At 42.4% G+C, this 904,844-nt stretch overlaps 17 protein-coding genes and 6 long non-coding RNA genes across 60 annotated transcripts; 9 read left to right on the forward strand and 14 right to left on the reverse strand.

Annotated features, from left to right (window-relative positions):
* Positions 1 to 3,002: 3,002 nt before the first annotated feature.
* Positions 3,003 to 50,172, reverse strand: OGFOD3 (2-oxoglutarate and iron dependent oxygenase domain containing 3). Of its 2 annotated transcripts, none has more exons than XM_081850899.1 (9): positions 50,055 to 50,172; positions 45,975 to 46,192; positions 36,991 to 37,066; positions 33,722 to 33,764; positions 27,410 to 27,474; positions 26,810 to 26,866; positions 19,598 to 19,751; positions 14,485 to 14,608; positions 3,003 to 3,974 (listed from the first exon to the last, which is right to left on the reverse strand). In XM_081850899.1, exons 2-9 carry the CDS (start codon positions 46,117 to 46,119, stop codon positions 3,838 to 3,840), a joined length of 801 nt encoding a protein of 266 aa, XP_081707025.1. In that variant the 5' UTR covers positions 46,120 to 46,192; positions 50,055 to 50,172; the 3' UTR covers positions 3,003 to 3,837. The 2 variants fall into 2 exon arrangements, with proteins under 2 accessions (XP_081707025.1, XP_081707024.1); XM_081850898.1 differs by lacking the exon at positions 50,055 to 50,172 and adding an exon at positions 49,162 to 49,341.
* HEXD (hexosaminidase D) lies at positions 49,439 to 62,862 on the forward strand. Its single transcript, XM_081850824.1, has 13 exons — positions 49,439 to 49,552; positions 51,421 to 51,555; positions 52,232 to 52,341; positions 52,893 to 52,980; positions 53,293 to 53,457; positions 54,749 to 54,932; positions 57,247 to 57,318; positions 58,594 to 58,789; positions 59,393 to 59,475; positions 60,551 to 60,629; positions 60,787 to 60,888; positions 61,522 to 61,611; positions 62,335 to 62,862. The coding sequence occupies exons 2-13, from the start codon at positions 51,457 to 51,459 to the stop codon at positions 62,501 to 62,503; spliced, it is 1,437 nt and encodes a 478-aa protein (XP_081706950.1). The 5' UTR covers positions 49,439 to 49,552; positions 51,421 to 51,456; the 3' UTR covers positions 62,504 to 62,862.
* A 1,334-nt stretch (positions 62,863 to 64,196) lies between these two features.
* On the reverse strand, positions 64,197 to 73,212 carry CYBC1 (cytochrome b-245 chaperone 1). 3 transcript variants are annotated; one of them, XM_081850943.1, is made up of 7 exons: positions 72,827 to 73,212; positions 72,049 to 72,185; positions 70,741 to 70,782; positions 69,608 to 69,681; positions 69,076 to 69,172; positions 68,118 to 68,262; positions 64,197 to 66,322 (listed from the first exon to the last, which is right to left on the reverse strand). In XM_081850943.1, the coding sequence occupies exons 2-7, from the start codon at positions 72,131 to 72,133 to the stop codon at positions 66,151 to 66,153; spliced, it is 615 nt and encodes a 204-aa protein (XP_081707069.1). In that variant the 5' UTR covers positions 72,134 to 72,185; positions 72,827 to 73,212; the 3' UTR covers positions 64,197 to 66,150. The 3 variants fall into 3 exon arrangements, with proteins under 3 accessions (XP_081707069.1, XP_081707070.1, XP_081707068.1); XM_081850944.1 differs by lacking the exon at positions 72,827 to 73,212 and adding an exon at positions 72,566 to 72,817; XM_081850942.1 differs by lacking the exon at positions 72,827 to 73,212 and having other exon boundaries at positions 72,049 to 72,535.
* A 6,450-nt stretch (positions 73,213 to 79,662) lies between these two features.
* Positions 79,663 to 103,191, forward strand: NARF (nuclear prelamin A recognition factor). Of its 3 annotated transcripts, none has more exons than XM_081850839.1 (12): positions 79,663 to 79,941; positions 81,891 to 82,064; positions 83,923 to 84,003; positions 85,345 to 85,488; positions 89,107 to 89,239; positions 90,595 to 90,729; positions 95,544 to 95,662; positions 97,193 to 97,322; positions 97,727 to 97,799; positions 98,269 to 98,406; positions 99,143 to 99,300; positions 100,914 to 103,191. In XM_081850839.1, exons 2-12 carry the CDS (start codon positions 82,038 to 82,040, stop codon positions 101,153 to 101,155), a joined length of 1,380 nt encoding a protein of 459 aa, XP_081706965.1. In that variant the 5' UTR covers positions 79,663 to 79,941; positions 81,891 to 82,037; the 3' UTR covers positions 101,156 to 103,191. The 3 variants fall into 3 exon arrangements, with proteins under 3 accessions (XP_081706965.1, XP_081706967.1, XP_081706966.1); XM_081850841.1 differs by having other exon boundaries at positions 79,663 to 79,924; XM_081850840.1 differs by lacking the exon at positions 79,663 to 79,941 and adding an exon at positions 80,083 to 80,437.
* A 13,917-nt stretch (positions 103,192 to 117,108) lies between these two features.
* On the reverse strand, positions 117,109 to 127,436 carry DHRS7C (dehydrogenase/reductase 7C). Its single transcript, XM_081850904.1, has 7 exons — positions 127,274 to 127,436; positions 126,573 to 126,732; positions 124,267 to 124,379; positions 122,967 to 123,177; positions 121,884 to 121,976; positions 120,856 to 121,011; positions 117,109 to 119,462 (listed from the first exon to the last, which is right to left on the reverse strand). The coding sequence occupies exons 2-7, from the start codon at positions 126,724 to 126,726 to the stop codon at positions 119,254 to 119,256; spliced, it is 936 nt and encodes a 311-aa protein (XP_081707030.1). The 5' UTR covers positions 126,727 to 126,732; positions 127,274 to 127,436; the 3' UTR covers positions 117,109 to 119,253.
* A 6,490-nt stretch (positions 127,437 to 133,926) lies between these two features.
* On the forward strand, positions 133,927 to 136,823 carry LOC309335665 (olfactory receptor 2D2-like). Its single transcript, XM_081850901.1, has one exon. The coding sequence runs from the start codon at positions 134,311 to 134,313 to the stop codon at positions 135,256 to 135,258; it is 948 nt and encodes a 315-aa protein (XP_081707027.1). The 5' UTR covers positions 133,927 to 134,310; the 3' UTR covers positions 135,259 to 136,823.
* Positions 136,824 to 142,087: 5,264 nt separating this feature from the next.
* GSG1L2 (GSG1 like 2) lies at positions 142,088 to 154,143 on the reverse strand. Its single transcript, XM_081850905.1, has 5 exons — positions 153,428 to 154,143; positions 147,101 to 147,148; positions 145,467 to 145,619; positions 144,323 to 144,434; positions 142,088 to 142,824 (listed from the first exon to the last, which is right to left on the reverse strand). The coding sequence occupies exons 1-5, from the start codon at positions 153,723 to 153,725 to the stop codon at positions 142,533 to 142,535; spliced, it is 903 nt and encodes a 300-aa protein (XP_081707031.1). The 5' UTR covers positions 153,726 to 154,143; the 3' UTR covers positions 142,088 to 142,532.
* GLP2R (glucagon like peptide 2 receptor) lies at positions 152,339 to 192,448 on the forward strand. 5 transcript variants are annotated; one of them, XM_081850797.1, is made up of 14 exons: positions 152,339 to 152,631; positions 160,961 to 161,297; positions 175,258 to 175,348; positions 177,936 to 178,040; positions 178,819 to 178,940; positions 181,009 to 181,115; positions 182,358 to 182,532; positions 183,543 to 183,702; positions 184,402 to 184,462; positions 185,309 to 185,378; positions 186,614 to 186,702; positions 187,815 to 187,953; positions 189,302 to 189,343; positions 190,695 to 192,448. In XM_081850797.1, exons 2-14 carry the CDS (start codon positions 161,229 to 161,231, stop codon positions 191,031 to 191,033), a joined length of 1,569 nt encoding a protein of 522 aa, XP_081706923.1. In that variant the 5' UTR covers positions 152,339 to 152,631; positions 160,961 to 161,228; the 3' UTR covers positions 191,034 to 192,448. The 5 variants fall into 5 exon arrangements, with proteins under 5 accessions (XP_081706923.1, XP_081706926.1, XP_081706922.1 ...); XM_081850796.1 differs by lacking the exon at positions 152,339 to 152,631 and adding an exon at positions 154,197 to 155,115; XM_081850800.1 differs by lacking the exon at positions 160,961 to 161,297 and having other exon boundaries at positions 152,341 to 152,631.
* Positions 167,182 to 182,350, reverse strand: LOC309335737. Of its 2 annotated transcripts, XR_014153687.1 has the most exons (4): positions 181,306 to 182,350; positions 179,036 to 179,151; positions 168,317 to 169,959; positions 167,182 to 167,806 (listed from the first exon to the last, which is right to left on the reverse strand). It is a non-coding gene; the product is annotated as an uncharacterized lncRNA (long non-coding RNA). The 2 variants fall into 2 exon arrangements; XR_014153688.1 differs by lacking the exon at positions 181,306 to 182,350 and having other exon boundaries at positions 179,036 to 180,057.
* An 8,050-nt stretch (positions 192,449 to 200,498) lies between the features above and the next one.
* Positions 200,499 to 336,740, reverse strand: GAS7 (growth arrest specific 7). 5 transcript variants are annotated; one of them, XM_081850813.1, is made up of 14 exons: positions 336,424 to 336,740; positions 276,379 to 276,499; positions 241,597 to 241,674; positions 238,408 to 238,493; positions 232,253 to 232,306; positions 225,205 to 225,294; positions 223,260 to 223,375; positions 219,054 to 219,128; positions 216,632 to 216,710; positions 213,298 to 213,426; positions 212,640 to 212,763; positions 210,792 to 210,871; positions 210,177 to 210,275; positions 200,499 to 209,787 (listed from the first exon to the last, which is right to left on the reverse strand). In XM_081850813.1, the coding sequence occupies exons 1-14, from the start codon at positions 336,640 to 336,642 to the stop codon at positions 209,674 to 209,676; spliced, it is 1,464 nt and encodes a 487-aa protein (XP_081706939.1). In that variant the 5' UTR covers positions 336,643 to 336,740; the 3' UTR covers positions 200,499 to 209,673. The 5 variants fall into 5 exon arrangements, with proteins under 5 accessions (XP_081706939.1, XP_081706940.1, XP_081706941.1 ...); XM_081850814.1 differs by lacking the exon at positions 336,424 to 336,740 and adding an exon at positions 332,250 to 332,391; XM_081850815.1 differs by lacking the exon at positions 336,424 to 336,740 and adding an exon at positions 323,461 to 323,499.
* On the reverse strand, positions 289,505 to 297,421 carry LOC309335755. Its single transcript, XR_014153712.1, has 3 exons — positions 296,347 to 297,421; positions 291,154 to 291,330; positions 289,505 to 289,629 (listed from the first exon to the last, which is right to left on the reverse strand). It is a non-coding gene; the product is annotated as an uncharacterized lncRNA (long non-coding RNA).
* A 169-nt stretch (positions 336,741 to 336,909) lies between the features above and the next one.
* Positions 336,910 to 385,368, forward strand: LOC309335753. The gene is made up of 3 exons (XR_014153710.1): positions 336,910 to 337,073; positions 375,384 to 375,426; positions 384,967 to 385,368. It is a non-coding gene; the product is annotated as an uncharacterized lncRNA (long non-coding RNA).
* On the reverse strand, positions 352,962 to 390,042 carry LOC309335560 (myosin-4-like). Its single transcript, XM_081850649.1, has 40 exons — positions 390,008 to 390,042; positions 389,415 to 389,634; positions 388,625 to 388,768; positions 388,378 to 388,534; positions 387,242 to 387,269; positions 386,907 to 387,018; positions 386,508 to 386,600; positions 386,293 to 386,356; positions 386,096 to 386,194; positions 385,866 to 385,969; positions 384,262 to 384,400; positions 383,391 to 383,509; positions 382,632 to 382,781; positions 382,364 to 382,534; positions 381,083 to 381,392; positions 380,069 to 380,142; positions 379,882 to 379,969; positions 379,248 to 379,365; positions 377,130 to 377,253; positions 375,277 to 375,413; positions 374,206 to 374,461; positions 373,700 to 373,942; positions 371,654 to 371,830; positions 370,820 to 370,965; positions 370,636 to 370,726; positions 369,131 to 369,520; positions 368,913 to 369,039; positions 367,486 to 367,604; positions 366,719 to 366,915; positions 365,757 to 365,940; positions 364,307 to 364,472; positions 363,213 to 363,337; positions 362,121 to 362,429; positions 360,218 to 360,421; positions 359,665 to 359,790; positions 357,731 to 357,901; positions 357,398 to 357,502; positions 356,247 to 356,342; positions 354,822 to 354,956; positions 352,962 to 353,078 (listed from the first exon to the last, which is right to left on the reverse strand). Exons 2-40 carry the CDS (start codon positions 389,619 to 389,621, stop codon positions 353,064 to 353,066), a joined length of 5,820 nt encoding a protein of 1,939 aa, XP_081706775.1. The 5' UTR covers positions 389,622 to 389,634; positions 390,008 to 390,042; the 3' UTR covers positions 352,962 to 353,063.
* Positions 390,043 to 396,901: 6,859 nt separating this feature from the next.
* Positions 396,902 to 486,268, reverse strand: LOC309335559 (myosin-1B). Of its 5 annotated transcripts, none has more exons than XM_081850647.1 (40): positions 420,882 to 420,945; positions 420,634 to 420,681; positions 418,801 to 419,042; positions 418,528 to 418,671; positions 416,748 to 416,904; positions 415,819 to 415,846; positions 414,403 to 414,520; positions 414,227 to 414,319; positions 414,024 to 414,087; positions 413,831 to 413,929; positions 413,635 to 413,738; positions 413,407 to 413,545; positions 411,605 to 411,723; positions 411,366 to 411,515; positions 410,357 to 410,527; positions 409,325 to 409,628; positions 409,100 to 409,170; positions 408,697 to 408,784; positions 408,497 to 408,614; positions 407,806 to 407,929; positions 407,585 to 407,721; positions 406,385 to 406,640; positions 405,502 to 405,744; positions 405,222 to 405,398; positions 404,991 to 405,136; positions 404,799 to 404,889; positions 404,325 to 404,714; positions 403,480 to 403,606; positions 402,805 to 402,923; positions 402,038 to 402,234; positions 401,090 to 401,273; positions 400,836 to 401,001; positions 400,385 to 400,509; positions 399,819 to 400,127; positions 399,522 to 399,725; positions 398,987 to 399,112; positions 398,725 to 398,895; positions 398,526 to 398,630; positions 397,936 to 398,031; positions 396,902 to 397,192 (listed from the first exon to the last, which is right to left on the reverse strand). In XM_081850647.1, exons 3-40 carry the CDS (start codon positions 419,002 to 419,004, stop codon positions 397,040 to 397,042), a joined length of 5,817 nt encoding a protein of 1,938 aa, XP_081706773.1. In that variant the 5' UTR covers positions 419,005 to 419,042; positions 420,634 to 420,681; positions 420,882 to 420,945; the 3' UTR covers positions 396,902 to 397,039. The 5 variants fall into 5 exon arrangements, with proteins under 5 accessions (XP_081706773.1, XP_081706774.1, XP_081706770.1 ...); XM_081850648.1 differs by lacking the exons at positions 396,902 to 397,192; positions 397,936 to 398,031; positions 398,526 to 398,630; ... (35 more) ...; positions 420,634 to 420,681; positions 420,882 to 420,945 and adding exons at positions 430,270 to 430,704; positions 432,077 to 432,172; positions 432,292 to 432,396; ... (35 more) ...; positions 455,195 to 455,235; positions 455,453 to 455,546; XM_081850644.1 differs by lacking the exons at positions 396,902 to 397,192; positions 397,936 to 398,031; positions 398,526 to 398,630; ... (35 more) ...; positions 420,634 to 420,681; positions 420,882 to 420,945 and adding exons at positions 460,085 to 460,370; positions 460,788 to 460,883; positions 461,216 to 461,320; ... (35 more) ...; positions 485,979 to 486,026; positions 486,248 to 486,268.
* Positions 397,982 to 562,145, forward strand: LOC309335720. Of its 2 annotated transcripts, XR_014153658.1 has the most exons (15): positions 397,982 to 398,052; positions 510,219 to 510,388; positions 510,934 to 511,039; positions 512,193 to 512,228; positions 512,641 to 512,864; positions 514,647 to 514,805; positions 529,906 to 530,006; positions 530,392 to 530,565; positions 543,540 to 543,708; positions 546,145 to 546,343; positions 546,936 to 547,068; positions 548,502 to 548,634; positions 549,290 to 549,395; positions 550,925 to 551,052; positions 558,919 to 562,145. It is a non-coding gene; the product is annotated as an uncharacterized lncRNA (long non-coding RNA). The 2 variants fall into 2 exon arrangements; XR_014153659.1 differs by lacking the exons at positions 512,193 to 512,228; positions 512,641 to 512,864; positions 549,290 to 549,395; positions 550,925 to 551,052.
* LOC309335558 (myosin-3) lies at positions 523,241 to 558,966 on the reverse strand. Its single transcript, XM_081850643.1, has 40 exons — positions 558,895 to 558,966; positions 555,023 to 555,234; positions 554,415 to 554,558; positions 554,177 to 554,333; positions 553,950 to 553,977; positions 553,722 to 553,836; positions 552,100 to 552,192; positions 550,923 to 550,986; positions 550,746 to 550,844; positions 550,432 to 550,535; positions 550,218 to 550,356; positions 549,791 to 549,909; positions 548,977 to 549,126; positions 548,409 to 548,579; positions 547,602 to 547,911; positions 546,975 to 547,054; positions 546,298 to 546,385; positions 546,094 to 546,211; positions 545,573 to 545,696; positions 545,356 to 545,492; positions 543,908 to 544,163; positions 542,290 to 542,532; positions 541,820 to 541,996; positions 541,100 to 541,245; positions 540,922 to 541,012; positions 539,307 to 539,696; positions 538,813 to 538,939; positions 537,289 to 537,407; positions 536,070 to 536,266; positions 535,365 to 535,548; positions 534,088 to 534,253; positions 533,170 to 533,294; positions 532,444 to 532,752; positions 532,014 to 532,217; positions 531,664 to 531,789; positions 530,272 to 530,442; positions 530,060 to 530,164; positions 529,881 to 529,976; positions 529,622 to 529,759; positions 523,241 to 523,399 (listed from the first exon to the last, which is right to left on the reverse strand). Exons 2-40 carry the CDS (start codon positions 555,224 to 555,226, stop codon positions 523,376 to 523,378), a joined length of 5,838 nt encoding a protein of 1,945 aa, XP_081706769.1. The 5' UTR covers positions 555,227 to 555,234; positions 558,895 to 558,966; the 3' UTR covers positions 523,241 to 523,375.
* An 863-nt stretch (positions 562,146 to 563,008) lies between the features above and the next one.
* On the forward strand, positions 563,009 to 581,947 carry LOC309335751. The gene is made up of 3 exons (XR_014153708.1): positions 563,009 to 565,784; positions 567,101 to 567,208; positions 581,816 to 581,947. It is a non-coding gene; the product is annotated as an uncharacterized lncRNA (long non-coding RNA).
* Positions 576,269 to 587,227, reverse strand: SCO1 (synthesis of cytochrome C oxidase 1). Its single transcript, XM_081850974.1, has 7 exons — positions 587,111 to 587,227; positions 586,513 to 586,719; positions 585,170 to 585,260; positions 583,486 to 583,683; positions 580,507 to 580,599; positions 580,240 to 580,355; positions 576,269 to 577,108 (listed from the first exon to the last, which is right to left on the reverse strand). Exons 2-7 carry the CDS (start codon positions 586,669 to 586,671, stop codon positions 576,977 to 576,979), a joined length of 789 nt encoding a protein of 262 aa, XP_081707100.1. The 5' UTR covers positions 586,672 to 586,719; positions 587,111 to 587,227; the 3' UTR covers positions 576,269 to 576,976.
* Positions 587,228 to 587,239: 12 nt separating this feature from the next.
* ADPRM (ADP-ribose/CDP-alcohol diphosphatase, manganese dependent) lies at positions 587,240 to 592,712 on the forward strand. The gene is made up of 4 exons (XM_081850880.1): positions 587,240 to 587,703; positions 588,187 to 588,826; positions 590,282 to 590,398; positions 592,067 to 592,712. The coding sequence occupies exons 2-4, from the start codon at positions 588,202 to 588,204 to the stop codon at positions 592,375 to 592,377; spliced, it is 1,053 nt and encodes a 350-aa protein (XP_081707006.1). The 5' UTR covers positions 587,240 to 587,703; positions 588,187 to 588,201; the 3' UTR covers positions 592,378 to 592,712.
* A 351-nt stretch (positions 592,713 to 593,063) lies between these two features.
* On the reverse strand, positions 593,064 to 599,399 carry TMEM220 (transmembrane protein 220). Of its 2 annotated transcripts, XM_081850953.1 has the most exons (7): positions 599,198 to 599,399; positions 597,578 to 597,607; positions 596,070 to 596,130; positions 594,931 to 595,054; positions 594,274 to 594,333; positions 593,836 to 593,903; positions 593,064 to 593,644 (listed from the first exon to the last, which is right to left on the reverse strand). In XM_081850953.1, the coding sequence occupies exons 1-7, from the start codon at positions 599,339 to 599,341 to the stop codon at positions 593,583 to 593,585; spliced, it is 549 nt and encodes a 182-aa protein (XP_081707079.1). In that variant the 5' UTR covers positions 599,342 to 599,399; the 3' UTR covers positions 593,064 to 593,582. The 2 variants fall into 2 exon arrangements, with proteins under 2 accessions (XP_081707079.1, XP_081707078.1); XM_081850952.1 differs by lacking the exon at positions 593,836 to 593,903 and having other exon boundaries at positions 599,198 to 599,388.
* Positions 599,400 to 602,396: 2,997 nt separating this feature from the next.
* Positions 602,397 to 647,853, forward strand: MAP2K4 (mitogen-activated protein kinase kinase 4). Of its 10 annotated transcripts, none has more exons than XM_081848739.1 (14): positions 602,403 to 602,872; positions 612,035 to 612,067; positions 619,314 to 619,337; positions 620,318 to 620,417; positions 627,054 to 627,149; positions 634,362 to 634,536; positions 637,850 to 637,969; positions 639,274 to 639,393; positions 640,003 to 640,054; positions 640,727 to 640,854; positions 642,406 to 642,483; positions 644,087 to 644,235; positions 646,107 to 646,152; positions 646,846 to 647,853. In XM_081848739.1, the coding sequence occupies exons 1-14, from the start codon at positions 602,794 to 602,796 to the stop codon at positions 646,957 to 646,959; spliced, it is 1,314 nt and encodes a 437-aa protein (XP_081704865.1). In that variant the 5' UTR covers positions 602,403 to 602,793; the 3' UTR covers positions 646,960 to 647,853. The 10 variants fall into 10 exon arrangements, with proteins under 10 accessions (XP_081704871.1, XP_081704872.1, XP_081704873.1 ...); XM_081848743.1 differs by lacking the exon at positions 602,403 to 602,872 and adding an exon at positions 609,584 to 610,017; XM_081848745.1 differs by lacking the exon at positions 627,054 to 627,149 and having other exon boundaries at positions 602,397 to 602,872.
* Positions 613,955 to 617,740, reverse strand: LOC309334478. Its single transcript, XR_014153112.1, has 2 exons — positions 615,641 to 617,740; positions 613,955 to 615,609 (listed from the first exon to the last, which is right to left on the reverse strand). It is a non-coding gene; the product is annotated as an uncharacterized lncRNA (long non-coding RNA).
* Positions 647,854 to 650,675: 2,822 nt separating the features above from the next.
* On the reverse strand, positions 650,676 to 881,133 carry MYOCD (myocardin). Of its 9 annotated transcripts, XM_081848661.1 has the most exons (16): positions 880,312 to 881,133; positions 870,248 to 870,323; positions 839,883 to 840,033; positions 745,969 to 746,209; positions 681,619 to 681,684; positions 675,630 to 675,685; positions 671,500 to 671,575; positions 669,426 to 669,587; positions 667,253 to 667,428; positions 665,749 to 665,874; positions 663,103 to 663,359; positions 661,349 to 661,502; positions 659,155 to 660,105; positions 658,345 to 658,458; positions 657,422 to 657,479; positions 650,676 to 655,846 (listed from the first exon to the last, which is right to left on the reverse strand). In XM_081848661.1, the coding sequence occupies exons 4-16, from the start codon at positions 746,120 to 746,122 to the stop codon at positions 655,281 to 655,283; spliced, it is 2,916 nt and encodes a 971-aa protein (XP_081704787.1). In that variant the 5' UTR covers positions 746,123 to 746,209; positions 839,883 to 840,033; positions 870,248 to 870,323; positions 880,312 to 881,133; the 3' UTR covers positions 650,676 to 655,280. The 9 variants fall into 9 exon arrangements, with proteins under 9 accessions (XP_081704787.1, XP_081704786.1, XP_081704788.1 ...); XM_081848660.1 differs by lacking the exon at positions 839,883 to 840,033; XM_081848662.1 differs by lacking the exons at positions 839,883 to 840,033; positions 880,312 to 881,133 and adding an exon at positions 873,783 to 873,897.
* Between the last annotated feature and the right edge of the window lie 23,711 nt (positions 881,134 to 904,844).

Below are 904,844 nucleotides of genomic sequence, written 5' to 3' on the forward strand. Positions count from 1 at the left end.
ATGTCTCCCATTGCTTCAGACTTTTCTTCCAAGCCTGGCTCACTGCTGTTCTGTACCAGGAGAAAACTCCCTACGGTGAAAAGGGACAGGGGCGAAAGAGAGAGAGAAAGTGAAGCTTCGCTCACCCATGCATACCTTCTGTTACAAAAATTAGGCAACCCACCCTTCTCACATTTGTACAGTGGTACCTCGGGTTAAGTACTTAATTTGTTCCGGAGGTCCGTTCTTAACCTGAAACTGTCCTTAACCTGAAGCACCACTTTAGCAAATGGGGCCTCCTGCTGCTGCTGTGCCGCCAGAGCACGATTTCTGTTCTCATCCTGAAGCAAAGTTCTTAACCCGAGGTACTATTTCTGGGTTATCGGAGTCTGTAACCTGAAGTGTATGTAACCCGAGGTACCACTATATATGAACAGAACAGAAACATAAATGTGCAATGTTTTATTTACATTTCCACCCTGCAACAGGTTCCTAGGGTGGCTTACAAAATGCTTTTAAAAATGCCTCTCGGTTCTAGGTTGCCCTCAACTTCCCTGCTGCTTTTGGCCCTCAGGTATTCCCTATTGTACTTGGAAGTACAGTGGGCAAAATGCTCAGTTTGGACATGTTAAGCTTCTATAGCTGGGCTCCCCTGGTGGGTGGGTAGGTGGGTATTTCCTTCGATGGGTTTCCTGTAATGAATTAGCTTGGCATGAAAAGTTTGGCTTTGCTAACTTGCTGCAGTTTTGTAGCTGGGAGGTTTGGCTGCTTGCAACAAGAAAAGCCTCTTGGGCTACAGCGGAAGATGCTGGCCTGGCATAGCGACATCAATAAAAAATGGATTTCAGCTTCCTTCAACCAAAATAAGCAATCAAGCCGGCTGCTTTCACAAGCGGAATTAGAGTGAGTTCAAGTGTCACCCACGAAATCATTATTGCCAGCTAGCTGCCATGTTTAGCCAGTTCTTAAAATAAATAGCTTGAGACATCAGCATTTCTTGCACTTTTATTCCAAAGCTGAACTTACATTCCGCTGCGATACAGCCACCACTAGCCTGCAGGGATTCTGGCATAAATTAAGTTATCCTCTTACTGTTGCACTCTGTATATGTTAACATGCCATCATAAATGGCCCAGCAGCAGGCTTGGGTCCTCCCCCCTAACTTCAATATCAGTCTTAAGGGTTACAAAGCATTAGTTAGATCATGCTATTAAAAGCAGTTCTAATCATCAGTGTTTCATTTCACTGTTGTTGTTTTTTGTGACCCACTCAAGTTAAGCCATTTTTAATCTACATGAAAACAGAACCTCTTTAATGCTAAAAAGAACCCTCCTCTTAATTTCAAGGAACAAATTGGTTGGTGAGGAAGAAACACGTTTGTTTCCTCCACTGGGTCTGTGTGCTGTGAAGCATCAGTTAAGTGTTAAGAGGAACATCTAAACGGCACACAAATTTTGAGCAAGTTGATTATGATTTTTATGTGTGCCCATGGAATTTATACCATCTGGAATAGATAATGGTAATGACACGACACCAGTGTTTGCTGTTGTTGTTGAAGCAAATTAAAATCTATTTAGAAAACAATTTTATAATATAGGGCACATGGGTATATGAAAAGCTAAGTCCTGAACCCAGTAGAAAATGAGAAGCATTCAGCTCAAAATAGTAAATATTTCGCTGGTACTTGGGTGTCTTGCTGAAAGGCAACTTAGAGCAGGAGGTAAATATTCCAAAGAATGCCAAAGAAGACTTGATTTTAAATTTAGAAGCCTATCCAACATGTTTCAGGATTATTACACTCTTCTCCTCTTCTTCCCCAGTTAAGTTTCTTTTCTGATGCTTTTCACTGAAAAGAGGTTCTTCTCTCTTTCTTTTCTGCTGCAAACAGAACACACTGAGTAACTTGCTACAAGTCTCCTACAAGCACATTGAAAAGTTTCCCTACTTCCGCACCCTGTATACTGGTGAATCGCATTTTCATTTTTCAAAAGAAAGTTATTCAGATGACGAATAACAAATCTTAATGTACATTTTACCTCTGTGAATACTTAAAATGCAGTTTTACACAGAACCATGACAAAGACTACCACATGGGTTGTATTGTGGATTATTTTATGTGAAATGCCTGGCAAAACATACCCCACATTCTAGAGCCCTTTCTGGCAATAGCACCCTTTATTAATGCCTATCTTGAGCTTGGAGTTCAAGGAAATTCTGGGTGGGAGAGTGCTGGTGGAAAATATTGTGTATCATTGTATGATCACCATAGTTTGCTGGTCAAAGGGGGGTTCGGCAACAGGAGGATGCCTATCTGTCATCACTCTATGCCCTCCCCAGGCTTGACAGGAGATGGGTCACTCCAAGTCAGTGAACCTAAAAACCGCTTCCCCATCTCTTTTATTCACCCCAGTAGTTCTTTTAGATGAAAGCCTTGTGCTTATCCAAGGAGGCGGTTATGATTTCAGGTCTCTTAGAACATCTATTCTTCAACACTTAGGACAGGTGCTTTATGTGCTGTTATTTCTGACTGGGCACAGAGTTGGTTATACTGCTCCCTTTTTCATCCATCTTGTAGAAGATGAATGGAATGTAGCCCACTAGGGCTTGCTACTTCATTACTTGGAAATCTGTGTGATGTAAGAAGTTTGTGTCCTCTGTGCTAAAACGGCATGCAAAGTGACTGGTTACCCAGTGATGTTTCCAACTTAACATTTTCTTACACAATTTGATTAAAGTACATTTTCACAATTGTACAAAACTCTTGAATCAATTTTTTTTTTGCCTATCCTAGATAGAGTTTTCCTAAAGTTCATCCAATTTCAATTTTACCTAAAGAAAACATGGCTCATTATTTTTGAAGCCCTGCAGGATTTCTTAAACTTGGATCTCCAGCTATTATTAGACAACAACTATCATCCCTGACCATGGGTCCTGCTAGCTAGGGATGACAGCCCTAGATTAGCTATGAAATTATTTCAGACTCACTTTGGTAGGTGAATAACTAGTACGACAAAGGCAAAGAGTTCATAACAAAGCAAACTTTAATGGATCCTGAGATCACTTGAGTATTCTCCTCCTATCTGACCATTTGAAGCCATCTCTCAGTTCACATACAGTTTTGCACAGAACAGTCCATTCCAGTAGTCAAAGCACATGTTTTGTTTCCAAGGAGAAACATTGCAGTAACATTAAAGAAAAACAACACTTGACACATGGATAATGTCCATAAAATTCTGTAGTTCTGGGTTATATGTACATAGAATTTGAAGCATGGTACTCTAGTGTGTATAAATGTGTGAATGCTCAAGACTGTATATTGAATGCCTCACTTATTTTCCAGAATTTACATATAACAGAAGAAAGGAGGGGTGGGGGATAGGTGGGGAGGGCAACAAAGCTCAACAGGTTTATTAGAAAAGTCTTCCTTCACAACATGTTCCTGAGTGTTTATCTGCCCACAAACTATTCCACGGGACTCCCCAAATAGTGCTTTTGAGAGCAACAACCGAAGGGAATATTTGAAGTGACTACATTTTGATCTTCGGTGTTAGAGGAATGACAGTGCATGTGGCATGTTCTGCAGTCTCTGAATTCTGACGTGCCCTTAAATGTGTGGGGTGAGGGGGGGCAGTTTATGACTATTACCTTGCAAAAAGCAAAATGGTTACAGGAGACTTAGAAAGGTGATCCCTAAGGCACTGTTTGCAACACTTAAGAGGGAGATGAGTGTGAGAAAACGGCTCACATTAAATAAAGTTTAGAAGGATCTGTGGAGGGGAATTTACAGGTGAAGTTAAAACTCCCCCCCCATCTTCTGCACAGGGCTTTTGTTGTCAATCCATCTAGCCACTTGTCCCATTATGTTAAAACAGGATCCCCGATACCGTGGTCCGGATTGCAGGTGAAGGAAATGGTGATGGCGTAACGGGTGCCCCAGTGGACCTTTTCCACATGATGGAGGTTCTCGGAGCCAGAAGTGAAGAAGGAAACCCGGCCTGCAAAGAGAAGAACGTACAGTCAGGAGAGCGAAAGGATGCATGCTGTTTGCCCAGTGGCCAGTACTTAGGATACTGCTATCCCATGCCTACCCTGGGACATCTACAGATTCAAGATTTGAATGCTATCCGAAAGCATGGTACCTGGTCCCCAAAGAACAAGATCATGCTACTTAAGATGCACATAGACAGACCGCAATATGAAAGACTGCTTTATTTAATGGATTTATTTATTTCCATATAACCATACTTTGTTCTAGAGGGCAGAGGCATGCAGTAACACAGCTGCCATGGAGCACAAGGTCTAGTGGATGCTGCTGCTATGCAGATTACTAGTAACAGTCAAACCCCGGCTGTCAGAAAATGAGATTTTTGGCTTGGCTATTTTCGATCATTCTTGAGTTCTACAGACCAAAGCTGTTTGACAGCCGTTTCGGTAAGAAATACCACCCCTCTCTACCAAATGAGTGACCAAGCTTGCAGTAAGAAAACCCAGAAGTGTGCACTATACGGTATGTCTAAAGAGCTTGTTTATTTGATCAAAGGGCCCAGTAAAATAAAGAATCTGCCCTAGCCTACTGCATAGCTCACAGTCATGGCGAGGCAGACAAAAGGCCCCATTGCTATGGGATGCACCCCACCCCTCTTGTGTGTCATCTCATGAGAGCACGAACATCATCCTAAAAGGGAAGCGCAGAAAGATAAAGGCTGCTGCCAGCACTGGTGCACCAGCCACAACTCAAGCCAGCTACTGAACTGACGACACATTGTGAGAAAACCCAGAGGAGCTTGCTCTGCACGAGTTCCCCCATTAGCTCCTCCGCTGAGCAACCCAACACTTTTAAAGACTGAAATATAAATAAACAGGAAAGCTGTCGTGAGTGCTGAGGCCATAATTAGGTTTATACACCAAATTCCCCCTGAGCTGAAAACATTTCTGCACGTAGGCAAGCGAGCACAGAGCACATGCACTTTCATAGCAGAACCTTCTCAGGTGCCCAATTTTGCCAATTAAAATGCACAGTGTTTGAGTTTCTTTTAAAAATTGCGGAAGTGCACAGCCAACATCTGAAAGTGGATTTCACACCTGGCTGTTTAAGCAAAGTTAACTGTTCAGAGTCAGTAGGGCCAAATCTTTCTGTACAACATGTTGCTAATACAGTGAATTTTTGAATGCACATTCAAGGATTTTAGTTCCATCTACTATTTGGAAAAACCCAGCAACCACAAAAAATAAAGAGCTGGCATGTTTGAACTCAGGATGTTGTTGCCATTTTTGGTTTCAGACAATCAACCCACAAGAAACAAATGCCTGAACGGTGACAGAATTTGTAATTTCAGAAGAATTGCAGGTTTCTAAATTATCTGTTAGTTTACTTTCTTCACCAACGGATACAAACATTGCCAACTGGGAAGGAGGACTATATGGGTGAGGTAGGTGGAACAAGGCATATTGGGCTTTCCAGGTACTTAAGAGTGGCATAAGCATTTGCCCAAATGAATGTTGTGCTGAGTAGTGGCCAGCTTTTTACTGACTCTTAGAACAAGGGCAGATGTCTGGAGCTGCTTAAGCAAGGAAAATCTCTTTCCTAGGCAACAAAGGGCTGGGGGAACTCTCATATGGCTGAAGTTGCATGACTGCAGCACGAGTATCTGGTTTTAAGAAGTGCTCTCTGCCATGCTACTTGTAAAATGTCCAGCTATTCTTTCATTGCTTCAAAACAGTTTATGCCAGGGCTTTATTAACTACACTCTTAAGGTCTTATTCACATTCCAAAATAACAATTCCCTAACTATAAAATGCTTACTAACACACAAAGTATAATGCCTATATTATACTAAACAAGATTTCAGTGCAATACTTCAATTTATTTATTTTTTTAAAATGTGTTTATTCAAGAACAGCAGCTTTTATACGGAACATGAGTTATTATTATTATTATTATTATTATTATTATTATTATTATTATTACTATTATTACCCACAGGTCTCAGGGCGGTTCACATGATAAAATCAGAATATAAACCCACAAATGGTTTATGAATGTTCCTTGTCTTTGGGGAAGGTGCGACAAGCAAGCAGCTTTACTTTCTGCTAATTCATACTTTAAGATACATTAAAGTTTGGAAGATTTTCGGCATATGGCTCGGATCCCATTTTTGCAGGGTCAGAAACGAAAGGATCCACCAACACCTCAAGCAGGCCAAAATGAATATTTACAATCACTATAGAAACTGAATGATTGCTTGAGGACAAAAGTGTGTTGCTAATGTGTAAGAAAAGGCAATTTGGCTTCAAACTTGGTAGCTGATACAGAAACCCCACAGGACTCCTGTAGCTCCTTAAAACATAATTGCAAACACAATTAGCAGTGAGGTGCCTTATTCCCTTTCTCTCTATCACGCCATTTATTATAGCAGAGGTCTCCAACCTTTTTTGGGCCTCGGGGCCACATCTGGAGAACTGCCATAGACAACACAAATAACCCATTTTAACAACAAAAAACGCTGGTGATGCTCAGAACCACTATCACCCTGCCTCTGGACAGGTAAGAATGCACCAAAACAAATAAGAAGCACCAAAACAAATACACCAAACAAATACACCAAATACACCAAAACAAATAAGAAGCAGGCAACCTCCAAAGAACCCCCCAATGTCTTGCCTCTAGCCCAATAAAAGCCTCATTATTTTGAAATTACCAGGACAACACAAATGGGTGCAATTTGTTGTTGCAAATGGAATTAGTAAGCTCCCCACCCCACACACCACCTCTAAGCATGCAGCTTATTTTGAATCTTGGACATTGTGATGTTTCAGCTGGTAAGCCTTGGTTATTTTTTGATTAATGAGGCAGATAATCAAATTGTGCATTCCAATATTCAGATAACCCATGTTCTTGGGCTCCAGCTTCCATCAGCCCCAGTCAGCTGATGGGAGGGAAGATGAAGGCTCCCTCCCCCAGACTTTCTCCTTAACCATTTTTCATTACAAAAGCAAGCTTTCCTGTCACTCCACAGTAATGGCAGGAGGAAGCACACCCACTAACATTGACCCTGCTACATCCCTATTAAAAGGCCCAAGGGCCTCCCTTATACATGGAGTTGAATTTCAGATACTTTGATAGCAAGCCTGTGCAGCATACTTAAAAAAAGATCCTCCATAATGAAGCAATCAAAGGTTTGTTTTTAAGACCAAAATTCCAAAGCTAATCAAATTTAATAAAATATGCAATGAAATCATGCATCTGGTCATAATTGGGTGGTCGCAAACAGAAATGACAGAGTGCAAAACTAGATTCTGCAGCCACCATTTTCATTTTTGCCTGTAGCTGTGAAGGATTATACAGGCAGTCCTAAAAAAAATAATATCAAAACAAGCTGAAGGTCTTCTTGTCACTTCTGGCTGATAAATATTTACCAAGAAAGCTACTAGATCATTATCACTCTGGAGAATTCATCATAATATGTGGTTGCTTCAAAGCACAACAAAGCTACAAACTTGAAAAGGGTAAGATATACTGTTGTTTATTATTATGAGTTTACCTATAATATAACTTAATGGATTTTGCATGAAGCAGTGCTAAGATGTGGCTTTCCTAAGATGTGAGCTTGAAAGGCAAAAATGCTGCTTTATTATCAAACATCCTAAGGAGAATTATCAGTTGGTGCTTTGAAACCACAAGCATTAAAGAAGGGAAACTGAACAGCTGGAGGAAGGCCACTTTGTCAGATCTATACACAGTTCTTCCTCCCAGGATAACAACATCTAATTCAACTATAATGATAACTTTAGCACATACACACACACTGTAACAGCCATAGCTTCTCCATAACCATGGGAAATGTCTTATTTGATCAAGTGCTGATAATAAGTAATGTCTATCGTCTTACAAAACTACAATGCCCTGCTGAGAAGGATGACTGTAAAACTAGTTTAGGACTACAGTGTGTAGACACTTCACAGCATGCTACGGTATCTGTGGTAAAATACACATTGGACTTCTCTAAACATGCTGGTATGGTTTGTAATCTTCTACTCCCTTCTAGTGACTAAAGTTTTGTAAAAGATGCTGGATTCAATAAGGCTGGCACTGTTATGGGGGAAAAACTGCGCAATAAGGCTGGCACTGTTATGGGGAAAAAACCGTTGCGTCCCACGCAACGCAGCTGGTTAGTAAAACATGCAGCTACCTTTCTGGCAAACTGAATTTCAAAGTGGTAAAAGTGCTTCTTGTATTGGTATCAGCAACAGGCCAGTGTGAAGTATTGTACAAGTCCGGAATAGCTTTTAGCAGATTAATACAAAGGCTTCCGAGTTCCTCACTTGACTGCATTTACAAGCTGTAGGCTAACTGTCAATGGTGCCAAAGTACCGACAAAAAGCAACACTAATGCCTATCCATGGTAATTAACAAAAGTTAGTTGCACATAAATCCCACTGAAATCAATGGGTCAAATTAGTAGCAACAAACTTTAGTTCTATAAAGCATAACTAACTTAATCAGATTGAGTCCAGTGTCTGCTACAAAACCCTTCCAAACACCCTTCTGAGAGAGAGGCCATTATTGTGTTCTTTCCCATATTGCCAAATCTTTACAAATAATTCCTGGCCATTGCACTTTGACACAATAGTACCTGCTTTTTATTTTAGAAAGTGTATTTTTGCTTTCAAGGAAGAGAATACAGGAAAATGTGTGTAACAAAATATAGACACATTCAGGGTTCATATTAGTTCACGTATATCCATTTCGGAGTATTCACCAGAAGCTTTTGAGCTAACAAACTCCAAACATCACATTCAGGTTAACACGCAGCCCCCAGTTCTTTCAATTTTAAATCCACAGGGTATTCCAGAGAACTTGAATGCAAACCACTACTCAAAGATCTTACTTTTTTAAAATAACAGCAGAAACGTCTGCAGAAGAAAATGTTGCAACTGCAGATTGCTTGAGAGAACAGTGAAGTAAGAATACCTTGTGTATTATTCTGAACTAGACACCTGTCTTTGTAACAAAATGTTCAAATCCTACACCCAAGGAAAGTATCAGAAATTAAGGATAAGTGAAAGCTTATGAAGCAATTCACAAACAAAAAACATACACACCGTTCTGTATACAATTGCTACAATATACAAATATCCAGGTTTTTTCAATACTCCTAATTGCCCACATCACATGCAAGTGGAATTGGTGCTGATGCCAGATATCTAAAATCACTGATTAATCCAAGTCTCTTCAATTCATCACTTCCCAAATTTTGCATGTGCTTGCTTACTCCTGCCCTTCACCAGTCAATTATGAAATAGTTAAAAGTACAAATACTATAAAACCTATTAACACAAACCACAAAATAGCATAGTATAAGTACCGTATCTAATTAACTCACAGCAACTTAAAATAATTCAAAACAACAAAGTGGGTACCAGAAGAGCTTCTTTTAATAGGAATATGTGAATATTCAATATGCGAAGTACATCTTCATTCCACCAGGTTCTTATAATATTCCTAGAGCTGGGCTTTTAAGTAACTATTACATTGTCCTAATTTCAATGTATTTTAATTAGAGATCTCTTAAAAGTTTAAGAAATGTGTCATCCACATGAATACTGCTAATGCCCATAAAAGAACTAAATCAGTTGTATTATTAAAAATAATTAGTTTTTAATTTGCATGGTTCTTTTATTGCCTATAATTATTCTAAAACATGTTTTTAACCTTCTAATGAATCAATCACAACTGAACTGAAAAAAATATCAAGACAATGAACCACAATTTCACAAATTTGCACCTAGCTCCAAGCCCTGTATATTAGGGTCAAGCGGGTTTCAAAAAAATATTACCAACTTCCCAAGAACTACATTCCACAATGGTTGGTTTGGTTTACTGAAAGCCACAAATACATATCATGGTAGTTATTTTGCAACCACTCAAATGTATCTACTAAGGAAATCCCTTGCCTTTTTGTTTGTAAAGTCATCCACCAAAGTAATTCCATCTGCACAAAGAATTCCATCTGTGCAAAAAACCTTTCTTTCCCATCTCTCCCTGCATCCCACCCACCAGCTTCAGGGGTTGGGGGAACCCCAGAACTGTTTGGTGAGGCACAGGGAGAGGAAGTCTCATTGCACAGATGCAAGTTCTTCAGCTAACAGGATGGATTTATTGGATACAGCCTATTATTACAACAAGCAGGTAAAGTTCTATATTTGATAAAATGTATATAGTTCACTCTCAAAAACATGTCAGTCAAAAGTAACACTGGTGTCTATCAGAGGGAAGCCTACTGATTTCATCAGCAGTAATATAGCAGATGTAAACAATGGATATGTACATATCCCTGAAATTCAAAGCCGATAAACATATGTAAGACATGTGTATTTACAGATACTTCTTCATAAGCCACAAGCTAACTCAAAACTATTATTCACACTACTGGGAGAAAGAGTATTGAAACATATCCAATATGTACTATGCAGGACGAGTTTAATTAATCCAATTATACAGTGGTGCCTCGCAAGACGAAAAGAATCCGTTCCGCAATTCTCTTCGTCTAGCGGTTTTTTCGTCTTGCGAAGCAAGCCCATTGACAGCTTAGCGGATTAGCGCTATTAGCGGTCTAGCGGCTTTTAGCAATCAGCTGAGAAGCGGCTTATCAGCGGAACAGCTGATAAGCGGCTTAGCGCTTAGGGAAAGGGCAAAAAAAAAGCGGGGGGGAAACCGCGGGAACTCGCAAGATTTTTTCGTCTTGCGAAGCAACCCCATAGAGAAATTCGTTTAGCGAAGCGCCTCCAAAACAGAAAATCCTTTCGTCTAGCGGGTTTTCCGTCTTGCGAGGCGTTCGTCTTGCGGGGCACCACTGTATTTGCATAAGTACTTTCTATTCCTGAAAAAATAATTCAATAAATCTTGCACCACATAAGACAATGAATCAAACTCTACTTCTGTGTTCTTAAACTAATTTTAAACTGTCTATAGAGAACCCAACAACAACAAGAGGTCACAGTCACTGAACTTTAGAATGTTGAAGCTGGATTCAGACCCAGAAATTAGCTCCATGGGTTCAGAAGTGCTCAGCTGAAAGGAGCACTGGAAGCTGCTGAAGTCTGCTCCAGCTTGGATTAAAATTCAAACCGGAGAAAATTTCTCAGTTTGTGCCCTAGTTTAAATGGCTGCACCTGACAAAACTGCTGGGCAGCAAAACTCCTGGGCAGCAAAAGCCCATTATTTCAGTAGACCACCTTGCCACAAGAATCTCTTTTGACTAACTGGCATTTCAGTAATCCTATTTTAGTATTCCTTCCGAAGAAACAGAACAAATCCTGAAGATCATTAGGGAAGCACCATTGTGATTTTACTCAACTCCCACACTGGCATGTTATCCTGGTGGAAAAGCAGTGAAAGAACTATTTACATCGTTTAAAAAACTGTTCTGAATCCAAAGACCTAATTACCGTATTTTTCACTCTATAAGACGCACCAGACCATAAGACGCACCTAGTTTTTGGAGGAGGGAAACAAGAAAAAAAATATATTCTGAATCTCAGAAGCCAGAACAACAAGAGGGATCGCTGTGCAGTGAAAGCAGCAATCCCTCTTGCTGTTCTGGCTTCTGGGATAGCTGCGCAGCCTGCATTTGCTCCATAAGATGCACACACATTTCCCCTTATTTTTTAGGAGGGAAAAATAGAGCAAAAATTATAGAGCAAAAAATTTATAGAGCAAAAAATATAGAGCAAAAAATACGGTAATCAGAAGCAAGTTTCTATTTCTATAGGAACCATAATCACTGACAGAAGTAGTTGTATCCAGCAAAGGTCAGGGTGTCAAAAGATCAGACTAATTACCCAAAGTCTCTTCACTCCCATGCCGCAGAAAAAAAATTAAGAGTCCTCCACCTTGTCTTCTTCCTTGCAGCCTCCCCTTCCCATTTCATTTCCCCCACTTCAGATAACAACCTCATCCTAGTTACAGGCTCATTCTACTGCCATCGATGGGCAGCCTCCGCAGTGCTGTTAACCTAAGTATGCATGGCTGAGCTCTTCAATACATTAAGGTATGTCTCCCTTGAAATGCCTTGCAGAAAATTAATTTGAGAGTACAGCCATCTGGAATGGTTTTGCAAGAATGCCCTTTTGCTGCATATCTAGGTGTGCAAGAACCACCTGCAAGAAAAAGGATTCAAATTTGCAGCCCATAAGGTCATTGCCCTACTTGGAACATCTTGGCCAGGCAAAACACAGAAGGTTTAGAAAATCCTGTGGTGTTTGGAAAAAAAGGCAGAGTTTCCTTTCATTTGTATAGCAGCTTGGAGAACCAAAGGGTAGGCTGCTGGACCCATCTAATTCAGCATTGTGCTCTCACAGTAGCCAACCATACGAATGCGGGAAACCCAGCAAGCAAAATATGAGCACAAGAGCATTATTCCCTCCTGTGGTTTCAAGCAACTGGTATTCAGAAGCATTGCTGCTTCCAATTGTGAAGGTAAAGCATAGCCATCATGGTTAGACTTCTGTTTCTTGCCTTCTCCTTAAAGGTAAAGGTAAAGGACCCCTGACAGTTAAGTCCAGTCATGAACGACTCTGGGGTTGCGGCGCTCATCTCGCTTTACTGGCCAAGGAAGCTGGTGTTTGTCCGCAGACAGTTTTTCTGGGTCATGTGGCCAGCATGACTAAGCCGCTTCTGGTGAAACCATAGCAGCACACGGAAACGCCATTTACCTTCCCACCGGAGCGGCACCTATTTATCTACTTGCATTTGATGTGCTTTCAGACAGCTAGGTTGGCAGGAGCAGGGACCGAGCAACAGGAGCTCACCCCGTCGCGGGGATTCAAACTGCCGACCTTCTGATCGGCAAGCACTAGGCTCAGTGGTTTAGACCACAGTGCCACCTTCTCCTTAACAGAGTGCAAATAAAGAAAAATCTCTGCCCTGGTGCTCCCTCAAGCCCGCCACACAAGCCAGGGGACTTAGAAAAGCCCAGTGGTTGGCAGTGAGGACAAAAAGGCTTAGCTAGTAAGCCAGGTTGAGATTTGGGGACCTCTGTTAAAGCCCACTGACTTCAGCATTAAATATTCCCTGTAGATCATGAGGAACAGCACTACAGGATCCAGTTTACTTTGAACAAGTGAGCACTAGAGACTTATGGGGCTGGTTCAGATGTATTGTTAAACCATAAAAAAGAATTTGCTTTAAAATGATAGAAAGTGCTTTAGAAACAAATCTCATTTTGTTCAACTGCTATTTTAATCAAGACAGAAGTTGGTTCAATTTACTTTTCTATTTTCCATTTCTATAGTACCTTTCAAAAGACTACACAAAATATGTGATGTTGGGATTGTCTTACCTATATAGAATCGCAGAATTGTAGAGATGGAAGGAACCCTGAGGATCATCTAGTCCACCCCCCTGCAATGCAGGAATAGGCAGCTGTCCCATACGGGGATCAAACCTGCAACCTTAGCAGTATCGGCACCAAGCTTTAACCAACAGTCAATGCACCAGTTTTTGCGTGTTGACATAGCCTTTTCCAGTTTTCCTTCCAACAGCGGAGAAGAACTTGTTATTACTGTAAGTTTAAATAACTATTTAAACATGTAGACTAAAAGGACAAAATGAAGTGAATGAGCAGAAGCATTCAGCTTACAAAAGCGATTAAACTCACCAAGGACAGAAGCTTTGCTGGTGGAATGAATAGCGAAATGTGCAGATAAAAGATTAGTGTTAATGTCTGTCTATACAAGAACACTTACAGATAACCTCTGAAACAGAAAAATGTGCTATATAAACATGAGTCATCAATGGGATGAACAGGACACAAAAGCTGGTGCTCTTGAAGGATGTGAGTATTGTTTCCAGGGGACTAGAGGGAACAGCAGTATTCTTTGGAAAGACCTTGTGTGTACTTAGGCAACAGCTTTCACAAAATAGTTTGGCCAGCTCATGGGATCGCCAACACAATCCTGGAAGCAGGCATGTGCCTGCAGAGTTCCATCCATTACCACCTCACCCCACCCACCCACCCACCCACCCTGCCTGTACACAACACCCTTCACTGGCATTAGACAAAGCTTTTTGAGGGGTTTAACAGCTGGGAAGGAGTCAACATTTTCCTCCACAGCTGCACATTCAGCAATCACACTTGATGTACAATATTTCTTGGAATACCATCTTCATAAATTTTCTGTAGCATCTTAGACTGCTTCTCTTCCACTACCACTCTCAATGGCATTTTACAAAAAGTAGCAATTGATGAGATAACCGCCCCACATTTACCCTTGCAAAGACAAAAAATAAGGACTTGAGCCTCCTATCACCAAATTAGCGCCATATTTCTAAAGAGTGAACCATAATCAAAGGCACCAAAACAGATGCTCAGCAGATATTGCTGGTGAAATCCTTGGATAAACAGCTCAGAGCGGAAACAACCAAATATATAGGTTATGTGAGTGTAACATATGTAAGATTCAAGTATGAACTACTGGTAGTTATACAGTGAAGATAACTCTAACCTGCTCGGGGTTCTACAGTCCTGTTTGCCCCTTCATCCATAAAGACAAACCGTCCTCCTCCAAAGTCTTCTGTGTAGTCTGAGAGGTAAAGCAACGACGTGTAGTCAAAAGAGCCGTAGGTCACCTAGGAAATAAAACCATCAAATAAAAATATCCAGTCCCATAGGGGTTTCTCTGTGCAAGTTTGAGGATCTTGGGAGTTATCATCATCACCACTGATTTATTAATTGCCTTTTAACAACCAGGCAATTTACTCTTATTAAAAAGTGTTTAAATTGGGGGGGGGGGACCACACAAATAAATTTAAAACAAGACTAAAACGCTTGCAAAACAGACAAAAGTTCTTCTAGGGATATTATACTTAAACAACAACTTAAGGCGAAGAACATCTCAAACTGGTTTGTAATTGTATTTGTAAATAAATAAATATTTGTAGATATCTATTTCTTGAGAACCAATCTTGTCCAACTCTGTTGGACTGCATCTCTCAGAAGAAATGGATACGACTTTGAGCTCTCACACCCCTGTGGAGACATATCTAGAATCCTAGAACTGTGCAGCTATATAGCAGGGTCTCAGACTGTTATCTAGCCAAATCACTTACGCTATGTGGAATTTTCTGCATCATGCTGGCCCCATGTCAATACCTCAGCCAAACAGAACTAAAATAAACGCAACTAGGAAATGTACCTTCGTATAGCAGATATAGATCCAAAAGGTACCTAATTTTCACTTCCTTTTTCCAATATTTTAAATCAGAAAGTTTCATTTTGTGACATTTCTTTTACAAGTATTGGGATATCAGCAACACTCAATTCCCCTGGTCCCCACAAAGAATTTGTGCATTCCTGTCCTTTTACTACTTCATTTTTGCAACATTGCTTATTATTCTTTTGATCTGATAAACACTTTCCCCATTTGACAAGCATTTACTAACTGCAACAGAGTGGGCGAACTGTATTTACAATTACTGTTAAAGCAAGCTTGAAATCGTCCCAAGGAAGAAAATCCATTCATTGTGCCATCTGAAATGACGCCTTTCAAATCCCCTGCAACATTTTCCCTATAGGTCATGGTTGGCAACCTCTTATAAAATGCTGTATTATTCAATGTTATTGGAGCACTTTAAATGGAATTCTGAGCAAACAACAGAATGTTTCCCTTAGAAATTGATTTTTACTTCAGCATAGGTCACAGTTTCATATTTCAGATATGAGAGGACCTTTTGAACGTGGCTGATGCAATGTAAAATAATGTTTTGTTAATTTGCTAGAGCAGGCATAGGCAAACTCGGCCCTCCAGATGTTTTAGGACTACAACTCCCATCATCCCTAGCTAACAGGACCAGTGGTCAGGGATGATGGGAATTGTAGTCTCAAAACATCTGGAGGGCTGAGTTTGCCTATGCCTGTGCTAGAGCCTCACCCACAAAATAAACAAGAATTTTCATTCATGTCAGGATTTAGAATTCTATACCAAAACCCCCAATTCCCCGAGTCCTAACCCTAACCTTTAAAAACAAATACCAGGAAATATATTTAGCGTTGCCAAGATACCACCACACAATTCTGGGAGGGAAACACAGAAGAAATAAGTTCCTCAGGTGAAAATCAAGGGAGATTTGAAAGGCTAACTTGAAAATTCATGGGGGGGGGTGGATTCCATAAACCAGCATATGCTTTTTGGGATTACTCTGCTATGTTATTTATTTGGTGGAGCAAAGGGACAGACAGCGTGGGGAGGAAAAACAGGAAAAGTGGGAGACACATTTTCTATCTGTCTAGGGCTCCAACAGATGGAAAAGTGACTCAACAAAATATTTTGAAGGAAAAGGACATTCCGGAAACGTGGAAAGAAGCCTTTATTACATTTATTTCCAAGCAAGATTCCGATTTAACACTAGTTAAGAATTACAAGCCGATTTCATTGTTGAATACTGATTATAAAATCTTTACGGGAATATTAGCAAAAAGATTGAAAAAGATATTGCAAGAATTTATTCATGAAGATCAAGCAGGTTTTCTTCCTGGCAGACAGATGAAAGATAATGTGAGAAATATAATTAATACTTTGGAATATCTGACTGCTAGGAATGAGAAGCAAGCTATATTGATGTTTGTAGATGCAGAAAAGGCCTTTGATAACATATCTTGGGAATTTATGTTAAAGAATTTAGAATATATGGAGGTAGGAAAAGATTTTTATAATGGAATAAGAGCGATTTATACAGAACAGAGAGCAAAACTGATAGTGAACAATGTAATTACGGAAGAAGTGAAGATATTGAAAGGTACAAGACAGGGATGTCCTCTTTCTCCACTACTATTTATAATGGTCCTGGAAGTCCTTCTGAGTTCAATTAGACAAAATGAATTAATAAAAGGGGTGACAGTAGGTCAGAATGAATATAAAGTTAAAGCCTTTGCTGATGATCTGGTAATAACGATAGAAGATCCATTAAAAAGTTTAAATGAAGTGCTGGAGGAGATTGATCAATTTGGTAAGGTGGCTGGGTTTATATTAAATAAGAAAAAAACTAAAGCAATTGTAAAAAATGTGGACCATAATGTAAAAGAAATAATGCAACAAGAAACAGGAATTGAAGTGGCAAAGAAGGTAAAATACTTGGGAATATGGTTGACTTCAAAAAATATTGATTTATTCCAAAATAATTATATACCGGTGTGGAATGGAATTAAAAATGATCTGGAGCTATGGGGAAGGATGAAACTCTCTTTTTGGGGTAGAATCTCAACGATCAAGATGAGTGTACTCCCAAATATGTTATTCTTATTTCAAATTATTCCTATAATCAAAGGGACTATGATTTTTAAAGAGTGGAAGAGTAATTTCAAGATATATCTGGCAGGGTAAAAAGCCAAGAATACAATTTAAGTTATTAACAGATGCGAAGGAAAGAGGAGGCTTTGCCCTGCCAGACTTGAAATTATATTATGAAGCATCTTGTCTCTGTTGGTTGAAGGCATGGATAAAATTAAAAAATAACAAATTGTTAGATCTAGAAGGATTTGATAACAGATTTGGATGGCACTCGTATTTATGGCTGGAGAAGAAGAAAAGTCATAAGGGTTTTGAGAATCATATCTTCCGGAGATCTTTAATTGAAATATGGGATAGGTATAAAAATGTATTAGAACCTAAAGTCCCACACTGGTTGTCTCCATTAGAGGTTATGAGTGTAAAGAAAATTAATATGAGAGAGAATTGGATCACATAATTAATAATAATTAATTAATTATTATGTAAAGAAAAAGAAGGATCATTTTATCATATGTGGTGGGAGTGTAAGAAAGTGAAGGGTTTCTGGGAAATGATATATAATGAGTTGAAGAAGATGTTGAAATATACATTTGTAAAGAAACCAGAAGCCTTTCTGTTAGGAATAACAGGAAGAGGGATAAATAGAAGTGATTATAAACTTTTCCAATACGCAGTAACAGCAGCAAGAATGGCCCAAAAATGGAAACAGGAGGAACTACAGACTCTTGAAGAATGGAGGATGAAACTCATAGACTATGCAGAACTGGATAAACTAACCGGGAAGATAAGATATCAACGGGACCACAAGTTCATCAAGGATTGGGGAAAATTTGCAGAATATCTGAAAAGTATATGTGACGAACAAATAACGCTAGTGGGATTTAAAGAGGCTTTGTGAAAGTGAGAGGAGTATTGTCAAACAGAAATAGGACAGTAAGGGTAATTTAAAAATGCAATATTAAATTTAGAAAATGTGTAAAAATGGAAAAATATGGGTGATTGGCAGAGAAGCTGATGGAAGTCCAAAAAGTCAAAATTTGTGAAAATTATTTGATAAGGCAAATTTGTATAATGGAAAATTTAATAAAAACTATTTTTAAAAAAGGAAAGGTGACTCAACAACACGCAGTGACTGCATCATTCAAAAGAAAAACAGAGATACGCCAGTCACTAAATTTCTGCTGCTAGACTGTCTAACACAACTATTGTGCTAAAAAAAGCAGGAATGGGGAACTCTTGGCTCCCCAAAGGTTGTTTGGCTCCAACACACATCAGTCCCAGCTAATGTGGCCAACCGTCAAGGATTATGGAAGTCATTGTCCAAAAAGCATCTGGAAAGCCAAAGGTTCACCATCACTGTGTTAAAGTGATGCACCCTGATTAATTTTTCACAACATGAAAAAAAAAATTCAGGAGAGAAAATCCAGTACCTGTAGAAACAGTTAACTTTTCTAAGGATTTAACACTGCTTAGAAAGATACTTTCACACAGTTGTAAAATATAAACCCAATAAAATCACTTTAAAGACAAGGAAGTTTATAAACACTGGTGTTATTCAAAGGAGGAGCAACATTTTGCAAATACTAAATCGGGGTGCATGTTCTGTACACAAACATACATGCCTAAGTTTCAAGATTTCTTGTAGCTGTAATTTATTTTCCTGGAAGTTCTTACATAAGTACAAAACAGTTCGACTGTTGGCCTGTTATCTTTCAGTTTCTGTTTTGGCCCTTTTGCTTGCTTGTTTTTACAGCTACAGCCACAGACGACCAAGTATGGTAAGCCTTAACTGCTCATGTATTACACAAATTTACAGTCCCCACTATACAGAAACATAAAAAGCTAAAAAGGGGTTTTTCCCCCAATCTTACTGCTAATGGAGGACAAAGAGTTACAAATGTTGAAATCCATGTGATACAGCAATCTGAGTTTATCTAGTAGATTCTATTCTGGAAGGATTATGAAAATCCAGCAAAATGTATGAAACAAACCAGACAAGCAAGACCAATGTGGGCAGGAAGAATATATGATTTGGACAAGGAACACTTGGGTTCAAATCTCTGCTAAAGAATTAATTTGCTAAGTTTATCAACTGGAAAATGGAATTAACAATTTAGCAATTTAGATCCTATACACATTTACTCAGGAGTTAAACTCAGTGAGACTTATTTCTATGTAAACATACTTGGAACTGAAGTATTAATCACAATAACTTGCTGTAGTAATGCAGTAATTACTGTTCTAGTGTCTACATTTACTAAGACAATAGCACACTATAATTAAAGAACAGATATGAAGGGTTATTGGAGTAGAAGGGGAAAAACCCACTTACCTTATCAATATGTGGGTGCCAGTATTCATCATGAGCTGTCTTGGCTTCTGAGTTGTTTATTCTAGAGAAGAAGGTTGGCTTCGTCAAATACATGGAAGAGGAGCTGATACCAAAAGTGAGAGCTATTTTTTGTTGGATTCTCTGCCTCACATCACTGCAAAGGAGAAAACAGCATCTTAAGTGACTGGGAGGCTGTACAATGGCATAGGACTCAACAGTATTTTCTTTCTATAATAATGCTTAAGCATTTATACAGCGTTTTCAAAATGCTTCACGTAAATATTTTCAGGAATCCTTAAAAAAAACCACAACTCTGTGTGATGCAGTCCACTAATATTATGTATTGCAAATGGTGAGCTGAGAGTGTGTGGCCTGCACAAAATCACCTAGTGAGTCCTCAGCAGAGGCAAGATCAGAATCGGACTTTCTGATTAGTACTCAGCCATCAAACAACATTATTGTCTATACTGACATGAGGACTCCTGAGAAAAGTGAAGCTGGGTCCTGCAACAAAATATCTGACTAGGTTGCCCCAGCCACTCTGGGCAGCTTCCAGCGCATACAAAAACATAATAAAACATTAAACATTAAAAACTTCCCTATACACGGCTGCCTTCAGATGTCTTCTAAAGGTTGTATATTTACTGATCTCCCTGACTTCTGATGGGAGGGCACTCCACAGGGATTGCTGACCTGCTCTCAGCTATGCTACAGAACCACCACTCTATGGCCAAACAGTGATACTACAAATTCCAGCCCACCCAGCATCAGGTGACGCAAGGAACCAAGAGGCTCCCATCTGGCCCTAACAAAGCAGCAGACTCTGGTTGAGATCCTCTGACTGAGCAACTCATCACTCAGAAACAGACTAAACTGCTTTTCTAGCTGCACTGTCACTTGCTCAGCCACCTTTGGAAATATTCTCTGGCCTTCCTGACCTGATTGCACATGTGGCAGTTCATCTGCGTGCCTACATTAAATCACTCTGCACTGGATAAGCTAGTAGAAGAGTTTCATTCAAAATAGGTAGAGAAGTTGCTCTACATTAAAGAGCTCAGGTTGCAAAAAGAATACCTCTTCCTAATGCCTGCATAGATAGATAGATAGATAGATAGATAGATAGATAGATAGATAGATAGATAATACTTTATTCGGCTATAAGCTCACAAGGTAAAACAAATCAATAGATAAAATAGCATTTTACAATCTAAAATATCAACTAAAATATTTCAACGCATAATCTCCATCACACTACTTACAATCTCTAGATGTACCGTATTATGGCCTTGAAGATAAAGATGGTGACTTCCTAATGCCTATTACTGGGATAACATTAGATTCAGCAGATCAAAGGAAAGAAGAATATACTGCCTTTTAATAGACTTAAGCCCAGCAAGGCTCTGTACCTGGTTATCTGGCAAGCTGTCTCTTTACTGGAAAAAAGATAAGCAAAAATGCTGCTTCTGACTGTCCTAAATTTCCATCAGTGAGAAATTTAGAAGCAAATAGCCAGTGCAGTAGACCCACATATTTGCACATGCGCAGCTTGCTATACCTGCTGTACAGGTACCCTGATGTGATGACCTTCAGAAAAGTGCAAGGCTCATCTTATTGAGCTGGTTTATGCTGGTACTACTTAGCTTGCATATTTTTTCGAAGCAAGACAGAAAGACTTCCTGAAGATATTTTCGGCCAGCATACCTGGTGGGAATAACAGGACCTAGCAGGAAATATGGCCAGCTTCCAAGCTGCACATGAGTTATTATAGTAATACGGTTTCCATCTGTCACCAAAATGCCACTTTCCTATTTCTTAGGTCTACCAGCCAAGGAAAATGGAAGTTCATTCAGAAGGAAAGCTATTTTTACCCAAGCAAATCAGTTTTTTAAAGTCTCAGGCATTTTATTTCAATAAGTGTTGCAGCTCATTTTGAAATCTTGCTCGGTGACGACAGCTTCTGTGTGCACTGTCTGTCTCTGAAAAATCAATCCAGCCATTCAGGTAGACAACAAGCCTCTTTTGCTGCTGTTCCCTTGAGCTATCATTCTGCAGACCAATCCACCGGCTGTATTGTATTGAGAACTCCTTTTTAGAATTTATCCTGCGCTCTATGCAATACTTCTCATTATATCTATAATGAAATGGCACTCCTTAATGCAAACCATTTTCATTTGATATGATGAAAATGTATTTTAATATCAACCCATGATTTTGATGTTATGATTTTTCCAGCTATTCAAAGTATAAACCTTTTATTGCATCAGATATACTAAAATGTAGCTTTTGATAATGTAAAAAAAAAAACCAAACCATGCGCTGCAAGCAAAGGGTGGTATTCAACAACATTTCAAGTAGTCTCATTGAAATTAAGGTATCTAATAGCATTGTCTTCATTTATTTCAATGGATCTACTCTGAATAAAACTTAGCTGAGTAACGCCCTAAATAATTACACTGAATTCATTAAAGTGGTTGATTTTAAACCAAAAGCATCCCTCCTCCTTACTATGTGAAGCAGCACAATACTATAACCAGTGCAAGCATTACCCACCTTGAGCATAACACAAGAGAGAAGTCAAACTATATTTCATCACCACAAGCAGCTGCTGTTTTAACAGAGTTTAAAATACACATTCACTAGTTCGGAATGTCAGCACTACTTTGCTGCCAGAAAATGCCTGGAATGCTCAGCAGTGCTGCTTCTTAATGAGCCCTCAACAAGGTGTTATTTTTGTGAGTTTGTTTTTTTAAGTCCTTCATAGCTTAACACAAGTAAGTCATGATGAAGAGTGTGTTTAGCATAAACCTTAAGGTATGCAAGACACTGGGAGAAAAGTGTTGCCATTGGGAAAAGAAGATTCAGCAGAGAAAGCCTGCAGGTTTTCTCTGGCAGACAAACATTTTCTCTGCTACAGAGTCTAGATCAGGCATAGGCAAACTCGGCCCTCCAGATGTTTTAGGACTACAACCCCCATCATCCCTAGCTAACAGGACCAGTGGTCAGGGATGATGGGAGTTGTAGTCCCAAAACATCTGGAGGGCTGAGTTTGCCTATGCCTGGTCTAGATTCAATAATGGTAGTTTTGTTTCTGTTAAATATCACACCACCACCACAAAATACACAAGTCCCATGAAACACAAAGGCAGAGGTCCAAGCTGGATAACTAGAATGAGCAGAGACAGTGGCTGTCTACAGTAAACAGGAAGGGCTGGTGAAGATAGGTTTCTGGCTTTCTGCTAACCACAGCAATTTAACTGGGAACTAGTCTAGGAAACCTCTGCTCTGTCATCTGCCCTCACCCCCCCCCCCCGGAGTAAAACTTTTTTTTTTAATGAATATTTATTAGGATTTTCAATAACAAAACAAAAACAAAAGTAAACAAAAAAAATGACAAAAATACAAAACTTAAAAACAATTAAAAACACATAGAATTTCAATTGCTTATTTCCCTTTAACTTGTTTCTCAGACCTCCTCACACCTCCCCTTCTTGTATTCCAATTTAAATTATTAGCTCAGCAAATCCTTATTACTTATTTCTCAACTTTACTTAATAATTTATTTTAACATGTTATTATTTTACTTTTTCTCTTTCTTCCATTTCCTTAATTTATTTTTGCAAACCTTATCTTCATTTAATTTAGACCATTTTAGAGACCAGTTTTAACTTGTCCAAACTTAAACATCAATACTTATACATCAGTACTCATTCTTAAGCATTTTTCCTAATGTCGACCAAACTTCCCTTCCACGACTTTCCCAATTTTCATACCAATAGCAAAACAATATAAAAACAGAACGAATTATAATTGTATACCCTTTGGATTCCCAAATTCCACCCACCCCTTTCCCGGTTTCAGTCCCCAGCAAGTGTCCATCAGTCTCAATATAGTATTAGCCTGGAGATCTCACATCCGAGGCTCTTAAATCTCTCTCAGTTCCTCTCTGCCAGTCTTTTTGATAGTCCTTAATGTTAAACCCCAAATCTCGAAGAGGCTCCGGCCCAACAGGATCTATGTTTCTTCCAGCCAGACCTCCATACTTAAAAATAAAGCCTATGGGGTATTCCAAATCTTGTTTCATACTCCTTTCAAGTCCAAATGTCCCCAAAGCTCCAACTTCCGCCTTAATCAAATTTGTAATCCTTCGGTCTTCAGATCTCCACATAAGGAGATCTCTCAATTTTCCAGTCTCCAATTCAGGCCAGGCTTTCCACATCAAGTTTTTATTTTGCTTTGTTGCCATCATGTCAGCCTCAAATTACAGCTCTCCTTTAACATCTGCAAAATTACAGCTCCTCCTTCCTTTTCTTCAGGGGCAACATATGTTTCCTTCTCCATATTTTCAAAGCTCTTAGGTTTCTCTATTTGTCCAATTGAATAGGCTTCCTGTTTCAAATCCTTGTAACTTTCCCAAGAGAACAAATACTCTGTCCAATTCCGCCTGGATTTTCCCTCCTCCAGCCATTCTTGTAATGTCCCTAAACCCCCTCTAGGGGGATTTTGTTTCTTTAATGTTCCTTTCAGCTCAAATCCAAAAATCAAGTTAGTTTGTATCAGCCCTTCCTTATTTTCAACAAATTGTAACAAATATAACCAGCAGAATCAACAGCAACAAAGTTCTCTTTTTCCCTCTTGACAGCTAACTTGACAGCTGTCAAACTCTTCAGTATTTCATCAACAGGCTCTCTTGCGGAACTCTCCCGGGTCCGGGGGGGTGACACTTCAGCTCCCAAAATTAGTTCTTTATCCTCCAGTAAGATTTCTTGTAAAGTCAAACCGTGAAGTTAAAATCTTTTACAAAAAAAAAAGAAAAGATTCTCTCGACCTTAGTTAGCAGGTCCTTTGCTTTGAATTATTTACAAAGGGGGGGGCGGACTTCCTTTTTAAACCTTCCCCGCTCGTTCCTAATTCATCAAAAATTTCTTTTAAATTCCAATTTCCATACTACTCACGGGTTGTTGCTTTAGAGTCCAATTTTTCAAAGAAAAAAGTCAGCGCTCTCCGACAATGGCTTGCGGCTTCACTCCGCAGAAGAAGCAGTCTACTCTCAGCACCGCGCCGCACCCCGTCCCCGTTCCGGAGCCTTTAAAAAGGCTCCTTCGCAGATCAGGGGGGCGCAAATGGTGCCCGCCGAGTCACCACGCTCACAGGCTTCTGCGCCTGTGATTTTTAAGGGTCCCCGCGTCGCCGCCGCGGCAAGACCCGATCCTGCGGAGCCGATTCCCTCCGGAGCTCGGAGGGAATCCACCATTAGTCAATGGCGCTAACCCGGAAGTCTCCCCCCCCCCGGAGTAAAACTGCCACTCTCCCACCTCAGTATGAAAGACCATGAATAGTGCTGACCCTCACTCCTGATTTTTTATTCTAAATTCTTAAATACATTGGACAAATCCACAATAAATTCTCTCGACCTTAGTTAGCAGGTCCTTTGCTTTGAATTATTTACAAAGGGGGGGGCGGACTTCCTTTTTAAACCTTCCCCGCTCGTTCCTAATTCATCATAAATTTCTTTTAAATTCCAATTTCCATACTACTCACGGGTTGTTGCTTTAGAGTCCAATTTTTCAAAGAAAAAAGTCAGCGCTCTCCGACAATGGCTTGCGGCTTCACTCCGCAGAAGAAGCAGTCTACTCTCAGCACCGCGCCGCACCCCGTCCCTGTTCCGGAGCCTTTAAAAAGGCTCCTTCGCAGATCGGGGGGGCGCAAATGGTGCCCACCGAGTCACCACGCTCACAGGCTTCTGCGCCTGTGATTTTTAAGGGTCCCCGCGTCGCCGCTGCGGCAAGACCCGATCCTGCGGAGCCGATTCCCTCCGCAGGACCCGAGGACCCGCAAGACCCGATCCTGCGGAGCTCGGAGGGAATCCGCCATTAGTCGATGGCGCTAACCCGGAAGTCTCTCCCCCCCCCCGGAGTAAAACTGCCACTCTCCCACCTCAGTATGAAAGACCATGAATAGTGCTGACCCTCACTCCTGATTTTTTATTCTAAATTCTTAAATCCATTGGACAAATCCACAATAAATTTAACATTGCTAGCTTCTTCTTTTTAATGGCACCCTGTAGATGTCAAGAGTGGTTGAATTGTCTCCGTCCTTTGTCAATGAACAGAGCTAATATGATAGGGTAGAGAAGTACAGATACCGTTGTACAATGCAGAAGGCATTCCAGTGAGCTCACATTTAGAATAAAACATCCTATTTTGGTCACATATGCCTGAGAAGGGTTAATGCATGTAGAACTAAGAACTAGACTGCTGAAAGGAGTAGAACAATTTTTCTTGCAAGCAGAGTTCTTAAGAAAGTTGGGGCCTTTCCACTTGTTTTAGAAGTGGTACCACAAATGAGGGAGGCAGGAGAAAGGCAGCTACGAGTAAAATATGACAATATATTAACATGATTTTGGTTAGGAAATAGAAGAAAGTGCCTAAATCTTAGAGATGTGATCTGGATTGCATAGTTCCAGTTACAGATAGGTAGCCGTGTTGGTCTGCCATAGTCAAAACAAAATAAAAAAAATTCTTCCAGTAGCACCTTAAAGACCAACTAAGTTAGTTCTTGGTATGAGCTTTCGTGTGCATGCACACTTCTTCAGATACGCTCATACCAAGAACTAACTTAGTTGGTCTTTAAGGTGCTACTGGAAGAAATTTTTTTATTTTGGATTGCATAGGTTAATGGGAGTTTAACCTTTGATTTAATAAAGGCTGAGCTACCAATTTCTATGAAATGCAGCCAGTGCCACATGCCTCTTTTTCCTACACTATTGAAGGGTATGTTTGACTGTTAAGCAGTCTTCTTAGCCATCTAACAAGCAATATATCTCATCAGCAGTTCAAGTATCATGCTGCATTTAGACACACCTCTTCTAAGAGACACATTACAAATTGTTCTCATCCACACAATTAAAGTTGTACAGTGGTACCTCTGGTTACGAACTTAATTCGTTCTCAAGGTCCGTTCTTAACCTGAAATCGTTCTTTACCTGAGGTACCACTTTAGCTAATGGGGCCTTCCGCTGCTGCTATGCTAACGGCACACAATTTCTGTTCTCATCCTGAGGTAAAGTTCTTAATCCAAGGTACTACTTCCGGGCTAGCAGAGTCTGTAACCCGAAGTGTTTGTAACCTGAGGTGTTTGTAACCCGAGGAACCACTGTATTTGACAGCAGTTTGGAAGAAAATAAATACCCTTAATGGTGTTTTCTTTTCTTACCGATATAAATGAAAATCTTCTTCCGTAAAGGTATCATGGACTTTATCACTGAAGTATCTGTGGAGGAAGACAATTCAAAGACTGAAATAAATAATACAAAGTGCAAGTTAAATCCCTGCAGCAGCTGGTGCTTAACTTTTCTTTGCAAATTAATTTACTCAAACCAACTTTATCCCAAGCAGTTATTAAAGATTAGTAAACAAGAAGCACTCTGATGACTTAAAGGATGCTATGGTGATAGGAAAACTATTAATTCTGCAGGAAAACTGATCACCACTTGAGGGCACAAATTATTTTGCTTTCTGCATTACATTACAAATCTAAACTGTGGTGGGAGAAACTCTTACATCCAGCATCTACTGAGACAGCAAATATTTATATCTCTCCTACAGGCCCAGCTTAACACCACTTGCTAACAACACTTAGTATCACAGCTTTTTGCAAAGGCCAGCAAACTGCTGAAGAATCCATTAATTAACCTGCAGCATCGGAGCTTTTTCTCTTCCCCCACCCAAATGTCTATTCCATCCTGAAGAACCTAAGAGCACTAAAATCACCTGTATCCAAGGCACTGAATGCCAAGGTGCAACTCTACATTACCTGTACATGTTAACAAAATGCTTCCCCAAAGAAAGAGCTCCAGAGTGCAAGTCCAGAATTGAAGCCTGGGAGGGGGGGGAAATCCAAACAAGAAGAAACAAATCAGCAAAAGGAAGACTATTAAAAGGAGACTAAGTCTCTGTTCTGTGCAATCTCAGATGGTGGGTTGTATCCAACGCTCCACACAAACTGCTTGGCTGATACAACAGGACTTCTGTTTCCTCCCCCCACCGTGTACTCCCACAATCTGCTCCAGGGGACAGGAGATACAGCACTCTTGGTTTAAAGTCATGCTAGTTTATATATATATAAGAGTCAGAAATCAAGGCACAATAGACTTATCCAGTGTTAACTTTCCCTCTTCAGCTATATCTTCCCCTAGAATTCAGTGGTGTATATTCATGTTTCAGGACCTGGCATGCAAATATTCGAATATTATCCATAACATGTTTTTCCTGCATTGATTCCTATATAGTTCTAAAGCAATTCAATTTACCACTAAGGCTGGGAGAGGAGGGAAAGATGAATCTCTTATGCTCATGCATGACCAAGAGGTCATTTTCAAGGTTCTTCTTTTGACCTGCAGAAAAACTGCTGGCCTTTTTAAACCGCAGTCATTACAAAAGGCCATACACTTCACACTATCCTGTGACTTGGCCAGTCCCACATTTCCACTGTTTTAGCAGCTAAAGAAGTGACCTTTCTGCTTTCTGAAGCAGCACAAGTTTGGAGCACTGCAGGGGAAAGAAAATTATTAAGGCAATTATACTGGAAGGGTAGTTAATGGGACTTCAGGAGCTTGTTTTTTAAAAAAACAAACAGCAGCAAAACCACACAGACAGGAAGATACTCTGCAATAATGTAGGCCTAAAGGGTAAATGCTTAAGATTTAAATGTGCTGGAAAATGAGAGGTTCAACTTCAGAATAGGGGAACTAATTAAATGTCAGGTGCTGAATGGACCACAGTAACAAGAGACTGTACAGTGGTACCTTGGGTTAAAAACTTAATTTGTTGTGGAGGTCCATTCTTAACCTGAAACTGTTCTTAACCTGAAGCACCACTTTAGCTAATGGGGCCTCCCGCTGCCGCTGCACCGCCACCACACTATTTCTGTTCTCATCCTGAAGCAAAGTTCTTAACCTGAGGTACTATTTCTGGGTTAGCAGAGTCTGTAACCTGAAGCGTCTGTAATCTGAAGCGTATGTAACCCGAGGTACCACTGTATTTGCTAAATAGCTGTGCTGAAAAGAAATAAACAGCAGTTGCTTTTGCACCAAAAAATAAAAAATCTCACAGCAGATATTTTTGGGTCCATGTTCTATTCCTTGGTAATGTGGACCAAAGGATGACAAATTCACAAAAGCCTCAATTTTCGAATCAGGATTTGTGAACTGTCACAACTGCTTAGAGTTCTTGATGCTAAAGTTTTTTAATAACAAAATATGTCCAGTGAGGCTACCAGCTACCCAAACTGGACCTTCGTAGATGGAATGAAATTCAGCATCACAAAACAGGAATGTGCTTCCTTGACCCTTGTAATTGGTAGGCTCTAGATCAGGGATGGGGACCACAATACCCATAATTCCTGACAATTGGCCATGTTGGCTGGGATGGATGAGAGTTGGAATCTAGCAACAACTGGGGTAGGGGGCATTTCTGTTTTGGATTATTCTGGTCAAACACTAGGGCATTGATCTTCTGCTCTGCCTGGTCAAGGGAGCAGTACTTAGTGCCTTCTGCTTGTTATGATTTACCCTGCAACTTCTACTTTAATGACCTCAAGTATCTTTAACTGTAGATAGTTTAGACCTAGATTTGGGTAAAGATGCTCCCAGATGGCCTTGGCAACAGGACAGGATATTGGGCAAGCCACAGCTATTCACTTGGGAAGAAAGCCCTTGGATGCAGAGAGAGAAACCCTCCACCCCTGGATTTCATCATCAGATGCAACAGTAAGCTATGGTTTAGCATTATGTGCATAGTTGGATTCCAGTTTTAGGACAAACTATGGTTTGCAAACCAGTTTCTGAAGCTGAGATGCAATGGCAAACGTCATCCCTCTTCATTCTTGATGCCATTGTCACAAGCCCACCCAGCCCTGCACTTGAGGCAAAGGTCTGCAGGGGGAGTGATTGCATGAGAAAGTAATGCTATGACTGTGCTGTACTTTCGAGAATGGGGGGGGGGGGGAGGACACCCTAGACTGCTGCAGGTGAACTTTCCTCTTTCCAGGACCAACTACCACTAACAGTCCATTGGAAGGACTCCCAAGAAAGTGCAGCTGAAGACATCAGGACCTGTTCCAACCATCTATTGTGAGCTGCCCTGCAGGAAGGTTCCTGTTGACTTGCTACATGTTGATATTGCTTATTGTGTTCATATTTAAATGCACATTGAAGTTACTTGTCAGTATCAGTATCCTGAAAGGTGGATCTAAGCCACTGTAATAAATAAATGTTTGCCTTCTGACTTTTGAGCCTACAGTTACTGTCAACTTTTTCCTCTGAAACCTAAGGGCTTAATCCTAACTTTTTTCTTTAAAGTTGAGATTGTCAAGATTATTTCCTTGGCTCTGTTCACTGCACATTACAAGCCACAAACCATACACCTATTCTCTATAGCCCATTGGTTTCCCAAAGGCAACACATGACTCACTACTAGGGCTTGGAAAATTGCAGCCATGACCATTTTTATCCCATTGTCTCTTGAAATCACCCCAGCACATAAACTGTGCGACCGCTGGTAATTTCTTTGAGGCAGAAAATCTACATAAAGATTGTGAATCTGTCTCTGAAAAGCAGTTGCCTCTCTATTATGGTGGAAGGAACCTACCTGTGTTGAATGAACCCCCAAATTTAAGCCTATGATAATCCCCCATGGTGGACTAATGTTGTAGCAAGAGAAGATTTTGAAATAGACTGAAGAATGCATAGCCTTGACAAATTGCTTGCCATCAGATTTAGTCAAGGCACATTTGCATCTGAATCAAGTGCAGAGAATCAAGGACCGTTATCTTGTTTTGACTCCTACCCTTTGCTCGCTGCAATGAAGTCCTTCGTGAATTATTCAGAATGGAGATGTACAATAACAAGAAAACAGAGAACAAAAGCCTCATTCATTTGATTTCTTGAAGTGCTATTAGGAGCAGTAGCATCCTCCATCATCATCCTGATCAAAATATACAGGTGCCATTTAGGTAGCTGCTAAGGTTAATTTTGAAAAGCACAGGCGAGACAGCCAGTTGTGAATAAACTAATTCCATTAAGGTGAAACTCTTAGACTCTGCAGAAACAAAGTACAAGTGACTCATAGCAGAGGGAACACGAGCAGCAAGAAACAATACAAATGTCAGAAACCGCATTCACTCAGTCCTTACACCTCTCATAAGTAGGATCATGCTGGATAGCATCAATATGGAAAGAACACAATTTGCATATGGAAGAGCTGGAAAAGGTAATGGAAGACAAGCCCTGGATTGAATGGCTTCACATGGTTTGCCCCTTTTAGATAGAGATGACTTGGCCACAGTACTCCATGCTCTAGCAACTCCCAGACTGAAGTATTTCAATGCACTTTGCATGGGACTGCCCTTGAAGATGACTCAGAAACTTCAAGTGGTCCAAACTATAACAGTCAGATTACTGGCTGGAGTTCCATTTTAAACCCTCATTTTAAAACAGCTTCACTGGTAGCAGGTTTGTAGCAATGCCATTCACTTTCTTCTCATGTTCCAAAAGTATATTCACTGTTAGCAAAGTCAGTAAGATAATGTAGACGGAGTCCAGAGAGAAAAGTTCTGATAACACTTTACTGAGGAAACTGAGCAAAACAGTGTATATTTTGAACAGAAATACACAGAGGCTTTGTCTCTTAGTTCAGGTCTTGTACAAAGCAGGGAGACCTTCAACCAAACATGCAGAAGAACAACTCCCATAGAACTACACAGCCAATCAGAGCACATGCTACCTCAGGAAAGTTCATGCCATTCTGACTGGTTGCTAAGTAATACCACCACAAGCCCCTTGGGCCATTGACTAGCACTAATAACACCACCGTTAAATAGCATGCAGAACGATTTCTGCTGTTGCATTTCCAACACTCACAAGAGTCAATGAATTAAAATAAGCTCCCCTCCTGTTAGCCCCAATCAGAAACTCCATATCTTCCCAATTTTGGCTCTACCATCATGGAAGGGGGAGCTTTAGAAACAAACTTTTCTATGGATCCTTGGTGCGCAATTATTTTACCACCTGTACTTACTCAGAAGGTAAATGGAATTTTAGCTCCTTATATTACAAAAGTAAAGCAACATAAAAGGATAGAAACTGAACGGAAAATTGTAAAACTTGCATTCAAAGGCTAAATGCAATTATGAGCATTTATGATTTCAAAGCCGGTCTGATGCATTTGGGGGCTAAATTTTGGAAAGTCATTTTCATTGCACCTTTGCAAACCATAAATCAAAACTTCAGTTCTTCAACAGACTAGCATTTTAAATCTACTTTTGATTTCTCTGCATCTGGCAAATGGTCCCAAGACATCAACACGATTTACGTCACGAACAGTCCATGGCCAATTGCAGAGACACCTGTCAATCGAGCTGATTGGATTGCACTCAAAGCAATTACATTCCATATTGAACAAAGAGCCGCTTCAGCTCTCAGTAGGCTACAGAATGCAATGAAATACAGGAATAGTAAAAAGAACGTCCTTCTATTGAACAGTCGTTTACTGTGAAAGACTGCTGCCTGTCTCTGTGGGTAGAATGGAAAGGTAGCTCACTTTGTATTGGTGGGCTACAGGAGTGCCAACTTGGTCCTGCAGCCGTGGGTGTCCGGGGCTGTGGGTGCCATGCAGCATGCATCGACCTGGCACCGAATTTTGTGGGTGCCCAGCCTCTTCATGGGGAATTTTGTGGGTGCTCGGGCACCCAGGGCCCAGGGAGTTGGCACCTATGGAGGCTGCGAGAGTGTTTGAAAGAGTGTTCACTGGGACACACAGCACTGAGAGGCCCTGGGGCACTGCAAGTACAACAGGGCACCCTGATTTCTGGTTGGGTATGCTGCAGCTGAAGAAACACTGAAGCTGGAGCATTTACCTTTAAGGTTATTGAGACCTTGGTCTCAAACCCTTTTACTTGAAAGTGCCATAGAAAGCAAGGGTGTTTTCTCCCAAGCAAATGTATTTAGGATTAAGGGATGACACAACTGAGATGGCATATAGTCTGTAACACAACTTTTAAAAGCTTAGATACAAAAATATTCTCTCTTTTTTTTTTAAGTATACCACCTTCACTTATTTGACAATTAACTATGCAAAGTCTGGTGATGCTTCACATTCTACTGAAGGATGGTCACATTGATCTTCCATCCCATACTCCTTCTACATTAGGCATCTTTCCTCAAACTCTTTTTTTTTTTTCCTCTGGAGGATGCAGATTTTTCCTCTGATTGCTCAGGCATCTTCCACGATCCCTCTCCAAAAGGTCAAGAGAGATAGATTAGACTGAGTGGCAATGTCTTGCCAATGACTACCAGTTGAAGGTTATGGCCAAGCTGGGATTCAGGCCCATGGGAGAAATTCACCATTGTTCTAAGGCAAATGTTCCACCAGCACAAGATTTTCGGCTTGTCAGATGGAACAATCCCTCCTCTCCTACCTGCACTCCACTGCACTGTTTTGGGGCTTCTTCCTCCCCTTCCAGCAATTTCAGGGGGGCATGAGGGGGGAACCACTTTGCGCAAGTGGAAGTCCACATGCAGGGTTCTGTGTATGGAATTAGGTGAATCCTTCCCCATGTTTCCCTAGACGTCCAACACCCAATCCCATTAGGATACACAAAATGGGAGGCCTTGTTGGCGTAAAGGGGGGGGGTAAGGAAAACACAGGATCAGAAACTACATGAGGATACTTTCCCTTGTGAGCAAGTGGAAAAGGTTCTTTTTTGCTCTGCATGCTTCCTTTTCCCTGACCCAAGCTGCTGCCCAACTCATTCACCACCCACCATAGTACAAATGCCTGCCCCTCACTCTCAAAGCACCATGTATTAGTTCCTCCTCTTCAAGCTCAGCCTTGCCCAAAACAATCTTAATTTGCAGTTAGGAGCAATCAACATTGGAGCAGTTGAAGGGAAGTCTAGAATAACTATAGACAAGCAAAATGTATATTTTGCCACACGGGGATGAGGGCAGAGTCCTACATTTCTTCCCCATTCCTGACACTCCTCCCCAAAACCCATTTAAAAAACAAAAATCTAAAGAATCTTGCCTGGATACCAGAAGAATGTAAAAGGTAACAGGACACTGCTCACCCCTCCGTCTGATCCTCCAAGGGAGAGTCCCTTCTCTGCTATTCTGTGGACGACACAACAATTTCAAATCAGAACTGCAGCACAGCCTTTTACCGTTTAATGCCACTTGTCAAACCAGACCTGTCACAGTTGACACAGGAGGAACAGAAAGGTCAACTTACACTGGCATAACAGTGGGCAAATCAGAATTCTTCACACACAGAACCCAGCTGGGGGGGGGGACAAGGGCAGAGCATTTCCTAGCAGAAAAAAAGTAGTCATATTGCAAAGCAGAGGTGGCTGACCTGTAGTCAGTGAGCTAAATCTGGTTCCCTCAGATCTGTAATTTTTAAAAATGCTACATCCACTTTGACACTTTCTGGTGGGTTGACCATTGCTCAGTGCAGCCCTGTGCCCTTAAAAGGTTAGCTGCCTCAGTGCCTAGGCGTGGCAGACAATACAAAGCCCAGATTTATCCCAATCATTTCCAGGCAATGGGAAGAAGTGAAAGCAAATGCTATTTTTCTTAGTCCAGAAGTCTGGGAATTTTTGCTAATGACAAATGACCAAAGTTAAGACCATTTACTCTAGTTGCAATGAAATACTGCTCTTTCAGGATGCAAAACCCTGCATGCAGAATGAAAGAGTTTAATGACTCAGTTGAGGTGAAAGAAGATTCCCCACCTTACTGCAGAAACTGCTGCAAAGTGGGAACACATTGAATTAAAGTAACCCCACTTCTTCCTATTGCTAACTGCAGAATATTTACACAATGCCCTGGTTCAGATGCACATTTCCCAGCTTTCTGAACCATAGTTTAGCAGCCAGGAACAAGCACTTTTACAGTCCGTTCCCCCCACCCCACCCGCCTCCACAGGATGCCAGTCCCAGTTAGCTTAAACTTCTGGTCCCCACTGTGTTTAAAATTAGGCGCTGTGATTTAATGTCAGTTTACTAACCAGAATCTTAAAATTGGAGTTTACACATAGCTTAACATCCTGGTAAGTAAACTAACACTTAAGGAATTTCAGGAATAGCAGGTAACAATAGCTTTAGCTAATCAAATCACTATGTCAAGGTTGGATGTGAGCAGAAGGGGTGAGAGAACATACTAAACGGCTATTCTTGGTCATGGCAAATACTTGGCCTAGAGTGAAGGCAAGCACAACACCATACAGAAGCTTCCTAGCCTGTGTATTTGCAGTAAACACTTGTAAAGCAAATGCATATTTTGGTGGAAAACAGGCTTCTAGAGACCTGGGTTCCAGGCTCTCAATTGCTTAACATTTGGGAGTGGGATGCAAAATTTGGAGCCTTGGTTTAAAACTCTGAGTAGACTTAACCACTCATAATGCTGCTGCCAACATACCACTTAACTGTAATTAAGGCAATTGGTAAGAATTCACAGTCCAAAAGCAAGCGTTAATTCCATGGCCCACACATAAATTGCTTATCCATGATTAGGCTGCTGGGAGCCTTACATCTCCAAAATCCCAATTTGCAAATGTTCCATGGACTCCTTGATCAACTTGTTCTCTCACCCTCAGCCCCCAATTTATAAATGGGAACAATGACCCCTCTCACAATTGCATTGAATGCAAGCTCACAATAAAAGCATGAAACATCTTTCCTATTAAAAAGCTCTACAGAAGTGCTCACTAATAATTAAGAGATGCATGAACTGTAGGAAACTTGCCTCAGATTAACTGAGATATTACCGGAAGTCCCTCCCCCCCGCCGAAAAAAATGGGGGGAAACCTAGGTAACTCCAAACCAATGAAAGCCTTAAACAATTACCTTTCCCAACCTGCCCTTGCACCTGTCCTTGCAGCATCTTTCCCACCTCACAAACTAATGGAGCATAGCAAAGTACTGTATGTGGGTAAAAGGTAGAAAAAGGCTGCAGGTCAAAAACCAGGAGGGCAGGAAGGGAGCTGAAGTCCCTTTGTGTTGGGGACTAGACTCTTATGATCTCTGAATTGCAGGGGGTTGGACCAGATGTCTCTTTGGGTCCCTTCCAACTCTGCAATTTCCCACCCCCTAAATTTGATGCTGCAGCCTCCTCCTACTTCCCACCTCCACTAGAAGCTATTTCACTAATTTCTATGGGGACTGCAAGGAAGCTCCCAGAGCAGATTCAGAAGGCATGTATCCCCTTTCTAACCTTCCCCACAGAGCCAAATGGCAGAGGTGGATGGCATTATCCTTCAGGTTGGATCAAGTTCCAAGTGGGATGGGAGTTTGCCCCTAAATTTAGTTTGAGCCTGACTCAGGCGACTTTCACCTACTGTATACCATCATCATAAACTTTATTGCACTAGCCAAAGGCCATGGCATCATTCACAAAGGAAACAAACAAAACAAAACAACAACAACAATAACCATAAAAACATCAGGCACTGCAAATACAATAAACCACGGTCACGTCTCCTAGAAATTATTTGTTGAATACGATAGAATAGCAGGGGGTTCTCAGATAGAATGTGCCAGCTTAAATGTCCGAATCACCTTTGCAATTGACCGCTATTTTATCTAGTTCTTTTCTCCTGATCTTCTCAGCTGGCCACGCATATAGTGCTACTTTATAAGTCATCAGTATCACTCAGCAGCCATTTCACCCTTTCCACCCTATTCGAGTGTGTTCCATTCGTAAGCAGGAGTTTTATAAATCGGTCTCTTGGTTCTATATATAGCGGGCATTGCAACAAATAGTGGTACAGGTCCTCTACGCAAGGTTGCCCACACAGACAAAGTCTCTCCTTGTACTGTACTTTGCCGTACCACCCACCCACCACCACCAAGGGCATCAATTGGAATCGTAATTCTGTAAAAGTGATTCTTAGTAAGGCAAGTGGGAGCTTTGTCAGATAACTAGCTCAGATGTGCTCCGTTTTGATAAGTGGGAACCATGGTGAACTTTTGGTAGAGGCAATCATGGTTAAATCTCTTTCTGCATCGGACCTGAGGAGACCACCCCTAAGTGCCTCTTATCCATCTTCATGATCACCTGAAGATCTTGTAATTGATATTGGGTCAAGAGGTGTTGGATGCACTTACTATATACAGGCACCCCTAACCATTATCCTGCACAGAAGCAGTGTCCACACTGGCTGTGAACCCCTGAAATATAATATGGCAGAGAAAAGAAAGGACCCTGCCGGGATATAAACACCCATCCTTTCTTCCCGTCTGAAAGGCACAAAAATAGCAACAATGGTGTCAACTTTCAAAAAGGAAAACAAAAGCATTATCCTAAAGCCTTTAAGACGATTTCTGAAAAGAAAATTTACCTACGGATTCTCTCAGCTTCCTCCCTGCTGATTATGGCATCTGTTATCCCTCTTCCACACTTCCGAGGAGTGCAGCCTAGAACAGACATATAAGGAGAGAGACAGAAAAGAAAGTCCAAACATCCATCACCTTCTTCATCTGCTTTTACATGTGCCATAACAACAACAACAACTTCTACTCTCTCAGGAAATTTACTAAGATTGTAGTGCAAAGCATGGGATCTGCTGTAGTTTGTAGAACATCAGTGATTTAAGCTACCAATGATAAACATGTTTCTAATCCTCATGGCTGGAGAGTAAACCTTGAATCAAGCCACTGGAAATGACCCACAAACCTGAGCCACAAATATGGGACTTTTGCATTCTATAATTCTTCACATCACCATAACCCTGAATTCACGTTTCCTTATAACCAATAGTTAATGATATGTTCTTTGTTTCTCTCCTTGCCTTCTTTCAACAAAGAACTTTACCCCCCCAAAAAACCCCAGAAGTGAACGTTACCTGATTGCAAATGCTGAATTTTTGGTTGATGAAAAAGTTTCAGTATGAAACTTCTGACACCCACCCATGTCATTACAGTTAATATATTCACTTAATTCGCCCAGTGGTTCTTATATGTCATGGAAAGCAACATTACTTCTTTTTTGAGTTGCTTTATTGTCTTCTGGCTGTTATACTTAAGCAAGAGACTGTGGCATTCTAAGTCCACGGTTGGAGAAAGAATGGCCTTGCAGATGGTGTTGGATTCCAGCTCCCATCACCTTTGATCCTTAGCTATCCTGACTGGGGCAGATGGAAGTTGGTGTCCCGACAGCTTTTGGGGAGCAAAAGTTCTCATCAGACATACTACAGGGAAGCCTGTACACTTTGAAATGATTAAGTTTCAAAAGCAAGCATGCAAATTCTTACATATATATATTCCTTGCTTTCCATGAAACAAATCTATTATCTAATCCATCAAAAGAAATAGACTTGATACACTTGGGGGAATGTGCAGCTTGCTACAGATGTTTGCATACAGAATCTCTGGAAGAATTTTGGATTACTTAAGACCTCTAGCAGATTGGAGGTTCTTGCCCATAACAGAGTTTAAACTGACTTTGAAAATGATAAAGACGGTTTGAAACCAATTTACTCATCTTTAATCATTCCCTCAATCCTGGAGAAAATAAAATGTACGAAACACCCAGAAATCCACAGTAGAATCATAGAATTGGAAGAGACCACAAGGGCCATCGAGTCCAACCCCCTGCCAAGCAGGAAACACCATCAGAGCACTCCTGACATATGGTTGTCAAGCCTCTGCTTAAAGACCTCCAAAGAAGGAGACTCCACCACACTCCTTGGCAGCAAATTCCACTGTCGAACAGCTCTTACTGTCAGGAAGTTCTTCTTAATGTTTAGGTGGAATCTTTTTTCTTGTGGTTTGGAACCATTGCTCCGTGTCCGCTTCTCTGGAGCAGCAGAAAACAACCTTTCTCCCTCCTCTATGTGACATCCTTTTATATATTTGAACATGGCTATCATATCACCCCTTAACCTCCTCTTCTCCAGGCTAAACATGCCCAGCTCCCTTAGCCGTTCCTCATAAGGCATCGTTTCCAGGCCTTTGACCATTTTGGTTGCCCTCCTCTGGACACGTTCCAGTTTGTCAGTGTCCTTCTTGAACTGTGGTGCCCAGAACTGGACACAGTACTCCAGGTGAGGTCTGACCAGAGCAGAATACAGTGGCACTATTACTTCCCTTGATCTAGATGCTATACTCCTATTGATGCAGCCCAGAATTGCATTGGCTTTTTTAGCTGCCGCGTCACACTGTTGGCTCATGTCAAGTTTGTGGTCAACCAAGACTTCTAGATCCTTTTCACATGTACTGCTCTCAAGCCAGGTGTCACCCATCTTGTATTTGTGCCTCTCATTTTTTTTGCCCAAGTGCAATACTTTACATTTCTCCCTATTAAAATTCATCTTGTTTGTTTTGGCCCAGTTCTCTAATCTGTCAAGGTCGTTTTGAAGTGTGATCCTGTCCTCTGGGGTGTTAGCCACCCCTCCCAGTTTGGTGTCATCTGCAAATTTGATCAGGATGCCCTTGAGTCCATCATCCAAGTCGTTGATAAAGATGTTGAATAAGACCGGGCCCAAGACAGAACCCTGTGGCACCCCACTAGTCACTCTTCTCCAGGATGAAGAGGAACCATTGATGAGCACCCTTTGGGTTCGGTCAGTCAGCCAGTTACAAATCCACTGAGTGGTAGCATAGTCAAGTCTGCATTTTACCAGCTTCTTTACAAGAATATCATGGGGCACCTTGTCAAATGCCTTGCTGAAATCAAGGTAGGCTACATCCACTGCATTCCCTTCATCTACCAGGCTTGTAATTCTGTCAAAAAATGAGATCAGGTTAGTCTGACATGACTTATTTTTCAGAAATCCATGCTGACTATTGGTGATCACAGTATTCCTTTCTAGGTGCTCACAGACTGTTTGCTTAATGATCTGCTCCAGAATCTTCCCTGGTATTGATGTCAGACTGACTGGGCGGTAATTATTTGGGTCCTCTCTTTTCCCCTTTTTGAAAATAGGGACATTTGCCCTCCTCCAGTCTGCCGGGGCTTCGCCTGTTCTCCAGGAATTCTCAAAGATGACTGCCAGTGCTTCTGAGATCACATCTGCCAGTTCTTTTAATACTCTTGGATGCAGTTCATCTGGCCCTGGAGACTTGAATACATCTAAACTAGCCAAGTATTCTTGTACCATCTCCTTAGTTATTCTGGGCTGTGTTTCCTCTGCTGAATCATTTGCTCCAAATTATTCAGGTCGGGCATTGGTTTTTTTATCGGAGAAGACTGAGGCAAAGAAGGCATTGAGGAGTTCAGCCCTTTCTGTGTCCCCTGTTTGCATTTCACCATCTTCTCCTCTGAGTGACCCCACTGTTTCTTTGTTCTTCCTTTTGCTACGAACATACCCATAAAAGCCTTTTTTGTTGCTTTTAACCTCTCTAGCAAGCCTGAGTTCATTCTGTGCTTTAGCTTTTCTGACTTTGTGTCTACACGTGCTGGCTATTTGTTTGAATTCCTCTTTGGTGGTTTCCCCCCTTTTCCATTTTTTGTACATATCCTTTTTTAATCTTAACTCAATTAAAAGTTCTTTAGATAGCCACCCTGGCTTCTTTAGGCACCTTCCATGTTTCCGTCTCATTGGTATTGCCTGAAGTTGTGCTTTTACTATCTCCCTCTTAACAAACTCCCAGCCATCATGAACTCCCTTTCCTTTTAGTATTACTGTCCATGGGATCTCACCCAGCACTTCCCTAAGTTTTATGAAGTCGGCTTTCTTAAAGTCAAGAAATTGAGTCCTAGTCTGCTTGGCTGCTCCTTTCCGCTGTATAGTAAACTTCAGAAGAGCATGATCACTCGTGCCTAATGATCCTTCCACTTCTACCCCACTAACCAGGTCATCAACATTGGTTAGGACCAGATCTAAAATGGCTGTTCCTCTTGTTGCTTCTCCACTTTCTGGACAATGAAGTTGTCTGCAAGGCCAGTGAGGAATCTGTTTGACCTTATGCTCTTGGCTGAGTTTGACATCCAGCAAATATCCGGGTAATTGAAGTCCCCCATTACTACTATCTCCCTTCCTTTTGCATGCTTGGCCATCTGTTCCAGGAAGGCATCATCTATGTCCTCCGTTTGGCTTGGGGATCTATAGTAAACTCCCACAATGAGGTCCCTGTTATTCTTCTCTCCCTTAATTTTGACCCAAATGCTCTCACTTTGGCTTTGAGGTTCTAAATCTTGGATCTCTTCACAGGTATACACATCCCTGACATATAACGCCACTCCTCCTCCTTTCTTGTCTGGTCTGTTTCTCTGAAATAGATTGTATCCCTCCATTATTACATTCCAGTCGTGGGACTGATCCCACCAGGTTTCAGTGATGCCTATTATGTCATATTTAGTTTGCTGTACCAAGAGCTCAAGCTCATCTTGTTTATTACCCATGCTTTGCGCATTAGTGTACAGACATTGAAGTCCATTAATCATTCCCCCGTGTCTCTTATTTAAGGATTTTTTCCTCCCACCACTAGGTCTGCGTGCTGTTTGCTCCATTTGGTCTATGACATTTGGATGATCATCTTCATCAATTGATAGACTCCTACCTTCAGGAGCACTGTCTCCCTCCCCCACATTAGTCAGTTTAAAGCCCTCCTGATGAGGTTTCTGAGATTTTTGGCAAAAACATTCCTCCCAACCGTTGTGAGGTGCAGCCCATCGCTTGCCAGAAGTCCATCTTCAAGAAACTGCAGTCCATGATCTAAGAATCCAAACCATTCCTGTTTACACCATTTGCGAAGCCAGCTGTTCACTTCCACTATTTTTCCCTCTCTCCCTGGGCCACGTCATTCAACTGGGAGGACAGATGAGATGACAATTTGTGCATTTAATTGCTTCAATTTCCTGCCCAGAAATTTCCTGCTTGCAGTGTCATTGGTTCCCACATGAACCAAGAGGAAGGGGTATTTGTCAGTGGGTTTTATGATTCCTTGCAGTCGTTCAGTTACATCTTGGATCTTAGCCCCGGAGAGACAGCACACTTCCCGAGACATCTTGTCAGGCCCAAAGATCACTGCTTCTGTTCCCCTCAGTAGGGAATCCCCTATCACCACTACACGCCTCCTCTTAGGTTTGGTCGGGGTTCTTCCGTGATCTGTCCGTTCCAAGGTCGCCTGCACATTCCCTGAGGACTGACTTTGCTGCTCGTCTTCATATACCTGATCGACTGTAACGAGGGAGAGATCCTCAAATGGAGTCTGCTCTTCGTCTTCCATGCTAGGGGAGAGGACCTCAAAGCAATTGTGTATTTCTAAACAATCAGAGCGAACCCTGGGCCTCCTACTTCTTTGAGTCACGTTTCTCCATATATCTGGCTCCTGTGTTGGTGAACTAGCCTCCTTCTCAGGGGAGTCCCCTGTCTCCTCCTTGGTGGAGACAGTGTGCTCTGTTGCTTCCAAGAAGAGCTCCAGCTCTCTAATTCCTTGGAGCGTAGTCACACGTTCCTCCAGTTGCTGGACTTTGTCTTTTAAGAGGGCAATCAACATGCAATTGCTGCAGGTAAAGCTGCCTGCAACCTTTGGCAAGATGGCAAACATTGTGCAGGAACCGCAGCTGTTCCCTCACTCTCCATCTTGAGAACGTGTCGTTGGGGCTGGCTACAGTGGTCCTCCATCATAAGAAGCGTGCAGACAGGACAAATAACTCCCCCCCAAAAAACCCTAGGTCTCCCCCAACAAACGTTTGAGACTAGCTCCCCTAAATCTAAAGATGGATCAAACTGCCCTCAACATGTACATAATATGTACATAAATACCCTGTCTGAAATATTCCAATCAACTGAACAATCAAGACAATCATCTTTAACTTAACAAGTTTTCTTATTCTGTGCAAGTACTGCAAACAGCTCATATTAGTAATCTGTTCTGCCTACTTATTTTTACATCTTTGACATCTACAACACCATCTCAACATTTCAGACAGAAGCAGGGGAATAAATATTGATTAAACTTCAAATGAAGTAAGCAACAAATACTGAGTTATGAGGTTGATATTTGGGAATAAATAAGACCTCTGAGAATTAAGGAACCTTCAGGCTGAGGAAAAAGTTAAGTGTAAGAATGACATGCTGAGATAAGATGGCGCCCGGCACACTTCCCCTGTGCCGATGGACGCCTGTGCCGATAGAAAAAACTTGAGCTCTCTTAGCAGAGTCCTTAGCAGAGTTCTGCAGCGGTAGAAAGTGTTGCCTTGTGTGTGGATAATAAATCAGACTGAACGCAGGCTTCTTGCTAATCTCCAACAGCCTTTAATGAGAAAAAAACATCATAAATCAGCCCGGCGAGAGAGCGGACATCCTTTCGTCTCTCAGCCAAAAACGAAAGGAAACTCACACACAAAGAAAGATTCCCGTATGTGAACCAAACCATGCCTCAGAATGTGAGACGTCACACAGAACTATTTAACCCTGTAAGTTCTGATTCTCCTCACATGACAGAAGGAAAAAATAAAAAGGAATATACTATTAAAACAGAAAACCATGAGTTCTATTTTGTTTAAGTAAAAAGTGACTCTTAACTTTGTAGGACCATTTATTACCATTCAAACATTAGGCAAGAGTTAGAAGTGACTTCTCCCCTTCAAATTGAGGGAGGGGGCTTTTTCTGGGTGCATGTGAAGCGGTTGACCCTCTGCACCCTCTTATCTGCTTGCCAATTGCCACTAGGGAGCCAATACATTAAAAAAGCAATGGCAGAAAACTCCGCATCCCCATCATTCAGGAACAAAAAACCCTTCAGGTGTTCAGGCTGGGATGGAGAAATGAAATAAAGTTATGCTTATGACTGGGCAAAAGGTACATTCTGATGTTAATTGGAGGGAATGGTTGGGGGAGGGAGAGAAATGGGGTAAAGAAAGATGCCAACTGCTAAAATATTGGGGGAGAAAGAAGGAATCCTTTTCTGCTTCTTAAGTTGGAACCATGATACCAGTAAGGTGACAGGGAGATGTATATTTCTTGCCATAAAATGTGAAATAGCCTCCCAATAGCTGTTGGTCTGTCCCTTCGCCTTTGGCCATTTTAAAGCAGGCATATAAGATTCTATGATTCCAGCAGGCATTTTCTAGCCAAATAAAATGATGGTATGGTCCATATGGTGCTGTTTTTACTTCTCCATGTATCTTTTATTTTATTGAGAGGTTCATTTAAAATTTCATGGTGACTTGTGTTTTTAATTTCTAAGCCACCTTGATTTGGATTTTAATCATGTCAAAATCAATGAATAATCTCAAAACAGTGTGCTAACTAGCTTGCACCAGTGTGGTAATCTCATCAAACAGCTGCACTAGACACGACTACACTGTGACACCAGGCAAGAGATAGGAAGCAGCACTGATCCAACAATTACAGCAATGGATCAACTCTGAAACAGGCAGGATATAAACTACAACTGCCATGCCTCTCCTCAAGAACACCATACTGGATTAGATCTGGGCAATCACCAAGTTGGACACAAAACATTTATCTAGAGAGATAATCAGAAGCTTCCTGAAAGTGCAGAAAGCTCTCACTTCCAAGAGCAGGATACATACAGAATAGAACATCATAAAGCATCTCAAGTGTGCCCTCAAGTGGGAACTTGGTAACACAGGACAGAGAAAAGCAGCAGAAATGAAAAGCAAGGACAGAAGAGTCCTGCTGGATCAGACTGAAAACCTACTTAGTCCAGCATCCTGTTTCCAACAGTGGTCAACCAGATGACTCTAAGAATCCCGTATGCAGAAGATGAGGGCACTCTCTTGCTTTCATTCCCCAGGGACACCAATTCAAAGCAATGGTGCAATTGATCTACATACTACCTCCAAGATGCATGCCATATAGTAGTCAATTGTAAGGCTTATCCTCCATGAATCTGTCTCATCCCCTTTTAAAGCCATCCAAGTTGGTGGCCAGCACTACATCTTGTGACAGTTAAACTATGGAATTTTCTCTATGTGCTGTGTGAAGCAGCATTTCTGTTTGCATGTCCCAAAACACCCACCATTCTATATGCCTGATAATCGTACCTTTAACAATGCTTTCCACCAGTTTACCCAGAGATGTAAATTTGACCAGCCCATAATTTCATGGATTTCCACTTGTCCCTTTAAAAAAGCCTGGTCAGTTTCCAGTCCTCAAGTATGGAGGCCAACTGTGAAGGTCGAGTTTATGTTATAACACCAGCAATCTCCCATTTCAGTCCTTCATGAACCACCTGAACTGTTTGAACCACCTAAATTTGTTAATTTTTTAATTTGCTGGTAAACTGGAATTTAATCTCGTCTAAGTATTTGCCTCAACACTCCTAACCCCTTCTTGGAAATCTCTGTTCAAGCACAGGTTATCTACTGGCAAAAGTATCCACCCACCTTACATCTTACACTGTGAAAACGGATGCAGATAATTCATTAAGCTTCTTTGTAAACTTTTTATTTTCCTTTAGGACAGCTTCAACCTCCTTGTTGTCTAGAAGTCCCACCTACCCACAAACTGATTTCCTGTTTCTGAAGTATGAAAAAGATTGGGGGGGATATATTTTTAGGAATATGTTCCTAAAATTGCTACCCTCTGATTATTATTGGCTGCTTTCATTTCCTTTGCTAGTGTTTTGTTTGTTTGTTTGTTTGTTTACTTTTTGTTTCCCTCATTTATTTGTGCAAAGCTTTCATTTTTTTTTGTAGGAAGTTTTCATTTTCTGGCTTCCTTGACTCTACTCATGAACCATGCAGACATCCTCTTTGATTTGGTAGTAGCTTTCCTGACTCATGGTATACATTTTAGCTGAGAATCCATTTCTATGGTTTTGAGCAACACCGAAGCATTGTGCAGTTTTTTCACCCTACTGACTTTCCCTTTCAGTTGCCTTTTTACCAGCCCCTCATTTTTCTGATGTTTCCCCCTTTGAAACCAAATGTGATCAGTTTGGATTTCCATGGCAACTGTCCACTTAGAAATATGTTGAATTTGATAGTACAATGACCACCCATTTCTCATTGACGCAACAACACTGCCAGATCTTATGTGTCACTTGGGATTACGTCCAGGGTTTGCCTCCCCTCTGGTCGGTTCGATTTTGACATTCTTAATTATGATCTCTCTAACCATCTCCTCATGTGCAATAGAAACCTCAGAAAAAGAGGCAAAATCTAGTCCAATTGAGGGGACATCAATGCAGGCAGGAGAAGAAAGCATAAGATTTATCCAGAATTGTGTCTTTCCTTCATTGCTCAAGTAGAAGGGGGCAGATGTACAGTGATATTACAGCAAAGAGCCTGTGACAGCTATTGCTTCTGAGGTGACAGGAGACCTGTGACAGTTTAGAGTTACACTTCGCTGTTTTTTGGCAAGACTTCTGCAGCACTGCACTAGCACAAGTCATGATGCACAAATACCTTCAAAACGTTTGTGGCTGTCATAGTCCTCTGAGCAGGGTACTTCAATGAATTTGTATTGTAGGCTTTCACCTTGATGGGCCAGTACTTCGGTAACTCCATCTTCACCAAGCAAGTAGCTGCCACTCAGGAGGTAGCCGAGCATGGCAGATGACAGGAGGAATGCCACTTTCAGCCACTTCCGGCGTGAGTCTTTCTGGACACTGCCTTTCACGCCACTGAAAATGAAAAAACAAAACAAAATCCCCTTGTAAGAGAACAGCAACTCCAACCACGGTGTTGCATTTTAATAAAGAGGTATTATTTGGGGAGCAAGTCCATGCTTAATCCTCAGCTGCAGAAATGAAGGCTATTGGAGCAAGTGAAATGGGCACTAGCAAGAGGAACATGCCAGTGATCTGACTTAAGAGTGTAGACAGAGAGCTAGATTCGACTAACCCAGGGTCTAGCAGAAGCCAGCACAAGACTCTTGCTAGTGTAATGGGGATTCTCCCCACACAGACATGGCCTCCCACAAATCCAGTATGGAGGATCAGAAGAAACCCCAGAACAGTGCATGATGGGGGAGGAGGGACACCTTTCCATCCTGCAAGCAAACATTCTTGCACTGACAAAATGGTCAATTTAGTATGACAAATTCCATTCCAAGCATCTATAAATCTGATTTGCAACATGTTCTTTATAAATGAAGGACTGAAAATCTTACTTTGTGGGTCACCTCTGCAGTCTATTAAACAGACTGTGCACATTAAACAAAAGCCAGGCAAAAGGAGTTCAGAATTCATAGTATTTAGAAGTTGGTACTTACTACAAGATTACCTAGGAGAGTACTGGCATGTCATCATTTCAGCCATTTACAGATCTTCACCCTCGAAAACAGCAGTGGAGAACCTCTGGCCCTTATTAGGCCTGCCATGCCTCACTACTTGGTCCATGCAGTCATTTCTGCCAAGCTACACTCACCTAACCTATACCTCATGCCATATATAATGTCAGGTGTAGGGCAAGTAAAGATGCAGCTGGGCCAAAAGAGCTGATGAATGATACCTACAAGTGCAAAGACCTGTGCAAGCCACTGTATACCCGACTCTCCATCCATTAGCTGATTGGCATGTTTTGTGGTGTGCTATGCACCAGGCTTTGGAAGCACTGACAGTCAGACTTTGAATTCAAATTGCATGTGCCAAAGTTGGTCACCTGACATCAGGTGATTGACAGGAAGGTGACCTGTTAGGATCTCTCCCCCCCCTCTGCCCGACCACTGCCACATCCCCACCCTTGTTCTAAACACACATGGGCACAGAAAGAACCAGATGCCATGGGCCAAGTACATGTGAACTCCAGCACAAGCCTATCAAAGTACAGTGGTACCTCGGGTTAAGTACTTAATTCGTTCCGGAGGTCCGTTCTTAACCTGAAACTGTTCTTAACCTGAAGCACCACTTTAGCTAATGGGGGCCTCCTGCTGCCGCTGCGCCGCCGGAGCATGATTTCTGTTCTCATCCTAAAGCAAAGTTCTTAACCCGAGGTAATATTTATGGGTTAGCGGAGTCTGTCACCTGAAGCATATGTAACCCGAGGTACCAATGTATACCTTTGACTCAAAAGCCTTGTTCAGATGGAGCTCCAAATCCATCATCCAATCTCAGCTGTGAGGAAAACAGCCTGAAGCTGCTGAAAAATTCATCCCAAACAATTCACTCTTCATTAATAAGACATGCTTTACTATAAATATCTGCTCCTCTGAATTCCATAGAGACTCTGAACACCTGTGCTCCAACTGTTCTCTCTGAATCAACATAATCAGTAGTGGAGACGGAAAGGGTGTTTTTATATGAAATGCTGCATACCCTCAATGCTTTATTGTGCCGTCCTTCCCCTTGAATATGGGGTTGAATCCAATATTAGTTATACTCAGAGCAGATCCACTGAAATAGATGGACATGCCTAATTTGTGTAATTGCAATGGGTCTATTCTGAATAGAGCTTAGTTAGATGCAACCCATGGTCTTCTCTTCTTTCCTCACAACAACTTGCAAGACAGATTAGGATGAACATCTGTGACTGGTCCACAATTACCCAGTGAGCTTCAGGCTTCTCCCTTGGTCTAAAGCCAACACTGCAACTGCTGCTACTAGGCAATAATTGAGTGTGTGTTAAAGAAAAGGAACATAATGACCCTAAAGTAATGCAATGAGTCAATGCTAGCAAGCTTGCTACAGGGGTGTCAAGTCCAGGAAAGTACTATGTGAAGAATACTCAAGAAAATAATTAACACTCAGCAAAAAGGGGGGGAGGGTTAGTTCTATAGAAACTTCACATTCAGTGTACTACTAGTTACACACTTTCCCCCCAATGTATCCATCTGTAATCTTCACCCATCACACTGAACAGAAGTACAAGGTATCATTTCACTACAAGTGCTTGTGTGAAAGTGTGTACATTTGCTGGTTTTTACTGCTCTATTATTATACACAGACCCTACACTCATTGAACTTTACATATGGACATGTATGGCCCTGTAGTGTTTTCTACATGTGGCAGGCAACTGAAGGCCACGCCTTCTAAGATTCAGGCATCAACTGGGGGAAAAGCCAACATTCCTGACCCCACGCAGCAAGGAATAAGCAAGCTCCACCGAGCTCAATGGATCTTTCTCCAGTGAGTGTCATAGGTAAAAAAAAGGTAAAGGACCCCTGGACAGCTAAGTCCAGTCAAAGGCGACTATGGGGTTGGGCGCTCATATGGGATTACAACGTAGTAGTAGAAGCCGTATTTCCTGCTTACTGTCCCCTGCCTGGGCCTGAGACCACAACTTAGGATGGATTTCCCCGCGCCAACACGCAACTCACACCCCAACCCCATGCACACAGGGTTACTTGAAAAGCAGCCCCATTGAATTCATCTGAAGATTGCTCCTAGATTAGCACGCTAGGATCGCAGTCACACACTCCGAAGCCAAACCAACTGGTAAAAGTGCCTCCCTACCATCACATCAGATTACTGATATACGGGCCGGATGCTGGCATTGATGAGGACCAAGCGTTTAGCATGGTTTGAGGGCGCTCTCCCGGGAGGGAGAGGAGGACAAAAGACGCGCGCAACCCTCCTGACTCTGCTTGCAACTCGCAACCCCCGGTCCCCTCCGGCCGTGGCCACGCGGCGCTCGCCGGACAAAAGGAGGTACCTGCTGAGACGGCGGCGCTCCTCCGCCCGAGCCCCTGCGCCAGCCCCGCCGCTCTCCGGAGTGCGGGAACCCGCTCGCCGCTGCGGAGCCATCGCGCGGGAACTGAGCAGCTGCGCACGGGGCGCGAGGATGTGTCAGCCTCAGAGCTTCCACTCCAAGCAGCCGGGAGCAGAAGGCGGCGGGGGGGGGCGGGGGAGGGAGCGCGCGAGAGCGAGACACCGAGGAGAGGGGGAAAGGTGGCGACCAATCGGCATCCTCCTTTCCCGGAGCGGAAGCTACAGAGGGAAGAATGTGCAGGCAGGAGCAGCCGATGACGGAAAGAGAGAGCAGCGCGGAAGGGCAGGGAAGCTTAATCGAGGCTGCAGGAGGAATGGAGCGCGAAGGAGCGGAGGTGAGAAGGAGCGGAGTTGTTGTTGTTGTTGTGGAAGAAGGTGGGCTGGCGCGCGCGGCGAAGAGGGGCAGCTCCCCGGGGGAGGAGAGGGAACCCGAGCCGAAGGATGGTGGGGCCTGAGCGACCTGCGGCAGGATTTACGTATAAGCTAAACAAGCTATAGCTTAGGGCCCCACTCTCTTGGGGGCACCCCAAAAAATTAAAGAAAAAAGAACTGGATGTACATTTCCAAAATAGGATAAAAAATAAAATAAAACCTACACACAGCAGCAGTGTTTTGTGTTGTGTAGGCTCCTATGATGTAAGTAATGGGCCTTACCTGCTCCCTAAAACATCACTGGTTTGCTCTTTTCTATGTATAGGGTGCCTACATTCTGCATGTGCAAATGGCTTTAGATACTTATTAGGTCCATCAATTACCACATAGCATATATTCAACACAAAAACCAGCAACAGTTTGTTGTTGACAAAGGACAGCTGGACATATAAAGGGCCCCATTACCTTCAGTAGCTTAGGGCCTCATCAAACCTAAATCCGTCACCTGCCCCAGAAGCAGCGACTATTGCTGTGGTTGCCGTTTCCCATGACGTGTCTCGTGGCTACTGGGCCACATCTGGGAAGGAGAGGGGGGGTCACGTGTGTGGCAGCTGGGAGGGTTTGGCATTTTTGGTGGAAACTTGTTTTGCTGCCAGGGTGTTTAGCCAGTAAATTGATGGGTGGTGGGGCAAGGGGTCTTTTCAGTCCCATGTGCTGAAATTGACCCCCAAACGGAACGGGCAGATGCCACACTGTCTTGGCCCCTGCATCTTGAATGAATGCTCGCTTGTCATCCTGCAGTCAAAATTAGCAGTTTCATAGATGGATACTTAAGTTAAGGGTACATTTAAACACAGTATCTACCTGCATCATCATACATGGACTTGGATTTATTGGTGACCTTCTTGTTGCCTGTGCATTGTTTTAAATATTTCCTCTTTTGAGGATGAGCCATAGCTTAGTGCTAATGTAGATGCTTTGCATGCAGAAAGCCCCAGGTTCAGTTTCTGGTATCTCCAGGTAGGGACAAACCCTCTCTGAAATTTTGAAGGATCACTGATAGTCAGTAGAGACAATGCTGAAGAGTGTGTGTGTGTGTGTGTGTGTGTGAAGGAGCGTCTCCACCCCCATCGTTCTACCCAGACACTGAGATCTAGCGCCAAGGGCCTTCTCGGTAGTGGCACCCACCACTCGGTAGTGGCACCCTCCCATCAGATGTCAAAGAAATAAACAACTATCTAACATTTAGAAGACATCTGAAGGCAGCCCTGTTTAGGGAAGTTTTTAATGACTGATGTTTAAATGTATTTTTAATCTTTTGTTGGAAGCTGCCCAGAGTGGCTGGGTAAACCCAGCCAGATGGGCAGGGTATAAATAATTTATTATTATTATTATTGTGATGATGATGTGTGTGGTACAGTGAAAAGCTATGGGACCTTCCTTCCTTCCTTAAATGTCAGTTTGCAGCTCAGATTATTTTGACATGTAGGGATCACTCAGAAAGGCTGAGGTAAGAGAAAGTGCATATGCACCTCTCTTTCATGGAAATGAACAACATCCATTAGAGTGAATAGGGAAGGATGAAATGGTGCGGAAGCCATGTGCACTGCCTTGAACTCATTGGAAGAAAGGTACAGTATACATGTAATGAATAACTGTGTGTATATCACAGTAGTGATTATTGCCTATATGAAAATAAAGAATATGCAATTTATAAGGAACCAGATTTTCATCTTGATTCCAATTATTCCATGGGAGGCTTCCATTTTTTTATATTCTTGTTCGGTTATGTGAGTAAATAAGTATCTTCACGATTTTCCTTCTTCTCCAGGTATAAGCACTTGGATTTGCTACTCACATCTGGAACATGGAAGAAAACAGAGTGGTGGTTTCTTCTCCATTTGAACTGCACCTGGTACACTTAGATCTCAAGGGAGCCCCACCAAAGGTCTCATACATGGCAGAGGTAACACAATGTTGGTCTATGTAAATCAGAGAGTTGAACCTCTTCTGATGTTGATTTGGTTGAAGTTAGTTGCATCCAGTGAGTTTAATTTTTCCACTGCCTTGTGCCATGTAGTCTGAGTTGTAGGTTTAATTGCATTTCCGTCTTGTTCTCCAGCATGAAAAGATTCAATTGCTTCACCCCCTAAAGCAGGGGTATTTATAACTGCCACTTCCTGATAATGCCTGCTGTGAAAACTAAGGTGTCTTACTGCATAATTTAAAAAAAAAATTAAAAATAAATATTTAAGGATGAGCAGTAACAGGTTTTAGTGGACTACCCTAAGGAGGCCTACAAAGAAAGGGCTCTATTCTATGTCATACAGATTCTAGTGTTTCAGATACGGCAAAAGGATTGCATTTATTGAAGCATTTTTACCCCAGCCAAAAAAAAATAGGTTCCAAGAATGGCTTACAAATGTCAATGCTAAAGCAGTCCCTGCCCTCAGGCCTGTAATCTAAAAGACATGACAGGAAAGAAAAAGGGATTGGAGCAGTGGAGTACGCTTGGAGCAGGGCTATCTCTCACGCACGAGAGCAGGAAATAACAATATAATCATTCCCTAAGATGTGTTAATGTTTTACAAAACTAAATTCCACACTAGCTGGATATTTCACATGTTTTGTGCAACCAACAGATCTTCCCATTGTTCCATGCCCTGGGTGCAAATGGCATTCTCCTTGAATATGAGGATATGTTCCCCTATGATGGGGAACTGAAACCACTTCAAGCAAATGATGCATACAGGTAAGGTAGATAGTAAGGTTTTCTAATTGCAGTTGGCTGGCCAGAATAAAAACTGCCCTGCACATAAACCCATGAACATATTTGCCTGTAATTTGGAATGTTTAACCTGTGCTGGGACTGCTACTGTGCCTGTAAATTTCACCCATACCTCCCTCAAGCAGGGGGCGAGGATCCATAGCCATTTTTTAAATTTCCCAATTTTGGGGTGGGGATAATAAAGCAGATTTCAATATGCTAAACCTCATCAGTCAGTTGGACCAAGTTGGGCTGTGTTCCAAATTGGGATCTTAACTGGATCTTGTGGTTAGTGCACATCCTAGATGTGTGTGTTTGTGTAGGTGGCGACCATTTTGCACACAGCAGATTGATGTGCAGCCTCTGACACACATGTCATTTTTTGCCATGGAACAGGGCAGAATGGGCTTATGTGCATAATGACCCAGAACGGAACCCTCGCACAAACAGGGAGTTGCCTGTGTGTATAAATAGTGAAATTTTTAACATGTTGAAATATAGCATTGATAACAAAGTTGTTTTTTATTGTTTTCTAGTTCCTCTGAGATTAAAGAGATTTTAAAGCTGGCAAAGTTACATGAGCTAGAGGTTGTCCCTCTGGTCCAGACCTTTGGACATATGGAGGTAAATGCCAGGATGTCAAATGTCACACACACTTGAATTTGAGGGGGGTTGCTTTGGGTAAGGGGGGAGCTGTTTGTTTTGCTGCCTGTAGTGCAATAGCAACCAATGTAGTGGGGCAGAGTTGTGGGACACAATCTGACTTCAGGTCGTGTGATGGTACAGTAAAGGGCTTTTATAATTCACCCTACTTGGCCCTAGCTTATTCAGCTGGGGCATCTGTAAACACTTGCAGAAGTCCTTTGCTTATGTCTTTGGTCACCCTTTTTGCTTCAGTTTAGTGACCACACCCATTACGTCTTGCTTCTCCTGCAGTTTGTCCTGAAGCACAAAGAATTCTGTCACCTACGGGAAATGGCAATGTTCCCCAACAGTGTGAATCCCCATAAAGAGGAATCCCTGAAGCTGGTCAGCACAATGATAGAACAAGTGGTAGCACTGCATGATGATCTTCGATGGTTTCACATCGGCTGTGATGAGGTATAGTATGGGACCTGGGGCTGGAATCATTTCCAATGCAGTCATGATGTCTTCCTTGACCCTGGGCATGCTGGGCTGTCAAATTCTCTTAATCACGAGATAAACATCATCATTGCATGATCCACACTGGCTTATTCAGATGCACAGAGGTTGAAATTCTTTGGTTCTTAAGTGTTTGTGTTTAAATCCTTACTATGAGTTTTTAATGTATCAGGCCTTTATAGCTCTGCATACTGGACATTTTTTTTTAGTAATTACTATAGTTAAAAGATAACCTTTCTACTTGTGTGACTGCTTCCTGATGTTTTAATGATAGGGAAATAAACACAGATGTCTTACAAGGGCTCCCCTATGCGTTCTTCAGCCATCACTGGCCACTGAAAGGAAAAGAGAATTTGGCTGACTAGAGTACAGAGCAATGAGTGAATCTTTGGATTCATGATCTGATTTTAGCTCATTTGTACTTCCTAGCTTTGGGCAGTTGTTTTATATTGTCAGGTGTTTCTATGGGAATACAACGCAAAATGGCTCCCCTGGGGTGATTGATCCCCACCCAGTGCTTTGAAGCACATAGCCCTCATTCCACTTGCCTAGCAGGCATGAAGACTTTCAGCAGGGATGGCTGAATGCACAGTAAGTGCTTCTAAATAGTATGGAGTGGGCAGTTTTCATTGACATAACTTTAGTAACTGCTTTGTGTGCTCCAGGCCAAAGTCTGTGATAGCCATCATTGGAGCAGGAATATCCTTGTGAGAGAACTGCCTGTATTTCTACTTCATATTAAGCCATAGATCAAAACAAACTGCAAACGAGCAGTGTGGTGGTTCACATTGTTGTGCAGTACTCAATATACAGTGCTCTGCTCTTTATTTTACGGTGCCACCATGAAACAAGCCAGAGTCTGGCTTGTTGTGACGTCCACACCAAGGGCCATGGTTTGTTTCTCTCCAAACAAACCACAAGTGGTAACCAGGGCTTTGTGTGTGTGCTTTGAGGGAAACAAATCACAAGCTCAGGTTTGGACAACATGACCAGTCAGACTCCTGCTTGCTTCCTCCATGGCACAGTAGGAACTGGAAATGGGAAAGGTCCAAGAGGGAACTTGACAACAGCATAAACCATCATGCTGCTTGTTGACATCAAACCATAGTTTGTTTTAAACTATAGCTTAATGCGACACGTGAATCAGGCCAGTAACTAGTATGTTGTTGGTGCTGAAAAATAAATGAATTGCTAAATGGCACTTATCAGAATAGCAGTAAACGAAGAATGCATTGGTTGGTGTCTCCAGGTGTATTATCTGGGTGAAGGAGAAGAGTCCAAACAGTGGCTGCAGGAAGAAGAAAATACGATAGAAAAACTGTGCCTGTCCCACATGAAAGCCGTGGCCAGCCATGTAGTCTCAGCCTACCCTACAGTGAAACCTATTGTGTGGGATGACATGCTGAGGGGAATGAGCGAAAAAACACTGAGAGGTATGTTGTCACCAGAAAGGGAAAACAAAACAAATTCCTTCCAGTAGCACCTTAAAGACCAACTAAGTCAGTTCTTGGTATGAGCTTTCGTGTGCATGCACACTTCTTCAGATACACTGAAACAGAAGTTTCCAGACCCTTCTATATAGTAAGAAGGTGGGGAGGGGTATTACTCAGAAGGGTGGTGGGAATGGGTGATTGGCAGATAGCTGTGATGAGCCTGTTGACGACTCTTAACGACTGCAATAGGTCTTACAGGAAAAAGCAAGGGGTGAAAAGGTGAAAAATGGCTTTGTCATGTATAATGAGATAAGAATCCAAGGTCTTTGTTCAGACCAGGTTTCTCCATGGTTTTAAGTTTGGTGATAAGTTGTAATTCAGCAGCTTCTCTTTCCAGTCTATTTCTGAAATTGAAGTGTTCTCCTACTGGTTTCTCTGTCTTGTGATTCCTGATGTCTGATTTATGTCCGTTTATTCTTTGGCGTAAGGTCTGGCCTGTTTGTCCAATATAGAGAGCTGAAGGACACTGTTGGCATTTTATGGCATACACAATGTTAGACGATGAGCAATTAAATAGTCCCGAGATGGTATGTGTGATGTTGTTGGGGCCAGTAATGGTGTTGTCCGGGTGTATGTGGCAGCAAAGTTGGCATCTGGGTTTATTGCAGGCTCTGGTGCCAGTGTCTGTGTTAGGTGTCCGTGTTATTGGACAAACAGGCCAGACCTTATGCCAAAGAATAAACGGACATAAATCGGACATCAGGAATCACAAGACAGAGAAACCAGTAGGAGAACACTTCAATCTCCCAGGACATTCTATACAAGATCTCAAAGTAGCTGTTTTACTACAAAGGAATTTCAGAAATAGACTGGAAAGAGAAGCTGCTGAATTACAACTTATCACCAAACTTAAAACCATGGAGAAACCTGGTCTGAACAAAGACCTTGGATTCTTATCTCATTATACATGACAAAGCCATTTTTCACCTTTTCACCCCTTGCTTTTTCCTGTAAGACCTATTGCAGTCGTTAAGAGTCGTCAACAGGCTCATCACAGCTATCTGCCAATCACCCATTCCCACCACCCTTCTGAGTAATACCCCTCCCCACCTTCTTACTATATAGAAGGGTCTGGAAACTTCTGTTTCAGTATATCTGAAGAAGTGTGCATGCACACGAAAGCTCATACCAAGAACTGACTTAGTTGGTCTTTAAGGTGCTACTGGAAGGAATTTGTTTTGTTTTGACTATGGCAGACCAACACGACTACCTATCTGTAACCAGAAAGGGAGTCTCACAGAAAAATTGAGCAACATAATTCATTTCTGGCAGGTCAGAATTCATTGTGGTTTCAGAGTTAGTTTCAGATGTATTGAAAGGTAGACACCTTTATTGGGGAGCGGATGCTTTTAAATGCCTCAAAGAAGCACTTTGAGCATTTAAAATAAAACACTCTATAACCAGGGCTTTTCTTCAGCTGAAACTCACCAGAACTGAGTTACGGCACCACTTTGGTGCATACTGGCAACCCTTAAGGTTGGGGCTGTGTGGTGGGAGTGAAGAAGAGAAGGTGGGTGCTCCCCTAAAATTTCAGAGCTCAATAACATTGGGTGGGTGCTCAGCAAGGATATACTTGCTGCAATATCCTCATCCAGTATGTCCACACAGAACTGTGCTGTATTTTGGGGGATCGAGATCCTCAGACAAAATTAATAGGTTAAAAAAACTAAGTGCAAATACTAATTTTAAAAAGCCGTGCCAGGTCAAATTTCTGTGGTTTGAACTTTAATTATTCGGGGGAAATGAAAAATTCAAAAAGATATAGAACTTGTTTGCATTAAAATTATAGGATGTAAACCTGTTAATGGTTATAACCAACAATGGAAAGATTGTTTGATGTTGATGTTAATTAATTATTTTCCAAATATATACATATTAAAGTACTCCAGTTTAAAATGGCAAGGAAGAAAAGGAAAATTTACAATAGAAGCTTAGCGTAGCCTAATTAAATATATCTGAATAAGATATAAATGTACCAATGTTTCCAGTTTTTGTGTTGAATCACAGGGAAAGTTATGTGCCAGGTTAATAATGAACTGTGGGATTGGACCTCATTTAAGGTCTTATTAGTGTACTGCTTGTTCTGGGCTTTATCATTGGCCCACTACATTAGGAGGGACTGGGAATTTGATACATATTTTTTCTTAAGTCTTTGGGTGTTGTTTGAAATTATCACCAACCAATTTCCTTTATACATATCTCTACACAAATACAACTGAGAAATACAATCAGTTATATTTCTGTTTCTTTCCAGAGTCTGGGATAGCACAGCTTGCGGAGCTGATGATCTGGGACTACTCCCCGGACCTTGATGTGGATAGTAAAGGTTTGCATTGCTTTGTGACTTTGCTTGAAAAGGGGAAATGTGTTCAGTCATTGTCTGAAGTATAGAATAACTCCTCTTCTCACAGCGACCAGCCAGATGCCTATGGCAAGTCTGCAAGCAGAATCAGAGCAGAATCCAGCGGTCTTCCCACTTGCGATTCGCAGCAACTGGTACACAGAGGCATATGGCCTTTGACAGTGGAGGTAGAATATAACTAATGTACATAGCTGTCAACTTTCAGATTTGAAAATAAGGGATCAGCAGCCTCGAAAATAAGGGATCAGCCTCACCAGCAGTCTACGGGATATCTACCAATCCAGGATAGCAGCGGGAAACAGCACTGGAATAAGGAAATTTCCCGCAAAAAAAGGGAAGGTTGACAGCTATGCTAATGTGGCTAGTGGCAAAGTTTAGGAGAACGTAACAGCAGACACTGGAAACAGGAAATAAGCAATGTTGAGTCTTTTAGTAAATTGTAAAGGAATGAGAGTGAACCTGTCTTCTTATCTGAGGAGCAGCCATCTTGATTTAAATGTCAAGACCATACCAAAGTTGGGGTACTTGGGGGGGGGAGGAGTAAGGAGTGTTGATTGGACATTCTTATGGGTACTTTGAAAAAATGATAGCTATGTGGCATGAAGTCACTCCAGTTTGGTCATGTGGAATGTACTTATCACAAGCTATTTTTATTCATATTCCGAACACACAATTTTGACATCCAGCCAAGTGATGTTTGACTTTCCTCCTCACTGGCTTATTTCTTATCCTGAAGACAAAGGAGCTTCGACAGTGCTAGCAGATATTCTTCAGCGCCCAAAGAAGGAATTGGGGGGGGGGGGGTAATAACAAAGCAGAATTCTCCCATTGAGACAATAGCATAGGACATTTTTATCATTTTTAATTTAGGTCATTTGATTTATCTGTTTTAAACATGAGCACACCAGATAAAGTAATGTGTGGACAATTATCCATGTATTACTTTCTCCAATGTAATTGAAATCTGAGACTGGTTCAGCATTACCTCACAATAAATAGGTTGTGAGTAGTTTTAACTTTTCTAGCTAATGAGGCTGACCCTACGAAACGTACATTATCCTTATGTGAGTCTTACTAGCAAATATAGTTGCGTTTAGGAACATTGTCTTTTTTTCATCACGAGTCTGCCAGTCTCTTCTTTCCACTTGGTACAAGTTGGACCCAGTCCTGTATCAGCAGAAAATTGTTTATACACTGCCATTGAACTGTGGACTTTCCTGTCTCTCCCTTTACTTCTAGCAACTCTCATAAAAAAGTACCAGAAGTGTAACTTCTCAAAGCTGTGGTTTGCTAGTGCTTTTAAAGGGGCCACAGGAGTCAACCAGTGTCTGACCCTCATTGGACACCACCTTAAAAACCATGAGCAGTGGTTGAAAGTGGCTGAAAGCAGTCCTGCCGGTATCATCCAAGGAATCATCCTGACTGGTTGGCAAAGGTAATGAAACTTTACACAAGGGGATTAAGAGAGCGGTAGCATTATGAATACATTGAACACTACAGAATCTCTCCTCTTAAGAAGGATTCTGAAGTCAAGAGTTGAACTTGGACAGCACACACTTTTTTTGAGACCAAATAAATTCTGAGGCGAAACCTTTAAAATGCAGAAATTTCAGAAACAGGAGGAGACTCATCAGCTTGTGGAGGAACTTTTCCTCTCACCATTGGCTTCTGTTGTTTCTGCTTCCCACCCCATTGTGGATCCTGCCTTACATTTTCTTTTCTATGTTTTCCCAACTCCTTCCCCACCTTCTTCAAATTAACTAAAGTCCCAGACTTCCTTTTTCATTTCATCCTAAAAGAATGAACGGTTCTGCAAGAGGAACAGATCATATGACTCAAATTCAGTTTATATACAGGTGCATAATTTACTCAAACTGTAGATGTTTTCCATGCAGCTATATTCATTACATTCTGTAGGCTCCATAGATTGGTCTTAATAAAGTTCCTAAAGTCTCTGGGGCGACTGCAGATGCCTGCACTGCTTCAGTCCCTTGCTTATATTGCCTCTCACTGAATCGCTCTGCATTTTCTTCTCTAGGTATGACCACTTCTCTGTTCTGTGCGAGCTTCTGCCTGTAGGAATCCCATCATTAGCCGTATGTCTCCAGGCACTAAAGAACGGTATAGAATTACTCTCTCCTCAGTCAGATCTAAACCATGTGCACGGGATCCTGAAAACACTGCAAGATTATTAGCATCAGAATTTGTACATTCCTTTGGAATAGCTGCTTAACTTAAATTCCCCCTAATTGCCCACGAATGTATTAGAGCTATACTCTAGAATGGATAGCCAAGTTCCTTTACTTCATACATTGTCTCATGTCGTGATTAACAAGAACCTGTGAGGTATTCTTTTTTCAGTGGCCAAAGTGATTCGCCCTGAAGGAGTCCAGGACTCTTCATGACCTTCAGCCTTTCACATCTGATATCAATACTGGTTTCTAGATAATAATAGTTGCTAAGACCAGTCAAGCATACTTCATGACTAATGCCCATACATAACAGAATTAAATAGTTAAAACAGTTCTTTATACTTGTGTCCATTCCCTACCTACCCACCCACCCACCTCTGCAAGCTATAATCTCTCTGTCTATTAGAGATTCCATTAAACATGGCTGGTTCACCTAAGGCAGAGGTGGGAAATGTCAGGCTTGCAGACTAACTTGTCAGGAGTTTCCTCTGAGAAAACTTTTTGAGTCACAAGCACCAGGCTATGAGTGAGTTGCCACAAGGTGGCAACATTGAATAGTACAGGCCAAAGGAAAAGCTTCAGAAGGTGCGATGCTGGGCGGAAGCTTTTTGTTCCCCAGTTCCATCAGCTTTATTGCAACTTGATTTCAAAAAAAGTATGCTCAGGATCACACCCTAAATCAAAACCCACCTATCTATATAAAACTAGGCTGCCTTTTCTCCATTCTAAATAGCTGGCTGGGTTCTGAGCCATCATTAACTTATGAAACCTATTACAATGATTTCCATCCCACCCTTCATGACACAAATCCTTCTAAGACCGCTAGGAATCGCACTGTGTTTTTTAAACTTGGGTGACCTAGGGTCATAATTTCCTCCTTTAATAGCGGTGGGTTTTATACATGCAGGAACACACACACACATCACTAGGCCAGTTTTGTGTCCCGTTTAAGGTTTTACACTTAAAACAAAAGCAGCAATTCCTCTCTCTTTGGTCCTCCCAAGGTGGCTATTCAGAAAAGGTGAAAGAAGATGTAGAAAAATCCCTGGGGATCTCCAGTTTGGAAATAGACACTTATATGAGGTAATAGCCCCAACTTCTAGATTGCAACAGCATTTCTGGAAGCAATATTATGGGGAGTGGGGAATGTGCAAGCCCCTTTTGCTTTCAGGCCCCATGGGTATCAGGCCCAATGGGTTAGGGACAAAGTTCACTCTTGCCCAATTCTCTTCTTGAACAGTGACATCTCGGGGACATTCCCTGGAAGTGAAATTCTCTCGCTGGTGACCCAAATTACATTCTACCTCAAGCCCTCAGTGGATGAACTTCTGGAAAACAACAGGTGAGGAACAAAGAGGAGGAGCTGACACTCCATCATGTAGAGCTATAATCGATCTTATTGCCACATAAAATGTTTTATCTTTTTACTGTGTATTAACTTAAGGCAGTGTTTCCCAACCTTGGGTCTCCAGCTGTTTTTGGACTACAACTCCCATCATCCCTTGCTAGCAAGACCAATGGTCAGGGATGATGGGAATTGTAGTCCAACAGCAGCTGGAGACCCAACGTTGGGAAACACTGACTTAAGGACTTAAAAGTTATTTTTCCTTGCATAAGCAAGAACTGGGAGGGGGGGGGATTCTACCATATCATTTTAACCATCCTAACTGCACTTGTTACTAGATGCTTACATGGTGTTAAAGAGTATACTACTCTTATGTTCAATCTTACAGTTGGATTTACAGTATGTGATATCTCAGTCTGCCCTGTAGCTTTTCAGTTCCATTCACGCCCACATGTTCTTTAATTATTTTTGTATTATTATTTATTAAATTTGTATACTGCCCTTCATCTGAATATCACAGGGCAGTTCACAACATAAAAAAATACAAAACGAGAACACAAGATACGTAATAAAAATGAAAACAAACCAATACTCGCCCTCCCACATCTATTTATGGCTTATCACTTTTAGGTATGTCACAGGCTGGTTCAGCCCCTACCACAGAAAGAGGAAGAAGATCCATCCTATAATGATTCATCACTTTCAGCCAGATGCACTAAGGTAACAAAAATCTCTGATTCCTTGCAAAGTTTGTGTTTTGAAGATTATCTTAGGACAGGGAGATTAAAAGTTCATGATCTTATTCTCAACCATTGGCGTCAGAAATTTCTATGTTGAGGATGCCGTTTTGGACAGTGCATTTAAGTACCTCGCTCACTCAAATTCACAAACGGTCAAATATTCAATCATTACTTTATTAGAACACCAACAGCACCAAAGCAAGGAAATAGATCTGAAACCTTATTGTTTTCCTGCCACTCCAGCCATTGGCTGAACTGCTGTGAAGTAATCTACGGCTGGTGTGTTGCATGTAGACCATAAAATTAACCTGATTTTATGATCACAAAAGGTGCTATGGTTTTAGCTGCTGGTGACTTTGGCTAATTTGGCTGTAGGTTTTTGTATTTGCAAAAAAAAAGAAAAATTAAATACAGCAACTATGGGCAATAGTAGGCTCTTATTATACGTGTCTCAAAAATACACACACACACACACACACACACACACACACACACGTATGTATTCAAGTAGTTTTCCTTACTGGATTTTACCCACTAGCTCTCTGCAGTATTGTGAAAGCCTCCCTCTTCCCACAGGATGTAGAAGTTTTAAATGTAGTCTTCAGTAACTTTTAACATCTCTTAAGAATCAACCTGATCTTTGGTTTAGTTAGGTCTACATCACATGGCAATATATTAAATTCTGCTGCCGATTTCTTTTTAGACTTTTGACGAAGTGGACTACTGTGACGCAGGAGCTCCAAACAGCAATGGAAAAGACATTCTTTCTATCTGCTGCAGAAGAATGGATGGAGGAGAATGTCCAACCCAGCCTGCAAAGACTTCAGGGAACAGTCGATGATCTGGACAGAGCAATACAGGAATTATCCTAATACTCTTACAGACAGCTTTGCAGATTTGAAGCCCAGCATGGTACAGCTAGCATCATGCAGCTAGATTAGCATGTGTAAGCCGGGGAGATGCTCTTCAGGTGCAGAGATGAGTCTGTTGCGCTAACAGGCTTGGAATTAATCTTAAAAAGAAATTTTGAAGAGATACAGACTGCCTCGGGTCTTTCCCTTTCTTCTGAAAATGAACCAGCAATCACACTGTGTGCATAGGGTCACACTGGGTAGAAGTGAGAGCGGGCTCCAAGATTTCTCGTGGATTTGTTAAGATTGATTGCAGACTTTTACAATTTAAAAACCTGTGCACAGACACTTTAAATAAATCAAAAAAGTTGCACAATCCATTTATTAGTGTGCTTTGAACATCTCCACTGGTATGTTGGGGAAGCCTCATTATGCCCTCAAACAGATTTCTCAAGAAGGAAACAGGAATAAGTTGCCCAAAGCAGATAAGAAGCAAATGTTTTTAGTTTCTTCATTCTGGCCCCAACACCTGCTGCTGCCATGAGAGCTGGGCTGCAGATGGTGTTGGCTCTGCACAGCCCCTGCTGCTGGATGGTTGTTTTGCACACTTAAACTAATGATCCCACAGGTACCCAGTGTAAGGTGGGAACACAAGTGAAACCACAAGAGGACATCTAAGCTCTTGTCTAAAAGTAGCCAGGAGTTAGATAAAAGCATCTTTTTGCTGCTAAGAAACAATCTCAGATTTCATCAGATGAAACACCTTATCCCTCACATTTAATATTTTACATGCTACCAAAACATTCATTGGTCTAATTAATGGTTTAAAGCTTGCCGACAGAATCAAGAGGAATGGATCAGATCGTAAACAGTGCACTTTGCAAGCCAGAACATTAAACACAGTTCAGCAAAGGTATTTGCACTGCAATCCTATGCACCTCTCATCAGAAGGAAACCCCACTCAGTTCAGTGGAATTTACTCCCAGGTAAATACATGTAAGCTTGCTGCTGCTTTGGTCGGTGGCATGGTAAAATAAATCAATTCCCTCTGGAATGTCATATGTACAGTGGTGCCTTTGGATGCAAACAGGATCCGTTCTGGAGCCCCGTTCGCATCATGAGCAGAACGCAACCCACGTCTGCGCGGGTCGCGATTCGCCATGCCTGCGCATGCCAGCATTCTGAGCATCTGTACATGCACGAGCGGCAAAACCCGGAAGTAACCCGTTTCGTTACTTCCAGGTCGCCGCAGGATGCAACCTGAAGATTCAACCTGAAGCAAACGTAACAAGAGGTAAGACTGTATTTCTATATTTCTACACAGGCACATGGTGAAGAGTAAAAGGCTTCCTATGAGAAAGTGGTCCTTGGGAGTTCAAATAGGATTGCTTATTTATTTAAAACTGCACTTCTAGGGCTGGAATGTCAGAACTCAAAGCCTCAGACTTTAGGTTGTCTCCAGCAGCATCTTCTGAAGGAAGCGCATACCTACACAGAGTGCCTAGTAGTAGGAAAGCCTTCAGCTGAGTGTCGGCATCCAGGGGTCGAACGGCCAGCTGGCTAGCCCCCGGCTGGATCATCTTCTTCCAGCCGTCACGCTGCGAAGATCCCTCAACCTCTGGTTCCGACATTTATCAGTGACCAAGGTCTGCTGACATGGGCACTTTACTTAGCGGAGCAAACTGCACAAACAGAAGAGGCTTGAGGCTGTGGATACATACTATAACTACGGGTTTATTAAACATAAATCAGGACAAAGAAACATGTCGTCTCTCCTTGCTGTCTTCTCGGAGAGAGAGTCAAAAGCAAAGAAAAAGACAGCGGAAGTTCCGCTTATGCCAGCAAACACTGCTGGAATGTAAACAGACATGTGACACGTAACAGTTCCATGTCTGAACCAAAAGGTGGAATGGAATCTCCAACAGAGAAATGAGGACCAGAATTGGTGGAATTGCTTGCTCCAGATACTACCATTACAACCTTAATTTCCAGATGCAACTGAGGCTCCATCATCACCCAAAGACCATGAATCAAGTGTTTGGTGAGACACCACTTAATAGTGAAACATGACATTATAATTGATTTAAATTAAAATTCCTTCTATCTACTGTAATGATAAAATTGCAATACAACTGAATATAGCCTCTCAAATTTTATAGAATACTTACAATTACACGTATTATTTTAAGAGTTACAAGCTTTGTATACTTAAATGATGCATTCTTTTTCTCCATTCATTGTGCCCTATGTGAAATGTACAAGTACCTGCAGGAAGCTTTTTTTTAGCTTCATACAACCTTTGTTAATTTAAAAGCCAAATATACATATACATGTTATAGTTAAAAGGAAATATAAAAGAAGAAAGTTCCATAAGAATCAAGGATCCAATAAGAAATATTAACACTGATATCCAAACAGTACAGGAAGCTTTACAAAAAATTGTATAAAGGCTGAAACGCCACTTTATAAAACAGTTTTACTGTTGCAATTGACACCTGAAGAATACTTAAGAGTAGCGGGAGTGATCAGAAGTAAAATTTCTGCTTGACGAGCGTTTACAATCTTCTACCCTTAGCTGCTCATAAATTATCTACCATGAACAGGAAAACAAAAGGATACATGTAAATCAATACATTTAAAAGATCTTATAAAATGAGGTATATATTTTTGAAAAAAACTTAAAACCAATGGCAGATCAGGGAATCCTCTGAATGTTCCTGGACTCCCAAGCTCCTAACAGCCCCAGCCAGCATGGCCTTGCTGGCAAAGGTTTGTTGGACCTGGAGTCCTGGAAGATCCAGATGGGCACAAAATCCCCACCCTGGCATAGATCTTAATACTTTTTCATAATAAAAAAAATCTTACTGTCTAAATCACTTTGAAATTTCCCATCTTCCATTTTTTTTAAAAAAGTAACCTCTTGAAAGGCTGGACTCGTACCTACAGCCCAAAATGCAAAAAGCTCTTCCATTGTTGTGTGGGGTTTCTTAAATTAAAAAAATCCATAGTTTGTATATCTTATTACTACACTGGAAATTTCCTTTGAAAAACAGTAAAAAAAAAGTTTAAAATGTTCACACATAAAAACCATACTTCTACAGCAGTAATAGAAAGTTCATCTGCTGTCACCAAACTCGTGGCAAAATATAAAAATGAAGATACTAGTCTCTCACCAATGAGCTAACAAGTCTTCTGAAGACATATGTGTAAGGCAACATAAAGGTCTGGGTTCGAGAGATCATCTAAACCATGGTTTAAATTATCAGGAACAAACTGCGGTGTACCTTGGGCTCCTCTTGTCCCTCTTCTCCTTCACACCCAAGAGGAGAGTGAAAGCTTACACTTAAAACCACAGGTCAACATTATTTATGAACAGTGCTTTGTTCTAAAAAAAAACAAACCAACACCAACAATCCGGCTCAAACCATAGTTTCAGAACAGGTCACAATTCCCAATGCAATTCAAAACTTTGGTTTGTTCTAACATGAAAACAAAAGCTTTCACTCCTCTCTCGCACACAGAGGTAAAGTGGAAGTGCTCAAATTCAAGGCTGTCCTAGGTGATCATCTAAACCAGGCCAATAGCTTTGCTCAGTTTTGTTTCTCTAAAACCACATGTAAGGAAATTCTAATAAAAAGATTCATTTCACTGGGGATGAAAGGAAGGCTTTAAAAATCAGGTTCTTCTGGTCCCTCTAAACAGCTGCTACCGTAGATTTCTGAAAAGGGTTCCTCTTCATCACTGACATCTGTTTCACTGCTGTTCTCAATATACTTGTCTGCTGGAACTTTGTTCAGCTCCAGAAAGCCAGTAATGAGCTTGGCCACAGCTTCTACATCACTGTTGAAAAGGCACAAGCAAAAGTTAGCAATTCATGTGCCCACTTGAGGTGGTCACAAAAGTGCACAAAATATACAAAATATCACGGGGTGGTGGAGGCAGCAAAATTAAAAGTACTCCTTAAGTATCCCTTCCACTCAGGCCCGACCACAGAGCAGGAGAGATGCTGGGCTCAGGGCAATTCACACTGTGTTCCCCATTAGCTTCATTACTCCCCTGGCGATGGTGGCGGTGGTCCTGATGGTGTTTATTAAGCTCTCAGACTGGGGTGCGTACTCAAAATGTGCAAGGCTTTTGTGTTCTAATCACATAGTGGCTGCATGCAGACAAGCATATCTCCCTTAGTAAGCGAAGACATGAGCATGCCTTGTTCCCCCACATGCAGCTGCTTCACTCCTCCCTTCACACAAGCAACCAAACAAGCCGGGAAGTCTCAGTTAGTTTCCCTATTATGTTTGAACCAGCAAATTGTGATTAATGGCTTTCAAACCAGCCAGGATAATTAAGCCAACATTAAAGCATGGCTTCTTATCCTGCCTTGTTTGGAAGCCATAAGCATGCTTTCCTAGTTTGGATGTTTTAGTTAACAGACACCCTGCCTTGTTTCTTAGCTCATGCTAAGGGAGCAGTGAAGGAGCTGTGGGTGCACAAGGCTTAAAAGGCATTTAATATGTATGGTGCTTTCAATGGTAGCTACTTATGTGGCTCCATAGCTCTTAGAATGATAACTTCTATCCAGAGAGAATCTTGTCCTTGTATACAAAGTTCAATAACAAGACAACATAATAAAACATCCAAATTATTTTTGATGTTAGAAGATTTAGGACAAAAGAAAATATTTGTTCAAACAGCATACAGTTGAACTATGGAATTCACTACCTGGATGGCTTTAAAATGGACTTGGACAAATTCAAAAAGGATAAAGCTATCAAGGGCCATTGCAGGCTTCCCATCAGCATCTGGTTGGCCACTGTGGGAATGGGACGCTGGCGTGATTCAGCAGGGCTCTTAAGTTTTCTTTTTTAAACTCAGATTTTGAAGAACTGTCTCAATTTATTTTTTTACATGTCAGCTTCAATGTTATCCACACCTAGGGTTCATAGTGCCAGAACAGTATGCATGCAACATGTTCATCAACTGTAGTTTAGGTTAGAATGTACTACAATCATGAAAATATACCCCAGCTTGTTAAATACCAACCAAAATATACAAGTTAGTAGCTTCGTGGCATATTTCAACAGTGAGGAATTGGTGCAGAAGAAGTTGCATGCCCCAGCTACAACTGAGGCCATCGTATACAACTCAAGAAAAGGTAAAAGTAAAGGATCCCTGGACTGTTCAGTTCAGTCGAGGCGACTATGGGGTGCGGTGCTCATCTCGCTTTCAGGCCACAGACAGCTTTCCAGGTCATATGGCCAGCATGACTAAACCACTTCCGGCGCAACAGAACACAGTGACAGAAGCCAGGGCACACAGAAATGCCGTTTACCATCCCGCTGCAGCAGTACCTATTTATCTACTTGCACTGGTGTGCTTTCGAACTGCTAGGTTGGAAGCAGCTGGGACAGAGTAGTGGGAGCTTACCCCGTCATGGGTATTCGAACCGCCAACCTTCTGATCAGCAAGCCCAAAAGGCTCGGTGGTTTAGACCACAGCACCACCCGCATCTCACAACTCAAGAACTGTAAGTGGCACAAGGTCAACTAATTATTGAAAGTCATATTGTCTGCCTAAGGTTCACTGATGCTTTCTCACAAATCCTGAACCATCACAGAAGAGAAAATTCATACTGTACCTCCTGCAGCCCATCACTGCACTCTGCGTCAAAGGGTGTGAAAACCCAGTGACAAATCTCAGGACAACTAGGTAGCCCTTCCCAAAGTAGCGTACTTTCTCCTCTTCCACATTCACAGCCCGAATTTCATCCAATGGAACCACCACTATTTGACAAAGAATCAGATTATTGTTAGCACTGTGATTCCAAGCAACACTTGCTGTGTTCTCTGAAACATTACACTCCCATATCCTACACTTACAGTAGTAAAAACAGTCCAGCCTTCCTTTTATGCTACTGCCAACTGCCTATCATTATTTTAAGGACCAACAGAACTAAATGAAAATGCAGGCAATGGAAAGTTAGGTTTTCCAAATCCTTCACCAATAATTAGTGGCACAGAATGTTTTTTTCTTACCACCTCAGTCTCAACATCCATTAAAAACAATAAACCCAACGTTTAACCCTTATGGCAGTAAAAATTGTTTGTTCAGAATAATATATATATAAACCATTCATTAAAAAACCCTCTAAACAATGTACATAAAATATAAAACACTAATCAGTGATACAAAGTTAGAAGCAGCAAATATTAAAAAGTGTGTAAAACTCAATTATGAATCTGGATAGACTTGCTGAAATAAAAATCATTTTTATCATGAGTCTAAAATGGTCTAGTCAGGGTGCCTGCCGAACGTTAAAAGGCAGTTCTAAAGCATTATGCATGTGCTGTGACACTGAAAAATTGGCTCCACAACGGGTTGTGAAAGGGTGGTGCTTCAGAAGCTGAATGAGACACTGAGCTTAGATTCCCAACATCCTGGTGCTAGCTTCTTCATTATCCAGGATAAACTCGTCACCCTTCCCCATAACTAACAGATTTTCATTAGTACAGTGTACACACAGTCCTGGACTCGAGACGGTATATATTTGGTTGCTGCACAACACATGTGTCATACAGCTACATTTGTGGCATTACCTTGTTCGTGACCTGCCCTTGACAGAGTCAGCAGCTTCTTGTAAAGGTTGAATGTCTTTAGGAAAACTTTTCCTGAATCCTTTTGAAATATAGCTTCCTATGCAGAAAAAAAAACAACAACCACCATATCACAGCATAGAATCAACTGTGGGAGTGTGGGAAAATAATTGCTTTTTTGAAAGGCAAAGATAAGGGCAAGGATAAGTATCCTACCATTAACATCAATTATTGTAGCAGTTAAGTAATAATGACAGATGTTCACTGCTGTCCCATTATTGGATTACACCACATAAGCTTGTTCCCAGGTCCTTCTCCCAAAGTGAAACCTACCAAATCTCACATTTTTCACAGGAAGGCTTAAGATGCTTTTGCTTTCTCTCACGGCATATACTCTGGTAGATTAACTGAGAATTTGCTTTGGCCCTTTTCTGGGATACTGACAAGCAACATTAACAAAGCATTATGGACAAAGCAATCTGAGCAAGCATTTGGCTAAGGCAACCAAGGCCCCTATTCCTAGCACGCTGCTTACCTCCCACTCCTCCAGATTTTGCACAGCTACGAAGAGACAGCCGGCAAGATAAAAGAGTTTCCATCCCAAGCTGTCTGAACAGAAAATATTTCAAATTAGTTGCAAACATCTAATCCACACCCACCCTTAGAACTGGTATCTTATTTCAACAATCCTTCTAAATCGAGCTCTTTATCTCATCTAGTATCTGTATTGAATATTTGTGTGCTATTGTTTTAAACCAGTTGAACCTTGGAAGTCGAATGGAATCCGTTCTGGAAGTTCGATTGACTTCCAAAACATTCGGAAACCAAAGGGCAGCTTCTGATTGGCTGCAGGAAGCTCCTGCAGCCAATCAGAAGCCACAGAAGCCCCATCAGACATTTGGCTTCCAAAAAAATGTTCGAAAACCGGATCATTCGCTTCCGGGTTTCTATCGTTCAGGAGCCAAGACGCACAAGTTCCAATGTGTTCAACAACCAAGGTACGGCTGTATAGCATTGTTTTTAATTGTTGTATATATGCATTTGTTCTAAGTGTTGCTGTATATGTATATTTGTACATATATTTTTACTATTTTGTAAATTGCTTTGTGACACCTCCATAGGAACAGATTCATAAATAAACTCAAGAACAGTAAAAGCAAACACATTTTGTAAACTATAGAGGTCACCTGTTTGGTAATGAAACAATTATTTCAGTACGTTACACACACTGTGCCAGGCAGAGGAATTCAACTGTCAGCTACAGCTTTGCAGCAAATGCAGATATCCCCCTTTTAAGCAAGATCCTGCTTTTTACAGGCTTTCAAAGCCTTAATGTTGGAGTGCTCTGAAGCTAAGTGCAAAGAGACATAGCCTTTTTCAGCTGTGATCCTGCCCCCTCCCATCTCCCCACGACAGAAGGCCCTCCCCATGAGACTTACCCAGGACCGAAGTAGATGTCCTTTCAGCCCCAGGCAAATATTTTATTTAACCAACTTTATTTTCCAATCTGACATATAAACTGTTCTTTTAACTACAATTATTTTTATTAGCTACTGCTAGGTTTAATCATGATGCTTGGGATTTTACTGTTCAGCTGTTTTCATTGTTTTCCTCGGTTAATTAAGTAAGATCCAGCTATAAGCTTCTAGCAAAATTATTAAGCTTTACCTTCACTATAGTAAGCAGCAGCCAGACCTACAGAGGAGATCCCTAGAAAGAGAAAGGAGATATATGAATTTAGAATTTACTTTCAGCTACTTAAATATTCTTAGCACTTTGCTCTTAGAAAAACAAGTTTTATGCATGTGCTGATAGGCCTTTTAAATTTCAGTGTTATTTTTCGTAAATAATAATAGCAATACATTTGAGTTAACTATTCCACTGAACGCTATAACAATGCTCCATTTAGGCAAGTGAGAATAAAATCTTACTTGAAATCCGAATAAGGAGCCAGATATCAAATTAGGCCAGTTGTGTGACATCACTAATGACTCTAAGTCTGTTATATCATCATGAAACTTTCAGAACGCCTTCAGAGTTTTTCCAGTTGTGTATTACAACTTGTTATATGTCTGATCCCCCTGTGGTCTTTTGGAAGACCATTGCAATCTGTCTTGATTAGGCTTAGAGGACTTTCTCAAAGATTACAATGTGTTTAACATGGAAAGACAGCTGGAAATATAGTGTGATGCCAATAGCAAACCAAATGCATTCATCTGCAACAACTGCATTATCTTACTGGCTACTGAGGATTTCCAGAATCAATTGCAATTACTGTTGGTGGGAGTGGAGCAGAAAAATACTGTGGGGGGAAAATAGGGTTGTATTCAAATAACGTTTCTTCAGGGTAGAACCACTGGAATCCAAGGGCCTGAGATAGCCATGATAATTAATTCTCATTGGTTCTACTCTGAATAAAGGATGGGTGGATACAACCTTAGGTTACTGAGCTTTGGACCCCCTTTACATTATGAAATATTGGCTTGCAACCAAAGTAATATTCCAATCAATATGTAAAATCTAATCCCACCTGTTAAAAGTTCCTGCCCATCACATGAAATCGAAGCCTCACTCTCTATATTCACCACAGATTTCCCTGACCTAAGAGGCCATAAAGGCAAAAGTAAAATGTCCTCTCCAGCAGTAGTGGCCAGTGCAGCGGCAAAGGAGGGGCACTGCTATTCTCCCGGCTTCCAAACAGAGCACATTACTAGTGCTTACTGGCCTAACTAGTAATGGTTGGTGGCGGATTGGCTCCGGCACACTGAATCTGGATCCTGACACCTCTCCCTTCAGTAAGTGCTGGGAACAGACTGTGTTTGGAAGCCAGGAGGGCAGCAATGTCCCACCTATGTCACCACACCGGACACTATTGCTATTCAGCAAGCTTTTAATCTGGATTTGTTTTAGTAGAGGTTTGTTTTAACTCATTTTTTAAAAAAGGGAGTATCAGCCTATACAAAACTGAAGACTTACCTACAAGGAGAGACCAAGATCTGATACCAGGTGATCTCGTCAAATGAAGAACAGAGTCTGAGTGGTCTTCAACCAACATATACATCTTGGGAAGTGGGGGCAAATCTACAGAGCTCCTGAAAACTCACAGAAGCCACCTACAGAATGACAGGGAACAAAACCAATTGAGACACTGTTTACAGACCCTTGCCCTTCATACTTTGAGGCGTACCTCGGTCCCGTGTTAAATTTATGTGGTGTTTTATTATCAAGTGCAGAAATTCTGTGAAAAGTACAAATGCATATACCTAGTAATAGGCCAATCAAATTTGTGTACTTTAAAGCAGAATGTGCACTCTCAACATCTGAATAGGTGAAGTCAGTGGTAGCTTTTTCAGTCATATGCTTATTTTAACTTTAACAAACAGAACCTACATTCAATTTTCCAAATTTTAAAACCAAAGTTTAAACTTTTGTTTTATACCTTTCTCAATATCTAAGCCCTAAGAAAGTCGGACAAGTGAAGGGTTATTCTTACATGTGGAGTTAGGAGGAGGTCCACCACACACTAGTTTCTCAGGTCTATATTCAGACAACGCTATGGCATGTAGTATCACAAATGAAGTGGGTGCGTGGGTAAAGGAAGCAACTAGCAAGTAGTCATCCATCTTTATCATCTATAATACCCCCAAAACAAAAACACATCCACCAGAACCAATGTAAGATCACACTGTGGCAAAAACAGGAAGCGTACGGCAATATTATAAAACAGAGGCAAATTGCGACTTGGCAACCGCACCTTCTACTTATAACACAAGCAGGAGACCAGAAAGAGAGCTTTCCAGTTTCGTCAACTTCATTAAATGCAAAAGCACTTTGTGACTTTTTTTTTTCTTTTCTTTTTTACAAAAACCCACCCCACCAAAGCACTTAAGAAATCTAAAGTTCGCTTTCTGCCTTGTGCATAATTGCATCGCTGCGAGTATCACTACTGAGCAGCGCGCACATGATTTTAAAAGTGGAAGGGACAAAAAGGGAAGTGTGCGTAGGCATTTACCCCCCTCCACTGACCATTTGTGTGTGTGTGCTATGCAGTCAGAAAACAGTTCTGGGAACTGGACCACACCAGGTCCCCCCTGCCCAGCCTCCTCCTCCTCCTATGCAAGAGACGTTCCCCCCTCTCTCTCCCCCGTTAACAAGCCCGTTAGCGGTCTCCGGTCCCGCTCCCCCGCCCCCGCCCCCATCTCGCCCTCTCGCTCCCACTAACTGCCACCCCCTTTCAGTCTTCGGCCCCCTCCTTTTCCGCCCCACTCCCGATGCTCCCACCGCGCAGCCGCTTCCACCCTCCCTCTCTCTGGCTCACCTGCTAAGACGTCGCTTCCCAATTTCTTTTCGGGCGGGAAATGCTCCAGTACCATAGACGTAAACCAGAGAGTCCTACACAGTCAACCATAGAGAGGACAGGGAAAGAGAGAGATAGAGCGTATCCCTTGAACACCATAGATCTATATCTATTAGAAAGCTCTCACGGAGGAGAATCTTCTTCCTCTTTTTAGGGTAGATGTGCGATTGTTTCGCAGCACCGCAATGAAAAGCAGCCTGTGCCTCGCCCCCCCCCCACCTCACTGTTGTTGCATATGAGGTTTTTGCATGGGCTCCTATGTCTCCTTGTCCCACACGAGAACACGCACAAGAGAAAACTACGGAGGCGGCGTAGCTCCTTGCTCGTCTCGAGGAGGCGTTTCCCCCTTGAATCATCGTTGGTTAGTTCATTTGAAGTTGGGCATAAATACAGTATTAAAAAAATCATCATCATGTAGTTTCTGTACTGAAGAGTTTTTGTTTTAATTAAATTTGAATTCTCAGAATGACAGAACAAAGTACTGTACCTAATTACCTTTTAGCATGCATTTCCAGGAGACAATATGAAGACAAGCTGTGTCCGCTAGAGCAACTATAAATGTGCTCAGGAAGCTATTTGCGGCACACAGCTTGCCAGACACACTGGTGAGTGATAATGGGACTGCTTTTACTTAGGCAGAATTCAAAAAAATTGTAACCAAGAATGGAATCCGCCACATTCGTTCCGTTCCTTTTCACCTGGCCGCTAATGGCCAAGCTGAATGCATGGTCCGTACTACCAAAGATGTGCTTAGGCGCATAGTGCATGGAGACTGGACTCTCCGTTTAGCAGAGTTCTTATTGGCCCATCACTCCAAGAGCAGTGGCTGGTGGGAGCCCTGCGGAGTTGCTTATGGGGAGGAGGCTCACTACCCTCCTTGATCATATGCACCTGACCGGGCTCTTGAGCAACAGCCATCCACTGTGGTGTGGGGGACTCCAAGAGGGTTCTCCCCGGGGGACACTGTATGTCTGAAACTATGGGCCCAGACAGGGTTGGTTCCCTGGTATCCTTACCCGTTTGTACAGGTCCAGTTTCCTATGAGGTAGGGTTGGAGGGGGGACTGGTTTGGAAGAGACACCTCGACCAGATCATAGCCAGGGCACCTTCGAACACGGAACTTCAAGCGGAACCAGAGGGCAGAGAAATGGGTACTTTGGGAGATTCTGTGCCCAGGCCAGGGTGGGAACCAGACGGGTTGCCGGTGACTGAGTTATCCCAACAGAAGACGATTTCAGGCTGGAATCCTCAGTGGCTCCATCAGCAGTGACGCCTTCGGAGCCGGCCTCGCTGACCGTACCGGAGGAACTTCCTGGGTCACCTACTTGGGCACAGGAACGGTCCCAGCAGGAGTGGAAAAGGCTGACACACCTTGATGACTATGTTTGTTCCTTTTGTTAGGAAGGTGGGGGGAAGGAGTGTTATGTATTTTGGTTTAACACATTTTATGTTACAAGGTGGGTTCTAACCAATCGTATAAGCGTTGGTAGACGAACATTCTAATGGCAAGTAAGCGCATGCACTTTCAACTGTCAATAGTCAGTTCATGCTCGGCATTGTGTTGTCCAGTCAGTTCAGTTCTTGTTTTCCTATGAGTGAGCTGTTGTCACTCCCAAATGTTGAATAAACGTAGTTGAGGAACTTATACTGCCTTGGGCTTCTGACTTTTTCTGAACATTTAACAAATTAAATTTGAATTCTCAGAATGACAGAACAAAGTACATAATTACCTTTTAGCATGCATTTCCAGGAGACAATATGAAGACAAATACTCAAGTAGCACACTTGAGTTCAAGCCATTGCATGGAATAAGAGCAGCACCGGATTTAGATGAAGAGGCCCTAGGCTATTCCACTTGTGAGGCCCCTCCACATCCCCCACCCTCACAACTAGAAGAAAATGGAAGAGTGTTATAAACAAAATTGAGTGAAGCCAAGGATGATGACGGGTATTTAAAATTCTACAATTCACCTATACATAAATCCGGCACTGAATAAGAGGCATCAATTTATATAATTAGCCAAGGCATAATGCTTTTATCCTTTTATTTAGGGGATTTCTAACATCAAGTACTGGAATCCAGAAATGCGTGGTGGTTCACTCCATTGTAATCATGTAGTATTCTAGCCCTTTCCAGAGAGAGAATAATGAGTCAAACATAGGTAACAGTAAGGGGGGAATCTAAGCTACATTTCAAAACTTTAATAAAGCAAATTGTGTCATGATCCACAAATTACAAATTCATGGGGATAGCTAAGCAGGCAAGCTAGGAAAGTTGTTCAGGCTGCCATTGATCTTACTTGCCACAGGTCAACAGACAAGTCTAGCCCCTTACAGGGATGCTGTGCTAATTACTGCAGGAATGCAATGGAAGTGTTTTGATTTCATTTGCATGCCTGAGATAAGACAACATTATCATCCTTGTATTCCAGTAGCCTCCCCTCATTTAACACTATTGCTGTACAATTAGGAAACCAATTAACCCATCATCTGTTTCCCCAGCATGCACTAAGGCTGAACAGAGAGTGCCTTGCACCCAGCAAGGTTAATGACTGAGGTGAGATTTGAACCAGGGACTTATCATAACACTCACTAGTTATATTCTTGGCAGTAAACTTCAACAGCTTGGTCCAGATTACAGTGGTGCCCCGCAAGACGAATGCCTTGCAAGACGAAAAACTCGCTAGACGAAAGGGTTTTCTGTTTTTCGAGGTGCTTCGCAAGACGAATTTCCCTATGGGCTTGCTTCGCAAGACGAAAACGTCTTGCGAGTTCTTGCAAGTTGTTTCCCTTTTTTTCCCTTTTTCTAAGCCGCTAAGCCGCTAATAGCCATGCTTCGCAAGACGAAAAAACCGCAAGACGAAGAGACTCGCGGAACGAATTAATTTCGTCTTGTAATGCACCACTGTATCTCAAGGAGCATCTTTCCTCCATAGCAGAGGGTGAAGTAGGCTGCTTCCGATAACACTGGATGGGGGAATAGATGACGGCACTAATTGGCTTCTAAATGATGCAGCAACAGTTTTAAAAGTGTTGCCTTGTAGCAAGTGAGGGCACTGGAATCTGTTTCTGGTAGTAAAGTGCCTTGGGCTGGCATTGCTTTTCCATTTACACCCTCCTTCCCATTAAGGTCTGCTGTCTTGAGACCAAAATTGTTCCTTTAAAGTAAACATTCATTGCCTTTAAAGCGGATGCTTCTTTTTGCAATCTGCATGCAATCTAGGAATGGTAGGGCTGCCAGGGCTCAACATCCTACAGGCCACAGCCACACATTGCTTACAGATGTATCTGTACAATGGAAATATTGGCATGTGATCAACCAGACTGTTGTTCAGCATGCCATAAGGCAGCCAGAGAACACGTGAGTCCAAAGTGCACCTGCCTAGAAGTGCCTGTTGAGCAAAGGTTACATTTAACAACACTCCCAGCCCGTTTAAGCAGGTGAACCAGAAGACATCAGGAAAGAAAGAAAGAAAGAAAGAAAGAAAGAAAGAAAGAAAGAAAGAAAGAAAGATCACCAACAAATCTAACTTGGAGAAAGTGATTCCCCCCCCCCAAGCATTTCTTAAATTAGATCACAACTACTCTAATGGAGAGCTTGATGCAAATATGAACTTTATATAGCATCTCGGAAGGGCTTCTTCACATACAGCCGATTAGAACATAACAGGATTGTTATAATGTTGTACAGGGTTTCACTAGCTCATTTAATAGCTCTACAATTATGCACAATGAACAAGCAATTCCAATTGAATTTCCCTAAGTGTTCCTATTGATGAGACAGAAAAAAGTAAACATTCCTATTTTTGATGTTTTATATCAGCCTCAACTTAGCCTCTCCGTGTCAGAGCAGCTCAAGGTTGTTCAGAAGCTATTAATCTGGGGTTGCTATCCTAAGTCAACAACCCTTGTTTACACTTGGAAATCCAGGATGTTTTAGCTACTCTCCCTTGTCCAGCTCCTTTGCACTCCTTGGATGGTTGTGTTCTTGCAGAAAATTCCTCAATCCCTATATAACATTTTATAGGATACTTCAAGAGATATTCTACCTTTTAGGACTCCTTACTTTCAACTCACTTGAGTCTCTGATTAAATTCTTACCCATGTAATAAAGTACAGCATGCACTACATGAAAAGGTTATCTCAGGGTCACTGGTCATATAACCAAAGGAAATGAAGTCCTGGAAGTCAAATAAAGAAATGCAAAACATCTCTGTATATATGTAGGATGGCAAATGCCCATTAATACCTACTGATCACTTTGTGAATTTAAAACATGAAATCTCAAAACAGTAGTTCTCAATAGGTTTACTGAAAACGATGTTTTGACTCAATGCTATGAAGAACAAATGCGCACGCTTACATTTTATTTATTTATTTAACAAAATTTATCTACCGCTTGTTTGTAAAAATGAAACAAAATACCTCCAGACAGTTTACAAAAGTTGTATCATTACTAGTGAACAAAATCCAATGTCAAATTTTCAATCTGCTTTCCTATCAGTTTTGTTTTGTTTTGTTTTACTTTATTTTATCAAATACAGTACTCATGAACCCAATTCCAAGGAACACAGAAGTTCCTCTGCCCAGTTCTGTGTTGGGAAACAGCATTAAGCAAGGGCAAGATGACAATTAAATGATGGATAGGTGGATTCTTCTAATGGCATCAATCTTCCTGATTGCCATTCCTGCTTTGTGTTCATTGAATTTCAACTACACATGTAAAGATGAGGATCAGCAGAACTTGGTTTAGGCTGCTGTTTTACCACTTCTAAGTATGTTGTTTGCATGTTTCAACTGTATTTTGATTCTTTGGAGGTTGCCCTGGCAACATCTTAGGAGACAGGATAAGCCTATTGCAGAGGATGAGGCTTTTAATGGTTACTAGCCAGGATGGCTATCACCCCTGTCAGAGGAAGCATCAGAATATCAGTTGCTGGAAACGCACTTGTGGGGAGAGTGCTATTATGCTCATATCCTTCATGTGGTCTTTCCATAGGCATCTGGTCAGCCACTGTGAGAACAGGATACTGGACTATGTGGGCCTTTGGCCTGGTCCAGCAGGACTTTTATGTGTTCTTGTGATAAAAAAGGTAAAGGGACCCCTGACCATTAGGTCCAGTCGTGACTGACTCTGGGGTTGCGGTGCTCATCTCGCTTTATTGGCCAAGGGAGCCGGCATACAGCTTCCGGGTCATGTGGCCAGCATGACTAAGCTGCTTCTGGTGAACCAGAGCAGCGCACGGAAACGCCGTTTACCTTCCCGCCGGAGCGGTACCTATTTATCTACTTGCACTTTGACATGCTTTTGAACTGCTAGGTTGGCAGGAGCAGGGACCGAGCAACGGGAGCACACCCTGTCGTGGAGATTTGAACCGCCGACCGTCTGATCTAAAATGTATGCATGGGGGACATGCATATTTCCAAGTAATTTCTTCCACCATGTACACCTAGACCTGCATCAGATAAGTGCCAATAAGAAATAATACCCTTAAAAAAAGGAGCCTTTCTAAAGAGCACAACAGCTTTGATGCTCAAATGTTAGGCTAAAAGGTAAGGATGTTTGGGGTGGAGTGGGGATAGTCAGAATCTAATCCTGGATTGTCTCCAGAAGAAATTAAGAAACTCAAGCTTTCAGGCCTCTGGCATTGCCATAGGAACTGACTCCTAGGCGCAAGGTCCCTTTGCCCTCCCAAATAAAATAGCCCCCCTCCCAAGTTGATGGGCATTGTCATTCAAATGGTGTGCATGTGCCACTTCTTGTGATGGATTATGCAGGGTATATTTTTTTCAAGTTGGTACCTCTGGGCATTTGCTATTGGTTGGCAACAGCAAGCAGAGGAAAAGACGGAGCATCACAAGCATATGAGAGATGGTAAAGCCATCTGGGCAAATTCCTTGAGCTCAGCAGACAGGAATATTCTGCACCTGAAGCATCCTTGGCGGCTGGCAGTCTAAAATAGATTAGTTTGATTAAAATAAAAAAAAAGCACAGGAGAAGCCGACAGCAGAATGCCAGAACGGAATTTAATGGTCGGGGGGTGGGGGGAGAGAGAGATCAAAGTCGGGCGTGAGACACAGCTGCTGTTGTTGGCATCATACCGTAATCCTCGGATGGACCACCCTCCTGGCGTTGCCAGCTAGGGAGAAAAAATACCATAGCACGGTGCATGAGGACATATTGAAATTGCACCTTTCTGCCGCACGGGGGCGTCGCCCCCTCCCGCGTTTCCACCCAAATGCTTGGGACTACGTGACAGCTCTCAAGTCTACAATGAACGCTTGCAAACGGCGGGGGAGGAGGAGGGAGGACAAACAGGACTATCCCAAAAACAGGAAGAAAGAAGAAGAGCTCTTTGCACCTTACTTAGGAACCGTTCAGGACCCCGCGCTTGTGTCCTGGGCCTCATGCACCAGCCTTTTGCCTAGCCTCATGCACCAGCCTTTTGCCCTGGCGAGGTTTCCTTTCTCCTAGGGATGCCCTTTGTGACTTAAGTGAGTTTTGCAACAAGGTACGGTGCCTCTGCTTTTCTCCCTCTCCCCCCCCGCCCTCATTCCTTTGCATGGTGGTCGTCCTGCTGTTGCAGCGAAGCGCGGCTCCTGCTCATGTTTTAAGGGGTTTCTCCCCCCCCCCCCGGTTCTTCTGCATCTGCAGCCGCGAGAAGCAGTGCCTGTCTGCCGGTTGCTTAAGATGTTATAATTGCTGGTTTTTATGCGGAATTTGCCATGATGACGATAATGATAAGGAGTAGATTGCTCTGAATTTGTGCCAGTCTCCATTAAGGAGGATCAGAACCCGGGACTCCCACAAACTGCCACACACGCAGCCAGTCTCGTTATGTAATCCCTGAGATCAACTGTTAACCAGGCTTGGCTATTCTTTTGAGGCAGCTATTAAATGCTTAAACCGAAAAGGAGACCTCCCCAGAACGCAGGAGATCTGGTTTGATCATGGGAGGCCCGTTAAGCTGGGATCCAAAGCATGGTTTAACGGCTCTTTACTTGCAGGTAAACGTGTTTAGGGTTGGGCTGCTGAAGGCAGGGTTGCTTTGTCGTGCAGACAGACTGACGTGTCTTATGCATGCATGTGGGTAAACCCCGCTGGTTCCCATGAGGACATGTGGCATAAATAGCCCTCGTTATTAAGGGAACCAGGGCAGGTTATTCTGCTCCATATTTCCGAACGTATGATGAGTTTGTGCACCAAATTATGTTTGCATTACGGATGGGTTTTCCCCAGAGGTATCCATTGCATCTACCGCTCAGTTGGTCCAGGTATCTCTTAACCTTGGCTATTGCTGGCCAGAGGTAAAAGAGACTTGGCCAGGGAACAGCAGATGATATTGGTTGTAGCAAACAGGCAGGTACCAGCAGCCCTGGTACCCTGGGAACGTTTATATTCCAGTGGGGGTGGGTGTAATTCTTCACTTAGGTACCTCCCACGTGCTAAATAAATGCCGGCAAGCAATGAGTTGTCATAAATGACTCTTACCACCAACCAACGTTCCAAGATGATGGAGACTGCTGAACTGTACTAGATCTTCCCCCTTCGTAAGGTGGGGGGGGGGGTGTGAGATTCTGAAATTAAGGGCATCAGACATTTTCTGTGGCAGAAGGGATACCTGGGAATTGTAGCCATTGGTAGCATCAGCTCGAAACGCACATAATAGAGAACCCTTTTAAAGGCAGACGTGAAGCGCAATTACTAGCCTGGTGCTCTGAACCCTTGGGAGAGAAAGCAGCTGCTGTAAAAACATGCCAAACTGAGTGGCGGGCATTTAGTGAACTCCCAGAGATGTCTTCTTGATTTGCATTTTTCACATCCTACATTTCGAAAGGAAGCTGTGCTATCCATATGGGAGAGGGTTTGCCAAGTTCCTTATAGTCCCTGAGCAAGGCAAAGTTGTATATATCTGAGGTGGTGTGCACACACAAACTTGTGCATCTTCCTGACTCACCTGTGTCACCCTGTGTCTCATCCATGCAGTGCTCCTGCCACGATGTCTGAAAACCATCTCCTTTCTCTCTCCCTCTCTCTCAGCTCCAGAGAGACATATTATGGCTATCCAATTAAATATTTGTCTTGGTTTCATGGCAAGAGAAGCACGTTGTTGCCATTGTCTATATCGTACAATAAAAACATGCCACGCTGGAGCTAATCACTGATAGGACACGAAACATATTGTGTTGTGATCGCCTTTCCATGTCAGATAAGTTGACTGCAAGCACTTAGTGCCCTTTAGTCAGTTCTGCAGTATTGAAGGACCAAAAACTTCCCCCTTTCAAAAGCGAAAGAGGTAGGGCTGTCAGCTGAGCAGTCAAGACGTCCCTCTTTCTCGTTTCTCATTGGTTCCAGGAAGCCTTGTTCAAAAAGAAGTATTGTTTATAAGAGGGCTGGAAGGCAGTGTAAAGTAAAGGGCAACCACCATCTCGCTTCTTCTCATGCTTTTTTCTGTTTCAGGCAGGTGAAAAGCAGAGGCATCTGCCTCCTCTTCTGCATCTCTTGGATGCAAATATAAGAAAGCGATCCAGCAACATTTGGCGTGAGGCTCGGCTTAGCAGCATATAAACCACACACCAAAGAAAATCGACACAAAGAGACCTACAAATGAAGTGTGAAAATTGCACCAAAAAGGTGAGTCGGTCATTTCCTTATATAATTCTAAGGTTGCACATGTGCAGAGAAGTAGGTGCCCTTGAACTGTGTGTGACTTGTTCCTGAGTAAACATGCCTAGTGCTGGGCTTTGCAGTTGTAATCCTGTGTACTCTTAACTTGGGGAAAGCCCCACAGAACCCAGTGAGACATATTTCCAAGTGTGCAGTCAAAGGATTCCAGCAAGTTTCACAGACTACTTGGATGTAAGGGTTTTGTTTTGGATTCCTCACCTTTTGCTTTATCTAAAAAGCAAAACCTTATTACTAGGCTGCGATGAGGAGTGCTATCACGTCAACACTCAAATAAATTAAGATTCCCTTCTAAATTAAGGCAGTCCTTCTACATACAAAGGGAGTTTGGGAAAGTCACAATATTTTTATTTTTTTTAAAGTATCAGTACTATTGAAAATACAAAAACAGGTATATATCGTTACTGTTGACATGTTCTAGTAAGAAATAAGAGTCCATTTTTCAATCAAGTTGTTTGCCTCACAATTTCAATGAAATATGTCAGTTATGTCTGTCCATTTCAGAATTTTAAGCAATCACCCTCTTATCTGCAGGAGAAAAGGTGTTTCCGGTGTCAGTCCTACACTATCTTAGCAGCCAGCCGTGCTCTATTATAACAAGTTTTTAACAGTATTTTAGGCTATTTCATTACTATTTCTGTGCCCATTTTGCTGATTCTTTCCAAATCACCTTCTTAGTTACTTTATTATCAGTTAGCTTTGACAGGGCTGAGTGTTCAGATTCCTAGATATACACTTATGTGCTGGCTTTGCATTTTGTGCCTTTGCATTTTGCCCCGGGGCCTCTCGAGAACCAAACTTGCTCACAAACAGTACCTCTGTGTATGTATGGCTTAACTTTGAAAATATGTACTGTGCACGCAGGAGCTCAATAGGGCAGCCTACTTTGCACCACCTTCCTCATCTTGTCCAGCCACCTTAGGAGGACAAATACCCCTTTTCGGAAAGCTATGCCTTAAGTGTTTAGAGTGTTTTTATCACCCAGGAATAATAACTTATACTTTGCAGAGGGGGTAACTATATTGGTTTGTTGCAGCAAAACAAACAAAAATGCACATTAAAGATTTGCATTTATTATGGACTGGAGAAGATTGTCATAATAATAATTTTGCTGGCTTAAAGTACACCAAGAGTCTTTTCTCTTTCAACACAGAATTTGTTACTATTATTATTCAGGACTGTCAACCATGAATGTCTGAGTTCTCTGCTTCTCTGTTTTCACTCATTTCCACTTTGACTTGCACCTAGACTTCTAATTAGACTGGTCTTTTTTCCTCTGTCTTTTCTCCCTTCCCTCCCCCGCTCCCCCTCTCTGTTGAGATTAGGGGCACAAGCTTATCTTTTTTCTTTTCTTTTTTACTTATGTAAAGCACCCTAAATAACCACAACAATGATCAGACATGTCAACTTCTACCTGTCATTTGGTCTAAGCATACAGTGGAACCTCAGTTGTCGAATGTAATCTGTTCCGGAAGACGGTTCAAGTTCCGAAATGTTTGACAACCAAGGCGCTAAGGGAGAATGTCAATTTCAATAGTGAAAATTCAAAAACATGTTGCGGAAGCCATTCTACTTCTGAGGCACGTTCGAAAACCAAAGCAATTACTTCTGGGTTTTTTGCATTTGAAAACTGAAACATTTGGCTTCCGAGACACTCGAAAACCGAGGTTCCGCTGTACTGGGAAAATGTAGCTCCCACAAGATGAGGGTAGGCGTAGCAATGTTCCATCCCATCTTGTTCTGGGCAGCTGTTTTGATAAGTGATTTTGTTTGTTCGTTCCCAACTAAAGTCTATGATTTGTTTCAGGAATGTAGTAATAAACAGAGGAATGAAGACCGGCAAAATACACCAGCTGATGTTCTCAACTCAAATGATGAAAATGAAGAGGTAACACTTTTGGTTTAATTTTTAGCAATATAATCTAAATGTACATGTCTATTCAGAAGTGAGCACCTTTGGGTTTAATGGGCCTCACTCTCAAGTGTGTGAGGATAGGATCCAATATCATGTTGTTCCCAATCCTCTTAAACTTAGACATGATGAGTTTTGTTGTCTTGGAGCTATTGTGGGTCCCCCCTGTTTCCTTGCACACTGCTGGTTTCTGGAAAACATTGTGTTTTTTTGGTTAGATTGTGTGCTTATTAGAGTGTGCTTTACACTGTTGAAATGTTGCAACTGTTAACATCCCAATGATGAGATGATCCATAAGGCAAATGCACATTCCAAAATGTTTAGAGGATTTACGATTAAGGTTCCACATTTTGAGTTCCCTGAATAACACTTATGCTAGTTCGGGTTGATGGGAGTTGTAGTGCAAAACATCTGGATGGCACCAGGTTGGCAAAGGCTCACCTAAACCATCTAAGATGTCATTTCCTCAGCTCCTCGCACTAAATTAATTTGGAGAGCTTCATTGACAACAGTACTTGCTATTTTAATAATAATAATAATAATTGAAACATTTCTCTATGTACAAAACAATCTGTTACATAAAGGAGGAGCTGCCATTCTTATCATCACAGGGTTACAAGCTATCCTTAATGCCAGCGGTGCCTCACTTCTGTATTCTTGAGGGCCAGCCGAACCCCACGCATTTGTCTAGGGGCTAGGAGTGTATTTTGCTGAGCAACTTGCCCCCGTCCCCGTATCTGCCACTTAGCTGTAAGGGCCTCACAGGTGTAGAGAAATCTGTACTTGGGCACATAATGGTATTACTGACAAATACAAGAGCTATATAAAAATGCTAAGTATGGCTGCCTTGTATCTCTTGAAAATAGTATTATTTTACTTATGGGTAATATGCTTGAGTGACAGTGTGATGTGGAGATTCAAACCCTCACTTAGCCACAAAGCTTACTGAGTTATTTTGGACTGATCACTAAATCTAGGCCTAACCTACCTCACAGGGTTGTTGTGAAGGTTAAAGAGAAGAAAAAAACACAGTAACCTGAATTACAGGGCAGAGGGGACTCTGCCTTCTTCCTTTTTGTCCTGGCCTCATAGCAACTATTTTCAGAGAACCTTTTCAGAAGCCATGACTGACGGTGAGGACGGGAGTGTCAAGAAGAGGGGCTGGTTATGGATTTTATTATGGGCTCCTTTACCTTTTCTACCACAATTCAAGCATCACCCTCTAAGCTCCTACATATGTTGGCAAAGCCTTCCTTACCATTTTGAGAATAATTAAGCTAGCTCTGTCTTTGACTTACTGCTGTTTTTCCTTTTCAGAAAAGTGAATTCCATAAGTTGGCTAACGCTAAAATATTCCTTAGCGATTGCTTAGCTTGTGACAACTGCATAACATCCGATGAAGCAGTCCGAGTGTTCCAGCAGAATCAGAAAGAGCTCTTCCATGTACTGAACCTCAATAAGGTAAAAGGAATGGTGCTTGCAGGTACATGCGTATAAAGAAAACATGCTATCTTAACATGGAAGATGGGAACAATTTCTTGTTCCCATGAATCCCCCCTTCCTGTTCCCAAGTTCTCTTGCTCCATGTCTTCTGCCTTTATTTCAAGACATTTTAATCCTCTGAGTTCTTTATTCCCAACTTTAAAGGTCTTCTCACGTCTTCTCTACTTAACAGCCTCTCCTTTTACCTATTTACAAAACATCTCCTGCCTGTCTTCTCCTGTTTTAGTCCCCCCCCCCCCAAAGTGTTGGTCCCAACTAGATTACCGACTTCCTTTTTAAGTCTTAGAAATAGTATAATCCCTTCCTTTCCCCAGGCACATGGTCTGGGTGGCATTTTTCATTCTCTCCTTTTTCCTACCATAGATCCAGCTTGTTGCTCAGTCTCATTGGCTTCCATTTTCTAACCATCCCAACACCCACCTTTTTATCTGACTACTACAGTTCTTGTTAATTCTCTATTTCTCATCTGGGTTATTGGGACATTATTGGTCTCAACCGTCTCTGATCTAAAATCTTTGGCTTCCATCATAAGTTCTGATGCCTTTCTGGTTTTTATTGTTCATTTCCTTCAGGTCTTGACACTGCTTCCCTCTCTCTTCTGGCATTCAGCTGCAGATAACTTAATATCCAGATATTTTCATTAATTGCGCCACCCAGTGCTTTTTCCCTAGAAAAAATGGTGCCGGAACTCACCATGAACACCTTCCTCATTCTCTTAGAATGGCAATAGCGCCCACCTGAGAGGTGCCGGAACTGAGTTCCTGTGAGTTCTAGCTGGAAAAAAATGTCCTGGCTCTGCCTTACCTATCCTCTGCATAGTGGAACTTGCCCTCCCTCTCCTTGCCCTGTCCCGTCCCCTCGCTACATCCCCTACATCTGTTCTAGATGTTCCCTCAACCCTTTGGAGCAGATTTGGTGAGGGTACATGCAGGGAGAGGAGGGGAAAGTAGAAATACTTGTGCTAATTGATTCCGGAGCAAGTGTATTAGATATTGCCCGATGTTCACCACCACCACCACCTCCACTCCTTGCATTTTTTGCTTTGACTGCTCTTTAACTTTGGTACTTGTTCCTTTCTGACATCCAGACAGCTCTCCCTTGGTTATCATTTTTAAAAGGCCTATTCTCCTTCTCCATCTTCTCTGCTTGATCTTCTTTTTCTCCTTTTCTCTCCACGATCTCCTATTGTTTCTTATCCTTAAATGAAAGTCTGTGGCAAGGATTGCTTCATACCTTAGGCTTTGTAGGTGTACGCTTCAGATACTCTAAGTGTATACCTAAAAATAACAAATGTGTATACTTGAAAATATATGAACTATGCAAACACAACCAACACATTTTGCAGGCGCAGGTGTCATACAGGTGCCGTATTGACTACGCCTTTCAATTAAATGTACCCCAAAAGTGCTATCATTTTAAAAATGATAATAATAATGAAGAATTAAATGCCCTATATATTTTGAGCAGACTGCAAACTTCAAGAGATTTTCTTATTCAGTTAAGACATGTGACAGATTAGATCCTTCCCCTTATTAAAAGCTCTGTTCTATGTAAGAGGGCAGCAATTTTTTAATAGATTCCTGAGACAGCACTTGTGACTTCTGTTCTCTGGCTGGTATTCTTTCCTGCTGCAGCAATAGTCCTCTTTATTTTAGTGTGATTTCATTTCCTAACGAGTTGTGGTTGGAGGAAGCACCATGCGGCTTTCCAGCCACAAAACTCACAGCTCTGTCTAGCTGTTTGCCTTTAGCTCTCTTAAGGTCAGAAGACAGAGGGGGCTTCCAGACAGGTGTTTATTATGGGATTAGCGCTGCTCATGCGTTCAAGGTTTTCGCAGCATCCGCATGATGATGTTGGCATCAAAATACTAGCCAAGATCCTTCACGCTGGAGAGTGACGTATCTAGAGGGAAAGAGGGCATCATCAGTTCCATCACCAGGCCACTGCACTGTGTCTCCTCAGCTGTGTGAACTTGACTGCTGTGTGCCCATTTCAGGTTTTAAGGCAAAGGGAGAGAGCCAGTTCTGAAGGGGTCCTTCAGCAGAGTAGCCTCTTCTAGGCCCCCTTCTACTTTGGTAGGCCTCTGGCTGCAGGCTTAACTGGTGGTGGTAGGAGCAGTAGCAACAGCAGACCTTCCGAGTGTCCCTTTTTCCTTCTCTGATTTAGAGAAGCCACCGCTGTTTCTGATTTGATCCCGGAATGTCCCGCTTTTCCTTAGGATTTCCCTATATTCATTGGATATATATTGGAGGGTATGGAGTTATCCAACCCCCAAGCTGTCTGAAGGGAATCCTGTATAGCAGTGGTTTTCAACCAGTGTGCAGTGGCACCCTGGAGAGCCTTGAATGATGGTCAGGGGTGCCACTAGCCTCTGTCCCTCTTTTTCCCCCTCCCTCCTCTAATGCCCTCTCATGTCCCTGCCTCCCAAAAACTTGTGTAGCTGTTTGTTGTAGCAGCCCTGCTGCCGTCACTGCTGCCTCCCAAGGTAAGGTCTCACATTCACCTTTGGTAAAGCTAGGGGCATCCTCTGCCCAGATCCCTGTGGGGCAGCGTGAGGAGGTACCTGTCGTTGCGGTGTGGTGTGGTGGGGACCTCAGAGATCAGGGGCGGCTGCAGCGGCTGTCCAGGGGACTCCCAAGGAGAGGGGAGAGGAGAAGAGGCTGAGGGAACACTCCACAAGGGAGGGTGTTCAAAAAAGCATGAGAGACTGCCAAATCGGCAGGCAAGGGGTGACATAACTGGGCTCCTGAGCTCCACAGGGGTGCCATAGAAAGAAGGCAGTTGGTCAAGGGAGCCGTGGATTCAAAAAGGTTGAAAACCTCTGCATATAGGGAAGGTTTTTTTAAAAAAAGTTTAATGTTTTATAATGTTTTTATATATGTTGGAAGCTGCCCAGAGTGGCTGGGGAAACCTGATAAAATGTGCAGGATATAAATAGTAAAATTATTATTATGGAATGGGACATCCCTATTTTCATCGGAGAAATGTTGGAGGTTATGCAACGGTGAGGCTTACCTGGTGGTAGCTGGCTATTTGAACTTACCTGCAGTGCCTCCAATATAGCAGTGCTCCAGAGGCACCATGGGAAATCAAAATATCAGCCCACAGTGGGGATACGCCATTTGAATCTCACACAGTGCCCCAAAGCAACATTCTATTGGGGCATTATGGGAAATGAAAATGGCCGCTCACTGCTACCACCAGCAGTTTGGGAGATAGACCAGTTGCTACTGTAACATTTGCACTGTTTCCCTGTGTGAAGAAACAATTTGCTATATTGTAGTAATTGCCAGTTAAGGTGTTCTTCCTCTTTTCTCCCCTTTCCTTAATATTGGAGGTGGGCGAAAGTAGTGCTTCTTCAGCACAATACTCCATTTCCCACAAAGCAGGGTGTGGGTGGGAGAGGGAGACATGAGATGGAAAATTGCCCACTTCCTTGAAAGCTTTTTTGAGAAGCTGGATTAACCTGTGTCAGAGAGCAACTAATACAATGCAAGGGAGTCATCTGATGCAAAAACTATATCCTGAACTGTTGCTGTAATGCACCTGTATGTTTTGTTGTGTATTGTTTTCCAGAAATGTGATACCTCAAAACACAAAGTGTTGGCAGTGTCTATATGTCCTCAGTCCTTGCCTTATTTTGCTGCAAAATTCAGTCTTACTGTTACCGAAGCAGCCCAGAGGCTATGTGGTTTCCTCAAAAGTCTTGGTAGGTTTGTTATGGTGAGAAAAAAACAAAAAAAAAAAAAGCCAAACACAGCGTTTTTCATTTATTTTTGCATTTTGCTTCCTTGGCAAACTTTTACAGCATGTGTCAGCTTGGTAAAATATAGGATTGTGAAACAATTGAGCAAGGGATTCGTGGATGGGTGTGTGACCTCAGTCATTAACACACTGTGATATAACAGGGCACTTAGGAGAGTGAAGAAAGGGTGAGAACAGAACATAGCAAGTTTTTTGTGGGTATTGCTTATAAACAGGGAATGTAAAAGTCTGCTATGTTGCAACTGAGTGAGGGATGTGGAAAGAAGCTATCTCTAGTGTGGAATTTAGAATCCGCACGAGATTCCTGTGCAGATCATCAACTAGTGCAGGGATGTACATTCAAGAACACAGGAAGCTGCCTTATATTGGGACAGACTATTGGTCTATCTAGTTCAGTATTTGGCTGCAGTTCTAAAGGGTTCCAGACAGGAGACATTGCCAGCCATGCCTGGCGATGCCAAAGATTGAACCTGGGACCTTCTGTGTGCAAAGCAAATCATCTACCATTAAGCTATGGCTCTTCTCCTAGAGGGAGAAAGATCAGGATGGTATCTGCTGCCTCCACCCAACCACCTCATCAAACCTCCCTCAGTTCAAGGAGACATCTGCAAGGGGGCCTTGTATGCCTTTCTGTGAGATGCAGTCCTCCTCTGCTGCTGTGTTATAATTCTCCAGCACTGGTGCTTCAAACACCAGAAGGAGAGGGATTCCAGAGGTCAGGAATGAGCTTCTGCCTCTCATGCACCTTTGTGTTCTTGTGCATTATTCCCATGCCAACTCAGTATTTAAGGACCAGATCTCAGTAGTGGAGCAAGGGCTCTGTGTGCAGAAGGTCCCAGGTTCAGTGCCTTGCATCTCTGGTTGAATAGGTTCTCAGACCACAAATTATGGGAAAGAGCTATACAGTGGTACCTCTGGTTGCGAACGGGATCCATTCTGGAGGCCCGTTCGCAACATGAAAAGAGCACAACCTGAAGCGCTGTATCTGCCAGGTGCGCGGCGTGATTTGGCGCTTGTGTGCATGCACGAGTGGCGAAACCTGGAAGTAACCCTTTCTGGTACTTCCGGGTTGCCGCGGGACGTAACCTGAAAGAACATAACATGAAGCAAACGTAACATGAGGTATGACTGTAACTCTTTATTTTTAAATATGATAAAAAGGCTGGAGAACGTATAGAATTTATGCAAGGCAACAACATATCTATTTCAAAATGAATTGTTTTTTTTAAACAGTAACATGTTCTGAAAATTAATCTGGTGATGTTTTATTGTTTGCCTTTCTTACCCGTTTCCCTCTAGGAGTGCATTATGTCTTTGACACTACAATAGCTGCTGATTTTAGTATTCTGGAGAGCCAGAAGGAGTTTGTGCAACGGTACCGCCATCAGAACCAAGAAGAGCACGCCATACCCATGTTTGCTTCAGCTTGCCCAGGTGAGAAAGGCCATCTTAGGCACATTGTTAAGTGTTACAGAACAGTGAATCCACCATCTGTCCCTAACCCTGTCAGGTTGAACTGGCCAGAGCAGAAAATGGGCTTGTTTGTTGGATAGGGTGGGAGTTCTTCCTTCTTTTTCACTATGCAGCTGCTCCACCTCCACAATGACTCATTTGAGGCCTTTTTGCTTGCTGCTGCTGGCCTGAAAAACACCACCACTATTACTATTATTGACATTTGTGTACCAGCCTAGTTCACGTTCCCATTTCATCTTCACAACAAACTTGCAGCGAAGGTTAGGCTAAGTGTAAGTGACTGGCCCAAGGTCACCCAGTGAGTTTCATGGCTGAGTGGGGATTTGAACCCTGCTCTCCCAGATCCTAGTCTGATACTCTAACCTGTCTTCCAGCCAGGTGCTCAGCCAGCCATTGGTAGCATTCTGCCAGCCAGAATATTCCTGGGGTCTCCACTATGGTAGAGCCCACTGGCTAAAACTCCATGTTAACTTGTGCCAACCTCCCATCATCAATATGGGGCTAGAGGGTAGGGCTGAGCTCTTTTCAAGGGGTCACAGTTCAGATGGATGTTGTTTGGCTCATTTAGGCATGCTGAAGACACGGAGGTCTTGAAGCTTCATTTCTGCTTTTTTGAATCTACTGCCTTCTGTGTTCTGGGTCCCTGGATTATACTGTGGCCAGGAAAATCCCCTGCCTTTCCATTACGAAGCATGGGGCCAGTTTCACTTCTGCAGCCAGGTGGTGTGCAGCCCCAAACTCGTGACTGATAGAAAGTCTTTTGCTGCTGCTCCACTGTGCTTACGGTGCAATATATATCTCACCATCACCCCCACCCAAAAGCATATCTATTACTTGCATGTGTTGGTTTTACTGCAAGACAATCAGGGAGCATGACTATGTGTTCTGGTTTCCTGTCATCTTCCTAGGGCCTTCTTTTTTAAAAAAATAAAAATCTAAATTAGAAAGACTAGCACGATCTTGTCAACCCCCGATCAACACATATATACCATATCCGTGATGTTGACATTGGCTCCTTGATTGCCATGGCAGCTCAACAAACAAATGTGCCATTATACAACACCGTAATAAAGACATCATTTTGTAAACACGCCAGAAATCTAGTTCATCTGGAAGGAGGTTTGCATGTTAAAATGTTCCTTAATTCCGTCCGGGTCTCACTCTCCAGATGCAGATGAAATGTACTAATTTTCAGCAACGTATATTTGCCTGTCATGCCACAGGAAGCACCACACAGAAGGAAATACATTGACTCTACTCCACTCTAGGTATATTTTGAAATAAGGGGGAGCAGATAAAGGAATGAAAGGCAAAGACTGTAAATTACATCCTAATTTGCAGATCTGTCTATGCATATATTTTTTCTTTTATGGTTCTGCATTAAGTTGCGGCTGGTGAGTGAAAACCACTTGCCTACTTTGGGGCAGATAAACGGCAGTGTTTCAAGCACTGCTAAGAAATCCTGGTCATTTGAACGGGACCTATGCAGAAACCGCAAGTGAGTGATTGCCTGGAATAGTCAAAGCTTTATCATCCACATCACAAAAAGAAGTGGGTGATTCCTAAAAATCTGAGTGTCTTTGGGGGAAGATCCCACTCCTGCATGCATAGTACTGCTGTCATTATTGTTAAGAATCCCTCTGAGTTAGTTAATATTTCCTTGTTACACAAAAACTGAGGTCACATCCACACCATGCAGAGCACTTCTATGCCATTCCAGCAGTCATGGCTTCCCCCAAAGAATCCTGGGAACTGTACAGTGGTACCTTGGGTTAAGTACTTAATTCATTCCAGAGGTCTGTTCTTAACCTGAAACTGTTCTTAACCTGAAGCACCACTTTAGCTAATGGGGCCTCCTGCTGCTGCCGCGCTGCCGGAGCACGATTTCTGTTCTCATCCTGAAGCAAAGTTCTTAACCCGAGGTACTATTTCTGGGTTAGCGGAGTCTGTAACCTGAAGCGTATGTAACCCGAGGTACCCCAGTAGTTTGTTGGGGATGCTGATAGTTGTTCAGAGACCTCTACAGAGCTGTATTTCCCAGCACCCTTAAGAAACTGCAGTTCCCAGGAATCTTTGGGCAAAGCCATGACTGTTAAAGAGGTATAACAGTGCTTCGAATGAATGGATTGTGGTCTTAGATTGCGACTTCCATGCTGAATCTCCCCTCTCCTCTTTCACTCCCAGTTTGTCTGTGTGTGACTGTGCCTATAGCAGCAGTGTGGGGCTATGGGCAAAAGCAGGAGGGCTCTGGTTCCAGCAAGTCCTCTGCACTCCAGCTTCCCTGCAACTGGATTTTTCAAGTTCAGCTCTTTAGTCAATGACTGTGCAGAAAGGGCCTATGCTAGGCGTTTGTGTGGGGAGCAGATAAAAGTCTCCTGGGGCCCCCCGTGGCTCATGCTCCAAGTCTATTTGCATATCTAAACAATGACTAAGGCAGACTGCGAGGCTGGAGTTAATTGACTGAACTCTGTCTGTTTTTCTTCCTGAAAAATAGATACGTGGAGGTCAACCAACCTATGAAATGACTCACGCTATAAACAGGAAAGCTTAGCTTTGGCTCATTAAACTCCACCAAGGTTTGTTAGATTATAACACACGTTATAATAAGGCACAGAGGGTTTTTTAAAGAAAAAAAGAAAGAACCCAGCTTCATTGGCACAGCACCAAGATGAGTTGTGCTGCAAATGGCAGGACCTGATAGTGCACTAATGGAGACCTGTGGTCTAAAATGACACCAGCCAGAAAACAATTGTCTGAATTCATCTCACCCTTGTTCAGGGGTTTCTGTGCGTCTTAACATACAGCTATATATCCGGACATGTCAGAGGTCAAGGAATTCATTTGCCTGTAGATATGGGAGGCTGCAGCCAAAAAGGACTAGGATGAGGGATAAGGAAAGCAGAGTGTGGTGCTCAGATAAGCTGCTGCTGACTGTTAATCGTAGCTTTCACAGCAGCCATCTCTGACCTGGTCTCCTCCCGATGTTCTGGATTTCAGCTCCCATCAGATCCAGCCAGTGCTGTCACATGAGGGGGATGGCTCCATTGGTGGATAGATTCTCCCTTCCACAAAATGTTAATGTTCAATAATCCAGCAGTGAACAGGTTCCAGCTGCCATGTTAGCCTTGCCATGAGTTCCCAGAAGTTAAGCCATTCTGGAGCTGGGTGGGAGGTGGCTGCACCATAGAAACACAGCTGAAACCACTCAGCTGTGCCACTTTTTAAAGGTACAAAATTGTTTGTTTGTTTTTTAAAGTAAATCCTGGGCAGTTATCATGGTGGGTCCTTCTGGGGCACTGGAGCCCCATCATCTACCTGACCCTACTTTGCTGTGTTCTGGTAATAGGAGATGCCACCATTAATGAGACAACCAAACCTGCACTCTCTGTTCCATCATGGTGTCCTGCGGCAATGGCAGCAACAGACTGCAGAGAGACAAGATAGGAAAATGTTAGCCTGGCTCTTGTGCAATAGGGACAAATGCTTTCCACCCACTTTTCAGATAGAGAGCAATGCAACTGATAGATCTGATTGGCTATGTCACGCTGTTGCATCATGTTCACTATGTGGTCCCTGATTATGTGGGATCTTGCAGTGAAGGAAGAAGAGGCCCTAAGAATTGGTACCAAAGGAGCAGTGGATCAAATCTATAAACAGGCATGGGGGAAATGTGAAAGATCACATTTCTGGGGGACTTGCCACTCCCCTTGTAAACAATTTTTTCACTCCAGAGTGTTTGCAGATAAAATTTAGCACAGCCCTAATCCTGTCACTCTGTGGCCATTGAGGATAAAAGGCCACTAGAGGCTAGGAAAGACCATGTAGTTTACACATCCTCCAGAAGCAGGTGGGGCACAGGGGCAAAGGCTGGGGCACTTAAGAGGAGGAACCAGAGGACTGCTGCCGCCGCCCCCCAAATATCTGCTGCCTGACGCTTTTGGCTCACTTTGTCCAATGATAGAGCAAAACATAGCAGCTCTTTTGCTTGGGATGTACTCCAAGAATAGCTGGTACAATCCACACCTCACCCCAGTAGTGTACAGTGGTACCTCTAGTTACAAACGCTTCTGGTTACAAACGCTTCTGGTTACGAACTCTGCTAACCCAGAAGTAGCTGTTCCTGGTTGTGAACTTTGCCCCAGGCAAAGGATGCGAATGGAAATCGTGCACCAGAGGCCCCATTAGCAAAAGTGCACCTCAGGATAAGAACGGTTTCAGCTTAAGAACGGACCTCCGGAATGAATTAAGTTCGTAACCAGAGGTACCACTGTACCTCAATAAGCATCCACAATTGATTTGTGGTGGAGGCATACCTCATTTCCTCCCACAATAGTCCTTGCTTATGTAGGAAAGCACTTCTGCCCTTGCAGTTTTTTTGTCCCGAAGGTTCAAATTGGGCAAACCGGATGCACTTAACACTGTACTTCAAACGTTGACATTTGTACATGTTTTTATATACTGAGGTTCTATCATGGGGTGGGTGGGGAGTGAGATTTGAAGTCCTTCTTAAAAGTGAACAAGGCTATGTAATGACATTGGAGATAAAAAGTTATGGAAAGCAAAAAAAGATTACATTCCACGAACCTCATTATCAGGTCAGCATAATAAAGTGAGTCAAGTGAGGAATTTTCTAAAGCACTGGCTAAATGTTTAGTCAATAAGGGAGCTCATGTTATCATTCCTCCATTTTTCATTATTTATCCTGCTTTGACTGATGAAGTTTCTGCTATAATTCTTAACCTTTCCTTCTTTTGGTTCTGCTCCCTTAATTCTAGGCTGGATCCAGTATGCCGAGAGAGTCCTCTCCAGTCTAGTGACGCCACACATTTGTACTGCAAAGTCACCACAGCAGATCATGGGCTCCCTTGTCAAAGGTTATTTTGCCAGGCAGCAGGTAACTTAACTATTCCTGGTATTCTCTGGACTGATAGGTGTGGCATTGCATGTGTTGTGTGACGGGTGTCACAGCTTCAGCAGCTGGCTCCTGCAGAGTGCTTGGCCTCCTCCAAACTCTGCAACATACTCCAGGCCCCCTCAGTCTTGGGGGCCTCCTGGCGCCCCTGGTTGTGGCACCCACACTATGTTCTCTGAACTAGCCCTCTGTTGTTGAGCAGGTGAGAACCTTATAGGAGAAGGTGTTGTTAGTTCCTGTTTTGCCACTGAGCAGCTGCTTGGAGTCACAGGACTCTGTTTACATTCCTGGGATTCCATACTATTGGAAGTCTCACGGGAAGGGAGACGGGATGTGATGTTAGTGGTTTCCGGTTTCCTTTGTTCCTTTGTTCAGTTGCTCTCTGCTTTCATAGAGAGAGGATGTGTTTTCTGTCTGCGTAGCTTAGAAATAAAACTCTTTGCAATGTAGCCCAAACCTCTTGTCTCTTTCCTGTGCTGGAAACTCTGCTGACTTGGGGAACATGCCTTGGAGCCTCATCAAAGGCTCAGGTCGTTAAACACGTCGGGAGGCGATTCTGAAGGCTCGGCTCAGAGGAAGATGAGGCTTTATCAGCTAGGCCAAGCGGAGATTCCGACAGGTGTTTCCCCAGGCATCCCAGACCATGTGCGGCCTTCAAGGTCAAAACCAGCACCATGGATTTAGCCTGCAAACTGACTGGAAAAGCAAAGGAACTGACATAAAACTGGGTTATAAGTGTCCTATGAGCAACCTTATGCAAAAGCGGTGCCACTGCATTCCGGATCAGCTGACTTTTCTAGAGGTGCTTTGATACAGTTTTGCCAGTTTCACTTCCACTAGCAAAAGCAGGCTTTTTATTATAAAAAAATCCAGTTTGAGGAAGTTGTGCTCTGAAGTGTTAATCTGTGAAATGCATGGGATATTTGCTTGATTCTGGTTTTTTAAAAAGGCAATGTTGCACTTCAAAGAAAAAGATAAAATAACCTTTGGTTAACCTACAAAATAAGGGAAAGGAGAGTGTGTTAATAATCCTCATCAGTTACATCACTGAGGCCACAGATACAAAAACCAAATATCTATACCAAGATGGTCCAGATTCTGTACTAAGAAGTCAGCAATCAACTTGTGACATACCACTGTACATTCACACAGCCCTGCTATAGGTGCCTGTGAATACCCCCTTAACCAGTTGAAACATGGTTATGGCAAGAGTCTCAGATAAGTTAGTGAGGAGGCAGAATTGCATTTTCCCACTGATAAATTGTTTTATTAATGGGAGCATGTGATTTCTCCACAACAGATATGCTGGCTGAGAGAAAAGACAGTTGGGGTACTCCTATAGCAGCTGAGTAACAGCTGTATGAGGAAACAGTACTCTGGGAAGGCACACAAAGTTCCAATCTAATATGTCCAAACTGTGTGAATAGCATCCTGGAAAGGTGTTTTTAATCCAGTGTGTCCCCAAATGCTTTTTGCTTTTCTTTCAATATGTTTGTTTTCTTCATCCATCAGAATCTGACCCCTGATAAAATTTTCCACATAATTGTGGCACCTTGCTATGACAAGAAGCTAGAAGCCTTGCGAGAAGATTTCCACACCCCTCTGTACAATTCTCAAGATGTTGATTGTGTTTTGACGTCAGGTAGGCATCTTGCATCCAACATGCTCCTGTTGCTATTTTATTCAGGTTTTTTCCTCTCTCTTTTTTTTTTTACACAGGCAATGAAATTAAAACCAAACATGGCAACAGAGCCACCTCCACAGCTGGAGCAGGGTGTTTGGGGAGGAAGCTGAGAGGCACCAGGGGAAATATGGGGAGGAATGCCCCTGTTGTGGAAAAAATGTGGTAGATCTTTGTAGAAAACGAGATGCTGGACTAGATGGGCTTTTGGTCAGATCCAGTTGAGTTCTTCTTATGTCCTTAGCTAATATATCAGAGCAGATCTAGAATGTCTGGAGTGTCACATTTACTGCCTCTAGAAAACTGATTCTCCCCCACATTCCTGGTTGTATCTCTGTGGGCTTAAGCATATTTCCCCTCTACAGGTGAAGTGTTCCAGATAATGGAGCAGAGCAAAGTATCTTTGAGAGAAATAGCTGAGGTGGCCTTTGATACCCTGTAAGTAGCATTTGTGAGATGCTTTTGTTTTGCTGAAAACATCTTTACATTAGTTTAAATATATATGCATACATAAAATCATGACCACTTATCACATTTTTTGACAGGCTATAATTTTGTGATCTTGGAAGGAGGAACATGGCAAAGTGGTTTTCTTCAGCCTGTTATTGTAAAACGGCTGTGTATCCACAGAGCCAGCTCCAGGTTTTTTTTGTGGCCCTGGTCACGTTGACTTGGGTGACTCTGTCTCCCACTGCCAACCACCCCCTGTCATTTGGGCTCCCCACCTACAGTGCTGCAGCAATTCTATTCCCTCTCTGTGGTTTAGTAATATACTTAAATGGTTTTAGTTCTTGGCTGGTAACCACTAGAGCACAGATATACACCCATTAAGCTCTGTTGCGTGATCTCCATTTCTTCAAGGTGAGCCTGCTCTTCACCTTCTTGCTTTCCTCCCTTATTTTATGAGGTTTGATGGGGTAAAGGAGGCCGAGTTAATCCGTCATGATGGAAGGAAGTCTGATGGTTACCTGGAGCACATATTTAAATATGCTGCCAAGGAGCTCTTTGATACCGAAGTGAAGGATGTCGTATACAAAGCGTTAAAGTAAGTTGCACATCTGAATTAAGTTTATCAGAAAAGCTGATTCAGAAAATTGGCACACTTGGCCTCTGCACATGTTGCATTGCAACAAAGGTAGCTTTTTACAACTTTTACACATGGCAGAAAATGATGTCCTGTCCTGGTGCGTGGACCACTAAGGGTGTATCACATGTCAGGGGAAGACCTTCCTATTTAACCTAGGCATTTAAACACTTATATATACAGTGGTACCTCGGGTTAAGTACTTAATTCATTCCGGAGGTCCATACTTAACCTGAAACTGTTCTTAACCTGAAGACCACTTTAGCTAATGGGGCCTCCTGCTGCTGCCGTGCCGCACAGAGCACAATTTCTGTTCTCATCCTGAAGCAAAGTTCTTAACCTGAAGCACTATTTCTGGGTTAGCGGAGTCTGTAACCTGAAGCGTATGTAACCCAAGGTACCACCGTACTGTTGAACCATCAGTGGTGTCAGCCATCAGTGGGCAACCCTGTTATCAAGGGCCCTGCAGTCCAATCGTGGCTATGTTCCAGGCCGGACAAAGGCAGCCTTTTCCCCAGATAAAAAGTATTCCTGACCATCAAGGCCAGACGCAGCTATGTGAAGTCCACCCTTTTCATCCACGTACCTGCGGCGACCCCCCTCTCTGTGTGGAAGACCCAGCCAAGAATTTCCAGCCGTCCCCCAAACTAATGCTGCAGACAGTAGCATTGAGCATCTTCTCTGTGTGCCTTTTCAGAAACAAAGACTTCCAGGAGGTCACATTGGAAAAGGATGGCGAGACGGTGCTACGCTTTGCAGCTGCGTATGGCTTTCGAAACATTCAGAATATGGTCCTGAAGTTGAAAAAGGGGAAGTGCTCCTACCACTTCATAGAAGTTTTGGCCTGTCCTGGAGGTAACAACAAATCTTAAGAGATTAACCGCCCCCCCCCATCCCTGCAGGTGTACAATAGACAGGTTAAGGTTCTAGCTTCTGTCCTTGGTTTTGGATGGATTGCAGGTTTTTCAAAGACCCTGCTCAAAGTCAAAACGCTGCATTCTATCTTCAGCTGGGACCTGTAACAAAGCGTTGCAGTGTGGAGTGTTCCTGTCCAGCCAGCCAGCTGAACCCTTTCTCAAGATACTCCAATGTCCCCCTCTCCAATTCTTAATATTCTATAGTCACTGAGCATGCTCAGTCCTGGTTGGACCCTTTGCAGCTTTGTTTTGTTTTTTGAACCCTTAGGGTTTCCTCCCCCCTAAATATTTTTGGGCAAACTTTGGACTCCCCACCCCCTCTCATTTCTCAGTAGCCCTGGTTTGGCCACAGAGCACTCTTAACTGAGCACCAGATTTTGCTATTCACATATATTATGATTCCTTTGCTACATGTTTTGTTGTTGTTCATTTTTAAAAAATACCTAGAATTCTATTTTACTCAGCGTTTGGGCTGCTGTGTGCAGTGCCACTAAGTGGACACAGCGTTGTGTGGTGGCCTCATTTATGGCAAAGCAATAAAAGAACAGCATCTGATATACTCCAATACTAAATTTCCACTGGGTTTTGGTGCTGGAAAATGTAGAAAGGTGGTTGATCAGTGTTCCCCATTTGTAATGGTAGATGATTTGTGGCAGCTGGTTTGGCATGATTTTAATACTGGACTTCTTACATTGTGCTTTGTAGGATTTTATCATTATAACAATAAGTTTAAGTGTGTGAACAGTCCTGAGGGTTATTTACTGTGAAGGGTGGTACAGAAATGTATTGAATAAATAAATAAATTTATAATAAATACTGTATTTACTTGAATCTAATGCTCAACTTTTTTGGCCAAATTACATTGTGAAAATTAAGGTGTGCATTAGATTCTATGGCACATTTACACTCACCAGCAAATATTTTTTTGGTTTCAAGGTTCTGAAAACTGAGGTGCGCATTAGATTCAAGTAAATACGGTAAATGGGAAGAGATGGAAAAGAGGAGAAGAGGGAAACTGCTTTAGGGAAACCTAACCATTGTCATTATTAAATCAGTAAAGCTTAGTTTCTCCAAAAAGTGTGCTAAAGGTATAAAAGGCTGGAATGAACGATGTCTGCTGCTGGTTTGTAGACATGATGGGAAGTGAGACCCTGCCTTCCTTCCTCACCCATCTATTACACCTGCCTCGCCTGCGACATCATTAGACACCCACCCAAGGGTGTCATGCTCAAATAAAGGCCTATGTGCATAAAGTCCAATATACATGGGCTCGGATCATATGGTCGATTCCTGAATTTTATTTGGGCTATACAGCACAATCTGAGACTGTTCATATTGGATCTTGGGTGCAAACCCCCTTTGAACATGACACCCTCATGTGGACATTCAGGGATGCCAGAAGTGCAGGTAGACCTAATGCATGGCCAAGGAAGGAACCCTCTTGCTCCCCACCATGCCAGACCAGAGACGGCTGTTGTCTGATCCAGGCCGATGTGTTTCTCTACCTAAGCAAATCAATTCTCTCTCCCGGCTTTGGCCTTCCACTCTTAGGGTGCTTAAATGGAAAGGGTCAGGCTCAGACTGAAGACGGAAAACCAGACAAAGCCCTGCTCAGGCAGATGGAAGATGTCTACGCCGCAGTTCCTGTCCGACTTCCTGAAACCAATAGGAAGGTGCAGAAGCTCTACCAGGAATGGCTGGATGGAATGGACTCCATGAAGGTCCAGGAATCATTACATACAAAATATAGCACGGAAAAGCCAGCTGCCAACAATTTGGATATCAAATGGTGACCAATCAAAGGACAAGACTTGCAGTAGGTTTGTTGTACATAGAGCACCGGCAGCTATTCTATGCAACTGGAGACAGAGGTACTGCTTAAATATGTGAACATTACAAAGAACTGGAACTGCCTTTGTTCTCCACTGGAATTGTGTAGAGTTCAATTGTTGCTTGAGTCTGTGTATATTTGGAATGTCTTTATTTAATCGGAGCCCGATACTGCCTGTGTGTGCGTCTGAGGACCTTTTAAGAGGCACAGCGAGTCTCTAAACTCCCAACAGAGGTACATAGGTATAGAATAAATTTACCAGAATCAGGGCATGTTGCAATGTGCTTTGATCCTGACACTTAGTACGCAAATCTCTATGCCAAGAATCCAGTGCCATGGATTTTACTGCTCTCAGAAAGGTGTTGTGTTAGGTTTACAGTTTATCTAAGGCTTTTTATCATTACCAAACATCATATGCTACCAAAATATGACAAAACAAACTAACCAGTGATGCCATTTCCTACCGCATCACCTCTGTTAACATTTACTACTTTGATGCCAGTCAGATTGGGTGGCAAAAAGAAAGAAACTTTGCCCCCTACCAGTAATTAATTTCCTTTTCATCAGCTTTAATGTTCTCTTGTGTGATTCCTTTGAAAAAGTAGAAACTGCTTCCTGTTCTCTCATTTAATTGCCTTGCTTCTGTGGATATTTCTGGTCTGCTTTGGAGATAAAATAGGGATCCTGGTCATCTAGAAAGAGCAAGGCACATGGGTGGCTGAAGATGGTAGCAGTCATGGGGGAAATTATCAATCCAGGTGGTCAAAAGGTAAGGCAGCAGGTTCATATAGGATCACTGGGCCAAAGTTGCAGAGGTGAGCAAGTCTAATCCAGTGGAACTAGAGATTAAGTTATTCAGACACAAAGGCAGCCAAGTCCAGTCCAGGAAGTTAATAAACTTTTTGGCACTCAAGCCTGCCTAATAGCAAAGTCCTATGTGACACCTAAGGCAAGGATGTTTCAGCAACTTCTTACACTGGTATTAAACCCACTCATTGGCAGATTCTGCTTAGGTCAGACCCTGATATCTGTCAAGACTAATCGGATTACACCTATGAGATTTCTTGATGAGTGACTAAGGCTGCCCTTCTTTGGGATTCTCATTGAACTCAGTGTGACTTACTTCCTAGTAGACACGCATAGAATTGTGCTGTAAGTAACTACATAACTACCAAGCACTGCCAAAGTACAGCCTTTGAATAAATGGGGGAGACCAATGCATGATCACTGAAATATATGGAGGCTGTACACCAGCAGTACTTGACAGATCATGCCACAAAACTGTAATTCTAAACAGTATCCTTATTCTGCTCTGGGATACAATTTCCTCTCTTCCTGCAATATTATCCCACTTGGTTGCACTGTTCAAAAACAAAACAAAAGATGAGGTCTTTGTCTGTACTTCCATTATTTCTTTTATTTTATCAAATATTTCAACACTGATCGTCCCCCCACCCGTCTCTTAAGTTTTTGCTATAGCTTTGGCTTCTTCCATAGCTCCTCCTTTGTTTAGTTTTCCAATCTTAATACACAAAAATACGGGTATGCTTTGTTGTAATTTTTACAGAGAAATGCAAATCTTTAATGACCATCATGCAAAAAACCCACACAAGCAAGATGAGACCTTAAGGCTCTGATCTGTGCATGGTAAAAATATAAACCTCTGATTAGAGGACATTGGTGCTTCACTCCTCTCAAAGTGTCTGTCTGAATTCTCAGCCTGCCTCCCAGGAAAAGCAATGAAATCCTTGAGCCTGGGAGACGCTGACTAGTAGAGAGGTGTGAGATATGTTGTCACGATAAATGGACTCAATATCTGACATGGGGCAGTCCTATGATTTGGACATTTGGGTCTCATCTCCTTTTGCAGCATAGAAGAGGTGTAATCTGTGTTCCGTGTGCATGGATTTGAATACATACACAAAATAAGATTGTATATATCTCAATCATCTTATAGTTGCGTCTGTATAAAAAGAATAAAATGAAGCTTAAAACTGGTGCAGAAGTAAAACACTTCTTGAAACCTACCTCTGTGCTAGGAAAGGCGCTCAGAATGGCCGAGGGATCCTGGGCATGCTACTGCATTAAAATAGAAAAGGTGTGTCCACATGGCACATTCTCAGGGCATCAGATGCCTTATTGCAGTTTGTTCCCTTCAGTATCTCTACACACACACACACATACACAATATTTCTGCCTATTGTGATATCAGGGTGGGCATGCAGGATGCACAACTAGCTTCCAGTTTCATCATGAGGGCATCCTGGAGGGGGATAGATAGTGGCCTTTCCTAGGGATATTTTTCTACATACCCTGTTGTGGTCTGCCATGCTGAACAGAAGCAAGAGAAACTTCCATGTGGATGTACGCACAATGTCCAAATTCCTGTAGTGAGGCATAAGCACAGCCTTCAGTGTCTTCAAGTTACGCTGACAATGTAATTTATTTTAATTTTGCTTCATTCATTAGGATGCCCTCAAAATGCGCTGAGCGCAATTCTAGCCTTACAAGTCCACTGTATAGTTTTTATTTGTAAATACACATGGAGGATATCTTGTGTTAAAATCCTTTATCTTTTAAAAAAAAATTCTTTTCCCTGCAGTTTTGTATACAGTCATACCTTGTGTTGCCTTTTGCTCTTCTTACGGACTTTCAGCTTACACTTCCGGGTTCACCACCTGCGCATGTACAGAAGCAATCTGCGTGCTTCACAGAAGCACTAGATTGCACATGCGCAGAAGAAGCGCTCTAGTTGCAGACTTTTCAGGTGCGAAACGGCACCCCGAAACAGATTAAGTCTGCAACTAGAGGTACCACTGTATAGGTTTTAAGTTGTTTGTGAGCAATGTGTATATGTGACAGACCTTGAGAAATATCATGCTACTTGGTATAGGTTTTGAATTTACTTTTACAAGCCCTGTGTTGCCTCCCCTTTAGGAAAGAAGCTAATTTTCTGTGCCAAAATGGAAGCTTCCAAGTGTGTATGTAGTGGTTAGAGAAAAGTTCCACCTATGTTCCCAAGCAACCTTTTGCAACTGGTTAAAACTCTGCATTCTGGCAGCGATACCCATGCTGATCAATAGTCACAGGAACAAGATGTTAAAAGATTCTAATATACAAAAATGCACTCTCCTACTTTTATAGTGGAACACAATTGGATAGGTATTTTTTTTAAAAAACACACACAACACTTCTCGCCATTTAAACCATTTGGTGTGGCCTTTGTGCTGATAACACAGAACATGGCCCTGTCTGGAGACCAAACAATGAGAAGGATTCTTCAGGAACTTCAGGCTCAAAGCTCTAATTTGACAGCCCCTTGGCAGATAGTAGAAGCTTTAGTTGGCCTTCGCTCCACACACTGTGGGGATGACCTAAATGTAGAAGGACCATGCCACTAGTTTCACTTATCTAGTCTCATAGAGCTGACAAAGAGCTTTTCCATTATACACACACACACACACCTCATTTTGGGGTATATTAATAATGAAGCTGCAGAACTTAACAAATTTCCAATGGCAGACTCCAAATTCTGCACAGACCCATGTGTCTTGTGGCATCAGCACTCATGAAAAAGGTGGGAAGTCTGTCAAGGACTGAAGCCCTGAATAACCTTATGGTCCACCTAGGTTAGAGGCATGGGAAGCACACACTCATCTGAAGGTGGACCCATGTGGGACCCAAGCCACTTACCGTACTTGAAAGCAGCTCCCTTTGTGGTCATTATAGTACTACCAGGTACTTGATTACATGATTGCAATGTACTGCAGAAGGCTCCCACTTGCCAGCTACGGATGCAATTCATTGTGACAGGGTGTTTATGGAAGCGCTGAATGCTCAACAGTCACAAGTAGGTATAATCTGGTGTTTTTTTGGAAAGTAGTTGTCCCGTGATTGTAGTAACTTAATATGCTTCCCATCTTGTAGCTACTGCTTGCTGTTTCGCATCCTGTTACAGCCACTGTGGAAATCCAGCCATAGTGATTTGCTTCTCATTTGAATGTTGTTTTGGTACAGTTCCTTTCTGGACACACAGAATGTGAAGAGTATGTGGATGGGCTCATGTACATGAGCTTTTTTAAAAAAGAGGTTTTCTTAGATATCAAAGAGATTAAAACTCAGTCTAGATGTTTTGGTGTCTATGATGCCCTAAAATATGCTGTCATTGTAAATGCCAATCCTAGGCATGCTCACTTGAGAAACCCATTCCAGATTTAGGGGGACCTTGCTCAGTCTGTCCATGGTCCCACTCCACTTTGACCCCCTGATAACCGCAGGACTGCAAAATCGCCTTTGTGCATTAGGCAAGTGGGCTACTCAACTCCCCAGCCCATTGTAACACCACTGCTGTGTAAGCCCAGGAGGGTAGAGAAACTGCCATCTTCTCCTTCATGCATGGGGCTACATTACTGCTGCCCCATTATCACTGGGTAAGCCACAAGCATGGCACCAGAGCAGTGCCACAGCTGCAGCTCAGTGGTAGAGCAGTGGGTACAGCAATAGCTCAGTGGTGAATTTTGCATGTCTGAAATCCTGGAGAGCTGTTACCAGTCATTGTAGACAGACTTCAGCTAGATGTCCCAATGATCTGACTCCATATAAGGCAGCTTCCTGTGTACGAAGAGGGAGGTCAAATAACAATGGGTACTGGAGCGAGCAGGTAAGGTGTCTGCCCAGTATGGTGGGTGTTGACTGCAGGCCTGTTACTCACAAGGTAACTCTCCCTGAACTTAATGGGATTTACTTCCTGAGAAACATGCATCCATGAAAATCAACAGGATTTATAGGAATTTATTACGAGGTTAGGAATGAGGCCTGGTATAAAGTGAATAATATGCTCTGAATGATGGTACATGCATCCTATTCTAGAAGTTTAGTATGGAGAATATCCAGACTATGTATTTATCCACTTGGGGTCTTTAAAAAGGGAACAATAAATATTACAGAAATTTTCTGATAGGACCTCAGAGCCAAAGGATATTGTAAAATTTTAACATAAGATGTTTGCATTGATCTCTGCCTTTTCAACATGATTGTACCTGGACAATATTCAATAATCTAATAGAGTATGAATTTGAATGGCTGAAATAAAATGAAATGCAACAGTATTTTATATTAAGTATGCTTATTGCATTTGTTTATTTCCATTTGTGAGTTGCTTCCTGTGAAACATATTGAAACAATTTAACAGTAAAACTTCCAACAATAAAAACTTATGTAGAGTCATATTTAAAATCAAAGCTATTTCATATATAAAAACAATTTCAAATCCTTTGCAAATACAAACTGTGATAAAAAACACCCTCCACCTGAAAGGCTTGTTGAAGGAGGAAGGTGTTCAATAAGATGCTAAAAGGCCAAAGAGGCAGCCTGTGTCGGATGGGTAACAGAAGTTAGTCCCAAAGAGTAAAAGCTGGCACACTAAACACTAGATTCCTACATGGAATGAAATAATGCCCCTCCTGATGTTCCTGCAGAACACAGTGGTAGGTGATGCAATATTTATTGTTGAATACCAGAGACAGAAGTACTTCTATAACAAATAGTCTGATCCTAACAGTGGTTATTCAAAAGTAAGTTCTAGTGTTTTCAGTCAGGCTTCTTTCAGCATCCATGATTGACAGTTTGCTCTCTTTCATGGTGCCCCAAAATTTGCTGCCTGTGCAAGGCTACTAATGGTGGGACCAACTCATCGCTTGTTACATCTAGGCTGCCTCATTCCTCAGCTCCTCATCGTTTAAGAGCTTCTTTCACTTACAAAGGCACTAAGGCTCCAACACTGGACCTGGGAGAAGTACCATTAAATTCAGCAAGTGTGTCTAGGATTCCATTGTAAGCCACAGGGGTAGCAGAGTGCCCACCAGAAAATGTTGGACTCAAACTCCCATCAGCCCTAGCCACTATAGCCAATGATCAAGGATGATGGGAACTGTAATCCAACATTTTCTGGAGTGCACCACAGCTAACTCATTTGAAAGGGCTAAATTGTACTAAAAGACACCAGTCAGGCCAATTAGACTGGTGCTAATGTTGCCACCTCCTTTGGGACAATTCTTATAACTTTTGACTACAAGTGAGACACTCAGAGGATGCAGCACTCTTCCTCCATCTCACTCCCCTGCCTTATGTGGATCAACATTATAAGAGCCCTGCTGGCACTGCAGATTCTCATAGCGGCCAAGAGCATGTCAAGATATAGGTTTGACCCAGCACAATGCATGTGACCTTTGCTTAAAAAGCTAAAAACTAAAATCCCCACAAATTGTGTGGTGGAGCAGGATTTCAAGTTTTAAACTCCCAGATCAAGTACCTGCTACCTCAGAGGGAGCGCAACCCCATCCAGAGACACACAAATCCACGCCCTGCCCACATCTGTGATTAGCTGTGCTTCCTGCATTGCAGAGGGTTGGACTAGATGACACTTAAGGTCCCTTCCAACTCTACAACTCTATGGTCTTCCCCATTTGAGGATTATTCGGGCGATAATTCGGATTATTAAGCAGAGAAAGGGACTCCTGCATAGCTTTTGCTCGTCCCATTTCACCACGTGGCCTTTGAGGTGAGGAAATAAATATGAAACTAAAAGGCTCTGGAATCGGCAAGACGGATGTTTCTCCTTATATACTACAGAGAAGCGTCCTGTGAAAGGAAACTACGCCTCTTCGGATTGATTGGGCAGGAAGCAAAAAAGAGGAATGGTTTCGCACAGGCATTAATTTTGTTTTCCCTTTGGAGTCCATCTTTCTGCTTCTACCCATCCATGCACTCCTGACGAAATACGGGGCGGGCAGTTTGCTCCCTGGAGACACTCATTTTCTGTCTGACAGCGTAGATTTTTGTATATTTTATTTTTACTCAAGGCAAGGGAAAGCGCATTTAATCAAAACCGGCGACCAGCTCTTTTAAATCCTACCCGAACAACGTGGTTCCCCCCACCCCCATTCCTCAAAACAAACTGCACCTTTCAACCACTCCAAATATTATTATTTTTTCAATAGAGAAGCAAAAATAAATAAATAAGGGGAGGGAGGTTTTTTTTAAAAAATATATATGTTAGAAAAAGCTAGGCGTCTCTAAAATGTCACCTGGGACACACACACACAGGTTCTACCGAGATTTGAACTCGGATCGCTGGATTCAAAGTCCAGAGTGCTAACCATTACACCATAGAACCACACGGCAGCCCTGCTGGCTGAAAAGTTCTCTACTAGCACGTTCCCAAGGTTCTCTTACGTTCACATTAACGCGTATGGATTTCTGCTTCATAATTATTATATATATTATTGTACGGGGGACGACGACTGTGAACCTGTCATCCGATAGCTCCTAAATGCCCTTTTGTAAGACCGACAAGCTTCCGATTACATATATAATGGATAATCATACATTCTGAAATTATAGACGTTTTAAGCCCCTCACCCCCAGCAAAACGTTACCATTATGTAAAAGCATAAGCCTCAACATAAAGAGAAAATAATGGCGCATTCCCCTTTCTTCCTCGTTCCCCCTCCCCGCAAAATATGTTTCCCGTATTTTTTATTTATTTAAGAAACCTTTGAGTCTCTTCCGCCCACCACCGCCGCCGCCAAAATACTAGGAGATCCGCAGGTTCCACCGAGATTTGAACTCGGATCGCTGGATTCAGAGTCCAGAGTGCTAACCATTACACCATGGAACCAGTCGTCCCGAACTGGCGCTCGTTCAATACTTATTCACACTAGCCTACCAAGACCCTCTCTTAACCAACTGAGTCGTTTTGCTCTTTCGAAAAGATTTGAAGGAATAAGTCTTACTTACTGTAAGGAGAGGGCGGGGGGGGGGGGACACAAGGCTCCAGTACCAGAATAACTATGATCATTTTAAAACCGCGGCGGCGGCGAATAGTCTTGATTTATGCCCCCCCCCCGAAAAAAACACGTTAGCCGATTAGCGACCACCTATCTCTTATCCACTTATTCCACCGTCTCCCCAGAAATCAGCCTCCTCACGGTGTTACCACGGGGCTTCCTGCCCAGATAACGGGATACACAGAATCGAGATATATATATCGATTCTGTGTAGCCCCTTATCGTTTTATAATATATAATATATAATTTATTTATATATATAATAAATACGAAGGTCGGACGCTGGAGGGAGCGCTCGGCTGACAGATCCTTCGCACTTACGAAGAAAGCCCAGCAGTTGGGCAGAAAAAGGCGCCGTTATTTGGATAAGGGGAGGTGGGGTGTAAAACAAGAGCGCCTCGTTTCGCTGGCAGAGAGGAAAAACTTCTTTGAAATTTGCGTTTTGCCCGAGAGGGGCGACCTTTCAGGCAACCTTCTAAGCCCGGAGCTCCGTCAGGGAGCAGGAGCATGAGCAGACGCCGCCGTCTTTGAAACAGGCGTATTAGAGCGGCGGCCATTTTGAGGCAAAGGAGACCTAGCGCTGAGGGAGGAGCCGACGGAATCTTCCCGCCCAAACGGGACTGGCAGGCTTCAATTCCTAAATGGGCCACAGATTATAAAGGAAAAGACTATATAGAAAAGAGGGGGAACACATCCAGAGTGAGAGAGAGGCTTTCTCTCCCTCCCCTTTGTGTGCCGGAGAAAAAAAATGAGCAGCCTCTTTGCATGAGAAAGACTCTTGACATTACATATTTAGTACTGCAAAAGCTCTTAATGCACCTAGGCCTTCTTAATTATATGCCAGCCTCCATTAACGCCCATCGGTAGGGAAGGTGGTAGCCCATTGTGACTCTGAGAAGCACTGGACACCAGCCTGTTTTCTGGGCTTGCCGGTCAGAAGGTCTGTGGTTCGAATCCCTGCCACGGGTGATCGCCAGGTTCTCTGTCCCAGCTCCTGCCAACCTAGCAGTTCAAAAGCACACAAGTGCAAGCAGAAACCGTAATTTTTTGTGTATAAGACGGCCCCATGTATAAGATGACCCCCATTTTTTCTAACCCAAAATAAAGAAAATGCACTATGCACTATCTGTGTGTAAGATGACCCCTTATTTTAAACTTCAAAAATTTAGGGAATTATACATGGAAAAATACGGTAAATAGGTACTGCTGCGGTAGGAAGGTAAACGGCATTTCTGTGCGCTCTGGCTTCTGTCAAGTTGCTCCAGAAGCAGTTTAGTCATGCTGGCCACATGACCCAGAAAGCTGTCTGTGGATAAATGCTGACTCCCTCGGCCTGCAAAGCGAGATGAGCGCCGCAACCCCATAGTCACCTTTGACTGGATGTAACCGTCCAGGGGTCCTTTACCTTGTTTTTACCTTACTTACGAGGAAGACTACCCCATGTCGCAAAAGAGGGGAGTTGCAAAGAATTCCAGAAGACAAACTCCACCCTCCTTTGCAACTGGTGTCCCCCAAACAGGAAAACCGAACAGAGGAGGGCAGGGCAGGCTTCAGGGTCGCAGGACCTGAATTGCATTTTCCTGGAACCCCCAAGAGCCACCATCTGGATCTAGGTGCAGACACTTAAAACTAAAGAACAGGGTGTCCTCTGAGCAGGTGCTAAGGACAGGAATTTGCTTTGAGTATCCCTGAGGTCACAGTCCTTCCACGCAGCAACCCTTCCTGTGATTTATTTCAACCATGTAATTTATAAGAGGAGGGGAATTGCGTTCCTCTCCTGTTTCTGCATACACAGACACAAAATGAAGCTCTCTCGGGAAGGTTTATATGGGTGGGTGAGCAAAGATATTTCCATTATGGTGAGGAGAAAGGCAAATACTAACAGTGGATAGGGCACCAGTTGCCCCTTGCCTTCATCTTTGCTTCATGTGGGCCTCATGATTACATGGCATCAGAATACAAATCCATAGCAAAGGTACACAAAGGTACACAAAAGATGGCCACTCTGATGAGAAGAAGCCTCTGTGCTTCTCTGTGGCCAAGTTCCTCCCCACAACTCTCGTATGCAGCCAAAAAGGCAATGGGTAGGATTCAAACCCACACATGCAAAGCACAATGGATTTCAGTTCCATCACATTCTTCTCTTGGCCACACCAAGAGCAGCTTTTCATGTTCCCCAAACAGCCCATGCTGGACAGGAGTTCCAGACATGGAGGAGCAGATGACTCACAGTCCCTTCTCAGTAGTAAAAACACAAACAAGGGTGATACTGGAACCCACTGTGCGGAGTCCAGTGTATTTCCAATCCCTTGCCTTCATTGCTCGTCTACATCATAACCACAGCCAGCCACGATATCAGGATCGAATTGAGCCCATTACCTGTGGTGGTATTTGTGTTTCCTAAAGGATTTTGGAGCACATAACAAAGCAGGACAGTGTGTGGTCTTATCTGTGTTAGATCGATTTGTGAAACACTTTCCCAGAACAGGACAGATTTTAAGGAACAACATCCTGCTGTCTGGCAGCAAGGAGCCCTAGAGGACTCTGTTTCAGACCTGAGACACATCTGAGAGGTTCTAGGCACAAATAAGCTCTCTGAATAAGCTCTTTATCCCTCAGCTGATGTTTCCCACTTGGCAGCAAAGCATCAAAATAAGTTTTTAAATATATGAAACACTTCACAAATTTGTGTGCTATTTAATATAAGAAATATAATATAATATATAATATAAATATAATATAAGTCATGCTGGCCACATGACCCGGAAGTTGTATGTCAGTAAAGCGAGATGAATACCGCAAACCCAGAGTCATCCGCGACTGGACCTAATGGTCAGGGGTCCCTTTTACCTTTAATATAAGAAACAAGGCTCCTTGGAAGAGTTTAAATAAGAGTTTAAATATTGGAAGAGTTTAAATAAGAGTTTAAATATTTTTCCCTTTCAGTGAGAAGGAATGGGAAATAGAAACTGTGGAGGGGGACTGCCCCTGTCTCACACCAGGCTCTCGACTGCATCTTTATTTCATCTGGGCCCTGCACTTGTAACTCCTTCCTCTGATGGATGATGGATGGAGCGGAGCATGCACAGCACAGAGGAGTTCAGTACAGGACAACGGACAAGGCCTCCATGATGTGCCAGTTAAGTTCTCACCCGGGAAACTCTTATGTGAAACCAAAAGGTCAACAAGGATGGGATTCGAACCCATGCATGCACAGCACAATGGATTTCGAGTCCATCGCCTTCACCTCTCAGCCACCTTGTCCACACTGGTGGCTTTTCACAACTCCCCAATAGGCCATGTTGGGCAGGGGCTTCCAGAAAGAAGGGGCAACAGACAATTACCGGTAGTCCTTCCTTCTTGCCAGTAAAAACACGAGGTTGGGATTTGAACCAACTTGCTCAGAGCATAATGGATTTCTAGTCCTTGGCAATCACCTCACAGCCACCTCTAACTGTCTGCCCAATGGCAGGATCTCTTTGCAGCAGTGAAGGGGTTCGGGGGCTGTCCCTTAGGAATCTGTTATAGAAGACCAAAAGTCTGATGAGTGAAGGATTCGAACCCATGCGTACAGAGCACAATGGATTTCTAGTCCATCACCTTTACCTCTCGGCCAACTCATCCACACCAGCAGCTTTTCATGAGTTTCAGATAGGACGTTTTGGGCTAGGACTTGCAGAAATGGGGAGCAGCAGATGACGGAGTGGTGCACAACTTTCTCTGTACTTGTGCAGGGACCACGCTCATTTTCTGTGTGTTCTTTCAGTTTTAGTGTCACTGAAGTCGGCCCAAGAACAAGCCTTCTTGGGTAGGGCCATCACCAAAAGAAATTTCACCTTTTTATGAGGAAAGGGAACAACAACCATAGACAACCTACACCCTGACCTCTCCCAAATCTCTCCCTCCCCTTCCCCACACATAACCAACAAAAATCTGTGTGATGCCAAAAGACCGACAAGGGTGGGATTCGAACTCACACATGCACAGCACAATGGATTTCAAGTCCATTGCCTTCACCTTTCAGCCACCTCGTCCATGCTTTTCATGATTTCCAAACAGGCCATGCTGGATCAGGAGTCCCAGACATGCAGACTATCAGCCCTCCCTCGTCAGCAGCAAAACACCATGAGGGTGGAATCTGAACCTATGCAATCAGAGAAAGCGCAAAGGATTTCTAGTTGATTGCCTTCATCACTTGGCCACCTTAGACAACAGGTGACCATAGCAGCAAGTCCTCTTACGCCTTTCTGGTCTTTCCTGGATGCTCTGCAGTTGTTTGTGCATTTCATAAACAATGTTGGAACATTTGCTTCCTCCATCACAAGACAGAAGGGTCGTAAGAGGAAGAATCTTGGGGAAGTTTTTTGTTTTTGTTTTTAAATCAGATTGAGGAAAATTCTAAAGATACGTTGACCCACTCTCCTCTGGCAGTGAGAAGCTCCAGGGGACTCAAATCCAATACAGCAGACCAATGCTTCATGACAGCAGCTGTCAGGGTTTTAGGGAGAGAGGAGACAGAGAGCGAGGGCGAGGAGGAAGAGGACGACAACGAGCCGAGGTTGTCCCAAAGTCCGTCTAGCGAATCAGAGGATTCCCAGAAAGGAGCCCCCCTGGTCAGGCCAAGGGGCAATAGAGAGGGAATCAGTCAGAGAGAGGGGAACGAAGAGGGAATCCCCAGTGGGAGTGGCAAAGCGGGACCAGCTCCCCCGTCGGAACGGAGTAGAGGGGGGGGAGTTGCCAGTGTGTCAGAAAGAGCAGGACAGGAAGGAGGAAGGGGGAGGAGTTCGGAGCAAGACGTCCTGCCTGAAAGGGAGGAGTGTAGTACCGAGAGCAGCGTAACTGTAGAAAGGAAGGTCAGAGGCAACGTACGCGCGCCAAGTTCAAATATAGAGGTGCGCGGAAATGAGGAGAGCTCTGAGGAGGAGCCTGGTGCCAAAGCACGAAGGAGGGGGGAGCAGGCGGGAGAAGACTCAGCCTCTGGGGAGTCCCGGAAAGAGGGAAGACAGGGGGGCAGGAAGACCCTGCGGAAAAGGAAAGAGAGGAAAAGGTGGAGCAGTACAAGCCTCTTAAATTGGTGCAGGGGAGGGACGGACTCAGAGGGGACTTCTAACATCTAAGGGTAACAGATGCGGAGCCACGGAGTTTGGATGTAATGACGACAATGATCTTCAATAAAACCTTTTGTATATAGCTTGGACTGGACTTTGGTCTCTTGTGAGCTGGGACCCAGGGTGGCTCTGACAGCAGCCATGAAAAAAGGTTTACAAGCTCCTATTTGCTCAGCAGGTTTGTCCAACCCTGCAGTGAGATTTCAAAGAATGGTTATACATGAACATGCACACATATATGGCACATTTCATGAATTTCCATGTCATCCTTGTGCAAGGCCATGTTAATCTCTGTATCATTCCAACTCCCGTATATTCAGTGGCGTAGCGTGGGTTGTCAGCACCCGGGGCAAGGCAAGTAATTTGCGCCCCCTAACCTGTGGATTTGCGCCCCCTAACCCGTGGATTTGCGCCCCCTAACCTGTGGATTTGCCCTAACCCCAGATGTTGCGCCCGGTGCGGCCGGCCCCCCCTGCACCCCCCACGCTACGCCACTGCGTATATTACCAAAGTGAGCACAAAAAGCAGCCCTCTAGGAAAGGCATAAATGGGAGGTTACTCAAGGGTATTTCATCTAACAGAAAGAAAGTAGATAGCAACTATGGATAGGGCCCATCTCTAGGTTCCTGTTAGACCCCTTCCATTGCCTTTGTTTCATTTGGACCACATGCCAGTAATTCCTTCCTTTGATAGTATTACACTGGAATACAAGTTACAGCAAAGAATGATGGGGGAGAGGTGCACTGCACAGAGCAGCAGTGGAGGTGTCAGTGCTCCGATGGCTAAGTGCCCCTCCATTCTATTCTATAGGGCCAAAAGACCGATGAGGGTGGGATTCGAACCCACGCGTGCAGAGCACAATGGATTTCAAGTCCATCGCCTTCACCTCTCGGCCACCTCATCGTGTGTTGTAATGAGACTTCAAAGAAATATGGATATTCTTCCTTGCACAGGAACCACCCTAATATTTTGTGCCCTGTACACCACAAGGCGATCGCTGAGATAATCAGGGAGAGCACTATTAGTGGTTTCCCTTGGGCAAGAAGCACAACTAATGTCAACAGGGAGTTGTGCCTTCAGTGTTGTGGGTCCAGGGGAGGAACAGACTTAGGGAACTGTGGGAATTGGGGAACTTCAGTCCCCATAACTGCCTCACTGCCTCTTGTCCCCCTCCTCTCCAGCCTCTGATTCTGGACTGCTCTCTGCCACAGACTCTTCCTGCTCACTAAACCTTGTTACCTCTTCAGCTTCCGACATCTGCTTCTCTCAGACTGCTCCCTCTGACCACTTATTGTCATCTCACCACCAATCCCCTGGCTCTGAGCCTTCTTCACCTGGGGATTCTCCAGCTGGTGCCTCCCAGCATTCTTCTGTGTCCAGCCAGTCCACGGCCCCTTCTTTCTTCTAACAAAGAGTTAACATCACATCTATGTGATTTATTATTGACCAGTTCCTACACCTGCTCCTGTCATGGGGATGGTGGATTTGCATGGCACAAAATTGTAGTGCATGAGGCTGGAGACTAGGCCTTTCTAATGGGCCAGCCATTACTCTTCCCCAGGACTCAGCTTTGTGAGGCCAAAAGGCCAATAAGGATGGGATTTGAAGCCACACATACAGAACACAATGTATTTCTAGTCCATAGCCATCACCACTCGGCCACCTCACCTGTAATAGTGGAAGAACCTGTCACTCTTATAGGACTTTCGTATTCCAGTCAGCACCTGCTTGTTCATTACCTGAAGGATGATAGAGTGGTTGTGTTCTGCATCACAATAGTTGTGATAGGATAGGCCAAGCTGTGGAACATTTTCTTCCCCCAAAGTTTATGGAATTTCTAAAGGGTCACCTTTCCCTAGCAGCATGGAGCCCCAGGAGTGACAAACTCCAGACTCCATGAGCACCTAATAGGCAGCTTAGGCAGAAACCATGAAGCAGCTTTCTCAGCTCACCTTTACCCAACAGCTTTGTCTCACATGGCAAAACAGCTTCATGGAAAGGAACACTTCACAAAGTTCAGTATCATCCTTCAGCAGGGCCATGCTGATCTTCTCTATTTCATTCCATTTTCATCCTTTTTGTCACTGAACTCCACACAACAACCAGCCCTCTTGGGAGAGTTTAAATGAGAAGCTACACAAGGACATGTCACCTCACAATGAGGAGGAAAATAGGCAGCAACTATAGCCAAGACCCATTTCCCCAGGTTTCTTCCAGGCCCCTGCTCTCTTCGTCTATTTCATCTGGACCCCATGCCAGTAATTCCCCACCCCCACCCCCCAGCATGGCATCAGATAGCAAGTTGAAACAAAGGATGATGGATAGAATTTGCATGGCACAGAACTGTAGTGTAGAGCATGGGGTAGGATCTGACGCCTCTGTGCTGCGCCAGCTATGTTCTCCAGGAATCTGCTATGGGAGGCCAAAAGGCCGACGAGGGTGGGATTCGAACCCACGCGTGCAGAGCACAATGGATTTCTAGTCCATCGCCTTCACCACTCAGCCACCTTGTCTGCTGAAGCCATAGGGTCTCTTACTGCTCCAGGGCCTTTCTTATCCATTCTGAGATTTCTTGTTCATTTCCTAAAGGATGTCAGAGTGCTAGGTCACAAAAAAGGAGGAAGGATTCAAATGACCTATTGGAAAGGTCCAAACAAGTGCTTACCCAAACATATTTCACCCTGCAGTTAGGAGGAAAGCAGCAACAGTGATTGAGCAATGGACCCACTGGGCAGCACCACACCCCAGCAATCTCCCTCTTTCTTTGCCTTTGTTTCACCTGAGTCTCATGCTGGCAACGTCTCCCTCTGACTGTGTAGCATTGGAATGCAAATCTCATGAAAGGATGGTTCCATTTTGGAATTTAGTCCTAATATTTTGTCACTGCTATAGCTTTTTTTTTTTTTTTAGTAATCATTATTTCCAACCTCTAGCGAAAGGTAGACAAGAAATCAATGAACAAAGTTGAAACAAGGACTTTATTTATATCACTTCTGGGTAGGGTTGCTTGATCTGAAACCTAGAAATTTGGGAAATGCAAATACATATCCTTTTCAAATATTCCTAATTTCATTTGTCATATGTTTTTCCTATTGTGTACACCTAGGAAGGTGTTTTGAGGAAGTGGATTCTCTTTTTGAAGGGAGCACATGTGCTATAAATTTAAGCTGGTGGGCCAATAAAGGAAGAGGCAGTGGAGTCAGGGAAGACCTTGTAGGGCTTGTCTCCCATCCCTACACTGGGACAGGGAAGAGGAGACAAGCACACCTCCATTATGTGCACTGTTTGGGCCCCAACAGCTGAAAGTTCTACAGCAAATGCAAGCCTAACAGCAGCCATTCTTCAGTTCGGCCCCCTCCCCTCGTTCACATGCACACACTATGTTTTCAGAATGGATGCATTCACCTCAGTTTCCTTCAAGCAGTACGTGAGGCATGCCTGTTGCTCAAACAATCTAAGAACCTCCACACACTCCCGCTACAACCAATACAAATGCAATGATATTATCCCCCTGTGCAGACATTGCTCTTGCAACCATACAGATAGTGTTTGCTCTGCTGGCATTGCAAACATGCAGGGCTAGGGCCACGATGTAGCACAGTGTGTACTGCAAGAGATATTACATATACAGACCTAAGCCCAAAATCAGTGCAAGTGCAACCATGCTCGTAACTGACCGCCTCTCGTTTTTCCTTCCAACATTGTCCTCTAATAATTACCCCAGCTCTGCTACAGCTGAACTTTATGAAAAGTCTCACCTTTTTAAATGCATCACAGGCTAACACAAACATGAGCTAACATGTTTTTGACCTTGCTATGCTCATTTTTAAATATTTACTATCCATTTAAGTTATTATTACATTAGTACCCCACCTTTCCTCCAAGGAGCTCAAAGTTGTGTAAATGGTTCTCCCCCTTCCCATTTTATCCTTACAAATTAGGTAAAGGTAAAGGTAAAGGGACCCCTGACCATTAGGTCCAGTCGTGACTTTCTCTGGGGTTGCGGCGCTCATCTTGCTTTATTGGCTGAGGGAGCCGGCGTACAGCTTCCAGGTCATGTGGCCAGCATGACAAAGCGGCTTCTGGTGAACCAGAGCAGTGCACGGAAACACCGTTTACCTTCCCGCCAGAGCGGTACCTATTTATCTACTTGCACTTTGACATGCTTTCGAACTGCTAGGTTGGCAGGAGCAGGGACCGAGCAACGGGAGCTCACCCCGTTGCGGGGATTTGAACTGCTGACCTTCTGATCAGCAAGTCCTAGGCTCTGTGGTTTAACCCACAGCGCCACCCGCGTTCCTACAAATTAAGTAGTTTCTCATTAAACTGCAAACAAAATTGAATTCTCCCTCATCCCTATTTGGGGCTTCAAAAATCATCTGGTTGCCCTAAAACCTGGAGATGTACAGATTTCTCTATTTCGAAACACAGAATGCTTCCCTGCTTACCCAGTGTTTCCATAATTCTTTACAGTTACAAGTTATCAGAATCAACCCTACTTGAACCTATTGAAATAATCTTGGGGTTTTGAAGTTGGGAGAGGGATAATTCTTGTGCAAACATTGGCAAGGCACTTCACTTTTGCTTCCCGAGGATTTCCTCTTCACTAAATCGAGTTTGCTTCCTACCAGCTCAACACTTTGTTAACAAACACATAAACTCACCCCAACTATTTCTCCAGTTACCCCTGGTGCCTGAACCTCCTCATTTTCTCTGTTTCTGTCTATTTAGGTCTCCCTACTTCCACGACTCCTCTCTGACTACAAGAGCCAACATGCAGAGCATAGCCTCTTCCTCCGTTTTATTAACTTTCTTGTGTAACTGCAATTCCCAGGAGACAAAGCACAGGTGTTTCCGAAGGCTCACAAAGCACCCTGGGGATTGTAGTTCCAGAGCCCGGGAGTGCACCTTTAATGGTAGTTGAAAAGACTACCATTCCCAACTCCACTGCCTCCAAATCCTCAAACCAGAAACATTTCATTGTTTCATTTTTGAGTTGCATGATCTTCTGCTAACATCCCTGCTTTTAGCTTCCCAATGGATCAGCCCATATAATAGAGAGCTTCTGGCAACCCTACGGCCAACTTAGATGAGCAGGATACAAATCATTTTTCATCTTCTATTTTCTGTTTGTCTTTCACTCCAGCGGCCACAACAGCAAAAAACAACTCTGGGAAGAACGTGCGAATGTAAACAGCTGCCTTTGCAATGGGATTTGCCATGAACACTTCTTGCTTCTTCCTGCTCACTGTACGGAGAATTTCATCCGCTACCTCCACAGGGTGGACACCATTGGCCAGTTTTCTGAAAAAGACTGAAAGAGGGAAACAATGTTTCTCTTCAAGTGGCAAGATGAGACACACTGACCCTGCTCTGAAATTAGTTACCTATTACAGTAGTACCTCGGGTTACATACGCTTCAGGTTACATACGCTTCAGGTTACAGACTCCGCTAACCCAGAAATAGTGCTTCAAGTTAAGAACTTTGCTTCAGGATGAGAACAGAAATCTGGCAGAATCCGAGACCAGGGAGAAGAGTCGGTGGGAGAAGACTGGAAAAAGTTTAAAGACTATTTACGGAAATACTGTAAAATTAATGAATGTTAGGAAAATGTTGGAATGAAGTTATATGGCTTTAGTAGAAATGTTATAAGGAATTAAGGATAAATAGATTAATAGAGTATTAAAGGGAAAATAAGGTTAGAATGTGTTAAGATAATTATAGGATTAAAAATAGAGGAAGATGGAAAGGAATTGCTGGAAAAATTAATAGAAGTGGAATACAAAAAGGGAGGTGTGAGGAGGTCGCGGAAATAAGTGAATGAAAGATAAGATATTGAAATTATTTGATGTGTTTTAAACTGTGTTTGTTTTGTTTTGTTAGTTTAATGTTAGTGTTTTGTTAGTGTAATGTAGTGTTTTTTTGTTGTTTTATTGTATTGTATTGTATTGTATTGTATTGTATTGTATTGTTTTTATTTTTTGTAGTGTTTAAATTGTTGAAAAAGGTAATAATTTTTTATTTTTTTTTTAAAGAGAACAGAAATCTTGCTCCGGTGGCGCGGCAGCAGCAGGAGGCCCCATTAGCTAAAGTGGTGCTTCAGGTTAAGAACAGTTTCAGGTTAAGTACGGACCTCCAGAATGAATTAAGTACTTAAGCTGAGGTACCACTGTACTTCAGATCAGGGCCAGCACATCCCGTAAGCATCTGGTTGTTGTTGTTGTTTAGTCATTTAGTTGTGTCCTACTCTTTGTGACCCCATGGACCAGAGCACGCCAGGCACTTCTGTCTTCAAGCATCTGGTAGGTGGGCTCAGAAATGATTTCCTAGATGCGGACCACAAACCATCTCATACCACTGTCACATCAGAGTTAGATGATACAGAATGCTTAAACCAGTTCAGGACTCCTACTGGAATAATACTCCTCCTCCTCAATCTTTTGCTGTTCCTAGAAAGCGAGCGTTTAAAAAATGTTGACAGCAAGAAGATGCATGCCTCAGTCCCCTTTGTTGAAATGTGGATATATATATGTATTCCTCTAAATTTGTCTAAACTCCCTCCATGCCCCATTTCACACACTATTAGTATGCAATTCATATTGCATCTTATTTCAGGTTCCCACCACACTGGCCTGCTCCACTCTTCTCTTCTTCCACCTTTCATTCCGGCTCCCCCATCCCCACCCCCAATTTAGGTTAATCTTACATTTCCACACAGAGGCTTCCCAGTTGCTAGCCTGTGGTTGAACATGGGATGCACGTATGAAACTTGGAGTCACGGTACTGACACAAACACCAAATTCCTGCAGTTCTGCCCTCAGGCAATCAAAGAAGCCCAGAGCTGCATGCTTGGAAGCAGCATCTAGGAGGAAAAAAAGAGATGACCTCATATAATAAACAAATAAACTATCTAACCCCGCTCCCCATAGTATATTATTCTCTCAGTTCTAAGAAACTTGGGTTCCTAGAAACCCAGTTCCTGGTCATTTCAGCACCAAACAATAGCACAGATCCAGTTTCACAGTGAGCCTTTTATTTTAAATATTGGCTTTTCAACTCTTCCAGAAACCCAAAGAAGAAGCAAATTGTGTTGACTGAAAGGACAGTTTTTGCTGAAATACTCAGAGTTGTCGTTGGGCTTATGGGTGGGATCCTCACGTCAGTTTCTTACTTCTGAAAATATGGAGAAATGGAATGGCACCGGGCAGATTTGACACCTGCTTTTTCTCAATGGGTTGAAAACTCTCAGGGTTAGTGGTCAGCTGGAAGCCTGATAGTAACATATTTAACAGTCCATGCAATAAGAATTAAATTCCTTGTTCATCAGTTAATTGAACTGATGTGTGGTCAGTGAGCAATTTGCACAGTGCTGGGCTGAGTGGAGAGCTTGAAACTTCTCTTAAAATTGCCCCTTTCTGTTCATCAGATCAATTATCTGATGAGCAAAGAGTGGGTAATTTGATTCTTCATCATGTTACTGGGCCGGACAGAGAGCTTGAAATATCTCTGTCTAGCCCAGCACTATGATGAGGATTAAAACTGTTCAGTCTCTGATGGTGTTCTGAACTTATTCCTCCCTCACGGACAGTGCTGCTGCTGCCACCACCACCACCAGAAAATTAGGTTGGGAATTGATGGGCCACTTAGAAAGGCTCAGCTTGCTGGATCAGGCCCGCTGGGCAGTACTTCAGCACCGTTGCAACAAATGGTTATTTTCTCAATCTGTAAACTTACAGGCTCCACGAAAAGGCACTCCTACTTTCCCCTGGATGTTATTGACTAGCACAACTTGCCCAGTTCTTCTGGAGATCATGTTGGGAATAAGGGCTGCAAGGGTGAAAAGATGGCAGAAAATGAATGATTTTAGAGAAATGTAATTACCAGGGCAGTGATCCTTATCTAAATACATGTCCAACATTTCTTTTCCATGCCTGTGTAATAGTTAAGGCTATATGAATCAGTGAAAAACAAGTTCAAAGAACGGTATCCCAATACCATGAAAATTCCTACTATTGGCAGCCAATATTGAAAGAGAAAATTCCTATTCTCAATCTCTTAAAAAAATAAACTCTTAAACTGCACAACTAAGGCGCAGCCACCTAGTTCCTATGCCCTACTGTGCAGGTAGCCAACATGGTGCCCTCCCAGTATTGTTGGACTCCAGATCCCATCAGTATTGGCTGAGTACAATGGGAACTGTAGTCAACATCATCATTCAACAAGTGAGCTCATATATGGAGAACTAGTAGTCACCAACATCAAACTCAGATGTCATTGTGCTCTGCATCAGTTTCTGCTAGTTGAAAAGATGGCCATGCAACTTTATTCATCTACTAGGATGATTGTGTTAGCTGCAATTGTGTCTATACAGTGGGTAGCGGACTGTTGTAGCTGTTAAGACAGCTGAGTATGAATGAGTACAGGAAATATTAAGCATTTCAGTGGGAGATAAGTACATGTGCACGGATGGGATTATATGTGATTACATTTGGTCAGATCATGTCCAGGAGTACTAATGGGAGTCATTAAACATTAAGGTTATATTGCACTACAGATATCATTAGCTTCCCCCAGGGAATCTTGGGAATGGTAGTGTTGCAAGGAGACTATAGTTCTTGAACAGATAATATTCCACAGTATCATCAAGTTCCTGGATTCTTTGAAGGCAGCACAAAACTGATGCAAGTTTGTAATGCAGAGATGCCATGAGTGTGATCAGCCTCTCCAAGAAGAGAAATGCTTCCAAAGTGTGTCCCACCCGATGCCCCACCTCTAAAGGGAGATACAAGGGTCGTAAGGAGGCAGAGTTCCAAATACCTTTGGTGAGCGTTATAGGCCCAAAATAGTTGGCATCCATAACCTTTTTGTCAATTTCCAGTGATATGTTCTGCACGGTTCCCTTCACCTTTGTGCTAGCATTGTTGATAAGTATATCCACACATCCATAGCAATCCAGAATTTCTTTAGCTACATCTTGGATGCAGTTTACATCAGACAGATCTAGGAGGACAAGCTTCGGCGTAAATGTCTGAAAAGAAGCAAACAATTGTTACTGCCCTTTCTTGAAGGGCATTTTTAAAATATAGAAATATGGGACAACTTCCATAAGCTTTAGATGGTCGGATTAGTTCACGGATCATTTAGGGAAACAGATAGGAGCATCCAGTTGGATATCCTTACACACAACAGAATAACTAGAGTTCCCCAGATGAGATGAATGCAAAGCAAACTGGGGATTATTGCTGTGGAAACTGACCCCCAAACTGAGGGATTCACTCCTGTGGATGCAACTGAATGAATCAAGGAATTATGAATATAATTAGTAGCAATTTATTGCTTTATCCAGTTCAGAGGTTGTTGGTATTGCTACTGACTGATTGTCCAGTAACCACTTTGTATATCCACCTGAGCTGATACACAGAGATGATTGGGATTGCTTGCATGGTCAAAATGGGCCCATTTCAGAAGACAGTGGGGGAAAACATATGTACACTGTTGTCATAGAAAACTTGTTTTCAATTGCAATGTGATAGCCATACCAAACATTGCTTAACCCTCTGCTCCATAATGTATAGTACGTTGACATGCTTCAGCCACCAGGCATTCAACTGAAGCTAACCCTTTTCTAGTCACACCTTTGATCTCATGCATGCTTTCTGCTTATGGCACACCGTATCACCTGGAATGTAATAAGTTCTATTTAAATCTATTTGTTTACATATGGGTTTTATTTGGGGGACAAGGTAGGCTCACTGCTACCTTCAGTGTGGTGGGTTTGCCTTGTTGACCTTAATACCTCTTCTTCGCATCTACAAGTCTTCAATAATTAGATTCTTAATGGGAATTACATGTGTCATCTCAAAGTGAGCTAAATCCCTCAACTTCCTGTTAGGTGTAGGCAGAGAACTTCCTGCTAGGTGTAGCCAATTTTGCTGCACAATTGCTTTTACAGAAGCTAATCCACCACCTGAGATCATTGCTTCGCCATGGCCCTGCATAGCAGACAGCAAAGCCTAATTCAAAAGTAATGAGAAAAAGGTACAAGCTTATATCTTCTGTTTCTCTTGTTTCATAGGGAAAAATCCTGCTGTTACACAGTCCCTTACAGGGTACTTACTGCTCTAGGATCAGCCACACTGTTTAAAGCATCATAGAGAGCTTCTAACTTGTCCAGGTGTTTACCACACAGAACTAGCCTTGCTCCACCTGTGTGAAATACTCGTGAGCATTCTGAAAGATAAACCAGTGAATAATGCAGGTTAGATGAAGATGATGATGATGATGATGATTTTATTATTTATACCCTGGCCACCTGGCTGGGTTTCCCCAGCCACTCTGGGTGGCTTAAAGCAGGCATAGGCAAACTGGTCCTGTTAGCTAGGGATGATGGGAGTTGTAGTCCCAAAACATCTAGCGGGCCAAGTTTGCCCATTCCTGGCTTAAAGAATATATAAAGCATGTACCTGTATTCTTGTTAATTTGAAATAAACAAGGGGGAGATGTTCTGTTAACACTGCAGCACACACATACACAGGGCATTGGTTATATTTTAAATACTGGATCTTCAGAGAGTTGAGAAATTGCACCACATATATTGTCTGAAACCCATAAACTGTGCAAACAAACAGAAATGCACCCAAGTTTTCTTAGAAAAATGCAGTCTCACCAGTTGTGAAGTTGTTCTGAAGATGTAAGAAAATCATGATGTTTCAATTAGCAAACCTTCCACCTCCCACTGCAGTGGAAGCTGTTAATGTCAGACAGAAATGGACACGCTGGACGCATGCTATGGAACAAACTGTCAGATGAGAGAACTCACCTATGCACTGTCTTAAACAGGGATCGAGAAGCTGTGGCCTTCCAGATAAAGCTGAGCCTCCCCTGCTAACATGGCTAATGGTCAGAGATGATGGGAGTTAAGAGTCCAGACTCCAGCAACATCTTTGTGAACTTCCCCAAGTGCATCTGCCAAATGGTGCATATGAGCCCCTGATGATTTCTCAACTGACATATCCTGTTTCCACAGCCTGGCAGGCAGCAGAGCAACAAGCTGATCAGAGAACCCCATGTAGCTGAAACGGATCACTTTCCAGCCCTCTGATACCTTCTTTTGCTATGAGCCCATCCGTTAACTGGACGGCTGCTGTGGTGGCTGCCTGCTCAAGGCTTTAGTGCCCCAAAGCCTGTAAGCAGTTTCACTTCAAGAGAGCCTTCTGCATGCCTTCTTACTGGTCTCAAACCTTAAAGCTCAGCACTGGTGCATAACTTATGGATTATAGAAATAATCTATTTATACCACCCTGCTGCCACCTGATAGTTACTGTATGTGCAATTAGATCGCACTGCAACAGCACAGCCGCCCGGCTATAAATAGACCCATTTATTTCATCTAAGACTTAGTGTTTGTAGGAAAGCAGCTTTTCAACTAATTCTGGATCCACCTGACTGTCATTCTTCCTAGCCCACATTTCTCTAGTTTTATGATGAGAATGCTATGTGGACATTGATTCTCTAAATAAATACAGTGCAGCTGCTTTTATTGCTAATTCATTTTGGTGTATATAAAGCCATCAACTGGGATTCCAGAAGTCAGCACCAAAAGCAAACCTAAGTTTTGCAAGGAAGAAAGACCCAGTTTCTGTTGCAGAACCAATTAGGCAAAAAGGGTGGTGGTGGTTAATTTACCTATCAATACCTATAATTTGTTTATGCACTTTTTTGCCCTGCTCCACACCACAAGGGTTAGTAAAATGCAAACAGTAACAAAATTAGCTATCTTACTTAGCTTTACTAAATCGGTTCAATTGCAGTGTTTTGATTTCTGAAGAACTGTGAATTTGTTTCAGGGTGCTGTTGAGGGGAAAGAATACAAAGGCCACAGGGTACTCTGTGAAATGGATCATGCAGTTTAGGAAAGAACAGGAAAGAATGTGGACACAGGTGGATTATAGAATAATAGAATCATAGAATTGTAGAGTTGGAAGGTACCCTAAGGGTCATCTAGTCCAACGATACAGGAATCTCAGCTAAAGCATCCATGGTGGGAATGAACTGGGCCATTTGAAGGATTTCCTCCATTAATATCACCACTGAGAGGTTCCATTCTGCTCAAATACACATAGATTTTATGTCTCTCGCAGTGCTGAAGCCCTGACTCTTGTCCAATTGGTTTCTGAGCCAATTGCTCGCCATATTTTCAAGCTTTCATTGACAACCAAAAGGTCTAGAAATTATGTTTCTTTTTAATGGCAGCTGGATTCTTTAAGATTCTGAATGTTCCTCAAGGTGCACATGCCAGAGAACTGGATGGCACAATGCAATCACAGCAACCCAGATTTCTATTAACGTGTGTGTGTGTGTGTGTGTGTGTGTGTGTGTGTGTGTGACACAACAGGCTATTAGTCATTTGCTGCACCTGCTTACCCTTGCCCACACCGGAGAGAGCATCAGTGATCACTACAACTTTGCTCCGCACTGCAGATTTTGACATCAGATGAGTAACTGTCCGATAAATATATACAATTCCGCTGATTCCAACCACCAGCAGTGGGAGAATTAGCACAGCTAGGACACCCATCTTCACCTGGCAGAAAGGAGAACAAATTTAGGCAACAGAGGAGATTGTCAATATCTTTTACAGCAAACATGGCCAAAGGTCCCCCTCCATTAACAAAATGCAATCAAGCAGAACCTGTAGCATGTAAGGTGTTCCCAGCCATTATTTGAATTATATTATTATTTATTCAGCATCTATCAATGCACAGAGAGATTTAGCAAAGTGTACACAAAGCAATTTTCTGCTTTTAAATAACTCCACACAAAGCAATTTTGAATTGCAAAATCAAACATAATATGACAAAACCCATTAAGAATTGTTTGGGGGGTTCATTTCTTTACTGACTGTTAGATATTATGGACAGATTTGTGGGCAGTGCTGTTCCACACCAGTGTTTGCAACAGTCAATTCTATTTCCCTGATGCAAGAAGAAAAAGAAGAAAGGGGGGGGGGGGAATGAATTGTGACATATTTCTTACTGAAAGGAAAGAGACTAAAGCAAAGCTTCTGAAGAAATAGTGCCGATTTAACATCCAACAGAAGTTCTATAATAAAGACAATAACTTACTTGGAATTGCAAGCCGTCAACAAGTTGATAAGGTGGTATCTCCCGCCAGCTGGTTTATACTTGAAGTTTAATTAAACTCATAGGCATTTTTGGAAAGGAAAAAGCACTCCATCCGCCGAAGCCTTTTGCCTTGAGCAAAGGCAGCTATGTATAGAGCTCAGCTGTATGACAGAGTTTTAAAAAGTAAATATAGTATCCATGGTCCCAGCCACATACCTGACCTATTTAGTTTCACAGGGCTTCAAAGTCCTTCTACAGCCTGCAAGAGTGGACAAACTCAGTCATAAAGAGACATTGCTCATTTCTTTATTTTTATGGGGAAATGTAGGTGACAGCTCACTTTGCTCCGAAAAGGCTCTAGATGTTACAAGACTGAAATAATGTGTTTCTTTTTTTTCAATGTGCAACGACTTCTGCAATCACTAAGAGAGCAACCCTTGCAGCTCTGCTCAGAAGTCTCAATAAATTGAACATGATTCTCAGATAAGTGTGGATACAGGATTGCAGCCTTAGTGATGGAAATCCAGTCTAAATGGTCAATAGCATTTCTATATGTGATAAGACTGTTTCTTTTAAAAATACTGGTATGATTTCAGTTACAATTTACCAGCTACTCTGCATGTGCTTTATTCTTATAAGCAGGGCTTATTCCCCAGAATTTTTGGTGTGTGGGTGTGTGTGCTTTGAATGCACTTTAAAGTATGTTTACCAGATGTCCCCGTTTCCCGAGGACAGTCCCCGGATTCACAAATCTGTCCCCGGACAAAATCCGTCCCAGGAATGTCCCCAGATTTCATTTAATGTCCCCGGATTTATATTTTAAGTGTTGTAGATTTATTAGTAGGGAATGAATGTTGCGTGATTGGTTCAACAGCACAAGATACATCATATGGGGACTTCTGGCGAGGCAAAAAGGCGGGCGCCATGGCAGCGAGCAGCTCTTGAAGCCAGCCAGAGCCAACTGCACTACCAGGCTGGCTCCAGGCTGCTGAGACTGCCGCTGCCGCTACCGAGGGGGAACCAGGGACGCCCGGTGCGTCAAATGGGGGAATTGCTGACCCCCCAACCCAAATCGAGCCAGGAGCGAGAGTGCCTGGCCACCTGGCCGACTACCCAGCGGCGCTCTGGGACCAGGAAAACCCCAGAGCTGATGCAGGGATAAGGAAGAGAGGAGAAGGAGAAGGAAGAGAGAGAAAGAGGAAGGAGAAAAAAGAGAGGAGCCCCAACCTTGCCGTGCTGCCATCGCTACTGCCGCTGAGGAAGCATCGGGATGGCAAGGACACGTGGCTGAGCCCTGGCCTGACCTGAGCCTACTCCACAGCAGCTAGCGCTCCAAGAGAGCAGGCCGGGGCCCAGAGGAAGGCTGAATGACAGAGGAGACCACAGAAGAGAAGAAATTACTTTTTTTTAATAACTTTTTTTTCTCTTTTCAAAAAAAAAAGTGTCCCTGTATTCTTTGAAAAAAATCTGGTAACCATACTTTAAAGGTCTTGTGTGTGTGCAGCTTTAGAAGAACCTTTAAAATCAATGACACTTGAGCATCTCCCTTTTGTATTGATAAAGATGAGCCAGATAAAGGGGGGGGGGAGAGAGATTACTTGCCATTTCTGTTACTTCCATGCTTTGCTTCCAGGGACTGCGTAACACTTTATATGTGAGACTGTCATTGAAGATCATTCAAAACCTTCAACTAATTCAGCAGTCAGGTTGCTAAAAGGGAGTCACCACAACAAATGCATATCACCAGTCCTGAAACAGCTTTCAGTTTGTTCCTGGAGTAGTTATCTATGGTTGATGCCTGGAGGGAAGATCACCCAGAAAACCCATATGCACTGCCCAGAGTTCCATTACGGAAGAAAGACAGGATAGACATTTACTACAATAAATTCTTAGAACTTCTTAGAACCTGTGCAAGGAACCTCACCTTCAGAGACTAGGATGGTAACAACTGAGGAAAAGGCTTTTTTCTGGGGGGGACACCATCCTTGTAACACCCTCCCCAGATATGCCTCTTTGGCACCTGCACTATTATAATCTAGGTTCCAGGTGAAAACTATTTTTATGTTCATTAATAACAGCATGGTGCTGCGGCTTGTCTTGGTGTTTTGAGTGGCAGGGTTGGCAACTGATTCTACGTGTTTGGCTCATTAAACTTTTCCCCATTTGTTGGTTACTTAACTGATTACTTAATTGATTTGCTTTAAATTGCTTATTTCCGTGGTTGCAAGTGGTCTGCAAGAAAACAGTCCCACCATTTGTGTGCATCAACATGAAAGGAGGTTAAGACAAAACAATGGAGTGGAACCCTTCCCCAGAAGTCTTACAGAATGATTCCATCAGGGAAACTGCCAATTGCCAGCAGCAGCAGTCTCTCTTTCCCACTATATACATTTCCAGGAAATGGGAAGAGCCCACAATAGTTCTGCACATGTTTCCATAAGCACCTCCACCACAGTCCCAAAGTCCATATACACCAATCAGACTTTCCTGTTATTGAGTTCAAAACAGATGCAAATCCCTCTTTAGCTTTTGTTGCCTCCAGCAGGACAAAAATCAGAAGTTGTTTGTGTCTATGGCTCCCAAGAGATGTGTCAGCCCTTCCGTTCACTGGGCTTTGGGACCTCCTGCCTAGCACCTTAGCTTTTAACAGGCTCCGCCTGACATTGGGAGACTCCCTGCTCCATGGAAGCCTTTGCCACTCCATTCGCTTTTAATGCACGGCAGATTAAACTTCTTTGACAGGAAAATCATTTGGTTTCACCAAGGCTGTGTACCCGGAAGGTGACAAAACGGCAGGTAAACAACAGTTATTTTTGTTTATGGAGGACACCCTTTGCTCTGTTAATGTTCCACCTTTCATTCTGTATATACTGGTTATGTTGGTAATATTTGAAAAATAAGGGATGTCAGGGAGTTGTGAGGGCTGTTCACATGTTATGCTGCACACAGGTACAATGGGTTTGTGTACATGTACAGATGTTTGTGTGAACGATTGTACATGTGGTGAATTTAAAAGTAAATGCATGGATTAAACTCCTGAGAAATGCAGAGCACAGACTGGGTGTACAGTTGCCCGAAAGCTCATACCAAGAACTGACTTAGTTGGTCTTTAAGGTGCTACTGGAAGGAATTTGTTTTGTTTTGACTATGGCAGACCAACACGGCTACCTATCTGTAACTAGTTGCCCATATGTTGAGTTTACCAATGATCAATTGTGTGCAGTGCTCCATTGTATCTATTAAATGGAAGGGATATACTTTGAAGGGGGAAATGGAACCCTATTATTGAAATAGAAAGGATTATCATTTTCTGGCCTAAGCAGCACACATACTGTCGCAGACAAAGCTTATCAGCGGAGGGGGGGGGGGAATTAATTCAGTTCACATATAAAGACCGATCTATCAAACTCTCATTTTCCAAAGCAATATGAGAACCAAAAAACAGACTTCCTTCAAAGTTCACCCTTATCTGAATTATTGAAAGTAATTTTTTAAGTAATTTTTTAATGAAATGATTTTAAAATGTTGTCTTATTTTATTGTTGTTAGCCGCCCTGAGCCCGGCTTCGGCTGGGGAGGGCGGGATATAAATAAAAATTTATTATTATTAGTATTACTATGCAATGCAGTTTTCCAAGCAAACAATGTTTACAAGAATGCATATATTAGGGGAAAGTGTGCATAGAATGCATATATTAGTGAAAATGCTTGCAAAAAATGAGTACATTAGTAAAAACTGCATACGAAAAGGTTCTAATTAGGAAAAAATAGCAAAAAAGATTCTGAAGAATTTTCATGAGGATTACAAATAAATCCAAAAATTGATGCAGAAATGTGCAGCACAACAAAATGAAAAACAAAGAACTAAAATGCTCAGATCCTTCTGTCCCTGCTAGTCAGACTGGACTGAACTGGACTGCCTGAGAGTTCCTTGTTGGAAATCAGGCATTCTCTGCTGCAATTAACAGCATCTCTGTTCATAGTTGGCTCAGCTCCATATGTGAATCTTCATCCCATATCTCTATATGTAATCTTTATCTCAGCTGCTCTGACTTTGAGATGAATGTGGGGCATCTGCTTGTATAGCAATGTCCATATTCGAGCACCCACAGAACTTTGGATCACATATATTCGCTTACCAAGGCTATTCAATAGATCCACAAATAAGATGGATTGGGACCTCAACAATCCTCATTTCAATGCATCTAAAAAGAAATTATTCTGACCACAACTATACCACTGTTCCACATACACACAAACAGGGGCTAAAGTGGTGCAGGTTATGGGCCAAAAATTCCTTTTTTCATGGGAATTCAGTCAACTGCCCCCCCCCTTTTAAAAATGAGGGGCAGGCAATTTGGATCAGGGCTACATGATGGGGGATGGGGAGTCTAAGCTTCTCCTCCTCCACCATTAAATCCCTGTCTCAAATCACCCCGTGAAGTAGCTTTAATAAACCACAGAAGGAAGAAATGTACAGGCATAATTTTTGTTCCCCCAGCCCCCAGGCAGTTAATAGGAGCATGGCAATAATGACAAGGAGAAGACACTCAGCTAGTTTACCATTCTAGGAATTACTAGGAATGGGGTTGCAAATATCATGGAAAATATCACCACATCTTTATATGAAGCTATGGTGCATCTGCTTTCAAAATATACTTCTCACTATTTGGGGCACCCCATCTCAAAAAATCTGTGGTAGACCAGAAGAAGCTGTAGAAAGGAGCAAGCAAAATGACCGGTCCATGTGCCCTGGGAAGCTGGAACAATATGGCCTAGTACAACCTAAGCTAACAGCACTGATGAACTATGGGGACTAATGCAACAAACTCCAATGTGGTCATAGCATTGCAATCATCTAGTCCTCTCTCACGTATGTATGTATGTATGTATGTATGTATGTATGTATGTATCTGTATGCACATACAACATTTAATTAAGGTCATGCAGAAATCAGAATATACTGTGCATCCCCCCCCATTGACCGTTAGTGCAAGAAACTGTCTAACAAACAGTCCAGCTGCAGGTACTTGCATGCCCTTGGGTGAAAATTTTAAATCACCAATATTTGGTTTTGCAATACATTGCAGTACATTGACACACCTTTAGATGTCTCTCCATGTACATTCTTCTGTGCCAAACTGTCAGCTAAGCTTTGGTTCTGGAAGGGGTTGTTTTACCTGCCTGCAGCTGTTTCCTTAAGTAAACAACCTTGTTACTCAGGTAGTGACAGAAATCAATAAGCCACAAGCAGTCCAGTCCACAGACTTCTCTGCTACAGGAGGACCATGCAGAAAGGTAGCATACCCAAGGCAGAGGGAGATGCCTTATGGTTGCAAAGCTGTGAAAAGCATTCCTTCTGTGGAGCCATAGAAATGACATTCCCCTAACAGCTACCATTGTGCCATTCCTGACCCCCTTGGGGTAGTTTGAAAATTTTAGGAAGTTCATGGTGATGAAGTGCCCCCAGATGTGGAGAAAGGTTGGTTCACTACTTTTCCCCAATGGTAGCATTTGCCCTCAATCAATGCAATAAGGAGATTTACCATAAAAGAATTATAAGCAACTACTGTTCTAGTCAATCACTCTCTAAGAGGAAGTGTTCTTAATGGGTGAAATTGCTGGGAAAGCCTTGTGCTGATTTTATTTAAATATAATATGCACCCATCCTCCCATGTACTTAAAATCTACATGGTAACTTGTGCGGTATGGAGTGTTAGAGGAGGGGTAGTACCTTTGGTGGGGGAAACGTCTTGTTGCTCCTGGGGTAGTTTGTCCACCTTTGGTCCCTACCCTGAACTCAGCTCTCACCTGTGGCTCCTAGAAGCTGTCAGCATGCAGCAGTGGCCACACCCTGGAAACAGCGTCAACTGGCCGGCTAAACCAGGTGAGGGTAGCTGATGGGCTCAAACCCTCGGTGAATTAGGGACTTCTCCTGCATGCAGAGACAGGCTCCAGTGGATTGAATAGACAAGACCAGTAGTGGGTCCAATGGTCAAGAAGGCCAAATATTTTATGATGAAGGCAGACAATAGCACAAGGGCTAAAGAGAGGGCCATTATGACTGAGTGCTCAAGTACCTGAGTGGTTGTGTAATCATTCCCATCTTTGGACATGATGATATGCACAATTTAAAAAAAAAATTAAATAGGCTGGGGAAGGTGACACTGATCTGGACTGGGACTCTACATAGGGGAGTGGAACATTAACCTTTTGCTCCTGGCTTCTTGCTGATCAGAGTGATGCCCTGCTACAAACTTAGTGCCTGCTTTTCACAATGGGAGGGTTATATGTATGATCACATCAAAATTGTTTCTGTGCTCATCTGTATTGGTAAATCACCAAATAATAACTATCATAGTTATGGTCCAGAGCATGAAAATTAATTTTTAAAGGGAACATGTTCTAGCTCAAGTTCAACGTGTCCAAAAGGCACATTCATCCATTTACAAAATGAGCCAGTTAGCTTCACATTCAGTTCACAGTTCAGTGGGAGTTCATCCAAATGTCTCTCAGCAAATTTCTTTCAGCATTCAGACTGTTGCAAGCTGCTGTGCTGAAGCATAGAATATACTTAAGAAGAATACAGCAGAATGCACATGTAGTAGAATGTAACAACAACAACAATGTGAATTGTTTATTGTCCCCCAACAATTATAATATTTAAGCTTACAGGACCAACTTCAGAAACAAGACCAGGCAATTAAGAAATCTGAAATCCAAGGGGAATTTGAATGTAAAAGCATTTCAGAAGCATCCCTAGCTTTTTATTGCCCATGTGAAGATGTTTCCCTATTTCATTAAAATCCATCTTTATTTGGATGGTTGCCACTTCCAAAAATAACCAGATAATGTATTCAATAATATACAGATGGCCCTCTAAAGTTATTGAGAGCAATACTGTCAGAGTGAAATGAGATTTAATTGTACAAAACTACAGTTGCCTTTGTGAGCATTGATATCGCCAGCCTCTTGTCATTTCCATTCACTTGCCCTCCCTCCCTTAGTGCTACAGGGGCCGCCTGGCTGGCATGTTGGATGGAGCAGTGGAACCAGAGCTCAGTGGCTGAGTTTATCCTCCTGGGCCTTGCAGAGGGGGTGCAGGCAGAAACTGCGCTTTTCGTTCTCTTCTTGGCCACTTACCTGGTGACCCTGGTGGGGAACTGCATGATGGTCATGCTGATTGCAACTGAGCCTTGCCTGCACACCCCCATGTACTTCTTCCTTCTCCATTTGTCTCTGCTGGACCTGTGCTACTCTTCAGTCACCGTCCCACAGATGCTGGCCCACCTCCTCTCCAGGCAGAAGGCCATGCCCTTCGCCCGATGCGCCTTTCAGATGTACATCTTCCTGGTTTTCGGCATGGCAGAGTGTGTGCTGTTGGGCATCATGGCCTATGACCGCTACGTGGCCATCTGCCACCCTTTGCACTACACCTCCATCATGAGCTGGCGATTCTGCAGCTGGATGGCAGGGGCTGCCTGGGCTAGTGGCTTCATCAACTCCCTGATAGTCAATATCTTCGCTCTGCGTCTGCCTTACCGCGGCCAAAACCGTATCAACCAGTTCTTCTGTGAGGTGCCTGCTGTCATCAAGTTGGCGTCCGCCGACTACACAGAGGCAGAGGTGGTTGTGTTTGTCTTTGGCTCCCTCCTACTCCTCCTGCCTTTCATCCTCATTGCCGCCTCTTATGCCCGCATCGGGGTGGCCATTTTGCGGATACGTTCTGCTGAGGGCCGGCGCAGGGCTGCCTCAACCTGCGCCTCGCATCTTGTGGTGGTGAGCCTTTTCTATGGCACAGCTCTCTTTGCTTACATGAGGCCCAGTTCTGTCAGCTCAGCCTCAGGCCAGGATAAGGCAGTGTCTGTTTTCTACACTGTGGTAACGCCCATGATGAATCCTCTCATCTACAGCCTTCGAAACAAGGAGGTGAAGGGTGCTTTGAAAAAACTATTGAGTAGGAAAATATTCTCACCCACAACATGACTCTCACTACAGGCTTCCATTTCCATGCCTCTCTTGCACCCACAAACACAAACTCTACTCTGAGTCAAAAGCCAAAGCCACTCTAGCAGTATCCTCTTATATAGCTTTAACATTTTATTGGTAGGTTAGAGGAACTTGGGAAGTCTTCTTCAGAGCTTTTCTGCTTAGGCTTTTACTAAAAGTGGGCTTAGAGTACTTTTGCTTGAGGGATGGCCCTGTTCTGTGTATGTCTATGGAGACACTTGGCGAAAGTTTACTAGCTGCTCCCTGTCTCCCAGCACCAGACCCTACCAATACGGGCTTTCTGTGCCATACCTATTGCAAAACACCTGGCCAGGAAGGTCATGAGGGAAGAAGAAAGAGAATTGATAGTCAGAAATAAAGGGGGAGCCTCTAGTGCAGGCTTCTACATTTTTTGCTTGCCGGAATTGTGTCTGAATAGGCTATCATCTCCCAGGAGAGTGTAACCAAATGGCCAGCTTTGAAGAGGCAGAGGTGGGTTGGAATTATCTTGACAACTGTGTGGAGATATTCATCCTCTCACTAGTTCCAATGTTGGTAGAGGTGTACTCGACTACACAATGACTGAAGGCCAAGCTTTCTAGAGGCCAAGCTGGAAGTGAAGGGGCAGAAACCAGGTGACCACCATTTTTGGTTACCAAAGCCAGCCAAAAACTATAGATCACTGCGCTTGAAATGATTTAAGCAGTTCATTTCAAGTTGCAATATTCTTCTCTAGGGCAAGCAAGGATAAAACAAATATACAACCCCATTGCTTAGCACATCACATGTCCCCTAAGTCTAAAAATGCACAAACTCTTTCAAAACCAACATGACATTAAATGTGCTTGGAGATAAGCACGACATATTTTACTACGTTTGTGACAGAATTGGTGTTTTCAATGGGAAATAAGATTAAAATAATGTTATTGTTCTGCTATAACTGTGTGCCATTTTATAGGCTTTGATACATTATTCTTTTGCTGTTGACTTTTATGTCGTTTTCATGTTTCAAAGATGTGGATTTTTTCTCTCAAAAAAATGATGCAGTTCTCACTATATGGATTGTACATCAGCTTTATACATTCCTCTGAAGAACCTGAAATGTGTGCAGCCTTAAATAAACTATTTGAAGTGCACCTTTGAGGTTTTCCATTCTCTTCACTCCTGGCAGGTGCATGGATGAAGAAAGCATCTGCAGGGATTGTCTGACCATGAAAGCCCTTCCGGTCCTCACACACATTTATCTTTGTTTTATATCACCCCTTCTGGCATCAAATTCAGGTGGACCATGCTGATAAAAGTGGAGCTGAATAGGGTTATTGAGGTACAAGAAGTATCAAGGTACTTGGGGAAACTCTGAGGTCTGCAGAAGTAATAGCTATATTTCTTTAAAAAACACCTATGGGGACAAAAAAACTAAACAAAAACACAGCCTAGTGACTGAGTATACTCAGTAGCCACATAATATTATCGGGGGTGTGGGTGGGCGTGCAGAGAACAGCAGAAATCAGGAGAGTGGGGAGATAATGGAATGGAATATCAAGGAGAAGGGCAGGACGGATTGGCTAGGGGTCTGCAACCCGCGGCTCCGGAGCCGCATGTGGCTCTTTTACACCTTTGCCGCGGCTCCGGGGCGGATACTAGCGAGGGGAGGAGGCGCATTGTGCGCTCCAACACTCCCCACTGTGGCGGGCGCTGTACTGGCTCTGACGTCGCATGGGGGCGGTGCGTGCGTTAGTCACGCACCGTCCCGACGTCACCTTCCCACCCGCCCGCCCGCTACATTGTAAGGGGCATGTACGCTGGTCACTGCATTGAAAGGGGGCATGTACGCTGGTCACTGTTTTGAAGAGGAGTGAAGAACACACACACACACAAAAGGTAACTTGTTAATTTAACGTTTATTTCTATGAGGAGGAGTAATTCTGAGGAGTCAAACAAAGAAATAATAAAAAAGTAACAAAAAAGTTATTTTTATAATGACGAGTTTTGCGGCTCCCAGGTTTTTTTTCTTCGGAAACGGGTCCAAGTGGCTCTTTTTGTCTTAAAGGTTGCAGACCCCTGGGCTAGGACCTTGGACAAGAGCACTCATGGTTGGAGGTGAGGATACCATATAACACTTTGTTGCATGCGTCACAAGTTTAAACTAGTATCAGTCTAGCAATCTAGCACCTGGAGATCCACAGGAGGGCTGCCAGGGATAGACAGACTGCATTTACACGTCCCAGATGTGACTGAGTACAAGATACACAACAAATGCTACAGAGCTTTATGGCATTTTGTAAATCAATATTTTTTTTATTTTTTATTTTTTTGTATGCTGTTGCCTGGGGGAAAAAACCCCTGCAGCCAGACCTAAAGCTTGCTCCGATTAAACAACAAAAAAGGAACTTAAATAAAAGCATCACAAAGTCCCTCTCCCCAAGCCATGACCCCTCTCCCCAACCAGCCCCTCTCCACTGCCCCTCCTCTCTGAGTGCTATTTGCTTGGATTGAATATGTCTACACTCTGGATGGAGATCTCTCTATTTCTTATTTGCAAAGCTGGAAAGTAGCTTACAGTCACATCCCTTGTACTGCCCACTTTCTTCCTCTGGCCTCACCCATCCTGGGACGTGGCCCCTGGATTGTGGCCCTTTGGGGAATGTGGCCCTAGGGCTGAAAAAGTTCCCCCACCCATCATAAGCAAAGCGACACCAGCTGTGGCTATCGGGAAGACTTAGCCGCGGTGCCGAAACCCAAAGCTTGGCTTAGGCAATTCACACTGCATTGAACCCGTTGAATACATTAAAACACAGAATACATTTCATTGGTATAGAACATTCAGTCCTTATCTGCAAATGTTCTCTGCTAGAGACGAAGTGTACAAATTGCTTTAGAAACGCCATCCCAGCCATTCAGTGATTATGGCAAACAGCAGAGGCAAGGGCAGCATCTCTGATGCATTCATTGCTATTGCGGCTCGCTTTCCTATGTGAATGTCCACCCCACATGACCTGAAATGAATGGAGGGATACTTGCTTGCATTGCAGTTGTAGGTTGTTGATATTAGAACACCCACAGAGTTTTGGGTCACATGCATTCAGTTTTATGCGTTTTCTCTGTGTCTGAAAACTGGAAGAATGGCATAAATGACAGCCCGAGCCACCCAATTCCTTTTTTGAAAACTACCCCGAGTTTCTAATCCATGTGGTTGTAAGGGTGGGCAGGGTGCACAGAGAGATGATGGGATCACATAGTATGTGCTGTAGCTTCAGAAAGCAAAAATAGGTTTGTTCAGAGTTTCAGGACATTTAGTTCCTGCATTGCAGGGGTTGCACTCAATGACCCTTGAGGTGCCTTCCAGCTCTATCAAAAGGTAAGATCTTTTTATTCTGAGGAACCCTCTAACCGCCCCCCCCCCGCAAACACATTGCTACCAGTCACTTATTGGGTTCTTTTCCTTTAACTGTAGTAAATTCCAGATTATGCAAAACCCCAGATTTTGCAGTTGAATAAAGGAGCTAAATTAAGTACATTTTTATCCATTAGTATTCCTGTTGTAAGCTGCCTTGGAGATCATTTGATTGAAAAAAGGTGCTGAGAATGGTAAAACGAATAAAGGGGCGGGGGGAGATAATGAAACACAGTTTTTGGAATGTGGAATTTTCTTAGGGTTAAAATAAAGACCTGTGTATAAATGAAAAGCTTTGCAATGTGATCTTAACTGCCAAAATTAAGATACCCTGCTTTCAGTGGGATGTGCTCCCAAGTCATTCTGTTAAGGATTATAGCCAAAGGCAACACACACAGAGACACACATCTGGGAATAAGCCCAACAGAACTTACTATTTGCAAATAAACACATATAATGTCAGACTGCCATCCATCAAAGCTGAAACGGCAACTGTTCTTTCCGCGGAAGCCATGCTACTCCCATGACCTGTCAACACACACACAAAAAGAAGACCATGGCTTGCTGCTCTAGTGTGAGCTGCAGTGTCTGCACCAGGGAACCTGTGGACATCCAGATGTTGGTGGGCTACAGCTTCCACCATCCCTGACCACTGGCCAGACTAGCTGGGGCAGATGGCAGTTGGAGTCCAATGTCATCTAGAAGTCTACAGGTCAGCCACCCCTCATCTCCATGGGCATGACAAATAATGACATGTCACCACTAGGTTCTCCCTTGGCACACTGTATCATTTGGGGGACCTTCCCCCAAACTTCTAGACTGGAGTTCTCACAGGGGTAAGAATTAACAGATAGAAATCAGAAAGAACATGAGATGAGCTATTTAATAGGCATGGTTCTCCCCTTCCCGCCTTCCAATACTAGATTTATAGTGTGGGGGGAAAGTATGTATAAACAATGACATCAAGTAGTCTCTTCTGGCTTTCACTCCATCAGATTGGCTCAGGCCAGTGCATCATCTGCTGCAGAGTAACAGATGCTTCAAAGGAAACACAGCACAGTTGTGCATTGCCTCATTTCTTGTTAACACTCATGTCCTAAAAGTTTGCCCTCTCTAGGGCCATCTGGGATGACAAGCATGACCATCTTAGCAACTAGCCTTGCTCCAGAACAGGGGTAGCCAATGTGGAGACTTCCAGGTGTCAGCCTCCAACTCCTAGAAAGCCAGCCAGCCTGGCCAATGGTCAGCTCCCACCATTGCTGGAGTCCAACATCATCACTTGGAAGGCACCACATTGACTACTCTTCCCTACTGTGGAATATCTACACTGTTGCCATTTCCAAGATCTACCTGTGCTACCACACTTTGCCTTTTTCTGCAACCCATATTTTGGTATAGCAATGACTTGCCAGGGGAGCTCCCTGCTATACATCCATGAGTGCTTTCGCCTGGAAAATATAAAGAGTAGTGCCCAAAGGGCTTCACCAGCACTTTGGCATAAGCTATAAGACCTATATAATGGGTTATATTAAATTATATTGAATTAAATAATGGGTGGGTTTGCTTCATGGTTAAAAACAGACTATCAGGGCATCCTCACGCTGTGCTCACCCTTCTCACCATTACTGCTTTGACAGAGTAGGAGGGGTTTAAATATGCACATGCACATGTCTTGCTTAGAACCAGAATGCAGCATGTCCCCCTAATTAACCCTTGGTCTACAGCTGTCTGCTGAATAGTATGGACATGATAGATGATAGATAGATGATAGTTAGATAGATGATAGATAGATAGATAGATAGATGATAGATAGATAGATAGATAGATAGATAGATAGATAGATAGATGATAGATAGATAGATAGATAGATAGATAGATAGATAGATGATAGATAGATAGATGATAGATAGATGATACCTAGATATAACAGAAAAACTCACATATTCTTCTTTGCAATTCATGAAGCCATATTTAGACATCTCTCCATGCACAAAATTCTGGGAAAAGTTTGTTTGTTTGCCTACAGCAATTTCCTTAAGTACACAACCTTGCTGCTCAGGTTGCAAGAGAATTCAATAACCAGCAAGCAATGTGATGAACAGACTAGCACAAGGTCACTGGCCAAGAGCTGAGGGAGAGGGTTATTGGAGTTGTAAGGCTACTCTCCATGTTGCTAGGACCTCGGACAGCAGCTAAGATCACCACTCTCAACATCTAAGCAACTTTAACATCAGCTATGGTACTCCTATCTCTGATTACCTGGTAGGGCTCTGTTTATAAATCAGCTTTGGGACTAGGTTGCCTGGTACACATCCCATCTAATTTTATTATTTGTCGCCAAGAAACAAAAATCCAGTATAAGCAGTAGTTATGCCAAGTCATCAGCAAAATAAGGATGATAATACTAGCCTCCCTTAAAGACCTGTTGTGGAGATGACTGAGATGAATAAATGTGAAGTGTGTGGACCACTTTCTAAGCATAAATAGGCTCCCTTCCCATGTGTGACATTCTGGAGCTTACTTGCTGGTCCAGGTCCAGAGAAGGTAGCATATAGTTTTGTGCCTGAGGAAGAAAGCCCAAATGGTGCTCTACATATTAGCAAAAATATAATTACTTAAATAACTGCCAATGTGATGTCCTTGAAATGATGACCCAGCTGCTGCCACCTGAAGCAGGTTGCCTTAGTCTAAAACAGGGGTGGTCTAAAATGTGGCCCTCCAGATGTTGTTGGATGCCAGTTCTCATTATACTTGACCACTGGCCAGGCTGGCTGGGGCTGATGGAAGCCTGTGTCCTACAACATCAGAAGGGCACTAGGTTCCCCTATCTCTGGTCTAATAGAAGGACCATCCTTGTAAGTAGCCAAGATCAGAAGCACTTCTCCTGGGTGGATGTTATCTTGTGAGGAGGAGACTTTGGAGATACATGGCCAGGTTTGGCATCTTTGTCCTACCTGCCATGTGATGGCTGCTGTCACACAGTCACCTAGCATAAGCTCCTAGGCTATTCATGCAAGGCCAAGAAATGCTGTCCTTACAACAGGGCTGTTGAATCCTCCCAAATGTAGAGTTGCTTCCTTTGTTTACTTCACTTTTGCCTGAAGCCAAAAGTATAAACCCCAGTTGGCAAGGTTTACCAGTCAGATAATAATTACCTGCTCATGGGATTGCTTGGCACCAGGAAGTTAGAATGCAAAATGAAGTTTCCTTAATGATCTCACTCTAAGAACTTTTTCAGGCGTCTCAAAGGATGTTATTAAAAAGTGCATGGGAGTTTACCAGGTGAAACTGTTTTCAGAGTTTATCAAACTTAGTCCTAACAACAGGCTTATGCAAAAACCCCTAAAGGCATCTTAAAGCAAAGAGGTACAACCACTTAATGGATAAAATAGAAATGTTTGTCTCAAAAAAAAGGAAAAGAAAACCCCTCTGCAGAGTTCAGCTTCACTGTTCGTTGTTCTTATGAACAATCACATTAATAATTTCCCCATTTACATTCCAAAAAAGTACAAAAGTTGGTCTTTGTGTAGTAACAACAACAACAACACATTCAAAATGCACTAGGTACAAACTTACAATTTTAGAGCATGATTTCAAGAGGAATGTTAAGCATGTGCTTAAATCAGCCCACACTGAAATCAGTGGAACTTTAGTGCTTTCTGGAAGTTACTCTCAATCAAGACAGAAGCAAAGGAAATTGAAAATGAAAAGGAAGAAGGTTTTTCTTCTTGGCTTTCTCTTGGCAAGTCACCAAAATGTCCTGCAGTTAGAACTTCAATCCTTGACATACAGAAGAATGCATCAAGTAAACACTGGTTACTTTCAAAAAAAGAAAAAATGGAAAAAAATAAGAAGGGGGAACCCTCTGTCACATAGTTTAGCAATATTCTTCACAATGTGCCATGGGGATATTATTTAATTCTGCAAATGTTGTAGGAGTAGTCGGACTGTGAATGTCTGTCAGGTGATGCATCAAGTCCCCAGTTGTGCTGTGGATGGTGTTGATGTACATTGTCCAAGCCTTTTCTGGATCGGAAGACTTGGATTTAGCCTTTAAACTTCTCTCCAGTTTTTTCTGTTTATATTTAAATTCCAGAATAGTTTTTGTGTATCTGTTCATTGTGGTCACTGAGGAAGCCATACAGCAGGCAAACGAGCCCCAGGCAAGACTGTCAAGAATACAACAAGATCATGAATAAAATGGCAGTGCTCCCACCCCTGGTTTGTAAAGCCCCAATGTTAACCACAACCCACACCTATAGTTTCTTGAGAAATGTTCTGTTTTGGTATGCTTTCCCCCAAACCAAGCTTCTATCTGATTTGAAAACACATAAGCCATGTGAAGACTTCCATGCCCCCACTCCATCTGCTGCTGTGGACAGTCAATAGGCAACTTGGGTTGCGCCGATGTGTGCAATGACATGCAAATGGAAACACAGAGAAAAGACAACCTTCCTGTGTTTGAAGCTGGTAATGTGTACATGCCCATTGCACACCTTGTTTGCTTTTAAAAGTGCTTCTGCACTACACACACGTAGCTGTGTAACTGTTTTTGTGCAGCTTGTAGCTGACAATGGAGCTTCCATTTAAAAACATCACCACCAGTGCAAAACTTGTTGCTGGGTATGGTGAGCATTTTCAAAAGAGCAGACACAAGAAGCCGCCTTATACTGAGTCAGCACACTGGGTCTATCTAGGCCAGCTCAGTACGGTGGACACTGACTGGCAGTAGCTCTCCATGGTTTCAGGCAGGGGGTCTCTCCCTGACCTACCTGGAGATGCCAAAGATCGAACCCGAGACCTTCTGCATGCAAAGCAGATGCTCTACCACTGAGCCCTTTCCCAAGGACCATGCAGAAGCACTGCACTAATTATGCTTTTGTAGTGTAATACTTTCTAGTCCACCCATCAACATTTCAATGTGAAAGATATGCTTCTGAGAAGGGAGGCTGAACCTGCAACCCCTACTACAGACACCTCTACCCTTCCATAGTGTCAGCTTTTTTTAATGCCGTTTCCTTTGCTGCCATTTCTATTGCTTAGAGCTTCTTTCTAATCCACTGCAGGATCCCACCTAATCAGAGAACACACAATGGATGTGGCTATTTTCTGCTACATAGCCAATCAGAATGCAAGTTGAACTAAGGGCAATGCTTTCTGCGCTGGTCACATGGGTGATTCCCAACCAGTTATATTACTGGCTGCACTCTTCCTCTAAAGTGACTGCACAGGCAAATATTCACACTGGCCCAAGGTACTTTGGGATACCCTTGGAAGTTTGAAACCTCCCCAGGCCTGTGTCAAACTCTATTGTGTGCTGCCTCTTTACAAACTGAAGAAGATTTCATCTGGAGGACCACAGTGGTCATTTTCTTCTGTGCTTCCCTGGTCACTAACGCCTCATCGACTAAGCAGAAAGGGAACCATAGGTGTCTGGACTAGGAAACTGACTAGACAGTTTCCTCATGATACTTGGCTCTTTCTACATAACTACTTCTGTTAGCTGGTTCCATATTTATTTGGTACTTGAAAAGCAAATGTGTGGAGGCCCTTTTCTTTTCTCTTTTGCACAACTAGCCCCTAATTTAACCAAACAATCAGAGTGATTGGCGGGTCATGTTCATCCATTTGTTGTTATGTTTTCCCCCATTGCCCCCCCTAGCTTACCAGTAGGACCAGCCATAATCCCAGGTCTGTGGGCGCCAGTCCTCTGGACCAAGATTGACGGTCATTTGAAATACAGTTGTATACATCATGTGAGCCACCATTCCCAGGAGACCTGAAATATTTCACAATGCTTTGTTAGCAGGAACCTCTTTTTAATTCACGTTTGCAGATCCATCAGGTTGATTTCCTCCTCTCCCCTCCCAAAGCAGCCCAAGGGAACAAACAGCAAACAGTTAAAACACACACACCATGCAATAAAAATAAAACAAATACAATCAAGAACATCTAAAAACATTTTAAAAACTCAAACGTATACCCAGGCTTGTAAAAGCACTAGGTGAAATTCCAGGGGCGGGCGGGGGGGGGGGGTTGACAGAACATTTCAAAGGCAGTAATCTCTTCAGCTGCTCAATACCAAATGAATTCTGTTGTCATTAGATAGAGATTTGTGACAAATAATGTTGAGGCTTCACCTTTTTCTTCAGACCTTAAGCCTGTCTGCCTGAAAAGGCTTAGCTCCTGATGGTTCATACTTGACTGAATAAGGACGATAAAGATAAAGCCCCTCTCATACGGAGGCAGGTGAGGGGCACACAACTAATCCACCCAACTGGATTTATTTGGTATGAGGCTATTGCACAAACTGAATGACACCATGAGAAGTGGACCAAAAGGACTGCAGAATTCAAGCCCAAAGTCGCAGCTGCTGCGTGGGGCATATTCCAGGAAGTGACATACTTAGATGTCTTAGATACATAGTGACATACTTAGATTTTGACACAGGCAGCTGCCTCACACCATTTCGACTATTCACCCATTTAGCCTAGTTTTGTCTCCTCTGACTGGCAGCAGCTCTCCAAGGTCTTAGGTGCATCTGCCTACTTCATCATTAACTTTTAGGAAGAGTCTAAAAACATTCTTGTTTACTCTGACCGAAAGATCTGTTTCCTATCATCCCTGAAATTATTAGCTGTGACATTCAATGATTGTTACTTAGAAGTTCTAAACCAATCTTTAGAGGGTTGTTTCTGAACTGTTTTTAAGAGTTTTGATTGTATACTGTTGTTGATGTTTTCAATGATAGATGTGGGCTCCTTCGGGAGGAAGGCTGCTTATATAAATTTAATAAATAATAATAAAATACCTGCCAAGACGGTGAAGATCGCAGCAAACGCATTGAGCTTCAGCCCATCTAGCATGCTGATGGAATAGCAAACTTCAATCAACATGAGTGCGACGCCCATCAGAAGCAAAGCAATGTAGAGGAGCTCTGCTGCAATGGAGAGCCACAGGACCCCTGGAACAACAAAGGTCAGCAGCTCTGAGAATCCTAGATGCCCCAAGACCTCTCCCCACCATTCTGTACCCATTAAGCTGCCAATATATGCACATAAAGTTAAAACAGTTGCGGCCCTGCCCTTTATTGTGGCTTCAACTGCTTTTTATTGGAGCTGGTTATCTCTGAGTTTTCACAGATGGTGCAGGAGAAGTTCATCTTGAATCCTTAAACCCTAGTCCATAGGTATGTGCCAGGATATGTGCAATGGAACAGAGCAACTTACTCCAGTACAGTTACAGCTGCATTATGAGCCTAGTGGGGCTGAGTATGTCAGATCCTCTATTTGCCTCCCAACCTACCTTAAGCAGGAAGTCTAGCTGCAAGCACCAATCAACAAATGTTATTGTTTATAGCCAATGACCATCACAATACAGTATGAGCACAAATCACATCCAGCTGCACGCACACTCCTGGTTACTCTTCATCCAGGGTGCTCTCACTACCACCTTGGGAATCACGTGACATTAGCCACAATTCATATCTATCTCGTCGTTTCTGATGAAATGCTGTGTTTTGATGAGTTTCCTCCCAAAACAAACTTCAGTCTGAATAGAGAAAAAGAAGGACCTAGCTGCACTTTACCTAGCTGGTAATGTGTACACAGCCTCAGTCTCCTGAGCTGTACACTAACTTGAGGAAGGCTGTGGGGAGCAGCCAGGCTTGCCCCCCCGTCCCCCACTGTAGATTCCCTTAGCCAAGTGAGCCAGATCTGCAGAAGAAAGAATTTCAACAGGTGTAGTTTGTCATGCCAGCTCCTCTCGCTGAAATCCCCATGCCTACAAAATTTGGCTACTTTAAACTCAGCCTGGAGACACAACTTCTTGTCCAAGACAGAGGCTGCTTACACAGTCCCTGCTTAAAATAGAGTGGGGTTGCTCTTTTTCTCACTTTGAATTGAAGCTGGTTTGGAGAAAAACAGATCAAAACATAGCATTTCCTAAGAAACGACAGGATAGGCACAGGATAAACAAGGATTGCAGCTAATGTTGTGTGTACTGTATATCTCTTTCAAAACCAGCAGTGGGAGCATACTGGACACAGAGAAGACAGGAGCATGCACACAGCTAGAGTCATTTTCCAGAAGGATGAATGGAAGCAAAAGGTGCTAGCTTTCCCAAAACTATTCCCCACCACCCTGTGGAGGATGCCACCATTTCCCAAACCTTTTCAAGCACCTTGGGCTTCAGCTTCTAAACTGAGTTCGGGTTTCTTTGGGAATTATCCAAGGTAATATGCACTAGAGCTAGAATAAATAATCCCACCACAAATACGCGCAGATACCAAATTTGGCAAACATTCAGAATACGTGGATTTGAGCCACTGTTTGTCCCATAGAAACGGGGATATATTTATTCTAGGGTTGTGTTTCCCATGACTCAGAACACCGAACATAAAGATAGAAAGAGCAGAAACTTGAATTAGTGACAGCATATAATTACCTCGATCCGCCGGGGGTGTCAGGCTGATAAAACTTCTACATTTCTCACCTATAAGGCATATAAAATGTACACTTTCAAATTATAGTTTGGAAGGGGGAAAAAACCTGAGCATCTCATCAGCCAGCTTAGCCTTCCCACCTTCCCAAGGCTTATAGGAACACAGCCTCCCACAAGCAACAAGAAGGGAGCTGTAAGCAGATGGCAGGGGAAGCCAGCGCGCTGAGCTAAAATGCTGCAGTGTTATTTGGAATGCAACCCCCCCAGGGGGGAATTAAAAGAACAGGCATCCCACTTTGTGCCTATAAAACAAAGCAAAGGCAGGGCTGCTTCTTGCATGATATTTTCGTATTTGTGCATGCTCCACAAGCTGTGCCTTCTAGGAAAATAGGAAGCTGCCAGACCATTGGTCTATCCAGCTCTTGCAGAGGCTCTCAGGGGTTTCAAACAGGAGGAATTCCCTACCTGGAGATGCTGGGGATTGAACCTGGGACCTTGTGCATGCAAAGCAGATGCTCTGCCACTGAGCCATGGCCCATCTCCACCTTTTTTTTTTTTCATTTTTACCACTTGTCCCTTTAAAATGCACACGGGCAGGGACATAGTCAGCCTCTCCATCACTGTTCACGTGCATCTTAAAAAGAGATACACTTTGAATTATAGAATCATAGAACTATAGAGTTGGGAGGGACCATGAGGGTTACCTGGTCCAATCCATTGCAATGCAGGAAGCTTCTGCCCAATGTGATGCTCAGACCCACAAACCTAAGACTAAAGGTTTCCTACACTACCAGCTGAGCCACATCTCTTGCACTGTTCAAATACTGGGGGAGTCAATATGAAATCCAACAGTTTTCGATTTCTCAGTCTAGCTGATTACCTCCCAGTCTATGTAACACAAGTTATACACAAAAACTTCAGGAGCACTATTAAATAGGCCAACACCTGGCAACATTTGCAGAGCTTTTTTATCCACTCTAAATGTTCTTATAAATGCCGTTCAAGTGATTCCCAAATGTTATTTTTCACCACTAACACTTCACCTTATTCCAACCCAAAATGTCTCGTTTTGTCTCTGACTACCATCCTAGATCCCCAACACTCCCTACCAAACCTGACTGCCAGAGACAAGTTCTGCTTCCTTCTACACCCCTTCCTTCTCTTCTAACTTCAAATGGCTGTTGCCAAATCTTACTGTATTTCCCACCAGAATTTCTGAGTTCCGCTTTCCCCTCCTGCTAAAACTCCGGCCCATGTGTCAGTCATATTTTGCCCATTTATCCCTCTGAGGAGTTCTCTCTTGGTGGCCATCTCTATGATTGTGTCATTGCACTGGCCCAGTTTGTGCAGTTAGTTATCCACGTAGGCGGATGCTGGAAATGGAACAGTGTGGGTAGAGTACCATGTGACAAATTAATTGTGCAAGTGGCACGCCACACAATTTGGGCAATTCTAATCCTTCCGAATTCAACTCCACCACTACACATGGCTCTGAACATTTACCCCCTCCCACCCCATCACTGTCACTGTTAATGCTTAGGCAGTAAGCTTCTCAGGGCACCTCGACTTCTAGCATCATGTGAAACATCTTCTAGATTGAAGGTGTTGTATAAATGCATCCAAACTTAAGTCTAGCTGCAAGCCCAGGAAAGAAACAAAAAGTGCTTACTTGAAGAAGTACCTATAATTATGTGAGGTCATATCCACACCATCCATTTAAAGCACTCTTGTTCCACTTTAACATAATAATCATGGGAACTGTAGTTTGTGAAGGGTGTTTGGAATTGTGGCTCTGGGAGGGGTAAACTACATTTCTGAGGATTGTTTGGGGGAAGTGTTACATGCCAGTCGCAGAAGGTTGTTTGGAATTGGCCTGAGTTCTTAAATAGAAGAATTCACTGGAAGCAGAGCTGGTGACAAAGGTCAGCAAAGCTGGGGATTTGCTAGGATCCATGCGCCACCCAAAATGGTTGCCAAAGCACAGCAACATTTCGACCACATTTTAGATAAGTTTCAGTGCAAAACACTGAGAAATAGAGGGCAACTCTAAAGCTATGCATAGCTGTACACAGAGAACAGTGCTACTTAAAACCAGTGACAGAAGTTTATAATAGCACAAATCAGACTAAAAACAAAGGTGGGGGAGAGGACTACACATTTTTGCCAACCCTAGTAATGTTGGCAAATATTGGTAATGTGCATTGGGTTAAGATATCCCTGCCCTGTCTCCACCCACTGGTGTGTACATGGAGCAAGAGGTTTCAATACACATCAAACTATGCCACTATATATAGCAGCATGCAGTTCAATCTGAAACACAGTGAGAGAGAAAACAGCCTCACTGTGTTTTAAGGCAGCAACGCATACATGACTTAATTCTTGGCTGGTGGGAGTGGCTGAATTGGTTCTGGCAACTTCCACCTTCACCTCAGGTAGGGAGAGTGGCTCTGTGGATAAAAATAAAGAAATTGTTCTACATTTCCTGATCTTTGCTGTTGAGGCTGAATGGTCAGCCACTTCATTTTGCGTGTGTTATTTTTAAGTGTGCACGTACTCAGCAGCACAGCTGTGAATAAAGCTGCGTGGATTGTTTGGTTTTAAATTTTCTGCAAAAAGTACATCCACATTATATGTGCACAGCTGTCCATAACATTGGCTCTACTAAACAAAAACAAAACAAAAAAGATCCCTTTGAATTTCCATTATTTTTACAAGGGACCACTCCTCTGAAACATCATTAAATCACAGATCACGTCTATGGCTACAGATTGCACTGCAAAATTCACAGATCATACTGTAAAAATCGTGGATCTTGTGCTTCCCAGCATTGCCATGGCACAAAAACATGGGTCTTAAGCATGGACCCTCATAATTTTTAGGCAGAATGCTACTGCAAATGCCATCAACTTACACATCACATCCAAACCCACTCACGGAACAATAAAAACCATGTTTCCATCATCAGGTGGAAATATGTATCTGAACCACAGGTATCCTATGAAAAAGATAGTGTGAATTCAAGAGGATCTATTGTTGCTCAGCTGAATCCAACTCTTATCCCACAGCTTTGCTGTAATATCCAAGGTAAAGTTAAGCATTGTTTCTCTCCCCAACCCATTTCTCCTTTGAAGGTAATAATGTTGTGTCCAGTCTTCCCAGTTGACCTCCCTTCTCTCTTTCATTCCCCTCCCCACTAAAACTACTAGGAGAAGCTAAAAGCACGTGGACTCTCAGAAGAAAGCCCCATTGACTTCAGTTGGGGTTTCTCTTGGGTACAGACTTGCAAACTAAGAGTGTCATGGGGGACACTTATTTAACAACAACTATTAATTTATATTAAGGGAGAATAAGGCAAGAAGATGGTGCCAAGGAAGAAAACAGGAACCATAGAATTGTAGCATTGGAAGGGGACCAGAAGAGTCATTCAACATAGGAATCTTTTGCCCAGTGACTTTGGGATAAAGAGTCTCATGCTCTACTGAATGAGCCATCTTTCTGTTTGAATCATGACAATGGGGATTTCACTGGAGACGGGGGTGTCTTTGACTTTCTTGTTGGTTTAGGGTAGAAGACTGGAGAATGCTTTCCTGGGTGCTTCTCTGTGATGCACGACCCTTTTGGTAGGAAAGGGAGTTCACTGATGGACACAAGCAGCCCTGTTCAGTTAACTGGCTGATCTTACTCATGAGAGTCCCATGGACTGCAAGAAGATCAAACCTCTCCATTCTTAAGGAAATCAGCCCTGAGTGCTCACTGGAAGGACAGATCGTGAAGCTGAGGCTCCAATACTTTGGCCACCTCATGAGAAGAGAAGACTCCCTGGAAAAGACCCTGATGTTGGGAAAGATGGAGGGCACAAGGAGAAGGGGATGACAGAGGACGAGATGGTTGGACAGTGTTCTTGAAGCTACCAGCATGAGTTTGACCAAACTGCGGGAGGACGTGGAAGACAGAAGTGCCTGGCATACTCTGGTCCATGGGGTCACGAAGAGTTGGACACAACTAAACGACTAAACAACAACAAACACACAGTCCTGTCTCCATGGGGAGCACACATTGTGCTTTGGTTCTTTCCCCATATAGGAAGATGAAACAGAGACTCAGGAAAGCATAACAACCCACAAAATGCTGTGCACACATTCACCTGGGAGGATGAGGGAGAGAGAAGGGTTTGTCTCTAGAAGGGTTTGTCTCTTGAACAGCCCATTTTATCTAAAACCACCAGCCACTCCTCATACACTCTAAACACAGGTGTGCAACACAGAATCTCAGAATAAATACAGCAGGTGTTTATTTATTGTCCTGTGAACACAGAAGGGCCCTGCTGGATCTGGCCAAAGCTCCAACTAGCCCAGCATCCTGTCTTCACAACAGCCAACCAGATTCCTATGGGAAGCCCACATGCAAGACTTGATAACCCTCCTCACTTGTGATTCTCAGTGACTGAGAAGCACCATGACTAGTAGCCATTAATTCCTTTTAAGTAGAATAACAGCACAGTGATGCCTTGGAAATTAAAGATGCTTCAGTGTGGATGTGGTCCGCTACAGGAGATGATCCTTCACTTTTCCTCTCCGCATCTTCTTCTTGATAGAGAGATGCTGCTCTCCCCCCCCCTCCCCTGCTTCTTTCTGAAGCCTCAATTTGGTTTCTGGAGTAGCTGTCAAGAGCTGCTGTTCTCTTCATCATTTCAAGCAAATTAAACAAAGAACAAAAAACAAGATTACACTGGTGGTGTTTCTGAAGATGAATGTCATTGTACAAATGCCATCTCGACAGATGTCTAAGGGGGATTGATGGCATGCACAAGGTGCTTACTATCGCTTCTATGCAACAAATCAAGTTATTGTCCCACAGGAAAGAATCTGTTCTCCCACAGGAAAGGTGTCATCATGAGAACAAGTAAACTGAGTGGACTTCCTGTGGCTGGAGGAAGCGCTATTAAAAAAATGGCACACAGCTAACAAATATGTTAGCTTTTACCATCAGACCTCAAAAAAACAAGCTTCCTGTAAATAGTCTTCCTCCTCCTTTTCTTTTGGAAATAAGGGATATCACTCAAATTTATACAACCTTACCCCTAGAAGTTTGACATCTTCCCACAAATCAGCTTTGCCTCTCGCTCAGGAAAAATGATTACAACAACCAGGTGAGGGGGTCATTTTTGGGGGGAGAATTAGGGTTAAACACCCCCTCCTTGTCTACTCCTGCAGTTGAAAAAAAAAACCATGGGGTTGGAAATCCCACACTTCACTTGTAAATTTTAATTCCACCCTAGGACAATATGCAGTTCTGGTGAAATGCTCCTTCTAGTAATGTTTTGGTGAGGTATGTGGAGTTTAAAGAGGCAGTTTTTCATCAAGACAGACTTAGTTGGATCAGCCGTTATATTTACATAGGGGGGGAAATAACTAGGAGTAATATATTTTCCCACTCTGTTGCAAACTTTTGATTTCCTAGCGCAGCCAAGAAGCCACGATGCCGATCCTTTGCTGCTGTACCAGCACTGATTTTCCACACTGAAACTCTTCTGAGTAAGTAAAACGTTTTCTCCTTTATCTGTGTCATGTCTTAAGACTCCATTTTGCTCCATAATACTACTGTGTGCGTGTTAATGAGTTTACCATTATTTATCCCAGAATCATTTATTACTACTACTTTTAAAAACCTATTCCCACTGACTTTTTAAAAAGGGAGCAGAGTTAATGCCACATGAGTTCTGCTTAACTATTTCTCCTGCACACTTTAAATATCGTGTTCCTCCTACTATTGGCTCCAAATACCTCGGTCTGTGTTATATTGTTGGGGTAACCTTTCCTATATGAGCCAGTGCTGGGGGGGGGGGTCATCCCTCATCCCACCCCTTCGGAATTGGAGGAGAATTGTGATAAGCGAGCTTAAGACAGAAATGTGAAATGCGGGGGGGCGGGGGCGGGATAACATCTCAACAAAGAATGCCATACCACTACAAGGATCGTCTCCTCCCTATTAACCCACAAAGAAGCCTTTGACGATTACACTTCATTAGTAGCCATTTCTTTTAAAGCAAATTGTGCTTCAGAAGCAACATAGCTTGTTTGCGCTCCAATACCCAAGGGCGCGTAAGCTCTTGCTCCCGTTTTACAGATGGGAAAAGTGAGGCTCAAAGTGACTTGCCGGTGGCCGCGCGGGATGTCATTGAAAGACCCCCATTCCCCCTCCCCCGGCGCAGTCCCGTCTCGGGAAGGAGCCTCCGCTCCCTTGAGACCCACCAGACGGTCCTCCTCTCCAGCTGCCCCCCCCCGGCTCACCACTAGTCCCTGCTGCCCCGACGGGGAGGTCGCCACTCACCGTCTCCGAGGAGCAACTCCTCGCAAGAGTACCAGATGCCGGCGTGAAATTTCCGGTCGACGAACTTGTCGTCTCCGGTCTCCCAGATGTACTGGACCACGTTGCTGTCGTTGGGGCCCCCGGAGGTGTTGAAGCGGATGCAGTGGGTGCCCCCTCGGAGCTCGCTGCACATGGGCTTGGCCACTTTGCGGGTCCCTTCGCACCAGTAGCTGCTGCTGAAGGCGGTGATGGAGAAGGTGAGCGACAGGCAGCTGAGCGAGAGCGCCGCCGAGGCTCGCTGCCGCCGGTCCACCCCCATCGCGCTGAGGACTGCCGCCTTGCAGAGGCTGCATCCAACGACGCCGAGCGAGGACAGGACGGGGCGCACGGCAGGGAGGCGGGAGAGAGAGGCACCCTCGGGCTGCCCCCGCGCGCCTCTTGGCTAAGCCCCTGCTGGTGGAAAAACCCCCGCTCTCAAATTGCCGATCCCCCCCCCCCCGCAGCATCCAGCCAGTCACCAGGCTGCCTCTGGCCGTTTCTGAAGGTGAGGCGAGCAGGTGGGCAGAGCTGCCAAGACGCCTCCTCCCCCCCCCCCCCCAGCGCAGGATGGGAGCCGGGGATGAACAGGGCTGAGCCTCAAAAGCCTGCCGCCTCTGCCAGAGCTCAGCACGAGGAGCCTCTCCAAGAATGCCTCTGAGCATACAGAGTGCATTTCTTTCCCCGCGGAACAATGGGAACCCAGCCACCCTCCCCCGAAAAAAAGCACGGGGGGGGGATAAGGAGTCAGGTGAAAAGCTGCAAACAGGCGTCAGCCCCAGGAGTGATCACTTTTATCAAGTCACGCCCACAGCGCTGGAAAGCTGAGACCCAAAACCACACAGAGGCAGGGATTAGGCTAGGGAAAGGTGAGGAAGGAAATGCGGGCAAGGGGAGCAAAGAATGAAAACACAGACACACTCCTCTCTTGATACTTAGGAATTAGATTAAGTGCAAAGTAAACACAGGGGGACTTGCTTTCCTGACTATCTTGGGAAAGGTGCCAATGCTTTGTTTGTTTGGAAAGTCAAGTTTCGCACCCTCTGCATAAGTCCTGGTGCTGCTGCACACCTTGGAGCCCAGGGAAGTAGCATGGGAAAGAGCCAGTGCGATGTAGGAGTTAGAGTGTGGACATCCAGCGCACATTTAAAGTGTGCAGTTTCACTCAAAGAATCCAGGGAGCTGTAGATTGTTAAGGTTACTAGGAAGTGTAGCTCTGTGAGGGGAAAACTACAGTTCCCGAGTGAGGGGGAACCATGTAATTTCAATGTGTTCTGGGTGTTCTTTTTAAATGTATGGTGTGGATCTGCCCTCAGTTAAGCCTTGCTGCACAATTTCTGAGAAGCGAGCCCCATTGAATTTCATGGACTGTACCTCTTGAGTAAACACACATAAAATTGCGCAGTCAGAGCACTTGGATTTTAGAACTACAGGGGGAGATGGCACTTCCATTTGATTAAACCCTCAAACATCAGTTTAAGATTGTGGGCCAAGTTAATTATTGCAGGCATTCCAATAACATTTCTATTCCCATTTTATAAATCTGGAGCTGAGAGACACTGATTTGTTCAAGGTCACCTCAAGTAATGGACGATCAGGGATGCTTCATAACAGATTCATTTCCTTGGGATTTTTGTTTAATCCCCTTTTCCTTCTGCACTTATCCATTTAGTGTAAGTATTACATCACGGCTTGAACAAACCAAACACTGTTTTTCTCCCTGCTCCAGTAGTAATGTACAGTGCCCATGTTTTTGCCGTGGCATTATATTTTTAAACATGATGTTTTCTTGTTATATACGGCCTAAACTTGGAGGTGGTGTGGGAGTGAGTACAGGCACTGGGGAAAACAAAAAACTGCTGTAATTTGCAAGTGAGGCAAACATTAGGAAGACTCCAAAAGAAAAGGGGAAAAGGAGCTCAAATTAAATGCCAAGCCAATAAACTTTTCTTTTTTGCTGTTTTAGCTAATTTAGGCAGTGTAGTGTGTTGAACTTTGGTTTAGCCTCCACATACTTGCTTTAGTAACTTAGTTGATTTGGGGGCAGTCAATCTCCCTGAATTGACCTGTTTGGCCACAAAGTGTCTGTGTACTTTTTGTGTCAAATGGAAGGGATGGGGCAGTAAAATCTGACTCCCTCCCAATCTGACCTTTCTACTCTGGGATGCGTTTAGCCGTTTCCCCCCAAGGAAGGCCACTCCTCCACTTTAGGCAAAATGAGGCAGCTGCCTCAGGCATCAGATGTGGGTGGTGGTGATGGTGCTGCCATTGAGGTGTTGGAGAACAGGGTTGTGTATGCTAAACAGCCTATCCTTTCCTCCACTAACTTAACCAGCTGTCCTCCTGGCAAACGAGAATGTCCCATTCCCAGTGCTCAAGTAAGATTCAATGCTCATGCCAATCAATTTCTGCGTGTGGAACTGAGGGAGGGGCATGTTTGTCCTTTGCCTCAAGCAGCAAAATATCTTGGGCCTGCCCCTAGGCCACTTCACTTTCATTATTGGAGTGGGGCTAAGGGGAAATGGCTGCTCGGTGATTTTGCTCCCCTCTCCATGTGCTCCATTTGACATTAAAGGTCAGCCCTCCGACCTCTCCAGCTTATGGTTTGTATGGCCCATTTAGCCCTTTAAAAGGTTATATTCAGTTTCTTGGCAGAGCTTTTAACACAGGTCTGCAGCAGGGGGTGCAATTAATTCAGTGTGCCTCCGTGTAATGCATTGCAAACAAAGCCACAAAAGTAACCCAGGCATATATTTGTTAACCATGAGTGGCTAATTACTCCAATTAGGACAAACCCCCCAAAACTTTGCCCCTCCCCCACTTGGTCACCTGGAATTTATTTTTACTCACCACTGATGAGCAGGAAGTGGCTATATAGAAGCCTGAATTACTGGTATGTTCACGTGACAATTCTACTCAGGTCTGGGATCACTTGATTTTCTCACAATGCTGAAGCTGGGCAACCTGTGTAAAGGTGAGAATATACTTTAAAAAAAAAAAATAATGACAGATTATTATCCATGACTGTTGCAGCAAAAGCGACAGGTTTGTGGAACCTTAAAGCCAGTGGCGTAGCGTGGGGGGTGCAGGGGGGGCCGGCCGCACCGGGCGCAACTTCTGGGGTTAGGGCAAATCCACGGGTTAGGGGGCGCAAATCCACGGGTTAGGGGGCGCAAATCACTTGCCTTGCCCCGGGTGCTGACAACCCACGCTACACCACTGCTTAAAGCTACAACAGATTCTATTCATTTTTAAGATGCCGCAAGATTTTTTTGTGGTTTTCAGATGAAGAGGTCGCTGCAGTATGGGTGATCTTCAGTTGACAAAGAAAGATAAATCAAGGAAGATAGTGAGCCATTGCCTTGGTTAGAAAAAGAGATTGTATCACACTTCTGTTTCTGTATGACTACATGGTACTTGAAAGAAGTATGTGAGATCTTGCATACCCTTGATGTTCTTAGGCAGGGACCAGTGGCCTCCCAGCTGGTGTTGGGCTCTAACATCCATCATTCCCAGCTGGCATGGCCAGTGGTTAGGATGTGGTCCAACAACACCTGGAGGGTCACAGGTTCCCATCCCTGATCTTAGCCATCTGTGCAGAGAGCATTTAGCATCGTGGAAGTGCTATTAAGGTCTAGAGCATCTCACCCAAGCTATTGTGTTGTGTGTGGGGGGGGAATTGTGTGCCTTTCTCTGTGTGTCCTAGAGAAGTTGGACTGGCTTCCTCCTTGCTGTCCTTTTTCTATTCCAGCAGGCCTTTGGGAACCAAATGTTTCTGAGGAAAGACCTGGTGCTGTGATGTTTTTATTGTGGATCTTTTAATATTACTTTAATTCTGTTGGGGTTCAATGACATTTTGATTGTCTTTTCTACAGTTTTAGCTTGTTTAATTTGTGTAAGCCACATTGAATCCCAAACTGGGGGGAAAGGAGGGATATAAATAAATACTAGAATAATAACAATCTCACTGTAGATCTATTTCCAATGCCGATCACACGAATACCCTTGCCTCCCTGTGGGTTATGCAGATTACACAGCAACCGGCTTCGTTTGGCTGCTGCCTTCCCCTTCCCCTTCGCCAAACCAAGGAAAACATGTCCCAGACCTGTGGAACATATGAATTCAACGCTCAATATAGAGGCTTGCAGCAGTGTACAGCATGAGATAAATGACACTCCTGTTCTCTGTACTGATTTACCAAACACATATTCCAGAACATTTGAGAAATGAGGCACAGGCATATCTGATACAATTCCCCTGCACCCAATTCTTCAGCCTCCTTTAATGTGCCTTTAAAAATCCTCCTTCCTAATGCTAACAACTCTTTCTAATTGCAGTTCGTTTTATGCCTGTGCTTCTCTGTGTCTTCCCTGAGATTCCTTATCGTTACAAAACTCCTGGTGGTGCCACATTAGTCTCTTTCTACCCCCCCTTCCCTTCCTTTCACTGCACAAAAGCATGCTCACTTTTGCATCTTTAACATAGACTCATTAAGACAATGCTTTCCGTGGGTGCTTTTTCATTTAGTTTTCCTAACCATCAGCCAGGCTGGCAACCCTACAAGACATAAAGTACCTCTGCCCTGGTTACACCTTGTAGAACGTGTCCACCAACCAAGTGGCAAGTGACAAGATGGATCTCCTTATGCTGATTTCCAGTTACTCCCAAATTAAGTCAGGAAAAGATGTGAGCATAAGCACCCATGTTACTTTTCCTGCCTCAGGCCAAGATGTCTTTCCAGTAAGACATTTTAAGATAGAGAAAAGGAAGTGGGTAGCTGGGTTTTAGGTGCTCTTCCTGGTCACCCTCAGGGGCATACCTAGGGGTTGGTTAGGTTGGCCCCTGCCCAAGGGTGCAGGCCGAGGGGCATGCAAAAATCATGCCTCTCCCATCTGGCTCATTAGGTTGAGAGCTGCAGGTTGCCTACAGATGCCTAGATTGTCTTCCTTCACTGTCCTTATTTAAGTAATGAGATGAAAGTGGGAGCTTCCAGTTCTAAACCACAGGACCATCCATGGCCTGGCCTGACCTACCCCACATGGCTTTTTGTGAAGATACAGAAGGACATATAAATCAGCTGGAATAGGGAAATGGAGTGCTTCCTACAAATTTGTTAGTTTTTATTAAAATATTATTCTTTTGTTGTATTTTACTTTGGGTGTTCCTTTTTGGAGAAGGGGGACCTTATTTGGGGGAACTGCTCCATCCCCCCCCCCCCCGACCACCTTAATCTGGCTGAAATTCAAATGCTGCTCATTTAAAGACTTTGTTCATGTCCGCTTTCCTTATTACATTGTTCCCACGCCTTCCCTTTCTTTTGAAAACTCGTGTAATGAATGTTTTCTCCCCATTTGCCAATCAGCCTCCATTTTCAACCAATTCCACCCTATTAGTCAAGATCAGTGAAAAAATAGCTGCTACCTAATTATTTCCCCCACCTTTTGGAGTCAGGAGTTAAGGCTGTGACACATATCAAGAGCTTACAGAACATACTGTGCTTCATTAGACTTCCCACAGATATAGGGGGACTAATTCGTAGGGCAGAGTTCTCTACTGAACTTTCTACACTTTGTTGCACTCACCAAAACCCAAATCTCATCAGACTACATTATACAAATTACCCAACGTTTGCATAGATACACTTGATTTGCAAAATATAAGAGTACTTAAATGTTATTTTTGGAAACTAGCAATGTTTATTCAGCAGGGTTCTATACACCTGCCTGGCAGGGCTTCTTAACGAAGGCTTGCAGCTGGGCTTTCTGCTAATGGTCCAAGGAAAGTGGTGTGTGCAGCAGTTCGATGGTGGGGAGCAATTCAGTTGCTGGGTGCTATTAAGGCTGGAGTGAGGAAGACAGGACCTCTGATTCTGATCATACTTGGGATCATGCTGGTCTAAACTGGAATAATCTGATAGAAAACAGTCAATATGCACTGGATGATGGACTTGTGCTGAAGGCCAGACTCTACTTCAGCAACTTTAGGATGGGGCAACTTTGAGCAGAGAAGCAATGGGATGAGTTCTTTTGGACAATATTCTAAATCTTCAAAAAAACAAAAAAACAAAAAACAAACAAACCAAAAAAAAACCCCACCAGCTCCCCACTTCAAGTTCCATGTTCAGGTTTGCAGCAAAGTTTGCTGGTCTGGAACACAGCATGAACGACAGCACCTTTAATGAGCATGATTTGGAGCTGAAAATTGGCCTGTGGGTATAATCTCTCCCCCCCCCCCAAAAAAAAACCTTCTATGCTCTAAATCACTCCCTCCTGAAGCTACTTTTCAATAAGCAAAGTGGCCATCAAGCTTCAAACACACACGTGTTGTATGTCTAGTTTGACTCTTGGGTTATCTTCTTTGACAGCCTCTAGCAGATCATGCAAGCGTCTTTGAGAACTGGTAATTATACTGTCCTTTAGACTCATCTCTATAGATGAACCCATGTCAGATTTCTTAAATGTGCTGGAAGACCACAGTGGCAAATGCAGATTTCACTCGGACACCAACAGCTCTGCATCTGTGAGCAATCAGTGTATGGGTTGGGTGCCCACTGCATTGTGTGGATTTGTTTGTGCTCTGAAGTGCAGCCAGTAAGTGGTAAATTGAACTGCAGACCCATGCTAATGCAAAAAAGAGCTCAGGGGTGGGAAACCATTGGACACACTGGCTTAGGGCTGATGGAAGTTGGAGTCTAATAACCCCTGGAGGGTCAAAGGTCTCTTAGTTCTGCCCAAAGTCTTTCGGATTTGCAAGTCTTACACACAAGTGTAAACCCAACAATCCAAATCACAGCATTGTGATCAAAGAGTATTTTCTGCAAGGTTATCCATCGTGAACTCAGATCCTTTTCTTTGTCACTACTTTCCAGGATATATATTGTAAATATATTTTAAAAATAACTATAATAAGCTTCCTGGTTTCCAGTTAGTATACATTGATGGCCATAAATCCTTGCCTGCTGCATTCAGGTCCTTCAACCAGGATGTTTAATCACCTTCAGCATTCTTGGGACAAGCCAATTGTAAACAATCAGATGTAGGAAAAAGGTCCCTGTAGACTGAGCTGCTCGAATGCAAAAAAATTAACAAGTCCACAGGATTGATTCCTATATATTCTTCTCATTCAGCCCCAAGCTGACATATTTCAAGTCTCTGTCCAGTCACCTTGGGGCGGCAGTGGGGGGGGGCAGAGCTAAAGAATATCGCTCAGCTGCCTGCATATTGGCAGCTGTTCAGGAAATGGCCTGTCAGATTGCTGCAGAAATAGGCTTTCCATGCTCATATTTGCTCCAGGACCACCTTTTCATCAACCGTCTTCCAGATAAAGTTTCCCAGTGACACAAGTCCTTTCCAAATCAGTGGGCACTTAGGAGTGTCATGAGAACAGAACTCCAATCCTGAGTCCTTCGTGATGCTTTTCTTATTCCTCATTGGCTGAGAGGATCGGCAACAAAAAGCAGATGTGCTTGTAAAGTTTATACTAAATTCTCACTGCCCCCCTTTTTTTCTTTCAACACAGAAGAAGCAAAAGGAAACCCGATTCTAAGAACTCTGCAGGTTGGAGCAGATTGATTATCTGTTGCTTTTTGCTGACATTCAGGAACTTATTCTAATGGGTAAAGAGTCACTCTTTGAAAGTGGAGATATTTTCAAAGGAACACAGCGGGTGTGACGGAGATTGCTAAAGGAGATCACAAGCTAACTGGGTTGCAAGAGTCAGTGACTTGCTTGAGTATACAAATTTGCCACCCTGGATCACACTGGAACACCCAGTATTCTTCTGCACCATGAAGCTCTACTCTGGGACTTGTCCCACACCCGTCTTTGCAATCACAATGCTGTTTCTGATCAAACAGGTAAGAAAATCTGCCGTTTTAGCAATGATACATTTTAAAACATAAATGTTCCATTGGGCTGACATCTCTGCATATGCAAAACAGTGCGGCATGTTCACAAGCGGAGCTTATTTAACGGTATGTTGTGCAGCATGTAACTTCTTGTTTTTATAAGGCTTTGCACAACAAGTTCTTTACCTCTTCCCTGCCGGCTATTGCTTTTCCTGTACAATTGCTATTGGAGACACTATATGTGTGATTTCAGATTTTCCAGACCAGGCTTCATTTATTTCAGCACAGGTTTATTTTTTAAATGTTGTCCATTTCCAACTTGTTCATTTCACTTTTGCTATCCTCCCCGCCCCCCTTCTACCACCTATACATCTTGGGCTTCACAGAGGAGACATGAGAAACAGTGTCTATAAACATATATTTTTGTGTCCACCGCTAAAACCTTCATAGGTGCTCTAAAAACCTATTAAAAGTCTGCTGTATTCCATAGCTTCAACAAATGCATAGCATCAGCATATGCGTGCGGAACATTTAACTGTTGGCTTATTTTACCACTTAATCAGACCTCTATTCTCCCTCTAGATGCACATTTTCCATTCACGTTGCTGCTTAAGTGTAATGCCTTAAACCACCTTCTGGATAGCAGTCTCATTCAGATAACTTTGTGCCTCCAGCCTGCAAATTTTGAAAAGCCATATTTTCATGGAGAACCAAGTGAATTCGTCACCCGTTGACTCAAAAGGCTAGATTTCAGTCAGCTCTGTTGCCTTTTGAAAGACTTTCAGCATGGATGATGTAATTACAAAACATCTCTTGGTTTATGCAAGGTGCTTTAAGAGAGAGAGAGAGAGAGAGAGAGAGAGAGAGAGAGAGAGAGAGAAAGAGAGAGAGATTGTCAATTAGTGTTCCTAGGTAGAGAAGGACCATCATATTTATATCATTTGTTCTGTTGAGCTACCAGCTGATTAGAAGCAAGGCAGACAACAGGCTTAACAAAGAGGTGAGTTCTGTGAGTCATAGTCCTGGCAAATGTGGCATTTGTGATCTGAGATAGGGTGTAATGGCTGCCATGCCAATCCAAGATTACCTGTAGATGCTCCCTGGTGTCACAAGTTAACCCAAGGTGTTTATTCTGATGCAGCAGCATGGGCACTGCTACACAGGCAAAACAAGAGCCACTATAACCCGACTTCCACATATTGACTGGAACATCCATGCAGTGCCGGCTTCACCATGAGGCAGAGTGAGGCAGCCGCCTTAGGTGGCAGATGATAGTGGCAGGAAAGTGGATAGAGTTTGTCATCGCATGAAGCCTCCATTGTAAGAGCCCCATAAGCTAGTCTGCTGCCCACAGGTGCAGTGGAGGATGCTCTCCTGTTGTTGCCCGTGTCAAAGTAAGATTCAGCTGCCAGTCTGCTCAGCTTTTGTATCTAGAATGTTACGTTGGTGGGGAGTGTCATGTTGTCCTTTGCCTCAGGCAGTAAAATGTAATGTGCAGGCCCCTGACCCCAGCATGGATGTATGCGAAAATGGAGGGTATGCACAGTATGCTTAGAAACTGCACATGTTTGAACACATAAATTATGAGCTGTGGGTGAAGACTGGGCATGGCCAGCAAGCACAGTTCTTGATCCATCATGCTCTGTGCATATATTGCCCCTACTTTGACCACCTGCACAGGGCTAATGAGTCTTCTCAAGTTTTAGCGGGCAGCTAACAATGCCAACTAAAACATAGAAGTGATCAGAAGTAAGTGATCAGTAGTTGTCAGAAGAGTTAATTCCTCCTCCTCCTCTTCTCCTTCTCCTCCTTCTCCTCCTTCTTTTAAAAAAGCAATTTATCCCCAGGTAATAACACCTTCATATTAGCTGTGAATTTGTGTTTTGTGCTCACAAGAGAACCCCTTGGCTCAAGTGGATAGATCTGGACTCAGAAAGCACTGAATGACCCAAGCCAGACTCACTGCAATAGATGTACTCATGTTATATGGGGAAGGGAGGACAACAATATGGGGAGGGAAATGCCAGCCAGGACCGACAGCCTTTGGTTGCTGCTGTTTCAGCATTGCCCCATCACTTTGTGACACTTTTCCTCATCCTTTTTTTTTTTTTTTAAGAAGTGTAGCTGGAGGCTGTGCTAGAGTACTCATATACTCTCTCTCTGTGTGTGTGTGATGCTCTGAGCAGCCAAGACCCCTGCAGCCTAGTTCTTATGCCGTACAGGAAGAAGAACCTGACCACATCTCTTGCAAGGGTACCGAAGAGCGCACTGCTTCTCAGGGTCAGGCTAGGGTTGCTCTAGTGCTAAGAATAGCATGAGCAGCAGTGCTATTTACTTTTGTCGCCCAGAAAGGCCCCTTGAATATTCTGAAGTCACTATTCTGGATTGGGATTCAATCACACAGTGTTAAATTGAGGTCATGCAGATTGTGCAGCAAACCTGCTTTGGGGGGGGGGAGGAGTCAGACTTTTTGCAGCAAGGAAGGTGACAAGAAAATGCAACGGAAAGTGTGGAGTGACACTTGCTTTGGTGCAACGTCATCTGGTGTCCCAGCAACCAAATAGGGATGCATGTTCAGTAAGCAGTTCATCTGGAAGTGCCCTCAGTACTTGTTCTTCTCTGTCTTTGACCTCAAGAAATCTTTACTGTGAATCACATTGAGATGGTTGTTTAGAAGGTGATTCATAAATCAGTGGTGGTGGTGATAGTCATAATCACAATAATTAATATAAGAGAAATTGCTTCCTTGCCAGCAGGCTCCTTCTGCACCCCCAGGCTATAGCACTAGACATTTAACTGAAGCTTCAGAGCTGGGCCATAGTCAGGACTGAAAATACTGCTGTAGGGAGGATGGCTGGTGGAGAAACTAGCCTCTGTAGGCAGCAGAGCCAGAGGAACAAGAAGACGGAAGAGAAAAGGCTGCATGTTATTGCGTAAAAATCTTTTAAAATGAAGTGAATGGGTTCCCCCTCCTGCGAGATTTTTGTTTCCCATTCTTACGGTGTGTTTTTTGTTAATACAGAAACCCTCTTGAAGCTGGCGTGGAATTGCCAGATTGTGATGTGGAGAGCCCTCCTTTATTTTGGATTTGCTTCAGAATTGGAAGCCTAGGGCAGTAACCATTTCCCCTTTATCTCTGCTGTCGAGACCCCTATCTTTCTGCAGGGTGGTACATATAGATGGAGCAGAAATTTGATGCCATTCGCATTTGCACCACCTGATTTGCACTTTTTTGGGGGGCGGGGAATCGCTCTTCTCTGAATTTTGCAATGCATTTCCCCAACCAAGTGATGTGTACAAAACAGATGTACTAGGGTATAAAAATGCACAAAAATGCAAAGATAACAAACAAAAATGTGCTGTGTTCAGAAAAAAAATTGCTTCACAAAAATGTGTATATCGGGAGAAAGTGGCACTAAAATGCTGATGAATTTTTAAAAGGGTTTTATTTTTTTTTAAAAAAAGAAAATCAGAAACTGATGTGGAAATGTGCAGAGCTGAACTTAAGATTGGAAAATGAGAGAATGAGAAATGGGCACGTTCTCCTATCCCTCGTGGCACATGTGGACAGGTGAGAGAAGCGGATAACAGCACCAAGGGAGGGAGGAGTAGAATTCAGCAACACATTTCAAAAGTTAAAAGGAGAATCTCCAGGTTGCAACCTGGCAAGTAAGGACATTTCTCTGTGTTAAAAATAAAACAAAGGAATAGAGAGCAGCCATGTTTTAAAAGGCAGGGAAAGCAATTAACGGGGAAGAATGTTTAGCACAGTGATGGGGAATCTCCAGATGTTTCTGGACTAGTTTTAAAATGAAATATTATATTTAACATATATTGAGTATGAAGAAACTTAGCATGAGTGATAAACTATATGTGGATAAAGCTGTTACCCGTCATTTTCCACCTAACCTTTTTTGACAAATGATTACCTAAACATTCAATTTATAAATGTGTAATGCCTGATTTTTGATGTTCTGGTCTTATGCAAGTCTTTTAAATAATTCCATAGGCACAAAGGGGGTGGGGACTTCATATTTGAAGGTCTTGGTGAGAACAGCATTACTATTTGCCATATCTGAAGGGCCAAGAGTTTCCCAGCCCTGGTTTAAAATGTAAAATGGAAGAGGGGAGAAGGTTAAGGAGCCTACCCCCACCCAATGTTTGTTTGTTTGTTTGATGCAAACTGCTTCAAACTGGAGTCTCCACAGCATGGGCATCCACAAGGGGGAGGGGAAAATTTGCCCCACTGAATAACCCCCAGATTCCCAGCTTTAAAAAGCCCACATGGTAAATTTTAAACATACTTAGAACCTGAGATATGAGGCAAAATGGGCAGATGATTGCCCAGTTTCAGCTAACCAGTTCTGCTACTAGAAGCCCATGCAAGGACTTATGTTATTACAACTGGGCTTTCCCCCCCTCCCCATCCCCATGCACCCCCAAATTGGCTTAGGGGGGAGTGGGAGAAACTACAGAACAGCACATGAGGGGAGGGGAGGTTGTTCCATTAGCCAAGCAAAAATGTTTGTGTTGACAGAGCAATCTCCCTAGTGCTACATCAAATTATCCCCGCCATTCTTCCAATTATTTGGAGGAATTAACCTGTTCCTTGCGTCCAGTGGAAAAATTCTTGCCAGTGCCCATTTGCACTGGTGGGATAGAGTTAAGGAGCCTCTCCCTCCCCCCCACCCACAGAAGGGCCTCTACAGCCACATTTTCCAAAAAAATTAATTGTTTGCACTTTGTGAACACCCACGCACAGACACCGTCATGGAGAACGCTACACATGGCCAATGAACATCCCATGCATCTTGACACTAAGCCCAAGGAGATGAAGAGCACCTGTAGGCTCACTCTTGATTTGCCCTTTCAAGGCTGCTTGCTATCCCCCTTGTTCATTTGAAAGCCAAACTGTTTTCGGAGCCCAGCGAGCTTTCCACAAAACAACTGCGTCATCCCCATTCCATGCCTCTTAAGACAAGGTTCATTGACCAACAAACCTCCTCTCATCGCTTACATTTGGGGAGGGGCGGGGAAGCAGAGAGGGGGAAAGAGTAGGTGGGAAAAATCCATTTGGTTCCTGTCCCTAAAGGAGAATTCCTCTCTCGTGATTTTTTTGTAAATAGTTTTATCTTGAATGATCATCAAGTGACTCTTTGTGCTCTCGACACTGGGCTCATTAATCGACCCTCTGCGTTATCGGTTTTCCTCTCTGATCAGTTCTCAAGATTTATAAGCTGCCTGTTTTGGTGCAAGAGAGATTTATTTCTCTCCTTCAAATCTGGAGGTGCTGTGGCTTTTCTGACCCAGATGATGTGGCAGAAGACTTAAAACTGAAACAGCAGTGGGGGTTGTGGCTAGAAAATAGAGAAGCAGCCAGACTAGAGAATGGGAAACTGCGAAGCTTGTAGCACGTAGCAGAGACATAGGCTGCAAACACACAGTACATTAAAGCACATTACTTTCCCACAGGATCCTGGGACCTGCAGTTTGTTAAGGGTCCTGGGGATTGTAGCTCTGGGAGGGGTAAACAAGACCTCCCAGGATTTTTGGGGGAAAGCCATGTGCTTTAAATGAATGGTTTGTATGCAGCCATATTCAAGCTGACCTTTTTGGCTACAACATCCAGACTAGTTTTTTTTTTTTTTATAATGGGGGTATTTTCCCTAGTCCTCCATTCCTACCACCCACTATTTCATCTTGCCTGGTGAAGGCTTTCAGAGAACTCAAAAGCTTGCTGCTGTTTTGTGACAGTTTGGTGTGTCCTAATGCAGGCCTTGCCCAGCTGTGGGTTTTGATGTTCGGGAAAGGATGGCTTTGGTTCAGAGAGTCTGGGAGAAGGAAGAGAGTCAGAAAGAGTGTTGGGACATGATGAAGGATGGAGACAGAAAGCTGCTGAGGGTTGGCTCGTTTTAATGCCTGAGGAAGATCATTTAAATTGAATGCACACGCCCACTCATTCACACAGGGCACAAACTGCCAGACACTTTTTCTGCGCAAATCCCACTGGACTGCACAAGAGCATGGCAGGAGAGTGTGTTTCTGCCAAACGGAGGGCACAGAATGATCAAGTTGCAGACAGTTGGCCAAAGAGGTCAAAAGTTCACAGTGCGAAGCTCAGGGAATTGTTGGAAGGAAAACAGGAAAAGATAACTCTATTCATATTCTGTGCTTCTCTTGAAGAATTTAGCAACCAATCCTGGAACGAAGTTTCTTCCTCACTGAAGCTTAAGGGAAGCATTTTGTTCAGTGTCTCCCTGCCAGCCCAGGGACATTTGCCAAGCTGTTAACAGCTCGAGACATCGCACACATGTGGGAAGGGCATTAATTCAGCTCTGTGACAAACATCTTTTCCCCTGGAACACTTCTCTGTATGGGCAGTCACTTTCAAGGGAGATTGCAAGGGTGGGCATCTGTTCAAAACGCTGACCCGGCCATTTGGGCAATTGTCCAAAAGTAACTCATCTTCCATTTTTGGTTAAGATCATCCCAAAGGTTCTCTTGGATACTTCCAATTCCTATATGGATGTAAAAAAAAATATGTTTAGTATGAAAAAAATTAAATGACACATGCAATCAACACTGGCGACGTACTCCAGATCCCAGTTAAACCAAAGAATCAAAGGCCTTGTGTACGTCAACAGAAATAGCGGCACACCTGCCGTATAAACTGGCATGGTTGAACAGTCAATGCTAATCCTCAAAGGAACTTGAGTGCTTGAAGATCCTTTTCTTTTTATGGAGTTCTGGGGCCACTCCATGCTCCTAACCATGATTGCTATGCTCTGCCTCCACACTTGGAAGGAGTAATGCTTCTGAATACTGAATACTTGTGTTCAGGTCCCAGAGGCATCTGACTGGCCACTATGAGAACAGGATGATGGACTATGTGGACCATTGGCCAGATCTAGCAGGGCTTTCTCACCTTCCCATGACTCCCCCTCCGCTCCAGACGTGTACACGTACGTGTGTGTGTGTGTGTGTGTGTGTGTGTGTGTTGGAGGGTGTCAGCTGTGAAGAGGCCATACCTGTATAATAGGGAACGGTAGTTCTTTGGGCAGGCAGACTAAGGATCTTTAACAACTTCACTCAGCTGAAAATCTGCAGAATATTGTAGAGGAAAGCGAAAGCAGTTAAATTGGTTTAAAGAAGTAAATTGCATTAGATTGCAGACATCCCTTCCATCATCTTCAACTCAAGTACTTTTCCTTAACTGGGTTGCAACTCAGGCGGCTGCCCTCAAGCCAATTAATGACAATCAGTCATATTTCATTGTTTAAAACCAGAGGTTATGACACTTGGAGTCAGTATGACAACAGAACGCTAATGGACCATTTTAACCAAAAACATCACTCATCCACCCTGCAGGACCGTTGCTGCCGCAAGATACAATTACATATTATATGGATGATAAATGACCAATTTCCATTCACTTTATTAAGTGGGGCCTTCTACCATCAAATTTGCGTCACGTCCTGACCATGCCAGTTTCAGGAAGTGTCAGTTGGTAGGCAGACGTATCGTCACTCAAGTCAATCAATTTGATTTCCTTTTGATGCAGGAGAATTCAGCCCTTAAAACTGGATATCTTCCAACAATTTATAAGCATGCCTACTCAACAACATTAAAGTCTCACATCGAACATAACCAATCTATAGAAAGCACTTTATGATAATAGAAGTAGGAACAATGTTTGTAGTATTGTAACCTAAGAAAATCCTCAATAATTGGTCTGTTTTTTTTTAAAGCATGCCTACTCCTCACATTTAAGTCTGTGCTTAACAGCAGTGGACGCTATCAGGGATGTCTGGGGGGTGGGAAATTTTGTAAGTTTATGAAAAATTGTTTATGTAGGATCCCTAGACTAAAATTCCAAAATTCTTTGAGGGGAAGCTGTGGCAGCTAAACCAGTTTATATTGATGATAAATATATGGCCTCAGAGTGCATGAGGCTTTTCTGCACTTTCACAAATCTACATTTCCCAACTTTGTCCACTTCAACAGACTAGAAAGTTGGGAAATAAGTACCCATTTAAATATAAATCAGCTAGCATGGTACCAAATGAGGTTATATTGTTCTAGCTTGCAGTTTTAGAGGGTAGGCAAAAATGGGATGGTGACTCTAATTTTGCAATTATCAAGTTACATAAATATCAAAATATTGCCTTTGGCTTTAGAACCACTTTTTAGCATCACTTACAGCACACCTATGAATGATTACCTAGTCATATGTTCCATTGATCTCAAAGGGGCTTACTGCCTTGTAAGTTTGTTTAGGATTACAGCTTTAATCAACACTCCTGCATTTGTAAATTTTGGTTTACTGTTCTGGGAAGGGCTCCCATTCTGAACATGAGATTACTGTGAGTTCAAGTGGACAGACTTACTAAGGGACAAACATCAGCAGGAGAGGGGAGGCACCAGTTGTTGAGAAAGAGGAATGTATATGTCTGAGGTCTCTGAATATTCTACCTTGCAACGGCAGTGGAGCTGCCAGTAGAGAAGAGTTTCTATTATACGCCTGTCATTTCAGTAGACAGCAATGCCTCAGCAATAAGATAAAACCTGTCAACACACCAAAACTGCTTTGATCAGGAACAGAAGATGTCAAGTGCGTAACAGAAAAGATTCTGTCTCCCCCAAAGAAGTCAGCAGTTAGCTTGGCTCTGCGCTGAAAAATAGAAGGGGAATGAAAGATAGAAAAGGTAAAACATGGGAGGAGGGCCAATATGAGAGAAAGAAGGAAAGAAAAATGTAAGTGGGAAGTTGTAGAGTTTGTGTGTGTGTGTTGATGTTTCACAGACATTAAAGTTTATTGCCAAGGTCAGCATTTCTGTTTCACGTCATATTGAGGAAGGCGGTGCATATATTGCGTTTCTGCATGCTCAAGTGGTGGAAGGGACTTATATCAGGAATAGCAGTTTGTGAAACTAGTAAATTTCAAGTCAAAGTTGATCAAAACTCCCTTGTCTGTCTTATGAGAGCAGTGGAGAGAATGTCAGTTTCCCCCCGTGACACAGAATCACATTCAGATGTGTCACATTTACATTTGTTTTTTTAAAATATTTTTTATTAAAGATTTTCCTCGTTTACAAAAGCACATGCATTGTCTCTTTCTTCAGGTTGTGTTTTCTACAGATCAGTTACATTTGTTGTAAGACATTGGTGTTATATGCAGTATAGAGTTGGGGAAAAGGAAGAGGGATGGGAGAGAGGGGGTGGTAAAGCTTATGTTCTTTTACTTAGTGTATGTGTGGGGCTTTGTGTCAGCGTCACTTGAGTAGGTTCTCTTTCAATTAGCTTGTTATGTTTCCTTGGTGGTGAGAGAGATTGGGGTGGCCTAAGGTATGGTTGATTTGTTTGTGCGTGGGCAGGGGGTTGTTAAGTTAGCCATATTGAATTGTATGCTGTCGGTGGGTTCGTGTTGTTGTCTTGTTGGGCTGTGTATGTGATAAAGGGGAGCGTCTTCTTCTACAGTGGTACCTCGGGTTAAAAACTTAATTTGTTCTGGAGGTCTGTTCTTAATCTGAAACTGTTCTTAACCTGAGGTACTGCACAATTTCTGTTCTCATCCTGAAGCAAAGTTCTTAACCTGAGGTACTATTTCTGGGTTAGTAGAGTCTGTAACCTGAAGCGTCTGTAACTCGAGGTACCACTGTATTTGTGTCAGTTTCAGTCTATTGGTTAGCTGTTTAAGTCTGTTTCCCATACTACTTGATACCAGGGTTCCATGTTTAATCCTGACAGGTCCCTCCATTGTCTGGCTATGATGTCTCTGTCTGCTGAGAGTAGATGGGTTATGAGCTCTTTATAGTGTGAGTGGGCATTGTTATTTTGGAAAATGTTCAGTAGGGTCAATTCTGGGATGTCTTCTAGTACCTGTTTAGTTATTTTGCTTATTTCTTGTATGACTGCTGTCCAGAAGAGTTGGGTTTGGGGGCATTCCCACCACATGTGGAGGTATGTGCCTGTGGAGGTGCATCCTCTCCAGCATTTTAGTGAGGTTCCTAGGCGTATCAGCGCCAGTTTCCATGGTGTTAGGTACCATCTGTAAGTGAGTTTCAGAGTTCTTTTCTTTTCGCGATATGGATTTAAAGGTAGGTTTAGACTACATTCTAGTCCATTGGGTGGAGTTAATTTCGTAGTCTAGGTCGTCCTCCCATTGTTTTTTGATTGCATCTAGGGGTTTTGTGGGGCTTTGGAGCAGTGTTTTGTATATTGTGGATACCATCCTCTTGCCATGGCCTGCTGTTGTTATGAGATGATTTTAGAAGGTGGTCAAGGGCCTAGTGGCTGTTGATTTTACTACTGGATTGTTTAGGAAGGCGTGCAGTTGGTGGTGTGTTAGCCAGCGTATTTGGGTGTCCCCTAGTTTGTTTTGAATTTCTTGTGTCACTATGGGTTTGTTATTTTTGTAGAGGTCTGCTAGGCCATATAGGCCTTTGGCTTGCCAGGTTTTTATCTGGAGATTTTGTGCTGTGTGGTGGATAAGTGGGTGGTGAGCTAGTGGGATTAGTTGGGATGGGGTTGGGGTTGAGGACAGTTTGCCTGCTTCTTCCTTCCATGCTTTAAGCATGGTCTGTGTCTCTCCAAGTGCATCCATTGTTTTATCTCGTTTTCTAGAATGTATGGGATTAAGTGGTGCACTTGGTTGGAGATGCAGTAGGAAATTGCTTTTCTCAGATTTCCCCCTTACAGAAAAATACAAGAATTGGAGTGATGTGAAAGAGAAGACTATAGGAGTGTATGCACAGACTAATTTTTTTGTAGCATTTAAACTGGAGAAAATCGGTAGTGTTCAATTGCTGTTCTATATCTATGCTATACTAACAATACAATTCTGCACACGCTTTGTTGTTGTTATTGTTGTTTAGTCGTTTAGTAATTTCCGACTCTTCATGACCCCATGGACCAGAGCACGCCAGGCACTCCTGTCTTCCACTACCTCCCGCAGTTTGGTTAAACTCATGTTCATAGCTTCGAGAACACTGTCCAACCATCTCGTCCTCTGCCGTCCCCTTCTCCTTGTGCCCTCCATCTTTCCCAACATCAGGGTCTTTTCCAGGGAGTCTTCTCTTCTCATGAGGTGGCCAATGTATTGGAGCCTTAGCTTCAGGATCTGTCCTTCCAGGGAGAAGTCAGGGCACAGTTTTTGTGGTGTAATAAGACTTCATGGTATGCCAATACTGCCAGAGGTCTAAAAGTAGGCTCCACTTATACCTGACATTTTGGCTTAGGTCTGGTGAATTACCTCTAGTTAGTATTTAGAGGATGATTTCAACTATCTAAATACAGCAGTTAGCAAAGTCACAGCGGATGCAATTATTTACAGTTGAGTTTGGGAGATCTTAGAAAACTGGATTTATATTAAGTGTCCTTAAAAATGTTCATTTTTCTTCTTCTTTTATGTTATTAAAATAGATAATCAAGAATAAAACAAAACCATCACAGAAAACAGCTATGAAATATTGAAGCAGAAACAAAAAGGAGGCCAAAGACATCAGTAATACATTCCAGTCTTTCAATACATTCCAGAAATTATAACAAGTCTATAAACACCATTAATATGGATATCCCTTATGCTAATTCCATCTTCTGTCCTCTTCCACAGCATCCCTCACAATGAGAATCAGCCGTCACTTTCAGCTACTCTGACCTTCCCTCAACTTAGTGCCCTCCAGATGTTTTGTACTACAACTCCCATCTGCTTCAGCCAACATGGCAAATGGTCAGGGATGATGGGAATTGTACTCCAAAATTATTTGGAGGTTACTAAGTTGGGCAAGGCTGAGTAGGTGGCTCTCAAAGGCAACTGGACTTGCCCTCCATGAATCTGCCTGTCAGTGGCCCCTTGAATTTCCAGCTACAGATGAGCACAAGTGGGAGAAGACTCCTGCTTGTAGGATTTCTATAAACATGTGGTTCGCCACTGTGTGAAGCATGATGCTGGGCTAGATCAGTGTTTGATCTGATTGAGCATGCCTCTTCTTATGTTCCCACCACACCAGAACCCATTCTCAGTATGGAGGTATGCAAGAACCTGAAGGAATGATTGAAGAGTGCAGGGTGCATAGAAGCCACTCCTAGGGGCCAAAGTACATTTGGCCCTCCCAGTAACATATTTGAGGTGGTGGTGGTGGGGAGTTGATGGGCATTGCCATTCAAATGGTGTGTGCACACTGTGTCTTGTGATCGATTATGTAGGGTGGGGCTTACCTGCCGGGGGGGGGCATATTTTATTCAGGGTGTAATTAAATAAAGAAAACTAAAGAACATTTGCTAGGGAATAAAAACGGGGTAAGAAGAGAGCATGGAGGTGCCAGTATGAACTTGCGTCCTTCGGACTGCTTGGCCACTGGTAAACTGACAATGTGTCACCTCAAATACTAAGGGAAGGGTTATTATATTTGACTGGATGCAACTCCTGAAGACAACCTCTCATTTAAGTTTAGCCTCTCCACTTTAGCTGTCTCAATCTGTCATCCGGTAACATTTTGTTTCGTGTCCAATGTTAAAAATCAGCCATTCACTAAGCTGCCACAGTGCCTAAGAGCTGACATGTCAAACATTGTGTAACTGGCAATTAACATGTCCTATTTACTTTGTTGAGGGAAACGTGTTGGAAGAAATGTTTCCCCAAGAGAATAGCTTAGTGGGAGAAGTGTGGGTTGTTACTGTGTGGTGTTGGGGCACTCAAAACCAAATTGGGCGAGCTGTTGCCAGAATACAGATATAAAATGCTGACCTCGTTCTCTTAACACACCCTTTAAAAAAAAAAAAAGTTTATTACTTTTAAACACTACAAAAAAGAAAGAAAAAAGAAAAAAGACAAACAAAAAAAACCAATACAATACAATATAAAAACATTACACAGCACTGACACCATAAACTAAACAAAACAAAAACAAAAACACTTTAACACACATCATACAATTTCAATGTCATATCTTTCATTTACTTGTTTCGACCTCCTCACACCTCCCTTTTTGTATTCCACTTCTGTTGATTGTTTCAGCAATTCCTTTCCATCTTCCTCTGTTTTCTATCCTATAATTATCTTAACATATTCTAACCTTATTTTTCCCTAATACTCTAATAATCTATTTAAACTTAATTCCTTATAACATTTCTACTAAAGCCATATAACTTCATTCCAACATTTTTCTAACATTCATTAATTTTACAATATTTCTATAAATAGTCTTTAAACTTTTTCCAGTCTTCTTCCACCGACTCTTCTCCCTGGTCTCGGATTCTGCCAGTCATTTCCGCCAGTTTCATATAGTCCATCAACCTGGTGATCTTCTGTCCGATGCTCTTAGCTCTTTTCCAAGTCCCTTCTGCAGATCTTCTTCATATTTATACAAAAACTTTACTTTGTCTTCTACTGATCTTATTTTTATTTTCCTTTTATTTTCCTTCTTTTGAAGCTGAAGAGTAGACCTCCCACCTGAAGATGATTTTATTCCTTCTCAGCAAGGCAGCCAAATCTCTGTAGTTAGACCTAAGATCCAAAAGGTATTTCGGGGCGTCTTTAAAAATTTCCACTCTTGGCTGTTGTACCTCCAGGCTCCTCCAGGAGTGCCAACAGTCTCCCACTCTGTTCCTCTCCCTTTTCCCTCCTCTTCCAAGTCTGAAGGCCCTCACAGTTTTAATCTCTTCTTGACCCAAGTCCAAGTCCCAAAAATCAGCAAATTCCTGTGTGAGGAAATCTATCATACTTTCCTTCTCCAACTCAGGTAGGGCTCTGATCCTCAAATTCGTTTGTTTTTCTTTAAGCTCAATCATAGCAAGCGTTGACCTATGGTCATCCAGTTGCCTCTGCAAGGCTGGGACTCTCTCTCTCTCCAATTGTGTTACATTACATTCAGCAACAACGGCTTTCTCCCTAGCCTCTTAACACACCTTTTGGGAAGCAACTAACTTCCATATTCAAATGGCTCATATGCAATGTTTTCTTTGCTTGCAGGCTGAAGGATCTTATGAGAAAATAAGAGTGAATTTGCTTAACTATAAAGAAGCATGCTTGAAAATGTTGCACGAGTCTGCGATCAGCCCAGGTAAGAAAGCAACCTTCACCATCATCAACGCACAAATAATAGTTTGCGAAGCTTGTAGAAATGTGTTGTATCCAAATCAGCAGTACATGACCCTAACGTCAATGCAAAGATTTCTGCTTGTGCAGTGGAGCATTCACTCTCCCTCTTTCCCTGCAATCTATTCTAGGGGCTCCCTCAACCCTGTGAAGCAGATTTGGGGAAGAGAGAAATGAAAGTCCCATTTGCAAGTGAAAATCCTTGCATTGGTGGGATGTATTAGCTGAATACTGCCCTGTGGTAGCTAAAAGATCATGCGTAGTAGGGCTTCTCACCAAAATGGATGCAAGTATAAAGAGCAAGAAATGGTCAAAATTTGGTGAGCAGGATAGGGAGAAGAATGGGCTGTATTTTATTGAATATGCTAAGACGGCATATTGCGGGATCAGAACAGCTTTTGGATCCTTTGGTGTCAAGTCACTTTCTCAGTCTCCTTCCACACCCCTGAACCACCCCCAGTGGCGTAGCGTGGGGGGTGCCAGGGGTGCCGGCCGCACCGGGCGCAACTTCTGGGGGGGCGCGAGTCCAGAGGGAAGGGACAAGTTCCTTCCTCCGCCGGGCTCCCCGCCGCCACCGCCAGCCTTGCGCCCTAGTGCGCGCGCGCCCCCCGCCGCCGCCGCTGCGGCTGCGCTCCACTCACTGCTCGCAGGAGGAGCAGCCGCTGCAGCAGCGCCGCCGCCGCCACCAACGCCTGGCCGGCACGGGCAGCCTCCGCACCCCGCCGCCGCCGCCATCCCCTCGGCCCAGCCACAGGCGGCGGCTGCTTCTGCCGACTGGGGGGGAGGAGAGCTCCGAGGGGCCTCGCCGCGCCCTGCGCTCCCCAACACCCTCCGAGAGGAAGCCGGCGGGCGGGCAAGGGTCTCCCGGCTGAAGGGGGCGCCGCTGGCTCCGGCTCTCAGCGCAACTCTCAGCTGGGGGGGGGGTCGGGCGAGGACGGAGCGCGGCTGGAAGCCCCCGGTCCAGGCCGGGGGGAGGAGAGGCGCTCGCCAAGCCCCGATCTGGAGCGCCTCGGAGCGCGGGCTCCACCTACAGCCCAAGGAGAGGAGGGGGCGGGGAAGCGCCCGAGGGGAGGGGGCTTCGGCTGCCTCGGCCCGCGGGGGCGCCGCAAATAATAAATTTAATAAATTCCTGCTGAGCCTTAAGGGGGGGTCCTTGGCTCCTTCGCTCGCCCCCAGCCCCAGTGGCGTAGCATGGGGGGTGCAGGGGGGCCGGCCGCAACATCTGGGGGGGCGCGCTCGCACTCGAGTGCTAAAATCCAGGGGTTAGGGGGCGCAAATTACTTGCCTTGCCCCGGGTGCTGACAACCCACGCTACGCCACTGACCACCCCTGAAAGGCCCCCATTTGGCATCTACCATCAGTTGGGTCAGGGCAATGAATGCTTCATTGGCAGTGGGGATGGGAATATTGGATATGTTGCCCTGAGAATATCCTTCTCAGGGCCTAAGGATTAAACCCTTGGTATCCTCAGTCTCTCAGAGGGAGAGGGATTTGTTATGACATGTTCTTGTTTGTTTGACAGTCAACAGTATTGTCAAAGCTGGTGCAGTGCAGACTGGGAGTGTGAGCTGGAACAGAAGTAGTTTAAATATAATCTCAAACAAGTACTTGCATAGACAAGCCACTGTTCCTTCAGCCTCAGTCTTTCATTTTTAATACAGTTGTGATAATAGTACTTTTCTACTACTACCTTAAGGTGGCTGTTTACTGAGATAATTTATGCAACTGTCTGTTTGTTGTTGTTAATATTTACTGAACCTCCTTGGGAACATCTTGTTTCATTTTCTGTCAGTCATCTTAATTCATTTCCTGCTGACATTTGGTATGAGGATGCGATCTGGCCAAGATAATAATATTTATATGTTTTCATAAAAATTACTGAGGTATTCTGTATGAATGCTATCACCATTATTTTGTTGATTATTCATTTCTAATCCTTTCAACTAACCATTTGGCCTCTTGGGAACATCTTGTTATATTTGTTCTCACTCACCTACATTCATTTCCTGTTGATATATGTGGTCATGATGTAGTCAAAATGATAATCAGCCAGCTTCGTGCTTGCTTTGGTTGCTCGCTTCAGTAATTTTGATGCCTTGGTTCCATTCATGCCCCCGTCGCCAAAGTTTGATTGATAAATGTTCTTGAGAACTTTGCTTGAAATCTAAATCACCATCTATATCTAGCTGAAATGCTTATCTAAGTAGCACAAGTAGCAGCTTAGCACAAGGGTGGCTGCTGGTATGCTTCACTGTAAGTCTTACGTTCAGTGCTCAAAGTGGCAGAAAAAGGAACGTAAGAGGGTTTCATTTCAAGTTTGGTCAGATTCTGTTATGTCTGTTGCAAAGAAGTGGAACTGCATCCCCTCCTGCTTTTGAGCCCTGCTTATGATCAAACTGTAAACTTCATTTAGAGGTATTAATTTAAATGCTACAAGATGTGCAAGAGTTATGTATCTTATCAGTGTGGCTTGGTTTGAACACACTGCATTCCTTGGTGATCAGCTGCCTGCATCCTTTAGTGAATGTTAAAAGACTCTTCCTCTCTCTCAGGAATATACTGCAATGGGAGTTTTGATGAATTTGTTTGCTGGCCTCATTCACCTCCAGGAATAGTGTCGGTTCCCTGCCCACATTATTTACCATGGATAGAAAATGGTAAGGCAAGACTTGGAAATATATGCACATTGCAAAGCTGTAATATATATGAGAACATTTTTCTTTCCTTCTAGAGTTCTGTACTGGGTATCCTAGTCGTGCAAAGAAACTGCTAACTGAAACGCTTCAACATTGATGGCGTAGGGTAGCTTCTTAAAGAAATACTTGAATCAAATCTCTCCTGACACATACTCAGAAATCCAGTTCTGCCACACTCCATAAATAGTATGATGTATGGATTATGATGTACAGCCAAGGTAGAAACATGATTTCGTCAGCAGACTCCTATAGTAGTAAGGAGGAGACAATATGGGGAGGAAAGCAAGCAAGCAAGCAAGCTTTAAAGGAGCCAATGAGATCACACAAGAACGAAAGAGGGAAAGTGGCCAGATTTACTTAATCCCCCTTTGGAATCTGCAGTCCTGAATTGGTTAATTATACAATATCAATGACTGCTTCTCAACCCCAAGCACAAATAATCGAAAGCATGTAAGATGGAATTAAGTGAAATACAATCTTATCCCCTGGGTTTAAGCACTGACAGGGGCTTTAGAAACAAGGAATTAGGAGAATTTGACAGTGTAAATCCATTGATAAATATTAAGCTTTCTACAGTTACCTCCCAAATAAACAGACATTACAAAGAGCCACATACATCCAGCCAAGTCTCCATTTTCAGGGGTCTCTAGGCAAGTGATGAAAGGATGACGGCACTAAACCATGTCTGAAAAATGAAATGTGTAGCTTGACCTTTGAGCCTGCGTCTGTTTACATTTAGGAAGTGCAAGAAACGTATACAGAATCTGCTTGGACCAAGGGATTTGGAAAAAAGTTGAAAACTCCACTGTGGTCTGGGATAACCGCACTGAATGTTCTGGGGACAGCCACTACCAGAGAAAAGTGAGTAGAGATGCCTTTTTATGGTTTAATACAGTAACCTGCTTAATCCCCTCTGGAAATCCTCTTGATCAAATTGTTTCCACTGAGTACTTCACCTGAAAATGGGTAGTCTGTGTGTTTATTTAGAAGAGAGAATTGGGTCAACTCAGGCTGGATGCTTAGGTTGAGCACATTCTTCCCCCCAACATTTCTTAGATTTCTGACTGCTGAGCTGGTTCTAAAAGATATGAGGAGAATGAGTCAAGCCACTAGAAAAGACAGGCACTATATAAATATAATGAGCAATAAGTTTCACTTTCACCTTTTCTTCCATATGGTACATACAAATTCATACGGGAATCTGCACCTATAACTATTCCAGCCACATAAAACTACTCTGAGATGTAATGAACTCTCATGAGGATTTTAGCTTTTTTTAAACACACACACACACACACACACACACACACACACACTTTCCACCTACTAGTTACATATGGATAGGAGTTACATGCACATAATATGGAACTCTGCAAAACAATGAGTATAACCTTTAATCTAGGTCACAGATAGAGCACATCTGGGACATTTTCCAAAATGATTCACAGAATGTAAGTGTGGAATGTGGGATGTAATCCACTGGGAGCAGTCAAATATAACATTCCTTGTTTTCCTAGAGTGGACATGCAAGGGGATGTTGGTCCAGCCAGTTGAACTTCCTGTTACACCTGGCTGGAGCATCCTTCCTTGCATGTGACTAGTGGGTGGGCTTGATCTTTCCAGAACTGGAAAAAGGCCAAGGCATGCTGCCACCCTCCCTCTTTTCCATCTTCCTTTCATCCTGTGAACTTCCTGGACTGAACTGCTGGCTGCCAGCCAAGCAGTCCTCCAGATCATCTCCCTTATGGGATAAACCTGTTTGCATATGTTTGTAATTTTAAGTCTACAGCCTGGCTTCAGGGATCACACTGATCGTAAGTAAAACTACTTTTTGTTACTTATGAATAAGACTGTGGTGTCTTTATTCTTTTAGGAGGGATTTAAAAGGGGATCTTACCAGGAACCTACAATTCAATCTGAGGCAGACTGAATTGCATAATAGTAAGAGGTTCTAACGAGCCTGCAACCAGCTTTCTGCTATGAGTAAGAAGGGGAATGTAAACTCTACTAAGTAAAGAAGGATATTAATAAACAATATATCCTCTCCTGCCACCCTCAACATTCCCACATGGAAGTCCATTCAGGAAGAGGGAAAACAAAATGGGCAGATCATCTCTCTCTCTCTCTTTCCTGGCTGTACAAGCAGAATGCACTTCCATATGTACAAGAGAAGGGGGATTTCCTTTCACTGGCAGCACCTTAAGGTGTGGTGCTCTGGTCCTGGGAATTTTGAGGGAATGGGGACTACCACTGGAGAGGAGACTATCAAGCCTAGCATACCTAGGTACCTTTGTAAAACAGCATAAAGGAGATCATAATTTTGTCATATGGATTGCCCTCAGCAGCAGGTAACCAGAGGTTCCATTTAAGTAATGACTAATAATAGGTCATCACAAATGTCTGATAAACACATCTGGTTTCCAAAACAGTGAGGGCTTGTAGGAATGTTTAGAAAAATAGGAGAGGAGATGTTAATTAGGTATGAATCAAGACAAACAGCAATCCATGGAAAGCCCAACTGCCGATTGGCTCTAATTCAGCAGTAAAATGCAGGTTTTCCTGGGGAAAGCACCAAGACAAACAAAAAACAAAAAACACACACACCATGCTTAGACACAGAGCTTTAAAACTTGGACCTGTGCCTAAAAACATGGCACAAAATGAAGTCTGAATGAGCCCTGAGTTATGTGCTAGAGTGATCTTCTACAGATGAGATGAGAAACCTGTAGTCCTCCAGATGTTTTTCAATTACAACACCCATCATCCCTGGCCACTGAACATAGGACTGGGGCTGATTGAAGTTGATGTCCAACAAAACTGGGAGGACCACAAATTTCTCATTGCTGTTCTTCAGAATTTTCTCTCCTGGCATGATCTCTTTTCCAAACTTTACATCAATTTAACTCCTTTGCTTCTCTGCTGTTCTTAGGATGAAGAACAAACATTGTGGATCTCCACCCTGTACATTTATACTGTGGGATATACTTTTTCTCTTGTTTCCCTTGTCTTAGCGCTTTTCATACTGATGCTGCTCAGGTCAGTATAATCTACCTTTCAGTAAAACATGGTGTTCTGGAATTACCCAGTGGTACATTTTCCAGTTGCCAGGAGCTGGGATTTAGACCTGGGTTTGCATTATAATGTAACGTTAAATGATGGCTGGTGTCATCCTGGACAAAGTGAGAGAAACTTCCCTCTTCCCAGATCAATCAAAGGATCTGCTCACCTAATAATAATGCTGAAGTTGCCCTGGTCATACCACACCTATGAGACCATGAAATCTGTACAGTTTTAATTGCATTGTGTATCATGGCAGCTGAGAGTGATAGAGTGGTGATCAGATATTATCAGTGGGTCACCTGTTACCTGAGCATTATAAAAGAAGGCAAAAGATTGCATAATGTAAGTAGGCTCTTGTGCAAGGAATAAACTAGATGTTGACTAACAAGCTTCCAAATCTAATGTTTCCTTCACAAAAGTATTGCAACAAATGAGCAATGCCCACAGGAGAGAATAAATTAATTGGACATGATTCCTATTAATGCTTGCCTGCCTACTGATTCTCCCCTGAAAATGTTCACACAAGCAGTTTCTAACCCTCCCCAGAGAAGCAGTTGTGCTCCAAAACTGGAGATGAACCCAGCTAGTGTGGAAATGGCAGAGGTGGGTGGGAATCTTTGTAGCCAGCATGAGTTAAGCATCCCCCTTCTGCTGATCTTCTCCTGTAAGTGTTCCACTAGTCTCAGCACTCCTATTCTTAGCAAATTATTGGCTGAGATGAGAGATGTCGTTCCACCCTAAGCAGTGTTTGTCTTTTTCTGCTGCAACATGAGGACATCTAATAGCAATGGCAGCAGTGAGGTCCTCTTGCTCATCAGCCCTATAGGAGGGACACACACACACACATTTTTATTTAGGAGCAGGCATCCCTGGCTCTGCAGTTCTCTGCAGAGAGTATATGTTGTAAACCACACCTACCACACCAACTTTCCCACTGCCTCTTTTCCTTTCTTGCTTCACAGAAAATGAGCAACAGAGATGGGAACTCCTATACTCTTGGTTGTCAGGTGTGCTCAGCCCAGTGTGGGATAAGACAGAAATTATGCTACTGGCACAACGTGCAGGCCTAGCTGACCCAAGTGTCCTTAGCACCCATAGCCACTAAGCCCCCACTAGGAAGGAAGAACATTTACAGCAGGGCAAGAACATACGGTTATTCAGATCAGAATAAAACCAGCTTCAGTGGATTCTTAGGAGGATGCTTCTCTTCTTCCACAGGAAACTGCACTGCACAAGGAACTACATCCATATGAATCTGTTCGTTGCGTTCATCTTACGAGCCGCAGGAGTTCTCATCAAAGACAGAACAACCCACAGCACTTATGTATTTCTTTATGTGGACTCTGAAAAGCCAAGTGATCTAAATGGATGGATATCATTCTCAAGTCCAGAGGTACGGCATTGTTAAAAGCAAGTGGGTGGAAGAAAGAGCATCTAATGATACCTGGAGTTTCTATGTGTTCATGGCTGAATTCTGTAGCTGCAAAGCTTGCTAGAAAACTGTTGTTGATTGAACTCATTCAAAGTGTTGCATTTCATGCTGAGCATCCTTTGCTAGCAAGTTTCAAGCTCTGCATACTTTCCTTTGTACGACGGTAACTGGCACACAAGTATGAAAATAGCTAGAAAATTCATTCGTTTATTTATTTATTCATAAAGCTTATAGACTGATTATTATTTTTACAAAAAAAACCCAAAAACTAAAGTGGCATGCCAGTTAAAAACCAGATAAAACAAGATATCTAATAACAAGATAAATGGCAAGTTAAAACAACTGGAGGAGCAAAAGATGGATATGTCCGGAAGATTTACACAGGTGTATGCTGTCTTCCTCAGATGGCCCGCAGCCAGCACATACCACTCGCAATACAGATGCATTTAAGGCACAATTATACCACTTTGACAGCCATGGATTGCAGGTAGTTTTTAGGAGAGCCCTTTATGCTCCTCGCAGAGCTACAATTGCTAGAGTAGTTTAACAATCAAGCCTTCTTCCCATAGAATTCTGAGAACTTTGAGATTGTACTTTGGCTAATTTGACCCTGTTGGACTCTTGGGCCTTTGCATTGCTCATGCAGCAGAGACCAAGTTAGCAGCTTGTTTCGTTTGAAGGCTAGCTTGGCAGTGCAGAAGGAAGGTATCTGGGCCCTGCTGCTAGTGTCCTCCATTTGAGAACCACCCAGCCACAGAGCTTTGTAGTCATTAACATTTAACAAAACTGCTTTAGAAGAATAGAGCTTTTCAAATATTCATTTTGACTGACAAGTATCTGACTTGCTTAACAAAAATTCCACATATCTGTATGTACCAAGCTGTATTTTGATAATTGGTAGTACCAAGTTTTACTTTGCTGTTGATGGTTGTTCAATATTAACTTTTCTTCTCACTATCTCATTTCCACAGAAGTTGTTCCTGTGCAGAATGGCTCAGCTTTTGATGCATTATGTTGTTGGGGCAAATTTCTTCTGGATTTTAGTGGAAGGGATTTACCTCCATAGATTATTGGTAGGCACTGTGCTCTCTGAAAAACATCTGCTGTTGAGATACATCTTCATTGGATGGGGTAAATATGCAGATATTTTTTCCCAGCAGCGCTTATAGTCCACTGTTTCAGGATTGGTTAGCATCAATCTAAAACCCATGTCATCAAGGCAGCTGCAGCCACGAAGGACATGTCTATATTGAAGATAAGCCAGCCCTCTCTACTGCCCTGCAGTCACAACTGCCCTGGGCCACCTTGGGAGGAAAGGCAATATATAAAAGTACAATAAACTGAATAAATAATTATCGCCATCTGAGAAATGATCCAAACCCCTGTTTTAAATTGTGTTTGTTTTGTTTTGTTAGTTTAATGTGTTAGTGTTATGTAATGTTTTTGTAATGTATTGTATTGTTTTCTTTTTTGTAATGTTTAAATTGTTGGAAAAGTAATAAATATTATTTTTTAAGAAAAAGAAATGATCCAAACCCTGCCCTGCATTTTGACATCAGATTATTATAAGCATACTCTTCTTTTAACTTTGTTGCTGCTTTTAGCTGCTCAGAGTCTGTCCTTGGATAAAGATGGTTACAAAAATGTATGACTGAATCAACAAGAGGAAAAAGTTGCTGTGATCATACCTTTGCCTTGTCACAAATTAGTAATATTCCCTCCTATCCCTATATTCCAGCTACTCCATTATCATTTAGTTCACATGCACAACAACTGTTACATATTGCCCATTGTAAAGTCACATTGTCCTTGCATCTCAATTTTCCCCAGGTTTTCCAGTTCTGTTTGTGGCTTCCTGGGGAGTAACAAAATACCAGCTGGAGTATGAGGGGTAAGTGTCTGTTTCCAAATGTTCCTCTGGCTTGGTTTGTTGCTTCAGTTTCTGCCAAGACAATAGAAGGCATGGCCTGCTGGTTTAAACAAAGGTCTTCGGATGGATACAGACAAACATTTTGCTCTGTGGTGGTCTTTTGTAAACAGGCTGTGGAGATGGTGATCTATAGTATATAGCCAGATAGTGATGGTGACTTTGCTAAAACACATACACACACCCAAGTACCACCAGTTTCTGATTTTCTAATCCCCCTATTATTGATGTTTATGTGGACATAGTAAGATCAGTATTGTGAGTGGTATAGGAAAGCTTAGCTGATGTGGGCCTGATCAGAGCCACTGAGAACTTGATACAAGCTGCTCTGAGCTTTTGAAAGAAAGAGTGGGATGTAAGTATAATTAATAAATAGACCTCATGCTACACCTCGTTGGTTCCTAATGCTAAACCAAAGGAATTAGGTGAAGTTAACCTGGCATTTAGATGCACCTAGTGGAACACAAATGAGTCATCGTCATTTGCTTTCATAGGTATCAGTTGCTTAAGCCTCCATTAGCAAGCTCATTATAAAAATAAGAAATTGCATTACAGCCCACTATGGCCACAACCATTAGAATAATGGTTTTGTGTTATGGGAAAATGCATGCCTTGGGATTACTTGCTTAGGAATGGATTATTGTATACAATTGATTTTGAAAAATGTAATCTTGATGAGTAATCTGATTAGTCCTCTTGGCAAAAAAAAGCAGCCAGGTTCACAGGTCCTATCCAAATCTATTTAAAAATAATGTAGCTTGCCATTTGTGCTTGTGTGAGCTGACAGAATAATTTTGACTTACTTCCTAGATGCTGGGCAACACATCACAACATGGCATTCTGGTGGATCATTCGAGGGCCCATTTTATTTTCCATTGTTGTAAGCATCATGGCATAAATCTGATTAATTCTTTATACAGTTGTGGTGGTATGTTTCTGTTATATTATTTGCAAGGGGAGACATCTCCTGGTGCACAGCAGGGTGAGACTGACTTGGGCCCTTTCCATGATTTGTGTCTCTCTGTATTTTACAAAATAAAGACACGGGACTAACCCTAAATAATTTAAAGCTAGGACTGATTGAACAAAAATGGCTGTGGAAGGCACAAGGCAGGACAGGGATTAAAGGTGGGGGAGAAGTTTGCATTAAACTGTGAACTGACTGAATCTGCACTTCCTGAAGCAATACATAGACTGAAACCAGCTTCAAAATTCAGAAGATCAGAAAAATGAGAACCAGAAAGTGTCCCAGAGAAGGATATGAGCAAGATTGTCTTGGGAACATAAACAGGCTCCCAACCCCAGCCCCTAGAACAGGCAACTCTCCGCAAGCCGTGGGAGCCCGATTCCGGGCTCCCATGCTTTGCGGACAGCTGCGTGAAGTCTTGGCGCGCTGAGCTCAGCGCGCCCAGGCTTCAGCATGCAGGCAACTCTCCGCAAGGCGCGGGAGCCCAGCGCCGGGCTCCCGCGCCTTGCGGAGAGCTGCGCAAAGCCTGGAGAGCGAGAGGGGTCGGTGCGCACCGACCCCTCTCGCTCTCCAGGCTTCAGCGAAAGCCTGCATTCGCCCCATAGGATGCACACACATTTCCCCCTCATTTTTGGAGGGGGAAAAGTGCGTCCTATAGGGCGAAAAATATGGTACATGCTATGATACCCATTCAAATACATGAGAGCATGTAAACATGTATACAGGTATTATGTGTGTGTGATACGTAAGATTTTGGCAAGGGTACTTGTCCTTGGTGTTCTTTTCCATCCGCTACTGATGGTCCCTGTTCCAGCAACCATTAATAAAGATCAAAAGTATCTTGGATCAAAAGCCTGACCTAAACAAAGGGGTGGGGACAGAATGAGCTAAGAGAAATGACAGGGGAAATTGTCTAAATGTGATGGGTAGAAAATCTCTAGAAACAATGTCTCCACACGTTCAGAGGCTGCAATACTAAACTGAGAGTAAGCTCAACTAAATTCAATAGGACTTACTTCTGAGTAAGCACGGTTAAGATTGTGCTGTGAATTGTTGCTTGTGGTTAATTTCTTGTGATTGCCCCATTGCTAGCCAAAAAATGTCCATTGCATTTACTGAAACTAACCAAGAGGTGTGTTTCTTTGAAGGTTAACTTCTGCATCTTTCTAAAAATTGTGAAGCTGCTACTTTCCAAACTTAAAGCCCAGCAAATGAGCTTTCGTGACTATAAATTCAGGTAAATATTACATTCTCAGATTTGTACTTATCTACTTCGCCTTCTACAGTACTTTTTAAACTTTAAAATGGAAGAAGAATCCACTGATTATGTTCCAGTTCATTCTAAACAAGAATTTCCTACCTGTCTATTTTTCTTTCTTGGCAGAGTTGCACAATGGCTGATTGCACCAGGCACTTTTATGCTTGGTTACATCTTAGCATGGACAGCCTCATCCACCTTTAAACAAGCATTCACCAGGAACATACTTAGGCTAGAATATATTACAGTCATGTTGCTTTGCACATAGGTGAATATTTTACTTACAAAGTTTCAATAGTAGTCAGAGAGCATGTCTCTATTGTTATGAGTTGGGAGGCAGACCCTTCATAATTTCTACAATCAGTGAAGGGTTAGAATTTGAGCAAACTCATAAATTCATGACTTTAGCAAGGGCTGGAAACAATACCAACTAGCTTTCTCATAAGCCCAGCCTGGCAATGGCTTGCTGGGGTCGGTCACTGAAGAAACAAAAGTCTGATAAGTTAGTTTACTGTGACATAAGATTTCATGAATAACAATCTGCTTCTTCAGAAGAATGAAGTGTTATCCTGAGTTACAGGTCCTTATCTACATGTCTGGAGGGCAGGGGCTGTAAGCAGTGAAGTCAGAAGGAAATGAAATTCAGCACAGTACAGTCTATAATAGTGGTAATACAGATACATAGTACAGTAAAAAAAGCCTTTGTTCCAATTCAGTCCAGAAGTGACAGTACTGAACTTCTTGATAAAATTGTAATTCAACAATTTCATGTTGTTGGAGGTTTGACTAAAATCCTTATATATATCCTTAATTACAGGGGTGGGGAAACTGGCCTTCCACGTGTTGTTTTTCCATAATCCCTGACAATTGGCCATACTGGCTGGGATTGATGGGAGACAAGCAACATTGGTAGGACCACAGATTCACCACCCCTGCATTAATATATCAATATCTATCTATGATGTTTGATCATTCTAATTCTAGCACCAAACAAATGGAGGTGAGTGGATAATATCATTATTCAATTGAGATTTCTTGATGCAGTTTATCTCTAGGATTGAATTCATTCTTATGGTTATTTTTATTTTTAGACTGGCAAGATCAACCCTTGTGTTAATACCATTGCTTGGGATTCACGAGATTGTCTTTAACTTCATTGTGGATGAAAGAATTGATGGTCTTTCCAGGCACATAAAAGTCTTCATTCAGCTGACCCTGGGCTCCTTCCAAGTAAGTTCTTGTGCTGGAAGGGGCATTATTTATTACCACTAATTAATAAACAAAGGGCATTAACGAATATCTATGATGAAAAGAAAAGAAATAATAATCTTCATACTAAAACCATAGATAGAGCAGAGAGCAAAAAATCTTCAAAGAAAAAGACAACATAGGGTTGAATATTACAACTATTGTAATATACTGCTTATTTACCAGAGAAAGCTCCAAATTGCTTGTGTATAACTTTTAGACATCTAGAGTCACATCAGTAAACCATGGTTGCTGGAAATATTAGTGAATGAGGGAGGGAGCATTCTTTGACAAATGGTTCTCAAGAAGAACTCTGTGGAAAATGTTCTTGAATATAAATAGCTGGTAAGGGTTTGCAAACGAATGCTGGAAAATTCGGGGAACAGACTATGTAATTTGATGAATTAGCTGAGGAAATAGCAATTCAGGAAACAACTTCCAGAATAGCAAGTATTAGAAATTAAAAATGGTCATTACTCTTAAGACATGTGGTATACCATATTCTGTACTATATTCTGTACTAGTCTACAAATGCAATAAAGAACTTTGCAGCTAGTTCATTAACTATTAAATACAAATTCAGATTTGCTTGGGGATTTGTTGGTCCCAATGAATGAGACATTTGGACTAAGTAAAGAGTTGTCATTAGTTCCATTTTTTTTCAATGGGAAATTATGCAGTGTCTTTCAATCTTCATATATAAATCTGAGGAGAAATGCTTTGAGTCTTAGATGTCCTTAAATTCTTGCCAGCAGGAACCAGGTGCAAGAAGTCAGATGTATTATCAGTCCAATATGTATGTTTCTTGCATTACTACTTTTTTAGCATGTCAATACTAAGTGGGGTTGGGGGGTCAGCTACTGAGCTTTTGGAAAACTGGCTAAATTTGATACTGCTCTTACAAGGTCTCACAATCACATCCTTGGGAGTGTTAAGTTCACAAGCTATACATGTAATTTTGCCCTAAACTTCAGATGCAATATTTCCTGCACAATCTAATGCACAGATTAGGTCAAAGTGATATATTTTGTGGGACCAACCTTAGTGGTTTAAAATTGCAAGCCTGACATTTCCTCGAGCAAAATTGTTCTAAGAAAAATAAAACAGAGTTTTAGGTACTGGTGCCACGTCACATGATACCTGAGCGATAAAGATGGTTTCTGAGCAAGAGGAAGTTAGTTGTGTTAATGTTCAATTTAGCAGCATGATGACTCAGGTTTCAGGTGTTTTCTAGGAACAATATTCTGTGATTGCATAAGCTTGTAGTTGAATTGTACCTTGGCAAATTTCATCCAGATCTAATTTACCTTCTCTCTCTTTTCCCTTCCAGGGTTTCTTTGTAGCACTTTTATACTGCTTTTCTAATGGAGAGGTAAAATATCCTTTATGACCTTCATTTCTAACCACTTGTTTCTCTTGGAAGATGTTGCAGAACAGACTGACTGGTGCAGCTTGCACTTAGTCCTGTGTGACGTTCTTGGTGGTCACCTGCCATTTTATATCAGTTAGTATATATTGAAGAGTTATTCAGTTTTCCATTGTGTTCCTTGCAGTAGTTGGAGATATCATGCAAGGAACACGACCCCTTTCAGTTAGCTCCTTGAAACAGCAATATAGGGTACCTACATGTAAACAGATCAACTTGCAATAAGCTGCCCATGCATGCCAAGCAAATGGCCAGGATGCTACCCTTGCGCCTCTAATTATGAGGAGGGGCACCAACCTGTCCTGATGTGTAACAGATTGGAGTAGAGCTGAGCCCAAATGGAAGGGGGAACATTCCATTACATGAAGGTTTTCATTCTCCAGGAAGTGTTCTCCTCCCCTTTTCACTGAGGGCAGGGAGCAGAAACTGGTAGGAAGGAAGGCAGAAAGATATGTGGAGAATGGGAGGCAGCAGCATAAACAGAGTGATATTTGCAATATTCAGCTGCTGCACTGTAAAAAACATGCTGAAGTCATTTAAATAGCAACTATTCGTAAGTGTCTGTGTACGCTGTCCAAGTACAGTGGTACCTCTGGTTACGTACTTAATTCGTTCCGGAGGTCCGTTCTTAACTGAAACTGTTCTTAAGCACCACTTTAGCTAAAGGGGCCTGCCGCGCGATTTCTGTTTTCATCCTGAAGCAAAGTACTTAACCCGAGGTACTATTTCTGGGTTAGCTGAGTCTGTAACCTGAAGCGTATGTAACCTGAAGTGTATGTAACCCGAGGTACCACTGTATTGTGATAATATCAATGAGAAACCTGCTCTCTGTATAAAATGCACACAGAGTTCTGTGGGAACATACTGGGACAGTGAGGGGGAAAGATGTAAGGTGGATCAGGACCTCTTGAAAGGGGCATTAGGAGCAGGTGTACTGTGCTAAACACTGCAGAGAGGCCTAAGATTGTACTTTGTGCTGCAGGTCTCAGAGTATATTTTACTTGTAATTACTTGAGCAGTCAGGACTTCTGCCTGTTGGGTCGGTGTGGGGAATGAACTCTAACTTCCACCATCCCTGGCCATTGGCGATGCTTGCTTGGGCTGATGGGAGTTGGAGTTCTGCAATACCTGAAGATTCCCTACTCTTGCTGTAGGGTAACCTAGCCACAGCATACCTGAACTAAGAAGTTCCAGGCTTATCTGAAAGGACAGAAGCCCTAGGACAGGTCAAGGAAGCATTTATACTACATGCTGCAATCCATCTCAACTGTTCTGTTTGCTTTCCTTCCTTTTCCAGGTAAAAGCTGAACTGCGCAAGAAGTGGTCCCATTTCTTGCTGGCATCCCCCTTTGTCTGCATGCCGTGCTTTCTCAGAAAGAACATCAAGCACCTGGGGAGATGTTCCAAGAAAGAGCATTCGAACAATAATTGCTTCTCCCTGGAGGTGACTCAGCCTCAGAGCACACAAGTGGCAAAGCAGAGGACAGGTGGCAAAGCGGAGCTAAGCTTCGCATTAAAGCATATTCCCAGAGCAAGCCTCTCAGACAGCAGTGAAGGAGAAGTCACAATGGGGGAGACGACTGAGGAAGTCTTCGAAGAAAGCGAGATTTCGATTTGTAACAAAAGTAAAAACTGAGATACCTGATTAGATCAATGAGGGATCTTGCATCATGTGCCATGTGGGAACCGCTGGAAGTAGGTGGGGGGGCGTGAAAGAAAAAGATGGTGAAAATAGCTGCTTAGCATTTTCCTCCAGGTTGACTCTTCCCAGGTAATTTTTCCCCCTGACAAAATTAAAGTCAGCCAAGCCTGGTAACGGCATGGAAATGGCTTCTCCTTGGTCCTACAAGAACCAGATATGAAATCAGGAATAAAAGGAATAGACTGAGCACCTTGAAAGAGCCTGCTGTTTCTCTTAGGTTTCCCAACATTGACCGCCACTATTGGAGCCATCAATCTGATCCCATGGGACTGCTCTGCAGCGTCTCAGAAAGGACAACCATTGCTTAAGTGATACTGTTAAACAAGAAGCTGAATTCCAACAATGACTAAATGAACAGGATTGACATTTAGGAACGTGTGGGATTGTATATATTTCTAAGCACATTTTCCAAGCTTTGCTGTAAAAATTATGAAATGCTGAACGGACTTGTTTTTAGGGCACAGCTGCTAATGCTTCTTTTAATACATGTAATATACAAAGTTGTGGTTCTTTCTTCCATTATCCTTCCAACAGACCTGCAACAGGAGTCATTATTACTTCCACTTTGCAAATTTATTTTAAACATCTTTATATCGCCTCTTAACAGGGAGAAAACTGATATGACTGGAGATGAAAAATCTGAGAAGCTTCAAAGTCACCAGATGGAAAAAAATGGGAGGGAAGTGGGGGCAACATTACCCAAATGCATCTATTTGTCAAAAAGCCAGACAGTGTGGTGTGATTTACAAATTTAGGATGAGTTAATGAGAGAACAAGTAAATAGGCAAGCAAGCAGAAAAGGGCCAAGCTAGAATTTGCAACCAGATCCATGTAACATTTTTTCAATACAGCATTTCTATTTAAGAAGCAGCAGCCTGGGGAGTGAGGTGGAGGACCAAATGGGTGGTGTGCTTGCTCCTTTTACCACCAGCCATGCCTTTCCTCAGAATTCCACCAAGCTGCTTTTCTCCCCATGGAGGAGAAAATATGGGTAACCCTAGGTCCACCAGAAGCTGCTTAACACCGTCTTGAAATCACAAGCAACAGCTCCAGGCCTGCTGTGTTACCTGTTGTCATTTTTATTTCACAAGCTGTTGATCTTACAACATGTATTTTCACAGATTTAAAAATGGGAAGCTGCCAAATTGTTTTCCTTCCTTATATATTGTACCCACTGTGAAATCCAAAGGCTGGTTTTGTCACGTGTAATTAGTTCTTAATTTATGTGCTGCTTAATGTACAATGACTTCTAAGCAGTGTACAAGTATATTTTTTAAAAAATCAGTGATCAAATCCATACATAACTTTGAAATGCAAGCGTTCTCTGCAATCCCACTTGCTGAGTCTCAGGAGGTGGCCACACCTATGGAGAACAGATGAGCCACTTTTCAATATATATATATATAGATAATAATCCTGAAGTAAATAAAACTCCAGGACCTTATCAAGCAAGTTATAGATCAGCTAAAGCTATCATTCAAGAAACCTGGTTGATATACTGTCCATGTACGTATCCAGATTTCTTGTATGAGGGTTGCTATTATTTCCTTCTAAGATGTTCTATGTTTTCAAATGTTTTGTAGGATTCCATTGACACAAAGACCCTGCCCTTTATGGCTCTTTAGCTCTTTTTAAAACAAAATTTCAGCTGGCTTAACCTGTCTTCCTGTCTTTAATGGCTCTTGCAGTTCTTTCCTAGTCTCTAACAAGGACCAGGTCTTGGTAGGGAATAACAGTGTGTCATTGAATGAGATGAGCCTAAAATGGCCACCCAGTTGCAAACACTGCTGGATGCAATCCAGGGAAAGTTATACTCAGAGCCTACTGAAATTAATGGAACTTATTTCCATATAATTGCACTTACACTTATGCAGCCTACATGCTAGAAAACATCAGTTCCTCTGAGACCAGCCTGAGCACTCTGGGATTCATCGCTCTGTTGACGTGCTGAATTAATGTTTACACAAAGGAAGTTGGAGAATGCCCAGCACGTCCCTGTTCCATATCATTATGCTGGTCAGACAACTCCCCAGATAATAAGCAAAACTTTTCCTTTTACTCTATGAGGGAATGAGTGGTTTGTACACAAAGCCCTCTGGCACACAGCTTTTGTAAGAACACACTAAATAGGCAGGCAGTAATATTACCCAATGGACTATTACCGGTACTTATTACTCTGTGTAGACATGAAGATTGCAATGCGCTTTAATTATCACCTGAGAGAGACAGAATAGGTAAAGATGGAATCAATTCTTATGTTAAGATGAAAACAATGAAACCAAGAAAGTTTTTCTGTACATCCAAGGGGTGGAAACTTTATTTTGTAAAAATGAAAGTTGAATGCCAAGTTCTGTATCAGGTATCAAAGTTTATGACTTCAAAACAACCTTATGGATTTAGGCCTGGTTCACATGTTACATTAAGCCAAGTCATGGTTTAGCATGAATGTGCAAGCGTAAAGTCTCCCAGAAAAGAGATTGCAACCACTTTGCTCCTCTCTGCTCATTTTGCTGATGAACCATGCTAATGATTTGATGTGGTGTTGTACTAACCTGGCCCAACGGTTTAGCTCTCTTCAAACTAATCATGACTGCTAAGCTTATTAAGGAATCTTTGGTGAGAGGAACTTACCAAAAACTTTTTAAAAGTCTAAGTGCACAATTTATACCAGGCACTTGTATAAATATACCAAAGTCTTGAAGAATTTTAAAAGGTTTGTGAGACAGGACTTACTTTGGTGAGGCCATGTTGATTCTTCTTCAGCAGGACTTCCTATTCTATTTGTTTGATGATTTTATATTGAATCATGCTTTCCACCACTTTTCCTCAAACAGATGTAAGCTAAGAGCTTTAAATTACCTGGAAACCTTTTAAAAATTGGTGTTACATTGGCTACTGCCCATTCTTCTATTACGGATGCTGATGCAAGTTACTTATTTTTTTTAGAAGATAGTTCTCTCAAATATATATAAAAAAGATTTTATCTTCACAGCCTCTTATATATGCCTTTTACCATTTTCTTTTACATAACAAAAACCAACAGGGACTTTAAAAGTAAACAATGCCTCCAGGCATTGTGTTTGGAGGTATTTTGTGTGGGGTTTTGGAAACTGTGGAGGTAGAGGTGAGACAGTTGCCCACCTTTAGGAAAAGTAATAAAATGGCATTAGAAGGGTTTAGCTATTCAGTTACAGGCTGTGGCACCAGATTATTATCTTGTAGAATATTGAAACATAATCCATAGAAGGGAATAATACGAGAACTGGACTCAGGGTCACTGACCTCACAGGTCTGATTAGAGGGGTTTTCTGTATGAATTGTCAAATCAATGTATAAATTAAAACATTTGGAATTTTTTTTGAAAGGGAGATCATTATTTGAAAAGTAGACAGCAGATGCAGAAGATGAAAAGGAAACTGACAAAACCGTGCCAGTCTGATTAGAATGTAGAATACGTGATTGCTGGGATAAAGGGAAAGTGTATTATTTTGATACAAGCATTTTACAATGTCCCTCATCAAGGCTCCTGAGTATGCTTAGTAGTCATAGAATAAAAGTATGAGGTTTCTTATGGGTTAGTAATTGGCTAAAGAACGGAAGGCAGGAGCAGATGGACAGTTCTCAATGAAGGCAAGAAACAATAGCTGATTATCAGTACTGTATCTGGCAGGGCCAGCCCAATACTTTTTGGCACCTGAGGCAAAACCCAAAATGGCGTCCCTCCTTGGAAGAAGGGGCGATTGCAGATCTACATCAGGAACAAGGGGGAAATAAAGATCAATGTGGGATCGGCTGCCGCTGGCGAGCCTGCTGCTGCCCCTCAGCTGCCCCTATCTGGTGCTATTCAGTTTGCTCAGAAACAAGTCTGTGATGACTAGGGAGAAAGTTAAGGATGACATCAAATTAGGATGGGGAAAACCAAAGCAGACTACAAAAGGCTCCAAGAGGGACTTTCCAAACTAGGTAAATGTAGGGGCAGGAGGCAAATAAGATTTAATGCAAACAAGTTTCAAAGATGGGTAAAATGAGCTGACACAATAAAATTGATTAGCAAAAAAATCAAGACAAGCAAAAGGAAGTACACAATGTAAAGTTCATCTATGGCGTTCACTGCTATGAGATGAGATGGCAAGCAGCTTAGATGGCTTTAAAAGAGATTAGACAAATTCACAGAGACCAAGGCTATCAATGTCTGACAGTCATGCTGGCTAAGTGGAACATCCATCTTCAGCAGCACTGCAGCATGTCATAAAATGCTAGTTGTTGGGGGAGGAAGGCAACTCTCTCTCTTGGGGGAGGAAGGCAACTCTCTCTCTCTCTCTCTCTCTCTCTCTCTCTCTCTCTGTGTGTGTGTGTGTGTGTGTGTGTGTTGTGGGCCTGAGGGAGGCATCTGCTTGGTCACAGAGTGAAACAGGTGCTGTAATATGGGAGTCAGAAAAGTTCCACACTGCTACTTTAGCAGAAGCTGTTAGACTCTCTGGCAAGTTGCATTTTTGCTTTCTCATGCATCTGTAATCTTTCCCTGTTTATTGGGAGGGGTTGGAGTTGGGAAATCAAGTGACCTTATATAATCAAATCCAAGAGGCCAGGTGAAAATAATATTTTGGGCTACTTCAACTGATTTCAGACTGTACGGTAGAAAAAAACTGCAACTGTATAAATCAGCACTTTTAATCTTCGAAACTGCTGTTATTTATCCATGAACTAGACTGATGATGTTTATCTTGTTAGAGCGAGGGCTCCACCTATCCAAATCAAACAACCATCCATCTCATTCATTTTTTAAGAAAATAAAATGGTACACTCATTTTTCTTTACATCATCCCATAGCAGATATATCCTTTAAGGAAACAGGTAAAAAACCAGCACATAACAGCCTAATTTTGCATTCTATGTATTTTAGGGTGTCCTCTTTACTCTGACTCATGGACTAGATACAATCTGCACCAAGAACACTTTAGGTCTTTAAAATTGCTCTTTACTACTCAGAGCAAGAATAATAAGGGGGGAGGGGGGGGAAACAACCTTGATTTTAGTTGCTTTGCATATCACATGCAAGACTTCACAAAAGATGAATTTCCTACATGGAAGTGACTTCTGTATAGAAAATTGCATGAAGTGCTATATACTGTGTCATACAGGTCTTCACACAATGACCTTTATGAAACAGTACCATGGTCTTATGGAATGCAGCCCATTTTACAGCCCCATAGAATCATAGAATAGAATCATAGAATCATAGAGTTGGAAGAGACCACAAGGGCCATCGAGTCCAACCCCCTGCCAAGCAGGAAACACCACCAGAGCACTCCTGACATATGGTTGTCAAGCCTCTGCTTAAAGACCTCCAAAGAAGGAGACTCCACCACACTCCTTGGCAGCAAATTCCACTGTCGAACAGCTCTTACTGTCAGGAAGTTCTTCCTAATGTTTAGGTGGAATCTTCTTTCTTGTAGTTTGGAACCATTGCTCCGTGTCCGCTTCTCTGGAGCAGCAGAAAACAACCTTTCTCCCTCCTCTATGTGACATCCTTTTATATATTTGAACATGGCTATCATATCACCCCTTAACCTCCTCTTCTCCAGGCTAAACATGCCCAGCTCCCTTAGCCGTTCCTCATAAGGCATCGTTTCCAGGCCTTTGACCATTTTGGTTGCCCTCCTCTGGACACGCTCCAGTTTGTCAGTGTCCTTCTTGAACTGTGGTGCCCAGAACTGGACACAGTACTCCAGGTGAGGTCTGACCAGAGCAGAATACAGTGGCACTATTACTTCCCTTGATCTAGATGCTATACTCCTAGGGTAGCCCCAGATCCACCCAACTCTGGTGCCTTTCTATGATGTATGTAACTCTTCCAAGAGCATATGCTATCATAGGATACCACCAAAAAGGACTTCCATGGCAGGCCAAGTGACAACTGAATCCATGTAAGTAAAGCCATCAAATATACCAAATATGATACCTAAGGTAAAAGCTTTCCCATGCAACATACCGGTACTTCAGAAAACTATTTATTATTGTTATTTGTATTATTAAGTGTAAAAACACTTGCAAAACAAAGTGCTGTAAAATAAAAGATAATTCCTGCATAAAACTGAAATATCACACAAATTCCAAATTTTGTACAAATTCAGGATTTGAAAATTTCCCAGAGCCAATTGATGGCTCAGGAACCAAGATAACATTTTGCAAACCATATTCACATTTTTTAAAAAGTTATACTTGATTGTAGTAATCAACAATCTTCTAAGCAGATACCAACAGAGTCTGATGACTTTTACTGCCTAGTTTGATTAATTCAGACTGCAAAGATAAAAAATCAGCACATAAAACTGAAAATTGACTCATTTTGCACTCTATGTAACCTCAGGGATCTCTTCATATGAACCAGCCTGGACCATGTGGCTGCATCTGAAGGGACATAGTATTTTATCTTTGACTAGGACATAGTCTCTAGGATGTTTTTGGCACCTCAAGTCTATCATTGCTATGAGGCTGCTACAATCAACATGAGGTCACCAAGGCCAAACAAGTAAACAAATTATACTAGAAGGAGTAATTTAGGCATCCTTCCACAAACAATTCCTTAAAAGTAAGAGGCATAATTTATCTCTAATGCCAAAATCAAGTCATGGATCTGTAAACAGAGTTACAATTTATACTGAATCTTCAGAAGATGGAGCATTTGGTTTGCAAAGTTAGAAAACAGGGCACAAATAGTCAAACTGAAGTTAGAAGTGCATACCTTAAATGACATGCATGGAAAAAGTAAAATTATTACAAACAGAAAGAAGTGTTGTCTAATTCCACAGGAATCTGCAACTTTGGTATAAACATACTGAAAGGGCTGTTTTTAAAGAAATATAAAAGCTGTCCCAGTGTACAACAGTAAATGAAAGAAGGTTTTACTCAGTACTGGTGAGGGTGAGAAAAGAATTTGTAATTACTTCTAGTAATGCCGTATATCGAGGATGATTCAAACTGGAGAACATGAATGCAGAAGAGTAATACTTTAGACATGTTTTGAATTCTCCTTTGTAACACTCAGAAGAGAAGCAGAGCAACCCAATATTGCAGTTGCTAAAATTATCTACCTCAGGTTATTGGAAGCTTCTGGAAACATCTGTGTAGCAAATGTTTGCTGGTTGCTCTGATGTAGCAGCAGCTCTATGTACAATTGCCTGGGGTCCTAGAAGCAGCCAGTGGATCTCTGGGCTCCTCAAAAAGTTTGAACCATGGGCCAGTGCCCCACTTGTCCCCACCCCACCCCCGCCGGCCTATACTCTGGAGTCTAGTTCTAAATCAGTATCTGTGACTGACCTTCAACCGTCCCAGTTCCAGTGTGGCAAATTAAGCTGCTCTTTGTCATCCTGCCTTTTTAGCTGAGCAGTTTAATAGCAAATCCTATCAGGAAGCTGTGGATGGCTTTCTGCACCTTAGGGACCAGTCTTCCCCTAGTAAATGTCTCCTACCCAGCCATATCCTCAATTAGAATTCACCACATGAGTCTTGGCCATTGCAAAATGAATTCTCCGTCCCCTGCTGTTGAACACTATTTAATGTGAATCGTGGTCACTACATGATGGCCCCCAACTGACACTGTGAATTGTAACAGACAATGAAGCCACTGTCAGGGTACCAATCCCCTCAGCAAATATAATAATCGGAAGAGCAATTACTCCCAGTTTTTGAAGGGCAGAAGACTCCTTCTTCAGACTCTCTGTTTGAGAGAATATTTGACAAAACACAGAGGCTGCTAAGGAATTTACTTCAGAATTGCCAGTTTGGAATAATTGGCTGTAAGCCAGAGGAAGTCTTGCGTGCACGCATAGACACAGACAGACAGACAGACAGACAGACAGACAGACACACACACACACACACACAGAGAGAGAGACTTCTTACCTTACATCCTTTTCTCACTGCAACTTCATAATCCATTTAATTTCAAGATAATACTCTACAGAAGCACAGCTGCTGTGTTCTTTACTGATTTGCTGCCTTGTTATTATTATTATTGTTATTAGTATTAAAATTTGTATACTGTCCTATACCTGCAGGTCTCACAGTGGTTGCAACATAAAAACAGGATATGAAAACACAAAATACATAATAAAAACAAAAACTACCCAGTCCAAGAAATGTCATTCTCTGTAAAACTCAGCAGGGAGGCAGATGGTGACAAAACTATAATATGATGACTCTACTGGTCATTGGCTCTGGTTCCACTTACTGTCGGTCTCCATGCTTTCCACCCGACCAGTGAATACCACTGTTTCTATGAGTAACAACTCATGTCTGAGGCAACAATCTACCCTTAAGAACTTCTGAGGTAAAGCAGAACAAGAATATCCTCTGCTCTGCCAGCCCTTGCCTTCCTGGTTGCTCTAGAAACTGCTGCTAGTTAAAACCTACTCACAGGGTTGGTAGCAGTTTTTATTCACCCCCCACCCCCGAAGAAACCCTAATACATTGTTAACCAGGTGGGTCTATGGAATGCCTACTAAAATACCCAAAATATAGATGAACTACTAGGCAATGTGTACATCAAGTATAGGTGGGTTTTGCAGATGACACTGTAATGTGAAATGACACTGAAACATGTTTCTATGTGACAGGAAAAGGAAGTTTTCTTTACCGTGGATTTCTCTTTTCTGAGTTTTCTGTACAATAGTTCTCAACGCTGGGGTGGCGCCTTCCCTTGGAGCATTATAGGCAGGGTCAAGTTTTGATGAACAAAGACGCCTTTGCAAGGAAACAGCAGTCACTTTTTAAGGTGCCAGAGATTTCAGACCAATGGCTGTCTTTCCTTGGAGGTCTTTTTTAACCAAAGTTGGATGGCCATTTGACAGGGATTCTTTAGCTGTGATTCCTGCACTGACATATTGGGGACCTGAGTGAAATAAAGCCTGCTTTTAGGTTCCTTCCAACTCTGCAACTCTATGATTCTATGACCTCAACATATTATTTTGTGACACCACTGGGTCAGCGTAACAGAAAAAAGGAGCTGATAGCATGCTTTCTGCTGTGTTGCAGTGTAACCACGGAAGATGGTTAAGGCAGTGTTTCCCAACCTTGTGCCTCCAGCTGTTTTTGAACTACAACTCCCATCATCCCTGACTAGCAAGACCAGTGGCAAGGGATGATGGGAATTGTAGTCCAAAAACAGCTGGAGGCACAAGGTTGGGAAACACTGGGTTAAGGGGTATCGTTACAGCAATTGACTCAATAGGTGAGCCTGTTCCTATTCATTGAAATTCTGCCTCCTTGCATCCCGATGCATGTTAATCCTTTTCTATGTACTGATGTACGCATGCACATAATCATGTGGATTAATTCGAGTGTGGTCACAGAAATCCTGCTGCTTATTAGTGAAAATAACAGTTCAGTAACACAGCATTTAATGGACTGTACAGTTTATTTTACATGAGATGAGACAAAGCTTTTCAAGTGCATAATACAAACTTGCTAAAATAGAGGAAAGTACAAAGTTTATGGAAATGTTTGTACATAAGATGGGGGGAAATGTATAGCAAATACCTTCAACATTTAAGGGCTAGATCTGTAAATGGGGTAAATCAGTGCAACTCCAGTGATATTAACATTTAGGAGACATACCTGAACTGACAACAAGGCCCTTAAATTTTAACGAGTATTTATTTACCTCTTCAGCTGCAGTGTTTTAGTCATACAATTGCATGGGACAAAAAAGCCACATTAACAGTTTTCACAATGATTAAAGGCTCACTGCTGTTATTGATACACAGAGCTTACAGTAGAATTAAGTTTTTAAATGTCTAGTCAGCCCAAAAATCTGCAGCTAAGTATTATTACAAAGTTCAAAGCCATTACTGCTGGTAGAGGACACATTTGACTGTAAAAATTTAGAAAGTGTTTAGTAAAAGGTACAGGATAAAAAGACGAGATAAGCAATGCCATTTTAAAAAATTTCTTTAAAAAAAAACAACTGTTTTGGGGAGAGCTAGTTGCTGGCCAGATCTGCCCTCCAAATCTATTATATCTGCAAAACTGAATTGTGCACTTTCAATTTACTCATGGATGGTAAAAAGAAATACATTGTGAATTTGCTTATCCATATAGCCTGTGATAAGCCTACAGTGTTTGGAAACACAAGTTTTGATAACAGGGAGTGTTGCTTTCATAAGGCTTCTCTGACATGGGAGACACACAGTGAATTCAGATTCACTGGGAAAATAGACAACCAAATACAGGTAACAGAAATTTCAGTGTACACCAATTTTGGAAAGGAACACAAGGATATATTTGCCAGAAATCAAAGTCAACAATTATAGTTAAGGATGTTTAAGGCTGCAATCCTATGCACATATCTTGGGAAAACTTCCTTCTGAGTAAACATGCATAAACTGCAAGCTCCATTGATTGCAACCAATTCACTTTGCTATTCATTAGATTGTAGCCACCTTCACTTCCTTGCTCTGCAATAAAAATTATTGCTACTACATAGACATGATGAATTGGGTACTCAAACACTGAAGTTAGTCTTGAGTTTTTCTGCTAACCGTATTCAATGCACATTAGGGTCAACCGATTAAAAAATATTGACAGAGTGAAATTACTACTGTCTACAAACCCCAAACATCCAAAAGGTTCATTACAATTTCCATTAAAAGCATCCTCTTCACTTGCAATGCTTATGTAACAGAACCACTAGAGAAGAACATCGGTTTGAAACGAATGCTGCCAAACTTAGAATCGGTCTGCTTAAATGTTACTGGGCACTCGCTCAAAACTTGGCACAACCTAGGGCAAAAAAGGCCCTGCACCACTTTTTCAAGGAGTGTTATGTGATTTTCCACTAGCATTATTACTGTAAAAAATTCTATATTAAAAGTGGACTATATTAAGAGTGGACTATGAGCTCAGAACTGTAAAATCTAATAATCTGAGGTGGATTTGTAATCTCTAAAATATTATTTTGCTGTTGTTTATTCAAAATGCCCAAACTGGTTGTGCTTTAGACTTACAGCAAGATCTTGCTGGAATTTGCTTGTGATAAGAGCAGCAAAGGAAAATAACACACACACCCCCCAAAAAAATATCCCAGATTGAGTATTTGAACACAACTGAAAATATGTCTGTTCTTTACATCCCTTCTAGATTAAAACCAATCTTATCCAAGATATTTCAACTTAATATAAGTTGGGGGGGGGATTTTCTATTTCTCTTCATTTCCAATTCTCTATGCTTCCAAAACATTGGCCTTCCTGCCACCGCCCCCTCCAAATAAGGTTCTTCTTATTTTTTTATTTTTACATGGTCCAAATGTTAGAATAAGAGCATTTAGCTAGATTTCAACAGTATTTGGCACCGTGGAGTGCATAAGGACTAAGAAAGTATTGGCAAGATCCGTATCTTGCTGAAATCAATGGCATACCATTGGTTTTCTGGATCACACCATAAACAAACCAAGACAGCTGAGCAGAGAACATATCATAGAAAGGAGCCACCATATCACAATGAATTATGTAGAATACACAGCAGAGGCTCAAGACAGGCTTGCTGTAAAGTAAATTTCCAAGCACTTTAAAAAAAATTGTAGTTACCTAAATCGACTTTTTCAAAAAGTATCTGTACCAATCCTGATAGCAGGTGGAGGGTTTTCAGGAGGCGTAGGGACAAAACCCCAACTTTGAAATCTGACAAAAATTGTTGTCTGAAATTAGACCACAGCGAAGTATTCTGAAGCATGTATGAGTGGGCACAGAATGAATGGACATCAAACTAAACATCAGGAAGACTCACTGCCATGTAAGTTGAAGTCCCAGTCATATGGGAATGTCAAGTTTTGGGGTGCAGTGTTCTTTGTTTCATACCAATTATGGGATAAAAGAACTATTGTCTTGCTCCGCAATGAACAAAGGCCGCAAGATTCTCAAAACATCACCTTAACAGACGTACACAACCATTAGTTCTACAAACACATTGGTTGACTTGCTTATACGAAAAGTGAAGGAAACAAGAGTCACACAAAAGTCAAGCAGGAGAACCCCATGCAAGATCAGCAAAATGTAAAATACATGCAGTGCCACCTCCAGGCACAGTGTATGGTTACATAATGCTAAATGTGAGCGTGTACACTAGTCAAATTGCTGGGAACCTTTTAAGTTTTTGCCTGCCAAATGCAACTGCATGCTATGCCTTTGAGGTTAAAAAAAAATCCACTGTAACACATCTTAGTTACTAGGTATTATGATTTACGGACAGGATCTGAGAGACAACACCTTTGGTGCAAGTACTGATAGAGCACAATCAGTTCCGAGTTCATGCAACCAACGAATGTTCACTGTTGGAGACATACTGAGCTCATGGTATTGGACTGGACAAAGTCTACTTATTTACACTATTCACATATCTTTATCCACATTATATACACAAGTACTCACACTCCTAAATCAAGGCCATATCTGCACTACAGATTTCACCCTCTCTGACAGTCGTCATTTGCTCTTCCTAGGTAAGCCTGGGAACTGTACTTCTGAGGTGACGACTAGATATAGCTCTAACAGAGAATTTGCCATAATTTCACCCAACTATATTTTCCAGGGCTCTTTGGAAGATCACTTTTAAACTAGCACGACGAAATCACTATTAGTTTCTAATGGAAATATGTACCATGTGTAGAAGCTTCCCACTCAACACTTCCCAATGAGGGATTATTTTAGATGCTTGATCCCACCTCCACAACTGTTGTTGCAGCTATGGGGGCGAAAATCCTTGCAAGATGCGTATTTTGTTATTTCCCTGCTTGATAACAAATCTGGGGCATCATGGATACATCTGTGCTACACTTCCCTATGCCCCACTGTATCGTATAGTAATAGCCTAGTCAGCCTCTAAATTCTATAGGTCTGCTGAATTAATTTGTAAGCAAAAAAAAAAAAAAAAGGGGGGGGAGGGAATCAAAAGGGAGCTTATGATCAGCAACTGCCAAACAAACTTAGATCAGTTATCAGTATCCCGAGTGTCTCATGCCATGTAGCTGTGCAAGCTAAATCTACACGAAGTTTTAAGAATCATTCCCCCCCCCCGCTCCTTTCAAAATGGTTGCCTGCTCATTTCATCAGATGTTCTTTCGTCCTTGTATTCTCAGGCTCGTGCCCTTATGCTCACCTGTCACATTTCCCCCTACTCCCACCTTTTAAAGATGGAAATGTAAGCCCTTTTGTGTTCATAGCCATCCTTACGATGGCACTTCTGTGTTGTTTTCACATCGGAGCCTGGCTAATAATGGAACACTGGATCAGAATGCAGCTGTGAAGGCAGCCCAAGTAGCATTGCTAAGCAAAGCCTAGAACAAGCCTGCATTGTCTGTGACAGAAAATAGCAGAAAAATTAGCTTTCCCTTCCCATTTCACACTATACAGAGGCAGGGCAGCTGGCAAAATTCTGAACTGGATGTAGGAAAAAGTACACAACAGAACAACAGATGTATGAGAAGGAATTCAGAATTTTAATAGTGACTTCATCCCTGCTGTAGGGGAGGGAAGGGGGTGGGGAAATCAAAAATAGAAGGATGACTGTAGAGAACTTGAGCTTCTCCACAGTTCACAAAATTGAGCTTATGGACGATATACTCTGAAAGCATACGTAATAGTCCTGAATGCCTAAAAACACCAGGGCAGGCATTGAAGCAGGGATTTAGCAGGTCTTGCTTAGGAGGCCTTGTGTTTATGAAAACATTGCAACCTTAATAAAACAATAATACTATGGAGTAAGCCCTACTTTACAAAGGGCTTACTTCTGAGTAAATGCATAGATTTGTTCTGTAAAAGATTACATCTAGCAGCGAGAGTAAAGCTATGTCTTAGGAACAGGTGGCATACAAAACTGGTATGTCCCTGAATAAAGTCAATGAGATTCTACAACAATTATGAAGAGACAGGTGCCCCAGCAGAACAAAGGGTGTGTGTGTGTGTGTGAAATATAGCAGCAGCAGATGGCTACACAAGGATGTCTGGCATGGAAGACAAGCACTGTGCTTAGGTTTTATTCATAAACTATGGATCATCTTTTAACTTATTGGGCTGTATTCAATTACAGCATCCCATCAGATCAAGGATTTCCAGATCGGCTTGCCAGTTGGAACAATCCCCCCTCCCACCGTGTTGTTCTGGGGGGCCCTCCTGCCTCCCAAGAACCAAATTTGGGGGGGGGCAGGAGGAGGAGATGGGGGGGGGGAAAGCCCTGCTGTAAAGGCAGGGCTTCTACTGATAGGGTTTATTAAATGAATCCCACCCATTCAGAGTAAGTGGCTTGTGGACTACAGTCAGTGAGTACCTGAGAGGGTATATAAAAAAGGACCAAGCCTTTCGTAAGGTCATCAGACCTATTACCTCATTTTCTTTTGTACTGAAAAACACAGCTTTGCATCTGGATATGCTCAGAGTTCCTGTTATAGTAACTGCCCGATGGCTTGCAGATTTGTTAAGTCCCCAAACTGTGCTTAGGAGTGTTTATATTATTTTAAGCTGATTATCTCTTAGAACACACCTTTTCCAGAAAAGAAACTGGAGATGTTAGAAAGACATCCCCATAGAGCAATAAAACTCTCCTATGTGAAACTGGAAAACTGAACAAATCAGTTAGGACTTATTTCATATTGTTGAGTGTTGGCAAGTGTATAAGCCATGAGCACTGTGTGTTAAAATGACATTGAGATTAAGCAGCTAGAAAACAGATGCAACAAAAATTGGCTGTTCATGAATGGCTAATCTAATGAAAATTCAAGTTAAATATGAACTGATATAAAAGAAGAACCTGAAGCGTGAATGGCACTTGCGAACCATCTCCTGACTGCAAGTCATATAACAAATGTCATTTTTTAAAATATAAAAATAGTAGGAATGTGATCAATAGCACCCAGAAAGCAAGGACATCCAGTGAGAACACTGATGGCACAGGAGTTCAACAGAGGCAATGAGGTTTGAACTTCAATTAAAGAGAAAGAATATCACAAAATTGGCATGCTGAACTTTTTTTGTTGGTCTCCTTTTAAAAGAGCATTATCATTTGAACAGCTCTCTCCTTTTAAGTTTTGAGCCCATAAGTTTAGATGAGAACGAAGCACAAATCATAAAGCAGTACAGCAAAGAAAGTTTCTGAGGACAAGCCTGAGTAGAAACATGTTACACATAAAATGGCTGTCCGGTTATGGTGAAATGGTTGGGCGTAATGCTGTGATTGTTTCCCCCGAAAGGCTTTATTAAGTCATGAAAAGCAACCATCCATTGCATCAGGTTATGCAGAGAACCAGAAGAGCAAAGAAAGAGGCCATTTAATCTGTTCCTTGCCAACTAATTGGCTATTCAGGATTTGCAAATCAGGGGCAAGGAAAGGGCTCAACAACCCCTTCTCCCACTCTGCTTGCCTCTTCCTCTGTTTGAAGCCACCTATATCTACTTTACATGGCAAAAGAGAGCTTTAAGGAGAACAAGGAAGGAGAAATTAGGATGTTAGAGGGTAGTACTAATGGCTTGAACCTAATGGAACCGGCCACTCAAATCTTAGAACTCAATGGGTGCCACTTGGTGCAAGACAGAAATTTTAAAGTGCGAACAGGCTGTATCAGCCCTGAAGAAAAAGGTATCTGGTATATAAAAATAGCAAAACAAACAAACAAACAAACCTAGCACAAGCATATTACCAATTAACTTATAGATCTGCCACATTATAAAAAGAGACTTCTAAATCAGTATATAATCTTTAGCAATGTCTGGGAGAGCTTGCTTTAAATGAGGCGGCTCCTCAAAGTAAAATTGGTTCAGCAGAGTCCAGTGTGATACCTCCAAACTCTGAAGAAAAAAGGAGAAAGACACCAGAAACATGGAGAGGGAGGATAATGAGTAGGTCACTACAGAAAATGAGACAATTCTTATTTGGTGCAAAGCAGCAGACACACGAGAAAAAAATCTGTCAGGTGCTGTTGAGCATTTATGGAGCAATGGCTTAAAATATATTTTGAGAGATGGTCTGTTATTTTTCACAATTTGTGTGGGCAGTTTCACTTATGTTGGCTGATACCTGAGAACGCACGTGAAGGAAAATGAGAGGACAAGGTCTATATCATGCAGGGAGCAGACTGCTAAACAGTGACAAGTGAGAAGGCCAGGAAAAGGCAAGTGAGGGATGCTCCAGACAATGGCAAGCTGGTTGAAGGATGCACAGAATATGGAAATATGACTCTGGTTTTCAAAACAGGAAGAAGAATTGAACGGATGCCTTGGAAATCTTTTTAATGCTGGGATGTGTCCAAGTCTCAATTTCCCCACACATACCAACAGGATAAATCGTTCTTTTTGCAACCTTGATGGTCAGTTTCTTGGGGGGGAAAGATGAAATGTGTTTCCTATTAGAAACCTGATGTTACACAAAAAGAGGGGAAAAAATGATATTTCACTGGAAGTAAAGCAAGGGAAGAGTACGCAAGAATGATCAAATTAGCTGAAGTTGTGTTATTGGGATAGTTTGCTTGACAGCACCAAACAAAACAAATGTCTCCTCTCCCACCTACACCTCAACCCACCCAGGCCAAAGTGAGCTCATGGAACTCTACTTATCTGCAACATCTATCATCATTCAAAAAATAAAAACATTTATTCAGCGATTATGAGAAATCTAGTCATAGTACAGACTTAGGCATTCCAGTAAAAAGAATATTGGAATACTCAGGAAGGACATAAAGGGCTATCTGCTCCTCACATTTGCTTATGACAGCTGATCAAACAAAACACTTGGCAGTATGAGGAACGAAGAGAGATCTGATAAACTCAGAGGGGAAATATTTGTTCTGTATAAATACCAAGGCAAGACAAGGCAAGACAAATGAAGAAAAAAGAGGGACAAAGAACACCGTGGTTCTTCTCCAACAGTTCTCAACATTTGGGACCTCAGGATCAATTGGGTCCATCGTCATTCACGAAAAGAGCTGCACTTCAGAATATTAGCTTCAGAATGCATATTTGGCTGGATTTATACAATCGTTTCTAATTTACTTGTGTTGATTTTTGGCTATCACAGCATGTTGGGAGCTACATGGAACTCGGTCTTCTGAAAAGATTTAACACAGACTGAATTCCTTGTTTTAAAATGGCTGCCATGATGGAGGAGTTCAGGAACCAAAGGCCTGTTAAATCCTCCCCAAAGAGTAGGTCCCACTTGAATGTTGCTGTGGCAATTGGATAAATCCACCTTTTGGGTAACTCATGTTTGAGGTAAGACACATTAGCTAGGAAGTTCTGCCATCTATATAGTCTGTAAACTCGTAAGTTATTTGGTGGAAAGTAAAGCTCAAACAATGCCTTAATTAATTTGATTTGGCTACAATCTTTCAAGGGAAGCATTCAAAAAGTTATTTGAAGACTACAGCATCAGGGTCCTAATCACTGCAGCCTTATTATCTATTCTATGGAGGACATTCTTTTCTTCTGGAGAGTGCTGATAAATGTGTGCAATTCTCAGAACATTTCCTCAAGAATTGTCCCTGGCAAAGTCAAGGAGACCATGGGTGGGATTCATTGTCACGCTGTTACAAATGTTCTGCCTACACAAGCATATCAGCTTGCCAGATGGAACAATCCCCTCTCCCACCGTGTTGTTCTGGGGGGCCCTCCTGCCTCCCAAGAACCAAATTTTGGGGGGTGCAGGAGGAAGAGAAGGGGGAGAAAGCCCTGCTGTAAAACAGAAGCCCTCCTGCAGGGCTTCCACTGATAGGGTTTATTAGGTGAATCCCACCCATTCCGAGTAAGTGGCTTGTGGACTACAGTCAGTGAGTACCTGAGAGGGTATATAAAGAAGGACCAACCTTTTCATAAGGTCACCAGACCTATTACCTCATTTTCTTTTGTACTGAAAAAGACACAATTTCACAGATGACCTCACAACAGCAGTCTGCAGTCATGGGAGTCAGGATTTGTTAAAAAATACATATTGTACAGGCTTTACTGTTATCCTCACAACACCCCTGTGAGGTAGGTTAGCTTTATGAATGCCATTTCATAAATTGTAAAGGGAGGACAGGAGCGTTTTCCTCAACCCCCCTCCCTCCTTTCCATACAATTAAGTGGCAATATTCAGGAAGATCTCACTCCTTCCAGAGTCGTGTTCAAATTCACCAGTCTCGTTTGTTTGGCAGAGGCATATTGTGTCTTAGCATTGCTGTACAAACAGAGCATCATGCAAGGAGAGTAGCATGAGATAGTCAATCACAATTGAATAGCAAAACTCTCTTTGTACCAGAAAACAACCCCTGCAGCTTATCACGAGTGCGGCAACTGCTTGGCTGCTGACAGCCCATTTTTGAAAGGAAGTATAAAGCGTGGCTTCTCAAACCTGGAATGTTCGATGTTTAAGGCAAAGCACAACAGGAAATGAAATAATGATAAAACATGACAGAAATAGTCCCTACAGGCAATAATAAATATATAAGGAAGCTGACAGCAGAACGTCTCTCTTTTCCCTACTCCTGAGGCTTTACAGAACTCTCTCGAACATGGCTGGGACAAGGAGCCCACCACTTACAACCAGTAACAGCAGTCTATATCTCCATATCCACGGGTCTGATATTACCGGTTTTGTGTTCTTTTACCCACAGTTCCCTGTCTTTGGCTGGATCCACTTTCTGAAGCAACTGATCCACGGGTTCTACTGTCTAAAAGACACAGAAACAACAGCAGTGTTACCATAAGAGCATAAGGGAATGCTTCATGAGACCCCCTAGCAAAACTGAACCACTTCCCCACCTCCTTCTCCCAGTTCTTCAGATTTGTTTCCTCACCATGCTCAGACAACATTTCCAACTAGGCCTTGAGCTATTCCAAGGGTACCATTTTGAAAGAAGAGCAGACCACAGATATTACATCAAGGAGGCCAATGTGTTTTAATAGATCGTTTGTTTTTTCAAGTCAGCTGTGGCACTTATGCCATTGTCTACACTGGAGGGCAAGAGTTTGGCAGGCTCAGTGCAACTCTAAGGCCTTGGGTTTACAAGGGCCTGCTGAAATACTGCTTCAGAAAGGAGAAAAGGCCAAGCAGACTCACGCTTTGGTTGAACATATCTGTCTCGTGCCGCAACTGCGTATATTGACAAAGGTGCTGCCGAATCATCTCCACTCTCTCCACCTCTAGCCTCTCAAGCTCCTGAAAGGAAACAATAAAAGATTTTCATTAAAAGATGGGGGATAAGGCAGTATACTTGAACATCAAATGAAAGGTGAGATTGCTTTATGTGAACCACCTAGAATTTCTTAGTGACTAAGAACTTCACTATTGTTCTCTAAAGAATCCATCCAAAACGAGAGCATGGATCAAACAAGAGCTGAAGCAGATGAGGGCTTTACCTGCTACCACAGCTCCTACTATGACTACCCAATCGATAGTCTCTGTAATGAGCCCTCTCAGAATGCAGGGGCCACTGTAACAGTGCACAGACTAGAAAAACTGTTGCATACACAATGTATGCTGACTTTGCCAAGATAGCTTTTTAAGGTTTAATGTTTTGCTATGTTTTTAGATATGCTGGAAGCCGCCCAGAGTTGGACCTGAGAATGTTGTGGCAAGATCAGGCATGGGCTGAACTTTTGATAACGTTTACCAGATGGGCACTTATCACTGAAGTTTTGCAAGCATAACATGGAGAGACCCTACATGACATACCAGAGAGGTGGTCACCATTTCTTCAAACCACTTTGACTGGGCTTGATTATACAGATCCACACAGCGCATGAGGTCATCTCCTGCAACACACAAAGCAAAGCAAAGAACAGTGAGTAACTTTTTTTTTTGCAAGCCCGCTCACTCGCTCTAAAGGTTACTTAGAAGTGAAAGTGCAGTTATCTACAAGTTTCTACATGCAAGGTGTTAAGACCAAAGAGAATGTAGTGTAGCTAAATCAAACTCATTAGGAGAGAAGTGAGTGGTGATCTCTCCATCCTTATTAATAGGAGTGAAACATAGTTGTCAAACACAAACCACGGGCTCATCCAGCTGGACAGCATGCCTCACAATGGAGCATGTTTGTAAGACAAACACTGAGAAACAAACCAGTCCAGTGATTTCCTACCTCCCAGGTGTGTCCTCCTCTCCCTTCAAGGAAATCTCCCCAAGTCTCCCTGGCCACAGAGGCCAAGAGTCATGAAAATATTCAGAAACTGTGCCATGGAACAAAGGGAAAAATATTGTTTCCCACTTTTTGAAATTTCAATTGGACTGAGAAACAAAAGTACAGTTCAGTGAGGAAACAAAATGGAGTTTTTGCCCCAAGCCTTGGATATTTATTTGCTATGTCAAATGGGCAATCCATGCTTGTTTTATGGCTTCCCTTTGTTAAACTCTCTTTACTGGCCAGGAGTAGCTGTCAGGGAGGGACAAGTGGCACCATATACCTGATTTCCTCGCAGCAGAATTACTGCCATGTACCAGAATGGTGTGGAGGTGCAGCAGGGCAGCAGTGATGTCATATGAGCAGAGCCAATCAAGCGCCCCTGCCTAGCCCTCACTGCTACCCTCACATTGCAGCATGCTGGTAAGCAGCAGGAAAAGCTGCTCCTCTTATCAGTTTCAGTATGGATCATTCTAATGCTGCTACTACCGAAGACCCCAAATATTGTTTTCAAGTAGAACAAATGCAGAAGCAGACCCAGGCTAATGCTGTTTTTAAATCATATGATTTTTAAAGCAAGGTTTTTGAGTCAAGCAGCAGTGAATATCTCTCCTGCCATCTAGTGTACAAATCAGAGAGTATGTATTTTATAAAACACAATTTACATGGAATCACAAAGTGTTGAATGTAGAGAGCACCTCCAGAACTACTTTCTGCTAGTCACATATTTAATACAAGGAAACAGAGAAGAAATGGACAAATTTAGTCACAGAAAGTCACATCACTGGACTAACCAGCTTCAAGGAGTGTTGACGATTTGATATACTAAACTCCTGTCTGACTCTTCCAGCATTACAAAGACCTGCATAATTGGTCACTTTTCCTTAATTGCTCTACATATTTTTCCTCCTCTTGTCTTTCAGATGTATGTAAACAGTGGTCCTTTGTGTGGGGGGGGGGGGGGGAGAAGCTAAATCCTGGAACTTATCAATAGCACCTAAACCTTGGGGTGTCTGTAGTAAATATTTGCGATCTAAGCAGAAGGAAGGAACTGTTATGAATTCAGTCCTGATCAACACCAAATGTTAAGATTCAGGAAGTTAGTCAGCCTTCCTCAACCTGGTGTCCATCAGATGCTGTTGGAACACAACTGTTATCATCCTTGGCTATTAGCCATGCTGGCTAGGACTGATGGAAGTTGTAGTCCAACAACATCTGGAGGGCATCACATTGGGGAAGTGGAGTAACCCAGTCAGCATTTGTGCTCTCTTTATCCTCTCACAAAATAGTGCTTCCTGAACTTAAGTTTTCTCCTTAGCTAAAACAGCAGGGACTCTGTTCCATCTAACTTTCTTTTTACACCACTGTTCCCTGTCTTCTTAACACACGTTATCCTCACTCACCAGCTTGGGTGGACTTCCGCCTAGCCTTCTTAATTTCCTCTTCTGTCTTGTTGCTGAGTTTTATCTCCAACTGCTGTGTTTTCATCTCTAAATCCTTTTGCCTCTCCGATAATGCTTTTCGGGCCTTGAAACAAAAAGAAATGGCCATGAAATCCTCCTCAGCAGAAAAACAATACCCATTTGCCTCCTCTTTTTCATATTCCTCCCCCTCTTTCAGAATTAATCACTGCAATATGGAACATATGCCCTTGTTGGAGGCCATGAACCTGGAACATGAACCATGAGACACAGAGATTCTTCCTCTTCTGTGTGATAGTTTTAGCACCACAGAAAAGATTAAAGGTGCTCTTCAGAGTAGTTCTTCAGATGTGGCAACTATTAAATCATTAGGAATGCTGGAGCAAACAACATTTAATAATATTAATATCTACACTATGTTCGTCTGAGAAATCAGCTACTTTGGCTTAATATAGGGCACGCTAAAAAGTTGAAGTATGAACTACATGCACTTGTTTCTTCAAACCAAAACAGATTTGGCAGGGGAAGAAACATAAGCTATCGTTGTCTGTTTCTGAAGGTGGCATTGCCAAGTTATCCCTAACCTTCAGGCAGCCCACTGACCCCCCTCAAATGAACTCATCTGACTGCTTTGGCTTACCTTTTCCACGGATGCATACCGGCTAACCAGCTGCTTCCTCAGATCAGCAATGTGATGGTCATACTTCTTCATGTCTTTCTTGAAGTTTTCTCGGAAGTTGAGAAGGGGTTTCTCCACCTCTGCCTGGAGCTGAAACAAAGGGCAAGGGAAATTTGGTTGAGGAAGGAATAATGGCTGATAATTAATACACCTCTATTTTGGCCACAATTCTTTCAAGGTGTATGGCATAGGAAATTTCCAGTTTGTATAGTGTGGGTGACACACTCTATTTTTATTTGTTTGTTCATTCATTCAAGTTAAATCCCACCCATCCTTCTGAAGGAGTCCATGCTGACAAATACATCCATAATGGAACAATTTAGAAAAAAATAAAAAACCCCCAATTACAATTACAAATATTTTCTCATCCACAGCATCTGGTGATTCTAGGATGCCAGGAGCACCATACTTCAAACATCAACTGGAATAGTAACAGCACCGGGGGAGAAAGTATTTTTAGCCTTGTCTCCAAGTTCTGTATTCCTGATTGAAATCTTCTGGAAAAGATTAATACAAGTGGAGACTGTTCCCCTCTAGAGGGAGCTTTTGAAACTGTTACAAGAGTGGAGCTGGGAAATCTCCAGCTGCTTGATAAGAACTGTGAGAACTAGAGATTGACCTTGGATATTCAAGAATGTCGACAGGAGAAACCTTATGGACTGCATTTTCTAAGATAAGCCACCTGTTGGAACAGCTTCATAAAAAGATGGGTGCTATGACTACTAAAATTGACATTTTGGAACCAAAAGTGAGCACCAATACAGAAATTATTCAGGATTTGGCACAGGAATCTATTTCAACAGGACAAATTGCTGAAAAGGAGAAGGAGAAAGTTGCTGTTGTCAAACTTAAAGTAACACAAGGGGGAGCTTTAGCCTTACAGAGGCAAATTGAGGACTACAAGTTGAGGCCCTTTATGATTGAGACTAGAAAAAGTCAGATTTTGAAGATCGGAGCCTGGCCTGGACTAGAAAAGGAAAGTTGGAAAGATCCCTCTATGCAGGGATTAACTGACTTTTGGAATATGGACTTGGGTCAGGAGGAGATTGGAGTTCTGGGGGCCTTTGGATTTGGAGGAATTTTGAAACATGCCCTGAAATACTTTATGGATCCTAGCTTTAATTATGGAAATCTGGCTGACCGGTTGAGAAGGAATAAAAGTATCGTTGGATTGGAGTTTCCCCGAGATCTGCTCTTTAGCATCAAAGAATATGAAGAAGACTGGCAGAAGGGACGTGGAAAAGAGTTAAGAGCCTCGGACATAAGATCTCCAGGTTGATGGACTCTATGGAGTTGACGGAAGTGGCTGGCAGAGTCCGAGACTGGGGAGAGGAGATGGTGGAAGAAGATTGGAAATTTAAAGTCTATATATAGAAATATTGTAAAATTAATGAGTGATAGAAAAATGTTGGAAGGAAATTTTATGGCTTTAGCTGAAATACTATAAGGAGTTAAGCTTAAATAAGTATACTAATTTTAATGGAAATAAGATTAAAAATATGTTAAGACATTTATATGATAGAAAATAGAGAAAGATAGAAAGGAATTGCTGAAACAGTTAATGGAAGTGGAATACAAAGAGGGAGGTGAGAGGAGGTCAATGATACAAGGGAATGAAAGATACAATATGGAAAAGGTATGATGTATGTTTTTAAATTGTTTTTGTTTTGTTTGGTTTAGTTTATTGTGTTAGTTTAATGTGTTAAGGTTGTGTTTTGTACTGTTTATGTATTGTATTGTATTGTTTTTTCTCTTTTTTGTTCCTTTTTGTTCTTTTGTCTTCTTTCTTCCTTTTCTTTTTTGTAAGCTTTAAAAGTAATAAATATTATTTTAAAAAAACAAAAAACAATTGAAACCATGAAGCAGGCAAAATTTGTCTGCTGTCTAATCTCTTAACAACTTGATCACAAGAAGGGCAGTTATTCAGCTGAATCAATAGGACTGCTGAGGATTCCTTCCAGGCACAGACTGATGAAAAAAGGTCGCTAATAGTTTTCTTTCTAAAGTGCTGTGATAGCACTGAAGGTAGTTAATTTCTACCCATCCCAGATTTTCAAACTGAATACCGCCCCAGCACACATATTATGCAGTAATCACACAACCCATACACTAAACTCCACCCACATTAACTGAGCTTGCAGCCTTGAGCATTGTGATTCCAAGGAAACTGGCACATTTATCAGATGAAAATGGAAAAAAGTTATCTGCAGAACTTGTCTCTATCAGAGGATATGCACCCATTAAGTGATAATTCCACAATGTGCTAACCTATTTTTCTGTTTATTTCTAAGCTGCTAACCTTTGAATAAGGCTGTTTATAATTTTTAATTGGAAGTGCAATTCAACGATAAAAGCTTTCAAATTTCAATATTTTAATGCTTTAATCTCTCTCATGGACTTGACTCATAGTACTTGAAAAAGATCAACTTTGGCTGGTTCAAGGATGGTATTTGCTCAGATATGGAAAGAGGATGCTGTTCCAACTAGGGAAGAGTGGTTGACAAAACTGATGGATTACGCCAAAATGTCAAAATTAACAGGTGTGCTAAGAAACCAAGAGAAATTATTATTATTATTAAGGAGTGGGGAATATTTGTGGAATATTTGAAAAACCATGGTATGCAACTAAGTATGTTGGTAGGCTTAACTTAAAACAAAAAGTTAAAAGGATAATTAAGGTTAATTGTAGAACAATTTGAAATGGAGTAAAGCGGAAAATGCGGTGTTAAAAATTTAAATAAGAAACCACAAAAGGGGGGAGGGAAGTCTGACATGTATTTGTATTGGAAGTACAAGACTGTAAAATGTGTATCTGTAAACTTTTGAAAACGGAAAATATTTAATAATAATAATAAAACTTTGGCTGGTTCATGCCTAAAGTTTGCATATGGTGCTTTCTTAGGAATCAATGAAGGGACCACAGATCAATGGCAGAGGACATGCTTTGAGTGCAGAAGGTTCAAAGTTCAAACCTAGGCATCACCACTTAAAAAAAGGATTGCAGAACAGATTATGTAAGAGACCACTGCCAGCCAGAGTAAACCACAGTCTGTCCTGATGGAAGGCAGCTTCCTATCAACCAGCATTAGAGGGCCACAACAGTCATTTGCTTAAATAGCTTCTGATTTTGGGGAAAAGCAACTCACTGGGATCCTTCTGTTCCTCAGACATCTTATCCAGTGTACCCATGAAAATCCCGCAAATGCAGCTTTTATGTAAAACTGCACCCCAGTTTTCAGAAAACATGTTCTGCTGGTCTCAACCCCACACAGAAGATTCCTTATGAAGTGATTACCTTGGAGGAAAACTTGAGGTGAACCTCTGCTTCATCAGCCAGGCTTTTCTTCAGCTGAGACCAAGACTCTCCAAGCGTCCTGAAACATATGTGACGGGTAAGAAATTTACTCATTCATTAGCATCCAATTCTCATCATTACAAACGTACGTTTCTGTGGGCAGTAGCATTCCAAATACTACATATAATGGGAACAGCAGCATTTCAGAGTGCTGAACTCAAAAGACAAAAAATGTAAATTATCCTACATAATTTTTCTCTCTAGACTCATGTTCAGATTCACATTTGGGGGAAGGAAGATGAACATAATTATTTTCAGCAAAATCTCATCCCATTTTCCCCATCCACCCCCTGGAATAAATTACACTCACAATCCCTTAGTGCTGTTTAGGCTCATAATTACCATTCATTTGAGACAAACTAGCAACTTTTCTACCTGTGCTCTTACTTGTAGTTATAATAATTCAGCAGAGGTAACTAATGACTTCTTCAGCTACTGATTCGAGTGTGTAATTTGATACTTTTAAATACCAAAAGGGATAGCTTAACCATAAATTGAAGCATAATATGTAGAGTAGCCATAAAATGTTGATTAGATCCAGAGTGTCTCCCATCAGACTCCAATTACATTTAGGAAGGTTTTACCTAATGAGGAGCCGTTTGGATGAGTTGTTTGTTTGTTTGTTTGTTAAGCCTCAAAATGTCAAACAATTGAAATGAGCCCGTGACAACACAGAGAATTGAATTAATTTTCTCAGGTGACAGAAAATAAACAATGTGATTTCTTTTAATAGTCTTTTCAAACATGTCTTCCAAACTCTTAGTAGCTCCTCCAAGCAAAGTGTCCAATAACTTGTGAGAATTAGTCTACTGGAGGGTATAATAACATAAGGTAACATTAGGTAATGAGCTGGAAGTTTACACGAGTTTCATCATTGAAAAAGACAGGATATAAATGTAATGAATGCCAGGTGACAAAGAAAGTTAATCTGCCTTGCTACATGCCCCCCCCATATCACAAAAAATTAAAAAGTTCCATAGCCACTGAAACAGAAGAAATGTACAGCGTAAGTAAATGATACTGGACAGTTTGCTAGTGTCTGAAAGCCATCTTAATACTATAGACGGACATGCTGAAATCCAAAGTTTTTGTACAAGACAGGAATTATTTTGCCTACATCTCTTTTGGAACCAGGAATTGAATGCATCCAGGCAGAAACCCAATTCACTATTTGGTATGCAGGCATGCCCCATTAAAATTCCTCTTGTCCTCCAGAGTAGAAAACGAATAAACTGTGAATTCCTGCAATCAATATACTCTCCTCCAGGAAGAGTAAAAAGGAACAAGGAATTTGTTAAGGGAGCAAACTAAGTTATCAGATGTTTGCGATTCAATTATACTCTGTGGCAAGAAACATCAAAGGGTCTGTAGAGACTCCTTAGATGAACAAATTTATTTAAAGGCTAACATTTATTTTGGGATATATTTTTGTAGACTAGAGTCCACCTCGTCAGATGCCACGGCGAATCTAGAATAGATGAACTGCAAAGACTTATAATAAAATACGAATCACATTTCTGAGTTGGAAAGGACATAAAAGGTGGTCAAATCCCCATTGCAAGAAAAATCAAATGTATCAAAAGGCTGCATTATATATGCTCATTGACCGCATTTGCAAATAACAGTAAGTCACGGTTAAAGGCTTATTTGGACTGAACAGTGTGCTAGAGCACATTGCCCAATCGCTTCCACTCCAGCTTGTCCCCTAGTGGGAGAAACAAGCCATGAAGCCTGAACCTGAGATGTGGTTTGTTTCACTCTAACAAACCATGACTACTCATCGACATAAAGCCATTGTTTGTTGTTGGCTTGTTGATCTGGTTTATTAAAGAGAAACAAAACAGAATCCCAGTTTGGACCTAACAACAAGCCAATGATTCATGGCTGGTTGTTCCCACTGGTGAGGCACAAAGCAGGAGTAATCAGGCAGTGTGCACTGCTCTGTCTTAATAAACCATTAACTATGGCTTACTGCTACTTGACAGCTGGCCTGCTATACAGTTGTGCTGGATTGAAACTTCCACGGAAAGAGAAGAGGTATATTTCTCTAGGATCCTTACTTTCTCTTCTAACTTCCAAACACTTAACACATTACTGAAGTATCAATACACTTTTTTTCTTTTCATTTTTTCAATGGATAGGTGGGCAACTGATCCTCTTCTTCCCCATCAGAGTACAAATTACAACCTTTCATTCTTGTGCTGATTTCCAAAGAAAGAAATCACACAGGATGGACCCAGGGCCCAATGTCGATCCCAGACAGAAAGCAAGAAAGAGCGGAGAAATTATTTAAGTAAAGGCACAGGTTTTATAGCTACATGGGATTTCATCCACTCTCACAATGGTAAGAATATGACCTTACCCTTCTTCCTGGGCAGCCAATGAGTTTTGTGATAGTTTGGACAAGTTCTTGGCATATTCTTCCTCAATCTTTATCCTGGAGAATGGAAGAACACCAGCAGAAATATATCATTTAGAAGAACAGTATCTCACATTGCAATAGATGTTTTCACACATTGTATAACTCAACTTGCAAAACCCAACAAGTTGAGTAATCATTATTGAAAATCCTCACCAAGGTAATACAGGTCAATTCTTGTGTCTTCAACCCTAACCCCATATACCTATGATGATGGAAAGAATAGGTTGTGTGTAACAGGACAAAGCAGCTCCACCTCCCTGGTATGTGGAACCAGGTTGGACAGCTCTTTCCGACTTGTCAAAACAGCTGAACCTAGTCCAGCTCTTACCAGAAGCCAAAGCAAGATTTCGGTTTTCTTTAAGTCAAAAAATGTATTTATGATGCAAGAGGATCCACCTGCAAGAGGATCTTTCTCTGCTACTCCTCATAGTGAGATATTCCATTGTTCTACATAGCCCCATCAATACAAACAGGCTGATAAATAAGGTGTGATGAACAAGTAGCCCTTTGACAATCTGCTTGGTCTTCCTCAGGGTCTGAATCTTCCCCTTCCAGGTCTCCTAGCCTTCCCTTGGCATCAGACACTTCTTGAGACCCCAATTCCACTCTATTGGGATCATTCACAGACTCCTCTAGCTCCAAATCCTCAGGCTCCCCCCACTCTTCCTCCTGGCCATACCATCCCCTCCATGAAATTTCCATAGGCAAAGGCACCTCTTGCAAGAAACTCTGTTGTGCATGCAAACTCAGTGCTAAGTAGGACTGAACCCCTCATACATTGGATTATATGTAGGGAGCTCAGTCCAGCTTGGTCTGGATGTGTGAGAGAACTCCTCCCTGAGGAAACTCTCTAGTGCACCCAGTGCTTTTTTCACTTTTTCACAACATTTGAAAAAGGAAGATGACAATACTCTGTACCCTTGAGTACCTACAGAAAAAAAGCACTGAGTGCATCCAAGGTTTCTCAGTTTGGCTGCTCTTTGAAGTGCCAAAGTCAGGGCTTCAAAGCACCTCACAAAGAACAAGGAACTGCTAAAGGAAGGCTTTTTTCCTGACTTCAGGACTTCAAAGCACCAAAACACTTGATGCCATTTGTTACATTACGTGACTGACAGGTGGGCAGCCCCATCCACCTTTTAAGGCAGATGCTGATGCAGCTCTGGTCTGTGGACTAAAATCGTGGAGCTCTGTACTATGCTAAAATCGTATATATTTGAAATACCTACACACACCCCAACACTGTGGGGAGCAGTGAATAGTCTCCCAAGCAGGGGGTCAAATACACCCATAGAAAAGACACTGACAAAAAGACAGGTGCCTAAACTGCTATTGTGTGGGTTTTTTTTCATAACCCCCCCCCCCCCCAATCCAAACCAAACATCTCAGTGTCAAGCAAAAACAGAGTTGTACTACAGTGGTGCCTCGCAAGACGAAAAGAATCCGTTCCGCGATTCTCTTCGTCTAGCGGTTTTTTCGTCTTGCGAAGCAAGCCCATTGACGGCTTAGCGGATTAGCGCTATTAGCAGTATAGAGGCTTTTAGCGGCTTAGCGGCTTAGAAAAAGGGGGGGAAGGGGAAAAAACCCGCAGGAACTCGCAAGACATTTTCGTCTTGCGAAGCAAGCCCATAGGAAATTCGTTTTGCGAAGCACCTCCAAAACAGAAAACTCTTTCGTCTAGTGAGTTTTCCGTCTTGCAAGGCATTCGTCTTGCGGGGAACCACTGTATTTGATAAAAACTGCTTGGGGGGCTTTTCCAAGTTTCCCCCTTGATAAAGACATTTTCCAAGAAGATGTGAGAATGATATCAATCCATGTAAACTACTATTTCTTTTGTAAAGCTGTGAATGGCCTCTGCTCTCCCATTTCCATGGAAGATATGGGATATGGCTATGTAATATATTTATGGACACATATTTATATATTTGCCATTTTGTGCCAAAGGTTACTTTCTGTGCTCAAGAGCTGTGTGGATCTGTTGATGATCTATACTCTGTCAAAAGGATTCCCACTTGTCCTTATGCTTAAGATTTTCCACTGGCACAATATAATGTTTTCCTACCAATTCACCACTGTCCAATTGAAATGGGTAATGGTAGTGGCGCCTTCATTGTCCTCTGACCAGGCAAAGTCCACTCTTGGAACACAGTGTTCCAGTTCTCCATTGCAAGCCATAGAGAAGTAAATCTCCATCCTATTATTATTATTATTATTAGGAAAGCTATTTATAACAGTGCTCTTTTTCTTCTAAGAGTAGTTATAAATAATGAGCAGCTATAAATAATAACTGTTTATCTTTCTCTCGCGCGCCTTCTCCTTTCATGTCCTGCATATATTTTGAGTTATTTAAACTATGTTCTAGCAGAGCAGAGGCAGACCGGATGGGGTGAGGAAAGATCCCCACCCCTGAACGTGCTAAAGTCACTGAAGATCGTGAAGTAGAAAGAACTCAAGAGGATTTGTACTTCTATGATTCCTAAGTCTCTACAGTGAAGATTAAAATGGACCCTTAGTAAATACAGGGATTGTACTAATATCAAACAATATGAAAAAATTAAATGCCTTGCTAGCTTGAAACCAGAATTTCTTAAATCCGACAACCCAGCTTTATGATTTCGGGAGACACAGGGGATGAAAATAGAGATCTCTTGAGCATTCTGTTTGTTTGTTTACAGGACAATCCTGCAGAAAAATACTAGGGGAGGTCATTTTTGCTCATCCAATACAGCCCTTGTGAACTCTGAAAATCCACTCTAGAGGGTAGGGGGACTTTCTGGAATAGCATGGAAGGGGTCCCAGGTGTGTGTATATAGGGATATTTATTTATTTATTTAAAAAATCGCCTCCCCACCTTCTGTCAGCCAAAGACTTCACTGGATCTAAGGTCCTTCTCTCAAGTCCTTCCATTTAAGAAGAGCAACTCCGGGCATATAGACAAATGTTATAAAGAGCAGCTCTGGGCATATAGATGTTGCTCCTCCATTCATGTATGATAAGGGACTTCTACTGTCTCCCTATTCCATTTGCAACATTTCCCACACCATTTCCAATCACCAGAAGCAGGTTTTGATGGGTACAGGCTGCAGAAGATGTAAAAGTCCCATTCCATGAGGGTGAATTCTGTTCCTTTCACAGAAGGAAAAATAGGATCCAAGCTACAGAATTGTATGGCTGGGAAACTGGATCAGACCCATCAACTGACCCTTCTTGAATTAGTTGCCAGCTGAAATTAGGCACCTGCTTGATGTCTGAGTGGCTATCACTGCCTTCTTATTTAAGAAGACTTTCCTTGAAGTGTGACCCAGTCATTTACTGGAACATTTACTGGAATACTGACTGAATTTTTTTAAAAAATGGCTTCATTGTTTTTAAGACTCAGTATCTTTGGTATTTTATCCCATATTACCTTATTGTACATCACTTCAATAGCTTCTTACTGTTCATGAATTCATAAAAACAACAACTGCAGCCACTGAATATTTCAAACCATCTTATTATTTAGAAAGACACACTAACTCACTTGACTTATTTTGAACCACCTATGACAGATACAGTATAAGCATGGAGTGTTGTTGCTGCCATGGTGATACAAGCTTGTGGACAAGTGTTGGGCAGAGGTGCATGTCAGAAAGCATGAGAAGGAGGGCAGGTAACTCTGCAGGCATACAGCATCTTCTCTGTGTGAACCACAACATCAAGAGCAGATATCATATACTATTTTACATGAATTTCACAAAAATGAATGCATGTGTTTCTAAAACTGAGCTTTTCTACAGTGCTAACATAGCCACAAATTGCTGAATTTGGCCCAGAACCCCATACACAATGCCGATTGAAAAACTTGTTAGCTGTTGATTCTTTTGCTGAATATAATTGCCATGTGTTCATGTTTGGATAAACCATTTGCAAAGCTTTAGATAAATGAGCTTATGAAAGTGAGAATAAGATACTGCTGGTAGTCTGTAGGAATATAAAGTAGTCAAGACAGAACAGGCCAAGGAACCCATCCATGCTAGTATTCGCCTTCCAAATTGTCAAGACCGGGTGTGCTTAAGTGAAAGCAAGTTATTTACTAAGGGACTAACGGAAGCAGGTGTCTCACTAATGGAGACAGAAACCAATGAAAGAAGAAGTGAATTTACAAGTTACCTTTCCCGAATAAATTCCGCCATCTCTTTTTGCATTTGCTTTCCTTTCAGTTGTTTCTGAAGAAGAATTTCAAATCCCGAGACGGTGCTGTTTCCTTGAGGATCCTTCTTATCAGTCTAAAGGAAACGTGCAGTTAGAATATATGCCATACTAGAGGCGTCAGAAGATGTGCCAAAGCACTTAGCAGCTCCGGCACGCAGCAGATATTGGAAAGTGGGCTAAGAATTACCTCAAACGCCCCCAAGTCACAAGCTGGCAATTCTATTCAGGATATTTTTGCCTAATGCAACAAATACAACAGCTGCTAGCAGATCTTCAAAGACGACTTCAATAGAGCTAGCAGAATTTCCAGCAAATACCAGATCATTGCCACTAGGGGCTGCTCTGGCATATATGAAACAGGTAGTTAAAAGACAGCAGATTCTGTGTTAATAGGAATTGACAGTATTAATATAAGGGAGAAAACAACCCATGCTTGTGGCAGGGACAAATGACCAAGGTCAGAACTAGCCACATATTTTTTTACAAACTGGCATATAGGCTTCTCTTCCCCAGACTCTTACTCAGAATACCTCCTGGCCTACCACAGAAGCCTTGCTCCCTGGACAGTTCCTACCTCTTTTCTATCCATTCTCTCCCTCCCCCACTTATTTGTTGTTTCCCTACTGCTTCTTTATCCCTGCAGGGCAATATTGCACAGTGGGTGCTGCAAGGTTTCCATTTCTGGCAACCTCTAGTTCTGCAAGAGAATTCTGATGCTGTACATCTAACATTTTGCATGTACTTGGAAATATCACATGAAATGTAAAAGAGAAAACAAAATGGTTCCTCGGATGCATGGAATTCAATTGAACTCCCCTCTGCCCTCATTCTTTGTGAAGACAACCACATTTTTTTTTATCAAGAAAGTCTAAATCATCTAATTTTATTGTTTACAAAAAAAAAAAAAACACCTGGTTGTAGGAAAACTACATCCAACCCTTATATAATATTTGCAAATTCCCCTTCCCCTTTCAGCCATTTGTGTCTGAATGAAGCAAATCATGTTGGAGCCGAATTATGCTAAGCACTTATTACAGAACAGGGCTCCAGTCCAATTGGGCTGTGGGTTCTCAGGTGATGATTACTCGTGAGTTTTGTTCAGTGTAAGTAGTTTGGCCATCTTGTTCCTTATACTATTCTCATCTAAAGTTATCATTACATTTGAAGTTGCAGGGAATTCTCTTATTTCTCTAAAACTTATCTACTCCAATTTTTTTACAAAAGTTAAAGGAGGTGTATACTGTAATCCAAAACTAAAGTCCATACTCAGATAATTTATTACCACCTTATTACTAGCCAGCTCTCCAGGCTAACCAATCAACAATCATTAAGAGAGCTCATCCCAGCATCCTGAGGACCCCAGACCCCTTTCTGGAAAGGTCTAAGATAAGAAAGGGGAATAATGGCTGCATCAGGCATAGGCAAACTCAGACCTCCAGAAGTTTTGAGACTACAATTCCCATCATCCCTGACCACTGGTCCTATTTGCTAGGGATGATGGGAGTTGTAGTCCCAAAACATCTGGAGGGCCAAGTTTGCCTATGCCTGAGCTACACTTTAACACGATGCATTTGTAGAGGACCAGATGGGATGACAGCAAATCAGGAAGATGGTGCTTGAGCACATACATGCTGCCCAGATTTGTATGATGCTGGCTTCTGGGGTTACAAGCCCCAGAATATGACTCAACATAGGAGCCCATTGTAGTCACCCAGTCTTGTGTAATATGGCTGCAATGCAATTAGGTTGTGGAGGTGGGGAAACAACTTCTCCAACATCTTATGCACCTCCTTCCAAGCTTGGATTTTAACCATGTTTGCTAACAGAGATTTTAGCAATATGCTACGTACTGTATGAATCCCAGTTGCTGCAGTAAAGAGCATATGGGTGGCTGCTCACTTACCCAGAAATAATCGCAGTAGCTCCATTCAGAAGGTTTCAGCAACTGCTGCTCTGGCATTGCGTCAGGGTGGGGGAACGTCACACAGTTTATCTGACAAAAAGGAAAGAGGAATACATTGGACGTGCAAAGCAGTTCAGAAACATAGATGCATGTAAACAAAAGCTGCATAAATGCAACGCAGCTGGCTTAGGTTCTTGCTGAATGTAATGCTCGCTTTAACCAGGAGATGTCATAGAACGCAGATGTAAGAGATTTTGTGTGGCTGGAAGCAGACTCTAAGCAAAACAGGATCTCTGATCATCAAACCCTGCATGCCTCCTTCTTTTATTTAAAAGAAGAGGGAGGATAAAACTAAGAATGTGCAGTACTTATTGTTAGACTAAAAGCGCAATACTAGGTATGTCTACCTGGACTTACTTCTAAGCCCAAGTCCAAGCATGCATTGAATCCAATGGGGTTTATGGTGAGGGAAGTGGGGCTAGGATTGCAGTTTAAATCTTACTACCCTCAAAATTGTTTGGATGTTCCTTCTTAAACAGGAACCTTTATGTTTGCCTTGCAATTTCACTTTAGTGATGAAATTCAAAAGGCAACCACTTCACTAAAAATGTTTGCCTCTGTGGAAATTCCTCAAATGTTTCACCCAAACAGGAACCTCCATGTTTGCCTTATCATTTCACTTTTTGGTGAAATCTAGTAGCAGCTCTAGGTAAAATCATTTCTAACTTAGACCGGATGTCATTAAATGAGTTAAAGCTGCCTAAGGGATCTTACAAATGGAAAACCAAATTTTACACAACAGCCTATGCCAGAAGTACACAGAAAGTCCCAGTGAAGCTAATGGACACAATGGAGAGAAAACCAGATTAATAATAAAATCATTAGACTAATATTCAGATGTTGCACTTCAATGCATATTTTTTAAAAAGCGCAACTGAAAATTATTCCTCTCTGGATCCATAATTCATTAATTTAATTCATGAAGCCTGACAGAAAGCATTTATTTAAATTTATAATCCATACAACTGCTTCATCTTGGGACAAGAAACAGATACTATAGTGCATGCCAAAATGCAAAGTTCTCAACGGTTTAGAGAGATTAGTGGGCTTGAGCTTTGATGAAGCTTCCTAGTTAGAGAGCGACCAAAAAGACCTCCTTAAATGCCCTTACTGTGTTGTTGACAGTGTACGTGACAAACAGAAAGCAGTATCAAGAAGCTGTAGGGGACATTTAAAATATAATCTGCAAGCGCTCGCAAAAATTGGGAGGGAAAGGATGAACAAGTTATTGCGTACAATTATTTTAAGCTATGAATCTCTTGGCCCTGTAAGAGGACTTGGGACATGTGTGTATGATTCTCCTAATAACACCAGGACAAAATCAAGGATGTACAGGGGCGTATCTCCTTATTGCTATGGTGGCACTAAACCCAGTCCTGTTGTGGGGTACCTTGATAACCTCACTCATTAAAGAAGAAAAAGAGGGGAAGCCTTGTTCAAATGTCACCGTTTTCCTGCCAGGGGAGAGGAAGAGCCTGCTTCTCTCTTTTTGAAACAAAGATGCTTGCTCTAGTGTTGGAGATGGATGGGGAAAGAACACACAGTTCAAAGAAAAATGTGTTTTTAACTAAATGTTCTCAGAAATGTGGAGGAGAGGTTAGACTTGTCTCCTTTCTATAGAACCACACAACAGCTTGGGTGGATGAGCAAACCTACTTCCATATATATAAGAAAAACATTTTTTAAAAAATAAAAAAATAAACTTTTTAAATACACCCATGCAAGAAATATTAATACAAGCAGAAGGCAGGGGGCTGCACATGCCATCCCAGTCCCAATAATCACCCCATGCACTGGCCACAGCTTCACCATTTCCAACTGTCCCATGCAGTGAAGAAGGTATAAAGGGGGCTATTTGCGTTCGCCTGAACTGTGCCACGTGTTCAAGTGAACACAGATGGAAGCCTTATTCACGCCATTCCCAACCAAAACAGTAAGGCCAAGGACATGGTAAGGCAGGGAAGGGGACACTGTGAGTGGGGACGCTGTGAACAGCCCCATGTCACCTACATTGGCTCCCAGTACGTTTCCGAGCACAATTCAAAGTGTTGGTGCTGACCTTTAAAGCCCTAAACGGCCTCGGTCCAGTATACCTGAAGGAGCGTCTCCACCCCCATCGTTCTACCCGGACACTGAGGTCCAGCACCGAGGGCCTTCTGGCGGTTCTCTCACTGCGAGAAGCCAAGTTACAGGGAACCAGGCAGAGGGCCTTCTCGGGAGTGGCACCCTCCCTGTGGAATGCCCTCCCACCAGATGTCAAAGAGAACAACAACTACCAGACTTTTAGAAGACATCTGAAGGCAGCCCTGTTTAGGGATGCTTTTAATGTTTGATGTGTCATAGTATTTTAATATTCTTTTGGAAGCCGCCCAGAGTGGCTGGGGAGGCCCAGCCAGATGGGCGGGGTATAAATAATAAATTATTATTATTATTATTATTATTATTATTACTTGTGTTAATTGGCTCAATTGCCCAGACAAAGCTATACAGATTAGGAGCATGTGTGAACTTGCAACAGGCACTGCCCAACAGACAACTGGGACAGTCAAAGGTACAGTGGTACCTCAGGTTACAAACACCTCGAGTTACAAACACTTCAGGTTACATACTCCGCTAACGCAGAAGAAGTACCTCGGGTTAAGAACTTTACCTCAGGATGAGAACAGAAATTGTGCGCTGGCGGCGTGGCAGCAGCAGGAGGCCCCATTAGCTAAAGTGGTACCTCAGGTTAAGAACGGTTTCAGGTTAAGAAGGGACCTCCGGAACGAATTAAGTTCGTAAGCAGAGGTACCACTGTATATCTTTTCTGTTGTAGCTGTGCTGACAATGCATTTGGATTTGTTTCGCTTTTCCAGGGTATAGCTTGAAACACTACAAAATACATATAAATTGGGTTGACCCGATAGCCAGAAAGAACTCATGCACAAAGAAGTCAAGGTGTCCAGCAGTCAAAGGTGATTCTGTAATATGAAGACTGAAATGGTTCAGACAATCGTATATCGGTTTAATAAACCAAGATATGAATGAGCCTTTTCCTCCTTTCTTGCCCCTCCGTCTGGTACAAGCTATAATTAAATGAGGAAGCTTCTAACTAACTACAGTTTCCTGTTAAGTCTGAACCAGGAAAACCTTGGAACAAGCCAGGATATTAAACAAACTTCAATTCATAGTTGAATACCCTGGCTTGTTTTAATGCTAGTAACTAGAGTTTCCCAGAATGAATAAAAACCAAAAACTAAGTTTAGAGACTACCTGGTTTATATTGTGGCTCACTGAAAAGGAACAAAGGTGCTGGGTGTGTGAGCAAGAGGCTTGCTCATAACTTGGCTTCCTTAGGTATAGATATGATCATCCAAATGTGGCCAGAAATTGGTCATAACCTGAATAGGAACACCACAGAAAAAGAAGTGTCTTTGCTGGTAATGCTAACAAGAGAGTGCACTGGAGTTGCTCTTATTAAATGGCAACAAGCAGAATTTTTATTTTATTTTTTGGCAGGGAGGAAAATTAACATCCATGAAAACTGGAATGGTAACACAAAAGAAAGAGTGTTTCATTCAAGTCGTAGGATGGGATCACAGAAGTTATGAGACACTGGAATGCAAAGAACCACATCCAACATATGTAACTCTAAGCCTCTCATGAGGTTGTCAATTGTCAGAAAGGTCAAGTTGCTTCATTTTCAGCAGAGAGGGTTTTTAAATATATATTTTAGCACTTGTTGGCACCTGAAGGGTGTCGCTGCATGGTGGATTATCACTTGCTTGCAACATGGTTTGGAGACATTTCCAGATGTTTCGAATTTCTGCTAAAGCTTCTTAGCGGAGTATTTCCACTGGATGTGACCAAGTTTTAAGAGCACAATTTCTCATCCAAACTGCCACACGGGGAGTGTATATGTGAGACAGATCTTTAAGTCCTGTGTGCTGCAGCAGAGAAAACTGGAAGAGCAGCATATAAAGGAGCGTTTGTGTCACAGGAAGAAGCTAGGTAATTTTTAGACCTCGGACTTAATGGTCTTACATGCCTATCTTTTTAGATCAGTGTCTCTCAAACTTGAGTCACCAGCTATTGTTGGACTACAGCTCCCATCATCCCACTAGCCCTACTAGCTAGGGATGATGGGAGTTGTAGTCCAACAACAGCTGGGAACCCAATTTTGAGAAAAATTACTTCAGTTGTCAAGCACAATCAACATTTCTCCTCTCTCACCCACTAGCCCCAGAAAGTTAGTAACTTCTGTATATTACCCATGAGAAACATGGCTGTGTTCACACATACAGCTAAACCACAGTTTGGTGCAACAGGAATGAGCCCCTCAAGCTTATGACTACTCCTATGTGCTGTGAAGGACTTTTGACTGTGGTTTATTGACAAACAACAGTTTGCCTCGGTGTCAGAAAAGTCAAATGACTGATTGTGCTGTCCTGCAAATCTGGTAATCCCGCTTTACCGGAAGCACAAACCATAATTTGGCATTTCCAACATTGAGACCAACTTTGGTTGGCCTCTAAACTACAGAAAGAAGTCCTAAACTGTGATGCGCAGGGGGCAGACAGAGGAGGAGGAGGCAAGAAGTGAACCAAGCAGTCCTTGGAGTTTGGCATTATGTGTGAATTCAGTCAGCTGAAAAGGGCACTTCATAACATATTTCTCAGAAGAAAGATGCAACTCCAGTTGACTCAGTTGGTTAGAGCATGTTGCCGGGGTTGTGGGTTCGATTCCCATATGAGTTGCCTGCATTTTCCTGCATTGCAGGGGTTTGGACTAGATGACCCCTGGGGTCCCTTTCCAACTCTACAATGCTATGATTCTAAGCCAACTCTTTGTGGCATCCAATAGAAATCCCTTCTCAAAAATCAAGTGCTGGGCTTGAGGAAAAGAGTGGGAGAGAACCTGTGGTGCGGTACGTGCATGTGTGTGTTCTTTGCTGCCTCTCCTGGTCAAGCTCAGTGGCATGGTTCTGCCAAAAAATAATTTCACTGTGGTCGGGACACTGCATGGCAGATGCAACATTTGAATCCATTTGCCACTTGGATGAGATGGGCCATATAGAAAAACACCTGCACCACTGTTGCTGACCCCCCAGGAGGTACAATATTAATGCAGATACTCAGAACCATGATACAGACGACCCACTTATGAGGCTGTTTCCAAATATTACTGTAGCCTCAAAGAGCTTCAAAAAATGCAGTAATGATTCTTGACAAAGCCATTCACAAAGAGCAGTATTTTTTATTTTATCCTGCCTTTCCTCCAAGGTGCTCACAACAACCCCATGAGTTCGGTCAGGCTGAGAGTTGGTGGGTGGCCCAACACTGTCCAGTGAATTTCATGGCTTAGTGGGGATTTGAACCCTGGTCTCCCAAGTCACAGTACAGCACTTTAACCCAGGGGTGCCTAACCAAGGCACCACAATGGATTGAATCATCCCTAACTCCAGCTGCAATGTAATTGTGCCTTAGGATTAAGGTAATCACCCCTTTCAGCCTTCAATTTTGTTACTACACGTATGGCAGCTGAGCAGTAGTGATAAAACACACTGCTTCTGTTTCTTCAACTGCCTCTGACTGAATGGGGTTATCCCCACAGCTAGGTCTTCTGTACACAGCCAGCTGTTCTACACCCCTGCACCCCCTTTAAGTTCTGGGTTTGGTTTTGTTTCATGTTGATGGGGTGAAGTACGGAGCAAAAAATGTTGAAACAGCCCCAGACACCCCTCACAAGATCTGAGGTTGCTGCTTTACGTCCCTTTCAACTGAGAATAAGTGTAAGCCATTAAGAGAGTGCATTATTTCTTCCAGAAAGTGCAAAATCCAGGGGGGGGGGGAACACACCTGAAGTCCAACACCCATACCAAATGAGCAGTTTTTGCTTGTGTTTTCTCTCTCATTTTAGAGAACCCAAACCATGAAAGGGGGGTGAAGGAGGCAGAAACATTCAAACTAAATCTCAAACCTGGGAAAACTGAGTGGCAGCACCAAACATCAATCCTGTCACAAAGAAAACAGCACTGACACTAATCACCACCTCATATTCTAGTCCCCCTAATGTTCTCTCCACCACCACTCCTGGTGCTCTAATTCACACTGAGATGTGTCATGTTGTTTCAACAAATTCCTTTCCACTGCTGTAGCTAGCAAAAGAGCGAACCTCACACTTCCACAGGGAAATGTCCCCCACCCCTCTCTCTCTCTCTCTCTCTCTCTCTCTCTCTCTCTCTCTCTCTTAAATCATTGCAATCAAATCAAATATTTTGTTAACATCCATGGAGCCCGGATGGCTGGGCCAGGTTTCTGAGCAATAATGGATAAGTTTCTGGACTTAAGGAGTCAAAAGAGGTTTGCCAGGATTCAAAGGCTTGCATCTCATCCTCTCCTACTGAGAAATATCTAGCATGTTCGCGACCTCAGCCAAAGTGCATACTACGACAACTTCACGGGGCATCTTTTCAAAAAATATTCTTCTTCTTTCTACGGATCTTTAGCCCCTTCAGTCATCCATCAAAGCTGCAAAGGAAGCCAGCCTTGGGGGGGAACCCTGACTGTCAACTTTTTATCATTGTGTGTGCTGCCCACAGGAACACTCCATTCTTAAGATGACTTCATTAGCTATTAATTGCTTCATCTACCCAGAAGCAACTTTGAACAAAAGGAAACACTGCTGCAACTATAATTTAAAAATCACAGCAGAAAGAAGTGCCCCCACCCTCTCCTTTTGCTTTCTGACATTTCTTTCCTGTCTCTCTTTAACAGGCTCTCTGCTAGCTCCAGCCTTTTAAAAATGGCTTCAATGCAGCTACTGCTGTGGAAAGCAGGCACCGTGTTTACATCTGGAAAACATGAGGCAGACCTTTTCACACGGATTCAACACACCAACACATACACAGACGGACTGACGGCTCTCCTGCCCTGCAATGATACTTGCTCTGGTGACTAGATCACCATAGCAACTGGACTGGTGATCATCACGGTGGGATTCTACTTACCGTGAACGTGGTCTCCTTGTTCTGCTTTCGAGTAGGTGAGGGGGACCCAGGACTCTGAGGAGAGAGGCAAGAGGCATCGTCAAAACTGCACTCCACATCCGACATGGTATGTATTCTGAGTTACTGGAAGGTGTATGTGTGTGCTTGTGTGTGCGTGTGTGGGAAGCAGGGGTGCTCAGTGCTTTGTGCAAGCCAAATTGGAGGAGATTCCTTTTCTGCCCTGCTTTCTGGCTTAGCCTCTTTCCATGCCCCAGAGGTGTCACAGTTCAACTCTTGCATGGGAGACTCCTGCACTGTGCTCACGAAGCAGCACACGAGCTCTGTACAGCCAGATAATTCATCCGAAACACGGCGACACCTCCCCTTCCAATCAGTGCCTAGCTTTGGAATTAACTCTTCCACTGCGTGCCATCTCTGAAGCAGGGCTCTTTAGCTACTGTGCCTAAAAGAGTTATTTGAAGCTCTGCTTTACGTTTCGCGCACAGTTCAGCTGCTGTACACAAAGGCTTCCTTTACTGTTAGGTTCATATCGCAACTGCACACACATCTCATCCGCTTGCCCCACTGCCCCCCCCCTCACTCCAGCTTTAAAAGCTGGGACTCGAGAAGCAAGGTGAGGAGGAAGTCTCTGCAGTGTTGTTGCTAACACACTGCAGGCATCCCCAAGGCTTCCTTCTGCGTCCATCTGCAAATTAGCAAAAGCATCAAAACAACACAACAAAAAACCCACCTGCATCAGACTGACAGTGAATGGAATGACCCAAATCAGAAGTATAGTGCACATGGAGTCAGCAGCCACCTATTTTAAAGTGTTTGTTTGGCATGACATTCTGTCTGAGGCTACTGTGCAACAGTTAACAACATGATGGAACATGTCCTGCTTCACCATTCATTGTAACCTTATTGCTTTTATTTATGGGGGTTTTGTCCTTTGTAGTCCTTACCAGGGTTATCTCTCACAAAGAAATATTTATGCCACATTGTCCAGTTTTACACAGAGTAACAAAAAATACCTCAAGGACAAACATAGCACAACAACTTTATTCTAGGAAGAAGACTGCCTTAATACTCTCTGATAGAGAACAGTCCTGTCCTCCCGCATGTCTCCTTAATTTTTATGTGCAAAACTCCAGAGATCTAGAAATGCCACAATTTCTTTAGGGACCATTTTCTACCAGCTATGACATCTCTCCCAGAAACCAGTCTATACGTGCTATGGTGCAATTTGAACACAATCCTTTTTGCCTTTCTCTTTATGTGTCCCCCCCCCCAGACAGCTGCTATTGTTCTTTAAAATATCCTCACATATGTGAAACGGAATCCTTCAATACCCCTCAAAGGAAGCTTCTTGCTGATCCAGAATCTGAAAATGAGTCCATTTCCCTCAGATGTTCTAATCTCATGCTGACAAGGCAAGTAAATAAAATTTTAAATATCCCTCTTTGTTAGCATTAGTTGCCCACGCACAGCAGAAAAAAAGTATGCCCCAAACAGCAGATTGGCATTGGTCCAGCCGCAAAAGTAGAGCTGATGCTAGCACCTGCGGAAAGAAGAACTGTGTAATGAAGAACTCTAAATCACCATCTCCTCTCCAAAATACATGATGCTGCTTCTAACTCCCCTGATCTTTAAGGGGGGGGGAATATGTTATGGAGTTCCCCTCTACAATGCACTTTCATAATAAACTGCTAGACACAGTAGCAAATCTTAAGTCCTTGAGCTTCCAAACACTCAAGTTTTCTTGGTTAACACTGGCACACCTTAAATTCTTTCAACTTTCCTGCATTCTTGGTCTCACTCAGCTCCATGCTTTCCAGGGGGCCCAGTAGGTTCCCCACTGATCACTCTACAACCAATACAAGAGCACTCACCTGTGTTGTAAGCTGCTGATTCATTTACGGGCCTATTGCCCAACAACTGCTGAAGCAGCCAATTATGAACCTGCAAAGCCATTAGGTCAGAGAGTAGCTGTTCCCTGGACCCACCAGCCATGCCCTCAAGTAAGACTAGAAAAGATCAGTAGGATCTTAAACCTACAAAGATACTCTTGATCCAGTATCCAAAACAGATCACCATCCAGAGTACTACAAAGAAGCAGCAGCACAGGTCAAGGTGGATTCATGCAAGAATCACCTACAGATCAAGGTCCAAGAGTTTCCAAAGTGAGATATGCAACGCTAATGGAGATGTGTTGTATACTCTCGCTTAGGAAAGGCAGAGGTGAATTACTTCCTCAACTACCTCCGCCTCTCTTCATAAAGACACTACTGTGTGATAACAAACTACTCACAGGGGCAAAGGAGAACAACTTTGCCAACAATTTAGAACTGGCTTCTCAGCCTCAGGGAGAGCAAGGGAGGAAGAGAAGATTTCAGAATATCACTCTCTTGGTGTGCCCACTCCAGCCATATGCTTATTTTAGAGACAGTGAAGACACGATGCAAAATCTAGTTTTATTCTTCGCCTCTTTCCTGGTGACATCATTAAGGGGAGGAAGTGAGGGGAATGAGCAGGGAAGAAGAAGAGGGAAAAAGCTCCCACAGAGTCTACAAGGTCCTCAGAGCTTTTAAAACCAAGTTTTCCGTGTTCTCACATATGACCTGCTTGACTCAAGCAGAGCTCAGTGAACTGAAAGCAGAAACATTTTCCGAACCATGGTCACGTAACAAATAATTGTCTTATCAATGCACACTTTCTTCTCTGACATTTTGCAACACTTTTTAGTCAGCCCTTAAGAGGTTTTTTTGTGAACTACTCTCACACATGCACGAACACCTCACCCATAGGAACACAGGAAGCTGCCTTATAGAGGAGAAGAAAAAGAAGAAGAGTTTGGGTTTGATATGCTGCTTTATTACTACCCGAAGGAGTATCAAAGCGGCTAACTTTCTCTTCTTCCCCCACAACAAACACTCTGTGAGGTGAGTGAGGCTGAGACTTCAGAGAAGTGTGACTGGCCCAAGGTCACCCAGAAGCTGCATGTGGAGGAGCGGAGACGCGAACCCGGTTCCCCAGATTACGAGTCTACAGCTCTTAATCACTACACCACACTGGCTCTCACACCTCTAGAGAGTCACACCTCTAGGTCATCTAGATTCTAGCTCACTACTGTCTTCACTAACCAGCAGCTGCTGTCCAGGATTCTGGTAGAGGGTCTTTCCCCCAACCCTACCCAAAGATGCTAGGGATTGAACCTGGAGCCATCTGCATGCAGAGCAGGTGCCCTACCGTTGTGCTACGGCCCTTCCCCATGGAATGGCTAGTTCAATGACTTCATGGTAGTGGCTCCAGTATTGGGTTTATACAGGGAAGGTGCAGGTTCTAATCTCTGCTCAGCTTTATTCCTCCCTGGGTTGTCTTGAGCAAGTCACTATCTTGTCTTCCCAGCCCCCCTGCACAGAGTTGCTGTGCACGTGCTCATTTTTATTCAAATCTCAGGAGGATGGGTGGGATAAAAACAAAATAAATGTTATGAGCTGCAAACACAGCTGGAACATATTGCGCTGAAATGATGTCAGCAGATATGAAAGTGCCGTTTGATCTGCGATGGCTGTTTGCACAATACAAGAAAGTACTTGATATTACAGTCATCAAGCGATGAACAGAAATGTGTGAGTCCCTGCTCAGGAACATTTTTTAATCATCATTAGTGTAGAATAAGAGTGAAGAAAGCTGGTTTTTGTTTTTTTTAAAACAACAACAACAACAACCCAGACTTAATGTGGCTTTTCAAACTGAATGTACAGATACAGGAAATGCAAAAAATCAGTGAGGGGTGGGGAGGAGAAATGCAAAAATCAATTTTAGCATCATTTGCGAAATTGGCCTACGTGATTCCTTAAAGCACAGAGAACTGAGAGAAAGCAATATTCTATGGGTAGCAGTATGCTTTGCCTCACAGCTATACTATGACTATTATAAACTGTTTTACAGAACAGAAACTGAGGCTTGAAACAGCAACTTGCCAAAGCCCGTTTGCGAGCTCGTGGCTTTAAATGACCAGATTTATTTAAACACACATGAATGATTTAACAGAGTTTTGGATCTCAGGTTCAACACTGCATTCACTCAAACATGCTAGCCCTTCATAATTCAGCTATGTCCAGCTGTCATGCCTTAGATTTCCAGAGGACCCCAAAGAATGTTAATTAGTTGTTGGAAGCTACAGTGAACAGTAGCTTGTACTTTTCAAATGCTGTTTGCTAAGGTAAATCCCTAGATTTTCTTAGACAGCGGAAAAGCATCAGTAACCAAGAGTGCTTACAGATGGTGACAATTAAGCAGTATGCAAGCAGTGCTGTTCTGCTTTACGCTGTAGGTGGGACAGCAATGTCTGGAATCCAAATAACATTCTACAGCCGAGTGGGAAGCCACTCCTTCCCCAACCCCAAATCTTGTGTGTAGCAATTTTCATTGGGACCTTTGTGTGGGATGTACTGCAAGTTGGGATGTGCAGGGTTGTGGAGAGAGGAAAGGAACACCAAAGCAATGCTATTTGAGAAGGGAACAGTTAAAGTGATAGAGCTGATTCTGAGAGAGATGAATCATAGAATCATAGAATCATAGAGTTGGAAGAGACCACAAGGGCCATCGAGTCCAACCCCCTGCCAAGCAGGAAACACCATCAGAGCACTCCTGACATATGGTTGTCAAGCCTCTGCTTAAATACCTCCAAAGAAGGAGACTCCACCACACTCCTTGGCAGCAAATTCCACTGTCGAACAGCTCTTACTGTCAGGAAGTTCTTCCTAATGTTTAGGTGGAATCTTCTTTCTTGTAGTTTGGAACCATTGCTCCGTGTCCGCTTCTCTGGAGCAGCAGAAAACAACCTTTCTCCCTCCTCTATGTGACATCCTTTTATATATTTGAACATGGCTATCATATCACCCCTTAACCTCCTCTTCTCCAGGCTAAACATGCCCAGCTCCCTTAGCCGTTCCTCATAAGGCATCGTTTCCAGGCCTTTGACCATTTTGGTTGCCCTCCTCTGGACACGTTCCAGTTTGTCAGTGTCCTTCTTGAACTGTGGTGCCCAGAACTGGACACAGTACTCCAGGTGAGGTCTGACCAGAGCAGAGACAGATGAGACAGACTATAGAGAAGGAAATTGCTAGAACAAAATCTATGAAGGCCGTAACTGGCCTGTATAAGCCAGAACAGCTGTGTGATGGATCACCTACATGGGGTATGTTGCACAGTGCTTACATTGTGATAAAAAAACCCCAAACAAATAAAAACCCAGATTTTTCTGAGTTCTTAAAAAAACACAACCCCACAAAAACGGAAGCTGAATAGAGAAAACTTGGGAGGAGGACGTTTGATCACTATGTTATGCAGACATCCCATAAACAGTGAGTGAACAAAGCATGGTTGTTCCACAATAAGTGACCAGTGTGGAAGCAGCCCAAATTACATAACAGGCTTTAATGCAGACTTCAATAATATAGTAATAATGGCAAGAGGGGTACAGCTATACAGACATTCAGCATATCTGAATTGAGTGGAAAAAATAAAACTCTAGAATGTTTATGACCTAAGATTTAACTTACATATTTCTGCAAACAAACAAACAAAAACCTGCAAAAAAAACTTCTAACAAGTTGGTGAATTTTTTTCTCCAGTACTGTAGTGGGTAAAGGAGACTTTGAGACAGCGTGGAATGCATTGCTATGAAATATAGCTGTAATCTTCCAAGATTTAGGAAAGAATGCATGGATAATAAAAATCATCTTGATTATAGGGTCTCATGGTACAATAGCAAGAGGATGCTCACTTAAACAGCTACAAGGAGTGCAACAAATCCCAATTCAATGTTGACAAAAAAGAAAGCACGTTGGGTACCTAGCCCGAAAAACTCCATACTACAAAATGATCACAGATGGCTAAAGTTGAGAAAGATCAATAAGAGCTTCCAGTGATAAAAATAGAAGGGGGAGGGGGAGGGGAGAGGGAGAGAGCGTGTTCAGGAATACAAGGACTTTGAGGTTCACAGCACAATTTGGACTAAAAGACTGAACTATCACTGCTGCACATCTAAGTGAAGGAAGACTGCTTTCAGTCCCTCATCCCACTGGAAGTATCCACAAGCACTATTTCTAAACAATCATAGAAAATAAAAGCCTTCATCTACATCCAGGAATATTTTCTGTGCTTACCTGGGGGTCACTGCTGACTTTGCGGAGACTCATGTGGCTTGGTTCTAGTTGGGGTACCAAAGTTCCTGGTATGTGATACCCATTCACTGTAAAGAAAAGATACAGGAGAAGCTGGCGTAATTCAAAAAGATGGGGGGGGGGGAATGGGTTTACCATCTCTGAGGCTCTTCATCAAAATTAAGTAATTTACCTGGCATACATGACCAAGTGTAAATGTATAATTCAAAATGTCACCACAAATACAGCAAGTCTACATGAAACACACTCTGCAGAAATACATAATATATTGATCCATCGATCTATGCACAAATACATGCAAGCAGGCAGCAATTTTAGCAACAAGAACACATCAGTTGCAAAGACATTATTGAGATAGATCAACTATTTATGTAAAAACACAAGCCTCCATAAACTCTGCAGGAAGGTCAGGCAACTCCACTTTAAATGAAATATCTGATTATCTCAAGAAATTTATGCAATAAAATTCAGTATGTCTCTATATTTTGGAAAGTAAAACTGTCATCACGCTGTAGTTTGCATAGCCGCCAACAGGAGGTCACACCAACTACAGCATGATGACAGAACAACAGGCAGGCGAATGAACAAGCAGCATGGGTGGTGGCGAGTCAGGCGAGCAGATGAGGAAGGAGCAATGTTTAAACGTGAGTAGAAGAAGGATGGCTTGGCAAACCATTATCTGAGCCTTCTTCCCTGCCATTTTACATCTATGGAGTATTATAAAAGAACATGTAAAAACAAAAGCTCTGAGAACCTTAACACAACTTGAAAATTTATTAAGAACAATGGGTAGAGAGGGGAAAGGATGAATTTCTAAACTGTATTCTATATTGCATAATATAGCTTACGGATATATGGAACCCCTTTAAAAGATATGGGAACTAGATGCTGGCACACAAATTCTTCCCAAGGACTGGAAAAAAATATCTGGGAATTGCGCCCCTTAAAATCTGTTTGCAGTTTGCTTATGGAAACCTCTTAACATTGCCTCTTAAAAAGTAGTATCGTACTCCTCTGCAAAACTCAAAAAATGTTTTCTTCTATATCATCTTATTGTTGGAGGGGCTGCAATGAACTTGGTATGTATTATCATTTATGGTGGGAATTGTCAGTTGGTGCAAGATTTTTGGAATTTAATTCTGACAGAAATGATGAATATTATTAAGGAAACAATTGTATGTTGTCCAAAATTAATATTACTGAGTATTTTTTATGATACCAATATAAATATAAATGTATGAAGGGATGTCGCATAGAGGAGGGAGAAAGGTTGTTTTCTGCTGCTCCAGAGAAGTGGACACGGAGCAATGGTTCCAAACTACAAGAAAAAAGATTCCACCTAAACATTAGGTGTTTTAGTGTTGTTAGCCGCCCTGAGCCCGGCTTCGGCTGGGGAGGGCGGGATATAAATAAAATTTATTATTATTATTATTATTATTATTATTATTATTATTATTATTAGGAAGAACTTCCTAACAGTAAGAGCTGTTCGACAGTGGAATTTGCTGCCAAGGAGTGTGGTGGAGTCTCCTTCTTTGGAGGTCTTTAAGCAGAGGCTTGACAACCATATGTCAGGAGTGCTCTGATGGTGTTTCCTGCTTGGCAGGGGGTTGGAGTCGATGGCCCTTGTGGTCTCTTCCAACTATGATTCTATGATTCTATGAAATATGTTGCCAAAAGATTTGGTCTTGGCAGCACATATAGTAAATGCAACTCAATGGAGAAGAGCCCAAAATCTTACACTGGGCGCTTGGTACTGCTCACTCTGGAATATAGGTGTACAGTAATGTAGAAAATAAGACATAATTTGAGATTTTGACAAGGAATAGAACCTCCAGACACTTTTTATATGATTTGGCATTCCTTTATGACATATACAGCGGAACCGTCATTTTCAAGGCAGCCCTCATCATAAGCCTGGGAAATCTGGAACTGTACTTTTATGATCTGATAAAAGTTGATAGTCTTTACTTGGGATTTGTTATTTTAACTCATGTACAACCACTCACTCTATGTGCCTATTTTATAGTTTCGTTTTTCATCATTTACTTTTTGTCTGTTGTTATAACTGTTCTCTCTGTTTTATATACATTATAAAATAAAATAAAATAGAAATAAACTTTACCCCCCCCCCAATATCTGGAGTGACATTTAAAGGAGGGTAGGAGGCACTTCAGAGAACGGTTTGGCAATGGCTCTCTAAAGCACCCACCTCTCCATTAAATATTTAACAAGCTGTGACAGAACGGGGCAAGCTGAGCAAAGGGCAAGCTGAGCAAAGGACTGGGTGAAATGTGGGGACAGGGAAAGAGGCTTAGTAAAGAGGGTTGACCAAGGGCTAGAAGGCATAGTAGGTAGGGACAGCATCCTCTAGTACATTCATATTACTGTAAAGGTAAAGGTAAAGGGACCCCTGACAATTAAGTCCAGTCGCAAATGACTCTGGGGTTGCGGCACTCACCTTGCCTTAAAGGCTGAGGGAGCTGGCATTTGTCCGCTTCCGCAGACAGTTTTTCCGGGTCATGTGGCCAGCATGACTAAGCCGCTTCTGGCGAAACCAGAGCAGTGCACGGAAACGCCGTTTACCTTCCCGCCAGAGCAGTACCTATTTATCTACTTGCACTGGCATGCTTTCGAACTGCTGGGTTGGCAGGAGCAGGGACTGAGCAACGGGAGCTCACCCCGTTGCAGGGATTCGAACCGCCGACCTGTAATTCATCAATTTTAGCTTATCATGATCCCCCCCCACATTTTGTAGGGGACTTTGGGTGTATTACCATTCTCTTACTCAGAAAGGATAGGATGCTGTGACACCATTTGTAAAAACAAAACCAGAATTGCATGGTAGAAAGAAATTAATGACTGATCTAGAAGCATCCCCTCACCTTTCTCATTGCTAAAATGTGCAGTTGGCTCTCAAAGATCAGAATCATAGACTTATATAAGCACATGGTTGGTAGCCAAGACAAGCTCCCAGGAGTATAGAAAAAAATATGTCCTTCATGTGCCATAACCTGACCAAGGAAGCGCCATGCACTACGCTCCAAGCACCACTTTGAATACCAGTCAATGGAGATGTCACAGGTATTAGCCATTTCGGTACAAACCGTGAAGAGTGTATGTGTGTTTATTTCAGGAAATCTAATGGGCGCCGCCTAATTTGCCCCCTACCTGTAGGCAAGGAGTTCTTCTGTGTCACAGGGCTCTTTGGTGTCCCGGGCACACTGCTTGGCCGCTCCCAAGTAGTCTCTGTTCAAAAACAACATTGATGTGAGTGCAGTCAGAATCACAAATATATACAAGAAAGATTTCCTGTCTGCCCCCCCCAAAAGTGGACCAAATAAATGTCCACACTTATCAGATAAGAGAGGGTTAACTCCTGTTCTGTGCTGTTTTATATAATGCTCCCCAACTTAAGGGCAATCCTTTCAGATGGCATCACTTAAGAGCGTGCTCAGCTGGAGGCTTTCCCCTCAGGCAATCCTCACACTTACTGGAGAAAGCCACTCCACAGCAACACACCACTGTGGTTTCATACCTATCAGGTGTGTACAACTGGAGTACCCAGTCTGTGATAGTCAGAAAAGCTGAAAGTCCCATTTCGGTGTGCCTTTATGATACTCAGCAACCTTATTATCAGAAGAGGCTTAATTTGTATTTATTTCATTTAAAATATTTAAAATATTTATTATCCATTATTCATTGCTAAAAGAAATCTAAGAGAGGGCTGTGATACTATCAGCATATTAAAAACACAATAAGAAATTCCAGCAATAAAACCAGGAGACCGTAACTTATGACCTCAAGATCAGTACTAATATCCATCAATTGCCCAAGTGAACAGATAACACATTAGCAGGCACTGAAAATTCGTAAGAGCTCCCTCCTTTATTTCAGAGGTGAGGGGAATTCTATAATTTAGGCCCCACTATGGAGATGTTTCTTCAGAATGCCACACTGTGAACTTCGGGAGGCTGTAGCACACAACCAGGAGAGCCTCCTCTAAAGATCTCAATGTATGGGCAGGTCTGTGGGTGGGAAAAGGAGATTCCACAAGTATCCAGGCCCTTGACTGTACAGGGCTTTAACAGTTAACATTACATTTGGCTCACAGCAGCAGATCATTAATTTGAGTCACTATTCATCAGAGCCAAGGCCTTGAATTTTGTTTTACAACCCATGGAATATGCAGAGTAAAGAGCAGATTGACCACATGCAGAGTATCTATCTTTCCTTCACCACAAGTAACTACAATCACGGCTTAATACATGTTGGAGGTTAACAGAAAGACTGTTTTTTCAGTGTACACTGCTGCTAGTCAGTATAAAAGAGATGTACACACAAAGTTCATTGGAAGTCATATTTCTTTTCTCCTGGACTCCTTTTCTTTGGAATGCATTTCCTCCCTACATTGAATTGCATCCATTCAACAAATGGATTGCAGACTCTTACTTTTCTATTTAGATATACAGTATGAACAAGAAAGAAAGAAAGAAAGAAAGAAAGAAAGAAAGAAAGAAAGAAAGAAGGAAGATTCTCTTTTAGGTTTTGCATCCTTCAGGTTTTCACGATGCATGGGGAGATTTGGGCAACAAGCAAGATTTAAACAAGGAATCACAGCAGCCACTTTCAAATGATAATCTCCAACGGTAGGTGGTGCTGTAACTTTGAATTAGCTCTGCTTAGAGGCAGAACCACAGACAAGGCAAAGTCAATTGTTGGGCTGCAAGCAATGCAGTGCTGTGTTCTTTTTATGACTGCAGGTAGAAAAATGATTTCTCTAATGCCTACAGCTTCTGTATGCTGGCTCTACGCAGGTCAAGCATGCAATACGTGAGAAGGGGCACTGCAAGCAGCACATCAAGCTAATTTTCAAGCCAATTCTCAAAAACTACATTAACTCACACTGTGGGACACATTGCACAGGGAGGCAGCATGGAGAAGTTAAAAAATAAGAATGCATTAATGGGTCAAACCTCACCTAGACCCCACGAGAATAGGGTTTCAAAGGTAAGGAAACATGTGACATCAGGCCTGGGGTGGGGATAAGCGATCAGCAGCAACACCTGAAACTACAAACCAGGCATCTGGGGCAGATTGTCACTACACCTGCTAAACTCCTCTTTGCCCTCTCCTACCAATTTTCTTTGTATAGCCCTTTGTGATTATTCTGTTTTCTACACATTCCTCTTTCCTCACTAAAGGATTTGTGCTAATGGCTGATTTGTGAAGCCTGCCCAAGCCAGCTTAGGGTACTGCACTGCAGGCTGCCTTGTGATACCATTACAACATTCTCATTTGTGTACCACTGGTTTTATGCTGTAGTAATTCTTTTTTAAAAAATCAGAACGCTTTGCAATTGATAATTGCATGTATGTGTTCACAGTAATTGGGGAGTTCTCACTCAGTTGCGACACAGGATTCAGGTGCTTCTTCTCAAAGCTCTGCATTAGTTACAGGGATATCACTGCTTCTTTGCACTCTTGCAAGTGGGATAATGTGCTTTCCATCCTAGATTATCAATTCCTTGCAGAAGCGTTGACTTGGGAATGAGATGGGGGTGGATGGGCCGGTCGTGCGTGCACAACATCACAACGTCACGCAATGCCCAGACATCAGGCTTGACACCGTTGCATGCAGGGTCTCTGGGCATCACATGGCAACTTGGCTTCCATGACTGGTGGCTCCTCCTTTTCCTGCTGCCACCACCGTGGACTGGGGACTGCTTCCCCTCCACTGCAGGAGAGGGAGGAGCTAAGTTGCCACCACGTTCCTGTCTCCTCCGACGTGGCACAACCACTCGGCACCATCACACGTGACAGGCTCAGCTTCCATGGCCGGTGGCTCCTCCACCTCTGCTCCTCTTCCTTATAATACCCACAGTATTTTAACTTTTTTAAAAAGTGATGTTTACTAGCAAGGCTACCCTACTACCTACAGCAATATTGTTTTGTGACCCTCTTACTTCCCTCGAGGCTTGAACATAACACACATCTTTTTCTTTACACACATCTTTTTCTTTACATTTAATTAAGAGATGCTTTGTACCAATAATTCTATTACTTCTGTACTATGCTGCAATAGTGCACACCTTGGCATAAATGCATTTTTATAAAGCAGTAAAATAAATAAAGCAATGAATCTCTCCAGTACATAGTACTCGTGATTGGAAACAGCCCTCCGAGGCCCAAAATCCTTTTATTTAAAAATGCCAGGGAAGAAACAAGTATGCAGTGACACTATCACTAAGCTAAGGCCTCTTCCATATCTAAAGTGATAAACATGAGATTTGATATCATCAGCACCAAAGTTCCTTCTAATCGAGCCAAAACATCTCTGACACTGAATCAAGGTTAAAGCAAATATGGCACTGAAAGACAAGATCCACCTGGAAATTCCCTAACACAGGGTTGGGGAATCTTTTTTGGCTCCCGTAACACCAACTCTGGCAGGTGGGTGGAGCAGCTCACCTGTCAATCACACAACATCATTACAGGCTGTCCCAGTCACCTAACGGAATCCCTTTCACAGGGTTCCAAAGCACCTTATAGCCTAAGGGATGATTCACAAAATCCTCCGGATCAGATGTGTTCATTTCCTTCCCAAACTACAACATATTTGTGGCGGATGAGTCATCAATCAATTCATCATGTGTCATAATTGTACTTGCTAGCTTTCTACTCACATAAAGAAGGTTTCGCATAAAACACAGCTTTTACTGGAGTTCAAAGATCAGTCGAAAGAGGAACACAATGCAATCCATGTAGCAAGACACACCAGTCACACATAGGACCAGCCTTTCTCAACCTTGGGTTCCCAGGTGTTGTTGGACTACAACTCCCATCATTCCTAGCCAGCATGGCCTGTGGTCAGGGATGATGGGAGCTGTAGTTCAAGAACCTGTGGGGCCCCAAGGTTGAGAAAGGATGCATAAGGGCATTAACATAAATTGCAAATTGACCCCAAAGTTGAATTCATCTACATAGTAAGTGACCAATTAAGCTTGTAGTCCTTATAAAATACTATTGCAAAATTGCTTGCGTGCAAGCATTTTCCTTATAAAAAGTATGGTCTCCATGCATAGTTTTCTTAAGTGTAGCCCTTTTCAAGGATACTGGCCTGGATGTTGTACAAGGTAACTAGTTTGTAGCTATCTATTCCACACACAGAGAGACACACACACCCCACCCCAGCTCTCCTACCAAAAGGAAAAGGAAAAGATAATTCCCTCAACTGAACATTCACATTTAAAAAAAATCATCACCCTTAGTGGTGCAGGAATTGTGTTGATTCAAGTGCAAATTATTAGTCGAAGAGGTTTAAAAATATAAACCAGCATTGTAGGCAGGCAATTAGCAAGTATAATATTTTTTGTGCTCTATTTTACTTAGCATCCCATTTCCTATTTTGCTGTCTTGTGTTACGGCTTTTATTTTATGCTTGTTTGGAATGTCTGCATAATGTGAGGATGGCAACAGTGAGTCACCAGGGGTTTCGCAGCAGTGCAGAGTACACAACTGTTTGATTAAACCGTGGAAGCATTAGCACTTTGTGTGTGCATTCTGCCATTGAAGGAGGAAAGGGAAAAGGCACCCAACAACTCATATCCAGAGAGATGAAATATCAGCAATGGTTTCTCTGAAATGTGGGAGTGCAGCAACTGCTACCAAGCACAATTGTGCAGAACTCAGATAGTACCTGCCCAGAAGGTTAAGGGAAAACAGATGTTAATTTGCTTTAAGAAATAGAAATGGTATTGTCACCAATTGTATAAGAAATTGCTGATTTCTAGGGTTACATCTCCCCTCATCCCTTCAATACATACATGCACATATCATGCTTATACAGTTTCTGCCTTGGGGAAGAGAAAGGTTGTTAATAATAATAATAATAATAATAATAATAATAATAATAATACTTTTCCTGGTATTAGTTACTCAAGGCTTTGCAACAAAAAGCGGTAAAATATGCACGTGAAAAACCCCCAGGTAGAAAATGTAAAAGTGACAAATCGCTGATGAATAAACCACATGACAAAGTGTGCACAGCATCATCTTTCTGCACCATTATGACTAGTGATCCCAATCCAAACACACTTAAGCTAAACCAACAGGTCCAGCTGTAACTAAATATAAAATTTAAATGCTCTGCACTGCTCCGTGTGACAGTTTATTGTAAGATGCCTAGAGATGTGAAATTCAGAAGGTGTGGAATAATGAGGAATCTGTTTTGTTCTGAACACACAGTTTTTTTATCCAGAGGCTCAACATAGAGAAAAACTAGGAACTGGGGGAGGGGAGATGGACTGAGAAAAGCTCTTATGAAACATTTTCTTTTTCAGAATGATGAATGAAATGTTTTTTAAAAGCAGTGATTTGCAGCAACACTGTTAAACAACCAATTCACATTGCTTCAGGTCTTGTGGCTAAAAGAGTCAAAGCTAGTAATGTTAGTGATTATAGCTGTTTTACTGTATTTGCCTAGATTATTAAAGAGGCAGTGCTCCTAAGATGCGATGTTGGAAATAAGTGCTGAAGAATACTAACATTTTCAGACATTTGCCACAGGTGTGAAATCTGGCTGTTTACCAAAGACACTGTTCCTGCAAAATGGTGACACAGCCGTTATATAACACAGCCTTCTATTTCTCCAGCATCTCACTTTCCTCAGATTCTTCTACCTGCTGCATCAATGAATGAAACTGAAGATTGTTCGCACACACGCATACAAAATAAAGGAACAGATATGTAAAAAAAAAATTGGGGAAAAAAACCCTATTTCTTTTCTTTGGTATATGGGTTTATCACCGAAAGCTTCTTCTTCTTTTTCAAACTTTTATTTATGAAATTTTAACAGCTTTTATGCACACATTGTACAGTATCCATCACTTATCTCTTTTCCTAAGACTTCCCAATCCATCTCTCTGTGGTATTCTAGGGAAATCTTGATCTGCTGCATATCCTGATATTTCACCCATTACCACTTCAAGTCTTCCTCTTTTGATGCTATCTACTGCTCATATGTTAACTCCTACTTGTAGATTAAATTGTATATCGTATCCTCTAAAATAATCTCCAAAACACTTCCACTCTTCTCTTGTCTTTAAATCATCCTTAGTTCTGTGGTCATGGTTACTAATTCTTTGTATTCTATCAATTTGTTCTACCAAATTTCCTTTGTGGTTATTTCTTCCTCTTTCCACTTTTTGGCATATACTATTCTAGCTGCAGCAGTTGCGTACAGAAAAATATTGAGTGCCTTTTTTGGAATGTCATTACCTATTATCCCTAACAGAAAGGCCTCTGGTCTTTTGGGAAATGTGGGTTTTAGAATATTTTTTTAATTCTGTGTGGGTCATTTCCCAATACTCTCTAGCATATTTACGTGACCACCACATATGGATCAGGGTTCCCTCCACCTTGTGGCACTTGAGCATAAATTAGATCCTTTTTTATACATTTTCACTAATTTGCTGGGTGTCAAGTACCAACAGTACATCATCTTTTGTAGGTTTTCCTTAATAAGATAACAGGCAGAGAAATTTATGGTTTCCCCCCATAATTTTTCCAATACGGACAATTCTATGTTGTAACCAATATCTATGACCCATTTTGCCATTGTCACCTTTACCATCTCATCTATTTCTATTTCTGCAAACTATCAATAAAGTTTTTTCTTTTTCAGAAAAAAAAAATTGAGGATCATTCACTCAACTTGAGTTATGCTAGAATGTTCAAAAATTTATTATTTACTGGGACAGCACAGGATAGAAAATTAATGAATAAAAATGATGGTTAATTTCCCCCCACTATGACAATAACTGTATACAATGATGAAATATGACCAAGTTCTTCAATAATATTATAAACTCTGATTATCCAAATGTGTTGCTGATGCATTAATTATATTAAAGATTTATTCTCTGAGCTCTGTCCCTAAAAATTGAATTTCTTCTGTTTCTGCACGATAAATCCAAAGTCTACATACTGTTTCTAAGCCCAGATAATAAAGCTTTCATTTTGCTTACTACAATGTCAATGGTTTCTATTTTCCCAATTAATTCTGACACTAGTTCCCCAACTCTCAAAAATTAAAATATACTTAGGTACCTTAGCTGCAGCAACTAGAAGCTTGTCTCTCTGGACATATTTGTAATTAATGTTTAAATATACTTTTACATTTTATTTAGCGTATTTCATGCTCTTAAAGAAGTGCAGTCTAGGTGCAATGAGAGCCACTAGGTTTCACATGAAGAGTGAGGAGCCACGACCCAAGTTACAAAATGTGCATGGAGTTGCTGCTCCAAGGGAGCAACTACAGAGGCTTCCATAGGAAGTGGTACTCAAATTAATGGTTTGCACTCTCTAAGGAGCCTTCCTCGCCAATTCTATTCCATACTATGCTCACCTCACCTCACCACAGTTCCACAACTCAGAGAGGCCTAGTCAAGACCACCGATCAGGGGTGGCATATCCTGGTTCGCCACTTGAGGTGAAAGAGGAAGTACTGCCTTGCCCTGCTGCTGCAGCGATGGCCGCCACCAGCACTGCAACACCTGATCAGGGCCGTCTTACCCATAGGCGCTAAGGGTGTGGGGGACCTGGGCCCCGGACTCTCAGGGGAGCCAGACCGAGAGTCCAGGGCCTGAAAGTTGAGTCCGGGGAAGAGCCTGTCTGTCGGTCAGAGCGCCACAACAGGCTCTTCTGCTGCGGACGGCTCTGAGCCGCGAGTTTGGGGGTGATCGAGCCAGCAAGACGCTGAGGCGGCTGGCCAGCTCCGCCCTCCTACGCGCCTGGGACTGGGCAACCTGGGGGGGGGGGCGCAGGGTTGATCTTTGCACCCTGGTGCTGCATATGCTTAAGATAGCCCTGCACCTGATCCTGCTGCCTGCACCACCCACCCTTCCGCCTCCAACACTGGCAGAGAAGGAACGCCGGTATCAGGAGATATCTCAGAAATTTCAGGTGAGATCTCTGGCGAAATCGCCAAGAACTTGCCCAACAGAGGTGGCGTGTACAGGCAGGGCGCCTCCAGGGGTGCTGCCTCAGGGGCTTCTGCTGCCTGAGGCAGCAGCCTCAGCCCACCTAATGGCTGCACTGGCCCTGCCCGGGATGACACACCCCCCCCCAGGCTGCTCTCAACTCCCATGTTTGGCAACTGTCAAACCATTTTGGAATGGGACCTAGCGATTCCTCTCCTCTCTAATGATTAACATCCTCTGCCTCCTTCCCCCAAAGTGGGTTCATAGGCATAATCTGAACTTGTTCCTTTAAGGCCAGACCAGAGATGGGGAATCTGCAGCCAAACAACATCTGGAGGGCCACAAGCTCCCCGCTCCTGCTTTACACAATCCAAAATGTCTTGCTTGATAAAGAGAGTTTGAATTTTGTTTTGCTATTGAAAACATACCATTTTGAAAGGTTTGTTTTATAAATAAATAAATATATCATGGTCCTGTCAGAATTCCAGCAACAGGCTGCATAAGTCTTTGGAAAGACTGAAGTATGCCAACATAGTGCAGGGAAAAAACGTTATGCCAACTTGACTTTCAGGTATTGTCCTACTGACCTATAATATAATATAATATGAGTCAATTAAAAACTTCATAAACAACTAGTCATCTCCAATAAAAGATACCAAGTTTGCAGCTTCACAAATGGCTCCACAGAAGCAGCGCAATATGTCCATCAGCTGTGGACTAGTGTCATGTTTCCAATATTTGTGAAAATCATGTTAACTGAATTTCATTAAAGTACAAATGAATCACGGCCATTCTGCTTTTAAGTTTCTGTGTTTTAGTTGTCAGTGCTAAATATTTGCACATTCTTATCCTTTACAGTCAATATAAAAAAACAACAACAAGCAATGATGCAAAATCCAGATTTCGGGGAGGGAGGAATATTAATCTGATATGACTGATTTTAATAAAACTACTGATTTAGTATTTAGAAATATTTAACAAAAGCAAATCTGTTTCTTTGTGTAAGTTGCAGGCAGCGAAACTGTTGCAGAAAATCATCCTCTCCTGCCACACACAAAAAAAAAAAACCAACACCCACAGCCTTATATTTTCATGCTTTCAGAAAGGAAATCATACAGCTGATCCATCCTTAATTCTTACACATGAAAAGATGAAAGGAACTGGCATCCCTGACTTGCTGTTATGTAACATAAGAATCCTTGCCAACCCTGCAGTGTTACACTGCCATATACTGGCAGTAACTAAAATAACAAGGCAGTCCACAATTACAGTTCTCAGAATAGAAGAAGTCAATCAGTTTGCTTTTCCAGAAAAAAAAGCCTTATAGACAACTGGCACAAATACAGGTTGCTGGTGGCTGGTTTTGTTTTTTCCCCTCTCCCCAAAGTCAATACATGTTATACTAATAGCTCTATTCAACTGATTTGGCAAGCCTGTGAATTATTTCAGATGCTACTTAACTCCTAGGGAACTCGGGCACAGGGCAGTATCAAAGAACAGGAAATGAGAAAATTACGAGAAAATAAATATGTAAGATGGTACGGAAAACAACCGATACAGTGGATTCCAGAAGATTCACCTCTAATGAGGCTAAGCAGCTCCTAAGCAAGAGATAATAAGGGTGTTCAGACACACAACACTATGCGCAAACTGGGAAAGGGGAAGAGAGGAGCTGCGCCAGCCAGTCTGGTGACTGCACATTTGGCTTCAGTAAGAACAGGCACTTTGCTCTACCTGAAGGGGGATTCTGATTGGCCAAGGAAGAGTCCTACTCATATGGGACCTGTTGACATTGAGGCCAAAAGCAGAGCGGCTGGTCAGTGTGAAAAGCTAGCATGATTCTGCTTCCTCCTCTAACGTTGGCTAAATTGGGGGTGGGGTTGTATGTATCCCCTGTCTAAGGGACCACATATTTTTGCATTTAGGTATCATTTGTCCCTGTCTTGTCTACATATCACTGGAGTTCACGTCTGTGATGGCAAGAAAAGCTACAGCAGGAAGGCAAGCCCAAGAATGACAGAGCCTGCTCACATATTGCTTATAGTCACCGTGGAACCCTTTAACCCAGCTCTCTCTTCCGTATTTCTACTCCCACTCCCTTCTGGCTCTGGGCTTCCCAATAACCTCCTCCCTCGACAGATCACGCTGACTATCCATCTCTGGAGGGCCTAAGATTCTTCTTCCTACATACATCTGTCTCTTTCATAATGTCTGACCTATCTCCCGCTCAGGGGCTCTCTGTCAAATGAGCATGGCCTTTGAGTCGCTCTGTAATACCTTCTCATCACAAGGCTGTCGCCAATGTATGTTATCTCCAGGATATCATCATCATAGCCTATCCACTCAAAAGTTTTCGAAAGCACAGGGTTGCAGGGGTCTCACAGCAGTCTCAGTGCTTTTGTAGCACTAGGTACTAGAAACATACCTCTATAGCAGAGGCGTTTCTTCAGACAGCCTTGTTCCAGAGGGATGACCAAGGGTTTTTCTCTCCCTTGTTGGTGCTATGTGTTTGAGTACAGAAGAAAAGCAAGTATGTAGGGCACGTTCCAAAACTGCCATGGTTTACCATGAACAAACTGGTTGTGCCTATTTCGCTCCTTTCTGCTAGCATGGGGCGGAAGCGAACTGCAATCCTTGGCTTACCATTACATTCAAACTGAGGATTGTGGCTTGTTTTCTTCCAACAAACCAGGATCGTTAAGTAATAATTCCTGCCTCCAGATCATGGTTTATTTGGAGCAAAAACAAGCCATTATTCCCAGTTCAGACTCAACACTAAGCCATAGATTGTGGCTTCTTTCCCATCCCTCTTCTATGTTACGTGAGGGTATGACTGGTGTATGGAAGGAAAACTATAAACTGTGGTTTACCATAATGTGTGAATAGTCAACAACCTGCAGAAATGTTCCACTGCTTTATACACTAAAATTGTAGCAGTTACATTGCAATGTTAGACCGATGTTAGGTATGATTTTTCTTTATTCAGATACAGGTTTACAAAGCTGCATTTGGGATGATGGGCTCTGCACCGCACCATCACCCTGCTTGGGAAACATATAAGGAGCTGCTGTTTGTTGGTGACTGTTGGTGACAATCAAGGGTGAGGATTTCCACCGTACCTGCCCACTTCTCTACCAGGTAAGCTGAGGGCGAGGGTTCTTTCTGGAATATTTGTGGGACTGGTTTTTGCTTTTAGGTGCAGGGAAAGTTGCATTATTTGTGAGTAAGGTAAATTTAGCTGTAAACATTATTGCTTGTTTAAATTTGTTGTAAGTTGTATTTTATTGTATCATTTAAATTTTGCATATATTCTTTGTAAGGCATGTCTGGGTCTTTTTCTTTCTTTCTTTCTTTTTGGCCAAAATCTAACAAAGAAAGAAACCTGTAATACAATATCATACCTGTTAATTAGTTCTGGTTTCTAGCCGAAAAGCCATATGAGAAAGACCATGTAGCTGAAATGGGTGAAAAAACTGGCATCCCATTGAGACAAACAATTTGGGCAGAACAACTTAGCTGTTAAATCTGAGCTAGTCAATTCCTCTGTCAGTTTTATCACAGGCAGGAGCCGAGTTATGGACTGCGCTTGGCAGTATTCATGAGTATGCACATATTTTAGCATTTCATAAACTATTTATTTAACAAAGTGTGTTATTACTGGAATGCTATCATCATTATTTATTATGTATATCTGCTCCCCCAACCCCACTTTACTTTACAGTCCTAGCCAAAAACCACAATGATCAGCACAAAAATACGATTACAACGTACAATATATATGGGATAAAAGTTCCAAAATAATAACAATTTGAAGAAACAGTTCACCGTGATAAAAAATGAAAATTTATGACATCCAATTTGGACCACAGCATTTTTGCATAAATCAATTGGGGAAAATACAAATATTAATATAAATATTACTAAAAACATATGCCATTATATACAGGGTGCTTTGCAGAGAACTGGACAAAAAGAAAAGGAGTGCATTCTGTATGCCAAATCTGACAAACACAATGGGTGCTTGTTCCCCCATGCTGTTATAGAGTTGTGCTGTTGAACTGCACCTTTTGTTTTTTAAAAAGTTCAGATGGCCTGCTTAATTTATATATTGCAGCTAAGCCCTGAAGGCTATATTACAGAAGAGGCTGCAATCTGGCTGTAGGTTTTTGCTATGACAAGCATTTTTATTTATTAAAAATTTACATCGTGTCTACTGGTCTGCTAACATGTTCCATGCTGCAGAAGTAAATAAACCAAACCACATAAAGTAAACAGTGGAACACAACAGGAAACTGATAATTAATTAGATCCAGCAGCAGGAAACAACCAATGAGAGGAGCAAAACACGAAAATACCAAAGTTAAGGAGTCTAAAGGGCTTTCTAAAAAAGCACCGCATTAGAAGTCTAGTCTCTAATGATGTATATAGAGGAGGTATAGAAAGCCAGGTGGAAGTTCCTTATTCTTGGTTCCATTGTCAGGATGGTTGGTTCCTGGACAGCCCTCTGCTTAAATGCCAATAGTCGATGGACTTGGAACAGGGCATCTGAGAAGGCGCTTAAAAGCACAGTACAGGTAGGTTGGTTATGGACCAAGCTATACCCAGGCCACAAAGGACTTTAAAAGATCAATGCCAGCACTTGGACATGGACCTGCAAACCAACCAAGAGCCAGTGAGGTTGCTGTGAAATAGGCCCCATTATATTTACTTAGGAACACCTGAGTCAACAATCTGGCAATCACATTCTATACCACTTGCAGTTTCTGAAAAAAACTTCAAAGGCAGTCCTACAGAGCTTTATGATAATCTAGCCTGATTGAAGTATGAATGACCATGGCTAGGACATTCCTTATCCAGGTAGGAGCATGGCTTTAAAAAAACAAATAGAAACAGCGTTGCCAACTGGGCATCTAGGAGTGAGTACACCAACATTGCAAACCTGAGTCTTCAAGCGGAGTGCAAGCCTGCTCTACAGAACTCTTTTAACAATCAGCGCAGTATTATTCCTAACAAAGGAACTCCACTTGCAGGCCTGTATCCTAAATAATTTGAAGTCATATGAAAAGTGATGAAGGCTTATATTGGCCTGTATTGGGGAATTTTCAGCATTACAGAATATAGAGCTGCTTTGAAAACACATCTAATAAGGGCAGTAAGAACAGCAACAGCAACAAATCAGAAGAGGCGTTTTATGAATAATGATTTTTAATATGGGAAGACCGAGTCTGCAAAGGCACAAAGCCTTTACCTTTCAGAAATCAGCTTTATTCCTGTGGTCTATGGCAAACGGAGGCCACACCAGCATAGCTACTAGCTGGAATAAAGCGTGCAAAAGTGTCAAAGGTCTCCTCTCTCTTCCCTAGGAGGTACAGCAACTCAGTAAAATAACACATTATTGACAGCAGCAGCAACAGAAACAATTTGTACTCAAACCCACGTCCCTCATAGCTGAGAGAGCTTGCAAGGAAAGAAGAACTTAGGCCCATTGTTATATATAGCCAAACGCCTCTTTCTGAAGGAGGGCAGTCTGCCAGCTCCACTTAAAGAAGCACGGATACGCCCTGTACCAAAGAGATCATCACCAGACTGTCACTCTCTCCCCTCTTCAAACCTTCTGCTTTTAGTTAAGATGTAAAGATTGTGGCAGGGCAACACTCTCAGCATCTTATGAGATCATGGGTTCTCATGAACCCACTGGGACATTGTAAGTTAGTCACCAGCACGAAAACACAGTGAGAGAACAGACAAAACCTCATAATCTGATCCACCAGAAGTTAAGAAGAACAGAACTAGAGGAGAGCTCCACCTCCTGACAACCACGTATCTTTCCTATGGGGCTCCCACCTTTCAGTTGAAAGCTCCTATTTGAGGGAGAGGAGCAGTGTGCATAATATGTTAGGTCTTTAGCAGTACAATTCAAAACACGTATACTCAGAAATTAGTTCTATTGAATTCAATGGGCTTACTACCAGGTAAGTAGCACCACAGGGCGTTGGACTAGATGACCCAGGGGGTACCTTCTAACTCTACAATTCTATGATTCCATTATTCTAAAGGGGTTAGGATTGAAGCTCTACTTAAGTGTCCATGAGCTCTATTTCTGAAATGTCCTCCCTCTGATATACATTTTGTGCTAACACTCCCCCCGCCTCATTTCAAAACCAATTACAAACTTATTTGCTCATCCAGGCATCCATAGGATATTAGATTTAAATCAGTCATTTTTAATGCTAGAAGTGCGACGCCCACTCTGTGTGAACCTCTAAAGATTGGTGGTTTTAATTATGGTATTTCTCCTGGCCTTTATTTGTTTTATTGGATGTTGTTTTATTTAAATTCTTCTAATGGAATATTTGTTTGCATTGTATCCTGTCCTGAGATCAGCTGATGAAGGGTGGGTTAGAAACAGATTCAATAAATGCACAGTAAGTTTACTAGCCAAGAAAACTAATTGAATAAGAGTGTCTACATTAGTACAGATAATGGAAACCTGTTATTGGTATAAACATCCCAGATTGATTTTTTCGCAAGCTCTTGCCGCTTGTCTTCTTATACAATATTACTTGGCCAACATCATCATAAGGTGGAAAACGCTTCGACCAGTGCTGGCAGCTTTTCATTATTCAAGAATGGGGCTTTGGATCTGAATCATCTGGGCACTAAACTGGAACTTTGAAGGCCACTGACATGGCAAGGAGGAGGATTGCCCAGTAAGCTTCCTTGTTCTCTAGCTAGCGTGTGCCCAAACCTCACAGAGGTTGCTCAGAACTATTAGAATCGCATAACCTATGGAAGCATGTGCCTGGTCTACTTTATTCAATCCTACAGCACTGAACGTTTTCTAGGAAGGCATTTCTAAAAGTGTTTGAAGACCTAGTGATTCCAATTTCCTACGCAATGCTGTTTCCCCCTCTGTTTCCTAATGTGCTTATGAATTTAAACCCACAATGCCTGTCTATGGATGTATCCACACTAGGGCATTAACGAGTATGGAGGTTGCTGCCTCCATGTGTGCACCTGTGCACCTTCGCCCACATGTGAGTGCTTTCAGTTTTATGCCTGTGACTTCTATCTCAAAGTTACCCCGTCCACACTGATGGGTGGTGCTGTAGGAGATGCATTCACAGAGTGTGTTGCTGTCTCTTTCCCTCAATTAATACTTCCTGATCAAGGTCCATTCTAAACATGTGTGCAGGCATGTCTTTTCCTGTACACAAACTTTTTAAAAAAATGCAACATACCAAAGAACAGCAGTCAATAACTTAATAAATAAATAAATATGTGTTTCACTCCAAGCCAGGCAAGGATTTCAAGGAACTGGTATGAAAGGCTCCTGCTTCCGTCTACTCCCCCTTTCCTTTCCTTTCCTTTCCTTTCCTTTCCTGTCTCCTGTACCTGAAACAGGCAAATTTGTTTTATTTTATTTCTAATACAGCTGTTTTGTGCAAGACCCATCCTAAGCAAAACAAAAAGATGTAGCCTTTCTTTGTTATAAACAAAGAGAAGCTACATATTTTCCTTCAGGAAGCAAAATGGAATTACCGTATTTTTTGCTCTATAAGACTCACTTTTTCCCTCCTAAAAAGTAAGGGGAAATGCGTGTGCGTCTTATGGAGCGAATGCAGGCTGTGCAGCTATCACAGAAGACAGAACAGCAAGAGGGATCTCTGCTTTCTCTGCGCAGCAATCCCTCTTGCTGTTCTGGCTTCGGGGATTCAGAATATTTTTTTTCTTGTTTTCCTCCTCCAAAAACTAGGTGAGTCTTATGGTCTGGTGCGTCTTACAGAGCAAAAAATACGGTAAGTGTTACAGCATTGGATGGCACCCAGTGAAACATCAACATAGGGTAAGACAAACAAACAGCTTGACTGCACCCACAGCCAGGTAACATACAATTTTCTTCTCTTATTGGGGTTATCCACAATCGCGCAAATTGGAAAATATGAATTTAATAGGGGGAAAGTGCAGGCTGCCATTTGGATGTGGACATTGTGAGGATGCTGCTGAGAGAATGGGGGAGAGAGCAGCAGCTTCAAACCCATAATAAACTCCTGTGTGGATGAGCCCTACATGCCTAACCCATTCTGTTCTTCTTTAGTTTTATATGAGAAATCAAGGTAACCTAGAGGGCTAAAGGGGATCTTACCTGGATTGGTGGCAAACAATAACTCTTCTTTGTTTTAATTAATTGGCAGTCTGAGGATTTAAGCTCAAGAAGGCTGGGGGAGGGGGGAATCATCCCCATATATGAAACTAGGCAGAAGGGTAGATTTTCATCTCCCTCTCCTTCCCTCTCTGTGTGATCACAGTACAGTACTGGTTTAGTCAGAGTAGATATGGCAAGAGCCACCACTAAACTTTGATCAAAGGTACTCACCTCTGACAGCTAAAGTAACATTCCTGAACTCCTTGGAAAGGAATGCTATGTAAGTAATTACACTGAAGCTACCCTTGTTTTAAAAAGTTGTTTTTAAAGAAGTTGCTTTTACAAGAAAACCACAGGAAAGCATAATTTGAAGAACCCCACCAGGAGCTCCTAACTCAGAACTAAAAACCCAATCACCTCCTTGGAAACTCTTCCCCAAAAAAAAAAAAAAAAGGTAGAATAGATCAAAGGAGGTCTTTATTCTCCAAGTGCACTACTATGAAAACTGCAGTGTGAGAGAGAGCTCTGGAGAAACATTACTGATCTGTACCTGCTTTATACATGCTTGTCTTGATGGCATTTTGAGTTCAAATGCATCAGCAGAAGTTGAGCTTAACAATGAATCCTTGCTTGGCGGAGCTTTACCCCTGGATGCAATCACAACGAGCCTCTGAGTTTAGATACATAAGTAAGCTAAGTTTATTAAAGAAAATACATGATCTGAGCTAACTAGCTTGCTCTTTCATCTCTGCAGAAGAGACAGACCAAAAATGTCTCCTCTCCCAAGATAAAAGAGGAGGAGGAGGAGGAAGTGAGGTCAGCAACCCTGAGAGTATCATGCTAGCACCTGAGGGATGGTCAGCCCAGGTTAAAGGACACTCTAGGAATGGATGGTTCCTCTCCAGGGCTGGCCCACACAAGAGGTGAGGTGAAGCAGCTGCATTAGGCAGTGGTAGCCCCCCAGGCAGCACACCACAGGTGCCCCACCTGCCCCACCAGCATCAGTGCTGATTTTCTCCAAATCTTGCTGGAAATTGGTGCAACTTTTCTGCCAGCAGCATTGGTGTGTGGTGATGTGGCAGAGGGGCAGGTAGAGCAGGGAGGCACTTCTCATTTTGCCTCAAGCAGTGAAAGGGGACACGCGGCCCCCATCCTTCTTTCTTATCTACTTTCTCCCATGCAAACCTCCAGTCTTCAAGTATAAGCTGAGTTGCATCCCACCATATATTCACACAGGGGAGATTTGCATTAAGTGCACATTGAGCTCAGTTCTCAATAGGTCACAGTGGATTTTCACACATTTGGCTTAACTAGGTTTCCACAGCCCTCCAGTGTGAAGATATGCCAGGGAAATGTCAAACCAGTAAACATTTATCTATGCTACAAAGGCACCATCATTTTATTACCATTCTCTGCTGAAAACACTGTGCACACCAGAATAGTTTCTTGGTACTCAACTAAAAGGCAGCATAAATACAAGATGGGTGACACCTGGCTTGAGAGCAGTACATGTGAAAAGGATCTAGGAGTCTTGGTTGACCACAAACTTGACATGAGCCAACAGTGTGACGCGGCAGCTAAAAAAGCCAATGCAATTCTGGGCTGCATCAATAGGACTATAGCATCTAGATCAAGGGAAGTAATAGTGCTACTGTATTCTGCTCTGGTAAGACCTCACCTGGAGTACTGTGTCCAGTTCTGGGCACCACAGTTCAAGAAGGACACTGACAAACTGGAACGTGTCCAGAGGAGGGCAACCAAAATGGTCAAAGGCCTGGAAACGATGCCTTATGAGGAACGGCTAAGGGAGCTGGGCATGTTTAGCCTGGAGAAGAGGAGGTTAAGGGGTGATATGATAGCCATGTTCAAATATATAAAAGGATGTCACATAGAGGAGGGAGAAAGGTTGTTTTCTGCTGCTCCAGAGAAGCGGACACGGAGCAATGGATCCAAACTACAAAAAAGAAGATTCCACCTAAACATTAGGAAGAACTTCCTGACAGTAAGAGCTGTTCGACAGTGGAATTTGCTGCCAAGGAGTGTGGTGGAGTCTCCTTCTTTGGAAGTCTTTAAGCAGAGGCTTGACAACCATATGTCAGGAGTGCTCTGATGGTGTTTCCTGCTTGGCAGGGGGTTGGACTCGATGGCCCTTGTGGTCTCTTCCAACTCTATGATTCTATGATTCTATGATTCTATGATTCTATGATTCTATGATTCTATGATTCTATGATTCTATGATTCTATTCTACAAAAGCAGCAGCAATTATTATTTCATACCTCCAAAGAAAGATATAAGGCAGAACTATTCTGTGTGTGAAAGTATTTCAGCTTGCCAGGGGCTCTGCTGAACCTGCCCCCAACCAATTTCAGGGATCATCGGAGGAAAAAGAGAGGGGAGAGCTCTTTTGCACAAGTTCGTTAGGAATCCCACCCTTTGTCTTAGTTGTAATCACAAGTTCACAGTTGGAAAATCTTGATATTGACCACAAGATGCAAACAGTAAATATGTGTTGAGTTTGCCCAGTGAGATGAGATGGATAAGTTGCTGCACTTTTATCAGTTTGGCCTCCTATCAACTGACAGAAACATATGCTCTCCCATAACAAGGAGACCAGGCAGATGTTAGTTCACGCACCACCCACTGACTTATTTTATTCATGACTTGTAAAGGCATCTTAAGTTTGAACAAATCTAAAGCTAGTTCACATAATTAATTTTTATTGCTATACAGTGGAACCTCGATCATTCAATTTCCAAAGCGTTCAACAACCGAGGTTCCACTGTGCCAATAGACCTGACTTTAACCAGGTACACAGAGAAATTAAAATGTGCACGGATCACGAATATAGCAACAACTCTTAGAATTTCAGCAGCAATTTTTTCTGTCACCACAAACACGGGAACTGCCACTGATAATATCTGTAAACCATCACCCACACTTCACATTTCTCCATGTAAACACACGTGCCCACGGAAGACTATGCCTTGTTTCACTTGGAGCAGAAATAAATTGCATAAAGCAGCCCTCAGCCATAAAGAAGAAAAATCAAGTCTTTCCGTGACACCTACCTAAACTCTAGGCCTCATTAACATTCTGTGGCATTAAAGATTTGTAATTATACCGCCCACCAAGTGGAAGCAGTATTTTCTAGTATCATATTTGAAAACATATGCGAGTTTGTCTTGTGCAAGAAATAAAGTGTGCATTCTTTTCTCCTTAGACTACTAATTAGAGAAGGCTCACTTGCTTTCTTTTCAAGAGAAATAATTGCTGTCTCTTTTGCCCCATCCCAAGATGTGGCCTGTTTTTATTTTATCAGATCATCACAATGAGACCACATGAGTAGATGACAAGTCTACTGCTAAGAACTACTGCATGGTTTATAGAATGCCAGGCCAACAGCCATGTTAGCCATCTGAAACTCATCACATTGCTGTAAAATCTAGAGAAGACATATTATACTGGAAATGAAGGAAGTTTATGAAGAATATTTGTGTTGTCTGGTGGTGTAAACTCGCCATAAAAGTGCATTAATCAGCTAAGGCTTCTCCACACTCACCTTTCTGCCAAACTTACCAAGCATTGTTCACGCTTTAAATCCCACAAAGGTATATTTGTTGTCTTCCTGCTAGACAACACTATTGCATATACTTCTCTGCATAGTGAGGTGCAGAGCAAAAGGGGGAGGGGAGCACATTCTAGCAACAGGCATGAAGCTGTTGGACGATACGCTGCCCCGTTTAAGTAATGGCTTTGTGGAAGATCCAAGATGGCACACACAAACCTCTCACAAGACCACCATCCCTAGTAATGGGAGGAGAACCACTGTGATATCCCAGTCACACTGCAACAAAACAAGGGTTTTTCTAAACAGATAGACTTCAACCCTTCACTTAATATCTTCACAGTGAACATCAAGGCCACACACTTATGAGTCAATAGATTTAATTAAGAGAGCTCTTAAAGAGGGGAAACAGAAACTTCCAGGTTTGTAAGTGCTCAAGTATCTTATAATGAACTAAGCTTGTGCCAGCAAAGCCTCAGCAGAAACAGTGCATGCATTAAGGAGGAATGGGATATATCATGCCCAAGGCAGGTAGTACTGTTGCCATAGAGGGATGCAAGGGGCATGGACCAAAAGTAACAGCTATTCCCTTCTCCTTGCTCTACTCTGTTAGGAAAAGCAGCCTCACACCACTAGTTAGTTGATCTGGCTGATCAAGGCCAGAACTCACCAATTATTTCCCCACCCAACACACACTAGGAAGTGGGCTGTTGACCGGAGACTTCCATTTTACGTCACAGGACAGTACTGTACATGCTTCTACAGGGGCAGTATTTCATTGGCGTCACTTCTCTCCCCCCCCCCCCCCTGTATTCAGCACAGGTTCTAAGAGACCTACATACATACAATTGATTAACACCCATTGTATGTGTCATCAGCGATCCTGGCTTTTCTACCATCCCTGAACACAAAGTCAGAGCCTATGAGTATACAGAGCTTGGGTGTACAAGAAGTACTGTATTTTTCGCTCTATAAGACACACTTTTCCCCCTCCAAAAATTAAGGGGGGAAAGTGTGTGTCTTATGGAGCGAATGCAGGCTCCATGGCTTCGCGTTGCTTTCGCTGAAGCCTGGAGAGCAAGAGGGGTCAGTGCGCACCAATCCCTCTTGCTCTCCTGGCTTTGCTTCACTGGAGAGGCGCTGCACAGCTTTTCCTCTCTGTGCAGCACCCCTTCAATGAAGCGGGAGGAGAAATGGAAGGGGCTCCGCTTCTCCTGCCGCTTCGCTGAAGAAGCACTGTGCAGAGAGGGAGAGATTTTTTTCCCCCTTGTTCTCCCCCTCTAAAACTTGGTGCGTCTTCTGGTCTGGTGCATCCTATAAAGCGAAAAATACGGTAATGATAAATAAATGTAGGGAGCAGGGCCAAGGCCAGCAAGTGTGTAGACCCTGCTCTCCCTTCATTGCACTATCTCACATATGATAGGAACATCCCATGATACTCCCCACTCTTAGCATGAAGCAACAGAACTCCTTGCTGAAGGGTGTATGGCTTGGTAGGGGCACAGGAAATACACTGGTAACCAGAAGAGGGTTTTTTTAAAAACAAACAAACACATATATCCGAAGGACAGGAGAAATATTGATGAGAACTCAACCCAGACTTTAGCTACAGGATGCCTAATACCATTTGAAACTGGCAAGAATTAATATTTAAGATGAAAACAGGCTTGGGCATTTTCTTTAGGTGAGGAGAGGGCAGAAAGTGGAAGGGATGAAGCGTAGTATTATAAGGAAGATCTAGAAGACTTCCATGCAACATCATACAGTATGGGGAAAAGGGTTTTAAATTATAGAATCAAAGAACTGCAGAGTTGGAAGGGACCCTGAGGGTCACCTAGTCCAAGCCTCTGCCGTGCATGCAGTTCCTTTTGCAGGATCCCCATACAGAGCAGCCAATGCACACCATCCCTCTTGCTAGTTTGTGTCATATGAAGCTCTATTCAATAGAGTCCATTTGGAGATACGCTTGAGACGCCCAGGTTTGACGGTGCCAATCATGTATTTGGAAAGGGTATAGATTTAATCCAGCTACAGTCATACTTTGGGTTGAAGTAACGGAGCACGTTAATTCCAGGTTTTGCCACTTGCGCATGTGCAGACGCTCAAAATGACATCACACGCATGTGCGGAAGCGGCAAAACACGACCTGCGCACACGCAGACACGCCTTATGTTCTATTCAGGGTGCAAACGGGGCTCCAGAACGGATCCCGTTCGCATCCCGAGGTACTACTGTACCTCTCTCCTAAAACAGATGGCTGGTACTGTCAAAGCTGGCTGTTTAAAGCTCTGCACCAAGGCCACACTGAAAAATAAAATAAGAGAACCCATTGCAATAGGAAGCAGCATTTTACTGCGGCATTCTGCAGAATCAGTAGAAAGAAAAGCCTGCTTTTGAAGAGTGAGGCACTGAATTTGGAGTGGGGGGGGGGACGGAACTCTTACCAACAGGTTACAACATCTGGAACATCATGAGTTTATGCAACAGGGTTTTGTAAGGGAAACACCCTGTTGTGTTCCTAGTAGACAGCAGCAGGGCCTCTTGCAATATGATTCTCCAGACTAAATCAGACCCAAAGACAAACCATTAAACAAAAGCAGACACTCCCCAGAAATGTACAATGCAAACATTAAGCAGTCAACAGGAAAATGCAGACTCGCTTACAAGCCTCCAAAACAACAATCTGTACCAAATTATGTTTACATGAGTGGGTGGAAAGAGGGATTGAATAGGCAAAGTCCCTTGGAGGACTAAGAGAAGTAGGAACAGTGTTGTTCTTTTACTTCATGCCAGGTTGGAGGGCGGTCAGAAGCACAGAGTTCCCCTCCCTCCCTCCCTCCCTCCCTCCCTCCTTCTTCTCTGACCTAACCCATTGTCTGGCATGAAATGAGAGCATGAATCGTCTCACTCCTATGTGTGCAAAAGGACGCAGTGAAGCGCATGGCCACAAATAAAGGCTAATTTGTTCACCCTTAGGTATTCCTCACTTGTTCCAGGAAGAAACCACCCAGTCCCTGGAAAGGTGGCCTTACAAAGGGAACAATTATGTAAAATGTAGAAAATAAGGAAAAGATGTCAATGAAAAAAAGCAAGAGTTTTAATAAGTTGTTGCAGGTATTAGTATTTCATTACCTAGCAATCATGACCGTTGCTTTTGGAAGTTGGTAATGGGAAACTATTCTGGTTAGGGAAGGGCTGCATGAGCCAAGAGCAGCCTTGGCCAACCTGGTGGCCTCCAGCCAGGTACTTTTTGGGGTGGAGGGTGGGAGGTTAGTTTAGCAGCCAAGGCACAGGACAGCAGAACTTTGTTTTGGGGGGAGGAAATTTGGCATCAGGAGATCCCTACGGCAAGCATGGACTTGAGTTAGTCACTCGTGATTCAGCACAGCGAGTGTGGTCTTTCCAGAGTGAGCCGTTGACGTGGATTAGATACTTCCTCAGGTCACACACATACTGTGAATACCACTTTCCAGTTTAGGAAAAGAGTTGCAGATGCTCTGCGAGTGGCAAGAACAGAATGTGTCGCCCCTGCTTGTCTGACTCAAACGGAGCTAAAGGAAGCATCCGGTAAACCAGACCTCAGACAGCAATATGAGAGATCTTTGGCAGTGGCAGGAAAAATGCAAATTCATCTAAAGTGGAATGGATGAGGTCTCTGGAGGGCTTGTTCCTCAACTGAAAAGAGAAAAGGATCACAGCTGTATTGCATCAGCAACAACAGCAGGAAAGCCCTTCACAGGCTGACAAATGCCTTCCAGCTGAATACACCGCCCACACAATTGGAAACCTTAGCCAGCTTCCCAACACATTGGTCATAAAAAGTACACTTTAACCAGTTAATTTCCTAAATTGCGTAAGGTCAAAAAAACACAAAAACTCACACACAACAGTGGTGGCAAAACACAGCTACGCTGCATTTCTGAAACGGTTTTAACTGGTATTTTGGATGCTTGGGGACTGACTCAGACATGAGTTTAAAGTAGCCTAATTAACCATTAACTTCCTGTACACAAGAGAAGAGGTTAATTCAAGGAGAAAGCAGAGGTACGTTCTCTTCCAAGCACACACATACAAGTCATACAACATACAGAGTTAAGCCACCTCTGTTTTCATCTGAAATCTGATGTTTTACTTCAGATTTCTGTGCTGGGGGAGTCTCAACAAGGAGAGTGGCTAGATCAGCTTTTGCCACCAGCATTTGTCTGAACTAATTCATGGGGTGGCAAGGGTGATGTAGTTTCATGGTACTGTTTAACAGCAGTGACGGCTGGCACAAGCTGATCGGTCATAACATGAACTCCCATGCTCCGCCCAGCGCATCTGGTGGGAAAATAGATACCCCTTGTGGAGACACACAAATGCAACCCAATAGCAAATATGAAGCCCCAGATGGCCAATTTCTTTGCATGTTAAAATAAACAATTTGAATCTTAATCCAGATATGAAATAAATCTCATAGCATAACCCATCACGTATGCCTTTGCAAATCTTAAGAACATATTGCCTGAATCAAGGGGTACAGGATGAGGTAAACAACGAAAAGCGTATTTTAAACCCACAAAGTACAACTCAAGTAAATTAATTGAGGGATATTTTCAGCAACACCTTGAAGCACTCTTTAAAAGATTCCCCATGACTGAAAAATAAAGGGTTATCACACACTGAGCTGGCAATGACTAGCATCTAGTTAAGCTGATTGATTTATAGCATCTGTATGGAATTTGTGAATAGCCTACTGGGGACCATATTTCTATGGAACAAGCGGTACCGCTTTGAAGCAGAGGAAACATTAAGAACACAAGAAAAGCCAGCTGGATCAACCCAATGCCCTATCTAGTCCAGCATCCTGTTCTCACAGTGGCCAACCAGATGCCTGTGGGAATCCCGCAAGCAGGATCTGAGCACTCTCCCCCTCCTAAGGTTTCCAGCAACTGATATTCAGAAGCATTACTGCCTCCAGCTGTGCAGGCAGAGCACAGCAATCATGGCTAGCAGTGATCAATAGCCTTCTCCTCCATGAATTCATCGAATCCTCTTTTAAAGCCACTCAAGTTGGTGGCCATCACTGTCTCTGTGGGAATGAGTTCCAAAGGTTAACTATGCACTGTGTGAATAAATACTTCCTTTAATCTGTCCCGAATCTTTCAGCATCCAGTTCACTGGATGTCTACAAGCTTTAGTGTTATTAGAGAGGAAGAAAAACTTTTCTCTGTCCACTTCCTCTATGTCATGAATAATGTTATAAATTTATATAATGTAATCTCTTACTCACTGCAACCTTTCTTCATAAGGGAGTCACGGACAAGAAGGCATTTCCCAACCAAGTTAGGAAAGGGTTTGGTTTTTTTAAAGAATTTTTGTTTTTTTTAAGAACTGGGGTAAACTTATTGACAGCATTCAAACCATCATCCAAACAATGGCTTGGAGGACCCTGAACAAGTGCTGCTTACAGAAGTTCACCTGGCTTGAAAGAAGAAGAGGAGGAGTTGGGATTTGATATCCCGCCTTTCACTCCCTTTAAGGAGTCTCAAAGCGGATAACAATCTCCTTTCCCTTCCTTCCCCACAACAAACACTGTGAGAGGTGAGTGAGACTGAGAGACTTCAGAGAAGTGTGACTGGCCCAAGGTCACCCAGCAGCTGCATGTGGAAGAGCGGAGACGCGAACCCAGTTCCCCAGATTACGAGACTACCGCTCTTAACCACTACACCACACTGAAAGGGCTGTTCCAACTACAGCTTGCCAGTTGACATAATTGATTCAAAAATCCTTCCACAAGAACTCTTGGCTTGGATTTTTGGGAGATTGGGACTGAGAAAGAACCACTTACAGTTTTCACCTTTTATGTCACTACTTGTTTTCTAGCAATAGCTTCTTCCTGAGGCAATCAGCCAGCAGCAGTAATTTTCCCCACAAAGTCCCTCTAGATAAGGCAAGCTCATTCTGAGAGGAGTTCTGTGAAAATACTGTGGGCCCCATTTTTCTCCTCAAAACAATGATATTTCGTGATGTAGGCAAGACGAGGGGGGCAGCATGAATGGCAGCTGCCAGCCAGTGGTTGTGAGGAAACACACTACCAACACCAGTGACTGTTGCAGCCCCCACCCCCAGAACTACCAACATGCCCCCACTTCTCTCCACCTCTGAGTGGAGGTGCACTCCAGTTCAGCCCTAACTAATATCCAACATACACAGCATTTTCAATGGCAGTTTAAGGGGAGGTGAAATATGAAGGTTATGTAAGCGCATCACATCAATGCAGCGTTTACACTGCAGCCAGTGGCATTGTACCAGTTTTCAAAACATCAGTGTCTTACTAAGAAAATTTTCCATTTGCAGCCTTCCCCATCATTAAGTTAACAGAATCCCCTTGAGCAAGACAAGCAGATTTTCACAGGGCAACATAAATATTGGCAAAGAACTTTTAGGGCACTATACAGATTCTCTTTCTGTGGATTTTAAGCACTTCCAAAACCTTTGATACCCAGTACACAGGTTTCTTCCTCCCAGTTTAAAATTGGATGCTCAATTCCCTCTTGCATCAAAGAAAGATATTATTATTCCTAGTCCATTCCCAGAGGACTGGGTAGGCATGCTTCTTGCAACTGCAGGATAGTCCTCTTTAAAAACAAAACAAAACAGGATAGCTCCCCTGGGGTCCCACCCTTCTCTCTGTCCAGCCCTAGGTTCAGACATAGGACAGTGTTTGGGAGGCAACAGGGATACTACCACCACCCCTATTAGACACAATATAGTCTGTATCAGGGACTCCTGTGCATCTTGCTATCAACCTCATCACCATATCACTGCAAATATACAGTGGTACCTCAGATTAAGTACTTAATTCATTCCGGAGGTCCGTACTTAACCTGAAACTGTTCTTAACAGTTAGCTAATGGGGCCTCCTGCTGCCACCACACCGCTGGAGCCTGATTTCTGTTCTTATCCTGAAGCAAAGTTCTTAACCTGAAGCACTATTTCTAGGTTAGCGAAGTGTGTATCCTGAAGAGTATGTAACCTGAAGCGTATGTAACCTGAAGCGTATGTAACCCGAGGTACCACTGTATTGCCAAGGAAGAATGGTCTTTCCCACTCCACAGGACTAAGCATAATTGCTGCCTCCAACAATTATAGCAAAAAATTTCAAGGTACATTACAAATCCTTTCACTGCATCTACTTTGGAAATCACTGTGCCCATTCAAACAAACAAACAAAAGCTGCTGATTAGATTCCAAGAACACTGCATACAACACCAGCCACTAATTTACACTTATTCACTTCAGGCTATTAAGTGACGTACAAAAGATACTCCGTACTGAAACTGGTCTATGAAACAACCAATGATACTTGTCCAATTGTTTCTTCCACTTAATGGTCAAGGCATAAAAAACAACAACACACAATGGAAGTGAGGAGGGGGAGAAGAGCTAACTTCTCCGTTGAGCTTACCTTGCTTCTCTCCCTTGTATACAATTCACATACGCTGGAATAAGTTGCCTTTGAATCCAGACATCAGCACTGATCATCAAGTATCTAAACTCCGTCTCAGACAAACTCTTCCTATATTCATTCCTGCCACTGTGTTACGCACACGTCAATCTCGATTTGCTCACAACATGAGCTTTCGCAATCTGAACAAGCCCAGAGATATTTAGTTCCTGAAATTCCAGTATAGCGAAAGATTCTATTTGAATACTGCCATATTTTGTAAAATATGGGGATGATCTATTTTGCCCAAACAAATTAGACACACTAGGACCTTAAGAGTGGTCATGGCTGAGGAAATATTCAAAGAGAACACAATAGCTATCTTAGCCTTTTGGCTGAGGGTTTCGGACTACAACTCCCATCATCCCCTGCCAACACAGCCCCTGTGCTGGCTGGGCGGTTGTAGCCCAAAAAAATGAAGGGCACCATGCTGGAGAATAGTGGAATACCAGACACAACCCTCCCACATAGATTACAGTCAAATGTAACAACTGCCAGAAAGCACTAGGGAGAGGCAGGGAAATACAGGACTCTTGAAAATTAAAAAGGAAGACTGTTACAGGCTCCTCATAGTGAACTGGAACCAAGAAAGTGTTCATTATGGCAACAGCTTCTGAAGTTATGTCACATCTACTCAGAGATGGCACTGTCAGAAACAAGGTATCTTCCCAGTTTACCCTCCCTTGTCTATGGAACAAGGACAGTCCGGGATCAACTTCAGTGGCACAGCAAGACCAGTTCTAGAAAATCTTTCCAATTTCTGTTTCTGAGAAGTAAATTAAAAGTGAGGTGGGAGAACAGAAGTTGAGACAATCCGCTTCTGCCATATGTATGGGATCTCCTGTGTGTTTGCATGTAAGCATTAAGGAAGAACATAGCAAAGATGGAAGTTGGAAGGGCAGCTATGTCCCTTCCTCCCAAACTGTTCAAGATTCACTAGGTGCATGGTGGGCACTTTTATCATAGAAGGGGGAAGCGTCTCACGGTTCCTGCAAGAACTTGAGTTCTTGAGTTCAACTTTGACTCTCCATTACAGAAACCTTGGGTGTTTTCCCTCCCTAATACTCTGTAATATACTTATGAGAGACAAAAGGTTAATCCAATTAGGGCTGTGTACACATTACAGTACTGTTCACTCTGGCTCCGTTTTTGAAACCATGTGCACACGACATTACCCAGGATCCAGAGCAATCCTGTAGTTTCTGGTAAAATACTGCGTTCTAACGCAGTTTCCCTCAAGCCAGCCACAATGCAACTTGAGCACTGTTTCTTTATTCAAGTCTCATCTGTGAAAGTTTCCTTTCCATCCAGATTTCTTATCAGACGAAGATATCACTGTCCAGTCTCTCCCACTGGTATACACATACACAGGGTGACTTCAGTACACATCAACCCTTGCTGGTGTGTACAGTGATGGGCAAATTTGACTTGAAACATGAGATAAGAACAAACCCCCTCACTGTGTTTTAAACCAGTAATTTGTACACAGATTGAACTATAATGAAATCAAAATCAAACCTACCAAAATCAATAGACTCAAGTTACTCAATGAGACTCCTCTCAGTAGGACTAACACTGGATTCACTCCAAAATGTTCGGTACCTGGGATGTAGAGGAGACTTTATCTTGGCTCTTCACAGGGCCTACTTTAACAGGAGCTTTTTCACAAGCTGCGGCAGAATGGCCCTTCCGGCTTGTTGCAAGCAACCTTTTCTTCTACAGACACCTGGAGCCACCACCCTGCATATGTTGCACAATCAGAATTCCATGGGAGCTTTGTCAGCCTAACATCTTGAAACAGAGGTGGGACAATCCTGCAGGCATGAAATGCTTAAAGAGCTGGTACATTCCAGCTTTGGGGGAAGGTCATGCTAAGGTGGGCCTTGAGATCACAACACATTTATCTATGGGAATTTCACAAGGAGGAGTTCTTCTAGGTTCTCCATAGCTTTGCTTTTTAAAAGAACAAATCAAGAATTGGTACCACAACCTTCCATTGAAGAGCACAAACACCATCCTTCCTTGTAGGAAATGGGGGGAAAGGACAACTTGATCGTATGAACCATCAGGGATGCCCACCAGACTGTGAGATTAACAAGAAAGCAATAGCATATGTGACCAAGACACTAAACATGAATGGGAGATTATCAGGATTTTTTGTGCGCTGGGGACAGCTGACAGGATAGTGTTGACTTTTCTCCCCACAATAGGCAGGTTCTGCTATGTTTTGAACACTACACAAAAGCCACATGGCAATTTACCTAAAAGGCTACAATTACTCTCCTCCAAGAAGGACAAAACATCGCTGACAGCTACTGATTTTCTAAACGACTAAATGCCACCAGCAATAAGCTAGGCCAGGCGACCAGGCCACCAGAAACCCAGAGACATCTCTGAGAAGACTGTCCTCTCCCAGTAATGGGACACAAGGCTTGCAAAGAGCCCACTGTTGGAGACTGCGAGATACCCAAGGCAGTTCAGGCCCAATGCTTACCATTAGGCTCCAAAACGACAGAACAATGTATTAGAAACAAAGGGATTTTTAGTAGTTGACTTCACTACTTTTGTATATAAAAGGAAATGAAAGAGAAATATATCCTGTTTGGATAAGGTTTTATGGAAGACAAGCAATTCGGTATATTTCATCCATTTGGATTTATATCTTGTGTCAAAGGAGCGGCTACAGTCCATTCTTCACTGCCAAGTTTGAAACAACCTTGGATTAACAAGGAACAGAAAAAAATGCATTCAATTATTTCCTTTTTCAATCATTTTAAACACCCGTTGCCTGCTGTGAGGGACAGCTCCAGCCTTTAACCCTCAGTCAAAAAACCCCTCTCTTCTCAATGCCTAAGGGAGGAACTAGGAGTGTGCAAACATACCCCATACCCTCAGTAGGAAATATACTTAGATCAGACAGGTGCTTGGTGTGCATCCCTTATCCCCTGTAAGGCCAAACATGCCAGTCCTCTCCCTGCTGGCCCTCTAAGCTCACCTGGGATGGCAGGGTCACGAGTGGGTGCAAGACACAGAGCCTGCTTGGGCAGCCACACCAGTAGCCTAGCCGCACCCGCTCTTCATGGGGGTCTTTTAGCAGTAGCCCTCCCCCCACACACACTTCACACTAGCGGAGGCCCCTCCTCCACCAAGTTATGGGAGCCTTTTCTGTTCTTTCGGAGGTTTCATTTCATTATTTTGGTCACTGCGTGATTAGAATGCAGAGGAAAGGCAGGGTGTCCCGCAGGGCTTGCTGTGAACAGCAAGATCAAATGCATTACCAGAATTACTCTGTGGGCCACTCTGATATAATGTGCAGGCTCTGGGTTCTGTGTCTAAGTCCTCCTGCAGCCCACTTGGTTCTGAGACATTGGACCACCCTGGGTTAAATCCATTGAGAGCACTTTTCAGAACACCCCTAGCACCATTTTTAATGACTCCATCTTTCGAAAAGACCCCTTTAAAGCAACACCCAACTTTACAATTCTGCTTCAAGCTCTCCTCCCTACAAAACTCGATTTTTCCAGTCAATAATAGATATGCTATTGGTTTTCCATGACCTTTACATTGGCTGTTCATAATAAAAATAGGTGTTACCCTTTTTAAAAACAGTTTGGGGGGAGGGAAGCAAAATCCTAACAACATGGCCATACACACTCCAGATCTTTATAATATGCATATCTTCATAGTGAACTCATGTGAATATTTACTAAGTGACAGCTCAAGCCTCATGGAGAGCTAGTGGTCCAAAGTCTCTGGCCACAAGAGAGTAAAATTCCCTGGATTGGTTCCTGGATACCATTAAATGTGAGGCCAAAAGCTCTCCACTTGGTCACATGGTAAAGGTAAATCCGCAAGTGGCTACCATGCAGTGGGTGTTTGTTTAATTCCTGGCTTAGTTTGCCAAACTTTTAAGATTTAATCTACAGGAACTCATAATGGGGAAACAGAGGAGAGAGGACAGGTGTGGGAGAGGGAAAGTATCAATTTGTTATCGCTGGGAACCCCAACTTGCTTTTTCTCATTAAAATCTATATTAAAAAACACACACCCCAATAGTTCAAGTTTCATCAAAAAAAATGTTCTCAGGAAGCACACTGGAGCCATGCATACATGACATTGGCCACAATCCATATCTATCCTGTCGTCTCCGGAGGAATACTCCTGCCTGATGTTTTCCTTCAAAACAGCTTCCATGCGATTTGAAAACATAAACTTTGGTTAAACTGAGGTTTTTGAGATAGCCGTTATGTATGTGCAGATGGAAGCTTCATGAAGAAAAGTTCAGGGGGGCTGCAGTTGCAGGGAAACCCAGCAGGTAATACAGATCAGGTGAAGACGTCTTCACCACTCTGGCGTGTAGAGCAACGTGCGGAGAGAGGGGGGATGACATCACTGAAGCAGCTAATGTGTATGGAGCTTATTTTATGTATAATCTGTCCACTCTCCTCTTTCAGCACCTGCATTCATGTCAATATACAGGGAACTGGCAAATGGAATGCCTAGCTATGGCTGGAAATTGGAAATCTGGAGAAAATACAGTACATGTTTGTTATGAAATGAAAAGAAGTTTACCTCAAAAAATGTGAGAGTGAAGGAGGCAACTGAGAACTTTCATAATGGTGTATGTTGCAGCACATTCCAAAAATCATAGTGTTTATTTTTTTCAGTTGATGATTTTTGTTTCGAATGTCAACACCTCTGTTTCAGAATTCTTTGACAAAGAAATTTTTATCAAGTGTGATGAGTTTTGATTTTCTGTGTTCCTCATCACAAACAGAAAGTCTCAATTAAATTTCAGACTGAATCACTTTTTAAAAAAATAATAATAATTACAGGTTATAACCTCTTAGAAGGTGATGTCTTCACAAGAATGTGAGCAGGTGGGGTGGGGGTGGGAATCCATGCTGCACCCAAATCCAATAAAATTCTCACCTTAAAGCCCTGGCCTTATAGTTTTTGAATCAATCAATAAGCCCATCAAAGGATGCTGGGTATATCAGAAGCAGGTCTGTTATATATCTGAGGTCAATTCGATTAAACTGTGTTCAATTTTCATAGTATATTCAAACAAATTTGAAAAGGGCCATTGGCTTTGTCAGTTAATGTAGAATCAGAGAAATAATTAAATACAGTCCTTCAGTGTATATTACCAATCCTTCTTTGCACTCATTAGTGCTTTAGCTATGTTTATAACTAGCAATACAGGGTCATCTGGGAGAAATGAAAGTTTGCTAATATCTAAGGCAGGTTTGTAGACCCACAAGGGCACTGCTGATAAAATTCCCTAGTTGTTACTGCTCAGGTAGGCTGCTCTTGCTCAGAGCTGCTGTTCAAAAAAGTAAAAGAAATAAAGAAATGCTGACTGTTACGATCAGATTTGCAGCAGATGGTCAGGGTCACATCCCCCGTTTTCTCCTTCTCAGGTAAGACTACTCAAGGGCTGAATGTGATTTGCTGAGTTCAGCAAGATTAATAAGAATCTGCCACGGTGCTGCTCAGCTTGTCCAGCTGCCCCCACTAAGCCTCCAAGTAAGGTGACATCTTTTCTTCTACTGCCCTGAAAATCTATCCAGTATTTCCATGCTGAAAATCATGGAATCATAGAATTGCAGAGTTGGAAGGGACCCTGAGGATCATCTAGTCCAACCCCCTGCAGTGCAGGAAATGCAGCTGTCCCATACGTATTGCAATTCTAATTACTGTCATCATGTTCTTTGATGGCTACTTTTCATTCTTGATCTGGCTTGCACCTGGGACAGGTACCCTATTACCTCACACATAGCTCCAGCAGGAGGAAGGGCGGGTGTAAGAATAACAAATAAATACATTACAGCACAACATTTAACTTGCTTGCTTAAAAGGAAATCTCTTCTACCGAAAACGAAAACAAAACTTTGGTTCCATGCCCGCCTATGTTTGATGACAAAGAATAACAAAAAGCCTGGAACAGAAGTTGCAATTCATTAATGCCTAGAAAGCATTAGGCTAGGAGATCAGAGCCCTTGTGGAATGTGAGGTGTCACCAAAAGACAAATGGATTATTTGGCTATGTATCTGATCCTAAAAAGAAGGAAGCAGAAACCACGTGGATCAATACAAGTAATACAAGAGCGTCTACTTTACATTAGTTGGTTGTGAAAGTTTGGGGAGAAGGGGACATGCTACAATGCAAGCTCAGCTGTCAATTAGAAGGAGAGCTTTATTGTTTGAACATAAATAATTTGCCATGGGCTCCTGTAAAATTCAAAACCTAATTTAGCTGTCATCTCCCGCCCTGTAGGATGCAATCCCAGGCACTACACATTTGGAAAATGGGAGCAGCTGCTAAGGGCACAGCTTGAAGCAGAAATTCTCACTATTTGGGCGATATTAATTCTTCATGAAATGTGTGGCAAACAAGCCCAACCAGAGTTGGGGGTGGGTGGGTGAGGTGGGTTTGCATCCTGTTGCAACACAGTTTTAAATCCTGCTTCTGTCTGATGCACATTTCCATAGCCAAGGATCAGCCCGTCAGACAGTCACTTCTGGTCTGATGAAGATTTAGCTAAACCACAAAGAAAACCCCCTGAATGGACACGTAAGGCATTACGGATTTCCTGCGCTGATGTTTGGGGGAAGTCAAAGTTTCCAAACGTCCTTTATTTTAAAAGCGGCAGGCCATATTTCAAAAGTACACCCATGGTTGCAAAACATCACAGCCCCACAGACTTCTTAATGATTATTTCAGGCCCATGGCCCGTAATGTTATTTATTTGGTAATTCCATGTGATTAGGGCTATTCCATCCCATAGTCTTGTGCCTTCTGAGGATGGAATGAATTCCCTACCCATAAATGCCCAAAGGCAGCAATGAAACACACACACTTAAAGTAACTTGCACAGAGCACTGCCACAGTGTTGAGACACCATCCCAGAGGAAATACCAACACTCAAAGTTCCCACAGACATACCTTAACAAGGCCCAGGTTTGGGGGCCAAGTGAAGTGAAACATTTGATTTAGGTGAGCCCATTTGCCTGTCATTCTGCTAATTTGTACTGTGGATGCCAGGTCAGAATCTAAAGTTGCTTATTCCAAAAACCTGGGATAAGGTATCACCAAAACTTATCCCACTAAATTCCTGGCTCTGGTCCATTCGCAAAACTCCTTTGGAGTTTTGGCTCATTTCCCCCAAGTGGTGGATGCATCTACCATGGGGGTGGAGGCTGAGAAGGAGGAGGAGGAGGTGGACGTGGAAATGAAGGAGGAGGAGGTGGTGGTGGAGAAGGACAAGGAAGAGGACAGACTGCTCCTATGTCTACAAAGAACAGAGGAATGTAGATGCATGGAGAGAAGGTGCCACTATTCAGTCGAGGCAAGGTTCCCAGGGACTGCAAGCATGTCCATTCTGTCCACAAGAATGCAAAAATCTATCAAAATCAGCTCCAAGTCCTGACTATCCCAGAAGTAACTGCTATTTCAAGCTGATGGTTGCTTGCTTAAATCCTCCTGAACTTTTATAAACTTCCATCCCCTGGGGTTATCTTCTTGAACAAAAGTGAACTTTTTATTCTGCAGAATCCAAATTAAGACTATGTGGTCACTTGAGAGCATAAGAGGAAATACTAGAAACCCAGGCCTGAAATGTGTCAGGATTGGAATCTGAATGAGAAACTGGAGAAATATCAAGCTATTTTTTTTAATTCAGTAAAAATTATTAGCTGCCTTAAGTTTTTAGAGAATTCAGAAGAGATAAACATTTATGCATAAAAGGATCACATAAATGAAGCTTACCATTGGTGAAAGTGTTCACGTAGTACCTTCGCCCCTGGGGAGACATATAACTCTGCCAGCCAGGTGGGAGGTGGCCATTTTGAGCGTCTTCTCCGACTTGAGGAATGACCTTCCTAGGTTTCTGATGACAGAACAGAAAAAGACTGTTAAAACTTGCTTCCAGTGGATGATAAAAAGATTGGACAAAACAGGTACAGTATGAAATTCTGAGGTATCTTTTATTATTCCTGGTGGTAAGATATGGGAAATAAGAGAGGCAAACACTTCTAAAAACCCAAACACCCCAATTATCTTCCCATGTGCAGCCTGGGAAATGTATTCAGACTATCTTCTGTAAAGCACAGACATTCCTTCAGGGCAGGGAAGATGGTGGAATGTTGTGGAGCCAGTACTGTAGCTTTGGCAATCCAACATATCATTGCATGTGACTTTTGGAAAACAGAAATACAGAGCACTGTCTCCAAGGAGGATTAATCATATAAGCAGATTCTGTGTCCATACTAGGCTCATAGACAGACAGCTATTCTGTTATATAGATATGCTGTTACACAAATCATTATTATAAACACAACAAGCCACCAGTACACCAACTGAACACCTATACAGTCAAATCTCAGTTCCCGGACGCCTCCATTTTGGAACATTTCGGCTCCCAAACACCAAATACCTGGAAGTAAGTGTTCCGGTTTTTGAATGTTTTTTGGAAGCCGAACATCCAATGCAGCTTCCATTTGAAAGCAGAAAGCTCCTGCAACCAATCAGAAGTCGCACTCGGTTGTCGAACATTTCAGAAGCCGAACAGGCTTCTGGAACGGACTATGTTCAACAACTGAGGTTTCACTGTAATACACATCTGTAAGAACAAGCAAGATGAAAATTATCAGCAAAGGCAAAAACATACTATGGCAAATGGAATTTCCCCCCACAACCTAATGGTGCTCCTCAATTATGATGATTGTCCAACATTATTCCGTTATCACCAGTGAAATGTACTGTATTTTTCTGTGTATAAGATGCCCCTGTGTATAAGATGCCCCCTATTTTGGGGTACTCCTGATTAAGAAAACACCCCTCAGCACTACCCATGTATAAGACGAGCCCCAATTCTAAATCTAATTTTTTTGGTTTAAAAAACCCCTAGTCTTATACACGGAAAATACGGTATATTTGGCTGGTAGTATTCAATCCTATAAACATACAACTGGCGGTCAACATAGGTAAGGTGTCCTTTTGGCTTCTGGAAGGGGATTTTTTTTAAAAAAAGCCTCTCCAAATCAACCAAATGTGTGTCCAAAACTTCCTAAACAAAACAGCATTCCAGACTCCACCTTGCCATTTTAATTTTCTTGCAGTAATCAAACCTGCAGAAGCAAAAAAGGACAAGGATTTAAAATTCTGGAGCTCCAAGCTTTGGGGGAAATTATCAAATCTTTGGGGGAAATTATCAAATCTTGAGATTAAGTTCAGCATTTTGCCTCTAGATCCAGCCAGCACTCTGGAATCCTGTGGCGAATGACCCTGGGGGCATGGCTTCTCAAATGGCCACCAGGGAGTTTTATGGTGGCCAGAGAAGCATGGAAGGGTAAGGGGAGGCAGTGAGAACTGAGAACAGCTGCAACAGGAGTAGGTAAAGGTAAAGGTACCCCTGCCCGTACGGGCCAGTCTTGACAGACTCTAGGGTTGTGCGCTCATCTCACTCTATAGGCCAGGAGCCAGCGCTGTCCGCAGACACTTCCGAGTCACGTGGCCAACATGACAAGCTGCATCTGGCGAGCCAGCGCAGCACACGAAATGCCGTTTACCTTCCCGCTGGTAAGCGGTCCCTATTTATCTACTTGCACCCGGGGGTGCTTTCGAACTGCTAGTTTGGCAGGCGCTGGGACCGAACGACGGGAGCGCACCCCGCCACGGGGATTCGAACCGCCGACCATGCGATCGGCAAGTCCTAGGCGCTGAGGTTTTACCCACAGTGCCACCCGCGTCCCGCAACAGGACCACCAACAGAAGGCACACTCAAATACTTATACTATCCTTCCCCAATCAGTGCCCTCCAGATGTTGTTGGATTAAAACTCCCATCTTCCCTCATCACTGGCCATGCTAGTTGGGGCTGATGGAAGTTGCTATTCAAAACATCTGGAGGACACCAGGTTGGGGAAGGCTGATACCGTAACACAGGGGAAAACAGCACTATGCCACTGAACAGCCCTGAGACCCCCGGAACTGCCCTAAGACCATTGGGTATAGGGAGGTATATAAATTCAAAGAACAACAACAACTTGTATGGTAAAAATGCAAAGCACTGCAATTAGGAGAACCACTTATCTCAAGCAGGCTGTGTGTACATATATATAGATGCGTACACATACACACACAGCCTCAGCTAATGGTCTCTGACACCTACAGTTCCCATCGCACCCTAGCCTTGTAGCTACACATTTGATGCTCTGCCCTGGTCACACGGGGCAGAGTGTCATAAGGAGCAAATCTGAATGACACTCTCATTACACCGCCCTCGTTTTAGCAGGAACCGGGTGGAGGAGGCAACCCAATTAGATCTCCAGCTCACCATCCTATAAACTTCCTTATGCAATCGCAGTGGCTAGAAACAGCAAGGTGCAGAGCAGAGAGAAGCCTGGGCAAGGCTCCAAGACGATGACAAGCAGCTGTGCATGAATAGCTTTTGGCCATGTACACACAGCTGGGAATCTTAGAACGAGCTCTTCTCTGACCAGTCAGGGGTGACGTACGCCGTAATGCAGCCCTGCTCCAACAATATGCCTCAGGGAAAGAAGCTGCCAAATGAGTAGGTCAACGACGGAACAGCAAAGAGGTAACACCAAAGCCCTTAAGTCTCATTATCATAGTAGCATAACAGCATTACACATTGCAGAAGTATGCACCACACACAAGCCAACGCTGTTCCTGCACACAATGCCGCCATACAATTGCCAGGTGTTTTTCAGGTCTCCACACCTAAGTCAGCATTCAGAAAACCATTGGATAGTTCACTGTTGCCAAGGCTACATCCCACTGTCTGGGGCTCCCCTTGCAGTAAGTTGGTACTCTCATAAACTTGAGCTCTTCTCTTCCTCCAAGCAGTGCCACTGCTCTGGCCTTCAACTTCCAGCAACGATTAAACCTCTCCATCTCGGCTACACTTTACTAACACCAGAGGCTCGTTCTCCTTGCTTCAAGTTGGCAACAGCTAGGAGGCAAGGCAGGGAGTACTGAACACCTAGTCACCCTTCAAGAATGAGCCCCCAGGCGCCTTGGAAGATGGTGGATATTAACATCTATCCAGCTCGCATGAGGTAATTAGAGGCTGATTATGGGGAGTATATCAGTCTCCCTTCATCTCTCCAGGGGGGGAGAGATGCCGTTTTCACCCGCTGTTGCCATAAATCACCCCCGAGTTCGGAAGAAGGAGGGGGTGAGGCACTGGGTGCACAACCCTCGGTGGGCCTCGGAACTCCTCCGAAGCTGCTTCCAGGTGCGAAACTAGTTGCGTTAGTTAAAAGGAAAAAAAAATGGGAAAGATAACGCACATGCTTCAAGAGAGGCAGGAGGTTTTTATCTGCTAACAATTTTACCACTGAAAGGAAGAAGACTGAGACGGACTGAGATGGAAGATTACATCAAAGCACTACAGATATGGTATGTGGATTGGAATGCCGGAACTAAGGGGGGGGGAACGACTTTTTATTTCTTTTGCTCTATGTGATTACTAATAACCCTCCCTCTGAAGATCCGTCACAGAAATTAATTGCAAATGGGACTAAAAATGAATTGTGTGGGAATAATTATGAACTTAAAGGTTTTACTCTGTGAAGGATTTGGAAAGAAGAAGGGCTCTCTCTTGTGACGCAGTAAGAATGCAGACTAAGAGACCTGTGTTGCTGGAGTTGGTCTTGGGGAGGGCGAGCCGAAGATATATTATTTTCGAGGAGATTGCAAACTGGAAGGGGCAGCCCTCCTGGAAAAAGACTAATTTACGATGCAACAGGTCAGAAAAGCTAAAGAGCGAGTTTTTAGACTGTATTTCATCGGAACGACAAAAATGGCGATTACTCGCTCGAGCGGAAAGACTGTTGGAGGAGAGTGATTTACGAGAGAGCAGCACAAAGCCCACACAGAAATACAAATAAGACCCACTTGCGGAGCAAATCAGAGGAGAATGCAAAGGAAAATGAGTAATGACAAGTATTGAGAAGAGGAGACTGGAAACATCGTTCTTAATATGGAAGCAGAACAAATATTCGAGGATTGGACTCCTGCCAATCAAGAAGCATGGGTACCCCCCACAAAAATTTATAATTTGGAAAACAATTGGATTATATGTTATGTATTGTTATAATTTGGACTAATTGATTTGATGTGTTTAATTTGAAAATAGCTTCAAAACTCTTTCTACTGATGAAGTGGGAAACGAAGAGGTTAAACAAAAAAGGCTGAAACTTTAGGCTTGGGAAGTTATTGTTATTCAGTCAGTCTGAAATACACAGGTATGCTGGAAGCTGCCTTACAGCGAATCAGTCCATCTACACCAGGGATGGGGAACCTGTGGAGCTCCAGATCCTGTTAGACTCAAACTTCACCTCAGACATATGTAAGAATGAACTACAGTGGTACCTCAGGTTACGAACTTAATTCATTCTGGAAGTTGGTTCTTAACCCGAAGCGTTCTTAACCCTAGGCGTGCATTCCCTACATAGGCCCTCCTGTGGCCCCGGAAGAGGAATTGCATTCATATCCCGGGGCAAAGTTCGCAACCCAGGACACCTACTTCTGGGTTTGTGGAGTTCATAACCCAAGGTACCACTGTACTTCAGTGGCATTTTGAAGGGAAGTCCTAAGGATCGCCACACAGACCTTTGAGCAATGTGGTAAGCCCAAGTCACTAAACTGTGTGTTTAGAAACAAATAACAGTGAATAGCATGGTGGTGGTGGTGTTTCTTTGACCTCCTGATAGCTGAGTCTCTGCTATTTGTCAGGAAAGGGAGGGGAGGAAGCACAAGGCAGCGGGAAGGTCAGCGTAGTGCAAACGCATGAAAGAATGGAAGGTGAGGTTTTCTTCACACAACTTTTGAGGGGGAAAATCAAACCAGCTTATCACCAGGTCAGACCACTGGTCCTGGTCAATCTTGCTCAGTAGTATTGTCACTGACTATCAGTGGCTCTTCAGGGTTTCCAGGCAGGAGTTTTTTCTCAGCGCTACCAGAAGACACCAGCATAGGACCTTCTGCGTGCAACATGTGTCCTCTTCCACTAAGCCAAGTTTCCTAAACTTGGGTCTCCTGCTGTTTGTGCACCACAATTTCCACCATCTCCGACCACTGGTCCTGCTAGCTAGGGATGAGGGCTGTTGTAGTCTAAAAACAGCTGGAGACCGAAGTGTGGGAAACCCTGCACTAAGCTACAGCTCCTCCACTCACGAAAATTCAGCAGAGCACTACCTCAAGCACAGCAGTCAGTTCACCTGGCCAGCTACAACTCATCAGGTGAGGTATATTCTTCTATGAGTGAAGTATCTTGAACATGCAAATGCCACTAGGTGCAGTTATAAACAGGAAGGTGTGAACTGCTGAGGGAGAACTTTGAGGCTCCACAGCAGGATAGCTGGAGGTTAAACAGACTGCCATGGCCAACGATGAGAAAAATACCTACTAATTAATATTTGGGCACCTGGAGGCAACTGGTAGACCAGGACTGTGTTCTTTGGCAAAGGACTGACTAGCAAGGGCAGTAGAAGACTGGAGCAGTAGGGTTGACCCATGGATTGCAAAACAGGGAAACCCACTTTCTCATGCGGGGATAGGGGCAAATAATTGACAGGAACTGTTCTCAGTAACATTTTCACTGTGACCTGGAGCCCACTGCAACAAGATCACGGTCCTGTATCTCAGGATCCCAACTTTGTACAAGCTGAGCAGACAAAGCTGCAAGACAACATGTAGTAGTAAAATCTGTGTAATCCAACACTACAAAAGCTACAGCGCAGGCGAGTTACAGTACCAAAAATAAATCTTTGTCTATTTATTTAGCAATGGCAATTTTGCACTTTGTAAGCACCCTTCTGTGAACATCTGTCCATGAACAATCTAGCTTTCTATACAAAATACTTGTGTGTGAGAGTTCCCCCAACCCACCCTCCCTCCCTTCGTCTCCGTCCGTCTCTGTCTCTGTCTCTCTTGCACACAGCTCCATCTATACGTAAGATGCATTTCCCAAAAGCACCATATGGGGGCTGTGCCTGTGTGCCAAATAGCTATACATCAGCCAGCTAAGAGAAAATATTCTGTTTCAGAGATTGCTACTGAAGTTGTGTACAACTTCCAAGCTGACATGGGAAAGGATTTCTGCTCCAGGAGGAATCCAGTGAGCAATGTGCAAACAGCTGGGATGGCAAGAAATCAAGGTAGAAACTAAACCTGGTGCCCTCCAGATTTTGTTGGTCTCCAACACCCATCTGCCTTAGCCAGCATGACCAGTGGTCATGGATGGTGGGAAGTGTAGTCCAACAACATCTGGAGGGCACCACACGGGTTCTCCCTGGACTATATGCTACTTAGCAACCCTGTGTACTCTCCTCTTCTCTCTACCACAGTAATATGCAACAAAACAACACCTCATAAGCTGAAGGTTCAACTACGTAAGTGATCATGTCATGTTGAACATTCTTGTTTTCCAACATGTTGCCAGGGGGAAAGGAGGCAATGCGGCAATGCTGCTCCACTGGGTGGTTCCTCCTAAGGATGTTACTCTTGGATGCATTTATCAGCTACACTTCCAAAAATCTAGAGCAAGGTGTTTTGGGGCTCAACTGCATGTGAAAATTCTTCTGAGCAAGAAAGCCTGTATCCTTCTAATCTCATATTCAGAAGCTGGCTGTGGGTACTCAGCATGTAGGAAGGACATGTTGTACTTGCCCCCAAAAAACTACTACACAAATGATCCAGATTCAACCCTGGCTTTGAAAATAAGCTTCAGCTCTGTTCTGAGGCATATGTTCCCTTGAGTATATTGAAAGCTTTGTATAATATACATTTAGTCACCGATACATTCATCTCCCTTGGGAACAACCGTGCTTTTGCTTGAAATGAACTCAGAAAAAGAATTCTAGCTTTTGTCCTGAACTTAAAGATAACATTTTACAAGGATTTGTGATGGCTGAATATAAATTTGCTATGATATTTTCACATGCAGTTGTTAAAGCAGCTTAATTCTTAGAAGCAGTCTAGCAGAGATCACAGATTATTATTTTTTAGACAGGGTGGTTGAGAATCACATATGCCACCTTAAAAACCATGCTCTGTTTGCTTCTGTAGCCCACAAAAAAGTTGTTGTTTAAGCCTGCCCAAACATAACCTTCCTCTTCGAGGTGCACATTAATATCAATGCAGAAGTATGACCATTCAAAAGGCTCCTTTGTTAATATAAAATTCAACAGCTCTAACTAAAGAAGAAGTATAGCCATTCCACAGAATTTGCAAACCATTTGATATATTTAGATTCATACTATATATATATACACACACACACATCCGAACAGGTGCTGCCCACAGTAATTTGCTACAGACAATGAATTCACACAAGCAGAGATGAATACAGTGAGTTTGGAAGGAAGGACGAACTGTGATGTAGCACCCCAGTGCCCAAAACCACATGCACTTTTGTTTTGTTTTGTGAAGATCTACTATACTGTAGATCTACTGTACCATTTTTCATGCAATTCCTCTGTTACTTGCCTGAAGTGGGCTCTTGTGCAGGTTACTGCATGCAAATATCCAGTAGTGTGCTTAGTTTTCATGCTCACAGTGAAAGACTGCAGGGGATATGTTATGTGGCGTTGGTACACTTACGTACTTATTATTATGACTACTATAACATTTATATTCTGCCCTGATGCTATTCCTATACAGATAATGTCTATGGAATTGTGGCAGCTAGCTATACTTGGGCAGCTATAACAGTTGCAGAAAAACATACAAGCCGGTCCTTCTTCACTGTTTTGAGTCAAAATGTCATACTAGGAGCCCAAGAAGATCAGCTTCTCGTTAATAAATACACTCGCCCCAACATTTGGTTGTGTTTTTCCCAAAATGAAAAAAAAAGAAAAGAAATCCACTCTCCCACACGCAGACTCTCAGGATTTGTCCCTTACCTTCATTTAGCAAGACCTCGCGGTTTCGTTTTCTTTTTTCAAATGCCAGGGCTTACCCTCTCTGGGCTTGGCTGGCTGCATTGTAACAATTTAATGGATGAAGCGTTAGGCACTCATTAAATCTGCTCTGAAAGATGCCTTCTTCTTCTATGTGCGAGCCTTTTTAACGATTATGAAAATTAGCTATATCCTGCCCCTTCAGACATTCTGGTTTCTTTCAGCCAAACCACTAAGAGTTACATAACGACCAATCTTGGAACTCCATCAAGTTCCCCATGCCCTTCCCAGACTCGCTCAGCATCAAAGGGAAGCTCAAGAGGATGGAGGTGACCAAAGATATAATTATGGCCAAGATTCAAAATGGAAGGGTGTAAAACATTTATATCTGCAAATATCAACATTTATCAGTGCATCTGGCTCCTCTCCAAATAATGGCATCTTACCATAGGTGATTTTGCCAAGTCCTTTGTAGAAATTAAGTCCCAAGCTGGAGCTTGTCATGAACTTGTTCTCCTCTGCGAGATGAAGTGGGGAAATTACCCACTGCCTGTTCTGCTTTGTGTGTGAGTAATCAGCCAGTGTCCAGTGTCAAAACTCAGAGGAAGGGCATGAACTGCAAGGGGCCTCGTGTGTGTGTGTGTGTGTGTGTGTGTGTGTGTAACACTTCAGCACTTCCCTTCCCTCAATTTTGTTCTTTGGAAATCAAAAGGACCCATTCTAGAGGCTTTCCAGATGTGAAGCTTCTGGAAAGTCGTTTCCTTTGCCAGCTTTCAAATGTCTGTGTAGGTGATGGGGGAGCACAAAGCGAGGGTCTGTACCACTGACCAACAGCTCCTCATGCACAGACAGGACAAACAAGGACCGCTTTGTCAAGCTTCCCTTGGTTCAGTCCTTGCCTCTCTAGCCTTCCGTGTCCCCTATTTCTGTCTCTCTGGGGAACTTTTCCCTTGAACTTACATCAAGCCAACCCTTTGTGCACAGCTTGACCCGGCTTGCGTTCAGGGCTACAAAGTGAAACATAAACTCACATGACCAAATGGGCACTGTGAGGACGTGGGATCTGGCATATAGAGGACAAGCTGTACTTATTAGTTTGGAACTAAAGAGGGGGGGGGTCCATGAACACTTCTTTCCCCGTCTGCACCCCCAGCACCCTATAAACAAATGCTTCATTTTCTCAGGGCAAGACTGAGAACAAGAATGTTTGCACCACAGCTTTTCCTCCAGCATCTCAACAGAGAGCATAGCTTTCCACATTCACTCTGAATTGACTTTGTGATGCCACTACATAGGCAGCTCTGATTGGCTGTGAGCATGGTGCAGAGGCATTGGCAGTGTATCACCATCACAGGAATGTGAGGAGGCCACTAGCAGGGAAAAGTGACACAAGAACTGCTGCAGAGAGTGGAGACTGAAAACCAGAGGACAGGTTCAATGTAGGGGAGGATGCAAGGGACTGTCTCAGCCCTGCCAAATGCCCCAATTCCATGTGAATATGTTTGGAGAATATTTGATGCAGGATTGGTTTATGTAACTCTGGTCAGTGCTTGGATGGGTGATGGCCTGGGAACCATATAAGCGCTGCCTTATATTGTCCAGGTGGGATATAAATCTAAGAAAAAATGAATAGCCTGACTACTGCGGTCCATACATTTGCAACCCCCTAGTTAGGCCACTATAATGCTCTGTATGTGGGCTTTCCCCTGTGCTCAGTTCGGAAGCTGCAGCTAGTATAGAACACATCAGCCAGGGTGCTCAGTGGTGACCCGAGGGATGCTCACCCATGCCTTATGTTTAAAGAACTGCATTAGTTGTTTGTCAGTGCCCCAGCAATGTTCATGGTTTTTATTGCTGGTGTATAAAGCCCTAAACAATTTGGGACCAGGATACCCAGAAAAATGCCTTCCCCATTACACTCTGGTCTGAGCCTTTAGATCTTCCAGGGAAAAGCTTGATGTGAGGATTGTCTCTCACACAACTGAAGTCTGGACTGGACTTTCAATGGTATAAACCATATATAGCTTGGCTTCTGTGAACCTCAGTGCCTGCCCACCTTCTTTTATACAGTGGTACCTCTGAATACGAACGGGATCCGTTCCGGGGCCCCGTTCGTATCTAGAAGCAAATATAACTAGCGACGGCACATCTGCGCATGCGCGTGACACCAAAATCGACATCCAGAAATGAGTCATTCTGAATTGTAATTTTAATGATTAACATTAAGGAGATCTAATTATGTTGGTCTAATAGATGAGAATCCCTGCGGCGGGGTGAGCTCCTGTCGTTCGGTCCCAGCTCCTGCCCACCTAGCAGTTCAAAAGCACTCTTAAGTGCAAGTAGATAAATAGGTACCGCTTTATAGTGGGAAGGTAAACGGCGTTTCCGTGTGCTGCGCTGGTGCTGGCTCGCCAGCTGCAGCTTCGTCACGCTGGCCACGTGACCCGGAAGTGTCTTCGGACAGCGCTGGCCTCCAGCCTCTTAAGCGAGATGGGCGCGCAACCCTAGAGTCGGACACGACTGGCCCGTACGGGCAGGGGTACCTTTACCTTTAGCAGATGAGAATTATATTGGCCCAGAGTTTTTAAACACTGAATTCTAGCTCTTCCTAGCAAAGCTAACATTTTAGTGAGGCTCATGGACACACCCAAACACACACACACACACTCATTAAAGTATAATACATCTTTCCACACAGCCACTGTTTGGCTGAGCTAAACTGTGAACGTGGTCCATCTGTGAACCTATGGAGATGCCTAGGGCGGCACAAGCTGACACCGCAGATTTATGCTGCCTGCGGAAACATAAGACAGCAGCACATGACTTCCTGACCCATCCTGAAAAGAATGCATGTCCATGGCGAAAGTTCAAGCCTTACTCAACAGAGAAAACCACTTCTCGTTTACAAACTGCAGGAAACCCCCCAAAAACGAGGGATCCTGATGAGGAAACATCTGCGCACTTGACACAGTTATTCGTGCAAAGGGGGTACAGTTTGCACTATTCACTAGCAAGTACAGATCCTGAAGCTTTGCTAGAACCCAAACAAATCTAGAAGTACAGAAAGACAGTCCTCCTGTGACAATTTCTCCTAAGGAAGAACTTTCCTGTAGAAAAGACCTTTTCACTCCTTGTGCATTTAATATGTAAAACTAAAGGGTTTATATGCTACGCCAAAAAACGTGAAGTGCAAATGCAAAAACAGGTGTTTGGAATGTGCATGCACACACACGTGAACACACATAAATGCATGTGTGTGTACACACACACACAGAGCGAGAGAAACAAATACATTAATCAGAAAGATCAGGTAAGATGGCAGCTCCCCACTGAGTGTCCATGGCAGACTTAGTGCTGGGTCTACATAACTTGTGAAAATGATCCTAACAGGTGGAGGGACACTCACTCACCACAGAAGAAAGAGGAAGTGCGTCACCAAAGAAAGGAGACCTAAGAGGGCACATCTTTTCATATGCTTACGGTCTGCAAATAAACTTACGGTCTGCAAATAAAAACATCCTGAAGGTCCCAAGCCACAAAGAGGTTAGGCTGGCCTCAACTAGAGCCAGGGCTTTCTCGGCTGCGGCTCCAATCTGGTGGAACGCTCTGTCACAAGAGACTAGGGCCCTGCGGGACCTGACATCTTTCCGCAGGGCCTGCAAGACAGAGCTGTTCTACCAGGCCTTTGGTCAGGGCGCAGCCTGACTCCCTCCTCTGGCAATCTGCACAGAATTTTTGTTTAATGGTTGCCATCTGTTTGATTTTAATTAATTCTATAATGAAATGTTTTTAGAATGTTGGATTATATGATTGTTGTTAGCCGCCCTGAGCCCGGCTTTGGCTGGGGAGGACGGGATATAAATAAAATTTATTATTATTATTATTATTATTATTATTAGCTATTTTTTGTGTGCATGCTGCAAATTTAGAACTAATTACTAAGACTGAGGGGAAGGACTGAGCCTGGCCTCAGTTGCCTATGCTCTGGAGACCTCCCTCTTAGACTACATGGGACTGACCTTGAAGTTGCAAAAGGCAGCTGCTAGGTTGGAAAGAAGGACAACCTGGCTGGATAATGTGTCACCGGTCCTGACAGCTTTGCACTGGCTGCCAGTGAGCCCAGTTCAATGTGTTAGTGCTAGTAGCACAACACCTTAAACGGCTTGAGTCCATAGCCCCTGAAGTATGTCAAGGATCAACCATCCCAGGCCCTACAATCAGCACGGAAGCCAGTTTCAGGAGACATTTTAATAAACTGATATTTACCCAGGCACTGGACTGCTAATAGATATTAACAACGGCAACCTTGAAATTAGCTAACTGTGAAGGTGATTCCTTTTAAATGTTTTTAGATTAAAACATTTCAAAACAGATATGCTTATTTTATTTTAAATTGCACAATTTTTTAAATTTCAATATTTTGATGTCTCCTGAGCATCTTTGGGAGGGAGGGAGGGGCACATGTTTAATAAATAAATAAATAAATAAATAAATAAATAAAATGATTGCAGGTAACTTCTGATGGTTGGCTACCTCTGATGCAGACAGATCTCTGGCTGGTACAGTCGTACCTTGTTTTGAGGCCAGGATCCGTTCCGGAGCCCCAGCCCCTAGCTGAAAAGGACGCAGGGCAAAGCACCGCATCTGCGTGTGGAGCGGTTTGCACTTATGCGCACGTGAGAAGCACGATTTAGCGCTTATGTGCATGTCTGTACTTCTGGGTTTGCCGCGGACATTCACTGGAATGGACACTAGACAAGGTGGACGTTCGCGGAGGTATTACTGTATATACAATAACAGCAGCACAATAAAAGCAAAATATGAGTCATTGTAACAGGCAACTTTTTTTTTTTTTAAGAAAAGAAAACAGTGTTACAAAAAAGGCCACAGACAAATGTAACACCTATCAAAATCGTGCATGGTTGTGTTAGCTGCAATTTACCAGCAAAACAATGACTGCAAACCTTGAGTATATTTTTTATTACATATAACTTGTTACTGTCTTCCAGAGAATTCTAGCATGATAAAGCTGGTTCCATTTAACTCCCTCTCTTTGGCACGGTTCAATGTAGCTGACACAGGCTGCGCTGCTAAGAGATGTTGAAAAATGGAAACAGGTCAAACAGCTGCACTAAATGACCTAGTTCCTCTGCAGCCTATAATTCCAAGTGCTTGAATGGGCTGAGCAGGACCACAGGACAGAGAGAGAACATGTGCTCTGTATGTAGAAGATCCAAACTTCAGTTCCCAGCATCCCTCTTGAAGAAAGGGCCTCAGGGACCAGGACTGCAAAAGAAAGGCCTTTTGCACTTGGAGAGCTGCTGCCAGCATAGTCCTGGAGAACCTGTGGCCCCTCCAGAAACTGTTAGACTCCCATCATATCCCAATGGCTATGTTGGTTGCGGCTGATGAGAGTCTGAAATGTCTAGGAGGAAACAGGTTTCTCATCCCTGAAGCACATAAATCCAGAATTATTTGATTCCATATAAAATAGCATACTGGTCAGGTCAGGAGAAAAGATAAACACTTGGAAATTACACAAGAACATCGTGAAAAGTGTGCTCATGCAACATGAATGCCGAAACCATGGGTAGTCCTGTATGTACCATGCAGTTTATGACTGTGGCAATGACCAGCTCTCCCCTCCCCCCCCCCAATCAATCACCCTCAAATGTTCATGTTGCAGAAATTTTGGTTCTTCCTTGCATCTTTACAGAACATTTGGTTTCCATGGCATCAGATATACCGTGTGAGATTGGACTTATATTTAGAAACTGGAACAGGGATCATGTGAGCACCCAAATAGATATGCTCGTGTTGTTATAGCAACCAACAACTTCTATCTACGATTACTCAAATCAAGATTCTTTTCAGTTGGTAGAAGAATTCACAGTTGAACAAAATGACCCTGTTAGCAATCTCAGCTCCAGAGAGCGGACCCAACCTGGGATGAATATTGCTTGTTTTGCCAATGTTGAAGACGAGCAACAGAAACAGAAGCCTGGCATTGCTGCAGTGTTTATGACTGGGTGGCATTCAGCAGCTGAACAGTTGGAGAGAACCCAAGAGGAGCAAACATGATGGCGCAGCTTAGCCCCTGATGACCCTTTCAAGAGTCACTTGCCCAAATGAATGAGAGATGTACCAAGCCCAGACTGCACATACCACTCTCGCCACAAACACACTCTATGGCGTTAGCAGGACACCTCTAAAGGGCTTTGTTGCCCTCTTGAGCTCTGGAGAATAGGCTCGTTGTTGGTTGATTTTCAGCAGTTCTTGGACTGTCAGAGTCACAAGGCAGAGAGACCAGGGCAGCTGCAAAGTGAGAGCTCTAAGACTTGCGTCACACGCTCAGGGAGTCCACAGCATCACCCAACAGGGGGCACATCCAGGCTTCATAAGCCGGGGTTGATCAACTTAACCTGGATCTGGAGACCTGCAGTTAGATGCACATGGCTTTCTATATGGTCCTTTTCAGTAACTGAATGGACGCTAAACTAAGCCTGCATTTATAACAAACACACTCGATCGCAAGCCCAAATGCCAGAGCTTTCAAAGACCCTCCAAGTCCCTGGAGACCAAAAGGGCTTTGTTCCACTTCAAGTTTTCTTTACCTGCAGCCCCTCCTCAGGACTTTTCCAGATTTTCATTTCTTTGAGTGATAACTTTTCGTTTTTTGCCAGTGCCGGTGCAAAACATCAACACAAGGCCAACTACTTCACATTGCTGCATGGCAGGGCCAACCCTCTCTTGTACGAGTTAGTTGCAGCAGATGCCGCCAGGCCAGCAGCCTATGCAGCGCAAAGAAGAAGAGTTTGGATTTGATATCCCGCTTTATCACTACCCTAAGGAGTCTCAAAGCGGCTAACAATTTCCTTTCCCTTCCTCCCCCACAACAAACACTCTGTGAGGTGAGTGGGGCTGAGAGACTTCAGAGAAGTGTGACTAGCCCAAGGTCACCCAGCAGCTGCATGTGGAGGAGCGGAGACACGAACCCGGTTCCCCAGATTACGAGACTACCGCTCTTAACCACTACACCACACTGGCTCTCACTGCAGCACAGTGCTCTGTTGTGCATGGAAGCACCCCCTATTTTGCAGATAAAGTGTAAGAGTGCTTGCTTGCAACCCATTGTCTGTGGGCTATTTTCCCTCAGGTTTTGGCACACAGAGTGAAAGTGATTAAGGAATGGCAAGCAGCTGTACAGTTCCTCTACTGAGAGTCCCGCACATTGCTGTGGAAGACGTGTAGACATATTCTACCAATGATAAGGTACAGCTGGGGTGTTATTGATCTGCTTAAGCTAGAGGTGGGCAACCTGTGGCCCTCAGCCCAATTTAGGCTGTGCCCATCTTTAAAGCACACTCAAAACACATTCCCTCCCCTCAAAGAACTCTGGGTGCTGCAGTTTGTTAAGGGTTGCTATGAACTGCAATGCTGTGAAGGCCAAACAACAGCACCCAGAATTCTTTGAGGGGAAGAATATGTTTTGAATGTGCTTCAAAGCTACAATTTGTATGCAGTGCTGGTGCGCACAGGAGCAGAGACCCCTTAGGGAGAGGAGAGGGAAGTCGTGGAGGGCTAGAAAGAGGGGGAGGGCAAAGTCCTCTGCAAGGAATAAGACTCCTGACAAGAGCAACCTGTCCCTCAACACACAGCCTGCTGTGTAGGGAAAGAGAGAGAGAACATAGCAGTAAAAGAGAAGACAGATAGCCAAAAGAGAGAAAATAGAGTGGCCCAGTATGTGGCCCCCAAAAGATTGCCCTTTAAAGAATGTGGCCCTTATGCCTGACTAAAGCCCTGAGGCTGCAGTAACAGGGAAGAGTCAGGCATCACCAAATCTACATCCAGCCTCACTAGAGGCAAAGGTGAACCCAACCTTTGTCTCCCTTCCACAGATTAGGCCAGGACACAAAGATGGATGAGTATGAATAGGAAGTTAAGAGTCAAGTTATTGGTGTTGCTTGGAATTTCAGATTCTCCACTCCGGTTCAAAGTTGTCTGTGTATCTAAACAGAACTGGGAAGCCCAACAGGAAAGAGTTGCATAAGATTAAACTTTGATACAACCGGCCCTCCAGAGAAAAGAACCAGATGCAGAGGTGAGTCCCGAGAGTCCACTTTCTGTGAAACAGCATTTGCCTCTAAAGCACTGTATGCTTGGAGGAGCCTGGTTTTTATATACATTTCATCCAGCAATATGCAAAGACATTTCATATACAAGACTTCACCCCCACATTTTATTTTATTTTAAGGATCTCTCAGTTGTGCAACAGTGCATACACAAATTTGGTTTTATGCGCATCAAAAATCCATATGAAAACACTAAAAGTGGCTTGGAAGCACAGTATATAGAGGAAAGGGTGTTTGTTTTCACAATAAAGACAGGTGATCAGTTCAGGGCTGCCTCTTTTGAGAGATAAGCCTGATAAGCACAATATATCTATTGCAGGCCTATACCTTTTCAGACGGTAGGTAGAGATCGAAAGGTGGGAAGGATTCAGTAACCTAGGCTACCCCTTACTTAGAATGCTTGCAGTTCTGTCCAAAGAAACATTTTAGCACCCACCTGCACTCCAAACTCAAGCTTACTTCCACATCTACTGTTCGTGAGAATGAGGTCAGCAGCACAGTAGCTTCTCCTAGTGTCGCCGACAAGCCTCAAGCAAGAGCACAAATGGAATATGAATGGCTGCAGAAGGCCTGGTTCTCTCTGCCCCAGCCAGCAGTGCTTTGCTGTGCAACTGCTCTCTTTCTCACCCTGTAGTAGCCCTTATTAAAGGAAGGGTCTTCCGTCTTCCTCCTCCTTCCCTCCCTCTCTCCTTCCTTGGTCTGCCTAAGAAGATTGCCAACTGCTTCTCTCATTTGACTGTGCCACTGGGGAAGTGGAGTGGAGAAGAAAAAGCTGAGCTGTTTTCTATTTGCTTGCTTGCAAGAGAAAGTAAATTGGGGTGGATGTTGGGGGAGAAGAGAATATGGAGAAGGAATTATCCATCACTTTAAAACATGCTAGGTTTAAGAGGCAGCTGCCTACCTTCCAATATTTTACAGAGGAAATGCAGTGACACTTCTGTGCATGAGCGGGTGGGTTTGGAGGGCAGAGTCAAGCAAGCAGCACAGCCTAATGGCCCATGGCAGAGCTAATAATCAAGATTCAAAAGTGCCAGAAGCAGAAAGCGGAGGAAACTAGAGGTTCATGCAAGCCAATGGCTCCAGATGACTAAAGCAATGAGGCAAATGACAGCTTTCAAAATTCCTTGTACTTTGCCAGTCTCCCCTTTTAAGCCCCCCCCCCCAATCTTTTCCAAGTCTCCCCACACTTCCTCCTTAATTTTCTGAGATCAGTAACTTAAAGAAGGAGGGAACAGGCTTGCCCAAGGCTTTAAGGCAGCCCCCACGCTGGAGGCTCAAACAAGAACACAGGACTTCTCAAAGCCCCTGCAAATGCACAAGCAAGCTACTTCAAAGAGAGCTTTTGCACAGGCGTTTAATTCCCACTCAGCCAACAAGGAAGGATTAAATCCTGCTACCTTGGCTGCCAATGCAGGATTCAAACCTGTCCTTCCACCCATCAGCTGACGTCACCAGTGACATAAGCTGATGGGTAGGTGGCCATGGTTTGGGGAAAATGGCCTCATGAGTCAAAATTGCCCTGTGGGCTGGAGGAGCCCCACTCCTGCTATAAGGTAGAACAGTGTCTAGAATAGAGTTCTACATACAAGCTTGTTTCTTTAAGGCTTCAGCTTCAACTGAACAGACATGTGTATGGCACAAAAAGACAACAGGGAAGGCACCACTTGTTTAAAATTGTGGTGACTAGATGAGACAAACTAGATGTCTGTCCTGGATGAATTTTGAGTGCGACAACTAATACACAACGGGATTCACTGCTGTGTGAGCTGGAGAAGAAGGGGACCAGAGGAAGAATCGTTAAGAACACAACAGCCTACTTTCAGTTTATGATGCTGCTGTAAAAGGAAGTCAGAATTTCCCCTCTCCCTCCCCAATTCATACACAATTGTGGCTCCAATATGGAGAGGATTCCAAATAATATGACAACTCTTATCTATTTAACCTCTATGGCAAACACCCCAGTCTACGTGAACAATGAGCTTCAGGTTACCATCCTAAACCTACTTTATTAGTGAGTGAGTTGTGGACTTACTTCTGAGGAAACATGCACAGGATTGCACTGTCTAGAAGTGCTGCCTTTTGCGAGACTTTGTGAAACTGAATTCCATATGGGAATTCCATAGCTACCCCAAACTGCTGGGGTTAACTACACTCCTTTACATGATTACTATTTCTGAGAAACAAGCAGAAATTGTTTCCAGATTTTCACAGGGGTTCATGATTTTCTTTCAATTTACTTTAGCATTTGATTTGATCCTTGGGTGTATAAACAAAATGACAGGACGAAGCCCATTCACGGTTTATTATCGGAAGGCAGCTGATCATGAACACAAATCCCAAGTGTGTCAACAGCCCTGACAGGTGGGAAAGGCAAAGTGGAAGCCCTGTCATGTTCAGTGATTTTTGGCTTCAGTTTAGCTTCCATAAATGCAATGGCGAAGTTTGCAACCAAAAAAGAAAAGAAAAGAAAAAAGCCGCAGCAGAAAATTCACAGGAGTCAGCAAGAGTTCAGAAACGAAAAGAGCTATTTTTAGATCTTGGTGAGAAAATTTTAATGTGATTACCCCTCAAATGTCAAAAAGGATTCCTGGGAGATCAATATATACGATACAGCTGCCAAAAAAACCATAATAGTGAAGCTGAAGGAGTCTGGGAGAGTGACTGAACCTTTCGTTCCTTTGAAACAAAAAGGGCAGGCACAACACATAATTAAGAGGAAGTTTCCTCATGTTGTTGTTTTAAGTAACTAACATTGCCTAATGCAACTAAAAAAAAGTGAGTAGTCTCGTTTTTTACATTTTCCCATAGTTCTTGTTCCTGCAACATAGTTGCGCATAAATTGAAACTCCCCATAATTTGGGAAGTGGGAGTTGCAAAAAAATGGGATTCAAGCCCTAGGCTTCTAGGCTTCAGAGTGCCTTCGATGAAGTCATGGCCCAAAGATGTCAACACCTACTGCATGCTTTCCTTTCTAGCACAAAACAGGCTAAAGTATGCAAATCAAGAATGTGAAGCACACCCTTGTCCTGCTCACACTGAACTACTTACTGGTGCCTGGAGGTGGGGGAGGGGTGCCTAATCACTCATGGCATCTAATAAAAAAGGTAAAGGACCCCTGACAGTTAAGTCCAGTCGCGAACGACTCTGGGGTTGCAGCGCTCATCTCGCTTCACTGGCCAAGGAAGCCGACGTTTGTCCGCAGACAGTTTTTCCTGGTCAGACTAAGCCGCTTCTGGCAAAACCAGAGCAGTGCACGGAAACGCCATTTACCTTCCTGCCGGGGCAGTACCTATTTATCTACTTGCACTTTGACGTGCTTTCAAACTGCTAGGTTGGCAGGAGCAGGGACTGAGCAACGGGAGCTCACCCCATTGCGGGGATTCGAACCGCCAACCTTCTGATAGGCAAACCCTGTAAGATGACACAAATCTACTGACCACAGTCATGTCCTCTAGAATTTAGGATGAAACGTTATACCTCTGGTGAAGTGGACTGCAGTTGGCATATAGTGTATGGCACAATAAATTTGCTCCATCTTAAGACTCTGCTGTTTTTGCTGTAACAGACTGCCCCTTGGAAACTGCCCCGGTAAGTAATTTGAAGAGGTGCAGCAATGATAGGAATCATTGTGAACAAACTGTGTCAAAAGTAGTTTCTAGTCACTGCCTTACTTACACCTGTCCATTGATTTGGTAGAGAAAAATAATACTTTAAACTCCATGTTACACTTCACCCTTCACTCTGATGTTGCAACTACTGACCCATAAGGCAGAGGTGTGCTAATGGATGTTACTTCTTTTTGTGCCATAGAATAGAATAGAAACTTTATTCGCCTCAGCCAATGGCCCTAGCAACAAGAGAACGTTACAATATACAGTGGTACCTCGGGTTAAGAACTTAATTCGTTCTGGAGGTCCATTCTTAACCTGAAACTGTTCTTAACATGAGGTACCACTTTAGTTAATGGGGCCTCCAGCTGCCGCTGCGCCACCACCGCACAATTTCTGTTCTCATCCTGAAGCAAAGTTCTTAACCTGAGGTACTATTTCTGGGTTAGCGGAGTCTGTAACCTGAAGCGTCTGTAACCTGAAGCATCTGTAACCCAAGGTACCACTGTACACAGAAGAAAGTGAAAATCAAATTTAAAAGCACAGTTTGGGGTCCTGAGTCAACAGTCAGATAATGGACCTTTTTCTGATTGCCCCAGCTAAGAATCTAGCAACCTTTGCTGCTGTCTGCTCCGCTTGATCTGCCATATGAAAGGACATATTGTACCATATTGAAGTGGGAATCAACAGCTGTACTAAAAACAGAACTCCTAGATATGCCACCAGCCTTCCATTTTTGAACAAGGTTAACAACACTGCCCGGCTAACAGATAAATTTCAGAGGGCACCTCCTGGAAATATTAAAAGCCTTATTTCATTTCTTTGATATTTCCCTGTGGATTGGTTTTAAATTCCAGATTTAAAAGCACACACAAAGGCTAATTTAGATAACAGCTTTAAATTAAGTTTCCCATTTTGGAACTCATTTATTTCCTGCAGAAATTTGCATTATTGGTGGATTCTTTTAACACATAAAAACATTTTGGTTTGCATCTGAATATGATGGTTATACAAGCTAGGAGCATAATACAGCTCACATGAACTGCAGAATGATAACTGCTTATGGACAAGAGACAAATTTCTGCTTGGCTCCTTCTGTATATACACTAAGATATCACTAAGCAATATCACATCTTTGAAAGTTGAAGGGCCTGCAATCCTATGCAGCAATCTGAGCTTTTTTGCCCAAGGTGGTGGTGGTGGTGATCCTATACAAATTAGGCTAATGTGAATTGCATTGGAAAATCTCCAGATGCGCTAGAAAGTGTGATGTAATTTAGTATGTTTCTTTTACTGGTAATTTGTAAACAAAGCTTTAAAAGTACCCCATGTTAACATTTTGTCCCAGTACACCTGGAATATTTGGCGGGGGAAATTAAAGCAAGCTTAATATGATTTGAATGTTATACTATGTCAAAATGTTTTTGTAGTACTTGTAAATAATTAAAGGCAATGCTTGGGAGAACTGGCAGAAAAACATTAATTGCACGTTCGAAACTGCCAAGCTTGCCTAATTTTGTATTTGCAAAGGGCATTCAATCATTTGTTACTAACGAACTTATGAAACAGAAAATTTTACATGGAACAATAAAGCACTGGAAAAGATATCCCATCTTGGCAAATCTTCTGCCCAATGTCACTGATCCTATGCACTCTTATTTACTTCTGAGTAACCATACACAGAAGGCAGCTAAGTCTAGGATTTTTCAGAGGCACAAGATGATGGTTACTAGGAAAAAATATGGTGCCTCTATAAAATGGAATGTTAGTATCTCTGCTGCTCAGTTGGTAGAGTCATATTTATTTATTACAAGTATTTTTCTCTGCTTCTGTCACTCTGAAGACTATCGGAGCAGCTCATAATATTAACTCATAAGAATTTATAATTTGCAACTGAATGCACTGCAGAGCTCAGGTAATTGGAAGGCAGAAAATAGTGCAAGATCATCTACATGGGCTCAGTAGAGTATACTCTCATGCTTCTGTTGAAGTGCCTGGGAAGAAGCCCACAGCAATGAAGACAATTCATGACTAAGTCTTCACATGGGAGTAAGCCCTAAACAAGTGGGACTTACTACTGAGTGCACATATAGAGAACTGTGCTGTTACTGTATAAAGTATTATGCTGCCCTAGGCTCTTTTGGGAGGAAGAGCAGGTTGTAAAGTCAACAAATAAATAAATAACACAATGCTAAAGGCAGCCACCCTGAAGTCAGCCAAAGGCTGGCTGAGCGGCTATTGGAAGTAGATTAAATACCCCTCTGCCAGGTCCAGAGGGAGACCAGCCAGCTAGACAGCACCTACAACCACAGAAAGCTTGGAGGGGGGGAGGGAGTACATACTAGCAAAGAGCATGTTATGTGTGGCCAAGAATCCATTGCTCAGCCTGGCTGTAATCCCATACCCACCTACTTGACCGAACTAAGTGAGACTAATTCTGAATAAATATTTAAAGCACTGTACCGCTAACCTCAGAAGGTCGTCACCCCCTATGACCCGCCCCCATGTTTCTCTTTTTTTCTATGTGACAGCAGCTGTTTGATAGTTGTTCATGATTCAGCTTAAGATATTGTGTATCTAGGCCTTTATACCCTTGTATTTTACATTTTAAACCAGAATTTCAAAATTAAAAGATAGTAAAAACAAAACAAAACAAAACCCCACCCAATTTATTTAGCCATCTCCCCTATGTTATATTGATCCTCTGGCCTTAGAAGAAGTTAATTATATGGGAAGCAAGTAAAGGGATATACAATATGGTTTATGGGAGTATTCAGTCTAGTTAAAGACCTCACTCTCCCCCATCTATCCTTATGAAATGTTCGTCTAAAGCACAATTCACATGATGGCTAGAACTGGCTATATTTAGTCCTGGATCAATACCAACAGTGCAGCTGTTATAATCAGTAGTATTAAACATGCATAGATTCAATACAGAAATTATTTTTATGTACCTTCGGGAAGATTTCCAATATAAGCTCTATTTTAGCATTCTGAAAAATCTCCAAGCACCAAATTGCCTCGTTCCTATCATTATTTGTCTTGTTTGCATCTTAACACGGGTTTCAATTTTGAGAATGGTGTTCATAACTAGGACATAATAATGGTGTTTTGAGAACTGTGTTAATAACTAGTACAAAGGTAAAGGTAAAGGTACCCCTGCCCGTACGGGCCAATCGTGTCCGACTCTGGGGTTGCGTGCCCACCTCGCTTAAGAGGCCAGGGGCCAGCGCTGTCCGAAGACACTTCCAGGTCTTTACCTTCCCGCTAGTAAGCGGTCCCTATTTATCTACTTGCACCCGGGGGTGCTTTCGAACTGCTAGGTTGGCAGGCGCTGGGACCGAGCAATGGGAGTGCACCCCCCACGGGGATTCGAACTGCCGACCTGACGATCGGCAAGTCCTAGGCCCTGAGGTTTTACCCACAGCGCCACCTGCGTCCCTAGTACATACTCAGGAGTATATCCTCTCAAATACAACACATCTTATTTCTGAAGAGTGAATGCATTGAAAAGTGCTATGTTTGGGTACTGATGTTACACTCACACCATGGCATGAAGTATGTTCAACTTACTGAACTTCAGGAGGACAAAGGCAAAACAGAGAGCAACTTATGACACAACAAAAGTAACTAAATAGGAACGTGACTATGAACACATTCCTCAGAAGGCAAAATCACCACATAGTGAGGTAAAATATGCATGGTTCTGGGGGTTCTTAATCAACATTTTATAAGTCAAATCAGTGGTTTTCAACCAGTGTGCCGTGGCACCTTGGGGTGCCTTGAATGATGGTCAGGGATGTCGCGGGCAACACTGGCCTCTGTCCCTCTTTCCTTCTGTCCCTCCTCTGAGGTCCTCTGGTGTCTCTGCCTCCCAAAAGCTTGCGCAGCTGTTTGTTGCAGCAACCCTGGCTACAAGCTCCCTAGGCAAATGGTGCCTCTGGGGCTGACCAGGGTATGCCAGTTTACAGGAGCTGTGGTGGCCTTGGAGTAAGCAAGCAAGTAGGTGAGGGAGCCCAGCCTGCCAACGCTTGCTGTTGGGAATCGACAGATAAGTCCCAGGCCAACCTCTGCTTAAAAACCTCCAATGAAGGGGAGTCCATTCCTGCCTGGAGATCACATAATACTGATTTCACACATATACAACTGTGTTGTTACAATCCAATAGGGAGCAGTCCACAGTACCAGGGGAAAATAATATACCAGTTGGTCACACCATACTCTCTCCCTCACATAGCGCATGCACAAACATGCATCTCTTTCTCATTCATATATGCACTTCATATATACATTTATTTCTCACGCAGACCATACATACACAAAAACCACACACTACACACAGACCTCTCTCTGCCTGGCTCTCTGTCACCTCCACCTCCAGTGCATCTCTCTCAAATCTGTGTGCTCTTTCCAGGTTTAAAGGCAGTGTGCCTCCAAATCTCAGCGGCTGGGGAACACCAGTGGGAAAAGACCATTGTCTTCAAATTCATTCTCTCTCTCTCTCTCTCTCTCTCTCTCTCTCTCTCTCTCACACACACACACACACACACACACACCAGATTAGCCTACTTGGCGACCAAGAGTGGGAGATGAAAAAGTGCCTATAATATGCAGCTTGGATTGCTGGCACCATCTGGAGCTATTTGCCCCATCAGCACCATTCTGCAACGCAACATTTCTCCAACTGTAGCCCCTCTGTGATCTGGCTTGCGTGGGTTTGTTCTGTGGAGGTTTGGTATGCGGATGTCCTACAATAGGAAGTATAAACAATGCTGCTGCAGCAGCAATATACTGAGCAGAAAACGGATGCCCCGTGCAAAAAATAAATAATATTACAGTGGTACCTCGGGTTACAGATGCTTCAGGTTACAGACGCTTCAAGGTTACAGACTCCACTAACCCAGAAATAGTACCTTGGGTTAAGAACTTTGCTTCAGGATGAGAACAGAAATCGGGCTCCAGCAGCATGGCGGCAGGGGAGGCCCCATTAGCTAAAGTGGTACCTCAGGTTAAGAATAGTTTCAGGTTAAGAACGGACCTCCAGAAAAAATTAAGTTCTTAACCCGAGGTACCACTGTAGGAATCATATGTCTTTTAACATACAATTCCACCTTCACTTGTATGTGCTGTCTGCTTGGCCTTCATTTGTAGCATTGCTATAGTTTATATATGAGGTATATATAATGACAACCAAAACCTCTGTTCTTATAATAAGTGAGTTTTGTCATGTAATCTTGAATAACTCTAAAAACAGGCCTCTGAATCTGCCTCCCCCTCAAAAAGGTATTCCCAGCAACTCCCACCATGCCCCACCTGCTTTTGTCCTGGTTCAAAGACTAGTTTCTCCTGTCTTATACTTGAGGCATTTTTCTCCCTAAAGACCACTTCGAGCACTTAAGGAATGCTTCAGGAAGGCTTGCTGATACTGAACATTTGCTAGGTGAAAACCTACCCATACCTGTTTGTGGTGGCTTAAGTAAATCTCAACGGCATTAGCAGTGGTGGGAAGCATCCCCTTGTTTGGGGAAGTGGGGTTGGAGAAAAGAAGAGCAGGGGAGGGAACTGAAATAAAATTCTCCTTTTACCCTTAAGTCCTAAACAGAATTCCTGGTTAGAACTCAGTTGGCAGAGCATGAGACTCTTAATCTCAGGGCTGTGGGTTCGAGCCCCATGTTGGGCAAAACGGGGGGGGGGGGGCTGGACCAGATGACCCTCGTGGTCCCTTCCCACTCTACAATTCTATGAAGCTTTAAAAAAAGCATTACACTCACAGTCTAGTATGTAGAAAATAATATGTTGAGGTTGGACGTGGGAGAAAACAATGCTCACTGGGTGGCCTTAGACAAGCCATTCTGTGTCACAGTCTAAACTACTTAACAGAGTTTTAATGAGGATGAAACAAGATCAGGATGTATTATAAAAAGAAAGAAACCCTTTTAAGTTAACAAACGTTTCCTAAAACTCTAAAAATGATTGGATGGGTTTCAAAAGTTACCACATGAGACAGAAACTGCATTGTGTCAAGGCATTTCTTGATTTAACTATTTAAATACAGGATTCAAATGGAGATGTGGTGGGCGGTTTTGTGTTTCGTTTTGCAAAAAGGTGGTTATAAAAAAATAAGTCTCAGTCCTGTAAGGTGGGCGGGGGGGGGAGGGTACTATAGTTAATTTAATGAAACAAACAGTAAGAACAGGCCCTGCTAAGTCAAACCAAAGGTGTATCTAGACCCACATCATGTTTCCCATAGCAGTAAACCAGGTGCCTATGGGAGCCCGCAAGCAATATATGGCTGCATATCATACACACTATGCATTTAAATCACATGACTCACCCCAAAGAATCCTGGGAACTGTCAATCACCACTCACAGAACTACAGTTCTCAGACCTTAAACTATAGTTCCCAGGATTCTTTTTTTTGGGGGGGGGGTCCATGTGCTTTAAATATACTATGCGTATATAGCTTAAGAGCACCACAGCACTCTCTACACTCATGTTCCCCAGTAACTGGCCTTCAGAGTGGACAGCTTTATCATTTATGAATTACCGGTACTCTAACCAGCCTAGGACTTGCCAATCAGAAGGTTGGTGGTTCAAATCCCCGTGACGGGGTGAGTTCCCGTTGCTCAGTCCCTGCTCCTGCCAACCTAGCAGTTCGAAAGCATGTCAAAGTGCAAGTAGATAAATAGGCGCCGCTCCGGTGGGAAGGTAAACGGCGTTTCCGTGCGCTGCTCTGGTTTGCCAGAAGCGGCTTAGTCATGCTGGCCACATGACCCGGAAGCTGACCGCTGGCTCCCTCGGCCAATAAAGCGAGATGAGCGCCGCAACCCCAGAGTCGGCCACGACTGGATCTAATGGTCAGGGGTCCCTTTACCTTTAACCCCTTTAAAGCCACCATAAGGCGGGTGCCCATCATTGTACCAAACTCCATAGTTTAGCAAGGCACTATTTGGAGAAGTACTTCTTCTTGCTTGAAGGCTGAGCCGCCGCCATCAATCTGCACCATTTTAGTGACCTCAAGCTTCTAGTTACACACACACACACACACACACACACACATATAGGAGGGAGGGAGGGAGAGAGAGGGAGAGGGGGAGGGAGAGATCCATTTCCCCCATGCCATACAGAATTCTATACTCCTGTTTCATGATTTATCTAATACCTATCTGGGACATTACTGAGATCAGAACTGAAAAGAACAGAATACCAGAAGTTTCCTTTGTTTTTGTTGCTTTTAACATTTGCCATAGAACTTTATGCAAGGTGGAACAGGTGACTTAATAAAAAAAATGTATTTGGCAAGTTAATCAAAACTGGCTCCAATCCAAAACTTCAAGGGCATCCCTACCCTAAAAACATAAGTGGTGAGTTTTCCTTTGATAGGACAAGTCACATTCTTAAAGATTAGAGTGAACTAAGCACTTTCGAGCACCGAAAGTATCTTTGGCATCCTGTGCATGTTTATTGAAAAATAATTCTCCCTGTTCAATGGGGTTTACTGCTTAGAAAGTTGAAGTTTCAGTTACACGCACTGCAGTACTTGATAGGAGCTTTTACTCCTGTTTATGGTCTTTGTTTTTAAACTAAACTATAAGGAAACAGTGCCAAGGTACAAACTGACTGAAAGTCTTCAAAATGGGGCAGACTAAGGGAAGCTGTCAAGCTTTATTCGTATTTTCATAGAGAGTTAAGAAAAATCAACTCAGTACACAGAGATGATACTAAAAGCTGCAGACAGAGAACTGTGCTATGGACAAGAGGCAAGCCACAAAAGGAAACTAAAGAGGTCAGAAATATGGGCAGGAAATAACAAAATGAGATTCAGCTTGGAAAAATGCAGCTACGGGGGAAAATCAGCCAAATAGAACTATTCAGTGGGAGGGAGGTCTTGGGGAAAAAACAATTATAGCATTTATGACCCATCCCACCCTGCAGCTGGGGAGCATGTGTCTTTGCGCGCACACACACACACACACACACAGAGAGAGAGAGAGAGAGAACAGCAATCATACAACAACACGTTATAAAAGAATCCTGTTTTAGTTCCAGTAACTTCACAACTGTATGATGGACTTCATTTGCCATGTCCAATAAGAAGAAAAAATAGCACACCGAGAAATAATGCTGATGTGGTTCCGAGTGTGTGCAGAGTGACAGCCTTCTTGATTTAAATAGTTGACCTAGGATTGCATAAAGATTTGTTGCTTCATGCAAACATCTTGATTTGTTTTAAGCAAAGAAGGTTCAGCTCTGTAAGGTGGTAGGGCATATAAACATCCCATCATGCAAAGCATAGAACCCTGGGATCTTTGTATTCTTAGAATTTCAGAAGCTCTTTCCAATGATTAGCCCTTAAGTGTCTTAAAGAGGAATACTTCCCAGTAAGTCATATACTGTTCAAATGGGCTGTCCTTTATGTCATGTTCAGCAAACATATTGGCTGTGGCATTTTCCACAAACTGTATGATGTCTGGAATTCCTAATAGCAATGATACTGGTAGTATCACATGGCTGGTTCACCCATTCCCTTCATAAATTAGTCTTAGCGTTATACAAAACAAGCCTTTCTACAAAACAAGCACACCACTGTGTCTTCCATGGCTGCCCTTCAGCCCAGAAAGTTCATCCCACTGTATTTTGTTTTATAATCCACACACACTATCATGAAGTTCAGAGTACGCAATGCAAGAAAAGGAAAACAGCAAATTATATGACATCCTATTAGAACACTATTGACATGTTTCCACCCTTTGCTCATTTAACTGTGGGCGCCAAAGCCAATCAAAGGAAGTTGGTCCAAAACATGTCTATGGTTCAACTTTGACAAGCTTGCAATGAGTAGTTCCATAGCTGGGGTACAACTACTAAGAATGTCTTTCTTTTGAACACTTGGTGTCTAAGTCTGAAGCACAGGTGGTATCATTAATAGAGCACCTCCAGTGGATCTCAGAGAAGCAAGCAATGAGATGTTTTCTGAGGTATACTTATCCTTAGTCATTTCTTTTATCAGCTAAAACAAACACCTGAAAAGAACTAGTATCCAATGTGGGTGTCAAGCCAGATCATCAGAAAAGTAACTATTCAGAAAGAATTACCTTAGTTCCATGTAGGAACATGTTTACAGAATTAAAATTTAAAGTCATGCCCTCTGCATTTTTAGATGGCCACTATAAGAAATTACCCTTGGAGCAGCATTTCTGTCTGTTTTGTTGAAAAGTTATAGAGGATATTGTTCATTATTTTACTCAGAGCCCTTTTTGTAAGGATCCTTTTGAAAAATATTTGAGTTTAGTGTCAGGAAGAATATTGCTATACTTTTAAAAATTTACAAGGTATTGGGGGGGGGGGAGAGCTATCTGAAAACTATGTTACTTTGTTCCCTTATTTGCACTGGTAACCAGGAAATGAAGAGCTAAATTTGTGGCTCAACTCTGAAGGTTCCTGTTTTGTTGTTGCTGCTATGGCTTATTGCTAAACAATAAATTTACTACAAAAAATAAATAAATAGGAAGTATCCACCTAACTTGTTCCATCAGCACAAGGATTTCTGCTTGCACAATGAAACACTCCTGTCCCACTCACCCCACCCCACCCCAAAAAAACCTACTTCGGGATGTTGGAGGAACTTTCAGAACAGATCTAGGAAGTGCATGAGGAAAGAAAGGGGGGAAGGTTCTGTTGTGCAAGCGGAAATCCATGCACTGATTAAATGAGTTGCCGTAGTTGGATACCACCCAGTGTGAATGTCAGGTGTAGCTGCAATGAGAACAGCTCTGCAAGCCATACTGTTCAATGTAGTAACCTATGCCCAACATATTAAATGAAAGAGAGAGAGAGAGAGAGAGAGAGAGAGAGAGAGAGAGATTGACTTAGAAAAAAAATTAAAAGTTGGGGTAGGCTGATTACTTTGGGTATAAATCTCCAGAGTCAACAACTTTTACCAGCATTCAATTCACCTCATTAAAAAAAATGTTTTTTAAGTTTTCCCTACACAGACCGCAAGGAAATGTTATATTGCACTTAAAACATGGGAAATAATTAGATTAACTTTGTAGCTATGATAAGTTTTGACTTAGCTGGTAAGGGCAAATCAGTTCACAAGGTTTGAAGTCACCCCAGTTTGAAAAATGAGCCATACTTAAAATATAAAAACCCTACTGGAAGTTCAAGAGCCAGTGTTGCTCGCAGGAAAGGAGAATTAAGAACTTTGCAAATGGCTTGTATCCCATTGTTAGGCCTTGACCCTGGCAGTCAATGATTGAATACAACAGAATGGAAGAAATCTAGAACAGAATACAAGAGCAAACTCTAGCTTTGATTCAGGTACCATTAGAGTGCTCTACTTACAGCTGAAAGACGGACAGAGCTTTTACATCAGTGAAGCTCAGCTGCAAGGAGGCTCAGCTCTTGTCTCCAAGCACAGAGTTTCTCATGCTCTATATTTAGGCCTGTTTCAAGTACACAATGCCCTGCAACCCCAAAACTGTGAGCAAGGAGGTGTAATTAGTTTTCCTCCTGCAGCCACCTTCTCTGATGTTCTGAGAATTCATTAGGAGTTTTCAATGGCCATCTCAGGATATTCTTCAGGTTGATCCTGGCCCACATGAGCACAGACTCTGTTGCAGAAATCTGGAATTCCAAGCATCTTAACTTGCAGCGACTTTTCTAAACCATTTACAGCCATTAGAGCAATGGAGAATGTCATGCAACTGAATTGCTGGATTATCAAAAGTTTTATATTATGTGTCTCTATCATTCTGCCTTTTTCTTGTAGCCACAATACTTAACATGCCTTCTCTTCCCACACATCCATAACAGAACACCCGCAGGCTTTTTAAAGAACAACTTCACCATCTATTTGAATTAAATAAATGCTTGCAAATCTGATTAGTTTTCGTAGTTTATTTTGGAGGAGAATTTTGTTCCCTTTGGCACGGAGTACCTGCAATGCTGATCACAGTGATTCTGGAAGGTGGATCATCAACTGGCAACATAAATCATTTGGATTAAGGGTAGAACAGAATCTACTCTGTGGGGCTGAAATTTTGTATATCTTTGAAATCCATCAAAGTTTTAAATCCAAGTACAGTACTTTAGACTTCCCTGTTGCTCATCAAGATGTCAAACAACAATGCCATAAAGTGTAAACTATCAGATACTGACAACCACTGTCAGGTACTGATAACTGATATGTCAACACTAAATGCCACTGCATATCAGTTGCTGGCTGCCAAATATCCTGAGATATGCTGAAATCAAATATGCACAGATATTGGCTTTGAATATTCAGCAACTATTTGCCTTATGGAAACAACATCAACGTTCAGAGACCCTGGGAGCAGGTTTGTTGCAGCTCCAAGAGGAATTTCCTTGCACAAAGCATTGAAATGCAAAGACTGCCCCACCTCGTAAGTTTATGTTAGCTTACAACGTATAAAGTTCCTCTCGCATTTTGTAGAGCAACCTGCTCCTGGCACCTTCTAGGATCGGGGTTTCACATATTGTTCCTATGGGAAGCTGACCTTGCCTTTGTGCTGCACTGAACAACTCTCTGAGTCCCTTCTAGCTCTGCGGCTGCTCTCACAAGCTACCCAGAGAAGCCAAAGTTCCCATCCGCAACTACCTCGCTTGTTTCTGAATTGCTAACATGGTTGTCATGGTATCTTAAAGGCAGGAAACAGCCCTTTAAAATGTGAATGATAGCCAGATAAGCAGGCACTATTTACCTGAAATTATCCAACAGATGTGCATTCAACCGTTTCTGTGAACCGTTTAAACACCAGCACACCAGCTCCATTGTTTAAAAATCAAAACATCCATGCTGGTCCCCACCTGTAGCACAATACCTGCTCATTTAAAACACTGGGATTTCAGGATTTAGAAAAGAAAGGGGGAGGTCATCTTTTCCTTTATGGAATGAATACAATGCTGGCATTTGTGAGATCAGCAGAGAGACATGTTGACAATCTCCAGCGAAAGCTCTCCACCACCATTCTATAATGATGGCACCGTCATGTTCAGTCCTTTTCCATGGTTTGCTACAAAGCTCCATTCGGCATTCAGCTCCCTGAGGCACTGGACAGGCCTGACTCTCAGAGGATCTACACAACATGACTGGGTGGGAGAGGCGAAAGAGAGAAGGCCTGGGAATGCATCCAAAAGTTCAGATCAACGCAGAGCCTCACAAAACTGCTATCACCAAACACAGTTCAACAAGCCAATTGGAAAGGAAGCTTTTATTTACAACTCACATTTAACTCCAGATGACACCAGCATGAGCCCAAACAAGGCCTGCATCGCATTATGCATAGATTTCACAAACCTATGACCTCAGATATGTTCCAAGCACGTTGGCCTGCTTAGTCTTTGCCAAGTCCCTTAAGGGGCTGAGGCAGACACATGCTTGAAACATCTGACACTCTGCACAGAATCTAACGAGCAAGGCAGCCACGTGTTCCTCCAGCCACCATCCCCTACAATGCCGTCATTGCCTGATCCTCACTTCCTACACTTCTTTGACACCTTTAAAGGAAGACAGAAGCATCTATTTCCATCTAGTGAAAGACAAACCTGTCAATTTTGGGGTTCTCTCAGACTATCATTTTTTTCAGTATTAAGTTCAGTTTGCCACATTTTCACAACTGATTGCAATTTAAGAAATAAAAGAAAAATCCCCATGAGAATTAATCAGCATTCTAGTGCACATTTCTACTAATATTTCATTTCATTGTTTATTTATAAGGGTATTTCTAAACCAACTATACAATTGCTGTATACAATAAAATCACTGAAACATACTCTACTTTATTAGGCATTACAAACATAGGACATCATAAAACAGCCATATATAAAATTTTAAAATATATACAAATAAACAGTCATGTAAAAATATGTAATAATGAGGATTTTCACTGGAGTTTCTTCCCGCTAAATAGTGCCATTCACCACTCTAAGAGATACTCTTGATAAAAACTCATTTTTGTCAATAGGAGCAAATGACCCAACTAAAATGGTCCCAGGAAATAAGTGTAGCAGTGGGGCAAAAACTTGCATTTGATTTTAGAAGCCAGGTACTCTTTAATCTGTTATTGTTGTTGTTGTTGTTGTTTAGTCATTTAGTCGTGTCTGACTCTTCGTGACCCCATGGACCAGAGCACGCCAGGCACTCCTGTCTTCCACTGCCTCCCGCAGTTTGGTCAGACTCATGTTTGTAGCTTCGAGAACACTGTCCAACCATCTCGTCCTCTGTCATCCCATTCTTCTTGTGCCCTCAATCTTTCCCAACATCAGGGTCTTTTCCAGGGAGTCTTCTCTTCTCATGAGGTGGCCAAAGTATTGGAGCCTCAGCTTCACGATCTGTCCTTCCAGTGAGCACTCAGGGCTGATTTCCTTAAGAATGGAGAGGTTTGATCTTCTTGCAGTCCATGGGACTCTCAAGAGTCTCCTCCAGCACCATAACTAAAGCACTCTTTAATCTAAAGAACATCAATTCTCGTAGTGACATTCTGCAAGTATATAGTAAAATCTTCAAAACGTTTGAAGAGCTTAACACTCCACCAAAAGTCAGGGCACTTAAAAACAGAACTAGTACCTGGTTTGATGATGAATGTCTTCAACTTAAAAGAAAACTGCGTCACATTTTCATAGATAACCGTACCAAACTAGAACCTTTCTACTTGGATGAAAAAAGAAAATATCACCTTGTTCTGGCCGAAAAGAAACAAAAATATGCCACCCCAAAATGGTCCCAATTACTTGACTCCATCCAAAACAAAAATAACAAAGCATTTTGGTCAATAGTATATAAATTTCCCTAAAATATGCATATTTGTATGTTATTTTCACCAATATGTGCATTTTTATGCACTTTCCCTAAATGCACACAACTTATGCACACAGTATATATGTCTGGAGAACTGTATCGCAAAATTTGGACAAGTGCAAATTTCAAAGAAGAGCTGTGTTTCAGTTCATTTTCCACTGCAGTAGTTATCATCAGGTGCAACTTTAGAATAGGGAGAGAACTGGCAAAAGGCAACCATGTTGTCACATCTTTCCTAGTTAACTAGGAACTTTTTCTCTGAAGAGGAACACAACCTGCAGAGGCCACATGACATTAGCATAATGTACAAGATTATTGCATCATATAAGCTGAACATGGAGGTCTTTGAAATCAATGTTGAAATGGCATGCTTTAATGGACACACTCACTTCTTGCCCTCTAAGTCTCCGATACTCAGCTCTGATCAACCAGAACTCTCTACTTTTTACTAGGTGAGCACAGCCTGGCTGCTTTATTTCCAACTTACCTGCAATGTTGATCATTCATGTATCAGAATGTGCACAATGGTTTACACAACACTGAACAGAGCCAACCAGCACAGAACCTGTCTTTAAAAAGAGTAGCCATGAATGGCAATGTATATTTTATGATGTTGCCTGAATTTTGCTCAAGTCCTCATGGTACCATTTCCATTATTATTCCTAACTAAGTCCAGGATTTCAGTTTTGCAGACTGACTAATCAAGAACACTGTATCATCCTATCAATTTAAATTACAGTTATACCTTAAAGGGTGGTTCCTGCGTATATTCAATCATTATTTGGTTAAAGTTCCATAAAGCAAAGGCTTTAAAAGATATTAAAAGGTCCCATCTACTTTAAGGCAGGGGGTTTTTTGGGGGGGGAGGGAGGAGACAGAATTATCTGTGAAGTTACCTTACAAGCCCAACTATTAACACATACTTTAAAAAATTCCAGCACAAAGAGTTCCCACAGAAATGGGCCGGTTCTATTTTTAAGTGGCAGTACAGTGTTAAATCATGCAACTTTCGGATCCACAGCCATTGGAACTCATCTGGAACTAAATGCCATTCAGCTTCTTTCCTAGAGCTTATGTGAGCCACAGACCATTCCATGAGACACATATTCCTATCCTCAGTTGGCATATAAAAGCATGCGCGCACGCACGCACGCGCACACACACACACACACACACAGAAGTACGGGCAATGGGGGTCAGGGGAATGTGGTGGATGTTATTACAAAGTGAGGTCAGAGGCCCAGCAATGCGAGAGATGGGTGTGCCACATTACTACAAAGCACACAGAGGAAAACGAGATTCATTCAAAAGAGGAAAAGATCCAATCAAAGTGGGTGTGACCCATTCCTGACTGGTAATGAATTAGAAAAGCAAGTATATATGGACAACGAAAGAGAGACAATAACTTTCTGTGATGAGCTGGCCACTCCCAGTCTCAACTGAGCCTGTCTGACAGTGTCAAATCCACTAATAAATTCCACACAGCAGTTTCACAATACTTCTTTGTTGACGTATTAACCCAGTATTGTCAACTCCCACCAACGGTGGGTCTCCCAAGGCCTCAGGCACATTTCTCTCCCAGTTCTGCTACCTAAGACTTTCTGCATGCTTGAAATAGGGAACAAATCCTATATCTCCATATAGATCCTATGTAGGCTGCAAAGGAAGAAAACACATTTTCTTGCCTTCTCACTTATAAGCGTTCATTGCAACTTGGGGTCAGTGCACACCATTACTGGGTGCATGACGAGTCGGTGTTTTGCAGGCTGGACAGAATTATTTGCATAATGAAGCAGCCTAACGAACCAACCTTCAGGAACACAGGTCATAATTTGCCACTAGAATTAAAACACCACACACACAAACGCAAAAAAAAAATGTTTTTCCCCACATAGACACAAATCTCACCTGAATTGGCTTTACCTCAACCCCAGTCCGGGATCTCCCTTTTCATCTGCATTCTATCCAGTGCAAATGTGTCGAAGTCACCCCCCTCTGTCACAAATTTACCTTTCTACTGTAATCAATAGGTCTCCTTGCAATTGTCAGGGAGGAGGTGACAAGTGTATACAGGCTAAACCTGTCCCATCTGTCGAAAGGCTCTTACTGAAATGAAAGTAGAATTCTCCTTTCAAACATCATTGCAAAATTTCACAATAGAAGCAAAACACAAAAGCTACACTATCCAGGAAGGATAAAGTGTGGGGGGAACCATTTCAAGTTACTGTATTTTTCTTCTTCTTCTTCTTCTTCTTCTTACGCCTGATAGTTGCCATGGACACCAGAAAACTTTGTATGTATCTGTGTCTAATTAGCCGCCCCCACACTGCACCATAGCAACACAGCTAATATTGTCCTCTAAAGATTACTGTGTTTTTCGCTTCTTAAAGCATATAGATTTGTAGCTAGTTCTATAAAGGTTACCAGTTTCTTAAAAAGGGACAGTCTGGAATGCATCCTACTAGTTAAAAGGAAAGCAAGATGTAAACATCAGAAGGGGAATATTCTTTCAGCAGCCAGGGCTAGGCTATGAAGCTGCTTTTCAGTGACAGGTCTTGGGCTGGGATATTCTTGTCATGAAAAGATTAAACACAAGGAAGTTGAGGTACCTTCATGCTTCTTCTTCTCCATTGTCCAACAGAGAAGAAAAAGCTTGCTGGTGTAAATCAGGGATGGGGCTTAAAGGGAGGCGGACCAATATTAATCTCTGCTGTAACACAGTCTGATAAAGTGAATGCTGTTTGCCTGATCAAGGAAAACAGGCATGGGGGAGAGGGCAAAGAAAAAGAACATACTATCAATTTGTGCATTATGGCACAGCATCCAGCAGATATGCAACAACATCTTTCAAGGATATTCCATCACTCCAGACTTTCGTCCCCCACTCTAATAAAACCAGCTACAAGGAATTTCTTGCAGTCAGAACCTTATCAAAAATGCATGCCCAACATGTCACTTTCTTGATTTACTGACCATTTCTGTGTGGAATCACAGCAGGCAACTCTTCAGAAGTATCCAGGCAAAACAGCCAATGTCACTTCCTTCTGAATCCTGCAGTTGGTCCCTTAGAATTCTCTCTTTGCTTACACTCGAGTTTCTCCTAAATGGCTTCCAATTACCTGGCTTTACTGCATGCTTACTTGGATGTAACTCCAACTGAGTTCAGGGAGGCTTACTTCCAAGTAAGCATGCTTAGGCCTGCAGTTTACACTTGCTTCAATTCCAACCTTTTGTACTGTGATTTTCCACAGCCTTGCACCTTACCTGCTATATTAACAGATTTGCCGAAATATAGTTCATAGGTTTCTTATCACAGGTGTGCCGCCACCTCGGTCCAGCTGGTGACCTGCATCTCCTGCCGCTTCTTTCCAGACTTCTTCTATATAATAAGGTTCAAGTTAAGTTCTAACCATAGGCCATCACTTCCTGAAAGCTGCAGTACCTAAGCTAAGCTGCACATGCTGAGTAGCACATGCCACCATCTAGGGAAAGCACCTGGAAAGAGTAATATTGCTTGTGAGATGCTTAAGTTTCCTGGGTCTGGGTAGCGATGATTCACAATGCTAATAATTGCACATTCATATGTTTTCATGCCCTTAGTAATGCTTCATGCACCATTTTCTTAGTGTGGGAGAGGTCACAGGCTGATTTCCAGTCCAATAATCTCACAGTGCACACGGATATTTCCCCTTGTCTTCATGGGGCCACATAGCAGATTCAGGATGCATATGACATCTCTATTCCTCCTACATATTTTTACTATTGTAAATGTCAAGCAACGGGCCAAAAACACATGCAGGGTACCATTTCTTTCTTCTTCTTTTTATTAAAGATTTTGTTTTACAGAAGTGAGTGTAATGTCTCTCATATTTTTTCCATGTAACATTTTTACAAATCCGTTTCATTTGTTGAGACATTAGGGGGAGAAAAAAAAGGGGGGTGGAGGGAGGGAAGATGGGTGGGGGTGAGGTTGGGTGGCAATGTTTCTATTATGCTTAATGTATATAGGGTTTGGTGTCAGCATTGCTTGTGCTGTTCACTTGTGTTCCTTTGGTGGTGAGAGAGATTGGGCTTGGCCTAGGGTGTGGTTGTTTGTTTGTGATTGGCTGTGGTGATCTTTGTTTTCGTGTGTGAGTGGGGTGGGTGGGTGTTTTGGATCGGGTTAGCCATATTGATTCGTATGCTGTTGGTGGATTATCATTGTCTTGTTGGGCTGTGTATGTGATAAAGGGGAGCCATACCGGGGTAAAGGTGTCTTCTTCTGTTTGTCCTCGTGTCAGTTTCAGTTTATTGGTTAATTTTTCTAGTAGGACTGTTTCCCATACTATTTGGTACCATTGGTCCATGCTTACTCCTGACAGGTCTCTCCAGTGTCTGGTTATGGTGTTTCTGGCTGCTGAAAGTAGGTGGGTTATGAGTTCTTTCTGGTGTAAATGGGCATTGTTGTCTTGGAAGATGTTTAGTAGGGTGCAGGGTACCATTTCTGAAAGCTTTAAGAGGCACACCCTTATATACAGTCAAGGTTGCAAAAAGCAGTATAGCTTATTTTATTTGTATACCTCATAATGGCTAAATCTGCAGGAATGGCAAGCCAAACCATAGCTTAGTGCTAATATGTGAAGATGCAAGCTACCAGGGATTAGATTGCAGCCACTTTGCGCCTCTCCGGTCCTTTTAAATCAGTATTGGGTGGAAGCTAAGCCAAGATATGGCTTAGTGTGGCATCCCATCCCAGGCTTGTGGTTAAGTTCTCTCCTCCTTAACCACTAGCTGCAGCAGATGTTCTTAAACTGGCGACCATCATTTCCAAGTTTGGATGAAATGGGAAACTAATGATTGGTTAGACACTTCCAAGTTTAAGCACAGCTCAAGTGAAGGGGTTCTACATACCAGCAAAGAGCTTGAATTCATTGCCACTTAATGAGTTGAGATACGATCACCTGAACCAGATCTATTTGTACAGCAGGTCTTTTGAATTTAGTAGCCACTTTGGTCATTTGAAAAAGTGATCACCGATTAACCATATTCACAAATTTGACTTACGGTGGTGAGGTAGGGGAGAATAAAACAGAGTTCTTAGCATCAGTTGCAAAGTTACCTTAAAACTACATTGTGATGTATAAAAACATTCAGCAGGGCTTCTTTTTCAGTAGCTATGCTTTGAGGGACTTGGGCAAGGTGCTCTCAATATCCCACTACCACCTTGGTCACTGTCCCCACCTGGCACAACTGCTCTCCCACAGCCACTGTCAACAGTTTATTTTCCATCACTCCTCACTGCCTTATTTGAATGCCTAACCAAGTACCTACATGGTGGGCACAGCATCCTGCTGCACTCTCCCTCTGGGGTCAGGATCTCAGGAGGAGCATCCTGGCCAGCCTTCTGCAAATTTTAAAGTGGTGCTGACAGGAACTGGTTCAGTAAGTAATCATGTAGCTATGAAAATTCTTTTCCTACTTCCTATCAGAAAGGAAGGAAGGAAGGAAGGAAGGAAGGAAGGAAGGAAGGAAGGAAGGAAGGGCAACAGCTTGTCTTGAAGACAAGGATGGGCAAGAAATTTGATTCAGTTCAAGTACCTAATTGCTCCCTAATTCAAACCAAAACACACCCATCTTTCAAAATTTGCATTTATCCAAATCTTGCAATACAGCTCTCTTAGCCACTTACTGTATGCAAAAAATGAGCACAGAAAGGTATTATATATGGGGAAGTTGTTTTGCAAAATGTGTGCTTTTGGAGAAATTTGTGCTAAAATGCTGATGAGTACTTACTTAAAGAGGAGAAAAATGAAAAACAGAGAAACTGAAATTGACAGATCAACCCCTGCTTGATGGAGGCAGCTGCTGTCCAAGATGTTTAAAACAAACAAAGAACCACAAGGAGCTCCAGATTTCTCCCCAGTACACTTTAAAAACCAGCCAATGGTTTTGCCAAGAGACAAAAAGCAACAGCCTGGGTAGCCTTTGTTTGTCCCCGCCCCACCAAGAGCGAGAGCTGTGAAACCCAGGACATGCCCTCCACCCCAAGGGCTACACCCAGGCCTTTAGTGTCATGGCATCTTCTTTGGACTGACTTCTTGTTACATATTCGGCAGGTGCCACCACCTTTTAAGCACCGACTGAAGATCTTTCCCAGCATGCATCTGTACTGGAATTGTTTTCAGATGTGTTTTAATTGTTGTATCATTTGTATGTTTGCTGCTCTGAGCTTCTTCGGGAGGAAGGGAGGGATACCCATGACATAAATAACAAGTACAGATACAGGTGGTCAGGGGTGTTTATGCAGACACTGCCCATCAGCAGCTCCTGCAACACTACCTGGGCTGCCAACAACCAGCTGATTGCTGGGGCTTCCATAGCTCTGCGTGTGGCACCAGACTTGGCCCAGAGATGCAAGTTGCTGAGGCTGCTTTGAACACAGAGCAACACAAAGAGAGACACTCTTTCATTTGTGTAGTATTTTCTTTAGATTGTCTGTTGCTTCAGGGTTTTTTTGTACGCTGCTTATCGAGATATTTTTTAACATAATAAGTGGTATAGACATTAAATAATCAATACACCAAGTAATTCCACCCAGGAAGAAACCTTTCTCCAGCACTTGCGTATTGAATAGAAAAGTGCCCTGGCTTTCCCATCTTTTTGTTCCTTTGGCTGAAGGAAACACAAACCTCAGCATCACAAAACCAAGGTGAAGCCATTTTCACACAACAGGAGCCATCACTGAGCTACTAATTAAGCAGAGCTAATCCTGTGGTCAGGGGCTGCTCGGCAGAGCAAATACAAAAGAAATCAATTTGCAATTGAACTCTCATCGCCTAAACGGCAGGGAGAGGAAAGCTTTTATTTTCCATCGCAAGTTCAAACTTCCCCTGCAATGTCTAGCGTGAACAGGACTGGGGGTCAGGAGGTTGCTAGAAAACAATAGAATGGTGAATCTCACATTCAGATAATGTGCCAGATACACAATGGCTTGTATTATTCCTGCTAACTGTAGAGGCTTCTGAGCCGGATTTACGCATTGAAAAGAAATGACTGCAGTTCACCGGCGCTTGGTTTTTTCAAGCAAGGTATTGCTATGAGAAGGGCTTGCTGGTAAGTGGTTCGAATTCCCGTGACGGAGTGAGCTCCTGTTGTTCGGTCCCAGTTCCTGCCCACCTAGCAGTTCGAACACACGCCAAAAAAAGTAGATAAATAGGTGCCGCTCTGGCGGGAAGATAAACAGTGTTTCCGAGTGCTGCTCTGGTTTTGGTGTTCCGTTGCACCAGAAGTGGCTTAGTCATGCTGGCCACATGGCCCGGAAAAACTGTCTGCGGACAAATGCCAGCTCCCTTGGCCTGTAAAGCGATATGAGCACCGCAACCCCAGAGTCGTCTGCGACTGGACTAAACTGTCAGGGGTCCTTTTCCTTTACCTTTTTACACTGAATAGTGGCTTTCCAGAGTTTCAGACAGGGATCTTTCCTAACCCAACCTGGAGATCCCAGGGATTGAACCTGGGACCTTTTGCTTGCAGTACATGAGCTCTACCACCAAGCTATAGCAATTTCCCGGGGGGTGGAAGGGGGAAGGTGTGGAAAAATTGCTGCGAGGGATTGCTCCACTTGGAGATGGCTGGTTGGTTGCAGTTTTCTGCTTGTAAAAGGTGTGCACTCCAGGTCTGAGGAGTTTCCTAAGACTACATGAGCTCTCTGTCTAAGGAGTGGGGGGAGGATTAAGAACTGAAAGAATCTCTGCCTGAAAACTTGGGAGAGCTGGTGCCCTTCAGTGTAGACAATACAGGGCCAATGGTCTGACACAGTATAAGGCAGAGAGTCCTGTGTTCCTATGGCAAGGCTTTCAAAGCAAAGGTTGACCAAATGAAGACCAAATCACAGCATATCACACATGTGGTGATTGAAAGGAAAGTAACTGGCAGGGAATAACAGCATATTCCAGCACCCAAACATTAAATAATAAGTGATTTCATCACAATTGCATTGGAAAATGTCATCTGGAACCACCACTCCAGCTCAGTAACACCCAGAGCCAGCCTTATAATGAAGCACTCTGTGCAGCAAATTCCTAAGAAATCACAATTTTCTTCCCCTAACTCATCATGTGGAATCATACCCAAGCTTTTTATTTTGTTTTTTTAAGTTAGTAACGAAGAGCTGTCATTTTGACTTTTTGCTTCAGGTATGAAAAACGCCTAAAGCCACCAAGCTAAACATTTCCATCTCAATAAAAATGATCATCTGGAAAGACCTGGCATGGTGTGTCAGCTGCAGTGTCAGAACCGTGTGAGCCAAATGTGCAGGACTCATATGTCTTAGGCAAGCAGCCACCAGAGAGGAAGACGAATTAAGCCCCATGCTGAATCGTTTTCTGTGGAACATACAACATCTCAGCAAGTGCTGTGAGAACAGTTTAGGCCTAGAATCAAAGTGCCAGCCAGAATCAAACATTTCTCTCCGACCCTTTGCAGAAAAGTGACTATCCAAGGGAAAAAAGTGGGTAGAGGCTGGGAATGTAAGAAGGCTTCCTCCCCCCGCCCTCATTCCGTACTGCATTCATTGTGTGCAGCACTGTTTCCATTTCACTGCAGTTAGCCTTCTACCAAAAACCACACCATTTGTCTTGCAGTCCACTATGGTAAAATTACCTAACTTACACAATTTGTTACTTAACCTACACAATTAATTGTGCAATGTATGGTATTCCACCCCATTCATTTAAATGCAAAGGGAACTAATGCAAATCAGGGTGCATGTAATCAATGATGTATCATTTATGGATGGAAAGCAACAGCAGCAGCAGTGCCAGTCGTGTTTGCTGGATTGATTTAAGGGATGAATAAGTGAACATTGGCAATTTCTCTCCCCATTCCCATCGAAATTCTCCAATGTCCCTAGTAAGGAATCATTAAAAGATCTCTGAGCTGTTTAGGAAGATTACAGTCAGGCCTATCTGTGAAAGCTGCTTCAACAAGAGGGAACAAATACTACCGCTTTTCAGAGTTCACCTTTCCTCCTTTGTTACACGCATGTCATTTCTTGGTACATGGAAGCACACTAAAGTATTTGCACATATTTAACGTACCAGTAAGTTTAAAAGTATCCCACGTTTATAGTCCCAAGGAAGCATCTAAGTCCAGCAGATATGTAAAGAACAATACAGAACCAGTCAAGAGATATGGCAAACCACAGTAACAATATGCTACAAATGAGACCTACTGTAGATAAGGAAATAGAGCCAGGACTTTCCTTTGCAAGTCATTATCCATTTCTACATTTAGGAGATGGAGATGACTTTTAGCAGTGGTAACATGTTTTTAAGGTTGCATCATAACAGGCACAGACTCCATCAGACATGAGCAATTAAAACAAACATTTGCATGTACTGTTAGGACTTACTTGTGTACATCACAGGAGCACTAATAACTTTACCACAATCCTATTGAGAGGTTACTATTTGTAAAACCCAATCTCACAGGATGCAAGAAGACAGAGTCTGAACTCTTGCCAAGATTTCACTATTGAAAGTGATTACTTGGCTTAAGATAAAGAGTTAGTCCTATTAGGACACAGGTGGCGCAAGACAGGAAGTCAGAAGCTGTTGACACCACAGATTGCAAAGAGCCCCTCTCCTGTTTTGAATTGCAGGTCTTGGTTGCAACTATGTGCAAAAATATTGTGCCAACTCCTAAGTGTGCCTCACATCTTACACTGTGTTACACTGTGAACTAAATACACCAAAAGGGAGGGGGAGGATGCAAGGGACCCCAGGAATCGTCTGCTCGAGAACCTAAGGTTTCACATTACACAAGCCATGTCTGCCAAGTCTTATAAATCACCTTGTAATCCACTCGTCTAAGTGCAATTCCGCAACTGCAGTAAACAACATTTGCTTTGTGCTAACCACTTATATGGACTTAGAAGCCTTTCTATAACCTCCAACTTGACACTGATGTCCAGCTACAAACAGGCGGTTGTTTCAAAGTGGAGATTCAGGACAAATCATGGCTGTATGAACTGCTGGGATGTGTCTTCATTTGTCAGTAAATACAGGTGGGCAATAAGGTTTTCCAACTTGTACCAAGTCCCATTTATTCATTTAGTAGATTCATATCTGTCACAGCCACCCAGGTGGGTCCCAGCTCACGAGAGACCTTACTCCATTATAGTTTACTTACAGGAAAAGTTTATTGATGATAGTTGCTTCTTTCACAGTTCAGCATTGTGGCTGTACGTCTGTCACGTTAGACCGCTGAAGTCCCCCTCTGACTCCTCCCCTCCTCCACACCAACTTAATAGCCTGGCTCTAGACCACCTCTTCCTCTCCTTTCTTTTCCGCAGGGTCTTTCTGCCCCCCTGGGTTCTCTCCTTCCGGGATTCGCCTGAGGCTGAATCCTCTGCCGCCTCCTGCCCCCTCCTTCTGGCTTTGGGGCCGGGCTCCTCCTCTGAGCTTTCCCCACTTCCGCGCGCCTCTATGCTTGAACTTGGCGCGCGTACGTTGCTTTTGACCTTTCCTTCGTCCTCTATACTGCCCCCTGTTCCACTCTCTACCCTTTCCGGCTGAACACCTTGCTCCAACCCCCTCTCTCTGTTTTCTCCTGTTCCTCCTCCCTCCGAGAGGCTGACAACTCCACCCCCTTTACTCCGTTCCGGCTGAGACCCCTCTGACAGCGTCTGTGCTTCACTGGGCTTTCTCCCCTCCTTTCCTGACTTTTCACAGCTTCTCTCTTCTCCTGCTTTTCGCCTGATCATGCTAGCTCCCTTTTGGGAATCCTCTGACTCACTGCTTAGGCTCATAGATTCCCTTCGAATTCCGTCATCTTCTTCCTCGTCTCTCTCTCCCTCCTCCCACTCGCTTTCCGTCTCCTCTGCCATCTCCTCACTTCTCCCAGAAACCCTGACAATATCCCATGCATCACTATACATTCTCAGAATGGCTTACAGATACCATACAAAAAACAATATGGATCAATATGCCCAGAGTAAAGCATTTCTGATAAAAATCAATATACGTATACCTTAATCTGACCATTATATAACTATTTTTACTGTTCAAAGATTCAATGAAAGATAAACTTTGTAACCCCAAACTGGAGTCCATTCAGTGTCGGTGCCCATCTCATCTCACAAGGGAGAATATTCCATTCTACTAACAGAGCCTCCCTCCAACACATAGAGCATCTCTCCAATACTGTATTGTCTTTCTGCTAAATGAGTCTCAAACCATTCAGGACTCTATCACAGCAGGCCTCCAACTGCTTGGTGCCTTTGTGGAATGATCGTAGCAGCCCCTTCATCACTGAGGAAAGCTTTCCCAGATAGCTTCTTGAAGATGCAAAGGTGCTGGAGAAGCAAGTTTTGTTCACCACCATCACTGCCACATGGTAGGCACAAAAGTGCACTCTCAACTATTCTAAATGCATTTGGTACAATACTTGCTATTGTCTGGTCACCTGGAGTTCTCCCCAAAATCAAGGAGGCCTTCTTACATCCATGAGAACAGATGGGCCACAATGACCCTTTCCATTTCTCTGTTTATGGAAGAGCACCAGTCATGCTAACTGGGAAATCCCCCAAAGCATTCAGGAATCTCACAGATTCCACGGCAGACATCCACTATACCTTGAAGGTAGTCATTGCTACCAAAAGTCTAAATCCATAACAATGGGCTAATTGAACCACCACAACCAAACTGTGCTGGCCCCATGGGCTAACCGAGAGGCGAAGTCCGAGTCCAGTCTGAGGTCAAAGGTGCAATAGGGAGGCAGACCTTAGAAGTTGAAGCTGGGTGCAGGACAGGGAGTCGGGTGAGGTCAGGAGCTCCGGCAGGAAAGCAGGACAGAGTTCAGGCAGGAACTGACAATCAACGATATCGCTCCCGCAACTTGGGACTGGGGCTGACTGGCTTTTATCTGCCCCGAGGCATAGGGCAGCCCCGATCCTCAGGTGACTCACCTCTCCTGGCCTGCAGGCGAGCACTCCTCCTGCGGGAACTTAGTTCCCTCCGCCTCTCTGCCCTGAACCTCTGCAGCTCAGGAGAGGCTGGAGGGTTACCGGACACAGAGGCAACCTCAGCTTCCTCTGGCGTGGCTAAGAGTGGAGCACCTGCAGGCAATGGGTCCTCCATCACCTCAGGAGCCAGAGCAGAGTCAGCTGGTGCCTGCACCTGAGGATCCAGCACAGGTGAGGACCTTTCAGGCTCATGCCCCAGCCCTGGCTCAGCTGGTCCTGGAGGCGGGGAATCCTGTGCAGGCTGGGATCCCTCAGGTTCAGCATCCGAATCCGAATCCCAGGCCATCACACAAACCATTTACCAGTCATCTGTTCACCAAAGCCAGATCCATGATATATCTGCTGCTGCTGCCCTGCAATAGTGACGACTAATTAATTTCCACTTTTCTGGAACTATCTAAGGGGTATAATGAAGCCACTCATGGATAATAGAATCTGAATTGAGACTGCCAGTGATAGCCTAACCCAACTCCTTAGAGGCAACTAAGACTGTTCCAAACTAAGTCTTCACACTTAATGATGCCCAGCCTGTGCAGCGGGGTGAGCACAAAAAACATGTATACCTTTTATACCCAGAAACTTAAAACTAGAAAATAATTTTAAAACACACTACTTAGAGCACAATTTGTATTTCGGAGCATACCACATGTCACACCTTTGAGAATCAATAGAAAGGTTTTGCTTGAATCTAGAACACTCACTTCACAAACACTTTCCCCCTGTACTGAAGCTCCATTGTTGCCCATTTTCAAATGAGATGCTGGACTGAGTCAGAGTCTATGAACACTGCAATGCAGCTTGAAAAGTTGCATTTTTCTGCTATACATCACTGATCATGATGCTTCCGTTAACAAGAAGATCATTTGTTCTGCCCTTGCCGTGTACTGGTACACAAAATTACACAATACAGATTGTTGTGTTTGTTAAATGCAAACTTGTGCCATAAGAGATTCCAAGAAAACAGAACTGCTTTCATTAGCTGTTCACAATTGTAAGTCTTCCAATCCCTAGGTTTGGAAGCCCTAAGGAGCTAGTAAGATTTTTTTTTTTTTACAATAGCCATGTTACCTAATAGACAGACATGCATATACACACACAACATTAATACACTTGATGCTCTGCCCCCCAAAATAATTCAATTCTATTCACTAAGATTGTGATATCCCATTTTACAAAACATCAAGCCTGATGTCCATAGTTACCTCAAGAAAATAATCTAAAATGCCTATCTGTAATGTCTCAGATACCTCCATGATGCTATAGCACAGCACATTCTTGCAAAGCAAAATATACTTTTAAAAACATTGCAATTACCCTTCCACAGTTATGGTGGATGATGCAATTATTTACATACTTTTAATCCAGGACTGGACTTCATTATAGGTGCTTTGATTAGGAGCACACAAACTCATAAAGGCACGTCTTGCTAAAGTAACAACAATATGCCACATGCCTGGGGTGATGGGACAATTGCTGGGAACACCCTTCTGCGTTGAAGAAAGAGTCGCATAAGTGCATTCTGTCTATTGTGTAGGCAAGCACCCACGCCTATCATGAACAGAATGCAAAATGTGCCCACACACCCTTGACTCACATGCTTGGTGGCGATCTTCCTAGGTCTCTCAAACACATCTCTTCAATATCCCATTAAACATTAGAAGTGATGCTGAAGTGTACCACATAAAAGCACAGCATAAGAAGCCCAACTTAACTATTAGCTTCTGTTCCCTATAAACAGAGCTGTTGCACCATCTTCAAATTCACAGCTTGTTCCAGTTCCCAGATGATGCACAATAAATCCCCATTTTCTGCTGCTCAATAACCAATCCGGCTAGTCATTCAGCCAAATATATACACACTACATGCTGGGGAAAGAATAATCAAGGGAAGATCAAATTAGCAATGCTGAGTAACTTCCGTCAGCTCATACAGACTCGTTTATTAAGCAAGCTTCTGTCTGCTATAAAGAAATACATACCCATAGCTCTATTGCACAAGAGAGGCTCGTATCTGTGAGTTACAGGCCTAGTTACATTCCAAGTGAAAAGAATTGCAAAATCCCAAAGTAAGGTATAATCCCGTACTACTATGATGCATATTTATAAGCACAAATAAAGAGTAGATCCTAATAAAATACCTGCAATTATAACTATACTGCCAGTTCAGACAGCACAATCCACAGCACTGTACTCCCATAAAAGCAAAATGCTGGTTAGTGAACATAAAGGAAGTTCTGCCCTAGAAAACATGCTGACAGTAAATCAAGAGAATGCATTTCTTGGCAAACTAAACGTTCCATATCTATAAGATTTAAACCAACTCAAGAAACCGACATAACTGAACAGAACCTTAATTTATTCAGAAGAGGAAATCCTCTTTTTGCCTTCTTAAAAATCCCAGGACATAGTCTGATAGGTGAAATCTTAGGATTGATTGGTTTAGGACTGTAACTTCATCTCAGGCTTCTGTTAATGGTGTGGATACTTACTGCTATAATTATTGAAGTTTATGTGGCACACAAATTCTCTAGACACCTCTGTAGCTTCAAGCACAATAAAAGAGGCCACCTTGCCCTTTGGTCACAGAATGCACCCACTCAAGCTTCCCAATAGGGAATACAACCACTACAAACCTGTATTGCCAGTGCCCTCCCCAATCTTGTTTTCCACTGCTTTTCCCTCATCCATTTTAGTGAGCAGAACTCTAGCCAAAGGCAGATTTAGGGGAGCACAACCGGTTGTACTGGTCGTGGAATTTCGGGGGCGCTGCAGGGAGCTCCACAACTATTGTGTAGTATGGAAGGTGAGAGGCAGTGAGGTGCTGAATTTTGGCATTGCACAGGGCACCACTGAAATTTGAGATCCCAAGGCCCACCACTGCCCTAGGTGTAACACACAGGTATGCAGATAACAGAATCAGGAAACCATGGCTGCCGCTCTCGCACTGCATCAAGGCATTTAAAGGTACATGCCTAATGTTCTGTTTGCAATGTATACATCAGTATCAGATGGTGAAATTGGGGGGGGTGTCACTGCTGATTACCTGGAGGGAGGGGGGCAGCAGCAAGCTGCAAATGCACCAGCAGGAGTGCTGGACTGGCTCTGTACCCGCCTTGCCCCTCCCTCTCTTCTTTTCAGTAAGCAGCAGCAGCACTGACCAGAGGTCAGATGAATGCCACTGTCCAATAGGTACTCCACCATAGCTGTATGAAGACTTGTCTTCAAACATATGCAGTTCCCACAATGAAAATCAAGCATTAGCTGATGCTTGTACATAGCTGCTTCTCACCATCATGCAAACATGACTCTAGGAAGCACTCTATCCCCCTTAAACCGTTTCACACCTCAGGTCAAATCTTATTTTCCCTGTCCCTTCACCCATACACAACCAAACATTGGGAGTAAAAGGTTGGCCTGAAATAAACAGGATTATCTTCCAAGTTTATTTATGTATTGCATGAAGAGGTACCACAAAGAGAGTGGGACTGTGGGGCTACACCCCTGGCCCTGAGGTCACATGGTGATGCAGGTGCAGATGTCTGCAAATGATCACCTATGTGTTTTCCACGTATTCTGGAAGTTCCCCAGTCGTGCAGGATTCCCAAACACATGGAAAGCTGACACATGCAGGCTTTTCTTTGCAGACAGCCACACCTAGCATGTGGGTGTGGGGGCAGCTTGTGGCCGAGGGTAAGTGAAGAGGAACATAAGTAGCAGCCAACATTTGCTGTATTTTTACACACACACAGCCCAAACCAGCAGTCAAAGTTAATTTCTGAAGCTGCAAAACCAAGCCTACAGCTTAGGCCAAAAGTTGTACACAATTACTAGAAAACAGAAATGTTTTTTCTCCCCAACCAAGAAAAATTAAAGGGTTCCATTTCCCAGTGTAGTGGTCCAATCTCCATGCAAGTGCTAGTGGGCGCACCCCCACCCCCATCATGCTCGTTTAACACAGACATATAACATCAAAATGCAGGAATCTTTTTGCCCAACGTGGGACTTGAATGCACGACACTGAGATTAAGAGCCTTACCTGGAGAAGCCAGGGATTGAAACTGGAATCCCTGAGTCACTGAGCTATGATCCCCACCTCCTTCAAACACCCTGCCCTTATGCTTATCTCCTTACCTACAAGAAAGGTACACATTCTTTTCAGGGGGTGCCTAATTTTCAGCGGGTGACGCTGTGGTGTAAACCACTGAGCCTTGGGCTTGCTGATCGGAAGGTCGGCGGTTCAAATCCCTGTGACGGGGTGAGCTCCCGTTGCTCGGTCCCTGCTCCTGCCAACCTAGCAGTTTGAATGCATGTCAAAGTGCAAGTAGATAAATAGGTACCACCCCGGCGGGAAGGTAAAACGGTGTTTCTGTGCATTGCTCTGGTTTCGCTAGAAGCAGCTAGGTCATGCTGGCCACATGACTGCAGACAAATGCCGGCTCCCTCGGCCAGTAAAGCGAGATGAGCGCCGCAACCCCAGAGTCGTCCACGACTGGACCTAACGGTCAGGGGTCCCTTTACCTTTAATCTCCGTCAAACCTTACCAGGGCTAGGACTGAGAGAGGGACGAGTGCATGCTTGACCTGCAGGTGCAGCAACACCAGCCCTTCTCAGTGTTTCTTTCTTAGCAACTTCCCACACAAAGCCATCCAAATGGTTTGCAATTGGCCCATGTTTTGTGCAAGCTGTTTGATGGAAGAGATGCTCATTTTCTTAAGGTATCTTAAACAACACTTTCTATTAGCAAAACACCAGATTTTGACATCTGTCTCTCTTTTTGACTGAACAGACATATTTTATACAAGTAAAAAACTACTGGGAAGGGTATAAAAAAAGAATTAGGACCACACTTCACACATTACACCAGCATTCCAAAACCTGTTGCAATCCAGATACTACTGGACCAGACTAGGGACTACACTGCATTCCTCCAAATACTACTACTATATGGAATAGGTAGGTTCATAGAATACTGGGTAGGAAACTTTTGTATTTTCTGATCCAAACAATTACCAAATAAGAGGCATTTCCTATGCACCTCTCCCAGGGACCTCTTCTCAGTGTTATTCTTTCCTGGATTCTTCTAGATTTATAGAGTTTAGCAAATGAACCCCTTTCTATAAAAGACATGCAAGGAGAATACATACAATAAAAGAATCTGTTTGGAGCTGCAATGTTTTCATTGAGGAAAATGGTGTGATATTTTATTTTAAAAAAATGTATCGCAAACAAACCACTCTGGGGGGTCTTACCAGTTTACTGATTTGAGCACAAAGCTTCACAGCTATTTGTTTTTGTAAAGAATCCAAGCCAATATACCTTTCCAGAAAACAACACTTTTGTTCCTCAGTTGTTGAAGATGATGCAGCCCAGACATCTTAGAATTAAGTAGCAGGGTGCATTTTCCCAGCACTCAAGCCATAATGTTTTGTTGCTAGAAAAATGCAATTTTCTCCAGCTAGCACTTCCCTAGCAATGCTCTGTGGACTATGAATGCCTGAATGGATAGTGCCTGCAATATTACTAGCCTAGTGACAAGTAGCAACTCCCACGCCACCAGCACCCAAACCATAGTTTGTACCTTTAAAAAATGGTTGCATGTATGTGTGCATGTGTGTGTATGCGTACATACACACACAGAGAGAGAGAGGTCTCCATTATAACCTTTTTCTGTGCTTTTTCGCTCCCCACTGTTGGACACAGAGAGCTGGACATCTGGCCTCACATGGCGGGGGGTTATATGAATGTTCTTAATATTGGCATGTGTCTGAGCATTCACAATCCTAGCTTCACTGTTAAAGTATCTCCCACCCGAAAGCCAAATCATACAGTGACTTCATTTTGTTGAAAAACAGTTGTTTGAATCAGCCGTGAGTTATCAAAGCTGTGCATTCATGTCCTTTATCCCAGTTCCTCATGCCAGTTTTTCCCACCCTTGGCTTCCACCAACATCACCAGTGTCATTTCAACAGGAAACCACATCCCATGATGCTGCCTTGTGTCATATAGCAGGAGAAGCTCACACACAATACTTTCTTTCCAAAAATGAACCACATAGAACATGTTTTTTCTATCAGCAAAGCTAGGCTTCAGAAGGTTGGAGGCAAAGCTTCAGAAGGTTGGAGGCAGAGCAAAGCTTCCAGATCTTAGCATGTGGGTAGGTACACATGGGGGAAAAGATTGTCATTCAGGTACCCACAACCCAAGTCATGCCTCTGAACATGCACATCTGACTTTCCCTTCCCATTCAGGAGCCACCGCCTACACTAAACAGCTGGGATTAAGGGACCTGACTTTCAGGTGAGAAGGGTGTAGTTCAGCCAAGGCTTGAATCCCACTACTTCTAACTAAACCACAGTGAATTCTCAGGATTGTTTGTTCCACTTTAGCCTCCACGAAACCATCACACTTTATGATGACTTTTAAACAAAGCTTAAAAGAGCCCCAGCTAATGACTAATTTTCAACAGGGAGCATTTTCTAAGTCAAACAAGGACTAAGAACATGAACTCTTCCCACTGATTCTGGCACAAACCTAGCAAAAGGCTCCAAAACAGTGTAGATGGAGACAGAACCGCTTGCCAGAGTTATTCCCTCATTTAGCTCAGATTTCAACCCTGTGCAAAGCCAAGACACAAAGGGGAGTGAAGTGTTAACTGACCCTGCACACACAGGATACAACAGTATGAAAGGTTTGCTTATGTGGTCACTTGCCTTGCCGCAACAATCCCTTGATTCTCTTCAACCCTGGGCCAGTTTGTAATTTCAAGGCCAAAGTGAAAGATGAAAATTGAACATACAGCATATTAAAATATGATTCCCTTCTCCGCGGCACTGAGGACCCCCCATCATCCTTTGGTGCTCCACTTCCACACCTGTTCACTGTGCAGGAGTTCACTACACAGGGAATAAATGAAGTACGCTTGCAGACAGTGGTCCACACATACTGCTTATCACTGAGCAAGAGAATCCCTGGACTACCTATCTAGCCATTTTGGGCAGCCACAGTGGTATATCATAAAATGATATACGATGCCTTATGAAGAACGGCTAAGGGAGCTGGGCATGTTTAGCCTGGAGAAGAGGAGGTTAAGGGGTGATATGATAGCCATGTTCAAATATATAAAAGGATGTCACATAGAGGAGGGAGAAAGGTTGTTTTCTGCTGCTCCAGAGAAGCGGACACGGAGCAATGGTTCCAAACTACAAGAAAAAAGATTCCACCTAAACATTAGGAGGAACTTCCTGACAGTGAGAGCTGTTTGACAGTGGAATTTGCTGCCAAGGAGTGTGGTGGAGTCTCCTTCTTTGGAGGTCTTTAAGCAGAGGCTTGACAACCATATGTCAGGAGTGCTCTGATGGTGTTTCCTGCTTGGCAGGGGGTTGGACTTGATGGCCCTTGTGGTCTCTTCCAACTCTATGATTCTATGATTCTATGATCATTGTGTAACGAATGAGTCACCCCAATATCCCACCAATAATGTGGCAAAACAAACACGCATATTTGCTAAGGTGAGCGTGCCGGCAGCATATAGGAAACAACTGATCTCTTAGATGCCTGGCAAGCAAAACTATTTTGAAATTCTGTCCCCCCCTTAGCATATTTGCTAAGGTGAGCGTGCCGGCAGCATATAGGAAACAACTGATCTCTTAGATGCCTGGCAAGCAAAACTATTTTGAAATTCTGTCCCCCCCCCCAATCCATATATAAAACTGATACCCACTGAAAACAACAGCAGCTCTCAGCAAATGGATGGGTGCTGGCAGAAGTTCCAATTCCCAAGCTGTCTCCTTCAGTACTGGAATGAGACATTATGCTTCGCAAGAGAGATGTGCAACTATGGGAGGTGACAGTAGCTATAAAAAGTCCTGACAGTTTTCAGAAGAGCAAAATTTACATTGGCTGCTGCTTCTTTGCATAAGTGATTTCCCAAAGCCATCAGTCAAAGAAACATCAACCATCCAATAATGTCCAAATAACCCTTTGCAAGATATTAATGATGTGCAGGTGTCACCATTCCAGGATCAAATGCAAACAACAACAGTGAGCCATACTAGGTCAACTCACTATTCAACCCTAGGCTTGGCATGCAGACAACTATCAGCTGATACGTTAAGTCCATTTTTTAAAATGGTATAATATACTGAAATTTTACAGAATTTCAGGAGTAAAGGAACATAAGATTTATGGGGGACTCCCTGGTCCTGAATGGGGCAACTGTACCCCTGAAGGAGCAGGTGCGCAGCCTGGGAGTCATTTTGGACTCACAGCTGTCCATGGAGGTACAGGTCCATTCTGTGCCCAGGGCAGCTGTCTACCAGCTCCATCTGGTACGCAGGCTGAGACCCTACCTGCCAATGGACTGTCTCACCAGAGTGGTGCATGCTCTAGTTATCTCCCGCTTGGACTACTGCAATGCGCTCTACGTGGGGCTACCTTTGAAGGTGAACCAGAAACAACAATTAATCCAGAATGCGGCAGCTAGACCGGCGACTGGGAGCAGCCATCGAGACCACATAACACCGGTCTTGAAAGACCTACATTGGCTCCCAGTATGTTTCCAAGCACAATTCAAAGTGTTGGTGCTGACCTTTAAAGCCCTAAACGGCCTCAGCCCAGTATACCTGAAGGAGCGTCTCCACCCCCATCATTTGGCCCGGACACTGAGGTCCAGCGCCGAGGGCCTTCTGGAGGTTCCCTCACTGCAAGAAGCAAAGTTACAGGCAACCAGGTAGAGGCCTTCTTGGTATTGGCTCCCGCCCTGTGGAACGCCCTCCCATCAGATGTCAAAGGAATAAAGCCCTGTTTAAGGAAGTTTTTAATATTTAATGTTTTATTGCTTACCATTATTATTATTATTATTATTATTAATCTGTTGGGAGCTGCCCAGAGTGGATGGGGAGACCCAGCCAGATGGGTGGGATATAAGTAATAAATTATTATTATTATTATTATTATTACTAGTACTGCAATCCTATTGCTGTTTGTTAAGGAGCAAGACCCAACAAACACAATAGGACATCTGCAGATAAACATGTATAGGGTTGCACTGCATTAACAACATATAGTAAATTAAGGACAGGTGGTGAAATAAGGTTATGTGTCACTTTCAAATTATAGGCTGCTGCAGAAGCTAAGATGTCTCCCCAAAGAAGGCCAAATCCACACACTGCCTTCCTTTTTCTCTGCACACCAAGAGGCCTGGTGTCACCACAACACGTACCAGGGAGCCTACTGCTCCTTCCATGGGCTGCCAGCAGCACCACAGCCAAGTAGCAGCAGGGACAGAGGGGTGGTTGGGCCTATGCAGTCATCTTAAGCTTTCAGCCCATGAAGTTGTACTCACCTCATGAGAACTCACCATATGACATACATACACCCTGGATAGGGGCAGCATAATTTAGTGGCACTGGTGAGCACAGATATGCCATATGAGTTCAGGGCTCTGCTCAGCACCTCCTCCCATCAACTACTAAGTGATATCAAGGGCAGCTTGCCCAGGGCACCCTGCCCCCAAGCCTGCAGCTGGGCCTGCAGGTCAGTTCCCTTCTTCACCTAAGGTGCATAAGAGAAAACTGCAATTCAGCAGGACCGAGGTTAAAAGGTAAAGGGACCCCTGACCATTAGGTCCAGTTGTGACCGACTCTGGGGTTGAGGCGCTCATCTCGCTTTATTGGCCGAGGGAGCCGGCGTACAGCTTCTGGGTCATGTGGCCAGCATGACTAAGCTGCTTCTGGTGAACCAGAGCAGCGCACGGAAACGGCGTTTACCTTCCCGCCAGAGCGGTACCTATTTATCTACTTGAACTATGACATACTTTCGAACTGCTAAGTTGGCAGGAGCAGGGACTGAGCAACAGGAGCTCACCCCGTCACGGGGATTCGAACCGCCGACCTTCTGATCGGCAAGTCCTAGGTTCTGTGGTTTAACCCACAGCGCCACCCGCGTCCCATAGGACCCTGTTTAGGTGCATGTAATTACATGTTATGTGCACTGAACACTAACGGTACTTTCATTTCAAGGATGAAGGGCACGTGGACCTGACGCTCACCACATGTTCTCATAGCATTGAACCATGGTTTGGCCTTGTGTCTGAACACAGCAGCTGTAGGACAAACATGTTTTACTAGTGAATCTTTCAACTCACCTCAGAACAGGCTTTGTCAGAGCAGGTGGAACACAGTCTTTGTCTATGTGCAACAGTGGGAGAGAAGACTTCACGTAGAGAACGATACTTGTAAGTGTTAACGCTGCCAGGCTGCATGTCACGTTTGCAGACGTCTTTGTAACACTGAGTTGGTATGCCAACAGGCCTGGTGCTTGTAGTCAGCTGTAACTCTCCAATGGTTTGACTTCACCTCTGAAGACACACTCTTCCATTGTCTCCCAAGACAGACAGATGCCAACAAAAAAAACCCAACTTGTAAGAGTACGAGTGTTACAGAAAAGACCTAGTTTTCATCTGCATAATGTTGGAAGAACATTCAGCCTTGCTCCCTTCTTCTGTTTCCAGATATTTTTACAAGATACTCCCTGCTCTCATGAGGGCTAGAAATTTATATAAACAGATATCTAGGATTATCATATTTCTGCCATAGGCATCACATTCTTCCTGCAAGCCAGGTGCCAAGTTGCTCCTCACAATTTTGATTCAGCTACCTCATCAACTAAGAGCCTGGGTTCCTGATATTTGCCCTTGAACCAAGTCCAGTTACTAATATTTGGCAGAGGAAATTCCCACCACCCCAGATTTCTTGCTATACATTCCTCCTTCTGTCCAATACCCTAGTTCTTTTATGCAAATCAAATTATATATGAATTTGGAGGCCTTATAGCATGAATAGGGTTATGGTCATTATTACCCTGTCATCTCAAACAGGCCTAACAGGAATGAAGTCATTGAGAGCAATTACACTCTGATGGGGAAACAAACAACACATAAGAACCACTTCAGAAACAGCGCCAGCCTGGAGCAGTAATAAGGAGATACATATTACTGCCACAGCAAAAGGGTTTTAAGCTTCAAAAACAGGAAAGGGAGTGAACAGTCAGTGTACACCAAATTATTCGGAAAAGTGCCCTTCATATGCAAAAAAACCTATGTACTTTCTTAAGTATCCCTTACAACTTGGATCTCAAGGTGATTAAATATATGGGGTGGTGTGTGGGTGTGGGTGTGTGGGTGTGGGTGTGGGTGTGCGCGCTTTAAATCAAACACTGTATAAAGCTACAACTGTTTCAGCATTTACCAGAGAGAGCTCTATTTCAAATATACATGTTTCTGCAAACTGTAAACAGCTAAAGGTTCTAAGGTAGCATTCCAAAAAAACAAACACCCCACTCTAAGGGTTTGTTAAACACACCAATGATCTTTTCTTCATAGTAATTGTGCAGAAGACATTTATTTCACTGCATGGATGCAAGCACAAAAATAAGCAGAGAAAAAAGAATGGAATTTCTGAACTTGGGTTGAAAAAGCAAAGCCAAACTGTGTATGGATGAAATTTCTCTTTTCCACTTCATCACTGTGCATGTCCCAACCAGCAGTTTGTTACTTGCAGGATACATCTCCAAATGCCAATGGGACAGCATCCATGCGGCTTTCCCCCATATCAGCTGGATTGAGGCACATATGAGAACACAGCCTCCCACGACTCTGAAGAGCAGGCACAGCAACTTCGTCTAGACTAGATTACATGCAGCAAGGAAAACCCTTTGAATCATTTTTTAGGTGGCAGCAATGCCAACAGCACATTTCTCCACAAAAAGGTAGAAAATTGGGGAAGGACCGTGTGGCAGAAATGCACATATTTGAGTATTTGCTCTACAAAACGACAGGCTTTATTACAAAAAATACACACCAGAACTCTTCTCCACAGCTTGGCCAACCAATTCAAGGTCCTTATTAGCAAACCTAGTGCAAGAGGACTGTACAGTACTGACAATACAAGCTGGGATGTTCAGGATGCAACTGTTATTGTGCTGGAAGCTTTTGACTCACCTGAGCCAGACTTCCAATATTCTACCGGAACACCTGTTCACAAATACCTTTTTCAAGTCATTGGTAGCATACTGACAGCCAAAGAGAATAAAGGACCTACCCTTTAAACAGTTTCAAAAAGATTCTCTGTCAAGTTTCCTGGAGGGGATCCTGATTCTAACTCACCACAGGTGACCACACAAGTGATTATTTACACCCTGTTCTAAATTACCCCCACTATACTTGCCCTTCTCCTTGCGTGCTTACACAGCAGACAGGAAAACAAAGCGACAGACTTTCTAATATCTACAGAGCCCTCCCTAAAAAAGCACACACATTGACCACCATTATATTTTATCCCTAGGAAAATACTGCAAACTGCATGATGACCAATTAATCTGCATTTTGCAGTCAGAAGAAATCAAATATATTCATCTATCATTTTATTTTATTTGGCTTGTCTAGTCCGATCATAGAGGCCTAGCAAATCTTGCATTTCTTGGCAGCAGAGTTTGGCATTTTTTGGTGATACATCCACAGATCCCTTAAGAACAACACAGATGGGAAATTTGTGGTGCTGAAAGTTTACTTGGAAATACTTAGGATTCTGAAAACCATATGTCAAAGCACAATCCTGACAGATTGTTTGTGCCATAGATGCTTACAAAGCATCATTAAAGATGGTGTATAGACACAACATCTGGCACATCTCCTAACTGGAATCTAGGGTGTCACTAGACTGCCCCATACCAAGCTTAAAGCTTTGCCAACAGCCTTCCTAAGCAATAAATGACAACACCAAATTAATAAACATGTAAGTGATGATCCTGGCTCAGCTGTGCAATGGGACCATATTACATCAACACCATTCAGCTGCACTTGGGCAGCAGAGCACATCCTAGAACCAAATTGCATTGAGCTGAGCTGATTATTTAAGAAATAAATCCCGCCAAAGTAAAAGTTCAAGCACATTGATTGGCATATATGTCACATGTGCTTAGAATAGCTTTAAACAGAGGGCTCTTCTCTTCTCTCATCAGTGGTGTGGTCTACCAAAGTTTCCTCTTATGTAAACATTGCTATCTTCCAATAAAAGGCTGGAGACAGTAAATTTATGATTAGTATAGAATAATCTGTTTGGGTTTTTATATTTTTTAAAAAATATATTCATTCATCATACTCAACCACAGGGAAACATGGTATGCAGGCAGCAATCCTGTCAGAAAAAAAAAAATCTACATCTGGCTGGAAATATGGTGAAGAAGCGGCCCATTTTCACAGGCAGCTTTTGACATTAATCCATCAAGATCAGTGTTGTCAAGATATGCTCTTAGCTGGTAGCAGCTCAGCAATGTTTTTCAGGTGATGGAATTGCCCAGCCCTACCTAGAGATGCCATGGATTGAACCTGAGACCTTCTGTTTACCAATGAAGGGTTCCACCACAGAGCTGCAGCCCTTCCCACTGGGTTGAGGGGGAGGGAATGAGTAAGTTACTCATCTCATCATGCGCCGAAATGGGTCTTCAGCAGAGCATGTTTCTCACCCATGGTTCATACATGGAACAAACACTTCATGGGGAAAGCAGCCCACCTACACACCTTGGGGAAACAAAGCTTAAGAATTTGGAGAGCTCTTGTGAGGTGGAAACCACACAGTGGAAGAAATAGGCAGCTCCTCTTCACGCTGGAGAAGCAGTTAAGAGGATCCCACCATACTGCTGGCCATACTGCTTGTAAACAAGAGACACCCACAAAACAGGCACTCTGGTTATCTATACCAAAGGGAGCATCTTCACAGCACCCCACAAACACTGCACACATCACACAACAGCAGCAGCTCTACACACTGCACAAGAGGCTGCACCCCTCTGCCGCCCACACCGCCTCCACATGCCACTTCAAAAGGAACCCCTTCGCCCAAGTTCCACAGCGAGGGCCACCAGGCAGGATGCACGCCTCCCGCGCTGCAAGGCAGTCAGCCAGCCAAGCTCAAAACACTCACGCAAACCCGTGATCAATAATAATAATAATAATAGCAACAACAACTATCAAGTAACCCCACGCTGGCACCTCATGGAACCACCCCAACAATTCCCCAACCAACACTCTTGAGATCCCCACAAGGTGAAGAAACCCGTCGCAGGGGCGCCTAACAGCCACCGCAGAGCAAACTTGGCAAGACCCGAACTCGGGGCCAGCGCCTTCTCCCCTCCACTGCCCTACGGGGCAGCCCCGTTGCCATCACCCGAGCCCCCCGCCGCCGCCGCCCTCCCCACACCCCCCCTGGCTGAACTGCAGACCGACCGCCCTCCCCCCTGCCCTGCCCTGCCCTGCCCCTCACCTCGATCAGCTGGACGTAGCTGGCCGGGAACCAGCCGCGGAGCCCTTCGGCGGTCTCCCCTTCCCACCAGCCGCCGTCGGGCCCCGCCTGGAGGACGGTGAGCAGCTCCCCCGCCGCGAAGCGCAGCCCGTGCCGGTGCCTCTCCCCGGAGAAAGGGTACAGGGTCCTGCAGCGCGCGCCCAGCACCGGCAGCGCCCGTTCCTGCCCGGGCGGCGGCATCCCCTCGCCAGCCAGCCAGCCAGCGACTTGCCCAACTAACTCGGCTCTGGCCGCCACAGGTGCTGCTGAGCCGAGCGCCTCTGGCTGCCGGGAGCGAGCCTGCCTGCCTGCCTGCCTGCCCGCTTGCTCGCCTGGCCCCCCTCGCGTCCCTCCCCGTCAGCCCGGCCGGCGGATTGGCCGCCTCGCTTCCCCGCACCGCCCCCTGGGACAGGCGGACCGCCGCCGCGCCCGCCCTCTCACACGCGCACGCACACCGGAGTCCCAGCCAAGGCTGCACGCCCTCTCTGCACGCGCGGAGAGGGGGACGGGACGGGACGGGACGGGGCAGCGGCGCCTCCGCCTCTTCTTCGCCCCCGTTGTTTCTCCCCGCCGCCCCTGGCAAACACGAGCAGGATTTTTGCGCTTCTTCGCCGCCCACTTGCATTGTATCGGTAGGAATCCGGCGTCGGACTTACCGGTGAAATGGTTGTGATATACACCGAAAAGAGGGGGGAGGAGGGTGTTGAAGCACAAAATGCGTGTGAATTCATCGAACACGTGTGTCATGCGGGCACGCTTTCCGGGTGCGTGGTGAATTGGGCAGACCTAGTTTGGTGCCACTACAGATAGTACAACTACCCACCCCCGCCGCCAAAATTGCATCATTAAATTAAAACATAGTCAGTACATGTAAAATTTAAAGACTCTGTAGCAGTCATTGAACAGCGGGACCCCTGCATAAAATTGTTTTTCTCTGCCAGACAGCAAAAATAAAAAAATATAATTAAAATGAGTAAAGATATTTCCCGTAGTGTGGCTATACTTCCTCTAATGGCTATGAGATGCCAACAAGAACTATTGATGAGAATGTTTATGATTTTTATGGATAATGAATTTTTATAATGTTTTGTGCATGGGTTTTGTTTGAAACTTTGTGTGTTCCCATGGCTATGGAAATAAAGTTAACTCACAATAAAACAGAAATTAACTCCCTAGGCAACTAGGATAACTACAAAAGAACTCCCTAAATAAGCCTTGCTCTGGTGCTAGCAACAGGTAAGTTTCAAGATAGGCACACCTCAGAAGGAACCCCTATGTTGAGAAACCCTGGAGAATTTCATTGCACCCATGGCTCGCGGCACTTCTAGTCTATCACTATTTTCAGATGCGATTCAGTCACATCCCCAAAAAATCCGGTTGTGCAGTTCTCTTGCACAACGAAAACACTTCCCCCCACAAAATCAGACATTTTGCAATAAGGAAAGTGGTCAGAAAATGTACTGAGAAGTACAGGGTGACATTTGCTTGGCATAACATCATCTAACTTTCCAGCGAATAAATCAGAATAAATGCTTGATAAATAGCTGGCACTGTCTAACTTACTCACAAATTTTGTGCCAACAAATCAGGGTGAATCTTCAATAACACATAATCTGGAAGCAACCCTACTTCTGAGCTTCCCATTGGCATCTAGCTGGTTGCTAGAACATGCATCTTGTTCTGCTGCGGGGGGGGGGGTGCAGTTTGACTGTATGATGCCTGAGCCCCTTCAGGCAAGAGCCACAATGTCCCCTAAGCACGATCCTTTGCATAGGAAAGGAAGTGGCTCTGTGCCAGGGGGCAAATGGGTGGGCCTCCTCCCTCACCTGGCTGGTGGTGAGAAAGACTAGTGTGTGAGCTGGGCTAGAAGTAGAAGCAGGCAAAAGCCAGAGAGTGAGAGTCATGTTTGAATTCTGCTGTGACTATGGGAGAAGCAAGGCCTTCTGGGGTGTTGATGGTGTGATCACTTCCATTGTAGGCTCAGATTGCATATATGTGTAAATAAGCCATAATCATAAACACACCACCATCTCTGTTGTCTCTCATTCCAAGGAAACTGAACCCTGGCTAAGTACCTGGAGCCCCTAGTATCTTGCAACGCTTGGGAGAGTGGGGTGGCATGGAACTAATACTGGTTGGGCCTTTGGTCTATTTCAGCAAAGCTCTTCTCAGGCCTCATACACACTATGCCTTTAAAGCCCATTTAAAGCACCTTCTTTCCCTCAAAGAATCCTGGCCACTGTAGTTTACCCCTCACAGAGCTATGATTCCCAGAAGCACTTAACAAACTACCATGCCTAGAATACCTTGGGGGGGATATGCTTCAAGTGTGCTTTACAGGTACAGTGGTACCTCGGGTTAAGTACTTAATTCGTTCCGGAGGTCTGTTCTTAACCTGAAACTGTTCTTAACCTGAAGTACCACTTTAGCTAATGGGGCCTCCTGCTGCTGCCGCGCCGCCGGAGCACAATTTCTGTTCTCATCCTGAAGCAAAGTTCTTAACCTGAGGTACTATTTCTGGATTAGTTAAGTCTGTAACCTGAAGCGTATGTAACCCGAGGTACCACTGTACAGCTGTAAACAGAGTGTACACAACCCTAGTGTGGTTGAAGTAGTTTGAAAATACATTCACTGAATTCTGAGGTATTTGTTTTCAGATCACAGACTGTATGCTCAGGCATGTGCTTGTCTTTACCCTAATGCAAAATATGTATAAGCTATTATTATTATTATTATTATTATTATTAGGTAAGAAGATCCAGCAAATAAACTGGTCCCAAGCTGTTAAGGGCTTTATTTACTGTAACAGGAAATAACTTGGCCCAGGAGCAAATCAGCAACCAGTGCTGAACAGAGGGATAATCACTGGCGGAGGAAAAGGGGGGCGGGGTAAGCACCCCACCCCCAGCAGCGTGATCCTGGTGGGGTTCCATCCTGGCTGCCCCCCGCGCTGGGCACCACGCCCCCCAGAACGTGCACCAGCCCCGCCCCCGCCTGCTCTCCACCCCCGGTACCGGAGCATGAAGCTCCGCCACTGGGGATAATATGCTGGTCTCACTCCTGTCAGCAGCTGTGCTTCAGCATTCTGCACTAACTGCAGTTTCAAGGAGTGCCCTGCACAGAGTGCAATGCAGTAGTCCAACCTCAAAAGTCACCAGTGCCAGAACTACTGTGGTCAAGCTCTCCCAGTCCAGAAACAGCCACAGCTGTCATACCAGGTGCAGCTGGTAAAAGGTGTTCGGCTTGTTCGTAGCCCACACTGCTACGTGGTAGGCTCAATCAATGTTCAAAACTCCCATTATTCTAGGCGCATTTTGCGACAGGGAATTTCATTAGCACAAGCAGTTTCTCAGCTCTGGGTGCAGTACTGCACCTAAGATTTCAGATTAAAACTGCAGAGTATAAGGAAAGGAGGACCTTGTTCTGCCTCCCCGTTTCCAGCTACTCTCTGAAGACTGGAGAAGAGCCCTTCTTAAGAATATTAGAGGTTGGGCAGGGGAAGGACTAGACCATGTGAAAAATGAACATAGTATTTTAGCTGCAGTTCATTCATTTTCAGCTTTGTATTCTTGTTATATTAAAAAAAGGGTGCCTAGACGTTCCGTTGTTGTACCCATAACCTAGGCGTTAGGTGCCATTTAGTTCCTAGCTTTCCTATCTAACACTGGGCTCAATTATGTGCACTCACCAATGTTCAGCCAGCTTCAGAGTGACTTGCACCACTTGTTCTCCAGATTTTGCCTGGCTTGCTTCACTATATCACCTCTGCAAATCTACTACTTCAGCTCTGTATGTAAATGTAGAAACTTCAAGCCTCATCCAAACCATTATAACATCCTTCTAGGATAATTGAAGGCATCACTTAGCAAATTTAAATAAACCTAACATGCTTCAAAAGGAAAGAAGAAGTTTCAATGTTAAGAGAAGTTTTCAAATGACAGAACCCTGGGAGAAAGTTTGGAATTGCCAGAACACACTGAATTTGAGTGCTATTTGAACACTGTTTGAAGTGAATATTTTGTTCCAGCCTTTGTCCTTGATATGTCCAAGACAGATCAGACAGATGTGAAAATCAGTGGCTTATCACAAATCTTTCTTATCTATTTAAATTCCCCTCAGACCAATGCTTCCTTTTCCCAAAATTCCTCACTGTTGGAAGTTAACCTTGCCGCTGCTACTTCAAGGCTAAGGTTAAACTGCCAAAAATAAGCAACCCTTAGAATTCTGGTGGTATTCATCCAATTGTGTTCTATGGAAATATGACTGTAATTGATAATTTAGAAGTAAGAGTCAGCATATGGTTTATGATGTGCTACTTCTCAGGTTATGGTAAGCAAAGTCAATATTAATTAATCTGATGAAGCGCTTTCTTTTTTAACCACCTTAAAATTGCAACAGCTGTCCTTGCTTTAGAAACAGCTGTCCTTACGAGAAAATTCCACCCAATTTTACCTCAAAATCTGTAAAATTATAGATGTTTCCTTTGTGGGGGGTCAAACTTTAAGGGTGCCAACACAAAAGCCCTGGGCTTGCATGCAATTAGGCACTCTGAAGAAATGAACTGCAAATTTCAGCAACCTCCATCAAAAGGGGGAAAGGTTATAGCTGCTCCCCCTGCTTTAAATCCCGATAGTGGACAAGCAGACTTGGACAAAACCTGAGCCAAACTGGACAGCCTATGAAGCTCCTTGTAAAGCCAGATCAGGATTTTCCAAAGTGCCAGATGAGAGTGAGAACTGAATTATGTGGATGGTGCACACCTCTAGTTTCTTCCGATAAACAAAAGCAAAGGCGGGAGAGTTCATGATCTTTCTAACTTAGATCTTATTTCATGCCAAAAAAAATTGATTTTAAAAAAATATGCCGAGCTTGTAAACATTTTAAAAATTAGCCTGCTAATGCCAATGTAGATAAAACCCATCCTTATTATACCCATTTGCAAAGGGTAAGGCTATGACTGAGAGAGAATCACAGCTGTCTCTGGGTGGACTCAAACCCCCAACCTTCTGGTTAGCAGCCAGATGCACTGACCCACTGCTCCACAAAATTGCCTCCAGTTAAGTAGCTGACTGTTGTTATATATATACACATTTTGCAGGGGTGGGAGGAGGACTAGTTAGAGTAGTCTGGTACAATCAGGAAGTGTGGTCCAGTGTTGTTTTCCTGACATGTTGGGTGATTATTGTTGTTGTTGTTTAAGGGAAATGTGCTGGGGAGAAACTATAAGGTTGATTGCAACAGCATTGTAATTAATTAAGGGCTGGAGGGGAAGAAGGGAGACAGGAAAATAATTGTGGGTTCCAGCAGTGGGTGGAAAGGCATTCTGTGGATTCCAGGTTTACCCACCAAGAAATAAGTAGGATGGACCTGGAATTCAAGTTTCTCAGAGGTCAGGTTCAGCCCAGCCCTGCTACTGCTTAGTCACCAGATCTATCAGAAACAGTAGACCTGTTCTTGAATGTCACTTACCTGTGCCCCCAATTATATTTTATTAAGCTTCAACATTTTTAACACTGTCAAAACACAATTTCGTCTTTTCTCTTATTTTTGTCCACTTCCCATCCCCCTTTCCATGAAGTATTGTATCTATCCTTCTGCTGCACCCAGTCTTCTATCTATCAAATCATAACCACAATATTATAATTAATTACTTCTGTTGCTCATAGCTCAAATCCTACTCATGAGCTCATCATACTATAATATTTCTTTAAATAGTCCGAAAAAGGCATCCATTATTCCATAACACACTTATCATTAGATTCTCTTAATTTTGCTGTTCAGTTTGATAGTTCTGCATAGTCCATTATCTTACATATCCATTCTTCTTTGGTTGGAATTTTTTCTTCCTTCCATTTCTGCACATATAGAATCCTAGCTGCTGTTATTACATACATAGACAACTTTAACATTGGGGGGGGGGGATTTCTGGCCCTGTAAATCCCTAAAAGAAACACTGTAGCCTTTTTTGATATACTAATTTTAAACATTTTTTTAATCTCATCATGTATCGTTTCCCAAAATTCCCTCACTTTCTTGCAAGTCCATCCAGCAATTATTAGGAAGCTTCTTATTCATTTTCGATAATTTGTTAGGTGTTAAGTACCATCTATACATCATTTTCATTTATTTTTCTTTTTGAGCATAGCATGATGCCACTTACAGTGGTACCTCAGGTTAAGAACTTAATTTGTTCTGGAGGTCTGTTCTTAACCCCAAACCATTCTTAACCTGAGGCATGCTTTTGCTAATGGGGCCTCCCGCTGCCGCTGTGCCACCGCTACACAATTTCCGTTCTAATCCTGGGGCAAAGTTTCCGTTCTAATCCTGGGGCAAAGTTCGCAATCCAGAACAGCTACTTCTGGGTTAGCGGACTTCATAACCCGAAGCATTTGTAACCCGAAGCGTTTGTAACCCGAGGTACCACTGTATTTATTAATTCCTCCCCCACAAATTCCTAGAGATGCCCATGCCAGGGACTTAATGGGTTCCTGGCAATGAAGAGGTAGGATTCTGGACAGGGTGAATACAAAACATGTTTGATGTCCAACCTGGTGGAAGTTGGCCAACTAGGGGAACCAAACTATTGCTAACCGTTTTGCTAGAGCAACACATCAGAGAACATGCCATTTTGCCAATGTTGCAGTAATGATATGAAACTACTGAAGGCAGATTTGCCAAAGCAAATATTTGGGATCCAGCTGTAAGAGAGATAGCTGAGACCAATCAGGAAATGTCTGATGAATTAATGTGACTTTGTTCTAAACAAAATTTCCCGTGTAGGCAGATATTACTTTCATATGTGTTTTTTAAAAAATGCCACTTGAGATTTGTCCAGAAAGGGAGGGATGTGTCTATCTTGACTGAATTTTGTACATTCCCTAGTCAATATTCATAATATGCGGTCAGTATACATAGTCTCAAAGAAATATGCTTTTTCCTGTTCAGAGTTGTCCAATTTGTGTTTAAAAAGGTAAAGGTAAAGGACCCCTGACAGTTAAGTCCAGAGCAGTACCTATTTATCTACTTTCCCTTTGACGTGCTTTCAGACTGCTGGGTTGGCAGGAGCTGGGACTGAACAACAGGAGCTCGGTCCCTCGTGGGGATTCGAACCGCCGACCTTCCGATCGGCAAGCCGAAGACTCAATGGTTTACACCACAGCACCACCCGCGTCCCAATTTGTGTTTAATAGGATGTAATCAATAAATTTATAATATCTACCTTTGCCTTTCACCCAGCTGGCATGAATTGCAGACTACAACATGGCAGTGGCTCTGCTCTTCCATTAAGCCCTGCCTTACCTTATAGCCAGAGTTTGGATTGCAGTTACACAGACTGTATGCCTAGTCTCTGAAGTGTTGTCATAGAATATGAATTCATCCCCAAGTCAGTATAACAACATTTCTTCTTATAAATGTTTTATTTATTGAGCTTTTAGGATACAGAAGGAATAGGACAAGGCAAAGTTCATTAAATGTAAGGAAAATACAAATCCCCAGAGTCAAATTATAATTAAACATCAAAATTAAATTATACAGTATTATATTATTACATACCAGGTAAGTATGTTAGCTGGTGTTCCAACAATAGTGCTAAAGTACTCATATAACTTTTGCTTAGTTTCCATTTTGTTGGTTTACAGGTGGGAGAGATACAAAGATGAAAAGAATTTAGATCAATCAAATCCATTCTTAAACCGGTAGAAGAAACTGTCCATGCATCTCAGTGTTTGTATACGTGACAGAATCATACCACAGAGAAATGTAGCAGTTTTGTCTTGTCTTCTTGACACTCTTAACTTTACAGATCAAGTTTTCCAGTAGGGTTGTTTCCCAAACTATCTGGTACCAGGATTCTGCAGTGGCACCGGATAAATCCAGTGTTTGAGGCATGATATTTCTTGCAGCATGCAAAAAATAGTTCACAAGGTCATTGCTGCACAGTTCTTCATTTCTGCCTAAGGATAAAGGAGCCAGCTGTGGGGAAGAGTATGATCTACCGTCTTGTGATTTTGTTTACAGTATTTCTAATGCCATGGAACCCCAAAAGGATTGCACTCTGGGGCGCTCCCAGGAGATTTTGCATAATGAATATACAAATTTTTGACTGAATGTACAAAACTCAGTTGAGATATGCACATTTTGCAAGGTCTGCTGGAGATTATGTATATTGACCAGGAAATGTGCACAATTCCCCTTCTTTGGCACATTATATGCACATTCTTCATGAGATCTGGTGAATGTACACTATGGTTGGCTGTTACGCACATTAACCACTCAATTTGCATTACCCCTACTATGTATGTGTTCTTTGCTTTTATAAATTGTTTGATATTTGCTTGATGTAACTTGCCTTATGCTCCTTTATGGGGGGAGGGCAATTAATAGAATTTTAAGAAATAAAACAATGTTAGAAATGTAATCTATTAAAGCCTTGACTCCTTTGAAGGATCAATATTCTTATCATTTTAATTAATAAATGCTATTTTAACTAGTAAGATAACATTAATATTAATATCAGTACTGGTATTATTAATAAAATATTTTAAATAAAATATTTAGGTATTCACCTGGAGGTGATATATAGCCATCATAAGTAGTAGTTACTGATAGCCTTATAGACACCATGAATTTGTCTAATCCTGTTTTAAAGACATCTAGGCTGCATACATGCCATACATTTAAAGCACACTTCCCCACCACCACCACAAAGAAGGCTAAGATTGTAGGTTAGCCCTCAAATAGTCACAATTCCCAGCACGATCACTTGCTGATTATTGTCAAGCAGAACAACTATTAATAAATTACAGCAAATCTAAAATTATGGTGTTTTCAAAAAAAAGAAGGAAACACAAATGGAGAATTAATGGTCAACCTATTGACCAGGTAGCAACTTTCAAATACCTGGGAATAACTTTTCAGGAAAGGGTCTCGTGGCACCAACAGATGATAAACGCCATTGCCAACGCAGGAAGGGCCAACAAAGCCCTTACAAGATTCTTTCATGGGAAAGGGGGAAAATACGTTCCAGCGGCCTCCCAGGTTTTTGCTGCAAAAATACTCCCACAACTCACCTATGGATCCCAGGTTTGCAGTTTTAAAAATTTTGCGCCTATGGAGGCATTTCAAGCAAAATTCTATCGGTGTTTATTGGGGATCCCTCCCTGTGTATCTAATATAGCTGTCCGCTTAGAAGTTGGACAACTACCCGTTAACGCGCGTTTGTGGATTCTAAAGATACACTACTGGTTAAAACTTATTTTTTTCCCGGCCGGTTTGGCGCCCTTAACACTTTTAGACACCTTTCATTCTACCTGGAAAGCTTCCCTGTTTGAAAAGATAAGAAGCTTGGGATTCTCCCCGCAGATCTTGATAGCGGCAGGATATGAGAGAGCCAGAAGTCAAGTGCTCCAGCGCATTAGGGACATAGAGCTGCAATGTCATATGGGCAAAATGGATAAACACGCCACAATTAGAGACTTTGGGAGAGGGTTCTCACCCGCAAACTATCTGGCTGATTTACAAATACCTAAGTACAGACATTCCTTTACCCTGGCCAGATTAAACGTTCTGCCCTCTGCCCTGCTGTTAGGCAGATATGAGGGCAAACCATATGAGTCACGTGTTTGCCCATGTGGCTCATCGGAAGTGGAAACAAGTTTGCATGTATTGCTGCACTGTAGCTATTACGAGGATCTACGCCTGACCTTTATTGCCCCAGTTCTACAAAAGCTTAAAAATGAATCAGAACTTCAATGTATGAGAGCCTTGGTAGAAGATAAGGTTCCTGTAATTACGATCAATGTTGCTAAATTCTGTGCAGCCGCTATCAGGCGCAGAAAACAAGAGCTTTCCAATGTCAACATGCAGGCGAAGGCAAATACTTAATCTTATTCATGCTGTCCAATCTTAAATTGTTGTTATGGCCTAATCTGTATTGAAATTGTCCTTTGTTTTTTCTGGTGTTATGTTTCGCTGACTAGCTGTACGAACCAATCTGGTCTGTGACCGTTTAATAAAATTTGATTTGAATTCCCAGCACCTTGAGCACACTACAGTTCCCATGTTGTTTTTTCAGGAGGTGTGTTTTAAAATCTGCTTTAAATGTATTCTGTGTATGCAGCCTAATTTGGTATCCATCACAACATTCTCTGATAGCAAATGCCATACTTTTACTATGTGCTGTGTGATGATGCACTTAACTGAACCCAGATGTCCCAGGTTCAATTAATCTTTGTGCATATTTGTGGGAGAAAGCATATTCCACAACGGAGAAACTGATTATACTGGACAAATTTAGTGAAGAGCAGCCTTAGCAGAATATGCACCAAGTGAGGAACTGCAATGGCACCTCGCTTGAGTTTGTCTTCAGCACCACCTGGTGGGGTGGGAATGTGGTGAGCGAAACTCAAAACTGGATCACGCTGTTGAAATCAGTGAATCAAACAAAAAGGAAAAGGAAAACCTGTGTTCTGATCAGACGTATTCCAGAGAAACAAGGACGTATTTGCATAAATCACTCACAGAATTCACAAGATGTGATTTCCTTGTTAGCAAGGAAAAGGAGTTTCCAGTTACCGGGTGAATGCTAGATTTATTTGGCCAGAATGGAAGTTGTGCTTGCAGGATTGTTTACCATCTTCTTTCTTAAAGACATCTCAGAAGCCAAGTAGACAAATGTTTCCATAAAACAGAATGAGCAGAACTCTGGGGATGAGACAGATGGAACAAAAGGCATGATGTGGCATTGCTCCCCAAGGCATCCCAGTGGTGGACTTGGATACTATGGCGCCCTGTGTGATGCCAAAATTCCCCCTCCCGCTCCAGCCCTTGTGCTACCTTCCCAAAGGCAGGTAAGGAAGGAGGTGTCCTGCTTTGGGAAGGAGGTGTGACGACTCTGGCAGGCTTCTAGAGCCCTCCCACCTCTTTCCTAAAGCCCAGCGTCTTGCTTACCAGGCTTTGAGATGGCACCCCCCTTGGCTCAGTGCCCCAGTGCGTGGACAGCATTGGCATAGCCCTAAATCCACCCATGTTAGTGTGGCTGGTGAAAAGTTGCAGAGAGCCTTGTTGGTGCTATTGCTAAGTGTACCTCAAGCTATGGTAGGAAAGGAGCCCACCCAGAATAGCTGAACAAGTAAACAGATAATGAACATTTTGAATCAGCCAAACTGCTTTTACACACATATTCAAGCCTCTTCTTGATGTGTGTCTGTAGTCAAGAAAAGTCAAGTAATGTGTCAAGAATTTTACATACTGTTGGGAGCTCCAATGGAAGGAGAAGGACTCAAATAATGTGGGGGTGGGGGTGTTGGTGCATTCCCATATGTGAGACACTACAGATACCACAGGGAACATTGCATACCTGAATTTAATAGTGTGGTGTCTTTTCCATCTGTACAAAACTGATCGTGGCTGATAGGTAGCTTTCTGTGGCTGAGATGTATAGATGTGTGCCTGGGTCTACATGACATAGCTGTCTCAGTATTTGCCCCTCAATGGTGTCTCTGTTCTGCAGCCATCTGTGCATAAAGCTGCTATTCTCCAAGAATGACTCATGAGAGAAAGTCTCTTACAATTAAATGTAAAATGCCATGTTTGTAGAGTGGTAAAGATGAGGTCCTAATCTCTTAAACCCCCAGGAATTCAGAATTAACATCCCCATGACAACTTTAATCCTTAGAAATTTGCAGAGGAGTACATATATTTGGAAGGGTGGTGGGAGAGAATCCTGTCCAGCAGATCTGCTTCTATATAATAGCCTCGCACCTGAACTCAGCATTAGTGCCCACAAAGTCTGCCAAACTCACTTTCAGATTCTTGATAGGAGATGACACTGCTTGCAGTTTTCTTTCACTTTTCTCCTTCTCCAAGCAATCCCTAATTTTAAACTACCAGATCAGTTTTCTAATTCTTTGCTCAGCAGAGGCTGTTGTAGTTTTGTTTGCTGCATCTAGTTGCTTTTTCATTATGACCAGGAAGATGTCCTCATGCAGGTGGACATATATTCACAGCATATTTGTACTACAAATGAAAACCATTTCCAAATCCTTTTAGCTGTCAATTGGGGAATTAGGAATCTCTAAAAACAATTCTCAGTACCATCTATAAACACTACAATTCTTAGTGTAGCGGAGGGAAGACACATCATATGAACAGATCAGACAGTTTACATTCATTCCATAAATATAGATGGAACAAGCAAAATGTCATCTCATTTAAGGTTGTTTTTTGGAACAACTGGATTATTTGATGAGAACTTTGGTTGTAGTTTCCATCTTACATCTATCTCCTCCTCAGTTCCCAGCCCTCTTCTCGCTTTGCCTAGTTCTTTTAAATCTCAGATTAGAATGATACAATTGCCTTGTTTTACTGTATGTATCTCATCAGGGATAATAACTCTTTGCTTAATTGCATAATAGTGCAAGTCAATGAAAATGCTTTACTACAGTTGTGTAATCATCTGTATCTGCGCTCTCTGTGTGTGTTTGTGTGTTTGAGAGAGAGAGAGAGAGAGAGAGAGAGAGAGAGAGTTCTAATTCCTAGTATTGGAAACAATTGGGGCTAGATTTTGCAAAAGCCCACAAACATTTCTTTTTGAACTAGATGTAAATGGAAAAGAACAATGCTGTCAGAATAGCAGCAACTGGACAAGAGAAAGTTGGGTGCATTTTACTATAAAGTCACAGCTGGTTGGAGAAGTGTCAGTCAGCACCTGAAGTGATCACTGAGCCTTGTTAGTGCTGACATGTCTGGAAATAAAGCCTTCTGCCTGCTCTTTGAGTAGAAAAGTCAGCATTTCCACCCACACCCCAGCGCTAGAGAGGGAAGGGCTGGAGATTCTGATTATGTGTCTCATGGTGCTTCAAATGTGGCCAGATTTAATGTGCTGCCATCTAAAATGTTTAGGAGAAGATATGGTGGTGTTTCTCTCTCCTCAAGGTTAACAAGCAAGAGATGAAATCTATGGAACATGTTGTTCTGTTTTACCATTTTTATGCTGGAATTCATCAGGAAATGATTGGTCATTTACCAGACAAACCATGATGGAGGTTAGCTCAATTCTATGTTAAATGTTTACTGGGAGATAAAATCCCATGGTGGTTACATTTCTGTCAATGGCAGTAAGGTTTTCCTGTTGTTATTCTGTCTCTCACAGCTACAATAAACCTACTATTAAAATTATGGACTGGTCATTTCTTCATCAGTGGGCAAACGGGCAAATTTAGCAGGGGATCAAATACTATTCCCCCTCACTGTATGTGTGAAAGAGTGAGAGAGGAAACGAGTGCTGTGTGCCTGCACATGCTGTATATGTGGTGAATGTACATGTCTGATGAGTGTTTAGTGTGTGTGGACTTGCACATACACTGACGATGTCCACTGCTGTCATGTGGCCAGCGGTGGGGTGGCTGACTGTCATTGCGACCAATATTAGCCACCTGTTCTAGGGTTTCGAAGGCAAATATGCCTCTTTTCTTACTTCCAAAGTGAGGGGAGAAGTGGAAAAGTACTACCAGTGCTAGGGGAGGTGTTTATGGCCCTAATTGCAGCCACGATGAGGAAACCAAGTTTAGCAGGATGAGAATAAGCTGCAACAATTCTAGGGCTCATCTACTCTGCCATGGTTTAAAGTCGGCTCCTTTCGAACAAACAGGTTAACGTTAACCACAGTTTGTTGGTTTGGGCAGTGCAAACTGTGGTGAAGTGAAACGAAAGGGGAAGCTTCTAAACTTCTCACAGCTCCACTGGAGAACAAGGCGAGGGTAGGGTGACGCGAGCCTAAGGTCCACTGCATCTTTTTCTTTTTCCCCCTTTTTCTTTTTCAAATATTTTATTAGTTGAATATAAGAACAACATGCAATCAAATACAGTTTTCCACATCTTTTTCTTAACAGGCAAACCTATGTCTAGCATAACATCCCAATATGGCCATTTCCTGTCCCCAAATATTTATTTACAGTATGCCATGAAATTTTATTTGCTCGTGTTCTACATTTATTAGACATTTCACTCTGAAAATACTGGCCACTGTTCAAGGCAAGGCATGAGAGAAGCTTGAGCTCTGTTTTGAACCAAAATAAGTCCTGGAGCCTTTGTGACTCAGAGAGCCAATTAGATGACATTCCTCCATGGGATTTGGGTGGCTTTCACCCAGCGATTAGCTCTTCTTGCTTCCGCATGTTTAGAGATCAGATCTGTGGACACGCCGCTGGTTGTAAAGTAGACCCCTGTTAGTCATTTCAGTGAGCATGCATAGTCCGTTTCAAGCCCTTAAGCCTAATTATGGAGAGGGCTTTTCAGCCTATGGTGTTGGGAGAAAGTTTCCATTTGGCACTAGCTCCTGCCTAGGCACATGCATGATTTATACCTCAAGGAGAAAAGTGCTGTTCTGGTGTGAACATCCAAATAAATCATCTTCTGGAATTCTGGGGATTTGTGTCACTCTCCCCAGCAGTCAGTATTTGTTTATATATTCATGGCAGGGAATATTCTTCATTCTGAGTCATTATCAATTTATTTAGTCATGACAATGCTGCATTGTTATGTTTGGTCTGTTGCTGTTTGCTTTTTTTAGCTGCTTGAAGAATTATAACGTATCTGGAGGACAAGTCTCTTCACACATTATGTTTTTCTAACGTGGGTGTACATAAGAGCAGGAAAAAGGGCAGCAGAGTGTAAAAATTATGCGCTTACCAATTTTACTAAATGTTACATGTACTGACAGCAGGATCCCAATGCAAAATGCAGTCAACTACATATGGCCCTTAATTCGAGTGCAAATGTTACCTCTCAGGATTTATCTGCAAAATAACACATATGGTCTACTTGTGTAAATATTTTAATGTCAGAGGAGCTGCTCACAGTAGATTGAAGTGGATATTTTAAAAAAAGAAATTCTGCTTTTGGAATTCACCTTGCTCATGGAAGCAAGCATTTAAATCTTTAGTGAGCTGCATCTTCAATGGTAGCAGCAATTATTTGTGCAGATAACAAGCCCCTTCTGCCAAATAATGTCTTTATTAACTCCACTGTTCTTAAACAGGGATACTCTCTCTTCTTCCCATTCAGATGCAACTTTGGATAATGTGGAGATGAAAATATTCCTTGTCTCCCTGAGGCACATGCCTTAGGGTTAGGACTCAAATACCTGAAGTGTTTCCTCATATGTACCTGTCAGTACAGTAATATTTTCATTGTATGCCCTTCTCTGGTTGCCCCCACCTCTGGCAACTACAGAGTTGGCATTTTCAGCAAGGGTGCTTAGAGAAATGGAACCGATCCAGACCCTGTATTCATCAACTGAGACCCTTTTCTTCAAGAGCCTCCTCCACAAGAGGTCCAGAGGGTGGCAACACAAGAAAGGGCCTTTTCTGTGGTGGCTCTCCATTTGTGGAATGCTCTCCCTAGAGAGGCTCGCCTGGTAGCCTTCATTGAATATATTTAGGCACCATAGAGAGGCTCGCCTGGTAGCCTTCATTGAATATATTTAGGCACCAGGCGAAAATGTTTTGCTATAGCCTTTGGCCGATTAACATTCTATGGCTTTAAAATGTATTCGTGGGATAGGGGTTAAAAAGTCTTATACACCAGGTATCTGTCCCCCGCTGCTGCGGCGGCGGCGGCGGCTCCGCGCCGCGCCAGGAGACAGCCGCCCGGTGCGGAACCCGCCCACTGCTGCTTCAGAAGCAGCAGCAGGAGCGGTGGGCTCCACTCCGCGCTGGGCAGCTCTCTCCCAGCGCGGAGCTGCCCAGCGTATTAGACAACTGGGCTTATAATAGGAACCCCCAAATTGCAGCTGCCAATTGGGGGGGGGGTCTAATACGCCCAGTCGCCCAATACGCTGGAATCTATGGTATGTATTTAATGTTCTCATTTTGTATTTTTATGTTGTGAACCAGCCTGTAATCTTCAGATGAAAGGCAGTATCAAATATAATAATAGTAATAATAACACTCTAACCCACAGAAGTTGTCTTGCTGTATTTTCTCAGTCTTTCAAAATACAGGGCACTTCCAGACTGCCACTATTTGGGGGGTGGGATTCAATCACACACCAGCAAATTCAAGCCGCAAAATTATAGTTGACTGGGATTTCTTGTGCAACAAACGTAGTTCATGAAAAATTGGGCTTTCAGCAATAAGAAAAGTGATGGGGAAATGCACTAGGAAGTGTGGGATAACATTTGCTTTGATGCAGCATTCCCCCCTGCAAACAAATTCGAGTGAATGCTCAATAAACAGGTCTTATGGATGTGCCCAGACAGATTTGCTTCAACCGGCTTTCTAACACTGTTTTTATTCTAGTACTTGCACTGTTTGTTTGGTTGGTTAGTGTTGCTTTTGTATTACCAGACATTGCGGGGGGCGGTAATGTTGAATCAGTTTGAATACATTTGTAATTGCTGCCCTAGAATTAGTTTATAATGAAGGTGTGGGATATAAATTAAATTAAATAAATAAGCTTCACAATTTCTCACAGGCGCCTCTGATTTTTGATGAAACATTAAAAGGTCACAACTGAAATATGCTGCTCAAAATGTATTTTTATTCAGGTTCAATGATTTACATGTACATTCACCGTGAAGAATTCCACATTGTGTGGAATCTTTTCCAGAGTAGTTCGTCTCATTCTTCCGATTTCTGTACAAAAATAAATTCAAATGTAGAAGATAATGAGGTAACGGAACAGCTTATATGTGAACAGTGTAGGTAGCAAGAGTATGGCAAGGGACTAACAGGCAGGGATTCTCCCTCTTGCATTATTTTTCTGGTGTGGAAGAATTGCTCTGTCTTATTCTCCTCTCCCTCTGCCCCCCACAAACTGTGGTGGGACTGCTGCCACCACAGCAACTGGAATTATCTGCTTTTATTTCCTTGGCTCAGAAGTATAATATGAGGGAGAAGCAGCAAGGTAAAGGAGAAAAATCAAAAGAAGAGGGGAAAGAAGATCCTTGCCAGGCTGTAGCCCAGGCTTCCAGATTTCACTCTAGTATGGACACAATTCCTCTTTTTTTTAAGAGCCATGAAACAGAGAGAAGATGCTGCCGTGAAATTATGTAGCACATGTTTGTAAGGAAATCGGAGAACATGATCTAAGTCATTGCTTTTGGCTTTACAAATCTGTTAGTACTTAACACTCCAATATTTATTGAAGATATTTGTACCATATGTATGTGTCTTATCTCTCACCATTTCAAATTTATTGGAGGATAGCTCATGACTGCGCTTGATAATATTTCTCTACACTTAAACGGATGGATAGGTTGCAAAGCTTACTATCAAGTCAAGGGAGGAGAATTCAAATATTCAAATGTAACATGTTTACATTGGTGTTCTTGTTCATGGAGCTAAGTAGTGGAAAGGTGGAAAATTACATTGGGCATCTTGTTACATTTGTTGTTGTTGTATTACTGGTACCCCACCCATCTGACTGGGTTGCCCCAGCCACATTAGGTGTGTAATGCAGTCCTACACATGTCTACTCAGAAATATTCAGTGTACTGGAAGAAGCAAAGATCACCAGTGTTGAAGCAATGATTCTTCAACTTCGTTTGACTGGTCATGTTGTGCGGATGCCTGATGATCGTCTTCCAAAGCAACTACTCTATTCTGAACTTAAAAATGGAAAGCGTAATGCTGGTGGTCAACAAAAGAGGTTTAAAGACTGTCTCAAGGCAAATCTAAAAAAAAAAAAGTAATATAAACACTGAGAACTGGGAAACACTGGCCTGCGAGCTCTCCAGTTGGAGAACAGCCTTTACAAAAGGTGTCATGGGCTTTGAAGACACTCAAACTCAGAATGCAAGAGAGAAATGTGCTAAGAGGAAGGCACGCTTGCAAATCCACACTGTGATCATCTCCCACCCGGAAACCAATGTCCCCACTGTGGAAGGACGTGTGGATCCAGAATTGGCCTCCACAGTCACTTACAGACTCATTGTTAAAACCGTGTTTATGGAAGACAATCTTACTCGGCTATGAGTGATTGCCAAAGACTCAGAAATAAGCCTCACTGAGTTCAATGATACTTACTCTGATGTAAGTATGCATAAGAGTGCAGCCTTAGAGTGACAATTTCTTTTTAATGTGAATATGAAACTTACATTGACCGGAATACTAATTTGCATTGCAAATGCTCTCCTGTTCATTTCTCCACTAACAAATACCAAGTGTTCAATAGCAAGTGGAAGGCTCAAAGGCAATTTAAACTTCATGGAGGAAAATATATTGTTTCACATTGGGGCTACTTCTTAGAAGAGCTAGGTAGGAATTTGAACCCAAGCAGATTAACAGTACCAACTGAAAGACAGAAGGTGTTATCCTTGTGCAGAGAAAAGTTTCCTTCTACGCCAGTACATCACCCCACCCCACCAAGACACTTACCTTTCCCCCAATGTCACGGCTCTTGGCCCGCAGCTTATTGACCTGGGATTCAGCAATGTCTGCTCGCTCTTCAGCTTCTTCCAGCTCATGCTGAGCCTTCCTGAACCTGGCAAAGTTCGTGTTGGCTTGCTCCTCCTTGCACAACAGAAACGTGACATGAAATCAACAACACAAGCAGAGCCAAAGGTATCGTATATAAGGGACAGTGAAGGTGTCCCACAACAATGTTGATTTCACATCCTGCACCAATCCAGGCTGTTTTCCTCCTCCCTGACATTGTGCAGGGGAAACAAATCATGATTGCATCTGAATGAGGGATTATGGTTTGTTCCGATTCGGACAAACAATGACCTGCATCTAAGGTTTGTTCTTGGCTTACTGGGCGTGGTTTGTTGAAGCAAAACGTAATCTCCGTAACACTAAGACAGGGATCATGGAAAAGCAGCCCAAATTGACCCATTTACTGTTTCAAACAATTAACTATTGTTTAGCATACGAACTAGAATGCTGGAAATTGTGGGAGGTAAGCTATACCTGTGTAAGAACATACAGCAAGAAGAGCTTGCTGGATCAGGCCAGTGGCCCATCTAGTCCAGCATTCTGTTCTCGCAATGGCTAACCAGATGCTTGTGGGAAATTTGCATGCAAGATTTGAGCACAATAGCACTCCTCTCCTGTGGTTTCCAGCTACGGGCTTTCAGAAGCATTGTTGCCTCCAGCTGTGGAGGCAGAGGATAACCATCATGTATTCCACCCTTTCTCTGAAGTGACAGCTGTATTCTGAAAGGATCTATGATGTGTGATCTATGATGTCTAATAGAGACACTGACAGGAAAGGGAAGATTAGAAGCGTGTGAGATGGTTGTCCTCTGCTTGGTTATGCAGGAATGCTTTGGGAAGTGGCTGAGTGCTACAGTAAATGGCATGGGAGTGAATCTGTGTCATCATGAGAGACATGGGTTCTGCTTGCTGTTCTGTGATTGAGAATTGATACGACTTCTGTGGGTGGAACACTGTCAAGGAGACAAGTAAGATATAATTGGGGTTTGGGGAGGAGTTATCACCCCACCCCTTTAACAGGTGGAAGTAGGAATGGGAAGTAGGAATGGGAGGTTCTATGTGGTTCCAGGATGTAGGGGTTATGGGGCAGGATCTTCCTAACTATATAGTGTGGGGTTAGGGGTGAAGAGGTGTCATGATTTTTGTTAGTGCAATCCTGAAAGGGGTTACAAGACAAAGATAAACAGTTCTGGGTGTTTTTCAAGCTGTGTGTTTCTTTCGACAGTGTATTTTAATTTTGTTATTTGTATCATCGTTTATCTGTTTATTGTAACCTATCATTCCTCGCACAGGAACGCAGGGTGAGTAACGATGGTCAGAATAGGTTTAAGCATGAAGGGAGCCATTTGAGATTTGTGCACTTACAGCCTCTTCAGCTTGTCTCTTGTACGCTTTCACCTTCAGCTGCAACTTGTCCACTAGGTCTTGAAGCCTGAAAACATTCTTCTTATCCTCTTCGGCCTGCATGGAATGTAAATGGAATGCTAACACTATAAGGCTCTGAGAGCGTGCCTTCAGAGGATATCAGAGTTTGGTTATCCTCTGGAAGTTGACAGGCAGAACAGGTACATAAGAACCCTGCTGATCTAGTCCAGCATCCTGTTCTCACAGTGGCCAACCAGATGCCTATGGGAGGACCAGAAGCAGGATCAGAGTTAAATAGCACTCTCCTCACAAGTGACTCCCAGCCAGGGGCGAACAAAGGGGTCGTGACACCCAGGGCAGGGCATTGCTACCTGCGCATGTGCAGCGTCGCTACGTACAACACATGCGCCGTACGTAGCGATGCTGCACATGCGCTGTACACAGCGGTTTGCCAGCGGTGCCACTCCAGCGCCATACAGACGGTGCTGGGATCCTCTGCTCACGGCTACAGCCATGAACAGAGGATCCTCTACATGCAGCTGTAGTGGCACGGAGGGACCCCACGCCATCTGTACAGCGCTCGAGCGGCACCGGTGGCAAACCGCTATGTACAGCGCATGTGCGGTGCGTTACGTACAGTGCATGTGTGCGACACCGCACATGCGCTGTACATAGCGGTTTGCCAAAGGCACCAGGATCCTCTGCTCGCGGCTGCAGCCGCAAACAGAGGATCCTCCACGTGTGGCTGCGGTGGCCCAATGGCTGCTCACGCTGCCACAGTGGGGCGAGCCCCCGCAGGGTGTCTTCTTGTCACCCCCCAAGACATGGCACCCAGGGTGCACTGCACCCCCGTTGCGACGCCACTGCTCCCAGCAACTAGTATTCAGAGACATACTGCCTCCAACTGTGAAGACACTTTCTGCACACACCACTCAGTTGAGTGTTAGATGTATTTTAACCTCGTTGCAATGCTTTCTTTGAAACTCAATAAAAAAAATATTGAGGAAAAAGAATTAAGTCCTGGGTTGCCTCTCATCTGGTTCCATGGTAAATATGTTGTGCTGACCTGCTTCTGTCTTTCTCAGATAAAGAGAATGATAGTAATGGAGGAGAATCCCAGGAGTTCAATAAATGGAATAAGACACCGTTACCTGATAAGTGATTTCTTTGACTCTCCGCTCATATTTTCGCACTCCTTTGATTGCCTCAACTCCTCTCTTCTGTTCGGCATCAAGCTCATTTTCTAACTCGTGTACCTACAACAGAATATTCTGATAAAGAGATCAAGCTTTACGGGGAAGGGTCAATACATCTTTGAAAACTTAAATGGGCATTATCATGTTGAAAAGGTACCTCCAAAATCAGTGGGGGCAGGCTTCACCTAACCAGCCCCACCAGTGGAAGCTCTGTGCATGAACCTCTGCTTGTAATCAGTCACTATGACAAGCCCAAGCAACCCTGAAAAATGAGCTCTGGCAGCGTACCCTGGCCTCCAGTTTTTGGAGTTGCTTCTTGCCACCTCTCAGGGCCAGCTGCTCTGCTTCATCCAGACGGTGCTGCAGATCCTTCACTGTCTGCTCCAGGTTCTTCTTCATCCTCTCCAGGTGGGCACTGGTGTCTTGCTCCTTCTTCAGCTCCTCTGCCATCATGGCTGCCTAATTAGATAGATGGTAACATCAGTAAGTGCACACTTCTCTGCACAGCTCCCAACATTATTTTTAGTGTTGTAGATTCTGTACTCACTGCTCACCAGGGTGTGTTTACATAGTTCATTTGGTTTGTCTTTCTATGGCTGGTTGGTTAGTTAGATTGGGGTCCAGACTTTAGAGCATCCTCTCTGGATTGGAATATATGAGGTTGCTTCCAGATGTCCTGCTTAATAAGCACTGTCTGATTTATTTGTGGAGAGGTTATTTAATTAACATTTATCCAGATTTGTTTGTGGGGAGATCAAATGACATTGTGTCAAGCAAACATTATCCCACACTTTGCGCATCAGTTACAGAGGGAAAAGTCAGATCTTTTAGGGAAATGGGTTTGTTTCACAAGAGCGCTATGTCAGCTTCAATTGCACAGCCTTAATTTGCCAAGATGTGATTGAATTCCATCCGAAAATAGTTACAGTCTGGAAGCGCCTTGAGTGATTTTTTAAAATTATCATTTTATTTTGGTTAAGTGCACTGAATTTCTGCTGTAATGCTTGATTTCGACACTAGGTGTTGCTACAGTGACATTCGTATAAAAAGGTAAAGGTACCCGTGCGCGTACGGGCCAGTCGTGTCTGACTCTGGGGTTGGTGCGCCCATTTCGCTTAAGAGGTGGGGAGCCAGCGCTGTCCGCAGACACTTCTGGGTCACGTGGCCAGTGTGACAAGCTGCATCTGGTGAGCCAGCGCAGCACACGAAATGCCGTTTACCTTCCCGCTAGTAAGCGGTCCCTATTTATCTACTTGCACTTTGGCGTGCTTTCGAACTGCTAGGTTGGCAGGCGCTGGGACCGAGCAACGGGAGCGCACCCCGCCGCGGGGATTCGAACCGCCGACCTGACGATCGGCAAGTCCTAGGCCCTGAGGTTTTACCCACAGCGCCACCGTATATACTGTACTGCTGACCACACTACATAAATGGAATAAAACAAAAACCTGTTCTTTAGAAACAGCTGGTACTTTAGTCAAACTCTAAAGAAGAGAGAAAGAAACCTCTCCAATTTTAAAGGATTTCTACCACACAAACAAGCATCTATTAATTTCTTCTACTATGCAAGAAAGCCAGTACTGTATATGGGGAAAACCAGAATTCATCATCAGTTAAAGAAGTGGTAGCTATCATAGTGCCCATCATCTTTGACCACTGGCTATGCTGGCTGGGCTGATGGGAGTTGTAGTCCAACAACATCTGGAGGACACTATGTTGACTTCCCTGAGTTGAAAGAATAGTTGCTTCGAAGTGTGGTCCGAAGTATTCGTAATCTTAACCACTTGAGTTTGATAACAAATTATTAAAGGGCAGATAGGTAAGGGGTATAGTGGGCCTTAGATGGTATATTCTCTCCCTTGAGAGGTATTGCCAATTATTCCTGTGATAACACGCCTTCTCCCTACATTATGTATATGCCCCAGGAGAAGGAAGATCAGTGGGAAGCAGAAGCAGCAACAGCTGTAGCAGCCAACTGAGGAATATGGCCAACCATGGACAGCCTGGGAGGAGGAGTTCCCTGTCTCCATAAATGGAAGAAACCACTGGTTGGCTAGACTTAACTTGAGCAACAAATGCAATAGCTAAGCGGGTGTGGCTTAAGTACTGATGCAAAAATATGAGCGTTTCAGCTGTTATTGTGAAAATCATACAAATGGCTTCCCAGATGGAGTCACCAACACATGGTAGAATGGGGCCTGCGGCAAGCAGGATGGAGAACTTACATCTGTAATTGCCTTTTTGGCCTTCTCCTCCGCGTTCCGTGCCTCCTGGATGGCATCGTCAATTTCTCCTTGGAACTGAGCAAGGTCCGTCTCCAGCTTCTTCTTTGTGCTGAGAAGGGTTGTGTTCTGTGGGCACAGTCAGCAGTTACTCCCCTGCGTTATCTAATGCAATTGCATTTGCTCAACACAACCAAGACCCGAGATACTGGACATGTGAGGAGATGTGTCCTATTGCATTTCTCCAGGGATGAATCAACGGGCAGGTTCTGTCTTCTGGCTCAGACTAGCTGGGGATGAGAAAGCGTATTGCTTCCAGCCTCAGGGAGTTTTGGCCTCTCACTCTGTGGGGAAGGAGGACTGTAGCTCAGTGGCAGAGCATCTGAGTTGCACAGGCAAGGTCCCTGCTTCATCTCCATCTCCAGATAGGGTTGGGAGAGATGACTGTCTGAAATCCTGGACAGCCACTGACAGTCAGTGGGGACAATACTGAGATAAATGAGCCAATGTTCTGACTCAGTGTAAGGCAGCTGCCTATGTTCCTATGACTATATACCTGGGAATGCAGCAGTTGCACACGCTCACTGGCATCTGCCAGCTCTTGTTCAGACACTTTGCGAGCACGCTCCGTCTGCTCCAGAGCTGCCCGCATCTCCTCAAGCTCAGTCGTCATCAGATTGTTCCTGCGTTCTACCATAGCCAACTGCTCCTTCAAGTCATCGTTGCCTCTCATAGCATCATCCAGGTGAAGCTGGGAATCCTGTGGTTTGCAAAAAGACACCACATCTCAGAATATCCAAGTGGATTTTCTCCCACTGTCTGTGAAAAATTAAAACTGACATGGCATATTTGTTTATTTTCTTTTGGGGGTAGAGCATGGGGAAGAGGCTTGTAACACACCCTTTAATCAAAGCCAGAGAGTTTGTAATCCAATGATCATGACCCTTGCTTAAACCCTTTTACAGCTTTGGTTTAAAATATATACCGAGCAGCATGGTATTAACACCAGCCTGGCTGTTTAACACATAGTTTATTTTATTTATTTGACAGCTGTTTTTGGAAAACAGGAAGCCAAGATGCAAATTCCCAGACAATGGGCAAAGGAATCCTAACTGGCCAGGAACACAGGGGTGGGACAGAATAGTTGAGGCCCCACTGCATCTGAAGTCCTGCTGGCCACACTGGCTTGCATGCTTTTTCCCCTTTTCTTTTCTTTTTTGGTGCTGCAGTTCCAGGCCCAAATTGGACCCCCTCTCTGGGAACTGGAGCAGCCTACGATACAGCAGATCATTGGCAGCCCATCTCTGTTCCACCCAACCCAAGCGCCCTGTTGCAGGACCCTCTGCCACCGGTAGCCCTGCTTCTGCCATGCTTTCTGCAGCTACACTGGGGGCCTCTGTCATGGCAGAAGCCAGTGGTTGAGGACATCTGCTGGATCTGAGCCTCCACCACCATTGCAAAGTCAGGGTTAGGATTGCAGCAAAAGGCTCACTGGGCAACTTTGGTCAAGTCTCGACAAGTCTCAGTCCGTTTTCCTCACTCACAGAATTGCTATTTATTCATTTTATTTTACTCAAAAGGTTTTAGGGGCACCCAAGCAGTAAAGCTATCAGGGCAGCATACAATAAGGATCACAACACACCAGGATATTATAACAAGCCATAAGGCTAGCATGCAACTTGAGTCCCTTGGGTGAAGGGTAGAGAGACAAACGTTATAGTTTTGAAGTTTTCTTTGAACAATAGCTGGGTGAATCCTTTTGACAAGGATCAAAATGCAGACAAACCAAGTCTACATGAAACAAGGCAGTTAATTAGCAGGCTGTCCATTCCCTGTTATTCAGTCCTAGAAGACAAAATTTAAGTATTCGGGGAACTTGACTTTTTATCCTTTTACCATCATGGCCAATAGCATTTGATAAACTTGTATTACCTTCACATTTGTTTTTTGGTGTTTTTTAAGCATACCTTTCATAATCTCCTTTGGCACTGAATAACCCTTTCATTCACTCTCTCTTTGTGATGCACAAAAAGAGTAAAAACACATTTTTAACACGACACATTACAGTGGTACCTCGGGTTAAGTACTTAATTCATTCCGGAGGTTCATTCTTAACCTGAAGCACCACTTTAGCTAATGGGGCCTCCCGCCGTGCCGCTGCTGCACTATTTCTATTCTCGTCCTGAAGCAAAGTTCTTAACCCGAGGTAATATTTCTGGGTTAGCAGAGTCTGTAACCTGAAGCGTATGTAATAATAATAATAATTTATTATTTATACCCCGCCCATATGTCTGGGTTTCCCCAGCCACTCTGGGCGGCTTGTAACCTGAAGCATATGTAACCTGAGGTACCACTGTATAGAGGTTAGTCAAATTTCAATTCTGTTCCCTACACCACCACAAAATGAATTCATGCAAATTGTTACAAAGCCCCCAACATGTGTATGCAGTTAGGCTGACCTTCAGTTGCCCTTGGATGTTCCTCAGATGTTTTTGTGTCTCTGCACTTTGGCGGTTGGCATGGCTCAACTGGATTTCCATTTCATTTAGATCCCCCTCCATTTTCTTCTTGAGCCGCAGAGCATCATTTCTGCTCCTGACCTCAGCATCCAGTGTGCTCTGCATGGACTCTCCCATTCTCTGGTGATTCCTCTTCAGTTGTTCAATTTCCTCATCCTTCTCTGCAACCTTCCTGTCAATCTCAGACTTCACCTGATTCAGTTCTAGTTGGACACGCAGGATTTTCCCTTCTTCATGTTCCAAAGATCCCTTTCATCAATGAAACAACATTATTTGTTTCAATTATGGTTTTGTATTTAACTATGAAAGCAGGCTTCATAGTATTCCATTGTCAGCTCAGGAGAGAAATATATACCCCAAGCACAGTTAATTTTTTTAAAAAAATATCGTTTTGGGGAAAACATGGACACACTGTAAGATCATAGATGCAACTTGTAAAATGGAAACATCACAAACATTCTGAATAACAAATACAACATTTTGTATTTATAATAAAACACTTAGTAATTAAGAAGTGTCAATGGTCCCCCCATGAAAATTATTTTGCTCAAATTAACCATCTTGAAACTATTTTTTTTCTAAAATTAACAGATTCTATAAATGAAAATATTACCCAACAATAATACAATTAAGACTGGAAGGCTTTTGACAATTCCTGTTATTCTTAGGTGTTTGCCCAGTCCATGTTCCCAGTCATCAGGGGGAAATGCAATTAGCATTTCTAGTTTGGCTTGCCCTTTGCAATGTAGCTAATGGGTCTTCTCAATTTAATCATTTGTTCTATTTTTAACCAGAAGGTGGCACTAAAAACCTTCCCAAAGCTCCAGATTGGTAGCAGTCCAATTCTTCACTATGAAAATTGACACACTGCTCTCACAAAACTTTAACTTTATGCAATGGGCTAGGGATTCCCCCCCCCCCCAATATATGCCACCTTAGTCTGTCCTTATCCTTGTGCTACCTCTGGGGGGCAGGGACACACCATGTATAGCGAGTGCCAATTAATACTGTCTCTAAAGTGTTCATATTCACCTCTGCTTCTTCCAAGGCAGCTTGGAGGTCTGACTTCTCTTGCTCAATCTGCTTCTTTGCTTTCTCTAATTCATGGTTGCTTTTGCCAGCTTCAGCTATCTGTTCAGTCAGGTCAGAAATTTCCTCTGCAGGTAGAAATTGTGTAGTTTATCGTAATGGTTACAATCTTTAGTAATATGATACCTAATGTTTCAATTTAATTGAAGTATGATTTCCCCCCCTCCCACAAAGGACAGTAGATGCAAAGATTTTTTAATAATAAAAAGACTTATGTCCTATACACACACATACACACACACACACACACACACACACGGCCTGCATTTATATATTTGTTGTTTTTAAGGAAAGAGCTTTTAACACTGCTCTGCAGTTTTCACTATATTTTAAAAGATTTGTTTTTATAGTGCTTTAACGCTACTACAGTTTAATTACTTTTAAACTATTATTTTTATATGTTTTAAGCTTTCTGTATTTTATCTGTGTTTTAATTTGCATAAGCCTCCTTGAGTCTGGAAAAAAGGCAGGATATGAACCTTTGCAGCAATCAGCTGGAAGTTACCACACTGCTGAATAACATCTCCCTACCCTGAACCTGTAAAAGCAGCAGGCCTGTTCTTTGGCCAGTAATGCTAAGCAGGAGAAAAGTGGTTGTGTGAATCTACCATTACAGATACCTTAGTAAAGGTAAAGGTAAAGGTACCCCTGCCCATACGGGCCAGTCGTGTCCGACTCTAGGGTTGTGCGCCCATCTCACTTAAGAGGCCGGGGGCCAGTGCTGTCCGGAGACACCTCCGGGTCACGTGGCCAGCGTGACAAAGCTGCTCTGGCGAGCCTGCACCGGCGCAGCACACGGAAACGCCGTTTACCATCCCGCTATAAAGCGGTACCTATTTATCTACTTGCACTTAGGGGTGCTTTCGAACTGCTAGGTGGGCAGGAGCTGGGACCAAAAGACGGGAGCTCACCCCGCCGCGGGGATTCAAACCGCCGACCATGCGATCGGCAAGTCCTAGGCACTGAGGACAGCGCCACCCGCGTCCCTATACAGATACCTTACATTAGATTAAAGTCTGTAGGAAAAAGAAGCTTACGTTGCAAGTTCTTGTTCTCTCGCCTGACAGCCTCAAGCTGGTCCAACACTTCCTCATAAGCATTCTTCATTTTGAAAATTTCAGTGCTCATGGACCGTGACTCCTTCTGGGAAGCTTCCAGTTCAGCCTGACATTCCTGGTATTTTTGCTTCCATTCTGCTAGCACCTAGGTAACAAATAGGCTCATATAGCACAGGAACACAACATTGTGCTTTACTCAGGGGTATGCACTAGCGGTGTGGTGGAGCTGCCCTCCCAACACTGGTGTTGCTGCCGTGTGGCTGGATAGGGCTGGGACAGGACTGTGCTGTGGAGAGGTCCACATACTGGTGGACACACACCACAATTGCCTCATTATGTAAATCATGTTCAGAATACCACAACACACACGTAACTGGCTGTAAAGTAACATAACATATATAATGAAACTAATCTAATTGCCATATCAAAAAATTGCAAAGCACTGTTCCTGATGGCAATAACGTATCATATTACTATTAACCTTCTATATGTTTTTATGTTATGTTACAATGTTATGTTACTTTACAGCCAGTTACGTGTGTGTTGTGGTATTCTGGACATACTGGTGGCAACATCAAATGGGCTCCACCACTGCACCCACACAGCTCCAGCTTCACAGGCAACCTTCCCCACCCCAGCACAATCCAGGTAGCCTGCCGCAATACCAGTGCCGAAAGTTTGGCTCTGTGGCTCTGTCCCACCACACTGGCCACTCCTGGATCTATGACCGAGGAGAAATGTTGCGTATCACATATGAGCTTTTCACAGGGCAGGTGACGGCACCTGGCATCCTTACCAATGGCATGGGGAGGAACACTCCTGAACTTTCATTCCCCCCACCCCTACCCAAATGGGCTCAAAATCACTGCACCTCATTCACACTGTCTGAATGGTTCCTCAGCAACCACTCAGTTACAACAAACTACTTTCACTAAGGATGTTTAATAAGCAACGTCCAACTGTATTGTGTTCAATCAATCTTCAGGGACAAACATAAGGATGCAGTTTTGATTTCTAGACCAAAGAGGCAGCAAACAATTTAATAACGGCAATGTAGAATTGTGTTGTTTTTTTCTGTATTAGTCTGTTGTAGCTAGAGATGAGCCTGCCCCCTACAGGATTTCTACTTCTGAAGAACCTGCCTGCTTCACACAGCTCAAAATATACCACTGAAGTGCATATTATTCAATACTACTACTATTGAAAAGTCTAATGTTGCATGTATATAAACTTTATACAGGCTACAATGCTACCAAACAAACATATGAGTAAGGGTGGAATTGATCTACTCTCATAGAAGCCTTGTGCTAAATTCACAGAAATGCCAAAAGACAGCCCTGGAAGTTCCCAGGATTACAACTGTAAACAAGCACAAATTGATTGCCCTTCCTGCAAAATGTCTGCCCGCTACCCAATAAGAAAAGGAAACCTTATCAAAGTTCCTCTGCCTTTTGTCCAGGGCTGCGCAAGCTGCATTGGACCTCTCTACGTCGATCATGAGGTCATCAACTTCTCCCTGCAGCCTTTGCTTAGTCTTCTCTAGGGAAGCACACTTAGAATTGACAGCTTCTATCTGCTCCTCTGATTCTTGGAGACGCTGAGCCAGCTTCTTCCTGAAAGGCAAAGTACCCCATGATGAAATCAAAGGTGTTTTTCCAAACCGCATTGGTGTACAGGCAGAGCAGAAAGTGAAAGAAAGCCTGGCTAGGTGGGAGACTTCTGTGTGACAAAAGAGAGACCCATAGAAAGGACAGCCTGGAGTGACAACATAAGGCTTCTGAATCCAGGGGCAGGACAATAGCTGCTGGGGTGGGGGGCGTGTTTCATGAGACAGAACCAAAGAGAAGCAAAAGCAGTCGGAGGGGCAGCCAACTGGACTGAGAAGGCCACCTATTGAAAAGCAACAGAAAATAGATAGCATCAGCTGCAAAACTAGAAAAAAATGGGAATTGAGTAAAATGAGATTGTTCAGAAGACCACAGTTAGTTGGCTGTCCTCCTACTGTTGACCTCAACCAGAAATTGGGCACTTATGTGTCACTGGTCCTGTGCTATGGAACACCACTTTTGACTTCCAGGTGCTTCTTGAAGACTATTTTATGGCAATAGGCCTATTCAGTAGTTTCCAATTTTCTTGAGTAGCCAACTATCTTGATGATTGTTTTGCACTGCTTTTAATGGTTTTTCATGTTTTATATTGCTCTATACTACCCTGATATTTTATGGGAGAGTGGTATATAAATATGCTTATAAAACAAATAGCAATGGTAAAAAAACAGACCTGCATAACATGCAAAACTAGAAATAGAGGATTTGCTGTCAAAAATAAATACCACAGGATAATACCCTGGCATCTCCAAAGCTCTCCCCTGATTTCCTTCCCAGTACTCACTTGGCTTCTTCTAATTCCTCAGTACGTTGAATGGCGTCCGTTTCATATTTGGTTCTCCACTGGGCAACTTCAGTGTTGGCCTTGGAGAGAGCCCTCTGCAGCTCACTTTTGGTTTCTTGCTCCTCTTCAAACTGCTCCCGGAGCAAGTCACAGTCATGGCGAGCAGATTGCAAGGCATGGGCCAGAGCGTTTTTTGCCTAAGGGTTCATAATGTTAATGGTAATGATGACCACATGGGTAGCAATGGCATGTAGGTTGTGTCAATCAGACATTCTACATCTGTCTGTTAGTCATGTCAGATATGAGATCTGGGATGTTTTCTTCCTCAGCAGTTGGTTTATACCCAAACATAAAAGTATTGACTATATAATACTTAACCAAGCATTATTACTTTCTGTGAACTGATTTTTTAATTTTTCATTTGCGTTCTTTAGCCTCAGTCATGCTTTCACTGCAGTAAATTCCACACATTAATCTTATGGGGGGTGTTTTTTTTAAAACAGTGCAATATTATCATAGCTTTTTCAATAGCAATTGCAGAATTTGCAAAAGCACCTGTTTTACCTCTCCATGTTGCATGTTTTACCTCCCCATGTTGCATTCATGCTGTAATTTGTCCTTGAATTTCCATCAGTCCGTGTCAGCTGGAAATCAGCTTTGATTGTTTTATTGCCTTTTTTCTGATGTTCCCTGCCTCTCCTGCCTCTTTTTATCAGGATTATTCATTCCTCACTTCTCTGAGGCATGATATACAAGTGGAAAATCACCTTGTTTTCTTCCTCCAGCTGCCTCTTGAGTTCCTCTGTCTGCTGGGTAAAGGCTTGTTTCCCTCTGATCAACTGTGAAATAAAAGATTCTTTTTCTTCTAGTTGTCGAGAAAATTCGCCTATTGGAAAAAAAATATATTCACATAGTCATAGGCTGAGATGGTTCAAAAACACCCCACCTGCTCCTAAGTAGTCTCACTGATGGCAATGCAAGTGCTGAATTAAATCATTTGTGCGCTTGGTCGACTAGAATTTTTCTATCTCTGCCTTCCATTCTTTGAAATGGATGTTACTACAGTCCACAATAATTGCAACAAATATAGTATGGATTCTATTAAAATAAAATGCAATAAATACTACAGTTTTCAATAATTATGATAAATACTGCACTTAACATTAGTTCTCAATAATTTTTTTGCTCAGATTAATACATTTGCTTTAGATCTATCCATATATACTTTTAGTGGTGGCCTTACGTCTTCACTCTGGAGAAAATGAGTTGTAAACCAGAATGAGCTGCATGGGCTTTATTCTCATTGCTATCAGTAGGATTTAAGTGGTTACCTAATTTTCTCTGAGCTGCATGTAGAGGCTATTTAAGGCATATTCTGTGAAGTGTCATGTGCAATTATAATTTTTGGAAATGGAGAGCAACACCGAGGCTCAAGGTCTATTGGGTGACCAGAAGCTGTGCATGATGCCTCAAGAATCTGAACAACATTTATGAATCTTCTCATGGAGCTGTGAATCTCTCACTTGTGCCCCTTACTAATGCTGTTCATGCAACCCCAATACCCCCACTTGACTATCAACAGTAGTTTTTCACTACTGATGCTTATTCATAGATTTAAACACAGAGATCATGTTTAAAAACCAGAGCAGTTCTCTATTCAACATTAACAGTGCATTTGTAGCTGTTAACAGGACCTAACAGGAACTCTAAAGGAGAAGGCAGTGGAAGCCTTTGAGTATTAGTGGCTGAGTTTTTGTATCTGAATATTTGTTGTATGAGTTGTATAAGCATTACTTTTCAGCATCACAGAAAAGGGGAAAAAAAACAACCAATTATCTGACAACCCACATTTCTAAGATACACTTTAAGAAACAGAAATGCAGTTTCCTACAATGTAAGCCACAGTAAACCAGAAATATATGGGAGTAAATGAAGACTGTAAAAGCATCAGTGGGTGCTCTCGCACCCCACTAATATTTCAAGGGGGATCTTCCATAGTGAAATACTTGGTCATATCTGATTGACAAGGAAGGGCACAGTTTAGACAACATTAATGCTGATGTGTCAAGGCAAAGATAATAAATATGTAGATAACACGTCTACAATGATTTTTATGGAAAGGTGGGATGGGACTATTCAAGATAAATAAATGTAAGGAGGAATGCCCATGTCTTCTAGAAATGCCCAAATTCACCATTCTCGGTGTGCAGACGTGCTTTCTGTGTGTTCAGATCATTGATCAGCCGCACATGCTCTTCATCTTTTGTCTTAATTTCACTGAACTGGTCTTCAAGGGCCCGGCACATCTTTTCCAGATTACTCTTTGTGAGGAGAGAAATAAAATACAATGTTTTAATTAACCAGAATCTACAGCAGAACAGTCAGTCACAATAAAGACATGCAACTGTCTACCTTGGCTTTGGAGACAGACTCCATGTTACTGGCAAGGTCATCAATCTCCATCTTCAGCTCACTCTTCTCCTTCTCCAGCTTCTGTTTCACACGTTGCAGGTTATCAATTTGTTCCCCAAGTTCAGCTGCACTGTCTGCATGCTTCTTGCGGAGAGCAGCCATTGTGGCTTCATGGTGCAGAGTGGCCTCTTCAAGGTCCCTGCGCATTTTCTGGAATTCTGCCTCACGTTTCTTGTTCATCTCAATCTGAGCTGCAGTTGCCCCACCAGCTTCCTCCAGACGCTCACTGATCTCTTCAAGTTCTCTGGAGAGATCAGCCCGCTGCTTCTCTGCTTTGGCCCGAGATGCACGCTCAGCCTCAATTTCTTCCTCCAGTTCTTCCATACGGGCCTTTGGGAAATAAGATACAGAAGTTTAACTATGCCACTGAAAAGAGTAGAACTGAAAAGGAACTCTAGGTAGACTGTGCTCATGATTTTATAAACTAAAAGTAAAAATCTTTATTTGCATCAGCCACAAGCCGTAGCAAAGGAATCAAATACAATCAAATACAGATATAGCTAGATTGTTGGCTGCACAAAATACGTTCTGAGAATGCACGACTATACAAATGAAAGAGTTAATAACTTTCCTTGACCACAAATAAGACATAAACAAGTGGGCTACTCTTTACTAGGCATTAAACAGGTTAGTCAGATGGTAGATCTAATTCTGATTGCCCTAGCTAAATTTTTTGCGGTGTTTGCTGTCACCTGGTAAATTATTTGCTTTATCGAAACCCAGTGTTAATATATGTTGGGGTGATAAATCAGAGTAGAGCTTTTGAGTAACAGTTTTGATCCAAGCACTCTCGTGACAGTCTTGCAATATTAAGGGTAATAGACCAGTGAGGGTTAAATTCAGACAAAGGCAATAAGTAAATGTCCTGTGTCAAATTTGTAATTCAATTGAGAGAAAGTTGGCCTCCAAGTGCAATGCAGCATTTGAAACACAAGATGGCGTTGAGAATATTTGCCTTAAGTACTTGGATTGAACGGTTTCTATAAAATCAGGGTGGGCTTTAAGCCAAGTCTGTGCCCCCATACAGTAGCTGGGCCAGGAGTAATCTAAAAGTACTAAATCATTGTATTATTTCAATTAAAACATGTGTATAATAAGCAGTGCATGCATACTTATTTTATAAACTTATAATATTTCAGGTTCTCTGTGAACTGCATATGAACACAAATATATTCTTAAACATCTCACATTAAGGAGACAATATACACCTACAGCCAGTGGTTCCTTAAGACCAATGGTTGAATTCCCTGGAGTAATACACTATTCTTCCTAAAGTGATTTTATCTAGTGTCTTCATACTAAGTGTGTATGTAGGTATTCAATTTGAGGAAGAATATCATTTTAGAACCACTATATAAGCAGTGAATGTACATGAGGGGTGAGAGTGACCTTAAAAACTGAGATTTCCGAGGCACAAAAGATACACAAAGTTTTCTATGATTTACCTGTAGCTCTTTAATTTTTTTCTGTAGCTGAGAGCTTTGAGCCTGTTCATCCTCTATTTTTCCTTGTACCTGGCTGATTTCGAACTCTTTCCTGGTGAAGGAGGAAAAAAGAAAAGTAAGCATTTTTATGAGAAAGGTCAAATTTGAGATCCAATAACACAATATTAAAATCTCGGCAGTATACTTCTTCAGTTTTTCATCCATTTGCTGCTTATCATTCTCCAGGTCCATGATAGATTCCTGAGACATCTTCAGATCCCCCTCCAGCTTCCTTTTAGCTCTCTCAAGATCCATACGAAGCTTCTTCTCTTGCTCCAAAGACCCTTCAAGCTAAACAGTACATAAGAACAAGAGACACTGATTTAATGCTATTGTTTCAAAGAGGAGGGAGGAAATATAAAGCATTAGGAGTTTTGAAAGGCCAGTGGGCTACAGATGCCCCTTTAGGCCTTAAAGAAGAGTCTTCTAAGCCCCTGCAAATAAGGCAATGCTACAATAAAATTCAGTTCTTAGATATCCTATTAATAACAAAGACTAATAAATACCAACTAAACATGTTAGAAAATGTATTTTTTCAGCCCGGAGGTCTCAGCCTGGGAAAGGCACATTCGAAACCTTGAAGACTCAGCTGCTGGATGGACCAATGATCTGATTAGGTGTAACACAGCTTCCTAAGTTTACCTAGTTCAAAATATGTGAATATGTTTTGAGGTGAGTTTCCTTGCTCTTAAAAATGATCTACCACTTGGAGTCTTTCTTAATGTTGTAATGTCAGTAATAATAAAAATAATTAGTAAATTGAGAATATTATGAGCTTATGTGTCTACTTTTTATTATCTCCTTTCCTCAGCCTGAAGAAGAGGACCTATGATATCAGGCAGATATAGAACTGAGGACTGGTACAAAAAAAAGATTTAGCAGGTTCAACATTGGTTATAGCCAGTGTGTATAACTGCAAATAGACTTCATCTCTCCCAGTGCTTTTATTGTGTCCTCTCAAGACTAAAAATTCTCTTACATCATCAACTTGCTGTTCAAGTTTCGATTTGGTTTTGGACAGAGTGTTCACTTTGTCTTCCTCTGCCTGGAGGTCATCTAAAGTCTGCTGGTGAGCTTCTTGGAGGCTTTTCTTCTCTTTGGTGAGCTTGGAGATGTTTTCATCCAAAGCTGCCATCTCCTCAGTAAGGTTTTTAACCTAAGAAACAATAAAGACCTCCATTTATGAGTGTTTCCTCATTACGGGTGATTATATGCAGACCTTGTCTTATGAGTGAGAAAATAACATAGGGTAATACCCAACTAAGTCATATGCTGAGTAAATGGATGTAAGGAAGTTGTTCATTGATTTCAGTGGGTCTACTCTGAGTATGATACCAAAGGCTGGTGTCTGCTAAAATCCTATACATACTGTATTTTTCGCCCTATAGGACGCACCGTCCCATAAGGCGCACCTAGTTTTAGTTTCCCCCGACCCCAGCCCCCAGAACAGGCAACTCTCTGCAAGCCGGCTTGCGGAGAGTTGCCTGCATGCTGAAGCCTGGGCACGCTGTTCTCAGCAAGACGCAGGAGCCCGGGCTTCGAGCTTCGCGCAGCTCTCTGCAAGCCGTGGGAGCCCGGCTGTGCGCACCGACCCGTCTCGCTCTCCAGGCTTCAGTGAAAGCCTGCATTCGCCCCATAGGGCGCACACACATTTCCCCTTCATTTTTGGAGGGGGAAAAGCGTGTCCTATAGGGCGAAAAATACGGTATGTAACAAGCAGCACTAGTTACAGATGTGGAAACACAATGAGACTTTCCTCAGAAATGCCTCCTGACCTCTTCATTACAAAAGTGAAATAGTGCCATAAAGCACAGTGAGTTACACAGTAAGATTGGGCAAAAGCTGATTTTCTCTTTTTTGCCCATGAAATTTAAAAATACAAATGCGACGAGTTGAAAAAAAATCCCCTTCACAATATGCAAAGGGCCAAGCATAATCTTCCAACAGTACTAGTAGGAAGAATTTGTCAGAAAAGTTAAATATATTTTGCAACCAAATAAAAAATTGGTTTCATTATTCTGCACTCTCCAATTTATGGACATTAATGTGGAATTAATAAAGCTAAGATAGGGCTCATCCACACTTACCTCTGCTCTGCATTGCTAGGAACAGGTCCGCGTTTTAAGGTTCCCTGTCTGAGCATCCCCGCCCCCCCATCCCAGGCACTTTCCCTGAGAAAACCTGTTCTTTAAGTGTTGAATCAGAGCAAATGACAAGCCACAGAAAACCAAAACTGCTGTTTGTTCTGATTCAGCATTAAAGAGCAGATTTTCCTGGAGGAAGCAGTAGGGCAAAAAAATAAAAAAGGGCTCAGACTTGGACCTGTGCCTAGAAAGCATGGGGCAAAAAGTAAGTGTGGATGAGCCCTTAGTCATGTCTACTTTGAATGGGGACAGCACTGGATACAACCTGATACATTATTAGATATTTTTTTCTCTCATTAGTCTCAAAGCAAGATGTATAACATTCCCTTTTGAACTCACAACTCTGTAAAAAAACAACAATCCTGAGATATCATTTGATTTGCTCACGGCCACCTACTGAGCTTCATGGCAGCACCGAAAAATATGAATCTGGATGCTGAACATCTAAACCCCAAACTCCCAAGTGCTGCAATACAAGAGTTGAAGGAACAAACCAGTAGCCAAACTTCTTAAGTTTAAGTAAGTTATCTTTTCCTTCCTTTCCTTACTACAGTGGTACCTCGGGTTACATACGCTTCAGGTTACATACGCTTCAGGTTACAGACTCCGCTAACCCAGAAATAGTACCTCAGATTAAGAACTTTGCTTCAGGATGAGAACAAAAATCGTGCTCTGGCAGTGTGGCGGCAGCAGGAGGCCCTGTTGGCTAAAGTGGTGCTTCAGGTTAAGAACAGTTTTAGGTTAAGAATGGACCTCTGGAACGAATTAAGTACTTAACCCAAGGTACCACTGTACTGATTTAAAATTTTATTTTCATGTTGGCAGAGGGACAGAACCGAGAGGGGTCGTAATGGCACTATGATTCTGTAGTCTCTTTTCACCTTGTTTTCCGTTGCATGCTTCTCCTTCTCCACTTTGGCCAATGTTAGTTCCAAGTCATCAATGTCTTTCTTCAGCTCTGAGCACTCATCTTCAAGTTTCCTCTTCTTGGCCGTCAACTCGGCATTCATCTCCTCCTCATCCTCCAGCCTTTCAGTCAACTCTTTTATCTTAGCTTCTAGCTGGATCTTACTTTTGATGAGTCCATCGCACCTTTCCTCAGCATCTGCTAAACTTTCACTTTCCTATAGAAAGAAAAGAAGAAGCCAGACATGTGTGTTTATTTTTTAATATAAAAATCAGGAGTGCTGCTGTGATTACTGCCACTGAATCCTCTGTCAAGCAGGACTAGATGGCAGTATGCTCTTTCCAGAAGCTCATCTACAAGATCTCCAAGATTGTCAGTAACCAGGTTGAAGGTTATTGCTCTCAGCTTGCCTACTGAGTGTTCTCTCTACAATGGATGGTGGTAATCAGAAGTGCAACTAGGAGAACACACGTTACTTACAGACTGAACTTGAAGCTGAAGGTCATTCTTCTCTTGCACCAGAGTCACCATTTTTTCCTCAAGCTCCTTTCGTTTTGCTTCTGACTTTGCAAGATCTTCCTTAGTTTTCTCAAATTCTTCTTTCATGTTGGCCATCTCCTTCTCTGATTCAGCACTCTTTAGCAAGGGCTTGATCTTGAAATATAACTTCATCCAGGGCCAGTGCTTGACGTTCATGAATGAGCGGACATTGTACTGAATTACATAAATTGATTCTCTGCGAATGTATGGAAAGAAAGGGACTTAAGCGGAAAGTGATTTCAGAGGCACATGTTTCAATACTTAAATAAGCACTGATCTTTATCAGTAGCAATCTCCTAAAGCAGACTGGTCAATTACAGGTAGAAGATATTCTTCATTATTCGTTATATTGGCCCTTATATGTTGACCTGAGGAGCCACTTTCTAAAACCTACTTGCTCAAGGAAGCAATTATCCCTCAATGGAGGTTACTCCATTCAGTGGTTACTCCAATGTCTTAGTGACTTATAAAGTGGCCTTTCTCATGCTGGTGGCAAGAAAGATTAGGAAAAAGGAACTGGTCAACATAGTTGTGAATTGTAACAGGGATTCAGGGGTCTATATCTGTAGTCTCACTAGAAATTGACGACTCTGTTTTAGTCGATGCCTTGATTTATATTTTGTATCTGAAATTGTTTGTGTTTCTATGCTTTGGCATGGGCCTTCGGCCAGCACAATAAATTCAAACTGGTCATTTCCAAATAAAAAGAGTGTGGGGGAATTCCAAAATACCTGCATTACATTTGTAGCATAAAGGAGCAACAAGCTTTGCCAAAGCAAGATTCAAATGCTGAAGATGAGAAAGTAACAGTGCCAGATTTTGCTTCAAAAATACATATCCTAGCTCTGCCAAACGTTTAGGTAGGAGACAGGGAACTAAGTATGACACTGTATGGAATTCCTTCTGTACAGAAGACCATACATTTAATACCGACATATTCTGACATTAATGTGTACAAACAAGTTTTAGTGAGCTGCTCTCTGAAGGTTCAGCAAGGAAATGGCTGGTTACCTTCTTGCATTCATCTTTTGGAATTCAAGCCTCATGAGGTAACCTCTGCACATAGCCTGTGTGTGGGTGATGAGGGCTACCAGTTTCTCATCTCTCATCTCTTCCAGCAACCCAAGGAGGCCAGCCTTGAAGAATACCTGTGATGTTTTGGTAAGTTTGAAACAAAAGATATCACTAAACAAGCACATAGTACTAACAAGAGGAGAGAAAAGTGGTATGTGAAGTGGGTGATCCTTACCCCTTCTCTATCTTTTATTCTTGCTCTCGGCACTATTGTCATGTTAAAGGAAAAGGGTGCTGGTATGTTTGTGGGAGGGGAGATGTCAGGGAACTGCCATCGGAGAGTCAGGTGGTGGAAGGGCTCAAGGAGGCTAGGAGACCCTCGGATGCTGAGGAAGGAACCAGCAGGGGGAGAGAGAGAGTTCCTGCAGAAACTCAGTCGGAGGGATGGCTCCAAGACACTTCCAGTGAGAACAGCGGAGAGGTCTCAGGACCTCCGCTGGGGGCGCCTACTCCACGCAGGAAACTGTCACGCAGAGAATCCAGAAGGAGAGTTTCCGTCAAGGAACTCTTATGTTGGCGTAAATTCCGGAAGCGCCCACTGACGGATTCTGCCAGCGATTGAGGTAGCCATGCATCCATGGCTCCGCGGACTGGGAGAGTTTAGAAACTGATTGCAAAGCCTTGAGGGCTTAACCGCTTACGCACAAGTAGCCCCTTATCCCATTACAGGAGAGAAACAGAAAGAGACTTCTGTCCAAGACTTCTGGTTAGCTCAGGAAATTTCTTCAGGTTTTTCAGGAAAAAATCCCAAGCCAGTGTCATGACACCAGGTTGTGGCTCGTCGTTTTAGGAGGATGAGGCCACAGATTCAGAAGGATCAGCAGGCCTTGAACCAGCCTTGAACACCATCTCTGCCCTGGAAGCCCCAGTACAAGAGGAACTTATATGGCTCACACCTCACCAGCCTGAGGAGGTTGCAATGCTGTCCTTTTACCCTTGAGGACTCCTGCCCTGAATGCAGCTGAGCCATGTGGTCTCCCATGATGTTGGAAACAAAGCAGACTGTGCTTACTAGAGGCAGAGCCAGCCACCCAGACAGAGCTACAGGTCTGAACCTTGCCATGCTTATCTTATCTTGGTGAATCTGAACCTATGACTATGTCTGCCCTGTCCAGTTTACAACCATATCCTTCCAACCTTCTGTCTAGGACCAACAGTCAATCATAGGAGAGCTGAGGAGAGCTCATCCCTTTCTAATCACATTGCCATTGAATGGAGAAAGAAGCATAATATGCAGTGGCTGCTTTCCATGCTTTTGGAGATTACATTCACATGGGTAAAAATATCTTAAAGGGGAATTAAAAAGGTAAAGGAACCCCTGACCATTAGGTCCAGTCGTGACCAACTCTGGGGTTGCGGCACTCATCTCGCTTTATTGGCTGAGGGAGCCAGCGTACAGCTTCCGGGTCATGTGGCCAGCATGACTAAGCCGCTTCTGGCGAACCAGAGCAGCGCATGGAAATGTCGTTTACCTTCCCGCCGGAGCGGTACCTATTTATCTACTCGCACTTTGACATGCTTTCGAACTGCTAGGTTGGCAGGAGCAGGGACCGAGCAACGGGAGCTCACCCCATTGTGGGGATTCAAACTGCCGACCTTCCGATCTGCAAGTCCTAGGCTCTGTGGTTTAACCCACAGCGCCACCCGCGTCCCAAAGAGGAATTAGCCATGCATAAATAAATTAGGCAACCCAAATATACTACCTGTTCTTTTCTACCATTCTCCTCTCATGCATTTCATCCATTTTTTATTTGCTGGAAACAACTGTCAAACTCTGTGCTTGTACTTACCTTAGTATGGCCAAATCTGTACTGATTATGATCCACATCAATGGAAGAGAGAAGCTTCTCAGAAGCCTTCTTGCTGTCAATAAACTGGCCTTCAGGAATTGCAGAGGCATTAAGAATTTTGTAGCTGTGGTAGGAAAGGCAGAAAGGAACAGAGAGGTGGGATAACTGAAGTCAGTAACAAAATACACTGGGGTCTTAATGGGGAAACAATATCCGAATAGGGAGAACAGTAGAATAATATACATGGGAACTCTTCACACATGCACACACGTGGGAGTGACATCTACACTATTACTGGACAGTGCTGGACAGTGAATGAGCATTCCAAACACGTGAATGGGCTCTTTTCTACACAAATGGAACCCTTCCTCCCATTAGAATGTTTCTCAGGTGGCAGAGACCCAAGGAGTGTGATCATTCCCACCCTTTTAGTTAGTAGTAGTAGTAATAATAATAATAATAATAATAATAATAATAATTTATTATTTATACCCCACCCATCTGGCTGGGTTTCCCCAGCCACTCTGGGTGGCTTCCAGCAAATATTAAAATACAATCATCCATCAAATATTAAAAACTTCCCTAAACAGGGCTGCCTTCAGATGTCTTCTAAAAGTCAGATAGTTGTTTATTTCTTTGATTATTTATACACACTTCCTGATAGTATGCAAGGCACTACATGGAAGCAGTTCCCGTGTGTGTGTAGAGGATGTGTGACAAATCTATCATTCTCAGATCCAATTCACATGGGGACTAAGTAGCATGTAAAAATATGAGTTGACTTAGTGACCACTGAAGCTCAGACACTTGTAAAGCAATCATAGTGCATCTGTACCATAGCTTTTCACAACTGGTGAAATGCCAAATATATGAAAGTGCTATAATCCAGATGCAATCACACACTTTGCTGTAGACTGAACTGAAACACGTCTTGAGTCAGTCTACATTTCTCCATGCTGAGAGGGTTACGACAGTTGTTGATACAGAAGAGAACTTCTTCTGAATTTTTCAACTGCCATGTGCTTCATGAAATGAATTGAGAACGCAGGACCAGCTAAATAAATGCATGAGTGGAATGACCTCTGTTTGTGCAATGGAACTCCCTCCTCACCACATGCACCCTGTGCTATTCCCAAATCTGCTCCAGAGGATTGGGGGAATCACTAGAACAGATTTAGAGGATATGCAGGGAAAGAGGGGAGATCAAAGTCCCATTGGGGGACAAGCAGCTTCTACGAAGTACCCCAATAGGAATAAGTAGGCTCTCATATAAATACAGTGGTACCTTGGGTTACATACACTTCAGGTTACAGACTCCGCTAACCCAGAAATAGTGCTTCAGGTTAAGAACTTTGCTTCAGGATAAGAACAGAAATCGTGCTCTGGCGGCGCGGCGGCAGCAGGAGGCCCCATTAGCTAAAGTGGTGCTTCAGGTTAAGAACAGTTTCAGGTTAAGTACAGACCTCTGGAATGAATTAAGTACTTAACCCGAGGTACCACTGTATAAAAAAGCAGCTAGTTTTAATATGCTAGGAAAAATCATCTGTCAAAATGAATATTCAGCTAATAGACCAGGCTTCCTCAACCTCGGCCCTCCAGATGTTTTTGGCCTACTACTCCCATGATCCCTAGCTAGCAGGACCTGTAGTCAGGGATGCTGGGAATTGTAGTCTCAAAACATCTGGAGGGCCAAGGTTGAGGAAGACTGTAATAGACCATGTGCCCAGAATCTAACTGAATATGTTACAACCAATATGGTTATATCTTATACAAGTGGGAATCAGATACTTCCTAAAAGCACAATTCCCACCCCATTAGAGCACCACACCCTTCATTACATACGTTTTATCGTTATTTATACAACCATGAAAATAGAGTAAAACATTAATATCAGTTTGTTTCTACTCTCTTTTCAGCAATAACTAGGGGGCCAAATAGTTCAGGAACAAAAATGAAACTATACAATCTCTCCTTTCAAGACTCTGCAGTTATTGACTAAATTCTGGGTCTTTCTGACTAGGTGCTGAAACGGCCTATACAAAAGAATATATTTATGAAATATCAACTTCAGCAATTGCAAAAAAAGTAGCCTTTTTATATTGTTAGAGGAAAGTGTACCGTTGCTTAAAGTCAGCATAGATGATTCTGCTGGGGAAGCCTTTCCTACAGATCCGAATACCTTCCAGTACCCCGTTACACCGCAGCTGGTGCATCACCAGGTGATGGTCCATTTCACCTTTAAAACCAAAGGAGAAAGGGGAAATTAAGAATGAATGTCAAACTTACAGGTAGAGTCATCATTTCATGAAATATGGGTCACCTGACATGGTTGTACAAATCGTAAGAACTTAACTAAAATATTGGGGAATATTGTTTATGTTTGCCACTATGTTATGTATTTTTGTGTTTTTATACTGTAAACTGCCCTGTGATCCTCAGCTGAAGGGCAGTATAGAAATGTAATTAATAAAATAAAGGCCAGATTTATAATCTTGGCAGGAATCTACAGTTTAAACTTGGGAATTTGAAAGCTTTTTGATACTACTTAATAAACTTAGCTCTTAAGTGCCTTATATCAAAGTGGCACATTTGCTTGGGAGACTGATGTTTGGGGGAAAATGAACTGAGCAAGGAGATCTTGTAGCCATTAAGAGGCATATAGTTTGCCTGATCATTAAATTATTCACAATAAAGCAATTTTACCAACTTCAGATAGGGGAATGATTCAACACAACGAGACACAGTAACTCACCGGGTGTCTTAGTCTCATTAGGAATTAGACAGCGCACAAAGTGAGGATGAGTGCTTCTCAGATTGGTCATCAGCTTGTTTAAATTCTCCTGTATCAGAAGAAAAGAAATGGGTTCTAAATGCACACAGGTCTGTTTCCCATGTTAATCTATACTATAAAGGGGAGAGCTGAAAGAAGTGCCACATACTCTGAATACAGCGGATACTGTCTGGAAAGAGCCACCCTTCTTCTTGGCACCTTTCTTGCTGCCACCGCTGTCACCTTTCAAACAAAACAGCAGCCATGTGAGATGCTGTACTGTTAACTAGAATCCTCCCTGTCCCTTGAGATATTAAATAGCATACAAACACATATTCATTCAGCTAGCTCTGTGATGGATGGGAAAGAGTTGAGGTAGTATATACCTTGGAAAAGAGCACCAGATCACGGTAAGATAAAGGATCCATGATCCATGTATTCAGAATAAATGACTGCTAAGTCAGTGAGGTTCCTGTTTTTGGACGCAATCCAGGAGAAGTAGTTGTATGTAAGAGTAACATGTAAATACCAGTGAAATCAGTAGAACTAGCTTGTCACAATTTAAGCCCCAGTGATTATAATGGGATAACAAACTTTCTCTGGATTGGAGATAGTATCTATGATAATTGAATTCAATGACACAACAAACAGTGGCAGCAAACCTGACCTCTGGTGTAGATATTATTATTATTATTATTATTATTATTATTATTATTATTATTATTATTATTATTTATACCCTGCCTTTTTCCCTGATGGGTACAGAAATCCAAAGTAGTCTTTTCCCTTTTAGTTCAATTTAAAACTAAGTTTGCAAGAGAACTTTTGTTTTGGTTCTTTAGTGTCTTACCAGAACTGCAAGAATCAGTATCCCCAAAACTTACTGAGTTTCTCTTCCCCTACATATTATTTATTATTATAATTTATTGAATTTATATTTCGCCCTATACCTGGAGGTCTCATCTGACCTTAAAATTCCCTAAATTAGATGAGCAGGTTGTCAGCCTGGGCTATGAACGGGAGCTACGTATGTGGCTTCTGTGTGGCTATGTGGACACATGGACCCAGGCAAAGCAATTCTTCTGATTCCCTATCAGAATGGCTGAATCAAGAGATTCAAACAGAGGCAAACAAGAAGCAAAAGATGTTAAACAGATCTACGCTTTTCAGAAACTGTGCTTACCTGCATCTGTACCAGCATAGTTGGAATAAAGGAAGGACAACAATTTCAGGGATGATTTCTGATACAGTCCTACAATTGTTTCATTCAAGGGGTCCTTGTTCTTGTCCAGCCACCCACTGATGTTGTAGTCCACAGTGCCAGCATAATGGACCAGGGAGAAGTGGGCCTCAGCCTTGCCTTTGACAGGCTTGGGTTTCTGGAAGTTGTTGCTTTTGCCAAGATGCTGGTCATAGAGCTTGTTCTTGAAAGATGTGTCTGTTGCCTTGGGGAACATGCACTCTTCTTCTAGGATGGAGAAAATGCCCATTGGCTGGAGGGAACAAGAAGAGCAGATGCAGAGAAACAGACATTGTTCAGTGGACTGTACAATGCATCGCTGTTCTGCATCACAAGTACTATTCTGGAGCATTGCTATTGCCTCTGAATGTAAAGTTAATAACTATACATTGACATTAAATGACACAAGGCATTATTATTTTTTACTGATTCAAAACCAACAGTTTCTGTTGCAAATCAGTTTTTGCTGTCATGAAAGCACCAAATATGAGAAGTGGATGGAGTCATGTGTGATGCAACAGATACACTGTTGGGTTCAAATGCTTGCTACTATAATTCAATCTAACCTACGCAGCAGGACCACTGGGAGTGCAAAATGTGACACGTTTGTAAACTGCCTCGAAAAACCTGTTGGAGAGATAGGTTATACTGAATACATTAAACCAAAGGCACCCTCCAATCGATACCACTTTCATGATCGTCATTATGATCATGATCATCAGAGCTTTCCAAGAAATGAGCTAAGCCTAGCCCCTGCTCAATTTATTTAATATCCTGGGCCCAGTTAGCCTTACTGAATCTTCTCACTGTGTTTCACTGCAACTTGTTTGTGTCCCTGTATCAGCTTCCTCTCTCTGAAAATTCCTTGTCGAATAGAATCAGGCCACGCAGGTGTGCAGTATACAGGTGTGCCTCATCTTCATGCTCTTCCATGATCTACTACTTGTCTAGGCCCTGCAATGTTCTTCTCAGATCCTCAGCCCTTCATGGCCACCTGTCCCATTTGCCTTGCTTTCTATTGACTCTTTCATTCCCATCTCATCATTTGTGATGGCATGGTTCACCCTCTCACCTTGTTTAGTATGGGATAAAAATACCACAAAGGAACAACTGTTTAAGTAGTAAGTCAGAATTATAGGTTGAACTGCTCAAGTACAGAAATTCATTTAATTGCAGGCCTTTTGCCAAGAAATGCTGAGAGTTAAAACAGGAAGCACCTCTTACCTTCTCAATGAGTTCAATGCAGGCAGCCAGGTCCATTCCAAAGTCAATGAACTCCCAATCGATTCCTTCTTTCTTGTACTCCTCTTGCTCCAGCACAAACATGTGATGGTTGAAAAACTGTTGCAGTTTCTCGTTGGTGAAGTTGATGCACAGCTGCTCCAGGCTGTTGTACTTTACAAGCAAAATAATAGTTTTTGTATTTTTAAATGAGCATGGACATTTTGAAAGGTTTTTTTTATTTTGTTGTGTAGGATTAATGTTCACTTACATCGAAGATCTCAAAGCCAGCAATGTCCAGCACCCCTATGAAATGCTGCCTTTGCTGTTTGGTGTCCAGCTGCTGGTTAATGCGTGTCACCATCCACAGGAACATCTTCTCGTAGACAGATTTTGCGAGTGCACCCACAGAATTGTACACCTATCCCAATGAGAAGTGGAGAATTTCTATTAAAAAAAAGAGCTGTACTTGCTTCCAATTAATTTTCATGTGCTATTCTTGTCCTTAAAAGCCATAAATGGCTTGAATGTCAGGAAATCTTTCCTATATGAGTACTCCCTGAGTGCTCTGCTCATCAAGCAAGATCATGCTCCCACCGCTAGCATTGTTTGATATGAGGTTGACTGGCACAAAGGACAGCGCATTCTCCATTGTAATGTTCTCACTGTAAAACTCCCCTGTACAAATGTTTGGAAGAACCACTCAATTTTGCCTTTCAGGTGTTAAGAAGCTTGGGGCTAGTTTGTTCTGGAGACATTTTCATTTTTCTTTTCAGATTTCACTGTGGGTCTTTTGGAATCTGCTCCTGTTTTGGACATGCATTGTTTTTTATAGTGCTTTATAATTGTTCTGTTTTTTCCAAATATATTGTTTCAAGTTTATTAAGGTTTGATATATTGTTACATTCCCCAAGGGTCCTACTAAGGCCTGCGGTGTGCCTACAATCAATTTAATGCATACATTTACATATATAAAATACTTCAGGACAAAACTGCTAGTTTAAAAGCAAATATCACAATGAAAATGTACCTGCTGAACATTTTGTCCTTTAGTCACATATTCATTTCCAACTTTCACTCGTGGGTAGCACAAACCTTTAAGCAAATCTGCAGAGTTTAGGCCCATTAAGTAGCCTGCTTTGTCAGCCACTAGATATAAGTAAATGAAAACAAAAACAAATATTAACTCTATACCATCAGCTCTGGAGTCATCAACAGCATTCAGAAACTCCATGTTACACCCACAAAAAAGCTGTCCAGTTGTCTGTAGAGATGGTGACTTTATATAATACCCATATAGGATGCAATTGGCTTTAATATTTTCATCCAGTCATTGTACATTTTTGTTAAAAGTGTGGAGCAGAACTTTGGGAACATGCTTTTACATACAATCTGGTCATCAGAAAAAACTGGCCACCACGGTATAAGGGGTAATCTCCTGGCAGACCTAGACTGAGCCTTGTAGTATATAAATGTAATTGACAATCTACATAGAGATACGATAAAAAATAGAAGAAAAACGTAACTGTGCAGTAAAAGTGTATTTAACAGATAACGTACAATGACAATGTTTGGAAGTCTTTTTTTAAAAATCTCAACTGCTTTTTCTTCTTTATTTTTCTTCTTTTTCTTTTCTCTTTCTTTATTTCTTTTTTCTTTCGTTCTATAAATGGTAGTGTCATGTGTATTGTGAGGTATAAAAAGTATCTTTGCTTCAGTTGCCATCATTTTCTTTTTTGTTACAAACAAAAACAGAGAGTGTTGTATAAATGTATATTTTTTAAAAATAATAAAGATTGAATTGGGAATTGTAAAAAAAAAAAAGAAAAAGAAAAAGCTGGCCACAGCACAGCCAACACATATAATGCAGACTTGAGGACAATGTACCATATAACATTTACCTTCAGTACCATCTGGCTCTGCTTGCTCCTCCCGCTGCTTCTGTTTGAATTTCAAGTTCCCATAATGCATCACTGCCCCTGTCAGCTTATAGATTCCAACCCTCTCTTCAGCAGTGAAGCCCAGGATGTCAATGGCACTCTGCAGTGAGTAACAAGTAAAATATACAGAGGCTAAGTTTGTGGAAGTCTCCAACAGTAGATAGCATTTGAAAGCAAAAATAAAAAATGAAGAGCACTTAATTCATACAAAGGAGACAGAAGCACTCCTACCTACCAATAACGATTAACAATGCCATAGTGGATTAGTGGATTCTGCAAGTGGAAAAGTTAAAGGCCACCCACACATCTAAGTGAGTGCTGTTTTTTTCAGGGAAGAAATATTTCATGTCATTTCCTATAAGATACCATCACTTACCCAAATTGACAAAGCTGACCTGAAATAATGGACACACTTTATTCCAGTTTTCCATAGAACAGAGATCCCACCATTACCCTTCTTGCCCTATGCAATGTGATCTGCCATTCCTAGTTTTTTGTCTTGCATAATAGCATTCTGAGCTTTACAGGCGTGTCTATGATCTACAAGCAGTGTTAATAACAACAAGGTTATTTTGGTCTATGTGCTTCCATCCCCTCTAATGTATTTTCAAGAAACTTACTGTTCAGATTAAACTCAATCTTTTTTCTTCTTCTTTTTTTTTACAGGGTGAAATCAGCTAAAGCTCTCCTCACCACTCCAAAGGAAATGAAGGTGAACTCTTGTGAATTCTGTTCTCTAGCAGCAATGACCATCCCGTACCACTTGGGGATGCAAAAGCCCTCTGTAATTTTACAGACTCCTATATCCCAACCATTATCTTCTGTAATTGATTAAACAGTGATGCAGTTTGTGTTAGGATGCAGGTGACTAACTATCCAATTACAATCTCTTATGCATAGAAAAATAACCAGGAACTCTTAAAAAAGATTTAATATTCTGATCTCAACTGCAGTTATTGGTAGCAACTGAGATATTTTGATGTATGCTCACAGAATGTTTTGGAAGATCTTGCCCTTGTCACGAAAGTTGCTCAGACTGACAAAGGAAACTTATAGGACACTGTAAGACTGCCCACTATTGTGTCACAGAAGCCACAGTTTGCTCTGCCTAAGATGTGATCAGCAGCACTGTCAGTAGCTCTGATAAACCAAATCAATAATTATTTTTGCTGTGTATCTTCAGAAATGTCTTAATTTGCGTAATAAATTCTTACCGTGAAATGTAAAGCTTAGCCACGACAAATTTAAAACACTTTCATAGACTACTCTGGTACTTATCTTTCTGGGTACTTCATGTTTCTGGAAAACTGGGCAAATAATGAATTTGTAACTCGTTTTGTCCCAGTGCAAACTTTCAATAAGTGCTCATAACCACACAGAACCAGATTTCACATAGCACTGCTTCAATACACCTGCTAATTAGACTGCTGGGCAAATGCAATCACTCTGTATTAGGAACCTTTCTTTGGGGAAAGATATCTGGAACTCCCTCATCAACTGAGAAACAAATGTGCATTTAGGGCACTATAAAATGATCATTTTCAAACACCCTCAGGGAGACTTACATCAGTTGCTAATAGCTCTTCTGCATCATCTATGCTGGCCACAGTGAGTTCCCCCTGACTCACAAATGGGAAATCATAGGGATTGGTGGAAATGAGCATAAGGTCTGCAAGCAAAAAGAGAGAGAGAGAGAGAGAGAGAGAGAGAGAGAGAGAGAAAGAAACTATGTTGGTTTCCTTTTGAATAGCTTGAATGAATGAAGAAAATGGATTTCCATGTTGCTTCCTCTTACCAATCAACTCTGGTTTCTTATTTGACATTATCTGGTAAAATATGTGGTAGCTCCTCTCAGCAGAGAGCTGAAATGTCACTCTAGATTTCTCCAGAAGATCTGTGAGAATTTGAATATAAAAACAAATAAGCAAAATCCAGGGTGTTCTTTGTAATACTGTGCTTTATTTTTCAAGTAGAAATGGAGCAGCCACTCACAGGTTTCAATGTCTGCAGATGCCAGCTTTCCTGTGGTCCCAAAATGAATTCTGATAAATTTGCCCTGGTGAATTGAACATTGGTATAAGTCTTCTCTTGCAAATTTGGTAGGAAGTGAACACATATTTAATTTATAACATGCATATTTTCTGCACAACTGAGCAAATCATACATACATACATAAATACATACATACATAAATGGTCAGAACTTACAAAACGTGAAGAGTTGTCATTTCTCACAGTCTTGGCATTGCCAAAGGCTTCCAGTAGAGGGTTAGCCTGGATGATTTGATCCTCCAGGGTGCCCTAATTATAACATGAGAAATTTCCTGTGAAATTGTGCTTTGAAAGCATTGAAGAGCACAGATCATTATGGCAGCTTTAAGCATTCTGTTAAACTACACAAAACTTTAAAATGACATCTCCCTTCAAGAGAAGGGATGCAGTAGGGGTGGATCAAAGAAAAGGTTAATTTAAGTCGCTTACATTTCTCTCTGTGTGTCTTCAGCTAATTTTGATTTTTACATCTGCTAAAGTTGGGGTGCATTACTGATATTTCCAGAATAACAGCAGTATGAAATAGCCATTGAAAACTTTATCAGTATCACAAACCTTCATTTTACCCGGTTGAGGTTCCTTCTTCTTGTCCCCAGCAACTGCAATTGTCGCAAAGTACTGGATGACGCGCTTGGTGTTCACAGTTTTTCCTGCACCGGATTCTCCACTGTTGGAACAAAGGAGTCCAAACTTAGTATCTTAGTCTTTCTTTCTTATTGTGGTGATTACAGCCCCCTCCTTTTTTCCTCCTTGGCTTGTTTGCCAGTAATTAAATACGTCTGTTTCCATATTCAATTTTGTTTTGTAAACAACTTGAAGTGTGGAAACATCCAATGACTGTATTATCCACTCCTACAACATTAGCTATTCTGGGGGGGAAAAATACTCACGTAATCAGGACTGACTGGTTTTCGCGGTCTGAAAGGTAAAAAGGAGATACCAGTCAGTTCTCTTTCTAGTCAAACTCTATAAGGGCTGATCTGAGGATTCTGCTTAGGAAGAGACAGATCTAGGGTTCATAAAGCTCATTACTGATAAAAACTGACCAGCAGTGGTTCTCAGCATTTCAGATAGGGAACTTTTGCAGCCCCAAGTAGAGATGCTAAGGACTGAACATTGACCATCTGCTTGCAAAACTTGTACCCTGCCACTGAACTACAGTCCGTCTCCTTCTTACAGATTAATCAGCTGAAAACATGCTATGGATAAACTGTGCTATGTATATGTAAGAGGATCACTTCAGAATGGGATCTTGTCACCCTCTTCCAATTTCTTATAGTAGAGAGTGTTTCAGGTATGGGGATGCTGGAAGGTGAGGAGTTGAGTGTCAGAAAGCGGGCGTTAGAGGACATGGGATAGAAACGTGAACCTTGCAACCTCATCTCCCATGTGCCATATCTAATAATTTCTTCACCTTGACTGCTTTTGGAAAGTTGGCAGGAACTGGAGAAAAGAAGACCTTTCCCTGCCAATGAGCTTATAGCACTAGCTTTCCACCCAAGATCCTACTTCAAATAACTAGATAAATGTCTTAAAGCACCTCTCCCAAAAAGTACCTATGCTGGTTAGGCAAACCCTCTTATCTGACTTCTGATATTATGCCGAAGAAGCAATTTGCATAGGAGGAATTGTGAAGGAATGTGAACCATTTCTCTTGCTCCTTTTGAAATGCTTGAAGCTCAGTCCTCTTGTTCTTCGGTAAGGGTGGGACAGCTTCATCCAACCAGCATCTCTCCTTCACTCTCAACTATCAATCTCCATCTTCTCAGACAGAATTTTACCTGTTTAGCCTCACCTCTAAAAGGAAGGTGAAACAAATGGCTGAGGAGATGGACACTGATAGTTGGAAGAGATGCTGGCAAATGGGTCCTACTGCTCATGCTAAGAAGACTACATGGATGTATATCCCTCCAAAATGAGGGTTGTGGTGCATGTAATTTGTTAAAACTTCTATGCCTCAAATATTTCTGTAATGTGTAGGTTTGAACTTTGCACTCTAGTTGCACACTAACTTCTGAGTACTCACCAGTTAACATAAACTGATAGGCATTGTCAGAGATAGAGAAGATATGAGGAGGTGCCTCTTGCCGTTTTTTGCCCCTGTAACCAGACACTACTTCTGGGTTATATACCGGCAGCCACTTGTAAGGGTTGACAGTGACACAGAAGAGACCTGAGTAGGTCTGAAGAAAAAGGAGACAATGCATATCATGGTACGTAGTTGATGGATTGAAAAAGAAACAAACTAGGCTTCAGATTCAGTTTCAACTTACATAGATCATCCAAGAAGCATAACGCTCTTTGAGGTTGTACAAGACAGCAGGCTCGTGGAGATGGGTCATCATAACCATGTCCTCAATTTTATCAAATTTGGGAGGATTCATGGCAAAAACCTGATCTTCCTTAACTGTCACAGTCTGGGAGAAAAGGGTTATAGAGAAGATGAACAAATATGGGAGAGGTAAGTATTTTGAAAGTAGGCCATTATTTTCAACTAGAGGTCTCTGGGATTGTATTACCTTGATCCTAATATTTATAAATTTCCAGTAGGGACCCCACATTTTAATGTTTAGTGCTGAACATTTTGGTGGTTGAAAGATATTTTTGAGGGAGTGCTAAATGAACTCCAACTTAGGTTGATTTCATAAAAATAATAATATTAAAATGGTTCCTGAAGCAGCAGAGACATGACCCAACAACAAATACTGTCCTGAATTTAAAAGCTTACTTGAAAACCACTAGAATGGAGGGAGGGTTAAAAAGATTCACAAAACTCCTTATCTTTCATCTCAGCAAAATTAATGTTAAACATCTCTTTTGAGTTTTGTGTGTGTTGTGGCGCTATACATGTTGGCATGTAATACTAGGACATAGCATATTTGCTTCATAATTCCCAAGCGTTTATGGTTAGATAGTGCCAATATTTTAATGGTTGACTACTCCCAGTCTCCAGACCACTTTCTGGAAAAATAAAGTGGTACCCTAGACTGCAGAAGCTGGCCAACCTTGAACTAGGTAACCAAGAACCATTCAGTGAAACAGGTAGGTTAAATTCCTACTTACACGGTCATCTTGCTCAATTTTGACAGTGATTTTCCCCGGCTCTCTACTCAGTATAGTGCCTTTGACGTACATTTCTTTGTCATCTGTCACAAAGCAGGCTGCTTTAGCATCAAATGGACGATTCTGAGCCTCAATTCTCTCCTTCTCCGGTTTCCGGAGAAAAGGAGCCGCCTCTCCAAATACAGCCATTTCAGAGTCTGAGGTCATTATTATAGATTGGCTGAAGGAATGAAAGAAGTTTAAGGTATAATTGCACCCACAGTATTTATGTGCTCAACGAAACTGACAGTGATAACACCAGTATTTCTGACTATTGGTCATGTTCCAACATTTACATTCTCCTTATTATGGTCCCACACTAAGAAAATATGCATTTGTGAATGTTAAAAGAGCAGGAGATTCTGGCCCTCCCCAGACTGATGTTGTATTGTGGATGTATTCTGTAACATCTTCTTGACAACAATAGTGCAATAGTGGTGGATTTATTCTGCTTTAGTTTGTTCTGTGCAGTACTGTGCACCTTATTTAAATATACTGGTTATTTGTATTGTAACCATTCATGCATGCTGAATTTAAAATGAAATGGTTCTTACCTTCAGTCACTAAGAAGGCAGATTAAGATCTGAATCTTTTGAATGTGAACAGAAAGAAGTAAAGAAATTAATCCGAAAAATAGCATGGACTTGGTATATAGCTGAATTTCCTTGATATTTTAATCCAAAACAGTGAATTTGCAATAAAGGGCATAACTGAAAAAACTGCATTTTACAGCAAATAAAATTATTTACTATTTCTTACTAATATTGCCACCTAGGAGCAAGAACACTTGTATTCAAATACAGACTTGTTCTTGCATTTATCCCCTACTATCACTAATAAGCATACTCTTAAACAAATAAATTATTAATTATGAAACATATTATATATTCACTTTATCTGCATTTCTTTTGGCATGTCGGATTTTTTTAAAGTTTGCATCTGAGGAATTTGGAACAATAACAAATCTGTAAAATGGCATTGATGGAAAGGACAATTAATGTACATTCCTGCAACTGTAACCACAACTGTATTAATGCTATTGACACTCAGCATTATATTAGGATATCTGGAGAAGCAGTCACATAAAGCCTTGAACAAGGGCAAACATTTTGGCTTCCTTAGAACACAGCAAAGACTGTGACTTACCTTGAGATAGTGAACTAGAGAAGAATCAAGGAGCCTTGGGCCTTACAGCCTTTATACACAGCCATCTGCCAACGCAGCATTCTAGGCCTCTATTTTTGGTGAATTAATAATTTATTCTTTAGTTGCAAATGTGTTGAAGACCTGATCTCACATGCTCTTTCTGTTAATTAAGGGAGGGACATGATTAGCTAAAGGTTACAAGGAGTCAGCTGGTCAGAAATTTCTTTTCCTCCTCTGACATTATATCACCCACTGCCAGCTTCCATACCTAATGCAGAAAACTCTAGTCTAGAAGGTTTGTAGTGATGTCTCAAATAGGGAAAAATCTGTATATTCCAATGGAACATCACTCAAGCAAGAAATGGCTTGTTAAGAGGTCCAAGGGGAATTAATTTTCTCAATTCATATTAAATTAGCAGTGTCTACTCAAAAGCAAGAGAGCAAATCAATTCTCTAACCTTCTGAAATCCCTTCACCCACACAGATAGGATGCTAGTTTACAATTTTAGAATATGCTCTTACAAACGTTTGAAACCGGTTTGCATTTTAAGCACATTATTAAGCTTGGTTAATACAACAGTAAATTGGGCTGGGTCGATATTATCTCTCAGAATATTTTTGATTTATTTTTTTTAAATAGAGATTTTAGAGAACTCCAAATCTGAAACTTCAAAGTAAAATGCGTAACATCAGAGGAATCAGCAGCCACATTCTTTCACAAACAAGTGTTACCTCTCCATTACTGTCAGCTGTCAGTTCATTTCCTCAAGGTTAAAGCAGTTCTTCAAGATTCCCCATACTGATTCCCTCAGAACTGTACAAGAGAAAGTCACTTCATGTCTAATGAAAAGAACCCTTCCGGACCTTGTTAATACCATTATTGCACTCCTCCTTAGATACCAATAAGCCCCAGAAGACATGATCATATTCCAAGCTAATAATAATATCTGGAGCCAATAGAAGAGCACAGAACTTATTTCCTTCTAAATACGCGTGGTTGTGGATGCAGAGGCGGGTGTCACATACTGGCTGAATTCTCATAGAGTCATGTAAGATCTCAAGCAGGACCAATCCGACCTGCCACAATTTCACATGGGGTTTGGGGGTGGCGGCTAATAAAATGGCCTGCAAAAAGCTCAGCACCCTTAGGGAGGCTAAGAAGGATAGGAGCTGAGAATTGAATAGAAGCTAGAGAGTGAATACGCCCTTTGCAAGGTCTGTGCATATGTTTCTTTGTTTGTTTGTTTTAAACAAAAAACAATGTGTGAGGAGCAACAATAGTGGCAATACCTTGATTGGCACAACAAAATTCTTAAATCTAGTCCTCTATTAACAACACAAAGGTCAAGCATCTGCAAGAAAAAGCATGCCACTTATAAAGAAGCTCAATACACAATAAGCCCCCTGTGTGGAATTTTGAACAAAAGGCTTGGCAGGTAATACTGTAGTCTGGAATGTTTTAGAGAAGGAGAGGTTTGAGTGCCTTTTCAGTCAGCGTCTCTCCTAGGGCTGTGCCTTCCTCTTCCTGGAGGGATGCGGACAGTGGTGGCACACAGTGTGTGGTGATAGGAACAGATCTGCTGTGCCTTCCAACTGAGCTTGTCCTGAGCCTACAGCTTGAGGTGGTCACTTCCCCATGCCTAATTGGTGGGCTGGGCCTACAGAGAACCACTGTGTGCCATCTAGTCATAGTGGAGTAACCTAGACTGCTGTGATGCTGAGAGATTCTCGGGTTCACACTGCCAGCAAAATGCTATATGCAATAATGTTTCGTTGTCATTGCTGCACAGTGCTGCTTTGCCAGATCAAAAACTTATAGAACTGAGTTAATTCAAGTGGTTCCAGACAGCTTAAAATTCCTGCTGCATTATTGATATACAAATCCCCTAAGGAATTTTGTGGTGGCAGTGAAATTTGCTCTGATGTCTATTGTTCAGAGTAAAAGGCACATCACACACACACACACACACATGCATCTCAAGCATTTGGGTCCTTTCTGCTACTCTTTAGTATGTTTCAGAATCACTGCTTAGACCTTGAAGAAGGCAGTGCTGCATTACCTCCTTAAGAGAACCTCCCTGGACCTGGAACTGTTAAATAACTATTGTCCTGTGGCCCTACTCAAGAATGTGGCAGCAGTTCAGTTTCAGGAATGTTTGGAGGAGACTGAATATCAGCTCGGTTTCAATTCAGCTTCAGGACCAGTCATGGCACTAAAATTGTCCTGGTCATCCTGGTTGATGACATTTGTCAGGAGAGAGATGGGGGAGCGCAACCCTGCTCATTCTCCTTGAACGCTTGGCAGCTTTTGGGGATTGGCTCAGGGAAATGGGGGTTTAGGGCATTGTTCTTCCATGGTTTTGCTCCTATCTCTATGACTGTTTTCCCTCTATAAGACACCTCCTATTTTGGGGGACTCAAAATTAAGAAAATGGGGGGGGGGAGAGATTGCTCCTGTGTATAAGACTACCCCCTTTTTAACATTATTTTTAGTTTAAAAATCCCTAATCTTATACACCGAAAAGTACGGTAATTATGGGCCAGGGATTACTGTATGATATCATGGGAACTTTCCTGTGGTATTCTGAAGGGTTCCATCTTGTCCCTCATGCTATGTAACACCAGTATGAAACCACTGTGACTTTGGAGTGAAGCTCTATCTCTCAGTTCCATCTGAATCAGGAGAGATGGCTGAGGTGCTAAACAAGTGTTTGGAAGCAGTGATGGGTTGGATTTGGGCCAACAAATTGAAGCTGAATTCTGAAAAGATAGATGTGTTCTCTGTTCCAACACTCCTAAGATCCAACATTGTCACTAGAGGCTCACGTGGTCTCAGTGGCAAGGAGTGCCTATTTCCAGTTCCAGCTGCATCTCATTGTGAACTTGAAATGACTTAGCTACTGTACTCCATGCTCTGATAAATTTCAAATTGAATTATTGCAATGTCCTTTACATGGGGCTGCCCTTGAAGATGACTTTGGAAACGTCAACTGGTCCAAAATGCAGCTGCCAGATTACTGACTGGGGTTCCCTTTAGATCTCCTATAACCCCTGTTTTTAAACTTCATTTCAGGGCCCAATTCAAGTTGCTCCATTTAAATGACGTAGGCCCCAAATATTTGAAACACCACTACCCCATTTCCTAAAGACCCTATCGGATGCTGAGATCAGCAGATAGTTCTGTCACTCTCAGAAGGTGTTAGTGGCCCAGGCTAGGTTGTTGAATCCATAATGGGAAATGCTATACCTGAGTTTATAACTTTCATACAACCTGTTAAATATGTAGGCTTTCCCAGACCCCCCAAGTGTCCCTATTTTCCAGGGATGTCTCTGATTTAGAGAAGCCATCCCAGTTTCTGATTTGATCCTGGAATGTCCCACTTTTCCTTAGGATGTCTCTACTTTCATTGAAGAAATGCTGGAGGGTATGAAGTTATCCGACCCCCAAGCTGTCTGAGGGCAATCCTGTATTGGGAAGCTTTGTTTAATGTTTTATTATGTTTTTATATATGTTGGAAGCTGCCCAGAGTGGATGTGTGGCGTATAAATACTGTAGTAAAATTATCATTATGAAATGGGACGTCCCTATTTTCAGCGGAGAAATGTTGGAGGGTATGCTCTCCGTGTGGAAGAAATGTGGCTTCTAACTTTTATCAGTTTGAATAAACCCGCAGCAACAAATTATATTTAGTTCCGCCCCCATTTAACTGCCATGGCTTCCCCAAATTATCCTGGCAGCTGTAATTTAATGAGACTGCCAAGAATTCTGTCAGGGATCTGTACCTTCAATCCACTCTCTCCCACCCCCTCTGAACTGGTTTACCAGATTTCCTGTGGGAACAGAATGACTAGTAAAACTGCAGTGTACTGTTCTTATGGCCGAGGCATCAAATCCTACACCCCTTTTTCGCAATAGTTTCCTCATTTAACATTGACTTTCTTTTCAACATAAGCCTAAGCAGTAAATTTTATGTGTTTCAACTGTTTGCCTTTGATACATTTTCCTAGGAAATTATCTGGAAGTGTCAGGCCTTGAAAACCATATCTGGAGGCCTCTGTAGAGAGAAAGAGCCAAAAGGCCTGTCTAAACAAGGGCTGCATGGAGTAAAAGCAAATTCCTGTCAGAACTTATTAGAACCAGCTGCCACTGGGTGGGTGGTCAGTCTGAGGAGAAATCTCTTTTGGGGAATCAGTTCTTCCATATTTCTCTGTAGTGTAGAAGATTCACAGAGGATTTATAATGTCCAACTGTTTAATTGGGTTCCATTAATTTCAATGGGCCTACTACACTAAGTAAAATGTATGTGCATACAACCCATTGCATAAATGAGCGTGGAACTAAGTAGGAGAGCTGGAGCAGCAGAGAGAATAAACCAGGGACACAGAGGACAAGAGCAGGGAACAGCCATCAGTAAGTGCCCCAGCAAACTGCAGAGAGACACACAGAAAGAGGAATTTGAAGCCAGCTTGTTTAGTAAAGGGTGCCATTTGATATAAGCTCCGCTAGATTCTTTGGTCTGTGATTTCAATCTCTGAAACATGCTGCCTTCCTTGGTCCGCTGCTGAACAGTGTTTTCCACAGCTATCTGTAAGTACTGTTCCTTTTAGGGGAAAGGTTGGTTCTTCTGTATGCCCAGGAACAGATCGTTGTTTTATCTAATGTCCCACTTTTTGCAAAGCACTCTCCATAGCTTCCCTTCACCAGAGTTCCTCTTAAGAACCCTTAAATCTGTGTGGCTTGAGGAGAGAGACAGTTCCATGCTGCACATCCCATAATCTCATTCGGTTTTCTCTGTGTGGTTGCGTGTGCTGCAGTGTAGGGTGTTGAATCACTCTCTAGCCTATGCTCTTGTAATTGTGGTGTGGGTAAAATGGGATGTTTCTTAAAAAAATAAACCATTGACTGGTAAGTAAATTAGATGGAAATTTTCTGCACCAGCCCCTACACCTAGTTTTGTTGTGAAAGGTAGGTACAGTTTGCCCAGCACTTAACAGAAGTGTTTGGTTCCAGGGGTGCAGGCACAAAAAGGCAGAATAATGCAAAACAGAGGATGCTTACTGGGCTGTGGGAAGCCCGGGAAGCAAAGAAAAGCCACTGTGCTTCGGGTTGGGAAATAAATAAATGTAGACCAGGGAATGGTGGGTTTTCCCAGCTCTCCATTATCATAGAACCATAGAATTGGAAGGCACCCTGAGGGTCATCTTAGTCCAACCCTCTGCAATGCAGGAATCTCAACTCATGTAAGGTTGCAATCACATATTTATTATTATTATTATTATTTAGTTTTTTAATGTAAAGTGAGTGTAAGTTGTATAGGTTTTGGCAAAGCTACACTCTGCCCACCTCCCACTCTGTTTTCCTCTTACTACGGTATATATACTGCTGGACTGGTTGGACTTTAAATGTTCAAAAAATAACTTTTTGGACATACAGTAAAACAAGTCCTGAATCAGAGCAGAAACTCCTGTCTGGGATGCTAATTGGGGGGGGGGGTTGTTTTGTTTGTTTCCTAAGCCAGAAGCTCAGGTAACACCTGTACACCAGGGATATACTATGTCGTTTTGTCAATTGCAGTTAACTGCAAGGGGCAGGTAGAACCTCTGGGGCCCTGCTCATTGGCTTGCCATAAGTCCCTCATACTAGTGGGTCCCTAGAGACAGGGCCTTTTTGATGGTGGCCACACACCCTTGGAACTCTATCCCAAAGAAATAGGTTTGCTCTGTTCTTAAATGGAAGTGAAAAATGTTTCAGTCTGCATTCTGTAAATTTGATTTTAAACTGTTTTAATCTGATGTTGCTTTGGTCTTGTATTTGAATTATTTCATTTGTATTTTAAAATTTGAACTGTAGCTTTTAATAATGTTTCATAAGCTTCCTTAGGAAAGCTTTGGCCTGAAAGGCAGCATATGAAAATTGTAAATAAATGAAAAAATATCCAGTGATTCCTCTGAAACTCAGCTGCTGAGAGGCAACAAATAAAGGAGAACTACTGCATTTTGATGCCTTTCTTGTTGACTTTGCAGAATCAATTGGTTGGCCACCATAGGAAATAGGGTGCTAGACTAGATGGGCCTTTGGGCTCTTCTTAAGTACAGTGCTTGCATTTTAGTTTTGATAATCAGAAAACTGAGGCACAAAAAAAGAACAGCTATATGTGAATAGAATAACTACTACAGTCACAACTGACTACTTAATCTTAGTCTAAGTGCTCACTTAATCTTATTCACCACTGGAGACCCACCAGATGAGGATAAGCTTGAGATAACACCAGGAGGGTGAGATTCACAAAAAGGATGGCACATTTTTATGTATGCAAAGGTTTCTACAGTCTTTATTTCCTAGACACCGAGGACAGAACAAACAATAATTACACATCAAAGTGATGAAGAGCTTCACATTTTGTGTATTTCTTCAGTCACCTTGAAGTTTCTATACATGCTTATTCTTCACTTTTGACTGCCTTTCCAGCATCACGGGATTTCACCCGCAGTTTGTTGACCTGTGACTCTGCAATGTCAGCCCTCTCTTCAGCTTCTTCCAGCTCATGCTGAATCTTGCGGTATTTGGAGAGGTTGAGGTTGGATTGTTCCTCCTGAGAATAAAATTATGAAAACCATATTATTAAAAATCCAACTTCTCTTTTATTTCAACCATAACCAGGTGACTGGGAGCAGGATGCTAATGTCTTGATTCTTCATTATGTGATTATGTGATTTAACTATTGTTACAAGTTTGTGGGCACCAGTTTATGGAAACCCAGCCAGATGGGTGGGATATAAATTAACACTAATCATCATCATCCCTATAATCCTAGCAAGTGTTAAAATATAAACCAGGCTAGCAAGTCTGCCTAAGTAGTAGATCCATTGAAATCTTGTAGAGTCTTCTTAGTCATGACTAATTTAAGTTTCATTTATTTCAATGGGTCCACTCTAAGTTTAATTAAGTCTGGATTCAACATATAGTTTTCTCCATGCTGGGAAAATGTTCAGTTCTTAATTTTCTGCCTGTCAAGGAAAAAATTATGAGAAATCTAGTCTAGACTCCCAATTAAAAATATGACAGATACACATAAGTCAAAATTGTTATTATAACTCATTTTAAAAAATGATATTCTCCATATTTGTGTTATGCAATATTCTTGCGTTCATTACTTAATTAGTATTTCCATCTCACAGTTTCCTTTTGATTCTTGCTTTCCTTATCTGCAGTATCAGATAATGTGCCACTGTTTAGGACTTTGGCCCACAGGCATTTTAATGAAACTCATTACAGTAAATATAATCAGATTTATTTGAAATGTAGCCATTGTTCCATCTTCAGTGCAATACTTACAGCTTCTTCAGATTGTCTCTTATAAGCTTTCACTTTCATTTGCAGTTTGTCCACCAGATCCTGAAGCCTCAGAACATTCTTCCGATCTTCCTCAGACTGAACAAATGGAAGAAAAAAGTGAGCTTATATAATTTAAAATTCATTCCTCAGTTTGATTTTCTTAAATATTATATTTTTCTAGAGTGAAACTTGCACTATGTGTTGTGGGAGAGCATTCCATGGATTAGAGAGGTTAAGGGCTTGATAAGAGGAAATGAATAGCTATTAATGTTTTTTTGGCAGGGGGCTGTGCATTGGCCGTATTTTTGGTTGGTTGGGGATATCAGGGCATGGGAATGCAGTGACATGTTTATGATGATATAAGTGATGATATATGATGATATAAGTGATGGAGCTGCTCATATTGTAATAGGGGAAAATAAAGAGTTCATGTAATTTACCCCGTTACAAACCTTTGATGAAGAAAATATTTTTGAAAAGAATTTCTCTCACTCTATTTCACTACTATTAAACATTTCCAGTTTGAGTGTTCAATAACTTCAGTAGCATTTCTTTCACTGTATTATTGAAAAAACATTTGTCACCCTCACCTGGTAGGTCAGCTCCTTGACCCGTCTCTCATATTTGCGCACACCCTTGATAGCATCAGCACCACGCTTCTGCTCGTTCTCAACTTCAGCTTCCAGCTCACGTACCTGAGGAAGGCACAGAAGAAGGGAGAATTTGCATTCCATTGCATTCTTTACGTTCAAAATGTATAAAGACTACAGATATATGAGGAATACGCACTCTGTGCTCCAGTTTCTGGAGCTGCTTCTTGCCACCCTTCATTGCCAGCTGTTCTGCCTCATCAAGACGGTGTTGCAGGTCCTTTACGGTCTGCTCCAAGTTCTTCTTCATCCTCTCCAGATGGGCACTGGTGTCTTGTTCCTTCTTGAGTTCCTCAGCCATCATTGCTGCCTATTAATAAAGTTACCAAACCAGTTCAAGAAATCAGCCATACTAAATGTATACAGGTTCAGATCTCAAAAGGAAACTCCCTGCAACTCACATCAGTGATGGCCTTCTTGGCCTTGTCTTCTGCATTGCGGGCTTCCTGAATAGTCTCTTCCACTTCACCTTGGATTTGTGCAATGTCTGTTTCCAGCTTCTTCTTGGTGTTGATCAAGCTGGTATTCTGTTTGGGGGGAAAACATACAGTATTTGAAAAATTGCCTTAAAACAGCTAAGACAGAATTTTTAAAAGGCAGGAAACAATGACATCTACTTAGAAATGAACTCAATGAAGCTCTGCCTCAAATAGTTGCCTGGGATTTCTTATTCCTAAATCCCCAGAGTTTCAAATGAGATGGAAATATCATTGTATGCATACCATTGAGTCAAATAATAGAGAAATAAGCTAAATAATCATGTCCACAGATGTTTTGTATAAGAGCAAGCAAAGATTATTTAGGCATAGCTTTGTTTCCTTCAAGTAACATGGCTAAAGGTGGAAGAGGATGGAAGAGAACATTCCCCAAGATAAACAGCCTGCTCTTCTCTACTGGTTAATGAGAGGTGGGGCACATTACATATTAGAAGCTCACCTGTGTGTGAAGAAGTTGCACACGCTCACTGGCATCCAGAAGCTCCTGTTCAGCCACTTTCCTGCCCCTCTCTGTCTGTTCCAGAGCTGCACGGAGCTCCTCAATCTCAGCCTGCATAAGGTTAGCTCTGCGCTCAACCATGGCCACTTGCTCCTTCAGATCATCCTGGCTCCGAACAGCATCATCCAAGTGCAGTTGTGTATCCTATCAAACAAATTATTATGAGACACAAAGTCCTTAATAACATGGCAAGTCCAGGATTTCACTTTCAACTGTGTGGCATTGTACTCTAGATACCTTAAGCTGCCCTTGTGTGTTCCTGAGGTTCTTTAATGCCTCAGCAGCTTGGCGGTTGGCATGGCTCAGCTGGATTTCCATTTCATTCAGATCTCCCTCCATCTTCTTCTTTACTCTCAGGGCATCATTCCGGCTCCTGACTTCAGCATCTAGTGTGCTCTGCATGGATTCTACTACTCTCAGATGATTCCTCTTCAGCTGATCAATTTCTTCATCTTTCTCTGCAATTCTCCTGTCAATATCAGCCTTCACCTGATTGAGCTCAAGTTGGATGCGGAGGATTTTGCCTTCTTCATGTTCCAGTGAGGCCTTAAGAAAGCCATTTATATTAGCTATTAATAATAGACTAAAATAAGTGCCCCCTCTCCATTTTATTAAAATGCATTAGACATCATCTTTAAAAGGAAATATTTTGTGCATTCTTTCCTCCAGTCAACAGCAAAACAGAAGTGTCCATCACGATTCTGTTAACACTGTTAGTAATCTTTAAGTGTTTTATATCATAGAACAAGAAACTTTTATCCTGTTTTCTCTAAGAAGAATGATATATATATGTGTGTGTGTACCTCAGCTTCCTCTAGAGAAGCCTGCAGTTCAGACTTCTCTTGCTCAATCTGCTTCTTCACTTTCTCCAATTCATGGATAGCCTTTCCACCCTCAGCGATCTGTTCCGTGAGATCAGAAATCTCCTCTATTGGTTTTACACAAAGTAAAGAGAAATAGATGAATAGTTTAGTTGTTGTAATATGGATGATGATACACAGCATTTGGGTGGGATGGGGGTGAGGGGTAAAGTGCTTTATTTTTTAATTTCAGCTCATCCTTGTGGAATAGATTAGTTGTTCTGCACACACAGTGCATGACCTTATGGACACATGGGTCTGTCCTGGAATTAGGGAGAAGGCTTGTTTGAAGTTATATGATTCAGTTGGTTCTTTGGAAGTAAGACATAGCTTCTCAGTTTTGTGCCTATAGTATTCTAAAACTGCTTCTTAGAATATACAATTATTAACTTACGTTGGAGATTCTTGTTCTCGCGCTTCAAGGTTTCCAAGTGATCCAAAGATTCCTCATAAGCATTCTTCATCTTAAAGAGCTCTGTGCTGAGAGAGCGAGACTCCTTCTGGGAAGCTTCCAGTTCAGACTGGGCTTCTTCAAATTTCTGTTTCCAGTCTGCCAGAATCTGCAAAACACCACCAAGAAATAAGCAATGAATTCATTAGACCTGAGAACTTCATGCAATATGTTCATTAAAAAAAGTCAAAAAATACCTTATCAAAGTTCTTCTGCTTCTTATCTAGAGCTGCACAGGCTGCATTGGACCTTTCCACATCAATCATCAGGTCCTCCACTTCATTCTGTAGCCTTTGCTTTGTCTTCTCAAGGGAAGCACATTTGGAATTCACAGCTTCTACATGTTCTTCAGCATCCTGCAGGCGCTGGGCAAGTTTTTTCCTTGAAGAAGATAAAAAAAGTCAGTAGTAAATTGCATGAATCTGCTTGGGTAAGCAGGAAGGTCTATTATCCTACCATGGGCATTGCATAACTTCTGTTACAGACATCATAGAGGGACAGAAGGAGGGAACCCCAAGGTGTCCAAAAGCATAAAAAACATTTTTGAGAACTTGTGGGAGAACCCCCAAAACAGCCCAGTGAGGACTTTGAATGCTAAGTACCCACAGAACCCTGAATCAGTGGGAAAACCTGGGTGTTGTGTAGTAATGAAATGGGCTGGCTGATTGGTGAAGAAGTGAGTGCTATGTTGGTGGCCTAGAAGCCTCCAAACCCTCACTGATTGGCTGGCAGGAAAGCGACTTCCTGAATGAGAACAGAGGCATACCCAGATGATCTTGTACCCATGGCAAGGAGCTGTATCGGTGCGCCCCACCATCATTTGTGCCCCTCCCTCCCTTTTCTTTCCTCCTGCAACTCTCACCCTCTCTCTCTCTCTCTCCCCCCCCCCCCTCGAGTGCTCCACTCACTCTGGGCACTTTGCTCACACTTCTAATAGTGCCACTGGCTTATTGGGGAATGGGCCACAGGGCTGCTGTAACAGCCCAGAGCAGCAGAGGAGCAGCCTGGGGTGCATGTGGACAAGCAAGCAGTCTCTTAACCACTCCAAGCGAGAATGGAGAGTTGCAATTTTTGAATTCCTAGTCAAAAATATTGCAACGTTTTGTAGCAGAATAACACTTTTTATTTCAATCTCCCCAACATACTTGGCCTCTTCTAGTTCTTCAGTGCGCTGGATTGCGTCAGTCTCGTATTTGGTTCTCCATTGGGCAACCTCACTGTTTGCCTTGGACATGGCACGTTGCAGCTCAGCCTTTGCTTCCTGTTCCTCTTCAAATTGTTCCCTGAGCAAGTCACAGTCATGACGAGCAGATTGCAAGGCATGGGCCAATGCATTCTTAGCCTGGAGAAATTAAAATATTTGTTAAGTGATTTGCCTAGATTTTTTTGTGTGAAGTTAAGTCTCCTGAGTTCTGTGGATCTTTCTGCCTAGCAAGTATGTTTAGGACTGCAGTCTGAGATGGAAAACCCATGGACTTCCAGCTCCCATCGCCTCAACCAGTATGACCAATGGTCAGGGATGATGGGAGTCCAACAACACCTGGAGGAACACAGATTCCCCATCCCTAGCCTAAGTAATTTTTGGGGGGGGATTTATTTCCATGACATTGCTGTACAGCTCAAATATCAGTTCATTACATATGGTTTTGTCTGTACAATGTTGCTGTTTTTAGTTTGTTAATTTGTGTTTTGATGGTTGGATTATTGTTGCTTTTATGGTCGCTTTTGAACTGTAAACTGCTTTGAGCAACTCAAAGGATAAAAGGCGGAGGATAAAAGGCGGTATAATTTTTAAACAAAAAGAATAAAATTTCTAAGATATTTCCATAACACTTTAGCCCTTTACAGCAGCATGCAGGATTTGCAATACAGCACTGAAAATCCATTTATTAGATCTAGTCATAATGCCCACCTTTGTTTCTTCTTCAAGTTGCCTCTTCAGTTCTTCAACCTGTTGAGTAAAACCTTGCTTGCCTCTTGAAAGTTGAGAAATCAAAGCATCTTTTTCTTCTACTTGGCGAGCAAATTCACCTGAGAAGAGCAAAAGAGAATATTTAATAGGACTGGAATAAAGTTGACTGAAAAAACTGTACTCAAGAAGAAATGGAACAACTGGGAGTTTAAAAATAATAAAATTAGCTATACAGTCATGTCTGAGGTTATACATAATGCCACATAAACCCCACATTCCTCAAATACTAATTGAGAAGAGCATACACTTTCACTTTTCTTCCTGCTGTGATATACACAAGTACTCGGATCAGGAGAGCTTGCACCACGGATGTAGAAGTGAAAAGTTTAGAACTTTACAAAAAGTGGAATGATCTGATTGTAGAAGAGACTGTACATTTGGCTGAGAACACTTGCTTAGAGACCACGTGCCACTCTCTGACTTTGGAATCACAGCCTTGATACATTAATTACGTAATTTAGTGTTGAATAATGCTATTCTTCACATTTTCAATGTTGTGATCCTTTGATGTTAAAATCAGCTGCAAGTTACATTTCTTACGAGAATTTACAAACAACTTTCACAGTGTGTATAATGTGTTTCAGTGTGTAATTTCTAAACAGCCATGTGCCTTACCTGCTTCTGTCTGCAGACGTGCTCTTTGAGCAGTCAGGTCATTAATTGTGCGCTGGTGCTCTTCCTCCTTTGCTTTAACCTCACTCAGCTGATCTTCCAAGGAGCGGGATAATTTCTCAAGAGCTGACTGAAATGGGCAGTTGGAAAAACATTGAAATAGTCTTCAAACTGATATATTAGTAAGAACATTCTTTAAAAAGAAAGTAAAACTATGAAAACAATACAGATAATTTATAAATTTGTATTTATGCAAATGTAAGTTTCATTGCAGCCTAAGTAAATGACAGCATACATTTAAACCAAATTCTGAAGTTTGGCACAATTTGATATGGAAATTACAAACTTTGCAAAGAGCTAAAATCCAATAATTGTGCTGAAATCTATTAATTTGATTGCATTCCTCAAGTCAGATTCTTGTAGGCAATCTTTGAACACAAAGTCTTCAATATATTAACACACACAACATAATTTCATGAAACAGTGGAGGAATGTGTTTACCTGTATATTCTTTAGAGGTGATAAAATATATAAACACCTAATTAATTCATCTAGCAATTACATTGGCTACCCAGCAGCAATTAAATATTGTACACTTAGGAGCAGACCTTTTACAGTCTAATCATTAAAAATATTGCCCATTTTTCATATATAGTTGGCATCCAGAATATGTTTTTAGTACTGCTTCATTTGCTTATGCTATATAATCTGACTTTGCTTCAACTTTAGCCTAAGGTCAGGTTTAGAGATGTTCTGGCAGCTTAGCTCTTAGAAAAACATGTGTCAAATGCTTATGAGATGACGCAGTAGTTCTTGCATCCCTCCCCTAATGCACTGAAGTACAATACCTTAGATTTAGAGACAGATTCCATATTACTGGCAAGGTCATCAATCTCCATCTTCAGCTCACTCTTCTCCTTCTCCAGCTTCTGTTTCACACGTTGCAGGTTATCAATTTGTTCCCCAAGTTCAGCTGCACTGTCTGCATGCTTCTTGCGGAGAGCAGCCGATGTGGCTTCATGTTGCAGAGTGGCTTCTTCAAGGTCCCTGCGCATTTTCTGGAATTCTGCCTCACGTTTCTTGTTCATCTCAATCTGAGCTGCGGTTGCCCCACCAGCTTCCTCCAGACGCTCACTGATCTCTTCAAGTTCTCTGGAGAGATCAGCCCGCTGCTTCTCTGCTTTGGCCCGAGATGCACGCTCAGCTTCAATCTCCTCCTCCAGTTCCTCAATACGGGCCTGGAGAAAGAGAAGCAGCCATTAACAGAGTCTTCCCTGATGAACTGATTTTCATATGATGGAGTCAATATGTGCTTGACTTGCCTGTAACTCCTTTATCTTCTTCTGAAGCTGGGAGCCCAAGGCCTGTTCATCTTCAATTTTGCTTTGTAGCTGGCTGATTTCAAAGTCTTTCCTTTTCACAACAAAACACAAGGTTTTCTCAGTCAAATTCTAAGAGGGCTGGGTGCCATAAAGAGCTCCCAAAAGGTCTTCTAGGCAGTAAACCATACTTACTTCTTAAGCTTTTCATCCAGCTGCTGCTTATCATTCTCCAAATCCATTGTGGATTCCTGGGCCAGCTTCAGATCACCTTCAAGCTTCCTCTTGGATCTTTCCAGGTCCATGCGAAGTTTCTTTTCTTGCTCCAGGGACCCTTCAAGCTAAAGACAAAGAGGGGACAAAGACTTTGTCACTCTAATGCTACCTTCACCCCACAGTTATTCTTCTGCATGTGTTGGTGCTTACATCGTCCACTTGCTGCTCCAGCTTGGTCTTTGCTTTGGTCAGAGTATTGACTTTGTCCTCCTCTGCCTGCAGGTCATCCAAGGTCTGTTGATGGGCCTCTTGGAGGGCTTTCTTTTCCTTGGTCAGTTTGGCAATGTTCTCATCCAAGACTGCCATCTCTTCAGTGAGGTTTTTCACCTTTTAGAAATGAACAAACAAATTCAATATATCATTCCAACCTGGAATGATAATACAACATTCTGACTATTGGTTGCAGAGCTGAGCACATTGTGACCATTACCTTGTTTTCTGTGGCATGCTTCTCCTTTTCCACCTTGGCCAGTGTTAACTCCAGATCATCAATGTCTTTCTTCAGCTCTGAGCATTCATCTTCCAGTTTCCTCTTTTTGGCTGTCAGCTCAGCATTCATTTCCTCCTCATCCTCTGCCCGTTCAGTCAGCTCCTTAATTTTAGCTTCCAGCTGAATTTTGGTTTTGATCAGCTGGTCACATCTCTCCTCAGCATCTGCCAAGCCATCAGATTCCTGTAGGTTGAAAACATGTTTTTAATGCATCTCTTTTGTCTTGTTGAGTTAAGAAGTAGATTTTTAGTTGAGACATACACCACATAAGCAAAAGTTTGATAAAATTCCTTTACCAGGGATTCAGTGACAATCTGCACGTTGATATGCAACTGTGTGGGTGGGAGGGTTTTCTGACTTTGGGAAGTTTGGCCTTTGCTAACAGACCAGAATAGGGGTGCATTGAACAAGGGAAGAAGGTAATAAGGTGTACAGTGAAGTTTAGCATAGGGAAGATAGAGAGAAGGCAGCTAGTGGAGACATGAGCAAGGGTTGGAGGCAGGAGAAAACCTAAGCAGTGGGTTGAAGGAGGAAGTGGACAGAGACATGTGTGGAAGCAAGAGTTATCAGGCAAAGGAAGGGAATGTGGGATAAAAGTAATGAATAAAAATGAAGAGGTGGAACTGAGGATTTTTCTTCTTCTCTTTCTATCTTTCCTTGTTCCTGCACTTTATTATATACTTGATATCTATAATTATCTTTTTAAATATGTTTTATTAGCTCCAAAAATTCTTGGCACTTTTTGAATTCTTGTATCCAATCTATATGTGTCAGGCATTGAGTCACTTGGACAAAAACATTTAATGTTACCAGTGATGCTTACAGATTGGACTTGGAGCTGCAAGTCATTCTTCTCTTGCATCAGAGACACCATTTTTTCTTCCAGCTCCTTCCGTTTGGCCTCTGATTTGGCAAGCTCTTCTTTAGTTTTCTCAAACTCTTCCTTCATGTTGGCCATCTCCTTCTCTGACTCAGCACTCTTCAGCAGAGGTTTGATCTTGAAGTACAACTTCATCCAAGCCCAAGTCTTCACATTCATGAATGAGCGGACATTGTACTGAATAGTGAAGATAGACTCTCTGTAAAGAAAGCAAACTAAACCTTAAGGATGATTCCAAAATAAAATTTGTTTTCAAGTTTGTTTAATCTGTATTAAACCTGCATGTGTTGATGAACTCATTATCAAACTGGACTCATTGCCAGTTTGATAATGAGCGCTCACATCTTCCTTTGTGGGCGCCCTTTGCGGGGCCGCACACAGCACCCCAGTCACGTGGGACCCACCAGCTGTTTGGGCTGGCCTCCCTGTGCTAGTCATTGGAGGTTCCTGCCAAACCTCAGTCAATCAGCACCACAGGGAGGTGGGGCCAGTTGCTTAAATAGGAGGCGGTTCTGGAGCTTCACCCACCCACCCAACCCTCCCTTTCGTTAACATGCAAAAAGCATTAGACAATGTTTTGTGTGTGCTGCTACGTCTTTGGATGGTTGCTGTTGAAGAGCCGGGAAGGAATTTCCCTGCATTGTCAGGTTTTGCCTTCCCCATAGCAATTTGTAACAACTTTGGCGGTTTTAGGCCTTGGGTGGAATCCTTTAGTCTATCTTCTCTAAATGGGGTGTGGCGGGTGAAGTGGTGACTCAACCCCCCTCCCCCGTGGCAGCGATTCCAGGGTCCCCTCTTAAAGGGGTTTATATATGGGAGTCATTGGCCATACACTGAAAGGTTGTCAGTGAACTCCCCTGCATTGCAGGGATATGGGGTGGGCTGCGAGCATACACAAGCATCTTGCTGTGCATGCTCTCATATCCCATTCACCCTGAGGAGCTCCAGCTGGGGGCTGGGAGGGATACACGCCCAATGCCTAACTCAATGTCTTCCTACATCTGAAAGGTTTAATAAAGTTGTGGCCAATTTTTATTCCATAACACATTGTCACAAGTTATTATTCCTTCTGGTGGTCTCTTGGGGCCAGGGAGTCTCCTCCTGGGCATGCAATGAGTCCTATTACAGACTATGAAACTCTACCTCCTTTCCATCATTTTCTTGAACTCCACTCTCATCAGGTAACCACGGCAAACAGCTTGGGTGCGTGTAATCAGCTGTGCCAACTTATCATCTCTCATCTCCTCTAGAGTACCCAAAAGGCCAGCTTTGAAGAACACCTGGGAAAAGAAAATATTACAAAGTATTAATCACTATCTCAACAAACTCAAATATTACAGTCTTGTAATAAAAAGTAATTTTACCTTTGTGTGGCCAAATTTATATTGGGTATGGTCAACATCGATAGAACCGAGAAGCTTCTCAGAAGCTTTCTTGCTATCCATGAACTGTCCCTCTGGGACGGCACTTGCATTCAATATCCTGTATCTGTTGAGAAAAGCTTATAGTTTTTATTTTGCCAAAGTATTATGATAGCTGGCACTAACTTCCACAATTGTTTTTGTTACAGAATAATATCTGAAAGAGATTAAAAACTGAATTTGGCTGTGAAGTACAACTTATGTCTAGGGAAACTTTCTTAAACATGATGAACATTTGAAAAGATGTTTCTTAGTAACATGATCTTACTGCAGGTGGCCTTTCAGCTTATCTAATTATGCTGCTGCAAGCTGATGCAATATAAGAAGTTCCATTGCTGTACAGAGAGGTACACAGCTATTAAGGAAGTACACAGCCTATCCCTGATATACCTTTTTATTATTTTATCCCAGTTCTCTCAACCACATTCAATATAAACATACACTAATCATCCATCAGTGAGTTCTTAGTTGATTTTCAGCATTCTTAAAAGTTTAACATGTACAAAAGCTGAAGGCTTACTTTTACTTTAGTGGGACTTATTTCTTAGTGCTTTGGATTATACTGCATTGTATTGAAAACATATTTTTAAAGAACTGAGAAGCATAATAGTAAAATAGTATGGAATATACAGACCTCTGTTTAAAATCACCGTAAATGATCCTGCTAGGGAATCCCTTTCTGCAAATTCTGATACCTTCCAGCACTCCATTACATCTCAGTTGATGCAATACAAGTTCATGCTCCATGGCACCTTAGAGAACATCAGAGTATGGATTAACACTACAGGGTAAAATTTCCTTCTCTTTCGAAGAATGTTTACTAAAATGTCTTACCAGGTGTTTTAGTTTCATTGGGGATGAGACAGCGCACAAAATGAGGGTGGGTACTCTTCAAATTGCTCATCAGCTTGTTTAAATTCTCCTATGAGGTCAGAAATATTTGTTTTACCTGCATGTTGATGTTTAATACACAAGAAGAAGCCAAATTTTCAACTGAGACACAGCCCACCTCTTTGACATTGGAAGCTGCTGAAGATATAACTATAGATAAATAGATTTTGATATATAAATATACTCTTTGTAGACAATCTATTTTGAACATATTGATCTCATTTATGTTTATGTTTTTCCCCTCTCAGATTTTGTTATGATTTGACAAATCATAATATAAGCTAGGAAAAAGACATTGATTTAAAGCAAGTTTATTCCCCATTTCACATACAGAAGTTGTGCTTACCCTAAAGAGAGCAGATACAGTCTGGAAAGAGGAACCCTTCTTCTTGCCACCTTTCTTGGCGCCGCCACCCTCTAAAACATAAAAATTATAAAATACATGAATGAAATTAAAATCCTTCAATGAATTACATAAACATATACCACTAGAATTTAAAGCAACCATCTCTTTAAGTTGCTAATTATGGGTTATGTTCATGAGCCAATTGCAAAGTGCAGCAGGAATTACCTTCTGCAGGGCGGTCAGCAAATAGCAAAGCCAGTGTCTTCATAGATGATTTCTGGTAGAGCTGAATTACACTTTCATTCAGGGGGTCCTTGTTCTTGTCCAGCCATCCACTGATGTTGTAGTCCACAGTGCCGGCATAATGGACCAGGGCAAAGTGAGCCTCAGCCTTCCCTTTGCCAGGTTTGGGCTTTTCAAAGTTCTTGCATTTGCCAAGATGCTGTTCATAGAGCTTGTTCTTGAAAGATGTGTCTGTTGCCTTGGGGAACATGCACTCTTCTTCTAGGATGGAGAAAATGCCCATTGGCTGGAGGGAACAAGGAGAGTAAAAGTAAAATTACTAAATTAAATTAATAGAATTGTAGAGTTGGAAGGGACCCTGAGGATCATCTAGTCCAACCCCCTGCAATGCAGGAACATGCAGCTGTCCCATATGGGGATTGAACCTGTAACACCGGTGTTATCAGTGCCACACTCTAACCAACTAATGTAATTAGTATTTGACAGTAAAAGTGAACTATTCATAGTGCACGTTTAGTAAAATGGCATAGTCCTGCATGAAATTTAGACAAAAGCATCATCACAATTTCTGTTATTATTATGGAGCTATTCATTTTTATAATAATAATAATAATAATAATAATAATAATAATAATAATAATAATAATTTATTATTTGTACCCCGCCCATCTGGCTGGGTTTCCCTAGCCACTCTGGGTGGCTTCCATAGAAACCAAAAATACAGTAAATCACACAGATTAAAAACTTCCCTGAACAGGGCTGCCTTAAGGTGTCTTCTGAATGTCAGGTAGTTATTTATCGCTTTGACATCTGATGGGAGGGCGTTCCACAGGGCGGGCGCCACTACCGAGAAGGCCTTCTGCCTGGTTCCCTGTAGCTTTGCTTCTCGCAATGAGGGAACCGCCAGAAGGCCCTTGGCGCTGGACCTCAGTGTCCGGGCAGAACTTAAGCACCTTGCTAAAACAGGGATTGTTTGCAGTTACACATGTGCTAAACAAGTAATTTTTAAGAGACCTTCTCAATGAGTTCAATGCAGGCAGCCAGGTCCATTCCAAAGTCAATGAACTCCCAATCGATTCCTTCTTTCTTGTACTCCTCTTGCTCCAGCACAAACATGTGATGGTTGAAAAACTGTTGCAGTTTCTCATTGGTGAAGTTGATGCAGAGCTGCTCCAGGCTGTTGAACTAGACAGTGCAAATATATCATATAAGAGACCACCATGTTTAACAGTATTCTTCATTCTAGTTTTCTAATGGTTAATATTAAAAACCTTACATCTCTTCAGGTTTCTGCAATTATTAATGGTTTTTTTACAGTTATTGACAGTAATTTAAAGTCATATCACAGGGTGCCCAAACTTTTTTCAAAGAGGGGCAGATATAATGAAGTGAACATGCGTGAGGGCCGACCAAAGTTGTTTTTTACAATTTTACCCCAAAGTAAAATTGGGATCGGGCGGGCTGGTTTTGGCCCCCAAAACGAACTTTGGACATACTTGTAGGTCTACTCGTTATTTTCTCCTTTCCTGAGCCCAAATTCACGCATATTCACTGAACGTACTGCTTGCAGTGCTTTCAGATACATTGCTTACACTCTGTCTCGCTCCAGAGATGCTTTGGATTTATGAACCATGCTCTTCATCAGTAGCATAGCATGGGGGGTGCAGGGGGGGGGCCCGGCCGCACCGGGTGCAACATCGGGGGGCGCACTCGCACTCGCAGCTCTCTGCCCTTATCGGGTTAGGGGGCACAAATTACTTGCCTTGCCCCGGGTGCTGACAACCCACACTACGCCACTGCTCTTCATACCAAATCATATCTACAATTCCTTATCACTGCCAGATATTTCTGTGTCTGGCATCCTCTCCAGTTAACGGCTTGGAAACAATTTCACTCCTTCATTGCCTTTGCATTGAGAACATTATTGAACTACACTCTTTAATTGCTTAAAGGTTTTACTGTGACTATCAGAATCACCACATCTCTGTTCTCACACTGTTCCATCAAGGCCCTGTTTCCTTACATCAAAGATCTCAAAGCCAGCAATGTCCAACACTCCTATGAAGTGCTGCCTAGGCTGCTTGGTATCCAGCTGCTGGTTGATACGAATGACCATCCACAAGAACATCTTCTCAAAGACAGCCTTAGCCAGAGCACCAACATTGTTGTACACCTATAAGAATAGAATGACAACAGTCAGCAGATAATTGGAGCAACAAAGTGGAGTCCATCCACCATGAGTTTTGTACTGCAGATCATTACCTGCTGGACTGTTTGGCCTTTGGTGACAAACTCATTGCCGACTTTGACTCGGGGGTAGCACAGAGCTTTCAGCAGATCTGCTGAATTGAGATTCATGAGGTATGCAGCCTTGTCAGCAACTGAGCACAGATATAAGAGGAAAGGTTTATGAGCCCAATATATAATATTTTCTACATTGGATGAATGTATGAATAAACAACACTGCTTGTATAGAAATACTGCTAGAAATACTACAGATCTTACTAGGAATACAAATAGAAGAAGCAGAGTAGTAAAATACTTTCCCTAATTTTTTTAAGATGTGACTGATTTTTCAGTGATTAGAAGCAAGAATAGGTCTGCCTCTCTGAACACAAATTAACTTCCTGGTGTATGACATGGAAACTACTAATGTAGAGCTGCCTTTGAAGATGGTTTAGAAACTTCAGCTGGTACAGAATTTGGCTGTTAGGCTGTTCTCTGGAGCAAGGTGGTTTGAGCAAGGTGGCATAGGGTCTTCTCGGCAGTGGCGAAAGGGGAAAGCCCTCCCATTAAATGTCTGGGAGATAAAGAATTAAACGGCTTTTAGGAAACAGCTGAAGGCAGCCGTGTTCAGGGAAGTTTTTAATGTCTGACATTTTATTATTTTTTAATATTTTGCTGGAAGCCTCCCAGAGTGGCTGGGGAAACCCAGCCAGATGGGCAGGGTATAAACAATAAAATAATAATAATAATAATAATAATAATAATAATAATAATAATAATAATACCACCAATCCTGGCCTGACTGCAGTGGTTGGGTCCAATTCAAAGTGCTGGTTTTGACCTATAAAGCCTTAAATGACTCAGGACCACAATACCTCAAGGACTGCTTTTCCCCATAATGAACCTATCTGGATTCTGCAGTCATCATCTGAGGCCCTTCTTTGTGTGCCTTCTCCATGAGAAGTCCAGAACAGGCCTTTCTGCAATGGCTCCCCATTTGTTGAATACTCTGCCTAGGGAGGCTTGCCTTGTTTATATCTTTAGGCGCCTGGCAAAAGTGTTTCTCTGTAAGCAGGCCTTTGGCTGATTAACATTCTATGACCTTTTAAATGTGTTTGGGAGAAAAGAGTTATTGGTTTGTTTTTGTTTTATTATGAGTTTTGTGTTCTCACTTTGTATTTCTATGCTGGGAACCACCCTGCGATCCTTGGATGAAGGACAGTATACCAATTTAATAAATAAAATAATAGCAAATTAATCAGCTAAAACTACATGTTTGTCGCTAGAGGTGTCAACTTGAATCAGATATTGGGCTGGGGCTGGGTAAGCACTGCCCTGCATAATTGATCCCAAAATGCATCACTCGCACACCATTTGAATGGCAGTGCCCATTAACTTTTTTTGTTGTGTACAGCCCCTTCAAATACTTTATGGGAGGGAGGAAAGGGACCTCAGCCCCTAAGGGTTGACTCCTATGTTTGTCACCGTAATGTGGCTAAGAGATTAGTTGGGATAGATTTGGCGGGACTATGGCAACCAAAATTCCATCGCTGTTATTCAAATTTCTAGATTGTATTGACTTTCAAACATTTTCTGGCTTGACTTAAACAAGAAAATGAATATAAAATAGTATAAGGCTAGACACGTCTACTCAAAATTAATCCTCATTGAACGCAATGAAACTTGCAGGTAAACGTTAATCGGACTGTAACTTTAGGCTCACATTCTTATGCATTGGACTTCTGCTGTTCAAGTGAAAGTTAGGAGCAGCTGAGGATTAAAGGCATTTTTTGGTTGAAGGCTTTTGCTCATAGTCCCATTGCAAATTCTGTAAATACCTTCAGTGCCATCTGGCTCAGCCTGCTCCTCACGTTGCTTTTGCTTGAACTTCATGTTCCCATAGTGCATTACAGCTCCAGTTAGCTTGTAAATGGCTGTCTTTTCTTCAGAATTGAAGCCCAAGATGTCAATGGCACTCTGACAATTGAATCAAGATGTGCAAGTGAATATTTTTTATATTACCTCTAGTTGATACACCAAAAAACTCACTTGTTCATGCTACTTACATCAGTTGCCATCAACTCTTCTTGATCATCTATGCTGGGAACAGTGATCTCACCCTGACTCACAAAGTGAAAGTCGTATGGGTTGGTAGTAATCAGCAACATCTCTGAATAAGGAGAAGCACAGATTTTCATCCATTGCATAATCCAGCATCAGCGCAAGATTTTAGCAACAGCCACTATAGCAAATGCCTCTTACCAATCAGTTCTGGCTTCTTGTTGGACATGATCTGATAAAAGATGTGGTAGCTTCTTTCAGCTTTCAGCTGGAAAGTAACTCTGGACTTCTCTAGCAGATCTGGCAAGAAACAGAAGCAACCAATTAAGAAACTAGCGAGTGACAGAGAAAGCAAGTGAGAGAGCGAGAGAGAAAGAAAGATCCCATCCCTTACATGTCTCAATGTCAGCAGAAGCCAGTTTGCCTGTGGCACCAAAATGGATTCTGATGAATTTACCCTTTAAACAAGAAAAGGCATGTAATTACAAATCCTATGAGGCAGATTCTGCAAATACATTACTACAGATTTGCTGTATGATGACCACCCTTAAAAAAGTGAAGGCCAACTATTATGTTCAGGTTCTGCAGATGACTTACGAAACGCGAGGAGTTGTCATTCCTCACAGTCTTTGCGTTTCCAAAAGCCTCCAGCAAGGGGTTGGCACTGATGATTTGATCTTCAAGGGTACCCTGCAATGTATGTATTATTGTAAGATTAAATATATAGAAATTGCAGCAAAGGCACATTTCATCCTTTCTAACAAAAAGCTTACCTGCATTTTGCCTTGTGCAACCGGCTCATCCTTTTTCTTCTCACCTGTGGCTGCAATTGTTGCAAAGTATTGGATGACACGTTTCGTGTTCACAGTCTTTCCAGCACCAGATTCTCCACTGTTGATCAAACACATATCAGAGCGTTACATGGACTACTGCAATGCACTCCACGTGGGGCTACCTTTGAAGGTGACCCAGAAACTACAACTAATCCAGAATGTGGCAGCTGAACTGGTGACTGGAAGTGGCTGCCAAGACCATATAACACTGGTCCTGAAATATCTACATTGGCTCCCAGTACGTTTCAGAGCACAATTCAAAGTGTTGGTGCTGACCTTTAAAGCCCTAAACGGCCTCGGCCCAGTATACCTGAAGGAGCGTCTCCACCCTCAACATTCAACCCGGACACTGAGGTCCTGCTCCGAGGGCCTTCTGGCAGTTCCCGCACTGCGAGAAGTGAAGCTACAGGGAACCAGGCAGAGGGCCTTCTTGGTAGTGGTGCCCGCCCTGTAGAATGCCCTCCCATCAGATATCAAGGAAATAAACAACTATCTGACTTTTAGAAGACATCTGAAGGCCCCCCTGTTTAGGGAAGTTTTTAATGTTTAATGTTTTGTTGGTTATTCTTATTCTGTTGGGAGCCACCCAGAGTGGCTGGGGAAACCCTGCCAGATGGGTCGGGTATAAATTATTATTATTATTATTATTATTATTATTATTATTATTATTACCCTGCCATTACCCCATATTATTAGAAATGAATATTAGAGAGGAATAGCCAGCAAGCAGCACATGTTCTTCAAAGCCTACTAAGAAACTAGGGGGTCAGAGAAATGCCCCTCTTCTATAGAAATAAAATTGAAATTTTGTATAATGCAACTGTAGAACTTTCAGAAAACTAGATCACTGGAGATATACTGTACCAGCATTTAAGAGGACTATATATGTAATTGAATCTTTCCTCCCTGCTAGGATAAGGTAGTTTTGACAAACTTCCTTTATTGTCTGTTGTACTGTACAGTGGTGCCCCGCAAGACGAACGCCTCGCAAGACGGAAAACCCGCTAGACGAAAGGGTTTTCCGTTTTGGAGGCGCTTCGCAAAATGAATTTCCCTATGGGCTTGCTTCGCAAGATGAAATGTCTTGCGAGTTCCTGCGGGTTTTTTCCCCTCCCCCCCCTTTTCCTAAGCCGCTAAGCCGCTTATCAGCTGATCCGCTGATAAGCGGCTTAACAGCTGATCCACTAAAAGCCGCTAAACCGCTAATAGCGCCAATCCGCTAAGCTGTCAATGGGCTTGCTTCGCAAGACGAAAAAACCGCTATACGAAGAGCCTCACGGAACGGATTAATTTCGTCTTGCGAGGCACCACTGTATCACAAAGTCAGCATTGATTTCATTAAGGAAATAAACTTACGTAATCAGGATTGACTGATTCTCACGATCTGGAAAGATATATAACAAAAAAGAACTTGTTATTAATTTAGTGCAGCTATGGTTCAGTGTGAGCTAACTTGAGGAAAAGTCCCATTAAACTCAGTGGGACCTGGTTCTGAACAAACATGCTTAGGATGACACTGCATGTAATTATTAAAGAACTTGCAGTGGCTTGCATACAAACAGGTCATAATAGGTAAGAAATATGCAGGGCAAAGCCCAGATTGTGTATATGCTATGATGCTAGAGGAGCTCAGCCATGCACACAAAATACATTCATCTGTATTTTTTACAGCTTTTGTATCTTTTACAGCTTGTGGGATTTTTTTTTTTAAGGAAGTATATAGCTTCTATGGCTACAAAGTATGCTTAGAAATGTGTGGAAACCATTTGATGAAATATCTGTAGCAATGGGAAACTGAATTAGTTTTCCATAATTTGAATGCATATTCATTGCTTTTCCCAATGACTCTCAAAACTGTGTGTGCCATTTATGCATGTGTGTATTAATTATAAATAGCTCTGCATGAATTTTGTTTAAGGAATGAATTCCCCAGTAAGAATAAAATATGAAACCATTCATTTCTAAGAGTCAAACTGAATATTCTTTATTTACACTGAAAAATGGAATCACATTTCAGCAATATTGGTATTTTTTCTTCTTGTCAACAATTGTTGATTTTTAAGTTTTGTATTCCTTTTTGGTGAAAAAAATGAACCAACGTTACTTTTTGAGGAGGAATTGGACTATATGTATTAGCATGATTAGGGAACTTCTTAATTTGTTTTGAGCCAGCTTTCTATTGCTGCTCTATATGCTATCTTAACAGACCTCCACATTTCCTAGGAAAGTTACTAAGGTTTCTCTTGAGAAAATGTTCGCTATTTCAAAGAGATCCATATACTCACCAGTTAACATGAACTGATAGGCATTGTCAGAGATGGAGAAGATGTGAGGAGGGGCCTCTTGACGCTTTTTGCCTCTGTAGGCAGCTACCACTTCTGGGTTGTACACTGGCAGCCACTTGTATGGATTGACAGTGACGCAGAAGAGACCTGAATAGGTCTGGAAGAAGAAAAACATATCTAGCTTGTTTTATCCTTTCTATTGTAACACACACACACACACACACACACACACACACACACACACACAGCTTTATTGTGGTCCATAGACCCAAAATACGCAGTACAACAATAGTATATATCAACAGTTATTAAGGTGTAAGAGCGGCCTTGCTAGCCAACAGAGGAGCCTATTGTTGATTTCTCTAATATTCCCAATAGAGTTTAAAATGCAGTTAGCTCACAACTTGTACAAATTTAACTTGCACAATTGCAGATTTACATACTTGGTGACCGGAGAGCTGAAATCACACAGATTAAATGCCCATAATGCTGATTGCTTAAAAGCTCTTCCTGGAGCAGGTTTTCCTGGCATGAAAAGAGCTTTTAAGTGCTCAAATTTGCTTACTAGGCTCTGGGAAGGTCTCACACAGGCTCTGAAAGGCTCTGACAGGATATTGCAGGGGCCACCCAAGACCTCTCAGAGTGTAGTGAGCAAGATGGAGAGCTTAGATGCTCTTTGCCTTGCATGGGAGGCAAGGCATGCTTGGCACACTGGCTTCAGAAAGGTCGGGATAGTAAAGGGGGGGCAGTTTCAGTGTTGTTTTGGCTATACACAATTTTGGTTTTATGAACAACCCCCCAGAATGTAACCCCTGCAGAAATTGTGAGTCAATTGTATATAATTCCCAAACTAAGGCACTTTGAGCTGAGCAGGATATTCAGGGATATTTACTTAGGATAGGATGTTTATCATGGGGAATGAGGGAAGAGAGAAAAGAAAAGAAAAGAAAAGAAAAGAAAAGAAAAGAAAAGAAAAGAAAAGAAAAGAAAAGAAAAGGAATCAAATACAGTGGTACCTCTGGTTAAGAACTTAATCCGTTCCGGAGGTCCGTTCTTAGTCTGAAACTGTTCTTAACCTGAGGTACCACTTTAGCTAATGGGGCCTTATGCCACTGTCACACGATTTCTGTTCTCATCCTGAAGCAAAATTCTTAACCCGAGATACTATTTCTGGGTTAGCAGAGTCTGTAACCTGAAGTGTCTGTAACCTGAAGTGTCTGCAACCCGAGGTACCACTGTATGTGAGTAGACTTTTGCCACATTGATTGATACAAGACAGTAGGAACATAATATAGGATCTGGCAGCTAATGTTTACTTTGCCCACAAAAGAGCAGTACAAACTGGCTAACTGATACAAGGTAGAAACCTAACATGGTTGCGTGGTGTGAGAGAAGAAAGTGATATTTGGGAGGTCTTAAAGCAGAGGTAGGAAACCTGTGGCCAGAAGTGCAGTTAGCTAATTTTAGGCATTGGTCTTATGAGGCTGCTTCTTTAGATGGTAATGTGCATTACTTCATGTACTTCAAAATGTGGTAAGCTAGCCCTGCTGCACTTGGAGGGCATTCTGCTGCAAGGGACCCTGGACTTCTGCCGCAAAGTCAGAACTGCCTGTGGCCCTCCAAATATAACTGTATTATAACACACTGTCCACTGATCATGCTAGGTGGAGTTTCTGGGAGTTAGAGTCTCATCTGGAGAGCCACAGACTTCCTCACCCCTAGATTAAAATCTAGTTCCACCATTAAAAGAGAGAGGCATGTTACTTCAGAGTATACTTACATAGATCATCCAGGCTGCATAACGCTCTTTGAGGTTATACAGGACAGCAGGTTCATGGAGGTGGGTCATCATGGCCATGTCCTCAATTTTGTCATATTTGGGAGGATTCATAGAAAAGACTTGATCTTCCTTGACTGTTACAGACTGGGAGGAAAAGGATTAAAGGGAAGATGAACAAATATAGGACAGACCGCCAACAAAACAAAAGGCCAATTTATAGCATCTTAAAAAGTAGAGATGAGGCAATTTTAACAATGCATTCCTTCTACTCACTTCTCCGGTTTCCGTCTTGACTGTGACCTTCCCTCCTTCCCTGGCTGTGACACTGGCCTTCACATAAGATATCTTAGGATCTGTCACAAAGACTGAATTCTTTGCATCAAAGGGCTTGTTCTGGGCCTCAATTCTCTCTTTTTCTGGCTTACGTAGATAGGGGGCAGCTGGCCCAAAAATGGCCATCTCCGCGTCTGAAGACATGACTGCGGTTTATAGCACGCAGCTCAGCAAACAAAAAGCTGAAGGAAATAAAAATATGAATCATGTTAAGAAAATGTGGACATACGTCCAATATACAACTTTTCCTTTGGCGTTACATCCTGTATTTCAGAGAGTTGGCAACATCCAGCTCCATTGGCACTTAGAACCAAGGTCCTACTTTTCATATGGAATACCATATACTTGGCACTTGTAGATTCTGAATCCTGAAATCTATATATTTTCAGGTCTGTGGAATTTGTTCAGTCATCCATTACACCGAATTATATAAATTGCAGAAGCTGAAGGAACTGCCAGGGTCAAATTACCTTATAGGTAGGTAGGTAGGTAGGTAGGTAAGTAGGTAGGTTGATTTATTGTTTGCTTTGGTCATTTTAAATATTTTGTAAGCCACCCTAGGAATTGATACTGCAGTTGAAGGATAGAGTATAAATTATCACATAAATTCTTTTTTTTTTTTAAGCCAATAAGGAAGAAGATTAAAGTGGCTAGACTGTGCTTATCAGAGCAAGGCTAGACTGTTTTCTTTCTTATGATATGAGTTAGAATATAATATTATTTTGATTAAAAGCAGAATTAAATGCCTATCTCCAGTTGGTTTTGTACTGTTTTTAAAACTATTTTAGTTTTTATGTCTTAAGAAGCAAAAGGTGATTCATAAATATACAAATAATAATTGTTATCTTTTTGTATCTATATTTCTAACTAGCCAAAGACTATCATTTTAGTTTCAAGTGGCTTACACTTTACTGTTTTTTCAGTGCACAATAGGCTAAGGTGCCTCAAGACTGCTGTTTATTACAATACAACTAACTATCCCCCTATAAAATGATTCTGTACACCAGATACTAGATTTCATCCCCTACAGACTCATCCAGATTGAGCTACTTCAGCCCGCTCTGTTAGGAACTTGAATGCTGGAATTGCAGGAGTTTGTAGCTTGAACTGTATTATTGTGTCCTTGTGTGTGCCAACAAGCAAGAAGTTCTGTCGAGCAGGATTAACTTAGGAAGCTGCCTTATACCAAGTCAAACCATTGGTCCATCTAGGTCAGTATTGTCCACAGTATTGTCCAGGGTTTCAGATGGGACATTCCCAGTCCTACCCGGAGTTGTCAGATATCAAACTTGGGACCTTCTGTATGCAAAACAGATGCTCTACAACTGAGCTACAGCCCTGCTACACTGCTACTTGTTTCCAATTAAATTAGAAACCATACAACTTTCAGCAGGAATTGCGTGCTCCCTGCACAGTAGAACCCCATGTCAAAATTATTCATACAGCCATATAGACTATGGCCTTTATGCAAACATGGCATGATGCAGACTGTGATTCCCTGCCATAGTGCATCCTTTCAGAATTTGACCCATGGGTTTGTGCTAAGGCAGATGTTCTATTAGAGGGGATAGTAAAAGAATCAGTATATTGAAGGCCAGTTCCCAAAATTGACTTCCTCCTGCTAAGTGGAATGCTGCTTTATAACAAAATTTGATATAGCTATACATGTTCCATAAAGGTTGGGAGGAAGCAATTAACCCACTGAAAAACATGCAGATCCTTTCCTACCATGTATCTGACTTTCCCCAGGGAATTAATAAATCAGTGTCTTACCTTGTGTGGTATCAGGTGGACTGTAAAGCAGGGTTGAGCTGCCCAATACTGTAAAATAAAAATGATAGATCCTTTATCAAAGGTCCAGTAATAAATTATAGAGTAGCAACTGATGGGCAGATTTTAAATCCCTATTGACACAGGCTATCTGTGCTCAGAAATGTCAAATGCAGCAGGAATGTACTGGGATGTGAAGAATTCAGGGTGAGATTCTATTCCTTTTAAACTCGAGCTTCTCACACTCTTACCTTTAAGCTGTTGGTGCAAGGACATGAGAGGCTGGTCCCAAGACTACTTATATAGGAAGTGATTTGCATATACAGCAGCCTCCTCTTCTTTCTTCGGTCAAAACCTTTTTGGCAACCTTAACTCCCAGCAAGATTTCCATTCATATTTGACGCGAACAGATATAATTAGATCTTTCAGCTCCATGAATCAATCTAAAAATAAATTGACAAGAGGAGGGAAGAGTGGGTGGCAGCCTATATATTGTGGTCTGATCCTGATACCAATTTTGTGTTCTGGTAGAGGAGAGAAATATATGCATCTGATGCTGTTAGGGTTCAGTGGGAGTGCAACATATTGCTCAAAGGAAACCCAGATGCTTATGATAGAATGAATGGCAGTAAATATGTTTTAACTGGTAAGGAGAGAAGAGGAGAAGGCTGGTGAGTGCATAGTGAAGCTGAAATAAATATTTGTAGTAATTTGAAATTTGCTAAATTTTCCAATTTTACTTTTTTTCAAATTTGGATTAGGAAAATTCAAATTCATCTGAAGTATTGAAATGTCAGTACTTTAGTCAAATATGTTCTTTTTTGGCAAGCATCAAATATGAAATTTTGCAAGCTGTGAGCTATCAAACATCATCAAATAAACACCACTGTGTGTAATCTGTCATGTGCTGTCAGATACCGAATACAGTTGCTTGCCAGACACCAAATACAAATGTTAAGCACCATTGAATGTTAACTGTGAAATACTGTACTGTTATAGATTAAATGAGTGCTTTTTTTCCCTTAAAAATGTTTAGGGGTACTCTCATTTTGGCTGCTCCAGCAAGCATCTGGGTGCAAAAACACAGTTTATAAGGCTAGGAGACATACACAGGCTAGACATTTGCTAAATAGCATGTTGCTAACTATCTTGTTTCTTCTTAAATAATTACAGCCATGGGGGGAGCCTAGTGCTTACTAGGAAGGCAGAGCACACAAAGGGATCCTTTTTCATTTTAGCCATGATCAGAATAGAGACACACACTCTATATCACACACGCAACCCTGCACAGCTAGGAGCCTTGTGAAAGACTCTTTTCCTAAGAGTCCTAGCCAAACTTGGAGGGCTAATCTCAGTTTTCATAGAATCATATGTTTGGAAGGGACCCTGAGGCTCATCTAGTCCAACCCTCTGCCTTGAAGGAATCTTTTGCCCAACGCAATGCTTGATCCCATGACTTTGAGATTAAGAGTCTCATGCTCTACCGACTGAGCTATCCCAGGTCTGATCATGGTGTGGGAGTGACAGATAACCACGGTGCTTTCCCAGTAAGAATTATGTTTTCCTATTCCTGTAATTATTTAAGGAAAAACAAGATACATGGCTGCATATTACATAGTTGATCAAATTTGACCCACAGTCTTTCCCTCTCTCCACTCCACATTTTTCTTCCTTCCCTGCTTCTCAGTTCTTCACAATCCACTATCTTACTTTTGTGTTCCTTAATCCTTTGACTGAAACTTCTAGTTTCTGTTTTCTTGGTCTGCAAAGTGGCACTGGATGTGAGAGAGAAGCCATTCATAATACGTTGATGGACCTTGTAGAGATGGAGGTGCAGAAATGAAGCACAATAATGGTAAAAGAATTGAGGAAAGCAAAAAAGGCGGTTTGAAACTACTCACAGTCTTCTTCTGCACAGTCACCCAATGGGATGAAAAAGACCAGTGCTATTTTTCTCGAAAAAAGGTGTCTTGTTCTCTTATAATGGCAATAGCACATACCTGAGAGCTGCCAGAACTGAGTTCTGGCAAGTTCTGGCCAGAAAAAAAGCCATGGAAAGACCTTTTTGGTCAGTGTCAACTAAAATGAGAGAAAATATTCAAAGATGGTACTACACACCCATGAAAAGCCACAGGTTAAATTTTAGCTATGTTCCCTTTGTAACCTGATATCACACCTTGATTTGCTCATCCTTTGTCTCCCAGATTCTGCCTTGAAACTGTCAACCAAAGCTAGTTTCTGACTTTCACCATTGTGACTTACAATCCCTAAATTAGTGTCCTAATTCTCAGCTACAAACAATGCCTGTATGACAACCACCACATATTCATTGAATTTTACCTCCCCTTTGATTCTCAGACAGGTCAGGCATAACAAATTAACCACTTAATCCCCAAACAAATCTAAATGCAAGAATTACATTTTATATCATTCTCATGCTTTAAAACAAAAATATATGGCTTACATCTTGCTGCTGCTGCTAATTAATAAAATAAATAAATAAATAAATAAATAAATACTCTACATTTTCACATGGGGACTTGAGGTGGCTTACAGATAAAAATAAGAACTGCTAAAAACATAGTAAAACAATAATTAAAAAACAATTGAACACTGATAAAATTAAATCTATATAAAATCTATTAAAACCCTACCAATAATGACAGTAAAACAGCATAGCACCAGCACTTTCGTTAAAAGCAGTCCATTCCCAAAAGCCTGTTGGTTACAAGAAAATCTTCACCTGCCAGCAGAAGGACAAGAAGGAATTTAATTTTGAGTCGTAACTGCAACCTTCTTTGTGAACTGCTGATCATGGAATATTACATATATCAACTATCTGGAGAACTCCTAACATACAGGAAATAACTGGAAAATATTCAACATCAAAATCTGTATATGAGAAACCTGAGATTCAGCCCATTATTTTGTCTTACAAAGATTTCTAGTTTCTCTTTGCTATGTTCTTACTGTTCCCATTTTCATGCCTTCATCTCCTATTCTGCAGCCTCCTTTGCACATATACTCCATGCTGATATATGTTACTGCACAGTTAAGATGAACTGTGCAAGCCTGTCAGATTATTCAGCTAGAGAATGTTAAATTCGGTTTATAGGTGCTGTACATATATGTGTGCTTGCTTGTTAATAAAGTATCTCTTCTAAATTGCTATGTTGAATCTGGAACTTCATGTTAAACATAACACATGGTACCAGGAGTGAAATACATGATTTCTGGAAGTTACAATAGAATATTTGCAGGCTTTACTTCCATTATACCTCTTACATGAGGCAGCTGAATAATGGAAAGAGAAATTTAAAACAGCCATTGTTTTCCTGTCAGTGTGAAACACTGAGAGGGAAATTGTCTACCATTAAACAATGGTAGAGATTTGAGTAAAGCAGGGATAGAAGGATACTGAGGGTTTTTTAAAGGAAAAACCCCAAAGCAAACAACTTTAACGGGGGGAAACAAAGATGGGTACAACACAGATGCTAACACCAATAGGCTAATGCAACATAGCCTTTCCCAACTTCCTTCTCACTGTACTCAGACCTTATTTGAAATTGCCACTCCCCCACCCCACCACGTCTATTCAAATATCTGCCATTGTTTCGAATCGCCACTTTCCCCCTCTGTTTTCTCCTTCCATGCTTTACTCACACCTGCTGTTGTTGTAAACCACTACTTTCCCCCTGTGAGTGTCCCTTCCTCCTCCCTCCCAAGTGATAGCCAATACTGCTGTGCAACCTGCTTTCTCTTTTGCTCCACTATCCCACTGTGGCCATGAAAATCCAGGATTGTCATGCAGCACTACAAATCTTTCAATGGGGGCAATGCGACGACAGCCTTCCATTTGTATGTATAGGAAGAAAAGAGTTACTCTTAATTTACTGCAGACTCTGGCTTTCGTTAATCAGCTTTCTCTATGTATTCTTCAGCTCTGAATTTGAGTGACAGGGCCTATGGGAAACTTAGGGAGGTCAGATTTCATGGTTGGCACAAAACAATCTGACAGACGTGTTTGGCATTCTAAGAATTTAAAAGACGAGACTCAGAAACTCAGCTGGTGCAAGACAGTATTACTCCAATGGCATTCTCAAGACTTATTTATGTTTATTCATCATAACAAAAGTGTTATATTCAAAGTAGCACTAAGGGGAACATTCCATCAGCACAAAGATTTTTCCTTATATAATAGAACATCCCCACCTCTTCTCCCCGCACACTGCTAAGTCTGTTCTGGGAGTTCCCAAACCCTCTGAAGCAAAGATGGGGCTGGGGGGCACACAAGGGAGGAGAAGGGTGAAATCATTTTGTACAATTATTTAATTGAATACACCCAAAGGGATATTCTGATTGTTTGAGCATACAATCTATAGTGCTCAATGTTATTCTTTTATGTATGAACAGTATTTTTATGCCACCTTTACAACCAAAGTTATCTGAGTGGCACACCTAAACATTGTTAAAACATAACAAACAATTACAGTATTAAGGCACAGTGTAGCATAGATTAAGCAATACAGTTAAATACAAACAGCCCTTAAAAACTTTTAAAAGTCAAAATATCAAAATCCATTTAAAAGGCACAGAGAATAAGAAGTCTCTGCCTCTCTGGGGTGCTAACACAGAGAACCCCTTCTTCCTTATAGCCACATGCCGGATCTCACTTGGCAGTGGCACTCCAAAGAATGAATGACCTCAAAGTTCAGTTAGGAGCAGTGATTTTTCCAGGGGTACTCAAGGGTACACAGTACCGGCATCTTTGTTGTTGTTGAAAAGCGTGGCACTTACTTATAACAACTTTATGGCGAGTACCGACATCTTTTTTTCTAGGAAAAAATCATTGGTTAGGAGTAAATCATCCTTCACATAGCTTGACCGCAAGCTCTTTAGAGCTTTATTTATTTATTTATTTATTTATTTAAATTAATTAATAATTAATTAATTAAATTTGTATGCTGCCCTATACTCATAGATCTCAGGGTGGTTCACAACATAAAATTGCAATATTAAAAAAACACAAAATACATAATAAAAATAAGAACAGAAACAAACCAATAATCGCCCCTTCCACAACACATTTAAAAGGGCATCTGCACATGGCAAGGTGGAATACAACATATAAAATCCACAAAGATATTCCTAGAAACAGCATCAAATACTGATAGTGTCAGGGACGCAGCGGGAACACAGGGAGGGGAGGAGATGGAGAGCGAGGGGGAGCAATCCGAGGGCAGCGTAGGAGAAGAAGACAGTAGCCCGAGAGATTCCATGAGCCTCTCCAGCGAATCAGAAGATTCACAGAAGGGGGCGCCGGTGGCCAGGGCAAGGGGGGCCCCAAGGGGGACACCCCAGAAGCAAGGGGCCAGCGGGGACTCCCAGAGCAGCAGTTGGAAATCAGGACCAGCTTCCCCACCAGAGCGCAGTGGGGGGGAGGAGTCCCAGGTATCGGGACCAGCGTATTCACCACCAGCGAGAGGAGATGAGTCAGGATTGACCACGCCTCCATCGGAGAGCGGGGGAACGGTCAAGAGGAAGGTTGCCGGCTGGGCGCGCGTGCCAAGTTCAAATGTACAGGCGAGCAGCACAGCAGGTAGCCCGGATAGGGAACCAGGTCCTAAAGCCCGCCGGAAGGAGGGGGAAGAATCAGGGGGGTCAGCGTCAGAAGAGTCCAGAAAGGATGAAACCCCAGCGGGCAGGAGGGCCCAGAGGAGGAAGGAACTTAGGAAGAGGTGGAGCACGGCTAGAGTCTTAAACTGGTGTGGAAGGGGAGGAGACTCAGATGGAGCTTCGCCGGTCTAGGGGTTAAGACGTAGAGTTGCACGCTGCGGCTTTGAAATGGAAACCAAACTTCAATAAAGACTTTTGTACATAACGACAGCCTGGCGTTGGTCCTCTGTGAGCTGGGACCAAGGGGCAGCTCTGACAGATAGGATTCAAAAAGAAAATTCATGTTGTAAAGTCCTGTCTAAACAAAAAGAATTATAAATGCAAAATATGTCTGAAGGAAGGGAGGGATTGTTTGTGGAAAGCCAGTAGCGTTGATAAAGAACTGGTGTAATATGCTCAAAATGTTCAGTTAACAACCTTGCATTCTGATTTTAGAAGTTTCCAGGCCACTTTCGAAGGAAGCCCAATGTGATGCATTACAGTAATCTAATCAGGAAGTTGCTAGAGCATGGATAACTGTAACTAGGTTATCCCCAAGTTGGGTCACAGTTCATTTGTCAGATGCAACGGATAAAAGGCACTTTGAGCCACTGAGACCACTCGTTCCCTGAGTGACAATGTTGGATCAGTGGAGTTCCCTCAAACTGCAGGGAAATGCCTCCAGAACATGCTGAATACCACTCAAATAGGAACATGAATCATCCACTAGCAATACCTTCATCATGTCTAGACTGAGTCTTAGTTTATAGTCTTTGATCTAGTCCATTACTGCATCTGAGCACACAGAAGACATCCTGCCTCTCCAGGATTTGATGAAAAAGAGAGATGGAGCTGAGTGTCATTTGCATATTAATGGAACCTTTGTCCAAATCTCCAGATGATTTTGACCCATTTTCATTCAGATGTTAAGCAACGTGGAGGAACAGATGAAACACTAAAACATAATTTCCAAGTGGTCAAGAAGAAATCTTCTAGCATCAATTCCAAGTCGTCCAAGTAGGAGTAGAATCACTGCAAAGGAGAACTTGCGCCCATCATGGGCTGACTGAGTTCTGGCTGCGCAGCCCCACTCTCTTGTCTCAGAGAGCATCAGTGGGCTTTACTGCCTAGTAGGGCAAAACCAAGGAAGAGCAACACCAAAGAAGACCAAGGATGAGTGCCAGCGGAATCACCCTGGCATCATGAAGACACCATGTCATTTCTGTTCCTGTACCAGACTTTAATGTCATTTTTATTGTGATAATCTTTTGTAAACTAGATTGAGAGCCTGTGAGGGTAATAAAGTGGGATAGAAATGTTCTAAAAATAAAGCAAATAAGTAAAATATATAGTCATAGCTCATCTGTATATACTCTGTTAAACAGAAGAATCATTGCCCACAATGAGGCACAAAAACAGCAGGAGCCAGGTGGCACTTTTAAATGTATTTCATCCAAAATGTATTTGGGGGTTAGACCAGATGACCCTTGGGATCCCTTCCAACTCTACAATTCTATTATTCATCCTTCCCATAAGCTTTAGATTTGACCTTCAGAAAAATGATCTATCCTTCTTGTTACTTTAAATTAGCACCCAGAAGCAAATGGAAATTTTTGTTGTGCTATGGTCTTGCTTCCCACTCACAAGGATTTACTGCTTTCTGAAGAGCACAGAGAAATTCATATAGATTATCTCAGACATGGCATATTCAATATGGCACTTGTAGGCATCACAGCTCTCTCAAACACTCCCCTTGGTGCCCCCTAAGTGCTGCCTTTCCTTTAAAAATGGGCTCCTTTGGGAGGAAGAGTGGTGTATGAATTTAATAAAGGAAGGAAGAGTTCTTTGTGGTTTTGATTTTTTATTTTTTTGGGGTTGAGATAGGATTGTCTTGCTTTCTTTTATGTTTCGTTTGTTTTTCTTTTTTTGCTGGATAGGTTTTTTGCTTGGGATTTATTTTATTTTTTTTGTAGGTGAGGATTCTGAGCCCACAACAGTGTCTTAGATTCCCATTTGTGCATCTGAGCCCAGAAAAATTGAAGATTCCAATCTTAGATATACACAACCACCTTGTATGATAGACTGGTATTATATTATCCTCATACTATAATGGGCAGCAGGCAGGGGGTACTGAGACTGAGATGGTACTTTGCTGAAACGTGCACTCCCTGCTTTGGGGTTTGATGCTTCAGTGCACTTCCCTCATTGGTGTTTGAAGCAATGTACACATGATCAGATCATAGCTGCCAACTTTTCCCTTTTCTTGCGAGGAATCCCATTCGGAATAAGGGAATTTCCCTTAAAAAAAGGGAAAGGTTGACAGCTATGGATCATATAGTCCCTTGAGAAATAATGCTGTCTGATGCATTTCCCCTCAAACCAGCTTCTGTCTGATTTGAAAACATAAGCCACAGTAAAGTTGAGGTATGTACATTTGGGACATCCATTGTGCATGTGCAGATGAAGCGCATTGCAGGCATGGGGAAACCAAATAGGGAAAACGCATCTGGTAAAGACATCCCTGCCCTGTCTCTGATGTGTATGGCAAGTGGAAATGTAACTTAAAGGTGGGGTGGGCGGGTGATTACTTTGCTACACTTTTCTGGGGGGATGCAGGGGTACACATACCCCTAAACATTTTGTGAAGCTTTGTACTTTTGTCCGTTTACTGTAATTATTTTCCCAATTTGAACTATAAAATGGTGATTTTCTTGAGTCAAAATGAGAGTACTCCTAAACATTTTTTAAGAAAAAAAAGCACTGCTTTCAGCCACTAATGTGTACATAGCCTAAGACTCTGCTGCTGCTGCTGCTGCTGCTGCACCAGCAGCAGCACACAGATCAAATTCATTTTGTAAGCATAGCACACATCCTACCTTTTTCCCTGACAGGGACTCAAGGCTGCTTACCACAAAAAAATTATTTCATTCCATTTATCTGTTGAAGGTCTTATACACGATCACTTCCCTCGCACATTTTTTCTAAACAATCTAGTGAGGTAGGTTTGGCAGAGAGGTTGCAGTTTGCTCAAGGTGACAGGTGTGTATGTGTATATGACGTCTTTATGTGCAGTGAGATCAAAATGCAGGAGAAGCTTCCTAATGCAGACTATAACGTCCCTGTTTTCATCTCAGAAATACTGGAAGGTATGGGCTCAACCCATGATAGATGAAAGCATCATACTAAAGGATAAATGTCATATTTTATTATCCCTGCTTACTTCCAAGATGCTTTGATATTTATCTTCTATATTCACTTTGCTGGTGTTTTGAATGGTGTTTTTTAAAAAAATAAAGTTGAAGTTGTTTTCTCATCCTGACTGACTTTCTTTGGTGAAGAATCAATATATTACAAGTTTTAATGGGGGTTCCGCCCCTCTCCACCAGAAAATATTTATATTGCAGCTTAATCTAAGAATGCTGTACCTTTTCTTGATCTCTTGTGAAATTCAAAAACATGCATGCTTGTCATTATCTGATGAGGAAAGACTTACTAATCACTGTTGAATAACTTCACTGGCTAAACAGTTTGTGTCACTGTTTGTGGTCACTGTTTTTAATATTGTATTTTAAATTGTTGTAACCTGTCTTGGGGCCTTAGGGTAAAAAGTGGGTAAATAATAATAATAATAATCTGTAGAGTAGAGATGACTGTTCACAGCTCAGTCAGGCATTTGAAGTTGTTTTCCTTTAGGGATACTTGTTCAAATGTTTAAATTTGTGAGTACTAATCCATTTAATTTGTCTCAAATGTGACTGAAGCAAAGGGAAACCAAGTGCTTGATCCACAAACCACTTAAGCTTTCCTGCTTGGATTTTGGACCACCATCCTAACCATGTCTAGCTAGAAATAAGTCCCAGTGAAATCAATGGAATTGACTCCCAAGGAAATGAATTTAGGATTACAGACTTAAACCACCTAGCCCAGAATAATCCAATTGGAGTATAAAAGGGACTTCTCCATTCAAAATTGTCTGACTCAAAATAATGGTAACAATAAGATCTATATTGACTTCTCCTCCAGTTAAATAATTATACTACTGAAACTAAGAAAGCTTTGGTTAGCCAGAAATTATGATGTACATGAAATGCTATGAAAACAATAGTACTGTATAGAAAAGCAACGCATAAAATCTTTTTTGTCATCTTGCAAAGGAATCTACAATCTTTATTTTCTAGAAACTGAACAATGATAATTACAAAAGTGACAAAGAGCTTCACATTTTGCGCTTCTCTTCAGTCACTCTACATCTCTTTGTTGAGCTTATTCTTCGCTTACAACAACTTTCTTGTGCACCTCTCGGGTCTTCACCCGGAGCTTGTTAACCTGGGACTCAGCAATGTCAGCCCGCTCCTCAGCCTCTTCCAGCTCATGCTGGATCTTGCGGAATTTAGACAGGTTCACATTGGATTGTTCCTCCTGAGAATGGATAAAAAAATATGAATCAAGGTACTGGATTTTTAACACTTAAATAGTATAAATGATTTTGAGTATAGGAGAAAGCATAAATCTCAGTAGCAGCATTGGGACATAATGCCAAACCTTGGTTAGTTTAGCTTGACTGTTCTTTGTACATTCAGACCTGCCCATGATATTATTGGTCAGTATATTACCACTTTAATACTATTATATGAGTTGATAATGTCTTTAATAGACTACAGAAATGCACAGTTTTTATTGTGAACTCCAATATGTACAGTAAAGTGGTATGCAAAAGTGACTATTGCTATTTCATATTGCTTTAATTACTCAGACTGCTAAAGGATCTTCTCTTAAAAACAATATGAGCAAGGTTTCTGCAATCTTCCCATTATGAAAATTTGGGTTCATGTTACTGAGGGCACAATCCACTGATAATTTTTCTCACATAAAGACTCTCCTCCCTGAAAGAGAGGGGAGTGGTTGTGGGCGGGAGCCCGAACACTGCTCCTAGCAGGGGGCGTTGCCCCCTGCCTCCAGCTCACCTGGCTGGCGCTCACGCCCCCCCCCACGGTGGCCATCCAACCAGGTGCCTCGGGGGGGTGTCCTTTATGCTGCAGTGCCAGCCTCTCCCCGGCCTCATTTCTCGTCGTCGTCCTATGCGAGTCACCCACCCTCCACTCCCTTTGAGTTAGGGCTTAGGTCATTGGCCTTGCTATGGACCTTAGGTTGGTCGCCCCAGTTGCCCGGGGGGCCTGGTAGGAGTTTTTCCATTTGGCATTAGGCTTGTTGGTTTTTTCGCCTACCTCGTAGCAATAGTCACAACTTTTTGTGGTATTGGTGGGTAGGTTAGGCATTGGAATAATGTGTTGTGGTGTGTCGAAGTGCTAGGTGTGGCCATCGCCTATGCCTTCAATTTTTAGGGGTATTCCGTTAAAGGAATCTGGCGGTCGTGTATTCTGTCCGAAGCCTGCTTGGCGGGAGGCCATGGCACGACCCTCGGTGACATCAGGGGTGAGCCTATAGTTGGATTAGCATCAACAGGTGATGAACCACTGGTGAATAAACCCACTTGTTTCGCGATCCAATGCCTAAGCCAATACGTTTTCATTGCTGTAATCAATAAAGTTGTGGCCTTTTCTAGCCCATTAACCTTATATCACATGTCCCTGTGTATTTATTTCACTTCGCGGCGGTCGGGTCCTCGAACCACAAGTCTCACTTATGTGAAACTCCCCTGTTTCATGCAACTAATTCTGCCACATGGAGACTAATTCATTTTGTACTTATTGATAGAAATGAAACCTTTGCTATATCAAATTTACCTTCATAATTCTAGCTCAAGCTACAGCAAGTTCAGAATAATACTTACAGCTTCTTCAGATTGTCTCTTGTATGCTTTCACTTTCATCTGCAACTTGTCAACCAGGTCCTGGAGTCTAAGAACATTCTTTCGGTCTTCCTCAGACTGGACAGAGCAGGATATTTTTTTTCACAAAAGAAAAGAAAACAACATGAGTACATCTGATTATAAAATGCTTTTACCAGTTCCTCCAAAAGATGCAGAAAAAATATATCTGTCCTCACCTGGTAGGTTAGTTCCTTTACACGTCTCTCATATTTGCGCACACCCTTGATAGCATCAGCACTGCGCTTCTGCTCATTCTCAACTTCAGCTTCCAGCTCACGTACCTGGGGAAAATGGAATTAGCCATTAGCTGTCCAGCTGGTCAATTTGTTCAAGAAGTAGAACTGAGTGAACTTGTTTACAAGAAATACATACTCTGTGCTCCAGTTTCTGGAGCTGCTTCTTGCCACCCTTCATTGCCAGCTGTTCTGCCTCGTCAAGACGATGCTGCAAGTCCTTCACTGTCTGGTCCAGGTTCTTCTTCATCCTCTCCAAGTGGGCACTGGTGTCTTGTTCCTTCTTGAGTTCCTCAGCCATCATGGCTGCCTATTAATAGAGAAATGTTCCCCAGTTTAGGAAACCAGCCATGCCAACTGCAAGCAGGATTATAGTTTCAAAAGAAAATCTGCCCAACTCACATCAGTGATGGCTTTCTTGGCTTTCTCTTCTGCATTGCGTGCTTCCTGAATAGTCTCTTCCACTTCACTCTGGATTTGTGAGATGTCTGTTTCCAGCTTCTTCTTGGTGTTGATCAAGCTGGTATTCTATACAGAATGGGAGATCGTAGTTTTCGTAAAGGGCCAAGCCTAAATATGTCATTCATACTGCTTGCATTTTGTACGAAAGAATGATGTTGAGTACAATTGCAGGTACTCAGAAATGAGCCACAAACCTTTCCCCAGCATACCTATGATGCAGAAACCAGCTCTGTTGGGCTCCTCCCTCCCTCAACTAGGGAATGGGAGAGGAATTTGGTTTGGTTTACATTTTAATTCACACATCCTGAAACCATGTGTAAAACTTAAATACATCTATATTTCAAAATGTGCCCTTCTCTGAAGTTTGTGATGCAAAAAAATGTGTGCAGAAAAACATATTGAGGATGTGTGGATAAAGATCCATTTATCAGTGAGAATGACATACCAAATGTATTATATTAGGGAAAATTGCTTGCATACAGAAATGTGCATATTAAGAGAAAGGCACACTAAAATGCTGCTGCTATTGTTGCTAACAACAACAACAACAACAATAATAATAATTTTAAAAAATGATTTTTGTGTTACTTTTTAAAAAATACAAACTGATGAGGAAACTTAGTGAACTGAAGATTGGAAAAATGAGAAACAGAGAGAAATCAAAGCAGATAGTTTCATTCATTTCTACCCTCAACTGTTACTTGGTTATTTCATCAGGTTGCTGCCAAGCAATTATCATTCTATCAGGCAGCATCAGAAAGAAACATAGAAAGGAGGACCACTACATCAATTCCATGAGGAGACCAGCTTCATTTGGCTCCTCTTACTAAACTGTTTCCATTCTATCTGGTCATTATAACAACTATGCTACTTTAATAACTGGTGCCTGTTTTCCTCTTCCCTCCTTATGCCTTTTTCTTCTTGAGTCATGCCTTGTAAATCACCTTTCTATGAACAAGGACTATTTTGCTTGTTATTGATCTTAGGCAAACTGTTCTGGAACATTTATTGGCTAAAGGGTTTGCTAAAAACACGCCAAATAAATAAAATGAGCTCCTTTCAAGGTCTTAATTGAGTACCAACGTCCACTTCATGTCCCTTGACAGTAGTGATTCTTAATATGATGAGAAAAAGAGGCTGTGTGGTGATGAGTAGGTTAATTGCCTATTTACACATTAGCAACAATCTCTTTATTTCTGGAGCAGAGCCTACACCTGATTTATCCCCACTGGATTATCCTCATGTCCTTCTGTGTGCCCATTACATATTAGAAGCTCACCTGGGTGTGAAGAAGTTGCACGCGCTCACTGGCATCCAGAAGTTCCTGTTCTGCAATTTTCCTGCCCCTCTCTGTCTGTTCCAGAGCTGCACGGAGCTCCTCAATCTCAGCCTGCATCAGATTAGCTCTGCGCTCAACCATGGCCACTTGCTCCTTCAGATCTTCCTGGCTCCTCATAGCTTCATCCAAATGTATCTGGGTGTCCTAAAAAATGATATTGAGATATTATTGTGAGACCATTCTTTGCACAATAACAATCACAACTATATCCTGATTACAGAAATATATATGAACCTTGAGTATTCCTTGGGTGTTCCTGAGGTTCTTTAATGCCTCAGCAGCTTGGCGGTTGGCATGGCTCAGCTGGATTTCCATTTCATTCAGATCTCCCTCCATTTTCTTCTTTATTCTCAAGGCATCATTCCTGCTCCTGATCTCAGCGTCCAGTGTGCTCTGCATGGACTCTACTACTCTCAGATGATTCCTCTTCAGCTGATCAATTTCCTCATCCTTCTCTGCAATTCTCCTGTCAATATCAGCCTTCACCTGGTTGAGCTCAAGTTGGATGCGGAGGATTTTGCCTTCTTCATGTTCCAGTGAGGCCTTAAGAAAACCATTTATAACAACTGTTAATAATGGACTTAATTTGACAGCTGTTTCCTTATTGAAGTATGCTCAACATTATATTGAATATACTATTTAGCAGTGTATTCACCACATTTCCATACTCAAAGGAAGCCATCTCAGAAATGCTACCTTTCACACGGTCAGCTAGGTATTCAGAACTTGACCTGGGGACATCTTGGCATAAGTTGAACCTGAATTAAAGGATGGTCTTCACTTGTACCAAAATAGAACTAGACAGCTGGTACTTAAAATTCTAAAGGTCACAGAGTGGCTTTTAAACTGACCTTTGGGGGAAAGCTGACAAGAACTGGGGAGCATCTGGTTTGAGACAGAGCATCTGTAAGGGATGAGGGTGTAAATGTTCCACTTCATCAAAAGAGGATGGGGTAAGAAATAGCAGTAAGCATACAGTAATGCTTCTATTTCCAATGGCCATGCATGAGTGCTAACAGTTACTCATCCCAAACAGTACCATCCACACATAAGAGGGAAGTATCAGAAGATGTGAGGGAACAGCAGTGTTTGCAGAAGTACAAAAAAGGGTGGGACTCAGAGGCAGCCTACAAGAGAGCAGAGCTTGCTCAGTGACCACAGAATGTTGATGGCTGAATGGCAGGGAATGGAATGGAATGGAATGGAATGGAAGAAGGCATTGCTGACCGATGGATTGAAATACTAAACAAGAGAACTCCACATTGCAGCATTTTGTTGCAGGTCCCATTTGTGACACTGAACAACAATAGGATTGGACTATTGCCTTCATGCCCTGCTTGTGGACCTCCAAGTAAAAAGCAGATTGTAGGACTAAATGGACCTTCAATCTGATCCAGCAATGTTCTTATCTTATCATCATCCTTCTGGTTGCCTCTTCAGTTATTTCACAGTATTACAGATCAATAATTTGTGTCTTTTCATTATGCATAATTGTATTGTTTACCTCAGCTTCCTCTAGAGAAGCCTGCAGTTCAGATTTCTCTTGCTCAATCTGCTTCTTCACTTTCTCTAATTCATGGATGGCCTTTCCTCCCTCAGCAATCTGTTCCGTGAGGTCAGAAATCTCCTCTGTTAGGAGAAAGGAGATTAATAGTGTTTATGCAACTAATAATAAACAGATGTAGGAAGGTTTGGGAAGGAGGATTTCAGTTATTCATCCCAGCTCCACTATTTGGAGTGAACTATTATAGTACTAGCATTATTTTATTCATTTATTCATTCATTTATATTAATTTATTTATTACATTTTATATACCACCTGTCTCTTCCAAGGAGCTCAATGTTGTGTACATGGTTCTTTTCCTCCCCATTTCATTCTCACAACAACCATTTGAGGTAGATTAGGCTAGGAGATGATGACTGGCCCAAGATCACGCAGTGAGCTTCATGGTTTAGTGGGGATTCAAACCCTGGTCTTCCAGATCATAGTCCAGCACTCTAATTGTTATGCCATACTGGCATAATTTTAGATTGCATCCCTGTGGGTCAGACCTATTTTATTTTTAATTTTATACAACACCTAATGACCTAAGATGCAAAGCTCCTCATAAGCCTTGTGAAGACTGCATAATAAAACTGCATGTTGTGAAGACACTCATTGTGAACTCTTATGCACACGGGTGTCTATTCTAGCTTTGGGGAGAAGGACTGTATGAGATATCCCATCCTTATGATCTATTGCTTCAGCTCTGCAAAATGAACTTCACTGTTTTTTTGCACCTATTATGAAAAAGTGTTATTACGTTGGAGATTCTTGTTTTCACGCTTCAGAGTTTCCAAGTGATCCAAAGATTCCTCATAAGCATTCTTCATCTTAAAGAGCTCTGTGCTGAGAGAGCGAGACTCTTTCTGGGAAGCTTCCAGTTCAGACTGTGTTTCCTCATATTTCTGTTTCCAGTCTGCCAGAATCTGCAAAACACCAGAAAGAAGAAACACAAGAAATAAGAAATGTGTTCATGTGTACCTGAGGGTTTGTTGCAATCTGCTGAGTTTTCTTTCAAATTATGGCCAAAAGTACCTTATCAAAGTTCTTCTGCTTCTTATCTAGAGCTGCACAGGCTGCATTGGACCTTTCCACATCAATCATCAGGTCCTCCACTTCATTCTGTAGCCTCTGCTTTGTCTTCTCTAGGGAAGCACATTTGGAATTCACAGCCTCTACGTGCTCTTCAGCATCCTGCAGACGCTGAGCCAGCTTTTTCCTAGAGAAATGTGATTACAACACTTAGTGGTTCTTAATCATCCATTATAATAAATGGCTTACTGAGAATGGTCTCAAAAACAAATTTGATTTTCCATTCAAACTTTGTCTTGCCATGTCATCAGCTCCTTCCATGTCAACACTGATATGATTGCATTATTACAATATATCTGTTGCTTTGAGCCTAGCACAAATAACTCAGTGACCTGTTCTGTTCACTGAGTGATACAAATAACTATTTCCCCCAATTCCAACTACACAATGACATACTTTCTTCTACTTTTGAGTTCCCTTTCTCTCCCTTGCTTTTGGTTCTTGTACTTACTTGGCTTCCTCTAACTCTTCTGTGCGTTGAATGGCATCTGTTTCATACTTGGTTCTCCACTGCGCAACTTCACTATTGGCCTTAGACATGGCACGTTGCAGCTCAGCCTTGGCTTCCTGCTCCTCTTCAAACTGCTCCCGGAGCAAGTCACAGTCATGTCGGGCAGATTGCAAACCATGGGCAAGTGCATTCTTGGCCTGAAATAAGGAAATAATTTTGTAGTTATGAATGTCAGGGTGTTACCCATGTCTGTTCTTATGTTGCATAGTTTCTATTGCATTTGTATTTTTAATGTTTATTTTTAGCTGCCCTGAGGAAATACACAAAAAATTGAGAAGGACGGGGCAACTCCAATATGTCATCCTTTCCTCAGTTTTACATCTTCCTGTCCACACCCCACTTATTATGCTAGTATTCTGCTCTTGCTCCCAAAGTCAGCTTTTCTGACTCTCCAAAGAAATGGAAGAATTGTGCAGAAAACACAAGAGAGCAATTTAATGTTGATGTCATGATGTGGTTGTTCCTTCAAATGTGAGTGAGCAAATCATAGCTATACCAGAATAAATGCCTAGTTTGCAAGCAGCCTAAGATAGGTAAGCACATGCAATCTTTTGCCCATTTGAATGAAATAATAGAGAGACAACCATAGGGAGATATCTAGACAAGTTTCCTGAGCAACCTTAGAGCTTCTGAAATGAGAATAATTAGGATTTCTGCAGAATGCACATGGGTGTCAATAACTGAATAGGATAAAGAGGCCCTGTGTTGTTTAGAACTGTGATAGAGGGCTTGCAATGTTGAACAAAATACACACCTTTATCTCTTCCTCAAGCTGCCTCTTTAGTTCCTCAATCTGTTGGGTAAAGGCTTGCTTGCCTCTTGTGAGCTGAGAAATCAGTGAATCTTTTTCTTCAACTTGGCGTGAGTATTCACCTGAAAAGAGAACGGATTAAATGGAATATATACCTGTACATATTATCTATGTATCTATTGTATGTATAGATCTATGTATATTTTGTATAGTATGTACATAGTTCTTTTTAAGCGGTGGTTGAAATGACCTTGATGGTTATAACAACAAATGCATTAATTTTTTTGTAACAACAAATAAATTAATCATGTTCACTATTCATAAAATATTTTTCTTAGTAGTTATAAATTAGCCACACTTAGATAAACCTCACTCGTTTGCTAACAAGTCCTATTGCAGCTGGAGAAACTTACTTCCGAACAAACAATCATAGAATCAGATTTCATAATGAAATTGTGTTGCGAGAAAAGGAAAAAGCATTGCCCTAAACTTGTGTGCAGTTAAGATTCAATTGGATAGTACAGACATAGTAGATTGGTACTTTGCAATCTTTGGACTTAAGAATTGCAGCATTAAATAATTAACTTTCAGTTTCTTACCAGCTTCTGTCTGCAGACGAGCTCTTTGAGCAGTCAGGTCATTAATAGTGCGTTGGTTCTGTTCCTCCTTTGCTTTAAGTTCACTAAGCTGGTCTTCTAAAGTGCGGCTTATCTTTTCAAGATTTGCCTAGATGTGAAATAATAAAGTGTATAGCTATATAAAACAGCTGAGGCCAGATTTAGTTAACTGTCCCTGCTAGCAGAAACCTGCACACTGACCTCCACTAGCACAACAGGCCTTTCCCCTCTCCACCTGTGCATGCTCTCTCAAACTGGTTCTGGGTGGTGGTAGGGATAGCAAGCAGATATGCTTGCACTGAAGAAGCAATTCACTTAGTGCTACAGTGAATTCCTCTTCCATTTCCTCACAAAATTTATCAAAATAATTTGACTATAGCAGTGTCACATTACAGTATGATACACATTGGGAAGAAGTATCAGGAAAGTGGGGGCAGGGATAAATAATATTTATCACAACAGCGCTGAGATAGTGCTTATTTAAGTGACCATGCTTTATGTTTGCTATTATGGAATAATTTCTGTAATAGTTGGTAAATTGTAATTTTGAATTGTTGTAAACTACTTTGAATTTCTTTTTAAAGAAATTACTTTATGCAAATATTTTTATAAATAAAAAAATCAGTATTATTATAGACATGGCACCAAATGACAGCTACTCCAGACACTCTTCTGGTTGTCCCTGCATGAGCCAGGTGGATCATTTGCTCTAAGTACATTTTGTAGATTTAAGGTATAAATAAAGTGTTTTGTGTAGACCTATTAAAAAAAACTTAGAAGCTGCTCTCTTACATAAAAATCCAATATACTATCCACTGTTCCATCTGCTTAATATGAGTATTTTGCTTTTGCTTTTAGGTACTTGAATGGGTGCTACTGTAACCCACGTATCAATCTCTTTATATTCCCAAACCATGTGTTTATTATTACATTTATATACCACATGTAAGATTGTGAATTCTGTATGTTATGCCTCCACCTGATAAAGCTAAAGGAAAGTATATACTGCTGCAGTATACCTTTGCTTTGGAAACTGACTCCATATTACTGGCAAGGTCATCAATCTCCATCTTCAGCTCACTCTTCTCCTTCTCCAGCTTCTGTTTCACACGTTGCAGGTTATCAATTTGTTCCCCAAGTTCAGCTGCACTGTCTGCATGCTTCTTGCGGAGAGCAGATGCAGTGGCTTCATGTTGCAGAGTGGCTTCTTCAAGGTCCCTGCGCATTTTCTGGAATTCTGCCTCACGTTTCTTGTTCATCTCAATCTGAGCTGCGGTTGCCCCACCAGCTTCCTCCAGACGCTCACTGATCTCTTCAAGTTCTCTGGAGAGATCAGCCCGCTGCTTCTCTGCTTTGGCCCGAGATGCACGCTCAGCCTCAATCTCCTCCTCCAGTTCCTCAATACGGGCCTAGAGAAAGAGAAGCAGCCATTAACAGAGTCTTCCCTGATGAACTGATTTTCATATGATGGAGTCAATATGTGCTTGACTTGCCTGTAACTCCTTTATCTTCTTCTGAAGCTGGGAGCCCAAGGCCTGTTCATCTTCAATTTTGCTTTGGAACTGGCTGATTTCAAAGTCTTTCCTTTTCACAACAAAACACAAGGTTTTCTCAGTCAAATTCTAAGAGGGCTGGGTGCCATAAAGAGCTCCCAAAAGGTCTTCTAGACAGTAAACCATACTTACTTCTTAAGCTTTTCATCCAGCTGCTGCTTATCATTCTCCAAATCCATTGTGGATTCCTGGGCCAGCTTCAGATCACCTTCAAGCTTCCTCTTGGATCTTTCCAGGTCCATGCGAAGTTTCTTTTCTTGCTCCAGGGACCCTTCAAGCTAAGGACAAAGAGGGGACAAAGACTTTGTAACTATAATACTACTTTCACCCCACGGTTATTCTTCTGCATGTGTTGGTGCTTACATCGTCCACTTGCTGCTCCAGCTTGGTCTTTGCTTTGGTCAGAGTATTGACTTTGTCCTCCTCTGCCTGCAGGTCATCCAAGGTCTGTTGATGGGCCTCTTGGAGGGCTTTCTTTTCCTTGGTCAGTTTGGCAATGGTCTCATCCAAGACTGCCATCTCTTCAGTGAGATTTTTCACCTTTTAGAAATGAACAAACAGATTCAATGTATCATTCCACCCTGGAATGATAATACAACATTCTGACTATTGGTTGCAGATCTGAGCACATTGTGACCATTACCTTGTTTTCTGTGGCATGCTTCTCCTTTTCCACCTTGGCCAGTGTTAACTCCAGATCATCAATGTCTTTCTTCAGCTCTGAGCATTCATCTTCCAGTTTCCTCTTTTTGGCTGTCAGCTCAGCATTCATTTCCTCCTCATCCTCTGCCCGTTCAGTCAGCTCCTTAATTTTAGCTTCCAGCTGAATTTTGGTTTTGATCAGCTGGTCACATCTCTCCTCAGCATCTGCCAAGCCATCAGCTTCCTATACAAATGTATGTCATATAGCAATAATATTATTATCCTACTTAAGAAGTTCATGCACACACAGATTTCTTGCACAGAATCTACTTACACAAAGGAATGAGCACATGGCCTCACCTTTAAAACTAATTGTTAAGCTATTAAAGGCCATATTCTTTCAGTTTTCAAGTAAATCACTCATTAATAGACACTGGTTATGTTGGTATATCAAATACCAAAATAAACTATATTCACCAGTATACTATATATGTGTAAAAAAATACTTATGTCCAATTTAACTTTGACTGTGGTGAACTATTACGTAGAGGATATGTAGTATGTATATAGGATATACAGATTTATTAAACATAGCCACATTTCTCCTGCAATTTCTGTATTCCTCTACCTAAACTAGTCTAGAGTGAAGAAAAATGTATGTTACCAACAAAGCTTACAGATTGGACTTGGAGTTGCAAGTCATTCTTCTCTTGCATCAGAGAAACCATTTTTTCTTCCAGTTCCTTCACTTTGGCATCTGCTTTGGCAAGGCTTTCTTTAGTTTTCTCAAACTCTTCCTTCATGTTGGCCATCTCCTTCTCTGATTCAGCACTCTTCAGCAAAGGCTTGATCTTGAAGTACAACTTCATCCAAGACCAAGTCTTCACATTCATAAATGAACGGACATTGTATTGAATAGTAAAGATGGATTCTCTGTAACAACCAGACAACAAAATAAAACCTTGATGATGAAAATGACAACAGTGTGATCAAAGTGTTTAATGAAATCCTTTTGTGACTCTCCTAATAAAAATATGAACTGTCCAATTCTTGTCCAGTTGCAAAATAGGTCTTAGACTGCACCACTAACTACACTTATCTGGGAGTAAGTGTAGGTTTATATCTCAAGGAAAGAGTAAGAAAAATGAATATTTTTTTCTTTATAAAGAAGGGGTTGATACTTTCAGGAGCACATGGGGTATATGAATAAATTTATCAAATAAAGCTTCCAAAAATAGGACTATTTTATAAAGTAGTTCAAATTTCATTATGCTTCTTTGGCATAGCTGTCACTTTATTTTTATACTTCTTACACTCAAATTTAATACAAACCTAATAAATGTTAAGAGACCTGCCACTTAGTGCCACTTCACACACAGTCCTTTTTAAAGGTATACAGTTGAAGCTCAGAAGCCAAATGCCTTGCAACTCAAACATTTCAGGTCCTGAACAATCGAAAACTGGAAGTGAGTATTCTAGTTTTTGAATGTTTTTCGGAAGCCAAACGTCCAGCATGGCTTCCACTTGACTGCAGGAAGCTCCTGCAGGCAATCAGAAGCCGTGTCTTGGTTCTCAAATGGTTTCAGAAGTCAAACAGACTCCTAGAACGGATTCAGTTTGAGAACCAAGGTACGACTGTACTTCTTACAAGTTTTACATAGAAGCTGCCCCAGAATTTGGAGAGTAGCCCAAAGAGTATTTTATATATGTTATTATTTGTAATCCTTGTGTAGGGCATATTAACATGATAGGCCAGTGTGGTCATGAGTTCTATTACAGATGGCAAAACTCTACCTCCTTTCCATCATTTTTTGGAACTCCACCCTTGCTAAGTAGCCACGACACATAGCCTGTGTACGTGTAATCAGCTGTGCCAACTTGTCATCTCTCATCTCCTCCAGAAGACCCAAAAGGCCAGCTTTGAAGAAGACCTGGGAAAAGAAAATATTACAAAGTATTGGTCACTGTCTCAACAAACTCTAATTTTAAAGTCTTGTAATAAAAAGTAAATTTACCTTTGTGTGGCCAAATTTATATTGGGTGTGGTCAACATCAATAGATCCAAGAAGTTTCTCAGAAGCCTTCTTGCTATCCATGAACTGTCCCTCTGGGATGGCACTTGCATTTAAAACTCTATATCTGTTAGAAGAAGTGGAAGATAAAGATGCTTATGATTTGATGCCATGTTCATGGAACTCGGTCAGACCAATGGTCCATCCGGTTTAGCATCTGATTGTAAATGTTTAAACAAATATTATTCCTAATGGCCATTTACCTAAATCAGGGAGACTAGTAAAATTTAACTGAGGCTAAATTTAACTGGGGCCTTCTTGTAATCTCTTCATGCAAGGACTATTAATTGTCACTGATGGCATTTCCCCCCCACCCTTAAGCCTTTTGTCCAAACGTGGTGCTAACTGCTATAATGCAATATTAGAAACAGTCAAAAAGCAACTCAAAACTATTGATGGGGAGGGGGGGCAAAACAACTACAAACAACCAATAGGTTAATAATTGGGGGGCAGTCTGACCTCTGTTTGAAGTCACCATAAATAATCCTGCTGGGGAATCCCTTCCTGCAAATTCTGATGCCCTCCAGCACACCATTACATCTCAGTTGGTGCAATACAAGTTCATGTTCCATGGCACCTTAGAAAATAAGAGAAGATATGAATACCAAAATGTATCCAACTGGTGCATCGCATCTTTCTTTTTTAAAAATCAAAGTAGAGTTCTGTCTCTTACCAGGGGTTTTAGTTTCATTGGGGATTAGGCAACGCACAAAATGTGGATGAGTACTCTTCAGGTTGCTCATCAGTTTGTTTAAGTTCTCCTGTGGAATTAGAAGTCAGAGCCTGGTTAACAAATTCCACACACATATACATGCAAAACTTCCTTTAAATTTTCCATAGGTAGTAAGAAAAATTAGAGAAAAACTGTGAAAACCCTCTATGAAATTGGTGTGTGGTTAACCTGATTGGACTCATACTTCCTCTGACAAATTGAGAGCACAATTTGGGATTGCTCCTAGATACCTAGGTGGGTTTTTCAAAAAAATAATCCTTGTCCGATTCACAAACTGTGCACTATTCTAGTGATAAAGACTTGGGCACTTTCAAGTTTGCCTTGGTAATCTCCAGATCATAGACCATTGTGAGACTTCAGCTAGACTAGAATGCAGTGACCTAGTGTTTTGTATAATTTATTTATCATGCCCATTCTCCAAGAAGCTCAGTTGCGTGCTTTCTGTTTTAGGACTAAGCAGTCTTGGACTCTTAAACTCTTGATGGATCTATCAGAGCATACAAAGGTGCCTTCTATGGAGTCAGAATATTGGTCTGTCTAGCACAGTAATGTTTACACTGACTGGTAGCAGTTCCTCAGGATTTTAGACTAGAGTCTTTCCTGAGCAAAGATCAAAACTGGGGTCATTTGTACGCAGGCAATGTACTCTACCACAGAATTTCAGCCTTCACCTATAATACGTTTCTCTTGTGCTTAGAGACATGCTGGTGTTCTGTGATTGTGAAATCTAGGGTTGCTATATTCCCAAAATATTCTTTAAAAAGGGACAGGCTTTTCTAGGATTTTTAAAGCATTTCTTTCAAATAATCGCCCTCCTTGCCGTACGTCTGGGTTTCTCCAGACATTTTGTTGACTCCGCGAAAATCCGCCCTGACGCCATTTCTGCTGCCGAAATCCCGGATATGTCCGGGAAAACTTGGACGTATGGCAGCCCTAAGAAATCAGAATTTTCTCCCCTTACAAATATCTTAAGCCAAGATTTTACTATACCCTGAAAAGAGCAGAGACAGTCTGGAATGAGGAACCCTTCTTCTTTGCAGCCTTCTTTCCCTCTGAATAATAATAAAACATATTATAATTAAAACATATACATCAGGGATTTTATGTGTTATTCTTCTGTATAAACTACCTTTGTGGCTGTAGGTTCAGTGAGGCAGCAGTGGAGTGCACAGACCAAGGACAAGGATGGGAGAGTGTGTTGGATTCAAATTAGGTGACAACTTTATTGATTACAGATGCAACAGGTTTGGTGTAAGCATTTGGCATTTATCAGGAAGATCAATCAGCTTGCCTGTTGGTTGATGAACCATTCCAACTGACTAAAGTTTAGGGGTCTCCCTCTTCCACCATAAAGTTTGACGATTGCTATGAGGCAGGCAAAACCCATAGACCTGGCCAGTCAAGTGACTGTAGCACAAATACCTTCCTGGCTCTGAAAACAGCAACTGGTTTTAAAAAAAACCACAGCAAGTTCAAAGTAACCCCCTAAATGGTCAACCCTCACCCTGCCACAGCTTCTTAAATACTCCCAGAGCAGACCCAGATGGGCAAAGTCTTCACTCAGGTCTTCTCTGGAAATCCAGCTCACAGGGAGCCCAGACTAATACTGGTTGGCTTCTTGACTTTTGCAATGCCTCATTGTTCCCTACATGAGAGGTGCAGGAAAACAACCACACCAGAATGTGACCATGTGTTATCCTGCTGCTGCAATGAGGCTGCAAGTGCGGTTCCCAGTAAGGGGGTGGGGGAGGACTTCCAGACCTAAGCATAATAATATATTGTCACCATATTTACTCCGATGGTTGGAAGGTTATGATTCTTGTACAATTATTTAAAGACAAGTGATGGGTGAATGTGAAATAATATTTGGAACAGAGATATGCTGAAGTGTTAGTTGAGTGGTCCTCAGAAAAAGCGAGAGGAGCTGCAATTGCGCACACACCATACATTCCTAGTACATTGCTTCCCTCCCAAAAAAAGAAGATTCCTGAGAGCTGTAATTTTCCCTTCACAGAGCTATAATTTCTAGCATCCTTAAACTACAGTTCCCAGGATTCTTGCATGTGTACTTTAAATGTATGATGTGTATGCAAAATATTTGATGGTTTAACATTTGATGGTTTAAAATCAGTGTGCGATTTTGCCCTTCTTGAATCTTCAACCAGACTGACTGAGTTTTGCCATATGCGGATGGTGCTGCAGCACTCCCAGTAAATGGTTGCTGTTACTGAACTTAGGTTCCTTCCTTCCTATTCAGGGTTATGTTCATGAGCCAATTGCAAAGTGCAGCAGGAATTACCTTCTGCAGGGCGGTCAGCAAATAGCAAAGCCAGTGTCTTCATAGATGATTTCTGGTAGAGCTGAATTACACTTTCATTCAGGGGGTCCTTGTTCTTGTCCAGCCATCCACTGATGTTGTAGTCCACAGTGCCGGCATAATGGACCAGGGCAAAGTGAGCCTCAGCCTTCCCTTTGCCAGGTTTGGGCTTTTCAAAGTTCTTGCATTTGCCAAGATGCTGTTCATAGAGCTTGTTCTTGAAAGATGTGTCTGTTGCCTTGGGGAACATGCACTCTTCTTCTAGGATGGAGAAAATACCCATGGGCTATAAGAAGCAGAGAGAAAGCAAGATTTTATAACTTGTGTGCTGTTGGCTTGTAATATTAGCATCTATTATTGCAAGCAAATGTCATAGGGATAGGTTTTTTGGCCAGCCACCTTGTGTTGTGGTTTTAATGAGGGGAAATAAAGCAAGAGGTTCTTTCTGCAAATATGTAACTTAAGGTCGGGATTTCATTGCACAATAACAGTCAAGAATTGTTCTGTAAGGCTTCCTGTTGAATGATTGTGTTTTGAGTATGGCAAGAGTTTCAAAATGCCATATCAAGGCATTTTTACATGAGACACTAAGAAGCAGATTTGACCCTCTCTCTTCCCGTTATTTTTATGTCGCAAGAATGAATTTAAATTAAATAAAATGGCTGTTTTGTTGTTTAAAGTAAGGACACATCTTTCAAACTTTAAAGACTGCTTAATTACATTGTATGCAAGATTAACAAAAACTTTTTTAAAAGACCTTCTCAATGAGTTCAATGCAGGCAGCCAAATCCATTCCAAAGTCAATGAACTCCCATTCAATTCCTTCTTTCTTGTACTCCTCTTGCTCCAGCACAAACATGTGATGGTTGAAAAACTGTTGCAGTTTCTCATTAGTGAAGTTGATGCACAGCTGCTCCAGGCTGTTGTACTAGTGGGGGAAAGAGTACATTTATTCTAAAGAGTACAACTCAGTGCGACCCACTTTCAATTCTAGGTACAGTACTTCATGATATTTTCCACCCATATGCTTATTTTCCACCTGCATGTCTACCTAAACTACCCTTAACCTGATTGAAAGAATTCCACCCATTAGACATTAACTTGGATTAAATATACTACATAGGTGGACCTAACGGATGAAGAAAAATGCTATAAATAGAAGTAATATTAATGGGGTCAGAGGAACTTCTGTGTATTCATCCCTACCCGTTTTAAGTGTACTGTCAGCTTCACTGAGGTCCTTCTGCAATGTTGGAGCTATCCTGGACCTCCTCATTCTCTAGTAACACTTTCTCAAGACTTCCCTGTATACTAGCTATCTTTTGAAATTATGAATCTGCGCTACTTAGATGAGCTATTACCACCTGCAAAGCTTGTCCAGTCAGTCCATTGCAGTACACTTGTGGGAACTGGCATCCTGTGCTACAAGCTGACAAGTTCCTATTTCAGAAGGAACATCCCAGGAGATTTAAAAAGACCTGGGAAGTGGGGATCCACTTTCGTTGTGACAAGGTTCCATTCACTTACATCAAAGATCTCAAAGCCAGCAATGTCCAGCACACCAATGAAGTATTGCCTTGGCTGTTTAGTATCCAGTTGCTGGTTAATACGAACAACCATCCACAAGAACATCTTCTCAAAGACAGCTTTAGCCAAAGCTCCAACATTATTATACACCTAGAATAACATGATACAAACTGGAGTTAATATACAAAGCAGAGGACCAAACCTCCGAGGAATAGTAGTTAATCAAGTGGTGCATCCAGCATTTCATAGATTGTCACCTGCTGAACAGTTTGGCCTTTGGTGACATATTCATTGCCGACCTTGACTCGGGGGTAGCACAAAGCTTTCAGCAGATCTGCTGAATTGAGGTTCATGAGGTAGGCAGCCTTGTCAGCCACTGAACACAAACATAAGAAGAAAGGATTATCAGCACAAATAGACCATAATTTATCAAAATATATTAACAAGCTGCAGCATGTGCAGAGGATGGCGACCAAGATGATATCAAGGGTCTGGGAACCAAGCCTTATGTGGTTGAGGGAACTGAGTATGTTTAGCCTGGTAAAGAGGAGAGTGAGAGGCGATATGATAGCCATCTTCACATTTAAAGGGCTGTTGCACGGAAGATGGAGCAAGCTTGTTTTCTCCTGCTCCAGATGCTAGGACCCAAAACAATGGATTCAAATTACAAGAAAGGAGACTCTGAGAAACATCAGGAAGAACTTTCTGACAGTAAGAGCTGTTCTACAGTGGAGTAGATTCTGAGAGGTGATGGACTCTCCTTTCTTGGAGCTTTGTAGCAGAGGCTGGATGTCTATCAGTCATGGATGCTTTAGTTGAGATTCCTGCATTGCAAGGGGGTTGGACTAGATGACCCCCTTGGGATCCCTTCCAACTCTACAATACTATGATTCTAAGATTTGGCCACCTAACAACATGTTTGTTAATCAGTGAGGTAAATAGTCATAATAAAGAACAATACCTTATTAATAGACTACGTAAATTGCTGCTTCATATTGTATTTAGGGCCCCAAGTATAATGCCATAACAGAGATACTTTGTGAATACCTTCAGTGCCATCTGGCTCAGCCTGCTCCTCACGTTGCTTCTGCTTGAACTTCATGTTCCCATAGTGCATTACAGCTCCAGTTAGCTTGTAAATGGCTGTCTTTTCCTCAGCAGTGAAACCCAGGATGTCAATGGCTTCCTACCAATCAAAAGTTAAAATGCTGAGCAAAAACTGGCCCTTCAAATTACCATTTCATTTGGAGGAAGAGCATTTCGGCTATTAGTGCACTGTGATCCCCCCCCCCACGCAGACACACATCATCAACCCCAGCATTTCTAGAATGCCTCACCCCAAGACATCTAATTTCTGTTGAATAAATTCAGCCCCAAACTGGTCTAATTAAATTCCATATATTCCTTTCTATAAGTTACTTACATCAGTTGCCATCAACTCTTCTTGATCATTGATGCTGGCAACAGTGATCTCACCCTGACTCACAAAGTGAAAGTCATATGGGTTGGTAGTAATCAGCAACATCTCTGAATAAGGAGAAGCACAGATTTTCATCCATTGCATAATCCAGCATCAGCACAAGATTTTAGCAACAGCAGCAGCAGCCACTATAACAAATGCCTCTTACCAATTAGTTCTGGCTTCTTGTTGGACATGATCTGATAAAAGATGTGATAGCTTCTTTCAGCTTTCAGCTGGAAAGTAACTCTGGACTTCTCTAGCAAATCTGGCAAGGTAATGAAATAGAATGAACGAAGGAACGAACAAACAAACAAACAAACAAACAAACAAACAAACAAAGAGTTCATCTAAAGAAGGAGCCCTTACATGTTTCAATGTCAGCAGAAGCCAGTTTGCCTGTGGCACCAAAATGGATTCTGATGAATTTACCCTTTAAAAAGGAAAAGATAGGCAATTATAAATTCTAGGAGGCAGATTCTGCATATAGGTTACTACAGATTTGCTGTGTATGATGATAAGGCACTACACTTAAAGGCCAACTATTATGTTCAGGTTCTGCAGATGACTTACGAAACGCGAGGAGTTGTCATTCCTCACAGTCTTTGCGTTTCCAAAAGCCTCCAGCAAGGGGTTGGCACTGATGATTTGATCTTCAAGGGTACCCTGCAATGTATGTATTATTGTAAGATTAATTATATAGAAATTGCAGTAAAGGCACATTTTATCCTTTTGTGACACAAAGCTTACCTTCATTTTGCCTGCTGCGGCCTCCTCCTTTTTCTTCTCACCTGTAGCTGCAATTGTTGCAAAGTACTGGATGACACGTTTCGTGTTCACAGTCTTTCCAGCACCAGATTCTCCACTGTTGATGAAAGGTGGGACAGGAAACCAATAGTCAAGGGGAAAGTCTCTCAACAATGGGTCAGAAGTGGCTAGCATTTTTTGCCTGAAGCCACATTTACTCTTGGTCAACCTTGCAGGGACTGCATGCTAGCCAAATATGTGGCTAAAAGTAGCTGTGGCCATCCTACTTTTGCACACACATTGTTGCATACACACAGCCTCCCTCTTGTCAGGTGATCCTTGTAGATCAGCTGAGGAAGGGCCTATTGTCCCCTCCCTGCTCATCAAAGGATTGATCTGATGACTGGGGAGGGAGTGATTTACATCTCATTCAGAAATTTAAATTTCTCCATCCATCCCTGTGCTGGATCTATTTTAATTTCCCCCTTTTTAAGTCACCCCTGCCAAAATTTGTTTACAGCACAAATCAGGTCCCCAGACCAAGAGTTAGCCACGTCTGCTCTAATGGTTATAATTATATGCTATGGACTTTTAAACTTACATTGGTTTTATACCAGTTTAACTGCTATGGCTTTTCCCAAACAGTCTTCGGAATTTCAGTTTCATGAGAAATCTTGGAAACTGCTGAGTAGCTCCTATTGCAGAACTGCAGTTTCCAAAGTTTCTTAGAACTATGACTATTATGCCATTTAAGTTATGAATATAGTTTTGTCCCATGTTAAGCATTGGGATGATTTTTCCTTAATACAATGACAGCACCCTGCTTCCATTTCAAAAGTCTGCACAGAAAAAAGCTAGAAAGGATACTTACGTGATCAGAATAGACTGATTCTCACGATCTGAAAATATGAAATTGTTTAAAAAGTTACTTTTAATTTTAAAATAATATGAAGCAGTGTGTGTGTGTGTGTGTGTGTGTGTGTGTGTGTAGAAGCACCTACATCTGTCCAAGAATACATGAGGAGTAGAACCCCAGTCTCACGTATTTTTAATCCTAAGAAAATGGTTTCTATGTGGTCTTCATTAAGCTAAGGATGGGTAGATCAGACTTTCTGTTCCACTTTGGATTTTTGCAGTTCTTTATTAAAATGAGCAAAAATGCATTAAGTTGAATACCTTTTATACATGTTAAACACATTCTTTCCATAAAATATGCATTTTTGTAAGCCTTTTTGATTATTTTTATGCCAAAATCCAAATTATTTCATGCATTTTAATGTAAAATACATACTTTTGTGTTCATTTTGTGTGATCTGATTGATAGCTGCATTCTAACATGCATATAAATCAAGGACCTATGGATTACGTTGGTTTACTTTAACCAGCAGGCCAAATACATTTCTGCTCCATCCCTAATCCAAACACCTCATTGGCTATATGTTTTGGATCCTGGATGTTAGGGAAGCCAAAACTGTGTTGGCAGGTAGGAAAGGCTTATGAACAAAGAAAGAGAAAATGATATCACAAAATCTTTAGTTTAAGCCTCTAACATAATACAGTACTCTTTGCACAGCATATTCACTTTGTGCAAGTGTTCCAATTCTCGGCTTTTTTATCCTCACATAATGCCAGGCATATTAAGCTAGGAGATGGTGGCGAGAGTGAGCTTCATGATTTTATTAGCAGAATAAAGAATTCAGTCACCAGCACTAATCCAACATTGTGAAAGGACACTGAGGTCTTCTGAGGAAAACATTATTTGTTCCCAAAGCTTTTCACTTACTTACCAGTTAACATGAACTGATAGGCATTGTCAGAAATGGAGAAGATGTGAGGAGGGGCCTCTTGACGCTTTTTGCCTCTGTAGGCATTTACCACTTCTGGGTTGTACACTGGCAGCCATTTGTATGGATTGACAGTGACACAGAAGAGACCTGAATAAGTCTGGAAGAAGAACAGAACTAGTTCAATTAATCTGCTTGTTGTAATATTTCTATTAATACTGTTATATTCTTTTGCTCTTGTGGAAAATATGTAAGTAGTTCCTTCTTTTAGAGGGTGAAAAGCATGAATGGAAATAAAGTAAGAAATAGACTTAAATTCTGAAAACTTCCAGCCAAACTAAAAGTTGGCAAACATATAATTTATCCATAAATGGTAAGGAGAAGGATAAAAACTTCAATGTTCTTATAACAGTATTGTTATTTGACAGATTTTGGATTTCTAAAAATCAAGTGTATGTCCTCTTCAAAAATCCCAAATATTGAACAAATGTTTAATCACAAAGAAGGAAACAAGATTATAACAGGATAATAGTAAAACTTTTTAAGTTTTAATAAAATTATTGCACATCTTTTCCTGATTCTTATGAGAAATGGTGCTGAGACTACAATCACTTCAAAGAGCAAAGGTAAAGCCAGCCTGTTCCTATTGCTTGCTGGACTGAAGAACAAGGGAGGTGATCCACAGAGGTCTCAATAGAGCTTTAGAGGTTAGCACACAGATCTACCTAAGCTGAGACCACAACACTGCATTAGCAGAAAGCAAAAAAAAATAAAAGACAAGGACTGTGCTCACATAAATCATCCAGGCTGCATAACGCTCTTTGAGGTTATACAGGACAGCAGGTTCATGGAGGTGGGTCATCATGGCCATGTCCTCAATTTTGTCATATTTGGGAGGATTCATAGAAAAGACTTGGTCTTCTTTCACAGTCACAGACTGCCAAGGAAACAAAAGGCAAGTTTATGGCATCTTAAAAAGTAGAGGCAAGGCAATTATAACAATGCATTTGTTGTCTTCTACTCACTTCTCCTTTTTCAGTCTTGGCTGTGACCTTCCCTCCTTCCCTGGCTGTGACAGTGGCCTTCACATAAGACTCCTTAGGATCTGACACAAAGACTGAATTCTTTGCATCAAAGGGCTTGTTCTGGGCCTCAATTCTCTCCTTTTCTGGTTTCCGGAGAAAAGGGGCAGCTGGCCCAAAGATGGCCATCTCCGCGTCTGATGACATGGCTGCAGTTTATAGAAGGCAGCTCAACAACACTAAATGGGAGAAAATTTTCCATCATGTTATTGGATCAGTATAATCCTTTCAATGGTATTAACTTGTTTTTGTTTTTAACCTTCCATCACCTTTATTTAGTAACTGCTTATGCATGCATAGGTCTTTCAGAATGCATCCAATGCTTCCTTTCTTCCTATGGAAGTAGCTTCATTTAAAGGAAGAAAAAATATGGATACAACATCTGTGTATACAGAGCACCCTACACTCAAGAGCTTCCCAGTTTAATTCAGTGAGGAGAATCTGATTTGCATGCACAAACAAATTGGCATCTGGGCTGTATTCCTCTGTTGGAATGGTTGGAAAACAGCATGAATGCAAAACCCTGAAGTGCACACGTGAACGCATATTCCCCTTTAGTAAGATGAATTGTTGGTTTCCTTCTCTCAGGGTATATAACTTTCTGTGGCCACTACTCAATGGCACATGAAAATTTGCTTTTATGAGAATTTTATATCCCATATGCTGATCTGTAGAGCTCAAGATCCTACTGTGTCAAGTACCAAGCATTCCATTGGGCAGAGGTTATATGTCTGGAAAATTACCCTAGCCACAGTGGCAGAACACAAGCTTTGCCAATATAAGGAAGGCCCCAGGTTTGATCTCTGGCATCTCCAGTTAAGAGAAAATATGGGGAAGACCTTGGAGAGCTACTTCAAGACATAATAGACTAGACTCCTGGGCTAGATGCTTTCTATATCTGTATTCCAAGGAGAGTAGTATTGGTTGAATGGGTTGAGGATCAAATCAACCTTATCCAATAGTTGAAGTGGGAATCAAAAGCTGCCATGGGGGTGGGGAAGGGGCCTGCTCTGAATCACACCAGGCAGGTACAGAGCTCAGAAAACGTCAGAAGGCAGCCCCACTCCCTAGGGGTAGGAGGAGACCAGCAGGAGCTGCTCAGGAGGCTGCAGAGCCAGCCGCCAAGGGGTGTGCCACAGTCATTGCTGCTACCACCACAGCAGCAGCAGCTGCTTCCCCCATGGATTCCTGCGTCCTTGCCTTGCCTCATGCGTGAATCTACCTTGGCTATACAGTGGTACCTCAGGTTACATACACTTCAGGTTACAGACGCTTCAGGTTACAGACTCCGCTAACCTAGAAATAGTGCCTTGGGTTACGCATTTTCGGGCTACCTACCTACCTATTTATTTATTCCATTTCTGTACGACCTTTTCTTCCAGGGATCTCAAAGTGATGTATCTGTTTCTCCTTCTCCCCATTTAATCCTCATAACAACCCTGTGAGGTAGGTTAGACTTGACAGGCAGTGACTGGCCCAAAGTCCCCCAGTGAGCTTCATGGTTAAGTGGGATTCGAACCCTGGACTCCCAGTAAGGTGTGTCATTTTAGGGGGTGAAACTTAGTTTTTGCAAATTTCTTCAGTGATGGGGCTTAAAAATATGTTTTTGGGTGTGAGGAATTCAAATCAGCTATATTTGTGATTGGACAACATTTAGCTTGGCTAGTCTACGTTTGATTAAGAAGCAAATAAGCTGTTCTCGGGGAAACCAAAGAATTTTAATTTTACCTTCTGAAAGTGTCAGGTAGTGTAAAATATGTATAATATATAAATAAATATGACTGCAAGTACTTGGCAACCATTTTTAATGATTTCTTTATAATTTTACACACATTTTATTTACCAAGCTACGCTAGGTTATATTAATTTAGCCAAAATATCTGCTCACCTAGGACTCCAGGTGGGCGGCTGTGGTGGGTTCAGGGAGCTGCCATCTTCGGGGCAGCTGAGGGAGGGGATGGCTGGCACTGCCACATTGGGCCCTCAGATAAGGGTGGGCAGTGCCCCCTCAGCCAATCGGAGGTTGGGGCTTGGGGCTGCGAGCAGCCCACTCCCAGCCTATTTAAGGGAGTGGCCAGGTGTCGGCCACTAGTGACCAGGTCCAACATGCCCTAGTGACCAGGTCCAACACCTAGTCCAACACTCTAACCATTACACCACTCTCACTCTCCTATTTATCATCACTAATTTGAAATTGCACATTTGCATTTCTTTTTCTACATTAATTCATCTATACAGTGGTACCTCGGGTTACATACGCTTCAGGCTACATACACTTCAGGTTACAGGCTCTGCTAACCCAGAAATATTACCTCAGGTTAAGAACTTTGCTTCAGGATGAGAACAGAAATCGTGCTCTGGCGGCGCAGTGGCAGCAGGAGGCCCTATTAGCTAAAGTGGTGCTTCAGGTTAAGAACAGTTTCAGGTTAAGAACAGACCTCCAGAACGAATTAAGTTCTTAACCCGAGGTACCACTGTACAAAAATTGCAGTTTCCAAATTATATTTTCGACATGTAACTAGTATTGGCATAAATTGCATTATAAATATAATTTTTCAAGAGCATTTATACTTTATATTATACTCTCAATATGCCATGGGGATTAGCATGCTTACCTTGTGCAAGGTGTTATATGCAGGCTTGAGGCTGGCTACCACTGAAAAAAGATAAATAAATAAAGATGAACCTCTTTTAATTGCTGCCAAAAAAGCTCCAAGAATAGGTGAGATAGATGAAAGAACAGGTTTGAATTCCAGGGCAGGTTTGAATATCCACATATAAATTAGTTCCAGAGGTGACCAAGTGACTTGGGATGTGAAGAATTTCAGGCCTCTACTCCTTCCCTGCAACCCTTGTTTCTGCACATGACTTACCTTGAAGCTGTATGCAGAGAGCAGGCAGATCAAAGACAAGATAGGTCCCAGGAACTCTTTTATAAGGTCTGCTCAGGGAATAGCACCTCCTCTGGCATAGGTCAGGTCAATTATTTCTGGCAAAGTATTGTTTTGGCAAAGTTGACTGCAAGCATCATTCTTACTCATATTATCCTTGGATATATTTAGATTAGAAATATTCAAGACACTCCATTACTACAAGTGCTTGTATCATTTCTAAAAATATTTTATAGGACTCACTGGCTTCTTATATTTTCAGTGAAATTATCCAAATAGAAAATCACAGCTAACATGCCCCACGGTTTATTTTTGTTTTTTAGGTTAGGTTTTATTTTTTAGAATAATTTATCTGCACTTAGGAATGCTAAACAATTAAAAGGTTAAGCAGAGGACAAATGATAAATAACTTCCTCACTAGTACTAGCACCAGACACAGATTAAAAAAACACCTAGAAAAAATAATTTGACAAAATTTATTACAGCAAATGTTGGTGTCCCAAAAATCTTGAAGCATTTAAAATCATTTGATGAAAATATGGAATTCTGTCTACTATTTTCAAACAGACGTGATGATGGGTAAGGAATTGGAGGCTTAAGACTCTTGGCATCCCTTCTATGATTACCATTTTGGACAACTACTGCGCTCATAAACCCTCCGAACCATGACTAGAATTTTAGTTATAGAGAGCATGTGCTCTGCAATAGAGTCCAAATGAAGAGGCTGTGAAGGGTAACTCCTGTCTTGAAAGGCAAAGGTTGTTGGGAAGGAGATGAAAGTGACAGAAAAGTGAATGAGCTGTCAATTGGACGTAAAAATCCTGAGGCACTTATGCTGCATTGAAGATTCTATGAGTGAGATCCACTGTTGCACCAGTGGATACAAATGGGACTTCTTCATCTGCAACACCGTTAATTCCATAATCTGCTCCATAATGTCCTGCAACCATGCAGAGAAATGGGGTTGGGGGGGGCTGGAAGAGTAAGTCCCATTTGCATGCACATGCAGAAATATTTTGCACAAGTGGGACACCACAATTGGATATAATTCTATTCCAAGTCCTTATTTGTGTATTGCATTCTCCCTTTAACTTCTTTTAACTTTAACTTGCAGGGCATTATGGACCAGATGTATACCTGAGGAAGCCCAACATCACCCCACTGCACTCTCCCTACCCAATCTAGGAACTATTCCTTTTGCTTCCATTTTTATCTAGCCACTGCCTGTTTGTTTGGAAGGCCAGGAGTTCAGCTTTGGAAGGCCAGGAGGGTGCCTACAACAGCGATGAGGAGAATGTAGTTAGGGATCTACAGGATAATCTCTGGGTGAAGTGTAGTAGATCAACAAGGATTTTTGTTTTGCTATTATTCAGCAATCACAACTCCCACTCCCCCCCCCCCAAAAAAAGGCTGTGCAAAGTTCTGGAACTGAAAGCAAATTTACGGACTATGCTGAATTTAGAGATGCCCTGATTTTCAATTCTAAGTGTGCATCTTCCCTCTTTCTTTCACTTGGTTCTAGTTGGTGGACATGAGGTTTTAGGGAAAAGATGAAGTAGACCCCTCATGCTTGACATTCACCTACCTTTGGCCTTCAATAGTCCCTCCTTCCTTTCTTTTTTCATCTGCTTTGATAGCTGCTAACTAGGAGCTGTACCACTGAGCTATCAGTGGCGTTTTAGTAGTTGTAAAGATAGGTTTCCCAGGGATTTTGTTACATTCCCTGACCTTAATCAAAATCTATGACCACCCCCTAAAAGTTGTAACATGACTTGGTCACTGGGGACATTTCCCAGAGCTTAGGAGACATGCACTATAGGACTTAGGTTCTGTGGTAGTGAACATAATAATTGCTTTAAGATGGTTTCTCACTTCTTGCACACCCAAGGACTGCACACTCCACGTAAACCACAGTAACACCATATTGTCAAACAAGTGGAAAGGACCTCTCTTACAGTTTTGTGTATTTTGTTTCAAGCCCACATGTGCAACCAATGACTGTTTGATTTGTGCTGGTGTAATTTAGATTGGGAGAGGGGAGAGAGTGCAACGTTGCACTGCTTGGTATTAGATGATCCTCAGCCTGGATACTGGTGACAGTTTTGATATGCAAACAATTTGGAGAGGATTTAGAAGATGGTAAAACAATATCCAGAACTACATGGAAGGAGCAAAAATCTTTTTTGTAGCTTCAAGATGAAAAGGAACAACAACTTTGGGGGGAAAATTAAGCATTTGCTAAAACAAAGCAATTACAGATGAAAATTACTTACTGGTTAAATGCTTAATTTATAGGAAAATACAAATATTACTTAAGCATAAATTCTGTTAAGTAATAAATCACCAGTGATTGCTGCAGACCCTGCACAGGTAGTTTTAAGTACAGATGTTTTTGGTGATATAAATAATGTCTTTTCTAGGGTCTTTCAGGGATTCTATTAACTATATGCTATGGAAAAGCTATTTAATTGGCAACTACTAGAAGTTTCTTCCCTTTTTTACAGACTTCTTATACAAGGTTATTACAAAGAGTCCCCCGCCCTCAGTTTATGCTATCTGCACAGTGAATTAGCAGCACCACCAACCCCCACTTGAAAAAACCCAACATATGAAATGATACAGTATAGAACAGTTGTGATAGGTGAATCAGCAGCTGCCTTCAAATTTAAGAACACTTGACACAGAATGTATACTTCTACTCCTATATATGTAGCATGTATGTCCTATATAGGCCCAAACCAGAAGCAGAATTAAAATCCAGTGAGTTAGTAATTGATCAAAAAAAGAATGAGAGGTATATTATATTTTGTGTGATTATCATACTATTTAAAACACTATAGAAAAATACCTTCCAGTTATAGTATTTGGTAGTTCAGTAGTCTGCTCTGCATAACGTTTGTTGTACTTCCTTCCAGACATTCTGGTAAATATTTTGTTTTCAAGGCAAACTTTTTTGACAAGAAATCCCAGTTTTATATATATTTGTTTTAACAGTAGACTTACCAGAAACCCAGTATTTAGATGTTGGGTGAGATTCAACATAGTGTGAACTGGTGTCCACCAACAACAAGGTTTCTCCTTCACCTTCTCCCCACTACAGCCCACTGTGTACTCCCAAAATCTACTGTGGAACTTTGGGGGGGGGGCTCTCTGAAGCTGGGGGGAGGGGACAGCTGGATGGAAATTGAAAGTCCTGTTCTGACCAGTAATATTTGTTCAAAGTGTATAGGTTGTGTTAATTTACATTTTTGCACAAATACGTGCAATTTATTCTGAACTACTTTACTTGTGTGCTACTTCCTATTTAACTCACATCCAGGGTTCATATCATTTGCATTGTATGTATTTTCAGTTTGGAACCAGATAATAAACCCCTAAAAGAGTGCTCAATTTAGAGCTGATCCCTTTGCTATAACATTATGATGTGAATACTAAGTAACATACTCTTGATATTATTTGTTTAAATGAATCTATTTAACATGAGTTTTCATAGTACTGATCAGTGATTTAAAAAATATTATAACCCAAAATCAGGGACGCGGGTGGTGCTGTGGGTAAAACCTCAGCGCCTAGGACTTGCCGATCGCATGGTCGGCGGTTCGAATCCCTGCGGCGGGGTGCGCTCCCATCGTTCGGTCCCAGTGCCTGCCAACCTAGCAGTTCGAAAGCACCCCCGGGCGCAAGTAGATAAATAGGTACCGCTTTATGGCGGGAAGATAAACAGCATTCCGTGTGCTGCGCTGGCTCACCAGATGCAGCTTGTCACGCTGGCCACGTGACCCGGAAGTGTCTGCGGACAGCGCTGGCTCCCGGCCTATAGAGTGAGATGAGCGCACAACCCTAGAGTCGGACACGACTGGCCCGCACGGGCAGGGGTACCTTTACCTTTATAACCCAAAATCACCTGTTGATTTAATAGCTCCATACAATTGAATTTGATATCTTATGACTACATACAAGGTGAAAGGCTTATTTAGAACCTTTGCATACTTGGCAACCTGCCTTGATCTTTACAGTTTCTCCCAAGGACAAGACAGCCCTTTGGACAGCATTGCAACAATCCAGCATAGAGTTGCATATGGTTAAGCCCCAGTGCTCATTAGGTTCATTCTTAGTTTAGAGGGCACAGTACAGTTCAGAAATAGTTGATACACTCATCTCAAGAAAGTGCTTTCTTGTAAAACAAAAAACAGTATTTTAGGTCCTTGTTTAGCAATATATGTTTGCATTTTCCTGTTCATCCCATTTGGTGTTCAGCAGCTGGGCTCAATATAACAATGACAATGTGCTTTGTTACCATTTACTTAAACTAACCATATAAGATTTTGCTCATTTATTTTAACATTCGTTTTCTGCCTTTGCTTCATGAAGAGAAACCCAAAGTGATTAAAGATAAGAACTAAGGCTTAATGTGAACTGCAAGTAAACTTCAGTTTCATGGTGATTCACTGATTATATAATAATCTTTCTGAGAGTCAACATATATTCATGAAACTGAGAACTGTGTTCAACTGAATGCACAATAGGGCAGAATTAAGACTGTTACCAGAAATGCACAATCCTTCCAGGTCTCTAATACTTACTAATAAGTTAAAATGAAAAGCCATGTCCATATTTAGTATGCAAAGGACTCTAACATCTTTATTTTCTAAAGAGTGAGGGGAATAAACATTAATTACAGGAAGTGGCAAAGAGCTTCACATTTTGTGCTTCTCTTCAGTCACTCTACATCTCTTTGTTGAGCTTATTCTTCGCTTACAACAACTTTCTTGTGCACCTCTCGGGTCTTCACCCGGAGCTTGTTAACCTGGGACTCAGCAATGTCAGCCCGCTCCTCAGCCTCTTCCAGCTCATGCTGAATCTTGCGGAACTTCGAAAGGTTCACATTGGATTGTTCCTCCTGATAACAGACAGAGAGATATGAAAATGGCAGAAATAGGTCCTTCCTGGTTTTCAGCCTGCACCAGATTGAATTCTTAGCAAACTAGACACATAACATGTACTAATTTTTCTCAGGCCATTTTGAAGGTCATACAATTCAATTTAAAGCTAAAACTGCAAGTATGTGAATAATTCTATAATATTTAAGATAATAGGGCAGCTCCTGAATGCGCAGAGCTCCATGGGGTCTTCACCTCTTAGGTGCACAAGAACAGTGTATAAATTCTCTTAGGAGAAATGCTGTAAATTCAAAATATTTGTATGTGATATAAACATGTTCTGCTCAAAACTAGACTTCATTATTCAGTAGGGTTTTGTGTGCTGGTGCAATACATACAAGGCAAAACTTTTGAACCATGTTCTGTGTGATACTTACAGCTTCCTCAGCTTGTCGCTTGTATGCTTTCACTTTGAGCTGTAGTTTATCTACAAGATCCTGGAGTCTCAGAACATTCTTCCGGTCTTCTTCAGCCTAAATGTTTAAAAGTAAGAGAAGAGAGTGTGAACTCACATGCAAGTACCTACGACATTTTCAGATAAAAGTAGGGCTGCCATACGTCCGGGAATCAGGTTCTGGTAATGGCTTCCGTGCAGATTTTATGGCAAGCAGGGCAATTTTTGTTTTTTAAAATGCTTTAAAATATTTTTAAAAGCCTAAAAACTTAATTTGGTGGGGGGGGGGAAGAGAGATGTTCCCAAACAACAACTTTGACCCCCCCCCCAAAGAAAAGCTCAACAACTTTGTCCGGATTTTCACTTTTGGGAATATGGCAACCCTAGATAAAAGGAAGTCTCCATTCTCACCTGATAGGTCAGTTCCTTTACTCTTCTCTCATACTTTCGTACACCTTTTATAGCCTCAGCACTGCGCTTCTGTTCATTCTCACACTCAGCTTCCAGCTCACGAACCTGAAATGCAAAAACAAAGGCGTCTGCATTTTAGCTGGTATTCTAATCCAAGTGCTACTCACTAAATCATGATGATGTATATGGAAATATGGCTGTAATGATAAGCTGCAGCTGAATGGGTAGAAACTTTCTAGGTACATTTGTCCCATCTTTCCCTTGGCACCCTTTTCATTCCTCTGATAGCAACTTTCAACCTTATCTTCTGTCAGCTTCCTTACCTGAGCTGCCCCAATTCATAGAACCATATAATAGAAGATTCCTTCTTCCTTTCATTTCTATTCATCTGTGGCCCATCCCTGTGGCCTTGCTACCATGAGCCCCTCCAAATTCTCAGACACTGAATATGTACCCCTGTTTCCCCAAGTCCTGCTCTGTCACCCAACGTGTGTTGTGTGTTTCTGGTTACTTGACATGGTTACTAGTGTTGGTTCCTAGATATGCAAATAGGTCTGACGTTGGTGTGGAGGTAGGAGTAATAACTGAAGCAAAGGGGAAAGTTTCTTCTGTGTAGTTTTCAGAGAGAATGGGCATTTGTGCGCAAAGGGGAGACTTTCTCCCAGAAGAAAGGCATCAAGAATATATAAAAAAGCAAACTACTACTACCATTGCTGCCTTCCGAACTTTCAGATAGTACCTCTCCTAGATGGTATGTCTCCTGCCTATGCGGGCAAAGCAGGGAGTGAAGACGTGAAAGTGTGGAAAATGATTATTCAAGATTCAAAACGCATGGAGAAACTGTTCCTCTATGAGATATACGCACTCTGGCCTCCAGTTTCTGGATCTGTTTCTTCCCTCCTTTCAGTGCCAGCTGCTCTGCTTCATCAAGACGGTGCTGCAAGTCCTTCACAGTCTGGTCTAGGTTCTTCTTCATCCTCTCCAGATGTGCACTGGTATCTTGTTCCTTCTTCAACTCCTCTGCCATCATGGCTGCCTGTTAATAGTTATAGTAAAATATTATTATTATTATTATTATTATTATTATTATTATTATTATTATTAATCAGAAAGCCATACATGCCAAGTATAATCAGGGAAATATTTCGAAAGAAAAATCCCTCAAACTCACATCAGTTATGGCCTTCTTGGCCTTCTCTTCTGCATTGCGTGCTTCCTGAATTGTCTCCTCCATTTCACTCTGGATTTGGGCAATATCCGTTTCCAGTTTCTTTTTGGTGTTGATCAAGCTGGTGTTCTGTAGAAGAATAATAAAACTGACATTTAACTATTAGCCGCAAACCGTAATATATTCAGCATGAAATTCATGTTTCTTTGGTGTGGGAGGCATTCTTGGTTATCTAGAAAACAGCAAATGCAATGTTTGGAGCCTTCATCAACCCTTAAGAAAGCTCTCAAATTATAAGTTAATGTTTACGTTCCATTTCTTATAGCATTGATTCAGGCTTAACAAATATGGAGATGACTTAATTGATGGAGTCCTTTGGAGGCACTTGACCATATCATGAAGGTATGCTCATAAGGAATAGAAAATGGAGTCAGCAACATTGCAAAAAGAGATGGACACATATATATCAGGAGTTTTGACACAGGTAGGCAATACACAATGCCATTTCAAAAAACAGAAGTAGCTTCTTCCCTTTACCTGAACCATCTTCTGCTTAGAGAATTTTATGGGCCCATTACAAGCTAGAAGCTCACCTGGGTGTGGAGGAGTTGCACACGCTCACTGGCATCCAGAAGTTCCTGTTCTGCTATTTTCCTGCCCCTCTCTGTCTGTTCCAGAGCTGCACGGAGCTCCTCAATCTCAGCCTGCATCAGATTAGCTCTGCGCTCAACCATGGCCACTTGCTCCTTCAGATCTTCCTGGCACCTTATAGCTTCATCCAAATGTATCTGGGTGTCCTAAAAAATGATATTGAGATATTATTGTGAGACCATTCTTTGCACAATAACAATCACAACTGTATCCTGATTACAGAAATATATATGTACCTTGAGTATTCCTTGCGTGTTCCTGAGGTTCTTCTGTGCTTCAGCAGCTTGGCGGTTGGCATGGCTCAGCTGGATTTCCATTTCATTCAGATCTCCCTCCATCTTCTTTTTCAGCCGCAGGGCATCATTCCTGCTCCTGATCTCAGCATCCAGTGTGCTCTGCATGGACTCCACAACTCTCAGATGATTCCTCTTCAGCTGATCAATTTCCTCATCCTTCTCTGCAATTCTCCTGTCAATGTCAGCCTTCACCTGGTTGAGCTCAAGTTGGATGCGGAGGATTTTGCCTTCTTCGTGTTCCAGTGAGGCCTTAAAACAAGAATAGCATACCATGGACTCACTGTCTGAAAGTTTATTCAATAGGAAACACTAAAAACCACTAGTTTGTATGCACTGTGCAAGCATTGCCAACCTTTTTGTCTGATATATGCCACAAAATAATTATATGCATAATAGTGTACTTACCTCAGCTTCCTCTAGAGCAGTCTGCAGATCATTTTTCTCTTGCTCAATCTGCTTCTTCACTTTCTCCAATTCATGGATAGCTTTGCCTCCTTCAGCAACCTGCTCCGTGAGGTCAGAAATCTCCTCTGTTGGTTTACACATTAAAATGACAGTCAGAGAGAGCAGATCCGCAATCTGTACACTGGAGTACAAATTCAGAACCCAACAATCATTTAATAATTAGCATTACACTTTTGCCATTCATGTGAATGGTTTTCAGTTGAATGTTTGAAAAAAATAATGGTATACAAATTAAGTGGAAGCCTCCTACTACAAAAATGACCAAACTTGGCAGAATGCCTAGGTAAAGACTATGGTCTTACGCTGGAGATTCTTGTTTTCACGCTTCAGAGTTTCCAAGTGATCCAAGGATTCCTCATAAGCATTCTTCATCTTAAAGAGCTCTGTGCTGAGAGAGCGAGCCTCTTTCTGGGAGGCTTCCAGTTCAGACTGGGTTTCCTCATATTTCTGTTTCCAGTCTGCCAGAATCTGCAAAACACCAGAAAGAAGAAACACAAGAAATAAGAAATGTGTTCATGTGTACCTGAGGGTTTGTTGCAATGTGCTGAGTTTTCTTTCAAATTATGGCCAAAAATACCTTATCAAAGTTCTTCTGCTTCTTATCTAGAGCTGCACAGGCTGCATTGGACCTTTCCACATCAATCATCAGGTCCTCCACTTCATTCTGTAACCTTTGCTTTGTCTTCTCAAGGGAAGCACATTTGGAATTCACAGCCTCTACGTGCTCTTCAGCATCCTGCAGACGCTGAGCCAGCTTTTTCCTAAAGGAATGTGATTACAACACTTAGTGATTCTTAATTATCCATGATAATAAATGGCTGAAAGGTATTCAGTGCATACTGATAATACAAATTCACTTTTCCTTTCAAACCTTGTCTTGACATATCATCTTTTCCTTCCATGTTAACACATAACATTGTAATAATGTAATCATGTCTCACTACCACTCTAAGCTAGGGATACAAGTTGCTGAAATTTTTTGCTTTCAATTGTTTTCAAAATGTCCTTGTGAAAAAATTGGCTTAAGTCATTCAATTCACTAAATGTCTTGCAACTTAACCTAAAATAATTTATTGCAGAATTGATGTTGGTGACTTTTTCTTTCCCATTGAATTTGTGAGCACAGTTTACGTTGACATTGTGAGAAAGCACATCTAACAAAGAAACAAAGAAATTGGTTGTGGAATTTGATTCACTACATTCATTCATTCTTTCTGCAGCAGTGGCAGGAAGAGGTTCCACAAATATTGGGGGGGACACACACCTCAGCATGCAGTTATCGACTTGGAAATTGCCATAGATGCTCATGATCAAGCGACTCTGCCTCTGCTGCAGTAAAAATGTGACTCATGTAAAATTGCAGTACATCCCTACTCTGAGCCTAGCATAAATCAATGTGTGACTTATTCTGTACACTGATTCTGATAAAAATATAACTTGCTTTCTCTAATTCAGTCTACATTAAAAAATATTGTCTTCTTCCTGCTGCATCTGAACATACCGTGAACATTGCACTCATTGAGGAGCTATTAGATTCAGCTGTATGCAGCTGTTTCATTAGATTACAAAAAAACCCAAACCTCTCTTCAGGAAACATGAAGATTTAAGATAAACATGATGATATGCAGTGTTGAATAACACCATAGACCACTGTATAAATTCACAGAACTATCTCATACTCAGGCTAAGCCCAGATGATAATAATGTGTCCTTTCTGTTAATTGTTCTGGTCCTCCACCTATAAATGGCGCTCCAGTTAATGAGGGGGGAGTTCTCTAATTCTTCTCTCACAACTATTTGTTTGGCATTTCCTAACACCCTTTTAAGCACATCATTGCACATACTTGGCTTCTTCCAGTTCCTCAGTCCGCTGAATGGCATCAGTCTCGTATTTAGTTCTCCACTGAGCAACCTCACTGTTTGCCTTGGACAGGGCACGCTGAAGCTCAGCCTTGGCTTCCTGTTCTTCTTCATATTGTTCCCGAAGGAGGTCACAGTCATGTCTAGCAGATTGTAAGCCATGGGCCAGTGCATTCTTGGCCTATAGAATTAACACAGAATTGTAGATTATATAAATATTCGGAGTGGGCTTCATCACATACGATTGCCAGTCCACAAGATGAAGTAAGCACACAGAGAATGAGATGTATAAAACATAAATAATTATGCAGGTGAGGCAATTCTTGCAGTAGTGAATCTGTGAGAAAAAAGCTGCCCAGTGTTTCTGGCATTATAACAGATGATAAAATAAATTCTTGATTCCAAATCTTCACCTTTATCTCTTCTTCAAGTTGTCTCTTCAGTTCTTCAATTTGTTGAGTAAAAGCTTGCTTGCCTCTGGAAAGCTGGGAAATCAAAGCATCTTTTTCATCTACCTGTCGTGAGAGTTCACCTGAAGTAGAGAATATATAACATAATTTAACATAAGTAAATTGAAAATTTATATTAAAATGAATATCTGAAATCTCCAAGATTTAATCATTTTTGCATAGGTCTGGACAATTATTTGGTACAATGATGGTGTTCACAGTAGACATATTAAGTAGTAAAAAAAGTGAAGGTGATATTCAATATTAGTTATAATAAGAGAAGACCTGCTGAAATCTATGGACTTAAGTGTTTTAATTTCCATAGGTGTGGTTCTTCAGCCCCTGAATTAGGTATCTGGATGGGAAGTGCTGCCCTTTAAGGACTCTTAAGGGGATCCCCATCTAAGGGGATCCCCTATCCAGCCCAATGCCTCTTCCACCTTCAAGGTTGTTCTACCTTCAAGATTGCTATGAGGTAGTGGAAAGAAATGGCCAATTTTTCCTGGGCCCTGCACCACGCATCTCCTTTTATTTATCTGGAGTGGACCTGGTAGGGGGAAGTCTTCCCCCAGGGCTGCTCCAAGGCCCCATCTCTCAGGAGCCCAGCTCATGCACCGATTGGCTCCTGAAGCCTTGCAGGCTCTCCTGGCTTCAGCCCAACTGTGAGAGGCCGGAAATCACCCTTCCTATCCTGCAAAAGCTGAAGCACCATCTCTCCATGCAGCCACCAAACCGAGCTACAACCACCACTCCCGCTGAATTGGGGACGGGATGGGAAATATCACCCATAGTTGTATTTTTGCAGAACAAGCCATGTCCTTCTCACAAATATCTCCAGCATTTTAGAAATTTGTTTAAGCATCTTACCAGATTCTGTCTGCAAACGAGCTCTTTGAGCATTCAGGTCATTAATGGAACGTTGATGCTCTTCTTCTTTTGTTTTAAGCTCACTAAGCTGATCTTCTAGGGTGCGGCACATCTTTTCAAAATTAGCCTATAGGTGTACAGTGAAAGAACCATATTAACTAACACCATTGTACTTTGCATATTGTAACACTTTGTAGTATTCAGAATGGACACTTTGTATATGTTTTAGAGCCACAGAAAGCATATAGTCCAGAAGCATATAACACCGAAGAATGGGGAATGTCTTGAATAATGAAAAATAATATGTAATAAGGAGTCCTGAATAAGTGATGCATTATTTAAGGGGGGAAATGAGGAATATATATATATATATGAGATGGAAAAAAAATTGGTCATCTTACAAATAGAAACAGCATTAAATAGAAACAGCATTATATATGGATGGATAGAGATGCTAATGTAATAAAAATTACTTTTCTTTTTTCCCCACAGAAGTTGAAATTCTTTTTAAATAACAATTACCTCACTCCAATCCTGTATAAAGCTACAGAAATGTAAATCCAATATGTATATTTTGTGATTGCAATATATATATATATATTGAAATTGCTGTATGATACCTTGCCTTTGGAGACAGATTCCAAATTACTAGCAAGGTCATCAATCTCCATCTTCAGCTCACTCTTCTCCTTCTCTAGCTTCTGTTTCACACGTTGCAGGTTATCAATTTGTTCCCCAAGTTCAGCTGCACTGTCTGCATGCTTCTTGCGGAGAGCAGCTGTTGTGGCTTCATTTTGCAGAGTAGCCTCTTCAAGGTCCCTGCGCATTTTCTGGAATTCTGCCTCACGTTTCTTGTTCATCTCAATCTGAGCCGCGGTTGCCCCACCAGCTTCCTCCAGACGTTCACTGATCTCTTCAAGTTCTCTGGAGAGATCAGCCCGCTGCTTCTCTGCTTTGGCCCGAGATGCACGCTCAGCCTCAATCTCCTCCTCCAATTCCTCAATACGGGCCTAGAGAAAGAGAAGCATCCATTAACACTCACAATATATTCTCAGAGGAAGTAGTTTTCATAGTGACAATGGATCTGATATATGCTTAACTTGCCTGTAACTCCTTTATCTTCTTCTGAAGTTGTAAGCCCAAGGCCTGCTCATCTTCAATTTTGCTTTGGAACTGGCTGATTTCAAATTCTTTCCTTTTCACAACAAAACACAATGATTTTTTGAGTCCAAATCAAATAATAATAGTTGGGTTCTATAGAGACCTTCTAAAAGGTCTTCCAGAAGCAAACCTTACTTACTTCTTCAGCTTTTCATCCAGCTGCTGCTTATCATTTTCCAAATCCATTAAGGATTCTTGAGACAGCTTCAGATCACCTTCAAGCTTCCTCTTGGCTCTCTCCAGGTCCATGCGTATCTTCTTTTCTTGCTCCAGGGACCCTTCAAGCTGAAGACAAAGAAGGGACAGAGACTTTGTCACACTAATGCTACCTTTACCCCACGGTTATTCTTCTGCATGTGTTGGTGCTTACATCGTCCACTTGCTGCTCCAGCTTGGTCTTTGCTTTGGTCAGAGTATTGACTTTGTCCTCCTCTGCCTGCAGGTCATCCAAGGTCTGTTGATGGGCCTCTTGGAGGGCTTTCTTTTCCTTGGTCAGTTTGGCAATGGTCTCATCCAAGACTGCCATCTCTTCAGTGAGGTTTTTCACCTTTTAGAAATGAACAAACAGATTCAATGTATCATTCTACCCTGGAATGATAATACAACATTCTGACTATTGGTTGCAGATCTGAGCACATTGTGACCATTACCTTGTTTTCTGTGGCATGCTTCTCCTTTTCCACCTTGGCCAGTGTTAACTCCAGATCATCAATGTCTTTCTTCAGCTCTGAGCATTCATCTTCCAGTTTCCTCTTTTTGGCTGTCAGCTCAGCATTCATTTCCTCCTCATCCTCTGCCCGTTCAGTCAGCTCCTTAATTTTAGCTTCCAGTTGAATTTTGGTTTTGATCAGCTGGTCACATCTCTCCTCAGCATCTGCCAAGCCATCAGCTTCCTGGGGGGAAAACGTAGCATGTAAAAGGAATGTCTTTCCAGTATTTTCACTTTCTAAATGTGAATAACAGTACTGGTAATGTTCCAGAGAATAATCCATGTTTCATTTCTGTAGGATTTCAGTAGGATTTCTGGGTAGATTTTCCTACTGAATGTAATCTGTGTTCTGAAAATGTTAATCTATATTAATCTGTGATTAATTGTATAGAAATTGTATTTGTATAAGTGAATTAAATTCATTTTCCTATCATGTCTAGGCAACTGTAATGTTTCCTCAGACAGTAGCGTTTGCTGGTGACTTTACTAATATTTTCCAGACTCAAGAAACAAGTTGCAAAGTGTTGCCAAATGATCATGAATGCTGTTTTCCTTCCATGAGTGTTTTTTATATTACATAATTGTAACCACAATGTCAGCTTCCCCACTACCTTTCTCTTAGTCTTTCACACAGTAGGTATAAATAAACTGGGCTGAATGTGTCCTAAAAACATTTCAGAAAGGATTTTCCATTTATATGGACAAATAAACTATCCAATAAAAATGTTGGTGTGAAAACAAAAAGCTGTATGCTAGACCTACATATGTGTATTCATGAATAAAATGCAGTCTTCATAGTGTCTTATATATTATACTCAGTGCCAGATTGTATGGTGTACACCCACCCACACAGCGCCATATTTTGGGGATAGCCTAAATAACCCCAAATATTCACAGTGTACTTTCCCTACAATGTGTGCATTCCTCTACCTAAATTTTATCAAGAATAAAATCAAATTAATGGCGCCAATAACACTTACAGACTGGACTTGGAGCTGCAAGTCATTCTTCTCTTGGATCAGAGACACCATTTTTTCTTCAAGTTCCTTTCGTTTTGCCTCTGACTTGGCAAGCTCTTCTTTAGTTTTCTGAAACTCTTCTTTCATGGTGGCCATCTCTTTCTCTGATTCAGCACTCTTTAGCAAGGGCTTGATCTTGAAATATAACTTCATCCAGGGCCAGTGCTTGACGTTCATGAATGACCGGACATTGTATTGAATAGTAAAGATGGCCTCTCTGTCAACAAAGTTAAGATTCATATTAAATGGCATGTAGAGCAGGGCAACCAAATCAGGCCTTCTGATAGTGCTTTTCTAAATAACTGTGAGGGCTATACCTCCTTTCCAACATTTTCTGGTACTCTGTCCTTGCTAAGAAGCCACGACACATAGCCTGTGTACGTGTTATCAGATGAGCCAGCTTGTCGTCTCTCATCTCTTCCAGAAGACCCAAAAGACCAGCTTTGAAGAACACCTGGAGAAAAGAAAGGTTGCAGAATGTCACAAATGCAACCTTGTCCTAATTAAAGAAAATGTATTTGCATCAGAGATAGTTTATACCTTAGTATGTCCAAATCTATACTGGGTGTGGTCAATATCAATAGATCCAAGAAGCTTTTCAGATGCTTTCTTGCTATCAATGAACTGGCCTTCTGGAATTGCACTTGCATTTAAAACCTTGTATCTGTTGGAGAAAACAGAAGATGCTGGTGTCTTGCCATTAAATTCACTAGTTTCATGAATAGCAAATTGTTGTGGATATTAGTTTCCAAAAACTTGCCAAGGAATTATTGAGTAAAAATGAATTATTATAAAATAGTTGTTGATCTCTGAAAACATTCAAAGCATGTTGAGAAAACAACACTTGATTCAAAGGAGTTGTCTAGTCTGGGATATTCATCAACGCTGAATAAATATAATCTTGCTGTTAACTGAATTTATGATGAAGGGTTGTTTTTTTATAAAGTCAAGAAAGCATATGAGATGTGAAATGTACAGAATGGAGCTCTATAGGAGGGCCAAACTAACCTCTGTTTGAAATCAGCATAAACGATCCTACTAGGGAATCCCTTTCGGCAAATGCGGATGCCTTCCAGCACACCATTACACCTCAGTTGATGCAGTACAAGTTCATGTTCCATTGCACCTTTCAAAAAAATCAAAGAGGAATTAGCACCATTTTGTAAGGGCAAATACTGTTGCACTTATATGTATTTATTCCTGTTCAGATTTCTCAATATTTTGAACACCTGAGGCACAGAAAACTTAGCCTTCTTTTACACAAGCTCAGTTAAATATGCTTTCCCTCATGGAACACACTGGACACAGGAGCATTCTTTAGACTGCTAGGGTATGTTCATATAAATAACCAACAGTGAGGGGAACCTTACACATTTTTCATGGTGTGGAGAATGTATTTACAACTGCAAGCTAAATATATTCTACTATTACTTTTAAAATTCAGAAGGAAATCCAAACATGACAAATTAGACCATGATCAGAACATGGAATGAAAATTTAATGGCGTACTTGTGAAATGTCTCGCTAGCAGTTTCCCTTTTGCCGTGCATGCCAAGTGAAACCAACCTGATCCATTGTGTTGCTTTGCATTATACTTTTCTCAAAGTTTGTATGTTGTGCAAGACTTGGATTAATGCTTAATAAGAAACTAAATAATAATAATAATAATAATAATAATAATAATAATAATAATAATAAATTTATACCCCGCCCATCTGGCTGGGCCTCCCCAGCCACTCTGGGCGGCTTCCATAAAAACCAAAAATACAGTAAAATATCACACGTTAAAAACTTCCCTGAACAAGGCTGCCTTAAGATGTCTTCTGAATGTCAGGTAGTTATTTATCGCTTTGACATCTGATGGGAGGGCGTTCCACAGGGCGGGTGCCACTACCGAGAAGGCCCTCTGCCTGGTTCCCTGTAGCTTTGCTTCTCGCAATGAGGGAACCGCCAGAAGGCCCTCGGCGCTGGACCTCAGCGTCCGGGCAGAATGATGAGGGTGGAGATGCTCCTTCAGGTATACTGGACTGAGGCCGTTTAGGGCTTTAAAGGTCAGCACCAACACTTTGAATTGTGCTCGGAAACATACTGGGAGCCAATGTAGGTCTTTCAAGACCGGTGTTATATGGTCTCGGCGGCCGCTCCCAGTCACCAGTCTAGCTGCTGCATTCTGGATTAGTTGTAGTTTCCGAGTCACCTTTAAAGGTAGCCCCACGTAGAGTGCATTGCAGTAGTCCAAGCGGGAGATAACCAGAGCATGCACCACTCTGGCGAGACAGTTCGCAGGCAGATAGGGTCTCAGCCTACATACCAGATGGAGCTGGTAAACAGCTGCCCTGGACGCAGATTTAACCTGTGGTTCCATGGACAGCTGTGAGTCCAAAATGACTCCCAGGCTGCGCACCTGGTCCTTCAGGGGCACAGTTACCCCATTCAGGACCAGGGAATCCTCCACACCTGCCCGCCTCCTGTCCCCCCAAAAGAGTACTTCTGTCTTGTTGGGATTCAACCTCAATCTGTTAGCCGCCATCCATCCTCCAACCGCCTCCAGACACTCACACAGGACCTTCACCGCCCTCACTGGTTCTGATTTAAAAGAGAGGTAGAGCTGGGTATCATCCGCATACTGATGAACACCCAGCCCAAACCTCCTGATGATCTCTCCCAGCGGCTGCATGTAAATGTTGAAAAGCATGGGGGAGAGGACAGAACCCTGAGGCACCCCACAAGTGAGAGCCCAGGGGTCTGAACACTCATCCCCCCCCCACTTTGTGAACATGGCCCAGGAGGAAGGAGCGGAACCACTGTATGACAGTGCCCCCAGCTCCCAGCCCCTCAAGACGGTCCAGAAGGATGTTATGGTCGATGGTATCAAATGCCACTGAGAGATCCAGCAGAACTAGGAAACAGCTCTCACCTTCGTCGCTAGCCCACCGGAGATCATCAACCAGTGCGACCAAGGCAGTTTCAGTCCCATGATGAGGCCTGAATCCCGACTGGAAGGGATCCAAATGGTCCGCTTCTTCCAGGCGTGCCTGGAGTTGTTCGGCAACCGCTCGCTCAATCACCTTGCCCAAGAATGGAAGATTTGGCCATCGTGGCCGCATCTAAAGATGGTTTTTTAAGAAGCTGTTTAATAACCGCCTCTTTCAGCGGGTCTGGGAAGGTTTCCTCACAGAGGGAAGCATTCACCACCCCACGAAGCCCATCGCCCAGTCCTTCCCGGCTAGCTTTTATAAGCCAGGATGGGCAAGGAGACAGGTGGTTGGCTTCACTCGTCCAAGCAGCCTGTCCACATCCTCGGAGTTAACAGATTGGAATTGATCCCACTCAACTTGACCAGACAGAACTCTAGCACTCTCCCGCCCCAGTCCTGCTCCCACGGTGGAGTCTACTTCTTCCCGAATCTGAGCGATTTTATCTGCAAAAAACTTTGCAAAATCATTGCAGGAGAACATGTGGCCTGTACTGGGCCCCGCTGTTGCAGGTGGTTCCGCTAAATTGTGAACCACCTGAAAAAGTCTCCTGCTGCTGTTTTCTGCAGATGCAATAGAGGCGGTGAAGAAATTCTTCTTCGCCGTCGCTATCGCCACTTGGTAGGCTCGACGTTGAGCACTAACCTGTGTCCGGTCAGATTCGGAATGAGTTATCCGCCACCGGCGCTCTAGCCGTCTCAACGATTGTTTCTTGCCCTCAGATCCGTGGAAAACCACGGGGCTGTCCGGGCTCCATGCAATCGGAGTCAATAGCCCTGGTTAACTCCACATTCCAGCGGGCCACCAGGGAATCAGCTGAAAGGCCATCAACATGGGATAAAGCATCCCCTACCACTCTCTGGAAACCATTTGGATCCATTAAGTGGCGGGGGCGGACCATCCAAATTGGTCCCACCTCCCTGCAGAGGGGAAGGGTCGCAGAGAAGTCCAGTTGCACCAAGAAGTGATCTGACCATGGCACTTCTTTCGTTTCGCTTTTAGTTAGTGTCAGATCACCAACATCCATAGAGGTAAACACCAGGTCCAAGGCATGTCCGCGGCTATGGGTTGGGCCAGGCTTATTCAGGGACAGCCCCATGGAGGCCATGCTTTCCACGAAGTCCTGAGCGGCCCCTTGTAAGGTCGTGTTGGCATGGGTGTTAAAATCCCCTAGGACAACCAAGCTGGGTGTCTCCAGGAGAACATCCGCCACGACCTGAAGCAGCTCGGGCAGGGAATCCTTGGTGCAGCGGGGAGGTCGGTACACCAAAAGGAATCCTGTACTGCCCCTATTGCCCAACTTCCAGAACATGCACTCGGAAAACTGGGTCTTCCCAATGGGACGCCTGGTGCAAACTAATGACTTTCTATAAATCACTGCAACCCCCCCTCCCCGCCCACATGACCTGGGTTGCTGTGCGTAAGAGAAACCTGGTGGACAAGCAGCGGCAAGGACAGGCCCATCTGCTTCATCCAACCAAGTCTCTGTTACACATGCCAGGTCAAGTCCTCCATCCATGATCAAGTCATGGATGGCAGTGGTCTTATGAATCATTGACCTGGCATTGCACAGCAACACCTTCAGGTCATGTGGGTATCCCTTGCTGATTCTAGTATCCATCCGGTCAGGACCAGACCCGGAGGCAGGAATAGTCCTCAGATAACGACTAAACCTGCCCCCTCTGTAATGACATGGTCTAGTCTTAGCGTAACTCCTCCTCCTACCCGTGATCACTGAGATCGGTTGTCCCAGTGCATCCCCCCCTGTGGGGGGGCTGGGGCCCACTCCCCGGCAGCCCTGACCCCTCCCCCTAAGAACAAAATAACACCTTAAACAAACAAACAAAACCAATAAAACAATACAACAACAAAAATGTAAAAATTACAAAAACATCAAAATAAGAAAAAATAATTCCCCAAACCCAACCAAACATCCATCCCACCCCCACCCCCCACATACAAAAAATCCAAAAGAAAATTTTAAAAAAATTTTAAAACCACTCTGTGCCCCTCTTGCAGTAACAACTGTCCTAGTGAGGCCTGTCAGGCCCCGCCCTGGGCCAGGTGGTAAGTGGCAGGAAGGAGCAGAAGCCTCAGGCACTCACTCAGGGGAGTCCTCCTGGGCAGCATGCAGCAAGCAGCACGCAGTCCTTATGAGGCTTCAGGCCCCGCCCCAGGCCAGATGGTAAGTGGCAAGAGCAGGGCCCCCAAGCACTCACTCAGGGGAGTCCTCCTGGGCAGCAGGCAGCAAGCAGCAATGGGCTTTTCCCACTGAATTTGTGTGATAGTTGGTTGCTAAAAATACAATAACATCTGCTTTATTTGTTTATTTATATGCCTTACCAGGTGTTTTTGTTTCATTGGGAATAATGCAGCGCACAAAGTGGGGATGAGTGCTTCTGAGATTGGACATCAGTTTGTTTAAGTTCTCCTGTGGGACCAGAAGCAGATATTTTGTGCAAAAGTCCAAAGAAGGGATGTTTGCATGCAGAGAAGACAATTGCATGCAAATAGGGGTGGGGAAGCACCATCAAATGTAACAGAGATTAAAAAAAATCAGGTTTGTTTCAAGCTCCTAACATCCACGGTCAATGCTTGCTTCTGATGTTTGGGCTGTTAAACAAGTTGCTGTTCAGGTTTAATAGCAGCTTATCTCTTTGACATTAGGAGCATACCATTAAATAAAGTACTATCTCTATGCTGTTTAGGGGAGGAGCTCCCTTAAGTGTATACTGCTTCTTTGGAATTAATCCTTAGTCCCTCTGGTAGGGAACTTGTGAATTTCCATATGTTGTTGAACTCCCAGTCTCCATCATCCCCACCAGTATGGCTAGTGCTCAGGGATGATGGAAGTTTTAGTCCAGCAACACCTGGAGGGCCACATTCCATATTTCTTCCTTTAATAAATATTACAGCAGCATGCAGACACATCGTTTAGGCAAAGTAACACATGAAGCATTTCAATAAAGATTTACTTGTCTTTGTATTCAATACTGACCCCCTCTTTTTAGAGACTTAGAACAGTCAAAGATATTTTACATACTGTACTTTGTTCATATTTGAATTATGTGGAAGGATGCGGGCATGTATTTTAAATCTGTGGCAATATTTTTTGAAAAGAAGACTATTCCATGAATTCAGTTAGATTCAGCATATCTCAGAAGATCCAAAATGGTTTGGTACACAAATACTGACAAATACAGGCATTTCATGAAGCACTTTTAAATTCACGCACTGAAAAGAGTTATAAAGATTATACTATACCCTGAAAAGAGCAGACACAGTCTGGAAGGAAGACCCCTTCTTCTTAGCAGCTTTCTTGCCACCACTGCCGCCGCCACCATCTAAAATTAACATGAAAAAATATTAAATGGACCTTAGATTTATTAAATAATACTTTTATATTAGAATAAATGTTTCTTTATATATACATTAGTCAGAGGGTTGATTACCAGCATCTACAGGACGATCAGCAAACAGGAAAGCTAGAGTCTTCATGGATGATTTCTGATACAGACCCACCACCGTATCATTCAAAGGGTCTTTGTTCTTCTCCAGCCAGCCAGTGATATTGTAGTCCACCGTGCCGGCATAGTGCACTAGGGCAAAGTGGGCTTCAGCCTTGCCTTTGACAGGCTTAGGTTTCTGGAAGTTAGCAGATTTTCCAAGATGTTGGTCATAGAGCTTGTTCTTGAAAGAAGTGTCAGTTGCCTTAGGAAACATGCACTCTTCTTCCAGGATGGAGAAAATGCCCATTGGCTGGAAGGAATAACAATAATAAAGAGATTGCTTAGTCAGCTTTTGGAAACACTTGCCTTTGTGAAAGCATGAAGAATTTTCTGTTGGAGCAAAGAAGTTGAGAAGGAACTGAGTTCAAATATGCAAGCACAAGTCCCATTAAAACCTGCAACACAGGTTTACGCCACATGCAGATCAACCAATTGTTACATCTGAAAAGGTGCATATGTATGGACATGTTCCAATAATATATCCTGCTGGACAATCTCAGCAAATATCTACTATGAGAGAGTGTATATCCTATTTCTGTTTATTCTTGAACAATATTCCCTATGAAAGAAACCATCTGAGTTTCTGGCCATTGCTATCATGGCCATGAAACCTTTGGAACAGGGAAGGGCAACCTATTGCCCTCCAGATGCTCTCAGCTCCCATCATCTCTGACCATTGGCCATACTGGCTGGGGTTGATGACAGTGGGAGTCCAGCAACATCAGAAGGGCCACAGGTTCCCCACACCTGCTTTAGAACAAGCCTCTGTTGACAATGCCATACCATTAAAAGGCTAAAGTATGAGTAACAGTAATATAGTCTTTCTCTGCTTGCACCTGTCTCCATTTCCCTTCCCCACCTTCTGTTGTTTCCCTTGTGTCTGCTTTTAGATTGTAAACTCCCTAGAGTAGGGCTGCCAGGCCTGTTCTTTGTGAAGCACCATGGACACACTTGATGCTATAAAATAAATAGGCTGGTCTAGAAAAATATTTTTTTCTTATACAGCTGTGGGGAAATTTGATTCAATGCAACCAAGTGCTACTAAACTGACACTATATCTACATCCTGTTCAATAAATTGAGTTACGATTGCATGATTATTGCATGAAACAAGAATGCATGGAAGGCCCCCAGAGTATAGAACTGTGAAGATTTAGTATGCGATTCTTTGGACAGGATCCAATCACCTGCCACATCCAACCCACTTCCTCTCATGGTACAGTGTTCAATACACTGGAGTTTCCTGCAACCAACCCCTCTGCTGGGGTGCACTTAAGAAAGGAATGCAAATTGCATGCATGTTCTCCCATGTAACTACAACGTTTCAGAGCATACCAAGTATTCACACTGCAAAAGTTACCTTCTCAATGAGTTCAATGCAGGCAGCCAGATCCATTCCAAAGTCAATGAACTCCCATTCAATTCCTTCTTTCTTGTATTCCTCTTGCTCCAGCACAAACATGTGATGGTTGAAAAACTGTTGCAGTTTCTCATTAGTGAAGTTGATGCACAGCTGCTCCAGGCTGTTGTACTACAGAAAAACAAGAAACATTTTCAGTAACATGAAACAGCCCTACAGCAGCTTGACACTTTTCTTTCCTCTCCTGCAGGCATTTGCCCACAGAACTAGACTTGTATGGGTTCTTTTTCTCAGCCTCATTTAGTCTTTGCATTTGTATGGTTCAGTTCAATCCTCTGAGTGTTTCAGTTCCTGCATGGTATGTGGCTTCTAGTATTGTGCTGCATGCTGAAACACTTTGAAGGCATCAGTTTAGATGTGCCTTTTCTTTGAGATTAATTACATTTTGTTACACATTTTATAGTATAGGAAAATGCTCCATGTTTTCAATGAATGGCAACTTGTATAAGTTGAAATGTTTCAGCTGCCAGAGTCACACTTCAGTATGTAATACAGTTTTGAACTGGCCGATACAAAACACTGTTTCTCTAGTGCTTTACAATTATTATTTTTAAATTTCTCCCTATTTCCTTACATCAAAAATCTCAAAGCCTGCAATGTCCAGCACACCAATGAAGTATTGTCTCGCTTGCTTGGTATCCAGCTGCTGGTTAATACGAAGAACCATCCACAAGAACATCTTTTCATAGACTGCTTTTGCAAGAGCACCTACATTATTGTACACCTAAGAAGACAAGATAACAGCAGGAGTTACTATTGATAGCAGAGAAATATGTTTGATTTAATCATTAGTGAAATCAATGGTTGATATAATGATATGTGATTCACCTCTTATCATAGAGGTGAAGTCAAACCATGCATTTTGGCTAATGTGGCATATACCTGCTGGACAGTTTGGCCTTTGGTGACATATTCATTGCCGACCTTGACGCGGGGGTAGCACAAAGCTTTCAGCAGATCTGCTGAATTGAGGTTCATGAGGTAGGCAGCCTTGTCAGCAACTAAGCATAGACATGAGAGAGATTATCAGCACTGGAATACAAATTATGGGCTTCTCCAGACAACCTACGTATTCAGCATTCATCCTGATTTGCTTGCACAAAGTTTATGTGGTGGTTAGATTGTGCCCGGTCTTCGTTGAGCATTTGTTCTTATTTGTTTATGGGATGGCTATATAACAATGAGCATTCTCCTCAATTGCTTGCTGTTAATCATTTGGCCTTTGGCTGATTAAACTACCTATGGCCTTTTAAATGTGTCTAAGATTTATTATTATTATTATTATAAACCGCCCTGTGAATTCAAATGAAAGGCAATATATAAATTTAATAAACAATAATAATATAATTTGTTTTGGATTTTTAATACAAATTTCTATAGAGCAAGCCCCTTAAAATCTCAGTATCCTGCCACATATCTTCCAAATACCTTCAGTGCCATCTGGCTCAGCCTGCTCCTCACGTTGCTTCTGCTTGAACTTCATGTTCCCATAGTGCATTACAGCTCCAGTTAGCTTGTAAATGGCTGTCTTTTCCTCAGCAGTGAAACCCAGGATGTCAATGGCTTCCTATCAACCAAATCAAAGTCAAAATTCTGTCTGATATAATATTGACTGCAACTGGCCTTTCAAATTTGCTGCTCCACAAGGAGGTAAAGAATCTGAGTGACCCTTTTTGGCCTGTGTTTTGTCTCACATTGCCCCTGACATGTTGTTCCAAGTGGGGCAATGTGAGATGAAACACAGGCCTCTAATTGCCCCATTCTGTTGGTGAGGCATTTGGGGTCTGCCTCACTGGCCATGAGGGGCCTATTATTTCACACAGAGAGAGAGGGAGAGAGAGAGAGAGAGGGAATGCTCTTCAAACAACACTAAAGTGTGATGTACCATTTTTCCAAGGCACATTTTGGGAGGAAACTTCAAGGAAAGCTGTTGCCACATGTGGCAAATTCAAGGGTATGTGGGAAGGATGCCACTACTGTAGCCTCTGCTGGCCTCCTACATAGACACGCGCGCGCGCACACACACACACACACACATATATCATGACATTGCTCCAAGGGTGCATTCTGATCAAAAAAAGGCAAGCCACTGATACTACTCATGGCAACAAGACTATGTTTAATGGAGAGATTGGGAGAGGGGAGGCTGCTGTCATTCCCATTTCTAGCAAGACTCCCGACCCCCACCATTTCTAGAATGCTTCCCTCCCCCAAATAAATTGTAGCAAGGGTTCATCACCCCAAGAAATCTAATTTCTGCTGAATAAATTCAACCCAAAACTGATCTGATCAAATTTCATATATTCCGTTCTACAAGTTACTTACATCAGTTGCCATCAACTCTTCTTGATCATTGATACTGGCAACACTGATCTCACCCTGACTCACAAAGTGAAAGTCATATGGGTTGGTAGTAATCAGAAGCATCTCTGAATAAGGAGAAGCAAAGATACAGATTTATTTTCATCCACTGAATAATCAAGCATCAACACAAGATTTTAGCAGCAACAGCCTATACCAAAACAAGTGCTTCTTACCAATCAGTTCTGGCTTCTTGTTGGATGTGATCTGATAAAAGATGTGGTAGCTTCTTTCAGCTTTCAGCTGGAAAGTAACTCTGGACTTCTCCAGGAGATCTGGCAACACAATTAAGGGTAATTAAGTAAAATGGAGGGAGGGAGGGAAAGAAGGAAAAGACGAAGGAAAGAAGGAGACTGTGTGATCGTCTAGCAAAGTTCCTTACATGTCTCAATGTCTGCAGAAGCCAGTTTTCCTGTAGCACCAAAGTGAATTCTGATGAATTTACCCTATGGGGGGAAATGGCATTTTAATTACAACACATTTAAACCATGTTTTGCATTTGTTTCGTTATCTGCACAGTGCCATTTTATTGATTTTATACATTTCTGATGGGACAAAAATGGTGTACACCAGCCACCACTAAGAAAGCATATTGAAAAGGAAGAACCATAAATGTCTTATATGTACAATGTCTTGTAAACCAGAGGTCTTTTGGTTCTTCCTTTTCATTATGTTTTTAATAGTTTATTATTATTATTATTATTATTATTATTATTATTATTATTAGGACTTACCCAATGATATGTCATACACAGAGTAAAACCCACTCAAACAAATCAATTTCCATGTTTCTATTCTGAGTATGGCTTAGTTGGATATCACTAATAATATCAAATTCTATAGAATTTAAGAAGTGTAGGGGAAATACTTTATTAACCCAATTGTCTCTCAGAAACAAAATGTCTGTGACCTGAATGTGATAGAGAAGCTTCACAATTTATTGATGGTATTGTTTATAATAAGAGAAACGGAATGTGGCTCGCTTCAGTAGCATTATATATGACAAAAAGGACAGTGTGTTTCTAAATGCTGGCTATATACTAACACTTAGAGTTCTATATTATTTTCATTCCATTTATTTGGCTAAGAAGTACAAAGTTTAATGAATAATGACAAAGACTAGCTTGGTTGTGTTATACCGTTATACAGAAGGTGCATTTATTAAATTGGTGTCCTCTGCACTATTGCAAGCCATTGAACTGACTTGAGCTTCCTTTTGAATCTTAGCCACATTTATTTAGCAAAGCCTTTCCTGGAGCACCCAAAGTTTAACATTCTTGCACTTTCACAAAGTTGACTCTCCCATGCCCCATCATTTACTCAGGAATCAAATTGCAGGCTTTCCGAAACTTGTCAATCCATTTCATACAAATCTGTAAGGGGATTGTGTGATTTCCATGTTGTTTTTTTCCTGTTCCTTGTGCAGTGGTGGTATTGAATAATTTGAAATAAATTGAATAATTTGCAGATGGCAGCAGCAGTAGAAGTTTGCAGATCTGAGAGCTTTGTGTCCTTCATGAATCTGAGATGGAAACGTAGCTTGTGTATAAAGCAAAACACTATATGTCCACACAAAAAGGGCATTAAATATGTAGGTGGGTCTTCAGGAAAGAAAAGCGTAATCTTTTATACTTCTCCTCTTCTAATACATTCTGTTATCATATCTTTAGCTATCATTAGATAGGGCTTTACTATTCTTAATCCATTTATTGTTATCACAGTAATTGTGTAAGACAGAATTAGCATGAAGAAATATAGTGCTAAAGCAATTCATGTGATCTTCGTGGCTGGGTAACTCATGCCCAAATCCAACACTTTATTTCTTGCTCTACATTGGCCCTGATTATTTTCAACCAATGCTAGGAAAAATATCACAAAACTAATTAATGAAATTGTCTCACTGGTACACTCTTAAACATACTTCTGAACGCCAGACTTACAAAACGGGAAGAGTTGTCATTCCTCACAGTCTTGGCATTCCCAAAAGCCTCCAGCAAAGGGTTGGCACTGATAATTTGATCTTCTAGTGTTCCCTGAAAAAGTGTTATTGCAAAGTAATGTATTTCGTAACTACAGTAGTTAACAAAAATGAAAGGTTAGCTTCCTCTTAGATATACAACTCACCTTTAGCTTGCTTGCTTGCTGTGGTTCTTCCTTCTTCTTATCAGTAGCTGCAGCAATTGTTGCAAAATATTGGATGACACGTTTTGTGTTCACAGTCTTTCCAGCACCAGATTCTCCACTGTCAACAAAAACAGAAGGAAAGACCACTTTTTCAAACAGTGCTTTGCACACAAAGCTTGCTTTGACTAGAATCATACTCATCATAAGCATACTTACGTGATTAGAATGGACTGGTTCTCACGATCTAGGAAAATCAAGAAACAACAGTGTAATTTAGCTTATCCACATCTCCTCTTGTCCCGCTGCTTCCCTCCAGGGAAAACCACACTTTAGCCCTCAACTGAAGCAAACAGCAGTTCAGGTTTTCTCCGGATTAACATTTGCTCTGATTTAGCACTAAAGAGTAGGTTTTCCCTGGGAAAGGAATGGGGAAAACTGCTCAGACACACAGGACAAGTGGAAATGTGGATGAGCCCAATTATTGAAATAAGGAATATTCATTTAAAATACACTAGGATAGCCTGATTATTTTAGGCTACGATTGTTCAGAATCTGGATGGTCCCTTTCTAATGCTTCTTTTCATTTTGAAGTCCCATACATCCATTAAAAATGAAAACAACCTGACTTGTTATCAGTTATTATTCATAACCAACACTTATTTCAGTATGCATGCCATAAATTCACATCATACTGCTCTTCACTATAATCCTGATGTCTCTTGTGCATTTTACTTCCAACTGCAAGCCTGCTATAGAAAATACTGAACTATTAAATAGTTCTAAAACTACATAAAGCTCATGAAAAGTTAACAAAGCAATAAAGAAGAATGCCTTGAAATGTTGGCACAGTGCAATTAGGTTTTGGTCTTTTAGAGGACAGTTGAGTTGAGATTTCCTTCTTTTGAGCTTTGATGACTATAGAAATAATTCTTAGCTGCAACCCCATCGTGCATGAGACTTTTTGGAAAAGCTGTTGACTCAGTCTGGGGAACTGTCACTCTGTAATCACTTTGAGGTAGGTTGACCTACTTACCAGTTAACATGAACTGATAGGCATTGTCAGAGATGGAGAAGATGTGAGGAGGGGCCTCTTGACGCTTTTTGCCTCTGTAGGCATTTACCACCTCAGGATTATATACTGGCAGCCACTTGTAGGGATTGACAGTGACACAGAAGAGACCTGAATAGGTCTGTAAAGAAAAGATGGATAGTAAATCTGATTCTCTGTGGAATAATAATCTGTATTGTGAAGTCAATGGTAAATGTTAAACTGTTCTCACATAGATCATCCAGGCTGCATAACGCTCTTTGAGGTTATACAGCACAGCAGGTTCATGGAGGTGGGTCATCATGGCCATGTCCTCAATTTTATCAAATTTGGGAGGATTCATAGGAAAGACTTGGTCATCCTTAACTGTCACAGTCTGCAAGGAAACAAGAGACCATTCAACAAAGAGCATAAAGAATAGGACAAATATATTCCTAATTTTTCAATGTCAGTTGGAGTTTCTCTACTCACGTCTCCACCTTCTTTCTTGACTGTGACTTTCCCTGCCTCCTTGCTCTGGACAACACCTTTTGCAAAGGAGATCTTAGGATCCACCACAAAAACTGATGTTTTGGCATCAAATGGCTTGTTTTGAGCCTCAATTCTCTCCTTTTCTGACTTTCGGAGAAAAGGGGCAGCTGCCCCGAAGGCTGCCATATCTGAGTCCGAAGACATGGCTGCAGCTTAGCAAGGAACACTGTTACAGAGAATGACAGCCCACATGAGAATTGCAGCTGTGTAATGCCACTGTATATATTCTTTTGCATTTCTAATATTGGTATGTCTTAGAAGTAGAGGAAATTGTTGAGGAGGCACATGGGTTCTAAGTATTTCAATATATTTGAAATTATGGTTTGTTATTATTATTATTATTAGTAGTAGTAGTAGTAGTAGTAGTAGTTTCCCCAGCCACTCTGGGTGTCTTACAGCATATATTTAAAAATCAAACAAAAAACTTCCCAAAACAGGGCTGCCTTCAGATGTCTTCTAAAAGTTGTATGGTTCTTTATATCCTTGACATCTGAAAGGAGGGTGTTCCACAGGGAGGGCACCACTACCGAGAAGGCCCTCCGACTTGTTCCCTGTAACTTTGCTTCTTGCAGTGAGGGAACCAACAGAAGACCCTCAGAGGAGGACCTCAGTGTTTGAGCTGAGTGATGAGGGTGGAGATGCTCCTTCAGGTATATTGGGCCAAGGCTGTTTAGGGCTTTAAAGGTCAACACCAACACTATGAATTTTGCTCGGAAACATAATGGGAGCCAACAAAGGTCCTTTAGGACTGGTGTTATATGGTCCTGGCAGCCACCCCCCGGTCACCAGTCTAGCTGCCGCATTCTGGATTAGTTGTAGTTTCCCATGCCAGCTTAGGCCCTCCCACTTGCCAGCCCACAGAAAGCACCATTTCAGGGCCTCCCGCTGACTGCCACCTGCCCACACATTCAGTGAACAGAAGGGGTCACTGCACCTGCTGAGCGGTGCTAGTGTCCAATCCGACACTGGCACAGCACCTCAACTCAATCGTGAATGGCTCTGTTTTATTTCTTTTCATGACTGCACCAATACTTTCAAGCAGCTAGAAAATGAATTTGAAAGTTTGCAAGACAAACTGGATTTTAGGAACATATTGAATTTGTTTCCCCTCTGAATTTCTTGCTCTAGTTTTAAGCTGTTCTATCCTCCTGCCTCTATCTGAATATGTTTCTTTGGCTCCTAGCTCCAGCTAGCTTGCTTCCATGTAATTAGCCTCCAGTCATCACAGTAACCCAGGAAGCTGTCTCATACGGAGCCCAACCATTGGTGCATCGAGTTCAGTATTACATTTACCAACACACAGCAGCTTTCCAGGATTTGAAACAGGCATCTCTCCCAGCCCCACCTGAAGATGCCATGGATTGAACCATGGACCTTTTCATACAAAACACTAAGCTGCCACCCTCCCTGTTAACTTCCATTTTCCTCCCTTATTTTGTTGATTGATGAGTATACTCTTGGTTGTGCATCAGAAATCCTAACCTTTGTATTCTGATGGAAGTTCATGCTCAGCCCTAGACATTACCCTCCTTTCCGCTTGGATTCTGCTCTCGGGGAATTAAATATATACATCATCAAGCAGCTCTCAAGCAGTCCCAGTTACAAAATTTTAGTTCAATTTGTTAAGAGATGCCAATGTTATAATATTAACTAATAATGTAAATAAATGAGAAGGCAAGACATGATTTTCACTATCATTTCTCAAAACTAAACCTGAAATAAAGGAACAGTCAAACACAGTGTTATTGCTGCTAGTGTACTCCAGTACACATTCCCAAAGAGTGGTATTCATTAGAGAATTCACTTTGCCCTGGATGCCAACTTGTTGCCCACTTTGATGGTTGCCCAATTTGCAATTAGATTTTCTCTGGAAGTATCAGATAATGTCACAGAGGGCAATTAAAAGCTGGAACTTCTAGCATGTGCTTAGAGGGGAGGAGCACTTGCTAGTAATGCCTCATATGCCAGAACTGCATGATCAGTTAACATGGACACTGTGCAATAAAATCTGAACACAATACCCATGAAATATTTCATGCGGTACATAATTAGCAAGGGGCACAGCACCTGTATTTTCAGCTCAGATCCAAAAGGAGACTTTCTTTGAACCTCTTCCCCCTTCCCCAAGAATGGGTACAATCACAGTCTTACCTCCTGGTATACGAAATGAATAGTGCTCAGGCTCAGCACCGGCCAGTACTGCAAAACAAAAAGTGCAAATCTCTTCTTACTGGTGACTTTTCAAAGAGTCTTCCAACAATGAATTACTGACTGGAAGCAAAGGAGCATATCTGAAATCCCGTTTGACATAGTCAATTCTCCTGAGCTAATGGCAAAGGCATAAGGAATGGCCTGGCATGAGTGGAATTCAGGGGCGCTACCCCCCCTCCAGAGCCCCACAATCACCCCCCAACACTTACCTATTAACTATCTGTGGAAGGACAACACAAATTGGCCCTAGACACTTTTATACTCTCGGATGAGCACAAGTACCAGCCCCTGTCCTCCCACCCCCAAGCCATTCTTCACTCAAGGCATTTTGGCTAACCTTTCCCTGTAAAGCATTGTTTGGCAAAGTTGGCTAAGGCATAATTGTCATTTGACATGACTGGATATAATTAGAAATATTTGATGTCCTACAGACTATGTGAGTAAATGCCCTATAAATAATTTCACAAGGGTCTTAAAGGAGAGAATCTGGGCTATTCAAGAAAGCCAGAGTATGGCACAAGGGCCTCTTGAGTGCTATTGCTATTGCTGGTGTTGTCATTGCTGAATGACCTCCTGAGCATTGCTTTCATATCTCACTGTTCTGTTCTGTTTTGGATAGGTGGGTGGGAAGAGAAGAAAATGGAATTGATAACGTTTCCTATTGTAAAGTGCTTATAAACAAGTATTTGCAAATTTAATTCTAATCCTCCAAACTAATTAAAATTATATTGTTATTATAAGTATTTTTGGAATTGCTGTTCTTGGCATAAGAAAGAGTTGCCATCTTAAGATTGATTGATGTGGTCACTTGGGCATAGAGTTGCTTAAGGTGGCTTTGGATGAGCATTTAATACACCAGAGGCTGCATGTTTTTGCATATATGAAGCTTAGCACAAAGCTATAAACGTACATCCAAAGTATGTACGTCTGGTGAACTCTAGTAACATGTTAACATGTAATGAGGCCATTGGTTGGGGGTGTTACATGCTAAGTTTCACCAAACCTTATAAGAAGCATACCTGTGAATTTGTGTGCATGTGATCAAGCATCACACAGTTGTGTACAAAATAAAGTACCGGTAGTTTCAGCCATTCTTCCAACTAACCTACCCACATTGACTTGTGAGCAACTAATATCACAAGCAGAATTTAGCATTGGTCATTGTGGCTTTAGTTATCTTTGTATCAATTTAACATCAGATCTAAAACAGCTTAGTCGCTGAAACTATAAAAACCTGCTCAGAGATATTTCCCAAGAATTGGTACAATGGAAACATTTAAATCTCAGTTGGCTTGGCAGGATAGCTGTGGTTAAAATGTCTATTCTTCCGAAGTTTTCATTTTTATTTTTTTCAGGTTTTGCCCATCCATATTTTCTCATCTCTGCTTAAAAAATGGCAACAAAAGCTAATTCTCTTTGTTTCATCTGGGGGAAAATCTAGAATAAATTATAAAACGTTATTTAGGCATAGATCTAAGGGAGGTCTCAGATTGCCCAACCTAGGACTCTTTTATGCAGCATTTCAGATTAAATCTCTGATCCCCTTGATTAGGGGGAAATATGACATTCCATGGGTACAGATTGAGGACTCTCCCTCTTCACTGTCAGTAAGGGCATTTTCTTTCCTAAAACTATCCCAAACTGAGTGGAGAAAAATTCAAAACCCATTTTTAAAGCAGTGCTGATGGGACTCAGTTCTGGCCCCCAAACCCTCATCATTGACTTCACTGTTGGACCATCCATTATTCCAACAGGAGGATGAATATGGACAGTTTTAAAAACTTGAGGAGAAAGGCGTCTATCGGATAAGAGACCTTCTGCCTAGAGATAAAGCAATTTCTAAGCATAAGCTCATGGAGAAACAGGATGATGCCCAATTAACCTGGTTCCAATCTATTCAATTGTGCACATTTGCAAGATACTTGGGATGCAAGAGGGAGGGCCTTCATTCTCTTATGTCATTTGAGTCTCTCTGTAACAAATCAATATATGAAATAAAAGGAGCTGCGTCTTTAATTTATAGCATTCTTATAGAACAATACGCAGGCGATCCAGGAGGCCTCCGGACAATATGGGGGGGAAACGTAGGGAACATAATTGCAGATAATAAATGGCAATCAATTTGGCATAAGCCGTCCCTACGAACCTTCTCTGCTCGTTTGCAGGAGGCTTCTCTTAAAATTTTATTTTGCTGGCACTGGGCTCCATCACGTCTAGCCCAAATAAACACTAGCATCTATTCCCTAAGCTCGAAAGGCTGTAGGGAGATATGCTCATATTTTCATGCATGGTGGAGTTGCACGATGGTATACTCATTTTGGGAATCCCTTCCACCCAGTTCTGCTCTTGCATAATCTCAAATTTAAATTTAATATTATTATCAGCTACCCAAATAACAATAGCCCGATTCTGGAAGCAACCTATAGAAATCTCAATTGAAATCTTGAAATCTTTGGAATGTGGTCCTATCAGAATTCCTTACTCACCACAGAAGGGTATTTAAAGGCACTTCAAGAATAGACACTTTTGGTGAAACTTGGCTTCCATTCTTTTCCTTTATAAATGAGACAGAAAATACATTTATTCCACCCACAACACAAGAATCTCTGTGGAGAGAATACTTGACTTGATAATATATAAATAAACATATTACTTGTGTGCTGTGGTCTAAACCACTGATCCTCTTGGACTTGCCAGTCAGAAGGTTGGCAGTTCGAATCCCCGCTACGGAGTGAGCTCCCGTTGCTCTGTCCCTGCTCCTGCCAACCTAGCAGTTCAAAAGCACACCAGTGCAAGTAGATAAGTAGGTACCGCTGTGGTGGAAGGTAAATGGTGTTTCCGTGTGTTCTGGCACTTGGCATGGTCCTCCGTGCGCCAGTAGCAGTTTAGTCATGCTGGCCACATGACCTGGAAAGCCGTCTGTGCACAAATGCTGCCTCCCTCGGCTTGAAAGCGAGATGAGCGCCGCAACCCCATAGTTGCCTTTGACTGGACTTAACTGTCCAGGGGTCCTTTACCTTTTTTTTTTTTTTAACTGCATATGAAACTTAATGTACCACTGGACAAGTTACTGTAGTTCTAAGAAATAAACCCATTGTGGCTTCATCACATTGTACCCATGTCAAAAGGACCAACTGAATAAGCTTTTCAGAATAAGAAAAGGAATCTAACTTCAATGTGCTGGCATTAAAGGGTAATATAATCCTTCAACAAGGATAATTTAAAAAACTCAAAAACCTGAACAAGTTAATGGGTTACTGGTTATATAAATACTAAAGTGTTCTTTACTCTGGCAAGGGAATAGATTGGAAGAGCCAATTACCCAATAATAAAACAGTGTCAATTCAAAATAAGGTGTGGGCATGATTCCTTTTTAGACCACTTCAAATTACGAGTGGATAAACTTACAAAAGTTGCAAATTAACTGGGCTTGATGATGTAGCATTTGAAAATAATTCAATGGCTCCAGTTTCTAAAGAAGAACAAACACTAGGGCATCATCTTTATGTTTAAACCAATGAATATATAAGAACCTATGAATCCTACTCCAAAGCATTGTATGTTAAAGAGCTGAAGGCAATATATGAATCCAAAATGAGGTTAACTCCTTCCAGAGTAGGGAATGTAAAATGACCCCTGTATATAAAGATTGTACAGATATACAGCTGTTATGTTCCGATGAAATCCCCATGAGATTTTCTACTAGATTGACTGCATGGTCTGGCATCCTTCGATACTTTGGCACAACTCCATCCATCAGCCCAGCAAGTAGCTTGAGATTGTTGTCATTTCCAGGAGTGCTGGGTGGCCCTAAGCATAGCTGAGAGAACTGTAGCAACCCATAATATAAAAACCTGCAGGACATGAATTAGGGGCTATTTCTGAATAAGTAGTGGATAGCTACAGGCCAAGGTTCCTGAACAATTAAACTTACAAAATCTAAAATATCAAAGGCAGCTAGTCTCCAGGAATGTGTTGAAATTGAGGTAAAAAAGCAGAGTGAGAAAAAGGTGCGATGGACTGACTTAAGGCTTTGAGTGGCTTCTTGAACTAGTCACTAATCCCTTGAAAGAGCATCTCAGAATTAAAATCACATGGCTTATTGGTCATCTTTTGCCCGTGCAAATGTTGAAAGTTGAGAGAAGCATACTCTTCTTTTCATATTATCTGTAATGATTCACCATCTTATCTTCCAATTTTTTATTTACCGCATTGGAGTTGCTGGAATGACTCAGCATCTGGGAGATCAGCCAGCGCCTGCTAGTCCATCAATTAACTTTGAAGAAAGTCGGCCAAAAGAAGAACTTTATACTCCCCATCCTTACTGTTCATAAAAGGCTAAAAAAACAGGGCGCTGTCAGCAGCATAAATCTATATTGGCCATTTATGGGACAGGTAACAACTTACTAACCAGGAATGGAACTGCAAACACGAGGCACCTGGATGTAAATCAGCCACTGCTAGATTGATATGTGGGTTCCCTCAATAGTTCTGACAGCTCTGGTTTCAGTATGGATCACCATACTGCAGGGGACAGTATGGTGCTGCCACTGCTGATGAGATGATTAATTGGTCCATGAACCCAGCCCTTTATTTTCAATGACCCTGCACAATACCAATCCCCCAGGCTAAAACTACACTAGCTATAGGCAAAGAGACTTCTGCCACAGAAACTCAGTGAACAGATGAGAGTGGGGGCCCTGAACTGTGGGAGGCTCCATGAATTCATTGTTTTCTACCTCAACACATGTTTGAAGGAATTTTTGGAAGGGTGGCTTCTCTCTGTAAGGAGGTAATGGGCCTCTAGGCCGCTATTGAGCCTCTAGTGGGGTTTGTTGAAAATGGCACAAGGCATAGAATTGTTCCTTAACTAGGGGCCATCTAGAAGGCCTTGAAGCACAGAGTTTTAAGAACTAAGAAGATGCGCCCATAAACAGATTATCAACTTGAGGATAGGGGATTCAGGAGATCAGCTATGATTAAGAGAACTATCCTGGTTGTCATTTCTAAAATCAAGTACTTCATGTGACCCTGCAAACAACTAATAGGAGAGATTGCTTTTCTTCTATTTATTTCCGCACATTCTTGGCAATCGCTGGAGTAAATAGATCAAATATTCATGTTATGAAGCTCAGCTGATGAACATTTATCACATCCTAAAAGCTTATTAAAGGGAGACACATCACAGTTCAGTTAGCAATGAAGATTATGTTGATTCCTACCGCTCTTCCTTCTCAACTTTCTTCAAGTCTTTCCAAATGCAAACATGTTAAAGCTCAAAGAAGGAAATACGTGCATGCCTTCTCCCATTTATTCAGCACCACAATACAGATGGCACATAACTGTTACCCTCTTCAGAGTTACAGTTAGAATTGATGAATTATCGCCTTGCATATGCAATTAGTGCAAATCTTTAGGGAGTATCCATGTGGACATGTGTGCTCCAGTTTTATGTTGATGTGTTACCATCTTGGGCAGTTTGCACAATGCCACAGAATGCTTATACATCAGCTCCATGCTAATTATGCAACCAAATGGAGGATGTAGTCAGCAGAATGCACAATTGTTGTGCAAACATTTATGATGGATTCATAGGATCCATTCTGATCATCAAGTGTCACACTGTTGATTTTTATATTGTGGGCCCAGGTGCAGTAAGCCCAAGGTCACGGATGTGATAGGTAGAAATGAATACAACACAGTGCCTTGGGATGAAAATGGGAACAATTTTACTGATTAAAGATGTCAGTAGGCTTTGGCATAGACATTGGGCGTGGATCTTGAATTAACCTGTACATTTGCTGGTTGATTAAGCTTGTAGACTCAATCCTGGATTTAAGGATCACCCTATGATGTGCACTTTACTTTGACGAGTGGTGAGGGGGGCTGGTCTCCTACCCACCCACTTTTCCTGGGCTAAGGATCCAACCCAATGTCTTTTTCTGCCACTCAAGTTGGCCTCTCACCACCAAACCACTCACATCTGCAACCAATCACATAGGCTCCAGTAGGTGTTGTCAGGAGCCCAGGCTGCCATCTTGATAGCACAGCACACAAGTTGGAATTAGGTGGAAGGTTTATTGTAAAACAAACTATCAGCCTTGGACGCTCTATCGGAGCTTCCATACCTTATGATTCAGTTGACCCTTCTGATGAGTTCTTCCTGCTTCTGCAGAATATCCTGAACCTATGACCCTTATATTTCTGGTTTTGTTTCCTGTCTAATACCTTTCCCATACGTCTACTCCTTGGGCTCATAGGATTAATTGCCCCCTCTTCCGGTAGCAAACGCTCCCCCTCCTGCTTTCCAAGCCTGCCTGTGCTTCTTGAGCGAGTTGGCTTCTCTCCATCCCACCCTCTGCTAACATCATATCTGCTGTCTGAGAGAAATGCAAGCTTTCCTGCTGCTGGCTGCTTCCTAACTCATGCTGTGCCTCTCTACTTGGGGCAGATGTGTTCATGACCGGTGTCTAGCAACCAAGCCTCATTCCCCATGGGAGGCAGGTGCACTACATCAGACCTATACAGTTCTGCCTTGTCAAAAATTATACCAGGGTGCCAAATCACCCAGCCCCAAATTGCAACACCACACACAGCATTGTCCCGTTCATTCTTTTCATGCCCAGTTTATGCATGCAGGCTCCATAACATCCCACCATTGCTGCCATTCCAACATCTCCAACCACAGGATGAACATCTGGGGATGCACTGAGTGAAGGACCACCTGGTCTGAGGCTGCTGATAAGGTGAGGTTGATACCTTTCCTGCCAACTAGGTTGTTTCCCCCCCAGCTGTATCACCAAGACAGACCACAAACTGTGAATCAAGATGTAAGCCACTGCATTAGGTCATCCCAATGCATGCCCCTCTGACCCAACCATGTGATACAGGTGCTGTCATCCAAGCCAAACTGAGCACTCCAAGGTGTTGAAGATGTGTGCCCTTGGGCCCACTGCATGATACTGTGGCCACAAATCCAAACCTTCTCACGGCCAGCACCTGAACAGAAAACCATCAACAGGGAAGAGTGAGACCAGCAGTTCCAGTGTAATGCCTGTAGGCAGATGTGCACCACCGATCCAGGGATTTTGTGCAGGAGGAGTAGAAACAACAACAGAAGGCTGTGGTGGCATACTCTAAAGGGTCTATCCTGCACATGAAGATGGCCTTCTTAAGTACAGCCGTGAATTGGCCCCTGGACAGACGAGGACCATTTGCATGCACTAGGAGCGGGCCATGGTTGGCTGGCCTTGCACCAATGAATTTTTTTAGGTCTACCACAAGGCAGAGTCTTGGGTGGGGGGAGGCCTTCAGATGGACTGTAGCCCCTCTACCTAGCTGGTCAGTTTTCTGAGGTTCACACACGAACCCTGAGGGATGAGTGGGAGAGGTGCACATCCCCTATCATGATCCCCTTGGGCTCATGGGGGGCAGCAGTGCACTTCCTGACACATAGAGTGCCAAGAAATGCCAAGGAACAGGCTACCTGGAATAGCTGGGTCTCATATTTGGACCAACAAAGGGTGCCCAGCACTTTCCAAATATTCATAAGGCAGTTATAAGTGACAGGTTTTCTAGTGTCTAGGGCTGGAGGGTGACCTCGGCACCAACCTTCTAGCAACCTGTGCATGTGGAAGTGATTGCAGGGGTCAGGCCATGGTCTTGATGGCCAGCCCCTTCTCCTTAAGGGAGATGAGGTATTGTAGATTATCAGCCTCCCCAGTGCGGGAGGCACAGGGCTGAACTGTTACCCACGCCTTGAAGGTTTCAAAAGAAAAGCAGGTCCTAGCATAGGTATAGGCTGTCATGGTTGCCACAGAATGCTGTACTCTGTATTACATGTTTCCAGTGATCCATAGGTCTTCTGGGAAGGTGACTAACAGCATCTGAGACTCAGGGGCCGGACCTCAGAAGTGATTGAGGGGCTATTCTCCCTCTGAGCAACCTCTCTGCACACCTCAGGAACATCTTTAACTTGCCACTGGACTTCAAACCTAAGGTTTGTTGAAGGGTCTATGCCTGTAATCCTATTTTAATAAAGATCTGAAATCACTTTGGTGTGTGTGGAGAGAGAGAGAGAGAGAGAGAGAGAGAGAGAGAGAGAGAGGTTTTTTCATAATTTTATACATTTTAACATAACCATTTCAAACATTAAAGTACAAGGTTCTTTTGAACCTTTGGACCTCCCTCCCTCCCTCCACGGCTTTCATGTTTAAGATTAAATTTGCTGCATCTTTTACCTTTATCTATCTGTTAAATAACCATAATAATAATGATGATTTATTTATACCCTGCCCACTCTGGGCAGCTTCCAACAAAAGATTAAAAATACATTAAAAAATCAGTCATTAAAATCTGCCCTAAACTACGCTGCCTTCAGATGTCTTCTAAACGTCAGGTAGTTGTTTGTTTCTTTGACATCTGATGGGAGGGCATTCCACAGGGTGGGAACCACTACCGAAAAGACCCTCTGCCTGCTTCCCTGTAACTTTGCTTCTCGCAGTAAGGGAACTGCCAGAAGGCCCTTGGCGCTGGACCTCAGTGTTGAACGATGGGGGTGGAGACACTCCTTCAGGTATACTGGGCCAAGGCCGTTTAGGGCTTTAAAGGTCAGCACCAACACTTTGAATTGTGCTTGGAAACATACTGGGAGCCAATGTAGGTCTTTCAAGACCAATGTTATGTGGTCTCAGCGGCCGCTCCCAGTCACCAGTCTAGCTGCTGCATTCTGGATATTTATAATTATCATAAATAGTTCCACATTGCAAGTGTCATTACATATGAAATCACTTTGGGTATACATTCCTGAGCTCAGTGCCTGATCCCAGCTCTTCTATCACCTACAAACACACACACACACACACACACACACACACACACACGGTTTCAGAAGTGCTTTACTGCGTGCTAGGATAGGTAAATTTTGCAACAGTTTCTTCCCTTTTTTCTAAGTTAGATGCATGCTTGTGTTAGAATATTGTGTTATGTGTACCTAGTGCTGTAAATGTATACTGTTAAGCTTCATTGTTAAAATCGTGTTATTTTTTTCTAATAAATTCCTTCTTTTCCTATAATCTCCATGTGGGCACACCTTTGTAGTCTGGGAAGATTCAAAAACACACAGAGAACAGCACTTGATTTAGTTACAGATATCTGAAGAAGGTATCTGAAGAAGTGTGCATGCACACGAAAGCTCATACCTAGAACTAACTTAGTTGGTCTTTAAGGTGCTACTGGAAGGAATTTGTTTATTTTGTGTTAGCACTTGATTTGACAGGGAGCATATTTTTGAGAATGCAGGAGTTTCACACAGGACCCCTGAATACACTTGCCTATGAGCTCCTAATAATAATGGGGAAAGTGGTAGTTGTACTTTGAAGAAACAGGGCTTGAATGCTTCCATGCTGGAGAGGATTCCCACTATATTTAAAGGCTCAATTAGTACAGCAGTTTTCAACCTCTAAATATTTTTTTTCATACATATACATATATATGTGTGTGTGTGCGCGCGCGCGCCCGCATGCAAAATTATTACTACAAAACTAGTGGTCTGGATTGTCCTACAAGCTTACTGACTTTCAAGTAAAGATTTACCAGTACCCTACTACTACTGAACATCCACATCCACCAGGCGAATTGTACAAAGGTTATGAAGCTCAAAGAACATTCCTCTCGACCTTTTGCAGAGATCATCCCTGCACCCACTACAGTAATATGAGATGCTCAGTTACTCTTCCTTAGCCTCAACCACAATCGTATGTTAGCATTAGGAAACGCCAAGACATTACCAGAAGGTTAAGAAATCAAGAAGAGAAATGTTTTATTATAGAATGGGGGAAATGTATTGATTATTTGAAGAACTATTGTAAACAACTTAAATCACTAGCAGGACTGATATAAAAATGTGCAGTGAGAATAACTCTAATAGAATGTCTGGGATGATGATGATGATGATGATAATTTATACCCCACCCAACTGGCTGGGTTTCCCCAGCCACTCTGGGCAGCTTCCAACGAAACAATAAAATACAATAGTCTGTCAAACATTAAAAGCTTCCCTAAACAGGGCTGCCTTCAGATGTCTTCTAAAAGTCTGGTAGTTGTTTTTATCTTTGACATCTGGTGGGAGGGCGTTCCACAGGGCGGGTGCCACTACCGAGAAGGCCCTCTGCCAGGTTCCCTGTAACTTGGCTTCTCACAGTGAGTGGACCGCCAGAAGGCCCTCGGCGCTGGACCTCAGTGTCTGGGCAGAATGCTAGGAGTGGAGATGCTCCTTCAGGTATACTGGACTGAGGCTGTTTAGGGCTTTAAAGGTCAGCACCAACACTTTGAATTGTGCCCGGAAACGTACTGGGAGCCAATGTAGGTCTTTCAGGACAGGTGTTATGTGGACTAGTAGATAGATACAAACTGGATGTGCAGTGAGGAAGGATATAACATAAGTAACTGAAGAAAGGAGGGAGGGGTTGAGGACTGGATGTTTTCATTGGATTTGTAAATTTGGATTTAAGAATTTCACCATCTGAGTGGTGACTTTGAGAACAGGATGCTGGACTAGACAGGCTACTGGCCTGGTCAAGCAGGGCTATTCTTATGACAATGCACTGTTAGTTGTCCCCTGTGCTACAGAAGTTGGGCATTTAGTATAACCAGTCCCAATGGGCAGGTGCATGAGTGGGGCCTCTCCAAATATTGCTGGAAAGGGGAAGAGGAGAAGGTGATGGCAACATAGTTGGAGCAGAAGTGCTACAATGGAGAAAGCAGTGAGGAGGTGGTGCTGGGTAACTAGCAGTTGCTTGGCCATGCTGCCATCAGTTACCCTAACTGAAAATATATTTTTATGTAGGATAGGGATAGGGAAGCTGTGGCCTCCATATGCTGTTGGACTTCAACTTCCACCAGTCCCTCTTCAGAAGATGGGAGACTCTGGAGAGCCACAGTTTCCACCACTGTGCTGGAGGATCCTGAACAAAAGCTCTCCTAAACAAAAACTTTATTCTCAATATAAAAGATAAGGGGACGACTCTGGGGTTGCAACGCTCATCTCGCTTTACAGGCCGAGGGAGCCGGTGTACAGCTTCTGGGTCATGTGGCCAGCATGACTAAGCCGCTTCTGGCGAAACCAGAGCAGTGCATGGAAACGCAGTTTACCTTTCCGCCGGAGCGGTACCTATTTATCTACTTGCACTTTGATGTGCGCTCGAACTGCTAGGTTGGCAGGAGCTGGGACCAAACGACAGGAGCTCACCCTGTAGTGGGGCCTCGAACCACAACCTTTCAATTGGCAAGTCCAAGCGGGACACTGGTTTAAACCACAGCGCCATCTGCTTCCCAATATATATATTCTCAATATACTAGTCTGCAATTCATTTTATACAATTAGCTTATACAATTAAGTCTTCTAATCTGGTAAGGAAAGGGCCTTTTTTTCCCTACTAATACATAAAGTTTTAAACTTTTTTCTGTTTCCCCCCACATACAAAATAATCAATGCCATAATTCAAAATAAATCAAAATAATCTATTGCCATAATTTCATTTTATTTTTGTCATGAAAATATGTTTATCTTTGGAAGTACATTCATTTTTATTGCTGCAATTCTTCCCGAGAAGGATAATTTAAGATACTCTCATCTCTTCACATCTTTCTTTACCTCCTTTCCCAAAGTATTATATTTTAGTGCCTGCCACTGTTCATTTACTCTTCAGGAAAAAAAATCCCTAAGTATTTCACTGATTCATTATGAATCTAAAATGTTGTCTTATGTCCAAGAGTTCTTGTTCTGTAAGGGAAAAAGTTAAAAACTCTTGGGTGTTTGAATGCTTTCAAATTATAGATTACTTATATAACTGATTGAGGTATTTAGGGCAGAGGATTAACAGCACGATCCTAACTAGGGGAAGCCAGCATAAGTTACACCAGTTTAGTTCATGATCCATTGAATCCCTTGAAGGGACAAATGCTGGCTGAGTGGAGTGAAAAGAAGCCATCAAAACACAGAGAGCTGACATTGCCATGGAAACAGGGCCCACCAGTTGCTACCCAGAGGAAAGGTCCCAAGCACTTTTTGGGGAAAGCAGCTCATACTCACCAGTACAGGAATACAAGCAAACAGGGAACACAGTGTACAGTGTATCCCTGGTAATGGTCACTGTGGCAGCCAATCAGCACACCCAGGACGAATAAACCACATGCTCTGCCAATTGCATAGCCACATATAGCAAGAGCACAACACATCACAACCTGACAAACAAACGCACATGGAGCACATCCCATGCCCCGCCCCATATGGATGCTGTCATCAACCACAGTTGCACTGCCACCACCCCAACACATTCATGGAGGGTATGCAGTGCCATGATTGAGGCAAGTGGACTCTTGCCAGAGACACCCAGATTTGTAGAACCCATCCTCTACCCAAACTGTCTTAAGGAGGAATAATGACCCCGGAGTAGACAGCTGAAACCTCTCCATCCATCACAGCACCATAATTTTTAGTTTGTCACCCTCAAAACTGCAATGATTGTCACCTTTGCTTCAGCGATTTCTTCAGATGTGCTCCCCAGAAAATGTGGTTTAGGTATGGTCACCTGTCCAACCACTTCCACAATGAGCACCTGCGTTTTCACATAATTATATAGATCATATAATAATCTAATGGCTTCTAATGTATTGTTTAGTTATAATTATGATGAGAATGTTATCCTGTTTATTATATAAAATTTGCTATGCAGAGTTTTTTTCACTTGTTGAAATGAAGTTTAAAGTAACTCCCCTGCCCCCCCCCCCCCGCGCCCCAAGACGTACAATCTATAATCCTTATAGGAGTTTTACACTACTGGTCAACTTGGGAACTCTGCAGTTGTGTTTTCATATAGCTGTCATACTTCATTCTCAATGAGTATACATTTGAGATTTCAATGGCATGAGAAGCAATTCTACTGTGCATAAAGTGATCTGGTCTCCATGTACTAGATTATATGATTGGTATTAACATGTCATTTTATTAGTCGAATTTAATTAGCCATGTGGTGAGCAAACAAACAAACAAAACCACCTTAAGTCCCAACAGTCTTTCTACCAAGAACCATAGCTGTCAACCTTTCCCGTTTTTTAAGGGAAATTCCCTTATTCCAAATAGGATTCCTTGCAAGAAAAGGGAAAAGTTGACAGGTATGCCAAGAACATGTTATTGAATAGCTGGAATGTTTTTTTTCCATTTCCATCCCATTTTGTAGCTTCTTTGACAACTTCTTGGGCTGCGCCAGAGGATTGGGGTGGCAGGGCAGGGAGAGAGCTGTGATACAGTAAGTTTGCATAAGCAGTGGTGTTGCTAGTTCTCACATTTTCACCTAGGCAAATAGGATCTTAGATTACTGTTAGGGCCTCATTTGGGATTGATAAGAAAAGTGTCTGTCATAGTATCGCCTCAGTATCACAGACATTGATATCCTGTCGAGATGTGATTTATTTTTTTAGGGTTTGACAAGCGAGCCACACAGAGACTTTTGAAGGAAAGAAGGAAGAACACCCGGGTAGGTTTGTTTTCTGCTTGACAGGCACTAAAAGTTAAAAACAAAGCCCTGCTCAAATTATTTTCTGTATGAACTGCCAAGCAATTCAGCATTACAGGATATTGCATGGGGTTACAGTGGTGCAAAGGACACCATATGAGTTGGTCAAATTTGCCAGAAGGATAAGTTGCTTCAGACTCAGCATAAACCATCTCTGAGCCACCTCATTTCTGAGCCTGTCATCTGTGAGACAAGTCTGGGAACCATATCAGTTTTTACTGGGCCCTTACGCCTTTGCCAAGTTTGTGCCTAGAGTTGCAAAAAGCCTGCTAAAGAGACTTGTCTGCTCTAGCTTAAGTTGCTAACAAAGTATAGTAATTACATAGATCTAATTTCCAGCTGTCATGCTGAGCAATAATTAATATTAATGATCAAGAGGTCTCCTTGAGATAGTTTTGGTCTCTCTGGCCTTTATTCTGATAAACCAAAGCTTGTGCCATGGGGGGAAAACATTCTCCTGTTTCCTGTCCTTTCCTTCAGCATTGTAAATGGCACTTCTGAAAGCATTATAATATCCATTATACTGTTAACTTTGAATAGATAGGAAGAAACTCTGATGAAGTGTTTTGTGGGGACAAATCACAAAAGTCACAAAAGTGATTGTGCTGATTTTGGTAGTGGGCTGCATGTGCATGATATCTGCTGGAGGGGCAACCCCCCTCCCACCACCTATACATAAATTCCTGCAGCAATACTGTCCCTGATGTCGATTAGGGAGTACAGAGAGATGGTTTGGTACAGAGGATGCTGGATACAACTAGGAGGTTCTGATTTGCGATGCAATGCTTGTAATGCAGGGGAGAAGAGGGGATCTTTTGCTGTCTCCTCTTTACCTACTAGCCCAGGTCTCTCCCTTCTTCCTCCCATGAGACTCATATCCCATGATGGGAAATCAGGGACATGTCCATTGACCCTGCTCCCTTGGATATGTTCCTGTCACCGTCCTTGCTGCCCACTTCAAATGCTAGGGCTGAATGTTTGCAGTCAAGCACTACTTGAGTAGATCTCCCTGCATATTCTAAGAACCTTTCCAAGCTTGTTAATTATGCAGAGAGCATACTTGAGTCAAATAGGCTTTCTGCTGTAGTCAGTCAGTTCCTAGCTCAAAAAGGACTGTAGGAATGGTGACAGGGATATGCAATTAATTTGTCCACACTCTGCCCACCCTCTGCAATGATAATCAAGGGGATACAAGTAAACAGGACTGCTGTTTTTAGGAGGCTGTTTTTACTTTGGCTAAATCTGCAGGAAGTTAGGAGGTGACCCTTGTAGATTCCATTAAGTTCCCCTACTTTGATAATTTGAGTAATAATTTGGGACAATAGTCCAAGCCACTGCTTCCCAAAGTTGAGGGCATAAGCATAAACATAAATAAATAAATGGGCAAAGGAAGTGGTCACTGCATCTGACATTAGTAAAGCTTTGGGGTAGCAACTCCAGCACCAATTCAAAATATGTACCTTGACTTCACACAACAAATATATACTAGGATCCTATGGACCATGGACATGGTAAATTACATAAATCCCCATAAATTTGGCAACTGGCAGGCATAAATACTGCAGTTACTAAGGTCTATTGGGTTATGAAATCATTTAGGGAATGACCATCATCAAGCATCGTTGCTAAGGCTCAGGAACAGGGTAATTTGAGAAGACCCAGAATAGAAATTTGTTCATTGTGTTTACCACTCTGGATAAAATAAATTTGACTATATTGTACTATCACACTGGATGAAATGCAAACTTACGTAATGTTATGGCATTATGTTGTAGCAGGCTGAAGTATAAAATGCAATGCAATTTTGTGTTCTGTAGGGTGTTTAAAATTTGTGATGCACAGAATACAAATTGTGTAGCTTTTGCATTCTTCTTGAGCAGAAACTGTCAGCATGCCTTTAGCCTTCTGTGTTGGTTTGATGGCAGTTCATAAGAAATGTGGAGGGTGGGGGTGGCGGGGTATGTTCCATCTGAAGCAGAGTATATACAGAGCACCAGCTGATTGATACAAAACATTTGATACCTAACTGAAACCTGTGCCTGTAGTTTGGAGAGAGCTCTTCTAGAGCATAAGCAATTAAGTACTTTAGGTGGCAAAATGGCCCTAAGCACACTTTGGACATGCATCAGAAAGCTGTCCATAGCACACACCCTCAAGTGTTTACTGACATATATATTTCACACTTTGTTTACTCAAGGAAATATTGGAATTGTACCATTGTAACTCAGCTGTGATGTGAAGAAGGAACTAAGCAGTCTCTAAGCTGACTCTGAGCAGTTTTTAAAGCATGGCAAGGAGTACATTTATGCTGCTGCACAGCATAACATTTTTTTCAAAGTTTTTTTCATCCCCAAGGAAGAGGAACACCCAGAGAAGCTGTTGAGCTTTGGAGTTTCAAAGTCAGGAGATGAAAGACTGTCAGGTCAGAGAAAGACCTGAGAGGATACAACAGTTGCTCATGAGGCAGAATGGTGACCTTTAGAATAACAGCATATCTTCCATATGCTAACAGCTGAAGCAGGCTTTAAGAAACTTCTTCCTCTAATTAGATAAAATAAGAATATCCACACACTGCCCCTTGACTTCTAAAAAGATCCCAAGACTCAATTTGCATCTGTAGTAAATTCCTTTCCCTTTCTTCACCCTTTAAATTATTTTTCTTTGCCTTCTAGGAAGGACCTGTTAGTAATGGATCATAAGCAGTTTTGCAGCTTGGGAGCTGAAGCTTCCCTCTCTTATTGAGATTAGGGGCCCGATTCTCTGTGCACCTTCTGTAAATTCTAGCGCCAATGATACTCTTCGAAGAGCACACAGTTCCGAAACACGATACAGAATGCCTGTTATCTCCACTTTGCACCACTGTGTTTTGCCAGTTAGAGAGTAATATTTTCCAAAGAGCTAAGCTTCAGTTTAGACACTAAAATCAAAGCTAAAACGACTTTAATCATTATCACCAGCTATAATATCCTTCTAGTAAAAGCAAAGGTTTCCTCCTCTGGTCTTTGGTAATTTAACCAAAGTGCAGGAGTTTCCAATTTCCTCTGTTTCTGACATTCAGGCTCAAATACATAGCATATCCAGACAGTCCCATCTCATATATAAAATGCTGTTTCTGAAAACGAGATTTTTTAAAAGGAGCTGATTGATGTTTAAGTGGTAGCATAAGGGTATACTAATAATTTCCTGGATGCAGAGTGACAAGGCAAGTTGCCCTCTGTATGCCTTTTAACTTTTCCAGCCTAGCAAACTATGTCTACCTTTCCTCTGTAGCCTTTCTGACTGTTCTGCAGTTGATAAATTAGTATGTCCTGTCTGCAAAAAATAAGATAAAAAATAGTACAGTGATAGAGCACAGGCTTTGTATGTGGAAAGGCCCTGCACAAAAGAGAAACTACCCTTAGAAGGGAACTCAATTTGGCATTAAAAATTGTGCTCCTATCCTGGGACCAGCATTTCCTTTACAAGCACATCTCCAAGGAGCACATTCAGTCGAGCTATTTTTACCGATGTCATTTTCACTGCTCCCCAGGGTTAGGTTTCAGCCATAAGAAGCTTATTTTTCGCTGACATGTTATTACTTGTGGTGGGTGTTTGGAGCTCTCAAGAGAGTGAGTGCAGCATGTGTCCATCAGCTGTGGAGGGAATATGATCTGGGCCAAATATAAGAACTCTGGGATTTATGCATTTGTTTTACACGTTACAGGTTCATTTAAAGAAATGATACCCTCATATAGACCATCTATAGTGCTTACAGACTTCTCCCTTGAATAGATATTGCTGTTGCAGTATAATGCACAGGGCCTTCTTTGGTCAGAAGCCTTTTAATATGTGTACCATGAATGATGGCTGCTTTCCTGCCTGCCTGAGGGGGAAAATGAATAGCCTTCATTTCAGATTGATCATGAAGATAGGCAGGTAAAAAAAGACCTTTGAAGGCTCCTTTTGCATCCTCTATTCATTAAGTGAGTGAGCACATTAAGAAAATGTGTTGTTTAGAAACACTGCTCGATCATCACCTCTCAGAAATAAAGTAGATTTGATTTCTTTGATTGGAAAGGGCTGAAACTGCTCTTGCTGCAATCTTTCAAAGAGAGCCATTGCTGACAGAGATTATTGTTCACATTTTTTAGGTGATTAGGAAACATAATATTGCAGTAGTAGCTAATTCACTCCTTATCTCCCATAATCAAGGGTCTTGGCTATCATAAGTGTTTGGTGTAACATTTGGTGAATTCATTATGAACAGGTTTCTTTGTATGCCACTTTTAGGACTCCATTGCCTAGGGATATGGGTTTTTTGGTTTTGGTACATATTTAAATGTGAATCTACCTAATTCGCTCCTCTGAAAACAGTACACAAACCAAAACATGGCTATCCTTTTAAATTTCCGCTTCACTGAATTTTGGGATCAGGTTCTTTTTACCAAAAAAAAAGTGTCCAAAAGTACATAAATTAGGGCAGGGGCTTCTCTCAGGTGTTCTGTGCCGTGTCCACATTAAACTGTCCTCTGGATTCTTAATTGTATTTATTTTACATCTTTTACTTCTTATATTAAATTTTATTGCATTACAGAATTTTATGGAATTCAAATGCTAATATAATATAAGAAATAAAAAGCAATTAAAATACAGTTAACCCTACAGCATCTAACACAGTGCTACAGCATGAGTAATGCTACACAAATGCTACAGCATGAGTAATGATGATGATGATCTTAATACCCTCAGCAATTTTCAAGTAGGGGTGGAGTTTGGGAACCACTAAATTATGGGACAGTATGCATAAGAACTCATATCTTAGTGAAAATAAGATTAAAATGCATTATATTATGTACCATTTCTTTAAAAATGTGTATATAGGTAAAATTACATACAAAAATGTGCACATTAGAAGAATTTGCAATAAAATATTGATGAATTTTTTACAATTTTTTTTTTATCACAAACTGATGTGGTAAACTAAACTTAAGAGCAGAATAATGAAAATGACAGATTTGTTCATCCTACCCCATGCTTTTTGCTGTTGGTTTTTAAGGGCTGGTTAATGTGTGCTGCCACCTAAGAGGGGAAGAACTGGAAAGTGGACACTCGGCTGCCTGAGAGTCTAAACGCACTAAATCTCAAGACAGTGTATAGAGAATTGTCATTTTTTTCCCCTCTGCAGCCAAAAGATTCTGCAAAGTTTTTAAGGTAAAGCCCCAAGATTCACTTTGTGGAGGGAGGACTTCACTGAAAAGGAGCTTCTCCAGATTTTGCCATAGGGCAAGTCATGCAAGCCTCCTTTATAACATCCAAATATGGGTGTTAAGACTTAAATAATGGCATTACCGAGGGGGGGGGGGAGTTGTGTAACCTCTCATCAGATGGTGCCCCTGATGTTTGCACAACTACATAGTTCTAAATCCCAATGGTACCTATAGCATATCATGGCTTTCACCAGACCCTATCCTTTCCACACTCCGTTCTCAGGCTATTCCACTCAACCTTGACATTTACTCCTTGTTCTTTATGGGCAAGCAGTCAGCATGCATCACAATGTGATTTTTCAGAAATAATTTTATATTCTCAGACTCTGGGACTAATACAGCTTATTATATGCTCAAGCCTAATGTGATGTAAAGTAATTTGAACAGCACTATCAGGCTGAAAATAGGAAATAAGCATACATTTATATACTGTGTGTCCTTATCTCCTTTTTTCAGGATAATCTCCTATGGCAGTATTTGAGTAAGAATAAATTTTAAAGTTACATGTTGCCAGGCAGTCAGCATTAAATTAAATACCCAATTCATACCAACAATTCTGGTTATAGTCATTGACCATTTGAATAAATCTTTCCAAATGTTTCATAGAAACTTGCAAATTTAGTTTTTTTGTTTTTTTTTTAAAAAAAGGAAAAGAAAGAAACTTGCAAAATGTAATATTCTTCCCAGATAATCTCCAAATTAAGTACTTCAAAACCCCATTTTGTATGAATACTGCTGAAATAACTAGGATGAGTTCTGGTTCCTTCAGGCCTATGGATGTTAGCATTTCTCAGCTACTTTCTTTTCTTCCAGATCACGCCACTGAATTGCCATCAGACCCTTAATTGCCAAGCCTGAGGAAAACCGGGCAGGGAGAGATTCATCTTAAGTATATTTATCTTAATGTATTTATCCTACATTATTTTCATCTCTTTCCAAGTCTACAGATTGAGAAATACTAACTTTTATGTAACTTGTACAACCTGTGTCTTTCCCTGTAAATCCTCTTTAGTTTTTTTTAACCTGGTACCCTCCTGAAACATTAAAATTCCAATTTTAGCTGATTTTTTAACGCAGCAATAGTGCTTAAGATCGGGCTTGTTTCTAGGGGCAGCCATGTTTCCTACTTTACAGAGGATGGTCTTCTATAAAGGGGACAGCAGAGGACAGCCCTCTCTCTGAAGAGTTCATTGGTCCGAAACTGTTTTAAAAACAAATAACTTTAAGAAGGGAAAACAGGAGCCTTGGTGTTGCCCAGAAATAATTTGCACTCAGATAGCAAACAAGCAGGCACCTGGGTCACTTGCTCACAGTTTCTCCAATTATGATGAGATGTATAATGTAATTTAAAAAATTGAATTTGCAATCATTTTTAAATTGGCTTCGATACAGGCGGTGAGCATTTTGTGCTTGTCCAATTAGCGTGCGGCCATTGACAAACAGGTCCTCTTGGACATGGAAGAAGGCAGAACAGGGGATGGAATGGGGTGTAGCAGAGTTGAATGGGGCAGAGTGGGCTTATGCGTGCTCCGTTGACGCACATGGGGGCCAGGAATGGAACCCCCATGCCAAATGGTTACTGACTATACATATAAATCAGGATATGCAAATTTTACCCAAATCTGTGTCTTCTTTTAACTGCTTTTTCTTTTTGTGTTTTCTATACAGGCCCCACTGATTATACCCCCCCCCCCAACACACAGAGCTTATATTGTGATGTACATTAGAAGGCCATTTGTTTTATGTGATCAACAAATAAAAAGTTATGCAAGCTTTCAATGCTCCATGAAGAGGGGGCATGTGTTCAAAATCTCTGAAAATATTCCCACGGAAATGGGCAAGCTGCTCTGTGAGACATTTTAGCAGTTGGTGGATAGCCTGACCTATAAATGCATGAAGTGTTGCTTTCAATTAGCACGTCGTGTTTGCCTTTGTCTGCTCATTGTTGTAAGGCTGACAAGGATCACAGGCCATGCATTCTCTGGCTATGTTTGTGTTGTGAATCAGCCAAAGGCATTCCTTTTGGAATAGATTCTACACACATGGAGAAGGCCTAATCCAGACATAAGGCCATTGGGATTGTTTGAGGATATTTGTAATGCCTCGCTATCTATTAAAGAGGGAGTTATTCGCATAACAAGGACGTTTCGCACTCCAGTGTTTGGCTTCCAGCATAATACAAAGTATCCAGATTGTTTTCTCTACAATGTGGGTACAGGCAGTGCAGGCTGGAGGCATTCATCCTGTCCACTAAGCTTCACTGCAACTGTTTGTCATCTCTTTCCCATTGTGGACTAAGCAGATCCATGTAATGTTTCGGGGCATACCTGACTTCAGGACCAGATTTGCAGTTTTCTCCTAAGTTTCCTACCAGTGGTGCTTTACATTTTTAAATTCTGAAACAGAAACAGAGTATTAAATCCTTTAGGGACACAGGTGGTGCTGTGGGTTAAACCACAGAGCCTAGGACTTGCCGATCAGAAGGTTGGCGGTTCGAATCCCTGCGATGGGGTGAGCTCCTGTTGCTCGGTCCCTGCTCCTGCCAACCTAGCAGTTTGAAAGCACGTCAAAGTGCAAGTAAATAAATAGGTACTGCTCCAGCTGGAAGGTAAACGGCGTTTCCGTGCGCTGCTCTGGTTCGCCAGAAGCGGCTTAGTCATGCTGGCCACATGACCCGGAAGCTGTATGCCGGCTCCCTCAGCTAATAAAGCAAGATGAGCGCCGCAACCCCAGAGTCGGCCATGACTGGACCTAATGGTCAGGGGTCCCTTTACCTTTTTATTACATCCTTTATCTAAGGAGCTCAGTGTAGCATACATGGTTCTTTTTTCCATTTTATCTTTACTCTGACTGGCGCAAGGCCACCTAGTGACTAAGTGGGGACTCAAACTACCATCTGCCTAATCTTACACCCAACACATTCACCACTGGCTCCAAATTAATAAAATTAGAATTCCAAATATGTGTGAAATTGAAAACTTTGGGTAAGGGAGCAAAATTGATCCACTACTCTTCATCCAAATTCCCAGCCATGTTTACAATGGCTGCCTGGCACATCTAGTTGCTGCTTAGCGACTTCTCATGAAAGAAAAATGAGCACAACTGTGCAATCCCAACCATGTCTGCTCACTCAGGAGTCCTATTGAATTCAATGGGGTTTACTCCTAATCCTATATGGGATTAGGACTGCAGTCTAAAAAAGTTCCTGCCCTTTCCAGGAGTTGTTCATATTCTTTCACTTGCTTTTCTGCTCAATACACCCCTAACCAAGGCAGCTTATTATGTTCCTATATGAATAATAAGTTGGAATGAGTTGGTGGGCTTTCCATGTGAGGATAATGGATCATATAAGCAGACCCTTAATTGTGTTACTTAAAAATAAATTTGTTTTGGTCTCAAAGCTCAAGGGTGAGGGAAAGCTGAAAACAATGCAGTTAAATAGGAACCTATTTAGTTACAGTGGGCCTGCCCTCCAGTAGACGCTTTTGGGGATGTGGTCTTATATGGAATTATATAGTGTGTTGCGCTAAGAAATATTTATTTCTTAGATACTGTATTTTATTGTATTACAATTTGAATTTTGTTCTATGTGGTACATGCAATTTGGAAGAATTCAGAAATAACACTTGTTAACGCATACTTTATTTGGAACCATTTACAGTTTTTGTCAAACACTGCTTTTCTGCCCAACACTGATTTTCTGTAACTATATTTTAAAAATCATACAACAGAAAGGCACAAAAGAAAGAAAAAAAGCTGATAGAGGTAATCATCTGGTAGATACACCCCAACCAACAAATAGTTTAAAAATAGATTTTAAAAAGTTCATTTTGAAAACTGACATGCTTCCTATGCTTGAGCTGCAAACTCAGATCCAGCTATGTCGTGTATTCCACAGCTAGTCCCTCCCCACACCCCACCATTAAGTGTCATCCAGAGATTGAAGGCCTACCTAAGAAGTTAAGGTGAATATTACCCCTGGACATAAATATCCAAATTCAAATCGTAAACCGTCTTATGTAGCATACTTCTCTTCTGGATGTGATTTTGCAACACTGGAAAAGAAGAGATGCAGGGTCACCAAAAACTGTGCTGAGAATCTAGACTCCTCCCTCTTTCCGAACTGTCACCTGGCAGCAGCCATTACATCAGGCTGTAATAGAGGAAGGAAGAAAAGTGATGCAAGGCCATCATCAGATTTGCTGTAAACCCAGGCTCCTTCCTTCCTCGTCATTTGATGGCAACCATTCCAATGACACAGCTGAAAAGCCAGCCATGTTTGGCTCCTCCCCTCCTTGAACTTTTCTACCCCAGCTGGTCATTAAAAGAACTTGTAATTAAGAACTTGTGCTTGAGTTTGCTTATTTCCACCTCTCTCTCTCAATCTCATGGGTTTTTTTTTTAGATTGCAAGCCTGAGGGCGGGGCCTCACTCATCTGTAGTGACCTGGAAGACTTGCTGGGCTAAAGAGTGTGATCCAAGATTCTTCAGATAAATAAGCAATAAATAATTTAATCAGAAAGTATGTGGACAAATAAAAACTCCTCCATTCACTTCATTTAACAGTTGAAAAGGTGAGGTCCTAACTGCTTTGAAATTAGGAGCAAAGTTCTTTTTACATCATCAGAACAGCTAAAATAAAAAAAAATGTGGGAAGCAGGAGTAAATTTGGTGCAGGAAAATAAAAAGAAGTGGAGTTGCTAGGTGCAAATCCTAAAGAAAATGGGTGGTGTTCAACTATATTTTACTCAGAGTAGACCCAGCAAGATTAATGAACATAACTAACTTAAAACTTAATTTCAACAGGTCTACTCTGAGTAAAACTTAGTTGACTGCAACCAGTGCTTTTTCTGGTAAAAAATAAATAAACGAGGTGCTGGTACTTGTATCTTGATAAAAGTAACATGGGTGGCAGCACATAATGGCTGCCATGGGCAACAAAAAGGAAGTGCTTGTACCACCACAAAAAAGCACTGAATACAACACTATACCTTTAAGGGCCTAGTTCCATGGTCACTGAATAAGAACATGCCATATTTCTTCCTCAGGACTGAGAGGCAATTTAAGGGAAGGGATGTCAGTAATGGAAAGAGGAGCCTAGTTTGCTGTGTTCAAGTCCCATGTTGCGGTATCTCTCTCACACACACAAAAAGTAGGATTATGGCATTTGAGTGCCTCCCTATTCCTTATGATACTGCTCTGAAATTTTGACTTGAGGCTTTGGCCTGCCTCCGATTTAGCCAAGGTATTAATGTGTTTCTAAAAACATTCCCTGCGGGATTTGCAGCTTTATAGAGTCGTGCTCAACCATGTTTTCAGTATTAGCAGAAATGCCTCAAGGGATCATCTTTTTCCAACAGCATCCTTGGACTTCAGCCGCTGTCCTGTAACCAGAGAATGCTCAGGAATCTTGGTGCTGGGTAAACAAAAACAAAACAAAAAAGTACTGGAGCCATCCTGCTCCCAAACTGAATGTCTCCTCTCTACACACTTCTGTTAGGATTCTTCCAGGCTCTGCACCATGAAGATGGTAAGGCTAGATTTTTCTCTGCTTAAAATATTTTTTTTTTTTACCCTGCAGAGATAGTACTGTTGGGTTAGATTAACCTTTTATAAAAAGGGACTTTTTGTATTCCTTTTGCCAGGATGTTGTGGTGCTTAATTGGGGCATCCGCGAGGAGATCTCCTCTAACAACTATAACTGTTGCAAGAAAAGTAGGACTGAAAGCATTAAATTGACTTAATCAGGAAACACTGTGATGTTCTAAGCTTTGTTCTTTAACGAATTGTTGGTTAGCCATGAGTGTTGACTGTTAACCACTTGGGCACACTCGTGTAACAGTGGGCATGGGCACAAGCACAACAGATGATGTGTGTACCATTTCGCTGGGTTTGGGCTTTTGAACCAGGCACTGATGACATGTGAGAATAACATCAGTCACAGAATGAGAGAGACCAAAAAACATCATCCTGATGAAGACAGAGGTAACATCAGGGAAATGGAAATATAGAAGAAGCGACTTCAAATAATTCACCATAGCTGGGAGGGTTAATAAACTTCTCCTGTCTCTCTAGTCAGCAGCAGGTATTTGGACACAGGGTCTCAAAAGGACAGGATGAGGCTCAGACATGCTCATGCCTCATACATCAAAACAGCTGAAGGGTTCCTGTTACACAGCTGGTGAGTAATATGACAAGGCTGAGAAGTTCGTACTGGGGGGCGGGGGGAGTGGAGAAAGGGGCTTAAGGCAGAAGCACAGCAAAAAGTAGAACAGGAGTGCAATAAGAGCAAGACTGTGTGATCTAAAAACTGCCATCGGACGTTTTCCATCTCTGCTGTTTAGTACACAATGAAATTATATACATTTCAGGATCTAGGTGGATTGTCTTGGCTCTTAAACATTGTCTCTGGATTCAGCTCATTAATAAAAAAATGGAATTTCCCCATGCTTGAATCTTTGATGTACCCATATTTCATGGTTCTTAGATTCTTGGAGATAAGGCAGAAAACCTGCGGGAGAGTGTGCTCTCCATTTTTTTCTCCAACCTCCTTTTTAATTTCTTACACTTTATTTGTGAGAAAATTCTCATTCAGTCAGAAATGTCCAAACCAAGGGTTCATGGGTGGGCATCTTTCAACGATAGTTTAAGGGGAATAATAATGTATAGGGATTTATGGAGATGAGAAGAAAAGATGCATACAGGATGTGCAGAAGATGATATATTGCAGAAACATGTGGACAGACCACCCTATAGACCATAGGAAGCCCCACACAGCCGCTCCTGTTTCTAAACTTTGAAGTAGGGGTGGAGAACCTTTTTTTCTCCTGGGAAGTGAACATTCTGAGAGTCAATCCTTCAGAGGATTCATGGGCCTGAGCCATAAATGGATGGGGTAGCTCCTTTTGTCTCGTTCTTTCTCTCCCACGCCTCTCTCTCTGCCACCCATTTCTTCCCATTCACCTGCATGAAATTAGTCCAAGTGCCACCCCTGCTTTAAGCAAGCACTGGCTACACATTTTCAGACTGTTTCTTCATCTAGGAGGTTCTTGCCTAGAAGCCTCTAATGGTTTGCATATCCCAGTGGCATAGTTTATTGATGGTGGTGCAGGCTGCCAAACATCTCTACAGAGGCTCAGCAATGCTGAGCCAACATCAGCATTGATGAGTTCTGTCCACTTCTTGACCACTGCATGCATAAAATCTGCCCCCGCACAGTGTGGTGCTGCAGCAACCAGTTCTTGAGCACATTGCTGTTGCTTCTCATTGAAACAGTAAAGACCTCTTAGCTCTCTTCTGATAATCTGATTAAACATCTCTTTCCTTAATTTCAGTTGATTGTGAGGACTTAATCTTGAACAAGTTGACAGGTGTATATCATACATTGCCATGCCACTCAAATGCAGGTTTCCAGGACCTAGATCTATCTTTCCATCATCTGCTCTTTATTTCCCTTGAGTTCTTTGAACTGGTTGGTATTTTTCTTGCAGGAGAGATCATGTCCGCTATTGAATTAAATACTACAGCTGCTCCTGGTTGGCCTGCCCTTTGTGCACAAAAACCCAAAGCACTTTGATCTTCTTAATCACATTTATATTGCATTTCTCCTGCTTGCATTTATACATAATTTGTGCCCTAGATTATTTCCTACCCTCTTATCTTTATTTTTTGCCGTGTCTTTTATCACCAGTTTATACTGCATGTGTTTTATATATATTACATCACAAAAGCAGAAGAAGTGGCTAAGTAATTGGTCTTACTATTTTGTTATTGGTCTTGTAGTAGCTTGAAGAAATCTGGTCCCAGAGTGAGAAGCTGGAAGGGAACACTGCAATGCGGTTGTGGCTGATGCCCATTGGGACTTGTAGGGCAGAAGGTTGGAAGTCCAACAGTATTTGGAGCCTGAGCCAATTCTAGTTTTGTCCCAACCTGCTCCCTGCTGAATTCTACAAGGGCAACACTGACACTGAGGAAGCTGATGGGCAGTACTACTCCTTGGACTGGGTGTAAGTAGGAAGGCAGGAAGATAGAGGCTGAATGATACCAGATTGAGGGCTCATTCACTCTTACCTTTTGTCCCAAGCTTTTTAGGTAGAGGTCTGCATTTTCCCAGTCCATATCCAACTGCTTCCCCCACACTGCTGCTTTCTCCAGGAAAATCTGCTCTTTAACGTTGAATCAGAACAAACAGCAATTCAGGGTTTCTGTGAATTGTCATTTGCTCCAATTTGGTGGTAAAGAGTAGGCTTTTGCAGGGAAAGAGTAGGTTTTGTGGGGAAATCGCTGAGGCAAAGAAGAAGACAGGAAGTTTTGAAGCATAAACCTGTGTCTAGAAATGCAGAGCAAATAAAGTATGGCTGAGCCCTTAGGTTGGTGGAGCAGTTCTTTCTTCCCCTAATGGTCCAGCCTCCAGTGCTGCTGTGTGTTGCCTACTTTTTGTTTAAAGGCTACAGCCCTCAAAAATAGGTGGCTTGCCTCCATAACAGAGGTGATAAAAGTTAAACAGAAAGGTATCCCACATCACCCATCTGTAGGACTTATTGCTGGTCAGGTACAGAAGCAACTTGCTGCTCAAGTGTAAGGAATATCCACTCACTCCTTCATAAGGTAATCTTAACAGGCACACTTCTTGCATGGAAAACTGGAACCCATGTCACTCTTTTCTGTCAGCACTGTTACAAGAGTAGAGCTGCTCTCAGGACAGCCTTGGGTGCATCACATTGATTGCCTCTATTTTTAAACCTTCACCCAGTAATGTTCCTTTATGGACATTCGGGACCCATGTTTTTCCTGAGATCAGTTACCTTTGCATCAGCACTTACCAGCTGGTGGACAGACTTGAGTACAGAAATAGGGTGTCAATGCCGAGCGACTCCTGTCCTCCATGTATGGCAATGAAATCTGTTTTCCATCCTGCCCTCCTTAATGTTTCACTTGAACCTGATAATCCATTTGCAAGCTCTTCCACTCAAATGCACAGCCATATGAGACTACAGTACCCACTATTCAGCCCTGAGTGACTTTCATGTGGAAATATTATTTACAATATGAAGGAAATGCTTGGGTTTCCCCCCACAATTTGAAATAATCAGAAAGAAAGCCTCAAACAGAATCACATGCCAAGGAGCTAAGGAGATTAACATTCTCAGGGGAGCTATGAAGATCATATACCAACCACAGCAGCATCCCAGATGGCTGCTGTAACATGATTCAGAATTGAGGAGATTTCTTTAGCTCAAAGCATGTTTCCTAAAATTTTATGAGTGTCATTGCTGTTTAGCTATTTAAGCCATTTTCACTTTTGTACCGAAGGAGCATTCACAGCAGCAAATTGAAGGTAACTCACTCGGTAATTATTTATTCCTTTTGTATCCTGCCCTTCCTCTTAAGAGCTCAGGGCAATGTACATGGCTCTCACTTTATTTTGCTTTGAGATCAGACTAACAATAGGAAGTAGATTAGGCTGGGAGAGAGAGCAGCTGTCCCAATATCACTTAGTGAGCTTCACAGCAGAGTTGGAATTAGATCCCAGGTTCCAATCTAACCACTTCACCTCACATAAATCACTGACCCCAAGAAGATATGTAGAGGATATCTCTCCATCATCTCTGCTGATGGTGGAGACTGTCTGAATTGCCAATAAGCTTCTGAAGAAGGTGTCATCTGATTGGAGTCTTTGTAAATTGCTTAGAGGGTTTATTTACAATTAAGTGGTATACAAATTTGGTTAATAAATAAACATTTGCATCACTACCTGACCCTGAAAAGAATCAATGTGTTATTTCCAGGTTTGAATTTGCCTGTGTTGAACTGCCTGCCTGAATGATTCAGCATACTCTCAGAGTGACCTGATTAACATGTAACACCAAGCCATACCATGAACAAACATGCTGGCTCCCAGGGAAAAGATTGCACCTCCTGTCTTGCCACTACTTCACTGTAGTGAGGTAAGTCATGGTGTTCCATGGTCATGTTGTGAGGTAAGTCATTAGTGTTCCATCTGAAAAATTATTTCATTACAGACAAACTACAAGGTGTAGCCATGGTTTGTTCTGTGACACTTGTGGCATGTTGCGGGGACGGAATAAATTACAAGCCTGGGTTCATACATAAAGCTAAGTCAAACCATGGCTTAGCTCGTAGCAGCGTAGCAGCAGCAGGACCAGAGGAAGAGCAAAACAGCCAGCTATCTGGAAACCTGCACACTTGCCTGTTTGCACAAAGCCATAGTTCGGCCTAGCACTACATGCAAACTGGGCCAGTTCCATTCAATTGCTCTTGAGCATTTTGAACTTCCCCAGTTTCCTCCCACAAAGGCTACCCAGTGACATCAGAATGTGTTAGACCGTACTGACAGCAGTTCAGCTTGCACTAACTCAAACTCCTTTGGTTGAAAGGATTCACTCTTTGTAACGAACCATGTTTAGGGTTTGTGTTTGGAGGGGAAGGCAGAGGCACTTGAAGTACAAAATATGAAGTAGTGGAGGGAAGAGCTGAAGGGTGTGTACAGTGGCAGTAAGGTGCTGGGAAAGAGAGAGTGGAAGGAGGGTGGAGGGAATTGGCAAGGTGGAGATGGGTTTAAGATATCACGTATTACTTCTCATCAAGGTCATCCTAGACTTCAGTCTATTGTGAAGTTGTTTTCAGTGGCAGTGTAGACACCATGCATTTAAAGTTCATTCCCCACCCTAAAGAATCATGGGAACTGTAGTTTACCAAGTGCAGAGCTATAGTTCCCAGCATCCTTAACAAACCACAGTTCCCAGGATTCTTGAGATGTGTGCTTTGGATGTATTGAGAAGCCACTGCTTCTCAGCTACATGTTCTGCCTGTTGTGAAACTCACACACTAAGGGTTTTAAAACCTACCCTGATAGTTACACCTAAACAGTGCTGTTAGCACATTATGGCTATGATACTTTTCTTTTAATTAATGCAATTATATTAATATTAATTATGCTTATATTTATTAATATTGTTTTATTGAACAATATGCATTTTAGAAATAGATATATAAATATACTATCCTTTCCCCTCATCACAAAGGGCATTTACTGAAGCAGTCAGATAACCTCTTCAGCGCTCCTTGTTTCCTCAAAGCTCCATCTATGGCAAGTGATATCTTATCATAGGCAGAAATGTCCAAGAGTCGGCAAGGACTGGACTTCCTACCCGGCCCCAGCCCCGGCCCCACAGTCACCGCAAACCGTTGTGATGATGAGAATATCAAATCACGTGCATAATCGCTTAGAGACGGCTGTGAAATAAACATAAAAAGGATGATAATGGTTTGCAGTTGTCATGAAAGAATTAAATAACATGTATCTGATATTGGAAGGCTCACATGTGAAGCTACTCTGAATGTGTTGGATTAAAGTGCACATTAGTGACATTTGAAGTGATCCTGCTATATGGCTTCAAGCGCCTTGGTTTGGCAATGCAACCCTCTCATTTAGAATTCTGCAATATGAGTATCTTTGCATAAGGTTTATGCATCAAATCATTAAGAATGGAACGTGTTCCTATCCCATCCCCAAGAGTGTTTTTGTTGCTTTGTTTTTGCTTACAGCGAAGGAGCCGGGATACTGGGCGCAAGTTCAATGTGTGTGGGTAAAATGGCAGGTTGCCAAAGAGAGTCTCAGTAACAGGCTAATGTGTCTCAAGGGACTCTGTGTCCCTCTACTGGTAAGAGGGAAGAAAAACTCTCCCCCCTTATACAGAATATAACAAGATGCCCCTTTTTGCCTTTGTGTATTCTGTGGACTTTTATTTCCTCTGATTTTTGTTGTGGACATAACTGGCATTAAGAAGTAAACTTTTCTTTGCTTGCATAAAAATAATTGTCAGTCACTGTTATCCCCCACCAACCGTGCCTTGTGCTGTTCTCCCAATGTATCGAGGTATCTGGCAAAGGAACTTCCTTTCAGTAATCTGAATGATGTGCAGAGCATTTGAGGGGCATTGCATTTACAGGACATTTGTGGAGTGATTTCTGATCATTTGAATGTAGTCTGGAAGAAAGATAAATAGCAGTGTGCCTGGTCTCACTTCTGGTAGTGGGACTGCTACCGACTTTCCATTGTCAGCAAAACACAGCCATAGTGTGGAGGATAATAATCTGAGATAAAGCAAAATTCAAACTTGAAGGTAGTGCTTGATCTTCAGTTTTCCTGGGTTGTTGTTGTTGTTGTTAAGAATTCAAGTAGAATTTATGGTATCTTGTACTATGTGCATGTGTGCGTTTTCTTGCTTAGGAACTGCATATTTTAGATCAATGTGCATATTATATGTGTTCCCTGGCACTTATGCTGTACACACATATTAGGCATGGCTCACTTGCTGCCATATTTCCATGTGTGAATATTTCAGTCAAATGCTTGGAAGAACCACCAAGCATCGTGGAGTAGAGAACTTAAGGAAAGGGATGCCCCCACAAGGCCAATTATTCATGGTGCAATTGGGGCTCTAGAGTCTGAGCTTTCATTGGGGAAAACAACAACCCAAAGAAAGTCTCTAGCCCTTCTGGAAGGTGAGGTATTAATCAAAAAGTGCATCCTGACTAGAGGTAGGGTCACAGGGTTCGTATTGCTCTGCAGAGCCGTTCAAGAAGTCTGACGTGTCCTTTCTTCCATTCTGATGAGCTGGGAAATAATCCTCTTCTCTTTGAAGGGAACTCTGACAGTCTGGTGGTTGCAGCAGCTAAACATAGGCCTGCTTATATGTATTCTGTGGGATTTTTGAGAGTGGTTTGGAGGCAAAAGGTGGTGGTTACAGGGAGCACATTTTGTTGCCAGAAGGGCTTTTCCTAAGTTGGGTCACAACAGTGGCACTAAAAGGTAAAGGGACCCCTGACCATTAGGTCCAGTCGTGACCGACTCTGGGTTTGCGGTGCTCATCCCGCTTTACTGGCTGAGGGAGCCGACATACAGCTTCCGGGTCATGTGGTCAGCATGACTAAGCCACTTCTGGAGAACCAGAGCAGCGCACGGAAACACCATTTACCTTCCCGCTGGAGCGGTACCTATTTATCTACTTGCACTTTGACGTGCTTTCGAACTGCTAGGTTGGCAGGAGCAGGGACCAAGCAACGGGAGCTCACCCCATCGCAGGGATTTGAACCGCCGACCTTCTGATCAGCAAGTCCTAGGCTCTGTGGTTTAACCCACAGCGCCACCCACGTCCCTTAACAGTGGCACTACCATCATAAAAATAGATAGTAAAAATATTAATAATAAAGTGGTCCCCAAATGCACATTTGGGTGGAATGTCTGAAATAGTTGAAGGCTACTGGCTCAAAGGATGCACCAATCGTGAAACTAGACTCTTAAGTTTATTGTCTCTCCAACAAAAAAGGGACAAGGAAGCGCCTCACAGCCAAGATACAACTAATTCCAGTGCCATCTAGTGACTAAACTATGTAATCACACTATCCACACATGAAGCTACAAAGATGGGGAAAACTTAACTGTCACACTGCTAAAAAGTCTCAACAGATAATCTGCCTGAGCAACTCAAACAACAAGTGGGGCAAAAGCAGAATCTATTAAGTACCGTATTTTTCGCCCCATAGGGCGCACCGGCCCATAGGGCACACCTAGTTTTTTGGGGGGGAAATAAAGGGGAAAAAATTCTTTCCCCCCCCCAGGCGCTAGAGCTTTCCCCGACCCCAGCCCCCAGAACAGGCAGCTCTCCACAAGCCGTGGGAGGACTCCCACGGCTTGCGGAGAACTACCCGAAGCCCGGGCGCGAATGCTCAGCGCGCCCGGGCTTCAGGCTAAGAGGCAGCTCTGCGCAAGCTGTGGGAGGGCTCCCGCGGCTTGTGCAGAGCTACCTGAAGCCCGGGTGCAACTGCTCAGCGCGCCCGGGCTTCGAGGTGCAGGCAGCTCTGCACAAGCCGTGGGAGCCCAGCAGGAAGTCCTGCGGGCTCCCACAGCTTGCATTCGCAAGCCTGCATTTGCCCCATAGGATGCACACACATTTCCCCTTCATTTTTGGAGGGGGAAAAGTGCGTCCTATAGGGCGAAAAATACGGTAAGCTATAAGAATAAAAGATAGCTATGGGAAGGAGGCAGGATAAGTGCAAAAAGTTCAGGGTTTTTTAAAAAGTAGATTTGTTATGCTAGGGTGGCAGAGCATTTTAATTATACAAACTTAAATTTATGATATGCATTTTAAACCCTCCTGTGAAATACAATCTGTGGTCATCCAAGTCAAACCCTTGATCTGTTAATCTCAATTTTGTCTACACTGACTGGCGACAGCAATCTAGATGGGATCCTTCCACCCTAATCCTACCTAGAGATATAAGAGATTGGGTCTAGGGAAACTTTAACATGCAGAGCATGTGCTCTGTTGAGCTACATCTCATCCCTATGATAACTAGCTACCCTCATTTCTGCCTCTGTGATTTCTAGATTGACTTACTGTAATGTGCTGCATGCATGGCTGTCACTCAAGATGATCCAGAAACCTTAAATGGCTTTAAAACGTAGCTGCCTGTAAGTTATAAACCATAGGCTATTGTAAACATATGATACATATTTTGGAACAACTTCATTGGTTTTCAGTTTGTTTCCAATCCTAGTTCAGGGTGCAGTTTGTGAATTTTAAAGCTGTTCTGTTTTGTAGTACAGAAATAGCAAGAAAGAGATGGTAAATGATAGAGGCTATGAAAGACAGTAACTCGTTTCACACTTGACTTATCCAGTCTTCTGTGTCTCAAGAGCCTTCATCAAAATAGTTTTGAGCATACAGATATCTGTCTCCATGCCAACTCTGCTGGTATTTGTAATATATCCTGCAGCCGTTGCCCAGTTTTAGGAAGAAAACATCCAGTAACATATACTAATACAAGGTGCACTTCATATTTAGAAGCTGAATAGCAAGGAGCAACATGGGCATAGAAATACTCAGAATGAATCCTATACATTCCTTTTGCGCAATATAAATGTCTTATTTGATCAAGCCAATACTGCATCCTCTATCTAGAACATGCCTTTGCTTTCTCTCCCATTATATAGCGATATTCTCTCGTGTACTGCAAAACAAGCATATCTATGTTGTGGATATATTTCAGTACAATCCTACTGATGTCCACTGTGGTTTGTTCTGGCTCTCTGACATTGTATGAACAACACAACCAAAGTTGTTCTTAATTAGTTGCCACCTTTTTTCTTGGAAAGCCACATTGCTTTTTTACAGCTGCATGACAGGCAGGAATTCAGTAAATGAACCATTACTGTGTCTGCATGCTGGGAAAACTTCACCTGCTGAAATTTGCCTTATTATACAGTTATTAATGGCAAATGATCCAACCCAGAAAAGTATTGTCCACTTTATTCCTAATCCATATTTTTTATTCTGTTCTCCTCAATATTGCTTTTTATTGCACAGTATCAAGAAGCCATAAATTAGGACAATAATGCCTACCCACATCAGACATAATGGTTGCTTCACATTTATTGCAAATACTGTAAGCTGTTTACAGGCAGACTACATTAGGGTGAAAAACGCAATAAACTCGGCGGGGGGGGGGGATTGTGGCATCTGAAATAACCCCTAATTTCAGTTGGTGCAAGTAGCAATAAGCCTGCTGGAATATGAATAGGGTCCACCATTTTAAAATCTCGTACAGCTGTCATTGCTTCCATGATATCATGGTCCTTTTTAACAGGATACTGTGGGCAATCTCGGCCCTGTGGAATGCCTTGCATGTTTATTAAGAGAGCATGTAACCACAGCAAGACTCTTCTAAGACTGTCTATAGTTAGACTTTTGGAAGAAGCACATGTCCTTCCTAAGTGAGATGGCATCTGGACCTTGTCAAGTGTGTCAGCTTTCACTCTCAGACTCTTGTTTCCCAGCATATATTTGTGCAGAGATTCCAAGCTGCACTGAGGCTCCACCCTAAGTGATATTGTTTTCTTCTCATATTATCACAGTTCAGCCATCAGTGACGAGGATTCTTTTAATGATTTACGAAGATGTAATGCCACAGACAGATGTAGAGGGGAGTTGAGCTCTGTGTCCTATCTTCAGCTTTGCTAACAAACGGGTTGGGAGCACTAGAATGGGGTTTGGGGAGGTGGAAACTTGTTGTGACATGCCAACTGCCTAGATAGTGACAAACATATTATGAATCTTCACACCCTCATTCCACCTTCTGGGCAGCCTTATGCTGGGGGACAGGATGTGGGGACTTGTGGTGGGAGATAGTGATATGGAGTACTGATTATATGGGCACCATACTTTATGGCTGCAATGGAAGTGACACAAGAATGGCCTCTTTGGGAAGAGAGCGCCCTACTTCAATGGATTTCCCACACCACTAAGAACTGAACTGCTGTAAGGAAGCTTGACAGAAGGATGGAGATGGAAGTCTAGAGTTCCTAGTATGTTCGTAATTTAACACTCTGTTGTCAGTAGCTTCTGTGTTAGAAACAGTAAAGCTTTTCTCGCAATGACTAGTTGGGGAACTTCTGCAAAACATTTTATGTGGCCTGTAGCTGTTGCTAGAGGACAGTCGTTCACATTTGTCCTCCCATCTGTTCCCTAGAGAAAAGTATTTTCTTCTGAGTAATTGAGCTATATAGAAGCCAGTGCATTTCAACATTAACATGCTATTTTAAAAAAAGAATCTGATCTCACCTGAAGGAGCTGTTTCTCAGAGGTGTTGAAGGCATGGCATGGGCCTGCCTTTTCTGGGGCTACCTGTGAAGCTGTATGCATGTTAAGTTTTTATGCAGGCAGTATTGTTTCCTGCTGTGCTGCATTGCTTCACTTACTTGTTCTTTATATATTGTTATGAGTTTGTGAGGGGTAAGCTGTATGCCTGAGCCCTCTTCTAATTCCTGGATCCATCACAGATTCGATTGCTGGAATAGCCAGGCTAGCTTCCTGGTGAGATAATGGCCCTCAAAGTATGGGCTATTAAGATAACAAAGGAACTGGTGCTGTGCCAGACTGAAAATGGGTGGGCCTCCTTCAACTCACTGTTAGTTAGAAAGACAAAGATCAGAGTTGGGAGTTGAGTTATGAGAGCAAGAAGCTAGACACTGGAAGTGGCAAGTTGGGTAACTGGAAGAGATTGAGCCATGCTTGATTTCTCTTACTGTTGTTATTTATTAAACTTGTATCATCCGAAGATCCCAGGGTGGTTGACAAGGCTATGGCTATGGGAGAAGCAAGACCCTTTTGGGGTGTTAATGCTCAGGTTACATATGTGTGTAAATAAACCATATATTATAAATGCACCACAGTCTCCACTGTCCCTCATTCCAAGGAAACTGAACCCTGTATAAGTGAGCAGCAATATATTACTTGTGCATTTCAGGTTGATTTATCCCTGTTTTGTTTTTATCCTTTCCATTAATGTTGGTGTGTGTGTGTGTGTGTGTGTGTGTGTGTGTTTGTAAGTCGCTTTGAGTGTCATTCTTTTTTTTAAAAAAAGTGACTAATACAAATAATGATAATGTAATCCTATAGTTCTAGTATGCACTTGAACCCCTATTGCAAAATACTGAGAGTCTACAAATTGTCCATGCCTTTGTGTGCAAACACTGCATTTGGCAATTTCCTTTTTCAGCCACCAGAAGTCACACTTCAATGAACAGTTGTGATATGTTGAAGGAATGGATTGGGAGTCTCAAGTCTTGGGCCCCAAATGCAGTTCCTCCATGCTTCTCTATCTGGCCCTTGAGACGCCCTTCCCCCAGGCAACACGCCCTCCTTCATTCACTTTTGCCTGTCTGAAAGTGTCCTTGAACTGTGAGATGGAGTCTGTTATGTACTGAAGTTCTCACCCTGGGCCAGCAGGGGGATACTGTAGATAGTTATGCAAATAAGGGATTGAAAGTGACGTTCAGTGATTGTATAGTTTTAGAAAATTGTCACAGTTACATTGTACTGGAGCTCTATATAAGCAGGCTGACTGAACCCTTCAGTTCAGTTTTGTCCTGGCATGTGAATAAACAAGAGCTGTTGAAGAATCGCTGTGTCGTCTGATATGTTCACCCACAACTTAACAGAGTCTCTTGCTTATATGAAGGGAAAGGCATGTGTATTTCTTGTGCATAAAAACCTCTGGCTGTTGCTTGGCTGAAATTGTAGCCTTTGGCTGTTTGGCCAGAATATAGGGAAGAAGCAAGATAAGTAACCTCGCCCATCACAGCAGTATCACTGGTATCATTGTCTGGCAAGCAAACACCATAGGGACATAATCCAGATGTGTCCTCATAGACAGTGGCTAGCTGCTGCCTCTTAGGTAAAGAAGAAATATAGCAAGTAGCATCTACCAAGCAACTCCTGAGGTATCAGCGTTGCAACCACTTTCACTTTTTATTATGTCTGCAGCTTACAACACAAAGAGCAAAACTCACCAAGTCTTTAAGCAAAGCAAAATTTATTTTCTATTAGGGCTATTGAGGAAAGATCACAGGATTACTACAATTTCAAGCAACATCATGGGGACATATATGCATTTTGCATACATTTCAAGCTTCTTCTGTCCTGCAGTAGATTTACTCTTCACTTTCTATGATTACCTGCCACAAACAAAACAAACAAACTCAGTACTTGTTAAAATGCAAGGAAAACAATGAGCCGTTTCAGCCACTATCTTCTTGAGAAATGGGAAGCAGGGCTCACACCATTAGCACTGCTGAAAAACCAGCTCCACCAGGCCTCCTCTTTATCAACTGGCAGAATGATAGAAGACATTCTATCAGGCTGCCTTAGTAGGAAAGATGAGAAGCAAAGTCATTTGCCTTTCCCAAAGTCCAGCTCCATGAGGCACTTGCGGCCCTGAGTTGTTTCTCAGCCAGCTGTCATCACAAGAACAACTGTTGAACAATCGGCACCCGAGTTTGCTTTTTTCCTCTTCCCTGCCTGTTCCTTTTCCCATGTCTGTAGCACTTTTTATATTGTAACCAGACTGTCTTGTTTTAATTCACTGTATGTAAGCCTAATAATAATAATAATAATAATAATAATAATAATAATAATAATAATAATAATAATATATTTGTATCCCGCCCATCTGGCTGGGTTTCCCCAGTCACTCTGGGCGGCTTCCAACAAAGATTAAGAATACTCAAGAAGCCTCTTTGGCTGAAGAGGGGGTGCAAATGGTCTAAATAAATGAAGGCTAAATATATTTGAATCCAACAGCGCCACTCAGCTAATGGTAAGGCTTCTATCAATGGAAGAGGAAAGGAAGCTCCTTCTACTTGCAGTTCCCCAGGAACTCCCAACCCTCTGGAGCAAATTTAGGGGATGTGGGACCTGACCATTTGTGCAAGTTTGGGTGACTAGGGCTTAAATCAGGGTTAGCCAATGTGGTGTCCTCCACATTGGTGGACTACAACTCCCATCATCCCTCACCACTGGCTGTGCTTGCTGGGGCTGATGGAAGTTGTAGTTCAACAACATCTGTGAAATATACTCAGAGTCGCAAAGTGATTTCATGCTCTTTATTCAGCTCATAGTGGTGAGGAGGAATGAATGAATGTCCCCTCAAAGTATCTGCTTTATATACATTATTTACACAATGGGCTGCACATGATTGGCTAATTCCAGGATTCTACTGTAGGCCAATCAGGTTGTGGATTCACTTCTATCTGGAGCATGATTGGGTGGTTCCTGCTAACCAATCATACTGCTGCATTGTTCTAGGACCAATCAGACTGCTGCATTCTGAATCCTATTGTTCTAGGACCAATCAGACTGCTGCCTTTTGGAGCCTATTGTTCTAGGACCAATCAGACTGCTGCAGTTTGGATCCTATTCAACTCAGTACATAACACCCCTCCCCTCTAAGTTCCAGTCCTGCCCGGAAGGTCGCATTCATAGTCCTCAAGGTACGCCGGTGGCCTACGTGTGCGTTGCGGCCTGGGGTGTTCCCTGGTCCGGGGTTCAGGTTCTGGCTCGTGTTCCAAGGATGGGGCTGTTTGGTCTGGCGCAACCGGCTCGCTCAGTCGTGGTTCTGGTTCCGGTGTCCTTTCGGCCTCGCGGGTCCTCTCTGTATTTACTGATTCTGCCTCTCCTGCTTGCCCCTGCTGCTCTATGGGCCTCACTGCCCCACTGTTCCCTTGGGACTCCTCTGACCTGTCCTCCTCCTCCTGGTTTTCTCCCGGGAATCGTCGCCGTATCTGGTCGCAGTGGCGGCGCCAGCATTGCCCCCCATCTGTTAGCACCTCGTACGACACGGGGCCCGTGACCCTGGTGACTGTGGCAGGTACCCATGCAGGGCCTGCCCCAAAATTCTTTGCGTACACTGGGTCCTGGGCCTCGAAGGTCCGGGGGTTCCTGCCTTCCCCCACCACTACCTCATCCTGAGCTCTATCGGGGTGAAGGCGGTCCAATCTGATTGCAAGGCGCCGACCCATTAGTAGTTCAGCGGGGCTCCGGCCAGTCGTTGAGCTGGGGGTGCTGTGCTGTGCTAGAAGGAATGTGGCAAGGCGGTACTCCCAATCCCCTTGCGTCATGCGGCGAAGGGTGTCCTTGGTGGTCCGCACCATGCGTTCTGCTTGGCCATTGGTGGCAGGGTGGAATGGCGCCGAACGGATGTGGCGGATGGCGTTCTGCACTGTGAAGGTTTGAAATTCTCCTGATGTAAATGCAGTCCCGTTGTCTGAGACGAGAGTGTCAGGGAGCCCGTGGGTTGCAAACAGCCTGCGTAGTACCCGGATGGCTGCGGACGTAGAAGTGGACGGTACCAGTGCGACTTCCAGCCATTTGGTGTAGGAGTCCACCACTATGAAGAATGTTTTCCCCTGAAAGGGGCCAGCGAAGTCCACATGCAGGCGTGACCATGGTGCTCGGGCGGACTCCCAGGACTGGACTGGGGCCCTTGGGGGATCTGGGCGGGATTCCTGGCAGGCCTGGCAGTGTTTGACCCAGGCCTCTATCTCTCCGTCGATCCCCGGCCACCACACATAACTCCTGGCAAGGGCCTTCATTCTTACTACCCCTGGGTGTGTCTCGTGTAGGGCTGTGAGGACCCTTTTGCGGAGGGGCTGGGGAACAACGACCCTGCTTCCCCATAACAGGCACCCCTTGTGGGCTGACAGTTCATGTTTGCGGGTTGTGTAGCCGGCGAATTCTGGCCCGGGGCTGCGGCTGGGCCATCCCCTCCACACCCAGTCCAGGACCCGGGAGATGACCCTATCTTTCTTGGAATGGTGTGCAACTTCTTGTGCCTGAATGGGGCGGTCAGGAAGCAGCTCCAGGCTCATAACCTCTTGTGCAGGTGCTGGGTCGGGGCCTGTTTCCGGTAGTGGTAGCCTGCTGAGGGCGTCTGCATGGCCCATCGCCTTTCCAGGGCGGTGAATCAGTGCATACTGGTAGCTGGCAAGGAAAATTGACCACCTGAGGACGCGAGGAGACAGCACTTGGGGGGTCTGCTTTTCGGGGGCAAACAAGCCAAGCAACGGCTTGTGGTCAGTCACCACGGTGAAGGGCCGCCCGTACAAGAAATCATGGAATTTTTTTACTCCCTTCACGATTGCCAGACCCTCCTTGTCGATTTGCGAGTAGTTCTGCTCGGTTTCGTTGAGTGTCTGGGAAAAGTATGCTACCGGTACCTCTCTTCCATCCGGGAGTTGGTGTCCCAGGACAGCGCCGATGCCATAGGGCGAGGCGTCGCATGCTAGCACCACCGGCAGCCTCTCGTCGAAGTGTGCCAAGACCGAGTTTGAGACAAGCAAGTCCTTGACTGCCTGGAATGCGGCCTCCTGGCGCTGGCCCCACACCCAAGGGGCCCGCTTGTCCAGGAGTCTGTGTAGGGGCTCCGCTACCGCCGCCTTGTGGGGAAGGAAGGAATGGTAAAAGTTCAATAATCCCAAGAAGGCCTGAAGTTCAGTCTTGTTCTTGGGCGCTGGGGCATCACAAATGGCCCGTACCTTGTCCCCAGTCGGGTGAACCCCTTCTGCATCCACCATAAATCCCAGAAAGTCCACTTGAGGCACTCCTAGTAGACATTTTTCCCGCTTCACCTTGAGACCCGCCATCTGGAAACGGTGCAGAACAGTGCGGAGGCGGTCCTCAAACTCCTCTGGTGTGGGCCCGGCAATCAACACATCATCAAAGAAGGGGGTGACACCAGGAATCCCTTTAAGGAGAGAGTCCATTAGATTCTGGAATATGCCTGGTGCCACGCTGACCCCGAATTGCAGCCGCTTTACCCTGAACGCTCCTCTGTGCGTCACAATCGTCTGTGCCTCTGCTGTGGCCTCATCTACTGGCAGCTGTTGATATGCTTGGGCCAAGTCCAGCTTGCCAAAAATTTTCGACTCAGCCAGGGTGGCAAGGACATGGCTGACCACTGGCACTGGGTATGCATGGGCCATGAGGGCCTTGTTTATGGTACATTTGTAGTCTGCGCAGATGCGGACCGAACCATTAGGCTTGACGGGTGTGACGATTGGGGTTTCCCAGGGGGCATTAGGCACCGGCTCCAGCACTCCTTGCTCCACGAGTCGGTCCAATTCCTCGTCTATACGGGGTTTCAGGGCGAATGGGACCCGGCGGGCCTTGAGCCTGACTGGTCGTACTGCGGGGTCAAGCTGTAGAGCAATGGGGGGGCCCGTATACTGTCCCAATTTCCCATCGAAAACCCCCGGAAACTCCTTGCATATGGCGTCCACGTCCACTTGTAAGCTCATGTGGTTCACCCCGGTGATGGCTAGTCCCAGTGGTCCAAACCATGCCAACCCCAGTAAGCTAATGTAGGGGCCCTTGACCACAAGCAAGTCCAGTTGCCGCGTCCGCCCTCGGTATTGCACCCTGAAGGTCCCCACCCCCATTGTGGGGACCTTACGTTTCTGGAAGTCCCAGAGGGTGAATGGGGCCGGCCTGAGTTTGGGACCCCCAGTAGGACACAGTTTCCTTAAGGTCCTTGCCGAGATTATGGATAGAGTTGAACCCGTGTCAAGCTCCATGCGGCATGGGGCCCCCTCTATCTGTACCTCTACATAAATTTTCTCTACGTTGGGGTGGGGCAACTGGTATACCTGGAAGTCTGTGAGCTCCGTCGAGTTGCCTTGGTGCGTTGGGCCCCGGGACCTGGGGCTCTTGGATTGGTCATCTGATGCCTGGCTTCGGGTGGGCCGAGCCCGACACACCCGGGCGATGTGTCCCAATTTTCTGCACTGCCTGCACTCTGCGTTGCGGAAACGGCAGGTCCTCCTCTCGTGACTTTCTCCACAGCTTGCGCAGTTCCCTCCTTCTCGTCGAGGCAGCTGTGGTATGTGGGCTGCTTGAGTGCGCTGCTGTACTCGGTGCACCTCCTCCCTGTCGGATCCCGAGTCGTTGGTGAGGTCTTCGTGGTGGACCCTCGGTTGGGACGGCTGGCTCAGCCGTGCCTCTTGCGTCGACCTCTCAGCAGCTTCCGCTGCCAGGGCCTCCTCCAGAGCGACCTGGAACGTTAGGTTCTTCTTAGCGTAGAGGCGTCGTTGCAGCTTCTCATCCTTCAGGCCACCGACGAGGCGGTCACGAAGCATGTTCTCCAGCTCTGAGAAGTTGCAGAACCGGGCAGCTTGGCGGAGAGAGGTCACAAACCCAGTTATGGTTTCCCCAGGGGCTTGCCGCTTTGCGTAGAAGGCATTTCGACGAGCCACCACTGAGGGCTGTGGCGAAAAGTGCCCCTTCAGCTGTTCCATTATTGTTTTGTATGGAACAGTAGCGACGTCTTCAGGCGCAAGGAGAGCCCGGGCGATTTCAAATGTCTCCTCTCCGCAGACGCTGAAGAATATTGCCCTCTTCTTGGCGTCTTCTTCATCGGTGACCCCTTTGGCTTCTAGGAGGAAGGTGAAACGGGAGGCGTACGCTTCCCAGTCTCCAGATGCTGGGTTGAATGGCGAGAAGCTGCTGTCCGTTGCCATTCTGAGTTCCTTGTGTCCCGGAGCTGAAGCCTGGATACACGGTGCGAGGCAGCGGTGCGGCAGGTGGCGGTGCTGCGGTGCTGTGTGTGGCAGTCAGCTCAGCGGGATCCCATCCTCGTCGCCAGTGAAATATACTCAGAGTCGCAAAGTGATTTCATGCTCTTTATTCAGCTCATAGTGGTGAGGAGGAATGAATGAATGTCCCCTCAAAGTATCTGCTTTATATACATTATTTACACAATGGGCTGCACATGATTGGCTAATTCCAGGATTCTACTGTAGGCCAATCAGGTTGTGGATTCACTTCTATCTGGAGCATGATTGGGTGGTTCCTGCTAACCAATCATACTGCTGCATTGTTCTAGGACCAATCAGACTGCTGCATTCTGAATCCTATTGTTCTAGGACCAATCAGACTGCTGCCTTTTGGAGCCTATTGTTCTAGGACCAATCAGACTGCTGCAGTTTGGATCCTATTCAACTCAGTACATAACAATCTGGGGACACCATGTTGACTCTCCCTGGCTTAAATGGATAATATACTTGTGTCTTTGAACTGGGGTTTTACAAGACTAACTCCTGCAAAAGCAAGGGGGCACTTTGTTTTTTTGAATAAGCCTCTTATCAATACACTGTAGCCTGAAGCCACATTCTCTCCTTGCTTAATTCCATTGGCTTCACTGATGCTGAAGCCACAGCGAATTTGAACCCAGAGCTATTAAGTGTGTTGCTTCTTCCACTCTGTGCAGCATTCTTTATGGCTCCTTGCTGGATGCTCAGATTTATTTTTCATACATCCACTGCTGCAGCAGGGATTTGTAAAAACACAGTTGCATCATTCAGGAGGGACAAATTATTTGGCATCTAGTCTGTGGAGGCACTTACCTTTGTGGTAGAAACTTCCCTGGTCTTTGCCCGAAGCTTATTGACCTGAGACTCAGCAATATCAGCCCTTTCTTCTGCCTCTTCCAGCTCATGTTGCGTTTTCCTGAATTTGGAGAGGTGAACGTTGGCCTGTTGGTCCTATAATCAGAAAGCAATAGCACACAAAAACCCTAAGTCATACCTCTGATGTCAAAGCTGAGACCTTCTGCATTTTGTACAAATGACCAAAAATGAAGCTTGTGTCTTTCAAATAACTCACAGCCTCCTCTGCTTGTCTCTTGTAGGATTTGACCTTCAGCTGAAGCTTATCCACCAAGTCCTGTAGCCTTATCACATTCTTCCTGTCCTCTTCACCCTAGAAAAGTGGCACCTGATTAGGTGATACGCAAGTTGTCAAAGAAGTATTGAGAAGCACTGGCTCCTTCCTTTTCCTCTTACCTGGAAAGTCAGTTCTTTGACTCGCCGTTCATACTTGCGAATACCTTTAATGGCTTCTGTGGCTCGCTTCTGCTCCCCCTCTAGTTCAGACTCTAGTTCTCGGATCTAGGAGGTCAAGCGAAACATTAATTTCCTTAGCAACTCTGATATAGGGTCCTCTGACCTATGGAGAACTCTGGTGCTTGCCACCAGCTCCCAACCCCAGTGTTTACCCTGGCCTCCATTTTCTGGATCTGCTTCTTCCCTCCTTTCAGAGCAAGTTGTTCTGCTTCATCCAGCCGAAGCTGCAGATCCTTCACTGTCTGATCCAGGTTCTTTTTCATTCTCTCCAGGTGAGCGCTAGTGTCTTGCTCTTTCTTCAGCTCCTCTGCCATCATGGCCGCCTTGACATACAAACAGTAGACCCCAGTCAACAGGTACACTCGGCACAAAGGGCAGAAGCTCAGCAGAGTTTGAAAGATCAACTTGTGACCACCAGAAATGGCCTGCTGGGACCATCTCAAAAAGTAAGCCATCCCAATGAATGAATTAACATTCAAACTATTAACAAAGGTGCTGGGCTCATTATATAACATTGAATGGAAACATTTATGAATTTCCAGTATCACTGGCATGGTGCAGAGAAGGTCTTCACACAACACTATATGAATGACACATTTCATAGTTCTTGGAGTGGCAGCCATGTCAGTTGGTTGCAAGAAGGCACAGCAAAGAATCTTATGGCACCTTAAAGGCTAACTCATTAAGACATAAACCTTCATGAATTGGAGCCAAATTCATAATGTTTGTGTGTCACCCATCAGACACAACCACATGAGATTTGCTTTCCTGTGAGGGCATTCCTTGGGGTAGAGGTCTGCATGTGAAATGTTCTGATCATGTAGAAAGAAGAAAGGGCTGATCGTATATGTCTTTCACCTGAAATCAGCAGGTCCACCTGGTTACACCATTTCCCCAGCTGACAGGGATTGGGGTCAAAGAAGAATGACTCACATGTGGCCCTAGCTGTGTGACTGAAGGACACTTTGTGCAAAATTTATTTAGATTCATGGGCTACATAGAGTTGTTTGCCACTGTTTTTTCTCTTGCAAAGGCTCTGCACTTCAACAGCTGCATGGTAGGCAAACGTTCAACAGGGATGGCATGGAAACTCAGTGATGGGGAAAATGCATCCAACTGTTTGCAAATGATAGCTTGCTAGTAAAAAGATCAGGGTTTTAAGCAGACCATCTTGTGAAACTGAGCTTTGTTCCTTTGGGGGAAATAGATGAAAGGAGCAACTGGGGCTGGGGGAATTGGTAGTGCCTGGAGACTGTATTAATGCCCCTCCCTATTTGTTCCAAGGTATATAAGGGTTGAAGCCACCTGAGGCAACACTTTCATGCATGCCCCTTTAGTGGCGCACTTTGAAGGAATAGAGGCTCTTCTTCCTCCTTCTATCAGTTTGTGAAGGCATACTGAAGGAAAAAACTGTTAGCCACTCACAGAAGGACTTGACAGTTCTAGAATGATCACTGTGATCAAGTGCCCATGAGCCAACAAAAATTGTTATAGATAAGAGCAAGGTTTTGTGGCAACCACTGAAAGAGAAAAGAAGCTCTTACATCTGTGATGGCTTTCTTTGCCTTCTCCTCTGCATTTCTGGCCTCTTTAATGGCATCTTCCACTTCACTTTGAAGTTGAGAAACATCAATTTCCAGCTTCTTCTTTGTGTTAATAAGGCTGGTGTTCTAAACAAAAGACACAGTGAGGATGTTTTAGCATCTCTTATGCTGCAGTTTCTAGTAATGATTCAGCAATTATTCCTCCTCATACTTGGAGGCAGCATGACTCTGTTTACCACTATAGAGCATGTCAGTGGCCACAGTCAGACATCGAATGTGAGATTAGATGGACATTTGAACTAATGTAGCATGGCAAGTTTTGTTGTTATAGTGACAGCCGTAGCCCATACTTGCGTGTGAAGAAGTTGCACACGTTCATTTGCATCTAGAAGCTCTTGTTCAGCTAACTTCCTTCCCCTCTCTGTCTGTTCCAGAGCTGCCCGGAGCTCCTCAATCTCAGCCTGCATCAGATTAGCTCTGCGCTCAATCATAGCCACTTGCTCTTTCAGATCTTCTTGGCCTCGGAGGGCATCATCCAAATGTAGCTGTGTGTCCTAAACACAACAGGGGAAAGTGTTGAGCAGAACTGAATTTCTATTATTCATATAAAGCGATAGCGGTTAACATATGACCCTCCAAGATGTTGTTGGACTCCAATTCCCATCAGCCCTAGCCAACATGGCCAGTGGTCAAGGACAATGGGAGCTGTAATCCAACAACATCTGGAAGGCCACAGATTAACCACTCTTGATATAAAGGATATATTGGAAAGATAAGTACCTTAAGCTGCCCTTGGACATTCCTGAGGTGTTTCTGTGTCTCAGCTGCAAGACGGTTTGCATGGCTCAGCTGGATCTCCATTTCATTTAAATCTCCCTCCATCTTCTTCTTAATCCTCACAGCTTCATTCCTGCTCCGTATTTCTGCATCCAGGGCACTTTGCATTGTGTCCACTGTTCTTTGGTGGTTCCTCTTCAGCTGATCAATTTCTTCATCTTTCTCGGCAATCTTTCTATCAATCTCGGATCTCACCTGAGTCAACTCAAGCTGAATGCGAAGGATTTTGGCTTCCTCATGTTCAAGAGCACCCTATTGAGGAAATGTTGGAGAAATAAAGCAGCCCAGAGATTTGTGGTTGGAGGAAACTTAGATTACTTTTCTCCTTCTTGATCTTACCACAGTGTAGTAAAACATAGTTAACTAATATCTGTTAACAATTTAGGACCAATATGGAAGTCACTGTAGAAGTTTTCTCAAAGATTAGGTGTGATGTGACTTCAGAGAATCCTATATCCACATTGCCCTTTAGCTTAAACAAATTCCACCATGCCATGATGACCATCTGCCAAACAAACGGTTGGTGGACCGAGCTCAGCTTGGTATGTGGTTTGTGGGATTCCGATGCAACAAATGAGCATCTCCAACTACCACACTCCAAAAGACTTTTATAAAAACCTAATTATTTGCCATTTATACTTTATTTCCTACTGTTTTTTGGCATCTTACCTCTGCTTCCTCTAGAGCCATCTGCATATCAGATTTCTCCACTTCTATCTGCTTCTTGGCCTTCTCAAGTTCATGGATAATTTTGCCACTTTGACTAATTTGTTCTGTAAGATCAGCTATTTCCTCTAGGAAGAATCAAACATACACACAGCTGATAAAGGGTGAAATGCCTCTAGAACTAGAAACACACACACACACGTGCAAAGAGCTGCTCTGCAAACAGAGGTGGTACTTGTGCCTTCTTCTGTCTGCTTCAGAGCAGTTCACAAAACTCCTTTTTTATGATGAAAGATATCCCAAATGCTCCCAAATATGATGCATGAGCCATCATAAATTCTTTCTTTCTTTTTTTTCTAACCTAGGAAATTCTGTCAGTTTTACCGGTGATTACCACCAGCTACCAGAGAAAGTTGGAACTGCTCACATGGACAAAAATGCATTGTGTGAAATTGAACCAACCAATTGCTGTTGTCAGTACTTGCTAAGGACATTTATGAGATTTGTGTGAGGCAGTCAATTCTGAAAACTGCCATTAGTGATATCAAGTTAGCATTGCCTTCTCATCACTGGACGAGAATGAGAATCTGCAGAGATATGGAAATTCTGAACGCTTTTAATTCTAATATTTTCTTAAAGTCCCAAAAGGCTTAAAGGCTAGAATGTGCTATGATCTGACAAAGAGCATATACACCTGCTTTAGTCTTCTCTTGATTTTTAGTCACAGTTCTGCACAAAGATGGACAGTTTCTGAATAAGTGCAGCAGTGATGAGGATATTTCTGCTTGTTGTACCACTGCTAAAGGCACAGAGAAAAGTCGGCAATCCTTGCATATTCCTGAGACCCTCTGCACTGTGAATTATCATTGCTAGAGTCAAAATAACCAACAAATAGAAAGAAGGCCAAAAAAGGAAACTTACGCTGTAGGTTCTTGTTTTCTCGCTTGATTGTTTCCAGCTGATCTAGTGTCTCCTCATAAGCATTCTTCATTTTGAAAAGTTCAGTGCTCAAGGAGCGTGACTCCTTTAAGGAACCTTCTAGCTCTGACTGGCTCTCTTCATACTTGGTCTTCCATTCTGCCAAAATCTTAACATCCATTGTGTTTGATTTAGTTAGTTGCCATTTTATTTGCCTATGATTTTTCTTTGCTAAACTAGCCTTCTCAGTAGCAGTTCTGGACATCACTGGGAAGAAGGCAGTGACAGTTTACAGGGGAGTTCTCTATCTTTATTTTCTGTGCCAGGGGAAATCCAAACAAAGTAACAGGAAGCCTTGGCCGATAAAATTATATGCTGCAGTTTCACCAGCCACCACTCTCTGTTCCCCAGCAATTTTCTGACAATCTTTTTCCCAAACACCCAATAGCACTCTTGATCTCAGAGCAGAAGGTCAGGGAACATCAATCATGGCAACATCAATATGTGACATGCATGTCCCAGGGCATGGTCAGAAAGCACGTGACACATCTACCTTGTTAAAGTTAAGCAGCAACTCTAGTTCATGCCTGGATGGAACAACTCCTAGGTACTCTATATGTGCTGCCTCAAGTTTCATGATAGAAGAAAGTTGGGATCTTAACACAACTGTGAAACAGCCATCACAAACCAATTCTCAATAGCAAAGTAGTCATACAGCCCAAAATCATGTCAAGCATGCTGGGCATAGGTACAAGGGTGATGCATCCCTGAATCAGGAAACCTGAATGGTTTCCCATTAATAAGACACACATTTGTAAGATCCTTCTGTCACAGAAGGCTATGGGTCACAGGCTATGGGCTCTGCATGGTGCCCTCATTCCTCAAATCTGGGCCAAATTGCTGGTGTCCCTCTGACATCAGAGAATGGGCTTAAATATTTCAGTATACCTGAAGGAGCGTTTCTACCCCCATCGTTTGGCCTGGACACTGAGGTCCAGTGCCAAGGGCCTTCTCGCGGTACCCTCACTACAAGAAGTAAAGTTACAGGGAACCAGGCAGAGGGCCTTCTCGGTAGTGGCTCCTGCCCTGTGGAACATCCTCCCATCAGATGTCAAAGGAATAAAAAACTATCTGACGTTTAGAAGACATCTGAAGGCAGCCCTGTTTAGGGAAGCTTTTTTTTAATGACTGATGTTTTAATGTATTTTTAATCTCCTGTTGGAAGCTGCCGAGAGTGGGCAGGGTATAAGTAATAAATTTACTATAGAGGAGAAACACACCTTGTCAAAATTCCTTTGCTTCTTATCCAGAGCAGCTGCTAGTGCATTTGCTCTCTCAACGTCCACCATCATGTCTTCCACTTCACATTGCAGCCTCTGCTTTGTTTTCTCCAGGGAAGCACACTTGGAATTCACAGCTTCAACTTGTTCTTCAGCTTCTTGAAGCCTCTGAGCAAGCTTTTTCCTTAAAGAAGTCAGATTGTAATGTTGATGCCCCTTTAACTACTAAGGTTGCCCTTAGTAGCACAGTATAGTTTACAGTATCTTAGCCACCTGCATGCTTGTTGAACTGATAGGCAAGTCCAAGTAAATTCATATTCTGAATCAGGTTATTATGCACTTTGGCAACATCATTAATTAAAATGTGAGTCCTCCTGGCATTTGGGTGGGGTGTCAGATTTTAATCAGAAATTTATGTTGTCAAATTCTAGTTTATTCTTTAATGTGACAGAATTAATTGGACTAAAATCCAGTCACATGGGTACTATCATCTCTAAATCCCAGCACTTTCATGAATTCCACCGTGCTGAAATATATTCTGAAGATCATAAATGTTTGTCCCTTCATCTAAGAATGAGGAACCAAGTGCCCAGTTTGTAGTGGTATCCCCACATGGATAGGTTACTGTTATGAACATAAAATGTGGTTGAATGTAATGTGTGAAAATGGCTTATTAGCATGCCACTTCTCACCCCCAACACTTACTTGGCCTCTTCCAGTTCCTCTGTGCGTTGAATGGCATCTGTCTCATATTTGGTTCTCCACTGGGCCACTTCACTGTTGGCTTTAGACAGGGCACGTTGGAGTTCACTCTTTGCTTCTTGTTCCTCTTCATATTGTTCACGGAGCAAGTCACAGTCATGGCGAGCAGATTGTAAGGCATGAGCCAGTGCATTCTTCGCCTAAGAACCGTAAACCATGCATCCATTTATAACTGAATTCATTCCATAGATTCTTACATTGGTGCTCTTGGAACAATGCCTGTGGTGTTTTGCATGTATAATCTCAGAGTAAAGCTATCCTGACAGAAGTCAGGATGAAGCAAGAGGCTACTTTATTCACACAAAACTCAAGCAGTTTACAGTACTGAAGAGACTTATGAGTGCCCAAGAAAGTATTCCAAGTCTTGAATTACTGTGAATTAATCATGTCGCCTGCAAGACCAGCAGACTCACTGCTGCAATATGTGGTAAAGGTAAAGGTAAAGGTAAAAGGACCCCTGACCATTAGGTCCAGTCATGGCTGACTCTGCGGTTGCGGCGCTCATCTCGCTTTATTTGCTGAGGGAGCCGGTGTACAGCTTCCGGGTCATGTGGCCAGCATGACTAAGTCGCTTCTGGTGAACCAGAGCAGTGCACGGAAATGCTGGAGTGAGTTAAAATATTTGTTTATGCCAGTAATACTTACACCTGAAATGTTTAGATTTTGTTTTTAAAGGTACCTTGGTATTCACAAATAGTGAGTTGGTATTTTGTTTGACAGATATGAGGAAAATTAAAAACTGGAGCACAATTCTGTACATATCTGCTAAGGAGTGAGTTCAATGAGTCTTGGACTGTAATCCAAACCCATTTTCTCCACCAAACTGAATGCCATTTACTACTCAGTAGTTGTATAGGATTGTGCTGTTATTCCCAGTGCATCTGTAGACCTAGCCTGATAGCATGAGATATAATTAATTCGCATGATGTAGTCATGGTTTCCGCTGAGTCCATAAGCAGATACATCCCCTCTCAACTTTTAGACATAGTTCCAATGACAGCTCATCATGGTACAGTTGTGTTGCATATTGGAAGGGTTGAGAACCTGCTGACAGATGTGTCCACTAAAGTGTTGGAAATTTAAATTAAATTCTTCCTATGTTAATGTATCCCTTTTAATGAATCAAGAGAAATGTTCCCCAGCAGTCTAGGCTTATGAATACCTTGGTCTCTTCCTCCAGGTGCCTCTTTAGTTCTTCTATTTGCTGAGTAAATGCTTGTTTGCTTCTGGACAGTTGGGATATTATGCTCTCCCTTTCCTCAAGTTGACGCGACAGTTCACCTGTGACCACAGAAGACAAATTCTTAATTTGCTAATAACAGTGATGTTCACTATAACCTTAGGTGTGATTCCATATCTCCCAGGCTTAATTCACAGTGTCAGCTCTATTAACCTTATGCCTTTAAGAATTATGCCTCCGCAACAATCTTTCTTTCACAGATCTGCTGGTCCAGAAGTAGCAGGGCATGAACCTTCCTAGAAAATACACACAGGTCCCACCATCCGCACTTAAAAATTATGCCCAAACCTTGCTATATGCACCACAGATTCACTTATCTAAACAGCTCACTTCCTTGGTTTTTTGTGTTTTGTTGGCTGTCAGCAGCCATTTTCAAGCAGAAACCACAGAGAGTGGTAAGCAAGACTGAATGAATCAGAGAGCAGGGGAAACAGGACAAATCAGGGAGCAGGAGAGATAGAACAAATCAGTTTTTCCCTCTGTCTCTTTTTTGCTGATGAGTTGCAGCCATTTCAGGAAGAAACCATGGAGGTGGGGAAGATATCAGACAATTCCCGTGTTAGAAATGTTTCCATAGGAAACAATGGAAATTGTGGACTTGTTATATATAGACACACCTAACAATTTCCAGGAAATGCATTGGGGTCGTAAAGCAGGACCTGCATGTACACTCCAACATAAAAGCCTAATCCCTATTATACTGGACTTGGGGTTTGCTGCTCAGTGATGCTTGAAATTCACTCTGAATTTGCTGGAGACAGTTTTGAATGCCTCTTTTTTAAAAAAGTTCAGTGCATCTTACAAAGCAGAAGTGTGCACAGCAGCTCCCATGGTGAGATGGTTGTGAGCGAAGTGTGGGTACAGCTCATTTCTCACTAAGGAGCAGCTTGCAAGTTGCACCAGAAGCACAAAATGAAGGAGTGCAAGTCATTTGTGTTCCCTCTTTTGTGCAACATACAAATGGCCACCAGGTGAACTCCCTTCTGCATTTTATTAGCCCAAATGTCCCAGGGCTCAGCCTGACATTCGCAATATGGATTCAGAGGTTTAGTCTAACATTTTGTTTTCTCTTCATCTGCCATTGCACCGGTTATTCAACTTCCCTTGTTACTTCAGCAACAAGCTAGACTAAAGTTCCAAAAATACTCTTTAAAAAATGAAAATCTACCTCCACACTCAACCACCAGATTATCACCTCAGTGCTCTGCCAGCAGAATACTTGAATTTAAACCCGTTTAGCCCCATGAAAGCCTGGTTTGTGCTTTTTATTGGTGCTTCTGAAAGCTAACCTCAGAAGCACAGACTAAAAATGTGTTGCAGGAACATGAGACATTGCATAGATTCCACAGAACATAAATAATAAAAACCGTTCACCTTGAAGCAAATGATGGAAAGAAAACCCTGGCCCTTGTTTGCATCTTGCATCCCCACTGTTTTCATCCTTACCTGACTCAGCCTGTAGACGGGCTTTCTGTGTTGTTAGATCAGTCACTGATCTCTGGTTTTCCTCAGATTTGGCCTTTAGTTCACTGAGCTGGTCCTCTAATGTACGACACATTTTCTCTAAATTAGCCTGTGGTAGTAAGAAGTGAAATGAAACAGGATACATCATGCAGTCAGTCATGTATGTGTGTTTACTGAGAAAGTGAAAAGGAAACACACACAAAAGGAAGAATTTATTGTGAACAAAGAAAAATACATCTCAAAAATGCTGAAATGGATGAATGTTTATTATTAAATTAGCCCAGTGAGTTTTGGTTCAAGTGCCTCCTTCTAGGGCTTATATGTTTCTGCCCCAAAATCATCTGCTTCAAGGACCTTGCTGGGCAAAAGATCACCTTTTCAGAATATTTGAGAAACATTTCTTATTTTTGTTCACAACTGAGAATGTACATTTTGTAGTCTGGACTGTGAAGAATTTGAAATTTACTTTCAAATACCTTAGACTTGGTAACGGACTCGAGATTGCTGGCCAGGTCATCAATCTCCATTTTGTACTCGCTCTTTTCCTTCTCCAACTTTTGTTTGACACGTTGCAGGTTATCGATTTGCTCCCCAAGCTCTGCTGTACTATCAGCATGCTTCTTGCGGAGAGTTGCTACTGTAGCTTCATGCTGCAGGGCAGATTCCTCCAGGTCACGCCTCATTTTCTGGAATTCTGCCTCCCGCTTCTTGTTAATTTCAATCTGGGCCGAAGTGGCCCCTCCAGCTTCTTCAAGCCTCTCGCTGATTTCCTCTAGTTCACGCGCCAATTCAGCCCGCTGCTTTTCTGCCTTCCCCCGAGTTGCCCTCTCAGACTCAATCTCCTCTTCCAGTTCCTCAATACGAGCCTACACAGGAGGAGGAGGAAGAAGTGGTTATGGTTACCAGTAGTTGATAATGAAGTTGTTGGTTATGTGAAGATGCTGCTTCACAAAGGTTCATAAATCAAAGAACGAGAGATAAGGAAAGGAGAGACCAGGAGCTCACAATCTAAAATCAACAGTGGAGAGATGGAAGATGCTAAGATAAATGTGAGAAAAAAAATGCAGTTACATGTACTTGGACAAAGCTGAAGTAGAGGTTAAGGCAAAGGCTTTGTAAAACGGGAGCATTTTGTAGGCGGGATTTGGAGAAAAAGAGACATTACATTTTCAGGGAGGAAATTCCAAGTAAAAGGGGCAGTGAGGAAAATGGGGGAAGCTGATGGAAGAGCAGGGCTGGCCTGCCCATAAAGCAAAGTGAAGCAGGCACCTCAGGCCAGGGGTGAGCAAACTTTTTCAGCAGGGGGCCGGTCCACTGTCCCTCAGACAATGTGGTGGGCCAGACTATATTTTGAAAAAAAAAATAATGAACGAATTCCCATGCCCCACAAATAACCCAGAGATGCATTTTTAAATAAAAGGACACATTCTACTCATGTAAAAACACATTGATTCCTGGACCGTCCGCGGGCCGGATTTAGAAGGTGACTGGGCCACATCCGGCCCCTGGGCCTTAGGTTGCCTACCCCTGCCTCAGGGGATGGAAGCCCTTGCAGCAGCGCCCCCACGGGTACCACACCTCCACTGCTGCTGGTATAGAAGTAATGCTGGCACTGGCGCCAATTTCCAGTGACATAGGAAAGGGGTGCTTCAGCAGGTGCAGTGCAGCGGCAAGGCAGCACTTCCTATTTCACCTCAAGGGGCACCTCAAGGGACACCCTTGTGCAAGGGATCAGGAGACTTTTGGCATCAAGGGTGAGAGAGTTGCAAGGAGCAAAGGACAAAACCAGGGATATATTGGGAAATATTAGCAGAAAGTCATGTTGGGGGTTGTACTGGTCATGGATGGAAATGAGAAGCATAGTGACATAGAAGAGCTGCTTCAGAGACACACATTTGAAAATAGATTGTAATGTAATGTAATGAGGCTGTTGAAAACAAACTATTCAAAACAACAACAATTGTCTTACAAGGAGGGCATGTTTCATTATATCATGTTTACGTATCAAAGATTATTTATAACCAAACATTTTAATTCTTGTTACCAAGTGAAAATGAGTTGGGATGCTAGAATGAAGAAAACAATTCATACCTGAAGTTCTTTGATTTTCTTCTGCAGCTGGATACCCAAAGTTTGCTCGTCTTCAATTTTGCTTTGCATTTGACTGTACTCAAAGTCTTTCCTATAAAGGAATTGAAGAGGCAGTTTAATTAAAAAGCTTCCCCATAAACATATTTTAATATGCAACTACAATTTACGATTTCCATACTTCTTCAGCTTTTCTTCTAGCTGCTGTTTATCATTTTCTAGATCCATTATGGATTCCTGGGCAAGTTTCAAGTCCCCTTCTAACTTTCTCTTAGCTCTTTCAAGATCCATGCGGATTTTCTTTTCCTGTTCCAAGGAACCTTCCAGCTGCAACGAAAGCTTAATGTTAGTGCCAGTCTCAGAGATTTTTATAGTGGGAAATTACTAATTCCTTGGGTTAAACTCAGTATTAACAAAGTATGAATTGAGTCCCTTTGCAGGGAATGGACATTTGCTAGCAGGAAAGTGAGCATTTCTTTATCTCCAACTAAGATGGGAGGCAAAAAAACCCCCAACACCCTTCAGAATCCTCCTTCCCCATTGTCACACAAATATCAGTACAAACTAAGGGTAGTGTTCCTTATCGACTATTGTTTTGCTAATGATGTGCTTCCAGAGGATCTCCTCTGAACTCAGAGACCTTTAAGCCAGTTTATTCAAGGGGAAACATGTATGTTAGCAGGAGAGCCCTGTGTCCTGTTATGGGTAATTTCCACTTGGGCACATTAACAGGCTCAAAAACAAACTTTGTTAACTTAGAGATGTTTCATTTTCATTTGTATACCACCTTTTTACATAGCTATAACTCAAGGCAGCTTATAACAATCCAGTCCAAAGCAAGTAAGTCATAATGAAAAAATATCATGCAAAGTTCAAGAATGACAGGGATTAGCTTTCTCACATCATCAACTTGCTGCTCCAGCTTGGTTTTCGCTTTAGTGAGAGTGTTAACTTTGTCTTCTTCAGCTTGTAGGTCATCAAGAGCTTGTTGATGGGCCTCTTGGAGGGCTTTCTTCTCCTTGGTTAATTTCACAATAGTTTCATCCAAAACTGCCATTTCTTCTGTTAGGTTCTTCACCTACAAAACGCAGCATAAGATTGTTGATGGTGTTGAGATCAGCTGAAATACTGATTAAGGACATACATTGTTAAACTAGGATCATTGTAAGCTTACTATTTATTTTGTCCTTAACTTGCTGTCTTTAATTGCAGAGGTCGAGGCACGAGATGGGAAGCCATTTTACATAAGAAATTAGCTATTTGTAACATGAGAGTGAAAAGTGTGACAATTTTTCAAAACTTTATATGGCAATTTAATATCTTGGCAGATAGAACGGGAAACGGCATTTTGAAGGCAATATTAAAGGTTACCTTGTTTTCAGTGGCATGCTTTTCTTTTTCCACCTTAGCCAGTGTTAACTCCAGGTCATCAATATCTTTCTTCAGTTCAGAGCACTCATCTTCCAGTTTCCTTTTCTTGGCTGTCAGCTCTGCATTCAGCTCTTCTTCATCCTCCGCTCGTTCAGTCAGCTCCTTGATTTTTGCCTCCAGCTGGATTTTGGTTTTGATCAGCTGGTCACACCTTTCCTCAGCATCTGCCAAACTTTCACTTTCCTTGTTAGAGAAAAGTGTATCATATGTATTATCATTCAACTCCATCAGGCAGTATAACCATATACCACTTTCTAAATTGCTCCCCCCTTTAAAGGCAGCTAAAAGCTTTGACTTCTCTCCATTTTATCTTCATAACTGGCATCCAAACCAATTCCAGGTCATCAAGGTGGCTTTAGACTTGTGTTTGTCAAATGACAGCCACACATGACATGCTGCTTTAAAAACTGGTAAGGGGAGGGAAGGTTTTCAAAGACCATTTCTGTTATGGCATGACGGATGTCTTCTGTTCCAGGGGATTGGAGAACAAACAAACAAAAAAACATCACACCAGCTGGACACAAATTCATAGAAATTCCTAAGCATGTCTTTGCATCTCAGCCCATTAGTGCGTATCTTTTTGCAAGATGGACCATTCAGATCCAACATCATAATCAGTTCCACCTTCCCACTATATTTACACCTTCTCTTCCATCTCTGTCTTTGAATTCAAGATTTGGTGGTCTCTCTCTCTCTCTCTCTCTCTCTCTCTCACACACACACACACACACACACACACACATATATATATTGCAAGTGACACTGTAGCATTAGTTCAAGATGGGATTATCTGTGGTGTACCTATATAGCCAAAAAGGAAATGCAATACAAAAGAAGACGGGAGGAGTTTTGTGGTGCCAGTGTGACCTCTAAGACTGTATGCTGTTTAATGTCTCTTGTTTACTGAGAATAATTCATGGTGGGTTGCTGTGTGTGTGTGTGTGTGTGTGTGTGTGTGAGAGAGAGAGAGAGAGAGAGAGAGAGAGAGAGTATAAAGGCTATGTTTGTAAGCTTTTTCAACTGCTTTTGTTACCATTTGACTTTAACTGGCTGTTCTTCAAACTTAGCATAAGTAACTGTTCTGGCTGAAGGAAGGAAGGATCTGAAAAGGATCCAGCCAGTAGGCAACCTAGCTGTAGCAAGTTTTCCTGCAATAACTGATGGAAGGTCAATTCCCTTCTCAATTACAGCAAAGGTGACTGGTCATCTGCTGCCCAGGGTGCCAGGTGCAAACAAAGGAAGGACCAGCCAAATGCAAGATTGACAGCAATAGGAAGGAGCGTGACACGAGGCAAAACAGCCCCATAACGGAAAAAGGCAGCTCATGAACAGCCTGAGATGGATGTGAAGGGCAGCAGGGTAAGTAGCGGCATGTCAGAGTACAGATCTTACTGGGAGCTTGCTGTGAAGCAGCTGACGCAAGCTAGAGATCTCAACTGGGAACAGCTGACTGATGGGGAGAGGGGAAAGCCTGATGAGATAGTGATAATTTAATAATTTGCTTAGAGCACCACATTTCCTAAAACTGACCATGAGGAGATATTTGTGAATTACTCACAGACTGCACTTGAAGCTGCAAGTCATTTTTCTCCTGCAGCAAAGAGACCATTTTCTCTTCCAGTTCCTTCCTTTTGGCTTCAGATTTAGCAAGTTCTTCTTTGGTTTTTTTAAACTCTTCTTTCATATTGGCAAATTCTTTCTCTGCCTCTGCACTCTTCAGCAGTGGCTTAATCTTGAAAAACAGCTTCATCCATGGCCAGTGTTTGACGTTCATGAACGAGCGAATGTTGTACTGGATGGTGAAGATAGCTTCCCTGTGATGGAACCAATTCACAGAGTTACTCATTGCGGAAAGTTAGTTTTCCTAAGCAAAGCTCGGGAGCTCCTTAATGAGGCTTCAACTGCAAAATTTCAAGAGGCTCACCTGCAAATAATTAAATGAATATGCAACTACTTGACGATTTATTTCCCTTAACTCAGGGGTGGGGAAACCTTTTAAGCCCAGCGGCTACATTCCCTTCTGGGACCACATGCCAGAGGGTGGATGGGGCCAGAGGCAAAACTAGATAGAGCAGGGACATCCAGCTCCCAATAGATTGCAGTCTACTCACAGTATAAAAAAAACTGGCAGTGATCTACCTATTTTCATTGGATGAAACACAGCTGTTGAGCTTTTTTGGGAATGCCAAAGTTGTGGAGCTTTTTGGGGGGGAGCCAGAGTTTTTGAGCTTTGTTTTTAGGAAGACAAAGTTGTGGAGCTTTCTTTTCTTTTTTTTTGGGGGGGGAGATCACTGAGGGGCCAAAGATCCTCCAGGATCTACCAGAAACACCCTGTCATCTACCAGCAGATCACGATCTACCTGTTGGACATGCCTGAGATAGAGCAATAAAATTTTACAATTGCGCAGTAGGCTAGTTTCTCCATTCACACCCTGTTCTCCATCCAGGAAAGCAAATTGAAGTTCAAGGGCACATTCCAGGCAGGCAAAAACACTCAGAAGGATGCAGAGGCGGCCCAGTGATGAGTGGAGAGGGTCAGATAAGCCTGAGGTTGCCCACTTGAGCAAAATAGTGTGCATCACCCCTCTTCCGAAAAATCTGATTTAGCACCTACAGTTAACAGAATTTCAAGAGACCTGTAGCAGATATCTTTTGGTGCAAGCCCAACCATATCTACTCAAAAGTAAGTCCATTGGTGCTTTCTGCCAGGTAAGTGAGGTTGGGATTGCAGCTTAAGCAATTAGTTTCAGTTTGCCAGCATTTCTATGTATAAAAGAAGAGGTGAGGTCTGCTCCTATAGCCCAAGGAGATTTTAGCAGCATGATAGGGTTACATAGGCACAATACAGAGGGGGGCAGGAGAAGTGGAAATTTTAAGGAGTGTTTCAAAAATATTATTTGTAGGGTATCTTTCCTCTAATACTTCTGGGGAATCAAGGTAAGGGGGGGAGGCCCTGCATCTAGTAAAGTGAAGCTCCCTGGTGTAAACCTGGGGGAAGCGTTATACCTTCTTTCCACCATTTTTTGGTATTCTGTTCTCATGAGGTACCCTCTGCACATAGCTTGTGTGCGAGTGATGAGCAATGCTAGACGTTCGTCTCTCATCTCTTCCAAAAGGCCCAGCAACCCAGCCTTGAAAAACACCTAAAAAGAGAAGGCAAAGTATAGTCGCTGCCAAAGTAGAGCCACTGCTTGTACTCTTCTCAGCACAGAGAAGTGCTTACTTTGGTGTGTCCAAATTTGTACTGGGTGTGATCAATATCAATAGATCCCAGCAGTTTCTCACAGGCTTTCTTGCTGTCCATAAACTGGCCCTCTGGGATAGCACTAGCATTCAGAACGCGGTATCTGTCCATTTAAACACAAACAGGTTTTAGCGCTGTAAACAGTGGAGAAGGAAGAAGCTCTTTCCCACTAGCAAACACTTCTAAACAGCTTAGGTAGCTGCCCATAAATAGGCAGCAAGATTGTGGTTAGTTTGAGGAGGCTATGATACTTTTTATCCAAATATTTATTTGTATTGTACAAAATCCTAAAGGGAAGTTCCCCAGGCGAAAACAGTGAGGGCAGGGCAGCATTAAAAAGCATATTTTCTGCAAAAAAATCCCATTGAATCTAAATTATAGTATAGAAAGTGATGCTCAAGCAGGCACAGGTGTCATTGTTATCCAGAATTCTAGACAGTGTTTTCCTAACAAATTGCCTCAATGCAAATTAGGAAGATCACAATAAATGTAGCTGAGACCTTTGTTTAAAATCCCCATATAAGATTCTGTTTGGAAATCCCTTCCTGCAGATTCGAATGCCTTCAAGCACTCCGTTACACCGTAGCTGGTGCAGAACAAGCCTGTGATCCATTGCACCTGTGGAAGAGAAAACCTAAATAGCAGCTTTCCCTGATACTCGACTGAACTCCTGCTGGAAATTGATGTCAGATTGTCTTAGTTACCTGGAGTTTTAGTTTCATTGGGGATGATGCAGCGCACAAAATGTGGGTGAGTTGTCCGCAAGTTGGTCATCAGTTTGTTCAAATTTTCCTGTAATTTGGAAATTTATATTAAATGCTGTTAAAATTTTATTATTCTGATAAAAGGAGCCATATTATATTTATTTACAAATGTTCTTCTTCTTCCACATACCCTAAAATAAAATTGAAATGTGTAGGCTAATAAGGTCTGCTCCCCCAAAATGGAAATAAGATTAACTTATTTGTTACATTTCTAAACCTTTTTATATACAAGCTTAATACCCATAAGCACACCTTTAATATTGTTTATTTTATCATTTCTAATTATTATACTTTCTGATCCCTTTGTAATTTAAGTAGATGACGATCACATGAAAAAAGCAAAATTATTGGGGTGTGTTGTTGTTGTTTTTTAAAATGTACCCACCTCAGATGCATGATCCAGTTTAGTCCAGCATTCAGTTTCCAACAAAGGATCAAAGTCAAATGCATCACTGGGTGATATATGCTCTTAGACACATCTATAAGCCGTCTACCATTTGAGCTAATGGCACCACATATACAAACTACTGACTATCCAATTAATGAGATTTGCTTCCACAAAAATATATTTATTGCAGCGGGGCACCTGTCTTTCTGAGGATGCCTGCAAGCCTTACCCTGAAAAGTGCAGAAACAGTTTGGAAGGAAGACCCCTTCTTCTTGGCAGCTTTCTTCTTAGTAGCACCACCACTTTCAGCTGCAAAGCAAGACGTAAGTACAATTGGCGATATTTCTGGTCAGCCATTCTGGCCATCCTTCTAACCATGGTCAGTGCAAGAGGTCACGCAGTTTTAAGCCAAATATAATAGATCAGGGTGGCCCAAATTTTCATACCAAGTGGGCCAAAAGACACGGAACCCACAGTTCACACACTACCTTGTTACAGAGGTGGGGTGGGGAGTGAGGCCAAAATTTGACACACCCCCCCAAGTCCTTACAGTGCCTTCCCAAAGCTGGCTAAGTGAGGCGCCAGGCTTTGGGGAGGAGGCTTTGGCTTGGTTCTAGAACCCTCACACCGCCTGCCCAAAGCTAGGAAAGCACTAACTAGGCTTTGGGAAGGAGGAGGAGGACTCTAGGACCCTGTCAGAACCCTCGCACCTTCTGCCCAAAGTCCAGCACCTTGCTTAGCCAGCTTTGGGAAAGCAGCATGAGAACTGGGGGGGGGGGGTGTGCATCAAATGTTGCCAGAAAAGGCCTTGAGGGCCATGTGTTGGACCACTCTGTAATAGATGAAGATAACATACCATCCTCTATGGTAGCAAAGGCAGCATAAAGATTGGCCAGAATCTTAATGGATGATTTCTGATAGAGTCCCACAACAGTTTCATTCAAAGGGTCTTTGTTCTTCTCCAGCCAGCCAGCGATATTGTAATCCACAATCCCTGCATAGTGGACCAAGGAGAAGTGGGCCTCAGGCTTGCCTTTGACAGGCTTAGGTTTCTGGAAATTAGCAGATTTCCCAAGATGCTGGTCATAGAGCTTGTTCTTGAAAGAAGTGTCAGTTGCCTTAGGAAACATGCACTCCTCTTCCAGGATGGAGAAAATGCCCATTGGCTAAATGGAAAAACAAACAAGTTTTATTTCAAATATATATTTCTATGAAGTGGATATTTATTTACAAGGCAACAGGGGTGGATCTACTATGAAACTAATGAAGCATAAGCTTCAGGGGCCCTAATCCCGGAGGGGTCCCAGAAGTGACGTTGTTCCACATTGCTTTGAAAAAATTGGGTCTAGTAGATCCAATTTCAGTCACATGACTCAAACGGATTAATTTTTTGCTGTATGCATTTCAACAATTCCAAAGTTTGAGAATCAGTAGCATAGATGTTGTAAAGGTGAAGTGTCACAGTACAGCAATTTTAAGCAAAATCTGAGATGTAGTAGTGTGTGTGTGTGTGGTGTGATCTGTCATGGAACAACCCCACTGAAGAAGATAACAGTGGTTACCCAGACCTTGTTGCTGGTCGTGAAGGGGTCCCAATAACAGTTCAACTTTCAAGGCCTCAAAAATCAAGGTCTGCCACTGCAAGACAATATGGCAAATGTACCTTCTCAATAAGCTCAATGCAGGCAGCCAAGTCCATTCCAAAGTCTATGAAAGTCCATTCAATCCCCTCCTTCTTGTATTCTTCTTGTTCCAGCACAAACATGTGATGGTTGAAAAACTGTTGCAGTTTCTCATTGGTGAAGTTGATGCAGAGCTGCTCCAGGCTGTTGAACTAACAACAGAATATATGATGTTAATATGATGGCTTTGGCTTCAAAGGTACACAGGTAAGCAGTTTTTAGAATTAATTCTTCACAATTTTTAGAGAAAAGAAGGAGGCTATGCAGAAGGGAATAGTGGAATATTTTCTTAATTAATGGTACCTCTTTGAGGTTAGGGAGGAACTTGTCCCTCTCCAAAAGGGAAGAGAAGCTGTGAGCATGGGGAAATTATTCTTCCCCTTCCCCAGCTCCCCATATCACCCATTACAACCATGCTCTGGGACAGAGTGCACAAGGCAAAATACATTTATATAAATATTTATAAGCCGACTTTCTGGAACAAGTTCAGCCTAGGCAGTTAATTTGGCTTTTACAAGAGAGGCAAGAAGTTACAATGGGTCCACATACCTCAAAGATTTCAAAGCCTGCAATATCTAAGACCCCAATGAAGTGTTGCCTGGACAGCTTTGTATCCAGCTGTTGGTTGATGCGAAGTACCATCCAGAAAAATAGCTTTTCATAGACAGATTTGGAAAGGGCATTGACAGCATGATGCACCTGCAGGCAACAGTCCAGACAATTAGCGGCCAGTACATAGTTAAACAGTGTTGCTGAAACAAGTTACTGCACAAGTTAGAGCTCAATTGGTATAGCATAAAATGGTTAATCTCAGGATTGTGGGTTTGAGCCCCATGTTGGGCAAAATATTCCTGCATTGCAGGGAGTTGGACTAGAAGACCCTAGGATATGGAATGACCCAGGAATAATAGTGTTCGCTAGCTAAGATGGAAACTGAATGATCCCAGCTCAGAAACCCACCACAAGAGGTGAGTAGTTTAAATATCTGGTCTTTCTGCTTCAAACTTCTCCTTCCAAGTTGGGTTGGGGAATACAAGTTGCTTTACCACAGGGCTTCCTGAAAGAAGATGATGATGTTACTGGGTGTCATGTAGATGTTGTCTCATCTCACCAGAAATTCCTCTCTATCTATCCCAAACCATTGCAAATGCCCTATGGATTCCCTGCTGGTGTGACCTTTTCTGAATAGTGCTCCAGTGGCATTAATCTAGCTGGGATGGATGTTACCAGAAGAAAACAGATTTCCCCCCCAAACTTGTAAATCCTTACTAAGCAGCATACTGAAAGGAAGAAATGTACCTTGCCTCAGTAAGAGCCCCTCACATAAGCTAATACATGTTTTTGATCTGATCCATGGCCTCACCTGGTCCACTGTTTGACCTTTGGTCACATATTCATTTCCCACTTTCACTCGGGGAAAGCATAGGGCTTTCAGTAAATCTGAAGAATTCAGGCCCATCAGATAAGCTGCTTTGTCAGCCTCTACAAAACAACATATGAGAAGCAAATATGGATGGAACTCTTTCAGGACAGCCAGAAAGCAATAATTATTTGAGAATGGGATAGTCACAATTAACGTTGTAGCTGCCATTGTAATTTACTCATTAAAATTATGACAGGGAGAGTGATTCAGATTAATTGCCAAAAGCTGAGGAAAAACTGTATATAATCTCTTTTAATGTGAAATCTTTCCAGGGATGCTTTGCACATCTCACATGAAAATTCTCCACCCACCACCATGAGATCTGGAAACTGGCTTTTTTTAATGGTGTATGCCAGAGATCTGTTACCTTCACTGCCATCTGGCTCTGCCTGCTCCTCTCGTGGTTTCTGCTTAAACTTCATGTTCCCATAATGCATAACTGCCCCAGTTAGTTTATAGATTCCAACTCTCTCTTCAGCAGTGAAGCCCAGGATGTCTATAGCCGTCTGTAAGATAGTTCATGCAGCAATTAGCTGAAATTCTTACTCAGTATTTATATTAGTAGCAGCACTTATACTTACATCTGTAGCTATTAGTTCCTCTTGGTCATCTATGCTTTGTACTGAAATCTCCCCTTGGCTTATAAATGGGTAGTCATAAGGGTTTGTTGTAATGAGAAGCATTTCTGAAATGAAATTAGAAGAGTCTGATAATCGCCACATAACATCTTAGATTAAGATACAGAAGGAGAGTAAATGGTTCTGAGCAATTCTCTCTCTCCCTCTCCCCACCCAGTTCTGTGTAGCTCTGGTTGAGCAACTAGCATAAGATCCTCTTTTGCTTTACCAGATAATCTGAGACATTCAGGAAGGAAATAAATGAGAATTCTGCTTACCAATAAGTTCAGGCTTCTTATTGGAGAGAATCTGGTAGAAAATATGGTAACTTCTCTCAGCCTTCAGCTGAAAAGTTACTCTTGATTTTTCCAGCAGATCTGCAACAAAGATTCACATTTAATGTTTGTATACCCGGTTTAATATTTGACTGGCTGTGTTCCAATCAGGATGCTTACAGGTCTCAATATCTGCAGAGGCCAGCTTTCCAGTGGCACCAAAATGAATCCGAATGAATTTGCCCTGCAAAGTACAGAGGAAAAAAGTCATAACAGAGATCCAGGTCCTTTCAGAAAACACAGCTACCAGGTATGATCTATTATGGATTTTTCATTTTAACATTTTTGCTTGTTTGTTTATTGGAATTGCTCCTTGTGTTTCTGGATGGGAGGGGCATTGATTTCTGTGTTAAGTTTCTATTTTTAATGTAAGGTGTTAGTTGCTTTGGTGGCTCAGTTGAAAAACCAAAAGATGAGATACACCATATTGGCCTGAATATAAGCCACACTTTTTTTTCCAAATTCCGACCGTGAAAAGTTAAAGTGTGGCTTAAATTCACAACCTTACAAAAATTGGCTTTTATAATATCGCTGTAGGATTTTCTTCTACATTTGCCATTTATGGGTGAGAGTGCCTGCGGAATTTTAAGGGAGTGTTTTATATTTGGGTATTGTCTTCTTCTTTTTTTCCCTTCGGATTTTAAAGGTGCGGCTTATTTGCTGGTGCGGATTATATTCGGGCCAGTATGGTAACTGTTTCAATAAACAAATGATTTCTGTAGACAGGGCCAGTCCTCTTAGTAGGCGGAGTGAAGCAGCTGCTTCAGGTAGCAAATGTTGAGGACTGATGCTAGAGGTGTTGAAGGACAAATCTGTGTGTGCTGTACAGCCTGTCCTGTGCCTCCTAAGCTAGTCTGCTAACCTCAAGTACATTAGAAAATGCTGTTCTACTGCTAGAGCTGAATCCCAGCTTTTGGCTATTTGCATTTATTGATGTGCACAGCTCAGCTTCCTTCTCTGAAATGCATCAATTTGCAAGCTGCTTTCTTAAAATGAGATAAGTTTAGAAGACATGAAAAGATGCTACTGAAGCACTTCAAAGTCTTGGTACTGATGTACAACTTATCAAAGACAAACAAGAATTTGAAATCTTTACGTAAAACTGATATGTGAATTGCCTCTTAATTTCTCAGCAACTACAAAGCAAGCCACATCTCTTCAGCGGGACTTCCTCCAGGGCAACACCTTCATAATCAGTCCCAGGATGTGAAATGCAAACACAATAATGAGAGAGCTGATATTATTGGCTAAAAAATTGATAATGACTTTTAGATCCTGCAATGTATGCAACACTCACAAAGCGAGAGGAATTGTCGTTCCTGACAGTCTTGGCATTTCCAAAGGCCTCCAATAGGGGATTGGCACTGATGATCTGATCTTCAAGTGTCCCCTATAAAAGGAAAGGAAAAGAAATATTTGAAAAGTGAATAATAAAGCAATGGAAGCATCAGCTATTGAATGTACATGGATAAATACACAAGACTTTGGGCACAATGCTGTGCTCACAATGCTATATTCTACAGCTAAGTGTTAACTTTCCACATTAGTTTTCATGAAAAACTACCCCTTAACTTGTTACACTCTCCAATTTGACCAAGTCTTAATTAGATCCTTAAGTCTGATTAACGTGAAGAATGCCTGGGTCATGAATGGACCTTGAGTCATAATTATGTTCATTTTAGGACAAGTGATTGGTCTTGGGTATTCAGATACAGGTGATGTGTTCATTATTCCCTGAACCAAGCAGGGATCTGAAAGTGACTCAAGGGTTCAAGTGAGAAGGTGTCTGTTGCATGCATCCTTATAGCTACTGTATGATCCCTTCTCAGTTTGTTTGGTTTTTTTTTTCGAAGTTTGACTCTGAATTGCTCTGGTAGGGGAGGAAGGGAATGAAGAAATGAAAGAATGGAAAAGGGAGGAAAAGAAAGGAAGAGAGACAGGAGACAGGAAACTGTAAGAAACTAATGGTGAATTAAGAAACAGTTTGTGGCCACGCCTTTCATACTACATCCTTGTTCCCTGGAACAAGATACAAAAGTGTGGCTAGAACAGCAGGAAATTCTCTGTGCATCTCAACTAGAACCATTCCTGTGTGAGGAATGATTTGTCCTTTCTACTACCTGGACAGCTGTCCATGGTACTGTGTTGCTTAGCCTTAGAGGCACCCTTAGATTAGTGGCTGGATATAGCCACATTCCACAACCCGTTTCGGGCAGAGGAAGATAGGTAATGCAAAAAAAGAAAAAGAACAAAGAACAACATACTCTTCAACCACTTCCCTTTCTCAGCAGTTGCCGTGAAAATTATTGAGATGCTGTATGCTACATAGCTTTTTATTGTAACAGCTCTGGAAGCAAGCGTCATAAGGGCGTCACAGAATGAATTAATTATTGCTTAGAAATCAACAGCCCTTATTTTAAAGAAAAAGCATGGTTAAAAAAATCTTCATGAGGCTATCCAATGTGGATCCAGTAAGTGAAGTCTCAGGGCTTGGTGGATTGTGATACTTTGGCTGTAAGCCCCATTATTTCTTAACTGATGAAGGAAATTCTATAGACCTGATCACTTAACAGAACAGAGTACAGTTGTACCTTGGTTTTTGAACAGCCTAGTTCTCGAATGTTTTGGCTCCCAAACGCCGCAGACCTGGAAGTGACTATTCCGGTTTGCAAACTAATTTTGGAAGCCGAACGTCCAACGGGGCTTCCAATTGGCTGCAGGAGCTTTCTGCAGCCAATCAGAAGCCGCACTTTGGTTTCCGAATGTTTTGGAAGTCGAACGGACTTCCGGAACAGATTCCAAGGTATGACTGTATAACCAGTCAGGAAGTTGTTCAGAGTCTATGGTTCTTCAGCAGTGCCTTTTGTATGCTTACAACCACAGGTTTATTTGCACTAATGCCAGCCCATCTTGTCCTACCTTCATCTTGGACTGAGATTCCTTTTTCTTAGCTCCTTCTCCAGTAGCTGCAATTGTTGCAAAATACTGGATGACACGCTTGGTGTTGACAGTCTTTCCAGCACCAGATTCTCCACTGTCATGATAAAAGCAAGCAAGCATCATGTAAAGAAAAATGGAGGACCATTACTTATGTTATAATTGTACTTTGCCAATAAGAAGTAGGACAAACCCAAAGCATCTGCTTACGTGATCAGGATAGACTGGTTTTCGCGATCTGCCAAAAGGAAAGAGAGAAGCATGCTCATTATGCTGTAGAGGCATATGCTGAGTTATAGGTTCAACCACTGGATTAATTTCCCTCAAATCTGGGCATGTGATAAAGGTTTACTAAGCCTGCTGATATCATGATTGTTCCACCAATTCCGTTCTGCTTATAACACCTTATTCCCCTTCCAGTTGTGAAGTATACGTACCAGTTAGCATGAACTGATAGGCGTTGTCAGAGATGGAGAAGATGTGGGGAGGCACTTCTGTGCGCTTTTTGCCCCGATAGCCAGCCACCACTTCTGGATTGTATACAGGCAGCCATTTGTATGGATTAACAGTGACACAGAAGAGGCCCGAGTAGGTCTGCATGAAAACCAATAAAAATACTGTTAGACTCTGTCCCTTTGGGGATTCCTTTCTGTGGACCAGGATAGCACCACTTACATAAATCATCCAGGAGCTGTAGCGATCTTTGAGGTTATACAAAACAGCAGGTTCATGCAGATGCGTCAGCATTGCCATGTCCTCAATTCTGTCAAACTTAGGTGGGTTCATAGAATACACGTCATCTGGCTTGACCGTCAGAGTCTGAAATGCAAAGAAGGAAGGACTTTCGATGAAGAATGGCTATGCCACAATGTAAGTTTGCAATACAAATGAAATTATTTCAGTAGTGATGGCATATATTTAGGACCCAAACTATTTTGCGATTTTTTTAAATAATTGTAAGTTTTAAAAACTTTTTAATGTTGTGTTTTAAATTATTGTAACCCACCCTGGGATCTTGGGGTGAAATGTAGGATGGTGATGATGATGATGATGATGATGATGATGATGATACCACCACCTATCTTCAGGAAAGACCGGAAACTCTTTGTGTAAAAATTAATATACCTATTATAGAGATGTTTTCAGTAGCTCATCCCAGCAGTTTAAATGCTTTGCAAATTTTGTCCCAATTATGATCAGAACAATTCAGTTGGAAAATCTTAGTGCATGCTTATTGAAAAGGAGGACTCCACACCCCACCTCAAATCTTCTAAGACACTCACCCTGCCATCATCTGTGTCCACGGTAGTTTTGCCACCTTCAGTGCCCTTGATTTTCCCTTTGGCATATTCCTCCTTTGGATCAGCCACAAAGCAATAGGTCTTGGCATCAAAGGGTTGGTTCTGAGCCTCTATTCGCTCCTTCTCAGATTTTCGGAGAAAAGGGGCAGCCACCCCAAAAACCTCCATTTCTGCATCACTGCTCATTGCTGCAGCTAAACATGAGACAGGAGGGTCAGTCCTTATTCTGTGGAAGTCTAGGAAACTTGAACTAGAGACATCATGTTCAGACAATACCAGACATGGTCCCTATTCCTAAATCTAATAGAGTGTGCAGCAGCGTGAATGATCCCTTTTGTAAGCAGAACAGAAGGTCCAGCTATTCCCACAAACTTCCATTTTCTCTGTAATCCTGACATTATGTACTACTCCAGGGGTATACAATGTACAGGCAGGGACCGGGGTTACATCCCAGACCGCCGCCCCCCCATGTCAGTGGGCCCATGTAAGACCGCATTGCACCACCCTGTTCTGCTCCCACCCCGTTCCAACCCATTTTGTGACATTTTTGTGATGTCTTTGGGTCACTTTCAGATTTGGGCCAATGTACATGGACAAGTTTAAAACAGTCATTGCCTTTAGTGCCACCCAGGTGTTATTGGACTCCAGTTCCCATCAGCTCAAGCCAGTGGTGATGATGGGAGTTGAAGTCCAAAAACACCTGAAATATGTGGCATTGGATAGCTCACACTAAATTCTGGGCACACTCTCCCTTCAGTTTTCTATAATCCAATCGTTATGTCTCCTGAAAGATCACTAGCTTACTTATGTCTACCTATTTGCCCTTAATATGCTTCTTACGTTGCTTTATTTTTATCTGCAACTGTCTAAGAACTTTGTTAAAGGGCAAAATATCAATACCAAGGAGAATTAAGAATGAATATAAGTAAATTGCCATTTTGAAGCAAATAACAATAGTGAGGATAGTTTAGCATCCATGAAATAGTTGCACAAATACAAAATCTGGAATCTAGAAAAGAATGCAGCACCTTGCAATTGATTATTTTTTTAAGTTTCAAAAGGAAGCATAATAATTTGAAAGAAATAATGAAATACAGAAGTAATTATCACAATTGCATCCTGCCCTGTGATAATTTTGACAGAAAACAGAAATTATGCAAAACAATTGCATGTAACATAGCCTGATTTGTATATTCGAGTCAAATTAGTTACTTTGGTATAGAATTGTTATTATTATAATTCTGTGAATGGTCTATCTGGTGCAGAAAAAAATCAGTTGTTTACATTACCTTTGGTAGGATCACCCCCCTTTTTGGTAGGATCACCCACCCAAAGAGACCAAATGTGGCTTGCTTGCTTGCTTGAGTGCTTTTAAATCTAGGCATCTAACATATGTTGCTTGTCATAGCAAGGCCTGAGATGGGTGGGTGGTTTTTTTTTTAGTTCTACACATTCCTTAAGCATAGTTCTTTGGTGAGGAAGCACCTCTGTTGTGCCTCCTACTTTCCAAGTTACATTTTATTCGCTCAGAACATGGGATGAGATGAACAAGTAAGATGGTAACAGGAACTCCTGGGCAGGGGGAAAACTTGGTTTACTCCCACTTGCAGCGTTCCTGCACTCAGTGTAAATGGAAGCCCCCTTTTCTTTCATCAGGTTGTGTGTGTGTTGCTGTTGAATGTCCCTGTGTACTGGGAAAGGGGAGGAAGGAGAGAAGGGGGTAGTGGCTGTGAAAATATAATATTACTTGAGATATGAAGTGGCACCTGTGCTTAGCGGAACGTTGATTGAATTCTGCAGTCTCTGTGTTGAGTGGATGGGAAGTAGCATGTGTCTGCATGTGCTGTGAGTGAGAAACAAAGAACCTTCAACCATCTGCTGCAGGCAGTTTCAGGGATGGAGCTGCTGCTTCTGATGATGAGAGATTAGGGATCTCACTTGGGAAAGAGATCATATTAAACGTCTTCCGGAGGAGTAGCCATGTTCCTCTATTGCAGTGAAAACAACGGAGTGTTGTGGCTGCTTAAAAGACTAACACATTTATTGGCGATAAGCTTTCAAAGATTACAGTCTACTTCATCAGAGGTGTGAAGTGTTCTCCTTAGTTATAGGGAGGTGGTTTGTGGGGAGGATTGTAAAGGCGAGGTCAGAGAGAAATGAAATGCAGAAAAAGTATAGATAGTGACAATTACATACTTAGCAATGGTAATTCACATAATAGTTCACAATGACACAGACATCCTGGCAATGGTAAGCCAGTGAACACATAAAAACCTAAACATTATTTATTTCGCTTTCATCCACAAGTGATAACATTCAAGTGCCTGATGTATTGTAATTCAGGGACTTGCCTATTTGTAAAATGCAGGTGGGCATTGTTGGCAGATGATGACACATATCACATTAGCAGATGTGGAGGCGAATGAACCCCTGAAGTTGTGAGTGACATTATTAGGTCCTGTGATAGTGTTTCCAGAGTAGATATGCAGAGCGCGATAGAATCATAGAATTGTAAAGCTGGAAGGGACTACGAGAGTCCTCTAGTCCGTCCCCCTACAATGCAAGAATCTTCTACCCGATGTGGGGCTCGAACCCATGATTAAGAGGCAGCCCTGTTTAGGGAAGTTTTTACAATGTGTAACATTGTAATGTATTTTTAATCTTTATTGGAAGCTGCCCAGAGTGGCTGGGGAAATCCAGCCAGATGGGCGGGGTACAAATAATAAATTATTATTACAGTATTATTATTATTATTTATTATTATCATGCTGTACCAGCTGAGCTACCCAAGGCATCTGGATCTGCCAGAGGGGCTGCTTCCTATCTTTTTTGTATGGGCTATTGTTGCTGCTAAGTAGCTGTTTTTGGTAGGGGTGCTATCTGAATGTCAGTATATAGACCTACCACCTAAGGCCTGTGAGAGAATGAGGGTACATTTCAGCCTTCCAAGACACTCTGTAAAAGTTCTTAAACTAGTCATCCTAGAACAAAATACCTTCAAAGGGAGAGTGTGAAACCAATGAATTACAATTTATCAACATTTTCATTTGGAAAGATCCAACATTAGTCATGCTAGGAGTAGTTCCATTGACTTCTGTGGGTCTACTCTGAATGTGACAAACATTGACTGTCACCTGTGAACTGAACTGAGACAAAGGATTTTTTTTTTAGCACAATACATGTGTTAATTGGCTCACCGATGTCAGGGTCATTAAGAACTATTATTTATCTGATGCCCTTTTAAATGTGTGGTAGGAGGGGGGATTATTGATTTGGTTTTGTTCTTATTTTCATTATGCATTTTGTGTTTTTTATAATGTAATTTTCTGTTGCGAACTGCCCTGAGATCTACAGGTAAAGGGTGGTATACTAAATAACTAAGTACTTTTCTACATTTTATTTCTCTCTGACCTCACTTTACACAACCCCCTCATGTGTATATGCACTAATAACTCAAGATAACACTTCATGCATCTGATGAAGTAGATTGTAGTCCATAAAACTTCATGCCATTTTAAATTAGTTCATCTTTAAGATGCTGTAAGTCTCTTCCTCAAATACTGAATGCCGGAAAATGATAACATAAGTGCATGGGAGATTGGTTTTTCCACAAAATGGTCCGCCTATTTCTTAGAATGTCATTCCTTCACCCACAATTTGCAGGCAAGAAAGTCAAAGTAGAGGGAGGTACTTTCCCTCTCCTCCATACACAAGCACAGAAGCACTGCAGTTATTATCACTCCACAGCAGACTGACTGAGAAAATGAAATTGCATCACACAAAAAGTATCAATAAATGTAATTTGGGAGGTGGGGTAGGGGTGGGACACATAGCGCCACACCTTGACTTCTCACCTTTTTATTTTCCACTCCCAACAGAAAGAAGAAAGGAACTGGATGAAATAAGACGTCTAATCTAGAAAGGAGCAGACAGCGTAAGCATTCATGAGTCCAGGATCCTCAACAGCTGAGAATTTTTTAGAATCTCAAAATACACTACAGAAATGGACCCTCTTCCCCCTAAAATTCCTCCTCAGAGCAAAGCGCCTTTAAGCTCAGCTAAAGTATAGCTGCCCTTATTGTCTAAGTTAATACTTGGTTGCTCTGAGATCTTTCCCAAAGTGGGAAGCTCTGGAGTATGTTGCCCATATTGCAGGAAGGAGGGGGTAGGGAATGGGGGTGGAGGGAGAGAGACTGATTATCAAACTTACCTCTCACAGCTCGCAGCCACAGGTCAGCCTTTCATCTCCTCCAGCTTTTATAGGCTGTGATTCTTCTCTTAGCTCAACCCCTCTCTATATTTGGAAATCAGAGACTGGTCCTAAAGCCTGCTTGCCACTTATACACTTATTTACCCTCAGAAAATGTATTAATAGAAATGACCAAGTTTAGTCATTATTTATCAGTTGTGATACTTTGGCATGGAAGCTAACCATTTCTTTAAACTTGGGAAGTAATGCCAGTGCAGGAGAGATCTGGTGTTTGATCCCTTTAAAAAAGAGAGTTTGTGACAGTTTTTCCATCTGGCGCTCTTATTGGATCAAATCCTGCAAATATACTTGCATTTTAGTAGCATGGCAAACAGCTATTTTATCAATTACATTTTAAGAATCTGTTACATTTTAGACACTAAAATGCAACATCTGAGATTCCCAAACACATGTGCAATATATATATATACACACATGCATTTGCCTGCAGTTTGAACCCATATGTGGAATATGTACTTTCCTGGAATAATGTGTGAAGAAGCATCCACTATCAGCAGGAATGTTGACACTAAAGAAACACTCTTCTTTTTTGTTTTGCAAAGCAAAAGCCTCAGGTAAAAATGACAGTAAGAAAACAGAACACTGGGAATTAAGCATAGATGGTCATGTGTCCATTCACACACACAAACACACTGCAGGTAAGTGTGCGTGAGTATATGCTCCATCTGGTTGAGGGAGATCATGTGGGCTTTCTGCCATCCCAATTGGTCCTGCTCGCATGATTACAATGGTATAGGCTGCGCTATAAGGGATTTAACTCCCTTTCTGTGTTAAAAAGGAAGAGGGGTAAGAAGGTACAGAAGGGCAAGCTTTGAAAGAGTGACTGAATAAAAAGTGAAGTCAAGACAGGAATAAATAATTGCAAGCCATTTTGAAGACCCTTCTTACTTTCTTTGTAAGATTTATTGTCTGCCCTTCACCAGGGCAGGTTGAAACTGTATATAGAGTTATAAAAACAGGTAATACCATTCCACCAAAAAGGAAGTATAGATTCAGCAACAAAAATGGTGGATTCTACAAAACAAAATAGTTTAACTGTCAAAGGCCAGAATTTTGTACGGAGAGAGTTTAAGGACTTTGGTCAAAAATGAAATATGAATCCCCTGAATGAACAAAGAAAGACCTGCAACATCCCAGGTCAGGAGAACAGGTCCTTAATATTTAACAAAGATCTAGTTATCATCTCTGACACTTTTGTCCTTATCCTTAAGGGTTTATCATCAGCTTGCCACTGTCCTGAACAGGGATGACCTCCTAAGCAGCATGCCAAAGAATTAAAGCTATGCTACCAAAGAGGGAATCGGTAACAGCTGATGAAAGCAGACGTCGTGTAAATCAAAACATACTAATGAGAAACAAAGGGCAAGTATCTTAAAGCAGGGACACTCCCAGGCTAGTCATCCACTTAACAGAAAGTGGGGTTCCAAACCCATACTGCATTTGAATTACTTGTTTTAAAAATTTATATTCTATCTACTTTGTGGGATAAATTTTGTAGGAGAATTTTCAGGCATATTACAATCAAAAACAGTTATAAATCTGCTATCAAGACTCATGATATGTGATGCGCTTTCCAGAGCCCCCTTCCCAGTTCCTACCAATTGAATATATAAATATATTTAAATCAGCCACTTTTATTTGCGGGGGGGGGGGGTGGAGTTCCTAGTCTTTATTGCAATAAGGAATTGTGTGGTAATATAGTTTAAGGAGCCATTTTCAAAAGGTGTCTAAACAGAATCCAAAGCATTACTTATTTACCTATCAAATTTATATCCTGCCCTTCCTGCTGAAGAAAGGATACATCCGTAATAAAAAATACAGTTAAAAATAAAATGAAAGCATAGTTAAAACATTTTAAAACTGTTAAAAATGTTTAAAACAAACATGTAACTGATCATGTGTCTTAACAGGCCCACCAAAACAGAAATGTTTTCAGTAGGCATCTAAAAAAATACAATGATGGCCCCTGGCTATTGTCAATAATCAGAGAGTTCCAAAGCACAGGTACTGCCACAGGCATGACTCCTGACTAAAGCAGCAGTGCAAGTTTGGTAGGTCAAAGTGAGTCAGCTCATATGGGATAAGGCTTTTCCTCAAGGTAACTGGTCCTAATCCATTATGAGCTTTGTGTACCAGTGGTAACACTTGAACTCAGCCTTGGTGGCAAACTGGCAGCCAGTTTAGATATTTGAGCTCAGCTAAAGAAAAGGTAAAATGTAATGGACCCCTGGATGGTTAGGTCCAGTCAAAGGCAACTATAGGGTACAACGCTCATCTCGCTTTTCAGGCCGAGGGAGCCGGCGTTTGTCCACAGACAGCTTTCCGGGTCATGTGGCCAGCATGACTAAACAGCTACTGGTGCACGGAGGACCGTGACAAGTGCCAGAACGCACAGAAACTCCGTTTACCTTCCCACCGCAATGGTACCTACTTATCTACTTGCATTGGTATGCTTTCAAACTACTAAGTTGGCAGAAGCTGGGACAGAGCAACGGGAGCTCACCCTGTCACACAGAATCGAACTGCCGATGTTCTGATCGGCAAGCCCAAGAGTCTCAATGACCCCAGTGCCACCTGCATCCCTTTCAGCTCAGGTATACTATGCTGACAGCTTCACACCTGTAAGCAATAGTGCTGGAGCATTCTGCACTAACTGCATTTTCCAGAGGAAACATCTCATTGTAAGATGTATGCCGTGGGAAGCAGAAATGCTTCAGAAGCATCTGTACTGCTCTCTGTACCGCTTCAATCTGGGACACAGGAACTTGGTAGAACTTCCCATGTAGGCCAAAGCTATTTTAGCAATAACATGGGCTATAAATCTAAACATAACAATAGTATACAGTGGTTACAGAAGCTTCAGGTTACAGACTCCGCTAATCCAGAAATAGTACCTCAGGTTAAGAACAGTTTCAGGTTAAGAACGGACCTCCAGAACGAATTAAGTTCTTAACCTGAGGTACCACTGTATTGGCAGATGAGTGCAGAGCTCATCAGGAATCCATTGATACTCATACAGAGTACAATCTCCCAGCTTTGCATAACTCACTCTTCCTTGCCTTCATGTGAATTCTACCTTGAGCCTTAACATTTAGTCAGGGGCTGCATTCAACATTGTAGTCCTGCTCTGAGACATCAAACAGCTGTGCAGTTTCCATTTAACCAACATGGTGGCAGGTGAAGAAACTACAGATTGCAGGGATGTAACCTAGAGCCACTTCCCCCCAGCTCCAGGTAGAGTGAGCAGCAAGCTGTCTTCTCTTTCACTCGAGGTCACTGAAGAATGGTCAATAAACAGCCCCATCTCTCATGAAAAATGAATTCTTAGAATCCTCTCTAAGCCGGGAGAATGAGCTCTTGTCTTTTTTTAGCAGCAGCCTTCCATGGTTAAGCGTCTTTTGAATGTACTGCCTTGTTTGTATTAGGTGTCCATGGAAAGTTGAGATGTTCCAGAAGCATCCATTTTATGCTAGGCTTCAAGCACGAGGACAAGAATTTTGCAGGGTGATTTTGAGGGTTGGAGAGAAAGGGAACATGGGGGCTTTCCCACCACATAGAAGAACAAGCAGGCAGCAGCCACAGATCTCGGTTCCAAAGAGCTGCTTTTGCAAATTAAGGCTCCCTCCCCCCTCCCTTCTTTTTTCTAGTAGGTTAATGTTGCCCATTGGGCAGCAAAGATTAGAGAAGAGAACTCAGCAACAGGCCCCCTTGGCTCAGCAATACTGCATTATTGCCTGTATCCAAAACTATTACATGGTAAGCAACTGCTGTTCATCTGCTGTGAATTCTGTGTTATTTGAAGTGTCTTCTGTTCTAACTATGTGATTAATATGCACCAGAGGAGCTCAGCTTCTGGATCTTGAAGTAGAGCAAAGTTTTATCTGGGAGCCAGACATTTATTCTAGTGCACAAATCAACTCCACCTGAAGTTGTCAGCTCCAAGCAATAAGGTCTTTTAGAGTAATATGTCAAGGGGCAAATGCTTTGGGTGCCAGAGAAGTCCTTGCACCAATAGTTAGCCATTCCTGTTTTAAACAAGCCACCTAAAGAGAACAAGATGAAAAATTCACAGATAAATGGATGGAGCAAAGTATTTGCCTAGTATGTTTCTTTAGATGACATTGAACTATTACGACTGCAGTCCTAAAAATGTTATGAGGGATTTAAGTCGGTTTTGACCGGTTTACTAAATGGGACTGGCACCTTTCAACATTAGTGCTGGTGTCATGTGCTTGGAATTCCAAAACTGGCATTATGTGCTATTACGTGATGATGCACTGCTATGGCAATGGGACAGCTCTTAGGATCATACCACAAGCCTGTTTATATCATGAGAGTGAGGGTGGAAGGAACCTGGGTTTACCTCCATCCCTGCCTTAAATAAATCACTCTGTCTCAGCCTCAGATCCATATTTGTTAAATTAAGAGGGCTTTGGCCAATTTGATGCCCTCCAGGTGATGTTAGACAACAATTCCCATCATCCCTGACATTGGTCATATCGGCTGTGGAAGATGGGAGTTGGAGTCCAAAAATATCTGCAGGACCCCATGTTGTCTATCCCTTGTTATAAAGAATAGCTGTGAGCTGTATCAATTCCAAGCAGTAGCAGAAGAAGAAATGTAAGTCTAAATACCTAATCTAGTTAAAGTCTGTTTCTTGCATTTCAAAATTCCTATATATACAGAACCACCGCTCACCCATCTAAGCGGTGGGTGGGGTTTGTGACCTGGTGTGGGCTTCCCAAGCCTGGGTGACACCCCATCGCTCACTGGCCATCACTCCACCTCCTTTTTGGCTGGCCAATCAGCGGCTGACTAGGAGGCGGGGTGAGGTCCAGGTAGGACAGGCTCCTGCCAGCCATCTCCTCAGTCGGTATTCATTGTCTCTGATTCTCTATGCAATTCAGCAAAACCAAACCATTGGTGTTAATGGTTTTATTTATACCTGGTTCTGTGCTTCAATGTACAATGGTGCACACATGCAGCAATTGCACATTCTGATCTACATGTAGGTTCCCCATTCATTCCTATGTGACACTGCCTTCAGTGTAGAAACTGAATATCTTGTGAAACTGCTTGAAAGTTGCTCCACAAAATAGTAGCAACAAGACAAAAGTTGTATACATAATCCTACATAACACAACCCAAATGGTTTGAGCAAGTTCATCGATTATGGATCAGGGTACTCGCTATTATCTTAAAAGTGATCGAAACTTTGCTGAACAATTTACTTTTAATCAAGCAGTTCTAAATTTAGGGGTTTTTTTAATCCTTCACTGTCTCCTAAATCATTGAATACCTTACAGTACTCTATTAGAACTATTACTGTGTTTCAATTAATCACATTTCAAGTATCTTATACAGCCTTACTGAAAAGGGAAAAATAGATCTAAAGAGCCTCTAACTGTAAAATGTTGTGAATGATACCAGCTCTTATGCATAAAAGTTAGTCTTTTTTTAAAAAAATTACATTATACAGAGACAGAAAATGATAATATTTTAGTAGATTTTATCCTGTATTATGTGTTAAATGGCACTAGAATAGGCAATAGTTGCTGTTCCAGGCCCAGGTGGCATGCAGCCAACAGGGCCTCAAGAGAGGAGATAAGTAAGACGCAGGACAACAGGACTTGGGTTCAAACAGGCCACAACTTTTTTATTACAGATGTATGTGGATTTTGGCGAAGGCATTGTGTGTGTATCCTGAATCAGCCAGCCCACCTGCTGACTGATTGTGTGCGTTGACACTGGGTTAAGGGTCACTCCACAATGTACATCAAATAGGGCAATTCCTCCAGGACTGCCATTTTGGGAGGGTGCTATGGCCTGTTGACCCCCGTCTGGACACCTGGACAACCCCCCCCCTCCTGGACGCTTTCAGCAGAGTACCAATTTCCTGTTGTGGAGGGGGACGAGTCCTGAGCCCCTGCCCAGGCTGAGGATCCAACCTAATGTTTTATCTGGCAACAATACATTGTGACAGTTGCCATGACACAGGCAAAACTTCAAGATAAGCTCAGTCCAACTCTGACTGAGCTGGTTGGCCCAGGTGTGGCCCAATTATATAGAAAACTGGTGGACCTGACTGAAGGTTCCAGGCCAAAGTCTCCAGCCAGGTCCACCACTATGGCCATACTCCCTTGCCTGCTCATGATTGGTTGATTCAACTGAGCAGGCTCCCAGCAGCCCATACAACCATAGGAGGCACTGATGTTCTCAAACAGTTGCGTGGGACAGAACAATAGCCCCTAGCTCATTGCAGTCACACTGGGCTATAAACCACCGCTCCCTAGCATTAGATGGTAAGTGGCCATTTTTCATTATATGATAAAGAAGTTTCTAAAGTTTTGATTATTTCATTAAAAAATAAATAAATTTCACAGGATATCTCAATAAACTTGGTAAACAGCCTGCAATTTGCTCTTGAAATGCCCCCCTCCCAAAGCAGGATTCAACCTATCTCCAGGCATTCAGGTGAGGCGATAAAGTTGCTGGGAAGTGATAACATTTGGCATCGTTCAGTTCTTTGTCTAGGTATTGCTACATACATGTGGATTTATCATGCCAACCTTACTGGGTCGTGCAACATAAAAGTGTACGATCAAAGCAACGGCTAGGCACTTTTCATTGTTTTATGTATTTAAATATTTGTATGAAGCCATTTCATAAAAAATAAAATTACATTACATTAAAAACTCACTAGCAAGTGAGATTCAAATCTTCTTGATATGCTCACTTTAATGACTCTCATTGTATTTGTGAGGGTGTGTGGGATGAATGTAGGAGCAAAGGTCTAACAAGCAAGGTCTTGGTGAAGGAAAACACTGGAGTTGCGACAAAGAGTGTCAGAGTGTTTGACACTCCACTGGTAACTTGTTTCAGGATGCTTTGTATGCTAAAAATCTCGTAAGTGTTTCAAATAAATAAAGTGTGCTTGTTCCTGATAAAACCTCCAATATTATTTCACTATCACAGCAGCTTTCTTGCATATTACTTGTTTTACCTTGCTTTGCTTCCACGTGGCCTACTACTACCAGTACCTACCAGATAAATTTTTGTTACATTTCTTTCAGACATTTTGTCCAGAACAATATTAAGCAAATATCTTGGAATTAGAAATGATGTTTGCATGTAACATTAGGGAGTTTGCACTAGTCACATTTGTTGTCCCACATCACAAATATTCAGTCCATGTGTAAATTAGTACAGTACTATATCCTGTTAATTTCAACACTCTGGTCCTTGTCCTGTTCTTGAAGCTGTACATAGCACAAAGCACTGCGTCCTGGCACTCCCCCTTGAGTGTATTTTGGAACTGCCATAAAAGTGTGTTTTCCTATTGCTTCTCTCTCTCTGGATTGGCTAGCTGCAAAGATGCCCACCTGTGCTGTCCTTCTCCTTTGGAATGTCTCAAGCCTTTAGTCTTGGGCTGAAGCATTGTCATTCCATTGGAGAAGGTCCTTTTTTTGGCACTCTGTGCTGCATACCACAAATGCAATTGCTTCTCAAGGAGACAAATGGAACTGCAACATCTCATTCCAGAAGAGCTTCTGTCATGATGCCCTGGCGTAGGATGGCATAGGCTAAACGAGGGGTGGAGGGAGAGAATAGGGAGCCAGCTTTTCTCAAGTGATGCTATTTTACATAAATATCTTTTAAGACTTCAAAATAGATGTTTAAAAATAGATCTGAAATAGGCAGCACTGGAAGGGAAACACTTTAATAATGCACAGTTTTTTTTCTGTACTGTTGTAATTACTAACGACACCATCAAGGCTTTTCTGTTCCAGGGAATACATAAATATACAAATATCTGTCCTTGTGCCAACCTGTTTGTAGTCTAGAAATGATAAGTGCTTTGACTGATACACCCTCTTCAGGAAGAGTGCTGCCTTCAGGTAAGTTTTCAATCTGCTTATTGTCATATAACTGCCCCACAAACAACTCAGAACAAATTCAGGTAGGTAGCTGTGTTGGTCTGACACAGTCGAAATAAATAAAAAATTGTCCAGGAGCCCCTTAGAGACCAACAAAGTTTGTTAAGGGTATAAGCTTTTGTGTGCATGCACACTTCTGGGTATCTGAAAGCTTATACCCAGAACAAACTTAGTTGGTCTCTAAGGTGCTCCTGGACAATTTTTTTATTTATTTCAACTCAGAACAAATGTTCAATAAAATTAAAATAAAAAAAAATCAGCCAAACCTTTCACTTAAAGAAAATCAGGATGAATGCTCAACAAACAGGTCTCCTGGAGGAACCCAGAGCTTCTTTTTCCCCATCCTTTGGACCCCCCTGGAAAATTCAGCAAACCTACTGAACCTGAAACTGGGTGTGTGGACTGTGCAACTGATTGGGACATAGCTGTGGGCAGTCTGAGGAAGTACCATCCACCCTGGGCCTTCCCATAAAAGCAAGTCTAGAGTGAGAGACTAGGGTGATGTCTGCTGTTTCCAGGAACTCTTCTCATTGTGAGACTTTTGTGGGTGAGCTGAGAGTTTGTTTGGACCCTGGGTGAGAACCCAAAGACTGAGAGGGAGGGTGTGTCACAAGGAAAATGAATTGATATTGATTTTTATATATTAGTAACTTTGTATTAATGTAACATTTTTCTATTTAACTGGTTTTTTTTGTAATATTTTGTTCAAGTTGTCTGTTGCTGCTTTTGTTTTCTGTACTTCGCTTAGATACGTTTTTAATAATATTAAGTGGTACAGAAATTTAATAATCTAATCTAATAATCTAATCTAAGATCTGGAGATCTTAACATGTTAAGGGGCTCATAAGGTTAAATGAGTCTCCTGAGATACAGTGGTATCAGGCCACCAACAACTTTAAATAGCAGTTAAATTAAGTAGCTGTTAGCACAACTGGAAATTCACCAGTGATATATGTTCTCTATGACTAGTACCTACCAACAGGTAGAGTAGAATGTTCCTGGTCTTGTAGGAAATGGCACAGCCAGCAATTCACATCTCTCTCCTTCCCTCCCAGGTATTTATGCCAGTTCCCAGTCACAGGCTAGTATAACCAAGGAAAAGAGCTCAATATGAGATGAGAGACTGCAGATAATTTGATTTTCAGTGGTTTAGGTCAACAGGGACAGGGGACAGGTTTAGCAATGTCCTTGTAGCAACCCCAAATCATCCATTTACTTCCTCTATAAGTGAATATTTCGCTTTCACTCCAATAAGGAAAAATAAAAGACCATCCTGTACTTGGGATACTTTACAGTAAGGGGAATACTCTACCCTCCATATCAAAACATATTGCTAGTAGCTGATAAAATGCACCAGTGCACCATCTTCTATGACCACCTTGTCCAACAGTATAGGAACCATGCAAAGCAGTACCACAGACTTCCACAAACACACATTTCAGAAGTATTCAATGTTCAATGGTGTCAAAAGCTAAGGGCGGCATTCAATTTAAGTTTTACTTAGAGTAGACCTATTGAACTCAATGAACATGATTATGTCTGAGCCATTAATTTAAATGGGTCTACTCAGGGTGGTTTTCAACTAAGTTTTCCTCAAAGTGGCCTGAGGTAATGAGTAAGAGCACATTTCCTCTAGCCACCCCAATATGCATATTATCCACTAAGACCACTAAAGAAAATTTAAGTGCAAAACCTATAATAGAAGTTGTGAAACTTGAAATTTCAACCCATGAGATAAAAAAATAGATTGGCAAAGCCAAACTTGTACTCGGAGAAGACCCATAATACAGAGCTGGCAGAGGGGATGAAACTATTCCACGCACCTCTTGGCATTAAAAATGGCTAGTAAATAACAGGAATAAACATAGATTCAGGTAGATAGCCGTGTTGGTCTGATGCAGTCGAAATAAAAAAAAAAAATTGTCCAGTAGCACCTTAGAGACCAACTAAGTTTGTTCTGGTATAAGCTTTTGTGTGCATGCACATTTCTTCAGATACACTGAAACAGAAGTCACCAGACCCTTATATATAGTGGGAGGGTGGGGTGGGGCATTTCTCAGAAGGGTAGTAGGAGATGGGTGATTGGCTCAATGGGTATGGTAAACCTGTTGATGAGGAATAAACACGGCAGTGTGATTATGTGGTTGCATAGAAGACTTGTGGTCACTTCTTACACATGCTCTCATTCTGCTCCTTAAACAAAAAAGGGAAAGAGAGTTTGATAGAGTTGTTTAAATTATCACAGCTATCCAGTGTCCTCCGGCACCTTGACTATTCCCATGGCCACATTTGATCCTGATTTAATTAGGAGTATTTGCCTTGCAGATCGACACTTCATACTTTCCTCAGAGCCTTCTCATGTGGCCAACACACCTTGTAATCTTTGCAGAAACTCCAGGCATTATTTACAGAGTCTGCTTGTTGCAAGGCTGAGGAAACAAGGTGCTGACACACAGGATGGCTTTGCTGTTGTGCAGATTCCACCAATGCCAAGGTGAGAAGGGGCTGCTGGTAAGAGTTTGTTTTCGTGGACAGGAAAGGGTATTCCTCCAGCCCTTGTTCTTCCAGACAACATCCTTGTTTATTGGCACTCTCTTTTCTTTGGTAAGTTTTCACGGAGGAGATTCAACCTTTGTTCTTTTGTCCAGGTCCGGCTGGGCAACCTTCTTCCTGAACAAGCATCCACATCTATTTATCCTCTTGTGTGTGTGTGTGGTTTTCTCCCCAACATCCAATGCCATTAATTGGAAGACCTACTCAAATAAGTCCTGTGACCCACCTCCCCAGCAGCTCTTCAACCACCATTTAGGGACAGTTGTAGTACGCCTAGACTTGATCTGAAAATTAATGGAAGTTTTTTTTTGAGGGCATTCCCTGATATGTATAGAGCAGTAACAAAATCATAGCAATGCTAATAGCAGCTGAAATATGGTGATACAGTGGTACCTCGGGTTACAGACGCTTCAGGTTATATACACTTCAGGTTACAGACTCCGCTAACCCAGAAATAGTACCTTGGGTTAAGAACTTTGCTTCAGGATGAGAACAGAAATTGTGCTCCGGCGGGATGGCAGCAGCAGGAGGCCCCATTAGCTAAAGTGGTGCTTCAGGTTAAGAACAGTTTCAGGTTAAGAATGGACCTCCGGAACATTAAGTACTTAATCCGAGGTGGCACTGTATAATGATATGCAAAAGAATCTGTACACTGCAAGCTCTTTCCTCTATTACTTTATTTATTAGAGGTAAATTATACTTCACACTGTGGGCAAACCTGCTCGTGTGGAAACTCGTCCATTGCCAGTAAGCCAATCCTCAACATTCATTTTAGTACTTATTGAATAAGGCTGGATTTTCTGTCTCCCAGCAGTTCCATCTCATGTCTGGTCCTCATTTAGTACGGGTTAGCAGCTGCCTCCCTCATCTTCTTTTAATTCATTTATTTCTGGGAAATGAAATTCAATATTCTCTTCTACACCCAACTGTGTGCTGAATTTGGGAGCAATGCTCTCTCCTGTCTTGGGAAGGTTGGGCTTGTGAATGCATGCTCCAGAACATAGAAGTTAGGGAAACTGTTTTATAAAAGGGCAAGAGAAACCTTTTGGCTTCAAATTATGTAGTCATAAGTTTTAAGAATCATTTAGAATGTTATAGTGTTTTATATTTTAATGATTTTTAAGCTGCTTTGAGAGCTGTATCACCATAAAAAATTCTAGGTAATTCTATAGATAATATCAAATGTAAAATGAGAGGCATATATATGTTTGAGAGGCATATATATATTATTGTATAAATGGATGGCAATTATATATAAATATAAATATATAAATATATATATATATATACACACACACACACACACACACACACACATACATACACATGAATACACACACACACACACACACACACACACAATGGATATATATGAATATGAATGACAAAATAATTGCCATCCATTTATACAATAAGTTCCAGCGCAGAAAGAGATATTGTAATCATGAATGTTATCCTGAAAATACTAGCTCAAAGTGTTGCAGGGATACACACATCCATGAAACCAATATCAAGGGATATCAGGAACGGTATAGAAAAATGTAGGCAGTGTTTTAAAAAACCCTGCATCTTGTAGTCAGTCCTAGAGTTCTATGTGCAGTTCTTACAGTATCGTCAGAGAAACTAAAACAGAATTGAAAAGAGTTCTGTGATCCCCTTACTTTTGACAATGACAAGAGCCATCATCTCTCTTCTAAGCTACATACTTAGGAATTCACCATTGGCCAGAGGGTCTTCTTTTTTAAAATCTTCGTATAATGTTACAAGCTTTGTCTTTAACCCATTCTAATCAGAAAGTATTGCCATCATCAAGATCCCAAGTCTCAGGTCCTTTCCTTTTCTCAGCAATCAAAATAAAGAGATATTTCTTGTCAATCCCACAATTTCATGCTTCTTTTACTTCTCTTCCTGCATCATCATCATTCTTCCCCCCAGGATAAAAAAGAAAACAAAAAACATTTTCTTCCTGTTTTTGTTACGTAATACAGTGGTACCTCGGGTTAAGTACTTAATTCGTTCCGGAGGTCCATTCTTAACCTGAAGCACCACTTTAGCTAATGGGGCCTCCCGCTGCCGCTGTGCCGCTGGAGCACAATTTCTGTTCTCATCCTGAAGCAAAGTTCTTAACCCGAGGTACTATTTCTGGGTTAGCGGAGTCTGTAACCTGAAGCGTCTGTAACCTGAAGCGTCTGTAACCCGAGGTACCACTGTACGTGTTGAGAGACACTCCTATAGACGGAGAAGAAATTTAGGTTTGATCAAAGGACACATGTAGGAGTACATGAATAGTGCTGGAACTGGTCTATGTCAAACTCATAAAACTAATTACAAGTTATATAAAATGATGGTAAACATTAGAAAATATGCTACAAAATCGTGCTATGCACCTATGCATGGGGAGAACTAAGGAGTGAACCAATTTTTGACTGCATCTGTGGTTTTATGTGTCTTGAAATTAACTGTTTGTGACCCTGAATTGGATCCGTCATCCAGCAGTATTACTCATCAGAGTATATAAAAAAGGGTCAACCAATGAAAGCAAGGAGGATTGTAACACAAGAGAGCAGTTGTCTCAGAAACCAAGCCTCCTACCGCTGAGAACTATATTAGATACCCTACAGTTAGTTTGGAAACCCAAACTCATTCAAAACAGGTAAGCTGAACCTGCAACAAAATGGTACAGTGTGGATGCTCTTGTTGGAACTTGCCATGCCCCAGTTTTTCATCTATCCCTTGCAAACATTTGGCCTCACTTGCCGCCCCGCCCCCCCTTGTTCTGATTGGGTTGTTTTGTTGGCGCCAGCTAAAGATTTTTTCCTTCTTCTGCAAATACTGAGTTTCCCCAAGTATCCTGCTTCTTCTCTCTGCTTTCTCAGTGGCTCCATTTGGCTACATAGCCATAATACCTGAGCACCCAAGTTTATTAATATTTCAAGTATATGCAGTCCTGCTGGTGAAGCCTTTTGAATTAGCCACAAAGGTATTTCAACCTCAGAGAAATGTATCAAGAGCAGGTTAGTTCTATGCAAGCGTTAATACAGAGAATTATTAGCTGCTGAAGAATTTGAGAGCAACTTATTATGGGAAAGTGGCTTAATACCAAAAGAGTATTAACATTCTCTAGAGGGAACATCTTTTTATCTCAACATCAAAGTATTTGACAAGGAATTCAATCCAGTGATCATACTAAGGAAACGCTTGGGTTCCTCTTCCTTCTTTATCGAGTGTTACTGCCAGTCTGTCTTACAGTTTATGGCACTTGTTTTTTCAGAAACAGACACCACAAAGCCCTGAAGTTCTAATGGAAATAGCTTAAGGTACTGTATCAGTGCAACATTTTCTCCACCTCGCCACCAATTATAGCTCTAGGTTTTCCCACAATTCTCAATGGCTTTGAGTGGCCTCTTCTGATTACTTGGGGTATGACTGAGGCTGACAGACAAAGAACAGAGAAATAATCTGTCTCCTTCCTACTGACTTTGACTCCCCAGTTATTTGTAGCACTTTATGGAAAGTGGAAGGCGTGCCAGAAGGAATCCATTTCCCCCCCTTGGAATGCAGCAGTTGTCCCTTATTGTAAGACGATCCCCAATAGCCTGAGCCAAGAAAGTGCTGACAAAAGTGAAACTCTAAAGGGCAGAGAACAGGAATGAGCTGGTTTTAGCTGAAGAACAAGTGCCATTCCAACACACACCCCTTCAAAATAAAAAAAGCTATTCTTTATAAAGGTGCATCTCTGGACACTTTGGTAGATACTTGGTGGTATTCAACTAAGTGTTACCCAGAGTAGACCTAGCAAAACTAATGAGCATGACTGTTAGGGCCATTAGTTTCAGTGGGTTTAGTCTGACAAAACCCTAGCTGAATACCACCCACTACTTCAGTAAGGGGAATTGCCAAACCTGGACTTTGTAGGGTGGTGTTCATGTAAGCCAGGCAACATGTCAACAATGCCATTCTTGCAACTTGTTGAAGTATCACATTCTCCTTTCCTGTAGCAGAGATCTGGTTTCCTTTCCTGTTCCAGTAGCTGAAGATAAAGCTTCAAACCACCCAGCGAACAGTCTTGCCCGGTGCTTTGGAAATCTTGGCCCCAGGATGGATTACTTTGTCACTTCTCTTTTTAAATGCTCCACAGCCTCAACACCTCCTAAAGCTGGTTTTGAGAGAAGAGTCAGATACTTAGCACTTCTTTTCCTGTACAAAACAGGAGACTCCCTCTGCCCCTAATTTCTTGTCAAGATACAAAGACGCACACCCCTCACTCAGATTGTGAGTTGAAATACCGTATTTTTCACTCCATAAGACACTTTTTCCCTCCTAAAAAATAAGGGGAAATGTGTGTGTGTCTTATGGAGTGAATGCAGGCGGGAGGCTCTGCTCAGTGCTCCCTTTAAAGAGCTGCGTGGAGTGTGTGTGCGGCTCTTGGGGGCTTTTCCCAAGAGTGATCCCTCTTACTGTTCTGGCTTAGCTGCGCGAAGCCTCTTCGGGGCAGTGGGATGAAGGCTCCCCCTGCCCTGAAGAGGCTTTGCATGGCTAAACCAGAAGCCAGAACAGCAAGAGGGGGAAAGCCCTCAAGAGCCGCAAACACGCTCCATGCGGCTCGTTAAAGGGAGCGCTGAGCAGAGCCTGTATACATTTTCCCACTGCCCTGAAGAGGCTTTATGCGGCTATCCCAGAAACCAGAACAGCAAGAGGGATCGCTGCGCAGGAATTCCTCTTGCTGTTCTGGCTTCTGGGATTCAGATTTTTTTTTTCTTGTTTTCCTCCTCCAAAAACTAGGTGCATCTTATAGTCTTATGGAGCAAAAAATACAGTATGCTGAAATGGAACCCTTGAATAAGGCGTTTCCAAGCCTCACTATCTTGAGCAGAGTGGCAGAAAATGCTGTAAGAATGTGAGCAGCCTGCTAGATCAGGCTAATGGTCCACCTAGGCCAGCATTCTGTTCGCAAAGAAGCCAATGAGATTCCTGTGGGAAATGAGCAAGCATAACTCAAGCACACTCTCCAGATTGCTGTGGTTTCCAGCCATTGGTATTCAGAAGAACTACTGCTTTTGACCATGGAGGTAGAGCTTAGCCATCATGGCTAGTGACTTGACAGCCCTCTCCGCCATTAGCTCAGCTGATAATAGCCATGGTCCATTCTCCTTTCCACGCCACAAGCTGAGCGATCTCTCCTTAGCCACCACACTTTCTGCCCGGCATGTTGTTCTATGCTTCTACATCCTTCCCATTTTGTGCGCTGTGTTTTAAAACAGAATGCAAATCTGGGACTCACAGGGCAGATCAGGCACATCAAGCTATTTTCCAACAGCCAACAGCAAATTTAATATCTTTAAAACATCAGAAGATGTTGATATTTGCACTCTGCAGCATTGGCAATGTACCTTCAAAGTAGACTGGTGTGTGTGTGCGACAGTAAATAAAAAGCAAAACTTAAGTTACCTACCGTATTTTTTGCTCTATAAGACTCACTTTTTCCCTCCTAAAATGTAAGGGGAAATGTGTGTGCGTCTTATGGAGCGAATGCAGGCTGCACAGCTATCCCAGAAGCCAGAACAGCAATCCCTCTTCCTGTTCTGGCTTCTGAGATTCAGAATCTTTTTTTCTTGTTTTCCTCCTCCAAAAACTAGGTGCGTCTTATGGTCTGGTGCGTCTTATAGAGCGAAAAATATGGTGCTTTTTCTGGCAATTCTCTCTCTCTCTCTCTCACATACACACACACACACACATACATAGTGTGTGTAAAGTAGGAGAAAGAGCTGCCTCTGCCTAGAACAGCTGAGAATGAAGGTTATATTCTGCCAAAGTCACAAAAGCACTTCATGCAAACTGACCCAAGGAAATTCTTGGTGGACACTTGGAAAAAAGGCAATGTCTCCTTTAATCTATCCAGTATCTCAGATGCAGAGAAGATATTTCAGATATATGAGAATCTTCTTACATTACAGTACTTTCTCCAGAGGGGGGAATTGGCCTGGGCACATTCCCCAAGAACTCTTTGACGCACAGCATACGCAAAACAGAAATCCATAAGCACACTTGAAGGGGGGGCGGGGGGAGAGGAAGATGGACAGCAGCCTGTAACTATTCTGTATCATAAGATACAACCTATTTACTCAGAGAGAGAAATTTATCTATTCTAATTACTCAGGTGCTGTAAGCATCTTCAACTTGAACATTTCCTCCCTATGAATATAAGGTACAGAATTCATTAACTAGGAAGCTGGCTTCAAAAAAAATTCTACCACTCCAAAGTCAGGGCAAAGGCTCGTTTATTTTAGTGTGCTACCTGAAAAGTGCTGCATGGGGGAGGGGGGATATGCCCCTTCTACTGTTGACAGATTTAAATGTGCATGATATACAACCATATTCATCCATGTGTCCTATACCCTGCCAGTTTTGTTTCAGTTCATTAGATTTTAAGGAATAAAAAAACATGCGAAGGAAACAGGTGGTACATACTTCGGAGAGAGAAATTCACTTTAATTGACGTGAGATTTCAAAGAACACAGGCTCTAGGTTTCTTCCACTTTATTTCATTATCTGTGGATTAAACGCCACTTTACCTGATCAATAATCCATGATCAATATAGCTACCACCCTTACCATAATCATTTCAAAAAGGCAAAAAACCCAGCTCCTACGCCTGTCAGGAAAGTTTTGAAAGCGATGTTGAAGACGTGGGACTGAGTCAAAAGACGCAGAGATACCAAACAAGCCTCCTCATGACTGATACCTTGAGCACAGTTCAACTTAGCACCCCACTGTACATGCATCAGCACAGCACAAAAGCACATTACAAGAGCGGGGAAAGATTTGAATGCTCCTGTGAATGGATTTGAGCAGTGGTGACCCTCTCACTGGGACCTCCTCTGCGTCATCCCTAAAGGCCTTTAAGAAGCAAGACACGTTCAGAGAAAAATATTTGGTCAAGTACTTTTGCTGTATGATGTCCAGCTCCTTATTTAATCCATTTGAGTCTTAGCCCGTAGGTACAGCCTTAGCTGAGAATTCAAGTGCTTAAGGAAATTGTCAAGACAGATTACTCCCGCAACACTTCATCCAACTAATCAGATCTCCCTGGCACGTTACTAGCTGCATTTTAGTGTCACGGGACCAGCCTGCCTGATATTCAGCTTCCTTGCTTTCTAGTGCAAAACCTTCCACCTCCTAGCTCTGTTTATATTGTCTCATGTGTCCAGCAATTGCAGCAGCAATCTCAGAATTCTTCTTGTTTTGCCCAAAATAATCAACAAAGCCTCCATCTGGTCCAAGAAGGTACATTATGATGGTGTGATCCACCTGCAGAAAACACACAAGACAAATTGGGGATAGAGTGGAAAGGAGGGTTAGGTTAGCAGGGCAGGTTCTGGTCAGCGGTAACCCACTAGAATGATCAAACTGCCTCTCTAGCTCTGGATTTCTTCACAAAACCAAGAGCTTGTTAGGCAGCCTAGAAGTGCCTCAAACAGTGGCTCTTTACTTGACAACAGAACTAAAAGAGAGCAAGCGACAATAGAGGGCTGTGAAAGCAGCCACATCCTGCAGAAGAAAGAAACCTCACAGGAGTTTGCTTTTTGAGAACCTTGTGTATGTGTGTTCTAAAAAAGCAAGGCTCTTCCATGAAATCCAAACTTTCCCTAAGAGCTAAGGATTTTAAAAACTTCAGAAGTGGCCTTCTGCATTCAAGATCCTCCATAACTTCCCTGTATCACATGACATGCAAGGTTCTTCTCTGTTCCGGCGAAGAATAAACCTCTTCTCTGAGGGGGGCGGAGAGAATGATCCCTCCCAATGCAACTCAATGGTCTCCTATTGGAATCCCTCTTGGAAGCAGGAAAATGCAAAGACCCCATGGCTCTTTCTGACATAAGAGAGACAGTCCTTGCTCATCATGTGATGGAAATTCAAGAAGACAGGGCAGACACAGCACTCTCTTTGAATTTACTCATTCAGATTACGGAAGAAGAAGAGCAATATTGAAATATTCTCTAGCGGGACAGGGAAGAGGCCAATTCAGATACAGTGGTGCCCCGCAAGACGAATGCCTCGCTAAACGAAAAACCCGCAAGACGAAAGGGTTTTCCGATTTTTTAGCGGCTTCGCAAGACGAATTTCCCTATGGGCTTGCTTCGCAAAACGAAAGCCCATAGGGAAATCTCCGGGGACAGCGGGGAACCCTCCTCCCACCGCAAGCCCCGGGAAGAGAGGAGAAGCTGCGCGCCTTCCCCTCTGTTCCCGGACCTGTCCTGAAGGCTTGCGGTGGGAGGTCCGGGAACAGAGGAGAAGGCGCACAGCTTCTCCTCTCTTCCCGGGGCTTGCGGTGGGAGGAGGGTTTTTCCTCCCCACCGCCAACATTCAGAAGGCTGTTCTGAAGGCTGGCGGTGGGAAGAAAAGCCCTTCTCCCGCCTCCAGCCTTCAGAAGAGTTCCCCGCAGGGCTCCCCAAGCTGTGAATGTCTGCCGCGCGCGAGGGGCGCTCTGCTTAAGAGCGCCCCTCGTGCGGGGCAGCAGGCTGCTATCCGCAGCTTGGAGAGCCCTGTGGGGAAGTCCGGCAGGGCTCCCCAAGCTGTAGATGTCTGCCCCGCCCGAGGGGCGCTCTGCTTAAGAGCGCCCCTCGGGCGGGGCAGCAGGCTGCTATCCGCAGCTTGGAGAGCCCTGTGGGGAAGTCCGGCAGGGCTCCCCAAGCTGCAGATGTCTGCCCCTCGTGCGGGGCAGCAGGCTGCTATCCGCAGCTTGGAGAGCCCTGTGGGGAAGTCCGGCAGGGCTCCCCAAGCTGCAGATGTCTGCCCCTCGTGCGGGGCAGCAGGCTGCTATCCGCAGCTTGGAGAGCCCTGTGGGGAAGTCCGGCAGGGCTCCCCAAGCTGCAGATGTCTGCCCCTCGTGCGGGGCAGCAGGCTGCTATCCGCAGCTTGGAGAGCCCTGTGGGGAAGTCCGGCAGGGCTCCCCAAGCTGCAGATGTCTGCCCCACCCGAGGGGCGCTCTGCTTAAGAGCGCCCCTCGTGCGGGGCAGCAGGCTGCTATCCGCAGCTTGGAGAGCCCTGTGGGGAAGTCCTGCAGGGCTCCCCAAGCTGCAGATGTCTGCCCCGGGCGAGGGGCACTCTGCTTCAGAGCGTCCCTCGCACCCGGCAGCAGGCTGCTATTCGCAGCCTAGGCAGCCCTGCAGGAACTCTTCTGAAGGCTGGTGGCGGGAGAAGGGCTTTTCTTCCCACCGCCAGCCTTCAGAAGGCTGTTCTGAAGCCTGGCGGTGGGGAGAAAAGTCCTCCCCCCCCCCCAGCCTTCAGAAGAGGTCCGGGGAAAGACTGTCCCCAGACCTGGTCTGAAGGCGGTCTCCCTAGGAACGCATTAATTGATTTTCAATGCATTCCTATGGGAAACCGTGCTTCGCAAGACGAAAAACTCGCAAGAAGAAAAAACTTGCGGAACGAATTAATTTCGTCTTGCGAGGCACCACTGTATTACTTTTAGTCAGTACTGATCATAGGTAAACATTCATGTTGTGTCACTCTTATTTTGTCAACAAAAGGACGGACTTTTTGGGAAGTGGGACCAACACAAAGCTGGCACTTTGGAATAACTAGATTCTAAAGAACAGGCATTAAGATCTAGGTCAATTAAAAATGCTGCCTGAAACAACATAGGCAGATTAAGCGGAACAGGACATAAGTAAGGCATGTGTCATTTGCTGTCTAGCTCCCTCTAGCGGCAAAATTGCGTTTTAATAATTTGCATGACAAATAACACCCCACACAGAATTCACATTAAGTATTCTGAGAAGGGAAGCTGGCTTGTGATAAAAGAGGGCATACCTGGGCTTTTCAGGCCAAATAGCCCAATCAGGACTAGCTAAAAAGAAAAGCTTGGATCCTGCACCTTTACACAGCAACATCAAACTCCAAGACTCCTATTGAGGCCTACTTCTAACTGCCAGGCTGTTTTTCAGATCAATTTAAACAGGGGCACCTTTCAGTAACTGCCTCCCTGCATGTGAAAAAGGATACCTCTGAGCTCTTGTATTCTAGCAGACAGAAAAGGCAAATGAAGAAACACTGCGGTCTCACATGGAAAGCCTTCTCATTATGAACAAACTATGTACTCTCTCCTCCAGTAACACTTGCTCACAATTGCCTATTAGCTTTTACAACTTTGCTCCTCTCACCTTATTCAGAAATATCACTCAACTACAAGCCAGCTGCTCCAACTCCCGATATTTTTCAGACACACCCCAAAACCCTATAAAATCCCCACAACTAGGCAACACTTCCACCCCTCCATTTCCCCATCCGCTTTTGGTTTCCTCCGATTCTCTCCTTTAGAAGAGATTTAATTGAGAAACTCCCCCTAAACTCGCCTTGTCCATTTGGAAAGTTCAAAACCTTTTCTGTGGAGCCAACTAGTGTTATCAATCTGTAACATATGCAAAAACGTTACTCACTATGTAATCATTATCTTCATCTTTGGGGCCAGAGCTGTAATAGACACGATAGGCTCGAGCCACCTCGTCGATCTGTTCTTTCGTACCCGTCAATCCGATCAGCTTGGGTGAAAACTCTTGAACAGAAATGGAGCTTGTTAAATCAGCTGACATTAAAGATGAGGGCCCAAATTATTACCCTCTTCCACTGTTGGAAAAGCTATTCAGCTCTACAAAGCTGGGTGTATAGGGAGTCAGTAGAATATCAGATATGGAGGTTAACATTACCTTTAACGTATGTGGCAATAGCTTCTTTCGTGTCTCTCTCCGGATCAATCGTGATGAAGAGCGGAGTGATGTTCGGCAGAGACTTGATCTCATCTGTAGCCATAAAGCATGATAGTTAATATCCCACTAACTGACTCAAGGCTACTTTTGCATTCCAGGTCATAAATTACCATAGAACATGCCAATTTTATTACAGTCTTCAAGACGGTGCTTTTGTGGGATGCCTTTTTTGGAGAAAATGCAATGTAATGTGGATGCTTTATTAAATATTGGGGTCCTCCTATCAGTTGCAACACATACCCTAGCTGTTTTAATATAGTTGCAACTCCACCCCCATTGTTCAGCCCGGACACTGAGGTCCAGCGCCAAGGGCCTTCTGGCGGTTCCCTCATTGTGAGAAGTGAGTTTACAGGGAACCAGACAGAGGGCCTTCTCGCTAGTGGCGCCCGCCCTGTGGAACGCCCTCCCTTCAGATGTGAAGGAAATAAACATCTGAAGGCAGCCCTGTTTAGGGAAGTTTTTAATATTTAATGCTGTATTGTTTTTAACATTTGATTGGGAGCTGCCCAGAGTGGCTGGTGACACTCAGGGTATAAATAATAAATTATTATTATTATTATAGCTGCCACTGTGAGAACAGGATGTTGGACTAAATGGGCCATTGGCCTGACCCAGCAGCCCCCTCTTATGTTCCTAAATGACGAACATGTTGCCTGTACCAGAGAGGAAGCTACTCAAGCTCATGGCCAACATTTGATGAATACTTCATAAGCTTCCCCTCTTACCAGTGGTGTGCAACAGGTGAGATTTGACTCATAAGGTCAAGAGATGACCTGGTACATCCATGGCACCACAATATTCTTTTGAAATAGGTATGAAGAAGGATGGGCACAGAGAGATTATCTGGATTTTATCGGTCTTTTAAAAGCCATAAAATAGAGGGGGAAATGGAGAGCTTATTACATTGAGATATATATGTGTGTAATCAATGAAAAAGCAATAGAAGGGGAAATTAAAAACAGGCCCTGTTTTTCAGGCTGAAGTTAAATGAGGGTCCCGAAAAGACTGAAAACCATTGTTCAGGGACCCCCAATTATAGGCCACAGCTTGAAGGCCTAATGCACAGGAATAAATATTTGCGCACTCAGATTCTTATTTTAAAAAGAACCTATGCATATAATATTTACAGTCTGTATCTATTCACAGTCTGATAAAACCCTGGTTATTTTCTGCAGAAATTTTAATGGGTAAAATGGAAAATTAAAAATATACATTTTAATTATTATTAAATTTATTACCTGCCCTCCAGCAGGGCAGGTCCCAGGGCAGAAGATGGCAGCCAGGGAGATGGAGGCACTGCTTAATAACAGGAAAAGACTGGGAAATAAGTGTAAGTGATTTAAAAAGGAATATTGTCATTTCAAGAATATTGTGTAGGAAAAGTAGCCATAAATCTAGTTCCTTTCAAAAGAAATATGTTGCATCCAAGAAGCTCCACGTTAGCTATTTGTAATCTCTATATTCTATTAGTAAATAAACATTCCAGCAGGTGTACTAGAGAATGCCAGCCCATACACTTTGACAAGAACTCCAGAAATGAATATGAAATTCCATTTCTGCAGTAGATGAATGGAATTTTCATATGCCACAAGGAGATGCTAACCATAACACAATGAAATGAAAATACTGCCACTAGGGGGCAGCAGTTCCCTTTTACTAAAGTCAGATTAGTAAACTGCAGGCATAGCTAGGTAGTTTCAGGTCTCAAAAGGGCAGAGCTCCATTCTGTACAGTACATGACTTCATATTCTACCAATTTACACAAAATATTTTATTACTTCTTATCCCCCTTCCATTACCAGAGTAAAGTTATCTTTACTTACTTTACGTTATTTACTTAAGTTATTTACAGGCTTCACCCACACAACTAGTGGGACTCGGGTGGCGCTGTGGGTTAAACCACAGAGCCTAGGGCTTGCCGATCAGAAGGTCGGCGGTTCGAATCCCCGTGACGGGCTGAGCTCCCATTGCTCTGTCCCTGCTCCTGCCAACCTAGCAGTTTGAAAGCACGTCAAAGTGCAAGTAGATAAATAGGTACCACTCTGGCGGGAAGGTAAACGGTATTTCCGTGCGCTGCTCTGGTTCACCAGAAGCGGCTTAGTCATGCTGGCCACATGACCCTGAAGCTGTACACCGGCTCCCTCGGCCAATAAAGCGAGATGAGCGCTGCAACTCCAGTCTCGTCCGCGACTGGACTTAACGGTCAGGGGTCCCTTTACCCACATAACTGCTGGTAATTATCTGTCTTACATGATCCCTGCTCCTCCAACTTTTATCACTTACAGCTGATTAAAGATTTCCTGCTTCTTTAAGTGACTGGCCCTCTCTTGCTTGCTGCCCCCTGCAAGTGGAACTCCCTCCCAGAACTTGGGTGTGGTGCCAACTCTCTCCTGTTCTTCAAAAGCAATCTTTTCTGCAGCCAAGTTTTTAGTACACGTAACAGCTTCTGATCACGTTACTTCATCCCTATACTTGTATTCCCCTCCTACCCTCCTATTTTTCCTGCTGTCTATGAGACTAAGCTCTATGAGAACAAAGTCCCACCTATGTCACCTGTTCAGGGCCACCAATGAAGGTCTTCACAGGCATTGTGCTGGCCACCCATGTTGTAATGAACTTACTTACCACTGACTTTAATTAAGGAGTAGGAGAAATGAAGAGTAGAAGCAATGCAACAGACTAAAATACATGATTTCAACAATGGCAATTTATTGTTGGTAGTCACATTTCAGAGGTATCTTCTCAATTTACAATGTATATTAATAACTAGGGGGAGGGGGGTAATTTTGTGCAGACCCAAATCTGCCACTGCCTGAGCAACACAAGCTAAAAACATTATTAACCTAGAGAACAGAATAAGATTCTTCTCTATGAAGAGTTATTTCAGGGAGAGTTTGGGCTTCAGTATGGCTTACTTACCAATTTCATCAATGACAAGAACCATTTTTTCCAGTTCTTCTGGGCAAATGTCAGGGCAATGTGTAAAACCAAAGTAGATTAACACCCATTGGCCCAGAAAGTCACGATCCGATTTGGGCTGCCCATGGTGATCGACGAGTGAGAAATGGCCTCCCAGCAATGGCTTTCCAAGAGCCCTTTTCCGCTCCTTCTCTGCCTCTGAAATCAAACCACAGTGGAAGGTTACCTGCCTACCACTCCAGCTTAAGAGATTCTATAGCACTGCCAGCAAAGCTGCAACTATATTCTTCCCGCATCCCACACTTCCTTTATGACAGCTAAGTTTGTATCACTCTTTAGTACTAGCATCTGGCTTCAGTTCCCCACTCCCAGCCAATACTCTTGATATCGCCATGCTCACTGTAGATGAGGGTGCTCCATTAACTATAGATTAGTATAGGTAAAGCCCAGCATCTTGAGGCAGGGCGGTGGGGTTTAATAACAAGAAAAAAGCCAAAAGTGACAAAGGGAAATAAGTGTTACAAAATAAATGCAAGCAACGTCAGGTACTTGACTGCAAGTTTCAAAATGACAACAAGAAATCTAACTGTAATCAACATCTGAAAGAGTCAGTAAGACTGGAAGTTTTCAGCCTCTCTCAGAATCTATCTGCAAAGCCTTCAATCATTTTTCTTTTCTCTTGTTGCCTCTTCACCCAAGGGATTTGGAACATGTTTTGGGACACGCTCCCTCCCATTTGTCTAAGAAGTACTTTTCGCCTTATCAGAAGCAAGTTTCAACTAAAAAGTTCACTAGCTTCATAATACTCAGGTAGTTCTTTAAGCAGTCCTAGGGACTCTGAAAACAGTTATCAGAAAACATCTACTAAAGGTATCAATATTTACACACCCAGGATGCATTTGGGACCCGCTGCTTTTTTATCTTTTACCATATATTTTCAAAGCCATGGTTTGCCGGTAGTGATGTATGGAAGTGAGAGCTGGACTATAAAGAAGGCTGATCGCCGAAGAATTGATGCTTTTGAATTATGGTGCTGGAGGAGACTCTTGAGAGTCCCATGGACTGCAAGAAGATCAAACATATCCATTCATAAGGAAATCAGCCCTGAGTGCTCACTGGAAGGACAGATCCTGAAGCTGAGGCTCCAATACTTTGGCCACCTCATGAGAAGAGAAGACTCCCTGGAAAAGACCCTGATGTTGGGAAAGATTGAGGGCACAAGAAGAAGGGGACAACAGAGGATGAGATGTTGGACAGTGTTCTCGAAGCTACAAACATGAGTCTGACCAAACTGCGGGAGGCAGTGGAAGACAGGGGTGCCTGGCGTTCTCTGGTTCATGGGGTCACGAAGAGTCGGACACGACTAAACGACTAAACAACAACAACATATATTTTCATGGTAGCAGTGCTTTACATCAACTACAGCATTAAGGGATTCATCTTAACAAAATAGGGATAAGAAAGTTGCTGGGTAAAAGCTAGGAGAAGCGATAATCTCCTAGGATAAAAAACCTTTTCTTACATAATAGTTTAGACCTTAAGCACAGGTAAGGGCAGTGAGGATAGGCACTCAGTGAGCTACATCCACAAAATATTCACACAGCCAAGAAAGAACGCAAAGCCTTTGCATCTGTGTAGCAGGGTGAAAAATGACTCTACAATAGACACGATAAGTTTTACATACTTTCTTCTTTCTTTTTCTTGAAGAACTTCATTGCTGCTAGCAGACTTCCTCCAACAGCACAAGTAATTGCCAGAGTCTTCCAAGTTACAGGCTACTGGGAAAGAGGAGGAAAAAGAAGTGCACATGTAAATAAAAGACTTGCTCACCAAGCCAACTTCCTCATTCAACATCCTCCTCACTACCTTGCTTCGGTAAGCAAAAGCTCGGTCTTCTTACACCTTCCATCTCCTCTCCAGTACAGTAAGCATGCAACTTACACAAATTTAACTTGTGTTCATTCCGTTTTACACGCTTAGCTAAAAACATGTATAATAAAAAGGGGACAGGCTTCGGGGGGGGGGGGACTTTGGCAATTCCACCCACCACTGAACCCAATGTGGTTTGACTATACAGTAAGCAATTTCAGCTTTAGATGTGATCCCCAGAATGTAGCATAAACTGCGGGCTTACTGTATAGCCGTGGTTCCCAGCGTGGGGCATACGCCCCTTGGGGGGCAATTTGATTTTTAAAGGGGGCAATTTGAGAATGAGTTAGACCAATTTAATGACCTTTTGGGATGCGGGTGGCGCTGTGGGTCAGAAGGTTTGGCAGTTCAAATCCCCGCGAGCTCCCGTTGCTCCGTTCCTGCTCCTGCCAACCTAGCAGTTCGAAAGCACATCAAAATGCAAGTAGATAAATAGGTGGGAAGGTAAACAGCGTTTCGGTGCACTGCTCTGGTTTGCCAGAAGCGGCTTAGTCATGCTGGCCACATGACCCGGAAGCTGTACGCCGGCTCCCTCGGCCAATAAAGCGAGATGAGCGCCGCAACCCCAGAGTCGTCCGCGACTGGACCTAACGGTCAGGGGGTTACCTTTTAGGCTTCCTCCACGTGAACAGGAGTTCACTTTTTGATGAATAAGAATTATATGTCACGGGGGAGGGCATCGGGATTTTAGAAATGCCTAGGTGGGGCATGAAAAAAGAGGTTGAGAACCACTGCCTATACCTCAACCGGCGCAGGCAGACAACCGCTTGAACCCAGCGCAGCTAAAAGCAGCAACTTAAGATTTGGAAGAGATTCAGGGGCTCTCGCTTCTCCTCCATGCGCGGGGCGAGAAGTAGCTCCGCCTGCACTACTTAAGCGGAAATGCAAAAGGGGGTGCAACTGGTCAGCAGGCGTCGCTTCGCAGCCCTGCAGCGGCCGGACAAGAGAAGCGGCACCATCAAGCAGACCGAAAAGCATCTGTCTCCCTCAAGGGCTCCACGTGCGCCTCCTCCCCGCCCTGCCCCGGAAGAAGGCGCCCCTGCTCTTCCCTGGCTGCGCCCAGGAGCAGCGGCTCCACCTGGAGCGGGAGTGGCTCACCCCAGGTTTGCTGGGCCCTTCCCGCGGCTTATCCCCCGGCGGCAGTGTAGCCAAGGGCTGAGCACGACAGCGAAGGGAAGGCCAGCGCGGCGGAGGGGCTCGGAGACCCCAAACCGCCAGAGGACGAAGCCGGGTCGCCGCCGCCGCCGCCGCCGCCATCCTCTTTCCCGCCCGCCCCGTCCAGCCACGCTCCTGCAGCCCATAGAACTAGGAAAGAGCAAGAGTAGTGACAAAGGTTGGATTTCCGGGAAAAACCTGGCATTCGCCAGCAACTGAATTCGCCGGCGTTCTTTCAAAAAAATTATCCATGGACAATGAGCACGCTCGTCTTATCCCTTGGCATCACTACGTGTGCTTAGCTCGGGATTGTAAGTGTGTGTGTGGGGGGGGAGGAGTAGACCCGGAAGTGCTCATAGGGGCAGTGCTGCATTCGGCTCTAAAATTTTCGTCTCTCTGAAAGTTAGCTCGACGGAAATGTCCGGGAGAAACGCTTTTCGGAACAGGAAGTGACGGAAGCACGCCGGAAGCGGGGGTTGGCTTTCATTGAAACCGGGAGGAAGGAGGGTTTTGGGTAGCCGGAGTCGTGCAGTTATGTCACCTCGGTTACGCAGGGGGCGAAATGGTTTCCTTTCGTGTCTTCCGCCAGCCCTCGATCCAGAGACGGCCAGTCATTTTTGAAGAGCCTGATCTGCTTCTTAGTCGGGGCTGCGATGCACAGCCGTCCTAAGCCACCATCTCACCCCTTCCCAGCCGCAGTACTTGCATTGGCATCTGCAAGGACAAGTTGCTGTTTTTAAGTGTTTTTTTTTAAAAAAACCTATTTAAAATACAGCACAAACTCTCTGGGACCCAATCACAGCTTCGCCCAAATTTCCCATTTCTCAGTTGCTTCCGAACTTCTGGTGACTGAGACGGAGGGAAGGAAGTATTGAATAATAACCAGGAAGTTTCGTCTTTATAGACAGTTTGATTGTGACGCTAGAATTGCCTCCTTGGTTCCACTCACAGCCTACCATAAAAGGGCTTCTTTTAAAAAATTACTTCCATTTCTCTATGGCGGAGGGAAGGCAGCAAGGAGGAGGGGCAAATGGATCAGGAAATGAAATGATGCTCAGAGAGTAGGTTAATTTTCTTTCACTGCTTTGCCTCAGAAGAGGACTTGGTTTCTCCGGTCTGCTTCTTTAAAGCGAGGTGAGAGGTATGGGTATGTGTCTCGTTTCCATAGTAACGATGTTGGGTGGGTTCTCCAGACACTTCCCCTCCCTCCTCTAGTGAGTTTATAGGGCTAGGCAGACAGATGTGTGGGTTGTGGTGGTTTTCTGCAGATTTATAAGCCGGCAAGTAACTTGCCAAATCCTTTGGCTTCAATTCTTAGTGAAAGTGGTTCAAATCACTTATATCCCTAAATCCGGTACAGCCCATTCCTCTGCATGTTTACTCAGCAGTTCAGTAGAACTTGCTCCTAATCCAAGTACTGTACATATGCACAGGATGGCTACATTGTATTCCGTCAGCTTTATAGAAGACTAGCTTCTCCAAAATACAGGTAATGCCTCCTAAAAGCTATATTTGAGTAACACATTCATAGGCACCCACCCACACTTCCCCCCCCAACACCAGTTTAGTATTTGAACAAAATCCTTTTCTTTCTTCCTTTGTGCTACATTTTGGCAGGACATATGGGCAGTTATGGATGACGATAATAATTGTAGCTGCACACAAGGAGCCACAACTTCTGAGGCAGTCTTCTCCTTTGGAGTCATAACAGATATTCAGTATGCTGATCGAGAAGATGGCTATGATTTCTGCGGACTGAACAGGCGATATTATAAGCATAGCCTATGTCACCTCCAGAGTGCAATCGAAGACTGGAATAGAACAGATGTTCAGTTCGTATTACAATTTGGGGACATCATTGATGGCTGCAATGCTGAACTTAAGATGTCAGAGACAGCACTTGGAAGAGTCTTGGAAGAATTTAAGAAGCTCAAGGCCCCAGTCCATCATATATGGGGCAACCATGAATTTTACAACTTCAGCAGAGACTATCTAGTAGATTCTGCACTGAACACCAAGTACTTACAAGAACAGACTTTCCTTAGCAATTCTTATAGAGACCAGAGTTCCACTAGAGACAATGCTTCAGAATTCTATTATGCATATCAATTTTGCCCGGTGTCTAAATTTCGATTTGTCATCCTTGATGCTTATGATATGAGTATTCTGGGGAGGGATACATCTACCAAAAAATATCAAGATTCTCTAAAACTACTGCGAGAAAAAAATCAAAATGAGAATCTGAATAGTCCATCAGGTACTGTATTGTGCTGAGCAGGGCTTTTGTATGTTTCCAGATTCACATTGAGGTAGCACCTGTGCTACACTGAGGGGCCTGCCACTCAGAAAAATGAACACATCTGCATGTATTTCTCTGACTTAAAAAGTGTGTGGAAGGGGACTACAACAGAAGAACATTCAGTTTTGAGTGGCAGTTTTTCTACACAAAAGGTTCTACCAGATTAGGCTAGGCAGTGGGCAGGGCTGTACATTAATGGCATTTATGTAATCCCCTGAAAGGATAGAGAACTTATCTCAGAGTAACTATTTAATGCCCGAATGTAGGCCAGGTATGTTCAATATGACATTTTGAATGTATGCAAATATGTACAAATGTTTACATATATATAGCATACTTTGGAGGAAGCAAGAGATGGTAACATTTTAATTTGCAGAAATGGGGAATCAAATGCTTTGACTACGATTGAGGATGTATGATTTAAAGGAATGTACAGAACGTTGGTTGTTTCCTGGTTGGGAGCAATAGGCTGAGTACAAACAATTATAGCTTCCTAAGCCACAATATGAGCCTCGTGGCTCTGCATACAGCTGCATTGTTCTTTCCTTTATGCAAACTGGAAAGCAAGCCACGAAGTCTTTACTTAACTATCGTTTCCCTTCTTTGTCAACCATGAAAGCTTGGTTAACAGCTTGGGGAAAAGCCAGGCTAAGAACCCAACTTTAATCATGGCTTTATGCAATGGCTTGGTTTGAAACCATTAACCACAGTTTTCTAGTGTACACCTAACATCAAACTCGTTTAATTGAATACTTCCTGGCTGGTTCACTCACTTGTGCAAAGGGAAGAGTGGAGTGCTGTGTGTAGGCAGCCTTGAGGCTCATTCATATCTTGGCCTGTTGAGCTATGATTTCCTTGTGATAGTTAGGACTTTCTTAAACATTACTGGAAAAATAACTTGCAATTTTTACACTGCAAGTCACTACAGTAAGCAGTAGTAATGTCTGGAACGGAGATGAATATCTGAAAATGCATGGCTTGTACTTGCCTATGAGCTGCAAAGCTTCCCCATGGCTCTTCCCCATGCATAAAAGTCCCCACAGAGACATGTTGTGGACAAATAGGATCTATTGTTTCCTAGAATGTGTGGGAAAGCTTTAAATTAAGACTTGGCAATACGTTAGCACAGCCACATGTCCTTTAATAGAGATGCAAAATTTGTAGAAACAACTACAAGTGGGGTCCCATTTTTTTCATGCTAAAGAACAGGAGTATCTGTTATGTTTATCTTTAAAGAAAGTATTTTTACTGATCTATAAAGTTTGCCTTGAATGCTAGTTTATTCTTAAGAATGGGGTTAACTTAAAAGTCCCTGTAGGGAGAAAATGCATATTTTTCTAAAATGCACATTTGTAACCAAAAACTAGATGGCTTATTTGGTGAGGTTTTTTATTAGGTTTTCTTTTTGTACAGGTCTTGTTGAACGTCAGTTTGTGCAGTTCAATGGAGGATTCAGTCAAGAACAGCTGGATTGGCTTGATGAAGTCCTTACATATGCTGACAAAAATCAAGAAAGAGTTGTAATTATGGGTAAGACTTTTTCGTTTTTCACTTTTTAAGGCACAGCAACTGTCATAGAATATCACAGTATATCTCATGAAATTCTGCTTTTTACAATTCCGACAAGCCATTTCTCAAACCTGAGTCACACCCGCAAAATTGGCCTTTGGAGCGAACTCTGTTCATGTCACAGTGGTCTGATTCTGCCATTATATGGGCTAGATCCATTTTCAGGATAGGTTGTGGTCTACAGGAATAGCTATGGCATGCAAATTAAAAATGGATCGTGTGTGCTTAGCCACACGGTGCTCTGCAAAACAAATTAAACTTGGTACACAGTCAGGTCCAATTTATGATCTTGCAAATCACCGTCCCTTAAGGAGAGGGTGTAAATCAGAGGTTATGGAAGGAATGGTGCTGGATGTTGGTAAACAGTATAGGGAAATCAGGTTCCTTTGGAGTTCCTGGAACACAAGCAGTAGAACACTTCTTTGAAAAAAGTGCCTTATGAGAGGGTTGCTTGGTCATTAGAACTAGAGGCAAAAGACTGAGGGTTCCCTTCATCTCATTCCACTGCTTTAGCTGACACATGCTAAAATTTGGGTAGTGGGTTTTGATCACAATACTTCATTCTTCATAAAGTATACTCTGCCAGCCGGAAGATTAAAGGCCAGTGAGAGGTTGCACACCAGGAAGAACATCACAGGAAGGGATACACCAGACTGGCTCTATCCCCTAGGGAAGCAGCAGCCGTGGGGAGTTTGCTTCCCTCTTTGTGCCAGAGAGAATACTCCGTTCCAACTGATAGTTGCCCTGGGATTGAAGAGAAGTGCATTGTGGCCTCATCTAATTGACCAGAGGACCAAACACTGCTAGGTTGTGTGTGGGTTTTACAATTTGCTTTAAGCTGCTTTTAGAATCACTCAGTTGAACACCTGAATATAAATCTTCTAAAGAAATAAAGAGAGAATCCGTGTCACCTTGCAAACCCATGATAGAGAGAATCAGGCCTCCAGTTTGGCTTCCATTTTATTCTTTCAAGCCCTGAAGTATGTTTGAGCTGTTTTCTCAAAAAAGAAATACAGGTTAGTTGGAAAATGTGGAATAGTTACTCCTGTTTCTCCCAGTTCCACATCTCTACAAGGATGTCTAAATGGCTAGATACAGTATAAGTATTATTCAAAGTATAATGTACTCTTTGTGTGTGCATCAAAGTGAGGAACACACACATATATATTGCTTTATTTTAGATGCATTTATTATAGTTAAATTTATTCAGTTTCAGGTTGTGCAAGGAATGCTTTCCTAAGTATTCATAATGTGTCACATGAATTATTTCAGTACCTTTACAACTACCCCGTAAAGAAGGGCTAGTTAACCTAGTGAACTTCCGGAAGGTGTTGGACCACAATTGGTGCTCAAACATAAGAAATTGTAATTTTCTACTTGCTACTCAGTGATCTCATCATGATTGGTCTACCATGTGAATCAAGGACCTTCAACATCTATTCGTAACAATTTTGCTTAAAAATGACTTCAGGTGCCTGTCTAATTGTGAACATTGCAGAGAATACTGTATAGCCATTTTCAGCAGAAGCTGCCAAATTATGCAGAACTCAGCAGCTTTAGCATTTGGAGAGCTGTGTTAACAACTGTGAAATTTCATCTGTTTTGAGTGCCTCTCTTCCTCCGTTGCAGGGCACATACCCATCCACCCCAATTCTACAAGCGATGTCGCCCTGGCTTGGAATTATAAAGATGCCCTTTCTGTCATCCACTCGCATCACTCTGTGGTGTGCTTTCTTGCTGGCCACCTACATTTTGGTGGATACTGTTTAGACTCTTATGGAGTTCACCATGTTACTCTTGATGGGATTATAGAAACTCCTCCAGAAAGCCATGCTTTTGGAACTATACATGTCTATCATGACAGGATGGTATTAGAAGGAAGAGGAAGGATTCTAGATCGAGTGATGCATTACAAAGGTTATCAGACTTTTCACAGATGATTGTATTAGGTCTGATTACTATTTAATGCATTGTGCACTATGCTGGAGTAACTATTTGCCTGAAGCTCATTTCAGCCCACGGATTGGCATGTTCAACTTGAAGTGTCAAGCAAACTAAATGTCTGCACTGCTTAGTGAGGTGTGGAAATGTAATCAATTACATTTGATTCAGTGTTGGGCATTTGTTCTATATATATTTTTCTGATTTTAGAATGTTGGTGTGTAAATTATTTAATATACCATGTATTTTTTTTAGTTGAAAATTTATAAATAATTCTATAATTAGAAATGCATACATTTAAATTTTCAAACATAAAATAAAGATTAGTGGCTGGACACCTTCTGTTTAAAATATTAATAATTGCATATTTACTCAAGTCTGATTATCATACCGTTTGAAGGCTGGACCAAAAGCAAGACTCATAATATTACAGATCATATTTGCAATGCATTTCACTTTGCTAGTAGCTTCTAGCACAGAAACTGATGGGTTATTATGCCCTCTCTTAACCTATATTGCCTTACTTGAGACACACTACAGCTTCTGCTTTCTGTCACATGTTTGTAGAACTGCAAGCTAATCATCAGGATATTGTAATGTGCTCTGCAGATATGTCCAAATGAGGTAGGTGGGGTGTGTGACAGTAAAATTCATACGCAAATCCAGACATTGCTCAGAGACCCAGTTGTTTTATTCCAAGTAGTTTTAATTACAGCCTGTAAAACATACAGACACCGCTGTCCCTTCAAGGCTGTTCTGCAGCTTCAGCTCCACTGGTTTCAGCAGTAAGTTCAAATCACCTCTAGACTCCAGCTGCTTCCACAGAAGCACCTGTTTAATTTGATCCAATCCCTTGCAGGTACCAAGGGCCTGTAGTTAATGCAGCCCTAACCCATGTGGCCTTATTGCAGATATATTATTTCCTTGAAAATCTAGACCAGGATCCAGAAAATTCCATTCTAATTGTGCTTCAGTTTCCAGGACTCAAGAACATAACAGACAATTTAAAACCAGACTCTCAAGGGAACAAACTGATCTCAGCCATGGCTGTGATCGCTGTTGATTTGGCACAACTGACAAATCAGAGCTGGGCAAATAAGCACTAGAACACAGATTCCTTCATTTCCACCTTCTTAAATAACTGTTTTACAGTGAGACGGCCAGGATGTTCGCATCTCTGCATTCATGTAGATGTACAGCCACATTACAAAGGGGGAAAGGGAGAGGAAGATTGCAATGGCCAAGTGAACCCCACCCAGGGAATTTCTGTAAGGAAAGAAAAGATGATTTACTGAAAATCAAGTCAAATTAACAGGAACTTAACGAACTTGTTGAAATCTCATCTTTTTTTTTTTATAAAGATTTTTGTCTGAAACTTTATGGGGCTGGACCCAATGGTTATGCTACCAGAAAGTATTTCTGCAAAGGCACAGTAGCTGATTTTTGCCAATCCTTACCTCCTGCAGCCCCTGAACCACACTGCTCCAGGGGGTCCCACAAAACCCAGGAGCAGCTTTTCCAGGGGCTGCAATGAGAAGAAAATTGGGTGCTTTGCTCAAGCACAAGTTGGGGCAGTGTGGGAAACAACTATCCCCCCCCCCAAGAAATATGAATAATCACTCCTTTATATGCTGAGAGTTACTTTTACCTCAACTGGAATACAAATGCTGAATTATAACTATAAATTATGCTTTATAGAAAAATGCAAACTATTTGAACATGCTCAAGCTTACAGACTTGTAAATTGAAAATTGTACGGCATTAAGGCATAAAACGAATCACAAAACTAAAGTCATTTTGAGGGAAGAAGGCTTATACCATATCTTCGATAAAGACTGCTTCTTCCACATATTATAAATAGCTAAATGCTGAAATAAATAAGTTAAAAGACTCACTTGGCTGAACGACGACAAAGGCTCATCCAGACGGTAACAATCAACAGACCAAATAACTCCCTGTTTTTAAAAAAGATTGTAAGTTATTCAAATGTGTTGTCCATAAATTTAATCATATGTAAGCAGACTCAGCAAAGAACAAGAATAAATAAGCTTACCATAAGAAGTGTCAGATGTCAATTTCTCTGGGGGAAAGCAAACCGTTTCTCACTTTAAAGCTATCATAGCACTAAGCCCAACACTGCGGCAGTAGCTTAGTACATGTACCAAGTAATGGAAGACGAGGAAGAGAAGAGAATGGGAGGACGGGGTTGTGACATTTCCTTAATTTTGAGTCCCTATCCCTTCCCAGTTATATAGTACTGCTTCCAGTGGGCTGTATGCAGCCACAATGAGGTCAGATTGTAGGAAAAATCTGCTGTGATTTCTTTTTGTTGAGAAGTTTGACACAACTGCATCTCTGTGGAATTTGAACCAAGGATTTCAGAACTTTAATCCTGTGCTTTTGAGGTGGTCTGCTAGCCTGCTGGCTTCTGGTCCTTAACAGACCTATAGTTAGGGTTTCGTGAGAATCCGACTGCTAGGAAGAAACCTCTAATTTCAGTGGAAGGTTGACAATGTGGAAACTCTGCAGAAAAAATATATATTATTACATACCTGCCTTCTTCCTCATGCAAGATGCTTTTCTGAGCATTAGTAAACAAGGAATATCCCAAGATGGCAGAACCCACAAGACAAGCAGCTGAATGTAGATCTGACAGACTCCGCCACACAATATTGTCTAAGGAAAGTGGTAAGTCATTGGTACAAATTTCAATAGAATTTACATTTCCAAACTAACAGTGCAAACCTATACAGGCCCACTCAGAAATAAGCTCCACTGAGTTCAATGGGCCTTACTCCTAGGAAGTGGAAATATGATTGTAGCCCAAGTTAGTTGAACTTGGGTCCCGATGAAACCAACTGGACAAGTTAGTCATGATTTAGTTCACACTGATTAGTGGGAATTAAGTTCAACTAACTTAGTCTGGATCTACCTACTGTTACTGAATTCATTTTCCTTGGATGTGTCTCTTCAGAGGGCCTTCAAACAACAATAAGGAGGAGGAAACTGTAATCCTCTACAGAGTTTGGCTCACTGAACTGAACATGCATAGGATTGTGCCACAAGTGATTTTATATTTGGTATGTACTAAAGATTACCAAGCAGAGAACAAGAAGAGAGATCCTACATGCAGGCATAAAATATTTAAAATGACTGGATTTAGCAAATAGTTAATATAAGCAAGAGATTATATTGCAGAAAGCAGAAAAAACAGCTGACACGTCACAACAAATGAAGTTTTGACTTTGAGAAAATAATTGGTTAAGATGTGACATCTGGGAGAAAGCGATCAGGATATGGAAGAATTCATCATTCAGAGAGAGAGAGAGAGAGAGAGAGAGAGAGAGAGAGAGAGAGAAATAAGAATAGTAAAGTAGAACAATGTGTTTCAAAAAATACAGATTTCTCTTAACTTGGAACAAGTTAGTAATGAAATTAAACCATAGGTAATTTTTAAAAAAAAGAAGTTAAAGGAAGGTCTAATATCCCCACCCAGCATCTTCACTACATATTTTTTTCTGTACAGCATCTAGCAGTACTTTGGAACTAAATAAATGTTAAATAGTAGTCTAAACATAGGCAAGACACAAAGACCTCCCCTGCCCTCAAATTATAACCTTAATTAATATAAGAGGAAGAGGTGAATGGTCCAATTGATTTGGGGATTGGAAGAGGGAATCTAATACTGTACCTGCAATTGGTGGACTAAGGCCAACAACCAGTGTGAGAGCTGCAGGTACAGAGTAGGCAACCTGAGAGTGAGATAGAACAAATCTACTAAGTAGAAATTGAAGGCAGGGACAAGGAAGACAACATACTCCATCCTGGTTACCAGATCAATAGAAGAGCTAATCTGATGCCCCCAGATAACCACACCAGGAATAATAAGGAAGGAATGGGTGCTTGCTTCCCAGGAAGAGAAAGTGTACAAGATCCTGGAAGGAAAAGGGTGTTTCATTTGTAAAAAGGCAGCCCCTTGGATCACAAAACTATTCATAAAGGCAAAAGAGTCTGCTGAAGAAACGGCCCATGTCATCATCAATACAAAGAGAACAATGCAGTCTGATGAGATGATTGCAAGTGAGATGCTTACTGTTGCTGGTGGTTCTGTTGCCTGGAAGATGTTTATTTGATCTGTTCTAGTCCAGGCTGGACTGCTCCTAAAGGAGGTTTGCATTTTGAGGGTGGTTTTAATTACAGCGTTGTCATTAGAGACCCCAGTGGCCTCCGTGGCACTGAGCATCTTTCACAGTCAAAGGTGATGCACACCTTGACAGAGGTGGTTTGGACAGAGGCGGTTTGTGCTCTGGAATCTCCAAGTTACGGTAGTCTAATGTGTTGTATGTTGGGACTGCTCTGAATATTGTTTGGAAGCTGACATTGGTTCAAAGCACAGCAGTAAGGACTATAATGGTGACCAGGTGGTGGGAATATATCTTGCTGGTGCTTAACCAACGGCACTGTCTTCAGGCCTGCTTCTGTACACAGTTTAAGGAGCTGGTGCTTGCCTTTAGAGCTCTGGATGTCTTGAAGCTTGGATTCCTGAAGAATGAAGCCTGCCAGTTCACTGAGCTCATCTTCAAAGGTCGTCCTCCAGGTGCCATCTTAAGTGAAGTATGTGATGATAAGGGGAAAGGGGGCTTTTCAGGCATCTGGTTGGGCACTGAGAGAACAGCATGTTGGATTGGATGAGCCCTTGGTCTGATCCAACAGAGTTCTTAATGGCAATCTGTGCCTATGAAACCCTCTCTCCAGGGAGGTTTCCCTAGTGCTTACTCTGATACTGAAGATTGTAAGCCACTTTGTGAATGAAGTTCCTCAAAAAGCAGGTAGTTTTGTAAAAAAAAATACTGCATCTCTAGCACCAAGTCTTATTTCCCCAGCACTTGAAACTCTTTAATTATATTGCCCTGTTTTATGCTGCTTTTACAGTCGTTTTTGCAATCTATTCTGATGTTTTATCTGTAAGCTATTCTATATTTATATAATGTAAATCCACAACAACAAAAATAAAGTGTCATGTTAGAACACAATGTAACTAAGCAACAGCCCAAAGCCAATTAGAAGGAGTTTTGAGGAAGCTGCAAAAGCACTTCAGACAGATGACATGGCTTGAAATTCAATGGGGCTGCCTGACAAGACACCTCCGACAATGTCAAGTTCTCTAGTACTCGTAATAGCCTCTGAATTTATACTCACTATCCAGAGTCCTGGATCTGGGTCATTGACCTGCAACAAAGAAGGCAAGAAACATTGCTAAAAACATTAAATTGTGCGTAGCATAAAAATCCTTCCAACTGATCCGTAAATCAGTTAATCCTGAGCATTCATATCGAAGACTCCAGGATAAATTGTTGGTGAGCCTTGCTCAATGTGAAATAGGCAACCTGTGGAATTTTGCAGATTAAAAAACCCAAACGTATACCCAGTGCTGTCTGCCTAGAGCATTTCTGTACCCAAGAGTAAATCCAGAAGTAAAACGGGGGGTGGGGTGGGGTGGGGTGGGGGTATTCTCTAGTAAATGTGTTTGGGACTGCAGCCTTAGTGGAACTAAGGACAACAGTCTAGCTATTTTTTTTCAGGTACTGTCAGCAGATTGCTAATAGGATATAAAATTATTTTGGCATATTCTACCAAAATAACAACTGAGGAAGATATAAACTGTGCACATTCTGTTTTCCACTAGGCAGTTTTTAGGGCAGAAGACTGATTCTGCTTTACTGTTAGTAAGTGATATATTTCCTAATCCAGCATTCATAGCTTGAAAACTACATAAATATAATGGGGAGAATGAAGTCTTACTGTGGCAGGGGGAGAAATTGCTTTATTTCCCCAATGTCACCTGTTTATCCTAAAGTATTGTCCAAATCATTGGAGTAGTGAAATAGACTAGACTTGATCACAACCAGTTGCAGAACTAAATCAATTTAAGTAACGGCAACAAGGTGGGGGAAGGGGAAATTGGATCAAAGAAGGATGTTCTTGAGGGCAGCGTGGATTGCTAATAGGGAGAAGTAACCTGGAGCTTCTTCCCTCTTTTTTAAAAAGCTACATAACTGCATAGGTAAACTGTTCCAAATATAATCCAAGATGGTCATTAAAACCCTTCAAAATGGAGCCTTAGACCAAGCTATTTGAAAGACCATCTCCTCCCGCCTGTATCTGCCCATATCTTGAAAATAAACAGACCCTCTTGCCTGCTCCCCTGCCTTCTGCGTTGTGTGACAGCATGTGAGAGAGCCTTCCCTGTGGTGGCACCTTGTAAAATGGTATCCCTTCCCTGAGAGATCTTATCTATCTCCATCCCTACTTGTTTTCTGCCACCACCACTTTTCGTCTTCAGAAAGCTTTTGATTTCATGGCTGTTCTGATTCTGCTGCGTTAGTCCTGGTTCTCTTGGTTTTGTTTGTTTTCAATGTGTTCCGTGTTGAGATGCTGTGACTTTTTAATGCATCTAACTTGCTTTTAACGACGGGATTATGGTTGCTTTGTTTCGGTGGCGATGGGAGAGCAGGTTTATGCATACGTTTTGCCCCAAATAAATAAACATAAGGGAGAAAAATGCTCCTTTTCCCACATAACCTTCTGTGATGATGAAAGAAAGGTGTGCGGTCGATCTTCCCTTCCCGCCTGCGCCACTCCTGCTTCAAAGCTCTCCAGAGCTGCAATCCTGAACGCCCTTTCCTCGTTACCCTTCGCCCTACCCTGGAAACCGGCCAGCTGCAAGCCTGCGACCGACCTTCGCCCACCCGCACAGCCAAGCTGCTCCTTGCACTTTTCTCGCCCTCCTCCTACGCCCAGCGCAGCACCATCCCCGACCTGCACGGCCCCGGCGAGTCCGAAGAAGACGGCCATGACCAAGTTGCTAAGTCTCCAGACCCGGCTGCTGGCACCCGCGGAAGGAGGCGGCGGCGGCGGAGACTCCCGCTTAAGCCTAGGCAACGAAGCGGCGGCGGCCTCCATTGCTCGCTCGCGTGCCCGCCCCTCTCCCGCCCCACCAGGGGAGAGAGGCGCTCGGTCGACCTCAGGCGCGCTCATACACGCCCCTTACAAAGCCCCCCGCCCTGCACTCCTAGTCCGGCCATGCACCGCCCACGCCGCGCTCTTCTGACGAAGCGGGCAGGGTCCTCGCCGAGCGCTGTTGTTCAGCAGAGGGAAAGTTCAGCGCCACAACCGGGAGGCGGAGCAACGCAAAGCAGCTGCCAATCTCTGCTTCAGACCCAGTGCCGGATTTACGTCTAAGCTAAACAAGCTATAGCTTAGGGCCCCACTCGCTTGGCGCCCCCCAAAAAATTTAAAGGGGGGGGGACTGGATGTACATTTCCAAAATATAAGATAAATTCAACAATTACTTTTGTAAAATACATATTTTGATATGTTCAAATGGCTTTAGATACCTATTAGGTTCATAAATTACCATATAGCATATACAGTATGCTACAATTTGTCGTTGAAAAAGGCCAGCTGGACACATAAAGGGCCCCATTACATTCAGTAGCTTTAAGGTAAAGGGACCCCTGACCATTAGGTCCAGTCATGGACGACTCTGGGATTGCGGCGCTCATCTTGCTTTATTGGCCGAGGGAGCCAGCATACAGCTTCCGGGTCATGTGGGCAGCATGACTAAGCTGCTTCTAGTGAACCAGAGCAGCGCACGGAAACGCCGTTTACCTTCCCGCCGGAGCGGTACCTGTTTATCTACTTGCACTTTGACGTGCTTTCGAACTGCTAGGTTGGCAGGAGGAGGGACTGAGCAATGGAAGCTCACCCCATCGCGCGGATTTGAACCGCCAACCTTCTGATCGGCAAGTCCTCGGCTCTGTGATTTAACACACAGTGCCACCCGCATTCAGTAGCTTAGGACCCCATCAAACCTAAATCTGGCCCTGCTCAGTCCAGTGTATTAACTAAAGACCCACTTGCCAGGACTTCAAAGCTGACCTGGTTGCACCTTTTCCAGGCAGCAGACCTTTCCCCTTAACTGCCAGAAGCCCGAAAAAGTCTCTCTGAAATCACTCCAGTAACAGTGGCAGTAGGGTCACCAACAAGGGGGATGTATGAAAAATATATGTTGCCATGTATAATTTACTGGAAGCTTCTCCCTTTTGAGAAAAACGGGTTTAAAACTGTTATGAAATAAATATTTTCATACTGCTCCAGGCAGCTGTCAAGTGAGAACTGGGCACATCAGTTCTTGCACTGTGGACAGATTTATGCTGGCATGACCTTTCATATACATGAAACCAATTAAATATGCTTCTTGAGGCTTTTATTTGCGTTTCCTTTCCTGGATTCCAGCTAATTGGGAAGTGTTGGCCAATTACACTGGAAAATTATGCTGTGACCCTAAACACATACTGGTCCCAGGCTGAGTGATATACAGCCATTACTTCAGTGGAGCTTCCAGGCACATTGAAAGAACCATATTTCTGGAAAATTATATATTAGAATCGGGCTGCAAACCTGTACTCATATAGTTGCAAGCCCCAATAAACTCAGTGGGTAGGCATGCATAATATTGCATTGCAAACAGGGCTTACATCCAAGTTAAAAGTATTATATGAGCTTAATTCAAATTAATGGGAAATTGATAGGAAGAAGTAGGTACCATACAAGATTTCACACTTGGGCTATGTCAGTATGAGGAAAAGCACCATAGGGAAGAGACAAAAGGGGCCACTGAGAACTTTGGGATCAGGTTTGATGAGTTTCGGCATGTTGATCTTAATTCTGCAAAGGTGGAAGAAAACAAAAGAACTACCTGTTATCTCATTGAATAAACATGAAAGATGAAATGGGAAGGATAAGATTGATTTGCAGAAAAGAGGAAACAGGGTAATTCAGGATTTAATGGAAGTGCTTGGATTGGAACATAAGCATATGGGACAAGTCATTTATTTAAATACAATTATATTCCACTTGTTTTTCAGAATAAATCAAGGTGGCTAAGAATAAAAAGGTTACCAAAAAAGAAAGAAAGAAAGAAAGATTGCTGTCCCTATTTTTTTTTTATCCACATATGTTAGTATCAGGAAAGGCAGGTCATATGTGAACATAATTTTCGTTATTCCATGTGATTTTTCTATAAACGTCTTGTAGCTTTATTTGTGAACATATTCCAGAATGCTAAACCCACAAAGAAGATATGTGATTCATTTTATATAGAAATGTCTTTTCATTCAACATTGCATCATTTGAAAGAATCAGGAAGTAATTCTAAGATATAATCTCGATTGAGGTACTTAATCACTATATTTCAAGATACAATGTTTTGTTATCTAGTTGCAAAAGATTCAGGAGAGTTATGGAAAAGATGTAAATTGTTGGCATAAGTTGCTTGCTGCCGTGGCTCATTTACCAGGACAGGGGGAGGCGAGCAAATAGGTGTATAAAATTAAGCGCAGTAGAGAACGCTAAACTAGACGGACCTTCCGTGTGGTGCGGCAAGGCTCTCCTCATATGCGGAGAAAGAAGAGCGGGTTTCTCTCTCTCATAATACAGGTACTAGATCTGGGTTCATCTATTAAATCTGAAAGATAGGAGGTTGGGGGATGATGCAGGACAGACAATAGGAAGAATCTCTTCAGCCCGTTTAAAACCACCGAAGTCGCTGTCACAACATGAGAGAGATGGCCGCCAAGCTGGGCTGTTTCAGAAAGGGGATTAGACCAACCAGGCGGCCAATGGCTACCTCTCGTCTCTACTGCCGCCAGTCATCTGAATGACCGGCTTCTGGGGCATCTGCAAGTCGGGGAGAACGGGGCGGCGGCGGCGGCGGGGCATCAGCTTCGCCATTGTGGGAGGCGGCGGGTGCAAGACGAGCCGGGCCTGCTGCCGCCGCCGCCGCCGCCGCCGGATCCAGCTGGGTCTCTCCTCCTCGCGCCTCCTTTTCCTGCCTCCCTCCCTCTTCCTGCGTCTTTTTGGGCGAAGCCGTCGGAGGCATCATCCGTCCCGCCCGCTGCCTGGGAGGGGTTACCCTGATGCCGCGAGGGTGGGAGGGGACGAGCGGACGGCGGAGGCTGCAAGCGGAGCCCCAGTAGCGCCGAGAGAGAGAGAGAGAGAGAGAGAGAGAGAGAGGGAGGAGGAGGAGAAGGAGGAGGACGGCGACGACTGGCGGTGGTTTGGGTCGGTCGGGGCCAGGGAGGCTGGCGCCTGTTGTCGCGTGTCCCGGCTCCGGGTGTCCCGCCAGCTGCCTGCTGGGGCTAAAGGGAGCAGCGAGCGGGGCAGGGAGCAGCAGCAGCAGCAGCAGCGCGCGGGCGAGGAGCCGAGGGCGGGCGCGCGGGACGGGCCAGGAGGGGGTCGGGTCCGCTGCTCCTCCGCTCCTGCTGCATTGCGGCCTCCCTCCTCCTGCCGTCCGTCCCCTTCTCCCTCCTTCCCTCCCTCCCTCCCTCCCTCCGCGTCTGGCGCGCTGCACAATGGCGGCTCCCGGCCCCGGCTCTGGCTCCGGCGGCGGCGGGTCCCAGGCGGCGCACACGACAGTCAGCAGCATGCAGGGTAAGGGAAGCGCGCCTGGGGAGGAGCGGCGGCGGCGGCGGCAGCCGGGCCCGAAGCGACGCCCGCCGAGCCAGCTGTAGGCCGCGCGGCGCTTCGCTCCCTTCCAACCCTCGCCGCCCACCACACGCTCCCCGCCTGGCTGGCTGGCTGCGGGGACGGGGGGGGGGGAGGCGCCCGAGCTGGACCAGGCCTCGCCGGAGACCGAGAGGCCTCGGCCGCCTGGAGTTCTCCAGCGAAGCCGAGAAGAGCCGCTTTCCCGTGTGGGGCTCCGCTGGGTGGGAGGGGGGTGTGGTGTGTAGGGAGGGAGACGAGGAAAGCGGGGCGGCGGCGGCGGCGAAGCTTCGTGTGTGTGAACAGGCGCTTCTGGGCGGCAACACGGGTAGGGGTGCAGTTGGGGGTGGCGGCTATACGTGTGCCTAGGATGTACGTGTGACGGGAAACTCGGGGCCTTCTATCTCCTCTGCCCGCGGCATGTGGGCGGTTTCCGGGTGATGGGATTCATCCCGGGGTGTAAGTCTGGGGAGGGTGTGGGGAGCCTAATCGCTAGGGCGTGATCACTACTGGGAAAACAGAATTAATAAGCAAAAAATACGAGGCTGACGTCTGGCTGACTAACGAAGGTATGTGTCGGAAGAACGCATGCGTTAAGGTCGGGGGTAGAGGTAGCATGTCCATGTTGCTCATGTCTGCTCAGAAGTAAGTCCTGTTGAGTTCAAGGGGATTTACTTTCCGGTCCATGTGTACAGGATTGCAGCCTAATTGCCCTTGGGGTGGGGGTGGGGTGTAGGGGTAAACAAAACCTTGGTCTGTGTAGGCCCCATGGATTTAAAGCACCTCTCGAAGAGTCCTGAGAACCTTAATTTAACCCCCACAGAGCTACAGTTCCCAGCACCTTTACAGATTACAGTCCCCATAAGTTGGTGGCGTGTTTGTGTATGCTTTAAATGTATGATGTGTCTGGAGTCCATAAGTGGTTTTTCTGTAGGCATGCAGGGGGAAAGTGGTCTTGAGTGGGTTTTTTTAGGAGTGCAATATGTAGTTAGATTAGATGTGAGGCCTTTCTGACATTGAAGTTAGACGGTGGTTTTGGTTGAATGGGGAATGCATAACAGTGAGTGCTTCTCTGCTCGAATAAAGGGAGTACTGTATCAGATTGTTAGTAGGTGTGCTTGTAATTAAGGAGGATGCAGAGTGCATGAATGTGAGATGTGGATGGAAAGTTCAAGGTCCTTTTCTCAGCGTTGTTGCATATTGAGCAAGTGTTTTTGAGAAACAGATGTTGGCTTACCACCCCATAATTCTGATTAGGCCCATAAGAAGCCTCTCTGTGTACCTACTAAATTTTTGGAGAGGGACACTTTGATACCTATGTACTTGGTAAAATATTTAACAAAATAAAGCTGAAAGTATATCTTAATATTTACAATGTAAACTCAACACTGTTTTCCTAACAACTCCATTTAATACATAGAAACTAAAATTAGTGGTATATCCGGTGAAATGAGAATAGGATTAGGTTTGTACTGTTGAAATAATGAATGGTGCTGTGAGACACCAGTGATGCTGTTTTAGCACTTAATAATCAATTCTCTCCTCCCACAAATGTGTATGATCACTCACTGCAGTATCTTGGGACACGGTGTTCTCAGGATTGGTATACAGCTTTCGAACCAGCTAACCTGGAAAGCCTGTTATGTCCTGCAATGTACAGGATTTTGGACATAACTGATAGCAATTGAAGGGAATCTCTAGTAGGAGGACTGTGAAAGACATCTGGAGAGCTGCTGCCAGTCAAAGTAGACAAGACACAGTTAGAGGGGCTGGTGGTCTGACTCAGTACAAGGCATCATCACCTGCTCATTATATGCTAGGAAGCTGCCCTTGCTACTTTTCAGCACCAGCCTATGTACATGCAGCAAAATGCTCATGTTCGCAATTGTCAAATACCTGTATGTTGTTTGCCTTCTATTTCATGTATAGAAGTGCTTCCCACATAGGGATTTTGTTGTGTTTGAAGTATCCTTCATAGATACATACAAACACCAGAATAGTAAATGTTACTGAGCTTTACTGCTGAGTTGGCACTGGACACTAACCACCACCTTTTTTGGGTGGGTGGGTGTGTTACAAAGTGTTCAAGGTCAGTATCTGAGAAACTACATACATATTGTTATATATAACTGCAAAGCTATGTAGACTTCTCTCTTAAGCTGCATTAGATGGAGTAAAGTAGAAGTATAGGGAGGTGTTTGTTTTTTATTTACACTCCAAATGCTCTTGATTAGGTAATTATATGAGAGGTAGATTGTTCATTGTACAACCCTGATGGTACTGTAGGCATCTCACAATTTTGTTGCAATATATTTTTGTTTAGCACCTGGAAGTGCAGTACCACACTCACTGAGTTTCTGTGGGTAACAAGAAAAATGTTTGCCAGATGCTGCTAACATGTTTGGCTTAATACTTGGTTAGATCCTCAAGCTATTAGATCCTTAATAGCTCTTGTAGCAAGACACTCCCCCTATTGGGCTGTTTCTTGTTTGCTTAGTGTTTTAGTTTGGGATCTCAAGAGTGTTGATTGGTAGATAGCAGGCTATTTGGCTTTTCCTTTCCTTTTGTTTTTAGGCCATTAACTACTCCTAGTATTCCCAGGTAACATTCTGTGTTAACATGGGAAGGATAGGAACACACTCCATACTCTTGTAGTAGAAATGGTACTATGGGCATCTAGGAGTTAACTCTCAATAATACCCATGCATTTGGGTGCTCAAGTAAACCAGTATGTTATGATATTTGAATTTTGATTACTCACCTGGGTAGTCTTGCTGTAAAGAGTGTTTGTTCCTCTGCATATTGGAAAACGGCCCACACTGAAAGGCAGGACTTCAGGCTGGTTCCCACATTATGGTGTTAAGTAAGGGAAATGGCTTTCGAACCACTCTTTTGCCTAAAATATGCAGGATATCTATTTTTAACCCTTAACTTTGGTTGTTGCAAAGTAAAAGTTTATTGCAAGGGTTTGCTGAACCACTCTGTGAACACCACCTGTACTTGTGTCTTTCTAATGAGTAGGCACATTTGAATCAAAGTGAGTGATCACAGAAATATGTTACAGGTGTACATTAATTACTTAATGTAAAATCATAGTGTGGGAGATGACCTTTAGTCTTGTATAGAACCAGTTCTCTTTACCAGGCTGCAGACTGCCCAGATGTGCTTCTCTTTGAAGGCAAAAAACAGTTGGTTTTCTTCTATCCTGCCTTTCTGCCTGCTTTCAGTGTTAGAAATGTAAGTATTCGTTCCTGGCAAGAAATTTACCTGGTGATTTTATTGAAACTCATCACCTAATTCGTTCAAAGGCTATGATGAATGAAAACTAGGAAATTTTCATTATTAAATCAGTATGGAAGAATCTTGTATTTGTAATTCAGTCCAGTGTATCTCTCCTCACTGAGATCTACTGAGTCCAGGTGATGTGCATAGGACTGCAGCCTAAATCATTGGTCTGAGTCAGCTTCATTTCTGTGCACTTGTTCTGTAAAAAAAAGCTGTGTTCTCATTGCTGGTTATATAACCATCTAAAAATTGTTGATTTTGAATTGAATTGAAAGTGCCTACGCTAGATTTTAAAAAACAGACATGTAGGGCCATAGTACTGTACATCATAATCTTTTTCAGGTTCTCCTTGTGCTTGTTTACTGAATTAAGAAATCCTAAACAACTCATTTTTACTCAAAACTTGTATCAAACTGCATTAGAAGCAGGGCTTTTTTCCCAGCCAGAACTCCCCTGAACTCCGTTCCGGCACCTCTCAGGTGGGTGCCATTACTATTATAAGAGAACAAGGGAGGCGTTCATGGTGAGTTCCAGCACTTCTTTTTCTCGAAAAATAGCACTGATTAGAAGCGCAAGCAGAATTTGAGGAGTTGTATTGGATACATAAGCTTGTGAAAAAACTATGGTTCTCTTTTCAACAAGGTATTAATAGACCAGTGGGCCTGTTTAGAAGCCAGTTCATGCGTTGATACAGCAGTAAATAACGTGTAGCTCTCATGCGCACAAGAGCTTCCTCATTTACCTGTGGCAGGGTGGCATCCCATTATATGCAAGGAGCTACCCATCACTAAGAGCTCCATATGAGCATTGGAGGTCCTGTGAGTCTTTAGATCAGAGCAGTGAATTATAATTAAACGTCAGAAACAGTCCTTTAGATCTTTCATGCTGTGGAGTTGAGTTTGGTATTTCTCCTTCCCAATATTTATTCGGATGGTAAGTGACATACTACATCAGTATCTGGTTCAGTTCACTCATACCATTTCCCCTGTGTCATTTCCCACAACATAGGTTTTTGTTGCATAAATGTTGTATAAGTGCCAGCATAGGAAGATTTCAGTCAAGAGCTCAAGTGGATGTTCTCCTCATGCAAGAAAAGTGGACCTTTAGTGTTACCAGCTAAAAGCATGTGAAGAGTGCATTAGCCTCTTCTTGGAGTGAACTGTTGGATATTGATTGATTTTGACCCTATTTCTGTTCTGAATGAAATACTTTGTTATACCACTATATTGCTTCACTTGGAAAATGTTTTTGTGCATTCCAAGGTTAAAGAGAATTTAGTGCTCGGAAAGATAATTCAATACTAGGTGTGTGTCGTCCCCCCCCCCAATGACTCAATGGCTTGATTCTCATCCACAGTCTTATCAAGGGTACTTGATATATATAATATTATATATTCCAGAAAGTCCCAACTGATTGAATGGGTGGTAAAATGGCAAATGCAGTTCAGTGTAAACAAGTGTAAAGTGCTGCATGGTACAACGACAAATATTAATATTAAACACATGTTCCCGGAGTCTGAGAACAGACAGAGGCCTTGGGGTCGTAGTGGATAGCTCAGTGATAATACAAAATCTGTGGTGTGACTGCATTTGGAATACTGTGTACAGTTCTGGATGCCTCACCTCTGAAAGAATCTTGTAGAGTTGGAAAAGATTCAGAAAAGAGCAACCAAAGCAGTCGAGGGGATCAAGTAATTCCACTATGAGAAAAGCTTGTCATGTTTGGGACTTTTTTGTTTAGAGAAAAGGCGAGTAAGAGTTGACGTTATAGAAGTTTATAAAATTAGCATGACTTGAAGAAAGTGGGAGTATCTCTCCCTCTCTTAAAACGTTAGAACTTGTGCACATCCAGTGAAGCTCTATGTTGGAAGAATCAGGACGAATAGCAGAAAATACTTCTTAATGCAGCACCTAGTTAAACTAAGGAACTCACTAAACTAAGGAGGCAGTGATGGCCACTGACTTGGATGGCTTTAAAAAAGAATTGGACAAAGTCATGGAAGATAAGGCATATATGGCAACTAGCTATGATGGCTCCATAGTTGGAGGCAGTAATGCACCTGAATACCAGTTGCAGGAAACCATGGGGTGGTGCTGAATGCTCTTCTGATTGGCTCCTGCTTGTGAATTTCGTTGGGCATCTGGTTGGGCATACTGTGTGACTAGGATGCCGGACTAGATGGGTCATTTTTCTGCTCCAGCAGGCTCTTCTTATGTTCTTAAATTTGCACGGGATTATAATTTGTAGGCAGGTTTTTCTGCAAGGCTCAGAATCATAACATGTTTCTAGACCTCATGCTTTTAGAAAATCTTGGAAACATGTAGGCATACCAGTTAAAGACTTGAAAAACCTTGTAATGAATTGGATGTTGTATTGGTTCCCATTGGTTAATGAATACACCCTCTTTGTTCTTGGACCATGCCATTTAATGCCTATCTTTTTGCTACTATGTTTTTGTTTGTTGCTTGCTTCTGATGTTCCTTGTGCCCTCTATATTTACATCTGACAACTTTATTTCTTCATTTTAGGCCAAAACAAGTTTCTTCAGCCCATCCAAATTTTGAAGTTAACATAAAATAAAAATAATAAGACAGTTGCTCTCTATAATCTGTGTTTAGAATTCAGGTGTGTCCTGTCCCAGAGGAAACTAGTTAGCAGAAACAAGCATTGCTCCCTTTACAGCCAAAAAGTTATTGATTGTAATAACAGCATGGAACATTCTGAAAGGATGTCAGCTACTTTACTGAGACCATCTTGGTTACTTTCCTATTGTCCTTTGCTTTTTAGCTGATTTGGCTGGCTTTTTTCTTTCTTGCCTGAGGTTCTGGCTGAGCTTAAGTACCATATCTTCTGGATATGTTCATTCATGGTCCTTTTCTCTGACTCGAGAAAAGATGGCCAAACTTTAGAAAGTGTAGCTTTCAGTGCTGGATAGCAAATTATGTCAAATGTTAAGCTGTATGAGTAGGCTCAATGTGCTTCCAAGCTGTTGTCAAATGCCAGAGTAGATTCTTTCCTTTTGATTTGCATATGATTCCAAATCCCTTGTTTTCAACTTGCAACTGAATATTTGCATAGACTTGTTTTGGCTTCATTCTTGGGCTAGTTATGGAAACTCAATCAGAATCAGCAACCAATTTTTTGAAAACAACTTTTTAAGCTAAGTAAATTTTACTTCAGAATATCTGGAGATTTTATCTGTTCCTGCATCTTATCAGAAAGGAACAAGTATGTTAGCCCTCTGTCCTAGAGTTTTCATTATTATTTTTTCCAGATTGCGTATACACAGTAACAGACATTGCTTGTACTTTTCAGTCAAATATCAAGGAGTGTTACTTTTTTACTCCTATTCTGTTTCATGTGTAAAAGCATTGAATTTGGTGCAAATTTTCCTTCAGCTGGGCTGTGGTATCTGATAGAAAAGGTACTCAAACCTTTTGGCAGTGTCCAGTGAAGTTTTCACTAGCTCAGAGATTTCTGCTAGTGAAACAGAACTTATCCGTCTTCTCCCTGTGTGCCCCTCCCTGCAATCTCCCTAAATCCTCTTTGCAGGGTTGGGAGAATCCTCAGAACACATTAAGGGTGCAAAAGGGTGGGGATATTGGGGGAGAAGAGGGAGGGGAAGTTCCACTTTGCAGCCAGAAGTCCTTGCACTAGCAAAAGTACTTGATTAGATTCTGCTCTTTATTTCCAAATACGTTTGTGAGGTTCTCTACTCAAAGAGTAGAGAAGGTGGCATTTGTGTCTGTGTTTTTTTCTTTCTAGTTTCCAAGTTGAGCTGTATATGAATCTTACCATAAAAGAGAAAGGTAATACCGTATTTTTCTGTGTATAAGATGCCCCCATGTATAAGGCTATTTTGGGGGACTCCAAATTAAGAAAACACCCCTTAGCACTACCCATGTATAAGACGAGCCCCAATTTTAAATCTGATTTTTTGGTAAAAACAACCTAGTCTTAGACACAGAAAAATACGGTATACTTGCAGAAAAACACTCAGTTTAGACAGACGAAGCTGACACTGTGTTAGAAGCTATCAGCAATGCCTTAATAAAATGTTCTCTGCTTATATCATACCAGATAGTTACTTCTTATCTTGGACAGAATGGCAGCATTCACACATCAGGACCCATAGTTAACAAACCATAGTTTACCTTGAACACACAGATGGTTCCCACTTAGCGCCTCTCCTTGCCTCTGGCAGCAGTTAACCACAAACCTTCACTTAGTATAGCATCTGAATCTGGGGTTGTGGTTTGTTTAAGTCCAAACAAACTATGATGTGAAGCCAAGATTTGTTCTTGGCTTCCTGGCCATGGTTTGCCTAAGTGAAACAAACCACAGCTCTCAGTTCAGACAAAATACTAATGCAGGGATTGCAGTTTGTTGCTCCTGCTCGCCATAGGAGACGAGCAAAGTGAAAGCAGTCTCTGTGTTCACAATAAACTATAGTTAATGTGCGAATTGGGCCATTACGTGTCAGATAGTAATGGAATATAGGTTGGCCAATCAGTATAAGTGATGACATTCTAAATGAAAGCTCCATGATTAAAGGCAAGTTTTATCTGATTCCTTGGGGGGGGGGGTTGAAACAGAGTGTGGTTATTACATTCATGTATTGCCTGTGACTTTCCTAAGGTGTCTTGTTGCCCCCTACTAGAGACAGAATGCTGAACTAGGTACATCACTGGTTTGTTGCAGCAAGGTCATTATGATTATGGCTGAGCACAGAAGACTGCCATTTTCACCATTCACATTTATATACCTGTGAATTTTCACGAGTGCAGCTAGTATAAACCTATCCTCTCAGTTGACCATTGGGCTTCAGCTAGTTGTGTATTGAAAGAAAGAAATGAATGCAGAGGGTCAAGTGCCCTATAGTTTCATGGACTACTATGCAGGCCTCAACAAGTCATTGTTTTCTCAGTTCCACTTCTGCAAGTGGCAAAATATATATATATACTAGCATGTTACATTTAAAAAGTCATATGTGACTTCCAGTGTTTTGTGAATGCATTATCCACAATTTTGGGGCAAACATGAATCTTCATATTGGGCACAAAATGTAGCAACCTGAATTTCTCATGTCTTATTTAAAAATAGGATTATTATTTATGTTCAGAGAATGCTTAAGAGAAACCTCAGAAACCAGAGAACGACTCACTCAACAGGATTTTCAGTGGGGAGGGATTGAAGTATTAGTACCTTGGATATGTGCTTGCTCCTCCTTACAACTAGAAAAAGTGACATAAATTATGCAAAAAAGTAAAGTAGGCAAATTGGGTTTATCTGCATTATTTAGACAAGCTGGAGAAACCACATCTGTCTGTCTCTTAAACTAAGTCAGATATAATTCTGCGGTGAATGGTGAAAACAGACAGTAATACTTGGACATGTACAGTATACCCAGAAATACAAATCTAATATTGGGAAGCCTTCATGATGCATGTACTTATATAACTTCGGAAAGTACATGTGGGAAACTTCCTAGCAAAATCACCATTTGTTCTTAACATTTTGTTTAAAGTTAATAACAAACTAATACTTAACCTCTGTAGCTGACCTGATCTGGACAGCCACCTGCTGATGCTTTACTGATGTTTTGGACAGTACTGTATAGTACAACTTGTGACTTTTCCAAAAGGTATTAGATATTGACAAGAAAACAGGTTATTGGAGTACTGTCTTTGCAACTCAGGCAGTGATTTAACCTTTTACTTGGTGTTTGAGGGTGTTTTTTTAAATTAACATGAAATGTGATTTTTAAAGGTTGTGCAAATATCTATTTTCCAGAAAATGAACTAGAACTTATCTTTTTTGCTTTAGGCTTTCAGATAAACTTCTGTGAAAAAGCACAAAGTAAGCTACATGTTTTATAGTATTCTGCTATTTTATTTTACTTTATTTTTATATCATTCTTGGTACTGGGAATGTGTCCACTGTTGATCTAACTAACCAGCCATGCATTAATACATGGGCAGAGCTTCCATTTTTCATCTTGCTACCCAAATCTAATTCTGTTGTTCTGTCAATAATTCTTTAGTATCTCTTATACTTCTTGGATAGTAAACTAGAGGTCGCATAGATAGTTGCTCCTAAATTGTAATGAATGAAAGATTTAAGACTTTTATAAAATGAAGTGGAAATATAGATATAGTTTAATGGTGTCTAACCACTTAGTGAAAAAGTAATCATAGGAACTGAGAGGATTATTTCAGTAGGGGCCCAAGTCACCTTCTTGTTTCTGCTCTTGTTTTAAAGTTTGGCATGAACTGCTTTGCATTGCCCTTGGTGGCGTGACACAGTAAACCCAAGAATGGTTCGCATTCACTTTGCTCCAAACCAGTCAGTTTGGTATAGCAGTGATGCCAAAGTTTGGCTTAACAGGTCATCTGAAGGTGGGATTGTGCTTAAACTCTACGCTCCTTAACTGTGATGTAGTCAAGAGCAAACCTTGGCTACAGACCATGATTAAGGAGGAGATAACTTAACCATAGATCAGTGTGTGGATGATACACTAAGCCAACCTTGGCTTTATTGTTGTGCTGAGCTAAAATAATCAGGGATGATCAAAGGGGTTGCGTTCTCCCTGGGAGCTAGCATGTTTGTGGTAAGTCATGGTTTGGCTTAGTGTTACATGGGAATACGACAACTGTCAAGCCATCAATCCAGTAGTGTAATGTCTAATCTGATTGGCACTGGCTCTCCCAAGATCTCATGGAACAGTCTTTCCCCCTGCTACCTGAGATCATTTGAGTGGAGATGCCGAGCTTCTAACTTTCGTCATGCAAAACTTGTCCTCCGCAACTGAATCAAGGTATTCTACTATGGGCTCTGGTTGTAATTTAAATGACCCAGTAGTGCTCTCTGTGTACCTTTGGAATGATAACTTTTGAAAACATGACTGGATACATCACTTTGAAACTGACTTCTCTATAAAAGTCAGGAAAAATTGTCAGTCACTATCATCCCGTGTTTGGATGATTAATGGAAGCTCTGCACAATTAATTTTTTCATTGTTTCATTCTCTTATGGCATTCATTTTTTTTAATTGCTATGTTCATTATATCGTTATGATTGCCTGCCATGCTTTAGTGGGAACTTTATTGGAGACAAAAACAGCACTGCTAGCATTCTCCCCTGCCCTTCTACTGGGTACACCTTGTATAGTTAAACACATCCGTCTTGCATTCAGGCTGCATATATTTTTCATTTTTATTTGAAGCTAATGGATATGCATATTTAATTTTGAAATGATGAAATGCTTGTAAGATGACTATTGATTCTTAGTGATTTGCTGCCTAAGGGTTCTAAAGATGATCCCTAGTAGGAGGATGGTAATCAAGAAATGAAAAACAGTTTGTGCCCCAAATATCGCCACCAGCCATCTAGACGATCAGAAATGTAGTTTGCCTCCTATTCCAGTACTATGGTTCCTCTGGGAAATGCTATTTTGTAGTCAGTTTGTAATGCATATTTGCAGCACTGTGAAGGTATATACCTGGGGGGGGGGGGGAACGACGACAAGACAAAGTACCGTAAACTGAAAAGATTCAAGTGGTTTCTGAGATACCTTGCATGGTGTTTTGGCGCCTTGTATTTTCCTGTCACAACAACACATCTGTTGTTGTGTAGAATGCTGTTTTATTCTCTTGCGCCTCTTGCAGATAGTGCTATCCCCATGGATGAGGAAGTGATAGTTCTTAAAACTGAGGGCCATAACAAGAATGAAGGTAATTTTTCAAACAAACAAATAGGAGCTGTGGGGGCTTCCAGATCAGGCCCATGGGGGCAAAGGGGAACTGTCTCTGCTGCGGCCCTGATCTAGATAAGAGATCCCATAGCTACTACTGGTAACCACAGGAGGATGGGACCCAGGTTGAGACTAGGGCAGGGGTAGGCAACCTAAGGCCCAGGGCCCAGATGTGGCCCATTCGCCTTCTCAATCCAGCCCGTGGACGGCCCGGGAATCAGTGTGTTTTTACATGAGTAGAATGTATCCTTTTATTTAAAATGCATCTCTGGGTTATTTGTGGGGCATAGGAATTCGTTCATCTCTCCCCCCCCCCCAAAAAAAAATATAGTCCGGCCCACCACATGGTCTGAGGGACAGTGGACTGGCCCACGGCTGAAAAAGGTTGCTGACCCCTGCACTAGGGTTAAAGCTTCCCATCTCCATCTTGTAGTTCCAATCCAGTTTTCAGGAGTAGGAGTCCTTAGTTCCTATTTACTTTTTAAAAGTGAAGTGAAAACTATCCTTTCTGTTTTGTCCCTGAGTTGTGGTCCCTCCAAGCAAGATGCTTGTGTAAAACAAGAGCTAATGCTTTAGCTTCCTTTTTCCTCTGGCTTCTTATGCTCTACCTATTGCTTGAATCTTTTGTCTTATGACTTCATTCTACAGTCACCACTTCGTGCCATTAAGGACTCCTGTTTTTTGGTGGGGGGGGGTAAGCAGATGGCTTCTTAAAAAGATTAATGAAGTTGTCTATAGCAGTATATTTCTAGCAGAAATAATAAATGGGGACTGAGTAACTTGGGCAGCTGTGAAGGTCACATCAGAAAAAGTAGCATAAGTAGGTAGACCACAGATTATTTGCATATTTTTATTCATAATGAGCAAAGCTTATAAAATCTGCATAAACCTTGTAGCCGTCAAGTCCTAGTTCTTGGACATTTCAAAACTCTCTATGCCTCTTTAATGCAATTTGCAGGCACTCCCTTCCTAAATACCTTTAATTAGAAATCAGTTCAAGTGATTTAAGTGGAACATCATTTCATGTAAGTATGCTTTAGGGAACATGTTCTAAAACTGGTGATATTTGTAATAATTCTGGAGGTGGCTAACAATTGACAGTGGTTTTAATCTTAAGGCTTAGAAATATGGTCTTTCCTTGCAAACAAATATTCCCTGTGGAAACAAATATTATCCTGGTTATTTGTATTTTATGCAGCTTTTTATATCTTAAAACTAACTACATTAAAGAGTTTTGAATCACCAGAAGATCAGAATTGTGACACAATCTCTCAAATCAAGAGATAGTATTAAATTGCCCCAGTTTGGCGGGGGGTGGGGGTGGAATGAAAGAAATGGAAAGGTGTGAATGCGGCAGGATGATCAGCGATTTCCTACGCAATGGAGGGTATGTTGGTGGTTCACTGGAGAAAGCATTTAGAAGCAGTCCTGCCCTAACCACCCTCATTTCTTTTCTCCGTGGACAGTATTCAACTAAATCTTGTGCTAGCACAAGGGGATTTCACCTTGTTTCTTTCCCCCACATGCACCCCATGCCATCCCCAAATCCCTGAAGGATAGAGAAGAAACCCTAGAACAGATTTAGAGGGCATGCAAGTGGAAGATGGGGAGAACATTTCATTGCACAGGGTGAAATCCTTGTGCTGACCTTAGCAATCTATGCTTCACTTGAGCTCCACCTTAGCACTATGTTGAATACAACTCAACACCTGCTAGATCAGTCAAGAACATAGCTCCCATTCCTGCAATCTTAAAAAATGTTATCCTAACCAGAGAGATTATCCCAATTTTTCCCCATAACTAGTTTTGGCAGGAGGGTTACTTTCCATTCTCCCTAAACGTGTCAAAATTATTAACCCAATCTTTCCATCCATTCTTCTTTCTGTAGTAGTTCTTTTCAAATGAGTTTCTAAAGAAGCAAACCTCTTCTTAATCTGGCAAGTCCCTGGTTCACACATGATCTATAATGATGGTAGTGTCCTGGCTGGGTTTTTAAAAAAACCTTTCTCCTGTCTACACACTTAAGTCTTCATGCAGTGAGAAGGTGACTAGCTACAGAATTCTGGCAAACTCAAGAGAATCAGTGACTGATGAGTGCCATCTCCACTAAGGAGGAGTTGTTAGGAATAGGTTGCAAGAAGTATTTGGGGAGAGTACTACCAGAAATAACACACACAGAAGCCCTAGCAAATGGTACAATTAAGGCAATGTGAACACATGATGTGGACAATGCAGATGAGTGCACTAGCTCTGAAGTTACTTGTTCTTTCCAGGCTTCTGAAATGTGCATGTGTCTGCATATAAACAATCTTTTACACTTTATACATTTGCCTTCCATTTGCTGTAAGATGACTGAAACAGTGGTGAAGGGAAGGGGTGGACCAAGTGGTGCTAGAATGCTCATCCTACTGCCCTCCCTATTATTCTTAAATTGACCAGACTTTAAAATATACTTTGGACTAGAGAAGTAGTTTCTTCAGTTCCAAAGTAGTAATGAGAGAAGAGCTAGAAGTTAAAATGTGAGACAAGACCTGGAAGGTGTGGATGGTTCTGTACATCCATCACAAATTAAGGAAGAGGCTTGTCCTTTTTCATACTCCATTCTGTCCTTTCCCCTTATTTGGAATCTCAAAAGGCAGACCAGGGCAGTACTACTCAAAGTGGTGGTCCATGGATTTGTGCTCGTCTGCAAACCATCAGCTGCTGGTCCACAGCAACTCCACCACAGCCCAAGCTGGGAGGAATGTTTCAGGGACCAAATATGGTACCAGTTCCTGGCACATCAGTGGGGTGGGAATTGCTGGTCCACCACATCAAACAGTTTGAGAGACACTGGACTAGGGAATGCTTTCAGGACAGCTATTTTTCTGCTGTCTGAATACTTAGCTTTCAATACTACTCATGAAACAAATCATCAGAGCTTGTGAAGAACTTCTGTAAAGGGGAACAGTATAGTCTGGCATTACATTTAATATAGAGATAGTGTTCTTCATTGTGCCTTTTGGTTGAAGATCTTTAGGTTATACTACTGATATTTATTACCAGCTCATCCATAACCAGGACAGCTACATGTACTATTTTTGTTAATCAATACGAGATTCTCTTAGCAAAATTCTTACACTGTGGTTTAAAAGAGGTCCTTCCTTCTCCTGCATAGCAAAGTGTTTTATTGAACTATGTGCTGCTTCAAAACCCAACCCTCTAGAGTAGATTTTCTGGGGGAATGAAGGAAGGCTTGAATAAAATCACACGTCTCTTCTGCCCACTGGAGAATCCTCTGAGAAGAGCTACACTCATAGGATCTCTGGATTCAAGCTCTTTCTTAGATCTATAATGCCTTATTTGTCTTTGTCATCACTAACTCCCATTTTGCACCACTGAAAACATTAATTCTTGGGAAGCACAAAAGGAATTGTCTGCTTAGCCCTAGAGTTGCCCTCCAAAGGGGCCAGGCAGCAGAATGTATTGATGTCCAAGTGGCATCCTTCTAAATTATTGGTCCTAAAGCTAAATTCTAAACAGAAAATGTGGGAATAGTATGCACAGAAGACAGGTATGAATATGGGTTGGTTGTGCACAGCATTCTTTCTAGTCTCTTGGCTGGACTGTCTTTTTATTGATTTAATACCACTAATCTCCATGTCTGCTGTTGGGAGGAGCAGAGATCAGTATGTAAATCAGTGCAGTTCCCATGTTGAATGTGAATATTGAGTACGTGTACTGCATCCAACAACCAGTACCCTACAACAAGGCCTTATTCTTCAAATGTGATCATTTTTGTTTGTTTGTTTCTCCCAATTTTTCCTGGAACAGAATACAATGATGGCATTCGTGTACCAGGTTCTGGTCTTGTAACAGCATCATTGTAGTTTCTGGGGAAGACAGAAAAGGCAACCCTGACCTGCAATAATGTTATCTGTGCACCAACCTGGTGCATAATGTGTGTATACAGAATCAAGGAACTGAACCCAATGTTTATTTCATATGTACTGCTTAAATCTGTAGACACAGGCCAAGTCACAAAAATCAGGTTAGACTTTTAATAAAATAGGTATGGAGGTTTTTTGAGTGGATTTTTTTTTTTTTAGTAGAAGTGTTTTCTGTTCCAGGCATATCTAGAATTGCATTCAATTAGATAGGCTTCCCAGCTTTTCAGAATTAATAGCCCAATGTTGCAGGTGTATATGAGTTAATCCTCTTGTTCTTGCAGCACCAGAAATAGAGCCTTCATCTTCATTTCCTTGTGAAGTCACTTGGGAGGTATGAGGCTCTGGTGGTGTCACACAACAGTGTGATGTCAACGAAAGCTAGCAGAAATTACCTAACTAGTTTTAGTGTCATATATCCATAGACTTGGGTTTATTAATTGGGTCTTGTGGGGTTCCTCTGATTTGGGCCTTTCTGGTATTATCTGAACCACTAAGTTGCTGATACCATCTTTCCTGTTAGCATGCAGAAAGCGGTGAGGAAGATGCACTCCTGCAGTTGCTTTTAATCTACTGTTTAGATATGTCAGTGTAGAGTGGTATGATTGAGGCTTTGTGGTAAGCCATATGCCTTGAGCTTGTGCAAATGAAAAGTTTGAATTAGCTGCTAAATATGTGTGTATGCATGTGTGTATGAAAGAACATGAGGGTAACAGAAGAGCAATACAGCAAAAACAACTTGAGGTTAAAATGCATGCCATGTTGGTTTAGTTGAATTTCTTGCTTACGTTAGATACTGAGATGCAGGGCCCAGGTGCTTAAGACCATACTGTACAATCCTATACATGTTGACTCAGAAGTAATTCCCATTGAGTTCCGTAGGGTTTACTCCCAGGTAAGTGGTTATGGGATTGTAGGCTAAATCTAGCAGGCAGATTTCTGAAGTGTCCAGTTGATTACTCTCCTGGAAATAAATCCCATCAATTCACTTCCTTGTTAAAGTGTGTTGGTATTAATGTGTCATATGCCAATCATTCCTATGCATTGCAAGGGGGTTGAACTAGATGATCCTCGTGGGTCACCCTGCAATTCTATAATTCTGTAATTGAATAACAGAAATGTTCATAAGCTGTTTTTAAAAACTTAGGTCAGTTCATCCCTTTGCTAACAAAGGAAGTACATTATTTTTAGAAATACTCAAATTTTGCATCAGAATTTTAATTCTGTTATTGAGTTAGGCAATTTAAATTCTTTTCCTCAATGTGTTAAAATAGATCAAGTTTAATCCAGACATTATTTCCATAACCTGTCTGACTGCACAAAGCATTTATTATTGAAGTTTGCTAAGTGGAATCTGTGCTATGGTGCCTCATTAATCTCCTTTACTTCTTCTCAAACTGGGGCTTCCTGCTTCCTTGACATGAAGACTGTTGCTGTGAGGAGATAGGAGGTATGAAAAACCAGACAGTCAGTAAACATGGGGTGTTCTTGGCACACTTCATTTCAGAATACATGGTAGTAAAATGTTTGATAGGCTCAACTTTAAGTTCAACTGCAGCTTTAACTTGCCACTTGTTATAGTTGTGAGATACAGCAATGTATTTATGCTTAGGAAACTTACACACATTTATAGATGCTATATGTATTAGTATGCCAGCAGATTCTTCTTCTTTTTAAGCGAGGAGTTCCCCATTGCCCATTGGCTACAAAAAAAGCACATGTACCTACTGGTATCTGCAAGTATGTCCTTACTCTCCTGCATTCACACATTCGGGCTCACAGATACATGTGCATATGCTAGCATACTCCTATGTGCACACTGATCTACACATTCTTTCTCATGCCCAGAATGTTTTCTCAGTTGCATGCAAACCTGCACATCTCCCTTCAGTAGGCAACAATATGGGCTTGTTTTTGCTAGTTACTTTTGCAGGATTTTGTGACCCAGCTACATCACTTAGTGGTAATTCAAGCTACAGTCAAGGCTGTGTTCCTGCCCATTTTTATTGAACCGTGTACACATCCTATGCATGTTAGTGCTTCAGAATAATGAGGTGATATATTTTGACCCTTGACCTAGCAATATTATCAAAAATATGAATACATGGGAAATATTTTGCGGCTAGCCACCAGCATTAAAGGAAGGGGTTTTAGTATAATTGTAAAAACAAGGGCATTTGTAGACCAAAGAAGCTGTTTGTCAGATTCAGACTTGCTCAGTGGCTCAATTTGGTGTTAAGTTCAGAAGCCCTGTCCAATGACTAATCTATTGATATTGCAATTTTAAATGTCATTGTTTATGTGAAATGTTTCATGTAGGGAAGAATATGTTACATTTTTTGGTTCTGGTTTATTTTGGATGCTTTCAATACAGTAATACATGTTCTCTTGCCGACAAGAGTGTTTTTTGTGTGTTTGTTTATCTCTCAGGTAAGCGCAGAGCACTGAAGTTGAATTTTGCAAACCCACCTTTCAAATCCACAGCGCGATTTACTTTGAACCCTGGAGTTCCTTTTCAGAATCCACACATGTGAGTATAAAGCCAGAAATTCCACCAGATGGAACCATTTTGAAGTAGGAAGATAAAGCACTTTCCTTTGTCACACAAATTTTGTAGGCAGTTCAAAAGATAAAATTGTAGTCTGGACTGAGACGTAGGATGTTCTGTTTATGTAACATTTTCTCATGTATTTTTGGAACTTCAAATAAGCTGTTTTACCTAAAGGTGTAAAGCAAGACTACTCCTTTGAACTGTACCAAAAAAAAAAAATCCTGTCATTTACTGGCAAGTCATCTCCATATGGCAGAGGTAGCTTACCTGTAGTCCTCCAGATATTATTGGACTACAAATTCCCATCAGCCCTACTGTGCGTGACCAAATGTGGCCCCACGCTGCCCAATCACAGTTTAGCCACTCCTGCCTTATGGTTAATCTCACTCACGGACTGCATAAACCTATGCCTGCTGCTTTTCAAGTTTGCAAAGTTTTTATTCCTGTATTTGTTTTTAAGATATTTGTGTGAGACATCTTAGTTTTAAAATTGAGGGGATTTTTTTTTTAGAAATCTAAGAGGTGGTGAGAAGTTACTAGAACCCTGTAAGTCTCCAAGAAAGGTGTTACGGACAGCCTTATATACAGATTCAGTGTAAAGTGGAGTATCCAACAATTGGTTGTTTAATGCAGCAGAATGTCTCTTGAAATACAAGCCTTGTGTCCTCAGATCCACCAATCTGGACTGATGGGTAACTTCTCAGGCTGTGCAGTCAGCATCTCCTTTATATTCCCTTGTGAGGTTTTTGAAGTCCGGCAGAGTAAAAATCCTCAGAGCCTTGTGCCTGTCATTCCTCCAGTTGCTTGTACTTCCTTTGGACAATTCTGCCATGTATGTGTGTCTGTATGTTGCGGCTTTGTTCATGTAGCTCAGAGCTTTCTATTTCCTATGAATATATCCGTTTCATTTCCTTATTTAGAAACTCTTCCTTGTTTTGATTCTAAAGCTATCCAGGTAATTATAGATGGACTTTGGAAAAGTATTCCTGTTACTTATAAGGTCAGTTCTGAAAACCAGAAGATGCAGATATTTCAGTAGACATTCTTCTAAGATGTCCAGTTTCTCATCCAAAAAGAAGCAAAGCAAGGTTCAGCCTGCAGAGTTTTGGCATCCAGCAGTACCACCATTTATAAAATGCCATATTAATTTAAGGACTTAGGACTTACTCCCCATGTTAGAATATATAAGCTAGCTGGACACAATCTTTTCACAATAACCTCATAGGTCCTTTCTCTATGTAGTGGTTCTGCACAACTTTTGTCTTTCAACTTATTCTCTTTGATAGATTTCACCTTCATAAGACCTTTATTCTTAGTAAGTTAACTCATCACCTTCTAGTGACTTTCTTTAGTAGTGATATTTTTCATCCAGTGACTTTCTGAACAGGAATTTCTGTAGATAATAGCTGTTCTTGTCTGGCAGTTCTTCTTGCATCTAATAATAAAATCCCTAATTTCAGGCTCATCAGGCAGCTGGTGGTATTGCTTTGAACTTAAGACTATTTTGATAAAGTAGGTTGGACAAGGGGAGAAATAAGTTTTTTCTGCAACAGCCAGCTTCCCAAATATTGTGTTAGGGTTTTTTCTAGACCACCCACTGTATAGATAAATATATCTTACATTTTACACTGAACATCATCAATAATCTGTTTTGAGAATAAACTTGTTATGTAGTTTGTGAAAGGAAGTCTGTTTCTTTTATAAAATTTGTGTTGGGTAGTTCTTTTGAAATAGGAAAGGCTTGTTTTATCCATTTGTCCCCCTCACCTTTACAAACTCCTCATTTAGTATTTAGGCTGCAATCCTGTACCTGCTTACCTGGGAACAAGCCCCACTGAAGTCAGTGGGACTTACTTCTGAGTAGTCTTGTCTAGCATTGCACTGTGAGTGTTCAGTGGTTAATTTTTTTATCATCTTATGTCTCAGATTTATGAAGGCTTTCTTAGGAGCTGGTATGTTAACAAGTAAGGATCATAACATTTTAAAAAATCTTAAATTCTTTTTGAAAATCTTTTGCTAATGTGGGTTTTTCTAATATGTCATTCTTCTTCCAGACACCTTTTCTTGTGTTGGATATTTACTTTGTTACATGGTATGGAAGTCCATATGTGCTGTGAATGAGGCAATTTGCTGTTATTGGATTAAATCTTGTTTTCCAGTCATTGTAGATAGTGCTTCGTTATTTTGTTACTTTTCTTTATTCTATGAGTTGGTTGTTATTCTTCATTCTGTATAAAAGAGCAGCCTAAACATAACTGTGTTGATTAGATTTTGGGGATATAGTTTGTCATCCCATTCATCTAGATGGGTAATGCTGAAATTTCAGAGAGGATATTTTCTTCTGTGGAGGCTAGGCATTTGGGCTTAGTTTTGAAGGCTTTATCCTATTTTTCTAAACGATTGAAAATGCTGGACAATTTGCTTGATCTTTGTGTCCTTAAAGCTAATGGCAGTCATTGGTTATACTGCTCCTTACCCACATTTAATTGCCCCTTAGGCATACTTTGTTGGGTTCACAGGTTGTGTTCAGGGGCTTCAGTGATGGAATTTTCAGATAAGAAATTGCAGCTTTTATTACAGGCAGGTTGAGGAAAGGAGAGCTCTTCATTCCAAGATTTTCTCTGTCCAGAATTCAACTGCCCCCCAGAAAACAGCTATGGAGGAGATTACCAAAACACATTGTTCAGGTGAAAAGTGGTTTCAGAAGGGGATAAATATACTTGGTGATAAGTATCAATGTGTGCTTGCGGGCTTCTCTGTTTATAAGGAAGAACTGGTTTTAGCATAATGTTAGCTTTCTTTCTGTAGAATTTGTGGTTGGCTACTTGATTCAAGGTGAAGCTGCCTGGTTTGTTCTGCAGCTATATGTAAATTAGGCATAAAGCTTTGTGGAAAACTGCTGCCAGTGTGCCCACCACCAGGTTAGAGTTTATTCACACTTTATTGCACCGTCTTGTGCCTTCTCCTGTCACCTTGGCTAGTTAAGGAGCAGAGTTCTTTATGTGTGTTGTAAAAGTTACTTTATGTGCTAACATTGTGGTTAAAATGATGTTACATACATGTAATTGTAATATGTCTGTATTGGTCCTATAATTTTAACTTGATAAATTTAAGACTCGTTACTCTGACTTGATGTTTTTATGGTGTGTCTAGGTCCTTGCCAAAGCCTGAATTAGATCTCCTGAATTAGCAGTTACCTCAGATGCCACATGTATATAAAGGCAACAACTTATTTGCGCCTGTTTGTGCGCATGCGCATCAAATTGACCTGGAAGTGGCTGGAAAAGGAGGCTTAATGGGGCAGAGTGGGCTTATGTGTGCTCCACCATCGTGCACAGTAACCTGGCACGCAACCCCCACACAAATTGGGGGTTGCCTGTAATTCTTTCTTCTGTGTAGTATAGATTGACAGAGATTCTCATTTTGTGTTTTGTAAACAGTGTAGTACTTCATTTTCATAGTTTCACCATAGAATATTAACATAGCAACAACTTCCACAGTGGGAAGGTTCACATGAGTCCTATGATAGATCAGTATTGTTACTACTCGCTCTTCCATTTCACCCTCCTTTTTTTTCTACCTCTGGCTTGGCTTCTTCTGATTTGGATGGATTAGGGTCAAATTTTCTCCTAGATTGATTGTAGATTATTCTGCAAGTTTGTAGAGGTGGTAGATATACAGTCTTCCATGCACATGAGTCTGTTGCTTAATTCTAGGTAAACTATACAGTAAGATAAAGAATGCACAATAACATCTGTAGACCCTAGGGGCTGTTCTGGTACTGTGGTGATTTATGTTTGACTCACAATTGTTGCAGCCCTGGTTGGGTATTTATATCATCTATGGAGCCCTGTTAATGAGTCCTGGAGGCTGCTATAGTGAACCACATTGAGACTAGAAATATTTCATGTTCCTTGGTGCTTTGCTCCCATATTGCAAAAGATCAGACATAAGAGTTTTCGCTTCCCAAAGGCACAACTGGGAGATACAACACTTTGCCAGAACAGCAGCAGGTATGCTTCTTCCCTGTTGCAGTGCAGCTGTGTTTGTTGCACAGTGGCTGCAGAGAGTCAGTGGGGAAAGCATGTACATACATGGCTTTCTTGAAAGTAAAAGGCCAGGTAAGAGTTTTTCCCAAGCTGGTTCTGCCCTGTTTACTGAGGTTTAGCTGCTTCAGCTAAAGCAGATTGGTAAGCTCTGGCATTCATTGGGGTGGAATCTACACACAGGTTAAAAACGTTGTGAAAATGCTTTTTCTAAAATCGTTTTGAAAAAATGCATGGAATTTGCTATAGCTCACAGTCGGCTTCTAGTGTCACAATTGTTTATTGCACTTTACAACACATTCAAAACGTTTTGTTTGCAGCTGTATAGCTAAGTCCTCCAGATCTCTAGATTGTATTTCTTTGCAAGAAGTGAGATACAAACAGATACTTTCAAGCTGACCATCACCTTGTTACATTTCATCAGAAAGAATTCTGCTTAATTCTTGAACCCCAATAGTTCACAGTTCCTGCTAAGTCTTTTACACGGCACTTTTCTTGCTATACACTATAAAACTGACAGCATTGAGGGGAAGTGAATATGGCTGGAGAGCTCGAAAGGGGTTTGCAAGTGATCCAGATCAACATCTTTACTACGTTCATAAGTCATTAGTTTCTCTTTGAATACAGAATTGTTGAGGCCATCCAGGTTACATAGATGAGTTGCATGTAGAGGAATAAGTTACTGCAGTTGGAGCATGGCTTCCTAAGATAGGCACTAAGATCCAAAGTACACACTTCAAAACTTGATGAAGTTGAACCAAAGTTCTTGATTCTGAAGGCTGCAGCATGGACAGATTCTCAAATGGATGGCATTGCGTTAAATCTTCAGGTCTTAAAAAAACAAAATAAAATCAGAGCAAGGGAGATTTGGCCGTAATTAAATCATTTCTGCTGGAACATGACTTTAATCCCGAAGTACCTAATGATTCTGTGCATCTAGAATAGAAGAGGAAGTACTAGACTGACAAGTTCCCCCTAAACTTTCTTCTTCAGAGTACCTTTGTTGAACAGCCCCAGAATATTTTAAAACTCTAGCTGGAGAACTCCCCCCCCCCCCATATGTCCTTTTCATGCAGCTTCAAATTTCCCCTCACGGGTTGGGGCAGGCACCTTCCAACTCAGGTTTTTCTTTTTCCTTGACGAAGGTTCAGGATTTAGAAAAGTAAAATCTATGCAGAGAGAATTAATTCCAGTACTTTTTTTTTTTTTTTGACAAGAATTATAGAATTATTATATTTGAGTAAAGACTGTCTCCATGCCAACCATTACAGTTCGCTATATTTCACAATAGAGATCGCCGGAATGATTATCAGATATGGTGAGCTCATCTCCACTGTCTTAGACAAGGTTCCTTATCATTTTACTCTTCCGAAGGATGCTTTCATATACACGTTGCTTTAGGAACAGTGGTACAACCCTCGCAGTTGCCTAAGGCATTATTTATCCTGTGTATCTCACCTTAGATCCTTGAAGAAGATGCCTTAAGGACTTCATTTCTTCTCTTACTTTTTTGAATTTCTAGGAAGGGTCATTCCTATTGGAAACCTCAACACCACTGAGAGATCAGAATAATTTACTTTCTCTCTTCTTACTTGTGAGCCTCTGGTTGGATTTTCCTTTTTTGTGGGGGGGCAGGAATCCTAAGAAGCAGATCAGAGAAGCAGCATGGCAGATCTGTGTCCCCCTCTCTTTCTCTCCTTAATTAGCAGAGGACTCAAGGAGATTTTGATGCATCCCTTTTCCTAACAGTCTTGACTTGACCGTTGGTTTTTATGTATGTAAACATACTGAATCTTCCTCCCCTGTTTGTCCTGCCCCTGCAAAGGGGTAGGTTTTGCTAGTGTTAGAAGAGGAGATTTCTTACCTGGAAATACTTGTGAGAGATTCGGATCCAGAAACTTCCTTGTTCCTCACACAATCACAGAGTGGACAGTGAAAGCTAGCTTCTAGCTCTTCCAGTTTCTTAGGGAAGAATTCAGTTCACTCCAATCTAAATAAGTAGGGTAATAGTTACTTCTCCTGATTGGTGGATCCAAGACACAAGCACTAGTTTTCAGGTAAGAAATTTACCTTTATCAAAACAATATGATGAAGCAATGTAGTGGTAAACAATGTAGCAAATTGTGACAAAGAAGGTCAGTGGCACTAATTAGTTGATTTTAGCTAGCAATTTTATTGCAGGTATGTAGTTCATAGGACAAAAGGAAATACTGCATCTGAAATTAAGGCTGGCATGCTATTCCTAAATGGTCTTGCTTGGAGGTAAGCCCCATTTATTTCCGAGGGATTTACTCTCAAGTAAGGTGGAAGCGGATTATAGCCTTTCATGGCTTTCATGCATTAGTATGAGTGGTTCAAAAAGGCTTTAAATGAACTGCCACACACTGTTTTTTTTCCTTTTTCCAAAAAGAGAGGTATAGACTAGCCCTTAACAAGGAACTGAAATGTGCTCATTTTGTATATAAAAGGCAGTCTGTCTTTTCAGTTACTATGTGTGTATGTGTTATTGTGTCATGTGATAACAGCACTGTGTTTTCCTGTCATTTTTACAACTCTTTCCTGGCTGAAGTGATACACAAGCAACAATGGGTAGTAATCACATTGCCCCGTTCACTTTCAAAAGGAGAGAAGCGGAGATGATCGTGAAACTTTCCAGCAGGCTACAGTAAGCGTAACTGTCTGTTAGCCCCATTGTCAGATATTTTCATAACAGAAAAAGCAAAAGAAAGAAAAAGGCATGAACACCAATATAGATCCTTGCAGAAATTTGTCATATTATGAGTGAATTAATATATATATATTTAAATTATTAAATACTTTCAACATATATTTCATTATTATTGTTTAAAGCTTATTGCTGCATTCGTATTAGCAATTCCCAATGTTCTGTCCCAGCTGACTGTCATTGGCTCTAGAAAGACAGTGTATTTTTTTAAAAGAGTACTGGTATTCAGAGGGTAACTCAGTATTAGTTTACAAAAATCTCTCCTTTTAAAACCATAAATATTTAATTCTCAAGCATGGTTGACCATAATGGATGGAGTTGATGCAGGTGTTATAAGGTTGTTGCATATTGCCTCCCAAAAGCCTTCATTGATAGAACAGCTCTAAAACCTGTGAATCAAGTTGTCTTTTGTGAAGTATTATTTCATTTTTGTAGCTGCCATACTTCCAACACCTATTGATCTGTAAAACAGCCCCCCCCCCAAACAATTAATGGACCAGTGAAAATGAAACGTATGCTTCTGGTGAAGTAAGCCTGAGGCACAATTGAGGTAGAATCTACACACTTATAAAAACCGTTCTGGAAACGCTTTTTAAAAAGTGTTTTTTTAAAAAATACATTGAATTTTCCATAAGGCTCGCCATCACCAACTAGTGTCACATTGTATATTGCACTTAAAACACACTTAAAATGTTTTATTTGCAGCTGTATAGATGAGTCCCAAGGCAACTGAAGAGTTGCCGTCCATTGCACGGGTGTTAGATTTTGTTCTGAATCTTCTTAATTCATAAGTAATTCATATTGGCTTTGAGTACTTCTAAAACATTTTAACATAACATTATAGCGAGTCGTGGAGGATACGGAAACATTCTGAGAAAATCAAGTATTTTCATCAATTTGGCGCAGCTCATCAGGTCCAAATTTCTGAGTCAGGCAATGCAGTACATTTCTGGGTAACTAAAATGGTGTGACCTTAAAGCTACTCGCCCAAACAATGCAAATAACTGTGCTAGTTCCATGTTTACCCTTCCAGGAGAATAAAGAGTCTTCTCTAAGGTCCCCTGCCTCATACTCACTGACAAGAAATAGTTAAACTTGTAATTTAGGAAATTAAACCAATCCTCATATAAAGGAAATTGTATTTTTATACCATATTTTAGATCGGACTTAAAACTCCATAAAAAGTTATAATAAGAGAATCTATTTCCTTAAAATATTTTTTGCTGAATGTGAAATTGTAACTTAGTGGTTTGGGGTAGCAGACTGCAGGCCTCTGGGGACTACTTTGTTATTTTCCTTAGACCCCATGAACTGGAGACAGGTATAAAAGACATAAACTTATAATTGAAGTGTGTTAAGTCCAGGAATTTGCCTTTAAGTTTTGGAACTGAAAAGAGCCTCTAGTGCTTCCTTACAAAAATATACTTTGTCATACATCATTCTCCCCCCCCCCCCAGCTTGGTTTCCACAGGGATCATTTTGTTGCAACAGTTGAAAGCCAGTCTTTGTCAATCTACTTCACATCACCCAGGGATCTGTCAGTAGATTCCAATTTAACTACTCTGCTATCGCAAACAGATTATTGGACTCATCAAGTTCAAATCACTGATTTTGTTATGTCATCCCATATATATATAATCTTATATATATATTATATATATTATATATATATTATATATATATAATCTTATGCATGGATGCCCAGGGAGCAGAGCCAGTGATGTGCCTGATTCCATATATATATATATATATGGAATCAGGCACATCACTGGCTTTGCTCCCTGGGCATCCATGCATAAGATTATTCTCTGCAGAGATTGGGGTCTCCTGACATGACTATGATGCTTTGCCTTGAAAAGTGGCAATGCTTACAGGATGCATTTACATCGTTTGATATATTTCTTTGTTGTGATGAAGAGGGACAGGCAATTTTGTCCCAAAGCTTTTCTGCTTCAGTTTTTAGGCATCTGCAGCAGTATGGATGTCATTTACCAGCACATCTGTAATACCTCTTGTGCCAGTGCTGGAAATTCTGGGCAAAGCAAACAAGAATGATCAAGCAGGATTCAAGAGTGCATGTTGTCTTGCCAGGGCAGCAATATTACTAGATGCCTTGCCTCTTGGGAAAGAAATACTGTCTCTGATTGTTGGCTGTTGATGGTCTCACTCCTGTGAAATTATTTCTGTGTCCTTTCAGTTGCTGGTAGTTCGTTCATTTTTTTTGTCATACTATAAAATGTGGCAAATGATTTTACTAGCGTAAGCACTTACAGGTGTTGCAATAATGGCTTTCAAGCTCCATAGCACTCCTTTTCATGGTAAATCTGCCCCCTTAGCATGAAGGCCTTTTAAAATGTTCTTTTGCCATAGATTTGACTAATTGTTCCATTGTCTGTTGCAAAGTGTACTGTTATAACAGCACGTACACTTATTTTCTGTAGACCTGGAAAGAATTAAAACTGGTTTCTTTTGTTAATCTATAAATTCTGAGAACTGTTGTAGTGAGACTTGCCCTCCATCCAGTTGGCTTTCCAAACCCTTAAGAGCAAGGTAGTGCAGTGTTATCTTCATGTACTAGAATATTGCTTTGTAGCCTTGCAGTATGCTGCTGTTAAGGTTTTACTACTCCGCAGAGATCCTGGGCTCATAGATCTCTCATTCACAAGGACCCCTTCTACATAATGCCCTGATTGGTGACAATCAGGAAGCATTAACGTATGATATTTCTGATAAGAGGATTTAGAGCTATTGTGGTATTACCATAAAAACAGCTCTTTCCCCCAGTACTATTAGTCTGTGTGGAACAGTAGTGATCAGAACTGGGATCCCACGGGCAGTGTGTGATTGGCAACACTGATCACCTGCAGGTGCATTTGTACAGAAGTCCTCTGTGCATAATTGCCCTGTCAGTATTTCTTATTGAGTCACAAACAGTTTGTTAAAGCTTTATCATCCTTGGAACAAGAATGCTAAAGTTGGGGGTTTTAGCTGGAGCTGTATACCTGTCCTAAACCTTTGAGTTCTGTTTCAGCAGCTGTCTAGCAACTTGTATGCCTTCTAGATTGGCCTTATTAACTAGCATATGGTTCTCGTTCTACAAGAAACTGAGGTATATCCTTGTAAATTCCCCAAATCTTATGGCTTACTCTAGCAGAAGGTAAGATGGAAAAAATGAAATACTCCCCTCCAGAGAGTCAGAAACATTAAAAACAATAAAACAAACAGGCAATATGCCTATAGAAAAAGAACGGTCTGCTGTGAACCAGCAGCTGCACTAACCAACTAATTTTGTCTGAATTAGGTTTAAATTCCTTTAGCTCCATGCAATGCATTACCAGCCTCAGTCACTGATTCTGTTAGGACTGAAATGGAAATGAGAGATGGGAGAGGTGTTCAGGTTCTTGTCTGAACATGTAAGCACCAAATTGTGTAGGGATTCTGGGTCCTGCCCCCAACTTCATCATGCGCACTTCCCTCATTCAGTCCCTGACCTTCTCTTGTGTAGGGAAGGTCTGTGTAGGAATTCTCCTCATGTGAATGCAAGTACAACTCTCTTCGTGATCAATCATGTACAAGTGAATGTGGGTAGAATCCCTATAGAAGATGGGAAGGTTTGGAGACTGAGCAGGGAAGAGGAGTGTGCAGTGACACTGAGGGTCAAGCTTGCATGCATGCTTCTGTCCCTCTATGTGGCTTGGTACTTTTGTACTCATGCCTATACACAGTTGGAGTTGGGTGTTATCAACTCCTGATGACATAGCACTCCAAAAACATAGCACTGAATAATCTTGTGCAGTGGTTTCTCGTAGATGTCAGACACCATGAGGCACAGAATTGAACTTTTCTCCCTTGTTGGATATTCTTCAGTAATGTTAATTTAAATTTGATATGTATATTTTAAACACTGTTGTGCACCACCCTAAAATGATGTTAAGAGTGGTACAGAAATGTGTTGTATATATATTAAGCTCTGCTTTCCTGCAGCTTTCCTAGCAAAAGGACAGTACATATTGAAAATGAGGATTTGTTCTGGTGTTACTTAAATACAGTAACCTTAAATGGATTTGTGTTGATGTATAGTGACATTGACTTAAACCTTCGCTGTGGACAGAACCCTGATTTACTTTTGTATACTTTGGTTTATAATTGTATTTTGAGTGCTACTATGACTTCTCTCTCCTTTCTCCTCCTTATCAAAACCAAAAGCTTCTGGTAGCTAAATTAATTTCTTAGTATTTAAATTTTAATAATTGGTTGTATGCAAAGGAAAATGGAAGTAGTTTGCACACACAACTAAATTAGGCAGATCTTCTAAGCATCCAAATGATCCTTTCACCTAGGTATCTGAAGGGTTGATTAATGATAGAATCAGAAACGGTATCTGCCTTTGACTTTAAGATAAAAATATTGGAATTCCACGGAAACCTGTTAGATATTGTTTTATTCATTACTTAACCTAGAGGGAGGCGGGGTCCTAGCTGAGCAGCTCAGGCTTGTGACAGTTTGGCCACATCTATCCTAAGGTTATCAGGGTGGGGACAAGCCATTTGAATTCTTTGACATGTCACTGATGTTCGAGTCCTGGGAATCTTGTCTTAGCAAGATGGTGAGCTATGCTCTTGTTATATGTGTGTTATTTTGGGGTATTTAAGTAACTAGCCATAATGCGCCCCCCAAAAAATTAGTCATACTATGATGATGTCAATATTATTTGTATGAATTTTCAGTATCCTAGGAGTAGCAGACTTTGAGAGCAGTTTATGTTTTTGTAAACAGGTTCTGGATGTTCAGCCTTGTAGCTGCAGAAGACAATTAGCAGAACATCAGTTTACTTTTTTGTAGGATCTGGGGTGTCTGTTTCCCTATAGGTTGTTTTTTCTCAGGTTTATTTAAAAGCACAAGTATTTCATATTACCAGTATCCTGCAATGTGCTAGAAGATTGGGAGCAATTAATGCCCAACACCTGTGTAATGTGATTTCTAAGACAAATTGCTTTATCTTTAGCAGGTGCAAATGGCAAAGCTTACAATTGAATTTCTATTTATTCTTTTTTGTTTCAGCTTCTCTCAGCTTCTAAATTCTTTTCCTTTTTCATTCATTAACATTTTGTAGAAAGGTCTTGTAGGTGGTTTATTTATGACACAGACAGGAATTCAGAGATGCTGATAGATTATTTTTTTGCTCGGTATTATGTTGCCTCTATATTTATCTTGTATAGCTGAATCTATATTAAAGATGACATACCAAGATCAGGGGATGATGGAGAAAGGGGGAGAGCTACTTCATCATCTTCAGAAATTGGTGTTCTTACGTAATGCCAAGCCTTTGTATTGCACCGTTCTGTATTTCCTCTTTTGTGGCAAACTGCAGTTGTAAGCCATGATCAAACCATGGTTTGCATTTCAGATTGCAGACAAACTTTGGTTTGCACAAACTATGTTTTTGCCTTTTGGATGTAACTGCAAACTGGTTTGCCACAAAAGAGGATGTGCAACAGTGTGCAAGGGGAGGAAGGTGTGTACATGCCCAAGGCTCTGTTTGAATTGAGCCAGTGTCTAGGAACTAAAAAGCCTTAGATCAAGCCTTTTTGCTATCTAATACAGTGGTGCCCCGCAAGACGAACGCCTCGCAAGACGGAAAACCCGCTAGACGAAAGGGTTTTCCGTTTTGGAGGCGCTTCGCAAAACGAATTTCCCTATGGGCTTGCTTCGCAAGACGAAAATGTCTTGCGAGTTCCTGCGGGGTTTTTTCCCTCCCCCCCTTTTCCTAAGCCCTAAGCCGCTTATCAGCTGATCCGCTAAAAGCCGCTAAACCGCTAATAGCGCTAATCCGCTAAGCTGTCAATGGGCTTGCTTCGCAAGACGCTATACGAAGAGCCTCACGGAACGGATTAATTTCGTCTTGCGAGGCACCACTGTATTCTTTCATTGGTTTTAGAGGGTCTTTCTTGAATTCATGTTTGGACTTATTCCAAAACTAGTATTGCAGTGCTTTTGTTGAGTTACTAAGTAATTTGATTAATTTCCCATAATTTTACTTGAGTGATTACTTCTGAAGTATTCTCTGCTCTTACCATAATGCACAGTTTGTGATAAATGTACAAATATCCACATTAAATGTTCAGCCATCAGGTTTGACAAGTTCCTTGGTTCAGGGCTGAGAGGAAGGGCTTTAAAACTATGAAGCACTTCTAAAATTGCAGCTGAGGAGCCCAGAGTTTAACAGTCCAATCCTAAACATGCGTAGTAGTAATAATAATAATAATCCTACTGAATTCTTTGAGAACTTCCTCTTACCAAGTAAGCTTCATTTTCAAACATTTGACAGTGATGGGTAGAAGATACTGGAGACTTTCACATTTGTCTTGAGATGAACACTGTTCATATTGGAAGACAAAAATAGAAAAACTGTATTTCTTCATGCAGAACCACTTGTCAGCAAGAAAAGAAACCTAACACAGCTGTGGAAGTCTGTTCGACCCAATGTAAAAAAGATCCTTTATTACTGACGCAAAATTCTGCACACTTCTTCTAGCCTTAAAATATGCACCAGCGGCTTTGTGGCTTTTTGACTAATCTTCTTTTACTTCAAAAATACACTGACGGAATATTGGCTCTGCATGTATTTTTGGAGTTAACATGATCCCTTCATTTTTTCTGTTTTCTATTAATATTTATAAACTCTTCTCGGAAAACCAACAGCCACAGGTATGGGTTTTCTTTATGGTGTTATCAATGCAGGCAATAAAAGGAGAAAGACAATCACCAGCCTAAACTTAACTCTAGAAGAATGTAGTTGCTTTATGTTACGTAGCATAACTAATATTATCCTTCTGCATTTCATAGGAATATAATACAGTTTTATGCAGGAATTTATAAACAACCACAGAAATAGACATACAGTTATTGTAATATAAGAGACAGATGGTCTTGATTAATAGCTAAAAAAAATCTAGTTGCTTTAGGTGCAATTGTTTACAGTATCCTGCCCTGTTACCTCCATCTAGATTAGATCCTTCATGGAAAGTATATTATTGCATTAGCTTTATGTTCACTACTCTGTATAAATGCATTTAATCAGTGCTGTAAGAGAGAGAAAGTTTTCAATTGATATAAAATGTGGCAAAATTCCTTCCCAATTTTTTTTGGCAGAGAGAGACTGAGAACACACAGCATTGAATCATCAGGAAAATTGAAGATTTCCCCTGAACAACATTGGGATTTTACTGCGGAGGACTTGAAAGATCTTGGAGAAATTGGACGAGGCGCTTATGGTTCTGTTAACAAAATGGTCCACAAACCAAGTGGGCAAATTATGGCTGTTAAAGTAGGTGATGCCCGTAATTATTCTTGTACTTTCCAACTGCAGGGGCAATATATAGTGGATAATTTAATATCCATCCATCTTGCGCTCAGCAGTTGTTTGCTTTCCCCCGCTATCTGTATATTTTGCCTTGTAGTTTAGTGTTATTAAATACTTAACTGGTTTGTAAAATTATGGGTTATAAAATTTAAGGAGAACATCTAATATACGTAAGCTTCTTTTTAACACAAACACTGTATATATACTGAGACCCTTTATCTCTAGGTTCCTGGTTTAAAATACAGCTCAGGTTTATTATTCTTAAATGCAGTTTTGCAGTGGACAGGTCAGGGTCCTTTGTGAAACAAGCTAGTTGCCTTGCTACAGTAGTTTTCATTTTTCCTACTTATCTACTTGCACCAGTGTGTTTTCAAACTGCTAGGTTGGCAGGAGCCTTGGACAAAGCAACAGGAGCTCACCCCATCATGTGGATTCGAACTGCCGACCTTCCATTCGGCAAGCCCAAGAGGCACAGTGGTTTAGACCACAGCGCCACCTGCGTCCCACTCATTTCTTGTAATACTCTTTTAACAACACTGAGCTATAAAATAACTTGAAGTGAAGGCAGAATTGAGCCCTGTACTCAGTCTAGTTATCAGCAAATATACTGGCATGTTTCAGAACATGTAGGCCACTAGTCATCAAGTATAATAGGAGTAGAAGAGGGCGTGACCAGTATGCTTTATGGAATATTAAATGTTCTTCACCCTGCTTTTTCCAGCATCTGTGTCTGTGAGCTACATAAGTGACTTCTGGCCTGCAAGGAATCCATTCTGTCTTGTTCCCTCCTCTCCCTGAATTTGTAGGGTGGCACATGCCATATTTTTTTCTGTGTAGCCATGCCTCTGCTGAGTCCTGTTGCGGGTCAATATTTGGGTTTTCTATAGCAACAAATTAAGGTTTGTTACCAAGTAAATAGGTTGGTACCAACAAGGAGTTGCGTCCAGTGTGGACTGCTTCACACTTTGATTACCCAGGTTTCGCTTGTGTATGCTGCAGTACAGCACACAAAGTATGAATGCAGAGGTGGACATTTGTAAACACAATGGACAGGCTACCTGAGAGACACATCATATTGCATCTCCCTGATACATCTTTAGTGGGTCCTTGGAACATTTAAGGATTCACATAACTTCCACGTTGACCTCAGCAACTGTCATACATTTATCTGTATGATAGACACAATTGCCATATTCAAACTTTGTTATTATGCTGATGTTTAATCTATTCCCATGTATTCAGTAATAAATACTAAATAATAATAAATTATGGGAGGAATTCAGCATTCCTCTATTATAATGATTCTCTCAGCTTGCCATACAGGACGATCTCCTCCCGCCCCCAGGTATGCTTTTCTGGAGGTTCCCACAATCACTGGAACCAGTTTGATCTTCCCAGGATCACTCTACCTTGATTTGTGCTCAGCTTGTGTTTTCTGTGGGAAGTCTTGATAGTAGGTGGCTGTTTTATGGTAAAATGATGCTGGAAAAAGATTCTATATAGATGGCCAGTAAAAGAAAAGTAAAAGAAAAGAAATAATTCTAAAATTCCATAGACAGAATTCTACAGAAAACAGGAAGGTCAGGCAGATACCAGCAGCCACTGAAGAAAGGGAAATATGGTAAAGAAATATTAGGAGAGGAATTCCGGATAAGAAAATGGGAGCAAAGTCAGAAAACTCTGGAGATAAACTGCGTTTTTGCAGCGCTCTTGAAATCAAGGAGAGCACAATGGCAAGTGCTTTGCATATTTGGTCATGGGATTCCTTGGGAATACAAAGATTGGATAATGTATTGTATACAAAGGCTAGGAATAGTTCCAAGCTGAAGGGAATTGTGAAGGTTAGAGGGCATTGGCCTATATGCAGTTTAGGTATTGCCCAGAGAGTTAAGAAACACTGGAAAAAGGAGAAACAGATGGAGTGTGTTATATTTGCAGTTGTGTTTTAGAGTTCCCATTTCATCTTCTGTGTAACAGGCAGTTCTTTACTTGGATCATTCTGTTCTGCTCATCACTTCCTAGGCAAACAGTTGAGCTGCTTACTATTTCTACTCTGGAATGTGTAATGGCTTTACAGCTGTAGAATAATTGTGCCCAGAAGAATTGCATAGTGTCTCCAGAACAAAGCAGAACCGTCCCATGCCTGCTATTGTAACTTTCTCAAGTGGCTTTGGTTAGCATTTGTTTGGTGGGGGAGGGTCTGGTATTTTTGTTACTCTTAACAGTTAGCATATAGAGATCCATATTGTTATGCTATAACTGGGGATATTTTTTGTAAAGTGTCTTCTTGGGGCCACATTACGTGCTAATGTTCAAAGCATTTTTTTTATTGTGTGCTTAGAATTGGCCTTTTTCTTTAGGAAAAACAGGGGTGTGGGTGTTCATGCTGATTTTCGATTGGGGCTGGAAGAGAGGTTAGCTGTTTAGCCCTGCACTGTTTTCCCTGGAAAATCACTCTATACAGAAGCTTTTTTGCCCCAGAAGGTGATAGCAAATTGTGGGTAGTACTGGAGGAGGTTGCCTAGAAAATAGCAATGGGTAAAGGATCAAAATCTGGATTAGGATTAGGATCCACTGCAGTTGACTTTTCTAAAAGGAGAGACATGACACAGTGCCTAAAAACACTTTTAATGTGCCATGCAGTTTGGCCCTTAGTCACAGATTGGCTACCAACGTGTCATATTATTTATGGAGGGGGTGGGGGACCTTAGGCCAAGGGACCAAATATGGTCCTTAGTAATCTTTCCAGACCATGCTTCCTCTCCAAGCCACACCTGTGGCCAGCCTTGCACTGCGGCCTACTCAAATGTTTTTGTTAGGCTGGAATGTGTCCCATGAATTGAGTCCTGAACTGAAGAAAATACTGCCTAATAAAAGGGAATATTCATCCTCAAATATGGATCGTCGCATGATAATGATAGCATAAGTCAGCCTTCCCCAACTTGCTGTCTTCCTATCATCCTAAACTACTGGACAAGGTGTGGTGGTTAGACTTCTGGACTAGTACCTTGGAGATCAGGTTTGAATCCTTCCTCAGGCATGTAACTCTTTGGTTGTCCTTGAGCTAGTTGCTGTTCTTCAGCCTAACCTTCCTTACAGGTTAGAGGTTATTTATTTTTCTTAAAAATCACCTGAGCTGATTAAAATGGTTCAGATGACATGTCAAAGCCCATGGGTTCATGTGGGTGAGCCCATAATAAGATATTAATGTGACATGCAAACACAGCTAGTTCTGTTTACTTTAATTATGATATCTCTTCCATTCTTATTCTTTCAGAGAATTCGTTCGACAGTGGATGAAAAGGAACAGAAACAGCTTTTAATGGATTTGGATGTAGTTATGCGAAGTAGTGATTGCCCATATATTGTTCAGTTTTATGGAGCACTCTTCAGAGAGGTGGGCACTCAAAATCTGCTTAGTTTGTAACAGATTTAGTTAATACGTTTTATGACGTTTTAATGGGTAATGAAGCACATTAACTGAAGGGCAGGCAGTAGACAATTTGCAAGGGTAAACTAGTTTGGTGGGGGAGATGCATGTAAAGAAAACGTTAGCACTGCTTTATCTCTAAAATGCCTATTTCATTTCAGTGCTTCTCAAAAGGTTCATTATAATCATGTGTTATACACTTGTGGCTTTCAAACTTTCTACCTTTTATTACATTTCACTTTTATCACATTCCTCCTCTTAAGGAGGTTGGGATGGTGCACATGGTTCTCCCCCATTTTTATCACAACAACCCTGCCCGGTAGGTTAAACTGAGATATAATAGCTGGCCCAAGATATTGAGAAGCCTAGTAAGCATCTGACTACTCCAGGGGTCACGAGGAATGCAATGCCATTGTATTTTGGGGTGGACAATTGCTATTGTATTCGAATGTCACATGCCACCTAACTACCGTATATACTCATGTATAAGCTGACTTTTTCAGCACATTTTTTATGCTGAAAAAGCCCCCCTTGGCTTATACTCGAATGAGGGTCCCACCGGAGCGCATTTTCAGCAACCCCTCGTCGGAGCAAGCTGTTTGCTGCCGCCGCTCGTGCTGCCACTGCTCTGCCAAGCACGGCTCCTGTGCCTGCCCTTGCGAGCGGCAGAGGCTGTTGGTGGTGGTGGTGGAGGAGGAATGAGCAGCCTGAAAGCAGCCCTTTTGGGCTGCTCGTTCTTCCTCCGACGCTGCTGCCACCAGCCTCTGCCTCTCAGCAGCACCCTAGGTAGGCAGAGAGACTGGAGGGGCTGGGGGGGAGAGAGAAGCCCCCTCTGCCATGTGCGCATGCGCACACACACTCTCCGGCCCACTAGGAGGTTTGTGGTGTGGTGAACTGGCTTATACTCGAGTCAATAAGTTTTCCCAGTTTTTTGTGGTAAAATTAGGTGCCTCGGCTTATATTCAGGTCGGCTTTTACTTGAGTATATACGGTAATTGATTAGACCAATTGTAATTTGACAAAAGAGGAAGCAGAATATTTTGTGAGGCAGACCAACTTGAACTTTGTTCACAGAAATATGTATGTTCTGCTTTGTCTCTCTTCGTAAGGCAAAGGTTTGCATCGGTGTTGGTTTGTATGTCCAAGGACCTTCTTTTCTATGCTTCCCTTTCCATCACAGCTTAGCAAGAGTTGCACATTGACCACCCCATATGTGTATTTCAGATTAACAATAATAAAACATGTCTTGCTTACTGCTTTTTTATTCTTAGGGTGACTGTTGGATCTGTATGGAGCTCATGTCTACCTCGTTTGATAAATTTTACAAATATGTATATAGTGTATTAGATGACGTTATTCCAGAAGAAATTCTAGGCAAAATCACTTTAGCTGTAAGTATTCCTTCTATTCTCACTGCTGCCTTTTTTGTGTGTGTGCACTTCTGCTTAGATTTTCAAATCCAGGATCTAGGTGGGAGATGATTTGACTTATTTAGGCTTGTTGCTGTGAAACCTAATGGTTTACCATCTACTGCTCAGTCTCTGCCAGGGCGGCTTCAGAATTTTTTTTTCTTCTGGTGGTGGAGGGGCACAGAAAGTAGAAAATATACTTCTAGGTGGGTGGGTTGTGTCCCACATGCTAAGATCTCTGAAAGAAAAATAGCAGTATATGCCAATGACAGGAGTCCAGCAACGGGGAGGCAAGAGTGGGGGTGAGCTCCTTGGTTGGGGAGTGCACTGCCCCCTATCCCAGCACCACCCATGGCCCCTGCTAGCACAAGCGGGAAACAAACCATGGTCTTACACAACCATTTCTATCACATTTTGTTTGCATTAACTACACTGTAACATGGTATAGCTATTAAATGTTTAAAGGGATGCGCCTGCATTTCTGCCTTATAAGCTGTCTGAGATGCATCTTTAAATTGTTTGGCTTTGGATTGTGTAATAGGAGGCATTCTATTATTTTTGTTCTCAATAAAATTTCTCTTTCTCTCCTAGACTGTGAAAGCACTAAACCACTTAAAAGAAAACTTGAAAATCATTCACAGAGGTAGGCTTTTCTGGATTTGTCTTTCTTACTGTGTGGTATGCCTGTCACGCGCAGTTCTTCCTGAGCGTGCCTGTAGATTATGCAAAATACATTTGTGAGCCAACTATTTGGGGTATTCCACATGATCATTTTATGTTTCACTATGTCCGTGTGAGTTTTGGTTCTCTTGGGCTACCAGTTGGAGGCTGACATTAGGACAGAGCCAATTGACAACACTCATTGGGTGTTACATTTTTTAAGTCACAAGTTTCTGTGTGCAGAACAGGGTCATAGTCCTATGGGAGGGGGTTTCTCCCATACCAAAGCTGCTGCCATTGGTTGGTTGGTTGGTTGGCTGAGGTGCCTAGTTTGTTAATCCTTAACAAGCCAGGATTTGTAAGCCAACAACAAACCATGGTTTAAGGTTGGCTAGTGATCCTGGTTTGTAAGGGAGCAACAAACAGAGATCCTGAGTTCGGATATCATGGGAAGCAAGCTCGAATCCAGGTTCCTGATTTATTTCTCCTGTTAATTCCAGAGGGGGAGTGACACTAGTTTCTGTGACATGCAGTTGCTGTCTTTAGTCATAACTTTGTGTCTGACGCTATGTAACTTTCAGCAGTTAGAAACTGAAGTGCTTTGGTTGCAGCTTATCTGCTTAAATATGTTTCTGTTTGCCCACATCTGTTGCAGATATTAAACCTTCCAATATTCTTCTGGACAGAAACGGAAATATTAAACTCTGTGATTTCGGCATTAGTGGACAACTTGTAGACTCCATTGCCAAAACCAGAGATGCTGGCTGCCGGCCCTACATGGCAGTAAGTGGGATTTGAAAACTTATATGTGATGGGTGAGGTGCGAATAGAAATGGAATCCTTTCTTTTACTTGCTCTGTTGTAAAGGCAGAAGGTAAATATTTTGTACATGAATGGCTGAGGTTGAAATCATTCTTCAGCTTCACAAGCTAAAACTTAGATGAAGTTAGCTTGATGTGAGGCTTCTCCAGCTTAATCTTAGTACATTACATCACTGCACACCCAAGGTGTGAACAGCTTTTCTTGCAGTAATCAAATCTCTTTCATGCTTTAGTAACCTGGTCCCTCTATTGGTGAAGGTATTGGAAGCATCCATTTTCTATGTGTTTGCATTTAGATGGTCATTTGTAGGAGGAATCTATAATGAGCTAGTAAAACCCTGTGGCTCCTACCAGAGCTTTTCCTGGGAAGAAGAGGCTCGGGAATAGAGTGAGGACATTTTGGGCCGTGATGGTTACCATACAAAGGTGCAGGGAAACGGGGAACATACAGTTCAGTGAAATTCCTTTTGAGTAAATTAAGTCTGAGAATTACTTAGTAACATTCTGATGAGGATGTTGGTGCCTTGTGGTAGCACGGATCAATAAAATACAGCTTTAGTTCCCGAATGTGGCAGAATAATTGACTAGTCTAAGAGGGATGCCCCCTATTGCCATTTAAATAACAGACAGATGGTTACACAAGATTTCCAAAAATACAGATCAGATTCTTTTGCCATTTGTTCTTAGTTGGATGTGTTAGTTTTTTTAAGGAGAAGTTATGCCAGATTCAAAGCCACAGATAACAGGGAAACAAAGCATATTCTTTCAGAAATACTGGCACCAGCCAAGTGAGACTAATACACTTGAGTTGTGACATTAATAGCAGGTGCTTTTGCCAAGCAGAACCAGACTGGACAAAAGTGCTGCAAAAGATTGAATGGTTCAGTACAATCTTAACAATACAACATCATAAAATGCACAAATAAAATAAGAGGGTAATTTTATATAGAATAATATCTAGACTTTAGGCACCTGAAACATTGAAATACGTTTAATACTTCACCGTGATGAAACTTGTATATAATAATTGTCCATGGCTTCCAAGCGGGAACCATGGGATCTAATTATCCTGAGAAGACTCATATTAAGGGCTTTCAGTTCAGACTCCAGATTCAGTACTTTGGAAAACAGTCCGCCTCAGTCAAAGATGCTTAAGGGGCTGCCTAATTTGGCTCAGTGTTTATCCAAGTCCAATTCCTTCCTACCCCTTCACTAGTGAGAAATCAAAAATTTCAGAAGGATAGCTGCAGTGATTTCCCCTCAAGGCCAGTCTTTGCAGTTTTGGGGTGGGTAAAAAAGGAATCTCTTAAATCTCCCCTAATGTTTGCTTCATTTGCATAATTCATACCTTGTTGCAGGATTCTGATTTGCTTTAAATAGAGTACATGCAGCCCTGCATTAGGATTAGGATCATGGAAGGGACAGTTGGTGTTAAATGAATCCTTCTCCATATCCCACTTCAGTAAATTCTTGTCTTTTTCTTATATAACTGATATTCTTCCTCTAATTTCAGCCGGAGAGGATAGACCCCAGTGCATCCAGGCAAGGATATGATGTCCGCTCTGATGTCTGGAGCTTAGGGATTACATTGGTAAGTGAGAAATGCTAAGGGCTTTGCATGCTGCTGGAGATAAAACCCTAAAGCAGCTTGTGAAGCAGCTTTAGGAGAAGTAAAAGCTAAACTGGCATTACTCTTGTGAACATGTACGCTGTGATAGGGCCTGCATTGCCTCCCTGAATAACAGACCTGGCTCAGCTTTCCTCTGCTACGCAGTTTGGCTTCCGTGGCTACTTTTTATCAGCAGTGACTTTACTCTGTTACTAGGGGGCAGCAATGCATGCTAAACCTCAAAAGAACCATGCTTTAAGCTAGGAAATCTGTTCCTTGCTGCCCCTTTAGAGCCAATGTACGCCCAGCCTTCCTAGGTTTGGACCACTGAAGAAAGCAAACTTAGTAGGAGTGGAGAAGAGTGTATTGAAGCAGAAAGGTAGAAACCAAGGGTTCGGTCTAATCAGAGACAATTCCAGATTCGAAGGGGCTGGTACCCTCTCTGGGCACATACACCCTTAGCATTAGCCTAGTAGTCACCCCCAAAGTGGAGCTGACTAGGGGTGGGGACAGGTGGCAATGGTATCGAAGGGGGAAACCAGGAACTCCAGCTACCACCTCCTGCAGTTCCCTGGAATGCCTCTGGGCCCTGCCCTAGCATGTACAGTGGACGCTCGGGTTGCGAATGTGATCCATGCGGGAAGCATGTTCGCAACCCGCAGCATCCGCAACCCGCAGCACCGCATCTGCACACGGTGCAAGTTGCAATTTGGCGCTTCTGCACATGTGCAAAGCGCGATTTAGTGCTTCTGCGCAAGCACTGAAAACCAGAAGTAACCTGTTTTGGTACTTCCAGTTTTGGCGCAGTGCATAACCCAAAGCTTCTGTAACCCGAGGTATGACTAGTATGTTTATGAGGAATGGGTAGACATTGTTTCCACTGCTTTTTTTATGGGAAGCTTGAGGTCCGTCAACCAGAGACAAATGCAAAATAGGGGCTTGGGTTAATGCAGAACACACACACACTATTATTTCATGTGTTTTAAAGGTCAAGTGCTTGCCTGCTGTTTTGTGAACATTTTAAATTTAATTGAAGCAGCTGGTAAGTTGCCCACTCTGTCTCCCCAGCAATTGCCTGCACCCCTCGTATGATTCTTCTTCTTTTTAACAAAAGAAGTGGAAAGCATTGCAGCTCTTCTACAGCAGCAAGATAGAATTTCTCCCCTATCTGTGGAAAGCAGACTTGTGGGCTTTTCACAAATGGTAAAGTGTGTTTAAGGGGCTCTTCATCTGAATACATCCAGCTGCAAAGACAAGGAAAAAAAGAATGTTTGTGGGGAGCAGGGGGGATTAGGATGCAGAGGGTTGAGCTCTTTTAAGTTGCTACTATGTCTGGGAATCTCTTTTGAGTACCGGAACTATTATTTCTCAGGTACAAGCCATCTCCTGCTTTCCCCCAAGCTTTCTTGATTTCAGCTGGCTAATTTGGGAGGGTTGCTATTGTTAAATCATAAGGAGTTGGAAACCTTGCACAGAGCTTCTGCTGGTGGGGCTTGTTTGGAGAATCCTCGTTCTCAGCCTCCTGCCCCCATGAACTTTACAATGGCTAATCTAGCCCATGTTGTTCCTTTTCCTTTCGGTGTAGTATGAACTGGCCACAGGACGGTTCCCCTATCCCAAATGGAATAGTGTATTTGATCAACTGACACAAGTAGTCAAAGGAGACCCACCACAGCTGAGTAACTCAGAGGAACGGGAGTTCTCCCAAAGTTTTATCAACTTTGTCAACTTGTGGTGAGTATGCCTCGCTCTGGGGCTCTTCAGGGCATTAGTTAGTGGTTCTGGCTCAGGCTTCCAACTCTGTCCCTCAGCAACTTGCATGTGGCAGCAACATCCAAGAGTATTCATGTTGCTGGAAATGGTGCATTTTCCCTCCACTGAGGATGAAAGTGGGTTGGGTGGAGAAAGCTGCAGTATGAAGAGCCACTTGCAAGCCTTAAATTAATGCCACATTTCCTGCATGTGTGATGGAAGTGGTGGCTTGGAGAGATTTAGACATGTCCTTCCCTAGTTGAGTTGCCACTCAACGTGAAGGCAACGCAGATCTTCCTTACTGACTTCTCACACTTGACAAATAGCACTGGGATGGTAGGGAGGCCTTTCCTCAGGCTGTGTCTGTAGCAAGACCTTTTGTAGCCCCTAATTACATCTTGGAGATCCGTTTGTTGTTGCCTCCTCAATATATGATAGAGGGAGCAGTGATTGCATCAAATAGAGTGCACACTGTAAACTGCAGAATATATCTTTGTAGTGCCTCCTGCTGGGAGTTTGCCTACCTGCAGATTTGTAGCTGTGATATTTTAAATGAATGTTGATAAGCTGTGTTTGCCTCATTGCAGCACAATTATTACATTGTCCTGTGGATAAAATGAAGTGGATCTGAGTCGGTTGCTCTTGTTACATTTAGCACACCAGAATGGGCTCAGGAAGCGTTATGTGAGCAACTTAACATCGTTTAGTATATTAGTCTACATCAGTGGTGATTTGGAGCCTTGCAGGAGCTAGAATAGTTAAAGATACCTTTAAGATGAAACAATTGCTTTTGAGGCTATAATCACACAAAAGAGAAAGCGGAGGAGTGGTATTTAAAGGAGAATGATCAATGTACATTTTACAAACTGATTAAAGTAAGACAGTCGCTTCAAATTCACTACAGTGTTGATGTGCTGCCACCTGTTGGTTTGACATTTTTCTGCAGTGTTTTTAAAATGCAGTTAATTAGCCTCTTGAGCTGATTTCTTAGAGGCAAATGGGCAGGACCAGACTGTCTTTAGTTCAGTGATGTGCTTTCCTCCTTAGAAAGGTAGGGAGCAGGTTTTGTGTTAAGTAGACAAGGCCCTTGAAAAGCAACTGTGGCATTTTCCTCTCTGCTGAGCTCTCTATATTCATTTATGGCTGGTTATGGTAGTGCAAGAAGGATCTTTTTTAAGAATCCCCCTGTGTTTGTTTATGAAGGGTTAATTTCATGCTGCACAGGTCTTGAGAAAGAAGGAAAAGGAAACTTCCCTGATGCCAGGAAGTTGTTGAAAGGCTGTGTACTTCCTGCATTCAGAATTTTAAAACAATGGAGTGAGAGACGTACTGATAGGTTGCAGACTTCAGAGTGCTTCTGGTTATATTGCAGCATTTTCTTGGTTACCTGCAGACCAAGAACAGTCCTGGGATTCCCAATATCTACAACATACTCTGAGCCTAATAGGCAGTACAAAGGTGAAAATACAGTGTCCAGGGCTTCTGCATAGTTTGGTAGAAAGAGGAATTTCAATAGTGCATCTTGTCTTGTGTGGCTCATCTGCTGAAATTCCCAGTCCTATACAGCTTGCAGAAGCCCTGTCCTCTTTTTAACATTTATTTCTTTACCTGACTGCCCTGGGTGAAAGAGAAGGCAGGTCACTATCACTGTATGAGTTGGTTTTATAGCCACAGCCTTTGGACAGAGAGGTGACTTAAATGACCATTAATGATGATCATCATCCATATAGGTGCATTCATGCGATAGAATTGCAGACTCTGACAATGTGCAGTGTCTTATCTGCCCAACACTTATTTTCAGATGTTTTTCTGCTAATGTTCTGTCACCCTAATCCTCTTACTGATCTTTTTAGCCTTACAAAGGACGAGTCCAAAAGGCCAAAGTATAAGGAGCTTCTGGTGAGTATGATGGGATATGTGAATGCATGAGACTAGAACTGGCTAAGACTTTAAGGACTTTAAAGACTTTTAACTCTTTTGAAGCTTGGTATTATTATTATTATTATTATTATTATTATTATTATTATACCCCACCCATCTGACTGGGTTGCCCCAGCCACTCTGGGCAGCTTCCAACAGATATTATTGGGCATTCTGTAGCAGCACCCATTGCTATTCCCATTTTGTGAGATATGAGCTGCATTCTACCTGTTTAGTGCAAACAGTGAGACTGGGCTTGCTATTTTGTCTTTTGCTGTGGTGAGCAATGAAGCAAGCCCACATTTAGTTCATTCAGGGGTTGTGTTGTGTATCTAGAGAATTAAAGTTTTTTTGCAATTGCACAACATATTTAATTGGTATAATTAAAATTTGATTTTGGGATTTGTCTGCTTCACCAATTATCCATTTCCTCCCAAACGTAAGGCCAAGGGATGTACTGTACCCCACCTGCCTTCTCTGTGTGTATATGCCCATGTTGATGCTTGGAGCCCTTCTACTGAATCTTGTGAGCTGGTACCTCAGCGCAGCAACTTATAACACCTGTTAAGTGTTAAGTTGCATGGAAGTACCTTTGGGAGCTCACACGTCTTCTGGAGGCACCTTCTGTGCTCCAAAAGTGAGACTATATTTTGTTCCCTTCTCTTCTACCAGAAACATCCCTTCATCCTAATGTATGAGGAGCGAACAGTGGACGTTGCGTGCTATGTTTGTAAAATCCTGGATCAAATGCCAACGACTCCGAGCTCTCCAATGTATGTCGATTGATACTGCTGCTACATCAAAACTCTAGTGCAAATGCTGAGAAAAAGCAAGATGTACAGAATCTCCACCCCGTATTGCAGTGTTTTAACGCTCGCCCAGACACCATGTGCAATAATGTTGGTGTTTTTCTTCCATTCTGTCTGTATATTATTGTCACTTATAAAGTGCATCCATGTAATAATACCTGATCACAGTGTTAGTGTCAGTCAAAGAGAGACCTCATTTTGCTCTTTTTGTGGACATATTCATAAAACATGGAAATAAGTAACATTTTATTTGTTGACCATGATTGGATAGCACCTAAAGTTAATTTCTAGACTCAGAGACTTCTCAGCAGCTACTGGAATGATTTTATTCTCTCAAACTCTTCCAATTGTTACAGATAATATAAAAGAAAGGAAGTTAGGCATTGGCCTATCTGATTCTGAACATAAACTGCTTGGGGAGAAAGAAACTTTTATGCAGCCAAATGAGCTACTTTTACCTTCTGAAGCCAACAAAGGCAAAGAGGGGATAATATATAAATATATATATAAATATATTTCTTCACAAAGTGCAATAGATTAATTGATTTGAAATTCTGTTGCTTTTCAGTCACAGTATGTTTTGAAGACAATTGTGGCTCAGCAGAACTTCATATTTCGGAGGGAGAAAGAAGTGATAATGTAAAATGGACTATGTCTTTACCAAAAAATAAAAATAAAAATGCATTGCATTGCATTGAAAGGAGCTAACAATTAAACTCATGAGAGTATGAGTTTGAACTCATGGAGAATAATGTATTGTTTCATTTTCCAAGCAAGCCACTCTTCAGTAGAACTAGGTGTCCTGTAAATTGTTACCTGGTGAGATAAGACTTTTACCTGAGGAATTATTAAACTACTCAGTTGAATTTAACTGGCTTGTGACCCCTGATTTCCAACTCATGGCTAAACTTTCACCATTGAAAGGGTATGGGACAGGTCGCAGTTGTGAAGAGCTATTTTACATTGTTAATAATTATTTGTAATTTATCTCCATCAAACTTTTCATGTTTTCCAGTTGCATAGAAACTTCCCACAGAGCTCCAGGTATGACTTGGATTTCTGATATTAACCATCAGATCAAATAAGCTCCCCATATCCCCATCAGTTGGATAGTTGGGCTTCCAAAATCATTACAAAGAGGATGCTAAATATGTTTGCTTTCATTTTGTGGATGAATTCGTTTATTAGAAGAATTTCCTAACACAACGGTAACTAAGAGAACTGGAATGTTAAGTTCTTAAATGCATGTGACAGAAAAAAGGAAACCCAGAGGTTATATTGCCAGACCGGGGGGTGGGGTGGGGGAGCCCTTTAAACAATTATATTGTCATCTCAACTGCATCCAGTATGATCTTATCTTCTAAGTCACAAGGGGAAGGAAGTGGTGTTTTTTAAAATCCAAAGTTATTTGTAATCTCAGTAACTGTCACTATTTAACATGTAATACTAGAATTGTAAGGGAATTAAGCTTTACCATTGAGTGGGTCAGCGATAACAAGACCCTGTTACTATAACCAGTTAACTTAATTTTCTCTAGTATACCAGCTGATTAATAGGATTTGGGGGCAAAAACTTGGTCAACACCATAAGAGATAATGTATTGAAATGGGAACCAGTTGGGACCAGGGCTATTCCAAGACATTTTGCTGCCTGAGGCAAATGACAAGTGCAGAAGCTGACCAAACTGCCAGGTAAGCACCCACCACCTGAGCGGCTGTTTCACTTGCCCAATGGTAGGGAAAGTCCCTGGTTGGGACTGTTTTAATGTAGTAATTATTTATTGTAATCCACTCAGGTGGAAGATTTTCAACCTCATCCAGATGTTCCCAAACTCTATATGCATATCTCCTGGCTTTTCCTCTTTGTGCCTGCTGGAAATTGAATAGTAATTAGAGCCCCCTTCATTTTGCATTCTATTCTCACGTACGTTAGCAGCGCATTTCCATTCGGTCAACCGCAAATGGAGGTAGCTCCTATTCAGGCTCAGTGGATGTCTGAGAGAAACTGACTGTTCTAGCATATTAATCATAGATTGATATATTAAGGGTGCAACATTTATATTACAGTATATGTTTATAAAGATGTATAGTGTTCAGAAGCTGTGAAAATAGTGTAAGAACTGTACATTGTGAGCTCTGGTTTAATTTTTTTCTTGTACCATAGAAAAAAATGTAAAGTTTATTGAGAAGCTGATGTGCAGGGGATATTGCCTTATTGTCTGTAAGTAAAATGGAGTTTGACAACATGATAGCTTCTAAGAGCTTCCAACTATTTTATCCTCTCCTGGTTTGACATCCTCTTCTATTTAAAATACTTTACATGGAATCAAAGTGTTAATGTAATAGGTTCTCCCCCACCCCCCGCCTGCAGGTCAGTTGTAATAAATCAAGGATCTGAATATGATCTTGCTATAAGGTCAGACATGATGATGGGGAAATCAATAAATGCAAAATGAAATTTAAAAATGCCATCTTTCTCTGGCCAAGTTTTCCTATTTATTGATGTTTGCAAGAAGGACCAAAAGGGATGGTGGGACTTTGAGGGGGTGCCCCTGAAATACAAGAGGCTCAGCTGATCCTGACCATTGTTTGACCTTTAAACAATTTTTTTACTCCCCTGAACAAATTACTTTGTTTCCTGTCTATGCATTTTACACAGTGGTACCCCCATGCTGACTGCAAGCTTTTTAATCTAGCAGAGCTTCCATCAGTAGAATGGGGAGGGGTGTGCTTTTTGTTATTCCCCCACAGTCTCCTATGCCATCTCACGCACTGTTCTGAAGAGTTCCTCCAACCCTATGGAGTATGTTTTGGGGGACTTCAGGTTGGAAGGAGGAATTGCCAAAAATTGCCTCTCACCCCATTCTGCTGCTGGAAGCCTTTGCTGGATCAAAGAGCTTTCTTCCAGCATATGGGAGAAATCATTGGATAATATTTTTCATCTTTAGCTACTACTGTATTTGAGGTCTGACATTACCACATGAATGACCCAGTTACTTGGGTCATGCATGGCGTATAACACTTGTGCATCCTAGATTTGAATTTGCCTTTTGGGCAACAGCATCACGTTGCTGGTTTATGTTATATTTGTAATTTAACACAAAATATATTTCTCATCAGTAGCCCTGCCCAACAAGGTAGCTGCCATTTGGGACTTTTGTTTCTTGCTCCATCTGTTTTGTATTTTTATGTTACTGGTTTCAATAAATTCATTGAAATCATTTTGAACTAAATTCTCATACGTTCTCCAGACCATTACCAGCCTCTTCCATTTCTATCATTTGGGGTGGGTGGGGGGAGGCATTTTTTTAAAAAAATGATTTTATTTTGTAGACCAGAGGGGGAAATTGCATTTTTCACTTCTCCTTTAGCAGTTAAATGACAAGAAGCTGTGATATGACGTGTCTTTGAAGTTCACTGAACAAATTATTGACTTTCTGCCTAACTTTCTGCACATAGTGGCTTGTAAAGGTGAAATAAACTAGTCCAGGCTGGCCAGGCTTTATGGATAGAGCACTGAAGAAATCTTGGAATATCTACTATTGTTAAGCTTGCACATGACAAAATAACTGCAAAACAAGCTCTCAGTGTGACATCACAGGGAGTCTTTTAATTAAGTACGGCAGTGCTGATCACAGAGGTAAGGCATTGTGTTTATTTACAGTGTGGTTTTTATATATATATATATATATATATATATATATATATATATATATATATTTGACAGCATCCCTTTAAATAAGGATAAAAAGCCCTGTACCGCATGGCAGTGTAGCACCTAAAACTAGTCTGTATTCAAGTGCTATTAAAAAGCCTCAATGGAATGACTTCTAACTTTTTGCATATTAAAATTAAGTAAAAGAAAACAAGCATGTGAAGGATTGTTCTATCCTACCAGTGCACTGTGTGAACATTTGTACAATAGAAAATTCATGCTTTAAATAGTGACCTTATTAAAAAAAACTTAACATTTTTTTATACAACATGCAGCAATATTAAAACCAGTTGTTCGTTCTTCCCCTACTTGACCTCAGAGGTTTAGTCACCCTAGTGAGGCTGGAGTTCTACACATATTGAGGTCTGCAGAGACAGCTCTCCTGGTCCAGGCTGTTCTTCAGCCAAGAAGACACACGAGGGCACGTAGTCCTTTTTGTACTGTCTTGATTTCCAACAACTCCTTCCAGTAACACAATATTAAATACACTCATTTGGTAAATAATTTTGTAATTAGCTTTGGTTTGCAATACTTTTACACAGTTTCAGGAAATGGCCAGATCCGTCCAAAGCAGCCACAAACTGTTTCTTACACATGCCCTTCCATACTGTGCGACCTTTCTGAATTGCAGTGCACAGAGGTTTATAGAAGAAATAAAAACACTGATGAATTGGCCAGTACTGCAAAGTACCCAGCTAGCCAAGAAGAACAAGCTCCTCCTCTTTGGATGTGGATTCATAGCTGTTCTCTGGAAGACCTTGCATGGGATTTTCACTCTGCTCCCTGCACTACAGGTGAGGCTGGGCAGGAAATCCAGAAAAAAGCAATGGCTAAGGCAGGAAGATATTGTGGACTTGAGCATCCTGTGCAGTTATTTCTGTGTCACAATACTGTAAATGGGAGCTTCTTTTCACAAGCCTTAGGCAATTAAAAGGTTGAATATGATGTCAATGAGGCTGCTGCTTGTGTAGTGTAGATCACAGACAGGTGTGTTGAAGGAAAGGATGTCTTGAAAGAGGTGCAGCACCATGTGAAGGAGGCAGTAGAGGTTTATTTTTAAAGGCGATTCTTCTCACTGGTGTTGTGTGCATTGCAAGGTATCTGTTTGGTTCAGTTGACTGCTATTGTCTTGCTGTTCTGAGGTGCCATTCTGCTGTAGTAGAATGTGCTTTGTGATGCTGCACGCTTCCATGCTAGGTGTTTTTGGCTGAATGCTTCACGCTTTCTGTGGGACATCAGCATGATGTCATCAAATTATTATCCTGTTTTTCCTTCTGTCTCTTCATACCATTTTTAAAAGAGAACAACAGTACGATCCCCATAGCTGTAGATCACCATAGTACTATTCTATCCTTTTTGTGTGGATTTTATGTACACTCTGACATACTGGGCAGGTGAACCTGTTGCTAGTCATCTACTTCAGCACACCATCCCTATTAGTTTTTCCATTTACGCAATTTTGTAAGTATGGCTTTTCAAAGCATCTTTCTATTTGTGCTAGAACACTTTTGCCTATTTATTAGAACTGAAATAATCACACAATTGTACTTACATGAAAAACAATTTAACTCAAATTTTAAGAATTGAAATTGCTTTAAAAATTGTTGTTTTCTTACCATTATCTTAATTTTAAAAGTGCTGTCTTTTTTAAGAAGCCATAAAAGTAAACCATATAATAGAACTTTTAAAAAGTGGTTTGTTGTAAATTAAAGGATTAATTTGGCTTTTTTTAGAATGGTCCCTTTCCCACTTCCATGCCTATGTCATGTCATGTCATGTCTAGTGGTGCAGATTACACATAAAACAAGTATGGAGTGTGGAAAGTTTTTCTGTATGGAAAAGACTTTATGGAGAGTAATGATTGTGCACAACTAAGAGTTGCCAATTTGGAAGTACCTATATAAGTACCTGCCCTCCCCTTTCAACATATGTCTCACCACCTGCTTAAGTTGTATTAATTTATAGCACCAATATATAGTTCAAGCAAAGTTTCACTCAAGGGCCATAAAGATCATAGCAGACTATTGTTTTAAAGGCTTATTCACCTGCTTAACTAGTATTTTGAAGCATGGTGCACCTTTGACAGCAGCTGCCATTTTCAGATTTGGTTGCAACAGGAAGCAGAAGTGATTTTGTTTTTAAAAAATAAATTAATAAATCCTGACATATAGGGACCGGTTTAGTTAAAATACGCTTTCCATCACTGTAGATACAGTAGTGTAATTTGTTTTAAACTACCACCTAGCTTTGAGCCAAGTAGGATACATTTTAAGTGCCGTTGGGACTTTTGCTTCTACATTTCTTTTGTCAGTCTCATAACTAGACTCAAGATTTAGCCCCCAGTCAACTATCTGCTTCCTCGGCCCAACCACTCAGCATTTGGTCTATAGGCAAAAGTAAAACTGAGGGGAATGTAAAGGGTTTTGAACTTGCTAGAATGAAAGATAAGAAGGTATGTGCAAGAAGACAAACGGTAAGCTCACTGGGCATTAAGGAAATTATTAATAATCATTTACAGTCATACCTTGGGTTGAATGCGCTTCAGGTTGAGCGTGTTCAAGTTGCGCTCCGCGGCAACCCGGAAGTAACGGAGCGTGTTACTTCCAAGTTTCGCCGTTTGCGCATGCACAGACGCTCAAAATGATGTCATGCGCAGACGTGCCATCGCTAGTTACATTTGCTTCTAGATGCAAACGGGGCTCCGGAACAGATCCCGTTCAAATCTAGAGGTACCACTGTATAGGTAAATTATAACATTCAATTGTTACTGTGGACATTCAGCGGTGTAGTGAGGATCTGTTGCTCAAGTGGATCTGAGTATAGTTTGGAATTGTGGCTGAGGGCTGGGCCCTCACTTTGTGGTATAAAGGGGGAACTATGGTTAAAACGAATAAAGGGTAGATATCTCACAACATAGTGCTTTGCTCATTACCCAGACTTTGTTTTTTATATGTAGTTGTGGAGTCATCACCTGGGTGAAGCCTACCCACATGTGAACAAAGGAACCCTACCAGGCTGGCAGCATTTGCATCTTCTTTTAATGAGGCAACATATTTGAGTGATACATTGCAATATTCTTGTCTGCTCTCAGGAAAGCGATGGTTAGGAACATAATGAGTATCTGGTGCTTGGTATGAAGTCCATGGGCTGGGAAATGGTTGCTGCGTAGCTGGGCCTGCTGTGGCCCTGCCTTGTACCAGCTAGCCTGACTTTGCCCTAGATGAAAACCTGGCAGCCTCCTTTTGGGGGTCTGCCCTGTGCAGTAACAGGTGTGAGCATTCTAGCAGCAGCTTGATGGTCATGTATGATACTGCATACAGATTTGTTGCGACATGCAGAGAAAACCCAGACTGCGTTCTGTACCATCACTGACGGACTTAGATCTGGCAATATTTTAATTTAAAGACCGACAAAGGCCATAGGTTTAGGCTACAAGGGGTAAGTTGCCCAGTTTCTTCCACCGTGGTAGACTTAGTCGTAGATTTGCAACCTTCACTTGTTATGCTGATTAAACTTTGTCACTTTTTCAGATCGGCTCTGGGCAACATATTATTCAATATTATCAATTTATTCAAGACTGCCTGTTTATTAAACTGAATAAATTATTTGGTATATGAGGAGGAATGTGAGTCCTTCGAAGTGTTTTTGGAATTTGAAACAGAATTTAAATTGGTAATCCTTTGCATTTTTATAAGTTACGATTACTTTATTGCTTGTTAATTTATTCATGACGATCTGATACTCACGGATAATATTTATATCATATATAAGAATATGGTTGGTTTTAATAGTGTGTTGAAATGCTATAGATTTATCTATATCAAATTATAGATATGTTTATATTTTTAATTTAATTAAGAAATGAGCAAAATACTTATGAAGGGAGGAATGTACCCTGAAACAGAAAATTGATAGAAGTCGCCCCAGACTTCTAGTCAATTAAAAATCCTTCATTTATGTACTTGCTTTTTATATTACTCTGCATTCTTTTCAAGCTGAGTGCCCACCACATAAACAAGTCAGATTGCTTTACTTCTATTTCAAGTGCCTTTAAAATTGGTAAGACAGGGCAGAGAGAGAAGTGTTTAGTGAAAGGATGGCTTGGAGGTTACTGGTCTGACAATGGCTTCTTCGGGAGCTTACTTTTTTTTAAGTCTTCATGTATAGGAGGAAAGGCAGTGGCTGCCATGCAGTGTGTTGCAAGCTGTAAGTGAACCAAATTTTTCCCCACAGTAGGTAATAAGAGACAATATAGCAGAACCTGATCTGGATGATAGATATGTTAGGGATGAAATGGATGTGCATACCAAACATAATTCTGCTGCAGAGTGAGTCTTTCTTGGAAGCTACTAAAGTTAGCTGTGCTTGCTGAGGAGGAGACTCCTGCGCCAGAGATTTGCTTTGTGGTGTGTGGGAGATTATCTGGCAATTTCATTTGTAATAGGGGAGGGGAATGTCCTGGGAAAACTGACTCCAGTTTCTTCTCCCTGGCTGTCACCAGAGCTCTCTGATAAAGTATCTGAGTCTCTTTAATGGAAATCTGTTTGTGTTTAGCTGCATCCCCACACATAAGGCTTATTCTGTTCACCACTGTTGTAAATGCAGGTCCATGGTACTGTTCAAGTTGAGATCACTAACATCTAAGAAATCAATGTTGAAGATGCTGGGCCCAGTGGTGGTGAGGGAACCGAAACCGTTGGCTGAGCTAGGCGGAGTGAGGTCCAGCCATTCCATTGTTTCCCAAGGAGACTCTGTGAAGCTCATGTGCAAACCAGTTCCTTCTCCAGAAGAGGGAGACAGCTGGGTCTCCATGGGCGACAGGGGAGTGGGCAGGATCTCGGGTGTCAGCAGTTCATCGGCAGCTTTGTTGGAAAATCCTTCCATCACCCCTTCAAAGTGTGGTTCTTCACCCACTTTCAGTAGGGTGATTTCACTCGACCGCCCCAGAGGGCTGTGGGAATTTAACAAGATTTCCAGATGACTGTCGTTGCTGCTAGGGCAGTGTTCAAAGGACAGCTGACCTGAGGGGCCTTGCTCAAATGAAGCAGATGTCTTCAGTAGCGAGGAAGTGCCGGAGGTCCCCGAAGACATCGTTATCTGAGGCACCTTCTGAAGGCAAGGGCGGTCCTCTTTAGCATTTGCAGGCATTTCTGTTTGCAAACAAAAAAGGCTCATCAAGAGCAGATCTACAACTTTACTATGCCGTGCACCCCAAGCTACCCTACAACTTTAAATGTTATAAAACATCTTGCACATCAGTGATTACTGCCTGTCAAGACGGCAGACTCCTTTGTCTACAGTATGAGATACCCAATGGAGCACATCGTAATTCGCTGTTGCTGTCAGAGAAGTGTGTCCTACTTTGCTTTTGGTTGGATATAGCTTTATGTGATGCTATGCTAGAGTAACTTGGCATACCAGGAATCTACTTTCTGGTTCTGTGAGCCTGTAAGGTGTAACTGGGAATGCCTGGGTGAGAAGAACAGAAAGATCGCAGAAGAGCCAACAGCAGATTGTGGTAAGGGGAACACAGTAGGTGCTCCATCCAAGGACCGCAGGAAGGAAATCAGTAGAAGAAATTATCACTAAGTATATGTGTGTTGGCAAGGACTTGTTAAGAGGGAAAAAGATGAGCGGATGAGTATGGGACGTCCTACAGCAACTAGAATCTTAATACTTCACCAAACCATTATTAGGCATTACAAGTATAAAACATCGATATATAAAATTTAAAATATATACAAATAAATAGACATGTAAACTATATAAAAATGGGATTTCTTTCATTGGGATTTCTTCCCACTAAATAGTGCCATTCACCACTCTAAGAGATACTGTTGACCAAAACTCAGCCACCCTTGCAGTTACTTCCAGGTTAATGTCAGACAGATAGATTCCTGTATGCTTATATCAGATTCTGATTGTTAAGACCACACAATCTATTTTAGTGCAAGGGTGGCTAAACTGTGGCCCTCCAGATTTTGGGCTTCATCTCCCATCATCGCTGACTGGGGTTGATGTGAGTTGGGGTCCAGTGACAGTCTGAGGGCCACATCTGGTTGCTTAAAATAAGTCCATCAAGAAAATGCACTTTGGGAGCAGCACTTTCTTTCATGGGCTATGACCATGCCTACATTTAGTAGTAGGCATTGGGCTCAAATTATGGCTTACTATGACTAGGGGGTAAGGACGCAGGTGGCGCTGTGGGTTAAACCACAGAGCCTAGGACTTGCCAATCAGAAGGTCTGCAGTTCAAATCCCCTTGACAGGGTGAGCTCCCGTTGCTCGGTCCCTGCTCCTGCCAACCTAGCAGTTCGAAAGCACGTCAAAGTGCAAGTAAATAAATAGGTACCGCTCTGGCGGGAAGGTAAATGGCGTTTCCGTGCGCTGCTCTGGTTCGCCAGAAGCAGCTTAGTCATGCCAGCCACATGACCCAGAAGCTGTACGCCGGCTCCCTCAGCCAATAAAGCGAGATGAGCGCCGCAACCCCAGAGTCGGCCATGACTGGACCGAATGGTCAGGGGTCCCTTTACCTTTACCTTATGACTAGGGGAAATTCTCTGAAATTGCCATTTTGGGTACCACCCTTAAGGCAATGAAAAGCATTGGGGTTAGGGGTTAGTGCAGACACAGCAATCACAGTGCACCCTCTTTGGGCAGCCAGAGACTTCGCTCATACTTGCTTTGACCAGAACCAACAGTCTTGCCTTAGGGATATCACCTACCTCCAGTTTCAATAAGCACATCCAACAGTTCATCCATTTGCTGGCTTCGGGTCATCTGCTGCAGCAAGAAAAAAGCAAGAGATGTTAGGAAGTTGGTACTGGAGCCACACATTACTATACTCAAAAAATCAGCTTTGATGGATATTGAGAGATGCTTTCAAAAGAAAGCTGAAGCCTCAGACATATAAGGATGATAGAATCTCCTTGACAGGCATGTTAAATAAACAATGGTTCCTTAGTAGCTAGTTGAAACAGGTCTCCTACAATACTTGAGCTGTTTTTTGTGCGTATAGTAGGCTGTTATGTATTACAATTAATACCGTTATAGTTCATAAAAGCCTCAGAGAAGCAAGATCAATAGCCCTCCCAAAGTGGAATGAAAACTCCCTCCTTCACTCAGATGTTCAACCCGTAACTAATGTTACTTAGAATAAAATCTCACCACATTCATTGGTACTTAACTTCCTAGTAAGTATGCTTACGTTAGCTCCTGTTAACCCACACAAACTTTGTGTGACCCACTGCAATTACCTCTTTAGGGGCCATCCTGCAGTGCTCTTGTGTGTACTTTTTTGAACCAAGTGTTCAGCTGTAGCTTGCAAACTTAGTTCATTCAGAGATCATTCTGTTTCTTCTAAAAATTTAGATGGCCCTTCCAACAGAAGTCACCTGAATCACTTCAGCTGCTTATTCAATGTCTGAACAAATAAGAGGTTGAATGAATTTGCATTTGCTTTTAATCCAATTGACTGTATATAACTCTTTCTACAACAATAAATTCAGTTTTCAAGGCTGTCGGTAGTCATCTGCTTTCACTCATAGGTCACACAACACTCTCAAATCTGCAATTGGCTTTGATGTACATAACAATCAAAGCAAGCTATCTGCAGCCAAGCATAGCCTACCAAGCACCAGACTGTTACCTGTTTCACAGCATCAGCGTAGGGTGGTGGCTGCTTTCCATCTGGGAGGGCAGCATTTGACTTGCAAAAGCCAGGAGACAGAATGGAATACTTCTGACTACCTTGTGCTGGCACCTGTGTGGAACCAAAATCAATCACAGGGATCAAGCCAAACTTGGGCCAAGACTGCTATTCCGCAGTTGCCTCCATAAATTTACCTCTTGCACATGGGAACAAATCAACAGTTAATGAGGTGATCTCATTGCAAATCCAGTGGAAGCATAAGAAAAAGTCAAGGCTCCGGAAGCCCATCTCCCTTGCTGTAATAACAGTTTTGCCATTGATAATGGCACTTACAAAGTTCTGCAAAGGAATTTTGAAATAATATTGAATTCCCCCACCCACTAGCAGAAAACTACAGTAAAGGCTGCCTGGTTTAGGGCAGGGGTGAGCCAACTTTTTCAGCAGGGGGCCGGGCCACTGTCCCTCAGACCTTGTGGGGGGCTGGACTATATTTCTTGGGGGGAATTAATGAATTTCTATGCCCCACAAATAACCCAGAGGTACATTTTAAATAAAAGCACACATTCTACTCATGTAAAAACACACTGTTTCCTGGACCATCCGTGGGCCAGATTTAGAAAGCGATTGGGCCGGATGCGGCCCCCGGGCCTTAGTTTGCCTACCCATGGCTTAGGTGACATACTTTCTTTTGAATGGGCAGGTAACAACAACAACAACCATGTTTCCTGCTTGGCAGGGGGTTGAACTTGATGCCCCTTGTGGTCTCTTCCAACTCTATGATTCTATGATTCTAAGTAGCTTTCTTACTGGAGCTGTGCGAAGATGGCTGCTGGGCTGTGGAGAGCTGCTGCGTCCTTCTCCCTGAGTGCTGGGGGACACAGAGAGGAGGTAATGGCTGTTTGGTGAGGGTGGAAGGCTAATGTGTTGCGGACTCTTTGCTGCCTCTAGTGGAGAATGCTGGGGAGAGCACTGTGGGCTTAGGAATGTGGAGGACAGTATGCCGCTCTGTCCTGACGGTTCCATGCAATGGCTGTTTACAAGATGGGGCAGCTGAGGTGTCCCACAGTTTCTCAGTGTGTCCAAGTTGCTAGCCTGGCCTTTCAAGGGAGCTTGCTTAGAGGCAAAGGGACAACTGGACGCTGGGTTTTCTTGCTTGATCGGAAAGCCGAAGAAGTGTGGAGAGGGCTGCTTCTCGTCCAAGCCGTGGCTCCTTTTGCGCTTCTGCAGCTGCATCCTCAGCTCTTCCACTTGCCTCTGCTCTTGCTGCAGTTTCCAGGTCAGCTCATTGATGACCTTCTGCTTTTCCACCAGCATCTTGTCTTTCTCTGTGTCAACCCTTTCCACGTCGGGCTGGATGCCAGCGCCGTTCATGCTTCCCATCAGGCTTTCTTCACACCCGCCTTGCACAGGGGAAGGGTGCAGGACAAAATGGGGGGAAGACATTGGTCCTTCGTTGAAACTGTCTGGCAAGGAGCCATTCACCGATAGGTCTGAGGAAGCTGGGGAGATGGGGGGAGTAGAGCTTGTGCTGCCAAAGTGGTAAAAGCCATTGGACAGCAGGCTGGCTGAAGACTGCGACTGGTAGCTGGAGAGAGAGTTGGTTGGTGTCACTGGGAAGGTGACGGTGGTTATCTCATTGAAGCTGGGCACAGAACCCCCGCTGCACTCCTGGAAGGGCCGCAGGCGTTCCATCAAGGCCGTTTTCGTACCTGATACAGGGAGGCCCCTTATTCGAAGCTGCTGCCTCAGCTCCGACACCTGGAATGAAAGCCGTTTAGTCAGTGGCAAGGTCGCTTTTCAGTTCAACTTTGTGGCAAAGTAGCAACCTGCTTACAGTGGACCCTGACCCAAATCTAAACCAGAGATTATTTGCACGGACAAAGAGTTGGGCTGGGTAAAGTTTGGGCTCCAAAATGGCTGCTATTAATTGGACTGGATACGTCAGTTTGTCCCTGTGCTGCTTAGCACAACATTACTTGGAAATCTCTAATTATTTCTATTGCCTTAGGTGCTATGCTGTCCAAATTAAAATTATGCAAGTTGTAATAAGCCTGGAGTGGGACTGAACGTCTGCACCCAGGGCTTATTTTTCAGCCGGAATTCAGTTTCAGCACCTCTCAGGTGAGCTCCATTGCCATTCTAAGAGAACAAGGAAGACATTCATTGTGAGCTTTGGCACCTCTTTTTCTAGAAAAATAGCACTGCCTACACCTAATGAATTTGTGGCTGGTTTTAACCTGGGCTGCCCTTCTTACATTTTAGATATAGACAGAGCAGTGCTTCTTGAGAAACTTGGGGGAAAGACAAGGCATGCTTTCCAGTCAACCATCATTACTCCTGAGGATACTCTCCTGTCCCTGCTTAGGAGCTGCAGCCCTTTGGGCACAGGCAAGTCCTCCAGGTGAAGACTAGGCAGAACACCAGAGCTTGTTGAACTTCCCATTACTTTGCTTCCTGTGGATGGCCTATATTTTCAGCAACAGCTGCCTGAGGTTGTGCCTCTGGCACGTGCTTGTGTGTATATAAGTGTTCGCTTAGGGAACTTGGTTTCAATTGATTTCTTAACGTATGTTATTTTTAATGCTTGAGGTTTTTTCTTGTTCCAGGGTTGCCTTTGTGTTAATTTTGTTTTAATTTAGTGTGTTAGTAAAATAATGGTTTGCATTCTTAAACAACGAATATTATTGAAATAGAACTGGCTCTGCCATCTGTTTTTAAACAAGCTACGATGTCCGATTTTATTAGTTTTAAGTCAGCTTTGGCAAATAATAATTTGGTCTTTTCTCTACAGTCCACTGACCCTAGTTGGTCTGTTGATTTTATGGTGGTGTTTGACTGCTTCAATTTATGTGATATTTGAATTTTGATTAATTTGGGATATTGACCGAAGTGCATATGTTAACCATGTGTTTGCTGGAGGAACACACTGCCTCCACATGCAGTTTCATATACCACACAGAAGGTTTTACACTTTTCATCAACTTTTGCATTCAGTACTCACTTTTAAATCATCCAGGTTGGATGGGAGAGGACCTGGCTTGAGAGACGAAATGCAGGATTGCCCTGAAAAGCTTCCCTTCCCAGGGGAAAGAGGGCTGTTGGCAACTGTCGATGGGGAAGAGTTTGAGGTTTTGGCCATTTGCTCATTGGGTTGCCTGTAAAAAATAAAAGTGCAGAACATTTTCCCCCTTTTGTTTTCTTCTTCTTTTAAAATACCAGTATTCTTACTTACTTCACCAAACCTTTATTAGGCATTACAAGTACTGGCCATCATAAAACATCCATATATACAAATAAAAGCCATGTAAAATATATAATTACAAGAATTATCATTGGGATTTCTTCCTGCTAAATAGTGCCAGTCACCGCTCTAAGAGATACTATTGAGAAAATCTCAGCCACCTTTGCAGTTACTTCTGAGTAAGTGTCAGACAGATAGAATCTGATATTTTCATTGTGCCATGATGTTAGACTTCCCAAAAAAGGAGATAGCACGTGTTTACATAGCTGGTTGTACAATGGACAGTAGAAAAGGATATGTTCTACAGTGTCTGGCACGTTCAAATAACTTCTGCAATGTCTATCATTTCTGGGGATGTTTAAATATCTGCCTTTGACAAGAGCTGAGGGGGAAATGTTCAGCTGGGCTCACATAAAGGCCCTGCGTTGGGCTGGAATTATTAATTTTGAGATTTAAGTGACCCTGTTATCTGGTGTATTTAAACCATAGAACTTGGGGGAGCAAATTTTATTTACAACTGATTTGATGAATGTCCCTTAATCTAGTTTTAATATTGCAATAAATATATTGCTCACTTGAATTATACCAGGATTCCAAGTCAATACCAATAGATCTAATTTTGCTATGTAAGAGCTGGAACGATCTGGATGTATAAGAGTTCTTAAGCAAAATAAAAAAAATCCTTCCAGTAGCACCTTAAAGACCAACTGAGTTAGTTCTAGGTATGAGCTTTCGTGTGCATGCACACTTCTGTGTATCTGAAGAAGTGTGCATGCACACGAAAGCTCATACCTAGAACTAACTCAGTTGGTCTTTAAGGTGCTACTGGAAGGAATTTTTTTATTTTGTTTTGACCATGGCAGACCAACACGGCTACCTATCTGTAACTAGTTCTTAAGCAAGTCAGAGAGCAGACTCAAAGGTTGGCAGCAAAAATGGCAACGCAGCCAATATTTTATAGTGCTAGCCTTCATCCAATATTCCATCATGTGTATACCTAGTTCTGCATACATCGTCTCATACTTGATTGAACTTAGGAGCCCCAGGATACATCTCAAGAAACTTGAGTGTATCTTATCTAAATCACTATTATATGCTTCTATCCATATTGGGATCCCAAAAATGACACTTTAGCTTGAAAAATCTGGATAGCAGCTGGTATAATTTGGTCACCTTTCTGAAAATAAAAGCGAGCTATTGCTGAGGAGTTACACTTTGCCTGTTTTATAGCACTTGTGCAATGGGTTGACCAACCTGAGTTGCTCTGCAATAAAATTTACTGCATCACCACTGTTGTCCTGAAGGGTACAATCCTGCTGAAGTTTGGAAGAGTTGACCACACTTAAAAGGGAGAGGCTTTCTCTCTTAAGCACACACTTTAATTTCCTATTTAAATTAACAGAGCTTAAAAGTGACTAATGGGCTGGAATGTGCCCCAAATTGATTGTGACAAGAAATCAAACCTGGGTAAGGTGGAAAGGTCACTCTAGGAAACCTTTCCGTTACCAACTCACTTCAGCTGCATGGAATGGGGCCCCGGATAGTTGAAGTGCTGCTGGTGCCGGTGCTGCTGCTGCTGGCTGAGGATCTGGAGCTGCAGGAAGAGCTGCTGCTGCTGCAGGAGCCTTGCATAGGCCGAGTCCATGGGCGGAGGGGACTTTTCCGCCTTCTGGTCGGGGGGAATGTACTGGTGGTACTTAAGCTTCTTCACTTTTGGCTTCATCTCCTTGGGCTTTTTGTGGCGATTCTTGCTATCGCTCGATGGTTTTGACTAAATGGGGCACAAATAAAAATTTCAATAAGATTATCTGCAACATGGAGTAACTGAAGTTAGTTAGAAAGTTTAGCGAGCTCCCGTGCCCAGGGCCTGTCAGCCTGCAAGTCAGTGGAGATAGTATCAAGACTGTGGGAGGTCATAAAAGATGTCCCTTCTCACTAGGGTTGTCGAAGGAATCCACTGAAAACAGAATATCAAGCAAATTTCCTTTAATCTGCCCATTTTATCCCCACTGGCAGAGACACTCGCTGTGGAAACTATTTACCTTAATTATCTACAACAAACTTAAAAAAAACCACACCACATGAACATGTTATGTGTAAATAGATATGTAAATTGCTTTGCTATATATATTATTTACATCATCATATATACAGGTGCCTCTTTACTGTCCTTGTTTCTAAAGTGTTGTTCGCACCCTAAGGCCACCTATATGCACTAATATGTTGCAATCCCAACAATGTCTACTCAGAAGTAAATCTCACTGACTTCCAAGTACGGTTACAATTTCAGACTTAATCTGTATCCTCTTGTGTATTTTAAAGCCAGTAGAATGCATTGCTCCTTATTCTTTTCACATGGAAAACCACACTTCCTGGGGTTACCTTGACTTACAACTAAACTGTTCCTCCCTGATGCCAGAGTGAAAAAAGCATGGTGCTGATAATGCCAAGGTCACTTCATATTCCTGCATTGTAGGGGGTTGGACTAGATGATCCTTCCAACTCTGATTCTATGACAAGTTTATATTGAACTGTGAAATCAAGGTAGCGAGAAGTAGAAGACTCTAGTTTTTTTGCTGCAAAATACTAACATGGTCCCCCCCCGCCCCCCCCCCCAAAACACAAGGAATGTAACTCATTTGTAAGTTATCTGTTGATGGCTGAGATATATGTGTCTAATGTGTGCTACATAAAAAAAAATGTTAGAAATTACAAGTATTTCCACATCAGCAGGCAATGAAACAGCACACAAACTTTTGCAAAATAAACCAATTGCATAGGAATGGAAAACATCAGAAGAAAGTGCAAATGAATATTGCAATTGAGACGTGTTTGTACATCCCTTCTTCCCGTCTGACCTTCTGTAGTTGAGTACAAGGAACAAAATATACAGGCACCACATCATTTGTAAAGGGCATGTTTATATATTTATTAGCCACACATTCCTTTTAAAACAGTCTGAAGCAGCAATCTGGTCCTTACCCAGATGACACTTCCAAGAATTTTTAAATGATATGTATCTAATAATATACTAATGCATGTTTTACAATCGTCACAGTACTGGTGTATTTTGTACTTGGATACTCTGACCCAAATATAAAATCTCAACATGTAACGCAGCCTTAAGATAGGCCTGCTGCCCCCAACATCATGGGGCAGTCCTCAGGTCACCTCTCCGGTGACCATTTTTAAACATTAGGTGTGTTTGGAATTACAACTCCCAGTGCTCAAGGGTGATTGGAGCTGTAGTCTGTACCATGGGCAGGACACCATGTTGCCCATCGTTGCTTTACGGCTTTTAAATATTTCTTTCATTTTTAACTTGGGCAGCATCCAGCTACTCCCCTTTCCCCCAGAATGCCTCTGGGTCCACCTCCATAGGAAAGGAGTAAAGAAGGAAAGCTATAGGGCAGTGCTTTGCCTTCCAGCTTCTCTCTAAATATCATAAGAAAAGGGACGGAGGGCCCTCTTGTTGCCCTAGAGGGACAAGGGAGTATTTTGTCTGTTTCGAAGGGCAGAGTTTCCCTAGATGTTTTGGGAAGAGGTACGTGCATAAGTGGTTTGTCTGTTACTTAGTGGTTTACATGGAATATTAAATATACATTAAAATTATCCATAAAAGTTAAGCAACTTTTTTTAAAAAAATAATAATAATCAAAATATAAATGGAAATTAGTAGTTTAAAATATACCAGTGTTTGGTTGGGAGTATGCGTGGATATTATTTCTGTTATCTGGGGCAATATTTCTGAGTATTGCCATTTTCCCTCTCTGAAATGGGTATTTTGTAGTGCCCATGACAGCTTCATAGAATTCCACAATTCCTGAGACAGATGAATGAGCCATCTAACACAAGGTCCTGTTGGCGCTATTGTTGGAAACAGCTTGGCTTCAACAGATCATCAAAGTCTCAGCTTGCTCCTTTTGCAGGTACTTTCACCCCAGAATTCTAATGGACCCAGTTTTGTGACACAAGGAGGTACTGTCTGGGTAGTTCCTAGCGACTCCCATCTCCGAGCAAAGCCAACACTGTAACTCACCTCCCCAAACACCTAAAACCAGTCCCCCCCCCACTTACTGCAGATGAGTGCTAGTTGTTGTCTAGCCAATAAGACATGTTAACAATTTTTCTTCCTACGTAGTGGGAGGTTAGGCTCATACCTTTGCAGATGTGGTAACAGTGCCAGGAGGTGTTTGTTGCCCATTCTGTTGTTTAGGACTTTCTGGCTGGCCATTCCTCAGAGATGTCATATCAGCCGTATCATTTTCAGAGCCAACGGAATGATCCTGGAATCAAAATAAATACATGGAAATTAATAAACATCAATATGCACATTTTCAAGAAGCCTATCCACATGCAGGCAGCTTACAGACTATTACAGAAATGGTCCATGCTAGTCTTGCTCAGGACCAGTTATCTTGACCTTGTTTGGAGCCTTAACTAGGACTGGACTACATGTTATCACTTTTTTCAACTGGCATCTCTCCATGATCTGTATTTAGAGCAGCGTAACATGGAAGTTTCCTTGCCAGCATCAGATGCTCCTGGAAACTATGTGCACCAGCCTTCAACAACCTAGTGACCACCTGATGTTACTGGACTACAACTCACAACATCCAATGGGGATTGTAGTTCAAAGCAAGCTTTAGTGTATTAGGCTGGGCAAGGCTGCTCTGTGCAATCAAGAGGATCTACAGTAGATGTTAAAGCAATAGCATGGATTGCCGACAGAAGGCAGTCTTCCATAGGGATAAGGTTCCATATAAAATGGGCTTGACACTGGAGTAGGTAAAAGAAATGGATGACAAGCTGTGAGAGCAGTGAACTACACTCCTAAAATCACTTGATCTTAAAATGGCTAGCTAGCTAAATCCAACCCACCAACTGATAAATGCAAAATTCTTCTGTAACGGACATTCTATAAATAAATGTGTTTTTAAAAAAAAAAAAATCAACAAAAACTACCTTGGAGGCCCCCAATTTCTCAGTCTCCATCATAATCAATCAGCATATTTTGCTGGTGACTCGGGACTCCCTGCCATGGCATTTCTACACAGCTGAGACCAATCGCATTTATCAGGCTAGTGTTATTAGGGAAACCAAATGGACGAATCGTTGGGCTCTGTGCCATAAGTGCTTGGAAAATGGAGGTGCCCCATGCCAAGTACACTGTGTAACAAAACTGCCGGAATGGAGGAGGGCACTCCAAGCCAAGAATATGTCGTGTTCAGGTTAACAGTGGCTCAGGATCCTTTGCAGGACACCCCCATGTTTTATGTAACCACCAGAGGCTGACCTTACAGCTGGCTTCCTCCATAGGCTACAGTGCCCTCAGATCTTGGCATGCATTGCATCTTTTTACCCACAACAAGTTCTTATTCCAGCCCTGAGGAGAGGAATATGCTTCCTCTGGCATCAGACATTTTTTCCTAATAGAAGCTCTTGGACTCATTGTCCAGTACTGGATGCTGACGGGGGGTGAAGACAAACGTAAAAAGTTTATAGAGAGGGACTGATTTGGAAGCACACTCACTGTGCTGAATCCAAGCGCATGTTTTCTGACCTGGATTGAGCTTGTGGGAGGTGGGTGTGGCTTGGTTCTGCAAATTTAATCCAAAGTATCAGGACGTCTCATCTGTCCAAAAGTAAGAAATACCGTTTTACCTGAGTTGTCCCTGACATTGTGGGTAACGTTGCTTCTGAAATTTTGATTCCGGCTGCTGATTCTGTGGATCCCTGGGAATCCTCGCTTCTGATCTGCTCTGGGGATAGCCCATCACTGCTACTATCTTCTTCAAAAGCAAAAGCATCTGAGGATTTAGAGAAGTTTGCTTGGTTACCTGTGGCAGGAAGGAAGAAAAAGACTCAGTGATAGATGATTCTGAATGGCAGTAAGTTTTTAACAAGTGTACATGTAGCAAAGCAAACAAGTGATCTTAACACACTACAGTATTCACAGCTGTACACTTTCTTGTTCCTGTCAGGTAGGTAAAGCTGTGATTTATTTGTGCTCAAAGGCAAGTACCAAAGCAGCAAATTCAGTATGGTTGACAAACATTCAACTGAGAACTATTATAGAAAACCACTAATGAAGCAGTGGTTCGAGAACATGTAAATGGTGTGCTAATAAAATCTGAATTCAGCAATTGGTTCCACTGGCTCTGTTGAAGGTCCAGCTCCACCAGGCCTTTCTCCATCATCCTGGGAGCAGTCATCCCACCTGAGTGCATCAGACGGAGAGATGGGAAGCATAACTATTGAGAGGGACTAGCTCCTTGACTCCTCCCCCTGAACTGTTTCCACACCTGCTGGCCCTTGTGAACATTTTGTAAGTTTAAGAACTGCTGCTTCAGCTTGCTTTCCCCCTCCTCACTCCATCCTTTCCTCCTTTTGAGTTCTGCATTTTAGATCAGAAGCCTGAGGGTTCCCATGTTTCTTAATTGCTCTATAAGCTGCTCTGGAATCATTTTCAGCTGCAGAACGGAATTACAAATGCTTTAAATAAATAAATAATTCTCAAACATTGGTTACTGGAACTATCTGATTTCCCATGAGGTTCTGATTCTCCGTGGAACACACATTTTCAGGATTGTTACTATTTTACTGGGTTTTGTTTTTTAAAAAATGAGGATCTTCTTTCTTTTCAACTGTTTTTGAAGATGCTCATGATTTTGTTTGAGGCACTATATTATATGTGCCACAGCTTGCACCCATCAGTCTTCAGACCCTCCCCCCTGCAAGATAGCAGATCTTTAATAAATCCAGAACCTTCAAGGATAGCATCATTAGAAGGCTCTTGTTTTTATCCCAAAATTTCACAACTCTGCAGAATGCAACCGTTATCCCATTTCAAATTGCATCGTCTCTGTATTAGTTCAGATTATTTATTTAAAAATGCAAATTTGTTTTTAAATGCACATTTCAAAGTGGATGTGGCCAAAGTGTAAAAGTGGGCAAGGTCATTCTATTTTTAAAAAATATAGGGCACATTTTAAGAGTCTTGGAGGTTGGGGTTACAAAAAAACCCTTTTGACATTCTGGAGTCACAGCTGGGAATTTGTGGGAGTGGGGAAATAGGAGCAGTCAATTTTTTAAAAAGAGAATTGATGTGTGTGTGTGTGTGTCTTGGAAGCCCACAAAAAAAAATATTGGGGGGTCAAATGCTGCTTGTGCACCATGGTGAGAATACTCCAAGAAACTCATCAATAATGTGCCCCCAAACAATTCACCAAATCAATAGCTTGCATGGTTTTTTCATCCTACAACCTCCTTTGAGAAATGCTGCAAAGATGCGACCCATTTTGCTTCTCCGCGAATCAATGTGGCTTATGCCAGATGATGCTTCTCTGCCACTCAGCATACTCAGTGGGTTCTGGAAAGTGTTCCTGTGCAGTATCCCGCAAACTAGCAGGCAAAAGCGCTTGACCCTTGGCTTTTGCTGATAAGTAAAGTGCTGGGAAAGACAGGCTCTATCACAAAAGCCCCTGCAAGGCTGGAAGACAGAGAGTAGGCAGTGGAAGGAAGGAAGATTCCTGCTACACGCTGTAATCTTTCCAGGGACATGTCTGGCTTTGATCAAGTTTCTTCCTACTCTGCTAGTGAAGAGGGATTTGAAGAGGGCAGGAATGAAGGAACCATTCTAGGGTGCTAGAATCCTGCTAGCTCTTCAACATGGATCTGTACTCTCTTATGGGAATGATTCCAAAGGCATTCCCATGGAGAAAACATCAAGAACCCTCCATCACATTGCAAGGGACCCTCTCCACAGCGAGTCTTTTGTATAGCCTACTGTGCATGGATGTTGCTATAGCGCCAGAGGTGCCTTTCCTGGTATTACCTTTGATGGCTTCTTTCACAGCTGAGTCAACAGGAATGATATTCTTCTCCACCAGCTCCAGAGGACCTGGCCGAAGAGCAATTTTCTCATTTAGATTGTCTGCAAGACGGGCTCTTTTCAGTTTCATCTGAGTAGCCTGGACAGACCCTTCTGTGGCTGAATCTGTAAAGCCAAATGGTAAAAATATAAATTATTCCACAAAATAACCAGCCTGTGCCACAGCTCCTTTCCTTTTATCACTTCTAAGAAACACAGGATAAATTCTATGTCAGTTCTTTCCCAGTAGTTAGAACCTGAGTGTAGCTATAACACAAAGCATTTCTCTTGAACCATAAAACAACTGTGGCTTGCCAATCAGAAGGTCGGCAATTTGAATCCCCGCAATGGGACGAGCTCCTGTTGCTCTGTCCCAGCTCCTGCCAACCTAGCAGTTCGAAAGCACGCCAGTGCAAGTAGATAAATAGGTACCGCTCCAGTGGGAAGGTAAACAGCGTTTCTGTGCGCTGCTCTGGTTTCGGTGTTCTGTTGCGCCAGAAGCGGCTTAGTCATGCTGGCCACATGACCCAGAAAAAACTGTCTGCAGACGAACGCCGGCTCCCTTGGCCTGTAAAGCGAGATGAGCGCCGCAACCCCACAGTCGCCTGCAACTGGACTTAACTGTCAGGGGTCCTTTACCTTTACCTTTAACCACAACTAGCCACAGAGTGCAACGATGACAGGTGTGCTTGTAGATAAGCTTTTCTCACTGCTGATACGATATGCAGTCAATTTTAACAATGCTCAAGATACACAGAAAGTATTACCTGTACATAGTTCCCTGTAGCCAAACAAAATAATTCCAAGGTTCTCACCCAGTGCACCACACCCTTTATGTGCGTCTGCATACCAGCATGGCTGAGCCACAGTTTGCTGGGGAGTGGGTAGCACACAAGCAAACAATCCTTCAAATGCAATGCTGGGCATGGAATCCTATGCAGGAAAGTCATTTCTGCAAGCCCAGTAAAAACTTGGTTTCAAGAGCTAAATGAGAATTGCAAGAAGCAGTATCTAAAAGAGGGAATAACTTGCTTCATGAGATGTGCATTTTCCCCCAGTTGTATAGTGTGTGCCATACATGCTAGAGCAGCAATTGCCCCAGCCAGGCTCAAATAAAACCCACCCCAGATTTGTTTATAGAATAACATCATGCAAACATCATCATAAATCAGTTCGATGTTTATTCTTGTCCCCACCCTGAAGGAACCCAAGGTGGCAAACTAACAAAGATTACAAACATTTTAGAAAAGTTTTAAAACCTAAAATAATTCATAAGCATTCCATAAGCAGGAGATTGCTACCAAGAAGGCCTAGATTAGGGCAATAAAAGGTGCTTTTATACCTTTCCTGAAGAGGGATCAAAAGACACTGAGGCTTACTCAGAACATGGCAGAAGTGTCTTCTGCTGTTGGCTTGCCACAACTACAAGAAGTCCCAAACATCTAAGGCAATCTCCCACAACCTGGTGCCCTCTAGAGGATTTGGACTACAATTCCCATCAGTCCCAGACCACATCGTCAATGGTCAGGGATGATGGGAGTTGTCCAAAACCCTTGCGGAAGTCTAGACTATCTATTAACATAGAACAGCTCATTTGCAATTCGGTGGTGTATTTCTATACTTACAAACATGTAAAAAGAAACCTCAAGGTCGTGATCCCCATAAAATCATCAATAAAATACACTGCTAACAACAAAATTACACCAACAAATTAGTAAATCAGAAATATACACTACTAAACTGGGTCACCCTTGAGTAAACAAATGTGTTTTAAGTAGGTACCGGAAATAGCAACACTATAGGTGCCTGCCTTACCAGGAGCTCATTCCAAAGGGCATGTGATGTAATACTGAAAGCCCTGGGTTTTTGCAGACATAAGATGAACGTCAGGAGTAAGCAGCACCTTTAAAAGTGTCTCCCCCAGGGATTGAAGTGACTGGGTAGGGATATACAAGATTAGGTGGTCCCAAAGATAATCTGGTTATTAAGGACTTTGTATGCTAATAGCAAGATCTTAAACTTATTCATTCAATCTTACCCTGTAAAATGTGCATATCAACCAGTTCTGAGCGCTCAGGTCTGTTTCGGGTCTTGTGCTTTAAATAATCTTCAGTCTACAGAACATAAGAACAGAGATCATTACCTCACTAGCTTGATTTAAAGTGCATTAGGCAATGCTTCTTTAAAAGGATTCAGTCAGACTTGGTCTAACTGACATTCATTTTAGTTAACATTTGTTCTTCTCTGGTAGGACCCACACCAAAAGATTCAAGTTACAGGAAAAGAGATTTCAGCTCAACATCGGGAATAATTTTCTGATGGCAAGAGCTGTTTGACAGTGGAACCGACTAAGCAGAAGCCATCTGCATGCTTTAGTTGAGATTGCAGGGGTTGGACTAGATGACCCTCAGGATCCCTTCCAATTCGATAATTATCCCACAACTTTTTGTCTGTATACTGAATGTCTGTAGGCTAGGACTTGGATCTTTTAAGAGCTCCATTTGTGCAAACCCGAACTTTTGGCAGGTTTCCCAGAATGCAAGTAACTTATAATTGGCACAAAGGAATCATAATACTACACCAACTTTTAATATGCACTATATTCAGCACAATTTCAGTTTAGCTTACGGCACAGATCTTAAACAAGTGTAAAATTCAGCCCTAAGTACCCAGCTGTATCAAAGTAAATTTATTTACTTCACTAGAACTTATCTAACAGCAGCTCTGTTGTGTTTTAGCTAATAGGTATTTAAAACCCATCGCAATTAAATTGGTGTAGTTTCATGTTATGTGTGAACAAAGATTTTCAAGTAGGCTTCCCATCAGTCCCTCTCAACCAAACTAGCTGTGAAGTGTTCTGATATTGCTTCCCCCTGCCAGCCCCCAGGTCCCTCCCCAGCTGAATAAAGGCTTAGAATATATTTTTGGTTCTATTTCTCCCTAAACGAATGTAGTTTAGGGCTTTTGACTCATATAATCCTTTTTTCTTCCAGGCAATCGGCCAGTAGAAGCCTTTGAAGGGAGACTGTGAGATATTAACCTATGCCTGAACACTGAAATATAGGGTACTTCTAAGATACTTCAGACTTCTTGAAGTGTTCCAAGCACATTTATTTTTCACAGGGGGCTATACATCCTTCATTACGTTGGTCTTGAATTTTTGCAGGACACTCATATACAATAATGTAACATAGGCATCTTCTACATGTGTGCAGGTTTTTGATAAATGCCTATACATAAATTTCATCAAAAGTTTTGAAAGTAAGTTAATATATATGTACACAGAATTGTAGAGACTATAAAAGGATTCACTTGTTTGGCTTCCTGACCTAAATTTCCTCTACATATTAACTCCTATGCCATAAACAGAGGAAATAAAGGATAAGGTGCACCACAAGTTCCCATTAAATGGGACAAGTTAACAGACGGCAACTACTACTACTAATACAAATTCTGAGTAAATCAAGTCATAGTTTCCAGGACCTTCCAAAGTCACCATATACTATTGTCCATCTATTCTTTTTTTTAATTATATTTATTAAAAAATTTCAAATCTAACAGAAAAGAAAAACATCCAAATTTAAGGCCTTATTTTCAATGTCATCTTTCCAGGACTTCCCCTCCCCTCCCCCTCTTGTATTCCAGTTCTTTCAAATAGATTCAGCAAATTCTTACCCCAAGTTTTAAAGTTATTATCATTAACCCAATTTAAAAAATATTTTCCCATCCCCTAAAATCGACCTGTTCCCTTCCACGAGTTCCCCTCTTTAATATACAATACAGATTAACATAAAAAAATAGAAAAAAGAATAAAATGTAATTTAACACCCTTTGGATTCCAAATTTCCCTCCCCCCTTTCCCGGTTGCGTTCCCAATGTCCGTCAATGTCTACTGTCGTCCTGGAGCTCCCACATCTAAGCCATAGTCCTTCACCAGTCTGCTTTGCCGTCTTTTTAATAGTCTTTGCCGTCTTTTGGTCATCTTTGATTTCGAATGTCCGATCTTGGAAGGGGTCTATCTTCCAACTTTGTCCAGTTCTTGTTGTTCTTGTTGTTCTTGTTGTTCTCTCTTCTCCTCTCCCCCCCCCCCCGCTCTCCTGCACAAATGTTCTAATTCCGAAAAGCTTGTAATTCCTCTACAGAGGCTTTGTTATTCAGGAACAAAACATTACGTCAAGTCCCTTCCATTCTTCAATAGATAAATCTATTGTCTCCTTTAGTGTGTAGACCTCTGTAGACAAAATAGTGTTCCATTTCTGCAGTTTCCCAGGAGATAAAAAGTCCGATTCAAATTCCATGCCAGCAATACTTGTAATGACCCACAGCTCCTCTAGAGGGATTATAATAACTCAGTTTCCTTCCCGATCACACCCACCAGTCAAAGTAACTTATTATTCCTTGTTTTAAACAGTTTATATCCAATTTATAACAAATGTAACCAGCAAAGTCCTCGTAACAAAGTTCTCTTTTTGTTCTTCAGTTTTGGCAGCTCCTTTGACAGCTGTCAAAACCTCTATTTCTCCTCTCCCGGCGCTCTCACGGATCGCTCCCGGGGTTTTTCGGGGGGGGGGTTGTATTTTAATCCACATTCCACTTTTCTCCTCCAGCCCAGCTTATAATTTTCCATCGCGAAATTAATAACTTTATCAAAAAAAAAAAAGGTTGCACTCGATCTTAGTTGTCAGGTCCTTTGCTTTAGCTCTTCTACAACAGGGGGGAGGCTGACTTCCTTTTTGCACCTCCCCCGCTCGCTCCGAATTTAAGAAAAAAATTGTTCCCCTTTTTAATCCAAGTTCCAATTACTCACGGGTTATTCTTTTGAGTCCAGATTTTCAATGGAAGAAGTCAGCGCTCTCCACCAAATGGCATGCGGCTTCACTCGGCAGGGGAAGCGGAGGACTCACAGCACCCCCCCGTCACCCGCTCCGTAGCCTTTAAAAAGGCTCCTTCGCGTGGTCGGGGGGGGGGCGCAAACGGTGCCCGCCGAGTCACCATGCCCATGGGTTTCAGCGCCCATGGTTTTTGAGGGTCCCCGCGTCGCCGGCGCGGTAGAACCCAGCCCCTGCCGAGCAGGCTCCCTCCGAAGCTCGGAGGGAGTCCGCCATTCGGCGATGGCGCCAACCCGGAAGTCTCTATACTATTGTCCATCTAGCCCAGCATTGTCTATTGTAACTAGCAGCACATCTCCATATCTCTTTACCAATCTTGCTGCTGGTGTCATTTAACTAGAAGTACCAAGGATTGGACCCGGGTCGTCATCCGTGCAAAATACCAGCTTTATGAATGAGCTATAGGCCTCTCTCTATATGGATTGTATTCTCTATATAAGAGAACTGCTATCAGTCTTGGAAAAGGCTTCTCTAAGCAGACTGAGTTCCCCAATTTCCCCCTTTGCCAAACTGCAAAATTCAGAGAAACATGAATTTTGAAGGATGGCCTTGTTTAAGTTTGCGTATTATTTCTGAAATGGCAAATTAGGTAGGTTCGCCTTTAAATGTAAACAGAATCAAATTTCTGCCCTCCCCGCCCACGCTACACCTCTAGTAAGAGTCTTGGCTGGAGACTTGCAGCAGGGAAAGCTTGAGAATATCTTGTACTTTCTCTAAATAAGACCAGATCACCAGCTCTTCCACTAGTGGGGTAGGTGGGGGGGAACTGCCTCTTAATCTTATCTTTCTCATTAGCTTTAATTAACAGTGCCTAAACTCTGCTTGATAACTGGTGCCAGCAAGAGACAAGAGTACAGGTTAAGAACAGCCCAAAGGCACTCTGCAGTGTCACAAGAAGAGAAGGGCAATATGGTGTACTGCAGACATCAGGCACAAGGTTTCCTACTGGGGATATATATATATACAGCATATATATATATATATATATATATATATATATATATATATATACACACACACACACACACACACACACACACACATATATATACACACACATATATATATACACACCACAAAGCCACTTTCTCATGGGACATGTGCCAATTAAGTTTAGAGCCCTGTAAAGGTGTGCTAAAGGTATAGTAGTATCTGCAGAAATGAATCCAGTGATTTTCCAACATTCCACTCACATTCCTGCACATGGCCACAACCTTCTCAGCAGCTAGTTAACCTGCATGATCTCCAGCCACCCCCTCTGATGCCTACCCAGGGTTACCTTGGCTCTCTCCAAGCTCTTCTTTTGCTCATGGAAGGGAGAGGCGTTTTTCAGCGCTGCAATCAGAAACAGACAAAAGCACAATGAGCACAGCAAGCAACAAGTACATTTTCAGCATTGTGCCATTGTAACAAAGTTCAACAAAATTAGCCACACAAATCAGCCAGCCCCTTTATTGCATCAAATGAAAATGGATGAGGAATAACCACAGACATTCCCAGGCCAGGCTGTGGCAGTGGAAACAAGGCAGAGAGGAGCAAAGACACAGATGGTAACTAAAGCAGGGGGAGAGCTGAGAGTTGTTTGGAGACAGCCATCTTTTTTAAGGCATCTTAGAGGGAGGTGAGTGGCCTGGCGGTAAAGTGCAGCCTGTCCAGTATCCAAACACATTGGGTGAGAAGCTCAAGAGACAGAGCCTTGCACATTAATCCTAGACACATTTGGGGAGCTTGGTTTCAGAGGAGTTGACTTCCAGCTAAAGTGATCAGTCGGGGAGGAAGGATCTAGTTATGGAGAGGACCACGAGTGAGATTAATGTCCAGAGGAGACCCGCTAATAAAATTGAGAGTCTGAGTCTCATTGTATCACATGGGTGTCAGCAGCACATACAAAATCAGCAAGAAGGATAAATTGCTCCATTCTGTCACACATTCTTTTCAACAATGAGCTCTCCTTCCTTCATCCATTGGCAAAATCTCCTTCTCGATATAAGAGAGTGAGCAGAATGCTCCAGTAAATTCTGATACTCTCCACCAGTGCCTGCTCTGTGTTCTGAACCACATTCCGGATATTTGTTTGGAGGACATATTTGTTTCTTCAGATTGCAGTTCCATCAAGATAAAAAAAGAGGGTCGCCTCCTCCACCATATCTTAACGCCCTCCAGTGATAAACATGCTGTTAGGATTGAATCACAACTCTGTATTTGTCCTACAGGAATAAATGGCAGCAAGGAAAAGGTAGGGGCAAAACCTGCTCCTTGAACTTCACTCCCCAACTGGCAGTCCAGCCTTTTCCTATCTGCATAGTCTCATCATGGAGCCTTTTTTCCCTTTCCCTACCATCAGTGTTGGCTAGTTCTCACTGACTAGGAAATTTGTACTTTGTTGTACTCTTATCACCAAGGGGGAGGCTGTCCCAGTGTGTTCACAGGCTTCGTGAAGATGACTTGGCACACAGTTCCCAGCTCATTTGGGTCTCACTCTCTGAACCATTTCTGGGTCTTGCTATTTCTTCTGTGTCATGGGTTAAGGGCATGAGAGGAAAGCATCGCTCTTCCCAGAGCTGCGCAAAAGCTCTTTATCTCATGGCTGAATTGTAGCCTAGTTATTTATACAGTGAAAGTTGTCCAGAATCCAAAAATAAAGATTGCGGACACAATTCTCATCTCCATTTTAATAAGTGTCAAATTATTGTTTGTTTGTTTTCTTTGCACAAAATGTGACTGGGAGCACAGTCAAACTGTGGGATAGGAAAATCAAAGGCCAAGAGAATTATATATTGTGTGATTTTTATTTATTTAAAAACCCTCTTTTTTCAATAAAATAAAATAAACAAAACAACCCAAACTGCTTTTAACAAATGGCTTCTCTAGTCCCCACATGCCAGTTGTTACCTCCCATCACCAAACGGATTTATTGTCAGAGTTATGAGTCATTTTGCATTGACGCAATTGGATGAGCTAATTTATTATTTGCCTCCTGTAGTTAACTAGATCCTAAAGCACGATAGATATTTTGTTTTATTGAAGACTCAAACCCTGCGCAACTAAAAGGCCAAACAAAAAGAAGAAGAAGAAAATCTTAAAGTGAGTGAGTAAATAAAAATGTGTGACAGAGCACCAAAGGCAAAGTTAGAGGAGACACCTCAGTGGTAAAAGACGGTTGTAAAACAGATTCTGGTAAACTTCATAGGGTGAAAACCATCCTACTTTCAGATATTGCAAGAGCAATCTGAGAAGCTGGTGCACCAGTGCAGAGGCCTGGTTCACAGCTAGTGGGATGGTGGGAAGAGCTTTGAGAGAGCATCCGATAAAAGTAATCTGCAAGGCAGAAAACCAGTGTTGTTCTTCTGCACAGCTCAATTAATGCTCATTACAGATCGCTAAAGTTATGTAGGACCATGACAAAGGATGGACGCAAAACAAAGGGACCTTTGCCAAGAGGATTGATGTAAATTCTGCAGACAAACCAACAGCATATGGTTGTCTGAGAAAAAAATCTATGTCAATTTGGGGTTGAATGTGTTGGTTCTTCCATGAGGGAAGTCGTGGCAGTAGTGGAAGTTTAGAAGTTAAAGTCTGGAGTGAGAGTACAATGATGAAAGGAGAATTACACACATAGGATTGTATCCAAAGTAGCATTGAGTAATATTTTCTGACAGAACAAGGATTTCCACTTGCACAGCTGGACTTACCTCCTCTCCCCTCTTGTGTGCTTCCCAAATCTGTTTTAGGGGCTCTCCAAACTCTCCAGCAGAGTAGATTTGGGGAGTGAGTTGGACACAAAGGAGGAAAAAGTCCCAATGTGCAAGCGGAAATCCTTGTGCTGATGGACCACGTTAGTTGGATACTGCCCCACAACACAGACCTGTCCTGAGCCTTCAGTTATCACAATTTTTAAGAGCATGTGCATTGAATAATGAGTATTGCAATTAAACATAATTAACTTTCTCATTGTGCCTGCCAGGAAAGGCTACTGCTTTTGGCCATAGGGCTGGGAAGTGTTTTGTTTTCACAGAGAAAAGAAATCAGGAAATTGCTATAATTTTAAAAGACAAATAATAGATTTGAAATCTTATAGTTTATAGCCATTTTGATTTTAAAAGAGTGACATGAAGTTTGAATGCTCTGGTTTGAGAGGAAGGGTCCCAGTGAGAGTGCCACCATGGTGTTAAGAGAGGCTTGTCAGCTGTGTGACTTGCTTGCCGATGATAAATAGTGGCAAATCAATAATGAGTAAAACCTGTGTCTATCACCCAATCATATGAATCTTTGTTCATATGAGTTTGGGTACATTGATTAATTTATTGATTAAACTTGCATACATTTGCATATGAGATAAAAACGGTTCTAAAGAAAAATGTACTTTGTTTTAAAATTATGCCCACAAGTGGCACAGTAGGCCTCATCTTTGAAGAGCTGTCCCCTGTTCTATCACACACAGAAGGACATGACGCTGCTTGACATCTGAAACTTCTTTAAGTACTTATGTTAAAAACTGATAATGTAGATATACCAATTTGGGGGCAGCTTGTCAGCTGATCAAATTAAACCTATTAACCTAACCAATTAACTGACTAAATCCTGAACCCCTACTAACACCACTAACTAACTGACTGCATTTACACACCACAGTAAATGCTTTTGCCATAAACACAGGTAATGGTTTAAACATAAACACACAGGGGCTTCCTGTTTTGATCATTCCCTAGCAGGAAGAACCAAACATAATCCCTAGTGTTACATCTGAATTGGAGATAGCAGTTTGTTTCACTCCAAACAAAGTTTGTTCTTGACTTACCAATCAAACTTAGTTTGAGTGAAACAAATCACAATCCTTGGCTCAGATATTATTAGGGATGTAAGAACACATCATTTTCTGTTCTGACCTCTATTTGTTGCATGCAGCACTGTTTATGTTCCACTGCGCTTTGTCTTCCACAAAAAACCACTTTATCTGTATTTCCATCCACTGTGTCAAATTATGTACCTTATGTAATTTACATGCAAATTATGTTGCCGTGATGTTATTCCCCCCTATTCATTTCAACGCAAAGGAAACACAATGCAAGTAGGGGTGGGGAAAAGTAATAATTTATGTATCATCTGTGGACTGAAATCAGAAACAACAACAGGTGGATTTCCATTTTGGACATGGGATGAATAAGTGAACATTGGCAATTTCCACTCCTGTTTCCATTTTTCTTGGAATTCTGCAGCATCCCCAGATGTAATGTTAAGCCAGGGATTGTGCTCATGCTTGTAATAGGGGAGAAGCAAAGCAGGTGTGATCTCCACATTCACAACAAACCATTAACTGTGGTTTATATTAATTGTGAACTGGGCAATGAGGCTTCTATATAGGCTTATGAGCCTTGTCAATGTGAGAAAAGGCATCAAAGCAGAAGGCAAAACAAAAACCCACCCTTAAATTAGGAGGGCTGGAAGACCTAATACTATGGACATGTGCAGAAAACATGTGATTTATTTGCTATATTTATATATGCTGCTCCTCATTTTTTGTGAGGTTCTCAGTGGTCTCCTATCCAAGTCCACACTCACTTAGTATCAATCAAGTTACATCATGTATTCCCAAGGGATTTGCTGGGCAGTGACTGCAAACAGGATGTAGTTGGGTGTAATTCTCTAACTACCTACCACTGATGAATATGTGAATGCCCAGGAACAAAAGTAATCAATGGGATCTCTTCCTACAACATAGGAAGCATGATTATATTAAGGGCAATTACCTTGCCCTTTCTAAGTTTTGCATAAACTGATTAGGAAGGCAGTCGAGAAATGGGCAAAGATGTGCACTTTTTGTCAAACTCACCAGACAGGTATGAGATGCATGTATTTATCATGGGTCCTTGGGCGTTTTTTATATCCTTCAAAATGCATCTAGGGAAATGTCATATCTGAAATAGCCCTAAGCACATACTAGTTGAAGCCCATGGTCAAGCACTGTGTCCTAGAAAGAAAGATGTTTGGGGCTGTGGAAGAGGGGGAGATGAAATAAGGTGAAAAGTCTGGAGTCATGGTGGTAACCCATTTGCCTCGGACGCCTAAACAAATGCTGCTATTCTTGCCTCCATACCCCTTGCCGCTTTCTTTCTCCCTCTCTTTGAGGAGTAAAATGCCTTTTAGGGGGTAAACTAGCAGCCTTTATGGGGTGTCAGAACATCCCCTGACAGTTGGCAAACACCAATGACACCTCATTTTTGCAGAACATGACAGTTAATTCTGATAGTGGGATAGGATTAAACCTGCCAAGAACTTTGGGCAATGTATTAAATAAACAAGTCTATGTGGATCCACTCTGTCACACATAACATGCTGTACCTGCACTACATACACTGAAATGCCTCATGAAAATGCCAAACTGCTGCATGCACCATTCGTATGGAAGCGACAGACATTCCATGCCAACAATGTAGAATGTTTTGCAGGAGGTGGCTTAAGAGGAAAGCAATAGCAGAGGCCAACTACAACATGCGGCACCCAAAGGCTTAGGCAGTCACTGTGTGTGGCTCAGAATCAGTGTGATCCAACAGAGAGAGAGAGAGGGTGGGTGCTTGGGGTGGGAGACCTGGATTCAGATCCTAGTTTGACCATGGACTCACTGGGTGGCCTTGGGCAAGGTGTTATCTCTCTCAGTCTCAGTTTCCCCATCTGCAAAAAATTGGAATAACAATGACCTGCCTCATAGGGTTTTGCAAGGTGCCCTACATCCTAAATGAGTTATGAAAACGATGCAGTATAGTCTACTTCAGGAGTAATCAAGCCCAAACTCCCTTTCCTGTGAGGCTCATTAGAATCCTAGATTTTGGGATGCGTGTGTAAGTAATCTTCTAGTCCCGAGTTTAACAGTAATTGCAATAACAAGCTGAGTATTTGATGGCAAAAATTCCATGCAATCTGTAGTGCCGGACCAGTTGCTCAACTCAATCTCCTGCTTATGATTGTACCAGAAATAAGTAATTTTTGCAGCAGTACAGACTTCTCAGGGTGGGCACTATGTAAGAAGTTATCTCTCTGCCACAAATATTTCCTTCCTGCATAAGAGTTGCAGAGGTACATAGCACCAGATCTGTGTGTGCTAAAGTGGTGTACGTGTACAATCCTGCTTTGCCCTTCTTAGAATCAGAAACAGTCCCTAATGATGCAAAGTTGTATTATATTTATTTGGTGGTGGATAGTGTGACCCTCAGCTGAGGCTGCATGGGCCTGCTAGTGCATAAAAGATAAAAGTGAGAAAGCAAAGTACTCACGTGGCATGATTCCCTGGTTGGCGAGCTGCTCTCGGCTTCTTCGCTGCTGCAGCCGCAACTGTAAAACTGGGAGAGAGTGCATCTTTCAGAAAGGGACCTCGAACTTCTGCCACAAATAACTCCAAACTTTTCATTTGCTGAGATACCTTCCGCTCTGCTGCTAAAGAGGGAAGGTTCAGATCTCTATCACATGCCAAAAAAAGGAGTCATCCTTGTTACAACAGCAGTGTAGATCTGACCTATTACTGGAATGCAGCTTTCTTATTATCTTACTAAAACTAAGCCAATTAACCTGGAGTTTGGTCAAATGACCATTTCCCTTTCTCCATCCTCTCCACACACACACACACACACACACACACGTTAACAACTTCATAACACAGCAGACACAGTTGCTAATGTTACTACATTACCAAAAAGATGAAAATTTATCAAGCTATTCTAACTGTGCTGCTTATTAAGATTTTCGAGTAAATGCTTCTCTGCTACACATGTTATTTAGGGTTGAAAGAAGAGGAGCCTTTTGCAATAGTTTCCATTCTAGAGTTCACAGGAAACAACTCAGAGTTACAAAAAAAATTGCTGCAGATCTGGAAAACATGGTCCACACGGATATGTGCTGCTCCATTAGCTTAAAGAAGGAAAGGGATGATCCACTGGACTGAAATTCTAGCTTAAACAAATTCTTAAAAATTTAGTTTGAAATGAAAAGCAAACCAGCACACCATCTTGTGTAGGGATGAAATCGATCCTCTTGAGATTTGGCCCATTTTAATGAAAGTGATGAGTGGCTGTGGCTCAAAATGAAAAACTGTCTAGGAAACTATGGCCTAATGTACATAACAGGTCTGCCTGCAGCTATAAATAATCCAACTTAATCTTGACACCTCTGACATATATGAAGTCCAGCCTGCTCCCCCTGTTACTGCTTCAGTTCCTAGGAGCCAGGCTAGCTGTAGGGGCAGTGAATGCCCTTCCTTCTTTGCACCTCATTGCACGATGGAGAGCCACTTGTGTTTGGCAGATCATTAGCTTGCCCTGGAGAACAAACACTTGGCTTGTGTCTCTAGAACTGACATATCTATCAGGGGTGCAAATAAAAACAACAACCAATGTCTGCAAATTTCAAATCAAACCTAACAGTATTCTGAACATTTGATTTTAAAAAAAATGTGATGAGGGAAGACGGAAACTAAAGAAACTTTTGTCTGCTTTGTAGATATATGAGGCATTTAGCAGGTGAGGGTCAATTTATTCATCCCAGTCACTATAGGAGGCCAATCCAAATTGCTCCACATATTGTACATGTAGACTTACTATTCTAAAGCTGCAACCTTAGTCATAATTCCTAGAGAATAAATTCATTATGGTGGAACTTGGAGTAAACATGCACAGGATTGCACGGCAACAGGATGGTTTTTACCGTGTCGTTACCAAATTTTAGATTGGGAGCTTCCAGAGTGGTTGTTTATTTAGCATGCATATGTGTGCACAAAACATATGTGGCAGTTATATGACATCACCTGCTTACTTGGCATTCATTCACGTGCAGGTAACCCAATACCCCCAGTGACTGTTATGCAACACTTCCCAGTGCAATTTCCCACCACTTTTCTTATCACTTTCTCCTTATCAGACTTTTAGTGGTTATAAAACTAACAGCATAATTGCACTAGAAAGTGTGGAATAATAACCATTTTTTCTGCATATTAACATCCCACCTGGAAATGCCCTTCATCTCTGTAAAACTGTACTTTTAATCAGCAACAACCCGCCCCCCCAAAAAAAACCCCAAAACCCATCTCAACTTAAGCAAAGAGCTACTGCACATTATGGCTAACCACATAATTTCCACAATGAGTGATTAAACTGGCCTCCACACGGTGAGCTTAATATATAAACAAACCCTTAACTTAATATATAAATCTGCCCTTTTAAATTTCCATTGAAATATATATATAAAGAATGGAATGCTATATATATATATATGTACAAAAATACATATTATCTCAATAGGATATACAAAACATTGTGTGTGTGTGTGTGTGTGTGTGTGTGTGTGTGAGTGAGAAAGAGAGAGAGTATTTCATTTCTCTTCTATGTAAAATGTATTTTAAAAGAAATCTACAATAGTGTCAGATTTTCATAACCATTCAAATGCATCTGATGCTTCATTCGTGTTGGCAATGTCCTCATCTTTGCTGGAATTAGGTCCTGTACCAGTGACTTATCAGATAATTTAAAAGACACCATTCAGCCCTTTAACAAATTAGCTAATGGATCAAAGATTTAACCTTTCGGATATGTTAGAGGGTCTCAGCCTTTAAATCAGCAATACTGGGTTGTGAAGAACACGAAGCTTGTCTTTTTCATCAGAACAAGCTCTGAGGAACTGGGTGGGGAAACCCTCCAATTTCCACAAACAATCTCTACGAAATGAGCACTGCAGACAAATGGCTTCCTTGGGGCACCAGCACCCTCTTGAAAAGCTCTCATGATTTGTTTATGCTTGCACAGACTTAGCACTATAGAGGGATTAAAGCATCTGTTTGCGTGCTGCTTTAATCAGGGCTAGTCAAGGAACTTGCACACTTAAGAGATGTCACTTCGGCAGGAGAACATGGGAGGAAAGAGATAGAGAGACGGGAGAGGCAGCTCCCAAAGGTCTGGGCTTTTTGGAAAGCATGGCCTGTTTCATGTAGTCCCAGGAACCAGATGCAAAGCTTTGACGCCACTAAAACTTAACTGCAAATGCATCAAAATACTCCTCGTTCGCTGCAAAGCCCAGTATCCACAGTCTGGAAGGCAGGCTTGGATGAATGGCTGCCACCACATAATCCAATTACATCCTTTAATTTCAGTGGTTAAGAATGTCAGATCTGCACCTTAAACACATTTCCCTGGAAATAATAGGCCCCAGGAATTTCAACGGAATTTGCTTCCCAAGAAGACACACCAGAGTATTGGAATCCCAGGTGTTTAAAATGCCTGAAATGCAAAGTTGTAAAGCATGGGTAGGCAAACTAGATCCGGCCCAGTAACCTTCTAAATCCAGCCTGTGGACGGTCCAGGAATCAGTGTGTTTTTACATGAGTAGAATGTGTCCTTTTATTTAAAATGCATCTCTGGATTGTTTGTGGGGCTTGCCTGGTGTTTTTACATGAGCAGAATGTGTGCTTTTATCTAAAATGCATCTCTGGGTTATTTGTGGGGCATAGGAATTCATTCATTCCTGCCCCCCAAAAATATAGTCTGACCCTCCACAAGGTCTGAGGGACAAAAAAGTTTGCTGGCCCCTGTTGTAAAGCATTTCTTTTTACAGATGAGTTGCTCCAATGTTAGGGTTGCCATATGTCCTTTTTTCCAGGACACGCCTTCTTTTTCATGGGTAGAGTCGTCCTAGCGATCCATAGTTAAAAGTAGAAGTCTGCAAATGTGTCCTCTTTTTTTGCTCTTCAAAATATGGCAACCCTACTACTGATTTTATTTTTTTAAAATAAAGCTGATATTTAATGCCTAATTTCATGATTGGGATTTTGCTTGCAGTGTTTGTGTTCTAAAGAACAGCAAAAGTCACAAAAAAGAGGAAAAACCAAGAGAGAAAGTGGGGTGGCAAAAAGAGAGAAAGGGGGATCGATTTTTGGCTCTGACCCTGCCCAGTGCTGACTCCAGCCCCACCCACTGTTGGTATGCAGCCCCTTGGAAAATGTTCCTGAGGGAATGTGGCCCACAATAAAAAGATACAGAAGTTACCCAACTGAAGAAGAATGGACTAATAGGGATAAATAGCAATCACTGGAAGACATTGAACTGATTTCTTTCATCTGCTCTCAACTAGCAGGTGTGCTATCAGCCAGCAGAACTAGTAACAGAACTAGCAAGTACTTTGATACAATGAAAATTAACACCAAAAACATTTAAGCACAGGTCCAGAATAAAGCCTTTTCCATATTGTATGTATTTGGTAAAGAGGTAAGTGCAACGATATGATAGACGATTGATTGTTTTTTAAATAAAGTGCATATAGGGATGTTTCGTAGAAACTTACTGTGGATAACACTTCAGCAATAAGATGGAATCCTTGTTTATATCCACAAATGACCCACTGGCAATTACTACTGAATGGACATGTTGTGAAGATGCCCACTGGAAAATACTTTATAGATCTGGCTTCTTTTTCCTGATGGGTTTTTAAAACAAGGCCTGTGCTTATTTCACAAACATAAACTCGCTGTTACAGAAATAGTAGGCAGGACATGCAATCATTGTTTCATTGCTTCTAGTATGAAAAAAATACAGGCTACACTGGCATCACTAAGCTATCCACACATAATCTCTTCATAGAAGTTAGCCTGACCCCACAGATCTGTTGGTTAAGGCAACTTGCCAGTGTGTTTGGGTAGGGAGTAAAATGTATGGGTCACTCACATTTGAAGTTTGCTCCTAAGCAACAAAGCTGCAGTACAGCTGGTCAAGCCCAGCTGACATTTAATCCACAGCTATTTGGAGTTCGCTAACAAGGCACAAATTAACTCTTTTTGCTCAGTTAATTTCATCCCTCAGAGATCTTGTGGTGCTCCTAGGTCACAGAAGTGCGACTAATTTGGACACTCCACCTCATAATTATGGATGAACCTAGATAAGATGCTTGTGTATATTGTTAATCTAATATGAACAAACCCAGGATCTCTAATAGCCATTACAGTAATGTATATATTTGAGGCATGAAGGTTTCTGCTTTGAAGCAAGAGGCTGGGTTTGAAAATCATCTACCGCCTTGCAGACCAATAATTATTTGATATAAGCTCCAGAGGTACACAAAACAAACAGGCCAAAAAAATTTCACCGTGTCCGTTCACTCAAAATTATGTATTCTTCTATTATTAGATCAGCAGTTGAAAGAGAGAATGAATTATCAATACTTCAGGAGGTTATTTCTTAATTGGTCAGAAGGTGGAGGTAAGTGTGTTCTTGTGGGGTGAGCAATAGAAATCTTTAAGAATCTGTATGTAAATCCTGAACAGTATTCCAGTTGCCTTCTTTACAGTATGTGTATTTCATTCCTCCCTGTAATGTATGCAACATCTCACCACCACCAAAAAATAGCTGCACCTCCTCTTAGATTACAGTTTTGGCAATGTAGGGATGGCTGCTACTTCTCTACATTATCTACAATACCCTCCACACCTTATAAATCGGTTGTCTTTCTCCTTGAGCATCTGAAACAACCCTGACATAATCATGGACAAGATAAGTGGGGATAAAAAAGAAAATCAGACAAGTCTTAGCCTACCTTGAGGACCTCAATGTACTTTGAGGAGTGGGCAGAATGTACTGGGAGTGGGGGGAATCTACAGTAAGAATTCCAGTAAAAAATATATATATAATTATTGAAATTCAGAGTGTAAAATAAAACCACCAACTCTGATTTTTAGAACCCCAAAAGTGTTAATTGAAAGAACAGCATTTACTCTTAACTTCACATGTTGCTCATTCTTTTCATCAGATGTCTCTAGCCTTCAAATACTGTATTTAATTGATTATTCCTCTCCGTTAAACATTAGAGGGATCTTTACTCCAACTACAATGTCTTATTGCTAAAAGATCCCCTACCAGGTTCGTAATTTTAAAACAAAAACTCTACATTAACCCTAGGCGTTTAAGAAGACACTTGCTCTAACATTTAACCCAAATCTGAATTGCTAGACTATGAAATCAGCACTTCCAGTTCTTACGTCTCTCCCCACTGCCTCATAGATACTCAGGCTAAAGGAGATGGAGTACAGATGTACCGGTATTTTTTAATAATTTACACATCTGTTGCACTTGAAGATGAGCATGGGAGAGCAACTCTATCATACAGGTAGGCACCTGGGATTTTGCAATTTAAGGGTCACTCAAACCAGGCAGAAGCAGTAAATATGGACTCTTGTGCTGCTTTGAGCAGAGCAGCTCCCCATACGAAAACAAATTGCACCTCATATCTTTTGCAATTACAAGTTCTAGGGCACAAAACACTCTCAGCCAGCCCTGGACTCCTAGTCTGCATTGTGCAAAATTGGATTCATAGCATAAGACACCAGTAACACCCAGACTCATTTCATTTCAACATTTCACTATCTTGATGCTCTTGAGCCATCAACACTAAGTTATTGATATACCAGTGGCCCAACTCACACACTTTTCCCATTATGGCTCCACTGGAAGTCAGAGATCTCTGTTATCTACAAACCATCAAGTATCACTTCCAACAAACAATCATTTTTCAGTAGAACTTTTAAGATTCTCCAGCTATTTTATGCTAGACTCTAGAGCCCCATCTCTGAAGTTACCCAGTAAGGCTGAGGCAGTGGGCCTGGGAAGTGACATTTCCTTATGCAGCCAATCAGATTGTGGCAACTTACCCAACCTGTCCCCTCACTGATGGCCAAGCAAGTGAGAGATGACCTCTAAAGGAGTTTAATGACTTCCATTTACAGCACTCCAATAACATATGGATTTGTATTTTTTGGAGACACAATGCCATGGATAGTGTTTCCTGGGAAGAGTTAAATACTTAGCAAGAGAATTCTTGGGCTAACCCCTCGTGCTTTGTCCTATTTGATTTAAGGCAATTCCATTGATATTTGGAAGGCAGGCAAAAAGAATCATTGTTTCTGTGGAATTTGTCAGGATGACCTCAGGTTTGTGCATTTATCTTTGGTAAAATAGACAAAATAAACATACACACAAATCCTAGTCTCTTAACTCAGAAGGAAGTGGGAGGGGAGAACATGCCTGCAACATCGCTGAAGATTTTTGACATATTAGATTTATACTCCACTCAGAGCAGTGGCTTGTTTTACCATAAGTTTCACTTGAAGGCGCAAGTTTTCAATGTAAACAAGTCTTATCTCCCTCCCGCCCCTTGGCAGAACGCTATGCAAAAGAGCAGGCTGGATGACCATCGAGTGGGAATGATTAGTAATAGAGTTGGACTAGTTTACCTTTGAGAACCCTTCCAACTCTGTAAAGCACATTTCCTCCCAAAGGTAACTATAGTTAAGAGTGCTGGGAATTTCTGTTAAGCGTAAACAACAGTTCCCAGGATTCTATTTTTTGGGGGGTGGAGGTGCTTTAAAGGTATGGTATGTATGCAACCTGTGATTATATGAAAAACTATGGCGCTGTGGGTTAAACCACAGAGCCTTGGGCTTGCTGATCAGAAGGTCGGCGGTTTGAATCCCCGCAATGGGGTGAGCTCCCGTTGCTCGGTCCCTGCTCCTGCCAACCTAGCAGTTCGAAAGCACGTCAAAGTGCAAGTAGATAAATAGGTGGGAAGGTAAATGGCATTTCCGTGCGCTGCTCTGGTTCGCCAGAAGTGGCTTAGTCGTGCTGGCCACATGACCCAGAAGCTGTACGCCAGCTCCCTCGGCCAAAAAGCGAGATGAGCGCCGCAACCCCAGAGTCGGCCACGACTGGACCTAATGGTCAGGGGTCCCTTTACCTTTACCTTATACTTTGTTTTATTTACTTGCTGTTAGAACAACACACTTTTTCAGTCATAGGCATGCAAAACAGCTTGCAACATTCATTAAAACTATACAGCCATAATTTTGAAAGCACAAGAGCAAACCTTGGCTGCAACATCTGGTTAGCAAGGAGAGAGCGTAACCAAGGGCCCGAAATCGGGTTACATGCTAAGCCAAACCGTGGCTTATTTCAGTGTGTTATGGGAGTAAAAAGAAAAATATTGGTGAGGAGAAAAGTGCAAGTGAGCTCCTTTACAAGTGCCTTTGTGTTTCTGTGATCCTAGAAAGCTATAGTTCGGCTCACTGTGATGTGTGAACAAGGCTAGATAAAGCCTTATGCTTGGTAGGGGACAACATTACCCCAGAAGATGGTGGCAACTGAAGCAGCATTTTTCCACTTTAGCCTAATTCCAGGGACAGGTAAATATGGGGGGAAACATTCCTTTAAAAATGCCAGGATTGTGTAGGTTTCCAAATGTCACAATCAACACTTTGAATTTGGCCAGGAAACATGCAGAGCTCACCTAGAATTAGTGGCATGGCAGCTCTGTGATCAGCCCCAGACTAGGTGAGCTGCTACATTTTAAAGCAACAGAAGTCCTAAGGCAGATGCCTACATAGCGCAATACAGTAGTTTGAGCTGAAAGGTTACCAAAGCTTACAAGAAAATGGTTACGTCCTTGGATGAAGATCATGGTAATATTCGCAGGTCTCCAAACTATAATTCAAAGGAGGTCCTCAGTACGTGCTCTAAATAGGTCACCGGAGGTAGGATTGCAATGTACACGCCTGAACTGATGAAAGAACCACGGCTAATGGCTTATTTCAGTCTGTATACATTCATTGCCGATATTCTCATGTAGGACGTTTATGTATCATTTATATTGGCAGTAGAAATAGTCCATGATAGTAAGTCTATGATACTGTATCATACATTTTATGTACGGTAACTGTACATACAGAAACCATAATTTTTGTCACCTACAATGGTTAACGCTAGCGACAACTTCCCACCTGTACCTCAAACAAAGGCTGCTCTCCTACGTACACTTTTTGGGGAGTAATCCCCATCAAACACAGTGGTAAGAAATTCATATACTGACTATATTTGTTATACAAAGTACTATACGCAACAAGCATTCTGTTTATGTAGTGCTACAATTCCATTTTGGAAAATTTGGGATGAAGTACAAATCGACATGAAGGACCTGTGCTCTATTTCCATGCTGCAGCTAAGGTCTATCCTCTTTAAACATCAAGGTTAGTGTTTGATCACCATGTGTATCATGCAAGAGACACCAGAACAAAGATGCTCTTATGTTTAAACCCTTTATTTAAATTAACACTTTTCAGTTTATCGCACTCAATATGCAAGTGACCCTCAAACACATCTGCCCTGTAGCTTGGGAGTCTATGGGAATATCCTTGGGATTCTAACCGTTTCCTGCTGCTGCTGTGGCCCCATTTTTAGTGCTATACTAATATTCTAAAATGCTAACTGTAAGGATCAATGTGGACAGGTTTCTACTTACAAGAAAACATTTTTTCATAAAAGTAGCACCAAAATAAGATGGGTAACAGTCACAACAGCACCCTGTATGTCTTCACCCCAAGACAAAGAGGTGGTAATTAAAATGTGGGAAAGAGATTGGAAGAGTGCCCCTACAAAGCGACTCTGTTAGAAACTCTAAAAGAAACAAAATTTATGGGACTAAAAGAGTCATAAAGTTTACTTTTAGCCTAGAATCATTTGAAAAATATGCGATCCTACCATCAACTCTGTAATCTCTCAACCCCCAACACCCCGTCTTTAAAAATAACACCGAAATGAGTCTTAAAAACAATACTGGCTCACTGTAAAAGAATGCAATGGCCTGGAGCACCATCCCCCTTGTGTCCTCCTCGCTTCAGGAAGGTGGCAGTATTGCTTTGGGATTACTGGGTTAGAGAGCAAGCCCTCTTTTTTCCAGTGAATGGCACTGTACCATTACCATAATACACCAATGGATTCTGAGGAATGACTTATTCTCATGAAATGTGATTACAGTGATAGAGAAACCACAGCAAAGTACTGGACCCAAACTGTGTAGAACCCCAGCCAGCCAGAGTCTCTTCATTTGTACATACAACTCTGGAGTTTTCAACTAGCTGCCAATTTTATATTTTCTAAGCAAACACTGCAAATGACCACCCAGCTGCCTCAAACGTCTTCATAAAACCCTAGTTGATTAGCAACAGTACAATAAGTTTCTGATCTTCTCGTTATCTCTGGTGTACTAGAGATCAAAAACTGCCACCCTTCCCCAAGCTGAGTGGGTGACATTTTGGAATGGGTGAAACATACAGGAGAACGTGATTATGCAGTACATTCACTGGATGCACGCAGCAACAACTTGGATGACAAGAAAAAAGGAGTGCTATTTAAAATAATAATTGGTATAGCCAAACCCAATAAGAATAACGTATAAACACAAGCATGCACACAAGAACACACACTATACAATGCTGAATTTATCTAAAGTTGCTGTGACCCTAAGCTTGCAATAGGACTGATTTCTATGTGACTGTCTCCTGCCTTTATTCACCATTACTCACCTTTATTCACGTTGGATGTCCTCAAAGAAGACGCCCCTAATGGGGCTTCAACACACTCTGGAGATCTGGTACATGTTTTTTTGTTGCAAAGCTTTAGAAAATGGCAATCAGTTGTTTGGCTCTAGCTATATTTCTCTGGTGATGTCATTTTAAATACTTTGCATGTTCCATTTGTTTTTTGTACTTCAAAAAAAAAAAAAATCGATGCCTTTCTGCAAATTCATGTTTGTCCAATTAGTCACAGAACCCTAAGGCTGGCTGCCTGGATGCTGGAGTAAAACATCAAGGCTAGGATATACAGGACAGCATCTGACTTGTATGGATGGGAGGAGATCTACTGCTTGTCACAACAGCCCTTATGGATTTTTGGTCCAGTTCTCATTCAAATATGTGGAGAACTCAGAATTGTAGAGCGTTTGGGTTTGTTTGTTTTTTAGTAAGCTACACCACAGACATAAATTGTAAGTAGGGAAAGAGCAGAAAGAGAGGGAGCAGACAGAAAGGAAAACGCATTTCTTCATTTGCAGAGTAGCCTGTGTGAGAGCGAGCCCATGACAGCTTTACAACTCCCTGGTTATTTTGCTTGCATGCTGCTTAATAAGAAACAGCCTCCAGCTGAGGCTTGTAGTAGAGAAAAGTTTTAGGAGAAATTCTTGCCGAGTTAGCCCTACCTGATCTGAATTTGCTCCGAATCAGCATAGAATGCTCAGACCCCAGAAGTGTCATGGTGATGCCTTGTGATAATTCCCAGTGCCAGAAAGCCCCTCAACGCTCAGACCATTAACTGGCTCCAAGAAGAGAAGCTGATCACGACCAATGAATCACAATTCATCTAGCCCTCCCTTGGAGTCTAGGTGATTGCAGAAAGCAGCAGAAGTGTAACTCAGGAAAGGTTTGGTCCCATCCAGCACTGACCCTCCGCGAAAGCCTACTGTATGTCCTTGCACTGTGTTGGGCTAATTAACTTTTAGCTAGCAGACCCCTCCTTTCTATCCTACCCTCCCCTCCTTTCTCAGAGTTTACTATCAGCAACATCACCGGGTGTCCTGACTGATGTCATAGTCTAGCGGGGAGCAGACTATCCCTAAAGGGTCTTTAGGAAAGACAGAAGTTTGATATCTGATCCGCTATTACTACCAACAGGAACTTGGCCAATCAAGAGCTTCCCTCCCTCTGACTGCAGGGGTTCGGAGCAGCTCTGAAATATCAACAGACTCCTGCTTAACTCTTTCCAGCATACAGAGCCTGTTGCTACCAGGAATTCAAGAGGAAGGGCTCGGCTGCATGGTTCCTACAGTGGATTTTAATAGCTCACATCCCAAGGATGGGATTTCTTGACTTCAGCGGAGGTTTTTGGATGGCATAGTGGCTGTGTGTTAGGCTAGTTTTTGCTTTAAAGTGAATCTAGTGATACAGGCATCACCTATTAATAAACCCATTGATATGTCACACAAACACAAACTAATCATCAAAATCTCACAAAACTCAGACACCCTATGTGGACACAACTTTGCGGCACAACCTTAGCAGTACAAACAACAAGAACAGAGGTCCTTGTAAGCGCATAAAGTATGTAACTGACAAAGTTCTCACCATGCATTATATCCCAAGCACCGTCACCTATATTCTGCTGACAAATCTCCATCAAAGTTCCCAAGCTCAAATAACTGTCCTTTTAAAAAATACCTTCAAAACAATATTCCACATCACTCAGGGGCTGATTTAAAAACAGCACAAGCATCATTTTAGTTAATTATTCTTATTCATGCTTTTCAGTAAAGTCTATTCAGATATTTGAGCCCTTTTCAGGTGTAATTAATGCACATGGTGGGATGTGTATCATCACAATATTTGTAATGTCTAAAAATGGTCCTGATTATATAATGTTGTGCTCAGAGAACTCTCTCTCTGCATGGTTGGGAACCCTGGAAAAGCAGCCTTGTTGAACACACAGTGAAAGGTCTTTGCATTTGCAGTTTTTAAGAACAACAACAACAACAACAAAGTTAGTGTACACCCTGTCTTTCCACACTAAGATGCCCAAGGAAACTGTACAGATGAGAATATGTTCAGATCTTACACTGGATGCACACGGATTTGGGGTGGGGACTTTCACCACAGAGTTGCCCCTCTGATTCAATTTCATTTAACACACTATAAAACATTTGAAAAGGGCTCTGGCTGTGAGCCATCAAGTGTGGAATAATCAAGAGATTTATGAATAAATGACACATACACATGTATTGACTCTCAAAGGGTGGCAGTTTGGCTTAGCAGTTCATGTATCTCTAAGGTTTAAATATGGATTCACAGAACTCAGAAGAGACCACAAAGCCACATATTCCTTTGCAATGAGGCTTTTCTCTGTTCACACATTATAATTTAAGACTTCCTCCAGTAATGAATTGTCTGACTTGGATTTCCCCCTGGTGATGCCAATTAACATTTACCTTAAGTATCAGACTCTTCAGAACAAAAGTTCTTTTCTCAGTAGCTGCTTGATCTCATTAAAATGAGATTGAAGAAAGACAAAGTATCATATGTAAAGAAAAGAAGAAAATAAAAATATAGGATAGTGGATAACAGTATAGCAAGTGTCTTTTCGGATAGTCATTATTTTTTATTTAAAACTTACATTCTGCTTTAAAGGGGGGGGGATCCAAGGTAGTTCAGAAATAAACTTAAAACAAAGCTATCAATACAAAACTAGTTTAAAAGTACAATCAAAACCATTACAAAGCCATGTCTGGCCCCCCAAAAGTCCTCATAAGGAGTAACATCTTGATCAAGAGGGTAAAACCATACAGTGACTCTTTATTAGTATTAAGTGTTTAAAGACAAACAAACAAACAAACAAACAAACCCAGCATTTTGATTTGAGCTTTCCATGACTCAACAGACTGATCCCATTTTAAGCTAAAATTGTTGGGTCAAAACATATTTGGTTTATTTCACCAACTATTTCACCAACTATTGGCATAGTTAAAGTATTAATGTATTAGGACATTAACAAAAATACTTTAATGTTTGAATACAATAAATCTGTCTATGAAAGTAGCTGGACACCAGGCACTAGAATTCAACAAGAAACACTCTCTTTTATGTTTCATGTACTCAGAAAGACTTTCACCAGGCTTTATAAGGAGTTTGTTGTTGTTTTAACACATTTCTGTTTTAAAATTTTTTAAGCTGGTTTCTCTGACTCCCCATAATTTATTACCTCACAATATACATCTTGGGCTGAATTCTTGCAGAAGTGCTCAGAAGAAGAAGAAGAGGAAGAGTTTGGATTTGATATCCCACTTTATCACTACCCGAAGGAGTCTCAAAGCGGCTAACATTCTCCTTTCCCTTCCTCCCCCACAACAAACACTCTGTAAGGTGAGTGAGGCTGAAAAACTTCAGCTCTGTTTCTAACAGATAGTGGTATTCCATAATGTTTCAGAAGGCAGTGTATCGCAGGCCCTTTATGCAGAAGGACTTCTACACCAACCTTCCACAATGGATTCAAGCACAGTGCCAAGAAGCACACTTGCAGCAATGACACATGCAGTGGCTGGTATAGTAACCGCTTCTCCCAAATGAATTTTGTACAGTGGTACCTCAGGTTACAGACGCTTCAGGTTACTCCACTAACCGAGAAATAGTACCTCGGGTTAAGAACTTTGCTTCAGGATGAGAACAGAAATTGCACCGTGGTGGTGCGGCAGGCCCCATTAGCTAAAGTGGTACCTCAAGTTAAGAACAGTTTCTGGTTAAGAATGGATCTCCAGAATGAATTAAGTTCTTAACCCAAGGTACCACTGTATTCCTCTACGAAGATGCCCACAATTACTACAGGCAGTCAACTGAATAAGCTTGCTTCATTCATTCATGTAAGACTGAGCCAAAATGGCACCACTAATTTCAGTACTCCATCAACAAGTTTCTCATAATTCTTAAGCACCAATGGGTTCAAGGCTACCAATTCCCTGTCTTTGATTTTCAGAGGCAAGCATCTGAGCTTATGTAGCCAAAACAGCATTATCCACACACTAGTCATTTGTCAGCAGACTCAGAGAATTCCCAAAATCTGCAGTGGTATGAAGGAAGGAAGGAAGGAAGGAAGGAAGGAAGGAAGGAAGGAAGGAGAGAGAGAGAGAGAGAGAGAGAGAGAGAGAGAGAATTGAGCAGTGTGTTGGGAAACCTGGAGGGTGGTGGTGCAAAATAGCTGAATGAGGACTGAGCATGCAAAGTGGCCAATAATGCTTACTAACCATTATGGAGGGATGGAAAACCTTGTGTTGTGGAGCACAGCACAGCTGAAATACGTTCCATGCAACAACATTTTGTGAGATCAAACTCAGAGTCCTGCACTTTATGACTGATTGGAAATGGTCCTGTCTTAAGGCAGCAACAGTGTCCTTCTTATGCTACCTTAAGAAGTGTGGAAGGCAAACTGCAGCTATGTCTGCTATTCCTGTGCTGCTTTGCTAAAAGATTTAGGCCTGCACATGCGCAGTGGCCTCAGTATCAGGAGATGGGGCAGTGGAAAAGCCTGGCAATACTGGGAGAAGTTTCAAGTCTATGGGTGCTGCCCCTATGATCTTGATCCTCTAATGCTACTAGATCCTGTGTAATACCTATACGATGCAGCATCACTCTCACTGCTAAGGTAATGTCAGACCTGGCCCTCGGATGAAATAATTTGTATTTATCCCAACTCTTAAGAGTCTAAGAAAATTAGGAATTCCAGAACAAGATCACTCCCTCCATTGGTAGCCTATGGAATGTTTTGCAATTGACAGCACTACCAGAAAATGCTTTCTCCACTTTCCTAAAGTCACTGCTAAGCTGTCTGATGTTTTCATCATAATATTTACTTCTTAGTAAATAGGCCAGAAATCTTCACTTCTGATTCAGAACTGAAAGATTAGAGAATGAAAAGAGCAAGATGACATGGCTGTTTAAAAAGTCCATGCAAAATGTTTTCTGCCTAGCGTAAATATTTAATTGTAAAAAAGAGAGAAAATATGGCAATCTGTTGTGTTTATTGAGGGAGGGATGCAAAATGTGCACTGAGTGCAGGGTGGGGCCGGCTGGCTTTGCTACTATAGATTCCATCCCTCTTGAAGATCACTGTGTGTTCTCTCTAATCTCCAGGCCAATGTAACGCTGGTGGGCTCATCTGAAATGTCCTCATGAGAACTCCCTGGGACACACACTGATGATACAAGAGAAGCTAGCACACACTGATGATACAAGAGAAGCTAGCAGGCAGGCAGGAGGATAGTTCAAATGCCGGCCTGAGTGTGCCTCCTTTCTCTAGTGCCCTCTGTGTAGCAGTGGTTATACAACTCTTGCAATAATTACTTCCATGGTGGGCGTTGGTAGAGAAGGTCTGGGATTCCGCCTATGGTGCTAGATTTGGGGGCACCAGAACTGACACACTGAAGCATGCTGTCATCCTGACACTACTGCATTTTCCTACCCTGATCTTAAGCATACCTGCACTTCCTGAGCGTCACACAGCAGACAAAGGGGAGGTCTATAAGAACAGCACGAGTGTTATGTGTAGATCCGTCAGTAGTCTCAGTCAGGAGCACCCGCATATTCAGAAGCCACTATATAAATGACAGTCCTAGATTTCTGTAAACTGAGGCACACACCTCTTCTGTATGTTACTGTCAAGTATGAAAGTGTTAAACTGAGCAGAGCAGCAGAGAATTACTGTGGCAAATTTGCTTCCTTATCTCAATCATATTCAGAGCAATCCCGTAAAGGTCAGTTACCATTACCCCCATTTTACAGACAAGAAATACAGCCTGTGACACAATGCCTTGCCCACAAACATCCAGCAAGTCCACAGGTCAGGTAACATTTAAAATGAAGGATACCCAACATTTTATTGACTGGACAGCAGTGAGTCTAAACACACAACACAAACAATGATCTTCTGTTGCTTAAAAGCATTGTGCAATCAAGTAATGAAGTAATCTGTGAAACAGGCACAGCAACCCAAGAGAATGTAAGCTAACCATTTTCAAGGCAGCAAAATCTCATTAACGACTATGAAACGTATCTGGAAAAAAAAGAAGATGGGTTGATGAATTGATCAAATCTAATTCCTATATGGGGTGGTCATTTTGCTGCTGAAATGCTGAACTGGCAAAAATAGGTATGGGGATACATTCAGTCTATTAAAAAACAAACGACACACAACCTGGTGAATGTTATGACTCAGTTTACAAGCCAGCAAAGTGTGTAGTAGATAGAATGTTTGACTCGGATAAGGGAGACCTGGTTTCAAATCTTCACTGAGGTATGAAGCTTACTAGGCAATCAAGGGCCAGTCACTGTCTCTCAACCTAACCTACCAGACAGGGTTATTGTGAGGATAAAAATGATAACACAGTATGTGTCATGCTGAGCTCCTTGGAGAACCAGCAGGAGTAAAATATCCAGCTTCAGTTTGGTCCACAGTATTATGCATTGTGCAAGAGCAAAGCAACCTCCCAATCAAAATACAGTGGTACCTTGGGTTAAGTACTTAATTCGTTCCGGAGGTCCGTTCTTATCCTGAAACTGTTCTTAACCTGAAGCACCACTTTAGCTAATGGGGCCTCCTGCTGCTGCCGCACCGCCGGAGCACAATTTCTGTTCTCATCCTGAAGCAAAGTTCTTAACCTGAGGTGCTATTTCTGGGTTAGCAGAGTCTGTAACCTGAAGCGTATGTAACCCGAGGTGCAGCTGCTTCAGAACAGGTGTTATGTGTGTTCTTGCAGTCATTACCTGGCTGCTGCATTCTGTACCGTTGAGGCTTCTAAAGTGTTTTCAACAGCAGTCCTACATAGGATGCACAGCAATAGTTTGATGTGGAGGTTACCAAAACGTGGAGCAAAGAGGCCAAGTCATCTCTATGCAAAAGGGTCCACAGCTGGTTAAACCTCCTCATATGTACTGTACTTTATATGTGGTAGAAGCATGGGAAGGGTGCTGGGGGAGCAATACGCCTAACAGAAAGAGAGAGGTGGTTGCTACAGAGATGGTCAGCCAAAACAAGCCACAGTGAGCAGCTAGATGGTTCTGCATGTGGATACGCAACTGAAAGGCAGGCCCAGAGTAAATGAAACCTAAATGTGGGGCATGTCTACACCACAGACTTAAACTGGTTTATAGTCATTCCTTTCCCCCAGGGAACCCTGGGAAGTGTAGCTATGAATCATTATCTTAAGAAAATTCTCAGAACAACTATAAGAACTAAGCTTTATTTTGGGGGTGGAGGTAGCTACCCTAATAGTGAAACAGTTGTAAAACTTATATATGTTTATGGTGAGCTCACAAGTCCCTCTCATATCCCATGTCTGCCTTCTGGAAGTAATGCTTGAGTGGTATTCAGTGTTTCAGTTTGTGTTTATACCAGACCCAAACACTAAACTGTCTTCTTTTATTAACTTGTAATATAGTTTCAGCCAATTTTGAAGGATAAATGACAGGCATTACCAGAATGACCCAAAGGACGACCCATGCCATTGTATATTAGGGAAATGGACAAAGGTCTTGATATACGTTGGTTGGCTAAATGGAAGGAGGCACTATATTTTCTTGGAAAGCCTTCTGGTCTTTATTAAAATGAGACCACGGTCAATCTCACAAAGCTCATGGACCAGGCTCTAGGCCAAGGAAAAGTTCCTTCTGCAAATATTTATTTTATCATATCAATGACAAACTCCTTGGTATAAACATTTTTATTTAATCATAATTTACCAATTATTTTAAATCAATTGTTTGCTTGGTTTCTAAACACTAATCAAGAGGACCACATTAAAATTTGCTCAGGCAGATAAGATGCATTATCTCACTGCGGCTTTGTGGTCATAATAGTCTGGCAAGTTTCCTGAAGAAGGGGGCATAGATTAAGGATCTCACACCCTCTGGGATTCAATGCCCAAATCTAGCCGGCAAATGATTTCTCTCACTGCTAGCCAAAGTGGGAGATACATGTTTTCGTGGGTACTGAGACGGTAATCAACAGGAGCTTTCTGGGGATATATACAGTATCGTGACCTTTTATTGTCCAGTTTTCTTGATACAATTTTGTCCCACATCATAATTTTCTCTTCTTCCCTAGAACAAACACTAAAGCTGACTTTTCCACTACTATGTTTCTGTTTGGACAGAAGAAGCTTTTTCAAGGATATTTAGGTCAAAATGCTGCTCTGATTACCAACCCTTGAGCCCTTAAAACCAAGGCTAACAAACATAATGGCCTCCTGATGTTGGTCAACCACAATTTCTATCAGCCTCAGCCAGCATGACCAATGGCAGGGATGGTGGGAGTTGCAATCCAACAACACCATGATGGCTGCCCTTGCCCTAAACAGTTTGTCATAAATATACAGAGTAGAACTGTTACCTAATTGAATAACATTTAATCATAGAATTTTCAGATGATAAATTAAATTCATTCATATTTAATCCATAAATGTGCACGTGGGCAAAAATAACAGTTCTGAGGCAAGAAGCATACTTTCGTTGTTTTATGATGATGGACACATGTGCTGTGGTGGCTATTTGCTTAAAAGGGGTATTCTGCCTGCATGAGACAGACAAAGCCATACTTTTTAAAGAGGATGCTTGCCATCTCAAACTTGTTTTCTTTATCTGTCAGAACCCTGAGTTACCAAGTTAGTCTACCTAGCAGGATTCTCCTGCTGTTTTGAAAAAGCTCCTCTGCTTCACTTTAATGAAAGTGTTGTTGTTGTTGTTGTTGTTGTTGTTTTAGTGTTTTGCTTCTCTTATAATAGCTTTAAATCTTGGGACATTCAACACTCCTTCCAATCTGTCCACTAGACAGGGTATATTTATTCTTATAGCTGGAGGAATCCTGTGCTTCTGTTACAATGCTGAAATGCATTTGATGACTGTGCAAAATAAAACAAAACCTCTAAGAGGAGACCCCCTTCTGTTTTTTTCACACAGGAGCAAACTACAGTGGGCAGGGGAAAGAGTCCTCAATTTGCCCATCAAAATTCAAGCACCACTCAAAATTAATATCGGAAGGCTCGGTTAAGGCAAATTCTGCATGCAAGAGCAACGGATGATGGAAGCAGAATTATCAGGCAAATTGACACACTGATTGCAAAGCTAATCTGTATGCATCTTTCCCATGCTCCCCATGGACAAATGCTGAAGTCACTACTTCCCTGGGATATCACGGATCTCCATAAAAGTCAAGTTGAAAACATGGTTTATAACCTTGCAGCTTTGCTTGCTCAAAAAGCATCTCAGCCTCCTGTTCCTCTCAGAATCTTTGCTCCTCACTTCAATGGAGATTGCCCAATAAATTAGGTCTCTGGGGGAATTCTTTTCCCACACCCATATCTGCTTCTCATCTACTGCACAGATTTTTGATGTTTATTGTTTAAAAGATAAGGCTTCAAGGCTCTCGTTTTCCCAGCAGAGTACATGGTGGCTGCTTGTCCAGCGTCCCTCCCACACTTTCTCTATCCCAATTTACAGAGCAAAGTTGGTGAACCGCTTGCTCTTTCAGCAGTAAAATGGGATCAAGTATCTAGCATTCCCATCAAAATTAGAAAGGTTACCAGCATTGATCTTTGCACCAAACACCCTTCCTACTGCCAAGAGATTCCGGGCACCATTTCTAGCGATAGCAAGAAACTACGGCTACTGTCAACACCAGAAACCTGAGATAACCCAGGGGAAGTCATTCACCACATTCTTGGCCCTTCAGGTTTGAAATCAACGGGAGCTTTACTTGGGTTTATCTTTCTGTCCTGACTCTGCATTTAGAGAAGGAAAAATTATTCCAGGCTAAGCTTCTACAGACACTTTCAACTTTGTTCTTTCTTCGTTAGGAGCTCTTACCTCTATGCACACAAAATGTAACCATGTGGAGGCAGGTATGAAGGCAAACAGGAAGTCAAAATCCCATACTTCTGCTAAGTTTCAACTGTTGAAAATGCTAATGTTCAATGGCTCAAATGCAACATTCTCCAAAAGATTCAGCTTCCACAGTTGGCAAATTCTCCAGAGCAGATTAGGGAGTGTGCAAGGACTACATGTGGAGCAGAAACTGCCAAAATGCAAGCGTTCCATCAACATGAGGGACAACTGGATACGACCCATTGAATGTGGGGAAGGTTGGGCAGCATGAGCATCCATGTCTTCTTTTTTCCTGACCTCAACACATTCAGCTTAACATGGGCATAGATTCTACATTTGTAACCATGGTATGCATGTATGTAACAAGATATGTATGTTACAATTTATGTAACAATGGTATGTTTGTATGTATGTATTCCTACCCAGGAAAACAAAGTTCCCAGTTACCCAGATAATCCAATAGGTGTTATATATTTATGACATTTATATCCCACCTTTCCTCCAAAGAGGTGAAGGTGGCATTAATGAGGCTGTTTTGTTTTAAATCTAATTTTTAAAAGGTAAGGCTTCTAATCACGTATTCTTGTATGAGACTTTTATACTGTGTAATATTCCCTGCACATATCGTTTTTCCCTAGTTTTCTTAGGAGTGCATTCCCATGCCTTGAATATGCTCATGGCCTGGATCCAAAGAAGTGTAGGGTGATTGGGATTTGTGTTTGTTCAACTGCAGCTCACCACATTGTGTGGCAAATTGCTTCTGAAACTGAAGGGAGTTTCAAAACCAGCTTGTGGGACAGCAGGAAGGGTCAAAGAAATAGAGGTGAACATACCTAGGCAGCAGGCAGATATAACTCCTTGGATCACACCTATGTGCCTAGTTGTACATAGCAAGGAATTTCCACCACCCCCATACAAATTTAATAGAGACCTGCGGGTATAGGGCGGTATATAAATTCAATAAATAAAGAAACAAATCAATCCATCCATCTTCCCTCCCCATCACCATCTGGCTGGCCATTGCTAGAAACACAATACTAGAGAAGACAGCCCTTGGACTAATCCAGCAAGGGAGTTAATTGTATTACATAAAGGAACTATTCAATTTGTACTACCTGCTAAGCTCCTTTGCCAACAAGTGAATTCCAGAACTTTGATGACATCATGAAAACTTAGATGACATCACACTTTCAAGCTTTCATACAGCAAACCACTAGCAAGAGGATAATTCTTAACAAGGCCTCTTGGGGGGACTTTCACAGCGAGAGAAGCCAATACAGTAAACAAGAGGAGTGCTTGTGGAACTGAGAAATTTTGTGCAACTTAAGTGACCATACATTTTACTTATATGATGTCTATTCAAAGAATTAGCCTTTGGAATCAACCTGTGTTTCAATAATCTGTTGTACCATATCTGAACAGCTAAATAATTTTAGTTAGCTCCAACAGAAAATTTGACAGTGAATACTAATGATTTTCAAAGTTGTAGAATGTGCTGAATAGGTGATTCCTGAAAGGCAACTTTTTTGTTTTGTTCCACAACTGAGGAAGTAGATAACAGAAAATAAAATATTAAATAAAAACAAAAACAAAGAACATTTTGGGTGGAGTGAGTTTTGAGAGGGAGGAGAGAGAGAGGACTGGAGAAACTATTGGATGGCTTTCCATGCAGTGCATGTAATTTCATTATCCTAAACTATAGAGTTATTTGAAAGCTTCCTGCAAGTCTCTTAACAAAACTATATCCTATTGTAGACTTTGTTTCTTTGAAAACAACAACCGTGAAGTGTCTCTCCCCCCCACCCCGCATGAAGACATACAGAGGTAGAAAAGAGAGGAAATGTTTAGTTTTTGGAAGTGGTCCATTGGGCACAATTCTGTCGGTGAATTGTCAAGAACCTGGCTTAGAGCTGAAGCCAGAATAGAAAGCCAAACAAGACTACAGAAGATTAGGTTCACAGGAGGGGCAGTAGCCAGAGGCTGGCATAGAAAGCAGCATGGAAAATGCTATGCCAGTGCATGCGCGCGCACGCACACACACACACATTGAAAACTATCCCCCACCCCAACAGCAAAGAAGGCTGTGTACATACTATTGTTTATTCTGCATCCAGTGCATTTCTTTGATCTGAATTGGGGAAAAGAACAACCCAGAAGCATTTTAAGCCAGTAATGTATACAGAGTCTTAGAGAAACATTGATGGCTACTGCTTTTTCCTTGCCCAGAAGTGTGTCAAGCCATGGAGCATCAAAGCAATTGTGGTACAATGGAGGAAAATAGGGGGGAGGCAGGGGCAAGCCCTTTTGTTTTTTAAATCAGGGTAAATAGCAGCTTGGGGTAGATTTTTGACAGGACAATAGCATGATGAGAGAAAGGGGTTTCTAAAACCATCCCCTGTTGCTGTTCCAATCTGGGGCAGACTTCCACTCCTTTGCTTTCTGTTGTAAAAGTTTAAAAAACCCCAGATCCATTTACACATTAGCCACCAAGTCAATGTACTTGTGTGAGATATCAGCATGTGTGCACTGGTGGGAGGCATGAATACTTAAATAATGGTTGGTGATAGTGCATATCCTTCTTCATTTGCAGTATTTACATGCCACTTTTCAGGGCATATACATAAAAATAAATAAACAAATACTAAACTAACATCATCATCAGCAAAAGCTGTATATAGTCACAGTACTCTTAATAAAAAGAAGATTAAGATTAAAAAGTTTCAAAGTCTCTTTAAAAACTAATAAAAATGAAGGAGTAAAACACCTAATTAAAATGCAGTCATATGTGAACTCTTTGAGAGGATGTCCTACAGACAGGGAACCACCACCAAAAAGGTCCTGTCACTAGTGTCTGCCAATATGATGAGCACTGATGGCAGACTCTCAAGCAGGACTCTGGAGCTGATCTTAAAGACTAGGCAAGTTCATATGGCTACAGGCAATCCTTCAAATAGTCTGGTCACTAACTATTTATAGCTTTAGATGTCAATACCAACACCTTAAATTGGACCTGGAGATGAAATCGTAGCCATCACAACTGGCATACTACAGAGGTTGTGTATTACAAGTGCTTAGCCCCAACAAGAATCCAAGCAGCTGCATTCTGAACAAGCTGACATTTTCCATGCACACAGAGTATATTATCCAGTCTAGATGTTACCAGGACATGTGCAACCGTGGAAGATCTGCTCTCTTTAAATCAAGGTAGAGTCCCACCATGGAAACTAGGTGAAGACAGTGCTGACCACTGGCTGATGTCAAGAGCAATCAGTACTTTAATGCTGGTTCTCAATGTGTTTTATTGAATTTCAACTATTGTTTTTAACTAGTTTCCTTTAACTACTTTGTTTTTAAAATGCAAGTTGCCTTGAATCCCAGCTTGGAAGAAAGATGGGATATAAATACAATACAATACAATACAATACAATACAATACAATACAATACAATACAATACAATACTAATATAATATAATATAATATAATATAATATAATATAATATAATATAATATATTATTAATATAATATATTATTAATATAATATAATATAATAATAATATAATATTAATATAAATGTGATTAGAGACAATTAATCTTTCAGCTACTCTCACACACAGTGGCGGTGTCTGCAAATGTCATGAAGGCAGAAGAGTGCCTTATTTTCTCAATCCCTGAAATGGCTAAATTTTTCTGGATCACTAAAAGGGATGATGATCCTATCCATGTTCATTCACAATTAAGTCCTGTTTTATCCATAAGTGTGTTTAGTATTTCAACCTTAAATACACTTAATTAATTCCCTCTCCACAGGGAACCCTGGAAACTGTAGTTCTGTAAGAACTCTAGCAAAGATTTCTCAGCATGCTCCTCAAACTACAATTCCCAGGTGGCCTTGACATTTAAACTGGTCTAATACTACTACATTTTTAGTTCAGATAGGCCCCAGGAGCATACAAAGGAAGTAGAGAAGCAGTGATCATGTGGGGGAGGAATAATCTTTTTCACCCTCTTCCTGTCCGTTTTTTAAAGAGGCAATCAGGGTTGTTGTTGTTGTTGTCTGTTTTTGTTATACCTCATTAATCTATGTACTTAGGGCAAAATAAACATAATTGGGGATGTACCCCAGGTCAATGTAAGAACCATGGAAAGCTTCTGCCAGTCAGAGTCATCAGCACTGACTGAAAAAAACGCAGCTTCAGATTCCATTGTACAAATTTGTTAAATGCAGAGGTTCTTTTTATACAGGAGGGAAATGTCATGTATGAAGCAATCATTAGAAAAACAAGCTATACAAAAGAGTGTCTCTAGTCCAAAAGCCTGAGTTATGGCCTTTGAGTTACATAACTGAAAGTTATTCTTTCACTGCACTCTGTAAATTACTCAGTAGTGTCACTTAATTACATTTAATTATGAGAATTACATTTTAGCACCTGTTTTGCAACTAAATGAGAAACAAATGTCGGGTATTAAATGCAAGACAGCCTTACAGAAGCCCAGAGACCAGGCTTGTTATAAGGATGTATTTTTAAAGATCCCTTCTGGAATGTTTTTTTGAACTTTTTGAAATGGCAAAAGAGTTTTTTTAAACATTGCAAGTCTCTCGGGAAACTCAAGTCTAAACTTAGTAAAAGGATTTTAATTTTAAACCATTCCTTAAAATAGCTGACGTAAAATTTGGTGGGAATTCTTTTAAAAGCCTAGATCGGCTGAACTGGAAGTGACATTTGGAAACTTAAAAAAGAAAAGAAAGATACATGACACTTGTTTCATTGTTGGTTTAGCATGAACTCATTAAGGACTGAATGACATCCCCCATCCACCCACTGGTCCAACACTCATTCCAGTCCCTCACCCACCCCATTCATAGCTTTCCCAAAAAGACAGGATAACAGAAGTGTGTGTCTATTTAAGATGCTTCAAAAGGCTACTTCCTGTAGTGATAGGAACAGTTTTGAGAGACAAGGGCCAAGCTACACATAACACTGAATTGCCTAAATCTTTTTCTTTCCCTCCCTTCCTCCTTCCCTCCCTCCCTCCCTCCCTCCCTTCCTTCCTTCCATAATGTAGTTGTGAAGGTGCAGTCCACCTTGAAAGAGAACATGGGCAGCAATCCACAGCAGGGCAGGGGACAAGTTTTTCCTATACTGAGAAAGCCCGCTTACTGTTTCTGTGGAGGTGGCTGTTGTGGCCCATTGCAGCTGCAGGCAAATCTGGGTGGTGGTGGAGCTGCCTGTTCCTGTGTGGCCAACATACAAGGAAATTCCTCTGGTGGCTATTGACGGGCTTGTCCGCAATGTTGAATTCAAGTCGACCTACTGCGGGCGAGCTGGAAGGGACAGGACTCACATGGCGAACCTGAGTGGAGCCTACCCTGAGTGACTTTAATTGGGTCTGCCTCTGTTTAATTTATGTGCAGTCTGTCTGAATGTTCAGATGGGAACTAACTGGCCATAGAACTCCCCAAAATGGCATCCTGAAGAAAATGGCCGGTTCGCTACCTGTGCTCTTAAGCGGGCCGGCCCTGCGCTCCACAGTGTGGTCGGCCCAGAACACCACCCACCCAGCCCACCCTCTAATCTTGCTTTTACATTTGCAGTCTAACTTTTCCTTTCCAGGTCTGTGGGGATTGCTATGGTTTTATAATGGCTGCTGTTTTCTGAGCCGGGAAGGAATTATCCCTGCATACCAGGTTTTGCCTTCCCCATAGCATTAGTCACAACTTTGGCGGTTTAGGCCTTGGGCAGAATCCTTTAGTCTTACATCTGATGAAGGGGTGACTCATCCGCTTCTTGCAGCGGTGATAACAGGGTATCCTATCAGTCCTGAAGGAAGTCTCTATCCATAAAGTCATGTGCGTGTGGTGGAGGGCCACAGAGCTTCCCTCAGCGCCTGGGGAGGGGACAATCTGTGTAAACCTGTGTTTTGTGATGGCCCCATTTCCCCTCCATCTGACTCTGTCATGCCTCAGACCCCCAACAGGGGGCTGAGAGGGATACATGCCCAATGCCTATGCCAAGGTTTGCCTACTCCTGAAGTCGATAAAGTTGTGGCCATTTTTAATCCCAAAATGTTGTTGTGTCCCTTCATTTCACCCCTAGTAGCTTGGCTCCCGGGGACGTGGGTACTGCATCTGGGTCTGTCAATAGACAGACTGGTTGTTTTAGGGTACACACCCAGTGCCTACACCAAAACTACTGAAATCTGCAATCAATAAAGTTGTGGCCATTTCAGTCCCAATATATCGTCTTGTCTTTATTGCATCTCTCATATCCAACCCACAACCGTCTTAAGCTCACTGTACCTGGGCTCACAACAAGCACCTTGTGCATGTGTGCCATTCTCAATGGGAAATGGGAAACCCTTGCCATCTTTTTTTGTAAAAAAGCTTGGAGATCTTCACCAGCATCTCTGGTCTACATGCACAACAAATCCTTCCAAACTTTTGCACATTTCCTAAACCAGCTTTTCCTCTTGGCTGTCTGTGGGAGCACAGTATCTCCTTAGGAAATGTAATGATGCATGAAAACTACCCTTCAGCTACACGCCAATACTTTGTGGGGTAACCCTTAAAGAGTAATCGTAGCTACATATTCTGCTCCTTTTAGCTGGAACGGCACTTACCAAAGCACACTGAAGAGGATGAGGGATTTATAGAAACTGAATGGAGAACAATGCTGTAGAGTCACAGAAGGAAAAGCATCTTGAACAGAAGAAAAATCAAAGCGTTGCTCCTCAAACATTTAGAGCATTTCAGGAGCACAAAGAAGATTCCGATTAGGCCTGGGTCACATTTTGCTAGGTGCTGGAATGGGAGGATTCTACAGCTCAGTTTTTGGCAGAATGTGATGAGAACTAGCTTTAATTTGAAATGGCCTAGTAAGTAATTCGGGGAACAGGACAAAACCACTGGTGAGCAATTAACAGTGCTAATGGCCTGACACCAAATAGCGTAGGCAGGAAAGGTTTATCAACACAGGAACAAGATAGAAAAGGTGTCCTGCAACCAAAAATTGAGCATATGAGAGAAGAATGGGGAACAATGGGTCAAGAAGGAGAAGCAGAGGCTATTCTGTGCTGAGGAAACGGAAAGGGAAATATAGGACGGCTTAAGTTGGAATGTGAACCAGCAGGTGAAGAAGAACCTGCCCAGCATATGAGAGGAAATGATTTTGTAGACTGCAAGGTGGAGGTCTGGCATGGACTCAGACTTGGGGGAGGGGAGAGCTGCTGGGGGGATTTCCCTATTTAGTTCCCAGCTCAATCCCCCACCCCTCGTCCTCATCCCAGTAGCTTGTTTAGTCAATGCTGTTTGTCACTCCATATGATAAGGCCACCTTCCCACACCTCAAATTCCCCTCCCCCCCTTCACCAGAGCTGGGAGATAAGCGAGGGAGGCCTCATTTCATTTGCCATAAAGCTGGAAGGGTTTAAGGAGAGGCCTGTTTAGGAAGCTGCCACTGATAGCTCTGTGACAGGTGTCAGCTTCACATGGAGCTGCCAGCAGATGCTAACATGAAGATTAGCTCCTGCCAAGAGGCACATAGGCAGTATGAGTGTGTATGTGTGATGTACATACACACACTGACCAGGAAACATTCTGAGAAACCCCCTGACACTGCTGATCCCATCATCTCTTGTTATCCTGGTCCTTCCCTTCTTTTATTTGCAGTTTCCCCTAATGTCAATTTTTAGATTTTAAGCTTCTTGGGACAGAGATCTACATCTTAATGTTAACTTTTGCTTTGCTTTGGTTTGGAAAATGCCACTTGTGACATTGCACATTGCATGGGAAAATGTGCAGGTGAATGAATGCCTCATGTTGTTGATGACATTATTAGGTCCAGGATGTGTGGGCGATCTGGCTGCGATATCTGTCACCCCATTGATCTCCAGGGTTGATTCGGCTGATCTGGCTGGCTAGGAGGGTGTCCCTTTCCTCCTTCACCTCTCCATGTGCATCCCTCCCAAAGCTGTGCACTTGGAGGAAGAGGAAGACCATCCCAGATAGGAGGAGTGTACCGTTCTTTGCTCAAGGGTATATGATAGCTGAGCTCCCTTGCTAGAACCTCCAGACATTATTAGGTCCAGTAACAGTGCAGCCAGAATACACATGGGGATAGAGTTGCTATCTGGGCCCACCACATGGGTTGCTTCCTGCATCCATATTTCTGTGATGTGGCCTGTTGTTGCTGGTGAGTAGCTGTTTCAGGTTAGAAGGAGCTATCTATAAGCAAGTACAGGTCTACTACTCAAGGCCTGTGAAAGGGGACAGTCACGGGATGGATTGTAGTTAGTATATGATACATTTGAATGGTTTCAGCTGGCAGTGAGTGGTGTTCTATCATGTTCTGTTCTAGGCATGCCTTGTAGATTGTTGGTGCTACCAATCCAGCCTTATGGATCTTTTTTCTTTGTTCATTGGGCTGTTGTTGCAGTTTGAAGAATGCCTGATGAAAAATGCTTAAGTTGTGACTCTCTATCCAATGAGTCTGAACAGATGCATCTGTATCACAGGGCTTGGCTGTAGACAATGGTTTTGTGACGTAAGCTGGAATCATGTGAGTATGTGCAGTAGTCAGTTTCCTATAAAAGGTGGTTCTTATATGTCCATTATGTAGTGGCATAGGGATGTCCAACAAATCAATCTCTTGTGTGAATTGGACGAGTACACAGTACAGGTACCCCTGGGAAAGTAACCTGAAAAAGTTCAAGAAGGGTGGGTTCAGGGGCCAGAGAATTATGATGAATGAAAGAAAAGAAAAAAATCTCACAGCTTCAGGTTTATGTACTGCTCAATTGGCACCAAAAGTCAGCAAAAAGAAGCACAAAACTGATTTGAAAGTGGATGGGCATGTAATGCAGAAGCAGAAGGCTTGAAAGGTCCTGCATTTTCCAAGCAACCACAATGAGTACATGCAGCAAGGAGTATCAAACACATAAGAACAAGAACAACACTTTACTTTAACATCCCTACCTCAAAGTACTGTGACTCAACAGCCCTGATCAAGTCATCCCTTCTAATTAGAAGCTAGTCCTGTGAGTCACAAACAAGCTCACCCTCCCCTCCAACCCTTTTATTTTCTTTATGTTGTAAGTTTGGGGAGAAATGCTTAATTTTCTGCAGATACACTGTTTGCAGTACAGTGGTACCTCGGGTTAAGTACTTAATTCGTTCTGGAGGTCCATTCTTAACCTGAAACTGTTCTTAACCTGAAGCACCACTTTAGCTAATGGGGCCTCCCGCTGCTGCCGCGCCGCCGGAACACAATTTCTGTTCTCATCCTGAAGCAAAGTTCTTAACCTGAGGTAATATTTCTGGGTTAGCAGAGACTGTAACCTGAAGTGTATGTAACCTGAAGCGTATGTAACCTGAGGTACCACTGTAGTTTGCTTCAGCTTGGACAAGCCCTGAATCTATCAGAAGTGGACCACTTCAGTTCAGGATCCATCCAAATTTGATAAACATTCTTAGTTTCTGGAGCTACTTTTGTAACCTGTAGGAAAATCTTATATTCAATACTGAAAAACCAAATGCCAAATTAAGGTAAAAGCTCTACATATTCTGTTCCTAAACTGTAGTGTACAAAGCACCAATTTATAAGCTACAAGTTGCAATGGAAACCATTCATTATTAAGAATTTACAAAAAGTGACTTGCAAATCAAATAAATTACTCAGTACCTGCCTTCCACAAAGTAGTGATGTTTCAAATAATTTCGGGAGACAAGTATTCAGACATACAAGAGCCATTCTGTTATTGATAATAGCTAATTTTGAAACTTTTGTTTCTGATCCTCTGGATGCCAATCCTCACCCCCCACCCCCCAAAACCAGGAGTGATGAAAAGCAGAGTTCTCTGTAATGGGAGTCCTGAAAATGCCTTCTGTGTTGAGGCAACACAGCTTGCAGTATTTATCCTTCATTGCGCTTTATCTATAGGTAAAGTTACATGAGGGCTTTTGTTAAGATTCCCTCTTTTGCACCATCAAGAGCTCAGGAATTATCATATCAGGATGCAATGTATTAGTCATATCCACATGAAAGCTACTTTAAAAAAATCAGTGTGCTAGGACTTATCATTAAAAACTTCCAAAGAAAACAAATTTCAATAATTCCAAGTGGGACGTTGAATGGCTTACCAATGAGCATCATGCAGAGATTTCCTGGGGGGGGGGGGGAGTTTTAAAAATGTTAACATCTACTACACTAGAGCAGTCAGATAATTAAAGGGGGTGGCAGTGCTTGAGGAACATAAAAAGCAAATGAAGCTGCATTGGTCCATAAGAAACATTCCAAAATCCATTGTCAGGTAATACTTTTATTAGAACCAATCAAAATGCCACAAAATAGTACCCTTTCAAGTTTGTAAAAACAGGGCATCTAGCTGCCCATAGGATAAGCAACAGGCCTTAAAATGAGCAGCTTTCCCCCCGAGTCTTCTTCAACAATGATACTAGCTGTAATTCAGCCCATTTAATTGCCCCAAGCTTCTTAGAAAAGAGCAAATGGGCTTTACCTAGTGAAAAACAACATCTAGATGCAATTGAGTCAAAAGTGTGAGCTCTCTGCCAATTCACCACATGCAGCATCCATGTCAGCAGATAATTACCCCAGACCTGTCAGAAACCACACTGCTCTAAAGTGCCCCCACCTCCATGGCTGCTGGGTTTCTAAGGCTAAGTGGGTTTGTACATGACAAGGGAATTGTATCAATACAATCTTCCAAGGTGCTAAATTTCTGACATGTCTAAGTGTGTGATGTGGGTTTTGTTTCAAATCAAATCTCCTGGACTATCAGATATTAAATATGCCTGCTCGCAGGTGAAGGCAGGTACAGAGATCTATTTGCTGGCTCTATGGCTCCTGCAGTAATCACAGGATGACATATATCTACTAACCATTAAGCCTTTGACTTCTTTGGATTGACAGCAGCAAGAACAGCTAAAACATGACCCCACTGCCTTTTTTGGAAAACAGTCAAGTTTCCTAGACCAACATTGCTGCCCATAATGCCTCCTGCGATAAACAACACGACAATTTTGTCTAAGGTGCTAAATGGCTAGAAGAGACGGTAAAACCAGGATCTGCATTTCAAGTATGCCCACTAAACCCTTCTGCAGGAATTCATAGTCTTCCCTGTATCTGCATACTTCAGTTTCTCAGTGTGGAAATCCCTCCTCCTCAATGGATGTGAGAATTCTGCATATATGCAAAGTAGGTCCACATTACTTCTCTCTTATTGGAAAAAGGCAAAGCTATGGAATGAATACACTACACCTAGTCCAATCAAATTGGTTTGAAACTCCTTCAGCATTCCGGTGGCCTTTTGCTTGGCACTAGTGCTTGTTGGGTAGAGAAAGGTACTTGCAGTGTCAAATGCTGACTTTATTAAACACTCAACAGGATGTTATATATCCCCATGCAACCAGACTCCTTTTTGTACCGCTGAAGGTTGGCACTCCAGCAGGGCACCCACACTACACAGCCAATCTAAACTTTCCTGTCCTTTCTGGAGATATTTATAGATGGGAATTTTGACAAGAATGAGTTTCTGTTTTTGAATGAATACTTTTGCTTATTACAATTTCTGTTTTTAGCTTGTGGGGTGTTCAAAAGGTGGATGTAACTGACAAAACTGCAATATGTATGTGCTTTCTAAACCATCAAACGAACAAATATATTGAGGGGGGAGGGAAAAGGCAGGGGGAAGTAATTGAAAAGGAAGACTCAGGCCACAGAAAAACAGCAATGAAGAAAATTAGCCCCTCCACCACATCATTGCCACTTCCCAGATTGTCTGCCAGCCCAAGCAGAAAGGATGCATGAGTTTAAGAACATTGGGAACACCACATGATCCTGTATAGTCCTGTTTTGCAATGTAAAATAAAGGAGATTTCCCGCCCCCATAAGCAAAAACATTATGTTCACAGCAAAAACTAAAGCTAATAACATTTTTAATACCATGTGGTATATGCTGACTGCCATTGTGCTCATTGCTGTTATTTAATGTGAAACACTGTAGACAATACAAAGAATTGCCTTCAACCATTCCATTTCTGGAATGCCATAAGAGTTCCAGGTTCATGGTATTTCTGACACACAGGAAATTATGCTTTTGAAGGGCAGGGCAGCTAGGTCAATGCACTGTATGTCTCTCTCTCTGTGTGTGTGTGATTAAACTGTGTTCTTTTAGTAAAATAGAGATTCCCTTTCATATAGTTTGACTCCCATTTCTTATTATTTAAGATCTTCAGCCTAAATGTTATTGCTGCCTATTGGGTGACAGAGAAAAAGCAGCCCAACCTGGTGATAACAGAATAAATTATGTAAGGAGGCAGCTGCAGCCCAAGATAGGAAAAGAGGTGGCAACATCTAGCTACTTTAAATGGATTCAAATCACCAGGGCCTGATGAGATGCACCCAAGGGTAATAAAGACACTTGTGGATGTAATATCAAAGCCTTTGTCTATAATCTTTGGTTAGAAGCAAAAAAAGAGAGCTACTTAAAAATATTTTAATTGCCAACACTGCTATTTTGTAGATCAAACTGAGCCAAGCTGAACAAAGTGGCTTCCATATTCAGGTGCCAACTGAAAGAATATGAAGTAGCATCCTGAGTAATTGAGAGAGATTATCAAGGGAGAAATATGGTGTTTAGAGTCAAATGGGTCATATAGGCAGTAAGTACAGGCAGTGGAGCTGGGCGGCTGCATGCAACCCACAGCGAAGCTGTAAATCCTTCATGAATTTTACTTCTGCTTCGCCTGTGCTGTTGACAATGTCAGTGACACTTTCTAATTTTTTTTATCAGAGTTTGTAACTGTCCATATCTGCTCAGAAACCATGCAAAATCATTGGCTCAAGCTTTCAGCTGAGCTAGTCAGAAATCCCCTGTGCACTTCGTACTTTGTCAAAATATTCATATTTTCATTGCTGCATTCCATAATATGCAAACTATCTCCATAGCCTGAATTTTTGTCCAGCCTCTATGAAAACAGAAAATGTAGGGGGGTTTTTATTAACTCCTCTCCCTTCAAAAATTATAACCAAATTTTATTATGAAAATGGGGATGAACCTATAATATTTTGAAAATATTGGAATCTATCATGTTGGGGAAGGGAAATTTTCCAGTTAATTAAATTTATGTCCTATTTCTTTCCAAATAATTTTTAATGCGAAGCCAGTTCTATTCATCATTGTACGTTTGTGATGGCTATAACAGAAATTCACTTTTCTAAACTCAACACAGTTTGAAAATATAGCAAGCCAAAGAGTAGGGTTTGAAAGCCCAATATTGCACCAGCTAGGGGAGAAGTTAAACATCTCAGTTTGTCTTGCCAGTGCCAGAGCCCTGTGGGTATATATGTAATCCTACCTTTTACCTTAGAATTTAAGCTGGTTCCAGAGAAAAATACTAAACCTTATTTAAGTGATGTGCTCCTGAAGAGTATTTTACTGTGATGAAGAAAAATGCTGCAACCAAATCCATGTGAGACTTTTTCATGAAGTCTCATGGCCAGGTCTTCTCTGCACATTGTATTTATTTATTTCTGTCCTACTGTCATCTCTGGTCAGAAAAGAAGACATTATACAGATTGTTAAAACATCACAAAATCTGATCACCCAACACAGAAGGGTAAACACGCAACACAGAAATACATTCTCGTCTTTTAAATAACTATTATCTGACTCAAACCTAAATTCATTTTCTCCTACTTCACACAACACACATTCCTCTATGTAAACAAGTACCAGAGAAAAGTTAGGACTGCTCACACAGGGAGGGAAATCGAACTGCATTGAAACAGTTAGTAAAACCCCAACGGTGTATCTGTGTGGTTATCTTTCAATATATAAACACACAAACACCTCTCTGTCTCTGTCTCTCTGTTAGCTCTATTACTCATTATGTGGAATCAGCTATAAGGATGATCCATGACCACTTTCTCAAAATGTAGTACAATTTGTATTTTAAAATGTTTCAAACATCTCTGCTGGTGCTTAATACAGCTCTAAATTTCTGGCAAAACTTCCTGTAGTACATTTTTCTGCAAGGTATCATTTTAAAACAAACAAACAATAAGAACAATAGGGGCTTGACTGTTTTTTTGTTTTTTGTTTTGACCTTTATTGGCATAAAACTTGACTGTTAATACAAATATAGCAAAATTCCAAAGTTTTCCAGTGGAACATTGAGTTCCCAGCACCAAGTGAAACGAAGTGGACAGGAAAAAATTGAGAGTCCAATACTCTGTAGATTGTGGGGAGAGAAAGATCTTCCTTGACCAGCATATTTTCCATGGAAAGCCATTCATTCATATGTACATTTCCCTAGTTTGTTTGCCCACCACTGACAGCCCAAAGGATTTCAGGGCATAAACAGAGGAAGCCTCTAGCCCTTTAAAAGATGTTTAAGATCTGGCTGTGTGATATTGTTTCAAGAAACCAAGCACCCCCCCCTCGATTATTATATGTTATGGTTGCTGCTTCCATTACACCACCCCTCCCCTAAATGTTCAAATATTGGGTTAAAAAAGAGCCCATCTCTGGGCTTGGCAATTATACTGAAAACTTGTCATCCAAGAAGTCAAATATAATATTAGTTAGCATTAAATAAATTACAGCTCACCTTGTGTTCTGGCATAAAATAGGGACTGTACTATGCTTCCCAGCAAACAGCTCTGATTGCCTTGCAGAGCAGCCAAGGCAGTAAAATGGAACTGACATGCCAGAGAGTAGAAATGGCTGGCGCTGAGAAAGTCAAAGCACGATATCAATTAAGACCATGGCTCAGATTCTCTGGTGGTTCCAATCAGCCTTACTCCCGTCGAACTGGCTGGGCAACACACATTAACACTAGCTGAGGACTTGGCAAGCTCATTCTGTCATTCTTTGGAGCAATACAGGCATGATGCATCAAGCCTAATCACTTTCCTCCAGGTCATTTGCAGATCCTAAATGATGGGCACATCCTAAACAATGTGAAATAGGTTGAGGGTAGAACTGCAACATTTCTCTTGAATTCTACATTTGAAAATACCAGTTCTCACCTTGGAACCTTCAGATTTTGATCATGAATTCTCACACATAGGGAATGGAAGAAACTGCAGTGAAAGTAGGGCAGGTGAGGACAAACAATCTCTTCTTGGCTCAAAGGGTCTGATGCAACAAATCAGTGCCCCTTTTGCAGAGCTTATTCCCAACACAATCAAGCCATGGCTGTCACATATGAGAACTAGTCTTTTTGTGCTCTGACAGCATAAACTTGTAAACAGCTCATAAAGACCACCATGGTTATCCAGCAATTTTTCATCCCTGCTTCCCACAAAGATTCACCATTCTCTTTGGGTCTCCACAAAACACACCATTCTCTCTCCTCCTCCATAACTAATCTCACTTTACAAAGAATCATGGCAGAGGCAAGAGACTCAAGCAAGCAGCATTACAACAGACCACTAGTATGCATGGGTAGGGAAAGCAAAGGGACGTTTCCTACTATTTACCAGCACGTGTCCTTTAGATTTCATTCCTAGATATATGTGACTGTGCTTAAGCTGAGGCCATGGTATTGTGGTATCAAAGCAGGGCACTGACATGGTACTGGAAACAATGTAGGGTTATGGTACGGAAGACCAGAACAGATCCAGGAATCGAGATCTTGTCAGCTCCTTCAGCCCCCTGAATGCTGTCTGCAGCACTGACGAATAAGAACGTTACATGGTTTTGGAAGGGCTCCCAACATCTCTGAGTGCTCTGTGTACTATTATGTTATCTTTGATCTAAACCCCTGTTAGGGATTTCATGCTCTCAGCCTTTGTTTTAGATTCAGTACATTTATCGGAGCAATCTTTCTGAGATGTGTCAACAAATTCAACTGGCTGTTCTGAGTTAGTTAGTTAGCTAGTTAGCTATGCAGAAAGAGAAATGGCACTGGGTGTTTAGAACTGAGGGCAGGGTTGCATGCACAACAGGCATAAGTCCCCAAGTTCCTGTGATTTATTACTGAGTTGTATGGGGTGAAAAACAACAGCCAAGCAGGGCAAGAACCCCCTCTGCCATACTCTGTTTGCTTTGTTATCCGCACCAGTTTTATTGTCCTGATGCCCACCTTCCTCCACAACACCTGTAGTTGTTAGAGCAGTGGCCTAAAAGTGGAGAGCTCCAGGTTCGTATCCCCACTCAGCTATGAAGCCCACTGGGTGACCTTAGGCTAGTCTACCATACCTTATAGAATTGCAGTGGAGGATAAAAATGAGAAGGGATGTCCATGTGACCCACTTCAAGCTCCTTGGATGAAAGATGGTTTGGAAATAAAATATTTTCTTAAAAAGACAGAGGTGGTCAACCTGTGGCCCTCCAGATGTTGCTGGACTATAATTCCCATCATCCTTGACCATGGGCCATGCTGGCTGAGGCTTTGGGGAGTTGAAGTCTAGAGGGCCATAGCCTCCTCATCCCTGAAACAGGCAAGCAAGCAAGCAAATGCATCCCAGAGGAGAAAGAAAACTAAGTACAAAAGATATTTAAAAGGAATGGAAAGTATTGGAAGATAAAAGAGTCATTCAGGATGATACACAATGACTCTCTGGCACAGCAACTTGCTTCTTACCACCTTATAGTATTGGCCATAGTCCAGCCTGTCTGTAGCTCCAATCCATCGTGGTGACCTTACTTAAAAGAGTTAGGAAGGTAGTTAGGTTATTGTTTGCTTTACTATTAGCTATAGGATAGCATTTGATACCACTGCCACATCTTTGGGTCAGGCTGCAGTAAAGTATGTTAGCAAGCAAAGATATGTTATTTGTCCAATTTTAAGGATGCTGGGTTCATTGAGGATCACTAATGAATGCACAATACACAACAACAGGTCTTGCTGTTGGCAAAGTATAACCAATGTACAGAGAGATACTTTGAGAAAATTTATTGCCATAATGTGTGGGCATATAAAGTGTGAGGCTGTTGGTTGAGATGCAATCTCCTTCTCCCCCCTCCCACTGAAGCCCCCCCACATAGCCCCAAAATCTGCTTCAGAGAGTTGGAAGACCTTTTGGAGTAGATTGGGGGGGGGGGCATGCAGGGGGCTGGATGGGGAGAAGAGAAACTGGAGATCCCATTAAACAAGTGGATTTCCATTATAAAAGCCAGTTGCCAACACTTGAAGTCACCCATAGTTTGATAGGTATCAGTAGAAGTTGGTCCATTAGTGCAAATGAAGCACTGCCCCACCAACCCCAGTCTATCTTCAGACAGCCCCTACCTGCTTGCCTGCCTTCTTACTTACTTTCCTCCTCCTCCTCCTCTGTGTTGGCTTTGTAAAACTCAACAGGAAAGAGGATGGAGACAAAACTAGAATTATTTGGTTCTGCCAGTGATTTGGCTCTGGCTCCAACTACTGTTAGCCTCACTGCTTTCTGCCCCAGCAGCCCCAGTGGGCATCAGCCACCACTGGTGGGCATATTTGTGTGTGAACATCACAAACCTACAGTCACTTAGTATGTGTGCTCACAACAGGGGCTTTTCTTAATGCCAATGTGAGAAAGACTTGAAATGATGTGTGTATGGGAAATTGGTAGTGTCAGCATAGTAGTGAGTGAATGTGCATTGATAAGAACAATGTGTGAGTGTAGATGGGAGTTTTTTAAAAAATAAGTTGTGCATAAGTAAATGGATAAATGTATACCTGCAAGCCGAAGAAAGTGAATGAATGGATTTACAAAAGTTAATGTACTTTGGGGTCAGGGGTCCCTTTACCTTTAATGTACTTTGGAGCTTTGTGCGCGTGTTTGTGTGTGTGTTCACACATACACGAACACACGCATGACAAAGTTGGTTGCAAGATCCTATTCATGTGCAAGAATGTGGTCAGAAAGGGGGGGGTGTGTGTGCACGCGCGCGCGTGCATGCATTTGCCCAGGAGAAGGTTCCAACTGACATGCCATTAAGTCCCACTTCCTTCATAATGAAAGCCAGGCCTAGAGTCCGCCTGCCTCAGTCCGGCGTGCCGCTCAGCCCTGCAGCGTGTGCTGGAAATCGAGTCCAGAAGGTTAATTATTCTCTCAGTTGACCAACATTTTTGAGACAATAGAATGAGGGAAATTAATTGCAGAGCTCAGTCTTTTAAACGCTAATGGAAAGGATATCCCTGCCAAAGCTTGGCTTCAGTCTGAGTAAGAGGAAAATGTGGAGAAAACAGAGGCAGGGTCATTGAAAAGGTTACTATTTAACCCTCTGCTTCCCAGGGTAAAAGATGTTTCTTTGAAATGTTTTAAACTTTAATGCTTTCATTGAACTTGTCCTATTCCATTTTGCAGAACTGCCCAAGTATACTAAGGGCAGTGCTGGAAGAATGGGCACAATCAGTTATTTGCGAAGGAGGAGAATGAAAACCTCTAATGCTGACACCCTTTTGCAAAAGCCATTTCCCGTCCAAGCTTCACTCCACATCACCAATTTGATTTGCTTTTCCGTTTCTCAAAAACAAGCATTTATTTATGACACTGATTGACTATTATTAATTTTGCTACCATATGTTTTTGCCATATTAGGTGCTCCATGAACTAAAAATGAGGATTATCATGAATACACAGGTTGGCAAGCTAGCTGGGCAAATAGGGCACATGCTCTAGATCAGGGATGGAGGGCCTGTGGTCCCCCAGCTGCTACTGGACTACAACACCTATCATCCCTGACCATTGGTTATGCTGGCTGGGGCTGATGGCAGCTGCAGTCCTATCTGGAAGACCAGAGATTCCCCCTCCCTGAAGGGATAACTGAGGATGGCATTAAATATTACAGTAGGTTAGGTATGGGGAACCTTTGGCCCTCCAAATGTTGATCAACTACATCTCCCATCATCCTTGACCACTGGCCATGCTTGCTGGGGCTTATTGGATTTGTAGTTCAGCAACATCTGGAGGGCCAAAGATTTCCCACACCTTTAGTAAAAGATAGTTTTGTTGGACTCAAAGGAAAATATAATTATCTCAAGTCCTTGGGATAAGATGGGAATGAATTCCCAAATGAATAAATTAAAAACTCTTTAAAAATTCCCACTTTAATGAAAAATATTTATTTAATCAAAAATATGAGAGTATAGATTTTGCATTGCTTGCTGCAGAATGACAACCCAGTCAGAACTCTTAACAGGCAATTTCACGTACAAGGATGCCCTAAGGATGTAAACTATCCCATACACAAATGCTCTGATACTGGATGTAGAAATCTGAGAGCCATATAGAGCAGTCTGGTTAAGAGGAAAGGAAGAAGAAGCAGCTGCCAAAGGAGTGAAAGGTGAGATGAGATGGGTTGAGAAGGGCTCAGGGTTGTCAGTCTTCCATCTACAGAGCTATAAAGGTGTTGATGTTTTAATTATAAAAATGCCCAGAAAGCTATTGGTATGTGTCTAGAAACTCAGTAGTTTCAGATTTGCATTAATGCACAAATTTCAGGTGTACTGGGACCCACAACCCTGAGATTAAGAGTCTCATGGAGTATATGCTGTCAATGACTACTAGCCCTTGGTCGGAGAAAGTAGTGCTTCTGAATACCAGTTGCTGGAAACCACAGGAGAGGACAGTGCTCTTGTGCTCAGGTCCTGCTTGTTGGTTTCCCACAGACATTGGTTGGCCACTGTGAGAACATGATGCTGGACTAGATGGGCCATTGGCCTGATCCAGAAGGCTCTTCTTAATGGTAAATATCACCATTGTGCACTGGATATTTGCACTTCTTTTGAATGTTCTTCCCATTCTTTGGAATTCTAACTTCTTGGAAAAGAATAAGCAACAGTTCACTTTCAGTTTGACTGTTCATGGTGCTTCTTCAAAGGGAGTGACAACTGTTCCAAAAATTTCCAGCTCTTCTCTCCTTGGACAAAGATATGTTTCTGTTTTTCAGAATGTGAATGGAAAGAGGAAAGTAGGGACTTGCTTAAGATCAGTGAGGGTGCTCTGTCGAAAACAATATTTAAACTTAATATTCACAGCTCCTGTGTTCCAACCACAAGACCGTATTGTCTCCTAAGGTTATGGATTGGTGTCACTGGTGAATATGGAAGAAATAACGGCCATGTGAAATGTTCAATTTCCACAATAATTTATTCAAAACATAATAGCTAAACTCCAATCATCTTGCATTCAAATATTAGAACAGTTATTCCAAATATGGTTGTGTTGCAATTGTACAATAAACATGAAAGCAGGAATGTAGTTATTTATGTCCTCAATCGCATGTTTAAGTTTGGCGTATTTAAGCTCTTCCATCCAGCTGTCTTACTTTATCAATTCCCGTAAAACTTGTTACAAGTGGCTGTGCCAGGGGAGGAGAACATCACAGCAGAGACTGCACATGTCCCCTCTCATTACAGCTCAGGTCTTTGCGGCTTAAACCAAACTCTCCATCTTGCCCATTGTACTGCTCCTTGTTCACACACAAAATGCACTTTGCAGTGGAGAAAGAAAAATGCATTCAAGGGAATCCCATCCTGAAACAGCAGCTGAGCAATCACAATCTTACCGAACGCGTCTTAGTATGGTACAAGAAAGTGTGCATTATAGGAAACTGGGGGGGGGGGGGGATCAAAACTATTACCAAATCTCATGCCAAAAATAAAAATGTGGCAATTTCTGCTACAGAATCATATAGCATACAGTTTGAAAGACAGCTCAAAAGCTACCAGAATCAAATGCTGACCGATTTAAGGGTTCCTAGGAATATGCAATATGCAAATATATGTTATTTCCCAGATAGAGACAGGTTCCTGCTGTGTCCCCTCCCTGCATTAATGGGGGCTAAGTCTGGAAAAACTGTGTGAATGATCACTTTCTACACACTGGTTCAACAAACGTGTTCACACCATTCCATTTTTTAAAAAGCGTAACATAAAATGTTATGTTGAAAGCAGTCCATACAGGCACAGGCATGCACATACTCAAATACGTAATAAACACAAATCACCAGTCATTTGAACATTCTCTATCAGAACCTTACCCAATCTTTAGCTGATTCTAAGGCTACTTACATACTGTACATTTAAAGCACATTACTCCACCCACCCAACAATCCTTGGAACTGAATTCTTTTAAAGGTGCTGGGTACTGTAACTCTATGAGGAGTTAAGTACAGTTCCCAAGATTATTTGCGAGGGAGGATATGCATTAAATGCATAGCCTATATTCAACCTGTACCTAATCTGTCAGTCTGCATTTGTTTCATTTTCTGTGGCTGAAGGAAACTCCACTTTATCTTCTCCATTAGTCTTTTAACTACTTCATGTATATAAAGTGCTGATTCTGTACTCCTCTGTAAGGTCCAAACCAAAGAAGAACTTTACCTGCCTTCCTGCCTGTTACTTTCAAATCCTCCCCTGCCCCACCTGTGAAACATGGAAGTTTCAAATGTGGAGACAGCATATATTTTGATGTTTGCTTTGATTTAGAGCTGAAACATCCAGGTTGATGTTTGCTTTGATGTTTGCTTTGATTTAGAGCTGAAGAGTGGATTTCCCCTAGGAAAGGAGCAGGGCAAGGGGAAATCATAGAATCATAGAATAGAATCATAGAATCATAGAGTTGGAAGAGACCACAAGGGCCATTGAGTCCAACCCCCTGCCAAGCAGGAAACACCATCAGAGCACTCCTGACATATGGTTGTCAAGCCTCTGCTTAAAGACCTCCAAAGAAGGAGACTCCACCACACTCCTTGGCAGCAAATTCCACTGTCGAACAGCTCTTACTGTCAGGAAGTTCTTCCTAATGCACCTACTGAAGGTCGTAACTGGAATCGTATGTAAGTAGAGCCGTATGTAAGTTGAGGTTCCATTGTACATCTTCCCTAACCCTAACCCTCTAATAAATAAGGTGTAGTGACTCTTTGGATACATGTGTATGTGTGAAGGTGATTTTATCAGTCATCCTCTTCATTCAACATAAACAGTTACAATACCGATAACCAACTGTTTTAGTATTCATTGAACGAAACTTCCGTCCATACACCCTTTTTTGTATCCAAAGACAGCAAAGTCTAACCTGCAATACCTTGGAAATGCAAAACCACCATGTCATTCAGTTCTTTGATATTTCAGTATATGCAAGTTTAGATGCAAAGAGTGATTAATTGACACTGACAAGTTAGTAAACAAGCCAGTGTTGACATGACCTGGTTAATTTTATTTTTTTAAAGGCATAGCATTACACAAGGTTGCTGGCAAAGCACATGGCTCTTGACTTTCATTAGAGAGTCAGATGTGCAACTAATTTGCTACAGTATCTGAAGTATTCAGACCCTTTCTAGTGTTCTGTAGGAAGGGAATGCTGCAAATAATTGTGCTAGATTAATTGCTCAGCTCAGGTTGCATTACCACTGCCAGGCCCTGCAGCTAAAAGGTATCGTTCAGCCCGTTTCTCATTACCCAGATCTTTTAGTGAGCCTCCAGATTCTTTGAACAATAGTTTGTCAACAGTAGCAGTAGAATCCTTAGCTTCCTAAAGAACCTGGAGGCTATTAAGATCAACACAACAGCTGAGTTGGAGCCAGTACACCTTGGAAAGAATGCTTGGTGCCGTCTTGATTCAAAACACAGGAAAAGGCTACATGCATATTAAGAACAGTCTAATGACTCGGGGAGCCAAGAAGAAGTGTAAATCCAAGTGTGATATTATTATGCAGTCTTGGATCCTGACCAGAGTGGAGATGGAAAGCTAAAGAATGGGAGACTCCAGGGAGCCCTCATGGTCCAGTGTTAAAAATCTTCAGGATTACTTCTTGCTGAGAGGGGGGTTGTTCTGCCTGACACATTCAAGAGTAAAAATTTGAGACCATCACTCAAAATTTTCTATGGATAAAGCCCCTCCAATTTCAATGGATGCAAATAAGTATATAATGTGAGGATCAGAGTCCCTGTCTGAAGAAAAATAAAGGACTGATCCCATGAAGTTCATGTTCTTCTCATGCAAAGATTCCCATCTTGATGTCAAATGGTAGGATAAGCTATAGTAGGTAGAACAAAACAAATTCCTTCCAGTAGCACCTTAAAGACCAACTAAGTCAGTTCTTGGTATGAGCTTTCGTGTGCATGCACACTTCTTCAGATACACTGTGTATCTGAAGAAGTGTGCATGCACACGAAAGCTCATACCAAGAACTGACTTAGTTGGTCTTTAAGGTGCTACTGGAAGGAATTTGTTTTGTTTTGACTATGGCAGACCAACACGGCTACCTATCTGTAACTGGAACTATAGTAGGTAGGATATCTAGAAACACCAGATCTTCAGGAACTGAAATGGCAATTTCATTCTCTCTCTCACACACAAACACCTACCTTTCCTACTTAAATAATGGACCTTTCAAACCCTGATAACCACTTCTACTGAAGACTAAAGTCAAGATAGCATAGAGCTAAGCAGTAGGTCTTATGCAGGCTTAAGTTCAAAATACTGAATTCCAGAGGCAAAACCCAATATTCTTCAACAAATCGAAAAGGTTTACTTAAGGGGAAACTGGGAAAGAACATAAAATCAGTCATATAGGAAAATAAACATACAGTGCATATTGGCTAGCTGAACTCTGTCCTAGCTATGAAGGAATATGCTGAGAAATTGAGTAAAACACTTTTTATTATTAGCCTATGTATAGTTAGTTTATTCAGTTCTCAGAACAGATGGGTCATGGTTTGGAGCAGCGATGGGGAGCCTGTGGCCTTCCAGATGTTGCTGGACTATAACTCCCATCATCCCTGGTCATTGGCTTTGTTGGTTGGGTGACATCTGGAAGGTGACAGGTCCCCTCCTTGGTTTGGATGATTGTGAACAAACCATATGTTCCTTTCTTCCCTCAAGTGATGGTTGGCAAACCATGGTTAGCACTCATCCTCCAGAACCCCAATTTGAAAAACAAATTCTGAGATTTAGAGAGCAAAAGCTAACCATAGTCCACCACAGATAGGACAGCCAATTATGAATAGCTGGCGCTAAAGAGAGAGAGAGAGAGAGAGAGAGAGAGAGAGATCATACATAACAGGTAATAATTGAAGAAGGAAGCACAGAAGCCCATGACTCATTTTGGAATCCTTCCAAACCATGATTTGAGGGATCATCTCTATGAATTGTGCCACTGAACCACAGTAAAGATTCCAGCTATCAAAATGAGTATACAGGACCCAACAGTCACTGCTGCCCCCTAAGGAACAAGGGGCACTATGAGGAAACTGTATTGGGAAGTCTGGAAAGGGAGACAGGAAATACAGGTGGCCAATTACCTCAGGAAATTTCACAGAAAGAAAGTTTCCTTTCCCTGTTGCAACATGCAGCTCCTTGCGCTCTCCCCCAAAAGCATATCTGGAGATTCAGGGTTCCCTCCTGAAGAATGTGGGAATGACTACAGGGTGCTGAGGGTGGGGGCTTGGATCCTAACATAAGGAAGTGTCCCGCCCCCTCCCACCTTCAGCAAACCTCCATGCCCCATTCTTCAGGAAGGTCTCCTAAAGGCTTTTCAGAAGTCACAGGTGGCTGCTGTTGGGAGGAGGCGATGGGAAACGTTTCTTACATGAGATATCTTAAGTTACCTTAGGATCCAAGCCTTGATATTTTGATGCCATTAATTTTTACAACCGGCGGGGCTCAGAGACAAGAAATGAGAATGACACCATTGCCAGCGGAAGAAATATAATTATGTCTAACAAGTTGTAGGAGTAGCGTCTTCCGCAAAAGTACTTTCATACTTCTGCATACCTAGTACTTTGCTGCTTTTCTTCATTTGTTTAAACTAATTAGCTAAAGTTCATCTAGTTCATGACACGCCTCAAATGAACATGACACTATTTATCTCTACCCCTTCTGCAGAACATTAGCCTGCAGAGAAATAAACCCGATTATCTCCTACGTTTGTTCATGTTTCCCTCAGCAGTGCATCCTCAAAGATCCACTGTTTTCTTGCAGCTGGCCACTCTGAAGGTTTTATTTTCCTTTGGGAGGTCCCAGTCGTTCAAAGTCTGAGCAGTTGACAGCTGCTTGGAACACACTACAAAAGGACTCATAGCCAGCAGCATTTCTATCTCTTCATCGCTCTAGTCCTAGACTGGATCAAGTCTCTGGCCGCTACTTGTGGCTGCTATTCATGACATAGCTGGTGTTGTTATGACCTTTTTCTGTGTTATTGCTTTATCTGATGCTTGCAGGACATTGTATAATTGAAGACTTGTGTGCAACAATGCATCTGGGTCACTTTCCCTTTTAAGTTGGAATGAGTTTATGGCTGAGGCAAGGTGCTAGAATGGCAGCTCTGCAAGGCCACAGCCCTTCCAAATTAGCCTGAAGTTGGTACACTGACCACATGCTTCTCCCTCAGCGAATCTGTGCTCAGAGGAAGGGGTGATAAATTGTAAGAGTAGGAAAATCTGGACAAAATAGAGGAGGTCTCCATCCTTCAGGCAGTTTCTTTTTTATTGGGTCTAACATGAATGAGCTCCTGGCTAAAGTTGGCCATGAGAATTCAAAACTGTTGAACTGATGGGCATCCCCTAGAATTGCTTGGAAATGAAGGGCAGAATATAAAGTTTACAAGCAAATAAATAAAATGAGCTGCCGTGTCTCTCATTTTTCCAAAATCTGATCTTTGCGCAGGATTTTTTTTCCAGTCAAGAATATCTATGCAAAACAAACAAAAGTACATTTCAACACATTTTGATAAGCTCTGCATTTTCTCTAGCCCATGCGGGCAAAGTATAACCAAAATAGGTCTTGTCTGTTCAGGGTTCATGGCACCTCTAACTTAACGGGCATTTGAACTTGACAGTTTCACTAGTGATGTGGGGTGGAAAATTTTCTACTTCTTAAGTTAATTAGTAGCAATGAATGAATGCCAGTTGCAAATACAACGTTAAGAAAGTTTGGCGGTTTTGAATTTTTTTGCTTCACATACTAAATACAAATAAAATGAGCAAGAGAAATTAAATCACTCTCCATGACACCATAAAAATTTCTGATGCAAACTGAAAAAAATTATGATGCAAATTCCCCTAATTTGAATTGGCATTTTTTCCATTTTAAAATTTCCCAGGAAACTCACTGAGAGCTGACAGCTATTCAGCCGTCTTCAACCAACGTTAAGAGCTGATGTCTCTATAGATGCATGCATTGTGAGCACAAGAGACAAACAAAAATATGGGGGGTGGGGTGGAGGAACAACAGTGCAGCGGTACAGAACATGTTTTGCATGCAGAAAGTCCTGTGCTCAGATGCCCAAGTGGGCCAACACTGACCAGCCTTTGGATCTGAGGCAGCTTCCTATCCCAAAACCAGGGAAGGAGAAGGTTCCAGCTTTCTCTTTACCAGATGAAAATGAAGAAAGGGTCAAAGCCGCAACCTAAACCCAGTCCAGGCATAGAGCTGGGTCCTGTAGCCCTCTTAAGCTGTGCTACCATAGACTGCAGTGTTTGCAGGAGGAGTCTCATACTATTTACAGCAGGCTTGTTCATTGCTTAACAAATCCCAAACACGTGTACAAAGATGGTCATGCAAACTATACCTGGGTGATATGTCCTGATTTATATAACTCTTAAAGGTTCAAAAGCACAGTCCTCTTTTGCACCTGGCCAACCTAGGAGCCAGCCCATCTCTGAAAGCAATCTCACGAACACCCACTTAATCAGACCCCCCCCCAATGTTATCATCCTCTCTCATTCAGAGCTCACAAGTATTATTGGAGGGTGAAAAGAGGTGGGAACAGTGGGAAACAGGGCCTGCTGTTTCTGTTTAACTCCAGGAATCATTCCAGAGAGGATAATATCCAAAGATTTCAGTTTGCCATGTCAAATATGCAGGTACTTTGCGGTATTAAAAATTGATGCCCTGTTCTTATAAAACTGGCCCTTTCTGATTGCTAGAAGGCAAAGTTGCCCATAAACAACATTTTATTTCTTATTTAATGCAACTTCTTGGGCAAAAGGAGTCAATCAATTTTTCATAAAGTCTGAGGGAAAGATAAATGCCAGGGATCATTTTCTGAGTCACCATCAAACAGAATTGATATGGATATGAGACAGCACAGGGAGGGTTTGACAATTACGGTCTGAATGACCTTTTCATTATTTTGTTTTAAGCCATTAATCTCTCCCCCTCCCCACTTCCACTCGTTATAGGCTATTTTAAGTAGTATTGTGTAGCCTACACATTTCAAATAATTTCTGTCCTGTGAAGTGGCCAAGAGGACTTGGCTCAAGTCAGCGTTTAAAAATGTGTTTCTAAGCTATTGCATTTTGCAAGAGGAAGGGGCATCAGTGAGACCCCTGGCGCACATCAGGTTAGACTAGCTCTGCATAGACTATGTCTGTGGATTATGAGGGTCACTGGTTACTGCATGTACAAAACTAAAACTACGAACAAGAATGGAAAGTGAAACTAGGTAAAATCCTCTGGTGCTTAGAATATTGCCACGATCCCAAATACCCACAACAAAGACTCTCCACAATATAACAAAACCATTGAGACAGAACTTCATTGCTACTAGTCAAGTATCCTTGTCATTGGAAGCAGTCGCCATGTGACCCTGGTAAGCAAGGCTTTGGCAGGTGGGTGGCACCTGCCCATTTTGCCTCAGACAGTGAAATGGGACAGGTTACTCCATGTTTCATAATAAAAATAGCATATAGGAGCAAAACCCTTCTCACCATTCAGATATAAGAAGACACTCACACCATGTTCCTAGATGTCCACATCCTCTCTCTGGATGTGGAGAGGAGAAAAAGGGCAGAAACCTCAAAATACAATGATGTCTACCTGAAGCCACTCTGAAGCACAGTAATTGTGACATCAAAATCTTTTCCATCATAATCTTCCTCATAATCTTTTCCAAGCAAGTCATTTAGAATATTAAGATAGAAGATGTCTGATGCAGTTTGCTCACATTAGGCTTCATCCAGGCAGAATATCAATAAATACAGCACTACTCCATGTTTCTCCCTGAGAAATCCTATGGAACACCACACAATGCAGTCAGTATTATGGATGTATTGAACATATGGAGATGATCAATACTTCAGACTGTTGTGGCTGCTATAAATCAATGGAAATGTAAATTGTTAGTGGGACTGTGCACTGATAGCTAATATCTGTGAGACATTAGACAAAATATCTGAAATACCACAGTTATACATATATTAAACATCAATAAAACAAGTCATTTCTCAAAGAAAGATGGAGACTTAACACTATACTTTTTCATGTCCTTAAAATGCAAAGTCACACAAACTCATCCACTCTGAGGAAAATTACTTCACCTTGCAGTCAGTTCAAATGTGAGCAAGAAAAACAGCACTGCCTCAGGAATATATATATAAAAATTCAGTTATGGACACGGGAACACACAAATATAGTCAATGCTTTTAAAAAAATTACTGGGCACAAAATAGTCTGTAAGAAATAACAGATTTCCCAAGCATCTGACCATATATTTATAATGTCTATGTAACCGTTAACCTAAGAACAGCTAAGCTGCACAGGTTGATCTCAGCCTACACATTTAAAAGCCTTACAGAGATAGTGCAGTCCCTGTGATTCATGCACTGGTAACCTCATGATTGCACCACTGTAATGCACTCTGTATGGGGCTTCTGTTGGGATTGGTCCAGAAGCGGCAGCCGGCTCAGAATGTTGTGGCCAGGTTACTGAGTGGGGCACCTGGATGTGCGCATATTACACCTATGCGGAGGGAACTACACTTGCTGCTGATCAGCTATCAAGCCATGTTCAAGGTTTTGTTCTTTACAGATAAAGCCCTGAACAACTCAGGACTCTGTTACCTGAAAGACTGCCTGCTCCTGCACAGAACTGTAAGATCATGTAGATCATCTGCGGAAATTCTATTCATGGCACTGCACCCTACTGAATATCACAGGGCAGTGACCCCCAAATGGGGTTTTTCTGCTGTTGCCCCTATACTGTGGAATGCCTTTCCCTCTGCCACATGTGAAGAAGCAGCCATCAGTTGCTTGAGACATCTTGTAAAAAATTATCTTTTTGTAAAGCTGACCCATAAGATGTGACTATTTTATGTGACCGAATCCCCTGAATTTATTTACTTTTAGTTTATTTACTTTTACTCATTTTTATACAGCTGTTCCATTGATTTTGGGCTGTATTTTTGTTTTATATTGTATACTGTTTAGATATTTTTAAGATACTAAGTGGTCTTTCAGTGCTTTAAAATAAACAAATTAAACTTTGGAGGGGGGGTGTCCCAAAGGCACCCAAAATTGTGAAGCATGGTGCAGTCAAAAACCCTCCAAATGCTGTTGGACCCCCAACTTTCATGAGCCCTAGTGTGAGGGATGTTGGGAGTTGGAGTCTAGCAATATCTGGAGGGCACCAGGAAGTCTATTCCTGTGCTATAACAATCAACAAGTAAGCAAACTCGAACAACGTACTGAAAGGTCTAATAATGTCTGAGCATTGTGCACAAATGAGCTCCAAGTGCAAGACAAAATAAAGAAATTACGTGATATTCTGTCACAAAAAACAAGTGGCAGAGAGAGAACATTTGAAACAGAAGCACTTCCTCTAAGGGAGAAGGGAGGGTGGTGAAGTTCCAGGTATCTCCCAAAGGTTTGCTTTGTATTGTGGTTTATTGTTAATCCTGGAGTTTTAAGAGTTTTAAATGCATAAATGGCAAAATACCTAATAAAATCTAGAGGATTGAAGCCCTGGTGCATAAAGAAAGATTCTAGGCCACTGTGGTCTACAGAAAAGCTGGAAATGAACGAATGGCACTGTGAATATGCAACATGCTCTGCTTCAAAAGTCACATACAAACACAACATTCTTAAGATACTGAAGATCCCCTGTTTGCAATGACATAGAATTAGCAGAAGCCCTGCTACCACAGCAGAACAACTGAAATGGGAAGGAATCGTGGGCAGGACAAGGGCAGTCAAAGAGAAAAGCTTTTCATCATTAACCTACTTAGCTCCAGACAGGCTCCTATATCCTGACAAGCTTTATGAGAGTTATGTAGAAGGGGAAAGTGCTTAATGTGGAGCTGGTCCACAATGTACATTGCACCTGCTACACCTTGAGCTGCTGAGCAAGGCCCAGTAGCCCAGTTTGGGTGACCAGCTGGCATCCTCACACATGTCCTTCTCTTTCAGTATCTATTCCATCTTGGACACTAATCAATAAAGGCTTTGTCTGTGGTCCATATGTTACTTCTTTGTTGCTAGGGATTGATAGATAGGGTTCTCTTTTCCTCACCTGAATACGTTCTAGCTTCAACTGGCCTCAGGATGCAACTCAGAGGCTGGCAGGGAGTCTGATGGGCTCAGGGCAAGTGGCCTCTCCTACCTGTGCTCCATCAGTCTGTACCAAGAGGGGCAGGGGGCATCAGTGGGATGGGCCTCCCCTCTAGCTGCTTTACATTTCAAAGAGAAAAGATGTTCTTGAACCATAACTGATGAACCTTCATAACTGATGCAGAGCAGATGTATTTAACACATGTATTTTACACTTTGGCATCTGTACATGGTAGCAAGCATTTATAGGGAGACAAGGTCTCCTTTAGCCCCAAGTGACTATATATCAGTGCATCAGTGACTGTATGCACAAATATTGAGTTAACAATCCACACTCTCTGCTAGGAGCTCCAAAGCCATTAGGGAAAGTGTAAATAGAGTAGCAGACAGTGATTTAGAATAAACATATTGAACGGACACTTCCGTGCTGTTCTCTAAAAGATATCCTCTGTCTGCAGAGTCCACCAACCCATTTGAAAATGATCTACTCTCACTGGTCATTTCCTGGCAAGCAACTTGTAAACTGTCCACACCATCACTTTCTGGCATTCACTGGCCAGATCCAGCCTACAAGAACATCCGTCAGAGGATAAGCTTACAGAGTGGACATGTCCCTAATGCTAGATGTTTGCTATTGGCTCTGCTCCTGGGACTCACTCCAAATCCACACACAGTACAACTTTAAATTATCTACTACAGGATAGTGTAGGCAGAAGAACAAGGATCCAGTTACCCCAAAGAGCAGTTTCCAAAGCAAAACAATTTTTTAATGTAGCATTAGGATCCCAGCTCATGTTTGATTCATGTTTGGCTTTTATTTATTTTAACTGTAACAAACAAAACTAAGAGTAACTGCAAAACAAGATGCTCAGCAAAGAAACGCTCTGTCTTGATTCAGAGCGCCCTGTCATCACATGCTTACTCTCAGTCACTCAACACCTGTTTCCAATTTACATGCTCCTATACCAATAGCTCACTATATTAGTTTACACTTGTTTGATTGCCTTCTCACTTTTAGGCTGTGCGTATTATACTAACAGGTTATTCTTAGTAACAGATTAAAGTGCATGTTGACCCTGGAGGCTTTGCTTTCACTTTCTATCTAATTCAATTCCTTTCTCTTGGGACCCTCCTCTGAATTCACCTTCCAGAGAGTTATTGTGCCGTTTATGTGGAAACAATGGGTTCCTCAACAACAACAACAACAACAAACATAGGGCCCTGGAAGGATCAAGCGGCTATTTTAAAATACATAAAATTAATAAAATATTGATAGCTACAGAATTAGACACTTTAATAAAATACTGAAACTTACAAAATTCCAATTGGAACATTACTTTCTGACTCTTTTATCTCTGCAAAATTGGGTATGGCAGAGAGTAGGGTGGTATTTAAACTGCTCAACATCCAACATCCTACCTCCAGACTGTCACAATATTGTGAAAGGGATTCAAGTGCATATCAGAACTTTAGGTTTGCACAATTAAAATAGATTAAACAGTCCCATCACCTTGAACAACAAATCTATTTAAAAAAACAATCTGGTTTTTTGAGGTTTGGAAAGTGATGCGGAAATGCACTGTGTGGGATAAATGAAAGACCAACCAGAAGATGTATAAACACCACACAAGCAAATCTGAATTAATGTAGAACAAAGACTGATTGCCATATAACTGTCCCCCATACAAATCAAAACAAAAGACCATATATAATCTAAATGTGCAGAAAATTTGTGTAAGCAAATCAGGATGCTCAATGTACAGGATATATATAACCTGTTCACTTTAAAATGGGAACCATCAGCACTTTTATTGCAGAAATTCCTACAGCCATGAGAGTAGCACCCAATAACTACATTCACATTTCTCTCTCAACAATTTCCAATTTGAGAATTACTCAATTTGGTTCTTGCTGCCCAGATTCAATTGTTACTAAGCACTTCTCGGTTACAATGACCCAGCATTCAGTGGCAATAATAGGGTCCCCATGAACTGAAATATGTACATGCAAGCACACAAAGGGGGAAAGATGGTTTTAAAAAAGTATCCCTTAAACCACCCTTTGGCGGCACAGACATTTCATAACTAATTGCTTTGTACTGATCACAGATATCAGCCATATCTTCCAAAAGGCTAGTTAAGTCTATATATGGTCAGAAGATTGCAGGGCCAGAATATTTGTTTTGTTCTGCTAGAATCAGATAGCTTTGTGCCCATCTCTTACTCCAGTGGGTTGGAGCTAGATCACTCGGCGGAAGGTTGATCTTCTGGAGAATTAAAAACCTACAAGTCCTCATCGCCGCTTGTGTTAATGATTAAAGCCAAGATAGATGTATGAGGAAGAGCTGCAACAAGGAAGCAACTTCACCCCATCTTTCTAAAATGAGGTGCTCAGTAAGGACGACGCATGCAATTCCACCTCAGACATATTTGATTCATTATGCTATCTATCTATCTATCTATCTATCTATCTATCTATCTATCTATCTATCTATCATCATCTATCTATCTATCTATCTCGAGGCTTTAACTCTACATAGTTCTTTTTTTCCTTCTTGAGGTGTAAAATGAAAATTTCTTTTTAAAAAGGGTTCATTTATGTATCTGTCTTCTGTGGGGTTACATTTTGGCTACATTTTACTGCCTCATTGCACCCAAGAAAGGAAGAAAAGTTAACAGTTAACACATTGTCCAACAGAATGAAACAGTTACACTAAAACAGTAAAATAAGAGCCAGATTGGTGTCTTAGCATTGTTAATGTATGAGGTCCCCTGATTGTCAAATGACAGGCTGATTATGAAAGCTTCAGCAGCAATAGCCTAAAACTGTGCAAAGACAAAGACTGAAAGGTGTCACTTGGGAGAGCATGCCATAGATGCTGTTCCCAAATATCTTATTTCCTGAACAGAGAGAACTGATCCCAATCTCATTATGCTTCACAGAAGGAAGTGTGCTGGGTCCTAGACATTTAGGGCTTTAAAGTTCTGCAGTAGTTTAAATCCTACCTGCACACACTCTTTCAAAAGACCAGAAGAACATCAGTTCAGACCACTGTACTGTTAAGTGCACATTATTCACAGCACATTATTATGCTGTCTATCTGCCACCTAGATGGTTGACTTGTGTTGGTAGTAAAACTGTAAGGCAATGCCACTGGAAACTGAGCAACAGGAACCATTGGGCGTATTTGTGATGTGGAAAGGGTGAAAGGAAATGGATGAGATAATGACTGGAGTTTATGTGATAGGGAGATCACATATGCATATCTTTGATAGGTGATAAGCAATAGGCATTCTAGCATCTTCCCAAGCTTCTAAGCATATTATTCCCAGGGCCATGTGTACTCAGCACATCTGCCAGTTTACTAAGCAAACAGAAAATTGGTACAAGGTTCAGAACTTTCACCTTTATTTTTAAAAGCAAGTTCCCAGCCCTCAAGGTTGCAGAATAAGCTTGAGAATATGGAAGCCATAGGTGTGAATTTTTAAAATCCAGATGAGATCTGGGCAGGCATCTACTAGTCAGGAGATGCACCTTGATGCACTGTTTAGCCTCTTTAAAAAAGGTAAAAGGACCCCTGGCCATTAAGTCCAGTTGCGGATGACTCTGGGTTTGTGGCGCTCATCTCACTTTACTGGCCGAGGGAGCTGGAGTTTGTCCTCAGACAGCTTCCCAAACCAGAGCAGCGCACGGAAACACCATTTATCTTCCTGCCAGAGTGGTACTTATTTATCTACTTGCATTTTGACGTGCTTTCGAACTGCTAGGTTGGCAGGAGCAGGGACCGAGCAATGGGAGCTCATTATTCCAAACCAAAGCTCCAAGTTTCTGTCCCAATACCACTCCAGCTCCAATTCTCAAACCTTCTTTTCACCTTCTCATTGAGTCCCTGTGAATGTTATCTGAAAACTGATTTTGGAAGCAAAAGAGATCATGCAATACTAAAATGAAACAAAACTCAAAGCAAGCCTAGAACAAAATAGTTCACTAGCATAATTCATTCTATTTGTAGAGTTTGAGTTTTCTTGACACAGAATATGGAAAATTTTGATACACAGTATGCCCTTTACTACTCCTGCCCTTCTGCTTCCTTCATATGTCAGATTTTAGTCTAAGGACTCTTCTACTGATGAAGCATGATATTCAGCAATATTGGGAAATTTTCACAAATGTTAGCAAGAAAACAAATGCTAATTCCTCTCTTAGCAGAAAATAACCATAGGTAAACACCCCTATCCTCACCCAAAAGCCAGGCTCCATGTTCTAATCTATACAACATAAATCCATTGGGCCCAACTGTACTAATCAGAAGTCATAGCAAAATGCACTAGAGATCCCCCCCCCCCCGCCAATCTCTTTGGAATTGACTATTCTGCATGACTGAGAAGGGTGAGCCCAGAAACCGAACTGCTCTGTAGTCTCATTCTAGTTTAACTGGAGCAAAAGCCTTAACAATGCAAAATAACTTTTATTGAGTTGGACAAGAGACATGCAAGTTAAATGTTATTTTCTAACTTTTTGTACAAAATGCCTTAAATAATAGAATTGCGTGCTTTCTTCCCCCCAAAATATCCTTTTATTGATTTCCATCAGTATTGCATGAAATCACCATATTAGCTTTCCCCCATTAATGGGATCAGACACACAAGTCTTGTTATATTAGTGATTTTCACAGTGTAACTTAGTAAGCTATTTTTAATGCTCTGCCGGAGGCTTGCCAGGCTTGATCATATTTTGACATTCGATAGTAGAGGCACACTCGTTTTGGCCCAGTTTGCTTGATTTGCGATTATTAGGAGCACAAAGGAATGCGACCCATCTATAAAAGCGAGACTAAGGGAGAAGAGCACTCTGATCAGGAAAAAGCCAAAGGCGCATTTCAAAGTCTGCTGGGACAAAATGGAATAGCAAGGCAAAAGAGAACAGAGTTGCTAAATGTGCTTAGATACAATGGGCTAAATGCCTTGCGGCTACTAAAAAGAGATGAAGTTTTAATCTCCTGGCTTCTTTGCCGGGGCTGCCTTGCCATACTTAGCACAATAAAGGTAAAGGAACCCTGACAGTTAAGTCCAGTCGCAAACGACTCTGGGGTTGCAGCGCTCATCTCGCTTTACTGGCCGAGGGAGCCGATGTTTGTCTGCAGACAGTTTTGACGTGCTTTCGAAATGCTAGGTTGGCAGGAGCTTCTTCTTAATAGTGGTCTTACGGTGCTTCAGAGAAAGTGTGCACGAAGCTGGGCAGGTATGGAGGGATCCGGTTCCCATTTGTTTGCACCTGCCTCTAAATTGCATAGTGGTACCTGGTGGGATCAGGCCACTTTTAGATTCTTTACCAAATAAGGAAAACTGAATGTAGACTTGGTGGTCAAAAGAGTATTGGAGCCAGCATGGGAAAGAAGCTTGTGGCAACAATAAGTTCCATAATGCAGAAGGAAGGAAGTGAGGAAGAGCAAGAGAGGCATAGAAACATAGGAAGCTCCTTAACTGGTCAAATGATTTTTCCATCCAGCTTACTACTGTTTATTTTGACTGGTAGTTGCTCCCCAGCATCACAGTGACTCTGCCATCACCTACTACTGCTCCTTTTAAGTGGAGATACCACAGACTAAACCTGGAACCTTTTGCACACAACCTTGTGCTGCTATGACTTCTCTTTGAAACAAGGTTTATTGACCCAATGTGGATAAGGCCATACCCTCCAACATTTCTCCGATGAAAATAGGGACGTCCCATTCCATAATGAAAATTTTACTATTTATACCCCACACATCTTACTGGGTTGCCCCAGCCACTCTTGGCAGCTTCCAAATAATAATAATAATAATAATAATAATAATAATAATAATAATAATAACAACAACAACATTAAAAAAACTTTCCCTATACAGGACTGCCTTCAGATGGCGGAGGGGGGATAACTCCATACCCTCCAACATTTCTCCAATTAAAATAGGGACATCCTAAAGAAAAGTGGGACATTCTGGGATCAAATCAGAAACTGGGATGACTTCTCTAAATCAGGGACACCCCTGAAAACAAAGACACTTGGAGGGTCTGTAAGGCAGGTACGCCCACAGCATACCTGCCTTACAGACTTACATCCACTTTTGCCCTAAATGTTCAAGTCACCTGGCAGCCTAGATCCTGACAAAAAACAATGAAAAATAAATGGGCAGGTGTAATATTTTGCTGAACTTCACCGAGTGACCACCCCACTGGTTTATATATATACCACGCATCTTGCCTTTGGTGCTGTGCCAGGGATACAAACCCACAAAGCAACTGAAACAAATTCTGCTTTAATCCCTACCACCACTATATGTGAAACCTGCTGTAATTCAGAAACAGCAGTGCAATAATTTTGTTACATATACTTATTTTGCCAATTTTATCTCCATATTATTGAGAATTGTTTTATATTGCTTTAAACACACTGTTTAGATTTTTAAATAAGCAGTTTTATATATTGCTCTAAATAAAAAAAACAACAGTTCTTCTCTTCATGTATGACAAGTTGTCAGTACCATTGTACTTTTGAGGAAACAGCCATAGCTCCTCTATGTCATATAACATATCTACTTGCAGAGCGATCTTATGCATTTTTGCTCTGAAGTCAGACCATTGTATCCAATGGAGCTTACGTGTGTGTGTGTGTGTGTGTGTGTGTGTGTGTGTGTAGATAAGATTGCAGATTTAAGATGTGTGGAGAATTAAAAGAAGAGCAGAGCAGAAAACACCAAAGATAGCAGGCATACTCTTCGTGGCATATTTTCATGTTATTGGACTACAGAACGTCTATATGGTTAGGGCTGTGCTTTCTAGCATATTGGGAACGATAATTTAATCCAGAGTTCGCAGTAGCAAATATAATATAAAATAAAGTGCGTTTCCAAAGATTATACCAAAGCTCTAACACTGGAGGGGAGGGGGAAGGGTTAAGAGAAGGAGATATCCATGACCAGAATCCATTTTCAGAATCCAGAATCCATTTTCAGAATCCAGAATCCATTTTCAGAATCCATTTTTCAATGCCTGACTCCTGACATTTACAGAGTAATAATTAAACACAGTGTTTCTGAGCATACAAAGTGTGTCTTATTTTCATCACTGGAGCCACAAGGGCACCCACAAGCGGAATGACAGCCCAAGCGTATGATGCTAAGGCACCTCTCATTTTAGAAATTAAGCACTTGCGCTATTTGTATTAAGAGGATGCCATTATTTCTATTCCAAGAGAAGGAGCGACTGACCTAACAGCCACTTCATGTGCATTTGCAAACTGGTCTTCAATTGCAAACAGATGAGTGTTGCTCACCAACCCCCAAAAGCCTTAGCAGTAAGACTGCAGTTCACTTGAAAACACCTTCAGGAATTCTGGCAAGAACCCTGCAGTGACAATTATGTTTATGGGATGTGTGCGTCCATCAGGAAGGAATCTGTCATGTTTGCACTATTATGATTCTTCCCGCTTTATTAACATCCTTTTAGTAACCACAAGCCTTTCAGAAAGCTGCTTTGGCGGTTTGCAAGCACAGCAGTGCAACATGTGCAGGGCTCTTAAGTGGTGGGGAAAGAGGCTACATTAGTCGTATTCATATAAAGAGTCTTGGGGAAGGGGTTAGAATTGCTCTAACTGTCGCAAATCCTCAGTCACCTTGGGCTTCAGGGCTGTCACTACGCAGCTAACAATAGCCATTCACAGTCCTTGACACAGACCTCTAATCCACAAAGGACTTGTTCTCCTCTAGTGTGTTTAGTCATAGCACAGAAGTCAGCAGCCCAGCCTGGCTTATGAGACATGGACCCTGTAAGAATAAACTGTTTCTTCTCTCATCCTCCTTTTATTCTCTATCCAAAGAAGGGTTGATTCAGATGACTGACCTGGATTGCTCTAAAGATTTGTCATGTCAGACTGTTGTCCTATAGGAATCACAATGACCTGGGTTCAGATGCAATGCTAAACTATGGTTTAGCATTTCATGCACAACCTTCAGCTTGTGTGCTCCCCTCATCCTCGTGGCTCAACCATGAGGAACAGAGAGAAGCTTTTGTTTCACATTCATTTTCAATTAACCATGGTTTAGTCCTAAGTCTGAACACTAAAATGTAGTTTTTGTGTCTTGACTATGGTTTATTAGAATAAGCTAGCTTCATAAGCCTTGGACAGCCTTCCAAGGGCCACGGCTCAATGGTGGGAAGGGCTAGAGGCAAAAGTAGCAGAGCAATGGATGTAAATTTTACCTTTGTGTTTGTTTCAACACACACTTAGCCCTTGCTATCCTCCATCGATCCAAGCAAGCAACTGCAAACCCTTCAATAACATTGGATTGGATCCAGATTTATAGTGCATATTAAACCACTTAACCATTTATTTTGAGAAGCAAATCCTTTGGGTAGTATTCAACTAAGTTTTACCTCTGAAATTAATGAACATGCCTAGGTTAGCACCATTACTTTATATTGGTCTACTCTGAATAAAATTTAGTTGAATGCCTTGAAGTCAGTGGGGCTTATTCCTTACGGGAAGATTCAGCTGCATGCTAAACGTCCGCTGTTACATACAAGACACTGCGTGATTTGACCTAGCATAGGAACATAGGATGCTCCCTTATACTGAGTCAGCCCAATGGTCCATCCAGTTCAGTACTGTCTACACAGACTGGCAGCAGCTCTCCAGGGCTTCAGGCAGGGAATCTTTTCCTAACTTACCTGGAGATGCTAGAGTTTTAAACTGAGACTTTCTGCATGCAAAACAAATGGTCTATGGTCTTTCCCCTAAGCTATGGCCCTTCCTCAGGCTTTTCATAGGTTGATCCCGGTAGATGCTTCGGAGGCAACATCTCTCTTGTGCAGTAACTTGAGCCATCAGATCTCTGACTTAGAATCAAGCTGACCCATGGCAGGACGCAAGATCTTTAACTGATTGTATTGAAAACTAGCCGAGGGATGTATTTTAGGACCATGAAGGGGAATGACTCTGTAGATTTTATTTTATTTTTTAAGAGACTGTGGCCACTGGAGAATTACAAACCATTTACCTCATGCTTCGTTGATGTTTCTAGGCAATGCTCTCAAGTGGCACTTGTATGCAGATGAAATGCAGTTTGGAGTTCTAGTATGTTATGGAAACATTTTCCTGTGACAAAATATGCAATGAATGACTTGGTTTGAAATCCTGCCAGCCTGTGTGTGCTGCTATCACAACATTAAATGACTTTTACTTAGGGTGAAAGTTCTTGTGATAAATCATGGAAAAACTGACTTGTGCTATCTTTAGTCACCGTGCTGTTTCGCTCTCACAAGTCATTCACAGCTCTAAAAATACAATTTATATCACCACATTCCTGGAATTCTTTCAGTTCTTACATTCTGATTTAAGTGGCATTAAAGTCCCGGCTGCAAAGTTCAAGCCACGGGACAATATCTCATCAGGGGATTAGTTGTCACCTGAGTTCAATACATTGTTTGCAGTATTTATTTGATCTGAGCTCCAAACCTAATGCAGAAAATCTCCCTACACATACACCTACTACCTGGTTATGTGGAACAAAGGCTAAAATGATCTTGGGACAAGATAATCATTTAATAAGCACACTCTGAGCGCAATAAAGATTTAAATTGAAACACATGCATGTCACAGAGGCTGCTTGCCTATGGAGAAAGCCTTAGTGGGGTCCAGGTCTACTCTCAAAACGTACTAAGATTCAGTCCTCGTGCACCTTCTCAGAACTGTAATTTGCTGGTGTTTTGGACTCACACATCTTTGTCTTTTTCCAATTGATTAACTTACAAGATTTTTCCAAAATAGTTATTGATTTAACTGGCATGTCTGGCACTCGCTCTCTGGATTTAATTACAACTTTCCCTGATACTTCATAGTTTAAGCAGAACTGAATGCTTTCTAATTTTCCCTGATAGGGACCATGGGGTACGTTGTGTTCTTTATCCCAACTGGCAGATCAACAAAGCTGAGCAATAAAAAGCTCAATTTGTGTAATAAACTGTGGTACAATCTACTACTTAGGCACAAGGTCCTTGAAAACATGCAACCTTTTCTGCACATTACTTTAAACTCAAACCAGATGGACACTTACAATTTCTTGTTTTTCATTCAGGGAATATGTAGTTGGAGGGAGTCTGTTTCACCACATTTGTATCCTCTCTTTTGCCTAAGTAGCTCAAGAGGCAGGTCAAGCAAAAAGACAGTGGAAAGACACCAACACACACACACACACACACACACACACACACACACACACACACTGTACTCCATCCCACCATTAATGGATTGGCATGGAAAAGAGCAGGAACATGGAGCAGAACAACTATGCCACTCTTATAACTTAAGAAAAAAATCATTTCTATACGATTATACTTAGAAGTGACTCCTATTGAGTCCTATTGAGAAACATAGGATGCTGCTTTATACTATTGGACCACCTAGCTCAGGATTGTCTACACTTCCAGGGTTTCAGGCAAGGGTCTCACCTAGCCTGATGTGGGTATGTCAGAGATTGAACCTGGGACCTTCTGCAATGGGTTCAGTCAGGCTTACTTCCAGGTCAGTGTGCCTAGGATTGCAGCCAAAATGACCTACAGCAGACTCCAGTTATGAACCTGGTTTTTCCACATCCAAGACCACAAATTCCTAACTTAGCTTCTTTAAAAACTGCCCTAGGAAAACAAAAGGCAAACACAATGTAGGATGTGTCCTTGAAATATTTAGGTAAATTCAAAAATCTGCTAGCTCATGCAATCAAAATGGTACAAAACTGACTAGTACTTCTTAACCTTTCCATTACAAAGACTATTATGTTGCCAGCAGCATGAATAACCTTAACGTATGCCATCCCGGTGAGTGAAGGTTATCACTCCTGCTCACTTTCAAGAATAATTACGCTGAATCCTCTGAACTCTAGTGTACGCTTATGCAGTTACACTTACTTTCATCTCAATCTAGCGCATGGTCCATACATAACATGCAATTTTATTTTATTAAATATAATGTATACCCTATCTTCTTGCAAGCACACCACAGTGGTTGCTGCTGCTACTACTACTACTACTACTACTACTACTACTACTATTATTATTCCCTTTATCTGAAGATCACAGGTGGTTCACAACATAAAAATACAAAATGAGAACACAAAATACATAATAAAACAAACACAAATCAATAACCCCATCCCACAAACATAGAAAAAGGCCATAGAATGTTCAATCAGCCCAAGGTCTGGTTATAGAGGAACATTTTCTGTCACCTAAAAAATGTAATGAAGGTACCAAGCAAGCCTCCCTAGGGAGAGCATTCCACAAATGAGGAGCCACCATAGAAAAGGCTTGTTCTTGTGTTACCCCCCTCTGGGCCTTTCATGGAGGGGGCACACAAAAAGAGTCCAGGTTGGCTTAGGTGGGGAAAGATTCTATGATAATGCATTGCAGTAAACAATAAAAAAAAAACTAATCAAAACCATTAAAATGCTAACAGAAACCATCCAATAAAATTAATCAATAAAAAAGGCAGCAAGGTGCTTAGGACCTTTAAAGCAAAAAAACTCTATCATGAAATGAGCCCAGAAGCAAAGTGACAGAAAATGCAGATCACACAGGTACATAATGATTTCCTTGACTGACCTGTCCCAGACAATATTCTGACAACATTACTTGGGACCAACAGATACTTTTCAAGGGCAGCCCCATGAAGACAGAGTCAGGATTTATGAGTCACTTCTTTCCTCACAACTTGCAGTTTTAAAGTTTTTTTTTATCAAGCCTTTGACAATATTTGTTGGAGCTTTATGAAGAGGAATCTCCAAGGAATGGGGGTAGGCAAGAACTTTGAAAATGGTATAAGTGCAATTTATTCTGAGCAAAAGGCCAAACTTATTGTAAATGGTATGGTTATGGATGAAATTCCAATAGAGAAAGGGACACGACAGGGATGCCCAATTTCCCCTCTATTGTTTATATCGGTACTGGAGGTTTTCCTTAACATGATTAGAAGAGACCAGCTGGTTAAAGGTATACAGGTCGGAACTAAACATTATAAGCTAAGAGCATTTGCAGATGACCTAGTTTTGACACTACAACAGCCAGAAACTAGTACAAAAAGAGTTTTGGAACTTATTGAAATATTTGGTCAGGTAGCAGGTTTTAAATTGAATAAACACAAGACAAAGGTGTTGGAAAAAAATCTCACGGTGGGGGAAAAAGATAGTTTTCAAAGAGAAACTGGTTTGGAAATTACTAAAAAGGTAAAATATCTGGGGGTGAACTTAACATCTAAGAATGTGAATTTATTTAAAGATAATTATGAGAAATGCTGGGCTGAAGTGAAGAAAGATTTCGATATATGGTCAAGACTGAGACTTTCCTTGTTAGGCCGAATTGCTGTAATCAAGATGAATGTATTGCCGAGATTGTTGTTTTTGTTCCAGACATTGCAAATTTTAGATAAGATGGACTGTTTCAAGAAGTGGCAGAAAGATATATCTAAATTTGTCTGGCAGGGCAAAAAACCCAGAATTAAATTTAAGATTTTGACTGATGCAAAGGATAGAGGGGGCTTTGCCCTGCCGGACTTAAAACTTTATTATGAAGCAGCAGCTTTTTGCTGGCTGAAACCATGGCTACTTCTTGAGAATACAGACATTCTGGACTTGGAAGGTTATGATAATAGTTTTGGTTGGCATGCATATTTATGGTATGACAAGGTAAAGGTACATAGAAATTTTAAAAATCATATTATCAGGAAAGCATTGTATAATGTATGGAATCGATATAAAGATTTGTTTGAAAGTAAAACCCCCAGGTGGCTGTCACCAATGGAAGCTAAGGCGGTAAAAAGATTGAACATGGATACAGACTGGCCAAAATATTGTGAAATTGTAGAATATGATGGTGAAAAGCTGAAACTACAGAGTTTTGAGAAATTGAAACCTAAAGTCCGAGACTGGTTACATTATTACCAGATTAATGAAACTTTTAAGCAGGACAGAAAACTAGGATTTCAGAAGGAGAGGTCAAAGTTAGAAACAGAATTGCTAGAACCCAATACTAAGAATCTGTCTAGAATGTATAATCTGCTGCTAAAATGGAACACACAAGATGAAACGGTTAAATCAGCTATGATTAAGTGGGCACAAGATATTGGTCATGATATTATGTTTGCTGACTGGGAGCAGTTATGGACCACAGGTATTAAATTTACGGCATGTAGTGCCCTGAAAGAGAACATAATGAAAATGATCTATAGGTGGTACATGACCCCAGTCAAGCTTGCAAAGATATATCATTTGCCCAATAACAATTGCTGGAAGTGTAATGAATGTGAAGGAACTTTTTATCACCTTTGGTGGACCTGCCCAAAGATTAAGGCCTACTGGGAAATGATCTATAATGAAATTAAGAAAATCCTTAAGTGGACATTTGTAAAGAAACCGGAGGCTTTTCTCTTGGGCATGGTCGGCCAATTGGTACCAAAGAAAGATAGGACCTTTTTTATGTACGCAACAACAGCAGCAAGAATCCTTTTGGCGAAGTATTGGAAGACTAAAGAACTACCTACTCTGGAAGAATGGCAGACCAAGGTGACTGAATTTATGGGACTGGCAGAGATGACCGGCAGAATCCGTGACCAGAAGAAAGAGACAGTGGAGGAGGACTGGAAAAAATTTAAAATCTATCTTAAAAATTGTTGTAAAATTTCGGAATGTTAAGATGTCAGGGGATTGGACACTAAGAATTACAGCTATAAATCGAAATTTATAAAGCAGAAACTCTTTTTAAAGAGAATTAAATATAAAAATGGGATGAAGAATTGCTAAAAATTTTGAAATTTGGATGCAGTGAAGGGGAGGTTTGGGGAAGTCGCATTATGTTTGTTTTGTTTTTTCTTTATGTTGTAAAATCAATAAAAATTATTATAAAAAAAAAAAAAAAATAAAGTTTTTTTATCAGAAAGGTAGGTATCTCACCATACGCCAAAGTAGCACCATACTTTTGCATTTATGTATGCACCTTGCTGCCATATTCAGAGCATCTTATCTCTTTCTCTCTGATCTCTTAGGAAAAGGACTCACCATTCTTGCTCTCAGCAAATGTAGGGACTTGGGTACATGACTGAAGGGTCAAGTCTCTCACTTCACTGCAAACACAGTCCTTGAGGAACACTTCTGAATTTTCACTGGGTGCATTTTTCTGGCCTGAAAGCTCCTGTTTAATCACACCATTCATCACTAGGCCTGAAGGGACTTTGTCAGATATCTCTTCCTCTACTTTGAAAGTCCCACGCTTTCTAAGAACTGGGACTCCAACAAAAAGCTGTAAGGAGAAAAGTTGATATATGACTTGATATGATACTGGAGGCAGGATAGAACACATGGAAATTGCATTGAGGACACAATAATTGCCACACATTCTGTGTTTCAAAAGTGAGGCTAGATAGTCTTACAGTTTGACTTCAACTGGTTCAAATGGCAACAGAAGTCAAGATTTATATCCCCTCCATTTCCTATCTAGTTGCGGTATTATATTGCCATATATAATTTTACCTGTAATGGATTTGTGTGGATCAGCAACCAACCATTTGTTGCCAGAATTCAAAACTGGGTCTGGCTCTGCAGCAGCCAGGGGAAGGGGCCAATGGCCACAAAAAATGGTGTGGCTCCTAGGAAGACAGGAGAGCTGCCATGTCAGGTCTCAACCTTCACCCATCCAGGTACCAAGTAAGTGACGATTATACCACAAGGCTCTATGCACTGGAGCTCACATAGCTGTAAATGTTTTTCTCACTTTGAAATTTGATGGAGTAATACAAGTAAAGTAATAAAAATCACTGAGGAAGTGACTGTCATAGGAACTATGGCTGGGAGTGGGAGTGAAGAGCAATTTGATTCTGGGTCTACCTAGTCTAAATCCAACAGTATAACCTTCACTATCCACTGGAGGGGGGGCAACATAGTACTGAACCAGCAGTGGGTCAGAGTTTACTGGAATACGATGATAAAGACAAAATGCTGCCAATGCCCACATTTACTGATTATGCAGAAAATGTATTTGTGTGACCACACTGTCCTGAATGTGCCAACTCTACCTACTACCTGACAGGATAAAAATTGAGGTACACAAGGGTTCAACTGGCTTAAGCATACCACACAGATATCCACATAGTCCACTGTTTACATAAAGGTCTCCATTTTGGTACTTCAGCCTACTTTCATGACCACAGGAGAACCTCATTCATTTGTTCCAAGAGTGCAGGTTTGAAAATATAAGTATCAGTTTAGAATGGTTACAGAAGTTAAAAACAATTTCTTTTCCTTGAGGACTGGAAATGCTTCCTTCCTGATCTGGCCCATTAAATGCAGAAAACTGAGAGCACACCAGCCCTCTTCCAACCTGTCACACCATTGCCACACACAGAAGTTATGGACATTCAAATAAAAGATCACAAAAATGTAGGATTTAAATTTTAAAATTATGAAAATGCATTATCATTGGAAACAATTATCCAATATGCATATGTATTCATCTCTAGCTGCCAACCTCCTCCTCAATTAATAAACAATGAGATGTTCACAAACTTAGATAGGAGATTCTCAGCTGCAAAAATAAGGGTGGCTACACAGCATCTTAAAGCAAATAATAATAATAATAATAATAATAATAATAATAATAATAATAGTGTCTCCTAAGTGGTGTAACTTCCCATTAATAGCCCCTTGTGGCTTTGCTGGGCCAGTTGTCCACACAAATTCCCCTCCTGATTTATTAAGATTTCCCCCCCAGCAATTTTGGCATGCAATATGTCCAACAGCATGGCAATCCATCCACAGTTATATCCAAAACATCAAAAATCCTCTTCTTTATGTCATTAAGAAACAACTAGCAATAACTGTTTATTCTTGTGTTTTCAAATATTCATCTTTCTTAGCATTTTGGAACTCTTGATGTGATGCATCTTTCCAGTGGAAAGTTATTGGTGATGACAGGACAATCCGGGAAACTGCATCTGCTCACCCAAAAAAAAAAAAAAAAGTAACTTTGTGCAGCTGAACATTAAATCTTTGATGAATTAGGCCCAGGGCTTTGGTGACGTCTGTGCTGAACCAATATGACAGTTTTATATGGATTATGATTATTTATGTTTGTGAAAAATAGTGAGCGGGAGCCAGCAAGGCAGTGTCGAAGCTCTGGGACCACCAGCATCGGTGCTCCTCGTGGAGGCTTTTTATATTAGTAGAACAACATTATTCTGAAATTTGGAGCATGTGTAACCGTTTAATTTTCACTAACTGTAGTAGGGTGCTTCATTGAAAGCCTGGGGGTCATGACATGCCGTTAGAGACGCCTGCTTTCACAACACACTCAAGTAGCACTGGCGGGCTGGGCTCACTACCCCTCCTTACAAACCCCCATGTCAGATTTGGCCTCAAAACATTCCACACTGTTCCCTCACTTCAGCTTGAACTTAGCATATTTATAAAGCTTAAGCATACTTGTGAGCCTCAGAACACATCTCCCATCATACACTGCTGCCAACATATAAATTGCAAGACTATACACAGAACAGGACGTGTCCTGTCTCTTCTCTGCCTATAAATATTAAGACCCATAAAGTCTCATTACAATGGTAGCTTTACATGGGCTCTTCCAAGCAAGATGAAATCTGTTGAGTAAAAGTTTCAGACAACTCTGCTACAGTGTTTCTGATTCTGCTTAATACCAAGACGTACAAAGGGGCCATAAATATTTGAAACAGTGAAAGAAAAATGTCTTCTCCACAACTGTCCAGATTCAGTTTTAATATAACAAGGACAACCCCATTGTAATACTGGCATCCTAGACACTAGGCACACCAATACCAAAATGAATGAATGGAATAAATATATATATTTAAGTTGACACCAATAGGTTTTATCACACAGCTAATGTTTGAAATGGTGTCTACCTTCCATCTGTCTGCCCACTGTGTTCAACATCTGAGGACCTGCTTCAAGTTCAGGGCTGAGGCTAGCAAGAACATGAAAGCAGACCGTTTCAGTTGTCTCACCCGGGTGGTGGAAACTCTGCCTGAAGAGGTTGTTTTGATCCCCTTTCTCCCCCCCCCCCCATATACATTGCTAAGGCTCCCCTGCCCCAACATTTCCCCTTCCAGCTGTGTTGTTTTTGTTTGCATGTGTTCACTCCTGTTTTCATGGCATTCAAAATCTGCCACCTGAGGTCTCTGCCTTAGAGACTGAGAGACTACTCCTTTTGAGATAAAACTGGGACTGCACACACGAGGCACCGAGGACCATCATGACAATTATGGCTAAAGCAGTAAAGAAAGAGTTTTTGAAACCAGTGGCATTTTAAAATAGCCTTTCAAACAAATATACAATTTGAGCATAGAGATGCAGGTAAGCACACTAACTGCTAGCCTTTAAAACTCCTGCCTCCCACAAGTTTTCCATGTCTGACCTGTTTTGTCTCTCTTATTGCCAATAGCCATCAGTCTTACTATTTCTCATGAAACAAATATATTGTAGATATAGTGCCCATTGAAGATATATTTTACAGAATTAAATATAATACTAGTGAACCAGTAATATTTTCTCTTGACACATCCATGACACTAATCATACACAGTATTCAAAGTGTTTCACATACATTGTCTCGGTAACAATAAATACGTAAGATAACAGCTTCCCTAAGCCATCTAATGAGTTCACAGCTGAGTATGTGTGATTTGGACTAACTGGCTGATTCCTCTGTGCACTTAGCCACTGTGCTACATAAGCTCTGTCTAACCCTTTCCCCCCCTTTCTGTTGGCTCTTTTTTCCCTGGCAGGTCCCCTCTCTTGCAGCATAAGATTCTACAGAATTACCCAGGCCCACTACAGTCTTTTCTGCTTGAAGGACTAAGCCTCCGCTTCAGCTTCAAAGGATTTAATTTCCTCATCTTCTTGGCTGAGCCTCTCTGGGATTTGGAGGTGGGCTGTTGTGAAATCACCACCTATATGTGAGCATGGCTATAAGACGTCTCTGATGCTGCTCACCCAGTCATGCCTTTGGTTCTCTACGCAGCTCGCTTTTTGCTTGATTTGTTACGGGGCCAAGTTCAAGGAGTTACTACTAGTAATTAAAGCCCTTAACAGCTTGGGACTAGTTTACTTGCAGGATTGCCTCACCTCATATATGCCGACTCAGCCACTTATATTGCAGAACCTGCAGAACTGGCACTGTTACAGATGCCAAATTATACCCATTTTGCACTTGTAAGAAACCAATATTTGAGTGACAGCACCTACACTTTGACATCAGGCAGGTACCTTCACAGTACTCTTTTCGGGGCCTGCTAAAAACATGTTTGCTTAGACAAGTCTACACATATTTAGAATGCTGGTGTGTTTTTAGTTTATTGCTGGTTTTAATTTTTTGAATGTTTTATTTGTTTTTACTAATAATCTTACTGTTTTGTAAACCACTTTGAGGTTTTCTACAATCAAGCAGTAAATAAATTTTATGAAGTAAAATAAGAAATAAATAAGCTTTGAGTTTGGGGTTTGTTTGTTTTTTGCTCATCTAGGCATGTGGATGGAGAGAGGTAAGAACGAACCAGTCTCTGGGATGGATCAGATTGAAGCAGATTTTATTAATGTTGATTCTTGGAATTCCTGCTTTCACTTCTGTGCACTGAAAATTTCTGTGTTTGTCAACTCCTACATTGGAAACTTGCTGAGCAATCTGGAGATGGGTAGGCAGTAAGTCTGATATATATATATAATCCATTCTTACTCACAATCCCAAGACATACATTACAGGCTCACTTGTTCTTTGGAAAATATGGACCAGGCAGGGTATTCTGTTAAATAGGTTTGATGGTTGAGCAATGCAATACATTTCCCTTTGCAAATTTAAACTCTAAATATCCATTTCCTCCAGAAACTCAGTGACAGCATTTCCACAGGGACAATTTTATTGAATTGTCCAGATGCTTGTAAAACAACCTGAAATATTTCATATTTTAGGGGGGAGGAAGGGAAACACACTAGACCCCTGGAATGTTTCAAAAGCTGTTGGACCTGTAGTTCCCCGCATGCATCACCAACCTGGATCTTTTGTGAGACACTTGAAACATAGAATACAAGCTTCCCAATTAAGGGACCTTCTTTCAATGTGGCCTTTACATCATTCTCATTAACTTTTCATTTAAAAAGGTATTTCTAAGGTAGTGATTAAAAAAAAAAAACAGGGAAAGAGAAGCAAAAGAAAGTGACAAACATTTCTTCCATCAGCTCCTTTTGCTGTTACCTGCAATGGTTTCCTTCCAAAGGAAGTTGTGTCAAGTGCAGAGAATGTGATATAATAAGAGGCTCTCTCCCCCCCCCCCGCCACCACCTTGGTTCCTTTCCTGATGACCTATCCACCCTTCCATCTTCAGAGGATGAAGCCAAAGATATGGAGGAAGTATCAGACTGGCAAAGGGATTTTCCCCACAGAACCTGTCCCAGGGATCCCCATGGCCTTGGAAGAGAAGCCCATGTTACTATGACTCTGACCTGAGGAGACTGCACCCATGTTCTCAGACTCCAACCCCAAAGCCGCAGCAGAACCAGTCTCCATGCACTAGAGTCAATGGTTACCAAAACAGGTAACCAGATGTTTTTGGCCTACAACTCCCACGATCCCTAGCTAGCAGGACCAGTGGTCAGGGATGATGGGAACTGTAATCTCAAAACATCTGGAGGGCCAAGGTTGAGGAAGCCTGTTCTAACCCTTAATGGAACAGACTTCTGCCTCTGGAGGTGGAGCTGGCCATACATATGAAGCTGTGGCTCTATTTAAGACTCCATCTGAGTTGGCTTGTGGTTGAAATAATATTTTAGTCTGCTTGTATCATATTGTACCAGAGGTATTCAGTGTCCTATCTGTTTTGCTTGGACTCGTCTCATTGGAACCTAACCTCAGCTTTCCTGACTTTGCTTTATTGGAATGTGGCTGCTACTTTACTTGAACTTGAACTTACTTGATTTTCTAAAACCCAAGCATACACCTAGCAATCATGCATTTGTTTCTGGGCACTGCCTGAGCAAAGGTAGCTAACCTTTTTTCTTTTGCTCTGGGGCCACATCCAGGTTTAGCCAATTCTCCAGCGGAAACATTGTCAGTGTCTTCTTTTATTTTGCTTTTTATTTTTTCATTCTGCTTTTGCAAAATCAGTAAGGGGGGACACATCGGGCCAGCAGTTAGCCACCCTTGGGCTTGGCAGTCCCCAAAATTTGTATCACTGTTCAGCAGGATGCTATGCTTCTAATTTTAAGAGATAAAGTTTACAACGCTATGCACACTTACCCGGTAGTAAGCCCCACTGAATTCAGTGAGACTTAATTTTGGGTAAGCATGCAAAGGATTCTCCTGTAAGGAATTCTGGTCATCTGAAAGCTTTCAGTTCTGGCTACAAGCACAAAATGCTCTAAGTGGGGCTACTTCAGTGGGGCTACACAGTGGGGCTTTCAGAAGACAACTTCAGAGGAGTCAAAGGCTTTTTGTAGGAACCAATCAAAATCATGAGACACAGTCAAAGTTAAGTCCTATAGTTGATTTCATTGGAATAATATGCATGTGTTTAAGTATTTTCCACTGAAATTAATGGGACTTAGGTGATTTACTTTGGCTGGATAATGCATATGCTTTTTCAAGCCCCTTTATCTTTCCAACTCCTTTTGCTGGATGGAAACAAACACAGTGTAAGTCTAGATGTCTCATTCATCCACTTGTCTCCCATTTTTTCCTGTTTGTCTTAGCAAAGATTCAAGGGGAAGTAAATGCATCCCCTACTATTGCATGGTGAGTGGCTATTGAGTAATCAAGGCTTGCCATAAAACCTTGAAAACCAGCAGAGAAAAACCAGGAGGGAGAGAGAAAGGAAGGAAAAGGGAGCCACATAGATGAAACTTATCGCATTCTTTGCATGTTTATTGTGGTATGTTTGTGTTCCTGGGATTCTGCTTGCAAGAATGTTGCTGATAAAAAAACATGGGTATTTATGCTTGTTAGCTGTTGTTTACAGTGTAGTAGACAGTAAGGGTACTTCCAGATTCTCTAAGGAGTTGAAAGACAGGCAGGGCCAGATGTACTTTCCCCTGCTGACAATGATTCTCAGAAAGTTGACTAGTTGCCACAACTGATATTGGTGGATATGTGCAGAGAAGACAGGGGTGGGAAATCAACATTTTGGAAGTTGATCTTTTTTTATTGCCTAGAATAACAAAGTAATGAATTTATCCTTGTGAAAAACATTCCTGGAGTGTAGAATTGGGGTTAGCTGTTTTTCTCCATAGATAATATTAAAGTTTGGAAGGTTCTGTTCACTAAACTCCCCAGTGCTTCCTCCATTAAGCAGCAAGGCTGCTTCATTATCTGGAGGTTATAGTCCATTTTTCCCATCAAGTTGCAGATTCTTTATGTGCCCTAGAGAGGTGGCCTGCCCACCTCTCTCACCACTGCCAAAGAATAAGCAGCATGGGATGATTTCTTGAAAGCAAGGGAGAAGGGACTGTTGAAAAAAGTCCCAGACAGATTAGAAGCAGAGGAGTTGTTATCCTTTCTCCTACCTACAGTAACTCTCCAGGCCTTTCATGACTTACCTGCCTTGCACTTCCACCTGCCCTGGATGCTCCATAACTAAAATGATCATCAACTATTGCTCTATGGAAGTCTCACAACAGATGGAATGCTGTTACAACAGGTATTGAATTCCACGACAAACAAATACAATCAATGTGAGCCACAGCTTCAAAGGGGTATAATTATGTAAGATAGTTGTTGTCATTTTAGCCCCAGGTAATAAGAAATTAACAAGAAGCAAGGTGATATCATACAATGGATGAACATCTATTAGACAAGAAATATTCTAGTCTTGGGCAGCTTCCAGGTTGCAGTCTTATATTGCACGCAAAGCATTCATAGTTGAGTTTGTCACGTTAGCTTCTACACATTCCAAGTTTTTTCCAGTTATTGCTATTTATTGCTATTCCTACACTTGCCATCCACAGTAGCGATTTAACTTTGAAGCCCCTCCCCTCAATCAACAACCACTACCATCCACTGCCTTTTTTTCTGTTCTGGGTGCATGTATTCATTACTGTACCTTTGCACATGCACCTTTAACAAAAAAAATCCCGAGGAAGCGCAGAAAGGCAAATGTTAACAGCATTAGGTATCCTGTTTCATAACAGGCAAAATGTGGGTTGTGCTTTGAGGGTGAGGGACAATCTCTCTTTTCAAAAACACATACACACACAGTTCTAGCAAAAGGGTAATATTTATCTGACAAAGGCTTGCACAAGAGTGAGAAAGAGTACTTGTGCAAGACCTCTGTGTGACATTATTATTATTATTATTATCATCACCATCATCATCATCATCATCATCTTTATTATTGACTTTGAAGTAGTCCCCCACATGTACGGACTGACTCTTTTTCAGCCCCACTCACCTCACAGAGTGTTTGTTGTGGGGGAGGAAGGGAAAGGAGAATGTTAGCTGCTTTGAGACTCCTTCGGGTAGTGATAAAGTGGGATATCAAATCCAAACTCTTCTTCTTCTCCTAATCTAATTTTTGAAATGCAAACATGCCTTCAGCACATGGCAATAGGTGAAAAGGGTAAATTTATATTGTTTGCAGAGGCAGATTTAGGGGAGTCAACCGCTTCAGTCACACTGGGCACAGAGCCTCAGAGACATCACAGGGGATGCCACAACTGTGATGCAGAATGGAAGGTGAGAGTTGGGGTGTGTGTGCCGAATTTTGGTGTTACACAGGGTGCTGCTGAAATTTGAGACTCCAAGGTCCACCACTGTTTTTTGGACTGTGGGAAACAAAGTGGCTCTGTTCGGCTCAGTTGTCTCTCAAGTATATACAGCTCATCATCCCTATAATACAACTCAGTCAGACAAAAATGCAAGGAGCTTAAAAATAAAGGGAACTAAGTAAAGCTAAAGGACACCAAACAGTCTTCCTATTTTTCAAAACAGATGCAGAAGAGATGTTTCTCCAAGTTTGTACTGGACCAAGAGAATTGTACTTTGGGCACCACAAGCACAAACAACTATACAAGTGAAGCCTTGCTCACAACACATGTAAAACTATGTTTGCACCAGACCTCAGTCACTTGGAAGGTTATGTGTGTATGAATCCGTCACCTTTTGATACCAGTCCATTCATAACTGTCAATAGCTCTTATAAAAAAGAAAATTAGGATAATTCAGCCTAGAGCTTCCTATCTCTAAGGGTTCTAGGAAGCTTCCTAAGTGTCCAGCCATTCTTTTTGTAATTGCCTCTGCTTCCTGGCTTGTTTTGCTAGGGTTTCTTTTTTCTTTTTCTTTTTTACTACAACAAAATTATTTTTTAGAGAGGGGGAGGAAAGGGGAAAAAAAACATGGCAGAGACATGAAATGGAAAATTAAATGCAAATAACTCCTACACCAGGCCAGAAGAAGAGGAAGAAACAAAAGCCACAATGACAAACCTGATTAATAAAATAATGAAAAATATTCAGAAAGCACCAGAAAGTCCAGGAATAGAGACTTTACTTAGGTTGAGCGAGGGACAGGTTACCCATATTCTCCTAGGGGACCTACACAGATGTGTTTTTTTCCTGGGAGCACCTTATGTACCAACCAGGTGAAAAGCATCCACCTCTCGCTGTGTAGTCCTTTTTCCAAAGCATGTGAAGATTCCACAACCAGTACAACCAGACTAAATAACAAACCATGGCCCTTTGTGGCCTAAAGTATCACATCACAATATTTTAGCAGCTGGGGCTTCCTTCAAGAAGAAAATCTCATTCTTCTATACTTGAATGTCTGAACTATATTCAGTACACAACCTTAGATGGACAGCACATGCCTGAGCCTGTCATCCTGCCATGCAATTGTGACCAGGACACTGAGTCAGAAGCTACAGTGTCATCAGCTGGCTCTGAGCCAAATTCTGGTGATCAGGGGACCACTGAACCTGAGGCTGGCAGGCAGGAGTCTGCAGAACCAATGCAACAGCATCAGGGCACATAGAAACGAAGTCAGGACCTTCACAGCCACCTTCCCCTGGGCCTGAGGAATCAAGTGTTTCACAAATGCCTCCAACACTAGCACAGTGTTTCAGATGGAAGGCCAACACAGTGCCAGAGGGTTGTCTCTTGTTCTCCAAACTAGGGCAGAGTCTAAGAGTGCTGGAGGCAGAGCCTCAAAAGGCCTCAGTCTAGTCTCAGCCCTTGTTGGAGACTAAGAGCTCTCCATGGTGCTGTGACAACCAACCTGCTTTGTCCTGTAGGCTCAGGGAAGTAGCCTTGCTGCCCAGGACTGGAGATTATACTCTTATTCATGAACTGAATTAGGGGATAAATCAGACACAGTGGTAAAAAAGGCAAGGAAAATTCAACCTAGAAATCAGCATTTGAACCAATCTCAGATGGCCAAATGGGCTATAAAGAAAATGTGGCAGAAACTCCTTCTATTAGAGCAGTGTTTCCCAACCTTGGGCCTCCAGCTGTTTTGGACTACAACTCCCATCATCCCTAGCTAGCAAGACCAGTGGTCAGGGATGATGGGAATTGTAGTTCAAAAACAGCTGGAGGCCCAAGGTTGGGAAACACTGTATTAGAGCACTGCTCATGAGGACCAAAACAATTGAACAGTTGATCTAGCCATCTTGTTTCCATTGTACAAGACTGCAATGCAATCCATTCCTGTATTTCTTGCTCAGGGCAATAAGCATGCTTTATGCAGTGCTCAGCACACCATTGGTGCTAAACATATAAATAAAAACAGATTCATAATGACAGCTGATAAAGATCCATCCCCTAGAGCACATGTACACATGGACATGTTTGCTTTTTTGCATCAATGACTTAGTAAATCATTTCAATACTTTGAAGGTTCAGTGGAAACAGCCTGTTACTGTGCTGTTGATAAACTAGGATACACAACAGACCAGTGCCAAGGCAGCTACTTTCGTGTTTCATACATATATGCAGAGGAACTTTATTTGTTATTGTCACCTCACATGGTCTTTATAGCTCAAATGAACATATACTACCATTTTATTCCCACATCTGCACCTGATGCAATATGAAATTATTCCTGCTACTTGGCAGAACAGTAGAGAGAATGGACACAAATGACCAAACTACCCTGGGAAATACTCTCTAAGTGGCAATGTGTGGTAAAATGATTGCCTCTATATAACCAGACAACTGGCTCATCAAGGACTGGAAAGAAAGCTGTGGAGAGCAAGGATAACAACACACATGCCCTGATTGCAGAAAATTGGGGAAAGGGGTAGACATCTCATTCCTATCACAAGGATAGAACTAGAGTTCCACTATATAGTTCCATTTCATCATGTTTTACTTTTATTGCAATGACTGGGCCTCTGTTTAATATACTATAGCTATCTTTCAATTCTTCTAAGAGGCATGAGTGAAATATAAGACCAACTGATTAGGTCCTTCCTCTCCATGATTTTCTTCTTCTCAATTATTGTGTACATGACTGCATTTCCTTTTTTAAACAAAATACAGAGTGAATAGACACAGAAAACAGTGTCCTTTGGATGAGGTTTGGTGGACTTTGTCAGATCTGAGTGTCTCTTCTGAAGTCTCTACATGTCCTCTGCTAGGCCTGCTACAAAATTATAAGGACTTTCAAGTCATCCCACTCAGCCAAGGCTCTGATTGAGCTTCATTATCCATCTCATATGTTCACATTAGTCTTGTAGAAGTGACAGCTAGTAGATGGCATGGGGCAGATTTCTCAAAAACATTTCAAGAAATGGAGCTATAAAGTATTTTAAAAATGGAGACAATTAATAGACAGGAAGTGATCTAGATGGGTCTAGAACAGTGGTTCCCAACTGGTGGCCCATGGACCCCAGGGGGTCCACATCACCATTCATGAAACAAAAACTACAATAGAGATATCGACATTTTTAAAAGTAGGGGTTCATGGCTTGGCTTTTGAAAAAAAGGGGGGCCACTGTACCTAGCTAACTGGGTCCACCATAACCAGCAATCTCTCCATCAATGCTGCGCTGGCAAGGCAGCTACAGCAATGGCTTGCCTCTCCAAAAGGGTATAGGAGAATGTGATGCTAACATCCAGTACCAAAATGAAGGTCTACCAGGCTTGAGTGTTGAGCATGCAGCTTTATGGAAGTGAGTTGTGGACAACTTACAACTGTCAGGAGTAACGCCTCAATGCCTTCCACATGCACTGTGTCAGGAAGATTTTGGATATTACATGGCAGGACAGAATTTCAAACAAAGATCTGCTCCCCCAAGCCCATATTCCCTGGATGTTCACACTCCTGTCTCAGCAACGTCTATACTGGCTTGGTCATGTCCACAGAATGGAAGATGGCAGGATCCTCAAGGACATGCTCTACAAGGAATTGGCTTCAGACATCAGGCCTGTTGGCAGACCAACTCTGCATTACAAAGATGTCTGCAAATGGTACATGAAGGCTGACAACATCAACTCTGTCATGTAGGAATCCCTTGCAGACAACAGCAGTGCCAGGAGACAGGCAGTCAAGTCCTGTATCCATAGCAGTGACCAGAGGAAAAATGACCACTGGGAGGAGTGCAGAGAGAAGAAACGTAATGGTGAATCTGCAACAGCACAACTGGACACCTTCATCTGCCCCAGCTGCAACAAAACACATCTCTCCCACATCAGTCCCTACAGTCACAGCAGGCACTGCAACCTTCCAACAGCTTCACCTCACCCCAAAGGTGCACTCCTCCATTGTCTCCCGTGACAGAAAGGTGCTAACAGGTAGAACACTTCCAAGCAACTTCAAAAACTGAAAATTATTTTTTCTTTAAATAAGACATCCATGGACAATTTTGGCTTTGAAGTCTATATGGAAAATTATTATTCTGCTTAATATTAGAGAAACCCTTCTGAGTTTTCTCAAATGTTTGAATCAGCCAAATTTATTTTGGTAGCATGAGGCGGAGGTGAGGTGTATTCCTAACCAAATTTCCTATTGTCTATTTCTACCATAAGGAAGCATGGTTTGTGTCCAGTGGTGGCAACAGGCAAGTGGAAGCACTTCAGCTCACAAAAGGCACAGCACCCCATTTTCACTGATTCCCCCCAACCCACTGCAGCCCTTGCTCCATGTCCTATGTGGCATGCCACAAACTCAGAAGCAGCTGTTCAAGGTGACTGTGCGAGTTGTAGCAGATAGGGAGAATTAGTGAAAATCAAGTGTCCAGCCTTGAATGAGCAGAAGTGGCTAATCCAACCACTGGATACAACCCCAAATTAGGAGTCCCTCATTTAAAGTTTCCCCATTGACTCTCCCCACCCTCCTATAACTGTAAAATCTAGAGCCTTTGTCCTTTATAAAAGCCCATAAAAGTCTTCAATGTCACACACTTCCATGACTCCAGGAGTGGTCTTTATGAAAAGAGTCAAACAAAATCAGAAATCGTATGCTAAAATCATAACCTGGCAATATGCAACACTTTTGACACAAACCATGCATGCTCTTCAGTATTAGCCATAGCCTTCTAAAATGAATAAAATGCAAAATGCCTTTATGTACTCCAACACTGCTTGGCACCATCTGAAGGCCAGGAAGCAAACAGATTTAACTTTGTTCTCCGGGGGAAGAACCTTATGTTTAAATTTGCATTGTGAAAGGTTAGTGCATAGAAGAGGTTAGGGCAGGCTCCAATGCTATGGTCATCCAGCAAGATAGAGGGAGAGATAGAAACCATTCCCCAAAACACATACACAGCTAAGCCAATGTTCAAGAGAATTTTTAAGCATCTCCTGTTTAATCACCCTTTCCTGCTGCCAATTGACATTCCAACGAACTACTTATAAATATTTAATTTTTTAAAGAAAAAAACCTGCCTTTTTGTGGCAAAGTTTTTAAAAGACCATTAAAATTAACCAAATTATATACACTGGTCTAAACAAAGGCAGCCCAGAGATGCCAAATTTAAAATTATATCAAATGCTTTTTAATGTGACCCAGATAAATACTTTACAATTACAAGATGGAACACTGCTGCCCTGGGGGAAATGGAGAACAATATATTTCAGAGGCCAGATACCCAGGGGATTAAGGATTTACACTCCACTAATCTTACACTAATCCACATAGAGCAAGCATGGAATGAAGAACACCGCAAAGTCAAATTACATCCTAAACAACTACTCTGAGCCATGCAGATGGGATGTCCCTCAGGAGATTGAACTGGGTGGCTAAAGATGTTCAGATAAAAGGATGCAGAAGGAATAACAAGGACATGAGGCTTGAGGGTGGGCCATTCTTTAATAATAAGACTGCCCTGGTCCCCTCAAAGCATACATACACAAATGCTAAAACTCGCCATTTCTCTTTGCATAATAACATGGATGAGAATTCTTAACAGCTGAGTTGATTTCCACTCCTGGCCACAATTTTTAATCAAAATCTCTTTAAAGGTACAAGCACTGTTTGTCCTGTACCTCTGAATGGCAGCTAGAGGAATTAAAGACTGGTGGCAATGGTGCACTTACTCAGTTGCATACATGGGAGTTAATGGTCATATGTGAGTGGAGGCGCATTAGATAGTAATGTGCATAGTTTCACCTGATGCTTGGGGGGGGGCTCCTGCTCATTCTGCTTACTGAGCCCCAGGACTTCCATACCCAAGTTCTGTAATGAGTCAACACTAACTGCGAAACACATTATTTCCCCCACCCCCAATTTCCCTATTGTTCACTATAGGAAAGGCAGGTATTTGCCACTGCCTGTTGTGGGATCAGTCCTAGGATGTGAAGGCCTTGGAGTGATCCCTATAGTCTCCTCGCTCTCAACTGAACCTGCCAGAGGCAGGAGCAGTCATATGCAGGCTGATATCAGCATCAAATTTTGAGTGCATGTTCTGAGGTGATTTGGGGGGGGGCACCAATAGCAGTAAAGGAACACATAAAGCTGCAGTGGTAGCTGGTAACATTTTGACTTGGGAGGGCTACAATTTTTAACTTTGTGTTTTCATCACAATCTGACTTATTTAGGAAAATGTATCATTGTCTCCTCAGTTAAAGAAAAATGATTCTCTACACATCAATGTACCTGGGAAGAGCTTCCATATAAGAGGGCCCAAGTATGATTTTCAGGCAAAATTGGCTCAGTACCTCTTATTAGATATTAAGCCATATCACACGATGTACGTTTTTGAATTCATGTATTGTTTACATCTACAGATGCATTAGATTCCCAACCCCCTCAAAGTGCTTTTCAGTTCACCTTTTTCAAAAATTACATGGAAGAGCTGAATTCTTTCAAAGAAGGATGGTTTGGGGGGGGGGGAATGCCTAGCTTGTGCTTCACAAAACTGTAGAATGATAGCTTTCCACAGCTGATGATGGAAGGCTGTCCGACAACCCACATTTTAACAGAATGGTGTCTTTTCAAAGACATGCTATAGTACAGTAATAGCTCTGTTAGTTGAATAGTGGACACCCTAGGACCAGGTGCATTCTGTGGTTGAATCCATCTTGGCTGAAAGAATCTGCTCCTTTATTAAAAGGTAGCATCTCTTCAATCAGGTCTTAACAATCTTTCTGGAAATAAGTGGAGGTGCTCAGGCTGCAACAAATTAGCTGTCCAGGTTTGGATCAAGGGGCACATGCTGTTGAATAACTGGCCCACAAAAGAGCCATGGCTTGCAGCCATTGCTACCATGGTTCAATCTTCTTGGCTCCTAAATGTATCCCTCAGGCAATTTTGAAAGAACCCAAAGAAAGGAGGACAAAGGATCACATTTATTTTAATATGTCATAGAGTCAATCAGGCTGTTCTTCAATGACAAACTTAGAAAACGGTGAATAATTTCTAATTTGCAGAAAGAATTTTTTGTGTTAGCCAGTAAGAGGTTTTTAAAAGGTAGATACCACTTGGGGGGGGGGGGGGAGAGAGACAACTAACTCCCAAGAATTTGGCAACTCCTCTTCATTGTAAAAATTTAAAAATAGCCCAAAGCATCTGTCAGATGGTTTAGATATAATTCACTTTGCTTTCCCGAAGAGGCATGGATATGATGATCTCTCAGGGTCCCATCTGTAACTCCATAAAATGCTTCCAACACAAGATCTGTAGAAGCATTGCTAAGTATTATTACTGTTATCGTTAATATCAGAGCACGATAAGGAGAGAAATGTCAGTTACCTTAGAAACCCACAGAGGAGTAATTTTTCTGATTCATATCAGCTGCAGAAATGATGTTTTAAAATTGCACACAGACCTGCAGCTTCAGCTGCATAAGCAGAAGCAGATGTTAGAAACAAGAAGCCAGGGTGAAGTCTACCCCTGTGGGTACATACAGCTCCACATAAAAGAACAGCTAACTTAAGGGGAATATTTCATTGCTACCTAAACTACCATCCAAGCTCAGAATGTGTATGTTACTGCCACTGCTACATGCACCAGACTCTCATTAACTGCACAAACAGCTGTGCTGCTTTCTCTTTCAAGCTGTCAAATCTGTTGCTTGATTTGCTTTCCAGACCATGTGCCTTTGCAAAAACAGCTTCCATGTATAGCCACTCTTCCCCCACCCACTCACCCCACAGCACACACCATGCCTTGACTTGTATTCACAGTGGCCTTTGGATTGGAGCAACACTTTCGCTCACAGTGGCATATGTCCTGTGAAACCATATTTGTTGTGAAATCAACGTTTTTGGCCTGCCATAAAACTGCACCCTTTGCTAGGCGGCAGAATCCTTTGTAATGCTCATCAATGGAGTTTACTCACAAGTAAGTATGCATAGATCTACAAAATTAGAAACCCTTCCTGCCAATTCCAGATGTGGTCATTGGGTGTAGATGTTAACTGGGCAAGAGAGGTGTTGGAACACATGTTCCAAAGCTAAGTATTAGTATTTAAAATAGGTACTGGGATGAAATCTTGGCTGCTTCTGAGAACCTCAGCCATGCTGTCTTTATAAGTATAATCCTAGCACCTTGACCCCAGAAAATCCTATTGCTTGTAAGCAGGCTATCAAGCAGTGATTTCTGGTACCCAGGGAAAGAAGGCTGTAATTTGAAATTAATGACCTCAGTTTGGATTGATCAGTGAGGGATCCTCCCTTGAGAATATGCAAACACCTCTCTGTTCTGCATGACACCTAACCTAAGCCATCGCAGTGCATATGCACACACACACACGCACGTGTGCGCACGCGCGCACACACACACACACACACACACACCATTTTCATCCACTTAAAACTGACTGAGAAACTGTATGCCTGAAACACTTCCACCACTGATAGCTGCATAAGAAGTCATAAGCATAACTTAAGGTTAGAACCCTCCAGCAGGAATCTGCACAAGGCAAGGTACTTCATTTTCACACTAAATACCTGTAGGGGAAACCTGAAATCCAACTGTATGCACAGTTCAATCCTCTAGTGTCTTCTCCCCATTTGTTCTAGGTAAGCACCTCCCACAGGAGTCTGAACCTTTCCCTCCTCATTTTGACTGTTTTGCTTCTACCTCCTATCCCCAGTGTCTTCTTCCTTTCCGTTTTTGTTTTGTTGTACTCAGTTTAGTCAAAGATTCTAGGAAGCATACAGCTTCATGGTCCATTTCAGGAAGTCTCTTACTACTTCAGGGGCCAGCAGGACTCAGCTAACCCCCAGCAGAAATTGTCTAAGCAGCTCTGTCGTCTTGGTGCCTAAGATGATCCACAAACATTCCAAGATGTCTCCCACTCCGTCACCACCCCTTGGCTCTAGGAGAGATAGTATCTGCCCCCCCCCCAGTTTCTAGATTTGTGCTTCTCCAGTTCTCAAGCAAGTTAGCCATGCTAGCTAATAGTTAGTTAGCAGGAAGGGTTTTTTTTCAGCCTTTCCTCTCTAACCTAATTTTATTTCCACCATCTCTCTCTGACATCTACCCCTTTCCTTTCACCATATGTGGCATTAGGATTGTTATACCTCTGCCACCTTTTAAGCTGAACTCCAGGGACTCAGCTAGACTGGCAAAGAAAAAGTGATTTGTATGTGTTGTATATGCGATATAACACTGTGCCACCAGATGGCCCGTTTTTCCCTACTGGTTTCTCTATTTAAATTTACGTGTTTAACTGAAACGCTTCTTTGATGTGTCTAGATCCAGCCCAGATTTACCCATCCAGTTTGAATGTTACATATATAGTCAATCTTTTATTTTTGTAACAATCTGTATGTGGGGTACCAGGAATTATCAAGTTTTTTAAAATAAATAAAAAAATAAATAAATGCTTAATTTGATTCTAAGCTTTGGGTTGTTGATATAAGCGCAATATATGTGTTTGATATGCCTCAGTGGTAGTGTGACTCAAGATGCAAAAACAGATGCTTTGAATGGGCACATGAGTATCCATGTACATACATGGAGAAGGATATGGGGTAGCAATTTCAGATTAAGTTTGAAATTAGGCCACAGAGATTCCAGATGGCATTTACCCTAGACACCAAAACCATTTTTGTTCCTGGAGATGGAGATACAGTGAGAAGGAAACCTACACATGTTGCTACTCTGCCAAACAGCTTTTGAAAACACAAGAACCCCAGACTGTACTTCACAACTGATTTTGATCAACAGAAACTGTTTCTACTTCAGCTTTGCCTGTTCTCATTATAATTGGCAGATAGGGACCCCTCTCCATGCAACTGTTATGTACTATATCTCAGGTGTCTTCATGATAGGGGCACATGAGACAACAGGCTTGGTGTCATCATGCCATGCTGAGGCAGAGAGCCTGTATCTTTTTGACCACGCCTTGCCCAAGAAGCACTACAAAGAGTAAGAGTGAATGGCTCTGGAATAAAAGTATTTCCCTCACTTCCTACCCAGACTGGTTACTGCTGGTGTGATGACAATGCCAACAGTCTGGCTACCATGAAAGAGGGAGCCTGATAATAAGGTGTTCTAAGGCACTGACCAGAAGGTGCTGGCAATTATCCTTCTCTATATATGGTGGGCATAGCTGGATGAGATGAAGGCAAAATGTCAGTTACCTTGAGGCACAGATTGGTCAGACAGTAGAGGCTGTTGGTCTAGGTACCAGACACAGGCCCAGATTAAAGCCACTGGAGGCCCTGGGCAGCCCAAACAATAGCATCTGATCATGAGAAAAACACGTTGCTTTTTCATCTACTCAATGAAAATAGAACATTGCTGATACTTTAGCAATGATAAAAATATTGTTTATAAATTTATAACCTTTAATAAGTTTACAAAAGTATGTAATTAATGAAGACATTCACACAAATCATTCATAGGTGAATCATAGCTATGTTATAATATTACACTATATACAAAGTCAGAACAATTTCTTTTGATCTCTTTTGGATGCAAGCTTATCAATTATATCATTAAAATCAGTAAGTTGCAGTTTATCATTTTCTATGCAGAGAACGATTAGATCAAACAACTGATCTTGGGACATTGTTGACCATAGATCATTCTTTACCCTTTTTAGACTAGAAAATGATATTTTGCCAGTACAGTTTGTAACCATTAAACACAGGAATAATCTGAAAATTGTTTCCACATTTGGAAAAGCTGTCCAAATTTTCCCCTGGAATATTATTTGATACATATCTTGGTGGCTGAATTTTTCTTTTTCAGGTTGAGCTTGTTTGATGTACAGGTGGAAGTACAAGAGTTCATCGACTAGACTAAGGTCAACATCCTTTGGATACTCTTGCATCAACATCTCAACACCAATGTGAATCTGTTCCTTGGTTGCTTGCAAGCTCACCAAAAATGAAAAATTGCTAGCTACACTCCTATACTCTGTTGCTCTTCTGTCTAGGTAGGCTTCAAGAGCATCCATGACAGGGATAAATGAATTTACCCCCAAACTTGTCCCTTGGAGAAAGTTCATCTAAGGCGGAGAGCCAGTGTGATGTAGTGGTTAAGAGCAGCAGTCTTGTAATCTGGGGAACCGGGTTCGCGCCTCCGCTCCTCCACATGCAGCTGCTGGGTGACCTTGGGCCAGTCACATTTCTTTGAAGTCTCTCAGCCCCACTCACTTCACAGAGTGTTTGTTGTGGGGGAGGAAGGGAAAGGAGAATGTTAGCTGCTTTGAGACTCCTTAAAGGGAGTGAAAGGCGGGATATCAAATCCAAACTCCTCCTCTTCTTCTTCTTCTTCTTCTTCTTCTTCTTCTTCTTCTTCTGCTATCCCATCTTCTTTTTTTGTGTTCCCTGGTAGAGTAAATTTTGCTTGTTGTTCAATTTCATCAAAAATAGCCCAAGTGTTTGATACAAACTTTAATATAGTGAACCGTAAATATTTGCAGGATGTGCTCAATTAAACTTGTGAACTTTGGAATGCCTTGCTAACTTTATGAAATTAGCCTCACAAATGTGTCCAAAGGGGAAGCATGAAAATGAATTCAAATTCTTACATTTTCTGCAGAAGATTTTCAGCTAGCACTCAACTGGTAATCCATCACTAGGTGAAACATCTAACAATGGCTGTAAGTTGATTACCATGGGAAACATTGGGAGTTGAATGGACTCTAGTTCCCTCTGTCCATTACCATTGGCCATGCTGATTAGGGCCAATGGGAATTTGAGTCCAACAATATTGGAGGGCCAAAGGTTCCTGAGTGCTGAATTAGGCAAATACATAAACAAGACACAAAAGGTTCCTTACCTGCAGTTAACCTCACATTTAAATAAAAAATAATGTATGACACGGTTAGGCAGAATTCACAAGAGAGTACCCGGATATAAATATACAATTTGCACTTTCTTCTGTTTGCTTCCATAATGAGCAACTCTGGAAGAAAATGGTGCTACTTAAGTTACTGTCCAGACTCAGAAAACCTAAGTTCAGAAATCTAGCAAGTGAGAATCACTTAGAATTAATGCTGCTTCAGTTTGCAACATGTGTTGTGAATGGACCATGTTCTCTTATTTCTCTATCATGATGCTGAAATATTCAAGACAGGCAATGGAATGAGGTGGCCATCTGACAGGATCTCCCAGGAAGCGAAGGTTGCTCTGTTTGCAGACCTAGAACTTTCTGGTACATCAACCACCACCACTTCACTTCTGCTACCTATGCCTAGGTAGCTTCAGCTATTGTGGCCAGTTCTCCACTCCTGCTCTTTTTAAACTCTCATGCTTCAAGCTTGTCTTCATTCTTTCCCCTTGCTCTGTTTTCTAAACAAAGCTGTGGAGGGGCAAAGAAAAAGGCTGGTGCTTATTCAGTGGAAACTCCATTGATTACTCTGTGTGGTACCTTTCTGACATCAAGGACACCTTTGGTACAGGGGAAAATCTGGGTTCTATCAGCTCTTATAAGCAAGTGTTTCAAAAGGTTTACAGAAAAGTAAAGTAAACAGAGCTCTGAGTAACAAAAGAGTCCCGTTTATGCATTCTTTGATTCACTGTAAAGGATGGTGTAAACTGACTTTTTAACCAAGCATTAGGCAAGCATTTGGGCCCACGCCATTCCATAATAAACAGTGACATGGCTATATTAAAATATTTACTTAATGCACGGCCGTGACTTATAGTATGAGTGGCTACTCAATAGAATGTCCTGAGTGCTAAGGCGTCAGGTGCCACTGCCTGTATAAATATTCTGTGTGCACTTGTTTATAGGAAAACCCCATCTGGATTTGGCTAGAAACAGCAGACACCCTGGTGACCCCAGTTTTTGCTATTGGAAAATATAACACAAATGTTCGTTCATCCAGAGTAACGGCAGCAGTTAAGTGCCATCTGACAGAATGAAGGGTATTGGCTTTTCTCAATAAGACGGAAATGTTTTCACAATAACAACTAGGGAATCGCATCCTTCCTTAGAACATACACAATGGACACCCCCGTATCTCACCAAGCCCCATTACTAGAATAGTATCTCTGGAGATGCTACAAGGAATGACCGAAAAGTATTGGATGGGAAGACCGTATTTTGAAGTATAATTAGTTCCACAGTATTTTAGTCTATTCTATTTGCCCACCTGCCCATGGCAAAAAGAAAATTGCATCTTAGTGTCTTCTCAGCATGCAGGTAGTCTGATAGTTTGCAGCCTTCCTCAACGATTGTATACAACAGCAAGACAGGAAGCAAAATGCAAGAGAAAGAATGAGCCACAGATAATGCTAATGGGTCACTCGTACAAAATATGTCACCATGAATGGGAAATGGTATGGACATAACATATACAAAAAGAGCTTTGAAGAGCGCACTTTGATCAATATACAACTGCCGTCTTTCAGATCCTCTGCTACCTCTAGGGAAACCTTAAATGAATTTTACATATTTAAAAGACAAAAAAGGTAATTCCAATTACGAATTTTCTCTGCATTTCTTACTGTACATATGAAAACACAGAGGATATAAGCAGCAATACTTGAAATAGCTATATATTTTACTTTTAGTATTAACAACATTTTAATCCCACTCTTCCTCAATTGTATCCTCACACCAACCCTAAGTGGTAGGTTATGCTGAGAAAAAGCAACTGGATCCAGGCCACTTGAGATCTCCCTGCTTCAAAGTTGAAAGATAACTTAATGAACTACACCCGGGGTCAGCAAACCTTTTCAGCAGGGGACCAGTCCACCATCCCTCAAACTATGTGGTGGGCCGGACTATATTTGAAGAAAAAAAATGAATGAATTCCTATGCCCCACAAATAACCCAGAGATACATTTTAAATAAAAGGACACATTCTACTCATGTAAAAACACGCTTATTCCCGGACCGGCCTACAAACCTGTAATTCTAGCCATGGCATTAGATTGTAAGGTGCAAGACTGCAAAGCTATATACAATATGTATGTGACATGTTCCAGTTTGCAAATGAAATTTTTCATTGGGTGAAGCTATCATATTACTGAATCAAACCCTATCACATCACAATTTAAGGCAAATGATTGTGACTTCACATATCAATTTTTTTTTTACCATTATCTAGTGATATGTGCAGAATTACCTTTGTGAAACTAGATGTCTGACATGCTGTGAATTTCAAAACCACTAAGTCTGGATCCCCATGGATCATTTTCCATAGTACTTGAGAAAGCCACAGTGAGATCACTGGGATGACAGCTCATCCTAAATGCAAAATTGATGTGGTTTGCTAAATATTATTCTGCTATTCCAGATCTTAGTACACACTTAGTTCACACTCAGTGTTAATGGAAAATAAAATAAAATGTAGGTTTATTTAGTGATCAGTGAACCACATTTGTCAGGGATGGCTGATTTTCAAACCTAATCAATACACAGAAGGCAGTGAAAATAGCTTGTGGAAGATACAGTGGAAGCATGGTCCTCCTTATTGACCAACGCTGCTTACAAGAAAGCTTTCAAGGTTCAGGCTACTATTTGATAATTTCACGCACCACAAGAAAAAACATGGCTGTGGGAAGGCTGTAATCCTATGCACACCTCCACTGAGCAGTGTGGTACTTACTTCCAAGTAAACAGACACAGGATTGCACTGCACTTTTCTGTTTCTGAATGCGTAACTTACTCTCTTTCACTTTCAAAACAAAACAATTACAAATGCTGAGGTTTGCAAAAACTGCTCCATCAGATGTAACACCCCCCCCCCCACTTGAGTATTCCTTTCACTTTTCTCTCCAGGCCTTTAATTATATAACAAACTCACACAGTATAAATACAATCCCGACTTGCATATCCTGTGGGAGAACTTAGTATTGCAAACCTGACTGAAAAATGCTGGCATGCTGGCCATGCGTTTCATCCGTGTGTTGCTCTATCTTTATGAGTAGTATAGTTTAGTCTAGGGCCCTTTCTGTTGAATAACATGAGCACAATCAGGACACAAATATGATAGCAGGCTTACCCTTTTCTCTCTCCCTCTCTTTTGCTGGGGCTGTGCATTTATGCACCCACTGAGCTCTTGAGCACTAACAATGCTTCGTCTAAGATTCTGGAAGCTGCACCACATCAGACATGTGGCTTCCGTCACCCTCAAAAAGTGTGATGTGTTTGCCAACATTGTTACTGAGAAATTATAAAAGTCTTTCCATTACCGTCACCCTTGATGCGTGGAGCAAATGCAAGAAGCTGGCATGAACAGTGGACACTAAACAGGTCTAGTGAGTTAATGGCAGTCAAAGGCCAGGTTGTGGCATTGTGCCACTAGCATTTGGTGGGGATGGGTGCAGGGCACAGGGGTGTGTGTGTGTGTATGTTTGTGTTACAAGACAGTTCTGCACTATCTCAGTGAAAGGAGAGTGTGCAAGGCCATGCTAGCACCACTATAAAAAATTGCTTCTCTCTTCCACTTATATTCATACATTACACCTAAAACACAAGTCCTCCAAAAACCTCACTGGGCATCATGCAGGCGATGTTTTCTCTATCTAGAGCAACAGCCTTTGGACTAAGCTTCAAAGACCCCAGAAAGAATATTTGTGCTGCAGATTTATGCTTGCTTAACCATTTTGGCTTCTACTGAAAAATCTGAATTTGCTGCAGGTACTGAGAATTCTCCTCTCACAGACCACAGTTGCCAGGACTCCCAGAAGAGAAGAACTGCATATGAAAACCCACTTAAATATTTCATGTAGGCTCCTACCCATAGTTGCATGAGCCTCCATCCTCCTCAAGCCCACACTTCCTGTACTTGATTAGTCCCAGATTATAAACCAAACCTGACCTGAACTCACATTCCCCCCCATTTGAACAATTTATTTGTTTGCCTGTTTTTACAAGTTTAGAGAAAGATTTGCAGTAATTTTCCTCCTGTGTGCTTTCACCTAGCTTCCTTGTGGTCCATGATGCCAGCTGAAGTTGTCAGCACAATATACCCAAACTGACATGAAGGTAGCAGGTTGTTCTGCCACTTTTCCAAATCCTTCAGCTAGACATCAAATCTGGGTCTGATATATAGGTCTACCTTGGCTATAACAGAGTGATTATTTTCTGTTTTATAATTCATCATATAATGGCAGTAACATTATAATCACAGTCAGAACAGGCAACTGCTGCCTTTGAAACAAAGCAATTTGTACCTTTCCCTCTCACTGATAAAATTCATGTTTACAGAACAATTCAAAATACAAAGAATTCACATGCAGGATCCATAAGGAGTAAAGGCAAACTTGCAGCACCATTTAGTATATTGTGAAGATTTTTATTTGAGTATAGGCCCATCAGTGTGCCTGAATATCATTTAATGATATTAGTGTGGATATTTATAACTGGTGGTTGCATGTTCAAAAACCATCTCAAATGGCATGCCCTGCTAAAGAGTCATTCTAATTCCCTAATATTGCCAATGGAATTGTGTAAATTAAATAAGTTCATTTTTTATTCTGTCAAGGTTTTGCTATTGTTGTTGTTTTTAATATAAATTGAGTTGCCATTATTATGTAAGCTCAGAACAATCCAGATGACTTTGCTCACTGGACACACTACTAGAAATATAAAATAAATCGTAGTAAACTGAACTGCTGCAAGAGAATGTCCTAAACTAACTCCATGCTGCCCTGAAATTAAATCACTCAATTTTTAAACATCCATTAAAGATGAAGCCCAAAGGAGCATTCAGGTATGTCCTAGATCAAGAAAGTGATTCAGCATTTGTTCTTTCTTTTGCATGCATTATCATAGCTGCTCCTGTGGTTGGCTGTCTGCATCTCATACTTACCTAGTGAGCTGGAGACTTAGTGCAGCAAGCACAGATGATTTGCTACCCATTCGTGTTTAGACGAATCTGACTTGGCAGCTTGCCTGGGTGTGCTTGTGGGAGTGAGGTAATGGTTCATAGGAAGAAGCTCTCTGACTTGGATATCTCAAGCTAATGAGCTCTTTATCACCCCACGGGCCTGATGATGTTGGTAAGAATGAGGCTGTCGGAAGAACAAGCTTGTTACGCTGACATGTATTAAGCCATTGATATTGTGTCTTTCTCCAGGTGAGGGAACAAAGCTTCTAATGGGAAGCTGCTGTTAGGTTTGCTACTTTTACCAATCATTTTTTTAAACATCACTAATTTGGATTCAGCAATGTGGGTACATTTATGGATTCATAATACATAAACTCATTTTATTATGCACAGCAAGACATGAAGAACAAGAGCCTAGATATTAAGGCAACCTAAGGCCCGTGGGCCGGATGCGGCCCAATTGCCTTCTCAATTCAGCCCATGGACTGTGTGGGAATCAGCGTGTTTTTACATGACTAGAATGTGTGCTTTTATTTAAAATGCATCTCTGGGTTATTTGTGGGGCATAGAAATTCATTCATTCCCCCCCCCCCAAAAAAATATAGTCCAGACTAAGGTACTATCTAGAATGTATAACTTGCTGTTAGAATGGAATACACAAGACGAAATGGTTAAATCAGCTATGATAAAGTGGGCACAGGACATTGGGCATAACATTATGTTTGAGGACTGGGAAAGGTTGTGGACCACTGGGCTGAACTTCACCGCATGTAATGCTCTGAAGGAAAATGTAATGAAAATGATATATAGATGGTACATGACCCCAGTTAAACTCGCCAAAATATACCATTCGTCTGATAATAAATGTTGGAAATGTAAAGAAAATGAAGGAACATTCTTTCACCTCTGGTGGACATGCCCTAGTGAAGGTCTTCTGGGAAATGATATATAATGAGCTGAAAAAGGTATTTAAATATACCTTCACTAAGAAACCAGAGGCCTTCCTTCTGGGTATTGTCGGCCAGAAGGTGTTAAAGAAGGACCGAACATTCTTTATGTATGCAACAACGGCAGCAAGGATACTCATCGCAAAAAACTGGAAAACTCAAGATCTACCCACACTGGAAGAGTGGCAGATGCAGCTGATGGACTATATGCAACTGGCCGAGATGACTGGCAGAATCCGTGATCTGGGAGAAGAGAAGATGGAGGAAGACTGGAAGAAATTCAAGATGTATCTACAAAAACATTGTAATTTGGTTGAATGTTAAGAAGGATGCTAGATTATAAAAAATTGGCCACCACTAAATTAGATTTAAATTTGATGATAAGTGAGACTAAAGAAAATATAAAATTTTTTTTTGGAAGAAGTGCTAGATTATATTTGAATGAGTGGACATGAGATTGTAAACAAGTTGATAATTTGTCTGGAAAAAACCTTTAACGATGTAAATGGGAGCGGGAGACGTGAGGGAGTCCAAAGAAGTGATGAAATTATGTTTGTGACAGAAGTAAGACTGTTTATTATTTGTGCATTGATATTTAAAAACTTTAATAAATATTTATTAAATATATATATATATATATATATATATAGTCCAGCCCACCACATGGTCTGAGGGATGGTGGACCAGCCCACGGCTGAAAAAGGTTGTTGACCCCTGTATTAAGGGCTATGGTCTGCAAATTCTTGAATGATTCTGGGTCTCTTACAGAACTACTCAAGAGTAAATTATATACAGTGGTACCTCGGGTTACAGACACTTCAGGTTACAGACTCCGCTAACCCAGAAATAGTACCTTGGGTTAAGAACTTTGCTTCAGGATGAGAACAGAAATTGCACAGCAGCGGCATCACGGCAGCAGCGGGAGGCTCCATTAGCTAAAGTGGTACCTCAGGTTAAGAATGGACCTCCAGAATGAATTAAGTTCTTAACCTGAGGTACCACTGTACAAAGTTTGTGATGTGTGTGCTTTGAAGCAAGAATTGAGTAATGTGACCTGGTTGGCAGCCAAGTAGGAAGATGAAGACTGAAGAGGGGTCATTCAATTCTGCTTCATACTCCAGTGCACCCACTATAAAGTACTTCTGTGCTTTTATTCACTGTGCAAGTTCTTTGTGTGTCTTTTGTAGTTTTGCAGTAAAATACATACATACATACATACATACATATTTATTTATTTATTTAGATTCCCATACTGCCTTTCTGCAGAGTTTCCAGGGTGGTTTACAAAGAAAAAAAAGAAAGACTACTAATATGTTTTTGACCTGAACTTTTAAGCTATTTAACTCTTTACATATTCCAGTGTTTTAAATAACTATGTAACATTGAGTTGCATACAACAAAGTAAATGCACAAATGGAACAAATTCTGCTTGTGCAACAGAACTTCCCCTTTCTCTCCATGACACTGTATACCCCCTAAAAAAACCTTCTCTGGGTTTCCTCCAAACCTCTGAAGCAGATTTGCTTCTGATGTATGAGGCATGCAGGTGAGGTGACTGCTCATCCTTACGGCTGTACACATTTGGGCAGATTTATTCTGCAACTCCAGGGTATGTTTTTGGTGCGATAACCAGGCAGTGGTGAGAATCCTGGTGAAACATTCTTCCCAGTCTGACAGGTTCATCAGGTTGCTTCAGGCTTGCTGGCTAGCATCTCTTCTTAGCAAGTTTGTTCCAGGCCTCGACAACAGCATAGCAGACGCTCTGCCTCGGTTTCAGGAGAATCACTTTCAAGCTCTTGCACCTTGGGCTCGGCCCTTTCCCATGGAGTTGTGGGCACGTGGAAGCACACTGCGACACAGGGAGTATTACAGTCCATTGTCCTCACTACATTTCAGCCATACTCCAGGCCGTGGTCTTCCTTCAAGGTCCGTGGATCTTAAGCTGGAGCAGGCCCTCACCCATCTCATCCTCATGAGGAGGATGTTTTGCAATATCTCATGTCTCTTAAGGAACGGGATTTAGTCGTCAAGACAATGTCCTTGCACATAGCAGTTACCACTCTATTCTGCAAACTCCTCTGGTTACCTGATCCCTGTAACTCCTTTCACATGTTCAGGCTGCTGGAGGGCTAGCATAGGCATAATCCTCTAACTCTGAGCACTAGGAGGCCAGTCACATACAAACGTTTCTGGATGCCTTACTCTCTAGCATATTTTGGAGCTCTATGGGTCAAGGAGTGTACTGCAAGACTCTCAACATTCCCAGCCATCAGGGGACTCTTGCAAAACAACCTGTAGCTGTCTAACTCTTCTCTGAGGCTGCAGGTGCAAGTTTCAAAGACCAACCAGTGGGGTGAAGGGGCTGAACACCTCTCCCCATTCTGGCCCCTGCACCGTGGCTGACACCAGGAAATTTTTGGCCCACTGTAATCAATAAAGTTGTGGCCTGTTTAAATCCCAAAATGCTTTTCTTTGTTCATTGTAATCTCAGCTGGGACTCGCCGCCTGTGGCTCCACTATGCCTTGGGCCCACAACTTCAGTACGTGTTTAAAGTATAGCAGGAACAAAACACTAAAAAAATAATTTTTATGTTCTCCATTTCTTTGGTTGTGACATCTATAAAAAGATAAAGGGCAGCTCTATAAGAACCCAGCCTCAGCTCCTTATCTCTTGTTTGAATAGTTAAATGCCATCTAGGTTATTACTCATGCTTTCAACTATTGAAGAATTTTCCTTGCACACTGACTTCTGCGCTGTGAATCAGATCTGCAATTTAGACACGCAGCATGCGTGCTGAGGATGCCCACAAAAAAGGCAAATATGCTAATCCCTGCCATTTCTATTTTGGCTTTCAACTGCAGTTCCCTTCACTGATACAGCTCTCATGAAATTGCTCATATTGAATACAGTAGTCTTCTTTGAGACAGAGGTCTCACATGGCTTAGGAAGATGGGAGTTGTAGTCCAATAGCATCTGGAGGGCACCATGTTGGCTACCTCTGGGCTATGCATTTGAGGAGGCTTCAACTGGGTGCTAGGGGTCAGTAGCATTTTGCTGTTACAAATTGTTTTGTTAATGTTCTTGCTGCTAAATGTTGAATTGTGGTTTTAATAATCTTTAGTTTATTGCAAATTGGTTAAATGGTACAATACTGAGGGCTCAGTGTGGGTTGAAACTGCAGGATAGTACAGTGTCCCCCAAATCTGCTCTGGATGGCAGAAGGAGATGAAGAGAGAGGGAAGGATGGAGAAGTCCTGCTACACACACTATGTTGCATCTTGCCCCAATGTTCACACACACACACACACTTGAAAGAAACTTTTTTAAAAAGACAACCGGGGTGTGCCTTTTGTGGGCTCTAAACACTTCCTGATATTCCAAGTTATTCAGTGCACACTGTGAGTCCCTAGCCACCATGAAGTCTAGAATATTAGCAGTGACAATTCTCCATGAACCACCTTCAGAACTCCAACCTATGGCCTTAAGGCAGATGATGAACAGGTGAGTATACATTAGTGCTTTTACAGTGACTTCTGGGGTTAATCTCTATTGAGATAAGGCAGCAGGTTCAGTATGTGACTGATGCTCTGGCTCAGGGGCAAGTATCCTGTTTCTTTGCCAGCAATGCCCAGTTGAGCAGTCAAAAGGAGTGGAGAAGAGCTCTCTTGCACCTTCACATACCCTCCAATCCCAAGATCAAATCAGAAACTGGGATGGCTTCTCTGAATCAAGGATGTCCCTGGAAAACAGAGACACTTGGAGGGTCTGCCTTCATGGTTACTGGAGTGAATGCTGACTGGTCTGGAGATCCCTTTATTGTTAAATTGCATCAAGATCTTTCATAGTGAATCATAGCGGAATTAAATCAATAGGGACCCTTAGTCTCTCCCTCACTTATAGAACTATGATTCCAAGCTTCTCTGGGGAAATGGGAAGACTATTAAACCAATTTAAGTTGGTGGTCCACTGCCATCTGGGTAAAGCGTGTTGTCTGGGCATGTAAATTCAGTAGGGATGAGATGCACAAAGATTTCAAGTGAACTCTGGAATTTCCTAAGCTAAATAGAACAAATCATCATTCAGCATTCCTAGTCACAAGGTTCCATTCACGTATTATGTGTGTACCAGAACAGATGTACAGCAGAAATTTTTCTATCTCACAATAAAAATTTAAACCAATAAAACTAAGCTTGAAGCGAAAAAAACCTCCCCTACTTCCCCTCTATTTCTATAAAGCTTCTACAGGATCTACATAAAACCTGGGCCCTGCTCAGCCTCATCTGATCCAGCCAAGCTATTCTTATCACAGGAAACCAACTGTCTGCCGCCATGTTCATGTTTGGCTCCAGTAAAAACTTCCTCTCTTGAAGAAGCACACCTGTGGAGGTTACTTTTAGACCTAAACAACCTGCTGAGCCATGATCACCGTTACTCCCTCACAGTGATGAAAAGGAACTTCTATATTTTTGCAGCAGGAGCCAAATGCCATAAAGGCACTCTCCATTCATCGATTTTAACACAATTTAGTTCAAGCATTTTATTTTGGGGTCATATTTTTATTTAAGCTTAACACTGTAAGAAATTGTACAGGAAATGCAAAGTGTCGTCCTATAACAACCTGTGATGATATATGACAATTGCTACCTCTATGGTTTTGCAAGTCATTCTTTTACCTGCTTCTGCAGAGCAGATCAGGAAGGTTCCCCTTTGCTGCATGTTGGTAGGGGTTCAATAGCACTTAGACATTATAAATAAATCCAAATATTATCCATACAAGTGCCTCCATTTTAACAAGTGTTGCATGGGCTAAATAACCTCTGGTCAACAGAACAAACGAAGTATGCAGATACTTACACTCATTTTAACCAGGTAAAGCAAAAAACAGATTCTTACAGCATGGCCAATAACTGTGAATGACAAAACTCAGCAACAGCCCCATGAGTTATGTGGAAGGCTGGACTGCACTGAAGGGCTCTGGCAGAGTAGTAGAGTAGTGAGGAATAGCTGTTTGAGTAACACTATATTTTCAGTGAATGAGCACAGCGATACTAGGAAAAAACATATTGCTCCATAAAATGTGGGATTATTTAAAAAGAGAAATATCCTGCCTTGCAACAATGGGCAAGTATAAATGAGATTATTATGGATCAGGCAAATCAAAGCAGGACAATATGATGTTTAGTAGAGTTGTTTTTTTTAAAATAATCAAGCCTCCATCCCAATGCCACAGGAAAATCTCCACTGAACAGTTTGAAGAGCACAGCTCCATGGAATTGCTATGCAAACTCACCTCATGCACTTTTGCATAAACCCACTCTCTGCCCACATCCTTCAGGTAAGCATAATAAAGCACTTCATAAGGACATAAAGCCCTGCTAGAATGGACAAAGGGTTTATCTAGTCCAACATCCCATTTCTCACCTTGACCAATGAGATGATTCTCAAAAGCCCACAAGAAGTGCACTTGTGCAGCCACAAATGACTCCTCTGGTTGCTCTCAACCAGCTGGTATTCAGCGGCCATAGTCAATATATAGCTACAATGACCAGTATCCATAGCCTTATCATCCATTAAATTATTGAATCCCCTTTTTCAAAGATCGTCACAATGAAACATGAGGCCATACGACAAGGCCATGGCAGAAGGTGGGTTTTGGCCCTAAGTTCCTTGGATCAGACTCCACCGAAACACTTTGTAATAGCAATGACCTGCAAAGTTTGAGGTGGAGAGATTCATGCTGAGGCACATGCATGGTGTTTGGTACCACATCCCATAATCACCCCCCCCCCACACACAGTATGTTTCAGAATTCTGAAATAAAAGAAACATTTTCCTGCAAGTTTTTGAATGGGGTAGTGGGGAATTACAGACTAGGTTCCTAGGTCTTCAGCTTGAAGCATTTCCTGTCTTTGTACAGCACAGAAATGCCACAATCCACCCCTCTGCCACATTGCCATATGGCTTTCAGCTACCCCCAGAAGAACAGCGGGGAAAGAATCTGCCTTTCCCCCCACCACTCAACCACAATATGCCTGCTTGAGAACTTTGCAGATCTCCTACTTCAAACTCCTACTTTTGTCTCTCTTTACTGCTTTCTTCCTGGCTAGCACTCTTGTTGATGCAGAGAACCAACTTTTCATTTTTTTTCTGAAGAAAAGGCCACCACTCAGGTAATGGGCATGCCCATCTTGATGCATGTATTCATGGAACGGGCCGGACAAATCAGGGTAGGCTGCCATTTTCCCATTCATCTTCTAAATTACTGCTAGTAAAAACACCAGCCCACATTACAGAAACATGCAAGACATTACGTCTGAAATGGAAGTTACAGTGTTAAGATGGCTAAACCTGTTGTTGCAACATCTTACCTTCTCCAGGCTTTTGCTAGTGTCTGCAACTATTGCTTTAAAATGGGGAACACTCTTTGCAAAACAAGTTCCCATACCCAGTCTTTCCATGACCTAAAATACACAGACTCTTTCCTATGTGTTCCCCACCTCTCTTTAAACTCTCTCTCCCCATCTTCGTCTTTGCTGGTGACATCATGCTTCATGCCCTGAAGAGGAAGCTTTTCTGACAACTTTTCAATGCCAGGCCCAGACAAGCCTCCATTCTGCTCCTCAAAGACCCCATCCGAACTGTCCACAAGCAGGATGAACTGTTTTCCCTTTAGACTTTTCACCCTGCTGTTGTAAATCCCATTGGCATCCAGCCAAGGCCTATGCTAGACACAGCCATAATAGAGTCATTTTTCTTCTGCCCTTCGCAGAAGGAAACAGCAGAAATGCTCTCCTTTCAAATAGTTTAACAAAGTGCAGATCCCAATTGAAGGTGACTCTGTAACCTCTCCAGCAGAAACCATTGGCTCCACTGCCCTGTGCTCACCCCATAAGGAAGTAGAGGCCAACACAGACAATTTAAAGGGAAGCATGTATAAGGAGCTGCCTTCATAGCAGCAGTAATGTGGAGATGCAGCTGCTCCTCTGGGCTACATCATATGAGAAAATGGGCAGATGAGTGGAATAGTTTTGGAGGAGGGAGGAGCTCTATGAAATTGGTATGGAAAATAACATATTTCTAGGTGATGCCAGGGTCTCACATTCTTCACTCAGTACATTATCCTCTTCCAATTCCTCCACACTCCTCACTGGTTTGCTACCCTTGCTTCTCCTTCCTTCTCCCCACACTGTCCAAATTCAGACTGTAAGTTCCACACAGCAGAGACTTCTTCTGCTACTTGTGCTTTCACAAGAAGCTATGAGGACACTATATAAATCAATGGGATGACCACAAAAGCCTACACCTGTCCCTCTGCTTACACAAACCAGAAAATGAGCCAATCAGAATGGAACCATAACTCGCTTTTAAAGAGATAGGGCCCACAAATAAGTCACAATGAGTTTGGAAACACAAAAGATTATTTCACTTGTAGGTCAGGCACGAGGCCTGGGTGATGGATCTGCTTGCTGAATGTTTAGGAAATGCTGAACTTTCTTATGTGTGTAGTAAAGATCCACAACAGAAATGATCTGCCCACCTCCCACCTCCCACCCCTCATTCTTTTTTTTTTTTTTTGCCAGGCATATAACAAGCACAATCATGAACAACATGTGCATCACCTTTTGGTGCAAATGGTACCAGTCACCCCCACCCCCAGCAAAAAGTACAGAGCAAAGCCTACTTGGGAGCAAAAGAAGAGGCAGTTCCAGCATTTTCCCTGGTCAGCTGGCACTACTCCATATAGTGAAGCTTGAATCAAAGCAGAAACTCGGCATCATAGTTAATGAAATGGCACAGAATTGTTCTCTAATCTTCCTCAAGCAATCCAAGTGCCAGTCCCTATCTCACCACTCCATCATTACTTGTGTTCCTGTTACGTTTTCTCAGTTAATGAACTCCAAATGGCTTCTTGTTCTGGTGCGGAGTTTGCATTGTCATTTGGATCTTGTATTTTCTTTCCACTATGCCAAAGGGTGATGACTCACTTGAATTACACATCACTAATAGCTAACAGAAATGTAATGGCATCCACTCCAAAATGGCAATTATTATATCACTGAGGAAGCATGAGACCTCCTGGAGTTCCAGGAAATAAGCACACAGTCATGTTTCTAGGGCATGCTGGGAAATGTGGAGTCGTCAATAAATGGACATCAATCAACGTAAACTGCCTGTCTCTAGCTACGTCTCCCAGAGATTGAATTTTGGAGCCAACACTTTTATCAGCCATCATGATAACACAGAACACGTACTGATATAATTTGCAACACATCTTCATATTTACCAGTCTCTATGACAACAAAGGATAATGGGCTGTCTAGAATAAATGGTTATAATAAAGCAAACGGTACGTTAACACTACCACTATGCGCAGGCTGATGTATTTAAGGAACTAGATGTGCCGGTGGAGGTTTATGGGACAAATAGTGTCTCACATTCTTTCCTTCCTTCATTGGTGTTGGCTAATCATTTGTGCTATTCACACATCTTTACAGAAAGCTCACAAGCAGTGAGTACCTTTCCCAGCATCCTAGTAAGGGTCTGCCCCCTCCCTCCTCTCCTTCCTTTTAGTCCAAAAATTGTGTATGTGTTCTGTTTTGGAAACAGAGTGTCCGGAAATATTGTATCAACAATTTCCAAAACAGAAATCCACCAACTCATTAGTTCTGTGATAAAAGTAGAAATGGCCTAGTAACAGTTTCCCCATTTCTCAAGAACATGACATGCTGCTGTGTCTTGCATTTGCTCATGAAACAGCTCCTAAGGATTGAAGGACTGGGGAATGAGGACAGTGCGGGTCTCTCTGGTACATTCAACCCTGATTCAGAGAAGGAAGGGGGGTAAACCCACCATGCCAGCTAAACGGACATTCTAGAATAGAATACTAGCTTACAACATGAGCTCTGCTGGATCCGGACAAAAACCCATTGAGTCCTGCATCCTGCTCTCAGAGTGGCCAACTAAGAGAAGCTCACAAGCAGGACCCAACAGAACTCCTTCTGCTTGAGGTACCCAACAACTAGTCATCAGAGGCAAACTGGAGGTACAGTGGTGCCCCGCAAGACGAATGCCTCGCTAAACGAAAAACCCGCAAGACGAAAGGGTTTTCCGATTTTTTAGCGGCTTCGCAAGACGAATTTCCCTATGGGCTTGCTTCGCAAGACGAAAGCCCATAGGGAAATCTCCGGGACAGCGGGGAACCCTCCTCCCACCACAAGCCCCAGGACAGAGGAGAAGCTGCGCGCCTTCCCCTCTGTTCCCGGACCTGTCCTGAAGGCTTGCGGCGGGAGGTCCGGGAACAGAGGGGAAGGCGCGCAGCTTCTCCTCTCTTCCCGGGGCTTGCGGTGGGAGGAGGGTTTTTCCTCCCCACCGCCAACATTCAGAAGGCTGTTCTGAAGGCTGGCGGTGGGAAGAAAAGCCCTTCTCCAGCCTTCAGAAGAGTTCCCCGCAGGGCTCCCCAAGCTGTGAATGTTTGCCGCGCGCGAGGGGCGCTCTGCTTAAGAGCGCCCCTCGTGTGGGGCAGCAGGCTGCTATCCGCAGCTTGGAGAGCCCTGCGGGGAAGTCCTGCAGGGCTCCCCAAGCTGTGAATGTCTGCCCCGCGCGAGGGGCGCTCTGCTTCAGAGCGTCTCTCGCACCGGGCAGCAGGCTGCTATTCGCAGCCTAGGCAGCCCTGCAAGAACTCTTCTGAAGGCTGGCGGCGGGAGAAGGGCTTTTCTTCCCACCGCCAGCCTTCAGAAGGCTGTTCTGAAGCCTGGCGGTGGGGAGAAAAGTCCTCCCCCCCCCACCAGCCTTCAGACCAGGTTGATTTTCAATGCATTCCTATGGGAAACCATGCTTCGCAAGACGAAAAACTCGCAAGACGAAAAAACTTGCGGAACGAATTAATTTCGTCTTGCAAGGCACCACTGTAGAACATAGCCACTGAAAGCTACAGCTGGTCAGCAGACCACAGAATATTGGACTGCTGGTTTTGAGGCATAAAAGAGTATTGAAACTGCAGTTTGTTCTTAATAGAAGCATTACAGCCACATCCTTGGGATGGAGGCTGTGCAGACTAAGCTGTACCTGCTAATAGTTCTGATGCCTGCTTTCTCTGACAAATTAACTATATCAACAAGTTGATAATTGGGGTTGGGCATCATATCTGTTGTATTTGCATGCCTCAGTTGCCTAGAAATGACTAGGAGAGGCAAAGCTGAGGGTGGTCTACAGATAAGCTTACCTAACTCTAAGTTAAGCCAACCCTTAGTTATTCAAAATTACATTTTCCATGCCTTAGGGATATTTGGTTTTAATTTTTTGTTATTTGTTTTTGCCTTTTAGTTTATTTCTTTAATGGTTTGGCCATAACCAAGGAGGGTGATAAAGAAACCTTATAATGCTGGCCCCCATATCCCTTCTACTATTAACTGTGTTATGAGCAGAATGTTTTCCAAGCACTAAGGCACTTTTTTTTCTGGAAAAGAGAAGTTGAAAGAGTAGCTGGAGTGTGTGTTTGTGGGAAACACAAGAGAGGCCATACTTCAGTGGTAGAACATATGCACAGCTTACAGAGTTACACATGCATGTACTGGAGACCCTAGGATATGAACTTGTCACCCACTTGTCCCTTTATACAAAGCTCCTTGGGAGACAACTTAATTCCGCTGAACTATACAGCTTTGAACCTGCCATTATCAGCCCCACACCTGCCCTGCCAGGAGGCCTTTATTTAGCACTAACATTCATCACCCCGACTGAGCACATAAATAATGCCATTACCCACTCCAAGCTGTGATAAAATTAGCAGTGTAAACAGAGAAAGTAAATGACCTTAGTGGAAAACCATTGTTGATCCTGACCCAACACTTACAAAGCAGATTAGTCAGAGAAGAGCAGGACAGGATGACAAGGGCTCCTGGGGACTGTGTTTTTTTAATTTTTTTAAAAACCCGAGTCTCCAGAATGTTTATTCTTAGGAAAAGATCTAGTTCCCTTTGCAAATTTTACAAGATCCATGGCTCTCAAAAAAGGAGGTGTTAAAGCAGAGTTCTTTCCTGATATCTGCCAGCTTAGACAGAGTGCTTCCTTACTGCCCATCAGTTCTAAACTGCCCCCTTTAATGTGGAAGACAGAGAATGAACAAAGTTTATCCTACCTTGTTTTCTTCTGGGAAATTACTACCTGGAATTCCTCCCTACTCCAAAAAAAAGGGGGGCGGGGGAAAGAATAAATGAAATGAGCTGCCCTTGGCTCTGCACTGGAGACCATATTTCAGAAAGTTTTTAGTCTCCCCCACCCCTCTTGAACCTGGAGGCTTCCTATGAGAATAAACGAAGACCACTGCCCTTACAGAGATTAGTAGAAGCTGCCTGAAACCATTTCCAACTGGCAGCTGCTCCATATGGTGGCAAAATGTGGTCCAACAGCACTTTATATGGAGTGCTCCCATTTATATGGCAAGCATCCATGCTACCGCTACTCGTTTATTGCCGTGTTCAAATTCACCCCGCAAAAGAACTGCACTGAAAGAGAATTTGCACAAGGACTATAAATGGACCAAGATATTCATTGACTCCTGTTTGTATTGCAGCGTATGTGACAGATATCTAATTGTCTCGTTATCTGTATTAGCTTAATTAGGTGGCAAGCTCCTGAAAAGGAGGTGAGACAAAGAAAGGGAGAATGCTAGGGACTGAGAATTGCTGCTTACATGGAGCTCAAAATATGGGGATAGAGAATACTGGATTTCTTGTGTTTACCCCATCAAGTTGTTGTTGTTTAGTCGTTTAGTCGTGTCCAACTCTTCATGACCCCATGGACCAGAGCACGCCAGGCACTTCTGTCTTCCACTGCCTCCCGCAGTTTGGTCAAACTCATGCTGGTAGCTTCGAGAACACTATCCAACCATTTCGTCCTCTGTCTTCCCCTTCTCCTTGTGCCCTCCATCTTTCCCAACATCAGGGTCTTTTCCAGGGAGTCTTCTCTTCTCATGAGGTGGCCAAAGTATTGGAGTGTCAGCTTCAGGATCTGTCTTTCCAGTGAGCAGTCAGGTCCATTTTGGTTCCCCTTGCAAAATGCCTCCTTCCCCACACTTATTGAAAGTATAGGTGCAGAGAGGGCTCCTTTGCTTCCCAGCATACATGGGAGTTATTGCACATAGACACAGTGGAATTTAGGACTCAACCTGAGGTCCAGTTGTTCTTGCAGTTTCTCCTCTGCATTTGGGATGTTTGCAAAATGGGACCCAAGGAGGATTTGTGGTAGGGAAACCCTTAGCCCAGGCTTCCTCAACCGTGGCCCTCCAGATGTTTTGGGCCTACAACTCCCATGATCCCTAGCTAGCAGGACCAGTGGTCAGGGATGAGAATTGTAGTCTCAAAACATCTGGAGGGCCGAGGTTGAGGAAGCCTGCCTCAGCCCATTCCTTTTCTGCTCCTGTTTTGCAGATTCACAATAGGGCTGATTTAAAACTAGCAGATTCCTTCTAAATTGTTTGAATTTTAAACGGGCCTGAGTAAGGCAACCACCCATTAGCTGGCTCCCCCCCCCCCACCTACCCAACCCTGTTTCCCAAGGAAACATACCCCACTGAAGAAAGGCAGGACTCTGAGAAACTCCAGACTAGGCCCATCCTGAAGAAACAGCACCAGCCTCTCTCACAGCTATCACAACTGGCAATTGCTTTGCAATCACAAATTTAACACAGGGCAAACAGCATCAGCTGTGTCAAGGACTGGGAGCAAGAGTGGAAAAGTGGGTGGAGCTTTCAGGCCAGCAAGGTTAAAGCTTCCCTCCCTTTGCATGTTGAAAGCAGTGAGGCAGGGATGATAGTCTTTGAGTGTCCCTAGTGTAATTGTGGCTGCCAAGATGGGAAATGAGGTGGCATACCAGATGCCTTCTTACCACAGGGGGAAGCTCTGCAGGAGACATGAAGCAGCCTCCTACAATACTGTCAAAGGAACACCTGTGCAGTGGTAGACCTTGGGGTCTCAAATTTCAATGGTGCCAAAATTTGGCATGCCCCTCCCCATCACCCTCCATTCTAAATCATAGTTGCCCCCAACACACCGAGCCCAGTGTGACCGAACTGTTCACACTCTCCTAAATCCACTCTGGCCAGTATGAGGCAATATTGTCACAAGGCAGGCATCTAGCAGGCACAACCTCTTCCTTGTTTTTTTGCTGCTATGGGTGGTGACCATTTTGCAAGAGGGTTCTGCTCCTGGCTCCAAAACGCATCAGTGGGACACACGTATGCCCAATCTGCCCCCTGTCCTGCCCTCTTCCGGGTCTGTGTGTCAGCAATCCTGCATCAATTGGATGCATGCAAAATGGTCACCACCTGTGCTATCTCCTGGAAGTTGTGACCCCTGTAAATGCAAACTGTATTCTTGCTTACTCTCCACTGTGTGGATTAAGGACCCTTCCTACAGAGGCTAGATTTTGCTCCAGGAATACGCAAATGTCTAATATTGGAGACTGAGATACAGCAGTGGTATTAGTGACTATAGTACAATAAAGATTAATTTTAAATGAATATTGTGGAATATTGTGATTCGTGGGGTAACATTTAATTTCATCCTGATTTTAATTTTAAGCTGTATTGTTTGATTGTGTTTTGATGTATCATATATTTGGTGTTAGCCGCCCTGAGCCCGGTCCTGGCCAGGGCGGGCGGGATAGAAATACATTTATTATTATTATTATTATTATTATTATTTATTAATCTCCATTGGCTCATGGTTGAAATATTTCATTATGACTCCCCCAATTGCAAGCTATAGAGTTAGTGTACTTAAAATACTTAGTTATTGTCGAAAACTACTCAGTATGCCACTAACTGACAGTGTCTTGGTGTGGATAGTAGTGAGATAATTATCTTTCATTTAAAATTTGAGGACGCTCAATATTATTTAACATAAAATGGCCCAAGTAGTTGTAGCTCTTCTCCATATAAGGGTACTTGGCACTATAAATCTTCAATGCTGTTGCCAAAGATGATCTTCCTGATCTGTTAAAGAAACTTAATATACTAATTATTGGCACTTTTGCCTTAGTATGTTTACAATCTAAATGTTTTTTCCTTCTCATTAAATTCTTCTCTGAGCTTTTAAGAGTTTACGGGGCATGCTGATGAATTGTTCTGAGCAGTATTGGTGGGCTTCTGCATATGCTAAGAAAAGCCACTACCAACTGGGTCTTAATTTGGACCAGGGTGGCCTTCGTTCTGAAATCAATGCTAGGAGTTGGTAACCCCAGACTACGTAAAGTAATAAACAGGAAAATGCATTTGCGTATTTGCAAAATACCTTTCCTTCAGCACTGATTAACTACAATAAGCCGATTTATAGCTAAGTGATTTCGAGGTAATAGCATTAGCTGACGTTCTAGGCAGGTAAGAACGCAGACACTTCTCATTTTAAAAGTCAAATACTACCTTCAATGGTTGTACTGCAGAGAAATTACTCTACAAAAGGCACCTCGCTACATGGTTCCAGCACATGGAAGCAACTTATTGGAAAGAGAGTCCTCCAGTGATACATCTCACATATCAGCAGACACCAGAGCTGGCCATGGGCACCAGGCCCTCAAAAACAATCACCAGACCAGCTCCAAGGCAGTAGGGCCAGGTGTGGCCATTTTAAAATCTCAATTTTTAAAAACAACTGAACTTTCTTGAATGAAAAGCTGGCAATACTGAACAGGATTTGATTCTCTGTGGAAGGGACAGGTAGAGGGCCTATGGAACTGCATGACAATGTTTAAAAGACATCCATGTGCAACAACCAGGTTCATGCTGGCTAATGGATGGTTGGAAGTTGAGAGGAATGTAAAGATGCAGTAGTATTAAATTAAATAGCTAGGCTAGCACAAGAATTAGCTCCAATGCAACAGAATTTCCCCTCTCCTCCCCCTGTATGCACCCTGCACCATCCCCAAATCTGCTTCAGAAGGTTGGGAGAAAACCCTGAGGAAAGATGGAGAACATTCCGTTGTGGAAGGAGAAATCTGTTGCATAAGGACAGAGCAACCTATAGTCAGGTCAGGAGTCTGTGGCAGTACACCACTTTCCTGGGTGCCAAGTCCCTCCCTTCAACATCTTGTTTTAGGTTTTGGCATCATCATATGTGTGTAAAAAAGAGTGCTCATTGAGGGGCTTACAAAAGGTCTCTTTCCCAGGGCCCACAAAAACCTGGTTCTGGCCTTAGGGAGAAATCACGTATCCACAGCTGTCAATGCCATGTCACACGAATTCTTCAAATAGCTTTTAACTTGGCAATAGTGTAATGCACTGTTAAAAGTACCAAAGCAATAAAATATTTGCCCTGACCAATGGCCAACATCACAAGGAAAGGGAATTTGTGGAGTTGTAATGAGAATGGCAGTTGAGCTCCTGGGAAGAAAACTGTTGGAGAAGAGGAAGAAATGGTGAAAGCTGAAAAAGGAAGAAGTAACCTTTTGGGAATCTAGGACAATTCAGTGGATCAATGAACAACTTTGGATAGACAGTTGGGACATAATGATCATCATCATATCATTATTATATATATGCCACCCAACTGACTGGGTTGCCCCAACCACTCTGGGCAGCTCCCAACAAAATACAGTGGTACCTCGGGTTAAGAACTTAATTCGTTCTGGAGGTCTGTTCTTAACCTGAAACTGTTCTTAACCTGAAGCACCACTTTAGCTAATGGAGCCTCCTGCTGCCGTTGCGCTGCTGCTGCACGATTTCTGTTCTCATCCTGAAGTAAAGTTCTTAACCCGAGGTAATATTTCTGGGTTAGCGCAGTCTGTAACCTGAAGCGTATGTAACCTGAAGCGTATGTAACCCAAGATACCACTGAATTAAAAACACAATGAAACCTCAAACATTAAAAACTTCCCTGTACAGGACTGCCTTCAGGTGTCTATCTGTTTGTTATTTGATGGAAGGATATTCCACAGGGTGGGTGCCACTACCGAAAGGCCCTCTGCCTAGTTCCCTGTAACTGCACTTCTCGCAGTAAGGGAACTGTCAGAAGACCCTGTTTTAGTTTCTTTGAATAAATAGTTGATTTCACTGACACCAGTGTTTTTTATTGCTGACCTACTCCTGACTCCAGCTCTTGACAGGTACCAGTGCGCACATCAGCTCCTCCTATAGCACTTGCAAAATATCACAACAAAACTCTACAATACATAAGAGACTGTTTGCTCTTCCTGCTCCTGGCTCACCCTTTCCTGCTCCCCTTTAACCATGCCCACATTTCATAGGATGCCAGGATTGGATTTCCATCCTCCCTTTTGTTCTGAACAAAGGAGAGGTGGCAAAGAGCTTTGCTCTTCAAGCGAGCACAATAGTGGCTGATGTGGGTTCCTTTTTTTCAACGATGGAGGATATGTCTGCACCATTCTGTGTTTCTGACTCTTTTTTTTATGTGGCAACCATTTTGAGTTTTGCATGCCCCCATGGCAGCCATTTTCTGTTATGCCACAACCTTGCAGTAGCCATCTTGTGACTGGTTCCCATGGCACTTTCTCAAAATTCCAAATTGCCCGCTGCCCCCTAAACATTGGCAGACCCTTAGTAGGGAGAAATTTTGTAAATAACTGTTCCAGTAAGATCCCAATAACGTCCTTTGTGTAGTATACCCACACTCTGGTTGTGGCACATTATGATCTGGATCATATTGATTGACTGATTGATTGATTGAGGTGCGTGGAGTAAGTGTATGTTCAGTCATTTTATCTGTTTCAGCTGCAGGAGTCCACGTTACAAAACTACAATAGCTGCTTCAATGCTCTCTACAGCCTGATTCATTCAACAATTGTCCCAACATCTGCTTTTCCATTTTTCTCCTGGAACTGATTGCAAACACTGTAGATGGTTAAGATCTGTGCCTTAATTACAAGCACATGGAAGGCCGGCTGCGCCTGAGAGGATGGTGGTGAGAGCTGTCTCAGGAAATGCAAGCAAGCTGTGACGCGTGTACATGTCACATTCACTTTCCTGATGTGTTGCTGATTGGGGCTCTCGGTCCAAAACAAACACTACCTAGTATACAGAATTTGGAGTCCGTTTCCTCCGCTTGCAAGTGTCAGGGTCTGGAAGGAGGTTCCATAGCGAAAACAGCAATGCTGTTCTGAATGGTGGCAGCAGCAATGAGAAAAGCAGATTGTTCCTGGTCCCCCAACTTACAGGTTTTTAAGAACATTTGAGAAATTTGTTGTCAGAAGGGGACTCCCATTTTGAGTGGACCTACCTCTTCCTCCTCCTTGCTACTGTTGGTGCTGTCCATTCACTTGTCTCTCCCTCTTGGCCCAGATAGCACTATCTCTCAGAGGGAGGGAGGGAGAAGGGCAAGGCATATAGGGAGGTACTGCTTCTTACAGCTCCTCATACTGCTTGCTCAGACAGAGAGGACAGGGGAACAGACAGAAGAAACAAAGAAGTGGAGCAGCAGGACCAGGAGGCTCCGAGGAGTGTCTGAGGGTCCTTCCTGGGCTGCAGGCCTTGGCAGATACTCAGTGAAGGCAACTCCTGATGCTTTCCCTGTTTGCTTCCAATTTATTTTATGCTTTGGAACCATACATAGAATCAGAATTGTAGAGTTGGAAGGGGCCACAAGGGTCATCTAGTCCAACCCCTGCAATGCAGGAGTCTTTCACCCAATGTGAGGCTCAAACCCACAACCCTGGGATTAAGAGTCACAGTTTCTACTGACTGAGCCATGCACCTTGTTAGAAATGATTGATAGACAGGAAATAATATGCAACCCTGTTCTAGCTATACATGAAAAGAGAAACTGTCATGACATTTTCCTCCACATGAAAGAGGCTAGTGACCCAGTACACACACATGTACGTACACACACACACACACACACACACACACACACACACACACCATATTGCCCTGTAGCAGGTAGCATAGCTCATTGGCTTGCATCTTTTGAGGATTTGTTTTCTTTCTTTCTGCAAGCATTTTGGTGTGGTGAACCTTGATCCCACTTTTGACATACAGTGGTACCTCTAGTTATGAACTTAATTCGTTCTGGAGGTCCGTTCTTAACCTGAAACTGTTCTTAACTAGGGGCGTGCTTTCGCTAATGGGTCCTCTTGTTGCCGCTGTGCCGCCGGGACACGATTTCCGTTTTCACCCTGGGGCAAAGTTCTCAACTCGAGGTAACTCTTCCAGGTTAGTGGAGTTCGTAACCTGAAGCATTTGTAACCTGAGGTGTTTGTAACTTGAGGTACCACTGCACTGTAATCTAAATTATTGGGTTAATCATTAGAATAGCTTGTGGCAGGTGTCGGACTTGTAGACCTGCAGATCTCTCCCCCCCCCCATCCAATTCCATGATCTGGCAATCAAACTGTGCTCACACTGGTGAAATGGATGAGGAAAACATATTTAAACTAAGTCACATATGTAGGAGTCAGGATTGCAGTTCTCCCCTCCTCTGGAAACATAAAGTAACATGAGTAAAACTTGGAGATGAGTTTCCTGAGAGGTTTGATACCACTGGTACTGGGGGGGCTAGCAGACTTGATGATTCTGGAAAGGTGTGAGTCTCTAGCAAGCCTCCATAAAGACTTGTAAAGGTAAAGGTAAAGGTACCCCTGCCCGTACGGGCCAGTCTTGACAGACTCTAGGGTTGTGCGCTCATCTCACTCTAGAGGCCGGGAGCCAAAGCTGTCCGCAGACACTTCCGGGTCACGTGGCCAGCGTAACGACGCTGGTCCGGCGAATCGGCACCAGAGCAGCACACGGAAACGCTGTTTACCTTCCCGCTATAAAGCGGTACCTATTTATCTACTTGCACTTAAGAGTGCTTTCAAACTGCTAGGTGGGCAGGAGCTGGGACCGAACAACGGGAGCTCACCCCGCCGCGGGGATTCGAACCGCCGACCATGCGATCGGCAAGTCCTAGGCGCTGAGGTTTTACCCACAACGCCACAATAATTTCAGTGGTTTAGGGTAAGAAGAAAGGGCCAGAATCCACATTGCAGGAGGAAACAGATACGCCACTGCCTCCTCACACAATCCTTCGCAGAGGGTCTCTATTTTCCATCTCCTGCAAAGCTAACCCTCTTGTTTCCATTATGGCTAGAAGAGAACCTGTCAGACATGATGGCCATCTATGCTCTTGCAAAGTGTCTTGTTGCAGACACCGAACATCACCTCTCAGCACTACCTTGCTTACGCTTGGCTTTGGAGCAGAGTCTGCATCTGAGGAGCCGACATCCTCTGAGAATGTTTCCAAGCGCTCGTTTCTCACTCCAGTCTAAATTACCCTGTAGTTAGACACTGATCTGGCTCAGATAAAATAATTGTAAGATTGCTTTGAAGCTCTTGTTCCCAATGAACGTTTTGATCCTTGTTGGCTGCCTCATGCTTGGCTATTTGGGATAGTGTCTGGAAAAGAAGCAAAACACTTATGCATTCCAAATGCTGGTGGATTTTTAGCTTATTTACGAGGATCTGGAATCGTCCTGGCTGGGGCAGTTCACTGCAATGAGACACTGACTCTAGTTTCTATTACCCAGTGCCTACTTTTGAGACAAAGGATGTGTACAGCAAAGCCCAAGCTGCCATCCTATCTTCACACAGAAAGTCAGTGTGGAGGAGTGGTAAGATTGTTGAATTTGGATGTGGGAATCCCAGGTTGAAATCCTGGCTTAGCTATGGAGTTTACAGGGTGACTTTGGGGGCTGTTCCTGAGTGACAGGCTTGCAGATGATAAAATGGGAGAATCTCATGCCTGTACCCCAAGCTCCCTTCTTGGAAACAAGTGGAACATGCAGGTGTGATACATAACATATAAGTCAATACTCAGAAAGCTGTTCTTGACTATTTGCTATCTTTTATTCACTGAGCCCACTGCTAAAGTCTGCCATACCACTTTCAAGAGTAAGGTAGAAGGCAGTAGAGTTCACCCACACAGCAGAAAAAACATGTGCTCATTCCCATTTGTGGGTGCCTCAGTCTGCAGCCTCATTTTTTTTTTGTTATACATTTTAAGGCATCCTATTACAGTACTCAGCAGAAAATTATGACCAATGAACAATAAATATGGGCCAATTGTACTGGAGAATTTATGTAGCTTCAAAGACTCAGGAAAACATTTATAAACAACAAAATTGGAAATATCCACCCAACCCCAATAATCAATATCAGATTAAGTGACAAATAGAAGTGGAAGGGCTGGATTCTCAGGTTTTGGGGTGTGAGGTGAGGAATGATGGATAATATGATACATAAATGATAAAGGGTCTTTCAGAATCAGTATGCTTATTGGTATCTTAATGTTTTATAGAAAACTAGCAATAAATGTATCAAATCAGATATATTTATTGCTACCTTTCTATAAAATGTTAGGATACCAATCCTCCCCCCCCCCAAAAAAATCAGCCAACTACAATAGTCTTATTTCAGCAGTGAATCCTACAATTTTCCCATTGTGCATTGAGTTTTGTGGGAAATAAAACATTAATATTAAAATTTGTGGTAATTATTTTCTGCATATAGGAGCAGCTTCCACCCATATCTCCATGTAATCTCCATGTAATCCAGGGTGGGCAACCTCAGCCTAGGGGCCACATTCTAATTCTAGGCAACTTTCCAGGGGCCAAATGTCAGTGGTAGCTGGGGCCACTCAGGGAGGGTGCAATGCAATGTCCTGGGGAAAAGGTGCTGGCTGAGGGGAGTCCTGAGGGCCAGATAAAGAGGCACAGAGGAATGCATTCAGTCTCTGGGACTGAGGTTTCCCATTCCCGAAGCAATTGCTCATTTCCTCTTGGCATTACAATGATGTGCTATAAAGCAACACATTGGAGAACTTCTATTGTTTAGTTCAGTGGTCAGCAAACTTTTCAGCAGGGGGCCGGTCCACTGTCCCTCAGACCTTGTGGGGGCCCGGACTATATTTTTTTTTTTTGAGGGGGGAATGAATGAATTCCTATGCCCCACAAAAAACCCAGAGATGCATTCTAAATAAAAGCACACATTCTTCTCATGTAAAAACACCAGGCAGGCACAAATAACCCAGAGATGCATTTTAAATAAAAGGACACATTCTACTCATGTAAAAACACACTGATTCCCGGACCATCAGCAGGCCGGATTTAGAAGGTGATTGGGCCGCATCCGGCCTCCGGGCCTTAGTTTGCCTACCCATGGTTTAGTCTTAAACCACTTCCCTTTAACTGATGCACACTGTTGAACACTCTCAGGAGGGAACATATGTTTCCATTTCTTTCCCCAGAGTTGTTTGCTGTCATTCTTGTACAATGGCCATACTGATCAAATAATGCATATACCAGTATATTTCAGCAGCCACCCTGGTTCAAATGATCTTTGATGAGTACTCCTACACACTTCCCTTTGCTGTCCCTCAGACAAGTGCACTGTGAGTGTTAACATGGCTTATGCCATATTTGTATTTAGGTGGCTAAAAGCATTGGAAGCTGCCTTATACCAGGTCAGACCACTCATCTATCTAGCTTATTAATGCCTACCCTGATTGTCAGCATCTCTCTTCTGAAGGAGTCTTTCCTTGTTCTACTTAACAGGGGACTTTTGCAAGCAAGGCTTGTGCTCTACTACTCAGCTACGGCCCTTTACCCAACATATTTTTAGTACTGGTTTAGTTTTTGCAATATGTCTGCCCATATTGGTTTGTGTGTTGTGTCTTCCAGATGTGTGGGTACAGGTCATATGCCCATCACCTTCAGAGATCAAAGTGCTTTACTGTTTCTAATTTCTCATTATAATTTCACTCTTGCACTATTGGAAAAGTTCCAAAAGAGCTGCAGAATCAGGTCAGCAAATACTTTCCAGTCATTAATACCTCTACCAGGCAAAATGATTTCTGTGCACAAGGGGGGAAATGCTATCTGCAATGTATGCATGTTTACTATTCGCTTTTTTTTACAAGCGCCTATAAAAACAACACACAGACTGGCATTGTGTAAATGACAAGAACAGGAGGCTGGCAGCCTTTACAGAAAGATCATTCCTTGCCACAGGGTCAGGCAACATTAATTAAGGGGGTGCGTTTATAGGGTTAATAAGTCAATCCTGTAGATTTCTGGGGACAGAGTTTAAACTACTCGCGCCATATCTCCAGCTCTTTAAAAGAAAGTGAGAGCACTAATTGTTTTACACTTTTAAATTCAACAAACAGTGCGCACTTGGGGAAGCTGCGGTGTCCAGCGGAAAGTGTCAAGAGGTTTATTTTTGTTGAGACCTGTGAAAGGGTCTGAGCTTGAAGCTTTCAGATACTGCTTCCCCGCCTGGAGCTACAGCATGTAAACAGTTTATTTAACATGATTTTTTGGCATGTCTTCAATAAACCCCTATAATAATTCCCCTGGCAGACCAAACATATTGCAGATTAACAGACATGGCTACAGTAAAACACCCAAGTGGCCCCTCCCCTGCTTTCCTGTTTGTGCACAATGTAAGACCCAGTACTTAGCTATGTTTATGCCTCTGTCCCTAGCCATTTCTGTGGGGCACCGAGCAGCTCCTATCGAAAAGTTGCTTTAGACTAAATCCAAAAGAGGGGAAACATCTCCCACCCTTGACTTTAGTGCCCTCTAAACAAGGTTCCTAATACACCTAAATCTAGTTTATAAAATGTGTTAGATGTTGACTGTTGTTTATCTGGGAGTTTACAGGCTTGAGGAAAATCTGAATTAATGCTAAAGTCACCTATGGCTTACATTTCGTTTCAATGCACCCAAGTTCATTAAAAGTTTATCGTCTCCATGAAACTAAAAATTGTGCCTATTGAAAGTTATTTAATCTCTTTATGGCTGAAACCACACGAACTGAACACTGTTGCCTTCTGAAGCACAAATTCCCGAAAGCCCAGCAGCCACGGATGGGGGGTCAGCAAGAAGCACAGGGGGCCTGTGTCACCTGCATTGCTAGCATAGTTTGGCCAGTGCACTTCACTATGTAAGGGGCTGGCAGCTGGCCATATCACAGCACAACGGAGAGACTGCCAGACCCAGGAGTCCGTCATCAGCTGCTCAGTGTCATGGCTTCAACACTTTCCTCCAGAGGCCATGAATTGTGCGATATTTGAACAAACAAATGTCATGTGCAAGGGTGCTGGTCAAACATCTACTGGCAACAAAATACAGAGCAGGCCTAAACCTTGGCTTTGTCTTTCCTCATCTGGGAATACTCAATTTTCTTAAAGAAACAGAACCTCATGTTGGCCATGAGCTTAAATTGCAGATTAATCTGAGCCAACACTCACTAGGGATTAATCCCCTAACCTGTTTTTAATGCAGAGGTCAATTATGGAAAATATTGTTATTCACAGTCTGCACCTGATCATCTGGAGAGTACATTTCCTTCATCACTGAGTAACTATATGGATCTCATGTATTTGAGATTAGGGACAATGTTTTTCAGGGTAGAGAGGAAGTTGGTGGGCTAGCTTCTACCACTCCTATGCAGAAGGAAAAGGGAAAGGTAGCAACAAGACACGGTGACAGCCATGATGAGAGATAAAACATATGGGATCCTTGATTCTAGACTGGAAGCCCTACATTCCAACACAATCAATATTCTGCATTCCAGACTGGGCATAACAGTGCCAGAAGGACATGGGCAAATCCAGAGGGAATTCAAAGAGTACCCAAGGGGCTACTTGATGAGGTAAAACTCTTAAAGCTAAATATTTACAGCATCTGAAAGTGACAGCTAAGAAGGGACGCGATAGCTGTTGGCAAATAGTTGAAGACTTTAGTGAGCTCAGGAAAAGAGACAAATTACTCAGTGACACACATTTGGGAGAATAGCAGGCAGTGATTAAGCGGAAACTAAGGGCAAAGTAGATTTAGGCAAAAGTTAACTGGTAGCAAAATGCCCTGGATTTAAAGATGGATATCTTGTAAGGAGAAAGAGATGATACTTCATTGTTAGGGCTAATTAAAAGCCAGAACATAATATATATGTCTACCACAGGCATCAAACAGCTGCACTAATATGTTCAAAATCTTAGTGAATAGTGATTATTGGACTTGAAAAGGTGCCTTTATTTTCTAAAACACACAAATCTCTTTATCAAAAACAACACTGTTTATTGGGAAATTCCAAATCAAAAGCCTTGGTGCTTGGCAAATCTTATTAATTATTTGTACTCAAAAGTACATGTACTAGGTCTCTTCCAACTTTACAATACTATGATGCTATGAACCCATAGTAGTATCTTTATTCTGTAGTAACAATATATAGTACAGCCTAATTAGAGTTGCATATGTAAGAGCAAAGAGAAAATGTAAATGTTTTTGTGTACCCTTGTTGAAAGAGTTACTCTGCATTCCTAAACACAGTGGGTGCTATTCAGCTAAATTTTACTCAAAGTAGGCCCACTGAAATTAACAAATGTCATTAAGATAGGTCCATTAAATTCAGTAGGTTTACTCTGAGTAAAACTTAGTTGAATGGCACCGATTTACTTGAGGATAAACTCCATTAAACTCAATGGAACTCACTTCTGAATAACATGCATAGGATTGGGCCATTAGCTAACTTACTTATCTCTCATAAAACTTATCCTAACTGGAAGAGAAGCTGAACTCTTGCAAGGAGCTGTGATTTGTTCCAATTTAGTGGTTTAATTCTTTCAATGTTTGTCTAGCTTGTCAGTGAAGACAAATTCCAGATGGGAGTAGCCATGTTAGCCTGTTATAGCAAACATGGGGGGGGGGAGTTTTCTGGCACCTTAAAGACTAACAGATTTATTGTGGCATTGGCTTTTGTAGACTAGAATATCGGATGAAGCGGTTTCTAGACCATGAAAGCTTATGCTACAATAAATCCGTTAGGCTGCAATCCTAACTCCACTTATCTGGGACTAAGCCCCACTGAATTTAATAAGGCTTACTTCTGAACAGGAATGGTTAAGTTGCACTGTTAGTCTTTAAGGTACCAGAAGACTCTTTTTCCTTTTATCATGGTTCACAGATAGCAGTTATAAAAGATTTTAAAATAACAAGAAAGACTGGTCGCAATGGATGACATTTGACTTCTAGAGAATTAGATTGTTTGTGTTGGCTGCCTCATACACACCCTTGAAGTGAGTTTCAATCTATGACCTCGTCTGTTAGCTTCCTTTCCCGTTCCACATACTCCTTGCCCTTGACAACAGACCTGTTCTATACCTTGGCTTGTTTCCAAGGGCAAGTGCTGTCTAATTTACACTATATCAGCTCCCCCACCAATCATGCCATGCTTCATTGCCAGACCTCACAGTGGTCCACTTTTAGGTCTTGAGTCCCCTTTGTTCCAGCCAGCATCCTCCTACCTACACCAATGTAACAGACCATCTCCTTCCAGCCTTCCAACAAGCATTTCACCCTTCTCCATCAGCTTGAACCATCACATTCCATCAACTCCCCTCTAAAAAATCAATTACGCTAGAAAGCCTTTCCTTGCTGGCTAGAAATTGAAAAGAGCCTTATGATGGTGTTCACCTTCAGATGGGTATTTGGAGGGATGTAGCGGTAGCAGAACAAGTAAGACAAAATGAGTTTCGGTACTAGAAGGATCTCCATTGCCTGACAACTCTTGGAGGCAGTACACTTGGGTGGCTTTAAAGGAAACCTAGACAAATTCATGGAGGACAAGGCTATCAAGGCTACTAGCCTTTGAAGGCTGGTATGCCTGTGAATGTGAGTTGCTGGCAATCACAAGTGAGAGAATGCTGTTGCACCCAGCTCCTGCTTGTACGCTTCTGATAGGCATCTGATTGCCACTGTGAGAACAGGATGCAGGACAAGGTAGCCCTATGGCCTGGTCTTGTGTTCTTATGTTTGCTGGCCCTGAATACATGCTCGGAGGTCCTTGGGAGATGCATTTGAACAGATCCTTACTCAGCCTTAGGCCCTCTGAAGGTACAAAGGCACCGCTGTGCTTTGATCATTAATAACAATTGATCCTTGTGCTGACAAAACATTTTTCAGATGAGACTGTATAAGCTTCTTTACCCAAGCTAATGCGAAATACTTAAAAAACCTTCACCAGGGACAGAAGTCAGGGTCATTAATTGACACACAAGTGCAACATTTCCAAAAGGCATAAAGGGAGGCCCATTATACCACAAGGGATCTTTACTGATTTCTCCTTTCCTGGGGGATTTCTGTATTATCGCTCATGGTCTCAAAGGAGGCCTGCGAATTACAATCTGGACAACTTCACAAAAGGGCCTAGGCAGCTCGTTCCCCTTTCTCAAATGACTGCTTGTGTACACCACTTCAGAGAGATATAATGAGCATGAAATTAAATTATACAGGCACCCACTTAAACATTTGAACCATAACTGCTTGCCTTAATCTTGATTTTGAGGACAGGATAGAAGCCACTGCAGTTATGACAAGGCTTTATCCCATCTGTTGCTTGTGAATTCATTCTGAATTGATCTTTGGGGCACTCATTACTTCGAGTATGTTCACAAGACTGATTTTCCTATCACAAATAACATTTTCCATTTGCCTTATGGTGGAAATCTCCATGGTTCCTAGTCTTGTGAAGAGTTATATTAACTCACCTGTTATAAATGTATCTCAGCTTAAATAGCAGATTGTCTATCATACCAGTTTGTGCAGTTTCATTATCATGTTTGGCAGCAATGAAGGAACTGCTGGTCCACTCATACTCAAGACATCAGATCCCTACTGAAAGATAGCTGCCTGAATCCCATGGAATCTGACTCAAATAATTGTTCTCTGGCACTCTGTGTTGTATATTCAAATGCTATTCTCAGGGGCTTTGCAAAGAAGCCTGTGTGAAATGCTGGGCTTTGTTTTGGAAATCGAGAAACTCTTCGAGTTGCTCAAGTGTTTGAAGCTGTTCAGAACAGACCTTCTGACACGATTTAATACTTCACAGCACAGACGGCAGAAAGGTGCCTCCGTCACAAACTATTACTCTCCAAGCCACTTTGAACAGCATTGCTGTGAGCACTAATTTAATTAAAATAATACTATTTTCCTTTTAGATCTAATCCCGAATGCAGATCATTGAGGCAGGCCCCAAAGCCAATTGCCAGAAGCTTTACAAAGAGAAGGCGTACTCAAGAGATGCACTCCTCTGCTTCAACACCCCCTGCTGGTGAAGAAAGTGCTGTCATTATTAGAGGAAGACCACTGAGTGCTGCATTCCCACCCACTCAAAGCTGTGAGGATGTGTTCACAAAACCATGCTGTTCAGTTTGAGATTAATTCATTAGGAATAACTGCTATTCCTGTCAGTCACAATATAAACACTCCCCCCCTCCATTTAATTTGTGAGTACAAAAGGATAGTCAGGTACAGTAGTTACGATAATTTGCTTAACATTATCTTCAGTCAACATGGCAAGGAAGTGGGTGAACTAATGATAAGAGGGTGTGTGGAAGAAGGGCAATAATATATTGGAGTAATGAATTGTAAAAGCTAGCCCAGGGGTAGACAACCTAAGGCCTGTGGGCCGGATGTGGCCCAATCGCCTTCTCAATCCGGCCCACGGATGGTCCGGGAATAGTGTGTTTTTACATGAGTAGAATGTGTCCTTTTATTTAAAACAAAATAAAAAAATTCCTTCCAGTAGCACCTTAAAGACCAACTAAGTTAGTTCTAGGTATGAGCTTTTGTGTGCATGCACACTTCTTCAGATATCTGGTATCTGAAGAAGTGTGCATGCACATGAAAGCTCATACCTAGAACTAACTTAGTTGGTCTTTAAGGTGCTACTGGAAGGAATTTTTTTATTTTGTTTTGACTATGGCAGACCAACACGGCTACCTATCTGTAACTCCTTTTATTTAAAATGCATCTCTGGGTTATTTGTGGGGCCTGCCTGGTGTTTTTACATGAGTAGGGGCATAGGAATTCATTCATTTTTTTTCTTTCAAAATATAGTCTGGCCCCCCACAAGGTCTGAGGGACAGTGGACTGGCCACTTGCTGAAAAAGTTTGCTGACCCCTGAGCTAGCCTCTGCCTAGTAACATAGAATTGGGAGGGACCCCCAACTGTCGTCTAGCCCAACCTCCTGCAATGCAGGTATTATGCAGGTGGCCCATATGGGGACTGAACCCACAACATTGGTGTCATTAGCACCATGCTTCAACCAACTGTGCTACTGTGTCTTATTTATGCCATTTGTGGGATGGGGATCTGGGGACCTTCATGTGTTGCTGGACTACAAATGGCAACAACCCTAGCTAGGAAGGTCAATAGTCAGGTAAGACAGAAACTGGAATCTAGCAAAATCTGGAGGGCCACAGATTCTTTGCAATTCCCTCTTGCCCTCACCCCCAAAATATCACCTTTGGCATGGTTCCACATCTTAGGCATATAACATCAGAACAGCAAGACATGTGACTGTGGGAGGAACTCATGGTTGCATTCTTCTGATAGAAGCATTTCTGCTTGCGAAACAGAACAACGCCCCCCCCACCTTCTGTGGGTTCTACTGACCCTCCAGGCTGGATTTGAGGGGAGAGAAGGGAAGAAAGTCTCATTGCACTAGCAGGAACCCTTGCCCTGGCTTCTGCTAGCACACTGGCTTGGCTGAATCCAACCCTATTTCATTAAACCCACCCACTGCAGAAGTATATTATCCCATATGTCTAGTTCAACAATGCCAGGAAAAAAACGAAATAAGGAGAGAATTGTCTTCCTCTGGAAGAAAGAATTAACGGCTCATAGACTGAACAGATTTGTGAAAAGCTTGTGGGTTTTATGATAAAAGCATGAAATTTGCCACAGTCTTAAGGCATGTCCAAATAAAGATTTTCAGATAAGAAGCCATCGCCAACTAACATCCTAACAGCTACAGCAAGTGTTATAAATGCCGAGCACATTTTCCCCCTACTGATGTTTCACTGATAGCAATTGTTTATGGGTTTAGACCATACCAGCAGGGTTATTTTTTTTGCTTTGTTTGTACATTTGTATTGCTATTGACCTAGGTTTCCTAAAAACCATGGCAATCAATTTCAGATGCCATGAAGTGGTTGAAAAATATTTTCCAAAATCTATCTTGCTGTCCTCTGCCACTTGTGAATACTTAGTAAAATATGAATTTAAGAGCAAAAGCATAGCATTATCCAATATATTTCCAAGTTTCTTTTCATTATGATATATTTCCCTTTGCTAATAGCAATATTTCCAGACTGATTGATGATGAATAACCAAGTATTCCTGTAGTCGCACACTTTGTATAACTATTTGAAAGCAACAAAAAGCCATATTACATAACAGTATAGCCTAAAATTAATTAAGAGGGTGGACATTCAGTATACTTTAAGTACCCATTTCCTACTCCAAGGGCAAGGCCAGAAACCTGTTCAGCTAACATTGCCCACTTTTGTGCATCCTTTTCCCACTGCCATCTCAATGCCTTCTTGTCATGTGGCACCCCTTCTCAGGAACAGCCTTTCTTGCTCTCTGTTTGTTATAAATCTGTTTTCACTTCAGCACACGGGCAGCCACACCCACTGAGAAGGTGGGAGTTCATTTAGGCCAGCTGCAAGTCTCTGGAGAACCTCAAGGCTTGCCAGAAATGGAAATGGCATACACAACATCTACTCACTTAGTGGGCAAATGGTATACATGGCAAAACAAAACAGCTCCAGACTAGCATTATCAAGGGACTTATTGAATCCTTAGTATATTCATGGATAACTCGTCTAATAAGCATACACATTATTGTTTGTGTCCCAGGGCCCCATGACCCTGCAGTTCCCTGGGAAAAAGGAACTGGACACTGGACAACAGCATATTGGGTTTGGGGTTCAAGTAAGGCCAGAACTTCACAGTGAATGGTTTGGGCAAAGCCATTGCTATTCTACTCCAACCAGTCTTCTGGAAGTGCATCTAAGGGTAAACCACATATTGGAGGGGGTGCCCTATGACCTACATCAAAGGAGTGGTATGGCCCTAGCCCTTGCCTGGGTGCCAAACAGAAGCCACTCCTCCCGGATCCTTTTAATAGGATACCCTTTACCAGGGAGGGGTAGGCAGAGGCTACAACCTCCCATCCATGCATGACTTAGGCTTACCCAATACCTAACCCCTATGAGGTAAGGTTACAACCCTTGGGGTTTTTTAGTTTATGAAAAAAAATGACTGAGGACATGAGAGCACAGACAAAAGGAAAAACCTCTTCACACATCACATAATTAAACTGTAGCATTTGCTACCATCGATGCATTGATGACCACATTTACAAGGATTCAGTGGCGTAGCGTGGGGGGTGCAGGGGGGGCCGGCCGCACCGGGCGCAACAGCTGGGGGTTAGGGTTAGGGGGTGCAAATCCATGGGTTAGGGGGCGCAAATTACTTGCCTTGCCCCGAGTGCTGACAACCCACACTACGCCACTGCAAGGATTAGACAAATTCATGGAGGATAGGGCTTTTGGTGGCTATTAGGCACAGTGGCTATGTTCTATCTCCATTGTTGGAAGCAGTATGCTTCTGAAAACCCATTGCTGAGAATCACAAATGGGAAGAATGATGTTGTCCTTGTGTTCTGCTTACAGGCTTTTCATAAGCATTTGGTTGGCCACTGTGATAAGTCCCCTATCCAATCAGCTTCTGCTTCACTGAAACCTTGGATTGAGGGAAAGAGGTAACTAACAGTGACTGTGGCACATCAGTCACAGACAACCTCCTTATTTAAAGACTGATTTCAGCAATCTAGTGGGAGGAGGAGAATGGATACCCTGTTGTTGCTGTTATTGTTAATAACATGGATACAAAAATGAACTTTTGGGAAGGAGGAATGAATCAATCCAGTGCTGACTGATAAAAAAGCTAGCAGTCATGGGGGAAAGAATGGATGAACTCATCCTGTTTCCAGTGAAATTATTTTTACATGGAACTGAAATGGAAAATGCACATATAGTCACTTCTGGTGAGCCCTCCAACAAAGCCTTTTCACGCAGAGCACTCCCTGTTTAGAATTTAAGCCATCCCATGCTATTGCTTCTTCTCTCTGGGTTTTTGCCTCCAGTTTTCCAACACTCATGACTACTGAGTGCTCTTTTTCATATGCCTTGGGGTTCCTTCAAGCCTGCTAATATCTACTTGTGTGCAGATAGTGTTGTTTTGGCTACATAAGTAACTGCACTCAGAAAACTGAGATCACTATTAGTAATTTGACATTTTAACACACTCTTCCTTCAAGAAGATCATGACATTGTACATGCTGCCCTCTTCCATTTTTGCCACACAACAACACTTTGAGGTAACTAGTTTAGGGAAAGAGAAAGTGACTAGCCTAGAGTCACAAGGAAGCTTCATAGCTATGCAGGGCTCTGAGCCTTTTTGTTCTCTTCCACCATGTGAACCCAACCAGACAGGACACCTGAGCTTGATCACTCCAAGCTCAGACCCTGTGTTCAGAAACTTTTTACCATATTTTATAACCCAAGATTTCTGCCTGTGTTCTTTTTGCTTTTGTATGGGAAAACACACAAAGCTGACCTTTGAAAGATTGTAAGTAAAATATTTTTCTTAACTTACCAAACTGTGTGGTCTATTGTATGCAAAACAGAGTAGAAAGCGGGGAGCTGTAAGCAACTTAAAACTGAATATTTAAAAGGTCTAACAGCCTATATTCCCATGCTTTACTTTGCTGAATGTTTTATGTTTTAAAACATCTGCTGAGGCTCTTTCTTACAGAAGAGTATTCTGCCCTGTGTTTGGACCTATGGATCCAGGGAATTCTTCTTTTATTAACTAAAAGCAATCATAACCAATGGTGTCCTCCTTTAAGATGGCTTGTGTATCCCATTGCCCTCTTGTGTATCCCATTGCCTTCTAAGGCAAAGTTGATGGCACTATACTAGAGGGTTTTCTTTGAGGTTGCGCCCCATTTGTGGAACATCCTGCCCCAAGAGCTTAGGTCATCTTCCTCTTCATTTGTGTTCTGTCAGCAGCTTGAAACTTAATTGTTTAAACAAGCTTTTGATACTGCTGCTCCTTGGCGGACTTTTTCCTGCTGCAGTTTTTAGTTTGATAATTTGTGTTTTAATGGTTGATCTATTGCTGCTTTTATGTTTGTGTTTCTATTTGTAAGCCACTTTGAGTAGCTTTGGCTGTTTCTCCAGTCACTGACCATACGTTTTACAAGCTCACTTAAACATCCATGAGGGTAGAGTGGTGGCTAAATGAAAATATAAAATTGGAGGGAAGGGCTGTAATTTAGTGGTAGAGTATCTGTTATGCATGCAGAACATCCTAGGTTCAATCCCTGGCATCTTCAGATAAGACTAAGTAGAGATCCATGCTTGAGACTCTGAAGAGTCAGTGACCCTGCCAGTCAGTGTAGTCAACATCAATCTTGATGGACCAATGGTCTGGCTCAGTATAAGGCAACTTCCTTTATTTCCCGTTCAGTATGCTAAGTTTTGCACCCAGTACACCTGTGCATAGCTGTCAACTTTTCCCTTTTCTTGTGAGGAATCCTATTCGGAATAAGGGAATTTCCCTTTAAAAAAGGGAAACGTTGACAGCTATGCACCTGTGTTACTGGGAATCACAGAATACACAAATCCCTGTTTAGGGGAAATGATTTTAATGCTAGAGGGTGTAACCTTTCAGGCAGACTTAAGACTTGTACCCTGGCTCCAGAATCAGGAGGTGTCTCCAGGTAGTAAGCAATTGGAGGCTTTGGATGCAGACAATAACTAGGAGTTACTTCTCAAATGGCTTCAATAGCTGAATGCATCATACTGTCCAGCAATAGAAATTCTCATTGATTTAGATTTTGGTTCCTGCCCTCTGACTCCAGTTGCCCTTGAATTATGCTAACCACTCCATGATCTCAGAAATTCTCTCACCCTAACTGTAGTAAAAACTAGATCACACTTTATACCAGTTGCTTAAAATCTCCGGAAAAGATTGCACTTCTACTTTAGGGTTTCCTATGGGCATCTGGTTGGTAAAACCAGGATGCTGGAATAGATGGGCCACTTGCCTAGTCCAAAAGGATCTTCTTACGTTCTTATGTCCATGTTAAAAGAAACAGGTTCTAAGGCATTTAAGAGAGACTTATTTAAGGCTGAGGAGTCTCCCACATCCATCTCTGTTTGCAAAGGCCCTCTGATTTGATCTGAAGGTTTTCTCTTGAAAAATGTAACTTGCTTATTTTAATTACTCTTTGCTTAGGAAATTTCAATGAAGAAATAAACACTCTGTGGCATGTAGGTTGAAAGTGACCTGACTAAAATAAAAATAGGAGGTGGTAGATTAAATTTAAAAGTGATAGGTCATGTCTAAGGATGAAGACAGATGTACCATTATTTTAAAAAGCTCTGACAGTGGTATGTACCCAGCTTATGGCTGGCATTGCAGCTGGCATAAGAAACATATGCAGAAGGAGGCCAAGGACTGAATCAGCAGTCAGTCTCACCCCCATTCTTATGAGTTATTTTTATATTATTTTTAAAGAGACATATGCTATATGTGTGTGCATATATATAAAACATGAGTAATATTTATGCAAACCTTATGTGCCATCAAATCTAATGCACACCCTAATTTTCACGACATAATTTGGCCCCAAAAGGGTGCACAGTACATTTGAGTAAATACGGTAGTATGGGTAGTTTCCAACTAAGTTCTACTCAAGAGTATACCCATTGAAACTAATGGACTTAAGCTAAGCATGTTCATTGTCCTAGCTCCCACCCTCAGATAAGGTCTAAGTCTAAGGCATAGACTTTGCTCAGGAAATCCCATCTTTAAGTATTCAGTACACGAGTTCTGCATCAACGATGGTACAGGTCGCAAAGCTCAAAATGGTTCATCAGCAGAGACTAGGATAAAAGGCTAAGTGTAAGCAACAATGCTGTCTCAACACCTGACATCCCTCCCACTTTGCTTTTAAAGTGGTGGGGCAGGGCCCATCACTTGGGTGGTTCCTGTTCCAAACAAGAAGGCTGAGCTTACAAGTGATTGCCTCTACTGGGAGGGAGCAGGGAGCTGGTTCTGCTTGCACCTGTGCTGTTGGTGGTGCAGTCCTTGGCAATGCAACTTGAGCCCAACCCTCAAACTCACCCTGCAATTTGGCCAGTTCTGCTGACTGGCTAACTGGCTTTTCAGCTATTGTGGGTACCTTGCTCTGTGGAAGCAAAGTGAAAGTGGGCTCAGCTGACGCCCCCTCCCCTTCTGAAACATCTGGCAACTCTGGGGGAGGACCCTCATCCAGATCACTGCCCTGGCTGTCTCCACCCACTGACGTGGAGTCCTCCTCTTCTGACAACTTCTGCTAGGCATGGACTCCATGGGTACCACAACACCCATTTATTTTAATGAGTCTGACTATGACTATAATTGACAAGACTCCTAAGATTGGGCAACATGATCACATTACACCACCACTTCTGCATCTCCACTGCCTGCCAGTCCATTTCTGTGCTCATTGCAGGTTCCAGTTTTGACCTTAAATGCCTTGCCTGTCTTGGGATCAGGATAAATCACCTATCTCCACATGGACCTATACAGCCCTTGAGATGTTGGGAGGTTGTTATCAGAGTGCTCTTGCCAAGTGAGGTGCAGAAGTGGCTACAGGAGAGAGCCTTTTCAGTGGTGTCACCATGGCTATGGAATGCTACCTGCTTTGGTCTCATTTTGATTCCTGGCAAATACCTTTTGCTTTTTCCAGGTCTTTTAATGCATCTTAGGTTTAAGCTGTTTTTACTCTCTGCAGCTGTTTTGGTACTTGCATAAACTTCAATGACTTGCTCGGCTGAAACCCCAAGTAACTGGTGCCATATTTTTTTTTCTCTTGAAAGAATTTTTGTGAAATAGACTTCTCTGTGAACTGGACACACTCTGGAATGCCACCGTGTTTGGGCTGAAACTTAGGAGCTGTTATCTTGATGCTGTGACTCAGCAGACTGGTGCCCACCAAGGCACAATCAAGTCCAAGTAGAAGGGCATCCAAATTCCAAGGAGAGTCTCTCCCCTGTTACAAGAGCCCAACCCTCCGAATACCAGTCTGGGTCAGCTTAATGGTTCCTGCCATAGTGCCAATGAACATAGCCATGTGTATCTTTCAGAGGAGGGTTTCATAAAAGTGTATCAGAGCAGATGAGGAAAACAAAAGTACTAGGTTCAACTCACAGATCAAAGTATAACTGCAGCTCAGTGGTACAGCACATCCTTTCCAGGCAGATGGACCAGTGGCCTGGACTCAGTATAAGACAGCTTCCTATGTTCACACAGTGTGAACAGAAAAGAGGATGCAGCTCTGCTACTTGAGTGACTATGCTAGTAGAAGTGAAGAAAAGAGTTCTTGACTTCCAGCCACAACCACTTGGAACCCTTTATGCTGTTGTAAAAATCGAAAGGGAGGGAGCAAAGCGAGCCAGAGACATTTGGCTTTGCTCCTCTCCTCAGCAAGACTACAAAGAAGAGCAGCACACTTGGAAAAATTTCCAAACAATTCTGGAGCCTGTTGCCGGCCACCAGGGTCCCCATTTAGGGAGACAGAATGGCCTCACCCCTGAATTTCAGCCCACTTGCAATTATGCCTAAAGATTATTAAGTGGTCTAAAAGTAACCATAGCAAATGCGATTTACAATGCAATGCTTTTAGTAAGAGCAGGCTTTTGACAATTGTGGCATGGATGGGGTGGCGTGGAGAGCACAGCTGAAGTCTATCTGGAATATCCCACAGGTCAAAGAACTAAAGTGCTTAGAATTTGTCCTGTCTGTAGAACTTAGAAACTGGTACTTGTAGGTACGTTTCCAGTCTGTGCTGAGTTTAGCATATTAGCCAATCAGGCTGTGGAAGGAAAATGCTTTTATTTGGCATTGAGAGGTTACTGGTTACGAGGGAGCCCAGGAAGACAAAATTGTCTAGCACCTGAAGCATGTGGTCACCAGTGCTGACGTGTGGAGTGCTGGCAATGTTCTGACCTAGAATGTTGGTCTTCATCAGGCTGGTGGAAAGGCCAAACTCCATGCAGGCTTGGGCAAAAAAGTTGATGAGTGTCTATAGAGCTTCCTCAGAGTGCACATTTGCGTCATCTACAAACAACATCTCTCGGATAAGGGCCAGTCACACTTTTGTCTTGACATAGAGACATGCCAGGTTGAAAAGACCCCTGCCGTTTCTTGAATGAATGTACACACTGTCTTCAGTTAAGCTGAAGGCATAGGAGAGCAACAGGGAGAAGAGTATGCCAAAGAGAGTTGGGGCAAGAACACAGCCCTGTGCCGCACCACTCTTTATAGGGAAGGCATCCAAGGATGAGCCATCATCCTGGATGGTGTTGCACAGGTTCTCATAGAAGGACACATTAAACATTTCCCAGCAGGAATAGGTGTCTGCAGGCTGGGATCCTCCTGACAGCCTGTTCTAGTTCCTCATAAAACTGGTCCTTGGTCTGTATGTCAGAACACATAGTGGGAGCATAGACGCGCAAGATGTTAACCAGACCGGAGGTGGTTGAGAGGCAGAAGGAAAGAATTCAGAACCCTCGGTCAGTGGTTCTATTGCAGACAGAAGAGCCAACACTTCTGCCAGAAAAAGGTATTGATCTTCCCTCAGAGCTTGCCATTCGAAGCAAGTCTAGTCTGCTATAGTACATGATTAGTACATGATTACTATTCTGATGCAAGAGTCACCAATATTTTGGGGCCTGTGGGGATATTTGCAAAAGGAAAAAAATATTGTGGGCACTCCACACACTAGAATTAATTCTCTTGGCTACAACAGTGTTTCTTTCAAGCCTAATTTCAGAGTATGGGGAGAGGGGACCATGTAGGCACCAGGAAAGGCCTCCATGGACACATGGGCACTTTCAGGTGGTATGTTGGTGACCCTGCTCTGATGAGTATCCAAAGCATTCAGTTGAGCATATCAGAGGGGCATACCATCATGTTTGGGATGGGGCTGCTAATCTAGCTGTTTGGTTATTTTCAAATGTAGACCCTGGATGCGACACAGAGCATTTACTTGGGTAACTAGCCACAAAGATCTTTACAGAAATGCTGCCTTCTACGACTGAACACCCTGCCTCTGGAGCCCCTCTTAATCTATATCTCCAACGTGTTATCCTTCTAGGCAGAGACCACACATCACTTCTATGTAATGTATAGTGCCTAAGCAAACAGCTGGCCAAGAAATAAATGTTAAACAGCAGTAGTAATGTAAGTTAAATCAGTTGTATATCATTAGCTTCTGCGTATCACTTTTTGCATTAGTAGAGCTGGGGGTGGAAAGAATCCCTTTCAGAGTCTACTTTCATACTTCTTCCTGCTGATGGTGGAGCAGAGCAGATTGATCTGGGAGCTCCTTTCAGTGTCCATTCAGCTCAGGAAGAAGTCCGTAAGAAGCACATAAAGCTACTAGCGAGAGCAGCACACTTGTTTCAGACAAAAGATCATGCTACATGTGTCATAAAAAGGCAGCGATGTCTTCCAGATGTTTTATTGTGTTGGGCCTGCACAGATGTTTTCTATGTCTGCCCATAAATGTTAGAAATGTAAAACATTTGTGGTCCCACAGATGCAAAGATTAAATTATGCAAGAGATTGGATAAATCTCTGTGTAATGCGAGAAGACCATGAACCGCTCACATTCATTGCTTTTAGTAAAATACGTCCCATTTTTTCCAGCATGCATCTGTGAAAGAGACATTTATTGTTATTAAATGGGATTAAACATTACATCTGATTCTGAAAAGCAGCACACGCAGGGCTATAAAAAAAAAGATCCCCTGATACATCACAAACAAGGCCACGAGACCTCCTGATCTTAGGGTGATGCTTATAAAACAGCAATAATAGCACTGCACCACCAGGGATGAGAGTACTCCCTTCTCCCTCCTCAGTGCTGAAGGCTGTGTGATCCAAGTTTGCAGTTCAAACCATATCTTCAACATCTGTATCACATGCACACTTCCTTCAGCTCTCATCCAGAAATACTTCTAGATGGTAAGCATCTGCATGCCTGTGCTAAGCTATCGGTAAACTATCTGCTGAACAGACTAGGAGGAAAAAAGAAAGGTGTGTGTGCCTGGATTTAGTCCCTCCAGAAGGTATGGAGGATACACACATGGCAAGTTTTTGTAAATACAGGGTCACACTTAAAACGGCAATCCTTGCACAGAGATGTTTTTCTGTTAACACGTCCTCCTCCTTGCCAGGTCAGTGTGAATATCTGCAGTCACCCAGGGAGGCTTGCCTCTCAGTGTTCCCTCATTCAGGACATTAAAGTTCTGGTGTTGGGAATGCGATGAATGGTGGCAAATAAACTGAAGCTTAATCCAGAGAAGGCGGAGGTACTGTAGGCTAGTTAAGCATATTAGGGAATAGGGGTTCAACATATGGTAGGTGGGGTTTCACGCTCCTTGAAGACCAGGTTCACAGTTTGAGTGTGCTCCTGGGTTTCCTCCTGAAACATGGTGCTCTGCTTTTAGCAGTGACCACAACCATTTTACTGCACAGGTAAGGCTAGAGTGCTAATAGGTTGTGCTACTTACATTTTGATCTAGAACAGCAAAGATTTAAAAAAGCATTTTTTAAAAAAAGCTTCCTGAGATTTATTTCAGTTTTTGACAATTATGTGTTGGTTTTCTCCAGATTGTTTTGTCCATTTTTGTTTGTTTGTTTCAAAGTCTAAAATCTCACTCACTCCCAGCCGCTGTCAAGAACGAAGAATAAGAGAGTTAATGCATCTTATCCTGTTAACATCTGCATTCACCGGAACCCCTGGAACACTGTGTATAGCCACAAGGTCTCCAGAGGATTCCAGCAGCCCAGGGAGGCAAGGCCTTCTTTCCTTCCCAGGGAGTCTGGCATGGGAGACCCTTAGAATAGATACTGCAGAAAAGCAGTATAGAGACACATGTACCAAAAAATAATAATAATCTAGGACATCATCACTACTCCCTCCAACACGCCCCCCCACCCTCTCCAAAGTATCCTTTCACAACCTCTGTCTCAAGGAAAATGTCTTGGGGATTGGGTTTTACACTGCCAGTTAGAAACGAGTTTTCTCTTAAAGTACAGAGAGAATGTGGATGGGATTAAGATCCCAGAAGGAAAAGGGGAAACTGTAGGTCTCACTGGGATATATCTCCGAACAAGAGCAAAGGCTTCCATAGCTGCCTATAACTACAGCCAAAATAGAACTGAACCACTAGCCCAGATGAAAGTCTCATATAATTTAGGGATGCTACAGGGTGTTTACCCAAGCTTTCTTGGATTCTGACTCTTAATTTTTAATTTTTGTTTTATACTCTGCTCAGTTTTTATTGTTATACAGTTTTGTTTTCATCCCATTTTTAGCAAATTTTATTGTATTTTTAAGCAGCTCATCATAGTGGAGTGGAAAACACATTCTGATAGCATGTTAAGATGGTGATATCCCAAAGTCGGAATGTCCCACTACAGAACTTTGGATATGTTAATTTCTCTGTTGCTATGAAAGTTGATTTTGCATTTAAATATTAAAAAATGAAAATAATTCCAATATGCCACACAAATATTATATTATTTGGCGTGTCAAAATTCTGTAGGTATCAGAAAACCTGTAAAATCTAGCACCAAAGACAGTTGGCATTCTGCTAGCCAAGGGAATACATCCTTCAAATATACACTACTCTACTGTGGACAAATGGGTGGGCACCAGCAACTAGTACATAGTGTGAGGGGGAAAGGACCTGTTCTTAGCAAATAAATACAGATGAGGCCAGAGCCTGCTTTCTGGAAAGATTGAGGTGCTGAGGCCCAAATTTGTTAGGAAGCCATGTGCTTTGTTCTCCAAGTGTGAGGGGACAACTTTGATAACTCAGCACTAAAGAAAAGGGACCTTGCAACTGCTTAGAAAGCCCTTTCTTCATTATTACAGTACTTCACATACTCTAAAGCTCAGTCCTGGTGTCAAAAAAAGATTCCTAAGCTGAGTCCTGCCATTTGCCATAAAGGTAAAGGTGAAGGAACCCCTGACCGTTAAGTCTAGTCGCGGACGACTCTGGGGTTGCGGCGCTCATAGAATCATAGAATCATAGAATCATAGAGTTGGAAGAGACCACAAGGGCCATCGAGTCCAACCCCCTGCCAAGCAGGAAACACCATCAGAGCACTCCTGACATATGGTTGTCAAGCCTCTGCTTAAAGACCTCCAAAGAAGGAGACTCCACCACACTCCTTGGCAGCAAATTCCACTGTCGAACAGCTCTTACTGTCAGGAAGTTCTTCCTAATGTTTAGGTGGAATCTTCTTTCTTGTAGTTTGGATCCATTGCTCCGTGTCCGCTTCTCTGGAGCAGCAGAAAACAACCTTTCTCCCTCCTCTATGTGACATCCTTTTATATATTTGAACATGGCTATCATATCACCCCTTAACCTCCTCTTCTCCAGGCTAAACATGCCCAGCTCCCTTAGCCGTTCCTCATAAGGCATTGTTTCCAGGCCTTTGACCATTTTGGTTGCCCTCCTCTGGACACGTTCCAGTTTGTCAGTGTCCTTCTTGAACTGTGGTGCCCAGAACTGGACACAGTACTCCAGGTGTGGTCTGACCAGAGCAGAATACAGTGGCACTATTACTTCCCTTGATCTAGATGCTATACTCCTATTGATGCAGCCCAGAATTGCATTGGCTTTTTTAGCTGCCGCGTCACACTGTTGGCTCATCTCAAGTTTGTGGTCAACCAAGACTCCTAGATCCTTTTCACATGTACTGCTCTCAAGCCAGGTGTCACCCATCTTGTATTTGTGCCGCTCATTTTTTTTTGCCCAAGTGCAATACTTTACATTTCTCCCTGTTAAAATTCATCTTGTTTTGGCCCAGTTCTCTAATATGTCAAGGTCATTCTGAAGTGTGATCCTGTCCTCTGGGGTGTTAGCCACCCCTCCCAGTTTGGTGTCATCTGCAAATTTGATCAGGATGCCCTTGAGTCCATCATCCAAGTCGTTGATAAAGATGTTGAATAAGACCGGGCCCAAGACAGAACCCTGTGGCACCCCACTAGTCACTCTTCTCCAGGATGAAGAGGAACCATTGATGAGCACCCTTTGGGTTCGGTCAGTCAGCCAGTTACAAATCCACTGAGTGGTAGCATAGTCAAGACCGCATTTTACCAGCATTTTATCATCTCGCTTTACTGGCTGAGGGAGCCGGCGTTTGCCTGCAGACAGCTTCCAGGTCATGTGGCCAGCATGACTAAGCTGTTTTTGGCGAACTCCATTTACCTTCCCACGGGAGCGGTACCTATTTATCTACTTGCACTTTGACATGCTTTCAAACTGCTAGGTTGGCAGGAGCAGGAACCAAGCAACGGGAGCTCACCCCGTGGCAGGGATTCGAACCAATATTTGGAAGGTAAGATATGGTACAATGGCAGTCACTATAAGCACCACATCACTTCCTTACCTTTTCTTTCTAAATGGACACATGTAATTACAGCAAAACCAATACCTGTTGGTTCTGTGAATAGGAAAACACAGCAAATCAGACCCTGGAATGTAATGTATAAACTAATTCATAGGCCGTGTATATGTGTCATGATTCTGTATATGCTCAAGAGGGAAGTTTAGCAGTGCAACAGATGGTTCCTGTTTAAACAAAAATGCTATAGTACATGGCAACCCTTTACCAACACCTATCCTGACAGATTTGTGCTGACACAGCAATGTTCATGTCTGCAATGCAGACAGATGTGGGACTTATATATGGCATAATGAAGATCATAACGGTAGATGCACACCAGAGTCTGTGCGATGTCCATGAGTCTGAAGACCACCACAAATATAGGCACAATCATCTATATTTGCATTGTAATTCATGTTTACTTTGCATTCATTTTTCAGGGTTTTTTTCTCTCAAATAAAGTAATTTTGCTGTAATCACAGATTGCAGGAATATAGGCTCAATTATCAAAAATTATTCAGTCACTGTTTTGCTTTCCAGATCAAAACTTGGCTGTAAGACAATGGACCAGAAGGTATACTATCCTACCAGGATAATGCCAACACAAACCTAACATGAGATCCACATAATAGTGCTTGTAGGGTCAGCTGTTTTACATGTTCCATTCTACCCTCTCTTATGCACTAAGTTTAATGTGTTCAGGATTCAAACCCAAATCCCACCCTCAATTCTTCATCCTGGCATCTTAAGTAAAATAGGTTTAGTTCCTGGTCAAACCAGCGCCACACAGAGAAGTGTAAAAAGGGCAACTACCAGAAGAACAAATAGATCCGCAGCCTTAAACTAAACATACACCAAAAGAGGCTCAATGATGTCAACTCTTTTTTTATGTGTGTTTTTCTAGCAAACCAACAAATTTGGTCTATGTTACAGCCATTGGCTGGTCTTTCCATCTGTTCTACCTCATTCTCCAGTTAGGGAGCAAAGCTCCCAGTAACCACTTCCTTGAGATGGGCCACTTTGATTTCAGAGGAGTGTTTGTGAGGAGGTGCTTTCTTTTCCAGCAGGAGAATGTGGCCGGAGGTGAACAGTGCATCTTCTTGCATGCTTTTCTTCAACTTTTTAAAAGTTCACTCACTAGGAAAGGCAAATGTGGCCATTTTATTTTGGGCTGAAGAGTCAAACTGTGAACTGAATTAACAACAGAGCAATCAGGCTGAGAATGCTGGCTGTTTTCATTTCGTACAGATTGAATAATATCTGCTCATACACAAACGAAATAAATATATTGCAAGTAAGTATTTGGTTTCCTAGAATAATGACTCACAAGCATAAATATCTTCCTCTACATAACCTTTCAATCCTTTAATGCCAAGCAGATCAGAGGGAGCCTGAGCTTCGCTTTTCTCGTAGCAGTGGCACACTGAACCTATATATATGACATATGTAGCAGCATTTCAGACTCTGTCATTTTGCACTGTGTGGGAAAGACAAAAAAAGGGTTGAACGTGTCACTAAGGTCATTCTGCTCCCAGGGCCATTTAGTACCAGTTCATCAGTGATTACTTCTATCTTTCTCCTCCATCCAGATGTTTTCATAATGTTAAAGTCTGAAAGATACCCCACTACAAAATTTAACAAACTATTTTCAGTGAGACGTACAAATACCTCCCCTCGAGCAGAAGCGCTATACTGTAGAGGCCATAGACTCTATGGCACAGAAAACTGTGGTGATAAAATTGTTACTGCTAGGAAAGAATAAGCGGAACACTTATTTTAAAAATTGGTTGGAGTGGATTGCGGCATCCACACAAAAAGCTCAGATGCATTTCTTAGTGTCACGTATGAAAAACACCCACAGCCTCAGTCTCTGCAGTCACATTTTTTTGCCCCCATATCTGGTTTAATAAAAGTTTAGTCTGTACAAAGCCAGGGAAATGCTCCAAGCAAGACAATGGAAAACTGTCACATAAAGACAAGAAGCGCACTGTTCTGAACAAGAAAAATCCCCAAACATTTGTCAAGGAAGGTTTAGGTACAATTAATCCTGCCTGAGTGGAGAGGATTTGAAATAGATGACCCTTGAGGTTCCACCCAATCTGATGGTTCTCAACATGAAACAAATAGAGGAAAAAAATATATGACTCACAGAACAGTTCCAGTGAGTTTTTGTTTCTTTTCTGTCCTAGGGTAGCTGAAAGGGCATGAGTCCATTTGCAGGTTCTGTTAATAGTCCTTGACTGATGAGTGAGACTGTCAACACAGGACATGGAATGCAAGAACTAACCAACTTCCAAAAACTCATGTTCTATCAGGGCATGTCTATGCTATTCTGATAAATGTGAGAGCTATTACTTTAAAAAACAAAAATCAGAACTCCCTGCTACATTTGCACTGTAGTACGGCAGATTTTTTTGTCCTTGCAAGCACCAGTGTGAACAAACTAAAAACATACCCATCAGTATAGTGTGGACGTTATCTACAATACAGGTGTCAGGCTCAACCGAGTGCAGGGGAAGAATCAGGCTCAGAAATTGAGCCAAGTGTGAGAGAGGCCCGGCTCTGCAGATGAAAGCTGGCTGACAGGAAGCTCAAACTCCCTTCACAAAGAAGTCACAGACACAGATAGCTCTCAAGAAGGGGGAGAGTTAAGAGGCAGTCAGAGGGTTGCTAGGCAACCAGTAGAGAGGCAGGGATGGAGAGTGTGTCTAGTGGAACTGGGGAGGGGAAAGTCCAGCCTCTCAGTCCCCATTCTCGAAGACTGGACAAGGTCAGAGTGCAATGGAAGGGCAACAGGGGAAGGGGAGAATCTGGCGTCCTTCCTGCTGTGAGAGGGGCGGAGATTCAGACTGACCAACTCCTTCAAGGAGATCAGGCTAGAAGTCGTGCTCTGGATGTGTTTTTTGTAAATAAAAGTACATAAAACTGCCGGAGAGTCATTAATTCTTACTGAGGCTTGCTTGCCTGTCTGAGAACATTACAACAGACCAACAGAGATTCTCCTTAAGAAAAAAGGAACTCTTGCTTGGTCTCTAGCCTCAGGAAACATGTTCTCAACACCTATTATTACCATGGTTTCTCAGAGCTTTTAGCTATCCAAAGGGTGCAAGGAAAAATTGAATTCAAGGGGTGGCGAAAGTCACAAGTAATGGGGGCTGCTAGAAGAAAGTTGCTGCTACCTGGCCTTTCCATATTAACTATGAACCTGGCTATATTTATGAGTGTAGCTAGCAATGGTGGCCCTGGAAAGCAGGGGAGCCGAGGAAACATAGCTATGCTGCCCAGTTTCTGTATCCTGTGGGTAGAAAGAAACAGAAAGTTTATACATCTGCACAAAAATAGCCCTATAAATTTTGGGATCTACCTCGCACTATATTAACAGCAGGAGACCACAAATAGTTTTCTACAGATATATGCTTTTACTGACATAGGTTCTATGAGGGGGGATTCCTGTGCAGTATTACACAGAACATGTGCTGGCCTGTTGAACTCCACAGTGTCAAGTGAGCAGGGTGGCTGTTCAAGAGCAAACATCCAAAGTGTTATTTGTCAGCTCTTATAACCACTTTTCTCTGGCCTCACTGTTTGGAGGTGTCGTTTCCCACAAGCTGGGTACAAATCCTGCCAAGTTGACAGTAGGGCTGCTGCTGTTTCCTGTTCTGTTTATGGCTTCCTAATGGCTACCTGCTCTGCTCAGAGATGCTCTTGGGACCACAGTTTCCATGCAGTATTAAGCATATGTTGTGCAGATGGATTGCACAGATGTATGGATCTGGCAGCAGCTGTTTCACACTGCACTTGTAATAAGGAAAACCCCCACAGATCTTGGAGAAGAGGCAGGAAGCGCATCTTTCACCCTCTCACAAAGCAGAAATTAAAAACCTACCAACCGCTGCTTAAACAACAAAAGAAAAGTGCACTGGGCAATACAAAGGGCACAATCATAGTTCGCTTTAAGTGACAGGCTAAAACATTTTTGTTTACTCGGACCTTCAATTGTTAATTGGATGGGTAGTAGTTATGTTTCTTGACCTTCCTAGTGCTAATAATTTAATGTAGTGGTGAGGGTGTGCCCTTTTATAAATATTCTTGGAAGAACATGTTTACCTATTGTGTTTTAGGTTTGGTTTAAATGGAGTTTTACTGTCTTTTATGCTGTAACTCACTTTGGGACATCCAGAGCCTGCCTGCTGGTCTCCTGCTTTGCTTCAAAGGAAGCTGGCCCATTAGGGCAAATGAGGTACTGTCCCACCAACCTCAGTGTGCCCTAATGGCTCTCACCTACCTGCCTTCCCACTTAGCAACAAGACCAGGGGGTGGAAGTGCCTGTCTCTTCCTCTTCCTTAGTCTCTGTGTTGCCCTTGTAGAATTCAGGATGGTTGAGACAAAACCAGAATTAGGAAGCTCTGTTTGTCATTGGCTCTGACTCTTCCTACTCTTGGCCTCCCTTCCTCCTGCCCTATCCCTTCCAATGGGCACCAGCAGCCACTGCTCTGCTGCTCACCTTAAGTACAGTACTGCCATCACCGCTGGTGATATCACCAAGCTGTGCTCTCGAACACACCAGACTATATACACACTTTTCCTGTTACCCTTCATCATCTTCCTTCCAATCAGTCCCATTCAGCTTTACAGCAATGAGGATCAGCAGGAGAGGGCAGGTGAGTGAGGGGGCAACAGCAGCATCCATTTGTCAAGCATAGTGCCAGCACTGCATGGGCCCTAGAAATGCTCAGCCATGAAATGATACTCAGATACTCAGCTGAATGAAACTTCCAACTAAAGCTGGCAGCTGCCTGCTCTCTCCTGGATTAGCCAGTTTCTGACAAATGTGCGCCTTTGTGCAGATGTTTAGATTGAGATGAGTGAGGAATTTATTAATGGTTTGAGAATGCAAAGAGCTTTCTGTACTTTTGTCTGTGTGAGTCGTCTGCTTTAGGGCACAAAACACTTCACTTTTTCCATTCACTTCCAGGCTGCTTCTGCATTATGCGCCCACTTGCTGCTTCTGCACAGACTTGCTCTCTTCGTCAAACGAGCTCTCCCTGACAAGGGGGAATGCAGATTTCTGTGCCATTTATTTCACTCTACCTTGATGATGTCACCTTTACATAAGCTGGGGCGCTACGTCCCATGATGTATGCCTTTAGATTTATAACATCATGGCCACACACAGAGATGTTACAGCCAACCTGTGATCATTTCCTTGATTTCTGAAGTTCAGAGGCAAGTACCGGCACTTACTCAGTCAAAACAGCATCATCCACACACAAGAAAAGATTATTAGCAGGCTTGGAGGAAACTCCAAGTTTTGCAGAAGGAACAAGCTTTGTTTCTTAAGTTAAAAAAAAAAAGAGCTGCCTTATACTGAGTCAGATCATTAGTGCACCTAGTTCTGTGTTGTCTAAACCAGGGTTTCCCAAACTTGGGCCTCCACCTTTTTTGGACTACAATTCCCATCATTCCTGCCCACTTTAGTCCTGCTAGGGATTATGGGAATTGTAGTCCAAAACAACCAGAGATCCAAGTTTGGAAAATCCTGGTCTACATTGAGCAGTGGCTCAACAGGGTTTCAGGCAAGGTTCTCTCCCAGTACCTGGAAATACCAGGAATTGAAAAGCAATACATCACTAAGCCATCTCCCCCTCCTTTCATATGTGATGTATGGAAGCGAGAGCTGGACCATAAAGAAGGCTGATTGCCGAGGAATTGATGCTTTTGAATTATGGTGCTGGAGGAGACTCTTGAGAGTCCCATGGACTGCAAGAAGATCAAACCTCTCCATTCTGAAGGAAATCAGCCCTGAGTGCTCACTGGAAGGACAGATCGTGAAACTGAGGCTCCAATACTTTGGCCACCTCATGAGAAGAGAAGACTCCTGGAAAAGACCCTGATGTTGGGAAAGATGGAGGGCACAAGGAGAAGGGGACGACAGAGGACGAGATGGTTGGATAGTGTTCTCGAAGCTACCAGCATGAGTTTGACCAAACTGCGGGAGGCAGTGGAAGACAGGAGTGCCTGGCGTGCTCTGGTCCATGGGGTCACGAAGAGTCGGACACAACTAAACGACTAAACAACAACAACAAGATGCCCTCAAAAGGTCTTAGGACTTTGTCCCTCCCCCAGCAAATATCACGCAGTATCTTTGTGGTGAATTACTGACCTTGCCAATGGTTGTGGGGTTTTTTTTGGGGGGGGGGGGATATTTAGCACACATCTAAATTTATAGTGCAAACCTTCATTTCTTATACTTGCCACTGCAGCTTCTTGGATGGAGAAGGATTCCCTGCCCATTGCACAGTGCCGCAGAAGCATGGAAGCTGCTTTTCCATGACACAATTCCACATCAGTGGGGAGTGGGTAAGAATAAAACCACTGCATGGACAGGTGAATCAAATGGGAACCCAACTGGTTCCTAGACAGGAAGGATAGTGCCAGATGGAATATTGGAGGACCCAGCCACTGCCACATATCTGCAATGTATTTCCATGGGATCTGATTCCTTACATTTTATGAATGTCTAGAAAATATCTGACCTCCCACCCACCCTCACCTAAGGAGGTCTTTCCATGAAGAACAGAGACCACAGTTTCAGACAGAAATGGAGAGAGAGAAGAAAGCTGAGTTTCGACTCTGCAAGCATATTCTGTCTTCTGAGAGATCTGATATAATCTGTGGTTTTTGGCTGTTTGCTGAAGTGTTGAGCTATGCTTCTACCTATGTATAACCTTATAAATGAATGCAAATATTACAATATGCCAATAAGCCTCCATCAACCACTGTCCAAAGGGACCCAAATCAAGGAAAGGACAGCACCCCTGGAACACCTAAGCATTTTGAGAAGTGGGACAAGTGTAATAGTATCATTAACATAAGAAACTTTTGTGTTTGATAAAACATCTAGCAGAATCATAGTTCTGAATAGTTTTGTGAAACTAAAAAGCCTATACTGAGCAAAGGTGTCCAGTAAAGCATAGCCCTTTATCCTGTCTCTCCATGGCATTTCTCTGTGTTTCCTGACCTTTCTGTATTTAATCATGGTCATGGCTGATAGAGAGTGTGGACTGTTCCCCCAAAACAGTGCCTACGCTTTGCCTGTGCCAGCCATGAGAAGCAGACAATGTGAATCTCTGTATACAATGCAGAACTCGAGGTCCACTAGAGTCCAAGCCTGCCTGGTATATCATCCAATTGCTCCCCTGGTCTCCCATTGATGAAAATCAGGCTTGAAGGATTTGCCAAAGCATCTTGTTTAAGTTACAAAGGCTCCTCGTGCACCGAGGATTGAGCTGCCTGCCAGGATTCTTTAACACAGCAATTGATTTACAATATAATTAGAAGCAAAGAGGCATCCTGCGGAGCCGCTTATCCATCCTTAATTTTCCATAAGCAAAGGGTCTATTTTTAAAACTGGAAGGGCCTAGTGGAGTCTTGTTTTCCAGAGGAGGGAACAGGCAACAGGAGCCCCTGTGGCAGCTAGGCAGGCAGATACTACTCACCCTGTGCCTTGAAGCCAGTGCTGTAGCTTTACACAGGAGTACATCACTCCCCTCCTTCCCCATTTCAGAAAAATGGCTTATCCTGCTTTTCTGCATCTGTGCGTGTGAACTCTGGGGAGCAATCAACTATCACTATCTTCAGTAGGAGGCAGGCCAGTCAGTGGGAAGGAACAACCCTCAGGGATGCACACCTTTGTCCAAATGAACAAGTGCTTGGGGCATCAGTCATATTCCTGAGAACACATACACACACTTACAGGTAGGCACAGGTGGATGTGGTGGATGATGTGGCAGCCTTGTTGGCCCCTCTCATCTCTCCCTTTCCCAGTCCTGTCATCATTTCCCTCCCTTACCTACTGGAGGAAGAAGGGCTGCAGGTGTGCCAAAAAGGAGGTGCGGGTAGGAAGACAAGAGGAATGGGTGGGGAAATGCAGCTACCTTATCTCAAATGACATTAGGGAATGCTTGTAGCTTAGTGGCAGAGCACAAGCTTTGTGTGCAAAAGGTCCCAGGTTCACTCACTGGTACATCTAGGTAGGGATGGGAGAGAACCTCACCTGAAATCCTGGAGAGCTTCTGCCAGTCAGTGCCATCTGACTGGCAGAACAGGTTAGATGGACCAATGGTCTGACTAGGCAGATGGAAGCTTCCTGTAAAACGATACACTTGGTCTCAGGCAGCTCTAGGCATAAGCACCACCTCTTTCATACATGAACCAATCAGGACCCTGTGGTCTTTATCAGAGGTCCTTCTATGTGTGCTTCATCTGAGAGAGGTGCCAATGGTGGCTACATGAGGAGGTGCTTTTTCATGGATGGTCCTGTTTGTGTAATATTCTCCCCAGGAAAATGCACCTGACACCATCATTGTCAGTTTTTAGGTGCTAGATTATTGGAGCTTTTGGTTGTTTAAAGGTAAAGGGACCCCTGACTGTTAGGTCCAGTTGTGAATGACTCTGGGGTTGTGGTGCTCATCTCGCTTTATTGGCCAAGGGAGCCAGCGTACAGCTTCTGGGTCATGTGGCCAGCATGACTAAGCCACTTCTGGCAAACCAGAGCAGCGCGTGGAAACGCCGTTTACCTTCCCGCCGGAGCGGTACCTATTTATCTACTTTGCACTTTGACGTGCTTTCGAACTGCTAGTTTGGCAGGAGCAGGGACCGAGCAACGGGAGCTCACCCCGTCGCGGGGATTTGAACTTCTGACCTTCTGATCAGCAAGCCCTAAGCTCTGTGGTTTAGACCACAGTGCTACCCGCGTCCCTTTTAGTTAGCCCCTATTATGGTGCTCATCTTTTAAAGGAATGGGGGAGGGCTTGTATTGTTCAATGAGCATGTTAGGAATTTTGCATTATATGTTTTTTTTTATTTAATTAATTTTTCAGATGCCCTTTTCAACCCACAGCATAGTATTTAATAAAGTGATGGTAGCAATGTTTGGGCAAAATCCCCCAGAGACCAAAAGAAAGTAGGAAAACAAGTAGTGATAGATAGGGATGGTGGTGTTAAATGCCTTATATGGTTATATGGTGAATTAAAAAGTGAACATCCTAGGTGTACATGCACACTAAATGTGCAGCATATGAATGAAATGGCCAATAGTGAGTTCATCAACAACACTGCTTGTTACAAGCATAAAATAAGAAGCATATTGTTTACCCAAACTCTGCCCTTATGATGGGGCAGGAGGGAAACATACAAATGTAAGGGTTCGTACAAATTATTATTAGAGAACTATATTGCTATCAATGACGGTTAGTCCAAATAGTCTGTTAAAGATGTAAAATGTGCATGCAAGATTATATTATACATGGTTGTCGGAATGTACCTGTGGAGGAAGATTTGTAAGTATCTTCAGTGGCTCCTCATTAAGTCAATGTTTTTAAAACAACAACACATTCTTGAACATAAGAAGAACCCTGCTAGATCATGCCTCTGTCACTAAAGGCAGAACTTAGCTATTGTGGTTAGTAGCCATTAATGGCCTTATATTCCATGAAATTGTCTAATCCCACTCTAAAGGCATCCAAGCTGGTGGCCGTCCCTGCACCTTGTGGGAGTGAATTACATAGTTTAATGATGTGTTGTGCAAATAAGCATTTCCACCTGTCTGTCCAAAATCTTCCAATATTCATCTCTATTGGATGGCTCGGGGTTCTAGTTTTATGAGAGAGGAATAAATTCACATAACAGCGAAGTTTACTCTGACTTTGCTTTTGATTAAGGGCTTGTCCTCACTAGACTTTACCGTGTGCTTGCTGCTGTTTGCATTCCCATTTAATTTGCATAGCCCATATGATATGACCCTCAAACAACACCAGTCTCAATGCTTTCCCTCTGTAAATTCAGGTTTACTCAATACAGGGATAATTTAACAAGATGTGGGAAATTAGGCTCCAAACTGCTCCACTCAGGGTTGCAGACTTTTTGGTTTTTCGATTGGTGCGTGGATCAGCTGTCACTTTCTCTTACTCCCCTTTCCATGCCCACCATTTTCTTAATGCTTTCATTTCTTTTCTCTGCTTGTAACTATTTCTCATGTATTCATGAATGGAACACTATTATTATTATTATCCTTCAGATTTGGACAAAACCAGAAAAAAAACACCAAAAAAATACAGTTTACTTTTGCACACTTCTTAGGCAGGGATTTTTTAAAGAAAGTAATATTAATAAAATATGCACACAGCTACCTGCACACATGCCTTGTTGGTACTTAACTGGCATAATAGAATCACACAATTAGAAGGCTGGGAAAGGGAATGCCTTCTGGTATGAATGGGAAAGACCAAAATTACTTACCATTTACAGATTCAAATGCATGCAGGTGTGGATAACTCCATTCTAATTCAAGGGGAGGAGTGGTTTAATAGATAAACAATGCTCAAATGTGGACAAGCCCTTTAGAAGACTTTTCAGAATGGTTAGTAGAACAGCTCATAGCACATTGGAAACCATTTGTAAGTGTGGAGCCTTCTTGCCACTTTTGCAAGTTTGCATCTTGGTTATTTCTTCCACCTCCAATTTTCTTTTGCCTCTCTTATGTGTTCAGTTTATCCGTATGCTTTATCTTATGCTGCCCTGTGACTGAAATAAAGTTTGATACGGATACTCTTTTTCCTCTCAGTTCTTACATTTCTGGAAATCCTATATGGTAATAGTAAGCTCATTCTCCAGTTATGAATCCTTACGTAGCTAAAATGGCACCATTCATGTACAAGGGTGAGGCACCGTCAGGTAGTGGGGGGACGGGGTCCCCAAGACATGCAGAAATTCAAAAAACCTTTATAGGTGGGCACATAATGCTGATTGGCTATTGTGGGGGGTGGGGTGAAATATCCTGGAAGATGGCATGCCTGGAACCATGAACAGGGCATTCCACACTGCAAAATTTTGTTGCAGATACCTCTAGCAAAATAGTATTTCACTCCATGACTGATATGTGCAGATGCAGACAGTACAGATGAGCTATGATCAGAGATAGGATGATAAGCTAAAATGACCACTATTCCTAACATCAAGGCTGTTCTTATGTTCTTGCCTGACACAATTCCATGGAAGTCACCAAAGATCCATCTGCCGTGAACTTTGCCCACTACAGCTAATTTCCCTGACCTAACGTTCTCATCTTCCAACGAGGCCACCTCCAAGTGATACAAAAATACATATCTGTCTGGTAAACATCTCTTTTCTAAACCAACTAGATTTTCACACAGACACAACATTTCCCTCCTGCAGTAGATTCCCAAGCCCCTCTCCAATTTTAAATTCTGCCAGTAATGGGGATTCCGTTTCATCCCTTGGGAGATTACTCCACAGACTCATAGATCTTATTACCAGGAAGGCAGGATTTCCCCATATCTGTCCTCCATTAGCCAGTTGTTGGATTAGCAATCACTCACTATTCCTAAGCAGTTTCCTCCCTGACAAGCTAAAGTGGTTCCTTTTGCCTTCGTTGTCATTTGTCATGATGACAGTCTTAGATCCTCCTCACAAGAAGTACAATACCTTCACATTAATCAGCATTCTGTTTTTCTACTAGTAAACGTTCAACGATTTCATGCTGCTATCTAAACCAAACTTATTTTCCCCAGGGCCAGTCACCCAGTTAAGATGTCATGTTCAAATCCCATTGCCCTCTCTTTATGTGGCATTTACATTGATCAATCCATCCAAAACCATGGCTTAGCAGAAAATGCGCTCTCTCTTTTCTGGGGTCAAGCTCACAAAAGTATTTCAGACACCACACCGGGAGAGGTGTTTTGTAACTTAAAAAAATTATAATCCAAACATCCACCAATGCATGTTTGAGAGAGGTTTGTCTGATGTACATTTTGACTATATATGAGAGTATATGAGAGTGAAGGATTTGAATATTTCCCTATGTTAAAAACTTCAAATGGATGGCCATTTGCTCTAATTAACAATTTCCAGTATGGTACCTTCCTGAAAATAGTCTCCCCACCCCCATTTTGAGTTAGAGTGGAAACCTTTACCAACCCCACTGCACCACCAGTGTGAATCAGTCACCTCCTTCACTGGATGGGCTTCCACACATGTTCAAATGTATCCCCAGCTCCAGCTCTGTGACCTAAGATGCACCAATCTGGGGCCTTCCAATAGTCCATTTATGTACCCCTTTTCACAGTGGGTACACCCAGTGATTTCTAACCCTATGCTCAATTTTCACCAGCTTTGTAGAGTTGTATTTGTTTGACCACAGGTCATCACGGAACAGCCTGTACTCCATTATGCAGATAGGTGCCAGGCCAGCAGCGCTTGTCTCCCGCAGTGGGGTTGGCTTTGACCACAGAATAATGCTGTTGGGTACAGCTTTGCAATCTCCAGAGCAAGGCTGTGGGGAGCCAGAGCACATTGCCACGCTAGGCTGGGGTGACGTAGAGGCCTCCGAGGCACAGCTTTGCCAAGAACCCATTATGTTCTCCAGATGCTGCTTTTCCTCTCCACAAAGGGCAGCAATTGACACAACAAACCAACTATTTGTGAAATGGTTCTGGAGGGGCAAAGCAGCCCACATTAAATAGAAACATCTTTACCCACCCCCCAAAAAGTGCAGTGGGGAAGAATTCCCGAGACCTGATGTTATACCACTGGGCACAGGCATGGAAATGTGCATGAGAATGAATTTTCCAGATGAATGCTTTACCCTCAAGCAACCTAGTGCAGAATTTATTTAGAGAAGTAGAAGGCACTAATGTGGCAATGCCACAGGAGGCAACTAAGTCAGCTGCTAAAATTATCTATAATGAGATCTTCTTCGAATCATAGGATGGTACAGTAGTATTGGAAAGGACCTGAGGCTATCCTGACCTATTTCTGCACTGAATGATTCGCCTTACCCAAGAGGAGCCTACTAGATCAGGTGAAAGGCCCATCCAATCCAGCATCCTGTTCTTGCAGTGAGTGGTTCAACCAGAGGCTCATGGGAAGCCCTTGAGCAGAACTTGAGGAGAACAGTACTTTCCTCACCTGTGATTCCCAGCAACTAGCATTCAAAGGCACCCTGCCTCCACAAGCATACCAAGCCCTATCAGCTTTAGATTCCATTCAAGATGAGTGTAGTGACCATCCACTTAATAATTTCCCAGAAACCAGGAGAAGCAAGGAAGGACTTTAGCAGACCATTCCAGTGGCCTTTGCTGAACAGAGTATGCATGGATCAAGAAAGCACCTGTATCATACAGTTCAAAAGGAAAGCAAGCTTGTCGTAGCTTGCAAATAAACTAGTGTGTTTCTCTCTTTCCTTGTTTTAATCCATGCAGTCACATAAATGCCTCTTTCTTTCTGTATGGGGCTATCTTTATTGCTCCCACTACACACATTTATATAAAATTAAGTCTACAATACTCAACACACAGCTCCTGCTGGTAGCAGATAACAAATCTTTGCCCTTTTCTATCCAACAACCCTTCAGGTAATTGAAGAGTAGTATCAGGTCCCTCCCTCCCTCTTCGCCATCAGTGTTCCCTTCTCCAGCAAACCTAGTTCCTTCAAATTTTCTTCATAAAACTTTTGTACCATACCCTTAGTAATCCCTCCTCTGAATCTGTTTTGGTTTGTCAATTTCCTTCTTAAAATGCAGCATTCAGAACTGGGTGGTAAACTGTTCCTGGTCTGTACCACTACAGAAGGCAGGTCCAGAGACTGCCTGAACTCCCCTTATTTTAAAACAAAAAACAAACAAACTGACATGAGGAAGGATTCTGATCTAGCCTGCTTCTTGACATATTCATGTTCTACATATGGGATTTTAGGCAGGATTTCCCATGCAGGGGCATTCAGAGGTGTAACTCTCTAGCAACAGTCTGATCCAGGAACAATTTCCCTCATGATGAACCCTTTGACTACAGCAGACGATGGGAACATTACGTGAAAAATGGATGGGAACAAAAGTCCAGTAGGAAATAGCCAATAGACCTGATATGATAGATTTATCACACATACACACACATCAAATTTAGAACTTGCAGGCTGATGCTTTGACTTCCCACCAGGTGTTTAGCTACGAGGCTCTAACCTCTTTACAGAATCTTCTAGGCTAGAGGAAATTCTCAGATTGCTCAGAAACAGGAGGTTCTGAAGCTTTTCATTATTTCAGACAAGAGCATCCCGCCATTAGAAAAGAAGGGAGAAAGGATGCCGTCAAAGTGAACAGTCATAATTTGGAAAAGCACATTGTTATTTCTGGAAAGGGTTCTACAGCTTGCAATTTACAACCTCTGTGAAAAGTTTCAGCTATTTACACAATCCCAGCCTTGAATTGGCAGCTGTGATATGCCTGCTCTTATTTTGCTTGTAGGCTTATGTAGCATAATGCGCAAATGCTGAACTGCTCTCTGCCTTTTGCGGTATATGGGGTTTTAATTTATGTGATGTAGACGAATGATTTGTGATTGAAACGCTTCATAAAAGTCTGTTTCATCTTTGGAACCAATAAAGAATAATCTGTTTCTGCTTCCTTCAATGCAAGATACGGAGAAGCATTTTAATTTCCTTATGGTTTTCTTAAACAAGGTGGCGTTTAACACAGAACAGAAATGGGATCTCTTGAACAACCTGCCTGGAGTTACTACGGGGCAGTGAAACCAACGAGCTTTAAAGCAGGGGTCAGCAAACTTTTTCAGCAGGGGCCCGGTCCACTGTCCCTCAGACCTTGTGGGGGGCCAAACTATATATTTGGGGGGGGGGATGAATGAATTCCTATGCCCCACAAATAACCCAGAGATGCATTTTAAATAAAAGGACACATTCTACTCATGTAAAAACATGCTGATTCCCAGGGAGTTCGTGGGCTGGATAGAAGGCCTTAGTTTGCCTACCCATGCTTTAAAGCATAGCTTGACTTTAGGCAGTTTGCTTGACTATTATGAGGAATTTTCACCCTTCTATAGATACAGTGGTGCCCCGCAAGACGAATGCCTCGCAAGACGGAAAACCCACTAGACGAAAGGGTTTTCCGTTTTGGAGACGCTTCGCAAAACGAATTTCCCTATGGGCTTGCTTCGCAAGACGAAAATGTCTTGCGAGTTCCTGCGGTCCCCCCCCCTTTTTTCTAAGCCGCTAAGCCACTTATCAGCTGATCTGATAAGCCGCTAAGCCACTAAAAGCCGCTAAGCCGCTAATAGCGCTAATCCGCTAAGCCGTCAATGGGCTTGCTTCGCAAGACGAAAAAAACGCTAGACGAAGAGACTCGCGGAACGGATTAATTTCGTCTTGCGAGGCACCACTGTATATCATCTGGACAGGTGCTAAACTTTTGCACTGAGGAGATGATATAGTGGGATAGGACTAGTAATGTTCTTAAGGTCAGTTGGTTGGCATCCATCTGTCTTGGGAGACAATGGTGCAGAGCACCTTTTGGGATGAAGTCAAACCATTGGAGAGTTACTTTATAGTTGTGGATGTAGAGACTGATATGGGAGAGACATGGGGGGTTTTTTTGCATTGGGTAGTATCTCGTGGAGTTGTAATTTTCTTCAGTTGCTTGTATCACAGTGGGAGTGCAAGGGCAACTGGATATATTTTATGAAACAATGAGGCCTCTTGGCATGTTATGACCACCATCTGGAAGCCTCTTGAAACTGCCTGTGCATGATGGCTGCACCATATGCCAGTGGCCTGCCACATGGACCGTGCCATCATGAAGAGTTTCTATGAGAAACTCACTGAGAGCCAGTGTAGTGTAGTGATTAAGAGTGGTGGACTCGTAATCTGGTGAACCGGGTTCGCTTCCCCGCTCCTCCACATGCAGCTGCTGGGTGACCTTGGGCTAGTCTCACTTCTCTGAAGTCTCTCAGCCTCACTCACCTCACAGAGTGTTTGTTGTGGGGCAGGAGAGGAAAGGAAAGGAGAATGTTAGCCGCTTTGAGACTCCTTCGGGTAGTGATAGAGCAGGATATCAAATCCAAACTACTACTACTACTACTACTACTACTCTTCCTCCTCCTCCTCCTCTTCTTCTTCTTCTTCTTCTTCTTCTTCTTCTTCTTCTTCTTCTTCTTCTTCTTCTCCTTATGCTGCCACCAAGCACTTCCATGAGTGTCTGGTGAAGGGAGGGGAAACTCCATACAAGTAAGGACACTCTACATGTTTTGATCACCATGTGGAGCAGCATTCAGCCTGTTTCCACTGGCCTTCACATGATGCATGGCCACTTTGAGAACTGGGAATTCCAACTGCCATCTTAATATAACACCAAGGAATGACTACCTGGTGGACTGTATTTTATTCTGAAAAGGGATGAACTGGGTCCAGCACACCAACAAATACTTTTTAAAAACTAAATACAGAGACTTTTAATAAAATGCATTCCAGCCCATAAAGGAACAGCACACTGATTTTCTTGAGACATGTACTATTTAGAGTCTCTGCAAAAACAAATAAAATGCCCATTACAAAACAAGTACTTAGAAGAAAATGCTGTGGAAAACTCTCGGGAGAACACTGTGTTTTAATATGGTCTGTGTACAGTGCATCATTGCTGGTCTGCTAAAAACTGTGCTCTAACAGAGCAAAAATGCATCTGCATTCCTTCAGGGTAAAAATATTCATGTGCAGACATCATAGTGAATCACAGAAATTTTTCCCCTCTTTTTCTCCTGAAGCTTCTAGAAGTTCATCTCACTAAAACTAGTGGTAGTCATTGTTGTTCAAAGTACCTGTTGGGACCTAGCTTGCTGAATGAACAGTACTGTTGCATCTATTTTCTCTATGCCTTATATATCATACCATTGATCTATCTAGCTCAGTCTTGTCTACACTGGTTGGCAGCAGCTGTCCAGGGTCTTGAGGTATTTTGCATAACTTGGGATTTTCTTCATAGACTTACCACTGGACCTTTGTGAAAGTATGTGCTTTAGGTTCTTTAGGTGATTACCGTATTTTTCGCTCTATAACACGTACCCGACCATAACACGCACATAGTTTTTAGAGGAGGAAAACAAAAAAATATATATTCTAAACGAAACAGCGGATGTATGATTTTTGTGGTTCATGCTGTGGCCACAGACATGTGATCTGACGGTGAGTTTGGGGTAGCCCAATGCAAAAATCCTGAGGATCCATGTGGATCCATGCTTTGTAACAACGTTTTTGCACCACTGCAGCCCCAGGCAACAGTGGGTGCGTGATTTTTTGGGTGCAAGCTGTAGCCATGGACATGCTATGTGATCTGATGGTGGATTTGGGGTGACCCAGTGCAAAAATCCTGAGGATCCATGTGGATCCGTGCTTTGTAACCATGTTTTAAGTGGGGAGGGAAGGAAAAGCACTCAAGGGACAAGGAACACACGTGGGGTGGGTGGAGAAGGATGCTGTTAATAATGCAGAAGAGGGGTATAAGAGGAGAAGGCTCCTCTCCTCTCCCGCTTTGCTCCTTTAAAGAAAGCAGGCTCTCTGTCCCTCTCTCCTCCCCACTCAGTGGCTCTTCTCCCGCTTTGCTGTTTCAAAGTAAGCCACGGAGGAGGGAAGGAAGGGGAACCATGGATCCTCTGCTCATGACTGCAGCAGATACCCCCGCCATCCGTAGGCATTCGCTCCATAACACGCACAGACATTTCCCCTGACTTTCTAGGAGGAAAAAAGTGAGTGTTATGGTGCAAAAAATACGGTAATTGGGAAATCATGACTGAATGCCTGGTTGGAATCAAGCAATAATAGCATATTCTTCCTGCAAACTTGGTGCAGTGCCATTACTAAAAATGTGACCTATTCCTGATTTGAAATCTCACTTATGCTAGGTACTTGCTAGAGAAATGTGGCTTCACTAAGACTAATACCCCAACTGATCTGCAATATTATGCTAGCCTACTTTAAAGTGTCATTATGAGAGAGAATGATTGTGAAGTGCTTTGAACACTTGACATGTACTATATCAGTGCAAAGAAATATTATTCTGCTGACCTTTTCCCTGTTTTTCTCAAAACTCTTTACTGCTCAGCTCCTTGGTCCCATCTCTCTCTGCTCTCTTTCTCCAAAAGTCTCATAGAAGCTAATTGTTGCCAACTTACATCTCTTGGCTTCACAATCCAGAATTCTAGTCTGGATTCATAGCCTTTTTTTTACTTTTGCAGTCATCTTGTGACTGAGTTCACCATGAGTAATTTAATAACTGGCTAGACCAAGACTATTAAATGTAATGTAATGATCTCTTTGTGGGGTGCCCTTGAAGACTATTTGGAAATTTCAGTGCAGTTACTTGTAGGTTTGTGGAGGTAGATATATAACTGCTTTGTTGTTGTTGTTGTTGTTTGCTGTTTACAATCTTCCTGTTTGGTTCCATGCTCTGTTCCAAGTGCATCTTACAACCATTAAAGTCCTACAGATTATGGATTTGATATATCCTATGGAACAACTTTTCCTAAATGGCCTCTCCGTTTGCAATCGCTAGCTAGAAAAATCAGGCAACAGGTAATGGGAAAGAAGAGTTTGGATTTGATATCCCGCTTTATCACTACCCTAAGGAGTCTCAAAGCGGCTAACATTCTCCTTTCCCTTCCTTCCCCACAACAAACACTCTGTGAGGTGAGTGGGGCTGAGAGACTTCAAAGAAGTGTGACTGGCCCAAGGTCACCCAGCAGCTGCATGTGGAGGAGCGGAGACGCGAACCCGGTTCACCAGATTACGAGACTACCGCTCTTAACCACCACACCACGCTGGGAAAGACACAATACTGATACAGATGGGCAAATAGTTTGACATGGTACATAGCAGCTTGCTATCTGTTGAGGTCAGCTGAGGGTGAAATTAGATATGACATGCTTCCCATCTACAGTCCACAAATGGTGGGACAGGATGACACCAGAACAGGCCCGTGGCATGGTGGCGGGGTGTGTGTGTGCTTTAACCATTTGTCATGGTTCAAACAGAGTGTGGTAGGTGGGCATGCCCACTATTTTCCTCCCTCAAGGGCATCCATACAAGAGCTAAAGACGTCAATAATATCATGTCTAATTTGTTTTTCAAAGACTTTGTTGAGTGTTCCTCACTAATGGAGGGCTTAGGAACACAGGAAGCTGCTTTAGGAAGTCAGCCCATTGATCTATCTAGTTCAGTATTATCAACACTGACTGGCAACAGCTCTCTGGGATTTAAGGCAACTTTTAGAAGCTTCCTCAAAATGAGTGGATTGGTAAAAAGGAAAGTCAAAGACAAGAGGGCCAAGTTACTCCAAAATACTTGGGAGTTGTTTTAAACATACAATATTAGAAGTCTAACTGGAGTGAATACCACAGATCAGCAAAGGTATGAGGGCCCAAAGGATGCTGGTGTGGTTAATGAGCAGAGTCAAAAGAAGCTGTTAGAGACAAGAAGGTATCCTTCAAAGAATGGAAATCTTCTCCAAATGAAGGGAACAAAAAGGAACACAAGCATTGGCCAAAAAATGTTTTGAAGAAACTAGGGGATGCAAAAAAAGAATTTGAGAAGCACACACAAAATCATTAAGACCAACCTCACTGTTATCTCTTAGGTTGGGTTTTTTTTGTGTGGATTTATACACTGGCTTTCAGAATGTCTTCTCACAAGGTAGTTTTACAATACAATTAATAGTTTAGGCAGAGTATTTGTAAACCACTTTCTGTACTTTGAGTGGAAAAGTGGCAAATACGCTATTAAAATAAATAATAATACAAACATAGAATACATTTTTAAGAACCATGAAAACAGATGCAAGTCAAACAATAAATAAACAAATGCAATGCAAACAGGTCCAAACACCAGAAAGTGACAGTCATTCATACTTCCTTCCTCCTTGAATTATAACATCTGAAGCCCTTTTATGAGTAATGAATTAGTACAGCTGCCATACATAGGAGGTGGGAGATTGACTGGTTTGGTTTGGTAGCAAATGATTTTTTCTTTGAGGAATCAATTGCTTTTGAACTATGCATATTATGTGCAAGATCTCCTATTTATCTATGGTTTAAACTCTTATTGCTTCTTAGGGAGAATACAAAAACACCGGATTATATCGTCACTAGAAGGCATTTGACTTGATAATGACAGCATCCCCACCCCCTGAAAAATCTTACAAATATGTTTAACATGTTAATACAATGAGACAATACAACATCATTTCATTATTCCAGGAATATGCCAATCTGAGAATAACCAAACATTGCACAGCAAAACAAGATGCCACAAAGCTGGGGTTTTAGATTGCCGCAGTGAGCATTTCTGTTTAAACAGAAACAGATTTTTGGCATTAAATACTTTGTGAACAGTTACAAAGATGGTAGGATAGGTCTCAGTGAGGCCTGTGCTACATGCATGTCTCCAGATTGCAAAACCTCTGGCACATGAGACCAAGTGGTGTCTCTGGAATTAAGGTCCTTGGAAAGCTTTCCATGCTTAACTGATGAAAAAGAATTAAGACAAACTCTTCCTAAGTTACTCAGATCCCCTTATTGCTTCATTGTAGGGCCTTTTCAGCGGGTGCACCAGTATTGTGAGCTACCTTGGCTTCCTCTCCAGTTGTTTTTGGCAATGTGGCAAAAGCATTTTTATTCTGAAAGACTTTTGCCTGCTAAGATCATTTTTTGCTGTGGTCTCTGCCATTGTTGCTTTTAAATGGATTTTAATGTTATGTATACTATCTGTTGTGTAGTTGTGGAACCCTGCCAGCAGAAGCCCATGCAAAAGTTGCACTAGCACAATGGAACTTTCCCCCACTTTTCTTCCCTTTACCTCCCATGCCCCCATTTGCTTGGGCAAGGGGCAGGATAACCACACACCCCCGACAGCACACAGAGGGAAGAGAGGACAGATCATTCCATCAGGCAAGCAGAAATGTCTGTGCTGCCAGAGCAATTTCCTTAGTGCTGAGTTGAATTCCTCCCAATGTATTTTTATTGTTTTGTTCTTGTATTTTAATATATTTTATTGTACAGCAATTCTGAAATGCAGTAAGCGGCCCTGAGTGGTGCATGGGCACCAGAAGGATGGGGCAGAATTTGTTAAGGCTAGACAGACATCGCAACTGTGAATTAATGCAGCATTAGTGGTGAAGCTTATAGACTACAATAATGGCATTTCTTAGTAAGGCATGCAGAGGACAAGGAGATAATGTGGAACTTTAGAAAAGAAGGGATGCCATAGCATCTGACTTCCTGTTTCCTTTTCAGTCTAGGCTACTCTGTAGCAATCGTGGTCCAGACTAGGGGTGGGAAATTTCTGCTTGCATTTTAAGTTGAACCTAATAATAATAATAATAATAATAATAATAATAATAATTTATTTGTACCCCGCCCATCTGGCTGGATTTCCCCAGCCACTCTGGGCGGCTTCCACAGAAACCAAAAATACAGTAAAATCACACATTAAAAACTTCCCTGAACAGGGCTGCCTTAAGATGTCTTCTGAATGTGAGGTAGTTGTTTATTGCTTTGACATCTGATGGGAGGGCGTTCCACAGGGCGGGCGCCACTACCGAGAAGGCCCTCTGCCTGGTTCCCTGTAGCTTTGCTTCTCGCAATGAGGGAACCGCCAGAAGGCCCTCGGCACTGGATCTCAGTGTCCGGGCAGAAGGATAGGGGTGAAGACGCTCCTTCAGGTATACTGGGCCGAGGCCGTTTAGGGCTTTAAAGGTCAACACCATCACTTTGAATTGTGCTCGGAAACTTACTGGGAGCCAATGTAGGTCTTTCAAGACCGGTGTTATGTGGTCTCGGCGGCCACCCCCAGTCACCAGTCTAGCTGCCGCATTCTGGATTAGTTGTAGTTTCCGGGTCACCTTCAAAGGTAGCCCCACATAGAGCACATTGCAATAGTCCAAGCAGGAGATAACTAGAGCATGCACCACTCTGGCAAGACAGTCCGCCGGCAGGTAGGGTCTCAGCCTGCGTACCAGGTGGAGTTGGTAGACAGCTGCCCTGGATACAGAATTGACCTGCGCCTCCATGGACAGTTGTGAGTCCAAAATGACTCCCAGGCTGCGCACCTGGTCCTTCAGGGGCACAGTTACCCCATTCAGGACCAGGGAGTCCTCCACACCAGCCCGCCCCCTGTCCCCCAAAAACAGTACTTCTGTCTTGTCAGGATTCAACCTCAATCCATTAGCTGCCATCCAACCTCCAACTGCCTCCAGGCACTCACACAGGACCTTCACCGCCTTCACTGGTTCTGATTTGAAAGAGAGGTAGAGCTGGGTATCATCTGCATATTGATGGACACCAAATCCAAACCCCCTGATGATCTCTCCCAGCGGCTTCATATAGATGTTAAAAAGCATGGGGGAGAGGACGGAACCCTGAGGCACCCCACAAGTGAAGGTCCAGGGGTCTGAACACTCATCCCCCCCCCACTTTCTGAACAAGGCCAGGAGGAAGGAACAAAACCACTGTATAACAGTGCCCCCAGCTCCCAGCCCCTCTAGACGGTCCAGAAGGATGTTATGGTCGATTGTATCAAAGGCCGCTGAGAGATCCAGCAGAACCAGGAAACAGCTCTCACCTTTGTCCCTAGCTCGCCAGAGATCATCAACCAGCACGACCAAGGCAGTTTCAATCCCATGATGAGGCCTGAATCCTGATTGGAAGGGATCCAAATGGTCTGCATCCTCCAGGCGTGCCTGGAGTTGTTCAGCAAACACTCGCTCAATAACATTGCCCAAGAATGGAAGATTTGAGACTGGGCGATAGTTGGCCATACTGGCTGGGTCTAAAGATGATTTTTTAAGAAGCGGTTTAATGACCACCTCTTTCAGCAGATCTGGGAATGTTCCCTCACAGAGGGAAGCATTCACCACCCCACAGAGCCCATCGCCCAGCCCTTCCTGGCTTGCTTTTATTAGCCAGGATGGGCAAGGATCAAGGAGACAGGTGGTTGGTTTCACACGTCCAAGCAGCCTGTCCACATCCTTGGGGGTAACAGATTGGAATTGATTCCATGCAACTTGACCAGACAGGGCTCCAGCACTCTCCCACCCCAGCCCTGCTCCCACGGTGGTGTCTAGCTCCTTCCGAATATGAGTGATTTTATCTGCAAAAAACTTTGCAAAATCGTTGCAGGAGATCTTGGGGTCTTTACAAGGCCCCGGTGGTAAAGGTGGTTCCGTTAAATTGTGGACACCTGAAAGAGTCTCCTGCTACAATTTTCTGCAGATGCAATAGAGGCGGTGAAGAAAGTCTTCTTCGCCGTCGCTATCGCCACTTGGTAGGCTCGACGTTGAGCTCTAACCTGTGTCCGGTGAGATTCGGAATGAGTTTTCTGCCACCGACGCTCTAGCCATCTCAACGATTGTTTCCTCACCCTCAGCTCCAAAGAAAACCACAGGGCTGTCCGGGCTCCATGCAATCGGAGAGGGCGCTTCGGAGCCAGACAGTCGATAGCCCTGGTTAACTCCGCACTCCAGCGGGCCACCAGGGAATCAGCTGAAAGGCCATCAACATGGGATAAAGCATCCCCTACCACTCTCTGGAAACCATTTGGATCCATTAAGTGGCGGGGGCGGACCATCCAAATTGGTCCCACCTCCCTGCAGAGGGGAAGGGTTGCACTTCCCAAACTAACATGCAAACCAGAACACAGCTCTTTTGAAATTCACACTAATTTGAATTTTGCAGTGCAGTTATCTAATCAAAGAGCATGCACAAAAATTGCTGTACTACTGAAAAACACACACCCAAATGCTTGTATTGGGGAAAACAATGTACAAAATGCATTCCATTAGGGGGAAATTGCTTGCAAAAATGTGTATACTGGGCAAAATTGCATACAAAAATGAGTATATTAGGAGAAACATGTATTAAAACACATACACATTTTAATGTGACATTTTAAAAATATGCAAATGTATGCAGAAATGGGGTGAAATGAGCTTAAGATGGGGAGGGTGAGAGCAACAGAAATTGACGGATTTGTCGAAGCCTAGCTCCAGACCTCACAGAGGTGTTGCCCTGTTTTCCTCTGCACCTGATCAGCCATTCTCAGTGGTATGAAATATCCCTGCTCTGAACTGGGTACCCAGCTTGTCTGCTAGCTATCATATGGCAGCCTGCCAGAGGGCCCTGCCTTGGCAGAAGCTGCCTGCCAGAGGGTGAAGCGAGGTGATGAGAACAGGACCCTGGGAGCCTCCAGCCAAAGCAGAACATGAGCTGGTTGTTAAGTCTTGCACAGAACACGACCAGTACTGAACGATTAATGGGAAAAACCATCACATTTATTGCGAGAAAACAAAATTTGTGATTGCTGCGGCAATGACATCATCAACTGCACTGCCAGTATAAATAGCATTTGGAGAATTTGCTTGTTTTGTGCTATTTAAAATTACCGTGTGGGAGCCTGTTTCAAAGCGGGTGTGCACACACAAGTGCATATGAACAACGAGGTAGCCATCTTAATGTTTATCTTAAATGTTTATTTATAAAGTCAGTGTCCCCTGCACCTAAAATGGACATTTTTCTACTCTAAAACATATTTTAATTATGGAAAAAATATTTTATATACTGCCATTTCTCTCCCTGTTTTTATAGGGATGTTTATAAACAAACTTACAAATATGTATACATGGACAGAACAAAAAATGAATGTTTCCTGGTGAAGAGGTTGTCACATGCAGAATACAATGCAATGAGAAAGAAAAAGAAAAAGATCCAAAAAAACCAGTATATGTGAGCATGTACCCTAAGCATGTTTATGCGGAAGTCAGTCCTATGGGACTTACTCCCTGGTTAAATGATCTTAGGATTGTGGGCTAAGGTATCATAAACGTAAGACACATATACTCTAAAAGAAAAAGACAGTTACACTACACAACAAATAGCATGCTCCTATTCTTAAGCTTTGGGACATGTTTATGTACCAGATCTATATTGTGCATTAATACTTAAATTGTGCTGGATATCACCTTTATCCAGAAATCACATCCTGTGTCATGGATATCCTTGTTCCAGTATGGGAACTAACTTTCCTGATGAGCAAAGGCACTTGTCATGAGTCCCACAGCACTGTTGGATCAGGCCTGGGGTAGCAGGCTCTGACAGAGGCGGAGGAAAAAACAAAGGGTGGAGCTGAACTGGAGGAGCCTGGGTTGGAGGAGAAGGAGGGGATCCCTCTCCCTTTCTATCCCAGCGTCAGTAGCTTTGGAAAGGCAGCTCTCTCCTCCAACTTCCCAGTGGAGGCTGGCGAGGGGCTTTGATATGTTGGGGGAATTTGAACAGGTGGTGGTAGTGACTGTACAGGGGCCTGAACAGGAGAGTCCAGTTTTGTCACATAGAACCAGATGCTGCCTCTGCATATGGCAGCAGACCCACTGGTCCCAATGGAGCACACTTGCTTGCAATCCCGATATTCCCACAAGGTGAGAGAGTCTTGCAAGCAAGTGTGTCATGGTTCATTTATAAAAGCTTGGCAGGAGGTGTAGGGAAGCTTGTTGGGACATCTTGGTGACATCCATCCAGTTCTGAAGCCCTGCTCCCAAACACCTGCATCATGACTCCTAAGCCCTGTGTCTGGTGCCAAGCCTGTACCATAACTTGTCCAAATAAAAACCTCTTTGTTACTTCCAAGTAAAAGCCTGTCTGTGTGTGTGTTGGGCAGGAGTCAGGGCCTCTCTCTGCACATGCTTAGAAGACCTTGCTAATTTTCTGTTACATTACATGTTGCAGAAGTGTGTCCTGGTGTGAAAATCAGGTTGTGGGAGTAATTACATGAAGCCATGAATACAGCAAGATCCTGAGCAGCAAAACCAGGAGCCCCTTCAAAGGGCGCTTGCTCTACATGAATACGATTGTGTCAGAATTGAATGCTTCCATCTTATGTTTGACAGCTGCTTTAAAACTCTTCCTTTCCTTACTCCTTAAACCCCAGATTTTTTTGTTGTTATTTAAAAGTTGTTTACAGTGCTCATAGTCCAACACAAACAGCTCAAGGACAGCAAACAATTGTAGGAGGGAGAGTTGGGGATGGGGGAAGTTAGCATACAGACCTACATCAGCTTCTGCTCTTTGGCTGCTTACCTAATCCTGTGGCCACAAGGGACTTGAACAATCCAGCAGTTCCGCTGCCAAGAACGTAGCATTACCTTGATCCCAGCACATGCGGCAAAGCTGGACAGTAATACCACAACTAGGACTGCCGCAGGTCTCGGACTTCCTCGCACAATGGAGCCTTGTGTAGAACAGGGAATATATGCCTATAGGAATCCTAGAATCTATGCATGCAACCTACAACTGCCTCCACGCCATAGAACAGCCCATTAACTTTTTATAGAGCATTCACAAAACACACCCCTCTTGTATATTCTTTGTTCAGGTTCTGTTTCCTTCCCAGAAGCCAGAATATCCACTTCTTAACACTACAGAATAACTGCACAATTTCCCCAGGTGTGCATGGCCTCCTAAGCTGCCATCCTGGATGATTAGATTTCTCTGCCCACTATGTTTTAGATTGTGTTTTGCTTATTTCCTTCTCTATGGTCGACCTGTGCACTCTTTGAATCAATTCTAACCCTTCCCTTTCCAAATATCATTGCTTTTATTTCCTTTTTTTCTCCCCCACTTTACTTCACAGTTAGGAGAGGAGTGTGTGACGGTAGGAGCCTGTTTAACCCTCACCATGCAACTCACCAAGGAAAATCACCTCCTAACATTTGGAGCTGGTGAAAAGGGGAGTACTACTTGGCTACAAAGCATTAGATGTCTGGAAGCAGAGTTGCTATTCCGCTTCCAGCTTAAAGCAGAACAACAACTGAGCGCTGCTAAATCATCCACATCTGGAAGCACCCTACATGGCCAGAGACAGAGGCTGATTTCAGACTGTTGCTAAGTTATGGGGAGATTCAGTGGCATACCAGCAAATGCACTTGCATAATTAAAGTGGATTTGGCGCTATTTCACAACAAGCATATTTCCAAAATAAATAAATAAATCACTTTTTGTGGTGAGGAAAATGATAGAAAAATGAACTGCTTGACATGACATCGTAATTACTTGACATTACATCGTATAATTTCCTTGAAAACAAAACAAAATCAGTGGCTGGTAGCGAATGTCATATAACCACTCTGCAAACTTGTGCAGATCTGGATAAATGTTGAATAAACAAGTCATCCAGTAGCAACCTATCCAAGTTTTTAATTTTATATATATATATAAATCCACAGAAGTGATGCCTCTAGAACACAACGTGCAATTTATGTACAGTGGTACCTCGGGTTAAGAACTTAATTTGTTCTGGAGGTCTGTTCTTAACCTGAAACTGTTCTTAACCTGAAGCACCACTTTAGCTAATGGGGCCTCCTGCTGCTGCCGCGCCACCGGAGCACGATTTCTGTTCTCATCCTGAAGCAAAGTTCTTAACCCGAGGTAGTATTTCTGGGTTAGTGGAGTCTGTAACCTGAAGCGTATGTAACCTGAAGCGTCTGTAACCGGAGATACCACTGTACTCTATTTCAGGGGTAACTAAACTTTTCAGCCTGAGGACCACATTTCAAGTTGTTCAACCATAGGGGGCTGCATTGCAACAGTGATCATAGCGAAAATGGTCACTGCATATGCTCTTGTTCTTGCAGGCTTGTACTGCACTCACAACACATACACACCACACACACCACACAGTCTCTTTGATGCTGTGGCATATCAAGTGGTTGCATGATGCAGAAGGAAGAGAGAATCTGTTCCCCTTTGCTTTGCCCCACACCACTCACATTCTCCTGTTTTGGCACTAATAAAAGCTTCTGCATGTGTTACTCTGTAAGCAGCACTGCAACTATATACATCTTCTAATTTCCTAGACACTTGACGTCCTTCAGTAAGCCTGAAAACTATAGGGTTAAGGTAGCATATAACATATACTTGGTTCAAACCAATTAAGTAGCTATCACTTGGCCTCAGCCCATAATATGTGGCTAATGATACTGGCCTACCTTACAGGACTGTTGCAAAGAGTACTGAAAATTATGCGAAGCTATAAAAATACTAAGTAATGTTATTACGGGTTGTCTGGGGAGGAAAGTGCTGACATTATGGGGCAGAAGTAAATATCTGCCACCCACACTGAGACCTAGTTGGCCAAGCTGTAGCATCCAGATTTGGCTCTGAACTTTCCAGCAGCCCAGGTGCTGGAACAGAGGAACTGAGATTCTAGTTCTAGTTTCATATATTTCCAGGCTGAAGTTAAGAATGATGCAGCTGGAGCACTTCACAGGCGACTATCTGGCTGCAGTGTGTGGAAGGATTTCTAAAACATGAGACAGCTGTGTACAGAAGCCCAGGGAATAATCCCAATGCAAAGCTGTCTCCTTTTCCAGCAACAGTAAAAAGAGAGAGGCTGTGTGGCGCAGTGGCTTGGACAAAAGAAACCCAGGGAGGCCCAATGATTTATGGATAAATGGGATGGCCTTGGGCAGTCACTATCTCTGTGGTCTAAACTGCGTCACAGGACTGTTGTGAGGAAAGAAAGGAAATGGCTCCATAATGGGCTCCATTGAGCACTTTGGTAGGAAGGGCAGGACAGAAGTGAGACAAAGGGAGAGAGAGAGAGAACCAAGCACTGTGCTACTTATAAAAAACCAAAACCAAAACCTTTACCAGCCTGGGCCGCTTTACCTTGCCTGGGCCAGTTCACTCCAGCAGAGATCCCTCCATGGGCCGGATCACACACGCGCGTGAGTGCGCGCACCCACGATTTCTGGCGTCTGTGCAGACACGATTTCCGGCACCACGGAAGTGAGTCCCTACACTGTGCTGGTTTAACGCAGCGCGCGGGGACTCGCCAAGTGGGCTGATCGGTTCGGAGGCAGCTCGTGGGCTGGTTAAATGACCCCCGTGGGCAGCTTGTGGCCCATGGGCCTTAGGATGCTGACCCCTGCCTTAAACCAAGATAACATGGGTGAATGTTTCCTTGGTATTTTTCATGCTTAGATCTCTTCAAAGATTATATTACATCACTACTGTCCCTAGCTCAGAGCAGATACTCATTTAATAATTGCATAAGCAACTCTACCCATTAATACTTTGATATGTGCAACTGCTTGTACAAGCAACATACAGCAGCAGCACATTCACTGTTCACCTGTAGGGCTGGCCCTACCATTAGGCAATGTGAGCCAATTGCCTTAGGTGGCAGATATTGGGGAGCAGCAGGGCTAAATCCCCTCCCCTATACTTTCTTCCATACCTCATTGGCCATTCCCCTCTGCTGGAATTGGCAGTACTTGGCCTTTGTGCCCCTAAACTTGGCTGCTGCCCTCAGGTGCACTGGAATGCTGGCCCATTATCAGAGGTGAAGTAAGATTCAACAGCCAGTCCATCCAGCTTCTGTACATGGAGTATACCAAAATGTTTGGGGCCACAGCCCTGTGCACCTGATTAATAGATTTGTACTTGTGCAGATACTGCACACCATCTTATAGATGCCACAAAGAACAACGGATAGCTGAGGCTAATTCTAGTTACCTGGTACCTTGTAGCTTGTATGATACACACCTGAAAGCACATTTATTGCACAATAATAATGCCCACAAGGAGGCATTATTACCATGTCATCAGCTTTTCATGTGAATCTCCTCTCTGCATACCAGAAGATCCCAGGATTCAGACAGTGTTAAACCTCCTGCTCCTCCTTTTCCCATCAAACCTGAAATCCACAAGCTTTTGAAAACTCATGCAAACCCAATAAAGTGGGATTTGAGAAACAACTTTTAAGCTTTTGTGAGCTGGAAACTTTGAAGCACATTCCTCTATGAATGATTAGAAAAATGCCCAGGGAATTTTATCAGAGATGCTGTGGCTCCTGTCTTGCCCATTTCCCCTCCCAAATACCAAACATTTCCTATTTCATGTGGACTAAGAAACACTCCACATACTGTTAAAGGAGTTACTCAGCAGATATGTGAGTGCTAATTGCTCCTCTGTTGTGGTGATGAAGTCTTGAGCCCGAGAATGAGTGAATAACCAAGGTCTTTCATTTCCCAAAGTCAGTGTGGTATATTGGTTTGGAGTATTGAACTAAGGCTGTGTACACACTATATGGTGGACGTACCTGACTGATTTCAGCTGGTAGCTGATTCCAGAGAGCTGGAGTTGCAACACTAAAAGCCCAGTTTCTAGTACTGGCTAAGTGCACCTCTGGAGTATATGGAATATAACAGAAGCAGGTTATCACTTTATTCTGCAATCAATAAATGATAAGTGTTCATATATGAACCAGCCTTAAGCAAACTGCAACCAATGAAGGGATTACTGGTAAGCATTAACAAGGGTGCAGTATGCAGCCATCCTGTATTATTCCTATTGTATAATTACACCACTTTTGTTCCAAAAAAATTTGCAAAATTAGCATGGCTCCTTTGCAAAAGGGTCTCTTTGCCTTGTCTGCAGCTCTTTTAATGACACTAGCTCCCTTTACACGATTTTACTACATTTGGCCCTGTAGAGCACATTTGTCTATGAGACAGAGAACAACACTGTGTTCTGCTGTAGGCATCATTAGCAGATATCCATTGTTAAGTATCATATTCTGAAGACATGAATAGCAGAGATAGAGTTTGTGTTTTGCAGATTAGGAGGAGATAGGAAATCTTTACCCTTCCAAACTGGGAACACTTGATCTGGTGTTTTCTGTACAGAATAAAGAACAGCTTGAAACAGATGATGATGTGGAAAACTTGTAACTTTATTTTTTTAATGTGTTTTCCAACTCTCTCCCTGCACTACCACTCTGGAGGAATGGGATCCTGCAATTCTTTGTGTTAATTTTATGTGTCCCTTAGGCTAAGTGGATCATTTAACAATTTCTGCCTTAAAACAATTTGAAGAAAGAAAGAAAGAAAGAAAGAAAGAAAGAAAGAAACTCACACTGATGCTGAATATTGGTTCACTGATTGCTTCTGAAATAACGGACGTTTCAGAATCCAGCAAATCCCTCCCTTGCCATGGGCATAGCCAAGGAGGGACAGCTGCCTCCCCCCCCCATCAATAAAAATCAATAGAAAATGCATCGCTGAAGTTCTGCCCCCCTAACAAAAATCCTGGCTATGCCCATGTCCCTTGCTATCAAACAACATTTCTTGTTTATCAAATAACTCTAAGATTGGACTCTTAGATTAAAAAGATGCTTCCCTTTTGGTTTGCAGCTTACTGGAAATGTCCTCTCCTCTGTTTCATATACCTAGCTGGCTAGATTACAAGTGAACTCTGTACTCAGTCTTGGAGCATATTATACTTCAGATGCATAAAGTCACAATTTAAATCCATAGTGTCTCAATTTTAAAAGGATCTCAAGCAGCATGGCAAGGCATACAAGAGAGCTCTCAGTAGTCAGAGAAAAGGTGGAGCAAAAGGCAAAATGGAACAATGGTATGCCGTCATTCCGTATAAGGCTGCTTTATGTATGAGAACAGAACCTATAAGACAATGGACTAACAAAAGGTAGCAAAATCCAAGAGGGTATCAACAGCTGAATAACTTTGATAGGCATTGCTTTATTTTAAATTTAGCCTTTGGTTTTATTGGTATTTTAAATGAATATATGTTAGATTTTTTTATGTAAACTACTTGAGCTACTTTCTCAGTTACGGTAAGTGATATATAAATTTTGTGACATATAAAAAAGTAAGTATTTTGCCCTCTACACTCCCATCCTTCACAGGCATAAGAACAGACCTGCTGGATCAGACCATAGGTCCATCTTACTTCCAACTGTGTTAAACCAGCCAGATTCCCCTGGAAAGCCCACAAGCAAGACTTGAAGACCATAACCCTCTCCCTGCTGCTGCTCCTCAGCACCTGGTGTTCAGAGATACACTACCTTTGATTTATTTACAATGCTGCAAACAACCCTGGTAGGTTTCCTAACCCAGGGCTGCAACAGAAGTCTTCTAATTTAAGTTGGAAGAGAAGGGAATCTGAAGTCTGAGTTGTTCTTAAGGGGACACTACACATTGGATCTAGTGCATCAGAATACAACACACTTTCTATCAGTCCTTTGCTGCTGGTAAAACCCCTACCTTATGCCATGTTTCTGTTTCTCACGTTACCTCTCCTCATCCTGTTCACCCAGATTATCCTTTTCTCTGGCTACGGAAGGTCCCATGCTTCTCCCACATTCATTTCCTGGCTGGCTTTCCTGTTCAAATCCCCTTGTCAATGCGGAGAAGGGCTGGATTTATGGAAAGCTCCATGGACTGACAGGGCACAAAACAGCCACTGCCACTAGAGCTTGCCCTGCCAAACAGTAACGGCAAGCAGAATTCCTCGCCACCAGCATCAGGGATTTTATGCAGGCCTTTCCAGATAAACCCAACTTATTTAGCTGATAATGTATAAACAGTTTATCGGCTTTTGCGCATTCTCTGTGCAACAGGATGGCTGTTGTTCTTGGAATCCTGTTTGGTCATAATATTTAGAAGAGGGCTCTGATAGCTGAGATAAGCTGCTCACCCGCAACAGATGGCTCTGGAGACGCACAGCTGAGCCAACATTCTGAAAGGAATGAATAAACTTGTAAGTAACGCAAGTTGTTTGTAAGTGGTTTGGGTGAAATGTCACATGGAAGACTGCACAGGCAGACTCTCCTCAAGGTGTTTGAATTTATAGAAGGAAAGAGTCAATGAAAAAAGAAGGTCCAGATTTGGTTTTAAGCTTCCTTAAACAAATCCACATCGCATCAGATGCCTGTGGCAGCCTATGGCAAGGTAGGCTTCAGGCCTCACAAGTAGCAAAAATGACTTTGGCAGCAGCATTTCCTGTATGTAGCTTCTGCTAATCCCAAGAGAGGTGGGCTGTTAAAGACATTTCTCAAGCCTTCTTGAATTCAGCATTCCCTAGCAATGGGCAGGGTTAACCATTGTGCCAAGTAGGTTAGAAAGCGAATTTTAAAAGAAAAGCAAGAGATCAGTAAGTTGTTCATAAGAAGAGAGATGGTTCATAGTGCCCTTACATGCAAACAAGCTAGCAGAGAACCAGTGAACTAATGAAGGATAGTCTTCTCTACCCTAACAAGGAAAAATTAGAGCAAGATGAAATAATACAACTGCATTTTAGGTATTTACTTATATTCTTAGATATAGATAGCATGCATTCCTAAACTCCTGACCACCAGCAGTGGGGCTTGATTGAACGGTACTGCCAGCACTACAGACACAGTCCCACTGCTGCCACCACCCAGGGCAGAAGGTGGGTGTGGTGTAAAATAATGTCCCTTTGCTGTTCCTACAATGAAGACACCCTGATCAGAACTGTTGCCATCACATGACGGCAGCAGGGCCAGCTCAGCATTATTTCATTTCCAGGCCCAATTCAGCATGCTGACATTAGTATTTAAAGCCCTAAATGGCTTGGGCCCCAAATATCTGAAAGGCTGCCTTTTTTCCCATGGACCCTCTCACATTCAGCAGAGGGAGCCCTCTTGGTAGTTCCATCATCCTCATAAGCTCATGGGAGAGCTGCCTAGGAGAGGGCATTCTCTATGGCAATCCCCAAGCTGTGGAATTACCTCCCCACAAGGTTGCATCTGGTACATTCATTATGTACTTTTTGTCACATGCTGAAGACACCATCACCATCACCATCCAGCAGATCCTGTGGTAGCCCAGCTCCCTCCACTAAAATGTCCCAGGGTGTGTGTGGTTCCATTGGCTACAGCTAGTATGGATGCCTCCAGCAGTAGCTTCTGTCTGTGCAGTGGGATGCTCTTTGCTGGCAGGGCTGGTGGAATTGAGCAGAACTGGGTGGAGGTGTTCCTTGCCAGCAGGGCTGGTGGAGTCAGACAGGGCTGGGGGTCTCTGGGAGGAAAGACACCTCCACTTCATCAACACCTCTACTTCATCCAAACCATCACCGGCATTTCAGATTTGGGGTTTGGATTGCTCTATCTGTGAGTTTCATATCAACTTCATAATATGAATTAGTATTTGGGTTTTACAAGTGAGGAACTATACTACACACTTTAAATGGTTTAATAATAATCATCTTTACACAGATTATCCACAAAAAGTAGTTCAGGGTGAAATAGGAGCTAGGGGTGTTTAGCAAAGACTCTCATGGCTTAGTCTTATGCATATCTACTCAGAAGCAATTTAAAATGTGATTAATGGGGCTTATGCCTTGGTAACTGAGCCTAGTATAGCAGGTGGAGCTGTGGTCTAAACTGCTAAGCCTTTTGGGCTTGCTGATTGGAAGGTTGGAGGTTCAAATCCACGTGAGCTCCTGTTGCTGTGTCCCAGCTACTGCCAACCTAGCAGTTTGAAAGCACACCAGTGCAAGTATATAAATAGGAACCACCGCCATGGGAAGGTAAACGATGTTTCTGTGTGCTCTGGCTTCCATCACGGTGTTCCGTTGCAGCAGAAGTGGTTTAGTCATGCTGGCCACATGACCCAGAAAGCTGTCTGTGGACAAACACCGGCTCCCTCAGCCTGAAAGTGAGATGAGCGCTGCACCCCATAGTCTCCTTTGACTGGACCTAACAGTCCAGGGGTCCTTTACCTTTTTATTTTTAGTATTGCAGCATCAGTACCTTGCTAAATTTTATTTCTTTTAGGGAAGCCATGGCAATTAGTGGCATAAAACTGATACAAGTTTGTAGTGTACACAGGGGCCTAAAAGTCAATTGCCATCTGATACACATGCAAAACTTAAAGTAAATCCTTTGCAGCAAGCCCTGTGAGCTAAGCTTCAACCACAGACTCCAAGTTTCAGGCCATACAGGATATCTGCTGGACCATATCCAAGTGTACAGAACAAATACATATATGCCAATATCAACTTGCACATGTAAGAATTACTTCAGCCAGCTAGGCTTAGTCGTGCCCAGATCAGTTTGTTCCAAGCATGCTGGTGTTTTTCTCATGGGCAGCGTGAGACCCTGATTTTCCTATGTAGTAGCAAGAAGCTTCTTCTAGAGTAGAGGCACCTTCTAATCAACACAGTGCTGTCCTGGATTCAAAGACTCATCACATCTCTCTGTTCCACGCAACTTATGCTTTTGGCAACTGGTTAATTCTCGCTCCTGTGCCATTTTCTCTGCCTTTTACTTACATAAAACTTAAAGGGCATCTAGCAAGCAAAGACACACTACTGTCCTAATGCGGCAGCTTTGCTTGAGAGCTCTACGAGTGAGGTTGTTTTTCTATGCCTCCAGCTTCATAGCTTCATATCCAAACACATTTGGGCTGGGCCTCTTTACTGCATCTCCTAATTGTTTAGATTTATGAGGCATCTACTGTAACCTCTAAGACAGCATTTAAAATCCCTCGGCTCTTGTTCTGTTTAATTCATTCCTTTTTTCTTGGAGTTTATGGTTCCAACTCAGCGAGTATAACTGTGCAATTGCCAACATTCTGTTTCTTCTCCACAGTGCAAGGCAGGTCTACATCTCTGGAATTTATTCCTTTTTTAATTTCTTGCTGTCTGTGCTCACCTCCCTTCTTCATGATGTTTTCATCCAGGTGAAATGGGTTTGTCCCTTCCCAGACTTCACCCCACACCTTCAGATTCTTATCCATTGTTTCCCACAGCTATCTAGTTAAAGTGCTGCTCTCTGAAAAGTTAATGAAAGTTAGGGTCTGGGCTGAGCAAGCTTACAGGTTAACAGTGACTTTTTTGCATGGTACAAAGCCACTGGGAGATATCACCATTCAAGTAGGCATCAGCATGAATTTGGGAAAATACTATAAATATAAAGTATCAATGGCATCTCTCACCCGACACTCTTAGCATAATAACAAATAACAATAATGTGTCATGTTGGAGGGGATGTGGGAAGCGGGGTACATATGTTCACATGTGGTAGATATTTATTATGTTGGAAAGGTTTGTGGTACATGTCCCCAGAATAGTAGGCTCAATGACAACCCAAGCAATACATCTGGATCCCAAGGTAGCATTGCTGTCAACTTTTGAAAACGAGGCTGCAGATCTGATGTATAAGAACTTACTGACTTATTTTATAGCAGCCACACTAGACACTGGAGCCTATTTAATATAAACTCATTGGATAAATGGCATCAACAGGTTTGGACCTTAGCCTTGGTGGAAAAGATTTTTATTTTATTTTTTAAAGAAAGTACTCAGAACTCAAAGCACCAATGACCTTGGTTCCACATGCTACTGTTTTCTTTCATTTGCTTTGAAACAAGGCAATGATTGTCAGTCACTGATAATGGGTGGACGGTTATGGAAGGATACTTTGGAGTGAAAAGTAGATGGAACAGAAAGTTAATTAAAAAGTGGACTTAGTAACTTTGTGACAATGCTCCTGATTTGAGTTTGTTCCTGTTGTTTCTATTTTTTTCTGCTTATCGGTAAAAGCACTAAGAATCACACCCCCCCCCAAAAAAAAAGGAAAAGGAAAGAAAAAGAAAGAACCAATGCAGTCTACTGGAAAATGTGTGGAATTGAGAACTGGATTCAAATCCAAACTTTTCTTTAAATTCAGTGGGTGGGCTTGTAGAGGTCATCCAGGCAATAATCTCCCACAATGTCATTTTCTTTGTATTCCTTATTTTATTCAGATGTAGACATTTTCGAGGGAATTTTAAAAGCGAAGGAATTTACAGAGTAACTAATCTTAAGAGAACTACTTACAAGTTTATAATGCATAGTTTCTTGTTCTTTAACCAATTCACATGATATTCACCTTCTTACAGTTGTCCTGCCCATCATGTGATCCACCAAGTCCAAGCCTAATGCAGCCTGCCAAGCACTCAGTAGTCACTACCCTGCCTTGTTTCTGCAATTGAGGCCGGCAGAGAAATCAAAAAGTCCCTAATGGGTAGTTGGTGGGGCCCTTGGTTTCAGTCTGGAGCGCCACATGTTGCCCAGCTGTACCTCCCAGAATCCTAGGTTGCTTATAAGCTCTAAAGACTGAGCACATGCCAGGTAGAAAAAGTACTTTCTTTTAAATGTGCAGATTGATAATTTTGATTAGATGGATAACACCTCCCTTTATATCATTAGGAAGCTGCCTTCTACAGAGTCAGACCATTGGTTGCCCATCCAGCTCAGTTACTCCAGGATTTTAGACAGGAGCCTTTTCCAGCCCAACATACAGGTGGCAAGAAATAAAATTTGGGCTCTCTGTGTGCAAAGCATGTCCTCTACCACTGAGCTACAGCCCTTCCCATAACTAATAATTTCTATTCATATTACTTTTCTACAACAAAGATGTGGGGAACATGGGACAAAGTGAACCAATTTGCAATCTGTGACCAAAGACTCAGAGGAGACTGTCGCATACTGCCCCTTCTCCCTCCACCCAGCAAGTTATTCTTTTCACTTCTGTGGGGAGTGGTGACCCCAGCGGCGTAGCATGGGTTGTCAGCACCCGGGGCAAGGCAAGTAATTTGTGCCCCCTAACCCGGGGCAAGGCAAGTAATTTGCGCCCCTAACCCCTAACCTGCCGCCGCTGCCAGCTTCTTCTTGCTGCTGCCTGGGCTGGGGTATTTACGGTAAGGTAGCCACGGCGACGGCGGCAGGTCCGTGTCAGGTGAGGCGAGTTGCCGCTGGCGCTGCTGCCCAAACGATGCCGCTTGCCCGGAGGAGGGCAGAGAGGCGAGGAAAATGCAACATGGCCCAGCAGCTGCAGCAGCGGCGGCGGCGGCGGGGCTGTGAGGAGGGGCTGCCTGGCGTGCCGTCCGCGGTCCTGACGTGCGGGGACCGCGGCGAGCGCTGAGAACTGCTGCCTGCCGGATGCCTTCAGCCTGGACGCGCGCACAGCTCGTCGGTTCTGCGAGACATGGGGCTCTGCTACAGCCTCCGCCCGAGGCTCTTCGGCGACTCCAGAGGCGGTGAGCGCGCCCCCCCCCGATGTTGCGCCCGGTGCGGCCAGCCCCCCCTGCACCCCCCACGCTACGCCACTGGGTGACCCCAGTGCAGGCAGAAATAAAGGACATATTAATAAGCACATTGTTTTATTCTCTTTCTCTCTCTCTCCACACACACACACACACACACACACACACACACACACACAGAGTGTCACCCACTAAAACAAATGGAGTAGAGCATGCAGGAGAACTAGACTGTGTAGATTAACAAAAGGACCCCATATCTTTTCAATCTGTCAACACTTAGAAGTAATTGCAGCCCTCTGATTATTTTGGCTAATCAGCCTTCTCTTCTTTTATATGCCTTTTAGTTCTATCATATCATCTCAATGGTCAAGTGACCTGGACTGTTCACAGAAGCCAAGGTGTGAAGAATACCATTCATAAGGTGGCATTGTGACAAATTTACTGGCAATTTTCTATCTGGTTGTTTGGTGCTGACATTTTTGATAACTGCAGCACACTAAGCTGGTGTTTCCAGAGCACTTTGCACAGACACTTGTCCAGAGGCTTGGCAAAGTCCTGTTAAATGGGCAAGGGCATGGAATGGAAGTTGGTGTGTACATCTGGCCAGCGATACTTAGAAGGTGTCTCAGAAACGACCATTCTCCACATCTCAGCCAAGGTGACACACAGTGCTGGTATTGTGTTTGGGAGGACAGGGAGAGAAAAAAATATATCAGGGCATTTGATAATTTTCACTATAAATGGTAAAGACTCCAAACTCCAGCTTTCTTGGGATGTTTTTAGTCAACTTCAACTTTTATTCGGCTGAGAAAACATTCTTTTATTTTGACATCACATGCATCCCCTTTTATCATAGGGATAAAAAGTATCATTTATCTAGACAGAATGCATCAAGTTGCAGAGTGACTCATCAAGTGAATCTATTCTATAAATTAAGCCAGAAAACAAGCGTCTCTCTCTCTCTCCCTCTCTCTCTCTCTGAGCCCTGGCAGTGTCTAAATGTCAGACCTAGGGTGCACAGTAATAAACAGTGATCTGCACTTCCTCAGTGTCAGGGCAGCTAACAGAGGAGGTGATGGAGGCAGCAACAGCACGGGTCTCTTCTGTAGGGTTGCCATGTCACACTCTGGAGATCATGTTAGCCTCTCTGACAGTGACTCAGAAGCAGAAGAGGGTATAGCCACAGCTTCCCCTGCCCAACTTCTCTCTTAACCTCTTTTCTTCCTCTCCTACCTGCTCTGGGCCAAAGCATGAATTCTATTTGGGGTGGGGGGGTTCACAGCCAAAGTCTGCAAAATCTTATAGATATAAATAAAATCCATCTAGATTGCCCTCGTGCAGGGGCCCCCTTAGGAGTGGTACGCGGGGCCCAGTTTGGCCAAATTTCTCCAATTGCCTTAAGGTCAGCCCTGATGAGACTGTGCAGGGGTTGGACTGACAAGCCCTGCACCTTCCAGGTCCCTAGTGTCACTATTCAGAGTACAGACTCAATGACTTATAATGGAAATAAAGGGGGGGCACTTACTGGAAATCAGTTTTGTCAACTCTTCCCCCCAAACCCCGAAACAACGAGCCCAGCCACCTTTTATTCACAATCGCATAAGCACTACACTACAGCATGATCATAAACCTGTACGTTCAACTGCTGAAACATAACCCAATACAGTGGATGCTCGGGTTGCAAACATGATCCGTGTGGGAGGCACGTTCGCAACCCGCAGCATCCACAACCCGCAGCACTGCATCTGCGCACACGCAGGTTGCGATTTGGTCTTCTGCGCATGCGTGAGCACCGAAACCCGGAAGTAACCCGTTCTGGTACTTCCGGGTTTCGGTTGCATCTGTATCCTGAAAACACACAACTTAAAGTGTCTGTAACCCAAGGTATGACTGTATGTAGCAATGGAGATTTATGTTGCTGCTTTATGAATGAACACTGTATTTTATGAATGGACTCTGTGTTTTGTGAATTGCCTAAGAGTCACCAGTAGGGAGCTCTGGAATCTGACAGCTAACCAATTGGGTACTACCAAACAGCGACCCCTATTGCTAAAAGCAGGTAACCAGCAGGGAATGCTTCAGCTCAGCCTTTGCACTGTTGACTTAACACCCCCTGCTGTGCAGATAATTGAGAAAGCTCATAAATTGTATCCCTTCTGGCATCCTGGCAAACTCTATTATGCTGGTGTAAACCCTCGTGCACCAGAAGCCCAGAATAGCGGCAAATAAAATCCGCTCATACATCAGTGACTGATAAGACTTGTCAACCAGTTTTTCCAAAGTCTTCCTAAATTATAAAGCTTCAAAATACAGGCCAGAAGAGAGCAGGTCTGGGAAGAGTGAGGCATACACCAGTGAAAGGGCCCTGTAGTTCCTGCCCTGTCATTTGATAGGGTGCCCACTTGCCCTCCTTCTTGACATGGAGACTCTATTGGAGTCAGTATAAAGACTTCAGGGACCCTGAAGTTTCCAACAGCTTTTAATCAAGCAAGCAAGCACACACACAGGTCACCTTTATCACAGTCAGGGAGCCTATGTCCTGGCCAGGCCTGCACCCAATCTTGTTTTTGTACAATCTTGTTTGTCCTCAGTAACCAAAATTATATTATCAACATATACAAGCAGAAAAGTTGTTTTCCTTCATTTGCAATGAATCAAACAAAACAAAGTGGCACTAATAAAGAAAAGTTCCAGGGTGGCAACAGAAAGCAAACTAAAAATGCTTTTGCAGTTCATCAAAACTATCCAGCAATATCAAGTTATAGGAAAACTGGTCTATTAACAGTAATCTTTCTAGTTGATTAATTGATTTGGCAACTTCCATGATGTCTGATGCTAATCCCCCCCCGAGTTAAATGATAACTAATCAGAGGCTGCTACAGTTGCAAATGGCAACAAAATATCTGTGAAAGGAAGAGGAGCAGGTTTGCTCAAGTGTGTTGCAGGTAGAAATACTGTTTGTAATGAAGTGAGAGCAGTAGTTTACTTGCTCGAATTAACAGATAAGAAAGTTTTGTGAATTTAAATTCTAGATTAAAATTGATTACTTTTGATCTGTTGGGCAGACCAAAGAACTCATCAGGAGAGTTATGAGATTCAGGTGAGGGTCAGATGCCTTGTCAATCCCAGCAAGTATATAACCCAGCCTGCCCAGGCCACAAAAAGTATACAAAGTTCAGTTATTGCAAGAGTTTTTCAGTTTTAATTTTATGCATTTTTTAAAATCACCATGGTATTTAACAATAATATCTTATTTCCTTTAAAGGAGAAATTGTGAATTGCAGAATTTTAAATATCCATCATCATCCTTGGCTTCACTCAATTATGTTTATAACACTTCCATTTCTTTCTAGTTGTGAGGGTGGGGGATGGGGAGGGGCCTCACACGTGGAGTAGCCTAGGGCCTCTCTTCATCTCAATTGAGCCCTGACTTGGGCCTAGCAGGCCTGGATTTGAATCCTGAAGGAAATACAGATTTGATTAATTGCATTGAATAAGAAATGTGTTTTTTGTTCTCACTAGCCTGTTTTAAGGATTAAAATAAAGGCATTGTAAGGACTTCTGCAGTTTCAAAAAATGCAATAATACAAATAGTTTTCAGAGTTGGCACAGAGCCAGCAGTCACTGACAAGATATTGAGGACTGTCATTGCCTCTGTAAAATTATTTAATGACTAGGAAACCACCCAAGCCCCACTAGTAGAGCATCATATGCTTCAAATCAGCTGGGCCTTTCCTATTTATGGCCGTTTCCTGTGTTCTCTATATTCAATAATCAGTCTGGTTGAGATGACATGCTTCTCAGATCTAGTCCTGAAATGATTTATTAATACAATACAATACATGGACAAATGAGTTATCAGATCAGAGTATGCATTATGAGACCTTGTCACATATATTTATTTATTATATAGATCCTTATGCTAGACTCCTGCACATGGTAAGTTAGCATGCCAGTGAAGGAAGCCAGGGCTGCCACTTAGGTATACCTGGGTCTGTGGCCAAATTTCCTCACACATGTCCCATGCAAGACCTATAGAATAAAATGCTGATCAATTAATACTCATCCTGGTCAAAACTAGCATGCATAGCACATGCTAGATGGGATGGTGAAAAACAACTAGAACTAAACTGCTCTCCACCTTCAAGTGCAATGACTGGCCAGGCCCAATGTATGAATCAAAACAAATAAACTGATCCACCCCATTGAAAAAGTTCTTAACTCACAAGCAACAAAACCTAACCCCATCCCTGCCTGTTGCCAAGTCCAAGGGACACATGATTTGTTTATGATGTACCTTTTCCAGATCAGCAATGGTGTGTGATATGCCAGGGCCACAGAAAGATGTAATTTTCTCTACGTGACTGAAAGAGCAATTGCAAATGGGTGAACAGAGCGGTAATAAGCAGAGCCTAAGATAAGCTGAAGCACTATCCTAAAGGAACACTGATGGTCACAGGTAATAGGAATGCCTGGATTGACCCTGATAACACACACATGGAACCACAAATCCTAGGTATTGGAGCCCCCAGAGACTGAGGCAGACTGTACCAAACAGACTCCTCCGTTAGAGATAACTGCCTTACCCACAGATCCCACGGACAAGACTTTGCTCACCAAAGCCTTGGTGCACAGAGACACATACCCCCCGCACCCCACACTTCCCCAGCCTATGCTAGAAAATTCCTGTAAAGCTATTGGATTAAGATTCAAAGCTGAAGGCAGTGGGGGCAATGCTTTGATAGCGCCTGGTTGGGTCAACTGTGGAATGTTATGGGATTTTTCCATGGCTGTTTCTTCTCAAGCCTGCTTGCAACAGCAGAATGATGCAACTGTACAAACCAAAGCCCTCAGTTGCTCCAGGCGAGGACAGGTAGACCCAAAGGCAATTATTAAATTCCTGGCCGTAAATCATGCTGTAACATATCTGGTGTACATTCTGTTTGGCTGAATCTAGGCCCAACAGAAAACAGGAAGTTCATTGCATGGGTGGCCCTATGTGACAGAAGGACTCAGACTCCTTGTCTACTGCTGCTATCTACCCTGCAAATTTTGGATTTCAAAGTCAGGACTTGCCTACAGTACAGGTTTATTGTGGGTCATTGCTACGTGGAAGTTGCTTTAACATGCAGCTGGTCTGCAATATCAGCAAAAACAGACATCATGGAACTGTTGGCTACTGCCTGCATTATCACCGTTCAAATAATGCCGTTTTGAAAAGACAGAGGTTGACAGCTGCAAATTACTACAAAAACTGTGTGCTGACAGAAATCCAAGATGGCACCATTCTGACCTCATGCTCACTGTTAACTCTTCTTCTTCCTACCAATTTTGCACCCTGATTTGCCCTTCTTCCTGCTGATTTTTCCATTCCATTTCACTCTCAAGCTATTTTGGATGTTCATTTTTATAGCTCCTTGAGTAACATCTCAGATCTTAATTTTGCATTTGAACAATTGTTCTCTTTCAGTAAAAAGAAATAAAATAAAAGGTGATGCAGAATTGTGTATTACCCCTTCAAAAATAATGGCTCAGAGGCAAATCCAACAGTACAACTCAGGCTAGCACACCCCTTGAGGTATAATAATAATAATTTATTTATACCACACCCATCTGGCTGGGTTTCCCAAGCCACTCTGGGTGGCTCCCAACAGAATATTAAAACCACAATAAAACAGCAAGCATTAATAATAATAATAATAATAATAATAATAATAATAATAAATTTTATTTATATCCCGCCCTCCCCAGCCGAAGCCGGGCTCAGGGCGGCTAACAACACTAAAATAGTGCAACATTATAAAAACATTATAAAAATTATTAAAAAACATTATAAAAATTAATTAAAATCAAAATTGATGGCAACCATAAACTAAAGTTTTGTAAAGATTGCCAAAGGAGGGAGTCAGGCTGCGCCCTGACCAAAGGCCTGTTGGAACAGCTCTGTCTTGCAGGCCCTGCGGAAAGATGTCAAGTCCTGCAGGGCCCTTGTCTCTTGTGACAGAGCGTTCCACCAGGTTGGAGCCGCAGCCGAAAAAGCCCTGGCTCTAGTTGAGGCCAGCCTAATCTCTCTGTGGCCTGGGACCTTCAAGATGTTTTTATTTGAAGACCGTAAGTTCCTCTGTGGGGCATACCAGGAGAGGCGGTCCCGTAGGTACGAGGGTCCTAGGCCGTATAGGGCTTCAAAGGTTAAAAGCAGCACCTTAAACCTGATCCTGTACTCCACCGGGAGCCAGTGCAGCTGGTATAGCACCGGATGAATGTGATCTGCATTCTGCACCCGCTGGAGTTTCTGGGTCAGTCTCAAGGGCAGCCCCACGTAGAGCGAGTTACAATAATCCAGTCTGAAGGTGACCGTCGCGTGGATCACAGTGGCTAGGTCAGGGCGAGAGAGGTAAGGAGCCAACTGCTTAGCTTGGCGGAGATGAAAAAATGCCGCCTTTGTTATAGCTGCAATCTGCGCCTCCATGGAGAGGGAGGTATCGAAGATTACACCCAAACTCTTAACGGATGGTGCTGGCACTAATTGCACCCCCACAAGAGATGGGAGTTGCCCCCTCAATCCCATATCGTCCCGTCCCAGCCAGAGGACCTCTGTCTTCGAAGGATTTAACTTCAACCGGCTCCCACGTAACCATCCAGCCACAGCTTCCAAGCATCTGATCAGTGTGTCGGGGCCGAGTCAGGATGGCCATCCATCAACAGATAGAGTTGGGTGTCATCAGCATACTGATGGCAGCCCAGCCCAAAACTCCGGACAAGCTGGGCGAGGGGGTGCATAAAGATGTTAAAAAGCATTGGGGAGAGTATCGCACCTGGGGCACTCCACACACCAAGGAGTGGCGGGATGACAATTCCCCCCCAAGCGCCACCCTCTGTCCCTGACCAGAAAGAAACGAGCGCAGCCATTGAAGGACTGTGCCCTGGATCCTCACGTCGGCAAGGCGGTGGTCCAGGAGTTCGTGATCGACCATGTCGAAGGCTGCTGACAGGTCTAGAAGAATCAGCAGCCCCGACCTGCCTCGGTCCAGCTGCCTGCGGAGATCATCTGTTAGGACGACCAGAGCCGTCTCGGTCCCATGACCAGCGCGGAAGCCGGACTGGAATGGATCCAGAGCCGATGTTTCATCCAGAAACCTACCAAGCTGTTCAGCAACCGCTCTCTCAATCACCTTACCCAGGAATGGAAGATTTGAAACCGGGCAGTAATTGGATAGATCTAAGGGATCTAATGATGTTTTCTTTAAAAACGGGCGCACCACTGCCTCCTTCAGTTCCCCTGGGAATGTCCTGGTGCCAAGGGACAAATTGATTATATCCCCCAGGGGGGCCCGCACCTCGTCTGGACACGCTCTAATTAGCCAGGATGGGCACGGGTCGAGAGAACAAGTGGTGGGCTTTCCAGCTCAGAGGAGTCTGTCCACATTGGCTGGGGATATCCAGTCAAAGTGGTCCAATACTGGACCCAAGGACAGTCAATTTGTATCCAAATTAGCAGAGAGGTCATGGCGGAGCAACAGGAGCAAAAAAGCTCACAAATGCCTCACAGCTGTGTGTCAAATTGTTATTTAAATTTGGCTGTCCTTCGAGGGACGTTAAAGACCGAATTATACTAAATAATTGCGCCGGGCGAGAGCTAGCGGATGCAATGGAGGCCGAGAAGTAGGACTTCTTAGCGGCCTTCACTGCCATCTTGTAGGTTTTCATAAAAACCCTGTAAGGTGTTCTTGAAGCTCCGTCACGGGCACCCCGCCATACTTGCTCTAGCCATCTGAGGTCCCGCTTCATTTTCCGGAACTCCTCGGTAAACCAGGGAGCCTGGTTTCTGCGGGGTCGCAGAGGGCGCTTAGGTGCGATCTCATTGATGGCTGCCAGGAGCTGGGTATTCCAGCCCTCAACAAGCTCAGTCAATGAGTCGTCAGGGGGAGAAAGGTCCCACAAGGCTTGACGGAATCTATCAGGGTCCATCAGCCTCTGCGGGCGAGCCCAAATTGGCTCACCACCTAAGCAGGGTGGGGGTGGAACGTCAATCCTGGCTTTCAGAGCGTAGTGATCAGACCATGGCACCTTCATCGAAGGATAGCTGCTGCCGCTTTGCCGGTGAGTCTTGGGGAGGACCGCTCCCCCTGCAAGCCCATTCTCCACCTTGGGCCTGGGGGTGGGCCCCATACTCCACCTCAGCATATAAGGCTCCAAGGAGGCCTCGGGACATTGCTGCTGCCGCTTCGCCGTGAGTTTGTGGGGAGGGCTCTTCCCCTTGCAAGCCCATTCTCCACCTTGGGCCTGGGGGCGGGCCCCATACTCCACCTCAGCATATAAGGCTCCAAGGAGGCCTCAGGACATTGCTGCTGCCGCTTCGCCGTGAGTTTGTGGGGAGGGCTCTTCCCCCTGCAAGCCCATTCTCCACCTTGGGCCTGGGGGTGGGCCCCATACTCTGCCTCAGCGTATAAGGCTCCAAGGAGGCCTCGGGACATTGCTCCTGCTGCTCTGCCGTGAGTTTGTGGGGAGGGCTCTTCCCCCTGCAAGCCCACTTCACCAGGCCAGGGGGCGGGGCCCACACTCACCACCGCCACAACTTTAAGGACACTGGTGCTGCTGCAGCAAATGTTTAAAATGTTTTTATATATTTTAAAGTGTTTTTACTTTTTACTTTGTTGTACCACCATAAACGGTGGTTTTTATCCATGTATTTTTATTTTGTTTTGTTTTATTTTGGGTTGGGGTGGGATGGTTGTTGAGTGGGGTGGGGATTGGTTTTGTTTTTTGTTTGTTTGCTTTTATATTTTGTAAATGGAGGCGAGCATGAGGCTTGGGATTCCTACTGTGGAGGGGCGAGGGAGGTATGGTGGGGGGGCAGATGTCATAGGCGAAGGGGATCGAGATACAAATATGCTCGTACCCCTTCCAATCTGCGCCCCATCCCGAGAGACGAGGGTAGGGTGAGCAAGGATTACTCACCTCTGTCACTGGTGTTGTGCAATGCCAGGTCTATAGGCAACAAAACCGCCACCCTGCGAGATTTCTTCATCTTGCAGGGGGTCGACCTGGGTTGTGTGATGGAGACCTGGGTGCGCGAAGGGGATACTGTTACCTTACGAGAGATGGCGCCCCCGGGTTTCTCCGTCCTCCACCAGTCGCGGACTGTGGGCCGGGGGGGAGGGGTGGCATTATTAATTCGGGAAGATTGTTCTTTCAGGGCTCTACCATCGCCATCGATCCCCGGCATTGAATGTGTTGGCCTAGTGTGGGGCTCCGAGGTGAGCTTGGCTGTCTGGCTGGTGTACCGGCCACCTAGCGCACCAGCAGCCACCCTGTCAGGCCTGCTGGAGGCGGTGGCCGGCCTGGCCTTGGAGTTCCCTAACCTATTGGTATTGGGGGACTTCAACATCCATGCTGATGCCACTCCCTCCTCACAGGCTTTGGACCTGGTGTCTTCCATGGCAACACTAGGGCTCTCCCAGTTTGTTTTGGGCCCCACACATCAAGCAGGCCACACACTGGATTTGATCTTTGGCATTGGTATAGATGTGATCATGTTAAAAACTTCCCTAAAGAGGGCTGCCTTTAGATGTCTTCTAAGAGTCAGATAGTTCTTTATTTCCTTGACATCTGATGGGAGGGCATTCCATAGGGCAAGCACCACCACCGAGAAGGCCCTCTGCCTGGTTCCCTGGTATATGAACATTGCACAAGTTATAGGCTGATAGTGAAATTATCATTTTGCTAGATCATGCCGGCAGCATTCAAATGACCCTCCAAACTATGGTTTAACAAATCCAGTGTAAAATGGATTGTTATTAACATTTACTTTTGCCATAATGGGGATAGTTTAACAAAGCAGTTAAGCATGTGAGCCGTGAGCCAGGAGGCTCCATAATTCATATGTCTGCTCAGCTATTAATTCATTAGTTGCATGGGCAACCCATGATAGCTCAGTCTTTAATCTGAAATAAGGGGATATAATTGTAATGACTTTCCCTTACAGCCTTGTTGTACAGATTACTGAGATAGTATATGTAAAGTGCTTTGAATTCTTGAAATGTGCTTTGTCGGTGCTTAAATTATGGACCTGAGCACTTAGGACATGTCTGTGCAGGGATCCCCCTCCCTCCCTTTCAGTTTGACAATGCAAGAATTACACCAAACATACAGGAGAGGTCCCCCCCCCCAAAAAAAAAACTAATCATGATGAATTAGGAGTGTGGGCCAACAGTGAAGACATGCCCTTAATCTAATTCAAAGTTCCATAAAATATGCAACTCCCAGGTAATGAAGGCAAAGGGGCATTAGTTGGTTTTGCTTCCAACTGCCTCTTGGCACATTCCAGTATGGGACAAATGATAAAAGGAGACTGTGGGCGGAGGAAGAAGCAGACCTTTTGGTTACCTTGCCCCTTTTTGTCAAAAGAAAGAGAAACTCTACTATTAAGGTTGCCAACTTTTTTTTTTTTTTTTACTGTACAAAGACCTTAACAGTTTGCAGACATTTTCCAGGTGAAGCTTCTGCTGGCATGGAGATAAAGCGATGGAGGGAAAACACCAAGTGTTTGTGAATCAGTGCTGCAACAGCCACTGCAAGTAAAAGCAAGCTGGCAACCCAGCTGCAATATGGGATCTTCAAAGAGAAAGGCCTTAACATTTGAAACAGTGATGTTTAGAAAGTAGTGGTGGTTCTCTGCCATGATGGCTGGGGGAGGGATGTATTCATGACAGTTACAGCATCCCAGAGTGAGCATTGGGGAACAACTGTGTGTAGTTCTGACCATGCAACTAGCTAGTAAATTGAAATAAGTGAAACTCCTGAGGTTCCTGCCAACCAAATGTTCTGAATAGTTCACAAGTTTGCTAGCAGACAGCACTGTCCTGAGAGCTGTGTATAGCTGCTCGTTATCACTAAGGAAAGCAGCTGGCCAGCTGCTGCGTTTGATAGGGACCTAGCCTTCAGAAACCCTATTGGACATGACCCATGCTGGCTGCTTTCAAAAGCATGCCCATAGCTTACAGTATCAAATACAGTGAAATAAAGATATAATGAGGAGGTGGCAGAAGATGCACAGGATCTGATAGAGCAGGCTCCAGGGTTTTACACATTACTGTGCTTATGAATAAGGGCAGTGGGTTCTGGATCTAAGGTCACAAATTCTCTTTAGCAAAACTATGCATGCACTTCTGACTCTTGTAGTCTCTTTCCAAGGCATTGAGGAGATGAGATGCTTGGCTTCTTCCCTATTGGCAGGCATTTCCTATTTACAAGCAATGCAGACAGTGCTGAGGTTGCTCAGGTGTTTGCCAAAAACTCTTTAAGGCAGAAAGATTGTGCTCCCACATGCACACACAAAAATATCTTCTTGCCAATTCAGGGCATTCTGGGTAGTCCATCATGGCATGACATAATGAGGTGTAAGACATGGGCATACGTTATCTTCACATGATGTCACATTAATGTCACTCACACATCCCTGCTGTATGCACGTGGGGCTGGGGGGCTGGTACAGTCTAATTAACAATGTCTGGAGTGCAAAAGCCAGAGTTTCCCTGCAGGGAACTCAAAACATTTATTCTGGATGACTCTAGAGGCTGGCGGTTAAAGGCAATAAATACAGATTGGATTTCATCGTGTGCAGAGTAAAATTCTCATTTTTTAATAATATCATTGCTTGTGATCTAACGTTACCAAAAGAGATGTTGCAACACAATATGTGAGTAATGGAGGGATAATAGTATTTTCTTCATCCCTGGCTGGGGGAGAACTGGATGCATTAATCACTTTGGGGGATAAAAGAAACAAAAAGGCTTTATGGTTCCTTAAAAACAGTGCAAGGCCTCTGCAACATGGAAGAGGAAAGAGGAAGAAAAGAAAGATGAGAAGACTCTGATGGTGATGTGGGCTTTGGGAGGTTCCTGGTAGAAATATTATCCATCAGAAAAAAATGGGTGATCTGTCACTGGAACTAGTATGGAAGCACCTTAGACACATGCTGGAATTCCACAAAGCTTTCAAAGGCAGGAAAGCAAGAAACAGCCATGTTCCTCCCTTCTTCCTTATCAGTTCTGTACTGCTTCATAGCAGCAGACGCAAAGTAGGAAGACATTCCTAGAGGAAAAACTATGGTGATGCTAAGAGTTGCAGCACATGCACCTAGGCATGAATTACAGTAAGCTAGGCATACAGTAGGCTAGCCTATATCGAGAACTTCATGGAGCAGGCAAAGATGGGGAATAAGTTGATTCCTATGATCTGATGAAGAAAGTGAACTGTAATTGCCTGTGAAAGTTAGCAGAACTATAGTCTAGTCATGCTGGAGTCACCTGCACAAATGCTGTTTGTACTCTTGTTTGTACCAGCAAAGTTAAGAGGTATACCACCTTGTATTTAAAAATGCATGGGGATTTGAAAACACTGATAGTAATGCACTCGTTTTACACGATTTACTTGTTTATTTTAAAGCATTTATATCATGCGGTTCTTCCATCATGGAACTTACTAATGGCCAGGTTTCTATTCAGGCACTGATCAGCTCCTCAGATTCAGTGAGGTGGCTTCTTCTTGTCTCATCACAACTGTTTTACATTTATAGGATAACTTGTCTTCTGCCAGCAGACCCCTCAAAGACATGATGGATACAGTGAAGTGTGACTTCCTTAGTGCCTTCACTGCCACACGGTAGGCACAATTTTGTGGCTTATAATGTTTGGATAGCTTTGGAGTGAGATTGTACTCCCATCTTTGTCCAGTCCACTTCATTTAAACCTTTTGTTTTCTTCCGTCCCTGCCTATGATGGAAATGAGGGGAAGAAGCATAGTCTTGGGGAATGCTCCAGGTGGACTCCTTGTTCAGTGTTGCCTTCCCATTTGCCTGCATACTGTGGGCAGAAATAAAGACTGGGCCACTGCTGGAGAATTATCTTCAATTTATTTAGTGGAAGCTGTTTGGCTTTTCCTGTGCTCAGAGGTGCTGACATTCTGCCATGGGGTTCCTGAAGCAAGATATTATTGCTAAGGGACCAAACTCTGTTGGCAGCAGATGTTTCATTTCACTTCCTCTCAGCTTCGAACCTCTTTCCTGTAAGGGATTAACGCTCCCTTTCCTTTCACCAGTGATGAGAAAGCTCCTGGGTTGCAATGACACTGCCTAGGCAGAGCTTCATTAACAGGTTACAGGCCATTCTATATAAAACATGGCCACGTAAAAGCAGAACAATTTGCTTGGATTTGTAAGAGATTGCTTTTGTGCCAACTTCCTCCAACATGTTTTACAATTGACCTGCAAAGAATGTGTGTCATTGAATAGGATATACAGCCCTGGAGAGCATAAAATACAGCTGCATTGTTTAATAATCTCTCATCAGCTAGATTGGCGAGACAAGGGGAAGGTGATCTAAGTGAGATAACTCCATCTAGTGTGTTAGAAGGAACAGCTTTGCTACCTTCACCAGTGGAAGATTCTTATAAATTCACTCGGCCTGACAGAGCGGCACACAAGGGGTCACTCAATGTACTGACAACGGCCGTGTGCAAATACTTCAGGCTTTGGCCACACGCTAAGAGAACACTCTGGATAGCTTCACCGTCAGATTAAAATGCCAGAGCAGCCCATGGTGGTGCACTTGAAGCGTGCTCACTAATTTATTAAGTTTATTCTTAGCAAGCTTGGAGACATCAGAAAGCTGAATTTCTCAATGACAAACTTGTAAGGCGATGGGCCTGTACAAACTTGCAAGCCAGGTTAGGCCTTGCAAGACAACTATTACTGGGAATAAATACAAAAAACAGATGCATCAGGCAAACAGGGGGAATATCCTAATTTAAATGATATTCTGGACATGCTTAACAATAAATATAACGGCACAGCCGCATATCTTCATTCCAGAGCTCCTGGCATGTTGCTATACTGCAAAGGCCCATCTCTTGCTTGATTTATAAACATGCATTCTGGATTTAGCTATGGAATGTCATAGGAAGAATCATAGAACTGTGGAGCTGGAAATGGTCTTCCATACCAAGCACTCCTTATAGATCTGTCCACATAATCTGTACTGCATTATGCTATGCTGATTTGTGGTGGTTAAATCCTCTGCACCCCCTTACTCAAGGCTGCATCCCCATCAACTGGTAGATTCCCAACAAATTCTTTTCCTTGTTGAAGACTGAGGTCTCATAGGGCTTATCCACACTTACCTTTTACCCTGCTCTTTCCAAGCAGAGGTCTGTGCATTAACGTTCCATGTCCAAGCATGGGCTTTTTTTTTGCCTTGAGTATCAGGGGTCCCTTTACCTTTATTCCCATCTAAAAACTACTCTTTAAAGGTCAATCAGAGCAATCTATTTGGGTTTTCCATGGATTGACATTTACTCCAATTGAGCTTTAAAGAGCGGGTTTTCACTGGGAAAGCTCTGGGTTGGGGGCACTTGGACACACAGCTTTAAATCGTGGACTGTGCCTGGAAAGAGTTGAGGAAAGATAAGTGTGGATAAGCCCTAAACAGTACACTGAACTTGGTCCCCTCCCTCCACTGAGCTCTTCCTAAATAATCTTCTGCATGATGCACCCTACAGGCAGTAAGTGGATCACTGCATCCTCTCTATCTCTGGAGCAAACTGAGCAGGGTTAATCCCTTGCAGGAAACAGGAACACTTTGCTGCCCAAGATAAGCCTGTGTGTATAGCTTTAAATAAGGAAGCAACAAGGATAGTATATTTTTGGCCTGGGCTGCCACATAAATCAGCAAGAGATATACTATGGACAGACCCTCACCAGGCACAGGGAAGTTCAATAAGCCCCATGTCAGCTAATGCAGCACAAGCACCAAATGTTGAATGTTCAAAAACCATGGGCTTGCTTAGTAGCTCTGGCCCTGCTCCTCCTCCTCCTTACTGCTGGATACAGATAGCAGCATTCCCACCTCAGCCACATGTTAGTGTCACTGATGCCCACAGTACTCAGGTTTTTATTTTCTGTCCTGTCTAGCAAAACAGGCCTGGCAGGTTTTTCAGGCTTCAAAAACCTGCAACACTTTTTTGATCAGGGAAGGGAAGTATGCACCAGGGGCAATTATGACTTTATTGTAGTGCCTTTATGTCTCTGGAAGACTCTTGTCTGCACCCACCCTTTAGGAAGAACCTGGAAGACATTTTAAGCTCAGCTCACTTACTTAACTAAGCACTGAAGTTATCACTATATTATAAGCTTTGTAATTTTAGGCTTTTAGAATTCCCTGCCATGATCTTTTCTAAACTCCAGCTTACTCTAAAGAGCTGAGTACCCTGCTGACTTATGGTAACCCTAGGGGTCCTCCTGAGCCCCAGGGCCAATAGGCATCACTGCCTTGTTTGTGGCAGAGGCTGTTTTCCTGCCAGTCAATGGGTTACATCCACTTATAGGTTATCATTACAAATAGGATGTTCAGCCTCAAATTCTTGCCTCAAGTTATTAACATGGATGACAAGATTCCATTCTATGAATAAAAATATTTAACTGGCTTTCCTGTTCTTCAATTACTGCTTGTTATGATCCCTTTTTTAGCTAATTCAAGGCTGCCCTTTGATTTGATATTTATTTTGGAATGCCTGCATAGAGCCGAGGTGGGGATGGTGAGAGATAACTTGGTTAAAGCAGAAAACTTGGGAATGGAACAAAGTGAACTTTTAACCATTTGTTTCCTGCCTTTTTAGACAGAGCCGAAAATGTAGATGGAGTGGCACAAGGATGAACAGAGAAGTTTTCTCCTTCCCTACCTCCCACTATTTCAGAAAGCCTTGCAAAGGTATAATAATTGCAATAAAGATAGGGAAAGTTTGTCATTTCCAAGTTACCTTGGCTAAATGTGCACAATTATGACACTGATGAATTTCATTTTATGGGGAGTAACTGTAGAAAACCTAAAAACCATGGGCTTGGAAGAGACCTTAGAAATCCTTTGGTCCACCCCTGGTTCAAGGCAGGCTCTGCAGTGCAGGATGCAACTACAGAATACCTGATAGTTTCATAAATAGGAGGTGTACTCCTAAACATGCGCTGTATGTAATGCTTTTTTAACCAATTTGTTACTATTTTAAAAGTTATCTATGTTAGTCATAGGCTAGCAACACCTGAGGACAGTGCAGTTAACTCTTTATTCAAGGAAACAATTCACAGCTCCGGCCTAGTGGTCTCAGTAATTCTTTCAATGAGGTCTTGCCCCAATGAAGCAGTGGGCGAGTGCCCAAGAGGACTCCTCCTCTCCAGGATCTTTCCCACAAAGTTGCAGGCTGTGTCTGCACACAACCAGGGGTGTAGGAAGGGGGCGTAGGGCGTGCGGTCCACCCTGGGTGTCATCCCTGAGGGGGTCACAAAATGGCACACCGCGGGGGTGGCACTTACCACGGAGAGGGGCCTGCAGCGCTCCCAAGCCATGCATCTCTCCTGGGAGTGACACGGTGGCTCGGGGCCCTGCACTGCCCAAAATGGCAGTGTGGGGCTTGCGCCTGCCAGGCAGACTCTGTAGGCATCTTGCCGTGGTGCCCCCTAGGTGGATCACCACCCCACCCCTACCACTCCAGGTGCCGGAGCAGCTAGCTACGCCCTTGCACACAACCACCCTCTGCGCTGCCCATTTCATTTCTCAGTGAGTTTTACAAGACCAGGAGCAGGGAGAAGCTGGTCACAGCAGAAGGGGAAGACTCCCTGTCTTCTTCAGCTGTCTGCCTCTTTGCTCCTGGCTCTGCCCCTCTCCAGCCCTTGCTTCTGCCTTGGAGTCTGAACTGTACTCTGCTGCAGTCTGTTCCCTAAACCCTGTCAACTCTTCTGATTCTGACACCTGGGAGGTCAGGTTAACATCCATGCCCCACCATGCCATCTGGTACCGCTTCTAACACTGGAAGCCACAATATTGACCTGTTTGCCAGTCTGGAGAGCACTTGCTTGTGAAGTGCTTGACATATAGTTCCCAGTTAATAAAATGCATATATTGCACTTAAATGGCACAAATTGCTTTTCCAAGGCATACAAGAACCTTTTATCTTCTGACCTCTAGGAGATTTCTGATAAGACTATTTAACAGAGTAAACTGTATGGCTTAAAAATATGGCTGGCTAGAAGCTGGATTGGGATCAGGAACGTGTAGTTACAAATGAGGGGAGTAAACCAATGAATCAGTCATCTGATATTAGAAGAGAGAAAAAGTAGACTACATGAGATTCATGCAGAAGATTGCATTGATGCTTCTGATCAGCCATAGTTTATGGGTATAGGGAGGAATTGTTGGACAAATCCATCTAGTTTGATACATGAGGCAATGTCCAAATGGGAACATCTGACAGCTCTAACATGGGGAGCTGCATAAATGGTGTGTGTGTGTGTGTGTGTGTGTGTGTGTTTGCTTGTCTCTCTGTCTATGTGCAGTGAGGCCTAGTGGCAGTAGGTAGCTTTGTATGTGGTGAGGGAATGCTCTGGCATCATAGCACAGCAAGATCCCGACGTCCAGAACAGTATGTTTTATCCTCATTACATGTTTTATGAAATGTTGTTGGCAAAAATGTGAAATTATTTGGCTGTGTATTCATGGATCTGGCAAATCAAAAACTAAGTTTAGCATCTCCCCTTAAAAAAGTAAAATGAAGTCAGATATTTTTAGCTACTCATTGTTAACTGGAGAACAAAGCCATAACTAAGATATTTAGTCTCTTAGCATTCTGTCAAATCCCTCTTTGGATAAGACATGCCCAGTAAACCCTAGAGGGCAAGAACTTTCCACCTATAGATAGCTCACAAACACTGTAAGCTTCAGAAACCTACCTACACAGGTTTATATACAATAACACTTGGGCCAGGCCAGTAGCTGCACTCATATAGACTGGCAAATGCCAGCTGTTCTCAATGTCTGTCTAGGAATTAGATTGATGGAAATTTGATTTAACCCTGGGGAGGAAAACATCTGATTTTGATAGATCTTTGCATGCAGCCAGGCCTGAGATGATATAAATACTATCCACCAACTATGTTGCAAGATGAGCTGGAAACAAATGATCTCTCACAAGAGGAAAAAGAAGAAAATTACAGTTTAAGGCGGATTCCAACAATCTCTTATTGAAGATTAGTAAACCTTCAGATATGCTAACCACCCTTTTGTTCACACAGCTACAGTGGCTAAAATATTTTAAATTTATGTCAGAAGACTTTAATTGATTTAATCAACTAAAACTTTAGCTGATTAATTGTGGGTGGGATTCAAGTTTAAAAATTACATTTATTTTGTAAGGCTGATTTGATTTTGGGGTGTTATTTTCTTTTATTTTTTATACCAATATTTCTGTGTTGCTTTTCAGGCTGAAAACCTCCAAAGCAGCTCACAAGCAATTGAAAACAAAACAGAGCTATAATAATAATCACAACAATAAAACATCAATATACAATAATAATCATAATGTAGAATTATCACTGTAACAGGAGCCAGCCAGCATGAACTAATCCAGGAGGGAGAAATTAAGCACCATGAAAGGCCTGCCAAAAGCCAAATACAAGGCCATCTTTACAAGTTATCAAACATTAAAAAGAGAAGGGACCAAACACAACTCCCAAAAGAAAGAGATCACCCTCCTCAGTATACTCACCAGTGTAATCCCAGATGATGGCAGGACATGAAGGAGAGCTTCACCCAAAGATCTTAATGGGCAGGTAGTTAGTTCCCTGTTGTAAGAAGGAATGAGAGATACAGAACTGAAGATGGTCTTTCTTTCTAACAATGAGTAGCAGTTATTGTTTATTCAGTTGTAAATTCACATGCTTCCTTCCCTACATCAAAAAGGCACATATATCAAGGTTTAGATAAGATGCAGACTTGTTTCAATTTAGCAAGCAAAAAATGAATAGCTTGAAAGGTAGGTGAAGCACTACAGCTGTCAACTCAGCCCACGGTAATATTCAATTATGGTAAATAAGAACACGGGAAGCTGCTTTATAGCATTGGTCCATTTAGTATTTCCATGGTTCCTTAGTGCCATGACAATTGAGCAGCTATGAAACTGGTTGAAATTAATAAAGACCCTGGTAAATAAATAAATAAATAAATAAATAAATAAATAAATAAATATTTTTAAAAAGAGGCCCCTGGTAATTATGACTACCTTAATTAATCCAGGTAAAAAGGTAAAGGTACCCCTGCCCGTACAGGCCAGTCTTGACAGACTCTAGGGTTGTGCGCTCATCTCACTTAAGAGGCTGGGAGCCAGCGCTGTCCACAGACACTTCCGGGTCACGTGGCCAGCGTGACGAAGCTGCTCTGGTGAGCCAGCACCAGTGCAGCACACGGAAATGCTGTTTACCTTCCCGCTATAAAGTGGTACCTATTTATCTACTTGCACTTAAGGGTGCTTTCGAACTGCTAGGTGGGCAGGAGCTGGGACCGATCGACGGGAGCTCACCCCGCTGCGGGGATTCGAACCGTCGACCATGTGATCGGCAAGTCCTAGGCGCTGAGGTTTTACCCACAGCGCCACCCGCGTCCCTAATTAATCCAGTGGTCACTTCAAACTGGGGGACACCATTCAAAAATACATCACGAGAACTAAAAGCAAACAAAAGGATAATTCAAGCAGGTTGAAGCATGCTAAGGATGAAAAATAACAGGCTTGAAAAATTTCCATGAACACTCCATTCATGAGAAGACAAACTGAGGATGCAACTCATTCCAGATTGTTAGGGTCCCAAGTTATCCTTACATATGCTTATACAGAAGCATAGAGATGGCCTTCTGCTGAATCAGACCGCTAGTCCATCTAGCTTAGTATTGTCTATCCTCACTGATAGCAGCTCTACCAGTTTTAAACAGGGGTCTCTCCCAGCCCCACATGGAGATGCCAATGGTTTAACCTGGGACCTTTTAAAATTTATTTTGACAATTTATATGCTGCTTAATTACAGTCATCTCTACTACTACTGTGGGTGGCACTGTGGGTTAAACCACAGAGCCTAGGGCTTGCTGACAGGGTGAGCTCCTGTTGCTCGGTCCCTGCTCCTGCCAACCTAGCAGTTCAAAAGCACGTTAAAGTGCAAGTAGAAGGTAAACGGCATTTCTGTGCGCTGCTCTGGTTCGCCAGAAGCGGCTTAGTCATGCTGGCCACATGACCCGGAAGCTGTACGCCAGCTCCCTCGGCCAATAAAGCGAGATGAGCGCCGCAACCCCAGAGTTGGCCACGACTGGACCTAATGGTCAGGGGTCCCTTTACCTTTATCTACTACTACTATAGATGTTTTCTGCATGCTTTGCCCTTTGGGACATGGCCCTTCCCCATAGCTGTAGGAAAGGAAAGCGGAGAGCTTAGTGATTTAAAGGTAAGTTTTCCTTTAAGTAGGGAAGAGTATGAACACTTGTCAACACCATAAAAGCCCCCCTGAAAGAAAGCAGGAGCAGACTATGAAGCTAACAGACACACTGAATGCTGGACCCTGATCTCAGGGGCACCACTCCACATCCTGACATTTCCTTATGTGCACAACTGAACTGTTTGTGAAATATAAATATTTAGTTAATGCTGAAGCGGTGCTTTCAAAAGTCTTAACCCTGCACCACTAGCCCACCCTCCTTCCCCAAGCTGCTAACAGCATCCTCATCTCTGTATATGCTTCTTCTTAGCCAGGGATAGCAAAAGGTTATTCTGACAAGCCTTTGGCAAAACATGAATTGAGATGATAACAAAACAACATGATTCCCTCAAGCCCTGTGGATTTGGGAGTTGTATAAGGAGCAGTTTATTCCTTCTGTGAGTCACAAAGGGGTTTGCTAGGGCATATGCTGATAGCCATGATGGCAAAAGTCAATCAATGGAAGATGAAATCCATTGCTTGAATTTAGAACATGATAAATCAAAGAGGTATGCTAGCCATTCAGCAATGTTGATCATGCATAGTGCCTAAGGTGAGACTTCTACATATATTGACGAAGAGCACCGCTTGCACCTCAGAAACTCTTGTGCCAAGTTTGACAATGATAGCGCAAGAGATGTCCAAATGAATAGAGGACAAACAAAAAAGCAGTCCGACAAACCACTTCCCAAACTATATAGTAAACTTTAATGCCATTTACAAATGTGAAAAATTCAAAATTCACTGATTAAAAACATCCCAAGGCCTCACTGGAAAGTTTGAGATGTATATTTTAATAACAGGTTCACAAAAATACTTCCATATTTTGTGTTCAATGCCCTCAGAATGTGTAAGCATATCCTATATTTTAGTAGTTATTTATGTATCTACACTCCGTGTGTGTGTGTGTGTGTATATAGGCGTCCCCCCACTTATGCAGGGGTTATATTCTTGGGCCCCGCACATGTAACTAAAATTGATGCCCTTTAAATGCCCTCTCCGCAGCTCTCTCTTCAATCCATACCCAAAATACTGTATCCAATAATATCCACAGCTAGAATTGAAACTTTGTGAATGGCAGGAGGCTGGAGGCCCTGCTGCACCTTTTGTCTCTTTGGTGCTTCTTCCTCCCTCACTGATGTCCTCTTCGTACTCCAGGGAGGGTCTCCTTGCCAGCTCCTTGCCAGCAAGGACTCCCCAGCTCTCTCCTGCCTTTCTGGCATTTAATTATTTCCTGTATATATGCAGTCAAGCCAGAATCAATTGTGTGTGTGTTTGTGTGTGTAACTTAACCCGTGCATATTTTCTTCTGTTATGTGCACACACTATTATGTACAATGGTAGGTGTGCATTCCATGCCGAAATAGCCCATATAGATCTTACTTTGCATGTGTCTGTTATATTCAATATGTGTACATGCTAATATGTATGCATATATATACATCTATACACTCTAAGACTGTGTGTACACTGTGTACATTTGTACACTGTGTACATGTATAATCTGTGTTCACATAATTATGTCCCCATATACAGCTAATGCATGTTCTATAAGTGAATATATAATGTATTTCTTCAGATGTGTTCAATGTACCTGGAAGATCAACTCATGAGACTTTTGCGGGAGGGGGGAAGCAACAATACACCTGATATAAATTTCCTGCTCTCATTGATGCAGACAAACTAGAGGATCCAAGCATGATGTGAGTCTATGATTGCATTACAACGTGGGAGAGAAAACAATGAGTGGCACAGTAAAGCAAACTACAAGGAAGCATAAATTACCTGGGAGGACCTTCAGCTGAACAACAGTTTTTCGGCAGATCTTTTGGAGCTGTGACTTCTTGGTTTCTCCAAGGAGTATACCCACATTTAGTAAAGAACAGTGGTGCTTGCTTTTAAATAGAAGCACAGGAAGAAGTGGTTTAAAACAGAGTGAAAGGAGCTGGTGCAGATGAAATAAGACAAACCCTGGGAGCTGCTTTTTCCGAGAACTTAACTTCTTCCAATCCAAATCAGAAAGAAGGCAAAATGAATACCAGGATGTCTTCTTCACACACACTCCTTACCTGTGGCAGGAGATGACAGTGGTGCTAGCAGAACTGCTTTTCCCTCCCTTGGCTATGTCACCAAGTGAATAGGAAGGCTCAGTCTGTTTATTGCACACAGGGAACAGCACACATGCCACATGCAACAAGACTACGGAGTCTGAATTAGCATCTCCTCCACAGTCCTTCATGCACAGGGGAAAAGTCTGTTCCTAAGCACAAAAGAGGACTGGGGAAGGCTTTTCTGCCATGCTTGTGCAGAAAGCCTATAGCAGCACTCCGGACAAATCACCAAACAGCAGCTTGCTTGCCTCTGGAAGAGTTAAGGAAGAGAAAGAGGAGGAGTCTCCTTTCCCAGGGCTCAGATAACAGCAAAAGCCACAGCAAAAGTGCTCTGGGCCTTTCCAGAATACTTTAACTCTCTACTTGATGTTGGCAGATGACCCTGCCTGCATAGAGGATGCTCATGAGCCACAGGACTAGCCCTGTCACTAAGGCTGCAAAGCTAAGCACACTTACTTGTGTGTCAGCCCCACTGAACTAAATTGGTCTTCCTTCTGGATAAAAATGCCTAGGATCATGCCACATGTGTAGTAAAACAGCTAAGGCAGCACACCAGAAGAGATGGCAGAGTGAGGTGTGATACATAGACATATTGTAGACTGGGTGCTGCTCAATAAAAAGGGGGGGAAGGAGCAGGCAAGATGTTGCACACCCAGGGACAGACTTTTGTAGTCTTTCATAATATGGTGCCCTGAGTGAGCCCAAAATTTGGCAACCTCAAATGGATATTCTCAATTATTGTCTCATTTTTGCACCCCATTGGCTCATTGTCCTGTGCGGGGTAACTGCCCGCTCCACCCTAAACCTAGCACTGTGTACACCTAAGGGATAGCTGAATAACTTGGAAATAGAAATTGACTCTGTTAAACCAGTAGTGAGCTATGAGGCCAGTGACGCAAAGGGTAAGAGCCAATGGGCACTGAAACCTACAAGGTCACCCGCCCTAATGTAGGGAACACAGTATTTGCCTCCTAAAACTCAGTTTCACCCTGTGGATTCCTGAGGAACTACCAGGACATACTGAATGGTGTCAATGGAATCATCATGGAGTAAAAATTTCACCACTGCTCTACAGCAAGGCACATGCGTGCATGGAAATCTCTTAGGCTGGTCAGCCCCTGGTGTTTCCAGATGGGTTTCCAGATGGCTCTGTGAGATTTTCCTGTCGAAGTCTTGATCAACCTCCGGAACATCCAAATGGTAGGGCTGTTGACACCATCATCCTGAGTGCCCTCTCCTGCTTTGTGAAGCCCATTTGGCTCCCTGGTATACTCCAGAGCTTAGGGCAAGGAAACAAGCTGGGACATGACTTGAATGCGAGTGGAGGAAAACTCCACTTGAATGCAACCAAACACTCATGAGGGCTCATCATTGAGCCTACCTAATGGCAGTGAAGGCAGCAAAGAAGGCAGACATTGCATCCTCATTGTGCCATCTTGCAGAGCTTTTCCAGGTAGTGCAGGGTATTTTACAGTCAGGTCCAGAGAAGCTGACAGAACTGATGGTAGCTTCCTGTGACTTGTTTGCAAAGCATTTTGAGGATAAGATTGCTTGTATCCACCATGACCTTGACTCCACTGTTACAGCAGATGAACCTCAAGAAGTGACAAGAGTGCTGTCTAATCATGTTGTGTTGGATGAATGTCAGTTAAGTACAAGAATGTGGACAAGGTGCTTAGATTGGTCCAGGGTGACCACTTGCACTCTGGACCCTTGTCCCTCTTGGCTGATAAAAACTAGTAGGGAGGGGACAGTGGGCTGGCTAGAAAGGCGGTCAATGTCTCCTTATGAGAGGAGGTGGCCCCTGCCTGCTTGAAGGAGGCAGTGATAAAACCACTGCTCAATAAACCCTCCTTTGGAAAATCTAATTAATTACCAACAAGTTGCCAATCTCCCCTTCTTGGGCACAGTTCTTGAGCAGGTAGTCGTGGACCAGATCCATGGGCTCTTGGAAAAAACTGATTTTCTATATCCATTTCAATCAGGGTTTAGGCCAGTTGGCACAGAAACTGCTTTGGTCACCCTATGACATATATCGGGAGAGGGAAATGTGCCCCTATTCAGTCTCAACCTCTGAGTGGCTTTCGATACCATCAATGATGGTATCCTTTCGGAGCGACTATCTGAGTTAGGGGTGCGTAGCATCCTATTTGGATGGTCATTTCCAAAGGGTGGTGCTTGGGGATTGCTGTTCAGCCCCATGGAGCCTTCAATGTGGAAATCCTCAGGGTTCAATTTTATCTCCCATACAGTTTAACATGTACATAAAACTGCTGAGTGGGGTCATGCAGAGTATTGGATTACATTGTCAGCAATATGCTGGTGACACACAGCTCTACTTCTTTACATCTGCGGATGTGACAGTGGATATGCTGGACCCATTGTCTTGCCTCAGTAACGGCCTGGATAAGAGCCAATATACTGAAGTGCAATACAGATAAGACTGAGACACTGTCAGTGGTCGGTTTCCTGACTAGGTGGGTGGAAAGTTTCCTGCTCTTATAGAATCATAGTCCAACCCCCTGCAATGCAGGAATCTCAACAAAAGCATTCACACTCCCTCTGAAGGAGAAGGTACATAGCTGGAGGGTACTTCTGGATCCACTGCTGTCGCTTAAGGCTCAGGTGGCTTCAGTGTCGCAGAGTGCTTTCCATCAGCTTTGGTTGGTGGTTCAGCTGCAGGGATAGCCTAACACCAGTCATTTATGTTCTGGTAACCTCTAGGTTAGATTACTACAATGTGTTATACATAGGGTTGCCTCTGAAGATAGGCCTGTTCTGCAGTGGCTCCCCACTTGTAGAATGCTCTCCCCATGGAGACTCACTTGGTGCCTTCATTATATATCTTTAGGCACCAGGCAAAAACATTCATCTTCTCCCAGGCCTTTGGCTAATCAATCAATCAATCAATCAATCAATGGCTTCTTAAACTGTGGGGTGAGTATTGTTTCTGTTTGTTACTATGGTATGTATTTTTGTGTTTTTATATTGCAAACGGCCCTGCGATCCTCAGATGAATGGCAGTATAGAAATGTAATTAATAAATTCACACTTTGCAGCACATTTTCCCATCACTATCCATATTGCAAAATATCTGAATAGTCTGAAAGTGCCCTTAGTAGCCTGGTGATTGTGAGATTTAGCTGCATGGCTTCAAATTTAATTTAGTTTTATGCAAGATTGTCATTTTAACCATGCCCACTTGTAGACAGTGACCTAAGTCATTCAGCTGGGGAAATTTGGATAGTCTTATACTGGCCATATCACTTTACCGTAAATTACTGAGCAAATAATTTGGTATTATTTTGATAGATACGGTCCAACAAACTAGAAAAGTTTGATTTCATTTCGTTCATCTAAAGGTGTGCTCACAATTAGGGACCAGGAACTGTTCCTGCTCATCTAGCACTTAGAAAACGTTTTATCAGCAAGCAAAGCCCTCAAAGGTGAAAGAGTTCCAGGCAGAAAACTTAATTATAAATGTGTACCATATTTTTCGCTCTATAAGACGCACCAGACCATAAGACGCACCTAGTTTTTGGAGGAGGAAAACAAGAAAAAATAATATTCTGAATCTCAGAAGCCAGAACAGCAAGAGGGATTGCTGCGCAGCAATCCCTTTTGCTGTTCTGGCTTCTGGGATAGCTGCGCAGCCTGTACTCACTCCATAAGACGCACACACATTTCCCCTACTTTTTGGGAGGGAAAAAGTGAGTCTTATAGAGCAAAAAATACAGTAAATCAAGACAGCTGCAAATGCAACTCCATGATACACATAAGTTTAGAGCACAAAGGGAACAGAAATATTGAAGGAACAGAAATATTTGGAAATGTAGCTCAGAGTTTGGAGTACTACTTCAAAATTGGAGCAAACATCCGTCTGGAATTCCTGCCCAAATTTGTGGAAGATACTGTGGGAGCCTCCCCTGCTCTCTTTGCTAGTGACAAAATGCAGAACCTGCTGAATGTCTAGAATTACATTTCGGGGGGGCAACTCTAGAATCACACTGTTCAAAGCAAGAGTGAGACAAATGAAAAGGGCCCCCATTCTCTGACAGCTGTTAATTAAAGAAGGTCCAGAGAGGCACATTTCAAATGTACCTACCCTCTCAGCAATGAGCCAAGCTATGCAAAGCTGAAATAGGGTACTGAAAAACAGAATATTTCCATAATAAAGTTAGTAAACAGCTTTCATTTGCTCAGAGGGGGCATCTATAATTTTGGAAAACATGTACAAATGCATTTTTTACAGTTCTGCTAGATTTCGTTGCATCCTTGAACACCAGTAACCCTAAGTGGATCTGAGAAGTTCAGTTTGCTACAAAGAAAAAGCAAAATGCTCTGATGTGTAGGCCAAAAGCAAGGTCAGATGGATGCTTGGAGGACAGTTAATAGTTAAGAACAGGCAAAGAGTCAACTTATCTCAAGACTTGGAAAACTAGGCAAGCAACCAATAAGAACCTGGCACAGTATAATAAGAATTAATACTTTGGTGTTCTTCATAGGTTCAAGAGCAGCTGTGTTTTAAAATTAAACTTTGAGAAGAATAAAAAATGTGTTTAAGTTACCACATGTAAGTTTGTACCAAGGCAGAATAAACTTTCAGTGTTACACCAGCAAGATTCTGACTGTTCCCAGATAAAATGACTAGCTGGAAATTGCCTGAACTCTTTCTGAGTTAATGTTGTGTGAAGAAAGCTAGCATCAAGCCCTTGCAGAGTCAGTGTCTACTGGGCTAACTTACTGTGTTCCGTTCCCTTCCTGCCCTTTTTGTTCCCTCAGCACTTCAGCCAGTTGAGAATAATGTTCGTTTTGGAATAATACACATTACTAACTCCTATTAAAGAAAGTGCCAACTGCAGAACCAGTTCCAGAATCTTGAAATTCGTAGAGCTTTCTTTGATCTATCTGTCTGCAATTAACCAGACAACCGTTTTATGTGCCTTTTTAATAAACAGTTCTTGCTAGGTTGGTCCCAAAGTTTTCTAAGGAAAAGAGCACCCTATATGTTAAGGCATAGAAGTGGATAAAACAGAGCAAAGTGCTGCCTGTATACATGTATAAGGTTTCCTAAGCTCATTGATCTGTCTTTGTTACCTCCAGGATTTATGTACAGTATGCACATATCTCCTCTTTGCACAGCACAAGGAGCAGCACCAGTTCTGAGAAAGAAGGAGGAAAAGAAGGGTTGCAATTGGATAGCCTGGCAAAAGACTCCGCCAATGAGAGACAGATAAGCACTCATTGAACAGCATGCCAGCTTGTCATGTAAAGAAACCAGCTGTTGGAGAAGAGGTTGACTCCTTGCATTTAACCACAGCTCCATCCATTACCTTCTCAGCATGAGGAACATTTCCAAGCGTAAAAGGGGTGCAGGTACAGTAATAGGCTGAGGCTGGCAAAAAAGAAAACTCTTCAAGCTGCAACACACAACTCTACAATTTATGCAAAAGGAATAAATCTTCCAACAATTGTTGAAATGGAGCCCACCCCTGTAGATATTGAAGTTTCTTTTGAGTTTGCAAAAGTCACATGCTCAGGAGCCAAATGGCTGAGCCTGTAAATCCTGCCTGGGTTGTTTTTTATTATTATTATCAGCCTGTACTGATTGAGTTGCACTGCCATGAACTGAGCTGGTTTCAAGAGTCACCTGTTATAAGATGTGCTAATATCACATTGTAATATGCCATTGTAACCACAGATTTTCAAATGGTTTGCAATGGTCTGGAAAAGTCAAGTGGGCAGCTTTCACACAACCATCCCAGCCCATGGCAATCCAGCTAAAAGCAGACTAAAAACCATGGCAGCTAAACAGTTATCTGAATGATATGCTGACATTTTAAAAAGAGGGGACTGTATACACACACATTTAGTCAAATTTGTAAACTTTCCAGATAAGTTCTGCAATAACTTATTTGCATTAAAAATGTGTAAAAGAGAGGGATAGCAAGCTGGGAAGCAGCTCCCCATCTCTTGTTCTTTTTCTCCCTTCCCTCTCATTTCGCCACTTAGGCCCCCATCAGTACAGATGAAGGGTGGCCTACAAACCATTTAAATAATAAAATACACAAAGAAATCATTGCAGCCACAACTGTGAGGCCTGTGTTTATGATGACGCCTCCCCAGCTGCTGCCATTGGCTATGGACTACCTGTGATGTCAGCAAAGCGCATGGCAATTGTTATAGCTAACAATCAGCATTACTTTGTCTTCTTCCTCTTGGAGGAGGTGAATTGGTAGGCGAAGGTGATCAGCTAGCTGCAGGGTGCTATGGTGTGACAGTTCACTTGCTGAGCGGGATCGCCCTTCAAGGTGGATGATATCCAAGGTCGGAAGTTAGCCAATGTCTAGTGATGGACTTAGCAGAAGCTGGCAGATGTTCTTGGGCGAAAGCTACTGGAGCTCACTTTCAGAAGCTGGTGGATGCTGCAAGTCTGAAGCAGATGGATATTTGCGGATGTAAGCTGGTTGAAATTCACCTTCAGAAGTTGGTGGATATTTGTGGGTTGAAGCCAGGCACAAATGTGAATGAATGGTGAGTGAATGTGTCCACTGGCATTCTTCATGGATGCTGGCTGGTGTATGTTTGTGTGTGAGAATGGGAGGTTTGGCGGGTGAATGGTTGAGGCAAATATGTGTATGTACATCAATGTGATATGTGAAAGGAAACTGGTGGGTATTCATGAATAGATTAAACCAACGGAAGTTGGCACGCTGAAGCCAGTGGTGGTGCCGGGGGATGCTGTTGGGTGGTAGCCATCCCTCTCCTTGTCTTGGGTTTTTTTCCCCTTGAGGGATGTCTGACGTTGGTTAGGTTTTTTCAAGAATAGTTGTGAAAGCCATGAAGAGAACTGCCACACTTAAGCAAGTCTGCTTATATTTCTGAACAAAATGGCTTTCTAAATGCATCTAGCTGTAGTGTGCATGCTATCTTTTTCTCCAAAGACAGATAACGGAAGATCAAACACCTGAACATTATGTTATACTCCCTTGCCTGGTATCAGTACTCATGAAGTGTTGCCTGGGCGAGAAGTAAGTAATAAATGAATAAACTGATGTTAAGGTGCCCCACAATTGTCAAGTCCGGGGAAGTTATGCTGATGCTTCTCCTAGCTGTTGCTATCGGCTGAGAATGGCCTGTGATGTCACAAAAGGACATGGTGGCTGAGGCGAAAGAGACAGTGGAAGATTGTTAGGAGTGAAAAGCCTCAGGGAAAGGAGGCTATGGGGAAACTGAGGCATGGTCAGCTAGAGACACAGAAAGGAAACCTTGTTTGGCTCCCTCCTGCCTACTTGAGTTGCCAACTTTTTCCCTCAGGGCTCTTGTGACTGTCAGTGTCTCAGCTGCATAGCTGTCAAAAAAAGTCACAACTGATTTCGTCAGAGAATCCAGCTGCCCCAGTGAACAACTGAGGCTCCTTAGTTTGCAAAACTGTCTTTTAGCTGAAATATTCCTGAAAGGTCTCATTAGTGTTATGTTTCTTAAAAAAGAGGTGCCGGAACTCACCATGAACGCCTCCCTCGTTCTCTTATAATGGCAATGGAGCCACCTGAGAGGCATCGGAACTGAATTCCGGCTCAAAAAATGCCCTGGGCCTAGTGAGGTACTTCAGGATTAATAGATGAGAGTTTTCAGAAGAGCCTCAGGGAAATGTAGGGGGCGAACTCAATATGTAATCTGTGATAAATCAGAGGCCCAGGCACTTCTGCTCCCATTCAAAGGCTGGAAGCATGTGGGTGGGTGTTTGTGTGTGAGAGAGAGATTCTTTGTTTAGGCCCATAACACGAAATGGCCCTGTGAGGAAAATACTATGCTATGATTTATTAATCCCTAGGTGGCACTGTCATTAGTCTAAAGTTAGGTGGAGCCAGGACTTTCTGTTTTGCTTCCTTCCTGGTGTTGCAGCATCTTCTGACTCCTCTGCTTCACACACCCAGGTGCTCTTTCTCTCTCTCACACACCCCAAACCTTCTCCTGTCACAAGCAGTCTCCTATCAGGCCAAGAACTGGAGAGCGTGTGTGTGTGTGTGTGTGTGTGTCCATGGCCCATATAGGGATGGAAGAACAGAAGTGGAGCTTAGAAGATGTTCTAGGGTGGGACTTCCCTGAGGAGAAAGGGCTGGCATTTGAAGGAAATAAGTTAAATGTGAATATTTAAACAACAGCAAACTAGAATTGAGAAGGAAGCTGCTGAAATGCAGTAAAATGAATGTAAAGGGGACGGGGGAAAGGAATTAAAAAGTGAAAGGTAAAGAAGAGGGAGGAATAGGATACAAACTAAATATGAAGGAAGAAAGGAAGAAATGACCAGAATATATATATATATATATATATATATATATATATATACACACACACACACACACACACACACACACACACACACTTTGAGGTGTGTGTAATGCAATTTTTTATTTTATTTTTTAAAAAACCCTCTGGATTAGCAAAATATGCTTAAAGTTGGGAACTTAAAGAAACTTTAACCACAGAATGTGTGGCCACAAGGAGATTTCTGTGGCAAATAATTTCTGTGGCAAACCTCTAGATGCTGCCATTTTGTAAGAGGTAGGCCTCAATAAGCTTCATCCCTCTCAAGAGGGCTCCGCGGCTAGAGAGTTTGAGAAATCCTAGACTGTAGCTAATAGTTGTGATTATCTGATATTTTAAAATTTGCATGTGGCCTTAGCCTGCTACACACAGTGCTTTTTTTCTAGAAAAAGAGGTGCTAGAGCTCATTATGAATGCCCACCTTTTTCTCTTATAATGGCAATGGTGCCCACCTGAGAGGAGCTGGAACTGAGTTCTGATGAGTTCCAGCCAAATGGGAGTGTACCGTTCTCATCAACCCTCCATTCCTCCTCTCCTTTCACGTGAGGATTCCCACTCCCTTTTTCTGAGCTAACTGGTTAGCTTTATATTTGCACAATCATCTTTGCTAACTGTAGTTATCCATTCAGGTAGGTAGCTGTGTTGGTCTGATGCAGTCGAAATAAAAATAAAAATAAAAACATTGTCCAGTAGCACCTTAGAGACCAACTAAGTTTGTTCTTGGTATAAGCTTTCGTGTGCATACATGCATGTGTAGAAGAAATGCCCCTATATATCTATGCTGCACCAGTTATTACATGGACAGATGGGCATTATGGTGGAGGACATGGTCTCATTGTCAGCACCTCATGAGGTATCTACTTTTCCTATGGCCTTTTGCCACACCAGCTCTATAAATAAGAAAAGTGTAAGAAAAGGCCAATACAGCTACGTGGGGCATATACAGTCAGAAGCAAGCCCTGCCTTATATACATTATTAGGAAACCTGTTTTTCTCAGTGTGACAGCAAAGGACCATTTGTATGAAAAAGCAACATAGCCACCTCATTGCTTTTTCAAAACATATACAAATGTGAATTCTGCTTGTAGGAGGGCTGGAGCACCTCTGGAAGTCAAGATAAATCTGCTTATACACACATGGCATAATTCTTAGGAAAGGCAAGGTTTATACAAGAAATTGAAGCTTTAAACCTCAAGTACCATAAATAGTATATTTTAAGGGTTTCAACTCAGTTGCAGGCCTGGGTCCAGACTCCATATTTGGCAGCTGTCGTTGTTTTATGATTAATTAAAATGAGGTAACAAACCAAGACATGTCTATTAACAAGGGGGTTTGCAACATCAGTGGAGTATTCCAAAAACTGATCCTTTTGCCTTTTAATCTGCAAATATCTTAGTAGGAAAGCAGCCTTTCTTTCGGCTGCATGAAGAGGAACAAGCTGCAACCTTCATCTCCTCTGGTAGCAAGAGACAAGTGACTCACATACTCAGCTTTATCTTTATTGTTTCTCTTTTATTAAACAAAAAGAAAGCTCAACAAAATTTTTACCAGGTTTTTTAATTTTCTTTTTAAGCAAGTTTCAGTATAGTACATATCTAGGCAGACAAACCTCAGCTTGTCTTGTTTAGCAAAATGTACACAGTTATTAGGAAATGAATCTCCCTCTATTAGCACACATATGTAGTTAGTAAGCCCCAACAAATTCTACAGTAATTGTGTACAGTATATGATTACAACCCAAGTATAACGTGCCTGCATTCTCTCACATTCATGTCATGTTACATCATCCTATCCCTTCCATCCTTGTCAAAATTTATCCTTGAAGCAAAGATCTTCCTTCTTGCTTACGTTACTCTCCCAAATGCCACGGATGTTATTTGCGTGTTCACACCAAGAAACCTCCCCCCTAAATAAATTCACACTTGACTCAAATTTTGGTTTTGGTTTTTGGCAGAATTTAGGCCACAACTTTATTGATTACAGAAAGTGACTGGTTGCATAGGCTCTGGTTCGACTAGCTCCCTGCCATGCAGGTTGCGCTGACCCAGGGTTCCAGCATAGGTCAGCCAAGGGTGAACACCTGGATAAGCAGAAAGCCAGGAATGGGCTAACTCCACCACCCAAATGTTCCCCTGGACACAGGCACGGGCACAACCCCCTCTCAGGGGTTGACCAAACCATCGAGTCCCTGGATTCCTTTAATGGAATACCCTTCACATAGGGATGGCGAGAGCGTTCTCCCATCCCTATCACCTGAACCAGAGCCTATCCGCAACCTTACAAGTTATTATGATTTGCTATGCGGCTGGCGAGACCCAAATAGCAACAGCCAATCAGCCATGTGGGAAAAATTCCTGCTGTGCCCCTGTCCCAACAACAGACAGCACACAACGACATAGCAAGGTCAAGCGCAAAGCCCTAAAAGTAGGGATTGGTGGGCAGGTGTTCCAAAGGCACATGCCAAAAGGGAAGCTCTGGGTCACGTGCATAGGCATAAATAGGTCCCTCGAACCGTTTGGACTGCGTCCCATTGGCCAGATTGCACCCAGCTTCAAGGGACCTACCAATCAAATGTTGTGGCTGTCCAAACGGACCCACCTACAACACAGGGTGTCAGTTTTCCAGGTCTCACCACCAGGTCTCTTTAAAGGAGGACCCGATTTGCCACCACTCAGCAGTGTGTGTGTGTGTGTGTGTGTGTGTGTGTCCAACTTTTGTAATATTAGCATTATACCTTTGCTACTTTGGGGAACGGGTCTTTAAAAAGCAGAGTGCAAGTAATTAACACCCCTACCTCCCCAAAATATTGCTCAGGTTCCCTTGATTAAACCATTCAGTAATGCATTATGCTTAAAAGGATACAGTGGTACCTCGGGTTAAGTACATAATTTGTTCCGAAGGTCCATACTTAACCTGAAACTGTTCTTAACCTGAAGCACCACTTTAGCTAATGGGGCCTCCTGCTGCTGCCGTGCTGCCGGAGCACGATCTCTGTTCTCATCCTGAAGCAAAGTTCTTAACCCGAGGTACTATTTCTGGATTAGCAGAGTATGTAACCTGAAGTGTATGTAACCTGAAGTGTATGTAATCCGAGGTACCACTGTATAAACAAACCACTCAGACAGCCAAACCAGCCATTTCTTCCCTGGGTGCATTTCAGTTCCAGGAACGCCAGCTATTTTAGATAAGTAGTGACTTCCTGTTCCAGGATGCAGCTTTACAGATGCCTGAAAAGAAACTTTCTGTTTCATCCTACACCAATTAATATGTCCCTTCCCCACCCCACATAAAACCCAAAGCAATAAGCTTGCATCTCAGTTCTGGTACTGAAAACAAATTCCTGGGCTGAGCATGTGGTCAGAGGCACCTTGCTTTAGGGTTGCCATATGTCCTCTTTTTCCAGGACACGTCCTCTTTTTCATAGGCAGAGTAATCATAGCAATCCATAGTTAAAAGTGGAAGTGGGCAAAGGTGTCCTCTTTTTTGCTTTTCAAAATATGGCAACCCTACCAGGCTATGGGTACTTGGCTTTGGTGCAGTGGCGTAGCGTGGGGGGTGCAGGGGGGGCCGGCCGCACTGGGCGCAACATCTGGGGGTTAGGGTTAGGGGGCGCAAATCCATGGGTTAGGGGGCGCAAATCCATGGGTTAGGGGGCGCAAATTACTTGCCTTGCCCCGGGTGCTGACAACCCATGCTACGCCACTGCTCTGGTGGGAAGACTTTAGGGTTCTAATGAAAAGCAAAGTAGATGCCACAACTCCAAAGGTTGCCCTGTAGAATAAGGCAGAGAGATGGTATATTCCATCAGGTATTTCCAGTAGGCCATACTGTCACCATGTTTAAAATAATAAAAAAGATAGCACCCCCCTCTCTTTGAGCAATCAGTTGTAATGCCAAGCTAGCTTATCATAGGGAAGTTTGCCCACTTGAAAGTTAACATATCTGCCATGTTTGAGTCTGTAGCATACAAGAAGACAGGTTCACCCTTCTCATGGCTCCAGAGAGTTAGCCACTTGGGAAAACACCCAAGTCTGAGGAAAAGGGAAAAGCAGACTAAAATAGTTTAGTCTTGTTTTATTTTATTTTATTTTTTTTCCCTTCACAGAGGCTTCCAGACAGGGTGGGAGTCTTTGGTTGTGTCTGAGCTAAAATTACAGTAAATAGAGTAGTGACTGGAAAGCTCTGTGTTTGGGATAAGAGCAACTTGTACAAATTGCCAAAGAGCAGAAAAGGAAGGGTGTTTCATTTGAGGGACAAGTAGCTCATAGAATCATAGGATTGTAGAGTCGGAAGGGACCCCTAGTGCCATCTAGTCCAACCCCCCTGCAATGCAGGAATCTCAACTAAAGCATTCATGACAGATGGCCATTCAACCTCTTGCTTAAAAACCTCCAAGGAAGAAGAGGCCACAACCTCCCAAGGGAGTCTGTTCCGCTGTCAGATATCTCTTTCTGTTAGAAAGTTCTTCCTGATGTTTAGTTGGAATTCCCTTTTCTTGTAGCTTGAAGCCACTGGTTCAAGCCCTACCTTCCAGACACTGGCGGAGGAAGAGGAGTGCGGGGGGAGCGCACCGCCCCCGGCAGCGTGATCCCAGTGGGGTGCCATCGCGGCTCCCCCCCCCGCGCTGGGTGCCACGCCCCCGCAGGACGTGTGCCAGCCCCGCCTGCTCTCTTGTCCCCCCCCCCCCCCGGTGCCAGAGCATGAAGCTCCGCCACTGCTTCCAGAGCAGGAGAAAACAAGCTTGCTCCATGTGAAAACCCTTGAGATATTTGATGATGGCTATCATATCTCCTCTCAGTTAAACATACTCAGGTCCTTCAACCATTCTCCGTAAGGCTTGGTGATAGAGCACCTACTTCATATGCAGCAAATTCAGTTCCCAAAATCTCCAGGTAGGGTTGGAAGGGGCCCCTGAAGTGCAACTGGCAATGTTGAGTTAGGTGTAGCAGTGGTTTTACTTGGCAGGCAGCAGTTTCCTATGCTTCAGTGTATCACATAGAACCAGAATGGAGGGCTCAGTAGGAAGATTTCAGAGGTGCATCCCCCAAAACAGCTGGTTGGAGCACATACGCTTTCCTAGAAGAAGAAGAGAAAAAGAGTTTGGATTGGATATCCCGCCTTTCACTCCCCTTCAGGAGTCTCAAAGCGGCTAACAATCTCCTTTCCCTTCCTCTCCCACAACAAACACTCTGTGAGGTGAGTGGGACTGAGAGACTTCAGAGAAGTGTGACTGGCCCAAGGTCACCCAGCAGCTGCATGTGGAGGAGCGGAGACGCAGATTACGTGACTACCGCTCTTAACCACTACACCACACTGGCTCTCTAGCCCTGTGCCATGGACACCAGGGGTCTTCAGTTGCTGTTCCTACAACTCACATTATTGAGAGATCCTTGTGGAAACATTCTGTATTCAATTAAATTAGATTTGGGGATGCAGTTGCTGTGTGGAAGATCATAGGCGGTGTTTTAGGGAGCTGCTGTAGGGTTGGGAGGAATCATAGAGTTGGAAAGGACAGTGAGGGTCATCTAGTCCAACCCCCTGCAATGCAGGAATCTTTTGCCCAATGTGGGGCTTGAACCCACGGACCTGAGGTAAAAGTCTCGTGCTCTACTGACTGAGCTATGTAGAAGAGGGAAAGGCAAAAGCCAGCTTTATGAATAGCTTTGAATCCTAGAGTGCTATTTGTAAAATCTAAATTTCTTTTGCAAAAACATAGAGGAGAGAAAGGGTGGGATTCCCAAATTAGTAAATGCTGTATTCGATGCAGACAGGGCGGTGTCTGCTATGCCCAAGAACATGAAGTCTTCATAATTCATCTTCTAAGGGAAAGGAATTGAAGGGGCATATCTCCAGAGGGTTAAAAAAAAAATATTGGCAGAAATTTCTGTGTCTGGATTTTTACTTCTTGAAATGTGGCAACCCTAAGTTGGAGTCCAAGAGCCTTTGGAGGGCCACAGTTTAACCACCCCTTTTTTACATTATACATGATATAAATTTTGCATTTGCACCAGGACTGCATACTGAAGCAGACCAGAAGCCAACAGAACTAGCAGGCTTATTAAACAATGAGTAGAGAAGGAGAATGAGTAGAGAAGGAGAAATGGGGTCTAGCTGAGTAGTGTTGTGCCATCGGGATGGTGCCCATCATCCACTGCAAGATACCCCCTATAGGATACAGGACTTCTGATATCCTCATGCACAGAGAACACCCTATAATTCATGGGGCCCTTGCTATCCATAATGAACCTGCGTCACCAGCACATACCTATCCTTTTGCTGTCCCAGCTTCACTTACAAGACTGCATTCTGGAGAGGAAAACGGCAATGCCCATCATGATGACCTATTAGGCTACCACCTTGCTTGCTGGCCTTGACCCTGCATCAGTAAAAGCAGCCCAGCACAGAGGTGTTGAGGAGGCAGAGGTTTCCTCCACATATCAGGAAAGCATTCCCCTGCTCAGTTGGAAATCAGCAGAGTAAGTCACAGCTTCCAACATTGATTTTGCCCCTAACTGCTGCATAATCTTATTTATTTCATAGAAGCTGTTGCTGGGTAATAGTGTGTTTTAAACCTTAGGAATGACGAAGACCTATGCAAACATTTCTTAAGACATAACTAGCTTTTGGGGAAGATACGGGATCTGGTGAATTAAACGAGTTAAATGCTCAGGTGGTGGCAGCTAGAGAGCCAGAAATTTGGACTCTGCTTTGCTACTGAACCGTAAGAAATGATGAAGGCAAAACAGCAGCCTTTTTGTTTCTTTTTTTCTTTTGAAAACTGCTGAAAGTTTTAGCTAGGATCTAAAGAACTCTGACTTTTGTGCACCTAAGAGGGATATTTTGGACTTGCATTTCTGAAACATCAAAGCTGTATTGAATTGTTACTTCGGTAAAGGGAGAATGTGAATACTGGGGGGCTATTGGTGGGCTTGGCTTTAACCCTCAGCCCTCTTGCTGTGCAGGGTGCTGATGTGATCTTGTACCATGATTGTGCAGGGTTCTAGATCATGTGATGAGCTGATGAATACAGAAGAGTCTCCACTTTAGATGTTTGTCCTGAACATGTTGGAAGTTGGAAAGCACTATTTGAGTATGCCTATATGTGGGGGGTGGGGGTGGCTAAATGCTTAGTTTCAGTGCAATCTCCCTGGGCATTACTTAAGTGGTAGTTTGTGGCCAACTGTGCATATGAGTATACTTCCATCTACGATAAGCAGCTTAAGTCTGCTGCTGAACTCACATAGAAAAAGTTTGCAATGGTGGCAAAAAGTATGGACAGTGCTCCAGAGGAACAGCTAACACGACCACAAGTCTATTTCAGCCCAGATTGAAAACAAGCAGGCTTGCCATAAACACAAGGAATGTTTGGATTGGCCCTCAGAATCTCAGCGCAAGAATGCTTAATAAACCCAATGCTTAAGGAATCCTTTCTCTTTAAAACTATTTACAGTCCAGGGATCCCCTTCATAAGAGTCTCTCACAAAAGTCCTGCGGTGTGGTCCCCTCCCTGTGTAGCAATCACTGCCCTTTTGCGCCCTCCCTTTCTCAGTGCACAGATCCGAACTGTCAGTGCAGGTGCATTGCGGCTAGGCCAAGAGAAGCTGAAGAGTATCAGAGCTGTCAGATGTGAACAGTTTTAAACCAACAGATAGTATATGCTGCCACCTTGAGGAAGCTTCAACCATCCAGGCAAGCTAAACATAGAGAGAAGGAGGGAGTGGGGTGGGAAGATCAGGATTGAGACAGAGCATTAACCTGCAGTCTTCAGCTGGTTTAACTGCTAACCCTTCTTCCCTGAATACTCTGGGAGTTGTAGTTCTGTGAGGGAGAAGGCCAAAGGATCTTATACAGTTTTCTGCCCCCGTCTACAGTTCTCAGGATTCTTTGGGGGAAATCAGGAGAGCTAAACTGGTATAAAACTGATGCATTCCCCATGTAAGGTTTCTGCAGGCTGTATTAATGTACTAACCGGGATGAAGCACTAATAAATTGTACTTGGTGGTTAATAGATTGAAATTGTTGATCACATCCCTCTTATTACCCTCATAGGCAGTGCTGGGTTTATAAAAAGGGAGCTGTTGAGAGACAATCCTGCCTAGAATTAATGCTCTACTTATTCCCCCCCCCCCATTGGTGTGTGTTTGGTTTCTGCGAGTGTATTCTGCAACATGTTATTTATTGGTGGATTTATACTGGACTGTCCACACATCATTCCACTATATTAGCTGTTCTGTGATGCTTCCCTAATGCTGCTGCTTTATTGCTGCCTGGAAGGGCACTCTTGTGCAACAGTGCAAGAAAAGTGGGACAAACTACCACCAGCCTTGGAACATTTGTGGAATGAAAAGTTATAGGATTTCAGCAATGCTGGGTATTGAATCTAGGACTTTCTGCATGCAAAACAGATGCAGTGCCATGAGCTACAGCCCTTCCAAGGATAAGAAGACAGAACCAGTTGTCTGGAAGAGAACTTTTGCATAGCAGGCAATCTCCTCTATTCCACGGATGCACGGACACTCAGCTTATGTGGCTCCCTTGTGTTCAGCAGTCTGCAGAAAAATGTGGAATCCATTAAATATTCCAATAGAGAATTTGGACATAGAATAAAAGTCTCATAATAGCAACTAGATAATGGCAATTTCTCCTAAGAAGCTGCTGCTCTCTCTGTATGTGAGTGTATCCTGCCCTTTCTATGAAGGGGGGGGGGGGCACAAAGGAGGAAATGCTGGGAAGGGTGGATAGTTTATGACACCCAACTCTGATGGGTTCCTGGCTCCATTTCCTGGTATCCTGATTATCAGGGATAGTCCCCGTTTCCCACCCACCCCTCTCAGTTCAGCAATTTTAAAATTCCTGGCTTGTCTCACCTCTCTGGCATGATAAGAGAGCCATGCCTGTGATAGCAGTATCAGCACACCACAGCTATCAGGTAATAGTTGTAATTGCCATATGGGAAACCTGTCCTGTGAAATCTAATGACAGAAAAAGCCATTTGTGAGATCAGCGCACTGCTGCTTTCCCCTTACGATGGACGTCTGCATACCAGAGATTATGCTAAGCACAGCCCCAGAGAGTTTATCTGACCCACATTGTTCTGGCTTTGCACCCAGTCAGCCCAACACGCCAAGATGTGCCTTGCCCTTTTCCACCCATGCATCATGCTGCGTTCAAATCCACTCATTTCTCGATTCCCCGTTGGCAAAAGCAGCAGGGCGTGTTCTCAGAGCCCTGCGTAACTGGAGACATGAATCTTTCCCAGGGTGAGCCCTACGTGAGGAATTGTCTGGAATCTCACTTGTCGCTGTGAGCGACAGTGTCAGGGTCGAGAAAGGAGGGTGGGTAGGATTGATCCCGTTTGTTCTGCGGACTTGGAAGGGTGATGTCCCTGAATCCAAACGCAGTCTCTCCATCCAGTTTTGGGAGGTTATTTTGAGATTCGCATATTTCTTTACAAACAAAAATGTCTATTTCTAGATTTGCCGTCCCTGACTTGGTTGGGATTCAGACTGGGGAATGCAAGGCTCCCTGCCAGCACTAGAATGAAGCAAATGCTTGCTTTGGTCAACATGGCAAAAGTGGGACAGAGCGACCAATGCTGCTGTGAGGAGAGAAAGCCAGCCCCAAAGTCTTTTGCCCCCTGGTTGGGGCTTATCCCCCTCAGAGACATGCAAGCGGAAGGCAGACACACTCCCAAGGAAGCCATTCTTCCTGGGAGTGTAGGAAGTCTTCTCTAGGGGATGGTATACACTCTGTGAGTTGTACAGCATGTTCCAAGTGGAGCTGAACTGTCTTCTCATCTGATTTCTATCAAAATCTCGCTGGGAAAAACTTGTGGCCCCTGTAAACTTTGCAGCAAGGCAAGGCAAATCCTGCATGCTACATACGATTCTTCCAGGGTCAAGATTCTGCAAGCACAAACTTCAGATTTTGTTTCTAGGCTATGATTTGTACCAAACAAGTGTTGTGTCTTTATGTCACCTATCTGGTTGCAAAATCTACATCTCCTCTCTCTCCTTACACCTCAGGGTGTGGGATAACATCCAGCGGCTTCATTAACTGCAAATCCCCAAATCTGGGGTGTCCTCAAAAGCCAAAGTTTTGCAGTCGTTTTGCAGCGAAAACCCTGTGTTTTGCGGCACCCCACAAACAGAGTAATTGATACAGCAAAACCAAGTTTGTAGTTAATGGCCAAAAACACAACGTTGTCCAATTCACTCCAAACTGGCATCAACTTTGGCAAAAAAATTGCAGCGGAAACACCATGTTTTGCAACGCCCCAGAAATGGAGCAATAGCCACTCAAACCTGGGGTTCAAAAGCTCACCAAAAATCCATCATTGTCCGATTCACTCCAAACCGGCACCAAACTTTGGAAAAGTTTTGCAGGAAGAATCCCGTGTTTTGCAGCACCCAAGAAACGGAGCAATGGCCAATCAAACCCAAGGGTCAAAAGCTCACCAAAAAACCGATCTATAATGAAATTAAGAAGGTACTTAAATGTACCTTTCACAAGAAACCAGAGGCATTTCTCTTGGGCATGGTCGGCCAATTGGTGTCAAGGAAGGATAGGACTTTTTTTATGTACGCCACTACAGCAGCAAGGATCCTTCTAGCAAAGTATTGGAAGACACAAGAACTTCCCACACTGGAAGAATGGCAGACGAAAGTGATTGACTTTATGGGATTGGCAGAAATGACTGGCAGAATCCGTGACCAAGAGAAAGAGACGGTGGAGGAAGACTGGAAGAAGTTCAAAGCTTATCTTAAGAACTGTTATAATATTGATGAGTGCTAAAATGTCAAGGGAAAGGAAGATACAGAATTGCAGCTGAAATTGTTTGTTGAATTAAGATGAAATTGAGAAAGATAATAAGTTTTAATTAATTGGAGTAAAGGGTTGCTGAAAAATTGTAAAATAAGGATGCAAAAAGGGTGAGGTATGGGGAAGTCCGAGAAAGAAGGCTTATGAAAATGAGGTTATGAAACTATATTTGTGTGTTTGTTTTTGTTTGTTGATGTGTGTATGTTGTTTTGTCTTAAAATTGGAAAATTAATAAAAAAATTATTTTTTAAAAAAAAGCTCACAAAAAAACCAAAAACATGAGGTGTCCTACTCATATTAAAGTGAATGCAAGAACAAGCCCATGTAACTACTACCTATATGGATAGGCTTGCCTAAGCAAAAACATTTTAAGCAGGTCCCAGAAAGAGAACAGTTATGGTGCCTACTGAATGTCAATAGACGGAGTTCCAATAAACAAATTAAAATACCAATGAATGAATATGTCAGCATCCAAAGAGATGGCATTTTAAACTTCTTATTTTGGCATATTGCCGTTGTTTCATGACCAACCACAAATTGATAAAACAGACAACCCTGCTTCCCAGAACAGAAAGCATTTTATTAATTGGATTTATATACATACTGCCTTCCTGCTGTCACCACCTTTCCTTTGCATTGAAAAGCTCCTAAGTTCTATTCCCATTTGCTGTTGTTTTTCGGAGAGGTGGCCGATATGGCCTTGCAATAAATAAAACAAAATATTAGCTAGAAACACTTTCTGTAATGCCATGGCCATGGAAGAGAGGCGATTTGTGTTGCACAGTTCTGGTGACACCATAGGCACCATGCAATAGGTGCTCGTTCTATTTGTACATCCACTGTCCACACATAACTCAGCATCACATGAAAAGCATTAACTGGAAATGAGGTGAAAGGCGATTTTCATTTCCCCAATGACACAGATTAGTGTTTTGAGTACAGGGGTGCAAAATGTGGGGTTTTCACTGAAAAACACAGCCAAACTGTTGCCAATGTTTGGCACCAGTTTGGAGTGAATCAGACAATTTTGAGTTTTGGGTTACCCTTTGGCCCCTGGGTTTGAGTGGCTATTGCTCTGTTTTTTGGGTGCTGCAGTACACAGGGGTTTTGCTTCAAAACGACTGCAAAACTTTGGCACTGGTTTTGAGGTGATCCCAGATTTGGGGATTCATAATTAATCCAGCAATATGATGCGGGCCTGTGAGGCACATCTGCGAACCAGATAAACTGTTGTGGGCACCACACACACACTATAATCACACCCACGTACTTCTTCCACATCACTACACATAAAGTTTCTTTCATCCTATTTTCTGCAAAAGAATGGCACTCTGCAGCTTTTCACCAGGAAAGGCTTCTGCAGATACATGTGCACTAGCAGGCTCCTTGCCGGAGACTGTTATTGGTCCTGAATAGGGTAACTGTGCCCCTGAAGGACCAGGTGCGCAGCCTGGGAGTCATTTTGGACTCACAGCTGTCCATGGAGGCACAGGTCAATTCTGTATCCAGGGCAGCTGTCTACCAACTCCACCTGGTATGCAGGCTGAGACCCTACCTGCCCGCGGACTGTCTCGCCAGAGTGGTGCATGCTCTAGTTATCTCCCGCTTGGACTACTGCAATGCGCTCTACGTGGGGCTACCTTTGAAGGTGACTCGGAAACTACAATTAATCCAGAATGCAGCAGCTAGACTGGTGACTGGGGGCGGCCGCCGAGACCACATAACACCGGTCCTGAAAGACCTACATTGGCTCCCACTACGTTTCCGAGCACAATTCAAAGTGCTGGTGTTGACCTTTAAAGCCCTAAACGGCCTCGGCCCAGTATACCTGAAGAAGCATCTCCACCCCCATCGTTCTGCCTGGACATTGAGGTCTAGCGCTGAGGGCCTTCTGGCGGTTCCCTCATTGCGAGAAGCAAAGCTACATGGAACCAGGCAGAGCACCTTCTTGGTAGTGGCGCCCGCCCTGTGGAACGCCCTCCCGTCAGATTTTAAAGCGATAAACAACTACCTGACATTCAGAAGACATCTTAAGGCAGCCCTGTTCAGGGAAGTTTTTAATGTGTGATATTTTAGTGTATTTTTGGTTTCTATGGAAGCTGCCCAGAGTGGCTGGGGAAACCCAGCCAGATGGTCGGGGTACAAATAAATTATTATTATTATTATTATTATTATTATTATTATTATTATTATTTATTATTTATTATATTAATATCCTACCTTTTATCCAAGGAACTCAAGGTGGCTTCCCCACTTCTCCCCCTCCTCATTTTATCCTTAAAGCAACCCTGCTACTAGAGGGAGACTGTGACAAGCCCAAAGTCACCCAGTGATCTTCTTGGTTGAGTGGAGATTTGCACCCTGGTCTCCTGGAAACACTCTTTCCACAAAACCTGACTAACTTATGCACTAGATCCTAGTGCTTTGCTATTCCAAACCTACAGGCTAGGTTCTATCCAAATTCTGCCAATCCTTGGAAGTCTTTGGAAAATGTATATGATTGGAAAGCTGCATAAACATTAGTTGCACGGTCGCACTTCTTACCTTATTAACAAGATGAATCAATAAACATAGTGTAATGGAAGTATCAAGGGCAATGGCAGCTGATGGAGTCTTTCCATGCATCATTTTTTAATGCATGGTTCATTGATGTTTCACTCTACTTCAAACTAGCTCTATTCAACATGAAAGACTTGGTAATATTTTCTGTAGAACTCAGGTGAGATGTATGTTGCATGGGCGCCAAGGCAGTGCTGTAATGGAATAAACAAATGGCACAGATCAAGTCCTAAAATACTTGAAGAGTCTCAAGCCTTATCTTGCTGCCTAGTATGTTAATAGGTTCTTTTAGTCCTGAAAATGGCAGGACCTCACAGACTTATAGTTAAAGGATCTTAGCTAGTAGTATTGCTAAACATGGTTTCTAGATAACCTGTTTATTGACAACTCAAGAGGCATGAAGAGGTCTGTTTTTGTTTTGTTTTTTGGGAGGGGGTGGCTGCTTCACAGTTTTAGCAAGTGCATGTATATACACATGGTGCGTACATGCACTCTGCAATGCGTGTGGTGGCCAAACACAATTATTTGAATATACACACACCATAAAAAGACACTACAGAAGAGCTATGTTTCTGCAGAATACACTTGGCAAAATAAATGTGCAACTCTGGCTTGTTGTTCATTATACCTGCAGTGTACCTCATCTACTGAACTGAAACATATTCTTTCTGAAAGTGTAACATGTGAAGCTTCCCTCAGGCACGTAGGCACACAAAATGCACTTTTTACATTGTGTTTTTTATTAATCTTGAAAGGGCTCCAGTGTACCAATGATAACACAGGCTAATCCAGAGTGGGAGGAAATTTGAAAGAATGTGTCTGGAGGGAGAAGTCTAGACGTTCAGCTAAAGCAGAGACCCCGTCCCTGTATGCCCCCATCTCTCAATGGCTACACTGAAGACTGCAATTAGAGATATAAGACCAAGATCAGAAAGCGCAGAGGCTGTGGATGGATGTGCAAGGACATGCAGAACCATTAGCTCAACCAGGGCACTTAGTATTTTGTTCTTTAGAAAAATGAAGGCATGTTAAGAGCTAAAATTGTATGTTGTTTCAGAGTGAGCGTTGAAGAGTGCCTACACTGTAGGCATTATTACCTAAGTTTACCAAACGGGCCGTGGATTTCGCATGCTATAATATTGCACAAAATATGTATGGAAAAGCAGAAAAGTTGATTTTCAAACCCTAGAGCAAATCCTTCCACATGCCCAGGCACAGCAGTGGGGAGGCCAACCAAGGACAGAAATAAGACACTGGATATCGGTGTTGGGTTGCAATAGGCCACAACTTTATTGGTTCCAGATGTAAGTAGGTTTTGGTGAAGGCATTGGGTATGTATCCACTATCAAGCAACCCGCCTGCTGGTTGATCAAATAGGGTGGATCACCCCTGGATTGAGGGTGGACCCTAGAAAAACATCAAGTGTGACGATCCAATTTAATGCATAAAAAAATTCTCCCTGGTCCTGAATATGGTCCTCAAACTGTGACTGTACCTTTGGGCAGAACACACATGGGTAGTCTGATGATGATCTGTATAGAAGAGTCCAGGTGCGGCCTGAATATAATATGAATAAGTGGACCTGGTTGAAGCCAAGCTGCTGCCATGCCTCTGCCCCCTTGTTGCCTTCCGATTGGCCCATTTGAATGGGCTTTGGCGCCGAAACTGTGCGGCCGCCAGGGGAGGCCCCAGCACCACCAGTTGGCCTCATGGGGAGGGAAAGGCCCTGACACTGAGCCACGGCTGCACCGTGCAGCAAACCACCACTTCTCCGGATCCCCAGATAATCATCTATTATCACAACCAAGAGTATATGCTGCACATGGCTTTGTGTTCATCTTCCTCCATGCTGGGAAAAACATACAGCTCCTTGCAGTGTGAATTAGATTTCCATGCCTTTATGAAGAGGGTTTTCGTATCACCCATTGAAAAAAGCTGATGTGTGGACATATCAGAGCTTGTATTATAATTAATACTATTGGCTGAAAGTTCAAGGACAGGGCAGATCTGAGATAGAAAAGGAGATCTAAACAGTATAGGAGCCCTTGGATAGGAAACCTTCTTTTAGCCTTTTCTGTGTTTTCATAGAATACATATTTCTTTGCCGGACCTGCCACATACTGTGTAAACAGACCTTTGGGTAATTCTTTACAGCTGACACATTTTTGCTAACAAATGTCAAAGTCCATTTGTCTCATAAGAAAGGCTCACTCCAGGCAAAAATGCACACACCGCTGTAGCAAAGGTGTGTGCATGTGTGCACAATAGGCAGTGCTCTCTGAAAGCAGGGAGCCCAGAAGAAGACAAAATAATAAGGCCAAACTCATGCTGAATTTCAGCATGGATTGCCAAAGGCTGGCTAGAGTAGGTGTTGGGTGGTGCTTTGTTTTTTTAAAACGATAATGCACATTTAAATAGACTAGAAAATGCAATTCAGCAGGCATCTTTCGTACCACAAGTGACAACCACACACTACTCCAGCAAAGATCAGAAATAATATGTGGCCATTCATACTGTCATTTAATGTGGATAGGAAGCTTTCTGTACCTTTGTTAATTATCCACTGTCTGTAGGATATCCTCCTTCAAATCTCTTTCCACCACTGAACAAAGAATGTGCAGTGTGATAAGGGTGTATAAATATGTACACATCCATGTTATATACATAGTACACAGTGGTGGACCAGCCTACATCTACATAGTACACATAGTACACAGTGGTGGACCAGCCTACATCTACAGCAGTGCAAATATACATGTTTCACATTGGCTTTGAATCGGTGCACTGTAGATGGCTTATCAGCGAAGAACTAAACTGCATGTTCCACATGGAAGAACAATGAGCTGATGAAATGGATATAGTGCTGGTTTCCATATGGGGGTCAGGAGTGGTGTTTGCATCACTTTTCCCCTTAGTGGTGCAGCAGTAGAACTGCTAGGGCATTTGCAAAGCTAAGCAATGTCTAATGTGGTTTCAGTATTGGATCGGAGATTGCAAGTTGAGATTCTTACACAGCAGTGGGGTTGGACAAGATGGCTCTTAGTGCGTCTTCCAACTCTATCACTATACCATGGGTAGGCAAACTAAGGTGCGGGGGCCGGATGCGGCCCAATCGCCTTCTCATTCCGGCCTGCAGACGGTCCAGGAATCAGTGTGTTTTTACATGAGTAGAATGTACCCTTTTATTTAAAATGCATCTCTGGGTTATTTGTGGGGCCTGCCTGGTGTTTTTACATGAGTAGAATGTGTGCTTTTATTGAAATGCATCTCTGGGTTATTTGTGGGGCATAGGAATTTGTTCATATATATTTTTTTCAAAATATAGTCTGGCCCCCCACAAGGTCTGAGGGACAGTGGATTGGCTCCCTGCTGAAAAAGTTTGCTGGTCCCTGTTATACCTGCTTTTTCAAGTGTAATGTACAACATGGCTGGCTCTGCTTTTCAGTGCCCTGTCTTGTTGGAACAGAGGGCATATGCTGTGTAAAGACAAGGCATCAGGTAACCATACCCATTTTTCTCAGCCTTTCCACATTTTCACATTACGATGAAGCAAAGCAAAAGTAGGCATTGCGCTGCAAGCTAATAGTGCAGAACAGTTGCTATACAGAATGAGCTAGTTTATTCAAGTGACATGTGGGATATTCAAAACATAATCAGACATTTGGATTAACGGGAATACCATTTACAAAGAATGGCAGTGATGTAGAACTGGGTACTTAACAGAAATGGAAATTTTAGACATGGGAAAGAAGCTAATGCATTTGAAATATGAATGTTGGATTATGTATTTAAGACCACTGGTCCTTGTCTTTAGGTAGAGTTATAGACCAGTCTCTGCACAAATAATAACAATATCCAAACTGTGTACGTACCACAAAGCCACAAATGCTATGTTCTCAATAAGTTATGAAAATATACATGAATTATGTTTATTTTACACAGAGAAGGATGGAATGGTAAGGGGCAAGGAAGAAGGAACCCAGTGACTGAATTATGGGAGAGGAACAGCAGAGGGTGCTTCACGAGGTTCACAAATCCTATCCTTTTAAAATAATGTTTTTTTCTTTATTTTCATGGTACAGAAGACACAAACCCTATCCTTTTAATCAAACCATGTAGCCTTCACTAGCCTTCTGCAACCAGTAGCTAGGGAGTGCATCACATTTGAGCTGTATGTAAGATCTGCTGGCCTTGTTGTAATGTTTCAGTACTGGGAGGATACCAGAATGAAGATGGGAAAACATAAAAGAAATAGAAGGTCTAACTCTCCCTTTCCAAACAAAGCTTCTTGCTTGGAAATTGAGTTTTTAATTAGCTCCTAAGGAAACCACATAACCAGCCAGATTTCAGGCACATGAATAGTTCAGTGTTATAGCGCAACTTATTCAGTTGTATTTGACAATCTATTAGAAAAACAGCTATAAAAGGCCAAACAACAACAACCAGTGGCTCCTGACAATTTTGGTCCAACATTTGGGAGTTGCTGGGCCTTTCTTTCTAGCTGCTAGTTCTCATGTTATCTTCCTTGGCTAAATTAAAGAGCCCGTTAGTACCCAGCATTATCACTCCACAAGAGTACTTAGCCATTGTAAACACTCTGGCATCATCACTGACTTAGCACTGGGAAATGAGAAAAAAGGAGGAAGCAGCTTCAACCCCCCCCTCGCTAAATCACTCTAAGGAGTGATGGGAGCACATCTAGGGAAAGAGGAGGCCACGTGATCATGTCTTTCTTCTACTTAATGCTATTTTTATACTCCCTTCCACTTCACTAATCTCATAATGGCCCAGCACTACAAACACCAGTCCTAGAACATGTCAAATGCGAACTCTTACCCAGCAAGCTTGTATGAAAGTAAGTGCTCAGAAAGGTCAGGTGAGGCCTCATGCGGTGGTATGTACGCTGAATCTCACAGTATTCCCACCATATGGTCACTTCAAGTCTCCCAGTTAACACGCCACATTTCTTAGCCTATCTCCAACTATGAAAACTTTTTTACAATGTGTATTTTGAAAGCTGCTGGTTTTATTTATATGGGGGGGGTGTGTGTGGAAACTAGGCTAACTTTAAAAATATCTAATTTCATTAATAATTTTAATGCATATTTCATATTTTATGTAAACTGCTTAGATGTTTTGATAAATAAGCATTATATAATAAAATAAATAAGACATAATTGTGGGCCCAATATTAAAAATGGCAGTAATATGCCGAACTCCGTCTTCTCCCCTAATAGTATTTACATACATTGTGACATCATAGTGTTCTGTATTCCATCAGCAGCAGTAGTGAATGATGTTGATGGTAAACATGACGTATAATGATGTCCTCATGACATGACACAGGTAATTACTACAAGAGAATATGGTGGAAAGAGAAGGGAGTTCAGTGCATGGCTGCCATTCCATTAGCAGACATACACTGAGAATCACTTCAGTCTAGCTAGGTCTCTTACCATGCAGCTTAGACTATTCTAATGTGCCCAACACGGGGATGCATTTGAAGTGTCCAGTTGGTGCAAAATGCTAGATCGATGTTGGGAGTACATCTACGCTATACCAAATTAATTGGCTTCTGATCTCTTTTAAGGCCCAATTCAAAGTGCTGACCTTTAGAGACCTACATAGTTAAGGACCTGTATACCTAAAAGCCGTTGAACTTGCCTGCTTATTTTGTTCTCCACATTCCACTACCAAGTGAAGTGGTGAGTACGTGGGACAGGGGCTTCTCGGTGGTGGCGCCTTAGCTGTTGAACTCTCTGATGTGGAAGATTCAGCTAGTTCCCTTTCTTGCGCCTCAAGATTTTAGCTGAAAACATGTTATTGACATGTGGTTTACTGAAGGATGTCATTCTTGCCTTTCGGTATTTCTAGTTATTGTTTTATATTAATTGTTGTTCTATGATGATGGTTAGTGCGAGAATGCTATTTTAGGGTGGGAAGATGGGATGGAAATGTAGAAAAAATATTATATAAATGACATGCTGCTGAACTCTCCCTGCGTGACACACACAATCTTGGGGCAAAAGGGTCGTCTACATCCAGGGCCCTCTCAGATGCTCTTCTTCAACTGTATTTATTTCTTTGTCCCTTTTCTGCTCTTCCGTGGCTCAATTAGTGCCCTCCAATTCTTGCTCTAGGGATTCTTTACTCTCTTCATCTGTTCTGACCAGTTCTCTTTCCAAATCATCTAAGTTCATAATAATTTTTGCTGCCCCCTCTGCACCTCCTAATCTTTTCATATTGTTCTGTTTTTCATCTAATCTACTTTTAAATCTGCTCTGCAATAAAACCTTAACCTATAGAGGATATTGGATAAGCATTGTTGTATAGGAGCTTCAGAATTAGCAAACCTATTGCAGTATCAGTGTCATCAGCCGGGTAATGGTGGATGGAGTCACAGGGATAATCAGCATCCCTGTGTATTTTTGGCTTATCTAGAGGGATATTGCTTTTATATCTCTTTCCATGATATACCTGATGCTATCTCTTAAATTCAATTAGTTAACCAAACCAGGCATTACTCTTGTTTACGGTACAGGCAAAACCAGATGTGGCTTGTTTCAGATTTCTCTTTAGACCTGGGACAACATCTGGGGAAATGCTTCTGTAATTACTCTCTAAGCTAGAAGTCATTACCTCAGTTGATCTATATGAGCTCACAAGATTAGACATTAAGGGGAAATTAGACCAGAGTTGACCACATCAAACAACAACTGAAAGGTTGAGCATCTGTACATGTTTCTCTCCCCTCTGACCACTGATTGCCTCATGATCCAGTCAGCACAGCAATTTCCAAACAATGTGAGACTACGAACTCAACCATATAGCAGCCATTGAGACCAAGAGCCGTCAGCTGTGGAAGGAACACAAAATACAGTTTGGGGGAAGAGAATGTGGGGGGGGGGGGACATAAATGAAATTCGAAGCTGTTATGATCTATTTAACCCAGTATTGAATCCTCTAACATCAGGATCACCAATCTCTTTGGGCAAGTGGGCACATTGGAATTTTGAGGAGAGTGTCACAAAATGGATGCAATGGGGGCATAAAACTGCTGGTGGTGTAGCATAACCCAAAATAGCTGTCACACCTGAAAGAACAGAAAAAGAGACAGGATCACAAAATGGTGTATGTGGTGTGTGTGTGAAAACATCTATATCGGCCACTGCTGCACTCACTCACAGAAATAAGCTCTGTGCACTTCTCCTGAATTCAGAATGGAAGGGACAATGGTGTCCAATTCTGGCTTTCAACTGAATGGGGTTATGTTTAAGAGGGAGTGTTCAATGCAGGACATACTGGGACACTGGAAGGAATTCATTGTCATACTCTTCTGATTGTTTTTGTCAGTGCAAATGAAGCAACCCCTCCTTCCCTCCACCAGTGTGCCAGTCTGGGGGTTATCCCAATCCTCCTGAGTCAATTTAAGGGGGCGCAGGGGTACACTCAAAGAGAGGAGGAAGGAAAGCCCCATTACACAAGCAGAAGTCCTTTGTGCAGGGCTTCCACCTATGAGACTCATTAGGTGAATCCCACCCGCTGCAAATAGTAACTGAGCAGGAAAAACAAACAGCGTTCTTTAAATTTACGGAGACTTTTGCAGATGTCATATGCTGGTGACCCTCTTAGAGTCTCTCCAAGGTCTTAGGTGAAGCATTTTCCAGCCCTCCTATCTGAGATCCGTTAAGGGTGAAGACAGACGTACAGTACATAATTTTGGTAGTGAGCCTGATCTGGAAGTGCAATTACCATGTATTTTTAAAAGTCATAGCTATGGTGTTAATTTCAGATTTCTTGGCTGTCACATAGCCCACATAAACTGGACATGTAAATAATCCTGACTCTATGATTCTATATGTCTCCACAGTGGGGATGCAGGAACGATTTGTAGCTGTACCAGTTTTCCAGAATCCCTGTTTTGGTCGGCCACTGGAGGGCAGTGTGATAACTGCAAGAAGTGATGCTTCATGCAGGCTTTTTTGTTTGTACAAAGTCTATTGCTGTTGGCAGCGGGAAGACAATACTGTATAGATGGCAGAGTACCTTTTCTATCCTGTTTTCTAACATTCCAACATATCTCCTAAAATTCTGGCAAGACCGAGAACAGAAACTCAGAAGCAGCTGGGCAGGAGCAGGCCATATTCTTAATGGCTGAGGTCGGAAGGACTATAAATACATTGTATCTGAAGAAGTGTGCATGCACACGAAAGCTCATACCAATAACAAACTTAGTTGGTCTGTAAGGTGCTACTGGAAGGAATTCTTTTATTTTGTTTCGACTACGGCAGACCAACACGGCTACCTACCAGTATACAGACACACTGTTCCTGTGAACAGCTGTTATTTGTTCCTATGAGAGGAAAGCCCAGCAGCACTGCACTTGGGGGCAATGGTTCAGTGCCACAGTGCCAGACTGCTGACGCAGGCAGAAATTCCACTGGAAGAGCAGCAGCAATTCTTTTCCCGTCTGAAGGAAGCTTTGGGCTTGTAGGGTGAGGGGGTAGTTATGTTCCTGATGCCCCCTCCCAAATCAGGTGCTTGGTTTGGGAGAGAAAGCTGCAATGGAGAAGGTTGATTCTTTCTCACTGAGCACAGCTTCTGGTTTGAAAGGGGGGCTGTTTTCCTTACTCCTCATAACCAGGAGGCCATGTTTGCTTGAGGGGAAATGGGGTTGGGGAGCAGCAGAGCCCACAATAGATGAAGGCTGGAGAAAGGAGGCAGGTAGTTTATGTTGGAGTTCATGGCACAGCAGCAACTAAGATATCATTATCATGCCCCGAGGTATTTGCTCGAGTGTGAACACTAAGCAGCCCCCACTCCTACTTGCATTTTCATAACGTGAGCCTGGAATACACGGCTTGCGAATGGTGCTGATAAATGGGGGCGGGAAGCAGAAGAGAGCCATTTTAGGTATGCAGCCTGCCTAACCAGAATAAGTTTGGGAAATTATAGCTGCCGATTTTTGCGTTGTTTACAAAAACAGCTTTGAAATGTCCCAGCCTAATTCTCACTGGGGTTTTTTAAT

The sequence above is a fragment of the Podarcis erhardii genome, assembly GCF_964252035.2.
Source record: "Podarcis erhardii genome assembly, chromosome: 2".
Taxonomy (NCBI): Eukaryota; Metazoa; Chordata; class Lepidosauria; order Squamata; family Lacertidae; genus Podarcis; species Podarcis erhardii.

Bases quoted from the DNA above. Each gene is read 5' to 3' on its own strand.
- GAS7 (XM_081850813.1), bottom strand. From the start codon at position 336,642: ATGCCGCCGCCCGGGCAGGAACGGGCGCTGCCGGTGCTGGGCGCGCGC. The intron at 276,500-336,423 runs GTGAGGGGCAGG...TTCTGTCATCAG, and splicing joins GCTACGTCCAGCTGATCGAG to AAACCTAGGAAGGTCATTCC. The intron at 241,675-276,378 runs GTAAGCTTCATT...GTTTTTGAACAG, and splicing joins CGTGAACACTTTCACCAATG to AGACTACTTGGGAGCGGCCA.
- LOC309335559 (XM_081850644.1), bottom strand. From the start codon at position 483,971: ATGTCTTCGGACTCAGATATGGCAGCCTTCGGGGCAGCTGCCCCTTTT. The intron at 480,193-480,300 runs GTAAGAAGCACT...CTCCTTATTCAG, and splicing joins CAAGAAGCCAGAACTGATTG to AGATGCTTCTGATTACTACC. The intron at 464,557-465,639 runs GTATGTGCAATG...ACATTCCTTTAG, and splicing joins GAGGAACTGGAAGAAGCCAA to GAAAAAGCTGGCTCAGCGTC.
- MAP2K4 (XM_081848739.1), top strand. From the start codon at position 602,794: ATGGCGGCTCCCGGCCCCGGCTCTGGCTCCGGCGGCGGCGGGTCCCAG. The intron at 602,873-612,034 runs GTAAGGGAAGCG...TTTTTGCTTTAG, and splicing joins GACAGTCAGCAGCATGCAGG to GCTTTCAGATAAACTTCTGT. The intron at 644,236-646,106 runs GTGAGTATGCCT...TGATCTTTTTAG, and splicing joins ATCAACTTTGTCAACTTGTG to CCTTACAAAGGACGAGTCCA.
- CYBC1 (XM_081850943.1), bottom strand. From the start codon at position 72,133: ATGTATATGTTGGTTGAAGACCACTCAGACTCTGTTCTTCATTTGACG. The intron at 69,173-69,607 runs GTAAGCAGCGTG...TTTTCTGCATAG, and splicing joins AAAATCTGGAGGAGTGGGAG to GAAGCTATATTTCAAAAGGA. The intron at 68,263-69,075 runs GTAATGCCACAA...TTTGTCAAATAG, and splicing joins AAGGGCAGGTCACGAACAAG to TGGTGGTTCCATTGGATGAA.
- GLP2R (XM_081850797.1), top strand. From the start codon at position 161,229: ATGAAGCTCTACTCTGGGACTTGTCCCACACCCGTCTTTGCAATCACA. The intron at 161,298-175,257 runs GTAAGAAAATCT...CTTTGCTTGCAG, and splicing joins TGCTGTTTCTGATCAAACAG to GCTGAAGGATCTTATGAGAA. The intron at 189,344-190,694 runs GTAAAATATCCT...TTCCTTTTCCAG, and splicing joins ACTGCTTTTCTAATGGAGAG to GTAAAAGCTGAACTGCGCAA.
- TMEM220 (XM_081850952.1), bottom strand. From the start codon at position 599,341: ATGGAGGCCGCCGCCGCTTCGTTGCCTAGGCTTAAGCGGGAGTCTCCG. The intron at 597,608-599,197 runs GTCGGGGATGGT...TCTTTGTTGCAG, and splicing joins GACTCGCCGGGGCCGTGCAG to GTCAATGACCCAGATCCAGG. The intron at 595,055-596,069 runs GTACAGTATTAG...CACTTTCCTTAG, and splicing joins CCTTAGTCCACCAATTGCAG to ACAATATTGTGTGGCGGAGT.
- GSG1L2 (XM_081850905.1), bottom strand. From the start codon at position 153,725: ATGGGGGTGGACCGGCGGCAGCGAGCCTCGGCGGCGCTCTCGCTCAGC. The intron at 145,620-147,100 runs GTAATTATATGC...TTGTTGTTCCAG, and splicing joins GACACCCCCGGCGGATCGAG to GGGTCCTGTGGCTCTCCATT. The intron at 142,825-144,322 runs GTAAGCTAGGGG...TATTCTTGACAG, and splicing joins GATTATGGCTGGTCCTACTG to TCTTGCCTGGGGCTCGTTTG.
- LOC309335558 (XM_081850643.1), bottom strand. From the start codon at position 555,226: ATGAGCAGTGATGCAGAAATGGAGGTTTTTGGGGTGGCTGCCCCTTTT. The intron at 554,559-555,022 runs GTGAGTGTCTTA...TTTGCATTTCAG, and splicing joins TGGACACAGATGATGGCAGG to ACTCTGACGGTCAAGCCAGA. The intron at 532,753-533,169 runs GTAAGATGCCAA...TTTCCTCAATAG, and splicing joins TGGCTCTAGAGGAAGCAGAG to GGTGCTCTTGAACATGAGGA.
- DHRS7C (XM_081850904.1), bottom strand. From the start codon at position 126,726: ATGGGTGTCCTAGCTGTGCTAATTCTCCCACTGCTGGTGGTTGGAATC. The intron at 124,380-126,572 runs GTAAGCAGGTGC...TTTATCTTTCAG, and splicing joins TCTCTCCGGTGTGGGCAAGG to AATGCTCACGAGTATTTCAC. The intron at 121,977-122,966 runs GTATTTGGAACT...TCACCCTTGCAG, and splicing joins GCCTATAACGCTCACCAAAG to CCCTTATTCCCAACATGATC.
- OGFOD3 (XM_081850898.1), bottom strand. From the start codon at position 49,253: ATGGCTCCGCAGCGGCGAGCGGGTTCCCGCACTCCGGAGAGCGGCGGG. The intron at 37,067-45,974 runs GTATTTGTGCAT...TGTCTGTTCTAG, and splicing joins CAGCCACAAACGTTTTGAAG to GCTGCACTCCTCGGAAGTGT. The intron at 19,752-26,809 runs GTAAGAAAAGAA...TCTCCTTTGCAG, and splicing joins GAAGATTTTCATTTATATCG to TGATGTGAGGCAGAGAATCC.
- LOC309335665 (XM_081850901.1), top strand. From the start codon at position 134,311: ATGGAGCAGTGGAACCAGAGCTCAGTGGCTGAGTTTATCCTCCTGGGC.
- HEXD (XM_081850824.1), top strand. From the start codon at position 51,457: ATGGAAGAAAACAGAGTGGTGGTTTCTTCTCCATTTGAACTGCACCTG. The intron at 53,458-54,748 runs GTATAGTATGGG...TGGTGTCTCCAG, and splicing joins TTCACATCGGCTGTGATGAG to GTGTATTATCTGGGTGAAGG. The intron at 60,889-61,521 runs GTGAGGAACAAA...TATCACTTTTAG, and splicing joins GAACTTCTGGAAAACAACAG to GTATGTCACAGGCTGGTTCA.
- NARF (XM_081850839.1), top strand. From the start codon at position 82,038: ATGAAGTGTGAAAATTGCACCAAAAAG. The intron at 85,489-89,106 runs GTAAAAGGAATG...ATTGTTTTCCAG, and splicing joins ATGTACTGAACCTCAATAAG to AAATGTGATACCTCAAAACA. The intron at 95,663-97,192 runs GTAACTTAACTA...TTCATCCATCAG, and splicing joins GTTATTTTGCCAGGCAGCAG to AATCTGACCCCTGATAAAAT.
- LOC309335560 (XM_081850649.1), bottom strand. From the start codon at position 389,621: ATGACCTCAGACTCTGAAATGGCTGTATTTGGAGAGGCGGCTCCTTTT. The intron at 381,393-382,363 runs GTAAGAGGTGCT...TGTTCCCTCCAG, and splicing joins GCATTGAACTCATTGAGAAG to CCAATGGGCATTTTCTCCAT. The intron at 364,473-365,756 runs GTTTCCTTTTCT...TTTGTTACCTAG, and splicing joins GGCAGAGGAACTTTGATAAG to GTGCTAGCAGAATGGAAGCA.
- MYOCD (XM_081848660.1), bottom strand. From the start codon at position 746,122: ATGAATGGTGTGATTAAACAGGAGCTTTCAGGCCAGAAAAATGCACCC. The intron at 661,503-663,102 runs GTGAGTTGGTAA...TATTTTTTACAG, and splicing joins CCCCATTCCATGCAGCTGAA to GCAACCCAATGAGCAAATGG. The intron at 658,459-659,154 runs GTAAGAAAGCTA...GGTTCCACACAG, and splicing joins GCCATCTTCGCACAGCTCCA to GTGCCAGCACAAGGTAGTCA.
- SCO1 (XM_081850974.1), bottom strand. From the start codon at position 586,671: ATGGCGGCGGCGGCGGCGGCGGCGACCCGGCTTCGTCCTCTGGCGGTT. The intron at 585,261-586,512 runs GTGAGCCACTCC...CTTTCCCAGTAG, and splicing joins AAGGGCCCAGCAAACCTGGG to CCTGTAACTTGGAAGACTCT. The intron at 577,109-580,239 runs GTGAGTAACGTT...TGTTTTCTGCAG, and splicing joins ATGAAGATAATGATTACATA to GTGGATCACACCATCATAAT.
- ADPRM (XM_081850880.1), top strand. From the start codon at position 588,202: ATGGATGACGATAATAATTGTAGCTGCACACAAGGAGCCACAACTTCT. The intron at 588,827-590,281 runs GTACTGTATTGT...CTTTTTGTACAG, and splicing joins GAATCTGAATAGTCCATCAG to GTCTTGTTGAACGTCAGTTT. The intron at 590,399-592,066 runs GTAAGACTTTTT...CCTCCGTTGCAG, and splicing joins AGAAAGAGTTGTAATTATGG to GGCACATACCCATCCACCCC.